This window comes from Ambystoma mexicanum, chromosome 1p (assembly GCF_040938575.1).
Source record: "Ambystoma mexicanum isolate Mex_15411 chromosome 1p, UKY_AmexF1_1, whole genome shotgun sequence".
NCBI lineage: Eukaryota > Metazoa > Chordata > Amphibia > Caudata > Ambystomatidae > Ambystoma > Ambystoma mexicanum.
Window position 1 is genome coordinate 305755127 of NC_090921.1, and position 1153433 is coordinate 306908559.

A 1153433-nucleotide genomic window follows, 5' to 3' on the forward strand; every position below is an offset into this window, starting at 1 on the left:
TCAAAAAAGGTTGGCTTGTATAGCTCGACCAAATCGGCTCCAAATTATTTAACAAAGCTGTGGTTTCCCTGGCTTTACTGCCTAGTACTGAAGCAAGTTGCCCCCCACTATCCCAAGGACTGGGGAAAGGTGTGAGTCGAGTCGCTTTCCTTTCATTGCTTCCTTGACAGTCCCATCCATACATTGGTATTACATGAACAGTATGCTGCTGAAATATTCCAAACAGAAGGGTTTGGAGAGCTTGGATGAAAGTGTGTATGCTCTGGCATGGAGGAGAGTCTAATAAAAAAAAAAGAACTTTCTCTATATATCAGGCATAAATGGTTACCTGTTTTGAGTCATGGAAAAATCACAATTAGTAAGTAAGGTGGATGCATGTGACTGCAAAGACTGGGACCCAAAGCAATGGGATTACTGGCAAACACAGCAGACAATAACACCATTTTGGAGTTTCCATTTTTAAATAGATTTCAAACAATTGCAAAAAATCAACTGTGAAGTTAGCTGTGTAAGAGGACTGTGCAGGAGCATTTTACTGCATCTTGCCTGGGAGTGTGGCACTAAATGTGACAGGCTTTCGGATGCACCGTGACCTGTGACCTAAACAAACTCCCATACTGTCATCGAATCATGGTGTCCGAACCAATACATATGAAGACCTTTCTTTGTGTTTGTTTCTTTGTTTGGTTTATTACTTGTATTGCGCGCCATACCCAAGGATATCAGGGGGCGAATTGCATAAGACAGCTTGCTTGGTTACAAAAAGTACATTAACATAGATAAATTTACATAATACAGCAGATCCATTTACATAGATATATTTACATGATACAGGGTAAGCAATCCAGGTAATATGTTGTTACCTAGTCAGGATGCATGAAAATAACTATGTGCAATTAGGTGACATTATTACAGATAAAACGTCAATTTATGTCCATTTTCATAATAAAGGTGTGCAAATCAGTGTGGGATGATGGATCAAGTCGGGGTACAGCTCAAATACTATATACAGTTATGGTGACCCATTGTTAAATAGAAACATGAGGAGTTATAGGCCAGATAGCTGGTCCGAGTTTTTTAGTCAGTTAATGAGGTTCTGTCGGAATTGTGGGTATGATTGATCTTTTCCCAGGGGAGGGGGTAAGGAGCTCCACAGTTGTGCTGCCTTAACCGGGAAACTGTGTCCCCCGACCCTTGAGAGTTTAAATCTTGGGACTAAGAACCAATTAGTGTTGGGGACTCTAGTAGGTCTTATAGAGGTTTTTTTTTTTAACAATTCTCTTGGTAAGGTAGCAGGGCGCTGCATTATTTAGACATTTGTAACTTTCAACTGGATTTCTTCCTGCGTGGCTAGCCAGTTGTATACTTTTCTTGTTGCAGTGATATGATCTCTCCTAGAGATCCCGAGTGCTGCTCTGAGAGCATTGTTCTGGGGGAGCTGGATTTTCTTGATCGTTTCCAAATTGGCCCTGAGGTAGAGAGAGTTACAATAATCCAGCTTCAACAGAACAAGAGCTCTTGCCAAGGTGATGCAACTGTTATTGGACAGGAAGGGTTTACCTGCTCTGATTAATTTACAGGTGTATGCTGTGGCGGACGCCATTGCATTAACCTGTTTATTGAAGGAGAAGGTCGAATCTAGGTAGGAACCCAGAGCTTTAACCTCACTAGCGACTGTGATGGGGTTGCTATCAATATTGAATGAAGAGTATTTAGGTGCCCGAGATAATGATCTCAGTCTTATCATCATTCAGGCATAGTCCGTGTGTAGCCATCCATGCCTGGAGGATAAGATAATCCCTGTTCACTAAGGCCAAATCCTTATCATGATCACCGGTAAGCGGTAGAAGAATCTGAGTATCATCTGCATAGTTAGTGTAGGTGATACCAAGAAAGTCCAGATCATCGAACAGGGGCTTCGTGAAGATGTTGTACAGGGTAGGAGAGATGCAAGAACCCTGAGGCACTCCGCAAGAGATGGGGATAGGGTCTGCGGCTGCAGTGGGGGAGAAGACTCTCATAGTCCTGTTGTTAAGAAAAGATTCAATCCAGACTATGACTTTTTTAGAGAAGTGAGCAGCCGAATCCAAATGCCTACAAAGGACCCCATGGTCCATCAGGTCGAAAGCAGCCGATAAGTCCAAAAACAGGAGGAGGGCTGACTTCACTTTGTCTCCGATTTCGTCGATTTGGGCTTTTAGGTCTATTAAGGCTGTTTCAGTCCCATGCTGAGGCCGAAAGCCTGACTGGCAAACCCCAAGTATGTGGTTGGTTTCCAGGTATTTCTGTATTTGTACGTAAGCCATTTTATCTATAATTTTCAGGAGGAAGGCACTGTTGTAATTGAACGGTAATTAGTGGGGATGGCAGGGTCTAGAGTCTGTTTTTTAAGTACTGGTAGCACTCAAGATTCTTTGAGGTTGCTTGGTATGGTGCCAGAGGAGAATGAGGCATTGATCAGTTTCGTGATAAAAGGGGCCAGATCTCTGGCAGCATCCTTTATCAATTTGGCAGGGCATTGATCTCCCTGGCAATTAGAGGGTTTGAGCGATAGAATTTTTTCTGTCTCTTTGATGGAGACTTTGGAGAATTAGAAGCGGGGGGGCAGGCTTTGTCTACGGGTGGTGTGGTGGGGTTAGTCGGGGGGGTGTTCATTGTATGTGAGGCTTTATTATTGCCAATTTTGGCTTGTAGGGTCGATACTTTATCGGCTAATGCTTGTTGTATGTTAGAGCAGCATAGTTTGTCTTTAACAAAGTTATCAGGAACTGGGATGGGGGCTTCGAATTCCTTCACGATAACAAAGAGTTCCTTTATACTTGAATTGGCTTGAGCAATCCAGGAGTTATAGGTTTCACGTTTGGCTGTAATTATTTCACTTTTATATAAGGCAGAAGTCGACTGGAGGTTAGCTTTATTTTCCTCGGAAGGAGAAGTCTCCATGCTACTTCACATTGTCTTCTTTTAGCTCGTAATATTTTCAAGTGTGGTGTGTACCAAGTGTTGAGGTGGGCTTTGGGTTTGCTTGGTCGCATTTTAAGGGGTGCAATTATGTCTAGTGAAGTGGACATGATTTTATTGTATTCATTCACCAGGGCCTCGGGACCCAAATTATCCGGAAGAGAGTTAAGAGTAGGTAGAATCAGTGGGAGTAGGTTAGCAGGGGTGATGTTCTTTTTGTTCCTGGTTGGTAGGGGTGGGGCAAGCTGGGAAATAATGGGTGTTTGTCGTTTAGTTGCTAATGAGAATGTCACAAGGGGGTGATCTGTCCAAATATGACTGATGATTGATGAGATAGATGCATTACAGTTATAGCCTGCCACCCAATCAAGGGTTCTCTCTTTGATGTGGGTAGGCTGGAGCACACTGTGAGTAAAGCCAAGGTCAGTTAGGATATTGGCAACATTTGAAGCGGGTAAGTCTGTAGAGTCATTGAAGCCCAGGTTAATATCCCCTAGTAACAGGACTTGGGAAGAATTTTGTTAGGTCGTTAGACAAGATGGTAGAGATATCCTCTTCAAATGTACCAATAGGACCAGGGGGTCTGCAAATTAAATGAATAGTGAGGCTCTGGGTTTTATTAATAGCTAATTTAGCTGTGAGGGTTTCACATGATTTAATATCTAGGGTGGGTGCTAACCTGATTGACAAGTTGGATTTGGCAATGAGGGCTATACCTCCTCCTTGTGCCTCATTTCTATCAACTCTTAAGATAGTTTAACCATTGGGAATAGCTATCATGAGGGCAAGGCCTGCGGCAGCATGTAGCCACGATTCAGTAATGGCCAGGAAGTCGTAGTTTTCAGATTGGATAAAGTCAGAGAACTCAGTGGCGTGGGCAACCAATGATCTGGCATTTATAAGGGCACCTGTAATGTTGTGGCTCGGGATAGGGACTGTGCAAGGTATGTCTGTGGGCATGGCCTTGGGTGTGGTACTGGTACGAGGCCTGTAAGGGGTTTGGTCAGTAGTTGTAGTTTTTTGGTTCACGTGGCAGTTAGATTTCTGGATTGCTAGGTGCGCGGATCGGTTAGTGGGTTCATAAAGTTTTGTTAATCTTGAGCGTAGTCTAGCGTTCCTAGTAGCTGTGTTGCATGGGTACTTTATAATTAGGTTCGAAGTGGGGGTATTGAGGTGTGTTATAGTGGAAGTGTTACCTACCAGCGGGTGATTAGGGTTAAGTTGGCCTAGGGAGTAGGAAGGGGAGAGCCAGCCGAGACCCAAAAAGCGAATAAGTATGAGTATGCGACTCAGGGCGCAAGTAGAAAGATTGGGGGTCAGCATACTGGAGCAGATGGTCTGAAGTTGGACAGAGCTATTATGGGAAAGCTACGGGGTTAGCTAATTGGGCTAAGGTAGCGATAATATAGCTGTAGAATGTTGTATGGCTTAAAGGTTAGGCACGGGCAATAACAGATAAAAGCTAAATAGCTCGACATTACCCACACTAATGATAGGACTTATGCAGTTGTGGTAAACGAGAATACAAAGAAAGAAAGGCAGGGAGATGAAAAATAAACAGAGGAAATGACAATAGAGTACGGGAAATAAAAGTAGTTGGTGAAGGGAGAAGAGATAACAGGGGCGAGGAAAGGAGAATTTGAGGAGCAAGGAAGGAAAAAGGGTTGGGTGCTGGGGTGCAGAAAAGAGGGTCGGGTGGTGGGAGAGCACAGACAAGGTTTGGGGTTGCACACAAGAGGGATGCACAAAGGCCAATGATTGGCTGAGGAAGTACAATACCTCTATCGGAAGATGATTGCACCCAGGGCGTGATCATAAAGGAGTTTTTTTTTGTTTAAGCCGCGGTTCTCTTGTGGTCTATGTTGGATATTGAAGCCATGCACCTGCAGTAGCTAGCCCTCCAGTCCATAGCTTCTAATATTCGTTCATTTTGAGTGCGTCATTTGGTGTTTTTCTATGCACAGCCAGGAAGCTCTGTAGGGCACTCTCGTCACTAAACTGGCATGGTTTTGCTGTGCAGCAGAGGTTTTTGACCTAGCACGGCTTGCTGTGAAACCCTGTTCCTGGAGTTTCATTTGCCTGCAGAGTCCTTCTGTCGACACATGTAGTTTCTTGCCCCTCTTCCCTTCCTGCCCTAGGCCGGGGGCCGGGGGAGGAAATGGGGGCTTTGGGAGTTACTGCTGCTTTCCTGCCTTGCTTCCTTAGTTCCCTGTTTTGGTTGCCTGCATGCAGCTGTGGGATTGCACAGGTTGGTTTCCCTTGTGCCGTGTTATACACCGCTCCTGCAGGCAGCTTTTGTAGCATTGCCATGCATTGTGTTCATTACCATTTGTTGCCAAAGCCTCTGTGTGTTCCTGTGGGATAGACAGGATCCAGGGGCGCAACTGCTATCCAAGCAGCTGCATCCGGGGCTTGAATATGTTGTCTTTAAGTCCCCTTATTTAATGCCACTCAGCTGCACAGTCAGCCATCGCTTGTCCTAGGAGTGGATTTAGCACATACAGTTTCTGTTACCGCAGTTGTGAATTCAGAGCGTCCCGTACTTTAGTGTGCTTACAATCCTTGTATTATATCTATAATAAACAACATGGCCAGGCACACCTCGCTCTTGGTCTGTGTGTGGTAGGGATTTCTGAGTGCATGTACTTGGCTGCTGCTGACTTGATGTCTGATCTTGAGCACATGTCCTTTGACTGGCCTGAAGGATTGGGTATGGTGGCGTGCCGGAGGGTGGGTGGAGTTTGGTTGCCAGGACTGTGTGGTTTAGTACGAATCCAATCTGCTCGTATCTCCTGAAAGGACGTGTTTGGGTCAGCAAAGGCGGCATTGTTGATGAGTCCCCCATCAGTGTTCACCCTTATTCCTGAGCACGACGTATGCAATTAACCAATAGATGAGAGGGTCTTCGAGCAAGTCTGAACGAATAGAAAAGCCGCTAGCGTGTGTGCTGCTGCGCAATTAGGAGCACGTGGTGTGCACTTCAAAAGAACAAATTATATACCCCTCCTTTTTCTGATGGGCACTTTGTTGTCTTGAAGATTACTCATCTTAGAAATGTGCGCACACACACCACGCATAGGACACTTATGTTAAGCCGCCTAAAGACACCTGTATTCGTAGCACGTCATTTTTCTTGCACCGATTAACACATCTGAGCGTGAATCGTTTGCCACTCACACACCTAACCTTGGATCTTTCCTGAACAGCGATGTTAAAATGGCAACATATAGACAATTCAGAGAGAGGGGGAAAAACAAGGACACGCACACTGTTAAGCACACTTCAGCTGAATTCACGCCTCTTAAAGTCCACAGTGACATGCCATTTTCCATAGTTCTATGAACATCCTGATCATAAATGATATGATAGGTTACTTATAAAGCGCTTAATGGCCAGAGTTTCTAAGCGCGGACCCGGGGCTCGAACCCGTGTTGTTCCGTGTCGCGTTGCCCCGGGCTTTCCTCCCGAGGCAAATCGTGTTATTCCACAGCCTTGACTGTTAAAGGACAGTGCTCCACTAAATGCCTGTTCATTGGAGTCGGCACTAACCATGCTCCCCACCCCCAGTATACAATGTCATTGATATACACGTGTGGCAAGAAAAATAAAGCATGGCACATGCTTCTTTAACACGACGGTCAGCGCTCACAGCTGTGGCAAAAACACAAAATAGTGGTCTTTTTTTAATACAGATTAAACTTCCTGAAAATTGTCGAGTTGCCTCAAATCTGGGTTGATCATCCAGCCAGCAATCATCAACATGAATCATGCAGGACCGTCATCGAGATTGGTTCGTTGTCTTAAAGGCTGGCCACTTTACCTCTCCTCTACTGCTGTGCAGTGCACACTTCTTTCTTCAGTGGTGCTCGATGTAGTCAAGCTAGGTTTGCCAGCGTGCAACCCAAGTAAGGAACTCGCCGTGCTTTCGTTATCTTTAGTCTCGAGTCAGCTATTAGGATCACATCTAACAGCATGCAACACAAATGACTTGCTTCAGTTCCTTTTAAGCTTGCGCTGGAACTCACTACGGGCAACACAAATAACGTGCTTCAGTTCCTTTTAAGCTTGCGCTGGAACTCACTACGGGCAACACAAATAACGTGCTTCAGTTCCTTTTAAGCTTGCGCTGCTTCAGTTCCTTTTAAGCTTGCGCTGGAACTCACTACGGGCAACACAAATAACGTGCTGGAACTCACTACGGGCAACACAAATAACGTGCTTCAGTTCCTTTTAAGCTTGCGCTGGAACTCACTTTGACATGCGGGCAACATAAATGACTTGCTTCAGTTCCTTTTCGACACGAGTGGGTACTTTCAACCACATTTCTTTTAGCATATCGCATAAATGACATGTTTCAGTTCCTTTCAGCTTGGGCTGGTGCTTGGCCCACATCTCTGGGCACATGCGGATGAGCCAACTGCGCTCACAGAGTTGAGCAATCACGGTATCCGGAATGCTGTTTGATAGTGCACTCCAGGGGGCAATGTGCTGTGAGCTGCGCCGGCCAGCCTAGCAAGTGTGCAGCTGAAGATGGCCTTTATGACCGAAACACGTTCAGCGACTGCTCTTACCTTGATTTGAGACTTGGTGACATTTGGGATTTGGATGTGCGTTAAAAAAAAAGGCGATGCACCCACTAATGACCACATGCATCAAGCACTCATGTCTTTTCAATAAACTCAATTTCAAGAAAGTTTAGAATATGTTCGTTTACAGTATTTCTTAAGGCCAGATTGCCCGATCAGAATTGAGACTGCAATTTCCCTTGTTTGACTCACTTCGACCAGCGGTCCACATGAATGGTTTGTTCTACTCATCGTAGTTTGGAACTGGCAACTTGAACAACATATCGGGACACAATAACCCTGGGTGATTTGTTCCGCTTATTTTAGGACTTCAAAGGATCACTTACCAGCGTTCAACATAAACGGAGTCTCTTCTGATTCAGTTCTTTTTATATTCATGCTGGCTGTCAGAATCACATCGACCATCAGGCAACATAACAGGGTTTCCCGGATTCAGTTCTCTTTATTTAGCGGTGCATTGAGGCATCTACCAGCATTCAATAAGAATAGCATTTCCTGTGTGGGATGAGAGGGGCGAGGCAGAGTGAGTGGGCACAGGAGTATGAGGGAGAGAGCTAGGGTGAAGGTAGAAAGAGGGGAGGATGTGGCTGGGTCAGGGTGCAGAAAGGGGGCGAGTGGGTGCAGGCAGATAGGGAATGAGGGCAGAAAGGGGGCAAGGAGTGGGTGATGGGTCAGAGTGGGGGGCGGTTTCATGGAGCAGAGAGGAGGTGGGTGATGGTACATAAAAGACTGCAAGGAGTTGGGGGGCCATAAAAGAGGGTCATTAATTGGGGGAAGCACAAGAGGATCGGGGTGCTGGGGGAGGAAGAAAAAGGGTTGGTTGCTGGGGGAGCACTACAGAGGTTTGGGGATAAGCACAAGAGGGTTGGGGTGCTTGGGGAGCACAAAAGATGGTCTGTGGTTTGAGGGTAAGTTCAGAAAAGGGGCAGGGTGGTGGGGAAGCAAAAAAGATTTAGGGTGCTTGGGGAGCACAAAAGAGGATTAGGGTGATGGGAAAGCACACAAGAGGGTTGGGGTTGCACACAATAAGGTCGGGGTGCTAGGAAGCACAAACGAGGGTGGTGGTTGGGAATAAGCACAAAAGAGGGTCGGGTTTGAAAAGAGGGATGACAGTACAGCGAGAGAGAGATGGGCTCAATAGGGTTAGTGAGGGGAAAGACAGAAAGAGACAGGCTCGGGTGTGTAAAGGAGAAAAAGAGTGAGCTAGATAGTAAAAAGGAGTGGGGGAGTGAGAGAGTGGGTCTTAGAGGGTGGTTAGGAGTAAGCACAAAGGGGCCAGGATGTGGGCGGGGGGGGGGACAAAATATGTTTGGCGATATGGGTACGCACAAAAGAGGGTTGGTGTGGTGGTGGAGGGGAAGCACAAACGAAGATCGGGTACTGGGAAGCAGAAAATAGGGACAGGGCGCACGCAAAGGTTGGCGGGGTTCGGGCCTGGCTCTTAGGGCCAAACTTAAGCCAAGCCTGGGAAATGGCCTTTCAAAATGGGGTATGGGGCTTGGGACATAGAAAAGAGGAGAGAAGTGGTGAAAAGGGCCTTAAAGCAGACGGGAGGCAGTGGTTGAAGTGAGCGGGAGCGCTGCTCCTCTCATTTTTTTGTATTACCTTTCACAGCTCCTATACTTGTATTTTAAAAAAGAAACTGTTCCGAAATTGTTTCGTTTTAAAATAAAAGTGTAGGAAGAAGTTGAAACTTGCACTTTCAGTGCACTGCACTGGGCGTTCCCTTAAACAGCAGGTGACAGTGTTTGGGGGTGTTTATTGTGTGTGGGAGGGGAATGGGGGCAGGCCAGCAGGGAACATAGTTCCACTACTTCTTTTCGTACACTTCGACCACTAACGGAAGTGCCTGGGGGACCCAGCAAAGGGCTGAAAAGAGGCACTGCGGGCTGAGGAAACGGCTCTGGGGGCTGAGGAAAGGGGTGTAAAAGGGTTCTGGAGGCACAGGAAAGGGGTGAAAAACAGCGCTGGGGCGATAAAAGGGGGTAAAAAAGGGATCTGGGTTACGGAAAGGGCTCTGGTGCCGAGGCAAGGGATGAAAAAGGGTTCTGGAGGCAGAGGGAAGGGCTCTGGGGATGAGATACGATGAATACGTGCTCTGGTGGCCGTGGGAATGCTGCTTACGGATGAGAAAAGGGGTGGAAAGGGAGGCTGGGGCATGGCATACATGCCAACATCATGGAGCACTTGGGAGGGAGATTTTGTCCTAAAGAGCCAGAGAACTGAATATTCCCATTTGATTGCATTGGCAGTAGATTTATTTCAGGAGGGAGAAAGTAAAGAAATAGAAATATTATTGATAGAAAAAAATGGGAGTCTCCTGCCTAAATTAGGAGGGTTGGCACGTATGGGCTGGAGGACAGAAAAGGGGTGAAAAAGGCTACTGGGAGCAGGACAAGGAGTGAAAAGGCGTTTGTGGCTGAGAAAAGGGGTGACAAGTGGTCCTGGGAGGGCAGAGAATGTCAAAGCACTCACCTGCTCTATTCACATTCGAGCACGCACATTCCTCCTCATGCTGGGAATGACATCAAAGTCCTTAACACTGAGATCAGGTGGCCACCTTAGGGTGAGGCAAAGCACCTCCCTGATTACATTGCATTACAGGCCCACAATATTGTGCAGCCCTACTAAATAGGTCTGTTATGGCCCCTTCTACTGAGCTTTTGTGTGGGGTTCCACGCGACTCCTGCTTGTTACCTACACTTTTTAATATTTTTGCAAAGCCATTATTTGATTTTCTGTATAATAAAGGACATTCTGTATACAAATTATGCCGATGGTACACAAATATTTCTCCAACTCTCAGAAGATTGTGTCAGATGCAGCAACTTTGATTTCATAAAAGTTGGATGGCACATCATTGTCTGGCTCTTAATGATGCTAAGACCAAACTCCTCTTGGTAGGTACCCAAAGGTTCTCTAAGCTACCAGATATGTACAAAAATGTCACTATTGCAGATTGTGTTATCCCTGTTCTTCCAAAGGTCAAAACACTCAGTTTATGTAGATTCCTATCTTTCTATGAAAGACCAGGTTAGTGCTGTGATCTCATCATCTGCTCATTACCCAACGTTGCTTTGCCGTATTCAGGCTTTCATATCGGATAACTGTGCCACGCTTGCTTGCTCAATAATTAGTGTAAAGATCGATTGTTGCGGTAGCCTTCTGGTGGGCACATCGCTAAACTTCAGATCCTGCAGAATAGTTCTATAAGGATTGTGGCTAAAGTTAACTGAAGAGCAAAGATCACTCTTGCTCGTAGAGCATTGCACTGGTTACTGATCAAAGGGCACTTGAATTTCAAAGTCCTTATCATCAGCCACAAATGCCTTTTTGGCAAAGGTCTGGCTTATCTCAAGAAAAGGATGCACTTGAAGCAATAAACACCCTAACTGAGAGCTTACCAAAGTAATTTGCTTACTGTTCTCTGCGTTAAGTTATAGAGGGCAGGTAAAGACCCTGACTGCATTCAGCTGTTACAAATTCCTGCAGGCAAGGCTATCATGAGAAGGTGAGGTCTTAATTACAACCAACTGCTGTAAGCTACTGAAGCTTGGACTGTGCTGTTCTTAATTGGGCACAGCTGCCTCAGGCGGCAATCAGCTCCACCGTGTTGGGATGTGGAGGGGTAGGGCTTAATAAGTTCACTATGAGGATTCCTGCTTTATGCCGTTTTTAAACCTTTCCATACTATCTTACTTTTGGCTACTGAATCCTACCTGCAGCTGCTGTCTTGTTTGCTGTGAAAGCTAATCCTTTTTCTGAAGGTATTTGGGCTGGCTTTCTGACAAAGCTGCCCCTCCCCCATGTCCTTTTCCAATCCAAGTTTCATACTTTACTTCCTAGACTTCTGTCCATAGTTTAGGTATGTGCACTTTAGTGTACCACAAATTCACTGAGTTTGCAGTGACGTCTTGTCTTCTCTGTGACTAATGCACTAAGCTTCTTGAACCATTGCTATTGGTATGGGTATCGTTTATTAATAAAGTGCTTGGACACAAAACAACAAGGCCTTGGAAATTCCGAACCATGTATTTACTGTGTTGGCAGCAACCAACTGCCTTTCCTATGACTAATGCTTTATGTTTCATGATATTTCTAGAATGCTAGGCTTCCAGTTTGTGGTGGCGGGTTTCCTTGACTACTTCCCAGATACCCGTTCCGATTCTTGATCCACAATTGCCTCTATGTCGGTAGTCATGCGTGCCTTCTAAGTAGTACTTGTATAGGTTCTGTCTGCAGCCTCTGTCTATAGTTTCTGTTCTTTGTGTTTCTCTGCCTAGCCTCAACTTAGTTATTTCTATCCGCTCTGCTTTTCTGTCTTGATTACAAAGAGTATTACTGTTGTTTCCCAGCTTTGTATCCATATACAGTGTGAGCCTTGGGTTGGTCTCCATTAAGATTAGGGAAATAGTTTAGTTTGGTGGATCTTGCCTGTCTCAGTATATGGTCTCCAGCTTTACATTTACACCAAGTACAACCAATTTATCAACACGTCCTACCCATGACGTCGCTGAATGGCTTAAGAGTAATCTGCTGGAACCAATCCCAAGGGCTTTCCTTAATCTGCATGGAGACCCCTCATCATATTCCAGTCCACCCTTGATTCTGATCAATCCATATTACCCTGGTTAGTATATTTGCCTACCTTTGTTTTCTCTGTGTCACTTTGCTTTCGTCAGCTCCTGCCTCTACAGTTTTTGTAACTTCATGTCTCCACAAAGATCAGCCTGGTATATACCGTTTCTGTTATATTCCAAGTGTTACCTCCTGAATCACCCCCAAACTAGTGTGTACTCTGACATATCTATTGCCCTGTGTGCTCCCGACACGAGAAAAAGCCAGATCCATTGAAGAGACTTCTACCAGAAAGAAAGAAAAATCAGTCACTTCTATCTCTCAGATGCATAACCTGAACTTGAAACCCAGATTCACACCCAGAAACAAAACTCAAGGCCTTGGTGAGACATGAAAGTTGAAAGCACGGTGAGAGGCAAACATGTCACCAATGTGGGAACACAGGCCACATGGGTGGGACACCAGATGAGCAGAAAAAAAAAGACGGCGCAGGTTGTGGAAAAAAGGACACATTCATACAGTTTGTTGACAATAGCAGCGGAATGCTGTTAATACCCACAGAGATGAAGAACGTGACAACAGCTCTTTCAAAAGAGATGAGGGCACAATCTTGAGCATCCAGAGTGTCAAAGGCAATAAAAGGCTCAAACCACATGGAGTAGTTAAGTCGACAGTAACTATCTCCGGGTTAGTCAACTCAGTTTCTGACCATACACTCATTCCACTCCAGAAGTACAAAAACAAAGGTCGAAGGAGACACAGTGCAAGAAAGGGAAGCACTCAGAAAGATGACAGCCTATGGGGATCAAGAGTGAAGCTCTTAGAATACAAGAAATGTGACATCGAGCACTAAGGTCACTCAGGCTGCATGCAAATCCATCTGCCGGAACATGGGTCCGCCATTCTGGGGTGCTATTATCAAAAGAAACCGGACATTGTCCTTGATGCAAGAAGCGAAATGAGGTTTTAGCTATAAAACCAACAAACTTGAAGACAGTTTAGACGATTCCCAAGGAATCGCCTCCATATCAGTGGGGTGAATAAAGAACTATGAACACAAAATAAAACTGTCAGGTGTACAGGTGAAAAAGTAAGGCTCGGACACAACGGTGGCCTGTTTTTGGGTACAGACCTTTATCAAAAAAAATAAAAGGGTTTGGGGAAAACACCTATATGTCCCTAAAGCTAAGAGGGGTTTCTCTGCCTCAAAGAAAACTAATGAAATTGTCAGGATGTCCAAAACCAAAATGTCTGTCAGGGTCGTGTCCCAAAGGCCTACTGCTGTCCCCAACACTAACAACTCAAGCTAATTATGCAAGGATATCTTCTCAAAGCAAAGTATTCCTGATAGTTCCAATGAATGGAAAAGTTCCCAATGTCTTGGGCAAAAATTGATTAAATAAACAGTGTTCATAAATGGAGACTTCCAAGGCCAGTGTTTTGTTCCTTTACCCTAGACTTCTACTTTCATTCCATTTCTGGGCTTTTGCGCCACGTATCCTTTTAGGTAAATACCACAGTTATTTTATCCTATCATCTTGATGCACTTTCCTACCAAGCATATGATTATGTCCTTTTCAATTCCAGGGTCCATGACCCCCTTGTTCTAAACCTCTGATATGGCTGTGAGTCCCACACTCACATAGATGGATACAGCTTGGTTTACTCTCCTATCAAGCCGTTGTCCTCTCATGGACTGTCTCTCTTTCTACAACAGGGTCCTGGACCTTCTTATTCCTTGTTCGTTTAGGCCTTTGCCTTTCACATGGGTGCCAGACTCGCACTTTGTGTCTGTTTGGTATACTCTCCTGCCAAACATACGATTTCGCTCTTCTGTTAATTCTCGGGGTCCCAGACCCTTTTCTCCCCCTCTGACTTTCAAAGGGTAGGGTTCAAGACCCCCTTATCCTTGGTTTCTCATTTGGGTGTGGGTCCCAGACTCGCAGTTCATGGTCTTATCCGTTTAGTTCACTCTTCTGCCAACCATACACTCTTTCTCTCTTGATTATTCTCAGGGTCCCGGGCTCTTTTGTCTCCCAGCAACTTTCAAAGATGTTTAGCTGTGGGTCTCCAACTCACAGTCCCTTTTCAGTGTCCCGGTCCCTCTTGTTCCAACTACTCGCATCCTGCCCTCGGCCCCCAGATCTCCAACGCATCTTGTGTAAACCACGTACCCATTAGCTTCTTGGTTGAAGGTACCAGCATTGACCGAGTAGCTGCATTGTTCCTTAAGGCTCCGGTGGCGTTCGGGTGAGCAGCAGTGTCTGCAGCGGCTCAGTGCAGACCTTTGATACTGCCCGGCGGTGTGCCCCTCCTCCTAGATGTTTCGCCAGAGTCTGGGGAGCCTGGATGTTCGTTTTGGCAGCAAAACAAGTGGTCCTTCCAGCATTGACTTGGTGCGCATTCTCCTTTTCCTCCGTTCATGGCTTCCTGTTTGGCTCTCGTCCGCTCATCCAGTGCACAGCTCCCACAGTTTCTCATTGGAGGATCGTTTCCTCCTTGCGTCCCAGCTGAGTTCCTTTTGAACTCCGACGCTGGTCCTTTGCTTTCGTTCAGGCCAATAACAAGCTGGGAGAAACTAGACCACTCACGTTGATCCTTCAAAGTGATCCTCGGACTATCGGTCCTCTTTTTCATCATTTAGGATATATTGACCCACTCAACAGTATTTCCCCACATCACCAAGCTGCATTTGCGCAGGAACAGCAAAATGGCTGCGCTGGCTTCTGCAAGCGCTATGGCCTAAAAACTGCATTTTTGCAGCAACAAAAAGATGGCTGTAACTTCTTGCCAAGCACACAGAGGCACGATGGAACAAAGGCATACACCAAGGGAGAATGCCAGTGTGTTCTTACCTGTAAAAAAGAAATGTAATGAAAAGGCAGTACTGCTTTGTTGAAAGCCCAAGATCTCCATTATAAAGGAAACTTTTCACCTTTAAAATAATGCTGCTGACGCCATTTCCATCTGTTCTTCCTTCAATCACTGTGATTAATAAGGCCCTGCCATGCCCAGTATCTCATGTGCCTCGGAAAAATCAGGCATGATTTCTTAATGACAGGCCCTGTCAAACCAACTCTGAGAGAAATCAACAAGGAACTTCACTTTTACTCGCACGGGAAAACACGTTCATTTCTTTTCAAATTTATCAAAGCTCAGTAGTTCAAAAGAGACTCCAGCTATCTGAGCCATGTCAGTTTCAGTGCATCTGTGCTTCAAATAAACTACTGCCTAGAAGAAAATAACTATGGCTGTGAGGCAATATTGGGAAGTCAGATGGCAAAATCGAATTTGAAAGGAAATTCAAGCAGTTTTCACCACATGTGTAAAAATGGGCTTTGCAAAACTAAAGGAGAAAAATGCCTGTTTAAAAGGTAAACTGCTGTAGGAAAGCCTGCCATTACCTAGCAATGTGAAGGGGTTTGTGGCTGGTGAAAATACATACATGTGCTATTTTATTCCATAGGTTTGTTTTAATTCAGGACCAAATATCAGAAAATAAAGGTTTTAAATCACCTTGGCTGGATTTGCAAGCTGTCAAAAACAGGTTATTCCGGTTGGCAGAGTTAAAGCGTCCCCCTAGGAAGGGAGCCACACCATAAACTTCCAGGACACGAAAGTGATAATTGCTAGCTTGAAAAACTTTGAATGGACCAAGACAAAGAAAGTTCACATGCTCGTCAGACATTCGTCTGTGCTCCAGGCTGGGACAATAGAAGTCCTGGGACACTAACCTGTGAAGTGGAGGGGGGCCATAAAACCTTCAATCAAACTGGGAACCCCCACCCCACACAAGGCTGAAGTGACAGTTGGTGGCAGCTGAAAAAGAAAACAAATGGTCCAGTGCAAGACAAAGGACTGCGATAAGACTATTTTATGAATAAACTTTAAAGATGTTTTATCTCTGCAGCAAGAATTTGTAAAAATATGAAAATGTTATAGTTTAAATATAATTTTATGGGCTTTCATTGAAGACATGGTAGAATTCACTGACACTTGGGGACATAAATGGCAAAGTATTGTGGATTACAATAAAAGCGTCCATGTTGCAAATGCACATTTTTGTTCATACATCCCTCATGATCATCCACACCCATTTATAAAGTTATGGAATTTTAGGCCAAATATTTCACACTGAAAATGACCAAAAAATTATAATTTGATGGCTGTGCTCTACATAAAATATGTAACCTGATTATGTAATTTATTAAGGTGCTACACTGTACAAATGTGTAAAAAGGTCTGTGGGAAGTCTTTTTACATCATAAAATGCAACCTCCTGACATGAGTCACATCCCAGGAGTGGCAACCAACATTGATTGTCCAATCCAGGTGTTTAGCGGCGGGTTTAGCTAAGCCGGCCCATCAATATAATATATGATGTCACTATGCATTATAAATAAGAGTCCCTGACAAGACTCCAGACACACACGCTTCCTGATGTTCCTGCGCTGCGTTCGTGTTCCATCCATCCATCCATCCATCCAGATCCCAACTACAAGGCCAAAGCATTGCTGACCCTACTCCAGGGCCCACTACAAAACCCTAGTAGTGTTGATCCTATTCTCAGCAAGGCCTCAATTCTGAAAATTCCACTAAATTCCCAAATAACCAAAGGGGAAAGCTGCAGTGTTTTTGGGAAGCATCCTGATACCACTAACTGCATGCTCGCTGCATCCTGCCATCCAGATGATCTTTAGTATCCAGTGACCAGAATTGCCAGTCCAGTGCCATCCGGTGACCAAAACAGCCCAGCTGTTGCCAGGCGCGCTGCTATGTAGTGACCAGAACCGTTGACGGTCCAAAAATCCCAAAACTAAAAAGTGGACTGAGTATAATCGCTGCCCCATAGAAACCCATAGCCTATCTTGTCTTGGTCCTTATCCCACTCTCCAAGTCATCCTATCTTTATACTGATAACTTGTTAAAACTGTCACAATCATGCCTGCAACCCTGCCCTTGATTTCTAGTGCTAGCGCTATCTCTTTAGTAATTTTGTCTTGTGTAATCTTAAACCATTAGTCCTATTTCGAGTGATCGGACTGGTTTCCGCCAGGGTTGGGTGCTGGGGTGACGGGGTTGTAGTCGCGAATCAACCCTGGCTCTTACTGTGTCCATCTTTGGTGGCCTAGCTTGAATACTCTAGTGTAAAGTAAAACTGTTCTTGTCACAACTGATTTCCTTTCCGATTTCACAGCTCCATTTTACTCAAAGCGCACCTTCTTACATCTTGTAGAACTCCTCCAATTTACCAGCTAGAGATCTAGTTTCACTTCTAGAGTACCCCTTGGATATACCTCTGCACTCCAAACCAGTGTATTTCACCTGTTTTTATTAAAAACCATTTGGGAAATTTCAGGCGGGAATTGAAAAATAGCAAAGTTTCCAACGTGTCATTTTGCTGCAATCGGTTTTAAACTTTCCACTCATTTTCGAAATGTATGCCTTTATTAATCCATTCTTTGTGATTGTTAGTGTCTTGGCATTGTTGCTTTAGTGAATTATTATATTTGCTTCAAAGTGTTTTTTACACACATTCATTATTTATTTGTCCATTTTGGAGTGTCATTTCATAACATTGCAAGGGGTTTTCTCTCTTATTTGGGGAGGGAAGGTCAGATTTGGATTCCGTTTCCTGTTTCTTATTCCTGATTACCTGATGTTTCTGACACTTAGAACTGATTATTTGTGGGTTGAGGGAACATTGCAGGGGGAAATTCTAACTTGGGTGCTTTCTTTCTTAAATTTAAAAGTGCTCCTATTCCGCTGTACTGTGTATATGTTACAATAGAAAGTTATACCCAGCGCATTGCTCACATTCTCCTTATAATTATCACCCCATTGGTGATTGCTGCCCCATATTAAAAAGTGTATGATTTCTTTTAAATTTTAAAATAAATAAATAAATAAATAAATATTGTATTTTACCAACCCGCCAGGTTCATGGTCCATTGTGACCCGGGGTATTTGAAAAGGGACTGTGTGATATGAGTGGTGTACCATCTCAATATTGAATCTATATAACATAAAAAGATCAGCATTTCAGTTGTGCGCTGCATACTAGGCCGAGACCAAGGTGTGCGCCGCCTGATTGAAATCATTAACAGTCACAGTTCTATCTCTGATGCAAAGTACTTAGTTGGTGTTTCAGTCCTGTCAAGTGTATTATTCGGACTTCTTTGGCACATATTAGCTCTGGCTAAAAGGGTGGTGGTGGAAGAGGAGTACTTACTGTTTGGGAAGGGGTTGATGGTGCTACAGCAGGGGCTATTATGAAACACAACTGTTTACTCACAGTTGACTTGTGATGCAGGTACCGATGAGGATGTACAAGTAGAAATTGGTATGTGTCCCCCAAGACGTCCAGTGGCCAGAAACTGGGCTCTGTGCACCTCGGGGTGGGAGGGAAAGCACCCTTGGGAAACCCTTGTGGGGAAAAAAAACAAATGCATTGTAATCCAGGTGAAGCTGATGAAGGTAGTGCTGTTGTAGCCTCGGAAGAGAGACTTCTGAGGCAATCTTAGAATATAAATCTTCTCAACAGATGACAATGCCAGAATGCGGCACAGAGAAGTCTCGAGGTTCCTCAGAAGGAGCAGTAATGCCGGATGAAAAGGAGTGAAGAACTTCCGGCATGCAATTGAGAATTTCGAATGGCAGGTAAGAAAATGCCGAAGGCAGGCTGAAAGAAAAGGCTACAAGAATTAAGGTGCAAGTACTAAGCGGGAAGGGGCACTGTAGCCAAGGAGGAGATATACAATAGCAAACAAAGCTGAACAGAAGAAAACTAGAAACGAAGATGGGGGTAGCAGTAAAGAGGGTTTAGGGAGTAAGTATCGTGAAGAGGTGCAATAAGGTAAGGCAGAAGAAAGAGAGAGAGAGTCCGAAAACAGGGGAAATTAAAGGCGCTAATGAAGTAGCAAAGTACGCGATTACTTCGCAAAAGCTTAGACACGGTCCATTGAGGAGGATAGATATAGAACGGCTAGTGAGCAGTCGCCATCTTGGGAAAAACTAGAGCGTTACCTGCTGATTACTGAAATGGCACCAAGGAGACGCCATCTTGAATTCCAGTGCCGATAGCGAGAATAGCGTTTCCTCCAATTCCTCCACAACGACCTTGAGGGAATCCGAACAGGGGCATACTGCGTCTCCTGAGAATAGTAATCTCCAATCCCATAGAGGGCTTCCTTCCCCATGTGATCCTCCCTCGGTACACCACCCCAGGATGATTATTGTACTGTGGACGCACCGCCCTGGCCCAATGGGAAAGGTCTCCCCACAGGGGAGAAGGGACGACATCCTCAGATTCTTCACACAGGGCACCACTCTAATAAAGCATATGGTGAGACCTGTACCTGCCAGAGCAAGAAGCAGCCTCAATGTGCTACTCGAAAAGGTTGCTTCCAGAAACAAGCATTCAAGGTAACTGAATGGTTGGGCTTGGTTATCCTTACAAAAAATTCCTCATCACAATAAAAGCTTCACTGTGTTGATTTTTCAAAACAAAGCAGTGGCGACAGTGTTCTGCTACAGAGTATCTCTGAGCTACTCCTGATGCTGGAAGTTATACACAAAACTAGACCTTCGCACCGCATAGCACCAGGTTGATTGATTGATATTTTATTTCTATCACGCTCATACACAAGTGTTTCAGAACGCGACAAGGCAAGGGAAAGGGAACAGGGGAGAACAAAAACAACGATCTTACTAGGCCCTGTGACATTGAGAACATGCAAGTGCAGGGTAGAGGGAGAAGGGGGGGAAGTGCATGGAAAGGGGGAAACAAAAGGAGAGTGGAGAGCGAGAAGGAAAAAACTAAAATAATAATAAAATAATAAATAAAAAGGCAACAAACAATGGGAGTGCAGCCAGCAAGTGGCAAGTGCTGGGTTTATGGCAGCAGGCCGTGTAGGTCTGAAAGTGGAGGAAGAAAAGGGGAGGGCTATATGGGTACAGATACAGACCCCAATGCAGGGGGTGGCCCGGAGGCAGTGCGTGAGGGTGGCAAGATGAGCAGGTACCTGGACCCAGAGGACAGAGGGTGGCCAGGTGCATGGTGCCGAGAGAGAGTAGAATCAACAGGGGAGAGGGGAGGAGAAGGCAGAAGCAAAGAGGAAGGTTTTGAGGTGCTTCCGGAACCGGAGATGGTTCTCCTCAGGTTTTAGAGTGGCAGGGAGGCTGTTCCAGAGGGAGGCCCCAGCTGAAGACAGAGATCTACCCCCAGCTCGTTTCTTTGAGAAACGACTGACCCTGAGGGAGTTAAAGGTAGAGGAGTGGAGTGTTCGAGATGGGAGGTATTTGCGGAGGGATAGCTGAAGGTACGTTGGACCCAGGCCCCAGAAAGCCTTGTGGACAATGCAGAGGGTTTCGAATTTAATCCTTGCATCCACTGGGAACCAATGGAGAGATTTCAGAGCTGGAGAGATACGATCCCAGGGCTTGAGGCCAAGGACAAGTCTCGCAGTCCTGTTCTGGATAATTTCTTTGAGAAACGACTGACCCTGAGGGAGTTAGAGGAAGAGGAGCGGAGTGCTCGAGATGGGAGGTATTTGCGGAGGGATAGCTGAAGGTATGAAACATCACAGATCCTCCAAGCATCTTACTGTGTTTGTTACACTGTGCAAATGAATGTCTTTTGGACTCTGCTCTGTGGCCTCCATTTTCCAGTGAACAATGCACTTGACGTTAGGCGATATATTCAATGCTTCCCATTTCCATGAAATATCTTGATCTATGGGAGACCAAAAGAGCATAATACCACTCTGAACATTATGCTCAACAGGATTAAGTCTGAAGGGATAAAACTGCCCTAGGAAAAGTGTGCCTTTTAAATTCACTGAGTACATGGGCTTCTACATATCTGCTCAAGGCATCAGACCAAAGACAAACTAATGCACCAGCACCACACAATGAGGAAGAATTCAAATAATTCTTAGGCCTAGAAGGGTTGTGTACCAAATAAGTATAAATGTTTTCAGAGAAAACAGAACCACGAAGGATACTTTTGAAGCAGCGTATTCAAATCTGGCCACGCACAGGATGAAGCTTTCTGAGCAATCAAGTAGGCCATCCTCCAAGCTCCCTCTCTACAACCTTTCAATCCACAACTCAAGATATTCACCATAGTAGATGCCAGTGCCGATGGCCTAAGGCCCACTCTTACTCAGAAGCAACAAGACTGTAAAAGTGGGCTGGCTTTTGCTTCCAAAACGTTGGCCGCGACAGAAGGAAATTACTCGGTCATAGAAAAAGAAAGACTGCCATGCACACGGGTAACAGAATATTTCTGCTCCTGTGAATGGGGATGAATGTTTTGGCTTCTCACCAACCATAAGCTGTTGACAAGGTTTCTGAGAACAGGAGGCACCAAGACATCCCTACTGAGATTAGTCAGGCTTGCTGCGAAGCAGCAGGAGTACACGTTTGAGGTACATCTCATGCCTGGCTGATGAAATTGACAAACCAACTGCATGTCCAGACTGCCTAACTAACTGCAATGGCAGACAGCTTTCGCAAGGACAAGTGCATCGTAGCTACTTTACACATTGTGCATAAGGACAATACCTCTGTTGCGAGTGAACAACTATGGAAAGAGTCTGAGGCAGGGTGCCTGGGGACCAATAGAGTGAAACAGTTGGTGGAAGATGTATGGGTAGATGAGAGAGATTTCCCACCAGCCATATGCCTGCACCAGTTGATAGCTCCACAATTTACAGTGTTAAATAACATGTTGATCAGAGGTGACAGGATCATACCCCCCCCAGCTCCCATAGGTAACCGAAAACTAAAATAGGGTCACAGAGGACACTCTCAGATCCCGTTTGTGAACCCTCTGTTTCAATACGAAGTTCCTCACCTGATTCTTCAGTGGATGCGTCTGGTGACCCTTTCTTCTTCTTTCTTTGGTTGGGTGTTGTTTTCCTTCCTTCTTTCTGGAAGAGGTAAAGGGTGAGCTCCACCGGGGGCCACTTTGCCTCGAGTGCAATCCACCAGGCAGGTGGGACTCCGGGGAGCCGACCCCAGCCTAGTGAAAAGCTGTGAGGCCGAAAAACCCTGGTAGTCCTGGCTGGTGTAGGTAAGTAGTTCTTGATATACACCGTAGGCTGGGTCCAATGAACCCAGAGAAGGCTGTTAGTGGTGTGAAAAGTAGAGAGTCCAAGGAGGGAGCGAAACACAAAAGGACAAAGGATAGATGGTACCAAAACTCCAGGTACCAGAATGCACTGCTACAGGCACGGTAGAATGGAATGAATAAGGTAAATGGAATGTGACCAACTGCAAGAGGAGGCACAAAAGAGAGAGCGCTTCAGAAAGGTACATGAAGATGGTTAAGGTAGGTAGCAGGAAAAGGAGCAGCGTTGAAGAGGAGGAGAGACAGCGCTGCGGGGGAAGGCAAAATCAACAGCGGAAGCCAAGCAAAAGGGAAAGCAGAGAGAGGAGTGTTGCGAGGAGCGCAAAACACTGGGCAAGGCAAGGAAAGGCCTAGTGTGCAGAGGAGAAGCGAAAACTACGAGCGTTCACCATGCGGGAACCAAGGGTTGCAACGCACAGTGCCGCTGATGAGAATCCAGTTAATACTAATAGCGGCCATGATGGAACAGTCTCTCTAGACTGCTGAAGCACGTTCGGGAAGTAACGTGATGGCACATCAATGGAGTCTCCATTGATTCGAAAGTCTCCACCCGCATCATGACAGTATGACCCCTTCTCAACGGGGGCCCCCCTGGCTTGCTCGGATGAAATCTGTGATATTGTTGTATCAGCCGGGGGGCTTTGATGTTACAAACGGGTTCCCAAGACCTCTCTGTTTGTGGATAGCCTTTCCGGTGTACTAGTTATTGGAGTCCACCCTTTCTGTAGCGGGAATCAATAAGCCGAGACACTTCGTATTCCTCTGTAGAATCGTCTTGTGCGCTTCCTAGACTTCTGATCTGTCGTGAGTAGGGATCCGGCAGGTAAGTTTTAAGGAGGGAGGTGTGAAACACAGGATGTACTTTCCAAAGCTGGGAAGGTCATTTCAATCGAAAGGCTACCGGATTGATCCTTTCCTCAATGGGGTACGGCCTGATCTATCGTGGGGAGAATTTTCCAGGATGGATCCATCTGGGCAAGTACTTAGTGGAGAGCCAAACTTGTGACCCTGCATCCCACTGAGGGTTTTGTCTCCTACCCTTATCCGCCCACCTCTTGTAGTACTGTCTGCTAGTATGCAGGTTCTGCTGTGCTTCCTTGTGGGTACACTTTAGAGTTTCCAGTAGTTGATCAACCGTTGGCACTCTTGAGGGAGAAAGACCAGTTGTAGGGCCGTGCTGGGGATGAAATCTGTAAGAGCAAAAAAACAGACTCATACCAATAGCCTAGTGTTTGGCGTTATTGTATGCAAACTTGGCTAGAAGGAGGAGCTCAGACCAGTCACTTTGTTCCTGATTGCAGAAGCACCTTATATATTGCTCTAAGGTGGCGTTGAGCCTTTCGGTCTGTCCGTTGCTTTCAGGGTGGTATCCCGATGAGAGGGCATGATGTATGTTCAATTGTTTACAAAGAGTGGACCAGAATCTGGATATAAATTGCGTTCCTTGGTCGGATACGATAGTAAGGGGGAGTCCATGCAATCTAGCTACATCTCTCAGAAACACATTAGCTGTGATTGGAACCGACGCCAGGCCCTTCAGGGGGGAAAAATTTGCCAATTTGCTGAATGAGTCAATAGTGACCATGATGGTTGTACATCCCTGTGAAGGGGGGAGATCAACTATGAAATCCATTGAAATATGTTGCCCAGGCCCTGATGGAGCTGGCTCCTGCAGAAGAAGACCCAGCGGTTTGGCAGTGGGACGTTTGCTCTGGGTGCAAGTAGGGCAAGAAGAGACATATTCTCTGATATCCTTATTCATTGTAAACCACCAGAAGGTACAGGATGCCAGTTCTAAGGCGGCTGCCTGGGCCTCATGTCCGGCCGTAGGAAGATCATGTGAATATGAGGTCGCCTTAGTTTGCAGTTCCTTAGTCGGTAGGTACAAGGCTTTATTTCTAAAGAGAAGACCCTTTCTAAGGGCTGGTTGGTGTTGGGTTTATTGTGGATTACGGCCTGTCTGACCTGTTGTAGGAACAAGTTGACCTCTCCGATAAATTTCTTTCCAGCTAGGATTCTTTCATGTCCCTTGTACTGTCCGGAATCTTCACCCAAGCTGCGAGATAGGGTATCAGCCAGGATGTTCTCTTGTCCTGGGAGATATGTGATAACGAAATCAAACTGTGAGAAGTAATAGGCCCACCTGGCGTTTCGTGAATTTCGGCACTCCATTTGTTGCAAGATGCAGAAGTTGCGATGGTCGGTGCGTACCTAAAAAGAAAAGGTTGCTCTTTGAAGAAGGTGTCGCCATTCTTCACATGCTGGTCTGATTGCGAGAAGTTCCTTTTCAAGAACCGAATAGTTCCTTTCACTGGGGGGTAAGGGTCCGGGAGTAGTAAGCGATGGCACGTTCCAAGTCATCCTCCCTTTTCTGTAACAAAGCCGCTCCTACGGCTTCCCCGAAGGCATCAGATTCTACCACTCAAAGCTTACTCCTTTCTTGAGCAGAGCTGTGATGGGCAGGAACATCTCGGGAAAAGTTGGGATAAACTTCCGACAGAAATTTGCTAGGCCCAGGAACCGCTGAATGTCATTCACGGACCTTGGAGCTGGCCAGTGATGGATAGCCTTGATCTAGCTGGGTTCCATTTGTACTCCATCTTGGAGAGGATAAACCCCAAGTAAGATACAGTAGTCCCTTCAAAGGTCCATTTTTCCAGCTTGACCAACAATTGATGCTGGCGTAAACGCAAGAGGACCTCTGAGAAATGTCTGACTGACAGACTGGGTGAGCAGATCAGTATACCGTCTAAGTAGACCACCACCGAGGAAAAGAAGAGATCTGCGAATACTTAGCCCAGTTCCAATGCTCCATGGACAGAGGCATTAACCAGGCTGAATGGCATAACCCGGTATTCGAAGTGGCCCAATGGTGTTCGGAAAGGCTGTTTTCCACTCATCCCTGGCTCTGATTCTCAGGAGGTGTAGGCTCCTCGTAGGTCCAGTTTTGTGAATATGCTGGCCCCTTGTACTGCTTCGAGGATGTCTTTTATGAGCGGCATGGGGTATCTATCTCAGACGGTGACACTGTTTAATCCGCGGTAATCGATACAGGGACGAAGTTTGGATGTCCCCTTCTTTGGGATGAAAAATATAGACGCACCCGCTGAAGATGTTGACTCGCGGATGAGACTGTTCTTGAGGTTGCTGTCCAGATATTCCTTGAGTACTCCTTTCTCGGGCAGGGACAAGGGAAACATCCTCCCAAAAGCGACAGTGGCTGCTGGCTGTGGTTCAATAATGCAATCTTCATTGCGGTGCGGCAGTAGTTTCCTGGGTAACATCCTCAAAAGCCTCCATAACCTCAGGGTACTGTGGGGTATGGAGTTAACCGCCGAATTCAGAAGAGAGACAAATTCCTGTCTGGTGTTTCCCATTTCCCCAAGTCCAGGCAGTGGCGAAGGCAATACTGGAACTGGAATTGGACAGTGTTTAAAGTCCAGTCAATACACAGATTATGCCTTCTTAGCCATGGCATGCCTAGGATGACCGGAAAGTGTGCGGCTCGAATCAGATCGAATGTGAGGACTTCCTGGTGTGACAGCATGGCTATCTGCAGACCCCTGGTTTCATGAATGATGGGGCCGGACTTCAGAGGCGTTCCATCCATCCCTTCCACCGATATGGGATTGGATTTGTCAAGATGCGTAATCTTATGCTCCTTAGCCCAGTTGTCGTCCTTGAAATTCCAGACTTCTGCGCAGTCAAGCATGGCTAAGACTTTGAGGGATTGGCCTCCCTCCAGTAGCAGTAGTATGTCAAATACCATGAGCCTGTTGTTGGTGGTGAGATCCTCAGGTCGTGTGGTGTTACAGGTATTAGTCTGACTCTCCACTTACTTTTCCTTGGTTAAGGTCGGGGTCTGTCATTTCCCTGACGTCTCGGGGGAACCTCAGGGCAATTTCGCAGAAGGTGCTTTTCGGAACTGCAGTACATACACAAGCCTAAGTCTTTCCACCTCTTTCATTAGGCTGAAGAGAGGGGACCTCGGGCGGCGCCAATCTGCATTGGCTCTTTTGTTTGAGGTTTCTCAGTAAAGAGTGGCGTGTTGGAGGGAATTGGATAACCTGGTCTGCTCCTTCTCTTCTCCATCTTAGGCTCAGATAGGCGGAACTCGATCTGTAATGACAGTGTTACCAACTCATGGAACGTTGTGGGTCATGCTACTCGGGCCAGCTCATCTTTCATTTCTTCTTGAAGCCCGCGTTGTAACTAAGTTTGTTGAGCCGTGTCTGGCCATCCTGCTTCCTCTGCCACCTTCTGGAAAGCTGAGACATAAGTTTGGACGTCCGTGGCTCCTTGTCTAATATCGAGCAGGCTCTCGTAGGAAGAAGACTGGAGCTCATGCCTCTCAAACTGGCCCCTAAATATCTGCAGAAACAAAGCGTAATCATTAAGTGCGGGATGCATGTTGGTAACTAGCAGGGTGGCCCAGGCCAGGATATTCCCCACCAGGTTGGAAATGAGAAAGCCAACCTCAGCTCGAAACGCTTAACTTTCTAGGATTCCCGTTGTATTTTACACAAGGCAACACAATGGGGGGGTGCGTGTGGTAAGTCGCCTCTCTGTTCGTCTCTGTAATTTTCCTGCTGTCGCAAGGCCAGGATAGAGCGTACCAAAACTCAAGGTACCAGAATGCACCACAGCAGGCAGCGCTGGCTACAGGCACGGTAGAATGGAATGAATAAGGTAAATGGAACGTGACCTGCAGGCAACTGCGAGAGTACGCGCAAAAGAGAGAGCGCCTCAGAAAGGTACACCAAGATAGTTAAGGTAGGTAGCAGGAACAGGAGCAGCGTTGAAGAGGAGGAGAGACAACGCTGCGGGGGAATGCAAAATCAGCAGCGTGAGCCAAGCGAAAGGGAAAGCAGAGAGAGGACGTCACGAGGAGCGTAAAACACTTGGCGAGGCAAGGAAAGGCCGAGTGGGTAGAGAAGCAAAAACTAAGAGCGTTAACCATGCGGGAAGCAAGGGTTACAACGCACGCTGCCGCTGATGAGAATATAGTAAATACTTATAGCGGCCATGATGGAACAGGCACTAGACCGCTAAAACACATTCGGGAAGTAACATGCTGGCCCATGAATGGAGTCTCCATTGACTCCAAAGTCTCAATGGCCGCATCATTGATTGATTGATTGATTGATATTATATTTCTATCGCGCTCGTACACAAGTGTTTCAGAGCGCGACAAGGCAAGGGAGGGGAACAGGGGAGAACAAAACAGCGATCTTACTAGGCCCAGTGACATTGAGAATGCGCAAGTGCATGGGAGAGGGGGTGGGGAAAAGTGCATGGAAGGAGGGAGAAGTGGAAAGTGCGAAGCAGAGGAGAAACAGATAAATAACAATAATAAATAATAAAGGCAGCAGGCAGGGTAGGTCTGATAAGTGCAGGAAGAAAAAGGGGGGGGCTGCATGGGTACAGATACAGACCCCGGAGACAGTGCGGGAGGTGGCAGGGTGAGCAGGTACCTGGGCCCGAAGGACAGAGGATGGCCAAGTGCACAGTGCCGCCAAGAGAGAACAGATAGGCAGGGGAGAGGGGGAGCGAAGGCAGAAGAAAAGAGGAAGGTGTTGAGGTGCTTCCGGAACCGGAGATGGTTCTCCTCAAGTTTTAAAGTGGCAGGGAGGCTTTTCCAGAGGGAGGCCCCAGCCGAAGCCAGAGATCTACCCCACCAGCTCGTTTCTTTGACAAACGACTGACCCTGAGGGAGTTGGAGGTAGAGGAGCGAAGAGCTCGAGAGGGGAGGAGCGAAGAGCTCAAGAGGGGAGGTATTTGTGGAGGGATAGCTGAAGGTATTTTGGACCCAGGCCCTAGAAACCCTTGTGGAAAATGCAGAGGGTTTTGAATTTAATCCTTGCATCCACTGGGAGCCAGTGGAGAGATTTCAAAGCTGGAGAGATATGATCCCAGGGCTTGAGGCCAAGGACAAGTCTTGCAGTCCTGTTCTGGATTAGTTGCAGAGGGCAGAAAGTAGAGGCAGGTAGATTTAGAAAGAGGCTGTTACAATAGTCCAAGCTAGAGAGAACCAGAGCTTGGGATACCATGAGCTTCTGGGGGAAGGAGAGGAAAGGTCGAGTACCTCTGAGGAGATGCAGTCGGAAATTTGACTTTTTAGAGACCTCGGATGTGGGTGGAGTCAAAGATGACCCTGAGGTTCTTAGCCTCGCAGGTGGGGGTAGGAGGAGGGCCAAGGGAGGCCGGCCAGAGAGTGAGGGGAAAGGATGGTGAAAGTGTGCCGATGACGAGGATCTCCGTCTTGCTGGCATTCAGACAAAGGTCATTGGCAGAACACCAATCTTGAATGGAAGTTAGGCAGTCAGATATGAGAGAGAGAGAGGAAGTGGCAGAGGGCAGCCTGAAAATGAGTTGAGTGTCATCAGCGTAGCACTGGAAATTTGAGCAGAAAGTGGCAATGCAGTGGGCGAGAGTTGCCAGGTATAGGTTGAAAAGCCAGGGCGAGAGGTTAGATCCCTGGGGAACACCACAGGTAGAGAGGAAGATAGATGAAAGGAAGGACCCAAGTTGGACCTGGGAGGGTCAACCTGTGAGGAAAGAGGTCAGCCAGGCCAGAGCCTGATCAGTGATACCCAGGTTTTCACAGAGATGGTTGAGCAGGATGGTATGGTTGACCGTGTCAAAGGCAGAAGAGGGATTGAGGAGGATGAGGACAAAGGGAATGTTAACGTCAGGGTTGGAGAGCAGATCTTCACGGATGTTCAGGAGAGTAGTTTCTGTGCTTCTGGCAGCTCTGAAGCCAGACTGGTGGTCATGGAGAAAGCCAACAGAATTGGAATGAAGGTTAAGCTGAGAGATGGCCAACGTTTCCATGAGTTTGCCAAGAAAGGGAGTAATGGAAATTGGGCGATAGTTAGCTGGACAAGAAGGATCAGCTGTGGGTTTCTTGAGAAGAGGATGCACAAAGGCGTGCTTCAGAGGGGACGGGAAGGATCCTGAGGCAAAGGAGTGGTTGCAAAAATCAGCAAGGGCCGGAGCGAGGGTGTCAATGTGGTCCTTGATGGTTTTAGAGGAACAGGGATGAACCTGTTTTGATGAGGCTTTCATAGATCGGACTTGTCTAGCGACCTCGTCAAGGGTGAAAAGAGGAAAAGACGAGAAGGATGGTGGGAGAGTGACTAAAGGAGGGTCAGCAAGCACGGATGGAGAGGGGAGAGGAGGGTTGTGGGTGGAGAGGGTGGACAGGATGTCTTGCGTTTTTTAAATGAAGTGAGAGGCAAGGGCTTTGCAAAGAGCCTGGGAGGCAACAGGAGGGGTAGAGACTGCAGCAGTGTTGGCCAGCTCCTTGCAGATTTTAAACAGTTTGGCCGAGTTGTTAGATGCCGCAGAGAAACGAGCTTGAATGTGGACTCTCTTCTTGGTGTGGACAGAGAGTCGGTATTGCCTTTGTAGCAGGCGACAGGCCAGTTTGTCAGAGGATGAACAGGAAGTCCTCCATTTCCTCTCAGCTGCCCTAAACCTACGTTTAAGTGTAGCTAGGTCAGAGTCATACCAGGAATTGCACTTGGCTTGGGACTTCAAACAGATCCTCATGGCAGGGCAAGAGCATCAAGCGTATCAGAAATTGAAGAGAAGAGCAGAGACAGGGCTGTGTCAGGATGTGAGACAGCCAAAAGGTGGAGGTGGGGAGAGAAAGTGTCAGAAAAAGCCTCAGCTGACACACGCTTCATGGGCCGGATTTCCGAGAAGGTAGGTGGCAGTGTTGGAGTAGGCTTGGCTTGGGGGGAAGAGAGGGAGAGATGAGAGGAGGGCGTGATCGCTCCAGGAGAGAGGAGTGGTCGGAGGGATGGAGAGGGGGGGTCAGAGGAGATCAAGACATCGAGTGTGTGCCCTAGAGTGAGTCAGGCCAGAGGGGAGGATGGACAGGGAGAGGGAGTCGCTGAGGTTACGGAAGAGTACAGAGGAGGAGCAAGGAGAGTCTAAATGTATGTTTAGGGCACCGAGGAGGAGTTGAGTGGTAGAGGCCAGGAGGGAGGAGGAGAGGTCTGCCCACTCAGAGAGAAATTAGGTGATTTGACCAGGAGGCCGGTAGATGGTAACCACAGTAAGAGAATGGGTAGGGGAGAGAGAAAGCCTACAGACAAAACATTCAAAAGAGGAGTAGGTCTGAGTGGGAAAGATAGAGGCAGGAATCCACTCAGGAAATATCAGAGCTACCCCACCACCGGACCGGGAGGATCTGGTTGCTGAGAGGATCTTGTAGCCATCAGGGAGGAGAGTGTCAAAGCTCGTGACAGAGCTGGCCGTGAACCATGTCTCAGTAAGACCAAGGACATCAAGGTCTAGTTCTTCAAGGAGGTGGCAGATGTCAGAGGAGTGTTTGACGGCAGAGCGAAAGTTGAGAGTAGCAATATGAAGAAGGTTGCCAGCCTTAAAGACCTTCCGGGGAGGGGTACAGATCAGAGGTACGCCCTGCGGAGGAGAAAGAGCCCTAGGAGGGGCAGAGGAGGAGAACCAGGCAAGGTAGCCAAGGGGGAAGAGGAGGAGACAGCAGGAGATGAGAGGAAATTGATGAGGCGAGGGAAGCACCCATCAAAGAGGAGGAGATTGGCCTGAGGGCCTTGGACCATGACAGTGCCATTTAGGTAGACATTAATGATGACTTTAGAGGAGTCGAAGGAAGATTTGAGAACTTCCCAGCGAGTGCCACCATTAATGGGAGAGGAGGAGATAGGGCAGAGCACAGAGACCATATGAGGAGTCCATAGATCTGGCGAAGGAACGACAAAGAGGATGTCGGTAAGGGTCTTTCTGGCGGAAGCTTTGGAGTAGGTGTCATTGGGGTGGAAGTGAGGAGAGGATGGAGATACTGGGGGGGGCTAAGGCAGGTAGGTGTGGGACAAAAGAGAGTGGTGAGGTCACTGGGCTGGCAAGTTATAGAGAAGAAACAGTATACAAGCAAAATACAGAACATTTTGCAATGGGCAGCAAGAATTGACTTTTTAGCGCAATTGACTTTTTCAATCTTGGAATCGGATGTTAGCAAAAGGTTTTAGGAAGCAACAAGAAGAAAGAACAGTGATAGTCAAAGGCAGTAGGAGTGAGTCATGACAGACACCTGGGAAGCACTTTCATCAAGAAAATAATAGAAAATTCTGCCTGTGGCCGCAAATGGATCACAAAGTTGAGTGGATTGTTGAAGGCTGCCTTGAATGCATCAACAGTGAGCAAAGAGTTTCAGCTTGGCTAGCCCCTATCCAGAATATAGAAACACCCCAAGCGCCCAAGTAAACAGTGGGGCTCGATTTTATTTCTCCATTTGGGATAGCCCTACTGGACTATTTATCTAAACTCAATTTTATATTTAATATCACCACCTTCATCACCGTGGTCCTCAAAGCAATCGTCCAAAGCGAAAGGCTACCAAAGCAAAATGTGACTGACAATGGGGTGCAGCTAGTATTCGTAAAAATTGGCAATTCCTATCATATGTGGCAGTGCTTGCAATTGAAACACAGATGTCTAGGTATTCAGTATGGCAGAGTACCTGCTTACTGTTAAGAAGTGCCAGTACTGTAGCCTCCACATAAAGGAAGTACATGCACTAAAGACTGGCAAGTACTGCCCATTTAAAGCACTGTCTGTGGGCAAACCTCTGTGAAAGTCTCCCTTTCTACCATCCGCAAGCCAGAGTCTAAGTGGAGAGAGTGAATAGATTCATAGAATTCAGCCTACAGTTCATATACACTTCTAAGAGACCCACTGGAAGCAGTGTTCCTGGAAGCAGTAATAGCACATAGACCTGCACCCAACTCTGCTATAGGATTCGCCCATTTCCAGTTGCTGAGGAGGAGCACCTTCTGCGCACCAATTCCCCTCTAGCTATCAAACATCGGGGAAGACAAGTCGATCTGCAACAAAGACATCCTGTGGAGGCTGAAGAACATACAAAAACTCAGGAAGACTTGCTTTGACGAAGGAATATCAGTAAGAAACCCCACCACCTTCAAAGCAGGCAAATGGGTCGACATAAATCACAAGAGAGTTGGAAGTTTGTTCATGTACACCCAACATCCACCAAGGAATAAGAAGGGTGGGAACGAACAATGTAGTCACAGACATTGAGAAGATATGGAATGTGAAAAGAGTAGAGCGATTACTAGGCGGTGAAAAGGAAGTGTCTTTCTAATCCACCCATCACCTGCCTATACAACGAAGTGGAGTCCCAATAGTCAGTCAAGACACCGCAACACGCATTCTCAAGAATTCCCTCCTGGGAATGCCAGGTCAGATGAAGCACAAGGGTAATAATGTGATGACCAGAGACTCAACTGAAATTTGACAACACAATTTCGGAATTGGCTGTTGCTGAGCTTCCAGCTTACAGGTATAACCTCCAGTGTGGTCCAGGCTGAGCCATCTTCCCGTTCCAGAACAAGGAAACTGGCAGTTAAGTACAGTGACTATGAATTGAACCACAACCAGAGACAAAGGGCCTCATTCCGACTATGGTGGTAGCCATGCTGCCTTTAGCAGCATGGCTACCCCCATACCGGGTACCTGATCCAGGCTCCTTGAATGGGGAAATACTGGGCCAATCCGACCTTGGAGGGCCTGGTATTTCCCCATTCAAGGAACCCAGACCATGTACATCTCCATTCGAGCCCCCATAGGGCTCAATGGCAATGGGGAGGATGCTAACATCGGGCCGGGTAATGACGGGCCCATTGTTAGCATCCTGGTATGCTCGCGCGACCCGCTAAGGACGCCTGGTCTTACCAGGCGTCCTTAGCGGGGACCCGCAAGCAGATCTCGTAATGAGGCGGTAGGGGGTTAATGGTGCCGGCAGCTCTACCGGCACCGTTAACCCCCTACCGCCTACGTTGTAATGAGGCCCAAAGTCTGCTTTTTAAAGAAAAGGATGTATTTGGCGGCCCTGAATGAGCCACTGGCAATCACTGCATCGCTCGCGGCATGACGTAGGGGCAAAGGCAAGGCAGAGCATGCACAAGTGGTTAGCTAGGAACGCACCATTTCTGGGTATGGAACGGACTAGATTCTTGAGCCAGAACTCCTCCACTGTGCTTTATCAAGGTTCATAATCATGCCATGTTTGTTTATATTAATTAATATATAGTTAAGTAAATCTGCTGCTGGGTCTCTCCTTCATTGACTCTCGACGCCACAGTTGTTATATTAGAACGTCAATAAGACTGTCCATGTTTATTTTAGCACAGTTTATATTCAGGTTTGACTTCATTTGAGAACAAGTTATTATACACTGGCTAAGGATGTTCTAACCACTGTGGGAGATTTGCCTTAAGCCAGTCTGAGGAAAACGAGGCACATCCATGTTAAGACCTCTGTATGAGAACTGTCCACTGGTCTTGGATAGAACCTTAGCAGCAGGAAAATAATTTTAATACCTCAGAGATGTGATATGATGTGGCATTTATAACGTGCCTAACCCGACCCTGCTGTACAGGATAGGAAGCTCCTTTGGGGTTTCCCTACGAGAAGAGGGTAAACGAGATTGGCAGATGAACCTTTGTGCACGGCAGTGAGCCTAACTCTGATTTCTTTTCCTGACCAGGTCATGGTTTGCTTCTCTCCAGTCCGAAAGGATATCTGGAGCCTGGGTCCATCCAGAGGGTCATAGTGAAAGAACCCCGTTCATTCTCGCTCTTGGGAGACTCTAAAGTGTTCTCTGTAGAAGCTACCAAGAAGCCTTCTTGGGAGGTTTACAGGAAGCCACAAGAGTTCTTATGTTCATGCTTTCTTTCTGTTCAGAATTCCTTTTGGTCCTCTGCCTACCATTACTCGTGCATTGCTACTTATGCATTCACATTCCCTCTACCTCAGTCCCATTTTATCTTCCCAGTTAATTCTGTGTGCCCCTATTCTGTGCCCCCCTCCACTTGTTGCTCTGTTTTGCTTTCTTCTTCCTTTGCAGGCTATTTGTCTGATTATCCCAGGTGGGCCCACAATACACCATTTTCTCAGAAAAGGTATTGCTGCCGTAAGACAACTATGTTGGTGAATGGCGCAATATAACTGCTTCATAGCTTAACATATTCCTGAAGCAAGGAAGAAGCTTTCATGGTCTTCTTGTAGATTGGCATTTATAAGAGAAAAGGAGTACCCAGCGTCTTCCTGACCTCAATGGAATAGCCATTGCAGACAAGGCCCAATACCAAGTTGCCTGATAGTTATTGTTACCAGACCTGATGCAATTGTTGAATTCAACCTCCCACGGACCTTTTCCAAAAGGTAATGATTCTATCCCGATATAGTCACGAATTATGTGGTTGCTATTGTGTCTTCACAGCCTGAATCCCCTTTTCCTCTACCTTGGGAGGAAGGCCTCGAGGTTTGGTGGGGGGCAAGAGAACGTTTGCTCTGATAGCCGAGTCAACTAAGTGGAAGGGATGGGATAGACCGCTTTTCTGTCCTTAGTTGCTTGTTTTACTGATTCACTCAGTTGAGGTCCAAGCATTTCTGGTTCAACTTCAAGAACCTCAAACAGTATTGTATCCTGGCAACCAATGTGGCAGATAAAACAGATGCAGACACTTTCCACGTATTGCATGTAATATCCAACAAGAAATTGACTTGCTTACGCATTGTCCTTACAGCATATTCTTCAGCTACTGCCCGAACTGCAAAAGTGCCAAGGACGAGGAATCTCGTCCTTGGGATTACCTCCCCAGTGCCAAGGACGAGACAGCTCGTCCTTGACACTTAAGGGGTTAATGGAGGAGGAAATGTTAGAAGGCTTTGCATGGTAAAATACCGAAATCACCAAAAAAGGCCTTGGCACTGGGGGGGGGGGGAGAAACCCATGGCAGTTAGACCTGCAAAAGAGATTGGGTGGAACAGGTAGCACAGTTGACTGTCCTGGATGCAAATATGTTGTTAAGCATAGCACTGTATCAACAAGGTCTCTAACGTATGGCCCATATGATCTGAGAAAGATGCATCTTCTGAGGCCACTGGCATCTTAGTGGAGGAAGATGTGAGCAGCAAATTCACCTTCAATATGCCACAAAGCCCTGATGGTTAAAATCCCGGTGAGGGCAGAGCCTGTTGAGATATATCAGGCTCTCGTTTTATCAGCTTGTTTGAATACCATGCCAGGCTATCCTTTACATTTTGTATGACTGGGATTCTCGTGACCAACAGGGTTTGAAGTTGGCAAAACTCAGATCTCTGGCTATTGAGGGTTCTCATCCACATCATTCTGGATTTGACTTTTCTGCGTTTGATTGCTCCCATCTTCGTCTGTGCATCCCGTCGGTCTAGAATTGCCTGAGTCGTTTTCTCTAACAGTTGTGGAACTACACCATTGGCAGGCTAGACACAAGTAAGGGCATCATAGGTGAGAAAGCAATCTGAGCAGCTGGTGGCTCCACTGACTAAGAGCAATACTGGCCTGATTGCATTTCCCCCTTCCCTCTCTCTGGCACCCTCCAGCCCCCGCCTCTCCCTTCCTTCCTTCCCTCTGCACTTTGCGTTGTCACACTTGCACCATCTGAATGACACAAGGCCTAGTAAGATTGTTTGTCTTGCCCCCTACCTGTCTTCCCTCCCTTTTCTTGTTGCGCCTAGAATTACTTATGTACAGGCGCGTTATAAATGACATATATAGCGGCCACCAGGACACACAGATTATCCTCCGAAAGGCCCAAATGCCCAAAGATGAGCTTCTCAGGGGGGCAGAGCAAAAAAGAAAGCAATTGTGTGGCGGGGTGCAACGTGTTCCTGCCTAGTTATTGTTAATGAAGAAGATCTTGAAGGAGTGAGAGGAGGGGTGCCACATGCTCCATAAGAAGTAGGTCAGAAAACCATGTCGCTTTGGTCAAGGGGGAGTAACCAAGAGAATCTCGCCATTCCTGAAGGTTTAGAGCTTCTGGTGAACTTTGGGAATTAGAGGCCGGGAAGGAAATGCATAAGTAAACAGGTTGCCCCAAGAAATTGACAGAGCATTCCCCAGCAATCGCTATAATTATAATTGTACTTTTATAGCACGCTTAATACCGGAGAACAGTTTCTAAGCGCGAGACGAGGATTTGAACCTGTGTTGCAATGCGCAGTCTTGCTTCCAAGACATATGCATTGCCCCTGAGCCATCTTGCGCTGGCACTTGCCGTTTGTCGCCAATGTGAAGGGATCCAACCGTGGAACTCGCCACTTGAAGACTATCTCGGGAATCATTTCTCTTTGTATTCCCCACTTGTGGTTGGTGTGGGACATTATGCTCGGAGTCTCAGCCCTGCTAGATAGGCTGCCTGTGGGGCAGTGCTGTTCTTCAGGGCCATTTCCCAAATATACCCTGCAAGGGCACGCGGCTTCAACTTGGTGGTGCCCCTTCATTGTTTATATAAAGCACAATAAATGCATTGTCCATGAGGATAAGGACCCTGGAATCCTTCACCACCGGTAGAAACGCCGGACGTACAAGATAAACTTCAATTACAGGAAGGTCATATGCTCTACCGATTCCTCTTCCTGTCACTTCCTTCCCATAGATTCCCCCAGCATGGCTCCCCATCGGGAGTGAGGAACCAGTCATAATGGTTAGTTATGTGGTATACGCTGAAAGGAGTTCCTATCAAGAGGTACCACTTGTCCGGCCCCTACAGAATGTCCACTTGGAGCCAGGGATTGGCTTGACCAGAGGGTCCCTTGTTAGTTCCTAATGGGCTGCAAATGAAGAATTTGGGCATTCAAAAGCGTGCCATAGGCAGGCCAGTACACAGGAAGCCAGGACAGCTTTGAACCCACCAAGCCCATGGTGGATTGTAGGACAAGATGAAGGCTACTGTGTTCAGCACATCCCCGTCTATTAGTAACACTCTGCCCACTGTGGAATCCTGGAAAAACCTACGACCTCTATTCTTTGAGTACCATTTTTGACACTGACTGAGAGACCCAGTTTGAAGATGAATGCTAGCTGAGCTGGTGATGCTGCCCTAACCAGCTAGTCATCCAAATAGAATTATAGGTGAATTCCCTTCAGCCAAAGGGAGGCTGCTACTGCAACCATCAGTTTGCTGAACATCCTGGGTGCTGAGCTAAGATCAAATGGAAGAGACTTGTACTGAAAATGGCCTTTCAGATTGTACGCAGATTGTATGATATCTCTTTGGACTCGACTGATGCAAGGAAATGAGAGAGCATTAATCTTTGCCTTAGTAGAGTTTTTGAAAGTAATTGAGAAAGAGATTTTGTTATTTCAGTGTTAAATTTGTTTGTTATTGGGTTGTTTTCTTTTGGAAAATTGTGTTAAAGCTTTGTTCTACTTTTATCAGTTTTATTGAGATGTTTTGTATTTTGTCTGGTTATTTGAATTTTTTTTTTTGTTTGTAATAATGTGCTATTTTGTAAAGGTTCTTTGAACTATATACAAATAAAAACAAAAAAAAAAATGGCCTTTGCTAATAAAGAACTGGAGCGAGCGGTGGCGAGTGTGCCGGATCAGTAGGTTCGGATATGCATCCTGAAGGTTCATGGCACCCAGCCAGCCACCTGTCAGCAAGGAGCTCCATAAGAGAAAAGGAGTTATCTTAACATTTTCTTGAGGTATAAAAGGGCTGAAGGAGAGGTCCAGAAGCGTTTTCTTTTTGGAAAGACAAAGAACCTCGACTATAATGAGTGGTCTCGGTGAGCGGGAGCGATGCTCCTCTACTTAAAAACAAAAAAACGGTTTTACTGTTCCTATACTGTTATTTTGAAAACAAACAGTTCAGGAATTGTTTACTTTTCCAATAAAAGTGGAGGAGGAAGTTCAGTGCACTGCATTGAACATTCCAGTAAACAGAAGGTTTGGTGGTTTGGATTGCATGTGGGATGGGGTCTGTGGGGACCAGGTACAGGGAACACAGTTCCACTACTTCTTTTCATACACTTCGACCACTGACTAGAATCCTGAACCCACCCCGCCCCTCTGACTCTGGGACTTGTTTGATTGCTTGCATAAGCACAAGTTTGTGGGGCTCCTGAAGGAGCTCCGAGCCTCACAGAGTGGGGCGGGAAAGAGGGGGGAGAATGAAGAACCCACCACCGAAAAAACATGGGCGTTGTTGGTCATCTCCTTCCAGCTGTCGAGATAATACATTTTGACCCTAACTAGGGTGCTGTGATCTCTCAAGTCCCTTAGAAAACTTAGGCTGCGAAAAGAGGGAAGGCTGAGAGAAGAAACCCCTCTGGGAGGGGCGTGCCGGCTTCCGGTGGCAGGCTCATGGAATACTCCCAGGCAGATTGGGCAGATCGTGAAACCTTTTAAAACCCCCTAAATTCTTATGGAAAACGTGCTATGTACGTTGACATGAGGTGCCTGGATACTCTGGATTTTATGTGGGTCACGCCAACGACTTCACTGTTTGGGCAGGCATCTTATCAGCTCTTCATCCATATCCAGACTGTAGAGTTCGACTCAAGTTGGTCAGGTTGAAAAAGTGGTAGTTCTCTAGAGTGCCTGCTACAAAGTGCCACCCTCATATGTAGTGGTATAAAAAAAGAGGTATGACCGTTCTGGGGTGCCAGTTGCAAGAACCTGTCAGAGTCCCCCATGCCTCTCACCCTGTGTCAGCAGACACAGTAGAAACATCTCCCGGGCACGAATCAGAGCCCAACAGCCAATGAATTACGGTGCACCACTCTTGTCAGCAGCGGTAACACAGGGTTGAAAAGGCTGGAGTCCTTGAAGGAAGTTAGAGCATGGGTCCTGCCACTAGCAAAGGCCCATGAATGGCCTTGGGCCCAGTATGCAGAACAGTATGGGCATTGGGATGTATTTAGGTACGAGGCAAATGTCCATTGGGAACCATGCTCCAATTACGAGCAGTCACAGTGGCCCAAAGTTCCCTTGGTGCAGACACTGGTAATTGCCTCCTCAGAGGCTTCTGAGCAAACCCTGGTGATCCAAGGCTAGCCCCGTCAAGCCCAGCATGGCCTACCCAACATAGTCAATGCATAGAAAGTAATCTCCTAGGTGGGGTGCAGAAGAAAGAAACGATCTACTTATCTTCTTAGAAGCCACAACGCTGCTACGGTGATCTGAGGGGGGGGGGGGGGGGACTTCTGCGAGTGCATCAGAGGGCGTACAGGGTTCACAGTGGTGAGGCGGGCCCAAGCACTCTAAACACAGATACAGAGGGTGAGGCTCCACTGCTGAGAAAGGCATTTGACACCTGCTATACATATAACCCCACTGTACCCAGCATGCTCGGACGAGAGCAGGCGCCAGCAGAGGACAAGAAAAAACAAGCGACAAATACCACAGGGAAGTGGAAAGGCGTCCGACCCGTCCAATGTGCAGAAAGACTATGGGGAAGGAGGGAAGGCAAGGGTGTGGTCGTAATCCACCCATGTATGGCCCACCTCTCTGTGCAAATTCTTAAAGGAGAAGCGCACATTGCTGTGCTAAGCCTCCAGTCCTGTCCCCGCCCAGCAGGAACTCCCAAAAACATGGAAGAAAGGGGATGGGATGTAGGATTATAACATATTTAGAAAATGTTTGCAGGAACCCGAGTGATGTTGGAGGCAGTGACCTCATGGTATTATACTCAGGATGGAATAAAACGAAGTGACAACACTGATGGGAAGAAAAAAAAATACACTTGAGCATGTAGCAATAAAATAACAAATAATTACTAAATAGACAAAGAGTTATTTCAGTTACCAAGCACAAATCAACTAGCAGGTAGCCTTAATACGCCACTGGTGCAGCCATAGTATGCCAGAGGTAGCAGTATGAGCCTGGGCAGTGCCTTCATAGGCCAATCTATCCACATATTTCCAGTGACATGCAATCTTATGGAACTCACAGCTTCACGTGCTACCATATGCAAGGCACAATCTAGCATGTCCCGGTGCTGTCATCATATGCCAACTGCAGACTCAAATAACGTACGTTTAACCAGGTTCAGCCATCATTTGTAAGATAGAACATCATAAGTTCAGGTGCTGCCAACATGAATGTGTGATCTGCTCACAGCTGCTCTTACCTGAAAGTGTCTTGGGTGACGCATCCATGATCTGCACGCAGGCTACTTTGTAGGAGCTCTATTGTATGCTGCAGCCGCAATTGCAGCTCCACCGGTTTGCTCTTCACACTTTGCCATAAGCATCCTGTTGAGTTCTCGCCAGTCCTTCCCAGTGTCCTTGCCGTAGCCCCTAGGTAAACATTAGGACGCTGCTAAGAGGCTAGAGGAGGGCTAAGTAGTAACTGCAGAACATAAAGACTGCTCTTAGAGAGCTGGGTTTGCTTGGTTTGCAAGGGCCTACCCAGGAGTGTTCAGGTGCTGCCAACATGCCTGATCAGCCCACAGCTACTCTAACCTGAAAGTGTCTTGGGTGCCCCATCCATTCTCCGCACACAGTCTACTTCCATATGTGGCTCTATTGTATGCTGTAGCTACGCCTCCACCTATCCTCTTCTCTTCCTGCTCACACTTTGCAATTCATTCCCCCTTACTCTTGGTGACCACTCAATTACATCCCTGCATAGGCTTTTGCTGGTGTCCAGGGAACTCAAATTGGACACTTCAAATTAGCTCCCAGAGAACTTGCAACTCCAGTCGTCGGGTCTAAATCTGACAATGCCCCTATCTAGGCCTTCTACCTGCACAAAGGTCTTCATAGCTCAAGCCCTTGGGGTTCTGAAGCTTGCATTGGCCTATTGATCTTGTTAAATAGAAAAAGTAGGAGAGAGAGTGAACATTAGAGTTGTCTGCAGAGACCAGCAGGAGAGGGGGAATAGGGTTGAACAGGTGGACCGAAGAGCAACGTAACACCTGCACTGGGCGTGTCTTAAAATGCAAAAAAATACCATCTGTTTTGATGTGTTATATTCATCCTAAAGTTAGCCATGCGCATCAGATGCCTTGTTATAGAGCGAGGAAAGGGTTTTTTGCTCCCGGTTATCTTGGTTGTAAAGATTAGAAATGATATCCATAACACTTTGGTTAGTACAAAGTGATTCGTTTATTTGCGGTCAGCCGACACGTGTTTCGACCCGTACGGTCTTTCTCAAGGCTGAACAGTGTTCAATGGTGACAAGTGTTAATGTGATTTGTGACAATTGTGTGACAGATTATATTATGTTCCATTGTGGTGTAGGGGTGATGTGCAGTAAGTGACAAAAAATAGCAAAAAGTAGCATCACGTCAAAAAACATTGACGTGTTAATTTATAAAAAGCATTGTTGCATGCAAACAAGGAGAAGGGGAGGAAAAGAAAGGGAGAAGGTTAGCAAGTGGGCAGAAGGGGAGGAATTGGTTTTTCTTTTCTTTAATGAGGTAAAATCCTCTTACCTAGTCTGTTTGTTGATTGCCCTCAGTGGGGTTTTGTTCAATATGGAACCGTCCTTACGGCAGTCCTGGCTCCTATTGGGCCCTGTGATGAGGAGGTACAATAACGGTGGATGAAAAAGCATTGTGGTACGATTTGCCTGATTGATTTCTAGTTGGTTCCCAGCTAGTGAGTGTACTTAGCGGCGTCGAAATCACATCACGTGCAAATTCCGGCTCGTGTGTGTTTCTTGGCCGTGTGGGTCGTCCCTAGCGATTTCTTTGGTCCATTATGGGGCCCCCTGTGTGGGTGCTGTGAGCTGGTCTGGATTGACATCAAGAGCTCTTTGGTAGACGCTCTTGTGTGTGGCCAGCCACTCGAAGGGTTGGTGTTGTTCCGGGTCGCTCGAGTGGGGAGCTGGTCTATGGGAATGTCCCTGCTGGTTAGAAGTCTGCTAACCATGAGGGCGGGCGGGGAGGCTTACCTTTGTATTCTGTCTGCGTTCCAGGGCAGCGGTCTGCTCCTTTACTCCACCGCTCTGGCGGCCGCCATTATAAGGCGCTTGTGAGCTAGCTGAATCGCGTTATGTGACGATTGCGCATGCTCAGTGGCATAGCGTACTGCGAATGTCACTGAGCATGCGCGTGTCCTGTCGTGTCTGCGCATGCTCAGTGGATCATTGCTGGCACTGTAGTGTTCGGAGTGGTGAGATCTGAGAAAAGGTTGTATGGGGCCATTGGCCCATGGCAATTGGTTGGTTGCCAGGGAGGGGGGAATTAGCGTTGAGAGGCGCATAAACCAGAAAGTGTTTCTTATGAGGAGAGCCGTGAGGATACTTAAGCTTGGTGGGAAATTCATGTTCCAGTTTGTGTGTGCAGGGGAGTTTGTTGGACCCCGGGCCACATAAGGATTCTATGTAATGTGGGGATAGATACAATTGGTATGTGTGTCAAGGACATGGGTTGGGCATAGAGTTGCCCTCAGATTAGAAAAATAGGGAGAGGAGAGGAAATGTTTACAGGAAGACATTTAGATCGTGGTCTTTGTTCAGGCCATTTTTAACACATCTAAAGTGACAAATTAGCCGTGCTTCTTCTTGTCTTAATTTCTGAATTCTGTCTCCTCCTCTTGGTCCCAGCCGTACCATCTTGAGTCCGATGAACCTGATGTCACTCTTATTGTCCATTTGATGATACTTTTGCCAGTGGTTTGCCAGTGGCAGTTTCGGATCTTGTGACTGTATGCTGTTGATGTGCTCTCTAATCCTAAAACGTGTCTCACGAATAGTGCTGCCTATATATATCTTGTTGCAAACACAGATTATTGCATATATCACATATTTGCTTTTGCAGTTGATGTGCTCTTTGATATTGAAGATTGGGCAGCCTGAGAATTTTGCACATTTGGTCTGGGTTGCATACTTGCACATGGCACAAGTCCCGCATTTCGTGAAACCCATTGGTGTGCGTTTACTGAGCCAATCTTGTGCTGTAATGTTTTTGTCTGACAGGAAAGAGGGGCTTAATAAAGTTCTTAGAGTTGGTGCTCTTCTGTAGGACATACTGGGATATGTTTCCAGTTGTGACCTAATATGTTCATCCATGCGGAGTAATCCCCAGTGCTTTGTCAAGATTTTTTGGAATGCGTAGCTGTCCTTGTTGTATCTGGTTACGAATCTGATCATAGGATTGTTATTTTGTCTTCCGGGTTTGGGCTGGAGTAGAGTTGGTCTTTCTAATTGACAGGCCTGTTTTCTTGCTTGTGTCAAGTTTTCTTGGGGATATCCCCGACTTTTGAATCTTCGATCTAGTAGGTTGCACTCATCTGTGAAGGATCTCTCTGTGCTACAGTTTCTTCTTGCCCTAATGTATTCCCCTTTGGGTATGTTGCGTATAACGCTCTTTCTATGGCAACTTTCGGCATGCAAGGTGGAGTTTACTTCCGTTGGCTTCCGGTAGGTTCTGGTAGTGATTTCGTTTTCTTCTATCTCAATTGTTAAGTCCAGAAAGTCAATTCGAGTCTTGCTGGTGTGGCTGATTAGTTCAATGCCAAAGTCATTGGTGTTGAGATAATCCATATATTCAGTGAGCTCTACATCTGTTCCTTTCCAAATTAGGATAATGTCATCTATGAATCTGGCCCAGTTGACAATGAGCCTGGTGTATCTGTCTTCCTTCATTGCATGCTTGATTTCGTAGGAGTGCATGAAGCAGTTGGCTAGAGCTGGAGCATAGCTGGCTCCCATTGCGATCCCCTTCGTTTGTTTAAAGTATTCGCCATCGAATATGAATACATTGTTTGTGAGCGAGAATTTAAGGAAGGCTTTAGTCATTTCCACCTGTTATAGAGCGAGACCCACTGCCATCTGATGCTACGTTATTCATCAACTGTTAGCCACTGTCCACCGACATCCAGACATTGTTAAGGCCTCGCATCCTGCCCTCTTGACACCATGAATGTAGGAACCACTCTCACCTACACACGGATGCACACAATCTCACTAATTGGTGCAATGTTATTGATCCATGTAATGTTACGCAAGGTATGCAACTTTTAACATCTAAATCACCTCTCAGTGTAACCCTGATATGCCTCTCCTTTAAGCAGACTTGCCAAAAGCCCACACCCAATCGCATTGTGAAGATATGCTCTCTGTCATCATTCAGGCAATGGTCTCCAGCGTGCTTAACACCAATACCCAGGAGAAATGTAGACATACTTGACAGAGCCAACACAGGTTCGCCTGCACACAGGCAACAATTCCTGGCCTGCCTTGCACTTCTAATGAAAAAGCAACCTTTTCTTTGCCCCCATAAATCCACACGAACCCCTACCCTTTTACTGCACAGTCCAAAGGGCCAAAAGCTATGCACATGGTATACAGAGCTCTATAAATAAAAAGTCACAGGGGGTAATTCATAGAATCCAGCGCACAAGTGGTGCACGCAGCTGGCGCACAGTGTGCGCGTGCGACAGTCTGCGCCAGTCGCGTGCGCTGAAATCCATTTCCGCGCACAGCGTATTCATGGATTTAAACATCCAAAACCAGCTGTGGCGCAGAGTGGCGCATCGACCCTGCAGCAGCGCCAGTTACGCCCACAACCCCGCCCTGTGCGCCATGCACAGCTCACAAATCCCATACATGGCGCACAGGCCCCCAACCATGAAAACGCCTGTAAAACTCTCCGTGCACCCCTCCGAATACATGTACACCCCGGCACAGGGAGTTTCACATGCGATTGGTCCTGTGCGAGCGGGGTACGTGTATTACTGGGGTTCGTGGGAAGTTTCACACGCGATTGGCCCTGTGCGAGCGGGGTACGTGTATAACTGGGGTTCGCGGGAAGTTTCACACGCGATTGGCTCTGTGCGAGATGGGTATGTGTATTACTGGGGTTCGCGGGAAGTTTCACACGCAATTGGCCTGTGCGAGCGGGGTACGTGGATTATTGGGGTGCGCAGGAAGTTTCACACGCGATTGGCCCTGTGCGTGCGGGGTATGTGGATTTGGGGGGTGCGCGGGAAGTTTCACAAGTGGCAGGCCATGTGCGTGCGGGCTACGTGGATAACTGGGGGGCGTGGGAAGTTTCACACGAGATTGGTCCTGTGCATGCGGGCTATGTGGATTACTGGGGTGTGCAGGAAGTTATACGCGATTGGCCCTGTGCGAATGGGGTACGTTGATTACTGGGGAGCACGGGAAGTTTCACACGCGATTGGGCCTGTGCGAGCGGGGTACGTGTATAACGCAGTACGGGGGAAGTTCCACACGTGCTTTCGCTGTCAGAGTGGGGTACGTGTATCCAGGGGGTCCGCAGGGAGTCCCACACGCCAATTGGCAGTGTGGGTTCTCACAGGTGTGCCCTCTAACCCTCCATGGACCCTGCAGGCAACCCACACCACAGGGGACTACCCAGCACCCCTGGTCATGTCCCGCAGGCAGTCCATCCACCATGGGCAAGCCAGGCCACATGTCACCTTGCACTAGTGATCACCAACTCATGTCCCCCTGCACCCGCACCCCCCACCAGTGAGGGGCACCAGCCAGCAGGACCCCACTCATTGCACCCCCACACCCCAGCAGTGAGGGGCACCTGCCAGCAGGCCCTCACTCATGTAACCCCACCCACCGACCCAGCAGTGACATGCCCATCTCATGACACAAACCAAAAGTCAACTATGTACATCAACACATGTCCGTCTCTCACACACACACACACACACACAGGTTGCCATTGAGTAAACCCACATGTCGACATGCATGAACCCAATGAGCGAATCCCACACATTGAAGTAAAAGATCAAAATGTATTAACATGAAAACTAATTGAAAGTAATAAAAGCATAAAATAATGGCAAACATGAAATGAAATGCATGTCCAAATAAAATGAAATAAATCCTCAAAAAACCCCAAGTAATCCAAAAGAAAAATGGGCAAAACTCTGTCCACCAAACCAAATCCAAATGAAACACAAAAAGTTAACCATTGATCCATGGTGAAATTAAATTAAAATGTCCAAATAAATCCAACGTCCAACTATGTACATGTCAGGAATGGCACTCTGTCTTTGCCATTCCTGACATGTACAGGGTACCCCAGGTAGGGTTTGGGTGGCTGTGCTGAAGTAAGGTAGCAGATAAGCAAACACAGCAGGAAGTTCTACAAGAAAGAAGAGTAGGAAACTGTAGCTGTGAGCCAAAAGGGGCAAAAGATACAAAGGTACAAACAAACTGGATTCCCTCTTGGGGTGTATGCTGAAACGGAAAAGAGTGTTCCACGAACCTTAGGAAACTCCAGCCTTCTGCACAGATTGCTATAACAGAGGCCTACGCTGTATGCTCATGGCTGGGAACAACAGCAGTGGGTGTCTAACACTGAAAACTGAACACTGAAAACGCGACAAGGGAAGGGGCAGAGGTTGCCGGAAACCAACAGGCAAGCTCTGTACAAAGGGATTACATAAGACACATGAGTTGACAAGAACAGAAATATCCAGCGAAAAGGAAGTCAATGAGCAATCTAGCAGAAGGAAATGAAGGAAAGGCAGTTAGACTGAAATAGATAACCTAAGGTGGAGTACAGAGGACTCAAGGAAGAGAACAAGGGAGCAGCAGTCAGGAAAACAGAAGTGCTGCAAAGTAGGAAGCAGGTCTGCAGTCAAGAGTGGCACTAGGTGCAGGCAAACTGTAGTGGACTGCGGAGGACTGTAGTAGGCTGCAAGGCAGGGAGTTAAGAAGAACAGGACAGAGAGAGATTAGTAGTAGGCGACAGACAGAGAGCCCAAAAGAATAGGGCCACGAGGTAGGGAGCCCAGAGGAGCAGGGCTGTAGGAAGCTAAGTGTAAAACAGGCTGTAAGGCAGAGGAGTGTAGCAAGCCGCAAGGCAGGGAGCCAAGAGGACAAGGGTTGTAGGCAGCATAGGGAGACAGGCTGCAAGGAAGGAGCCCAGAGGACACGGGCTGAAGGCAGCGGAGGGAGCAGGCTGCAAGGAAGGAGCCCAGAGGACAGGGGCTGTAGGCAGCGAAGAGGTGCAGGCTGCAAGGTAGGGAGCCCAGGGGACAAGGGCTGTAGGCAGCTGGAGTGAGGCAGGCTTCAGGGCAGGGAGCCCAGAGGACACTGGATCAAACAGGATAATGCAGCAACAGGAACAGAAAACAAAGTAAAGGGTCAAGGCAAACAGGAGCGGGGAGATCTCAAGATGCAAGACACTGTGCTCCTGCAGGCAGCTGCCTATATACAGCCCTGCCCTGTTCTGAGGCAGGCTAATTGACAGCACCTGGAGCAGCACACCTGAAGACAATCTGCCTCCTCCCTCTCTGGTCCTGAGCAGGTGGAAGCAGCACTGGCCGCTAGGGCTTCTGGGGATTGTGGTCCCAATAACGATGAATGAGAATAGCCAGGAATTGAGGACTGTAGCAAGGTGCATTGTGGTAAATGTAGTTAGTTGAATAAAATAAGAAAGAACCAAAATCGAGCAAATGGAAATTAAAGACCGAGGCGTGAATAGGAGTTGCTCAAAGAGTATTGGAAGGATAAATGAGTACCAAGTAGTCCATGATGGTTGCCAATGCGTGTGCCAGCGGCGCGGGCATGACAGTACAATCCAATTTTCAAGGGTCCATGAGCCCAACGAAACAAATGAAACCTATCTAATAACCTACCTAACACAGAAACTATATACAAAAGTGTGGGGCATAGTCCAAAAGCCCCCAAATAAAAAAAAAAGGAAACCTAACACTATAAACTATTTACAATGGTGACGGGCAAGTCCTGCGGCTCACTCAGTGATGTTTTCGGCCAGGGCATCATCAAACTCCATGTCTATTTGCTGGAGGCGGCACGAAGTCTCGCAGGGAGGCACTCATGGCCTGTTCCAACTCCCTGCGAGTCGCCTCGAGGCACTCTGCCCACCTCGACGCCGACGTATGGAGAACTCCGCCCTGACCATGGTGAGCCGTGCCTCTTCCGCCCGCCGCCGCTCCGCACCTATACGCTGGCCCAACCGCAGCCACATGGAAGACACACCCATTCCAGGGTCTTCCTGCCATATGGCAGATGCTTGACCCCCTGATGTCGATGGCCCCGAGCCATCATTGCTCCCACCTAGAGCCTGCTCCTGCTGCTGTCCATGTGCCCTGTCCGATGATGCCTGCACATCCTCCATCAGCTGGTCTCCAGTTGTGGTGTCCACCCCTGCTGGACTGCCGACTCCCGACTATGGCAGGGATGGGATCTCCACCAAGCTGGCTGTGTTGGTCAGGCCAGGTCCACAGGGGGCCGTGGTGGAATCTGGGCCAGAAGACTGCAGGGAGAACAACTGGCACAGTCTCCACAGAGGAGGAGAGGTCCGCCAGAGTGCGTGTCACATGTAGGAACCCACCGACCAGGGCCCCTCCCAATAGTGCCACGTCGCGACGCTGCTGTTCGTGATGGCATGCCCAGGAAGAACGCACATCATCACGAATGTCACGCGTGCGCAAAGCGACACCAATCAGGAAGGAGCCCATACGTTCATGGGACCCCTCGTCCGCAGGTAGTGGAGAGGCAGATGACATGGCACTCCCCTACCTGCGGACGGGCCTGGGACGGAGCATCCCTGCTGGTGCATGGTGGTGCAGTCACAGGGTGAAGGACAGCGACATGCACAGGCCCCTCCGCAGTGACCTGTGCTGCCTCCTGACCCTGGTCCTGGACTGCACCACTTGCACCAGTGGTACTACCCCCACCAGGCCCCATGTGCGGCTCAGTAGCGGGCTCCTCCTCCTCCTCTGTGGGGACCACCAACCTGTGGCGGCTCACCCGGCCCTTCCGCCACAGCTGTAGTGGCAGATGCGGCACCAGCCCCCTTGCTCCCGGATGCTGGCAAGTCCTGGGAGGGTGGCTGGGCCTTGCGTCGCCGCCCGGTGGAGGCATCCCCGCCGCTTGGCTCCACAGCACCGTCTCCGCCCTCTTCTTCACTTGACGCTGCGTAGAGGGAGACATAGAACACAAGCATCAGGGTACAGTACAATATTCCCCTAGACAGGAAGCAATAACACATGAGTGGCAGTGTCAAACGTCACTTCCATCCTGTCCCTCCACAACACATGGGTGAATGCACCCAACACACATGCAGAAACAGGCACGGCACCTGCAATCAACATCACCATCCATGTACAAGGGCCTCTATTAACCAAAATGTTGCCTTCAAACTCAGATGCATCATGGCTCACACATCACCGGAGGGTCATGCATCATGGCTTGTACACCACAGACACAGTGGATAGACACAGTGCATACAACGGTGACCGCACTGAATGAGTGAATGTACACATCACGGACATGTGTCATGCATCCATGGTGTTTCAAAGTCACACACACACACTTCTCAGACACACACACACATGTGCACCATACATGTACATGACAGCTGCACCCATCCCTCACACCCCCTCCATGTCCAAGAACAGAGACTGGCATGCTTTCATGTGTGCACTTGGCATACAGCTCCCCATGTTGCATTGTAACACATGCACCAACCATGTGGTTCACACATTACTGGTCTCACATGCATGACCATGATGTCCCTGCACACAACACACATCCATACATGGCCTATGTCACACATACAGGCAAGTATCAGACTACCAGTACACTGCAACATGCCCTGTCTCACACACCAATGCTTGGCCACTTACCGCTCAACTCCAGCCGGTCTTCCTCCGAAGGATCTGGGCGTGGAGCGCTGGGCATATGCGTTCCAGGACCCTCATCTGGATGTCACTCATGCTGACCTGGCCGCCCTCCGCGAGGCGCCGGGCCTTTTAGAGGGTCCTGGACGTGAAGTCCTCCGAGCGCTTCTTGACGTGCTTGATGTCGTGGGTTGCCACCCCCTCCATGTTGATGGCAACCACTACGTCGTCCCAGATCCTCTCCCGTCCTTCCTTGTTGGCGCGTGATGTTCCGAAGAGGGAATCAAAATGCCCCAGGACATGCTCCACCAGGACACCAACTTCCTTCACACTGAAGCTGGTGGCCCTCTGCCTCTCTGGCTGGGGGTCGCCAGTGGTCTCAGATGGTGTTTGCCCCGACATGGCGACCCCCAAGGCAGGCATTGGTGGGCAACTGGGTCCTGGGGCTGGGCTGTGGAGCGGTGGTATCCCAGTCGGGAGTCTTCTGTTCCAGCAGGGGTGGACACAGCAACTGGAACCCTGGCTGATGTGCAGGCAACAAATAGCCGGGCGCGTGGGCAGCAGGCAGGCAGCAGCAGATGGCAGGTGGGAGTGTGCTCGGGGCTCTGGGGGGCAGTAATTCAGCCTTCTGGGCAGGAGCGTGGTCTTCTGTGTGTTGTTGCGTGGCCAGCTTGATACGTAGTGATTTGGCACGTGAAAATCTTGCACATCTGCGTGTAATTCGAGGAAAGGCCCTTAGCGCGTAAGCGCGTCTGTGACGTTACACATGCGGGTGTTTCCCTCGTGACGTGGGCATAGTGGTCAGGACGCGTGAAAAAACTGCACGTCCGCGCGTGTATGCATGTAATCCGAGGAAAGGGCCTACGCGTCTGTGACGTGACGCGCAAGGGCGTTTCCCTCAACACGGGTGCATGTTCATCATACACGTGCAAAAACTGCACGTCCGAGTGTCAACTCGTGTAATTGGAGGCCTTAGCGCGTACACGCGTAAGTGATGTTGTACGTGTGGGCCGGTTTAAAAGGTACGTGTAGGACGCCATTTCCTTGTACGTGCTTTTTGTGGAGAGCGAGTGGGTGAATTCTGTACTTCTTGTCGGTTCAAACGCGATTACTTCACAGCGTTTCAAGTTCGTACTCCCTGTTACCTCTGACAGCGTTCAATTTTTTTGTTGGGCCCGTTTCCTCAAACAGCGTTCATTACTTCTTTTGTTCTGTCTCCTCAGGCAGCGTAAAATTCTTCTTTTGGCGGGGGTGTTCCCAATGCACACACGCACGTCTTTTTCACGTTCTTTTTCCAGGCAAACGGTGAGTCGCGCACGTATTTACCAACTGTGCTTGCCCCGTGTGTTGCGTACCCCTTCAGAGGTCATTGTAGGCTGCATGTATTACGCGTACGCTTAATTTTGTGTTTCTGGGTGCCACAGCGTAGTGCGGGTTCATTTTTCCACGCACGTGGTCTACGAGGGGTTGCGTGCACGTTATTTTTTGTTTTCGGGGTGCCTGTGCGTTGCGTGACCCGTCATCTTCCCCCAGGGGTCACAGACAGCCTTGCTAGAGCACTAGGGTACAAATTCCATCTAGTACCCTACCCCTTTCACCCCCAATTGCCCAGGACAATCGTTTACCGCTACTCCCATACACACAAGAACATCAGTGCCATGGTTGGGAGGTGACCAAGCGGTAAGGGAGGCAAAGGTGGCCGACCTCCAAAAGGTGGGCTTGGTAGGGGACGTGGTCAGGATTTGCAGGGTGTCCCTAGACCCCCATGTGTGGAGTAGCAATCAGGGACACCCATGCCCCCCCATGGTTGTAGGAAACGTAGCTGACACCATCCCAGCTCAGCCCTTGTTGGACCAGCCCGTTGTGGCACCTGAACCGGCACAGGATGACTCCCAGGCTGACTTCCAGGTCAGCAAGTCTAAGCCACGTGTGGCGGTGAAAGTTGGTGTCACCAGGCCACGTGGATCTGGGGCAGCTATGTCATCTGCTGCCCCAAGTAGGCAGGGTGGGGAGGCTGCAGGGGCAGCTGACGCTCTATCCACCCCAGCTCTGAGTCTCCCAGCCGGGACAGTGTCGGTCCCGGACCATCATACCGATGTTGCCCCTGCCAACATCACCCTGCAGCCAATGCCTGCACCAAGACTTATGGTCATTGTGCATTCGCACACTCCTAGTACCCAGTCCACTGGCGCGTCTGCCCCTACTGACCAGAGAGGCGTAAGCCACTCAGGATCCGCACCACCTTTGAAAAAGAGGAAGAAGGGTTCTCTGGTACTACAGGCTGAGACCCCAGACACGGCTACACACTCCAGCACGTCAAGGAAGCCTAGCTTTAATGACGCCGAACTTGATGCACTTGTGGCCTATGTGTCGGCACATAGCCGTGAAATGGTGGTGACTGCAGGGTGCAAGACCACACCTGGTCAACGTAAGGCACACTGGCAGACCATCGCGGACATCATTAGTGCCCTTGGATTTGTGAGGCGCACAGCTGATGATTGCTACAAGCGGTGGAATGACCTGAAACGCAGAGGAAAGAACAAGCTGGCATCAAATCATGCTTCTACTCTGGTGACTGGCGGTGGGTCTCCACAAGAGGACAACCAACTAACTGAACATGAGTCTGTTGCTGGAACCTTCGTCACAGAGGAACAGATCCAAGGCATGGGAGACCTACCAGATTACGACGCATTGTCCGGTGAGTGCCTATGCATGTGTGTGTAATCCATGTGTATGTTGTGTGGGTGATGGGTTCTGATTGAGTGCCAGGTGAGGGTGTGTGCTCCTGAGTGGTATGGGTCACTCATGTGCTTCCTCCAAAACATTCACTGACCTTGGATTTGGGTATGACAGTATCCCTTCTGCCCACAGTAGCCATTTAGCACCACATTACTGCAGTTGCCCTTGAACTGTCATCTTGCAACAACATTGTTCAGAATTTTTCAGTGCTCATTCAGGTTGATTGTTTCAATTCTTCCACTTTTGCAACACATTTTTCAGCCCTATTGTCACATATGTGACATGCTTCTGTCATTGATTACACCCCACATTGACCCACATTTGTTACCTTGTTATGTGAATGATTAGACCATTCAGGCTGATTGAGTATTGGTCTGCTCACATTGATTTTTGGTGCCTGTTTGTATGTGGTACATGATAGTTGTTTCCTCTCAAGTTTAAGTGACCAACCATTGATGTGTACATCTGCCTGCAATCGCTGTATTCTTGTACACTGGATATTTTGCAGTGAGTGGCACATGCGTATTTTGTCACACTATGTAGCATTTTTCATCTCATCATGTCCATCTCACATGGATGGCTGACAGTACTCATTCACTGACATATGGCTGTACTTGTGGAATGTACCATGGCTATGCTACATGCCATCTGTGTGATGGCATGTGTCATGTATGTGTATTGGACATGCCACTCACAGGCTAATGTGTGATGCCAGTGCTACCCAGCATGCAGCAAATGTCTTGCTTTTCCATCTTGGTGTCATCCGTGTGTGCTTTTTGCCTCCCCTTCCAACTCATTGACAGTGCATTCATACCAGGGTTATAGTCATGTGGGACATGTGTAATTCATGTACTGGATCTCTGCCTTGGCAGGCCTATGTGTGTGCTATGGTGCTCATGCCTGTTTCTATTTGTTGTCTTTCATGTTTTTGCAGGTGATGACGCACTTGATGCTGTAGAGGTGGAGGAGATGGTGCAGACCCAGGAGGAATCTCAGGCACGACCGGGCACCAGTGGGGGACGTGGTGTAGTGGTGGGTGAAACCCTTTTTTACTGCAGACCATACTGTCCAGGGGTGTCTCTGGGTGCACCTCCACAGACCTCTATTCAGGTGCTGAATCGGATGATGAGACTTATGTGCCGTCACAGGCGAGTGTTTCTGGCAGGGATTCTGTTCTGTCCAGCTCACCTGCACCAGGGGTAGAACCCTCTATGGGGATGTCAGTGTTGGTTACTCCGCCTTTGGCGGTTACAGATGCAGGGTCACACTCCACAACATCTGAACCTGTTCCTGGGCCAGCAGATCAGAGGGGGAATGCATTCCTCCAGCCTCAGGCAGTGCCAGCACAGCAAGGTGCAGATCGCCTTGCCCCAAACCGGTGTGGTGGCTGCCGCCACGTGGGCCGTATGCCACCAGGCAATACTGTATGGGAGAACTCCATGTACAGTATGGCAACCCAACAGGCAGCATCAGTTGAAATGATGGCGCAGGCAATGGAGAGGGTGGCCACTTCCATTATCCCCCTTGAAAGGCAGATGGAGCAACAACAGCAGGCAACAGACTCCATTTGCCAATCACACAGGGAAGAAATGTTGGCGTCCAACAGGGACCTACGGGCAGCACTGGAGACTCTGCGGGAAGCCATTTCTATAGAGTCACAGGGCCACAGGGAAGCCCTGAGGGTAGAACTCCATAACCTCAGGGAGACTCTTGTTGAACTTGAGGCTTCCACAAATTTGAGGACAGAACAGCAGCTGGAGCGGCTCACTCTTTCGCTCTCAGCTGAGCTGCAGGCAACTCGGCAGGAGATCCAGGCATCATGGGTGGCCATGCGTGCAGAAATGCAGGCAACCTGTCAGGTGCTGCATGGGGATCTCCGTACTATCATCCTCCAGAACGAGACCTTCCACACCCGCATGCTTGCTGCCATGGAGGACCATACCAGGGCTTTGCGTGGGCTGCCTCCCATAGCACCACCACCTCCTGATGCAGCAGCAGAGGGTGATGAGAGCGACAGCAGCACTTCTCCCACAGTAGCGTAGCCGTGCAGGCCATGAGCCCATGGAGGTGTTTTTTTTTGCAACATCCACACAGGTGGGTGTTGGTGTGCACCCTGTCCTCGGACCTCCTGGGTGGCCTCCCCCCCTGACCCCCACATGGGCATTTTTTTTTTTTTTAATTTTATTTTACAGTGTGTTGCCTTGTGTGGCTTGTAAGCGATTTCAATTCAACACTACAGCTAAGTCAATTCCTAGTCTGGGATGCTGATGGAAGCCCTTATTGATGTATTTTTATGTCCAGTTTGTTTACTCTGGATGACAACCCTTATATAACACCCCTGTCTCAGGATCCCCCTGACCCCGCTGAGCCAAGAAGTAGGTTTGTTTTGCAAATTTAAAAGGTTTATTTGAAAATTAAACTATATATATATATATATATATATATATCACACTTTTATAATAAATTAATGTTTGATAGAACACTTGTGAAGATGATAGTGATCAACAATGGATAATGTTACAGTGGTACACTCTTTTTGATGGCTTAGAAGTGATATAGAGAGGATAAAGTAGCTGAGAATGCTTTTATGGCTTCAATGACAACGATGAATGAAAATGCAGTACAGAAAATAAACTTGATATGACTTCAACAAAAGACAATGTAATCACTTTTCTTTGACAATTCACCCCCCCCCCCCCTCTATGCAAGGTAAAGAGATGGGAGGAAAGCACACAGTTCTCAGGAATGCAATCAAATATAATTCAGTTCCCCCCTAGCAAGCTTAGAGGAAGGAGTTTTAAACACAGGCAAAATCCTTTTAAATGTGGTAGCAATGAAGTGAAAAATATACTCAAATTGCTTTTAATTCCCTATAGGAGGTTCAGGGTGAGTGAGAGATACTTAAATTAATTTAGGATCACTTTAGCAATGCTCTATGAATGATTGTCAGGTTGCACACAAATTTCAGCAAGGAAAGAAAGGACAAATGTTTTTACACGTGGCTGAAATTAAGCAAAATGTCAAATCGCGGCAAATTCAGTCACGTGCGTCGAGCGCAATTACGGAGGCACTATAAGGAGTAGGAAGTCGGTTGTAGGTTCGGTGGAAAGCCTAGAATCTTAGCTTTAAAACTCGCTCCTAGCAAAAATGGTTCCGGAGATACGGCCGATTTAGTAAAGGTAGTTTTCGGATTTTAAATTTTAAAGCTCAGAATGACAGATGACAGTTTTCAGTTTTAAAGATGACAGAATGACACGATTCTAGGAGGCAGTTCTAATAGGCTAAAATAGTTTGGAATAGATTATTTTAAACTGAGAGATTGGTTTTGGCACAGTGCTAGCTGGGTACTCGCACTAGATTTTGGACAGGAATGCGACTTTGTCACCGATCGGGTCAGGATTGGCTGGACTTCTGCTAGCGGTTCTTCACAGCGATCTGGTCTCTGGTTCTGCTCTCAGCACTGCACAGTTCTGGTCTCTCTGGATCTCTGGAGATTGATGGATTTGAAGTCTGGAGTCTCCCAGCAAAGCGTCCCGCAAGAAAGTGGAAAGTGAATCTCTCTACCTGGGTTTCAATGTTCCTTTTATGTGTTTTGAAAATGGGTGTGTGCCTGGGCCTAGCTAAGCCTGCCCCTCTCACTTATCATTGGCCAAGCTTTCCTCTCTCCCTTGATTGGGGGAACTGGGTTGTGAGTCAGAGTGATGAGGTAGGTTTATGGTCAGAGGATCCTCCCCTTGTCAAATTGCACACAAATCTATTTCTGATCCAAATACATATTTATCTATGTACCATTTTTCTAATGTTATAGGTCCAGTTAACATATTTTCTGTAGCACCTAACCATCCGATCCCTGTCTTTGTACGATGTTGTGTCCACTTATGACAGAATTCTCCCCTTTTCATCCAGATAACAACCTCTAAACCTTTCCAGATTTTACACAAATGTGCACCAGGGATATGGGTTTCAGATGCTAAAGTGTCAGATTTTTACCATGCATACATTTGGAGTAACAACCTTTTTTCCCGCTACTATCCCCAAGAACACACCAGGGGCCTAACACCTCTTAAAATGTGCACAGAAAAATCACAAGAATGATGATGCTATTTATATAATTTTTACAAGTCCGCACTGTGAATTATCCATCTTTTTAAAATCATGCTCTGGCCCCAAAGGGCTGTGGTTTTCCAAAGCACATGGTGGAATTTCTGGTTTATCCACTTCCCCCAAGTCCAGCTTGCTCTCACAGGCACTGCCCCACCCAGTTTCTCCCAAGAGGAAGCCATTTACGACCCCCCTAATATAACATTTGCCTGAGCCAGGGACAGTGCTTTGTTTAGTTTCCTGTAGTCCCCAGGTACCACTCCCCTAATTCAATCAGAGACGTGTCATCTCCTTTTGGCATGGGCAGCAGGATGCAGCCAGGCCTGCGAACACAGCTGCTGAATTCCCTCTGCTGTCGGGGGTAGTTGTCAGGCAGAATTTACTCTCTTCCAGCCAGGCTTCAGCTAAATGTCACTTTAGTGCCCAGTTTTCTACATTCAAATTAAACTGACAATTTTTGCACATGCAGCTAGAATCTGATTCTAAGTTCAAAACTATGACATTTAACAGTTGCAACCTATGTTACACTCAAAAGTAGGTCACTCATTTATTTTAAACATTTCGATTTTAGTGGCTTTCTGTCCATTTAACTTAAGCTGCTGACATCCACAGCTCAGCCAGTTTTGTTATGAACATGGTTTTGGGCTCTTTGTCTTTCCAGATTTAGTATGCACGAAAGAATACATTCTGCCAAATGTCTGCTGGTGTTCATTGAGATTTTTGAATATCTTGTGATGTTTAAAATAGGCATTTTGAGCTTGCATTCAGGGAAACAAAGGTGATTTTAAAGCGCTTTTTTAGCCAACCGGCACTGCTGTTTTTCCTTTGGCACACATTCCACTCATGGCACCCCTGGCCCATCATGCTTGCACTGGTGGGTGGCAGGTCAGGGGACCACTTTGTTGCGCGCAGAACTGCGCAGTTTTCCCGGATTCTGGCGCAAATGTGGGCTTTTCCGCCCTCTTGGATTTCCTAAGCCCACAGCACCAAATGTTGCAGCATAATAGTCCAAACGTGGGTCAGGACACCCAACAGGCTCCCATGGGCATCCACTGTGTATTCCGGCTGGGCACATGCAGGCTTGTCCTGTGTTTGGGTTAGATGCTTGGGTTCCTGACACACACACCCCTCCTGCTTCCTGTTTCCATGGGCTCGCAAAGGGTGTGACCAAGTGACAGTGACTTACACAGTGACATTGGACTCCCATGAGCTGTGTGGGCAGTCTATAGTCCTAACTGTGTGGACATCCCTAGTAGGGTTTGTTTTTGTATTGAACACTGCATGGTGTACTGATATGTGCTTGTGCATCCATGTCTTCCTCCTTATTCACAGGTACCTTCTTCATGTCTTCACAAGGCCGTCTCCTTTGCAGATGCAGTTCATGTTGTATGCAGTACACTGACACATTTGCCTGACAGCAACACTCTGGAGTTGGAAGGGGTCGATGTGCTGGCTTAGTGAGGTTGTATGACTTACATTACTTTGAGTTTGTACTGTCATATTTTGGCAATGTTTCATGCTGTGTTGCTGTATTGTGTTGCTGTTAAGTATTTGGTCATGTGTGCTGTTTGTTATTGATTACTGGGAGCATATTGTCTGTGGCCTGTTTCCATTTGGGACAGTGCACTTTGTGACACTTGTGTCATGTGTTGTGCATTCCTTTGTTTGCTTTCACATTGCAGGACATGCCATGGTGTGTTGGGTGGCAGAGATGGGTAGGGGTTGGGTGACATGGCGCTATTTTCATGTTGTATTTTGCAAGGGGGTAGTCATTCATGCAGCATAAATGTGTGTCTTTTTGTGACACAGCATTGGTTGTCTTTGGGTAGGTAGGGATGCACACAATGTAACACTTCCAGGTGACCAATCTCAGGATGGTATGGTTGTGACAGTTGACTGTCCCTTATGTCATCATCATTGATTGTCAGCTGGTATGTGCCAGGGCTGTGTGCACTCTACAGGGGTGTGATTTTAGGTGAAGTAATTAGCCACCAGCTGCATATGGGCTGCCTCACCACGTGCCCTTTCCCCTACCATGCGCAGCGGCCGTGCTTGTGGTGTGGGATAAGGGGCACCACCATGTCCACCGGCAGGCCCCGGCATGTTGCAACGTTGTGCAGGACACATGCTGCCACTATGATCCTGCACACTACTGGGGGCGCGTATAGCAGCTGCCCACCAGAGCGGTCAATGGAGCGAAAGCGTGACTTGAGCACTCCGAATGTGCACTCCACTATGCCCCGGGTTCCAAAATGGGCTGTGTTGTATCTTACCTCGGGTGGTGTGGTGGGGTTCCGAATTGGTGTCATCATGTGGGTGCTCAGAGGGTAGGCACTGTCCCCTGGGGAGGGGATGATGGGTATCATTAGTGGGGTTGTGACATTACTCAGTATCTGACATGCATGCATGTGCAGGGGCATTTATACTCACCAAGCAGCCATGTATCGCCATGCCGCCCAGCTTCTAGGTCCCGGTTTAGGGTTGGAATTCTGTAAATGAAACTGTCATGGGTGGACCCTGGATAGTTGGCATATACTGAGGTGATGATTCCCTTGGCATCACATACTACCTGCACGTTGATGGAATGTCAGTGCTTGCGGTTTCTGTAGATGTGCTCAGTTGCCCTGGGAGGACGTAGAGCCACATGGGTGCAGTCAATGGCACCTAGCACTTTGTGTTGCCACCCCTTAAAAATCCTGGACGACAGCCTGCCTTTCTGCAGGTGTTCTGGGCAGGTAGATGTGCCGGCGGACTGATGGGCGTGCAGTCATGATGGCCAACACCTGGTGCAGGCAGCGTGACTGCGTGGCCTGTGACACCCCCCCACTATGGCACTTGTCCGCTGAAATGAATCAGTGGCCAAAAAGTGCAGTACATTGAGCACCTTTTCCAAGGGGCTCAGTGCTCGGGAGCACAGGGTGGGTGTGAGGTCACCCTCCCACTCACTCACCAGGTCGAGTATTATGTGAGGTGGAAACCTGTACCTCCCATACACCTGGTCATCAGGCATCCCAAAAAGGCTGGTTCTGGGTGTAAACATTCTGGCCCTGACTATCCTCCTCCTCCTCCTGCGGTATCCCACGACCACTGCTGCAAGGAACGGTATATTCATCTTAGCGTCTGAGCTTGTTTGTTGTTTGCGCGCACATTTATGCTGCGCGGGTCCACATACGCCTGCTTCCTGCTGGCGTACGTTTTTCCGGATTAGCGTGTCTTTTTTGGTGCACGTGTTCGCCCCGTTCGATTCCATGAATACGTGTTGTAGGCGCGCGTGTGGGCGTTCCGCGCATTTGCCTCCGGAACTTCCCCGTGACGCCCACATTTTCACGCGTTGTTCCCCATTCCACGTGTTACGCCTACTTTTGTTGTGTGCTCTGCGCTATGTGCGCTTTCGCTGTGCACGTAGCGCACGCTGTTTGAAGACGTGTGCGCCAGCTTGTGCTACGCAGAATTTTAGCGCACATCCATGGATTTACACGTTCACGGACTTCCATGAATCACTGTGCGCGGGTTTCACTGTGATTTTTCGCACTTGCGCTGCGATTTGCACGCTTGCGCAGAAATTTTCAGCGCACATTAATTCCATGAATCGGCCTGACAGTAGCATAACTGAATAGGTAGGAGAGGAAAAGCGTGCACAAGTGATTAACCAAGGCAAAAGCGCCCATGGTAGGAATTCAACCATCTGCATGGTGGGTGTGTGCTCACCTGGGATTTTTTGAAATGTTATATCTAATTGAATGATGGTAGATCAACCTCTGGAAAATGTGTGGGGCTAATCTGCACATGTTATGCTATGCTCACTGCATGACATACACACAGACCCATGTACTCTGGGTGGACACAGACTGCAGCCACAGTCCCCCCTATTATCAGGTTCCCTGAGAGATTACATGCACAATAGGGAATTTCCTCTTTACAATACCTTACATGCAATAAATAACTTATTACTCATTGCCTTCATTCATTCCTATACTTTCTTCTGTAAGTTTCCTTGAGTTTGCTTTGGGCCTTGACTTGTGCATTTCAGAGTGTTGGTGTGTTCCCTAGCCAAGATGGAGGGAAGGAGCAGAATTCGTCATTGGAGGATGGAAGGGCAAAGGGCAAAACTGAACATTCTAAAATGCCTTTCATTAAAGGTTTCATTGGAGCAGGTCAGGTTTTATTTTGTCCCAGAGTTTCAGGCCCTCGGTTTACCAGAGAAGCCATTTTCTACACCAGGAAATAGTTACAAAGAAAAGGAAGTTGTTGCAGAAAAGGAATAAAATACAGAATTGAACATACATGGAACCAAAGTTATTATTTCAGCAGTTAAAATATATAAAGTTACCGCTGGAGTCATCAGAGTTCATAATAAGGGACTGTTTTTAGCCAGTTGTTTAGTTAGGATTTAAAAAAGTGAACTGTTAGGTTGACTTGCCATGCGCGCAAATGTGGGTTTGCTGATAAGATCAGATTTCAAGCTGCGTAGTAACGCAAACTTTCATTACGTATGACGCTGTTCAGGGTTTGCCACATTGAGGGACCGGAAGAGGTCTGAAGCCGCGTTGCAGTCTAAAAAAGAAGATTGAATGGGAGGAGACCAGGCGGAGATTCGTTATGCCAGGGCAACACTAGAGGTGAGGAAACAGCTACATTATCCAGGGACCCATACAATGAGCAAACTGAAGCTGAAGCTGAGCGGTGCGTGTTTTTATTATTCGGCGGTGCAAGTGTATTTTAACGGTTGCATTCTATCTTTTGTGCTCAGAGAGCACAGTGACTTGGGGAAGGTGTTGGAACATCATTGACTGTAATCTCTTACTCATTTATGCACGGTGGGCACGGTGACATGAGAAACTTCTGAACATTAAAAGTGAACGTTACGCATTTTTTTCTGAAAGGTTAAAGTCAACAGAATCAAATTAGTTGAAGGACTTCTGAAGACATATGCATGATCTCAATGAAGATTATAATGCAGCAACTGTGAGCAGCTCCAGATGGGTTTACACATTTCAAAAGGTGAAAGAGTTTGTTAGGCACATACAGGGACGCCTTGTGGACATTGCAGAGCACTAATATCCATTAACTCACAAGTTAGATAGGGGTAGCTGTTTTAGTAAATAGAAATATTAGGTTTTCTGGTAGTTTCTCTAGTTATGAATATTCAGGAAAGACTTGGACATATTAGTAGCCTTAGGAATAAAAGGTTCTAGTAAGAGTCAATTACAACAGTGAAACAGAATCTGCAGCAGTCTTCAGCTGGGGACAGAGAATAATTCCTTCAGAGGAGGAGTTTTAGGTTCAAAAGAAGAGTGTAATCCTCTAGATTGTTGCAGAGGAGTTTTTAGGTATTTGTTCTCTTATGTTTGGGGCATAGCTAGGGAAGGGCAGAGAAAGGGTGAACTTGCATTTAATGCTATTTTCTCACCCACGCAGATACCAGACGAGGTTGAAGATCCAGTGTCTGAGTTTATTACTTTATCCACTTTCCCTTTCCCCCCTGTGGTGTACCGAACTCAACTGGTAAATTAGTTAGCTGAGAGCGTTACACCTTTGTTGGTCTGTGGGGTTCAGCAGCTCCTGCGATGTACCAAAGACGGGACATGACATCAAATTTAGTTAGGATATGACAGCAAGCAGTACACCATGTCATCTCAGAAAGGGGAGGGCCAAACCTTCACCCTGCCATAGCCAGCCTAATTAACTAACAAAGGCTCCTTGGATCTACCCTGTCGTTTTGTGTAGCACTGTAGATGGTATCAGCATTCGCATACTAATAAGAATTTAATTCAAACAGGACCCCATGGAACCTAGCTGCAGAGGCTAAGACTTGGCTCTAGATTTTACAACAAAACGCATAACTCATGTGTACGCACCACTATCAACCACAAGTCCACTCCCACACACATCATAACTGCATCCCATGCACAACACATCCCCACTACCAAACATGACAGCAGTACCACGACTCACAAAAACACACCCATCAAAGCCACACTAATTAATGCTAGGTCACTCCCAGCTCACGCCCTCAATATTGCTGACTTCATCTCTGAGGACCTGGACCTTCTGGCCATCACAGAGACTTTGCTCCATGCTGCATCTGGCCCAGCACTCTCCCTGGCTGTCCCAGACAATTATACCATCATCAGATGTGACAAAAATAACAATCAATCTAAAGGTGGAGGTATCGTCTTCATTTTTAAAAGCACCCTTGAACTTAGACCCACCCAATACGCACAAATCCCCTCTGCAGAATCACTCACAGTCAAACTAGCAATCTCGCCCAATCACACAGCCACTATACACATTATCTAAAGGCTGCCAGGACCCATCTCAACCTTCCTTGAGGATATATCTACAATTCTTGCTGCCAATACAAAGCCCAACTCACAAATTATATTACTTGGTGACTTTAACCTTGGCCTCCAGGATCCAAAGGACACTGTTGCCTGCGACTTAGCCAACTCCCTGACGGATTTGGGATTCATCAATCACATCCAGGAACCTACCCACATAAAAGGTAGAACTCTTTACTGGATAACCGACCTGAACTGTACTATCGACCTCCTGGCCGTAACGCCATGCCTATGGTCCGACCACCACAAAATCATCTTTACTATCAAAACATCGCCATGGCAGACACCAAAATCAACATAGCCCCCGCTATAAGATTTTGCCAAAGAGAAACTACTCCCCTTTATCACCCCTCTACTCAATAAGTCAGCATCACCCGACTCAGACCCTACAGTCCTTGTCGACATACATAATCACACCATCTTAAAAGCATTAAACACCATCGCGCCATTAAAACTGCGCAAACCCAAACCACGCCTCCACCTTATCTCATGCTTCACACCATGAGAGACCTCTGTAAAGAAAAAGAAATGCTGAGGCTCATTGGAAAAGCAGCCCATCGGTTTCCAATAAAACATCACTAATCTCTGCCTCAAACAACTACAAAGACGCTATACTCCTCGCCAAAAAAGATGTCTACAATAATCGCATACTGTCAGCTGAATCTAACACGAAAGAACTCTTCAAGATTCTCAAAGAACTCGAGTCACCCATAGCTCCATAAAACCATTGCGTCACAGACTCATCCTGGTGTTCCAACATTCAGCAAGCCCTCCTTGTCAAAGTAGCTTCCCTACAAACAAAAATTAAAAAAAGAAAATGCAGCGTCACACTTGACTCAGTATTTAACTCCACCCCCAACACTAACTCAACTTGCCCGCCAAAACCTTTCAGCTTCTCACCTCTCACTATTTGTGAAGTAGAGAACATTATCAAAAAACTCAAACCTACCAACTGTCAAAGCGACTCTTGTCCAGCACCTATCATTAAAGACTCTGCACATGAACTTACCCCATTCATCACCACCCTCATTAACGCCTCCTTCAAATCGACAATTGTACTGTATAACCTTAAGGTTGCTTGGGTAATACCATTAATTAAAAGACCCACCTTAGATCCTAGCAATCCGGCCAACTACAGACCCATAACTACGGTACCCTTGCACCTACAAATCCTGGATAGGGCAGCCTATCTTCAAATTCAGGCCTACCTTGAAGCAAACTATCTTCTCAGTCTCAGGCAATCGGGATTCCGCCCTAGACACAGCACCGAAACTGCCCTTATTGACCTTACAACACAAATTGAAGACTTAAAAGATAAAGGCAAATTAGCGCTACTCATACTTCTTGACCTATCGGCAGCTTTCGATCTGGTCAATCACCAAATTCTGTGCCAACACCTCAAAACAGCTGCCCACTTCTCGGAGGAAGCCACCTCTTGGATTACCTCCTTTCTTGCTAACAGAACTATGCAGGTCTTCTCACCATCCGTATCAGCCGAACGATCACCAGTCCTCTGTGGAGTACCTCAAGGCTCCTGCGTTTCTCCAACACTACAATATATTTACTAAGCCCCTTTTTGATATTCTCGACCATCTGGGTGTCTCATACTAATTACGCTGACGACACCCAGATACTTATCCCCATTACTGCCGACCATGCGATCGACTCTAAAGGACTCTATGATGTCTACTTGATCATCCAGGCCTGTATGGCTCATCATGGGCTGTGCCTAAATGATGAGAAAACTGAGCTACTCAACCTGGGATCCCACACTAGACTTAAACTGAATCCCACCTTCAAATCCTTCACCATTGACGGAAACATTATCAACGTCTCAAAGGATACCAAAACGCTCGGTATCTACCTTGATTCCACCCTGTCACTCACACGACAAACTAATGCCGTTGTCTCAGCTTCGGACTACACCTGTAAGATGATAACGGCATGCAGACCCTTCCTAACCCCTGCCAACGGCATTACCCTTGCCAGAACTCTGGTCATGGCGAAAATTGACTATTGTAATGCATTATACCTTGGCACTAGACAAAAGAACATTAATAAACTTCAAGTCACTCAGAATAACGCCATAAGGGCGGCACTGAACATACCCAGAAAATCAAGCCTGACACACGTCACAGTCTACACTGGCTCCCAATAGCCTGTAGAATTTCTCTGAAGACTCTTGCCCTACTCACAAATCCAGAACTAACCAAGCACCCATCTACCTTGCCAATCGCTTTACTGCCTACACACCAAACAGACAGCTAAGATCTGCAAATGACCACTCATTGGCTATACCGAGATTCAAGCTGCAGAAAGCAGGGGGCTCCAGCTTCCCGGTCCTCGCCGCTAAACTATGGAACACACTGCCAGCCACACAGAGCCGAACCTTCCTACTTGGTTTTTAAAAACAAGGTCAAACTCTGGCTCATCGAGCAGGACCACACCACCTCCAACATGTAACCTACCACATCACTGTCTTCTTCATCTTGTGTATATACTTCCACTAATTCTGACCTACTGCCTGCTGTATATATGCTTAATATTAATTGCTATCCTCACTTTTGCTTGTATACTTTTACTGCCAATGCTATGTAACTGTACTTACCTTCCCTTGTTACCCTCCCCCAAGTAATGCGCCCAGATGCCCCTGGGCTGGGTGCGCAATACAAATACAAAAAATACAAAAACAAAGGAGACAGGAAACCCCAACGCCCTTTCATATGCTCTGTGTCAACCTGAAGCCAGCTCCCGCCCTTAGTATCGGTTGACAGTGAAAATGACATGTCTGGGACTGCGTTTATTACAGTAGTCATCCCTGCAGAGGGGCCCATTCAGAAGGTACGAGTATGTGGATTGACGGTGCCAGAAAGTCTGGTCTTGCTACAGCTTCAAGCAAGATCTGTCACTTTAATCAGAAATCACAGAGTGCTGCATTGACCAGAGAGACCTTTTGATCCACAAAAGACTGAAAGATCGATGGGACTTAGTATTACATGTTTTCACCCCTTTACCGTTGTGACCTCTGCCCTAAGCCTGGAGGTAATAAACTGAAATCTCTCACAGGTAACGGAAAGAGATGTTTGCTGATTTACGAATTATGTTGGAAGGGTCACTGCTCACCTTGTGTTCTTTTGCTGGTTGAACCGCCTCCAGAATATTACTCAAAACATTTTCTGAATATTGAAAAATAGCCATTCACCAAGTATTAAAAACCTAAATTGGAACAAAGTTCTTGAGCTCAGTCTCTTATTGTTTTTTCTTCAATTGATGCTGGCGTTTAATACATTTCTTCTTTAAGATTATACTCTTTTCTGGTTCTTCATTTATATATTTCTAGTATTCCTGCCTACAGATGCGCATCACTAAAACTGCAACTTCCAAATGTATTTTCAAAATGGCCGACACCACACAGCAAACTTTAGTCCTTCTACTAGTGACTTCTGTGAAGTTCATAAAGACAAAAAGCTTGTTGCATGGTTTTCGGAATATACACCCTAGAGGTAAATTTTTATTTATCTATAAAATGTTATTCTCTTCCTTGCACTGAATGAATGAATGTGCGTGTCAGAAGAATTCCTGACTCCCTAACGGATTCTTGTATTTACAGAAAGGACGCTTGCCCACACGTGGCGTGCCTGGACAGATAGCGCAGCGGTCGGGAAGGATAAACCTTTCTGTTCTCGACCCATAATAACCTACTCCTTTGTCTGAGTAGCAGCACAAGACAAACTGTGCTTGAGCGCTCACACCGTGCTCAATTCTGAAGTGCTGAGGTGCGCTACATACGAAAACAGTATCCTTTCTGTTCCGAAATGCTAACTCCTTTTCAGAGTTCACTGCTCAATTCGAACGTTGAAAAGATTATCAACTGCAGAGTAGACGCACAGACAACTCTTGAACAGAAATTGACCAGAGTCTTTGAACTCGAATAGTAAACGAATCTTGCGCTGGAAACCTTTTAAACTGAACATATATAAATATATTACAATGCTGCAGTTTTTCCAAAATGTCTATACAGCTTCCTAAATCCAAAATGAATTGGCAAATTATAGCACTCTAAACGTTGTGCTCCCACCTGTGGTAAAGTCCTGCAGCTTCTTTTCTTGTTGTTCTGCTCCAAATGTATCTGAGTCTTGACTTGTACTTGGCCTTTGAACAGGAATCAAAACACACAGGTCCTATCTTCTCCACAGTAAACGATGAAAGGCAGTTTAGAACACGGAGTTCTGCCAACCTGCTCTCAACATTCCATTACAGAACTACTCCTGAGGGAATCCCCTTCTTGACTTGGGCTATATCCCAGTCCGCCCTCTTGTGAAGAATAGACAGCAGATGTCTGGATCAAATCATTAAAGAAACAAAGATTTTCTTTAGGGACACATTTTATCATGCAACATCGTCTGTAAATCCTTCCACCCAACATAGAACTTAACTCCAGCCTTCCCTTTCCCCTGACAACAACAGACAGAAAGATGGATGGGACTTAGTACTACATGTTTTCACCCTTTTACCTTTTCTGTTGCAAAGCACTCTACTTATGACCTCATGCATACAGGAGATGGTTGGTGGTGACCCAGGATTGGTTCATTAAGGTAGGCTTAGCCTACACCAATCCCTGTGGCTCATTTGGGTTTAAAAGAGGGTCGAGACCCTCTTTTGGGCAGATCATATGAAGACTTTACAAGGAGTAACAAGAAGAAATCTGCATTGTACCCTCGCTGAAGGTACAGTCTGCCTTACATCTTCTGCCAGTGAAGGAAGGCCTGGACCTCCAAGAGGGAAACAAGATCCCTCACCATAACATCTCCCAGGAAACAGGGGGAGATACCGAATCCAGAGGACCCTCCAGCAGCACCAGCAGCTAGGCTCTGCAGCAAGCTTCGTAGGTGAGAAGTGCCTGAGAGTCTCTGAACCGAACCAAGGACAAGATAGCTGCCTGCAACACTCTCCTAAGCTTTGGACCGTCCACCTTAAAAAGGACAACACAAGCCCAGTGAAGAAGCAATGAGGAGCACATCGACAAGCATCTAACGATGTCCGCCTTAAAGGACATTTTCAAACCAGTCGAGCCCATCGAGCTGCAACTGACTGCACCACTGACTGTTACACCGCAGACGCTAAAGCCATCCAAGACGCTTCAACCAGTGCTTCAGAGCCGCGGACCTGCACCAAGACAATTCCTGATCCCGAGCCACTGTGTAGGCCAGCCTGCAGCTGTCTGTCCAGCATTGCTTGCCAAACTGCCTACTGCCTCATACCTGCAGCTGTCTCCAGTCTTGATCTCTGTCGCAGAAGCTGCAAAGCGCCCTGAAACCGACTTGACCCTCTTGAGCACCAAGAACTCCACAGTGCATCTCTTTTCCTTCTTTGGAACCGTCTGTCCTATGCATTCCTTTACAGGATGGGTTGTATTTTGTAGTGTGCTAGAACGGTCTGTTGTACTAAAAATTAAGTCGAAGTGTGTATACAACCTTGACTGGACAGTCCCTGGGTAATTTATATTCTGTGTTGCAACTAACCACTGATCCACAACCATTGAGATAAGCCTGCTGTTCCTTCCATGTTACCAAATCTGGACAAGGAGGTTTATAATTTGCTTGTGTTACCAATTTGTTCGAATCCCTTTGGGTGTACTTGAGCTGTAGAGCGGATTGAAAATTTAGAAACAGATATTCATCCCTGGACCACTGGCACCCCGGAAGATTGATTCATCATAGGCATAGACTCAGACGAGATAAAACACATAGGGGGCAGATAACTGCATGGGTTAAATCCAAATATGCTATTTGCCTCTAAGTGAGAATAACCTCAGATACCAACAAACAGCATGAGCGTCTTTTGGTACTGCTTATTCTAGGGTCACACAACCATAATTCAGGATAACATCCCTCATCTTGGCCACCTGCATGAACCAGGTATCCCAGCAATTTCCCAATTATATCATGACCCTCAGACATCCAGAAACCAGAACAAGCAAGCATGCAATAACTGGAAACTCATCAACAAACGGGGAAACATGATGCCTCCCATATTAAGTTGCCATTCAATAACTATACAGCCTATCCAGCCAATGCCTACACCAAACCAGCAGATCCTCAGAAACAATCATGAAATCAGATCCTGACCATCAAACAGGAAACTGAACAATGCACAACTGTTCTGATAAAATAGGATACACCAATTTACGGTAACCACAAGGACACCTAGAGGAACCAGGACCAACTCAACCTTATATGGTAGCTAGGAACCAATCACCTCAGAAATGGACATGAAAGCTGGCGAATTTGACTAATTTGTCCCTTCTCTCTAGATGGAAGCAACCCCCGTTGAGGTTAGGGAGGTGAACCTGTCCAGCAAGACCCTCCCTATGGGTCTGGGCAAGTGGGACCTTGCCAGGAGTGACTCACCTCTCTGGCACAGGGACATCCATTCCAATAAGGAACTCCCAGTCCAATGTACATTATCTGCATATGTGGGAAATAGAAAGGCTGTTACTTCTTTTTTGAAACCCCCATAAAGTAACAGCTCTTCTATCACTTTGGTTTGAGGAAATGCTGGATCACTGCTGAACTCTAGAGTTAAAGAGCATCAACAAAACCCCTGTAATTTTTATTTCACTTTGGATTCACTGAATAGTCAAGTTTCCGCAAACTTTTGGCCTCAGGAATTGCTGGGCTTCGTCTGAGTGCCAGAGTCCAGGAAGAATGACAACCTTTTTGATCGTGATGACGTACTTAAACCCAGGAGGAACTGTGAATGGAGCAGGATCTCCTATGCAGGCAAACCTCTGTGGATGAAACGTCCTGTAGAGGCGGAGTCACGCTAGACCGCAGAGCTGTGGAGTGCGAGCCTAAAGATAGCCCAACGCTTGAAGGCTGGTGACCCGTCTGACCGAGAAGCTAGGGTCGGGCGGATAGGAGGAGAAGCAGCAGTTTCCTCTGGTGGTGCGGCCATGGGAAAGCAGTGGTGGGCCTGGAGCTCAGCAACCGACAGCAAGACCAGATCGCCGGGGAGAGCCCGAATCCCCTAGCTCCATACCCAAAGGACATTAGCTAACGCGAGAAGCAGTAGCAGGGAAGAAAACGCTCCCAAAGAGTGACTACCATACTGCTGAGCGTTACAGATACTGTGAAGCAAGGCTGGAGAGAACCAACAAGGTTGCAGAAACCTGAGAGAGCAAACACCCTGTCTGAATTAGAGCAAGAGAAGTACAAACGTTTTGTAGCTAGGATGGGTGATCCTACAATATTTGGGGACCCTGCGAAAACAATTTTTAGACTCATGGAAACGTACTGAGGATCCTTTCTTTTGAACAACGTCTGCAAGAAAGATATAAACTGCTGTACACCATTGAAGAACCTACAACATATCGATAATATCCAAGTGTTGGGCCAGGAAGAAGTCTAACTCAGAGGCCGTCTTCTGGTCTCCCTCTTTTTTTGGAAAGCAGTAGGGCCAGTTAGTTGTTTAGAATACAGGCAGAGACATTTTTACATTTGGACTTTGACGTGCACCCTTAGTTTTAGTTTCTTTTGGTAGGTAACTTCCCTCATAGAAATAGGCCAAGTTAGGAATTGTCTCTAATTTTAATAAAACCACTTTAAATCATGCCATTTAGTCATTTGACTCCTTTTGGTTCGCCACAATACCCAAACTCCAATTCAAATAACCCACCCAGTCTCCATGCTCTCCCTTCTACCTTACAGTCCATACATCAATCAAGAAAACAAAATATACAATTGAATAGGGCCAAGGATACTAAGCTCAAATAGAACTCCCAAATCTTGTCAACATCTGCATGTATAAAGAAGGAATCACTCTTTGATACTATATTAGTGAGATAAATCTCATTTTTTTTATATAAAGTTTTGCAAATCAAACTATAAATGGACAATTTAAGAAATGTGATATCAAACCAAAAATACAGACAGCAATATTTAGAACACACAATACCAAATATTATTTGGGACAACAGCCAAAATGTGTGTGTACAACAAACTCGACCTCTGTTGTGGTTTACCTCCAGCCTTCCCTTTCCCCTGACAACAACAGACAGAAAGATGGATGGGACTTAGTACTACATGTTTTCACCCCTTTACCTTTTCTGTTGCAAAGCACTCTACTTATGACCTCATGCATACAGGAGATGGTTGGTGACCCAGGATTGGTTCATTAAGATAGGCTTAGCCTACACCAATCCCCGAGGCTCATTTGGGTTTAAAAGAGGGTCGAGACCCTCTTTTGGGCAGATCATATGAAGACTTTGCAAGGAGTAACGAGAAGAAATCCGCATTGGACCCTCGCTGAAGGTACAGTCTGCCTTGCATCTTCCACCAGTGAAGGAAGGCCTGGACCTCCAAGAGGAAAACAAGATCCCTCACCATAACATCTCCCAGGAAACAGAGGGAGATACCGAATCCAGAGAACCCTCCAGCAGCACCAGCAGCTAGGCTGCAAGAAAGATATAAACTGGCTGCAAGACATTCCAAATAGAGGCTTGGCCATTCATAGCACCAAGTACAGTAGCACCTACCTGCTCTACCATCCAACCAAATTGAATTCCCATAGCTACCCATGCTCGTAGGATTAATCTATCTAGCATGCAATGGAGCATCACAACTAAAGCCAATATAGCAAAACATTTACCTCATGTCCAACTCAACTAGTATCTCACCATCATGCATACAGTGGGTGCTTCCCAATCTGCATTCACGAACACATCAGGTTTTTCCTCTTTACACATACAAACTGCCCTCGCTTGTAACATCTGGCAACAAAAAGCTGCCATTATGGCAGACGTCGTGCTAGTCAAAATCCAGTTAAATTACATTGTTTTTAGGCAGCACGCCTACAAGTATGTAAGTGGGGCAAAGGGGCCAAAATCAAGGAGAAAAAATAAAAAATCCTAGGGTCTTAAATGGAAAATTGAACAGTACACAAACAGAGGGCAGTTTCAGACTGATATGCCGTCATGATATGCGCTACTCAAATATCATACTTAGTCTCCACCATAGTACTCCATGGGGAGAAATACAATTTGTATGCATAGATTAATTCAATCAAATAATTTCAATGGTTGCACTAATAAAACACACAGACAACTAGAACTTAATTTTTTTTTATTATTTCAGCAAGTTACAGAGTGACAAATGCTTTAAATATTCCAACGTTTAAATACAATCTGTTTAATAATGTTATTATAAAATGTAAACGTTCTTATTTTTATAGAATTATTTCTGTATTTTCTTTTTCAATATCACAAGTTTAATACCTGAATTCCTGAAAAACTGTGAAAAAATGAACCGGTTTCTTACGATGCAACGCAGACTGTCTTACAGAGGTAGAATGCTTTTTTCTTCGACTATTTTTGATTCCTGAGTTAAAGATATGTTTACTGTATTAATATATATTTTCTCTTTCTTTTATTAAGTAACCGCAGAAAGAAGAAAGTCTTCACTTATGCCAAAGGGATGAGGAGGAAAGAGAAAGCTGCTTAAATTCCTCCACCCCAACAAAACAACCCCCCTTTTTTTAAAGTGACTTTCCTGCTACTAACAGCTCCCAACCCAAACATCAATTTTAAAAATAAAAAGAAATTCATGCGGTTTCCATGGATTATCTCATTGGCTGACCCCATAAAGGCAGCATCTTAGTCATAGGCAGGAAACATTCTCCTACCAATTTAAGAAATAAGGGGTTTGGTGGTGAGACGTGCGAAGGAAGGCAAAATATATCTTTTCTCAAAAACAAAATATATATTATATATATATATATACACACACACACACACTTTAAATTGTCCGAAGCAAAAGGAGGAAAAATACACCACAAGCCATCTTAAAATTGACCAAGGCTGTAGGAGCTAAAAGCAGCAAAAGTCTCAGTGAATGAGGCCGGTCTCACGAATTGACACCCAAGTTCCTAGATCCAGACCTCAAAACTCCCTTGGGAAGAAAACTTTGATAATAAAAATAAAAGAGCTGCTAGATTTAGCAGGGAAAATAATGAATTTCTGAAACCAGGAGCCGGAGGAGCCAGTACTGGTTGAGGGCACAGCAGCAAGTCTTACTCTCCCAGCATATATCCAGGGTAGACTGCAAACGTTATGTAACAGGTCCTACAGGTGGGCCTTTGGGAAACACTCAATTGCTCCACCTGCTTATCCAAGTCCCAGTTCTAAAGGGAATAATTTATTTTTGGAGGAATTGTGATAGAGGTGCAGCAACGCTCCCTTGTGCCCAAAGCATGTCAAATTCAATATTCCGTTTATTTCATATTCCTAATTTATAAAATAAGAAAACTCTTTTTCAGACCCAGACAATAAAACAGGAAGATCCATACAGTACAAGGCATTTTCTTCAGTCCACTCTTAAACATTAAAAAGGGGTATGGGGTGAGGGGATAGCAACTCCCCCTCTATACTCAAAGCTGTCCATAGCACAGTTTAGCGACTTCTTTTTTACTAACCATCTCCCTGACCACCACAGTAAATCAAGGCTTTCCATGAATGAAGAGGGGCGGTAAGGACAACTGAGAAGGCACCCACCCAGTATTTTAGGATACTTTTTTTTTTTTAAAGCACTCCATTTCCAAGACAATAGAAAAATAGTAAAGCTCGCTACACAAAACAGGCGACAAATAAGAGTGGGGGCAGTGTACCCATTTCAATTCCACAGCGATAGATCTATATCCCCCACCACCAGGGCTGTTTGCAGAATATGTAGCACCGGTGGGAAAGATGTTGAAGGCGGCATTTGTGGAGCCAAGGAAAACAAGCCCTTACTCAACCAGCCATAGATGCATGGGTTTCAGCCAGATTTGCCACAATATAGGCACAAAACAAGCAGCAGTGCTCAGAGCACATGGCCTGTTCAAATCAGATTCCCTGAACACAATTGTTATGCCACAAACAAAAAGATACTTCACTTACACAGCAGAAGGGACCCTGCATTCCCAGGTGAGAGCCAGGCAGAGGTCCAGTTGTCCCTGAGTTCCCGCTAGCATCTACAAAGAGGCTAGACTACAAACATACACACAAGATATATAGATACACACAGACACACATACTGTATATATTACTTTTTATGTCTACAAGTCTTCCCACGCAGGATGAGAAAACTGATATATCCAATGGAGAAGGCCTAAGTGGTGTCTTAATCAAATGGTGATATGGAATTTATTCGCCATCAAATTCAATGTCAGGCAGAGCTTGATTGTAGCCCACGAATATGAACAATCCCAGTGTTATGTGCACAGTGTAAAACGAAGCACCACCCAACCTTTGTACGCAGAAGGTACTCAAGGATTCCTTTCGGTTTGCTTAGAGCAATAGGAGAACGGCCACTGTACAAACACTTTGCATATGCCACTCAAGGAATGACGCTGGAGAGGAGGCGGCATGATAGCTTGATAGATCTGCAGATGACGTCACATGCAGGAGGTGGAGAAGCACACGAGCATGATTCACACTGAGGCATGTAGGCTGCACATTACCTCTAACTTCAGTATGTGTTGCAAGAGCATGCTGGTGAGGTTGTTCTGCAGCACAGGGACTGGTATAAGCAACGACGACCACTGGGCACCACGTCTTGCCTCCTGATCACAAACCCAATAAAAGGACCATGAATAGATTCTAGTGCCACCAGTAGCATGAACGTAGCTACCCTATATGCCCCTACTTCGCCACAGCTGTGTATAGGCTGATCCACTAATCTTGTGTCAGAACTGGCCTGAGCAGCCAGCTGGCCGCGACCCCGAAGCCTCCACCAGGCCACACAAAATTTCATCAATGGTGGGACCATCCAATCCCCATAGTCCCCCCCACCACCAATCCATTTACACTGATGTAAAGGGATTTCACCATTCCAGCTATCCCAAAGAAGGACGGTGATTCTCGAGTTCCAGTCAAAACCTGGGCAGTTTTTCATATGTAATTACTTTATCCTTCATAAACATACCGGTTACCCCATGGGCAAATTCAAGTTTCCCACTTTCGGCCTGAGAGGTTTCCTTATGCATGATTTCATGACTCAGTGCCAGGATTAAACTGGCACCACTGCAAGGCCATAAATCTCTCCCCATTGAGCCTCCAACTGGAGAGTGGCAGAACTAGGCTAGGAGCCAACAACTGACCAGCCCTGGCAAGATCCATGCCACCCCTGCCAAGCACTACTCTACCACACTCCCCACCAGGCTTCTCTGCAGCAACAGCCTCCTCGTCTAGTCATCCAGTCACCATCCAGCCACAGGACTGCAAAGGTTAACTCCTTACTCGCAGTGGTCTTCTCTGAAGCTATGCTGGGTATCCCCAGCCGGCCCTTACACTCTCACCTAATGGCCTGAGTGATGCGTCAGGTCAGCTTCCTGCACTGAAATATTAATAAGGATCAATACAGACCAATGCTTGAGTGGTCTTCCTAGCGCCGTGGCCTTGCTGCAGCCCTCACCCCACAAACACTGTGCACCGAGGCAGCAAACAGCCCAGAACTATTTGGTGCATAGAGGGTGGCATCCACGCCGCTTCATGACTCTGTGCAGACGCCTCACTGCCCTTCATGGCAATATATAGGCTACACCACCCTCCTCACAGTCCTCTTTGCAAAGAGCCCATACCCACGGTAATCGCGGTAGTCACCCACTGACCCACGTGGGCAGCGACTAAATGGTATGACATTCCTTTATATTTCTGAGCAATCACCCATCGTTTCCTTAGTTTTTTTCGGGCCGATGATGGTGGGGGCTTACCTTTTGCTTTTTTTAAATGCCCCCTACGGGGATTCAGATCTGTGTCCTGCAAAGTAAAACCCTGCTATGATAGCTCGCGAACTCTTCCGTTTATATTCACTGTCTGCTTTGGAAATAAAGCCCTTCTCCAGGACAACAAAAAAACTGCACCTGCAGTAATCAGCGTATGTCTTATATGTTTAAACATAATAAACGTCAGATTGCCGCAGGCGCAGCTGTGTGTGGGTAATTGGGATCGCTATGGTGTTATGTCCCTTAAGAGGTGCGAAAGGTGGGGGAGGAGAGGGGTGCATAAAGCTTCGTGCTGTGGGGGAAAATGACCGAAAACACCGACGATCTTAGGAAGCCTTTTCTCTCACTGCGTTTCTTTTCATATTATTGGTACAGGTGTAAAACAGTGTTGCGGGTGGACTCGAGGTAGGGGTCTACTCTTTGGGGAAGAGTGTGCAGGCAGGGAGTGCGCGGAGGAGGAACAGGGGCGCATAGTTGCACTTGTACCTCACACGCTTCCAGGGCCGTCTTAATGCCGCTACCTTCTTCCTCTCACCAACTCTCCCAAGTGTCTCCACACTCTGCCCTCGTGCTACCCCAACCATTCCCCCCCCCCTCTCGCCCCCAGGGCAGCGTCGTGTCCCCACGCGGACCAGGTCTCTTTACAAACACCTCCTGCACACCTCCCGGGCACTGTGCAGGACCCTGGAAGTCTTCGTACCGCGTAGTGCTCAGAATGGGAGCGCAAACAAGGGGTTAACAATGGTGCTAGTCTAAAGCCTATTTATTCAGTGCATCACACTGTTATTTTAATTAGAAAGGCAGCTTGCACACCAGATAAACCCCTGGTAATTAAAGCATAAACGTATTGGGATTTCGAGAATAATGTCATCTTCTCATGAGGGAATTAATTACAAAGGACCATAGCCACAGCTGTCATGCGTTGACATGGGGCGAGGCGTGGAGTCTCAGCGGAATGGGCCATGGAGTCCCTCTTCTTGCCCCACCCCATAGCTTCTAGGCAGGTGGGGAGTGGGACAGGGAGCGGTGGAAGATGCCAAGCACGGCGTCTGGTGCGACCGAATTAGCCCAATCCCTGTGTATGCAAATCTGTTAATTCTAGCATGGGTGAAGGCGGCAGGTGAGGGCCCTCTAACGCCTCTCCGCATGAGCTGCATCCCAGGTGGGTGTGTCAGAGAAATGCCAGCTGGCAAACAGTAGGAGAAGAGGGTATTGTATACTAACCAGAGCTGTGGCAATGCTGGAGCGGTGTGGCAGACGAGGCTGGGTCAGTAGAAGTGTGCTGGCGACGTTCCCAGTCAGGACTGCGCTCAGGCAACTAATCGGATAGGTGGGGGAAAGACAGCACAGGACTGCAGGAGTACATCCCAGTACATGTGTGCTGGGGATATTGTAAGCAGGGTACACATCGGTTACCAGTAAGGGTCTGGGGAAAGGGCTGGGTTACACCATGGACTGCACCAATATCCAAAACAGATCAAGGGATACTGAGGGAAAGCATCACTGCAGGGGCAAGTGGTCAATGGTGGGGCCTTAGAGAAGGTGTTAACACTCATCACCAGTTCAGAAGCGACGCATTTACCTAATACGGGTGGGTACAGTGGCAAGGAGGAGTCCTGTTGGATGGGCAGCTACTACACTTCAGTTTGGAGCATGTGTGCGACAAACAAAGCCTCCATTAGTATAATCGGTAGGGACAGCATTCTTGGCACAATGCCGCCACCAGACCATTTCGTAAAAGTGCCACTAAAGGGGGTGTTTGGATCAAGGGTAGCAAAAAGAGGGAGGTTAATGCAGAGTGATAGTCCACTGCAGAAACAGTGCACTCTTCGTATACATTGGATCACAGGTAAGAGTGCAACACAGCAGGCTTTCCCTACTGCCTCAGTGCGGTGGAGCTCACAAGGCCCAGGATCTCTGCAAACAGAGTGTGAACTTTCTGTAATTTGTACTATGTATAGTTTCTACTATTTAACATGGGGAGAGGGTTCTCAAAAAAACAAGGGAATGCCTACGGCTAGTAGGTACTGCCTGCCAACTGCATAAAATGCACCCACTTAGCGTCCAGCGCCAAGTTCTCCATCGCAGGGACTGCTCTATTCAATCCTATCCTCAGTATCTCACCTTCACTGCATACCCTTCACCCCGGAAAGCGCACCAAAGATCACGTGTCCAACCATATCCTCTGATAACATGAAGGACAGATTCTCCTGAGGGTAAGATACCATCACATCTAACTATTGAACACCTCCGGTGTCACACTACAAGGCATCAGAATAAAAGCAGCCTCCACTTAGAGGTATTATCGCAATCTTGGAATCTCCTTGGCCACCTCGCATGAAGGCTGCTCCCTTCACCCTGGAAGTCACAGGGAAGGGTTAGAAGTACCATGACGAAGGTCAAGAAACTCTGAGAAGAAATACATGTGTAAGCCATGGGTAATGCAGAAGGCCACAAGACCTGGTCTTGAAAATATAAGGCCATGAATAGGCCTTCCGCTGAAATTGTGGGATCCCGGAAATCTAAAACAAAACAACCCGCACTACACAGGGCATTTTCTATTGAGTGCTGAGTAAAATGGAATTTAAGAGCAGAAAATAGAGATGTAACTAAGAGGTAAAAACAAGTGGTTCAGAACGACACTGGGCATGTGCCAAGAGGGGGGTGCATTTTGGGGGATTTCAGGGGTGGGGAAGGATTTGGTTTACTTGTTTTCCCGGTTTGCTTCATTGATTTTACTCAGGACTTGCCGGAAAAACAGTCAGATATTGAGGGTATAGGTGACTTATACTGGGGTTGGTTAAATCATTGTAAATTATAATGTTAAATGATACAGATAGGTGCGAAAAGTGAGTTGGCATGAGTTGGTGAGGATGCAGAGAGCGCCGGTAGATCTGGGAGAGGCAGATCTAAAGCCAGGAAGTGGGAAAGGGACCAGAATGTTGAGTGCGGAGAAAAAAACGCCAAAGAGTCAGAGTTAACCTGGAAGCCAAAGTTGAGGGGAACGTTGAAGAAAAACAAGAGGAAGGGGCAGCAGTGGGTTAATAATGTTCTTAGCAGGAGTGGGAGAATATAAGAATTTGATGAATTAGCGCTGCGTTTAGAGCAATAATAATTGTGTATGGAGTAACTCCTCACTCCCCCACAGGGACCACTTATCAAGCACAGTTTGTGCTGCCCCAATAACCTCTATGAATAGAACTACCTCATTCTCAAACACTGGCTTAAAGCGAGATTACAAATGTAACTACACCTGATAAAAAGACCTTGGATACTTGCGGGACATGGGATCGTCACTGGAAGAAACACTAGACAAACCCAAAGTCACGTAGATCGTAGGGCATGTGAATGCAAGAATTGCCCCACAGGGCAGACTTATCCAGTCAGAATTCATGCAGAGCAAGCTACACGGATGAAGTTGCCTGAGGAGGACAGCCATACCAGTCTGCGAGGGGTCACCAAAACATTGCTCAAGAGCAATTTTCTGCAGCACTGGAGGAAATGGACTTTAATTCAGCTAGTCGAGTAGCTCTACTGGGGCTCTTCCCAAACGCAGGAATGTCTTTTAAAAAAATCTTTTTTGTTTCTAAAACTGAAGTTCGAGTGAAGTGGAATATGGATTAGCGCAGGCAGAACGACTGAAGTGGACTTCATTGTTTTAGACCTTAAACCCAAAAGCTTCGAGCCACAAAAGAGCAAGAATTGGGCAAAAACATTATCTAATGCGTACCCAAAGATCATCATGCACCAGACACCCAACACCATAAGGCATGTCCATAGCCATTTTCTCCTGAATCGGCTAAAGTCCTTCTACTGCAACTCCATGTCAGACTACATACCATTGGCATTTAAGACCTATGGCCAGGACCCTATAGGCAATAATCTGCTACTCAGATTTGCCTTCTGAGCCCAGCTGAATGTTCCATCCCTTGGACTTTGAGTTAACTTCAACAATTCAGGTTTTGGTTTTCTAACAGATCGAACATTAAATTCAACAGCACAAGTGAGTATCTTGCCAGGAATTACACCGGACACAGGTTTTGTGAAATAAATGGGCCCAAACAGGCTGGACCCCCATAGATTTACAGAACCCTACAACAGCGGCCCATTAAAAAACTCTTCCCTTTCATGAGCAGCTGACTAATTGATGGCCAGGTGATTCAAAGACGACACACTCTGAGAAAGAGGGCAACCTCTATTCAGTGGGACTATTCAGTATGATTAACAGCTCCAATTTCATTATTTTCCGAACAAGCGTCAAAAACTAAGTTATACTAGATGAGACTCACAAGTGAGTTAAGTGGCAACCACCCAAAGGTCATCTATTGATCTCCAGCAAGCAAGGTCCAGAGCAACGACTGTCGCCTGAAACCCAAGGCTCTACACGGATGCAGAGGCCTGTGCAGGATTGTCTTACCTTCAAAACACACAGCAACCTGAATCTAATGGGCTAATATACACATGCTTATTGTACAACCACGGTACATTAGCCAAAGAGAAATAAATATTGGTGCAGGCGAGGGCCCTTCTCCAGCATTACAAGACCTCCCCGAGGGCTTCCAGTAACTGCTTCACTCCAACAGTCTATAAACTACAAGAGATTCTGCAGTATCCTTTACAGTCTACAGTTCTGTGACATCGCAGACAACATCCAGAGAGCTGTATCGTAACGTTCTCACCTTCATTTCTGGCAGGTATTTGCATTGCAAGCATCGGACCACCACTTTCTCCCAGGGACTAAGGCACAAGCAACACTCTCTCCCCCAACCATCCCACAGGACAGAGGGTGCAACATAAGAGGGAGTCCAACATTTCAATAATAATAGGGGACCCTGAAGTGGGGCACGTTGCTTATGGGGAAGGTGGGGTGATTTCCACACAGACCATAGCTAAAACAGGCGCTCGTTAGGTGCAGTAAAACAGGGTCTCCCCGGCTGGGGCCACGACTGGAGGAGGAGGATCAGATTCGATAAACTGCTCCAACTAAAGGTGTTGGAGTAAAAGAAAAAAGGGACTTTGCAATGTCACAGGCTTCCAACCTCTCTAACATAATTCCACATAAATCTGCATATTTAACATGCCCAAGCAAAAAAAATAAATTCCGGTCCATAAAAGAATCCCACAACTACCCCATTCACAGCAGCAATCCTGCCCCATTGATCCCTGGAGTTTCCATCTCTAAAAAAGCAAAACAAAAGCTAAGTGTCCCTGAAAAAAGCACAGATCATATATCTATATATTGTTATACAGATCTACACATATAAATTTAATTATAATTATTTTTGAGCTCTGACTTTCTTTTTGAGAATAATATAAGCTATTTACATAACATCTTGGAAAATTCCATATACTTAAGGATATTTATACAAAGATTTGAAAAGAAAATCCTTTAAAAATGTCTGCGTCTAACTTTAGGCGTCATGTAATGGTAGAATCCTGTTGTCAAGGGTCTGTTCATCTGCGTGTGTGGACAGGTATCCATAACAGTGCAAGTGTGTTAAAGTGAGGTAAATGGTTTTGATGTCAATGCAAGACAAAAGCCAACATTAATAACAAATAAAAACATTTCTCTTATAAAAAAAAAGCTCACTGGCTCAGAGGTCCTACATAGGCAATCCCCTGTACAGCTTCAGTTATCCTATTTATCTCTAGAACTTTACAAAAAAACCTGAGACAGTTAAATTCAAGTGAATTTTTCTTTCTTTTTTGGCGTCAGCTGTGCGAAGAATATTCACCCCCCCCCCCCGAACTTCCCCTTTCTTGACAAAAAAAGGGAGCTGCCCCTTAGGGCGATGGGTTGCTGGGCGTGGCGGTCTGTGCTACCGGTGGTCCGGGGGGAGGCTGTGCTCCGCTGCCCCCACTGATGACACGATTGCTGCTCCCTTTACTGTAACTGGAAGGGGGCGCAGAAGAGGAAGAGCTAGAAGTCTGTGCAAACAAAACACCTGTGGATAGAAAAAATGTAGGTGAGCGTAAGGACAGGGTGCAGGCATATAGCACCCAAAAAGACCAGGGAGCCGGCATACAACAGGCAAAAGCAAAGACACATGAGCATACTAGAAGTACAAGTGTGCAACACTAAAACAGAAGTACATTGTGTGCATGCTATGGATCAAAGCACAGGAAGTGTGCATATCACAACCCCAGGACAGAGTGTGCACAACAAAAGGACTAGGTGTGAGCATACTACAGTAACATACATTCTGTGTACATAATATGATATGAACAAGGTGCACCTACAACAAGGGGAAGGTGTGTGCACTACAGATACAGAATACGCAAACTGCAGACATCAAGATATAGGGTACCAAAATAATCGAGGGACCATAGAAAAAGTTCTAATCTGGGGTGATAGAGGGAAGGAGTAAGTTGCCTACCGGTAACTCCAGTTCTCTAACATTGGTATCTTTTATAGATTCACATGCTTTGAATATTCCTGGTTGTCAGGCTGGGATCCTCTGTTACGCATTTCCTACTTCATAGTTCCAATGAAAAAGCATTTTGTAGCCTATCCACCTTGTTTACGGTCCTACTGATCCCAGCCAATGGGACATTGAGTGCTCATCTCCACCCCTCGAGGCCACGTTCCGATTCCAACCTGGAAAAGTGCATAATAGAGCTTTTACTGGGGTTGGAAGAGGTTGCATGTGAATATATTTAAGATACCAATGCTGGAGAACTGGAGTTACTCACAGGTAAGCAACGTCTTCCTTCTCCAGCATTAGATCTTTCATAGATTCACATGCTTTGAATAGATTGAAAAGCAGTGTCTCCACATTCACCTGTGTGTAGTGTATGCAGTAGGTAGTAAAGGCTCACCTTATTGAAACAGGAGCTGCAGCACTGCTAGCCCCACAACAGCTTCTGTTCTTGCTTGTGCATGCAAACAATAAGGCTTGGCAAATGTGTGTCAACAGCCGAGGAGAAAAACGTTGTGCTGTTGACGTATCCACTACCTTAATAGAGTAGGCGTGTGCTCTATTGTGAAGGTCGGTTTGCCTTCGCATGGCACAAAGGTATTGCTGATGTAATGCATCTCTAAAACCCCTGCTTCGAATTCCCTTTCCCTTTGTGGCAGGTCCAAAGGTGATGAACAGTTGTGTAGATTGGCAAAAATCTTTCATCCTGTCTATGTAATATTTTAATGCCCGTTTCATGTCCAGGCAGTGTAGGGTGATTTCTTTTGGTGAAGAAGCATTTTGCTGAGTTCACATGGAGGTATGTCCACAAAATGCTGGTTTGTGTTCAAGACAACCTTGCCTTTGAAGAAGCACAAATACAGTTCTTTGGACGCTAGAGGCTAGATTTCAGAGACAGCTTAGCAGAAGTAATGTCAGTAGGAATGAGACATTACATGGAACGTATTGTATATGGACTTTTGGTTCAATGCCATTTTCCCCCTTTCTGAAGTCGCACATTAAAAAGACCCCATGAGCAACATTGATATTCAACTGTATTTCTTCTCAAATGCCCTCCCCAGCCTGTTAGGGATGCATCTGTAATGAGCATCTCCTGGTGGTGTGGTTGTCACGGCGTTGCCCTCTGGACAAGGTTTTCTCTATGGTTCCACCACTTTAGGTACCTTTGGAGAGCTGGTGCAATCACAGTATGCTGACCTCCTAGCAGCGCTGAGTTTGTGACCACCAGTCCGGGTCGGAAAAGGCCAGGGCACTTCCTTATCGTCTTCTAGTTCTTGTCACCTTTCTCCTCCTTTTAAACTGCCGTCCTGGAATAGCTGCTCATGCGGTTCACCTTGCTCAATATATGCTCTTGTGGTCTGCCTTTTATCCATGTGGGGAAGGGAAAGGGCTGTCAGGTGTGTGTAGTTCTTGTCAATTACCTGACTCTGCCTGACCCTTGTGTTTGAACATGTCGGGTAAACGGCTCTGGTGTTAGTCCACTGTCTTTCACGATGTAAGAAGGTGTTCGTGTTGAAAGGGGGAGGGGGTGGTGGTTGAGCTTCTAAATATGCTACGGGGTAGGATGGGGAAAGGTGTTATTAGAAAGGGGGTACCACGTCACACCCGTGGGTGGCCCACTTCCACTCCCCAAAGACCCCCCCCCATCCAGGTGATCCTCCCCCACTGGTCCACCCCCTAGGAACTGGATCCAATAGCGATGGCCGTTTCCTGGTCAACTGGATGACAGGTCTCCAGGGACTAGCGGGTGAGACAACTTCAGGTTTCTCACATTGCCCTCTGCTGACTGAAAGTCACTTTGCCCACACTTCACCAGCTACTTGCAACTCCTGCTTCAGGAAATCAAATGTTGACCCCTGGGATGAGGATATATTGTTTAAGACGCTGAGGAAGACTGGGTTAAATCTTATGTCTTAGTCGACCGATGCGACTTCAGTCAAAGAGGCCAAGTGACCCTACAAAGTGTTCCACAGATTGTATTAAGAGGAAATTTGTGAATCCTGCAAAATTAAATACTTCTGGTGAATTTGCAAAATCGGCAAAAATCCTTTTAACCTTTGGTTTGCTGGTTGTGCACGATTGAGATATGAATGAGCCAGAGTGAAGGGTTGAACACATTTACTTGTGATGTTTTTTGTTTGTATGCTAAATTTACCATACAGGGTGTCATTTTGTGTGATTTTCTTTTTGATATTTAGAATAATGTGTTTACGATAATCAAGTGTTGTGGTGTCCGTAAAGCCTGATTGTAGAATATTCTGGAACATCTCTCAAATTGCATTTGTGGCCTTCATTCCTGATGTAAAGGCAATCCTTTTGTTTGTTTAAATAAAAACGTTCTTAACATGGTCAGGATGCAGTGGCCATGCAGAAAAGGTTTGAAGGGCTATCCACATCGCCTCCATCTTGAATATTTTTATATGCAGCTTCTGCGGCGTCCACAGGTTGTGGATCTGCAAATAAACACAAGGTGGCACCCCACCCCGCAGGAGTGTGACCGATAGAGAGGTCTGGGCCGTGGAAGCAGGCTCCCACTGAAAGACTGGATACCTGGGATCACCAGACAAGCTCCTTCTGCATATTCATTGAGACTGGTATGAAGGTCCACTGGGGCTGGACATCATGCTTCCAGAGACGGACCAGTGGAAGTTGATTCCGCTGAATGCAGGGTAAGGCATGGGATACCACCAGAACACATGAGGCCCAAGAGTCTCTGGAACATCAGCACCGTAAGAAGAGTTCTTAAATCAGTCGCACAACTGGGAGATTGGACTTTATCTTGTTCTGTAATGTGAAGGCCTTTCCAAGCCTGTTATCACACATATAACTGATGAAAGAGTAGTGCCGGGAGGGTTTGAGACTGTACTTCCTCCAGTTGATTGACGAGCCGAAAGAGAATGCCAGCTCTAAGACCCTGTTCAAAGCCCTTGATGCCTGTACTGGGGAAGGGGCCCTCAAAAGTCAGTTATCCAGGGAAGGGTATACGTGCAAATTGTGAAGGCATCATGAAGTGATACACAGGAACAGATTCACTTTTCTAAATAAAACGTTTTATTTCTCTTAAATGTCAGGATGGAGTAAGGCCTAACTTGCCCCATACTAAGGTGGAACTTCCATACCTAAAGAAACTAAGGATTAGTCATCATTAAGTTCAACTCAAAAGTCTGTTTATGTCCAAAACTTATACTTGCCCTCACAACTAAAAGATATACAATGGCCCTCATTACAAGTTTGCCAGTCCGGGAACAATGGTGCCGGTAAGCTTAGGTCTGGCACCCGCCAGCAGACTTTCACAGAAGCGCCAGCACAGTTATTAACAGTGCTGGTGCTTCCGTGGTCCCCATGCCCATGGAGGGGATGGGGATCAACATTTTACCAGCGCCTGACTTACCAGACCATCGGGGCTGCAATTCCCCAGTTATTCTGGCAAGTCAGGTGCCGGTAAATAATTATGGGTCCGGCAGCTACCCGACGGTTTTTCCGGCACGGTTTCCGTAGGACTTGTAATGAGGGTGAATGTGTAGGAATGGCAGCAACAAAAGAAATAGTTCCAAATAAAGTTCTGAGCTTCTTCCAACTCTTGGCTGGCTTTACAGCTTCCCCTTCCCCAAGTTCAAAACAGTTGCAAAAGGCCTCGGAGTTTCCTTCCCAGGGAGTTAAACACAGTCCACAAAGTCTCGGGGTTCCCTTCCCCAAGAAGTCAGCTCTTCCAGCTTCAAAACTCCAATTAGTTAAAATCCCTTGGTTTTCAATGACAATTTCCAGTTCAACTTTGTAACTATTTAGGCGTTTAAATAGTCATATAGATTGCTCTTCTTCAATCACTTCAGCACTTCCAATACAAAACAACTTCTCTATCTTGGCTTTCCTTGGTTGTTTCCAAGTAGGGGTCACGCGGTCTAGGTGCATTTGTCAGACCACTCAGTCCACCCATTACAGGTCACACAATCGATAACCCTTACCACTTTGCTATGCTTATATGTTCTCTTTAGGCTTTCTCACCAATACACAGGTTTTCTCTCGCTAAACCCGTGTCATTCGTCAACATTCAATTCTGTTTTCTACTTGGCAGTCTCTTGACTTTATCCCAATGTGTATTTCACACAATGTGGTGTTCATCCGTTTCCACCACCTTACTTTCACATTGTCCAGTAATGCCCATCTGTTCATAAATGCTCATTAGTTGCTTTCACTTTGTTCTTTAGTGCTCATCACTTTGCTTTTCACTCGTGTGGTATTTCCATATACTTTTCTGATCTTTCCTTTGGTTCGCTATTCAATAATATAGGTTGCATTACTTTGCAGCTTGTTCGTTATTCAAAATATCCTCAATTCAGGCTCAATTCAGGCTCCAAACCCAACTATTACAAGTTTCAGTTCGTTCAGCATTTTCATACACCCCCTTTCAGCCCCTTCAGAGTACTGGTATGAGCGTTACCTTGCTTACACTCATCGGTGTGCGGCCACTCCTCTGTTCATCTTCGTTCTCCCGTTTGGCTTTTTCTCGCTCCACTTGTGCTTTTTGGGAGCTCTGGTGAGCAGCGCTCGCCACCTTCGAACCTTGCTGCAGTGGACAGCGGCAGTCTGGAGCCCTCCGTGTCCTACATCTCTGGCTGTGGACACACAGCACATGGGACTGCAGGTGTCTCGACCTTCTTGTGGCCAGCTCAGGCCCCGGTGTCTCTTCTGCAACACACAGCGTCCTTCTCGCAGGCACCTCTCCAGCCTGCTGCACGTATGCCAGCCATGTCAGTCTCTCCAGGCGGGTTTATATTCTCTCCTTTACCGTTACGTCCCGTCCCCGTTCCACCATACTGTATGGGCGTCCCTTCCAAGGGACGGGAGACGGGTCCTTTTTCACCAGAAAAAAACCTTCTTCCCCTTTAAATTTAGAGGTGTGCCGGGGTGCGGCTGTAACGCTCACCTGGTATCCACAGGGACGTCACTCAGCCTGTTCTGGCCTCTTACAACCTCAAACCCTTCCCTGGAGTCTACTCGACTGGAGACTGGGCCTTGTTTTCTTGGAAAGTGTGCTCTCCGTCCTGCTTTCAGCGCAGGGGCGCGTTAGATTGATGCGGGCTCGCTGCTGCCTAGTTAATTCCCTGGCAAGAGTCCGACAGGTAAGTATAATGAGTCTTTTGAACCGTTCTCCAACTTCGTTCCTTTCCTTCCTTAGATGATGGCTAGCGTCTGGGGATGGCGACGTGCTGCTGAGATGAGTAGCGCTGAAGGTGAGAGCGTGATGCAACCCCTTTGTATTTGTATTGAAATTAGTTATTTTTCTGTGTCTTTTAGGTGCCGCGACGTTTTCAGCGTGGATGCCGGTTATGAAGAAGAAATGCGGTGAAGAAGCGCGGTATGCAGCGCCTCTAGATGTTTCCACGCTATCCTGGAGGGTCTTTTCCCTCTTGCAGCTGGATGAGAAGTTCCAGAGACAGAGTTCCCCCAGAGTGGCTGGGATTCAGGTAAGCGTTTGAAGCTTGTACAGTCTTTAAAAATAAGCAAAGATTTGCTGAATTCTTACTAATGCCTTTTTTCTGTTCTTTTCCCTTTTCCTTAGGAAGCGGCGTGCCGGGATGAGAATGACACCGTTGAAGATGCCTGCAGAACAGAAGAAGCGATGAATGATGGGCAGAAGCGCCACAAGGTAAGGCTGTTCCTAATGGTGTTCTTGTTCTTGCAGGAGCTGAGCGCAGAAGAAAGATGCAGGCCTACTGGAGACTGATCCGAACACGGTGAGTGTCACGCTGCAGGTGCAGAAAACACAAAGCATGTTTCTCAGCTTGGGCGTGGCTTAAATAGTCTCTGGGTATCCCAGGTGTCTCTGGGCTGAACCACACCCAAAAGACTAGACTGCATATGCAGTTCTGGGAACCGAAATATGTGGGGGCATCCATCTTGTCCCCATCAAAGCACTACAAGTCCAATCCCCAATGTTATCCTATGGGAGTGAGTGAGTCTGGTGCCACAAGCGCCAAGTCTGACTCCAAGTGGGTCTTTGGAGGGATGGAGAGACCCTTGAGGGCCATGTAGGTGATCGTTGCCTGGCTCCAGCCTGACATCTTGGATGGCTGGGGACATGAGGGGCAGGAATCATGACAGCGGCCCAGGATGCATGCGCTGCCCTGACTCTGCGCACCGGCACCACACCTCAGTCCCCTTTTCCGCATTGAAAAGAACGGGCCGAATTCACCAGCGCTCCAGAGTTTGGCTTCGGCCATGTAATTCCACGCACGGATACTCCTTCTCTTTGTCTTTTTTGTCTCATCCATCATTCAGGTACTCAGTCCACAGGCGTCACGCTCCTCCCCAGCGCATGTCGACTTCTACAGGGTTCAGCAGGTGTCCATCCGGCAACTGGCTCTTCCCAACTTCAGACTCCCCCCCCCCACACCCTCTGCCTACGTTGCATTGGCACAGACCACGGTTGGCAATCATGTTCGGCGTGTGACTCACTATCCTCGAAGGACTAGCCAGGTGGAGGGAGCCCTTCCAGAGGTCGCCTCCAGAGGATCTCAAGAACTTCGTGAAGCATCGAACCAGGCCCAAGGTAGGGCTGATATTCTCCATTGCACCCCGCAAGGGAGACTCCTTCCCAGGGACTCTTTCGCGCGGGAGGGACCAGTCTGGTCCTTCTACTGGCACGTGCACCAAGGCTGCTTCAGCTACCGGCTTTCTGGTTGAGGGATCCTCAGATCTTCCCGGTGCAGTGTTGAGGGACCGGAAGGCTCTACACCCGAGGGGCTCTGCTCTTTTACCGGCACTATGGCCGAGGGTCTATGCCCCAATACCGGCAATGCGTCCGAGGGAGCGCCTAAACGCAGCTCTACCGACCCCCGGTCGAGGGTGTTACACCTACCGGGCCTAGGCACGAGGAGCAGGGTAGGCCTTGTAATCCACACGCAAGTGTCTTGGACGAGGCCGAGCCCAGCGGGCTAAGCACCACATCGCAGGCACATGGCAGGCAGGTCGACAAAATTGCTGCCGTGCCAGAAAGAGGCACCCGTCCAATGTCATTCCAGGAATTTGGCGAATAACGAGTATCAAGGTGGGACTGGCCTCAACCAGGTACGTGGCCTACAGTCTACCCCTCATTTGCAAAGGGCAGCTTTCCTTTGCGTCCAAATGGACACAGTACGCAGCGGCTCCAGCAGCTCACCACTACCTCTTTGGCCAGTGAGAAAGTGCTCTTCGAGAGGTTCCTCGGCCTCATGAAGTCACCTCAGATGGGGGTTCTCATCAAAGACACCATCAGGGAAGTCCTCCCGGCAATGCTAGTGGCACCACAGATGCTTCTGCCGACGTCCCAGGCCCCGGCGCAGCCACCTCCTCCTGCCCCCCCAGCCAACTCCACAGGGGGCTCCATCGCAGTCTCCTCAGCCTCCGGCTGTGTACCCCAGCCTCCCGCGCCAACTACTCCTCCTCCTCCTCATCCTCCTCATCCTGCACAGGATCCTCCAGATCCGCAAGATACGGATGAGGAGGAGGATCCGGACACACCATCCTCAGCCAGGGCCTTCCACAAACGTCTGGCTGGTCTGGCGGAGTACCTGGGCCTCCCCCAACCCAAGGTCGAGCAAACGGCAGAAAGGGTTCTGGCTTAAGTCCTCACGCAACGCCTCTCTGCCAAATCGGGGATTCCTATGCAGACCGATGAAGTCTCCCTGGCCAAGAAGGGCTGGCTCAAACCCCACTCGGCCCAGCCAGCCAATCAATGCCTGGATGCTAAGTACAGGGAGGTGGAGGAGAATACACTCTTGATTTCGGCCCATCCTCAGCCACACTCTTCGGTGATCGCTGTGGCATCACTATACTCTCAGCTCCAGTCGTCCTAGGCCTCTTCCTCTGCCTCTGCGGCGCTGCTAGGCAAGGAGGATAAGATCTTAGAGGCATATGGCAAGAAACTCTATTCCAACGCCTCTTTACATCTACATCAAGCCAACGCTGATGCCATGCTGGCTGCCACCAATCAGTGACTATGGCGGGAAATTGCATACTTCCTCCCGGAACTCCCCACCCAGAGCCAATCACGCTTTAAGGCGGGGATAGCTAAGGCCAAACTAGTGGCGCATGACCTCATAGAATCTACAGTGGCTCATATCGATACCTCAGGCCGTGCCATCTGTATTTCCACGGACATGAGAAGAACAGCCTGGCTCCGGTCAACAAAATTCAACCCGGATGTCCAGGAGCGCATTCTTCCACTCCTCAACGGACAGGAAGCTGGCCAAAGCGCCAGGGGACCACTCTGGTGGTGATAGTGCGCGGTATAAATATCCTTTAACATTAACATTAACAAAAGGAAAAACCGCTCACAAACGGCAAAGTCTTTATCCATCCTTACAAATACCATGCCCAAATCGTACAGCCAATCTCAGCAGCGCTTGGAGAGGGGTCGTACATATGGAGGGTTCCGCGGTTTCCAGAAACGCAGCTCCAAGCAGCTAGACCGCTCGCCGTCTCAGAGCCGGCGCAAACAACAAAAAGGGGGGTGGGGGGGAGTAAGGGCTTTTTCCAGTCCCCCTCAGCGTCAGCCTCTGAGGGAAAGAAAGCATGACACGCCCCTTCGGGTCCACGTGTCTCAGGTGGGGGGCAGGCTTGCTCTCCATGCACAGTGCTGGCGCCAGAACTTCGCAGACCCTTGGATCCTATCCATAGTATCCACGGGGTACCGCCTTCCTATCTCAGCCTCTCCTCCTTCCTCTACTCCACTCCACTCCCACAGGTTGGGACAGCAACTCTTTTGGCGGAGATCCGGTCGCTCGTAGAGCGCAGGGTCTCACTATCTACCCATACCTCGATGACTGGCTCGTCAGGGCTACAGCTCCAGAGGCGGTTCACCACTCTTCACATGCCCTTATGACCACACTGCATGATCTGAGCTTCTCGCTCAATCTCAAGAAGTCACAGCTGCAGCCCACGCAGACTGACATTCCTGGGCCTCATCTGGCACACGTACTTTGAGAAGGTCTTCCTGTCGGAGGACAAAATCTCGTCCATCAAGAGGGCCACCGCCCACTTCCTCAGCAGAGAGGTGACCTCGGCATGGTGGTACCATCATCTCCTGGGTCTACTCAAAGCGGTCCCATTTGTCGTACCGCACACGAGACTAAGGATGAGGAGGATTCAGCTGCACTTTGCAGCCTCATGGAACCAGGAGCCGGTCCCTCAATCCGAGATGATCAATGTCCCTCCATCTCTCCACCCGGACCTAACATGGTGGTCAAGGGACTGCAACCTACGGACAGGCAAGCCCTTTCCGCAGGACACCATCACCACAGACTCCTCGCTCGAGGGCTGGGGAGCCACCCTGGACGGCCCACGGGACCTGGACGCGACAGGAGCAGGAATACCACATCAACTGGTTGGAGCTGAACGCCATCTGGCTAGCGCTCAGAGCATTCCTACCACTTCTCAAGGGCAAGATTGTCCTCATCCAGACTGACAACTCGAACAGCATGTACTACGTCAACAAGCAGGGAGGCACCAGATCCCCTCCTCTGCAGACTGGCGATCAAGCATGTGGGAGTGGGCTCTGGAAAACAACATTTACCTCACGGCAGTCCACCTCTGGGGGAATCAACCTGGAATCAGGCAGGCTGGGAGCGGACAATTACGAGTGGCAGCTAAACAACCTAGTTATTCAGGAGATCTTCAACAGGTGGGGTCACCCCCACGTGGATCTCTTTGCCATCTGGCACAACAAGAAGTGCCCCCAGTTCGCATCCTGGCAAGGTCAGGGCCCCGGCTCTCTGGGAGACACATTTCACATCCAGTGGACCGGCATGAAAGCCTATGCCTTTCCGCCCACTCCGCTGATCCACAGGGTAATTTGGGAAATCAAGGAGTCTCGCAGACGCCTTAGTAGTATTCTGATAGCTCCATAATGGCCGGCCAGGCCGTGGTGGTCAGAGCTACTCAGCCTCTCTGAGGTGCCCCCGATTCACCTTCCGACGGGCCCAGCACATCTTCTGGCACAGCAGGGGGCAGGGTCATCCACCCTGCCCTAGGGAAACTAGCCCTCACAGCGTGGTACCTTAGCCTCTCACAGGCCAATCTGGAAATCATACAGGGTGCCAAAAGCAAAGCCACCAGAGCCCAGTACAAAAGCAAATGGACCAGATTCTGCAACTGGGCAGACTCCAAGGGTGTCCAGTCAAAGTTTAGAATGCATTCTTTCGAAATGCAATAGTTTCGAAACAAAAGGATCGAAAAATAATTTGAATGCCTTTTTTTAAATGTTTTTTTGTGTGTTTCATATAGGAAAAATTACTGTTTTTTCCCCCAAAAAAAGAGGGGTTTTGAGGAGGGAGCCCCCCAAAAAATTCAAAAAAAATAAACCTCCATTCTAATTATTTTTTAGATCCTTTTGTTTTCGAAACTATGCATTTTGAAACAATGTAACAAACAAAATGACTCCAAGGGTATCGACCCCGTGGTTTGCACTTTGGACGATGTGCTGTCCTTTTAGGCACACCTCGCTCATTCAGGCTTTCAGGTGGACACCTGCCGCACATACCTTGCAGCCATTGGGGCTTACAGGAACTCGGAGGAGGGCATTTTCTCCTCCTCCAACCCTATCGTCAAGAAACATCTGACGGGTCTCGCTAGGCACTACCCACCCATCAACAGACCGCACCCTGTGTGGGACCTTAACATAGTCGTGGGCGCTCTAGCGCACAAACCATTCGAGGCAATGGCGTCTGTGGACATCAGGCTGGTCACCATCAAGACGGCCTTACTAGTCGGCTTTACCTTGGCTCGTAGAGTCAGCAAGATCTAGGCGCTGATCGCCTCGGAACGGTATACCACCTTTCACAAGGACAAGGTAGTCATGCAGACACACCCAGCATTTCTGCCCAAGGTTCCGTCTGCCTTCCACTTGAACGAGGAAATAGTCCTTCCTACGTTTTTTCCCGATTGCTGCACTGCCTGGATGTCAGGCGTGGCCTGAAATTCTACTTGGAGAGGACCAATGGCTTACGCAAATTGGACGCCCTGTTCGTCACCTTCGGAGGCGCAAGACCAGGCTATTAGGCCTCTAAGGCTTCCATATCCTGCTGGATGGTCTCTGCCATAAAAAGGAGTACGAGGGCCAGCACAAGCCGCTCCTGCCAACATGCATGCCCACGCAGTCAGGGCCAAGGCAACGGCCATCATATTCCAGCGCCATGTCCCTTGGCAAGTCATAAGCAGGGCGGCCACTTGGGCCTCTCCCTCGGCTTTCTGTAAGCATTACTGTTTGGATGCCGGTTTTAGATCTGATTCAGCCTTCGTACAGGCGGTTCTCAGGAACCTATTTGCTTAAGGAGGGTCTCCTCTCCACCCTGGGGCTACATTCAGTTGTTATCGCCCATAGAGTATGGAGGAAAGGGGATGGAACGTAAGAGTAATCATATAATCATAAGTTATACACCGTATTCACCAACGTACTCTTAGTCCATAGTCCCCTTTCCTCCATACGTCCCACCAAACTCCCCCCTAATAATACTGGTGTCATTAGGCAATATTAAATCTATTGTCGACGTGTCAATGGGGACTGAGGTGTGGCGCCGGAGGGCGGAGTCAGGGCAGTACATGGTCACTGGGCCACACCCCCGCGCACCTCTAAATTTAAAGGGGAAGAAGGTTTTTTCTGGTGAAAAAGGTTCAGTCTCTCGTCCCTTGGAACGGACACCCATACAGATGGAGGAAAGGGGACTATGGACTAAGATTACTTTAGTCACTACGGTGAGTAACTTATAATTTCTCTGCCGTTCGCCCATTTTATAAACATGTGGTCCCTTAACAGGTTGGAGGTGTACATCTTTTGCCTGACCCATAGTTGAATCTATTAGCAGGCCATGCCTGGCTATTGCAATGGTCCTCCTCCACAGTCCACTTCCTCGTTTCAGTACCAACATGGTGTGAATGAATGGAAGTGTGCATAACTCCCTGTTGCCTCCTGCCCGTCCTAGTCTTAAAGGAACATGATTGTGGGACAGTTTGTGTGTAGGAAAATGGCTGACAATAACCTAGGAAGGCAGGGGGAGGGTAGGGTTCATTCTGACAAGGGAAAGGGGATACCATGTCTCGCCCAAAGACATCCTCTCTCCAAACCAAAGATCCCCCCCCACCCAGGTAATCCTCCCTCGCATATCCACCCCCAGGGTCGGGATCCAAGAGCAATGGCTTTTCCCGGGCCACCCGAGGGGAAGACCCACAGGGAATAGATGGGAGGATGCTCTCAGGATACTCACATACCGTTCCCCTATGTGGGTTGGACCTGGATGTTTCACACGGAAACCGTGAGAGAAAGTCCACATTATCCTCTCAACCCTTTCGGTGTTCCACTGTGAAACAATAGGGCTGAAGGGCCACGAACCACTGCATAATTCTTGGTTTTCTTTGACTAATCCCCACTGCAGGAGAGTGGTCTGGGATCAGTCTAGATGTGTGACCCAACAGGTAGTATGTAAGATGGAGTTCTGCCCATTTCATTGCCAGTGCCTCAAGCTAAATAACGGAGTAGTTATTTTCCTTGGGAAATAGCTTCCTGCTGATATACGATATAGGGTGTTCTAATCCATCATGATTTTGAGAGACAACGGCCCCTAGACCCATTAAGGAAGCATCAGTGTGCAAAATGAATTCCTTGGAGAAATCTGCTACTTTTAAAGTGGGGCTCTGACACAGGGTCTGTTTTAGAGGGGTGTAACAAATCTCATCCTCCTCATGCCACTTGATCTTTTGGGGCTCTGCATTCTTCAGTTTGTCAGTGAGTCGTGAGGACCTGCTTGAAAGGTTAGGGATTAACTAGTGGGAGTAGGCAATTAACCCCAAAAAGGTTCTCAGATCTTTTTTGTATTTGCAGCGATTAATTGCGCTGTGATCACTTGCCCGACTTCTTACCCTCCGTTGGGACAGGGCAACGCATCTATTGTACTGCCGTGGTCTGCCTGTATCCAACCACCTCTGCCGGTAGTGAGGGGTTCCAACAACCTGGTGAGGCCCTGTGCAGAAACAGCACAATATGGTCACATCTTCCTGCCTGTGGCTGATCTCAGAGAGAGACGCGGAACGTTTCTCATCCACCGATCCTCAGTTTAGCTCGAGGGGTCACACAGACCACATACACCAACGCTGTGACCCGGCCCTGAATGCAAATGTTCATCAGCACGTAAATCTGCCCGGGATGTTTTTCATCCACCAACCGCACCCAGAGTGTGCCCTGTAAGGGATTCAGCAATCGCGCCTACTAACTTATGTTCTACGTCCCAGACCTGAATGTAAGTCTTCAACCGTACGTACCCAGAGGGCGGCCTGAAGGGGATACAGGGTCTGTTAAGTAGTCTGCTTCCCACATTACACGCTGCGCAGTGTGCTGGCCTGCTTCCCCAAGACTATCAGCTTCCGCTCCCCCACCCGCATCGTTCTACGTGACCGCCCTCCACCTCGGCCTGCTGCTCCAGCTGCTCTTCACCTCCCGGTCTGCTCAATCCAAGTCCGACAGCCTCTGCTCCCATCTACGTGGACCGCTCTCTGCCTCAGCCAGCTGCTTCTGCTACCCTCCAACGAATCGGCCTGTGTTCCGGTCTGCCTCTACTACCTTGGTCGGCCACTGCTTGGTACGCAGCCTTCCACCTCTGCCTGCTTCCTCAACTACCCTTCCACGCATCGGCCCTTGCTCTGCCCTGCCCCCACCACCTTGGTCGGCCACTACTCCTACCGTCTGCACCGTTCTACACGTGAAGCCCCCAGTGCCTTCAGCTGCATCTACCCTCCAGGTCTGCACTGCCCGTTACTGCCACCGCTCCATAGACTACTCCGTCGACTCTCTACGCCGCCCTCCACCTCTGTCTGCTGCCCTTCCACGAATCGGCCCTTGCTCTACTCTGCCTCCACCACCTTGATTGACTACTGTTCCTGCAGCCTGCACCAATCAACACGTGCAGCCGCTCCTCCCCTCCAAGTCTGCGCTGACTGCTACTGCCACTAATCTACACGTGCAGCCCTCACCTCAGCCTGAGGCTGCTAATATCCTCCAGTTATGCACAGACTTCTACTCCCTCCCTCCCTCTTCCCGAGAGCTCCTGCCTCCAAAGCAGTTCCACTTGGACTGCCGTCCATCTCTACCTGCTGGACTGCTGGGGCCGCCCAACTAGTGCCTCATCACTAACGGTGCCCAGGCTCTCCCTCCACTGGCCCACTCCAGAACATAGTCCCATCACCTTTGTCCTATCTCCCCTGGCTGCCACTGCCTGCAGAGCCTATCCCTCATCTCTGCCCCTGCAACCCACATCTCAGACTACAGCAGCTACTACCCTCCCGGTCTGCACTGACTGCTACTGCCACCAATTTACACGTGCAGCTACTGCCACAAATCTACACGTGCAGCCCCCACCCCAGCCACCAGCTGCTACTACCCTCCAGGTCTGCACTGCCTGATAGGTCTCAGGACGAGGGCGGCCATGCCACCAAAGCAGTTCCACTTGGGCTGCCTTCCACCTCCAACTACTGGTCTCCGGGACTGCTTGAACCGCCCAAGTAGCGCCTCATCACCTACAGTGCCCGGGTTCCCTCTCCATCGGCCCACTCCTTAGCGTATTCCCTCCACTGTCCTATCTCCCCTAAGTGCTACTGCTTTCAGAGCCTGTCCCCTACCTACCCCTCCAACCTGCACCCCATCTCCTCCCCCACCTACCATTCTCCTTCTCAAGCATACTCCCTTTAGCTGCTTCTCGACCCATTGACCAACCCCTCATCATTCTGCCTGTTATGCTTCCTTCCCTCTCTCAGTACAGCCCCACTCCCTTTCCCTCCCCCCTATCCCCTACCCTTTTTCTCCTCAAAATACTCTGCATTCTCCTAATGGCCATCTTCTCTCTCAATCTTCCCCCCCTCTTCCCACACCCATTCAATCCCTCTCCTCAACGCCTCAGTCCAACGCCGCAACCTCTTCTATCGTCATTTCTTTAACACCTCCAATGCCTTTGATGTCGCCCTCTGGAACACCAGGTCGATCTGTAACAAAACCACAGCTGTCCATGACCTTTTCCTATGCCTTAATTCCAATTTCTCTGCATCACTGAAACCTGGACCCCTCCCCCCCCCACAACACCTCTGTACCTGCCTCCCTCACCTTCTCCTCCTCCTCCTCCTCCTTTGAACATGTCCCTCGATCCTCTGGCTGCGGAGGTGGTCTAGGCCTTCTCTTTCAGCAACACTTCACCTCTTCTCCCTCTCCTACTTCTCTACCTACTTTCCCTTCCTTTGAATTCATGTTCAAAACCTTTAATCTCCGCATGCTATCTCATTCCTAATCACCTACCGCCCCCCTGGCCCAGTCGGCTCCTTTTATGAGGATATTGACCATCTCCTCAGCCTCATTTCCCCCAGCCCCACTTCATTATTTGTACTCAGCGACTTTAATCTCCATCTCTCTTCTAACCCTCCCTCCTCTCTTCTCCATCCTTGACTCCCACCTCCTCTCTCCCCTCCTACTCACCAATCTGGCTCTACTATTGATCCCATCTTTACCTCCTCTATTTATCACCTCCCCCATTTCCTCCCTTCCCACTTACCTATCTGATCACTCTTTACTTATATTTTCCCTCTCCCCTCCCTCCCCTTCTCCTCCTCCCCCTCCACCCTACACCTCCTTCTTCCGGTGTGACCTACGCAGCTTTAACCCCTCTACATTTCTCGCATCCCTCTCCTCTTCTCTCTGCCTCTGATGCCTCCTCCATCTTAACTTCTCCTCTCTCTTCTACTCTCGATCTTCTCTACCCCCTCTCCTCATTTCGCCCCTCTCGCCGACCTGCTCAACCTTGGCTTTCCTCTCATCTCTTCTCCATGCACTGCCTCCTTAGGCGCCTTGAACGTCAATGGCTCAAACACCCCACCCCCTCTAACCAATCTGCATACTTCTATCAAACCCTCTGACTCCTGCTTCAACTCCGCTAAAAGCACCTACTTCTCTGACATTCTCCAGTCTCAATCCTCCAACCTTCGCTGCATTTTTCAAACTTTAGCCTGACTTCTCTCTCCATCTACCCCTGATCCTTCCATCGCCTCTCCTCTCTCTGCTACTGATCTTGCCTCATGCTTTTCTAACAAAGTCCTCAATCTCCGTCAAACTATCCTCTCCTCCCCCTCCTACTCTCCTCCTTCTCCTCCTCCCCCTACCTCTTCTACGCCCTCTTTCTCTCCCGTCACTCATTCTGATGTTACCCTCCTTCTAACCAACAATCATCCTACTGCTTCTTCCGCTGACCCCATTCCTACCCCATCCCTAAAATCTACCCCCTCCTTAGACCCCATCTCACCTTCTTCAACATCTGCCTCTCAACTTCCACTTTTACTACTCCTTTTAAACACGCGACTATCATCCCTATTCTCAAAAAACCTTCTGCTAATCCCCATCCTGCTTCCAATTATCGCCCCATCTCTCTCCTACCCTTCCTCTCCAAACTTCTCGAACGCATTGCCTATTCTCAACTCTCTTCCTTCAACTCTAACCACTCCCTCCTTCCCTCTACCCAATCCGGCTTCCGCCCTCTGCACTCCACTGAAACTGCCCTCATCTCTGTTCTTAAATCTCTCCTCTCTGCACGCTACTCAAAACACTCCTTATTCTCCTTGACCTTTCTGCTGCTTTTGATACTGTTGACCCTCCTCTTCTCCTTAATTCTCTCCCCTCATTTGGGTATGGACACTGTTCTCAACTGGCTCTGCTCCAACCGCACCTTTTCTGTCTCCTGGGGTGGCTCCACTTTTTCCACATATCCTCTCAACCACAGAGTTCTCCAAGTTTCTGTCCTTGGCCCCTTTCTTTTCTCACTCTATTCTTCCTTCTTAGCTCCTATCATCTCCTCTTTTGGTATCTCGCACCATTTCTACGCCGATGATACCCAGCTTTTTCCACTCCTTCTCTCCCGACATTCACGATAAACTCTCTTCTTGCCTTTCTGCTATTAAATCCCGGATGTCCTCTGACTTCCTTACTCTTAATGCTGAAAAAACTGAACTCCTTTTCTTCCCTGCCCTCCCCCTTTCATTTGCTTTCCCCCCTCCCAGCTATCCTTCTCTCCCATGCCCGTAACCTTGGTCTTCCTATTGACCCCCACCTCTCTCTCTCACCACATTTCTCTTACTGCCAAGTCCTGTCGCTTTCAACTCTACAACATTCGTAAAATGTGACCCTTCTTACCTTTCACGCTACTAAACTCTTAATCCCCTCCCTCATCTTCTCAAGACTCTTCTACTGTTCCTCCCTTCTCTTTGGACTCCCTTCCTCTCATCTCTCCCCAATCAAATCTGTCTACCACTCTGCCATCCGCTCCCTCTGCCTTCTCACCTCTTTTTTTTTATAACACATTTATTACATTTTCCGCGGTGATACAGAAACATACAAAACGCAACCATATAACTTTGCATGCAAATGGCAGAGTAGTACAAACGGGTATGATCTGGATATAAGCGAACGTGGAAACACAGTTGCTGTGAGATATAGATGCGAACAAGTCAGCAAATTCCCTTTTACATACTGGTCTTTCTCAAGCAGCCACAAAAGGTGATGTTATCGTTTGTGGCCTTCGCAGAGTTGCGCGACAAAGCTCGTTGTCCATGCTGGATCGGAGTTTTAATGTCTGTTCCCATTTTCCCCAGATTTTGTCTGCTTTGATCAGACAGCCTCTAGCTTGGTAGACTCGGCGTTCCATTAGGATGATGGCGTCCACATCTGACATCCATTGGTCATATTTCGGGGTGATTTCTGAGCCCCACAGTTGCACTATGTTCCGTTTGGTAATTCCTGTGGCTGACGAGAGAAGTAGCTTTTCGAAGCGAGACAATCTACTGTATCTTCAACACCCAAAAGAAGGAGTTTAGGGTCTGTTGGGATCGGGCGGCACATGACTTTAGTGAGTCTCTCGCTACACTTACGCCAGAAGGGTTGTATATGTGTACATTGTCAGAGGATATGATAGAAGGTCCCTTCTTCCTCCTTCTCTCACCTCTTGATTCCATCTGCTCTTCTCTCTCCTCTCTGTTGGCTCTCTTTTCACCCCCCAGCTCAAATTCAAGTTCCTCGATCTTGTTTACAAATCCCTCTATGGTCTTGCCCCAGTACCTCCCCTCCCTTCTTACTTTCTATACCCCTTCTCGTTCTCTCTGCTCTGCTAATTTTTTCCTACTCTCTCCTCTTCCACACCACCCTGTGCTACCTCCTGCTTCCACTCTTTCCAACTCCTCGCTCCCTTCCAGTGGAACCGCCTCCCCCTTCACATCCCCCTTCACATCCGCACTTCTCCCTACTACCCTTCCTTTCGCTCTTCTCTAAAATCGTATCTTTTTTCACTCCCCTCCCTAACTCCCTTCGCTTCCTCTCCTTCTCCCACCCCCTTATTCCTCACCTTTTACTCCTGCTCTTCCTTACCCTCTCCATCCTCTGTCCCCTTATTCCCCAACCACCCCCCACATCTACTCTTTCCTCTCTTCTTCCTCAAACCTTCTTGCCTTCCCTCTTACTTCTGCTCTTACCTCCACTAATACCTACCCTCGCACACCTCTGTCCCTCTCTACTCCCTCCTCACTTCAGCAATATTGTAAATTGTTCCTTATACTGTGAGTTATGATTCAATTGCCATCTTATGCTTGCTGTATTTTTGCGTGTTCTTATGTAAACCACTTTGGATTAAAGGGCTATATAAATTCAATAAAATACCAATACAAATTTGGTGTGGGGGTATCAAGAACCCCCATGACCTTTTCCTGCTGGTGTTGAACAGTGCCATTACCCACAAAAAACCCTAGGTATTTGACTGCAGATTGAGCCAGTTGTATTTTGTCTGTCTTCCTTTGTACTTGCACGACTGTGTAAAGGTGGTACAAATTATCTTCCCAAGTTTTACTGTGTACCACAACATCGTCTATATAGGCTCTGCAAAGGTTCAAGTAAAGTTGGAGAATTTTGTCTATTAATTTCTGAAATGTTGCGGGGGCCCCATGTAGACTGAATGGTAATACTGTAAACTGAAACCGGCATCAGTAGCAAAGGCAGTTTTCTCTTTGTCAGGTCCATATAGTGGAACCTGCCAATAGCCTTTCGTAAGGTCTATAGTACAGAGATAGACAGCATTACCCAGCCGGTCAATAAGATGGTCAATACGTTGGATTGGGTAAGCATCAAAGACAGTTATGGCATTTACTTTTCTAAAGTCAATGCAAAACCTCCACTCCCTTCGGGGTTTGCCACCAACACAACAGGGGAGGACCAGGGGCCAGAAGAGATGGGTCAATAATATTAGCATCAAGCATCTGCTTTACTTCCTGAATAATGGTTTATTTTCGGGACTCAATGTGATGCTGGAAATGCATTGCGGGGGACAGGATCTCTGTATCCTTGGCCTTTACTGCTTTTTATCGTGTGTTGTGTCGCGTTTTCCGCGCAGGAGTTCATGTGGTACACCAGGAGGTGCAGCTCTCTCTGTTGGTTTTAGAGAACAGACCCATGGGATGCCCTTATGGCACCCATGGGTTGGGGGGGGGGGTACATCCCTGTGCCCCTAGTGTATGTTTTTGGGCACCTGTGTGTGGCCCACAGAGCAGGGTACGGGCTGGTGGCAGCTCCGTGCTGAATTGACTGATGCCCTGAGCGTCCTCCATTTTGGGATGCCTAGGCCCTGTCATTAGAATCGGTAGATTCTTGATGGAGATGGCCCCCGTGGCCTCTAGCCTTCCATCGCCTTTTACCTTGATCCTCCCGAAGTCCCGGGAAGCCCTGACTCTGTCCCTTCCCCCTGACTGGCTGTTGGGTGGAAGTTCCATATATGGTAGTGTGGGGAAGTGCCGACCAGAGTGGTTGGAGCATTCCCAACGACTATGTTGTGGGTACGCCCTGTGGGTGGGACCTGGGTGAATGGAGTGTGTGACGAATATGCACTTTTTGTTGTGGACGTCTAGTTTCTGGTGTTTGACACAATGATTGAGACAGCCCTGCCCGAAACTGGTTTGAATGCAGTGTGGAGTGTTGAATGGCTGGGTACTTGTCCCAATACACATAACTTGTTGTGAGTGCCTGGCGAGAAGGGAATAGCCTGAATGTACTATGCACCTGATTGGCTGCCTGCCTGCATGAATGCCCTTCTGACCGATTGGTTGCCCGAGTGTGAACCAGCAGAACTAGTTCAACTAGTATATCTGGGGGCCTCTCACTGCTAGAATTCGTGTTCAGAAGCTGAAGTCCAAACTACGAAGAGTAACTGGAGTGAAACTGAAGCTTGACCTTGAAGCCCTGCTGGAAGAGAAGAATTGCTGTTGCCCTTCTTCATCAATCCAAAAGCTGCTGGGTCTCCAATGACTGACCCAGAGAGGACCTGGTAAGGCGCCCTCTTCCCGAGCTACGAGGGACCATCGTGCACCAGCTTATCTTTGCCAAAGCTCTCTGATAGACAGATCAACGACAGGCTGCCGACCGGAGATGGGGACTGCCGTGGAATCCCAAAGAGAAGCGCCCGGACTGTTGTCTGCCACTGTCGACGACCGGAGCCGCTGTGCTCCCGTTGCCTAAGAACATTTGATTCACGGACGTGCTCGTCCGCATCGCTGCCTGCCTTATCCCGCCGGAGAGGGCCAGGCCGTCGACGCGCAGAGGAGCATCCGCCGGTGGGTTTCCCGCCACCCAAAGAGCACAGAGACGCCGACGCCTCGATGCCCTTGCTGAGCCACAGTTCTTCAAACTCTTTGCAGTCCAGAACTATCGACATCGAGGTGCACAGCGCGCCTCTTCCTTGCAGGACATTTAAGCTTCCCCGTCGACGAGCACCGCTAGGAAAGAAGCTGCCACTTCACGGCCGCAGTTCACCCTGTTCTCCGTCAGACGTTCGACGGCCCGTGACTCCTGCCTTAAAGGGAGGGCACCCAAGAAGGGCCGTCGATTCCCCGACGAGGAACGCTACAATGCCAGGTATTTTGGGGTTGCAGAACTATTGGAAAGTCTCTTGTGAACAATATATGGACTGGGCCTGTTATATATCTTTATTCTACAGGTTGCCCAGGTTGGGGGGGGATCTCCACACAGAATTGTGTCTATGTATCGGGGCCAGTATTCTGCCAATTGTTCTAACCAACTGCTTTCCTCTTATATCTATTGTTGGTTTCTGTTACAAACTGATTTGTGTGCCATTTAACCGTACAGTTGATGCACTTTAAAGAGATCTAATAGTAATAGTGGTACCACGTACAACTGTATAGTTGCCATTATAGATAACCAAGTACAAAGTGAGTTATTGTGATATTGTACATAACCTTGAATATTAATTATATAAAGACTGTGTTTTAACTAATACAGTGTGCGGACATTTCTTTGTGGGTGCTTGGGGGCTACACTGTACTTAGGAACCAGCCCGCATCACCTCCCGAGAAGCTAGGCCTTGATTGCTTGTCCATTGCTATCACAATAGAGAATCCTGGCTGGGGTTCTCTGTGCCTCTCCTCTACCATATAGAGAGCAGAAGTACAGACACCCCCCTCCAGTCTTTACACTCAGGCAGTCAGTGAAGTTTTAAATGTACCACTTTGCCTTCTGGAGTGCAGATACGAGGATAAATATCATTCACTCTGCCTGGCTCTTTTCTAAATACGTCAGTAAATTGTTTTATGAGATCATACATATCTTGCTTTTGGTTGTTATTGTAACGCTTACCTGTACTCCTCAGGAGCGTAATGCCTTCTCAGCCTGTGGACCTGGTGCGTGATACTTTTTGGATTCTGTTTAAATAACAATAACAGAACACTAACTTCTACTGACTAAGATACTACTGCATGAGATGTGTACTCTTAATCCCTCCCTCCGCACCTTTGTTTATTTTTTGTCACGCGCTCCATCCTGTTTTTCTATAGGGGCACGTTGAGATGAAGAAATGATGCCAACTTGGATAGCTGAAGTATTCTATAGTCTCTTGTCACAGAATGTCTTAACTTTTTTAAGAGTGAGATTTGGGGTAAGTAGCTGGTGAAATTACTGTAATCTTTAGGGCTTGGATTAATTCCTATGTTGGAGAGATCTCTCTTTCTAATAACTTGCTCTTTTTACTTTCTTTTGCAGGTTCTCTGAATTTAGGCAAAGGAATTATGGCTGCAGAGGACTGCGGAGTTACTCAAGATGAGAAAACGTTTTAAAACGTCAGTTCGCTTATACGGAGCAACTGCAGACTTCAGGGAGGCACCGGGAAACCTCTGAGGTGAAAACATGTGGAACTTTCAGGTACGTAAAATACTTACTAAACGTCTTCTTTCTTTAACTATTACATTTCTTTATGGTTATTTTAGATACCTCGTCTTGTCCGCTGGTTTTTCGGAAAGCTGAGGAAAAAGACCCTTGGAAGATGCTGTGGCTGCAGAAGAAACTTTTGACTGAAATTGCTGCGACTACAAACGAAAACTGTTAACTGAAGATGCTGCGGCGGTGAGTGAACCTTCTGACAAAAACTAGTTGCTTCGGAGATAACCTTAGACAGTTAAGTCTTTTCTATTAACTTATTTAACTCTGTAGGTTTGCTGTAAAACTAAGGTCTCTATTATCTCCTTTTGCAGGTTCTGTGAGAAGAAACGTTGGTAGCGTTACCCGCTGTCAGTGGAGCAGACGCAAAGCGCGCGTTCCAGCAGAGGCAGGGTTTAAATAGCTCCCTCTGCAATATGAAAATTACGTGCTGCAACTTATAAAAGGACCTTGCGGTGGCCATGTTAAGTGTACGCAAGTGTATGCTGAGAATGATGTAAATGCCATGTGTGCCAGGCTAACACCCACCTTTGACCTACTGTTGTATCTAAGGTTCTCTGCCTAGCCTGAAAGCCTGTATGAGGGCTATGCCCACTGACTGGGATCATGACAGTTATTAGGTTCAGGTGGAATTAGGGCAATGTTATCCGAATCCTACGGAAACAAACAGGACAAAATGGTGGCATTAGACTCTGAAGGATTTTCCTTCCACTCCTTTAAAAGATTAATGTGGTGGACTTGTGTTTTCAGGTGGCGATCAGGTTGGGAAACGTTATAATTACAAGGTCCCATTTGTTCTAACACCTCATATGGTCCATTCCTCTTGGATATTAGTTTGTTCTCAGAAGTGGGAAACAACGCTAATATCTTTTGGCCTTTGGAAAAAGACCTGCAAGAAACCTTTTTGTTGTAGGAGGGTTTCTGTGTTCTTGTACCTTGGCCGTATGGGTTTGTACCAAAGATCTAACTGCTGTCATATGTTCTTTAAGCCTAGTGGCAGTTTGGGAGAGTGGTATTGGTGGTGCTTCTCTTTCTTCCCAGGTTTCACTCAACATATCTAGACCATCCTGGGGTTCCGTCCATAGAGTAATTAGAACGGGAGAATACTGTGGAAGCCTGAGGTGTCTTCCTAACTATAAATAAAGCCCATGGAATCATCTGTTTCCAATTTTCATATTAATCCACTAACTTCAGCAGTATGGTGTTCAATGTCTTATTAAATCTTTCTACCGTGCCATCTGTCTGTGGGTGATATACCGAGATCCTCAAAGCGGTAATATACAATAGTATTACAATATTCCCCAAGTTTGCTCATAAAAGTAGAGCCTTTGTCAGTCTATTTCCTTTGGAAACCCCACTTGTGAAAAGAAAGGGAGGCGGCATTTCAATATTTTCTGGGTGGTTATTAGCTCTCCAGGGAAAGGCTTCTGGTTATCGCGTTGCATAGACCACGATTACCAAAATGTACTTATTCCCCAATTTTGATGTTTCCCACAATGTCCATACCAATTCTTGAGAATAGAATTTCAATGATTGGCAATGGATTTAAGGCAACTGGTGGTGGCATATGGTACTAGTCTTTTGGCAAATCTCATAGGCATGGACAAAGCTTTTAATGTCAGCATGTATTCCTGGCCAGTAGAAAACATTAGTGATTTGGGCCTGCGTCTTTGTCTGTCCCAAATGGCCTCCTGTCAGGTGTGAGCAAGCTATCTCTAGGACTACTTGCTTTTGACTCTTAGGGAAAACCAATTGGGTTTTTACTAAGCCTTCTAAAGTTGTGTTTCCCTGATACATGAGCCCATGTTTCCAAAGGAAAAAAAGGTCCCCCTTTCTCACAGCCCTCTTGTTTACATGTAACTTGTAAAAAAAGCTTCAGCCAACAATGGGTTGTTCCTTTGGGTAAAGGCTAGGTTGGGAAGGATTTCAGTTTCTTGTTTTCGGACCTTTCTGGGCTCAGGTTCTGGAGGATTGTTGTGTATTTATCATCCGCCCCCCTGAAACCCTGAGCGCCTCTATCTGTTATCTTCCTTGATCATAGGGATAATTGTCAATCTGTGTCCAAAATCTTTACATGCTCTCACAACTAAAGATATACAATGTATATGGGTGTCAGTAACAAAAGAATCAGTGTTCCAAATAAAGTTCTGCACTTTTTCCAGCTGTTGGGTTGCTTTCCAGCTTCCCCTTCCCCAAATTCAAAACAGTTCCAAAAGGCCTCTGGGGTTCCCTTCCCAGAGAGTTCAACAGAGTTCAAAGTCTCGGGGTTCCCTTCCCCAAGAAGTCAGGTCTTCCAGCTTCAAAACTCCATTCAGTTCAAATCTCTTGGTTTACAATAACAATTTCCAGTTCAACTTTACAACCATCTAGGCTTTTCAATAGTTCATACAGATTGTTCTTTATATTTTATTTATATTGTGCTCATACACAGGTGTTCAGAGCGCAACAAGACAAAGGAGGGGGAAACAGGGGAGAACAAAACAACGATCTTACTAGGCCCAATGACACTGAGAACACGCAAGTGCATGGGAGAGGGAGAGGGGGGGAAAGTCTAAGGAGGGGGGAGAAAAAGGAAAGTGCAGAGCAAGGAGACACAAATAATAAATTGATAAATAATAAGGCAACAAACAATGGTAGCACAGCCAGCAAGTGGCAAATGCTGGGTTTAAGGCGGCAGACTGAGTATGTCTGATAAGTGCTGGAAGAAAGAGAGGGGGAACTTGTATGGGTACAGATAGACCCCAGGGCAAGGGGTGGCCCGGAGGCAGTGCAGGAGGGTGGCAGGGCGAGCAGGTACCTGGGCCCGGAGGACAGAGGTTGTCCTGGTGCACGGTGCTGAAGGAGAACAGAAAATCAGAAGGGAAGAACGGAGGCCAAGGCAGAAGCAAAGAGGAAGGTCTTGAGGTAATTCCGGAGATGGTTCTCCTCGAGTTTTAGTGTTGCTGGGGGGCCCCAGCCGAGATCGACCCCCAGCTTGTTTCTTTGAAAAACGACTGACCCTGAGGGAGGTAGAAGAGAGGAGAGCTCGAGAGGGCGGTATTTGCAGAGGGATAGCTGAAGGTATGTTGGACCCCAGGCCCCAGAAAACCTTGTGGACAATGCAGAGGTTTTTTAATTCTAGCATCCACCGGGAGCCAATGGAGAGATTTCAGAGCTGTAGAGATACGATCCCAGGGCTTGAGGCCAAGTCCAAGTCTCGCAGTCCTGTTCTGGATAAGTTGCAAAGAGCGGAGAGTAGAGGCAAGTAGATGTAGAAAGAGGCTGTTGCAATAGTCCATGCTAGAGGGACCCAGAACTTGAGAGACAGTGAGCTTCTGGGGGAAGGAGAGGAAAGGAAGAGTACCTCCGACATAAGCGATGTGGGCAGAGAAGGAAAGTGTGGAATCAAAGATGACCTGAGGTTCTTAGCCTCACAGGTGGGGATGGGAGGAGGGCCAAGGGAGCCTGCCAGAGAGTGAGAGGAAAGGATGGTGATGTTGTGCCTATGAGGAGGATCTCTGTCTTGCTGGCATTCAGACAAAGATAGTTGGCGGGACACCAATCTTGGATGGCAGTTAGGCAATCAGAGATGAGAGAGGTAAAGGAGGTGGTTGAGGGCATCCTGAAAATGAGTTGAGTGTCGCCCGCATAACACTGGATGTTTGAGCAGAAAAAGGCAATGCAGCAGGCAACAGTTGCCAGGTATTGGTTGAAAAGCCAAGGTGAAAGGTTAGACCCTTGAGGAACACCAGAGGTGCAGAAGAAGATAGATGATAGGAAGCACCCAAGTTGGACCGGAGAGGGTCGATCGGAGAGGAAAGAGGGCAGCCAGGCCAGAGCCTGATCGGTGATACCCAGGTTATCACAGAGACGGTTGAGCAGGATGGTATGGTTGACCGTATCGAAGGCAGATGAGAGATGAAGTAGGATAAGTACAGGGGGAGTGCTAGAGTCAAAGTTGGAGAGCAGATCAACACAGATATTCAGGAGAGGAGTTTCCGTGCTTTGCCAGCTCTGAAGCCAGACTGATGGTCGTGGAGACAACAAACAGTGTCAGAATTAATGTTTAGTTGAGATGGCCAGCTCTTCCAGGAGTTTGCCTAGAAAGGGAGTAATAGATATTCGCCGATAGTGGGCCGGGCATGAAGGATCAGCTGTAGGTTTCTTGAGGAGATTATGCACAAAGAAGTGCTAAAGAGAAGAGGGCAAGTATCCTGAGGCAAAGGAGTGGTTGCAGGGATCGGCAAGGGACGGAGCGAGGGTATCAATGTGGTCCTTGATAGTTTTAGAGGAACAGGGATGGACCTGTTTTGACAAGGCCTTCATAGATCTAACTTGTCTAGCGACCTCATCAGGGGCGAAAAGAGGAAAGGAGGAGAACTAGGGTGGGGTGGAGGCAGAAGGAGGGTCAGCAAGTACAGACGGAGAGGAGAGGGAGAGGGAAGAGGGTGGACAGGATGTCCTGGGTTTTTTAGATAAAGTGAGAGGCAAGGGCATCGCAAAGAGCCTGGGAGGTAAGAGCAGGGGTAGAGACTGCAGCAGGGTTGGCCAGTGCCTTGTAGATTTGGAAGAGTTTGGCCAAGTTGTTAGATGCCGCAGAGACACGAGCTTGAATGTGGGCTCTCTTCCTGGTACGGACAGAGTCGGTATTGTCTTTGGAGTAGGCGGCAGGTCAGTTTGTCATAGAATGAACAGGAAGCCCTCCATTTTCTCTCAGCCGCGCTACACTTACGTTTAAGTGTAGCTAGGTCCATTTTCTTCAATCACTTCAGCACTTGTTATACAAAACAACTTCTGTATCTTGGCTTTCCTTGGCTCTTTCCAGGTAGGGATCACTCGGTCTAGGCACAGCTGTCGGACCACACAGTCCAAACATTACAGGTCATGCAATCGATAACCCTTGGCACTTTGCTATGCATATATGTTCTCTTTGGGCTTTCTTACCAACACAAGTGTTCGCACTCTAAACCTGTGTCATTCGTCAACATTCAATTCCGTTTTCTTCTTGGCAGTCTCTTGATTATCACAAAGTGTATTTCACACAACTAACTGTTCATCCTTTTACACCACCTTACTTTCACATTGTCCATTGATGCCCATCACTTGTTTTTCACTCTGTTTGGAAGTGCTTGTTACTTGCTTTCACTTTCTTTCATAGTGTTCATCACTTTGCTTTTCACTCGTGCTATATACTTTCTTAACTTTCCTTTAGTTCGGTTTTCAATAATACTGGTTGCATTCTTAAAAGTACTTTGCATCTTGCTCAGTATTAAAAATATCCTCAGTTCTGTCTCCAAACCAAACTATTACAAGTTTCAGTTTGTTATGCATTTTCATATGCTCCTTTCCAGCCCCTGGAGCACCCCGGCATGAGTATTCTGTTTCTTACACTCACTGGTCTACGGCCGCTCTACTGGGCGTCTCTCTTCTCCTGTTCAGCTTCTTCTCGCTCCACTTGTGCTTTTCGGGAGCTCCGGCGAGCTGCATTTGGCACTTTCGAACCTTGCTGTAGCAGCCTGTGGCCGTATGGAACCCTCAGTGTCCTACAGCTCAGGCTGTGGACACTTGGCACAGAACTGCAGACGCCTCAACCCTCTTGTGGCCCACTCAGGCCACGGCATCTCTCTAACACATGGCGTCCTTCTCGCCAGCCCCTCTTCATCCTGCTCCACGACTACCAACCGCATTTGTCTCTCCAGGCGGGTTTCTCCTCTCTCCTTTTCTCTGCCGGTCTCCAATATTATACACCGGTGGCCCCTTAACAGGTTGCATGTCTAAGTCCTTTGCCTGACCTATAGTTGAATCTATTGGCAAGACATGCCTGGCTATTGCAATGGTCCTCCTCCAAAGTCCTCTCCCTCGTCTAAGTACCACAGCGTTGTGAATGAATGGAAGTGTACATAACTCCCAGTAGCCGGCTCCTCCTCGTCCCAGTCTAAAGAACATGATTGTGGAACAGTTTGTGTGTAGGACAAAGGCTGACAACCTATGAAGGCAAGGGGAGGGTAGGGTTCATTCTGATAAGGGAAAGAGGGAGACTGTCTCGCCCAGAGACATCCTCTCCCCACTCCAAGGTCCTTACACCGAGGTGATCCGCCCTGGCATATCCACCCCCAGTGTCGGGATCCAAGAGCGATGGTTTTTTCCTGGTCACCCGAGAGGAAGATCCACGGGGAGTAGATGGGAGGATGCCCTCAGGTTCCTCACTGTCAGGACTGGCTGGGTTAGTAACAGGAAGAGTAACAAGATTAACATTGTGCCTTCAGAGCTGGCTGGGTTAGTTGTGCTGTCAGGACTGGCTGGGTTAGTAACAGGAAGAGTTTGTACATAGAATTAACATTGTGCTTGCCCAAGTCAAGATGGAGCGAAAGAAACCTAATCTGATTGGTTAAAGGAACAATGATATGTTTGGTTTTCCTGATTGGTGGAGAGGACAATGGGGTTGATTCTTGGGAGGTGAGCAAGATTCTAAACTGCCTTTCATCCAGAGAAATTCAGTGGCTGGTTGTACATTAGGTGAGCTCCTTAAGTAAGGCCTTTTCAGAGCTCAGAAAATCTACCAAAGAAGTAAGAATATCGTTTGCTGATCCAGCTTGAACAAGAAGTCAATAGGTGGGATCGTTCTTTTAAAGATTTTAAGATTGTCACAGTGAACTTTCATTTTCTTTTATAAGAAAACTTAAAGAGTTAACAAATTTCAAATTCATTTGAGAAAAGAGACATTTACAGTTAAAGTTATTATAAGGAAAACAAGCTTGAAGATAGTGCGTAGGAGTTTAAAGTTAATTAACTGCGTGTAATGTTCTTCAAGACTGTTTAATGTGTGCGCGAGCTCGCAAGTCGTTTACGTGTTTTTGAAAGCGCGCGAGTATTCAGAGCGATGAATGAATTGAGCGAGCGAATTTTAGCACGTGTACATTTTTAACGTGAAAGACGTTTCATGAGAAAGCGCGTGTTGGTTTGCGATAGAGCGCAAGTCCATTTTGATGAAGCGCGAGTTGTTTTAAACGCGTGAACTGTTTTACGTGAAATACGTTTCGTTTCTCCACGTGAGTTCAGTAGCGATAGAGCGCGAGTCCATTTTAACCAGCGCGTGTTATTTTTTATTGCGTTTACGTATTTTTTCACGCGCGCAGGTTTTGTAAAGAATCGCGTGTGTATTTTAAACGCGAGGACAATTCTTCACGTCTTCTGATTTCACGTGTTTATCGCACACACTATTTAATGAAAAAACTATACGTTCTTTGAGTAAATAAGGAAACAATTCACACGCAGAAGAAAAGCAGTATTCCAGGAAGTTAAAGAATATTATTTAATGTAATTTATGCAAATGGAATTCAATACTTCAGAGAAAGACTGCAATTTATGAAAGCATTGAAAACTACATAAGGTTAAAAGAACTTTGAAGCAAGAAGAATATCTAGTTCAGAAAAGGTGTTTGCAAAGGCCATCACTTTAGGATTCTAAAGAGACTTGAGTGGCTTGAACTATATGCACAACACAAGATATATTTACAAGATATTCCACACAGATTACTAGCCTCTAAGTCTTTTACTGAGGTTTAAGAGGTAAAGAGTTTAGAGTTTATTTAGAATAATTTTAGAAAATAAGTTTTTCTTATCATATAAGTAACCAGGTGTATTGGTTTACCACAGATACCAGAGCCTACCAGACGGTTGCAGGGCTGCAGTGTCTCCGTTGTTATTTTATCCAAATTCCCCTTTCCCTTTCTTGGGGTTTTCAGCTCAGCTTATATTTAAGGGTTGAGAGGTGAACTCCTGGTGAGGGTCTGTGGGGCCAGAATCAGCTCCTGTGGAATTCAGTCAAGCCGGACCCTGACACTCACAATATGGAAAACTCTAAGGAACTTGCAATAAGGAGGCCAAATAAGGATATGCATCTATGTGCCCTGCAGGAGGATCTATGTGCCCTGGAGGGAGGACAGAATCTGTGTGGGGATGACCATCTTAAATCTCTCAGGGGAAGGAAAAGATTGAGGTGTTATAGGTTCAGGATCAGCCTGGATTCAGCTTGTTCCTTTTTCTCACTACCACATGGCATTACATGCTGCCCATATGGAGGCATTTGCCAGACGGAGGTGCATGGCGCTATTAGCATATACCTTTACACCAATTACCTGCCTTTTCTTTTCCCGCGGTAACCGACAAAGATCCATAGAGGAGTGCTTCATCTGTGAGGACAGTGTCTACAACCTCCCAGATTACAACCCCCCTCCTCAAGTGGTGCAGGTGCTGCCACAGGAGTCCTAAAAATGCATCACCCCCACGATACTCTCATGAAATTCCCATATGGATGACAGAGTATCCCCCTGAACACGGCCAAGGTCACCAGCCATCCACTTCTTGTGCTGCGAGAAGGGCTGACTTGAATCACCACAGTGAGTGGCCGGTATCTCAGAAGCTGCAGGGTCCATCCTGCCTCTGCAGGTCACCGGTGAAGTCAGAGGAGTGAAGTTCATCTAGAAGACTACCAGTGTAGCTGGAGTACGCTGCGGTATGACTCGAGATGTTTGCACACGCATTTCCTTCACAATGTCTTTGAGAAGTTCTTTCATAGCCGAAGTGGCATGATCTGCATGAGCTTCACAGGACATGAGCGTTCACTCTCTTAGGCTGGAGACAGGGACGTCATTTGGGGGGGGTCACACCTGCAACCCCGACTTCTCCCTTATTAGGCATCACGGTAACTCAGTCTCTTGTCATTCCTGTCAATCCGTGACATTTTGGTGAGGCAGTGCATTATTTCTTCCTGCTGCCTTCTAGCGCAGGGTTTCTGGACCTACATTGTGCATCTCGGGGACCCCCTCATCCCATGCGGCTGGCCTTTAACCAACTCAATTACTAGAGATCTCACTTTGTTCCACACTTTGCCTGTTCCCTCTTTGGTGTTTTGCGCGCCGCACAATATCTGCAGGGGCACATTGTTTTGGCTGTGCAGTTTTGGCTGTAACCCGCTGGATGACATGGATTGGTCTTTTGTGCTCTGGCTAGTGTCTTGGTGACGGCACTTGGCCACGATTTGTTCTACCTGCACTTTCTGTATCATCTTACCTGATCCCTGCTGCTTTTACATCAAGTTGCCCCTGGTTGTGAAGGCTTATCAATTGGGAGAACTTTGTTTCTTCCCTTTTTTTCTGAACCATCTATTGACTGCATGCTCCTCCGGAGGCCCTGGACGCTGGTCCGTCTTCAAAGCACGAGACTGTATCTGACACTATTTGGTGTGGCTGCTTGCTACCCATTACTCAGTGTTGCTTTACCGTGCCTATTCCATCTATTTCAGCCTATTGCCCGTAACATCAGTTTGTTCTTGATTGGGAGGCAAGCTAGTTTGAAGATCTGCCTTCCCCTTGTGAGACTGCCTACTGACTCTTTGCCTCCTTGAGGAATCTGGGCAAGGTGCCAGTCTACTTTCCGACGTGTAATTCAAACTTTTCCACCCTTCCTATGGCCTGTCCATCGGCCCCATTCATCATCATTTGATATTTGTGCCATCAGCCCCTAACTTGACCCATTGGCTACTTTGAACGTTTTTCATTGTTTCTTCTTTTGCTCTCTATTTTTCATAATGTTGTTTATTGGTTCTTTCTCTTACATTCTGCAATGGTCGATTTTTCTGAATACTGCACAGCCAAATTGCCTTTTAGTTGGTACTCTTTCTTTTTTATTCCATTTTAGTGCTGCTTCGATTATTACATGTAATTTCTGACAGCCATAATAAGTCTATTTCTCTCTCGATGTCCAGTTCTATTCCTACTCGTTGGTCTTCTTGCAGACGTTCTCACTCTTTTGCTTCACGTAATATCTCTAATCTTGTCTATTCAGCTTCTGATTTCGGCATTAATATTGCACTCTGGAATGCTTGTTTTATTTCTAAAAAAGCTCATTCCGTTCTTGACATGTTTGTGCAACTCAATTTGCATTTTTTATGCCTCACTGAGACTTGGCTTTCATCTTTTAACTCTGCTATTCCTGCTTCCATGTCTACTTCTGATACTGTTTTTACCCGTACTCCTCATTCTTTGGGTCGTGGGGGAGGCACTGGTATTTTTTTATCAGCCTTCCTCCAAGAGTCATTCTAATTCTCTCTCGTTACCTAGCTTTACTTCTTTTGAGTATTCTCTTTCTACTTTTTCTAAATCGTGTGCGGTGACTTTACTTTTGATCCATCTTCCTCCTAGTCCTCTTTCTACTTTCTGTGACGACATTGATGCTCTGCTTAGTGTTGTCCTGCCTAGCCCGAATTCCTTTTTATTGTTAGGTGATTTTTTTTATTTTTTAAATTTGGGTTTATTGATTTTTGAAACAAAACATATACATTTTAAACATTTCACTTGCTACAACTTTGTTAGCATATGGTTACATCAAAAGAACAAAATTATAAAGTCTCATTATACCGTAGATCATCGTTGTATTCGTTTCCGTTCTCTGGTTCTAACAATCAGTATAACATAACCCACACCCACTCACCTCCCTCCCACTAAGTGGGCAGACTTGATTGCGGCATCTTTCTCTGTTGACTTGTTCATAGTGGGTAATGTTCAGTCTACTTATTGTGAGATTTCCTCGATTCTTGGGTCATAACTGTTTCTTATTAAGGGTTCTGAGATTTCCGGTTCTGATTAGGACCCTGTAGCGTCCTTGGATTGGGAGTCTGTCATCTCCGACGGGCGTTTGCTTCGAAATTCTGACCATAGGGTCTCACATTGCGACACTTTGTTGTGTAGGGATTCTGTGATCATCTCCATTGTGTAGATGTTGGTTGACAAATTGATCCATTCCTTCTTACTTGGGACCGTTTCAGATTTCCATTTTGTTACAAAGTGCACGGGGCTGCAAGTAGTAGCTGTGGAGCAAGACCACTTAGGATAGTCCATTCATCTTCATCTCTTTCCAGCCCAAACAAAATCAAACGTGGATCAGTGTCTCTTTGTATGCCATCTATGTCCTTGATCCACGCCAGTACTTCCTCCCAGAATAGCTTTATGTGTAGGCAGCTCCACCACATGTGCTAATAGTCGGCTGTCTCTCCACATTCTCGCCAACATTTTGGGCTCAGCGTCTGAAACATCTTTGACAATTTAAGTGGGTCCTATTGCCATCTGTGTAGGAGTTTAATTGCGTGTGATTTATATTGATTGGATAAGGTTGTTATGGATGCAGTTTTGCATATCATTTCCCATTGGTTGGGGTCTATCTCCTCTCCCAAGTCTCTTCCCCATCTACTTCTGAGATGTTCCATGGGCCCCCTCCCTGCTTCGATAAGTTCTTTGTACATTGTGGATATCAAACCCTTCAGTTCAGATTTAGAATCCAAGAGTTGTTCAAATGGGGCGAGTTCTCTCTGCAGCTTTTCCTTCCATGCAGATTTTGTGAGGACTCCTTTTATCTGAATGTATTGAAAGGTGGATAACGTGCCTATCCCTAGGGCTTCAGTTAGGTCTGGAAGAGAGATGAAGTGGTCTTTTTTCTGGAGTTGTCCTACCCTTTCAAGGCCCGCCTCGTACCAGGATTGGAATCTTCCTACTTCGGGTATGTGGTCGTTAATGCCCGGAGACCATAAGTGACTCAGTGGGGATGGCCAAGTAGTTGCTTTGCCTGGTTGCCAGATGTTCCAAATGGTACTCAGTATTGGGTGGCCCTTAATTTTCCGTTGTACTCTTTTGTGAGGGGTCCATAACCATTCTGATACTGTGGCCGGCGAGAAGTAATGATTGTCCATATGTACCCATTGGATGTGGTTGTGATCACGTAAGTGTGGGATAAGGATACGTAGTTGTGAGGCTTTATAGTATGCTCGCAAGTCGGGGAGACCTACTCCTCCTTTGTCTTTGGAAAGTGTCAGAGTGTAGTATGCGATCCTCGCCTTCTTCCCCTGCCAGAGGAACCTAAGCATAAGGTTTTTGGCCTCTTCAAAGAACGCATTTGGTATCTCAATGGGCAACATCTGAAAAGGGTACATAAATCGGGGGAGGCATACCATTTTAATGGCGTTAATCTGTCCTAACCACGAGATTGTGAGCTTGTCCCACCTTTTCAACTCTGGAGGAGGGGAGGGAAGTTAGCTTCGTATAGTTCCGTTAGGTTTCTAGTGATTTGGATACCTAATTATTTGAGTGCAGAGTGTTCAAGTCTGAGGCCTAGGGGCAAAAACTTGGTTTCATTTTCCTCTTTCGTTCCTTGCAAAGGGAACAGCATTCATTTAGTCTTGTTCATTTTGAACCCAGAGAGTTGGCCATATTCTTCTATTAGTTGGAGAGCGTGAGGGACCGATACAGAGGGGTTGATTATGTGTAAAAGTATGTCATCAGCATAGAGTGCTATCTTGTATTCTCTCGTTCCCAATCGCATGCCTTCTATTTTGGAGTCGGATCGTATATTTTGGGCCAGGTGTTCTAGAGAGAGCGCAAAAAGAATTGCAGAAAGGGGTCATGCCTGTCTAGTGCCACGTCCCATTTCGAACCATCTGGAATATTCCCCATTAACGGAGATAGACGCCTTTGGGGATGTGTATACTGCTCATATTCCTTTCCAAAATCTCGGCCCTATTCCTACCTTACGAAGTACTGCCCTCAGGAATTCCCACTCTACTCTGACAAAGGCTTTTTCTGAGTTTATTGACAATAGGGCAGGGTCACCTGATAGTTCTGGGGATGAGTGGATGAGGTGGAGAGTTTTGCGCGTGGTGTCGGCCCCTTGCCTACCCAGTATAAATCCGACCTGGTCAGTGTGTATGAGGTGAGAGATCAGTACTTCCAATCGGGCGGCTAGTACCCTGGTATAAATTTTGGCATCTAAATTGAGTAGAGAAATTGGGCGGTATGAACCACAATGTTTGGGATTCCTTCCCTCTTTTGGGATCACTGTTATGAGCGCCTTCGTAAAGGAGTCGGGGGCTGTCCCTGTTTCTAGTATTTCGTTAAAGAGCTCCGTCAAGAATGGTGCTAGCTGGGCGCTGAAGGTTTTATAAAACCCAGCGGTATAACCGTCCTCTCCGGGGGATTTGCCTACGGTCAATCTTGATTGCCTCTTGGACCTCAGGTTCGGATATCGGGGATTCTAAGAGCTCAGTTTCAGAGCACGAGACTTTGGGCATATCTATCAGGGAGAGATAGTGTTCTGTATCTGAATATCCGGGGGTCACTTCCGAGGTGTATAACGCCTCGTAGAAGTTGGCAAAACTCTCTGGGATGGTGTGGGGGGTGGGGGAGGACGTAGGGTTTTCTTCGATTATCTCTTTCACTTTCCGCTCTGCCCTTTGCTCTCTGAGTCTGGCTGCCAATAGTGCGTCAGCCTGGTCTCCCTTCTCGTAGAATTTCTGTTTGAGGAATCGAAGTTTACGCACGATTTGTTTGTGCTCCAATAGTCTTAGTTCTTCTCTTTTAAATTGCGCTATGTTGTTGATGTCACGGTCCATGCCCGGATGCTCCCTGTTCTCGCTTTCCAGTTGGCATATTTCTGTCCTAAGTCTCTGCTCAATGATCTTTCTCTCTCTCTTCTTGGTAGATCCTTCACGTATCAGGATGCCTTTCGAAGTGGCCTTACCCGTCTCCCATGTTGTTTGTTTGGAGACTTCACCATTCTTGTTTAGTTTAAAATATTCCTCAATTTCAGTTGCCATTTCAATTTTAAATACTGCGTCTTTCCATAGGCTTTCATTACAGCACCAATTCCCTCCTGGGACAGGCAGGTCTTCCCATCATATATCTGACAAGACCATATCATGGTCTGACCAAGTTATCTGAATTATTTCCGACAGTGTCGTGGTATTAAGGAGGTCCTTGGTGAGATACAGGTAATCGATCCGGGTGAATGTTTTGTGCGGATTGGAGTAGAATGTATAGCCTCTTTCATTAGGGTGTTTAATCCTCCATACATCTTGCAGGTCATATATCTCCATTATGTCGGAGAGCTCAGTGCGGTCACTTCTCGTTTGGTTTCTTATCTTCAGTTGCCCGGTTCCCAACCTTTGGTCGGGTCCGCCCATTGATTAAAGTCTCCTCCGAGAATAACTTGGCCAGATGCTTCTAACATTATTTTGGGTATTATCTTCTCTAGGAACTTGGCTTATCCTGCGTTGGGAGAGTATATTACTGCAACTGTTACTTTTACCTTTGCGATTGTCCCAGATATCAGGAGGGCACGCCCACTTACATCAGACCAGGTCTTTTCTATTTCCAAGTTGATTCCTTTCTTGATCAGGATTCCAACCTCTGCTTTCCTGAGTGGGCCGGAGCCCCAAAATTCTTTACCCACTCTTTTCCCTAGTATACCTCTCTCTTCTCCCTTGGCAAATTGTTTCTTGTAGAAGGAGAATGTCAATTTGAGATCTACGGAATTCTCTTGCCACTAGTAATCTCTTGGTCGGCGAGTTGAGTCCTTTCACGTTAAGTGTTCCTATCCTAAGGGACAGCCTACCCTTCTGCTCTTCAATTGGTGCCATTATCAGAATATTTTGGTTGTGGATTTGTGACCCATGTCAAGTAGATATGGTATACATAAGGACTCGCGTCTTCTTGAGTGATCTTTTGTGTTGCCAATAATGCTTCAACCTCTGCCCATTTCTTGTCTGCCCAGTCCCCCCCACACTCCCTCCTTCCCACATTGACGGCGTCCGTGCGAACCCAGGTGAAGACACAGGTTCTGCATCGAACCACCTTTGGGGACCGTTAAGTCACGTCCCCAAGGTCATAACATCTAGTCTTGGTTGAGCCCCCTTTCGCCTCCCCCCTCCATTTACATGGCCCGAGTTTCTTTTGAGCCTGTACATCTTTTGCAGTTCGGGACATGGACATATGTAATAGTATGTATGTCATCTTACCAGTGTTGCTGTTCATCAGTTCTCTCCCCCTGGAGGGGTATTACCTCTCCGAAATGTCCTCGATCCCTTGACTCGTTTCCTTCTGGGGCCCTGTATACGCCATCCTCTTTCTTCTCGACGTGGGTCTCCCCGGTCATGTTCCTCTGTGATTGGTCCAAGAAAGTCAGATGCACGCCTTGATCTCCCCTTCTGAGCTTAGCTTGATTTTATTTCCGTTATATTCGAAGGAGAGGGAGAAGGGTTATCCCCACTTATATCTTATGCTCTTTTCCTTCAGATGTTTAGTGAGGGGCCTGCACATGCGTCGGAATGCCAGGGTCATGGATGATAGATCCTGGTATATCGAGATTTGGGATCCTTGGAGGGTAATTGAATCGCTGCTTCTTGCTTTCTCAAGGATCCTTGTTTTGTCCTGAAAGCGGTGAAATTGAGCAAGAACAGATCTTGGTCCGCCTGGAGGCCCTCTGGCTCTGTGTATCCTCTCCGTCTTGGGTTCATCAACCACATCGTCAACGACTAGGAGTTTAATGATATCAGATCGCTCTCCGTCTCCCCTTCTCGTCCGGGATTCCGAAAATCCGTAGGTTGTTCCGTCTCTCCCGGTTCTCCAAGTCATCAAGCTTGAGTTTGAAATTCTCTTTAAGTTGCTCCAGTTCGGTCTCCGTTGGTCGAGTTGTGCTTCTAGGGTGTCTATGGACGCTTGATTGTTCTCGACCCCTTCCAGCCTCTCCTCCATGGTGTTTAAGCGTTGGGTGATCTTGTCAATTTTGGAGCCAATGCTGGCACCCATATTTTTTATCTCGCCCAGCAAGGCGGCAATGTCTCCTTTGGTAGCTGCTGATTCGCTCACCGAAGTATCTTGGTTCGCCATGTTAGGATCACGATTTTTAGCAGGAGTCGAGACGTAGGAGAACGAGGCTAGTTTTCCCCTTATGTCCATTGGTTCTCTCGAAATTCTGTGGTGTCACCAATGCCGTTTGTCAGGGGGATGGGGTTGAGTGTAAAGGAGGCACACGCCCCTGAATCGGGGGCCCAACCCTCTGTACTCCAATGGTGATGGTCTCGGTTAGTTGGTGCAAGGGCCTGACACTCCGGTCCCGCTGCGTGCCTTCTGAACGCTTCGTCGTATGTATGCACACTATTGAACTGTTCAACTGCTGATAAATGGGATGGACGTGTTGCCCACGTGTTGCTCACTAGTTCCTGCCGGCAGATCTCGTGAGTGGCAGCTTCCCCTATAATGGGCAACAGTCACGGGGTGTCTCCTTGTTGTGAGTCCCATTCAACACTCGAGGAGCCCCTTGGTGGCCGAATCCGCCTCTCTTTTTTCAATCTCTTTCACCCCAGAAGGCACTTCAGGTTCAGGTGTCACCAGAGTAGTTCCAGGAAGTAGGGGCATACATCTGAATTGCACACCTTGTTATAAAGGCTTAGACCCTCTCAGAGTCAACAATCACACCCCCTCTCGCACCCGCTTTCAATTAATTAATCTCCACGATTTCTTTCGGGTTTGAGGTTTAACCCTTACACGGAACACAAAAGCTTCACTTGGTTCTCCTTAGGAGAGAGGAGTGCACTTAAAGTACTTACAGTATTTTAGCCAAGGTGGCCACTCGTGCCTTTTTTGCTCAGCTTCAAGTCACGATCATGTTGTGGGACGTCTGGAGTTCGTAGTCTGTGTGTCCACTAGGGCGCGGCCGTCATGGTGATGGATCGATTACATGAGCCGCATGGTCCATTGCATCTACAGGGTTGGGCCGTCGCTTCCTCTGTCGTGGACACCAGGGCTGTCCGTGGCTTATCTCCCTTTGCCGTGTATGCTGGAGGGGCGTTTCGTAGGAGAATCGCCGTGATCCCGATGACCTAGTAAGTAGGATCTTGGTGCTATGGAGGGACGTGCGTGATCACAGTTAGAGGCACACTGGTGGATCTCCTTCAGTGTGCCTGGGGTGGGTGGCTCATTATCTGGCAGTTCCTTAAGGTGCAAGAGCGGTACGTATGCCTCCGCGGAGCTGCATCACTGTTCTAGCTCCGGAACACTCCTCTTTGTGGACCAGGCTCGCAGCGTGGATTCCACAACTTGAGGCCCCGTAAGGGTGCGTCAGCAGGTGAAAGTCCAGGGGCGTGTTTTACCCTAGAGGCCGAGGGGGGCAAACAGAGGTCCGTGGCCCAATTTCGCCAATTCACACGGCGGTCCGCTGCAAACTTCCCCTTCTGCTCCCGTGGCGTCGGAAGGACTGCAGCTCTCGTGGGGCTTCCCGGGTGACCGGCTGCACTCGGGAGACCTCCGCAATGGCCACAAGATTCAAAGCTCCACCGACATCAAGGAGCTCTTCCTGGGCCATCCGTAGCCAAAGTGCGCACTTCACACGGTGTCGCTGTCCGTCGCATCGGAGAATGCAATTTTCTCAGTGAAATCAGCTCCGATTTCTTCCGGATTTTTTCATGATCGGTGGGGGGACCCAAGCTCAAACCGCTTTTGGGACCTTATGAACGGAGCTCACATGGGAGAGATACTCATCCGTGCGCCCCCTGGTGGCCGACCTTGTTATGTGATTTTAATCTACATCTTTCTTCTATCCACGCTTGCTCTCCATTTCTTTCTATTATTGATTCTTATTGTCTCTCTCCCCTTCACACTCCTCCTTCTCACATTTCCAGATCCTCCTTGGATCTTATTTATACTTCTTCCATGTCTACTTCTGTTTCCATGTATCCTATATACTTTTCTGACCATCATCTGCTTTTCTTTTCTATTTTTCCTTATCCTTGCGATATTGGTCTGCCTCCTGATCCTATCCCTCTTTTGTACGTCACATTCTTTGTGCTGTCAATAACCCTCACTTTGCATAATCTTGTATTGCCACTCTTCCATCTCATTCTACTTTTTCGGAAATTCCAATGGATGATGCTGCTTCTGTTTTTTCTACTTCCCTTTCGACCTCTCTTGATACTTTATATCTTTTTTCTAAATGTGTTCCTTCTCAAAAACCTTAGCAGCCTCGGTTTACTCCCCATCTTCTCTTCATGCGATGGGCTCTCCGTCGCCTGGAGCATAGCTTGCATAGATCTCAATCTATCACTAATGGCGCTTCTTTGTCTGCTTATCATACATTGTAGGATGATACACTTCTTGCTTCTAAATGTCTTTATTACTCTGATCTTTTACATTCCCAATCCTCCCATCCCCGTCTTTTTGAGTCCCTCTCTCGACTATTGTCTCCCTCGCCTGATAATTCTCTTCTTTCTACAATTACTGCATCTGATTATGCTAATTTCTTTACTTCTAAAGTGAGTTCTCTTTGTTTTGCTATTCCTCTTATTTCTCTGCATTCCTCTTGTTCTGTTTCTTCTCCCTCTTCTGCTGTTCTTTGGTTTTCGCTCACTTCTAATTCTGGTACTTCTTTACTTATTTCTCTGGCTCATCCTACTGCTTCTCCTAAAGATCCTGTTCCTTCTACTCATTTATAAAATCTATACTTCTCTTAATTCTTATATCACTACTCTTCTTAATATCTCTCTTACTACTTCTACCTTTCCTCTTCTATTTAAACATGCTATTATTCTTCCTGTCTTAAAAAAACCTTTGCTGGACCCCGCTATTCTTTTCCAATTTTGGTCCGATTTCCGTTCTTCCCTATCTTTCTAAAATGATGGAAGTTTACTCTCAGGTTTCTTCTTTTGTCACTCTTAATTCTATTTTACCTTGTTTCCAGTATGGTTTTCGACCTCTTCATTCCACCGAAACTGCTCTTCTTTATGTCTGCGATTCTCTTCTCTCTGCCTGCTATGCTAAACACTCTATTCTCATACTCTTGGACATATCCGCTGCTTTTGACACAGTGGATCACGCATTACTTCATCAATCACTTGCTTCTTTTGGGTGTGCTGGTTCTGCACTCATATGGTTTCATCATATCTATCTAAATCGCACTTATTCTGTATCTTGGGCTGGTGCTTGCTCCGACACACTTCCTCTCTTGCACGTTGTTCCACAAGGGTCTGTTCTCTGCCTATTTTCTTTCTCTCTTTGTACCTCTTCCCTGGCTGATCTTATTTCCTCCTTTGGGTTGTCTCATCATTGTTATTACTATCTTTTTCCTCCTTTACTTCTGCTATACACATGAATTTTTCTGCCTGTCGCTCTACTATTAAAGTCTGGATGTTGGACCACTTTCTTGTCCTTAATCCATCCAAGACTGCAAACCTCTTTTTTCCTGGTAATTCTATTTCTTTGTGTCTCTTCCTTTCATTCTGTTTTCTCCTTCTCATCTGTCTTTTTCTTCAACTGACCGTAATCTTGGCCTTCATCTTGGCACCAATCTTTCCTTTGCTCATCAAATCTCGATCACATCCCGTTCTTTTTGTTTTCAATCTTTTTAATATTCAGCAAGCTAGGCATTTTCATACTTTCAGTGCCACTAAGCTTTTAATCACTTCTTTAATGTTTTCTCAACTATTCTACTGCTCTGTACTCCTCTTTGGTCTCTCGCATTGCTCCTCTTAAATCTGCTTTTAATTTCTCCATTCATCTTTTGTATTCTTTACCGAATTGTGATTCTATTTCTCCCTCTTTGGCCTCTCTTCGATGGCTCTCCTTTTCATTCTCAAAGTAAGTTCAATTTTCTCTGTATAGTATTTAAATCTCTTTATGGACTCACTCCGAGCTATCTTACTTCTCTGGTTTCTATTATTTTCCTACTTGTTCTCAAACTCACTTTCTTTTAACTGTACCTCGTCCTCCCTGGTCCTCCCTGTGCTTCCAGTTTATGCTCTTTTTCTTTATTGGCTCCTTTTTACTGAAATGCTCTTCCTCTCTCTCTGTGGTCTATTCATTCGTATCTTATTTTTCGTGCTGCCCTAAAAACTTTGCTGCCCTAAATACTTTGATATTGCAATCCTAATTGTATGTTAAATCCTATTGCACGCTGTATGTTTATTGTATTAACCTTTTCACTTGTATTGTACTGTCATTCATTTTGTACAGTGCCTTGGCTTAATGCACTCTATAAATAAAAAAATAAATACAAAAATACAGCCCTGCGGTCTCCCGTGATATCCCTAAAAAATAAAAAAAATGCCCCCAACAAATGGAAGCTCCTGGGCTATGTCCAGCGCCATGTGGCTTTGTTTCTGTAGGGGCTGGCTTTCATGTTCAGGCCTCTTTAAAAAAAAAAAAATGTAACACTTTTAGCATTGGTCTTAATTAAGAAAGAATAGGAATAACAAATAATTTGCCTTTCTAGAATTCTTTATAATAATTGCTAGACTCATTACAGATTTATTTCAGGCACACCTCAGGGAGTGAGTCACTGATTTAATCTGACAAAAACGACCAAAAAGCATTTAGAGTAGAATAAGTATCCATTTCAGACTCTGTATTTTGCTTGTCGTAAATTGCAGTTAAAGCAGGTTTTTTTACTTCTGTTGTCTCAGTTACGATCATCACAAGATATTCCATCTCAGTGTCCTCGATCACTTGATATAATTCTTGTGCTTAAAAGCTTGTGTATAGTGTAGAAATGTTTGATCATAGCCTCTTAAGACCCCTTGGCAGAGCCAGTAGTGGTTTGCACGTTCGGTACCTCACAGTAGGCCTGGTAGGATTGCTTAAACTTTCCCAAAGGGTAGCTGGACCAGGTCTGACTGGCATCGTCTCACACAATGCTTTGAAACCATTGTGATACCAGACATTGGAAAAGTTATTTCCAACGTGACAGTCTGGTGGTGAGCGGTCTAATAGGCAGCGTGTCACAAAGTGCACAAAATGGGCACTGGTGGGCAGGACCTAAGAAGGCCAAACAGAAGTGATGGTGGTCTGCCAGCAAAGGTCTCTTGGAGTGAGTGTGGCGCCAGGAACGGCATAGAGGTGGACTGGCCAAAATAACCACCTAAGCGGTAGATGTTTGGCAATGAAAGGAGGAATTTGAACTGAGTCAAAAAGATGCACATTGAAACAGTGCTCCTTATTAGACTCCACAGAGAAAGGGACTGGCGTTTGGGAGCACAGGATCGGGCAAGTTGAGGGGCTGGCGCACAGGTCTTGTTCATATCCCCTTACCACTTTTTTCAGTTCTGGGCAGAGTGCTCCAGGTATCCTTCTGATAGGGACGACATCCCAAAAGGTATGAAGGAATGAGTATAGCTCTTTACTCAGACAGTGAAGGTCACCGAGATTAATATGTTTAGAAACATTATTATATTTCACCATCTACCGACACCACAACTTCTTGCTGGCTCTGGGACAAGGATTTCAAGCAGGATTTGAACGTAAAGGGAGGCAGCATGGGTCAGGGAGCTGGGACATTGAGAATGCCACCTTACCTGTATAGACTATGCCGTTGATCTCAACGGACATGCTGATGCTGTTTGTGCCATTCATGGTCAGACTTACTGCAGAGTCCTGCCGGCTTTCACCTGGGGAAAAGAAAAACATCTCATAAGCTCCCAAATCACAATGGTAGGCACATTGGGTGGCTGGTGATTCCACTAAGAACTAGACATTTTCAAACACTCTCAGGATTTGGTTACATCCTTATTGTCGCACACTATTTTTTAGTAAGTAATTTCTTGATGCTGGAAGCTTCTGGAAATTTAGTGCCGGTGAGCAGGGCAATATGGATCACCTCTAGATACGGCAATGCATGTACCCCAAAAACTAGCTCACACAGCCAGGTGAGATTCTGCGCCTCATGGAAAGAAGTATGTGGTGTATCACTGTCAGAGATGCTTGTGCCTTCTGGGATCAAACCTCTAATTCTCATCCTATCTGTCTCTGGAAATCACAGTTGAAAGGGTATACAATTGAGCTACAGGCTAATGCAACAGCAGAAACAAAGAAAAAGTGCAATACTTCCACTTGCAGTAAGTGCACAAAACCACTTGAAGCACACTTAACATAGATTTGTGGACATCAATCCCTGGCTTCCCTTTTCATGGTTTCATATTTTGGAGAAGAAATACATCGATGAGCATATGTTAAGAGGTTTGAGTTATCTGCGGGGGTAATTGGGCCTACTGCATAGCTGTGTGTGAATGGCAGGCGATAAGTTGAAATATCTGCTTGCCAAAGTGCTTCATATATCAGCAGTCAGCAGAGGACTAAATAGGAATTTTTAGTTTTCATTTTCAGTTTTAGCACACACTGTCAACTGAAAGTACATAGTTTGGAACTATGGAAAAGGTTTAGACAATACGGAGTGTGATATGTGCTGCCCAGAAAACACGGCTAGGTTGGGTGCTGCTCATGAGCATGGCATATAATACAAACGCCGGCCTGCAGACAACGCTAAGGGCTGTACAAGAGAAAGTAGAGGTGTGCAAACATGAACACAGTATCTTAACTATTAACACCAATGCATATACACACAGTATTTTAATGCAAAGAGAACTGGATAAGTAACGCTAAAGACTCCTTGGTCACTAAAGCAGAGGGTGGATGGTAGATTTTGCTGGAGGCAGTTGGAGTAAGCGCTGCTTAAGTACAGGACTATGGTTACTTGACTGCTGATGCAGGGGTTGGCCATCAGCCTGCACTAGAGAGGGGCGGGGGGCAATGTTTTGGTTGGGTGCAAGCGCCAACTCTGGCTTTTTGCCTTTTATGTAGGAAGCACAAAAGCATCAAATTGTGCAGATAAGCCCTCCAGTATGTTGGATGATGATTCAGAGGCTTACCAGCATATTGGACTGTAGGTAGGGGTGCTGCACATGCCCCTACCGTCTCCTCTCCTGGTTGCTTACAGATCCCTTGCTGCCAATTGCCCACCTTAGCGCTCCCCGTTAGCTGCCCGCTCCCTCTTTCTCGGCTTCCCTCACTGTGTTCCTCCCCCTATGATTGTAGAGCTAGGTGCCCACTCAAATACAATAATAATAATAATAATAATAATGCCCAAGAATGGGATTCCTGGTTTACCAATGCTCACACAGCAGATCAGGTGAATAGGGTGCAGACAGAGGAAATGATTTTAATGCTGCTCACAGGCAACAGGTTGTGTGCTGCGGGAGGGGGTGACAGGATGGGAGATGCACTAGCTCAAAGGTGAGGCTGGCTCCTTCCTTGGTGACACAAAAGCTCAAGGGCAGCAGATGGGGGGGAGGAGGGGTCATGACAAGAGCATACATCTGTGCTCGTTGATCAGGAGAGGGTTACATGATGTACATAACCAGTACCTTGGCTGTTGATACGGATGCTCATAGGCAGCTGGGCAGACATGGCTAGCAGATTGTGCTGGAGGGCTCGATGCATCGCTCTCTGCTGCTCCTCACCGCTCAAGCCCATTTTCTTTTCGGGGGGTTCTCCGCATTCCATCTTCTCCCTCAGATTCTCCAGAGCCGCAGCTTGTGCCGCAGACACTTTCGAGTGTCCAGCCAAAGACACAGGAACCCGTGCAGGCGCAGCAATCGGGACCGAGGCTTCCTCTTCTGAAGGTCAGACAAGGTGTAAAGAGGGTTAACGACAGACTTTAGAAATATACTTTATAAACGCATGTACTCTCCCAAACCCTTCACCCCCCAACCCCCAACCACCCTAGGGCTCCAAGCCGCTCCCAATAACCCTTTCTCCCTCCATAAGCTTTAATGAACTCCCCCCACCCGCCGACCCCACGCTGTCGAGTGAGGATCTATGTGGTAATCTCGAATATAAAAGTCTTTTTAATTTTCGGTAAAATTAAATACACATTTTCACTCCATACGGTAATTGCCACTGGTTTCACATTCTTCCAACAACCCGGCTCCTATTTACTCCAACTACAACCATCAAACTCACCATCCCACCACTGACATACTACTAGCCCCGCCAGAACCTTTAGCCTATGGCCATGCACATCGCTTACCTTTCTTGACCTTCAGAGTCGTGCAGCCACCATTGGTGGCATTCGCAAGTCCAAGTCCTTGTAGTTTTGGTGGGGACAGAAGATTGGGGGCCCCGCTCGGTGAGTACGTGAAGAAGTTACCCCCAAAGCCGGACCGGCGTCCTTCTCTGCGGTTGCTGTCGATGGCAGCCTGCAGCTCATTGGGGTTACTGAGAGCCCTCTTGTCACATTCATAGGGGTATAGATACTTCATGTATCTGCAAGAGAAAGGCAGAGAGGCTGGTCAGAGCCAGACACAACAGAGTATTCCCACATGTGAAAGGGAGAGGAACCGTATGTACACAGAGCAGTCAGCAGTGTGAGGAAGGGGGTGGGCACAGACTACTCACCTAGCCTGGAGCATGTGGGAGAGGACCTGTACACAGAGTATTGAACACGTCTGCAGTAATAAGGGGAAAGGAAAATGGCCCATTCAAGAAGTCCTCATTGCAAATGGGAAAGCCTAAGCATGGAGTGCAAGGCTGCACAGCGAGAAGGGCCAGTGGACAGAGTATTCAGTACGAGATGAAGGGCTGGTATTAGATTCTTTTCAGTATCTTCAGTGTAAAGAGGAAGGCCAGTGCACCAGTACCTGGTGTGAATGTGCCTGCTTATGTACATAGTACTCAAGTATGCACTGTGGAGCAGAGGTGAGGAGGTCCTTGCATGTGTGAATTGTGGGGCCTATGCATCATGTATTTACTGATGCGTGGACAGTAAAGTTAGGAGAGGAGGTCGATACACAATGTACAGACTGAAGTGGAGGGATGTACATTAAATACATATTACCTGCAATGTGAAGGTGGAGGAAAGGGCCAAGATACCGATGAGCCCATTGTCTGCTCTAGCCGTTCCCCAAACATTACTTGAGTATTCACTGAGTCTGCAACGTGTAAGATCAAGCATGAAGTGTGCACTGAATCTGCAGTCTAAGGTGGGCATGGACAAGAACCCAGTACTTACTGAGTCCGCAGCGTGAAGGCCGCACTGGTGATGGAGGTAGGAAGGTTGAGTCCTTTGGTGATTTCCCGCCACAGCTTCTTGTTGATCACTTCCACAAGGCCCCCTTTTTCGGTGACAAGCACATACAGCATGTACAGGTCTAGCACCTGCTTGGCCATGATGGGGATCCGGTTGACAGGAGTCCCTGTGGAGTGAGAGAGCGAGGTTCAGCACAGAGGTGAGGATCAGTCACCACAATATAGTTCAAGGCTCTTAGAGAAGCAAACAGAAGTGGTAGAGGATACAAACAGGGTTACCCAGGGACAGAAGAAACTGGAACTAGGATTTTTATGCTTTTCTCAAGCAAAACATGTTTTCAGCGGGAGCCATGGAAACCTCAACATGGTACAAGACTGGAGGGAGCAGACAACTACTTTCTTCCAGCTACTGCATGAAAAATCAGATCCCATGACCAATCCAAGCTCTGCTCAGTTCCCAGATAAAGTGGGCAGTATTGAAGATCCTGGATTTCTCAATCTGCATACCATTCCCAGTACCTTTATACTGCCTCATCACCTTGCAGAAGCCAAGCTTGTAGTGTACCCAACTCCTGTCACAATTAATCACTCCGATTCCTGTAATCTGATCTCAAACACACGGCAAAATGCAGATACCGCACAGCATTATGTAAAGATCAATTAACAACATCCATTGACTCAATCACTGACTATACAAACACTGAACTCATTCATCAACGAAACCCAGCCAAGTAGGCCCAAATCCAGAATTGGCTGACTGATACGAAGCTCGATGGACTTGCGCCTCAACCTTCTGTTCAAAACCTCTCAGCTTTACTATTGACTGCAACCTCTCATTCAAAAGAGACATTGCAAAGAAGACCGAAGCAGCCTGGTAGCAACTTCTGCTCCTCCGATTAGTCAAGCCTTTCATCCCAGCCAAGGGTTTCAGATCAATTGTCTAAGCCATGGGCATCTCCCACCTGGATGGTGACAACACCTTGCTCGCTGCACCCCTAAATGCCACCTCTGAAAGCCATCTAGCACGCTGGAGCACACCTCATCACAACACTATCAAAATTCAACCACATCACCCCCCCAATCCTCAAGGAGCTGTACTGGCTACCTCTTGAAGCACGCATGATTTTCAAGATTGCCTGCATCACTTACAAAGCAGTCACATGCAAATCTAATTGGCAGAGAAACGTGCCATCTCTAGAGGACTGTGCGCCACCTGTAAGCCACAACACCTCAAGGCTGGAAATAAAGAACGGCAAGAGGGAAAAAGGAGGAAACAGAACTATTTGTGCTTTGCACCCTGTCTCTGGGAGAAGTTACAAATGTAGATCAAAATGACCATCTCCACCGTACACTTTAGGTAGGACCTGAAGACCTTACTCTTAAAAGAACACTATCGCTCCATTTAACCCCATTTCTAGCCCCCTGAAGTTCCCTCCTTCCCTGTTCCCTCTACCCATCATAGCTGCTCTGCTAACAACACCCTACTTCTAAATCCTTGGATATATCCCCAACATATAGTGCTCTGTTCCTTCTGAGCTAACAATAAATTCTCCCAGGGAAAAGATCTGCTGATCCTCAGCAGTAAGTCTGCGCTATATAGAATATCGCCTTTCTGGTATACGAACTAGATAGTGTTGGTTTTCAAAAGGACAGAAAAAAAGCTAAATGTCCTTGTAGGACTGGATAGTAGGACTTGCCAAGAGCATGGATGGGAACCAAATGTGTGCTGTCACTGGAATAAAGAAGCAATGAAAAAGCAAATAGGTTTTGGCTATCATATTCTGAGCGTAGCATCAAAGGCATCAAACATCATGTCATGTCTTAGGCACAGCAATTAACACATTATGACAACTGCTAATCATACTGGCCACAAAACAGGCACACACTTTAAACTAACAAAACGCCAAGTACACAAACGCTATTATCTTAAGCCCGAGACATCCGGGTCTGTTTCCATGAAACAGACAACAGAGGAAACCCATTGCAACTAAGACACACACAGAATGTGCACCTTTAGCAAATCAAATGCCAGAAGTGCATTAAAGGAGGAAACAGGACACCAAGTGGAGGGCCATCAATATGGGCGTGGGGGTGGCCGCCGCTCGTCTCAGTGGCAGGCCGCCACCTAGAGTTAGGGACAGACAGCACAGTCCCCATGGAGCTTTATATGCACACATGACTGTGCTACCTGCCTGCGCAGCGGCGCGTACCCCACTACTCAATTTTTGTTTGTTGCAGAGCTCGGTCAACTCTGGACGAACGTAGCACACAGCAATTAGAGCAGGGGGGAGACTGGCCACACTGCCCCCCATTAATGGGCTAATCGCATGAACATGCTGCCTTACAGGAGAGGAATCGGCATGTTCACATTGTGGAGATCTGCAATGTGAACACACTGCCTGACAGGAGAGGCGCTTCTACTGTCAGGCAGCAAGTGTACATCATTGGTGTGGAGGGAAGGGGCATCCAGTCCGCCCCAGTGGCGCAGGCACATGTGGATGGTGCATGCAGGTAAGTTCAGTGTTTTTTTAATACGCAATGTGTTTGCATGTATTTAATGGATTGTATGTATGTAGGTGTTTTTTTTATGAATGTGTGTATGCAAGGAGTTATATGTGTGAAATTGTGTGCGTTAGGCCCAGACAACTAAATTTAGGGGTGGGGGATGCTGGTGGCATGTCATTCCTTTGTGTTTTACCCTTTATTTGTTTTATCGCATATTTGTGTGGCGCATATAAACAATGTGTTACAGGCGCCACAATACAAAAAGGGGGGGGCGGGGGACAAGGGGAATAAAAACAACAACGGTCCTACTAGGCCCTGTGACATTCGGATCGTGTAAGTGCAGAAGCAAGAAGTGCAGGGGGGAGAGGGGAGTGGGCGGGGGTGGGGGGGTAGGGGGCAAGAGGACCCAGAGTTATGCAAGTACTATGCACAGCCCAGGAGGGCAAGTGCTATGAGAAGCCCAGGGGGGCAAATTCCAGGGGTTGACTGGGTCATTGACTAAGCAGGGAAGGGGGTGACCCGGGCTCAGAAGGGGTTGGGGCACCAACCCACCAGGCTGGTCAGGGAGGGGGTCTGGGAAGGGCAGTGCTAAGTTGTGCAGGTGCTGAGGAAGACTGGACGAGGGAGGTCTGACGCCCTCTAACACTCATAAGGGACCAGGCTGCCAGTCACAGCAAACAGGCAGAGGGGGATTAGCATGGGAGGGCGAGAGGGAAGGAAGAAGAGACGAGCAGGGCCTTGAGCCACTTCCAGAATAAAAGATCCGGCTGAAATCAGAGAGGCTGCCATTCTAGAGGGAGGCCCCTGCCGAAGATAGAGATCTACCCCCACTCTCTGCTTGGGGAAACAGCAGATCTGCAGAGAGTTGGAGATAGAGGAACGAAGTGCTCTAGCCGGGAGGTATTTAGGGAGCGAGAGTTGGATGTAGCAGGGTCCAAGGCCCCAGAGAACCTTGTGGATGATGCAGAGGGTCTTGAATTTGATCCTGGCAGCCACAGATAGCCAGTGGATAGATATGGCTGGAGAGATGCAGTGTCTGGTCTTGTGCCAATGATAAGTCTCGCAGTCCTACTCTGGATTAGTTGGAGGGGGCGAAGAGAGGAAAGAGGCAGATTGAGGAAGAGGCTGGTGCAGTAGTCCAGCCTGAAGAGGACCATAGCTCTGGCGACATTGAGCTTCTGGGGAAAGGTGATGATAGGGAGAATGCCACTGAGGATGTAGAGCTGAAAGTTGGCCTTCTTGCCAAGGGATGTGATGCAAGGGGAGAAGGAGAGAGGAGTCAAAGATGAGACAGAGGTTTTAGCCTCATAAGAGGGGGCGGGGAGAGGACCCAAGGCGGGTGGCCAGAGAGTGAGAGGGAAAGACGTAGCAGGCATCCCAATGAGAAGGATCTCAGTATTTATGGCATTAAGGCAGAGATCATTAGCTGTGCATGCACCATGCCTGAATAGCAGTCAGGCAAGAGAGGAGGAAGGGAAGCTTCAAGGAGAACACTGGAAGTGTGGAGAGGAGGTGATCAAGTGGGCCAAAGGGGCAAGGTAGTTGTTAAAAAGCAATGGTACGCCGCAGGTAGAGAGAGAGGTGGAAGAGATGAAAGGGCCCAGTTGCACCAGGGAAGGTCAGTTTGATAAGAAGGTCAGCCAAGCCAGTGGAAAGATCGAGGAGGATGAGAACGGAGGGGGTGATGGAATCAGGATTTGATGGCAGGTCTTCACATGTGTTCAGGAGAGCAGTTTCCATGCCTCTGGATTCTCTGAGGCCATACCGGTGGTCATGGAGACAGTCAACAGATTCTGTGTGGTGAATCAGTTGGGCGATGACCAACTTCTCCAGGTGTTTGCCCAGGAAAGGGCAAAGGTGATGGAGAGAATACTTAAGGGGTAGTGGAAAAGAGCCAGGGCAAAAGAGTGATTACAGAATTCAGCCAAGGCAGGGGCAAGAGAGGAGATGTTGTCCGTGATGGTTCTGGAAAAGGAGAAGAGCACCTGTTTGGAGGAGACTTTCATAGAGCAGACTACTTTAGAGACCTCATCCGGTGCAATGGGAGATAAAGAGCAGAGTATGGGGGAAGAAGAGAGGGGAGGGCAAGTGAGGCATGAAGGGAGGGGAGACGAGAAGAGTGAGGACAGCATGTCCTGGGTTTTGGTGGTGAAGTGGGAGGCCAGTGTGGTGCAGAGGGGCCTGGGAGGGAGGAAGAGAGGTGGAAACTGTACTAGTATTGGCAAGTTCGTTACAGATTTTGAAAGATTCTGCTGTGTTATTGGTGGCCACAGGGATGCATGCTTGGCCATGGGCCCTCTTCTTAAAGAGAATGGAGAGTCAGTATTGCCTTTGGAGATGGCGGCAGGCCAGTTTGTCAGAGGATGAGCATGAGGCCTGCCACTTCCACTGAGCAACTCTGCACTTGCGTTTCAGAGCAACCAGGTCAGAGTCATACCAGGAATTGCGCTTGGAGGCAGGCATCATGCGGATCCTCATGACAGGAGCAAGGATGTCCAGGGTGTTGGAGATGGAAAGATTAAAGGTTAGGAAGAGCTGAGTCAGTATGAGAGTCAATAGCAGTGGTGGGAGAAGGAATGAAAGTGGAGGCAAATGCAGTGACTGACACTCGCTTCATCAGTCGAATGACGCAGAAGAAGACTGGCAGTGGTGGCAGAGGCAAAGCTGGGGGCACCCCCCCCCCCCCCCGAGAGCTCCAGATGGGAGGAGAGGAGTACATTGTCGGTCTAGGAGAAACCTGTAGTGAGAGGGTTAGAGATAGGGATGTCAGCGGAAATGAGTGCATCAAAAGTGTGTATGGCTGAGTGTGTCAAACCGGAGCGAGGAATTGTGAGAGTGTGAGGGAAAGAGTCATAGAGGTCATGGAAGAGTACAGTGGCCGCAACAGGAAAGTCGAGATGAATGTTGAAATCTCTGAGGGGGGAGAAGGTTGGAGGAAGTAGACAGGAGAGATGAGGTTGGCCAATTCTGAGAGGAGAAGGGAAGGGAGATCGGTCCAGGGGGCCTATAGATGGTGGCAAGAGTAAGGGAGAGGGTAGGAGAGACATCAAGCCTACAGACGAGGCATTCAAAGGGGAGAGTAACATGCATCAATGGCAACACAAGTTGGTAAGTGAAGTGTTATTACTGGCTAGAATGGCCAACATCAAATGTAGGCCAATCTATCCATGTAATAACACTCATCTTTGCTTGACCCTTGATCCGTAGTTACTGTGCATCAAGGGTAAAGTAAAAAATTATAAGTGTCATTATGTGGCTAGATTGGCCTACATTCAATGTTGGCCAGTCTAGCAACATAATAGCACTTTTGTTTGTGTTACCATCACAGTTCCTGTGCAAAAAAAGGGTAAAGCAAACATGACTTTGTTTCATGATGCCTACCTCCAAGGAGCCAGGTCCGACCCAGCAACCCCAGAGGCAGGCATCATTCCCCCCAGGGAAGTGCCAGCGGGCCCAAGCTGGGGCCCTTTGGACACAGTCCTGGCGCCTTAGGCGCCAGGCTCATGTTGGACCCCTGTCCTGGCGCCTTAGGCGCCAGGCTCATAAAGCTAGACATGTGTTCAAGTGTTTTAATGTGCACTTACCTGATGCAGACCATGCTGCTACATCCAGGCCCTCTTGAGGCCTGAATGGAACTACTTTACCTGTGGCACTACTTTCCACCTGGGTGTGGTCGGGGAAGGATACATACCTGATCGGTGGAAGGATACATGCCTGGAGCTTCTTCCAAAGCTATTTAAACCACGCCCGATCAGCAACTCAAGCTTCGCGTTGTTCTGCTCCTCGCAGCTGGACGCTCACCGTGTCAGCTCCTGCATCTGGACTTCAGCCACGCCTGTCAGCATCCAGGGTCGCCTGCAAAGGGAGATAAGAGAGAATTGGAGAGAAAGAAGACCTTACCTGCTAAAGCTGCATCACGGAGACATCACACCGACGATCCTGAAAGGGAAGTCATCATTTTAAAAGCATTTCGCTTCGATCGCTGCAGCGCTGCATTTCACTCACCTTTCCTGGGCGCCTCCATCTTCAGCAGCGATCCTCCGGATCCGCACCCACTTCCCAGAGCCTAGAGAGTAAAGACAAGAAAACAAGGTGAGAGAAGGAAGGGAAATAGGAAAAGCTCAGTTTCCTTCTAAGACTTACCTGTTGGGTCATTCCCATTTCATTTCGGGTCCTGCCGCTTCCTGGCATTCCGGACCCCGGCCCCTATGGGGAAAAAAGACAAAGACATTGAATGAGCGAATGCAAAGACATTACCTGAACGCTCATCCAGAACTTACACTTCGGGTCGGCGCCATATCTCCGGCATTCCAAACCATGGCCCCTAAGGGGAAAAAGACATAAGCATTAGCGCTTGCTGCAATAAGACAATGAACAATATTATTAAGCTTGAACTTTTGAACTTGCAACAGAACTCTTACAGCGCCTCACCTGAACAGTCAAGCTTATTTTGAACTTCCATCAAACCTCAATCCAGTGAAGTAACTGGGTTTCAACGCGCCCCTGCATCAGAAGCAGGATGGAGTCTTCCTTCCTCCAGACCCTAAGGTGATACTTCACGGGGAATCATGGAGGGTTGGAAGGGAGTGGGAATCTTGAGCATTATTCCGTCAGTAGGTAATACTCCCTTTTCACGCACAGGGGAATATTCCTGCGAGCCAGAAAAGCCAGAGTAGAGGGGCCCTTCCTGTCCATCATCAGAGTCCTGCGCTTCACCATTGAAGAAGCATCAGCACTCGAAGCCAGACCTGCGCCTCTGTGGGAATCAGGTGAGCGTGACAGAACGCGAAGCCTACCCACAATTTCCCACCCGGGCGCTATGGAGACTTCCGAGACAGATCAGTTGGCCCAGCTTTTGGGGGAATTACGGGCAGAAGTGCACTCAGCCCGCCAGGAGACTAACGCTCTCAAAAGAGAACTGATCCTATCCAAGGAAAGAACTGATGACCTGGCCAAAAGGTTATTGCAGGCCCAGGCAGGGCACACTCCTTTACTTAATTCCGGAGGTACTTCCACATCAATGGGTTTGAATAAGCCGGTACAAATCAATCTACCTGGACACATGCCTTTGGCCCCGCCTGAACGTTTTGCGGGGGATCCCAAGAAATATGCCGTCTTTATGAACCAATGTCGTTTACACTTTCTATGCAGACCCGGGGCCTTCCCTAACGACCAGACCAAGGTAGCCTTTATACTATCTTACCTCAGTGGCAGTGCTGCCGATTGGTCTATTCCATTGGTAAATCAGGATGATCCCATTCTCCAGGATTTTCTGGGCTTCCAGGCCAGCATGGAAAGATTGTTTGCTCGACACTCTCAAGGACAGGCACTTGATAACGAACTGCTGTCCTTACGGCAAGGTAATCAGGATCTCTTGTCCTACGTTGCCACCTTTAATAGACTGGTTGTGGAAACTGGATGGCCAGAAAACAAAAGGATCACATTGTTTCATCGAGGCCTGCGCGGAGAGCTTAAGGATGTTCTAGCTCAGATAGTAGATCCACCCCAGGTCTGCGCAGACTACATAGACTTGGTGGTTCAACTTGATCACAGACTTCAAAATAGAAAAGCAGATCGGTTCAAGTACGAAACCCGAGTACCGATCAAAACCCACGCTAACTCCAAGAGTACCGACGTATCCGAACCTATGCAAATCGGCGGTGTTAAAGGACCATTAACGCAGAAGGAACGAGAGAGAAGGCGGCAAATGCAACTTTGTCTGTATTGCGGGACTTCTGGTCACTTTCTTCGAAATTGTCCGGTTAAACCACCTAAGAAGGTGGTTGGAGCCACTGATAACGATTTGACACCTGATTCGGGAAACGACCTAGCCCGACAAGCATAGGGGTCCGTTTGCCGAGCTTGAAAACAAACTCTTTGACCTCGCATTTTGTCATGCCAATGGTGCTCGTGGACCCAAAACAGCCTCAGCAGTTGCATGCTGTAAAAGCATACATCGACAGTGGAGCTATTGGAAACTACATAGACCGTGAATTGGCTTCCAGGATTAAGCTCCCTCTCTGCCCGAAAGTAACCCAAGATGTCATTACTACAGTAGATGGAACCGAAATAGCCTCAGGGCCTGTAACGCATTGCACTGTTGAGATGACACTGGTGGGTCAGGATGGACATCGGGAAGCAATCGTGTTTGATGTGATCAAGGCCCCACAATTTCAAGTAATTCTTGGAATTTCTTGGTTAGAAACACAATCGCAGAATCGACTGGCGAGCAAAGAAGATAAGTTTTCCTGATTGTGAACCAACTTGTTATCCAGGAAATCCAGTTAAGGGTCTAGCCTCAGCAACTTCCACCCTGTACAGCTACCGTCAGAATAACAAGAATTCCAAGACGTTTATCAGAAGGAACAGGCTAACGCGTTACCTCCCCATCGGTCTTATGATTGCCAAATCGATCTGGTACCCAATGCTCAACTACCATGTAGCAGGATTTATGCTCTACGGAACCCGAGAACCTGCATTTGCGTCAGTATTTAGATCAGTACCTAGCCAATGGTTTTATTCGCCCGTCCAACTCTCCTGTCTCCTCAGCTCTGTTCTTCGTGCCGAAAAAAGAGGGCGATCTTAGAACATGTACAGACTATCGCGCCCTAAATAAAATAACGATTAAGAATCGTTATCCTCTGCCCCTGATCCCTGAGCTTATCGACCAGGTGAAAGACGCTTGTGTGTACACCAAGTTAGATCTCCGTGGAGCTTATCACCTGGTGCGTATAAAAGAAGGCGACGAATGGAAGACTGCATTCCGCACCAAATTTGGGCTCTTCGAATATCAGGTGATGCCCTTCGGTTTGTGCAATGCACCTGCCGCCTTTCAGTACTTTATGAATGATGTTCTTCGGGAACTTATCGATGTCTGTGTCATTGTTTATATGGACTACATCCTGGTGTACTCTTCTTCAGAATCCGATCATAGAAAACATGTTAAGGCAGTTCTTGAGAAATTGCGCCAGCACAGACTATTTGCAAAGCTCCAAAAATGCGTTTTTAATACCACAGAAGTTGAGTTTCTCGGATTCATCCTGACACCTCAAGGAGTCCGAATGGACTTGCGAAAGGTGGACGCCATCCTCAAATGGCCATCTCCTAGCTCGGTGAAGGGAGTTCAGAGAATGCTCGGTTTTGCCAATTTCTATCGAAGATTCATTCCGGAATTTTCCCCAACAGTCCAACCCATCACAGCTCTCCTAAAGAAAAACAAACGCTTTGAATGAACTCTTGAGGCCGAACAAGCCTTTCAGGACCTGAAAACCAAATTCACCTCTGCACCTGTATTGAAGCACCCGCACCCAGATCTCCCTTACATTGTGGAAACCGACACATCCAGTTCGGCCATGGGAGCTGTCCTGTCGCAACGAGACCCAGAAAATAACCAACTACACCCTGTGGCCTTTTGGTCCAGGAAATTTTCTCCTCCTGAAATCAACTACGCAATTACCGACAAGGAATTACTGGCTATTAAATCTGCTTTCAAGGCTTGGCGTCACTACCTTCTCGGGGCAAGACACACCAACACCGTAATTACGGACCACAGAAATTTACAATATTTAAAGACGGCCAAAGCTCAATCTTCACGACAACTCCGATGGGCTCTATTCTTTGCGGAATTTGATTTCGTAATTACCTATCGCCTGGCTGCAAGAATGGTAAAGCGGACGCCTTATCCCGGATTGGCATGGAAGAACCCAATTCGAGTTTAGAACCTGTGCCAATCATACCTGAACAAAGAATCTTAGGCCTAACTTCATTGCAAACTATTGAGGACATCCAAACGCAAGTAAAACAACTTTTAGACTCTTCAGCCTTACTGGAATGGAGTCAAAAGGGTCCTCATTACACCGTTAAGGATGATTTACCCTACTTCCAGGAGCGTTTGTTTCTGCCAAGTAAAGAATTGCAAGAACTTGTTATTGCCCATCATCATGAATCATTAATGGAAGGACTCCCTGGTATCGCTAAAACGGAGGAAAAAATCAAACGCCACTTCTGGTGGCCTTCTTGGAGAAAAGACAAAGTCTTTTGTATTGTCTTGCGGAATTTGCGCCCAAAACAAGGGTCAAAAGAAAAGGCCAGCCGTCCTACTTCAACCCTTGGATATTCCACCGGCACCATGGCACACCTTGTCAATGGACTTTATAACTGACCTGCCTCCTTGTGCTGGTTACAACACTATCCTTGTAATTGTGGATCTATTCTCCAAAATGGCCCACTTTATCCCTTTAAATGGTTTGCCTTCAGCCTCCACCTTGGCCAAGGAATTTCTGGAGAATATAGTTCGCATACATGGTTTTCCTTCCATATTAGTCTCGGATCGTGGAAGTCAATTTATCTCCCATTTTTGGAAGAAGTGTTGCCAACTAGCACAAATAGATGTGCGGTTATCCACCAGCCACCACCCCCAGACCGACGGACAAACCGAGAGAACCAATCAGACTCTCGAGGAATATCTTCGGTGCATGTTACACCAATCCGAGTTAAATTGGAAAGACATCCTTTGGATTGCAGAATATGCATACAACAATTCAGTGCATTCTGGAACCAGACAAACTTCTTTTTATACTTTGTATGGTCACCATCCTCGGACCTCTGACCTAGATCCACCTCTGACCCTGGAAATGCCTGCAGTAAATCATCTGCATTCCACAATAACCCGAGCCTTCAAAGAAGCTGCAACTCATTTACAGCAAGCCAAGAAAAAGTAGAAAGAAAACGCTGATTTGCATCGAAGTAAAACTCCTCCTTACCAAGTAGGAGACCAGGTATGGCTAGCAACGAAACATTTACCCCTCAAGGGCCCGCAAACCTTCAATCCCAGATTCATAGGACCTTATCCCATCAAGGCTATAATCAATCCCGTGGCCTTTAAACTGGATTTACCGTCTAACATGTGTATTCATCCAGTTTTTCATGCATCACTTTTGAAGCCTGTACAACCAGGGACCCGACTGTCCAAGCCTCCAGACCCAGTTCAAATTGAAGGGGAATTAGAATTCGAAGTTAAAGACATTTTAGACTCCAAGGTGTTAAAGTCAAAACTCTTCTATCTTGTTGACTGGAAGGGATATGGACCTCAGGAGAGATCGTGGGAGCCTAGTAACCATGTTCACGCACCTCGATTAATACAAAGGTTCCACCGGAGATTTCTGAACAAGCCAAAACCCCCGGAGGGAACAACCTTGGGAGGGGCCTTGAGGGGGGGTACTGTCATGATGCCTACCTCAAAGGAGCCAGGTCTGACCCAGCAACCCCAGAGGCAGGCATCATTCCCCCCAGGGAAGTGCCAGCGGGCCCAAGCTGGGGCCCTTTGGACACAGTCCTGGCGCCGTAGGCGTCAGGCTCATAAAGCTAGACATGTGTTCAAGTGTTTTAATGTGCACTTACCTGATGCAGACCATGCTGCTACATCCAGGCCCTCTTGAGGCCTGAATGGAACTACTTTACCTGTGGGACTACTTTCCACCTGGGTGTGGTCGGGGAAGGATACATACCTGGAACTTCTTCCAAAGCTATTTAAACCACGCCCGATCAGCAACTCACGCTTCGCGTTGTTCTGCTCCTCGCAGCTGGCCGCTCACCGTGTCAGCTCCTGCATCTGGACTTCAGCCACGCCTGTCAGCATCCAGGGTCGCCTGCAAAGGGAGATAAGAGAGAATTGGTGAGAAAGAAGACCTTACCTGCTAAAGCTGCATCACGGAGACATCACACCGACGATCCTGAAAGGGAAGACATCATTTTAAAAGCATTTCGCTTCGATCGCTGCAGCGCTGCATTTCACTCACCTTTCCTGGGCGCCTCCATCTTCAGCAGCGATCCTCCGGATCTGCACCCACTTCCCAGAGCCTAGAGAGAAAAGACAAGAAAACAAGGTGAGAGAAGGAAGGGAAATAGGAAAAGCTCAGTTTCCTTCTAAGACTTACCTGTTGGGTCATTCCCATTTCATTTCGGGTCCTGCCGCTTCCTGGCATTCCGGACCCCGGCCCCTATGGGGGGAAAAAAGACAGACATTGAATGAGCGAATGCAAAGACATTACCTGAACGCTCATCCAGAACTTACACTTCGGGTCGGCGCCATATCTCCGGCATTCCGAACCCCGGCCCCTAAGGGGAAAAAGACATAAGCATTAGCGCTTGCTGCAATAAGACAATGAACAATATTATTAAGCTTGAACTTTTGAACTTGCAACAGAACTCTTACAGCGCCTCACCTGAATAGTCAAGCTTATTTTGAACTTCCATCAAACCTCAATCCAGTGAAGTAACTGGGTTTCAACGCGCCCCTGCATCAGAAGCAGGATGGAGAACTCATCCTTCCAGACCCTAAGGTGAGACTTCACGGGAAATCGTGGAAGGGTATCGTGGAGGGTTGGAAGGGAGTGGGAAGCTTGAGCATTATTCCGTCAGTAGGTAATACTCCCTTTTCACGCACAGGGGAATATTCCTGCGAGCCAGAAAAGCCAGAGTAGAGGGGCCCTTCCTGTCCATCATCAGAGTCCTGCGCTTCACCATTGAAGAAGCATCAGCCCTCGAAGCCAGACCTGCGCCTCCGTGGGAATCAGGTGAGCGTGACACTTTGGATAGTTGATGGAGAATCCCAGATGCGTCAGCAGCTGGACGGTTGTCTGTGTCCGATGGCCAAATCTCGCGAACGGGCCCAGAAGAGCCAGTGCTCAAGGTACGGGAATATGTGTATACCCCATTGATGCAGATGGGCCACCACCGGTGCCAGGCACTTCATGAATACTCTGGGGGCTGACTTCAAGCCGAAGGGTAGGCCATTGAACTGGTAGTGCTGTCCCTGCACCACAGAGCGTAAAAACGTTTGTTGTTTCTTGTGAATGGGGGACGTGGAAGTAGGCATCCTCCAGGTTTAGCAACATCAAGAAGTCTCCTTTTTCCAGTTAGCCAAGTACGTGTTGCAACGCGACCATCTTGAACCTTGGGGACATGAGGAATTTGTTCAGATGTCGCAGGTCTAGAATGGGCCTCCAGCCCCGATCTTCTTTCTGACTAAAAAGTATCTGGAATAGACTCCGGAGCGCCAGAGTCCCTGGGGAACTAGCTCTTTCGCCCCCTTTTACAGCATGCCCCCGCAGCTCCTCCAAAAGCTGAGGGATGTGCTGCTCCTGACGGGCTACCAGAGTTATGTCCTTGGTCGAGAGCGTCCAGCACCCACCTGTCTGTGGTGATCTTTTCCCACTCGCAGACAAACCTCCTCAGCTGGTCTCCCACGGGGTGCACGGGTGGGGGCCTGACGTCCTGGTCAGTTCAGGATTACAGCAGCGCTGTCCTCCACAGTAGGACTGGTAACAGCCTCTGTAGGCTTCCTGAGTCGTGGATCTGGAATGCCGACGGTATGATGAGGAGAAACATTTTGACGATCTGATCAACATTCCTCTGGAGGAGCGAAAAGAAGAGCGGTGCTGCTTGAGTGTGCCGGGGAACGGGCGGTCTCTTTATCCGCTTTGATGGCCTATATGGACTCGTCAACGACCTTCCCAAAAAGGTCATCTCCATCAAAAGGCATGTCCAGTACCTTCGGCTGGACCTCCTGGTGGATACTCGTGGCCTTCATCCAGCCTTGGCGACGAAATCAGACATCGTTCCCATCTACCAGAACTCTGTTCCAGCAATGTCCAGCGTCACTGATGGCGTGATCCAACTCTACCTCCCCCTCCTGGAAGAGAGCGATCGCCTCGATCCTCTGGTTGTAAGGGAGGAACACAAAAATCAGACCCAGCTTGTACCACAGCTCCTTGTCGTATCTGGCTAGCATCGACAGTGCGTTAGCCATCTTGATGTTGGACGCTGTGGTGTAAAGGTGTAAATCACATTCCTTCCCATGGCGTCCATCTTCTTCCCCTCGCTATCCGGAGGGACTAAAGATGACGTGTTAGCCGACCGTTTCCTTGCAGCCGCTGAAACTGGCAATAATGGAATGGAATGACCCCATCTCATTCGTTGGGGACGCCCTAGGCTGCGGGGACCTGCTGCCCGCTCCGACGGTAACGTTGTTGTCCGTTGTCATTGTGGCTGTATCCGTCCCCGTATCTGGGTCTGCTGAGGGAAAGGGTGCCCGACGAGGATGTGGAGGCTGAAGAAATGGGGCCTCGGATGATGCTTCGGGAGCCTAGGGGATCATTGGAACCAGGCCCTGTGGCATTCTCTTCTAGATCTCCGACACCAAGTGTGGAGGGGCGACAGGATGTCCAGAGACACATCCCTCGGCTGAGCTGGTGTGATTGGAACACTAGGCCCTGCATCGTCGTCCTCCTCTTCCACATCATCGTGGACCGTGTGCAAGGACTCCAGGTCTTAGTCATTCATTGACAAAACCTCCATGGTTTGGGCCACGGCCTGCGGCTGGTCTGGGGCCTTCTTGACCCCCCCCGCCCATTTTTCCACCCCGATGGTCCGAAACCGGGTTCTGTAACCGTGTCCCCTTCTCGGGCGTGGAGGTAGACTTTGCCAAAGTCACTGCTGCGGTTTCGCGCATCAGGGGCAGGGATACTTTCTGCGTGGTTGGGGTTACCTTCACAGGGTCAGCCCCCTTAGCCTTCATGAGAGCAGCCGCCACCAACTCCATCATAGAGAAATTCTTCTCCTGTGCCAACTGGGCCTTCTTGGGCAGTTCCGCCTTCTCCTTCTCTGGCTTCTCCCACAGTTAAACGGGGTTGGAAGATTTCCTTTTGGAGGAGGATCGTGATTGCCGGCTGGCAATGGAGGCGAAGGGTGATGTCGATCACGCCCCGTCCACCGTGGGACCCGCTTCCAAGCCGAACCCGGTGGATCCGGACCTGCGGTTCTTGGCCTTGTCCTGGGCCCCCACAGATGAGGCACCCTCATAAGACTTAAAAGACCTCTCCTCAGACCGGCCGGTCCTGGGTGAGGCAAGACCCTGCACGGGGCAGAGGCCTTGGCGTTCAGCCACGCCGCCAGTCTACTGTGCCTATCCTTTGTCGTCTTCATTTAATAAGTCTGCCAGCCACTTAAACACTCCCTCTTGCTTAGGGATTAACTCTCTCTATCTCTAATTTACTGACTTCCTAATCTTACCTCTGCCTTTGTTTGTTTCACTTGCATGGGGAGGTTTTCTCCCACAATGTGGTTGTGGGCGGTCCTCTTTTCATGCTCACCCGCGACGACCTGCTCTGTAGCTTGATTAACTCCTTCCTTATCTCAGGTCAGTGACTCTGTCGGGGTAATTGGTAAAAGGGTGAACGGTTAGTAAAAGGGCAGTTCTTTCAGCACTTTTCTTAATGTGGCACGGTACTTACCTCTCAGCCGTTCTTATTAGTTAACATCTCTTTGGTATCACGTTTCTCTCCCTCTGTTACGCGCTTGCTTTCTGCGGTTCGCCTCGCTGCCTTTCACACGTGTCAGGCGTTGGTGCGGCGCTGCAGAGGAAGACACATATACACAAGATCCTAATTAGTGTCTCGCACTCAAAACTGGCACTCGTTAGTTCTCTCTTCTCACACCCTAGTCTGGGTTTCATACATTTCCCCATGTGCTTACTTGTTCAGAGAATCTGTTCCCCTGCAGTCTGTATGCTTTCTTTTTAGCTTAGTACACTTCCTTCATCCAGTTCAGGAACTCATGGCCAGCTCTCCTTTACCACAGCTGCAATCCACAGCGTCCCTTCGGGTTTGTTAGTTAAGCGTTGTTACCTAGGTTACCAAAGTACATCGGCACGTTCCCAACGTTCCTCCCATTGGTCCTTTACTTACATAGTGTTTCTCAGTGGCATGGTTACTTGGTTGCCGCTACGTTCGGCATGCTTTTCATTGTAATCATTCAGAGTTCTTATGTAATGGGAGCTTTTACCTGAATGTTCTGAGGTGCAGCTAAGATTTGTTATATCCCTTGAGTTTGGTTTTTAAAAAAATAACGACCTCAGGCATATTACTAGATCCTCACGTTCTTTGTCCGTATGTCCATATACTCTTATAATCCAATTTCTATTCATATTACCACTCTAGTTTGTTAACACACTCTTTGCCACATGGTTGCATTGTATTCCAGTGGTCCCTCCATGTTGATTTAAATATGAAAAAAAGCGACCAGCAGAACAAAGGTACACTCATGTTTCACTTTGTTTGGTTTCTCTGAGCCAGATGACGCTTTCTAACTGGAGTTATGTTTCTCTCTCTTGTTATAACGTTAATTCAGACAGTATTGGCTCCATGATTGTAGCCCTTAGTTGAGCACATCCACTTTATTCTGACCTCTCATTTAGGCCTATTTCCTTGCTTTTAGTCAGGAAAATCATTTCTTTTTCCTTCTTTAGTAATTTCTTCTTGTCTACATTTGCATCATTACTTTTGGTATACCACAGACCAAGTAAGTTCTTCTACTTTATGCATTTGTTCTACAACATTTCCTACTAGTGGGGCTCTATGTGTCCTGTTCTAAATACAACTTTTATGTTCTGTGATACAGGTTTTTACTTTCCTTTCGGTTTTCCCAATATAGATCTTTTTGCAGGGACACCAAATTACAAATAACACTAGTCTTGAGTTGCAAATCGTTAGTGTTTCTTGTCTCCATTTGTTAGTAAGACCCAAGTATACTTCTGTGCTTTTTCTTGCTGACAGCAACTACAACTCCCATACGGAGAGTGTCCTTTAGGTGCTTGTAGTCCCCAGCTTTCTGTTAGTGTTGGTTGGTGCTTCATCTGTCTCGTTATGTCGTTACGCATAATTTGATCTTTTATGGTCTGACTCCTAAACGCGAACAGCGGTCTCTCAATCGGAGTCTTCCCCTTTTCCATGATTTTCCAATTTCGATGTACAATATTTTTAAACCGATTTGACAGATTGCTTTAAGTGTTAAACACTAAATTCTCTTTTCTTGTCAGGGGCTACTCCCTGTTTAAGCAAAGTCTCACGGCTATCAACGTCTGCTCTTTTCATGTCTTTTCTAGTTAGGTTATGCGGATAGCCTCTTTCATGCAGATTTTCTCTAAAGTTCCTTGCTTGTTGCTTGTAGTCTGCTCTATATGTACTATTCCTTTTTAATTGCAGGAATTGCCCGAATGGGAGTTTATCTCAGACATGTCTAGAATGGAAACTTATATATTGGAGAAGGGAATTTCGATCAGTTGTTTTCTTAAAGGGTCTCACACAGTTTCTCGCTCTCTGTATAGACTTTGATTGTTATATCTAGATAGTTGATGTCCTTTCTACTGTAATTATGCGTGAAATTCGTTGGTTGATCCAAGCGCAAAACAGTAAAGCTTACTCTTAATTACCTCTCCATAGAATAAAAACATTGTTTATGTATCTCCGCCACAACCGAAGATACGTGTATGGATTTGTGGCCTTAAGTAAGATGTTCTCTTCAAAGGCCTCCATGTAAAGCTTGCAATGCTACGATTGCCCCCATTGCTGTACCATGGGTCTGTTTGTAGTACTGTCCATGGAAGTGGAAGTAATTCTCCGTTAGTGCAACCTCTGCACACCACAGAATAAACTAGGCTGGAGTTTTTGAAGCAATCCTTTCTGCTAACCGTCGTTCCTCCAGTACATCTAGCGATGCTCTCATTTTGCCAACATTGGCATTCCATGTAGTAGAACACATTCTGCAATCTCCTAGAATCCATAACTTGGTCGCCCTCAAGGACTCGACCAAGAGCAGCCTCTGGTAAATAATCCAAATGCAGCACTTAGTCCACCCCCAAATCCATCCAGGTGAAAAACCTTTCCGCCCTCAATCGGAGTGCAATATAATGCCCCCCTCACTGTTCATCGAAGTGCAATATGCAGCCCACTCGCCAGTCCATACAACTGCAATACATTACCCCCATCAACCAGTTCAAGTGTGCAAAGACAATGCCAAAAAAATGCTGATTTGCTAGCAAGCCGGCAGGCTTAGCTGGCGTCCCCCACAGAAGGCCCCCATTAAAAGGCCCTTGATTGGCTGAGCGTGTCTGGACGTCGCTGGAGTGCCACTTACCCCTTTTCCTTTCTCCTCAGCTGATGTAGCTTCGATCGCGCACTGAGATGTAGCACGAGACCTGCCACCAACGGTCACTCGCAGCATCGCCAGATTCAAGATCACAAGGTAAGCGCAGCTGCCTTGTATTGAGCATTTCCCGCTCGCCTGTCATTTCACCTCCCATTGCCTGACTAGCCGCTCCTACGGCACCAACACAAAGCCTCCCCTTTTGGCTTGTAGATCCAGTCATGCTGGGGCCGGGTGCTGTACAATTGCCATGCTACTCAAATCATCTTCACCTGCCTCTGCCCGCACAGCATTGATATCGATCATTCAGTACTATTTGGCCTATACTGCCAGTCCCCTTCAGCGACCTGTCTGATTATCTCAGTTCACCCTCTCTTACCAGTACCACAGACCACAAACTTCCTGTCTTGCCCACGGGGGCAATCTTCGTGACATACCAATGCAACCCCTCCCCCCACTTCGTGTGGTGCTGCTGGACTCGCACCTACTTCTACACCACATTTTACATATTTGTGCCTACATATTTAAATGCGACTGACATCTCCCTCTGAAGGAATGGACTTTCCGGGCCTCCGGGGTTGTAATCTGCCAGTAGCACCGGGAAGTCAGGCACCTGTAAATATTTACTGGTCCGGCGGCAACCCGTAATGAAGCCCATTGTGTTTGAGTAAACAGGCCAAGTACGGTCACATGTAAAACAAGCATTTCAGCTGTTGTATGACATAAGTTAACAGTTATCGCTTACCGGCTGATAAAACTAAGATGTATTTCAAAATGTTATCATGATTCATCAATAATTATGGTTTCACATTATTACATTTTGCCTTGAAAATAAAATGTGCAAAACAGGTTTTGGCACTATGGATATTCAAAAAAGATAATCTATGAAAAGTATAAATATATATTCCCAGCACCTTTTAGATTTCTTAATACATAGTGATTCCAAATATATATTCACTTTGTGTGGTAACTGTGCAGGTGGATTTGATGGGGGGATAATGTTCAAACTCTACAATCCCTTCCTGCAGACCACCTACCAACCTCAAGAGTAGGGCACAAATGCCTACTATACAGCTGCAGTCCCATTAAGACAAATTATTTATTTAATGAAGCAAAAAAAAAAAAACAGAAATCTGCAGAATAAATAATACTTATTGGAAATGACGGCTGTGCCAAAACATATGCACGAACTAGCACTTCTTTGGGGATATAAGATTAATATGATAATTTCTGGCTTTCTTGCGGTGTAAAACTATCTTAATTGTTCTTTTCTAAGATTCAGGATTTGCATTAAATACAGGTTTCCATTAATTTGCAATACTTTTTTTATTTCATGATTAATCACATTTGACCTAAAAAAGCTTACAACAAGATCAGACAAACCTATGTATGAAAGAGGTCATAGAAGGAAAATTATGCATGTATATTACAGGAATCGAAATTAAGTTGGATAATGTGGGGTGCATTTAAAGCCCTAAACAGAAATCCCCTTCACCTGAAACACTGCATTTAAACACTGTCACCAAAAAGGACTGTACTTTGCTTTCCCTGTCACATTAGTGGCAAGCATTTGAATACTGCAACCCAGAAACGGCCCTGCTTTTATTTCACCTGAATGAAAAGAAGTTATGCACTGCATCCAAAAACGTCCTAGTTTTACTTCAACATTACAACTCGACACAGCTTTTGCTTTCCATTTCACTTGAACAACACCGTTGAAATGCTGCAAACGAAAAATGGCTTGGCTTTTTCTTTTGTTCATGTCAAATCCGAGAACCATGTGGAAGAGGGCCTACCGCTCATTGTCAATCAGCCAACAGCAAATGCAAACCCACTCCCAAAACAAGAAATTAAAGAATCCTGTGACATAAAAGAGGATTTCAAACATTAGATGCAGAAACGGTTTGCACACGCGTGAAAAAGAAAAATGACTTTTAGAAAGGGAAAGCAAGTTTGGCTTAAGCTTGACTAGGAGATGTGAGTTCCTTCCTGCACCCACTACCAAGAACAAACTGACAACTTCAAAGGGGGTAATAAAAATCTCTTGTCACCGTCTGTGGGGGATGAAGCGCCCCTCCCACAGAGGGGGACAGATCCTCCCAATTGACATTAAAGACTGATTTCATTTTTGGGCATTTTTTGCAGTAATTAGAATGAGAAATAATTTCATTTTCTGCTACGTCTTTATGTAATTTCCAGGCGGTTTTAAAGAGAGAAAGTGCATTTTTCTAGGAACTTGGAGACTGAAATGGCCAGTTAGAACGGATTTCTGGCTGCTCTTAAAATGGGACACATATGGCAATTGGTGGAAAGATGGAGAATGAAATTATGAACATATTTAGAAGTTGTGCCCAATAGCCTCTCTGAGAAAGGTTGCATTTAGAAGTGTACCCACTAGCCAATGTGTATATTTTGAAGCTGCATTCAGAAGTTGTGCCCAATAGCCTCTCTGAGAAAAGTTGCATTTAGAAGTTGTGCCCAATAGCCGCTCTGAGAAAAGTTGCATTTAGAAGTGTACCCACTAGCCAATGTGTATATTTAGAAGTTGCATTTAGAAGCTCTGCCCAATAGCCTATGTGTATATTTAGAAGTTGTGCACAATATCCTCTCTGAGAAAGTTGCATTTAGAAGTGTACCCAATAACCTATGTGTGGATTTAGAAAATAAACAAAGTATGTGGAGCGTATATAGTACAATCTGGAATGCAGAGAACGTTTCGAAAGAGCATATAACCCATCCTATCACACCACCACGCTTACTCTCTCCTATACATCACCACTCAACTAGAACGCAGAGATACTATGACACCATTCGGTATAACTGTAGACATACCAACATCGGCCGCTTACTCCACATCACTCTAAGTAAACACTGCTGGTTTCACACCCCCCAGCCAGGCGTTCTCCTCAGGCCTAACGCAGCCACATCCGTTCTGGATAAATACTGCCAGAACGAACACATTCTCCTGATCTCTCAACCACCACACCTATCGCTAAGAAGCAGCTATCACACGAATACCGCACGAGCTGCACACATATCCGGTGCTCACACGCACCTCTTTGACTCTCTCTACTCTCTCTACTGATCTGAACTTCGGTTCCCAAGGGCGTTCAACCTACCAGCGCCTTCAGACCATACCAATGGTATATAAGGCGCTATATAAGTGCAAAATAACATAACATAACATAACATGATTGATCATTTGCAGAGTTGTAACTGTTATACATTTTTGCGAAAAGGACAAAAATGTGCCACCGGCCCATGCTACATTGTACCGGGTTTGCGATTGGCTTACCCAATTCCCTATCACCAACTAAAACCACATATCTAGTTCATATGTCAGGGGCTAGTAGAATTATAAAGTTAGGAGATATAACTGGTTTTTGTCAAAATGTGGCAAGGAGGACAAAGAAGAGTAATAAAATGCAAACAGACAGATGGTGCTCTCTTTCCTTGAACCAATCATGCCAGGGGGCCAAGAGAGGAATGGTAAACTGTCCTATCCCAACAGTAAGGGTAATTACAGAGTACGGCCCCTAGATTGTAAAGTGAGTGATGTCATTTGTGCTATGTAAGGGGGACTGTACTAGGCCAGGACACACAAAAAAGTGGTGAAAGCAGAAGTAAGAGAGGAAGCTGAGTGTGTAAGATAGAAGAATGGAAGAGATGAGGATTAGAAAAGTACAGGAAGTGGGGTAGGAGGGAGTAGAGTGAAAGGAGAGGGTGAGGTAGAAAAGAAGTAAGAAAGGGAGTAGGAGGAGAGGGTAGAAGTAGTAGCAGAGGTGAGAGAAGAAGCAAAGTGTTTTAGGGAGGTGAATGGAAGAGATAAGATTTTAAAGAAGTGCAGAAGTTAGGGAAGGAGGTAGTAGAGCGGATGGAGAGGGGGAGGCGGTTCCAGTGGAAAGGAGCAAGCAGTTGGAAAGAGCAGAAGCGGGAAGGGGCGCAGGGCAGAGGAGGACAGAAGGAAGAGATCAGCAGAGCAGAGGAGCAGAGCACCCAATAATTCCCCCATTGAAGACCCCATGGAAACCCCCAAATTGACAGTGTATTCAGTCACCTTCCCACAGAAGAATTTGTGTTTAGCCTGTGTATGTTTGCATACTCCCTTTAGTAAACCTCTCAGTGTCTGGGTAAATCGTTAGCATATTTTAAGTAAATCAATTAATTCCCCCATTGAAATTCACGGTCCAAGTTGGTTGAAATTCGAAATGAACCACCTTGTACCTGGTGTCTTTCTTTAATTATTAGTCATTAAAGTACTGCCTCAAAAGAATTTGTCTCCTTGTAACTGAAAACCGAGCTTGTCTGTGTATTGTGTGCATCACCACACGGATTCCTATTTGCATCTGTATTAGTAAAAACCCAAACCGTAGTCCCATTGAGAGCGACCCCTTTTTGCCTACAATTATCTGTTATGTGTCTCGGACCTGGTCAATGAAAGTCGATTTTCCTATTCTCAGCTGAGCCCCTTCCTTGCGCTGCCTGTCATTGGAAATCCTGTGTAAAACGAATTTCCATTTGCCATTGTATCTTTTCCTTTGCATTTGCTTCCCTCCAAAACTGATTTTCGTACTTTATTTCTATTGTTGCCCTGGTGTGCTGAATAGTAGTCTTAAGCTTCCCTATCTCCTCAAGTGTAAGCAACACAAATTTCCTTTCCTTCTGTATCCTAGCCGTGTGAGTAACAATCAAAATCCAATTCTGCCGTTTTGCTCCAAAAACGGGGTTTCACTTTCTTTGCTGGCCTCCCATCTTGGGGTGGAGGGCTTTACTCCAAATCTGATTTTCTCGCTCTATCCCTACTCCTTGCAGCTGCCTTCCATTCAAAGGAATCAAGTTAGCTAATGTTTGGGGGGGAGCGCTAAACTGTTGGCGTTCTCTTTCTAAAATTGCTCTTTTTCTGTGTTGCCATTAAAGATTGTGAGAATTGTAACAGGACATCTTAACCTAACTGTTTGGTAGAGATTAGTGCAATTGTGTACGACAACATTAGTGGTTGTAAAATTGTTTTTATTTTCCTTTTTCATTAAATAATACATTAATAAATATATTATTGATACACACCGGCCTGATTCCTGGTCCATTGTGACACGGGGTGTTTGTGTGGAGGTTGGGTTTGAGACGGGATGGAGGCCTACTCAAACAGAAAAGAAACCGTGGTTTATTAAAAATAAAAAGCGCTTTATTGTACGCCACATTCATTGTCAGGGAAGGAGTACCTGGCTGGAGTGTGCCGTATAATAAAACCGTGACAAAGTGGGGGCCCGTGGCGTGATTGAGGTTAGAGTTTTTCACCCATGACAGTGCAACAAAGCAGACTAACCCATTGAAGGTAGTGTTACTTTTGGTGGCTAGAAAGCTTGGTTGCATTGTAAAGGCGCCATCCAAAAACGTACACCCTAGGTATCAGGGCTGTGTCTTAAAATAAAACATTTGAACCATAAACTAAGCAAAAGCATGGTGGAGTGTTTGTCCTTGCATAGATAACCAACAGTCAAACACTCTTCATAATGAGCACAGTGGAAGTTAACATGGCTAGACAGCACCTTCTGTCCAAATTATTCATTAGAGGGAAGTGGGCAGAACCAAAACATGAAATCTGGCTATCTAGTATGATGCAACAGGTGACCTCGATAAGTATGGATGTGTGGCAGGACAGGGGCCTGTTACATCAAGCCCGGACTAACCTCTATATGATGCAAAACGTTAAAGATTGACAAATTAAAATGGTCCAACTCACTGCATACATGTACTTCCACATGATAATCATGGAAGAAAGGTACCAGGAGAGTAACTTCTGGGCACAATCAATCTGAGTTATTGGAGCAAGTAAAAGGGAGTTAAGGCGAATAGAGGAGAAAATGCGAGATTGCCAAAACTCTTGAGTTAGAATTAGGAAACATCATTCAGCTGCTTAAGGAGGAGTTAGCAGTTCAGCAACAAACTAATTCAGAACAGGAGGCCCAATTGTCTTCACTGAAAGAGGAGTGCCAGGAAAGGGTTGACTCTCTGGAAGAGAGACAACTAAAATTGAACCAACAAGTGATCTACAATAGAAACTGCTTAGAGGATATGATTGCATATCAAAAGCAGATTAAGCAATTGAAAGAGGAGAATAATCAGTGGGCTATAAAGGAGGTCCAGTCCCAAGCAGATATTGACCAGCAACGGCAGAAGTTGGGCGCTATGAAACAGCAGAGAGATCACCTTGGTGAACAGAATAGTTGGCTGTGTCAGGAAAAAGATGTCCTGTACCAGGAAGTGTGACAGTTGAAGGCAGAGAGAGAAAGGAGAGTCAGATCTTCAGGAACTAGCTGACCTAAAAGCAGAGTATGAAAAATGAATGGGGCACATAAGACATATAGAAAGTGATCTAGAGCAGACAATACAAACCAGAAATGTGCAGAGTGAGAAGATGCATCTCCTGCAACAGAAATGGTCTGAGTATTCCCAGACAATACAAGAAGCACAGAAAGAAAATGAGGCCCTTAGTGATGGGAACAGGGGACCCCTTAGCCAAGTAGTAGCACAATGGAAGGTCATAGAAGTCAGCCAGGCCCTGATAGCAGAGCACAAGGCTCAGGCCTTTGCATAATATAAAGAAATAGGGGCTGAGAAAGAGACATTTGAGAGGTTAGAAAAAGAGTATGCTAGATTTAATAAGGACTTGAGGAACCCATACCAGTTAGAGAGTGGTGGGGCAACCCCTGATCACACTGTGATGCCCTCTGTAACAAGGGCCTCAAGCCAACTTACCACCTTATATGCGCAAGGCGCTGCTAACTTCATGTCCACAGGTTCACAAGAACCGGGAACCTGACTCAATTAGGCCCAACATGATTGAGCCGGAAGGCCAGCGCCCATCAGAGATTGATGGGCGTGCATCCATGTTTAGGTTCAAGAATATTGTGGCCAAAGTATCTAACCAGGAAGACCCCGACAAAGAGAAAATCAGCAAGTTCGACTGGCAGAAACATTAGCTACAAAGAAACCACCTGGTCAACTTTGCAGATAAAACGGACTCAGAGTTTAGGCCCGCAAAGAGCATCTTGAATACCTCCACCCAATCAGGGAGGTGGGAGGAGTTCTCCACCAACCACGGAAGAAGGGAGGAGTCAGATGAGCACTCCCCGGTGCGAAAGAGGGAGTCCCAGGGAAGTGACCCAGGGAGCCCACAATATAACAGGGGAGAAGAGACTAGGCCCTGTCATTCTGGAAGAGACTTTCAGTCTCCAAGAATCAGTGAGCGCCTAGAGAATAGGGAAAGGATTACAAATAGCAGCAGTTTTGATTCTGAGGGCGAATGGACTCTGGTGCAGCGGAAAAAGGAGGCTGCCAAACAAAGAAGAACTTTGGTAAAAGACCCCATTAGACAAATAAAAGCCATTAGAAACTTCATGACTTTGTACCATAAAAACGCCAAGGACTCAGTCTGGGAGCATCTGGAGCTGTATGACCAGATGATGACATCATTTGGCATAAAAAAATGATCAGAATTCCATGGAGTTTGCCAAATGTACATTCTCCCCAGAATACTCCAGCTTCTTTGCTGGGCTGGAGGATCAGAATCATTCAAGGTGGTCTACGTACAAGGTGGCCATCTTGAAGCACTTCTCTGTGCACCGAAGCCACAAGGAGGCTCGCAAGGTGGCCTACAACCTGCAGTGCGGAGAGGATCAGGCCGCAAGGAAATTTGTCCAAGAATTGAAGCAGGCATTTGCACAAACCATTAGGCGGGTGCGCACGAACAGTAGGGAGTTCATCAATACCTATTTCGATGCACTCCCCAAGTATATTATGACGCAACTGGTTAGGGACTTCCACGAAGAAAGGACCCTGGACTGGGTAATAGAGCAAGCTACCCGAATCTATGAGGTCCAACAGCCAGTAGAAAACAAGAATTCCCCCCCAAAATCTCAAACCCGCAAACACCCCCACTGCTGCCAAGGCGGCGGAGGTGAAGGTTACAGTTACCCCCATTTTGGACTTACAGATGGGGAGACCTAAAAATACACCTCCCACTAACCAACCAAACCAGAGGCAAATAAGACCTCCTGACCCGTCCCAAGCAGGGGGTAACCAGGCAGGGTACCCCACAAATGTGTCACCTGACTCTCCCACCTACATAAGCCTGAGGTACAAGGGGAACCGACCCATCTTGGGGTACTTATTGACTCCCCTGGCTCAGGGGGGTGGATCTAATCAGGTGATTACGCCTCCCCCCCCGGAAACTTCGCTCCAAACTTCCCACAGGGGGACAGTAATCTTCCACCCTCTTGTTCAAGTTTCTTCCCTAGGTAACCTCAAGGCCCCAACATTCAGAACAACCCTCCTTACTCTCCCCGATTTCAGGAGTCTAGACCACCAAATCAGAGAGTGGAAAGGCCCAGGATGGAGGGCTACCAGGGAAACTTTCCATATCAAAGTTACTCTGGAAGAAAGGGCAGTTACCCTTCCAGAGAGCAGCAACGATTTGACTCAAGACCCCTGTATCAGCCAGATAGTGCGTCACAACTGGAGCGCCAGGTCCAGAGTTTGACCCAAGACATGAGGCACGTGTTGAGGGCTCAGCAGAACCCTCAGATGAACATGGCTGCTCAGAACAGCTCAAACCAAGGGTCTGGCGCCCCGGAACAATGATGGGTAGAGAACCCAGACAACCAACAGGTTCTAGAGGAGGAGGCTCGGGGATGCAAAGCCATAGGGGAAGCTTCCTTCCTCACCCGTGAAAAGCCCCTAGAAACCTCTAAACCTGAACCAAAATCTCCTATCCCCGAAAGCTGCAACCTAGGGAACAGAGGGTAAGTAGGAGAATCCAAAGGACAAAGGAGGCCCATTTTGTGGAGGAAGTGCAACCCTCCAGTCTTAAGGGGAATAATCCTTGGAGAATCCTGGGAAGAAAGTCTTCTCTTTCAAGGATGGAGGGATTCCTCCCAAAGAAAAATGGATCCCAAACGACCATAACTTAGATTGGTGTCATGATTCCTGCCCCTCATGTCCCCAGCCCTCCAAGATGTCAGGCTGGAGCCAGGCCACGATCACCTACATGGCCCTCAAGGGCCTCTCAATCCCCCCAAAGACCCACTTGGAGTCAGACTTGGCGCTTGTGGCACCAGACTCACTCACTCCCATAGGATAACATTGGGGATTGGACTTGTAGTGCTTTGATGGGGACAAGCTGGATGCCCCCACATATTTCGGTTCCCAGAACTGCATATGCAGTCTAGTCTTTTGGATATGGTTCAGCCCAGAGACACCTGGGATATCCAGAGACTATTTAAGCCACGCCCAGGCTGAGAAACATGCTTTGTGTTTTCTGCACCTGCAGCGTGACACTCACTTTGTTCGTATCGGTCTCCAGTAGGCCTGCATCTTTCTTCTGCGCTCAGCTCCTTGAAGAACAAGGACACCGTTAGGAACAGCCTTACCTTGCAGCACTTCTGCCCATCATTCATCACTTCTTCTGTTCTGCAGGCATCTTCGGCAGTGTCATTCCCATCCTGGCACGCCGCTCCCTAAGGGAAAGGGAAAAGAACAGAAAAAAGGCATTAGTAAGTATGCAGCAAATCTTCACTTATTTTTAAAGACTGTTCGAGCTTCAAACGCTTACCTGAATTCCAGCCACTCTGGGGAACTCTGTCTCCGGAACTTCTCATCCATCTGTAAGAGGGAAAAGACACTCCAGGTTAGCGTAGAAACATCTAGAGGTGCCGCATACCGTGCTTACTCTCCGCATTATTTCTTCATAACCGGCATCCACGCTGAAAACGTCGCGGCACCTAAAAGACACAGAAAAAGAACTCAGTTCAATACAAATACGAAAGGGTCGCATCGCGCTCACCTTCAGCGCTACTCATCTCAGCAGCACGTCACCATACCCGGACGCTGGCCATCATCTAAGGAAGGAAAGTAACGAAGTTAGAGAACTGTTCAAAAGACTCATACTTACCTGTCGGACTCTTGCCAGTGAAGTAACTAGGCAGCAACGAGCCTGCATCAATCAAGGCGCCCCTGCGCTGAAAGCAGGACGGAGAGCACACTTTCCAAGAAAACAAGGTGAGCTGTGGATCAAAGGGAAGGGTTGGACCCCGGGGACGAAGGGGTTCAAGCACACAGAGACAATAGGGAGTTAAACTCTACCAATGCTGTGTTTTAGGCCCAGTCTCCAGTCGAGTAGACTCCAGGGAAGGGTTTGAGGTCGTAAGAGGTCAGAACAGGCTGAGTAACATCCCCGTGGATACCAGGTGAGCGTTACAACTGGGTAGGTATGTGGACTGACATAGAACCGCCTATCCTTGAACCCAAGAAATGTCATCTTAAAAACTCAGCAGTGAATGAGGGATCCTCCCCCCAAACCGATTCAAGTGACTGTCTCCAGGAAAAGGGGGAGAGCACAGAATCAGGGGACAAAGGGCATTCCAAAACTCCCCAAATCTCAGAAAGCCAAATTTTATTTACAGATTCCCGAACTCTGACACAGAAAATTGCCCAAGATCCCACTGTGTCGGAGTCCAAAATAAAGAAATGAACTGCCCAGCTGGCCCAAAATGCCCATTTCCTTTGCACCCTGGAGGAGAAAGAAGGTAAGTTTTATGCCCCTGTCCGGGTGCAAGGGCTATGTGCATTTCCGGCACACGTGGATACCGGATCCCAAGCCACACTCCCGTCTAAAAAGGCATTTGAGCAAATCAATTCACTAAGGAGGGGAGGGTCACCAAATTCCCCTCACACCTCTTCCTGGATAACTCCAGAACTTCGAAGGGAATGACATTCCTGTCGAGGGGACTGCTGATCTGGAGATCAAAATTGGGCAACAAGGTGAAACACCTGGTCATAGTCGTTACTCCAGTGGGAACCTCCTGTCTCCTAGGGAATGACCTCCTTCGGAGGTTGTCACCACTAATAGACTGTGTGAACAAGGTCCTCTGGACACAGACTAACAGGCCAATAAAATTAAAACAGAGCACCAACTATGTAAGCCTAAATGGTACATGCCACATGGTTGAGCAGCGGTCTGACAAAATTGAGTTCCATTCCTGACTGCCCTCCCACAGCTAACTTTACGCCCTCCCCCCACTGAAACCCAGCGGGCGGCGTCCCATATGTGAAGACCCCCCCCCCCTCCTCCACTTGAGGGTGAAGGTGCGTTGCCCGGGGGGGGCCAAACTTACAGAAACAGTTTCCCGGGACATTAAACTGATCCACCCCTCCCCCCCAAAGGATACAACTCGGCAGGAGACCCTGCCGCGCCACGACCTCTTTGGTCGGGGGGCGAGAACACAGGCCGGAGAGGCACAGGGTCCATGCAGGGCAGATCTGAAGCTCCCTGACTCAATATACAGTGGACAAACAAGCCAACCTCCTCCATCCTCCTGGTCTTGGCAGTACTTAAGACCCAGATCTACCGGCCTGGACCCCTCCTCCCCCCACACCTCTGAACCTGAACCGGCTGACACGGAACCTCCTGGGACTCTCCTCATGTAAGCGGCCTGATCAGGCAGGCCCCGCATCCTTCGCATCCAAAACTAGGCGGTGGGCAGCAGCCGCTGCGCCTGGTGCAGTAACTAACCCCCCACAAGCCCCTGCAGTGCCCGAGCACACGCAGCGGCTGAAGGTAAGGTGGCACCTGCCGCGTTGGGGAGGGGGAGGGACAAAATCAGACTTTTGGAACTCTACCCTGACAAGGGAACAACGGCAAGCGCTCTGACCCGGGGACGGGCCCGACAAGAACCTGCGGTGCAATCACGCCCCCCATCCCTACCGAGGGCTCTCACCCCATCCACAGTTAAGAAAAACATACAGCAGGACTGAGATCTGGCTGGGCATGGCCCCCAAGTAAAGCGTCCTGCCACGTGTGATAGTGGAGCGGTCTGTCGAGAGGCGACATACCCCGGCGATCATTTCGACCCACCTTCAGAGGCGAGACTGGAAAGCCGGCGACATAAGAGCGCACCAAAAAACAAGAACTCCTAAGGAGCGCACCCGGCCCCTAGGCAACCCCTGTCAACCCCACCCTGTGACCGACAACTCATAAAATGGTACTAAACGGCCCGGAAAGCAAACGAGGGACTGGGGCTCCTTCAGACCTGGGCCTCCGCTGGGCACCACCATGCCTAGGAACTCTAAACCGACAAAGCAAACAGACATCGCAGCCTTGCTAACCACAAAAATGGCAGAGAAATCCAAAAAAGGGGAGCGCAACGAAGGTGCAGTAGCAGGCCCCTCCCCAGAAACGGCAGTGGAACCAGCGGCGCAAACAGTCACAAAAGCCGACCTTCAGGACCTCCTCACAGCAATCACCAAAGAATATCAAAGGGGGACGGACGAAGTGAAAAGCAAAATCACATCCCTGGACAAAAGAGTGGGAGAAATCGAGGCTAGAACGGCAAAAATTGAAACCACCATCTGCGAGCAAAACTTCGACATCGGGGTGAGCACGGACAGGATCACAGCTCTTGAGGCTAGATGCGAGGCCCTTGAAGCCAAGCAGGAAGCCGTACACAGGACCTGGGCGAGACAAAACTCCTCTCCCCCAGACGTTCTGGCCCGCGTGCACTTCTTCCGAGTCAAGGAAGAGATAATGCGGGAAGCCAGAAGCTCAGCTCGGATTCAATTTTGAGACGCCACAATATCCCAGTACCAGGACCTAGCGACAACAACGTTGGCAAAGCGGAAAGCCCTAAAGCCACTGGCAGATTGGCTCCGAGAGAAGAAAGTGATATATCAGTGGAGCTTCCCCACGGCCCTGGCCTTCACCTGGGAGGGAAGATCACGGCAGATCTCCTCCCCTAGAGAAGCAGAAAACTTTATGAACCCTGAGGCTGGGGAAGACGATCCCGGCGGGACCGCGCCCAACCCTGGAGACGCCAGGCGAGAACCCTTGAACTCATGGTCCCTAGTCGATAGCCGCCGCAGAGCACGTGGGCAGGCCCCAAAGAACAACAAGACAAACAACCGGTAAAATGAGCCACTGGACAACTCAAAAGGCACCACAAGGACAACCCTAGTGAACCACAGAAACAGGAACTTTAACTCAACAGTACTCGAACCCCGCACTATGGGCTAAATCCATCGCTACACTGGAAAACAGAAGAGGCGCTATTGCTTCCTACCTAGCTGGCTGCGTTGGCCAGGCTGGAGGGTCCGCCGGTCGAAGGCTGGACCGTAAGACCAAGTTTTCGTTCAAAGTGGGAGAATGGAATCGTGGAGACGGGAAACTTCTTCGAAGGGATCGGGAACCTCGGAAAGCCGAGCCAAGCTACAAGACACAAACATCAACAGGGGGGCGGCCCCTAGTAATAACTATACACATCCCAGATGGCTACGCCAGATAGGGAAATCACAATGCTGACCTGGAACGTGCATGGCCTAAACGCCCCGGGTAAGAAGAAGTCGGTGGAACGAAAACTCTCCCAATTGCCAGCGGACACCGTCTGCCTGCAAGAAACACACCTACTAGCAGCGGACGAAAGCCGGATATCCTTCCTCCGTTACCCAAAACGCTACTTCGCCTCCTCCAGCCAAAAAAAGAGAGGGGGCCATTCTCCTCAGCCGATACCTTCCATTGACGCAGATCACAATCAAAAGGGATCCAGAGGGTCGCTATCTACTACTGAAAGGCCTCCTCGTCGACCTTCCCATCACCCTTGTGGCGATTTACTGCCCGAACAGCGCCCAAGACCACTTTCTCCGCAATCTACTACCAGTAGTGGCGGCATTCTCCAAGAGCTATCTTCTAAGTTACACCAGACCCAGACCCGGACAAAACACTCCCCCCAACCAGGGAGGACTACACCAAAGCGCTGGCCATGGCAGAGTTCTTGCGGGGAAACCGGAACCATAGACGCCTGGAGACTGTTAAACAAAAGGAAAGGGATTTCTCATTTTTCTCGCACGTCCATAGAGGTCACTCACGAATCGGCCTACTACTGACCTCCAGCAAGCTCTTCCCCTGCATAGAAAACATCCAAATTGGTCTGAGAGCCATCTCAGATCACGCTCCTATCGTTATGCGCCTGCGGACCCAGGGTATGCCAGAAGCGCCGAGATGGACCTGGAAACTACAAGAACAGACCCTGGCGGACGTCGCTTGTAGAACGGAAATAGCTGAGGCACTCACAAACTACTTCGCAGAAAACTCTACCGGCGACACCTCACACGCAATCATCTGGGACGCCATGAAACCAGTGATCCGCGGGATAGCGATCAACTGCACATTGAGGCTCAAGAGACTCAACCAACTACAGCAAGACAAACTGGAGGAAAAGGTGAAGGAACTGGAGGATGCCTTCAAAAGGCGCCAGACCAAGGCGACCAGCCGTAAACTCAAGAGAGCGAAATTTGTACTAGAAATGCACCTGGCAGATCGCTCAGCCAAGGCCCTGTCCTACACAAAGCAATTTTATTACCTAAACAGCAACAAAGCTAACCGCCTCCTGGTGCACAAGCTGAAAAAAGTTAATTCACGGAATAAATCTAATGCCTGGCAGACCTGAACGGCAACCTACGCTACACAAAGCCAGACATCCTCGATCTCATGGCACAACATTACATAGAAATTATGTCCGGCCGCCAACATCCAAACTGGCGCAGCTGAACGTCCTGGCACCCGCCCAAAGAGCGCCGCCACACCTCCAACTTAAAACTCTAGAACACCCAATCACAGCAGAGGAAGAAGGTGAAACGATCCGCACACTGAAGAATACGGCTCCGGGTCCAGACGACTTCACCGCCAAGTTTTACAAGAAATATGCCAACATCCTGTCCCCTCAATTAGCAACCCTATTCAACTCCTTCCTCGAGATGGGCTCCACAACTCCGTCAATGGAAGAATCAGTGACGATCCTCATCCCGAAGCCAGGGAAAGATCGGGCCCAATGCGCCTCATACAGACCCATCACTCTGCTAAACAACGATGCCAAGCTGTTTGTAAAGATCCTGGCGAATAGATTAGCACCGACCCTCCCAAGCTTGATTCATCCAGATCAAACTGGCTTCATCCCGGCCCCAGAACACATGACAACATCAGGCGTACAATCAACATTGAGTCGGCTAACCGAATGGGGTCGGAGCTGGTAATCATGTCACTCGACGCACATAAAGCCTTTGATATGCTGGACTGGGGCTACATCAAGGAAACGCTAAGTCACTATAAATTTGGCCCAAAATTCTCCAAATGGATCCTATCTAAATACAAACAACCCTCTACACACCTCAGAGTGAATGGGATCAGGTCCGAGAGAATTGTCATCACAAGGGGCACGAGGCAAGGCTGCCCCCTATCCTCTCTCATATTTGCGCTCTCTATGGAACCCTTCGCAGACAGAATACGTGCGAACCCAGCGGACCACGGCCTCTCAGTCGGAGAGTCCTACAAAGTAGCCCTCTACGCAAACGACATACTCCCGACAGCCACTCACCCAGAGGAATTCATGCAAGCAATCTGGCAGGAATTAGAAAAGTTCAAAGAAGCAGCAGGATTCCAGGTAAACTTCACGAAATCAGCAATTATGAGCATCAATGTGCAGAAGAAACGCAAGGCCTCCCTGGAGGCCAAATACCCAATCCCATGGGCAAAGCAGCACCTCACCTACCTAGGAGTCCAAGTGCCAATCAAACCGTAAAGAATCTACAAAACAAACTTCCGCCCGCTATTCGCAGAACTCCGAAAGGACCTAACCAGATGGCAAAAGCAGGAAATCTCGTGGTTCGGGAGGATCACTGCCGTGAAAATGAACTTAATCCCACGTCTACTATACCACTGCCTGGCCCTCCCAGTAGCGGTCCAAAAGAAAGCCATCCTAAAGCTGCAGGCAGACCTCCTTAAACACGTATGGGAAGGGAAAAAGCCATGGATACCAAGGCGCATAGTACTCCGGAGCACCGCGTTGGCCGGCCTTGGGGCCCCAGACGTCGACAGATACTGCCTCGCGGCCGAGCTCTCGCATGCTTTTGCATTGAAACTACAGGACCCTCAACCTCGCTGGCTAACTCTGGAGGACAAGTGGTGCAAGGTACCGATAGAATGCTTACCACACATGAGAAGCCCTAACTACCCCACCAACAAGGAACCACTGACGGCGACAAGAAATACAGTAACAAGCTGGAAGAAAGCATCCTGCCAAGGGTAACGTAGAACTACGACAGGCCTGCTCACCCCCATCTGGGACAACCCTGACTTCTCCCTAGGCACCACCCCGAACAGCTTCAACAAATGGAAAATGGGAGGACTGCGCGTTATTGCAGACTTCTTCGAGAAAGGCGATCCACTGAACTTCGAAGCCTGCAAACCTAAATTCCAGGTCCCAGAAACAGAAAGGTACAGATACGCACAGCTCGGGCATTGGCTATCAAGCGAAGGAGTCAAACAAGGCGGAAGTAGAGAACACAAGGCGGAAGTAAAGAACTATCAGCCTTAGAGAAAACGCTCACTGCCACCCCCCGAAAGGGAAAGTAGCCACCCTGTACAGACTGCTAGACAAAACGGACCCAAACAAGAAGGAGCCCTACATGATAAAATGGGAAAGAGACTTAGGCAGAGAAATCGACTGGGCGGAATGGAACCATATCTGGACCCATGTACACAAAAGCTCCAAATGCATAACCAACAAGGAAGGAGCCTTCAAGGTATGCTACAGATGGTATCGAACCCCGGAGATCCTCAACAAAGGCACACTATACCATCTAACGTGGTCCTGTCCTAAAGTGGCCCAATTCTGGAGGAACGTCCTTGACCAAATCAAACTAATCACTGGCCTCACAATCCCGTGGGACCCTGGAGTAGTCCTGTTGGGGGCGACAGGCGATGGACAATTCCCGCTAACCGGCCGCCTAGCGGATCTTTGTTCGCACCTTCTCACGGCAGCAAAAATATCAATCGCCAGGCTATGGAAACAGCCCGAAGGCCCATCAATCCCAATGTGGTGGGCCAAATGCTGGGAGATAGTGGCAGCTGAAAAAAATCACGGCCGTGCGCTTTGACAACAGAAGCAAGTTCCACCAAACCTGGGCCCCATTCCTAGACTACACGCAGCAATTCCCGGGAGTGGCAAGACAGCCCCCAACCTTGCGTTGGATGGAGAAACTCGATTAAGGACTTCTGACTGAGGCAAAACGGAGGCACACACTTAAGGCCAAGCTGAAGCCCAACACTGACAAACCCCCTCACCACCCCAACCGCAAGGCAAACCCAGGCCTAGGGCACGACCGTCACTGCCCTAAGATGTCGCAGTAAAAAAAAAAAAAAAAAAAAAAAAAAGACTCCCGATACAGCTCACTGGGAAAACTGATGTTCCCTGTGTCTCCCCTCTCCCGTCCTCCCACTGTTTTCTTTTCTCTTTTTTGGACTTCAGTTCTACTATTGTGCCAGTTTTGTGGACACCAAGCTTCAATGTCACCACAGATCCGTTGTCTTACCGGAAGCTGTATGTTTCCTCCTATTTCTTATGTTCTTTATTGCAAAAACAATAAAAAGAAATGTTGGAAAAAAAAAATTAGTTCCATTTTAGGATCAATCAAGTCCCCGAACATCACAGTAATTGCTGTAGGACAACAAACTGGTAATGGGAACCCTTCTCCATTCGTGAAAATTAACCTTCCTTCCAGTTCTAAGTGGCATTCCACACTGGAAGGAAATACCCTGAAATTTTATACTGATCCACAATTTGAAAACCCAATCCCATGAGAAAAAGTGATGAAATACCAGCTCAAAGCCTAGCCGATATTCAGAAAAAGGGTGAACAGCTGTTCCTGCCAATTAAGGTAAATGAGGGGAGGAGCCCGTTCTCGCCAGAGTATGCCTGAATAATGGAAAAAGCTTAATCAGCGAAGCGTTATTCAGGAAATTCCCAAAAGATCAGACCATTCCCACATTTACATTTATTGATAAGTGGGAAATGGGCCTGGAAACTCCCAATTCCAAACATCTCCTGCATAGCAGGTGCATGCTAAATATTTCCATTGGTGATAAAAGTATAGAGCATAATTGTTGGGTTGTGCAAGATGTCCCTTCCACCTTCTACTTAGGCAGTGACATTCTCAATTAGTTCGCAATTAATTTGGACCTCATTAATTACAAAGCTTGGTCCCGACTGGGGGGTAATGCCATGGGATTTGACAATCCTGATAAAGCATTTCGGTCAGCTCCTTTGCTACCATAGGCAATTGAAGTTCAAAAATGGAGACAAAGTCACCATCCAAGGACCGGCCCAATAATTCACCAACCCCCTAAAAATTAAGAGAGCAGTACTTGTGGCTGATTGAAGAGCCCAGTGAGGGTAGAGCCCAGGGATCCTCCAATGAATACAGGTAAGGAATTGGAACACAGATGGAGAAAAAAATGATAAGAAATATATATATATATATATATATATATATATATATATCTTGGTGTTAATATAAAAAATGCAAAGAACAAAAACGTGGATGTCGTATAAAAATTGCAAGTTGTTTTCGGTGTAAATTCTTTGTAAATCTCCTGGGGAAAAATTTCTATAAAAAGTAGTGAGACTTTAGAGAACTAACATCCTTAAATTACAGCCTGGAGTGGACCCCAGGGGCCTGGAAGGGAAGGAAGAAAGCGGGTGCCATGCCATACCCCCAACCCAGAGATGGAAGGGGATACTGGAGGGGCCACTCCCGGATGAAGGAAAATTATGCGGAAGGAAACCCCACTTTGCCTTACTCTTCCCCGACAAAAAGTCATGGAAGAGCAGGGGGGGGGTCTGTAGGGTGCATTTAGGGCCCTAAACAGAAATCCCCTTCACCTGAAACACCGCATTTAAACACTGCCACCAAAAACGGCCATGCTTTGCTTTCCCCGTCACACGAGTGGCAAGCATTTGAATACTGCAACCCAGAAACGGGCCTGGGTTGCTTTTATTTCACCTGAATGACAAATAGTTATGCACTACATCCAAGAACTGCCTGGTTTTACTTTTAATTCAAATGAGGGGCAAGGATTTCAACATTACAACCCGACACAGCTTTTGCTTTCCATTTCACTTGACCCAATCATATCATATAACAGCAGCCCTTGAAAAGCTGCAAACGAAACATGCGTTGGCTTTTTCTTTTGTTGATGTGAAATCCGAGAACCATGTGGAAGGTGGCCTACCCCTCATTGTCAATGGGCCAACAGAAAATGCAAACACACTCCCAAAAGAAGAAATGAAAGAATCCTGTGACATACAAGACAGGTTTTCAAACATTAGACGCAGAAACGGCTTGCATACGCATTAAAAAGGCCACAGTGAAAAGATAGCACTGCTCGCATTGAAATGTCAGGTACATTAGGTTTCCTATGATAATAACACACCAGTTCCACAAATACGCGCTATACCATAAGTATTCTAATGGAAACAGTTCAAACTTCAATAAGGAAAATATTATGTGAGCAGTTCAGAGAATACTCCTATATAGTCTGTACTGGGATTGCCACTGATTATTATATGAACAGTTAAAAAATTACTCTGATACAGTTGATACTGAAATTGACGGTGCAGCCGAAACTGAAATTGTCTTATACTCATGGGACAGCCAGTATTTGTGGAAGTGGTGTGTTATCATAATTTTCATAGGCAGGGGTAGCCTAGAGTTCCACTTTACTTAAAGCTGTCAGTGTCACACTTATTGCAATAGGAATTCTGATATACATCTAGCCTCGGCGAATTCCTAACCTAGGTACCGCAAACACTACCTATATACACATTATGTTTCCACCCACAAGACTTCAATCACCTTTGAAGAGGCTCATAGCTGTTGGGCTAAGGAAGGTAACTTCACAAGTAAAAGCTTACCAGTGAACCATCCCACAGTCAAATGTGATGTTACTGAGGGTGTCATAATTCCCTGCTCTGCCAGACTTGAAGGCAGGGGCTCAGGGATTTCAAAGAAAGCAAGTGTAGCTAAAGCTTCACTATGAAGTGTGAGCTCCTTCCTGCACCCACTACCAAGAACAATCTGGCAACCTCAAAGGGGGTCATAAAAGTCTCTGGTCACCGGCTGTGGGGGATGAAGCTCCCATCCCACAGAGGGGGGACAGATCCTCCCAATTAACATTAAAAGGACTGATTTCATTTAAAGTTTTTTTTTTGCAGTAATTAGAATGAGAAATAATTTCATTTTCTGCTATGTCTATGTAATTTCCAGGCGGTTTTAAAGAGAGAAAGTGCTTTTTTCTAGAAACTTGGAGACTGAAATGGCCAGTTAGAACGGATTTCTGGTTGCTCTTAAAATGGGACAAATATGACAATAGGTGGAAAGATGGAGAATGAATTTATGAACATGCTTATCCTTTGCAGAGTTGTAACCGTTATACATTTTGTGAAAAGGACAAAAATATGTCACCGGGCCATGCTACATTGTACCGAGTTGGCGATTGGCTTACCCAATTCCCCATGACCAAATAAAACCACATATCTAGTTCTTATGTCAGGGGCTAGTAGAATTATGAAGTTAGGGGACATAACTGGTTTTTGTCAAAAAGTGGCAAGGAGGACAAAGAATAGTAATAGTATGCAAACAGACAGATGGTGCTCTCTTCCCTTGAACCAATCATGCCAGGGGGCGGAGAGGGGGAATAGTAAATTGTCCTAACCGAGAGGTAGGGGTAAGTACAGAGTACCGAGATTGTGAGAATTGTAACAGGACATCTTAACTTAATTGTTTTGTAGCGATTAGTGCAGTACCACAACATTAGTGGCCGTAAAATTGTTTGATTTTCCTTTTTCATTAAATAATAAATATCTTATTGATACACCGGCCTGATTCCTGGTCCATTGTGACACCGGGTTTTGTGGTGGTTGGGTGAAAGACGGGTTGGAGGCCTACTCAAACATAAAAGAACCCATGGATTATTAAAAATAAAAAGCGCTTCAAGTACACTACATTCATTGTCGGGGAAGGAGTTCATGGCTGGAGTTTGCTGTGTAATAAAACTGTGACAAAAAGGCAGGCCCTAAAGACAGCACCTGTGGATCCAGCATTAACCAGTGACTAGGAGCTACCTCTGAGGAAGGAGGAGCTAGTACAAAGCATTGCGCAAATCTAACTTCCACATAAGATGCATGGCCACTTATGCTTTAAATGTTGCATAGATGTGTACTGGTTTTAGTCTGCAGATTATCCCAAATTCACAAAGTCCTAGTCACATAGGTATGTTTGTGTGGCATCAATTGGCCTGGAGAGTGAAAAGGTAGCTCCTGGTAGCTGTTGGTGCCAAGCTAACCAGGCTCTTCTTAACTTCAGGCAGGAGCTAAATAGCTCCCAGCTCCTCTCAATGTAGAACTCTGCATATTAAGCACAATACCCTGCAAGAAACTCTCCCATTCACTGACAGCAAGAAATCATTCCTGCAGCCAAGCCAGACACTGTGCTGTGAGTGGCTTATTCAAAATGTTGCGGGGTCTGTCTCCCTTCCATCTGCCAGGGCTATCGAGCTTCAGTCACAACTCTCAGCTTTCCTGGGTCAAGTGGGGCATATGCTTTCTAGTGGCTAACCATTCAGGGTTACCTAGCAGCAACAGTATTTGTCGTCCCAAGGGGAGATATCAACTGAGGCCTCTCGAGAATCATCTTCTGGACCGTTGACAGGCTACCAGAATTACAGAGTTTTCCTTCCCATGTCAACGGAATTGGCCAAAAGATGGAAGGATACTTATAAAACTCCAATCTCAACCTACAATTGGAGACACTACTCAGCTATTTGCTCTCCTACCCCTGTTCTTCTTTCTGGTCCGCGATCCAGGAGCCATGGGGGTAGATGCAAGGTCAACGAACTGGCCTCTGGCTCGTCGCAGTGCCTTCACTCCTTTCCCTCTCTTTTAGCAGCTCCAACTGCAGATCAGGAGGGAAAAGGCCATGCATTATTCTCATTAGGCCCTGAAGGTCGAGGAAGGACGTGATTTCCCCACTTTCAGCTATCATTTGTGAATTTCTTCCCTCTGTCTCAGCCCACATCCTCTGCGATGGCCCATCCTTTCTGAATCTCAAGCATCATCAGACGCCTGGTTCTTGAAAGATTAGGGCTTGAGAATGGGGGCTGTCCACAGACCTTGTAATGCCTGGCCAGGGGTCTAAAAGGTCGTCCACTCTGGCTGCCTGTGACTAACCCCCGGATGTCGTCACTTCTCCCCTAGGGAAGAGCCCCTTCCCATGTGGCCAGGGAGGTGAGGCCACTGCCCGATAGTCCCACTGGGTATGGATCTCATGGAGAGGGAAGCCCCCTACGGGATTAGTGACAACCTGGGGAGAACATGGTATCCACATAGCCCACCTTACCCTAATCTACCTTCCTCACCAACCCCCTCCAATACCATTCCTAATATTCCTATATGTTTTTTTCCATACCATCAACATAGGAAGTACGGGGATGAGGACGAGTAGGACTACCCAAGCAGAGTCCCCTTACAAAATACCAAGACAAAGACTCCTGAGAGAGTAGTCAATGCAGTACTTTGCGAAGAAGAGGCACCGAGGAGCACCCTGCAGAACCATAGTGAGAAGACCAGACAATCTGGGACACAACTATGAAATAAAAAAGGATGGTCTTGTACCAGAGTCAGTCCTCCCTGGAGGAAACGCGAGAATTGGTTCTGTTTGCACGAGAGAAGGAGAGAAGACGGACGCCTGGGAAGAAACCAGAAGGTCCGGAGCCGGTCCCCAGCGAGACGGGACGGCGGGGAAGGAGGACAGAGGCTCCAGGTGGTCTTGAAGCCCGGCTAACGAGACTGCTACCAGGTGGAAGATTGGTGCTGCGGAGCCACAGCAGACCAAACTAAGCTCACAGGAGCACCACGAGTCCTGCTGCTGACTGCAGGCCCTGGAAAGGAGCCAGAGCCCTTGCACACAACGAAACAAGATACGCGAGTGGGCAAAAAGGTGCTAGGGACCACAGGAGGTGGTGGCAAGCAGAAAGGGGCGAGAGTAGCCCTGACTACAGGGGCTGGGACCTGAATCGCTGTTGTGAAGAGACTTTCACGTCCACTGAAAAATACCGTAGTACTTGGCAGGAGAGTGAACCGAGTCTACCGGGAAGAGAGCTATCTGAGAAAGGCAAGTCTGGGACTCGCGCCCCTTAGAAGAAAAGATTGTTCGTCAATCTTCATAGTCACAGTACCTGGGGGAGAAGGGAACCAGGTTGACTGTGAATCCAAGAGAAAGTATGGGAAATGAAAGCATTACCCCTGACACAGTGTTATGGACATTGATCTTCATAGTCACAGTACCTTGCCAAGTGGTAAATTAGGTTGGTGGTGAAACCAAGCTAAGAAGAACCGGGTTAAGGGAGTCATTCTTGTGGATACTGTGAAAGGCCAAGAAAAGGGAGTCATTCTTGTGGCAGTATGAGAAGCTGGAAGAGACCTGGGGAAGGGAGACTTTACCCCCAGGAATTGTGAACCTCTTGAGAGAAGCCAAGAGAAGGGAGACATTATCTTGGCCGTGTGAAGAGCTTGTGGGAAACCAAGGGAAGGGAGACATTCCGCCTGATATTGGTGAATATTGTGAAAGAATGAGAAGGGAGTCATTCTCTTGGCAGTGTGAATTGCACACAGAGGCCAGGGAAGGGAAGGGAAGTCACTTATCCTGGTATTGGGAAAACCATTGAGAAACCCGAGGACAGTTAGGGGGAGGGTGTCATCCCCCTAACAAGATGAAGACACAAGACATAGGTTTTGACATGACGGTGAATTGTTTGTTTTTGACGGCCCTCCTGGCGGAATCCTTAGTTTGTTTGAGGCAGGGAAACACCTCTTAAAATAGTGACAAGTAAGGATTTTTCCTTTTATTTTTTAATCAAATAAAAGTCTATAGCCCAAATCATGCCACATTGTGTCTCCTACTGCTACACCCTTACACCACCCTCGACACCGGAGATACTTTTCAAACTGGTGTCTTTGGGCTCATCTGGACCCTTGAGACCCTAAGTCTAGTAAGGAGGGCTTCACTCTTGGGATGGATGTCTCTTCCTTAAGAGCATAGCTGACAAACACCTGGATAGTGCATAAATCTGGGGCTCACTTCACTGATTCTCCACGTTGGGTCTCCGTCTCCCATCTGGGACTTCCCGCTCATACGTGGCCCACTTTCGCTGTTCCCTTCAAGCCACTGGAGTCAATCTCGCTCTTCTTTCCTAAAAGTTTTTTTTCTTAGTGGCCATTGCTTCGGTCAGAGGAATTGGGGGCTCTCACATGTAGTTCTCCCTTCCATAGGTTTGTACCTGAGAGGCTGATTCTGCGGCCCTTCCACTACTACACTAACAGGGAGTTGAGGATGGCCCATCAAGCAGTGTGGCTGTGTAGTGTGCAGCTGTCAAGGAGGTTCCTATTGATGAGCGACATGGTCTTCCCCTGGCACATTTATCACTCACTACAGGTTATATGTGTGTCGGCCCCTAACCTCAGTCCTTTTGGATCAGCTGTACTGTCTTGCGTGGAGGAATCATTTTTCACTAATAAAGGGACACACTGCACTGCCTTCTGCGTGGGGTTTTCTTGGACAATATCAAGTGTACTATTTTTGAGCTCCCATTAAGTCAGGTCTAGAATGAGGAAGAGGGACAAAAAGGTAATGCCCAGTTTACCTACCGGTAATCCCATTACACTGAGCCCTCCTCTCTTCCTCCCCTAGTTCTGAAACCTGCCCTACCTACCCAGAGCAGATATTGAGAGGAATTCTGCTTGGATTAACAGGAGTTGTCGTTTTGCCCAGGGTTATACCCCCGCCTCTGTGGCGTGCGGGGACCAGCAGGCCCCTTGCAAAATGGGTTTTCTTTTCTCCCGTTACTCTGGGATTCCTGTCCCCTTAGCGCTGCAAGACTATTTAAGTCAGAACTGGGACAAGAAAGAAGAACTCAGTGTAACGGGAATACCGGTAATTCATCAGAACATTCTAGGTCTTGTCCGCACCCTGTGTTTTCCCTAAAGTCTCTCTCTTCTGATAGAGTCCCTCATTCCTCCCTTCAGTATAACTTTCTGCTACGTGCTTAATGCAGTCTGACTCCTCCTCTGCAGCCTATCTTCTCCTATGCAATTTCTCTTACTAGCAAAATATCCATCGTCTCTCTTAATAACTTTCTTCTGCAGTCTCTCGTACTCTGTCGTACTCCACAGTCATCTTTCCCCAAGACAGCCTCTGTGGCTTTGCTTACTCAAATGCATTCTATCCTTTTACATTGCAGCAATTCCAGTCTCCTCGGCAGTGACTGCTCTCGGCATACTTGGCTCAAAAAAGGGCAACCTAGGAAATAAGTTTAAAAAGAAAATACCCCTTACATTAACAGATATCCAATGCACTGAAATAGCACAGCTAATCTTGGGGAATACCACTGTGAAATAGGAAGTAGCGCCACTGTTGGTAGAATGTGTACCGTTTCAAATAATACATTGACAGTGCTGCAGTAAAGGAAAACAAAATCAAGAGCATTAGCCAGTAAGATAGCTCCACGATCTAAGCATCATTCACCCTAAAGATCTATGTTCAACCTTCCACCAAGCTTTCAACCCCAGCAAGGTCGTCCTTTTGAAGGCAACAGACCGAGTTTATAACAGTGCTTAGAAGATAGATGCACAGCCCAACATAAAAACAGTGTACCAGCCACTTTTGCTTCCTAAAAGCAGGCACATACTTACAACCATCAGAAATAGGGATTAAAATACTCCCAACATCATATAGGAAAGTAGGGACATGCATATGGGACCTGTTCCCGTTTCCACCCTCAGGGCTTCAGTAACGTGGTACCAGCAGATAAGTTCCACAGGAAGTTTGATTAACGTCTGGTCAGAAGAGGAACTTGAAGATAAAAACGCATCTTTTATTTTTAGTACGGATTACAAAAAGTAGATTGAGATTTCAATACGTTTTTACCTAGCTAAAAAAATACCCCCTTGTGAATGCCAATATTATTGTTTCGAACGCCAGCGGGGAGAGGCGGTGTTAGTAAAATACTCTCACTTCAGTCTGCGTGAACTGTTCTATAAAAGGTGATATAAATATCATTGGTTACTTAGTTCGCAACAGCATTTTTCTGAAATGCCAAGTTGCTAAAACTTTGCTTAGCAGTCGCCACAGGCATGCAATTTCCCCTCCTATGGCACCGTTCCCTTGCCCTTTCGGTTATCCCTGCCTCCAACCACAAACGTTGATATTTTTAGGTGGGATCCAGGGCAGGAAATGAGTCGAAACACGACGGAGCAGGGCTAGTAAAGCTCTGGCAAAATATATCTTGGCGTTCTGTCCCCAAACCCAGGGTCTTGCCCACGGCACAGACACCAGCGCTTAAACGAGCATGCTATTTTCACTAGACTCTGCAGAACTGCCTACTCTTCTGGAAGCGTCTGCTCGATGGAGCGCGGGATGCTTGTGCATGTGACAACTCGGCGAGAACTGTCCTCAAGCAGAATTATCACATGCACGAGCAACGTTTCAACAAACAGGCAATTTAAGTAGACATGGGCAACTGATACAGTAACAGGCAAATCCTCACATACTTGTAGCTGTTCAGACTGGTATAAATGTCCTGCAATTTAGAGACGTTTTGTTCATAGGTTGACTAGCGTGGCCAATGAAAACTGCAGAGACCAACTTCCATTATTCGTTCAAAGAGTTTATTACTGAATTACAATAATACATCTTTCAAACTTTAAATTCTGGAAATACTTAGCTCCCATAATGCTCTTTGCTTTTATACAAATCGCCAGGATTAGGATATGAAGAGCTACTGTACTGCTTGACCTATCCTGGGATGACGTTTTATATAACAGTTCCACAGACTGCCAGGGCTTCAGGTAAGAATTTGAAGTGAGGATATTTTACTAACAAAACCAAGTCCCCGATGGCGTTTGAAAAAATAAAATTGTTCAGTGTTAAGAGGATTGCCATTCACAAGGGGTATTTTTTTTAGCCAGGTATAGCCAGGTATAAACGTCTTCAAATTTTGTAATCCATACTACTGTGTACCTTGGCCTCTTCCAAAGTCATACTGGGAACCTTCTTCTCTCCTATTTCTGTCTCCACCTGCGGCGTTCCCCCAGGGCTCCATTCTTTTGCCTTGGCTCTTTAACATCTACCTTACTCTGCTGGCATGCCTCATTTCCATTTCTCCCCCAACTTCCAGTGCTATGCTGACGACACACCACTCCTCTTCAAACTTCCTACAGATGCCCTTGAACCCTCCTTCATCCCTGGCTGCCTCTCGGCCATACAGGCCTGGTTAACCTCTAATGATCTTTGCCTCAATGCCAGCAAAACAGAGATCCTCCCTATTGGGACCGCGACACTATACTTCTTCCCTTCGTTCTGGCCTTCTTCCATGGGTTCTCCACCTGCTTTCTCTTCGGAAACCAGAAACCTCAGAGTAATCTTCGACTCCTCTCTCTCCTTCTTCCATCATGTCGGGACAGTGCCAAGAAGACCCACTTTCAGCTTTCCTTCTGAAAGGAATTCTACCTTTCCTCACCTTCCCCCAGAGACTCAATGTTACCCGGGCTCTGGTTCCCTCTAGGCTACTGCAATAGCCTCCTCCTTAATCTACCTTTGTCCACTCTGCGATGCCTCCAGCTAATCCAGAATAGGGCAGCGAGACTCATCCTTGGCCTCAAGCCCAGGGACCACATCTCTCCTGCCCCACAAAGTCTTCACTGGCTCCCAATTGCAGCACGGATTCAATTCAAATCCCTCTACATAATCCAGAAGCCTAACTTGGGCCGGGGACCACTATCTGCAACTCTTTCTGACCAAATACTCCTCCTCTAGACCCCTGCATTTTTCTGGCACCAACTCCTTGCGTGTGAGGTGGTTTGCTAAACAGAGAGCAGGTGGTCGATTGCTTTCATCAGCAGGGTCCCTTCTTTGGAACAGCCTCCCCTCCCTCTTCAGCAGAACCTTCATAAAATCTGGAAAAGCCTCAGGACCTTCCTATTTACCTCTTCCTTCACTCACTCACTCACTCACTCACTCACTCCCTCACTCACTCACTCCCTCACTCCCTCACTCACTCCCTCCCCTCTCTCTCCTGCTAATCACCTAGTAGCTTGACTGGTGTGCAGGGCCCTTATGCATCCTCGGGGCCCTGACCTCCCATATCTTATCATCCCAGCTGCTGTCTATCCACTGCACTTGCTTGGGCCCACCCTCCACCACTGGAGGCTGCACTTACCTTTCTTCATAGTACTTCACCTGCTGCTCTTCATGAGCACCACTGCACCTATCCCATACCCCTCTCCCCTCTGCACTTGCACCTTCTGAACACCCAGAAGGCATAGTAGGTTTGTTTTCCCCTCCCCATTGTCTCTTCTTATTTGTTGTAACTAATTATTTAACATTGTTGTAATTACATTGTCCATCATTCCATGTCCCCTCCCTGTTGCTCTGTGGGCGCTTTGAAATAGTATTTCCTTCCTGTATAAGCGCCCAACAAGTGACAAATAAATAAATGATGCCCCTCAGCCAATCTCCTCCTCACATCCCTGCCCCTCCAAGGATGAGAGGGATCCCCCAGTAAATGTTTTGCATTTTCAGCACTAGGGGATCCAGTCTGAAGTCGCAACCTTTGACCTAGCATGAATGAACATCACCTGAAAGAGGCGGCACCCAAGTATTCAGTCATCATGGGGAAGGGGAGATAGAGCGGCCTTGCACATTTTCTGGACTTCAAAATCGTCTCAATTCATACCGGACACAAAATGATATGGTGTCATTTATAACGTGCCTGTACACAAGTGTTTCAAATGCTCCCTAGTGCTCGGACCTATAGGCCCCAGGAGACACCCCAATAGTGTGGATGACGTGTGCCTATGCATTACCCTACTGGAAGCACGCCTACAGAAACTAAGATCCCAAGTTCTCCCCTGTCAGGTTTGAGATGTTTTGGAAGTCCTCCACTTCAAGGTCATTTCATTCTGCACGTCCCTAAATAATTGTAGGCTTTTTCCCATTATACATGCAGGATTACAAGGTCATTATACATGCAGGATTACAAGGTAAATTTAAAAACCAGGGCAGGAGATAATGTAATCCCAGAAATTATACACAGACATCATAGGAAAGGACTCGGATGGGAGGCTTCCTTTTGTAATTAGTTTTGAGTCATGTTGGGCAAACCAACGGGGGGCTACGGGGGTTATGTGCAACATTTTACTTTGCAAATTAGCCTCACCGCTGCAGTCCTGATGGAATTGTACACGCGCCTCATCCCCCCAGCAATTCGCTGCACCCTTGCATAACAATCAAAAGGGGCATCTCCTTGCTTTGCCCTTTTCTTTTATCGAGCGACACAGATGCGTAGCGCAGTGTGCAAGAAGTGCCGCCACTGAAAACCATTCCCGCATACTCGGTATCCTTTCGCCTTGAAAACACTAAATGGCACCGTGGCAAGGGTCCAGCAAAGCCATGTAAGCAAGCGATTGGATAATTGCTGTTTTTAATCACAAAACTTATCGTCTTTAGAGCCGACTGCGAGATAATCAGGCTATTAATTTATTAGGACAATGCAATCCAGGGAGGGGCATAGGAGAGGATAATCCCATCTGTTTAAATCCGACTAAAGTGGTGGAGGGTGGGTGAGGGAGAGGACTGCCACCGCAGACAGGATAACGCAACACCCCTCACTGAGCTTAACCACCTTTTGAGTCTGACTTTGTGAGATACAGATCTTGGGATTTTACAAAAACAATGCTTTTTTCACCCTCCCATTATTTCTTTGCGCGAGGGTTAGCACACAGCATTGGAGTAAACACCAATGTTAGTTTGGGCAATTAGGTGGTGCGCCACATATAAGCCGAAACTATTTCATTAGAGCACAGATAGGGAGAAAAGGCATTTGAGGAGGGGCACTGAGCTGATAGGTGTCCAGTTCATTGCCCACCCACTGACAGCCCATGTGCAGGCTAATCCCCATGGCCATTCCCACCCAGTTTCTGCCCCTCCCTCACCCAAAACATCTCATGGAAATTCGTTCAGCTCGCTTTAATCACACTTTCTGCTTAAAGTGCCTGCTAGTGTTTTTTCAAAGTAGGGTTCTGAGAGTTCATGACTTAATTGGAGCTGAACACACGTTACTGGTTAACAAAACTGTAAAACCAGGTGAGCCATTCGATTTATCAGCACTATGGGTGCCCTTCACTGGAGTCCTGGTTAACACAAGCATTGGCAAAGTCAAGTTTAGGCTTGTGCACAAGTATTAGGCATTTATCAGGCACTGCCATTAGATGCCCAGCTACGCTCACAATTCTGCAGCAGCTATCATCAACGGGTAGCCAATACCAATACGGCACTGCCTGGCAGAGGCGTAGGCAGGGTAGGGCCTGAGGGGCAAGGCCCACCCAAAATATGTAAAGGCCCACTCAGCAGCGCTATGTGGGCATTTACAGATATTCGTGTCAGTGCAGTGGGCCAACTACATTAGCAGCAGGCCCCATTTGCTAGACAATCCTGACTACGCCTCTGCTGCCCGGCTATTGCCTTTCCCATCCAAACACAAAAGCCCAAACGGTTGGCATTGCCACTGCTTTTTTTGTCAATGCTGTGCACAAGAGAAGGGTATCAGCCTGCGCTGACCTTAGCAGGGACGTCCCACAGCCGCACCGCCCCGGACGCTGGCAGTGGCACCCTTACCACGTTCATAGGCCACTATGCAGGGATGGCATTCTACGCTGTTTAATCATACACACAGGTGATGGGGCAGGATAAGTGACCAAGATTTCAAATAAGGCACACGGGCCACGGCCAGGAGACCGCTACGGTGTTAACAGGTCTATTACATATTAAATTGCATTTAAAAAATGCACAGCTGCTACAGGGTGGTCTGTTGAGCTCCGGGGGCCATTGCTACTACAAATGTACGACGTTTTTTTTTTCTTCAGGAGAGGAGATTTGCAAGAGCTCAATTAACAGCGTCTAGTGATCTGCCTGTCGGCACCATTCCTGTAGAGCAGAGCAGTCGAGCCAAGAGAATGCGATCCACTGCCAGGGGCACTTGGATTTCTATTCAGGTGGTCAGCAAGCTACACCATCCAACCCGTGTAATGGCGCCTGCAGCAAGGGAATCTCACACAGCTCGTCGGGCAAGGTGGCCAGGGGGAAACGGGGTGCAGTTCTGCAGGGTGAAGCGTAGAGCTCCTGGTGGGAGAGGGGGGACGAGGGGGCCACGGTCAGGTAAATAGTGTGCTTCATCAGGGGCACTGCACGGTTCTTCGTAGCTTAGCACTTTCCATCTCTCGCTCTTAAGTCTGCGTGGCTCCTCATTGTGCCCAAATCATTCCAACGTGAAAAAAGAGCAGTCTTCAGATGCCACAAAGACTTGAGGCTGCAGCAAAGGCCAGGTCTCACTCAAAAGAGAATGGAAACGGATGACACGGTGACGGCTTGAGGCACTTGGTAATGCTTCATTCTTATCTAGGATATCATGGCACTCTGCCCTTCTCACATGGACAGACACGGCCATTCATGGATCGTGAACTCCTCGGGAAATACAGGTAGGATACGTCCGCCAGTGGCTCGGTGGGACCCTAATTTGAGCGGGGGAGGGAGTTGCAAGGGGGCGTGGTCTAAATGGCAGCCGACGACCCCCAACGGGCAGCCCTTGGCAGGGATCAATACCCTCTTAGGAATGTAAAGGCGAGGCCACAGCCTTTTGAAGCTCTTGCGCATGAGCAAACGCTTCAAAGGCTTTAGAAAACAGCCTTGTCTTCTAGCAGCCTCGCCCTTTCTTCAACAATTGTGGGGCCGGCCCCGTAAGCACGGCGGTGTGTGTGGGTGGGAGTCCTGCGCCACAGCCATCAAAGAAAAGGCATTTTTTCTAAAGCCTGAACTATAGCACGTGAGCAAGAGCTTCAGGCTTTAGAAAAAAAGCCTTGGTCTCTTCAACCCATGTAAAGCCCTGACTATGTCTCACAAAGCAGATTGCAAAAGTAGCTCGAATACTAATATCTTACTAAGGTGGTCATATTAACAAAATACATACATTATAGATAAATATTTCAAACAAGGTCCTTAAAAGTTTCTATGGGCAACTATCACAGCAGATTACAGTAGCCACCGCTACATACAATATACGTCTATATGCAGGCTGGCTACCTTATTCGAATCACAGTGCTGGAAATGGAAACAAAAAATTACTCTGGAGACCCTCGCACCGTATGGAGGAGTATATAAGCAGGTCTGAAGGGCCAGCCAACTAGAACCCTATCTCGTCAAGGATTAAAATCTTGGCTATTTACATAAAAGAAAAGAGCATTTTGGGAACATAAAAATGACAAAATTGTACATTTGAAACGCATCTATGATAGTGATTCAGTAAAAGATCCTTCTGATAAAGTAATGCAAATCGGGTTCTCTACCCTTTTCATTTGTCTCATTACACATCGTAAAAAAAAGTCTTTAAATTGCACAACGTACATTTGGGTAGTTTCGCAGCAAAGGGATCCTGAAAACTACCGCCCCATCACCCTGCTCTCTGGATCATCCAACCTCCTGGAGAAGGTCCTACTCGCCCGCCTCAGCGATTTCACATCCGAAATACATCTACTAGCAAAGGAACCATGTGGATTTCGAAATGAGCATGCAATGACCCATCAACTGCTGAGAGTGGTGGACACCATCAGCCACTGATTCAACATCAAGAAGTCCACGGTAATCGTCTTATTGGATCTCACCAAAGCATTCAACGAGTCTGGCACAAGTGACTGCTGCACAAGATGATCGGTCTGGGATTTCTGCACTACCTGGTGCACACGATTGCAAGCTACCTGGGTGACTGCCCCTTCCATGTTGCCATGCGGTCTGAGATTTCCTCATCACGACCCATCAGAGCAGGCATGCTGCAGTGTTCGAACCTCAGACCCTTCCTGTTCAAAAGCTTCACCGACATCCCGACAGATCTCCACAAGATCGACCTGGCACTATATGCAGAAGATGTTGCAGTCATCTCTTAGGTCGTTCAGCAAAAAGGAAGTGGCAAAGAACCTGCAAGCTTCATTGGACACCATCTCAACGTGGTACAGTGATTGCCGGCTAGAACTCAACACCAGCAAGATAATTGCCACACTGTTCACCAGAAAGAAGATCAATGAGCACCCACACATCAGCCTGAATAGGGAGACCATCAAGTAGGAAAGCAGCAGCTGCTAACTGTGTGTGACCCTACACAGCAAACTCAACTGGCGAAGCCATATCGAGAAGACTCTGCAGAAGGCATCAGGAAAGCTGGCAGCGCTGTACCCACTCCGGAAGACAAGTCCATGTCCCTCTGGACAAAGATCAACATCTACAAGGCGATCTTCAGGCCTACCCTGACGGATGATTCCCAAGCATGGATGAACTGCCAGGAGCGACACTGGATTAGTCTTCAGAAAGTCCAGAACAAGGCCCTGCGGATACAGGCTAGAGCTCCAGTCTTCAGAAGGACAGCTGAACTTCACAGAAAACTGAACATTGAGATGATGGATGAACATCTATCAAAGCTGAGCAAGAACTTCTGCCAAGGACTCGACCACAATGCAAACCCTCCTAACAGGAGACACAATGCCACCACTGCAAACCCTTTTGACTGCTACCCGTGGCCTATCATGGCGAAGACCTTGTGAAAAAAACCTTACTGTGACCAGTCCACAAAGAGCATGAAGACATTCAATGCACAACTATACACTCAACCAGAGAGGATGTAAAAAATGAGTTAAAAATGGAGAAACGTCAAAAGAACAGGAATTAGAAAAGATATGTTTTCAGAGCTTTCCGGAAAGTTAAGATGATCATTTATCTACCAGAGTAGCACGGGGAGGGAGTTTCACATGGGGGGTGCTAAAGTTGAGAAGCTTGAGCTCCTGCAAGACGAAAACGTGGAACTGTCAAAAGATTCTGAGAGGCTGACCTCAAATTCATTGTGGGGATGGAGGGGATCAGCTTGTTTTGAAGATATTCTGCACTGACACAGTGAACTGTGCAGAGACTATTAAATTTGACACAATTGCTAACAGCCAATCAGTGCAGCTCCCGAAGAAGATCCTGAGAATGGGCAAGACGTTTAGCCTACCGGCAGTATTTTGCAGAAGCTGCAGCCTCTGAATTAGAAAGGACGGTTGGCCGACGTAAAGGCCCTTACAGTAGTCTATTGATCCTAATATAGACGCTGATACCTTTTTGGCTCTAGAGTTAAAAAAGGCAATGTTTTTTTCAGGATTTTTAACTTTAGAAAATCGGAATTCCAAACCAATGAAATTTAAATCTCAGGGGAGCTGAGATTTACTCACGCTTTCTACTGATTTACTCGGTAAGGGGCACGGTCTGAGTGATTCAGGCCAGAGTTCCTTGGTCCAGGCAGACTGCGCTGTAGCAGAGCCTGTGACCACGATTTCCGCTTTTATACGTTAGGTTTTAACCAGTTTCTGGCCATCCATTCCCCTACCACGTCCAAACAGTTACAGAGCTTACAGGGGGAGACTGGTGTAGAGGATTCCGGACGGAGAAGCCACTGCGTATCATTCGCATAGGTTTAGAACCTTAGCCATGGTCCTGAATAAGATCTACAAGAGGCTGAAGATACAGATTGAAAAGAAGTGGAGGCAGCGAGGAACCCCTGGAGGACACCACAGGTGATGGCAGTCGAGGGAGATTTATAAGGAAATAGAGACCGCTTGTGCACGTTCTGACAGAAAAGAAGTCAAGCAAGCCAGGGTGAGGCCAGTGATTCCTGCCCTTTCCAGGTACCGAAGCAGAGTGGTATGGTCAATCAAATGCTGCAGAGAGGTCCAGGAGAATTAACCTCTTCGCCTTCCTGTAGAAGGGCTATATCATCCAGGATAGATATCAACACTTGATGGGGAAATCGATTACTCTGGAGTGTTAATAGATTTCAGGGTTTAACCCCACATTGGAGCAAAACCCAAGTTTAAGAGACTGCACTATTCGAGCAACAAAGGGAGAGAGATGAGAGAATTTTGAGAGCAGACCTACGGTATATAGACAGTGAAATTGAAGGGGACAAAATTGCCCAAAAAAAAGAAGACAGCAATATAAAAAAAGGACTACTGGCTACTAGAGCCCAGGGTTTCCAGGAAGTTGCAGAAACCAAAATGAAGATCTTATCTAATAAAAACACAAGATCTCTATGGAAGCTTCTGAACAACAAAGCCACCATGGTCCCCGCGGTCCCAGAAAAGGCCTGGATCAAATACTTCATGGACCTATTTAGTGGCTCGGATGGTGGTCTCGGAGAAAACGTGGGAAACTGTACCACTCCTTGGTCTATAGCATTTGTTAAGGAGGATATACATATTTGGATAGAGAAAGTAAACGTATCAAGAGCTGCAGGGCTTGATGGTCTGAATAACAACATTCTAAAGGAGAACCTAGAGGATTGGGTGGAATTCTGCTGGACTCTCTTTAATCTAATCCTAATTACCAGGTCAATGGCATTAATGGTCCCCATCTATAAGAAGGGAGATAGGGAGGACCTGAAGAGCTATAGGCCTACATCCTTGCTTGATACTTGCCTCCCTACTTCTAAAACATCTGAATAAATGGGCACGAGACTCAGGAAACATTGATGCCAGGCAAGTGGGTTTTGTCTCGGGGGTGGGGACAAGCCTAAATCTATTCTTATTAAATATACTAAAACGAGGGCGAATGAGACCAAGCAGAAAGTGTACTTGGTGTTCGCAGATCTGGAGCAGGCCTTCGATAGTATTAGTAGAACTAAACGCTGGCAGAAATTGTCAGATTGGGCCTGCCCTCCAGATCTGTTGTGGGCAATAAGGGAACTCTACTCTAGCACCTCAATACAAATAGGAATGTCAGTCAGGGGTTTGTTAACTAGCCCAATCCCCACCCTTCAGAAGTTTGAAACAAGGCTGCCCATTGGCGACGGGGATTTTAATCTATAATTATTGGACATGGTGCTCTGCCAAGAAGAGATAAGAGCTTTTTCTCGAAGCTGTACGATCACCCGATCCCATGGATGATGTACGCCGACGATTTGGTGGTCACTGACCTCGCCACCATTAGCTTGCAATGGAGACTGACCCAGCTTCAAAGCTTTTTCTAGTCCAACGAACTTCAAATGAATGTAAAGAAAACAACAATTCTGGTACTCTCCAGTGCCTGCGGGAAGATGAAACCCAAATGTTATTGGGCAATTGGTGCTGATCATACTTGGAAATCTCAATTAATTGCAATATTAAAGAGGAGTTGTGAATGGATGGGCTGAGACTAAGGTGTGGAAGACCTGCGGCGCAGACCATGGTTCTGCAGAGCAAATTTGGTAAATTTACGTTGGTCCAAATAATTACATTTTATAAACTAAAAGGTCACCCCAATTCTGATTATAATCCTCTTCCCTTTGATATACTTAAAAGAATTGAAGTAATGAAGGGCAAGGTGATGGTATGGCAGATGCATGGAGATTGAGATGCAGTGAATGGTTGGCTTCAACTGATGTATTGGACGAAGTGCTTCTAACCAACCCGGATAAGGTTAAAATCCGGATCCGGCTAATGGATTGGATTAATACCATTAAAAAAAAAAGAAGTACTTATTAACTAATGCAGGCCCCACCCCTTGAGCGAAGGTCAATAAACCAGGTCCCTAGATATCTAGTGAAATTCCCCAGCTACAAATATAGGAACATTTTCATGAGAATGCGATTAAATGTACTCCTAACTAGAGAGATTCTAGCTGCGATGAAACAAATTGAGGATGCTAATCCGCCCTGTAGGTTCTGTGGAAGAGTTGATAGGGCGGAGACAACAAAGCATCTTCTAATGGAATGTGAGGAATTGATGAGCATGAGAATAAAACATTTAAGGAAGATTTCAAGATACAAGACACTAACAACTGAAGAGTGGTGGCAAATGTCAAAAATTGGTGAAAACGCAAGGATTTTAGCAGCAATTAAATTTTTGGAATAGATTTGCTCTGTAATGTAAAGGATGATATTATATGGAGCTAGATTTTAAGATAATGGTTAGGGAATGATAAGATGATGTGAGAATTTTAATGTGTAAGGGGGAAGGGTGGGATATTATGAAATGCGATTGTGAAAGGTTTGTAATAAAATAAACATTTAATAAAAACTAAAAGAATATATCAACACTGCCTCTGTATCTCTGGCAGGACGGAAACCAGATTGAAAAGGGTGCAAAAGGGCCTGGGATTCCAGGAAACGGGACAGCTGGGGGGTAACAATGGCTTCCATAAGCTACAGAATAGCAGGCAGCAATGAAATGGGCCCATAGTTAGCTGCAAGTACCAGCGTCGCGTTGAGGTTTCTTTAATATTAGAGAAACAAGTGCGTGTTTGAGGACAACAGGGATAGAACCCATCGTACAAGATGCATGAACTGCAGGTGTAAAGTGTGGAATAACAGCTGTAGGCAGAGACTGAAAAAAAACAAACAAAGGGGGATTGGATCTGCAGTTGGACGTCTTGGTCTTTCTAAGAGATTCCAGAATAGTGATATCAGTAACCGACTCAAAAGAAGCCATCTTGCACCCATTATTTCTTAAAACAGAGTCGGAAAAGATAGCCTCTGGACCTCTAGCCCCGTGGCCAACAATGGCTTCCCAAATTTTGTGAATTTTATCATACAAAAATAAGCGGATAGCATCACATTGTTCCCGTTACGTCGTGGGGGCAGTTGTTAAGGCCACATTTGAGAGCCTCTTTGCCACTATAATAAGCTTGTGGGCCGCACAAGGAGCTGACAAGATGCAATTAAGGCAGCCAAATCGCTTCCTGGTACTGGGTCACTCAGTATTTGTATGCACTCTTGCAATTTTCATCCGATTTGCGCCACCATTTGCGTTCGCAGCGTTGACAGGCTTGCTTAAGAGCCCAAACTTCTGGGTGAAACCAGGGACCAGATGACCTGGTAAGTGTGTGGCCATATTTCAGAGGTGCAAAAGTATTTGCAGCTCTAGTAATGGCTGCAAGAAGGGCGTGGCAGGGATCTAGTTTGTCCCTAGACACCAACTGATTAATATTGGTCACCAGAAAGTCTGCTACAGAGGCAGAAGTCGCCTGAAAGAGGCGATGTTGGAGCATGGCCCAGAAATAGAGGTCACAAAATTGATTGTGAACTGAAGAATAAAATGATCAGACCGAAGGATAGGAATGGGGTGGAAAACCAGCATACGTTTTTTTGGAGAAAACTTGATCTAACACATTTCCCCCTTTACGTGTGGGCTGTTTATTGCATAACTAAATCCGTGTCAGCAAGAAGGCTGAATAAGCTTTTTGCATGCATATTGGTAGGGTTATTCAGTTTAACATTGAAATCGGCCATTATAATCAGGTCAGGGTAGGTCATCACCAGATCAGCAACTAATTGAGCGAACATCTGTGCAAAGGTAACCAAAGATGCCGTCAGAGGTCTGTAAACTAATAAAATATAGGTTGAGATTTGCAGAGTACTTTGTAGCCCGATTACATAAATTTCACATGGCAGGTTGTGACTAAATACACTGGAGTACAGTTTAAAGAAGCACAATATATTGGTGTCAATCCTCCAAGGATGGAATAATGAGGCTCAAGCCTCGGTATCCAATAATCACTGCTGATGGATGAAATCTGTCAGCAAGAAGAAGTGGAGGGATTGTGAGGTTTGGGTTGTTTCTGCTTGGAGTTCATGAGTAAAACAATTGGGGTTCGAATGGGCTTGTATTCTGAGGCCTACTCGTGTGTGTGTGTGTGAGAGCCACTCGAAAGCAGATATTGCAACTGCTAGGCTCAGACAAGACACTCTTTGGCTGGAGCAGAGATCCTTCTGCCCCATTTTCTACCCTAAGTGCAGCAGTATCACTCTGAACAGGACCATGTATGGCTTCTGTCAAAACATGAACCTAGGCACCAGAGTGTTCCACTAAACTGCATAACTATTATATAAAACTGCATTTGTATCTCATGCCTTTGTGTGGGTGGGACATTCTCGTTTGTGTTTCTATAGGGTGTCTTCTGGTTGGCTTTTGTATTTGAGGAAAGGTGTCTTGAACATAAGCACCGACATGGCAGGGTTAGAAATTACTGGGAGCTATTTAGTTCCCGCTTCTGCCCTAGGAGAGCCTGGTTTGCTTAAAAATGATAAATTACTCACCGTAGTGACTAACGTACTAGTCCCCTCTCCTCCATACTGCATGAGGACTGGGAGACAGAACCTTTCACCAGGAAAAAAACCTTCTTCCCCTTTAAATTTAGAGGTGCGGCCCTGGAAGCATGCGCTACCCTGACTCAGCCCACTGGTGCCACACCTCAGCCCCCATTGACGCGTCGACAATATTTAACATTGCCTAATGACGCCAGTATTATTAGGGGGGGGGGGTGGTGGGACATATGGAGGAAAGGGGACTAAGCACTAAGAGTACGTTCGGTGAGCAATTTAAAATTACTCTTACGTCCCATCCACTTTCCTCCATACTGCATGGGCGATTACAACTGAATGTAGCCCCAGAGTGGAGAGGAGACTTCTTAAGGAAACAGATTCCTTAGAACCGCCTGTCCAAAAGTTGCATCTGACTTCGAGTCGGCGTCGGGGTGGTCCAGGTCGCCGCCCTGCTGATGACCTGCCACAGAACCTGCCGTTGGAATGAAATGGCTGTGGCCTTGGCCCTGACCGCGTGGGCGTGCTGGAAGTGGCTTGTGCTTCCCCTCATAGGCCTCCTTGATGGCCGAAACCATCCAACATACAATAGATGCCTTGGATGCTTAATACCCGGGCATTAACCCCACAAAGGTTTGTGACAGGTAGTGTAGGGCTCTGAGGCCACCACAGTCTGAATCTCGCTGATTCTGCGAGCAGAGGTGAGCCCTACCAGCAGAGCTGTCTTAATGGTGACCAGCCTGATGTCCGCGGACGCCATTGGCTCGAACAGCTTGTGTGCCAAGGAGCCCAACACTACATTAAGGTCCCACACGTGGTGTGGTCTTTTGATGGACAGGTAGAGTCTGGCGAGGCCCGTCAAATGTCCCTTGACTATCGGGTTGGAGGAGAAGAGCTGAATTTATGTAGGCTCCTATGGCCACCAAATAAGTGTGGCATGTGTCCACCTGCATGCCTGAGTGAGCGAGGTGCGCAGAGAAGGAGGGCACCTCGTCCAACAAGCACATAAGCAGATCGATCTCCTTAGAGACCGCACCGTGACAGAACCTAGTCCATTTACTCTTGTACTGGCTCCTCGTAGCCTTGCTCCTGGCGCCCTGAAATATTTCCAGGTTAGCCTGTGATAAGTTCAAGTGCTTGAGAGTGACCTGCTCAGGAACCACGCCGCGAGGGCCATCTTCGCTGGGGTGGATGACACTGCCCCCCCCTGCTGTGCCGGAAGATGAGCTGGCCCAATCGGAAGGTGAATGGGTGGTCGGTCCCTAAGGCTGAGAAGTTTGGAGAACCACGGTCTCGCCGGCCACCATGGAGCTATCAGAATGACGCTGAGGTGACATTCTTTTACCTTGTGGATCACCCTGTGGATAAGGGGTGTGGGAGGGAAGGCATAAGCGGTCATCCCAGGAGGCAAACAGATCCACTTGAGGATGCCCCATCTGCTGAAGATCTCCAGCAGCACCTGGTTGTTCAATTGCCACTCGTAATTGCCCGCTCCCAGTCTGCTGCGCCTGTCCGCCTCCAAGTTGGACTCCCCCAGAAGGTGGCCGGCCATGAGGTAGATGTTCTCCTGGGCCCATTCACACATGCGGACCGCTAGGCTGCACAGTGGAGGGGACGTGGTACCCCCCTGCTTGTTGACATAGTACATGCTGGTGGAGTTGTCGGTCTGGATAAGGACCGTCTTGTCCCCAATGAGAGGAAGGAAAGCTTTGAGAGCCAGCCAGAGGGCTTTCAGCTCCAGCCAGTTGATATGAGATTCCTGCTCCTGCCGGGTCCAGACTTCATGGACGCTGTGGCTGCCAAGAGTGGCTCCCCAGCCCTCCAGGGAATAGTCTGCATTGATGGTGACCTGCGGGATCGGTATGCTGCAAAGGCTTGCCGTCCGCAGGTTGTAGTCCCTGGACCACCACGTGAGGTCTGAGTGGAGAAAAAGAGGAATGCTGACCAACTCCTCTTGGGAGCCCCTGTCCTGATTCTATGAGGCTGCAAAGTGCAGCCGTAATCTCCTTATCTTGAGTCTCATGTGGGGTATGGCCAGTAGGACGGCTGCCATGATACCTAGTAAATGTTGGTACCACCAGGCCAAGGTCACTGCCCTGGTCAGGAAGTTGAGTAGTGGCTCTCTTGATGGCCGTGATCTTGTCCTCCAAGAGAAAGACTCTCTGAGCTGGTGTCCCAGATGAGGCTCAGAAAGGTCAGGCTCTGCGTAGGCTGCAGCTGAGACTTGAGGTTGATGGTAAACCCCAGGTCATGGAGTGTGTTCATAAGTGCAGAGGAAGTGTGATGTACCGCCTCCAGAGATCTTGCCCTGACGAACTAGTCGTCCAGGTACGCGTAAACGTGATGGCCCTTGGCTCCGAGAAGGCCTGCCACCACATTCATGAGTCTAGTAAATACCCTGGGGGATGAGTTGAGGCCAAAGGGTAGCACCTTGTAGTGGAAATGGCTGCCCATAAACCTAAAGTGCAGGAAGGCACTATGCGCCTGGCAAATCGGGACGTTTAGATAAGCGTCCTTCAGATCCAGGGTGCACATCTAGTCTCCCCTGTCTAGTGTTTCCGCAATGAGTGCTGGTATAACCATCTTGAATTTTTGAAGAGGGAGGGAGAGGTTGAGGGTGGAGAGGTCCAACACAACTCTCGGGCAAGTCTGGCTCTTATTTTGTATGAAAATCCTGGAATAGAAGCCCAATCCTCTCTGAGGCTGGGACCTCTTCCACTGCCTGGCTCTAGACGAGCGACTGACTTTCTGCCAACAGAGTTGCTGTCCCAATCTGTGGGAGTAGAGAGGAGGAGGAGGAGGAGGGAGGGGAGGGGGGCACTGGTAGGCGGTACCCCGTGGATACTACAGAGAGGATCTAGGGGCCTGAAAATTTCTGCCGCCAAAAATGCATGTGAAGGGCAAGCCTGCCCCCACCAGAGATACGTGGACCCGAAGGGACGCGTCATGCTTTCTTTCCCTCCGAGGCTGCTGCGGAGACGGGGGCCTGGTAAAAGCCCCCCGCCCCTTTTGTTGTTTGCACCGGTGCTGACTAGGAGACCGGTCAGGTTGCCTCTACCTCCGTTCCTGGAAGTCCCGGAACTCGTTGAACGCCCGCCCCTTGTCGGAGCATTGCTGCGACTGGATGTACGCCTTGGGCGTAGCCTTCGTCAGGATAAATACTTCGCAGTTTGCAAACTGTTCTTTTTATCCAATTCCTCTTCAGTGGCGGAGTGAAAGAGGTCACTACCCTCGAATGGAAGATCCAATATGCGTTCCTGGACATCAGGGATAAATTTAGTAGCCTGAAGCCAGGCAGTCCTCATGTCCGTGGCAATGCAGATGGCCCGGCCAGCGGTATCATTGTGGGCCACGGTGGACTCCATGATGTCCTACGCCCACCAGCTTGGCTTCTCCTAGACCCTACTTGAAGCGTGCCTGGCTCTGCACCAGCTATTTCCTGCCAAAGCATCTGGTTAACAGCTGCCAGCATGGCATCAGTATTGGATTGACACAGGTGCAGCGAGGCATTTGAGTAGAGCTGCTTACCGTACGCCTCCAAGATCTTATCCTCCTTGCCTAGCAGCGTCGCGAACGAGGTGGCCGAGGACAACTGAGGGTGAGAGTAGAGTGACGCTGCAGCAATCACCGTAGAGTGTGGTTGAAGGTGCCCCGACAGCAAGAGTGGATCCCCCTCCATCTGCCTATACTTGGAGTTGAGGAACCGATTGACAGGCTGGGCCGAGTGTGGCTTGAGTCACTCCTTCTTGGCCAAGGCAACAACATCTTTCTGAATCGGAATACCCATTCTGTTAGCGGGTCGTAGGGTGAGGAGTTCTGCCAATACCCCCCTCCTGTCAGGGTCCGGCTTGACTGAGTTCCACAGGAGCTGATGCTGGCCCCACAGACCCTCACCAAGAGTTTACCTCCCAACCCTAAAATGAACGCTGAGCTGAAAACCCCAGGAAAGGGAAAGGGGAATTTGGATAAAATAACAACGGAGACACTGCAGCCCTGCAACCTTCTGGTAGGTTCTGGTATCTGTAGTAACAAACACACTTGGTTACTTATACATCGGTGTAAACCTTTTTCTCTAAATGATTTTCTTAAAACAACTCTAACTTCTTTACCTCTTATACCTCTGTTTAGAACTTAGAGGTTAATTGTCTGTAGAGAATATCTTGAAAACTTTTGGAATGTTTTGGTGTATATTGTCACTAGCCATTCCAGTCTCTTTAATATTCTGAAGAAGATGACTTGCAAACACCTTACAACCTTAGATATTCTTCTTTGACTTTAAGTTCACTTAACTGCATAAAATGTACATTTCCAAATACTCTTGAGAAATACAGTTTTTCTTGAAGTATTGAATTCTCACTGCATTCATGCGATTAACACGCGAAATCACAAAACGTGAAAAAATTGTCCACGCGCTAAAATTACACGCGCACTTTAACAAATACACGCGCACGCGAAACACATTTTTTTTTAACAATTCACATGTACGTGAAACACGCGCACTTTAACAAATTCATGTGTACAGGGAACAGGCGCACGCTCTGAAAAAACTATGCGCGCAATCGCCAACCGAAACACGCTAAAACTACTCACGCTCAGTTAACATGGACTCGCGCTCTATCGCAATCCAACACGCGCTCCTACGTAACGTCGTTCACGTGAAAAATATACACGCGTCAAGAACCACCCGCGCTCAGTTGATATGGACTCGCGCTCTATCGCAATCCAACACGTGCTCTCATATGCACGCGCTCCCAACGACGTTGCTGAAGTCATGAAGACTTGCGCGCACGTTAAACAGTCTTGAAACACTTTTCGCACAAATTACAACTTTAAAATTTGCGCGCACAGTCTTTTCAATTGTTTTCTCCTTATTGTAAATAAACTGTAAAAGTTCTTTCTCTCAGTAAGCTTTAAACGTCTAACCTCTAAGTTTCTGATAAAGATTTTCACAGTGAACTTCCATTGTTTAAGCTTTTAAAAGGAACAATCCCACCTGATGTCTTCTTAATCTCTCTGGCTCAGCAAACAATTTTCTTACTTCTGTAGTAAATCCTCTGAACTCTGAAAGGCCTTAATTAAGGAGCTTAACTAAAACACAACCGCCCACTGAATTACTTTGGATGAAAGGCAGTTTAGAATCTTGCTCACCTCCCAAGAATCCTACCATTATCCTTTCCACCAATCAGACAAACCAAACATAGCATTGTTCCTCAAACCAATCAGATTAAGTTTCTTTCTCTCCATCTTGACTTGGGTAACCACAATGTTAATTCTATGTACATACTCTTCCTATTTACTACTCAGCAAGCCATCCCTGACACCTCCCCAGGCTGCTCGACCTCTGGTTGAGGAAGGCCCAAATATTCCACCAAACCTGCAGGCCGTTCGTGGAAGGCCTTGGCTGACGACACTGTCGGGGTCCTCCTCCTTGTCTGTGTCCACCATAGTGTCCGGCTGGTCCAGGGTAGAGGAGTGCTGGGCAGCATGGGCTGCAGTGTGGAGACCAGAGCCAGAGGCTGCTGCGCAGGCGGGTGTGGGTCCGCCTGTACTGTGGGAGCCGGCAGGGGCAGCGGGGGCTGTGCTGGGGCCTGTGGTGCCAGAGCCACAAAAGAAATGGCCATGGGCGCCGGTGGAGTGACGGGAGGGAGCAAGTCCCTGACTGCATCCCACAGGATGGCCCCCATCTGAGGGGTTTGCATCAGTGCCAGGAACCTTTCAAAGAACCTATCTTCGGAGGCTGACGAGGTGGCAGGTGATATTGACGGAGTGGCTGGAAGCTGCTGGGGCCGGAGCGCACTCTGTCTCGGTTGCAGGGGGAACCTGCCCTGCGCTGCTGATGGATAAACTGTAGGCCAAATACTTGGTTGACCCAGTCCCACCTTGAAACTCGTTCTCATGCCTGCTCCGTTCCTAGAAGTGGCACCGGACGAGTGGCCATGTTGTATGGCACGGCAGCCATTTTGCCGAGCTGCGTGTCACGTGCCAAAGTCGTGGTGCTTGGCTCCCTGGGCCCGACCTCCTCCAAGACTCTTGGCGGTGGAGTATGAGACCTACCCTGCACCTCAGGCCGGGGCCTGGAAGACGTATTACCCTTGGAAGGGTTGCTGTTAGTGCGGCGCACAGGTGCCCCCTCAGACATTAGGCCGGTAATAGGGTGTTGCCCCTCGGGTGTACACCTGGTAAAAGACTATTGCAGTCCCTCAGCACTGCATCCGGAATGATCTACTGACCCCTGCGCCGTGAGGCCGGTAGCTGGACTAGCCTCGATACAAGTGCTGGTGCGAGAACCAGAGAGGTTCATCCAGCTCGGGCGCTTCCTTGGGAAGGAGTCTCCCTTACAGGGTGCGATGGAAAACAGCGGCCCTCCCTTGGGCCTCGATCTCTGTCTGACGAAGTCCTTCAAGACCCCTGGAGGCGACCATTCGAAGAGCTCCCTCTAACTAGCTAGCCTGTTCTTCAGTGCGCATGGAGTCAGCGCATTGCACCCAGTACAACCTTCCCAGCCGGGTCGGGGCCAAGGCAGCAGAGGCAAAGAGCATGGGAGTTGGACGTAGGGAAGAGCCCCTCGCAGGCTGGACACTTACTGAAGCCTGCTGAAGTCGACATGTGCCGGTGAGGAGCGTGGTGCCGGAGGATCAAGTACCTGATTGACAAAAAGATAGAATAAATATCCAGGGAAGAGCGCGTCATATTACATGGCTGAAGCTAAAACCAGGAGCGCTGGTGAAATCAACCCGTTCCCTCGACGCAGAAAAGGGGGTTGGGGTGTGGCGCCGGTGGGCAGAGTCAAGGTAGCGCATGCTCCCAGGGCCGCACCACGAGCACCTCTAAATCTAAGGGGGAAGAAGATTTTTTCTGGTGAAACAGGTTCTGTCTCCTGTCCCTAGGAAGAGACGCCTATATGCAGTATGGAAGAAAGGGGACGGGACGCAAGAGTACCAACAGTTACCAGGAGCTACCTTTGGCTCCCTAGAACAAGTGCCTTACAAAAATGAATATCTGACATTAACTTAGTGTTTGAGAATGTAAATAAAGTATTAGGACATATCTAGGAAAAATGTATAGTACTACAGTTAAAGTTCTGCATCTCATGTGGAAGTTAGATTTGCATTTCGTCATTTGCTCGCTTCTGGTTCCCCAACGGTTGCTACTGCCTACTGGGCGATGCCCGATTCCCAGGATCTGGTTTTAACTCCTGATCATCAGATCTTAATTTCGATCCCTTCATAGCAACAAACAGATGGCTAGCCAGTCTGCTGCCTTACAAGAGAATAACAAGCACTGGATAATCCATACATAGAACGTGTAGGAACAATACATAGACCACGGACAAACAGAGTAGGCCGGCCACTCAAACATTCATAAGGGAAAAATGTAAATACTGTAGTGGTGTTATATTGTTCGAGTAGGTGCCCCAGCACAACATAGGAGGTGGCGCTTGAGTGTCGATTTAAATGAGTGAATGTTTCTGTTGTATTTAATATCAAGAGAAAGAGTGGAAGGGCGAAGGAGCAAAAACATGGTGCACACGTTTGTTGAAAGACAAGCAGACTGATGAGTAGCAGGTGATAGAGAAGTTGGGAGATTGGCTATACCATACATGACTTAATATATACCAGACGTTTTGAGAGGTACCAATTGTGCATGAATAGTCAGATGGCATGCAGCATTCTAGAGACGTGTGAAAAGAGTTGCAGAAGTGAGAACGTTGTGGGAGGAATAGCGGGAAAGGCCCAGGAAGAGGGAGACTGGATCGGGAGTCATATGAATGATTTGATGGAGTGACTGGCGCAGACTGGGCAGAGCTTGCATATGTTCAGGAGACTGATTCAGATGGCAGTGGCTTTGATAAAGTGCTAGAGTTTTAGTTGGTGTTGAAGAGTATGCCCAAGACCCAATCCTTGTTGCAGGATGTGGGAGGGTTATGGAAAAAAGTAGCATGGGATGGGAGAAGGTAAGGGCCACTGGCGACTGGGAGGTAGAGAACTTTGGTTTTGTTAACCATAGGACTGTAAAGTGTCAGTTAGGGACGGCAAAAAAGCAGTTGGATATCCTCAGGGAGAGGTCAAGGGTGAAAGAGAAGGGGAAGAACATTTGGTTATCATCCAAGAGTTCGTAGGATAAATTGAAGGAGGAGCTAAGCATATCAAGGCATGTGGTGTAGCGCGTGTGTAGTAAGGAGAAACATCTCCTGTAAGTATCTATCCAGTGAGTCATTATTTGTTTCTCAATTAACATGAACACGTGCAGCTCTTTACTGAGGCTGAAAAACATGTGAATATATATGGTCAACGGCCAGTAAGTCCAAAGAGTTGCATTTTGGAATGATCGTAGTTGTTCACAGTAAATCTCAAAAGCAAAAGATTGGAGGGGCCACGTGCGCATACCCTGTGCCTTTGCAATCGCATTCTATGACCTTTCAGTGACCAGCTATATCATTCCAAGTGACATTGGGCGGTTCTTTATCCCATATACAATGCTATGAGGGGATTATTTTTCCTCATTATAAGAATATGCATATGCATATGTATTTGTGCCAATTCCAAAACACAAAAATACTTTGGCGAGGGCCACTGGTATCAAAACATTGAGAATAAGGACAGGAGAAGAACAACACCACAACAGATCATGTGACAAATGTATGGGAGGACAGGTCAAAGAGACCCCCTCCCTCCCCTGCAGTCCCCTCCTTGTGATGTCCATGACTCATCAGGGGCCACCCTGCCACCAGGGCCCAGGTGGTGGGTGGACCACTGGCCGACACATCGACTAAACGTACTTTATTAGTCTAGGCCCAGGAAACCATTTTGAAAACCAGAACGCCATTTTAAGACATGACTCCTTGTGCGCTGCGGCACGGCCCCCACCTTTAGAGAGTCCTTGTCTACCCTGTTGCCTCCGCTCCCTGGCAGATCCGCTGAAAGCCCATTTGCACGACTAGTCGGACATGAGCTAGTGTTAGAGCAAACACTGTATCTTTCACCTTCCGCAGTGCATCATTATCCTCAGCATGACCCGGGCAGCGGGGCTGGCTTGGAAAATAACTGTAAACCGTCCTCGATGAAACAAAAGCCTCAATCCCACACCAGGAAACTGCTCATACATATATACATATATTGCGTTACAATGATATCCCTTGTGCACGACCTCTGCGTCAAAAATCTACAAAGACTGTACGAACCGAAGAATGTGTCATTGTGCGACCACATGGTCACAATACTCAAACCCCCTCAGTATGCACACACACTCTGGGCTCCTGGTCTCCTACTATGTGCCTCTCTAGGGGTAATGTAAAGTGAATGATACCAAGCCCTTTATGCCATGACTACCCTGATGCTGCTAGAGTACAAAGGAACACAAGTGCAACAGTATTGTGAGCTTATGTAAATAAGATACATAGAATGCCATCAAGTGCAAATGTACAGGTTTAATGTGTATTACTGCTGTCAACCGTATGGGTCTGTTGCTCCTGCGTGCTCCACCAACCCATATGCTACCTCACGTATCATGTTTACAGTGTGATGCTAAAACTGCTAATATTGCAAATACTTACCCTATGGTGACTAATGGAACTGTAGATATAGTTAACGGATTCTGAAATGAATATGTACTGATGTAAATGCTATAGATGTGTGACCCCTTAGCCATTTTATATTATGCGAATCCCTTCGTTTTACAGTTTGCAGCTTGTTAGAAGAATATCATTGTGGGCATATCCAAGGCCACCTCTCCTCCCTCCCCATTGAAGCCTTCCAGAGAAAGCAAAGGCCCGAGCGACACTGCCTCACCTCCCCCAATTCAGCTGGAGCCGTTTCAGGCATTCATGATTCCCTCGCAGCTCACATGGCTACGAACAGCCACCTGAATTATTTAAAGCCAGCAGCAAAATCCGGCCATAACCAGAGGCCAGAGGTGCCCCCTCATAGGTCCCACGACTCATCAGTTCACCCCAGATTAATGACGCTTGTAAAAGAAGACACCTAATATTGCACCAACATTGTGTAAAAATCCATCCTGACTTCTAACGAGACCGAAAGCCCGGACAGCTTACCCCATGCCCTGAGACCTGACCCCGTGGCCCATGATACCTAGTCAACAGGATATCAGCAACCCTGTACTGATGTATCGCCAAAGTACCCCACCTAATGTGCATTCCTCCTGTGTTATATTAACCTGTAGAATAACCTATTGTAGGATTTACAGGACAACTGACATTGCAGCATTGAATGAATGGGGTGTGCCTGGCCCTTAGGGCAGAAAGCCAAGAAAGACGTCCATCAATGACCACTGACCACGCCTGACCGGACAGCGCCTCCCGGATGAGCCCAGCTGACCTGCCCACCCCACGTTGGCACCCGGCGGTGTCCACCAACCACAGAGAGAAGCATCACAGCTGCACATATAGTTAGTCGACGCCACCCAATCCCCATGCACATGTGCCCCCTATAGTGTGTAGGTGCCTATGACACTTTTTGTAAATAAAAACGCCTGTCTTTGCTATTGTCAGACAGAGCGCTCGGAGTTTGCAGAGTTCTTTGCATGCCCTATTTTGACTTAAATAAAGCTTTCCTTAAGCTCACCCGCACTTGGTCCTAGCCTTATTCCCATTCGTGGGAGAGTCCATTGTTGCCTCTCATTGCGGGGAGGGTCGTGCTATCTGGGGACGCTCGCCTTCAGTGGTGACCCCGACGTGATTACATCTCCTGGTACGTCCTTTCCGTCCCCTCTGGCACGGAAATCTCCGGTCGAAAGGGGAGACGCACGGTACGCCTGCTCCGGAAGGCTACCCGCCCACGGCGACTGGTACGCTCAGAAGTGCGCACGTATTAGAAAAAGGGTACAGAATCCCATTTCAAAAAATCCCCTTTGAGTACCGCTCGACGGAGCTGGGGCTGGACGTTGAGCGTGAGGCAGCGCCGCCTGGACGAACCCAGTTCAGAGACTCTCGGTTCAAGACGGGCACGTGAGTATTAAGTGCGAGTGATCATAAGGGATACAGGCAGTAGGGGAAGGAAACAGGATTTAAAAAAAAAAAACGAGGTCATTTAAAAGAGGGACACGGTGGGGATCACTAGAATCAATACTATACTTTCTTTCCTTTTTCTTTGCATATGGCCATTAGGATCAAAAGGTGACAAGAGATAAAGAGATGGGAACCTAGCTCTGTAAGGGGGGTAGAAGGCGGCGAATAGTACTGCGAATATATGAACAAGTGGAGAATAAGATAAAGGTGTCTGGTAGAAAAAGGAGACAGTGAATATATTAGTAAATGCTTTTCTTTCATTCTTTCTGGGTCTATAAATGAAAATAGGTGAAATACTTAGTAAGGACAAAAAGAGGTTCGCTGAAAAAGGGGGACCTCAGAACAAATAAAGAAAGGTTAGGTGAAACAAGGGAGGGGAGAAAGGGATTGGAGGTTAACTTCCCATAAGGTATCGACTATCATTGTATATGCATTATATGTGTTGAAACAAAGCCATGTCATGATGATTTTAGTGAATTGTAAAATGTGCATGATCATGGTGTGGTCATGGTAAGTGTGACCTACGGACATTGTAAGGTGGTAAGCCCAATGGACTAAGCGGTTTCTTTTAAATATTTGTGCTGGAAAAATTGGTAGTGTGCAGAAGGTGGTTTGCTCTTGTATGTGCCCCCTAAGTAATTTCTAGTATAAAGTACATAACCGCACACCCCCTTATTGCCAAGGTGTCAGGAAAGCATAGAATTTTAGAGATACATATCTATATATATATATATATAATTATACAAGCCAAACACATACAATGGGGACAGAGGACACCCCTGGCTCATATCTGTAAGAGTTTACCTGGATATGCTGAACGCATTAGAAAGTACCACGATCAGTGGGTCACAGAATTAAAGGGAGAAGGTCTGCCCCAAATATGGCCCGAAGGAGGATCTTTTGATAAAAATGTTCTAGACATGGTGGCTACATGCATTTTCATGAAATATAAGGGGAAACAGTTCCACAATAGGAGGGAGATATTAGATCTCTGGTGATTGTTTGAAGAGGTGCCTCCTATCAAAAAGAGAGCCGACTACCAATTTGCCATCTACCACAGACAAACCGTTACTGATACCCAAAAGCGATAAAGAACTGACCGAGGAAGAAAAACCAGGTGAAGTGACACGGTTGTACCCTATACTTAATAAACCGGTGCCCGCAGAAGGGTATAGTGACCCCACATATGTGCCCCCAACTCAAACTACAACAATACATGGCCCGACTGCACCCCCGCCATACGAGGGTCATAGACAGGGTGGACAGATATGCACACACAGTAGATATAGAGAAGTTAACAGAGGATTTAGATTCAAGGCTCTCATTAGCAAGAGATGAATTATCTAGAATTAAAAATATCTGCGAGCAAAGTGAGACGAACGCTGTCCGACTAGAGCAAACACCAAGGGCACAAAACAATGACAGGACAATTGAGGAGGGGTGGAAGAAGGGGGAAATATTGTCTAGAATACAAGAAGAGCCCACGCGAATAATAGAAATAGACGGGGCAAGTGAGCATGCAGATGATGAGCTTTTGGTTACAGGGGGAATAGAGGACTTGTGGTGTGATGTGGAGGACGATGAAGAAGAAGGTGGGAGATTAAGTGTGGCAATGGGAGGAGAGCGTGGGAGAATGGATAGTGCACACCTGGTTTTCCAGATTAATGGCAATAGAGCCATCATCCATTCCACACGCGTCAACTGTTGCAATCAGTCACATTAATCAGCAACAACTTGACGGTCAAGAGCTAAATAACGATACCACGTCGGAAAATAGAATTCTAAATGTTAAAAACATATTAACCAGGAATCTGGGTGATATACGTTCAACGCGTGTCCAAGGTTTCTGGCCAGTTAGATTTAATTTGACTTTTGCCATCAATTAATCAAACCTACTTAGTATTATTTTGATTTATGGCATTGAAATATTTAGGGAAATGGGGGCCTGCTTGGAATATCCTTCACCGATGCCGGTCCCAAGTAGACGGCAAATGACAACCTGAACTACCTATGCCAAGTCTTGGCTCAAAATCTTCACTAGTCTTTTCAAAATATGTTAATGTTTAAATTCGTTTTTGTTGTTGCTGAAATGCTCCTTTCTTCCCATTGGCCAGACACATGTTGTCGGGCCAAAAGGCCCAAGCTGCAATATAGCTGGCAATTTCCCGGTCGTTGTTCTCCTTTCCCAAGATGGATGACCTATTTACAACACCATTTCCTTCCGGCTCTGGTTTTCAGAGCCCAAAAGGGTAATGATTTATGGTGTATGCATCACAAGCCGCCATTTGATTCAGTTGGCTATTTACAGCATATCTGTTCAAACAGGCCGACCTTATAGAGAAGGGAGCGGTTGCCTCCTGCACTAGACTTGAGGCACTGAGCTCCTCTTTCAGCCATCTCTGGGGTGGGAAGTCCTCTTTCTATACTCCGACACTTCTGTTCTGTGGAGCTGCAAACCCTCTAGGTCTACATGGAAATGGTTATTCCAGGCCAGCTCCAGCCTTGTACAGACATTTCCTGGCGCTTCGTCTGGTTTTTACTTCTAGTTCATTTCATCTATATCTGATGCTCTATCTGACTCTACCAAGAACTATGTCAGACCTTTTTATTTGCTCAGCGCTTCTTTGTCACTGCCCCTCCCGCACATTATACATCTGTGCATTGCTACTGGCGCTTTACTAATAAAATAAATAAATGTCCAGTAACTTCGTCTGGCAATGTGAGAGTACCTGGTTTGGTGGCAATACCATTGCTTTTTGGGGGCACCTTTCGCTTTCTGGCCACCTTTCTGCCCTCTAAGCAACCGCCCCTGGTCTCATACAAAGACTGTTTACAGATAAGATGCAACTGTATGGTCATTGCCCCATAGCCTGCTGTGCCTGTTACAGAAACGGACCTGGACCAGTTATGGAGTGTTAAATACTGTCTGGCTTGGACTGTCGAATCTAATCCACTGGCAGCAAACACCCTTGTAATGGAGTCCACTTACTTGCTGTGGGGACTGTCAAAGAGATGACTCAAAGGGCCAGCTGCCAACCCGAGCAGTAGATGCTGGGCCGGGGGGCAGGAGGAGTAGGATTTCCTGATCACCCTTCCTTGGTCCAAGTCACTTGGCAAGGACAATCACAGTGGCACATTGCAGGCCGGTTCTAATAGCCTTGACTTACCCCAGACACATAGTAAAACCATGCAAGGCAGTGGCAGGGCACCCGATCCGCAGTCAGACTTGAACTCTCTCTAAGCAGACCCAAAGTAACAGAAAAGGAGAACAAACACTTATTTCAGCCTACGTCAATTTAATTCAGGTAACAATAGTAACGTTTGTCCACAAACCAAACTATCTCCTTTCCACTGCCATCGACGTCATTTTACAGCCCAGAAGAGAGGATTTGTGAGCTTTGGAGACCAGCACCAAGAACAATGTTTTTTTTAATTCACATTTCATCTATTTACTAACAAATCTCATTAACCTTTACCATACAATACTATTCTTTAACCCCTTACCCCCCAAAAAAATGTATACACCAACAATACAGCAATTAAAATAGAGCTAGTAAATGTCCAGAAAACTGCCTCATATCCTTTCAAAAAGGACAATTTTCTTATTTCGTCTGTAAATCAACCTTTCCATAGCCGCCAACGTCAACATTTCATCCTTCCACCTCCGGAGATACCTTTGACTTCCATCCTCTAAATATACGTTTTTTGGCCACTGAGGCACCTCTGAATAGCCATTGGAATTGCAGAGATCATTCAACAAATCAGCATCACCAAGAATTAATGTTTTGAAATCATAGTCCAAGGACTCTCTTAACACTTTGTTAAAAATACAGAGTCTATCCCCAAAATCCTCACTCTCACACACTCCCACAACAGGTGTTCCAAGTTACCCAATCTGTGAATACATCCTCAACAATCATTCATATCAGACAGACCTCTCTTATGTAATCTCTTAGGAGTACAATCAACCCCATTTAGGATATAAATCTGACATGATCTCTCGCTTAAACTTAAAGAAGATAGGCTAACATTCCTACATACAATCGCCCACCTATCTTGCGTCATCTCCCATGTTAGTCTTTTAGACCATTCATGCATTAACAAACTATTGTCCTTAGATTTAGACACAATCAATTTATAGTATCTCCTCACTAGCCGGCCACCTTCTGTTTTCCTACTCCAATTTAGTGTTACAAAATCAGTTACTTTTGTATATTCAATTTCTCCAATAGCCTTTTAAGCCTTTGATATTCATGTTGTGTACAGTTTGGAATTCCCCATGTGTCCTTTTACTTGAATCAGGGTCAGCCATCTTTCATTACATCGGAGGTCCCCGATCCACTGAACAACTCCCAAGAACCATTCTGACAAAAATAGAGTTTTCCCATTTTCTAATGTTTCAGGATTGAACCATATCGAGGAATCTAGTCTTTTGAACGCATTTTCCCCCAGGAGTTTCAATAAATCCTTCCAGGAGTTTCTCAAACATTGCGTCATAGCATCGACTGTACTTTTCCCCCTTGATGTGGTTGTCAGTATAGCTCTTGGTGTTAGAGGACCTAATACACATACCTCTGCCTGGGACCACTCGTTAGGTTCCTTTTCCATGAGTGGAAAAAAATATCTGGCCATAAATGGCAGAGTATATGCATAAACGTTTGGAACGCCTAAATCACCTCTCTCCAGAGGCAATTGCAATTTCCACTATTTCAGCCTTGCCGGTTTGTTGTCCCAAAGGAAATTCTGTAAAAGAGCGTCTAGATCTTTACAGAACTATTTCCCTACTTTCAACGGTAGCATGCTCAGAACATATGTTATCCTTGGAGTGGAGATCATTTTAAGTGCATTAACTTTCCCCCATAGAGATAGGTTCAGTAGCTTCCACCTCTCTATAGTTTGCTTAAGACCTGCACACAAAACCAACATATTCTCCCGTGCCATTAACGTCTAAATTATTGGTCATCCAGGCACCTAAATATTTAAGCTTCTCCGGGCACCATTTAAAGCCAAGTGAAGTAATCTCCAACTTATCATAACTCGCGGTCAACGGCAGAGCCTCTGATTTTGCCCAATTAATCTTATACACTGAGCATTTATGAAAATCTGATATCAGTTCCATAAGAGTCGGTAATGAGTATCCAAGATGCCTCAGCACCAGTAACAGGTCATCCGCATATAGCCATAATTTCTGACTGGCTTCGCCGTAGCTTACTCCTACTATTTCTTGCTCTTGTCGGATTGCAGCTGCCAATGGTTCCATTGCGAGTATAAATAATAGCGGGGACAGAAGACAGCCCTGCTTAGTACCACTTTTCAATTCAAAGCATTCCGATCTTATACCATTGGTTCCAACGTCGGCTGTTGGGCTGGAGTATCATTTTTTTTTTAACCAATTAATAAAGCATTCCCCAAGACCCACCCTTTCTAGCACCTCATACATATAACTCCAATTCACCCGGTCAACGGCTCTCTCAGAATCTAAAGAGAAGACTGCTGCATCATCACATTTGTCGGTTGTTTGTGCTATAATTTGCAAGAGTCTTCTCACATTATTAGCAGCATGTCTTCATTGAATACATCCTGATTGGTTTTCATGCACCAGCTTCGGTAGTAATGCCTCCAATCTCATTGCTAAAACTTTTGATAAGATTTTATTGTCTGTATTCAATAGGCTTATTGGGCGATAATTTGATGGAAGTGTCAGGTCCGTATCCTTCTTTTTGATTAATAAAATAGATGCATGACATGTTGGCAACATCCCAGCAGAAAGAGAAGAAACAAACATGTCATGTAAAAGTTTAAGTGCAGATTCTGGCATAATCTTCTAGAATTCTAATTGTAGTCCATTTGGGCCTGGTGACTTCCCAGAATTCAACAATGCAATAGATTTTTCGCAATTCATCAATCGTTAAATCTCCTTCCAAGTTGTTCCTCTCTCCGTTTGTTAAATTTGGCAATTGTAAATCTGATTTAAATCTCCTTAAGTCTCCAGAAATAGTCTTCACATTACAGTAGAACTGCTCATAATAGTCCTTAAATATCCCATGAATCTCTTTATGGTTGAAAGTAATGCACGGTCTGATCTAGCTATTGATTGAATTGCCCTCTCTGCTTCCTGGATCCTTAAGCGGTGGGCTGCCAACGGTCACATTTTTCACCCTTTTCAAAATAGGTACATTTAATACGAAATAAAGTTTGTTCTGCCCTTTCAGACATTATCCGGTTATATTCATTTCTCATTTTGCGCAGTTCCTTAACCTTATCAGCAGTGGAGTCACGTAACACTTCTTCCGTCAACATTTTAATCTTACTGTCCAGGATCAAATCCTCAATCTCGCGTCTCTTTTTCCGTCCACTCGAAAAACTGATCAGTAAGCCCCTCATGGTGCAGTTGAAATCTTCCCAGACTATTCTTGCATCCAACTCACCCGAGTGATTTTCTTCAGTGAAATAATTAGCCTCACTGACAATCTTCTCCACAATTTCAATCTCTTCCAATAGTATTGTGTTCATCTTCCATGTAACAGTTCTGTTTACGTTAAAACTCAGGCCTAGGTGCATATCCACTGGTGCATGGTCTGACAAGTGTACATTCCCAATCTCACCACTTCTGTAATTTTCTGCTACTTTCCCAGTCACCAGTATCATGTCCAATCTAGAGTATGTATTGTGGTTGTTTGAGAAGAAACTGCAGTCTCTGGTTGACAGATGTTGTAATCTCCATGTGTCTACCAAGTTGTGCTCAGCAATTAAGTCATGTAGAGATAGAGTATGGTTGTTCTTTGCTCGTGTCAAATTATTTTTACTTCTGTCAATTAATGGGTCAAGTACCTCATTAAAATCTCCTCTAAGTATTGTATTAGGTGTATTCATATCTAGTAGTGATTGGGCGATATATCTGTAGAAGGAACCATCGTTGGCGCATACATGTTACACAGTGTGACAATTTCCCCTTGAATATTCAATAATAATAGGCAACCATTCTACCTTCGTTGTCTGTGTATTCTTTCAGTATTTGAATTGGTGATTTTTTGCATATTAATATTGCATCTCCGTGTGACCTAGAATTATACGATGAGCCAAATGAAATCCCTATCCATCATTTCTTCAGTCCGTTTAACTCCTCATTTAACAAATGTGTTTCCTGGTCATTAAGGTGGTTAAATATGTCTTCCTTTTTAATTGATTATTAATTCCATGTACATTCCAAGAAACAAAACATAGGTCATCCCTAATCTTAGTCACCATTCTTTCCGTGGATATGCAGTCCAGCCTGGGCCTCACCAGCCCTGACAGAAGTACATAGGAAAATATTAAGGAAATAAACCCTCTTAAGGTAATGTTAAATAACGGATGCAAATGCTTCTTTCTGAACATAACATTCTAAAGAACTCCAAACCCCTTGACCTCCCTCCCCATTTTGAATACTACAATAATTGTTGCAATTGTGCATCACCTTCCTTTACCCACCACCCCCCCCACCAGCGGAACAAAAAAAGCATTCAAAATAATTGTTCAATCACCCCGCTGAATTGAACCCGTGGTCCAATAAAATTAATAAACAAACAGATCTTAATTTGAAGATGACATCTATCAATCTCATTTCAGGCAATATCTACTGAAATAACCATCCGGTGACAATCGTTATACATATTTAGTCCATCACATTTGACCATTCATCTAAAATCGCTCAGTCCAGGGTAAATGTGTATCAAACATTCTTTTAAATTCAGATCCTGTGTTGGAATTCGATTTAAACCACTCCTAAATACCTACATCCTAACACTGCAATGGTCCTGCTAGTTTATTTGTTGTTTGTTATTTGTTATTTGTTAACTGAATGCACCACAATCTACTAAATTATGCCATATATTCCATCATAATAGAATTGTGTAATATTTTCAGAAATATCATTTGGCACCACCACAGTGTAATGAAGACATAACACCGGGTACACCGCTGATGGTTCATGGTTCCCTGGAGCCAGCACCTGATAACATTTGAAAGTTCACGGCTACCAGATCGCAGACTCCACTGCAGATGATATAAAGTTATGAATTCATTGTCTCACGGTAAGCTTTCTCTCACTGAGGATACAATGTTTACCCTCTATAATAGCCTTCATCCTGCCAGACTTAAGTGGTTTGACTTCTCCTCAATGAGATGCCCTAGTTCGTCCCACTAGTCCCTGTTATATTGTACCACAAGTTCTGTAGCATTAGATATTTGCAGTTCGGATGCTGCTGAAGTGGACATATTTTTGCTTTGCTTGTCAGGGGGTACTCACTGGCTGATAAAGGTGGTTCTCCTCTTTTTCTTGCTCTAGTAGCAACTAAAGAGTCTACCTTTAAATACCCATTAAATGTAAATTGAATCACTAGGGGCTAGTTTGTATTTATTTTCTAGGCAGAGTTTACCTGGTTTGGTCTGTACTGGGTTAACTAGAGAAGGAGAAACCCCGTTTTGGATCATTTTAAGTAGTGGGACTGATTGAGAGACTGACTTCGTTTCCTTTAAAATGTCCTCTATAAAATCTGTATTGTCAACATATTCATGCATTTGTATGTTGAAGCTGGAGGCCGGGGTTATGGACTGGCTCTTCAGTTAGAGAGGAAGTAATAGGAGCTTCTAAAATATCCAGTGATGGAATTGTATATTCAATAGGATTGATGTTGCATCAGTAATCTGAAAAATTCTCCTCCTCCTCTGAATAATCATCTTCCTCCATTAGGTCCTCTTCCTGCTATATGGTGCTGTTCCATCTGCTCTAGTTGCGTCTTAGCACTTTCTGGGTCGGGGGACATCTATTGAGGTCTCCCTCTTTCTCTTCATAGGGAGTTTCTCATAAAAATCAATTTGACCTAAAAGTGAAGCAAACCGTTCTTTTGTCCAAGGTTTATCCCATGTACCGATGCATTGTGTCGATTTCCTAAGTGACCCCTCTTCCATTAGCTCTCCCTCAGACCACGAAGAAGAAATACCCTTCTTCTGCATAGCAACTGACAGTTTACCTTTCTCCTCCACACAAGACTTAAAATTGTCTTGTGTTTTGTTCTAGGACTAAAAAAGCCCTTGCAATGTGTTTTTCTGTGCTTGGCTTTGAGCAGTGTTCATATCCTTTAGGATTGGCTTGCGACACATGTCTCCGCGGTTCAAAGTGTGGTCGTTGTGGCACCAGTAGAGGCAGAGTCCACCCTACACTGTTGCCAGTCACGTCGAGGAGCGACTATCAGTTGGGAGCTAGTTGTTTTCAACATGGCACCCGCCCCATCCGGCGATCTACTTAGTTACTCCGTGAACACGCCTCTACGCGTCGCAACCCTCTTGTTCGGCTCTTCTTGAGGTAGACTCTTCCATTTACTCATTGATCCTCCCATCTCTGTACCCTCCTTGTTTGTCTACTTTGTTTTTCCTGGTTCTTTTGCATCCTGTAGAGCCCTCGGTTTCTTGTCAGAACTTCATTCCTGTTCTGTATTGTCTCGTATTGACTGGTCTTCTGCTACCGGAGCCATTGCCCTTCCTCCTGTAATCCTCACCAACTGGGAATCATTACCTTCCTTTTCGGCATCCCTGATCATGACTTACAACATTATTGGGGTTTTTATTGGGCTGGCATTTCCCCTGGAACTCTGGTTTCCTACTAGGTCTACTATGCTTTGCTTTGCCAGTGGCTATATAATGGATTGGCAAGGTGCGACGGGACAGAACCACCCTTACCTGTCCTGCGACCACCTGCACTCCAGAAAGAAGGCCGCCAAGACTACCAGAGAGCCAGGAACTAAGGTAACCCATCAGGTACAGAGTGATATTCGCAACATTAGGTCTCTGTCGAAACTGATTGATCACACATGTTTAGATCGCGTATCGTCTGTTTTTCTCTTGGGCCTGTGCGTTTGTCGTGAAAAGCCTTTTCAATGTCAAGGGTTGCCTCCTAAGCACGACTTTACGTCTGCGCTATGAAGCTGGGGCTGACTGCAAAAAAACTTTTTTTATTTCCTTCTTATTCTGCTCCTTGGCATTGCTCTAGAAGCCAATTCTCACCTCTTTGACGTTCTTCAGCAATAGCAATGTCACCCATTGTTTTTTCGGTATTACCCAAATTGTTCATTTACAATTGTTCGAATGAACAATTGACCGAATTTAAAGGGTCACAATTGACCTTTTCACAATTGATTATATACATATGGGATACATTACTCACCATAATCGTATTTCTGATGCTTGTATCTGCTTAGATTCACATGCTGTGCATAGGCCGACATCTAGTGGAAGCTGCGGAGTATTACAGTTTGTTTTTTCGAAACTCGAAAATGGGCGTCGACACAGGGCGTGCCAGTAATACTATCCCTAGTGTGACGTCCACTGTACCCAAGATCCCTCACGCGTCTAGGATCCTCAGATTGTATTTTTTCTGACATGAGGTAGCATGAGGAGGAGCGCGAGTTCAGATAATCCAAGCAGATAGACAGAAAGGTAAGACTACAAGTAATCATGCGCCTTCTCTCGGAGGGGAGGAAGGGTGGGTCGCATGTGAATCTAAGCAGATACAAGCATCAGAAATACGATTACGGTGAGTAATGTATCCCTTCTGAGGTTTGTGGAATCTGCTTAGATCACATGCTGTGCATAGATTAGCGAGCAGTACCAGAAGGAGGTGGGATGTGAGAAGGGTCATGAGCAAATAAGTGTCTTAGAACCACTTGTCCCACTTGTGTATCTGCCTTGGAATGGGTGTCAATGCAGTAATGCTGAGTAAAAGTGTGAATAGAGCTCCAAGTAGCTGCTTTGCAAATGGTGTCAAGGGGTACATTTGCAATGAAAGCCAGAGTGGCCCCAATGCCTCTAGTAGAGTGGGCCCTTGGCGTAAAAGGCAGATTCTTTTCGGAGAGTGAGTAACACAGCTGGATACAGTTAATAATCCACTTCAAGATGGCACCTTTAGAGACACGATCCCCCTCTCTGCCTGTAGCTACGGAGACAAACAGTTGATCTGTTTTCCTTAGCGGTCTGGTTTTATTTACATAGTAGAGGACCGCCCTACGCACATCTAGGGTGTGTAGTTTCACCTCAGCCGAGCTTTGCGGGTTCTGGAAGAAAGCCGGAAGCTCGATGACTGGTTTACATGGAATTTGGATATAAATTTAGGTGAGAACCTAGGGTGTGTGCGTAAAACCAGTTTGTCTTTATGGATAGTAAAGAAGGGATCCTGCACTGACAGAGCCTGAATTTCACTGACCCTTCTTATAGAAGTAATAGCTACTAAGAAGGCCATTTTATAAGTCAGGTGTTTGAGACTGCTTTTATGCATGGGTTCGAAAGGGGGGCCCATGAGCTTGGCTAGCACCACATTAAGGTCCCACCCTGGTGGTGGGTTTGAAATAGGAGGGTGAAGTCTCTTTACTCCTTCCATAAATGATTTAACTACTGGTACTTTCCACCACAAAACCTTGCTATGGGAAGTGGTGTAAGCCGAGAGGGCTGCCAGGTGTACTTTCAGTGAGTTAAAAACCAGTCCTGCATCTAGCAGGTGGAGCATGTATGTAACAATAGTGGAAGGAGTGCAATCAACCGGGTTGATTTGTCTACTCCGGCACCATATAACAAACCTCTTCCACTTGTCAAAGTAACAGTGCCTTGTGTTTGGTTTCCTAGATTCCTTTAGGATATCCATACACCTCTGTGGTAAATTGAGGTGTCCAAACCCTATGATCTCAGGAGCCATGCTGCCAGTTTCATTGAGATGGGTTGCTGGTGCACTGTTTGACCTTGGTGCTGGGACAGTAGGTTGTACCAGGCTGGAAGTTTGATGGGCTTGCACACCGCCATCCTGCGTAGGTGTGGGAACCACGGTTGTCTTGCGCACATGGGAGCAACTAGGACGAGCGTCATCGACTCCCTGTTCATCTTGTTCACCACTTTCCTGATGAGAGGAGTTGGTGGAAAAGCGTACGCAAACATCCCTGACCAGTTCATCCACAGGGCGTTCCCCTGGGAGTCTGGTTGGGGGAACCTGGATGCAAATCCTGGGCATTGTCTGTTTTCGCTTGTGGCGAATAAGTCTATAGTGGGGAAACCCCACAGAGAAGAGATCTTCTACGACCTCTCTGTGAAGAACCCATTTGTGTTCCTCTGGGAGGGAGACTCTGCTCAGAGCATCCTCTAGGGAATTGAGCTCCCCTGGAACATGTTGTGATGACAGGAAGATGTTCCGTCTGAGTGCCCATATCCAAATTTTCTGGGCAAGCTTGGACAGATTTGGCGAGCGAATCCCTCCTTGCTTGTTCAGGTAGAACATGGCTGTAGTGCTGTCCGTCTGGATTTGCACTGACAGGTTTAGTAGGTGGGGCTCGAACACCTGAAGCGCTCTGAATACTGCCAGAAGCTCTAGCAGGTTGATGTGGTTCTTGGCCACTGAGTGAGACCAGAGACCCTGAGCTGTGTGGTGGAGATGGTGAGCTCCCCACCCCGTCAGACATGCATCTGTAGTGACTACTGCCTGTACTTCGGGATCGTAAAAGGGTTTCCCCTGTGCAAGATTTTCTCTTGTCCACCAGTGAAGGCTTTGTACTAGTGTTGGTGAAACGACCACTAGATCGTCCCACTGACCACCTGCCTGAGACCACTGTTTCGCCAACCATTCCTGCATGGGACGCATGCGCAGGCGCGCGTGGGGGACCAGGTAAATGCATGACGCCATCATGCCCAGTAAACGCATTGCTTTGCGTACCGTTATTTGTTGACCGGACTGATAATGCGGAATTTGCAGTAGTATATTCCGAATTCTTTCTTCTGAAGGAAAGGTCAACCCCTCCTGGGTATCCAGGATTGCTCCTAGGAATTGTTTTGAGGTGCTTGGCACCAGACTTGACTTTTTCTCGTTGATTGAGAAGCCTAACTCGTGGAGGAGGTCGATAGACCTTTGAATGTTTGTCCTGCAAATTCCTGGGGTTTCCCCCGTTATGAGCCAGTCGTCCAGATAAGGGTACACTGGGATTGCCTCCCTGCGTAGGTGTGCAGCCGCCACCGCCAATACCTTGGTGAATACCCTTGGTGCTGAAGCTATCCCGAAGGGCAGTACCTTGAATTGGTAGTGGCGACTGTCCACCTTGAAGCACAAGTACTTTCTGTGCGCTGGGAACATGGAAATATGAAAATAAGCATCTTTCATAACCAAGGTAGCCATGTAGGGGGATTACCTCTTGTAGCGTGGTCATACGAAATTTTTGGGGCTTGACATACTTGTTGGCAGGCCGTAAGTCCAATACTGGGCGCATTGTCAAGACTTTCTTTGGCACAAGGAAGTAAGTTGAATAAATACCCTTGTTTACCTGGTGTCCCGGGACGAGTTCTATCGCGTCCTTTTGCAGAAGAATGGCGATCTCCTCGAGGAGAATCTTCTGATGTTCTAAGGAGTGTACTCTTTGTCGTGGAGGATGGTTCCGGGGACGCTGCAGTAGCTCTATACAATATCCCGTGGATACTGTTGACAGCACCCATCTGTTTGATGGGTGCTGTCAACAGTATCCCAAGCCTGGGTAAAGTTTGAAATGCGTCCCCCTACTGGGGTTGCGTGAGAAGGGACCCTGAACTGAGCGTCACTGCTTTGGTGGAGGCGTGCCGCCTCCCTTACTGGGGCTGCCTCTGCCTTTACCACAACCTCTCCTATTACCTATGCCGTAACCCTGGGTAGACTGTTGGTTGTTGTTCCACTGTGTACCCTGCCCCTGGGAATAGTTAGATCCTCTCTGGGAATTTTGGCCGCGTGGGCGACGAAATTACTATTCCCTCTCTGGTTAGGGGGTTTATTGGTTAACTGGCCAAGTGATTTGAGTGTCTCGTAATCGTCCTTGGCGTTTTTCAGTGCGTCTTCGACCGCCTTACCAAACAACAGATCGGCTTCCACCGGTTTGTCTAACAATGATGCCTGAGTTTCTGCCTTAAAACCAGACTGCCGTAACCACGCACGTCTCTTGATAACAGTACCTTCTGCTATCAATCTGCCTGCGTTGTCCGCAGCCTCGAAGGTTGCTTTCAAAATGCAACCAGACACGGCTCTAGCCTCTGCGGAAATCCGAGCTAACTGGCCCTTTAGAGGCTCAGGAGCAGAGACTTCTTCCCACTGATGGCAGTTGTAGCTGGCCAACAGGGTGGTGGAGTTAGCGATCCTTGCTTGATAGGCGGACGTTGAGGCTACCTTCCTGCCGAAACCGTATAGTTTTTTGCTCTCCTTGTCGGGAGGAGCTTCTGACGAAGACAAGGGTGTCCCAGCTCTCTTACGAGTGTTGGTGACAACTAGGGAGTCTGGCTTCAGATGTCCTCTTATATAGAGAGGGTCAGACTGTGCTGCCCTGAAAAGTTTTTCAACCCTGGGATTGACTGCTCTGGTGAGGTTTGGGTTCACCAGGGACGGATCTATTCTCCGCTGAATGGATTTCAGGATAGGGATGGTCTGGGCAACAGGCCTCCTTTCTCCCACTAACTCTTCTGCGAAGTCCCTTTCCTCCTGTACACCGTGGGTGTCAATGTGGAAATGTTCTGCTGCGCGAGCGAGAACCTCATTTAGGAAGGGTTGGTTATCGACCGGGGAGTCGGTAACCGGGGCTTTGTTCTCTACCGGGGAATCTACTCTGTATGTTTCCGGGTCATCCTCTTCTTCTTCCTGGTCCTCATCATCCCCATAGTAGCCCGTCCGGTTTGCTCTCCTATCATACCAAATTCCTGGTCTCCACAAAAGGAAGCCTCTCCTTGATACCGTTAGTATGGAATTGCGTAAGGTTGTACCTCGAAGGGTACAGACCTCAGCGAGGTTTCAACCCAGGCCTTCTTACTCGGGGGGATAGGAACAGTAGACCCTGAGGGTGTGGCCCCTTGTGGATCATACGAGAGGAAATGTTCTGGATTTTTATCATAAAAATCAGCCAAAGAAGACATTCTTGACATGACCCTATCTATGTTTTCACTGGACCATTTTTTGGAACTGGGAATAACTCTCTCAGCAAGTCTATGGGATTTATCTTGAGTAGCTTTGCTGGTTGTGGACCTATCAGCAGACCTGGCTTTGTCTGTCTATTTTGGGTGGGTGGGTGGAGTGTTTCACAGGTGTGGAAGAAAGTACAGGTAGTTTCTTCTGCTGTTTTCCCCCCTCCCCGTGCGTAGAAAAGTGTTTTCCCTGTCCCTTAGTGGCTCTGGAGTTTTTCGACGCCTGGCGTCGAGGATCGGGAGAGGTGTCCCTGTCCTTCGAGCATGGGGCCTCGCTAGCTTTAATTGCGGGCTCCGACTCCTGGAGCGCGGCCTGGGGGTGGAAGTCGTCTTCCGACGATCGAACTTCTGTTAGCCTATGGAGCGAGGCACTCTTGGCAAGAGTGGATGATTGCCTGGAGTCATGCAGCGATCTAGATCGAGAGCGCCCAGAGGACACCGAATCAGACCGTTCTGACTGTGCCTCTTTCCGAGAACTCGATGTTGTTGAGTCTCGGTTGGACTTAGTGTGTTTAGTGTGTGTAGTATGTGAAGCGCTTGTGTCGCCGGGGGTCTTCCCCATAGCTGCCCTGCCGGACGACCTTCCGAGGTCTGGGACCTGCGCTCGGCTGTCTTTCGACGCCGTAATGCCCTTGCCGTCCGAAATTACGGCGTTGCTGCCGTCGCTGAAGGCGCCCTCTGCTGCCATGACCGCCTGCCTGGCGTGGTGGGCCCAACACTTCGTCGAACGGTCCTTAAGTGTCTTAGGTTTAAACCTACTACACGCTCGGCAGTTCGCTTCGGGGTGGTCCCTCAGCAAGCAGAGATTGCACGTGGCGTGCCTATCGACCCAAGGGTATTTGTGATTGCACTTGGGGCAGAATTGAAAAGGGGTACCCTCCATACGCACCTTGAGGCAGCGGGCTGTTAAGTGTAGGAAATGTATAAGGTGTACCTATATACCAAGAGTGTGGAGTATGTACCACCCCCCACTCTCCACTCTCCCTACTTGCAGGGCCGAGGCCAGCGGCCTACCAGGCCTGGGCCGAGGCCAGCGGCCTACCAGGCCCGGGCCGAGGCCAGCGGCCTACCAGGCCCGGGCCGAGGCCAGCGGCCTTCCGAGGCCCAAGTCCGTCGTGCAGCAGCCGACGGTAGATTTCTTCTCCAGCCGGCGTCGAGTGTCGAAGTTCGACGTTGGGGTGGGGAAGGATGTCAATAGATTATTTTTAAATTTTAGCAAAAGTATGGCTAAGGCCAGGGGACTCCGCAAAATGCTTCCGACCAGTATGGCAGAAAAAAACAATCTGAGGATCCTAGACGCGTGAGGGATCTTGGGTACAGTGGACGTCACACTAGGGATAGTATTACTGGCACGCCCTGTGTCGACGCCCATTTTCGAGTTTCGAAAAACAAACTGTAATACTCCACAGCTTCCACTAGATGTCGGCCTATGCACAGCATGTGATCTAAGCAGATTCCACAAGTCTCAGAAATATATGTTTGGTAATATATATTTATTTATATGTATAGGGGTTTTGGGGGGTTTGGCGTTAGTCTCAGGTATGGACTGTGTGGTAACACCAGGTTCCCCGACCCTCTCCTCACCTGAACTGGTATGAGCCGTAGAGGATCCTTCCGTCTCGCCTGAGGAGAGTCCTTTCCTTCTTTGTCGCCAAGTTTCGCTGGTCTCCTTCTGGTAGATCCTTCCCTTCTGCTTGTAGTTGCAGGTATGGGCTCCACCGGAAGCCACTCTGCCAGAAATGTGGGTAAATCTGGCAGCGGGGACCCCAGGGAGCCCACCCCAGACCAGGGAAAAAGCTTGTCGAAAAAACCCTGGTAAGTTGTGACGGCGTATACCAGCTGAAGACTTCAATTCCCAGGATGCACTGTGATGCGAATGCGAGCATTAGCAGGAGTTCGGCGAAATGGAACAGCAACAGTACAGCAAAGTTTCCAGGCGGAGAATCCAACAGAGGAGTGGTCAGACGAAGGTAAGCATAGCACACGGCTAAATGAACAGGGAAGCACGGAACAGGTAGAAAGTACGAGACACAGGGAACAACGTACTGGGAAGAAGTCAGAAGGAGGGAAGGGCATGAAAGCCGGGAAAGGAGAAGGAAGGGATCCCGTCTGAAAACGGGAAGAAAGGAAAACACACGGAGCGTTAGGAAAAACTTTCCCGTAGCACTGGAAAGTTGCAACGCATGCGCGTTAGCTTCTTCCGGGTATTTATAGGCTGAAAGACTAGAATGCGCCTGATGTTTACAAAGGCGGTGTCCGTCTACCATTTCCACCTTCTCCATACCCGCCAGGGTCGGCTGCTCATGACAGTTAGGTGGGGGGTTGTGGGGGATTTCCCCCCACATATATGTTACAATTGACCTTCACAATTCGGTCAATTGTGAAAAGGTCAATTGTAATTGGAACAGTTGTAAAACAAACAATTCGTATACAACCGTTTTTTCTGACCAGTAAAGCATAGCCTGGCCAGCATTTGGTTCAACGCTCTTCAAGAGTTTCGATTTAAAGAGCTTGCAGGCTCGATAACGAGAATTGTTGCGATCTCTAGGAAGAATACTATTGCAGTCGCAGTGCATGACATTCCAAGGAAATTTGGTATTCAATATGGGCAGAATGTAAATGGCGTATTCTCCATGTGGTAAAAAAGTGAGCAAGCTTAACTTTATAAAATGTATGTGGGATTAGAGGCATTGTTAAAAAATTGGACCAAGTGTGATAACTATGTTGCCCTCCCCAACATTACTTACTGCATTGCCTTTCAGCGAGGTGTACATATTGCCATGATGTCGCTCTCGACTGCTAGCACTCTCGCTTATCATATAGAAGCAGATATAAGCTTTGACCTTGGTTGCCCTCGAGTGTTTGAACTTGAGAAAAATAAGACTCTGCATTTAGTGTCCAAACTTATGGCAGGAAAAAATACAATCTGGGGAAGGCAATGCGTGAAGGATCATGGGTATCCACCTGCACATGTAGAGTAGGGATAGTGTTGCAGGCATGACAGTGATTATACCATACGAAAACATGTATGTGCAGGGTCTACTAATTAATGCTAGTATCCCCACAAAAGAATGTACTCCTGCTGGATTTGCCAGTAAAAAATCCAATGCCACAATAACCCATGTAAGCCAGGTCACAGGAATAACACATGTCCAGACTGGTTGCCCCAATGTAGGCCAGTCTAGCCACGTAAGAACACTTCTAGTGGCTGCTTTACCCTTGTTGACCCGTAAAAAAAAAAAAAAAACCACGCCACAGTAAGAATATGTTTCTAGACTGGCCGCCAAATGGCACGCCACCCCCCCACCAAATCAGCATCTCACGGTCCTGGCACAAACACAAGCACACACATTCATTCAGAATTCACTCGCTCATTCATATCTATACCCACCAATAAACCATACACTCACTCATTCACACGTGCATCCACCCATAAATCATACAATGTCTCATTCACACAAACACCTTTACAGACAAAAAAAAACCCACACACATACATACTTGTTTTCTCACCTTCACCCCCCACCCAGACTCGGCTCATCCAAGGCCTTCTGACTCATGAATTACGAAACAGGAATCCGGCAGCAGGGAGAGCACCAATTACCATAACTCTCAAGTCTCTTCTCCACCAAAATACTCAGTCCCATTACTGTTGTGCAGGTATAACCGGTGTGCTTCCACCTGAACTGGCCTCTGTTCCATCACTGAACATTGGCCACTTTTACAGGACAGCCATCACAACTATGTATGCCTGGCCAGTTGTTGCAGTTTTTTTTCCAAAAAAATGTAACCGCTGCCACCAATGAACCAGGAGACCCACCAAAGAGGGCTCCCCCTCTGTAAGGTTCTCTTTTGCTATTTGGAGCCAACCACCCTGAGGCACACCAGAACAGAAGGAAACCAAAATGTGCAACCATGAGACTTTAGCATCAAGGAGTCAACGAGAGAAAACAAAACACAACAACTTTGAGGACCGAGAAAGGCCAGGAATTTTATTCAAGTGGAACTCCTGAACTGCAATGTGCAGAAATGAAGTTTCAGCAGTGCTGTGGATCCCTTCTGGCACTTCACAGAAACTAAGAGATTTGGTCTTGGGAATCAGGTGGGGAACAAAGCAACACATACTTTGAGGGTGCAGACGTTAAAATCAGGCTGCAGGTGAAATAATTTATAGAGCTCCATTATAGGAAATATTACTGCATTGAATAACTTTCCATATCCGACAGGCCAATAAATTGTGAGCAACATATCCTGGCACTTAATGTTGTGGCGCCCAAATTTATTTGCAAGGATTTCATTTAGGGACCAGAAAGCGAGATGTAGGATTGGAAACAGGGAGTGGACGGTGGGGATGTGGAAGAAGTTAGTTTCCAACTCATGTCGAAGTTGGATTTGCAGCACGCTGTGTACTAGTTTGCCATTGACGAGCTGTAGCATCTGCTTACTGGTGTCGCCCGATACTGAGAAGCTGCTTTTAGCGCCGGATCGTGACATTTCTTTATTTACTGTGCTGAGAAGTGACGTCGCGATACCAACCATCTCTGAGGACGTGTAGAGACTAGCATATTGTGGGAACTAACAATCAGGCAACCTCTGCCTCTGTGGAAGGACCGGTGTACAAATCACAAAAACCTAATGAGGATTGTGTTGTGGGAATTGAAGTTTAGGCTCCTACCACCTCGACAAGTGAATATAAAGCGTGCGAATAGTGTGGAGTGAGAGCGCAAGTCCAAAGCCCTGAAGAACTGACAGTGAACCCAACCAACTGTCCCTGGGAATTTAACATGACAGAACGAGACCTGTACATGTGACTATAGCAACAGTGGGCACAGGCCAGGCTAATTTAACTCCCTTAAACCACCACACAACAAGAACTTTAAACATAATATTTAACGACGATACCTGGTCTGACCATTAACTGGCTCTACACAGGAATATACAAGCAAAGACAGGTGTACTTGGAGGCATAACTTCTCTCCATAGAGGCACATTCATGGCAGACACAAATGTAAAGGTACATGTTGACACAAAGGTATGTATATATAGCCATGCAAGTCAAAACCCCTTTATAGCTCCGCACATGCAGAGGCACAGAAAGCACACATGCAAACAGATGTACACAAAAGAAACCCTCTCAGGCGCACACTGCCTTCTTTTCACACCACATGCTCCTACACAGAATAAAAGCCCCCTGCCCCCACACACGCAGACATTTAACCCACGCCCCTCTAATCTAGTGCATGTCAGAAAGGCACATTGCTAGCACACCATAGCAAGAACAGGGGTTCCCTCACCTCTCTTCTGCATGAAGCTGAACAGGTCATCTAGGAATTCTTTCCGCTTTTGATCGCTGTCCAGTTCATATAACTGCAATAAAAGAAAAAGAAATCCAGTAAGAAGACAGGAGCACAAGTGAAACTGTAAGAAGTAACGCCCATACAACTGTCTTGCACTCGCCACCAGCTACACCAGGAGAGTAATAAATGTGTACTGGGCATATGAATAGTACAACCTCCATTTCCGGTCTTAGCCCAGCCCCTTTTGATTAGTCCGCCCCTTTGATATCAAATATAAAGTTGATTATACATTTTATATGAAATTGATTGACCCCCCAACATTTTTTGATATTTTTATAGACATTTTAATAAGAAATTGTACATCATTTTAATATAAAATGTAATATACATTTATATAAATTTAAATATAATTTTTTTATCGATTTAATGACCCCCCAAAAATGGATATAATTTTTATATACATTTTACATCAATGTTATATTAATTGGATATAAATTCTATATATAGTATATATGATATCATGACCCTCCAGACGTTTGACAGCGTCTAAAAATAACCCTGTAGAGTCGAGTATGCTGCATCACCTAGTAACATCAAAAACATTTTATATAGAGTATAAATAAATGCCGGTATGGCACCCCCAGACCTTTGATGGCGGCATTAAATAAAACTATTTAAATCTGCTTATACGAAAAAAGCATTGTTCACAGTGTCTACACAAAATGCATGGCCTTGATTGAAAATACTGATGTAGAGACACTGAACTGATGTCACTCCCAACGCCAAAACTACACATGGGATCTGCTTATACATAGTCATCAGGGATGGCAGGGCTAATTTTAGATTCAGATAGAATGATACCGGGGTTATATGAAGGAAAAAGGAAACATCAGCCCAAGGGCCCAGCTAATTTTAGATTCTGCTTAAGTGATACATGGGGGCACAGGATATCTGGGGTTTGTCAACAAGTGTAGATGCATCATGCTTCTGTGACCAGGAAGCAGCATGGGATGGGGTGTGAGGATGCATGTCATTACCCCTTAGAAAGGTGCACTTCTGACTGGTGCAGAACCTTGGAGCCGTGTGGATTTACCTGGAGTTGACATTTCTGACAACTGGAGCCATCACTGAAAAACACCTTGTGTGGAGTCTCATGCTGGGCAGCTAATTGAAAGGAGTTGTTGGCAGGCCCTGTGCGGAAGCTTCGCTGGGCTATCTTGGAACTAATTGGATCTGTAGTGTCCCAAGGACCCTGGGAAAGAGGACTGCCCCCTGCCGAGCATTAATTGCAAGCCAGCCCTGTGTTTACTTATCAGATTAACAGCAGACTTCAGACTGGCAGAGAGTAGGGTGAGTGAGTGTTTAAAATAATTAAAATATTGAGTTATTACTCTGCGATAGGGCCATTGTTAGGGTTACTGCAGGGGTTTTGTATTTGTTTTTTTTTTAAATGTGCCATGTCAAGGTACTCTGTACAGATTTGTTGGACAGCATGAGGTCTGCTAGTCTGACATGTAGAAAAGAAAAAAAAGGCAGTTAGATTTGGGTTACTAGGCAAATGTTCTCAATATCAGGAATAACCAAGAGCTGGAAGCTTTTAACAAGCAATCTCCATATCTATCCGAGTTTTACACAACTTCTTATTTGACGTGCCTTAAGCACTGTGGGGTCAGAGGAGGTAAACATGTTTGCATTCCCATGCATTCTGAGCTTATAGTTTACCAGTCAGGATGTGCAAATTAACAACACTGCAATAGTCTTCCGGCTTAGTATGTTGCTATAAGGATTTACATTTTATGTGGGAGCGCGGGGTTATGCAGTTTCCGGATTTTGTACGTAAAAATTGATGTGATTAGAACATCCATTAGAACCTGGTGACCCTTTCCTTAAGCCGAGTAAAGCAGGGATTTGCATGAGGATAGTTTACCCCTGGAAGAATCTGTCGAGAGGATCTTAGTCTTTGAAGGTGTTTTAAAAAACTGCACTGGCTACTGGCACCGGCTTTTCGGTCATTGTAATTGTTCACGCAGAGCTTGACCTACAGACAATGTTGTTTTTAATGCCAATGCAAAGCCCGCTGGGTGGCAAAACATTGGCTAGTGTTGCACTGTTTTATTTGTGATGGAATAGAGCATGCTTAAGAACAAATGTGTGGGCTTCTTCTTTACAGGGGGTGTGGGCTTCTTCTTTACAGGGGTTGTTTTATGAACAGTTTTTCAGGAATGCACTCCCTGATGCCATGAGAAAGACTGATGCCATTGCGACCCTGTGCATGGAGGGAAATATTGTTTTAGATTGAGAATCTGAGTATTGGTTATTGAAGAATGCTTTACAATGATGTAGTTTGTCAATTAAACAATGCAATTTTTGTATCCTCTTCTTGATTGCGGCTGCCATCACCATATAAATTGTCCGTCCCTTCCAACGGGTTTCCCATCTGGAGAAAGTGATCATGAACCGGCACTCTTTTGCTAACCATGGGCGTCCCTATTGGCACTTAGAATTTTGCACAATTTTTGCTAATTTATCTTTAGATAATAGAAATACTGCACGTATTACATCTCCCAACTATTTTGATGCGCTTAATTAATGTGACAAACTGAACACGAAAGATATGGTGGCTATTCCGTACCAGGGAAAATAGGTCAAATTTAAGTTAATTCCAAAACGCCTGTGCATATTAACATGTTCAACATAGAAAGACTAAAGCAACCAGATCCGGTAGAACAATAGGGAAAGGGGATCCATGTGGTGTCGTGCAGATATGCTGCATTTAACCATCAAACATGCCAAATTTATAAATGAAGAGTTTTTAAAAGAGCGGGGTAAAAAGAAGTTATAACTGGAACAGAACGGGATTGTATCTGTAATGTCCGACGGTTTTAGCCATCTAATCAGCAAACAAAAATCAGGGCATCTAATAGAAGCACCGCTGGAAGATTTAAGACAAACTGTGATACCGCTTATTATTGGGATCCCTCCATCTAGCATCAGTTCATCAAGGGAAGGTGAAGATCGAGGCAGAAAAAGAGGGGCTTTTAGACAAGATGAATAGCGAGTATACTGAAAGAGGCACTCTAAAGGCACTCTAAAATATTCAAATGCAGTTGCAAGAAAACAAGGAAGAAGGAAAGTATGAAGTCAAATTTATACAGTGGGTTAAAATCCTGGCTTCACTGTGCACCGAAAGTGTGTGATCGTGTACAATTATCTAAGCCTACACACACGCACGCACGCACGCACGCACGCACACACACACACACACACAGACCCCCCCCAATGACTAATGTATTTAGAGTGTGCATAAATATAACATGGCACTTCACTCATTGATCACAGTCTAATTCTGATGCGATTTGACACCCCCGGGTTGCTATATATGAAAGATGCATGGTTTTGATTAAGGGGTTGTTATGACTGGTCTCCCTTTTGGTTGGTCTCCCTGTGTGGAAGGAGGGTGTTCCGACTCATTTACCCCTTTCACTGGTTTCCCTCCCTGCTTCATCTTTCCCCATGAATGCATGGTGTGTGTCTGCAGGTATGAGGTCATGAATGAAATGCCCGGCGAGTGTCTGCAATGTTCAGTGTGAATGGGGTTCCACCCAGGGCAGTTGGTAATGATGAAGCCTGGGAGGTGGGAGACAGCGGGCTCCCCTCTGACTTTACTTCTCATCTCCTAAATGTACCTGATGAACTACGCTACCTGAATAAAGTAACCTGAAGAATACCTGCGGCCTGCTAGTGTATCCTTTATGAGCAACCATGTCTGTGGACTGGGTGTAGCTGGGATTCTTTCACACAAACTGATTGAAATGTCGAAGGTTTTTATTGGCCAAGTGCTAGGGTGTTACACTGGACTTAAGATGAGGGCGCTTGCTTTGCAAAATGTTGTGTATTTTGGCGAATGGGGAATTGCATTTGAAAAATAAATTCTAAAGAGGGGATTGTCGATGTGTAAAGCCGGCTTCGTACAAGTTCCAATTACTGTACCAATTAATGTTTTAGCCACTGGCTAATGGGGGCTATTGGACTCATTTTGTATTTTCAAGTATGCGTTACACTTTACGTTATTTGTTTTGTGTGCGTAAAGTGGTACAATTTACATTACTTGTTCGGTGTGAGCAAAGCGGTAAAAAGCTTTTGTCCCCATTTTCTGCGTGCAAGGGTATTACCTCAGAGTGTTAGTACACATCTTTTACACGTGGAAGCTTCAAAGGGATTGCTAATGTACACAGCGATGTAAAATACAGTTTTAACTCCAGGCGTATATCGCACAATACTGACACGCACCGAGCTGCTGGGCTTTGTGAACTCCCAATCCTGGGAGGCCATGCACAGTGGGATTTTAGTATGTGAAAGAACACACATTTTGAGAGAGCAGTGTAGTCGAGATTCTTCCATACAAACTGATTGAAATGTTTTCTTTTACTGTGTTTACCATGGGTTAAGGGGAAACATAGCACAGTATTCGTTAACTTTAGAAAATAAAACTTATTTTAAAAATGCATTTGAATATCACAATGCGCTGACTGGTGCTGTGTAAAAGATGGCCTATTCTGATCCTATATTCTTTCTGTGGTTTTTAGAGACACTATGTATTCCAGCAGTGGGATGGCGCCACCGGTTGACGCTCTGGATAGGGATTGTGGAGCCTGGCAACCATCGGATACTGATACTATGGATATATGCTAGCCCTTGGATGCCAATCGTTGGATTGCATGGTTGTCAGACTCTGAGGGTGGAGCGAATGTGTAACTGGATGGGAATGTTTTTGTGCTTCACCAAGGGTAACTGGAATGGGTAACCCATCGTCTTATCGGAATGGTTTATTTAGTTTTGACCAGGGCCAGCTGAGTCTGGGGGACCTATGTCAGAGCTGCATGGTGTTTTCATTCACCAAGGGCCACGGGAATCTGGTGCTACTCCAAATACTTAAAAACGAGAATCTTATGTGCTAGAAGTATGTACATGAAGGTATATAGGCATGGCATGGATTGCTAAGTGTTTCTATGTCCCACGATCTGCAGCCTTCCAAATTCAATCCCTGCAGTGGTAAAAAACAATGTATTTTTAATATTTTTGCGCAACCTCCAGCTATATACATTGGAACACGACATTGATAATTTTTATCTTACTTTCAGCTTTTTACCATTCAAGGAGAACAAAAGAATGTGGAGTAGTGAAGTGCATCATGTTAAACCTGAATAATATACACTGTGAAAGTGAAATGTGCAACTTTGTAATACTTGCAGCAGAAAATGTTTCAATAATTTGTGCAGCAAGTGCACATTCAGTTTGGGTGGTTGAAATTTTGAAAAATATGAAAAACGCCCCTGAAAGTTCCACACATCATGGTCACAGGATTTCCCCCGCCTCTAAATCTACCAACATACAGCTTTCTTTGTTGTCTGCCACTTGTCAGGGTCATTGTCTTGAAATGTATCCACAACAACTGGTCTTCCTAAAATGTTTCCCAAATTTGTGAAGGTGGCTGTAGAGGTGCAGGTATGGAGTTTGGCAGGGACTAGTTGTTTCTGCTTACAAAAGAGGGGATGACGACGGCCGAGTTTCAGTGTTGAGCAAAGGTCAAGTGACCAGCTGGGTGCATTTATAATATAGTCAGAGGAATGGTCAGCCCTCTCACAGTTTCTCAAACAGTGTACGCACGCCACACCTCATAGCAATGTATTGTAAATGTGTTTTCTATGATGCATCAACTACATCTACATGCCTTCAACAGGGTGTCCATAGTCGGTTGCCCCCGGAATCTTGCAGAGGCACACTCGAGTTAAGTTGTAATGCTCTCATGACACAAACATAGCAAATACCTCTGCATTTGATAGAGGTGTCTCGGTGAAAAATGATCTCTCATAGCCAGTACAGCACAATGTGTCACCATGGAAAGGCAGACAATGCTAAGTCACATGACTAAGGAGCGCACAAGTGTCAAGCCGGGCAGGAGGAAAATGGTCCTGAGAGAACAGAAGCAGCAGGAAGTGACTCAAGGTGTTTCCATGTCATAATGTCCCCTCAAAAATGGGGCCATGCAAGAAAAAATAAAGAAAAAAACAAAAAAAAAAGAATTGCAGAAAAATTGCAGTTTTTTGCAGGGACATTAATACATGGAACATGCGGGGGACACCCCCGCTGCCCCTGTCCCTATATAATGTTGCCACTACCTTTTCCCAGCAACATTATATACAGCGACCATATATATAGGGATTTTATTACCCAATACCCTCAAGGTGTTGCATACGGAGCTGGGGCAGAAAAGCAGGCAGCCGCTCTGATCCCACGGCACACAATGGCCGCCACTTTTAGGCACCAGGTCCAGGCGGATATACCAGGTGTACTGAGGAGCTGCAGGCGAAGTGGGGTCCAGCCACAATGTCCAAACAATCCAGCAACAATAGCTGCAGGAAGTAAAGGGAGAGCCCAGGACACCACCAGCAGATAGCAGGGATGCAGCGAACAATGACCCTCTGCCCAAACAGTATGGCTGTACCAGGATCCTCAGCAATAGCCAATCTCAGCAGCAGATTTGGTTGAGTTCCAAGGCAGATCAGTGTAAAAGACGGGGTTTCCAACTCTTATACCCAATTACTAAGGGGCTAGCTAGTCCACCCCTACAACCCACTGGAATGCAGCATTCAGGTTTTCACAGACAGCTAACCGGCGGTAGTTTGGTTGCCCTGTCCTGAACATTGTGGCACACCCCCATACGTTTGTGCATTGGGATGTCTAGAAAACCTTACACCCAACCTGTGGATACCTTTGTGGCCTTGAAGTGCCTATATCAGCAAAACGGACATGTTGGTTGGGTCTCATGGTCCACAGACAAAGAAAGGCCACAAAAGAAAACAGTTGTGTGTAGCACTTAATACAGTATCCCAAAAGCTACCATTTAGGAGCAATGAATTACAGAGGAGTTAAACGTGGTGTAATAAAAAAGTGCAAAGCTGTAACCAGCCTATTCCCCCCACACTGTCTCACAGTGATAGAACAACACTGGGAACAAAATGGTTTTGTTAAAATGCATCCCATTCATTGGCAGCCATATAGGATACAGCAAGGCAGCAGAGTAATAGGAGTTTCAGTGATGAGTGACTTTGTGAGAAGTCCCAGACTGAGCATAAAAAGAAAGTTAATAAAAAGGTTACAAGGCCCACAGAGAATCCCAAAAGATGAATACTGCCGAAAGAAGAGGTTAGTGCTTGCAAGCTTGAAAATCATGAACTACTGCCTTTTAGTGGCTTGGCACTACCTTACTATTCCATGTTTGTAGCATGGTTGCAGTAGGCCCCAAAGACAGGCAGGGGCCGAACACAAATAGGGGCTGGGCGCATCAGAAAAGTTTCTATAGGAGATGACATTGATGACAGCAACTGCAACCTGGATGCTACATTTTTTTTCTGTGCCTGTGAGCAGAAGTGAGAAGAACTTGGCACAATATCTCCATAACCTATTTATGGTTATGGTTCTAACCTATCCCCCTGGTTCTTCAATGTCTACAGGGCTGCCCTGGCACGTGATTGCCACTTTCATCTCTAAACTCCAGTGCTATGCGGATGACACGTCAACTCTCCTTCGGGCTACCTTCAGCCACCTCGCTCCTATCTGACTGTCTGCAATTCAGTTATGGTGTGCTGCAACCAACCTCTGCCTCAAGACCAGTAATACTAAAATCATTTGCATTGGGACTCCTGCTCCCGCTTTCCCATTCTCACTCTGGCCGGCACCCCTTGGCCCTGCGCCCGCACCCACTTGCGAGGCAAAAAACCTTGGGGTCATCTTCGACTCCACTCACTCCTTCTCCACTCACATTTCGGACATCTCTAGAAAGTCAAACTACCAACTGCATCTCCTCAGAGGTACTCTTCCTTTTCACACCTTCCCCCGTTGGCTCACCGTCCCTAGAGCCCTGGTTATCTCTAGGCTGGACTACTGCAACAGCCTCTTTCTCAACCTCCCTGCCAATGCTTTGCACCCTCTGCAACTCATCCAGAACAGAACTTCAAGACTTATCCTTGGCCTCGAGCCCAGGGACTGCATCTATCTGGTGGCGCTGAAATCCTTCCCCACTGTCATGATGCCTACCTCTAAGGAGCCAGGCCGGGCCCAGCAACCCCAGAGGCAGATATCATTTTCCCCAGGGAAGTCTCAGCGGGCCCAAGTCGGGGCCCTTTGGACTCAGTTCTGGCACCTTAGGCGCAAGGCTCATAGCGGACCCCAGTCCTGGCGCCTTAGGCGCCAGGCTCATAGAAGAGGATATGTGTTTAAGTGCTTGGGTGCACACTTACCTGATGCAGACCTTGCTGCGTCATCCAGGCCCTCTTGAGGCCTGAATGGGACTACTTAACCTGTAGGACTACTTCACCACCCGGGTGTGGTCGGGGAAGGATACATACCTGATTGGTGGAAGGATACATACCAGGAACTTCTTCCAAGGCTATTTAAACCCCACCCGAACAGCCACACTTGCTTCGCGTTGTTCTGCACCTAGCAGCTGGACGCTCACCGTGTCAGCTCCTGCATCCTGACTTCAGCCATGCCTGCCAGCACCCTGGAATACCTGCAAGGGGAGAAAGGAAGAGTATAGGAGAAGAAAAGCCCTTACCTGCTAAATCTGCATCCCGGAGTCATTTCTCCAACGGCCCTGAAAAGGAAGACATCATTTTAAATGCATTTCGTTTCGATCGCTGCAGCGCTGCATTTTACTCACCTTTGCAAGGCGCTTCCATCTTCAGCAGCGATCTTCCGGATTCAGCTACGCCCCGGCGCCTAGAGGAAAAAAGACAAGAACAAAGGTGAGAGGGAGAAAAGGAATAAGGAAAGCTCAGTTTCCTTTTAAGTCTTACCTGTTGGATTATTCCCACTGCATTTCGGGTCCTGCCGCTTCCTGGCATCTCCGGACCCCGGCCCCTATGGGGAAAAAAGACAAAGACATTGAATGAGCGAATGCAAAGACATTACCTGAGCGCTCATCCAGAACTGTTTCACTTCGGGTCGGCGCCATATCTCCGGCACTCCGAACCCCGGCCCCTAAGGGGAAAAAGACATAAGCATTAGCGCTTGCTGCAATTAGACAACGAACATTATTATTAAGCTTGAACTTTTGAACAGAACTTTTACAGCGCCTTACCTGAACAGTCAAGCTTACCTGAACTCCCATCAATCCTCCATCCAGTGAAGTAACTGGGTTTCAACGCGCCCCTGCATCAGAAGCAGGATGGAGAGCTCATCCTTCCAAACCCTAAGGTGAGGCTTCACGGGGAATCGTGGAGGAGGTATCGTGGAGGGTTGGAAGGGAGTGGGAGGCTTGAGCATTGTTCCACAGTTGGTAATACTCCCTTTTCACGCACAGGAGGGTATCCAACAAGCCAGGGAAGCCAGAATAGAGGGGCCCTTCCTGTCCATCTTCAGAGTTCTGCGCCTTCGACGCCGCGCCTCCGTGGGAACCAGGTGAGCGTTACAGAACGCGAAGCCTCACCACAATTTCCCACCTGGGCGCTATGGAGACTTTCGAGACAGATCAGCTGGCCCATCTTTTAGGGGAATTACGGGCAGAAGTGCACTCAGCCCGCCAGGAGATTAATGCTCTCAGAAGGGAACTAATCCTATCCAAGGAAAGAACTGATGATCTGGCCAAAAGGTTATTGCAGGGCCAGGCAGAGCACACTCCTTTACCTGTTTCCGGAGATATTTCTACAACAATGGGTTCGAATAACCCGGTACAAATCAATCTACCTGGACACATGCCTTTGGCCCCGCCGGAACGTTTTGCGGGGGATCCCAAGAAATATGTCGTTTTTATGAACCAATGCAGTTTAACTTTTTATGCAGGCCCGGGGCCTTCCCCAACGACCAGACCAAAGTAGCCTTTGTACTATCTTACCTCAGTGGCTGTGCTGCCGATTGGTCTATTCCATTGGTAAATCAGGATGATCCCATTCTCCGGGATTTCCAGGGCTTCCAGGCCAGCATGGAAAGATTGTTCGCTCGACACTCGCAGGGACAGGCCCTTGACAATGAACTGCTATCCTTACGACAAGGTAATCAGGATCTTTTGTCCTATATCGCCACCTTTAATAGACTAGTTGTGGAAACCGGATGGCCTGAAAATAAAAGGATCACATTGTTTCATCGAGGCCTGCGCGGAGAGCTTAAAGATGTTATAGCTCAGATAGTAGATCCACCCCAGGCCTGCGCAGACTACATAGACTTAGTGGTTCAACTTGATCACAGACTTCAAAATAGAAAAGCAGATCGGCTCAAGTATGAAACCAGAGTACCTATCAAGACCCACGTTAACTCCAAGAGTACTGACGATTCCGAACCTATGCAAATTGGCAGTGTTAAAGGACCATTAACGCAGAAGGAATGAGAGAGAAGGCGACAAATGCAACTTTGTCTGTATTGCGGAACTTCCGGTCACTTTCTTCAAAGTTGTCCAGTTAAACCACCCAAGAAGGTGGTTGGAGCCACTGATAACGAGTTATTGACACCTGGTTCGGGAAACAACCTAGCCCGACAAGCGTAGGGGTCCGCTTGCCGAGCTTGAAAACAAACTCTTTGACCTCGCATTTTGTCATGCCAATGGTGCTTGTGAACCCAAAACAGCCTCAGCAGTTGCATGCTATAAAAGCATACATAGACAGTGGAGCTATTGGAAATTACATAGACCGTGAATTGGCTTCCAGGATTAAGCTTCCTCTCCGCCCGAAAGTAACCCAAGACGTAATTACTACAGTTGATGGAACCGAAATAGCCTCAGGGCCTGTAACGCATTCCACAGTTGAAATCACTCTGGTGGGTCAGGACGGACATCGGGAAGCAATCGTGTTTGATGTGATCAAGGCCCCACAATTTCAAGTACTTCTTGGAATCCCTTGGTTAGAAACACATAATCCGAGAAAAGACTGGCGAGCAAAGATGATACCTTTTCCTGATTGTGAACCAACCTGTTACCGAAGGAATCCAGCTATGGGTCTAGCCTCTGTAACTTCCACCCCTGTACAGCTACCATCTGAATACTAAGAATTCCAAGACATTTTTCAGAAAGAGCAGGCTAACACCTTACCTCCCCATCGATCTTACGATTGCCAAATCGACTTGGTACCCAATGCACAACTACCTTGTAGTAGGATTTATACTCTTACTGAACCTGAGAACCTGCATTTGCGCCAGTATTTGGATCAATACCTGGCCAATGGTTTCATTCGCCCATCAAAGTCACCAGTCTCTTCCGCTTTGTTCTTCGTACCTAAAAAGGAAGGAGACCTTAGGGCCTGTATTGACTACCGCGCCCTAAATCAGATAACGATTAAGAATCGTTACCCTTTGCCCCTGATACCTGAGCTTATCACCAAGTAAAAGATGCTTGTGTGTACACCAAGCTAGATCTCCGAGGAGCTTACCACCTGGTACGTATAAAAGAGGGCGACGAGTGGAAGACTGCATTCCGCACCAAATTTGGGCTCTTCGAATATCAAGTAATGCCCTTCGGTTTGTGCAACGCACCTGCCGCCTTTCAGTACTTCATGAATGATGTTCTTCGGGAACTTATCGATGTTTGTGTCATCGTTTATATTGACGACATCCTGGTGTATTCCTCCTCAGAATCTGATCACAGAAACCATGTTAGGGCAGTTCTTGAGAAATTGCGCCAGCACAAATTATTTGCCAAGCTCGAAAAATGCGTTTTTCATACCACAGAAGTGGAGTTTCTCGGATTCATCCTGACACCTCAAGGAATCCGAATGGACTCGCGGAAAGTGGACGCCATTCTCAAATGGCCATCTCCTAGCTCTGTGAAAGGAGTGCAAAGCATGCTTGGCTTTGCCAATTCCTATTGAAGGTTCATCCCGGAATTTTCTCGAACTGTTCAACCCATCACAGCTCTCCTAAAGAAAAACAAACGCTTTGAATGGACTCTTGAGGCTGAACAAGCCTTTCAGGACCTGAAAACCAAATTCACCTCTGCACCTGTATTGAAGCACCCGCGCCCAGATCTCCCTTACATCGTGGAAACCGATGCATCCAGTTCGGCCATGGGAGCTGTCCTGTCGCAAAGAGACCCAGAAACTAACCAACTACACCCTGTAGCCTTTTGGTCCAGAAAATTCTCTCCACCTGAACTCAATTACCGACAAAGAACTACTGGCTATTAAATCAGCTTTCAAGGCTTGGCGTCACTATCTTCTCGGTGCAAGACACACCATCACCGTAATTACGGACCACAGAAATTTGCAGTATTTAAAGACGGCCAAAGCTCAATCTTCGCGACAACTCCGATGGGCTTTATTCTTTGCGGAATTTGATTTTGTAATTACCTATCGCCCTGGCTGCAAGAATGGTAAGGCAGATGCCTTATCCCGGATAGGCATGGAAGAACCCAATTTGAGTTTAGAACCTGTGCCAATCATACCGGAACAAAGAATTCTGGGCTTGACTTCATTGCAAACCATTGAGGACATCCAAGCTCAAGTAAAACAGCTTTTTGACTCTTCTGCCTTACTGGAATGGAGTCAAAAGGGTCCTCACTACACCGTTAAGGATGATTTACCCTACTTCCAAGAGCGGTTATTTCTGCCAAGTAAAGAATTGCACGAACTTGTCATTACCCATCATCATGAATCATTAATGGAAGGACACCCCGGTATCGCGAAAACAGAAGAAAAGATCAAACGCCACTTCTGGTGGCCTTCTTGGAGAAAAGACAAAGTCATTTGTGTTGTCTTGCGGAATCTGTGCCCAAAATAAGAGTCAAAAGAAAAGGCCAGCCGGCCTACTTCAACCTTTGGACATTCCACCAGCACCTTGGCACACCTTGTCAATGGACTTTATAACTGACCTGCCTCCTTGTGGTGGTTACAACACGATTCTCGTAATGGTAGATCTATTCTCCAAAATGGCCCATTTTATCCCTTTAAAAGGATTGCCGTCAGCTTCCACCTTGGCCAAGGAATTTATGGAAAATATAGTGCGGTTACATGGTTTCCCTTCCATATTAGTCTCAGACCGTGGAAGTCAATTTATCTCCCACTTTTGGAAGAAATGTTGCCAACTAGCACAAATAGACGTGCGGTTATCCACCAGCCACCACCCCCAGACCGAGGGACAAACCGAGAGAACCAATCAGACTCTCGAGCAATATCTGCGGTGCATGTTACACCAATCCTAGTTGAATTGGAAGGACATCCTTTGGATTGCAGAATATGCATACAACAATTCAGTGCATTCTGGAACCGGACATACTCCTTTTTATACCCTGTATGGTCACCATCCTCGGACCTCTGACCTAGATCCACCTCTGACCCTGGAGATGCCTGCAGTAAATCACCTACATTCCACAATAACCCAAGCCTTCAAAGAAGCTACAACCCACTTACAGCAAGCCAAGAAAAAGTATAAAGAAAACGCTGATTTGCACCAAAGTAAAACTCCTCCTTACCAAGTAGGAGATCAGGTATGGCGAGCAACTAAACATCTACCCCTCAAGGGTCAGCGAACTTTTAATCCCAGATTCATTGGGCCTTACCCCATCAAAGCTATTATCAACCCAGTGGCCTTTAAACTCGATTTGCCATCCAACATGCGGATTCATCCCGTTTTTCACACATCTCTTCTAAAACCAGTACAACCTGGAACCAGACTGTCTGAGCCCCCAGGCCCTGTCCAAATTGATGGAGAATTAGAATTCGAAGTGAAAGACATTTTAGATTCCAAGATAGTTAAGTCGAAACTCTTCTAATTTGTTGATTGGAAAGTATATGGACCTCAGGAAAGATCTTGGGAACCCAGTAACTATGTGCACGCACCACGATTAATTCAAAGATTCCATCGAAGATTCCCGCACAAACCAAAACCCCCGGAGGAAAAGACCTTGGGAGGGGCCTTGAGGGGGGGGGGGTACTGTCATGATGCCTACCTCTAAGGAGCCAGGCCGGGCCCAGCAACCCCAGAGGCAGACATCATTTTCCCCAGGGAAGTCTCAGCAGGCCCAAGTCGGGGCCCTTTGGACTCAGTCCTGGCGCCTTAGGCGCCAGGCTCATAGCGGACCCCAGTCCTGGCGCCTTAGGCGCCAGGCTCATAGAAGAGGATATGTGTTTAAGTCCTTGGGTGCACACTTACCTGATGCAGACCTTGCTGCTTCATCCAGGCCCTCTTGAGGCCTGAATGGGACTACTTAACCTGTAGGACTACTTCACCACCCTGGTGTGGTCGGGGAAGGATACATACCTGATTGGTGGAAGAATACATACCAGGAACTTCTTCCAAGGCTATTTAAACCCCACCCGAACAGCCACACTTGCTTCGCGTTGTTCTGCACCTAGCAGCTGGACGCTCAACGTGTCAGCTCCTGCATCCTGACTTCAGCCATGCCTGCCAGCACCCTGGAACACCTGCAAGGGAGTAGGAGGGAATAGGAGAAGAAAAGCCCTTACCTGCTAAATCTGCATCCCGGAGTCATTTCTCCAACGGCCCTGAAAAGGAAGACATCATTTTAAAGGCATTTCGTTTCGATCGCTGCAGCGCTGCATTTTACTCACCTTTGCAAGGCGCTTCCATCTTCAGCAGCGATCTTCCGGATTCAGCTACGCCCCGGCGCCTAGAGGAAAAAAGACAAGAACAAAGGTGAGAGGGAGAAAAGGAATAAGGAAAGCTCAGTTTCCTTTTAAGTCTTACCTGTTGGATTATTCCCACTGCATTTCGGGTCCTGCCGCTTCCTGGCATCTCCGGACCCAGGCCCCTATGGGGAAAAAAGACAAAGACATTGAATGAGCGAATGCAAAGACATTACCTGAGCGCTCATCCAGAACTGTTTCACTTCGGGTCGGCGCCATATCTCCGGCACTCCGAACCCCGGCCCCTAAGGGGAAAAAGACATAAGCATTAGCGCTTGCTGCAATTAGACAACGAACATTATTATTAAGCTTGAACTTTTGAACAGAACTTTTACAGCGCCTTACCTGAACAGTCAAGCTTACCTGAACTCCCATCAATCCTCCATCCAGTGAAGTAACTGGGTTTCAACGCGCCCCTGCATCAGAAGCAGGATGGAGAGCTCATCCTTCCAAACCCTAACGTGAGGCTTCACGGGGAATCGTGGAGGAGGTATCGTGGAGGGTTGGGAGGGAGTGGGAGGCTTGAGCATTGTTCCACAGTTGGTAATACTCGCTTTTCACGCACAGGAGGGTATCCAATGAGCCAGGGAAGCCAGAATAGAGGGGCCCTTCCTGTCCATCTTCAGAGTTCTGCGCCTTCGACGCCGCGCCTCCGTGGGAACCAGGTGAGCGTTACACCCACTGGCTCCCCGTGGCTGCAAGGATCAAGTTCAAGACCCTCTGCATTGTCCACAAGGCTTTCTGTGGCCTGGGACCTAGCTATCTGCAACAATGCCTAGCTAAATACTGTCCATCCTGAGCTCTCTGCTGATCTACCTCCAACCTTCTGCGAGTGAGCCTGTTCTCCAAGCAGAGATTTGGAGGGGGATCTTTATCTTCAGCAAGGGCTGCTTTCTGGAATAGCCTCCCTGCTTCCCTTCCGTCTTGAGCCTGATCTCCTTAAGTTCCGGAAACTCCAAAAGACATTCCTCTTCTCCTCTTCCTGCTCTCTCCCTCTACCCTGTTAAACTCCTTCTCCAATCCATCACTCTCTCCCTCCTTTTCCACACAGCTTGCTGCCTGCCGTACCTCAGTCTCACATGTCCCTGGCACCCATGTCAGTCCTCTAGCACTTTGCCTCCAGACCTGCACTTGCCTCATTGCTTGCCTCAGACTGGTTAAGTGCTGAGAGAATGGCATCTCTCAGCACTTAACCAGTCTATGACTAACTGGGAGGACTTGGATTCCCCCCCCTCCCTTCACTTGTCCTCCCACCCTCCCCTCTCCTGTATCTGTGCACTTGCACGATCTCAACATACCATGTCTTGAAGATCGTCTATCTAACTTCCCTGTCTCCCCTCCTAGCATGGTGGCACCTCAATGCACTTGGAAAAACTGCAGAATCGTTGTCAGACCTATTTGCGGTTATCTACACTGTTAATTGTATCATTTGTACTTACTCTGCCTGTGCAGACTTGTACAGTTCAGAAATTCAAGGGCTCTGAATGACTTGTTTTTCCCCCCTTTGAGCGCTTTGAAACACGTGCCTTGTGTATAGGCGCTTTAAAATAAACATTACCATACCATAACATACACAAACAACAATATGTGCTTTGAGGCTAGTTAGCGGGATCTACAAATTAAGGGAGCCCTTTTCTAGATCCACCTGGCTTCGTCCCTCAGAAAGAGGTTCAACTACATACCACCTGGAACCCCCTTTAGCCCTAGTAAATTGAACAGCTACAGGATCAGAGCTAGTCCCACCAGAGACTGCAAGACCTGCTCAGGAATCTTCCTTCGACTAAACAAGGTAACCATGCATTAACTGGATCAAAGTTCAAGTCTTGCTTGAGTGTTGGAGAGACAGTTTGAGACTTTATTTGCTTGCTATTACCTAGAATCGAAAACCCCCAAGAGTACAGGCAGCCCAACTGTACACCTTGTAAAAATCCTGATCTACAGGTTATTTGTAAAATCGGCGGATCATTTCAAGTCTGATCATAAGAAATCTGCTCTGCAGATTTGGACGGTCTCTACGAGAGTTTGTTTCTCTGCAATTTTCCAGCCCAATGAATAGCAAGGCCTACTCAAAACATCCCCAAAAATGGACATATTCTAAAACTAGGAAATGAAAACCCTCCATATTTCTAAATTCACCTGGTCCTGAAGTAAGCTTATGGAAACCTCACCCTCCCGCTCACGCGTAAATCATTCGGTCACCATAGCAGTAACGTAAGCACGTGTGAAAAACTATATATGTATGATTATAAGAATACAAATATGTCGGTTTTGTTGCATATGAACTGTACAGCTACCCTCTTACCAACTACAGCCCAATGTATTTTTGTTTATGGAGCTGTAGGTCTATTTTTAAATGTTGTCGCTGCCAGGAATGTGTTAGGTTTGCTTTACTTGTAGTCTTCACAGTGGGTTTTAGTGATGGTGTAGGTTAGATTATGTCTTAAATATACATTTACACAATGTAATCAATTACACTTCTTTTCTTCAACTCATTATGGTATCCCAAGCTCCATGTATAAACTGAAATGTATGATTTATAACCGTCTTCAAAAATTTGCTTTGTTAGGCATTTCCAAGGGAATTATCCTCCATTAGTACCCGGGGGGCTGGGAGGGTGGTTTTGGCCTTCCAGCTAATGAAAAGGGTCCGAAACGGGGCTTTACCAAATGGTAAAGCCCCAGCTCCGAGCCTCTTCTGAGCTGGAGGCCACCATTTCCCTGCACTGGATCATCAGGTACGTGTTCCCCTGCGTCCCCATCCCCCCCACATACTTAGCCCCCCTCTGACTCCTGCCACTCTTACCTTGTGCTTCTGTCCCCTGCCGGCGCCGGGAACAGTATTGTTGCCGGCGCTTCCTCAACACAGGATTAGCTGTCATGGAAAGGGAGAAGGGACTATGTGTAGTTCCCTTCTGCCTGCTCTATTGTGGACATCTTATTTTGTCCTCCTTTTTAAATGTTGAGGAGCGGCAAACGTGTTGTTTCTCAACTAAATAAAACACACTATATTAGTACCCTGGTACAACATGCTGAGGTACAAATAGCAATATTACCCTCGTCGGGGGAGGGGGGGGGGGAAGGTTATTACCGGGCAGGTAATGCCCCTGGCTATCGTTAAAGCCTTTGCTTTGCTCAGGGTTCTAACTGATGTGGGGGAATTAACTTGCCCAGTAATGCCCCCCCATGCTTGGGTAATGTTGCTCAAGTATAGAGTTTGGCCTACACTACAATGGTGGGGGATGAAGGGTACTGGCTCAGGGGCTTTATGACCTGCTTTGCTCTACAAACACCTGAAGAGAGATTGGTGGCATTTAACCTGAATGCAGTTTAGCCTCAAACATTCTCCACTCCTGCCACCATCTGGCCCGGTCTTCCTTTATCTGCCACCCTGTAAGTGGCACCAAACGTATTGTCTCACCAATATTGATTTGAATTGTAAATGTACATATTTGTGATAATTGTATGATGTTTATAGATATGTACACAACATGATTGATGTTTTTACTGTAATAATACTGTTATTTTAACACTAATTGCAGGTATTTGACTATTTGATCAGAATTCCTAAAGTGGAATGAACTGAAAACTCTTATGTTACTGAATAAAAAGATCTGTATAGCCTTTATAAGAGTGTGCATCATTTTGTTGAGGAGGAGTTAGTCCAACTCCGCCCCCTCACCATTCTCAAGTTAACATACTTCGTAAGGGTGCCCTGTAATACGATAGAACAGATATATGCGTATGTAACACAACCCGTAGACTTGTTTTAGGGCTCCATTTTGTGACCTGGCCTCACCCTGACCACACCAGAACCCCCTTTGACTCCTAATCCTGCGTAGCAATATATTTTCCAGAACCAACACATAACCCCTGATACCAGTAAGGTATCAAACCTTCGGGTGGGCACCTCAGTGAGGGGCATGAAGTCATCAAAAGCATTGTGGAGGGTAACGGTTGGAATGCCAATAAACTAGCTCATTTGACCCAAGTAACCCCATTCATAAAAAGATGTTATGTGCACCATTATTCTCATATTATCAGTCCTGTTGTTTAGTTTAGTTAGATAGATGTGGGTCTCGTTATGCTCCGACCTTCACAGCAAAAATGAGCCCAGCCGACCTACATGCTACTGGAGTGAACCCAGAGCAGCAGACAATCCAATTTGGCCATCCCGTATGGAATTAATTGTATCATTCTGTTTCTCCAATTATTATCCAGATTTGTGGACCTATAGCCCTTCGTCACAAGTGACGTATTTTCTCCGTAAAATGGGCTGCCTGTGTATTGTTTGGTAGAGCGCTCTTGGGCAGCAGAGTTCTTTGCTTGAGTTACAATCTTATATAAAGTTTGTTATACTTGCAATTTATCTCAGAGCTTCATTCCCCAGATGGGGGGGGGGTTCTCATTATTTGGTCTGTTGGCTAGTACGTGTTGCATTGGGTGTATGCCTTCAATTTTCTATGTAGGATCTAGTATGCAAAGATTATATATACCCACATGTCTGGGGAGGGGTATCAAAACAAGACCAAAAATGTCAGCATCGCCCTTGGTTCAATTTCCTTGAACCCAAACGAAACAGTAACCATAGATTGCAATATATATTTGTTTTATGATTAAATAAAAAAAAATAATAATAAACCACACAAAATGAATAGTGTAAATAGAACTAGTGGCCAAAGGTTCTAGCCTGGACGTCAACAAGAACTTTTCTATGCAAGACGCTGGAATACAAGTTCTAATTGGAATGGTCCCAGACTCCCAACTAACTTTAGGGGGCAAGCCTGTAGAGCGCCCCCCTCAGCATAAATCCTAATATGTTATACATAGGTCATCCAACCTCTGTTACGACAAGTTATGTGCTGACATAGCCTCAGGCTATTCTGTCAGATCGTGTTATGCTGTTGTGCTGTGTTGTTATACTGTGTTACACTGTGCTACAGTATGCTGTGTGGCGCTGCGCTCAATTATGCTAGGGAAGGCTGTTAGGTTGGCGCTACGCTGTATGTGCGCTATGTTGTACTGTTACTTTAGTTTAGTTATTCCACGCTCTTTTGTAATACTATTTATACGTATGATAGTAGGTGGCTAAAATAAATTATCCACCAAACTGGCCTGGGGCCAATGGCAATGTGCGAGGTGGGAGACATCCATTATTGCCTCCTTCTGGTTGGAGTCAAAGGGTGGGGAACCAAACTTTTCTTCTGCTAGTCTTCCTAGGCTCCTGTGTGTAAAGCATTGCATTATGTCCCAACCGAACGCCCCTCTGGCCAGGCTCGTTGGCTCTGGGGAACCATACTCTCTATGCACGCTGGTTGTGCTCGGAGCTGCAGGGTCTGATTCGTGGAAGTGTTTTAAAATGGCACAATCCCATAGGAAAACGTTCTGTGAATCAGGCCCGCAGAGTGCAGCCAACAGGGTGTTCCTGATAAATAATCCTCCATTTAAATAAACGCCAAGAGGGCCAATTTTACCATATGTCCCACTCCGAAGTGATGATATGCTGGAAGGCAGCACTGCGTGAGCAATAAGCGGGGACAGCTGCTCAGCCTCCAGGCATGCACGCGGAAAGATTATCTAATTTAGACCTAGAATAAAGAACTCCTCGCGCCCATTCCCCTCCTTCCACCCCCCTCCTCCTCCTCCTCCCGTCCATTGAAAGAGTAGCTCCCTTCCCATAAAAGGAGGTCCGGCTTCAGGGCGACCACTGCCACATTACAACCTTCCCACGAGCACGAGTCGCGTGACCGGACAGCCACCATCTACCCACTAATGTGCAGTTCATAAACTCTGCAATAATGCATTTCGGCAATGCGACGTGCTTCTTTGAGAGACGGGAGAACGTACAACTCCACCTATTGTTTAAGGAATCTGCGCTCAAAGAAAGCGAAGCATCGTACGAGGCGGAAAGGGAGAGGCCCGTTCTGCGAGAACCAAAGAGGGTAGAGGTAGGCACAGCCTGCTTAGACATCGCGAAAAGGAACGGTCACCCCACCTGCCCTAAGTCAATCAAATGACGCCCTATAACCGGATCGGTTCATCTTCCAAGAAAAGCCTCCTTCCCTTATACATATCCCAAGAAGCACGAGCCCCTCCATGGCCCGGACTAGATGTATTAGGTGGCAGTGCAATTGTTTCCAACCAAGAAGGGGCGCACTAGGGCAAGAACCGGGCTATAAAACGAGGCAGGCCGAAAGCTCAGCCTCTCACTGGAACAACAAGCATCGGCAATGCCAATAATTTGGGCTTTTCTTTAGGCATGGGAAAGGCATTTGCCAAGCACTGCCATTGTGGTGGTATTATCTGGCCTTCTGTGGCAGAAGCTGCAAAATGATACCAGTACAACGTCATTTAATAGCAGTGCCTGGCAAATGACTAATACTTATACACAAGCCAAAAGTGTTGGCTTTGCCAATGCTTGTTTGTAACAGGACTTCAGTGAAGGGGACAGATAGTTTTTATAAAATCGAGAGACTGAAAGCACACCGGGTTAAGACATTTTTATTACACCAGTAGCACGTTTCCAGCTCCAATTAAGTCTCTAACTCTCAGAAGGCACTTCAAGCCCAAACTATGATGGTAATGCTTAATAATGCTAACTTAAAAAGACCCCAGAAGGATGTGTTTTGGGCAGGAAGTGGGTGGGAATGGCACCTGGCAATCCACAAGTGGTTAAACAACCATACAACACCTACAAGGTTTGGGTCCCTCAAGGTCCAGACTTCAATCCGAGCCCAATCCCATCAGCCAGTTCTCTATGGCCCTTAAGCTTGAAGATGACCTGAAAAGTACTGGGTCATATGCACAGACATGCCTTTTGGCTTTGCATGGGTCCCGTGGCAGCAAACCCAATACACGTATGCATGAGCAGGTGACGCATAATGTCACCACTTAATAAAGAGTCCCAGCACCGTTCTCGAGCGGGAACAGCCACTCTGTCATGTCTAAGTCAACCTCATTTGTAAAAACGCATGCGGCACCGTAGGAAGATAACATAGCTGGTGATCTGTGCCTGCCCACACTACAACTCCAACATGGCTGGGTCTTGATTTACGAGTGTTCACAAGATTATCGTGCTGATGCCAACGGCCTCTGCACTCTGGGCCTCTTATGTGTGGTATTTTCAAATGTTCCCATAGGAAAAGCGTTGGGCTTGCTGAAAATGTGTAACATGGGCCAAATTATTTCCAGGGCCTCTTTTGCTTCCCAGTCCACCCCTGACCCTGCGTTAAATATTCCAACGTTGGAGAGGGTTTGCATGAACTATCCAGCTCCCTGCTAAACATGGTACAGGATTCTGACTATGCTTCTGCACACTTTCAGGCTTTGGTGAATCCAGATGATGAGAGATTGAGCTTAAACGAAGCGAAGCAAAAACCGATGGCGTCACTTGATGTGCGGTACATCGCAAAATTAAGACTTGGTCGACGCCCGACAACGAAATTCGCATGCATCTAATGCAGGTTTGCGGATCAGTCAAACGGAGATGGGCATTCTACGTGACCTCCAGATTCCCCTGCAGGAAACACTTGAAATATCTAGAAATCATGACTTAGCTGACTCACGTGCCGCATCATTCGAAAAACTACCGGGTGAGCAAGAACATAGTTAATGGTGCACATGCCACCTATCACCACAGATCTCCCCCTACCAAAAATCACTCTGAGAAAGAATCTACAAGGCACCACAAACGGAAGAATAGCCAGGCTCATACTACTCTACTTACTTCAAGCCGCCGAGACTCCTCAGATCAAGCAACGAAATCCGCCTGGAACAAAAACCATACCTTAAGAAAAAACTTGGGGGCTCCTCCTTCTCCCACTTCGCTGCAAAAACCTGAAACAACATCCCAAAAGAAATAAGAAACACCGAAGATCACCTACAATTCAGAAAATTACTAAAAACCTGGCTCTTCAACACCACAGACTAAAACAAAAACAAAAAATGAAACAACCGAACGGGAAACACAAAGAAAAAAAAAGGATTACTAAATTTAGAATGACAGTGACGACACCCAGAACAGACCAGAGAAACTCTTAGTACAACTAGAGAGACAATGCTAAGTCGAATAGGACACAAGCAACACCCCTGAGGACAGGAATCACCATCCCTAGCCAACTCAATGGCAACAACCTCACCCGCACCATAATCATTACCAACTATCACACTTGCATAGAGTTGTGTGAATGTTGGTACTTGCCACACTTGAACTAAGTTGTGGACACTGGCACGGGCACTGACCGCATGGAGTCATGAATGAAAGCGGATGCCACCACAGGACAATTACAAGCAAAGGTATATGCCCAAGGAGATGGGAGCGATAGCCTGAATAAATAAATAAATAAATAAATAAAATAAGATGACGACTGCCAACCACCCGCCACATATGGATAGAGTAGCCTTGGCTAGGCAATACCGCGCACCGACTGGATGGGGAATGCTCTCTGGGCCAGACTGTAAGGGACTCACAAACGCCTGCCTGCCCCGCATACAGACAGGTGGCTGAAGGCGAACTTGGGTGGGGTTATGAATTTGAGTGGATGACATGTGTGAAAGGGACTGAATATCTGACAGCCCAGATCAGGTCAGAAGACGCAGAGATGCTCCCGTACCCCATCTGGAGAGAACACGGAAACTCAGCGCCTCACTTCCGGAGAGCAATGCCAATTAACCAACCCACTAACAATTTCACCCCTCTGCAAATACCTCTTAAATTCTAACCAAACACCCACAAACCTACAACACGAACAATCCGCACAAACTTCACTACACTGAAACTAAAAAACAAAATCACAGAGACTCGCACAACAGCACACAACAAATACCAACCGTAAAACACCCCAAGCTCAGCCAACGGACCCACCGGGCTGAGGCCGTCAACAGCACATCACTGCTCTCTTGCACTTTTCCAGCTTTTTGCCTACTAACTCACCCCGCACCCTTTTTTCCCTTTTTTAGAGCCACCGGAGCACCAGGGGACCACTCCGGTGGCGATAGTGCGCAGTACAAATATTAACATTAACATATGGTTTGAAGTCCCAGGTATAATCCAGACACCAGCAAATTAACTGAATTACTTCATGCACATGCATTATCCTTCGTAGCTTCACCAATTCATCGCCAGGGGCATTGCCTTGACGTCATACACCATAGAGGACCTGGGATTATATTCCTTGATGCAACACTGATTTCGTGGTCAGATCACTTTGTTTCAACATGTGTAGTGTAGGGGAGGACTGGTCCAGGAGACCCTCTCGCCTGCGTTTTCTCCCCAGGTGAGGGCAATGGCTCATTGGGCGTTCCCTCGTGCCACCCGGGCCCAGGTGGTGGAGGGCTCACCCGCTGGAGACATTGCCCACACTATTGATTGCCCACACGTATTGATTGCCCACACGTATTGATTGCCCATACAAATTTAGCTAGGCCCAGAAACCATTTTTTGTCTAGTAAAGATGGTGTGAGCTCAGCGCACTGTAGCGCGGCCCCCACCCTTGGAGAGTCTCATCCCTGTTGCCGCAGCACCCTGGCAGATCCGCTGCGAGCACGTTCTCACGAACAAGACGGACATGAGCTAGCGCAATACGCTAACATTGTAACAGTTCACCTCCCGCAGTGTACTAGCACTATCAGCATGACCCGGCCAGCAGGCCTGAACAATGAGAAGAACGGTAAAATGGTCATCTGATGGCAGACAGTCTTTATATATATGTATATATTAATGTCAAGACCTCTTGCAAAGTATGCTTTCTTCCACAAAATCTCCTATATTACAAACGCCTGTAGAATGTATTAAAATGAGAGAGCATGCTCCCATGATATAAGCAATGGCGAGCTCACACCATTACAGGTGGATGCTAATAATAAAGGAACGCTCCAGGGATCTGTTTGTTGCTTGTATCACTGGGCAGCCTACCTCCCATGGTTTTGCGCCATAACTAAGCTAATGCTGCTAGAGTACACGAGAAAGCGAATGCAACTATACTATGAACTCATGTAAAGGATGCGCGAGAATGCACTTATCATGTGTGTATGTCTAAGCCCCTTATGTGCCACCACCGTCACGTACAGTGGCGGGTCGTTTTCTATGTACTCCACCGACCCAACTACTACCTCATTTACTGCGAATGTATATGCATGTAACTAAGATACTGTAACTGCTAGAACATAATATACAAATGTGGTGCTCGGACTGGGTATAATCGAGACACATCCAGCAAAGTTAAATGCATGTTTTAAAGTGATTTTGAATAAGTATTATAGAAAGTGTTCAAATGTTTGTGATGTCTTTACCTACATTCGGCAACAAACGAGGGAGATACCTTTGTGAATGCGTACAAGGCCATTCCCCCTCCCATCCTGCGAAGGCTGCCAAGACATGAGAACAGAGGCCCGCTCTGCGCTATCCCACCTCCCCCGACTAGACTGGAGCCACTTCAAAGATTTGTAGCCCCACTGCAGCACCCAAGGCCGCGGCCAGCCACCTGCATTATTTACAGCACAGCAGTAAACCTTTGTCTAAACTCCCGCGCCCCCTCGTAAACCCCACAACCCACCGGACCGTCTCAGACTTATGGCCCTGTGCAATCAGGACACCCAACACTTTGACAACACACAGCGAAACATCCATAACAACTTCTAACAAGACAGAAAGACCTGTACCACCCGTCCCAGGCCCCGAAGCTTAGCCCCTCGACCTATGGCCCCGGTCAACAGGACACGGGTAACCAGGCCTCGATATATTACCTCCAGAACCCTCACAAGGTGCATTCCTCCTGTGTTGCATTAACCTATAAAATAACCTATCGGAAGATTTACTAAAGAGAATAACACTGTAAATGACTGAATGACTGCGGTGTGCATGGCCGAGGGCAAGTAAGTCAGAAAAGGCATTCATCTCTGCCACAGGCAGCATTGGCACACCAACACCGCCCGGATGAACTCAAGCCGACCTGCCAGGCCCAGCCCAACCCACGAGGGTGACCAGTGACGTCCTTCAGCCAAGACCAACCACGCCGCAGCAGCACCTATAGTTAGTTGTCGCCACCCAATCCCAATGAACTTGTGCCCCCTATAGTATGTAGGTTTTGATGACGTTTTTTGTAAATATATACGCCTGTCTTTGCTATTGTCAGACAGAGCGCTCTCGGAGTTTGCAGAGTCCTTTGCATGCCCAAATCTGATTGATAAACTCCCATTTACGCTCACCCGCACTCTGTCTTGGCCTTATTCCCATTTTGGGAGAGTCCTTCATTGTCTCTCATTGCGGGGAGGATCGTGCTGTTTGGGGACGCTTGCTTTCAGTGGTGACCCCGATAGCGTGATTTTTATTTCTTCCTAATTCCTTATAACCGTCCCCTTTTGGCACGAGAATCTCCGGTCGAAAAGGGATATGCAAGGTGAGCCGGCTCCGGGAGGATGCCCGCCAACGGCGACCGGTACACTAAGAAGTGCGCACTCAATAGAGAGGGGGTACGGGATCCCGGTTGAAAAATCCCCTTTGAGTACCGCTCGCCGGAGCCGGGGCTGACTGTTGAGCTGACGGCGACACTGCCTGGACGGACCCAGTTTCGGAGACTATCGGTTCAAGACGGGCACGTGAGTACTGAGTGCGAGCGATTCTAAAGGGAGCGGGGAAAGAAGTGTAAGACAGATAACGATAGGGGGGGGGTACGCAGATCTTCTAAGGATCATCTTAAATTTTCCTTGCTTTTTCTTTGCATATGGCCATCAGGATCAAGAGGTGAATAAGAGATAAAAGTGACGGGAACCTAGCTCCGAAAGGGGGTGGAAGGCGGCGCCGCATAGTGCTATCTTGACTAGTACTGGGAATATATGAAGAAGTGGAGTATAAAATAAAAGTGTTCAGCAAAAGGGGACACAGAGTACATTAGTGACCGCTATTACCTTTTTCCTTTCTTTTCTTTAAGGGTAGGGGGGAGAATAAAGAACTGTGATTAGCACAAACTTAGGGAGACAGTAAGAGAAAAAGAGTCCTACTAGAAGGGGGGAAAGCAGGTTAATATCTATATATATGCACATCTAGATATTCAAATAAGACGAACAGGGACAGCCGGCTAGGGAGGAAAGGGAGGGCAGCGTGAATGGTGAATTGAGTGGTGCCAAGAGGTGTGTGCACCTCGTCTGTGCTAGAAGACATTTTGATGTTGTGAATGTGTGAAGCGGTTATAAATGCATAATAGTTAAATGGTCATGGTAAGTGTGGTCGGATAAAACTTTTTGCCCTTTTCAGGTAACGTCAATATAGTGAAGTGAGTGGGTACCTCTTTGATTTCCAGGCTGACATTGTCAAAATAAGGGATGGGTTGCTCTTGTATGTGCCCCCCAAAGAGAACGGAATAGACATTGTGTACGGCCAGTTCTGTATTGCGCAGTCAGGGAGGAGGAGAGCCCAAAGGGACCCAACATTGAATGTGAAGTAAAATATAAAGAATAATACTGATACTACATTTACATTGTAGTTGCAAATACACGGAGACACACCAGTACTAGGAGAGCACAGAGATGGGGGCCGAAACAGCCTGATCACATATTTGTAAGAATCTCCCGGGATACGTGGAGCGGATTAAAAAATATCACGACCAATGGGTGACCGAGCTAAAGGGGGAGGGGTTACCTCAGATTTGGCCCGAGGGAGGGTCATTTGATAAAAGTGTTCTGGATACGGTGGCCACATGCATTTTTCTAAAATACAAAGGAAAGCAGCTGCAAAATAGGAGGGAAATATTAGATCTTTGGAGGTTATTTGAAGAGATACCACCGCCTAAAACACCAGCATTAAATCCTGATCTCCCGTCCACCACAGACAATCCACTACTAATACAAAGAGATGTCAAAGAAGGGTCAAGTGTAGCGCCACCAGTAGAGGTAATAAGTTTGTACCCGATATTAAAGAAGCCTGTGCCCGCAGAGGGGTACAGTGACCCCACTTACATACCTCCCCCGAAAGATACTACACCCCACCGGCCCACGGCACCTCCGCCATATGAAAGCACGAGGGAGCGAGCCCAGGCAGGCACACAAAGGGTAGATATAGAGAAGCTCACAGATGATTTAGAGTCAAGACTATCGATAGCAAAAGATGAGCTCTCAAGGATAAAAGACATATGCGAACGAACAGCACTAGATGCAACTAGATCAGGGCGTACGTCCAGAGCACCAGGTGAACATAGAAAGCCCGAAGAGGGGTGGAAAAAGGGCGAGATCCTGTTCAGAATTGAGGAAGAACCAACGCAAATAATAGAAGTAGGGTCCAGAGAGGGAGATGTTGTAAACGAAGAAAGGCTTGGGGGAATTAGAGAGGAATTGCTGTGTGATATAAGGGACGAGTTAGAAGAAAGCGACAGGTTGAGTATGGCGATGGGAGGGGGAAGCGAGGGGGAGGAAGGTACGTGTTCAATGAGAACACTGGACGATGAATGGACGGGGCGATTAAGGAACAGAGTGGGGAAAATGGCATCACTGGGAACATCAGCAGCCAAAACGGGCCCGGATGGGACGACGAAAGGAAAGCTACAGCTCCCGTTGATACACAGGGGAGGAGGGAGGCCCAATTATATCCCATGGGCGCAGATGGATAAAGCCAATTTATTAAAGCTATTGCCCCCGTTGTCAGGAGGGGCAAGTAAGTGGATATATGCCTTTGAGAAACATACTGCTGGGGTACCCCTAGCTATAGGAGATGTGAAAAGTCTGCTCGTGTCAGCAGTGGGCGATCAGGCTGAAAGAGTATGGGTAAAAGCCGGTTTCCCGGGAGTAACGTTAGACTGTGACCGCCATGATGGGGCATCCTTTAACACAGTGCGTGCCAGGGTGTGGGATGCCTTACGCGAAACATTCCCAGACACACCGGACTTACAGTCAGTGATGCAGTGTACAATGAATGACGGGGAGGAGGCTATGGATTACATTTTTCGGGTCCAAGAGATGTGGAGAGCAGAAACGGGCACGCCCTGGTATCAATCGACATCTTTATTTTATTTTATTATAAAGAGGGCTCCCAAAGGAAGTGCAGAAGGCGCTTGACAAGATAGCAGGTATTGAAGCAAAGGGATGGCCAGAAATTCAGAGCATAATTGTACACCATTGTAAACGAATTAAGGAGAGGGAGAAGGAGGTGGCGCAGAAAAGATTGGCAGACGAGGCGAAGTTAGTACAGTCAAAGCTAGTGAAGGTTGCAGCAGCAGTAGCCGCGCTCCCACACAGTAGAGAGGGAGATGATGAGGAGGAGGGGCTGCTAGCACTCCAAGGAAGGGTGGCAACTAATTGGGCGGGAACAGCACAGCGGCAGTGGACTGAGCAGGAGCAAGGTGGAAGTCCGCAGTGGCAAGAGTGGACCCCTCGAGGGGGACGAGGTGGGTACAGGGGTCGGAGAGGAGGCGGACAGGGGTACGGGGGAATGGGAGGAAACGGATGGCAGGGTCCCAGGGGCCCCCAGGGGAGTTGCTGGAACTGTGGACGATGGGGCATTACTCCAGGGAGTGCAGAAGTAGACAAAACAATGGGTTCCAGGAGGAGGAGAATTATGGTCATCCACACCCAGGTAGCCCATTTGGTCTCCCAATGGGACAGCAGCAACTAAGAAACCCCGGCCAGGGTACCACGGGCCAGCAACAGGGACCCCAGTATAGGACACAGAACCACCCACAAAACAATGACAGTATGCAATACACACCAGGTAACCCTTTCGCGACAACAGCAAACGGGGCCCCCGCACCAGCACCTTACAGTGGCATGTCAGTGGTTTCAGGGAGTGTTTTTAATGAGGGAGGGGCGATGAGATATCCCGCATAGGACAGCCCACAGAGAACACTTGCGTGTCCAGTTCTATCCACCACCTACAATGCAGCAGAGGAACCATTGGTAGGGGCGCAGATAGGAGACAAGCAGTTTATATTCATGGTTGATTCGGGAGCGGAGAAATCATGTGTCAGAGAGGGCCGATTCCCGTTATCTAACAGGAAGTTAGAGACGCAGGGGTTCTCCTGGGCTGTAATTGAAGTTCCTTACACAGAAGCTTTGGATATAACAGTGGGGGGTAAAACTGTAAAGGCACCCTTACTGTATTATGAGCATTCACCCATAAATTTATTAGGGAGGGATCTCCTAAGCAAACTTAACATGACCATATCATTTACCGAGAGAGGGATAGTGTGTTCTACACCCGGGATATGCCCCTTGCGTGCGATGTTGGTAGTGCAAGCCTACACAACCACACAGGAAATACGAGGGCGGCCACAAAACGAGGAAATGTTTATCAAAGGGCTAAAGACTCTGGCCCTCATAATTCCCGAGCTAGGAGGCATGGACTGGAGGATTCCGGCGGAGTTCCTCTTCCGCCCCATAGTGTGTCCCAACACAGCACCGGGATCAGTGGTATCATTAGACTTGCACGCTGTACAAGTGTCAGCAAAAAGGATCGCTGTGATTGGAGTGGACGAGGAAGGGTGTGAGTGGCGCACAGTGCTGTGCACAAACGCCAACATCGCCCTACGAGAGGTAACAGATGAGGATCTCTTTTCAGACACGGAAGGGGATGGTGAGATAGTAATGGAAATAGCGATGCCCTGTGATATTTTAATACAAGCAAGGGAGACCCCCGTCCAATTGATGACAGTGGTAGGAGCACCACCGTCGTTTTTTGATGACGACATGAGGCTCGTACCAAACAACTTATGGACAACAGGCCCCCATGATGTGGGACTGTTGCATGGAGTACAGCCTGTGGTAATAAAACTAAAGCAAGGAGCAATTTTACCGCGAGTTAAACAGTATCCTTTGTCTCGTGAAGCTGAAGAAGGGATAAAAGAGACAATAAATGCCCTACTAGCACAAGGGATAATAGTGCCTTCAAACTCCCCATGTAACACTTGCATTTATCCGATCAAAAAAGCAAAAGGGGGGTCGTGGAGGATGATACAAGACCTACGCCCCCTCAATGATGTAATTCAGAAGGAGTTCCCTCTAGTCCCGAACCCCGCATCAATACTATGCAGCATCCCGAAAGAGGCATCACATTTCACAGTAGTAGATTTGAAAAACGCATTTTTCTCCATACCCCTGGCTGAAGAGAGTAGATACCTTACCGCCTTCACACTGGGGGGTAAAAGATATGAACATTGCAGATTACCACAGGGATACTGCGAGAGCCCGAGCATCTTCAATCGCGTATTACATGAAGACCTAGGAAACCTATCAGTTGAGAGCACCATTATTCAGTACGTAGACGATTTACTAGTCTGCGCACAAAACGAAGAGAAATGCAGAACAGATTCCATAACATTATTGACTTTGCTGGCCAACAAGGGGTACAAAGTGGACATGGGAAAGCTACAGTACTGTCTGACAGAGGTCCTGTACCTGGGACAGCTGATTTCAAAAGATGGGAAAAGAATAATACCAGACAGAGTGGAAGCGATAAGATCAGTAAGAGAACCCACAACAGTAAAAGACATGCAGAAATTCTTGGGAATGTGCAATTACTGCCGAGCATGGATATTAGATTATGCGGCATACACCAGGCCCCTATTACAAGCATTAAAGGTGGCCCAACAGGAGAACAGGAAGATGGAATGGACGGAAGAGATGAGCTCCTCTTTCCAAACATTAAAAGATTTGATTTCAAGCGCCCCAGTACTCGCAAACCCTGATTATGGACGCAAATTTTACCTATTCTCACACTGCAAAGAAACTCTCATGACAGCAGTGCTGACTCAAAAAACGTCCTTAGGACACAAGCCACTGGCTTACTATAGTGGTACTTTAGATGCCGTGATGCAGGAGCATTTCGCGTGCGAGCAATCACTCACTGCAGCCGCGTTCGCGATTGAAAAAAGTGCCGCAATAGTAATGGGTTGCCCTGTGACATTGTTTGTGGAACATTCATTATTTGCAATACTGGAGAGATCAAAACGCACACTGACCACACAGCGGGCGACCGCCTACGAGATTATATTGTCCAGTGCCAACATCCATATAGTGAGATGCAAGACAGTGAACCCCGCCACATTCATTACAGAAGCGTGCACACTGGAAGACATGCAGAACCACGATTGCGCAACCTACACAGGAGAGAGAGGGGAGGACACAGTGGTGTGTGAGAACGCTCTAAGCGAGGGGGAAGTGTATTTTGTGGATGGGTCCGCATCAATTGACGTGGACACGGGAGAAAAACACGTTGGTATGGCAGTAGTGAGGTTAGAAGACGGTGAGTATGAAACACTGGTACAATATCGCCTCCCATCACATTACTCCGCACAGGCAGCAGAACTGATTGCGCTCATAGAAGCACTACATGCAGCAAAGGGTTGTGCAGTGACAATATACACAGACTCAGCTTACATGACAACTACAGTACATGGAGGCCTAGCAAGATGGGGGCGTAGGGGATTTAGGTGGGCAGACGGAACACCAGTACAGCATGCAGAATTGTTGAAAGAGTTAATTGAGGCCCTGCAAAACCCTACAGCAGTAGCAATAGTAAAGTGCCAAGCACATACATCCAACACAGATGTTGTGTCTTTAGGGAACGCGGCAGCGGACGCTGCCGCCAAGGAGGCTTCCTATTTTCAGAAAAATGACACAGGTGAATACATGCTTAAGCACAAGACGAACGAAGAGCCCCCAGAGGGGTATAATATGATGCCCATAGCACAAATAATAGAATTGCAGGAAGGAGCCAGTGCAGAGGAAAAATGAATGTGGACAAAGCGAGGGTGCAGCAAGTCAGGAACAGACCTGCTGTGGCGGCAAAATAACTCGGGGAAAGTGGTAATGCCAATACAGCTATTAGAGATTGCATTTCAACAGCTACACTTCCCTGCACATAACACCAAACAGCACATCGCAGCAGATATACAGGAAGAATGGTTCGTGCCCTGTCTCCAGGAGCATGTGTCTCGATTGGCAATGGAATGTACAACATGCCAAATATACAATTCAGGAATGACATTACGCACTCTCCGGGGAACAATTCCTAAACCCATTGGCCCATTCAAGGAACTGCATATAGATTATGCAGACATGGGGGAAAGGTGTAATGGCGCACGGTACATGATCGTGGTTGTGTGCCCATTTTCAAGGTGGGTGGAAGCAGGACATTGCGCACGACCTGATGCCAAGAGCGCCGCCAAGTTCCTAGTAAGGGAAGTGTTCCCGCGCTGGGGAATTTGTGACGTGATTCGCTCAGACAACGGCACTCATTTTGTGAATGAGCTTTTTAAGGAAGTCACTACATTATTGGGAATAAAACATAAATTATGTTCAATTTATCATCCTCAAACTAATGGCGTAGTGGAAAAGATGAACGGACTGTTGAAGGGCAGGTTATCAAAACTATGCTTCTCATTAAAGAAGAATTGGATTTACTGCCTACCCCTTGCGCTATTTGAATTACGAAATCAGCCAAGCAAAGACCACCATTTGTCCCCGCACGAGATCGTGACTGGGAGACGGATGAACACAGCACACTCGCCACTGCGCGAACACTCAGACGCTCACAGAAGCGCCGCGATATTGGGAGATGAGTTCACAGATTATTTAAGGAAATTGACAAGGGCAGCGCGCGTGATATCAAAGCAACTCTCCCCACCCTTCACTAGAGAAGAGGGAAATGTAACAGGCGCTGTCACGGAACCAGGGCAACAGCTACAGCTAATGCCAGGCGACTGGATTTATGTCAGAAGCTTTGTGCGTCGGTGGAATGCACCACGATTCCATGGCCCATACGAAGTAATATTTTGCACGCCCACGGCAGTGAAGGTCAAAGGGTTGAGGTACTGGGTGCACTTGACCGACGTACGGAAGGCATATAGCAACGTACAAGAGGAGGTAGATGAGGAGGCACAGACAACAGCAAACGATGCAACTGAGCAGAATGACTGAATATGAACTTATGTGAATGTGTTGGTACTAAACTTGAATAAATGCACAACTGATAAAGATTAACTTTTACCTGGTTGAGTGTATATATATATATATATATATATATATATATATAGTTAATGGAATGCCAAATTATAGCCTGTATACACCCTTGTCTGTGAATGCCCCTCCCCGCCTCCCCACCCCTTTCCATTCCCCGTCACATGTATATTGGCACTGATGGTGCTAGCAAAATGTTTACATGTATGCACTCAATGCACTTTTATATCTTAAAACAGGAGCTTCCATGGCATCTAATGGGCAGCCTGCAACGGATAGATTTACTAGAATTAGAAATTGGTTAACTGCGAAATGCACATATTCGTATGAATGTGGACTATCTGCGTGCATTATATTGTTTTTTACATTAATGTTTGGACTGGTTACATACTGGTTCATAGCGTTCATCTCTATCGAGATGAACGAGGGGGGAGGGAACAACACAACTACTGGGGCCAATACAACTGCAAGTGTCAATGCCAATACAAGGGAAGGTGATTTCTTGGTATGGGACGGAACTAAACTTGTGTGGGGCTACTATACTACGCCATCCAATGTTGTCATCTCACAAGATGGAGGCCCAAAGGGTAAAAGGCAAAATAACACACTGTCCCCACCTGAGATGTCTAATTACAATGCTCACAGCTTAAACGACCGAAACCCCTCTGCCATATCCTGGTTGTATAACACCCCCACCAGCCAACCTGCCCCCATGGCCATAGACAATCAAAGAATGAAAGCAACACATGAAATATTATATGATGACTGGGTGAAGGGGGGCGGGAAGGGGAAAGGGGGGTCTGTTTTACCCTTCGTTCAGGAGGCTGGGAAGCGCCAAAGGAACAAGAATAACAGACGAAAGAGGGAAGCAGGGAGGAGTAAGTATGATGAGTACTATGGGCTAGGTCTAGATAAGATGGAAGACCCACGACACCCCCACCAAACAAATAAGTGGTATGCAGACATGAGTGCCACAGCTAAACAAACAACAAACGAGAGCTGTTATGTTTGCTCCCTCATCCCTCACGCATCAGGTACACCCAAAGTACTGTTACCCAAAGAGTTGCCAATTATAGATGCCCAATGTCTCCTTCATCTCACGTTATGCAGAATTAAGAACACCTTCCAGGCACATGAAGTGACTTTTCAAATGCTGCAGAACGAGAAAACGTGCTACCCAAAACCGTCAGGGGTTGTATGTCTGAAAGAACCGTTTTTTGTAATTGAAGGGACACTTTTTTCTGATAACAAGTGGAAGAACGAAGAAGTAATGTGTAAAGCTGAAGCACTGAGGGGTGTGGCACCGGAGAAATTGCAATGGATAGAAGAAACGTGCACACCCGTATGGAAGGAACACATTTCAAAGTTAACTTGGGTTACGCCCATCGAAAAGCCTTTCAAGCTGCAGAGTGAAATAGACTATGAACTGTGTTTTAAAGGAGAAGGGAGAACCCCCATGGGAACAAACAAGAGCTGTAACAAGACCCTCACCATCCCAGATCTAAGAAAAGGGACTGCGGCCCTTATGGACACATACTGGGTATGCGGCAACCAGGCATACCTACACCTCCCCCCGTCATGGAGTGGCAGCTGCTCAATGGCCACTCTGCACTCAGCCCTAATGGTGATACCCGAAAGCCACATCGATGGGAGCAAAAGGACACAGGAACGCATGCAGCAAAGTGTGGCTCAACCAACTTCAGAGTCACAAATGTATGTCCTGTCTTCCGGAAGCAAGGGAGAGGTGCTGACCCGTAACAGACGAGCATCAAATTATATATCAAAGGCATCATCAGAATTATTGGCTCAGATCCCAGACAAATATCGATTATTCAGCTCAGCAGAAACATTCTTTGCCTCGCTCGTATCAAGTGTCCAAGCAAGGGCTAACGCAAAATGGCTCCAGATAACCCGTTGGGAACTAATTCAGCTGGCAAACGACACTGAAGAAGGTTTTAACATAATAAAGGTCGAACTAAGAGCCTTGCGACTGATGACCATGCAAAACAGGTATGTCCTAGACCTGTTGACGGCGATGGACGGCGGTGTTTGCCGAAAAATAGGAAGTGCCTGCTGCACTTTCGTACCTTCTGAAGACGCAGAGAACGGCTCCCTGTCCCATGTGATCGAAGCAGTCCACAACCTAGGAGAAAAAATGAAGATGGAAGGCGGAGCAGAAGATAGCACATGGTTCGATAACATCTTTTCCTGGGTCCCCTCATGGCTTCGAACAACTGTGAAATTTTTGATGCCAGCTGTGGTGTTCCTCCTTTTGATTTTCTGCCTGTGCCAGGTGGGTCTTCGAGTCTGTGCTAACGCAGTACCAAATGGTGCAATGATGATGGTGACAATGGGCAACTCACACGGTACAATAAAAACGATGCAAGAAGCACAAGTACAAACAGGGGTTGACAACACACCCAGGTACCAGCTGGTGCCCATGTACCACGACAAGGAGATTGTAGATAAGCTGTGGCACACCACCATCAAAGAACCCCGCATACTAGAATGGTACGAGGAAGTTTGGGTAGATTTGGAGGGAGATGGCGGGTGTATATATCTCACGTGTACTCCAGATGAATACGCCAGGAGAGGTGAGAGCTTAAGGGGGGTGTGCAGAGCATGGATGCCTATCAAAGGAACTCCTGCATGGGATGAGGCGGTTATGGACGAAGCAGAATGTAGGAGGATAGAGGAGCTAAAGAATTTGTTACTTAAGTAACGAAAGGGGGGAAATGTAGGGGAGGACTGGTCCAGGAGACCCTCTCGCCTGCGTTTTCTCCCCAGGTGAGGGCAATGGCTCATTGGGCGTTCCCTCGTGCCACCCGGGCCCAGGTGGTGGAGGGCTCACCCGCTGGAGACATTGCCCACACGTATTGATTGCCCACACGTATTGATTGCCCACACGTATTGATTGCCCATACAAATTTAGCTAGGCCCAGAAACCATTTTTTGTCTAGTAAAGATGGTGTGAGCTCAGCGCACTGTAGCGCGGCCCCCACCCTTGGAGAGTCTCATCCCTGTTGCCGCAGCACCCTGGCAGATCCGCTGCGAGCACGTTCTCACGAACAAGACGGACATGAGCTAGCGCAATACGCTAACATTGTAACAGTTCACCTCCCGCAGTGTACTAGCACTATCAGCATGACCCGGCCAGCAGGCCTGAACAATGAGAAGAACGGTAAAATGGTCATCTGATGGCAGACAGTCTTTATATATATGTATATATTAATGTCAAGACCTCTTGCAAAGTATGCTTTCTTCCACAAAATCTCCTATATTACAAACGCCTGTAGAATGTATTAAAATGAGAGAGCATGCTCCCATGATATAAGCAATGGCGAGCTCACACCATTACAGGTGGATGCTAATAATAAAGGAACGCTCCAGGGATCTGTTTGTTGCGTGTATCACTGGGCAGCCTACCTCCCATGGTTTTGCGCCATAACTAAGCTAATGCTGCAAGAGTACACGAGAAAGCGAATGCAACTATACTATGAACTCATGTAAAGGATGCGCGAGAATGCACTTATCATGTGTGTATGTCTAAGCCCCTTATGTGCCACCACTGTCACGTACAGTGGCGTGTCGTTTTCTATGTACTCCACCGACCCAACTACTACCTCATTTACTGCGAATGTATATGCATGTAACTAAGATACTGTAACTGCTAGAACATAATATACAAATGTGGTGCTCGGACTGGGTATAATCGAGACACATCCAGCAAAGTTAAATGCATGTTTTAAAGTGATTTTGAATAAGTATTATAGAAAGTGTTCAAATGTTTGTGATGTCTTTACCTACATTCGGCAACACACGAGGGAGATACCTTTGTGAATGCGTACAAGGCCATTCCCCCTCCCATCCTGCGAAGGCTGCCAAGACATGAGAACAGAGGCCCGCTCTGCGCTATCCCACCTCCCCCGACTAGACTGGAGCCACTTCAAAGATTTGTAGCCCCACTGCAGCACCCAAGGCCGCGGCCAGCCACCTGCATTATTTACAGCACAGCAGTAAACCTTTGTCTAAACTCCCGCGCCCCCTCGTAAACCCCACAACCCACCGGACCGTCTCAGACTTATGGCCCTGTGCAAACAGGACACCCAACACTTTGACAACACACAGCGAAACATCCATAACAACTTCTAACAAGACAGAAAGACCTGTACCACCCGTCCCAGGCCCCGAAGCTTAGCCCCTCGACCTATGGCCCCGGTCAACAGGACACGGGTAACCAGGCCTCGATATATTACCTCCAGACCCCTCACAAGGTGCATTCCTCCTGTGTTGCATTAACCTATAAAATAACCTATCGGAAGATTTACTAAAGAGAATAACACTGTAAATGACTGAATGACTGCGGTGTGCATGGCCGAGGGCAAGTAAGTCAGAAAAGGCATTCATCTCTGCCACAGGCAGCATTGGCACACCAACACCGCCCGGATGAACTCAAGCCGACCTGCCAGGCCCAGCCCAACCCACGATGGTGACCAGTGACGTCCTTCAGCCAAGACCAACCACGCCGCAGCAGCACCTATAGTTAGTCGTCGCCACCCAATCCCAATGAACTTGTGCCCCCTATAGTATGTAGGTTTTGATGACGTTTTTTGTAAATATATACGCCTGTCTTTGCTATTGTCAGACAGAGCGCTCTCGGAGTTTGCAGAGTCCTTTGCATGCCCAAATCTGATTGATAAACTCCCATTTACGCTCACCCGCACTCTGTCTTGGCCTTATTCCCATTTTGGGAGAGTCCTTCATTGTCTCTCATTGCGGGGAGGATCGTGCTGTTTGGGGACGCTTGCTTTCAGTAGTAAAAAGAGACCACCCTAGGAGGTCAGTAGATGTCTGCTTTATTCATTCTTCTTCTCAAAGTCCTAAGGACGTAGCCAAAATCACTGAGCATCTCATCTCCTCAGCATTGGTCCCCGTCTGTACTGACCTTGCATGTGAAGACTATGTCCTATCCAATATGAATACGCTGCTTGATTTATGCAACAATATTTCTCATATGTTAAGAAATAGTCCAAAAATGTGTACTCCCTTGGAACTCTAACGCAGGACTTACGAAGAAACGAGATGTGGTGTAAAAATAGGGACTATGCCTCTCCTTATAGTCAGAAGTGCTCTTAATACCTATGAAAAAGCTATGAAAAAGCTATTTTGTCTGCTAAATTGCTCTAAAATCAAATTAATATGGACATCAATAAACCAAAAGAGATTTGAAGTCATCAAAAAATCTTGCACTCCACAATGTGCATCCTCTAACTTGTTGCCAACACCAAAGCCGGTAAATTAATTCTTTCTGAACAAAATCTATGATTAGAGGGAATATCGACAATTTATAGAAGGCCTTTACACCTCCCTCATCAGAAGAGACTTCCATGGCAACTCCTAGAGGCAAGTCTGACTTCTCTCCATTCTCCTCAGAAGAAATACTCTCACTTCTAATAGAACTAATTGCCATTATGATTTTCTTCCAGCTAGTCTTGCCTGTCATCAAGCCATTGATTACATCATGTGAATTCATTACTACCTTTGTCAATTCTTCCATTTGTCAAGGGACTGTGCCAAAGGCTCCTAAAGCATTGGTTCTGATACCTTTGCTGAAAAAACATCTTTAGAGTATACTACAAAAGTACTGCCCTATTGCTAGTCTTTAATGGCAGGCTAAGATTCTTGAAAGAGTTGTCAATTTACAGTTGCAAACATTTGTGGAAAAGAACAAGCTTCTGGACCTTTTCCATTCTTGTTTTAGGGAATCGCATGAAACAGAAACGGCACTTGTAAACGTATGGGATGACATCTTGAAATGTGCAGAGGGGGGATCTTTCACTTTTCTGATTATGTTGGTCATATCAGAAGAGTTTGATGCGGATGACTTAAATATTACTGTCCAGGCTGATTGAAGTTGTTCACGTATCCCAGAAGTCCCTAAATCGTTTACTTCCTTCTTAACTGACCAAGCACAACAGGTGAAGATTGGACCTCATTATTCGGACCCAATCTCGGTCACTTGCAGAGGCCCCCAGGGCTCTTCTCAGTCTGTTAATTTTCAATATTCAGCAACTAATTTGCATTGTTTCTAAATACAATCTTAATGAACATTCTTATGCATAAGATATGCAGGTATATATGCATGTTAATAATTCATCTGAACCTCTTCAGTGGATAGTGGACTGCGCTTCAGAATACAGTAATTGGATGATTTCCAATAAGCTATAGCTGAACCCTTCCAAAACAGAGGTCATTCTGTTTGGTACAAAAAATAATTTGAACAACTCCTTGCAGCTTCCATCCTGCCCCATGCTTTTCATCCTCCCTACATCCTTCTTATAGAAAGTCAAAAAATTTTGCTGCATTTGGCAAACCAATGTGGACTGCGACCTCTATGTGGGGAGGGGGGGAGAGTCCAATTTCCGTCTTTAACTTTTTACGACCAATCCTCTCTTTCAAGTCGACAGTGGACCTACCAGCTGTGATCGGCTCACTGGTTAACTTTAAATAAGATTGTTAATGGCTTTGTTAACGAGGATATCAGTTAAACAACTACAATTACAAAAAGCATAAAGTTCAGCAGTGAGACCAAGTCCAAAAATCTGCATCTATATCACTATATTGCAGGTTTCTTTACTGGCTGACGGGTAAGGCAGATAATCAGTTTAAAGGTTTTCTGACTTGTGTTTCAGTGTCTTAATGGACTGGCCACTGCCTATCTAAAGGCAAACATTAATTCGTATTTCCTGGCTTGACCCATTCGATCTGCAAATCTCTGCCTGCTGGTGGTACCTACATCCCAATTTGTTCATGCAGGTGATAAGACATTGCGTGGTTTTGAGCACAGTCTCTGGAATTCACTCCCCATTGACCTTGATTAACTCTTCCCTCTTTTTAGGAAAGATCTTAAAAACGTACCCATTTTAATAATGTCATGCCAGACAGATCACATGGCCCACACACCATAATAGAACAGGTTTTCGTCGGCTAGTTTGCCACAGACATGCTTCTCATCTGATCAAATGATTGCACCTGATCCACTTCACAATCCAACTACATGGATCAGGATTAAAAGACCTGCTCGAAGAGGTGAAACCCTGTTTCTCAGGAGTAGGACGACTGAGGAGGAATCCAGTCAAACTCCAAGTCAACACCACGATCATGTCAGGTTGTCTGCGACACCAAACATCCAATTCAACACAAGATCTGCAATGAGAGAAACTGCATAAATTAGAAAAGGCAGGATTTCCATAAAGTATCCTGCCCTACACCATAGGTCTCCCAGATTGTCATTCCCTGTAAATCCAAACAACCAGAATAAATGCACATATATTTAGACATTCGCCTACCCAAAAAGGCAATTCGATAAGAATGCCACATTACCCCAAGTGATGACATCATTAATGACTTAAGCATCCCAAAGTCCTTCTCAAAACTTGACCTAAAGCCTGGGTATCATCAGATGAAGCTTGATCAATCAACTGCTCCACAGACGTTGGGCTCAGAAGATAAAAGACTGAATTTAGGCATCTCATCTCCTGCAGAAGTCTTTAAGAACATTATACATAATACCCTGATGGGTCTAGACTATGTTTTTAACACTAGTGACGACATCTCAGCATACTCGGCCACAGAATACACCACTTCAGACAACTGTGAGCTGTCTTTCCGCATCTCCATGAGAGTGGGTTACTTAAAGACCACTCACAAATTCTTTAGCTACATCTTTGACTGACTAGGCATGCGCACAAATCCCAAGAAAGCCAACAATAACAACTGCTGTGCCCAAAAAACTGTGTTTCGGACTACAGTTTCTTTGTCAAGGCAAGCTACTTTGGGCTTTTAAACTCCGAAATGGTTGTTTTCGGGAGTGCCTTTCTTACTACCAGGAATAAAGAGCCATTAAAAAGATCCATTGACACAGCTGTGTTCATTTGAAACAAAGGCCTGTGTTTAAAATATGAAAAAGTCAAAATGCATTTAAAAGTCAGGGTTTTCATGGTGACATTTTTGTAAACTGGTCTGGGAGGCCAACTTGGCAAGAGATTGACATATGCATGGTCAGTAATTACAACTTCGAATGCACAGATGTCTACGCAAACCCTCCCTCCAACCTGGCATCGCAATATGACACATAGAAGGTGTCTGTTCCATTAAAGAAGCCTATAAAAAGGGTCCTTTATTCATAACAGTAGATGTGCTCTTCACACCAAGACCCTAGAAACAGATGTAATTCAAGATAAATTAAACAGTAAAATGTATTGCACAAAACGAGGTCTTTAGAGGATGAATGGGAAATTTGGATGCAAGTTTAGAAAGGAATGTCAGATTTGAAAAATAAAAATAGATCAGTATGTGCCACAGATAGGATAGCTCAGCGGGTTGAGCGTGCACTGCTGCGATCTGAGTAGTTGTAGGTCGCAGGTTCGAATCCCTGCAAGGCTGCCTCAGCCTTTCATCCTTCAGGTTGATAAATCAGTATCAACGTTGGTAGGGTGATAATTGTATGTACATATGTTCCATGTATATCACTTTGGTGAAAGGGCTATATAATTAACACATTATTATCATTATCACCTGCATATAAAAAGCATACATTAAAATGTTTGAATGATGAATGAATTCACATGCTTCAATAAATCCGTTATGCATGCCATCTCAAAAATATAAAGGATGCCGCCAGATTCAGAATATTCTTGCAAACCTTAATTTGTAATTCTCTTTAATATCACATGACGAAATCAGGAATTAGACAGGAAATACGCATTCTAGTCCAATTTTAAATTCCAAATGAGGGGCTGCGATAAAGCCAACACATTTCCTTACGAGAAAGTGAATCCAGTGGACCAATTGAACAAACAGGAGGATTATAGTAGGTGTGAGTAAGTGAAGGGAACCTAACACAAGCTGTCTGACCCAAAAGTATTGCATCAAATGATACTGCACGGGTGGAGATTGCAGGGTATTTAAATTTAAAAATGACACATTTGAGTAGTGGAGTTTTGAAAAGCAGAAATGGAATAGCCGCTTTCATAATGTTGAACAGGATTGGGGTTTCGCCATATAGGGGGTGGAAAATCTACTTAAGAAGGGCTTTTGCAGATCGAGTGGTATTCAGAGCTCCTTCGCAAGACAGAACCAGATTGCCTGATGGATTCATGGAGCAGGTGGACAGACTGAACGAAAGAGCTTATGTGGCAGGTGTGAGAAACCAGAAGGTGTCACACCATTTAGTCCACAGGGATGTGCCACTCAGGTGGACAGGAAACGGCCATCGGTTTTGGATCCTGTTGCTGGGGGTGGACCAGTGCGGGAAGATCACCTGGGTGAGGGGTCTTCAGGGAGTGGGACACCGGATGGTGATATGCGGTATCCCCTTCCCTGGAACACCCTTACCCCATCCTACCAAGAAGGATATGTAGGAACCCTACCCCCCTCCACCTCCAAAACAAACACTTTCACATGGACAGCCTGCTATGGGAGAAAACAGACTAACACCCGAGCAGTGTACCTGACCTGTCCTAATGCATTGGTCAGACGAGGTCAGGCAATTACTCACACCCGACTTCCATTAAACTTCCCCACACGGATAAAAGGCGGAGCATGAGAGCACACCGAGAGCGTGGCAAAGCACACGCGGAAGCAGCAGTTTCGAGATGGCAGCTGAACGAGAGAAGAAAGATGGCACAGTAGGAGGTTACAACGAGGGAAATTCCCTTGACCTTTTCCACAAGAAATCATATCTTTCAAGAACCTTCCAGATTAGAAAGTGTAAGACCAGGAAACCAGGCTGAAGAATCCTGCCTTGTGTGTCAGAGATACCGGGGGCCCTCCTGCGTCAAGAAGCAGCAGCCACTGTGGTACTGTCCTTTGCTCCAAGAACAAAGTAGCGTCAGTGAAATCAACACAGTCGGTGAGTTGGGGAGACCGATACAAGACCGGTCTGTGTTGAAGCCAAGGCTGCAAGCAGCAACATTGTATGGCGAGCACTGGAATGAATATTGTTAAAACGCGTATGATAAAAGACGCAAGTAAAATTGAACTGCTGACAAGTGTTAGAACTTTGAAAGGAAAAGGTACGATAGTTGCGACAGAGTGGTTCGGCACCACCTTTGTGTTCAATCGAAGGTCTCTGTAAGGTATCCAGCTGAGAAAAGGCAGAAGTGAACGATAGAGTTGTAAAGAATTGTGAATCGAAGTGGTCGTGGACGAGTCAAGCAAGATTCTGTGCAGTCGAAAGTCTTCAATTTTGATACAGTAAAGGAAGTTTGGAAAATGAGATAAATTGGTCCGAGCCCGGCGGAGGGAGACTAATTTAAGGCTTAAGGCTTTGTGTTAAAGTGGGTCTGAGCCCGCCAGAGGGGAACCCAGGGTGAATAGTGAATCACTAGATAAGTTGTGCATATGAGAATCCTGAGGAGAAAGGAACTTTGAATGTTTGTTTGGTGCATCAGACCCTCTGAAGTAAGAGACTTTGAATGGCAAGGAGACTATGGCACAGAAGGTCCTGATACTGAGATTTTGAACTGCATCTTCGTGCTTGAAAAGCCAGAGCATGTGCCAAGCACATGTGTGCCGCCTTGTCCCGTGCTGAAAACGTGGGGAAGGGAAGGTAACGGCTCAACTATTCTTATTTCATTTCTTGAACACTTTTCTTTGGTTTAACATTGTTTCTCACACCATTTGTATTTAAGGATTGGCAATAGGTTCATTAGCATAGGCCCTTTTAGGTTAACAAGACACCACTAGGACTGCATTATTATTTTTTGATGGTCCTCGCTTGCTCCCATCTTTAGATTTAGGTAGGATTAAAAAGGCGTTTTTGAAACCCAATTCAATAAACACCCTTGTGTCTGTCTTACTGTTTGCTACCACGCCTTCCTTACACAGGGATGGGGTAAACTGGCTGATGCGTTTACCTCTCCTGGACCTTTGAAGGACAAACAAGTGAGTACAATAATTTTAACGCATTGCGACAAATATAAGGATTAATGAGATCGCCGATGAAAATTGTATTTTAGGGAAACTTGTTTAGAAGCTAAATCACTGAAGAGAGACAAGGCAAGTAAATGAAACTGTGGAAGTATATTTAAATTCGATTTCCAAGAATCTATAACTGCGCATGGCATATTTGTCTCCAACAGTCACAATTATGAATTAATTCTCTGGATTTTCACTGGAGCAAATTATATCTAGTTTTGCAAGTGTGATGTACATTGCATCTCACAGATTTGCAGGAATTAAAACAGTCCTTGCCCTTTGAAAACTATTGTTTATATAAACAAAAAATCTTGAATAGAACTATGTACTCTTTAAAGTTTAATAGGAAGGGAGGTTAGTTTCTTCCATTTAGTCCCAAGAAAATAATGCTAATTTAAATGACTAACGTCATTTTTCTAAGCAACACTTCACAGAAATAGAGGGATTCTGCCTTAAGTGGACCGCCAATGCCAATACAAAGTAATGTGTTGATTCCTCTTTCGGTTTTCATAATCTCACGATTGTGTGACAGTTTAATACATCAAGGCATCTTGCGCTCTAAAATGAAAGCTACCAGATTGGTTTTCCTGTTAAAGTATATGGAAAACACTGAGTCATTTCGAAAAGCCTCATTGGCTGCGCAGAAGTAAAAATGGTTTCCTCAGATCTCCAAATATGCAAGACAACTCGTCACTATTAATTAAAATTATTTAGAAATTACTGGGTGAAATATCTGCAACTGGGTACTGGTACAATTTGATAAGTGCACAACAGCATTATTGTCCCTGTATTATTGAACGGGGATTATGTGTTGTTCAAAACCGAGAACAAAGTATTTCGTTTGAGTATAGTGACGATACACAAGGTGTTGTCACTTCTCCAAGGGAGAGACCTTTCCCATGAGGCTAGAGAGGTACGGCCGCTATCCAATAGTGCCCCTCAGGGTGGTTTAATGTGTGGGAACCTCATGCAGAGGGCCCCCCACCTATGGGGACAAGGCAGATCACGTAGGGTACAGCCCGTTGAGCGACGTCACTCCCCAACATTTCCTAGCCCCCCTTCCATACCGAGCTATGCAATATAGATTAAGTCCAAGTATTTTGGTAGCACATGGGATATTGCCAGAATAGAACAGAGATGAGAAAGAACAGCAACCGTGAAGAGTCACCAACTCTTAAGTACTGCCACGAGGTGACTGACCAGAGGTATGCCAAAGAGACATCTGCAGGTGTGGACGCTGCGCTGGGCGGCCCGAGATAAAAAGGAAGGGGAACTGGGAGTAAATTAAGTCTGATAGCGGGGAAGCCATGAGCCTGCTGGAGCCCAGGAGTTTTGAACTCTGAATGAGGGCTGGAAGAAAGGCTGTGCAGGGGACACCGGCAGCAGGCTGCGAGTGTCCATTGTGGGTTTGAGAGAAGTAAACCCAACTGCGCGGCTGAAGGATTAAGTGGTGGTATGATCGCCACAACGTGGACGTCGAGTCCCAGAGCAGAGCCAAGACCGTAAAGAGAAGAGGACCACAAAGGTTCACTGGGACCACTGAAACGGACAAGCAGAGCAGAGGAAGTCACCAACAAGAAATCTCATCCCAGGAAGGACCGGTAAAGTGCTGCATCCCACGAGAAGGATGTAGGCACGCGAGACCGGGTAGCAATACAGGGGAGGCAGAGAGGTACACGTTGTAATGTTCCTCACCACAGTGGCAGCTGTAAGGATATTGGGAACAGAACTATGTAGAGTGCATCAGGGAGGATCTCCCTCATTCCAGTAGTAACAAAATAACTACTTGATACTGGAAGAGGGAACCAAGCATCCGAGGAGAGCTTCCTCATTGCAGTGGCAGCAATAAGCCCACTGACCACCAGATAAGGGTCTGGGACCTAAGCAACAGTGAAGAAGTCATACAAGGAGAACTTCCTTGTTGCAGTGGTTGCAATACGCCCACTGACCGTCAGAGAAGGGTCTGAGACACAAACAAAAAGGAACTGAGCATCCGAGGAGAATTTCCTCATTGCAGTGGCAACCACAAGCCCAATGACCACCATAAAAGGGTCTGGGACCACAATACAAGGGATCTGAGAACACAAGGGGAACATTCTCGGCGGAGTGGCAAAGATAAGTGCATTGCCCAACAGAGACTGGTTTGGGACTATGCTGGTACTGAGAGAAAGTGGAAAAGCATACACATTGAAAGAAAAGACAAATAACTACTCAAATACTAGGAAAAGGGAGTCATTCTCCTGGGGAACGACAAAACCCTATGGAACATATTCATAAGACTCCTGGCGAAGGGAGTCATTCCCACTGACAACCTGTTTTCAAGAGACATTCTTTTAAACTCACCAGAATACCAGGAAAAGGGAGTAATTCTCCTGGGGAAGGAACTTTCTGATGGATTATATTAGTCTTTAGTTGTATTGTAAGGGATAGAACCAGGTTGTGACACAGGACGGTGGACTTTGATTTTGACTGACATTCTGACATATCCTTTAGTATTAGTTTGAGGCAAGGAAACTCCTCTTAGATGATAGGGATAGTGAGGGTCTTCTTTTATAAATAAAAGTCTACAACCACCACCATGCCTCCTTTGTGTCACCTTCCTTCTTCAACACCCCTAAAGTATCCATAGATATTAGAAAATACCATTCTTTTGATAATAGCCATTTACATTTGATCATATGACTGTGCAGAAGTTTGTGAAAAACTGAATGAAAACATTAGCAAGACAATTGCATGCAGGTTTGCGTTTTATTTCTGTAACCAAGCTGCCTGTATTTAATTTCTTAATTTAGTATTTTAAATTAAAACAGAATATTTAGATGACTAGGAAGCAGCCTGTTTCTTGTCAAAGATTTTGGGGCGTGATTGTTGTGGTGGGGTGTTTTTACGGATATTTCTTTGTAAAACTATTCAATAGGAAAGTCAATATATTCTATAGGTAGAAGTCATTACAACAGCCCCCAAAGCCATACAACTTTGCAAACTGGCAGACAAGACCCTAAAAGACGAAGTCCTCCAAGTCACACTACAAGCAAAATACACCAGAAATTGGAGCAGCATATCTGACCACATCACTTAAGTCATGAATGTCTGAAATTATGACTGAACAGAGACATTTGTAGATCCGCCAAAGTCCTAGTCCTGCAAGCCACCCAAATTGTAATACCAGATGCCTTCACTGACAGTCATTCAGCTGGCCTGTGAAGCCCACCAGGGCATTGTGAAAATCATAGCACGACTTTGCGGACTCGCATGGTTCCTGGAAATCGACATGCGAGTGGGAGAAACAATATCCACTTGGATCACATGCCAGGCAGCTCGGAGGTGAGATACAGCCCCCTAATCCAATCTCAAGAATGAGGGGACCGACTGTGGATCAAAGTTAGTGCATACTGCTTCTCCTTATCAAATGACAGGTGTTTATTAATCCTCTTGGATGGCTAGTCAAGCTATCCTGAGGTGTAACCAGTTTACTGATCCACTGCAAAAGCGATCATCTGTGCTAGATCAGAATCAAAACTTGGACAATGAGGCATGGTTCAAGGATTTTTATTACTTTCTTCTCAAAGTCAAAATGAACACTTACCATAGCTGCCAAGCCCAGGTCCTAATCGATAACAAAAGAAAAAGAAATATGCTTCTTAAACTTAAATTCATAGGTTTGCTAAAACTTGCTTTTCATTTTTTTGTCGAAATACCCACACAAACACATTTTGTGCCCCTTCCTTCATAGGGATGGCATTTGCTTGTCAAACTGCTCCAAAGAAAATAAATGCTTTGTTTGTGCTGACAGCAGTACTTGGGGAAACTGAGCACCGTGCATGGGTGCCAATCTTTGATTTTTACTATGGGGTCAAAAATTCGCCCACCCAACCCTGAATATGATCAAGCAACCATCCTAACCAATCCCCTGGCCAAACGGTGCATTTAATAATTTTTTTTATATTGAATTGGATAAAACGCAATAAGATTTACAGTCAGATTTAAACATCTAACCGTTTGGCAACAGCCTCCCCAACCTGCTGAGCTACATTGATAGCTTTCTACTTAATGACGCGTGGATCTGCCTTCAAAGAATTGAACATTATATGTGGATTCCCGATTTGGCACAAAATCAGTGCGGTTCATCTACATGACTAAAGCCAATAGCGTTTCATCTCCAGCTACACTGACACAGCGCACAGTCTCATTTAGGATATAAATCCAGAAACTGAAAACTGTAAATGTCTACGGGGCATAGCGACGTTCCTGCCCCAAGAAAGGAAAAGTTGCTCACTGTAGTTACTACTGTACTTCTAGTCACAAGACCTCCATACTTGTGGGTATTCCGTCCATTGGGATGGGACCGAAGCTCTTTGTAGCACCAAACAAAAAAAAAGGTCTGTCCATTTTTTGTGTCGCTAGACCCAGCGCATGCTAGGCTGCAGACTGAGCATCACACCAAGCCCCGCCTCCGGGCCTTGCTCTTCTGTTCTTTTCAACCAGCCTACATCGCGATGTTACTAAAGAAGAGGACAATTTTAGGGGGATGGAGGGAGGATTTATGGAGGAAAGGGAATTAAGGATTAGGAGTACAGTAGTCAATACGGTTAGTAACTTTTCCTGAATCCTACGTGGAATCCCCTTTCCTCCATACTTATGGGAGATGCTATAGTACATCGTTCCCAAAGGGTGGAAGTTTCTATTTGTAACCCTAACTGAAGAGATTATCCAACATGGCCTGCCCAAACCGAGCATCTGCTCTTGAGCTCATGTCCAGCCAATACTGCTTGCAAAAGGCAGACAGTCATGCCCACGTTGCTGCTTTTGCAATAACGTCCCAATGGACGTGCCGCTGAAAGGGTACCAAGGCCGCTTTTGCCCTGAATAGATTAGAGTGAAGCCCCTTTGGGTATGGCTTCTTCTGTACGTAATAGCTTTCCAGATTCGCTGCCACACTTCATCTGGCAATGGTTGCTTTTGATGCAGAGGTGCCATTATTCGCTCTGCCAAAGGTTACGAAGAGCTGAGAAGATTTCTGGAAATCCCTGCTCCTATCCAGGTAAAACTTTAGAGCCCTCCGGACATCTAACGTGTGGAGGACCCTCTCTGATTCAGATAAAATCCCATAAGTCACATTTTATGCCCAATATGGAATTCTGAAATAATCTTAGGCAGAAAGTTAGCATGCGTGCATAGCACCATCTTGTCTTGATGGAATGTAGTAAATGGTTTGTCTGCCACCAAGGCCTGTATTTCACTGATTCTCCTTGTTGATGTTATAGCCACCAAAAAAGCTGTTGTCCAAGACACCAGCTTGATGTCCACAGACACCATTAGCTTAAATGGTTTGTGGCACAATACCGTGAGGTCAACACTCAAATCCCATTTGGGATGAGGAGACTTAACTGCGGGAAACAGACAACGCAGACCCTCAAAGTGCCACTTTATCACCGGGTCCCAGATAGAAAAGAATTCGAGCTGAGATAGGCATCCAGCACTGAGATTCTGCAAGTTTCTAGTTTATTGCCCGACTCAGCCAGATGGGTGGACATCCAATGATGGGTAAAGTAGATTCTTTATTTTTGAGAGACCAGTGAAAAAACCTAAGCCATTTTCATTTTATATTGTGTCCTTGTGGAATCCTTGTAGGATTGGCATGTTTTCATCAGGCAAGCCCAGATGCTCTCAAGTTCAGCGATTGTGGGGAGGGATGAAGAATCCTCCCATCCTCCATCGACAACAAGTCTGGATGAAGTGGAGTGTAAACAGTGTCTGAAAGGCAAGGTTTACAAGATCTGAGAACCAGAACCTGGCTGGCCACCAAGTAGTAGTTACAATTAATGAGCGAACAATCCATTGTCTCTTGAAATTTCCGAAAGGCTAGATGAATCAACGGTACTGACGGAAAAACAGAAGCCGCCATCATCTCGTAAGGGATGCCCAGAACGTCCCATATGGAACCCTATCTCTGTGGGCGGACCATGGACACAAATTACGGAAAATGACGGTTTGTGGCAAGAAGTCCACCTGGGGAAAGAGCTACCTGCGGAAAAGCTCCTTTGCTACAAAGGGATGGCGCGGCCACTCATGGATGTTCTCTGACAGGCGCCTCAATTGCTCTGCTTCAGTGTTTGACACACCCGGAAAGTCGACTGCCTGCACCCATATGTGGTGCTTGATAGCCCACTCTCAAACTCTACGATCACACTGAGTGCCTCCCTGTGTGTTGACTTAAAACATTGAGACAGCATTATCCATCCTTATCAAGACTGTCGTGCCCCAGATGTTGGGGCGAAATGGCCTCAAGGCTAGAAAGATGGCTTTCAACTCAAGGTAGTTGATGTGTTGTGAGCGCCCATAGGTCAGAAACCTGCATATTGTTTAACGTCGCCCCCCTCCCCAACCTAGGAGAGACAATCCATTGTAATGACCACCAACTGGGGTGTGGGAATGTAGAATGGCACCCCTTGAAAAAGATTTGTGAGGAATTTGAATGAGTTGCAGTTGGGGATCTTAGACCTGGGACCAGGACGTCTCAGCGCTAGCTGGGCTCTCTGCATCTAGCGGGACAGCCTGGACACAGGACACCATCAACCCTAGCAGTCTCTGGAACCAACAAGCTGTGGTGCGGTTAGCTGAAAAAGAGAACATGTTTTTGAATGTCTAAAATCTTCTTGGCTGTCTGGAAGACTTTGGCTTCTTGTGTGCTCCAGTGGAAGCCTGTGGATACCAGGCACTGGCACAGGACCAGGTTGTATTTCCTCCAACTGACCCACAACCCCAAATTCTAAAGCATGGCGAGAAGATGGGCTAAATGAGCCCTCAATTTCTCTGGGGAGTGACCTCTTACCAACCAGTCGTCCAGGTAAGGGTAAACATGTATACCTTGGAGACAGAGGAAAGAAGCCACTGCACCCATCGTTTGTGAACACCCTGGGTGCTGCACTGAGACCAAACAGGAGGATTGGAAACTGGAAATTGGTCTCCCCACTGAAAATCTAAAACACATGTGGTGCAGGGCCCATACGGCTATATGCAAATAAGCATCCTTTAGATCCAGCACACAAATCCAATCCTCCTGTTCAGTGATCATGTTGAATTTTTGTAGGAGGAGGAAAAGATTGAAGTCTGCCAGGTCCGAAATGTGGTGCAGGCCTGCCTGGTTGGACTTTGGCACCAGGAACAGGTGGGAATAGAACCCCTGTCCGGAACTGGCTGTATAGCCCTCAACTCGAGAAGCTTGACGATTTTGGCTGTGTGTGAGGTATACCCAACCTGGTTCAAAGGGAGGCGGGAGGGGGGGGGGGGGAGAGGGAGTCTGAGCCCCCCTGCTAGTCACCAAGAGCACCCATGCGTCTGAAGAAATGGTCACCCAGGGTCTGCAGTGAGGGGAAATTCTCCCATCCCCCACTGGAGTTCCCTGGAACCGAGCCAACACATTATTTTGCTGCCTTGTCAGCAGAAGCAGCTGAGGAGGCGCATGAAGCAGCTAAGTGGGAGAAAAACCTTCTGCTTCTTTTTCCTTTGCGTGCTGGGCGAACTGTCCTGCAATGTCGCCTTGTGCTCCTAAAACCCCCTGAATCCAGAGAAGGATCTGGAACGAGCGTCCACCCTGAAGGAAGGCACCTGCTTCAATGAGGCTAGTTTTGTCAAGACAAACAGCGACTTAGCCATTAACATACTGGCCTTTTTCTTGGCAAGTTCATCATCTGTCGAGATGTGAAATAGATCAAGCCTGTCCAACTGGATGTCTAAGACCTTGCCTTGCACCTCCTCAGTAAACTTTGCTGTGTGCAGCGACGCTTCCGGCATGCGTTTGTGCCAATCGCCAGACCTCTTGTTGACGTATCTAGGTGGTGTGCTGCTGCCTCAAGAAGGTCTTGAGCAACCATTTTAGCATCGGTCAAGCCACCCTTAATCTCATCTAGGCGATCCGCTGGGATACATTTCTCGAAATTGACTAAATCTTTCCATAGCCTCTGATTTGTGGCTGCAAGCAGCACTGTGGCATTAGCCAGCCTAAGCTGGAGTGCTAAGTTGACAAAGACTTTTTCCCCAAGAGCTTCTAGGGTGCGATCCTCCTTGCTTAACATCTGAGAGGCAGAATGTGACGCAGCTGCTGGCTTTGCAAACAAGGTGTCCGCTGCTCCCACCGACGAGGACGGTTGCGGGCAAGAAGACGGTGCAACGTCATCCAACTAAACCAACCTATAACAAAAATACGATTCTCTTTATTGGTGGGAGTCCGAAAAACCGGCAAAACCGAATGTGGTTTTGCCCACATTTTCTTTGCCTTTGCCGACACATCCTTCTGAAGGACAATGCCTGTCCTCTCTGACTTCTTCATGACTGTGCCCCTGCTAGAACTACTTGCTCTGCAGGAGTTGGGTCAGGAACCAGAATCTCCAGCAATCCAATTGCAACCATCAGCCTTTCATGAAAGGCTGTACCTGATCGCTGGGGTTAAGATTTGCTGGTACCTGTGGGTCTGGTGCTAGCGGCTGGACCAGATCTTGGCTCAAAAAGATTGCAGGCGGTTCCGGTACTGGCAGGCGTGGTGCAAGAGGCGCAGTTTCTACTGGGAGACGCAGATAAGACTAAGGCGGACTGTAGGTGGTAGAGAATGCAGCAGATCAGGCAGTGCAGGAGGAGCAGGCATTTCCGTAAAGATGCCCTTGAAGTACTCCCTTATTGGCTGGGAATGCATGAGCATTTGTTACCTCTGAAACAAAGCTTCCTCACACTGATAGAGACCTTTGCTGAGGGCTAGGCCTCGGAGGCAGAGTAGGTCTCGACGGAGGCATAGACAGGGTAGGGCTTGAGCAGGCAAGGCCCACCCAAAATCTGTAAACACCCACTCAGCAGCTCTGTGCAGGCATTTACAGATGGTAATGTCACTGCAGTGGGCCCAGCTACCTTAGTTTCAGGTCCCACTTGTTAGAGAATCCTGGCTACGCCTCTGGGTCTAGACCAAGACTGTAGAAATCGGCTGCCATGCTGGCCTAGACATCCACAAATTTGTAAAATAAAGAGGCAATGAAGTGCTGGGCAAAGATGAAGTAGGTGGTTACGAAATCTGCATGGGCACTGGCCTCTTCACCCTCCGGGGAAAAGGGATTGCCCTACAAATGCACTGTCTGAAAAGCCGCCGCAACAAAGCACTAGGAGTAGACATGCCAAAGATGTTGTTGAAGCCACAGGGGGTGGAACTTCTGAAGAGGACAGTTCCCTTTTAGACTGTGACAATACCTGAAGGCTCTTCATGGACTGAAACCAGTCAAGATTAGGTCTTCTACAAGGAACCTCAGCGCTGCTGGTAGCAGATTTTGCCCTCCGAGAGATCCTTCGAGATTGTCCCAGTATTTTTGGCTCTGTGTGGAGCCACAGCGATGCTGGAAATCGGCTTAACCCCTTTAAAAGGGAACCTTGGGAATACCCATGGTTGATTTAGCCCCGAATAGGGGAACTTCGGCCCTGCCTGTAATACTTTTAGTCCACGTAGAGGGAACCTTGGAGGAGACCCCGGTAACTTTAGCCCCAACAGGGGAAGCTCAGGGTGTTGGTACGAGGTTTAGCCCCTGACCGGCAAACCCGCGGAGCGAGTTCCAGTAACCAAGTTAGCCATGAGGGTGCCCTGAAGAGGAAGTCACTTACCGGCCGATGTTTCTTTGTTGTGTCGAGTTCCTGAAGGTGCATTGGCGCTACTTGGCGAAATCTGCTTCTTCCCAGCGCAGAAGACGTTGAGCGAGGGCCAAGGCCGAAAGAGCATCAAAGGCAAAGAACGCATTCCACCTGTGATCTGGGTCTAGGCACTCTAAACAGAGGGCGTGCGGATCCGCTGCCGAAAATCCTTTTGATCCTGGCATAAGCAGGCTAAAAGGCCTGCGAAGCTGGAGGAGAGGGGAACGAAAATCCTGACAGAAGACAGAAGAGGCAAGAAGAACCTGCTGGTGCAGAAGCACCCGACTCGCCTGTGCAGAATAAAGGACTGAAGGGCGAGGCCTGGAGGCGGGGCCTTGGGAGGCAGAGCCCACAGCCTAGCATGCGCTGGGGACCGCGACAAAAATGAGCTGTAAGTGATACTTGTTTTAGATCAAAGCATGCAGTCTCTTGCAGAGTACATACTATTAGGTGGTTACACTACGTGTGATGTCTTCTTATTAAAAAGATAAGACTCTTGCTTGAATGCACATAATTCATAACAAGATTCATGCCTTCATCAAACAGCGACTAAGAGAAGATGACTATCACATATATAACACAGTAGGAAGATTAAAGACATCTCAAATTAGTGCAGGTCAAGTCTGCACTGATTTAGTTTTAGACTACAAAACCAGGTTTATAAGTTCAATTACCGGTCAAGAATACCAAGTGAGGTGTGCTGAAAGCAAGGACTTGAAACAACGGTCTATAGGTGCACAATAAATAACAAATCAATCAATCTGAGCCCTTAAAGAACACAACTCAGGAGATGTATACTATACACTTTGTAAAGAAATAGCAGTGGGTTAGTCTAGTGCCCTCAAAGCAATTCCTCTAGACTGTTGGCATATTTCAAGAACTGAATATGGGATGGATGAAAAGGTGTCACTGACATGTAAAACTGTAGTCACTCTACTTGAACCCCCGCCACAGCTGCAAACCTCTAATGATAGACTGGAGGTAGAAAGGACCGGTTAACAAAAGATAATAATCATCGCTGTATAGGAAGAATTATTGGAAGTCTCCACGAGCAACACAGGTCGAAGGAGTGCAAGAGCAGTAGAAGTGAAAACGTTGCACATACAGAAGAGGTACAGAAACTGCAAGCTACACCTAAACCTTACTCTCCATCTACTCCCGCTGACCGCACCCACCTCTATTGCAATTTTAATGGTATTAGGTCAAATAACCTTTTCTTTTTTTTAAAACGACTATAAAAATAACAATTTAGAAAGACTGCTCTGCGACCGCACGGAGCGGTCTTTCTAAATCGAACTGTCATTCATGCCCCTGCCGCATACGAGTGCGCGCAGGGGCTGACAGCCACGCCAGGACCCTGAAGCGCCGACGAGGGGGACCGGGTAAGTGTATTTTTGTGTTGTATGTGTGTGTATGTTTGGATTGGATGTGTCATGGGTGGGGAGGTAAGCGGGGGGAATGGGGTTGAATCTCCCCTCTCCCGATTCCAAATTAATTGCGCCAGAGATGGAGGGTCCGGGGAAAGTCTTTTCACTTTTTGTAGGACGCCTAAAATCGGCTGAAATAAAACCCAAATCGGTCTTATAAGGCGACCTACAAAAAGCGAAATTATGACATTGAACCAGGTGGAACTCAGTATTCCCTGTGAGCAAGCCAATCCCTAAGTTTGATAGTGCACCCTTCAAAGTTGATCAGGAGCCAGCATAGCAATTGTAGGGCAGGGAAAGTGTGGGCAGATTGGTTTCTCAAACCAAGCATACCTGGCTGCATGATTTCAGACTAAGTGTTCACACCTCCGACATTCGTGTACAGCCGTGGGTGCATCCCTGGAGGGCCGTGAGAGCCCAGCATGAAATGCGTTAATAAATGGAATGGAAGCAATGGGCAGTGGTGGCTCACATGGTCGATCTGCATGAAACTGTCTCAGGCACCAATGAAAAAGGAGCCCGTAGTTGTAAATGGATAATTATTCCTTTAGCCACAGACTGTTTCAATAGCATCCACGGGGGTGCTTTGTGTTAAAGTGTAAGTAAATTGTGATATTTATTCAGCAACAATGGTCAAAATGACTAACTGCATAGTGAAGTAACTCATCAAACTGGCCCACATTGGCCAAAAAGGTGGCCCATTTTGACTGGCCCACACTAGCATTTTGCATTTTTGCGACATGCATTGCCCTATAGGCCAGTCTGAGCCTGGCTGCTCATCCATAATGGCGAGGGAGCACCCACCCAGTGACCCCCTCACCCATTATGGAAGAGCTAAAGGAGCCCACCCAGTGAAACAGTGAGCACTCCCTCAGCTGCTTTTTCCAGCTAAGGGAGTGCTCCTGGGCTGGCTGAACTGTCAAAGGGAAATAGAAATGTTTCCCTTTGACAGTTCAGTTCTCCAGCCGCACATGCTCACTGAGCCATGCCAGGCTGGGGCGTACTGCTTCACCAGAATTGCATAGCTCATTGTAAATGCTGGCTGGGGCACTGCATGTCTGTATATGCGAGAGGGAGCTAAAGCGCCTCCTCGCACATACGGACAGAGCAGCCTGGAGCAGGGCGTTTCAGCACCCACACGCAGGAAAATGCAGAAGGAACGTTTATGTTCACTTTTTTTAATTTGAACATGTGTATGGATGCGTGTATGCTTGTGTTATGAGTGAGTCTGGGGTGATGGATGCTCGTGTGAATGGTGTGTGTGTTTGTGAATGGCGTGTGAGAGTGTGAGTGTGTGTGTGTCCGTTGAGTTGATTTTGGCAAGTGGTGGATAGAGGGGGGGAAGGAGGGTTGTACAACAAAGGCATTTTAAAAATGCCTAAATGCCTTTGTTGCACAATCCCCCTACCCCACCTGGTAAAATCAGCTCACCTTCTGAGGTGCTGTGCAGCCCAGGGGACATGGATGGTATCTTTTTACTGGACAGCTATCATAAATGTCCAGTAAAAAAATGTAATGCCTGCCCCCTGTGTCCCGCGGCACCAATTGCAAACTCTTTGGCTATTTACCCATTTTTTTTTAAAATAAAGATTATGCTCTACAATGCAACATTTTAACCCATTATAAAAAAAATCACGGGGGTGGAGGGGTGGACGGACGGAACAAACCCCCCTGAACCTCCCTTGATTGGTTCGGCCTCCAACAGTGTGCTCGGTCACTATGGCATTTAAGGGGGGGAATAGGTATGACCCTCCACTTAAAGAATTCACCAGCCGTCACTGGACCTCGGACTGTGTTGGGAACGGGATGGGGGAGCCCAGGGACTGTGGTGGGAGCAGGATGGGGAGGAACCATGGGATAGTGGTGGGAGCAGGGTGGGGAGAGTCCAGGGTGTGTGATGGGGTGGGGAGAGCCCAGGGACTGGGTAGGAGTGGGATGAGGGAGCCCATCGACTACGATGGGATCAGGTGATGGCGCACAATACATAATGTCCATTTGGCATTTTGGGGTGGGCCCCGGCCTGCCCACATTTTGCTCAAGGGGGGGCCCAGGCCAGAAAAGTTTGAAGACCACTGCTCTAAAGGCTGGAACAGACATTACGTTAAACTTCTATCCACCCCAGGTTGCGGCTGTTGGACTTATGGTCCTGCAACTCCTAAGGGACTGACCACTCGGAATTTAACATCATAATAGCCATCACAAATCTGGACTCAAAGACTGATCAGAAAACCAGCCTCTCAAACGGGAAGAAAATGAAATGGACCCAATTCTGGTCAGCCTAAATGAAGTGTGCAATACACCTGTACACAACACTTAAAATCAATAACACTTTGGAGATTGGAACCCGGGGCAGCCTCCCAAACGTATTTTCCACATTACACAAAAGACACTAACATCACCCCACAATCAACAGAACCCAGAACAGTAACAAAACCTCATCCAGATGGATAACAACACAGCTTGAACTATCGATTCGGTATAAGCCTAAGATTCTAACAGACTCCTTGGGAGCAAAAACCACCTCCCCCAACCTTTCAATCTAATATCCTCCTTGAATTACACACCAGGTCTGTAACACACACACTAAAGGTTTATGCCTGCAACACCACTTAAACGACAGGACCCTTGGGGGGCAGATTAGGGCTCATTGCACACACAGTCTTTAACATCTTAAGCATCATCACGTAGTGTGCTCTGCGTAGGTCTCTTCCAGTGTTCCAGCGCTGGCATCCAACAGATCCTGAGTTTTTCCTTCTAGATAGAACACATACCCAGGTTCAATGCCAGACACCACATTGAGAGATTCCAGCACTCAGCATTCAGGACTCTGGTAACTGTGGCCCCCACTCATGAACGCAATACGTTTGGTAGCAGCCTTTCCCTTATTACACCCCTCCCCCTTTTGTTTTGGCAAAACGAGATGTCACCACACATTTCACAGATGTGCTATACAAAGACACTTTACATTATATTACGTTACCATTAATGTGGGTAATAAGAACACGTATTACCGCACTTCGAGGAGTGAGGCATCTGCCATGAACACTAGATAAAAACATAATATTATGAAACATTAAATAGACCGGGTTAAATAGAAAATTGTTATGGATTATTTGTTTCAAACAATGAGTGTGCACATTAAAGACGACAGCTGAACACTAGTAATGCTAAATTCCTAAATGCTCTTGGGGTTTCTTTAGGGCATTTTTGCAACTGTTGAACACAAGTTAAACTTTCACAGTTAATATTAATTTGATGCAAAACCTGGATTGTCTTAAAACTCCCCTGAAGTAGCTTGGATACATACGCTTACATAAACCAGTTTGGCGTGTTGGCCCTCAGTTGATTTGCCAATACCCCGTCCCCTATTTCTATATGTGGTCCCTGGTTTCTCCTAATGACGATTTCAAGAGATACCGCTGAGCTCTGCTGCACGTGTTTTAACTCAAGCAACTATCTTATCAACTAGTAGTGGAACGATTCAACTCCCTTGACCGCATTCGAGTCCCACAAACATGATGTTCAGCTTTCTCTTTGGAGTGCTGAGAGGGGGCAGTAATGACAGATCTTATTGAAATGATGCCCCTCCCTCACTCCCCCAAGGCCCCATACTCCGGCAGAGATGGAGCAAGGGGTTAATGAGACCTTTGAACAGCACGATTACAGCCCTGCGGCGTTCCTGGGACAGACCTGGGCGCGGTGCATGCCAGCGCCACCCATGGAAGGGGTGGAGTCGATCTATTTATTGTCTTGGCTTCGGCTAAGGTGTGCTGCAGGGGCAAGACACGTCATGCTGATCAGAACCACAACCTTTAGTAATCCCCCAAGGCAACCGGGGAAAATAAAATGGAAGCATGCAACCTCTGGGCAAATAACCGAGAAAAGCCACCGCAGAGCCAAGGGAACATGTCAAAGGTATTTTCTCCATGGACATGGGACCGACTCCTGTAGATGTGGCGTAATAATTATTAATTCGAACTAACAACGATCAATGTCCGGCCAAACTGGTATTTGCTTGTGAGAAAATGGTTCTGCGCTCAGCCAACTAATGCCACTAAAAAGGTCCGTCTGTAAGTGCAGCACAGTACTTGGCAGCAAAACCGCCCAGTGTGACATTCCTAGCGATAATGCACTATCCCGCCTCGAGGGAGGTTGCCGCTCTTTGCCGAGGGCCTCTGATACGGGAGTATCCGGCTACAGTCCGAAACAGCGGGATATAGAATGGCTGCAGACTGGCGCTGGAACCCACAGTGTTTACTGATCGGAAGGAAAAAATAAGTCGTACGACTCCTAAAAATAAGCCCAAAACAAGTTAGCTACGATCCAAGTATGCTGGAAAAAACAAACGTACTCACAAAACACTGTGGATATGTTAGAAAAGTGTCAACATAACGGTACCACACATCCATACAGGGAGCACAAACATACTTGTTTTATTATCATTGCCATTTTTCTGATAATCAGCATCTCCTCATTTATTATATGCATGGGATTTATGAAGCACATTGTTGGCTTTGCTAGCCAATCACCAAACTAGTCCATAACTCCTAGGTAAATGGTTCTCCTCTGGACCTTGGCTCTTCAAGGCCATCATCACGCTGGTCCATTGTTCCCTTGCTTAGCTGCCAGTTAGCCCCATGTCATGCGTAATAGCATGAGCTATTACAGGAGTTTCCTGTTGAATGCTGGAACTGATAGGTTTGTTGTTCCCATTATAAGTTTTGGCCTACAAGTACCAGCATGCAAAGTTAAAATCCACTGGCCCATGCTGTCGCACTGGACATGGGCCTACTGGGTAGCTATGCCTTTGTTGGAGGCACCTCTAATCCGTTACACCTCTGGTTCTTGGCTTCCTGGCCAGTCACTCTGCTCTAGTCAGTCAAACTTCTGGTCCTTGTCTCCCTGGTGGATCGCTCTACTCTAGTCCTTGGCTAATCTGGTCAATCACCACTATGGTCATTGGCTTCCTTGTAAGTTGCTCATCTTGTACATTATTTGTCTGGTGCTTTTCCTGCATGTTGTGTGGTTGGCTTTGTCAGTTGCTCGTTGATGGTACCATATCTACCTGTATTGTACTATAATCCCATGTAAGACCGAGCAGTGCGTGGTGGGTCAGAAGGAGTACACTGAATCTTTGACGACATTCAAAGGATGTTTATTATGAAAGAACTAGCTGGGCTACCCAGGGTCCTGATCGAGTGGTGTCTCATGTGCCCTGGAGGATGTTACTCTTGTCCTCTCATCGGCAAGTCGTGCTGCTGTTTGTTTTGTGTTTCAGAAGCTCTTGATATTGATTTTCGCTTTGCATCAGACGGAGCTTTTCCAAGTGATGTCGTTTTTTTGTGCAGGATGTTTCAGTCACTTAATGGCTTTAGCATATTTGAGAAAATGTCTAAACATGATTGATTGTGCTCTCTTCTCATGAATCTACTCAAGTAAACTGTAACCTTGCCATTTCCCATATTTGGAGAGGCGTGATAAAAAAAAGAATTTTTTAAAGAAATTCTCTTTAAAAATGCATTAATAAACACTTTTGAACGGTATGCAATAGTAATACATTTCAAAGGAATAACCAACACATAGAACATTTTGCTTCAGACACTTTTCCAAATGTTAACTCCTATACCTCCTGTAGTGAATCAGGGTAAGCATCAGTAAATGATGGGTGTCTACGGAGTACATTTTTTGCATCCAAACAGATTACAATCTTGCCCCAGACAAATGAGGCAACAGTGTGCATTTGTGTAGCTGGACAAACATACACACATACATACATTTAGTTTTATATATTAAGATAAGTGTAATGGCCAACTTTACCTCTCTCTATGAGGTGTTCCTCCACCTATTAAACTAAGGTGCCCGTCAGTCGTCTGTGAATGTCCGAAAGAAAGTGTCCTCAGTCCAAACTAATCCTATATCACCCTGCCACTGATATAACAACTAAAGATAGTAGAATTCCTTCCCCTGGAGCTTGCTTCTTGCAAGTTTCTTCTTCTCAACTCTTCTTAATATGATATATTTAAATAGTCTCTTATGACTTCTTTAATCAGTTCATAAAACTTCCTCAAGACTTTAGGATATTTTTGTCCCTTCTCAGAGGTTGGTTTCCTGAACCTTGAATAACTCCTTTGATGTTTATGGATGAAGATTCACTCTTTTGCTTCCTCTCTTTCTTTTGCTCAGAGGGTTGCTTTCCTTTTACCAACGGTAGTGTTACCCTGTCTCTGCAATCGTCTCTTTAATTTCTCTTTTTTTCTCCTCTATTGAGTCGTCTATCTTTTTATATTCCTGTCTCTTGACAGATATTCCATGTTGCCCTTCTCCTAAGGTGTTGCTCTCTCACTCTAATTCTTCTCACAATTTCAATTGCATTCGTATTTCTCTCATTACCATCATTCCATTTTCTCACTCTCTCGGAATAGCACTGGGACGAGTATGAACAGTACCATAACGATTCCTCTTAGGTCTCCCGTTCTCCCCGTTACCTGGGCTTGTCTGGGATAACGTCAACAGTGCCTTCGCGCATTTGGTGTTCATCGGTTTCCTAGCTTCCTTGTTTTCCTCTGGCATTCCAAGCTTCGTATTATCTCTCTGTTCGGACTAACAGCTCTGTAGGTAACCGGATGGTAGGTGTTCGGGCCGGCCGGTGGTGTAGGCCTAGTTCTGGGGAACTCCTGTCCACCACGGGACCTCTGTGGAAATGCCACCACCATTAACTCCTCTTCTCCATTCTTGAAGGACACACTGCGTTCCGTACTCTGCTATCTGCTTCCCAGCAGTTTCCAAACTTGCAGGCTTTTGTCGTCTGCAGAGTCACCGTTCCCCTCAAGGTGTTGTGTTGCTGAAGGGCTTCCTTGGCGACATATGGGTCTCCCTCCACTTCAGCTTCTCTATCCCTAGGGAGGGTGTTGCCGCCTGACAGTGGGGAGAGAGGTCACATTCCCACTATTCCTCACAGGAGCTACAATTGGAGTGCCTTTAACAAATCAGTGGGTAATCAGAAGGTAGGTCCCACGAAAATAATTAGAAATTTTGCATCCTACATTTTTGCCATGACAGTGTCACCCAATTTTACCACACTTAGCATAATGCGGCACAACAAGTCATGACATCTGTATAAAGAACGTTTTGCAATGATATAAGCAAATTAATGAGAACAATTGAGGCTTCCAAAGTGAAAAAGGTTGTCCTCCACGATTAGATTGTCTGTTGGGCAAGATATGGTAACAGTAATCACCTGAAAATCATTTTACATTCCCCTCATATCACTCACACACACACACACACACACACACACACACACACACACACACACACACACACACACACACACACACACACGTTACCTCCACAATGTGGAGCACACACCACCAAAGACACATCTACACTAAATATCCCAAAATAGCACCCTAACCCACCACAGATAAACCAACACAACTCCCCCCACACTTAAACAACACTCTGACAGTCGCCACAATCACACAAACGGTATCCGGTGATATTAACGAATAGAACATACCGAATAGAACATACCAAAAAAAAAAATAATTTGTATTAAAAATGTGTGGGGCGTGGGGTAAGGGATTACAACGGGTGTGGAAGGGGTGGCGAGGACCTCCCCCATAAAAAACAAAAGAAAATGTATTTTTTCAGTATTTTCTATTTGTTAAAAAAGTTTTTTTATTAAAGTTTTTGTTAACACATAGATCCACACGTACAACTCACGTTACACCAACATGGAGCACACATTAACCACTGTTCCAAACAACTCACAAAATATATAATAGATACACATCACAGATCATGCCCACATTAACAATGTAAAAAAACAAGCTTGCCCTACTCCAGTGTTAGTCACTTATCCCAACCCTTGCAGATCCCGAAATGCCAAGAAACCATGAAAATGGTACATTGTGTGCTATACAAGATTGAGTATCATAGCATGACAGGGCATTTTCCTGTGGGGCCATGCTCTACACAGCCCGCGTAACTTTGATGACTAGCAGCAATAGGGAGGAAATTAATGTTGGCTTCGCTGAGGTCAGTCCTCTATACTCCCAGAAGTGATGACATTATTTTCCCAGGATCACACAATTTGATTAAGCAGAGAAGCTGGTATTAAACTCACTAACGTTTAGGCACTTTAACATGTAACTTCAAAGCTCCACTTGGTACATACTTACATTTTGGATTTCAATGCCTACAAAAATATTGTGTTACAGAGTAGAACTCCCAATGAACCTATAGCCATGTGCTAGAAGGGGATTAAGTCTGTTTTTTGTTTGTAATTCTGCGATTTTGTTTTCCTACATTTCAAATGGAAAGAAAAATATACAAGTCCCAGAGTCCAAAAGGGAAAAAAAAAAAAAAACACTCTTCGGCACTGGGATACAGGATCCGTCATCGAAAAAGGTTAATTCTGATTTTTAAATATTTAGAACTTCGAATGAAGAGAGAGATATAGATACGCCCAACACGAAACGTGCAGTAAAAAAATTCTGAAGATGGACTCTAGAGTGGAGCTAAGGGAGCCTTTTCCATTGGCTGTGGGTAGTATGACCCAAAATGATGACAATAGAGCAGGAACGTGACTGAAGATTTCAGTTTATAAATTAAACTGCTCTATGCCACTGAGGATTCCCAGCCCAGAGATGGGGAATATTCACAACATGTGAATCTATGAAAGATACAATGCAGGAGAAGTGGCAAAAACATGCTGAAAGTCGCAATTAAATAAATCAGCAGCACTGACCCCCTTTCGTGCGGGGTTGGAGGGAGTGTAGTCAGAGTGATGGTGATGTGGGGGTTTCTCATGGGCTGAGTCCTAGCCCAGGCCGAGAAGTGCCCGATCTACTCATGGCACCCTGAAGATTTGCATATAATCCCGCAACATGTGAGCGTAAGAATGACCATGATTTGTTTTATTTGAAATATGGCTGAAATAGCGACAGAGGTATGCCACTACGCCTACTTCAACCCCATTCCCTACTAAGCACCCTATTCAACTCCCTCCCAAACAACAGCTCTTGCCAGTCTCCTCTGCCACACCGTTCAGTGGAAGCTTTGTGTTTAGGCACCAGGGTGCCACCACCCTGGTTTTTGTTCTTGGTGAAAAGATGCACGTTTCGATAAAATTTTAAGCAACAGGTGTCTGCCGGGCATGATGCTGTTGGGGGCACTGCACGACAAACATTTTCTTTATTTTCTGAATGGTGTGCAAAAAGCTCCACACAGATGTCGTACACCGAAGTCTGGCCATGCTGGGTGTCAACCTGTGCATAATCAGCATAGCCCTGACTGACAGGAGACTGCTTTGAGCAGCTGTGTGGAGATCCACCCCCGTCAGTGAGTGGGGGCAGAGGGAGCAAGTAAGCATAGTAGAAAAAAAACGTTGTGTCCACATATGTAACTATGTAAATAAGTGACTTCCCATGTTAATAACCTGTTCTATGTATATATGCAACTAAGAAATAACTACTTTTTAAAAGCGCCGAGATGCCCTCGGGTTAGGCGTGCCATACAAATGGCTAAAATAAATAAATATCTTAATCTATGTATGCATGCAAGTGATTGCGTGCGTGTGCCCGCTTGTGAATGCTCCACGTTATTGTGTGCACGTGTGAACCAGTCCGCTGTGTATTAATGTGCGTGCAGGGGTGAGTGAAGTGGGCATGTGCAAAGTGTGTGCGCCCAGGGTTGAGAAGGGGAGGTTGGGGAACTGGGAAAAATAAGGCGCAAACAGTGAAACTTGGAAGTCAGCATCTACATGTCTTCGTAAAGTGTGAATATTGCATTATAGGTAACGCCAACATTACATTGTGTCATTAGTTGCTGGAAATGCAAAACTGATGGTTTATGGTTGAAGGTTATGAATTTTGGGAGGATATGAACCTAACCCATTGGCAATTGCATGGACATACTTCCAGATCGTTGTTTTTCATCCGGCCATGTCATTACAGAACGGAAAGACTATTGCAAGTCAGTTTTGGTCCCACCCCGCATACTGGCATATAAACACAAACAGTATGGGCATGTTTTATTAAAGTGATATTAATGCCATTATGGGAAAGGCAAACATTAGTGTTATGTGGCAATAATGGCACAACAGCCAGCATGAATAAATCTGGAATCTATTACACTTGCTTATATATAACCCTACAACAGACTGTAAATCATATGACCTTGTAATTTATCAAAAATAAATATGCTGTAAAAGGCTGCAACTGTCCTTTTCAGCCACTCATTCCCAGACACATGTTTAGCCCTAACACAGTTGAGCAGGGTACACTTGTTTTGGTTTCCAAGGTCCAGATGGCTACTTCTAAATTCTGGTGCTACAATAACAGAAGTGATCTACAATTCCTCCACTACCAGGCACTACAGGAGTCTAGCTACTCTTTGGTCTGATGTTTATTTGGTCGTATACACTATGAAAACCAGTCCATTTTACATCCACGCGTTCCCCTTCCCCCCCAGGGGCAAAATCATAATGCACATAGCGTAGGTGGTCTCTAGAAGCCCCAAAGGCCCCAGGAATTCACTATACAGCCTACTGGGAGATGCAGGTTGAGTAGTTCCACAAACTCAAATTCTTCAAAACACTTGCTGAAGCATTCAAACAGGCAAAATACCTGGTTGGGGAGAATTTGCAAGTTTGTGGAAAAGACGGCAATGGTCTTTTGTGATCAGAAAGCACCAATAAATAGATTAATCATTTATAAAGTGGGTGGTATGTAGGAATGAGGACACTATCTAGATGGCCACCAACAAAGTTAATAAAAGTGTCATTAACAATAATTTATGAATGAATTATAAGTTCTAAGGCCTCGTTAAAATTGAATTTCTAAGACTAAAAAAAGTGACCGTAAAACAACTTACTCTGCAGTCAACAGTGTCTAATAAATGTCCATATCCATATTATGAAACTTCATTAAATCTCTTACTTGGATGTTCCAATGTGGCAATAAGACCTGAGCCTAAGGTAATGCCCCCTAGGCCCATAGTTATAGGCCCGAGCGTAGTGAGGGCCTTAACTGAGGCATTACCATTAGGCAGTAATGGCCCGCCGGCGAGGGGCTTATTGCCATTAGTATTCTAGGGTTTTTAGCCCCGGGATACGAATGCCGTTGTTACTTTTTTCCAATCGGCTTTTGTTTTGCCTGTTTCAAAATGCGTCGCTGCAGTATGCATTTATTCTAGAAAGACTACAGCTCACGCACTGCTTCATTACTATGGATCAACACGGCACCATTTTGGGACTAGTTGATCCGTAGTAATGAATGGAGATGGGAGTGAGGAAGCTTCACTCGACCCGGCGCGCGATGCACACAAATGCGTACACGGGATTACACTGTGGTATGGCTCAGAATCGAGCCAATCCAAACTAAGCATATCCCGTGGCATTGGCGCAGCGGGTACTAATGACGCAGCGGGTACTAATGAACTAAAACCTATCATAATGAAAGTTGAGCAACTGCTACTTACCTTGTAAAATAGGAATATATACTAGGACTGATCGGTTGATATTACTAACCTTGAGATAACAATATACAGTGACCTTCAGGAGGGCTCTAATTATGCTGAAATCATCTTCACTGTCGGAATCTGATAAGTTTGGTACAAGAATTAATATCACTGTTCACGTTTTAATCAAATGTCTGTATAAGGTAAGTTGTTTGCTAAACATTTATACAGTGGACTGCATCTGTTTTTCACACACATACAGATATATCAACTGCAGAATAGAATTGGGAGCACAAAGCGTTTCACAGGGAAAGGGAGCTATTTGTCGGTCCTCCATGTGCCATTCATGTTTAATGAGAGATGTAACTTTTAGCAAGGAATGTCATCTTGGTTCAAGATGGTGGCTTGGTAGTGGACTTTCTTCATTGCCGGTATGAAAGCACTTCCTGTAGGCAGTAACCTTTCCTAGCTCATCTATTACTTAGAAAACATTGTAGCTTAACTCTGCTGCAAGTTTAGCGATACTTGTTCTGGGCTGGCAGTTGAATGCTTCCAGCGTATAGAGTACTTGTTCAGGAAATTTCATTGTGTTCCAAGAGAATAAAGTGCCAGAAGGGTATCTATATTCGCTGAAGTGAATGCGTTCCAATATGACATTTTACTTTTCCCTGACAAAGTACCTGAGCAGCCAGATTAAACACAGGTGTGAATCAATAAATAGTTACTCACCGGAGCGACCAACGTATTCTTAGTTCACAGTCCCCTTTCCTCCATACTGTATGGGCATCCCTCGCGAGGGATGGGAGACGGAACCTTTCACCAGAAAAAATCTCTTCCCCCATTAAATGTACAGGCACGCGGCCCTGGGAGCATACGCTCGCCTGATTCCGTCCACCTGCGCCATTCCTCAGTCCCCATTGACGCGTCGACAATGATCAGCATTGCCTAATGACACCACTATTATTAAGGGGGAGAGGATGGTGGAACGTATGGAGGAAAGTGGACTATGGACTAAGATTACATTAGTCACTATGGTGAGTAACTATTAATTACCCTTACGTCCCGTCCCCTTTCCGCCATACTGTATGGGCAATTACAACTGAATGTATCCCCAGGGTGGAGAGGAGCCTCTCCTTAAGAAAACAGGTTTCTGAGAACCGCCTGCCCGAATGGCGCATCTGACCTAGAGGTGGTATCCAAATAGTAGTGTTTACAGAAAGCCGAAAGGGTGGCCCAGGTAGCCGCCCTGCTGATGACCTGCCACGGCACATGCCGTTGGAACGCGATAGCAGTGGCCTTAGCTCTGACCGCATAGGCATGTATGTTTGCTGGCCCCGTTTTGTGCTGCCCCTCATAGGCCTCCTTGATGGCCGCGGCCATCACCTTGCTATGGAGGCCAGATAACCAGGCCTTGACTCACCGAAAGTGACAAACAAGGCGTCCGACTTGCGGAAGTCCTTGGTTTTGTTCAGGTAGTATTTCAGTGCGTATCTGACATCCAGACGGTGCAAGAACCTCTGAGGCTCATCCTTGGGGTCGGCGAAGAAAGTGGGTAAGACTATTTCCTCCTTGAAATGGAAGGAGGAGATCACCTTGGGTAGGAAAGCAGGGTGCGTCCGCAGGACGACCATGCCCTTGTGAAAAGTTGTCGGGTTCTGATGCCACCAGAACATGGATCTCACCGACCCTGCAAGCTGAGGCCCATGAGCAGAGCTGTCTTCATGCCGACCAGCCTGATGTCTGCGGACTCCATAGGCTCAAAAGGTTTGAGCGCCAAAGCACCCAACACAACATTGAGGTCCCACAAGGGGTGTGGCTTCTTTATAGGCAGGTAAAGTCTGTGGAGGCCTGCCAGATGTCGCGTTACCACCGGGTTGGAGAAGGAGAAGAGGCCCTCCTCTGAATTTCTGTAAGCCCCTATGGCTGCCAGATAGGTGCGGCATGTATCCACCTGCACACCGGTGTTGGCAAGGTGTGATGAAAAGTAGAGCATATTGTCCAAGGTGCACTCAAGAGGGTCGATCTCCCTAGAGTCGGCCAAATGACAGAATCTAGACCATTTACTCTTATATTGGCTTATAGTAGCCTTGCTTCTAGCGTCCTGGATGATCTCTAGGTTAGCCTGAGATAGGCTCAAGTGTTTCAGCGTGATCTGCTCAGGAACCACGCGGCGAGGGCTACCTTGTGAAGAGCAGGGTGGAGGTAGGCCCAGCGGTAGGTGAATAGGTGGTCTGTCCGATAGGCTGAGAAGCTCAGAGAACCACGGTCTTGCCGGCCACCAGGGAGCTATCAGAATGATGCTGAGGTGCCGGGATTCCTTTACTTTGCAGATCACCCTGTGGACCCGGGGTGTGGGCGGGAAGGTATATGCCGTCCTGTCATTCCATTGTACCTGGATTGCGACGCCCAGTAAGCCGGAGCTCTGCCCCTGCCAGGAAGCAAACTGTTGGCATTTCCTGTTGTCCCAGGGGCATATAGATACACCTGGGGATGCCCCCACCTGAGGAAGATCTCCTTCAGTACCAGGTAATTCAATTGCCACTTGTAATTGGCTGCCCCCAGTCTGCTGAGCCCGTCCGCTTCTAGGTTGGATTCCCCCGGGAGGTGGACAGCCATGAGGTAGATGTTGTTATCCAGAGCCCATTCCCACATGCCAAATTCTAGGTTGCACAGCGGAGGGGATCTGGTGCCCCCTTGCTTGTTGACATAGTACATGCTGGTGGAGTTGTCTGTCTGGATTTTGTTTGTTTTTGTGGACCTTGTTTTCTGCCATCCCCGTTGTGGTTCGTGCTGCCTCCCTCCCTGCAGCCCATTGGTCCCTTGATGTGCATTTAGCTTGTGAAAAGTTATTAAAAAAGTGCACCAGAGCATTTAAATCTCCCACCAGGTGCTTGAAGCACCATTTGCCTGCCTCCTCTGACAGTGGTCCCATCAGGTGACTCAAATCTTGTGTGTATGTGCTCCATTTTGTTTGTTTTTGTGGCCCTTGTCTTCTGCCATCCCCGTTGTGGTTCATGTGGCCTCCCTCCCTGCAGCCCATTGGTCCATGCGCCCTCTTGATGTGCGTTTAGCGTGATGCCTCGTATCACCGGCTCCCTTCTTTGCTCTTCCGTTCCCTCTGCCCAACTCCCAGCACTCCCTCCACCCATGACTGGCCAGTTCGTTGGTCATAACGGACCTTCCCAGGGCAGCCCCCTGCCCAGCAGCCCCTGCGGCTAAGGACCCCAAGGCAAAGGGCGGCTCCTACAGAGGCTGCTCCAGAAAATATCTGCAGGTATCCGCAGGAGAAGCAAGAAGCCAGTAGCCAGTAGCCTGTCGTCAACCAGCCACAACCAAAAAAGTGAGCGTGGATAGGGTGGGGACTGAAGCAAATATTCACGCCAGAAAGCCCTACAACTTCCACCTATCTAACTAAAAGTATTCCTGTGTTACATCGTACAGTCACATTTTAAGGTCAAAGACTATTCGTACCCTAATAGCATCACAATATTGAGCCTTGCACCTAGACTGTGGCCTCAACATCTTTGAGTGTGCCCTCACAACATCAATGTGCTAACGTTGAATCTAGAAAGTATGCCTAAATAGCCCACCTGTGGTATAGTCAAATCTAGAAAGTGCGCCTAATAGCCTACCTGTGGTAAAGTTGAATTTAGAAAGTGTGCCCAATAGCCTACCTGTGGTATAGTTGAATTAAGATTCTGAGGTGGGAGTATTTTACTCCCTATTTTTAAGCGTTGAGAGTAAATGTGATTTCAAGAGTAACAATTACTTTTCACCTTTGCAAGAGAGTAACGTGTATGTGGCATCCAGCCGACGTGTGCAAAAACTGTATGGAAATCATTACCATGCTTTCCTAGCCAATAACATATTAAAGCAAACATGAATTGTATTGTGTGTTTTGAGGTTCTATAGCAGAATTGTCTTTTGATGTATAATTAAAGTCCTAATTTCCTGGAGCCATTACTACCTAATGGTATGCCAATGTTATGATACAACAGTGTAGAGAGGCAAGGACTCCATGCTAAATTCTATACCTAATCTCGTGGTCAAATTGTTATTTATATAGCGCTTTTGGCAAAGCACTGTACATAGAACACATTTATCACAATTATCACCAAACCGAAGTTGGTACTCCTTTATCGACCTCTAATGGATGAAAGGCTGAGTTGGCTTTGCCGGGATTCAAACCTGCAACCTACAGATTACACACAGATCGCAGCATCGAGCACTCAACTGGCTGAGCCATCAAATTGGTTAACATCCTTCTAAGGTAGGTAAACTGAGTACCGACTGAGGTATATATAATAATCACAGTGCCTAGATGTTGGATGAACCATGTATGAAGTGCTACATGAACTTAAATCCCAATCTGGACTATCACAGGGACAGGTTTTGCTGAGTTTCTATTTCAATTACAAGTGTAGGTTTCATTTCTTTGTTTTTGAACAGCGCTTGCACTTCCTGGAGAGTCGGGTTTTGGATGTTTTAATTGCAGTCTTTAAGATTTGAGAGACTATAACACCTGTGATTGATGTAATGACAATCACTCAGACCATGAGCAAAGACTCTGCTGCCACTGACCATTTATGGTAATGTACTCCATTGACTGCAAGGTTGAATGGATGTAAACTAGACTGTGCATACTCAATTTACACATAGTTTTTATAATTAGAGTGTAAATTAAATTATAAGTGTAAAAATAATCTGCCTCTGCATGATAATGCACACAGCACAGGAACTCTGAAAAATACAATTGTGCAATACTGGTTTGCTTTCACTGGAAAAAAAGCATCATTTGTTACAAAAGACATTCTCAAATGCAACTTTTCCAAGTTTTCCATCTTCTTAATTATGCAATCCTAAAATGCTAGGGAAATAAATATGCACCTCGCTTCTGTTTGCTCCATGAGCATCTACACACAACACAGCAGAAGCTGAACGGAAAGAAACCCTTCCTTTAATCACGGTGTGCGGTTTCTTTTATTTTAAACAAATGGTTCGGTCAAAATGTTTTATTGCCCCTACGGGTCGGCCATGTGTTTTTAAGTCTAAGTCGCTCGATTTTAGAAAAATTTCTTATGGACCTTACCCGAGTTTTCGTCCATTAAATGCACACGAAAACAGGCATCAGGGAGCTGCCATTTTGTGATAATCCTATTATTTCCCCCATCGCCCTGGCTAACCTGCTTTTGCGGCACTAAATCATATCCCCCGCCCCTGAGCCTGTCATCAGCAGACGCGTACCGCCCATTTCACAACGCCAACGCACATCTCGTGTCAACATTCGCTGTGCTTCAGCTAATGACGTGTCGCCATGGAAATGGCAGGACGCCTCTTTCCTCAATAAGTATAAACAGACCGTTTCACAACACAGCAGCAGATTTGATTCCATTCCTCTCTCTGTGTTACTTTGAGTATTCTGTGACTCGTTTCTGTGCTCTGGTCAGCTACCTTCGTTGCTTGTAGCCCGTTTGAACAGATACCAGTACCACTGCTATAAATTATTTTAGTTTGTTTAACATACAATGGCTACAATAATGCCCTACATGTACGAGCCCGAGTATACCGAGGAGGAACTACTGGAAAGGGAAACACGCGAAAACGATGAGTCTTCGGACGGCAGTTAGGAGGACGATTCAACAGCTGAAGAGCCTGGACCTAGTCGCATGGATGGCGTTTCCACCTGGTGCACATGCAATCGGTGCGAGCTAATGCCAACCGAGAACGAGAACTGCTGCTGCTGTGAAAACTCGGGATGGGTGGCCTACATTTCGGAAGGCGAGCCACGACCGCAATGCATCACTGAGCTGAGGACTTCAGGGCAGCCTGCCTCACACGGTCCGTGTTGAGGATAATGATGGTGCTTATGCACGAACTTTGCGCAACTGTTCGTCCTCGTAATCCGAGTAACGAGTAAGTATACTCTACTGGTCATGCCACTCCTATTTCATGGTCTTCTACTATATACAAAATTACATATACATATCATTGTAACTCATGAAAGTCGTTCAATAGTGTGCAGTGTCTAGATAGCATTTGTCCGAGCAGAATGCCATTAGTTACAAGAATTGTCATTGACAACAAACGTTTATTAAACTTATCTTGGTCATTTAAAAACAGTTTGTTTCATTCCTTTTCACAGGTGGTACCGGCTGGTGGCCTATCGTTCCTTTACATGGTGGCTCCACGGGAGGCTTGGACACATCGTTCGAAGAGTGATACCCGCCTGTGCCGTTCGTGCCATAAGAGAAACGTTCCCCAGTTCAGCGGTCAGTACAGGGGATTTTCTCTCGCTGTGCTGCAACCTGACCTGTACAATGCTTAAAGTCTTGTATTTTTGTGTCATCAAAATAAGATACAAAATAAAACACCACATATATTTTAACAACGGTTGTTTCGATTTTTTTAATGAATCAGTGTGTCTCCATTCAAGGATGGACGTCAGACATCTGTGCTCGGAATGGGTGAAAGTCGCTGTGAAGCAGGGTGGTCACTATCTAAGCTAACATAATATATTCTCAATAATGCATGCACTAAATAGTCGGTTATGTCTCTATAAAAGTCACACATATATGTATACTATCAATTAACATTGGATTATACAGGCCTTAGGTTAAGGGTCTTAACCACTATAATACACTGCTTGAAGTGTGGGTCTGTGCTCACAAGAATCTCCGGTATGTGGCATTTGTTATTGATAGGCAACAATATACTGCAGTAAGGGTCTAATGTTAGTTGGGGATCTGCTAGGTGGGCATCATGGCGTGGTCAGTGGTCTGGCACATGAAGAGAATACCTTGCAGGGACACAGGGTCATAATGGCAGTAAGTTTCCACTGGCGAGGGTGCGTGGGCAAGGACACGTTTGTGGAGATGAACGAGCTATGTGCTTAGTTCAGGCTGGTTCACATGCAGGACCGTGAACTCAGAGGAAGAGTGATGTGTTACATTTATTAGCTGTTGCAAATACCTCTGGAGTTTTCCAGTCAGAGTGGGAATGAGCGTGGGGGCCATGTGCTCTGCGCAGTGAGGCCTGGTCACCAAGATGGAGTGGAAAGGGGGTACAAAAATGGATGCCCCGTGTCCTACTCAGTGGTCCCATCTACGCAAATGTCATCCAAAGTTAACATCACATAAGGGCAAGGGGCGAACCCACTACTGGAGGCACTTGGTACGAGTTTCTACTGAAAAGTAAAGGATGAGAGGAGCCTGATGGCCCCTCGCTCCCACACACTTGCCTGCACGCCCCAGGCCCATCCATCCCACCCCCCTCTATCAAAGGCGGTTCGCACCCGGGCATGAGCGCTGGCATGGGGGGCTGTCACGGGCGCAAACGGCCAAGGTGCCAAACAGCATGTACACTTCAAAAGGTATCCCACGCCTGGGGGCCATCGCTCACATGGCCTCCTCAGACCCAGTGTCTCCAGGCAGGCCTCCCCTGAGGCAGGCCACCCCCCTGGAAACCACATAATACCACGACATACACACGTCATTCATTCACAAACACACCCCTGTTTCTAATACTTTATAAACCACTTGATATGTCTCATGAGAACATCTTTGTGCTTTGCAAGTCAACTCCTGAACCTTCTACCTGAGAAGCACTGAGATCTATGCTAATCTGCTCGTCGTCGTGCTATCTGTGACCGCTTCGAGCAAACTCATCAATATGCTACCTGTGGCCATCTACCCGTTCTCCTGCAACATACTGCTCGGCCTGCTGAATCCAACTGTTTGTTGGTCAAGGTAAGGCCATGTAGCCTAGTCATATTTCGGTCATTTTTACATTTCTATCTATTTGCGATTACAGTACCCAATAGAGTTATGGTCATTGGTCTCATTGCCATTGACTTGAGTTTCAATTGTTATGCTATCAATAGATCTATTTATTTTCATCTGTGTCAATTGTCATCGAATTGCATCCTTCGGGGGTCCAGTCTATAATGTAAGCATGTTTCCTTTTCGTGCAAGACAGAACATTCAAGGGACGAGTCACATGTTCAGAGTTTAGTCACATAATTTACAAAAATTTCTGTAATTTATGCAAATACTAAGCCGCACATGATGAACTGGTATAGTTCCGGCGACCAAAACAAACCTTGCATTGAACAGGGTATGGTTCATTTACTTTATGACATTTTTATTCATCAAGGTTTTATAATAATCTTGATATTTACTTTTCAGAATTTTCAACAATGCCTGCCTGTTCGATTAGCGGTTGCCCTTCGAAGACCCATGCTAAATCTGAAGGCACTACAATACATATATTCCCGAAAACTGTTGATCGAATAAGAGAATGGGTCAGACATTGTGGATATCCACTGGATGAGCTGGAAAGTAGAGTCCAACAAGTCTTCGAGGACAAGAGGGGTGATCGATACCGCATCTGCAGCCGGCACTTTCCCTCGAACATGTACACCACATCTCGGGTAACAAAGAAGAATAAACGGCGATCGACACGAAAATTGCTCGCAAACGCTATTCCCACTCTATTCGTCCACATTCCGCCACTGGTGAGTCAAGTGTCCGTTTTTACCTTTGGGCCTTGCGGTTGTGTGTAGGTAGCTGAATGAATTTATTGATATTTTAGGTGTTGTTTCCAATTTGTAATACTTTCGACATTGATATGAGTGTATAGCTTTTTGTATAATGACATTTATCAATATATTATTTTTGGATTTCATAACCCACAAACGGAATCTATATATGGGCACAAGGAACTGTGCTATATTGCGCATTACTCAAGTATTCCGTCTCCTTACATGGCAATTTTAAATATTGGCATTTCATTATCAAACAATAATTTACCTTTACAACTTCTTGACTATCCCTTGAATCTGAAGCAAGAACATTCTACTTCCGTGACGTGCTCGCAGTTATCAACCACTTCTAGCGCGTATCAGGTAATCATACTTGGCTATTCTGCTACAGACTTGTTTTATGCTGTCAAGTAATAGTTTTTATGTATCGTGGGATTATTTTACCAATTGTTTGGTTAGTGCTTTCCAATTGATATACAACTTAGTTGTCGTCCTTTGGTGTTTGTTTTCAGTTATAATTAGTGTTATCCATACTAATGCAAGTACTGTCTTTCAGGGAGATGCTGAAGCGTCCACCACATTGACAACAGCCCTAGATTTTCTTCAGCAGCACGAGGTATGGATACTTACAGCTCCATCGAGCGTGATCATATAACATGATTCCATTTGCTATACTTTCTTCCCTATTAACGCAAGTACTGTGTTTCAGGGAGACGATGGAGCTTCCACTACAATCACACGATTCCATTTATATGATGCAGATGTAAAGAAATTGGAGAAATAAGTCGAATAAATCTGATCATATTTAAATATTCCTTGATTCCTTTAGACAATGCAACAGTTGTGGTCATCTCTTTAGATGTAACTGTGCTGTCGACCCCAAGTGTGTGTTATGTTTACAATATTGAAAACCATACTAACACAAGTACTGTGTTTCAGGGAGTTGCTGATGCCTCCTCTTCAATACAATCATTCGTGGCAGTCCATGCAGAGCCAGAGGTATGGATACTGACAGCTCTATCGAACTAGGTCATCAGAGCTCGAATACTTGTCGTTTGATTGTTCCACACAATGTTTAAATCATGTTTGGCTATTGAGATGTACATGTGTGTTCGTCCTCACGTGTGTTTTATGCTAACAATATTTTAATACACAGTAATGAAAATACTATGTTTCACGGAGTCGATGGAGCCTCATTCCGTGCTGTCTATGCGGATACAGAAAATATAGTTGTTGCAGCGCAAGAGGAAGGGGAGACATGCGGATACGTATCAGAGCAACAGCGTGCAGATGTTGAAGGTCGAGTCAAAAAAGTTGCAAAGGAAAGAAACAAAAATAAGGTTAGTTACAAACATTTCATAACTTTAGAAATTTTTTTGTGCTGGGGACTATTTTATGTTTTTTTCCAGTCAATTGTACTATACTTTATCTTGTGTTTAAACTGAACATCCCTTTTCCAATCTGTCATCTAGTTACCCTTAGGGCTAAGAAATATACATACACAGACAGTGAAGCGAATGAGAGATGTTGCTTGCCAGACCATTTACACTATGGAGGCTATGGAGGAACTATTAATTCAGACGCGGCGTGTTGAGACTCGGGATGCTCATGTCCAATGTACAGAAAATGAAATGAATGTGTCCGGAGAATCCAGCAAAGTTTTATTGGATGATTGCTACAGTACGACCGCACCACCGCAACAACATGATACTGAATGTATTGAAGATAGCTCTGAAGTAGTCTCAGATCAATTCACACAATCTACACCCGCCAGAAAATTGCCACCAAAAAAGCTGTCAACATTGTTGTGTTCTCCCATCAATGTTGAAGTAGCAGATGTTGAAATGACAGAGAATGAACCAGCAGCAGTATTCACCGACGTATCAGAACTTGATAGCAGCAATATTTCTTTCAAATGTGGTGATATGTCCTCAACGTCACAGGCCGAAACAACTTTGACGCAGGATGACAGTCTAATGAAAGAGGGCAAATACATAGTATTCGACAGTTGTTTGATGGATATTATAAGCATGCTGAAATGTGGGCATTCCGTCAGAGGGAAAGTATGTTGGAAGCCATCGATTCATGTGACTCTTCAAAAACAAGGCAGTAACGCCACAATACATGCCGCCTGTACATTACATCATATGTTTTCATGGTCTGCACAACTGATGCTGGGGAAACTGCCAGCAGGCAATCTACTATGTGCAGCTGCATTACTTTTTTAGTGGCTCCAGTTTTAGAAAGTTAGAGTCTTTCTTTCAGTTTGTGGGACTTCATTTCATTTAAAAAACGCAATACTACAAATACCAACGTGATTATCTGTTTCCAGCCATTAGTGATGCTTGGAAAATTGAACAATTGTCTCTAGCAAGTACATTCGAAGGCAAACTATTCAGGCTAGCCGGCGATGGACAGTGCGACAGCCCTGGATTTTCTGCCAAGTACTGCACCTACCACTTTCAGGACATGGATAGTAAGAAAATTGTGAGTTTGGTGGTCGTGCAGGTAACACAATGTACATCCTCAGTGGCCATGGAGAAACTAAGATTTATAAAATCAGTGGAATATCTGCAATTGAGGGGAATGCACATCGACCTCATAGCCACGGACAGACACGTTTCAATTGCCAAGACAATGAGAGAGCAGTTCCCACATATTAAACATCAATTTGACGTATGGCATCTTGCTAAATCAATCAATAAGAAAATCTGGGCTGCAGGGAAAAATAAAGGTTTTGAAAGTATTTCAGAGTGGTCCCAGTCTATCAGCAACCATCTTTGGTGGAGCTCCAAAACTTGTGAAGGGTCAGTGGAAATACTACTTGAAAAATGGCGGTCACTGATGCACCACTGTACCAACGTGCACTGCTGGTCAGAAAACCTACATTTCCACCAATGTGAACATGGCCCTTTGTCCCCAGTGGAGGCACGGAAGAAGAAGTGGTTGAATCCATCTTCACCGACACACAAAGCCATTGAGAAGATTGTTTTCGATAAAACTCTATCAAGAGATTTGAGGGGACTGACAGAATTCTGTCACACAGGAGGTTTGGAGGTGTTCCACAATATGTGCCTAAAGTACAGGCCAAAGCACTTGCATTTCAGCATACAGGTGTCAGGTTTCCTTCCCCTATTCAGGCTATCTTTTTCCTCATCTAAGTTTCCTTCTCCTTATTTCACTTTAATTATCCTTTTCAGATTGGCCTTGTGTGGGTGGGAAGTTTTCTATTATAGTTGGTTAGGCCTTAACTTGCTGACTCAGAATCCTGTTTCTGACCCAAAGCAAAATGGAGTCTCACAGTGTCAGCTCTGATTGGTTGGAAGACAATGCAGAACAACAATGAACATTCTAAACTGTCACTCTGTGCCTTTCATCATCAAAACCCCATCTGAGAGGACGTGTTTTGTGGCTGCTCCTGCTTTAGACTTGGGCCTGGTGGATTTTATCCTTCAGGTGTTAGCAGTTGAGCGGCTACTTTCTTGGGGGTTCCGGGAGAAGACATCAGTTGACAGGAATTCGTTTTTGAAGACAGGAGACTCAGAAGATCTTTATGAATTCGCTCAGGAGATAAGTGACTTTATTTGTACAGTAACTCTGTTCTTCCCCAATGACATTTTCCTTGAAAACATTTGAGAAAAGTTATTTTTTGTACTAGTACTATTGAACTTTTAAAGTTCGCGTGTGTTTTCCAGCGCGGTAGCGAGAGAATCTGTTTGTCGCGTGCGACTTCAAGTGCGCGTGTGTTTCCCAGCGCGGAAGCTCGAAAATCTGTTGGTCGCGTTCGACTTCAAGTGCGCGTGTGTTTCCTAGCGCAGTAGCGTGAGAATCTGTCTGTCGCGTGCGACTTCAAGTGCGCGTGTGTTTCCCAGCGCGGAAGCTCGAAAATCTGTTGGTCGCGTGCGACTTCAAGTGCGCGTGTGTTTTTCCAGCGCAGGAGTTCCGTAGCGCGAGGATCTAAGAATCGCGTGCGTATTCAAGTGCGCGTGCGTTTTTCCAGCGCAGGAGTTCCGTAGCGCGAGGATCGGAGAATCGCGTGCGTATTCAAGGGCGCGTGTGTTTTTCCAGCGCGGGTGTTCTGTAGCGCGTGGATCTGAGAATCGCGTGCGTATTCAAGTGCGCGTGTGTTTTTCCAGCGCGGGTATTCAGTAGCGCGTGGATCTGAGAATCGCGTGCGTTTTTATGTGCGCGTGTTTTCTATGGCGCTTGTGCTTCTATGCGAGAAAACTTTTTGTCGCGTGTGAACTAAAGAGCGCGTGTGTTTTCTGGCGCGTTAATCTAAGTACCGCGTGAGATTATTGTCGCGCGTGTGGTTTCTAGCGCGTGTCCTTTTTTTCCGCGTGTATTTGTTCGTGGGTGAACTTTTTGCGCGCGTTCTTCAATCCAGGAGGATTTCAACGAGAAGCTCATCTGTATGGACATAATTCTCACGTGTATTCTTCAAGGATTGAAAATCTCAACAGAAGTGTAAATAGTTTGAACAGCTTTGAGAGAAAATAAGAAAGAATCTATATAAGACAATCTAACTGGAGATCAGTGCATTTTGGAAAAGAGACAACGAACTAAGCTTTCCAGAATGGCTTCAAGTAAGAAGTTGCTATAAACTTCATGAGTCTCAAGTAAGAGAGATTTTCAGCTTCTTACAAACTTCTCTAAGAAATTTCAAGAGAAGAACCAGGTATGAGTCTTTATTATTAGTTAAGGATTTAATGTTTTCCCATTCATAAGGTTAGTAAGTAAATTAAGGAATTGGATTTGCTTTTCTTATATCCTCTGCAGGTTCAGCTCTGATTAGCCTTGACGCAGTCTGCCTGGTGTTGTTTTGTTATCCACTTCCCCCTTTCCCTTTGGGGTGTGGTTAACAGAGCTGAATTAAAATCTAGTTCTGGGAATTACATTTCAGGGGGATTGTCGGGGGTTCAGCAGCTTCTGCGGACACAGGACCTCTCAGCCTGACAACAGGGCATGAGACATAGGACTCCACTAGCGGTTTTGGCCCATAACGAGAATCTCGGCCGTGAACAATCTAGGACTAAGGGTAATATAAGGATGCCTCGCTACACTAAGGCCTTTTCAAAAAGAAGTAAGCAATGGGTGATCAAACCAGTCTATGAGGAAATGGATTTCGACTTTGTCAAAAGCCTTATTGTTTCTGTATTAGAGAAGCACAGATATGGAATTTTGAACGTTTCTGTGCAGAGCACTGATCCATTGCTACCCAACATTGCCACTGTGCCATGTCGACCCAAAGGAGAGCTGGTTGTGAAGTACAAATCCCGGTTTAAATAATTGTAATACGATTGTCTTTTTGTAAATAAATGTTATTGTACAGTGTGCATACAAAGTACTCTAACCCTAACCCCTACCTTCACCATCCTGGGTGCCGAACAACCTGCGTGTCATCTTAGAATTCTCTCTCTATTCACCTCATATTGCTGACCTTGTCTATATGTGTATGTATATATTTTTGTTGATGTAACTAATTTTCGCAATCTCTTGTAAATGCTGCGCACTGTTAACCGAGGGGAGGCTTGTGTATTGCAAATAATAAAACAAACAATAAATCTCACTTTGAACTCAACTCCTCGGGTACTTTATACTTTCTCTGACCTTCCCCAAAAAATTAAAAGTCTCATTAGTTATGGTTCTTTGGGGCTTCAAAGCTCGCAGACGAGGAAAAAATTGGAGGCCTTAGAACGTGCCAAGCGAGCCGTTGCAGATGGGAGAGAAGCCAGTTCGAATGTGCACATTGAGGCGCAGTACATAGATGGATTTGAAACTTCAAGTTCTCACAGATGGCTTTACTACGGGATGGTCAGCGGCTTTGATTTTCAGCTCGCGCCCTGAAGAGGCCCACAACTTGAACTGGCAGTATAAGGTTCTATTGTTTTTTGACCTTGAGAGACAGGGACCATGCCGAAAGAACTTCATTTGAAGGGGGGGGGGGGCGGAATAACGTAAGAGACGATAAGGCAGAAAATTCTGAAACTAGACCGAGTTTCATGTTAGTTTAGTATACGAAAAATCGTTGTCAAGAGCACAGTGGGATTTACGGACTGCATTATGCAGAGACACAATGGAAATTGCAAATATAATGTAAGTAACTCTTTAGACACTTATATACCGGAATGAAGAATTAATGAATGGATGAATGAATACATGAAGGAAGAGCTTGGAAAACGTTTGTGGGATCGTCCTTGTAGCGGGCACATGGGCATGCAGGTCCACATTCCACACGCATGTAGACAAACAGTTTCTCATTGTGTGCTATCCTCGATTTATTTTGTTACTTCTAGCATTGATTTTAGAGGGCCGAACATACTCCATTGCACTATCGTTGAAAGCAAACAGGTTTAGCTCGGCCGTAATAAATAAAATGAATAATATTAGTAAAGATCAGCTGGCGAGACCAATTATAAATTTTATGTTTTCAAAACAGGTATATCCTTCCCTTTTTACTACTGCCACCTGTTTCAGACAACGGCAGATGGTTATTTTAACCGCCAACTGCATCTTAATGTAAACAACTGCGCAATTCTGATGATTTTATTGGACGATCGCCAAGGGCCCATATGCCCTTACGCACTACTAGCGGCTAGAAGCAACATATCAACCTTTACGCTGGCCAAGTGCCTACTTGATGGAACAGCCTTGCAGTTCACCGTGCGACAAAAGTGCTTCTTTTAATGAAAACCAACACCCTGTGTACCATAAAGGAACAGCGCGTGACTCACGATAAACTTTTACGGATTTGCGGATAGAGATAAAAGAAAACAAATGGCTTTTGGAGTTCATATGGCAATTGCTGAATATTCTATAAACATTTCATGTCAAATAAATGTACTTTACCAAATGTACCATGTTGCTGTTTGATTTTAAAGTACAGTTTCATATTCCGAATTGTGGCGCGCTGTGTTGTGAGTTGATCTTTGTTGGTTTCCGGGTTCTGTGTGAAGTTGCGTAGAAGACGTCTGGGCGCGTTTGCCTACGCAGCACAGAAACGTCATGGAGAGAGGCAGGGAATATGAATGTTTTGATAATGTCAGGCTCAGGGGCGGGGGATATGATTTAGTGCCGCAAAAGCAGGTCAGCCAGGGCGATGGGGGAAAGATAGGATTATCACAAAATGGCAGCTCCCTGATGCCTGTTTTCGCGTGCATTTAATGGACGAAAACTCGGGTAAGGTCCATAGTAAATTTTTCTAAAATCAAGCGACTTAGGCTTAAAAACACAAAGCCGACCCGTAGGGGCAATAAAAAATTTTGACCGAACCATTCCTTTAAAGGCTTCAGTGAAATATATTCTGTTTCAGAGGCTTTTCTCCATGGTTTGCAATTACATCCATGTAGATAAAAATCAAAACAAGCGTTCTGGTTTATGTCAAGTAACCTGACTTTTGCACTGCCCTCTGCTCTAAACCTGTGGGTAAATGTACGCAGAAAAATAATAAAGCTGTTGTATTTACAAGATTTTCATGCGTTAAAAGGCCTCGTACGACCCTTATCTGGAGGCCTGTGTGGTATAGTCGAATCCAGAAAGTGTGTCTAATAGCCTACCTGTGGTATAGTTGAATGTAGAAAATGTGCCTAATTATCAATGTGCCAAAGTTTTGAACTTAGAAAGTATGCCTAATAGCCTACCTGTGGTATAGTTGAATTTTGAAAGTGTGCCTAATAGCGTCACCGTGGTATAGCTGAATTTAGAAAATATGCCTAATAGCATCATTGTAGTAAAGTTGAATTTAGAAAGTCTGCCTAATATAATTCACTGTGCTAAAGTTAAAGTCTAGAAAGTGTGCTTAATAGCGTCAATGTGGTATAGTTGAATTAAGAAAGTGTGCCCAATAGCATCAATGTGGTATAGTTTATTTTTAAAAAGTGTGCCTAATAGCGTTACTGTGGTATAGCTGAAACACTATTAGTGGCACGGTTAGAGCAGACGGAACATATAGCGTGGATGAAACGGATGGAGTGGATGAAATAGATGATGAGAATGAAACGGGTGAAGAAAAAGATAGAGCGGACGGAACTAGTGGATGGAGTGGAAGAAAGGATATAGTCAACCGAGTTGATGTAAAGGACAGAGTGGATGGAGTAGATAGAATGGATATATCTCGATATATCTCTGTATCTCATATTTATGCTATGTACCTGTATCACCATGTTATCCTCATCACATGTCTCTCTCCGGTCATCCTGTCGCTTTATATATGTATGCCGCTATGTACGCCCCCTTTCCTGCTCTCGTGCTTGGTCACAGGCACTTTACAGATAACCACCATATCACACTACTACGCTTACTCTCTCCTATACACCATCATTCAACTATAACACAGCTATACTATGACACATTCGGTATATCTGTTCTCATACTAACATGACCCCACAACCCATAATCCTAATAAAACACAGCTAGCTGAGCACATACCGCTAGCGTAGGTGTCTCCTCAGGCCAAACGCAGCCAGAACTCAGTCTGGGTGACCACCCTCCAGACTGAACACATCCAACTGTTTTCCTCAGCACCACACCTACTGCTAAGAAGCAGCTATCATACATCAACCACACCAGCTGCACACATATCCGGTGCGCCCATGCACTATACGACACTCTCTCTCTCTACTGACTTGAGCTGCGGTTCCTGAGGGAGTTCGACCTACCAGCGCTTTAACATCATACCAATGATACATAAGGCACTATATAAATGCCAAGTAACATAATATAACATAAGAACTGTCTTTCCCCCGATAAGTGAGAAAGGCCTTGAGGGCCAACCATATGGCCTTCAATTCTAGCCAAATGATGTGAGACTCCTGCTGAGTCCAGACTCCATGGACGCTGTGGCTGTCCAGGGTGGCTCGACAGCCCTCTAGGGAAGAGTCCGTAGTAACTGCGACCTGAGGGGGCGGCTGTCGGAAGGACTTGCCCCGCAGCAGGTTGAAGTCCGCGGACCACCATTGGAGGTCCGAGAGGATAAAGGGAGGAATGCTGAATGGCTCCTCTTGGAAGCCCTTTTCCCCCCGATTCCATGAGACTGCGAAGTGCATCTGTAATCTCTGCATCCTGAGTTTTGTGTGGGGAACAGCCAAGAGGACCGCTGCCAGAAGACCCAGTAGGTGTTGGTACCACCAGGCCGAGGTAACGGGCATAATATGAAGTACCTTTTAATCAATTCCACAAGATCTTCAATATTGTTCCTACTTGCTGAACAGTTACCAGCAGCTTTACGATCTGCCAGTTCTTTCTTTGTATCTAGCCTGCAGTCTGTCAAGTTTACCTAGTTTATTTCTTCTGCAGTTGCATTTTTGTAATGATATTTATAATCGCTGTTTTCCACTCATTTAGAATACTTACAGGATCAAGCAGTTTTTCAGTAGATTTTAGTTTTAAAACTAAGCCTCCGTTTGTTGCCATTGACACAAACACCAAGGAAAGTCTATACCACTTGATCGCTTGTGTTTGCAGAACGGTTTATCCATCTGCTTTAGGTACAACCGTTTGAGTGTCATGCACACAAAAATGAAAGCTTGAAAAAAATAACTCTACATATAACATTGTCTATAAGTAAATGCTGTGAGGATCACTCTTAGGGCCTGAAAATATCTTTCAAATAAGACATTAGAAATTAAAATCAAGATATTGACCATTATGAAATGTGTTGGCCATCCAGATAGTGTCAATCACTACTAGTTTAGCTATAAATGAATAATTTCCATGGTGCCTATTACTGATGACACCAACACAGACCCAACTTTTCCTTCCCTAAATCTGCCACAGAGCATGTTTTTTTCCACATTTGCTCCTGTACTAACCATAGACACATGGGGGTTCATTGTGAGTTTGCCAGTCCAGAAATAAGGTGCTGTTAACGTGTACCTGCACCATTCCGGACCGGCAAACTCCAAGTCTGCCGGTAGGGGCTGTGAACTACTGGCACGCCTGACCTGCCAGTAGGTCAGATCCCTACTGGCAGACAATTGCCGAATACACCAGCATTGCCAGTGCCTCCATCGAGCCGATGTCACCGGATGTAGGATGCACGATGCCCGTAGCCTCAGTTGTAGTTTTTTCCTCAGAACGTGTGGCACCAATCTACTGCCAGTATCACCACAGAAAGCCTTGCGGAAACGTAAGCTGCAATCGCATAAGAAATTCTGTAGCGGGGTAGGGAGGGAGCAATATGGAATATGTCGTCGGACCATCCCATCGAAAGAACGTTACCAGTGAGGTGAAGCTGCGCCTCTCTAAGAACAGTGAGCAAGGGGTCCACGTCTGGATTGCCCTTTTAACTTGGGGTGAGACCCAAAGTTAATTTATGCAAAACAAGGGGGGGGGTGAGGGGGGGAGGGTCTGGGAATCTCTCTACCAGCATGAACACAGCCCAATGACCTGTTCTTGGGTGAGTAACCCCTTGGAGAAGCTCTACTAAGTCTTTAGCTCACTGTGCCTTGGGAAGGACAAACGCTGATATGCAGGGAAATGTCTTCTCTGTGAAAGGGACAGTGAGCTAAAGACTTGGGAGAGTCTCTCCCAGGAGTTATTCACCCAAGAACAGGTCATTGGGCTGTGTTCATGCTGGTAGAGAGATTCAAAGAACCCCCTTTGTTTTGCATAAATTAACTTTGGGTTTCACCCTAAGCGATCCAGACGTGGACCCCTTGCTCACTGTTCTTAGAGAGGCAACAGTTTCACCTCACTGATGAAGCCTAACAAGGCTGAAACATGTGTATGGGGTTAATGATGGTACTCTTGTTCAGAGGAGAATTGCCTAGCATTTCGGCGCTGGACTGCCCCTGGGCAGGACAAAGGCTGATATGCGGGGAAATTTATTCTCTGTGAAAGGGACAGTGAGCTAAAGACTTGGTAGAGTCTATCCCAGGGGTTATTCACCCAAGAACAGGTCATTGGGCTGTGTTCGTGCTGGTAGAGAGATTCCCAGACCCCTCTTTGTTTTATAGAAATTTAGAATGCCCAATCAAATTGCAGAATAAAGGACCACCTTGCCAAAGGCCAGATCCTGCCCCTGAATAGAATCTAGGGAGTAGTGTCTTACAAACGTATGGGCCGAAGCACAAGTGGCTGCTTCACAGATGTTACGAATAGGAACACTCCGCTGAAGGGCAGTAGAGGCAGCCATACCCCTAGTAGAATGGGCCCGTAAGCCTACCAGAGGGTCCTTAGCTGCCAAGCGGTAACATTCATAAATTGCCAGGATAATCCATCTAGACAAAGTCTGCTTAGTAACAGCTTGTCCCAAACGCCTTCCAGCGTAACCGATAAAGAGCTGAACGTCCACTCTGACCCGGGACATGCGTGAAATGTAGAAACTTAAAGCTCTCCTAGGATCTAACCTATGGAGCATCTCCTCGTCCTTACCAGGATGCGGAGGAGGATAAAATGCCAGAAGAATGACCTTCTGGCTTAAATGAAATTCCGATACAACTTTCAGAAGAAACGAAGGACGGACTCTAAGGACAACCCTGTTCTTATGAAACACAGTGAAGGGTGGCTTAACTGAAAGTGCTAGTAACTCACTCACTCTGCGAGCGGAAGTGACCAACTAAAAATACAGTTTTAAGGGTTAACAGTCTCAAAGGACAAGAATGTAAAGGCTCAAATGGCGCACCCATTAGGAACTTTAGAACAAGGTTCAAATCCCAACCAGGCACCTGGAAAGGTGACGGTGGGAACACATTAGTGAGCCCTTCAGAAAGTGAGAAATTAAAGGAATTTTGAAATAAGAACACTCCTCAGACGAGCGCTTAAATATGGACAACGCCGCCAGGTAACCTTTAATGGTATCCACTTGCAGGCCCTTGTGGGCTAACGAAGGCAAAAAGGACAGAACCACAGGAATGTCACATGAAAAAGGATCCACATTCTTAACTCGGCACCAGTCGCAGTACTCTCTCCAACGGCAACAGTACAGGGACTTGGTAGCCGGCCGTCAGGCCGAAAGCAACACCTCCATCACGTCTTCGGGGAGGTCCCAATCCTTATACCTCAACCTTTCAGAAGCCAAGCGTGAAGATTGAGGAATCTGACCTCTGGATGGAGAACCTGACCCCTCTCCCGTGAGAACAGATCGTCTCGGTAGAATAGACGACATGGAGGGCAGATGGACAAGTCGAGAAGGTCCGGGTACCACGCCCTCTGGGCCCATGCCGGAGCAATGAGGATCATCCTGGAACCGAACCTCCGCAACACTTGCGGGATGACGGGGACTGGAGTGGAGGAAACGCATACAGCAGTGGGAAGGACCACTCTACCACAAACGCGTCCCCTAAGGCTCCTCTTGGAGGAAATTCCCGCGAGCAGAACCTTTCGCACTTCCGGTTGACACTGGAGGAGAAGAGGTCCACTTGTGGGGTCCCCCAAAGGGCGAAGATCTCCAGGAGAATCTCCTGAGCCAGCTCCCACTCGGTAGAGATCACGCTCTGCCTGCTCAGAGCGTCCGTTTCGTTTTAGTCTCCACCCAGATGAACTGCCGAGATCGAAATTCCCTGCTGGATGGCCCAGAACCAGAGCTGCATCGCCTCCCTGCACAGAGGAAGTGACCCCTCCCCTCCCTTTTTTTTTTCGTTGAGGTAGTGCATGGGCACTGTGTTGTCTGTCAGAGTCTGGACATTCTTCCCTCGCACAGTCGGCAGAAAAGCCTTCAGGGCTAGCCTGACAGTTATCAGCTCCAACAGATTGATATGGAGTCTGGACTCCGACGGAGACCAACGGCCGCTGACTGTCATCTTGTTGGCATGAGCTCCCCATCCCGTGAGGGATGTGTCCATCATGGTCATCACCTCCCGCCAGGGTAGCCAACTGGAGCCCCCCTCATCAGATTGCCTTCGACGACCCACCACACAAGGTCCTGGGCGACCGAGGGCGGCACCGGAACGGGGTCCGACATCCTGCCGGAGGACTATGACCACTGCATCTTAAGAGCCCATTGCAGAGATCTCATCCGCAACCTGGCCTCTGGCACCAAAAGAATGCAGGACGCCATGAGGCCGAGCAACCTCAAGAAAACGCCGGGAGACTCTGGGCATGTTGAAACTTGTGCACCATCTGCTGAATGTGATGTGCCCTCACCTGGGGAGGAAAACACTGCCCCTTGGACGTGTCGAGCACTGCTCCGATGTACTGGAACCGCTGAGTTGGCGTCAAGTGGGACGTTTTTAAGTTGAGGGAGAAGCCCAGCTTGTGAAGGGAGTAGCAGGTGAGGGACAGATGATCCAGGAATTGCTCGGGAGAGCGCGCCCTGATCAACCAATCGTCCAGGTAGGGGTAGACTAGGGGTGTCACGGTATTAGTTTTATGACGGTACAATAACCTTCTTGCCAAATGACGGTATATCATGGTTATAGCGGTATAGCAGGTGGAGTTAACTAACAAATATTTTCTAAAAGGTCATAAATTGTCAGATTTATCATCACAAACAAAACCAGGCACCCAGGGCCAGAATTGGGCTTTTCAACATACTTTCGACTGAAATGCCACCCCTTGCTTCCACCAAACACAAACACACGTGTGGAGAGGAGAGGCAGAGGGGAGCCCTGCTGCGACTGGCAAAGCAAACTGAATAGCTTTTCTTAAGTGGTCATTTTGGCTTTTAGCCCCCCCCACTGGCTACTGGTGAAGATGAACATGTTGCTATCTTGATAACCTGCATGCCAAAGATCAATGGAGTCTGATGGTAGTATACGCTTGTGCGCATACACACACATGCACGCACACACACACGCACTCTCTCTTTACATTACAGCCTTCAGTTTACTTGCGGGCCAAAAGGTGTTCAATAATCACGGACATGTTACACTTTGGCATGGCAGCATAGAATACCCACAGAGATGAGTACATTTCGCACTGTGACTTATTATATGTAAATTCAATGATGGAACCAGGGAAATCCCCCATTGGCATATGTTTAGAAAACATTATCCATTATAAATATATAAACCCCAAATCGCCAACCCAAAGTAAACACTTTTCCTTCTTGGCACTGTATTTATTTTTCCTATTGCTAACATATTGATTTTATGTCAGGCACGTGTGGTTTATGGAATGGCATTAAAAACTGCTCCAACTGAAACTACTTGGCAGACGGCACATCCAACAGTGCAAGACCAAGACTGCGCAGCACTTGCTTACTGCAGCCTTTACAAATCAGATTGGAAAGCACACTTAACGGTATACCGGTATAAACAATGTGACGGTTACTATTGTTCAATTAAGTGGTTCACGGTATCTTTAACGGTATACCGGAATACCGTTACATCCCTAGGGTAGACGTGAATCCCCTTTTCCTGAGATACGCTGCCATCACCACCATGAGCTTGGTGAAGACCCTCGGGGCGGAGGCCAATCCGAACGGCAGGACCCGAAACTGAAGGTGCGAGTCGCCAACCGCGAACCTCCGGTACTTCTTGTGGTTGGGATGGCTCGGCACATGAAAGTAAGCATCCCTGAGGTCGAGAGACACCAACCAGTCCTTAAGTTGAAGGGCCTGGAGGACTTGAGAAAGAGTAACCATCTTGAACTTGTCCTTCCTGAGGAGCTTGTTCAAACCGCGCAAGTCCATGATGGGTTTGAATCCCCCGTCTTTCTTTGAAATCAAAAAGTAAGGGGAATACCATCCCTTGTTCCTCTCCGCTACAGGCACCAGTTCTATAGCGCCTTTCTCCAGCAGGGATTGAATTTCCTGCACAAGGAGCAGATCCGGACTCTTCAAAGAGAGGTTCCCTGGTGGATTGTCGTGAGGCCTCCGACGGAAAGGAAGACAGAAGCCGTGGGCTACGATCTCCATAACCCACACATCTGAAGTAATGGCACACCACTCTACAAGATGCTGCGCCAGCCTTCCCCCAACCGGCGAACCATGGGACATGGCCTCATGACTAAGCTGAAGCGGCTGCAGCAGTGCCTGAGGGCAAAGAGGCAACTGCCCGAGCAGCCTTGGCACCTCAAGTACCCTGTTTTCCACCTCTGGCACTCCTACGGTGGCCCCTTTGACTTGCAGCTCCTCTCGATCTACTAAAGGTAGAGTAATATCGAAAGGAACCTCCCCTCCATTGTTGTCCCCTAGGACAAAAAGGCAGAGGTTGGCGAACTGCAGCGCTCAACGACTTTGCTGCAACTTTTGAGGTCTGCAACCTCTCAAGGCTCATCAGCCTTGCTGCCAAAAAGATGTTCACCATCAAAGGGCATGTTGAGGAGCCGGGCTTGCACATCATGAGCAAACCCCGACTTCAGCAACCCCGCAAACCTGCGTATTACGGTGCTCGCCACCATGGACCGGCTGACACAATCCGCCATGTCCAGACCAGACTGAACGGACTCGCACATGGCATCCTTGCCATCCTACACAAAAGCAAGAAAACCATCCCGTTCCTCCTCTTCGGGAATATGATCAGCCGCTAACGAAATACAGTTCCACAGAGTGTGCATGAAACGTGACAAGGCACACACGGAGTTGGCTGCCTGTAAAGCCATAGCCCCTGAAGAAAACACTTTCTTCACCCAGCCATCAAAACGCTTGTCGTCCCTATCAGGAGGGATGGTAGGGTACGACGCCTGCTTTGCTGGGGCCGTAGCCGCCTGCACCACCAAACTATCCGGAGTGGGGTGCGTGGTCAAGTAGCAGGGGTCGCTACTGGCTGGACGGTATTTTCGCGGCAAAGACTTGCTCACTGCCGGGTGACTCTCCAGAGCAGTCCAAGCCGCTGCCACCCTTCTTTGCAAGGCCATATGGAATGGCAGTACCGGGTCAGTCGGTGGACCTTGGTCGAGTATATCCCTCAGGTCATCCTGCAGAAAATCCACTGGTGGCGCAGACCACCTCAAGTATTCCGTTACCCTCGACATAAGGCGCCGGTACGAGGACTCGGCATGGGTGCCAGGTTTAGGCCTACAGAACTCCACCTCCGGTGAGGTGTCCAGACCATTGGCGTCATGCAATGACTGACGCAGGTCTTCAATCTGGCTATAACCAGACAAAATCTCGTCAGGTACCTCCTCAGGAACCATACCTTCCTCAGACCCTTCATCCACCACAGAAATATAATCCAGAGGCTGGAATGAGGGCACAGAAAAAGGGACAAAGACATTATTAGCCTTGGCCAGAGCCTTTCTAGGGGGTTCAACCGTGCCACGGGGTAACTCCGACAAAACAGCCTCGAAAGGCGTCGAGGGAGTCGGTGGAATCGGCATTGAGCGTGGCGCCGACGGCTTCGACACAGTCCTCGAGGGCGGAGCCCCGAGCGTGTCCTTCGACAGCCTGGGCGCCGAAGGCTTCCTCGAAGGCAGAGCCTCAAGAGAGTCCCTCGACGACCTCGGCGCAGAAGGCGTCGATGTCTTCTTCGAAGATCTCACAGGCTCTGATGGTCTTGAGGGCGTCGAGGACCGGGACCTGGAGCGGGCATGTCTAGAGCGACCATCCTTGTCCAACCGGGACCTCGAAGGCGCCCATTGATCACGAAAACCACTCGAGCCCAAAGGCGTGCGATTGGTGTCTCTAGCATGGTCACGGCCGTCGTCTTTCGACGGCATGGACGGAACAGAGCCCTGCGACTGAAAAGTCGCCATCATCTCCTGCCGAAATGAATCCTATTCAGCAGGAGTGGAATGCTTGTTGGGACAAGCAACCCGCCGACGGACGAGGAAGGCGACCGGTGACCGCGCTTTCCTGAGTGCCTCGAAGGAATGGCGGGCCCTACTCCGGGAACGAGACCCCCCGGACCGATGGCGATGATGTGGAGAGTCACCCCTCGAATCGTCAGTCGAAAGCCCAGTGGATCTTGACTTCCAAGCCTTGGCCCCCTTACCAACAGAAAGCTTCTTCTTACACTCCCGCAAGGCCTTCGACGTAAGCGACTGGCAGTCTACACAATCATCTGTGTCGTGGTATCCACCGAGGCACCAGAAACAGGCGTTGTGCGAGTCTGTCAACGACATCTTGGACCCGCAGTCCTGACACTTCTTAAAACCTGGCCGCAGGTTAGAAGAAGACGAAGACATCATGGATCTTCACAAACGTACAGGTTCGAGGAACCGAAAGAACAGAACTCAGAAAGACTAAGGCACGCCCAGATCTCCGAAGCGAACACGTTCGCGGAAAAAATGCAACCGAGGCTACGGGCGTCGTGCGTCCTACTTATAACGTCCGGTGACAGAGGCCCTCGAGGACAGCGTACAGCGTATCGACGTCATCAACGCAAGCGCCGAAAGATTTTCCGAAGCAGCACAGCTGTCGTGATTACTGTCATAGATATGGAATACGTCGGAGGATCCAATCCCCCAACCGCAATATCCTGGTAATACGGGATATCGGGTAGCAGAGACGGTACAGTAGTCTCCCTGTATCCTGCTGTGATACCGGGGGACTTGTAATGAGGCCATAATCTCTAAAATAAAGGCCAAACAAGCACAAGCTGCAGACTGGCCAATAGATGAGTAAAACCGAAAGGGCCGAACCCTGAGAAGTTGAGCGGCTCTGCTGAGGCTGACGAACTGCAGCACTCAAAGACTGCTTTTAGGACATGAACAACACAGTAGCTCATGCTTTTAGCAAATACACTGCATGGTTTCAATCACAGTACATGGGTCGTGGTTGTACAGTCTATCTCACTATAAGGGACAGGAACAAAGTCGCTTCACGCTTCTAGGACATACACATCATTTTATCAATGACACTCTCTGGGACAAGCAAAGCATTCCCTCACACGTGTAGAACATACACTGCACACTCACAAACATTCTCCGAGACATGCAGAGAAGCCTCACTCTTCTAGGATATGCAATGCAGTCTCCCACTGTGAGACACTAATAGCGCAATATGCGCCATGCATGGCATAGCTAAACGTCATGCGGAGGACGGTCTCACACGCCCAAGACATTCACAGCATACTATCAGGTCACACTGTCCGGTACATGCAGCTCTCTGGCTCACATACCTCTATGGAACATGCATCGCACTTCTAGAGAACGCACTCCACAGCCTCTCCCGCTTATATAACATAGGCAGCATTGCCTAAATCACACACCAGGACATTCACAGCCTCTCCTGAATAGTTGCGCTAAAGAAGGGACATGCCATGTGCTTCTTCCACTAAACGTCCTCAAATGGAACTTTGTACCGTCTCCGATAAACTCTACATTTTCTTATTACAAAAATCGCACTACAGATAAGAATGCAGCATAGTAGATATAACTCTTCGACCTTTCCCATGATGGACACCCGTTATTAACCACGTGCAATAAATGACGAACAGGTGGAAAACATGGACTTTTAGCCCCACAGGTTTACATCAGAACGCGTAAAGGTCGGTGTAACTGTCAGGAACAGAGAGCTGCCGCTCTCCTCTACAGCCCAAGGTGCAGGACACAAAGCCGCTGTGTCATGCAGCCAACTGCTATAAAGGATACTCAGCCCCTACGGCGAATGGCATCCCGCAAACTGCCGTGTGTGGGCACACACCCAACTGAGGCAAAGGTCATGAAAGACTGCTCCTCAGCACGTGATAGTTTATTTCTTGCAAACGGCCGAGAAATCACGGATCTAGATACGATTGTGGGGGTGGGAGTATTTTACCCCATTCTTTTGTGAAAGTAGAATAAGTCATTTGAGCCAATTCACATATGCCAGAGCGCTACCCAGTAACCATCACTGGAAGTTTACCTCAATTTCAGAGCCACATGAGCAAGGTATTGTGGGTATGGAAATTAGCACAAATGCAAGCTATTTTTGCTCCAGTAAATGGCCTTTGTCTTAAAGGGCAGTGCTATTTTATACATGGCTTAATCAACCCAAGGCAGACAACCCAAGCCAGGCATTTCTCAAGACATCAGACAACTGTATATCTGGTTTCACGCTCCTCAGGGATCCATCAATGCAGCATAACCTGACAGTGTTGTGGTTGAAGCAAACACAAATAAAGTTATTGTGGGTTTAAAAATGATTTCGGAGAATAAGTCACTTGAGCTAAGTCACACGTGCCACATTTTAGAGCCACATTAATATGGAATGGTAGGTATGCAAATTAGCACACATGCAAGCCTTTTGTGCCACAAAATTGACTGTCTTAAAGGACAGTTTTATTTTTGCAAGTTGGGAGTAAACGGGAGAATTCTGGCAAGAAAATACAAAAAATATTCCCATATTAAACTGTGTAAGAAATAGTCCTTGTCCATTACTTTTTCAAATCTTTCCAACCTCCTTCAGATTGGAACACACAGTAGCACAGGGATCGATATTAAGATTGGATAAGCAGGAGCCAAAACAAGCTCCATGGTGTCCAGCATTAACCAGTGACCAGGAGTTACCACTGAGGAACAAGCAGCCAGTATATATCACTCCGCAAATCTAACATACGATGCAATGTCGCCCATGGCCCATGGGCCCCTGCTTGTTGGGCCAGATGCTGGCCCTCTGAGGGAACATCCAGGAAAGAAAAGACACAGACACAAGTGTAGTAGTAAAGGTTTATTTAAATGTGCATGTTTCTGGGAGAAACCACCCAGCCCACCATAGGGCTGGATGGAATGTTAAAAGTAAAGGACAGAACAATAAAAAATAACTCCCCTGCCCAAGAATGGGCTGGGCAGGGGAGAGAAGAAAAGAATCCAGTAGAATTTAAAAATAAGGACAGTTGAAAAAAAGGACAATCTACCACACATCGCCTCTATATAGCAAGGCCAATAACTTATCCACTAACAATTTCACACTTCTGCATACACCTCTCAAACTCTAACCAAACACAACCAGAACCTTAAAGCACAACGAACCGCACAAACTTCACTACACTGCAACAAAACAAACCACACATAGCCTTGCACAACAGCACACAGCGTCTACCGAACGTAAAGCACCTCAAGCTCAGCTAACGCTGTCAACCAAGCAGAAGCTGCCAACAGCACACCACTGCTCTCTTGCACTGACCCCGCTCGCTCCCACTAACTCCACCCACACCCTCCTTTTCATTTTCAAATCCGGCAGAGCACCAGGGGACCACTCAGGTGGTGAAAATGTTAAAGGATATTTGTACCGCGCACTAACAATTGAAGGAGAAAGAGAGACACTTACCTGGGGGGTGAGGAGGAGGGGGGGTTGCTGCCTCAAGCGGCTCCCTGGGGGCCTTGATCCTTTTATAAGCGCTGGGCGGCGCAACAGGGAGCTCCTGCAGAGACTCTGCAGGGGGTCCGAGATGCTATGCCAGGGGCAGCTCGCCACCCGTGGGCCGTGGTGCCCGTCAGCCCACCCGGGTTCCAGACCGTATGGGCCCCAGAGAAATGCAAGGCCTGGATAGCGTGGTAGTGGCTGCCCAGGCACATTAAGAACAGCCCGGCCAGCACCACGCGAGGGGGCGTACCAGACTAGGGCTGCCCAGCCGTGCCCCCAAAGGCCTGCCTCGCTGGGGCCGGTCTTCAGAAAAAAAATCCTCCTGGACTGCGTATGTCAGGAGCAGCCCAGAAAGGAATGCAGAGAAGCCTGCTCCACCCCAGAGGGTGCAGCAGTGAAGTTGTAAGCCCAGGGTGGGCCGTGGCAGCCCACCCGGGCAAAGAGGAGGCAGTGAGGAAGTCCTGGGTCGCTCCGTTGAGCACCCCAGGTGAAGTCGCGCCTCACCCTCTGCCTTACAACAATGCATTGCTAAGGGGGCATGCAAGGAGGAGGTCTTGGCGAACGTCAGAGTCCCCATAGCAACGGGGACAACGTCTGAGGTGAAAATAGGTGCACATGCCGTGCTGACACTTTGCGTGAGCCGGGTGCATAGGGGGGGGGGTCGCCCAGGACAATATGAAGGATGCAGGTTGTGCAGTGGCCCCACGTGGTGGAAGGGGCCACCCTGGAAGAAGAGGAGGGGGGGGGGGGTCAGGCCTCACCCATCGTCTGTGGGGCAGGGCTAGTTCATCAGTCAGTGTCATCAGGAGAAGCCCTGCACATTGGCCAGACCTAAAAGGTACTGAAAAGGGGTGGCTGTCTGCAGCAGTCACCCCATTGTGACAATAGGTTTTTGTGTTTCTGTAGTATGTCCTATATATGTATGTTATGTGTAGAGTTATGTCCTGTTAAGTAGGGTAATTGTTAAGTAGGGGAGTTGAAGTAATAACAATTACCCTACTTAACATTCCTTCTAGTTAAGTAAGAATGGATAAGACGAGACCACCCACAGAGGCCATCCTCTGGCATCACTCTCCATGTGGGTAGTATCTGAGATTAGGGAGGGGATTGGTTGTGGCATGCTCATCCTTAGGGTCTCTGAGATCCCTCCAAGGAAGGGTGAGGTGACGTAGTCTGTCACCGCTTATGTGGAGCCCACACCTAGGGTTTAAGTGTAGTAGATCAGGGGTAAGGTATGTTCAATAAAGAGGGGTCCCCGTGTGGATCCCTATAAAATGTCACCCTGGTGTCTGTTTCCATTAGTCATCAAAGAACTCCAGGTGTAGCCCATCCCCAGTTTACAGCAATTTTACTTGGCAGGTGAAGCGCCCCTCCCTACCCAGCAGGCTGGGGTGGTGTGGGTGTAGTTAACCATGGGAACTGTCCCTGCTCCAGGGAAGGGAAGAGCACATCCTTGCATGGACCAGGGCCGGAAAACCAGGGGCTACAGCAAGCATCACATTGTCCATTATTTATGACACCTTATGCTTTAAATGTCTTATAGATGTGTCCTAATGCTTATTTATAGATTGTTACAAATGCAGAGTTAAATCCACATAGGTGAGTTTGTTCGGCATCCGTTGGCCTGGGGAGCCAAAAGGAGCTCCTGGTAGATGTTGGTATGAAGCTTACAAGACTCTTCTATGGTACAAGCAGGATCTAAATAACTCGCAGCTCCCCTTAATCTCGAACCCTCTAGTAAAGCTTGTATATGTGCCATGCACTGCAGATCTGAACAAGCGGTGTAAGCGATTACATGGGGCAACACCTATCTATTACTATCTGTTTTATTTGTTTGCTGTTGGAGTATTTGCTTCATTTTAGGAAGTCAAACACTGAAGTATGCTGTGTTTATGGATGGATTCCTAAGATGTTAAGCAGTATGTCCAGTTAAACTACTAGGATACTCGTTTTTGGAACCAAGAATCCATGGTTGGACTATGAACACTGGCTTGGGAACAATGACTCAGTCTCCGTGTACATTCTGTATTTTTCTGGTCATTTTAGAGGAGCGAAACCTTTAACCACTTGTGTATGTGACAGTTATCCAATTCTAGGTCAAGACCAGAGGCGAGCATTATGCTTATGTTTCTTTATCAACTCTTAAACATAACTAACTCAGCAGCAAGATTTTAGCCAAGCAACTGTTCAAAGCATTTCCTTAAACTTGCTTGGATGCTGAAATCTCCCAAACACTGTCAGGAAACCCATGAGGTATGAATGGAACCTTAACTGGACTCCGTTTCCCAGGAGTCTTTGTCAGTTTGTAAATGAAGTCACTGAAACACATGACTTCCTCAAACAATCCTTGTCAAACCAGTCGCTCAAAAGCCTGGAGCCCTCTCCCTGCTTCCTCTTTCTTTGCTGCACACAGCAAGATAAGTACCTTACGTTTTGCTAGTGTACACAGTTAGTGAGGAAGTACTGTGTGCATTGCGCAAGCGTGTGACTTTGCAGATTATTTTCTCTCACCTGCACTCGGTGCAATCATTCAGAGTCTTTTGTTTTACAAGCGTTTTGTTCACACTTACCGTGCAGTGAAGCGGCGCAGGTGGCCCGCTCTGAGGTCAGTAGGGGATTTTTTTCCTTACAGCGGGTGTTCGATAAGCTGGAACCCCGGCTGTTCAGAGAATACCGGGCGAGCCTTCAGGAGAGACACTGACCCGTGCCGAAGGCTCCAGCCTGCCTCAGCACTGCATAAAGAGTAGCCTTTGAGTGGCCGTCGGCCCGCTCACGGCAGGGGGCACTCCGTGGACACCCGCCTGATGGCACGGGTCCTCTTTATCTGTGCTCCTAGTCCCTTCCCCATAGTGCGTGACATGCTTCCTCTATCTCAGCGAGAGAAAGAGAAGTGACGATCAGCACGAGTGACAGAGCAGGAGAGTTGACAGCATTATACCGAAACAGACCAGCCTGGAACGTTCAGTGCACATAAGAGGAATCTGGGGCAAGATATACTCAAACAATTAAAGTTAAGAATAAAATAAAACAATTTGAAAAAATAGAAACAGAATCACCAAAAACTCAGCATATATAATATTTCAATCAGAACCACAATGCGAAGGTCAGCAAGTTAAGGCCCACTATGCTCTCACCCCGCTGGGACGGCCCTCAGACAGACCAAGAGTGGTCTGCGGATGAGGAGGAGGAGGAAGAGGATAAGGAGGAACAGGCCTGCCCAGAGCAGGGGCTGGCCCTAGCAGCCAGCTTGAAGAGAGTGGTCCTCCGTTGCGACTACTATAAAAAGGGCTGTGCCAGATATGATGGTGCTCACCTAGCTGTGCCTGGATGACATGGAAGTGCACCTTCACAACGTCCGAACTACTTCAACAGATGACACCAAAAAAGGAAAGAAAGGTACTTCCCCAAGGGAGATGGATCCCGGCTCGCGAGAGAAGGACTCCGCTCTGACCCCATGAGCCAGCCAGAGCCAGCCACAGTAGCCCTATCGGAAGCCTTCACAAGGAGGTAGACTCTGACCAGATATTTATCCCGGAAAATCCAGGGGCTGGGCTCCATCCCCTTAGGTGGCGGAATACATCACGGCCAGGCCACGAAAGCCACTAGACAAGGATGTTGGGGCGAGACTCAAAGTGGAGTGCACGAGGCCGGAGACATTAAGGACCCAAAGAAAGGTGTAGATCGGGCATGGAGGTCATGCCAGGATAAGGTCCTGGATGTCCAGGGGCCATTGGCAAAGATTCTAGACCTCTCGGAAAAATCGCTCGAGACAGGTAGAGCCACAGACCTGCTGACATGGTCAGGCTGGGTTCAGAGAGCATTGTGCGTCCTGGGCAATGCAAATTGTGCGATCTCTGCTGAGAGACAGAAAGGGATCCTGATGAAGATAGACCCAAAATTGGGTGAACTCGCAACATCTTAATTGGGGCCAGTCGCCCAGGGACTGTCATTTGGTGACTCATTTGTAAAAGAGATGGTCAGTTTGTCAGTACCTTTAAGGCCATGGATAAAGCCCAGGCTTCCATGAAGAGAGTTTTCTCCACTAAGATTTTCGCCGGGGTAGGGGCCGCTCCTCTGGCCGTTTTGCATTGGATAGGAGGCTCCAGCAGGTCTGCAGGTCATCTGCCTACTGGCAAGAGAGATTCAACACTTTCCTCCCCTAGAGAGGCAGAGCCAGGGGTCACAGCTGGAGGAGACCAGCACAACAGCCAGCACCTCAGACCACAGGTGGGTCCCAGCTGCGTAGTGCCAGCATCTCAGGTGCGGATTGGGGGCAGGATAGCGCTCTTTGCGCAAGCGTAGGACACCTTACCAGGTGATGCTTGTGTTCGGGGCACTGCGAGGGGCTATTGGATAGATTTCAGAACCTTTGCAATCGCAGCGCACGCACCCGATAGTCATGTCAGCCGCAGGCAGGGAGGTGTTAGATGCAGAAGTGCACAAGCTAGAGCAGAAAGGTGCGATCTGCCTTTGCAGGGGAGGAAGGAGAAGTTTCACCCAATCAACCCTGACAGGCCTGAACAAGTTTGTCCTCTACCGTCACTTCAAGATGGAGGGCATTCATATGCTCAGAGATGTACTCCTCTCCAAAGACTGGCTGGTGCGCCTAGACCTCAAGGAAGCTTATCTGGCAGTGACCATCTGCAGCACATCAGATTTCTGAAGTTCAGCAGGAAGGGACTCGACTGGGAATGCACGAGCTTGCCCTTCGGGCGCTCATCAGTCCCCTGGGCCTTCACCAAGCCGATAAATCCGGTGGTCAAATCCTTCCAAAAGAGGGGAATGAGATTAGTTGTATACCTGGACGACATTATCGTTATGTCACAGAGTGAGGACCTACTTTGTGACAAGCCCAAGCCACCAAAGAACTGCACAGCCTGGGTTTCCATATCAACTGGGAGAAATCAAAGCAGATGCCGGAGGACTGCCAACTGCAGTTCCTCATGGCCAAGGTGCACACTATGCGTCGGGAGACATGAGTGCTCTTACGCAAAAACACTAGACCTGTGTGAGAACCAACCAGAGTTATAGGTCTGCTATCCTCTTCCATCCAGGCCATATTTCCGGGGCTGCGAGCTGCAGAGGCTCAAGGGACAGCACCCGAGAGGTAGTCTGTCTTATACTCCGCGTCTAGCCTGGTCTCCAAAGGCAAAAACGGTGCTACGCTGGTGGCTGACGCATATGGAAGCCTAGACGACATGATGATATACGGATCGGCCCCAGACTTAGTTATAGAATTGGACGCCAGCCAGAAGGGCTGCGGGGCAAGGTGCAGTCCAGTTGCCACCAGAGGGAAATAGTCACCTGAGGAGCTCGAGCTCCACGTCAACTGTCTGGAGCTCCTGACGGGTTCCTTTGCAGTTTGATCTTGCCAGTGTCAGCTGCTGTATACTGCTCAAAATGGAGACATCAGCAGTCAGCTATATCAATCATCTGGGTGGCACCAGATCGAGGCCGCATGCGGATCTGGCCAAGGGCTTTTGGCAATTCTTCAGCAATGGATTTCAGTGACAGCAGAATACTTGCTGGGTTTGATAAACAATGAGGCTGAACGCTCCGCTGCCACTATTTCTCAGCTGGAGCCCAGACCCAGCGGCAGCAGCCCCATTTCTGTAGGAGTGGGGCAGGAGGGTGTCTTACGCCTTCTCCGTCCCCTTCACGAGGACCCTGGCGAAGTCCTGTCAGGAGGAGGTGGGGTTAGTCCTCGTAGCCCCAGTTTGGAGCACTCTGTCTTGGTATCCAGTTCTTCTGGAACTTTCATCGGAATCCCCATTCCTACTACCCTAAATTCCAGATCTCCTATCGGGTCCAAGCAAGGAGCAGCATCCGCTACTCCACAGTGGGACGCTGCCACTAGCGGCTTGGAGGATTTCAGGTCGAGATGGCGAGTCCCAGGCATTTCATGCAAGGCTGTTAGCCTCATTGAGGACAGCTGGGCGTGGGCCACCTCCAAAAGATGCGCCAACTTATGAGGTGCCTCGACGCACTGGTGCTTGGAACGGGGTGTCCATCCATTTTCAGCTCCTGTAGCAGGAGTTCTGTACTTTCTGGCTATGCTAACAAAGTGGAACCTGACCTACCATACGGTGAACGCTTATCGCTCCACGATCTCGGCGGGGCACAATCCTGTGGATGGTTTGCAGTTGGGGAGCATCCGCTTGTGTGTAGGTTGCTGAAGGGCATCAGGCTGGCGGCCCTGCCTCCAGCCCGCTATGACAGGTTATGGGACGTTAATACCGTTCTGAACCTCTTCCTCTCTTGGCTTTGCAACGCAGAGTTGTCCCGCACGGTCCTATCTGGCAAGCTCACTGTTGTTGTGCCTTGTATACTGTAGCAGAGTATCAGCATTGAGAGCCCTAGACTTGGCAGTCTGCGTGTACTCCCTGGAAGGGGTCATGTTTCACGTGTCCAGGAGAACTAAGTGTAATTCTAGAGCTGTCACGTACCCAGCTTTCAAGGAGCAGCCAAAGCTGTGCGTGTTGAAGTGCTTGAAGGCATAAGAGGAGATGACGGCCCACCTCCAGTCAGATACAAGGGGTCAGTTGTTGATAGCCCTGCCCAAACCCCATAAGGCAGTGGCGGTGCCTACCCTTGCACGCTGGGTCCGCTGGATGCTTGCCCAGGCCGGAATAGACAACGCTCACTTTGAGGCGCACTCTGTCAAAGGTGCCATGGCCTCTAAGGCTTTTCAAGTGGAAGTCTGGTTGGAGGACATCAGGAGGATGGCCGACTGGGCAGGAGACTCGATCTTCAGGGAGTTTTATCTGAAACCGGTGAAGCAACCTGAATGGCTGGTGGTAGGTTTTAAGCAAGCATAATGCTTGCATCCGTTCTTCACATAGAATGAAGATTTTCCAGAATAGCTTTCAGAAAAGTCTTGATTCTATTTTCTGTGATGCACCTTGTTCATTAGTTTCTTTCTCTCGGCTGCTCCTACAGAATGAGGAGCCAATAGATAGTGGGCCACACATCCAACTTCAATATGAGATGCAAACTGTAAACCATCATGTTTTGAATGTCTACCAGAAGTTTCCTAATACACCTTTTATGTAAATTTCCAGACAGAGTGAATGTAGATCGGTATGATTGTAGGGCACCAGGAGCCAAAATGGCCCCCAACTCCCAGCAATATTGAACCCTGAATAATGCGCATCGTGATAGAATTATTACAGAAGAGATTAGCTGCTGGTTCAAATTTAAGATTTGATGGGCAGGAGCTAAAACCAGATCCTAAGTGTCTGGCATCACCCAGTAGGCAGCGGCTACCGCTGGGGAAGAAACCATGAGCACCAAACCAGTTACCTGTAATTTTAACTTCTACATGAGATGCCCAATAACGTTTCCCCCTTATGTATAATCCATTATATTTAAATGTGTCCTAGAGGTCTCCTAATTCTTCTCGATTTACATGCTCAAGAACCCAAAGTTAATATGGCATATGAACGTTTGTAAGGCATACTTGGCCTTAGGAGCCAAAGGTAGCTGCTGGTTACTGTTGATCTTAAGCTTACCAGGCACTTGTAGGGAGGATGCAGGAGCTACATAGCTCACAGCAATTTCGAATCTTGTGAACGTAACATAAGGAACATGGTTTATAACCATATACAAAATGTACAGCACATAGGAGCTGTAGTTTATTACTCATACTTACAATAAAGCTATTTAGCCATATTCTAGGTGGCCCTCGTTTTGGTAGATAAGGGACATTAGATGCAGGGATTACACAATGTGTATGTGCAGGGGAAGTGGTGAGGGGGCAAGTACGAATTAGAACACAGGTTCAGACAGATCAATCACCAGCTTATTCAGGAGACTAGGAGTCTGCAACATGTGGTTCCTTAGATGCTTTTGATTAAAGCAAGTTATGTTCATGGATTTTTATACTGCACAGAAGATGTAGGTTAATTGGTGTATTATGCCCCTTCCAGGGGTATCTAAACCTTAGTTGGCATCAGAAAACAGTAAGGATGAAGGGAGACCAGCGTTTGACAAACATAAAAGATTTGTACAAGTAAGAGAGGTGATGGAAGGTAGCGATGGAGAATGTGAGAGTTTGCATGCCTGTAGTGTCACTAAAGCGTGATCAGGAAAAGGGCTTATGTTCAGGCGTACAAGCTTATACCTTGCGAGGGAGGTTTCTAGTAGCTAAGGAGTTCTGAAAATAGCCATTGAGTGGCTGCAAGATGGGTCCGAGTTGCGCTCCAGCATATCCTTGAAGTATATCGGATTCTTTGTTTCATAGGTGCTCCCATAACCTGTTAACCCCCATACAGAATAAGCTGGGATTTCCCAGCCACTGTCAACCCAGAGTGGACTGTGTCCAAGCTGAATGCAGGGGACACAAAAGAGTTGTGGTCTAAAACGTCTGAAGAACCCCGAAGGAGACCATATCTTCCCCCAAAAAGGAGATGCTTGCTGGACCAGTACCTCTGGAAGCCGATAGGGCCAAGGATGAGCCAGTCATCTGTACCTGAATGACATGTGCATAAAACGGCATAAGTTCAACCAGCTTTTTCTTATGGTCTATCTCAGCCTTGAAGTAAAAAAGCGAAAGCCAGTAAGTAATGTACTGTTGACCAGTTTGTGCTCATACTTCCCTTAGCTATTTATATACGTGATTTCATTATTAGTGTTCTACATCTCGCACGGACACACCAATGCAGAACATGAGCTACATTCATACAGCCAGGGTAGGAACTGGGCTGGAGCAAGAAAGAGCGGTGCTGTGGCAAGACGTTTGTCTTGCCGGAACTCTCCTCCGCCCGAGGCCCATGGGCTAGCTCAGGAAACTCCCAAATCTGTTCCCAAGCCGAGCTCTCACACACAAGCAGCCCATGCTTAAGAAGACTCAGCACGTGAGACAGAATGCAGAAACAGCCAAAGCCATACATCCAGTTCGGAAGCTGTCCAAATTGGTATATTTCTTCTTTCTTCACACAACACAAGTGTGGACAGAAGATATGAGCACTGAAGTGGGAATGGTGTCTAAAAACAGAAAAAGAATGCCATGCACACAATTGGAACACTGACGAAGACACGGGATGGGTGGAATTGAAATCGTAATTAAAATTTTGATTCCGTTAAACATATATTGTGACTTTCGCCAATCCCTTCATCATCTCCCTCGCATTGAAACACGTGTCGGTTAATACCTTAATTTCATGAGAATCAGAATGTGTTGTTTGACTATGTTCATAGAACGGTATACAATTGAACCGTCTTTTTGAATGTTTTATGTGCCATGTAATTCACACTGAATTAATAATCCCATCAATGGCCAAACCTTTGCAGTTTTGTCCAAACAGAATTATCCAGAAAGAGTCTGGATAACATAACTTATTGTTAAAATGTACACAGTGGCTCAACCGTACATTTATTTTTCCCCATTTGGTATTTATGTCTTGCAATTTACAGACCTTTTTTCTTAGGATGATTACTGTGTTGGTGACCTGGGGCTACGTCCCTGTGCCCCCGCCACACCCACTTCCTTCCTAGCTCCTCAAGGAAAATAGGGTTCCCAAGGTAAAAGTTTTCAATTTCCAGCACTGCATACAATTAAATAACTCCTCAAACGAGAGCATCTCCAGTTAAAAAAAACTATGCAGCTCTGGTTAGATTGCTGCACGAGTAATATTGCTAGCAGTGCCAGCCCCAGGTCTACCAGAGCCCTGTGCCGGAGCCACCAGCTCTCACAATGTCGAGTGTCATCCATTGTGTGAGCTGGCGACGTCCTTTTGTCAGTCAATGACTTTCTATTAGTGAGTGACAGAGGTGCAGTGCCAGAGCCTATTCAAGAATCATGCTGTGCGTCCGTCACTCACTAATAGAAAGTCATTGACTAACACTTTCATGACAGTGTCATGTAAAGTGTTCCGCCAGCTCATGCAATGTAAAGTGTAATGACCTGGGGATCCCCTTTTATTTGCAAAGTGCCTGTCTGACTTCATCACTTGATCGCCCCTTCAGGCGGCTCCGATGCTAGCATTTAGCCATTTTAAGTGTTCCAAAAATGGCTAAACTAGGGTGCATTAAGGATAAGAAATGTGGTCAATGTTGCCTTATGTAGGTCAGGCTGGGAGCAAGGACTACAACCACAATCACAGCCACTTAACCATAACTCCAACGAAGAAGAGGCTTAGTGGCCTACAGGTAAACAAGACCTTTCTTGGTTCGCTAGAGTACGAGGAGTCACTGAAGTACTCCATTGCTGCCGGCATTCCATATGATCTGGCGATCCACTGCTTTGACTCAATCAAGGGACCACTTCTGAGCACACATTTCTCTAGTTTTGCAAACTTTTTTTTTTTGGTTTAGAAGTGTTGGTGTGCAGCGGCTTTTGACATCTATTCTATCCGTGTTACCTGTGAAGTAATTGACAACGACAGTTGCTAATCCTCTACTAGCTGCTTAGTTATAAGTGTGATGACTCCAATGGAGTCATCACTGATATCCCGGCGGTGACTTCCTCCCATGTGGCTAGGGGACGGCAGCCACTATCTGATCCTGAGCCTGGGGCCGGCTATATGAGGAAGGATCACATGAGAGGAAACAACCTCCGGGGTGATATCATGGCTTCATTGGATGAGACATGGTATCCTCCATTTGCCCTTGAAGATAATCCTCTCATATCCAATACCCTCGTGGCCTATTTCCATGACTTATCACATCATATCATAGGTCCTCCCCTTGGAAGAATAGAAAAGACTCTTCACCAAAGCATATAAATCAAACTCCAAACTTTGGTCTACAATGGAGAAGAAACAATAATGCCTTGATCAGTTCCATCTATTCATCATCCAGAACTGCTTTACCATCCAGGAATGTTAAAAGTGATTATTCAAACTCTTTTTATCAAACATCACCAGTGGACTCCCAAATACTGGGATGAGAAAGAGGAGAAGAGTAGTGCAGAGCAGAAGAAGCCTCCAACCCAGAGAGCACTCTAGCTTTTGGCTGAAACATCAGAACCCACTAGAATGATGACTTATGTTAAAGCAGTTAACTTAAATATTTTGTTTAAACAGCAAATTGGTTAGGCCATCTGGAATTCCACAGTCTAGGAGTGATTGCGTTTTTCACCCACAATGTCCTTTGGGACTTCGGGCTTTAAGTGCCAGAGGATAATGTTATTCTAAGTTCTCACTGGTTCAGTGTCTCTTTAACCACATACTTGTAATTCCAGTACTTCTCGTGACACTCATTTGCCCAATGTCTTAGTACCATGGACGTCAAGTACCCAGCGTGCAGCCCTTCTGGTTATTCTTAGTTTCTCACCGCGGGTGGTTTCCCTGGCCAATGTACTGGTTGTTGACCTTTGGGATCCATGAGCTTTCCCACCCTTCCCCAAGTCTTTGATCGCCTTTGGCATCCGTAACCTTCTCCCCTCGGATGCCTTGCTCCACTGGATCTCACTTCTTATCTGACAGATCTCTGCACCTTATTCTCTATATGGGAAAGGGATTCAGGGTCAAACATCCATGGTCTTCCTTCATTACAACATGGTTTCATGTCAATTTACTATTTACTCCCCTGGGAAAACAGATAGCAAGATTTCTTCCCTGCCGCCCAAACTTTGCCTCGTGTATCTGGATTGCACGCCCTTCTCTCTTGCCCCCAGCACAGTGCGTCTTCTAGTCAATGCGTGGCATCAAGTCTCAACGATTAAGACCAAAAGACTGGAGGATGGGTTTCCCTTGTCCCATCTCAAGGTTGTGCATCTCTGGGCCTCGAAGGTTGCAATCCCGGGTGGTTTTTCAGGATATCCCTCATTAATATTCATGAGGAAAAATGTGCATACATTTAGAATCATTGTATGCAGATTTATTTCATGAAAACTAATGAGGGGTTTCCTGAAAACATGCCATGAATCCGGGCATCGAGGCTCCAGCACAGAGCGGTGAGAAGGGTCCCTGTGACTCATCCAGGGTGTAGAGGCACACAGATGCAGGAATTGAGGCGGAAAGAGAAGGGCACTCTGCTGCTTTCAATGCAAATCATTACCCTCAACACAGGAGGTTTATCATTACCATGGCATGTGTACAAGAACAAAGAAGACAATCACACAGAGCTTCACTACTGCACTATCAGCAACGCATGCAGTCTATTACAGGCTTCCTTCTACAGGTTTGCATTGAAGGCTATGTGCAGACATGCTGCTGTGTGCAGAACATTACCCTAGTACACCATAGTATGTTCAATAGTACCATAGTATGCTTAAGCTTAACAGGGACAAGACTGAGTCCTAGTGGTGGGTGCTTCCTCCGAGTCTGGTACCTGGTCTTCTTCCTTCAGGCTGTCTTCACCGGGTGATTTCCCTATTCCAGTGACGGTGGTGAAAAATCTTGGTGCCCATTTCTCTGCATCTCTGTCTATAGCCCCTCAGGTCAGTGCAGAATGCCAAATGGGGCACTTTCTACTGAGGGTCCTTCGTAAGGTTCTGACTTTTCTTCCTGCTTTCCTTCGACCCCCAGTGCTTGCTTCTCTTATCTCCAGGTTAGATTACCGCAATGCTTTATATCTGGCTCAGCCCTCTGGCCTGATCCACCGTCTAAAACTGTTACAAAATCTGGCTGCTAGGACGGCCACATCAACATCACACCGTTCTCAAACTAGCCCAGTGCTGCGATCTTTGCACTGGATCCTGAACTATCAGGTTGGGGCGGACATCATATGGGAGAAGTACCAGCCTTATGTTCCTGGTTGGACTCTCCGTTCCAGTAATGACCCCTTGGTTGTGGCTCTTGTAGGGGAGGACTGGTCCAGGAGACCCCTCTCGCCTGCGTTTCTTCCCCAGGTGAGGGCTATGGCCCATTGGGCGTTCCCTCATGCCACCCGGGCCCAGGTGGTGGGGGGCTCACCCACTGGAGACATTGCCCACATGTATCGAATGCCCACATGTATTGATTACAACACAAATTTAGTTAGGCCCAAAAACCATTCTCTGCCCGGTAAAGATGGTGTGAGCTCAGCGCACTGTAGCGCGGCCCCCACCCTTGGAGAACATCCCTGTTGCCGCAGCACCCTGGCAGATCCGCTGCAAGCACATTCCCACGAACAAGACGGACATGAGCTAGCGCAATACGCTAACATTGTAACAGTTCACCTCCCGCAGTGTACCATCACTATCAGCATGACCCAGCCAGCAGGCCTGAACAGTGAAATGAACAGCAAAATGGTCCTCTGATGGCAGACAGTCTTTACATATATATGTATATATGAATGTCAAGTCCTCTTGCATTATTTCTTTCTTCCACAAAATATACACGCCTGTAGAATGTATTAAAATGAGAGAGTATGCTCCCATGATATAAGCTATAGCGAGCCAGCACCATTACAGGTGGATGCTAATGATAAAGGGACGCTCCAGGGATCTGTTCGTTGCGTGTATCACTGGGCAGCCTACCTCACATGGTTTCGCGCCATAACTAAAACTAATGCTGCTAGAGTACGCGAGAAAGCGGATGCAACTATACTATGAACTCATGTCGAGAATGCGCTAGAGTGCACTTATCATGTGTGAATGTCTGAACCCCTCATATGCTACCACCGTCACGTACAGTGGCGGGTCGTTTTCTATGTACTCCACTGATCTAACCACTACCTCATTTACGGCGAATGTATATGCATGTAACTGAAACACTGTAGCTGCTAGAGTATAATGTACAAATATGATGCTCGAACTGGGTATAATCGAAACGCACACAGCAAAGGTTAAATGCATGTTTTGAAGTGATTTTAAATTAGTATTATAGAAAGTATTCAAATGTTTGCGATGTCTTTACTTATATTCGGCAACACATGAAGGAGATACCTTTGTGAAAGCGTACAAGGTCTCGATGTATCCCCCTCCCTCCCTCAGAAGGCTGCCAAGACATGAGAACAGAGCCCCGCTCTGCGCTATCACGCCTCCCCCGACCCGACTGGAGTCGCTTCAAAGACTTGTAGCCCCACTGCAGCACCCAAGGCCGCGGCCAGCCACCTGCATTATTTACAGCACAGCAGTAAACCTTAGTTTAAACTCAAGCGCCCCCTCGTAAACCCCACAACCCACCGGACTGTCTCAGACTTATGGCCCTGTGCAATCAGGACACCCAACACTTTGACAACACACAGCGAAACATCCATAACCACTTCTAACAAGACAGAAAGACTTGTACCACCCGCCCCAGTCCCCGAAGCTTAGCCCCTCGACCTACGGTCCCGGTCAACAGATCACGAGTAACCAGGCCACGATATATTATCTCCAGACCCCTCACAAGGTGCATTCCTCCGGTGTTGCATTAACCTATTGAAAGATTTACTAAAGAAAATAGAACTGTGAATGACTGAATGACTGCGGGGTGCATGGCAGAGGGCAAGTAAGTCAGGAAAGGCATTCATCTCTGCCACAGGCCGCCTCAGCACACCAACACCGCCCGGATGAACTCAAGCCGACCTGCCAGGCCCAGCCCAACCCACGAGGGTGACCAGTGACGTCCTCCAGCCAAGACCAACCACACCGCAGCAGCACCTATAGTTAGTCGTCGCCACCCAATCCCAATGAACTTGTGCCCCCTATAGTATGTAGGTTTTGATGACGTTTTTTGTAAATATATACGCCTGTCTTTGCTATTGTCAGACAGAGCGCTCTCGGAGGTTGCAGAGTTCTTTGCATGCCCAATTCTGATTGATAAACTCCCATTTACGCTCACCCGCACTCTGTCTTGGCCTTATTCCCATTTTGGGAGAGTCCTTCATTGTCTCTCATTGCGGGGAGGATCGTGCTGTTTGGGGACGCTTGCTTTCAGTGGTGACCCCGATAGCGTGATTTTTATTTCTTCCTAAACTCCTTCTAACCGTCCCCGTTTGGCACGAGAATCTCCGGTCGAAAAGGGATACGCACGGTGAGCCGGCTCCGGGAGGCTGCCCGCCAACGGCGACCGGTACACTAAGAAGTGCGCACTCAATAGAGAGGGGGTACGGGATCCCGGTTGAAAAATCCCCTTTGAGTACCGCTCGCCGGAGCCGGGGCTGACTGTTGAGCTGACGGCGACACTGCCTGGACGGACCCAGTTTCGGAGAGTATCGGTTCAAGACGGGCACGTGAGTACTGAGTGCGAGCGATCTTAAGGGGAACGGGGAGTGAAGTGTAGGACAGGAAACGAAGAGGGGGTACGCAGATCTACTAAAGATCATCTTAAAATTTCCTTGCTTTTTCTTTGCATATGGCCATTAGGATTAAGAGGTGAATAAGAGATAAAAGTGACGGGAACCTAGCTCCGAAAGGGGGTGGAAGGCGGCGCCGCATAGTGCTATCTTAACTAGTACTGGGAATATATGAAGAAGTGGAGTATAAAATAAAAGTGTTCAGCAAAAGGGGACACTGAGAGTACATTAGTGACCGCTATTACTTTTTTCCTTTTCTTAAGGGTAGGGGGGAGAATAAAGAACTGTGATTAGCACAGACTTGGGGAGACAGTAAGAGAAACAAAGTCCTATTAGAAGGAGGGGAAAACAGGTTAATATCTATATATATATATATATATGCGCATCTAGATACTCAAATAAGGCGATTAGGGACAGCCGGCTAGGGAGGACAGCTTGAATGGTGAATGGTGCCAAGAGGTGTGTGCACCTCGTATGTGCTAGAGGAGATTTTGACGTTGTGAATGTGTGAACGATTAGAAGTGCATAATAGTTAAATGGTCATAATAAGTGTGGTCGGATAAAAGTTTTTTTTTTTCTCTCTCTTCAGAAAACGCCAATATAGTGGAGTGAGTGAGTACCTTTTTGATTTCCAGTCTGACATTGTCAAACCAAAGGATGGGTTGCTCTTGTATGTGCCCCTCAAAAAGAACAAAATAGATATTGTGTATGGCCAGTTTTGTATTGTGCAGACAGAGAGGGGGAGAGCCCAAAGGGACCCAACATTGAATGTGAAGTAAAATATAAAAAATAATATTGATACGACATTTACATTGTAGTTGCAAACACACGAGGCACATCAGCACTAGGAGAGCACAGAGATGGGGGCTGAAACACCCTTATCACATATTTGTAAGAATCTCCCGGGATACGTGGAGCGGATTAAAAAATATCATGACCAATGGGTGACCGAGCTAAAGGGGGAGGGGTTACCTCAGATTTGGCCCGAGGGAGGGTCGTTTGATAAAAGTGTCCTGGATACAGTGGCCACATGCATTTATCTAAAATACAAAGGAAAGCAGCTGCAAAATAGGAGGGAAATATTAGACCTTTGGAGGTTATTTGAAGAGATACCACCGCCTAAGACACCAGTACTAAATACTGATCTCCCGTCCACCACAGACAATCCACTGTTAATACAAAGAGATGTCAAAGAAGGCTCAAGTGTAGCGCCACCAGTAGAGGTAATAAGTCTGTACCCGATAATAAAGAAGCCTGTGCCCGCAGAGGGGTACAGTGATCCCACTTACATACCTCCCCCGAGAGATACTACACCCCTCCGGCCCACGGCACCTCCGCCATACGAGAGCACGAGGGAGCGAGCCCAGGCAGGCGCACAAAGGGTAGATATAGAGAAGCTCACAGATGATTTAGAATCAAGACTGACGATAGCAAAGGATGAGCTCTCGAGGATAAAAGACATATGCGAACGGACAGCACTAGATGCAACTAGATCAGGGCGTACGTCCAGAGCGCTAGGTGAACATAGAAAGCCTGAAGAGGGGTGGAAAAAGGGCGAGATTTTGTTCAGAATTGAGGAAGAGCCAACGCGAATAATAGAAGTAGGGCCCGGAGAGGGAGATGGTGCAAGCGAGGAAAGGCGGGGGGGAATTAGAGAGGAGTTGCTGTGTGATATAAGGGACGAGGTAGAAGAAAGCGACAGGTTGAGTATGGCAATAGGAGGGGGAAGCGAGGGGGAGGAAGGTACGTGTTCGCTGAGAACCCTGGATGATGAGTGGACGGGCCGACTAAGGAACAGAGTGGGAAAAATGGCATCACTGGGGACATCAACAGCTCAAACGGGTCCGGACGGAACGACAAAAGGAAGGCTACAGCTCCCATTGATACACAGGGGAGGAGGGAGGCCTAACTATATCCCATGGGCACAGATGGATAAAGCCAATTTATTAAAGCTATTGCCGCCGTTGTCAGGAGGGGCAAGTAAGTGGATATATGCCTTTGAGAAACATACTGCCGGGGTACCCCTAGCCATAGGAGATGTGAAAAGTCTACTCGTATCAGCGGTAGGTGACCAGGCTGAAAGGGTATGGGTTAAGGCCGGTTTCCCGGGAGTAACGTTAGACTGTGACCGCCATGACGGGGCATCATTTAACACGGTGCGTGCCAGGGTGTGGGATGCCTTACGCGAAACATTCCCAGACACACCGGACTTGCAGTCAGTGATGCAGTGTACAATGAATGACGGGGAAGAGGCTATGGATTATATTTTCCGGGTCCAAGAGATGTGGAGGGCAGAAACGGGCACGCCCTGGTATCAATCGACATCTTTATTTTATTTTATTATAAAGAGAGGGCTCCCAAAGGAAGTGCAGAAGGCGCTTGACAAGATAGCAGGTATTGAAGCAAAAGGATGGCCAGAAATTCAAAGCATAATAGTACACCATTGTAAAAGAATAAAGGAGAGGGAGAAGGAGGTGGCGCAGAAAAGATTGGCAGACGAGGCGAAGTTAGTACAGTCAAAGTTAGTGAAGGTTGCAGCAGCAGTAGCCGCGCTCCCACACAGTAGGGAGGGAGATGAGGAGGAGGAGGGGCTGATAGCACTCCAAGGAAGGGTGGCAACTAATTGGGCAGGACCAGCACAGCGGCAGTGGACTGAGCAAGAGCAAGGTGGAAGCCCGCAGTGGCAAGAGTGGACCCCTCGAGGGGGACGAGGTGGGTACAGGGGCCGGAGAGGAGGCGGACAGGGGTATGGAGGAATGGGAGGAAATGGATGGCAGGGTCCCAGGGGCCCCCAAGGGAGTTGCTGGAACTGTGGAAGATGGGGACATTACTCCAGGGAGTGCAGAAGTAGACAAAACAATGGGTTCCAGGAGGGGGAGGCTTATGGTCATCCACACCCGGGAAGCCCATACGGTCTCCCAATGGGACAACAGCAGCTAAGGAACCCTGGCCAGAGTACCACGGGACAGCAACAAGGACACCAGTATAGGACACAGAACCACCCCCAAAACAATGACAGCATGCAATACACGCCAGGTAACCCTTTCGCGACAACAGCAAACGGGGCCCCCGCGCCAGCGCCTTACAGCGGCATGTCGGTAGTTTCCGGAAATGTCTTTAATGAGGGAGGGGCGACGAGATACCCCGCATAGGACAGCCCACAGAGAACACTTGCGTGTCCAGTTCTATCCACCACCTACAATGCAGCAGAGGAACCATTGGTAGGGGCGCAGATAGGAGACAAGCAATTTATATTCATGGTTGATTCGGGAGCGGAGAAATCATGTATCAGAGAGGGCCGATTCCCGTTATCTAACAGGAAGTTAGAGACGCACGGGTTCTCTGGGGCTGTAGTTGAAGTTCCTTATACAGAAGCTTTGGATGTAACAGTGGGGGGTAAGACTGTGAAGGCACCCTTATTGTATTACGAACATTCCCCAATTAACTTGCTAGGGAGGGATCTCCTGAGTAAACTCAACATGACCATATCATTTACCGAGAGAGGGATAGTGTGTTCCACACCCGGGATATGCCCCTTGCGTGCAATGTTGGTAGTGCAAGCCTACACAACCACGCAGGAAATACGAGGACTGCCACAAAATGAGGAAATGTTTATCAAAGGGCTGAAGACTCTGGCCCTCATAATTCCCGAGCTGAGAAGCATGGACTGGAGGATCCCAGCGGAGTTCCTCTTCCGCCCCATAGTATGCCCCAACGCAGCACCAGGATCAGTGGTATCGTTAGATTTGCACGCTGTGCAAGTGTCAACAAAAAGAATAGCTGTGATCGGAGTGGACGGGGAAGGGTGTGAGTGGCGCACAGTGCTATGCACAAACGCCAACATCGCCCTGCGAGAGGTAACAGATGAGGATCTCTTCTCAGACTCAGAAGGGGATGGTGAAATAGTGATGGAAATAGCGATGCCCTGTGATATTTTAATACAAGCAAGGGAGACTCCCGTCCAATTGATGACAGTGGTAGGAGCACCACCGTCGTTTTTTGATGACGACATGAGGCTCGTACCAAACAACTTATGGACGACAGGCCCCCATGATGTGGGACTGTTGCATGGGGTACAGCCTGTGGTAATAAAGCTAAAGCAAGGAGCAATTTTACCACGAGTTAAACAGTATCCTCTGTCTCGTGAAGCTGAAGAAGGGATAAAAGAGACAATAAATGCCCTACTAGCACAAGGGATAATAGTGCCTTCAAACTCCCCATGTAACACTTGCATTTATCCGATCAAAAAAGCAAAAGGGGGGTCGTGGAGGATGATACAAGACCTACGCCCCCTCAATGATGTAATTCAGAAGGAGTTCCCTCTAGTCCCGAACCCCGCATCAATACTATGCAGCATCCCGAAAGAGGCATCACATTTCACAGTAGTGGATTTGAAAAACGCATTTTTCTCTATACCCCTGGCTGAAGAGAGTAGATACCTTACCGCCTTCACACTGGGGGGTAAAAGGTATGAGCATTGCAGATTACCACAGGGTTACTGCGAGAGCCCGAGCATCTTCAATCGCGTATTACATGAAGACCTAGGAAACCTATCAGTTGAGAGCACCATTATTCAGTACGTAGATGATTTACTAGTCTGCGCACGAAACGAAGAGACATGCAGAGCAGATTCCGTAACATTGTTGACCTTGCTGGCCAACAAGGGGTACAAAGTGGACAAGGGAAAGCTACAGTACTGTCTGACAGAGGTCCTGTACCTAGGGCAGCTGATTTCAAGAGATGGGAAAAGAATAATACCAGACAGGGTAGAAGCCATAAGATCAGTACAAGAACCCACAACAGTAAAAGACATGCAGAAATTTTTGGGAATGTGCAATTATTGCCGAGCATGGATATTAGATTATGCGGCATACACCAGGCCCTTATTACAAGCATTAAAGGTGGCCCAACAGGAGAACAGGAAGATGGAATGGACAGAAGAGATGAGTTCCTCCTTCCAAACACTAAAAGAGTTGATTTCAAGCGCCCCAGTACTCGCAAACCCTGATTATGGACGCGAGTTTTACCTATTCTCACACTGCAAGGAAACACTGATGACAGCAGTCCTGACACAAAAACCATCTTTAGGACACAAGCCATTGGCTTACTATAGTGGCACTTTAGATGCCGTGATGCAGGGCCATTTCGCGTGCGAGCAATCACTCGCTGCAGCCGCGTTCGCGATTGAGAAAAGTGCCACAATAGTAATGGGTTGCCCTGTGACATTGTTTGTGGAACATTCATTATTTGCAATACTCGAGAGATCAAAAAGCACACTGACCACACAGCGGGCGACCGCCTACGAGGTTATACTGTCCAGTGCCAACATCCATATAGTGAGATGTAAGACAGTGAACCCCGCCACATTCATTACAGAAGCGTGCACGCTTGAAGACATGCAGAACCACGATTGCGCAACCTACACAGGAGGAAGCGGGGAGGAGACAGTGGTGTGTGAGAACGCTCTAAGCGAAGGGGAAGTGTACTTTGTGGATGGGTCCGCATCAATTGACGCGGACACGGGAGAAAAACACGTTGGCATGGCAGTGGTGAGGTTAGAAGACGGTGAGTATGAAACACTGGTACAATATCGTCTCCCATCACATTACTCCGCGCAGGCAGCAGAACTGATTGCACTCATAGAAGCACTACATGCAGCAAAGGGTTGTGCAGTGACGATATACACAGACTCAGCTTACATGACAACGACAGTACATGGAGGACTAGCAAGATGGGGGCGGAGGGGCTTTAGGAGGGCAGATGGAACACCTGTACAGCATGCAGAATTGTTAAAAGAGTTAATTGAGGCCCTGCAAAACCCCACTGCAGTAGCAATAGTAAAGTGCCAAGCCCATACGTCCAACACAGATGTTGTGTCTTTAGGGAACGCGGCAGCGGACGCGGCCGCCAAGGAGGCTTCCTATTTTCAGAAAAATGACACAGGTGAGTACATGCTTAAGGACAAAACAAACGAAGAGCCCCCAGAGGGATATAATACCATGCCCATACCACAAATAATAGAATTACAGGACGGAGCCAGTGCAGAGGAAAAACTATTGTGGACAAAGCGAGGGTGCAGCAAGTCAGGAACAGACCTGCTGTGGAGGCAAAATAACACGGGGAAGGTGGTAATGCCAATTCAGCTACTAGAGATTGCATTTCAACAGCTACACTTCCCTGCACATAACACCAAACAACACATCGCAGCAGAAATACAGGAAGAATGGTTCGTGCCCTGTCTTCAGGAGCATGTGTCTCGATTGGCAATGGAATGTACAACATGCCAAATATACAATTCAGGGATGACATTACGCACTCTCCGGGGAACAATCCCTAAACCCATTGGCCCATTCAAGGAACTACACATAGATTACGCAGACATGGGGGAAAGGTGTAATAGTGCACGGTACATGATTGTGGTCGTGTGCCCTTTTTCAAGGTGGGTGGAAGCAGGACCCTGCGCGCGACCCGATGCCAAGAGCGCCGCCAAGTTCCTAGTAAGGGAAGTATTCCCGCGCTGGGGAATTTGTGACGTGATCCGCTCAGACAATGGCACTCATTTTGTGAATGAGCTTTTTTAGGAAGTGACCACATTGCTGGGAATAAAACATAAATTATGCTCAATTTATCATCCTCAAAGTAATGGCGTAGTGGAAAAGATGAACGGACTGTTGAAGGGCAGGTTATCAAAACTATGCTTCTCATTAAAAAAGAATTGGATCTACTGCCTACCGCTTGCGCTATTTGAGTTGCGAAACCAGCCAAGCAAAGACCACCATTTGTCCCCGCACGAGATCGTGACTGGAAGACGGATGAACACAGCACATTCACCACTGCGCGAACACTCAGACGCTCACAGAAGCGCCGCGATATTGGGAGATGAGTTCACAGACTATTTAAAGAAACTGACAAGGGCAGCGCGCGTGATAGCAAAGCAATTGTCCCCACCCTTCACTAGAGAAGAGGGAAATGTAACAGGCGCTGTCACGGAGCCAGAGCAACAACTACAGCTAATGCCAGGCGACTGGATATATGTCAGGAGTTTTGTGCGTCGGTGGAATGCACCACGATTCCATGGCCCATATGAAGTAATATTTTGCACGCCTACGGCGGTAAAGGTGAAAGGGTTGAGGTACTGGGTGCACTTGACCGATGTACGGAAGGCATATAGCAACGTACAAGAGGAGGTAGATGGGGAGGCACAGACAACAGCAAACGCTGCAACTGAGCAGAATGACTGAATATGAACTTGCGTGTATGTGCTGGTACTGAATTTGAAGAAATGCACAACTGATAAAGGTGCAAAAAAAAAAAAAAAGGGGGGGAAATTTTGTATTAACTTTGATCTTGTTGAATATGAATATATCATATACATATATTAAATGGAATGCCAAACTATGAGCGTGTATACACCCTTGTCTGTGAATACCCCTCCCCGTATCCCCACCCGCTTCCATTCCCCGTCACATGTATATTGGCACTGATGGTGCCAACAAAAATGTTTACATGTATGCACTCAATGCACTTTTATATCTTAAAACAGGAGCTTCCATGGCATCTAACGGGCAGCCTGCAACGGATAAATTTACTAGAATTAGAGAATGGTTAACTGTGAAATGTATATATTCGTATGAATGTGGATTATCTGCGTGCATTATATTGTTTTTTACATTATTATTTGGTTTGGTTACATACTGGTTCATAGCGTTCATCTCTATCGAGATGAACGAGGGGGGAGGGAGCAACACAACTATTGGGACCAATACAACTGCAAGTGTCAACGCAACTACAAGGGAAGGTGATTTTTTGATATGGGATGGAACTAAACTTGTGTGGGGCTACTATACTACGTCACCCAATGTTGTCATCTCACACAATGGGGGGCCAAAAAGTGAAAGACAAAACAACACACTGTCCCCACCTGAGATGTCTAATTACAATGCTCACAGTTTAAACGACCGAAATCCCTCTGCCATATCATGGTTGTATAATACCCCCACCAGCCAACCTGCCCCCACGACCATAGAGAATCAAAGAATGAGAGAAACACATGAAATATTATATGATGACTGGGTGAAGGGGGGCGGGAATGAGAAAGGGGGGTCTAGTTTGTCTCGTGCCCAGGGAATCGGGAAGAATATGAGGAATAAGAACAATAGACAGAAGAGGGAAGCAGGGAGGAGGAAGTATGATGAGTACTATGGGCTAGGCCTAGATAAGATGGAAGACCCACGACACCCCCACCAAACAAATAAGTGGTATGCAGATATGAGTGCCACAGCTAAACAAACAACAAACGAGACCTGTTATGTTTGCTCCCTCATCCCTCACGCATCAGGTACACCCAAAGTACTGTTACCCAAAGAGTTGCCGATTATAGATGCCCAATGTCTCCTTCATCTCACGTTGTGCAGAATTAAGAACACCTTCCAGGCACATGAAGTGACTTTTCAAATGCTGCAGAACGAGAAAACGTGCTACCCAAAACCGTCAGGGGTTGTATGTCTGAAAGAACCATTTTTTGCAATCGAAGGGACACTTTTTTCTGATAACAAGTGGAAGAATGAAGAAGTAATGTGTAAAGCTGAAGCACTGAGGGGTGTGGCACCGGAGAAATTGCAATGGATAAAAGAAACATGCACACCCGTATGGAGAGAACACATTTCAAAACTAACCTGGGTCACGGCCATCGAAAAGCCTTTCAAGTTGCAGAATGAAATAGACTATGAACTATGTTTCAAAGGAGAGGGGAGAACGTCCATGGGAACGAACAAGAAGTGCAACAAAACCCTCACTATCCCAGACCTAAGAAAAGGGACTGCGGCCCTTATGGACACGTATTGGGTATGTGGAAACCAGGCATACCTACACCTCCCCCCGTCGTGGAGTGGCAGCTGCTCAATGGCCACTCTGCACTCAGCTCTAATGGTGATACCAGAAAGCCACATCGATGGAAGCAAAAGGACACAGGAACGCACACAACAGAGTGTGGGCCAACCAACTGCAGAACCACGAATGTATGTCCTGTCTTCTGGAAGCAAGGAAGAGGTGCTGACCCGCAACAGACGAGCATCAAACTATATATCGAAGGCATCATCAGAACTATTGGCCCAGATCCCAGACAAATATCGATTATTCAGCTCAGCAGAAACATTCTTTGCCTCGCTCGTATCAAGTGTCCAAGCAAGGGCTAACGCAAAATGGCTCCAGATAACACGCTGGGAATTAATTCAGCTGGCAAACGACACTGAAGAAGGTTTTAACATAATAAAGGTCGAACTAAGAGCCTTGCGACTGATGACCATGCAAAACAGGTATGTCCTGGACCTGTTGACGGCGATGGACGGCGGTGTTTGCCGAAAAATAGGAAGTGCCTGCTGCACTTTCGTACCTTCTGAAGACGCAGAAAACGGCTCCCTGTCCCATGTGATCGAAGCAGTCCACAACCTAGGAGAAAAAATGAAGATGGAAGGCGGAGCAGAAGATAGTACATGGTTCGATAACCTCTTCTCCTGGGTCCCCTCATGGCTTGGAACAACGATGAAATTTTTGATGCCAGCTGTGGTGTTCCTCCTATTGATTTTCTGCCTATGCCAGGTGGGTCTTCGAGTCTGTGCTAACGCAGTACCAAATGGCGCAATGATGATGGTGACAATGGGCAACTCACACGGTACAATAAAAACGGTGCAAGAAGCACAAGTACAAACAGGGGTAGACAACACACCAAGGTACCAACTGGTGCCCATGTACCATGACAAGGATATTGTAGATAAGCTTTGGCACACCACCATCAAAGAGCCCCGCATACTAGAATGGTACGAGGAAGTGTGGGTAGATTTGGAAGGAGATGGTGGGTGCATATATCTTACGTGTACTCCAGATGAATACGCCAGGAGAGGTGAGAGTTTAAGGGGGGTGTGCAGAGCATGGATGCCTATTAAAGGAACTCCTGCATGGGATGAGGCGGTGATGGACGAAGCAGAGTGTAGGAGGATAGAGGAGTTAAAGAATTCGTTACTTAAGTAACGAAAGGGGGGAAATGTAGGGGAGGACTGGTCCAGGAGACCCCTCTCGCCTGCGTTTCTTCCCCAGGTGAGGGCTATGGCCCATTGGGCGTTCCCTCATGCCACCCGGGCCCAGGTGGTGGGGGGCTCACCCACTGGAGACATTGCCCACATGTATCGAATGCCCACATGTATTGATTACAACACAAATTTAGTTAGGCCCAAAAACCATTCTCTGCCCGGTAAAGATGGTGTGAGCTCAGCGCACTGTAGCGCGGCCCCCACCCTTGGAGAACATCCCTGTTGCCGCAGCACCCTGGCAGATCCGCTGCGAGCACGTTCCCACGAACAAGACGGACATGAGCTAGCGCAATACGCTAACATTGTAACAGTTCACCTCCCGCAGTGTACCATCACTATCAGCATGACCCAGCCAGCAGGCCTGAACAGTGAAATGAACAGCAAAATGGTCCTCTGATGGCAGACAGTCTTTACATATATATGTATATATGAATGTCAAGTCCTCTTGCATTATTTCTTTCTTCCACAAAATATACACGCCTGTAGAATGTATTAAAATGAGAGAGTATGCTCCCATGATATAAGCTATAGCGAGCCCGCACCATTACAGGTGGATGCTAATGATAAAGGGACGCTCCAGGGATCTGTTCGTTGCGTGTATCACTGGGCAGCCTACCTCACATGGTTTCGCGCCATAACTAAAACTAATGCTGCTAGAGTACGCGAGAAAGCGGATGCAACTATACTATGAACTCATGTCGAGAATGCGCTAGAGTGCACTTATCATGTGTGAATGTCTGAACCCCTCATATGCTACCACCGTCACGTACAGTGGCGGGTCGTTTTCTATGTACTCCACTGATCTAACCACTACCTCATTTACTGCGAATGTATATGCATGTAACTGAAACACTGTAGCTGCTAGAGTATAATGTACAAATATGATGCTCGAACTGGGTATAATCGAAACACACACAGCAAAGGTTAAATGCATGTTTTGAAGTGATTTTAAATTAGTATTATAGAAAGTATTCAAATGTTTGCGATGTCTTTACTTATATTCGGCAACACATGAAGGAGATACCTTTGTGAAAGCCTAAAAGGTCTCCATGTATCCCCCTCCCTCCCTCAGAAGGCTGCCAAGACATGAGAACAGAGCCCCGCTCTGCGCTATCACGCCTCCCCCGACCCGACTGGAGTCGCTTCAAAGACTTGTAGCCCCACTGCAGCACCCAAGGCCGCGGCCAGCCACCTGCATTATTTACAGCACAGCAGTAAACCTTAGTTTAAACTCAAGCGCCCCCTCGTAAACCCCACAACCCACCGGACTGTCTCAGACTTATGGCCCTGTGCAATCAGGACACCCAACACTTTGACAACACACAGCGAAACATCCATAACCACTTCTAACAAGACAGAAAGACTTGTACCACCCGCCCCAGTCCCCGAAGCTTAGCCCCTCGACCTACGGTCCCGGTCAACAGATCACGAGTAACCAGGCCACGATATATTATCTCCAGACCCCTCACAAGGTGCATTCCTCCTGTGTTGCATTAACCTATTGAAAGATTTACTAAAGAAAATAGAACTGTGAATGACTGAATGACTGCGGGGTGCATGGCAGAGGGCAAGTAAGTCAGGAAAGGCATTCATCTCTGCCACAGGCCGCCTCAGCACACCAACACCGCCCGGATGAACTCAAGCCGACCTGCCAGGCCCAGCCCAACCCACGAGGGTGACCAGTGACGTCCTCCAGCCAAGACCAACCACACCGCAGCAGCACCTATAGTTAGTCGTCGCCACCCAATCCCAATGAACTTGTGCCCCCTATAGTATGTAGGTTTTGATGACGTTTTTTGTAAATATATACGCCTGTCTTTGCTATTGTCAGACAGAGCGCTCTCGGAGGTTGCAGAGTTCTTTGCATGCCCAATTCTGATTGATAAACTCCCATTTACGCTCACCCGCACTCTGTCTTGGCCTTATTCCCATTTTGGGAGAGTCCTTCATTGTCTCTCATTGCGGGGAGGATCGTGCTGTTTGGGGACGCTTGCTTTCACTCTTCAGAGAGTTGGTGGATGGGTCTTTTCGGTGGATGCAAGCAAACTGTAGAATGGGCTTCCATTAAAATTGAGACAGGCTGAGAATCAGGTTAATTTCCGTCGGTTACATAAAACCAGGTTTTTTTTGTTCTGGTATAGCTAAAGCCTGTTGGTGCTCATTTTCACGCCAAGATGCTTTCATGTGAACGTGCGCGTTATACATTTTTATAACATAGCATAACAGGGATTGGTGTTCATTCCAGTCGGAGAATCTAAACAGAAGTGACAGCAACATAGAAGATAATGTCAGTAAAATCAGGGTGAATTTGATAGGAGGCAGCACAATTTGGGGAGGAGGCAGTTGGGCCTGGGTGAAGAGTTGCTACAAAGATTTGGACATGCTCATGGAACCGTTTAGTTTTATGGAGTTTGGTAGAGTAGAGTGCTTTGGGGTTATGTCAGCAATGGCACAAGAGGAACTTTGTAGCAAATAAAGAGCATAGGAAAAGGATTGAGAAGTTTCTACGTTCCATGCACAACTGCCTTTCAAGGAGGAATTCGGTCCAGATGGCCACTCAGCTTGTTCTCGCCATCCTTCACCATCAGCTGCCTCCAATTTGATGCTTATTTGGCTTTCAGCACTGCATATTTGGAGCAGGCACCACCGATCCACATGAAGTTGCGCTCGACAGAGCAGATGCACCTTGTAGATCCCTACAAGGTATCCACCAGGTTTGTCCCACATGTGCGCCTCCCGGTTTTGATAAATGTTACCTGCATTGAGGAGGGGACCTCAAGCTCAGTCTGCAGTAGCATTCAACAATTTTGGGAGCAGTGTTAGGCAGAGATGTGCACTCCCACATTCCAGGAAAGATCAATGAAGGTAGTGCCGTTTCTGAAGATCTAACAGGGACACTTTGGAACAGCTCCAGTGAGAGGTAGGCTCAAGAGTGATCAGGTATTTTGTTAGCGGGTTACTTAGATAGATGTTTGAAAGCAGTGTTCCAGATAAGAATGAAGTAGGAGTAATTTGCTGCCTATTCTGTAAAGCCTGCGCACACAGACAGATCTTGCCACCACCCAGACAGTAAGGAAATCATTAGAACTACAAGGAAAGTCCTGGGATGCTTTGAACAACTAATATATTCAATCACCTGGAGGCAGCACAGTTTTATTTTTTGTTAACACACTACCAGCTAAAAAAAACAAAGCTGCAACACTTTTCTTCACAACGTCACTTTGTAGAGGGCAAAGAGCATAACAAGAGGCTAACAAATTGCCATGGCTGCTGAACAAAGCACAAATGCTGTGTCTTAAGACCAATTGAAGAGCAATTATTAAAAACAGGCTAATAACATTGTTTGTTTGTTTAGTATTTATTATGCGCACCGGACCCTGGGGTATAAGGGCGCAGAAAGTAAGAATATGTACAGCTTAGAGCAAAGTTACAGGTATTACAAGTTACAAAATTACAAGTTACAGGTGCAAGTTTACAATACAAGTTTACAATCGTATGGTGCAAATGCTGTGTAGCAAACAGGCGTAAGCATTATCATAGGTTCAATTAGCAGTTACTGTCGTTAGCCAGTTAATTACAATCTGCCTGAATTTAGAAAAAGAGCGTTCTAGCCTTGCGGTAGTGGGTAATTCATTCCACAATTGAGCTGCTTTGACTGGGAAGCTAGCTCCGCCTATGGTGGTTAGTTTAAAGCGTGGTACTTGTAGGCGATTGGTGTAGGCAAGTCTGGTTTGTCTTGTGGGGTGTGATCTAGTGAATCTGTCCTTTAGGTATTGAGGGGCTTTGTTATGTAGAGATTTGTGTGTGAGAGATGCAGTTTTGAGTCCGATTTTCTCATGGGTGGAGAGCCATTTGTGATTCCTTCTTATTGCTGTAATGTGTTCTCTCCTGGGGATGTTCAATGCCGCTCGGAGGGCCTTATTTTGCTGTATCTGGATTTTGTTGATGATGGATTTAGTGGCTCCTATGTATAGTGCGTTACAATAATCTAGTTTAGAGATGATAAGGGCTCTGGCTAGTGTTAGACAACTGTGCTGAGAAAGGAATTGTTTCCCTGCTCTAATGAGCTTACAAGTGTAGGCTGTTGATGAAGCTAGGGAGTTTACCTGTTTGGAGAATGATAAGGTAGAGTCAAGGTAGATCCCTAATGTTTTAACTTCTTTGGCAACTTGTATGCAGTTCCCATCTATGGTAAAGGAAGAGTAATTTGTACTTAGTTTATTGATGAGGGGTGTGGTGCCTAGGATAAGAAGCTCAGTTTTATCATCATTCAGGCATAGGCCATGGGTTGCCATCCATGCCTGAACGATGCTGTATATTTTGTTCACCATAGCTAGATCTTTTTCGTAAACCCCTGTGAGTGGGAGGAGGATCTGGGTATCGTCAGCATAGTTAGTATACGTGATACCTAGATGGTCCAAATCATCAAACAGGGGCTTAGTGAATATGTTATATAGCGTTGGTGAAACGCATGATCCCTGTGGCACACCGCAGGTAATAAGGATGGGGTCTGCAGCTGCTGTAGGTGAGAAAACCCTCAGGGTGCGGTCACTAAGGAAGGATTGTATCCATGCTATAGCCTCAGTGGAGAAGTGTGCTGCTGAATCTAGGTGGTTACATAGGACTTTATGGTCCACTAAATCAAAAGCGGCCGATAGGTCTAGTAGCAGGAGGAGTGCTGGTTTTCCAGAGTCTCGTACATTGTCTATTTGGGCTTTCAGGTCAATCAATGCAGTTTCTGTGCCGTGAAGAGGGCGGAAGCCAGATTGTCGGGAGCCTAATAGTTGGTTTTGTTCCAGGAAGTTCTGGATTTGGATGTATGCCACCTTGTCCAGTATCTTCAAGAGGAACGGAACCGTAGTAATAGGTCTATAATTAGTGGGTATAGTGGGGTCTAGAGTAGCCTTTTTTAAGAGTGGGAGCACCCAGGACTCTTAAGTTACTGGGGATAATGCCTGTGGTAAAGGAGGCATTAATTAACTTAGTGATAAATGGTGCTAGATCTCGTGCAGCATCTTTGATGAGTTGTACTGGACATATGTCTCCTTTGCAGTTGGACGGTTTTAGACCAAGTATTACTTTCTCTACTTCTAGTATGGAGACTTTGAAGAAGTGGAATTGCGTAGTAGGTTTGGAGTTGGGGAGTGTCTTAATAGGCGGTAATATATTGGGTGCTAAGGTCTCGCGTTTTAGTTCAATTTTCTTTTGGAGGTTTCGGACTTTGTTAGAGAGGGCTTGCTGGATTTCAGAGCACCACTTTTTGTCTTTGAGACAGTTATCTTGAGGTGTTATTGGGTTTTCCAGTTCTCCGAGTATGGTGAACAGTTCTTTTGTACTTGATTTGGCTTGTGTGATTCTGTTATTGTAGGTCTCTTGTTTAGCTAGGATGATTTTTTTTTTTATAATGAGAAGAGATGTTGACTAGTTTCAGTTTATTTTCTGGACTGGGGTTAGTTTTCCACGTATTTTCCCATTTCCTTTTTTCTAATCTTAGATTTTTTAAGAGGGGGGTGAACCAGTTGTTCAGGTGGCTCTTTGGCTTGCTGTTTCTGAGCTTGAGTGGTGCGATGTCGTCAAGGGTTTTGTTCATGATGTTGTTAAATTCTTCCACTAGGCTGTTAGGGTTAAGGTTGTCAGGTAGAGCGTCCAGAGTGGGCATGATGCCGGGGAGTAGTTTGTCTAATGTCATGTTTTTTTTGTTTCTGGTAAGTGCAGGAGGTGCACACGGTTGTTGCAGTTTGGGGGTGGTAGTGTCCAAGGAGAATGAAATTAGATGGTGATCTGACCAGATTTGGGGTGAGATGGAGAGAGTGGCTATATTGCAGTTATGGTCAGCAATCCAATCAAGGGTTCTCCCTTTGATATGGGTGGGCTCAAGCACTCTTTGTGTGTAACCCAGTTCTGTTAGGGTGTTGGAGGCTGCTGTGGCTTGTAAGTCGTTGATATCATTAAAGCCAATATTGAGGTCACCTAGTAGTATTGATTGAGTAGTATCTTTGAGGTTTTCTGATAGGATGGTAGTTAAGTCTTCTATGAAGTTCTTGATAGGACCTGGAGGTCTGTATATCAAGTGAAGGTTAAGAGTTTGTGAGTTAGCTGTGGGTGTCTTGGTGGACATTATCTCACAAGATTCAATAGTTGGTGAGGGGGTGAGTCTCATCCCGAGTTTAGTTTTGACGATGATGGCTAGTCCACCACCTCGAGCTCCGCGCCTATCCGATCTGAGGATAGTATAATTGTTGGGCACAGCTAGGGATAGTGCTGGGCCTGATGCCTCATGCAGCCAAGTTTTTGTAATGGCTAGGAAGTCGTAGTCTTCTGTCAAGATGACTTCAGATATTTCTATGGCGTGGGCGACTAAGGATCTAGCGTTTATTAAGGCTCCTTTGATTTTCGGTGTGTGGTTAGGGTGTGTAGCAGTATTTATTGCAGCATTAGGAGTGGCATTTGTTTCTTTGTTTGTTTGGTAGTTATTATACTTAATGTAGTTATGGGTGAATGGTTTGCGAGTGGGTTCCTTTTTGGCTCGAATGGTATTAGTTTCGTATTTGATGAGTGGATCAAAGATTCTGGGTAGTCTTGCTCGTAGTCTTAGGTTTCTGTCAGCTATGTTACATTGTGTAGTGGATCGTTGTGTTGTGGTTGCTATGGAGGGCGACATGGTGAGACGTTCCCAAGGGGCGAGTGAGGAGGCCAGGTATACTAGATAGGATAGTATAAGGAGCATTGTATAATGTGTGAGTATCCTGTATCTAGAGTGATGGCTAAAGTTATAGTTTTGGGTAGAGTGCAGGCAGAGTAACTGCTAAGTCTGCTATGTTGTTGTCTAGTGTGTGAGGTCAGGCATATAGTGTTAAGTTGCAGTGATCCTAGGGCGCAGACAGATGGCAGTATGGTGTATGTATGGACATGGGCAACACAATTGCTATGGTCTATGAGTGACCAGAGGGCACAACACAATTACTGTGGTCTATGAGCGACCAGAGGGCACAACACAATTACTGTGGTCTATGAGCGACTAAAGGGCACAACACAATTACTGTGGTCTATGAGCGACCAGAGGGCACAACACAGTTACTGTGGTCTATGGGCGACCAAAGGGCACAACACAATTACTAAGGTCTATGAGCGACCAAAGGGCACAACACAATTACTGTGGTCTATGAGCGACCAAAGGGCACAACACAATTACTGTGGTCTATGAGCGACCAAAGGGCACAACACAATTACTGAGGTCTATGAGCGACCAGGGGGCACAACACAATTACTGTGGTCTATGGGCGACCAGAGGGCACAACACAATTACTGTGGTCTATGGGCGACCAGAGGGCACAACACAATTACTGTGGTCTATGGGCGACCAGAGGGCGCAACACATTACTGAGGTCTATGAGCGGTCAAAGGGCACAACACAGTTGCGGTGGCATTAGTGAGGCGCGGCGCGATATGTTGCATGAGAGCAGTAGCAATAGCATAGTGCACATAAGTAGCAAGTGGTTAGCAAGAGTGAATTCACCGAGTTTGTATGTTTATACTAGCAGTAAGCGGTAGACATTCACATGAGGAGCGTAGGGTAGACTAAGCGACTAGGGTGTTATGCTTTACTCACAGTGGGTTGAGTCCAGACAGTGCAAGTAGAGAGTACTGCTTCCTCCTCGGCATAGCGGAGGCTGACCCTCGGTTAGATTAGTCTCTTTTTCGGTGGGGACCGTCAGGAAACCTTCTTGCTCCCTCAAGGAAAGGTCTCGACTCTGTTCTGGATTCTCTAACACAGCAGAATGTTTGGTCGGGATGTAGATTTGGTATAGCGCTCACATGCGCTCAACAGGGAAAACAGGGCCTTGTACTGGCCTTTGACTGGCCGCCGGATATTCCGCCTGCCGGCGGAAGTTCGAGTTTAAAATAACTCGTTGCTAGGCGACCGGGGGAAGCCGAGCCTCGATTTCATGCCGCATCGCGCCCGACATTTTGTTTCATGAAGGAAAGGAAATGTCGGCGCGGTGCGGTGCGTGCCCAGATGGGTCACCGGTGCTTGTCTTCATGTGGGGGCAGTGTGGGCAGATGGAGGGGCCCTGGCAGGGCTGGTAGTTGCACCTCCGAGCCTGGGTGGGAGGGATGGCCCGTTGCGGTCGCGGTCGTTGTTGCGGTCGCTGCGATGCCTCCAGGAGTTGGAGCGCGTGGGTGGCTGCTGGTGGGGGCTCCTGCCCGCGCCACTTCTGGAACTCGTCACACTAACTCCTACGTCCAGGTCCCTCCATTACCTACTTTATAGTCCGAAGCCCAGAGCCGACACAAACGGCTCGAACTGTGGATCTATGGACCATGGTAGCCCACTGGTACAAAAAGGAGAAAAAGTGCAGATTTTTTACACACTTAAGGAATTGGGACCATACATGTGTCCTTACTCGAGAAACCACGAGTCTAGACTGGCTTCCCTTCTTAGACAAACCTTCCACAACCATTTTCGCAAAGGACTATTTCACCCTATTCCTCACGGATACAATCACCCCTCCACCTCCCACTCTCTGCAGGAGAATGGGGGAATGCTTCGGATTGGTGGAGGCCCCACATTACCTGGGCAAGGCTAGCAACAGTGTCTAAAATTATCAAAGCAGGCCATCAATAGCATTAAATTACCAGAGAAGGTCAGCAGCCGAGATTCACATTACCGGGGTGATTCATCTATTGTGTCTTAGATTACAAGGACAGTCTAACTCCAGTCACTTTGGTGTGTCAACAGGATCAGACATGCCTAAGTAGCCTTGATCAGCACCCTGCACAGGTGGACGGCGAGTATCGGGGGCGAAAAAGCGGACTGAGCAATGCAGCCAACGCCCCTTGACCTAAGGGGACGATCTTTAGGTTAATCTCTGCAGCGCCTAATCAGAGCCCTCCGTTGCCTTGGAGTGCTAAGGGGCATGTGTACACAATTGTAGAAAGGGCACCTAGATAAAGCGAGTGCGGCGGGAGTGAGGAGGGAGAAGAGCAAGGTGGCGGTAGGACTTCATCTCCCCAAAGCTCTAGAAGAGGTTCCATTTAACAGGATGTGCAGTTCAGATGACAGTGCACGGTCCATGCACACACACAATCGACACGGAAAGTAGGTTCTGCACACAAAGCGCAAACACCGTCAGTGTACAGCCACTAAAAGGAAGTTCACACAGCCACCATCCATGCACAGCAATTTCTGGAAAAGCCCTAGATTGCAGTGTTCCCCATACATGCAAAGCCAGGCTAGTCACAGATCAGAATGAACCATTCGTGCACACTGCGCTAGTCACAGATCCGTCACTAATCCATGCAAACCCACTCACTACAAGACCATCACAGCTCAGAAAAAGTGCACAGGTAACCTTATTCTCAAAGGGGGCTGGACAGTAGAGCAAAGGATACGCCGGCCAGCGCCCTTGCATACACTCCAGGTTGGATCACATTTCACACGGACAGGCTTTTGAAGGGCCTGCCACCAAAATATTTAAAAAGAAGATGCGCTGTAAAATGTGCAGAAATAACTCCTACTTTTCGCAAGTACGCAGAGGGTTAAACGAGTGTGTGCAGGTTGTGCACAGCCAAATGCCCTTTCAGAGTAGGGTGCATCTTTTCCTGGCTCAAATGATGAGATGCGCTAGCATTTTGAGAATTTGGCTCAGAGTGCAAGTCAGGCCTTTATTCTAGGCTCTGGAGTAGATTAGTATACATAACACAAGAGGGAATGGACCCCTACTCAAACAGGAACTGGGGAGAAAATGTTCCTGTTGGACACTTATCAAATTTCTCAAGATCAGAATTATTGTGATATAACAATTTCTCGGTATCAGTAGTATATTTTGAGTTAATTAACTTAAACTAATTTTATGAACAATTTGTATTCATGATTTGAAATTAATTGAAAAAGTTATAAGCATTTTCAAAATTAGATCATATTGATAATTTCCTTCATGAAACATTAAGAATTCAAACAAAAATGAAACACTACACCAATACATATTAAAATCAATGCAAACTGTCCAAAGACAAATACTGTGGACAAGCACAAAACAAATAATTAAATTAATGGAAACACTAAAAGTTGAGAAAGGGTCAAGATACTGCTAACACAAAACCATCCTACCAAAATGTGAAATTCCAGGGTTGATGCTAAAAGTGCGTTTTGGCATGCCAAGCTGTGTAGCCCAGGCACAAAAAGTACTTTTCGGCAAATCAAACTGTATCGCCTTCTTCAGGACCAAACTACTCTGGTAAATATAAAATACGGATTGCAGTTCGAAGACGCAAGGAACTGCAGGAAATGTTGGCTCAGCGTTACTGGAACACCCGGCTGTCTTGGGTGCAGAGATCTGGAGACTGGCCTTCGCCGGTGGGTGGGCTAGGCAGTTTCAACAAAGCAGCAGGGTACTGCAGCGGATTCAGTTCGGAGCTCTTAGAAACTGGTGACTCAGTGGCGGTATCGAGTTGGGGGTGCTAGAAAACTCAGAGATGGCAGAGCTTTGGTGTCGAATGAAACAGAGATACAAAGGCAGCTGAGCGAAAAGATTGGAGAGGACTCCAGTGATTCCCTGTAGCAGTTTAGATGGTGTTGAAGATGCCCAAACAGGCATCAGTGCATTTCAGAGATGCTGGGAGAGCCAGAGGTCACTTCCTTGGTCATGTGATTGCTGAGTGACCCAATCCAGGGGCTCCAGGACAAGGTGACCCCTTCTGCACTGCCCCTCGAAGGAGCTTAGCTTTCACCTACTGAGGATCCTTCACCTCAAGTGAACAGCAGCCTGGTTCCGTTCCAGTGCAACCAATATAGAAACCTTGGTCCAACAGCAGTCACCCCCACTTTGTCCTGTGGATGGTTAGGGGACAGAGCTCTTCTCGGTCTTGGATCCCTTTTGTGTTCACCTCCTGGTTCAGAGGACTTTGGATAGACTGCATCCCTATCAGAGAGCCAGATGAATTATTCTTGTCCTTGAGAAAGTCCAGAGATGAAGAATGAGAAGGTGGTCATCTCTTTTTAAATAGACTATGCCACAGAGGATTGGTATAGAGCAAATCTGCTGCAAGTGGTCCAATACAGGTTATTGTAACAAGTGCCCTTTGCCTTAAGACATATCAAGAGTACCTTGGCTGCAGGAAATGGATGAATGCCCTAACAGAAAGTAAGATGGACCCGTCCCCTTGCCTACTGCTTTCTTCTGCCTACTCCAAGTCTGCCCCCCTTACTAGGCCTGCTGACTTCACAAGAGTTCCTTTGGTCAGGACTGTGGTGCGAGAGGGTCTTTGTTATGTCGGTGCGGCCTCTAAAGCACTGGTTCCCCAAAGACGTCCTGGGGTAGTTACAATGCCCCAATCAAAAAGGTTACTCTTCCTGCAGGAGAGTACACGTGACAGCATGCTGGCCATTGTTCTGCACTTCTGTAGTGGAGACAGTTCGACAAGACACCAATATACAGCAGTCCTGCCATAGCTGCAGTCATGATCAGAGAGCAGATACTAGTGTCATATCAAATTGCGGTGGCTATACAATTGTGTGCCCTTAGTAGCTACCATGCCACACCCATGCATGGCTTATATTTACAGATTTACATGCTGCTAGACTGATGAAGGAATCACAAAAACGAGGGCTTTCACATCATAGCAAATAGCAATCCACCACAGCTACAGAGCATAGACAGGGGCCTTTATAGTTCCCTTTGCAGCTCTGTCTGATTGGCAGCTCGCTCATAGATGTTCTCCTAAGCAGGCTTTTTCTTCATGACGTGGTCAGGACTTGTACAAAACATTTCATACTAAAGAAGATTTGGGACAGAGAGGACAGCATTCATAACACAAGAAATGGTCAATCAGAGCCAGGCATCTTTATCCAAACTTTGCAGGCTTTTTCCTATATAGCACCTTGGCTGTACATATAGTCTTGTTAGAGTAAATATTTATAGGGAGCATGCCATGCATCACTGAAGGCATCTTGGCAGCCAGACAGATAGCAAAATGACGCAAGCAAATGACAAGCCAAGTATTATGCACTTGTTTAATGTAAGATGATCCAACTGTGCATAACTGCAGAGGTCCGAGTTCTAGAGAATAGAGGGCAGAACATAAAAGAAGCACACTTGTGGGCGTAATCAAAATTGGGCCAGAATAATTAAAAATACAAGGAGGAGAAACCAAGACTGAGAAGTGCGAGGAAGGCATGGTATCGAGCAGCAGACACAATGGATACAAGTTTCGAAAACCTTAATTTGCATTTGATTCGGATGGTAGAATTCCTAACAAATACATCCAATTCAGTCTGGTCAAAATAAATACTAAGAAACATAACCTTGGAGATTCCAAGATGGCCGCCTAGGGAGCAGGACACGACGCCTCGCGCTCCCGACCTGCGTTCTGTGCCGGACCCGTCCATGGTTACAGCTGCCCTCCCCGGCGCCTGGGCGTCTTGCTGGTGATTCCTGGCATATCCCGGGCCCCTGGATTATCGCGGCCCCCCTCGTGACTGTTGCCAGCCCCAGAGAGGACAGTGGAGTGCGCGCCTGTTGCTGGCGGCGCTTCGGCGGCTTGGAGCTGGTGACCTCGGTTGGAGAGTGGGCCGCGCTGGCTCCCGAGCGTGGTGGGGGTCTTGGGCCGCGGCGGCCGCAGCGCGCTGGGCGGCTGGTGTCTCCCCCCCGCGGGTCCTGCTGGGCGGTGTGGCGGGAGCATTGGCAGACGCCCGCCGGGGCGCTGGGGCCTCCCCCCTTGTTCCTTGGAGCTCCACCCGCCTGGCGGGTCTTGGCCGGCCGGTGTGAGGGGGGCACGGGGCAGGCCGGTGGCCCGGCCCTGGGGCCTTCGCTGAGGTCGGAGTGGTGGGGGCGGCTCCCTCCCTCCCTCCTTGGAGGTCGGTGTGGACAACGGGGTGGCCGCTTGGACCCGCGGGCGACAGGGCTGGAGGAATTTCGTTGTGCACATCTATGGAGGTGAGGAGGACTCCGGGTGGACAGCGGGGCTCCCAGTGCTAATTCAGGTGGAGAGGGTGGACTCCTGGGGGGGGCGGTGGTGTGGCACCCTCGAGAGCCGGTGCGGGGAGCAGCTCACTACATTAATGATACTATATCACCAACAGGGGGTACCTCAGACCTGAAGTTATCGCCAAATTCAAAAGGAGCTAGATCATTGGGGTGCTCCAAATGCAACGAGCCCCATGCGGGGATGACCCACATGTTCTGGGACTGCCAAGTCATACGAACATTCTGGTCACAGATAGCGGCGAAGGTCGCTAACTCGGACATTATCGTGGACGTAACGTCACCCGGTGCGTGCATTCTGGGTAGATACAAAAGGAACAAGAAGAAGAACAGGCCCCTGTGTAGGCTCAAAGATTTGATATATATCCTAGCAAAACGACGCATAGCCATGGGGTGGAGGTCTCCCAATATCCCCAGCATAGCATCATGGTGGGAAGATCTCTGCAGGTGGACAATTGCCGAAACAGGAGCGTGGGAAAACGCGCAGAAAGAAACAGAGACTCGACATCAGTGAGGACTTTCAACAATGGGTGGCGCTCACAGTGTCATTATTTCATCCACCAGCACCTGCTTCTACCTCAGGTTATAGCGGCAGCCCTTAAGGCAACCCGAACTTGAAGTATCGCTATGGAAAATTTGTGGTTTTGGAAAGTTGGGACGGGAGGGGGGAGGGAAGGGGGTTTATCTGAGGTTTCATTTGATACAACAGTGACGTTAACTGTTTATTTGTTCAAAAACCAATAAAAACATGTTAAAAAAAAAAAATAATAATAATTAATGACACTCATGGGTGGCCTCTACTGAAGGGACCCCCGCGTGGCATGCACTGGAGCGGGGCCCCCTACCTCTATCCTTGCCCGCTGCCGGGGTGTTTCTGCTAGGTTCGCCCCGCGGGGGCCCGACGGTTTCCTGTTTAGTGGCTGCGCATCTGCTTTGAGTTTGGACCGCCTCGGGGGCTCCTCCCTCCTGCTGTCCCCCGCCTGAGGTTCTGCGCCCTGGGAGCTGTTACTGTGTCCACGGCGTTGTCGGCGCCCTTCGGGGCCATGTCGCGAATTAAGAACAAAGATGGCCCGCCCCAATGAAAGACCCCCAGGAAGGTGCCAGAGGGCCCCATTACGAAATTTTGGTCCAGGGAGGCGGACGCGGTTGAAGATAATCAGTCATCCCAGGACTCCTCCGAGATTGCCCCTGCGTGTCCCCGCGAGGGGCAGGACAACCCAATTACCCAGGCGATGCTCACGTAGTTTATGGGGGAGCTAGTGAAGAAAATTACTGCGGGGGGCAGCAACAGATGAATAAGCTGCGCAAGGACTTAGCTGCAAATCTATGGGACCTTAAGAGAGATGTCAATAAAATCCAGCGTGTGGACATTAATGAGCGGGCCATACAGGAGCTGACGGAAGATGCTAGAAAAGCTGACATGCAAAACCTAGAGTTGATGGCAGAGGACCTAGAAAACAGGTCCTGAAGGGCAAATATCAGAGTGAAAGCATTACCGGAAGAAGTCCAGGATCAGCAGCTAGGCCCAGTCTTGAAAGCCATTTTTGTTGACTTGCTGGAGGCTAACTCCGACCCTGAAATGCAGTTCGATAGAGTCCACAGGGTGGGTCTGCACAGGGCCGAGCCAGGATCCAGACCGCGAGACGTTCTGGTTGCCTTCCATAGCTACGCAGTGAAGGAGAAGGTTATGGAAAGAGCGAGGAAGGCAACCTGTATTACCTACAATGCCCAAGAAATTTCGCTTTATCAGGACCTGGCGAGGAGCACCCTAATTAAGAGGCGGCGGATGGGCCCGGTCCTGTCCTTCTCAAGATCGCAGCATATCCGGTACAGATGGGCCCACCCCTTTGGTTTATCTTTTATGTGGCAAGGATCTCATCATAAGGTCACTACCTGCGACCAGGGCATGTCTTTGTTGGGCCTAGAGACCAGGCCTCCCCCCCAGTAGAGGGTACCGACAATCCATCCGCCACTCGGAAATCATGGGAATGGTCTACAGCCAAGCGCAGGAGAGGCCGCAAGAGACCTACGGATCTGGACCGCGCAAAGCCTATTGCTGATGGGCCCACGGCCGGCTGACGGGTCGGAGTGGTGATTCGTCAGGATCATGAGACTTTCAGGGGTAGAAATAGGTTAATGACTGAGCCCGGGGAGGGCATTACCGACAAATGTTCTTGAGTGGTTGAAGGGTTGTTTGAAATGGTTGCGGGGGTGGCAGGTCGGGAGTGCAGGGTGGCCGGGAGTCTTGGAATGGGGAAGGGTTTCCCTGCGTTGGGTGTTTTCAGGTTGGTTAATGGGACTGGCTCTCGTGATACATCGCGAGGGGGGCCCGACGGCCAGCCGTTCCCGCCTGGAGGGAGTTTGGGTGTGGGGGGTAAAGGAGGTGGGGGGGGGAAGAGGTTCTGGATCCAGGGTTCAAGTCGAGGTTCTGGGGCATGACGCCAATAATGAGGGTAATACTTGAGGTGCTGCTTGCAGGGTTTTTCAAGTGTCAATATACCCCATGTGAATCAGGCTAATGGCTAGCTCGCAGGTGGTAAATTTCCTTTCCCTAAACGTCAACGGTCTCAATTCCCCGGTAAAGAGGCAAAGAGTAGAGGTTGCTCAAGAGAGAGCCACCTCAGGTAGTAGCCTTGCAAGAGACCCACATACATACCAAGGATTCACATAGAATTAGATTTTGGGGGTACTCTCAAATGGTTCAGGCCACCCAACCTAGCAAGAAGGAGGGGTGTTGATTACACTGCGGGACGGGTCGGGTCTTTCCTTTACAGACAGGCAGAAAGATACTCAGGGACAGTATCTGGCCGCGTTAGTGGAGGGCATGGAAGGGATTTTCACGGTAGGGACTGTATGTGCCCCTAATCAGGCCCAGGATGCCTTTTTACAAAAATCCCTCTCGAGATTGGAGAATTTCGCTGTGGGTAACATAGCTCTTATGGGGGACTTCAACTTGGCGTGGGACCCCTCCATAGATAGGAGCTGCGCATCTTTGGGGAACCAGGGTGGCCCATCAGGGGATCTGGAAAAGAAACTGAGGAATTTGGCCTTGGTAGACACTTGGCGGGAACTTTATGGGCAGACGAAGGGTTATACCTTCTATTCGCATGCTCACAGGTCTCATTCCCGGATAGACTATGCGTGGATCTCGAAACCATGGCTAGGGAGGGTCACAGCATTGGAGATAGGTGCGATCACATTGGGAGACCACGCCCCTCTCACCCTGAATATGGCAGCCCCCAAGAGTCCCCCGTACATCTGGAAATGGAGGTACCCAGTCTCCCTGTTTAGGGACCTGGTATTGGTGGAGGAGATAGAGAAGGAACTGGGGGAATACTCTGACTATAACAAGTGGGAGGACACTACCCCCCAGATCTGGTGGGACGCCCTAAAGGCCACAATTAGGGGGAGTGTTACTGCCATTAAAGCTAGAAGGGAACGGGAACTGAGGCTAGAGGAATCACGTTTGGAAGAGAGGCTAAAAGACATCATAGCTCGCATGGGCATGGGGATGTCGGCAGCCACCAATAAAGAATATAGAGCTGTGCAGGGTCAACTAAACCTCATACAAGAGCAGCCGGGCATAGCCTCCTTCGCCAGAGACAAAGATATTACGTCAAAGGCAACAAAGCTGACCAACTGCTGGCCAGAAAGTTGCGTAAGGAAGCAGGCGATAAGACAATAATAAAATTAAAGGGAGACGATGGAGCTTTGCTTACGTCGAACTCCGACATTGAAGCTCAATTTACTAAATTCTACACAGCCCTTTATAGCTCAACTTGCCCCAATTACTCAGACCAGGACGCCTACCTGCGGGAGGTTCACATTCGGCAGTTGTCGCAGGTCGATAGGGACGCGTTGGAGATGGAGATTACGGTGGATGAAGTGAGGAGAGCTATTACTAACCTCCCGCCCGGCAAAGCCCCGGGCTCTGACGGGTTTGTCGTTGAATTTTACAAGACCCATAGGGAGTTTCTGATTCCAATTCTCACCAAACTATTTAACTGTATAGGGGCGACAAGCTTTCTTCCCGAGTTTCTGTGAACAAGGCCAAGGTAATTCGGATACATAAACCGGGCAAGGATCCGACGGACTGCGCGTCTTACCGCCCTATTGCTCTAATTAACGTGGACGCTAAGATTCATGCTAAGATTCTAGCTAACCGCCTTGAATCCATTCTCTCCAAGTTAGATCACTGATCAGTCCAGCTTTATAAAGGGCAGGCAGACCTCAGACAATGTTAGACTGTTGGCTCACCTGGCTGAAAAGACACGAAAAAAGGATATACCGGCTCTTCTTCTGGCGATCGATGCCGAAAAGGCATTCGATCGGGTTGAATGGAGCTTCCTGTTCGAGGTCTTAGGTTGGATTGGGTTTGGCCCGGGTTTTACTGCTAGGGTAAGAGCAAACTACCGAAGCCCAGTCATACGTCTTTCAATTAATGGCCAAGTCTCTGCCCCGATACCGGTGGGAAGAGGCACCAAGCAGGGTTGTCCGATGTCACTGCTCCTTTATGCTCTCCACCTGGGGCCGTTCTTAGAGGTGGTCAGAGGGGCTGATGACATTAAGGGTATACCATTTGGGGGAGAGATTCACAAAATTGCAGCCTTCGCCGACGACATGATCTTCTCGTTGACCCACCCGGACACTTCCCTGCGAGCAGCGGGAAGAGAAATTTCCAAGTTTGGGAGGGTAGCGGGTTTAGTCGGAGGCGCTTCATCCTTACGTTGTTTCCTTCAGCCATTCGGGATCTCAAAAGGGTTTACGACTATAGATGGGTGGACTCCTCTCTGAGATATTTGGGGAATCAGTTGACCAAAGATGTGGAGGACCTTTATATAGCAAACTACCCCCCGCTTCTGCAGAAGGTGAAATCCAAGTTGGTAGACTGGGGACCCCTGGAGATTTCTTGGTTGGACAGAGTCAATACCTTAAAAATGGCGATTCTTCCGATCCTCTTATACCTTTGTAGCTCTTCCGGTCCGGGTCCCTGCCTCCTTTTTTAGGGCCCTGCAGAAATTGACTAGTAGGTTCGAATTGAACCATAGACGCACAAGGCGAGCAGCTTCCACGTTGAAAGCACTGCCGGAAAGGGGTTGATTGGGGGAACCAGACTTCCGGGTTTACTATATAGCAGCAGAATTGAGGATTATTAGGGACTGGCAGCGGAACGATAGAGGTAAGGTGTGGCAGTCAATGGATAGAGCGGTAGTGGGGAAGGATCTGGAGGGGTTTCTGTGGCTCTCAAGGCAGGACAGGCCGACAAGAATGTACTGCAGTGCAATAACGACAACAGTGGGGGAGGCTTGGGATCAAGCTGTAGTGAAGGCTCGGATTACCTCCTTCCCGTCTCCATTCTCATCCCTGCATGGTAACCCACAATTTTCCCCTGCAGCCGCATACGACCAGAACTTCGATCCATGATTCACGGGCAGGTGCAGGATGCTGCGAGATATGCTTCAGGCGGGTGAGGTGAAACAGTTTGATCAGTGCAAGAGGGATTTTGGAGTTGGGGAAAAGCAGAGGTTCACGTATCTCCAGATCAGGCATTGGCTATCTCATCCATCCATCAATAAAGCAGGCGGGCTCTCGCTCCCTAACCCACTTCGAAAAATTCCTAGATACGGACTCGGGAGATATGGGTTTAATCTCCTCCATTTACAGATTAATAAAGCGCGAAGAACCCATATATTCTAAAAACTGTATGAGCAAGTGGGAACAAGATCTTGGGTCAGGCATAGATGAGCAGGATTGGCTTACGCTGTGGTCCCAAATCCCAAGACTTGCACAGTCGATTCAAATTTGCGAGATCTGGGTGAAACTTCTTCTGGGAAGGCACTGCACCCCCCTCAGCCTGAACAAAATTTTTGGACGAGGTTGTTGCTTCTTATTACTCTTGTTTCAATGAAAATTTGCCAATAAAAAACTTACTAACATAAGAAACATAACCTTGCCCTCCTTCATAGAATAGCAAAATGTGTTAAAGGAAATACAAAAATGAAAATGGTGTCTCAAAAGGACAAGTTAGAATGGCTTCAGCACAAACTCCCTTCCCCAGGTTCAAACCCACAGGGTCTAGAGAGATTCTAAAAAAAATTATTACAAAAGAAAAAAAACACAGGATGGGTGGATGGCACAGTTCTGGCAGTCTTGCACACTGTCTTACAGGTACAATTCAACAGTTCAATCCAATCTTAGGCTTTCAACTTCTGGTATTTCAATCACTTTTTTAGGCTTTGCCCACCTTGCCATCAATAATACGTTCATATAATGTCAATTTCTTACTGTTCTGCACAGACTTCCCTCTGCCATGCTCGAGCCCTTCTTATTTCACTTTATCAGACAATTTCTCATAGTTTTGCACCGGCTTCCCTCTGCCAGGCTTGAGCAAGTCTCTCCTTTGTGGGATTTTCCTTCCCCACGTTTCATCCCATGTATCTTTTCACTGTCGAAGACTTGCAAGACTGCAAGGAATTTACATAGACCTCTGCATGACCACTTTGACCTTACCTTCAACAATCCTTTAATTCACAATTTTCTCTTGCAACACTAATGTCTCTTGGTACTTTTAGTTCTCATTCTCTTTCACTTGCCTTCTCTGCCTTTTTCCAAAGTTCTTATATTTTATGTTTGCCCTCTTGGCACATTCCACAGTTCACAAATGTCACTTTCCTCTTATTCAACTTTCTTTCCTTATCGCAGGCTCCTTTGATCTCGGCTTTTAATAACTTTCAAAATTCATAACATTTCACAAAGACTTTCGAATATGCAACTTCATCTCGCAGGACCACTCTGCTACTTGGTATCCTTGTCCTTCAACAGTTGTTCTCTTCATCCGCGTTTATCGGCACACGCGCAACCTTAAAACTTTCAAATTACAGTCACTTTCCCGTTGACATCAACCAGACTTTTGTTTCCCTTGATAACTCACTGGCTATTTTAATTGGATTTGTTTCATCTCTTTCTTGCAGCTCAAGGTCGTTACCAACAACTCTTCTGCTCCTTCCCATCTCCACTGTTCACCCGGGAGAGTTGTGGGCCGCTTTCTGGCAACTTGAAGGTTTCTTTCCTCCGCTCGCTCGGCTTTGCTTTTTATCGGAGATTTCTTTCCTCAGCTGGGGCCTCCCTCGGGAACAGCCTCCCTAAAACTTGAGGAGAATCATGTCCGGTTCCGGAAGCACCTCAAAACCTTTCTGCTCTAACAAAACTGTGGGTTCGCAAGTAAGGGTCTGTGCGCTAGTGATCACTGATTGGATTAGAAATTCAATCTGAAAACTTAAATGTCAGCAGCATTACCACCAACGCCAACCAGTCCACCCTGGCTGGTATTGAAAACTAGTAAAGAGGAGGGTGAGGTGGAGATGCGCTAGACATTACATCAATAAGGCACACTAGTAATATTGTTGATGCTTTAATTGTGGCAGGAAACAGCCGACACGTGTTTCGACACACAGGTCGTTCTCAAGGCTGAATAATTAATGTATCATGATATGACAAGCACAACCAAATTCCGAAATGTCACACCCGAGTTGGATATGAACATTAACAGCATCATCACAAAGCAGAAAATAGTGATTGATATAAGACAAAATTAGCACATCACATTAAAAAATGCAAAAGTTGTTGGCATACCATGAACCAGGGTTGGAGAGTGGGCAGAGGCAGTTGCATATAATAAAACAAAACAAAGCAAGAAATATGCAAAGAGTCTCAACATTTAAAGCTATTAAGTCTGTAAATGCAATACAAGGTTGGTGATCACATTTAAGGTGTACATCACTCAGGGTGTAGGTCAACAAAAGAAAGAAGATCCCCTTAGGCAGTGCACAACAACACCGGAGCCACCAGTCATGCATAGCAAGCATCAATCACCTACCAATCAGTGAAATAAATATCTTGGAAAAATCCTGTAGTTTGCCAAAAGTTGTTGGTACAAGAGAGAAAGAGAAGTTTCAAACAAGAAGGGGCTAGGATCCAGTAAAAGGTCAAATTATGAATAGTTAACGAAGCTTACCATAAGCAAAACAATTGCGTTGATAAATCGTAGATGGGTGATCTCTGTACAAAATAACCAATATTATTAAATATAGTGGCACAAATTAGAAAGCGGATCAAATTATTTTGCAAAGATGAGAAATTTGGGTACAAAATTCAAATCCACATACCACATGGAGAATCAAGCGTTGTAAATATCATGCTGACAGGACACGTTGAAAATAGTCATGCCGTAATGGCCGTAGCAAGTATATATCCTACAAAGAATCAACGATATCACTTAACATTAAGAGCGGAGTAAACGCGAGCAATTGGACTACTGCTAAACCAGATAGGGATGATACTTACTTGTTTAATCGAGCGGTCAGAAATCACATAGAGATCCCAGAAAGCAGCCATCCATACGTGAGGAAGAGAAGAAATATAGGATAGCAGCCGACGTCACATCGGTGACGTCGGCGGCGTTGCACGCAACGGGCGTCGCATGTGTGACGTCAGAGGTAAACAAACAATTGCATTGTAAGTAGGAATGGAGCTAAAGCGACACAGATAACGGTACAATAATTAAAGGTGAGAACAATGAGCGGGAACTATTGCCCGAATTAGTAGGTCTCAAAAAGTGGGGTTTGCAAATTCTTTCTTCTTTTATTGTGTGGTTTTTATGCCCAATTTCTTGCTCCACCTAGTTCGATTAGCATATACCATACCATGATTATGATTCGATCCAGCTTCATCAAATCTGTGTTATGAGTCTTATTGTTATTTGGATTCCCACTATTCATATTATTGCTGCATATTTACTGGCACTTCCGCCTTTTTCTTTTCTCTATATCCCTGTCTGGACCTACCATCCTACGTGCTCTCCCTTTGTACGGTTCACTTTTATGTCACGTTTTGGGTTCATTTACCATTACTCTCTGGGTTTCCTCTCCTAATGCAAACCCCACTTTTTGAGACATACTAATTCGGGCAATAGTTCCCGCTCATTGTTCTCACCTTTAATTATTGTACCGTTATCATCTGTGTCGCTTTAGCTCCATTCCTACTTACAATGCAATTGTTTGTTTACCTCTGACTTCACACATGCGACGCCCGTTGCGTGCGACGCCGCCAACGTCACCGGTGTGACGTCGGCTGCTATCCTGTATTTCTTCTCTTCATCGCGTATGGATGGCTGCTTTCTGGGATCTCCTTGTGATTTCTGACCGCTCGATTAAACGAGTAAGTATCGTCCCTCTCTGGTTTAGCAGTAGTCCAATTGCTCGCGTTTATTCCGCTCTTAATGTTAAGTGATATTGTTGATTCTTTGTAGGATATATACTTGCTACGGCCATTACGGCATAACTATTTTCAACTTGTCCTGTCAGCGTGATATTTACACCGCTTGATTCTCCATGTGGTATGTGGATTTGAATTTTTTACCCAAATTTCTCATCTTTGCACAATTTGATCCGCTTTCTAATTTGTGCCACTGCATTTAATAATATTGGTTATTTTGTACAGAGATCACCCATCTACGATTTATCAACGCAATTGTTTTGCTTATGGTAAGCTTCGTTAACTATTCATAATTTGACCTTTTACTGGATCTAGCCCCTTCTTGTTTGAAACTTCTCTTTCTCTCTTAAGTACCAACAACTTTTGGCAAACTACCGGATTTTTCCAAGATATTTATTTCACCGATTGGTAGGTGATTGATGCTTGCTATGCATGACTGGTGGCTCCGGTGTTGTGTGCACTGCCTAAGGGGATCTTCTTTCTTTTGTTGACCTACACCCTGAGTGATGTACATCTTAAATGTGATCACCAACCTTGTATTACATTTACAGACTTAATAGCTTTAAATGTTGAGACTCATTGCATATTTCTTGTTTTGCTTTGTTTTATTATATGCAACTGCCTCCGCCCACTCTCCAACCCTGGTTCATGGTATGCCAACAACTTTTGCATTTTTTAATGTGATGTGCTAATTTTGTCTTATATCAATCACTATTTTCTGCTTTGTGATGATGCTGTTAATGTTCATATCCAACTCGGGTGTGACATTTCGGAATCTGGTTGCGCTCGTCATATCATGATACATTAATTATTCAGCCTTGAGAACGACCTGTGTGTCGAAACACGTGTCGGCTGTTTCCTGCCACAATTAAAGCATCAGGAATATTACTAGTGTGCCTTATTTGCAACCTCAAAACCTTTCTCTTTGCTTCTGCTTTTTCTCCTCCTCTCCCCTGCTGACTTCCTGGCTGAAACTGCACTGGTTACCTGACCACCCTCTGAACCCGGTCCCCTCACCTGCCAGTCGCACACCTGCACTGCCTTCCTGGCGACCCCCGCACGTGGGGCCTGTTTACTGTATCCCTGTAGTCCCACTACCAGCACTTGACACCTGATGCCTGCACGTACCCCTGCACTTGCCACCTGCTGGCCTTACTTTTAATTATTGTTATTTATTCTATTCCCCCTCGCCCCCATTTACCGCACTGTCCCTCCCCCTTCCCACGCACTTGTGCAATCTGAATGACACCTGGCCTAGCAGGATCGTTGTCTGTCTTCCCTCTGTTCCCCCTCTCTTTATCATCGCGCCTTGAAACACATGTGTACAGGCGCATAATAAATGCCATATCATAAATGCTCACGGCCTCCCAAAAGCATGGAAATCTTGCCTGGCTTTCTCTTGTTCCTCTCAGCCGTCGATCAACCCTTAGCCTTCCACAGCCTGGTTCGCTTCAGCCTCGGAAGAGCTGTCCCTTCTCGTACCCAGACTCACTCAAAGCGTGCCTGTGCGTGCCACCTTTTATCTCCACAGGGAGTGCTAATAAGTGGCAGGTGTAGATGGTTAGAGTTACGTGCCTGACTCTGCCTGGCCACACAAGGCATACATTAGTTTTCAAAAATTGATTAGCAGAGTTTGCGAATTAAAACGTGCTGGATTAGCAAACCAACCCATTTGATTAGCAATGTTGTACTAATATTTGTAATGTCACCAGAAGTCATTTGTACCTGAGATATAAAATGAGCATCAATACAGCATTTTTGTTTACTGCTGAGGTAAGATATTAGTGAGATGAGTCACGCCTTGCACATTATTTAAAATGCTGCTAGTCCTGCAAGTCGAATAACTTAGTTTACCTACTCGACCGAAAGGGAAAAGTTCCCGACCCACGGCATCGTATGACAATTTTAAGTGCGCGGTCTATAAAATGATGCATGTCACCACAAACCCACTTTATGTTTGACACACTGCTACTACCAGAGGCCAGCCATGCACAGTGAAACTTTACATTTACTGCAAACAAAGTAAACATCAAATAAATGTTTCAAACATCCCCTGAAAAGGATACTCGCCCTACATAAAATATACTAGACTATGCAAGTAGACTTTGCAGGTCGAGAGTCTGAAAAATTTAAAAGGTTAGCTGCCCGAATGGACACAAATGAATAAATAAATAGGATTAAAGGCGCTGAAAACAGTTTGGCCAACTCTCTCCCGCAGGTGCGAATATATAATGCAATCATAATCATAGAGCAAAGCGAGCTCTGGAGGCCAACTACAGTGTATAGTATTGCTGTAGATCTGTGAATGTACAGAATGGATGGAACTGCTGATCACTAATTTGCTTAAACATCTAGTTAGTTTTGTGTAATCATTTTGTAATAGGAAATAAAGTAAGAGACTAAGCCGAGTGGGTGGTGTAGCAGGCAAAGAACTGGGAACACTAGGTAGAATATGGAAGTTTGCACCCATCCCACTTTCATGCTAGCTGGTATAAAGCAACAGGGTGATAAGATAGAATGTCAAGGAGTATGGGATCAGCTCATGGGTTAAATGTTAAAGGTATTTGTACCGCGCACCGTCACCAACGGAATTGGTCCCCAGGCGCTCAGGTGGATCTGTAAATGATAAAGGTGGGATGGGTTAGTAAGGTGAAGGAGGGAGTAGGATAGTGAGAGGAGTGGTTCTGTTGGCAGCTTCAGCTTAGTATACACCGGATGCCGAGCTTTGGTGCGGGTATCAGAGTCAGTCCGCGTGTGCTGTTGTTTGTGCTGTTGTTCCGGCTTATGTGTTGTTGCAGTGTTGTGAAGTGCGTGCGGCTTGTTGTGCGAGAGATGGTTGGATGGTGGCATACGCTAGCATTCACGTTTTTCCTAGGCGCGGGCATGTTGTCCTTCAATCAATCCTATCCAGATGTGACGCAGGCCAACGTCTATCTAGGTGTGTCTGCCGGTCTGGATATGTTCGTCCAGTACGTACGAGTGGGAGAGTCACTTGAGGGCTTTCGTCAGGGTCTCGGTGTGTGGTCAGTCTCTGCAGCCTTCCTTTGTGGCTATTTCCATGATGTCTTATGCTCTGTTGAATGGTTGGCTCTTTGGTTTGAGTGTTTGTCCAATTTGAGAGTGGCCGAAGTTAGAGTTATTTCCATCATTGTTTTAATGTCTGGCCATTCTAGTGCGTCTCCGCTGTGGTTACGCTTTGAAGAGCCATGATTTGAGGAGTTTCCTGAATGCTAGGTGGTTTGTTGTATTACGTATATTCTTAGGTAGGTCATTCCAGATTTTGGGTGCCTGGTGAGGGAAAGACGATCCTCCAAGTTTTTTTCTGTTGTAGGGTTTTGGTTCGAGGCGTATGTCGGTGCTTGATCTTAGTGTTCTTGTCGGTTGATGGAGGCATGGTTTGTCTCTTAGGAATTCTGCGCCATGTTTGTGTATTGCTCTGTGCGTGATGCACATGGCCTTGAACATTATTCGTTGTTTCAGTGGTAGCCAGTGTAGTATTTTTAGCGCGGGTGTGATGTGTTCTCTTCTGGGTAGCTTTAGGAGGAGTCTGGCTGCTGCATTTTGTATGTGTTGCAGTTTTTTGAACACCAGCTGCACAAATATATGTAATCAGTAGGTTACTGAACTAGGTTTGCCATCAAAAGCTTTTGGCCGTGTGATCATGTACATTTTCAAGTGTTCACTCTTCAATGTGATGCATCCTCTCCAACAAATAGAAATATAGTTTACACTATGAGATTTAGATACACTAACCATAACTTTAGTGTAAAGCATGGAAACAATTTAGTGCTTTACAGTAGCAATATGCATTATGTAACAACGTCCATGTTTAGGAATGGAATTGCATGGCTCCCTTTAAAAATAATAAAGTTAATACGTACTGGTCTTTGCCCAACAGGATATAATAATTAGCTTAATACAAGTATCATCCTGATTACTTCTGGTTCTCAAATATTTGAAAAACAAAAGCAAATCTTGCCCATCACTCCCATACAGGCCTTTGGCACGTGAGAGTGGAGGGGTTAATTACGGCTGCAGTCCCTCCCTCTATTAGCCCCTTTGAACTTGCAGTGAATAGAGAAAAGAGGGTGAGGAGAGCCCAGAGGGTAAGAGAGGAATGCAGGGTGAGATGTGCTCTTCAAGAGCATAATTTAAATAGCTAGCTTTGCTACACAATTGCCAATTTAGCAAATCACAGAATTGCATATCAAATTGCTATGCAACACTGTTTATGTTATGCCTTGCCACATTACAGGAACAGGGTAAGTCCGGGGAGGTAATCCTTCCAACCTCTTTCCTCATCATCCTTGGTGAAGCACTTTTGTCAAGGTAAAGTGGGGAGGAATTATGGGAGTTGTAGTTTCCCATAAAATAAGTAGGGATAGGGGATTAGATGGGTTGTAGAAAAAGGGGGATACCATGTCTCACCATTCTGTGTTTCTACCCCACTCCCGAGGTGATCCTCCCTCGCTTGTCCACCCCTAGAGTTAGGATTCAAAAGCGATGGCCTTGCCCTTGGTACTGGAGTACGGGATCCCCAGGGACTAGGTTGTGAAACACATTCTGTTTTTTGCACTACCTAATATAGATAAAAGTCCAATGGATTCACGAGGGCAGACTGCAGCAGTGCCATGGAACAGAAAAATGAACTGGACACAAGGGGCACTGGCTACGGGAACAATCAGACCGAGAGCTCTGGCAAAAGCCACCTGTACAGAGGAGACCAGCCCCCTAAAACAGTGCACAAGTGGCACAGGTCCCACCATAGAAGCACAAGTCATCCAAGGCAAACTGCATCATCACACCCCCAAGCCCTGATAAGACTAGTCTCCGGGTACAAAGTCCAGGTGTCACCATACCGGCAGAGACGGCAACATAAGGGAGGGGCGAGGAGCAGTGGTCAAAGTGGGCAGGGGCGATTGTAAGCAGTGCTCCCCTACTTTAAAAAAAAAATCTAAAAAAGATTTTACTGTTCCTGTCCTTTAATTCGAACAAGAAACCATTCAAGAATGGTTATGTTTTAGAATAAAAGTGTAGAAAGAATGTGAAACTTGCACTACACTGCACTGCACTGAACATTGCCTTAAACAACAGGTGTGTTTGGGGGTTTGTATTGTGCGTGGGAGGGGGTGTGGCGATGGGGTTTGTGGGGAACATAGTTCCACTACGTCTTTTCGTAGACTTTGACCACTGGCAGGAGGGACAGGTTGCAGGACCACACTTTGTAGGAGCATTTTTGTTTTTGTGTTGCAGGCCTGTCCACTAGGGGCACCTGAAGCTGCTGTAATTTCTCCCTGTCGCTTCCCCTTCACTAGAGTGAATCAGAAAATGTTACAGCTGTCCACAGACTTATAAACGTGAGACCTCAAGCTTTTGCATGCGTGGTCTCCTTTTCTATTCCAATGAGCCAGGTCATCATCTTTATTGCTATATGCATTGTTGATCAAGTGTGTCCACTTTTGAAATCTTAATTGAAATTGTTTCTTCTTCCTTGCATTTCACATTCCACTTTGTAGCATAGTAAATATACACTTCTAGTGTTCTAATCCGCCAGTGTTACTGCACTGCCTTTGGGAGATCTATATTCCCAGATGTGCGAGTTTCTCCTCTAAAAGTGTACCATGCTTATTTTACCGTATATATTTCTATAACCTCATATACTGTCAGATTCAAATAAGTCAAACAAATGATATGCTACATTTGATGGGTTGGGATATTTTCTGCGGGATGATTCTCCGAAAGGTATGCTGCATCTTGTAACCAGGTTGAACAATCAAAATTGTGCCAACCATTTCTTCCTAATGCACAATAAACATGCGGGAGTAAGTCTTGTTACATTTGCTTGATAGAACAATTGATTTGTGCCCAACTTTTGTAGGCGCAGGTGTATCCTTTGTAAACAGGACAGGAGGGTTTACCAAGAGTGCAATTCTGTGTAGATCAGCTCATCTGAGTGTCAGTCCACTAGTATTGTAATTGAGAGTATATAAAACAGTGACCACCTTAAGAAGGGATATATAAAACGAAGCAGTGGGCCAGCCACTAGCATTGGCTTTTGGTATAGGCTTCGCAAAGAGGCTCTATGCGTAGTAAGACAGTGAGGACAGTGAGGATGGAGGGAAAGGGTGGGAGCATTCATGGCACTGCACACAGATGTATGGACAGGGAGAGAATGGGAGGTGACCTGCACAGTGCTAGGTGTGAAAAAAAAATATCACTACTAAAACTTTCTTGAAAGCGGTTTAGGAGATTTACAAAAACGTGTACGTCAACAACTGCATCCAGTAGAAACTAAACTAAAGGGGAATGACCAACAGGACACACCAGTCATGTAAAAAACAAACGGAGACAGCAGAGGCTGGTTACGAAAGAGGCTGAATAATACAAGCAATACCACCTCAACTAAGAGTAGCTCATGCAATTGACATTTAAGAAATGGTTTCTACTGAATCCAGTTGAAGCACATGGGTTTTAATAATAGAATTCACCTGATAAAATCAAATCCTTAAGAACTTTTCTTTATATCAATTCAAGAGATGTAAAGCAGTGTTTGAAATTGCTGGGAGCGATTAAGCACCTGCTTGAAGGTTAGCAGAGTCTAGATAGCTTGAAAGCAACAACAATTTCTAGGAGCTACGTTTGAGTGCTGAGGCCCAATTGGCGCCATACAAACAATCGCATGTAATATTAACTCATTAACTCTCTCTGTTTGGTAATGTGGGCAAAGTGTAATAAGGGACACATCTAAGGGGCATTTAAAGCGTATGGGAACACACACACTAGTATAGTAGTCACATAATAACAAAACAAATTCTGGTCCCTCCATCTGTAAACTCAAAGAAAGTTCTCCGTCGCCTGTTGGTGGCACCACCCTTGCAAAAAATGGTAAGATGGGGGAGCAGAGGGGTGGGGGGGACAAATTGTGGGCCTGGTTCCACCAAACCCTGTGAAAGTACTGGTCATCTGGCACACGTGTGCCCTCCCCCAACCTCTCTTGCCCCAGCAAACTATCGCAGCCGTCAGCTGTGAGAAGACAAAAAAAGAGAAAAATCAATGGGTGGGAATTTGTAGCATTTAACCTCGCGACCCCCCGGTTGTCGTCTATTTGTTCGCTGCCCTCCCCCCTGCAGCACAATAGTGAATAGGGAATAAAAAAAGCAGATCGTTTGGGACACGCCGAGTACATCATACATGTCAAGCACTGGGAGACACAAAGCGGAAGGGCACATCAGTTGTGTTACAGACATAGGCAAACACGGAAGGACACGCTTTATCAAATTATTCACATACACAAACTACCGAGGTAACATCAACAAAGAAGCAGCGAGCATGAAATGTCCGAGATGCCCAGAAACGAAGACGCGCAGAGAAACACAAGGTATATCCAATTAGTCATACACAGGGAAGCACGAGGAGACTGACACAGACAATGCACCAACTCATATCGAGGCTCCTAAGACATGTTTACTTGAGTCATAAATCCCGCAGACGCCCTCGGTGAGGTAGCTGCGCACTAGGCCTTTCCACCGGCCGCCTATATCGGCGAAGTAAAAATACGGCTCTAAAAACGATTGGATTCACGTGGATTTATGGGCGAGGTTTTGTCACAACTAAATGAAAGCGTCGTTCGCGGGGTACGATGCCCACACAACAGAGGGTTGGAAGCTGCACACAGTGCGGGATGCAGGGCATCAAACAGTGGCACGGTGAGTTGGGGAAAGCAAAGCGCAGAATAGACTTGATGGGCTCTGGGGCTCACCGCAACAAGCCCCAGCCACGCTGACCTCACAGGCAAACGTTTAGCGGAGCACTGCACGGTTACACGTCTGCCTGCAGGTGTCAGCATTTCGGATTAGAACAAAGAAAAGGCATCACTTTTTCTTTTTTTCTATTGCCAAATGCGGACACCTGAAGATATAACTGAGCAGCACTTCAACTAAACCTTGTGCTTGATGTCTCTTTATTCAAAAATTGGAGGAGGGCTGGGATGGCCAGCCTCTCCTTTTGTTTCCAAGTAAAGCCCTAACATGCAGCAGGAAGCCCATTAACCGTGCTTGGTTAAATGACTTCCACTGCAGGTTAGCTCTTTACTCAGAAACAAAAGGAGAGGCTGGCCAACCCGGCCCTCCTCCTGTTTCGGAATAAAGAGACCTCACCCAGCACACAGCCCATTGCATTCAAGGAGCCTTGTGGTCAAAGGGTTACCAGGGAGTGTCAGCGACCCCCGGAAGGCAATTTTTACCCACGACTCCTTGAATGCAATGGCTGGGGGGCTCTTGTTCGGGGCGTATCCCAAGCACTGGTACTTAGGCCATGCCTCCTAACAAGAGCACCCCCCTTTCATTTACCACTGGCAATGGTGCACGGTACACATACCTATTACATAACATAACCCTACTTAAAGCACTGGAGAAGACTATAGAACAGCAACGCATGGAGGCAGTGCTCTGTAAAGAATGAACAAATTCAGGAGTAATTGGCTTCAAAGGTCTGGTCTAACATGGCAACATGTTAGTTAATAAACTATTTATACTTTCTTTTCTCAAATTTGTTCTGTATGAATAAGTCGCGTCTTCCTGGGTTGTGGTTTAGCCAAGAAAAACCATGTGTCAGGTAGTTTAAATTGGAGACCCAGAATGAAGACTGAGCCCAAGAATAAGTTGCAGAGTGATTTCATATTTTCAAAAAGTGCCCTTCTTGATAGCACGTGTTTCGGCCTTTCTTAAAGCCTTTTTCAAATCAGGGTTTCTCAATCGAGTTATCAGTACAAACTTGTGGTCTTGCATGTCCCTAATACTTTTATAACGTATCTGCTCGTCAATTTCCGGGTTGGATCCCTGTTCACTCAGTCCTTTCGCGTCTAATCGTGCGATTTCTTTCCGCTGTAAAGAGTGGCATTCTCTCTGTACAGGGGGTGGAGGTATGAAAGGGGCAACGTAAACAGTACGGGGATAGTAGGAGAACCAGATAAAAAAAAACAAAATAAAACGGGACAGGCCATAGGCATAGAAGTAGGACTAAAATAAACAGTAATAAAACAGCAGTCCTACTTCTATGTCGCTGGCCTGTTGAGGGGTGGGGGTGGGTGCTCACAGGCCCACTCCTCTCATTGGAGGAGAGAGGCAGGGGAGGGGGGAGGAAATGGGGGCGTGAAAACCGGGACGCCTGGTCACCCTAGGGGACATTAAAGCAAGAGGGCCAGCCCGCGGTAATAGCATCAGGTTGTTTATACAGCACTTCATGTTATGTTATGCTATTTTGCACTTATATAGCGCCTTATATACCATTGGTATGGTCTGAAGGCGCTGGTAGGTTGAACCGAAGTTCAGATCAGTAGAGAGAGTCAAAAGGTGCATGTGTGCACCGGATATGTGTGCAGCTTGTGCGGTACACGTGTAATAGCCGCTTCTTATCGCTAGGTGTGGTGGTTGAGAGATCAGGAGAATGTGTTCGTTCTGGCAGGATTTATCCGGAACGGATGTGGCTGCGTTAGGCCTGAGGAAAACGCCTGGCTGGTGGTGTGGGACCAGCATTGTTTACATAGAATGATGTGGAGTAAGCGGCGGATGTTCGTATGAGAACAGTTACACCGAATGGTGTCATAGTATCTCTGTGTTCTAGTTGAGTGGTGATATAAAGGAGAGAGTAAGCGTGGGGTGTGGTATGATGGGTTATATCCTCTTTCAATATGCAAACTTCTAAATGAAACTTTCCCAGATACGGTACTGGGCGAACTTCTAAATTCTATTTTCCACAGATAGGCTACTGGGCGAACTTCTAAGTACAATTTTCCATACAGAGGCTATTGGGAACATTTCTAAATTCAATTTATCAGAGAGGCTATTGGGCACACTTCTAGGTGTAACTCTCGCAGAGGCTATTGGGTACACTTCTAAATGCAATTTTCACAGAGCGTCTACTGGGCACACTTCTAAATTCAATTTTCTAGAGAGGCTATTGGGCAAACTTCTAAATGCAACTTTCCAGAGTGTCTATTGGATACACTTCTTCATGCAGGATTACTCCTGAGTGCATGCACTTAATTGCTGCTAAGGAGGAACGGGAGGGGGAAACTGTAGCTAGAGGTGAGAGCCAGAGGGTCTGGCCTGACACTTGGGTACAAACGCGAGCCGAGTCATGGAAATGGCTACATGAAACAAGGGGGAGGAGGCCCTGTATTGGGATTCAAGGGGACATAAAGGGGACTGGACAAGCGATGGATTTTCCTTGATCTGGCAAAAAAATGTATCCCAAGATCTCGGATCCAGAAAATCCATTTACACCCTTCAAAGTTTTTAGTTTATTTTTGTTGCTGAAGCCGTGATTTGAACATGCTTCATCAGGAAGAAGGTGGAAGGACTCACCCACTAGAGCATCTGGTCAGGATACATGTGAATATTTTCATTAGGATTGTACGCTGCGGCAAATAATTAAGCAAGCTTTGCAGATTGAAATAGCGTGCATCCTTTATACTTTTCTTGCAACATTATAGGAAACACTCCTCCTATCTTGGGTTATTTTCCAGGTAGTAATAATTAATGAATCAGTTAATATTTAAATATTTATAGGGTCTGTGGTGTGTGGGCGGCTTAGAAAAATCTACTGCGTTCACCAACAACACCCATCCCAAATCCCCCTCCACGCCGTTAATGGGCATCCCACAGTTAAGAATTTCTATTCTGAGTACTAGAGCTGTAGAGTGGCATAGAAAGGGGGCTGGAGAACCTGCAGGGTCATGCACTAGTATTTTGTGGATGGTGGCAGGAGGAAGGGTTAGAGAAAGGTGGCTGGAGGCACTCAGGCAAATGCAGGTGGACTATGGATGGTGATGCAGGCAAGTGGGGGGGGGGGGGGAGAAAGGGCCTGCCAGCTCTGAGCGAGGTTGGGGGTGGGGGGTGTCTGATGATGCAGGGAAGGGGGCTGATGACACCTGGAATGGGGCAGTAAACGGGGAAGCAGCGCTGGTGGGGCATAAATGCTAAATTAATTATTAACAGTGTGGAAGCAACAAGCTTTAAAGTTGCCGGCACGCTGCTCAGCTTTGCCAACACCACAACAGGAAATGCTAAGACTCCCTATCCTGCCCCAGCAAATCAATGAGCCAAGGAGAGGGTGAGTCAGGAAGTCCGACAACAGCGCTCCTGTAGGCGCCCTTCTATCAGGGAAGCACGTTGGTTTAATTTAACGTTTTGGGTTTCTCACAGGTGCTGCAGGTGAGGCTCATGGCTGGCCTCTGCCTTGGGTAGGCACTGACCCAACTGGAGGATCAGGCTTGAGTCACAATTTTGATCCCAGCAGGTCCGAACCTCACTGGGCACGACCAACTCCAAATATAGCAAGCCTAGACATTGCTTAGCATATTTGAAAGTGTAGCAAGATGCCGTGCTCAGTACGTTAGGTGTAGGGTGAAAAGATGCATGCTACTGGGAAAGATCCAAATACAGGGGGGAAGAGGCACAGTGTTCCGAATGGCGTGCAACAGTCTATGCATCAGTGCAGAAACCTAACAGCTGGTCTATTAAGGTTAGTCAGTGGCTACTGCTGCTGTATCTTGGGGCAGAGGTGCCCTTTATCATGGGGAGGTGGGGTACTGCCGGAGCTGCTTGGGCTTAACTGCAGCAGCCAATTTGCCTTAGGAAGGAATCGATGACCCTTTGGGGTTGCTGGTGCTAGGGAAGGATGCTGGCAATGGCGTTGTGTGCAGGGTCCCGAGTCCAAATCAAAACATTCAACCTGAAAACGAATTTATGCTTGGAGTGCGTGGTCTTCTAAACAGACAATGCTGCAGGACTCAAAATGTTGGCTAGTAACAGTGGACTCTTGGCAATTAAGAAATGGTGTTCGGTGTGTAAGTGGCTAACTGAGCAGTCGGTGCCTTTTCGTGCCTGGCTAGTAGCTTGCAGCTTGTCATTTTTACCCCTGCAATGCTGTGCCTGCTTTCTAGAGAACGGTATAAGACTAGAGGTTTTTTTTTGGGAAACTACTGTCTGAACATGCGATTTTCAACTGAATATCAAGGTCAAGGTTCTCCACTAAGAGCAATTGGCCAAGGAAGCTAGGCAACTGCTACTGAATATCAGAAAGAGATGATCTGTTCCACAAATCTCAACACTCCATTCCGGAACTTCCTCTACTGGACTACTGCACAAAATCCCTACGCTGTCGCCCCCTTTAACAAAATCCTTACCTTTGCAACTCACAATCTCTATGAGCTCCTCTGCTCTTCACCCATCTACCCACACCGCCTTAATGCCAGATGCTCTTGTTAGAATATAATAATAATATGCATCTTTCTTAGCCCTAAGCTAGTCCCTTTTTGCGATCAAAATCCCGTTCTTTAAGTAATATTCAAAATGGGGTTGCATGTCAGTCATCGAGTAAAGACAAAATGGAAATGTGTTCATGGCTTCCTCTGTCAGTCACAAGAAAAGTCTGGGTCAGTGTAGAGGGTATGTTTTACCTGCCCGGCCTTCACTGATAAACCTGGGTAAATAACAAAGGACAGGTCCTCCTATTACGCGAAGTAAAAAAAAAGGCTGCTCCAACATGGTTCCGTTCTCTTAACTAAATTACACATTGAGTCATAGTGTCCTGCCCTTCCACTTTGTTGGATGTACGAAAGGGATCTTTTAAAAAGGTTGTGGAAACAGGGTGACCATTGTTGGAACGGAGGCCAAGTGGACTATGTGTTTAAGGCCTCAAACATAAGTCACCGTCCGTGAACTGGCAGAAAAAGCTTGTAATTAAAGCCATAAGCAAAGTGGAGACTCTCGATATAACAATAACATCTGTTGACTATGCAAGTTGTTCTGCCTTCTGGGGTTTAGGGGTGATATTGTGTAGTCTGAACATATTTGTGTTATCTTTTGCAAAGGAATAACAAATGACCTATGTTGATGCAGGCTTCATCTTTGTATAAAATGAGATGCGGTGTACTATTCAGACACTTCACTACTCCACTCCCTATAAAATACTGGTCGTGGATGAACCTGAAGTCTGCTCGATTGTATGATATGCGCGAAATAAATCTTAACTTGCAATTTTGAAACTGTCTCAGATAGTCTACTTTGTTTGAATTATAGCACTTAGAAGTCTCACTCTTAATGCATAACCAGTCCACATTCAAAATCCAACTATTGTTTTTCAAATCTATATATGGGCCACCGGCCCTACCCACACACTCGTCTGGAAGCTTCTTTGTCTTGCTGCTCGCTAACCCGTACCATCCCTTCTGGCATGCTTCTCAATCTCTCCATCCCTTGCTCTCCATGCACATCTTTTTACTTTTGCTCCTTTTCCTTACTTGCCCCGCCCCATCATGAGCACTCCCTACCCATTAAATCAAAAGAGCCATCAACGCCCATGTTTTCTGTTCAGGATAATAAATAGCATCTCCTCCTCCTTGAAGGCAACACCCCCCACTATCCTCCCAAGCCAAGCCCCAACAATCAAAGCAAGGCATACCAATACAAGGTCACACTGAAGCGATAATAACTTTGAACACATTCTACCCTTTATGCCTTTACATCCCACCAGGTCTCTTAAGGCCTTTGGGAATTTAATGCATTGCATGCCTTCTAATAAACATTTATGCTGTTGAATGACCTTATGACCTTTATGCCCCGTTTCCATGCCTTTAAGAACTCTATGCCTTGTCAAGGCTTCAATGTCACTGCAGGCACCCCATGCTTTAATGTACTACGCCCAAAGATGGCTTCCATGCCTCTGAAAGCAGTTATATGGTTTGGTATTCCTTCAATGCCTTGATGTCACTCTATGCCTTCTATCCACTCCATTGCATTTCATTTGTATGCACTGTTCTGCCTTTTATGTCTTTCAATGCACCTTTGTTAAAGGCTATTTATTACACAATGTCAGGCAGGGGCTTCAGTCCTCGGGAAACCCAGAAGCGGGCAAGTTGGCATTCTCAAATGGGTTTAAACGAGACAAGACCATAACAATGGGAGATGGGCACACCACAAAAGGAACGTAACAATTACAGTGATGTAGCATCATACTAAAGTCTCTGCAATAATTACAGAAAGTGCAAGGTACATTGGTGCAAGAATACACACATGGTTACAGACATAATGGTGTGTACACAGAGTGGCAAAGCCTCACCTCATGTTAAATGGAGCACCGTCCGGCTGCATATGAGTCAAACAGGAACGATTACACAGACTGGCAGAGGTTCACCTCATGTTAAAGGGCGCTACATCAGGCAGCATGTGAATCAAATAGGTTGGATTACACAGATTGGCAAAGCCTTACCTAAAGTTACAAGGGGCATTATCAGGCAGCATATTAGTCAAATAGCTACGATTACATAGACTGGCAAATTCACAACTGAAGGAGTGCGGATCAACGTCAATCAGGCTGCCACGCAGTGAGGACTGCACAAGTGAATGACCAGTAAGCAGTGAGCCTAGCGGAAAGATCTCACCCACATGGGATTTCATTGAAGTGAAGTGAATTGCCGGTCCGATTACGGGGACACTCTTTCTACCTATTGCCGATCCATAGAGGAAGCACCTTCTCTCTCGTTTTTTCATCAATTATTACATATGTACTACAAGGAAGCCCAGCCTTGAGAAAGACCAGTAATCGGTCGAAACACGTGTTGGCACCAGGGAACTTGTACCGTTTGAGGACATACAGGCTCTATGACAAATGGAATAAAACAAATTATTAGTAATCTCTACAGATGCATACCCTTATTGATGTGAATATGTAACCAACTGAACTGCTAGTTCTGATGATCGTTATTAGTTTAGAACCGATTTGTATACAACTACTAGGGATATGCACATGACATATGGTGCAGTAACCATCTCTAAACGTACACTATACAGGCCTACCAGAAACATCAGGTCAGGCGCAGCACTCCTAGCCATTCCAGTCGCAAAATCAACAAGAACATGGGGTTACTCTTTCTTAGTCCGAAGACACACCATCTGGAACTCAATCCCTTTAACCATCCGTCGCATAGAAGATCACCTCCCTTAAGGAATGCTCTCAAAACCTGACCCTTCCCTTCAACAGCCTGACAACTCAGCCCATCTCCTAGATGAATTATTACTAACCCCCTGACGGGCATGTTGGAACACCCGAGGAGTCAACAAGGGGGTGGGGAGGACATATCACCACCCCCTCTGAATGCATCCCAGTTCTGCTGCCCACGGGCTGTTGCACGCTTTATAAATGCTAATAAAGCCTTTATACGCTTTACAAAACCTTTCTAATGAGGTGTCAGTCTCTTCAATAGAACATGAAGCACGTAACCACAACGGACCATAACCGTATCCTGCATGGGCACGACCCACTTACCAGAATACTTCTCAATAAACCCTAATCGATTACACAAATCCAAAACAAGCATTCCCTCCTCCAATAGAATACACCGGAGACCCACGAAAAATACGAAACAGCCGTTCACATAATCTAACCCGCCCCAAGGCATAAATTACTTTTCAAAAATTGATTAGCAGAGTTTGCCAATTAAAATGTTTTTGATTAACCGACCCATTTGATTAGCAATTTTGTACTAATATTGTTAATGTCACCGGATGTTCTTTGTACCCAAGACATGAAATGAGCAACAATACAGCAGTTATGCTTACTGCTGAAATAAGAACTTCATCAGAGGAGTCAGGCCTTGCAAATTCTTTAAATTTAAGCTAGACCTGCAGGTCAGGTAACTTAGTTTACCTATTCAACCTAAGAGAAATTCACTTGACCCATAGCAACAGAGGACAACAATTTATAATGCGATTTCTGTAAAATGGTGTATGTCACTACAACCCCACTGTATGTTTAGTACACTGCTGCTACCCAGAGCTCAACCATGCACAGTGAAACTTTTATTTGACATTTACTGCACACAAAGTAGATGTTAAATAAAAGTTTCAAATATCACTTGTAAAGGCTAATCGCCCTTCATAAAATCTATTTGACTGAGTGGACGAAACGACTGTGAGCCATAGGTGAGCGTCTGTAAAATGTAACAGGTTAGCTGCATGAAAGAACACAAATAGATATGATAAAAAGGCTGTTCTCTCCTGCAGTTGGTTATATATAATACATTCATTAAGCAAAGCGAGCTCTAGAGGCCAACTACAGTGTTTGGTATTGCACTAGATCTACAGACTGGATGGAACTATTGATCACTACTTTGTATAAGCATTTAGCTCACTGTGTATATATTATGTAAGAGGAAAGAAAGAGACTATGCAGAACTAGGTGGAATATTGTAGTTTGTGGTCATCTCACTTTCAGGGTAACTGGTATAAAGCAAAAGGGTGATAATATAGAATGTCACAGTATGGGTTAGATTATGGGTTGAGCACTAGTTGCAAGATGTATGCAACCTGCAGGCTTCAGAACTAAGTGTTCCATCAAAAGCATTTGATCATGTGATAATGTATATTTTAAAAAGTTCACTAGTCAGTGCATCTACCCCAAAATGAAACACAGTTGAAACTATGAAATTCAGATACTCTATCCTAAACTTTACTGTAAAGCATGCATTGATGCAAGGTTTTACAGTCTCAATACTGTAATTATGTTTTATCTGGCAACTCACATTTTAGGAATGTAATTGCATGACTATCTTTTTAAATGATATAATGTTGACACATGCTTGTCTTTGCCAGACAGGATATAAAAAGCATCATCCAGATTACTTCTGGTTTGCAATTATTTGAAAAACAAATTCTTGCACTCCTACACATGCATTTGGCACTTAAGAGTAGAGGAGTGGATTACTGCTGCACTTTCCCTCCATTAGCACTTGAAGTGAACAGAGAAGAGGGTGAAGAGAGCACCAACGGCAAGAGAGGAATGCAGAGAGAGCTGTGCTGTCATTGAAGAGGGCAACTCAAATAGCTAACTTTGCTACACAAGTGTTCATTTGATTAGCAAAACAACAAAATTGCATAGCAAATTGCTATGCGACACTGCTTATTTTCTGCCTTGCCTTCCAACTCTCCCACTCCCCAGACAATTAGTCACGCCACCCATTCTCTCACCTGATAACTTTGGATTGTTGCTAGGGACTTAGCCACTCCCTACCTTTGAAACACAATTTACTTGATATATAAGCACCTTACAAATGCACAATAAAATAAATACCTACCTTTGTGCTGGCTACAAATGCACACAGGCATTTTGGAAATCCTTTCTTCCCCTTTTACATCTCCGACTATGATCTTCCGAAGGGCGTTCGTCCCACAGAGCTTTGAGGCCATACCGATGGCAGGAGGCGCTATACAAGTGCCATATAACAGAACATACTACGGTCTCCCGGAACCGGAGACATGCACCAATGCTCTTCCAGACAGCTCACAGCACTACACAGACATACCAACAGCAGTTGAATGCTTATAAATGTAAAGAAATATAACAAACACCTTGGTATGCACTGGCATAGAGTAGTAAAACTACTATGAAGCTGCTGCATCTCACACTGGGGTGATTGAGAAGCAGCATGTCGGTGTCCATGCACGTACTGTCACGACACACCGACACACACACACACCCAGCACTCCCCCTTTTCTCTAGGCATAATGTGTCAGTGCTTGCAGCGGCCCATTTCAAAATATTACAGGGACCTCCTTGCCTACATCTGAGAAAACTATTCTGAGGCCCCTGTGGATATATAGATTAAGAAAGAGAAAGTAAAAGAGAGAGGTGTTGAGTAACTGCAGATTATCACGGGAAAGGTGCATTGGCCTTTGCAGAGCACGAAGAAAGCCAACCAGCAGGGAGCTCCAATACTAAATATATTCTAAAAACCTATTAAGCTCTGTCAGCAAGGTGCTTATGTAGTTGAAACTGGTTGTAAAAATGCAACAAGGTGACAGGAACGCTGCTGGATACTGCAAGGCCCAAGTGAGATGACGACCTGATGGCACCAGCAAATGCAGCCTGTAACTTGCACATTGTAAAGCGCACCGTTAATTGACTGAACTGAAAAAGCATTTTGTTTTGTGATAGGACTGACAACACAGGGGCAGCAGTTGAAATGCCCTAACACGGCCCCTGGGTATGAAGCGGCCCTACAATGCACAGTTTTTCTAACATGTACATATGTCCTTTACACATGTTCCGACCAGCATGGAGTAAAACAACATCAATATTACACCACACCCACTTAATGGACTCACGTGTGTAAGTCATTTGATAACCACAACTTGTATGTATAGTCCTGTGATATCTGCATGTCGTGCAAATACTTGGTCAAACCGGGCTCTGCCACAGGATTCCATGGTAGGTCTTCCTTGCAACGTATAAACAAGCGTGGGTGTGGCATGACTAAGCTGTGGACTTGTGTGACAAATCGCCGTCAAGAATAGAACTCTTGACAGCTATCAAATGGCAGGTCATCTTTTAATTGGTCAGCAAACTTGTTTCATCTGCAAAACTTGTGGCCGAATATTTGCACCAGAAATGTCGGCCTAATGTCCCTAGCCGTGTGCTGCGCTCTCAGTTTACAGCAGTCATTGCGGTTTCTAGGGTTTGGCTCTTTCGCGTGGGTGGTCGCGTGTTTTCCGTTGCGGGAGCTAAGCTCTTGAACTTGCTGCCTCTGGGGATGTGGAATACAGAGAACCATTTGGTTTTTAGTTGAGCTTCAAAGACCTTCCTTTTCGAGTTAGGTCGGGTGTTGGCTCATTTACTGGTTCCCTAGAGCCCAAAGGTTTCCTCCGGTGAATGTGCACTCAATAAATCAATCATCAAAATAAAAATTACTTTCAGCAACTTTTTAGTCAACCGTCTGGGTAGTAATCAACTCTTCTCATAGGCTTTCTCTATCCATTTGGCTTAGTTTGTGACTATAGGATTTTCTTCAGAGGCCTTCTCCAACCTGTAGACTGGTCAGTTGTGCATGGTTGTTCAGCGAGACCATTTTTAGCAAGCACTAACTTAACAAGACTTGTTCGATCAAGTTCTGACAAGATCAAGCCACGGAGCAGAAAGTTCATCTTTTCATGCTCCTTGTCCACCCTTCAATCAAACCAAATCAAGCCAGAGATTGGTAAGGCCTGTTTTAGCTCCGCCTTCTCTTTCATCAGTCCTTATGGGTATGCCCTTGTCATGCTGAAATGGAATCCGATTTTGGTCAAGCTGCCATCATGGATTCCACCTTGTGATAAATGTCCCAGACAGATGCCAGCTTCTCAAGGCCATACTATGGGCATCTGCAGAAAGTAAACAACTAGTACCACAAAGCATAAAACACCTAACAAGGGCACAGCCAACTTTCGCTACAGTAGACAAAGGAGGGAAGTGGGCTGTAAACAGGGCTAGAAATTGGCAAATGTTATTGTCATAACTCATCCCCGTTGGTGTGGTTGAGTGAGCTAGGGCAGGGTCCAAAAATGGAGGGGGAGGGAAGGAGTCAAGGAGTGCCAAAGAGGGGAGCATAGCAAGGGGATTCTGTGTCCGCAGCAGAGGCAAACACACCGAGTATGGTGATCCAACCATCCATTTTTGGAAGATCATGGGTCTGAGAAATTTCACCCGACTTCTGGGCTTGCCTTCAAGAGGATAGCCACACACTCAATATCTCTGGACTGTATGATTGATCGCAGAGTTTACAAATACCAGGTGGCTTTACAGGTGGTTGACCAACCGCGCAGATGTTTCACCATCACTCTGTAGTGTCTGTTTCCCAACCTTTACCCTTTAGAGGATAGAATATACTTGGCATAATCAGGCTACAAAAAAGTTGGCAAGTTGATTGACCGAGTAGATGAGCTGTCATGCATTTCCCAATCTTCTGTAGTTTGGCTACATGCCCAGACCAGTGCGCGTTCGTTAAAACACATGCAAATGATTCCTCAAAGGTTCCTGCAGAGGAGGCCAAAAGGAAACGTGCTGCTGAGGGTTTCCGCCATGGCCCAATACCAAAGCCAGAAATGAATCACTCCCCCCAGGCTGTATATTATACCCAGCTGGGAACCATCACAGGCTCAGTTTATCAAGGATATCAAACCCAGCAATGAGACGCCAAGGAGTTCAACCATGACTGGCTCCCAAACTAAACAATGAATCACGGACATGCCAGATAGCACAACCATTAATACAATACCTAAGGAAGGCCTTCAACCATGGCAGAATGGTAGGACAAAGCCATCAGTGAATTAACGGAAGACTTCACCATGGCAGCATAGGAAATCAGACAGTTCTTAACTGCTTGATTTGATATTCGTCACGTCCTCTATAACTCGCCAAATAACTGTAGAGTTATAACATGACTGTAGAGTTATAACAATGTGGCAAATAACAGATTGCCGACTCTGCAGCCAAACTAAGGGTTATAGACTAGACTAAAGTGAGCAATAGCACCAACAGATACCCGTATTTGCAGGAAGAGGTTGCTTCTGGCTGCTCACTGAGCATTTATTGGCTGTGAGAAGAACATTTCCTTTCTGCAAGGCCAGCACCCCTCCCTGCGGTTCTCAGGTACACTGAGCACTGCAATGGGAGAAGAGTTCTATATGGCAGCCCCAAGACAACTAGTCTACCTCTTGACACGGAGGCCTCCAGAGAACGGATTCTATCCACAGAGATCATCACTCTTGTTTTCAGGCCTTGCTCAGGCAACGCCTATGAAAGAATATGCGCATTATGCACTGCATCTGATGGATGCTGGGAGAGCCAAGACCCTCACAGGACTAACGGTTTTGGTACAAAGTGCATACCGCTGCGTCCAGTACACTGCATCCAGAGCTCCGGATAAGATTTGGAGTAAAATGATTTTATAGGGAATAAAAACGTAAGCCCAATTCCCAATGAGAGTATTTTTATAAGCGAGCAAAAATAGGTTCCAACTGAAAAACGGAAATGTTTTTGTAATATGTATTGCTTTGCACCTAGCAATTCATGCACATTGAAAAGATATACTTCTACTTCTTCCAATCATGCAGTTAAAATTGGAGTCTCTTCCTGTGGTACAATGTGCATTACTGGTTCATACATATCCAAGGTACTGTGAGGGTGAAAGTAGGGGCGCAAGATTCTACAGGTCTTTTTCCAATTTTTTGTTGGGAGTATTTTTCCTCTCTGTTTTGATATTTTGGGAGTATTTGTCAATTTTTAGGGAGTAAAAGTGGCCGATATACCCTTAGTCACACCTACCCAGATATGCATCCTCAATACATTGTTTTTACAACTCGAACATGGGAAAATAATCAAAGTCAGGTATCGCAAAATCTACTAGCAAGGAGAAGTTATGAAGGCCCAGTACCATTTGCATGGTGGTCAACCTTGGTGGCGAATCTGGGGAGGTTGGAAAGTTTTATTTGACTTTCACAGCAAACAAACTTTGTTTGCAGCAAATGACAAATAAACGTGTAACTGTGTATGACTGTCCTAAGGGTAGCAGCATTGCACCAAATATGAAGTCTGCTCATGGTGACATGCACCATTTGATAGAATGCATTGGTAAATCTGTGGTCACCCGTCACCATGGAAGTCAGTGCATTTTCCTTGGGTAGAGTATGTAAACTAAGGAACTTGGTCGGCAGGTCTAGATGGATTTTTAAGAATTTGCGAGGTCGACAAAGGAGATTAGTTCTGCTAACATCAGAACTCCCTCCCTCCTATAGCTCCCAGGAATGGCTGTAAAATGCAGGAACAGGATTAACCCCAGCACTCAGATATTACCTACTGTCCCCGATACTTGGATGCTCCAGTCCTGAGTCACAGAAATCAAAATATCCCTCACCACCACTGCCTAGAACTACAGAAACAATCTCAGCACAGATGCATCGAAATAAAAATATCCAATGCACTTTGGGACTATCAAGTGCGTCCTAACATGAGAACAGAAACTGGACTAACCACAGCATTCACAGCCCTAACCTACAGAAACAGGTCTCCTGCATTCACAGTTGAGATCTAGAAATATAACTACCTGTGGTAATCATTGCCTCACATCAATTCAAAATATTATTTGCAGCTAAGGGTTGCCGAAACTGCAAACTTTTGAAACACAGACACAATGGCAGAATTGGGAAAAAATCTGTGTCTTGCCCCAACATTCAGACCAGTTTGCAAAAATCACGTTTGGATGTAAACATATCCCCTTTCTGTTTCCCTCCCCGCCAGAAGTGCATGAACATGACAGCTATGCCGCAACAAGACACACCCATAAATTCCTTCTCGTTTGTGTGTTACGCTCCAATGGCAGAGTAGACCTTATGCGTGGAATCCACCAGTTCCGCTCAACTGGCAGAAATTGTCCCCTCACATCTGCGACACACTAAGCAAATGAATGGCAAAAGGACCAACAAACGCTCAGAGAAAATACTGAGTAATAGAACCAAGAGTACATTCAGTTCAACTGTAGAACTAGAGCAATAGTATTTACTATAGGGAGTAAAAACAGCTTTGAGCCATAGAAATAGAATGTAGGAGCCCGGCAGTGGCCAGCAGGCATGAAAGCCTGCATCGCTTACAGCTGTGAGAAGCAAAAACGCCACTCTACCTGTCTGAGAAACTCATCATATCCTTAGGACAACCTGCCACTAAATCCACAACATACAAAAAACTGCAAAGGAGAAAAAGGGATGAAGATCAGTTTCTAAACCATCAATCAGCCCCACACATCTAGTACACCAGATAGTATCCGAACAGATTGGAAACACAAGTCAATTATAAACCTCCTTGTCAAATTTTGGTAACATGGATGGAACGGCAGGCTCATCTCCACAAGATCGTGGATCGTTGGTTAGTTGCAACACAGCGAAAATACAATTATTACCCAATGATAAAAGGGACCGTCCAGTCAAGGTTGTATAAAAATATCTACATTATTATTACAGTAGGCAGTTCTAGCATACTACAAAATACAACACACCCTGTAAAGGAACACAGAGGACAGACAGGTTCACGAAGGAAAGGGATGCACTCTGTATACCGACAGAAGGGTAGTCGGTAAAGCAATCAATCTGAACTGTTGATGGTGATTTGGTTTCAGCACCAAGGAAGCTAGGGGGTCATAAATGTCACTAGGGGCCTTCAGAGAAGGACCAAGCGGCAGAACCACAATGTACCTGGTGCTTGAGAAGATCTTGATGCTCAACCGTGATGAGTCAGTTCCAGGGCGCTTTGCAGCTCCTGCAACAGAGTTCAAGAAAGGAGACAGCTGAGGGTATCACGCAGCAGGCAGTTTGGCCAGAGAGGCTGGACGGATGGCTGCTGGCTGGCCTACACGGTGGCCCAGGGTAAAGAATTGTTGTCTCTGTGCTGGTTGGCATATCTGAACGCTGGTTGAGGTTTTATGGACGGCCTTAGTGACTGCAGCGGGACAACAGTCAGTGGTGCAGCCGGCAACTGTTCGGGTGCACGACTGCCTCGAAAATGTCTTTAAAAGAGGGACGCCAGTTGATACTTGTTGTGGCACTCCTAGCTTCTTTGCTGGACATGGGTCATTCTTTAAGGCAGACGGTTCAAAGCTGAGGAGAGTGTTTTGCAGTCAACGGCCTTGTCCTTTTGTCAGAGGCTCTGTCACTTTCCACCTAGGAAGCTTGCTGGCAGAACTTAGCAGGGCACGCTTTGTGCTGGCTGGGTACCGGTTCTGGAGCTGCTGTACAGGTCCTCGGAGTTCAGCATCTCCCTGTGTTCCCTGGGAGATTTTTAGGGGAGGGATCTTGTATCCCTCCTGGAAATCCTGGCCTTCTTTCACTGACAGAGCTGTAAAACAGACTGTACCTTCAGCAAGGGTCCAAATGAGTCCTTCTTAGTCCTTTTGAAGTTGTCGGATGACCTGCCAAAAAATAAAAGGCTCAACCCTCCTTTAAAGCTAAATGGGCCCCAGTGATTGGTGAAGGCTAAGCCTACCTTAATGAACCAATCCTGGGTCCCAACCAACAATCTTCTGTTATGCACTAGGTCATAACCAGAGTGCTTTGCAACAGGAAAGGTAAGGGGTGACAACATGTACTAAGTCCCACCCAACTTCCTGTCTGTTGTGGATCAAAGTGTCTCTGGTTAATTGAGCTCTCTGTGGCTCCTGATCAAAGCAGGTCTCTCCCTTGAAGTTTGTGGTGAAAACAGACTGTCTCCATCAAATCACATACTTCTTCCCTCCGAAAGGGGGACCCCCCTGCAGGGGTTGCCTACTGTAAAAAGCTGTCCCAGACATCACATTCACTGCCCTAGAGGGGTGGGAGCTAGCTTCAAGTTGACAAAATGCATATCAAAGAGGTGTTGGTTTCCTGTCCCCTTTTGTCAGTTCTGCGATGAGGTCTCGCGCAGACCTGTTTCAATTAACTTCATCAGTATGCACTGACACCAGCAGAACTTGGACAATAGGCTGGCGGATTCATGGCGCCTTTGATATTTAAGTAGGCTGTCATGAAACGAGGAAGGTGTTGCCTTCCCTTTTCCTGAGATACTTTGATACACCCGTGGCTGTCACACTCTAGCTGAACATGGCACAAAGACTGCGCCTGTAGGCTGTGTCCACCCAGCGTAAACGTGACTATGTGTTTGCTGTGCAGCAAGCATAGGAAAATATGTGCGGTTTAGCGCCACACATTTTCCGAATTTGATCTCCCATCATTCAATTCCTTATACAAATATTTTAAAAATCCAAGGCAAGTGTACACCCTGCTGTGCGTATTGTGGAATTCCTCGCAACTTGCCCTTTCCTGCGACGCACCATGTCTCTGGAACAAGTTCCCAAGCCAGAACAGACTATGCCATTATCCATCCTGCACTTAAGAATATGAAGACCATATTCTTCAAAAATAACCTTTATCCTCGATTGTTTCACACAACCCTACTTCTCTCCCTCCAGAGCTATCTCCCACCCCTGATCCTGCTACCCACCCCAGCTACCTCTGCTACCCCTCACCCCGCTTATAACCCCCCTGGAGGCATTTTCTATATACAGCACTCTGTTGCTTTCTACCTAGCAATCTGCTTTATAAGTCTCATACATATACACACACAGGCCTATCTGCAGCATCAAGGCCTCGAGATGAAGAAATATCACCATCAGCAGACCTCGCAGGCCAGAGGAATAGAAAGAGGGCTACACTCGGAAACCAGAACGCACAGCCCACACCCACATGAATATTTGCAGCACTCCTCGAAGCCATAGAAATACAGCCATCAGATAGATTTGCAATCTGAGCGTGAGGCCTGCGCCAAAGGAAAAAAAAAAGCGAACTACCCACAACACTCCCAGCTGATTCACAGAAACCCGTCCAGCATCTGTACTCAAAGACCAACACACGGTCCGAGGCCACAAGGAAAGTGCAGAAGAAATGGCAATCAAAGAACGAGCCGGGTCTGTTGCCCACCCAGCATGAGCTACGTGACAGGCCCTGGCCCTAAGCCACAATAACAGGACAATCTTCAAGATATGCATCACCATGGCATAGGCTAGGGTGAGGACACACCATACCCTGTGTGGTTTACACTGCCCCGTGGCAACTGTGATCTTCAAGGCATTGCCAAATGGTATGGTGTAGATTAGGATAAAGGCAGACGCTGCTGAAGGAGAAGTACCCGTTTCCCTTCATTATGCCTAGGTTTTGCGCTCTGTTACATGGTAGGAAGGCTTGCTCGTGGGTTTCAAAGACACCTGCTGCTTGCAACAGCGCCTCGATGCCCTTGGGCTGCAGTGCGCTTTACAAATACAAAAAATAAATAAAATGAATGAACCTGGATTGGTCACGGTCAAAAATACATCGTCGGCTAAGGAGCATAAAACAGCTGTGCAAAGGGGGCTGGATAAGCACTCCCTCTATTTAATTTTAAAAACCATGAGTCAGGTAGCAAACTCCTTATCCCAGGGGGGCCGAGTACTCTACTCCCCACCCCCTCCAGCGAAAGGACAATTTCGTTTGAAGTCCTATACAATGGGGCTTTATTTTTATTTTTGCTGCCGGCACCACTGGACCCCCACCGCAAAACCCAAATGTCTATGCCCTGATCGTCCCACATCCTTGTCCAATTGGAGAGAGGAGAGGTGTCCATTCTTGCTTCGTTACCATAATTCAACGGCAGGTTCCTTTCCACGTTTGCACATTTTTGGCACCGACCCTTTCCCGCCATGCACGGTAGTTCTGAAGCATGGCGGTGGCGCCAGCCCACATCAGCAAGGCCAATGTTTACATTCCTCCAAGCTCTCACCCGCGCCCAGCTGACTCGTGCACATTCAGAAGCTTTAAAACTGGAGCCCAGCCAGAATCTCTTCGTGCCAAACTGACTCACGAAGAAATCATTGGCATTGCTGCAGTGTGGCTCAGCGCCTCTTACCGCAAATTGCTCAACGGCTGAAGTGTTCAGCTTCATTCTAACAGACAGCAGACAATGACAAAACCCTAGAAAGAGCAGACACTCCACCCGAGGGAAAACTGGTTACACGGCTGCAATAGCAGGCCGCTGTGGTTTACGTGCCCCCTTCGCAACTTTGTGGTGAGCAGACTGCAAAGCATGATATAAACTGCCATCACCAGTTACCTCCTCCACCCTTTATTCCCACGTTTAAGGAGTTGCCCTGCTGTACCACCCCCACTCTCGTGTTTGCAGTGACTGTACCCCATTTGCCCCAGAAGACAATTTAAGCCAGCTGGTTGTACCCACCACAATGTTTTGCTTTGATCGGGGCCACTTCTACCCTTAGCGATCGACTGGGTCCCTTTTTGTGCCCAAACCCACATGTGTTGAGGAAGCTGGCAATGCTTCATTGAGAGCGGTTCTGCCAGGCACAGTAACACAATAGTGAAAAAGAGATCAGAGACTGTCACTTTCAAAAACATGAACAACTGAGATTCTGGCAGCAGTCAGGAGCACCATAACAGGGCCTTTATTACATGAAAAAAGGCTGCATTCACTCCCACCAGCTGATACCTACCGACCCTCACCTCATTCCTACATCATTCAGCTCGCCTCTGGGACCGCTGTTGCCTTCCCCCTGCTCCCCTGGTCCCATTCGCCGCCCCACACACCAATCCCTTCAACTAATCAACTTTCGGGGCACCATTGATCCAGGGATAAATATCGGTTTCTAAACCATCAATCAGCCCCACACCTCTAGTACACCAGAAGGGATCCAAACAGATTGTAAACACAAGTCAGTTATAAACCTCCTTGTCCAATTTTGGTAACGTGGCCAGAGCCGCAGGCTTATCTCTGCAAAGTCGTGGATCGTTGGTTCGTTGCAACACCGAAAATGCAATTACCCAATGATAAAAGGGACTGTCCAGTCAAGTTTGTATGAATATCGGCTATTATTATTCAACAGTTCTAGCACACAACAAAATACAACCCTGCAAGGAATTCGACCATCCGCACAGTGGGTGTGTGCTCGACTGGGTTTTTTTGAAATTTCATAAGAAATTGAATGATGGTAGATCAACCTTGGAAAATGTGGGTGGCTAATCCGCACACCAAAAACATAGTCCTGTGTACTCTGGCGCAGTCCTCTGGGCCACATTTAGTTGGAATGTGACACCCAGGAATACATCAAGGCATATCAAAAAAGGGCAAAATCTTCCTCCTGCCATGGCGAGTCTAATTAAATAAGAAAAGGCACCATGGATCTGCCCTATCCTTTGTTGGCAACCATTAAACAGTTTGCATACTAAACGGAGTATACTTCAAACAGGCCTCACATAGGGCCTAACTGCAGAGGCTAACAAAAGACAGGAAAACTCTGAACAACCTTTGATATGCACTGTGTCAACCTGAAGCCAGCTCCCGTCGCTCAGTATCAAGTGCAGTGAAGTGTCATGTCTAGTACATGTTTACAGTAGGCAAACACTGCGGAGGGACACCATTCAGCGGGTAGGTGTATGCAATTTGATGGAGACAGAAAAGTCTGTTCTCGCCACAACTTCAAGGAGACCTGCCTTTAATCAGAAAGCCAAAGAGCTTAATTAACCAGAAAGACCTTTTGATCCATTACAGACAGGAAGATGGGTGGGACTAAGTAGTACATGTTTTCACCCCTTTACCATTCCTGTTGCAAAGCACTCTGGTTATGACCTCATGCATAACAGAAGATTGCTGGTGGGGACCCAGGATTGGTTCATTAAGGTAGGCTTAGCCTACACCAATCACTTGGCTTTAAAAGGGGGTTGCAACCCTCTTGGCAGATCTCAAGGCTCTGCAAGGAGTAAAAAGAACTCCTTTGGACCCTGGCTGAAGGTACAGTCTGCCTTACAACCTCTCCCAGTGAGGGAAGGTGTTACGCTCACCTGGTATCCACGGGGACGCAACCCAGCTGCCGGAACCCTGGTGCCCTTCTCGGTCGCTCCCGGGTATTCTCAGCGGGGAGTTCTTTCTGGAAAACAGGTGGGCAATGTTCAAGATAGAGCCACTGGGGAAATAACCACTCAACACCCGGTATGCCCGCAGCGCCTCCCCGGGCCTTTCCTCACCTTGTTTTGGGCTTTGGCGAGCTCTCTGTCCTGCCTTCTTGGCAGGGGCGCTTTGTCCTCTGTGGGCGATTGCAATAGAGTTACTTCACTGATGCTGCCCCTTTGAGTCTCTCAGGTAGGTCTTATTACTGTTATTCTGTAAGCCTTTCTTTGAACTAATGAGGTCTTTTCTCTCCCAGTAAGTGCGCGAGAGTCCGCTGTGGGCCGTTGGCTGGATTTGGGCTCACCGGCAAGTGATGGTGTTTCAGGAGCGCCTCGATGCGGTAAGTGGGTGCTATACGTAGCGCTATGGTGCCGTGCTTCTGCTAACCTGTTGTCTTTTATTCCGGTTGGCCGCTGCGTTCACCGAAGCAAGAGGCTCCTAAGAGGTGCTGGTCGATGGGCGACTTGAGAGGTAAGTTGCCGGCTCTGATGTAAATGCCTAATGATTCTTTTCTCTCTTTTTGCAGGTTCGAAGATCCAAGAAGCTTGCTGTTCCTTGGGTGCTGATTGCAGTCTGCGGTGGAATCTCAGGTAAGCTGCTGAAAATAACGATGTCCCTTTGTTTTGCAGGTGCGGACTTTGAGGTTCGAAGATGCTGCAGAACACGATGAGCGCCACGTTGCTGGATGCAAAGTAACGCGAAGCGTGTACTGGAGTTCGGGTGTGGTTTATATAGCCTGCAGGCATCCCAGGTATCACTGGGCCTGCCACACCCAAAATGCTAGACCGCATGGTTCAGTTTAGGAACTGAGCCATGTGGAGGCCTCCATGTTGTTGCGCAATGCCCTTATGGGCCCCGATTACTGCTCTAGCATATGAGCCTGGCGCCAAAGGCGCCAGGACTGACTCCAAGAGAATCTGGGGGCAAATGCCAAGGCCCTTGAGAGCCTGATGGGGGTAGAAGTAGCCCACCTGGCACGGCTATCCAGGCTTAGGGCAGGGATCGTGACAGAAGGACAGGATTTCCAAGGAGGAAGCAAGATCCCTCCCCTAAACATTTCCCAGGGTACAGAGGAGCTGAATCCAGAATACCCTCTAAGCAGCTTCAGAACTGGTTCCCAGCCATCACATAGCTTGCCCTGCTAAGCTCTGCAACACGCTTCCTCGGTGGGAAGTGAAAGAGTATCTGAACCAAACCCAGGACAAGGCTGTTTCCTGCAACACTCTCCTCAGCTTTGGGCTGTCTGCCGAAAAGGACGACACGAGCCCAGTGAAGAACCTAGGAGGCGTGCATCGACAAGCATCAACCAGGGTCCACCTTAAGGAAATTTTCGAGTCAGTCGTGCCCCTCGAGCTACAACCGTCACGCCGCAGTCGCTAACGTCATCCTAGGCGCCTCAACCAGTGCTTCAGACCCGCCAACTAGCACCGAGACAACAATTCCTGACCCCGACCTGTCGTGTAGGCCAGCCTGCAGCCATCCATCCAGCCTCGCCAAACTGCCTGCCGCCAGATACATGCAGCTGTCTCCTGTCTTGAACTTTGTTTCAGGAGTTGCAAAGTGCCCTGAAACCAACTCGACTCTGTTGAGCACCAAGAACCTCTACAAACACAAGGTATATTGTGGTTTTGTCCCCTGTCCCTTTTCCAAAAGGTTCATAGCAATATTTTATGACCCATTGCGCCCTGTGTGCTGAAACCAAGTATCCTTGAACTATTGCGATTAATTACTTTACCAACTACCCTCAAATCAGCATCCAGAGTGCATCCCTTTACCTTCTTGAAACGGTCTGTCCTCTGCATTCCAATACAGGGTGGGTTTGTAACAAATCCACTTCTGGGGCACCTGTGGTCCAGGGATGAATATCGGTTTCTAGGCCATCAATCAGCTCCACCCAGAAGGGATCCGAACAGATTGGAAATACAAGCAAATTATAAACCTCCTTGTCCAATTTTGGTAATGTGGACAGAACCGCAGGCTTATCTCCGCAAAGTCATGGATCGTTGGTTTGTTGCAACACAGCGACAATACAATTATTACCCAATGATAAAAAGGGACTGTCCAGTCAAGGTTGTATAAAAATATCTACTTAATTATTATCACAACAGACAATTCTAGCACACTACAAAATACGACCCACCATGTAAAGGAATGCAAAAAGTACTTGCAACAAAAAATAGGAAACAGGCACATTGGACCTTTTGCTCCCGCTTTCAGGCACGCAGCTCCGAGGATATGTTTGGACCAGTAGTGTACGTAGTTCCAGAGAAAGGAATTACTATTATCACTGCCTGATGCACAGAGGTAAACTTGTATCTTTAATGTGCAAAAATAACTAGGTACTAAGAAATTATTACAAAACATTTAGTTTACTAGTTAAAACTTTTTTTATTTACTCGTTTATAAAATATTTCCATCAAGAATTGGACTTACTTTTTTAACTCTAAAAAAATAATTTTACTCCCAACTTGAAAAAATAAGGAGTAAATACTCCCACATCAAAATCTTATCTGGAGCGCTGTCTGAAGTCACCCTTACACTTTTCTTTCCGCAACTTCTATTACTGTGCCCTACTTCACATCACTATAGTCGCCATCTGCACCTAAGCACCTCCCATCACAATGTTCTCTGCCAACAGAATTCGATCATACTATGCAGCTCTCCTCCCAAATACAACTTACGCTTCTTCCACACAATGGCCTCCCAACACAAGACTCCTGCAAAACACTAAAAAGCCCACATATATGCGCAGCGACTAGGGTTGCCACCTTTGTTTGAAGCAAAAACTGTAATTGAAGCCCCGAACCACAATTTTAGAAGCCACACCCCCTTGGCTCACTCTATAGTTTTGAAATCTGTAGCACAAGGGGAGAGAAAAACTCATGCTTGTAGTTTAACATGCTGTATTCTTTTAACAGCAATCTGCATTATTCAAATAAAAATTATTGAGACTGAAAATGACATTTCACGCAATTAAATAAACATACATTTTTTGACCATGGTCGAATGAAAAGCTGACCCGATTCTGACAAAATTGTATCCAGTGACTGTCCAACTGCTCACATTTTAACAACAACACGTGAATTAACCAACCTGGCCGCATCTTGCCAGATAAAGAACTGATCATTTCAATTTTTGAAAATGTTATTAGTTTTAAAAATAGCTGTACGAACCTTCCTAGAAGCTTTATTTTAGGCTTTGAACGCTAGCAAATCCTTGGAATATCTCAGTGAGTGCATAACCTGCAGCACACATCTAGCTGCATGTCTCACATATATCGCCCATCAAGCGCACATTCCAAAATAAAGTCATGTGGCTAAAAGGTGAGGGTGGTTCTAGGACCATTTTATAAAGCGCAAACCAGTAACAGAAGGGTCTGTTGCAATTTTTAGAGGCCTGTTACACTGACTAGTGACCGATTTATTTTCCTGTTCCTCCAAGCCTTTTGCCGACACTGGCCTGTTATAAATATCCCCTTTTATCTTTGTTGTTGTACTTGTTGGGCATATCATACAGCAATATTAGAGACATCTCGCTCTTACTGACACAACAGTGAAGTTTAAGTTTTGCAATGAAATGCAGATCCTCAAGTAGCAGGCTTGAAATCTGATCCGGGCAGAGAGGCCGTGAATGCCGGTAAGATAGCTCAGCAGGTTGAGCACTTGTTGCTGCTATCTGTGTGTGATCTGCAAGTTGATGGCTTGAATCCCTGCAAGGCAAACTAAGCCTTTCATACTTCAGAGGTCGATAAAGCAGTACCGACATCAGCTGGATGATATTGTTTGTAAATATGTTCCATGTAAAGCGCTTTGTTAAAAGCACTATTTCAATGATCCATTTCCTAGAAAGCAAATAATAAACTGTGAAACAGTTCATAATAATGGAAACTCTCACCTGAAGTGGATTAGATTCATAGATCTGCAGAGAAGGGACTAAATTCCAAGAAAGCCTAAAGAATTGACAAGTGGTCCCATAACGTGGCTGACACCTCTGCCTGTTCATTCAACAGTGGTTTGCATTCTGGGACTTGTAGTTTGGCTTTTCTTAAATGTTTGTACCACAAACCAAATGAGCATTGGCTTAAAAGCAAACACGGACCACTTGTCGGCTTCTTTCCCACTGCCTCCTTACGCTATATGGTGGTTGTGAAGCAGAGATGGATATTAATAAACTGCGTTTGCTTTTTACATTATTGAAAACCAGCGTCCAGCGTATTGTCTGTAAATAAAATGTGCAGTTCTGAAATAAAAAAAAAACTGGTTTGCTTTCACGAAAGCAGGCAGCTTTGTAGTTTTCTTTAAATATAAACTGGACCTTTTTTTTCACTAATTAACCAAATAGCATGGGAGACATGTTGTCTGGGCTTGCCTTTAAAGTGCATACAGACTACTCAAAAATAACAGCCCCTAGTATAGCTTTGCATGAAGAGTTTGAGCTCTGTACACGAAAGGGTCAGTTAAGGCGAACTTGCCCCATGACCAGTGGTCAAAGTAATCAAAAAGAAGTAGTGGAACCATGTTCCCTGCTGGCTTGAATCCACTCCCCAGAAACCCTATCACCATGTCTCCTCCCACATGCACATACTGTTTAACCCCTTAAGTGCCAATGACGAGCATGCTCGTCCTTTTTGCATAGACTTACATAATAGCCTGGCACTTGAAGTTCTGGTTTAGTGTCAACTTCTTCCTACACTTTCATTTGAAAACGAAACCATTCCGGAACGTTTTCTTTTCAAAATAAAAGTATAGGAACAGTAACACTTACTTTAAAAAGTAGAGGAGCACCGCTTGAACCACTACCGCTCTGTGCACTTCGACCACTGCCCATGACACATTTTACATTAATGGATGCCTACTCTAACAACAGAGCTGTAACTCACAGCTGGATGCAACACTGCAGGAAGCACATTCGCTCTATCCAACCCAAGCTTCTTGCACTGGCTTCTGTGTCTTCAAACTCTGAATGCGTCTCAGGACAAAGACACAATCTAGATGTAATGTCTATTAACGAACAACCGGACAAAGCTCGCAAAATAACGTTGCAATCCCATCAGGACTCCCCATTCCCCTCCCGTTTCACGCGGTAAGGAGGGTGGGGCTGTGCAGACGGGGAAGCGTGTGTGCGCATAAGGGGGAGGGGATCGACTCCGCACAGCTTCAGTAGTGCCTGCATAGCACTGATCGTCCTGGCACTCACGTGACCTCGACATGAAGTTCTTCAGAGGAAACAGGAAGGGCCTGGAGGTAAAAGGGAAGTGGTTCAGCCGAGGAAATCCGCAGAGGGATAGTCCTATGCTCCAAGGCTGGGCCCTTTACTGTTAATGTCACACCAATGCCCTCTTAGCATTAAACTGCAGGGGTGAATTGCAGGTTTTAGATTCCTCTTAATAACCGAGAACTGACGTTCTTAAAGCTGGAGACAGAGCTCAGTTAATGAAACGGGAGTATCTGGACAGATCTTAGAGAAGCATGAGCTATGGCATGGAGATGAAGGACTCGTGTCCCTGCAGTAGCAGCAAGACATTGATAATGTGGCAAATGGTAGAGGCTCCCTTCAGGCACTGTGTGGCTTGGGGCACATTTTTTTGTATGATGCCCCATAACCATTTCCCCAAAGTCATGTTTTGGGGAGCGAGTATTCAATTCGCACCAATAGTGGAACTGACATTGACAAAAACAGGATATTTTTTTTTAACACAAAATGCTAATTTTGATGGTAATGGCCAACATGGTACTCCAGTGGTTGCGTTGTGGTTTGATAGTTCATGATGCATATGTAGTTGCATTGTATCATACTCTCTTGCAAGACTGAGGGCCTGATTTACAAAGCCTTTTTCAATGGAAATGCGGCAGTGTACAAAACCTTTGTAAATCAGGCCAGATTGTCTTTGAGGTATCAGTGGACAGTCAGAAAGGGGTCCCAGGGAACTGACTATATAATTTATCTCACGACATAGTGTGTCCCGACATAGCATCCCCTTGCCTCACAGCCCATTTGGACACACAACTCCAGCAGCAAAACATATGTTGCACTCGGATCACCGCCTGGATCACTCGGGCAGTGCTGCTCTACATCAGCCGAACACGGTGCACTGAGGCAATTCAAACGAACTAACACTCCAACGAACCGTACCTTTGCACATGATGAAACTGTCTGCCTATCGACAAACTGTGGACTGTAAACGGCATAGCTAATTGTTAATCTGCATATACACGATTTTGAACTACTATATTAAGCCCCTATTACTCATTGTCGTTGCACCACAAATTATTCTACCTTGAAATAATCGTTGTACTAGCCTCTCTCACTTGCTAGCGTCGCATCTGTACTAGCCCTACTATAACTGTGGCATTGTACCCCGATTTAGTATACTGTGCTTCACTGGTTACCTTTGTGCTAACTGAACTAGTGACTTTCACTTGCAAGTATTGCATCTTTCTTATGAACTAGCCCACCGGATCTCAACTGGTATGATAACATAGGGAACTAGCCACTATGATATAATTAATTTGCTACCTGTACTAAGCAGCCGAACTAGCTTCCCTTACCTCCTCACGTTGCATTTGAACTAGCCTAATGTGCTACAACTGTTGCATAGATATACAGAACCAGCTAACTGGGTTATAATTGTTGCATTGATATATAGAACTAGCTTACTGTGTTATTGCGGTTACCGGACACCGAGCTACTAGGACAAAGTCTCTCCTTCTCCTAGCCTCCCATCCCTTTCATATCTAATTAATACTGCATACTCCCAAGCTAAACTTCACTACCTGTAGTAGACAGGATGATCTCACAACCATTGCTGTTCCTAGGCCTGCTTAGTGCATTGAACCCGTTGACATTTACCTAACCCTACTTTAGGAAATAACATCTCCCACACAAACAATATGGACTCCTACCTGTGCAAGAATCCCTCCATCATAAACCTAGCAATGACAACTAACTTACCCTCACCTAATAACATTCACCCATCTATAGTCCTTAAACCGTGTCTTAATAGTACCGCATATGCTCCTCTTAGGCTCCTGCCACTATTCCCCAAACAGGATGACTCAGCCTCAACTGTGAAAATTATGCCTATTGCTAGAAATAACCAGGTTACTCAGTCCCCTTTCCTCCATACTTATGGGACATCTCTCCGTCCTGTGGGACGGGACCGGGGCACTTTGTAAAAAGCATCCCAAAAAATGTTTTTCAAAAATGTGTCCATCCTCTCTTTCTGCGCGGGGCCCGGCACGCAGCCGTAACCCCGCCCACCTTGGCTCCGCGCCGCACATCGCCCATCAGTCCTTTTCTATCACCAGGCCAGAGACCTATTAGCAATAATGGAGGAAACTTATTAGAGGGGATGGCGGGCGGGCGTATGGAGGAAAGGGGACTATGGACTAGGAGTAAGGTGGTCACTACGGTGAGTAACCTGGTTATACTCCTACGTCCCTTCCCCTTTCCTCCATACTTATGGGAGATTCCAAAGCACTCCTAACTGGAACTACGGGTGGATGGAAATACCCCTTATTGAAAAAAGTTCTTCAGCACAGCCTGACCAAACTGGGCATCAGCTCTCGAGCTCATGTCAAGACAATGCTTACAAAAAGCAGATGGGGAGGCCAAAGTAGCTGCCCTAGCGTTGGACTCCCAGGGGACATACTTCTGAAAAGCAACCGCAGCTGCCTTACCCCGCACAAGGTGTGCATGAATACCCTTAGGAGGTTTCAGCCCTTGGATGGTGAAAGACTCTGTAATGCAGGCGGCGATCCACCGAGAAATAGTCGCCTTAGACGCCTGCTTACCCGGAGGGTTACCGAAAGTCAAAAAAAGCTGAGAAGAACTCCTAAGCTCGGAAATCCTGTCAAGGTAGAACTTAAGAGCCCTTCTGACATCAAGACAGTGCAGAATCCTTTCCGGCTGAGGTAGGGTTTGGAAAAAAGACCGGCAGGGAGATCGACTGATTCAGATGGAATTTAGTTACCACCTTCGGTAGAAAGTCAAGGTTTGTCCATAGGACCACCTTGTCCTTGTGAAAAACCAAGAAGGGATGCTCCACTGACAAGGCCTGGAGCTCACTCCCTCGCCTTGTTGAGGTAACGGCGACCAGAAAGGACACTTTCCATGATAGGTACTTGAGGTCCACCGTGGCCATGGGTTCAAAAGGCTTATGGCACAGCGCCGTCAGGACTACATTTATGTCCCACGGCGGGTGCGGACTACGAACCGGAGGGTAGAGGCATGTCAAGCCTGCAAAATGCCTCTTGACGACTGAGTTACTCAGAGAGTAGGAACATTGGTCTGTAGAAAGATAAGCAGTGACCGCTGAAAGGTAGGTTCTGCAGGACAGAATGTGAACACCCGACTCTGCTAGGGAGGACATGAAGGACAGCACAGTGTCATTGTAGCCACCCTCGGGTCCAACTGCTTTTCCGAACACCAATGACAGAACCTGAGCCATTTACTCCTGTATTGGGATCTGGTCGAGTGTTTCCTGGCTGCCTGGATAATACGCATGTTATCCGTGGACAAGATAAGATGCTCTAAAGACTTGAACTCAGGCACCACGCCACCAAGCTGAGCGATTGAGGGGAGGGGTGCTATATCTGCTGCTCCCCCTGATGAAGATCGGGGGTCACTGGTAGCCTGATCAGCAGATACACCGACAGGTGTTGAAGTTCTGAGAACCAGAACCTGGCCGGCTACCAGGGGGCTATGAGTAGAGGGGAGCAGTTCACCGAGTTCTTCAGCTTCCAAATTGCTCGATGGACTAGAGGCAGTGGCGGGAAGGCATAAGCTCTCATGTTGTGCCATGGAATCGTGAGAGCATCCCTCAGAGAGGAGGCTCCCAGCCCCCCTCTGGAAGCATAGCGAGGAAGCTTCCTGCTCCCCGCCGTAGCGAAGAGATCCACCTCCGGTGTGCCCCAATGCGAGAAGATCCATGAGAGGACCTCTGCCTTCAACTCCCACTCGTAGCGGACCACTGTCTGCCGGCTGAGGGCATCCGCTGTGACATTCAGCTGGCCCGGAATGTGTACTGCAAGCAGCCAGACACCATGAAGCACGGCCCACTCCCAAATCTGGATGGACAGTTCCACGAGGGGGGGGGGGGGGGGGAGTTCGTTCCCCCTTGCTTGTTAATGTAATACATTGACACCACATTGTCCTTGCGTATGTGGACCACCTTGTTGGCAACGACCGGTCTGAACGCCTTGAGCGCAAGAAAAATCGCCAGAAGCTCCAAATGATTTATGTGCAGGAGCTTGTCCTGAGGCAACCAGAGGTCCGATACTTGTAGAAGATCCAACGTCGCACCCCACCCCAGGAGGGAGGAGTCCTTTGTGATCGTCACCATAGGAGCAGGGTCCTGAAAACCTGCACCCACCGACAGGTTGCTGAGAGATGACCACCATTCCAGGTCCACTCTCATGGAATCCGGAATCATCAGCTTGGAATCCGGGTCCACCGCCTGATGCCAGGAACTCCAAAGAGCCATCTGGGTCCATCTCATCTTGAGACGAGCAAGAGGAAGAGCCAGCACACGAGGCCATGAGGCCCAGAAGCCTCTGGAACCATCAGGCCGACATGCTCTCCGACTGCGCAAACATCTGACACGTGGCTAACAGATCCGCCATTCTGTCTGCGCTCCGGTACACTCTGCAGTCGATCGTGTTCCAGCAAAAACCCAGTAAAATCAAGTCCTGAGAGACCGTCATGGAAGATTTCTGCCAGTTCACCGACAGCCCAAGATGGAACAGGAGCTGAAGGAGAGACTGGAGATTGCCCGCTCAAGGGCTGCGTAAGAGCCAGTCATCCAAATGTGGATACACATGAATACCCTGAAGATGAAGATAGGCCGCAATCAACGACATCATCTTTGTGAAGACACGCGGCGCCGAGCTTAGGCCAAAAGGAAGCACTCAAAACTGGAAGTGCTCCTCTCCCAAAGAGAAGCGGAGATATCTCTCGTGTGGGTTCCAAATCAGGATATGCATGTACCCATCCTGAAGTTCCACCACGCTGAGCCAATCGCCCACCTGCAAGGAGGAGCGTATCTGGCTGGGTGTGATCATCTTGAATTTCTCTTGGGGTAGGAAAAGATTGAACTGGGAAAGGTCTAGGATGGTGCGCAGGCCAGCCTGGTTGGGTGGGTTTGGGCGCACCGTAAACAGCCGGGAGTAGAAGCCCTCCCCTCTCTCCCCAAGGGGAACGGGTTCCACAGCTCTGAGGTGCAGAAGTTTCTGAACCTCGGATTTGAGAGAGGGCGAGCCCGACAGCTGAAAAGTAGAGTTGAGGGATGGGGTAGCGGGTAGAGGTAAGCGGAAGCCCGCCCGAGCGACTGGCAAGACCCATATTTCTTCTGAGATGGTCTTCCACGCCTCCCAATTAGACGCAACGCGTCCTCCCACTGGGGTCTCGTGCGAGCGCGGAAAACCCTCATTTAGTAGGTTTATCGGGAGCAGTGCCACCTGAACCTGAGGAGGAGGCTGAGAAGCGGGAGAAAAACCATGTCCATTGTTGCCTACGGCGGTTGTTCCCCGCCGGGGTATCCACTCTGCGAGATTTTCAGTCGAGGAAGCCCCTAAAGCCAAAGGAAGGTCGCCTTTGTGACAAAGGTCTCTGGGTTTTGAAAGGAGCCTTAACCAGGACAGACAAGGACTTAGCTGTCTGAGTGCTATCCTTCGTCTTGGTGAGCTCTATATCTGTTGTAGAATGAAAGAGCTCCTTCCCATCGAACGGAAGGTCCAACACCTTGTCCTGCACTTCTTTTGAGAATTTAGTTGCATGCAGCCACGCCTGCCATGAGGTATCAACCCCCAGCATAAGGCCTCGAGCCGAGGTGTCTACGTGATGAGCCGCAGCCTCCATAAGATCCTGGGCCAAGACCCTGGTGTCGGATAGGCCTCCTTTAAAATCTTCCAGCTTCTCGACCGGGATAAACTCCTCAAACTCCGACAGACCTTTCCACATCCGCATGTTAGCTCCCGCTAATATCAATTCAGCGTTGGCCTGCCTGAGCTGCAAGGCCGAGTTGGCGAAGATTTCCCTCCTGAGGGAGTCGATGAGCTTGTCCTCCTTTCCCAGAACCTGATTAGCCGTCGTGGAAGAGGATGCTGCAGGCCTTGACTGCAAAGTGGCCGCAGCCACTACTGAGGAGGAGGGGGGTGGACAAGACAAGGCCACCTCTTACGAAGAATGCAGCCTGTATCTCGCGTCAATTTTCTTATTGACAAAAAGTCCAGAGTGTGGCTTTTCCCAAACTCTGCGGACCTCGGCCAGAACGTCCTTCTGCAAGAACAGGCCGGTACGCTCCAAAGGAGACCGGGTGAACGCCCCAGAAAGCACGCCTTCCCGCGGAGCGGGTGCCTCAGGCACTGGAACATCTAACAAGTTCATCATGTCCAGTACCCGGTCATGAAAAGCTCTGATAGAGCGGGGAAGGTCATCGCTGTCCTGATCGCCTTGCGCGTCATCCGACAGGTCAGGATCCTGCTGAGCCATGTCAGGCGCTGCCTTGTCCACAAGGGACAATGGAGGCAAAGGCGGAAGAGTCGGGGAAGGCACCGTAGGCAAGGGAGGCGCAGGTGGAACCACCGGAGCAACGGGTGGGGCCGGAGGCGCGGGCGGACATATTTCCCTAAAAAGCCCTTTGAAATACTCCCTCATGGGGGTCTGTACGCATGTGTCTGAAATTTACCAAAAAAAAACGTCCTCCGGGGACTGTTTCAGAACCTGAGGAGGCCTCTCATGAGGTGGACCAATCCAGGGACGTAACGGGGAAGGGTACCACACTTGCCCCTCCACCGACGTATCCACATAAATCAAAGGTGCTGACCCTGCAGGCAACAAAACATGGTGCGGAAGAGGCATCCGAGCGTTCCAGTCGTAAACTGGCCAATAAGGATGCGCACAAGGAACTCTATGTTCACCCAAGGGACCAAGCCCTACACCTGAGGCCGATGGCATAGTTATAGGGGTAGCACCCAAAATGGCCGCTGCGGTCGTGGTGGGAACGGGCGCCATTATGTCCTCATCTGAGGGGAACTGCGGCACGTGAGGAAGTGAGGCAGGGGTCCCCGTCGATGGATCAGGGGTCTTAACTTTAGTCTTACCATAAGGGACCTCGGCAGAGCCGGTACTGTGAGGCCTGGAATGTTCTTTTGACATACCAACCACCAAATTAGCCTTCGAAGGAAGGACCTCGGCACTGCCGGTAAAAGAGGAACTTTGCTTCTCTGCCCCCTCAACAGGTCTGGTGTCGCCGCAAGAGCGGGAACGGTGAGAAACAACTTTCACCGACAAGGCCTTGCCAGGCCTCTCAGAACAGTTGGTAGCTTTAGCCTCTGGATGAGGGACCTTGGACCCGGGTCAGGTAAAAGCCTCATCTGCGCGGGCCTCGAACATCCGTTCAGTGACAGCAAGCCAACCCAAGGCCTCGGGGTGCACCCCGGTCGTATTTCTGAGGGAAGCCGATAGAGAGGACACAGAGCTAGCTCTGGTACCCCACGACTCAGCAGAACTGGGTCCCCAAACAGCCCCCACAGGAGGGGCCTCGGAGCATGCTCCGGTATCCACAGGCCACTTACGGAGACCCTCGGAGAAAAGTCTGGTATAATAATTAGGCCCAACTGGCACCTCAGGGCGAACCCCGGTGACAGAGCGATCAACGCCCCTCCCGGTCCGAGAGGAACCTGGAAAGGTATCACCCGGCTGGGGTGCTATGAAAAGTAAAGAACTTACCGGGTGTTTTTTCTTCTCGTCGATGAACACCTGAAAATGTGAAGGAGGAGTTCGTCGGAACACCTCCTCCCACAGCTCCAACCGAGGTTGAAGTGCCCAAACCGAAAGGGAGTCGCAGTAAAAACCGGACCCAAGCACTCTAAGCAAAGAGGATGGGGATCCGCACTCGTAAAACGACAGTGGCATGATGAACAGTCTGGGAAGTCAAGTTTGAACGACAGACAGACTAGTACACGATCGCTAGCGTGAGCCAGAGAGGAAAAAGGGAAGAAAACCTTCCGAGGATGCAAGTGCGTCCTGTCCAGAACAAGCGGAGAAAAGGACTGATGGGCGATGCAGAGCCAAGGTGGGCGGGGTTACGCCCGCATGCCGGGCCCTGCGCAGAAAGAGGAAGGACACATTTTTGAAAAAAAATGTTTTGGATGCTTTTTATAAAGTGCTCCGGTCCCGTCCCACAGGGTGGAGAGATGTCCCATAAGTATGGAGGAAGGGGACGGGACGTAGGAGTAAACTGAATCACTCCATACATTTGATCGCCTTACCATCTGGCACACAACACCCAGTTGCCCTCTCAGAAACTCTACAAGATTACCATACCCCACACTACGGAGAAACTTCAGACTTGGTGCCAGATTTCCACAACAATATAGACTAAAATCCAACATTAATAACACAAATACCACTAAAAGAAAATCAACATTGCAGAATCTACCAAAATGGACAACTATAGTAAAACACAACTATCCCCACCTAGCAATAATAACAACACATTAAAGGTAGGACTTATCAGTGCAAGATCTCTTCAATCACACGCCTTGGACATCTTGTCCATCAACGACCTTGATATCATTGCTATCACTGAAACCTGACTGAATCCTTCTTCAGGTCCCTCACTAGCAGTAGCCTCATCAGACAACTACTACATTTTACGTTCTGACAGAGCCTCTGTCAAAGGAAGTGGTGTCGCGTTTATCTACAAAACAGTATTAGAACTAAGAATGACCAATAATCAGCATCTACCATCTACTGAATTGCTTTCAGTAAAACTATCTACATCCGCCACATGTACCATCACTACGCATTTGATCTACCGTCCTCCTGGCAATACCACTACCTTCGAAGATGACATCTCCCACCTACTATCGACTAACACAAAATGTATAATCTTAGGAGATTTTAACATGGGTCTTGACGACCCTAAAGATACCAAAGCTTCTACCTTTAAGGAAACCATCTCTGATTTGGGGTTTACTCATCGTATTGCCAGTCCAACACACAACAAAGGATGTACGCTCAACTGGCTAGCGGACCTTAAGTGTAGTATCAAGGTACTGGCCAATACACCATGTGCATGGACTGACCACCATCTTATCACTTTCACCATAGACAAGGCTATACCCCAATCTACACCTGCGCAAGCTCCAGCATTAATGACAAGAAGTAAACGTAATCTCATGGTAGAAAATTTGCTATCACTATTACGGCCTATAACGCATCCTACTAATACCCTCTCAGACCCATCGGATCTAGTGAATCTCTACAATGACAATATCCTTAATGCCATTAATATGATAGCCCCACTCAAACTACAGAAATCAAAGCCCCTTGCCCACATCAACAAATGGTATACACCACATTTAAAGAAAGAGAAACGCTCAGCGGAAACCACGTGGAAAAATTCCCCATCTAAACAAAGAACAAGTTACTTTCTTACCTGGTAACGTTCTTTCGATGGGATGGTCCGACGACGTATTCCATATCTATGACAGGTAATGTCCACAGCTGTGCTGCTTCGGAAAATCTTTGGCGTCTGCGTCCTGCGTCGATGACATCGATACGCCGTTCCCGAGGACCTCCCCCGACGGCCGACGTCACCCGATGTGATAAGTAGGACGCACGACGCCCATAGCCTCAGTTATAGTTCTTTCCCAGAACGTGTGCCACCAGTTTTCTGCCAGTCCGACACACAAGGCCTTGCGGAACGCAAGCTGCAATCGCAAAAGAAATTCTGCAGCTGGGAAGGCAGGGAGGGAGCTATATGGAATACGTTGTCGGACTATCCCATCGAAAGAACGTTACCAGGTAAGAAAGTAACTTGTTCTTCGAGGGGATTGGGTCCTCCGACGTATTCCAGATCTATGACAGACTCCCAAAGCAGTACCAAGCAACGAGGTGGGAAAGAATTTAGAATACAAATTTAGCATGCCCAATCAAATTGCGGAATAGAGAACTGCCTTGCCAAAGGCCAGATCTTGCACTCTGATGGAATCAAGGGAATAGTGACGTACAAAAGTATGTACTGAAGCCCAGGTGGCTGCATCACAGATGTGACGAATAGGAACACCCCTCTGCAGGGCAGTAGACGCAGCCACTCTGGTAGAATGGGCCCGCAAGCCAGCCGGAGGGTCCTTACCCGCCAAGCGGTAACACTTGGAGATAGCTAAAATAATCCAACGAGACAAAGTCTGTTTCGTCACAGCTTGTCCTAAACGCTTTCCAGCGTAACCAATGAAAAGTTGATCGTCCACTCTGACCCGGGACATGCGCGAAATATAAAAGCTCAACGCTCTCCGAGGATCAAGCCTATGGAGCCTCTCCTCTTCCTTACCAGGAGGTGGTGGAGGATAGAACGCCGGAAGAACAACCTTCTGGCTCAAATGAAATTCCGAAACCACCTTCGGAAGAAAAGAAGGGCGAACCCTAAGGACAACCCTGTCCTTATGAAACACAGTGAAGGGTGGCTTAACTGAAAGTGCCTGTAATTCACTCACTCTGCGAGCGGAAGTAACCGCAACCTAAAGCACAGTTTTCAGAGTCAACAGCCTCAAAGGGCAAGAATGTAAAGGCTCAAATGGAGCACCCATAAGAAACTTAAGAACAAGGTTCAAATCCCAACCTGGCACCAAAAAAGGTGACAGAGTGAACACATTAGTGAGCCCTTTCAAAAACTGCAAAATTAAAGGAACCTTAAAATAGGAACACTCTTCAGACAAGCGCTTAAATATGGACAGCGCCGCCAGGTAACCTTTAATGGTCCCCACTTGCAAGCCCCTCTGGGCCAAAGAAAGCAAAAAAGACAGAACCATGGGAATGTCACATTCAAAAGGATCCACATTCTGAACTCTGCACCAGTCGCAGAACTTTCTCCAACGGCAACGTTACAGAGACTTTGTTGCCGGCCGCCTGGCCGAGAGCAACACCTCCATCACGTCTTCAGGGGGGTCCCAATCCTTATACCTCAACCTTTCAGAAGTCAAGCGTGAAGATTGAGGGATCTGACCTCTGGATGGAGAACCTGACCCCCCTCCCGTGAGAGCAGATCGTCTCGGTAGGGAAGACGACGTGGAGGGCAGATGGACAAGTCTAGAAGGTCTGGGTACCACGTCCTTCGGGCCCACGCCGGAGCAAGGAGGATCATCCGGGAACCGAACCTCTGTAACCTCCGCAGCACCTGCGGGATGACGGGGACTGGTGGAAACGCGTACAGCAGTGGGAATGACCACTCCACCACGAACGCGTCTCCTAAGGCTCCTTTTGGAGGAAATTCCCGCGAGCAAAACCTTTTGCACTTCCGGTTGACACTGGAGGCGAAGAGATCCACTTGAGGGGTCCCCCAAAGGGCGAAGATCTCCAGGAGAATCTCCTGAGCCAGCTCCCACTCGTGTGAGATCATGCTCTGCCTGCTCAGAGCGTCCGCCGTCTCGTTGTCGTCTCCGGCCAGATGAACCGCTGAGATCGAAACTTCCTGCTGGATGGCCCAGAACTCGAGCTGCATCGCCTCCCTGCACAGCGGAAGTGACCCTGCCCCCCCCTTTTTGTTGAGGTAGTGCATGGCCACTGTGTTGTCCGTTAGAATCAGGACACTCTTTCCGCGCACAGTCGGCAGAAAAGCCTTCAGGGCTAGCCTGACGGCCCTCAGCTCCAACAGATTGATATGGAGTCTGGAGACCAACGACCGCTGACTTTCAACTCGTTGGCATGAGCTCCCCATCCCGTGAGGTATGCGTCCGTCACGATCGTCACCTCTGGCCAGGGCAGCCAAAATGGGGCCCCCTTCATCAGACTGCCCTCAACGGCCCACCACAGAAGGTCCCTGGCTATCGAGGGTGGCACCTGAACAGGGTCTGACAGCCTGCCGGAGGACTTAGACCACTGGAGCTTGAGGGCCCACTGCAAAGATCTCATCCGCAGACGAGCCTCTGGCACCAGAAGAATGCAGGATGCCATGAGGCCGAGCAGTCTCAAGAACTCGGACGCTGGGAGATTCTGGGCAAGCTGAAACTTGTGCACCATCTGCTGAATGTGAAGAGCCCTCACCTGAGGAGGAAAACACTGTCCAAGGGACGTGTCAAGCACTGCTCCGATGTACTGGAGCTGCTGCGTTGGTATCAAATGGGACTTCTTTAAATAGAGGGAGAAGCCCAGCCTGTGAAGGGAGTGGCAGGTGACGGACAGATGATCCAGGACTTGCTCGGGAGAGCTCCCCCTGATCAACCAATCGTCCAGGTAGGGATAGACGTGAATCCCCCCTTTCCTGAGATGCGCTGCCACCACAACCATGAGCTTGGTGAAAACCCTCGGGGCGGAGGTCAATCCGAACGGCAGGACCCGAAACTGAAAGTGCATGTCACCAACCGCAAACCTCAGGTACTTTTTGTGCTTGGGATGGATCGGCACATGCAAGTAAGCATCCTTGAGGTCGAGAGACCCCAACCAGTCCTGAAGTTGAAGGGCCTGGAGGACTTGAGAAAGTCTCACCATCTTGAACTTGTCCTTCCTGAGGAGTTTGTTCAAACCGCGCAAGTCCATGATGGGTCTCAATCCCCCATCTTTCTTCGAAAATCAAAAAATAAGGGGAATACCATCCCTTGTTCCTCTCCGCTACAGGCACCAGTTCTATGGCGCCTTTCTCCAGCAGGGCTTGGATTTCCTGCGCAAGGAGCGGATCCGGACACTTCAAAGAGGTTCCCTGGTGGATTTTCGTGAGGCCTCTGCCGAAAAGGAAGACAGTAGCCGTGGGTTATGATCTCCAGAACCCACCCATCCGAAGTAATGGCTTGCCACTCTACAAGATGCTGCGCCAGCCTTCCCCCAAACAGCGAACCATGGGACCTGGCCTCATGACTGAGTGGTAGAGGCTGCGGTGTTGCCTGAGGGCAAAGAGGCAACTGCCCGAGTGGCCTTGACACCTCGAGTAGCTTTGTTTCCACCTCTGGCACTATTACGATGGCCTCTTTGACTGCTAGCTCCTCTCGCTTTATTGAAGGACGAGTAATAGCGAAAGGAACCTCCCCTCCATTGCTGTCCCCTAGGACGAAAAGGCGGAGGTTGGCGAACTGCAGCGCCCAACGATTTCGCTGCAGCTTTGGAGGTCTGCAACCTCTCAAGGCTCTCGTCAGCCTTGCTGCCAAAAAGGTGTTCACCGTCAAAGGGCATGTTGAGGAGCCAGGACTGCACATCAGGAGCGAACCCAGACTTCCGCAACCACGCAAACCTGCGCATTACGGTGCTCGCCGCCATGGACCGGCTCACACAATCCGCCAAGTCCATACCCAACTGAACGGCCTCACACATAGCATCCTTGCCATCCTGAACCATAGCAAGGAAACCATCCCGTTCGTCCCCTTCGGGAATATGATCAGCCGCTAATGCAACACAGTTCCACAGAGTGTGTGAAACGAGACAAGAAGCGCCATACCCCCCGAAGAAAACACTTTCTTCGCCCAGCCATCAAAACGTTTGTAATCCCTATCCGGAGGGATGGTAGGATACGACGCCTGCTTTGCCGGGGCCGTAGCCGCCTGCACCACCAAACTCTCCGGGGTGGGGTGCCTAGACAAGTAGCAGGGGTCGCTACTGGCTGGACGGTATTTTCGCGACAAAAACTTGCCCACTGCCGGGAGACTCTCCGGAGCAGTCCAAGCCGCCGCCGCCACCCTTCTCTGCAGAGCCATATGAAAAGGCAAAACCGGGTCAGTGGGTGGACCGAGATCAAGGATGTCCGTGAGATCATCCTGAACAAACTCCCCTGGGGGAGCCGACCAACCCAAGTACTCGGTAACCCGAGACATAAGGCGCCGATATGAAGAATCGGCATGAGAGCCAGGCTCCGGCCTGCAAAATTCCACCTCCGGAGAGGTGTCCAGTCCACTGGCATCATGCAGCGACTGCCGCAGGTCATCAAATTGGCTAAGTCCCGAGATAAGGTCATCTGGAACCGTAACCGGAACCAGGCCCCCATCAAAGCCCTCATCACCCTCTGAAATGTACTCCAGGCGGGGAGAGGAAGACCTTTGTGGACCAAAGCAGTGGCGGACCTTAGCCGTAGCCTTTCTGGGGGCAAACCCCGTGCCACAGGGCCCCTCTGACACCACCGCCTCGAAAGGCGTCGAGGGCGCCGAACGAGTCGGCGTCGACAGAAAAGGCGTTGACGTCAGCTGCAGCGCCGCCAGCATCGGCGGCGTAGACACAGTCCTCGAAGCCGGAGCTCCGAGCGTGTCTCTCGACAACCTAGGTGCCGACGGCGTCGACGACCCCCTCGGAGGCAGAGCCTCGAGAGAAATCGTCGACGACCTCGGCGCCACAGGCGTCGGCATCTTCTTCGAAGACGGCACAGGATCACACGGTCTCGAGCACGTCGAGGATCGGGACCTGGCACGGGCATGGCGAGAACGGCTACCCTTGTCCGAGCGGGACCTCTCCCGCGAGCCGTGCCGACCACTCGAGCCTGAAGGTGTACGAGCGGTGTCTCTCGACTGGTGCCGACCGACCCCACTCGGAGGCGCGGACGGACCGGTGCCCTGCGATTCCAGAATCGCTAGCAGCTGCTTCCCGAAGGAAGCCCATTCCTCCGGTGTCGCTTGCATGGAGGGATAAGCGACCCGCCGACGGGCGGAGTCCTCAGAACAGGACGGGGAAGGCGACCTATGCCGGCGCTCTCCTGGAATGCCTCGAAGAGGCAGAGGAGTGGCGAGACCGACTCCTGGAATGAAACCCACCGGACTTCCGACGATGACGCGGAGAGTCGCCCCTCGAGTCATCCGTCGAAAGCCCTGTAGACCTCGACTCCGGGGCTATGACACCCTGCCTACCGACAGCTTCTTCTTGCGTTCCCGCAAGGCCTTTGCAGTGAGCGACTGGCAGTCGACACAGTCGTCCGTATCGTGGGCCTCCCCGAGGCACCAGAGGCAGGCGTCGTGCGAGTCCGTGACCGACATCTTAGACCCACAGTCCCCGCAGTTCTTGAAGCCCGGACGCGGGGTTGAAGACGAGAAAGACATTGCTACGAACAGGTCTTCACAACAAACCGAACAGGTTCAACGAACCGAGAATAGAAAACAGCAAACTCCGACGAGTCGAGGAGTACCGAGATTCACGAAGCGAATACGTTCGTGGAAAAAACGGAACTGAGGCTATGGGCGTCGTGCGTCCTACTTATCACATCGGGTGATGTCGGCCGTCGGAGGAGGTCCTCGGGGACGGCGCATCGACGTCATCGACGCAGGATGCAGACGCCAAAGATTTTCCGAAGCAGCAGAGCTGCGGAGATTACCCGTCATAGATATGGAATACGTCAGAGGACCCAATCCCCTCGAAATAAAGACATCTTCACTGCAGCCTCATTCAACTATAAAATAGCCATTGTCCAGGCAAAAAAAGATAACTAGAACGATCGAATAGCTAAAGCCAACTCCAGTACTAAGGAATTGTTCAATATACTAAAAGAACTGGAATCGTCTGCCCCTATACCTGACCCCTGTACAAAGGACACCCTGTGGCGTACCAACATACAGAATGTTTTAAAAGACAAAATTATTCTGCTACTCAACAAATATCCATTAAGAAAAATCTGATCGATAATGCCTTACCACAGGACCTGCCACTCACCTCTAACTCCAATCGGCCACAATTCAGCTTCAAACCACTATCTATCAAAGAAGTAGAGAAGATTATACTTAAACTTAAACCCTCTAATTGTAAGGGTGATGTCTGCCCGACTACGCTCATTAAGGAAGCAGCCACTGCACTCGCTCCCCTTTTCACTAAATTCATCAATGCATCATTTGACACCATCTCTGTTCCCACTAATCTGAAAGATGCATGGGTACTCCTATTACTGAACAAACCAACGTTGGACCCGAACAATCCGTCTAACTATAGACCTATTACAACGATCCCTTTCCTGCTGAAAATACTGGATCGCGCAGCATACCTCCAGATCCAGCACTACTTGGAAACTAATAACTTGCTGGGATTAAGACATTCAGGTTTCAAACCTAGGCATGGAACTGAAACTGCACCTATTGATTTATAGACACAAATCCAGGTATTAAAAGAAAGGAAAATCTGCCCTCCTCTTACTACTTGATCTATCTGCGGCATTTGACAGTGAACCATGAAATCCTTTGTAAACATTTGTCATCTGCCACACACTTCTCCGATCAAGCTAACTCTTGGATTAAATCCTTCCTTAGCAATAGATCCACGAGGGTCTTTGCATCGACTGCTCCAGCCTCTCCTACACCAGTCTCTTATGGAGTCCCACAAGGCTCCTGTGTATCCCCTACGCTCCATAATGTTTTCACCAAGCCCCTATTTGATATACTTGATTATCTGGGTGTCACATTTACCAACTATGCGGACGAAACCCAGATACTTATCCCTATCACTGGTGATTACGCTATAGATAGCATAAAGTTGAATGACATATATAGTACTATACAAATATGGATGGCCAAGCATAGTTTATGTCTAAACAATGATAACACCAAACTACTTCTACTAGGCTCCCCAGTCAAAATGAACAAATTAGGAACTCCATTCAAAGCCTTCAACATTGACAGCAACATTATCAAAGTAGCGAATGATGTGAAAACACTTGATTTCTATATTGATTCTACATGATCTCTTAGGAGACAAACTAATTTGTGCGCAACATCTTATACATGTAAGCTTATTACAGGCTGCCGTCCATATCTAACCTCAACTAACTGCATCTCAGTAGTAAGAGCTTCTAATGCGCTCTACCTAGGAAGTCCCAACACAACATCAATAAAATGCAAGTCATGCAAAATAATTCAGTCAGATCAGCATGCATCATACCTAGAAACATTATATTACAACAGCCAGACAAAACAAAATGGCTGAACGTTAAGCAAATAATAGAGCTTAAATCACTCTCACTAACACACAAGTACCTCCACAATCAGGCACTCTTATACCTCCGACACCTTTTCACGCCACACATTGTGACCCAGCAGATCTGCCCAGTCACATTGTGTCGCCATACCTCCCTTTAACCAACAATGAGCAGGTGGGGTCAGCTTCCCAGTTATGGCCACAAAAAAAAAATGTTTTAAAAAAAATGGAGCACACTTCCCGTCTCCTTAAGAGCAGAACCCTCCTTCATGGTCTTCCGTAACAAAGTCAAAGCCTGGTTACTGGACCAGGCTCATAACCCATCTACTCATTAACTTCAGATACACAACATCACTACCTCAACTGTATATATGACTGAAAATTGTATATTTTATGCTACTGTACATTGAGTGTTAACTGTAATACTGTATAAATTGTAACAACAGTGCTCAGTTGCCCCAGGGCTTGACCCGCTATACAAATAAATGAATACAAATACAATGGAATGCACACCAACTTTAGCTAAACACCAAACTAACTCAGCACAGATAAACCAATAGAACAATCCACAATCCTTAACCACCGCTCTGACAGACCTCAAAGTCAACAACACAAACAAGTTACGATAGCCATTTGGAGGGCAAATTAACCACTGCTCTAAAGTCACAATATGGCTTAAACTTACACACTACAGATAGCTAAAGAAAGTCTAATCTTTTCACACGTGCATACATCAACATTGCAACAGAGCATCCTTACCGTACTATGTGTTAGTCCTCTAACCTGAACTGCCTAATCTACGGGTTTTGACCGAGAGGGACTGGGTTTTCCGGACAGTCTCTGGGAGACAGGGTCTGCATGAGACAAGGGGATATCACTAGGATTTCTGAGCGATAGAAAAACGTTGTGTGTGACAGGAAATAATCACGTTTGATACCCTTGAATGGTTTCTGACCCTTGTCCTGCGGGACTCCGCAGCGTTAAAGAGCACCAAAGAGCATGCATCTCAGTGCGCTATCTTGCAAGTATAGTGTCTGTGAAGTGTTGTTTGACCTGACCAATCTACAGGTTTCGCCCAATATAGATTTACACAGGTTTATGCTTTTTTCTAATTGCTATATTATGATTTGTGTTATTTACAAATAAGCTAATTGTTCTCAAGTGTGTGTGTGTGTGTGTGTGTGTGTGTGACCCCGGGCAAATCAATGTATCCTTCTGTGCCTTATTCACAGGGACTGGAAAATAAACTACATGCACCAGAGGATACTCTAATAATTAACCAGGATGTGTATATGTATCTGTCCGTCTGTTTTTAATTATGTAGTTATGAACACATGTACAATATTTAGGTTTGTGCGCGCGCACACACGCGCACACACACTTTTTTACTTCAAGGTGAATACTAAAAGGGCAGTGTTAGGTGTGATTTTTTATTTTAAAATATAGGCAGGTCGGCCTTAGCCCACTACTTACTGTTCCGGAAGCTCAAAGAAACCATGAAAAAGGGAGGACACGCACAGTAACACAGCATACCTGGGCACAGCAAAGAGCTTCACTCATTCCCATTTTTGGTAACATGCTGAAAGGCCCATGCAACTTTAGAGACTGGCAGCAAGAGGGCAAGAAATTAATGTCAGTCTGCTATGCTATAACCTTTGGTGCAGCTATTTGATGGTGAAACTATATTTCTGTCTGTTAAATTAAGTCATACGAGAACTGAGGGATGGTCACCGCAACAATACCACAATTCTAGATATGCCACTAAAGGAGGAGAACCAGGAGATAACATTTTGTCCCTCAAATCATGAAATCTGCCTCACTTTGAAGCAGTCTATTTTTGTAAAAAGAATTGTGTGAATCTATTCACTTTTAAGGGCTCTATTTTCTGCAGTTAAGTAACAGGGATATCACACGTTTAATCAGCGATTTTCATTCCCTCTGCAAAGTGGGCACTTGACCAAAATACCTTATGAGCTCTTCTTGGTACAAATATTTGGCTTTCATTGAATACAGTAACACTACCTTAAAGCGTTTAGATGAACAATACACAAATCCCATACTAAAGCAACCTGACAACACTCAAATATTTCTAGAATCATGTCAAGCCAAAGTAATATCATTAGGTATTTATTTTCCACATCCTGAATGTAAAGCAACAAGCCCTAAAAGGCAAAATAAATATGTACAGCACTGTGCTTTCAACACCTTAAGGAATTGGGGGTGGCTGGGACTTTTACATAAAAATATAAATTGCATGGAAGGGGGACTGTTAATTTGCTCTGCTGTGCAAAGATGTACATGCAGGATCAATCGCCAGTACGCCTTAGTTTGTTCACTCTGCGGTGCAAATTGAGTAAATGCCACTTGCTGTTTATGCATGGCAAGCAGTGTTTGAAATAGATTTGTTTACAATCCGCATGCTTTTAGCTTCTGTAAAAAGCAGTCAGATTCCAAAAGAATCCTAAGCATTTGTGCGAGCATGAAACTATCATGCAGGCTTAAGTGCTTGTGCCTTTGTCTGACAGAGGATGAGAGTGCAGAAAAGGCAATTCCATTCTGTGCCCCACCTCTCCACATACATGAATGAAAATATGGCACAGCATAAAAAGCATATGTACAACTTTTATAAATACATTTTGCACATGCTTCTTATGGTACCCACACACATCCACTAAAGACTCTGTTCACTGTCACACCCACTTTTGCCCACGAGCCGAGCCCACTTACTCGGATATGGCGGTTTGTTAATTGAAATAAAAGCACACACACAGACATCACTGACTTGTAGTCTCTCCCGCCCACAGCTCTGTGTGATTGACCACTAGCAGGCGGTTTCTAGCCAATTCCAGCAGCCAGAACCCAGACACTATGCTGTTCCCCAGGGAACCCGGAGAAGAGCATGGAAACACAGAGACAGGTAGGTCTGACGGGAGGTGCGGGGTAAGATGTTTTCCTCATCAGAACCGCCTGTACTAAGGGTAATAAAAATTGATGGGTCAAACTAATCAAGGAGATGGTTAAGCCATACAAAGTGAGTTGGCAGGCCTCTCCAGCAGCAGGGCGAAAGCCAAAGATCTCTTAAAACCGAAAGGGTGCATATAAATGTGTCATTTGTAACCTGACTGGGAGGACTTGCATATTAGCGGTGACAGTCTTCCCTCAGACACTTCGGGCCTCATTACACGGACAGCGGTGTACCACTGTGCTATTAGCACCTTGGTCCATGCCGGTAAAATACCGGCACCGCCTTGGTGGAAAGGGGAATTACCGCCCTATTCCAAGGTTGGTGGAGCGGTAATTCCCCCTTCCCCTATTGCCCTTCCCCATTCCCATTTTTGCCCCATAGGGCATAATGGGAATGGGGAAGGTACTAATTACGGCACCGCAAATTGCAGTAGCGTAATTAGCTCCCTGGTCCCTTTGCGGGTTGGTTTTTAACGCCTGCAAGTAGCAGGCCTTAAATTCTCCAACCCGCAAAGGGACCTCGTAGTAAGGCGGTAAGGATTTACTGGTACCGGTAAACCCTTACCGCCGTCCGTGTAATGAGGCCCTCCGTCTGCTTAGACTTGGCGTATGCTTTTGATCGAAACCAGTCAGACAAGGAGAAAAGGGAATAAGTAACCCTGAAGTGGTAGATCAAGTACTTGCTTATGCCTGCACACAGATCCTCCAGCAGATTAGGGTTCTAGAGATCCAAGGAAAATGCACCCCACAGAAACCCAGATCAAAACGATAGGATTACAACTTCATTAAAACTAAGCTCAAATGAAACTAAAAATCGTACACAAACGAAGGGGGCATTTTGTGATGGTTCTACTAGAGCAGGAAGATGCCGACTCCTCCACACTCAAGCTCACACACAGAGACCTCCCATATACAGTTATGAGACGTCTGAAGACCTAACCTGCCTACAGTGAAACACAAGCAAACCTCCATGCCTACTTCGAGGGCTTCTACTAAAAGTAGGAGATACAAGAGCAAACAAATGCACAGATTCCTGCGAAAGGGAGGAGACCTGCAGACTCTTACGAGAGTAAAGAAACATTATGACTGGCAATCACGAGACAAACTGACTTATTAACGAGAGGCGACACATGGACTATAACAAGGATATGCATGCATGGCTAGTTCTGACCTCTCCTTAAATGAATCGTTAATCGTTGCAAAGTCAGAAATAAATGTTTGTAAAGCAGAGATGCGTGAAGCCCACCCTGTACTGTAAACCGCTCACCTCCTATAGATGTGCTGCGTACTGGGCAACAGACTATAGAAACCGCATCCGCATTAAACTGCTGCAAAAAGGAGTCTTGTGTAGTTCACTTATTCCAAACGCTTCTGGCAAGGGTGGGGGCTTGCATCACTCACCCTTCCTTTTATTGCAACGCTGAGATGGTCTTCCTTTTTCTCTCAACCCCCCGACCCCCGCATCTGTCTCAGAACCACATTTGGTTTAGCCGTCAGCAAACTGTGACTCTACGATGTGTTAGTATACAACGCCCATGACCTCTCGCTGTTGACTATGCTGGTCAACGGAGATGTAGTCAAACATTAGGAGAAACAAAGATTGCAGACTAGCTTTAATCTGTTAATGTTAAAGGATATTTGTACCGCGCACTATCACGACTGGAGTGGTCCCCTGGCGGATCTGAAACAAAGAGTGGGTAGGTTAGGATTATACGCGTTAGTGGGACAAAGTTTGGAGAAGAGCAGGGGAGCTAAGAAGTACTGTTGGCAGCTTCAGTTCTGTTAACATATTGGTGTGGTATTCAGTGCTAAGTCCATCGTTTGCCGTTGTGTGCTTGGGTCTGTGTGGTGTGTTTAATCCTGCAAGAGGCTATTAACGTCAGATGCAAAATGCACTCTTTCCGCCCCCTCGCCCCCAAAAGACCTTATTTTCAATAGATTAGCATAGGACCGTCGGCCGTCATCTCGAAAAATCACAAAGGCCGGTTTTTGCAGTGCTGAGGAGGCTGTTGCTGCGGCATACCCTGTTCCAGACTGTAGATCGTACCGAGCCATGCAAGTTGGAGTTTCTGCCTTTCGCCGGGTCCCTGGGCAAAGAGCATAGTCTACGGGTTTCTGGCTACGCCATGGGAAGCGAACACCTAGAGCTCTAGGAGGCAGTGCTACTCTGTTCTTCTCCAAAATGTTGGAGCCCCAATTCCCCACCCCATTCTCTGTCTGACTGACAGACTCACTGGAGTAGAATAATTACTTAATGAATGGGGGCAGCCCCGTTTCTTGGCCCGGGCCGAGCGGGCGACGGCCCGGGGCGCAGGGGGCGACGGCCCGGGGCGCAGGGGGCGACGGCCCGGGGCGCAGGGGGCGACGGCCCGGGGTGCAGGGGGCGACGGCCCGGGGCGCAGGGGGCGACGGCCCGGGGCGCAGGGCTAAAGAGCTCAGTAGGGGGGCGGGGGGGAGTAGTAAGGGGCCCACCCAGAAAGGTGTTTCCAACCTTGTCAGACAACAGATGAAGCAGCCTGCTGTGCCGGTGTTGATGTGCGCCTGGCTGCAGACTGTGATGCATTGGAATATGCAAACAAAGGAATGCATATTCCAAACGCAGCACGTGGGATGCTCTGGAGTCACACACCCTGTGCTTCTCATTCTTTGTGCTGACAGCCTTTCAAGTGGGGCAATTTATGATGGCTCACTAAACAAGCCATTGATTTTACACAGGTGCGCTCAACATTTCAGTGTTAAGAACTGAACATGAGGAATCTATTTATTCATCAGGCCTGCAAAAGTATCAGTTAGCTGACCAAACCTACGGATTCTTCAAAGAGAATTAAAATGCCACACAGGAACATTTTGAAACTATTTTCATGTCTCTTTATTTGACACAGGTTTTTTATTTTGTTATATTACTTTTTAGTTGCATGTGGCGCATCCCTGGGAAGGTTAACTGTCATTTTCTTGCTTAAGTATTCTGGTGGCTGCTTTGGGACATGGACTAAATGCATCCGATCAGCATCAAAGGTCTTTTAATTTTCTAAGCAAGCCATTGCCTAGCCCGCACACAAGATGACACTGCAATGGCACCTTGATTAGGAAACCAGGGGGTATTGTGTCACTGTGCAGACCATAGACCGTGGCAAATCAATGCTGTGATATGTTTGAAGCAAGGATTTGGGCGCTACACAAGTCGACATCCTGTTGGTTAATGGTGTCTATGTGGTGCTCCCTTATGTAACAGAACATATACCTGTTGTTGTCTGATGTGGCCACTGTCCATACAAGAGCACACTGGGATGTTTTGTGCATGTGGCTCTGACGAGCATGCCATACTGTGCCCACACTTAAGCACATAAAGCAATCAAAGAAGTTGCCTCAAATTATATCCACTAGGCCAAACACCCTTTCTACACTGCCACACAGCTCTGTTAGATAAAGCATGGGCCTGCTCTTTCTTTGCTGAAATAACCCCTGAGCCCTGCGTAATAGTGAGGAGGTAGTGCCTGAGGAACTGTGGACCCTTTACCATGCATTAAAAGCCGGTTTTGTTTAAAATGCTTGATCAGCTTATTACTGGTCAGGCTCAAGTTTGTAGGAGATACAATCCTTTCTGTGCATTATTTATTTGGTCTCTCTTGGGCAGTATCCTGTCCTGTCTGTAGATATAATTCCCTAAAGCTGTTTCTGTATTGGGGTTGGGGTTGGGCATGCCCACAGAGAGACCCAGCCCTTCCTCACCTAAAAATCTTCAGAAACAAGAAGCAAAAGGAGCCCTTGTACCCCCATTTGAGTGACCGATGTTGCAGCCATTTAATACTCGCATCCAGAAATCTAAGCTATCTAAATGAGCATGTAACGTTTATGATTACAACAATTTCAATGTTAGGGTGAGTATTGTGAACCGTGATGTGAGCACCAAGCCATGCATTGGTTATGTATTTAGAGATTCACACATACAATCCTTTTATCACATACTTGTTTATCAAATGTAGAGATCTCTGATCACCGTTATAGCCCTGAAATGCTCTGTGAATGCAAAGCATACAATAAGAGTGTACCAGACTGTCCTTCTTGGAAAACATTCTATCAGAAAATAATTCATATGGTTAGTCTAGTATTGCCATTGCGAAATACAAGTGAGGTCGTAATAACAGAACACCTGCAACACAGGGCCAGTGAGCCCTCAGACCTCAGTAGGCTGATCACACTGCAGTGTGCTAGTACGGACAGTTTGAAACTGCGTTCAGGCAAGGCATTCCCTAGGAGCAGGCGACAGAAAAACCATGTTCTTGGGCAGCAACAGATGTGTTTTCACATTAGAATTCGAAGTACTTGAATTACAATGTAATTAAACTATCTTCATCTATATAGCAATTATTTATCTATATTGAGGAGGGGTTTTGTCGCACGATAGAGGTGTAATTAGGGAGTGACGGGAGCCAGTCGGGGGAGAGGGGACGCATTCTGAGGTTTCGTCCTGGGCACTAAGTTTGCTAGAAACCGCCCTGAATGGGAGTCCGGGGGGTTGCAGGTTGGCAGCAATAGGCAGAACGCATGTCCACTTCAATATGATGTGTCAATATTCAAATGAAACATTGAACAAGATCAACGTTTTCACGCAGCTCTAAATTCACAGAGATATCAAGCACCCCCTGAATTCTCAGCATCCGTCAGGCAGGGTGAATCCACAAAGTTATACAGCCTAACAAAGGAACGCTCCCACAGACTATTTTGTTAGTGCTGGATTTATGATTTGTGAGGGCCTATGTGGCAAAAGAAGAGACGGTCCCCTAATTTCCAGACATCTCCCGAATAGACAGCCTGCGATACCAAGGGGAATCACGGTAAACAACTTATTACAAGAAGTGGAATCATAGAAACCGATACCAGTAAAATGGGCTTCAACCACCATGGAAGGAATTATTGCCATAATAAGTGTTTATTTGTGAGCATACAACTAAAACAAAGGTGCTACTAAACAGTGACATATTTCAGTTTTCAATCAGAAGGCAGCTTCGGTGTACAAGTGGTGTTGATAAAATTAATCCAAGAGACAAAACCTTCTCATGTGGTATATTGGAATTGTCCTGGATCACATTCAGGGAGGCGATGAATTATACTTCAAAGTTTTTCCCTAAGTGTTATTTGAAACAATGTTTTTAACACACATGAACACTTATTGGGATCCACCTTTTCAGTGTGGAGGCTGATCCTTATTCTGGTACCATTTAATTGGTGACCTCAAAGGCCAATTTTCACAGGAGATTCCTCATTGTATATGGGGACGTCTGTCCTTAGGCGTGGGGTGTATGGATGCATCCCCAGGAAATGGGTTGATTGTTCATCTCAAACATTTTCTCTAAATCAGATCATGTGACCAGGGTTTAGAAGCAAACACAGCAAGCTATGTGTCCTACAATAGAACATGACCTGTGCACATGTAGACATATAAATATACATAGTAAATTATGTTTGTATGCACAATACGTTTGCAGGTTTTTCAATTTAAAGCTATATGTGGACACTTGTATTTGACGTTAAGACTCCAGTAAGCATAACATACGTATATATTGTCATTTTTCTTTTACACAATATCTCGATCTCGAGTTTGGTTGACGCGATTTTCAAACATTCTGCTTCAAGGAAAGGTGTTCATGTGCCAACAATCACAGCAGACAATTCAGAGAAATTGTGTTTAGAAAATTAATTTTCCCTATGGAGGTCCCACTCTAACAAGGTGAAAACATGTTTCTTTGAAGTTCTTTTAACTTTGGTCCCAGTGCATTGATTGTTACCAATGTTGCCATCTATGATCGGATGGATAGGCCTGGGTCCGTTGCACCCCAAATCTAATGATCCATACACAGGTTCAAAAGGTTATAGCCAAAAGCACTTTTCCTATGTAAAATAAATGTGATGTAACCTTGACTTAGTGATATATTTGTATACATATCATATTTAAAGAATAATAGGCTAGAACTGAACCCAGTACAAATCAGCTGCAAGAAGTCAAACTATTTTCACCAGGACCCCATTCTTCGCCCAAAGCACCGGTTATCTCACAACAAGCAAATGAGATGGCCAATCAATGGAAGCACGCGGTTTAAAAGCTAGGTTTTATGTGCACTGTCTGAAGCCAAAAAGAAACAGCCACCATTGCCAAATCACACCACATTAATCCTAGCCCACAGTGGATGATCATGAAATAGCGACAGATGACCTTTCAAGAAATGAAAAAAGTACAATAATCATTCAACAAAGTGGTGCACTTGGAATGCTCCATTTGAAAAGAAACCGTTTTCACATGATTCGAAGTGGGACAAAACAATCGAGAACTTCAGATACACACATTCATTCATCCGGATCCCCAATAACAAATGTAGCATTGGACCAATCAATCTTGCAGTTCTTTAACCATCCATGCAATGAATAACCCAATGGTCTGCGCGGAGGGAATAACACTCCGTATGCAACCGAGTTTTAAAGCGATGATGTTGAACCGGGTAGGGAAGGGCCCAAAAATCATCTGCATGTGGAAACGATTGCTGATGAACCGCCCAGCAAACAAAAATGTGGTTGGGGGGGGGCGGTTCGAGACGCTGAGGCACTATTAAGATTTCAATCTATGTTGAGCAAAGGTTATACCTTCAACAAAAGTAACCCAAGAAGTATGTTCAAAATGCTGTAAACACAGAAGCTGGACTTCTCATTCTGGCTATGCAGAACAGAATGTTGACTGTTGACCGGTTTCATCATATGCCTCCAAGATTTCATGCTATCCCCCATTCTCGCTTACCTCACTATCCTACTCACACTGTCCTCAGGCTTGCACCCAACCTACTGCTGCTCATCATTTGCCCGAATCCCAACCGCATTTGAAATCTTCTCCACCCTTCGGCAAATTTTAAACTTGCCATGGCCCTAAAAATTGCTCTATCCCCAAACCTCTCCACACATGAAAGCTCCTGCACATGAATATACTGGGAGGTAGAACATGAGGTGTGCCTAGTTGTTTTTAGGAGATAGGATACGGCATGCACTGGAATGGATTCAGAGGGTAGGAATGGTGACACACTAAGATGGTTCTTGTGGTATGAAACGTAACGCACCTAGACAGATGTTTTTGGGGGTGGGAAATATATCATAGGCGAGTTCCTTACAATACCTGCAAAGACATGCCATAGGGCTTGGCCAAGACCTGTGGATGGCAACTGCATCTAATTAACACTGCTTTCCATCCATGCACTCTACAATACAGGTCTGACAAATGTGGTTTAGCTGGTCACATAACATTCCCACAGAAACACCAGACTTGCCTCAACACCTCTGCCATTAAAATACAGCGACAACCTACGACAAATTCGGTCTAGCTGGGTGCACATCAGGTCTCCTGCACTGGTGCTCAGTCATGACCACCCTCAGCACCCGCCCACATACCCGACCTCTTGTGCTGCTTACTGGAGCCTAGCCAGCCCTTCTAAATCCTGATCTCAGAAAAATGCACACACGCATTAAAGTCTACTCTTAGGATGTTTCCCATACCTGGACATTGACCCCTGAGGCCGCTCCCACCACAAAGCGCGTTGAGGTCATACAAAATGGGGAAAAGCGCTATATAAATGACTACAATAAAATAGAATATATAGGAGGGGAGCGATCTTCCACCAAACTCTCCTCACCTATGTCACATGATAAAAGTACAAACCCCTTTGATGATCACGCACCTGTTTAAACTGCTCCTCGTAGGTCCAGTCCCCGTGGTCCTGGGTTTGAGGTGTGAGCTGAGAGTGCCCAGGAAGAGGGAAACCAGAAGAGAGGCGCTCCAGCCCACCTGAAGGCCGTGGAGCATCACCCCGGAAAAGCTGCTGTGTGGGACGTTTAAGATTAAGCACAAGACCCTTGTCCGACTTCTCCGTATCCACCACAAGTCCTTCATCCATATCATCATCGTAATCCTCTTCCATGTCCTCCTCAAAGTCATCTTCATCCCATTTGCGCTTCCTAGTACAAAGAAAGGAAATTTTCCAAGAGTCTTAGTTGTAGGGCTGTGTTTTTTAACGATAGATCCAAGAGAATACATAATCTCCAACAGAATCAAAAGATAACAAGTTTCAATAGACCAAAGCTCTACTTCTAGGAGGACCGCAGTCATTGTTTGCACCACAAGAATTCAATTGACCTCTATTGAAGTGTATTCCTCTTTAATGCACAGTGAAGTTGATTTATTAACCATGGATAATGTAGTTCTCACAAATCAACTTTCTGCATATCCAAGGTAAAACCTTTGACTATGGCTCAGTGGAAGCGTTCTAAGATGCAAAGTTTGACCAATTAGTCAGGGTGCAGGTGCTCGCTTTACCCGACATGCAGTTAAATCAAAGTGGCCTAGGCAGCAATTACATTAGCGGAGCATGGGGGACTCCAGAAACCAAAAAAGGGAAAAATAAAAAAAAGTTCCTTAATCAGAGAAAGCATAGTTGAAGATTTTCTTCTCCAAAGCTTTCGAATGTTTGTTGACAATATGATTAATGCTGTTTTTTTCCATAAATGTCAGGATCTCACTTTCAGGCCATACAGCAGGGAGATGAATACATATGTATAATCATGCACATGACATTAGGGGGAAGCATCTTGGTCATTCTTACGGCTTCCAGAGGATCATATGACCACATGAATTGACAGAAAGTAGAAAAATAAGCCCTTTCCTTTCAGAAAAACCTGACCACCAGCTGAAGGTCCTGTGGTAAAATGAGGCTTCACTCTTCAAGGGATCTGTAACAACTTAATGTAACATATGGAAGTCGTCCTGGCCATTACCTCTATATCCCGCGTACTCATCACAGTAATACTTCTGAAGGCGATCCGCCTTCTAACAAAACCATTCCCCATAAATATATATTTTGTAAAGCCTTCTCTCCCATCCGTCTCAGCTGGGGTATAGAGCACTAACCTGACATGTCCCAAAATCTTCCTGCTTTGCTTTCTGTATTTTCAGACAGTGAACCTGGGGGAGCAGTCTGGGCTGTTGATACAGTTGATGGGCTTTTTGGGTCCAGGAATGCCTTGGGCCTGCAAAGGGTGAGGCACAGGGATTGAGCAATAGAAGTCAACAGTGCCGGTGGCCACTGGGGCTCAAGCTTTTGCCATGACGGCTGCATGAGGATATGTGGACTACTGATGCCCTTCCAAGGATCCTTGATGTGACAGAAAGTATGCGAGAGTAGGATTGTGGATGTCGTTTCATTCTGTCCCAGCTTGATCTGGATAACACGAGGGCGCTGCTTTACGTTCTCTTCAGTTCAGCATGCATGAGGAACAGACTGCCTAGAAACAGAGGCTGTACTTTCTGAATGAGCTGTCAGGACTGCCTGCCCTTGTATATGAACTTTCTCACCGTTTACAATGGTAACCCGGGGACACCAGCAGCTGAAATGAATCTGTGACGCAAACTTCCTCCCAGCCAGCTTTACAGATTACATTGAATTCAAGTGTGGGGTGAACTAGCCTGGTTTTGTCTTTCCTTTTCCTTCTTGCAGAGATCTGTTTTACCAGAAAGAGATTATGCCAGTATCAGGATATGAATGTTTACAAAGTAAACAGTTGAGATGATACAAGTATGAATGTTGCATTCAGGTCTTGTTTTGAGTAGAAACGATTTTACGATTATTTTGAATTGGATACACTTTTGTATTTAAGTCAATTTTTGGCTGCTATTAAGTGAAACCTGGGTAGTAGAATAGAGTATGGGTCTATGAGCACCACAGATCGGTACCCAAACGGGGCTGAATATTGAAATTGGGCATCTTACTTTTAAAAATTTAGTTGGCACAAAAAAACCAAAAAGATTATAAGATGTAGTGTTTCGGGCCAGCGTGTTATGTGAGGAACGTAGAACGACATTGCTACAATGACAGTCCCTCTGGAGATGGGGGAAGAAGGGGAAACTTTATGGTCTCCCTTCTTGTTGGTTATTGCATCATGCTCTTTCGGGGGTACTGGGCTTGTAAATCGGTTCAGTGCTTGTCCATATGCCCACATGTGTGGCTCTAGGTTCACCAATCCCCTGTGGTAGTGGCATTTGTGCTTTAACATAACTTTATTTCCTGCCATATCAGGGCTTCGATGTTGGTTGGGGTGAGCCCTTCTAGCACTTCATGTAGTCCCCCCCCCTCTAAACCATCTTTGTGCGATTTGAGGCACGCTGCAGGAGACATGCACCGGCCAGTGTAGGTGCTGTATTCCCACTTATTTCTTTGAACCGGTCGCCAGGTTTTGGCACCAGCTGCATTTTCTAAGGTACGGGCCAGTCCTCTGAGCTGACTTGCAAACATCTCCTCTTTGTTGCCCATGGTGGCCCTAGCAGGGTTGGTCCCCTGGCATCACAGAGTTGCAGCAAGGTAACTGGAGTGGGCTCGAGGGCTCTGTAGGTTCTGTCCCCCATCCTTCTCTGGTTTCAGATCACATAGGTGACGGGGATGTGCACCCCACCCTCTAGGCAGGGTTGTGTTCCTGGAGCAAGTCCCTGGTCTTCTTAAATTCATAGGCAATCTTCAAGTTGGCCTACACTATTCACAGAGCTTCTGGTACTACCTGTGAGTTAGGGAATTCTGCCCGTGCCATGGCAATATCAAACCTCTGTGTGTCATGAATGGACATGCCAATGGACGGAAAATAGCTCAGCAGGTTGAGTGTTCACTACTGCGATCTGTGTGATCTGCAGGTCGCAGGTTCGAATCCTGGCAAGGCCAACTCAGCCTTTCATCTTTTAGGGTTTGATATGGGAGTTCCAACTCTGGTTGGGTGATATTCTATGTGTGTATTTTCTACGTAAAAGGCTTATGCGTAAGCGCTATATAAATACACATCATTAGCATTATCATGGGCCATAGACCTGGTCTTTTCCAGGTATGCTTACCTGCACCAACACATTTCTAAGAAGGGCTAATGGGCATCCCACATATGGAGCGGTGGTCTCGGTGGTTCGGCCAGGTCTTACTTCACCTCGGATGTTAGATTAAGCTGATGCAGGTCGGCTGTTCGTAGTAGGCCTGTTACAGTTGTGGGCGCATGGTGTGGGCAGCCTTTTGTGCCCTCAGTAATGTATACCCTTTGCTGGGATCTAGAACTGTAATAGATGGGAAGGATGCTTAGAGTTAACCCGAGCCTTACCCCCCGCCCCACCCTCCATGGTGAGGGATAAAAGGTGCCGCTAAACCTTGTTGGGATCGTACTGTTCTTTGCAATGTTGTAGTAGGTCATGTTTGGAACATGGTTGAGAGTGATATCCCAGTCAGCCTCTGACACAATTCTCTTAATTGTGGAATGAGGCCGATCTCACACTGGCTGTGTGGTGACTGCCTCATCCTACCTGTGAATTTGCTCCATGTTGCATTCTGGTTTCTATTATTCTGCACTAAGCCTACTGCCTGTAACCTTGTGCTGCAGAATACTAGGCACACTAATTCCGCTGTTCGCTTGCTTGTGGCCAATTCCCAGCTGTCCATCTCAACTACAGGAAGAGCTTGTTAAAAGACAGGTCTGGCGTCTTTGCAGGCCTCATATGCTCTTGATAGAGAAGGATATGCTGGATTATCGGGTCCTGCATTGTTTTGGTGGATTATGAGTGCATGTTCTATATCAATGTGTGTCCTCCTTTTCCTCCAAACCTCAGATTCTTTGGGTTCTGTGGTAGCAAGCAGATCTGCTTGGGGAACATGTTAGAAGTTGTGTAGGTGGGTCTGAATCTTGGTACTTTTGGCAACTGGTTCTTCTCGCTTTAGGTATCTGCTTCTGCAGCCCTCCAGAGATGTAGCTTTAAGATCTGCAGGCTGGAGGGCAGGATTGCTTGTAGGTTATTTTTGAGGCACCAACATCTGGTTAGGAGGTAGTCAGCTTGCTCTCCGCAATGATCATTGTTCCCTTTACGGGGGTCAGGATCAGGGGAGCCTAGTCTTATTTAGGAGTGTGTCCTTGTGCTCATTCGACACCCCAGGACCCTGGGCAGCCTTTTCTAAAACCTTTCTGTCCCCCTTTTCAATGGTTGGACACCACCGCTTACACTACTGTAGGCCAGTAATTGGCAGGGGTAATCTCGGATAAGGGGCATTTTCTGAAGGATGCCGTCTTCCCTGGTCTTTGCCTGGGACTTTGATTCATTGTCAGTCCTTGTTTTTGGGTTCCTTGGTTTTACCTGAAGTAGCCCTGTTGAGCGGTCTGGATATTTGACGGATGTCCTCCATACTCCTCATTCTCTCCTGGGGGTGGAGGAATCGCCTGTGACAATCCACTGGATAGCCACTTCTCCCGCTGCACAGGGGGGAGGTCATTCCCTTTAGGCCCAAGTATGGGCCGGTTCAATCTTTGGATCTTTAATATGCTTCATAAGTAAGTACAGTTACAAGGATGAGGGGCATAGAGGTAATGCTCTGATTATTTACTGGTAATCTTCACTTGCTAGTCCTGCTCCATTTCTCGTCACAGCCCTTGCACCCTCGTCTCACCCCACAGTGGTAACATCGTCCCGTTTCCGTTGGTATAGAAAGGAGAATTATGGAACATATCAGGTATTTTACAATCTGCCTGTGAGGTGAAGCGGCTATATATATTCTCCTTTTTTGGGGAAAGGTTTCTCTCTGAAGGCGGATCGTCTTGATAAATTAGTACTTTGATGAAGAAGAGCAGGACTAGGAGTAATGAAAATTGCCAGTAATTAATCAGCGAATGCTCATTGGTGTGTATGAAATAAGAATACACTCATCCGTTCTTGCACAATTTGACTTCAGTGTTCCTTAGGACTTGAATGGCCGGACCTGGGTCAAAGCATAAATTGTTCAATCAATGCAGTATTTCAAGCTTTGTTGCCAGTACGAATAAACGAAACCTTCCTATGTAACTTGTAGATATCTCTATAGATCAGGCTAACACAAAGCTACACAGACACCTCCCATTTAGGCTCACCTGCTACTCTTGCTCGAGAAGCTAACAAACGTGCTTGATGAGCTCATATTGCAAAACTAGAATGGCTGCCGAGTTTACAGCTCGGAGAACATCAAGTCATTTTAAAGACATGGAGCTACAAAACAGCGAAACGTATTCAACTGCTAGAAACGAAACAAAATCATGAAATGTTCAAAACCAATACAAATGTCAATCAGTCTACAGTGCACACTGTAAAAGGCCCATGCGATGTAAACATATTGCTTTAAGAACGCTCAAGCACTGTGAGGTTTAACATGGAAAATGCTAGTTTCCATAAGGAGAGATGAGTGGTTCAACTGACGTTGTTCATGAAATACTAGTCATAGATAAAAACCATGATGTATTCGGTGAGGGACCATGTGCTTAGAATTAACAGTCCAATTGGATTATGGGTATTGTATTTCAATAGTCATTTTTAACATGTCAGATTGGGATGAAAATGTGAAAAAGAATTATCTGATGAAATATGAGAAATATAATTGCTTGTTAATCTGAAAGGATTTAGACTGGTTGCCATGCTTCGTTTTTCGACCCCAAATCATAAACGCGCCCTACCCCCAATCCAAGGTGGGGCATTTCAAGTACTTAAAATGTAAGCCGTAACTCAATATGACGTAATGCAGTTTTGTAATTCCTTTCTCGCATTTGTGCAAGTATGGGCAAACATTCGTTCTTTAAATCATGCAAGTCATTTTCCTTTGCCATAAGGACACTTCATGGAATACTCTGTGTACTATGTTAAGGAAGTGGCATACCACCACAATTTCTTCACCAGTATGTGGATGTGTGATCATCACTTACATAGTTACACTCTGTATTTTAAAGCATGACGGTCCTGAATCTGGATTGTACATACCTGGCTGCACGGTCATCTGCTAGTATTCAATTGATATGGCAATGACGTTGTCCCTTCACAGCTACAAGAGGAAGATTGGGAAAAAAGTTCTACAAATCTGTCAGTATGGAGTACGGGGCAATATTTATTAATGATTCTGAACTTATTTTGCCACAGGACCAAATATTGCCCCGTAAGACTGAGCGCCGTTAGTTGTTGAGGGACTTTAGTGTCTGTTGATGCAATGCTTTTCTTGTATACGTTCTGGCTTGTGATGAAGTAGTGGTTAGAATTTTTCAAGATAGTATTGGGACATTTTCTACAAGAGGATATTCCCAGCATCGTTTTGCCCACCGATTTTCCACAAGCTAAAACATACAGGAGAAGCATTACCCGGAAAGCAAAATACAGCAGCTTAGCAGAATCAATGATTCTTCACCGTCATGCTTGGCACACTTCTTTTAAACTGCAGTGCATACAACAATGCAACTATAACCCCAATGACTACACTTCCATTTACTGAAGACATTTATTTTTTATGTGCTAGGATACTTGATTTACAGAGTATGTATTGTATTCCATCAAGAGCCCTTGTTGCATATTGTACATATAGAAAACAACCAACATGATCAAACGGCAAATTATTGAACATAAAGCAGACTTTTGCAGAAGGAATTCCAAATTCGCTATTGCAACACTTTACACGGAGGGTACAGAGTATTATTATATACAAAACAGAATCAAAATATGACATCCAATATGTTTTAATAGTACACAATTTGTCTTATGTAAACTTGTAACAAATACATTGATTGATATAGCATTTCTTGCCGACACGTGTTTTGTGCCTTCGCCATGTGATTAATTAAACCCATGTTACTATATATCTGATAAAAAAAACCCATTAACGAAATTTCTAGTATAAAAAGATGCCAATCCAAGGAAAAGCATATAGGGGTATGAAGAGGCTAAGACAGAATATAGGCCCATAATTTGGAGGAGAGGAAAATAGATATTACTCATTTCAATTCCTAAATATTGCATTTCACATCAAATACAGCAACGTTAGGCAACTTGTGTTCAGGTGTATGGATACATCTAACAAATAACATTCAATTAATAAAATATCTAGAGATCTAATAGAAGTAATTTACTATGAAAAGAAAATCAAAATCCAAAAATGTGCCATAAAAGTTCTAGTAAACACCAGACTACTTGGTAGCAAAGATCCTATAACATGCTGAAAGAGTGCAGAAAAGGACAGCAGAGATAAATGGAAGGACGGAGTAGGAGCACGTCATCACCTTATTTCGGGAGCTCCAAATAGCAAGCTCTCTGGTGGGGTGGTTGTAGATTTACAAAGCTTATATTATTCCATACCTGTCTCACGCTGCGAGAACAGTTTAGGATGCGTGGCAGCCCTATTTTTGTTTTGGGCTTTTTTTCCACATACAGGTCAGAGTGCCCCTGCTACAAGTTAGTCCTTTAATTATTCTCGGATCCACGTCTAATGGGCGTTTACAAAAGGCAGAGTATGTAGGTTCTTCCTTTTCTAACTGGCCCTCTCCCAGTCCCTTTCAGGACACCTAATTGAAATCCCCACTGCTGCGGGGCACCAACTGCCCCCTCCACCCGCTTTCGCCTTCCCTTACCTGCTGTGCACTCCAGCCTCCGGCTGCCTACTTCCCAATGTCTAGATATTGAGTACCCGGAAGCCAGATCCACAGCACGGCATGCTTTGTGCAAGTTTGGAGTGGAAATTTAAAAGTTTAAAAGGATTTTTTTTGACAAGGTTGCAATGGTTCTAACTTTAAGGCATTTATGAACATCTGAACCTCAGAAGGAAGGTTCATCAAAAGCCACATTGAACACTATACCTCAGTTCCCAAGGAAATTAGATATGCTTATTCCTGAACTCATTTTAATGTGACAGCTTTAAAGACTTGTTAGAAGGTTTTTGACTAAGCAATTCACCTGTTTGAGTTTAGGAGTTCACACACTTAAAACACTCCATGGAAGATCAAGTTTAAGTTGGATTTCAGCATATTTTCCAAACTTTTGGTGCTCAGTTTTAAAAGTGTCAGGAGGTCATCACATTAAAGAATTAAAGTAGCTCCTCTAGGCAGAAGTAGAGGAGAATCAGGTAATATTTCTAAGGTGTAGTAAAATTCTATGTTGGGTAAGTTAGAAAGTAAATATTAAATGTTATACAAATTTTCAGTTATGCAGAGACCGGCGTGTCTCGGACTCAGCTGTTTAGTTTAGTTGAGAGCGCTACACCTTAGTGGGACTGTGGGGCTCAGTAGATCAGCAGCTCCTGCAGGCACCAGTAAAACTTAAAAATAAGGTCTGCGTTGCCACCAGCTTGCCAGAATCACACCGCCTGGGCAGTAAACCCACACAAGGCAAAGAGAAAAGGGACAGCGACAGCACGCACTAGTGGCCATAAAACGCGTTGCACAAAAAGGTAAAGTGGGCAACTGGTTTCCCCTTGCACTGGCACACATAGGGAATGTTCAGTATTGCCCAAAGAAATTAGCTGCAGTGTGAAATCACATGGAAAAAGCACTACAGTTGCCAAAAACGGCCCAAACACCTGATCGGCTACCAAATATGCCCAGGGGTTCTCAAGTAGGAGAATGTAAAAGTAGCAAAAAGGAACACTTTTCCTACTACTCACACAAATCATACACCAGACGAGAAAAATGCTTGGTCCGCCTAACACTCATTTTACACTACCCACACAGCCAGACCACATTCAAAATTACAATCACACTCCCAAGATGTGACACACATTCTACACAACCTACCACACCACAGACACATGCTGTAACTCATTCGCACAGCACACACAAAGCAGAAATCCCAATCTAGAAAGAGCCACATCACACTCCACATACTGTATTCCACAACATGATACGTAGCCTACACCAAATAGCACATACAAACCATCCAGTCATTCACGACCAAAGCCACATCACACCAAACAATGAACTTACTACCCTAGACTACACTACCCATGTACCCAGTGCTTTAAGTGGGCCCAGGCCTGCCGGGGCCTGTCCCCGGCAGTCACCCAGAAGTGGGGTTGAGCCGGAACCCTGCTGGGGCCCCCCGGTCCCACCACAACATTTGCGGGATGCATCATCTGGTCGCGGCCGCAACGGGAGATGCACCCACCATTAGGTCAGGCAAGCTGACAGAAGTGTCAGCCAGCCACAGCGTCGGTGTAGCTTGCTGGCACTTCTGTCAGTCACTGTAACTTCTTATGGTGACCTCTTGCGCAAGGGGTCATCAGAGGAAGTTACTGTGACTTTGTTTCCCCAGGTCGCCGAGGCGTCTTTAACCCTCGGCGAACCAGGGGACTCCGACATATTTCGAGGTTTATAAAAGATGGCTTGAGAAGTGCACAATTCAAGCCATCTTTTATAAAGCTTTGCTGATTGACAAAGACGCCTCGGGCCTTTTGTCCGTCGGGAAAGCTTTATAAAAGATGGATTGAATTGTGCACTTTTTATGCCATCTTTTATAAACCTCGAAATGTTTAAACAAAGATGGCTTGGAAAGTACACAAACCATAAAAAGGTATGCACACAAATATATAAATGCTATATATTTGTGTGCGTACCTTACTATGGTTTATGTACTTCTCAAGCCATCTTGAAGTACACAAACCATAGTAAGGCATGCAAACAAATATATAAATGTAAGCATTTATATATTTATGTGCATAGCTTGAAGAGAACATCTTTTATAAACATAGAAAAGTACGCATACATATATATAAAATATTTGCGCACCTTCCTATGGTTTGTGTATGTTTTTAAGGCCACGCCCATCCCACAAGCCACGCCCCCAAATGAGCCCCCCCTCGATTTCTTACCCCACTTAAAGCCCTACATGTACCACAGCATCATACACGAACCCTCCCCATCACCACATTTGACAAAGTTTGCATGCCGTACCCTCTGGGAACACTACAAACAACTCCGACTACAGGTATAGGAAACCCAACCTTTGGTATAAGCTTGTACTTCACAGTTTTGGTAGCTTGTTGAGCAGCCAGGCTTATCTCAAGAGGGGTCAAAGTAAGCTGTAGTGGAGTTACACAGAGATTTACAGTTAGACGTATTCAAATAAACTCTTACACTCAATGTTTCTTGAATAAACAATTATTAATGTATTTATCAGTCAGTTAGAATTAGCCTTCTTCAGAAGGGAGCAATATAATAGTAACACAAATACACACTATTAAGATCTCCAAATCAGTTTTGGGATGGCCCACAGACACTACCTACACCCTCAGGTGACTTCAATTGCTAGGGTGCTGGGGACATTACTATATCACTGTTGCATTTAGGATAATATAGTAATAAGTCAAAGGAAAAGATCTCAACAAACAAGAGACCACAAATATTCTTAAGCAGGCAAACACTTTCAGATCCCCCATTAAGAGTCATTCAGTGGAAGAGGCTAAGCCAAAGTCAATACGCAAAAGTCTATGTAAGCTGAAGTCGTTGCACAATGTTTTCACAAGTCTTTGAAGAAAAGAAGAATCAAATGTGGGGCCACAAGCTGATTAGACTTGTGAGTAGTAGAAGATGCAAGCAACTACAGTAAGAGGTAGGTTCTCTCAGACTTTTTTAACAGTACCTTTAAAATGAAGAAAATATGCAGTAGGTGACTCCTGTTCCTGTGCAGCTCTGCAGATCTCACTGTTCCTGGGCCTCACTCATGGGGAGAAGATGGAGGACGTCGGGGGGACACCTGCAATGCACTGGGACCGTCAAAACTGGCAACCGGCAAACTTCACTTCCAGTGGCTGTTCAGTGTTTCAGCTCCTCGCGCCTACCGCAAATAGCAACACTCCGGTTCCTGGCTGTCGAGATGGACTTTCCTTGCTTCTGGTGTCCCGCGCTCTGTTGAGGGGGCTCAGGCTCGGTCAATCCTGCTTCCTGGGAGTCCAGAGGATCTTCCTGGAGCTCTAGGCGAGCTTAAAAGCAATGCACACAATCTGTTCCTCTCCCTGGCTATACGGTTCACAGCAGAAACTCTGGAAATTCAACCAGCTCTGAGATGAATGTCCAGGTGGCTTACTTTGGAGTTGATTGGTCCAACCAACTCAAGGGAGAAGACGTCCTTGCAGGGGCTTGGCGATTCGGCACTGCAGCAGGGCTTCACTGGGCAAATTAATGGTCCAGGAGTTGCAGCATGCATCCTCTTCAAGCTCTTCTTCAGTTCCTTCGTCCAGTAGTCGACGCTGCCTTCCAAGCCAAAAGACTTGCCTTTTATCCAGTTCTCTCCCATTAATTTCAGCCTAGCAGTCAATCACCCAGCAGGGTGGCTGTCCTTACCTACCCCAGACACCATGGAGCCAAAACAAACAATGGGACCAAACCTGGTTTGGCACGCAGAGTAGATCTCAAGAAGGACCTTTCCACAAAGAAATGGCGAAAAAAGAAGACCGGGGCCATTTTGACAAAACTGGCACCCTTGGGTGCTTTACTGCAGCTGCGAATGCAGCCCGCGGTAAATGCACACCGTGGTAGTTAAAACGAAACCACTGCCACCAGCCATTCGGTGAGGAAAGGGTAACAAAAAATGTTCCATGAGAAGCTAGACAAAGGGGATACAGTAGTTAACCCCTCCAGCACCCTATTGTAAGATAGCGTGAGCTGGGTCTAGAAAATTACAAATGTAAGTAAAGTCAATTTCACTTGACTGCTCGTGGAAACAGTATTTTAACCAAGAGAAGGTATTCAAACCTTTGGAAAATCCGATTCCCTGTGCCACTGCACTGAAGGTGCTGTGGGACACAATGTAAAAAATAATGCCTATGGCGTTTGTCAGACTCCACAACAAAAAGAAACGCAGTGTACAAAGTCACATTAAAATACATGAGAGTGGGAAAAGGGGTCTCACTCTCAACAGGTTAAAAAAAATCCAGCAAAGTTGCTGGGGGTCTCTAGGGTGGAGGTAATGAACACATTTCTGATAATTCTCGCTAACACCACATCGCTATCAGGCACACACTTATGAACCCAATAAACTCCATGCCAGACCCCGGACCTGAAGCTGACTGAGAGGGCTGCCAGGCGTCCGAACTCCTGCCAGAAAAAAAAACACCCTTTACAAAACATTCACTGAAAATTGAAACGGAAGACAGATGGGGATTCCGTAACTTTCCAGAACTATCCCACATAGCCGCTCAATGATCTCAAAAATATGATCAGCACCACAATGTTGTGTAAGGCAGTCTGTACTGTACAAACCGCAAGTACCAGAACAAAGCAAACCCATCTCCCCGCCCCCCTCTTATACTTTCTTCCTTCTTCTTGCGAACACGCCTGGCATCTTCTTTGGAGCACCATTGCCCCACTGGCCCCTTCACTCCCTCTCGTCAAAGCCATCAAAACATGGATCTCCACAACCACCCAACATGCAAGGACACCATGCTCCTTAACGTGCATTTGGTACAATCCCCACTCTCCTCCTCACTTAGCTTTTTACCAGAAATCACTTCTTGCATGCACAATGTTTTAACTTGGCCAAGTGCGACTACACCATTTCCGCTCTCGACTTCCACCCTCCCTGACTACCCTCACACCCCTCGAGTCTGCAAGTCCATGTTTGCACTGCCCACCTCTCTCAACTACAATGTGTCTGCACTATTTGCTCTTCATTTCTGCCGCTCTTCGCTCCACCACCATCTCATGATCGACACCCAGACCCACAACTTAGGCTGAAATGGCATCTGTTGTCCTGTCTGCCAACCCCACCTATGCCTCTGCGGACTGCTTTACACCACAAAAAAAGGCAGAAATTTGATTTTGGTAGCAACGTTTTTATTGATTAGAAAATGCAGTCATAATTTAGCCATAAGTAACTTATTGGTTTCCGTAACATAAAACATGCAGCATGTTCCTGTTCGTCTGAAACCAGCCTTCGACAGGGCGTAAAAGACTAGAAAGATTACAGGACAACTAAGAACTAAGGGTTGTAATATGATATGGAATTTATAACGTGCCTATACACAAGTGTTTCAAGGCGTGACGATGCAAGGGAGGGGGAACAGAGGGAAAACAGAAAACGATCATACTAGGCCAGGTGTCATTCAAATCGTGCAAGTGCATGAGAAGGGGGAAAGCGGCCGGAGGGGTCGGGGGGGGGTGGGGTTACAGTGCGATACATGGGATAATAGAATAAATAACAGTAGGTAAAGTATGGCCAGGTGGTAAGTGCAGACATCAGGTGTCAAGTGCTGGTAGTGGGACTGTAGGGGTACAGAAACAGTCCCCAAGTGCGAGGGTTGCCAGGAAGGCAGTAGAGGTAAGCAACTGGGGGGGGCCTCGGGAGGGGCGGGAGGGGAGGACCTGGGCCCGAGATCAGAGGGTGGCCAGTTAATCAGTGCAGTTTTGGTATTAGCCGGGAAGTCAGCATGGGAGAGGAGGAGAGAAAGAAGCAAAGAGAAAGGTTTTGAGGTGCTTCTGGAACCGGAAAGGATTCTCCTCAAGTTTCAGGGAAGCAGGGAGGCTGCTCCAGATGGAGACCTCAGCCGAAGAAAGATCTACAACCAACTCGTTGCTTGGAGAAGCGACTGACCCTGAGGGAGTTGGAGGCGGATGAGCGAAGAGCTTGAGAAGGAAGATATTTAGGAAGAGAGAGTTGAAGGTCCCAGAAGGCATTATGGACAATGCAGAGGGTTTTCAACTTAATCCTCGCAGTCACTGGGAGCCAGTGCAGAGATTTCAGTCCTGGAGCGATAGGATACGATACCTGGGCTTGAGGCCAAGGACAAGTCTTGCAGTCCTGTTCTGGGTGAGTTGCAGAGAACGAAGGTTAGAAGCAGGCAGATTTAGAAAGAGGCTGTTGCAATAGTCAAGCCTAGAGAGAACCAGAGCTCTGGAGACAGTGAACCTCTGGAGGGAAGGAGAGGAAAGGAAGAATACCTCTGAGAAGGTGCAGCTGGTAGTGTGACTTCTAAGAGACGTCAGATGTGGTGAGAGAAGGAGAGTGTGGAATCGAAGATGACCCCAAGGTTTTTTGCCTCACAGGTGGGAGAGGAGGAGGGCCATGAGAGGCAGGTCAGAGAGTGACAGGAAAGGAGATAGCGGGTGTGCCGATGAGGTTAATCTCGGTCTTACGGGCATTAAGGCAGAGATTATTGGCAGCACACCACTCTTGAATGGCAGACAGACAGTCAGAGATGAGAGAGGGAGAGTAGGTGGCTGAGGGCAGCCTGAAAATGAGCTGAGTGTCATCAGCATAGCACTGGATGTTGGGGCAGATCGCTGCAATGCGGTGGGCAAGAATTGCTAGGTATAGGTTGAACAGCCAGGGAGAGAGGTTAGACCCCTGGGGAACACCACAGGTAGAGACAGAGGAGAGGAAGGACCCAATTGAATTTGGGAGGGTCGATCAGAGAGGAAGGAGGTCAGCCATGCAAGGCCCTGGCTGGTGATCCCCAGGTTATCGCTGAGACGGTTGAGAAGGATGGCATGGTTAACCATGTCAAAGGCAGAAGAGAGATCAAGGAAGAGGAGGACGCAGGGTGTTGGAATCAAGGTTGGCGAGCAGATCATTACGGATGTTCAGTAGAGCAGTTTCTGTGCTTCTGGCAGCTCTGAAGCCAGTCTGGTGATCATGGAGACAACCAACAGATTCAGTGTGCCGATTGAGCTGGGAGATGGCCAACTTTTCCAAGAGTTTGCCCAGAAAAGGGGTGATGGAGATTGGGCGATAGCCGGGCAGGATGGGTCGGCAGAGGGTTTCTTAAGAAGAGGGTGCACAAGAGTGTGCTTCGAGGGTGGGGGGGTAAGACTCCAGTGGCGGAGGAGTGGTTGCAGAAGTCTCCAGGGCAGGAGCCAGGGAGTCAATGTGGTCCTTGATGGTTTTGGAGGAACAGGGGTGAACCTGTTTTGATGAGACTTTCATAGATAGGACTTGTCTAGAAACCTTGTCTGGGGAGAAAAGGGGAAGAGCAGAGAAGGAAGGAGGAGAGGAGGCCGAAGAAGGGCCAGAGGAAGAGCTGGGAGTAGAGGGAGGAAGGGGAACAGAGGATAGAGAGGAAAGGATGTCCTGAGTTTTAGAGATGAAATGAGAAGCCAGTGCTGTGCAGAGGGCCTGGGAAGGGACAGGAGAGGTAGAGACTGCAGAAGAATTGGCCAGTTCCTTGAGATTTTAAAGAGTTCAGCCGAGTCGTTAGATGTCGCAGACACAGGCTTGGATGTGAGCTCTCTTCTTGGTGAGGACAGAGAGCCGGTATTGTCTTTGGAGCAGGCGGCAGGCCAGTTTTTCAGAGGACTTGCATGAAGCACGCCATTTCATCTCAGTCACCCTGCACTTGCGTTTGAGGGTGACGAGGTCAGAGTCGTACCAGGAGTTGCATTTGGCTTTGGGCTTCAGGCTGATCGTCATGACAGGGTCAAAAACATTGAGAGTATTAGATATAGCAGAGTGTAGTATGAAAAGGGCTGTTTTAGGGTGGGAGTCAGCCAAAGGGGGATGGGGGAGAAAGAGGGGGCGAAAGCCTCAACTGACACACGCTTCATGGGTCGGATGACCAAGAGGTGGGTGGCAGTGCTGGACTTGACTTGGCCTGAGGGGTAGAGAGGGTGCGCTGGCAGGAAAGGAAAAAGTGATCACTCCAGGAGAGAGGAGTGGTGAGAGGGATAGAAAGGGGAAGGTGGCCGATAGATAGTATCCACAGTAAGGGAGTGGCCATCATCATAACTAAGGTTTGGCTGCAGAAAAAAAATAAATAAAGCTAATTGTTTTTTAAAACGCAACAATTAGTAAAACGTATCAGAATGCTGCATCAACAGTTTCAGTGTGCAGGAAGGTGCCGATGTGTCCTGACCGATATGTGGGCCACTTTTCCCTTTGCATACTCCATGTCTGTACACTATATAGGGCGTGAGAAGTTTCATTTCCCCGATCTCCAGGTTGATGATAAACTTATGTCAGTGCTGGAGAAAGGTAGTGCATTGTTTGGCTGCAAGGTGGGAAAAAGGCGTCTAGACAGTTTGGAGGGAGGGCGTTTGCCCGCTGTCAGTAATTATTGCCTGCAGCTCGAGTTCTCCCATCTTATATGTGAGAAGAAGTTTCTACACTGGAAGTTTTGTTCTTTGTATTCTAGGACTTATTCATCTGTATTTTTACAAAAGAAAAAAAAATCAGAAAGGACTGGAGTCGAAATAGAGAGTATGGTGTTGCAGAAGCTCTGAAAATTAGCAGACGATATTGCCCATGTGATCCTTCATTAGCTATGCAGCTGTAAATAAAGAATATAGCCGTGACCTAAGAGCAAAGAGACAGCAGGAGACTAGGTAGAGTTGTTCACGTTCAGCATGTAGGTATCGTGGCAGGGTTTAACTTGCAGGTCGAAGATCTGTTTCTGCGCAGTTCTGAATATCTTTGAGAATTTGGAAGAGTTCCTCTAGTGCCTGACCAATTTAAATGCTTGTCCCTGCAACAGGGGTCTACAACCATTGTTTTTAAAAGGTTTCATACTACAACTCTCATCAGTCGTAGCTGGCATAGCCAATAGTGATGGATCATGGGAATCATACTCCAGAGCATTTGATTGGTGCAGGCCTCTGCCCTGAAGAATAAGTATAAACACACAGACAAGCTGAGAAACTGACAAGTGAACTTTACTACACAAAGTGTGTTAGTTAAATGTAATGGAACGACCTCCACATTTTAAGAAAAAGTATTAAACGACTGACACTCAAAAATCTACACTGCAGGTGTGGATAATTTCTGCTCCCTTTTCAACAGAACGTTTTGAACTAGCTGGGACTGAAGGCAGGGTGTGGGCATTGGGACACCCGAATGGTACGCAGGATGAGAGAACAAAGTTAAGTGAGGACTGAATCTCTCACAAGTGTGAAAGTACATAGCAGACCTGTGGTACTGCATCACAAATTCCAAGACGGTACTACTTAATGTATGCCTTACAAACAGCTAAGGAGCTAGCACCACCCCTGAACTGCTTGTACATCTCTCCCGTTCCACATTCCTCTGGTATCACTCCAGCCTATTTCAAGGTGGCCACCAGCAAACATATTCTGAAAAGAAACAAAATAAAAACAAAAAATATATATATATATATATATTTTTTTTTTATAAAGGACCACACTAATGACCAACAACCCAGCCAACCATCAACCGGTCTCCCCTTTCTCACTATTCCAAAGCTCTTAAACATGTAGGGCCTCATTACGAGGTATGTCGGTAGCCATGCCGCTATTGGCGGCATGGCTGCTGGCAAAACCGCATCCGTGTCCTCGGAATGAGGACTTACCGGACCATTCCGAGTTCGGATGGCCCGGTAATTCCTCACTCGAGGACACGAACACGGTTCATCCCCATTCCCATTTCAGCCCCCATAGAGCTGAATGGGAGAGGGAGTAAACAACGGGCCATTACGAGATGGCCCGTTGTTTGCTCCCTCTTCCCCTCGCGGGACCTGGTATGCACGCCTGGTTTTCCCCAGGCGTGCTTAACGTGTCCCGTGAGGGGACCTCGTAATGTGGCGGAACGGGTTGAACGGCGCTGCAGCCTTTTACGGCGCCGTTCAACCCGTTCTGCCAGGGTCGTAATGAGGCCCGTAGTCTTGAGACTCACACTGTCTACCTGGAGACAAACTGTCCCCACGATCCCTTCCAATCTAGAGTCTGCAACAGGCCCTCCATGGACACAGGGCTTACATTCCCTTAGAACGGCTCACCAATGACCTACATCATCTGTCCCGAGTCTCCTTGATCACCTCTAAATCAGTTGATCATCTCCCATGCTTTTAGACCTACTCACATATTGTCTTTCAGGGCTCCATCTTGCCAACTACCAGGCTGATTTCCCCTTCTCAATTTTCTGGAACAACCACTATCCCTGAAGAAGTATGTAATGTTTGTATTGTGCTTTTAAATGTTTCCAGCTTTTTTCCTCCCACCAATATCTAGTGTAATGTATTAACTGCATTATTTCGCAATTGGAAGGCTCAAGGCATCCATCGCCCCTTTGTACAATGCTTAACACAGCACTTCATTGTCGATAAAATGTAGGATACATTTTAGTTACCCAATAATACTCTTACTTGGGCTTGTGAATCTGCTTAGAATCACATGCTTTTCTTATTCGGCTATCTAGTGGTTGGTTCTGAGCATTACTGCTTTTTCCCCAAGGTAAAAGTAGGCGCTGACAGGGGCATTCCCATCATATTATCTCTCTCGTACATGCCCAGGCTCCCACAATACATTCCATGTTTCAGTGCACAATACAGAAACCAACGAAACAGCACAGATGAGAATCGAACACCCCTCAGAAGACATAAAACATCACAGGGTTACACCTCTCAAACCAACCTTTTCATCAGTCCAGATAACCCACATGATCAACTACGCGAACATAAGGCTTCTCTATGGACAGCGATTTCCCAAGTGCTGTTGACATTAACCATCTAGCAACACACCCAAACAGTACCATAGTACTATGAACTGCAGGCATCAATACAATAGCAAAACTACCTTGCATTTTCTTCCTCTATTCCCACCAACCAATCCCAGCGGCTCTCTTTCAGAAACCAACACATCTTCAGAGAAGTATTACTGCAATCCTTTCGAAGGCCGTAGACCAGGAGTCATTCTTTTGCTGACGTTCATCACTTTTACAAGCAGTCATTCCCCACCCCCTGTTTAACACTCAGGCAATTCCTTATCCGCAAGAGAACAACTTCTTCAACTGGGACTTATTAGGAGTTGGTTTGAGATTATTCATTGACGATTTCAGCAGTATAAACTGCACCCTCTTCAGGGCCCTTCCAACACAACCAAGACAACTGGGCCCCATTACGAGTTGGGTGTTATTGCTAAAACCCACATTACTGCACAGGTCAACTAGGGTTTTGGGTTGGAGGGAAAACTGCCAGCAAAATGCTAGCAGTAATTCTGCCACCCTACTGTTGGAAGCAATTCTGCCTAAATCCACATGGAGTCCTATAGACTGCATAAATGGGGACCAACACCGGCATACCGAGGCACCAGACCAAGTGGCGGGAAGGGTAAATCCATTTGGTGGTATTTTGGCAGATATTGAGCAAAATTAGCACCAAACTTCTAATGAGGCCCATTGTGTGTTCATGTACTTAAAGAGTCACATGCACCCAATCTCAAAGAATGTTTGCAATCTCTGCCGGCCATTTTGACCTGCCCTTCGGTTTCTCATCAGTGGCGTCAGTAGCAAACCACTTTGGTATGGGGTGCAATAAATGCAAATGCATACACATCCATGAACTGGCTGCATCTCCACACTGCATGAATGGCCAGATTCATACTTCCTCCTCATACTCGATCGTGCACAAATTGATTAATCCTCCTGGAACTCAGGTAGCATTACACGTTCCAGATTGCCATGGTACCAGTGAACATAGCCTGCTCCTCACGACTTCAAGTGTGAAAGCCCAATCTAACGTCCCTGCCGTGCACCCAGTGAACGCGGCATGTTAAAGATCGAAGATCTTCAGCTGCCACTTCTTGGCAGTGGAAAGATTTAAAATAGTTAACTGCTCATAAGGGCATCCATAATACCAGAAAAACGGACCTCTGAAGGTAGCACATCGTGTCAGAGAAGGTAGTGTAGGCCAGGGGATGCTGCTGTGTTCTGGGCTACAGTGTCCTGTACCGCAGTGTAATGAGTTGCCTTTGTTCTGTGGGGCAGTGTTCTGTAGAAGGTGGTGATGCAGCATTATGTACTGTACCTTTATGGAGTCTCCCACGTGCTTACAAACATGCAGAGGAGGCGGACCCAGGCAGGGCGGAGGGGTGACTGGGAGGAGGGTGCTGGGCTCGAGGAGGTGGAGCGGATTCTCGAGGCGGATGCAAGGAGTGAGTGTGCTTGGAGGAGGCGGTAAGAATGGGTAAGGGGAAAGGGAAGGTTGGAAAGAAAGGAGGGGTGGAGGAGGAGGCGAAGAGGGAGAGAACGCGGACTGTGATGTCTACACTTGTGGAGAGGGGGAAATAGGAAAGGGAAGAGCGCCATCGTAGCAGGTCTCCACGGAGGGATGATGGAGGGGGGCTGGACCGGGGCCACTCTGGAACGGTGACTCAGGAAAAGCGCGTTTTGAAAGGGCTGGAAGCCTCAGAGAGCGGTGGGTCTGGGGAGGAGAAGATGCAGGTTGACAGTGTGTGGAAGGTGGTGTTGAAGCCTGAGAGTCGAGAGAAGACATTCCTGGGGGTGAATCCGTTGGAAATTGCTAGATGGGTGAAGGCGGCTGTGGGGGATGTTACTCGGGTGCTAGTGGTGGCCGGTTGTTGGTGGAGGGGACGGATGCTGGTAGCAAGGCTAAGATTCTGGAGGTGGGTTGTCTGGGTAGACATGCAGTGCGAGTGTTTGATCAAAGTGGTGTGTCGTGTAAGGGGGTGTTGTATGGTGTGCCGGTGTCCATGAATATGTCTGAGGTGGAGGAGCAGCTGGCGGATGTGGGGGTAGTGGAGGCGTGGAGGCTGGGGAGGAGAGATGCACAAGGGGATGTGGTGTCAACGACTGTGGCAGTGAGGTTTGCGAGAACGGAGTGTCCGGAGGTGGTGGAGATGGGTTATCAGAGGTTCCATGTGAAAGTTTATGTAGCGATGCCGTTGAGGTGTTATAAGTGTCAGCAGTTTGGACATGTGGCGAGAGTATGCAGGAATGAGAGGCATTGTGGGAGGTGTGGAGGAGATCATGACATTAAGGAATGCAAGGTGGAGACCCTGGAGAAGTGTGTGAATTGTGGGAGGAGGGCACTATACTGCGTTTAGGGGGTGTGAGCCATAGGGTGGCGAGAGAAGTGGTGCAGGTGAGGGCGGCAGAAGGTTTGTTTTATGCGGAGGCAGTGGCAAAGGTGAAACCGGTACGAGTAGTGAATGAGGTGTGTGGGAGAGAGCCGGTTGTGGATGAGGCTGCGGGAAGGAAGAGAGTGGTGGGAGAGGTGAAAGGCGTAGAAATGATGGTTGTCCCGAAAACTGAGTTTATGTGCTTTATAGTGAGTTCAGGGGAATTTGTCAGTCAGTGTGTCGGATCTTACGAAAGGAGTGGTGGAAGCAGGGAGGAGGTTTTTTAATGTTGTGGATGTGTTGGAAAAGGATGTGTTCAGGATGGTTACTAAGGTGCGGAAGCAGAGTGTGGTGTCGGCCTGAGGATTTTGCAGTGGAACACGAGGAGTTTGTTGAGGAATGGGCAGGAGTTCAAAGCGGCGCTGTGTGGGGAATTGAATGTTGATGTGGTTTGTATTCAGGAGACGTGGTTAAGGGGTGATCTAAGGTTTGTGATTCCGGGTTTTGAGTTGTTTCGTAAGGATAGGTTGGAGGGGAGGGGGGTGTGGCTCTGGCAGTTCGGAAGGGGTTGGTTGTAGGAGAGATTGTGGTGGATGGAGCAGTGGAGGCTATCGGGGCGGGGATTCGGGTAGGGGGATCGGAAGTCTTGGTGTTAAATTATTATAATCCGTGTGAGGTGGTGGAGGTAGATGCGCTGTCTGTAGTGATAAGGGGGCATGTGGGACCTTGTGTTTTGTGTGGCGATTTTAACAGTGCCAACACGTTGTGGGGTAGTGATCGGACAGATGCGAATGGGTGTCGGGCTGAGAGGTCCTGTATCCGCGGAAGCTGCTGAACCCCCGACAATCCCCCTGAGATGTATTTCCCAGAACTAGTTTTCAATACAGCTCTGTAAACTACACCCCAAAGGGAAAGGGGGAATGGGACCAGGCAGACTGCGTCAAGGCTAATCAGTGCTGAACCTGCAGAGGATAAAGAATAACATATACACTTCCTTAATTCACTTACTTAACCTTATGAATGGGAAGTCATTAATCCTTAACTAATAATTGAGAATCCTACCTGGTTCTTCTCTTGAAATTTCTTAGAGAAGCGGATAAGAAGCTGAAAATCTCTCTTACTTGCGATACTTGAAATTCCCAGCAACTTCTTACATTAGACAAAACTGGAAGTCTTAGTTCTTTCTTTGTCTTTTTTCCAACATGCACTGGTAGTTCAATTAGATTGTCTTTAAAATGTTCTTTCTTGTCATTTCAAAACTTTTCAAACTATTTATAATTATCTTGAGTCTTTGAATCCTTGAAGAAAGAGGAAACACGTGCTAACTGCACACGCAGGTTATTTCCATTAAAATTATCGATGAACTTCACATAGAAATCTTCCTGGTTGAAGAACACGTGCAAACGGATGAAGACGCGCGATCAAAATAATCCACACGCGCAAAAAATCCACACGCGCAATAATTCACACGCGCAATAATGTTCTCCTGCGAGACACGCGAAATAAGAACACCCGCGCTATTGAGTTCAAACGCAATGAAGTGATTCTCACGCGCAAAATCACTCGCGATGGAAAAAACACACGCGCACTCACATGGCACGCGACAAACAGATTCTCGCGCTTTGTACCCCCGCGCTAAAAATCACACGCGCTTTGTATTTCACACGCGCTTTGTACACCCGCGCTAAAAATCACACACGCATTGTATTTCACACGCGCTTTGTATTTCACACGCGCTTTGTACACTCGCGCTAAAAATCACACGCGCTTTGTATTTCACATGCGCTTTGTATTTCACACGCGCTTTGTAGTTCTCACGCAGCGTATAGCTTTTCGCGCAAAGGATCACCCGCGCAATAAAACACACGCGCGTTTAAAATGGCACGAGACCAACCTCTACTCGCGCTCGGAATACACACGCTAGAAAGCACGCGCTCACTTGAATACGCACGCGACAGTCAAAATCTCGCGCTAAGGAACACCGCACTGGAAACACAAGCGCACTCCGATAGTTCAATAGTTTTAGTAGAAACACTACTTTTAACGAATTTTCAAGGAGACTGTTATTAAGATGAACAGATTTACAGTAGAAATAAAGTCACTTATCTCCTGAGCGAATTCACAAAGATTTCCTGCTTTTCCTATCTTCAAAACGAATTCCTGCCAGCTGAAGACTTCTCCTGAACCCCCAAGAAAGTAGCCGCTCAACTGCTGAGATCTGAAGGATAAAATCCACCAGGCCTAATACTAAAGCAGGAGCAGCCACTGAACACGTCCTCTCAGATGGGGTTTTGATGATGAAAGGCACAGAGTGACAGTTTAGAATGTTCATTGTTGTTCAGCATTGTCTTCTAGCCAATCAGAGCTGTCACTGTGAGGCTCCATCTTGCCTTGGGTCAGAACCAGGATTCTGAATCAACAAGTTAAGGCCTAACCAACTATAATGGAAAACTTCCCACCCACACAAAGCTAATCTGAAAAGGATAATAATAAAAAGGAAACTTGAATAAGAGAAGGAAACCTGACAATGGGGAACTATTGGAGGACATGGCGGATGAGTTGTGTCTGTTTTTGCTGAATGATGGTTCGGGTACGCGGTTGGATGTGAGGACTGGGAAGTTGTCGTGTTTGGATTTGACCTGGGTGTCTGCTGCGATTGCGGGAGAATGTGATTGGGAGGTGCGTGAGGATGGGGATATGGTGAGTGACCATTCTGGTATTTTGGTGACAGTGAGGGGTGAGGTAGGGATCAGGCCACGGATGTCTGGGAGCCGGTTGAACTTTAGGATGGCTGATTGGGAGTTGTATAAGAGAATGTGTCAGGAATTGATTGTTCCTCGGGATAGGGATGGGGGGTGGATGAATGGAATGAGCATTTGGTGCAGGGAATGAGAGCGGCGTCGGTGGCTGCAGTTCCGGAGGTTGAGAAGGGGAAGGGTGGGAAGGTTGAGGTTCCTTGGTGGTCGGTGGAATGTTCACGGGCTGTGGCAGCACGTAAGAAGGCGAGGGCCAGGGCGGTGAGAACGGGAATGTTGGAGGATTTGGTGGCATACAAGAAGGCGAAGGCGGTGGTGCAGAGGGTGATTAGGGAAAGAAAGCGCAGATATTGGAGGGGCTATTGTGGGTCTCTGGGGAGTAATTCTGGCGTGGGTGAGGTTTGGAAGCAGTTCAAGCAGATGTCTGGGTAAATGAGGCCATAGGGTAGTATGTCTGTTGTTGAAAGGGGTGGAGGTGGTCAGTGAAGATGGAGAGAAGGCGATTTTTGTTGGGGGAGCATTTTGCGGGAGTGCACAGTTCAGGGAACTTCCCAGAGGCGGTGAGACTAAGTATGGGAGTGGTTGAGGAGGAGATGCAGGAGTTGTTGGCGAATGTTGGGCCTTAGGAAGAGCAGTATGAGGTTCCGTTTTCTATGGTGGAGTTGGATGGGGCGATTCAGAAGGGGAAGTGGTCTAGTCCAGGGGTGGATGGGGTCATGTATGTATTTTTGGAGAAGTTGTCAGTGGAATGCAAGTTGGAGGTGTTATTATTGTTCAATGAGATCTGGAAGAGTGGAGTTTTACCGAGGTTGTGGAAGAGAGCGATTGTGGTGGCGATTTTGAAGAGTGGCAAGGTCCCGACGGAGTGTAAGTCGTATAGACCGATTGCGCTGACTGTTGTGTTGTGTAAAGTTATGGAATGGATGGTAGTTGAGCGTTTGGAGTTTTATTTGGAGTCGAATAAGTGTTTGAGTGATTTTCAGAGTGGGTTCAGGAGGAATCGGTCGGTGGCAGATCCGTTAGTGAGGTTGGTGACTGGAGTAAAGGAGGCGTTGTGTGAAGGGGAGATGGTGGGGGCATTCTTTTTGGATTTGGAGAAGGCGTATGATATGGTGTGGAAGAATGGGTTGCTGGTGAGACTGTTGGAGATGGGTGTGAAGGGGAGGATGTTTTGGTGGATTAAGGCGTTTTTGGCTGACTGGACCTTTCAGGTGAGAGTGAAGGGGGTGATGTCTGAGGTTTGGAAGATGGAGAATGGGACGCCGCAGGGGAGTGTGATTAGTGCGATGCTGTTTAATGTGATGGTGGATGGGTTGATTCGAGCTTTGGCGGGTTTCGGGTGTTAGGTGGATTTCTTCGCAGATGATGGTGTGGTATGGGTAAGAGGGCGGAGTTTGTTGTTGGTGCAGAGTCGGCTGCAAGCTGCGATAGTGTGTATGGAGGAGTGGTGTGGGAAATGGGGCTTTTCAGTGTCTGTGGATAAAAGTGCGAGTATGGTTTTCTCAAGGAGAAGAGTGCAGCAAGGGTTGCACTTAGTTTTGAAAGGTGAGAGGGTGAAAAGCGTGGAAGAGTTTCGGTACTTGGGGGTGATCTTGGATAGGAAGTTAAACTGGAATTTGCAGGTGAATGGTATGGTGGAGAAGTGTAAACGTAGGTTGAATATGCTGCGGGCGGTGATTGGGAAAGAGTGGGGTGCGCAGCAGAAGTGTCTACGAATGTTGTATAAGGGGTTGATTCTGAGTGTGATGGATTTTGGATGCCAGGTGTCAGTGAGTTTCACGGCGAGTCAGAAGTTGCGGTTGGATAGGGTGCAGGCGAGGGCATTGAGGGTGTGATGAGGTCCTCTCCAGTGAATGCGGTTCAGGTGCTTGTGGGGGAGAGGTCGTTGGGGTTGACGAGGGATGCGTTGAATATGAGATGGTGGGTGAAGTGCAGTGCGAAGAGTGTGGCTCATCCGGTGCACGAATGTTTGAAGTATAATTGGAGGTTTGCCTATTATAGGGACTGGTGGAGGAGGAAGGGGGCACTTTTGGGTTTCACATGTGGGAAAAGGGAGTGCAGTGGGGTGTGGGCGATTTGATGACTGATTTGGAGAGATGGCCGAGGTGGATGATGGGGTCTCCAAAGGTGTGTTTGGGGTTGGCGAATGTGGTGTCGAAGAAGAGAGGATTGCGGGCGAGATCAAAGCTTTGGGTCAGGCGTATGTGGCAGGAAAGGAAGGATGCAAGGTGTTCACGGATAGTTCGAAAGATCCTGTGTCTGGGAGAGTGGGTATGGCTTATTATCTGGAAAGCACAGGGGAGTAGAAAGTGGGACGATTGACAAATGATGTGTCGATCTATACGGCTGAGTTGGTGGCGATTGCATTGGCGGTTGATAGGGTGTGCGAGCTGGGGTATGAGAAGGTGGTGGTGTTCTCGGATTCATTGAGTGGGTTGCAGGCGATTGTGGCAGGGGATGGTGATAGGAAGGATGTTATTTTGGATATCAGGAGGAAGATTGATCGGTGTGTGCGTGGGGGAATGGATTTGGAGTTGGCGTGGGTCCCCAGTCGCAGTGGCATTTTGGGTAATGAGTTTGTGGATCTGGAGGCAGGTGAGGGTATGAAGAGGGGAGCGGTTGATGTGAGGTTGCCTTTGAGTGTGGACGAGGTGAGGGCTGTGATGGTGAGACGGGTCATGGATGAGTGGCAGGAGAGGTGGGTGAGTGGGGTGAAGGGCAGGTGGATGTTTGGTGTTCGTGGGAAAGTGTCGGTGAAGGTGGATGCGGGGTGTCTGAAATGGAGGAGGGGGGAGGAGGTGATGCTGAATCGGTTGAGGATAGGGCATGTGGGGCTGAATGACTGTTTCGAGTGGGGAAGCGTGAGTCGAAGGACTGTGCGGTGTGTGGGGTGCCTGAGACTGTGGGACATTTTTTGCTTAGGTGTGAGAGACATGTTGAAGAGAGAATTGATGAGGGTTCGGTTGACTGCGTTGGGTGTGGCAGAGCTGAGTGGGAGGGCTTTGCTGGGAGGTGACGGGGTGAGAGGCAGGAGGAGGAGCAGTGTGATGTTGGATTTTGTGAGGCAGACGGGGCGTTGGGAGGAGTTGAGTTTATGTGTGCAAAGTATTGATTGGTGGGTCTGGTGCACATCATCCTTTAGGATGGGGAAGCGCCTGCGTGGGTCTGCCCCACGCCTCCGATAATTGAGAAGAAGAAGAATGTACGCTTCTGCTATGTGCAGCTACGTCCTGGGCTGTGAATATAACAAGAAAGCAGTTTATTTCCTATAAAGAAGAATCCGTCTACTGTTTTGTTGAACATACCTATTCATACAAAGCACGTGTATACTACATTTGCACCGGGTTTGGGTCAAAGCCCACTTTAACGCCACTTAATACAAAATAAATGCTGCACTAGGGTCCACTTCGCTAAGCTGCAAGCCTACAGCCCAGTTTAGGAGCTCTGGAAGCCTGGAAAAGCATGGGCAGAGCAGAGCCAGTGGGGTCGGGAAAGGACAGAGCCAGTGGGGTCAGGCAAGGGCAGAGCCAGTGGGGTCAGGCAAGGGCAGAGCCAGTGGGGTCAGGCAAGGGCAGAGCCAGTGGGGTCAGGCAAGGGCAGAGCCAGTGGGGTCAGGCTTCGCTCTAATAGCCAAACAGGAATCTAGCTGTCAAAAGAACCATATCCGACCTTCATTCTCTCCACATTTAAAGCACAAAACCAATACCAGGCCTCGTCTCATCAACCCCAACCAAGAAAATGCATACCTGGTCCCCAAGGTTGAAAGAGGACAGTAAGATCAAAGGCTTTTCTCTGCATCACATACTTTAATTAAGAGGTGAAGTTGGAGTTTGAGCCCAGTCTGTACTTCAGATAGCTGACCCATTTTAGCTATTTCAAGCCATTCCTTGGTTTGGCTTAAAAGAGATAAAGTAGAGCTAAAGAAAGACAGGGGGCCTGAAAAGTGAAGAAACTACACAATAAGCCAACCCAACAAGTGAATGAATCCTTCTACTAAGCCAATAGATCACAGTCGTAGCTGTCTTTTCTCTATTCTGAATTGAAATCTGCAATTATGTTTATGTTTATTGAATTTATATAGCACTTCAAGACAAAGCGCTTTACAGAGTAACAACAAGATACAAAATTTAAAGAAGCTTACTTACAAACGTGAGACAAACCAGAAGTACAGTATATGAAAAATGTACTCAAGGGGAGGGGAAGAGGAGGGAGGGGGGAAGAGGAGGAAGGTTAAGGGGTATGAGAGTCAGGTTCGAGGTCAGTGGGTGGGAGAAGAGGGGAGGAGGGGGGCAGTACCCCAGGTGGTCTCCTACGCCTCTTGGTAGCAGTGTCCAGTGAGGTCAGTGGGAGGAGGAGGGGGGAAGGAGGTAGGCAAGTGGAGGGGGGCTAGAGGTTTGAGGGGGAGAGGGTGGGTGGGTGAGGAGAGTCAGGGAAGGAAGTGGAGAAGAAGGGATTTCAAGGAGGAGCGGAAGGATGAGTAGGTGGGGGGGAGCGGATGGAGAGAGGTAGGAAGTTCCAGTGGAGGGAGTCCAAGAGTTGGAAGGAGCGGAAGCGTGATGTGGCACAAGGGGCAAGGGGTACAGTGAGAAGATAGAGAACGGGAGGGATGGTAAAATGAGAGGAGAGAAGAGAGATAGGTGGGGGCGAGGTCATGGAGAGATTTGTAGACAAGACAGAGGAATTGAAATTTCAATTGTGAGAGGAAGGGAAGCCAGCCGAGTTGAGAGAGCGAGGTAGAAATAGAGTCACGAGGACCAAGAAGACAGTACGGATGGAGGAGTGGTAGATGGGTTTTAGGAGAGTCAGGTGAGAGACAGGGAGACCAAAAAGAAGAGGAGCACAGTAGAAAAGGCGGGAGAAAATAAGGGAGGAAATTAGGAGTTTAGATGCGTGGAAGGTGAGGGAGGAGCGGATATTACGGATGTTGAACAGGTGGTGCTGACAGGCGCGAGAGGTTAGGGAGATATGGTTTGAAAAGGAAAGAGGAGTCGAGGTGGAGGCCAAGATTGTGGGTGTTGGACGAGATGGGGATATTGGAAGGGGGAAAGTGGATGAAAGGGGTGGTGGGGAGAGAGTTAGGAGGGAAGAAAAGCACTTCAGTCTTGTCAGTATTGAGGGAAAGAAAGTGGGAAGACATCCAGTCCTTTATGGCCGTGAGGCAGGAAGAAAGAGTGTGGTGGAGGTCAGAAGTGAAGGAAGAGAAAGAGAGGAAGAGTTGGGTGTCATTGGCGTAGAAGTGGTGAGAGATGCCGAAGGAAGAGATGACGGAGGCGAGAATGGAGGTGTATAGAGAGAGAAAAGAAAGGGTCCAAGTATAGAACCCTGAGGGACTCCATAGCTCAACGGGAGGCTGTCAGAGGTACGCCCACCCCAGGAGACTGTGAAGGATCGGTTGGAGAGGTAAGAAGAGCCAGGAGAGGACAGTGCCTTTGAAGCCAAAGGAGGACAGAGCGCTGAGAAGTAAGGGGTGGTCTACAGTGTCAAAAGCTGCAGAGAAGTCAAGGAGGATTAGAAGTGAGGATGGTTTAGCGTAGCGAGCAGAGAGGATAGAATTGAGTACGTGAGGGCAGTCTCAGTGGAGTGTTTAGGGCAGAACTATCAGAATGCAAAGTTATGTCATATTAAAAAAAACTCCCACTTTTAGCTGTGCTATGGTTGTACAATTGAAGAGACTCAAACAAACCTTTAACCTGTACGCTGGGCCCAAAGTAAACAGCGCTGTCGTCACTGGGCCTAAGTCTACATATTAAAGGATCAAGGATTAAAGACCCAAGTGCCGCAGAGGATCGCGATGGGGAGCCATGCTAACAACAGTACTCAGCCGGATAGAAAGATGTGACAGGGGTATATTTGTATCTGCCTTCCCCAGACTCCTCCATATACATCAAAGTTTAAAACACTTTCTTTCCTGCTTGCTTGTAAACAACAACTTCCAAGAGCGCATGCAGTGTCTGGTGTCTTCTAACCCCTTTTGTTGCAATGATCTGCCCAGGATTTTAAGAGGGCAGGACGTTACCGAATATGCTTTTGTAGGGTATTTTAAAAATGGTAAAAACAATCACATATAAAAAAGAAACTAGAGCTAATGGGGTCGAACTTTCCATAAATGGATAGGGTGCCTTGATGTGCACAGGAGTTTTAGGTAGATCACGCAAGTGGCTCATGCCAAGAGGAACCCAATATCTGGTGTTGTAACCTCCCGCTCCCCCATTGCTTCTGCCCTACAAGCACATTTGTATCAGTCTTGGATACCTCCGTCAAACACGCTTTCCCAGCATGCAAACAATGTCCGGTTTCATCCATCTACGCTTAGGCTCCTGTAAGGCATGCGCTGTGTTAGGTGCGAGTTGTCCACCAGTCACTATCGCCTTATATAAGCCTTAATGCAATGCCTAGTCCTGTCTGCTCTCAGCATGCACTCGGTATCCGGTCTGGTCTCGACATTCCCTATAGCTCCTTCCCATCTTGCACAAAACGTCCAGTCTCTCTCCACCGCTATCTTCCAGAACGCAGCATACAGTGTTCGATCGTGTCCACCTCCCCAGATGGCGTTGCCAACATCCACCCTGTGTCAGGTCTCGTCTATCTCCGACCCTGCATATCACTATTTCTGAGCATATAGCAAGTCTCAGCTTCTCAGCGTACACCCAATGTCAGTTCTCATCCGCACATCTCAGTGAACCAAACAATGATGGTTGGAATTCTCCATGGGAACACAGGATCCACGTGACAGCAATAGCGTTTGCTCTGATCGTATCTCTATGTCTCACCAACATGCAAGAATGGACGATAAATAACCTTTGTCTCACCGCCTCCAAATCAGCAATCTTCTCATGACACCACCATGCCAGCCCACCTCCTGTTCATCTAGCATCGGACTATGCCCCTCTCTCTCTCAAATCGCGCATATTAAGAACAGAGATCACATTTAATGAAATCCTCTCCTTCCACATGCATATCAAGGACCTCACAAAAAAAGAAATCACAACAGCTTCACCTCTTCACATGTATGCACTACCATTAATGTATGCCACAAAAGTAAGGTTTTTATAGCCATGTTCACAGCCCGCTACAATAGTCTATACAAAGGTATACACAAAAGGTCCAATACACTTCCCAAGGCGCATCCAAAATAAGGCAGCAAGGATGACAGCAGCATTCCAATCACTCCATTGGGTCTCACTCAAGCAGCAGATCTCTTTCAGAACCTTGTGAATTAACCGAAGGGCCTTCTGGAAGAAGGGGCTTCTATATCCGCCTAGAAATGATACACTAACCATATCAGACTCCTTCGATCATATGGTGCCATGTACCTAGGTCCTTCAGGAATAAAGGATTTGAGCAGATCCCCACACTCATCTTTGGAGTGACCTCTCCAACCCTCCTTTGGTCCAAAGAAAACCACCTAATGGTCAGGAAACCCAAGGCTTATGTTTTCAATTAAGCATCTGTCCAATTGACAACCCCACCCCTCCTGTCCCAGATGAGCATTCCCCTTTATTCATGTTTAACCCTATGCTGCCTTGCTTGGTCCTCCTCACACGGAGGTCCTCTTTTTGCTGCTCGGCTAATTTAAGGCTCTTCATCCATACTATACAGCACATGCAACCTATTAAACATCCTGCAGTAATAATAAAAATGCCCCATTACAGCCTGTGTTCTCTCCTACCAGCGGGGCCTTCCAGTACCTCATCACCTAATTGCACTTCCCCCTCCTGTACACTCTATAACCCAGTACTTACACCTTAATCTCCACTTACAGGCTCAGATAAAATGTAGGACTAAACATCATTGCCTTTGTTTGCGCTTCCCTAAGCTCCAGCCTTCTTGGCACTTATCAGATTTGCCTGACAAAGGACTGTAAACTGTTTCCCACCCATATCCTCCAACCCTCTTTGCCCTTAGAACGCCTTATAAACAATCAGTCAACCTATAACCAGTTAGCCCCTTGTAGAGATGGAAAATGTGCACCAAAACGTTCCTCACCTTCAAATTCGGACAAACTCAAATTGTCCTCAGAGAAGGAATTGAACAAAAATAGCTCTAGGTTGCTAGGTTCCATATTTCCTAAAGTCTCTTGCTCAAAATCGGCAGTGGAAACTACAAGATTCCCCAACAGATAAAATAATAAAGTACCATTATTATCGTTTTCAGATTTGGGATTAAGAATCACTAACAGCATAAACAACGTCACCTTGAAAAGAACTGGAAGTGGTTCCCTATGGTCCTCATAGGTCAGTATCAGTTTGTAGTCATAATTTAGAAAACAATGTCGAAAGTCATTTTTTAGAAAAACAAATGTTGAATTTATTTTTCAATACGTTTTTTTTTTTAAATGGGGGGGTTCCCCCACCAAATCCTCTTTTTTTAAAAAAAATTTTGCCCATTTTTTTTATACGTACCAAAGCCAAAAAATACATATAAATAAAAAAATAATATATTCGACATTTTCTTTTCGACGTTTTTGTCATTCGACATTATTTTTTCTAAATTATGACTGACCACCGTCAGTATCTGATAGCATGCACTTGACCCCTTTCTGGATTCCTACATCAGTGACAGTGCAATTTACCACCACTTTGCCCAATTAAATTTTTTAGTTCACTATGCAAGGAGAGACATGCTTACAGTACTGATATTGCAATACATTACCTTCTGTGCTAGCAGGGAGCACTGGAGGGACTATCATGTGAACGGCATTGCTCTCCCATCTGCATAAAGCCAGTGAAAGCCAACACACACACAGTCAAGTATCATGAAATGAGAAAGAAGTCACCCATCACAAAAGCCCCCTGGACAGAGCAATTTGGTTTTAGGGTGCATGCCTTTACCCCCATTCTCAAACCATGTAAAACGAGTCAACCCCCAAATGCCTCTTATTCTACACTTGGTATTAACAATGTATGCTTTATGCATGGTGTGCCCTTGTGTATGTTGTGTTAAATCCATTCATTGATGGTAGGTCTTCTCCTGTGGGGCCCTCTTGGTGCAGTAAATCTCCTAACATAGTGAGATTGGCCATGGGGCCCCAACGGCTCACACATCTGAGGGAAAAGCCACATGTACAGGGAGCAATGAACCAGGGGAGGTCCTCAGGGCATGTACTAGGCGACAAAAAGTGACGGATGGACAGCACATAAAACCTAAAAGCTATGGAGCAGTGAAGAGTGTCATTTGCTTGCCCATCACAAAGGCCTGGGTTACGAGGATACAACATGCCTACTTCTGCAAAAACCTAATCGTGAACCCCATGACTTGAGGCGATGGAGGACAGAATGGGCTTCATAGTGTTCTTCCTTTCTCACTGGCACTTCAATAATTTCCATTTTATTGTACTTACCTCCTATTCTGTACAGACTCTGTATTCCTCCCATTCTGCCCATTTCCCCTAGTTGCCACAACCTACTCTAGACCCTTTCTCTGAACATGACTGGCGCCTGCTCCCAATCAGCTTCCTGTGTACCTCTGTCCAACTGGATACTTTCCTCACTTTCTCTCTTACTGCGTCCCTAGCTTACCCAGCCCTATAATCTGCTTCTATTGGCTTCTTCCCTTCCTTCACCTTTCCAACCCCACATCTTTTTATCCCAGTCTCTTTCCAAACCTATATATCTCAATCAATTGCTTTCTACCCTTTCGGTCTTGCTTGCTCCCCATCTCTTCTCTCTACTTCACCGACTCTCCTTCAGCCTCTATCCTTCTACCACCCATTTTCTTCTCCTTCCTCTGTTTTATCATTACTGGCATGTAACACTTTTCCTCTATTTATTTCCCTTTTGACACTATTATTTTAACTTGCGGCTTGTTTTCTGCCTCTCTCGCTCTTCCCGACCTTGATCACTCGGCCTAGAGGTCGATCTTTAGCCGGACTAGAAGTGCACAGCTAAAGGCATGAACTGAAGAGGCAGGCGGAATGGGATCTTGTATTCAAAGACAAAGTCATAATTGCCTTTTAGGATTTCTCAATGCAATAGTTTTATGCTACCAATCCTTGGATTCCTGGGGGTGGTCGAGGAAAGAGGCTACATTTCAAATGAATGCGGATAGGCAGTTGATGTTAACTCTGATTACAAGAATTATACAATTTCAGGTCTTGCACTTACATCTCTTCATCCTCCTCTTCAGACCCCATGTCCTGGAAACGATCCTCCTGGTGAGAGTCCCTCTCCTGCTCGTCATCCTCCGAACCAAAACTGTCCTCCGACATACCTGGGCTAGATTCCTGACTGAGCCCTGCGGCTGCTGCCCTCATGGCAGCTAGTGCTGCCACCTGTGCACGCTGGATCCGCACAGCTTCTGGCTCGCTCTCATCAGGGGGACCCCGGGTTCCAAAGGACAGGTTCATCCCAACATGACCTGGAAGGGCAGAGTTCTGATTGGCAGAGGGGGGACTAGTGCGTGCTGACACAACCTGTAGTTGTGCATGTTGTGGATGTTCCAGTTTTTGCCTCCCATCCGGTTCTTGATCCCGGGCCCCCTGTTCCTGATGTGATGGTTGCCTGGCCACCAAATCCGGCTGTGATGGTTGCCGGGCTACCAAATCCGGCTGTGATGGTTGCCGGGCATGCAGTTCCTGCTGCTGCCGGGCATGCAGTTCCTGCTGCTGAGATTGCCTGGTTTGCAGCTCCTGCCTAGCCTGCATTTCTTGCTGCAGCCTGGCATGATGCATTTCCTGCTGTTGGTGTTGCCTAGCATGCAAATCTTGAGCCTGAAGTTCCTGCTGTTGCCGGGCCTCCATTTCCTGCTGCTGCTGTTGGCGGGCATCCAGCTCCTGCTGCTGCCGGGCCTCCAGTTCCTGTTGCAGTCGTGCTCTTTGCTGCCTCTGCAGGTTCTCCATCACTGCTTGTAGTTTCATGGCTCGGGGGCGGCCAGGAGGATGGCACTGCCGCACGGCCTGGGCCTCCTCCTCCCTTATTCTTCCGGCTTTAGATCCCACCACAGGAGCCAGCGGAGGAAGGCCCAGGTGTCTCATGTGCACAAGTACCTCGACAGGACTGACTCCAAAAAGTGGAGCCAGCAAGGCACCGGTGAAATCAAAGCAAACCGAGGCAGCGGCTGTGATTCCACGTAGTTCTGGTGTAGGGATTTTCCAGCCGTAGCTGGCTTCTATCAAGCCACTATCCTGCACATGGCCAACAATGGTCCGGCCACACCAGGATTCGCCACAGTACGCCTACAGACTCAGTCCCTTCAAGAGTGGCAAACAGTGGCGCTGTTGAGATGTAGCCAATCGTGCCGAGCTGGGTACCGCTCATCCAGGTCTTCAAGCCTAGGGGTAGTGAGAAAACAGACATGAAAAAAACTTTACATCATCTTTTAAAATCACATCTTGTAGAATACACCAACCTCGAGCCCACACTACACAAGCATGCAGATGTAATGTTAACCCTGGGGAAGCAGACGGACAAACGAACAAGGTTGCTTAGTAAACAAGAGAACATTAGCATGGTTCGTAAGGACATGGTTCTTAAACCTATTCTACCAGGTTAGGCAAGTGGTTCTATCATTAGCAAAGGGATTTCTTTACAAAGCCCATAGCCAATTCCTCTTTAGGTCTTGTGCATGATCACATGTAGTTGCATGCCTAACACATAAAAACATTGCAGCTTTTAATATCGCCCATGAGAAAGGGGGTGGGGGAGGGGTTTGGTCCCCCAAAAACCAGCAGTTTACCCAGACAGTAGTCTAGACTGGAGTTTGTTCATATAACGGTACTACCCAAATTGACATTTTAAAAAAATTGACCTTTTGTCCTAATTATAGTGGTGCTAATTGACCTTCTGCACAATTGACCATTATATTATTTTAGTTATTTTATATCTGTATTGGGTTGGTTTTGGATTATAAATAATATAAGGAGATTGGCTGCAGTGTTGCGGGAGTTTTGGATTGGGTGGGAAATTGCGGGGGGGGGGGGGGAGTTGCCCCCCTGCATAGATGTCCTAATTGACCTTTTAAACTAGGTCAATTATCCCAAGGTCAATTGCGTAGAGGTCAATTAGTATACATCCCATATAACTATGGTGGCCCTAGAATATGTTGGAAATACTTTGCATAGTGAAATAAAAACATTTTCCTTCTTTAACACTGGGCGATCTTAACAGATTTGGACAGCGCAACATTCCTTCAAGGAATTACCAGCATGCACAACTAGTGTCATGCATCACCTAGACTATTCAATGACTGATCAGGTCTTTAACTGCGTGTAGACAAAAGACAAAAAAAAAACCACACAAATTAAATGGAAAACGTGTCTACAAGTGGTGTAGGGTATGTAGACTGTGCTTCGTAGACCACCTCTTATACAGATCACCCAGGCACACCCAGAGAGAAGACCACACTGGAACAGGCAGGGTGTGCAGTGGTCCCCAGAAGAACGGAAGCTGCTGGTGGCAGCAGGAGAGTAGGTGTTTGGAGGGGCACGGTTGGTTGGGGAGGGAGAATAGGGGTGGCCTTGGAAGAGGAGCATGGGGCATGGTTGCTTCAGACAGGATGGTTGAGGAGTGAGGCTATGGTGGGCAAAACACAGCGGGAATGTTGGGCTCGGGATGCAACCCCCTGTAGGTGCCAAATTCCAGCCTTTTGGAGTTCACTTCGGTAAAGCCAATAAAATACAGTCTTTTGGAGGAGCCTTCTTCATTGGGTGGGGTAGTAACACAGAAACTTTAAAATAGAGGATATGCTACAGAACCAGTCTGCTCATGGTATTCTATTTGTAATTTTGGGAAAGAGCACATATCAGCATTTGGTAACTTAAAGAAGACCAGGAGGACATGTATCATGATGAAAAGTAGGGTGAAGAATAGAATGCCCACGGGATATAGTATAGTCAGGGAGCATTGAATGCATCTATTTTCTCCACAAGAAGCCAGTGGGCACCTTAATTATCAAATAAAGATGCTATTGTTTCCCACACAACATAACAATTCATTAGAAGTTTCAAACTACTGGGCATATCAAACTTCGCCTTGCTCTCCTGCACACACATAGTCACTCTAAACGGCCTGACCGAGATACTCAGCATTTGTGCCACTTTCCACTGCTTTGCATCCTTCCTTGCCAGACGATTGCAACAATTTTTTCCTCTTTATCCGGCCAAGTCTCACGTGTCGTTGCGCAAGGATTACCTCTGCTGCAAGTGATTTCAAAAATAAAGGGGATTGCCCGATGAAATCAAGGGTGCTTCGGGCTAAATATTTATCAAACCACAAAAGTGGACCCTTGGATAGAGGATGACAACATATTAATGTATCTTTTTTTTATAAAATCGACACATTATTAATTTCATTTCTTTTCAATCTTTTTTTAATAAATTTCACCACTTTAGTGTAAAATATTTGAAACCATAAACCCATACTTGTTTATAGGAGGCATGGGCTCTACACAATATAACAAGCTGCTATTACCACAACTGCAAACGTGTCGACAAAACAACCTCATGAATATAGGAGGCGAGATAATATATTAGCCAAGTACAACTCTTGTAATGCGATAGAAAACGGCCTAAACCACTGATGCATCACATATGTTTCTGTATCCCTTCATAGCAAATCTGGCGATACCAATAGGATTCTACTTAACCTAGTGGTAACCGTGTAATAAAAACGGAAAGAGGTTTATCTTGCCGGCATCAGAGAGACACAAGATGAATATAGAAGCAAGTGAAGAGTGGTAAAAAGAAATAGTGGTAACCTCAGGAGGCTCGGGGACTATCTATAAAGAAATTCTATACAATTGTTATTCCCCAGGCACTGACCTAAAGCCTCAGACTATAGATACACATGGTCTTTGCAACAGATCGAGGTTGAACTAAGAAAAATAAAGGTGGCTCCACGGAGGACTCAACTTAGAAGACTCCAATAGATGCTTTATCTGTTGTTTCTGAAGTGTGTTCATTACATTTGAACCAAAAATGAATCGATGTTTGAAAAATGATCTAAAGAAGCTTTATGTGCTGCATCCTTGTAGGTTTGTCTTCATTGACTGGGGAAACCTCTACTATTGCAGACAGGATTAATCCACTACTTTCGTTTCCCTCACTGCCATTGTAAGGCAGAGGTGGGTACGATTTTGTGTGTCTAGTATGCAGACACTTGTTGTATCACAATAATAGTACTTTCATAAATAAATGAGGATGACATTAGGATAGATTTTACAATAGTTTTTATTCTTGTTTTTTAGGAAGTGTGATCCACCCTACAATATCTAACAGGACTCAATTTTTCTCCCGTTTATGTCCTGAAGATGGTCGACGTACATAGTGGACTGATTTAAGTCTAAGGATGCAACCGAAACATGTGTCGACCTACTGTGTGATTAAAGACAGCTAGTTATTTGAATTTAAGACTGAACTGAGAGGATCTATTTTTTGTTCATGTATAAAATTGCGGATTGAAACCTAAAAGATTAGGTTATTTTGTATTGGTGTGACTGATTGTATGAGAAAGTGAATGAATGGAATGTAGGGGTGAATATTTTGTGGATCTTAAGTAAATAAAATGTTTATGGTTTAAAATATTTTACGCTAAAGTTGTGAAATGTATTAAAACATATTGAAAAGATATTAAATGAATCGTTTGTTGATATTTATAAAAAAAGATAAAATTAATGTGTTGTCATCCTCTATCCAAGGGTCACTCGTGTTGTTTGATACTCTGCTGCAAGTTATCTACTCTCCAGAACATCAAACAAGCACTGCATATTATGTCATCACTATAACGGCAACAAACAAGTCTACCAACAGTTGATTTGAGTTATTGTATTTGGCCATTTCTCACTACTGCCCATCAACTGAGTATATGCATTTGGGAGGAGGAGGGGAGAAGTTTAGTAAGAAGATAGGGTCTGATCAGATAGGACTTCAGTGGATGCAGGTCTGTATACTGTACTGGACTGTCAAAAAAATAAGAGGAGGATGAAGTTACTTTTTTAGCGTTCCAATGGTTCCCGGTATGTGTGAGGAGGGGCCTAACGGTTCCCGGGGTTGTCTGGGTGAGCACTCAGAAATCAAAGAACATGTGGACCCAGCAGGCCTTGATACAACTAGCATGCCGGAGCCGGCCAGATTCAGGGACATTATGGTTATGTACAAGAGACAAATGCAAGACAATCCGTCTGTAGTTACTTCTACAGAGCATTATACAACCATGTTGCCTGTGCTGGGGAAGAACAGTCCGGCTGTCATTGCTGCGGCAGAGCACCATACAACCGTTCTGCGGAGAATGGAAAACCCATCTTTACAAAGTACGTTGATTGGAGGACTACGGATCCCATTATTCCACAGTATAAAACATGGCAAAATGCCAGAAGCCTGAGAAGCCATAAAACCTCTATCAGAATAGCAACCAGACTACACTCACCTTATTCTCGTAGGAAAACCTCTAGATTTGGGAGGACACGGGTGGCGGGAAGGACACGGCGGGCAGTTTGCATGGCAGGTGCCAGACAGTACGCATGAGCCGGGGAAGGAAAGGGGGAGGGATTCCCTCAGCGAAGACTGGAATCACCTGCGGATGGGAAGGGAGGAGTTGCAGAATGTTTAGAACCAACGTACACTGAATCCTTGGCATTCTCTTATTTTCCGTTTGTGCACAGACGGAGGACTGCGAAGAGTGGAGCGAGGACGCTGCCGCGTTCCACTGGGCATATTAGGACGGTGAAGAACCGGAACCGAGGAGGTCCTTACACACGTCCCATCTGCATCAGGGAACGCCGAGCGGACAACAAGAAGCTCAGTGTTTTACTTTGATGTATATTTATTGGTTACTTTCTGCGCGTAACTCTGCAACCCTGAATAAAGGTAATATTGTGTTACAACCTGCTTTCAGACTCCCGCCTACTAAACAGTACGTAACCAATTAAGTTGGCAGTTTTGATCATAAATATGTCCAGAAGATACTGTATAGTCCTTACGACACTGGCATATTACTTGAGTAGCCACAGTACAGCGAGTAGCCAGAACCTGATAGACAGGGCAGGGATCGTTTGCTGAGGTTGGGGCTTCCTCACTACAAGTCTGCCAGTAGGCTTTTTTGTCTTCCAGAAGAACTAATTGGTACCCTAGCTTATGATTAGAACAGACCATGCAGCCCACTGGGGAGTCATAACGTCTAATGCTTTAAGAGTTCGGCACCTACTTGGCATGAGTTAGATTGGTTTTTAGGGGTATTTTATTTGCATAGCTCAAGAGTCGTTACCACCAGTCGAAAGGGGGTGAAGCTGATTTTATGACGTTCAGTACATTTGATTAATCACTAGACAGCTGGGAACACTTTTGACAAGGCCCTGCATGAATAAATCACCCTTGAAGTCGTCGAGATTTCAGATAAATGAGATGTTGCTAAAGAATGCAGAAGGGGAAACTTTTGTGCAGCACTTCTATGCAACTGAAAAGTGCGCGGTTCAGCCAGGATCGAGGTCGATGTTTGGATGTGTGAAGAGAATACGATCAAACCTATTGCGAATTTCCATAGTGGAATTACTTACCAGTTCAAAGAAACCTATATTGTGCACATCCCCAATTGCTGCGTGTGCAAATTTACCCAACGTTTTCCACCCAAATACTGACGTTCCTAAAAGAAACCAGCTCTTTGAGATCGGCAGATTGCGGGAAAGGTCCTGCATTACTGTGGGAATGATTGCAACACTTTTTTCGCGGTTGGCAGACAACAGCAAACAAGAACGAGGAGTCAAGACTGGTGCATTTGATAAGCAGTTGCTTCAAAAACATTAACAAAGGCTAAATGAACCTTTACCTTGCTTTTTAAGATTTCTACCACATCTCGACCTCTTCCAGACTGTAGTGCGGACGAGGGTGGTACTTGTAATTAGAAGGGAGAAGGTCAAGGCTTAGGTGTGGATTTATCGGCATGCCAGGTGAAGGACGTCATATTCCTCATCCCCAAAATATGTTTGAGATATTAACGGCATATTTGATGCGATAGCTTGTATTGCACCTCTAAACGTGATGCGGTCTACACTTCAGAGGAGTAATTCAAGTAGTGCTGGGTAGGGATGTCATTGTTAAAGGCAGAAGATGGAAGGAGAAAGCAATACCAACACTTGGAAGCCAGATAGGGTTTGTTTTCCTTTGACGAAGTCAAGGAGGTCTCTAAATAGCATCAACGCTAAACTGAACAAAACGTCCTGAACGTCAAACATACTGCACGTCCTGAACGTCAAACATGCTGCCAAAACCAACAGCTTCTGTGAAGTTCTAAAATATTTGTTGTACCTTTATCCATTCAAACCATGTCAAAGATATGGTTGACCAAACTTCATATAATTAAGGTACTAATCAAAAATTCCAAGAGGTGCTGGAGATATTTTGAGAACCGATAGCGCTGATAACAGTGGCCCCCTCATCAGACAATGGAAGGAAGAGGGGAGCAGCCTTTGTTAGGAGGGATCTTTGCATTAAACATCGTTAACTCCGCGAGGTGGGGCAGGGGGTGGAAGATAGGACCTGCAGCCTTTTAGCACGGAAAAGATAATTGAGACAAAGTTCATGTCTATGCCAGATGAAATATCTGCAGCCCCTCACCGTATGCCAGCCAGGTCCAGGCTACACACAGCCCAAAATGCGGCTCCTGTCTAGTAGAAAAGACTCAAAGGGACACTTACTGTATTCTTTTTTAACCACTTCTGGCATTGAGGAGGTCTTACTGCAAAGTTTTACTGTAGGGAACAAAGCACGACGCCTATATAGCTATACCAAGATCTTGTAGAGGTTGTTGTGCCAATGTTTACATTTCCTAACATTTCTTGTGCTCTATAATAGAAAGTTAATTTCAATTTTCATAAGTAATTTTGTTTGGTAATTACTTTGTCTCTCTTATATAGTTCCCTTTTCCCAGCTGGCTTATTGGCACCCATGTTTGACCATTCTTCTCAAAAGGTTGGCCAAAGGAACCTCTACACGTTGGGCCTCATTACGACCCAGGGGGTAAGGGGTTAACGGCGCCGTAAAAGGTGGCGGCACTGTTAACCCCTTACCGCCTAATTACGAGGTCCCTTTGCGGGTCCCTACCTTAACGGCTGGTTTTACCAGCCGTTAAGGATTGGACCCGCAAAGGGACCTTGGAGGTAATTATGGTACCGCACTTTGCGGTACCTTAACTACTGCCTTCCCCCCATTTCCATTGAGCCCTATGGGGGCAAAAATGGGAATGGGGAAGGGCCAATGGTGAATGGGGAATTACCGCCCCGCCAACCTTGGAATGGGGTGGTAATTCCACCATTCACCATGGCGGAATCGGTAAAATACCGGCGGCAACCATGGCGCTACTAGCTACTAGCACCATGGTTACCGCCTGGGTCGTAATGAGACCGTTGTCAGTACATCTGTTCATGGAAAGATGACATGGGATGAGAACTAGCAATGTAATTGAAACCACATAGCCTGCTATTATGCATTCCTCTATGAATTGTCTGTGCTTCAAATACCAGCCCCCGAGAACCTTCGCCCTTTTTTCTAGTTGCTCACATGGCGCATAGAAAATGGAATGCCTGTGAGACATGGTGGGTGTAGGGGGTATAATGTGTTGTGTTGGAAGCAGCTGACCAAAGAAAATAGAAGCAAATAATAACCCCTGATATTCATGTGGCCAGTACCGTAGCAGGGTGTGAGGCACTGCGCTGGGCATTGAATTGGGAACCGCAAAGACAGGTAACAGAATTCGGTAGTTGTGGCCCTGCAAAACAAAAAAGGACCACCCAAAGTATCTGGGGGACTCAATAGCTCAGTGGTTACACAATCTCTCTTCAACAGATCAGCGCTCCTCTTTACCCCCAGAGCCCACTGACTATCATCTGCAAATGGAACGAATCCAGTTCTCAGGGTACGGGTGGAATCCTGAGAAGGGGGCTAGCCCCTGCAGGGGGAGAGAAAACCAGCGAACGAGGAAGAGCCACGCAAACTGAGGGAAGGAGCCCTGGGAAGGGTGGAATGAGCGACCGACTCACAATGAAGCACCTCAAAGATGGTCAAAGCACGAATGTTCTTCAATGGCTAGGCCACATCCAAACACTCTACTTTGTGAGTATGCATTTAAAATCGCCCAAATATACATGATTTATTAACAAAGCTCAAAATAACCCTTGCGGTGTGGGGAAGGAGAAAGAGGAGGAATGGGTATGCTTGGGCTCTTTAAAAAAAAACAAAAAAAAAACACAAGGGGTTTAACCGAAAAATGTTACAGCATCTTTTCAATTGGCTGAACACACAACGCGTTTGACACCCAGGATATTTCCACAGTTCGTTACTGCAACAAAACACTATTTACACAATACAGCAGGTCAACGTTTCCCTTTCTGGTAGCACACTTTTCCGGACTCCTACCTACTGGTGAGCACAGAGAAGACTGCTATCCAAATAAGTGTGCACCACAAAAACAGATTGAATCCGGATGCGAAGAAACGTTCGCTACGCAGCTGCATTCTATTTATACCCCCCTGCTTGAACTTTCCTCTCACGTACTATACCGCTTTATTCAAGCCCGTTTAACCTGCTCAAATGCATAGGACAATACGTTCAGCAACATATATCTCTCTCGCTATGTATATCTGTTTCTATGTACCGTGTTAGCAAAGTGCAATATAGAAGAGGTGATAGAATAAAAAATAAATTAAAAAAAGAGAGGACGAGACCTTAGTAGGCTAACAAAGTCATTTATGTGCAAGCTAATTCATCTTTAGAATACTTCATCAGGCACAGGAAGCATGAAGCTCCTGGAATAGCAGGACAGTTTAGTAATTCACATATGAAATCCCTTATCTGTTTGTTGCTGTGTTTCCGATTTGTGGTTCTTTCACAAAGGACAATACACATGAGCGGTTACCCCCACAGATTCCAGTCTGGCAGATATAAATGGGGCAGTGCAAACTATAGGCCAGCAGGCCACAGAAGGAAACACTGCTGGGCTGCTCTCTGGCGTGAAGGGACTGGGTAGTGTCAATCATGGCATGTGCAAACAGATTGCCTACCATGCACATCTATGTTTAAGCTTGGGTCAGGAAACACAGTCAGTCGCATATTGGACACATTTATTTAGAACATTATTCAGGCTGGTGGTCACTGCCTTTAAAAGCCTGGTCAGAACTAAATAGAGCAAGCCAGTTGTCGGGTTGAACCCTTAGCAAGATTGGTGGTGGCACAGCCATCAATGTTTTGGGATTGTGCCTCTAGAAGGCCAATACGGATGGGGAACAATCATGTTTTGAGACTCTGACTTGTGAAGGCTCATGTGAATAACTAATGCAATACAGACAGTGTTTTTCTCAACATCTGAGTGAAGACAGTCGGACATGAAACTGTGGCAATCTCACCTCTGGGAAGCTTTTGGGTTGGGCTTTAAAAGTGCTAGGAGATCTTGGGATGGAGAATAACCAGCAACAGCCAATTGCCTCATAGAAGGAGCTGGGGCTGGGATGCGTCATTCAGGTGTTATTAAAGAGCCATAGAAAATATTATAGGAAATAGCAGGTCAACCTGTTGTGACCTCTGGTTCTTTCTGGGTGCAAAGAGGGAATTTATTAATTAGGAGAGTGACTCATGAAGCCAAAATGTCTGCTCAAACCATCTTCCAGTGTATTTAAAGTATGCATGAATCTTTATTCACACATTTTGGCTTTTTGTGCATTTTCGGTTTTAAAGTTACATTCCAGCACTGCAATTTTAAAGTCCTCAAGGAAGGGATTTGGCTCCAAAAGTGCTGACCGATGGGCACCGCCTCACTCTGTCCTCTAACGCTTTGCCTGTAGAGCTTTATCTGCTTGTGTAGTTTCTGTCCAGTTTCCACAACACAGTAGCCCACCGCAAGACATGTCATAAACATGATCAGATACACACCATTTCTGGATGTGAAAATACCCATAATTTAGTAATCCTGCTCCATGTGGCCTATCTTGATTGTATCCGAACTGGAGGTATTTGGATAGGTTATTTCGATGTGGATGCAACTTGCTGCTTTATTTAGGATTGGCTGGCTGTCTGAGAGGAAGGAGCGGCATTTCAGTGAAATCCTGATGCAGTCAGTCCTCCTACTACAGAATAGGTTGTAGTTCCTGTTCAATCTTGCTGAGAGATTCCAACTCTGGATTGTATGCGACTACCAGTGGCACTATTTTGGGGCCCATTTGCGGGAGGTTGCTAAGGGGGAAACGTGCTACTCTGTGCATCCGGCTCCACAATTCTGCAGTTGTATCCACGTGTAGGATTGCCGATCTCAAAGCTTGCATGTTTGAGATCAGACTTCCCCTGACAGAGGGGCAGCTTCAGAAAGAAGCTCAGTGTCTTGCTGGACCTCTGGGATGTTGCCGGTTTACATTTGAACAAAATGTAGCACCCTTTGTCAATCAAAAGCTTGGCAGTTAAGCATGCACAGGCCTATGTTGCGCACTGGTTACATAGAAAGATACCATAAAGAGCAGCAGGTAAAAAGGAGACTAGAAGCCTAGTTTGATGGAGGAATCTTTGGCTAAAGGGGCTATGACTGCAAGAACAGTGCGAGAACGGCATCAAGGCATGCAGGAACAGGCAGCTGGGTATTTTAGTACCACTGGCAAAGACATTTTCAAATGGTGGACAGGGGCAGGCATACATGGGCACAGTTGAAGTCTGTGGAGAAGTACATTCAATGAGGCCCGGGGTGGTGCGCATTCTGGGAAAAGCCAATAGCAGCATGATGACAGAGCAGAGGTGCAGTATTCTCCCGAAAATAAACTCTAAGTTGGCTAGCAGGGACAGTAGTCAACGGGATATTGTTCATTGCAGAGTTTATACAAGAGATTCCGAGTCATTTAAAGGGATCATGGGTCTCAGAAGACATTAGGAAGGTCTTCAATAGGATTTTTGAAAAGGTCAGCAAATGATTGGGATGTAAACATGGGTCTTTCCAAAATGCTAGGCAGTGTTTCTACAACTACTAGATGCAGAGTCCAACTCGCTTCTCATAGGGGCAGAAGACAAGAAGCAGTAGTCATGGACAAGGGGAGCTGCAAGGCCAGAGCTCACAAGGAACGAAGAGAATGCCTTTATTTCATATATACCTCTGAGGACACTTGGGTTTTAGAGACAGTAGAGGGTTATCCTATACAGCTGAGGGACAGGCCAGTGTAATATACATTGCCAGGGAGGATGAGATTCTCAAGGGAGAAACAGAATCTGGTGAGCGAAGAGGCGCAACAGTTGGAGAGAAAGGGCACGATTGTAGAGGTGCCAATAGAGAGGGCAGGGATTGAGAGCAACAGAGTTCTGATAGAAAAGAAACACAAGGGATTAAGGACAGTCATCAATGCGAGTGAAAGCGAAAGCAAGAAATGGATTGAAGCCATTTGTGTGTTTAGACAAGGTTTTGCTTAGGGTGCCGACATGAAAGGGGTCCGCTGGGCCCACAACTATGGTGGTAGACTTGTTGAAGGGAGTGGGATTTGCTGTGAACTGGCAGTCAGTAGGTGCAGTTCTTGGAAGGCAAAGCTGTGGGGGCCACCAAGAGGGGCAAATCAGAAGGGAACAGAGCAAGACGAAAGGAATGGAAGAGCTATTGCCAAGGATGCTAGCAAGGTTGAGAGACTTAGTCCACAATTGAGGGAATCTGCCTGGGGTTGTCACATGACAGGGCAGTAAAGAGACTGAAAGGAGAACACTTGCTGTATTCGGACCAGATCTATCTGGGATGAGGTGAGGGAGAGCCGATGGTGATTGGGCCGTATTGATTTGGAATTGCGTGGAATTGGGGTGTCACATCTGGATCATACCAGGTGGTGGTCAGAGTCAGACTCAGTTTTGGCAGATGGGAGGCGCAGTGCAGCTAGGCAACAAGAAGACGGACATTTTCAGAGCAGAATAATTGAGTGGAACGCCCATCAGGGTCTTTCGCTGGGAAGTGTCTGGCAAGAAACACTGCTGTGTACGGTTTCGATACGATACGGATGGACAAAGTTTCAGCATGAAGGAATATGACCAAGCAAGACTGCAAAACATACAAGGTTTGGGCAGGGTTGTCAAGAGAGCTTTAGCAGGTTTGCTTGGACAGGAAGGTAAGGATACAGGCTGAATATTTGCCAGGGCTAAGGAACGTAGAGGTGGACTAGAATTTGATTTACCGGAAGGACACCAGGATGGTTTAAGGGGGCAGAAATGAAAGCCGGACAAAAAGTTGTCATGTTTTAGGTTAAAGACTTTTATTTAAATGCTAAAGGGGTTGTGGAAATGCCTCTCGGACCCTATTCTGAAGAGGAATTTCCCTACCTAAAAACAAAAACTAAGGTTCTGTCTGTGTTAAGATGCCATTAACTGAAAAGCCGTCCTTGTGTCCAAAACGTTGTATTCTGGCTCACTCTACAAACAAAACAAAAGTGTAAAAGGAAAGGTCTTCAACCTGCTATTGGCAAAAAGTGTTTATACCTAAAAATTAGAAATGCTCCAACTGAAATCTTCTCCAAGGTGAAAGACCTTGAAACCAGAAGAAGGGTTCCTTCACCTGGATTCTTGAAATGAGATGGCAATGTCTTTCAACAGTTCCTTTGTGTCTCTCCTTGATTCTTAATCTTCCTGTTAGGCAACAAGTTCTGCAAAAGTCTTTCTTTAACACAAGCATGCTCTTTACTTAAACAGTGTTCTTCTTGATCATTCCTTGCAGCTTTGCAACTCGCATGGCATACTCCCTTGCCAGGACGCATTATGCAATTTCCGGATCAGTAATCTTATACCATTCAAATAGTCCTTGGCGCTCTTGTCGGTATGCCCCACTTGCTTTGGGCAGACTCACTGGTTCTCTCCTGCGTTGCCAGTCCTGCTCACGCTTCTGCTGTGCGACTGCTGCTTGCGTCCCACTCTGGATGGTGATGACATCCTGCCAGCGTCCTTCAAGGCTCCACATTCTCACGACTGCTTCCTTTCAGGCACCCGTTTGGAGACTGCTGCTTCATCGAGCTGCCAAGGCACCCAGAAACTCTTTTGCGGTTCATATCATCTACATGGCACTTCCAGTTCTCACGCGACATGTCTCCTTTCTGCTTCTTCGGACACCTCTGTTCCACTGCGCCGGTATGTGTCTCCTGCACTCCAAAGCCTTCTTATAGAAGCTGACTTTTCCTCCTGCACCACCACACACAGTAGTGCGATTGCTCTCCTTAAAATGTCCTGTGCACAGTTATCTGTAGAACAACTAGTATGCACATGCAGGTTCAGACTCCTGTTATCTTGTATCAACGTCTTCATCCTCCTCGTCGCATTAAGGGATTATGGGAGTTGAAGTCCATAGATGTTATTGGACAGAGTGCTCAGGTAGTTTTCTCAGTTGTTTTAAATAAAAGGATATTTTCACTAAAAGGGTATATTAAAAGGAAAAGGGTTTTTCTATAGGCTATGTAGGTCTAGGTCAAAGATGGGGTTTTGACCCAAGGAATGTTGAGAATAGTTTTCTTTTTTCAGCTTACAAGGAAAAACCAACACCTGACAATATGCCATTGAGGCATTGGGCATTAGAGGGTGTTCCTCATGGAAAAAGGTCTTGGGCATTAGGAGGTTTTCCTCATGGGAAAGGGGGCGTGGGACTTCATCTTGTCCAATGAAGTCATGACATCTCCCCAGTAGTTGTCTCCACCAATGTGATACTCCCTCATATAGCCGCCCCCAGTGTCAGGGTCAGGTAGCGGCTGCCAACCCCTGGCCACATGGGAGGAGGCCACCGCTGGGGAATCCGTGATGACTCCACTGGATTATCATAATGGACAGGAGGTTATTTGCGAGCACAGAAAGGTGGGGGTCTTTCGAGGTGGATAATTTAGTCTTATTGCAACATTCAGTTCTTGGCCAATACGAGCATTAGATTTACACTGTTTCAAAATAACGATTTATGCTGTTGGTTATTGCGAGGTGGACCCATTTGCAAGCAGGTTGAACAGCCAGGTGTCAGTTTATTAAAGCTGGAGGCCAGATAGGCAGGCAAGGACTATGGATGCTTTCCAGCAAATGTTTATGGAGTGGCAGGAAGCAGGCTGAAAACTCCCTTCTCCCCATTTGTGATGATAGTGGAGTGAATTTGAGAAGCACAGGAACAAATATGGTGAGGGTGACACCAATCTGTAAGTTGCAGGTGTAGCTCCATTCAATAACTGAGATAATGATATACTGCCCTTTTCTTGGTACCGAGGTTTCTTGCGTGTTGACAGTGCCAGTAGGTGAAGAAGGCTGTCTGATGCTGGAAGGGCGGTTAGATTTGATAGCGTGGTGGGTTTTAAGAGACCATGATCAGAGCTAGGACTTTTGGAGCACGCTTGGCAGCGTATTAAGAAATCAGTGGCTCCAGGGACGAGACGCGGGTACAGCAGAGCATGCAATACGCGAGGTCATTGGTGAGCTGAACTTTGAGTGTATCCCATATTGTGGGAGGTGGTGGATTTGACCAATTATGTATGAATGCTATTCGAGAGAGGCTTAGCATATAACACGATTACTGTGCAGCAGTCCTCGATAAACACTGATCCGGGAAGGCTCTCTAGCAAGGCCATCTCCTGTCGGTGCCCGTCATGGCATGGAGGCATGGCTGCAGCACCCTGCATGCCTCTCCACCCATCCACCACTCAACCACATAGACGCCCTTATCCTAGGTAAGTCCACAATTTGGTTGCGTTCCCAGAGCCCACCTTACCCTACCACGAGAGACCCACACCCTCCACCATGCCTGTACCAATGCACTCACCCCTTCAGCATTTCCGTAGGTCTAGCTGCTCAGGGAACCTCATGGCGAAATCCAAACACCCAAAACACATCAGGAGCCCTGTACAACAAGCACCATGCATACTGTTGTCCTGCATCAGCCCCCACACACTTTCACCACCACCCCTGAAATACTGTGCTGTCTGAACCATGCCCCCCCTTCCCCTCCTGGAGAGCATCCTCACCCCATCGCTACCACCAGAAAGCCTGTGTGGCGAACCACCTCCTTTCCATGAGCCTGCTGCGGTAAGCGTTCACCCACCCTCAACAGGTCTGGAGACTGTAGAACATATCCGGATAGGCCAACCTGTGTGCTGGTATCCCTGCCCCTGTCTGGCCCATCACCATAGCAATCCCAAAATGCAGGAATCCAGGCTGCTAACATCTCCCCCCCCACCAAGCCACTCTCGAGCATTCACCACCCTGCATCGCCTTCTCTCAGGCTTGGCCCTAACGCCTTGCACCCCGGTAGTGAGATTGCCTCATTCCTACTGCCTACGACTATTAACCTGTACTTCAATCACAATGTGAACATCATTGAACCTGACCTACTGTTTGTAATTGTTGACCTGCATTTTAACAATTTTCTGCCTAAGATTGCACCCGATTTATTGCCTCCGAGAACTGAAATGCACATTAATCACTTTGTGTCTAAAGTTGCTCCTGCGCTATTGCCTTTGATCATAGATATGTATTCCAATCGTCCTCTGACAAAGATTACTTCCGACTGCCTGCCTATAACTGATACGATGCATGTTGACACCTACCACTTACCCTGTAAAAATTGGATAGCTCTTGCACCCTTTGAAAGTGTCCACAAAACCCCTGCCTTCCATGCTCACTGTGCCCTTCACCAGCACCTGTGTCACCCCAACTACTCCTAGCCCTTCACAATTGTCCGGGGCCTCAACTATCAGTCCTCCAACTCCCAGTGAGAGCTCCCCGAACCCAAGCACTCGCCCAGGCTCACAGCTCTCCAGTGCCCCACCATTCTGACCACACCGGGACCCTGGGGTCAAACAGTCTGCATATACTCTACCTGGCACCACCTCATCCCCTCAGAGCCAGCCTCTCATTCTGGGACTTGCCTCCCCACAAACATACCACACACCCTAGCACGGATCTCCTCCCATTGATAACAAGCCGATACTTTCCATACAACTCCGAGCTCATAAGCCTGTTCGTGTGCTGCCAGACTATTGAGACTGCGCTGCCGCACCTGTGACTTCAACTTCCATCCACCTATCAGCTACCTTCCTAACCTACATTGACTCTCCAGAACTACAGGTACAACCCACATTCCAAATACAGGGCGATTACCACTATGGCCACGCCTCCCTTGGTCTCCGACCCTGTCACATCCCCCCACAAAACAAACACGTCTGCCTGCACTGGCACCACCAGATTACAGCGCCTCTGCTCCAGCTTGCACACCCCCACACCAGCTCCTCACTCCGATACTAAATCCCCATCCAAAGCCACCCCCGCCTAATCAGCTCCTTCCCTTCCACCATCTCCATTTCAGAACAGCTTGCCTGTGCCCTCATCAACGCCCGCTCCTTCTGTGCTCACACACCCGACATACATGACCTCATACTTGACAAAGATTTGGACCTGCGCCCCATCACAGAAACCTGGCTGCACGAGCAGCTGGCCTCTCTCCATCTTTCACCCTACCCACTGGGTACTCCATTCTTAGAACGGACAGACGCCAACCCAGGTGGAGGAGTCACTATCATCTCTAAATCTTCGCTCCCCATCAGAGCCTTCCTACTCCACCAGGCTATGAACTCCTACAAGCTAAAATCGAATCCAATCCCCAGACCACCATCAAAATCCTACTCCTTTAACACCAACCCAACAACCTCAGCACCCCTGCCGCTGGCATCCCCCTCCTCATCTCCCCTTCATAAAACCGAACACCAAATTCTTGCTCCTCTGTGACTTCAACCTAGGATTTAACGACCCTGAGGACCAGAAGTCCAAAGCCCTTACCACATCCCTTTATGAGATGAACTTCACACATTTGCTGCTGCGACTGGGGCTTGGTCTCTTCAGAATCATACAGGGGCCAGACGACCCCCTACCAGTCCCCCCAGCATCCTTTGCAAGCACTTGCCCTTGGGCTCCCTCCCCCGGATTAGCCCAACTTGGTCCTCCCTGTCCACCACACTCATCCTCTAACCTTTTCCCCCGGCACTTGCCCGCCCCCCCCACCACCCGTGGGAGTTCCCCACTCCTGCACTTCTCCCCCCTACTCTCCCCACTTTCACTTAACACCTTGTCATGCACTTGCACGGTAGGATTGTCACAAAGCCAACATAACCGTTTTTGTTATTATACTTTTGTGACTCCCATGTCCCCCACCCCCATCTTGTCTTGTGGTGCCTGGAAACACCCATGTATTGGTGCCATACAAATGCCCAATCAATAAATAAAATCTGTCTCTGCCCCCACGCACTCTAAAGGCCAGATCCTTGACTGGATCTTACATCGCAACTTACCTGACAAGGTCACCTCCATCAACTAGGCTCCCTTGACTGATCTCTCCGTGATCTACTTTACCATGACTCTTGTGTCCACCCCCACGCAAAAAAGGGACGCCCACCAACCCATCACTGCTAAACACACCTGCAAATTGACTAAGGAACTCCTAGAACCCACCATTCTTGCCTCCCTGGACTCGCAACCAGACATTGCCGATCCCGAAACCATTCTTAACGCCTACAATTCCGCTCTCCTCAGCGCACTTGACTTGCACCCTCCCCCCTAAAAATCAAGGACACGCAAAAGAAATATTCATCACAATTGGTTCACAGGTTAACTAATCTCCCTCTGCAAACTCAAACGTTCCAAGGAACATCTCTGGAGAAAGAAATAAAATCCTCATCTAACAAAGGTGTTTAGGGCCCCTGCTAAACCCCACAAAACAGAAATCATCGCCACCAAAGCCGGCATATACAATGTCAGCATCAATTAATCTGCCCCCAACACCAGAGAACTGTTTCAAAATCCTCAAGGAATTGGAAGGCCCAGCCCTCCTCCTGCCCCCAATCAGCCAGCTTCCTGTAAGACAAAGCCTGGTGCTCTTCAGTACAATCAGCACTGACCAATACAACCCACAACCTCAGAGACAAAACTACACTCAAAAAAGATCTGCTCCCCACCACCAAAGCGGAACCCCTCTGTCCCCAAAGCCAACTCTACTCCCACTACGCCTCCATTCTACTTCTCCCCCGTGACACTGGCAGAGGTGCTTACCACCATACAATGACTCAAAGCATCCAATTGCTCAGGCGACATCTGCCCTGCTCATATCATCAAGATGTGTGCTTACCCCCTTGCTCTCACCATTGCCAAATTTATCAACACATCTTTCGAGGCCCACTCAGTACCCAAACCATTCAAAGAAGCGTGGTTCACACCTCTCCTGAAAATAAAAAAAAAATGAAAAAAATTAAAAATGAAAACCTTGACCCAACCCTCTCGACCAACTATCGTCCTATCACGACAGTTCCCTTCCACCTGAAAATTCTGGACCGCCCTGCCAACACCCACCTGCAAACCCACCCAGATGCCCATAATCTACAAGGCTCTTGCCAATCCGGCTTTAGGCTCAGACACAGCACTGAATCGGCCCGCTTCGACCTCATGATTAAATTTGTGACACAGGGGACTTTATCATCCTCCTCCTATTGGACCTTTCAGTGGCTTCTGACCTCTATCACAATATCTTTTGACCTCGTTTAGCACGATATGTTATGTCACCATCTCACGGCCACCTTCAACCTTTCCACCGAAGCGGCTATCTGGATCAAATACTTCTTGAGGGATAGCTCCTCCAGAGTCTTCGCTGGGGCTGAAGCAGCTGACCCCATTCCTGTCTCCTACTGAGTCCCACTAGGTTCCTGCCTCTCGCCTACACTGTACAATATGTACACCAAGACCCTCTTCGACCACTTGGACAGTCTAAACATCCCATACACAAATTTTGCCAATGACACGCAGGTCCTCCTTAAACTCACCGGCAATCATGAATTGGACTCTGCAAATATCAACCGGATCTACAGCATCATTCAGGCTTGGATGGCTAACCACCATCTTTGCCTAAACGATGACAAAAACGAGCTCCTCATTAAAGGGTCTCCACACCGCCTCAAACACCTTGACCCTGCACTTGCTTCCTTCTGTATTGACGGAAACAACACCCCCGTTTCGGCGCATGTCAAAACGTTGGGGGCCAGGGGGATCTATCTTGACTCAGAGCTAAACATGCACAAAAATGTCAAGGCTGTCGCCTCAACTGCAGCCTACTCCACCAAACTTATGAACCTCTACAGGAAATTCTTCACTCCCAACAACATGCCCCACGCTGGCCAGGGCCATTATAGGCTGCAAACTAGACTATTGCAATGCCTTCCTTCAGGCACCTCAACCCAAAATAAATAAATAAAACACACTACAGCTAATCCAAAAAGAACGCCCTCAGGGCAGCCTTGGGTTTCAAACACTCCGACCATATCTCGCTAGTAAGACTCGAAGCACACTGGTTACCAATCAAGGCGCACATCGAGTTCAAAATCCTCATCACCCATCGCTGTCTCCATAATACTGCCCCCCCCCTCGCCTATCGCATTACAAAGAAACCCAACCCTCGCCTCCTGTGATCCTCCTCTTCTACCTATTTGATCACCCTGAGGTAAAGCAGAGCCGGAGGTACCAGCTTCACTGTTGTCGCCCCCACTCTCTGGAATACTCTTCCCCCCCTGCACCCAAGATGAACCCTCCTACCTGATCTTCCGGAAAAAAGTAAAAAATTGCTCTATTGAACAAATATGCCCAACTACTATTACCATGCACTGCCTGCAATGTAAATTTGCCTCCTTGCTACCATTTCGGTCTACTTACTGCTACAATATCTTCATTTATAACTGACCTGCTTTGTGACTTAATGTAACCTCGTTGTCACTAACCTGTAACAAATACGCTCTTGACCGTGATCACACTATAAGCCCACTGTCACAACGCATTTACTGTAATGTAATCACCACTAGCGCTGTGATAACTCCGGGTCTGGGCACTTTCAACAAATATAATAAATAAACTGCTGCACGACAGCCAACTGTAGTCGTGTGATGGATATCCGCGGGCGAGGGGGGAATCTCGTAGAGTTTTAGAAATTAAAAAAGGTCGAATAAATTAATTCTGCCATTAAAGTCAGATCTGCTAAACCGTTAAACTTTAAGACATCCAACTGGTGTTGGTGGGTGTGCATCCAAATGCCAGCCATTGGGTGCATTTCTGAACTTATCAGCATCCATCTGTTACAACATGTCCTCGGCATAAGCATTTGGCATACAAGCATCTGGCTAGGCCACCCAGTACCCAACATAAAAGTATGACTAGGCGTAAATGGACACATGTAGCAAATGAGAAACAGTTTCTCATGTTTTCCTTTCAAACTTTTAAATGCTTAATTGACACGAAGGAAACACTTTCACAACATACAGCTATCTATTGACGCATATCACCTTATTCAGCTAGTATTTTAAAGGTGAAGGAAAGTGCGGTGTGTAATTACAAACGGGCTGCCAAAGTGAAGTTCATTTTTAGCTGCACTTGAGTGTCACTTACAAAAGTGCCGTTACCGATTTGTTCACTCAAACGTGTAAATCCAATTTTAGTTGGCTAATCGGCTACAAATGTAGTGTACGTCTACAGTTTAGAGGCAACATTCTTGACTCCTTCTGAAATTTGCTTTCCACAGGTCCTGAACCATGTATAGAACCAAAGAACTGACTTTTCGCATGGACTTTTTTTGCAATAAAAATGGGAATCTATTTGAAAGTAAACAAGCGGTGTTAAAGATTGTACCTCCCCTATGTCTGGTGGCAGTACCATTAAAAATAAAGAAAGACCTAACCAATATGATAGGCTGGCCTACATAAAGCTACAGTTATACTGGCCGAATTTCTTTTATGTCTTTTAATTAACAGCCCAATGCTCTGACAGTACCTGTGTGTATTAGTTGTCTGGGACAGAGTTTCACCCAAAACAAGCCCTTTGGGTGCAGTCCTAGAAGTACCCATTATTCTCTCTGGTAAAGCGTGTCACCTTCCAGGAGAGCAAGATCTGACCAGTGCTTCAAAAGGGCCAGCCTTACAACCTAAATAAAATGACACCAGGTTGGTAACTGCTGCTGTCCCTTTGATGCCGAGTGGACAGGATAAGGAGAGGAGTTGCAAAAGGCCAGGGGAGAAGTACAGTCCAGAGAAGGTTCCCATCTTGGAATCTCTTAGGTCATTCACGCCCCCCCTCCAACCCCCAACCCCCGAGACCCATCTCCTTGCACAAAAGGAAGTCTGAGACCGACATCCCCAGACACAGGAGCCAGGATAGGACCCATACAGAAGGCTTGAAAGGGACCAACTCATTGTGACACACTGACTATATAAGGGAGTGAGACCACCCCTCCAAAGGAATTATCTTTGCACTACAGCAGATTTTCACTGGAAATCTACTGGGCACAGTCGGACCGAAGTCCTCTGCTATAGAAGGGAAGACAGAGGCCTCCAAGGAGAAAGAAAGACCCATGCCTCAACCATCCAGTGGGACATTTGGAGAGGAATGCTGTTGGACAAGGCATGTCTGCAAACTGAACACTGATACTCAGTATCCAGCTCACTGAAGATGCCAGCCCCTGTAAGTACTCTCCGGAAACCATCTTCACAGGGAAGGGCAGAACATGGGGTCACATGCCGGTCCTAATGTTCTTTCGTGCCAAGTGCTGTTGCAGCTTGTTGTACACACCACGTGTTGGATGCAGTCAACCTGCTCACCAGCCTGACACCAACTCAACACCTCAGAAAGCTCCCAGACTCCTGGATTGATGCTGTTGAGACTCAGGAAGAAGCCTAAAAAGATACGTGAAGCAGTTCTGTTGCCCTAAGCTTCCCCAAAGTTCCATATTGACAACTAAATGCCCACACTCTCCCTTTTAAAGACTGCTTCATTGAACTTGAACTTTGCTGCTGAAATCATTGCCTGGCTATCAGATCCAAAGTGCCACATTGCATCACAAAGTCTGCATTTCTGGTTCTTGTCTCACAGGTATGGGCTATTCATGGTTTATTAGTTGTGTGCATCTTCAGTTAAAGCCTCTTATTTGATGCTTGGTAGGACATGCTTTTATTTAGGGAATCACAGTACTAGTGTTTGGAGCTCCTATGCAAGCTCACGCACCCTCTTCAAGAGAATAGCCTGCCACTACCTTAAAGAGGTGAAGGGGTGTATCATTAATGTAGTGCCCGTTTCACCTGTATTAATGAAATCACTGCTGCTTTAGGGGTAGCATGGAGCAGAGTTTAATCTTTTGTTACTACTCATCTCTGTACTCCTGCAAAGCAGTAATCTTTCTGTCACAAAGCTGATGTGACATGTGCATTTGTAGAGATATGAGCAACTTTGGGATGTGGCTGTGGTTCTGTTTGGGTGGTTGGAGAAGAAGTAGCTGGATGCAAACAGTAGCTGGACTAAAGTATGTTGCCTTCTGATTTCGTTTAGGAGTGCGTCCGGTGTTGGGGCCCTGGATGTGAACAGTATGTGCTCAGTCAATGGGTGTGCTCGCTTCAATACGCAGTGCTGGTCAAAAACATCTGAAACTATTATATTTCTCCTCCTGCGTTTTCTGACAGAAAGCAACCCCATTACCAAGTGCAAATGTCTAGGAGTTCCTAGTACAAATCACTTCCCAACCCCTGCCATACCTTCAAAAGTCAAGGAGTCAACCTAGATTGAAAATGACATCAATACAAGTCACTGCTACCTACTCAGAAGTACCCACCAACCGTTAAGTATTTTATTGTCCAGTCGTAGTGCAAACTACCATCACTACTTGATTGAACTGGACAATTTCACTCTATCAGGCTGCCGCAACATAAAATCTTTATTCAGAGTACTACACAGCAAGGCGAACAGCCTCAAAAAGCCATGTGCAAGCCCTTTCTGCAGACTCAAAATCAAAATGCGCTTCCCGTCATTGATGAACTCCTCTCCATGTCCCGCTACCTCACCCTCCAGATACCGAAAATAACAGAAGAGGATAAACAAACATTAGGAGCCCCCATTAGGGAAGAAGAAGTCAGTAAACCAATAAATGGACTCCCAAGTAACAAAGCCCCAGGCCCAGATGGATTTACGGCCCCATTTTATAAAAAATACGCAGATATACTGACCCCGATACTAACCAGACTCTTGAACTCATTTAAAGATAGCGGTAATGTGACCCCCACAATGAACGAAGCAAAAGTTCTGGTGTTCCACAAATCAGGTAAAGACCCTACTAGCCCGGCATCATATAGACCAATATCCCCGATTAATCTAGACGTAAAAATTTATACGAAAATTCTGGCAACTAGGCTATCCCCACTACTTCCAAACCTAATTAGTAAGGATCAATCGGGATTTATCCCTGGCAGGCAAACCCACGACAACACTAGGAGGCTCGCACATCTAGTAGAGAAAATAAGTATCTCCCACACCCCAGCGATACTATTATCGGTAGACACCGAGAAGGCGTTCGATCGGGTGGAGTGGTCCATGGTATTTAAAGTGCTGCAGCGCATGGGATTTGGGGAACAATATATTGAGCGCATTAAAGCAAACTACAACTCCCCATCCAGCAGAATAGTCATCAATGGCGAGGTTACGGACAAGATTATAATCTCAAGAGGAACGAAACAGGGATGCCCCCTTTCATCATTGCTGTACGCCCTATTCCTGGAACCTCTTCTTATAAAAATAAGAGAAACAATAAATATTAAGGGGATTGACATGGCTGGACAGGAACATAAAGTTATAGCATATGCGGATGACATGCTAATTACCTTAGAAAACCCCGAATCCACCCTTTCAGCCGCGGTGCGGGAACTAGAAACCTATGGGACCATATCCAGTCTAAAGATTAATAGGAAAAAATCAGAGATCCTAATATTGGCAGGGGACAGAGCTAATATAGAAAGGGAAGCAAAGAAACTAGACCTTACGATTGTAGAGGGGGGCATAAGGTATCTGGGAATAGTGAACCCTCAGAAAATAGAACAATTTTATGGGGCAAACTACCCGTCGCTACTCACAAACATCCGTAAGGAATTGAGCAGATGGAATCCTTTGCAGATATCATGGTGGGGTAGAATACAATCAGTAAAGATGACTATTCTCCCAAGGGAACTATACTACTTTCAGGCTCTCCCGGTGGGTGTCCCCAATTCGTTCTTCAAAATCCTAGCAAAATTAGTATTGTCTTATGTGTGGAAAGGGAAATCGCCCAGGATAGCGAGAATGGTCCTCACGGCTCCAACCAGGGAAGGGGGGATGGCGCTTCCCCATTTCAAAAAATACTTTCAGGCGGCACAGCTTAGAGTCTTGAGGGAATGGGTTGAGGAGAATCCACAGCCGATTTGGGCCAAACAGGATAGAGCAGTGGCAAGGACCCCACTGGTAGAACTTCTCTGGAAGCAAAAGCAGCATAGGCATAAGAATGTAGGGATCAGTGAAATAATGAGGACCACACTGAAAGCATGGGATATCCAAACACGAAAAGGAATAATGACCACTACGCTGGGACCCTTTACTCCCATATGCAGAAATCCACAGTTCCCCCCGGGGATGGAACAAGGGGCCTACGATAGCTGGGAGGAGGGGGGCATAACCAAAATAGGCGAGATGTTCATAGGAAAGGAAATTAGGTCACTGGAATCCTGCATTATAGACGAAAGAATCCCCAAAAGTGACAGATATAGATATGAACAGCTAAAACACTGGCTGAACTCCCCGGAAATCACTGAAGACGTATATCATATCCAACACGGGGGAGAAAAAGTGGGTATCTACACTATATAAATTCATAAACACACAAGGAGAAGACATTAAGTGGTCATATAGAATAAAATGGGGTAGAACGCTGGGGGTAGAACCAACGGATAAGCAGTGGGAGGACCTATGGAAGCAGATCCCCAGGATGACCCGCTTGGCACAAACAAGGGAAATGTGGGTTAAAATTATGACGCAATGGCACTATACCCCAGAAAGGCTCCATTCCATGTATCCAAACTCATCTAATCAATGCTGGAGGGGGTGTGATGAAGTAGGAACATGGAGACACATATGGTGTGACTGCAAAGGAGTTAAACCCTTTTGGGAAGAAGTGAAAAGTGAAATGGGCAAAACATTCCCGGATGTGGGGCGGCTGGGGGAGGGAGTCTGGCTCTGTGGAATCAGAGACGATACAGCAAAGCAATACAGCAAATCACAATGGAGAAGCTGTATGGGTCTACTTATAGCGGCATGGACCACTACAGCGCAGAATTGGAAGAATACAAATACTCCACTGACCTGCACCTGGCTACGGAAAGTGTGGGCCCACATAACTATGGAGAAAATTACACACAAGATCCAAGGAACTGGAGACACATTCGGAATGGAATGGGAAGGGATATTGCAATACCTGCAGTCAGACTTTATGGGTCAGTGGTGCCCTCATAATATTAAGGTTTCAGACATCTTCAACGCATAGGTGGAACAATGGACTTTAAGATTTCATCCGACCAGAGGGGAGGGAGGGGGGTGGGAGGAGGGAAAGGTTTAATGTTAAATGTAATTGTACCTGCTTTATTTCAGTAAAACCAATAAACACAGTTTAAAAAAAAAAAAATAAAAAAAAAACATATACACCAACACAAAACACAAACAGCGCTACATAAAACAGGAAGCCTTTTGGCGCTGCATTTTCCCTGTAAGTGCGCAGCTTCTATTAGCTCAGGTACGTTTTGCCGTGATTAAATAGCACGGCTCAAGTCGAGGGTACATGGGGTTGGACGCAGTCCCCCACTTTTTTCAGTGCACAGCTTGATATGCTAATTTCTGGTGACACCACATACAATTGGTATGTTACTGAGCCCCCACTTTTTTAGGGCTTGACCCCAGATAAAGGGGTGGGGATGCCAATATATGCAAGGGAAACGGTGTGCGCTCGGAAAATGAAGTTTTATTTTAACTGATCAAGCTTCATTTTTTGAGCCTTCACTGTTTTCCTTAAATACAAAGTAATACAGTGCATACTCAGAAAATGAAGTACCTTAACATTCATTGGCATCCTCAACCCTTCATTTAATCACGCCAAAACGTATCTCCTCCGCCCTGCTGGCGGTAGCCAACAAAACGCGCCTAAAGTGAAAATGCAGCATCCGCGCCAAAAGGCTCACTCCAAAAGAGGGCACACTGCTTAAAGGCACGAGGGTAGGTTGACTAGATCTTCACTGTTTTGTTGGGACCGTCCCAGTATTTTGCCCTTGGTTCCGGCAACCCGACAGTTTTTGGGGTTTTAAAACCCCATCCTGGGATTGGAGGGATGGGTGGTGTTACATGGCATCCCCTGTAGGGAGACATGGTATCTCCCAGTGTGTGGTCTGTGGTCACATGGTTACACATGTGACCAACTTAATAAAAGTCCCGTTACCGGCTCGGCAGTCCAGACCAAACTGACTTCGGTGCCGTTCTTTGTTCTGCGCCGTGATGGCATTACACCGTATGCTGTAGGCCCGGGGCGGTGCCCCTGCTGGGCAACGCCATCCCAGGGTGATCCCTGGGCCATGTGACCATGGCTATTGATGCGACCCCGGCCTGGGTGCCCCCAGAGCCGGTGCTGCTGTGTGCTGGGTGTCCCCGGCCACATGGGACTCTCCGGTGATCCGGAGCGGGTGGGGTGACCCCACCACCCATACATCTTCAGCGTGATCGCCGCCCTGACCAAGCCCGTCAGGTGCTCCCGACATGAGCATGGGGCTGCCCGGTGACCCGGAGTAGCCCCCACCAAAGGTGGTATGGTTCCGTTTTTTTGCTGGCAACCGATTAAGAAATCCCAAAATTGGGCCCAGCGCTGCTTTTCCTGCTTGTGTGAATGTTTTTCACGCCCCTATTTCCACCCCTTTCCCTCCCTGATCGCTCTCCTTCTATGAGGAGTGTGCCTATGAACACACCCCCGTAACTGGCCAGGGACATAGAAGTAGGACAACCGTTTTATCGGAATTCTGTTTGTGTTTACTTTAGTGCTCCTTCTATGTCTATTGCCTGTCCAAATTTTCTTTTCCTCCATCTGGTCAAACTAGACGAGGGCCAAGGGGAGGATGAAGGGAGAGTAGAGAAAAAGGACATAAGAGGATAGAAAGGTAAAAACAGTCAGGCCAACAACGTTGCCTTCCATTTACCAAAAGAAACAGTGCTGGAGATAGTGCTATCGCACCTTGAAACACTTGTGTATAGGCGCGTTATAAATGCCATATCATATCATGCATGAATAGTGGCCTGGGATGGAAAGTGGCATGCAGGGTCCGAGTTTGGTGGTGGAGAGGAGTAGCGACCATGTGTGATTACATCGTGCCTTCAATGGATTCTAAACGAGCTATATTTGATGAAAGGGGATGTAATCGCAGTGCACTGCCTCACTCACCAGCCACACTCCAAAATACAGGATTTCAGTCACCACTGCCCAAGGAGATCAACCGCCACACATTAAAATAAATGGCCTTTAAAAATAAGAGACCATATTCAAAGGAGCATTCACGTCCTGTCCAGACCAGGGATCAAAGTCCACCCAATCACCCAATGTGGGGTTATCAACAAGCCTTTCCGGCTACCCTTCCCCAAGGATCAAACTGGGTGCAAACACCTCCCCGGCCACACCATGTGTTTCTAAAGGGGAACGATTTTGGATACCGACTCCCACCCACCCCTAAAACTCAAATACACAGTATACCATCCACATGGACACCTTTCAGACACAGTACGACGTGCTGGATGCAACGTCATAAAGTAGACAGAAAATATGGAGCTACATGAAATTACTAAATAAAAAAAATACTGCTCAACATTTTTTTGCATAGGGTCAAAAATAAAAAAGACAAAAGTAGTCTCAAGGCTGCACGGGTTGTGGTAGATGTGGTAAGAAAGGATTTAGGCAATGTTCGCCATCGCGCGTGTGCAGAAAATAAAGGGGCGTACTCGGGCTTGCCAATGCGCGCCAGGAACCCGAACCGTCAAGACCTATGTCCTGCGTTTTGTTCCAGGTACGGTGGGGGCCGGGGGGGCCATGGTCTGACAACAGGGTGCTGGGGGTTAATCATCAATTGTCACACTGGCGAAGAGGGTGGGATTTTTTTTTAAAAAAAGAAAAATAATTACATTTTCAAACATTTTCTCTACTCTCTCGTAAAGAGACATTTTTCTGCTTCTCATTGGTGTCAGAGAGGAGGAGCACCTTTCATGGGACATTCTGTATCATCCTGAAGTGGCATCATCTTGCACCCCCAAAGGTGCATACGGCGGCTCTTGTGAGGGTGCCTGTGCGGTTTTGTACACCACAGTGGTCCATCAAGAGAGAGGATTTGCGGCCTTTGGGTTAGTGACAGGTGCCTGTACGATCCGTGGACATGACCACGGATGTATCCGTGAAGGGTATCCCTACATATTATCCCCACCAAATATATCGCCGTACATATGGTCGTTTGTCTAGCCATAGGTGATATTTTGGGGGGGGATAATTTGTGGGAGCGGGGATGACCCCACACATTTAAAAATAATTTGGGGTTGCGGAGGTGTTCCCCCCAGGGTCCATGGCTCAATATCGCCACAAAAATGTGTCTATATTTTGTATCGTGATAGTTTTGCGGGGATATTAACACATGGAACCCACTGAAGACGATGCTTAAGGTGCTAGTGAACCCCTGCAAGGCATAAAGATGCCCAAACAACAAGGCACACTGGCCCCTATGCCAGAGTTCGACACATCAGGTGCTCCTTCCAAATGGAGTTCAAGATGGCTGTTGTCGGTCAAAAAACTCGAAATGTATTTTAAGGCCACTGGGGAGACGGATGATGAAGAAAAGGGGGCGACACTCATCTACGCAGCCGGGTCTGAGGTACATTGCATCTTCAAAGCCCTCACACCCACCGACAACTCATATCAAGCTGTGAAGGACTCACTCACGGAGCACTTCATGCCACTTAAGTGACTGGACCAATTCTGTGGGAGGCTACGCCAACTAGTGAGCACGTGCCACTGGGAAAATGAAGGCATGGTCTGCAACCAGCTTCTGCGAGGATGTAGTTCAGGAAAGCTACATAGACAAGTACCCCGTGAACCGGGGCTCACACTGGCTCGCGTCCTTGAAATTGGAAGGTCCAACGAACTTGCAGACAGCTGTGCCACCAAGATGGACGCCGCAGTCAAATTGCTGAAAGGAGACGAAGTGTATGCAATTAGGTGGACATCGAACGCTGGCCCGTCACAACACCGTTGGCCCCAGGAGAAGGTAGAAACATCACAGCCATGCACACAATGTGGCTATGATCTCCACATGCAGGTGACTGTCCAGCAAAAGGGAGAGTGTGTGGATGCTGTGGGGCTGCAGGACACTTCGCAAGAATGTGCCGGGCCGCTGCTCCGATCACCGTTCCCAGAGGGCTGAGCGGAACGGCCAGCGAAATGCCACACAGGCAGAGGAACATGGCCATGGTAGAACAAGAGTTACAAGTCCTGGAGATTGCAGAAGAGGAAGAAGTCTTCTTATCTAGCATTGACTCTGAAGAAAAGAAGGCAACCCATGTGCACGGTGACAGTCTGTAATAGACCCAGGCGCATCTGTATGTGTACTTGCAACCCGCCATTACGAGGCACTTCCAGGACCTCCAGTGTTAGGAGAAGCTCATGCCAAAATATATTCATTTGGAGGGACCCAACCACTCCCCCTCCAAGGCGTATTTTTGGCTCAAGTGACCCATGCTGACAATGCCATCAGAGCGAGTTTCTTTGTGACGGACGTCAGCCCTCACTCGCTCTAGAGCTGCGCTGCATCAGAGGCACTAGGAATCGTACACTTTTCACACTCAAAGTATGCGGTAGAGATCAGAGACATACTTGAAGGCTTTGCCGACATTTTCCAAGGCGTTTGGAAACTCAAGGGTGAGCCCATCAAATTGCATATTGGCAAGACAGTGCGCTCAACTGCGCTAAAACATCGGCGCACACCCTTCCACCTGAAAGCGCAAGTAGAAAAAGAGCTACAGAACCTAGTGGACTCGGATATAATTGAGAAGATAGACAGCCCAACCTTGTGGGTGTCCCCCATTGTAGTCGCTGCCAAACCAAAACAGCCAGGGTCTGTTCACATCTGTGTGGACATGAGGTTACCTAACCTCTCCATAAAACGTGAAAGAAACCTCACGCCAACACTAGACGGGTGGGGAAACTACAAGGAGCCAAGGTGTTCTCCAAACTTGATCTGCAATCCGGATACCACTAGTTAGAATTAAACCCGAACTTGCGATATATAACGACATTCACAACTCATCATGGGTTATATCAATACAAGCGCCTGAGCTTTGGTGTCTCCTCGGCGGCTGAAGTGTTCCAGAATGTTATCAGAGTGCCTTTGCTGGCCTGGAAGGCGTAATAAACTTGAGTGATGACATATTGGTATACGCTGCAGCAGAGACCGAGCACATGACCAGGTTAGAAAAGACACTTGAAAGGATCCGAAAACTAGGCCTAACATTACACCATGAGAAATGCGAATTCCTAAAAGACGGCATCACATTTTTTGGGTTCATCTTCCATTCCAAGTGAATCTCTCCAGACCCGCAGAAGGTAAGGGACATTCAAGAGGCGAAACCCCAGAAACCATCTCAGAGGTTAGAAGCTTCCTTGGCATGGTGACTGTTATGACAGGTGGTTAGGCTTTTATGCTTAAAAGGATACACTGTCAAGTTGAAGGGGGATCTTCAGTTTCTTTATTCAGGTACATAAGTTCATCAGTTGTAATCAAGTCCATAAGGAGATCAGGAAGTACATAAAACACAGGAACCCACTGGCGCCCACCACCCAGGTTCACAGATCTCAACTGCCTGGGGTGGAACCCATTCATACCCAAACATTCCAAGATCACATCAAACATTCCACAATTGACATCACTCCATACATACTTCATTCAGGCAGGATGAATGCACAGGAAGAAAGGCCAATCACAACACCTCCTTCCCTTACTGTAACAAGCACACCATATCATACAACATGTATCTCAGCTCACAGTCATATACACCTCAACAGTGACCTACTGCGGGAGGTTTATTCTGAACCTCTCCGGCCCCTGACTAGGAAGGACACCGCATGGACATGGTCAGACACTGAACAGAAGGCTTTTATAAAAGAAGCACTCACAGGCAGAGAGACCATCTTCAATCCAGGGAAGGAGTCCGAATTAATTGCAGATGCCAGTGCAGTTGGGCTAGGGGCAGTACTCCTTCAGCCGGACATCCATGGACAAATGAGACCCATAGTCTATGCCAGCAAGGCACTTACAGCGACACAACAAATATACTCTCAGATTGAGAGGGAGGCGCTGGCTGTTCTGTGGGGCTGTCGGCACTTCCGTATCTATGTTCTAGGAAAACCAGTGTCTGTGATTACTGATCACAAGCCACCTATTCCAATCCCAGCGGGGTCATCCTCCCAACCACCACCCAGGATAGAGAGATGGATGCTAGTTCTCATGGAATATGGGGTGAAACTACAACACCGACCGGGAACCCACAACCCGGCAGACTACTTGTCGCGACATCCCAGGTGTGGCAGTGATCAGGAAGGGACGACTTTGGACAGTGAGGAACATGTCCGCCTAGTGGTGGTCTCAGCGAAACCAGTAGTCCTGACGCTGGAAGAAGTGCCAGGGTCCTCAAGCGAAGATGAATGCTTCTGGCTCATTCAGGATGCAATTGTTAGCAGTGAATGGAGGTCAACTCTAGCTGGCACAACTCACAAAGACACAGACATTCAACACAAACTACAACAGCTGTGGCGGGTTTGACACAAACTATCTAGAACGGCAGAAGGACTGATACAATAAGGCCGTCAGATCGTAACCCTGAAAATGCAAGTCACAAGAGTAATAGAACTAGCCCACTGCGGCCACCAGGGCACAGCGAAAACCAAGGCGAGGCTGCACCACAAGGTGTGGTTCCCAGGGCTTCAGGAAAAAGGTGGATCAGTATGTTAGCAAGTTCATCTGGTGCCAGGCAGCCACCCCTGTCAACAAGGAACCCAGTATTGAGTGCGTAGAGCAGGTGAGTGCGTACAGCGGGTGAGTGCGTACAATGAATGAGAGCATAGAGCGGATGAGAGCATGGTGCGGATGTTGGTTGTGGAGCGGATGTACGGTGTGGAGCGGATGTACGGTGTGGAGCAGATATAGGGTGTCGAGCAGATATAGGGTGTGGTGGTGTTGAGCGGATGTAGGGTATGGTGCGGGTGCGGAGTGGGTGAACAGCGCGGAGCGGGTGTAGAGTGCGGAGCAAACGGATGATGTATGTGGACGGAACGGGTGAAGTGGTTGAAAAGAACGGGTGAAGTGGTTGAAAAGAACAGGTGAAGTAATGGGTGAAGTAGGGGGAAGAAACAGGTGAAGTAGGTAGCAGGAACGGAGGATGGATCTGGAAGAACGGGTGATGTATAAGGACGAGGCGGGTAAAGTATAAGGAAGGAACGGGTAAAGTATGCAGACAAAATGGGTCAAATATATTAAATAGAACAGGGGAAGAATGTGGATGGAACAGGTGAAGTGGTTGGATCAAGTGAAAAATGTGGTTGGAACCGAAGAAGTATGGGGTTGGAACGAGTGAAGTATGTGAGTGGAATGAATGAACTGGGCGGAACGGATGAACCGAGTGGTAGGGGTGAACAGAGTGAAATATGTGGACGGAAAGGGTGATGTATGTAGATGGAAAAGGTGAAGTATGTGGACGGAACGGTTGAAGTATGTGGACGGAATGGATGAAGTATGTAGACCGAACGGATGAAGTATGTAGACCGAACAGGTGAAGTATGTGGATGGAACGGGTGAAGTATGTGGATGGAACGGGTGAAGTATGTGGATGGAACGGGTGAAGTATGTGGATGGAACGGGTGAAGTATGTGGATGGAACGGGTGAAGTAAGTGGATGGAACGGGTGAAGTGGTGTAGAATAGATGAAATGGGTGGAACTGGTGAAATGGTAGAACGGATGAAGTAGGTGGATGAACGGGTGATGTGTCTGGAACCGGTGAAGTGGGTGGAACCGGTGAAGATGACGTATGTGGAAGGATGATGCATGGAGAAAGGTAACGTGGGTAGAACGAATGAAAGGAGCAGTGCATAAAATGGTTGGAGTGCATAAAATGGCTTGGAGTGCATGGATTTTATTGGAGTGCATAGAACGGATTGGAGTGCATAGAACGGCGTGACTTGCATGGAACGGTTTTGGAGTGCATAGAATGTTTGAAAAAGCATTGAAAGGAACGGTTCTGAGTGCTTGAAACGGTCGTAATACATGGAATAGTTCGGAGTACATGGAACGGATGGAGTATATGAAACCATTGGAGTGGGGTCGATCTCAAGCACCTGAGGTAAACCACCATATCACATCTCCACGCTTACTCTCTTCTTAACACCACCACTCAACTAAAACACAGTGATACTATGACACCATTCGGTGTAGCTGTTCTCATACCATCATTTGCCTCATACTCCCCATCACCCTAACTAAACACTGCTGGTTACACACCCTCCAGCATAGGCGTTCTCCTCAGGCCAAACGCAGCCAGAATCGGTCTGGATAACAACCTGCCAGGACAAACACATACTCATGATCTCTCAACCACCACACCTACCGCAAAGAAGCAGCTATCACACGAATGCCACACCAACTGCACACATATCCGGTGCTCACACGCACCTTATGACTCTCTCTATTCGCTCTACTGACTTGAACTTCGGTTCCCGAGGGTGTTCAACCTACCAGCGCCTTGAGACCATACCAATGGTACATAAGGCGCTATATAGATGCAAAGTAATATAACATAACAATGGAGCGAAGAAACTACCCATGGGGCACAGTGCATGTGGATTTTGGGTAGACAGGGAGAGGAATGTACTTTGTTGATGATCGACCAATCGTCAAGATACCCAGAGGTAGAACTGGTTGAGTCAACATCATGCAAACAAATCCTTCAAGTAATGGAAAAGGTATTCGCGACCCATGGTTTCCCACGAGTGACTTGCTCGGATAATGGGCCACCGTTTCTGAGAAGGCATTTTTCAGAATTCATGACAGACTGTGGCATCACACATAGAAAAGTGACACCTGGATGGCCAAGAGCAAATGGAGAGGCTGAGCGTTTTATGCGCAGGCTAAACAAAATATTTTGCATTGCACAAGGATGAGAGCTAAAAAGGACCCTAAACCAGTTCCTCAGGGAATTTCGATCAACCCCTAACCATCCACAGGGGTGCCTCAAGCTGAAGCCCTATTCAACAGATGCCCGAGGGGGCTCATTCCTGAGGCAGATGGCCGACTACCGGGTGCCATCGATGACCAGAAGACGTCAGAGGACAGGCTAACGCACAACGAAGGTGAAAATGCCAGGCGCCAGCTCAAACCACCAAACATTCAAGTGGCCGATACGGTCCTGGTGAGAAACCACCATCCGGAGGGACAATTGTACCTCAACTATGAACCTACTCCCATGGCAATAAACCAAGTAAAAAAAGGGTCCATGGTGACCGCCGCCGACCAGCGAGGGTTGGTGACAAGGAACTCATGCTTCTTCAGAAAAGTTACAAAAGAAAACAGCTCCGAGCAGAAACGTCCCCGGCCTGAACGGTGAACAGGGAGCAGCCTCCTGAAAAAGACACTGGGGATCACGAAGTGGGGCGAGGTGACCTGGAAAGGGAGAGAAGCGATGCTGCGATAGAAGAACAATATCCCCACTGGGAAGGTCGGAGATGTCCGGTGAGGTTCAAAGGCTACAACATGGACCCGAGCTGAAATCAACCTGCAGTTCTCTGTACTTGCCCACGCTGGGCTCATGTAATATGTGTTTTCACATGTCTGTTTGTCATGTTGACAGTAAGATATGCATAACGGCTATGTTGCATTTCGTTATGAGAAAGGAGGGATGTGACGATGTCATGTGAGCACGACCGCAATGTTCGCCGTCGCGCATGCGCTGAAAATAAAGTGGGCATACCCGGGCTCGCCTGTGCGCACCGGGAACCCAGACCGTCAAGACCGGTCTCGCATCTCCTTCGATGTACGGGGGAGAGGGGCAAGGCCTAACAGGGGTCCTGGGGGCTAATCATCGAATATCACACACAACATTGAATATATTAGGGCTAGTTATGAACTCCAATTGTACACACCAGGGGAGGCTGGATTCAACTAATCCACGGGCGGAGGACTGCGTTCAACCAAGGAGTTAGGAATTAATTGGTGCGTAATGGGGGTGCTAAATACACACACACGGAACACAAGGGTGTTTTACTTCTGGTCATTGATCTGATAGAGGGCGCGCTGCTCAATAGATGTGAACCGAGTCCATTGTACTCAACTGTCACCTCCCCCCTCCTGCTCTGCAAATAAAGGGCACCAGCGCCTATTAAAGAATCACTCACTCTGCATTGGGCGCGGCCCTTAAACACATGTTACAAGAACAGCAGCGAGCTCAGTTATTTGGCTGAAAGAACAATTATCAGTTGAACAACAGAATTGAGCCCCCTGCTGTTCTGCATTTGTGGTGGGTTGGTGGTCCAGTTTCGAAAGACTCCAGGATGCTCACAGGCGAGTGATGGGGTCACCTGCTCTGTATTTACTTGCAGGTTGCTTTCCAGGAGCAGCTGGGTGGCAGTTCCATGACGGGCCCATTTCTCCCCCCCATAGCGCCTCAATCAAGGGGCACCACCAGAACAGCCTCTACTTAGCCAGCTACATGAAAAATAGCTGAAAAATCACTACTAAACCTAAAACCCAGGTTGCGAACCTCTGGATCAGGTATCGAAACAGCTATTTTGAAGGTATTGTTTATTGCATTAGAAAAATAATGTAAGTGAAATAAACACAGCATTTTTTTTACAGTGTGCCAAAGTACGTATTCTGATGGTTTCACCCTCAAACATTTGCATTATAGAAGTATTTCTAGGAAACACTACTATAATGCGGTCAGAATTTTGGGGAGGGCGGGGCACAGCCAGGGGGTGCCCCTAAACATCTCGCTCTGGCATGCTCAGGGACGACGGCACTGGTAGCAAACTATCTCAGAATTACACCTGCTACAATACAACATAATTCACAAAGGATAAACGAAAGCAACCCTTAGTTTACGAGTAAACCACAAAAAGGGCAGCAGAGTGTGGTGCTGGTGAAGAGGTTGCGGGGGAGCTAGGGGGAAATCAGCCGGCTTAGCCTAACGAAGACATTTTATTGAGCTAGAGGCATAAGCCTTCCCATCCGTTTCAAGCCCCCCCCCCCCCCCCAATCGACCCTGCCAGGTCTTAATCATCGTGCAGGAAGCACACACAAAAAGAGCAGAGTAAGTCTGGCGCAGACAATAGGAGGAGCCTTCAAGTACCGAATGGATTCGGTGACCTTTGTCGCAGAGCACAGAACGGCAAACCACCATGGCACTTAAGCATCAAACAAGTAAAATATTTATCATAGCTCCCAACTCACACGCTTGTGGCGGGTGTCACCCCCCTTGTAAACAGCCGCTCATTCGTTTCAACGGGCCTCTCACCCGCCAAAAATAAAATCGGGTGTTATATATATATATATATATACACACACCCCCACATATTCTTGAATATGTTCGCATCCACCACTTTTCTTATAACTGCGCCAACGAGGGTACAGTGTGCAATCGAAACCCCCAGTTATATAGCTCTCAAACCCTCACGCTTTTGGCGGGCGTCACACGCCTTGCAATAAAAAGACCGCTATATGCCTATTCACTTCAATGGGCTCTCACATGGGCAAAAATAAAAATAAAAAAAAAATAATCTGTGGTGTTCTTTGCCCCACTTGTTATTTATTCCCTTGTGTACTACTTGCTATTGCTCATCACCTAGGCTCTTTCTCTGGACCACATACAAATTCGCTAAAAAATAAAGGCTGTTAAAAAGGGAATAAACGCCACATGTTAATCCATTTGTATGGCACGGAGGAGGGGCAGAAAACCTTGCTTTACTGCCGCCTCCCTTCGTAGCCATAAAAATGGCACAGCATTTGTTCTGGTATGCATTTTCATGTTGGCGCCAATGCTGGAGCATTCGTTTGGAGCCTGTCGGCTTTATGAGCCAGCATAAAACAGGCGCACTCCATAGGGATCCACTGTAAACGCTGCCTGCCATACACAGGCATCCTTTATAATTAAAATAAATGCTGTCTGTCATGCGAGCAGGGTAGGCAGCGATTACTTATTTTCTCGGCGTTGTGCAAATGTGCAGGACAAAAAGGTCTTGTACACTTGTGTACTCCGCCTTTTGCCTTGCAAATTTGCACTGCTGTGCAAATGGCAAATATTTGAGGGCAGGAGGCTGCCCACTTGTATGTATATGTGGAACCCCCCCCCCCCGCCCGCCGCCTCCAAATTATGAGTTTATTTAAAATGAGCCTCTGCAGGGAGCAATAGGGGATTGGACAAGGGTGAGCGCAATGGGAAAGGGGTGGAGAGTCCAAGGTGTCCCTCAAGGAACGAGAAAGAGTAGTAAGTGGGTAGGGGGCATTGCATGGTGTTAGAAATCCTTTTTTGGAACTCCTCTTGGACAAACGTCAAGGCACCAGAGGAGTCACAAAAAGGATAATTATGCAATAATCACGTGCAACCAAATTCCACGGAGGAGACCAATACATGTGTTCGAAATATCCGGCTGTATGTTATTTTCGTACAGACGAAATTCGAACAAATCTACCATTGGTGTTTTTTTCTGCTTAATTATACGGATTACGACGTGCCCAGCAGTCTGGGAAGATTGGGATCCACTTGTACAGTCTGTGGCAATATTTTCTCTCCCCCAGGCAAGAGAACTTGGCTAGAAATATTGGTACAAACAGCATAGCTGGTTCCGGCCACTCCTTTAAAATCTCCTTCACTTCTAACGGGGAGGTAAGCCTGTGTAAGTGTGTGCTTGAATCGGGAAAGAGGGGCTCTTTTTGCTCTGTCTCAGATCCGGGTCAGAGAACCTCGTGTAATGTGCCACTTGGTGCAGGAGAGAAGACACTGCCTCTTTATGAAGATATTTCACCTTCTGATCCTCATCTATAACAGGAGATTGAATCTGGAGACGGTTGAGGAAGAGCAGGATGACATTCTGGAAGAAGATGAAGGTGCAGGACATAAACTGATGATTTTTAATTTTTTCTTGTTTAAAGGCCTTCCTAAATATTTGGACCAGACTTTTCTCAGAGCTACTAGATCTCTTAATGCCTCTGTCTCTCAGAAGAACTGAAGCTGGAGGAATCCACTCCCTCCTTCATGTTTTTTTGTTTCTCTGAATGTTTCCCCAATCAGCTGGATACCTTACCGACAGGCCGCTGTGACCACAAAGAATACACCTGGGAATCTGCCTTTATACAAAACACCTCTTGGGGCACCTGCATAAAACCCAGCGGTCTCAAAACAAAGAAGGCTACCACCACAGATCTTACAATGATGACCTGACTGCACCGCAGAGTCTGAACTAGACTTCTCTAGTCTCCTTGCCTCCATCGTGGGACCGCAAATACACTCTCCGTTTTTCCAGTTCTGCGTAGAACCTTCACTTCTTGAGGCATGCCAAAGCAACATGCTCAGTTCATCAGTGTTCAACCAGAGAGAACCCTTGCATGGCAAGAGCCCCAGAAATCTTCCCCCATCTGTCAGAATCTCCCAAAGACCTGCTATGAGAGACCCACCTGAGGAATGACTTTATTGTAGAAAGGGGCTCTGCCAGGTCACTGTCTGAGGCAGTATTTGTAAGGACAGCTTGATGGGACACCACAGGTATTGTACTCCCAGTGGAAGGGTGGAGCATGGGGGACAAGAAGTAGAAATTGAAGAAGGCTTCAAGTAAAAACTGCAACGAAAAAGAAACAGAGCAGAGAGTCACCCTAAAATGCAGAAATCCGGATTCCAGGAGAGTGAGGGCCAGAGTGCAGTGGTTCTCAAAGGTCTGAGAGAAACTTTCTACAGATGCTTGGGTGTACAGGGCCAACAGTAGAGGATACAGCATAAAGTCTGTGATGCATCTCAAGGAGTCTGATCTGATTAAGACCTCGACAAGAGGAAAAGAAGGGCAATGGAATGAGGAAATCAGGGCCCTATACCACATGAAGTACCCTAGGAATCGCGTGGTCAAGGCTTTTACTCGGTTATTTTTTTTTTCCAAAGTCTGGTTATCAACTTGAGATCGAACTTTCATATTCCAACCCATCATTGCAAGATGGAGTACCTACAGAAAATGTTCCTCTTCCTGGACAAAGAGAAAGTTTTCATGTCAGCCCTGGATCTCTAAGATATATATTACTAAATACCAATCCATTGGCACATAAGGCGTTTCTAAGGTTCTTCATACGATTGGTTTACCAGGGCATCTCCCAAGGCACAGCTAACAGAGCATGTAGAGGCAGGTGACTTGCAAACCCCTGAAATCACTAGGGTTTCTCCTGAACGTGGAGAAATCATGACTGGTGCCATCTCTGTATTTTCAGTTCATTAGGGTTTGGTCCGAGACTGCCAAGCCGGGGTGTGCTTCTCTTGGAACACCAACCAGAAACACTACAATCTTTGTTGAGGAAACTAACATCTGTGAATGTGGTGTTATCCCACGAAGTGCTTCAGGTCCAGGTACACATGATGGTGGCCAGTGTGTGTTGTACCCTGGGCAAAATGCACATGCACCCCCTAATATTCAACCTCCACAGGCAATGGAGCCTGGGCTCACATAAACTCGAGGTTCAGGCTCCCCTCATAAGTGTAAGTCCAGTTCAGTGATGGAGGGAAAACATATCGATTAAGAGGGGTTCCATTGCAAGAGCCATCCCCAACGATAATTATGAGTGGCCAACTGTCTGAATTCGGAACAACTTTGTGGGGGGTGGTAAATGGATCCCTCAAGAATCAAACAGGACCTCCAATTGGAGGGGGCTGGTGATCATTTTGTTTGTCCGCAAACATAAGAACAAAGTAGTGATGGTCATGACAGACAATATGTCAGAAATGGCATATGTGAAGAGATGGGCACATGAGTTTGGGATATGGGCAGAAAACAATCTGCTGTTCCCGCAAAGGTGTACATATCGGGAGGGTTGGGCAATGTGAAGACAGACCACTTAAACTGGCTCTTTCCCTCAACATTAACATGCAAAGCTCATTCGACCGATTTCTGACAAGTTGGGTTCTCTGGCAATAGACTGGTTTGCATCTCTTCTGGATGTCCAGCTTCCCAAGTTCTGTTCCAGGTTTCTGGCCAATCAGGGTAGGTGGGTTGGATACTATAGTGGTGCCCTGTACACTAGGCATGCCGGCCTCTCTCCAGGAAAATCATCAAAATCAGGGACTCTCATTCAAAAGTCCTTCTTCTGGCTCCCCTATACAAGTGGAGTTGGTTGTGCCACCATTGCTTCCTCATCCAACATCACCAACTATGTTCAGGGTTTTGCAGAAGGCACAGGGTTGTCATGTCCCAGGTGGGGGCATGGAGATTGAAAGGCAGAGCATTCAAAGGAAAGGGTTAACTCCCCAGCTATCCTTGCCTGTACAGAACTCCAAGAGGCCTGCTACCTTAAAGTTATACGAGTCACTCGAGAAACTTCGCTCTCCGAGTCACTCGAGAAACTTCGCTCTTCGCTGTGAGAACAATTATCAGATACAAGTTCAATGTTCCATCCCTGCGATTATACAATTCCTTCACTAAGGAGTTTATATGGGTCAGGCAGTGTGCATGGCGGCTGCAATCCATGCATTTAGGAATCTGGTATCCCCAGACCCAGAAGGGGGACATTCTCATTCCAAAGCTGCTCAAGAGTTTTTTTGATTGGCAAAAGGTTTGGTTTATAAAACGGTGCCTCCTAGGGATCCCCCACTTGTACTAACATCTTTACACGGGTGGGGGCGTGACCTGACGCTGAGCAGAACTGATGTAGGCCCCCACAGCCCCAATACAATGCCCTGTAATCATCCTGTAATATCCTGCTGTGGCCACCACCGTGGACCCCCAACACAGTGGAAGCCCTGTGGAGGTTGCCGGCTAGCCCTGTCGTTGGTCCTTCAAGAGCAGTGAGGCAGAAGATTTGATGAAGCAGAGAACCACATGTTCCGAACGCCATCGAACACACGGTGCCCGCCGTGGCTGAGGGGCACCAATTCTTTTTTTTTTTTTTAAAACTCCCCACTCCACAGTAGGGAGTTAATCACTGGAATAGGGCGTTGATGCAGATGCATCAGCGACTTATTCTAAAGGAAACAGCCCCAGTCCCACGCCGGAGTGGAGAGGTAATCACTGTGCAATAGGCTCCGATGACAAAGCATCAGCCCACTATTGTTATTAAATGTACCCTGCTCCCACCCTGGAAAAGCCTGGCACCAGCAAATGAGCGGGCACATTCAATTTCAATAAAGCGCCTGCCATGCCTTCTCCCGCCATGCCAGCTCGAGTGAGCCCCTGAAAGAGTCCCCCAACCTGGCATGACAGGTGGCTAAGGGCGCCACGGACGGTTGCCCGCAGGGCCTGTTCCAAGGCAATCCCTGGTTGGAAGAGAACACCGAGCCACTGTTGCCCCCCACCCATGCACGCCCCGCAGACAGGTTAGTGTATAGCTGACAAACCTAATCAGGCTCCTATGATGGTGAAGGGACAGCTGCAGAGACTGGACTACTTCATGGGTAGCAGAGGAAAACAAGCCAGGACATAACAGCAGCCACATGAGGACTCCACTGCAGCTGCACCCAAGGCAAGCACCACCCCATTGCAACAGCTCATGGACGCCATTCTAGACGCCCAATCTTCATTAGAGAATGAAATACAGTCTGTTGGGGTGGAGGTGTTGCTGTTTTGAGCAGACTTGAAGTAAAGGGGTGAGTTACTAAGGTGAAACAGTGTGTGGGCGAAGCAGAGGATACTATTGCTGCCCTACATGTCAGAATGAATGAGCTGGCATCAGCCGCTCGGTCTTTAGAAGAAAGGGCGGACGACGCTGAGGGTCGCTCCATGCAGTGTAATGTATGTATCCATGGAATTGCTGAAAAGGGGAGGGATATAGTACAGAACTATACCATGAAAAACTCATTGTGGACTTACTGTGTGTCAAAGGGCTATTAAAATGGTTCAATATAGATAGAGCACACAAGAGTTCCTGGCAGGCGACCACTGGTGGGTGCCAATCCCGAGCGATAAGACACACATTTTTCAACCTCTGTGACAGGGATGCTGTGCTTCAGGATGCTTGACAGTGAGCCGTGTAGGAGATCGGTGGCTCCAGAATAATCATTTTCCCAGATTTTACCCATGAGGTGCAGAGGCAGTGGAAGACATACAATGTTATAAGAAATCTGAACGACCTTACATTTTAATACATGATGTTTTATCCAGCCAGGCTTAGAGTGCTGGCACAAGACAAACCCTTCTTTTTTTAACAACCCTGAAGAGGTCTGAGACTGGCTGGAAACCATGGGCTACTCCGACATTGACAGCAGACGGGAGGGAAGCCATTTTGCGTGCGTCTGGGAGGGTGCTGGCCACGGAGGACCAGCTGTGGTGCCAAGGAAGGAATGGACCGGCAGAGTTCTCGTGAACCAGGACGACATCTTGGCTTTGCAGGAGGTCAACAGCGGCCCAAGCAGGGATGGTATGCAAGGCATGGATATGGTTGATACAGCTGACTGATACAAGGGGGCATTGTCTTATGCTTGTTCCGCTGTAGTCTCGGCATGCCAGAGTGAATGGAGAGTCCAAACTATGGGGGACCATTTGCTTTACTGTTCTTGGATTGGGTCTGCTGTATGTACTGGGGTGTGTGGGGATCTGGTAGCATGGAAGCCTCTGTGGAGGGGGCGCTGTGTGATGGTGTGAGAAGGACAGCGTTGGCTCGCTGGGTTCCTGGATCACCTCTTTCTTTCATTGGTTTTCCTTCTGTTAGGTCTGCAGCCCGCCCACTTCAGGCAAGTGTATTCTCTCTCTGACACTTGGTGGCTCGCCTGTTGGGTTGGCTCGCCTATTAAGTTGCCTTGGTTAGGGGGAGGGACCTATTTACAATGGGGCGTGTTGGTCCTGTTGCCTGCTTTGATTGGACTGGAGGATTGAGTCTATGGGTTGAGTGTCAGATGCAGGGTTGAGGGAGGTGGTTTGTTGATTGGTCCGATCACTGGAGATTTGTTGGTCGTACATTTGAAAAATGGAAATGGTTGGTTGCTTAGGGGAACGGCGAATGATTTTTTCAGGTGTGACTGCATAATAAAGCTGAATATACTTAGTTGGAGTGTATTTGGATACTTCGTTGGAGTGTATGCGGAATTGAAAATGGGGTCAGAAGGAGTAGGTTACACTCTTAACTGGTTAGACACAAAAGTAACAGCTATGCTACAAGAGATGCACCTCATAGGAGAAAAACTAGATAAGCTTTGAGCCAGGTGGAAGGGGAAGGTGGTTGGCACCACTTTCTCTACACATGCTCAAAATAAGGTCACTGGGTATTGTGGCTGGGGGATTTTATTGTGTCATGGATAGGGCGCTGGACGACCGCAGTGTTAGCATTCCAGCTCAGTGTTGGGCATCCGAAACTCTAGTAAGGGTCACAACAGCCCTGCTCCTATGCGATGTGCGATGTGTGAGATTGAAACATATGCTGCAGAGATGCTATTCTTATTACTCCGGGTCCCACGACCCATACTCAGATTGATTATGCTTTTGTAGGGAATGGTTAGGATCATGCTCCCTCGATGATACAAATTGTGGGCCGTTCGCGGGTCCCGCCGACCCCTATGTGGAGGCCAATAATAGCATGTTAGAGGATCTGGCATTCAGAATGTCTATGGAGACAGATCAGTTAGTTTTTGGCGCACAATTGGGAATCCACTGTTCACACACTCCGACGATAGGGGTGGAGGGGGTTTAAAGGTTTACCTCAGAGGTTTCTGTATTGCTGCAACAGTTGGGAGTGCGGAGGGCGCTGACCGACACAGAACGTCACCTTGAGCTGGTGGGGCAGGAGTGGGCAGAGGGCAGAGGCGAGAATGTGCAGGCCGCTAAAAGGGACTATAACAAGGAGCTGGAGAAGGTTAGGGAAAAATCATCCAGGTTTAAATTCCGCTGGCTATGTCACTCAACATTCTGAGGGTGACAAGTTATATAAACTTTTGACCTGGCTGGTGAGGGCATACAAGAGTATATGGGACATAGGAAGGGGGCTGATGACGGACGCAGATGACATTTCCGGGGTCTTTTGGGAGTACTATGGGGAATTGTATGCTGCTCGAGAGGAATATAGTCATGCCCATTCAGCTCCATTGTTGGAGGAGGCGAATTTGAATAGGGTGATGGATTAACAAAGTGAAACTCTCAGCGCCCTGATCACTTTGCAAGAGGTTGAATGGGCAATAGACAACATGGGACTGGGTTCTATGCTGGGAGTTTTGGTTGTTGTGCTTCCTAAGCTTGGAATCACAGCAGCCGCAGTGAATGTAGTTAATATAGACCACTGTCCATGATTAATGTGGATGTTAAGGTCCTGTGTAAAACATTGGCCGGGCGACTCAACGCAATGATAGGGAGTCTGCTGCACCCAGATCAAACTTGAGTTATTCCATGCAGGAATACCATGCATAATCCGAGGAGACGATTTCTGATTTTAGAAAAATACAGATATGAGGAATAAGGGATTGCAGTAGTTAGTCTGGATTCCTAGAAGGCCTTTGACTCAGTTGACTGGGTCTTTCAACGGATGATACTGGAGAGCATTGTGTAGGGGCCAAAGTGTATTCAATGGGTGCGCCTTTGGTATGTAGAGGCTACAACTAGAATGGTTGTCAATAAGGTGGTGTCTACCCCCTAGTGAGTGTGCAGAGGAACATGCAAAGACTGCCTACTGTCGCCAATGATGTTCACCCTGGTGATCGAGCCACTGGCAAGGGTGATGCGTAGAAGACACAAGGCTATTGGACTGCATATGGGCAGATGATCACATTGCATTTCACTGTATGCGGATGACATTATACTGTACATGCATGTTCCGGTAGGGTATCTGGCTCAGTTAAAGAGTTCGGTACATTGTATGGACTGGTCGTCAAAGGCTCCAAACCCACTATGTATACACTGCCAGAGGTGGCTGTAGGAAACTTGGCATATATGGGAATGAAAAGTCTGATTGGGGGCTAGAAATACATTGGTATTGATGTCAGCGCTAATTGGCATTTGGTATTTCAGTGGAATGTGGAACACAAGCTTTTAGTGTGTAGCAGATCGACCGATCTGGAATTTCCCCAGTCTGCACTAGGACGAGTAGCAATTGTAAAAAGTATAGTGTTGCCAAGACGGTTATACGTATTTCAGGTGATGCTGATGCTTATCCCCAATGGGTACTTCTGTCGGCTCCTTGCAATATTAGGAAAGTTGATCTGGAATGGTAGAAGTTTGAGAATTGCCCTACCGACGCTGCAATTATCTATTGGCTGGGGACGGGGTGTGGTACTGGGCCACGACTACACCTGGTGGATTCGTTTAGGCACCCACATGAGGATGCCATTACTAAGCTGATTGTGAACATGTGCAGGCTAACACAGCTTTTCGAAACTGTTGGGAGCCAGAGAACAGGAACTCAAGGAGATTCCCTCCCTGGTGGCCACGCTGATATGGGTGCGGTACAAGACTTCTGGGTCAGAAGTTACTGTCCTTACCTGAAATTAACCAGTCAAGCAGCAGACTGTGATACGGCCCAGGTGGTAAACAAGACTAATTGGTGTTTTGGGTGGGACGGGGTGGTTGTGTGGGACACATATGAGGAAGACCAGCACTTTCATATCATGAATTTTGGGTTCAACACGCTGGCATAGGGCTCAATTGTCTGGTGTACGCTAAATTGGGGGCTAATATCAGACACCCATGGGAAGGGTTCCCTACAAGACCTGCGGTACACACTATTAATAACACACTGCAGGGATTGACGGAAGGAGGTCGAGGCCCGACTGGGATTTATGCCGCCGAGGTTGGGGCTAGGAAAGATGGAGGGGGTCAAAGCACAAACTAAATGGGTGGGTGAGTGATCTGGGGGAGCCCATAACAGAGAGAGTGGGACAGGGTGTTGCTATACACAAAACAAGCGCTAGATTCCAATGGATACAGTATAAATGTATTATGAGAGCTTACATCACCCCGGTGACGGTTGAGAAAAACCAAAAAAAAAAAACCAAAAAAAAAAAAAAAAATTCGCACTGGGTGCTAGCCCAGAAGGTTGGGACCTTCTGGAACCCAGTGATAGAAAAGGTAGGCAATCTTACTGTAACTCCAACCCAGGCGACACCCAAAACATGCCTGCTGGGCCAATTTCGTCAGAGGAAAGGCATAAGGCATAAAGTGCTTAACAGGGCGATCTCTTTGGGGCTAAATTTGGTTAGGAGATGCATTGCCATGGCACAAAAGGCACCTGGTGGGCCAGTGCTAGTTGTCTTTGAAATTTTTAAAAATACATTTAAGCAGAGATGGGCATTCGGAAAGGCTAGGTGGGAACAGGCCTGAGAGGGACTCTACAGCGTATGGCATGTATTGAAGACTCCCTCGAATTTTAGACCACCATGAGCAAAATAGAATTGCCGATATGAAGGGGGGTACGGACTAGTCGCTAAAATATAGATGGTATGCGTTGAGATTGACATTAAGAGTTTAAGAGTGAGGACGGTATATGATTACCTAGTTTTGCACTTCACATGTGGAACAGTTGAACCTCTGAACAAAGAATCGGCGGTACTATGACCCCAATTCATCGTTTTGTGTCCATGATCACAAACACATTTAATATGCTGCGTTTTAATTTCTCTTGCTGTATGCAACCACTGCTATGTTATTTGAAAGATAAATAAAAAGATGTGCATTTATAAACGTCTTTTCAAGGGCTTCCATTTGGACCTAGTGAATCAATTGACATCAAGCTGCCGATTATGAAGTCGATATTTCTGGTGGCGGTTATTTTAGTTCATAGCCTGGGTGAGATCAATGCCATACAATGCAGACCTCGGTTTCTTCAAATACAGTCAAAGCCTTTGACTCTTCGATGCAACATGTCTTTTTTACCCAAACGGATTTCAAAATGTCAGCAGGCCGAGGACACCGTTTTACCAGCTCTTTGTCCCCCCAATCCTGCCTCCCTGGAGGGAGGACAATGGCACTCCTTAGATGTCAAAAATATCAGTGTTGGTTTATTTAGATAAACCAGCATCTATCAGACAGACAAGGTCTATGTGTGGACTTTGGGAGAGGCAGGAAGACAGGCAATCATTGCCACCATCAGCAGATGGATTAGACACATCATTTATTTGGCCTATTTCTTATCTGATGTTCCAATGTCAGGGACTATGCAGGGGAAGTCTAGCAGGGGTGTATCGGCCTCCTACACGGAGGCCCAAGGAGTGACCATCCAAGATATTTGTGGAGCAGCAACCTGGGCAGACCGGAACACCTTCATCAGGCATTAACCAATTGAACTGGGAGATCCTCTTTTGTGACAGGTCTATTCAGTTCTGGGATTCACGAGGAAGGTTGGACAAATTGGTGAGGAGTTGTGCAAGCAGCATACATGGTGGTCTGTGTCATTTTTCAATGGCCCATTCATCTAGTCTTTGGTATTTCTCAACAGAGACTAAGAATAGGAACATGGGGGTAATGCCCAGGGTCGGATTGCCCCTCGTGGCCAGTCCGAAATCGTCGCTGGGGAGTGGGGGCCGGGTTCTGGCCATGCCTGGGCCGGTTTGGAAAAAAAAGAATTAAAAAAAAAAAGTTTCTCTCTTTTTTTCCAAAAAGCCTTTCATCCATTTTAGGTCGATAAATGAGTATCAACACAGGTTGGGTGACCTTGTATGCATATTTGTTCTATAAAAAAAGAGCTCAAGTGCAAGTGCTTTACAGTAACATATCATTCTGCTTGGATTCACAGTAATTTAGTGTACTTAGGAACAATGCTATTTGATGACACTTCCTGTTTTGTCAAGGGCTGAAAGGTCGCATTTCATCGCTTCCCGGGATCTCACTTTGGGTTGGGGGTCAAATGACATAACTTCTGGTGATGTCATCAGAGGTCAAGGGTCGTGATGCGAGGGGTGGGCCACTTTTTTTGGGTGACCGGTCTTATTTCTTGTCCCGGTCCGACTATGGTAATGCCCCGATTACTTCTTTAAAGTCCCATTCTTCGTCACAGCAATGTCATGTAGGTTGGTTTGTCAAACGTAAATACTATGATGTGGAAGAGTAAGACTAAGTGAAATGAAGATTACTGGTAGGCAATCAGGCATGTATAGGATTGTGGGATGCAATCTCCAACAGAGACCAGTTGAAAAACACCAGATACGAAAGATCCAGTGTGGGAGCAAAAATAAAAGACTACTGCAACCATCACCACCCACTCCATCGCCTACAAATCGGATTATCAACTAGACTAGGTGCCTTGGACACCGGTAGGTATTTGGGTCCAGACTGCACAAGGATTACTCTGAAGAAAGTGCCTCAAACGAGTCTGAGTTCATAAGTATCATGGAAGGTCCTTGGGGTTCAGTCCTGACTCCAAACTGACTAGACCAATGTGTTTCCCGTTCCTCCATGCATTACGATTGCTCAGAGCACGTGTGTTGGCAAAGAACGAACTTTGTATGCCACCAAAGTCTTTAGGACAGGCCCTAAATGATCCATGGTCTGCTCAGAGAAATGGATACAGTCCCAGCACCTTTAGACAACATAGGATCCAGTCTAAAATAAGCCTAGACTGTCTGAAGAAAAGGGCACTGGTCCAACCCAGGAAATAGGAACTTTGATTCTATGCACTGAACGGTGGGAAGAAGGGGGTCCTTTTTCCAAGGCCCTGGCAAAGCCCCAAGCTTTCTGACAGAGCACACACTGACAACTGGAAGGAGTCAAAGCCATTTGCACCTACCCCTATGGGCCACAGAGGTCGTCCTAGGATCCTGTCATGACAATGAATGGACTACTCAGGAAGCGGGTGGTAGGCCAATAAATTAAAGCTCCATAATTCTGTCTTGGCCAGCCACTGACTGCTTAGAGGAAGTGGGTCCTGGTCCATTCTAGGTCACCCACTGCAGACCAGCCGACAGGCCATGAAGGCATATTTTCTGCCGGGTGGCCAGGCGCATTAGAGCAGTGGTGTTGATCAGTAAGACAAAAGATCCATGAATACAAGCACCGTTGTAGAGATACTTTTTTTTAAGTGGAGTTCTTCCCACCTGGACCGAGATGCAAAGTCTCTCTGCATAAAAAGCATTGAATCTTAGCCGGCCTTGGTCACACACTGCTTGGAAGAAGGGGGGCATGGTCTGTTCCACATCACAAGTCTTCCCATTACAGAGCCACAGGGAGGGCCTCTAAGATCCTACCCAGAGCACAAGACTCTCAATTAGCTCCAGAAACTAGGCCACTACATCTGGACCTCACACTGACCTCTCTGAGCAAGGAGTTTTGGCTATGGTCCAAGAATCTGCAAAAGCGCCAACATCCAGTCCTGACTGAGCAACACCATTACATGAAGGGTTCAGCCTGGTTGCCACCCTCTCAAACCATGAAACATTAATAGCAGGAAGTGGTTCCTTTGCATCTCACCAGCCAGCCCTCAAACAGTGGGTAGTGATCCAAAAAAATTAAAATCGCCAACAAAGCTGCCACTCTTGTCACAAACACAAGATATCGGATGGGCAGATTTCAGAATCTGCAGCTGTTCACATGCTCTGTGGTTACTTAATCATTCATGCTTATTGCACTTTTTTTCCATCAGGCTTGTGTTTTGCTTCGGGTTCTTTTAGTTGCATTATTGTTAGCTCTATTTTGAGTGTGTGGTAGCAGCATCTGGATAATCCAAATGTTTACATGTTCATCCAGATGATTTGGAGAATATTCTCTCAGACAGGGGGTTCCCTTCGCATCCTCAGGATGGAGCACATATCGAAATGCGTGGGTTGATCAACTGTCCCAATTGTATACACGTAGCTTTGGAGACTGCCACTGGGTGGTAGCGGTGCGCGGTATACATCATAGCATTTACTATGCGCCACCACATGAGCCATCAAAGAATAAGAACAGAAGTGGTGAAGGGTCACTGAAAAAGTTGTGCACGAGTGCCAGTGCCGAGATCATAAAGTATCAAAAGGTCTGAAAGACGCTGCCCTACATATCCAAAGGAAGAGACTTCAAGACGCAGCCCTGCATATCCAAAGGGAGATGCAGCCCTGCATATCCAAAAAGGGAGACACTTCAAGACGCTGCCCCGCATAACCAAAAGGAAGAGACTTCAAGACGCTGCCCTGCATAACCAAAAGGAAGAGACTTCAAGACGCTGCCCTGCATATCCAAAAGGAAGAGACTTCAAGACGCTGCCCTGCATATCCAAAGGGAGCGATTTCAAGACGCAGCCCTGCATATCCAAAGGTAGACACATCCCTGCATATCCAAAGGGAGACGCAGCCCTGCATATCCAAAGGGAGCGATTTCAAGACGCAGCCCTACATATCCAAAAGGGAGAGACCTCAGCATGTATATGCAGCATTATGATTTTTACTTGGTCTGCTCTATAAAATATTTCTTTTTAAAATACTATGTGACGTATAAAAGTACCCATGGTCCACAAACCTAGTTAGGCAGCAAGAATAGCATTTAAAATGGTGAAGAGGGGGCTTCAAGATCATGTTAGGGAGGATTGCACCTCCAGCCGTAACATACTTCCAAGTCTCCTCATTTGGAGCTGGTCACAATGTTGAACTCATTTTCACCCTCACAACACACGAGTGGAGCAATTGGGCCCGAAGAAGAGAGTCATGACATGCCCTCCTGAAAAGTAGCCTGTGTGCCCTTTGAAAGCTCACTCCATGAGACAGCCAATCCCGAATGATGAAATGGTCCAAAGGAGTATGAATGGTTCATTCTACAAGGAAGAGCACTGTGGCAGATGAAATGAGCATCACGCCCACCCATAGTGCATTGCGTGCGCAGAAGAACGGCATGCTCGAATTACTATCACTGACATAGCTGTCAGATCAGTGGTCCTTCTTATGCTACAAAAATGCACTTCCATTTCACGCAAAGCAGCCAGCATCCGACATCCAGGGCACCTCTTATTTTTCTTCGCCTAACTCTGCCCGGATCACTGTCAGTCCAGCCCCCTCCACCATCCCTCACAAGTGGAGGTTGCTGGGTTTCTACTGTAGATGGCCATTTCCAGCATTGCGAACACTCAACATCACAGCCTTTAATCATTCAGTGAGAGCATCTCTATCGCTCCAAAACCGCGTGGCTGTTCTAAATAAAATGTGTGTCTATTCATTGGCATAAACGGGAGCATGTTTTTCACTGGGAGGAGGTGCCACAAACCTACGAACACTGCTCCGCCATTATGTACACACCACGGGTGACCCTACACGCAGAAGAGTCGATTCCTGGCCACAAGAAATGTAAATAAACGCATGCACTGGAGGCTGCTTGACGACCGGACACTGCGCCCTTTTCTTTTTTTTCCTCCCGTAACGCTCACTTTTCAGCTCTATACACTATGCCTGACCTCACTTTGCACGAAGCTGGTGCACGTCAGCTTCAGGGTCACCAACCGAAGAACCAGCTCGGTGGCTCCTGTAGCGAAACATCAGGCGGAATGCTGTCTTGACTCGAATGTCAAGATTCTCTTTGCATCGGACGCAGCAGCGGGAGGGCGGCCTGCGGGCCTGGCTCAGTGGCGGCCAGGCCATCAGAAAGGCGGGCCTCGCCGTGGCTCTCACCCTGCGGTTTATTTATTACATTTGTATAGCGCACAGACAGCCCAGGGGCGGGTTCATAATAGTAACAGGTGAGTGGCGATTCGGGCCACCATTCAAAGACTGCAGAGCGACCCTGTACCCTTCCCCCACAGAAGGCGCGCTCCCTTCCGCGCAGACCACACAGCCTCCCACGCAAGCACAGACAAGCAGGCAGTGAAACCTGAATAAAAGGACACGGGGTGCCCCCACCCGTTCAAGCTTCATTGTTTTCATTGATGGATCCTCCAACTGTCAGACCCAACCAACTGGTTCTAGTTGCCAATGGCCACGGTAAAAGTTGTCTTGGGGCGCCGGGGGAGGAGGGGGGGGGGGGTGAGAGAAAGCATATGCATTTCTATTTGAAAAACAGATCAGAACTGCCTCGGTGGAGGCATTGCCAGGAAGGGTGCCTGTGCAACCGCACAAAGATGAGAAGAAGCGATGAGCCCGTTTGTTAGGCTGAAGGCTTGGGGGTAGGAGTAAAATGAAACCTACATTTGGGGATGGGTGGGGGGTCGGGCCGAAACCCTTCAAATGTTGGGAGAGGCGCTCACTGCAGAGAGGGTGGGAAAGGGGCAACCTTATTTGTGTGGGGGCATCTAACTTCAATGTTACAAGCAGTTAACTCCCTCCTTGCACTCAAGGACTGCTGCAAGAATGGGCGGTCTCCTCTCCCCTTCCAATCACTCCCCTGTCATACAAGTACTAACCCCAATCAGGATTTTAATTGCCAAAAAAGTTATGCATATGGGTGCAGGTGCTAACAATGAAATGCTTTAAATTAGTAATTGACAGGCCTTTGTGAACAGCAAAGCCCAGACGCCGTTTAACATCTGTGCCCTGTTCGGTCAGACCACTGTTCCGTAGGTCAGCCAGGCCGAGTCGACACAGCCAAACGTTTCTGGGTGGTGAGGGCTGAAGCCCCACCAGCTCAATGGTGTTGCGCCACTGCCTGGGGGAATAGGTTATCTCCAGGTTCCTGTGGAGGGTCCATGATGATCCCCTTCCCACACTGCACCCAGGGGTTACTGTACCCATAAACTCCCGCTGAAAATAATAAACATGTAAAAAAAAAAAACACTGAAGCGTTTATTATGTTGAGACAGTAGTTCATGTTGTGTTTTTAAGTACTGTTACCATGATGCCTTTCAGTTGCTTCCAACAACTTTGAGGTACTATATACATGTTGCAATGCCCTCTGGGCTGCCGAGGCCCAGCCTTCCGCACCACTGAGGAATTAGATGGCCATGAACACCTCCGTTGGAAGCACTGCTCCAGGGTAGAGTATTTTACTCACTATTTTTTTTAAGTTGGAAGTTAAATGATTTTTAGGGAGTAAAAAAGTAAGATCCATTCCCACTGGCAGTAATAAACGCATAAAAATATGTTTGAACAAGATGGACATGTTTTTGTAATGAATATTTGCAATAAGTTATTAATGCACGTTAAAAAAATGCGTTTGTACCTCTTCAGATCAGTAGTTTCTTCTGGTGGCACTACTGGTCCAAACACATCGATGGAGCTCTCCCTATGTGGGTGAAAGCAGATGATGGGCTCCTATGTGTCACTTTTCTACTTTTTATTGGGAGCATTTGTATGCCCCATTTTACTTTTTTGGAAGTGAATGTGGCCAAAATACCCCAAATCTGTAGGGCTGGTTGCAAGACAGGCTAACTGGGCACCCTCAAGCGAGGGTGTGTTTCAAAGGCCTGGGCCTGCTCGCCCAACAGCACTCCCATCCGGATAGTTTATTTTAGGGTTTCCAGTGCTATGTTGTGAAGGCAGGGCTCTTCGGGGGATCATCTGCTAAGCCAGCGGCCATTGATTGCTGGTTTATTTAGCCCGTGATGCAGAAATTGGATATCACAAAGGAGTTCCCAGGTGATGAGAATTAAGAAAAAGGTCTCTCTAGGCCTTTAGGCAGTCAATCTGTGCTTTAAGATCACACAATAAAACACACCAATCGCTAGAGGGAGCAGCCGAGGCCTTGGGTGGTAACACCCCAGTCTTATAGTAATAGTCTTCCCTGTCCCCTAACTGTACATGACTGTCAATGTATGCATCAAATCAAATTGTTATTGCCTTAATGTATATGCTGCAAACATCTGTTTCCCTCCATTCTCTGTTCCCACGTTGTCTTCAACAACACGTTGACGTGTAATGTACAGCATCTGGAAGCTCCACTTTCCATTGCTCTTTCTGAAATGTGTTTAGGTTTCCAGCACTATGTGGCCTAACGACAAATACACATGACACGCATATGTTACTCCAGAAAAACAAGAGAGAAGACTGTAACCGGATAGCACGGGAGTCAAGAAAAACTCCTTTTGGATTGCATTGATATTTTATTTCTATCGTGCTTGTGCACAAGTGTTTCAGAGCGCGACAAGGCAAGGGAGGTGAACAGCGGAGAACAAAACAATGATCTTACTAGACCCAGTGACATTGAGAACGCACAAGTGCATGGGAGAGAGGGAGGGGGAAAGTGCATGGAAGGGGGGGAGAAGTGGAAAGTGCGAAACAAAGGAGAAACCGATAAATAATAAAGACAACAAATAGTGGTAGTGCAGCCAGCAATTGGCAAGTGCTAGGTTTAAGGCAGCAGACAGGGTAGGTCTGATAAGTGCAGTAAGAAAAAGGGGGCTGTATGGGTACAAATACTGACCCCCAGTGGTGCAAGGGGTGGTCCAGAGGCAGTGCAGGAGGTTGGCAGGGTGAGCAGGTAGCTGGGCCCGGAGGACAGAGGGTGGCCAGGTACATGGTGCAGAGCAGATCAGCAGGGGAGAGGGGGAGCGAAGGCATAAGAAAAGAGGGTCTTGAGGTGCTTCCCGAACCGGAGATGGTTCTCCTCTAGTTTTAGAGTGGCAGGGAGACTGTTCCAGAGGGAGGCCCCAGCCGAAGACAAATCTACCCCGAGCTTGTTTCTTTGAAAAATGACTGACCCTGAGGGAGTTAGAGGTATTTTCGGAGGGATAGCTGAAGGTATTTAGGACCCAGGGCCCAGAAAGCCTCGTGGACAATACAGAAGGTTTTGAATTTAATCCTTGCATCCACTGGGAGCCAATGCAGAGATTTCAGAACTGGAGAGATATGATCCCAGGGCTTGAGGACAAGGACACATCTCGCAGTCCTGTTCTGGATTAGTTGCAGGGGGCGGAGAGTAGAGGCACGTAGATTTAGAAAGAGGCTGTTACAATTGTCCAAGCTAGTGAGAACCAGAACTTGGGATACCATGAGCTTCTGGGGGAAGGAGAGGCAAGGCAGAGTAGCTCGTAGGAGGTGCAATAGGACGTTTGACTTTTTAGAGACATCAGAGATGTAGGGGGAGAAGGAAAGTGTGGAGTCAAAGAAGACCCTGAGGTTCTTAGCCTTGCATTGTGCATGCTTGTCCAAAGACCCAGGCAGGCAAACTAAGCCAAACCCCACACGAAGTGGATAAACCCGGGTTGACGTTTTACTCCTAATCAGCCGCCAAGATTCCAAAGTGATATTGTGCCACGCCAGATTTCTCTCCATGAAATTGGAGCCCAGACCATTCTCCTGTTAACCTGACGACAAACATTCTTCCCTTTGGCTGTCACACAGACCCACCACTCACCCAGTCCTTTGCCAATGAACCAAGGCACCGGCAAATGTGGCTTCTAGGTAGGCTGACTCTTCTCGCCCCCTGCATGAATGTGTCGATCTTTCATACACATTGAATTGGTAGCACGCAGAGTTGTCCCTAGAAATCCCATCTATGGTCACTACTCTCTGGAACCCTACTTTGTACTCTCCTCGGGAACCAGTCTCAATCATCTACTTGGAACCCTCAGCTGTATGTTTCCGATGGTCTTCTTCCACTTGTTCCCAAATCCATAAACAGCTGCACACTACCTGACCAGCATGCCTCAGGTCAGCACAAGAAACTCACTTGAGCCGTTGACCAAATAGCACCCTTCATCACGCTCACTGTGGTAACATTCTCCACTATTTCTGCACGCAAACGGAGACCAACTACGCCATCCACATACAGAAATCTAATTATCTGCCTGAAGAGACTGCAAACACCAGGTGACAGAATGCCATCTGGGAGGATGTGAAAACCTTAGCTTTTTTGTTTTTATTAATATAAAATAATTACAAAACTGCCTGGTCATTCTGCATCTAAAAAGGTAGGTCTACTCCCCCCCCGCCCACACCCCTCCTTTCATAAAAATCTCCAAGCCAATATTATAATGCTCACATGTACCTTTGCTGAGATAGCCAAGAGGTGACCTTAGCACCAGCCTTGCAGTAGCACAAAGCATGCTCAGCGGTCACCTGTATGTTCTATTTGCAGGAACTTTGTGTTTTAACAGCAGAGGTGGCTATTTAAATCTTCAATTCCATTTCCAAATCTAATAATTGTATGCCTTAATCAGTCTAGTGGCACATACATCTGTAAATATAAGCAATACCTGGCTGCGGCATGGTGACTACTACGAACACACAATTACAAATACAGCCACAGCAAATTTGCTATCACACTAGTGTCAGCACTGTAAGCAGTACCCAATTATAACAAGACAGAGGTGGATTGGTGTCTGGTTTGACTGTTCGCACAGCTACCATGTGAGACAGTGGCCAGGAAGCAGGTTGCCTCTTTGATCCACTTGAGGGAAGGACAGTGCATTCCTCCCAGGGCACAGGAACCTCCCCAGGAGATCTCCTCGGAACAAGTGTTTCAAAGGCAGCACTGACAAAGTCACACCACACCAGGGTGCAGACCACTGGAAACCCCTTGAAGTGCAGGCATGGGAAGTTGCAAAGTTTAAAGAGCATCTCCAAAGTGAGCGGTGGGCTGAGAGAAGAGTGCCACCATCATGGTTTCTGTTAGGGCTCTGTATGATTTCCTATACATCCCACAGCTCCGCCCCCAATGTGCTGCAGGAAAAGCCCTTTGGGTATGATGTCAGAAAGCAAGTGGCACTTATAACAAAAGCCTGGACCCTGTACAGCAGGCTTGCTTTGGACCAATCCTTTGTGACATTTTGCCTTTATAACGAAAGGGCACCAATTCTTTCTTTGATTCATCTTTGGACTCTTACAAGGACAAACAGGATTCACTGCACCTCTGTTAGGAGTACAGCCCGTTCCAAAACACTCAGCCATAGAGGTGAATACAGAAGGCATCCAAGGCAGAGGAGAGCTCTGCCCCCCAACCATGCCCAAGGAACAGTGGCGGGTCCGATGGACCAAAGCCTCTCTGCTGGCTATGCACTGGAACCACGATCCTACTCACTGGAGGTGAAGGGCCCTCTTTAGGCGCCAGAAAACATCCTGGAGTGAAAGTGCAGAACTAAGGACTCGCCTTGACCCTGGATGTCTCCCAGCAGCCAAAACCAAGGAGCAGCTTGAAGCCCAGATTAATGCATTGAACCGCTTGTGAGATACACCAGTCCAGACATAGCCTTCCTGTCCCAAACTTCTTCGTGCCATGTGCTGGTCCTGCTTGACCGCACCACGTGTTTGGCCCAGTTGAGATCACCAACCTAATGCCAAACACTGTCTCAGGAAGCTCCTAGAGGCCTGGCTCTACACTGTTGAGCCACTCAAAAGACTAGAAACAAAAAGGTACTGTGAACAGGACCTGTTCCTCTGTCCCACTTTTTGGGACCATAGTGACTCAACACCCCTTCTCTACAAAGACATATCCAACTATTGATGATGTTGCCAGAACCTCCCTGCTTATCAACACAAAGTTCTACATTATATGGGTTTATTTTACAGGAGTGTAATATTTGTGTTTGGTGCTTGTTAATAAAGTTCCCATAAGTGTAGGTACAGCAGTCGTGGGATGCGGACGCGAAATCTCCTTGCCTCCGCTGCGGCCCGGATTATCCATATTCATTTATCCTTTGAGGCTGTCCAATCCCTTTTATTGTGTTATTGGGACTGTGGCAGAAGAGTTCCCGTTGGCAGAAGAGTTCCTGTTTCACATGTAGGGTGTCCTGACCCACGTTTAAGCTACCCTGCTACAACATTTGGTGCTGTGGGCTTAGGAAATTCAAGATGGCGGAAAACCCACATGTGCGCTGAAATCCAGGAAAGCTGCGCAGTTTGTGCGCCCACCAAAATGGTTGCCTCACTTGCCACCCACCAGTGCGAGAATGAAAGGCCGGGTTGCCATGAGGGAAATGGGTTGCCAAAGGAAAAACAGTAGCGCCGGTTAGCTTCAAAGCGCTTTAAAACCACCATTGGACTACCCGCACAGTAGTCTGAAACCATTGGGAATGGCAATGCTGATTGCCAAATGCAACCTAGAATTGTGGGGAATTCATTTCTTAAATCCCAAAAATGGGTGCAGTACCAGTACTCACCACTATCCAAAAGCCGGCGTTTTAAAACCACTCTGTGTGTTTTTCTGAAGGCAAGCAAAATGCCTATTTCAAACCTTGCAACATGTGCAAAATATTCACTGAACACCAGCAGACATTTGGCAGAATGGAGTTTTGTGTGCCTACAAAATCTGGGAAATGAAGAGCCCAAAAACAATGCTTACAACAAAAATGCTATGGAGTCAGCAGCTTAAGCCTAACTACAACTGGATTTAAAACCACCAAAATCGAAAATGTTAAATTAAATGAGTGACCTATGTTTGGTGTCACATGCCTTTGTAACTGTTGAAATGTCATAGTTTTGCACTTAGAATCAGCATTCTAGCTGCATGTGTAAAATTACAAGTTATTTTAAAAGCAACAAAAAGTTAGCTGAAGGTCTGGCTTAAGGAACTTGATTTTGCCTAGCAACGGATCCCATCAGCAGTGAAACTTGAGTCACCACTGTGTTCCCAGGCCAACCTTCCTTTTGCTGCCCAGGCTAAGGATATGCCATCTATCTGATAATTGAATTATCTGTGCTCTGCAAGAGAGTGAACAAAGCCCTCTTCACTCAGGCAAAGGTTTTTATTACCGCAGTCGTAAATTGTAGCTTCCTCTTGGCAGGAGCTGGGAGGAGCACTGCCTGTGAGAGCAAGCTGGCTTGGCAGAACTGGAAAGAACCAGAAATTCAACCTTGTGCTGAGGGTAAACCACACCCCTTTGGAGCCAGAACATAACTTTAAAAAGATGAATAACTCATAGAGCGGACATGTGAAAATTTTATAAATGATACCATAATTCTTGTGATTTTTCTGCCCACAGTTTAAGACGTGGTAGGAACCGGTGGTATGTTCAGGGGGGTTTTAGCGGAAAAGTGGATATTACTCTAAATGTGTGCATGTTAAAAATCTGAAACTTCATCAGTTAATGTCCCTACCCCCTGCACACATGTATGTAAAGTTGGGTCCATGTCGGAAATTGAAAAAGCAGTTAAAAAGTGAAATATGTGCCAGTTCTGAATGCAAGCTCCCAGGAAGAGCAGAGTTTGAACAGGGGATACCTCCTGTAATGCATGATGGGTGCATATGATTTTAAAACAATATGTACCTCTGCAAATATGTATTTGTTTCAAATCTAGATTTGTGTGTAAGTTGACAGGAGGAGTGGACTTTCTGCAGGCTGTAAAATGACATCAATCTGACTCACAGTTCAGTTTGCCAATCAAGCGGAGGAATGGAAGTTTGACCAATTAGAAGCTGAGAGAGAGGTAGGGTCAGTGATGCTAGAACACACCCACATTCTAAACACATAAAAGCAGACAGACAGGACAGATAGGGACTTTCCAAATCCATTTGCAGCGGGACGCTCTGCCGGAAAAATCCATACTTACCTCCATCAAACTCCAGAAAGCCAAACTAGAGACTTCAATCTATCCAGAGCAGAGAGACCCAAAGAACCGGTGCCTAGCAGAGACCAGACCCCTGTGAGCAGTTCCAGAGGCCAGGCGCTGTGAGCAGAACCCGGAAAGACCTGACCAGACTGAAGTCCGTGACCAAGTCGCTTTCCTGTTCAAAATCTCTTGTGAGTACTTAGCAAAACTCAGAACACATCTCTTAGTTTAAATTCATCTAATTCAATCTATTTAACCTAAGTAGAACTGCCTCCTAGCTGTCACCTGTCATTCTAGCTGCAAAAATTTGTCACTTGTCATTTTGAAAAAGTGTGCGTTTAAAATTTACAAAACCAAAAACGACCTTTACTAAATTACTCATATCTCCGCAACCGTTTGGGCTAGAGACTTGCAATAACTTTCATTTGGAAGCTGAGATCCCAGGCTTTTCTAGGACCCCAAAACGGTAGAGATAGTCCTTGCGGTTCCTTTGTAATAGCGCTCGGCGCATCCGCGAATTTTACCGCGATTTGCAATTTCTTCACATGTAAAAACTGCTGCTGTTTGCTTTCCATTGGCCAGAAATTCGTTTAGCCTGCTAACTATCCCTGCATCATTGCTAGTGTGAGCCTGGACTAATATTAACTAGATACCACTCACCCTGAACCTCTATAAGGGAATTAAAAGCAACTTTAGCATATTTCTCATTCATTGCCAGCACATATCCAAGCATTGCCTGTGTTTTCAAAACTCCTATCTGTTTTCTGTAAGCTTGCTGGGATTGAACTGATTACATTGATTGCATTTCTGAGAACTGTGTGCTTTCCTCCCATTCCCTTGCATTGCATAAAGAGGGGGGGAGTGAATAGCCAGAGAAAAGTGATTACATTGTTTGGTTGAAATCATATTGAGTATTTTCTGTACTGCATTCATTGAATATTGCATCCACCTGAGCTTACATAAAGCATCCTCTACCACATTATACTTCTGTACCTATTTACCAGTGTGCTTCCTTATCCATTTCATCTCAACTCCTTAGTAATTATAAAGAAGTGTGCTAGTGCCAGATTCTCTGTTGTTAATCTTTATCATATCAGATTAAGTGTGCTATTCAATTATTAATTTATTATAAAGCGTGATATAATATATATTTTAATTTATCAAATAAACCTTTTAAACTTGCAAAACAGAACTACTTCTTGGCTCAGTGGGGTCAGGGGGATTCCAAGAGAGGGGTGTTATATAAGGGTAGTCATCCAGAACGCATGAACTGGACCTAAAGATATATCAATAAGGGTTTTCATTCAGTATTCTAGACTAGGCGTTAACTTAGCTGTAGCGCTGAATTGAATCCTCTTACAAAGTGGGGGCTCGTATCCGGGATTCTGGGTTAGAATACCACTTGTGCAGCTTAATACAGTGTGCTAACTGACGGGATACATACATCCAGTCGGATCACCACGCTGCATTACGCTGTGAAGCATTCCTCAAAAGGGACACTCCAAGAAAAGTTCTGTTCTGCAAAACTAAAATACTAACTTCTGTAAGTCAGGACAGAGACCAATCTCTAGAATGACGACCTTGGTAGATATGAAAATAGCCAGAGAGCACTTCTTACATAAGTTATTTGTGAGAGGTGAGTGGACTCACCAGGACCAAACAGTCTGGTTGCAGGCCATCATGCAACAGGTCACGGAAACAGGGTCAGATATATATAGAGATCAGGGTCCATTACACGTGGCCCTGAGTGAACTATATATGGCTCCTAAGGCCAAAGATGAGCACGACAAGATTGTTAGGATAGCGGCATATTTATATTTATACATGGGAGCCATACAGAATAAATGTGCTGAAGGCCATGATCTGGCAAAAAGGCAACAGATGGCGTTAGAGAAGGCCCAATCTGATCTGGACTCTTCTGAGCAAAGGCTGCACAGAAGCCAGGAGTCAGAAAATGAGACCAGACAGTACATCACTAAAATAAAGGAGGATATGGATGTGCTGCAAAAGGAAAAGTCAGAACAGGATACCAGATTTCTGGCCTTGCAGAAGGAACACCAAGAAGGTTTGGACTCCCTACTGCAAAGCCAGAAAAAGCTGGAGCAACAGCTAGACTTCAATAGGGCATGTGCTGAGCAGGTAGTCACCCTGCAAGGCCACCTAGATAGAGTGAAGGAGGAGAGCAATAAACTGATTCTGAAAGACCTGGATACCCAGGCAGAGTTTGATCAGGAGCGCCAGAAAGCTGGTGCCTTCCAAAGGCAAAGGGACGACCTGGCGGCACAAATGCAGGCTCTTAGTCAGGAAAGAGACGCCTTAGGCCAGGAAGTCTGCCATTTAAAAAGAAAAATGGAAGAAAATCACCTGGCCCACCAGGGGCTGGGTGATCTCCAAAAAGAAAACCAGAACTTGGTAGAGCACACCAGAAGGGTGGAAGATGCTCTAGCAAGAAAGGAGCAGGCCAATAGGGACATTGCCCAGGAGGTAAACCTCCTGCAGCAAAGACTGGCCCAGTTCTCCAGGACCAACCAGGAAGCACAGAGGGAGAATGAGGCCCTCTGTCAACACAATGATAGGCTCCAGCAACAGGTAGCGATGCAGGAGAAACTGATAGAGTCGAGTAAGGCCTTAACAGAGGAACTGAAAGCACAAATGCAGGCTCTTGCATTGCAGCAGGGAGCAGGGGCGGATAGAGATGAGGTCCGCTGGGAAAGAGAGATTCCTGACCATAACCGCAGGAGCCCTAACACCAGGGGCCTTCATCTCCCCCAGTCCCTGGACTCTACCATCCCCATGTCCCCTGGCGCACATGAGCACAGGGCCACAGGGATGGCAGATTACTATCCAGCCAGAAGCATGGGGCTCATAGGCCAGTACCATCCAGGAATGGAGGGGTGGGCATCCGGGTATGGGCACCCAAGTACAATACAGTTCAGTGGGGAACCCCAGGAGAGTAGGCCCATTAAGGGCATCCTGAAAACCTCTGCCCAGTTAGGTCAGTGGAGGGGGTACCCATCAAATCCTGGCAGCAAGGAGGAATCTGAAGACTCCTCTGAACTGCGCAGGACACAGGAGACCAGGTCCCCACAGTCTGCCAGCCATTCCCAGGCTCGCAGAATCCGGGAAAACCTGGAAGAACAGACGGGAACCTCTGGGAGCAGTGCCTCTGAGTCCGAGGAAGAATGGACAAGGGTTACCCGAACCAAAAAGGCCAATAAGGCAAAAAGGGCCTCGCTTAAGGACCCCTTCAAGCAGATTAAGGCGATCAGGAGCGTCATCACGCCTTACCATAAGAACGCTAAGTATTCTGTTTGGGAGCACTTAGAGTTGTTTGAACAAATGATGGAGACTTTCCATTTGAAGGACAGCCAAAGCTGTATTCAATATGTAAAGTGGACATTCTCCCCGGAATACTCCAGTTTCTTTGCGGGGCTGGAGGACCAAAATCATTTAAGATGGTCCACATATAAGGCGGCCATCCTGAAACATTTTTCTGTTCACAGAAATCCTCAAGAGGCTCGCAAGGCGGCCTACAATTTGCAATGTGGGGAGGATCAGGCCCCACGAGAATTTGTGCAGGAGTTAAAGCGTGCGTTTGCGCAAACCACCAGAAGGGTGCGCACAGATAGTAGAGAGTTTGTCAATACATTTTTCCATGCCTTGCCCAAATATATAATGACCCAGCTCGTGAGAGATTTTCATGAGAAAAGATCTTTAGACTGGGTCATTGAACAGGCTACCCGGATCTATGAGGTGCAGAAGCCCATAGAAAATAAAAGCAATGCCCAGAAAAACCCCAAAGCCAACAGCACCCCTGCTGCTGTCAAGGTGGCAGAGGTAAAGGTCACCCCCGTTTTGGATCTGGAGATGGGGGGGCCTAAAAACCTACCTGCACCTAATAATGCTAGGCCCAGAAGGTCCTCGGGCCAGTCACAGACAGGGAGCCAGGGAGGCAGCCCCACAAATGGGGTCCCTCGCTCTCCTGACTATGTAAGTCCTCGCTACAAAGGTAACAGACCCATCCTGGGTTATGTGTGGACTCCTCCAGCCCAAGGGGGGGGATCCAGACAAGCACCTAACCCAGGGAACTTCCCTCCAAACTTCCCACAGGAGGGCAGAAATTTACCAAACCCTGGGCAGAACTTTTTCCCCAGATATCCACCCGACTTTCAGCCCCAAAACCATCCATCCTTCTTTCCCCAATTCCCTGAGCCCAGACCACTGAATCCGGGAGAGGGGAGGCCAAGGGTGGAGGGGTACCCAAATCTTCCCAACCCGGGGTATTACCAGAGGAGGGATAGCTACCCTTCCCGGGATCAGCCCAGGGGAGAAAACAGGGCCCCGTATCAGCCTGAGCGGGTTTCCCAGTTAGAGCGCCAGGTTCAAAACATGGCGCGGGATATGGGTGACATACTGAGGGCTCAGCAGAACCCTCAGATCAGCATGCCGGCGCAGAACGCACCCAACTCTGGACCTGGTGCTCCAGAACAATGACGGGGGCAGCACCCCGATAACTCACCGGTTCCCAGGGAGGAGGCACAAGGGGAAGGGGGGTGTAAAGCCTTGGAGGAAGCTTCCTTCCTCACTTGTAAACAGCCCCTAGAAACCCAGGAACCGGAAACAAAATCTCTTGCCCCTGAAAGTCTGCCTCCTAAGGAGCAGAGGGGGGGTAGGAGAAACAAAAGACCCAAACAGACTCAGTTTGGGGAGGAGGTACAGATCTTCCAATTTGAGGGAGAGGGATCCACAGAGGATCCTGGGAAAAGGATCTTCTCCTTCAGAGAGGGGGGAACTCCTCCCAAAGAAAAATGGGTCCCTAGGGATGCAAATCTAGACTGGGGAGATGTGGAGACTGAGCTACCGCCGCCCACCATCTCATCCCAGAACCAACAGCAAGAAAATCCCCTGGTTCAAACCCATCCTGGTGACTGCCTCCAAAAAGGGGGGGGCGGCCCAGAACCGGAACCAGGGGAACCCACAATGGCTCTGATCTCCAGTTGCCAACTTTTTCTTTCAGATTCCCAAGGCTCTCCACAGAATTCTGCCCAAAATTCTTCTCTCGCGATGTCCAAAACCAGAAAATTAGCCCACCAGTTGTCCAAAAATGTACATTATCTGTGCCCCCTTGAGGAGAAGGAGGGAAGATATTATGCCCCGGTACAAGTACAGGGGCAGGGTACAATCTCGGCACTGGTGGACACTGGATCTCAAGCTACCCTTCTGTCCAGAAGGGCCTTTGACGAACTGAATGCAGGAAGGGGAGAGAATTACCAAATTCCTCTCACCTCTCTTCCTGGACAACTGCAGAACTTTGACGGGAAGGAAATTCCCGTTGAGGGGACTGGAGACTTGGACATTAAGATCGGGCGACACAAGTTGAAACACCCGGTCATAGTTGTGACCCCGGAGGGCACCCCTTGTTTACTAGGGAATGACCTCCTGAGAAGGTTGTCACCCCTAATAGATTGTGTAAACAAGGTCCTCTGGACCCAGACTAGCCGACCAATAAAATTGAAACAGAGTGTCAACCATGTTAGTTTAAACGGCACATGCCACATGGTTGAACAAAAATCTGACCAAGTAGAATTTCACTTCCAGAACAACCAGATTCCAGACGTGACAGTAATAGCAGTAGGACAACAGACTGGTGATGGGGGGTCCTCTCTATTTCTGAAAATCAACCTTCCTTCCAGTCTAAAGTGGTATTCCACGCTGGAAGGAAACACTCTGAAATTCTATACTAATCCACAATCTGAAACTCTCACTCCTATAGTCCAGAAGGAGGTGAAATCAGCTCAGAGCCTGGCTGATATTCAGCAAATTGGAGAGCAGTTGTTCATCCCTGTTCAGTTAAATGATGGGAAGGACTCTGTTCTCGCTCGAGTGTGTGTGAACAACGGTAAGAGCTTCATCAGCGAAGCCATGTTCCGCCAACTCCCAAAAGATCCAGCCATTCCCACCTTCAAACTGATAGACAAATGGGAAATGGACCTGGAAGCACCTAATTCCAAACATCTCCTGCCAAGCAGGTGTATGCTCAAAATCTCCATTGGCAACAAGAGCATAGTCCACAATTGTTGGGTCGTGCGAGACGTCCCTGCCGCCTTTTACTTAGGCAGTGACATTCTCAATCGCTTCGCCATTAGTTTGGACCTAATAAACTTCAAAGCTTGGTCCCGATTAGCGGATAATCCTATGGGCTTTGATGATCCAGAAAAAGCATTTAGGTCAGCTCAATTGCTACCTTATGCAGTTGAAATTCAGGTTAAAGAGGAAGTCACCATCCCAGAAAGGACCCGACAATTCTCCCTGGAAGTGAAAGTTAAAAGGGGACAAGAGTTGAAAAACCCTGATGCCTACATACATCTAAATGCTTCTCTCCAACAGCAAGGGTTAGGGGTAAACCCAACTCCATTAGTCAACATAGAACATGACACCATTCCAATAGAGGTGGATAACAGCGACTTAAAGAGTATTACTCTAGCCGCAGGCACCATTATTGGAATGGCGGTTGATGACCGACATTTCTCCATTGATCTTGTAAATGAACTGTTAGGACCAATCCCCAAGGACTGTGTTGACAGTGACAGTGAGGACAATACAACACCAGACAGGATCTTTACCCGGCATGGGGGGAACTTCCTGGTGTACACTTCCTGCCCCTATGGTAAGGAAGATGTGACTTGTGACTTCAGGAGGGATGAGGTGATTTTCCAGGTCCATGAGGGCTGCCTTTCCCACCTGAAGCCTCCGGTCCAAATCAGCACTCTGACCAGGGACTTCTCCACCCAGCTGGAGGAGGCCGCTGAAATAGCCAAACCAGAAGTCTTTCCAGGCTTCAGGCAGATGGTGGAAGAGAGAGTCAACCTAGCTGATGCCTGTGTGACTCTGGAACAAAAGCAAAAGTTGAAACAAGTTTTCTTGGATTTCCAAGATCTCTTTGCGGTAGACTCATATGACTGTGGTCGCACTGACATCCACACAACAACAATCCCCACGGACCCTGGCATGACTCCTGTGTTTGTGAAGCAATATCGCTTGCCTCTCGCATCAATGGAGTCCCTTACCGAAATAATTAAGAACCTTGAGTCCCGGGGAATAATCCGTCCCGTCCACAGCACCTTCAATAATCCGGTGCTGGGAATATTGAAGCCAAACGGCCAGTGGAGACTCTGCGCCGACCTCAGGGAGCTCAACAAACGGGTCCATACTTCCCGATGGCCTCTGCCCTACATTGACCAAGGGCTGGCCCAGATCCAGGGGTCACAGGTATTCACTGCAATAGACCTGACCAATGGGTACTGGACCGTGCCTGTCAGTAGGGAGGACCAATACAAACTGGCTTTTACCTTTGGGGGCCAGCAGTACACATGGACCCGGACTCCCTTCGGATACCTCAACTCCGGCAATGAATTCAACATTTTTCTACACAAGGCCATGCCCGACTTGGGTGCAAGGGGTAACCTGGCTTATGTAGATGATGTCCTCATCAAAAGCTCAACTGTTGAGGAACACATAGCGGAGATCCGTTATGTTCTGACACAGTTGAGGGCCGCCGGAGCAAAACTTTCCTTTCAGAAAGCACAGTGGTGTAGAACCCGTGTTAATTTCTTGGGGCATGAGATTACTCCTCAGGGTCTCTGTCCCCAGGAAAAGAAAGTGGAAGCACTTCAGAAACTGAAAGACCCCACAACTCTGCGGGAACTAAGGAGCCTCCTTGGACTGACTAATTACAGCAGAAAGTTCATTGAGGGCTACGCAGAGATCACCAGACCCCTGATTCATCTCCTGAAGGGGGGGGTCAAGTGGGAATGGGGTCCAGAACAATCCGAGGCAGTAAGACAACTCAAAAGAAGCCTCTCACAAGCGCCTTGCCTAGCTTACCCGGTCAGAAACAAGGAGTTCTTCCTGGAGACAGGGTTCTCTAATACGTGCTTGACGGCAGTATTATATCAAAAGCATGACAAGGTCAATAAAGTAATCTCCTATGCGAGCAAAACTTTATCCTCTGTGGAGGAAAAATTCAACGATTGTGAGAAGGCACTCCTGGCAACGGTGTGGGCATTGAAGAATTACCGCCCGTTTATCCAGGGGGAACACATCATAGTGGAGACTCCACACCAGCCTCTGCAATATCTCCAAAGTGACAGAATCCGGGCCGGAAATGTGAGTAATTCCCGAATTACTTCCTGGATTCTGTCAATGCAAGGCTTTCCTGTGGAGGTCAGATATGGCCAAAACAAGAAGAGTCCACTCGCGCAAGGTCTGGCTGACTTGCATGATTGTGCCAGAGAAAACTGTCTCGAGGACGAAAGTCTAAAAATAAAGGACAACATGGAGGCATACCTTAATTCCCCCCACAAAGTCTTTGAAGAGGACAAGTGTGAGGGAATGCCCACTGTGTATGTGGATGGATGCTCTTACCATGTTGACAACAACGGGGAGAAAGAACTGGTGGCTGGCGTAGGGAATGCATGGGTGAATGAGTCCCCAGAACCCTCCGCTGGATACAAAATTGGTCCCCGAAGTAGTCAGGTGGCAGAATTGATGGCTGTGCATCAGGCCATCCTCACTGCTATCCAGCATCAACTCCACGAACTGGTCATGATCACAGATTCGGATTATGTACGGAACGGGTTCGTGGAGCACCTGGTTAATTGGAAAACCAGAGGCATGTTATGTGCTAACAACAAACCCTTGAAACATGGGAAGTTGATCCAAAACATTGATGATCTGGTCACCTCGAATGAGATGACCATCTATTGGAAGAAGATCAAGGGTCATTCCAAAGTAGAGGGACCAGACAAAACTGGAAATGACTTAGCTGATCAGCTGGCCAAAACCGGGGCCATCCAAGGGGATCTAATTGAGATTGAGTCCCTGTTGGGGGAAATCCAGGTCACTGCCATCACTAGGTCCCAGACAAATGCTCACAACGACCTCTCAATTGCACAATGGAGTAAGGAGACCCCTGATGCTGATTTGATTACTGCTCAGAAGGGGGATCCAATAATTGGTAAATTTTACCAGCACCTTGAGGACCCTGAGAACTTTCCCCTGACGGATACCGATTACATTGGGAAAGAGGACCTAAGAGTGTTGATGAAATGTCCAAAAATGTTCCGAATCCAAGACGGTTTGTTGGTAAGGAAATCCAAAGCTGGCCACGATCAGTGGGTGGTTCCTACCTCATTCCGAAGCCTGATGTTAAGTCACGCCCATGATGCGGCCACCGCCGGTCATAGGGGGTTTCACACAACATTGGAAATCTTAAGAGAGGTTGCATACTGGCCACACATGGGCCAGGACCTCAACCAATATTTGAAGGGTTGTCTTGTGTGTGCACAATTTCAGCCGACATCCCTCACACACCGGGCGCCTTTACAAAAGAGGGGAATGACACTGCCATGGTCAGATTTACAAATCGACTTCGTAGGCCCCGTGATTCGCTCGGCTAGGGGGAATAAGTACATGTTGACCGTCACATGCTTGTTTACCAAGTGGGTGGAATGTCTCTGTAGTGATAAGCTGCTAGGCGCTTGCAGTAACCTGCATTTGCACTAACCCACTGAGCTATCTTGTGTGTATTAGAGCCTATTCGAAGCGTGGAGGAAAATGCTGACATCAACCAGGACTCTCAAACTGGGTGAGCCTGCATGCTTGCAAGGGGTTAATTGCAAAGGCCTTTTTTGAAGACATAAAACATCGTGCTTTAGCAAGAGGCTCCATGCAGTTCGTGGGAGCCAGGCATTGCTTTGCCCGTCTTCGCTCTGCAAGTCAGGTGCACTGATAAGACAAGAATGCAAAGAAACAGTGCCCGAAGCCTGGGAGCCAAGACTGGCTGTTTCCAGTCTTGTAACTTTCCAAGCAAAAAACATGTTTACTGCCAGGAGGGAAGAGCCTAGAAGCTTCTCGAAGAGCTGACACGTCATGATGATTGACGTGCAGCTCCTAATAAGAGAACTATACTTGGACCAGGGAGGGGGGACTCATCCTGGACTGTTGGAAAGACGTGCGCATCAAGGACAGTGCCTGGACGACCAGCTGTGCGCTATCAGGGCCGAGGTTCCTAACATCACATCCCTGCTCTGGTGTAGGACTGTGGGGGCTTGGCCAGTCCTCCCCTCCTCTGCTGAGGAGTGCCGGGCACCAGATAGCGGCGAGGGTCCTGGATGTGATCAGATCGTATCTTCATCTACATTTCATTAGGAGCGTAAGACCAAATAATTGCATATTCATCTGTGATTGATAATTGGCATTATATAGCTTGCACTCTCTATTTCCACATTATTATAAATTGCTGCTTAGTTTTCATTAGTCATTGTAGATAATAAATGCAAGCATCATATTCTGTGTGATTGGCTTTTTTCCAGACTGAGTTCATCGTGCTTCTTAAACCTTATTTGTGTGGGAAGGTAATTAGGAGTGATTTACTTTGCACAAAGGGCTGGATCCCAGGGAGGTGCGGGTACTGTAAATCACTACATTTGGCGCTGTGAGTTTGGGTTTTCGAGCACGATGCCCTTCTGGAAAAGAAATACAAAAGATGAATGCAATGGGGAAGATAGTGCACTCTGTCACATTCCAGGATGGCCGGCATCAAATGCTTGGTCGGGTGTGGCAGATATTTTGCATCGGTACTCGGCACCGATGGCATGGGACATGCTTGAAAATGATGTTTCCCCGGCGGTAATTAGTAAGTGCTTGGAGAGTTTACCGCTTGAGAAATGCAGAAAGGAGCTCAAGGCAGCAGGAAATATAGGCTGGTTATTCCTGCAGGCGCTCAGAAAGGTGCATGAGAATGAATTGCTTAAAGATGCTAAAATTAGTAAATTAACAGACGAGATATCCCTGCTCCAAGAGCAACAAATTATTATGAGAGAGACCCTTGAATCGTCCGTTAAACGGGCTGATCAGATGGAGGACAGGTGTGCCTCTTTAGCTGTGCGTGTAGCCACGCACAAGCGCAGACAGCAGCGGGGCAATCCATCAAAGATAAGGATTCGCGCGCTAATTAGGAAAGATAACTGGGACCCAAATTTATGGTCGGGTGAAGTCAGTGATAGTGAAACTGAGCAAGCACATGACTGGAATGAGTCTGTTGAGATTAGACTTGCTGAATTAAATTGGTCTGATGGAGAAGAGCTGGAATGTGTTCCAGAGAAATGTGTTTATCCAGCACGGCCATTAATCACTAACAAATCAAAGGGCCAAGCTGGCGGCGCAAATATTCAAAATACAAGGATTGTCCGTGATTATACACAGACAGAGCTTTTAGAGATTGCTAAGTTATTTAGACAGAAGCTAGGTGAAGCACTTTTGACTTGGTTCCTTCGCATCTGGGACACGGGTGCCGATAGTATCTTCTTAACCCCAGAGGAACTGTTAAAGATGGGTTCACTCACTACTAATGTGATGTTGGGACAGATAGTGCGCGGTGCGCTCGGACAGCAAGGTTCTCATTCCTTGTTTAATTGGCTTCAGACTGCCCTAATGAATCTGTATGGGAGTCCAATGGATATGGAAGAGAGTTGGGGCTGTTGGCAGTCACTAACTGAAGCAACAAACCAGCTTAGAGAGATGGGTTTGCAGTGTGCACTGTACAGTGCAAATTTTGCAGGGCCTGACATGGAGTTGTTTACAGCTGGCATGCGCGCACGTTTGTTAAGAAATGCACCGAGTCACATGAAGGGCGCATTGCTTTCATTGCTGGGTCCAGCGCAGGGCAAAGCCATTGGTGAAGTGGCACTTCTGTTAGGGCAACTAGAAGGGCTGGATGTACGCAAAGCAGCACGTCTAGTGGCTGCAAACAATGATTCAGAAAAAAAGCGTGGTAAAAATGTAAAGTATAAAGAGAAAGCTGATACTGTTGAGATCACACGCAAACAAATGTGGGTGGACCTGCTAAAGGCAGGAATTCCAAGAGATGAGATAGATGGTAAACCCACATCTGAGCTGCTTGAGAAATGGAAAAAAATTAAAAGACAGGGACGGGAAAAAACTAAGCCCTCTGCACCCTCTGAAGAGGAGGTGTTAAAGCCCAAAGTGCGAGCAAAGGGTTACCCTGATTTGGCAAAGAACAAGTGGGAGGTCCCAGACCCCATTTTTGATTGAAGGGCTGGCTCTGTCTTTGAGGTACGGTTAATAAAGAGAACTAGCCCCAGAGACAGACGCCCTTTTGTGCCACTTACCTTGTACTTGGATGAGAAAGTAAAACATGTTTTGGCTCTATTAGACACAGGAGCTGAGGTAACCATTCTGAATGGCAATCCCAGTAAATTGTCTGGTCCCAAAGTTTTGGTCAATGGTTATGGGGGAGCAGAAACTGTTGCAAAAGCCTTTAATGTAAAAATGTCAATTGGTGAGGGATTGCCTTTCACAGCAAATGTTTTGATTGCAGATATACCAGAGTACATCCTTGGCATGGATGTGTTGTTGGGCAAAAGTGTGACTACAGATTTAGGCGAATTTGTTTTTGGCAATCGGAAAATCCATGTGAGAGTTGTTAACCCTGTTGTGGTTGGGCATGCCAAATGGTCCCCCTTGCATTTACCTCCTCCTGCTGACCCAGTGTGTGTGAAACAGTACCGGTTGCCAGGAGGACATAAAGAGATTGGTGAAACTATTGAGTCATTGGTGAAAGCTGGCATAATGAGGCCGGCAGTCAGTCCATTCAACTCGCCGATCTGGCCTGTCCGCCGCCCGGATGGGGCATGGCGTCTGACAATTGATTACCGCATTTTGAACAAGAAGGTGCCGCCCTTAGCTACGGCGGTGCCAGACATCATTACTCTGATTGAAAACCTTACGAGAGAAGTGGGTGAATGGCATGTGGTCCTTGACCTGGCCAATGCATTTTTCTCCATTGATATTGACACTGAATCACAAGACCAATTTGCTATCACTTGGGGAGACAGACAATTTACCTTTACTAAATTGCCCCAGGGGTATGTGCATAGTCCCACTCTGTGTCATGGATTGATTGCCAGAGACTTAAAGATGGTGCAATTGGATAATGTATTTATTGCTCATTACATTGATGACATCATGCTGACTAGTGTTGAGAAAGAACATGTAGAAAATGCTGCTGAAAAGTTGATCACACACATGCAAAATCGGGGGTGGGCCATAAATCCCAAAAAGGTACAGGGGCCTGCTCAAGAGGTGAAATTTCTAGGTGCAATCTGGTCTGGGTCAGTTAAGAAAATTCCCGACCCGGTAATTGATATGGTTCAGCAGATGGCTCCACCAGCAGATAAAAAAGAGGCACAAAGATTCATTGGGTTAATGGGGTTTTGGAGAAATCACATACCTCATTTAAGCCTGATACTGAAACCCATTTACAAAGTCACCAGAAAGAAACATGACTTTACATGGGGCCTAGAGCAACAGACTTCCTTCCAACAGGCTAAAGATGCATTGCAAAATTACATCACGCTGGGGCCCCTGACAAAAACTGATCCTTTTGAATTGGAAATTCTTGTCTACAATGACGTGGCTGTGTGGAGCTTGTGGCAAAAGCAAGGACATAAAAGAGTGCCACAGGGGTTCTGGTCAAGGAAACTCACAGATCCTATGACAAGATACACTCCTCTTGAGAAACAAGTTGCTGCAGTGTACTGGGCTCTAGTTGAAACTGAAAGAATCACAGGCGAGCAACCAGTGACAATTTGCACAGAAATTCCAATCATGGGCTGGGTGCGTGACACTGCTGCAAATGGGAAAAGTGGCAGAGCACAAGACGCCACTCATGTCAAATGGAAATGGTATTTACAGCAACGTGCGAAAGCTGGCCGCACAGGGGTTTCCAGACTGCAAGAACAAATGCTGGAGGCAGTAGATCTGGATGCGATGCCTGAACCAAACACCCATGTGGCGTTGCCAGAATCTCCCTTCAAAGTCGCACCAGCCTATGATACATTGACAGAAGAAGAACAAAAGTCTGCATGGTTCACGGACGGCACGGCAAAGTATGATAAAGGGCAAAGACACTGGCAAGCTGTCGCATTCCAGCCCCATCGAGAAACACTGCTAATGAGAGAAGGTGTGGGAGGATCAAGTCAGTATGCTGAACTGCAAGCAGTGGCCTCCGTGATTGAACAGGTGAAGGAAACAGAGACTGCATACATATACACAGACAGTTGGGCCACATATCAAGGCCTGACACATTGGGCACCGGCATGGAGAAGAGATGGTTGGCAAATCAAGAACACGCCGATCTGGGGAGGGCCAGACATCTGGGAAGAGATGTGGTGCAAAGGTGAGAGGTGCAAAATCTGCATTGGGCATGTCGATGCACACATGCCCCCTGACACCTCACTGGCTGCCCTGTTCAACAATGAAGTGGATCAAATGGCAAAGATTCGCCCAGTGACAACACCGCAAGAAGCTGAGGTGCTGCAAGGGATGGCGGATTGGGCACACCAAACCTCAGGGCATCTAGGGCAAACAGGAACTTATCAATGGGCAAAAAAGAGACAATTGCCCATTACCATGGATCAAGCCAGACAAGCTGCCTCCCAATGTTCCGTGTGCAGTGAAGTGAAGCACTACCCTCTGGAGAGGAAGCCACAAGGCCCTTTGAGAAGAGGTGAAAGAGCTGCTAGCGTATGGCAAGTTGACTACATTGGCCCTTTACCGCCCGAGAATGGAAAGCATTATGTGTTGACCATGGTAGACACATACTCTGGACTATTATTAGCTTATCCAGCCGCCCATGCAGATCAAAGGGCTACCTTGCAAGGCATGGAATACCTCATCAGACACTATGGCATCCCGGATGAAATCCAATCAGATCAAGGCAGCCATTTTGCTGGACACAATGTGCAAGACTGGGCACTAGAGCAAGGCATAAAGTGGACACTGCACATCAGCCGATACCCAGAATCCTCTGCTCTGGTGGAACGTAGCAATGGGCTGCTCAAGCAACAAATAAAGAAGCTGACTAAGACTCACACTCTCAAGGGGTGGTCCAAACATCTGGCACATGCACTGTTTGAACTGAACAATCGTCCACTGGGAAATCGCCAGACACCCTTTGTGAGACTGACAAGTGAGAAAGTGGAATCTACAAAGACTCTTGTTGTGTGGAAAACTGACAAAGAAGCTAAGCTGCCTGTACAAGCCACTGCAGGCAGCATTGGACTTGATCTATCTACCTGTGAAGATGGTGTTATACCGGCGGGGCAAACCAAATCCATCTCGCTGGGTATTGGCATCAAATTGCCGGCTGGCACTTATGGACGCATTGCTGCACGATCCAGCCTGGCAAAACAAGGCATTGACATATTAGGAGGTGTGATTGATCCTGATTATAGAGGGACTGTTTCGGTACTTTTACATAATGCTGGTGCATCTGCAGTACCATTAACCAAATATGACCGAATTGCACAATTGATTTGTGAACAAGCAGTTGTCCCCCTAGTAGTAGAAAGCAAGCAATCTCCAGACACTACATTGAGGGGGGAAGGAGGCTTCGGTAGCACAGGAAAAAAGGTGTGGGTGCACCATCCTAACAAAAAGCCTGAGGCTGGGGAAGTGTTAAGTCAAGGTGTTGGAAGTACTTATGTTGTACTTTTGCATAATTCTGATGTGCCTGTTTATATTCCCGCTACTAGGCTCACACCACGAACGTAGAGCAGTATGAAGGGGATGGGACTTGCCTTGCTGTGGGTGCTCCTGGCCTGCCAAACCAACGCTTTCTCTGTAAAGAGTGGGTTATTGCAAGACACTACATGGACTCTGAGAATCGCATGCACTACACCTGATGCTCCAGTCCTGCGTGATAACTACAACCGCACCGTAACCTGTGAGAAAAGTGTTACAAATGAGTATCCACATGGAACTGCAAGAGTTCTAGATTGGCACATTGTTGGACACCTTTTATCACTAACTCATATGACTGGCGCCTACGAGATTTTAGGTCCAAAAGTTTCAGTGAATGGATCAAATAATTTGTTTGATGTTTCATGTTTCTTTTGTCCCAAGAACTGCAACGAGTGTACTCGCCAAGATTTTCTGGACTATAACTTAGCCACATGTTCTTCATATAATTGTACGTTGAAACAGCCTATACCAGATGGTAGTATGGTGTTTGTATCAAAAACCAATATTGTACTTGGTAGGCATCCCACTTGGAGGATGGTGTTTTTCAAATCTCACAAAGAGGAGTTGGTAAAACTGCTAGATTTTCCAATAGTAAGACAACATTTAAATTGCAGACATGTGATGCACGCTTCCATTATTTCAGAGGTACACTTAGACATAGACTTGTCACGGGGCAATGTCTCCTTAGTACTACCAAGCTGCTATAAATGGAGTCAATTTCTATGGCCCATCACCAAATTGCGCGTAGCTAGGGGTTTAGATTCCTTGATTGCGGGTGCAGCGGGAGTGGGAACGGGGGCTTTAAATGCTTTTGACATAGAAACTGTGCGCAACAAGTTAGCCACTATGGGTTCTGATGCCAGCGGTGCTATAAAACTTCTGGCTCAGTGGGGCCCATTGATAAGTCCTACCCTGCGCAACACTGCTACAAGTATTGGCAACCATTGGAAGTGGCAGAATTTCAGCTATGAAGACATTTTCTCTGCCATAGGACAGGTCAACAAAACTGCTAAAGACACACGATGTATTTTATGGCAAACTTTGCTAAATCAGCAGGTGTTAGCTTTCCGCTCCGAATGGGGGCGACTATCTTCAACCCACTGGCACACAGAGCTACAGTTACCAGCAGACATATGGATTAAGCCGCTTGCTTTTGATTGCATGAATAACACCTGCCATGCGTTAATGCAAGTGAGTAGGACCGCTTATGCTCTAGAAATATGGTGCCCTTTTATAGTACTGCCTATGAAAATCAATGGTTCCTGGTGGGTTCCGCAAATACGAGGGGAATGGTTAGACAGCCAAAACTACACCATCCACAGTCACACCTGCATGCCCTGGGATCAGGGGTGGGTGTGTCCCCTAACTGGGAGGGTTCCGGACCCATGTATACATCCCGGAGCAGGGGAGTGCACCTGGATGCAATACCACATAAATGGGACTGACATCTTTCAGATAGATCAGCATACAGCTTGCGTAGTTACTAATCATTCCTTGCTTATTAACAATTATAGGTTATTAGGGAATCCTCAAGTATTTTGTGTAGATCAAGTTGTGACTATCCTAGACATTGTTACTCATACCCTATATTCTCTAACCCAGTGGTCTCACACTACTCTGCATGCTGAGCTCACGCATTTGCTTAACTGGACTCTATCCTATGGAGTGATTACTGCCCGGCTTCAAGCTATTAGACAATTTGCTCAAACTGCTTGGAAAGATTTCCAGACGCTAGCTACCTCAGTTATTTCTGCAGAGTACAAGCTAATAATAGACAGAAACCAATTAATCAAAACTGCTGACCATCTGCAATCTGTTACTACTCACCACTGGTGGGATATATTCACTGGATGGTCTCCCTCCTCCACTAAACTGCTTAATATAATACTGCACCCATTGCTGTGGTTGCTGATTTCCCTAATATTCATACTTATCGTCTTCATTGGACTCTTGCGCAGAATGTCTTTCCTTTATACTAGAATGTCTGCGCTAGAGGAACGCTTAATTGGCCTACAGCACACTGTGCATGCTTCCAGATCATGGAACTGAGTCAGCATTTTCAGGCCTCACTTCGAAAGGGGTGGAATGTAGTGATAAGCTGCTAGGCGCTTGCAGTAACCTGCATTTGCACTAACCCACTGAGCTATCTTGTGTGTATTAGAGCCTATTCGAAGCGTGGAGGAAAATGCTGACATCAACCAGGACTCTCAAACTGGGTGAGCCTGCATGCTTGCAAGGGGTTAATTGCAAAGGCCTTTTTTGAAGACATAAAACATCGTGCTTTAGCAAGAGGCTCCATGCAGTTCGTGGGAGCCAGGCATTGCTTTGCCCGTCTTCGCTCTGCAAGTCAGGTGCACTGATAAGACAAGAATGCAAAGAAACAGTGCCCGAAGCCTGGGAGCCAAGACTGGCTGTTTCCAGTCTTGTAACTTTCCAAGCAAAAAACATGTTTACTGCCAGGAGGGAAGAGCCTAGAAGCTTCTCGAAGAGCTGACACGTCATGATGATTGACGTGCAGCTCCTAATAAGAGAACTATACTTGGACCAGGGAGGGGGGACTCATCCTGGACTGTTGGAAAGACGTGCGCATCAAGGACAGTGCCTGGACGACCAGCTGTGCGCTATCAGGGCCGAGGTTCCTAACATCACATCCCTGCTCTGGTGTAGGACTGTGGGGGCTTGGCCAGTCCTCCCCTCCTCTGCTGAGGAGTGCCGGGCACCAGATAGCGGCGAGGGTCCTGGATGTGATCAGATCGTATCTTCATCTACATTTCATTAGGAGCGTAAGACCAAATAATTGCATATTCATCTGTGATTGATAATTGGCATTATATAGCTTGCACTCTCTATTTCCACATTATTATAAATTGCTGCTTAGTTTTCATTAGTCATTGTAGATAATAAATGCAAGCATCATATTCTGTGTGATTGGCTTTTTTCCAGACTGAGTTCATCGTGCTTCTTAAACCTTATTTGTGTGGGAAGGTAATTAGGAGTGATTTACTTTGCACAAAGGGCTGGATCCCAGGGAGGTGCGGGTACTGTAAATCACTACAGTCTCCCAGCCCCAAATTGCAAGGCAGAAACTGCAGCTGCCTTGATGATTAACCACATCTTTTCCCGTTTTGGTCTACCTCAAAGGATTGAGTCAGACAGAGGTAGCCACTTCACCAGTGAGGTAATGACAAAGATGTGGGAGATACTGGGGGTCAAGAGAAAGCTGCATATTGCTTACCGGCCAGCTTCTTCTGGGGCAGTAGAGAGATATAACCGGACAATTGTGAGCATATTAAAGAAGTTTGTGGCAGATTCTGGGCCAAGTTGGGATATCCGATTACCTCTGGTCCTAATGGCTATCAGATCTACCCCTTCATCTGCAACCAAAATGTCACCATTTGAGTTGATGACTGGGCGCAAGATGGTGCTTCCGCAGCATTTGCTCTACAGGACCCAAGAGCAGACACTGATAAATGCCTCCACTACTCATGAGTATGTAGAGAATTTAAGGAAACACCTTCAACATGCTTTTGCTTATGCTCAGCGGAATCTAGAAAGATCGACTGATAGCATGAAGACCCATTATGACCTGAAAACTTCCAGGAAGGAATATCAGGTGGGAGACCGGGTCTATCTATACAACTTCCAAAGGAACCAGGCCAAGCAGCGCAAATTTTTGCCTACATGGAAGGGACCCTTTGAGATCGTCGATAAGATCTCCCCTGTGGCCTACAAGATCCGCATCCCCAAAGGCGGTTCGGCAGAGGGGGAAGACAAGTGGGTCCACATAAACCAGTTGAAATGTTGCCATCCCAGGCACACTCTGCAACAACTGGAGGAATCCTCTGGAATCCTAGCGGGTACTGTCTCAGACTAATTCAGTTCCAACCATAAAACATACCACATCTAGTCTCTAAAATATTGTGATTTGCATGAAACTGTCTCTTAGTTATACTGTTTTTTTTTTCTCAAAATAAGAATGTAATGTTTCGTTATGATAAAATGCATATGCTGCCCCACTACCTCAACAGTGGTGGAAAAACGTCTATGAGTAGATATTGCCGCTTTTGCTTTATCATCCTAGGAGAGATGAAACCATGAAGGATGACCAAGAAGAACGATCCGGAGACCGGGAGCAGAGACGCAACGGGCCCGGGGTACCGCCCAATCTTCCCATCAGGACCGGCGAGGAGAACTGATCGATCTGACCGGATGGAGAAGAAGATGCTGAACTGTGCCATCTACAGAAGAGGAAGAAGATTATGCGGACAGACCGGTGCGTGGGTCAAAACCCTTGGGCACGCGACTCCCCATCGACCCAAACTCAAAGTGCAGTCACGTGGGGGGGCTTGTAGGGTGTCCTGACCCACGTTTAAGCTACCCTGCTACAACATTTGGTGCTGTGGGCTTAGGAAATTCAAGATGGCGGAAAACCCACATGTGCGCTGAAATCCAGGAAAGCTGCGCAGTTTGTGCGCCCACCAAAATGGTTGCCTCACTTGCCACCCACCAGTGCGAGAATGAAAGGCCGGGTTGCCATGAGGGAAATGGGTTGCCAAAGGAAAAACAGTAGCGCCGGTTAGCTTCAAAGCGCTTTAAAACCACCATTGGACTACCCGCACAGTAGTCTGAAACCATTGGGAATGGCAATGCTGATTGCCAAATGCAACCTAGAATTGTGGGGAATTCATTTCTTAAATCCCAAAAATGGGTGCAGTACCAGTACTCACCACTATCCAAAAGCCGGCGTTTTAAAACCACTCTGTGTGTTTTTCTGAAGGCAAGCAAAATGCCTATTTCAAACCTTGCAACATGTGCAAAATATTCACTGAACACCAGCAGACATTTGGCAGAATGGAGTTTTGTGTGCCTACAAAATCTGGGAAATGAAGAGCCCAAAAACAATGCTTACAACAAAAATGCTATGGAGTCAGCAGCTTAAGCCTAACTACAACTGGATTTAAAACCACCAAAATCGAAAATGTTAAATTAAATGAGTGACCTATGTTTGGTGTCACATGCCTTTGTAACTGTTGAAATGTCATAGTTTTGCACTTAGAATCAGCATTCTAGCTGCATGTGTAAAATTACAAGTTATTTTAAAAGCAACAAAAAGTTAGCTGAAGGTCTGGCTTAAGGAACTTGATTTTGCCTAGCAACGGATCCCATCAGCAGTGAAACTTGAGTCACCACTGTGTTCCCAGGCCAACCTTCCTTTTGCTGCCCAGGCTAAGGATATGCCATCTATCTGATATTTGAATTATCTGTGCTCTGCAAGAGAGTGAACAAAGCCCTCTTCACTCAGGCAAAGGTTTTTATTACCGCAGTCGTAAATTGTAGCTTCCTCTTGGCAGGAGCTGGGAGGAGCACTGCCTGTGAGAGCAAGCTGGCTTGGCAGAACTGGAAAGAACCAGAAATTCAACCTTGTGCTGAGGGTAAACCACACCCCTTTGGAGCCAGAACATAACTTTAAAAAGATGAATAACTCATAGAGCGGACATGTGAAAATTTTATAAATGATACCATAATTCTTGTGATTTTTCTGCCCACAGTTTAAGACGTGGTAGGAACCGGTGGTATGTTCAGGGGGGTTTTAGCGGAAAAGTGGATATTACTCTAAATGTGTGCATGTTAAAAATCTGAAACTTCATCAGTTAATGTCCCTACCCCCTGCACACATGTATGTAAAGTTGGGTCCATGTCGGAAATTGAAAAAGCAGTTAAAAAGTGAAATATGTGCCAGTTCTGAATGCAAGCTCCCAGGAAGAGCAGAGTTTGAACAGGGGATACCTCCTGTAATGCATGATGGGTGCATATGATTTTAAAACAATATGTACCTCTGCAAATATGTATTTGTTTCAAATCTAGATTTGTGTGTAAGTTGACAGGAGGAGTGGACTTTCTGCAGGCTGTAAAATGACATCAATCTGACTCACAGTTCAGTTTGCCAATCAAGCGGAGGAATGGAAGTTTGACCAATTAGAAGCTGAGAGAGAGGTAGGGTCAGTGATGCTAGAACACACCCACATTCTAAACACATAAAAGCAGACAGACAGGACAGATAGGGACTTTCCAAATCCATTTGCAGCGGGACGCTCTGCCGGAAAAATCCATACTTACCTCCATCAAACTCCAGAAAGCCAAACTAGAGACTTCAATCTATCCAGAGCAGAGAGACCCAAAGAACCGGTGCCTAGCAGAGACCAGACCCCTGTGAGCAGTTCCAGAGGCCAGGCGCTGTGAGCAGAACCCGGAAAGACCTGACCAGACTGAAGTCCGTGACCAAGTCGCTTTCCTGTTCAAAATCTCTTGTGAGTACTTAGCAAAACTCAGAACACATCTCTTAGTTTAAATTCATCTAATTCAATCTATTTAACCTAAGTAGAACTGCCTCCTAGCTGTCACCTGTCATTCTAGCTGCAAGAATTTGTCACTTGTCATTTTGAAAAAGTGTGCGTTTAAAATTTACAAAACCAAAAACGACCTTTACTAAATTACTCATATCTCCGCAACCGTTTGGGCTAGAGACTTGCAATAACTTTCATTTGGAAGCTGAGATCCCAGGCTTTTCTAGGACCCCAAAACGGTAGAGATAGTCCTTGCGGTTCCTTTGTAATAGCGCTCGGCGCATCCGCGAATTTTACCGCGATTTGCAATTTCTTCACATGTAAAAACTGCTGCTGTTTGCTTTCCATTGGCCAGAAATTCGTTTAGCCTGCTAACTATCCCTGCATCATTGCTAGTGTGAGCCTGGACTAATATTAACTAGATACCACTCACCCTGAACCTCTATAAGGGAATTAAAAGCAACTTTAGCATATTTCTCATTCATTGCCAGCACATATCCAAGCATTGCCTGTGTTTTCAAAACTCCTATCTGTTTTCTGTAAGCTTGCTGGGATTGAACTGATTACATTGATTGCATTTCTGAGAACTGTGTGCTTTCCTCCCATTCCCTTGCATTGCATAAAGAGGGGGGGAGTGAATAGCCAGAGAAAAGTGATTACATTGTTTGGTTGAAATCATATTGAGTATTTTCTGTACTGCATTCATTGAATATTGCATCCACCTGAGCTTACATAAAGCATCCTCTACCACATTATACTTCTGTACCTATTTACCAGTGTGCTTCCTTATCCATTTCATCTCAACTCCTTAGTAATTATAAAGAAGTGTGCTAGTGCCAGATTCTCTGTTGTTAATCTTTATCATATCAGATTAAGTGTGCTATTCAATTATTAATTTATTATAAAGCGTGATATAATATATATTTTAATTTATCAAATAAACCTTTTAAACTTGCAAAACAGAACTACTTCTTGGCTCAGTGGGGTCAGGGGGATTCCAAGAGAGGGGTGTTATATAAGGGTAGTCATCCAGAACGCATGAACTGGACCTAAAGATATATCAATAAGGGTTTTCATTCAGTATTCTAGACTAGGCGTTAACTTAGCTGTAGCGCTGAATTGAATCCTCTTACAAAGATACTGGACGCCCACTACGTAATGGTGCAGTGGAACCGGAGATCTGAAGCTACTACTGAGCGCTCGGAGGCTGGAAGCTGCAGTGAGCGAGATACCGCCATCTTGGTTGCCTAGGCCAGAGAGGAAGGCCTTGTGGGTTGGGCTTGGGCTTCTCCATCCCAAAGCGGCATTAAGCAGCCCAGATGCGTGGAACAGAAAAAGTTGTGGCTCATTGGCGCCGTGAGGACTGGAGAGTGGGCGAAGGTGCCACAGACCACTTTGACATTGCAAGATCCGGTGAGGAGGGGCTGCGACTCCGCCTGGAAATAAACATTGAATACAGCGGTCGTCTGGCGGTGTGGCGGGATAGGGGCTAATTGGTTGGGCTCTGCCCGTCACTCGCCCTAGCGCGGATGGTCCACAGGGTCTACTGAAACCGGAGGTGCCCTGTCAGAAAGGGGCTTCAATCCTATTGGGGGCCGATTTCGAAAACATCCCCCCACTCTCATCATCCCGGTTGTGTGGGGGAGCCACAATTACACGTACCTATGCTTGGGGGCCAATGGTGTGGGCATATATCCAATCTGTGGGCTGGGCGAGTAGCAGACCTGTATTGCAAACTTGCAGGGCCTCAGGTACTCCATGCAACTGGAGTGGGGGGGAGGGGGTGAAGCCAGTGGACCCCCTGCTGAATCCAGATGACAGCAACTTGAGGATCTTGCAACATTACCCCCTCCTGGGTGGGGGAACCTGCACTCCAAGAAGTCCAGTGGCGTAAAAGAGGTCTATAGCTTGGCCCCCTATCCCCCCGTTGCCATGGTGAAAGACAAGCTAAAAATAATTTTTACAAAAATTAAAGTGGGCTCCTAACAAAAAATGGACCAAATATAGTATTTCTATGCAGCTGCCTCACAAACACTTGGTTGCTACTGACCCTGGGACGAGCGATGAACTGCCTGGAGACTCCACCTCACTTAGGGGCATAGTGGGGGCTATTGCCGAGTCTAGAACATCGATGGAGGGGGAAGATGGATTGTCTTTCCTCAGAAGTATCCCTACTAAAACATGATCTTCACAAGCGGTCTTCCAGAGTGGGGGAGACAGAGACCGATATCGGACTCTGAGGATGTTCCAAATCCATGCAACATAAGGTGTCATCTATGTCACAACATCTCAAGATGCTGGCAAGCCGGGTGGAGGAAAATCAGGGCAGATCGCTGCGAATTAACCTTCGTATCCTAGGCCTCCCTGAAAAAGAAGGCGGCTCCTGTAGGGAATTGCTCCTTGAGCAAGGGCTAGCTCACCGGGTGGCACCTAAAAAGCTTTTGAACTTTTTTTTCAGTGGTCCAAGCACGTCGGATGCCGATCGATCAACCTGTACCATGTGCGCCTACACGCACAGTTATCGCCAAGCTGTTCAATCATAGGGATCAGGATGCTCTCCTGCAGATGGCACGAGCCACTAGTCCGATTAATTATAATGGTTCAAGGATCCATTTTTACCCGGACGACACTAGGGAGGTGCAGAAAGCTAGACAATCCTATGATACGATTAAAAAGAAGATGCAATCACAAGGCATCAAATACGCCCTATTCTTCCCAGCACAATTCAAAGTTCATTATAAAAGAGACCACACACACATGTTTCATACTCGCCAGGAAGCTTTGAACTGGTGCCCAAGACTCTGAGGGACATCCACGCAAAACACCAGAGAGACACAACCAGGACTTAGCTCAACGCTTGCCCAGGCCCCAGGTTTCAGATACTTTCGAAATAGTACCAGAGGCGAGAAAATCCACAGATACAGGTTGAAGAACCGTGGTACCTCTGGGCACTCCTCTACCCACCCTGGCCCTACGGCTGATAACTTTCATCTAAGTTTCTTTTTCTGCATTGCAGCCTCTTCGACTGTTTGGGCGCAAAGGAAGGGATGCTTTTCGTGACTTTAGCCGTTTTCACACAACCCCCATAGTTGGTCTCATGTTTTGATTACCTAGCGTTGGTTTTTTAATGCATTTCTTAATGGCCGGGCTACAGGTGCTTCAGTTTGGGGTGAAGTACAGAGGGGGACGGAAGGTTTGTTGGAGTTGGTTTCAATTTTGGTATTTTTGTTCCGACTTGGGCATCACAGTGGATGATGCTCGTTTGGCCATCCGAGCCTGTGTTGTGGATGGTGAACGTACTCACATGGGGACAGTAACACCTGACAGACATACATCCTTTCTGACCTGGAATGTGAATGGGTTGGGGTCCAGCATTAAACGTAGACTGGTGATACAATTTCTTATCCGGTACTCTCCGGATGTAGTTCTTCCCAAAGAAACACTTGACAGGGTCGGTGTGTGATTTCTTTAAGAGAATTATAAAAACTGCTGCACAGGTTTCTCTAAGTGGGCTCAGGGTGCATTGATGCTAATTCACAAACAGCTTCCCCTCCAACTCCTACAGATACAACAGAACCCACTGGGACGTTTTGTTATGGTAGGAGGTGATTTATGCAGCACTATCTCGGGTCTCGTGGACATTTATGCGCCTCCGCCACTGACTTTGGCTTTATTAGATGCATTCCAGCAGGAGATTGTTGCCAGTCAATCTGACATCTGGGTCCTAGGCGGTGACTTAAATGAAGTAACGTACCTGGTCTCTGACCGAAACCAACTTAGAAATAGGAGCCCCAATACACCGACACAAAGTTACAATACTTTTCAACGGCTCTCAGACCCACAGACGCATGGAGAACGCAACACACCCATGATCAGGGTTTCTCTTTTTTTTTATTATTTTTTAAGAGGTATATTGATCCATGTGCTGCATTAATTATTTTTTAATTCCCTGCAGTGATGTTCATAGGCTAGGATCTATAAAATCCCTAGCCAGAAGGATCTCCAATCACTCCCTGCTTCTCATGGAACTCAACAGTGGTAGAAACAGACCCATACCATCTTGACGCCTAACCAGTTACTATCTGGCCTTTCCTTATTTTGTAGACAGTATCACCTCAAAGACATCCGAGTATTTTACCCTCAACGAGGGGTGAATGGACAGCCCAGTGACACTCTGGGAGAGTTACTAAACAGTTCTTAGAAGTGAGATGATCTCATTGGTAGCAGTGCGAAAGCAATTGCATACACAAACAGTCATGGGAGCTGAAAAATGGATGCAACTGTGGCCGAGGAAGACGTCCTAATGGCAGGACCGCCATCTTCGCATGATGCGCTGCTTAGGGCCCAAGAGGTACCCATGAATGTCTCCATAGGTAATGCACGGCAGGCACATTGAGCATAACGCTGTCAGATTTACCAATCAGGTGATAAGACTGATAAAATGCTTTCCAGGCTTGAGAGAAGAGACAACGGTAGTAGGTATGTGAGGAAGATACTAGGTAAGGGGGATTCGATTACTCAGAATGTGGGCATTGCTGACACATTCGTAGCCTATTATTAAGCGCTTTACCGAACCCCAGGACCCAATAATGAGAGTACGAGCTATACAGGACATTACTCTTCCTCATTCGTCATCCAACAAATAACAGATTTGGAAGCCGATTTAGCTGAAGAAGAGAATGCCATTGCAATTTCCCCCCCTTCATTCATGGAAAACACCAGGGCCGAATGGTTTTCCAGTAGAAACATGGAAAAAAACATAACAATCATACGCTTACTAACCTGGGCAAATTATTTTATTGTTGCAGGGAAAGTGGGATTCGTCCTCCTGACCTCCGAAAGTCCAGCATTGTCATTCTTCCCAAGAAAGAAAGCCCCAGATCTCTGTTCCTCATATAGGCGTATCTCCCCTCATAAACAGGGAAGTCAAGATCCCGGCCAGAGTTCTTGCCAACCGACTTATATGGTGCAATATCCTCGCTGTCCACAGGGACCATGCCGATCAAAATCAACCTGCATGAATATACGTAGGCTACACCTTGCTATTAGTCAGGCTTCAAAATTACAGGGCCTACAGGCTCCTTCTATAGACTTGGAAAAAGCTTTTGATTATGTTGGTTAGGACTGATTACGAAAGGCATGGGTTCAGGGGAAATTTCCTTTGTTTGATTTGTGTGCTCCATAACCCATTGTGAGTGGGCGTTACGGTCAACAGGGTTGCATCGAGAGCTTTTCCACGAAGCCGTGGGACCAGGCAGGGGTGTCTCTTTCCCCTCTGCTGTTCATGCTAGCAACAGAGCCCTTAGCGATTAATCTCAGATCGAACTGGAGTTCCGGTGGCCATCGGCCAGAGAGTATAGAGTCTTGCTGTATGCGGACGACCTTCTGATATATAAGATCAAGTACATTCTTGTCAGTGTGTGACTCGTATATTTGGCGAATATGAGATTATTAGCGGTCTCAGGATCAATTGCCAAAAGTCCACTTTCTTCCTAATAAGTGGGGGGATGGAGCAATCCCTTATGGGTGTCCATATCGGGTTTCGACGGTTGGCTTCACATATCTAGGCATTCAAGTGGGACCTAATCATGCAGGGTTTATTTCCAGAAACCTTTATTCTATCACTGAACAGGTTCTTTGTGATGTAGCTCACTGGAAATCCCTCCCACTAAACTTACTAGGGAAGGCCGCTCTCTTTAAAATGTAAACTCTTCGCAGATACCTTTATAAACTTCAGAATGCCCAGTTAGCGAATCTGAAAGGGGAATTTGATGATTGACTCTGCGTTGAGAGATTTCATTTGTGGTGGGAAACAACCTTGCATTGCCTTGGCTACACTGCAGCCTTCAGTTTGGGAGGGAGGCATAGGATTACCATGTATGTGTGCACTGCTATTACTGGATGGGCAGCTGGGGAGACACACAGGGACATATTCAGGCTGAGCTGGCGTGGATGAACAGGCTTTCGCCAGCTCAAACCCTATATAGTGAACAGAAGCGGTTGGGGCCTACCAGATAATACTCTGCATGTTTTAGGAGTGTGGAAAGATGCTCATCAATATATAGGATGGGAGGGTCGGCAGACTAATCCAACCTCTATCGGGAAATGTCCATTTACCTGAAGTTAACAAGATAGGGAATCTCAGGATGTGGAGGCGAAGTAATGTCTTGTTGCTTGCCCATGTGGTAAGGGAGGGTAAGTTGGTGTAATGTACAGACCTTCAGTCTGATCATGGGTTACTGGATACTGAACGCTACCACTATATACAGGTCAGGCTTGTTCTGCACACACAAGTCCCAGAATGTCCAATATATTCCTACCTCTTGACCCCTGGAAGCCAATATCCTTCTTGAACACATTATGACTAAGGTCACATCTACCTTATACCAGGTTCCAACTGCCTTTGGGTTCAGGGAAATGGCAGGTCTGACGGCCAAATGAGAGGTGGTTTTGGGGCCTATAACTCTTGTGCAATCCGATTACAATGCGACTGCACGCAGGACCTCTAACAAACAAGGATGCCCCTTCCATGTGCAAATTCAAACGACAAGGTCTCGTGAAAGTGTTTGGTGTCTGCCCAAGTTGGAGCACTACAAATGTCCTGCAAAGCCACACCCTGGCCTGCCGTCCAGGATGCAGACATTCCTCGCGTAGAACGACCCTGAACAAGCTGCAGTGGGGTCCCACTGTGGCACCCCACTGCAGCTTGCTGGCATCGGTAGTAACCATGATCGGACAAGGTTGGCTGAGTGGAATCCCCTTCATGAGATTTAAGGAATGCAACTACCACAGGAGCTGACCCTTCAGTACCTCCTCGAACTCCTGCGATTCCACAATCCAGTGGCTGTGTAGGTGCGAGAGCAGGTCCCTCATGTGCAACTTTGCCAAGTGGACCGACAAGGAACACACAAGAGGGCACATGACCCTAGATCTGCACAAAGATACTCACACTAGCCTGCCGCCAAGTCACCAAAGTCTGGACCAGGTTATGAATCCTGACTGCCCTTTCCTCTGACAACAGCACCAAGCCATTGCACAGAACCGGGACCCAATAAACTTGAGGCCCTGAGATGATGTAGGTGAGACTTTGCTTTGTTCAAGATGAACGCCACCTCCTCCAAGGTTCTGCAGGTGATGGGCACTGGTTGCAGTGACACCTCCTGAAATGAGGCCCTGATAAACCAGTAGACCAGATAAGGGAAGGTCCATGGTATGCGGCCTGCATCCAGGGATTGATCGCCCTGGACCAGATGGAAGGGGCCCCTACAAGCCCAGCAGAGAGATGATCAATGGTAAGCAGCATAGCCACTCACCAGAGTCCCTGCCTTTAGGCAGGACATTTTTAAAACGAAGGCAGGCCAGGGAGAGGGGAGTATTATACTCCCAGGTTTAAGGCGAGGGGCACGGGAAAATAAGAAATAGTAGAAGGGTTCCTGTCTTGGGGCTTGTGCCTCATAAGTAAGCATTGGACGAGCAAGTGGGATGTGGAAATAATGTAATCGGAGCAACCTCAATTAACCACAACCCCTCCCTCTCCCCAGTCTCTGCATGTCAGCAACAGAAGAGTCGACATGTAATGTAGAAGCCCTGGCATGCAACGGGTGTTGCCCTGCCTCTGCGACCAGATTTCCAGAAGCACCAGCCTAACAGTTGATTGGCCGTAGCGGTCCAGTCCAATCTAACCAGTACACCCATCTGTCCTTCTCATCCCGGAAGGGTAGGGGGCAGGGGGGTGTTGCAGTTTAATATTTCCGAGAACGTAGAGAGGGGCGAAAATGCAATCCATATAATTTATAGCACCCACGAAAACAGACACCACAAGGCAAGGAGTACAGTCAAAGCAATAAAATGAAATATAATGTGGGTGGCCGGGTGTTATCATAGGGATTCAGAAAAAGGGGGAACTGATGACCAGCCCATCCCAGGCACCTGTCTGGGGAAGTGGTGTAGCGCGAGTCATTTGCATGTAAAGCTCGAGATGGAAAGAGACGCGCGTCTTTTTTTTTTTGCGAAACCAAAAGTGCCAATTTGAATAAGTAGTCAGTTGCAGACTCTGCCTCCCCTTGCCAACACAGCACATCTGCCAGCTCAGCCCCAGGGTATCACTTCCCTTCTTAGAGCTGACTGCACGGGGGAGGGGCGCCAAAGGCCAACTGGGGCACCGCACCCGGTCGTTCAGGACGCAAACTCGATTGTAAACTCAGAATGAGCCACGCTGTGTTGTCCCATAAACATTTCGCCCCTTTGCCGTCCGACGGGATGAAGGCACAAGCTCGTCGAAAGCCTGGCTCCTAACTTTCCCTCGGCCTTGTAAGCAATTCAGAAGAGAATATTGGCCTCGGACCTGCAACCATCGTAGGCCGAGTCATGCAGCGATTCTTGTGCCTGTCGTCGCCCTGGGCAACGCAGCAGCCTGCGGCTTTGGCCCAGGCTTCGCAGCTCCATCTTGAGATCCTATCAGCTGAATGTTCAGACCAGGGCCTAAGGTGGCACTTACGCGTCAAGGTCCCACTGTGGAGTTGGTGTTGAGGCTAGTCCATATTAAGATCCTTCATGGGAGGCTGTTACGCGGGCCGCGGCTGTTCTACGAGACAGGGCCCGCCGGGAGCTGCACTCCAAGTTGAAGATAAAGTAGAGTATGACATGGCTGCACTTTGAAAGGGAACGAGAGCCTATGTTTAAACGTGTAAGCAAAGCAACGCCACCTCCGCAAACCCCCCTGACGCATCAGATCTCGCACTGCTAGAGGGAGAAATCAATAACACAGCTTTCGAATATTGATTATGTTATTGCAAATCTGACATTTTCCATGGCTAGATCGTGTTCGTCCCCCCGGACCTCTCCCAATTAACATACAATGGGGGAGGGTACAAAACAACGTATGAAAACCCTGATCTCTCTTTGGGGGGATGTGGTATAAGCAGAGCTGCGTGTCTGCAGGCGTGGATCTCTACATCCCTGGGAGTGAGTGGTATAATCTCATCGAGAAGTGGGTGTTGGGGGGTCATGCAATGTAGATCTACATGTTTCCCCTGTGGTTATAATTTGGGGCATCTCCCATGCCCCCTGCTTCTCAATCAGAAACCGGTGGTATATTGGGGCATTTCATTCACAATTAAAAGGGAATAAGGACCCGTTCGAAGAGTGTTGTAGTGATCACAGGTCCGACACCGAGTTAGTAGCCAGGGGTCACAAATACAGCACATGGGGTGGTTGTGTAGGGGATACTCAGCGTCCTGCAGACTATCAAGGATGGAGGAAGGAATGCGGAGAAATCAGAACTACAGTACCGCCTCATTCCTTCCCACAGCGCCGATCCCCAAGGGTGGGATTTACAGCGCATCAAGCAAAACACTCGTGTCGCCATTCTGTTCAGCACAACCCCTTGAATTAAGTCGCACATCTTCACTCCTGCCTCGGTGATCCAGCCCTGGGATCCACCCACCGACCAGAAATCAACCGATCTTTACTAGAGAGATTGACACAAGGACCCATGCACTCCAGCCAGAGATCCACCCACAGAAGCCCCAATCCAGCAAGCTTTTTCATTGATCCAACTAAAGACCCAAAACAAGTATCACACGCACTCAAGGCACCCGCCCACAGTCGCAGAGATCCAGCCAGTGATCCAACCACCAACATTATTTACTCACACTTGCAAGAGATCTGCAAAGCATTCCTCGCTCGTTTTACTTCCTACTCCCCTTCCCCTCCCATCCTAACCAGGACAAAGAGCCGCACACGCCCAATACTGAGTTAAAGCACATTGCGCTCTGTAATGCCCCCAGTACGAGCGCAAGGGACATCGCTGCCCCAGTCTTTCCTTACCTAAATCCCCAGCTCCTTATGGCTACAACCATCCCGCTTTCAGTCCCCTTAACTCCTATGTGTCCCCTTAAACTAACCCCATTACACTCTACTCATGTGACCGCCCCCGACTTCCCTTACCCCTCCGTCACTGCTGCCGACGCTCCGCCAGATCTTTAATCTGCTTTTATTGTAATAGTGTTTGTTTTAATGGCACCCCGGGGGCGGGGCTCTGTGCCGGCTCATTATTGGGCAACAGACACCCAATCAGATGAGAATTCCAGACCAGTGAATCAGAGAAACTGCTACAGGCGCCGGGGAGCATCTACAAAGTGCACACAAGAACAGCGAATTAGGGCCATCTGCAAAGTACCAACCTAAATAAAAAGCACCTATAGGAGCCGCCTGCAAAGCACAGACATAAATAAGGGACTGTGTGCAATGTATCGAGGGGAGAGGGTGGCTGATAGAACGACCGACTGACTGACCGACCGCGGAAGCACAGTCTGCAGAGTACACACTGCGTAAAGATAATTCAAACCGAAAGACTGCACAATATCAAGCTATGGGCATCCATATATAGTAAATATAATAATATAGAGCCCACCTAATAAAACGGTAAAAATACTAACTCTGGGGGGAAATGAACATGGCCATGTACTTAGTAGTATTCCTAGAATGCACGTGCACGCATAACGTTTAACCCCGATGGAAGATGTCTATAAAGAGAATCGCGCATCTACGATCAACCATGGAGAAACAGCCAACAGACACGGATATAACAACGCGGAGACTCAAGAAGTAGAGGTGATTAGGGACTGTGTGCAAAGTACTAAACCCATACTAAACGTGCACATTGGAAACACTTGCAATGTCCGCACCCAGAGATGTCCACCGGGAGTCGGACTATCAACAAAGTACTGACTCAGGCATAAACACGTACACACATGGGCTAGACATACACCGAGCGAGCCGGCAAATTACACACGAATCAGTTAAGCTACTGTCCCAGGTACTTATAGGAAATCTTCATTGCTCCTAGTCATACTTTTGCTCGTCACAGTACTTGGGGGCGGGGGACTTATATTTGAGGAATTCATTTCATCTTTTTACTAACACAATACCTGCCCCGCACCTCCACAGAGAGTACAATACTTCCCCACCCCTACAGCATGTTTTAATACCGCCTAACATATCATGGAAGGTTTTTCACACTGCACCAGGGCAGGCGAGGAGAGTCCTAAATACTGTGATGAGGAAAAAAGTAGGACTAGGAGTAATGAAGATTACTAGTAAGTAACCTGGTCATTCCTTATACACGCCTCTTCCTCTTCTCAGTACTAACTTGTGAGGCATACCAAAGACAGCAGCGAAAAATTGATCCATGAACACAAAACATAGACCAACAAGAGTGCAGTTGAAATACCCCATCACCAACTTTATTCCCAAACACCATAATAAACCATCCATGAGTAGTTGTACCAGCACTCAACACCCCCTCCCAAAAGGAGGAAGACCCTTGCATGTGCAAATTGCGGCAATAGTGTCTGGTGAATGTATTCGGGTCAGCCCAGGTCGCCACCCTGCAGATGTCCCGAATCAGCACACCCTGTGCCTCTGCCTAAGATGCCTCCATGCCTCTGGTAGAGCGACCCTGACCGGAAGACGGCAAAGATACCTGTGCCCCAGAATAGGCAAAGGCAATCGCCTGCCAAATCCAACGGCTAATTGTAGGTACCGACACCTTCAGCCCAGGCTTCAAACCCCCATATGTCACAAACAGTCTGACTGTCGAAAGGATGCTGTTCGGTCCAGGTAGGCCAAGACAGAACTTTTAATGTCCACATTATGCCACAGCTCCTTCTCAGGAGAGGTGGGACAGGGAAAGGACGGAAGCACAATAACCTATTCCTGATGGAACATAGAAATGACTTTAGGCGGAAAACTCTGATCACATCTGAGAACCAGAGAGTCCGAGAGAACTCGCAGGAACAGAGACATGCACAACGTTTCAATTTCACCCAGCCTCCTTGCCGCAGTAATGGCCACCAAGAAAACCATCTTCCACGTGAGAAACTTGACATCAATGGACTCCATAGGTTCAAATGTAGAGTCCTGTAAAGCACGCCAAACCAAGGGAGGGTCCCAAGGATTACCACCAGCACACACAATGGGTTTCGACCACATGAAACTTCTCAACAGCCGGAAGACCAACGGCTCACACCCAGAAATAAGAACTTTGAGCTCCCTTAAAGCCGGATCACCACCCACTGGGCCCTAAGAGATGACACTGCTAAACCCATGGCCAGCCATCCTGCAGCAACTACAAAATCAAGGGCACAGAACAATCCTGAGCCTGCACAGACTTCCTAGCGTACCACTGTGCAAGGCTTTTCCAATGTGCCTCATATACCTTCAGAGTCAAGGCACACCTGGACTTCTAAATCACCATTGCCAACTGTGGAGTCCAGCCCTGTCTGTGCAGTCCCTGCCTCTCAACTTCCAAACCTAATTCAAAATCCGAAAAGCAGACAGATCCAGCCCCATCCTGAGCAGGCACAGGAATGAGGGCAGGAACCATTCTGTAACCACAGCCAAGTCGAGTTGAGGAGGGTACTATGAGCGGCTTGGCCACACTGGCAACACCAGAACCACCTCTGATCCCAAGTCCCGAATCTTCAGCAGCACCTTGGAAAGCAGCAGAATCGAAGGAAATGCATGAAGATGTCCCTGTGGCCAATCCAGCATCAAAGCATCCACTCCCCCACGCCCATAGAGACAGGAAGCTGGAGCAAAATAGGAGCAGTTGAGCGTTCATCAGGTATGCAAACAGATCCAGCACCGGCATCCCGAAGCTCCGAAAGACTAGGCAAAACAAAGACCTGTGCAAGAACCAATAGGACAAAGGGAAAATCCTGCTCAGGGTTAGGTCTGGACGTTGTACACTCCGATTATACGAACTGAGAGACACCTACGAACGAGAAGTAACATTGAAAACCCAACGACCATTCCACACAGAATTCATTCATTCCAGTACAAACGAAGTGAACTAATTTCATCAACTAATCTGACCTGACCACAACTTTACACCCTTTGATTCTCATCCTATATTCCTCCTGAAGAACCACCGCGATCGTGCGGTGGAGAAACACGTGTTGAGGAACTAGCATTTCTTCAAGCCTAGGAACGAGGTTTGCATACGACTAGAACCCAAGGGAACATTACAAATTGAAGTATTCACTGCATTGATCTCAACCTCACCAGGATTCTTCTATCTTTAAGGACTTTCTCAACCTATGAGACTTAGTGAATTGAACTAAGAATTCAAAACCAATAAAGATCCCAAATCAACAAGGATATAATCCAACTTACAAACAAAACCTAGTGTATTCAACTAAGGATTTTTCTAAAAGGATAAAAGAATAAATCTTAGTGAAAACAACTCAAGATTTCACAGGACTTTGTCAAAGGATATAGACTAAAAAAATAAATCTTAGTGAAAACAAATCAAGATTTCACAGGACTTTGCCAAAGGATATGGACTAAAATCTTAGTACGAACAATTTATAATCTCATACTGTTGTTACTCTTATAAGAATTTACTTTGCTTTAACAAACATTTACTTTATTTTGGCCGCAAATGTGCACATTTTTGGCTAGAATTGCAATCTAAATAAAACTATAAGGAATCTGAACACTTTTGTTTGAATATTTATTTAATTTCGAGAGGCGCAACAGGAGGGCTTTTTCTCTTCTAAGTTTGCCCAAGCCCAGGTCAGCCTCTGTGGCATCCATCTACTGCAGCATCTCCACCATTACCATTTTTTATCTTTGTAATAATTTCCACTTAGAGCGCCAACACTGTTTCAAAGGCTGAACCCTCCTTTCTCTACTCAGATTCAGCCCCATCCTGAGCAGGCACAGGAATGAGGGCAGGAACCATTCTGTAACCACAGCCAAGTCGAGTTGAGGAGGGTACTATGAGCGGCTTGGCCACACTGGCAACACCAGAACCACCTCTGATCCCAAGTCCCGAAACTTCAGCAGCACCTTGGAAAGCAGCAGAATCGAAGGAAATGCATGAAGATGTCCCTGTGGCCAATCAAGCATCAAAGCATCCACTACCCCACGCCCACGGAGACAGGAAGCTGGAGCAAAACAGGAGCAGTTGAGCGTTCATCAGCTACGCAAACAGATCCAGCACCAGCATCCCAAAGCTCCGACAGACTTGGCAAAACAAAGACCTGTGCAAGAACCAATAGGACAAAGGGAAAATCCTGCTCAGGGTTAGGTCTGGACGTTGTCCACTCCCATTATATGAACTGCCCACAATGAAAGCAGGCTGCTCCCTGCCCAGCATCCCAAGCGGAATGCTAGAGACTCCATTCAATGTGGTTTCGTACCACCCTGTCGTTTGATATATGGTAGTGCCGATGTATTGCCCGTCTGTACCAGAACAGTTAACCGCAGGATGGAAAGGGAAAGCGTTTTCAGTGCCAAGAATATCACAGCCAGCTCCTTCCAAATGGAGAACTGTGAAGCCTGTGAATCGGCATCCAATGTCCCTGAGCACTCTGGTCCCGAAACACTGCCCCCTACCCGAGGCCACTGTCATCGGTAGTAACAATGTTCGGTAAGTGGTAAGCCAACAGAAAACCCTGCAACAGATTGCCCAAATCTATCCACCACAAAGAAGAGAGAATGGCAAATATTATTATTATGGTATTTATCGAGCGCGGACCTAGCTTCGAGAAGCAACAGAGTGCTTTACAGAGGTATACAACAATACTGATATACAACGGAGTGCTTTACAGAAGTATGGAACAGTACATATGCATAATGGAGTGCTTTTCATAGGTAACAACACAACAGATATACAGCAGGGATAGGGTCACGGAGGAGGAGTACAGCTGTACAGGGTGGCGGGGACGAGAGGGGCAGACAGCGTCTAGAGCGTCAGGTGATGCAGGGGTGACGTGATGGCCTAGGTGTTGAGGAAGACAGACTCCTTGAGGTGGGCCTTGAGTTCTTTTCTGAATTGTAGGAGCTTGGGGGCGAGTCTGATGCTGACGGAGAGGCGGTTCCAACAGTCTTGGAGCGTAGGCAGAGAAGGCTTGTAGTCTGGTCCTTTCCTTTTTGAAGCAGTAGATTTCCAGTCTGCAGGTGTCCTGGCTTCTGGTGGTGGACTGTACGTGGGAGATGCTGAGTTTTACCACAAGGTAGCTGGGCACCTGACTTATAGATGATGCAGCAAGACTTGAAGGAGATTTCTGGGTACAGTGGTAGCCAATGAAAGTCAATGAGTGCCAGGGTGATGTGGTTGTATCTGTGTAGACCTTTGATGATGCATGCTGCCACGTGTAGGACACCTCTTAGGGGCCCAAAGAAGGACGCCAGGAGGCCTCGAGGAGGGAATTGCCCCCATCCAGGTGGAATGGGACCAGTGCTTTAACAGTGAATCTAACGATGTCCGGAGGGAGAAATGGCTTGACTTTCTGCAGGAGGGAGAGCCAAACCAAACGGTCTTGAGTTTTCTTAGCTATGTGTGTCTTGAAGGAGAGATGTTTGTTGAGGTGGAACCCGACGGACTTGGTGCAAGAGTTGAGCACAGGAGTGAAGCCCTCGGGGTTCATGGTTGATAGCCAGGTCTGTATGTCTGGGTGTTCAGTGTTGTGGGTGAGCTGTAGGAATTTGGTCTTGGAGGGGAAATCTGTTCCTCGTACATCTGGGAATCTGTCCTCCAAGAGCGGTGCAAGTGTGACACCAGCAGGCACATGTAAAGCCGTGCCCACGGAACCACAAAGACGCAGGCCGCCATGTGGCCTTATACTCTGAGCCTTTATCCAGCAGAAACCCTAAGATACACTGCACAGACTGCCCAGTCCATCAGCAGTAGAACTCGCCCCTGTGTGGTCCAGAAGCGGGCCACAATATAGTGCAGATCCTGAGAAAGTTCCAAACAAGATTTGTCCCAATTGATCAGGACCTCAGAGATTTCAACACTCCACAGACGACCGCTCCATGCTCCATCAACAGCTCCTTGGAACAAGTCTTGATCAGCCAGTTATCCAGGTACAGAAACACCTGTATCCCCTTGGCATGGAGGTGTGCCACCACTGGACCCAACATCATCGTAAACCTCCTAGGAGCAGTCTTCAGACTGAAGGGATGGGCCCGGAATTGGAAATTTTTGCCCAGGAAGAGAGATATTTCCGATGCAAACTCCGAATGGACATGTGAAATTACCCGTCCTGGTGATCCAGAAACACCAAAAAGTCCCGCTCCTCAATAAATGGAATGATACTCTGCATACTCTTCATCTTGAAATGCAGAGTCTGCACAAACTTGTTCAACCTCTTGAGGTCCATGACCAGTCAGAATTCGTCATTGGGTTTGGGCACCACAAATATATCAGAGTAGAAACCCATCGCCCTCTCTTTCCTGAGAGCTTCCTAGATCGCACCTTTCTCCAGCAAATACAGGACACACTGGGTCATGGCCAGAGTGCACTCCGCCCACCTGGGAAGAGGATTGCCAATGCTGCCGAGCACGGCAGAGGTAAGAAACACTCAATCCGGTATCCCCACCGAATAATCCTGTTCATCCACAAGTCAGAAGACACAGTTCTCCAAATTGGCCAAAACCAGAGGAACCTGGCCCCAACAAATTTGGTGTCTGGACTTCTGAGAAGGCGCCAGAAACAAAGGGTTGGCCTGACATCTGCAGCCCCTTAGAGCGACTTCCACCGGGGCTTCGGATAACCCCCTGGACACAGCATTACTCTGAAACATCTTACACCCTCCAGAAGCCCCAGCCCCGGGTTTGACTTCAGAGTGACGATGTAGCTGATTTACTGAATGAATGTTTTTTTCTGTAAGATATAGCATACCATAAAAACACAACAAATGACATCATAATATCCATAAAAACATTAAACAGATAAAATCATCAACAGTCAGTGTTTAGTCGGAGTGCCCTGTGAGAAACCCAAAGTTGTCTCACTTAGTAGTCCCCGGGGAGGTGTCGTCCAAGTGGCCAGGACACAGCCATTGTTATTGGATCCACTTCCTGTGGGGGAGGATCACCTGGGTGAGGGGTCTGCGGGGAGTGTAAGTGGGACACCAAGGGTTGAGACGCGGTATCCCCTTTCCTGTAACACCTTTTTGCCAGCCTACCCTGTAGGATATTTAGAAGCACTACCCCCCCTTTCCCACACAAACATTTTCTAGACAATGGACTAACACCAGAGCCGTTTTACCTAACATGTCCCAATGTACGGGGTCAGGCAGAGTCAGGCAATTGACAATAAGCACACACACCTGACATCCCTTTACCTTCCCCACAGGGATAAAAGGCAGAGCATGAAAGCAGACTTCGAGCAAGGCCGTACGCACGAGAAGACAGCTATACCAAACCGGCAGTTCAAAAGGGGAAGAAAGGTGGTGGCGCGGATCCGCCACTGATCCTTAAAGTATATGAAGATTGCGGGCTAAGTGGCATGCAGGCAGCACACCCCAGGACACATGAAGGTCCGGGGCACATTTTAAGTGCAGCGTGAGGCGGATGCGCTGCTGAATGGAGGAACCGCGGCCCCACGAAGAAAGCTGTCCACCCGAGATCGGGAGACGGCCAAGATGGCGGACCCCAGACAAAGGGTTGTGAATTGACCACGGTGTTGCTGCCGCACACGGGGGAGGGCTGATCCGTGAAGTAGCCCGCTGGGGCACTACGAGTGATGTGTGGCCCCGCCCGTGAGACTCATCGAGACCCGGCTGAAGGGGGCCTGTCGGATCAGGCGGGGGACACCGGGTCCCAATACGGAGGAGGAATGGGCAGTGCGGATCTTGCTTGCGCCACTCATTGGACAGGGCGGAGAGCGGAGGTGGGGCGCCCTTGCAGAAACATCGCCACTACACATGAGGCGGCGGGGGGGGCTTGCGCCGCGCACCCCGTGCTGTGCGGCTGAGGACCGCGGGGCCCGGCGGAGCGGCGGCCCTTGCTGGGCTGAACCGGGGGAGCCGCTGAAGTTGAGGAGCGCTGGCGCACGCGGGGATTGGACCGCCTAGGGGACGGTGCTAGGGGGGCGGTCCGAGGCGGCCGCAAAAGCAGGCCGGGACTCGGCTGGCCCCGGTGGGGGCCCTGATTGGCTGTGACCTGGCCGCCTGGAACAAAGTGGAAAGGCCAGGAGAGAGAGCCGCCCTGGACGTTGGGGGCTCCACGTGAATGTGGGAGTGCCCCGCGGGAGATGCCCAGCTCGGCCCCGTGACAGCGCCGCATGGGGACAAGGGGAGGCGCAGGCAGCTATGGACCAGTAGGAGAGCGTGTGCCTCTTACATAAGGTGGCATCTATGGGGGCAAGCAGCTGGAAGAGGTGGAGACACTAACTTAAATTGACAGGAGAAGGTGGTGAGGCACCAAACTGCCTGGCGAGGTCCCAGACCTGAGGGACCCCGCCAACAATAACACAAGGCAGACCCAACATCTTACCCTGTGACACATGCGGAGCCCTGGAGAGCGCATAGCAGGCAGCCTGTGCCGGGAAAGGGTCTGGAAGAGGGGTCAGTGATGAGACTGGGAGCCCAATAGCTGTGGAGCACAACCGGGGCCCAGAGTGGTAGGGTGGAGAGCAAGAGAACACCTCTGGTTGCCCAGCCCTGTGGGAGGCCGAGAGGTGGGGTGGGCCACCCGCTGCACATGGGCTGGCAATGGTGAATAGAAGAGCCGGCGAGGGGCTCGGATAGTGCACCCTGGCCTGCGGAAGGAGCGGGGCTGCACCTAAGCTGGGGCCACACATTGAAGCAGTGGCTCCCACATCACAGCCCGGACAGAGTGGGAAACGCACCGAGCTGTGCGAGCAGGACCTGCATCTGGTGGAACCCCTATTACGGTCTGCAGGAGGTAGGAAGAAAATGAGATTCGCCCCGGAGCAATTGCTGCACCCCAGAAAAAGTAAAGGGTGGCTTCTTTAGCCAAAGAGCTGGAGAAAGGCACCTGAGGCAAGACTGTGGGCCGGATGGCCTTGGGGTCAACAGAGTGCCGGAGTAGAAGAGCGCTGGATCAGTGTGGGCACCTGACTACTAGCAGCTGAAGGAAACACAGCAGGGGCCAGAGGGGCGACACTGCGTGAGTGTCGGTACGTGGGAGGACACAGCCCATTCCAGGAGTGCGGCGGGTAATAAGGATATACCCAAATACGCCTGGAGCGGCCCCTTCGCCCGTGGGGAGGCGTTGCGGGCTCACGCCCGGACGGCACGGCATAATGTCCAATAGAATTGTCATACCCAGGAACAAACAGCCCACGCTGGATGCCTATGCCAAGACACCTCCAGGGGCAGAAGGGGGTAGGAGCAAAGACAAACCTACCTCGGTGGTAGAGGAGACTACGGGCACAATCCAGGAGGTGCTAGCAGCGATTGCAGACCTGAAAGTTGCCTGGGAGACCAAACTGGGCCTGGCAATGAACAAACTAAAAGTGACACTGGACCTTAAGATCGTAGCGGTCCAGGAAGATGTCAACTTGTTGAGACAGGATGTGAGGACGTTCGCTGAGCGCACTGGAAACTTGGAAAAGGAGATGGCCCCAAACACGGTGGCATGCGCCGCCCACAGATCACAACTCCATTCCCTTGTGCAGCGTGTGGGCAACCTGGAGAACAGAGCGGAGGAGGCAGAAGGAAGCAGCAGATGCAGCAACATTCGTATCATTGGACTGCCGGAGGTAATGGAAGGGCCGAACCCAACAGAATATGTGGAATCCATGCTTCTGCAGGAAATAAATGGCGGTGCACTGACCGAGGGGTTGCAGTTGAAAGGGCGCACAGGGCTTTGACAAGGAAGCCGCCCCCGGGTGCCCCCTGCAGCCGCTGATTGCAAAGATTCTAAACTACCGGGATCGGGAGAAGATACTTGAATTCTTCTGGAAGGGAGGAACAATCGAAAGGGGGCCCGTGAAAATCACAGCCTACCCGGACTACACTTTACAGGTACAAAGCAGCAGGATGAACTTCGGGGCGGTGAAAAGAAGGCTGAGAGAGGCTGGTCATAGATATATTCTGCTTTATCTGGCCAAACTGAAAGTGTTCTACAAGAACAAAACCCTGTTTTTTGAGATGCTGGAGGATGCCATGGAATGGCTAGACTTGCAGAGCCGCCCCCAGGAATCGGGTATTCAGACAGGAGCCGTAGAAGATAAGTAGCACGCAGCTGGGTCATCTTTGGTGACATAGCACAAGACACTGGGACTAGAATATAGTGCTAAATAAAGCTTGCGGGGAATGTGTTGCAGGGAAAATACATGCTTGCAAGATCCGCTAGAAGTAAACAATCTGAATCATATAAATGGGAGCTCCTGGGGACAACCCTTGAACCCCACAGCATTACGCTTAGTTAGGTCACCGTTAGCTTGGTGACGCCCCGCGGGGTCCTAGCCCTCGGTCACGAGAAAGGACCAGACGCGGGTGGGCCTGAGATCCAGGGATGGAGCTGGGCATTTGTTGGGGTTGGGCAGGGAGGGGGGAGCGGGAGGGTTGTGTGCAGTGGGGTATAGTTGGGGAAAGGGGGTGGGGGGAAGTTGTTGATGTTGGGAGGGATAAGAGTCGGAATACGAGCCACCGAGGAAGACATCAGAGGAGGAGGTGAGGGGAAGAACATCAAGACAATGGCATCGGGTAATCTCAGAGTCGTGACCTGGAATGTGCGGGGCCTCAATAGTTATTTAAAACGTAATAAGGTGATGATGTACTTAAAGAGGATGCGGATTGATATAGCGCTGCTACAGGAGACCCACCTCACCAAGGAGAAGTTGGAGGTGGTCAAGAGGAAATGGAAGGGTAACGTCATAGGAGCCACATACTCGGCATATGCAAGAGGGGTGATTACATGGGTGGTACCGCATGTGCCGTTTCAGCTGCTTAGATCAACGACAGACCCGGAAGGTAGAATGGTGGTGGGACTCCTAGAGAACAGAGAGGTGAACATTATACATTTGTATGCCCCTAATCATGATACAGTGGCATATTTTAGGTCCTGTATAGCAAAATTAGCCCCCTGTTGGGTGGCTGTTACAAGAGGGATTAGAAACCCATGGAGAAGATGGAAGCTACATCAACCACGATATACTCAATGGAATCCTAGATGGCGGCTCCTAGATACTGTTTCTATCAACTAACAAGGCCGGTCTAGTCTTTTTCTTCCACCTAGTCCTTCCTCTCTTTCCACCATTATTCGTACTTGTACACCGCGAACTTTCAGGTAACTGCGTTGCTACTCTGCTCTTCAGCTCTCCCTTGTAGCTGCTCGCTTGTAAAGACTTGCCTTGCCAGTTTTTTCTCCTCCTGGAGCACTCCCTCGCTCCCTCCTTCCTTTGCCGCTCCGCGGCTTATCTATTTTCCGCTTGTGTTTTTCCTCCGGCTACGGTCTCCCATGGCCGGTAGCTTCGTTTACTAACAGCCGCCAGCGGCTTTTCTACGTCTTCCTTTCCACTCACTCTCGCCTTACTTACCCGTCCTCTTTACCCGATTCTTGCGGTCCTCTGCTCTTTCTCTCCTTTTTCTCCTTCGTCTCCCTTTCTCCTTTCTCCTGGTACTCACCTTGCCTCCGATTACAAATTCAGTACCATTCCCTCTGTTGACATCAGTCGGGAATTCTTCTTCATTTCACCTGCCACTACGACTGGAAGTTCCATCCAACACAAGACCTGCAGGATCTGGGTTTTCTTCCCCAAGAGGGTTTCCCAGGGGGCGGCCCCCTGGGAGCACAGAGCACAGATTATCTGGTCTCTGGACCTCTGGGGGGACGCCTCTTACCTCCTCTCATCTATAAAGAACCGAAGAGCCGTGAGTACCCCGTCTGATCACAGAGATTATAAGAGATAGCAACGCCTAAGATAGGAAGCATGGAACAACAAGTCCAGCAGCTGATGGATGCCGTGCAAGCCTTGAATACTGAAGTACAGGGATTACGAAACGAAAACACCCTGCTTCGCCAAATGGTACACTCCAGGACTGAATTACCGCCCGGACCACTTCCTATGGGGAAGTACGAAGGTAACCCTAGGAAGCTTAAAGAATTCATCGATTCATGTATTGTACAGTTTACGCTCAAACCAATGTTCTTCCCTACTGATCGGTCCAAGGTTAGTTTCATCATAACTAACCTCTCGGGCAGTGCTTTGGCCTGGGCTACTCCTTTAGTGACCACTAATAACCAACTCTTAGACAACTTGGCTGGGTTCCTTAATAGTCTACAGGCCATGTTTGGTCGCCGAGAGTTAGTGGTTACAGCCCAGGAAAACCTTCTTGATTTAAAGCAAGGAACCATGGAATTAATGACCTTTATAACCCAATTCAAACACTTGGCCACTGAGACTGCATGGTCCGATGATGCCCTTTTGACCATATTCAGAAGGAATGTCAATGAAGAATTAAAGGACGAATTATCTCGTGTTCCCCGCCCACATAATCTTGCAGAAATGATCACCCTTGTCCTCCAAATGGATTATCGCATCCAAGAACGAAATTGGGAAAGAAGGAAAGGAAAGGCAAAAGGGATACCAACTTCTTTTAAAAGTGAAACAGTTAAGACATCCCGAGTAGCCGAAGATGAACCTATGCAAGTAGGCACCACCCGAGGCCCTCTCACCATTGAGGAAAGGAACAGGAGACGTACTCAGGGATTGTGCATGTACTGCGGTTCCAACAAACATGTACTTAAGGACTGTAACCTGATACCTCCACGGCGATCGGGAAACGCCGCCACCCGTTCATAAAGGGAACTGTGAATGGGTCCATTTTGAAAAGTTCCCTCAACTGCGTCACAAACGCTCTTCAAATGGTAGTGGTACCATTAACCATTCAATTTCAAGACTCTGTGATCGAAAGGGTACCGGCTCTGGTGGACTGTGGAGCAGCGGGTCTTTTTATGGACATTGATTGGGCATACAAACATAAGATTCCTCATCTAACTAAGACCACCGCTATACCAGTCGAAGGAGTTGATGGAGAACCATTGTCCTCTGGCTTCATAAAAGAAAACACATCTGTCCTTACCATGAAAATAAATACACATAAAGAAGAGGTGATCTTTGACCTTATCAAAGCTGCTCATTATCCTATTATCCTAGGAATGCCTTGGTTGTCTAAACATAACCCCTACATAAACTGGAAGGCCGGAACTATGTTTTTAGGATCTGAATACTGCACTGCTACGTGCTTACCTAACTCTGACAATGGAGTACACATCTCCCAAACTCAATTGCCGCTGCAGAATTCCTCGTCTGTAGTATTGAATCTAAACCTGCTACCAGAGATCTATCATAAATACCATAAAGTGTTTTCAAATGAGGAATTCAAGGAGTTGCCTCCCCACAGAAGAGACGACTGCGCAATTGATCTATTGCCAGATGCACAGATCCCTTTTGGAAGAATGTATACCCTTTCTCACCCAGAGAAGGAAGCCTTACGAGAATATCTACAAACCAATGTACGTAACGGCTTGATTACCGAATCCAAGAGCCCAGCTGGAGCTTCATTATTCTTTATTCCTAAGAAGGATTGTAAAGAACTCCGACCCTGTATTGACTACAGGGGATTAAACAAAGTTACCTATAGAGACAGATACCCCCTGCCTCTTATTCAAGACATTCTAGAAGCAGTCAGAGGCGCCTCAATCTTTTCAAAATTAGACTTACGTGGTGCATATCATTTGATTCGGATAAAGAGCGGAGACGAGTGGAAAACCGCTTTCCGCACACCATTCGGTCACTATGAGTATCGGGTGATGCCATTTGGATTGGCTAACGCTCCTTCTGTATTTCAGAGGTTCGTTGATCATTTGTTCTCAGATCTACTCCTCCATTCATTAATCGTCTATTTGGACGACATATTGATATTCTCAAAAAATCTACAAGAACACATGATTCATGTTTCCGAAGTCCTCCACCGTCTCCAAGACAACCACTTGTTTGCAAAGTTGGAGAAATGCTCATTTCACCAGACGAATATCCCATATTTGGGCTTTATCCTTTCTGCAGAAGGGGCTTCCATGGATCCTCGAAAAGTAGCAGCCATACAGCAATGGAAGGCTCCCCAAGGGGTAAAGGAGGTCCAAAGGTTTTTGGGATTCTCAAACTTTTACCGAAGATTTATCCCTAACTTTTCAAAAACCATCAAACCTTTGACATCTCTTCTCCAAAAAGGTAAAAGGTATGCATGGACTACCGAAGCACAACAAGCCTTTGATAACCTCAAGACGGCCTTTTCCACTGCACCCATCCTTAGATTACCAGATCAAACAAGACCTTTCATTCTCGAAACTGACGCCTCGCATTCTGCCATTGGAGGTGTGTTAAAACAAGCATCCCTATCTGGCGTTGAACACCCCATAGCCTACATGTCCAAGACTTTACTTCCTTCGGAACAAAACTATACTGTCCTGGAAAAAGAACTACTCGCCATAAAGAAAGCATGCCAAGAATGGAGACATTTGCTGATAGGAACAAGACATCCCATCACCATCAGAACTGACCATAGCAACCTGAAAGTACTACAAAATTATGAATGTCAAAACAGTCGTCAAGCCCGCTGGGCCTATTTCTTTTCTTCTTTTGACTTCAGAATCACTCACATATCTGGAACTAGCAATCTATTGGCGGACGCCTTATCACGAAGTCTACAGACAGAAGAACCTTGCATTCAGCAGAAGATATTGCCTCAAGCTACATTCATCTTTTTGATATCCTCTTTTCTTCAGGACATTCGCAAACAGCTCTCTGAAGTCAATGATATAGACACAAAAGAATACCAACTCCAGGAAGAACAAGGCTTGTTCTACCACAATACACGGATATATGTGCCTACCGAAATTCTCAGGAAACAAGTATTGTACATGTGTCATGACCATAAGACTGCAGGACATAGGGGAATAGCCAACACCCTCGAATTGGTCAACCGCCACTTCTGGTGGCCATCTGTTGCCTTAGACGTCAGAGACTATGTCACTGCATGTTCCATTTGTCTTCAAGAAAAGGTACCAAGAAGACTTCCAATCGGAAAGTTGGTGCAACCTCCCCTTCCTAGTCAACCTTGGGAAAGGATTTCGACCGACTTTATAGTGGAGTTGCCTCCTTCCAATCGCAACACCACGATTATGGTGACTATTGATTCTTTTACTAAGATGGCACATTTCATACCCATGGTGAAGCTTCCTACGGCATCTCAAATGGCATCCTGTTTCCTGCATACAATTTTCCGCTTACATGGTTTACCTAAGAACATTGTCTCTGACAGAGGGCCACAATATGTTTCAACCTTTTGGAAGAATCTATGCCAAGCCTTAGGCATACACCGGAATCTTACCTCAGGATACCATCCGCAGGCCAATGGCCAAACCGAAAGATTAAATCAAACATTGGAACAATACCTCAGATGTTTTGTTTCCGCTACACAGGATAACTGGACTGAGATGTTACCATATGCCGAAATAGCGTACAACAATGCGCAACATTCCGCCATCAAGATGTCACCTTTCTACTGTAACTATGGTTTTCATCCTGAAATATTACCCATCACTGCCACTCGAATAACTAACTCCCCTTCAGTAGAGGAGTGGCTGGCACACGTTCAATCAGGACATAACATTGCCCGTGCCATCCTGAAAGACACTCAACAAAGAACCAAATTCCAAGCTGATAAAAGAAGATCTCAAGAACCCACATATAAACCTGGGAATTTAGTTTGGCTTTCATCCCGTTATCTCCCTAAAAGATTGATACCTTCCAAACTCTCTCCTAAATTCTTTGGTCCTTTTCGGGTGCTCAAGGAGATAGGAAAAGTATCCTATCAGATACAACTACCGCCTTCTTGGTCACGGATACACAATGTGTTCCATGTCTCTCAGTTAAAGTCACATGTATCTGACAGGTTCTGCAGACAAGGAGAGATATCACCTCCCCCTATTGACACATCAGAAGGTCCGGAATATGAGGTTTCCGCCATAGCTGACTCCAGGTATCACCGAGGAACCCTACAATACTTGGTAGATTGGAAAGGGTACAGCCCATCAGACAGAACTTGGGAACCAGCATCTGCAGTGCATGCACCTACATTGGTGAAGAGATACCATCGATGCCATCCCTGGAAACCCGGACCTTCCCCCCCACGGGGAGGGCATACTGTTACAAGAGGGATTAGAAACCCATGGAGAAGATGGAAGCTACATCAACCACGATATACTCAATGGAATCCTAGATGGCGGCTCCTAGATACTGTTTCTATCAACTAACAAGGCCGGTCTAGTCTTTTTCTTCCACCTAGTCCTTCCTCTCTTTCCACCATTATTCGTACTTGTACACCGCGAACTTTCAGGTAACTGCGTTGCTACTCTGCTCTTCAGCTCTCCCTTGTAGCTGCTCGCTTGTAAAGACTTGCCTTGCCAGTTTTTTCTCCTCCTGGAGCACTCCCTCGCTCCCTCCTTCCTTTGCCGCTCCGCGGCTTATCTATTTTCCGCTTGTGTTTTTCCTCCGGCTACGGTCTCCCATGGCCGGTAGCTTCGTTTACTAACAGCCGCCAGCGGCTTTTCTACGTCTTCCTTTCCACTCACTCTCGCCTTACTTACCCGTCCTCTTTACCCGATTCTTGCGGTCCTCTGCTCTTTCTCTCCTTTTTCTCCTTCGTCTCCCTTTCTCCTTTCTCCTGGTACTCACCTTGCCTCCGATTACAAATTCAGTACCATTCCCTCTGTTGACATCAGTCGGGAATTCTTCTTCATTTCACCTGCCACTACGACTGGAAGTTCCATCCAACACAAGACCTGCAGGATCTGGGTTTTCTTCCCCAAGAGGGTTTCCCAGGGGGCGGCCCCCTGGGAGCACAGAGCACAGATTATCTGGTCTCTGGACCTCTGGGGGGACGCCTCTTACCTCCTCTCATCTATAAAGAAGCGAAGAGCCGTGAGTACCCCGTCTGATCACAGAGATTATAAGAGTGGCGCAATAGCGTGGGGAGGGGATTTTAATTGCACCCTGAACCTCGGGATAGACAGGTCAGATAGTAAGTCGGAAAAACCTGCGCCGGCAGCAAAAGCGCTAAGGACACTGTTGATAGACCTCGGTCTGGAGGGTGTATGGAGACGGCTGCACCCAATGGACAGGCAATATTCGCATTACGCAGCGCCGCATGACCTGCATACTAGGCTGGACTATGTGTTTTCCACTGCTGAGATAGTGGGAGAAATGGTGGGCGCGGAATATAAAGCTAGGGTACTTTCCGACCACTCGCCTTTGGTTGTGGAGTGGCGACATCAACCTTCTAGAGCGCGAATCCTGACGTGGCGGCTCAGAGCTGAGGCCCTACTGGATGCAGGATTTCGAGAGGACTTGAGGGAGGCCATAGAGGAATATTTTGAGATCAATATGGGCAGTGTTCGATCCATGGGTACAGTATGGGAGGCATTTAAGGTGGTGGTGCGCGGGGTAGCTATATCAAAATCCAAAGGGCTCCAAGGGGGCATTGAACGGGAACTCCAAGAAACAGAAAGAGAGTTAGAAGGCCTGATGCAGGGGGGGGCACCCGGGAGGACAGCGGCAAGATAAGAGACTTACAGAAGTCTAGTAGTGAACTCTGGGACAGATTATGCAAGCTAAATTATAAGAAATATACGCAACATGCGGGTGGGGACAAGCCGGGCAGATTACTGGCCTGGTTATACAAAAATTAGACCCCATGCCCGGTGATCAGAGAGGTCACGGCCGTGGAGGGTCAAATCCGTAACACCCAGGAGGGAGTAAATGAGGAGTTCCTCATGTATTATAAACGACTGTATGAGGACGTGGGGGAAGATATGGGTCAGGAAATACTGGAAACAATAGAGGACATAGGGCTGCCCACTTTGGATGACTTAGAACATGCAGATCTAGAGGCCCCCATCACCCGGATGAACTGTAGGTGGTGATCCAACACCTGGCCATATGTAAAGCGCCCGGGTCAGATGGGTTACCCAGTGTGTTTTATAAAACATATAAGCAGGAGCTACTCCAGCTGCTGCTGGCTATGTTCAATGAAGCCTACGAGCGGGGGGAGCTGCCGGAGTCACTCCGAGAGGCAGTGATCATCCCGCTCCTGAAACCGGGCAAGCCGAACGTGGAGTATGGGTCTTATAGGCCCTTATCTATGCTTAATCAGGATAGTAAAATACTCACGACAGTGCTTGCCAATAGACTTAAGACAGTAATCGGCAAGTTGATACACCCAGACCAAACAGGCTATGTCCCCGGCAGAAATATCAGACAACCACAGGAGGCTACATCATATAATTGACCAAGCCGAGAAAGACCCGGGCGAGCTGGCTATCTTGTCGCTGGATGCGGTCAAAGCCTTTGATTCAGTAAGGTGGCCATGGTTGTTGGCGACCCTGAAAGGATATGGGATGGGACCAGGATATATTAGATGGGCCCAGATGTTATATAGTTCCCCGATTGCAAGAGTTAAGACAGGGACTACAATTTCAGATAAATGGCAACTCAGTAGGGGGACCAGACAAGGATGTCCCTGGTTGCCCATGTTATATATTCTAGCATTAGAGCCACTGGCAATCTGCCTGAGGCAACAATACGGAGAGGTGGGGATTCGTACGACGGGAGGCACACACCTGATATCACTGTACGCAGATGATATGCTCCTCTACTTGCGCTTCCCGGAGGAGAATCTGCAATATGTGCTGGAGGTGATGGATCGCTATGCCACCCTCTCGGGCATATCGGTGATCCCCGGGAAGTCTAGTGTGTTCCCCTTGGGAAGGTATAGGAGTATCCCACTGGAAGGGCTACCCATCCTGCAGATACCCTGGCAGACCGAGACATTCAGATACCTGGGCGTAAATATTTACCATAAGATATAGACAGAGCACAAACACAATACGGAGAAAGCAATTGAAGGTATTAAAATAGCATGGTGTTCTGGTCCAGATTACCCCTTTCTATGATGGGAAGAGCAGCATTGCTTAAAACGGTGGTTTTGCCTAGACTCTTGCATTTCTTTGTGAACGTCCCGTACTTGATTCCCAGACGCTTTTTTGTTAGACTTCATAGCCTGTCCAGGGGCTTCATTTGGCATAACTCCAGAAATAGGGTGGCCCTGTGGAAACTACAGAACACATGTGACAAGGGGGGCATAAACCTGCCGAATTTCGAATTTGTACTACTTGGCGGGACAGCTGTTGTATGTGGCCAGGTGGGTGTCTGCAGAGGACTCGGCAGAGGCTAGGCTTTTGCAGGGGGATGCAGCTCCAAACTTTCTGAGGGAGACGGTGTGGCTGCATAAATCAAAAATGGCAGAGATGGGGAGACTACTGGTGCTGGGCTGGGAAGTCTGGCGCAGAGCATGGAGAACTGTAGGCGACCCAGACCCGCTCTCTCAGCAGGTCCCGCTGGTGGTGCTCTGCGGGGAAGACTCCCACCTGTTCAAAGGGGTCTGCAGATAATGGGAACCGGTGGGCCTTGCCACCCTCAAAGAAATATGGCAGGAGGGGGAGGCATTGGAATTCCAGAGGTTGCAGGAGGGGACAGGGGTGCATAGAAGCCAATTCATTACTTAAACCAGGCTCATGAAACGGGTGAGGGAGAGGTGGCCTGAGACGGTACTGGCGGAAGAACCCAATACCACCCTAGAAATGATGTATGATGTCTCGGAGGGCAGGCACGAAATATCTCGGATATATGAGCTCCTGCGTGCGAAGGCAGAGAAGAAGCTGCTCCAACTGAGGCTCGTCTGGGAGGAGAACGTGGAAGAATCCATGACAGAGGGACAGTGGGATAGAGCCCAGAGGTATCATAAGAAGGTGTCCCGGAATGCAAGACTCCAGCAGATCCAGCTGTATGTCACCCACAGAGCTTATCTGACCCCCGGCAGAATAGCCAGGTTTGGAGGCTCGGCTGCACTGAAATCCCCCCGATGTGGGGTGGAGGAGGCAGGGCTGTTGGACATGTTCTGGGCTTGCCCAGAGGTGCAGAGATTCTGGGAAGAAATAAAGACGAGAATGGCCAGTCGGGGAGTGATGCTTGACGTGAGGTCTGCTTGGGCATGCATGCTGGGGGTTTTTCCCAGACCATGTAATTTAAAACATATTAGCAAGATGAAAGACCTGGCCTATATCCTGGCCAAGCGCAGAATTGCAATGTGCTGGAAGGCGGCCCATAGGCCTAGAGTGGAGATGTGGTGGGCAGACCTCCTGAAATGGTCAGAAGCAGAAACGACGGTATGGTACGAAGCAGGCACTAGGGGAGGAGAGGAGGAAGTAGGCCCCCTGATAGCCTGGAGACAACTGGTAACCTCTATGGCAAACCCCCACCAGGTCAATCATGAAACGCAGGACTCAAACGAATTGACAAGAATTGAGATACCTGAAAATGCTTATGCAGATGGCTCGGAAAAATCGGCTCGAGTTTGTGGGGAGGGAGGGGGGTGGACAGAGGATAACACTGAATAATGTGAGGCCTTATTATTGATTATGAACGTCCTAAATGGTTGTAATGTTTGGTGTGTTGTTTGTTTTAAAATAATAAAAATTGTTCAAAAGAAAGGTGGTGAGACCTGGAAGGACGACAAAGGGCAAATTGCCCTTGCACTTTTCAACTCATGTCCGCAAAACCTCTGAAAGAGAAATCATAAGGCCAGGGATTACAGCTGGCATGCGGAGCAGCAGATGTCAACGGTACAGAGGGGCCTCTCGCATTGATAATGCAGGCGGAGAAGCAATCTAGCTACCGTGGTACTATCCTTGACTCCAGAGATCAGAGAAGCGAACGGGTTCAGCACAGCCGGTGAATCAGAGGAAACTGATAGCAAATCGAACTGTGTTGAGCCCAAGGTTGCATGAAGTAACATTTATGAACGCAAGGAATTTGAGAGACAAAGAGCCTGTGTGTATGTTTTGAACTTTAAAGAAAGTTGAGATCCAGGTTCAGAGAGGTCTGGCACCATGTGGGCACTCATTCTAAAGACTCTGACCGGGACCTGTTTTGAAACCTCATGTCATGACCACTGTGAGGGGGCACAAGTTGTGCCAGAAGCAGGCTCCTACCAGAACCCTGAGGGCCTTAAAACCACTGCAAAAGGGCTCCTGGAGCCAGTCCTGGTGCCTTTGGCACCAGGCTCATATGTAGGAAGGAAGGGCTGTTCAAACTAGGTCCCATTTATGTACATGGGCCTTTAAATCCAACATGGAAGCACCCACACAGTCTAGTTCTAAGAACCAAGCCATGCAGTCTAATGTTTAGGGTGTAGCAGGCCTGGAACTACTTTCCCTGGTATTACTTTACCTGGGCTATATAAACCACACCCTGACTGCAGAACATGCTTTGTGTTATTCTGCAACCAGCAGCGTGACGCTCACCATGTCCAGCTCCTGGTCTTCAGCATCTTCCTGTAATCCTGCAAGAACAAGAACAAGATTATTCTGTTTTACCTTAGAAAACACCATCCAGCACTCAGCATCTCAACTTGGCTGCAATCTGTGGAAACCGAGAGAAGAAGAAACATCACTCACCTGTGAGTACTAGCTTAAGGACCTCCGGCGATCCGCTACCACAGCTGCTGTTCGAACATTGCGACCTGCAATATTTCCCTGGTATTACTTTACCTGGGCTATATAAACCACACCCTGACTGCAGAACATGCTTTGTATTATTCTGCAACCAGCAGCGTGACGCTCACCGTGTCCAGCTCCTGGTCTTCAGCATCTTCCTGTAATCCTGTAAGAACAAGAACAAGAACAAGGTTATTCTGTTTTACCTTAGAAAACACCATCCAGCCCTCAGCATCTCAACTGGGCTGCAATCTGTGGAAACCGAGAGAAGAAGAAACATCACTCACCTGTGAGTACTAGCTTAAGGACTTCCGGCGATCCGCTACCACAGCTGCTGTTCGAACATTGCAACCTGCAATAACGAGAAAGGGAAAAACAATATTAGAATGCGTGCTTCCAAAACATCGAATTCCATCAGTCTTACCTGAATTCCATTGCGCTATGCCACACTTCCATCCGGAGCACCACAGCAACATCTACAAAGGAAAAGAGACATATTCAGGTTCGCTTTCAATATTAAACAACCGCACAGCGCTGTACTACCCTAAAGGATTCCGGGGGCCTGTTTTTCATCACGCTCTCATCCACTCGCAGCACCACAGCGGCCTGTGAGGAGAAAAAGAAAACACAGGTTAGCTTCAAAAGCAAATAGAGGCACAGCGCTTCGTGCTTTCTCTTACCTAGAAACGTGCCTCTCCATCGGGCACACCAGCATCAAGACCTTCGCACCCGAAAAGAAGGAGATAAAGACATTAACAAATTCCCACCATACACAGAACAAAGACTTACAATTAACAAACCTACCTGCCTACCATCAGATTCGGGGTCCCAGCAGGCCTGGGCCCAAGGAAGGCGTACTGCATCAGTGAAGCAACTCGGGCAGCTCGCCAACAAACGTCAAGCGCCCCTGCACAAGAAACGTAGGACGGATGGCTCACCCTGCCAATAACTAAGGTGAGAAAAGAACCCAGTGGGAAGGGAATCGGTCAGAGGGAGGTGGGAGATTCACCAATTAGAGACAGTTATCACAAAACCTCCCTTCTGTAATTGCAGATTCATTATTCAGCACTGGGCAACTACGCATCCAGGGTTCCAGATCTCAGAGCCTTCCAGACGCCCCTGGGGATATCAGGTGAGCGTAACACCTCAAGAACCAGAAGGCCCTAAGAAAGGACGGCGTAATGCGGCAGAGGGGTCCTACAAAGGTTACGTCAAATCCCTAGTTGTAACGCTCACCTGGTATCCACGGGGACATCACTCAGTCTGTTCTGACCTCTTACGACCTCGAACCCTTCCCTGGGGGCTATTCGACTGGAGACTGGGCCTGAAACACAGGATTGGTAGAGTCCAACTCTCTATTGTCTCTGTGTGCTTGAACCTCTTTTTACCCCGGGGTCCAACCCTTCCCTTTGATCCAAATCTCACCTTGTTTTCTTGGATAGTGTGCTCTCCGTCCTGCTTTCAGCACAGGGGTGCGTTGATTGATGCAGGCTCGTTGCTGCCTAGTTACTTCACTGGCAAGAGACGGACAGGTAAGTATAATGAGTCTTTTGAACAGTTCTCTAACTTCCTTTCCTTCCTTAGATGATGGCCGGCGTCCGGGGATGGCGGCGTGTTGCTGAGATGAGTAGCGCTGAAGGTGAGTGAGAGCGCGATGCGCGATGCACCCCTTTTGTATTTGCATTGAACCGAGTTCTTTTTCTGTGTCTTTTCTGCGACATTTTCAGCATGGATGCCGGTTATGAAGAACAAATGCGGTGGGTAAGCGCGGTATGCGGTGCCTCTAGATGTTTCCACGCTAACCTGGAGTGTCTTTTCCCTCTTGCAGATGGATGAGAAGTTCCGGAGACAGAGTTCCCCCAGAGCGGCTGGGATTCAGGTAAGCGTTTGAAGCTCGTACAGTCTTTAAAAATAAGCAAAGATTTTCTGAATGCTTACTAATGCCTTTTTTCTGTTCTTTTCCCCTTCCCTTAGGAAGCAGCGTGCCAGGATGGGAATGACACCGCCGAAGATGCCCGCAGAACAGAAGAAGCGATGAATGATGGGCAGAAGCGCTGCAAGGTAAGGCTGTTCTTGTTCTTGCAGGAGCTGGGCGCAGAATAAAGATGCAGGCCTACTGGAGACCGATCCGAACACGGTGAGTGTCACGCTGCAGGTGCAGAAAACACACAGCATGTTTCTCAGCCTGGGCGTGGCTTAAATAGTTTCTGGTTATCCCAGGTGTCTCTGGGCTGCACCACACCCAAAAGACTAGACAGGACATGTAGTTCTGGGAACCGAAATATGTGGGGGCATCCATCTTGACCCCATCAATGCACTATAAGTCCAATCCCCAATGTTATCCTATAGTGAGTGAGTCTGGTGCCACAAGCGCCAAGTCTGACTCCAAGTGGGTCTTTGGAGGGATGGAGAGGTCCTTGAGGGCCATGTAGGTGATTGTGGCGCCTGGCTCCAGCCTGACATCTTGGAGGGCTGGGGACATGAGGGGCAGGAATCATGACAATTGTGTTTTATTTCTAGTAGGGATATTACTTCTTTAAAGAGGTTGTTAACAAAGTACGTTCCATTATCAGAGCGTATGACATCACAAATGCCCCAACGCAGGAACACTTCTCTCACCAAAAATGATGCAGCTCATTTCGCATCTGGGTGGGCACAGGGCCCTGCTTCCACCCAGCGTGAAAAGGGGCAGACCACCACTATCAAGTATCTCGCTCCATTGCACCTTTCTCCCATGTCTGCATAGTCAATGTGCAGCTCACGGAAAGGTCTGATGGGGCGGGGCAGTGTCCTGAGGGTCATCCCAGAATTTTATGTCAGACAAATTACACATTCAATTGTCATTTTTGGCAAGGTGCTCTTGGAGATTTGGGACAAACATGTCTTCCTGGATGTCAGCAGCTATATGTTGTTTTGTTGTGTGTGCTGGAAAATGTAGTTGTTGGAATGCACGCTGTAATAATTCCACAGGCACTACTACCTTTCCTGTTGTTTCTTGCAGCCAAAGGAGATCAGTGGGCGACTGTGTACAACCCCTTTTGGACCACATTTCTTGTTCCTCAATTGGGGCCCTTTTCTGTAGCTCAATTATTTGTATAATGGGCAGCGAATTGTATCCAACTTCCTTTTCTTCTTGCATGTTACCTTTTAGCAAATACTCTGTTGTTTGGGTTTTTTGGAACAACACTGCTTGCTTTGAAGCAGCGTCTGCTGCCGCGGTTCCCAGTGAGATTACGTCACTGTTATTAGTATGGGCCTGTCATTTTACCAGGGTCACTACTGATGGGGCTTCTATCAGTTCATTTAAAAGTTCATCATGTTGTACTGGGGACCCATCTGCCCTTCTAAAACCTCTTTCCTCCACCTGAACAACTCAGCATGTACCGTTGTTGTTACATATGCCGAATCTGAATAAATGATTACTGCACATCCTTTTGCTGCATGCAATGCTTCAATTAGTGCTTTGAGCTCTGCTGCTTGTGCTGAGTAATGCATTTTGTATGATGACCTCATACCCCCCTTCCTCCAACCTTACTACTGCTAATTCCACAGGCATTACTACCATTCCTGTTGTTTTTTGCCGCCAAAGGAGATCAGTGGGTGACTGTGTACAACCCCTTTTGGACCACATCTCTTGTTTTTTAATTGGGGCCCTTTTCTGTAGCTCAATTATTTGTCTAATGGGCAGCGAATTGTATCAAACTTCCTTTTCTTCTTGCATGTTGCCTTTTAGCAAATACTCTGTTGTTTGGGGTTTTTGGAACTACGCTGCTTGCTTTGCAGCCGCGTCTACTGTCGCGTTTCCCAGTGAGATTACGTCACTGTTATTAGTATGGGCTTGGCATTTTACCAGGGTAACTACTGATGGGACTTCTACCAGTTCGTTTAAAAGTTCATCATGTTGTACTGGGGACCCATCTGCCCTTCTAAAACCTCTTTCCTCCACCTGGACAACCCAGCATGTACCGAAGTTGTTACATATGCCGAATCTGAATAAATGGTTACTGCACATCCTTTTGCTGCATGCAATGCTTCAATTAGTGCTACGAGCTCTGCTGTGTGTGCTGAGTAATGCATTGGCAGGAGTATGTGTATGATGACCTCATACTCCCCTTCCTCCAACCTTACTACTGCTGCACCCACATTTGTTTCACCTGTTTCCGGGCAAATGGATTCTGACCCATCCACAAAGCACATATTTTTTTTAAAACAATTTTTATTGATTTTAACAAACAAAAACAAACAAAAAAAACAGACAGTGTACATCAATCATAGCTTTCAAGTATTATGTGCAGTATCATGATATGTACACCACTTTCCCGTTACCCTACTCCCTATCCTGAGCCTACTCCACCTCACCATCTTCCACCGCCCTATCTGGGGGTACCCTCTCCTCCTCACCCCCCGAGGAATCATCGTCTTCTAGGCTGGTCAGGGTAGACTCAGACAGTGTAGCTACTAAGTGCCTCCAGGCCATCAATGTCTCCGCTTCTTCATCCCCCCCTCTGTTGACTGCTTCACTCCACACCACCGTTTCCGCATCCACCCATTTCTGAAGGTCGTGCCACCAAACTTCTACCCTTGGTCTGTTGCTTGCTTTCCAGCCCATGGCAATTCTGCGCTTGGCAAATTTATAAGCCAAATCTTTGAGTTTACTCACATGTTCTAACTTATGCGGCCTAGAAAACCTCCCCACCATGCACGCCCACAGAGATTCCACCTCCACCTTAATCCCTTTCGTGGTCAAAAGGTGGGCCACCTCCCTCCAGAACCTTCTTATTTCCAGGCACGCCCAGAACATATGTATCATTCCTGCGTTCAGTTCCCTGCATTTAGGACATGTTTGTATTCCTACATTCTTGAACCGTGCAATCCTCTGAGGGGTCATATACGCCCTATGAGTAATGCATAACTGGATTTGTTGCAACCTCGCGTTCCTGGACACTTTTTTGTGATATCTCTGAACCCATACACACAACCCGTCACTCATAGATTCCCCAGCTTCCTCCTCCCAGTCCCATCTCAACTGGAGCACCTCCTTTCCCACCCTTGACATCAGCAGTTAATAAATTTGGGAGACCTCATGGCCTCCGTCTGATATATCATAAAATGTTTCTAATGCCGTGTCGGGCTGACCTTCCAGCACTATATCGGACCAAGTGTCTTTCATCTTCCACACCAACCTAATGTAAGTGATATACTGTCCCTGGTGTAGACCTATGTCTTCCACCAATACGTCAAACTCCACTGCCTTCCCGTCTTGCCATACATCCCCCAACATTGCTATGCCAATCGGTTCCCAATGCCTCCGGATTATCTTCCTCAATTGCTCGTCTACTCCATCCAGTGCCACTATCGGCATTTGTGGGGAACACAGGGTCGGGTTCTCCATGACCCGACAAGCCCTTCGTCAAATCTTCCATCCCAAATCTAACATTCTTGTCCTCCCATCTTGCTTAGGAAAAACGGGACAGATTCAGCCCTCAGCAATCTCGACTCTGGTGTTGCGTCTTCTGATAACCACCTAGCCACATATTGTAGTTGATTAGCCAAATAGTAGATCTCGAAGTTGTGCAATTTAATGCCCCCTTGATCATATGTGTTTTGCAGTTTCCACAGTACTATTCTGTTTCTAGTGTTGTGCCATATGAACCCGCTACATATACTTTGGAGTTTAACAAAAAAACGCTTAGGTATCATATATGGTATATACACAAAGAAGTGCAACAACCTAGGCAGCACTACAATCTTTAATGATGCTACTTTCCCCATCATGGTCAAAGGAAGCTTGGCCCAGAACCTCATACTGTTTTCAATGTTAGCCACCGCCTTCTCTGTGTTTTGTTTGTATTCTGCCTCGACCATGTGATATATATCAATCCCCAGATATCTAAAGGTCCTAGTCTCCCATTGTATTTGTAGTACCGGCAGTTCCTCGCGCTGTATCCACTTATACCTACCCAAGGGAAATATACATGATTTCTTGGGGTTTACTGTTATGCCTGACAGCACTGCTTATCGCCCCATTACTTCCAGAATATATTGTAGGTTCTCTTCAGGATATCTCAAATACAACAGCATATCATCAGCATACATAGATATCAGATGTTACCCTCCCTTCGTGCTGATCCCCACCTCTCCATATTGTTGCCTCAAATATATTGCCTGGGGTTCTAGTGCTAAAATAAACAACATTGGGGACCACGGGCATCCCTGTCTAGTGCTCCTACTAAGTTGCCATCGTACTGAGATGGTCGCTCCCATCCTGACTCGAGTCAGTAGTTTACTGTACAGCAACTGGACCCACTTCAAGTATGTGGGCCATACTCCGTACTCCTTCAAGGCCGCCATCAACCAAGGCCATTTGACCAAGTCGAAGGCCTTCACTGCATCTAATGAAATTACTGCAACCTCCTGGGGGTCCCTTTCCGTTTGTTCAATAACATGATGGAGCCTTCTAAGATTGTAGGATATGCTTCTGCACGGAACATACCCGGTTTGGTCAGGATGTATAAGTTTATTGATAACCGGTCTCAGCCTATTTGCTAGCACTGCCATAAATATCTTGCTGTCTTGATTAAGCATGGATAGCGGTCTTTATGACCCACAGTCCATGCATGGTTTATTAGGCTTAAGGAGCGGGATGATAATTGCTTCCCTCAGAGATTCCGGCAGCGTCCCCCTACCTAGCGCCTCATTTAACATTGCTAATAGTGGAGTGAGCAACACCGCCTTGTACATTTTGTAGAACTCGCTAGGGAGTCCATCCACCTCTGGGGCTTTACTAGTAGGTAAGAGCTTGATCACTGCTTCTAATTCCTCAAACAGAATTGGGACCTCTAAGTTCTCCCTCTCTGCTGCCTCCAGTTCAGGAAGGCCGATGTCCTTCAATGTTTCCATCACATTGGTCTCTTCTCCTTCATCAACATCCCTATACAGTCGCTGATAGAACTCCTTCCTGGGTATCTAGTATTTGCCCATCCATCCCCTGTACCGCTCTAATTGTTTGTCTGGATGTCTCACTCTTATACAACCAGGCTAACAACCTACCCGGCTTGTCTCCCACCGCATGCTGCCTTTCGACGTATTTTTATAGTTCAGGTTGCATAATCTCTCCCAGTACTCCCTGCAATCTTGTTGTAATTGTCGTATGGTTCCAGCCTCCTCTGGGGAATGCCCACCTTTTCGCATTAGTCTCTCTAGTTTCTTATCTGCTTCGAGTAACTCATAAATTATAACATCTTGTAGGCCTTTGGATTTAGATATTGCTGCCCCCCCACCACCACCTTAAATGCCTCCCATAATATGCCAGCAGATTCTACGCTCCCGATGTTGTGTTCAAAGTATTCCTCTATTTCCTTCTTCAGGTCATCCCTGAACACTGTGTCGTTCAAAGCTTCGGCCCTAAGTCTCCATGTCGGGATACGTGCTCTGGGCGGCGAGTACTGCCATGCCATAATCAATGGCGAGTGGTCTGAGAGGGCTTTGTATTCCAATTGTACTAATTCCCCTGTCAACTACGGAGCAGCAAATAAGTAGTCCAATCACGTTTGCAGGTTTTGTGGGGCGGAGTAGTGAGAATATTCTCTTTCCTGTGGGTGGTGCATCCTCCACATGTCCACTAGTCGAAAATCATCTAATATGGTTTTCAGGGCTTTAGCTACCAGGGTATGCCTCTCCATCTTCTCATCTGATCTGTCAACCCCGGAATCTAGTGTGCAATTTAATGTCCCCTCCCATATAACTGCCCCCCAATATTTGTGCTGATCTTGCTGTATAGAGTTCTGAAGTAGCCGGTAGCATCATGGTTCAGGGTATACGTGTTGATAATGCGCAGCTCTCTATTTTCTACTAGTCCTCCTATCAGCACCATCCTCCCATCTGGCTCTATGGTAGACTGTAACAGCTTAAAAGGGACATGCGGTGCTATCCACGTAATTACCCCTCTGGCATACACCTAATATATTGCTCCTATGGTGGTCCTTCTCCATTTCCTCCCCACCACCTCCTGTTTTTCTTTTGTCAGGTGAGTTTCCTGCAATAAAGCAATATCTATCCTCTGTCTCTTCAGATACATCATGACCTTATTCCTCCCTTGTCTTCTGTTCCATGTGCAGCGATTTATAGACGTAGGCTCGCTCCCCAACTTTTCTTAACACCCCTTGAAACTCCCCAACTCATTTAACACCCCCCACCCTACCCATCCCCAACTGATGCCCAGCTCCATCCCTGGATCTCAGGCTACCCCGCATTTAGTCCTTTCTTGGCCTCTGCCAGTACTTGGAACACAGCAGGGGGATACCACACTACTGGTATTCCAACTAAACTAACTACTGGGAGTAAGAACGCGCTTCCTCCGCATCTCCCGCACTAATGCCACCGTATACTACGCACGCCTGCATCTCGCACCCACTTATGCATGACATTTATCATGTGTTAAATTCAGGTCCAGGTGTCCACATAAAACGTGCATACAGTGGTCAGTATCTACATTCTTTTTTATGTGCCCAGTGAGCCTTGGGTATCAGTACTACCCTGTACCCATGTCAGTATTGGAGCCGCTAAATCAACATCGGCCTAGTCAATCAACAGTAGGAAGCTGGTTCACTTATCCTGTCCACTCTGGTCCTGGCCTCCTGCATCAGCTGGGTAACCCTGTGTGTCCAACCAGCTTGCCACTTCCTCGGGTGTCTCAAAGAAGAACGCCTTGCCCTTGTGTAAGACTTTCAGTTTTGCAGGATACAGAAGCATTTATTTAAAACCAGAATCTCTCAGCCGTCTTTTTACAGTCAAACAGTGTAGACGTTGTCTCTGTACCAGCATGGTGTAGTCCGGGTACACTGTGGGCCTCATCACGAGTTGGGCTGTAGCCCTTAAATACGGTGGTAACAGTACTACAGCCGCATTTAAGGGCTGGCCCTATCACGAGTTGGGAGGTAAATCGGCTGTTTTAGCTCCAGCTTTTTTCTGGAGGTGAAAATCCCTGTTTTCAGCTGTGTTAGAGCCGGCTGTATTAGCCCGCAGTATTAGCACTGAGAATTCCCCATTGGATCCAATGGTCCCAATCAGGAATGGGGAATTACCGTTAAGGCCCAACCTGTGATCCGGTGGTAATACCACCAGACCGGTCGGTGCTAGGGTTATTGCAGTCGGCGGTATTACAGCCGGGAATACAGCCCAACTCGTGATGAGGCCCTGTGACAGTTGCTGATGCTCTGTTTATTGTTCCACCCATGTGGAAATGTTCTAGGATCTTTTCTTTATAGTTCAGTATCTTGGAGATGATCGCTCAGGGAGGGGCTCCCGTTTGAGGCTTTCTAGTTAGGGCTCTGTGTGCCCTCTCGACTGTGAACCCTTGGGTGAGCACACCTGCTCCTATCTCTTGTATCAGCATATCCTCCACATAATTTGTCAGTTCCATGCCTTCCTCACCCTCCGGTAGCCCCACCACCCGTATGTTATTACGTTGTGCTCGCCCTCCTCTGTTCGGCTTTCTAGATTGCGCACCTGTTGCTGCAATATATGAACCACCTTGGTCGTGCTGACATCTGTGTTGGTTTTCACCTTACTCTCTAGGCCATTCGTGCGCTCTGCCACTGCTCTTACATCCTGTCATAAGAGGTTAACGTCCACACTGACTGCATCAATTTTGATTTTCAGTGCAGCTTTTAGTTCCGCCATGGCCGCATCGATCTTGTTCCCCCATGAGGATTTCTGCTCTGCTATGGCCTCCACGATCTGGTGATCATCACGTGGTGGGCTGGTTGTCCCTCGTGTGTCTCCCTTTGCATGTGCGGCCACGTCCGGTGATTGTGGCGGTTTGGTAAAGATGTCCATCGTCGGTTGCTTCACCTTAACCTTGCTGTTTTTGGATGCCATCTCCCTCGCTGTCCCGTTGTCCTTAATTGTCTACTTCACAATGCTATGTTGTTCTCATACGTCTCAAGCCCCCATCCTTTAATTGTCGTTGCTCTCGGGGAGGAGCACTGGATAGTTGACGTCGTGTAGGGCAGTATGAGCTTCCTTTCCCAGCTCTGTTATGAACTGTGCTGGCCTCCGAGTCCGCCCCGTGTTAGTGAGACTACCCTATTTGGTTTCTGCGTCTTGCCGCTGGCAGACTTAGTTTTGGAGTCCAGCTTGTGCCTTAATTTAATCAGAGGAGCTTGTGGTATCTACTCCCCATGGATACGGAGATAGTGTATTAAGGGTGGTGCCTGCCTGTTCTCAGCGGTGCTCCTTACATCCAGTCACCCCCAGGTCCATGCGCTCAGTAGCTTGTTGCCTCCACTTCAACCTTCTAGGCCATACTTGCTTATACCATCTGTGCCAGCTGTGGGCCCTTGTGTGTCTTATTCCAGCTTTGGGTGTAGTACGTCTATCCGGTTGCCTTCTCGTACCCTTAGTACATCTCACCCCTGTCGGTAGTAGCCTGTTCTGCTAGTCTCGTTGTGTACCAGTCATGTGCATGGCAGCATTTATATTGATCTCCACACAACCACTATGCCCCAGACATGCAGTGTACTCCCTCTGCAGACGCAGCATCTGTATCCCAACTACTGAATAACTGTGCTCTCAGCATACGTCTTCATCTCCTGCTGCCTTAGTCTTGGTGATGCATTGATGGAAATTGCCTTTGGGCTTTACCTAATAGTTTATCCACAAGTGCCTCTCCATTTGGGGCCGGATTGCAGAGGAAATTGCTTTTTATGGGGGAACAAGATTGATGCGTTCACTCCTACAGAAGCCCTGCTCCTCCTCTTTGGCCACTTTTGCTCTTGTGCACACTGTATGCCCCACTTGAGCCGGGCCTTAAAGAAACGTTCCTTTGGTTGCCTGTACTACTTCAGCTGGCCTCACTCCTCTTAATGGGCCAACCTGGGCTGGGTCCTTTCAATTACGTGTTCTGCATATTCTAGTTCATTCTATGGACTGCATTCCGTGTATCCAGGATGCCACTATAGCTTCCCACGGTGTGGTCCGCCGATGCAGATCCCAACTGCAGGGGTCCACTCTTTGTCCTTGCCTCAATGGCAACTCGCCGCCTAGATTCCGCCAATCTTCCGTGGTGTGTTCTTCCTCAGCCATGTAACAATATATGCAGTGGGGGCGCGCACCTTCTTCACTCCTCTCCTACGGTGTACTGCTCAGACCCTTGTCATCTCCATTCCTGGTGCTCGCCTCCCGCTTTCCACTGCGGTGTCTCTTGTGCCTGCACGAGTGGAGCTGTAACATTCTTCGGTGTCGCCTCACTTCGTTCCAGTCCCTGTCTCGCTGTAATCACCTTCACATGGGCTCTGGTGTCATTCAGCTCCTCTGAGTCTTCCTTCCGACGGGCAAGTGGAAGTGCAGCACTGCTCTCAGACCGCTATGCATATTGCCACAATGTAGTTTAGCAGACGCCACTGGCTCTCGCTTCCCATGGTAAAGTCCTTTGTTCCAAGCGAGACACCATTTGGTTGCAATTTATTTGGTACACCGCTGGATTTCTCCCGCTTCTGGTGCACCAACTGCTTCACAGTTTCATGTCTGAATCAGCACCTTCTGTTCCTCTAGTGTTCACGTAGCAGGCGATGTAACTACATGCTAAATGGGTCCATTTAAACGCATGTTCGTGCCAGGATCACGTAGGATCAGCGGGAGCTGCAGGAAAGCACCTCCTATTCCATGGCCCTTTAGCCACGCCCCCCCTCCACAAAGTACACTTCACCCTCTAGGGCATTCTCACTTGCTTTGGGAATGCTGCCTCCTTCCCCCTCGTATGTGGCACAATCATGATTTTGTATGTCTTCTATTGTGCATTGTTCAGTGATGAATGTGGCTGGATTTACAGTTTCACTGCGCACAATGTGAATGTTGGAACTAGAAAGTATTGTTTCATAGGCTGTTGCTCTTTGTGTCGTAAGTGTAGATTTAGATCGTTCTAGAATTGCAAACAAGGAGCTTTCCACATTGTGACCAAGCACCCCATTACTATGGTGGCGCTCTTCTCAATTGCAAAGGCAGTGGCTGCGAGAGTCTGTTCGCACGCGAAGTGCCCTTGCATCACGGAGTCAAGGGTGCCCCTGTAATAGGCCAACGGCTTGTGCCCCAAGGATGTCTTCTGTGTTAGGACTGCTGTCATGGGTGTCCAGTTGCAGTGTGAAAAGAGGAAGAATTCCTATTCATAATCTAGGGTCGCTAGAACTGGAGCTGTAGAGATAAGTTCCTTTAGTGTTACAAACGCTGTGTGCATTTCCGGTGTCCATGTAATAGCCGTGCTATCTCTTTGTGCTTCCTTCAGTACTTGTAGTAGGGGCCTAGTATATGCTGCATAATCGAGTATCCATGCTTGGCAATAATTACATATGGCGAGAAATGTTTGCATGTCCTTCACTGTGTGGGGTCTAGCTACTGTGCGTACCGCTGCTGCCCTGTCTATGTATTGAATCACTCTGCTTTTAACATCAATATTGCCAAGATCTTCATGCAATATTCCGTTGAAAATGCTTGGGCTTCCACAGTATCCCTGTGGTAATCTACAATGTTCATATCTTTTCCCTCCCAAGGTGAATGCACTTAGGTATTGTGAACTTGGATCGAGTGGTACCAAGAAAAAAGCATTTTTCAAGTCTACCATTGTGAAATGTGTGGCTTTCTTTGGGATGATGCACAAAATGGATGCAGGATTTGGGACAAGGGGAATCTCTTTCTGTATGACGTCATTAAGTGGGCGTAAATCCTGCACCATTCTCCAAGCCCCTCCCTTTGCTTTCTTAATAGGATAAAACACTGTATTGCAAGGGGAATTTGATGGCACAATGATACCTTGCTGTAACAATGCATGTATTGTTTCTTTTATTCCCTCCTATGCTTCTTTTGACAGGGGATATTGTTTTTGTTTGTTTCATTTGTTTGTTTATTTGTAATGCGCACCAGACCCAAGGGTATCAGGGCATAGGGGACAGTGGGATACAAGAATACGTTCATCTTAAGGTTACCTATGATGCATAGGTATACAGCAGATCCCAAGTGGGTGACAATTATTTGGGATCAGTAGGTCAAATATATACATAAAGATAGAACACATAATGTGTAATTACATAATTTACATAATTTACAATGTGAATATGTAAGTTAAATAAGAATGTGCAGTAGTTATAAGCAGTCAGGTCTGTAGGGAGATGCTGTGATACTTCCATAGAGGGATAGGCTTTAAGGTTAGTAGGTTAGTAGTCGTTGTCTCTAATCCATTTAGTGGCATGTCTGAATTTAGGAAATATTTGATCCGCCCTCAGGTGAGGAGGGAGTGAATTCCATAGCTGCTCTGCTTTAACCAGGAAACTACGCCCTCCTGCTTTAGTAAGTTTGAATCTAGTTACGATTAGGCAATCTAGGTTGGGAGATCTGATGGGTCGCTGGTTACTTTTCTATTGATTCTTTCCATAAGGTACTGTGGGGCTGCATTGTTAAGGCACTTGTTAATCAACCACAAAGTTTTCAGCTGGATTTTATCACTGACGGACAGCCATTTTTTTTGTCTCGCTGCTTCTGAGATATGATCTCTTTTGGCAATACCCTGTGGCGATCTCAAGGCATTTTTCTGGAGAATATGGATCTTATTGATCAAGTGCTTACTGGCACCCAGGTATAGGGAATTGTAGTAGTCCAGCTTGGACAAGATTAGTGCATGGGCCAGTGTGGTACAGCTAAGCATGGATAGAAAGGGTTTGCCTGCCCTAATAAGTTTGCAAGTATATGCAGAGGTCGAAGCCATAGCATTGACCTGTTTGGCAAAGGTAAGGGTCGAGTCAAGGTAAAATCCTACAGTTTTAACCTCTTTGGCTACCTTGATGAAGTTACTGTCTATGTTAATAGAGATATATTTAGGTCCAGGTTTGTTGAGGTTGAATGTGGTCCCCAGAATGAGAAGCTCGGTTTTGTCCTCATTCAAGCACAGACCATGGACTGCCATCCATGCTTGAATGTTGAGGTACATTTTTTTTTACTAAGGCCACATCCTTGTCATAGTCCCCGGTAAGTGGTATCAGGATCTGGGTGTCGTCTGCATAATTGGTGTAGGTGACACCCAGACAGTCCAGATTACCAAATAGGGGCTTGGTAAATATGTTATAGAGTGTGGGTGAAACGCAGGAGCCCTGCGGCACACTGCATGTGATAGGAATAGAGTCTCCAGCCACAAATGGTGAGAAGATTCTCATAGTCCTGTTGCTCAAGAAGGATTGGATCCAGACTATGGCATCTTGTGCAAAGTGGGCAGCTGAGTCGAGGTGGTTGCACAATATTTTATGGTCTCCCAGATTGAAGGCCGCAGATAGATCAAGGAGGAGTAGCAAGGCAGTCCACCCCTTGTCCTTTAGCTCGTCAATCTGGGTTTTGAGATCGATTAGCACTATTTCAGTTCTGTGTTGGGGTCTAAAACCAGATTGGCGGAGTCCCCGGAGTTGATTGGACTCCTAAGTAATCCTGAATCTGGAGATAGGCCACCCGGTCTAATATTTAGAGTAAAAATGGTACAGTCTTGATGGGCCTATAATTTGTAGGGCTGAATGGATCTAGCAATTGTTTTTTAAGGAGCGGAATGATCCGTTAGATTGCTGGGGATGGTAACCGATGCAAAAGAGGCACTTATTAGCTTGGTTATGAATGGTGAGAGGTCTCTTGTGGCATCTTTTATAATTTGGGCTGGGCACTTGTCTCCAAGACAGTTTGAGGGTTTTAATGAGAGGATGATTTTTTCAACCTCGAGAATCGAGACTCTTGAGAAACTGAAACCTTGTGCAAGTTTAATAGGGTCCAAAGGGGTGGTGGCAGGTCTGTCTGAGTCAGGTAGGTGTGCTTTTTTTCAGAATTCTTGTGTTGGAGACAGGTGATCTTGTTAGATAGGGCATCCTGAATAAAAAAAATAAAAAAAAATGGTTCTACATACTGTTTTTCTGGTTTGATTCATGTATATTGTTATTGCTTCTACTGTTCCATGTTTGATGTATTCTTGTTGTTAAACTGTAAAGCGCTTTGGATTAAAGCGCTATATAAACACAAATACAAATACAAATTAGAACACTACAGTTTGTCCTTCAGACAATTGTCTGTTGGTGGAATGGGGCCTTCCAGTTCTTTTAAGATTACAAAGAGTTCCTTTGTACTTGAATTAGCTTGACGATATTGTCTCACGCGGGGTAGCACCACACCGGGTTTAAGTTTAATCTTTACTGGTGTTACCTCGTGCAAGAGCCCTACATTGTCGGGGTTGGTGGTCCATAAATTTTTGGTTACCTGCTGCATATCCTCATCACAAAATGACAGTGGAGCACTGACAATGGCCATGAGGGGGTTTGTTACTCACCTGTTTTGGATCATTATATCGCATGGCATGCATATTTCCATTCTTCTCTCCCCATCATTGTCATAGTCAGTGACAGATCTTCGTCTGTCAGGTTGTGCAATGCTATGTTTGGGTCTATGCACAAAAGTGTTCGCCACTCACATCCGTGCGTGTCCAGACCTATTGCCCCAATGCGTCCAGCTAATGCTTGTACTCCTTGCAGATCTAATGAGAGAATGGTACCTGGCAGTATTTCAAGGGCAAGTAAAGGGTGGAAAACAAAGTCAGAGGGTACTCTCCATTCCTTTCATGTTATTTCGGACACCACTCTTGCTACGACCTGTATCCTATACACAAACATATCTGCATTAGTGTGCACTCCTCGGACAACTACTTCATTTGCTATTGTGTTAATCAACAGCATTGCCCGGACTGGGCATATTCCTGGGGTGGAGCATACTATACCCTTTCAGTAAAGGAAATTGTCATATTAAGCTTACTGAGAGATCTCTCCCTAGCAAATTTACCGGCGATTCTTCGTGGTACAATAGGGTGTGCTTGCACTGTTTTTCCCCCTAATCTTTACATCCAAATCTTTAGTGTAAGGAATGGTGACCACAGCCCCAGAAAATCCCTGCGTTTCCAAATTCTTGCCCGACAGCCGAAATCTGACTTTCATTAGGCACCATTTTTCCGCTCCTGAGTCCACCATGAAGATGAACTGTCTGTCTCCTATCTCCGACCCCACCAGTGGTTCCTTGTCTGGACATAGGGTAGTTTTTAGGACTGGACACGCAAGTCCTCTCTGTGGGCTGTCCTAACCTGGGTGTGTGTTTGTCCCCGGAAAAGAAAATAAGTTTTCCCCAACCATAGCTGTTCCTTGAAATGGTGCTGGTGCGGTGGTGGCAAAAGGATTATTGTGTCTGTCCCCCATTTGACTTTGGCGCGTTAATTGTTGTTGTGTGGGACCTTGTGCGAACCGGGTGTCAGTCTGTTCATCTTGTCCACAACCTCCTATATGGACTCCCTGGGCGGGGATGGCCAAATTGCTGTTCATTTTTAAACCTTTGTGGACTCTAGTAATATGCCATAGGACGGGGACAACATTCCCTAGCAAAATGGCCCCCTCCCACATGACCAGCATACTCCTTGTCTTCCTACTCTGGGCCCTTGTCCTCTCTGTCCCCGGTACCCACCTCTTCCTCGCCTTCCTTGCTACTGGGGCCCTCCATACTGCTCTTCTCCAGCCCATTGCTCCTGACCGTTTATTGCCCATGTGGCTGCCATCCTAGCCTCCAGCGCTGTTGGACCCTCCTCCTCGTTTCCCTGCCTTTCTGGGGATAGTGCAGCTGTTACTGCCACGACCTTCAACAGCTTATTTTGTACAAGTGCAATTTATTTCTCCCTTTCCTTGATCCTCCTACAATGATGTACTATAATGCTTTGTATTTCTTGCCAACCTTTGGCATCTATCCCAGCAATTCTATCAAGGGACTTCTATACCTCCTTCGGGAGGCCTCTCTTGATAATAAAGTAAAAAAGGGAGGTTGACTGGTCCCAAGCAAGCCCGTCTCCGCCCTTTACATATCCAGCACCTGAAGAATGAACTGCGCAGCATGTTCCTCGTCCCCCATTGGGCATTGCATCACTGAGTGTAAATCAGGGGTATCAGGGAAGGTTCTCCGTAGTGCATCCCAGGTATTACCCAAATGGACCTTCTACAATTGACCTTTTGCACAACTGACCTAATTATAGTGGTCCTTATTGACCTTCTAAATTAGGTAAATTCTCCCAAGGTCAATTGTGAAAAGATCAATTAGTATGCAGCCGCATCCCACACCTGGGCTCTCACGTTATTAAATGACACTCCATCATGCCGGTCACAGTCCATTTTTACTCCTCGGAACCCTGCCTTCACACATATCCCGTCAGCCTGATCACCCACTGCAGATACCAGCAAGCTCTTGACATCCCCTATTTCTAATGGGACCTCTGCTGTGTTTTTCTCAAAGGCATATATCCATTTTCCGACACCCCCAGACAGTGGAGGTAGCATTTTCAACAAATTTGTCTTATGCATCCGCGCCCAAGGCACGTAGTGAGGCCTTATGGATGCGGGGCATATGTAGATTTGTTCTCCCCCTGCCCTTACTTACCTTTGTTCCTTTTTTCTTTGCCAGCGCTATTTTCCCTTTCCCTTTCCTGTTCCTGAGCATTCCTTGCCACCCTTCTTCATCCCCTTCCACATGTGGGGTTTGCCGCTGCACTTGCTGATCCTTTCCTGTTGCTCCCTCCTCATACTCATCAACATTGCTCAACCATTCTTCTTCTTCTCCACTGTCAGGTGTTACACTACCGTGCCCTACACTTACCCAGTCACTTTCTTGCCCAATTCACACTATCCTAATCCAGGGCACTATTGATGCGGAAGAGGACGTCCCCGGACTTCCATTCTTCCTCTGCTATAATGGTTGGGTTTCTTAATGGTTGTTGCGACGGTGTCGGCCCTTACTCTGACTGTGGTAGTGTATTTTCACCAGTGTTCTTAGTCGGGAGAACTCTGCTTGTGTATTAGCCATTTGGTCTTCTAAATTTTGAGTGATGCATACTATGTGGGTCGGGGGTGTGCTTGTTGGACCGTATGAACCTTTGGGGTCATAAGGGAAGGGGGCTACTGCCGGCGTAATGGTTGCACTTGGTTATGGAAGAAATAACGGATCACAATATCTCTCAGCAGGTTTTGTCAGCAATGGGTACAGCTTTTTTTGTTCTTCTCCCTCCTTTCCCACTCCGCCTTCCCGAATTGTGGCCACTACAGGTTGTGACTCTTTTTCCTTATTATTTGCAGGAGGCGTTTCTTCGAACATCCAATACTTCCCTTCTATTTTGGAGCTGCTTCCCTTTATATTTCGTCATTTAATATGTCGCCACGCGGTCTAACACCATCTTATCGAAAGACTCTCCTTCTGGCCATATTTAAGACAACACTTCCCCCTTAATCTCTGCTAGCCACTGCCCATGGTACTTTTTTTATTTTCTCACTTTACAAGGGGGGGTGTTGGTAGATGTGCAGGAGTGGTGTATCTGCTCCCATGATTTCTTCCCACTGTTTGGGTGCGTGTGTGTGTGTCAGTCTCCACTGTGAATACTTCAATAATTTGATATTTCTAGTATCAACCTATCAAATTGTATTTCAAAACATTTTGCTTGTGCCTTATATTGCTTTGATCATTTCACAGATAGAACAAAAACATAGAACATGAACCAATTGACAAGTTGACCTGACAAACTGACGCACCTTTACTGACAACGAAGAACATGAAACATGTATTTATGATAACCTTTTATACCCTCTGCCCTTCTACAGAAATACAATATGTTCCCCTTCATTCACACTTCACCCTCGCCCCTTGGGACCAACCTCTAAAAAACGTCTATCACTACCATACTTATATTCCTGCACTGGTCAAGACAGTACTATGCAGCGCCGACTTCCACCCCCTTTCGGAACGAGGTTCCCTATATCTTATTTCATTACCTTATATAAAAACGTAATAGCCATATAAAAAAGAAAAAGGCTCCTTAATCAACAATTACCCAATCTCATTCACACCCAATCCAACCCATAATACGTTCCCCTACTATTTAAATCTGACCCTTCTCCCACCAATCGTCCCTCCTTTAATTGTTCTTACAATCGATACTCACATGTCCGTGGTGGTCCGAGAGCCTCCGTTCAAGGTCTATCCACAATTGGGGTACCTCCCGCAACCAAGCCGTCGCCCGCTCCGGCAAGCAGTTGGGTATTTGCAAAGCTGGGACACGCCGAACCTGCTCTGGAGCGTACGCATTTTAAATAATAGTCGGCCGTAGATGGCAGTGGTCTTGATGGGGGTGCCCCGGATCTCGCCACAGAGTATGGGCGTCTTTCTGGATCAATCACATCTAAGGGGTTACCAAATGAAGGTGGTCATTCCTCAAACGCAGATCCCAAACTCAGAATAAATGGACACTCCCCAGGAGGTAATGAGACTAGGTGATAGATTGCAAGTTGAACAAAGTTTATATCAGGTAAAAGATGCACACAGAGGACTCTGCTGCTCTTAGAGCGCTCTGCCAACAATACAGAAACAACATATTTTATGTACAACTTTCGTCATCAATGACGAACAATATAGGTGATGAATATTACATGTTCATTCATTCACTACAATATTACAGTATGGGCCATAATGGGATGGTGCAGCTTGATTGGCTTGTGCAGAGCTGTTGCTTCTCACAGCACGTGGGTCAGCTTGGCTCATCTGGGAGGGGTGAAGGTCAGAGGCGTCGGGCACAGATCATCTAACTAATCTCATTATTCTGACAACATAGAAAAAAGGCTAGAAACAACTAATCACATTAAACTCTGACATTTGGTGGAGGTGCTATAAAGTTCAGCTACCAACTATATATCCAGCTTACACTTTGCCCTCGAGGAACAGTAAACCATGGTGCCTTAATCCCCACACCCCCCACAAAAGGGTTTGATCTACCTGGTGCCTCATGATACAGATTGATGGGTGTTGTTTCTTCATTGAATATATGGTACAGGGGAGACTTAGGGCTGCGGTGGGTGTGTGCTCTGATCACTTCAGGGGGTTAGATGTGTATCAGCATCAAAGGGACACAGGGGTCTGGTTTTTGTGTGTGGTGGGTCTTTTAGTATTGCATGCTACATATGGCGCTGATGTAGTAAAGAATCTAGAATAAGAATGCTCGGGATGGAATGGAGAGGACAGTAGAGCTGGTGGTTGGAGTAGCAGAAGGACTCGCCTCATGCCACTCTGTTCATATCCCCTTTTATATTAATGTTTTATATATATATATATAGTAATAACTAAATAAAGTATTCATATAATCTAACCTTCCAACGTGTTGATACATACTTCACATGGCGACGAGGATCTTTGGTCTGCCCGTGTACCCCATGAGACCAAGGATCAAACGAAGCAGAGCAACATTGGAAGAATAGAAGCAATCAGCATAGTGCGACTGTGTGCCCAGCAAGGAAGACTACAGAACAAAAGGTACAGAAAATATAGTTAATGAAAAACAAACTTACAGGCATATCAGTTTGTAAGCTACGTGCCTGCATTTTATTAAAGTACTGTGCGAGCCAACTTAGAATAAAGGACCTTTAACGATGTCAGTTACGTCGGTTGCGTGCGGCCATTTTGTATACAGTAAGTGTCTCCAAGGCAACTGTGTTACGGAGAATCACGGCCCGTAAGAATACGCATGTTGATTGCACGCGCTGAAACCAAGCATTCGAACATTACATTACCTGAAAACCATTAAGCAGTGATCTTTCAGGAGTTCATATATTCACCGCCACGTTCTGAATTAGAATCACGTGATCGCGTATACGGAAGCGAGGAGCCGGTACAGAATGATAAGGAAGGCCTGATTTCCTCTTCCTCGTCGCAGTCTAAACATTTTTTCTTCTTAAAACTGGAACTGCATGGCGCTTTAATAAATGAATAAACTGTTTGCCAGACGGACTGACAAAAAGTATAACATACAGTGAATAACACGCAAAGTACATTACACAACAAACAAAGCAAACAGGAACTGATTAAGAGAATTGAGAATAAGAGCCAGAGCCATTGATCTGAGTGGAGCAGGGGACCATTCCCATATAAGAAACATGTCTATGCATAGTGTCCCACCACAAGCTATGTTTCTACCAGAAGTTGGTGAACCGAATCTACCTTGGAAAAGGTGGTTAAAGTCATTTGAGCATTATGCCACTGTAGTGTGCGGCACGAACTACAGTGTAGAAAGAAAGAAGTCATTAATCCTACATTGCTTAGGCCCAGCCGGCCAGGAGAATTATGAGGATTTACCAGATCTACTAGCAGCAGAAGAAGGGGATATGAACGAATATGAAAAATGCATTGCCAAATTGAACAAACACTATGAAAGAAGGTGAGTACTGTGCTAGAGAGATACATATTTGGTAAAAGGTCACAGGAAACAGGACAATGTGTTGAACAGTATATAACTGTTCTGAGGAAACTAACAAAAAAATGTAAATTGAGGCATCAATTGGAAGAAAGATTGAGGGATCAATTTATGATGGAATGTGGCAGTACCAAAATTAGAGAGAGATTGTGGGCTGAGGATGATCCACCCCTAGATGTAGTATTGAGGATCGCCAAAGAAGTAGAACACATGGAAAATTGTGTAAAGACACTGGAAGATAGAGTGAAAGACACCTCATTAAAAACGGAATCTTCTATCAATGCTCTTCAACCTACACAACCTGACAATGGAAGCAACCACGGTTCCACTATAAAAAACAAAGAAGAATTCAAAGCACAGGGTGCATCCAGATACAGTGGGGATGTGAGAAGTCGAGGATACGGATGTGGATACAGTGGATACAACCGAGGACGCTTTATAGCTACTCGTCAACCTCAAATCAGTCAAAGGGGTAGAGGTAGGAGCAGCGCCTGCTTCAGATGTGAAAGCCCAACACACTGGGCCAATAGTCCTGAATGTCCTGCCTTTATATAAAATGTAGGAACTGCAATGGGAAAGGCCATCTAGCTAAATGTTGCAGGATAGGAAAATGCAACATGAATTGGATTGGCAATGAAGGAAGTGATGAAAGAGAGGAATCTGTTTTTGCTATCAGTGATAATGACAATGAAATAGAATTAGAAAGTTCTAAGACTATTATTATGGTGAATGGAAATCCGATCAGAATGATGACAGATTCTGGCGCTAAATATACACTATTACCGGAGGCAATATGGAAATAGATTGTCCTAAGTGGCTAAATGAACCGGACATCAATCCCAGTGCCTATGGAGGAGTGAAATAGATATTATAGGATGGTTCAAGGCCACGTTGGGGTTCAAAGATAGGACGGCGACTGGAAAAGTGTATGGGCCTCATTACGACCCAGGCGGTAAGTTACCGCCTGGGCCGTGACTTTACCACCATGGCGTAAACTACGTTTACGTCATGGTGGTTGGCGGACTTACCGCCCCATTCCGAGGTCGGCGGGGCGGTAAGTCCCCAATCCCCATTTACCCTTCCCCATTCCCATTTTTGCCCCATAGGGCATAATGGGAGTGGGGAAGGCGTTAATTACGCCACCGTAAATTACGGTGGCGTAATTAACTCCATGGTCCCTTAGCGCCATGGATTTTAACACCTGCTAAAACCTCGTAATTGGCGGTAAGGGGTCGGCGCAGCTAACGCTGGCGTAAACCCCTTACCGCCAGGGTCGTAATGAGGCCCTATGTGTCAAAAAGAGGTGCATCACCTTTACTCAGTTGGACACATCAGACATGGCTCAAAGTACGGCTAGATGCCAGTACAGAAGAATCCATATATGTTGTAGAGTCCATAGAAAAGGATGCCGAAAGGATAAAGAATTAATTATTCAGAGATTGAATAGGATGTGTTAAAGGCATTACGCACTGCATACAACTCAAAGAAAGGTGCAAGCCAGTTGCCCAAAAAATGAGAAGTGTTCCCTTGGCCATGAGAAAAGAAGTAAATAAGGAACTAAAAAAGTTAGAAGAACAAGGGATCATTGAGAAAATTGATGCTGCAGAATGGGTCTCGCCACTGGTAACTGTGAGGAAATGCTCAGGAAAAGTCAGGGTGTGTATTGATCTGAGGGAGCTGAACAAGTGTATTATCCCAGCGAGACACCCATTGCCAAAGATCCAAGAACTATTATCAACCATGGGATCGGCTAAAGTGATTTGGACATTAGGTCTTACATCTGCATACCATCAAGATCAATTGCATAAGGATTCAAGACATCTGACTGGATTTATTACGCCAGAGGGATTGTATCAGTACAAGAGGATGCCGTTCGGACTCATCTCGACAGCCTCAGTATTTCAGAAAATTATGCACCATATATTTGATGGAGATGAAGGTGTAATTTTTTTTCCAAGACGATATACTTATGTTTTGACTAGGCAGATCTCCTGTTGCTCCAGCACACCCCACAGTATCAAATATCTCCCCTCCGTGTCAGCTTCAGTCCCCAATACCTGAAAAGGCACCCCAGGGTTAATCCAAGTATACACTCCCCTGGCGAATTTGGAATACGGGGCCCCCCTGTCCCTGACCTCCCCAGTGCTCTTGTAGCCTCGATTGGTCCTCCACTGTGAGGTGAGTCTCTTGGAGCATTGCAATGTCTACTTTCTTCCTGCGTAGGTAGGACCTAATCCTGTTCCGGCATAAGTAGGACCCCAGCCCCCTCACATTCCAAGTTAGAATTCGAAGTTGCATTGCCATGCATAGGAACCCCCCCCCCGGGGGGCTCAGTTTGGCTCTCGCCCTCTCACCTTTTCTCTTGCAACTCCGGTTCGTCGGCCACCATTCCTTGTTCCTCGTTCCGCATGAAGACCGTAGCATCAATTTTAAACTACTGCGGGAACCATCGCAGCTCAAACAGTTAACTTTGTGAACTAATAGTCCAACGGTCCAATAGGTCGGACTGTGTAACTGCAAACTGCCCCCAGCTGTTGCAATAAACGTGCAGCGCTCGGGGGCTCCCAAGCTTTCTGAGCCTCTCCAGGCTTTCCGGCGTGGGCGTTGTGCGGGACTAAGACCTGCACATGTTTCGTAGGGGTGGGCCATTAACAAGTCCGCTTGTGGTTTCGGGCGCTCCTGTCCGATACAGCTATCTTTATGTTGTTACCCCAAGTGCAAGCTAAAAGACTGCCTTGTGCTATAGTGTGGGTCTGACTCCAGTATTAGTGAGTCCGGTTACTTGATCATTTATTGCTCGTTTTCGGAGATTCCTCATCGTCGTCCGCCAGGTTGTTGTGCTCGAGCCACATGTTTGCGGCCGCTGGGGATTCCAAAAAGACTGCTTTTCCTTTATAAAGGACCTTGTGGCGAGATGGGTAGAGCAACATGTATTTAAGATTAAGTGTCCGCAGCCTCGCCTTTACTGGGATAAAGGAGTTCCTGGCTCGTTGCACCGCAGGGGTGTAATCGGGATACATGACTATCGTGGAGCCTTGCTTTCTAATCACTCCACCTTCCCGGGTATACCTCAATATTATTTCCCTGTCCCGGAAGTTGAGGATCTTGGCTATAATCGGTCGCGGGTGCGAGCCTGGTGGCGGGCGCTTTTGAATACTTATATATGCAGATAATCAGCAAGAACATGATAGAAGGCTAGAGAAAGTATTAAGGAAACTATACTGAGTATGCATGACTCTTAGTAAGGAAAAATTGAAGATTAGTAGGAAAGAAATCGAATATTTGGGTCATGTCATATCGAAAGAAGGTATTGCACCCAGACAAGAATTAATGTGGCCCATAGAGGAAATTGCCACTCCAAGTAACAGAGCAGCTAAGGACATTTTTGGGCATGGCCGAATATTATTCGAAGTATGTGAGGACATTTTCTGATCACACAGCAGTGTTGAGAGATCTTACTAAAATTAACAAAAAGTTTGATTGGAATGAAGAGTGTGAAAAAGAATGTAAGTATACCAAGAATGCTTTGGGAACAGCACCAGCCCTAAAAAACTATGTGCGAGGACGACGACGACGATTTGCCTCACGTTTACTAAAAGGAGCAGAGAACGCATACGTGACTATAGAAAAGGAAGCACTGGCTATTCTGTGGGCAGTTGATAAGTTCAGAAGTTTTGTGTGGGGAACAGGTTTTGAATTACATACAGACCACAAACCGCTTGTTGAGGTGTTCATGACTAAAGGATTGAATAAAGTATCAGGGAGAATAAGGCGATAGGTTTCCAGGATGCAAGAATTTGATATAGTGATGAAATACATTCCTGGGGTGAAGAACTACGCTGCAGATTGTCTTTCCATATTGACAAGTCTTCAAGAAGAGAGTGAAGGAGTGGAAGAACAACAATAGATGATTTGTGCTTTTCAAGATACAGCCATTTCCAAAGAGGAATGGTTAGAATAGATGAAAAAAGATGTAAAATGAAGTTTGTAATGGAAAATATTAATAGGAGAACAATTCCAATTAATAAAGCTCAAGAAACTGAAGTTGAAGGATTTTGGAGTGTCAGGGATGAACTAAGTTGCCAGAATGATTATATGCTGAGGGGAGACAAGTTGATTCCACCTGTGGGCATCAGAGAGAAGATAATAGAATGAGGACATAGAATGAGGACATGAAGGGCATCAAGGAATCTCCAAAACGAAGAACAGAATAAGAAACATATACTGGTGGCACAAATCGAAAGGAGCGTTAGGAATTGTATCCTTTCCAACAAGTCTGACAAAAATTGTGTGGGTGAAAAGTACCCGATGGTGATGACTGATATACCGGATAGACCATGGAAGAAAGTGGGTATAGGTATTGTAGGTCCGGTGTGGAGTGATGGGTATCAGACATTTTGTGTTGTGGTGATTGATATGCTTACTAGGTGCGCAGAAGTCAAGATGATGTCAAGTGTTACGACCAGGATTATCATTGATTTTCTGGAAGAAGTATGTGGTCGTGAGGGTTATCCGGAGATGATTTTGTCGGAAAATGGTTTTCAATTTAAATCCAGGGAAATGGAATAGTATTTAAGGGGGAAGACCTTTGCTCATACAACTAGTGCTCTTTGTCACCCCCAGACGAATGGCATTGTGGAAAGATATAACAGCATACTCAAGGAAGCGATTAGATGGGCGTGGCCGAATGGAAAGAATTGGAAGGAAGTGATTAGAATGACTGTTATAGCACATAGGTTTACTCCACATAGCACGACAGGAGTGTCACTGTTTGAGTTGAGTAGAGGCAGGAAAGCCATCACTAAGTTATTTCCAGGGTGGATGAGTGATGTGCTAGGTATGGAAGTGTCAGCAATTGATGTTGAAGCAAAGATCAGGAAGAGGCAAAGTAATAACAAAGCATGGCGTGATAATAGGAGATTCAGGGTCAATAATGGGCCCTATGTAGGATGTTATGTGAGGATTAAATTACCAGAGGCGTTGAGGATGAAAGGAAGCAAGTGGTCGAATCCCATTAAGTGATTGAAGTTTTCAAGCATACTGTGAGAACGTATGATGGTAGAGTGTGGAATAATGGTCGAGTAATGGTGATGTCAAGTGGTGGTAATGATAAAGATGTGGAAGAAGTTGATGTAGATAAGAATATGATAAGTCATAGTTTATCCTTATCAAATCCAACACATATACCAAGTGCAGTGCAGTCTTCGAGGTCAAGGTTTGGAAGACGTTATCGGAGACCAAGCCACTTGATTGACTTTAGCGAGTGAGGAAGATCTTTTGGAAGAAGAGGGATGTGTAGTATTGCATACTACATATGGTGCTGATGTAGTAAAGAATCTAGAATGAGAATGCTGGGGATGGAATGGAGAGGACAGTAGAGCTGGTGGTTGGAGTAGCAGAAGGACTCGCCTCATGCCGCTCTGTTCACATCCCCTTTTATATTAATGTTATATATATAAATAGTAATAACTAAATAAAGTATTCATATAATCTAACCTTCCAACGTGTTGCTACATACTTCAGGTCTGAAGGTGTGGATTGAGAGGGCACATGCGGGTTTGTGGAGATGGATGAGTACACAAGTCAAGATTCACCCCGTTCACACACAGGTCAATGAGCTCAGAGGAAGAGAAAGATACAGGCGAGTTGCAACAATACATGGCTGTATTTCCGTGAGAAAGAAGCTTGTGCGGTGCAGACAGGGAAGGATGTGGAGGGGGTGTCTGGGCTGGCTGTGACCTGCGCTGGGCAATGGGAGAGATGACGTTTAAGAAATCCTTGTGCGGCCTAGTAAAAAGATGGAGTCCTTGGGTGGCACAAAATAGAGTCTGTGTGTGTCATCCAATGGCCTCTGCCCTCCGTCGTCAGAGGACAGACAAGGGGAACGCCTCCCCGCTATGGGATGAGCAATAGATCCATTCCATGCAGAATGTATAGGGGGGGCAAAAATACCCTTTCTCCCTTACACTGTATGACTCCTGCCCCTCTTTGCCAGGGGGCTATGCACACTATTACTTTTCTTGATAAAGCTCTGTGATGTGTTGTTGAATGAAATTACATCACACATCAAGCTTTGGACTGAGTGCTGCCCCCCCCCAACTTTAGGGGTTTTCTGAAGAGGCAGCAATTGAGGCTGTATCACACTAGGAAGATGGGGAATGCTTCAGATGGATAAGGGGTATGTCATGCCTGCCGGACATACCTCTGGACCAGGAACAACTTATCCATACAAGATGAGTTACGCCCATAGAACCAGTAGACCTTTTACTCAAAATGGAGGTTGTTCGATACATTGCCCGGAAAACGACGTCTGCATTTTTCACTTAGTTAATTTTCACGTGACTTAGGTCCGTCACGTGTATCACGGCAGTGCGTACATAAGCAGCGTGGAAACTCCATTCGCTGCTTCTGATTAAATCAATCTTGGCGTTTTGTAGCTGTACTCCGGACCTGCGTTCTCGCATTCTTTTCAGCAAACTTCTTTGGCCTAATTTGAGCCTGCTTTCCTCCACGCGCAAAGTCCTGGCTGCGTGTATCCAGTTTGCGTGCCAAATCTCCACGCGGACACTGTCTGCAAGCGCGGCTGTCCTGAGCTGCGTGAATCCTGTTCGCGTGCCAAATCTCCACGCGGACGCTGTCTGCAAGCGTGGCTGTCCTGAGCTGCGTGAATCCTGTTCGCGTGCCAAATCTCCACGCGGACGCTGTCTGCAAGCGTGGCTGTCCTGAGCTGCGTGAATCCGGTTTGCGTGCCAAATCTCCACGTGGACGCTGTCTGCAAGCGCGGCTGTCCTGAGCTGCGTGAATCCAGTTTGCTTGCCAAATCTCCACGCGGACGCTTTCTGCAAGCGCGGCTGTTCTGAGCTGCGTGAATCCTGTTCGCGTGCCAAATCTCCACGTGGACGCTGTCTGCAAGCGCGGCTGTCTTGAGTTGCGTGAATCCAGTTCGCGTGCCAAATCTCCACGCGGACGCTGTCTTCAAGCGCGGCTGTCCTGAGCTGCGTGAATCCTGTTTGCGTGTCAAAATCTTCACGCGGAAACGCTGTCCACAGGCGCGGCTGGCCTGGCTGCGTGTATGCTGTCGCGTGCAATCCTGCACGTGTTTTTCTGAACTGCTTCGAACTTTTGGTACCTGTGACAGTCAACAGGTGAGATTCTTATTTTGTTCTTCGTGGGAAAGGAAGTATTTCATGAACTATTGGAAGGTGATTGTGCACAGTACATTGGACGCTATCCTGTGGTGCACCAACCCGGTATCTAGCGAGAGCCTCGTGCCGTTCGGGATAAGTCTCCCTTACTAATCTTCCCTTCCTTTGTCGTTTGTTCAACTTCTTGGGATTCTTCAAGAAACTGTCCTGTAATTCTTCAGTTTAGCCTTAAGGTCAGTGCCTGAATTAATACCAATTCTGTGTTTCTTAGTATTTGACTTGGGACAGTGTCTTATGATACTTATCTATTCTAGGCATACTTCCTATACAACTCCCACGCCCTTTCCAGTGATCCATCTCTCTGCCTGTTTTATTCAGTCAGAGAGTTGTATCATTTGGAAGGTCTAATTTGACCTGCCTACAATCAAGTCGTGTGAAGATAGGATCTGGAAAAGCCCTACCAAATTGTATAATTGTATCCTTTTTTGGTTACCGTATCCTTTTCAGTTGATACTTTGGTGATTTATGACAGGGTGGCTTTGGCCGTAAGGACATTTTCTCAACAGTCAAAAAGCAAAGTGATGTCTCAACCAGATGTAGAGGATATCTGTAACCTGACGATTAGAAGTGACCAGATTCAAGAGCAGTTACATACATACATGAGTTGAGAAAGATACAAAGGATGGGCTGTTATAAACTACCCTATAAATGGTTTGGGACCATCTCAAAATTTGATGGAGGTATTTTTGCTAGAGTAAGGGATGCTACCACTTGGCAAACTGAGCAACTTGTGCAATTAGTGGAAAGAAAATCATTGCTTAAGATGCTGACCAATGGGTTAAGAGATGACTTTGAGTTATTCAACAGGAAAGAATAGGTATCATTGTTACTACACATAGAACATGGTATTAAGGAATCAAGGGATATTGTACTCAATCGTAGAAACATTTAGAGCTATTTTGTGAAATATTAATTATTTAACTACTGTAAGCGAGCAGAAGTAAGGCTCAGACACAAAAGTGGCATGTTTTGGATAAAGACGTTTATTAATTAAGAAAAGGGTTGAAAAAGGCATCTCTATTCCTAAATCTAAGAGGGGTTTTCCTTCCTCAAAGGAAACTAGTGAAATTGTCAAAAAGTCAGCAACTAAAAAGTCTGTCACTGCCGTATCCCAAAACATGCCTCTGTCCCTAACGCTAATGATCTAAGATAACTGTGCAAGGATGGTCTATTCTCAAAGTAAAACAGTGTTCTTGGTGTTTTCTGTCAACAGAAAAGTTCCAAGTTTCGCGGGTAAAGTGATGCAATATAATGTTCCTAAATACACAATTTCAATGCTAGGGTTGTGCTCCTTTCCTCTAGACTTCTTGTTATTTTAAGTTACTGGATAATCCGACCCTGAAGAACTGCCTCTTGATTTCACAGTTCTTATATCCTACCAGCTTGGCATGCTCCACTGCCTAGTGTAGGATTCCTTATATCGGTTCCAGAGTCCTTGACACTCTTGTTCCCAGTCTCTCATAGGGGTGTGAGCCCCAGACTCACAATAGTGGCTTGGTACTGTATCCTGCCAATCCAATGGGTTCTGATGGATTATCTCTCTCTTTCTTCTCACAGGGTCCCAGACCCTGTTGGCTTTAAAATGTGGTTTCTCATATGGGTGCAGCTCCCAGACTGGCACTTGTGTGTTGTATCTATGTGGTTCACTCTCCTGAAAAGTATACAATACACTTGGGGCCCCAGACCCTCCACTTCTCGTTCTCTTGTTTGGGTGTGGGTCCCAGACTTATACAGCTTTGTTGTAACCCCTTGGTTCATTCTTCTGCCAAGTATACAACTCGTTCAGGGTCCCAGACCCTCTGCTTCCATGTTTATATTCCTCCTGTTGCTTCCCGGACCACCTGCACCTCCCAGAACACCCTGCATACCTGCTTCCTTCCTTCTTATGGGTTACCACGGTTCCTGGGCAGCTGTGTTCTTCCTTTGCAAGGTGCTGGCAGTGTTTGGGCTTCAAGTGTGGTCCTGTCAGAATGCACCAAAGTATCAACCGAAAAGGATACAATATTCAAAAGGATACAGGAGGCAGGGTCTTCCGGATCCCTGTTCACCCGACTTGATAGTCGTGAAGTCAACAAAGACCTTCCAAATGATACAACCCTCTGACTGATAAAACAGGCAGAGCGATGGATCACTGGAAAGGGCGTGGGTAAGGTATAGTAATCCAGCCTAGGACAAATTAAAGTATCATGAATAACTGCTCCAACCTGAGTATGATGAGTTAGATAATGACAGGAATGATCACACTGACCTGTATCTCTGGGTAGAACAATCCAGAAGTCTCTTGATGGATTTGAAATGAAGAACAAAACGACAGGGAAGGGAAAATTAGTAAGGGAGACTTATCCCGGACGGAACGAGGCTCACGCTAGATACGGGTTGAATTCACCACAGGATAGCGTCCAAAGTTCAGTTCAAAGTCACTTCCAATAATCCTTGAAAGGCTTCCTTCCCACTTAGGGATCAATCCTTCTGTTAATTCCACAGATGCAGGAGTTAGAAGAAAAATAGTGTTTGAAGACAACGTGAGCGTGTGGATTTACACGCGGGCAGGAATCGCGCAGCCTGGGCCAGCCGCGTGTGAAGACAACGTGCGCGTGTGGATTTACACGCGGGCAGGGTTCGCGCAGCCTTGGCCAGCCGCACTTGAAGAGGAAGAGCGCGTGTGGATTTTACACGCGGGCAGGATTCACGCAGCCTGGGCCGGCCGCACTTGAAGACGAAGAGCGCGTGTGGATGTTACACGCGGGCAGGATTTACGCAGCCTTGGCCAGCCGCGTATGAAGACAAAGAGCGCGTGTGGACTTTACACGCGGGCAGGATTCACGCAGCCTGGGCCGGCCGCACTGGAAGACGAAGAGCGCGTGTGGCTGTTACACGCGGGCAGGTTTTACGCAGCCTTGGCCAGCCGCGTATGAAGACAAAGAGCGCGTGTGGACTTTACACGCGGGCAGGATTCACGCAGCCTGGGCCGGCCGCACTTGAAGACGAAGAGCGCGTGTGGATGTTACACGCGGGCAGGTTTTACGCAGCCTTGGCCAGCCGCGTATGAAGACAAAGAGCGCGTGTGGATTTTACACGCGGGCAGGATTCACGCAGCCTGGGCCGGCCGCACTTGCAGACGAAGAGCGCGTGTGGAAAAAGCACGCGAAGGGATAGCTCCAGGAATCAGCGTGTGGCGGAACACACGCTATCGAAGACCCAAAAGTAGCTGTAGGAATATACCAGGATGTAGATCAGAGGTTCAGCTACACGACGCCAATAGAGACGATCAGAAGCAGCGAGTGAAGTTTCTACGCTGCTTAAATACGTGATACCGTAGTTCACGTGACGAAGCAAAGTCACGTGAAGTTAGCGACGTGAAAAGTGTAAACGTCGTTTTCCCGGTAACGTATCGAATAGCCTCCATTTGGAGTAGAACGGTCTAGCTGTTCTACGAGCGTAGCGTCCAGCATGCATGACAGGTCCAAAGAGGCTCGGCAGTGCTCTGATGCTTCGTGGCTGTGCCATCCGTCTTTTCATGCCCTTCGCCGGAGCCTGGGATGTCTGGAGGACTTGTTCGGCGGCAACCTGAGTAATCTCCTGCTGGCGGACCATGTTCGGGTTCTCCTTTTCCTCCCAGTGACGCATCCGTTGCGACTCGCGTCTGCTGCTTTCATGCACGGCTCCCGTTGTCCTTCCTCAGAGGGATCTCTCTCTCTCTTGTCTCAGTCCCAGCTGAGCTTCATCTCCCTCGAAACTCCTGTGTGGGATTGATGTACTGGTTTGGGGCAGTCCCTGGCATCAAGAAGTTACGCCTCTCGTTCTGCTTCTCATGAATGATCCTTGGACTCACAGCTATCTTCTTTGTCCCAGTACTAGGAAAGGGATCTTCACTTAGGTGATTTCTATTCTTCCTCATCCCAGTACTTTCTAGGGGAACGGTAGAGTAACAACAACTCATGAGCCTATTAGGGAACGGGGTGTTCGTAGGATTGTAGGAAGGGGATCAAGGGTCAAGTGATGGGTGAGGATCCTGTAATGTTAGGGGATGGTTGTCCTTAATCCCATAAGGGATTTCCTCTACCATGTGATCCTCCCCCTGTGTACCACCCCAAGGGGACTGTTGGACGGTGGCTGCGCTGCCCTGGCCACATGGGAAAGGTCTCCTCCCAGGAGAGAAGGGACGACATCCATAGATTTATCACACAACACATGATATTTAATTATGGAATTTGTTGCTTGTACGTCTTTGTCTTCTGTAAATATTCATGCAAGGAATGTTTCAGTCATGAATTTAAAATGTTGGGAGATTGAAGCTTTTGGAATGATGGGTGATGACTTGGAGACTATAAATGAATTATGATCCAAAACACAGTGTCTTATGTGGAAGGGGATAGGCTGGGTCAAATAAAATATATATATTGGATGGATGTCCTCACAAATCGAACAGTTGTTTGTTTTCAAGATCTGGCTAAGAGAAGAGTAGCACATTGTGAATCTGAAAGTTGCCTTAGTGTTTATTTGGTACCATTCCATTGGCCATGGCTGCTTTCAACCTTATAATCAACTCAATATAAAAGGTCCTGATGAACCTCTTAGGTTTATTGCTTTAATATCTTGGAACTCTAAAAGCTGTAATACTTTTCTACGGCACAGACAAATCTTATCTTACTTGAGAACATTTGATATGCTATTGGTGAGGAAGGATAGCTCAGGATCAACGCGATTGTCTTGGATGCAAGACAACACAGCGCAACACAGGTTTGAATCCCGATCCCACGCTTAGAAACTACTCGCTAGTATCAAGCGTGTTATAAAAGAACAATGATAATTATGCTCATAATACATTTGGAGCAGTGGATAATTTACAATGGGGAATCCAGGACTACAAGTCCCAGAATGCGAAGTTAAAACCAGGACTGGAGTAGCATCTCCCAAATGGAATGGCTAATGATGGCATGTATGGAAGTAATGTAATGTAAAGTCATATTATATAGTCCCATCTTGTCCTGTGGTTCAAACGTGGGGAAGGGAGACCCAGCCATACCAGCCTGACATATCATGTGGTGAACACTTCTTTCTTTTCTGGTGAACATTATCCCACACTATTTTTCTAATTTAGTGGTAAGGATTGGCAATAGGATTTTTAGTATAGGCCCTTTTTATTTGACAAGATGCCACTAGGACTGCCTTATTATTATTTGATGGTCGTAGCGTGCTCCCATCTTAGATTTAGGTTTATATTAAGCGTTTATCTTACCCATTATAAAGTTCAATAAACACCCTTGAACAGTGATCACATGTGTCTGTCTTTACTGTTGCCGCCATGAGTTCCTTACAGCTAGTCAGAATCTGCCCATAACAGATAATACAATGCGGGCTCATAACAATGAAATCCACAGCCCTGCAAAAGGTGCTTTAGTGTTTGTTCCCTCAAAGGACAAAAATAAATAAATGAGTCAGCTTTTCTTTAGATGGCCTACAAAAACGACATGACTGATGCACACTCCCTTTAGACCAAACCAACATCACGGCTCTCAAATATATACAATTGAAGCAGGCCCTGGAGACAAGAAAGCGCTGGGAAGGGTAATTAGCCCAGCTCATATATTTTTGAAGGCCGGGGGATGTAATAATTAAATGTGCCATGTTGGCTGGATTCCTGAGCTCCAGAGCCTCTCTTCTGGCTAAGAGAGACTGGAGCACTCTTGTTCTCGCCAACTTTGAAGCTATCAAAGACAGTAAAGTTGGACTATGGAAACAATGAACCACCTCCACTTCGGCCAGCCTCGCTTTTACATATCTGAGCCATGGATCTTCAAATAGGGGTCTTAAGACACCCAGTAGCTCATTAATTCCTTGGTCAAAAAGGCTTTAGTATTCCCCGAAAATCCTGAGCCAATGGCTAGCCAGTAAGGATGCAGCCAGATCACCCAGGAACCGGCAGCCAAGCTCTTGATGGGCTGGAAAGATTGGGGGATAGACCCGGATAGCCCCAATATACTCTAAAACAAATTATTCTCAGCCATCTGGATAGACTTCAACTTGCCAAAGCCCCAAAGCTCCATACCATATCTTGCCACAGAAATGGCTTTGCCATGGTAAACTTTCAGCACAAATTCTATTGGCTTTGCTTTAAACAAAGCCAAAGCTCTGGTTATCTCTCCTATTGCCTGCTTAAATCTTTGAGACTGCTTCTCAATGAGCGCCTCTTTCCCAAAATGTGCAGAAAATCTCACCCAGTTAGCCGAGAAAATTAATTCTGGGGATTGGCTCCCCTTGGCAGAAAATAGCTGAGAACCTTCGGGAATGCTTCCTCCCGCAACAAGCCATAGTGGCCCATTATTGGCGTTTTTTCTAAGCCCTAGAGTGTCCATAAAACAGAAATAATCATCAACCAAGCGTGTCATGCTCTGGGGGTGCTGGCTAATAAGACTGTGGGCCTCATTACGACTTTGGAGGAAGAACTTGTTTAGCTTGAGGGGGAATAGTATATTTGGTGTAGGAACTTAAAGGGCCTCATTACGACCCAGGCGGTAACCAGGGTACTATTTGCGCCATGGTTGCCTCCAAAACCTTATCGATTCCGCCATGGTGAATAGAGCAATTACCCCCCCCCCATTCCAAGGTTGGCGGGGGTGCTAATTCCCCTTTCACCATGGCCCTTCCCCATTCCCATTTGAGCCCCCATAGGGCTTAATGGGAATGGGGAAGGCGCTAATAACGGTACTGCTAATTGCGGTACCGTTATTAGCTCCAAAGTCCCTTTGCGGGTCCTGTTCTTAACGCCTGGTAAAACCAGGCGTTATGGCAGGACCCTCAAAGGGAACCCGGAATAGGGCAGTAAGGGATTACCAGCACCAGTGCCCTTACCGGTACCAGTATTCCCTTACCGCCCGGGTCGTAATGAGGCCCATAGTGTATCGATCTAAACCGGCAATTCAAGGATAAATCACGAGTTTGCATGTTGATTGTTTTCCAATGTATCCAACTCAGTGAGGTGCCCAGCGTATCTTGCCAAACTCTTTTATAGGGCCATATCCTCTGAGCTTTCCCTCCCCTAATCAACCTGCAGATGGTTGAGACTACGTTCTTGGTGGATAATGGGTTAATCGCATATGGTTGTGCAGGATGGGGTTTAGGGGCTTGCAGGAAGTTGGGCCATTTGGCTTTTAATATCTCCTTGATCCTATAATAGAGAAACAAAGTGACAGCATTGTGTTCCCCCTTTCGTTAGGATAACCATTTTGGCAATGGCAATACGGGCGGCCTGGGATATGGGTAGTAGGTTCCATGCATTTACTTTATGCTCTAATGCTACCAGCCCTTTCACATAATTGTCCTTATATAGGTCACTCACCCTAGTGGAAACCATGATGCCCAGATAGCGTATTCCTTGGGGGCACCACCAGAACTCGTCACCCACATCCGCCTGTTGTAACCCAGGAGTCAGGGGGAGTACCTTGGATTTGGACCAATTAATTGTTAGGCCCGAGAGTTCCCCAAATCTGACAATCTCTTGAGTCACAGGGGGAAGGTTTGCCTGGGGTGTTTAATGTAGAGCAGAATATCATCAGCGTATAATGACACGATGGAGATGTGTGAAGATATTCGGATCCCACGGTGTGCATGTAGTTCACGGATGTGGCAGGCTAGGGGTTCCATCGCGAGTGCAAAGAGGAATGAGGAGAAGGTGCCTCTCGGGCGGGGTAGATATACTCTGAGACCACCCCGTTTGTACACACCGCTGCCCTGGGGACCGCGTACAGCAGTTTGACCCAGCGGATATATGTGAGGTTGAAAACAGAGTGTCAGAGGACCTCGAAGAGGAAGGGCCACTCAACATTGTCGAAGGCCTTCTCTGCGTCGAAGACCGCGACCGCCATTGGTATCTCCGGGTCTATGTTGTGCATTAGGGTGAATAGGCGTCTCCGGTTGTTTTTGGTTGACCGGCCTGGAATTAAACCAGCTTGGTCTGGAAGGATTAGTGCAGGCATGTGCAGGAGTATACGGTATGCCAGTATCTTGGCGAGTATTTTGTTATCAGTGTTGATTAATGACAACTGCCTATACGACAGTTGTCCGGGGTTCTTTCCGGGTTTCAAAAGCACTGTCACTAGCACTGATCTAGTGGATTCCGGGAGGGTGCCTCCTGACAATGCGTTCTCGTACATACCCAGGAGATGGGGGATTAATAGGTCTACGTAGGTTTTGTAGAATTCTGCTGTTATTCCATCAAGCCCGGGAGCCCTACCATTGGGGAGGGACAATATTGCCTTACGGACGTCCTCTTCGGATATCGAGACAGTTAATGGACCCACTTGTTCTTGATCTAGCCAGCCTAAGGTGACCTCATCAAGATATTGTATCAATGCATCGTGCCCGGCACTAGGCCGCGACGCGTACAACAGACTGTAGTAATCACGGAATGTGTTGTTGATCCCTTCGAGGTCTTTAATGGAATGCTCATTTTGGTCCTCAATCTCCATTATGGATCTGGTTTGGTGTTCCCGCTTGATGGCCCAGGCCAGCATTTTGCCTGGGCGATTTCCCTCCCTGTATCTAGCTTCCACTATTGGGTCACCCAGGAACCTCTCCTCCTTGATTGCCGGCTGGAGAAGTTCTTCTCTATGTGTCCTAAATTCTCTGCGCAGCTCAGGGGTGTCCCGGGCACCCTGTTTGTTCTCAAGGTCCCGGGTGGATTCCTCCAATGACCGCATGGACCCTCGCAATGCCTTCAGCATCCCACCTTCCTTAAAGATACAGTACCCCCTTACATCGACTTTAAATTCTTCCCATACCACAGCAGGATCGGGTACCGATCCTGTAATGGCCTGGAAATAGATCTGTATGTCCTGACAGATCTCTGCGTGAAAAGCCACGTACGCAAGGGCCACGACTCTGAACCGCCATCTGAGCTGTCCCAGAGTTCTCATGAGGTCGATGATACGGACCAGCAGAGGTGGTGGCCATAATGTAATCTATCCTGGAAGAGCTTCTATGAACACCAGAAAAAAAAGGTGTACTCTTTTTTTTGCGGATGCGCCCCATACCATACGTCATGCATTTCATGGTAGCTGGCAATGGAATCCCACGTTTCGACTGCTTGGGGGAGAGTCTGTTGAGTAGCTGTGGACGTATCCAGTTCCAACGTGAGGGCCATGTTGAAGTCACCCACCCATATGATTTCCTAGTTGGGGAATTTATGGATATGCTTAGCGCACTGAAGAAAGAACTCTGGGAGTCTGTGTTAGGTGCATAAATGTTTATAAGGGGGAATTTTGTACCGTGGATCTCCTCTGCTAGTATGATGTATCGCCCCTCCTCATCCTTAATCTGCTTGTGTAGTTTATATTGCAGAGTCCCGTGAATATAAATAGACACTCTGCGGGAGTGCGTGTTATAAGAGGAGTTGTATCTGTGGACCCCCCTTCCTGCTAGTTTGGGGAGAGGAACCCCCGTGCCAGGTGGGTCTCTTGCAGGCATAGTACGTTTACTCTGTGGTTTCGACCATAGTTTGCTATTTATTTTAATTGTATTTAGTTTTTTTCAAAACTTTTTGCAAATCTTTATCATTCAATTACATCAAGTATTCGATCAGAAAAAGACAAAAAGACAACCAAAAGGACCAATAAGAGTAATGAAAATGGTACACCTAAAGACAGCCAGGGAGAAGATTGAAACTATTGTGGTTCTCAGCTGATGATCTGCCTTTTTTAGATTCAAACAGGCACATTGCTTCCAAAAACATAGAACATCAAAATATAAAACATCAAGGCTTCTACATAATAATAATAAAACATCAAAGGCATGTCAACTGTCTCTTGCTAGTAGTCTATCAAGATAGTTTACTGTGGCGCATGTCAACATTTTATTATGACCAACTAAAATTGACGACCACCAATCGTCCATGTTGTCATTGAGAGGTCCGAAATGGCCCAGAGCGACAGTTCGATCAGAATTTAATGCTAAACAGTTCGCCACTAAATGTTTTAGCGTTTCCACAAGATTACTGCAATATCGGCATAACTTATTTAATGTTGCTTTGTCTTGTTTCTGCCAAAGCATCTCTTTTGTCGGCAGTAGATTTAATCGTAGGCGTGAAAACTGGCCACGATGATATCTCGAGGCGAACTGTTGCAAATACTTTGGAAGTAGGTTTACCAGTCGAATATAATTGATTGATATGATAGCTGATTTTAGTTTCGAGCGACCGTCTAGTGTCATGCTCCAGTCACTCTGGGTCACCTTTTTCTTTACCGCACAAGGATTGTGTGGAGTAGTTCAACAGATGTTCCTATGTGGGTTAGATTAGTTAAAATATTTGACACCCACTCTTTTAAAAGTCCAGTATAAGGTGCACTCAGGCGTTCCTTCAAAATGTTATATGGGGCAGCTTGATCGTGTTTAGACATTTTCTGGAACAGGGCAGAAGATTTCCATAGTACCGTGGCATTGAGAGATTCCAGCCCCAGTTCATATCTGACTGCCAAAATAGAAATGTACGATGTAGACACCTTCTTCCAAAATTTTCCTTCAAGCTGATTCCATATCTTATAGTTGATATTTAATCCAGCTTCACTGCCAAAAGTAACCGTGGGTACGACCTTCTGACGATAAAATTGGATCACTGGCAGAAATGTGAATTTTCCATATTCCCGGTGCAATTTAGCACCTTGTAAGGCCAGGGTGTTTATTTTTGCTTTCAGGTCGTTGGTGCAATTCCATTCTCTTATTGATTTATTAAATATGATCCCCAGATATCGAATGGTATCGGTTCTTTGAATTTCCTTTTTGGCAACGATCCATTTCAAGTTCTTTTCTTGAGTCTCTTGTTTAGTTGCAAAGCCAACAATTTTAGATTTCTCAACGGTGATTTCCATGCTGTTTTCCTTCAAGCTAGATAATAGGCGTTGAAGGCGGATTTGTGTGCAATCTAGAAGTACTATGTCGGTCGCGTATGTAACCCAACTGAAAAGGTGATTGTTGACCTTTGGTGGAAAACTGATGCATTTACATAGTGCTTCAGGTAGATCGGCAATATAAAGCTTGAAGATTAGGGCGGCCAGTGGGCAGCCTTGCTTGACTTCTCGTTCTGTGTTAATCTTTTCTGAGAGTTCGCCATCAGCATTCAAGCAAATGTTCATGGAGGTGTTAGTGTGTAGTTGAATTAGCATCTGTAGCAGGTCTGAGGAGCATTTCCATTTTAATAGTTTGACCCACAGTAGTGAACTATCAACTCTGTCGAAGGCCTCACGGAGGTCCACAAAAGCCAAGAACAATGGTCTCTTACTTTTTAAGGATTCCAATTTTAGTATGTTTAATAAAGTAAAATTGAGTTCGACGCCCATGCCACTTGTAAAGTCTGTTTGACGGTTATCAATGGTATGTGCATCGCGAGCCCATTTGGATAACCTTTTTTGTAGTAGGGACGCAAAGATTTTCCCAATTACACCTAGAAGGGCAATCGGACGGTAGTTGCTCAGGTTTGTGCAATCACCCTTCTTATAGATTGGGACAACTACCGTCGATTGCCATGAGGTAGGGATTTTTCTTGTTCTTGCGATATTTAGGAATAGGGTTTCAATGAATACTGCCCACTCAGATTTGTGTTTCTTTAATATTAAGTTTGTCAGGCCATCAGGACCTGGGGCACCTGAGTTTTTCAATTTCATGATACATTCCTCAATTTCCAAGCTGTTATAATGGAGGATCCACGGTACAGAAGGATCTAGGTGTCGTGATGGATCGTGTGTAGAATTTGCTTTGAATACCATTGTGAAGTGGTTTATCCACTCTTTCTCATTGACCCCAGTCATCATCCTGGCAGATTGTGATGTTGGACCAGCATTTATTATTGACCAGATTTCACGCCTCTTACGGGTGCATATTAGACAAAGCATGAGCTCAGCTTGCTCCTGTTCTCGGCCAATTTTGAACATTAACAGCCAGTTTCGGTAATTTTGTTGCAGCTTCCTTTTAGCTTCCACAAAGTTAGCTGTTGAACATGATTTTCTCAGCAATTTAATGCTGCTTTGAAGCTTTTTCTTTTTATCATTTATTGTTTTACTGTATGGATATCTGAGCCTGCTTGTCGATTGTTTATAATGGGCCAAGATTGGCGTATACTCCACATTCTCATCGGTGCGTGTGGAAATCGCTCTTAAAGTCGTGGTCAATTTTGTGATCTCTGCTGATCTAATCCTTATGCGGTTAAGGCCTTCATTTATTTCAAGTGAGATGATGTAGTCTTGGGCTCTCTGAGGTATGTTTATTGTCCATCGCATGTTGACAGCATTATGGTCACTATGTTGCATGCTGGGATTTCCAGCCTGTTAATTTTAGTGATAAAGTCGTGTGAGACCCAAATGTAATCCAGGGTCTTAAACGAGCCTTTCCTATGCCAGGTTGGGCGCGCAGGTATGTCGCCATCTGTTTGACCATTTAACATGGTACAGTTCCTGCTGGCCAGCTCTTTGGACCAATTCCTGTCACGAGTTGATGTTAATTTGTGATCTAGTTCTTGAATACGACCACTTGAGTCAACCCAAGAATTGTTAAGGTCTCCACAGATCATGATTGAAAAGTTTAAATAAGTTATCATGAATTAATCAATTAACGAGGTCACTGAAAAAATAAAGGCATTTGAAGATATTTTTGCCGGGTTCCAGTATATGTTCACTAACAATAGGAATGTACCTGATTTCGGAGTCTCATTTGTTATGTGAATAGTAGTGCCTTAAACAAATGCATTTGGATGATGGGACTTTATAATAGACCAGTCTGGCACATCTTTGATCAGGGTTATAAGTCCAAAGAAAATTGTAGAAAATCCCTCACAGATTGGAGTATCTCTCATCCAAGTTTCCTGGAGGCAAATAATGGTGTGCTCTTTTTTCTCCAGGTCAGACACTTGAAATAAGTGGATGAATCCTCTTGTGTTCCGTGATATCAAGGATCCTTCCTGCTTATGGTCCTCATCAGAGAGCTAGTGACATTTCATTTGTTTTTTTTTGTTTCTTGACATGGAATGTCGGCCTCTGTTATCTGAGGGATGTTTCCTGCGTTCCTCCTCTCTGTTGGATCTCCCAAAGTGCTCTTGCAAGACTTGTCTGCGAGATTCATTTGCTCTATGAGGGTTAAATCGCTAGTTTGCTATTAGGCTATTTTATCTGGTTGTTGAGTCCCTGTATATTCCAAGACAGTATTGATAGTGCCCTATTGGATTTCCCTCCTATGATAGGTGTACCCATACTGTGTACTGTGTGTGAATATTCACGTCAATACTAGGGTTACTTATTCATAGACGGTATGTGGACATTAGCTGCATGATGTTATTCTCCACTATGTGCAATTGAAATGTATACCATGTGTGAGCCCCCAGATCTCCCCTGTAAGCCCTTGTAACTGTTGGCATTGGTATAGACGACCAATGTCGTACTCCCAGACCGTCACTCGCACTCCCACGCCAGAAACAAAAACCTACCAGCTCCCATTCCCTCCCCATTCCCCAAACTTCCCACTTTAACGTTTCGTAACAAGTCCAGAGTGGCTGCGGATAGTGGAGCGCTAAGGGCGGCTAGTATGCTACTGATGGCTATGGCCATTGAGTAGCGCCCCTTGTCCCCGTCCATCAACCCCAGAACTTATTTCAACATCTGGGTTGGGACCTTGTACCTGATTCGTTTCCATGTGACAATGTATTAGGGTTGATTGGGCGAGTGTCTCGGTGAGCCCCCAGGATCAGGGAGGTTCATTGCAAAGCGTTCTGCTGACTCCGGCGAAGTAAAGAAGGTGGTCGTACCTTTATACTCCACTATGAGCTTGGCCGGGAACAGCATTGCATCTTGTATTTCCTTTCTTCGCAAAATGTTCTTGACAGCTTGGAAAGTTTTAAGTTGCTCTTGAACCGTCGGGCTGAAGTCCGCAAATAGCCGAATCCCAACACAGCTCCTTCTTCTCTCTAGCGGCGCAGAGCAGAACATCCCTGTCTCTATAGCTGAATATCTTAACAATCATAAAGAAGCTCAACTCATCAAGGGCCCCTGGCCCAGATGGCCTAAGTAACATGCTTATAAAGAAACATCCATAGGATTGGGCAAAATTCTTCGTTCATCTATTTTCTGCAATTGAGAAAGGGAAACAAATACCCATGACCTGGACAACAGCAATTTTGATCCCAATATATAAAGCAAGATATAGGCAACTACCTACAAACTATAGACCAATCGCACTTTTGGATCCGATTGGGAAGATTTTTGCAATGCTTCTACTTAACAAACTTAATACATGGATCAAGGAAAATAAGCTAATTGATATCAGGCAGACTGGATTCACAAAGAGCACGGGTACTCATGTAAATCTAATGATCTTGAATCTATTGAAACAGGAGGCATTGGTTAACAAGCACATCACATATGCATCATTCATAGAACTGGATATGGCCTTTGATTTGGTAAATAGGAGTATATTGTGGGGAAGACTAATGAAGTGGAAGTGTTCATTGACAATAGTGGAACCCATAAAGCAACTATATAGCAATACCACTCTAAGAATCAGACTCTCACAACAAGGTCAATTGTCAGCACCTATTGAAGCGGAAAATGGTCTTATACAGGGATGTCCTCTTGCAGCAACGCTGTTTAAGCTGTATACTATGGATCTCCCTGATCCTCGTTGTTTTCAGAAGGCAAATCCACCCAAATTAAATAACCATCAGATTAAGCACTTGCTGTATGCAGATGACATCGTCATCTTAGACAAAACAGAATTAGGGCTTCAAAGAAGCCTCTGGGAGTTGGAAACTTGTATGGTGGAAAATGGCCTAGAGATAAACACTGCCAAAACAAGAATCATGCCACTCTTTACATGAATGAACAAAAATTGACAACGGTAACAGCAATCAAATACCTGGGAGTTCTAGTGAATCAATCAGAAGTTGAAACCCCATGGATAAACCAATTAAGAACAAAAACAGCTTCACTCGTGAGACAAGGGTTATTTATACATAGAAAATTCGGAAAAATACTCCTTACAACCGATCCTCATATTTTACCGACAAAAAGTGACCGCAATTTTGAGTTACGGGAGTGAGTCTATGATAAATCTCGACCAATCAATTTGGGATATCTTAGAAGACATGTTTTGGAGGAAAATCCTTGGGTTATCGAATTCAATTCCAATTAAAAGAATCAGACATGAGATCGCGATCCAATCATTAAGATCAATAGTCGTGTGGAAAAAGATCGACTTGTATAGAAAGATGATTAATGAGGACGAAATCCCAGCATTCAAACTATTCGAACAGAGAACTGATAACGTGGCTAATATGGCATTAGCAATATAGAAGAACGTCATGATTGACATGATGGCAGCAAATAGTATAACAACAGGGATGCTTGTGAACCGCCCTCAATGCGCTAAACAAAGACTACAGCGAAATGATTGGATTTGTACTCTAACAGACAAATCACGATATGAGATGAACCTGAACTGTGAATTGGACAACGTGCACTTAATGACTTACCTGCATATCTGAAGCAATTTCCGGATAGGCAGATTAGGGATCAATTCATTAGATTTTGACAATCAACTACCAACACGGGAACGTATGGCAAATAACAGGCACATTTTGAAAGAGGTAGCATTTTGTCGATTCTGTGAGAACAAACAGACGATTGAAACTATCCATCATATCATCATGATTTGCCCTGCGTTAGCTGAAAAAAGAAACTGGTTTCGAGAAATTATATCTACATCTGGAAACTTACTCAATAGAAAGGATAGATGGAATCTAATACTGTCAGGAAATAGCCTCACTAGTGTCATAATTCAATTTTGGAATTATATTATCATGTTGAATAGTACATACATTTCTGTAATGATGGACTTATAGCAGTATCTAAAGTTGTAAGGGAAATGAAATAAGATACTTTGGAGAGTATGGTCAATGAAAGAATGCTTGTTTTAAAATTTCTTTTTTTACATTTTGGAATTGTATGACTGTATGGATAAAGGAAAAGTTTTGAATAAAACTATAACATAAAAAAAAATGCTGAATATATTAGCTATGATCGGGCGCTCTGGGGCGCAGGGGGAGTCTTGGCCGCCAGTGATTGGTGTGCCTGTTCCACCATAAACATGGCAGTGAGGGGGGTTGCCTAGGATTTCCACCAATAGGGTTTCCACAAAATTTTCCATGTTGTCTATCGGGATTGACTCAGGGATACAAATATTGTTCCGCCTCGACTGCCCCTGTAAGTCTTCATTCTTAGCCATTATTTTTGTGACGGATTGTTGTAGCTCTGCCACTTCGTGTTGCAGAGTGGCCACCTTGTCTTCTCTGTCTCCTATCCATTGTTCAGCTTCTGACATGCGCCCGCTTAACTTGTCTATTAGAATGGCCGATATGTCCACCTTACACATCAGGGCGTCGATCTTGGCCCCTAAGTTATCGGTGCTGTTCTCCAGGGCTAATGCGGTCTGATTCAGAGCAGCAACGTCTATTTGGGATGGTGCTTTGGACTGTTCCTGAGTTGGTGCTGCCTATGATTGGTCTACTCGTGCAAATTGATACATTTTGTCTTGTTTTTTAGGATTGATCATGGTAGAACTGTCTTCCGGTTAGTTCCTATCCCAGGAGTCGCTGCTGATGTTATTAGTTGCGCTGTTCGGTAGCTGTACAGGGAGCCTCAGCTTGTAGGCCTCGATGCGCTATGATGTCTGCTTTGAGGGTGACAGTGTTGGATCAGGGCGTCGCGTCTTCATTGTCCTCATATTTATTATTGGGCGGGTAAGGCACCGACCATGCGCCACCCTTCTTCCTAGCGGTGGATGTCTGCTCCTGTATTTATATGGACGTAGGTTGGGTATCCCCGGGGCAGCAAGGTGCTAATTGTGTTAATTCACTGTCTTTGCGGGGGTCCGGCCATGGGCCGTAAGATGGGCTTAGCGGGTTGATATCCTTCAGGCTGATCTTTGTACCTGCAATCGTTTATTCCACTGGTATGGAGGGCGAGCCTTTCACTTTGACTGGTTATGGCTGCCTCCTCATGTGGGAGCGGCCGGGCGCTTTGTTTAGTGGTGCTCGTTGACAATGGTCAGGCACGTCGTTATTAAGATTCCCTACCCACACTCCCAGTGCTGCGTTGCTGTCTCCGCCTGCAACATTTCGGGGCCGCCGTCCTCACTGACCTAATAGTTGAAGAAGTTGTATCTCCCCTTGTGTGGGCCGGGGTTCTGCGCTCCCCCAGGCCGAGTTACTTCTTCTGGTGTTACGCATCTGCTGGGCCTCAAGGCGCACACCCCGTCCTGCAAAATTCCTTGAGCAATTTGATCCCCACGACGTACCTCAAATGGGACTTTGCTAAGATTCTGTAAGAGAACCTTTATGTCTCCTCGGAAGTCGGGACGATGACGCCTGCTAAAACGTCTATACTGAACTTCCATGTTAGGACAGATTTTGGGGCTAAACTGATGCCACACACTGGAGGGGTTATCAGAACCAGATTGGTAGGAATCATCCCTCTTTTCCCAGGGGGAATGATAGCTTCCCTACTGCTACAAATATCTAAACCTATCGAGTTTTTTGTGCAACAGAAGGGCTAGATGACTAGGTTTTTGAAATTGTAAGGTTACCCAATTTGTTTCAATTGAGTCACATCCCACTTCTGACACCATATGTAAGGAACTCAAGGTGGCAACAGTAAAGACAGACACAAGTGATCACAGTTAAAAGGTGTTTACTGAACTTTATAATGAGTGAGATAAACACCTAATCTAAACCTAAATTTAAGATTGAAGCAAGTTACAACCATCAAATACAATCCTAGTGGCTTCTTGTCAAATAAAAAGGGCCTATACAAAAATAACTAATTGCCAATCCTTCCCACTAAGTTTCCAAAATAGTGTGGGATAATGTTCACCAGAAAAGAAAGAAGTGTTCACCAAATGATAAGTCAGGACGGTAAGGCTGGGTCTCCCTTACCCAGGTTTGAAGCACGGGAAAAGGCAGGACTCTCGAGCACAGCACACTCCTTGGCCTTGCTAGCACAAGGTTCACAGTTCAGTTGAATGATATCAAAACTTTCAGAGGCTAAGTCTCATTCTTTCAAAACTCTCTCACCTCAGAGGGCCTGGGGTGTTTCACAATGACAAACAAACAAAAAGCTCTCTCAGTGATCTTGCACCTTGGGCAATTGCTCTTCGCCCCTAGGATCTCCCTTGGCCGGGCTCGGATCCTCCTCGCAGTTTGGGTTTCCCTCCGTCGGGTTCACTATGGCCTTTCTTTAACACATTTCATGTATTTCTAACACAGTTCAGGTATGGCTCAAATGACAAACAAAAAAAAAGTTGTTTCGGTAGCCTTGTACCTTGGCCGATTGCTCTTCGCCCCTAGGATCTCCCTCTGCCGGGCTCAAATCCTCCTTGCAACCCGAGCTTCCCTCCGTCGGGTTCATCACAGCCTTTCAAGTGTAGTTTACATTGCTCATTTTCATCAGAAAGCAAGGTTTTCCTTCTCTTAGCTTACTATCGGCATCCCTCTGTCGGGGTTCACAATTGCCACAATTTACAGTTCACAACCTTATTGGAAAGCGGGGTACCCTTACCCTAGTTTTCCTTTGGCAATGGGCCAGAGACTTTCGATTGTACTAGTGTCAGGATTCCTGCCCCTCATGTCCCCAGCCCTCCAAGATGTCAGGCTGGAGCCAGGCCACGATCACCTACATGGCCCTCAAGGGCCTCTCCATCCCTCCAAAGACCCACTTGGGAGTCAGACTTGGCGCTTGTGGCACCAGACTCACTCACTCCCATAGGATAACATTGGGGATTGGACTTGTAGTGCATTGATGGGGACAAGATGGATGCCCCCACATATTTCAGTTCCCAGAACTGCATGTGCAGTCTAGTCTTTTGGGTGTGGTTCAGCCCAGAGACACCTGGGATACCCAGAAAGTATTTAAGCCACGCCCAGGCAGAGAAACATGCTTTGTGTTTTCTGCACCTGCATCGTGACACTCACCGTGTTTGGATCGGTCTCCAGTAGGCCTGCATCTTTCTTCTGCGCTCAGCTCCTGCAAGAACAAGAACACTGTTAGGAACAGACTTACCTTGCAGCGCTTCTGCCCATCATTCATCGCTTCTTCTGTTCTGCGGGCATCTTCGGCTGTGTCATTCCCATCCCGGCATGCCGCTTCCTAAGGAAAAGGGAAAAGAACAAAAAAAAGGCATTAGTAAGCATTCAGCAAATCTTCGCTTATTTTTAAAGACTGTACGACCTTCAAACGCTTACCTGAATCTCAGCTGCTCTGGAGGAACTCTGTCTCCGGAACGTCTCATCCATCTGCAAGTGGGAAAAGACACTCCAGGTTAGCGTGGAAACATCTAGAGGCGCTGCATACCACGCTTACTCACTACATTTCTTCTTCATAACCGGCATCCACGCTGAAAACGTTGCGGCACCTAAAAGACACGGTAAAAGAACTCAGTTCAGTACAAATACGAAAGGATTGCATCGCGCATCGCTCTCACTCACCTTCAGCGCTACTCACCTCAGCAGCACGTCGCCATCCCCGGATTCCGGCCATCATCTAAGGAAGGAAAGGAACGAAGTTAGAGAACTGTTGAAAAGACTCATTATACTTACCTGTCGGACTCTTGCCAGTGAAGTAAATAGGCAGCAACAAGCCTGCATCAATCAACGCGCCCCTGCGCTGAAAGCAGGACGGAGAGCACACTTTTCAAGAAAACAAGGTGAGCTGTGGATCAAAGGGAAGTGTTGGACTCCGGGGAAGAAGGGGTTCAAGCACACAGAGACAATAGGGAGTTAAACTCTACCAATCCTGTGTTTCAGGCCCAGTCTCCAGTCGAGTAGATTCCAGGGAAGGGTTCGAGGTCGTAAGAGGTCAGAACAGGCTGAGTGACGTCCCCGTGGATACCAGGTGAGCGTTACAACAAACTATGTTCCATTTACCACCTGCAAGCGAAAGCGGTGGTCGAGAAGATCAATGGCCTCCTTAAAAGCAGATTGTTGTTATGCCACACCCTCAAAAAGAATTGGGTGTATTGCCTGCCCTTGACATTATTTCAATTACGAACACAACCAAACAAGGACCACCACTTGTCCCCGTACTTGTCCCTGTACTAAATAGTAACAGGAAGACGCATACAAACACCGCTACCTAATGAGAAAAGCATCAGATGCTCATCGGGCTGTCACAATTTTGGGGGAGGAATTCAAGGAATACCTGACACATCTTACACGGACAGTGAGGAGCACAGCTAAACAAGTAGCACCACTCTTCACTAGAGAAAGCGAGACTGACAAATGTACTGCAGCAACAGACAGCCCCATGACACAGTTAATGCCCGGGGAGTTGGTATACGTGCAGAGTTTTTTGAGTTGATGGAATTTTCCAAGATTTCACAGCCCTTACGAGGTGACATATTGCACACCTTCTGCAGTAAAGGTTAAGGGCCTGAAATATTGGATACATCTCTCTGACGTTAGAAAAGCCCACGGAAGTGTGACACCAAAAGGAGAACTGCCCAATGCACATGAGGTGGAAGTTCCCTAAAGAGAATAAATGGGTCAGGATAGAATATTTGCAAATTACAAGGAAGGGGATACCCATGTAAATAAAAAAATAAATAATTGATTAATATGTACATAAAGACGATTATATGTTATGGTCTTTTTCTCTCTCTCTCTTTTTTCGCTCTCTCTCTCTCTCTTTCTCTCTCTCTCTCTTTCTCTCTTCTTTCTTTCTCTGTCTCTCTCTCCATCTCTCTATGAAATAATATGTTTATCATAACTGAAAATGCACTTAACGCATTGTATTCCATCCTGTAGGTACAAACATGGCAGAAACGAGGCCCCTCAATTATAACGCGACAGAGATAGTTAGCAGTAGGGTCAATGTTAGTGCTACTAGAGCTTACTCGTACGACTGCAGTCTCGATTTCATGGCCATTGTTTTTTCCACGTTGTTATTATGTTTAGGGCTTTACTGGAGCGTGTCTTTTAATTTAGATGAGATAAAAGTAGGATGGGTGTGGGAAAATTGGTGCAAGAGGGAACACAGTTGATATGGGATGGTGTGAAGTTGATGTGGCTCTACAAATCTCACCTCACTGCACAAAAACCGTGCGATGAAAGCCCCTGAGTCTCAATACTTGGCAATGAATAGTGATGTATGTTTATGATGAGGACCAACCAACGTCTGATGTATTAATGCTGCCATACGCACACCCAGACAACCTTTGAACCTACCTCAAATGATGACTACATGCCCTTTAAGTCTCAAACACCCACCCCAAATACCCATCCTATCACACAGTATTGGCAACACAATTATGATCAGAATGAAAAGATGAATTTAGGCATCTTCCCTATCCGCTACCCAATAACAATGAAGCTACACAATGGTCTAGGGTGGAGTATCAGAACGAAAAGGGAAACGGAACAAAAAAGATATGATGCATACCATGGCCTAGTACTGGATGCAGTAGAAGACCCCCGTCATCCAGATCAGTCTAACAAATGGTACTCTGACATGAGCACCATGGGTAAACAAGCAACAAACGAAAGTTGTTATGTGTGTTCCCAGATACCTCACGCATCAGGAACACCCAAGGTTCTAATACCTCAGGAAACCCCCATAGCGGATGCCCAGTGTCTCATTCATCAAGCACTTTGTAGAATTTGAAGTACCTTGCAGGCACACACAGTAATGTTACAACTGCTCCAGAACGAGAAGACGTGTCACAGCAAGCGTCAAGGAGTACTTTGCATAACGGAAACATTTTTCGTCATAAAAGGGACAATGTTCACAGAAAACAAATGGCAAGAGGAAACAGTGATGTGTAAGGCAGAAGCACTATGAGGACTGTCAGAAGAAACATTTCAATGGGTCGAGAAACAAACATGGTCCCACCACATTGCCAAACTAACGTGGGTAACAGCTCTCGGAAAACCGATCAAGATCCAACGCGAAGTGCAATACGAACATTGCTTCCACGGAGAAGGGAAGATACCCAATGGTTCAAACAAACATTGCAACAAAACGCTCATCCTCCCTGACATGAAAAAAGGAACAGCTGCCTTGATGGACAATTACTGGGTATGTGACAAACAGGCATACTTGCACCTCCCACCATCATGGAGAGGTACTTGTACCCTGGCTACGCTGCATTCGGCCCTGATGGTGATTCCGGAGAGCCATGTCCAGGGGGAGAGGGTGCCCACCAGAATGCTCCTGGCACTCGAGTCAACAACAGAAGAACCCCCCACATATGATGTGCTGTCGGAGGATAAGCTGCAAGACAGAGTATCATGCAAAATAAGAGCATCAAACTACATCTCTAAAGACTCTTCCAATCTTCTGGCACAGATACCGGACCAGTCTAAGTTGTTTAACTCAGCAGGGACATTTTTTGCATTACTCATACCAAGCATCCAGGGATGAGCAAACGCCAAATGGCTGCAGATTGTGAGGTGGGAGCTGATTCACCTAGCAAACAACACTGAAGAAGTGTTCAGCCTCATCAAGGTAGAGCCCTGCGGTTGATGACAATGCAAAACAGTTACGTCTTGGACCTCCTCACAGCAATGGAAGGCGGTGTTTGCCGAAAAATCAGCAGTGCATGTTGCACATTCGTGCCTTCTGCAGATGTTGACAACGGGACATTATCACATGTAATAGCTGCAGTACATGATCTTGGAGAAAGGATGAAGAAGGAAGGTGGCGTGCATCCGAGTGATTGGTTCGACACAGTTTTTGATTGGGTACCATCTTGGTTCAGGACTTCAATGAAGCTACTGGTCTCTATCATAGTATTTTTGCTGCAGATTTTTTGTGTGTGCCAGGGAGGGGTTCAATGCTGTGCAGAATCTATGCCTAGTAGTGCAATGATGATGGTGACAGTGGGCAACCCAAAGGAGTACGTCATGATTTGAAAGACGCACAAGTACAAACCGGGGATAACCAAGAGCCCAAATACTGCATGACAGCAGTGTACAACACAGGGGATAGAGTGGATAACTTGTGGCACACAACCATCAAAGAACCCCATGAGCTAGAATGGTATAAGGAGGTGTGGGTGGATCTAGCTGGGTACGGTGGGTGTATATACATGACCTGCACTCCTGATGAAGCAGTGATGGAGGCAGAAGAACGTAGGCGCACTAATGGCCAGGGTTATTCGTTACTTTAGGAGTAACGAAAGGGGGGAATGTAAGGGAGGCAGGGTCTTTTTGCCCCCCCCGTACATTCTGCATGGAATTGATCTATTGCTCATACCCTTGCGGGGAGACGTCCCTCTTGTCTGTCCTCTGACGACAGAGGGCAGAGGCCATTGGATGACACATACAGACTCCATTTTGTGCCACCCAGGACTCCATATTTTTACTAGGCCGCACAAGGATTTCTAAAACGTCATCTCTTCCATTGCCCAGCACCACACACAGCCAGCCCAGACACCCCCTTCACCTCCTCCCCCGTCTGCGCTGCACAAGCTTCTTTCTCACAGAAGTACAGCCATGTACTGTTGCAACCCGCCTGTATCTTTCTCTTCCTCTGAGCTCATTGCCCTGTGTGTGACCGGGGTGAATCTTGACTTGTGTACTCATCCATCTCCACAAACCTGCATGTGCCCTCTCAACCCCCAACTTCATACCCATCACTCATGACACCCAGACCCCTCTGTCCCTTTGATGCTGATACACATCTAACCCCCTGAAGTGATCAGAGTATGCCCCCACTATCTATATATCTGCATTCTTGTATTGCGCCACTAACCCATAGGCCTCAGGGCACGGGTCATTAAGGCACCATGGTTTACTGTTCCTCGAGGGCAAAGTATAAGATGGATATATAGTTGTTAGCTGAACTTTATAGCACCTCCACTAAATGTCAGAGTTTAATGTGATAAGTTGTTTCTAGCCTTTTTTCTATGTTGTCAGAATAAAGAGATTAGTTAGATGATCTGTGCCTGACGCCTCTGGCCTTCACCCCTTCCAGATGAGCCCAGCTGACCCACGTGCTGCGAGAAGCAACAGCTCTGCACCAGCCAATCAAGCTGAACCTTCCCAGTATGGCCCATACTGTAACATTGTAGTGAACCAATGAACATGTTATATTCATCACCTATATGGTTTGTTACTGATGACGAAGGTAGGCCATAAAATACGTTGTTTCTGTATTGTTGGCAGAGCGCTCTCGGAGCAGGAGAGTCCTCTGCGTGCATCTTATACCTGATTTAAACTTTGTTCAACTTGCAATCTATCTCTTGATCTCTTTACCTACTGGGGTGTGTCCATTTATTCTGAGTTTGGCATCTCCGTTTGGGGAATGACCACCTTAAACAGTAAGACTTTAATGTGTGAATATGTGTGAAAACAAATGAGCTGCGAGCAAAATTATCAGGGGATGGTTAGATTACAGTCGTGAATATCCACAGCTTTGTCCCCTCGAGTATATCTTAGACCAGCTCTCCCCTCCCGTATGGTGGCCACCAAGATATTTGCTTTAGTCAGTATCTCAATCCTGCCTTTCTTTAATTTCCTGTTTCAGGATCAAGCATATTTGGAAAAAACAGTTATTCTCAACCACTAAAAGTAACTCAGGGGGAGCATCCAACATTCCAGAGGAGAGATGCTCACAAACCCTCGGACTAGTCAATGAATGAGTGCTTTGTGTGCACCCGATGCACCCCGTTTGATTGGTGATTGTGGATTTAGTCTGATTTCAACTTTCGTTTACTTTTCCCCCTAGCCTAATCCGCCGAAAGATTAATGGACAGATTCTCCCCACCTCTCTATCAGTTGAGCAAGACACTGTTCAGTTTCTAAGCAAGCTATCATATTACTTCATCCTCTTTTCACTACACAAATTGTAACCCACAGTCTTAATAGGGCTATTGTCTAGTAAGGAAAAGGTGTAACAAAGAAATGCAAGATGACGTACCTGTAGTAAAAATGCACCCACTGACCACCTCTTTGCTTAACCTCACCGACTGCAACTACTACTGCTAGTGCTGCCGGCCACTTAGCAGCTACTTCATGACACGCATTTGCACACAGTCTCTCTTTTTTACCACAGCTTCCTCGTCTGTTCCGATCCCTCCTGCAATAATTCAGGGCTGGCACAAAGTTGTGGACATCTAACAGTCTATTTCTCCCTTCACCTTCCTCGCTGTGCCACAAATGACTGCAGGCCACTTAGCGGTTTTATTCCATACAGCTGTGCAGAAATGGGCTGGGAAACCACCATCATTTCCAAGTCCCAGAATTGAGGTTCCAGAGTACAGAAACCGCAGAGGTTTTGTACAGTTTTACACAATGACCCTTATATAGAAAAACAGTATGATATGTTTAGCCTGTTACATCAACAATACCCAGCAGTGCATTCTGAGGGGCATGGCTTTACACAACCATGAAAGTTTGATGTAATACTGCTCAGCCCACCCACTTGACATGACCACCTCCTCTCTGGAAGCTCCATCACACAAAGGTATTCCGGTTCTCAGGCAGCTAAACCCACCTTCATAATCTAATCTGGGGTGTGTAGGTGGGCGCACCTTATGGGCATACATGGACTTGCCAACCAACTGGCATGTAGTGTGCCCGATTCTGTAGCTTGGCTGAGGTTCCCACGTCACTGTCCCGATGATGACTGCTGTTTTGCACTGTGCAAGGATCATGTACGTACATGGCCATAAAGTAAAGTGCCATCAGATCCCACATTCCCCCCTTTTGGGTATGTATCACATTGCTTTGTTTTCCTTCACATTTTGTCCCCATAATCACGTTTCTGTAATTCAGCTGTTATTCCAGCCTTGGTCCTCATCAGGAGACTGGCTGTATCCCGCCGAGAAACCGCCAGCGCAAATATCCAAATACTGTTACCGCTACTGTGCCCGGCGTTATTAGCACCGGATCACGAGTAGCGGTACAGCAGCAAGTTCCCATTCTCCAATAGATCCAATGGAGTTGGGGGGCGCTATTATCACCGGCTGTAATTGCGACGGTGGTAATAGCACCGAAAACAGGAGTTAAGGGGACATTTTTACCTCCACCAAAAAGCTGGAGGTAAAACTCTGATTTATTGACTGACTCATGATTGGGCCAACCCTTAAATGCAGCGGTAATAGTGTTACCGCTAGATTTAAGGGCTAAGGCCCAACTCGTGGTGAGGCCCTTTGTACCTACATTCATAACTCCTCCTGGGTCTCAGATACCCCTATTTCTAACCGTCCAGCTTTATTAGTGTATATTAGTGCCTTAAAGTGTTGCTTTATTCATATCATCATAATATTCAAAACACAAAACGAGGAATTATTATGCGCAGCTTATCTGTCTGCATTTGTACGATTTCTTACAATCTTCTAAATTATTTATATGATCAATGTTGGTAACAATCAAGGTAGCATACACTATGAAGGCATCATGAAGCAAGACACAGACACCGGATTCAAAGTTCAAACAGAAATAATGAATTAACTCAAATGTCAGGATGGTAGAAGGCCTAACTTGCCCTATGCTAAGGTGGAATTTCCCAACCTGAACGGAACTAAGGAAAGTCTGAGTCAAAGAGTTCAACTTACAAGTCTGTCTGTGCCCAAAACCTATCCTTGCTCTCACAGCTAAAGCTAAACAATGTGTAGGGATGTCAATAATGAAAGAAATGGTGATTAACACAAAGCTCAAAGCTTCTTCCAGCACTTCGGATCCTTATCAGCTTCCTTTCCCAAAGTTCAAAAAAGTTCCACAAAATTCTCAAGATTGCCGTTCTCAAGTTCAAAGCAACACAGTTCCACACAATCCACGTGGTTCCCTTCCTCAAGTTCAAGGCAACACAGTTCAAAAGAAAAGGTTCTTGAGGCTTCATCCTCAAGACAGCATCTGCAATTCATCAAGTCTCCGGGTTCCCTCCCCGAGACTTAAACGTAGCAAGTTGTACTTTTCTCCAATTTTCAAAGTTCAACACAACTCCAGGTCAACTTGACCCTCCTGGATTTTATCAACAGTTAACTTTCAGGTGTCCTTCTTGGAGTGTTTCACAATGTCTTTGGTTTTCACATTTATGGCTCGCTGGTCTAGGCACAGTTGTCAGACGACACATTCGACCCAACCAGAAACCCTAGGTTCTTCAGCCCACACAGGTTAATCTGCATTTGCCCTGTGTCCCAATTCAAATTCACTTAGCTACTTTTTGTCTGCCTGCTGGCTTTATGTGCAGTTTCACACTCAATTGGCTTCTCCTGATCAGCCTCTTGGCTTTGCCATAATGTGTTGTACGTCTTATGCCAATCTTTGGCCTTGCCACACTGTCTCCATTCATAAAGTTCACTTTGTGGTGGTCTTATTAATTTCCCACCTTTCTGTCGCACTCTTTCACACTTGCGCTCTTTTCCGTAGGTTGTTTTCAAATGAGCACTTTCCCTTTTGACTTTCATCAGCTAATAGCTTTGCCCACAAAGTTTCACTCAACTGGGTATTCAACGTGTCCGATTTAGTTTTGCTGGAAGTTTATATTCAGTTTGATATTCAATATGGTTAATTTAACTTTGCTTGAAGTTTCATTCAGTTCCGTATTCAATTTTGCTTCATACAGCACTTAGTTACTCACACGTAGCCACTAGGACCGCCCAGGCATCGAGTGCCATTCCCCTGCACTTACCGTTCCTTGGCGTTCCTCTATGGTGGCTCAGCTGCTTCTTCTCTGCTGTACAGGCTGGCGGGCTGGTATCTGTGAGCCCCGCTGGCACTCCGGGTATATTCCAGCACACACGGCAGCTCTGATCCTCTGCCCTGGATGTGGACAGCGTCCTTTCTTCTTTCTTCCTTTTCCCGCAGCTCCAGCTGCTTTCTCCCGATCATGAGGCTCCCACACCTGTGGCAGTCTAACGCATACTGGCCAACCCTACCGATTCAGGCGGTAGGCCACTGCTTTTTAAGCAGTCCTATCGCCTACAGATTCAGGTGTCAAACCCTACCAATTTATGGTTCCAGGCCTGGCTGCCTGAGGCCCACCCATCCTAGCAAGCAATGAGCAGCATCCTCCATGTGTACTGGAAGGTGGATGTGTTAATGGCCCATTAATTTGATTGATGTTGATATGCTGCCAGGCCATGACCTACAGTGAAACAGATCGATGGAAAGTCGTTTTTAGAAAAGTATTTAACATTGTATGCAGAGTTTCTGAAATAACACAGGCGGTATTTATGTAAATCTGTAATAATTGTACTGCTTTGCCCACTCTAAATGTAATCAGCATATGCGGTAGTCGGGCTGAAAAATCCACAACTAATAATGAGTTTGTAAGCAACACAAGCACAGCTCACGGCTAACACCGAAAACCTTACAGATCCATAATGCACTAAAAAAAGTAGTCCATTTGCACTAAAACAGACTCCCAAAACATTCCAACAGTTTCCATAATTTGAGGGCATTGATTGAGCAATTTAAAAGCGGAATACCCAGTGCCATTTTGTCATTAAATAGAATAACTAATGTCCCCCATAAAGTACATTTTAATGATGTAATGTTTTCGTATAGTGCTTTAGGCAGAATTCCTCTTGCGTCTAAGCACTGTAAACAATATGGGCCGATTAGCAAATTGTTTGTTGATGGCATTTTCCCATTGAAAAACTCTTTTATAAATCAGGCTTATGGTCCTCATTACAAGTGTGCCGGTCTGGTAACAAAGGTGCCGGTAAGCTTACCAGTACTGTTGTTACCGGACCGGCACACTACGAGTATATGGGCGGGTACCGTCCCGCCCACCAGGGACAGACTGGCACCGCAGAATTGCACGAAAGCACTGGCACTTCCGTGCTCCCCATTCCCATGGGACTCAAATGGAAAGGGAGAATTACACTTTTCCGGTGCCTGGTTCACGGACCGCCGAAGCCCACAATGAGCACACACAGTAACGAACCACAAATTACTCTTAGACAAGTGAAAAATATCAATACATTTATTGCCGGTCAGACCAAATAGACACAAGTAACTTTAGCAATAGAAACAAAGTTATTGCATAAATCCTTAAACTAAACAGTATATATACATTACATTTTCTAGTGCAATTTAGTTATAAACTACAACCACCACCTGTAAAGAAAGGGGTTAAGTTTAGTACACAAATGGCAATGGGTAATTCTTCAGCGTTCGTTCCCTAACTTTTGTGTCCAACCCTAAGAAGAGTGGAGCCTTGTGCTCAACAGAACAGTTGTGCGTAAAAAAACACGATCGCGCAGTTGAACCAAAAAGCGTATCTTTTTGTCGGGGCTAGCAAGTCAGGAAGGTGCTTAACCCCCTACCGCCAGGGTCGGAATGACCCCCTATGACATCAATATAGGCTCCACAGAAATTGAAGTAAGGCTGTAATATCCTGTCCATAAGTCGTTGGAAAGTGGCTGGGGTCCCATGCAGTCCAAAAGGGAGGACCTTCAATTGGAATAGTCCCATTGGTGTCGAGGACGCTGTCTTTCCCCTATCAGGTCCATGTACAAGGACCTGCCAATATCCCTTGGTTAAATCTAGGGTTGACAGGAATGTGGCATTTCCAAGTTTATCTATTAACTCATTGATGCATGGCATAGGATAGGCATCAAAGGCGGAGATGCCGTTGACCTGTAAAAGCATATGTATTTTGCGTTATAATCTTGGTCTAAGCAAGTACACATTGAACTGCGCCATTGTGGTTTCCGAAAACGCCATCTTGGCTGCTTTGCTCTCACTTCTGAGTTTTCATTCTGAATGCTGTGAGAACTCACAAAATCACTGCTTCGGAAACCCCTCTAACATGCCCCTGCACAGGAATGCTGAAACTGCTGAACACATTATTTGTTTTCTGTATTGGAGCCTTGAAGTACTGGCATGAACATAGCTAATCTGTAAATTAGGTGCCACCCTGTCTCCTTTGACTTCCTCTGCTTTTCCACAGCTAATTGTGAATATGCATCCATATGCATTAAAGTGAAGCACAATTCACAGCATATGTTGTTCCGAAGGATAGAGATACTGAGAAGAAGAACAGACTGACCTTTTAGTCTAGCAATAACACAGATAAGGGAGCGCAAGGAATGTTAGCTTGTGTTCGGAACACAATATACTCCTTCAACCCGTTCCGCTCTGCTTCCCAGACAGTAATTTGTCTGCAAGGAGACGTTGAGTGCTATAGCACATGTTGCTATGGTAAAATGCCCACGTCTGTATGTCTATAGGTCACGAGCCATCGTCACGTGATGAGCTATTCCAAATTCATCATGGTATTCCGAATGTGTATAAAATACATCCACTCCCGCCTGTCTTAGCTCTTTTTTTTCTATACCTGTATAGATGCATTACAAGACCTGAGACCACTCGAGTGCAAATAAACTTTTGTTTATATATTTGTTCCTTGTGACTGGTGTGTCTCAATTTCTTTGCAGTAGCCTCATATTTTTTGGACTAACAGACCGGCCTGAAGTCTACACAAAACCTCCAAGAATGATCAGGTTTAATCACCAACACAATAGGGTAGGACCATGGACTCAAAGAGGGCTCGATAATGTTTGTATTCAGCATTTTTTTTAACTTCATCAATAACTATCTGCTTTCGTGCTTCTGGGAGTCTATATGGTTTCAAAAGGGCCCATTTTTCCTTTGGAGTTCTGCTATAGTTATAAATACCATGTACTCTCCCTGGTTTCTTGCAGAAGACACCCTTTGGTTTTTCACATCAGGCATAAGCGACTAAGCACCTGTCCCCCCCTTTGTCTTGGTCAGAACTCTTGGACAACACTTCATATACTTGTTGATAGATAGAACAACCAGTTTTCATTAACACTTTACAGCATTTGAGAACCGTATCATCCTCCAGTTTTACCATTCAAAGGCAATGGTGCCTTTTAATGTCCCCATTCAAACCCAAAGGTGGAGTTTACGGTAAACTCATAACTATCAGTGACTATCTCATTTGGACCTTAGTCCATTAATCCTACTGGCAGTTACCCTCAATGTTGCTAAAGCTAGTGGTAGCGTGCCCGGTCACTTCAAGCCAGCCTCAATTGTCATAGATGGCCTCAAGAATAGACCAATCCTTGAAGAAGGTTTAAAGGTTTTCATTTGGGAAACGTTAAAGGGAGCTTGCTAAGAATTGTTCCTCTCTCTCTCTCTGGTCTAGTGCAGGAGTTTCCTTTCCTTGCCCAAGCATCCCTAAACCCCAGGATGGTCTCTAGAGACCGATAACCTCTACTGTCTAAAATTCTGTCTGCCTGGTGGTGATAGCCGAAGAGCAAACACCTTTTCTAAATGGCCCCATCTAGGAACAATTTAGTTGGGCCCTAACCTAGGTTTACCAATGCAATTCAGTCTAAGAATAGCTTTGAGTTCCAGACAAGCAGACTCCACTTGGACCTTCTCATTCACATGCTTATACTCCTTACCTTGATTTTCTAGCCTTCCTTTCTCTTTCATTTTCCTTGCTTTATTCTTCCTCCCACTCTACTTTCTCTCTACCCGTCCCTCCCTCCAATGTTGTCTCACTACACTCCCCTCCACTCTTCGATACTACTCTCTCCTCTCCACACAACTAATAGTCTTGCCTCTCCATACTACTACCGCCTCATTACACTTCTGGCCTTCTCCCCTCTCCACAATACTATTCTCTCCTCTCCACACTACTACTCTCCCCTTTCCACACTACTACCCTCCATCCACACCTTCTTCCACAGTCAACCCTCCTTTCACTCTGCCATTCACCTTGCATACTCTACTTTTTTCACTCACACTTCATGCACGCACTCACACCCAAGAACCATTTTCTTTCACTAATAGACAAGTAAGTGATCTCTGACCATTCAGAGCAAGCCTAATACTTAACAGCATTTTAATTTTGCGCTCCCTAAACTATGATAGTACAAACTTTAAAGCATACTTACCTTTGCATTCACAGATGTGTTGGGTCCTTTTTGATTGGATAGCTCAGTAGGCAACATGCTCGCCTGGGAAGCAAGACGATACGGAGCACCACAGGTTTGATCCCTGGGTCCGCGCTTAGAAACCTCTGGGTATTAAGCGAGTTATAAATAACCTATCATATCATATGACAACACAGCTGCTATTCCTTACCACTTGAACAAATATACAAAACCTGGGATTCAGATGGTAAGAATCTCCTGACTAATTGATACTGTTATTGTAGCGCAGAGAGTTGGTCATTACAGTCTAAGTTTTTCTTAAACAGTGAGAGCGTTTAAGACCATTGTGAGAAAAATTGAACATTGAACTGTGATTGTAACCTAACTCATACTATGGAATTATGTGGACAACAATGAAGGTCAGAACATGATTCTACTTATAGTATATATTGAACAAGTTTAAGAGTTACTTTTTTACTCCGATAACGACCAATGAGAGAATCTCATGATCAATTAAGTTGTACTCTCCTTTTACAAGTAAGAGTTTCAGTAACACTCAGAGGTATCCATTAGGTTTATAAACACTTCTCTATGGCATATGACCTTTAATATGTCTTAGCACTTTATTAGGCTAACTAAGGAGATGGGTGCATGTTTAAGAATACAGATGACGAGATCTCAATGACAAATGTTTCCCTAATGAACAATGTTCTCAAGTATGAATTATGAATCACGTAGTATTACAAATATTAGACTCATCCATTTTTTGTTTGACTTTTTGGTAGAAAGAATTGCGATTGTACGCCCCTGATGAAGAGTTTACTCAAAACGCATTGTGCCAGGTGAACAATAAATGCCTGAACTTATGAACTGGTCACTGAAATTATGTTCTACTAGGTGTAGGGGAGGAATGGCCACGAGGCCCTCCTCACCTACAGCTCCCTCCCCAGGTGAGGACCATGGCTCGGTGGGAGCACCCTCATGCCACCCGGGCCCAGGTGGAGGGGGGTTCACCCGCCGACGACATTGCCCACACGCACCCTGTCTTTGCATTTACCGAAACTTAAGTTAGGCCTAGACGCCATCGTGCACAGCAAACATGGTGTGAGTTCAGCACACTGTAACGAGACCCCCACCTTTGGAGGGCCTTTCATGCATCTCTGCCGCCTCAGCAGCCCTGGCAGATCCGCTGCGAGCGCGTTCCCATGAGAAAGTCGGAGATGAGCTAAACCCGAGATGCCAACACGGCAACATTATATTAGTAACAATGTGATATTGCACCCCGTATGACCCAGACCGCAAGGCCGGGGCAACGGGGAAAAAAGCTGAAGCATCACTATCTGAAGAAGGTAGAAAATAGTTCAAGTATTGGTGTTAATGAACTACCTCTGTTTAAAATGTGAACGAACCATAAAAATGTAACGTTATATGATATCCCTCCAGGTCTGGACTAATGCTGCTATAACCACGGAGAAAGATGTTGACCAAACGTGTAACCTCTATTTGTAAAAGTGTTTTTCAATAGTATGTAGAAACTTGAACTCATATATGTTTTGAATCACCCAAAGCGGCGAGCATCAATCTCTGTAGGCCATAACCTAGATATCCCTCGTATAACGTCTAATGTACATACAATACGCACACAATGTAGTGAACATAATGTTAGGTAATGAAAAGGTACTGGAACCGACTGTATTAAAGAAATGTGTAACGAAAATGAAATATATATATATATATATGTGTGTCTGAATAACGTTAAAATGAGGCAGAACAGTATAAAACTTCTGCATTCACTGATCAGCAACGCACGAGGAAAATACCTTTGTGAGTATATGCAAGGTCATTCCCTCTCCCACCCCACCAAGCCTGCCAGATAAAAAAGCTAAGACTTGTGCTGCGCTCCCTCACCTCCCCCAACCAAGCTGGCGTTACTTCAGAGAGTCAGAGGCCCCGGCGCCGCAACCAAGGCCACAGCCCGCCACCTGTGTTATTTACAGCACGGTAATAAACCCACGGATGAACCCACTGATCTACCAGCACCCTCTCATAAATCCCCACGAACCCCCCCAAGAATCCTGACCCCGTGTAAGGACGACCCCCATCATTGGGACAAGACACAGAGACCCATCTATATAATAACTTCTAACGCAGCAGACAGACATGTATCACTCGGCCCAGGTCCCAGAGCCCCGTCCCGTGACCTAAAATACCGGTCAATAAGACTCAGGTAAATCTCACCCCAACCAACAACCACCAGACCTCTCACGAGGTGCATTCCTCATGTGTTGTGTTTATTTTATAAGATAAGCTAGTGAAGCGATTTATTAATGAACGTAAATGTCATTTTCTGAATAACTGTAGTGTGCATGGCCTAGGGCAAATGAGACAGGAAAGGTATTCGTTATTGTCACAGGCTGCCCCAGCACATCAACACCGCATGGATGACCTCAAGCCGGCCTGCCAGGCCCAACCCAACCCACGAGGCTGACCAGTGACGTCGTCCCGCCAAGACCAACCCCGCGCCAGCAACACTTATAGTTAGTCGACACCACCCAATCCCAATTGACTTGTGCCCCCTATAGTGTTTAGGTGTTGATGACGTTTTTTGTATTAGAAATACGCCTGTCTTTGCTATTGTCAGGCAGAGCGCTCTCGTAGGTTGCAGAGTTCTTTGCATGCCTTATCCTTGGATAAACTCCCACTTACGCTCACCCGCACTCTGTCTTGGTCTTATTCCCACTACGGGAGAGTCCCTTATTGTCTCTCATTGCGGGGAGGATCGTGCTGAATTGGGGGCGCTTCCTTTCAGTGGTGACCCCGATAGCGTGATATCTCCAAACTATTTTTCCTAACTCCTTCTTAAACGACCCCCTTGTGGCACGAGAATCTCCGGTCGAGAAGGGATACGCACGGTGAGCCGTCTCCGGGAGGCCGCCCGCCAACGGCGACCGGCACAATAAGAAGTGCGCACTCAATGAGAAAGGGTACGGGATCCCGATTGGAAAAAAATCCCCTTTGAGTGCCGCTCGCCGGAGCCAGGGGCTGACCGTTGAGTTACCGGTGACGCCGCCTGGACGGACCCAGTTTCGGAGAGTATCGGTTCAAGACGGGCACGTGAGTACCGAGTGCGAGTGATCGTCAAGGGGAAAAGAAAGGGAATTGGGAATAACAGAACGGGGACAGGTAGAGGAGAAGAATATCGGGGGTCTACTACAGACGGGTCTTGAAATTTTCTTTATTCTTTCTTTTGCATATGGCCATTAGGAGTAAGAAATAAGTGACGTGGTAGAAGTGACGGAAACCTAGCTCCGAGAGGGGGTGGAAGGCGGCGCCGCATAGTGCTATCTAGACTAGTACTGGGAATATATGAAGAAGTGAGAAATAAGTTATTGGTGTCTAGCAAAAGGAGACACCGGGAATATTTTTTAGTGATTGTGCTCTCTCTCTCTATTTCTTGTTTTTCCATTTCCACGGGGTAGGGGGCGAAAATGAGAAGGGTATAAAGAAGTTAGAACATCTTAAAAAGCGGGGACTCAGTAGTGGCACGTACAGACGTGAACACAGTAACCTTAGCAGGAAAACAGGGACAGCTGGTTAGGGAGGAAAGGGAGGAGAAAGACAAAGAGTGTGAGTGGAAAGCATTGTGAAGGGTGCGCGCACCGTACGAGTGTGAGAGACGAACGGGTGGCCGCGAGGTGGTGTCAGAGAGTGTGGCCATAACCAGTACTTGATCAATTACAAGTGAGATCACATAAGAGTGCCTGGGAATGGGAAGGAGATGAGATATGGTGAGTGAGAAGAGATTTGTGCAGTGAATAACGGTGGGTGATAATTTTAAGAGGTCCGCTCTTGTCTGTGCCATAAAGGAATACATACGCATATTTACAGCTAATAAAAGGTAACGAAAGCGAACAAGGTAGCGCTAGCGATTTAAAGGATGGGGGCTGAAACTCCCTTGTCACACATTTGCAAGAGCTTGCCGGGATATGCTGAACGCATAAATAAATATCATGATCAATGGTTAACAGAATTGAAAGGGGAGGGGTTGCCCCAGATTTGGCCAGAAGGAGGGTCTTTTGACAAAAGCGTTCTTGATATGGTATGTACATGTATTCGCCTTAAGTATAAGGGAAAAAAATGGCAGAACAGGAAGGAGATATTAGATCTTTGGAGATTGTTTGAGGAAGTACCCCCACCCAAAGCTCCAGCTCCAAATATTGATTTACCCTCCACCACAGACAATCCACTAATGATCCCGCGAGAGGAAAAGGAACAGTTAAGTACAGAACAGCCTGCGGAAGTGGTTATGTTGTACCCAATATTACCTAAACCAGCCCCTGCAACAGGATATAGCGACCCGATTTATGTGCCTCCCCCTTCAACCAGCACGCCACAAAGACCAACTGCACCCCCACCATACGAAAACACTAGAGAGCACACCCAGGGAGGCACACAGAGAGTGGACATAGAGAAGTTAACGAGTGACTTAGAGTCGAGGCTTACAGTGGCACGAGATGAGCTCTCAAGAATAAAAGACATATGTGAACGCACAGCGTGCGCCCCCACACAGTCTGGACGCACGTCTAGAGCGTCGAGCGAAAGTAGACAAATTGAGGAAGGATGGAAAAAGGGGGAAATACTGTTCAGAATTGAGGAAGAACCGACCAGGATAATAGAAGTAGGGACAGCAGAAGGAAGCATTGGTGATGTCTCGAGAGAGAGAGGGATCAGAGAGGATTTGTTATGTGATGTCAGAGGAGGGGGGGATGAGAGTGATAGATTGAGCATGGCAGTAGGAGGAGAAGGCGAGGAGCTAGATGGGGCATGTTCACTGGGGACTATAGAGGATGAATGGATAGGACGACTAAGAAATAGGGTGGGGAAGATGGCGTCATTAGAGTCAGCAGTGACTAAGGAAAAGGAAGCTGCAACGGCAAAAGGGAAATTACAACTACCATTACTCCACAGGGGAGGTGGGAGGCCGAACTATATACCGTGGGCTCAGATGGACAAGGCTAACTTAATGAAATTACTACCACAGCTGTCAGGAGGGGCAAGCAAGTGGATATATGCATTTGAAAAACATACCGCGGGTATACCGCTGGCAGTAGGCGATGTGAAAAGCCTACTAGTGTCCTCAGTAGGGGATCAGGCAGACAGAGTGTGGGCTAAAGCGGGTTTTCCAGCTGTAACTTTGGAGTGTGATCGCCATGATGGGGCTTCTTTTAACACCGTGCGAGCAAGGGTGTGGGACGCACTGCGGGAAACTTTCCCAGATACCCCTGATCTGCAGTCAGTAATGCAATGTACCATGAATGATGGGGAGGACGCTATGGATTACATTCTCCGGGTGCAGGAGATGTGGAGAGCGGAAACGGGTACGCCCTGGCACCAATCCACGTCTCTATTTTACTTCATCATTAAAAGAGGGCTCCCAAAGGAAGTGCAAAAGGCACTAGATAAAATAGCAGGTGTTGAGGCAAAAGGCTGGCCGGAGATCCAAAGCATAATAGTACACCATTGTAAACGGATCAAAGAAAGAGAGAGGGAAGTAGCACAGAAAAGGTTGGCGGACGAGGCGAAGTTGGTGCAATCAAAATTGGTGAAGGTCGCAGCAGCGGTAGCGGGACTCCCACTCATACGGGAGGGAGAGGAAGGAGAGGAGGGGCAAATAGCAATACAAGGAAGAATAGCAGCGAATTGGGCAGGACAAGGGCAACGACAGTGGACAGAGCAGGAGCAGAACGGAGGTCCAACGTGGCAAGAGTGGGCCCCAAGAGGAGGAAGAGGTGGGTACAGGGGGCGAAGAGGAGGACAAGGGTATGGAGGAATGGGAGGAAATGGGTGGCAGGGTCCCAGAGGTCCACAGGGGAGCTGTTGGAATTGTGGGAGATGGGGGCATTACTCAAGGGAATGTAGGAGCAGACAAAACAACGGTTTCCAAGAGATAGAACAGTACGGACACCCCCATCCAGGAAGCCCCTACGGCCTCCCCATGGGACAATACCAGCAACCAGACAATGTAGTACAAAGGAGTAACGCACAACTACACGGACATCAATACCGAACACAAACCAGCCCACAGAATAATGACAATGTGCACTACACGCCTGGTAATACTTTCGCCACAGGAGCTAATGGGGCACCAGCCCCCGCACCTTACAGTGGAGTGTCAGTAGTTTCGGGGAATATTTTCGATCAAGGGGGGGCAATGAGACACCCCGCATAGGACAGCCCACAGAGAGCACTTGCGTGTCCAGTACTGTCTACGACCCACAATGCATCAGAGGAACCATTGATAGGAGCGCAGATAGGAGACAAGCAATTCATATTCATGGTGGATTCGGGAGCGGAGAAATCATGCATTAGAGAGGGCCGGTTCCCGTTATCTAATAGGACGTTAGAGACGCAGGGGTTCTCTGGGGCTGTAATTGAAGTTCCTTACACAGAGGTATTGGATGTGACAGTGGGGGGTAAAACAGTGAAAGCACCCTTACTGTACTATGAAAACTCTCCCATCAACTTACTGGGGAGAGATCTCTTGAGCAAACTAAACATGACCATATCATTCACAGGGAGCGGCATCGTATGTTCAACGCCAGGCATATGCCCCCTCCGTATATTAGCAGTAATACACGGCCACACAACAATAAAAGAGATCAGAGGGGTACCAAGAAATGAGGAGATGTTTGTTGAAGGCATGAGAACATTGGCTCTCATAGTACCAGAACTAAAAAGGGTGGAGTGGAGAATACCAGCAGAATTCCTTTTTCGTCCCATAGCAAGCCCTGACACTGCTCTTGGGGAAGTACTATCATTGGATTTGCATGCAATACATGTATCAGCAAACAGAATATGCGTGATTGGTATTGACATGGAAGGGTGTGAGTGGCGGACAGTATTGTGTACAAATGCAAATATCCCCCTGAGAGAGCTCTCGGACGAGGAGCTATTTTCTGACACTGAGGGAGATGGTGAAGTAGTGATGGAACTGGCAATGCCCTGCGACATCGTAGTTACAGCCAGACAAACTAAAGTTGAACTAATGGCGGTAGTAGGAGCACCGCATACATTTTTTGATGAAGACATGAGTTCAGTACCCGCTAACTTATGGACTAATGGCCCCCACGATGTAGGGTTGCTACATGAAGTTCAGCCTGTGGTGATAAAAGTAAAACAAGGAGCAATACTACCCCGGGTGAAACAATATCCACTGTCGCGAGAAGCAGAAGAAGGGATCAGAGAGACAATAGAAGCACTGCTAGCACAGGGTATAATAGTGCCCTCAAACTCCCCATGCAACACATGCATTTACCCAATCAAAAAAGCGAAGGGGGGTTCATGGAGGATGATACAAGATTTACGCCCATTGAACGATGTGGTAATGAAGGAGTTCCCTTTAGTCCCGAACCCGGCGACAATACTGTGCAACATTCCAAAAATAGCATCACACTTCACAGTAATTGACTTAAAAAATGCATTCTTTTCGATTCCCTTGGCAGAAGAGAGCAGGTACTTGACAGCATTTACATTGGGAGGAAGGAGGTTCGAACACTGCAGACTACCACAAGGATATTGCGAGAGCCCAAGCATATTTAACAGGGTACTACATGAAGATCTGGGGAATTTGTCTGTAGAAAGCACAGTGATTCAGTACGTTGATGATTTATTGGTTTGTGCACAGGCTGAGGAAGAATGCAGACAGGACTCGATAACACTCTTGACATTATTGGCAAATAAGGGGTACAAGGTGGACAAGGGGAAGTTACAATACTGTCTGACGGAGGTCCTATACTTGGGTCAGTTGATATCAAAGGATGGCAAGCGAATTATACCAGACAGGGCACAGGCGATTAGAACAATTGGGGAGCCCAAAACAGTAAAAGAGATGCAGAAATTTCTGGGTATGTGTAACTATTGCCGAGCATGGATATTGGACTATGCGGCGTACACAAGGCCCCTGCTACAGGCACTGAAAGAAGCACAACAAGAACACAAACACATAGAATGGACAGAGGTGACGAACACAGCATTTAACTCACTAAAAGAGCTGATATCAAGCGCTCCAGTACTAGCAAACCCAGATTATGGGCGCGAGTTCTTCTTATTTTCACACTGCAAAGGAACATTGATGACAGCAGTACTGACACAGAAAACATCCTTAGGGCACAAACCACTAGCTTACTACAGCGGCACCCTAGACGCAGTAATGCAAGGTCATTTCGCGTGCGAGCAATCCCTAGCTGCAGCCGCGTTCGCAATTGAAAAAAGTGCCACGATAGTAATGGGCTGCCCGGTGACACTGTTCGTGGAACACTCACTTTTTGCAATATTAGAGCGAACAAAGAGCACATTGACAACACAACGCGCCACAGCATATGAGATAATACTGTCCAGCGCTAACATCCATATAGTAAGATGTAAAACAGTGAACCCAGCCACATTCATCACAGAGGCATGCACCATAGAGGACATGCAAAACCACAACTGCGCCACGTACACAGGTGACGAAAGTAAGGATCAAGTGATTTTTGAAAATGCCCTGACCGAGGGTGAGGTGTATTTTGTGGACGGGTCAGCATCAATAGACATGGAGACAGGAGAAAAGCATGTGGGTATGGCAGTGGTACGATTAGAGGAAGATGAATATGAGATACTAGTACAACACCGCCTCCCATCACACTATTCAGCGCAAGCAGCAGAACTAATAGCGCTAATAGAAGCATTGCATGCCGCCAAGGGGTGCGCAGTGACCATATATACAGACTCAGCATACATGACAACAACAGTTCACGGCGGGTTGGCCCGGTGGGGGCGGAGAGGGTTCCGACGAGCAGACGGAACGCCAGTCCAGCATGCAGAATTATTGAAAGAACTGATTGAGGCCCTGCAAGACCCCACGGCAGTGGCCATCGTAAAATGTCAAGCTCATACCACCAATACAGATTTTGTATCTTTGGGGAACGCGGCAGCAGACGCCGCTGCCAAAGCAGCTTCATATCTACAAAAAGGTGAAATAGGAGAGTACATGTTGCACCACACAGCAAGCCAAGAAGTCCCCACAGGATACAACATGATGTCCACACAGGAGATAATAGAGCTGCAAGAGGGAGCTAGTGCAGAGGAAAAATTGCTGTGGACTAAGAGAGGATGCAGCAAATCACCGACTGATTTATTGTGGCGACAAGAGAGTTCAGGAAAAGTGGTAATGCCAATCACGCTGTTAGAAATAGCATTTCAACAACTACACTTTCCTGCACACAACACAAAGAAACACATAATGGCAGAGATACAAGAAGATTGGTTTACACCTTGCCTCCAGGAACACGTCACAAGGTTAGCTCTAGAATGCACGACATGTCAAATTTACAACTCAGGTATGACATTGCGTACACTAAGGGGTACGATACCAAAACCAAGTGGCCCATTCAGAGAGCTCCACATTGATTATGTAGACATGGGAGAAAGGTGTAACGGGGCTCGATACATGATTGTGGTTGTATGTCCATTTTCGAGGTGGGTGGAGGCAGGCCCTTGTGCCCGCCCTGACGCGAAGGGCGCCGCGAAGTTCCTAGTGCGGGAAGTGTTTCCGCGCTGGGGAATTTGCGACGTTATTCGCTCAGATAACGGGACGCATTTTGTTAATGAACTCTTTAAAGAAGTGACTACATTATTGGGAATAAAGCACAAATTATGTTCGATTTATCATCCTCAAAGTAATGGCGTCGTAGAAAAGATAAACGGCCTGTTAAAAAGCAGATTATCAAAACTTTGTTTTTCCCTTAAAAAGACTTGGATGTACTGCCTGCCTTTGGCCTTGTTTGAGCTACGAAACCAGCCAAGTAAGGATCACCATTTGTCCCCGCACGAGATCGTCACGGGAAGAAGAATGCACACAGCGCATTCGCCTCTCCGTGAGCGTTCTGATGCACACAGAAGCGCAGCCATATTGGGGGAGGAGTTCACAGAATACCTGCGAAAATTGACACGGGCAGCGCGCGTAATTTCAAAGCAACTAGCCCCCCCCTCGACAAGAGAGGAGGGGAACGCGACTGAACCAAACGGTTTGCCTGAAAAACCACTACAGCTAATGCCTGGGGACCTTATATATGTTAGAAGTTTTGTGCGGAGGTGGAACGCACCACGCTTCCATGGCCCCTATGAGGTAGTGTTTTGCACGCCTACAGCAGTAAAGGTTAAGGGCCTGCGATATTGGGTGCATTTGACAGATGTACGTAAAGCTTACAGCGCTGCGGAGAGTGAGGTGCAGGATGAGGCACAGGCAACAGCGGACGATGAAGTTGTGCGGAATGAATGATTTGAATTTTGTGTGCTTCATGAGATGAACAGTGAACACAATTAGCGCGCAACAAATGTCCTGGACTAAAACATGTACACATGTATATGTAAATTTTCTTTTTACAATTTTTGAAAGTTTTGCGTGGGGTTCTTTTTTTCCTTCCTGTACTATTTAAGATGTTTTTTATTATTGTTGTTTTTAAAAATGTCATGTTTTTTTTATTATTTATATATATATATAGTAAGTTACGAATAATATTGACTGAAAGCTACCTTGTCTGTCAACAAACCCCCTTCCTCACCCAACCCTATATTTTATCACCGAAACGTTACAATGTGGAAATGCTTACATGTTTGTATTTAATGAACTTTTGTGTCTCAAACAGGATTTATCATGGCATCGAATGGGCAGCCTGCAACTAATAGATATGTTAGATTTAGAGAAATGTTAGTGGCTAGATTAACATATTCATTTGAATGTGGTTTATCAATGTGTGCTATCGTGTTCTTCATCTCAATGTTTTGTCTGGTGTTACACTGGATTATAGCGTTCATCTCTACCGAGATGAACGAGGGGGGAGGGGGGAACAACACCACCCTTGCTCCTGGAACGAAAACAATTCCGACTGTAGGTATCAAAGAAGGTGATTTCTTGATCTGGGATGGATCACACTTTGTGTGGGGATACTATACTACACCACCCACTGCTGTCCTCTCACAATGGAGAACCAAAAATGTAGATAATGACACAATGTCCCAACCTGGAACATACAACAACCACACGATCCCTCCCGCCCCAATTTCAAACAACGATCTCTTGTTTATTAATGAGGATGGAAAAGTGATTATGATGACAGAACACACGTCCCTATATGAAGAATTAGAAAAGGGGGGTGGGAGGGAGGAAGGGGGGCCTGGTTCTTCACCTCCTATAACGAGAAGGTACAGAAGAAGGGAGAAAAGTAGGCGGAGAAGAGAGACTGGTGGAAAAGGGTATGATGAGTATTATGGGCTAGGGTTAGACAAAATGGAAGACCCACGACACCCTCACCAAGCAAATAAATGGTATGCAGATATGAGCACAACAGCTAAACAAACAACCAATGAGAGCTGCATCAGGCACACCTAAAGTATTGTTGCCACGAGAATTGCCCATTGTGGATGCCCAATGTCTCCTTCATCTCACGCTGTGTAGAATAAAGAACACTTTCCAAGCACACGATGTCTCTTTCAGAATGGTACAGAACAACAAAACGTGCTATTCGCAAGCGTCTGGAGTGATCTGCCTTAAAGAACCTTTCTTTGCAATACAAGGGACACTGTTTTCCGAAAGCAAATGGAAAGACGAAGAAGTGCTGTGCAAGGCAGAAGCACTGAAGGGTGTTCAACCGGAAAAGTTGCGGTGGATGGAAAGAACGTGCTTGCCAATATGGAAAGAACACATCCCTAAATTAACATGGGTAACAGCGATGGAAAAACCCTTTAAGCTACAAAGTGAAATACAAAACAAACTATGTTTCAAGGGAGAAGGAAAAATGGCAATAGGAACGAACAAGAACTGTAACAAAACTCTCACCATCCCAGATATGAAAAAAGGAACAGCAGCACTAATGGACACCTACTGGGTATGCGGGAACAAGGCGTACCTGCACCTTCCCCAATCATGGAGTGGTAGCTGCTCAATGGCCACTTTGCATTCAACACTAATGGTGATTCCTGAAAGCCATATTGACAGAAGTAACACGATGAACGAAGGCTTGAACCAGAATGCAGCGTCTCCAACTACACAAGCGCACCTTTATGTCCTGTCCTCCGGAGGGAAAGGAGAAGAGCTCTCAAGGAACAAGCGAGCCTCGAACTACATATCACAAGCCTCATCTGATTTATTGGCACAGATCCCAGACAAGTATCGCCTGTTCAGCTCCGTGGAAACATTCTTTGCTTCACTAGTATCAAGTGTCCAAGCAAGAGCAAATGCAAAATGGCTCCAGATCACACGGTGGGAACTGATCCAGTTGGCCAATGACACTGAAGAAGGGTTCAACATAATAAAGGTGGAACTACGAGCTCTGCGATTAATGACCATGCAAAACAGGTATGTCCTAGACCTGTTAACAGCAATCGATGGAGGTGTTTGCCGAAAAATAGGAAGTGCATGCTGCACGTTCGTACCTTCTGAAGACGCAGAAAATGGGTCCCTGTCCCACGTTATTGAAGCAGTACATAACCTGGGCGAGAAGATGAAAATGGAAGGTGGAGCTGAGGATAGCTCGTGGTTCGACAATATCTTCTCCTGGGTTCCCTCATGGCTTGGAGTGACAATGAAGTTCCTGATACCAATAGTGGTGATCATCCTTGTGATGTTCTGCCTGTGCCAGGTGGGCCTCCGATGTTGTGCTAATGCAGTCCCTAACGGTGCAATGATGATGGTGACAATGGGCAACTCCGGTGGTACAATTAAAGCAACACAAGAAGTACATGTGCAGACAGGAACAGACAACACCCCCAGGTACCAGTTAGTGCCTATGTGCCGTGACAAGTACATAGTAGATAAGCTATGGCACACCACGATTAAAGAACCACGAGACGTAGAACTGGAATGGTATGAGGAGGTCTGGGTAGATCTGGAAGAGACCGGCGACTGTATATATTTGACATGTACACCAGACGAGTATGCTAGGAGAGGTGAGAGCTTAAGGGGGGTGTGCAGAGCATGGATGCCTATAAAAGGAACCCCTGCATGGGATGGTGCAGTGTTAGAAGAACAAGAATGTAGAAGATTAGAAGAGCTAAAGAAATTCGTTACTTTAAGTAACGAAAGGGGGGAAATGTAGGGGAGGAATGGCCACGAGGCCCTCCTCACCTACAGCTCCCTCCCCAGGTGAGGACCATGGCTCGGTGGGAGCACCCTCATGCCACCCGGGCCCAGGTGGAGGGGGGTTCACCCGCCGACGACATTGCCCACACGCACCCTGTCTTTGCATTTACCGAAACTTAAGTTAGGCCTAGACGCCATCGTGCACAGCAAACATGGTGTGAGTTCAGCACACTGTAACGAGACCCCCACCTTTGGAGGGCCTTTCATGCATCTCTGCCGCCTCAGCAGCCCTGGCAGATCCGCTGCGAGCGCGTTCCCATGAGAAAGTCGGAGATGAGCTAAACCCGAGATGCCAACACGGCAACATTATATTAGTAACAATGTGATATTGCACCCCGTATGACCCAGACCGCAAGGCCGGGGCAACGGGGAAAAAAGCTGAAGCATCACTATCTGAAGAAGGTAGAAAATAGTTCAAGTATTGGTGTTAATGAACTACCTCTGTTTAAAATGTGAACGAACCATAAAAATGTAACGTTATATGATATCCCTCCAGGTCTGGACTAATGCTGCTATAACCACGGAGAAAGATGTTGACCAAACGTGTAACCTCTATTTGTAAAAGTGTTTTTCAATAGTATGTAGAAACTTGAACTCATATATGTTTTGAATCACCCAAAGCGGCGAGCATCAATCTCTGTAGGCCATAACCTAGATATCCCTCGTATAACGTCTAATGTACATACAATACGCACACAATGTAGTGAACATAATGTTAGGTAATGAAAAGGTACTGGAACCGACTGTATTAAAGAAATGTGTAACGAAAATGAAATATATATATATATATATGTGTGTCTGAATAACGTTAAAATGAGGCAGAACAGTATAAAACTTCTGCATTCACTGATCAGCAACGCACGAGGAAAATACCTTTGTGAGTATATGCAAGGTCATTCCCTCTCCCACCCCACCAAGCCTGCCAGATAAAAAAGCTAAGACTTGTGCTGCGCTCCCTCACCTCCCCCAACCAAGCTGGCGTTACTTCAGAGAGTCAGAGGCCCCGGCGCCGCAACCAAGGCCACAGCCCGCCACCTGTGTTATTTACAGCACGGTAATAAACCCACGGATGAACCCACTGATCTACCAGCACCCTCTCATAAATCCCCACGAACCCCCCCAAGAATCCTGACCCCGTGTAAGGACGACCCCCATCATTGGGACAAGACACAGAGACCCATCTATATAATAACTTCTAACGCAGCAGACAGACATGTATCACTCGGCCCAGGTCCCAGAGCCCCGTCCCGTGACCTAAAATACCGGTCAATAAGACTCAGGTAAATCTCACCCCAACCAACAACCACCAGACCTCTCACGAGGTGCATTCCTCATGTGTTGTGTTTATTTTATAAGATAAGCTAGTGAAGCGATTTATTAATGAACGTAAATGTCATTTTCTGAATAACTGTAGTGTGCATGGCCTAGGGCAAATGAGACAGGAAAGGTATTCGTTATTGTCACAGGCTGCCCCAGCACATCAACACCGCATGGATGACCTCAAGCCGGCCTGCCAGGCCCAACCCAACCCACGAGGCTGACCAGTGACGTCGTCCCGCCAAGACCAACCCCGCGCCAGCAACACTTATAGTTAGTCGACACCACCCAATCCCAATTGACTTGTGCCCCCTATAGTGTTTAGGTGTTGATGACGTTTTTTGTATTAGAAATACGCCTGTCTTTGCTATTGTCAGGCAGAGCGCTCTCGTAGGTTGCAGAGTTCTTTGCATGCCTTATCCTTGGATAAACTCCCACTTACGCTCACCCGCACTCTGTCTTGGTCTTATTCCCACTACGGGAGAGTCCCTTATTGTCTCTCATTGCGGGGAGGATCGTGCTGAATTGGGGGCGCTTCCTTTCATAGGCAATGTATATTTGAAGACGATTCACTAAAGTACACTTAATTTCTATTAGGTCTTGAAGTAGCTAAGTAGGTACCTGGGTCAAGGCATCTAACACTACCTCTTATAAAAGTTTGGCTTTGATCTAGCCATAGACAGTGTGCAGGGGAACCTACTAGGCAACTTTATTTCTCTTTCATTTTATTCACAACCTATATGCTAAGGTTGTTGGGTTCTACCCTGTACCTAGAAATACATTACCTGATTATCTTCAATTCTGAAATAGCAATTGATTGTGTTTAACACTAGTTAAAGATTTAAAGTCAACTAAGCAAGGAGTGCTCAATGTCAACAAGGTTTGATAAAAGGCAGAGCACATAGGTACATTCTGAGCGAGGCTGGGAGTAAGAAGGGACCGGACTTCAGAAGTTGCTATGAATGTGAGATTGGAGGGCAGTAAGCCAGAGGACTTTACGAGCTGTGGAGAAGTCTCAATAAAGCCAGGCAAAAGAAACACACTTGCAACAAGCAGCTGATAACTCGAGCTGGAAGTCGTCCTTCTGGGATACCTTCATGAGAAGCCTGCTTCCCTCCCGGTGAATGATTGAATTGGGGAGGTTCGATAAAGCTACGAGTAAAGGAACCTTAAACTCGGACACGCAAACAATATTAAAACACAGCCAGTGAGTTTACAAAAGAGAAGAACAAAGGCCTGGTTGCTTTTGCTTAAAAGTAACTGTATCAAGACAAGGTTGCATGTAATTTGGCAACCGCGAGTAAGGAAAGATCAATGTTTTAAGAGACAGTGTGATACAATGTATACAGAGTGGTCCTGCTGTTAGATATAGCACAGTCGAAAGTCTCTGTAGTAACATGCCTGACTATTCAAAGCTCTTAGGCAAAAGTGATTGTTGGAAATAGAAAATAACGTGGATTGAAGCTTGCGCCCGATCGAGGGGAGCTTGTGTGAGCTGGAGAAATGCATTTCAAGCCTGAGCCCGACTGAGGGAGGCATGTGTGAACTGTGGAAAAGGTATTGAAGGCCTGAGCGCGACTAAGGGAGGCTGATGTGAAAGATAAAGAGGTCTGAGCCATGAGGGAAACCATTAATATTATGAGTGGCTCGAGCCCGACAGAGAGAAACCTATATTCTTGCAACAACAAGTACTAGAAAGCATTGGCAGAAAGTGAAAGTAACGGTTGTTGAAGTGGTCATGCGTAGTCAGAGCTAAACCATTGACGTCTCAAAAGTCTTCGACCAAGAAAGCATGTGGAAGTGTATCCCTGAGACTTTTATAAAATATTGTGACTATTAAGTCTATTTGTGGAAAATATTTGCAACCTTTGTTTTTGGAAAGTCCAAACATTTGATTATGAAAGAAGCGTGAACATTCTGTTGACTCGCCCCAGTAAGCCAGAGTCTGCCACACTGGGAAAAACTGTGCTGCGTAAGTCCTTATGCCCTCGAATCCCATTGTCCCAAGGTGAAATCGTGGGGAAGGGATTCATCATTGCTACAGGTGGGGGGCTAAGGAGGCTATAGCCCCTGGTCATTTGGTTGTAGCCCCAGATAGAATCTCTGGAGCTACACCCAAAAGGCTACCTAGCCCCCAGTTCTGACAGTTCCGACATTAATGTTATGAAGTTGTCTCATTGTATGTAAATAGTTACTGCCAGGCTTGCTATACAGAGAATATAGAATGTTTCATATACATGATGGATTATAGTTCTGTGTGGAATGCCATGTTGTAATATAGTTCAGTGTGGAATGCCACAGACTGGCTAGATCTAGAGAATGTTTATGTTTAATGCTGGTTCTATTACAGTTTGTGTTGCCCAGCCTGGTGTAAGGTTGTGCTGGGGGTCTGTACTACATGTCTTGGATTAAACTTGGTTTAACCTCTTGATTGGTGCCTGACTATGTTTAATTGGCGAGGAGGATGGAATCCGAACCACACGTGCAAAGCACAATGGATTAGCGACCCATTTCAACTGCTGTAGCTATCTCTTTGCCGCTCCGCCACCCGGCGTTAGCATCGGCCCACGTGGGAACAAGGAAAAGCTTTCCAGTGCAAGTTTGTCTTATCATGCAAAGAGAAGCCGCTCCGCTTTATACCTCTGCGGCGGCTGCAGCGGCCAACGGTAAGCGGGTACAAGAGAGCAGTCAGCTGCACGAATAAGGCAGGCGGAGTGCTCGTTGTGCATATCGAAAAGTAGGTAAAAGCTCACCCGCTACATAGATGTGAGAAAGTAAAGCTGCGTCTTTCAAAGGTGACCGCACACACGTAGCTGTTTGACTGACTTCCTTCAAGATAGATGTGATATGCGCATGTCCAACGAGGGAGACGCACAGGCGCACGAGCAGCCTAGCATGCCTATGCATGTGCGCAACTGCTTGCCTGGCCTCTTTGAGACTGAAGTGAACCGCGCATGTGTGAGGAATGAGGTGCATGTTCATCGATAATGCGGATTGGACAAACAAGAAGTTTGTACACGCTCTGGCCATAAAATAAATGCATGGGGCACGTATCAACTTTGTTAACTAAGGAAGAAAGTGCAAAAGACGCCTTGTATGTAACCCATGGTGGTACAAGGAAACAATAGCAACGTACACAGTTAACATCTTACACCAGCAACAAAGAGAAAGACTACACAGTGAAGTGAGACAAGAGCACACAGTAGCTAATAGGACCAACAAGGTGAAAGAGTGAGTGATACCCACATTTCTAGCTAAATAAAAGGCAAGCAACAAATAAGAGTAGAACAGCTACTTTACTTGCATAGAAGGAAGCACGTGCAAACTAACAGTACTATGGCAATGACTGGTATACCGGGACCTCCATTATTTATGGCATTTCCAGGAAACCCAACAGTGAAGTGGTCTCAGTGGAAGACGGTTTTTTGGCATTATAACAGGGCAGCATGTGGCAATTCCTATTCCATAGACTGAAAAGTAGCTTTGTCCATGCACTTTCTAGGGTATGAAATACAGAGAATATATGAAACGCTGCCAGATATACCAGAAGCAGGAGACGGAGATGGCATGTCGGATTTGGACATAGCACTGAGGAAACTGGATATTCATTTTGATCCTAAAACAAGCACACTACTCAAAAGGTATAACTTTGGAATTAGAGTTTAGGAACCTGGTGAAAGTGTTGAAGAATTTGTGACAGCTTTGAGATATTTAGCTTGATCTTGTAAGTTCAAAGACTCATTCGATGAACATATCAGGGACCAATTTATGATCAATTGCAGCAGCAATAAGTTACGTGAAGAGTTGTGGTGGAGAGATGAAGCATCATTAGAGGAGGTGTTGTGCATGGCGAAAAGAGTGGAGCATTCCATGGCATGTGTCACCAAGATAGCAGCAAAAGATAACAATGAAGGAAAGCTAGAAGTTCTCAATGTAGATGATAATTCAAAGCAGAAGAGAAAGTGAAGGGATACACCGTGCAGTAAGGAGAAGGAGAAGATTGAATTAAAAAAGAATGTATGGAAAGGGGAAAGAAGAGATGAGAAGGAGCGTCTTTGCTTAAGGTGTGCCAGTAAAACACACTTTGCGGCTGCATTGGCATGTCCAGGAAGGAGGGCAATATGTGCCAAATGTAAAAGAAGAGGGCATTTTAACAACTGTTGTAAAAATTACCAAACAAACCAAAGAAGAGTTATGGTAATAAAAGATGAAGAATGAATTGGGTGTTCGGAAGAAGAGGAAAGTGCCAATGTAGAAAATGTCACTGTAAATGTGATACATGATAATGATGCGATTGAGTGTGAACATCCGTATGCTATTGTAAAACTTAATAAAAGGAATGTGAGAATGATGGCAGATTCGAGGTCTAAAATGTCTTTGATGTCTAGGAAGGTATTTGAGGAGCAAATGGATGGTGATGTCAGAACTCTACTCAAGTCAGATATAAATCCGTGGGGTTATAACCAAGACCGGATAGAATTGCTTGGATATTTCATGGCGGATTTTGAATTGAAGGGAAGATGTGCCAGAGGAAAGGTTTATATCACTATATGACTCTGTTTGATTGGCGAGACCAAAAGAGATTAACGGTAAGATTAGACCCCAATCAAGATGAACAGGTGTTGCAAATAAATAACTCAGTAGGTGTTGAAGACAAATATGAGGGAGTGTTCAGAAAAGGCATTGGCAAAGTGAGAGGGATGCAACATCAGATTGTGTTGAAGAAGGGAAGTGTGTCTGTGAGAGCGAAATTGAGACCTGTTTCATTTTCTTTGACAGACGAAGTTAAAAAGGAATTGGATAATTTGTTGAAGATGGGTATAATTGAAAGAGCTGGTAGTGTGGAATGGACCTCTACATTAGTGATAGTGAAAAAGCCATTAGGGGATTTGAGGCTTTGTGTGGATTTAAGGGAGGTGAATCGAGCGGTCATGGTGGACAGACATCCCTTGTCAAATTTGAGTGAAATGCTATCGATGGTGGGACAAAGAATTTTTTTTTCAAAATTTGACATGGCATCAGCATACCACCAGGTGGAGCTTGAAGACAGATGCAAAAACGGCTTTCATTACACATGAGGGTGTGTTTCAATACAGGAGGATGCCATTTGGTTTGGTATCTGCGTCTTCATTTTTTCCGAAGATTATGGATTAATTATTTAGTAAAATATGTGGTGTATTCTGTTTTCAGGATGACATCTTAGTTTCTGGTGAGAATGTGGAAAACCATGATGAGAGGTTAAGTGAAGTTTTGAAGATATTGGGTGAGAGCGGTATAACTCTTAGGAAAGAAAAGTGTGTATTTCGTGTCAGCAAAGTAAAATATCTGGGTCATGAGATTTCGGCCCAGGGAATAAAGCCTAAGAGCTCAATGGTGAGCACAATCAAAGAGGTTATGGAACCAAAGAGTAAAGGGGAGTTACGTTAATTTCTTGGTATGCTTGAATTTTATCAAAAGTTTACAAAGAATTATGCCGAGAGGGTTACTGAAATGAGGAAGTTATTGAGTAAGGCAGAAGAATTTGTGTGGAATAATGCATGTCAGAGGTAATTTGAAAAGATTAAAGGAGAGATAGATTTGGCAGCACCATTAAAGAAATTTGACACCAGGAGGAGAAGTACTCTCACAGTTGATGCTAGTGATGTGGGTTTAGGGGCAATACAGTCCTAAGTCAATTCTGAAGGAGGAGAAGAAATCATAGCACATGCTTCATGTAAAGACTGGAGGGGGGGTGTCTGTACTCCTGCTCTCTATATGGTAGAGGAGAGGCACAGAGGACCCCAGCCAAGATTATCTATTTGGTAAACGTGGGCGAGCAATCAAGGCCTAGCTTCTCAGAAGGTGATGTGGGCTGGTTCTTAAGTACAGTGTAGTCCCGAAGCACCCACAAAGGAATGTCTGCACACTGTATTAGTTAAAACACAATCTTTATATAATTAAGGTTCAAGGTTATATACCCAATCACAATAACTCACTTTGTGCTCAGTTAATCTACATAGGCGAATATATACAGTTCAAAGTGGTACCACAATTATTATCAGATTTCATTAAAGTGCATTAACTGTACTCTGGTCAAATGTCACACAAATCAATTAATAAAGGTAACCAACAATAGACATAGGAGGAAAGCAGTTGGTTAGAACAATTGGCAGAATAATGGCCCCGCTAACTAGACACAGTTCTGTGTGGAGATCCCCCACCTGGGCAACCTGTAAAATAAAGATATACTACAAGTCCAGTCCATATATTGTTCAATGAGTCTTATTCCGTTCTAAAATGTTTCTAGCACCCCAATGTACCTGGAACAGCAGAGTTTCACGAGGCGGTGTCGAGGGGTCCTTCGTGAGTGACTCCCTTTAAAGCAGGAGTCATGGATCGTCGATGGGCCCTGAAGAAAGTGAACTTGGCGTCAAGAATCCTCGATGGAAGGTCGGCGGCTTCGAGGCAGCAGCTTTGGACCTGGTGGTGCTCGTCGACAACGAGTCGAAGACGTCTTGCAAGGAAGAGGCGTGCGGGGCGCTTCAATGTCGATAGTTCAGGACTGCATAGAGTTTGTGAAGAACTTTGGCCCGGCAAGGGCGTTGACTCATCCGGTGTCGCTATGGTCTTTGGGTGGCGGGAAACCCACTGGCGGATGCTCCTCGGCGCATCAACGTCCTGGCCTTCTCCAGCGGGATACGGCGGTCGGCGGAGCGGACAAGCACGTCCAGGAATCAAAATGTCTTAATCAATGGAGCGTTGCGGCTCTGGGCATCAATGGCACAGCGTCAAGTGGTCCCCCTTCTGGGCAACACGTTTTCGACGGGCCTCCAGTGGTTATAGCAAACCTGCGAACCCTGGTCGACGACGGTGGACGGAATGTCCGGTGCTTCTCTTCTTTCTCCTCGGCGGTCCCCGTCTCCGGTCGGCAGCCTGTCGAGGGTCTCACTTCCAGGGAGCTTCGGCGAAGGTTAGCAGTGCTCGATGGTCCCTCGGAGCTCGGGAAGAGTGGGCCTAACCAGGCCCTCTCTTGGATCAGTCTTGACGTCACGGTAGCTTTCAGACTGCGGTGAAGGTAACAGAAGTCAACCTTCTTCTTCGGGCTCGGTTTAGAGATCAAGCATCAGTTTCGACTTCAGCTTCTGAAAGAATTCTAGGAGTGAGAGGCCCCCAGATATACTGTTGATCTCTCATTCATTCTGCTGGGTCACACTCAGGCAACCAATCACTCACAAAGGGTGTACCCACAACATACATTCACTGGGAAGACTCCAGCCAGTCCCAAAAATGGAGGATACTCAGAGCACCTGTCAAATTCAGCATGGGGCTGCCACCAGTCCATACCCTGCTCTATGGGTCACACACAGGTGTTCAAAAACACACTAGACGCACAGGGTTGTACCCCCACCCGTGCGTGCCATAAGGGTATCCCATGGGTCTGTACATCAAACCAAAAAGAGGAAGAGCTGCACTGCCAGGGGTCCCACATGGACTCCTGGTCAGAAAACAATACAGAAAAAAATGAAAAAGGACTACAGGACAAGGACAGGGAGGCCCTGTCCCTCCATTGCATTTCCATCATCACTGTCACCTTCCCCACCCCCAGTCTGAGGTTAGGGTGCCTAATCTCCCACGAGATAGACACCCTCATCCAGACGGTCAACATACCTTCTGGAAAGGCCGTCTGCATTATTGTGACTCTTCCCTGGTCTATGATCTATGGTGAAGTCTAGCCCTTGCATGCTAATGGACCACCTGAGCAGTTTCAGGTTCTCACCCTTCATCCGCATAAGCCACTTATGATCTGTTTGGACCTTGAAGGTAGACCCTGTAAGGTAGGGCCTAAAACGTTTAAGGCTCCAAACTATGCTAAAACATTCCTTTTCAACAGTGGCCCACCTAAGTTCTCTACCCTGGAGTTGTCTACTGATGAATATGATCGGATGTTCCCTTCCTTTGTTCTCTAACTGGGACAAGACTGCTCCAATTCCGGTGTCACAGGCATCCGTCTGGACGATAAAGGGTTTGCTGTAGTCAGGCGCACGCAACACAGATGCCCTACACAGACTTTCTTTCAAGCCATCAAAGGCCCTCTGCCAGTCTTCAGTCAAATTAACCTTCCTAGGTTGTTTGGTTGAGGTCAGAGCTGTCAGAGGTGCAGCTATGGTTCCATAGTCTGCCATGAAATTGCAATAATACCCAGTGAGGCCCAAAAAGGCTCTCACCTGGTTTTGACTTGTGGGAGTCTCCCAGTCATTTACATCCTGTACTTTACTGGGGAGAGGTTAGATTTGACCCCCTCCTATCTCATGACCAAGATACGTGACTTTCCCCTGAGCTATCTGGCACTTGGTGGCATTGATAGTGAGGTTAGCCCTTTTCCAAGGTCTGCAACACCTTATCCACATGTGTCAAATGCTCTTCCCAGGTGGAACTGTAAACGGCAATGTCGTCTAAGTAGGCCGCACAAAAGGCCTCCAGCCCACTGAGCGCATGATTGACCAATCTCTGGAAGGTGGCAGGGGCATTCGTCAACCCAAAAGGCATGACCCTAAACTGGTAGAGTCCCTTAGGTGTTGAGAAAGCTGTCATTTCCTTGGCATGGGCCGTCAGAGCTATTTGACAATAGCCTGAGGTAAGGTCAAAGGTGGTCACAAATTTGGCAGCACCTATGGTGTCCAGAAGCTCATCAGCCCTGGGCAGTGGGTGCGTGTCAGTTTTGGTGATGGCATTGACAACTCGGTAGTCCACACAGAACCTCCAATCCTTGGTAACTGCCTGGGAACTTGCCTTGGGGACAAGGACCACTGGACCGGACCAGGGACTGGTTCAGGGTTCAATAACACCTAGATACAACATCTTGGCGACCACAGCCTGGATGTGGTTCTTAACGGTATCTGACATATGGTAGCACCTGCTTTTGACAGGCACACTGTTAACAGTGTCAATTTGGTGCTTACACCACGGTGTAAGGCCTGGTGTCAGTGAGAACAGAGAGGCATACTGCCGAAGCAAAGCCCTGCAGGCCCTCTGCTGCTCTGTCGTCAGATCAGGAGAGAGATGCACTCCCTCCACGGAGCCATCCTGAGGGTTGCTATGCAGCAAATCACTCTCATCCTCTTCTTGCTCTAAAGCTAGCAAGAGACATGAGACCTCCGCTCGCCTATGGGAAGGCTTGAGCCTGTTGACGTGGAATACTTGAGGGGCTATCCCAGAGGCTCCCATGTCAACCAGATAATTGACTTTGCCCATCTTGGAGATTATCCGGAAGGGTCCAGTCCATTTGTCTGCCAAAGCTTGAGGCTTGGTCCATCACAAGGATCTCCTGTCCTGGAGTCGAATCCACTTGTGAGGCTTTAAGGTCATGCCAGTACTTATTAAATTCCTGGCTGGCCTTGAGATTCGCTAATGCCTGACCCATCATTTGTGTCATCCTCCATCTGAGGCCTAACATATAGTCCCCCACTTGCTTGGCAGGACCTGGAGTGGCGACTTCCAAACCTTTTCTGATCAAGGCAAGGGGTTCCCTCATGGGATGTCCAAAGAGTAACTCAAAGGGGCTGAAACGAACACCCTCTTGGGGTACCTCCCTGTAAGCGAACAGAAGGCATGGCAGGAGGAGATCCCCTTTTCCTTCTTAGGGGCTCTTCCAAAGCGTCTAGCATGCCCTTGAGAGCTTTATTAAATCTTCAACCAGACCATTAGTCTGGGGATGGTAAGAGGTGGAGAACTTATAGGGTCCCCCACACTCTTTCCACATGGTTTTCATGTAACTAGACATGAAGTTGGATCCTCTATCAGAGACAACCTCCTTAGGGAATCCAACCCGGGTAAAAATGCCCAGGAGAGCCCTGGCAACCACCTTGGCAGTAACAGTCCGAAGGGGTATAGCCTCAGGGTACCTGGTGACATGATCAACCAAGACCAGGATGAACCGGTGTCCACCTGAAGTGGGGGGGGGCAATGTCAGCACACCCACTACTAACCGATCTTATCAAAGGGTCTTTCATTTGTCCCGACAACAGGGACTAATTGGTACTCTTCGGAGACTGAAGTCCGACGATTTTTACGAACTATCAGATTAAAAACATTCTTCCAGGATTCTCCAGACCAAACACCAGTTCTGGATTCTGGACTTCGACACTTCCTCCTTTATACCACAAGACAATCAATTGCCAAAGGAAATTCTTACCTTTGAGAAATGTGTTCTTAAAGACCTACACCTTCTCAAAAATAACAACACCAAAATGTTTTTCAAACACAATCTATCCAGGGAAGAAGATCTAGCTCTCAAGGATTTGGCAGCCAATAAAAATATAATCATAAAACCGGCAGACAAGGGTGGGGGCATAGTTGTTATGACCAACACCCAATGCCTTCAAATGGTAAACAACTTACTAGAGGACAAGGATAGCTATAAGAAACTAAAGAAAGACCCAATGAAGGAAATTCAAACAGAAATCAATGAAGCAGTGAAATACGCTTCTGACCGCAACTGGATCACAGAAAATGAATGTGAATTTCTGACTATGAGCCAGGGTAGCACGCCAACTCTATAAGCATTACCCAAGATTCATGAAAATCCATCTAATCCACCTGGAAGACCAATAGTATCAGGATGCGGCTCGATACTGGAACCCCTATGCACATTTATCGATACTTTTCTCAAGCCCATCAGCATTCAAACAAACACATATCTTAGAGATACCAGGAACACAATTCTTTGAAAATCTAAGTTTTGATTCAGAAAAACAAATATTAGTCACCGTAGATATATCATCCCTTTATAAAAGCATTCCTCAGGCACAAGCTTTGGACTGCATGTTACAATATTTAACAGACCATGGGTCACAAGATCGAGTTCCCATCAATATTTTAATGGAACTATTGGAAATTGCACTGTGTAAGAATTACTTTGAATTCAATGGCACTTTATTCCTTCAAGTGAAAGGAACTGCTACGGGCGCAGCTTTTGTCCCAAGTTTGGCTATTTTATTCATGTCCAAATTTGAAGGCAACCATATTCTCTGTGAAACCAACCGTTTCTTTAAATCCATTACAAACTGGAAACGATATATCGATGACATCGTTTTTATCTGGGAAGGTCCAGAAGCTGAATTGTATTCCTTTAAGGACTGGCTAAACCAAGTGGACAGCAACATTCAATTTACTAAGGAACATTCAAGACATCACATTATCTTCCTCGATTTAATAATCAAACATGAGGCAGGTAAACTGAAATGTTGCCTTCATGGAAAAGAGAGCGCAAGAAATACACTACTACATTATAACAGTAATCACCCTCGCCACCTTAAGGACAATCTTCCTTATCTGCAATATTTGCGCATAAGAAGAAATTGCACCAACCTTTCAGACTTTCATGAAAAGGCAGATGAATTAGACATGAGACTGAAAGAAAGAGGGTATCCTAAAAAACAAATCAGCCGCTCACGTAAGCGGGCCCGATTCACAAACAGAGAGTCTTTATTAACAGCAAAAACACAGACATGGGACAACAGCAAGATGACATGTGTCCTTACCCATGTATCTGACACCTTCAGGATTAAAAAAATAATTCTCAATCATTCTCAAATTCTGGGACATTGTGGAGCTAAACCTACCGGGCGAGCCTCACCGCCGTCCGATAACATTCCAGTTATCAAAAACAGTCACCTAAGGCGGGCCTTTGGGATTTACGATCAATAAAAGGCCACCATCCATGCAGTGCATGTTCTGCATGTGCCCTCACAAGGAAAATTAAAGATTTTGGAATTGGTGAATGCACATGGACCCTGCCAACTTTATCAAACTGTAAGACCAAACAAGTGGTTTATTGTATCGAGTGCCCATGCGGACTTAGATACGTGGGACAAACCACTCAAGCTGTTCATATCCAAATAACTGACACCAGTCCCGCATCAGGTGTAAAACCACTATGGCACCTCTTGTCAACCATTACCTGACATCTAAACACTCACCCAATGACATCTTGTGGTGGGTGTTAGATGTAGTGAAAAACTCACCCAACATATCCAGGTGCTTGCTTGAGAAAGAAGCGCGCTGTATTTATCAATTGGAAGCCCACACCAAAGGGCTTAATGAGGAATTTATTCCACCCCTCTAAGCCCTTAAACCTCTGAGCAAGCCAGTCAGTGCAGTGGTATCAACACCTTAACCATATTACAAGGTAACTCTTTGACAACCAAGCTGCAATTGCTTCCAAGTGAGAATTTGAACTGCACCTTTTTGATCCAAATAAACCGTCTCTTCATTGCAAACAAAAATTCTTCTGTTTTGAAAAATATTGGCGGCATAACTACAACTCTCAAAATATGGTGCCTATCAGCAGCCAAATCATTCCAGCTGTTTATTGCATGCTAATCAATGTATACATAAGATTTTATATGCTGATCAGGCTAATAGCGGCACTCCCCACATTAACCTGAAACTATACAGCCCAATAACTACATGTAATAAACATGGGTGGCTACATAAATAGACACCCTGTTTTATCCGCAATGAAGATAATGATTCATCTTTCTTTTTAAAGGCTATGAACGGCACTTATCGCACCAGAATTCGTGCAGCCGAACAGCTACATGTAATAACATGGGGGGCTGCACACACACTGCTAAACAGATAGCTTATTCAAACCTACCCGCAATGAAGAAAAAGATTAATTTTTCATTGTAAACACATTCGGAATGAAGAAAAACATTTACTTTTCTCTTGAAAAATGGCGGGCACTATAAAAACAAAAGGAAAAGTGTTTTCATGTAAACTTGGAGAAGCCCGTGGTGGAGAAAAGGGCGAGGCTGTTTTGTGCTGTGCGGCTGAGAGACTATCTGATTCCCAATCTTACCTTTGGAAACAAGGAAAGCCGAAGCGCCGCTCCAACTCGCGTCAGTCTATTGGCAGGAGCCGATAGCAGTTGAAGCGAGCGGTGTGCTTCCCCATCGCTTCCGCATCACGTGACATGCGTCACCTGACGTCCGTGTGACACGCCCACAGGAAGTGCCTTCATTACCAGCACTCCATCACCCTTGTGGCGAGAAGCCCATGGTGGAGAAAAGGGCGAGGCTGTTTTGTGCTGTGCGGCTGACAGACTATCTGATTCCCAATCTTACCTTTGGAAACAAGGAAAGGCGAAGCGCCGCTCCAACTCGCGTCAGTCTATTGGCAGGAGCCGATAGCAGTTGAAGCGAGCGGTGTGCTTCCCCATCGCTTCCGCATCACGTGACACGCGTCACCTGACGTCCGTGTGACACGCCCACAGGAAGTGCCTTCATTACCAGCACTCCATCACCCTTGTGGCGAGAAGCCCGTGGTGGAGAAAAGGGCGAGGCTGTTTTGTGCTGTGCGGCTGAGAGACTATCTGATTCCCAATCTTACCTTTGGAAACAAGGAAAGGCGAAGCGCCGCTCCAACTCGCGTCAGTCTATTGGCAGGAGCCGATAGCAGTTGAAGCGAGCGGTGTGCTTCCCCATCGCTTCCGCATCACGTGACACGCGTCACCTGACGTCCGTGTGACACGCCCACAGGAAGTGCCTTCATTACCAGCACTCCATCACCCTTGTGGCGAGAAGCCCGTGGTGGAGAAAAGGGCGAGGCTGTTTTGTGCTGTGCGGCTGAGAGACTATCTGATTCCCAATCTTACCTTTGGAAACAAGGAAAGGCGAAGCGCCGCTCCAACTTGCGTCAGTCTATTGGCAGGAGCCGATAGCAGTTGAAGCGAGCGGTGTGCTTCCCCATCGCTTCCGCATCACGTGACACGCGTCACCTGACGTCCGTGTGACACGCCCACAGGAAGTGCCTTCATTACCAGCACTCCATCACCCTTGTGGCGAGAAGCCCGTGGTGGAGAAAAGGGCGAGGCTGTTTTGTGCTGTGCGGCTGAGAGACTATCTGATTCCCAATCTTACCTTTGGAAACAAGGAAAGGCGAAGCGCCGCTCCAACTTCCGTCAGTCTATTGGCAGGAGCCGATAGCAGTTGAAGCGAGCGGTGTGCTTCCCCATCGCTTCCGCATCACGTGACACGCGTCACCTGACGTCCGTGTGACACGCCCACAGGAAGTGCCTTCATTACCAGCACTCCATCACCCTTGTGGCGAGAAGCCCGTGGTGGAGAAAAGGGCGAGGCTGTTTTGTGCTGTGCGGCTGAGAGACTATCTGATTCCCAATCTTACCTTTGGAAACAAGGAAAGGCGAAGCGCCGCTCCAACTCGCGTCAGTCTATTGGCAGGAGCCGATAGCAGTTGAAGTGAGCGGTGTGCTTCCCCATCGCTTCCGCATCACGTGACACGCGTCACCTGACGTCCGTGTGACACGCCCACAGGAAGTGCCTTCATTACCAGCACTCCATCACCCTTGTGGCGAGAAGCCCGTGGTGGAGAAAAGGGCGAGGCTGTTTTGTGCTGTGCGGCTGAGAGACTATCTGATTCCCAATCTTACCTTTGGAAACAAGGAAAGGCGAAGCGCCGCTCCAACTCGCGTCAGTCTATTGGCAGGAGCCGATAGCAGTTGAAGCGAGCGGTGTGCTTCCCCATCGCTTCCGCATCACGCGTCACCTGACGTCCGTGTGACACGCCCACAGGAAGTGCCTTCATTACCAGCACTCCATCACCCTTGTGGCGAGAAGCCCGTGGTGGAGAAAAGGGCGAGGCTGTTTTGTGCTGTGCGGCTGAGAGACTATCTGATTCCCAATCTTACCTTTGGAAACAAGGAAAGGCGAAGCGCCGCTCCAACTTGCGTCAGTCTATTGGCAGGAGCCGATAGCAGTTGAAGCGAGCGGTGTGCTTCCCCATCGCTTCCGCATCACGTGACACGCGTCACCTGACGTCCGTGTGACACGCCCACAGGAAGTGCCTTCATTACCAGCACTCCATCACCCTTGTGGCGAGAAGCCCGTGGTGGAGAAAAGGGCGAGGCTGTTTTGTGCTGTGCGGCTGAGAGACTATCTGATTCCCAATCTTACCTTTGGAAACAAGGAAAGGCGAAGCGCCGCTCCAACTTCCGTCAGTCTATTGGCAGGAGCCGATAGCAGTTGAAGCGAGCGGTGTGCTTCCCCATCGCTTCCGCATCACGTGACACGCGTCACCTGACGTCCGTGTGACACGCCCACAGGAAGTGCCTTCATTACCAGCACTCCATCACCCTTGTGGCGAGAAGCCCGTGGTGGAGAAAAGGGCGAGGCTGTTTTGTGCTGTGCGGCTGAGAGACTATCTGATTCCCAATCTTACCTTTGGAAACAAGGAAAGGCGAAGCGCCGCTCCAACTCGCGTCAGTCTATTGGCAGGAGCCGATAGCAGTTGAAGTGAGCGGTGTGCTTCCCCATCGCTTCCGCATCACGTGACACGCGTCACCTGACGTCCGTGTGACACGCCCACAGGAAGTGCCTTCATTACCAGCACTCCATCACCCTTGTGGCGAGAAGCCCGTGGTGGAGAAAAGGGCGAGGCTGTTTTGTGCTGTGCGGCTGAGAGACTATCTGATTCCCAATCTTACCTTTGGAAACAAGGAAAGGCGAAGCGCCGCTCCAACTCGCGTCAGTCTATTGGCAGGAGCCGATAGCAGTTGAAGCGAGCGGTGTGCTTCCCCATCGCTTCCGCATCACGCGTCACCTGACGTCCGTGTGACACGCCCACAGGAAGTGCCTTCAATACCAGCACTCCATCACCCTTGTGGCGAGAAGCCCGTGGTGGAGAAAAGGGCGAGGCTGTTTTGTGCTGTGCGGCTGAGAGACTATCTGATTCCCAATCTTACCTTTGGAAACAAGGAAAGGCGAAGCGCCGCTCCAACTCGCGTCAGTCTATTGGCAGGAGCCGATAGCAGTTGAAGCGAGCGGTGTGCTTCCCCATCGCTTCCGCATCACGCGTCACCTGACGTCCGTGTGACACGCCCACAGGAAGTGCCTTCAATACCAGCACTCCATCACCCTTGTGGCGAGAAGCCTGTGGTGGAGAAAAGGGCGAGGCTGTTTTGTGCTGTGCGGCTGAGAGACTATCTGATTCCCAATCTTACCTTGGGAAACAAGGAAAGGCGAAGCGCCGCCCCAACTCGCGTCAGTCTATTGGCAGGAGCCGATAGCAGTTGAAGCGAGCGGTGTGCTTCCCCATCGCTTCCGCATCACGTGACACGCGTCACCTGACGTCCGTGTGACACGCCCACAGGAAATGCCTTCATTACCAGCACTCCATCACCCTTGTGGCGAGAAGCCCGTGGTGGAGAAAAGGGCGAGGCTGTTTTGTGCTGTTTGCGGCTGGATCGGCGATAGGAGTCGGAAGGCTATATGGAACCCACTAAACCTCGTACAAGGCTCCAGGGCAAACGAGAGGAATCGTTAGCGCCTACACAAAATATGAATAGCAAACGAGACCTCGATGGATCCATACCGATTAATCTAAAAACACCAAACACACATAACATAAACAAAGCGAAAACTGAGGATCAGGTTAGCTTGGTCAATGCTGACCTTGTAACACATCCCCTTGATCATGACAATTTAGACACAGAAACCAGATGTCCTGTCACAGCTTCCATGTCTCATCTTGATCACGTATGTCTTATACGCAAGGCTACCAAGTCTTTTACACTTCCAGCTATGCTAAAACATAATCTGAGACTCGAAGATTCCTACCAAACGCCTCTTCAGGAGCGCGCGAGGGCAGCCAAACAGCAATGGCAAGCAACACATCTGCCGACTGCTATGAGAAATGAAGAACCCACAACCCCACTCATGGCACGAATTGCTCGTCTATCACTGGACATTACAGAAATTGACACAATTATGGATTCACAAGGAAAAAAAAATGAGGTTTTTGGCGGTCTGTCTACGCCAAAACAAATCGGAAAAATTGAGTCATCTACCCCAATAGCCTTGTTAATAACCACCTCGCCTGTGAAGGTACCGTCGAAAAGCAATCCGGATGACACGAATTCCTCCATCTGTGTGAACCCTGGGAATATAAGTAATTCTACAGAATACCAACAAAGGCTACCTACGACGATGCTAGATCAACAAAATACTTTGGTAGCAGTGTTATCAACAGCTATGATACCGTTTCTAAAAATCGAAGAAGCAATGGTTGATTCCATCAAAGACCAAGCGACATTGTTGGCAATGCTCCTGACCAAGCAAACACAGTTTGAATCTCTAATAAGCTCTATTCAAGAAAGACTAAAATATGAGGCTGAATCGTCAAGAACATGGCAAAACAGACTAGCGGAAGTGGCGAGAGCTGATAGAGCTGATAAACTAAATTTAATGGACACTTTCTCAACAATCACCAAAAAAATGGTGGATGACAAAGTTAAAAAATCTGCACAAGTAACAACGACCTTACATTGTATAACTCAACAAACTCAGACAGAAAATCAATCTAATCCGAATATGAGGAAAATAGATCAAACAACCCAATGCGACCATCAACCATATCCAGTTCCACAAACCATGATTTCTGCGTGGCAAGACATCACCGAACCACCTGTGTGCACCCCATTTGATATTTTTGACCTTTCAAAAAGAGGATTAGTGGGGCAGGATACATCGCATAAACCAAAGCACAAAAAAATCACAAAAAATGGGTCACGTGCATTCCTGCGAAAGGTACTAAATGCTCAGAAAACGATTAACGAAAAGACAAAGATTAACAGAAAATCTCTCGTTAATAACCAGACTACTTCTCCGCAAACTATTCTCAACACTGGAAAAGTAGATAGAGCTACAAATCCTACATCACAAGGCAATCGGTCAATGCCAGAACCACTAGATATACTTATAGATGCTATCAATCAACAAACTACTCCGAACTACGGAAAAAGAGATAGAGCTCCAAATCTTCCGGTACAAGATAACCAGATAACAGTCGATCTACAAGGTATACCTAAAGAGGTAATCAATCAGGAAACGCGAATCAAAGCTGCAAATCCAACTACCCTGACATACACCTCTACAGAAGATGATGTAAGCGCCTATAATTCCATTTCCTTAAACTCTCAAGACGAATCCCAAATTGTAATAGATGAATATGAAGACTCATTTTTCGACTACACTCAAACCGAGATCATCGAAAATGCGCACCAAATTAACATCTCTTTGGCATATTCAGAGGAAATATGGCCAGCTGATGAATCAGAAAGACCCATTGAAACCAATGATAACACTGCAATTCATGTAACCCCTAAACTCCTTAGACCAATTTTCAAAAATCCAGTAAAAGCCTCGTGCGCATACCGACTAGCCATATATCCGAAGAACTCAAGCACTGAAGATCCAGTCATCTTAAACAGATCCAACACTCTACGACTGTTCAAGGCAATCCCACAATTGTCTCACATAAAAACGGAAGACATTGAGTTAATTATATTTCCAAATAAGAAATATATGGAAGAAGCCCATGTTGATTTTTCCAACTATGACACAATGCAATGTGTCATTGACAACAAACATCATCTATTGACTCTGGGATTTCAAACAGAAGAAATAATGGTATCTCGTTTGATGGCGGAAAAAAAATTAAGAACATTAGACATTTTTAGCAAAAATATAACCAAGAATCGAACCAGACAAAATAAAATCCAAGAATCTGGAAAAAAATTCCATGAATTAAGTCTAAGATCACACGACCAAAATAAAATATCACGAGAAATATTAAGAAACATCTCTAATATAGACGTGAACCAGAAAACAAAGAAAACATATCTATAACAACGAAAAGACTCATTGAAACCTCACACAACCTTATGCTCTTGGAACACAAGGGGACATAGACATCTTTTTGAAAATGAGACATCTATACTCGAACAAGTCGATATCATCTGCCTCCAAGAAAACTGGTTGAAAGAGGAAGTAGTGTGTCATGGCTATAGTTCATTCATGAATCCAGCTATATTTTCACAACAAGGGAGACCAGCATCAGGAATGCTCTTACTAATAAAAATTAACCCTACTTGGCGAATAATGGAAAGTAAAATAATCCACCCGTGGGCACAACTCCTATCCATCAGCATTCCGTCAATACAGAAATCCAACCCATCGTACCCTGCCAAATATACATGTTTATCAATCTTTAACATATATTGGAACCCTACAGCTATGTCCGATAATAAATTCATCGATTCTATATGTCATGAAATCGACCTATTAAACATTAGTAATAGTACAAACGAAATCATCTTGGCAGGAGATTTCAACTTCCATCTTTTTGACAAAGGAGGAAACAAATTGGCACTTAATGAAATGTCATCTAGAGCGAGAACATGGATTAAGGAAACAACGCTACGCAACATTTCCCTAAGCGTCCAACCCACGAACGATAAAGGCATCCCATTGCCGACCTGGTCACGGGAGAACTCCAACACAATAATTGATTATATCTTCGCAACAGAAGGTATTCGGAAAATCACAACTTCCACTGCGAGTTCCCCTAATCCAGATAGTGATCATCGTCAAATTTTTATCTCCTGGCCAGCTGAACCTTCAAGCGAACAATGTTTGAATCTTCCTGATCTTGAAATAAACAATGGGTTGAACCGGCTGCGAATCAAAGATCACCAAATACAAGATTTAACTACCCTATTTAAAGACACATCGCTGAAGGACCAAGTTAAATTAAATTATGGCTGGATCTTAGAGAAGTACCAACAATCCACAATCAGAAATCAACAAAGAGTCAAACAGCCGCATACTCATTATTTCAATCTACAAATCTTTTTAGAAAAAAAGAAACATTACAAACGACTGCGACAAATAAAGAAAAATAAAGGAGATCATCAAATTGATATAAAAAAGGAAAAACAAAAATTCTCCAAAATAATGAAATCATATAAAATGACAATGAAACAACATGATGCTGAAGAACTTTTGAAAGCGCTAAATGGAAAAAACACGCGGCAGTTGTGGTCTCTAATGAATAAAACATCGAAAAACCAAACTTTGATTCAAGAAGTGGAATCACATATATGGGTTAAACATTTCCAAAACCTATATAAGAAACCGATATTCGAACCAACATCAGTGCTGCAAGAAGATACTGACCCATGGACCCTAAAATGGGAAATAGATGATATTACCAACACTATGAGGAGTCTGAATTCATCTAGGGCCCCTGGACCAGATGGACTGGCCAACAGCAACCTCAAAGCAAATCCAGAACACTGGGCCAATTTCTTCTCACATCTCTTACATCTGATAGAAAATACGAAAGAGATTCCTCGTACATGGTCAGTAGCCGTGTTGATACCAATCTGTAAGGCAGGAGACAGAAAAAACCCAGCCAATTACAGACCAATAGCCTTATTGGATCCGTTGGGTAAACTTTTTGCACGCTACCTTGAAAAAAAATTAACTATATGGGCTATACACCATGGTAAACAAGCAAAAAGACAGACTGGTTTTGTGACAAAAATAAGTACGAACGTTAATCTTCTGTTGATGAATATGATAAAATACGAAGCGTTCACAAAAGTACACCAGGTATACGCAATCTTTATAGATTTAAAAATGGCCTTCGACTCAGTCAACCGACAACTTCTCTGGCCCAAATTGGCCGCCTGGGGCTGCCCATCGACCATTCTGAATCCAATCCAACAGCTATATTCGAATACGTCAATCAGAGTCCGACTTTCAAATGACGGAAAGGCAACAGCACCAATTCTCACATGGAATGGGCTTAAACAGGGCTGTCCCTTAGCTGCTTGCCTATACAATCTTTACACCCATGAGTTTGAACAAAAAATTAAACATACTATTGCGAACCCACCGAAGATAAATAGCGAATCTGTTCAAACCCTAATTTTCGCTGATGACATTATTATCATGGACAAAACGGTGAAAGGTTTACAAATAACACTGAACAAAACGCAAACTTTCATGAAGGAAAATGATTTACAAATTAACACAGACAAAACCAGAATGATGAAACTTACAACTGTTAACTCGAAGAAGCAAGGATCGCCAAAATTCTATCTGGAACAAAAAAACAACGTGGCAACCAAATCCATAAAATATTTAGGGGTAATAATTAACCCATCTAAGAACGAAAAAGAATGGCAAGAAAATATCGAAGAAAAAGCAATATCGTTGTCAAGACAAGGTTGTTTCTTTCACTGCAAATATGGTGCATATACGGTAAAACCTACAACTCTACTCTATAAACAGAAAGTCATTCCAATTCTGACTTATGCGAGCAAAGCTTTGATAAATCAACATCTATTGAAATGGCCAAGATATGAAGCTATATTCTGGAGAAAAACTCTTGCTCTACCAAAATCCTTCCCAATCTCTAGAATTCGATATGAACTTGCCCTTCAATCTATTCAATCCACTGTAATGTGGAAACAAATGGACCTATATAGAAAAATTATCTCGGAGGAAAAAATCCCTACACTGGAAATCCTGAAAGATAAAAAACATGCATTCCAAGTCACAGCTTTAACGAAGTGGACAACCGAAATCAAACACAAAATGCAACAAGAAGAAATTACCAAGGAAATGTTGAGAAACAGACCTCAATGTGCTAAACAAAAAATTCAGAAAAATGACTGGATAAGAACAATAGAAGATCAGAAAAAATTTAAAAGACACCTATATGCCGACATGGAAGTAAGAGCTATTAACGAGATGCCTTCGTATTTAATCCAATTCCCTAGTGAGAAAATTCGTGACTTGTTTCTGCGCTTTCGTTTGAACATCCTACCTACGCGTGAATACTTGTCATTAATAGACCGAACACATAGTATTTCGTCAATCTGTCGATACTGCAAAGATCCTATGGAGCAAGAAACATTATTCCATCTAATCATGGTGTGCCCAGAGCTAAAAAGTAAACGTGACTTATTTAGAGACTTCTTTAAAATCTCAAACCAACATATGACAACAGAAGAGCGATGGGCAACGCTGCTCCAAGGAAACAACCAGTGGTTGATCATTACAGTAATCAAGTTCTGGAACGAAATCAACAAAGAATCGTAAAACAAAAAGTAGAATGAAATGTAGTGGTAAGAATAAGGAAAAAGGGAAAAAAAAAAAAAAAAGAAAAGTTTGATAAGTCAAACAAAACATTAAAAAAAAAAAAAAAAAAGTAAACTTGGTTACATCGCAACGTAATTTCAGGAAGCAACATGAACATCCAATCAGTAATAAGAACACGCCCCAAACAGGTAGTGACAATCCAATAATAAGCAGGCCACGTCACTCCAGGAAGTAGGCACTCCAGTCGTTTCGTCGGAACTATTGTGCAAGCTGACTGACTGCTGCACCCAACTGACTGATGCATTGCCTGAGCTACCGTGATTACTGACGGCAAGTTAAGCATCGGCCTATGCACCAGTATATTTCAGCTTTTAGGTAGATTACTTAAAAATCGGATTGCGCGCCAACAACTGTCGGATCGCGTGCTAACAATAATGACAATTGGCGTCCTTGTCCCCCGCTCCTTTCTGCAAGGGGTTTTCTTAAAGCCATGAGGATGGCGCAATAATGGTTTCTTTGAACCACGTTTACAATTATGACAAATACTGCATGCATATCTGCTTGCATCGTTCTTGGACTACTGATCCTATTGTGTCTGCATCAGTCAGTCCGTGCCACGTGTTTTAGTCCATGTCTGGCCACTTTTAGCAGCACGGTCACGCCACCTTAATTCCTAATCATATTTTTCCCTATTACTTTTCAGGATTCTTTCCCTGATATACATTTGTCATCAAATCAATTCGGACTCCAATAAAATCAGCAAATAAAATCAGCAAACGCCACAAAAGCAATTCGAATCACGTTTCAACTGAACTGTTTCAGGCTGAACAAAAACACAGATACAATCCTGACGTTGGAATTAAATGGTAATACTACAATTTCTTTCAAAATGGTAATAATAACCTACAACAATTTTCAGTAGCATATATAACCCAAGTGCTCAATGTCATGGTTATTTTTTGTTATTTCTTTTTTGCATTTAGAATATCCAGATTAATAGTGAAGAATTGACTCTTTTCTAACAATACACTGGCAATGCCTGTTTAAAATGCTGGACCACGCATGCCAGTAACGACCAGTCGTTGTCTTGGGATAAACTTCTCCTGCTTTTTCTTTACCAACTAATGTGGTAAGACTCTCCTTTTGATCAGGAGTTCTGAACCAAGTAGTCAAACATTTATTCTTACACTAAATGTAGAATACTAACCTTTGCAGTTAAACACAGCCAGTACGCTACCTCTGAAAAAACGTTTTTCTTCTTTTTCTGTGTTTGCCTCCCTCACAGGGATTGTCACCCTTAAAAAAACTGCCCCGAGGAAGGTGTAATTTTGAAATTGAGGCCCCACAGGTGGTCTCGCCGAAACGTAACAGAGGTAACCAGCAAAGAAAAACTATTTGAGTTTTTCACGAACTTGAAATACAGCATTTTTGACCCTGAAGCCAACTACTAATTGTTGTCTTCCACGTAGGCAAACCTGTCCTAGTAATCTATCCAGAGATACTTTGAATACTCATAAAACAACTTAATCTGTACAAACAATATTATAAATTATTTATTTGTTGTTTTATTGTCTTGTGTTGTAACACCTCTCAGAAAGAACAGCTAATGTGACATACCATAATTGTGAGCATTGATAAAGAACGTATTTTCACATATTGTAACTGACATACTAAGTGAGAGGTGGGAAGGGACTCAAGGGTACCAGAACACACAAGAAAGGAAAAAAAAAGCATTGCCATGGGGGGGAGTAACGCCTCTAGCACATATTTGCCAGCACCTTCCACTATATAGCGACAGGATACAGAAGTATCACGATCAGTGGATCACTGAGATAAAAGGAGATGGGGTTATACCAATTTGGCCAGAAGGAGGGTCATTCGACAAAAGGGTGTTGGACCTAGTATCAACACATTTGCTAGCCCGATCCAAAGGGAAACAGTTACAGAACCGAAGAGAAGTGTTAGATTTATGGCGAATGTTCGAGGAAGTTACCCCCACGGCAGAGGTAGGTACAGACCGAATGATAGAAAAGCAGAAAATACCTGAAGAAGTAAGCGGGACACCAAAAGGGGAGTGCTCAACAACTACAACTGAGAACAAAGTAACAAAAATCTATCCCTTAATGACCAGGCCAGCAGTAGGGTTTAGTGAGCCCCTGTATATACCACCCACCCCCACTGCTCAGTGCGGGGCAACAGCCCCTGAACCCCCACCATATGACAAAGGAGGCCTGTATGGCCCCACGAGTGCACCTCCTGTGGACATAGCACGTTTAACAGGCGATTTAAATCACCAGCTAGCACACGCACAAATGGAAATAACACGGTTAAGAGCTCCACGTGTTCAGTCAGGTACTCCGAGGGTCGCCGCTCACGGCTGGACCTCGCTCAGGTCCGTCCCCCAACCAAGCCGTGGCCTGCCTTGGCGAGCAGCCTTTTCAATCGGGTATTTGTCAACCGGGAACCCTTGACCCTTTCTTCTTGGTGTGCACAGTCTGGTCAACCGCGGAGGCAATAGTTTTGCTGGGGGCGTCCTGGATCTCGATGCCGGGCGGTGCAGGCCTCGAGGCACCTCTCTAAATCACGTCGAGGTCACCAAAAATGTAGGTGCCTTTCCCCGGCTTACTACGTGTGAGAGGAAATAAAATAACCAACACAAACCCCTGTCGGGGAAGGAGGCACCGAGACCCGGCTGCAAGAGTTCAAAGGATGGTTTATTTCTCCAGCTAGGAAATAACCCAAAAAACCCTACCCCAACATTTACATCATTACTCGTATATATATCAATTAAAGTAACTCTAACAAAAAATACTAAATGGACCCAATTGGCCAGGCGGTGTGGTGCTGTAGGTGTGGGTGGCATCTCTTCCTCCTGATTGGCTGAGTGGCTGACAAGATGATGGACGTCAAATATCTTGTGCTCCACGCAGGTCAGGGTCCGGTCACTGTGGTCACAACCTAAGCTAATATGTTGCATTCGAAAAACACTAAATAACAAATGATCTAAAACATTTTATGCTACTTTTCATATTTCTACACAATTGACACATAGTTATTATTGTCAGTACAATTGGGTCATTCTTGGCTTTAATTGGAGGCCTTGACCTTTATTGTGCATGTAAAAAGAATCAAGCTGTGTTTCACATATCTCCTAAGCTTAGACCTATTAGTATAAGTAAAAACATATATTGTGGTAAGATGCTTAAGGTTAGTAGTGGGTGTGCTGGGTGGATTTCGCAGCACAGGCGAGGGTCTGGCACTTGAAAGAAATACCTTACAGGGAGCGCAGGGTCAGGATGGCAATAAATTGCTCTAAATGGGGGTGGGTGGCTTGCACGTTTATGGGGACGAACGAGCAGAAAGTGCTTAGCTCATCCTGGTTCACATGCTGGTTCTCATGCTAGCAGTGATCTCAGAGGAAGAAAACTGTATCATATTGGTTGTTGCAACTTTCTCCGGCTTCAGCGTGAGAATGGGAGCGCAGAGCTTTCCTTCGCAGGGGGAGTGCAAGGGTGGGGGACAGCCAGCTGCCTGCGCGCCTTGTGTGTGTGTGTCTCTGTCCTTGGCTGCTGCGGTGGAAGGGGAGCTGAGCATTGCTGTACTATCGCAGTGAGGCCTGTTTACCCAAGATGGAGTCGAAAGGGGGAACAAAAGATGGATGCCCCGTGTCCTGCTCAGTAGTCCCATCTATGTAGCGGTCAACCGTGGTTAACTTTACATAAGGGCAAGGGGCAAAACCACTACCAGAGGCACGTGTTCCAAGCTTTGTACTGAGGAGTGTACGGCGCGAGGGGCCTGAGGGCCCCTCACTCCCATACACCAAATATGTAATGTTTTTCCTCATATAGGTTGCTTTAACAAAACTTTCTTAAACAAGAACAACCTTTTTTGGATCTTACTGTCTGCATTAGTTTCGTTTGAACTTTCATTAGCCACCTATTATTGTTTTCAAACCACTTGTATTATATTTTTCAACAAAAGTCTTCTTTATTTTTTTTTACACTTTTTGTCATTATGAAATAAAAAAGGTTAAGATTTTCTCTTTTTCCTCTCCTTCTTTTCGGCTAACTGCTCACTTTAACTACAAAGGTATTAATACAATTGAGATATCTAACGATACTCAACATTAAAACTAATGGAATTAATTTCATCATTTGGGCAAAATAATAATTCTGCTAGCGGTCTTTTGGAAATCAAACGTATCATACTGCCTCCAATCTTGCCAGACAACTGACAAGTTGGGCAGGTCCTCCAGTGGGACTCCACTTCTACTCCCATCTGGGGCCAGTACAAAGGGGCAGAGAGCCACTGCTTAGTCCTCTTGGTACCAAGAGGACCAGCCAAGGGCACCTCATGCGCCAACTGCAGCAGGAAAGGCCGGTAAACCTGGGGTACCACCAACCTTTTGAGGGCACCAGATTCAGGCTTAGTGGGCTCACTAACAAGGACCTAACCCTCCCAACAGATCTGGAATGTCCTGGGCACTTCTCCTTGTGCCTGGGACAGGGCCTGTTTCCTCAAACCCTCGAGAGAGTGGCATTCTCTCGGTCCCTTACAGAAGTCCGCCCGGGAGGGTCCCCCTTCAGCCAACAGGCATTGAAGGTCGGGGTGATCCTCCAGGTTGAGCACCTCTCCCGCAGGAGGGTCTACTGCCTCTTCTCCCTCAGGAGTTGAGTTTGGGTTTTCCACTGGACCCAGACCATCTGGAGCATGGATCCCAATGGGTGCTGTAGGAACAGCAGGAAGAGACGGAGCCCCCTTCACAGAGGTGGCCTTCTTATGCTTCCGTCTTCTTGCCTTAGGCCCCGTCTGTGGCTCGAGTACCATACTCACAGCCAGACCCTGTGTCACCTGTGACCTAGTGACTGCAGCAGCTGTCATGGGTAGATCATCCGAGATCAACCTCATCTCTACTAGATCATTTCCTAACAGAATTTTAGCAGGGACATTGTCCTGAACCAGGACAGGAAGCTTTGCTGTCTTGTCTCCAATCATGAGTGTGACTAAGGCTAGAGGCGATAATTTGGGAGGCCCACCAGCTAACCTGGTGGTTCTCAGAGGAGCACCTACCTGTCCACCACTGTCATGCTTGCCCCAGATTCTCGCAAACCAGTAGAAGGCTGGCCATTCAAGAGGACACTTCTCAAAAACCTATGGGTGTTCTGTGGGATTGTCGCCAGTACTTCTGCGTACTGGTCCCAGGCCCCAAGGGATACTAGGGAAATCTCTACAGGAGCACCGATAGTGATCCCTGTAGAGGAGGGGGGACAGTGGCCTCCATCTCAGGCATGGGGTGAGAGTAGCTCAGGCTGACAGCCTGGACTCCAAGTGCCTTACCTTTACACTTGGGTCACCCTTCTTATGATCTAGAGCCCCACATTCCCAACAAGTGCCAGGAGTGCGGTGTACGGTACTGGAACCACTGAGAGCCTGCTTTGCAGCAGATGGACCACTACTACTATTCCCACCCACAGAGGACGTATCCCCACTAGGTTTTTGGGTTTTAGGAGAGGACGGTTTTGGTTTACCCGACGGTGATTGCTTTTGGGACTCCTCAGCTTTCTGAGAGGTCCCCTTTTCTTTGTCCTTGTCCTTCCCACTGGAGTCCTTAGGCGACACCCGGTGGGAGACCCACTTGTAAGCCAGCCTGGCCAGCTTAAAGGGATACAAAATGTTCTGGTCAGCAACATACTGACGCAGCTCCGGCGAACAGGCTTCAGAAAAATGCTCAAAAAACAAAAGGTGGGACAATTCAACAAATGTTTTCACCTTCTATCCATCAATCCACCCCATCATGTTCATATGTGCAGCACACACCCAGCCAACCCAAGACACATTCTCTCTTTTCTTAAAATTCCTTGGCAATCAAAGCAGACCTCATGCACTCATACTAACCCCTTTCTTCCACACTCAGTTTCAGAATACAGTCATACCCAGTCTGAGGCACTCTGCTTAACAAACACTTAGCCCAATCTCTCTTATCAACATCATGAATTGCACAATCCATTTCAAACGCTTCAATCCTTTGGAGGATATCAGAACCCTCCACATATACACCCACCAAATCTTTCATAAACTTGATGGCTGGGGACCTGACACTCAACTGGTTTAGCTGAAGTATCCACTCTATCTTTCTCTAGCTTGAAACGCTGACATTCAGTGTCCTTGTCTTTGAGTTCAAGATCCCTATTATTGAGTTCCACTTGCTGTGCCAACTCCTCTTTCTTAATTTACATCCTCCTATTTACAACTTGCAGTATTCAAAGGCCAATTTCATCCTTAATAACTCAAGTTCCACAGAATTGCTGGGGGTCGGAACAGAGGCAGAGGTGGCGTTCTTTTTCAGCAACAACCCCAGGGGCAGAGGCCTCATTGGTTGCATCCCCCCTTCAAGAGCTTCACAATCAATCTGGTAGTCAACCAGGGCAGCTATCAGCTCAGCCCTAGACTTATCCATAAAGTCTAATTCACTGGCTTCACAAGCACTCTGGAGAGCCTCTAAGCTCATCCGAGTAAATTTACCATTCGCAATAGATTCCATTGCTTGTAATGCATTTATCTAGCACACAACAAATCCTCAATTTCACAAAGTGCAGATATTTTGTAATTGACACGCTCATACATTGATTCTTAAAACCATAAGCATCCCAACGCTGCCACCAGTGTAAAGACTGGAGGGGGGTGTCTGTACTCCTACTCTCTATATGGTAGAGGAGAGGCACAGAGGACCCCAACCAAGATTCTCTATTTGGTAAACGTGGGCGAGCAATCATGGCCTAGCTTCTCAGGAGGTGATGCGGCCTGGTTATTTAGTACAGTGTAGTCCCCAAGCACCCACAAAGGAATGTCCGCACACTGAATTAGTTAAAACACAGTCTTTATATAATTAAGGTTCAAGGTTATATACACAATCACAATAACTCACTTTGTGCTCAGTTAAACTACAATGGCAAATATATACAGTTCTAAGTGGTACCACAATTATTATCAGATTTCATTAAAGTGCATCAACTGTACTCTGGTCAATTGTCACACAAATCAATTAATAAAGGTGACCAACAATAGACGTAGGAGGAAAGCAGTTGGTTAGAACAATTGGCAGAATACTGGCCCCATTACCTAGACACAGTTCTGTGTGGAGATCTCCCCACCTGGGCAACCTGTAGGATAAAGATATTCTACAAGCCCAGTCCATATATTGCTCAATGAGTCTTATTCCCTTCTAAAATGTTTATACCACCCCAATGTACCTGGAATAGCAGAGTTCCTTGAGGAGACGTCAAGGGATCCTTCTTGAGTTACTCCCTTTAAAGCAGGAGCCACGTATCATCGATGGGCCTCGAAGAAAGTGAACTCGGCGTCGGGAATCCTCAATGGATGAGTCCAAGACGTCCTGCAAGGAAGAGGCATGCAGGGCACCTCGATGTCAATAGTTCAGGACCGCAAAGAGTTTGTGAAGAACTTTGGCCCAGCAAGGGCGTCGAGTTGTCCGGTGTCTCTACATCTTTGGGTGGCGGGAAACCAACTGGCGGATGCTCCTCGGCACGTCAACGGCCTGGCCTTGTCCGGCAGGATAAGGCGGTCGGTGGTATTGACAAGCTCATCCGGGAATCAAAATGTCTTAATCAATGGAGCGTTGCGGCTCCGGCCGTCGATGGCACAGCTTCAAGCCTTCCTCGCTTCTGGTCAACACAGCTTTGACGGGCCTCCAGCGGTTATAGCATACCTGCAAACCCTGATCGACGACGGTGGACGGAATGTCCGGTGCTTCTCTTCGTTCTCCTCGGCGGTCCCCGTCTCCGGTCGGCAGCCTGTCGAGGGTCTGACTTCCAGGGAGCTTCGGCAAAGGTTAGCGGTGCACGATGGTCCCTCGGAGCTCGGGAAGAGGGCGTCTAACCAGGTCCTCTCTTGGATCAATCTCGAGGTCACGGCGACTTTCAGATTGCGGTGAAGGTAACAGCAGTCCACTTTCATCTTTGGGCTCAGCTTCGAGATTAAGCATCAGTTTCGACTTCAGCTTCTGAACGAATTCTAGCAGTGAGCGGCCCCTAGATATACTGATATTGTTGATCTGTCATTCATTCTGTTGGGTCACACTCAGGCAACCAATCACTCAGAAGGGCCTTCAGCAGTCAATCAGCCAATCAGGCATACAGTGCATTCAGGCCATTATCCTCCCTCTCAGACACTCACAACAAGGAATGTGTATTGGGACAAGTATCCAGCCATTCAACACTACACATTGCACTCATACCAGTTTCTGTCAGGGCTGTCTCAGTCATTGTATTTCATACTAGAAACCAGACATCCACAACAAGAAGTACATATTGGTCACACACGCCATTCACCCAGGTTCCACCCACAGGGCACCCACAACCTACAGTCACTGGGAAGACTCCAGTCAGTCAGGAGGAAGGGACAGAGTCAGGGATTCCCAGGTCTTAGGGAAAACAAGGTAACAGGAATTAGAAAGCAAGAGGCCACAGGGGCCATCATGTTTCCTATCAGGCAGATTACTGGTGGCCCGGATTTGATAAAGAGGTAGAGAAGATGGTGAAAGATTGTACGTGTTGTGCCGAAAGCTGCAAAGGGTTAGCGGCAAAAATCCAGCCCATGACGCTCAAGGATGTTCCGGGAAGACTATGGGAAGAGGTAGCATTGGACATTTTGGGTCCTGTAGAAATGGGCTAGGGACAAAGTAGGTTTATCTTGGTGCTGGTGGATGCATTCTCCAGACGGTGCGAGTACAAAATTGTTAGAGAAGGTAATGGAGGGAGAATAGTGTAATTTTTGCGTGAAGTGTTTGGAAGAGAAGGATTTCCGAAGTATATATTAACCGATGATGCTCTCCAGTTTACGGTAGGATGTTTTAAAGAGTATGTGAGGAGTTGCAGTATAATACATAAAAGAGCAGCATTGTACCATCCTGAAGGGAATGGATTGGTGGAAAGAATTAACCGATGTATAGTGGAGGGTATTCGATTGGCTAGTGCTTGCAGTGTGAGGAGATTGGCTGTTGAAGAAAGAATGGGTGCATTGAGAATGGAACAACATTCTGTCACTGGAGTGTCTTCATTTGAATTGAGGAGAGGGTGCAAGGGATATTCAATAGTGTGTCCTCCATGGATGGAGAGGGGAGGTGAGTCTGATTGTGAAATTGGTAAATTGAGGAGGACTCTTTATTAATTAATTTATTTGTATTTGTAAAGCACACGAGCAGCCCGCAGGCATCAAGGCGCTGTTGCAGAGATGTTTTATATGCACATATTTGGCTTAGTTACGCAGAGATAATTAGCTCTTTGTTACATTCAGCTTTAGAAACAATGTTGCATTAGTTGCAAGTGGAGAAATTGGTACAGAAGAATGCACTAGCTTGTGGTTATAGTGTGCATCAGTCAGTTGATCTAAAGAGGCCTTAGGTGAACAGCAGGGTTTTGATTAGTTTCCTGAATGCCAGGTGAGATACAGTGTTCCTAGTGTGTGGAGGGAGGGCATTCCAGTGTGTTGCTGCCTGAACTGGAAAGCTGGACCCTCCTGCTCACGCTCTCCTTGTTTTAGGAATGGATATTCTGTTAGCATAGGCTGATCTGGTGGGTCTCGTAGGTTCTTGCTTAACAACCCTTTGCACCAGGTATTGGGGTGCTTGGTTGTGGAAGCATTTGTGTGTTATGGCCAGGGCTTTGAAGGCTATCCTCTCCTTGATGGGGAGCCAATGGACTTGTTTTTTTGTGTCAGAGATGTGTTCCCTTTTGGAGATGCCCGTGGCTGCCCTAAAGGCGTTATTCTGGACTGTCTGTAGTTTGGAGAGGTTTTTATTGGAAGTTCCTAGGAAGAGGGCATTACAGTAGTCGAATCTTGATCCGATTATTGCTCTTGCAATGGTAAGACATTTAGGCTTCGAGAGATATGGTCTTACAGCATTGATGAGTTTGGAATGATATGCAGAAGTCGAGGCAATGGCATTGACCTGCCTGTTCATTGAGAGGTCTGAGTCCAGGTAGACTCCTAGGTTTTTTTACAGTTTGCAGTACTGGGATTGACGAGTGGTCAATTGTAAAGGAGCTGTACTGTTTATCCAACTTCTTAAGTGTGGCTGGTGAACCAATTATCAGAAGCTCGGTTTTATCCCCACTTAGGCATAACCCGTTTTCTGCCATCAACGTTTGAATTGTGGAGTAGGTTGACTCAAGGGTGACTCTCAAAGAAAAAAAAGAACAGTATGCTATGAGGGAAAACGTGAGAACTGGTAATAAGGTAGAGTGATTTGTGGAGATTATGTAAGAATTAGGAAGGCAGTGATTAAGAGAAAGGGAGATTCTTTATATTCGGATCCCGTACACGTGGTTGCAGTACTGAAGGGTGCTGTGAGAGTGAGTGGGGGGCAAGTTTGGAATGAAAATAGAACAGCTGTGGTGATAAAATCATGTGTGACATAAGAGAGGGAGATATGTTATGAAAATGTCTCATTGTATGTACATAGTTACTGCCAGGCTTGCTATACAGAGAATATAGAATGTTTCATATACATGATGTATTATAGTTCTGTGTGGAATGCCATGTTGTAGTATAGTTCTGTGTGGAATGCCATAGCCTGGCTAGATCTAGAGAATGTTTATATTTAATGCTGGTTCTATTACAGTTTGTGTTGCCCAGCCTGGTGTAAGGTTGTGCTGGGGGTCTGTACTACATGTCTTGGATTATCTTTCAATTAGCATAGCCCCAGATCTTTTCCAGACCTAGCAACACCCCGGCGTAACATACAGACTACCCCGCAGTCCTGCTGCAGGTAAGGAAACTGTCTCTGTGGGTATGGTGTAGAATGCATGAACTGCCAATTGGCTGTGCCGACCACTCTCCATGCTCACTAAAGTTTAGGTTAAATCACCTGCAGTGTTACATGTCACATAGAGTATTTGACTCACCAGTGCTGTGCTGGTTGCTCCACTGTATGGAAAAACCTCGCTGTCTCTCTCCTTGGCAAGCTGCTCGCTCGGTTTTCCACCACTAAGCATGTTGGGTGTTCAAGTCCTATGGTACAAGAAGGAGACTGGCTAGCATTGTGCAGTTCAGGCATAGGTCAAGAAAAGGGGGTATGCTTTTCATGCAAACATACAAAGGTAGAAGGGCCAGGGACTGGAGCCCTCCCAACTCTCACACCCTGCCTCTGGTGAAAACCCTGGTAGGTATCCCACCCCAGATTGAGAGGGTCTCATTCACCTCTTGGCAAAGTTAAGTCTTTGACCCTGTCCCACCGCACACATCTTGGATATTTTTCATGTAAGGAACCCATTTTGGCATTCAACTAACCCTGCTGCTTGTTGTTAGTATGGACGGTGGAGCATTTTCAGTATTTTACAGAGCTAATAGAATAGTATTCCTGTAAAATGGATGCCTACATTACTGTTGACAGTCACTGGTACCCCAAACCTAGGAATGAAATCTTTGATCAATCCTTTCAGAACTGCGTGTGTATCTGCCTAGCGGGCGGGGTATGCCTTCACCCTGTCAGAGAATACATATTTATTTATTTATTCATTTATTTATTTATTTATTTATTTATAGAGCGCTTTACACCAAGGCGCTGTACAATGGAACAACAGAAAACAGAGTAATAACAACAAATACAATGTGAGCAAAGTGGCAACTTGAATCATTCAACAACAAAACAGTGCAAAGAGCAATTGACTGAGAGGGGGGAGAAGTGGAGTGGGAACAGGAGAGTAAAGGGAGGGGCGGGGAAGGATTGAGTGAGTGTAGAAGGAAGGGAGAGAGAGTGTAAAATAGAAAGGGAAGGTGGTAAAGGAGGGGAGGGATTAGAATAGGGGAAAGACGGGGGGAGTAGAGAGGGCAGGGGGGCTTCAAGGTGGGGATTGGAGGAGGAAGGATTTAAGGGAAGTGCGAAATGAGATGAGGGTAGTGGAAGAGCGGATTGAGAGGGGGAGAGAGTTCCAATGCAGAGGTGCAAGATGTTGGAAAGAGCGGAACCGGGAGGAAGCGCAGGGGGAAGGAGGTACAGAGAGAAGGAAGTGGTCAGCCGAACGAAGGGAGCGAGAGGGGGAGTAGAAGGAGAGAAGGGAGGAGAGATAAGGAGGGGCAAGACCATGAAGGGATTTGAAAACAAGGCAGAGAAAGTGGAATTTTAGTTGTAGGTGGAAAGGTAGCCAACCTAGTCGAGAGAGCGAAGAGGAAATGGAGTCACGGGAGGTAAGGAGACAGAGGGTCCGAATGGCAGAGTGGTATATAGATTTAAGAGGGGCAAGCTGAGATGAGGGAAGACCGAAAATTATAGATGAGCAGTAGAAGAGGCGGGAAAAGATGAGTGAGGAGATTAGGAGTTTGGTAGCATGGAATGTGAGGGAGGGACTGTTTTTGCGAATATTGTAGAGGTGTATCTGCAGGAGCGGGAGGTGAGTGAAATGTGTTGAGAGAAGGTGAGAGAGGAGTCAAAAAGAACACCTAGGTTGCGAGCATGAGTGGAGATAGGGAGATTGGAAGGAGGAAAGTGGATGAACGGGGGAGGAGAGGGAGGGAGAAGAGAATTAGCGGGGAAGAAAAGGACTTCGGTTTTATCAGTGTTAAGTGAGAGAAAGCCGGAGGACATCCAGTTCTTGATGGCTGTGAGAGAAGAGGAGAGTTTAAGGTGGAGGTCAGGTGTGAAGGAGGAGAAAGAGAGAAAGAGTTGGGTGTCGTCCGCATAGAAATGATGGGAGATGCCAAAGGAGGAGATGACCGGGGCAATGAGGGAGGTATAGAGAGCTAAGAGGAAAGGGCCAAGTACAGAGCCTTAAGGAACACCGTAAATAAGAGGGAAGGAAGGAGATATACTATGGGAGTCATTCCGACCCTGATGGTAGGGGGTTAACGGGGCCGGTAGAGCTGCCGGCCCCGTTAACCCCCTACCGCCTCATTACGAGGTCCACTCGCGGGACCCGCCAAGGACTCCTGGTTATACCAGGCGTCCTTGGCGGGTCCCGCGAGTGGTCCAGGATGCTAACAACGGGCCCGTCTTTAAAGGGCCCATTGTAAGCATCATCCCCATTCCCATTGAGTCTATGGGGGCTCGAATGGGAATGGGGATCTACAGGGTTACCTGAATGGGGAAATACAGAGCCCTCCAAGGTCGGAATGGCCCAGTATTTTCCCATTCAGGGAACCCGGACCCGGTACCCGGAATGGGGGTAGCCATGCCGCAAATAGCGGCATGTCTATCTCCATTCTTGTAATGACCTCCAATAACTTGCATGTATTTCAGTGTTGCTACATTCCACAATTGCGTAACGTTACACTTAATGTATGAAAATGAAGTCCATGGAGCAAGGTGTGCCCTTTGCTTAATCTTGGTGGATGCTGACATATCAAACATCTCCAAATTAATTGTTCTGCAGTTTGTGAAAAACCTGGGGCATAACACGCCCGCTTTTGATATTGATATTTTATTTCTATTGTGCTCGTAAACAAGTGTTTCACAGCACGACAAGGCAAGAGGGGGGAACAGGGGAGAACAAAACAACGGTCTTATTAGGCCTAGTGACATTGAGAATGTGCAAGTGCATGGGAGAGGGGGAGGGGAAAAGTGCATGGGAGAAGTGGAAAGTGCAGAGCAAAGGAGAAGCAGATACTTGAGTGGCAAGTGCTGGGTTGAAGGCAGCAGAACAGGGTAGGTCTGATAAGTGCAGGAAGAAAAAGGTGGGGCCGACTGTATGGGTACAGATACAGACCTCAGTGCAAGGGGTGGCCCGGAGACGGTGCGGGAGGGTGGCAGGGTGAACAGGTACCTTGTCCCAAAGGACAGAGGATGGCCAGTTGCACGGTGCCAAGAGAGAACAGAGCAGCAGGGGAGAGGGGGAGTGAAGGCAGAAGCAAAGAGGAAGGTCTTGAGGTGCTCCCGGAACCGCAGATGGTTCTCCTCAAGTTTTAGAGTGACAGGGAGGCTGTTCTAGAGGGAGGCTCCAGCCGAAGACAGATCTACCCCCAGCTTGTTTCCTTGAAGAACGACTGACCCTGAGGGAGTTACAGGTAGAGTAGTGAAGAGCTCGAGAAGGGAGGTATTTGCGGAGGGACAGCTGAAGGTATTTCGGACCCAGGCACCAGAAAGCCTTGTGGACAATGCAGAGGGTTTTCAATTTCATCCTTGCATCCACTGGGTGCCAATGGAGAGTTTTCATAGCTGGAGAGATACGATCTCAGGGCTTGAGGCCAAGGGCAGTCTTGCAGTCCTGTTCTGGATTAGTTGCAGAGGGCGGAGAGTAGAGGCAGGTAGCGGAGAGTAAAGGCAGGTAGATTTAGAAAGAGGCTGTTACAATAGTCCAACCTAGAGAGAACCAGAGCTTGGGAGACCATGAGCTTCTGGGGGAAGGCCTGGAAAGGCAGAGTACCGCTGAGGAGGTGCAGTAGGAAGTTTGACTTTTTAGAGACATCAGAGATGTGGGCGGAGAAGGAAAGTCTTCATTTTATTTACTATTCCCACTTTCAACATGAGTGCTAAGCCATGTAGCATTCATGCAAAGTACACTTTTATTGCCCATGCATTTTTTCAGTATCAGGGGCCTATTCTTGCAATGCTGACATTTGGTCAGGTGTTTCATATGGGGGTTTTCTGACTGTATTTGCTGCTGTGCATTATTGTTTTTGCCAATGTCTCAAGGGAAAAGGAAATCACGCCCCTTGCTGTCTCAACAAAGAACACATTCCCTTTACTGATGTCATCCTGTGCGGCCCATTTTAAAACCGTTAACCGTTTTAGGAGTTTTATCGATTCCAGAGGGAATTTACTTAATCTACATTTTTTTTTTTTTAAACCTTTATTTTTGGTATTTAACACACCGAACAAATACACACCCACATTAGGGTGGATTATCAACTCTGCGCTGTTAACTTAGAACCCTCCACCCCCCCCACGCTCCTCCGCTCGCCCCCCTCCCCGCCGCCTCAAGGCAGATATGCTGATTAGCAACAGTTCTCCCCACTGGGTCCCCGCTCCGGGGATTATTGGTCTGACTTCGGCCTGTATCAGGGTGCGTTGCCTGACTCCGAAGTGTCTGTTGAGGAGGTTTCATCTTCACTTATCAGAAAAGTTATCAGCGGGCCCCAGATGTCGGGCGGGCGCGCGTGCTGAGGAAGGAGTTTAATGAAGTCTGCCTGAACATCCTGGTAGTAGAGTAGAACCTTCTTAATCTACATTTTTAATGGGGGTCCTGCTGAATTTAAATATACCCCTTCTTCAAAGAACTGCCAACATTGTGTGCTATTTGTGACATGGTTTTCAATGAGTCACATGACAATGCGATCGTTTTTCAACCTTTATTCTCAAAATATGTACAATAAGAGGCAATTGGGGTTCCTAGTTTAGAGGGGGTACCTGTACCTTTCCCTCAACCTTAAATGGCGCTGCCACTTCCCTAGCCCAGGCTCAGTAATACAAAATGGCCTGCTTCATGATTAGTTTACTATAGCCACGGTACCTCTACACTCTAATCTGCCCCTGACCTTCGGAAGCGTAAAGACTGTAGACTTACATATCTGAATACCCGGACTTTCTAGGTGACCTAAACAGGGCAATATGATTTCCCAGCTGTGCCTTTCATCTGTATGACCATCTTTCAACCTTTAACCACACTCTCCCCTTTGTGCATCTATTCCTACTCTTCAACTCCCTCCTAGCTCTATGTCTTTCTCTGCCTGTTGTGACAGGGGCAGGGTTATGACCCTGTCATGGGGGAGGGAGAGGAACACTTCTCAACCTTGGGCAAGAGGTCCACCACAACAAAAGCCTGAGACAGCCCTGCCTCAGATACAGGAAGTGGGAGTTGGGTGGGGGGTTTTCCGGTCCCTAAAAACATTCCTTGTGTCTTAGATGTTGTTAATGGTGCCACTCTTCATCGCATAATACCTCCAATTACTCTTTCTAGCCATGATTCTCTCATTTCTATTTCACGGCTCCATGTCCCTCAGTGCAACAATGAGCAGTCAAGAAAACCAAGACCAGCAAGCAATCAGAAACCCATTAAAAACAGCAATTCATATAGACTGTGAAGTGACAAGTGACACCATGTCGTCAATAACAACCACCAAGCAGCAAAGTCACCTTACCAACAGAAAATGTAATTTCCACCCACACAGCACAACACAAATCCGGCATGAAAACCCTCAGAGACATAAGTAAAGCATGATGGGAAAGTGGTGGGACCTGGAGGGTTTTCAAAGCTCAGAGATGTATGAAACCATGCTGGAAAAGGCAGAGGGGTCAAGAGGGCTTTTTTGAAGCCTCTCGCCAGGGTCCTGGGGGAAAGACAGGCCCTGATGGATGCAAGTTGTCAGGTGAGCATTGCAGCCAATGGGAAGTGGAGAAAGGCACTGAACCACCAGCCCCTCAGGGTAAACAGCCAGCAGGAAAGGCAGAGTGTGGGCTGTACAGGTAATGCAACGGTAGGAGTTAGAGGTGGACTAAAAGACCAGATACAGTACGGACGGTGGAGTGTTTGAGAGTTGGTGGCAAAGTTTAGCTAAGGTGAGTTATTTATGAGAGAGGGTGACACCATTTGTGTGCAGTGTATTGTTGTGCAGGAATTGGGGATGGGGGCTTCACAAGTTTGTGGGTGAGAGAGATAGGAGAGTGGGGTAGTAACTAGTGTGTGAGGGAGTGAGTGTTAGGGGTAGGTGAGGCTAGTAAAAAGGGGTGTAGCAGTGGGTTGCGAGGAAAAGGATGTAGATGGGGTTCATAATAGGGAGAGTAAGTGTAGCAGGGTAAGCAGGGCACTGTATCACTGAGATTGGGGAAGAAGAGAGCAGTAGTGGTGATGAGGGAGTTGAGTAATGGATGGACAAAGGAGTAACATACAAATGGTGGAAGTAAGTACTCCAAGTGTAGGAGAGAAATGAGGCGAGGGGAGAGTAGTAGTATGAGAGTAGTTGTCAGAGTGTGGAAAAGGTAGAGTAGTATTAGTGTAGAGCAGGGGGAATGGTAGTAGTGCAGAGAAGGTAGAGTAGAAGTAGAGGTAAGCGTGATGGGAAAGAAGATAGTAACATTGGAGGGCAGAGATAGGTTGTAGGAGAGAGAAAAATCAGGGAGATCGAGTAGAATGTAGTGGGGAGGAGAGTAAAGAGGGGAGGAGGGTAGTGAGGAGATGGCGGGCTGGAATATCTAATGGCAAAACAAAAACAAAGATGGAATACAGCCCATTATGATACTGCTGAACGCAAGAGGGCAAAACAATGAATATAACATTATGTATGCAATTTCATAGCACATTTAGAAAGAGACTATTTATTAATGATTTTCAGAACATGCATAAATACATACAGTGATACACACTCTTATGGCACCAAGTCAACAATAAATGAAACAAGACTACAGATGAATGCTCAAAATGGGTCCAAAAGACTATTAACAAGTCCTCAAATTAGATATAGTGCAAATGCCCCACCTTTCATTTGTCTGATATGTTTTGTTCTCTCTAAATTATGTGATCTTCCTCAGAGGCAAGAATAGCAATAGTATATGGTGATGTGTACATATGAAGACACCTGAGGTAAAAGAATCAGGAATACAAAATGGTCACCACCCAATTAATTATTGAAGTGAATTATTTGGTTGGTTAGGAAAGATTAATTATTTTCTTTTCTTTTACTGAACTCATCCCAAGGGGAATTGGGGATGTAGTGCCAGAAGGGAGCAGTTTATTACCTGTAACTCCATTTCTCCAGCGTTGGTATCTTTCATAGATTCACATGCTGTGAATATTCCCTGTCGTCAGGCTGGGAATCCCCAATTACTTATATTTTAATACCTTTCCTAAGGAAAAACACTTGACACCTTGAGTGTCCTACCCACATCGTTGTGGGTGCTTTTGGTCCCTACCAATAGGGCGTTGAGTGTATAGTTCCGCCCCAGCAGCTTCCCCTCAGATTTTAACCACTCTTGCTGGAGGTATAACATATACAGAGGGTGCTTGCCTGGAGCACACATGTGAATCTATGAAAGATACCAAAGCTGGAGAAATGGAGTTAAAAGTAAGAAACTGCTCCCTTCTCCAGCATTGGATCTTTCAGATACACATGCTGTGAATAGATTTTATAGCAGTATAAATGACAGGAGAAGAAAGACAAGCAAACAGAGATCAGAACCCCTGAATTTATGCCAGTACAAGTATACATACGTAATGATAATCCCGGAAACTTAAGTGCTTACCTTACTGGAACAGCCGTTGAAGGACTGACCGTCCCATTTGCAAGTCCTCCACGTGCTGCTCCTGCAGGCAGTAGTGGCTTGTGAAGGTGTGGGACAGTGCCCACGGTGCTGCTTGACAAATGTCTTTGATGGCACGCCAGACCACAGAGCTGCAGAGGCCGCTGCAGCTTTTGTGGAATGTGCCCTGGCTGTAGTCTGCAGTGGCCTGCTGGCCTTTATGTGGCAGAAGGAGATAGTAGAAGATATCGTCTTGCAATACCCTGCTTCGTGATAGCTTTCCCTTTGTTTGAGGGTCCAAAAGCGATAAAGAGCAGTCTTACTGCTCTGAAGGATTTGATCCAGTCCAGGTAATGTTTCAACACCCTTTTGACGGCCAGGGAGTGTAATGCTCTCTCTGCTAGGGTGGTGGCGTTTTGGAAGAAGGTTAAGCAATGTGATAGTTGCGTTTGGGGGGCTTCGAGGGCCCGGCTAGGACCAGGTTTAAGTTCATACTCGTGGTATTCTTTCCTTAGGAGGAAAGGTGAGGAAAAGTCCTGTTACAACATTTTTGAGTCGTCTGTCGTTGTAGAGGGGTGGTCTCCCTCTTTTTCTGGTGAACCTGGAAATTGCTGCCAGTTATACTTTTATGGAGGAGATAGCAAGACCTTCCTCTGTTAGCTTCAGCAGGTATGGAAGGACCTGTTGTGGTTGTATAGCCAGTAGTCGCAGGTTGGACTGTTGTGAACGCCATGTGCAAAACCTTTTCCACTTTAGGTTGTACGAGCTGTTAGTGGAAGGGGCCCTAGCTCCCACCATTATGCATTGGTCTTCCTGCGGGATGTCTAGGTGGCCGAATTCGGATTGATCAGGAGCCATGCTGTCAGCTTGAGGGAGAGTGGGTCGTGATGCAGGATTGTGCCGTTGTTCTGCGACAGGAGATCGGCCTGGGCTCCCAGGTGAATGGGTTGTCCGCCGATAGCTGGAGGAGGTCCGAAAGCCAAGTTTGCCTGGGCCAGTACGGTGCCACTAAGATCATTTTGCAAGGGTATCTCGGGATCATTTGGATTGTTCTTCTTATCAACAGAATGGGGGGAAACATGCATGCAAAAACGTTGGTCCAAGGGAATGAGAACGTGTCCCCCTGGGAGTTTTGAAGTGGGAGCCTGCTTGTGAATTGTTTGTTGGATATTGTGGCAAAGAGGTCCAGCGGAGGCTAACCCCATGCTGCAAAGATTCTGTTGATTTGGCTGCTGTGAAGCTTCCATTCGTGGGATTGCGTCGTGTCCATGCTGAGGCTGTCTGTGTGCTGGTTGTGCATCCCTGGCAGGTGAATGCGTGTAAAATGACGTTGATGTAAATGGCCCAGTGCCAGATGGTTTGCGCCTATTGAGACAGGGAGCTTGACCTAGTTCCTCCCTGTTTGCAGAGGTTAAACATTGTGGTAGTATTGTCTGAGTTTTGAATTAGCGTAAGGATACATTTTAGGGCCCAATGACCCGCTCACAGCTACAGGATATTGATGTGCACGGAGTCCATAGGCCTTTGATTTGGCTTTTGCCCAGGTGGGCTCACCATCCTACCAAGGAAGCATCGGTCATCAGCGTGAACTGGTGGGTAGACTCAAGCAGTGGCACCCCTCTTGAGATGTTGTTGCGTATCATCCACCATTGCAGTGAACATGAGAGTGCAGGAGTGATGATGATTTTGTCTCCCCACGAACCTTGGGTTTGGGACCGTCTGGCTGCCAGGAACTGTTGTGCCGGTCGCATGCACAGCCTGCAAAGTGGTATTAATGGTATGCAAGATGACATGGTTCCGAGCAGCGCCATGTATTTGCGCACTGGGAGCTGTTTGTTTGGGGTGAATGAGCGTGCCAGAGACATTAACCTGTGAATTCAGTCAGCCGAGGGTTTGACCAGGCTTAGTGCCATGGAGAAAAGAGCACCCAGGAACACCAAGCTTTTGGATGGCGTGACGCAGGATTTCGAGTAGTTTATTGTAATTCCTAACTGTCGGGAGGCCTCTTCCCGACCTTGAACCTGAGGTACTGCTGATGCCTGCAGTGTATTGGAATGCGAAAGTAGGCATCTTTTAAGTCTAATCCGCTAGATGTTTGTGAGGCTGAAATGCTTTTATGACATCTTGTAGCGTGACCATTTTTGTTTCTTGATGTGTTTGGGCTTCATCACGAGTTGGGCTGTACCCCGGCTGTAATACCGCTGACTGTAATAGCCATAGCATCCACCGGTCCGGCGGTATTACCACTGGATCACGGGTTGGGTGGTAACGGTAAATCCCCATCACCCATTGTGTCCATTGGATCCAAAGGGGCATTTTCGGCGCTAATACTGCGGGCTAATACAGTCTCGGTAATACTGCTGAAAACAGGGTGCTAAATGGAATTTTCACATCAAGAAAAAAGCTGGAGGTACAACAGCCCATTTAGCACCCAACTCGCGATAGGGCCAGCCCTTAAATGTGGTGGTAATACCATTACCGCTGCATTTAAGGGCTACTGCCCAACTCGTGATGAGGCCCATTGTTTAATTGCCTTAATTCCCGGATGGGCCATCACTTTCTGTCTGCCTTTTTTACCACAAAGTACCTTGAGTATACTCCTTTTCCCACCAAGTGTGGGGGAACCCTGTCTATATCTCTTTTGGCTACCATTTTACGCACCTCTTGTTGAAAGATCCGTTGATACGGATATGACACTGTCACGGGAGGTATAGGTTTTTGTTTGGGCTTGAACTCATACAGATGGCCGTGTTGGATGACATCTAGCACCCATCTGTCTTTGGTTATTGATCGCCACCTGTCGCCGTAAAGCACCACAATAACTTGCACTGGGCAGTCATTGTGGAGACTTGTTCTGCCTACCCCTCTGAGAGGTGGCAGAGCTGCGTTTACTTTGCGGTTGGCAGTAGTCCCTGGAGCGTTGAAATGACTGAGAGGGAGTAGTAGCCGGATCTAGCTTACCCTTTGGAGTCTTTAGTTGAAGACGATCTAGTTTGACCTGGGGCTCCCCGAAAGGGACGAAAAGACGTTCTTCCTTGTAAGGAACTAAGAGACAGCGCAGTATCAGAAACCGCCTTCATGACCTTAAGAGCCTCGTCGATTTATTTTCCGAAGACGATTTTGCCCTCGATTGGCATGTCCACAACCTTATGTTGCACCTCCTGCCTGAAGTCGGTGCAGCGTAACCAGCCTTGCCTTAGTAGGACAACCCCATTACCAATCTGTTTAAACCCCATCTCCGCAAGGTCCACAGCGATATATATGCTATGGTTAGAGGCTTCTTGGCCCTTTTGCTTACAATTGCCATGGCTTCCTTCAGTTGTTGTTCGGGTAAACGCTCCAGGATGTCCACATTTTGCGGTCATGGCGGGCTACTATGGCTAGGGTGTTGGACACTTTAACTGTTGTTGCCCTGATGGTGAGAAAATGTTTGCCGAAAGCACCTATTTTTCTTCCTTCATTTTCCTGGGGTGTTGCACATTTCTGCTGAGAACGTGCTTTGCAGGTAGCAGCTGCGGAAACTCCGGAGAGGACTGAGAAGTGAGGTACTTAGGAGTTGTGTCTGGAGCTTTAAACCTTTTGTCCAGCCTACCTTTCACTGCAGGCTCTGTGAAAGGGTGCTTCAGGGTTCGTAACCCCTCTTGCCATACATGGTCCAGAATGGGTATAGTGAACAAAAACGTCAGCGTTTCCCCATGTGATAGAAAACAGTCTTTCTTTTCATCCGCTGGTGTTCAACCAAATTCTTGGCAGGCTTTTGAATCCTTGGCGTGGAAAGCCCCAATGTCATCTGATGGAGAGGACTGCACCGGACTACTTCGCGTCTACGCTGGATTTGCATCATCTGCATCCCAGGTATCATCCTGGCGTGGGGAGTAAGATGTGCTGGAAGTGTCTGTATACTTTGGATCAGTGTCCTGATCTGTGTCCACCATCTCCCCTTCTTCTTGTTCGCCTAACAAAGGACTATCCCTACGTGGAGGAGGGGGTCTGGGTGGTGTAAGGAAGGCATGGTATCAAACAGTAAGACAGGCACAATTAATCACAGTTCAAGGGTGTTTATTGAACTTCAATTGGGTTTGAAAAACACCTATCTATTCCTAAATCTAAAGATGGGAGCAAGCTACGACCATCAAATAATAATGACCCAATCCTAGTCAAGTCTGTCAAAATAAAAGGGCCTATACTAATACACCTGAAGAGGGAAAATGGAGACCAAATCCATGCCCCCGCACCCCAAGCGCCCCAGCGCACCCATGGGTGACAAATATGCTGAAACACACCCACTTCACCAACAGTGCAACTTCTATGCTACATTAGAATCAATGCTGCAATATCAGAATCTACAAACACAAAAATCCCTGTTTAAAGGCTTGCAAATGCCTATATGAATTAACATGGTCTAAATGCACACTGTAAAGCTATGTTTCAGGAAAATTACAGCTAAGTTCATTTCACTCACTGAACACTGAACACTGGCTGCGGGAGCCTTATCAACATTCCTCGCAAAAGAAGTCCGACCTGCCAAGGCCGCAAGTTCAAGATAAAATTGCTTTCTGCAGACAGACATTTTTTTTATCCACAAATGCGAGTAAATCACGGCAACCCAGTGTGCTTTTTTTTTTTCTTTCTGGGAAAGAAAGCCATTTTCTCAAGGACACGCACAACATTGAAACATAACTTGTAACAAGCCAGAGCCCAGGTGCGAACTGCTTGTTCAGCTAAAAGTTATGGGAACAAAGTCACATTGCAACAAGATTAGAATTAGGTAATGGGGGCTGGCACAGCTAAATCAACCCACTGACGCAGGAGGTTAATATCCAATTATCAGGCTCTCTATAAGGGCTACATATGTAACCCACCACTCTGCAGCCAATAACAGGAGGAGATAGGTTTCTGGGAGCTGATCCAATTCTGTGAGGTCAGCCTGCAGTGTGATTATAAAACTTACTTGCAAGACAGCCCCGGGGGAGACGGCGCCTGAATTCGCGGTGTGCACGATGCTTTGTGTGTTTTTTTGCCTAGGAATAAATGCAGTTTGAAAACATGCTGCTGCCTGCTTGGCACTCTGTTGCATTTCTGGGGGCCATATGGGAGGTGTTGGGGCCTCCCATAGCTGGTGAGGGTATGGCTGCTGGCCCCCCACTGCCCTGGGGGTGGGGGGGGATCCAGCTTCTCCCCGACAAGTTGGTGCCCTCTGTGAGGCTCATTGCTCATTGTAACATGAGTGAATGAGCTCTGCCTGTGCAAGCTCTGCGATGGACTGAGCTCCCTGCCGCCGACTCAAGGAAGCTGTGAGACCCTCGCCTGCACCTGAAGACCACCGGAAAAACACGTAACCGGCTAAAGGCTTCGGGGGCCACTTGGAAATACCCCGCTTGAGGGCAGGTGAGAGCCCTGCAGGAGAAGGGGTCCGGTGAAGCGCATTGAGGGAGTGTCCAGCAGTGGTGCAACTGCCAGTGCAGCATAGGAAAATGTAAGTAAACCAGCAACATGGGCTCTGAGGGGGGGAAATGTTTAAAGTAGAAATGTTAGTGTTTTTTTTTTTTTTTTTAGGGAGGGATTGTAAATTGGGTGGTGGGTGATTGTACATTGTCACAAAATTCAGCGCATTGGTAGTGATCGGCACGTGAATTGTAGTTGGGACTGGGGTGGTGGCAGTGGTCCCTTCTTGTGTTTTTGAGCATATTGGGTGGGGTAGTGACTCCCTACACATAGAACAGGAGTGCCGCGCTGATTGGTCTAGAACAGGAGTGCCGCGCTGATTGGTCTAGAACAGGAGTGCCGCGCTGATTGGTCTGGATGGTGATTTCATGTACGGGGTCTGGATTTCCTATGAATTGACGTTATAGATCAATGAGTAGATGAGGTTCCCTGCTAATTGAGCGTTTTAGTTCAGTGAGTGGATGATGTTTTCCCGCAGGAGGTAGCTAGATTGTTCCCGAGTGCGGAAGATAGTTGGCTGGTTAAGGTCCCCTGGTGAGGAGCGTATCATGCACTAGGCGACGCAGTGTGTGCAGTCCAATTATAAGAGTTTATTGTGGTTTACCTTGTTCCAGTTGAGACAGGAAGACAGCTGTGGGGATTGTGGGGTTTTATTTTGGGATTTTTGTGGGGTTGGGAGAAATGGGTTATTGTTCTGTGTATGCACATTTGTCTTTTCATTTGCATTGTGTTTTTAGTTTGGTGACGTCACCTTCAGATTGATGTATAAGGACACAAAGTTTTGATGGTGAGGAGATAGTGGTGTGGTTTTGGATTTGGAGAATAGGTGACCAAGAGGCGGTGTGTGGAAGACACATGCGCAAGATTGTGGGGGTGTGCCGGAGAAGGCAATGGTTTGGTGAAGATGGATTGCACGTGGAGTGCACTGGCTAAGGTGCGGAGCAAAGAAGGCTCACAGAAGTTGAAAAAATGTTCAATTATTTTCTAACTTTTGCTCCCTGAACAGCGGACTATCGAAATTTTCGAATTGAATAGAGGTAAAATGTATCACACAATACAGAAATGACTCCCCTTCACTTGTTGTGTAGCACACAGCTTCCATGCTGAAATAAGTCAGTAAAACATAGTGTGCAAAGATTCAAAAGTACTGAAGGTAAATTAAAAAGACCATGGCTGCTCATAGGCGGCTTCTCCAGAAGCGTGCAGCAATCGCTAAGGACACACATACACAGCACTTACACGGGAATAGCTTTAAAAGCACATGGCTACAGTTGAACTGTGTGCACGAAGGAAAAGGAAAATGCGAGGGGTCAGCTGATGTTGAACAAACACGAGCAGAGGGAAGAGGGGACTCACCCTTCTGAACCTCCGGGAGTGTAATATTTGATGACACAGGGGCAGAGAAAGGCAGATGAGGACAAGTAGGCACAAAATAAATCATTCAAGCATGAGATGGGAGGGGCAGTTAAAAACAGCTTCAACACACACGCACAAGAATCACAATAGCAGTGTCAACAATCACCACAATATGCACCGCCCATGTGGGGAGGATACATGGGGCAGGATGGGATCATTTCAGCAGACACCACAAGCACCAATGCAGGTACTGTCACCACTACATGTACAGACACAACAAATGACAGCACCACTACCCCAGGACTGACTAGAATAACAACACAGGGGCACTGCACAGCAGCCAGCACCCATACAGAACACTGACACAATAGCAATGGTACCGGTTACATGACTGGGTGGGGTCTTCCTGATGGGGAACAAATCTTTCAAAGGACATAGATTGACATTATACCGCTAATAGGACAGCCCAAGACAAACTTGATTTGACTCACTCTGCCACACACACTCATGCTCCGCTTCACCGACAGAGCGGGCGAGACGCGCGCCGACACACACACTCACGCACACGCAATAATGCAGAGGTCAATTGCATAGGGGTGGTGATATGTATCAAAACATTTTCTTTTCTGGGTGACAGTGGGGCGACTAGGCCATGCATTAGGGAAGAGACATTTGTGACATCATGAGCAATGTGGATATGACCACCTTATTAACAGAGAAATCCATAACTTGTTAAACACCAGGCATACACATGTTGAAAGTAAGGAAGATTGTTTAAGAATAATGGGGGTGCACGGTACAGAGGGGGGTGCATAATGATAGCGCATCACAAGAGAGTACATTTAGCTACATCTTTGAGCACACATCTTTCAGTGAGGAGACTGGGCTCATGAATACACGATTAACACAGAACAATCAAATGAGACACACAAGATGGAAGAAAGTGCACTTGAGGGGGGAGGCCTACATTTCATTGACAGTTCACCACAGGAGGAGAAAAATAGGGGTAAAGGGTGGATGATCCATGTTCCCAACAGAATTAATTTGGCGACAAAATAACAGTGCAAGTGGTACTGCCACTAGCGCTTTTGAAACTAACACTGGCACAAATGCATTAGCCAACACACATAGGGAAAGAGGTCATTGCTGCACGAACTGGAGCATAATGGTTGTATTAAAATTTGAGAGCAGATATTGGGGGGAGAAATATATATTGTTTAAATGTAACAGTAATTAGAAATATATATTGTTTAAATGTAACAGTAATTACAGTAGTGGAGTAATAAAATACTAGATTAAACGAGTAATTAACAGAGTAGGTAGGCTTTAAAAAGTGGACATGGGGTGGGATAGAGAGAATGGGAGTAAATTGGTAGCGGATTTCATTAGTACCAGCTTAAAGTGCCTGCAGTTCACTGCGAGGCACGCCCTGAGAAGTGAGAGAGGAGCCATAGAAAAAAAAAAAAGATTTAAAAACCCTGCGATTATTTTAACTAAGTAACATGGTGCACTTAATTTAGAAACACAGCCACCCCATATGACAAATGTACCACCCTGATGTTTCCCTATTTAGCTTGTCAGTGCCTGATGCCCCACGGGACAAAGGCACGCACTATAAACAGCTTACAACAAAAGCACAGTAAATACAAGGATCCAAAGGCCCATTTGTACACTAGCACCCAAATTGCATATATATGATCCAAGTGTGTAATGAGTATCTTCACATAAATTAAGTGCCTACCCATTTTCTGGGTACATTCCGAATTGTGTAATAATTTACAGTCAGACCGCCATTGAACGCCACCAGGTGGTGACAGGATGGTGCATAGGTGTACCATTGGCTCCTCCCACTAGGACACTGAATAGTGTGAGAGTAGTGCAGAGAGGTTAGGTCAAGAAAATGAAGAATATGTAAATTCTCAGGTCTCAAGCGCTTCCATTTCATTTCTCGCCAGATACAAAGGACCCAGGGCAGGCCTGAAGACAACGGACAACCAACACCCAATGGCTATGGACTACAGTGGGACATTTTCCCCTCCTGACAGACTTTGTCAGAAGTGTAAGGCGTCAAGCCCTACAAAGCGGTGGCCACCCTGGCAACGAGGGAGCAACGATCAACAGGGCCAACGCAAGAGATTTTCATGAACTGCAAAATAGCACGAACTCTCCCGAGTTAGGGAAACATGGCCATCCCATGGTCCAACGCACACTAGCAACTAGAATAGGGACTGACACACGCATTTCCAAAGTTTAATTGAGTTTCATATTACATTTTTTGCACCTACAGCTGTAACACTGTTTTGTTTCTTCTCTTTTCCCCGCACATGCAGGTTGTTGCGTATGTATGCTGTTAGAAATGTGTAGGAAATTTCCTTAATGTTATCTTCCATTAGAAACTGTGAGGCCTACTGATTAAAACATTGTGTAGCATTCCCCACTCAATTGCCCACCCTATCAAGAACCTCAGACCCCTTAGAGCATGTTTCCCTGAAGTATATTTCCTTGCTTCCATTGAATAAACAGCCCAAGATTTTCCCTACCCATATTGAGAAATTTTGAAAACACGAAATGTCCAGGGGGAGGTTTGATTTTGCCCTTAGTGATTGTTTAGTTCGCGGAGCTTGAGGTTACTAACATGTACTAACGTATTAACGCTTTTCTTGCGATTTTCAGGCGGGCAACTTTATCATCTCATCAGCTGCAAGGACCCAGCAGCGTAAGTGGTTATGGGCAAGCAAATAAGGACTTTTACCTTCACGATGGGACTATTAATGATGAACGAAATTATGGGGGTGGTAATTTGAAAATTATTTGTAATAGTGAGCATTACCGCTGTATCCCCTGCTAACATTCCCTAACCTAAGCAGGAACAGTTACGGCGTCAGTGGGTAAGGAAAAGCTGCTGCTAAAGTGAAGAGAGTTAAGGGCAGACACAAGGGGAGTAAAACATACACATAACACACATATCAGAAGTGACCAACAACATGCACACATGTACAAAATTGGTAGGGACACCACTGGAGAGAGCTGTCCTGACTGTTCTTTAACATATGCCGGAAGAGAATTGATTACAACGGAAATTACTACAGCAGAGCACGACGCCCATGTATGACAAGGTGCGAAGAAGATTGCAAGGGAAGACAGCAACATTGAGATTGAAAAAAATAAATAAATAAATAAATAATAAAAGAAGAAAGAAAAACAAAAGGAGAGAAGAAAAAATAAAATAATAAGAGACAAAAATATGATAAGTGCCTAACGGAGTGAGAGAAAAGAGCAAAGATGGTCACTGAAGAAGGACGTATACTGTTAAGGTACCAACGTTATGTTACCAGCACAACAGTGACAAGAAGTGGACAATCATGCTGGATGCAAGAAGGTTGAGAGAAGTTGCGAGATGAGAGCAGGAACATCACTGCTTATGGACTACTATTGACCACATGCATCCAAAGGTCAAGAGAAACTACCACTGAATTGGGGAGGAGAGTGTTCATTGGTGCGCATCAGCATGCCCTTGTTGGTGATGACCAAGGAAGATGTGAAGAGTGACACATTAACAAAGATTGAAAACAACGGAAGAAGAGAAACAGACAGAGAAGTAAAAAGAGGGGGGAATTACTTCTCGAGCAAGAAAGAAGAATGAGTGGGTGAAGTACCAGCATACCAAAGAATGATCAGCAAAAAATGCATCTGAAAGGAGAAAGCAAAGAACTAGCTAGTGCTTGCATGGTAATGGATGACATCATGACTGCCTGGTTGCTTGAAGATGATAACGGAAGGACGAGTACCGAGCACAGCACCATTGTGCAAGATAGAGATACATTGCAAGAGAACAACAGAAGAAGACATCGGAATTCAAACAAGAGACATGGTGAAAGGAAGAGCCGGACTAAGATAGCGGTGCGCAACATGGTTCCAGCAGTAATAAAGGTGGCCACTCCCTGTGATCAGAGGAAGTACGAAGGGAAGTGAGTGTGGTGGAACACAGAAGGAGAACACTCCTATATGTACTGTTGATCAACAACAATGCAGAAAATTATGGACACTTCAAGGAATTGGCAAAGATATGCAGACCGGAAGGAGGTGAATGTTGCTTGGTGGTGTGGTCGACAAAGTCGACCAGAGGGGGGACTGAAGAGGGAAAATGGAGACCAAATCCATGCCCCCGCACCCCAAGCGCCCCAGCGCACCCATGGGTGACAAATATGCTGAAACACACCCACTTCACCAACAGTGCAACTTCTATGCTACATTAGAATCAATGCTGCAATATCAGAATCTACAAACACAAAAATCCCTGTTTAAAGGCTTGCAAATGCCTATATGAATTAACATGGTCTAAATGCACAGTGTAAAGCTATGTTTCAGGAAAATTACAGCTAAGTTCATTTCACTCACTGAACACTGAACACTGGCTGCGGGAGCCTTATCAACATTCCTCGCAAAAGAAGTCCGACCTGCCAAGGCCGCAAGTTCAAGATAAAATTGCTTTCTGCAGACAGACATTTTTTTATCCACAAATGCGAGTAAATCACGGCACCCCAGTGTGCTTTTTCTTTTTCTTTCTGGGAAAGAAAGACATTTTCTCAAGGACACACACAACATTGAAACATAACTTGTAACAAGCCAGAGCCCAGGTGCGAACTGCTTGTTCAGCTAAAAGTTATGGGAACAAAGTCACATTGCAACAAGATTAGAATTAGGTAATGGGGGCTGGCACAGCTAAATCAACCCACTGACGCAGGAGGTTAATATCCAATTATCAGGCTCTCTATAAGGGCTACATATGTAACCCACCACTCTGCAGCCAATAACAGGAGGAGATAGGTTTCTGGGAGCTGATCCAATTCTGTGAGGTCAGCCTGCAGTGTGATTATAAAACTTACTTGCAAGACAGCCCCGGGGGAGACGGCGCCTGAATTTGCGGTGTGCACGATGCTTTGTGTGTTTTTTTGCCTAGAAATAAATGCAGTTTGAAAACATGCTGCTGCCTGCTTGGCACTCTGTTGCATTTCTGGGGGCCATATGGGAGGTGTTGGGGCCTCCCATAGCTGGTGAGGGTATGGTTGCTGGCCCCCCACTGCCCTGGGGGTGGGGGGGGATCCAGCTTCTCCCCGACACACCTATTGTCAATCCTTACTTCTAAATACAAATAGTGTGGGAAACAATGCTGTGCAAATGATATATCAGGATATTCGAGCCGTTGGCTTCCCTTCCCCGCGTTTTCAGCACGAGACAAGGCGGCACACTTGAGCTTAGCATTAGCACACTCGTTGGCTTCTCTAACATGAGGATTCAGTTCAAGACTTCAACATCAGGGCCTTCTGTGCCAAAGACTCTTTGCCATTCAAATTCTCTTATTTCAGAGGGCCTGATGCAACACAGCAAAACATTAAAGTTCCTTTTCTCTCAGGATTTTCACTTAAATCGCTTCTCGGGTGATTTTCTGTTCAGCTCCTGTACCCCTCTGCCGGGCTCCGCCCCACTTTAACACAAAACCTTCAATTGGTCTCCCTCTACCGGGCTCAGACCAAATTCATGTACTTGGATTTTGCTTGACTCATCGCAGGACCACTTCGATTAACATTTATTGATTTTCTTTCAGTTGGTCTCCCCCTGCCGGGCTCAGACAAAAATGTATCTACTTTTTTCACTTCTCTGCTGGGTACCTTACAGAGACCTTTGATTGAGCATTCACGCTGTGCCGGACCACTCTGTCAAAGGTATTGTAGCTTGCTTTAAAGTTCAATCACTCATCAGCAGTTCAACTTCACTTGCGTCTCTTATCACACACGTTTTAACAATGTTCGTTCCAGCGCTCGCCATACAATATTGCTGCTTGCAAACTTGGCTTCAACAGAGATCAGTCTTGTATAGGTCTCCCTAACTCGCCGGCTGTGTTGATTTCACTGAAGTAGCTTTGTTCTTGGAGCCAAGGACGATACCACGGCAGCTGGTGATTTTCCCCGCCCTGATTATGGACGCAGGAGGGCCCCAGGTATCGCTGATACACAATGCAGGATTCTTCAGGCTAGTTTCCTGGTCTTATGCTTTATATTCTCCAGGTCTCTGGAAAGTAACGGTTCCTTGTCGAAAAGGTCAAGGGAATTTCCCTCCTTGCGATCCCCTTCTGTTTTGCGTTATTTCCTCTCTTGCTCAGCTGCCACCTCAAAATTGCTGTTTGCTTGTGTGCTTTGCCTCGCCCAGAGTGTGCTCTCGTGCTCTGCCTTTTATCCATGTGGGGAAGTGTAATGGAAGTCAGGTGTGTATATTGGTCAGCAATTGCCTGACCATTGTATTGGGACACATCAGGTATACTGCTCGGGTGAGTCTGTTTTCTCTCATAGCGGGCTCTGTGAGAAAGTGTTCATGTTGAAAAAGGGGGGGTGGAGTTCCTAAATATCCTACCTGATAGGATGGGCTAACAGTGTTACAAGGAAGAGGATACCATCTGGTCTCCCACTCCCACTCCCTGAAGATCCCTCACCCAGGTGATCCTCCCCTACTGGTCCACCACCAGGAACTGGATCCAAAAGCGATGGACGTGCCCTGGCCACCTGGATGACAGATCCCCGGGGATCAGTGGGTGAGACACCTTCTGGTTTCTCACAGTGGGGGTTGAGACCTGAGCATGGGTGTTTGAAGTGGTCCTGGCACGTGGGCCACTGATCCTTCCGTTGAGCAGATTGGGCATGTGGAATTGGTGACATTTGGTTGACATTCTGTTGAGACACCGCCTGAGGTTAAGGCAGTGGTAGCCTGGCGTTGATTTGTCCCAATAGGCCTTACAAAGTTGACAGTACTTGCAGGGATAGAAGAGAATGCAGGTTTATTAGTTGATACGATGGTGCCAGCCCGCCTGAATTTGAGGGTGTTTCAGGAGGAAACCAGAGGGGTGCACTAGCTTGTTGTCTTACTGGTGTTCTTTCCTCCCTTGGTTGGAAGAGATAACGGAAACCCTGTCCTGTGAATGGGACTTGATTACAGTACATTCTTCAGGAGTCTGAATCTGTGACACCTGGGCAATCATCCCTCGGAGGCTCAAAATCTGACAGGATTTCATGTTGTAGAATTTCGTGAGGCATGATTTTTGTATATTTTATGGGTGATACTGGTTTAGGGAGTTCCCTTGGTTCTGTATGGTCCTCGGTTGAGGTCCAAAGGTTTCCTTTAACGGAGGTTGGTAGGCCGTCTCTTTGCAGCTCTGTGATAGGCTGAATAGGATTGTCCGTGGTTGAAACTGCCAGGAAGATCTGTTGACAGGTAGCGGTCTACTGCTTTGGAGCTCCCCTGTGTTGCTTTCTCGCTTGTGGTGAGAGTTCATTTTTTCGTTATTGACAAGTGGACCGTCGAGGAGTGATGTCCCGATTTCATCATCGAGGAGCGTCCTATCAACAATTCGGAAGAGGACCTATGACTCTCTCTGGGCAAATGGGACTCTGACTACAAGCAGTTTTCTTTCTTCGTCCATGTAGAGGTTTTTGTGGACGACTTGTCCTTATGTTTATCTTTCACAGGCAAGGTTACCCTCGACGATGAGTGAGAAGCAGCCGCCGTCGCCGGTAGTGAAATGTGGACAATGAGAGGTGCAACCCCGTTTTGGGCGTCATCGCTGGTTGCGACCGCGTTGATTGGATCATCAACGGTTTCTCCATTGCCTGCTTATTTGTGGACAGCGGGCCCTTGCGGCTTAATGGTTTCTTTTGAGAGGGAGACCGTGATCGCTGGGCAGCATGGCTGTGGCTCGTTGACGATTTTGCCTCACCTTGGGTAGATAAGAGTTTTCTGCTTTTTTTCACAGGTCGCTCTTCTGACCTGGATTCATGGCTGGATGGCGACCGCTTTCCAGAGGGAGTGGTGGCTCTCCCACTCCTCGGAGAGACTGCCTCCGACGCAGGCTAAGACCCCTCATTCAGCCAACAGATTAGGCAACGCTTTCTGTCTGTGAAGGTTTTTTGAGAGAAACCCTGACTTATCTTGTAGTCCTACGACGAGTCTAGATGTCCGTCCCCTTCATAGAAATGTTTTAGGCCGCATGTACCACAGGCTGTAAACAAGGACTTTTTAGACGCTGTGGTTTCCATGTTCATTTCTGATGCCATTTAAGGGACGTCGCCCACTTCCGTATTTGTTGTTTTGTTAAAAAGTTTAATTACTTTTTTGAAGATGAAGAAGATTTCTCTCTGGAGAGAAGAACATGAGGATTCCTATCAGCTAAGCAGATGGTTGAAATCTGAGGGGAAGCTGCTGGGGCAAGGCTATACACTTGACGTCCTCCTGGTAGGGACCAAAAGCACCCACAACGATGTGGGTAGGACACTCAAGGTGTCGAAGCTTTTCCTTAGGAAAGGTATTAAAATATAAGTAACCGGATTCCCAGCCTGACGACAGGGAATATTCACAGCATGTGAAAATATGAAGGATCCAATGCTGGAGAAGAACAAGTTACTTCTTACCTTGTAACGTTCTTTCGACGGGATGTTCCTCCGACGTATTCCTCATCTTAGATATATCCTTCCAGCTCTGCTGGCCTCGGAAAATGTTTTCTCTAGAGGGCGCTGTGCGTCGACGTCCCTCGAGTCGATGTCCCTCGACAGCCGCCGTATCGACGCTCGACGTCATCCTGCCTATAAAGGCAGCGCGCAGCGTCCGTTGCTGAGTTCCGTTTTGTAGCCCACAGTATTACTGTCAGGACTAGACTAATCACCCTGAAGGAGCGTAAGCTGCAACAACAAGGGAAGTAGAACTGCGGGGATGGATGGGAGGGTCGATGAGGAATACGTCGGAGGAACATCCCATCGAAAGAACGTTACAAGGTAAGAAGTAACTTTTTCTTCGAAGGGATTGTGTCCTCCGACGTATTCCTCATCTTAGATAGGCTCCCATAGCAGTATTCTATATTCGGAGGAGGGAGTACTGACTTCACGCTGTCTTCTATTGATGAATAGAATGCAGTACAGCCCTTCCAAACCTAGTCTCTTGACTGGAGGAGGAATCCAGATTGTAAAAACGTGTAAAGGTATGGACAGACGACCATGTAGCGGCCGCACATATGTCTTTAACCGGCACGCCTCTTTTGAGGGCCGATGAAGCTGCAATACCTCTGGTCGAATGAGCCCTAAGGTTTTGAGGGGGCTCTTTCCCTGCCAGTTTATAACATTCCAGAATGGCTAGAATGATCCATCTGGAAATGGTCTGCTTAGTTATTGGTAACCCCAGCTTGTGACCTGCGTAACCTACAAACAGCTGGTCTGCCTGTCTTATCCTGGCTAGTCTACTAATGTAAAAACTTAAAACCCTCCTAGGGTCTAGTCTGTGTAACCTCTCTTCCTCTTTCCCCGGGTGAGGAGGAGGATAGAAAGATGGTAGGGTAATCATCTGAGTGATATGGAATTCAGAAACCACCTTTGGGAGGAAATTAGGCTTCACTTGCAGGACAACTTTGTCTTTGTGAAAGATTGTATGAGGAGGTTTACAAGAAAGAGCTTGTAATTCGCTCACCCTTCTAGCAGATGTAAGTGCTATTAATAAAACAGTTTTAAGGGTAAGGAATCTTAACGAACAAGAATGGAGAGGTTCGAAAGGTGTACCCATCAGGAAAATTAGTACTAAGTTTAAATCCCATAGGGGAACTTGGAATGGTCTTGGGGGATAAACATTGGTTAACCCCTTTAGAAACTGTATTACCAAGGGTAATTTGAAATAGGATGGTTCTTCCGCAGTACGCTTAAAGATAGATAGCGCTGCGAGATAGCCCTTAATGGTGCCAACTTGAAGGCCTGAATTTGCCAAATATAGTAGGAAGGACAAAACCATTGGTGTACCACATGAAAATGGGTCGATATTCTGTTCTCTACACCAGCTGCAAAATCTGTTCCAACGGCAGCGGTATAAAGACTTTGTTGCTGGCCTCCTTGCCGAAAGCAACACCTCCATAACATCATCAGGGAGGTCCCAATCCTTGTACCTCAGCCGTTCAGAAGCCAAGCGTGAAGGTTGAGGGTTTTGATGTCTGGATGGAGAACCTGACCTCCCTTCTGTGAGAGTAGGTTCTCTCTGAGAGGAAGTCGAATTGGAGGGCAGATGGACAAGTCTAGAAGGTCCGGGTACCACGTTCTCCTGGCCCAATCCGGGGCAATTAGGATCATGGTTCGCCGGAATCTTCTCAACCTCCTGATCATTTGAGGAATGACAGGGACCGGTGGGAACGCGTACAGAAGCGGAAACTCCCAGTCCACTATGAACGCGTCTCCCAGAGCTCCTCTCGGAGGAAATTCCCTTGAGCAGAACAGGTCGCATTTCCTGTTTAGGCTGGTGGCGAACAGATCTACCTGAGGGGTTCCCCAAAGGGCAAAGATCTCTTGAAGGACTTCCTGAGCTAGCTCCCACTCGTGGGAGACTGTGTTCTGCCTGCTCAGAGCGTCCGCTGTCAAGTTCTTCTCTCCGGCTAGGTGAACTGCCGATAGAGAGATTCCTTCTTGGATTGTCCAAAACCAGAGCTTCATCGCCTCTCTGCACAGGGGTAGTGATCCTACGCCTCCTCTTTTGTTCAGGTAATGCATGGCCACCGTGTTGTCCGTCATTATCAGGACGTTCTTCCCTTGTACAGCTGGCAGGAAAGCCTCCAACGCAAGTCTGATGGCTCTCAGCTCTAACAGGTTGATGTGCAGTCTGGACTCCGATGGAGACCAACGACCGCTGATGGTCAAGTCGTTGGCGTGGGCTCCCCACCCCGTGAGTGAGGCATCCGTGACTACTGTTATCTCCGGCCAGGGTTGCCAAAACTGTTCTCCTTTCAGAATGTTCTCCTGACAGGCCCACCACTGAAGATCTCGAGCAACCCTGCCGGGAACCTGAAGAAGATCTGTCATTCTCCCTGAGAATTGTGACCACTGAGTCCTCAGTGCCCACTGGAGGGATCTCATTCTCAGGCGAGCCTCTGGCACAAGGAAAATGCAGGATGCCATGAGGCCTAGCAACCTCAAAAAGTCGAAGGCTGGGAGACGTTGGGCATGCTGGAACTTGGTAACCATCTGTAGAATATCTTGAGCCCTCACCTCTGGTGGCGAGGCTTTTCCCAGGGAAGTATCCAGGATCGCTCCTATGAACTGGAGTCTCTGCGATGGTATCATTTGTGACTTCTTTAAATTGAGGGAGAAGCCCAGTCTGTGAAGGAAATGGCACACGTGATTTAGCTGGATCTGAGCTTGCTCCGGAGAAACAGCCCTGATCAGCCAATCGTCCAGGTAGGGGTAGACGTGAATCCCTTCCCTCCTTAGACTTGCAGCCACTACCGACATTAACTTGGTGAAGACCCTCGGGGCGGAGGTCAGGCCAAATGGCAGTACTCGAAATTGATAGTGAGAGTTGCCAATTGCAAACCTCAGGTATTTCCTGTGTTTGAGATGGATAGGCACATGGAAATAAGCGTCCTGAAGGTCCAGAGATACCAACCAGTCCTGAAACTGAAGGGCCTGGAGGATCTGAGAAAGAGTGACCATCTTGAATTTGTCTTTTCTGAGGAATTTGTTCAATTCTCGCAAGTCCAAGATGGGTCTCAGTCCTCCGTCTTTCTTCGGAATGAGAAAGTAAGGGGAGTACCAGCCCTTGTCCCTCTCCGCTACAGGTACCGGTTTCTATGGCACCTTTCTCTAGCAGGTCCAAAATTTCCTGCAAGAGGAGCGGATCTGGAGCTTTCTGAGAGCTGATCCCCGGTGGATGACTCTGAGGTATACGTAGGAAAGGCAGGCAGTAACCTTGGGCGACTGTTTCCAATGCCCAAGCATCTGACGTGATAGCCTGCCATACCGTCAGATGTTGAGTCAACCTGCCTCCTACAGGTGTCCTGTGAGGGGAGTCCTCAGAGTGGTTTTGGGGCGGCTGATGCAGATGCCGATGGTAGAGGCACCTGCTGTTGCTGCGGCTTTAGAATATCTACCCCGTCCACCTCGGGTAGTTCTTCTTTGACCCCTTTGAGCCGGTCGTCCTCTACCTCTTCCGAATGCGGAGTAGAAGCGAAAGGACTTGCCCCTCGCAGAGGTTCCTGTGGGACGAAAAGGAGTCTGACGGATTGCAGCTCCTAGGGATTTTGCTGCAGCTTTTGAAGTTTGCAGTTTCTCTAAACTGTCATCCGCCTTTTTCCCGAACAAAGAAGAGCCATCGAATGGCATGTTCAAGAGCCTGGCTTGCACATCTGGGGCAAAACCCGACTTTCTCAACCAAGCGAATCTCCTGGTTGATGTACTTGCCGCCATTGCTCTGCTGATACTGTCAGCCGAATCAATGCCCGTCTGGAGGGATTTGCACATAGCGTCTTTACCGTCCTGTAAAATATTCAGGAACGCATCCCTTTCTTCTCCCTCTGGGATGCAGTCAGCCGCTGTAGAAGCACACTCCCAAAGTGTATGGCTCAACCTAGCAAGGGTGCAAGTAGCATTAACAGACTTTAACGCCATGCTACATGCTGAAAAGACTTTCTTTGCCATAGCATCATATTTTTTATCGTCCCTGTCCTGTGGGACTGTAGGATAAGCCATCTTGACATCGGTAGAGGATGCTGCTTGTACCACCAGACTTTCTGGGAATGGATGTTTAGACAAAAACTCTGGGTCTGTGGAAGATACCCTGTACTTTGCAGACAGTTTTTTATTTACTGCTGGTATTACATCTGGGGTTTCCCAGTTTGTCATGATCTTTCTCTGAAGAGCTTTATGAAAGGGCACCACAGGATCCGATTGTGGGCCTTTGTCAAGAATATCCGTGAGGTCATCTTACTGGAAAGATTGTGAAGGTGCAGACCGATGAACTCTGTAATCCTGGCCATTAAGGCTCTGTAGGGGGTTTCAGCATGCTCCCCCGGGTCTGGCTTAGCAAAATCCACCTCAGGGGAAGTGTCTAACCCACTTGCCTCATGTAAAGAATCATGAAGATCCTTTAATCTGCGCTCTTCAGAGGAAAATTCCTCTCTAACTGGGGTTACAGGTCCCTGTAACTCAAATGTGTCTTGTTCAGACAAATCACCCTCTTCTAAAATTGAGGATATAGTTCTCAATTGGTCTGAACTCATAAAGGGAGTAAATCCCATTTCCAAGGCAGATGGTGCCGAACTTGTCATTATTGGCCTCGAAAACATTGATGTCGCCGACGCCGACGTCGAAGGCTTCGAGCGTGGCGTCGAAAACAGAGGTGGAGGCCTCGAGGACCTCGACAGAATTGGAATTCTACTCGACAATATCGACGCCATCGACGTCGAGGGCCTGGTGATAGTCACTGGATGTGTGGTCACCGTGACTTTTCTTGGCGTCGACGCTGGTGTCGAGGCCGGCGTCGAGTCGACAGACCCGTGTGTCGAAGGTCCCCTCGACAAAACGCGCCGAAGACATCGACCTCGACGGGACCGGCGTCGACGGAACCTTCGAGGAAGGTTTGGAGGTCATAGTCCTGCTCGAGGGTTCGAAACGCGCTCGAGAGGTTTCTTTCGCCGGGTACTGCGACTCGCGGCGTTTTTGACCTTCGGATCTTTCGACCAGAGCATCGCTCTCGGCAGTCTTCGAGGGGGTGGAGGCCGCTTTCTCGAAGACGCTCATCATATTCTTTCGGAATTCCGCCCATTCAGCCCGGGAACTATGTTTCGTGGGCAAGGGATTCTTTTTGGCGAAACAGAGGAAGACGAGAAGGGGATCTTCGACGCCTCCTCTTCGAGTGCTTCGATCTCGAGGAGTGATGAGACCCACTCCGAGACCTGGAGCGCGAATGGTGACGAGGAGACGAATGTCTCGACTTCGTCGACGAAGAAGAAGCTTTAAAATTCTTACCTTTCTCCAGCTTCCCCCTACGCTCCTTCAGGGCCTTAGCTGTCATGGACATACAGTCCTCGCATTCCGAACAATGGTGTTCAGCTACCAAGCACCACAGACAATTTCTGTGAGGATCGGTCAACGACATCTTTTTCCCACAATCTCGACATTTTTTGAAGCCGGATCGAGGAGTTGTCGGTTCCGACGAGGAAGCCATCGAGTATGGATCGAATAACTCGAGTTAAATAGGATTAATCTGACTAAGAACTGAGCAACGGTATTCCGAGGCACCGAGTAAGCGCGGAAAAACGGAACTGAGCAACGGACGCTGCGCGCGGCCTTTATAGGCAGGATGACGTCGAGCGTCGATACGGCGGCTGTCGAGGGACATCGACTCGAGAGACGTCGACGCGCAGCGCCCTCTAGAGAAAAAATTTTCCGAGGCCAGCAGAGCTGGAAGGATATATCTAAGATGAGGAATACGTCGGAGGACACAATCCCTTCGAAGCATGATTATTATGCATTTTTTTATTTTCCCAAATTGAAAGCGGTCTGCCCAGTAGAACGGGAAATGGTATAAAACAAATAAAGAGTATGTTTAGATACGTATTATAATATTGTTGTGGCCACACATATATGGACATAAAATTTAAACTCAAATTTTATCCGTACCTCAGTTTTGAGGTATGCTTGCAACTATTCATGGATTTTAGGCTACAACTGGAAAACATATAAACCGTTTGTGAGATCGTGAAGTTAGCAGTCAAATGCCATTATTAACTTACTACAATAGAAGGATAAACAGAGCAGCCTTTCTAGTAGGATCTCTGGGGGTGCGATGTAAACGATGTGTGCTACGCAGCAGTTTTAAATAGTCACAGGTGAATGTTCAACCAGTCATGCCGAGAAAGTGTATAGTAAGATGGAGCTGATGAAAACTAAACAATACACTTTATAGCACCATGTTTGAATGGATTTTAGTCTATATGCAGTGTGTGTAAACGACTAAATACACAAGGCAATAAATAAGCTATTTCACAGAGAAATATGATACTCATTCAGACCATTGATATTACATTCAGTCTTAAAAATGAGACATTGTTCCATTCTTAATAGTTTTTGTTCTACTTCTGGGCATCCTCCTATAGCTAAAAGCACCAACCAGATAAACTAAGTTTCTTTATGACCCTTATCCAAAACAGGTGAAACCAATGGAGCTGTTAAATAAATGTTTGTTCTTTATACAGCTACAATGCTCACATAGTCTCACCTTGATTTTACTTATGGTTATGCCAATGTATTGAAGCCCACAGGGACATGTGATCACATATACAACTTGATTCGTATTACAATTTGTCAATTGTTTTTGTTGCCACAATGTATTCAGATCCAAATCTAGATTTTTACTGGCCTTAGTTTTGGTACAATCCGTGCATTGTCCACAAGGATAGTGTCCATGCGGTCGTGGTGAATCCCATCGTTCTGTTATAGTCAGGTTATTTTCTTTTTACAAAGGAAGTACCCATATCAGTATATACCAGTGTTCTTGAGGGTAGAACTCCGTTTAAAAGCAAATATATGATGGGAAAAATGAGAAGGGCCTTTTTTCCAAAATATTCCAATGTTTTAGAATAATTCTCTTAATCTTATTGGAGTGATTGAAGTAAGTATTAACAAATGCTGTCTAATCATGATTGATGTTTTATGGGTTGTTCTAATAATGCTGCACGTTTGTTTTCATCTTGTTTTTTACATTTGCGGATTAACCTTTGGGGATACTGTTTTGGGACAACTGTCTATATAAATCATGATATGTTCTTCAAACATTTCTCTGTTTGTACTATTTATATGGAGCTTTAGAAATGAGTCGTATGGTAAGTTGTCTCTAAAACAACATGGATGAAAACAGTGAATTCCTGAAAATATGTTTAGTGTAAGGGGGAACTTTTAGGACATCATTTTCACCATATATAACGATGTCCAGAAAGGTGATACGATTGGTATCTATTTGACTGGTGATTTGAGGGAGGTATTCTTACAATTCAACCAATGAATAATATTGTGGGCATCAGTGATAAAACCTTTTCATATGGCCAAAACATCATCGATGTACCATTTCCAAAATTCAATCTTATGAAAAAAAGGGTTGTCAACTGAATACAAAAAGGTTTCTTCAAAAAATCTGACATATGTCACAACCATACACCATACTTATAGAACGAACAATTGGTTATCTAGGGCCAGGTAAAAAGTCCCATATGCAGTCAGACAGCCTGTGTATAGGGAAACCACCATTAGGAAAAGGAAGGGCTGAGTCTCAGGAGGATAGCTGAGGGGCAACACGTTCGCGTTGGAAGCAAGACGATATGGAGCAACACATTTTCGATCCCATGGTCCATGCTTAGAAACCTCTGGGTATTTTAAAAAAAAAATGTATTTAATGAATTTTGTTCATTACAAACTTTTTCATTTTTATCATAATTGACATAAAGGAGAAAAAAAGAGAAAAAGCAGGAGTCCAGGAAGGTAAGAAAATGCAATCGGTGGGCATGCAAGCAAAGCTATGGTATCACACTGCTCCAATTGAGATCCACAAGCCCTTAGAGTTTCGAGAGTTCAATCCAGAACTGCAGCACTGCAAAAATCACTGTTTTTTCTTTGCCCAACAATATAGAGTTCCATCGCTCCTCAGGGGTGAGCTCAGTGCTGACTCGCGATAGACGCTGCATGAATCTGTGTCTTATCTCATTTAAGGCCTTGCATTTCATCACCACATGATGTAATGTTTTTACCTGTGAGTTGTTATAGCAAAAACGGCAGGTTTTTGGTAAACCTCCCAATTTTTTCATTTCACCCAAGACTTCACATGTTGGAAGTAAGTTCAGCCTCAGTCATAGGAACGAATCACGTAATTTTGCAGCGGGGAAGAGTTGAAGATATGGCGGAAGTTGGTTCAGCTTCTGGGCTTCACACAGGCAATTGATGGCCAGCTGGTAGAGTGACTTCTGGTACTGGCTCTGTATACAATCTGCATTTTGGATTTTTTTTCTTTACTCCTAGTGTATTTTGATTTAGTGTATCCAATGAGGTTTCCAGCTAATGAATCCATCCTATACAGATGGTCTTCCATTTGTTCAACATGAAATTATTCGAGGTGGGTCGATGTGTCCTCAAAATTGTAATGGCAGGAATATCATGATCAACTATTGTTTTTCTAAATAAGTCCACTGATTTCCATAGAACTTGCGAATGTATGGATTGAAGACTTATTTCAAAACGTATCCTGGCTATTGGAAATAAGGTTGGTAGAGCATGCGCTTTTCGCCAGACTAGGCCTTGAAATCTATCCCAGATGTGATAGGATAGGTTTAAGATGGTTTCTGCTCCGTAAAAGGTTTGTAGTGGTCGCATGGAGAATTTATCATATTTTTGTGTAGAATTACTCTATGACGGGCTAACGATAACGTTATAGCTCGAAGCATCTTCTCCCAATTCCTTTCACAGATACTACAGTTGAGATGAATGCCTAGATACTTATATGTCTGGACTTGGGTGAGTCGGGTTGATTGTAGGTACACGGAAAGCTTTTTCTGTTTGCAGCCTTGCACATTGTAAAAAGTCATAACCTGTGATTTATCAGTGTTAATCATCAGGTTATTGGATTCCACCTAGGTTGCAAATCCATCCAGCCGTCTCTGTAGACCCATCTGGTTTTATCCAGCAGGACCAAATCATCCGCATAGATCAGCCATGGTACAGGGGTGCCATTCAAGATGGGCGAAAAGGCATGGATCTCTTTTTGCGATATTGCAATATCTGATATATAGAGGGTGAAGAGTGTTTCTGTGAGGGGACAGCCTTGTTTCAAGCCTCTCGCGGTGTCTATATTCCTTGTTACTAGCCTTTTCGCTGACAGATGCGCACTCACTGATGTGTTGGAATAAAGTGTTTTGATGGCTGACAATGTATCTGCGGTACAGTCGCATTGTTGTAGTTTGTCCCATAAGATATCTCGATCCATGGAATCAAAGGCCTGTTTTAGGTCTATGAAGATCACATACAGATTAGTATTTGGGGTCATTACAAGGTTGGAGGTAGCCATGCCACTATTTGCGGCATGGCTTCCCCCATACCGCATACCGGGTCCGGGTTCACTGAATGGGGAAATACCAGGCCATTCCAACCTTGGAGGATCCTGTATTTCCCCATTCAGGGAACACATCCCTATTCCCTTCGAGCCCTCATAGGGCTCAATGGGAATGGGGACCATGCTAACAACGGTCCCGGTAAAACCAGGTGCCCTTAGCGGGACCCGCTAAAGGACCTCGTAATGTGGCAGTAAGGGGTTGACTGCTCAGGCACCTTTACCGGCGCCGTTAACCCCTTACCGCCAACCTTGTAATGACCCCCTAGTGATGTTAGCCTCCTCTTCGGTTTCAAGCTCCATAACAGGGCAGGCCAGCAATATCTGGTCAGTGAATTTCACTCCAGGCAACGGTCTAAATGTGCGTTCAGGAAGGGCCTTTTCTGGTGTAGGGGCCGGGAGTTTCAAGTGTCTAAGAAAGGATCTAGATCCATTCAACCTTGATTTGATGGCCTTTTTAGATTTTTCATTTTCTTCATGTTTTTCATTGTAGAGGCAGCGGCCGTGAGGTGCTGTATGGGCTGTTGCTTTTGAAATATTGAGAATGTGTCCTTTGTTATAGAATTTGTTGGTTGCATCGCTCTACATGCATTACGGGTGATGTTAGTCACTTCCTTTTGTTCATATAAAGCAGTGAGCCCAGCCTGTCCAGATGTAGGATTATTCGAGTTCGCTGCAGCACGCAAGCCTGATGAATTCTTATTCTGACTTGGCAGTACAGTAATTTTTTGAGGTGTAGTGTCATTCAAATGATCAGACAATTTCATCTCAAGGGGTGAGGTTTAGGTAGAAGTTTGATAATTGAGTGGGCCAGAGGACTTTGAGCAGTTGAGGGCTGTTATCTCTGTTCTTGTATTGTTTTTGTTGGCAATTGTCTGTTTGGCATCAGTATCCGCCAATCTTTGCATATTCATCTTTGTTTTGGTATTTTGCCAACCATTTGTGGATAGCTCTCTGTTCATATCAGGTATAGCTGTAGTAGAAATCCTCTGAGGTCTCAAAACAGAATTATCTTGTCTCAAAATTCTCATAATTTCAAAAAGGGCTGTCATCAAATTGGATTTTTCTGTTTGTTCACATCTGGCTAGGTCAAAGAGCCTTGATTGCCAAATCGCGGACTGCCCCGCTTCTGAGTCCAAATCGTGATTGGACTTTAGATATAAATGCTTCCAAGTGGATTTGTTTAGTATGTATTAGTGCCAGGAGTATCGCTTGGTCTTTCAAGGCATCACTGTATGTCTCATATAGTTTCAGGAACGTTATAAGAGAGACTGTCCGTGTTGTCATGAGGGTGTTTTGTAATTCCATCATTGTCATTGGCAGGTGAAGAGGACTCATGGTCAGGCTCGATTGTCATGTTAGTCACGTCTTTACTTGTTCTTTGAATATTATTTGGCATCATCAATGGTGATAGTACGGTATTGTTTGTAGAAGGAGAAAGGATCTGTCTGGCGGTCTTTTGGTGTGACATTATGTGTCAAAGATATCCTCCCAATGCTAGGCACCTCTACAAAGCTGTTTGTATTGGCCGCAGTGGTTAGCCGCTGTGGTGTCTCTGAGAAGCTCAAATCAGAGTCTGCCATATCAAAGGATTGCTCTTGGTAATCAATGGTGCCATCCATGTCATAGGGCCTCATTACACGGAAGGCGGTGATCCAGGGTGCTATTAGCACCCTGGACCATGCCGTTAAATTACCGGCACCGCTTTGGCGGAAAGAGGATTTACCGCCCCATTCCAAGGTCGGTGGGGCGGTAAATCCCCCTTCCGCCATTGCCCTTCCCCATTCCCATTTCTGCCCCATAGGGCTCTATGGGAATGGGGAAGGCGCTAATTACGGCACCGCAATTTTGCGGTGCCGTAATTAGCTCCGAGGTCCCTTAGCGGGTTGGTTTTTAATGCCTGCAAAAAGCAGGCGTTAGAGCACCAACCCGCAAAGGGACCTCGTAGTACGGCGGTAAGGGTTAACGGTCACCGTTGCCATTAACGGTGACCGTTAACCCTTACCGCCGTCCGTGTAATGAGGCCCATAGTCTTTATTGAACTCTTGCAAACAGGGCTACTGACATTCTTTTTTCTCTATTTGTCATCAGTGCTTTGATCTCAATAATGTCAGATGAGAGGTCGCTCCGCTTGCTGTATTGATTTGTTCATTTCTTTATCATATGGTTGTCTGAATAATCGCTCATCCATATTCAATGTGGGTGATAAGCACACCGGTGGTAAGGGAGATAAAGTCATCAATAATTGTCCGAGTTCACCCTGGTTACTCATTGGAGGGGCTGCCACTTCAGCATGGGTTAAGGGCAAATTCACGCAGGGCATGATGTCTGAACGAGTAAGTGCAGTGCTTGCATGATTGTTCTCTCGGTAATGAAACATTATGCCTCAACGTCTGCAGGGGGCTGTCGGTAGGAGTAATTATCTACTCCAAAGTTATCCGAGCAATAAAGACTGATCAGTGATTCGGACTCCTGTTGTATATTCAAACTGGAGCCACAAGACTCCTCATTCAATGTGGTTGTATCATGATAGGAAGGGTGAGCGGTAGAGGCAGGGGGAATCGATGGAAGCACGCTTGTGCCCAGCTGTGAGTTATATGCCGTCTCTCCTTCACTACTGTCTTTGATAGTTTCTCAACCGTATTTACGATTCTTCTGCTTTTCTTCGGGCAGATTGCAGATTCAGGTGACAGTTGATCAGCTATGGCATCTTCGGAAAGAAGCTGCTTCCTTCACTGGTTGCGAGTCCTAGGGTCAGATGTAGACATGACGTCAACACCTCCTTCACAGCTCCCTCCAACCCCGTCTCAGTCCAGCGCCTCACTCTCACACTTTCCTAAGGTAAATGTTGGGTTCCTCCTCTCAGTACAGATGAGGCTGGGTTCAAACACCCCGACTTACTCCGCTTATTAGGGAGTTTTGGCAATGTAGAAAAACACCTCAGCACGGGTCAAAGGCTGCCACAGTCCACGGTGGTATCCGCTCCTTGCTTTCCGAGCAGTTGGTCACCTGGTGTTAGGGAGTATGCCTCAGCACGGGTCTCTGGACCAGCAGTCCCCACCTGGGTTAGAATTTGCTTGCTGTTTACTCATATGGTGGTAAAGTCAAATAACCACCTGAAATGCTATCAGACCGGTTAGTGTATCCAAGAATGTTAAGAGGAAGACTACTTATCGTATCGCAGAACGTAAATGTGTTGCATGCAAAATGTTTTGCTGTAGTCCCAGAATAGGTTATGTGTGTTAAAATTCGATATTCTGACTTCTGGGGGATGATACTCAGTAGCTTCACAAACTTTGTTTTCCTTCTACGCTGTCTTTTCACCAGTTTCAATGTCAGTGTCATGTATACAAAGAATCAACAGCAAAATTGCCTTACTCGGGCAGCGTTACGACGAGGCTACACTGCTCACTGACTGCACCGACTGCAGGCACACTCTGCTGCCTCACTTCGTGGCCCCCTCCGCGGCCCCAGTGAGGTTTTGTAGCAATGTTTGACCTCAGCTCTGCGGGCTCCTCCTTAGCAAAACGAACAAGCTGGTAGAAAGACTTGCAGGTAACAGGTAGTCTCTGACTGCAGACACATTCTGCTGCCTCACTCCACAGCCCGCTCTGCGGCCCCAGTGAGGTTTTGTAGCAATGTTCGAACTCAGCTCTGCAGGCTCCTCCTTTGCAAAATGAACAAGCTGTTAGAAAGACTTGCAGGTAACAGGCAGTCTCCAACTGCAGACACACTCTGCGGCCTCACTCCATGGCCCCAGTGAGGTTTTGTAGCAATGTTCTAGCTCAGCTCTCCGGCTGCTCCTTTGCAAAATGAACAAGCTGGTAGAAAGACTTGCAGGTAACAGGTAGTTTCCGACTGCAGACACACTCTGCTGCCTCACTCCGCTGTTATAAATAACCAATTACAAAGTGGTCAGACAATAGGGTGTACTGGTTGGTAGCACTAACCAGAAAAGGCGAGCCACCATTTGTTTCAAATGTAATAAAACTGTTGTAACTCAATGGCAAATCTGTAGTATTTTAAGGCCATCTGTGACAAGTCTTCTGATCTTATCACTTCACTCCCTCCTCCGGCCTCTACTCTCCATCTCCCTCCTTATGCTGTCCCCTATCACTACTCCTGTCCTCACTCTCATCAACTACCTATTGGGATATGATGCTTGCTTACCTACCAGTAATGTAGTGCCCTGATCACTATTCTGGTCCCAAGAGTATAATAAAAATAATAATAATAATAATTTGGCATTTATATAGCGCTACGAACCCTCAGGTATCTGAGCGCTGCTTATTATTACCCACAGTGTGTGGTGCTCATTTATTGACCTCGGAAGGATGAAAGGCTGAGTTTGGCCCGCCAGGATTCGAACCTGTGTTAGCAGGCTCTGCACGGATGTCAAAGCGAGTGCTCTACTCGCTGTGCCACTTGACCGGCTAATAGTATAGTGCACCATTCATTAAACTCCTTATCCAACACACACCAAGGGATATAGTGCCTGATCACCAAACTCCTCCCCATTTCTTTCTTGCCACCTCTTTTCTCCCTAAGTCTTACATCTCTCTCTCTCTCTCTCTCACACACACACACACACTCACTGATTTATAAAAGCTACAAATGGTACCACACTCTCACTCCTAACACTTTATCTTCACTGTCGCCAAACATGCCAAAAGTCTCCTCCGAGTCCTCTTCCACCTGCTGCCAACGCCTCTCTGGTCTCTTGGCCTTCCTCAAACCTCAATCTTTCTAGTGACATAACGAAAGACCTAGAATTACATCATTAAGCAGTGTTCAGTTGGAAAACATACAAAACTCTGTTTATCAAGCAATAAGAGCAGACTCATGCACTTATGATGTGTTATTGTTTGTAATTGCAAAGTAAAGAAAAATAATAAAGTGGAATAGATTTAATTTGTGAAGCAAAAGACACATACATTTAACGTGTTTTTTAGAATATATGCTGACTGTAATAGAATAGTGATAGGGCCAGTCTCTTGACCTATCCCCTCACCCTAGATAAGTAGCCCACCAGCGCAAGCTAGGTTTAGCCATCTCACAAGAGTTTAGTTAGTTCTGTTGGAGAGCAAGTTAGGCTAGTGTTACACGATTGATAACGGTAAAAAACAAAAGTAATTGTTAACTATAACCTGAAATCTTATCGTGTGATATGAATACTTCCTCAAACCTCAGCTCAAAAACCTGTCAGTGCAGAATGAATAGGAAGGTATTTCATAGTTCCACCCTTCACTCCCTGTGTACAAGGTGATCTCTGCTCCCAATGGCTCCTTAAGTCAACTGCTTCCCTGGTGCAATCTTTCGCTAAGCTAATTCCAAATCCTTACATCTCCTTCAATTGTGGGCTGGAATTTCCCCAGGAAGTCTTCATAAGGGCCCACGGCCCTACCCTCTTTCCGGTCCCCATTTTCTATCACACACCATACAGTTACTGTGGTTGTTTGTTCTCTGGTTCCCTCTTGATCAAGTACATTATTGTCCATAAAACTTTTGCAGAATGTTCCTGGTCTCTTCTAGTACTTTGGAACACTCTGCAGGTTCCGGCCCCACCATTGCTGATCACATGCTCCCCTGTAATATGCCTAAGCAGTCTGCACCAGGCGTTTGGTATCCAATTCAGCTCCTGAATGGGGAAACCCATCACATTTCCATTCGAGTAACCTGTCCATTCCTCCTATTCCAGGCTAGGTCTTGTCAATTTGGGCCTAGGTGCATTCTTGCAGTCCCAGTCCTTCGAAGGATGTTGCTGCCTCCTGGGAACTGTCTGAAAGATTAGAGTAGAAGAGATACCTAGCCAGGACAGAGACTGATAGGCATTGGGTCAGACACAAAGGCACCAATGTACATACACAGCTCCACACATATTGAGGATTCAATTCAAGTCCCCCACAGCCCTTCTTGGGTCCTTGGCCTTCCTTGACTGGGTAAGACCCTGTCTCATATCCCAGAGGCATAACGAGAATCAGTGTAAATATTGACTAGCTTACCTGTCGCTAAGTTGCATGCACAAGTAGGTGCAATCTTTTCAGCAATCTGGGTGGCATTTACCCCCTATAATTGTAGACTGTCTGTCACTCTAAGGCACAAGTCTGCAACCTTTGGTTCTCCAGATGTCTTTGACTACAACTCCCATCAGCCCTAATCATCATAGTCAATGGGATGGGATTCATAGTCCAAAACATCTGGTGAGCCACAGGTTGCAGGACCCTGCTCTATGGCCTGTACACAGTGCATAGGCTGCCTTTAGGTCCCCCATTTCATTTCTCACACAACTCCCGCCCATAAAGGACTCCTCTTCTGGGTTTTGAATTGTGGTTTTGTGTACATCTGCTCTGGGTTTGGTGAGGGCACTTGTAGTTTTAACACAATCATGCTCCACCCATCTGAGAGGAATTGCAAAAAAGATGCTGGATTTCATACTGGGCAACACACAATTGTGATATGTGTGGGATTTAACAAGGTTAGCTGATAGCTAGTCAAGTTAGACTTATTTGGTTGTTTATAATAGGGTGATTACAGCATGTGGGACAGCAATGATGGGATGTTCCCAGCACTATATTTTCTGAACTACGATAACCACTGTAGTGGTCGTAACAGCCAAATGAAGGGCCGTGGCCCAGCCAATACTGGGTCTTACGTTGCACTGTAGTATGCAATTGGGTGGTGCTTGTCAAAATGTTTTTGAACTAGCACTGATTTCTGCATATCCCCATATTTCATAACAATATAAAATGAATGATGAGTTTATTAAGGCCTGTTTTATTTCTACAAATGAATCCCCTGTCAGTCTCCTCTGTCTGTTGGAGGGGTGCAATGCATATTCAAAAAGGTAATTTTTTGCCACTTTTCTATGCTTGCATGGCCCATTACCTATTGCCCACAGTAACCTGTAGCGCACAATAATTTGGCTTAATGGTGACGGTTTAGGAAATTTCATTATGGCCTGTAGTCTCGATTTCATTATGTTCCACTCCCCTGTCAATACGTAATGACCCAAACAATGTACATTTTCTTTACATAATGTCACAGAAGGCCTCAAGAATACACCAACTTCCAGATCAGGTTCAAGGTTCTTATTTATATTTCCAACAAGCCTAGTGGCTATTTCTCTCTCTCTAACATAGGGATGGGCAATAACCCAGGCTTCACTTGACCCCAGATGGTTGCTAGTGATGGGAAACCCCTACGATCTAAAAGCTATCTAACTTTAGGTGCTGGCCAAAAGGCAAATGCCTTATCTGTCTAGCCTCCTTCGTGGAACAATTAAGGTTCCCATCAAACAACATTCCCAAGGTATGATTAAAGATTGTGCCTTTCCGACACACAGGTTTTCGCCTTCTCTGGTCCAGCACCATTTTCCTACTCTCTCCCTGGTTCTTCCTTCTCTGACCCTCTGATGTTTCTCTCCCTATAATCTCTTTCCATCATTTGACCAAGCTCCTGTTATTTCTCTCTCCTCTCCAAACTACACCTATTCCTCCCTCCACACTATGGCTACTCCCATCTCTTCTCTACTATTACTACTACTACTACTGCTTCCTCCACGCTCCTACTATTCCTATGTCAGCACTACTACTACTCTTCCCTCCATACTACTCCTCCCACCACACTACTCCTCCCACCACACTACTCACTCACCGGGCTTTCACTCACTCAGTCACCCTTTTAATCACTCCATACTTTCCTATTACCCCTCTCACTCACGCAAATTGCACACACATTCACAACATAGTACTGCTTTCTTTCATCAGCCAATACCTCACCTTTTCTAGAAATCGCCTATACCCTCCACCACATAATCTTTCCTCCTTAAGGTCCCTTGGACTGATACCTCCAACTCCTCTTCTGACCTAACCCGAACAACACACAACGTCCTGTCCTCTATTATATCATCCCCCTTCTGTTTCCATTGGTTCTCCCCTTCTTGTTTCTCGGGCCAATCTTGCCTTGCCTGCACGGGAGGTGTTCAGTAGAATACATAAAAGGGTATCTAAGCCCTGTCACTTTCGCTCATGCAGGTCCGCCACAGATTGGTAATCGTGATCCGATACAATCAAGAGATCCAGTTCATGCTAGTGTCCAAATTTGATGCTGGAAATGCATCGGAGGGACAGGGCCTCTGATTCCCTGTCCGTTATTGCTATTTATCATGTGTTCTGACTTGTTTTCCGGGCAGGAGTTCACGTGGGACTCCTGGCGGTGCGGCTCTTCCTGTATTTGGTTTGGTAAACAGACCCCTGGGATACCCTTAGGGCACCCATGGGTGGGAGTACGCCCCTGTACTCCTAGTGTATGTTTTTGGGCACCTGTGTGTGGCCCCAAGAGCAGGGTACATGCTGGTGGCAGCTCCATGCAAGAATTGACAGGTGCCCTGAGCATCCTCCATTTTGGGATGCCCAGGCACTGTAATTGGAATCAGTGGATTCCTGATAGGAAACAAGATGGCCCCTGTGGCCTCTTGATTTCTATCGCCTGTTACATTACTTTTCCCAAAGACCCGGGAAGCCCTGACTCTGTCCCTTGCCCCTGACTGGCTGTTTGGTGGAAGTTCCATATATGGTGTTGTGGGAAAGTTCAGGCCAGACTGGCTGGAGCCTTCCCAATGATTGTATGTTTTGGGTACGCCTGTGGGGTGAGACCTGAGTGAATGGAGTGTGTGACGAATACACATTTCCTATTGTGGGTGTCTAGTATCTGGTGTTTGACACAATGACTGAGACAGCCCTGCCCGAAACTGGTATGAATGCAGTGTGTAGAGTTGAATAGCATGGTACTTGTCCGAATCCACATTCCGTGTTGTGAGTGTCTGGATGGAGAAGAATGGCCTGAATGCACCGTACACCTGATTGGCTGACTGACTGCCTGAATGCCCTTCTAAGTGATTGGTTGCCTGAGTGTGACCCGGCAGAGTGAATGGGAGATCAACAGTATATCTGGGGGCCTCTCACTGCTAGAATTCGTTCAGAATCTGAAGTTGATACTTAATGCTTACTCTCGAAGCCGAGTGGGAAGAAAAAGGTGAACCGCTGTTCCATTCCTTGCAATCTGAAAGCTGCAGTGTCTTCAAGAACTGATCCAAGAGAGGACCTGGCTACGAGACCTCTTCCCGAGATACGAGTGACCATCGTCCACCAGCTGATCTTTGCCAAAGCTCCTTGTTAGGCAGACCTACGAAAGGCTGCCGACCGGAGAAGGGGTCCGCCAAGGAGGATCTGCTCCCTTTGCCTAAAAACCTTTGATCCAAGTACTCCCTTGTTCATCACCGTCGACCGCTTTCGTCCTTCCAGAGAAAGTCAAGGTCATCAAAAATCGGGGAGAATCCGCTGTTGGGTTTCCTGCCACCGGAGGACCTCAGAGATGCCGACAAAGCTACTGAAGCTAGCCCTGGTCACATCCCGCTCGCCGACGCCAGACGCTGACGACTCGACGTCCTTGCAGGGCCAAAGTTCTTCAAAAACTCTTTTTTTAGCAACAAACCTTCATCGTCAAGGTGCACCGCACGCTTCCCCTGCCCCTGTTGCAGGACGTTTTCGATCACTCATCTACGAGCACCACAAGGGCCGAAGCTGCAACCTCAATGACGTTTACCCGTTCTTCATCTCGGAAGGTCGACGATCCGTGGCTCATGCTTGAAAGGTAGTGCACTCAAGAAGGGCCCGTCGATTCCCCGACGAAGAACTCTACAACACAAGGTACATTTCGCCTGAAGAACTATAGAAGAAGATAAGACTTTAATAGACAATATATGGACTGGGCTTGTAGTGCATCTTCATATACAGGTTGCCCAGGTCGAGTGATCCTCATACAGAACTGGGTGTGGTTGGTAGGGACTCAGTATTCTGCCAATTGTCTAACTAACTTGTCTTCCTCTTAAATCTATGGTCGATATCGTTTTACTTTATTGATTCATTTGCTATGTGAACTGAGTACAGTTGATGCATTTGAATGGAATCAGAGTAATAGTGGTACCACCTAGTACTGTATATATTTACCATTTTAGAATTGTCAGAGCACAAAGTGTATTATCGTGATTGTGTATATAACCTTGAACCTTAATTATACAATAACTTTATTTTAACTAATACAGTGTGTGGACATTCCTTTGTGGGTGCTTGGGGCCTACACAGTGCTTAAGAACTAGCCAGCATTACCTCCTGAGAAGCTAGGCCTTGATTGCTCGACCATGATACCAATAATAGAGAATCTTGGCTTGGGTCCTCTGTGCTTCTCCCCTGCCATATAGGGAGCAGGAGTACAGACACCCCCCTCCGGTAGCTTTACACCAAAGCGAGCTTCTGAAAGTTCCTGTTAATAAGCTGCTCCCCATTTCCATTGTTGGTAAGGGGCAGCTGTTGCTGATAATCTGTTTCAACCGGCGGATCCACGGCTATGATGCAAGTGAGTTTGTGCTAATATTTAGAGGCTGTGAAGCATCTCTGGTGGGCTGCTCTCTCTTTGGTTCAACACAGAGCCTCCTGGTTCTTGTAGCTCTCTGGAAACACAGAGAAAGACTGGCCAGCCTTGAAGACAAAGGTATGGAGTAATCAAGAGTGGTACTATAATCAATTATAGGGGTAAATATGGAACTGACAGGGACTGGGGCCCTCCCAACTCATAACTTCCCCCTCAGGGGTAGGAATGGCCAGGGTTTCCAACCTGGTAGTCCTCCCACTCCAGGCTCAGAGGGACCCCAACCATTCTTGGCAGGGTTAGGCTACTGGCCTTATCACACACCTCCATCCTTTCCTGAAACTAACTGCCTGGGGAATACTGGGATGAGAAATTGATGTTGGCCGGTTTTGCCCCTGCCCAAAAGGAAAAGTAGGGCTGCAGGGCCAAGAACTACCACCAGGCACAGGGGCTGGTGCCCTTGTTCCAGGCTATTCACACTAAGGGGGCATTTTATGTAATAAGTTCAATTGGTGTTCAGTGAGGTAATATTTTAAACTATGGATGACTTGATTGTCAGGTATTCTAATTCCACCTTGGGTAAGAGTTTCCGGCTGGCATACATTATGGGCTTTTCTTCCCCTTCTGTATCTCAGATAGGACAATCGTAGAGGCATCTTGCCCATCATGCAATACACGTTACTAGCTAGATGGCATGGGCCTTATGTCGTCACTGAGGCAGTCTAATCCCTCACATATTAACTCCAATGAGCCAATAGGCGGGAACTATTTGACTGCATCATATAAATAAGTTGAAGGCTTGGAGGGAAAACAGTAATCCACAACTCTTAACTTTCCATTTCAATAACACTCTGGAGACTCTGCTACCAAATCCCAGTATACAGGATCACCTTACTACCATGTCTCCCCACAGCCGGTGATCAGCAGCTAGGCAAATTGATAGTGAAATATGAAGTAAGGAGGTTGGAAAGATATGGGAAAATTCAAGTCTTTATTTACATAGACCCTGCAGCAACAGAAGCCACAGCTCTCACTCCCAATACTGCTTCAACCGTCCTACTCCCCCAACATTCCAACAAAGAACCCCAGGCTGCCTAATCACAAGCCCACTAACACACATCCCCCACCTCCTATAAAACAATCAAGGAAAGGAACACCTGGCTTAATAGAGAGAAAAAAGAAAAGGATGGGGAAACAAAAATAAAGAATAAAAAATAACCTGCAATTAACATGAGTAAAACCTGTAAATGAACATAGTACACCAGTTTAGATAGCACAATACTCTTGAATAACACAAGCTCCGAGCTTTAGAATAGCACAAGCTACTGTACCCTTATCGCATGGTTAAGCAGTGCAATCACCTCCCTGGGCTCATAAAATTTGGATTGCCCTTTAGCCATCCATACACCACTCATGATTTCACCCAAAACCCCCCTCTACTTCCACATGAGCCTTGGTCCTCTTACCCAACCTGGCAAAGTCTTTTTTATATTTATCCTGCACCATTTTGTTTCTCTTCCTGAGAGTCTCTACCAACTCCTCATTGCTTTTCACCACCCCAGCCACATCATTCACCCAAGCCGGAATGAGACCTGTGTTGGCCTCTGTACCTCTCAAGAACTCTGAAAGGCGTTATACCAGTAGCTCCTTTGGGTGACACACACACATTCCAAATTAGTTTCTTGATTGTATCCACAACAACAACAACGTTCCTCACCGCTTGCTGTATGATTCCCACCAGCACTCTGTTCAAACATTCCACTAGTCCATTCGACTGCAGCCGATACAAAGACATAAACTTCCATTTTACTTCTCTCCGCCCCATGGTTAGCCATCTCCCCACTCCTAAATTGAGGCCCATTGTCACTTACCACCTCCGCAGGATAACCCTAACCCTCTCTCCGAAACACTTGTTCTAAAAACTTAATGATTTCAGTATTTGTAACATTCCTGACCCACTTCACTTCTGGCCACTTCGAGAAGTAATCAACCAATACAATCAAAAACGTTCTCTCCTTTCCCAGAACCTCATACAGCCCTAGAATATCAATAGCCACCTTAGACCATGTGCTCACAGGTAGTGGCACCGGCAAGACCTCCTGCTAGTGCCATTTCAACACCTTATCACAGTTCCGGCACTCTACACACTCCCTGATAATTCTTTAATCCATCATGTGCATTGTGGGCCACCAATATCTCTCTCTCAACTTCCTTTTAGTGATTGTAATACCTGAGTGCCCTTCATGAGCTTTGCTGACCAGTTTCTCTCTGAAACACACCGGCACAACTAAAGGTCCACTCCCCTCAAAAGGAGATCACCCTGCAGCGTGCACTGATCCTTAACCGCCCAAAAAACCCTGGATTCATCTGTAATATCACTTTAATATTTTTCTGAGAGTACAGTCCTCCTGTACACCACCTTTCCTCTCCTCTTTTTTGACAACAGCATATTCGTCCTCCAGAAAAGCCACCATTTCCTCTTCTTCAATTGACACCAGATTACCAGTGTCCTCTGCCTCCAAGGGCGTTCTTGACAAAAAAGAGTGACCCGGTTAAGTACTCCAGGTACATACTCTACTTTGAAACTATACTCCTTTACCCTCAAACACAAGCAAGCAATCCTGAGAGTAGCTCTCAACATGCCTTTAACTGTGAGCAGTTCCGCCAATGGCTTATGATCTGTTCTACCAACAAACTTCTGCCCCCAAACATACTCAATTCCCCACACACGCCAGTAATTCCCTCTCAATCACTGAGTATCTTCCCTCACATTCAGTGGTTGCTCTAGACACATGACATATCATTCTTTCGTCATTTCCCATTTCTTTGAGACAGCACAGCACCCAACCCTTTCACACTCGCATGTACTGTAATGATACATTCTTCATCCAACTTAAAACTCCCAAGGTTCTTGGCATCACAGATCTTCATATTGATCAACTCTAAAGCTTCCGGACATTCTGCATCTCATTCAACATCTACTCTATTCTTCAGTAGCCTTCTAATAGTCTCAGACAGAGCAGGAAAATCCTTCACGAATGTTTTATAAAACTCAGCAAGACCTAGAAAAGTCCTCACCTCATCCTTATTACTAGGAATAGGTGCTTCTGTAACAGCTCTCATGGCATCCACCTTGGGGCGATACCCCTTGCCATTGACCACGTGCCCCAGATATTCCACCTCTTTCACCCTATACCGACAGTTACTCCACTTAATTGTCAACCCCCATGTCTCTCAACTTTCCCAAAACCTCAGGCAATCTTTTATCATGTTCAATTTCCGGTCTACCATAAACCAGAATACCATACTGATGGACAAGCTTGACCTTCAACCAGTCGAAGACTACCATTCATCAAATGTTGAAAGACTCCTACAGCCGAGGCTAAACCAAACAGCATATGATGAAAACAGTACAATCCAAAAGGTGTGATGAAAGTGGTCAGTAACTCGCATTCCTCAGCAAGTGGTATCTGATGATAGACCGTTGGCAAGTCAAAACTTGAGAACATCGTAGCATCCGTGACACTGTTCAAAATGTCCGTTATGATTGGAAGGGGAAAATTGTCTACTACAATGCTCTTATTCACCTCCCGGAGATCCACACACATCCTGATATTTCCATTTTTATTTCGTGCCAATACTATGGGACTGACCCACTCTGCCGCTTCAACCCTCTTGATTATACCTTTTTCCAGCAGCCTCTCCAGCTCAGACTCCAACTCACCCATAATTGACAACAGTAAATGTCTTTGTTTGTGACTCACAGGCTTCGATCCTGGAGTTAGGACAATTGTGTGGACAAATTCCAACCCCTCCTCACCTACAGTATTTGCTGCGGGGTCTGTGGCATCTGCTCGCTTCACTTGTCTACTGTTTGCAGTGGCCTCACGCACTGCTTGTCCTCTGCTTCCACTGTCTCCCTTGTACACCTCACTGGAGCCACGTTGTCCAGACCAGCTCCTCATCCCCAAAATGAAGTAAGGAGGTTGGAAATATATGGGTAAGTTCAAGTCTTTATTTACATAGACCCCGAAGCAACAGGAGCCACTGCTCTCACTCCCAAAGCTGCTTCAATCGTCCTGCTCCCCCAACATTCCAACAACGAACCCCAGGCTGTCTAATCATGAACCCACTACCACAAACTACCCGGATGTATTCTCTGCAAATCCAGTAAGAGTAAAAATATGGTGCAAACACCCCCAAATACTGAGCATGTTGCTGAAGTCAATGAAACCAGGAAACACAGGCAAACATTTATACAATGGAACGCTGCTTGCTGTCAGAATGACCACACTGAGTAGCGGTGTGGCTCCTATGAATGCTTGTATTTACTCCGTCGTCTGAGCCATCATTGTGCAGCATGACATGATCGCTGCAATGCCTTCTGGGCAAAGGAGTTCACGCAATGATCCCAAAGACGATGTTTATTGGCAAGCTGCATGGCAGAGGTTACGACATTATGTCACACTTCAATAGGTCAAATCTTTCCATTGGCTTGCTCAATAGTTATACAGTTCAATAGATGGATTTCTGGGATCAACTGGCCTAGATGAACATCTGGATATGTGGCATGAATTCACAGGATAATCTTTCATAAAGTTATTATTATTAACAATTGTACCGATGATTAAAAAAAAACAGGCAATTTGAATTTGGCTTTCCATTTGTTTCTGAGTAATACAGTTGGAGATGTATATGCAAAATAATGTTAACGCCCGAGTAAGGTTAATTCAATGGCCCATTATATTTCTGAAGCATCTTCAAGTATCTTTTCTTTGGATTGCCAAACCATGATGCTAGCAGACCTTTCAGTTAATAATTAGGCTGAATATGCTAACAGGGGCTACTTTTGTTTGAGCTTCCATTAGGCTGACAACCTGGTCATGGTTTACTACCTTAACTTTTTGTAATTTTAATTGGTTATAATACCCAGAGGCTTCTAAGCACGGACCCGGGGAGCTATCTGTTGGGTCTTGTATTTATTACGTGCAGGTGAGTTTCACTCCATGTAGAATGTTCATCTGGAATGTTTACTGTTGTGTTGAGAGAACGTTCCTTTTTATTCAGTTCGGGCTGACTCTCTGCTTTTATCAGACCGGTGGATGTCTTTTCCTGCCTCTGATATTTACCATCTACCTTCATCACTGCTATATTTTTGAACTTGACATCTTATTTAAATAAAAAGCACATCTCAAATACAGACCGTGTGATCCTCAATCTGTCCCAAGATGTGCGACGTAACATTGGCGATGAGGATGGGATTAAGCAAGGGATTAAGCAAGGCGTCCGATCTCTACTCGGAAGAAATGGTAGTTGCAGTGTGCTATTGTACGCAGAGTGGTAAAGAGAAGAAACAAGGCAGTTGCAGCATCGCAAGCAAAGACAGGGATGAAAGCCTGCATGAGGTACACAGCGTTCGGGAAGAAGGGCTGGCGCCATGGGAAGACATCCACCGGGTCTGTTACCCACCCCTTCCCCCAGTTGAGGTGTCCGCTCTGGAGGGGATGGATGGAGTTTTTCACCGCCGGCATACTGTTTGCTCGGCGTGTGACTATGCCGATGGAAAAGCAGTCAGCACACGCACATAGCAGAAGTCACAGACACAGATGTTCTGGAGTTTCGCGCTGTACCATTCAATGAGAGAAGCACAGGCGTAGAGAGCGGATGTTGGACTGTGATTCAACATACATTGGTGAGGAAGTATGTTTTACCTGTTGTTCGTGTTGGGCGCTGCTCGTGTGCTATGGGAACTCCGCAGCTGCCAATCGCTGGCAGCGATATGGTGACGTCACTGAAAGGAGGTTTAAATCTTTCCTCTGCCAAGAGTGACGGTTGCCCCAACGACACTGATCTGTCTCATTTGAAAGTCAACAAAGCGCGGTCGTTTGTTTCTAAGGTTGGTTGGCCTTGCACAAGATCCAGCAGTAACCGGAAGGAGAGAATGTCTGAGAGCTCAACAGGCAGCGTGTCCAGTTCTACCATAAGGAATGAACTTAACGAAGTTCATGTTTTGGCTGCGGATTTGCCGGGTGAAGGGGCTTCCAGCAAGAGTTTCGTTCTAAGTACAATTGGCCCTGTGGAAACGACGCCGAGTTTGTCAAAGGAATGGAATGGAGAAAACAATGATACTGTAACTATAACTGTGTATTTACTGCTTCAAAGTGGTCCGAACAGGATTGTGGTTCTGTAAGAGTTGAAGTACCAGCATGGAGGCGGCTGGACAACGGCCCATCTATTTGGGATTGGTTTGATGACATTTTGGGGAATTTTCAAGAACTTCCTTCTCGTATTGATGATGATGTGTCGGGGAATGCACAAGAGTGTCCCGTCATGAATGAGGAGAGCAACTGTTTGGAGTTAGCTTGGCAAGATAGCCATTTTGGCTATTTTAAAGAGCCGTTAAGAAGAAATGTATTTTAAGGATGTGCCTCATAGAATGTTGCTGCTGTAATATTACTGCATGGTCACTCGGGTGATAGTATATTGGGCATCAGTGATTGGAATGTATATATATATATCAAAAATGTTTCTTTTGTTCTGCATTTTACAATTATTCTGTTGTAGCATTATCATTCATGCTCTGCCTGTTTCTTGCATGAATTCGTGTGGTGTGTCTATGTGACTTTGACTCTTCATCTGAAGCACTATTTGCATGGTGTTGTGCACATAATGAATTTTGTTATGACTTTTGCAGCAGTGCGTTTAGTATTGTCAACATGAAGCATTGGTATACTGTTTGGGTCCTGATGCTGGTTGGGCATTAAGAGTTGTGAGTTTGGTTTTGAATTAACCTTTGTCAGTTCAGCTACTTACAAAGATGTTTCTATTGTTTGCTGATTTATTTAGGAATAGCACTGAGCATAGAACAAATATGGTGTTGTTTGTTCCATGATTTCATGGTTAAGTTGTGTATCGGACTCCACAGGTATCCTGTTGTGGTTATATTTGGGGGTACTCACAGTTGAGGTACTAAAGTAGTACTTCAGCTCTGTTTATTTTTCACTGGACTTTATAGGAGTCCATTTTCAATTGTGGCTTAGTTGAGTCACGTTTGTGTTGGTGAACTGGGTTTCCCCTGGTTCGTATAATGCCTCAGCTAATATTATTTGTTGGGCAATGTATGTTTTTGGGTGACAACGTTTTTCAAAGGGGATTGTCACTTTATTAAAAGCGCACAACATCATTCTCACTGTTTTTATTTCCTAACAACCTCTTTCGTTCACAATTTAATTGTAGCGGACCCTGCAGGTATGAATAATGCATTCGTGTGGTGTTGATTCAAATTTCTATTGCTTATTCACGCTGAATTAGTCTCTATGGTCATGTTGTGAGAAAGGTCTGAGGGTTGTCGATATGTAATGTATGTGTGATTGAGCTTTTAAAACTACAAATGGGCACTACGATTTTATTGTGAAATTTAAAGAAATTGGAATGTTTCTTTTGGCTTGGTAGCATGGAGGTGGTGTTGTTATTATTGCACCACACGTGTGTAACATTTACACCCCAGTACACAAAGAATTGTAATTTTGTTCTGGGTGACATAAATGTTCAATGATCTATTTGTTCTTGACTAGTGAGTGTTACAATCTATATAAGTGTCTTGGGATGGTTCAACATCATTTCCTACAGGAATGAATTTTAGGACCATTCCGTTCCAGGTTGGTGGACTGTGAGTATGTTGCTGGTTTTGTTTTTGGACTAGATTGGGGGCTGGTTCCAGGTTTGTAAGTTTGCGTATTGGCCTGCCACAGGTTAGTTGGTTATGGTAAGGTTATTTTTGATGGGGTATGAAGTTGTTGTGGAAGGGTAATTTAAGTCATTGATTGGGTGAATTATACCTAATTAATTATATCCATTTACGATCTATTTACATGATTACAAATTACTTGTTAAATGTCAAAGGGGAAAGATGTGTTGGGTCTTGTATTTATTACGTGTAGGTGAGTTTCACTCCATGTAGAATGTTCATCTAGAATGTTTACTATTGTGTTGAGAGAACATTCATTTTTATTCAGTTGGGGCTGACTCTCTGCTTTTATCAGACAGGTGGATGTCTTTCCCTGCCTCTGATATTTACCATCTACCTTCATCACTGCTATATTTTTGAACTTGACATCTTATTTAAATAAAAAGCACATCTCAATTACGGACCGCGTGATTCTCAATCTGTCCCAAGATGTGCGATGTAACACTATCCTCCCGAGATGTCAAAGGTGACACTCTTTAAGTGTAATAATAATTTTGAATGTGGGAGTTTGGAAAACAGATCTCTGGCCATGTGAGTACTTTAGATTTCTATCTCACAGGACACACCACATTTCAGCCTCTGCTGGAATTGTTAAATGTATTTACTAGAAATACTTCCTTAAAATATAGCTCACAAGGGATGGTACTGCTCATTAACTCAGAGGTTGAATTCAGTTGACCCCTTGTATTATTGTATATCTAATAATGTGTTCATGGTAACATATAATACATATTTCCACTCCTGATGGCCCAGCCAGATCTCCTGGGACATTTAAACCACCACCATTTGAATAAATAAGCAGGGCTAAAATGGAGTTTTAACTTGTGGTCAAGTCGGCAAGCATTAGTTAACCCGTCTGAAGCTATATATGAATTTGTGTGCATTAAGAGCTTATTTACTTCTATTGTAATGACCCAGTGTAAACCAGTCTTATAAAAAAAAACAGTGACTTCCCACCTTTAAATTTAACTGATCGTGATTAAGAATATTTTTGTAATTTAAACTCTGCCAATAAAATAGAAATATGCTACAATGTGATGCTTAATTTTGAACACATGGCAACAGAGGGTTTTCTTTTAATAATGCAATTACAAGTCACATTCACAGTTACTAGTTTCAATATTGCATACTAGTTTTCTTCTGAGCTTTTCAGTATTTCTCGCATGATTCTTTGTGCAACACAATGTTCAAGTTTCAATTTCTGCCTTACGTTTCAGTAAAGTTCAGGATGTGTGACAAAATCTGTGCCATTTGTCGGGTGCTGTCTGTTACAAATGTATCTGCAAAGCATTATACTGTATAATGGAAAGTGTGAGAGATTCATAAATGGTCCCAGACAGTAAGGAATTAAGAGTGTGGCAGGTGAGTTCCATCATGGAAGGGTTTCTGCATTGGGATATGGAATGTTTCCATTTTAAGTTGGAGAAGTGGAAGGAAGGGAAAGGAGTGCTGTGGTGCTTGGGCTGCTGTAACTGACATACTTGGAATAAAGCATTACTTAATCTACTCACAGAGACTCAGCATGGACTTAATACTGGTGACAAGAAGGTTCTTGGACGAACCTCTAGCAGCCCCATTTCCTAGACTGCTGATAACCCATGGGTGTCGTCTACTCGCAGCGGCTCACGCATCATCTTTATCTGATCAGGCTTCCTGTTTTTATGTTACCTGAGGGCTCACTCAGCATTGCCAAGAAATGTATAATTGGTGATGGTTGCAGATTTGTCTAGTATTCTACTATTTAATGATACTATTACAGTTGAGCTAATAACTTGGTTTATTGTCGTGCTGCTTATTCTGTCCTTTTCCCAATGTCACCAGAACATGGTTTGGCTTCTTTCTCAGCACTCACAGTATTTGACTTTACACTGCATCAAAGCGCTGTCTCAAGCCTGCTCCACCACATCTACATGATTCACTAGGTTACTATGTAACTCCACTTCCCACTCTGGCTTCCATTTTTCATTTGATTTGTTGCTTTTTAATCTTACACATTCACATTTCTCAATACCCTTAAAGAATATATCAGACCACTTGCACTCCTTGTAAACCACATGCCAAGTCTATTAAGCTCTACACTGTCATGCGTAGCTCAGAACTACCCACTCGCTGATCTGGTCACTGACACTTAACCAGACCAACACCGTAGCTTGCATTTAAGTGCTGAACATTTTTCAAATGCTTTGAAGTGCATGAATGTGTTTCACCTCACTTTAAGATTTGAATCAATATAGCATGCCATATGTAATCTCGTCGCTAGACTTGGATGCCTTACCACGATACTGGCAGATTTAAGTAATGGCAGAGCTCCTCATACATCTCATTTACACTGTACTCACTGTAGCAATAGGTGGGTTGTGATCACAGTGGATCCAATACTTTTCCTTGTTGTCAAAGATGCAAGTAAAGACTTTTACATGTAGATTTCACATATTTTGTTACTAAAAGGCACCCGATACCAATCCTGCATCTGCACTGCATCAATCCTTAGCCATCACTTCAAGTGCCTATCTAACACTTCTCACATAATAGACCACATTACATCATAAACCGTCAACATTCCAGATCCCTTTGGCTCATCCCATCAATACAAGAAGCATTAACATTCACCCATACTGGACTCTGACCAGGATCTAGAAAGCAGTGTTAGGGTAAATTTAGATATACTTTGGGTCATGTCAGAAAGAAAATTGTTTGATGATTCATATGCTGTGGTCCTGTACTAAATTTCTTTCATTATGGTCAGATGTAATGGACAGACTGGATATGATTCTGTCTTTTTCTATATAAAGTTCCCTTTGACTACTGTGCCCGGGTTGTTCCCTGTGTTGTCTCAGTTTACAACTCCTATGACAAAATACCTCTGCCAGGCCCTAACATTAAAACCTTTTTGTGAGGTCTTGGAAATATAGATGCATGGGTAAATATTTGCTTTCATTCCATCTCTTTTTGGCATGGGTTAGGTGTCAAACTGGTCTGATGTTCAAGAAGTCAATTCAGAAGTGCAATCTGCTGTTGGATTCGTCTACAAATACAGTTGGGGAAGGTCACTCAGAGTGGGACCAATAGATATAGTGCCTATGCGTAAATTGTAGTGCAAACATTCACTCTTAGTCTGGGCAATCTTCTTGATGCATAAGGTTGATCTTGTCACTTGTATGAAGAGATTAACTCCTGTGTTTGACCAAGAGTATAAGTAAATTAAAGAATAGTAATCTCTCACAGATCAAAAGCACCTGAGAACAAAAAGAATTCTGGAGACCCAATGAGTAAGCAAAAAAAAATGTGTTTTTTTATTCACATAAATTAACCACAGGAAGGTATCAGATCTTGATTAGAATATCCTTGTGTAGGCTCATCTGTGAGCCTCTTGTCCTTAGTATTGTCCTCTTTATATCCTCTTCTTAATAGTTCCTCAATATTGGTGCAGTATAAGCTTGAAAAAAGGGGCCACCCATCTAACCAGCCTATGAATCATAAAGGCATGGATTGAACTTTACACTTGGACATATAGCTGTCAAGTACAACATCATAATATTGAAATCCTCCTCCTGAAGAGCCACATAGAGGTGGTGAAACACGTGTAGAGGACAAGAGGACACAAAAAGGGACAACAGAGGACAAGAGGACACTAAAAGGGACAACAAGAGGACATAAAAGAGGACTAGGAAACAAAGAGGATAACTGAGGAAATATTAGAGGACAGGACACAGAGGAAATATTAAGAAAAGTATATAAAAAGGACAATAGTAAGGACAAGAAGCTCACAGATGAGCCTACACAAGGATATTACAATCAAGATTGTATAACTTCCTGTGGTTAATTTGTGTGAATAAAAACAAAGAAATACTTTTGTTCTCAGGCACATTTGAACTGTGAGAGATTACTATTCTTTGATATAGTGCCTAGTCGATCATTTTCTGTAACCTGGCACTGATAACCTGACCTTAGGCTTTTGGCAAATGATAAGGGTGAAAGGAACCGATTTCAAGAAAATATATGGTAGGATCTCAAAATCTTTAAATTATTTTCTACTAAGCCATCTGCCTGGGGTCCATATATGCAGATGCATAATGTATCGATTTGTAACGTAATTTTGACTTCCCCATGACTTTATCCATAAAGGTAGATCCCCGATTAGTAAGTATTTCCTTTGAGAATCCTACCTGTTTTAATAAAAGGTACTAGTTTCTTGAGGATTTGCTGTGTTGTATTATTTTGCAGTAAATATGCCTCTGGGTAGCAGGCTGCATAATGAACAAACAATAGTATTTAGAGGCTGTCCGCCAGAGATGGTTCCAAAGGTCCTATGATGTCCATCAATATCTGGAAAAAAATTCCCTTAATAATGAGGGATTGAAGTGGGGCCCTGCAAGACCCCAGTCACAAGAGTAGGAACCAAGGTGTATCCAGAAACATGTGCCATATCTATCGCCATTCATACCTCCATAGCAACATCGGCAACGCCCACCACCACCAAGCTGCCTGTCTCCATACCAGCTGCTGCACTCATCACCACCTAGTCAGTCAACTACCTTGTCAGATGAATCCTCACCACAAATTCCAGCAGGTAGCCTACCTCGTGCGACCAGAGCCCAACCAGTCAGCCTGAATCGGACTACAGTGCAGCCTCTTTGTCACCGGTCGGTGGTGGGGCTGGAGTTGTGCTGCCTTTGTCACACCCCCCCTCAAGGCCATGCGTCTTCTGTGACAACTCCTCCTCAATCCTCTGTCGCTGGTGACACTGTACACACAAATGACAATGATGAGGCTTCAGACGGTCACAATACAGCAATAAGCCAGTGATGCCACATGCAACAGCTTACCTGTTCGCCAACCTGATGGCCTGGGCAGTGATCCATTATTTACCATCTGAGAGGATCAAAATAATGAAGCAGCCGCAGGAGACGATTGAACAGTTCACAGAACTCCAGCGCAGCATGCAAGGAGAATAAGGAGGGAAATGACAGCACATTGCTGCCACCTAATTGAGGCGACTGCAACAAATAGTGTGGTAGGTCACAGGGTTCGGGAGCTTGACGAAGCACTGTCAGATGGCCCCAAGAATATGCAGAGGGCACTTCCCCTTACAATACCGAACATGTGAGGCCTGGAATCAGTCAGCTCTGCCTCTGTTTCCCCCGTTGGCGGTCATAGCGTACCGCAACTCACACACCAAAAGTGACTTCTGACCAAAAAAAACACAGAAGAAAAAATTGCCAGACTCCTAGATGACATTGAGATGGAGACTGAGGGTGAAGGGAGGATATGGGAGTTTGGGATTAATAGTGGAGGGAGGTGCATGGGTGTTGGGGATTGAGGGTGGAGGGAGGGCTTGGATTTTGGGGATTGAGGCCGGAGGGAGAGCATGGCTCCTTCTTTGAATAATCAAAACAACATTTGAACAGATGTAAGGAGAGTTATTGTGTGACTATATACAATTGTGTGAGGTATGTGTAATCAAATGTCCTAAAGGAAATTCTCAATTGGTTCTTGGTGCACAAGATGACTGTCCCTACATTCATCACGATCACTGCTTGGTGGCAAGTAGGCCCCAGCATATGCGTCATCATCCTCTGGGGGAGCCATGTTGACATCCAGGGGCAGGCAGGCGAACATGTCTCCTAATGTACATGTTGTGTAGCATGACACATACCACAACAATTTCGCCCACCTTGTCTGTCTTGTACATTAGGGCTCCTCCTTTCTGATGGAGAAACCAGAACCATCGCTTCAGCAGGTGAAAGGTATATGTGCCTCATTGTACACCTCCTCCTGTGCTGTCCGTGGCTTCCTAATAGGTGTCATCAGCCTTGGGAGCTGAGGATAGCCAGAGACACCTGTAAAATAAATGGGGAGATATGTTGACAGCAGAAATATGAGCAAGTGTAAAATTTAGTAATAACATGATGCTCAACATGTCAGCTACTGTACATTCGGCACAATTTAAATTCACAAGTTGTTTCTCTCTTGCCCTTCATTATATAACGCCTTGTGAAATATGGGAGGAAAGGGTAAATGTCTCTACTGCAATCCCCCATTTCACACATCACAGTCACATCAGAGGTAAAAGTCATATAAACTGCAACTGGATAGTCAATGAACATGCTGTCTGTGTATATTCCGCAGTGGGCACTCATGCATGTGCTCTGATAAGCTTTGTGGTAATCCTGTGCACTTTGTCTTATGCTCCTGATCTTGGGAAATTATATTCATGGGTTGTAGCATTCATGCCATCATTGCCCGTCAGTGTTGCGCTGTCATTGAGCACAGGAAACCTATGGTATGTCCTGTGTGGGTATGGTTTCCCTATGCATTATTGAACTGGTAGTTCAATCTATGTATATTTCTTAATACATCTGGGATCATGCATTTCTGTCAAGCTCTGACATTGTCCTGCAGGGCCTTGTCTGGTGGGATGCTGTTCTTATGTGATGTGTCAGAGGGCAGAACATTCATGCACAGCGCTGTGGCAGGGCATGCATTACATTGGCATCAAATAAGAGTTTGCCCCCAACCATTGCACGTAGCATTTGCACTTGAGAAGCCTGTGTGTGTTGTATGATACATACTCAGAATCTGGGCCAGTTGCCCTCTGTGGGTCGCCATATATGATGGCGGTGTACTGTTTTTGCAGGACGAAGGCATCATAGGTGGACCTTCGAAGCAGGTGCACAAGTGTGTCACTGTGAGTTCTGCCTCACAGGTCCCCGCTACGTTAACGGAATGTTGTTTCCTGTTCTTGAACACCTTGGGCCTCATTACGAGTCGGCCGGAAAATCCGGCACAATTACCGGCATGGCGGGAAGTGCGTGTCCGTGCCCTCAAGAACCCGCTACCAGCAGGCGATCACGAGTGCGCGAGCACGCGCGTCCCCCCATGCCGGTAGTGGAAAAACCGCCATCCCGGTAACGTCCCACCAATCCCCCTATACCGGCATTGTGGCTTTCGTCCACTCCGTAACCGCCTTCAATGAACCCTTAAACACCGGCACGGTAACTCCGGCACGGAATAACCGTGTTCGCAAAACCGGACCCGGAAATTACATCATCGCGCTGGAAATGGGCCGGCGGCCATCTTTAAAAACACAATCCATTGCAATCCTCCACAACCAACACTCCTCCCGTGTCGTAGTGTGTCAGAGGAGCATCATCATGTCCAAGGCCAGCAGGAAATCCACACAGAGGAAGAGGAAGCAGCGTTTCTCGGACGCTGAGCTCACCATGCTCGCCAACACCCTGGAAGAGCATGCAGATGTTATACGCAGCACAGACCTAAAGCATGCGGCCCAAACTTGCAAAAAAGAGATCTGGCTTGAGGTAGCTCAGAGGGTGACAGCAGTGGGGTGCGCCCTAAGGAGTGTGTGCGACTGCTGGAAGCGGTGGGATGACCTCTGCCTCCGTGTCCGTAGGATCATGTCTGAGAACCGGAGAGCCGCAATGGCGACAGGCAGTGGCCCACACTCCCCAGTCCAATTGATGCCATGGGAGGAAACGGCAAGTGGCTTCATTGACCCCTAAACCATTGAGGGGATCGGAGATCAGGAGGTCGGCGCAGCAATCACCACAGAGGAAGGTGAGTGTACCATCACAACCACGTATCACGACACATGACGTGGCCCAACTGGGGAAGTTAGAGTGGGCAAGGTGATGCATCAACATATCCATAGAATAATCATTGTCACTCCCTGCACCACATGGACGCTGAGTGACGACCCCAATCCCAACAGAGGTTCCACATGACCCAACCATGCCCATGCACCCACCACACAGAGACCAAACTAATGCTACCCCACCAGCCATGCATTGATTCCCCACATACCCCCTCAGTACACCTAAAGCAACAAACCAGAAATAATATGATGGCTGAATGCATGAACATATCCCACCGCAATTCAACATAGCTGCCATTTGACAACATCACTGATGACCTGCATCTCTTCTATCCCCCAGGCACCGATGATGAAGGTGGACCACTGGACAGGGGTGCGAGCACGTCCAGTGCACGCAAGGGGACCAGGGACACCCCAACACAACCGGCCAAGGAAAAGACACCTGCCAAAGCCAGTGTGCCACGCAAGGCACCAACCCTGCAGGGGACACCTGCACCCACTGCGCAACAACAAAGAACCACAACAGTGGTAGCCCTGCCGCCAGCCAACAGGGACGTTGTGTCCACAGAGGTGGAAGAAGAATCAGACATGATGCCTGGCACACCCACCCCAAGCCACATTGCCAACCCCCAACCTCTAGCGGAGTCTGAGTGCCTCGATGATCCGTGTCTACATCATTCCGACCTCGGGGAATCAGACAATGCGCTGTTTGAGGACAGTGCCCCGGAGGATGGCTCCGCACAGGCCCCTTCCTCCACTCTGCCTTCCTCCACTCTGCCTTCCTCCACCCTGCCAGCAACCTGCAGACCTGCGGACGACACCTCATTTGATGCCCGCCTGACAAGGGTCGAGGCCCGGCAGGAGTACATGCTCCAGATCATGCGCCAGCAGGTGGAAGCAGGCAATGAGGCCATGAGTGCCATCGAAAGGGCAATAGCAGCCAATACTGCAGCGGTGGAGGCATCCACGCGTGCCTTCCGGGAGTGCATGGGGACACTCACGGAGGCCATCCTTGCAGGTAACGCTCCGATGCAGCGGCCACACCTTCACACAGACAGTCGATTGACAATAGACTCCTCCGCAACTACTAGCCCTACCACTTGGGCGCAATCCAGTCCGGTGCGTCACATAAGGAGGAGCGCACGACAGTCGGCCATGGCACCACCCGACACTAAAGTCCAAAAGAAGTGAATGCACGGACAATGACATTGTGGCAAAACACATTGTGGAAGGGAGCACTGTCCGTTGCACACATGAGGACACTTTGCATCTGTGGGGTGGGAGAGGGAGTTAACAAGGGTGTTTTGAGGGTTTGTGGGGTGGGAGAGGGAGTTTGTTGGGGGATTGTGGGAGGGGGGAGTGGGCACAGTTTTGCGCTTTCATATAATACACAAGTTTTCTGGAGAACAATCCATGGCTGGACATTGTTATTTTTGGTGTGCATCTATTTAATGTGTTACGGTGTTCAATGTCCAAATTACAACATTCCCTTTGTGCATGTTCACATTGTCCCAGTGTCTGACTGACAAAAGTCATTCATGGTCCCTGTATCTTAAAAGTATTCGTCAATTAGTGCTTGGCGTACAGCATGGCCGTCCCGTGCATCACGTACTGGCAGGGGGCCTCCTTCACCTCCGTCTCCATCCCCTTCATCCTCACCCGGGCCATGCATGTCAATGTCAGGTGGCAGTGGTACATTCCTTCGGACGCACATGTTGTGCAGCATGACACAGGCCATGGTGATCTTTGCTACCTTCTCAGGCCTATATAGGAGTGCCCCACCAGACCTGCTTAGGCAGCGGAACCGCGCCTTCAACAGGCCAAAGGCCTGCTCAATTACAACACGGGTACAAGTGTGCACACGATTGTACTCCTCTTCATGGCTGTTCTGCGGGTTCCGCACAGGGGTAAGTAGCCACGGCCTTAAGGGATATCCTCCATCACCTGCAAGCAGATACAAATAGGTGTGTGTCACTCTCAACTGACACTTTTAGGGAGCACGGTCTTGGCAGCAGCTATTAGGTGTGAGCATGCACATGTCCCTGTACGTGTACCAAATAGTCACCTATATGGAATGTATACTGTAAAGAGGTGTGGAACACTAGATGTGGTTGAATAGATGATGCAGGGTGTAAGCATGCATGCTGAGGCAGATGTGCTGTGGCAGTGCGACAATATTTAGCCTCCAAATCATGCAGTATACTCTTTGCTATGCATGGTCACACTGGCCGCATTGGCACAGTTGCCATCCTATTCAGTCATGCATTGCTTGCCATCCCCATGGTGGCCTGGTTGTGCCTCGTACTTGTTGTCATCCATTTGCATCATTTGTGATATGTGGCCCAGTGATGGGTCATTTTTAGTTTGGCTGTGTCAGGTGAGGAGTGTTTAGCTCTGCATTCATTCTACACTCACTGGCTATTGCCACCCAGGTGTACTATCCCCCCCCTTTCCCACCCAGGTGTACTATCCCCCCCTTCTGCATCCGCACACATGAGTACCCCACAGCATGCCCATGGGCCTGTTGTGCAACTCACCGAGCAGCCAGGCGCGGGGTCCAGCATGTCGCTCCATGTGACGGGGTAGCGTGGAGTTGCGCAGTACCATGGCATCATGTGTGGATCCAGGAAATCGGGCGCAGCAATGAGTGATGATCTTGCTGGAGTCACATACCATTTGCACATTGATGGAGTGGTATTGCTTGTGATTGCGGTACACCGCCTCTGTGGCATGGGGGACTACCAATTCCACATGGGTGCAGTCAATGGCACCGACACAATTGGGCATGCCTGCCAGTGCATGGAAGCCTACTTTGGTTTCGGCTATCTCCTGGGCAGTCCGTGGTAGGGATATGTGGGTGCTTGCGTGCTTCAGGAGGGCATCCAGCACTTGGTTCAGCATGCGTGAGAATAGTGGTTGTGAAATGCCATGCAGCTGGCCCACTGTGTGTTGGTAGGTGCCTGTGGTCAGGAAGTGTAGCACAGACACCACCTTCAGTAGTGGGGGGATGGCAGTGCGTATTTGTATGTGGCTGGCAATGTCGTTCTGTATCATGTCCACTATGGTGGTGATGGTGTCACGGTCCAACCGGTACAGGGTATGGATCTGCTCAGGGGTTAGGTTGAATGGGCTGGGTCTGGTGCGAGGGATTGGTAGCTGCCTACGAGGCGCTGGTGGCTGTGCTGGTGGTAATTGCTGGGCGTGTCTCACCCTCCTTCTCCTCCTGCGTCTCCTCTGTGCTGCCTGTTCTTGCTGCTGCTGTTGTTGTTGTTGCTGTTGTTGTTGCTGTAGTTGTAGCAGTATAGGCATGTCCTCCTGCGCCATGATTGCAAATGCTAGTGGTAGCATTTTGGTGTAGGAAGGGATGTGGTGTGTGGGTGTGCTCCTTTTGTACTGGCCCACTCTGCATTGCCTACACCTGGGAGGGGGGTTGTGGTGTGTGGGTGTGCTCCTTTTGTACTGGCCAACTCTGCATTGCCTACACCTGTGGGGGGGGTGTGGTGTGTGGGTGTGCTCAGTTCATACTGGCACAGCCTCCTTTGACTCCACCTGTGGGGATTGTGTGCACCTGTGGCAGCTGCCTTGTATCTTGGCTGCTGTTTGCGGGTGGTCCGCGATGCCTGTTTTTCCGGCATCATGCAGCCCATTATTTCCGTGTTCGCGATGCCGGTATTTGCATGTTTGCGTGGGTTGTGATTGCCCCCTATTACCGGCATGCCGGTATTTACTACCCGAAGAGGCGCGTGTACGCGCCTATGCCGCTATTAACGGCACCGTAGATAACGGTGCCGTTAATGCCGGGTTTGCAGGTCAGAATGCTACGGGACGTTAAATGATGCCGGTATTTGCATACCGGCATCATTTTTCCCTTACCGGCATGACTCGTAATGAGGCCCCTTGTCCGATACCTGGAGGGCCACCAATTTTACACACGTGCAGTCTAGGGATGCAATGATGTTAGGGAAGTGGGCCCTTTGTCGCATTTATCAGTGCTGGGGTAGTGGGTAGGTAGATGTACTGGGGTGCATGTTGCATGAGCGCATCCAGCACCTAGCCAAGCGGGATGGAAAACCTGGGATGTGACCTGCACATGCCCATAGTTTTCTGGAAGGCCCCTTTGGTGGGAATGTGAAGTACTGACACACGCTTCAGCAGTGGTGGTAATGCTGTTCCTATGTTGACCCTTTGTAGATCATCCTGTATCAGGGTAAATGCCTTTCCTACGGTCTCCCTTTTTAGTTAGTAGGGCAATTAGCTACCCATCTGTTATTGCCAATGTTGATGATGAGAACGGGAAAACGTCAGTCTTCTTGCCAGGCATCTCGCCGCCTTATGTTGGCTTGCTCTCTGTGGTGCTGGTTTGCATGCCTGTGCAACTCAATGTCAGCAGGAGGTTGCAGATCTCGGTTTGCTACTGCTAGTGTCAGCACATTGTTGGGAAGTGTGTTTGTGGAAGGTGTTGGTCTTACATTCCCTTTTCAGGGCCCATTGGGTGCACCTGTGGCTTAGTTTACATCACTTGTATGCATTTACCTCCAACTTTTTGGTGGAGGTAACTGCACTGTGTTTTTGGAGGAATTGCCACCCCTTTCTGCCAGCAGAATGACTGCTGGTGTAATGTTCTTCCCTTTTCAGTTTTCCCTTATTGGTTTGGTGTGCGCCAGAGTGTGGCAGGCTCTGTGTCTGGATGTGGCGGGTCTGGACGGAGGGATGTTGTTGTGTTGGAAGGTTTCTGTTGTGTGAAAGGGAGATGTTGTGGTTTGTGTCTGGGTATGAAGGGGAGATGCTGTGAAAGGTTGTTGTCAGGGTATGAAAGGGAGATGTTGTAATGTAGTCTTGTCATGTCACTGGCCTGAAGTGCTTGCTGTCAGAATGTTGATGCATGAATGTTGTGTGGATCTGTGAGTGAATGTTCTGAGAGTGTCAGTTGGGGGCCTGAACTGGGATAGATGGATGGCCGGTGGGTTTCCTCCTCTGTATGTAGGTCCCTTACCCCTCTTTGTCCCTGTACCTCATGTCTTATATATAACTGGAGTAACTGGATTGATGTATATGTATATACTGTACATCTGTAAAATAAAGCTACCTGGAACTACTACGGACTTCACAGCAGGTCTGTGTGCTGAGTGCCAGCTTTATTAACTACCAACAAGACTTTATAACACAGCTCACTGTTGGGAAGTGTGTTTGTGGAAGGTGTTGGTCTTACATTCCCTTTCAGGGTCCATTGGATGCACCTGTGGCTTAGTTTACATCACTTGTATGCATTTACCGCCACCTTTTTGGTGGAGGTAACTGCACTGTGTTTTTGGAGGAATTGCCACCCCTTTGTGCCAGCAGAATTACTGCTGGTGTAATTTTCTTCACTTTTCAGTTTTCCCTTCATCCGGCAAAGTGTTGGTGAAACTCTGTGGCCTCCACTTTCTACACTTATCTTCCAACTTATAATTAACCCCATTGAATGTCGTCTACTACATCTCATACATGATTTGGTTTTCATTCTTCATTGCCATTTTCTGCTGCTACATTTGAACAATAATGCACTGATGATTTTGTTTACATAATGCCTTAAAATATACATCATTAGAGTTTTTGTGTTCCTGTTGAGCTAAACGATTTATATTAAGTTATTCTATGGTAATTTGTTTTGTTGGGTTGGTTGGTAATCTGGTCATTGGAGGAGGTGTTTTTTTTTAAATTTGAAATGTCAGAATAATATGGACCACCTCTGCCCCTCTTAATCCATATTCATTAATCCCTATTGTCCACATAATTTCGACCTCCCAACCTTGTTAAATAGTTACACTGTATTGATAATGTCAAAATGTAACATACGTTTGTAGTTAGTACATTAACTTTAGTATCACATATATTGCAACATGTATACATATATACATTTTTTCTTTTTTTGTGTGTTTTTAATAATATAGTCTCACCTATGGTAAATGGAGAAAGGTGTAGCCTGTTGCTACTTGGACTTTATAATATACATATGTTGTTACGTTTAACACTAATGGGATTTACTTGTATTGAAAAAACTGAATGATGTGAATGTTTGCGTTGAGTTGTTGGTAGGAAAACCTGCTTTATAGAAATTAAATGTTGCAGGTTTAACACAGTGGTATTCTCTTAAAGTTGTGAAACAAAGAGAAAGGTGGACCACTACCGGTCTACTTGAAATTAATATATACTGGTCTGTGATAAATCCACTGTGAAGTGCACAGGGGATCTGCAATCAGACGCTGGCTCTGGCAATGCCGGGAAAAAAAGGGCAACAAGGGGTTAAGTGTATCTGTCAGCTGGAGGGAATAATTGACAGTGCTCATAGCCAATCATGGGGCAAGATTCAAGTATTGTCCTTTCTTTCTTTTTTTTTCCGGTTGCTAGGGAACGGAGCTGCTGGAGGAGAAGAACGACGGTTACAGCTGGGCGTATTAAGAACAGCTGATCAAGTTGTGACAGCCTGATCCTACGCCGTTGCGAGGATTCCAGCGGTTGTGGTGTAAATATGTTACTGTTGCCAGAAGGTTTTGACAAAGGAGTTCGTCGAGTTGAAGCAGATTAAAGCAGCGCCGTTGCGCTCCAGCATAACGGGTGAAGCCGCGACCGTTGTTGCACATCCGACAGTAGAGAGAGGGAGAGAAGCACTGTGACGCTTCAGCAAAGGAGAACGAAGCAACGGCCTCCCGAGGTCGGCGAAGACAGAGAGCGAGCTCCGGAAGATGAAGGCCGAAGGAAGGCAAAAGGGCCGGAGCCAAATTCCACTTCCGCCGGCAACCGCCACCGCAGATCCTCAGGTAACGTTGTGCAGACTGAAAGAGGATCAGCAGAGAAAGAGTGATGAGACGGGACGTGAACGACTGAGTGCCGAGTAAGCTGTGACAGGGTCCGAAGCGGCGAAACTGAAGGTATCGGAGAAACAAAGGCTTAAAGTTCTAAGTGACACTGGAGCTTCGGAGAAAGTGAGAGAGAACTGTAACAAGGGCAATCCTTTTCTAACCATATAGACTCATAGACATAGTCATTGTAAAAGGATTCACAAGAACAGAGCCGCACATTAACGCGCGACGCCATAAAGAGGAGTGTGTTTGCCCAATTACACTGGAGCTAAGGGAACCTAAAGAAATAAACGAAAGCTCTACACAAGGCCAGCAAGACAGAGAGGGAAAAAAGACAAAAGGAGTGCTATAAGAAGACAGAGAGGGGTTATCATAGACTGACCAGTGGAGAGTTAAATAAAGCACAGAAGCAAGAAGAAGACAAAGACAGTAAAGGGGAAAAGACAAGAGTGAATATACATTCTTCCTAACAGAACTTACCTGTTGAACATTTCCACGTGGATGCCTCCACATCTTCGAAGTCTGGAAGAGTTGAAAAGAAGTATCCTTTTTCTTGGTTTACTTAAAAGAAAATAATAGTTGGTTAATAAAAGAATTGGGCTCTCTTTCAGTCCAAACAAACTACCTAAAGGCTGAAGACTCTTTTTTTTATTGAACTAGACGTTTGAAATATCACATGGTCTATATGCATTTAATATCTGTAGTTTACTTAACTAACCATCACATTATGTACCACCTCCCGTTGGTTCTTCTGACCCCCCCCACCCACTATTCTCTTGCTCCCCTCACCTCATCGCAATCCTGCCAAACTGATTTCTCCCCCCACTGTCTTACCTTTGCCCTTTTCAATGTCCTCGCTAATCCCCAACTTCTGTCTCAGTGCTCACTCACCTGCCGTTTCTCTCCCCATCCCCACCCTCCACACTTCCTCTAAACCGCACCCTGGCTCATCCTCTCCATTCCAACTCCAACTTCATGTAAGTCAAACCGTCTTCCATCAGCAGCTGCGCCACCTTCCACTTAACACGCTGCCCACCTCTCACCCGCCATATGGGCCTCTAGAATGCTCAATCCCATGAAATAAAACATTTCCGCTCAGTGATCACTTCAACTTCCAACACTTCCTCTTTCCACTCAAATTGTACTCCCTCCCAACATATCTCTGTCCAACTTCTTGCTCCCACTAATCTCACTATCATCCTGATCTACCACCCACATTGTAACATAAAGCTCTTCTCACAACTACACCTGCTACTTGAATCACTCCTGAAAATGACTCTATGATCATGATAGATGACCCGAACCTCTATCATATGAGCAAAGCCCATCAACTACAGTTTGAACCCACTCTCTCTGAGCACTCGCTGGAGGACCTACATAACCACCCTACTCACGCGCAATGGGATTCCATCCCTTGAACCTAACATTCTAACCTTCACTCTCAACTCCTTTGAACTTTCTGTTGACCCCTCTCAATCCATCCACTTACGTTTCCACTTCACCATTTCCATTCATTTATACTTTCATTGATTGTTGCCTTCATCCACCACCAGAATTAAATCCAAGCTGACACCATTGGGCCCCTAACAGGACCAAGTCCAGTCCTACTTTTAAACCCTTCCTCACCCACGTGCCCACGGCATTGAATGCAACTTTGGCAGGTTCAACAACATACTGGAAACCTCCTTCAATCATCACCTGCCTGCTCGCACCTTCATTCCCTCCTGCCACCACGCTCGACCATGGATCGCCCCAGCTTTTCAACAATGGAGGACAAATTTGTGTACGTCTGCCCAGCTTTACTCTGGGTGCAGCTCAAAAGAGCATAAGCAATATGCACAAATAATTCCATCCTTTCAAACATTCATGATGCACAAGACACCGCAGTTACTGTTGGTCTGCTAATGACTCATGGCAAGTAAGAAATGGTGTGCAGTGTGTGCGCATAGCACTGGGGGGGTGAGTGACTTCTGCTGGCAAGACTGTGATGGAGTCAGGAGGCTGCCATGCAAGGACCACCAGACCCCAATATGAAGGGTCGCCGTTTTATACCCCCAACTCATGGAACTAAGGCCGGACAAACACGGAACTGACACACAGCTGCGAAGAGGCGGGTTGACAAGTGCACAACCAACTATATTGCCCCGGCCATTATCCTACAAAGGTGCTCCTGCTCACAGGATTAAGTTCCCAATTACAGGAAGGGAATTGAGTTTTTTAGACTTTTGGATGATTACGCCTTTTGTAAAAAATAATCCTTCCAATTTAAAATGCACTAAATACCTTGTGTATAAAAACATTATCAACATCAAAATCTAAACCTCTACCCCATATCGGTAATTCTAGTGTGAGGGTTAACTGGATAAACAATATATACTTTAGGGGAGAGGTAATAGAGGATAATGGACATCATTGCTCACAGCCCCCAAGGCAGGGGGCTGCAACATTTGGCTCTCCAGATGCTTTGGAATACAACTTCCATCAGCCCCAGCCAGCACAGACAATGGTGAGCAATTATGGGTGTTGTAGTCTAAAACATCTGGAGCTGCAGGTTGCAGACCTCTGCCCTAGGGGATGATAGCCTTAAGGCCTTGGTGGGCCGTAGCCACCTGGCTTGCCAACTCTCAGTTTCCTGGATCCATAAATAGAACCTTGTTTATTATTGGATAGAGCATGTATACTCTAGGGGAGAGATAATAGAAGGAAATAGACATCATCACTCGCAGCCCCTAGGGGATAATACCTTAAGACCCCAGTAAACCACAACCACTGAGCTTGCCAATTCTCTGTCTTCAGGCCCCATAAATAACATCTGCAGTTGATTTGGTGATATCACAATTTCAATTCTCTAAACGGAAGGAAATTGCAGCATTCGAAATTGCCTGAAAGGCCTTCCTTACATAGTAGGGGAATGATGATTCTAGACCTAGATGTGTCATAAGGTGAACAGGCGAGAAGAAAGGGACAAAAATTTTCCACATCCAGTTTGCACATTTTGGTGGTAGAGCTTGCTACACTTTTCCATTTATTTTACATTGCATGTCAGAGGTATTTTGTCGGCTCCGACAAGGGAAAAGAGGCATCTGATTTGAGGTTTTGCAAGACATTCCAGGTAGGGTTGAGTGCCCCCACGAACTACATAGATGTCAGCACACTCTGAGCAGGCTACACAAATGAATTCCCAATGTGGTTCTATGTGTTCTCCTAAGCAGCAGCCATCAGTGATATATGGATTTATCAAAAAAAGACGGAGACATAAAGTTCAATAAATAACAGACACAGGTTCAAATGTGAATCCAATGCATTGTGTACAATGTGTCCTTCAACCGTGAAATATCTGTAAGTAATTTACAAAATCGGAACACTGAAATACTCACTGAGGTCCTACTGCCATTACTAGAAAATACCAAAAGTTTCAATCCTGCCTGCGTCAACCATGTCTTCTCTCAAAAGAACTTGAAATATAGGACATCTGAGAATTAAAGGTGAACAAAACCAGCTAGAAAAGTACTATTGTGTGGTAAAATCTAACAGAATCACAACTATAAACAATAACACCATCTGGACACTGAACCACTGGTGCAAGTATGCCTGTTTGCCACACACCCAATAGTGAGCCATCAGGGCAGCAGTTCCTTTCCGCATGTCAAGGACGACAAGGGTTCTGTTGCAGCGAGTGTTCGGCCCTATGGGTACTTTTCCTTCCCCTTGAAAGCAAAGTTCAAATTTTTCTTTGTGCTGGATCTTTTGTGCTGGATCTTGATCGGTTTTTCAAGTTCAGTGACCCATGTCAGCTTTGTGATGTGTTCACTCCAGGTCCGGGCACATGAGTCATCCATCCATTTCAGCCTCTCGTCCGACAAGCCACGCAGTGCTTCAGCTTTGCACATGAAATTTGCATCTGGCTATTTATTTTCTGCAAACATTGTTCCTTTTATTGCAAAAGCTGGCTCCTTGAAACACGGCACACCTTTTGGTTTGTTCTTGCAGATGTTCTCATCTGGAGGAAGCAGTTGTAGTTGTACTGTGTGTGCCCGGAAGGTGCTCCTGATTCTACATAGTGCGAGATGAAGGAGACATTGGGCTTCTACTATTGGGGTCTCTTGAGGTGCCAATACTTTAGGCGTTCCTGACGCATGAGGTATTAGTGAACACACATAGCAGCTAGCATTCATGGCCTGTCTCCCTGTGGCACTCATGTCAGAGTACCACTTGTTGGACTGGTCCGGATGGTGGAGGCCTTCTACCTTATCCAACTCCAACCCATGATTTGCATCGTATTTGTGCTTTTGTGCTTGCCTCTTTCATTTAGTTATTAATTTATTTTTACAGTCAGCAAATGACCTTCTGCACCGTTTTTTAACAACACCAGAGGTTCTGTGCATATTTATTGTATTTAGGCGATAAATAGGAAAAATACCCATATCTGAGTTTACATTGGTGTCACTACTGAGTTTCCAGTATTGGGGGCTTGGGATAGCATTTGGTATGACAGTGGGAGACAGCGTATACACAATTTCAACATTTGAGGTAGGTTCTTCGGTTGTCTGTGAGACACTTTGTAGCACTGTAAACATTGCTGGAGTAGGCAAATCATTGTTTGTAGATAGATCACTCTCACTTTCATTAATTACCACTAACCCAGGTTGCGGTGCTACTTTTGTGTGATTTTTATGTAGAGTTGTAAGGGTTGGCGATGTGTTGTGATCCCATATCAGTTTTTCAGTTTTCCACCATCCCATATTTGTCTTCCCCTTCTTGTATTAGTTTTCCACCTCCACCCTCTTCTTTTATGTCTCCCACAAAAAAAGATATACTCCAATACATTCCTAAACTTGCAAAATAATTGAAAAAACAATTGCTGTCAAGTATAACCCACAGTCATACGAATATGCCCTAGTGGCACTTATTTCATTCCTACTGCTATCTGACTTAGTTCTAGTAGTAGAGAGTGGCATCCTTTCCACCATTTTTGCACCTACAGAATGGGACATAATGGGTTAAATAAAGTTTGAGTGTGAATGAGATATAAGCATGATAGAGAGACCGCGGAAAGCATGGAAACGAAGTATAATAAAAAATGACTTCACATTTCAATATACGGCTCAGTTTATACATGTATGTACATTTTGCTTAAATAATTGCATTACCCTGTGTTCTGCCTTTTCCCACTGTCTTTTTAAGGTACTGCTGCTTCCCGTTCATTTTCTTGTGCGGTTTCTGGTGTCACACTATCAAGAGCCTTCCTAACATCTGACAGGTGGACCCAATATTTCAGGCCCTTCACCTTTACTGCTAGAGGGGTGCAATACACCACTTTGAATGGGCCATAAAATCTAGGTGAGTTCTACCTCCTTACAAAGCTACGGACTTACATAAGTTCCCCAGGCATTAAAAGGTGCATTAGAGGTTTTGTTGAGCTATCAGCTGAGGCAGTGGAGGTATCTGTTTCGTTTTCCCTTGTGAATGATGGGGCTACTTGTTTTGCTATTGTTCTCGCTGCTCTTGTGAGTTGCGTGAGGTACTCTTTAAATTTTTCACCCAACACTGTTGCAGTTGCATGTGCATCGGGCATCTTTCTTGCCGGGGACAGTGGCGTTTGCATATACGTCGGCCAGTCATTATTTCATGAGGGGACAAGTGGTGGTCCTTACTGGGCTGTGTGCACAGCTGGAATAAGTCCAGTGGAAGACAATAGACCCAGTTCTTTTTGAGAGTGTAACAGAGTTTGGACAGTCCACTTTTAAGGAGCCCATTGATTTTCTCGACCACTCCATTCGCATGCGGGTGGTAAATTGAACACGTTTTATGTTTTATTCCCAATAAGGTTGTTTCTTCCTTGAAGAGGTCATTTACAAAATGTATGACATCGCATATACCCCACCGTGGGAACACTTCTCTCACTAAGAATTTTGCTTCACACTTTGTTTCTGGTTAGGCGCACGGCCCTGCCTCCACCCAGCGTGAAAAGGGACAGACCACCACTATCAAGTATCTTGCTCCATTGCACCTCTCTCCCATATCTGCATAATTGATGTGCAGTTCACGGAATGGTCCGTTAGGATGGCGCAATGTTTCTCGCAAAGTTCTGAGAGTCATTCCTGAATAAAATGTTTGGCATGTGACGAATTCAGTGGTCAATTTGGTAAGATATTCTTGGAGGTTCAGAATGAACCAATCCTACTGGATGTCTGCAGCTATTTGCTGCTTCGAGGTGTGGGCGGAAAAGTGTAATTGCTGGAATATTAATTGCAACAATTCTATAGGCATCACTACCTTCCCTGTTGTGTCCTGTCTCCATAGGAGATCTGTGGGTGACTACGTGCATCCCCGTTTTGTCCACAGTTCTTGTTCTACCAGTGGCGCTTTCTTTTGGAGCTCTATTATTTGTGCTATTGGCAGTGTATCATATCCGTCTCCTTTAGGCTCTTCCTCTCTACCTTTTAGCACATATATTGTGGTTGATTGGGTTTGAAAGTAAGCTGCTTGCCTTGCAGCGGCGTCTGCCGCTGAGTTCCCTAATTATATTTTGTCACTGTTGTTGGTATGAGCTTGGCATTTTACCAGGGCCACAACTAATGGCTCTGCAAGGGCTTGGCTTAATTCATTTAATAACACAGCATGTTGTACTGAGAACCCATCAGCTCTTCTGAACCCCCTTCTTCTCCACCGAGATAATACAGCATGTACCGTGGGGGTTATGTATGCTGAATCAGAGTATATGGTTACTACACACCATTTTGCTGCATGGAGGGCCTCAATTAGTGCTACCAATTCTGCTACTTGGGCCGAATGGTGCATTGGTAAGCATTTTCGTACCAGAATCTCATATGCTCCCTCCTCCAATCTCACTACTGCTGCGCCAACTTGCTTTTCACCAGTCTCTGAGCAAATGGATGCTGACCCGTTTACAAAGAACACTCCCCCCCACTCAATGCGTTTTCATTTGCTTTGGAAACATCATCCCATTCCCCCTCATAAGTGGCACAATCATGGTCCTGCATATCCTCCACTGCACATGGCTCTGTGAGGAATGTAGCTGGGATCACTGTTTTGCAACGGAATACAAGGACATTTGGGCTTCAGATGATTATCTCATAAGCTGATGCTCTCTGTGTTGTGAGAGTGGATTTGGATCATTCAAGTATGGCAAACAAGGAGTGATCCACAAACAATGTGACGGAGCATCCCATCACAATAGTGGAGCTCTTTTAAATTGCGAAGGCAGCGGCTGCAAGAGCATGTTCGCATACCAAGTGACCCTGCATTACTGAGTCGAGAGTGCCGCTGTAGTATGCTAGTGGCTTGTGGCCCAAGGATGTTTTCTGGGTCAGTACTATGGTCATCAGTGTTCTATTTGAATGTGAGAACAGGAAAAATTCCCGTTCGTAATCAGGTGTGGCTAGGACAGGAGCTGTACATATCAGTTCTTTTAATGTTGTGAAAGCAGTGTGTATTTCAGGTGTCCATTTAATTGTGGTCTTGACTTTATGAGCTTCTTTTAATCCTTGTAACAGGGGTCGTGTGCAGGAGACATAGTCCAATATCCATGCCCTGCAAAAGTTACATATACCAAGAAACTTCTGCCTGTCCTTTATAGTATGGGGCCTGGTTGCTGCTCGCACGGTTGCTGCTGTCATGTATTATTCTCTTACCCTCTTTTAAGATCAATTGACATAGGTACAATACTTCTGCCAGGCAATATTGAAGTGTGTTCTTATCTACCTTGTACCCCTTGTGGGCCAACGATATGAGCAGGGTAACAGAGTCCTTCCTGCATGTTCCTTCTCCCTTACTACATATTAGCAAGTCACCAACATATGCTTGGGCTTTCACAATACCCCTGGGGCAGTCGGCAGTGTTCATATCCCTCCCCCCCCTAGGGTGAAGGCTGTTAGGTATTGGGAGTCTGGCTCCAGGAGCACTGAGAAAAAGGCGTTTTTCAGGTCCACCACGGTAAAGTGCGTGGCCTGTTTTGGGATACTGCACAAAATAGATGCCGGGTTTGGAACGAACGGGAATTCTTTTATTTATTTATTTGTTTACGGTTTATAAAAAACCTTAACAAATTTGATACATATTTAAAAGAAAAGATAAGAGAAAACTAAGCACAAGATGAAGCAAAATAAAAAAAAACATTTTTACATATTTACAAAGCTACTTAATTAGTTACTGCAGTCTATAAACAGAAATAAACAACATTGCCCAATATAGGATATACGGCCACATTCTGTTATTTATATCTCATTAAACTAGTAGCAGAGACGATATTGCACTGATAATTTTATTATCCTTTGATGTTTAATGTCTGACTCAGATTCTGGATCTTCTATACAGGCTGCCTATTATCGGTGAATGAGATTACAACTTTCCAAAACTTTCACCACAGAGGATACCAATGCTGCTTCCTGTCCCAGTATTATTCTGTCTCAAAAATAGTCCGCAATCATCCCTTCTTCTTTAATCACAAATCTTCTGAAGAGAACCCATCGCAATTTCCAAGTTCCCTCACACTCCATTAGGAGGAGTTTTAGCGATTGGTTCGAGAGAGTATCACAGACTTTACAAAGCTTAATGGCTTTGCTCCCTTGATTCCATTTAATTAACACCTCCCCAGTTTGTATTACGTTTAGTCTTATCCTCAGAAAGTTGTTTCTCACTTGTTTATCTGGAAATTTCACCAGATAGCGTGGGAGACAGCCAAGTTTTTTGTCAACTGATAGAAAAGGGTTGACTGAGTTCAATTTCTTACTATAGCAATTGTCTCAATCCAATCGAGAATTTTCAGCTCACGCTTCACTATTAATAGATTTTACTCCAAGATTTGTAGATTTAGGTCAATTTTTGCTAAGGAATCCTTCACTCTATTTTCAAGAGTGCCCAGAAATTTTGACCTTGAGTGTTCATGATGAATTTTGATGTCCCCAAACAGCGTGGCGTTTTGTCCCATGACAATATTCCGATAAAGTGAGATCAGTTTCAAGTTTGCAATACAGTCAAGTGATTTTAGACCCATTTCAAAGCAGAGGCACCAGGATGGGGTACTTACTGGAAGGGCGAGAGTCTTCTTCCACAATCGTCCCTCCAGCATGCTCCAATTTATTTGCCAGAGCCTTGGTTTTGCCTCTAAACCATATCGAATCACTGAAACAACCTTTGCCATGTAGAATTTTATTAGTGGCGCGATGGAGAATTTACAAAATGTATGATTTTGTTTTATCATCTGGGGAATAAGTTGAGAGATTTTTTTGACTATTTCTGACTGGGGCTTTATGAAGAGCAGGGGAGGCATACATTTTGTAACCCAAATAGGTTAAAATACTTCCACTCTTGGGATGGTTTGACCTTCCAAGACCTAGTTTGAGAAACAAATATTTTTCTGGGGATGCCTGAATACTACTAGCCTCGATTTAAGGGGGTTTATAGATCGCTTATTTGACCTCGCGTATTCACCCAGCTTATCCAGTAGGTGCTGCAGACCTATCGCCATTTTATCTAGTAGTACAATATCGTCCGCATTGGCCAGCCAATGGATCTTTTCACCGTTTAGCTCTGGGCTGACCAGTCTATAAACCTAACCATATCTGCCAAAAACAGATTGAAGAAGAGGGGGGGCCTCCAGGCACCCCTGCCTTACTCCTCTCTACACCTTAACTAGCTCCGATAAATGACCCTGGCTATCAAGAAGCACCGTTAAGGATGTGTCCTTATGAAGTTCCACAAGCATTGATAACGTTTCCTGAGTCCCCCATCCCCTCAGTTTACTCCAGAGTAGCACCCTGTCGACCTGGTCAAATGCTTTGGAGAGATCAACCCAGGCACCGTATAATCCATGGTATACTCACTTGCCAAATTAAAACTAATCCATTCACGGCGATGGAAAGGCCTTGTCTAAAGCCGGTTTGAAGGCGAGATAGAACTTGTGCCTTTTCCACCCATGATGAAAGTTCATTTAGTAGGAGTTTCATGAATACCTTACTGTCTATTTCAAGGAGGGCGATCGGTCGATTATTTGCTGGATTTAATCAATCGCGCCCCTTGAAAAAAGGTATTACCAGCACAGTCTTCCAAGACGATGGAAATAATCTTCTCTTAGAGCTGATGTCAGATGCTGGACCACAGCTTAATATCATTCTTAAGGACCTGATAGGTCAGGCCGTTCGGGCCAGCAGCTCTCGATGATGATTTACGAATAATATCACCAATATCCTCCTCATTGAAAGATAAATGCCAGGGGGTGTTTAAATCTGATCTATAATGGGATCCCCTAGGGTTCTCAAAAACCTTAGACAGATAAGCCACCCATCTTGATTCAGGTACTAAGTTGCATAGTGTTCTGTTAACTTGGGGCTCCAGCTGTCCTATGACTGACCAGAAATGTCTAAAATTTCCTTGGTTTATAAGTTGCAGCATCAGTTCCCCATCTTTTTTGTAATCTTAATACTCTATGTGATCAATGCCTGTAATTTGTTTTCACTTTCCTGACTTCCACTTTGTAGCTTTCTAAATCGCTGTATAACAGTTTTAGGTCTCAGACATTTTCTATGCTCTCTTTTTTTCTGTTGGGACTGCTCATCAGAACTGTGTAGCTTGATAGGGGGTATGGTCTAACCCTGGGAAATACTGCCCTAAGTTTGACTTTTATTTTTATTGGGGTCCCTTCTTTCAGTAACCCTACATCATGGGGGTTTGTCACTCGTCTGTTTTGTATCATTATATCACATGGCATGGATATTTCCATTATTATTTCCCCGTCAGTGTCACTGTCAGTGAACAGCTCTTATCAGTTAATTCACTTAATGGTATGTTTGGGTCAATACACAGTACTATCCGCCACTCGCAGCCATGTGTTCCCAGGCCTATCATCACAATACGTTTTGTGGATACCTGTACCCCTTGAAGATCGAGAGACAGGACAGTGCCGGGCAATATCTCGGGGGTGGCTACTGGGCAAAAAACAAAATCAGAAAATAATCTCCAGTCTTTTCGTGTGATTTCTGGCACTACTCTTGCTAATACTTGTATGCCATAAATGAACATGTATGCGTTGGTTGGTATCCCTCGTATGGCTGTCTCGTTACCTATTGCCGGTATTAGTAGCATTGTTCGGATTGAGCACATACCAGGGGTAGAGCACACTATCCCCCTGTCAGTAAATGCAATGTCATATTAAGTTTACTGCGTATGTCTCGTCCCAGTAAATTTACAGGTGAATTTTCATGGTAAAGTAGGGGTGCTTGTACCATTTTCCCTCCTATTCGAACATCTAGATCTTCTGTGTAAGGAACCGTGACCACAGCCCCAGAGAATCCTTGCGTCTCGAAATATTTGCCAGATAGTGGAAAATCACATTCGCATAGACATGTTTTCTCTGCCCGAGTCTACCATAAAGATGAACTGTTTGTTCCCCATCTCTGCCCCCACCAGTAATTCCTCATCTGGGCGTAAGGTAGTCGATAGGACTGGACTCACAAGTGCTCTCTGTGGGCTGTCCTAATCTGGGTGGGTATTCGTTCTGGGGCAAGAAAAAACATTTTCGCTCAGTACACATGTTCCCTGGTAAGGTGCCGGTGCACCATTGACAGTGCTAATGAATGGGTTTGCATGTGTATGTGACACTTGGTTGACGGGTAAGGCAGGGCTGCAGGCAGTGCGGGGGGTGTCAGAGTGTGTTATACCTTGGTATAGGTCTACTGTCGGGCTGCCCATCTGGTTAGTAATTGCCTATGGGCAGGCCTTTCGGGCTACCTGGTTGTGGGTGGCCGTACTGTTCATTACTGTACCTCTGATTATTTTGATAATTGAACACAGGTCAGATGCAACATTCACTTGCAAAATGGCTCCACCCCCCGCACGACCAACATGGCCGGGTCCACCCCCCTTGGTCCTTGTCCTCCATATCCCCCTCCTCATCCCTGTTGCCCTCTGTATCCACCTCTCCCTCTTGCAAATCTTCCTTGCCATTGGGGTCCCATGTACCGTTCTTCTCCACCCCATTGTTCCTGGCTATTGTCTGCCCATGCAACTGCCATCCTAGCTTGTAGGGTTACTGACCTCTCCCCTTCTTCTCCATGCAGATCTGGGGGCGGCACTGCAGTTAATGCCGCGACCTTCACTAACTTACCCTGCACAGGCTTTGCTTCATCCACTAATCTCCTCTGGGCTATTTCTTTTTCTCTTTCTTTGATCCTTCTGCAATGGTGTACTATGATGCTTTGTATCTCCGGACACCATTTGGCTTCTCTCCCAGCTATTTTATCAAGGGCCTTCTGTACCTCCTTCGGGAGGCCCTCTTAATGATGAAATAAAATAGGGAGGTGGATTGGTCCCAGGCCATACCCGTCTCCACGTGCCACATCTCCTCGAAAAATCTCCCATCAAGGTATCCAACAACGTCAAGACACTTGGAGTTTACTTAGACTTGGATCTTACCATGGACAGACAAGTGAATGCCATTACCTCCTCGTCGGCCTATAACTCCAAAGTTCTTAACACAGCCAGACCTTTTCTATCATGACAGAACTTCCTTACCATTGCTAGGGCAATGATTGGATCAAGGCTTGACTATTGCAATACTCTCCTCGTAGGGACCTCTTGCAAAAACCTGGCCAAACTCCGACTGGTTCAAAACAACGCACTCAGCGCGGCCACTGGAACTTCAAAGAAAGATCACATATCCGAAATCAGAAGGCAGGCTCATTGGCTCCCTCTCAAGGAGAGAATCGTCTTCAAAACCCTCATATATAAATGCCTCCATGATCTTGCACCCCCATACCTTGTCCAAAGAATTGTTAAACACACCACCACGAGACCTCTTAGGAAGGGGTATTTCAACATGATTCTCATGCCCAAATCAAAAAGAATCCACGCTGGGGGATCTAGTTTTCCCACTATGGCTGCATCCCTCTGGAATGCCCTTCCCACTCACCTAAGAATCATTGAGTCCCACCAAGCATTCCGCAAAGCAATCAAAACCAAGCTTTTTGTTTTAATACTTTCAAATGCTCAATGTTGTAATATTGACTGCACATTTGTATGTATACTAATGTACTTGTAACCACGAGACCTCACGGTCGCCTGTGAACCACTTAATCTAAAACTTTACAAATTCTCATGTAACAGCGCCTCGATGCCTCTGGGCTGTAAGTGCGCTATACAAATGCAAACAAATAAATAAATAAACAGTGCATTATCCTCCTCGTCCCCCATAGTGCATTGCATTACAGAGTGTAAATCTGGGGTGTCAGGGAAGGTTCTCCGAAGTGCATCCCATACTTGTGCTCTCATGTTATTAAAGGATTCCCTGTCATGCATGTCATTCCCCATGGTCACTCCTGGGAACCCTGCCTTCACCCATACTGAGTCTGCTTGGTCTCGTACTCCAGATATTACGAGGCTTTTAATATCTCTGATGGCTAATGTGACCCCTGCTGTATTCTTTTCAAATGCATATATCAATTTCCCTGCCCCCACCCACTGAAAGCGGTGGAAGGGCCTTGACGAGAGTATTCTTGTTCATCAGTGCCCAAGGCACATAATGGGGTTGTCCTGCTCCTTTATGGATGAGGGGCACCTGTAGTTTTGATCTCACCTTTCCCTTACTTACCTTTGCTCCTTTCTTTTTTGCCAATGCTATTCTCCCTATCCTGCTTCAGAGCCTTCCCTCTCATCCTTCTTCTGCTTCTGTTATTTGCGCAGTTGCCCACTGGATCTGCTGCATCCCTCCTACTGCCCTTTCATTGGACTCGTCGAGGTCACTCCAGCATTCCTCTTCTCTTCCTGAGGCTACTGTATCGTATCCTACACTTTCTATCTCACCTTCTCGTTATACCCGGACCGTTTTAAGTAGGGTGCTGTCTATTTGGAAAAGGAAATCGCCGGATTTCCATTCATCTTCTGGCAATAGGGAAAAGATTTTACTGGGCGTTGTGTTGGCGGTTGCCTTCCCCCGGGTAATGGCAGTGTTGTTTCGCACAATGTTCGTAACCGGGCCAATTCTGCCTGGGTGGATGCTAATACAATTTCCAAATCTCGGGTGGTGGGCCCTGTGGTGGCAGGAGTCGTTTTTGATGGAACGTATGGAGGGTGGAACGTATGGAGGGGGTGGTGCAGTAACTGGCGCAGCAGGCGCGCTCCCCCCTGGCACTTACACTGGGTCAGCGTACCCCTCTGCGGGTCTTGTGAGCAATGGGTATATTTTCTTTGGTTCCTCACTCTCTTTCTCCTTTCCTCCCACTTTCTCATTCAGCATTACCTGGGGCTCTGCCTCCTTTTCCTTGTTATTTGTAGTGGTGTTTCCTCAAACATCCTCCACAAATCTAGCCCTTCTCGTCTGTTTTGGAGCTGTTTCCCCTTGTATTTAGCCATTACATAAGTTTCTACCTGGTCCAATATCCCCTTATCAAAGGGCCCCTCTTCTGGCCAGGCATGTGGTGACCCTTCTCCTTTTATTTCAGTTACCCATTGCCCATAGTATTTCTTTATTCGGTCAGTGTACAGGAGAATTACAAATATGTGAGAGTGGCGTATCCATCCCAATATTCGTCAAAGGACCTTTCTCTCCCTCAGTTTTATTGTTATTTATTCTATTATCCCATGTTCTGCACTGGCCCCTCCTCCCTTCCCCCCGCACTTGCCCCCTTCCCCCTTCCCTTCAACTTGCGCAATCTGAATGACACCTGGCCTAGTAGGATCGTTGTCTGTCTTCCATCTGTTCCACCTCCCTTGCCTCGTCGCGCCTTGAAACACTTGTGTATAGGCACGTTATAAATACCTTATCATATCAAATCATATCATATCACACTGTCTCCCCCTTTACCTTTTCAGATTTTAACCTTTGGTGTATCAATCACAATTGTCAATGTTTTACTTCAAAACATTACTTTATACATTGTCATGACAGACACATAGAAACATTAACCACTGAACATTTTAACAGAACAAACCAACAAATATACTGACATCACCAAACAAAGAATATAAAACCTTAAAATATTCCTGTATGCCCTTAAGCCCTTCTCATTAAACCCTGCTCCCCCCTTCTTCCACACTCAGCACTCACATCACCTCTGCCCCTTCTCTGCTTCCACAAAATTATAGGACACTAAAAATAATAATCAATACTATTTCCAGAGCCTACTAAATATACGAGGCTCCTACATTTTTCCTTTTCCTCACTTATTTCCATCACTGGTCGATACAGTGCTTCGCGGCACTGCCTTCCACTGCCTTTCTGAGCTAGATTCCTATATCTCCTCTTATTTTATCACCTTCCTAATGGCCATGAAAAAAGAAAAAGCTATTTGTTTTCCAAAATCACTCTATTCATTCACCCCCAACTCTTGCGTGTTCCCTTTAATTAATCTGCTCCACACCTTCCCACTTCCCCTCCTTTGTTTTCCCTTCCAATCAATACTCACGTGCCCGTGGACTTCCAAGAGCCTCTGTTTGCGGTCTATACACAAGTGGGGGCCTCCCTGTTGTGGCCCCACCCGGCTCCGGCGAGCAGTTGGGTATTCACAAAGCCGGGACCCACAAAACCTTCTCCACTGCATACATGTTTTTTTTTGTTGGGACTGGTCAGCCGTAGGTGGCGGGCGGCCTTTCTGGGAAAGCCCTGGATCTCGCCGCAAGTATGGGGGTGTCAAGGGATATCATGTTGGGGTCACCAAATGAAGGCACCCACTCCCCAACACGCAATATCCAGTGGACCAAATAATGGACACACCCCGCTAGGGAATGAGACCAGGAGATTGATTGCAAGTAAAACAAATGTATAAAGGTAAGTTGTGCATGCAGAGAACTCTGCTACTCGAAGAGCGCTCTGCCAAACATTACACAGGCAGCACATTATAAGTCAAAACCGCGTCACTAGTGACGCCACACTATAGGAACACAACTCTGCAGTACAATTGGTGAGGCACAATGATACAGTATTTATCCATATGGGGTGACCACATTGGATTGGCTGCTGCTGGGGCGTCGATCCCACGACACGTGGGTCAGCTGGACTCATCTCTGTGAAGTGAAGGTCGGGTCAGCGGAGTGCTGCATTCCTAACCATCTAAACTATGACAACAGGATCTGAGGGCATGAGACAAATAGCATGCATAACCGTTTGGCGTGAATGGGGGTGCTTTTAGAGTTTACTGACAGATTATATGGACATTCTACCCTCTGCACCCAAACATTCATAAAGCACATTGCGCCAGACCCAGGTGCCCACCTTGGGAGTTTTGATCTACCTGATGCATCATGATACGGATGGACATTATTTCTATAGAGGATATATTGGTGCAGGGGATTAATGCTATGGCAGGTTTCCTCGTCTGGTCACTGAAAGGGGTCAGATGTGTATCTGTATCAAAAGAGCAGAGGGGCAAGGACCCAGTGGACTGTGGCCTGGCGGGGTGGGGGCTGATGGAGCACAGGCAGGTTAGTGGAGATGGATGTGTTCTTGGGCTGAGGCCTGTTCCTGTCTCACACAGTGCTGTGAGCTCATCTTCCCCAGGGCGATACCGAATGTTGGAACGAATGGCTGCAGTTCCGTGAGAACAGGATTTGTGCAGACCTGGCAGGAGGCAGAGGTGTCCTGGGCCGTCTGTGCGAGGCGCTAGGCAGGGGAGACAGGTTTTTAGAGATAATTTTCGGGCCTAGTAAAAGATGCCATCTAGTATGTCACAAAATGGAGTCTCTGAGCTTCAATAAGGCTTGGTTACTTGTTTGTCTTTTGCTAGTGGTTAGGGAGTGATTAGTACAGATTACGCACAGGAGAGAAGGGGGCATCCCCCCCCCTTTAGCATATGTGGGATTCATACCGTGCGGGAATGGTAAGGCGGGCAGAAAGACCACCTCTCCCCCAACACAGTACAGGAAGCCAGACCTTTGCAGCAACAGCACTCTCAGATTATATATTAACAGACTATTGCACTATTCTTTCACACTGCACTCACCCCTCATTATGAGGCCATGCAAGTATGACACTGAGGGATGGCTCACACAACTTATTTCTCTTCCCCTGTGCATCAACCTCATTTGCTTTGCATAGTGCCCACTCAGCTCTCCATTACTTGTAACAGCTGCTAGACAATCATGGATTTCTCCCTGTGGGGTCTGTCAGGGAACAGGTTTCGTTAGCACCTAACAGCCAATCAAGCTCACACATTTCGAGGGAAAGTATGGGCGCATCTCAAGCGCAACACATAATTACTTGGATCATTTTAGTGCTTTCTGCAAGCATTAGAAACTGACTGCAGGAGCATTAAGCATTTCCACATTTCTAATCAGCGCTATGCTTTGATAGTTCTACACTGACTCTACAGGCGTGCAAACTATCACAAACTCCATCCCTTCTCCTCACCTCCTTTCTTACTTGTAAACATCTTTAATTTAGGTTTAACCTTCCTACCCCTTTACCATTCTCCTCTGCCCTTTCATACATATTTTCTCACAGACTAAGAAGGCCTGGATGCCGCTAGCTGTGGGACACAATACAGAACTCACCGGACAAGACACGGCACTCCTGGACCACTGACATTGCGACTGATGCACTATAAAAATACTTAATATAAAATCACACTACAACATAATGTTATGTTATGTCGATTTATACCACGCACCTCTACCGCCCAGGGGCAGTCTCCAGGCGCTCTATAAGGTCACAAAATAATCACCTAAGTGCAATAGGAATTTAGTCCACAGTGTTCCAGTAAAACATTCAGCAGTGGCACATTCTTATCAGTGAGTGGCTTAGTATCATAATTAACACAATAATAGCAATGGCTTACTACTGTCAGTAGAATCAATGACTGTTTCATCAGGGGATCAGTGCCATCAACGGCTCAGCATTCACAGTAGTTTTGTATTAGTTATCAGCTACCACCAGTGGTTCTGTGTTATCTAAGGCACATTATTATCAGTGGCTTCAAATTGGCTCGCTAGTATCAGTTTCTCGGTATTGTCAGTGGCTCTGTATTACTGGGAGCAGACTACACCCAGTTTACACTGAAACATTACTAAAATGAAATAGAAACTATAATTGCCAGCATTTTAAACTTACGACCAAAGGTGAAAATGCCATAGTTATCCTGCGTAGCAGTGGCATACCATTCAGATAGCAACTCTGGCTCTAATGAATGCAAACGAAGATAACTTGGAGAATAACCTTGTAGAAATTGCGAAGAGAGAGGAGGCACGTAATCCCAGATTTGGTAAATTGGGACACAATACATTTTCATCATAAAGTTGGCATATTACAAATGCAAGCCAGCAAGAGACCAACAGAAAAAATAAAAAAAAGTTGGTTGCAAAGCCCTGATACGCTGGACTTAATATTGTTGTTACTCTACATAAACAGCTGCTCACCACGGAGTGCTCTCTACTGAAAGAACTGGCATACTACATTTAGTGGATTTAATAAAAAAGTTATTTTCTTGAAACAGCCACAAGTGTTTCAAGAAAAGCTTCTTTATTGCTAGTGTAGGACGTTATTCATTTTCAGAATGTGTTCCTTGTTAAGTCATTTTCCCACAATTGTCCCACAAATGTTGTAATGGTTTGTTTATTGCTGGTGAAGAAGATCCCAAGTTCAAAGCTAAATGGCAGCCAGAATCACTGCAGAAACAAGCTGAGAATCTATGGAGTATCCAAAAAGGGGATTACTGTACAAATTAATAAGAATTGAAACTTAAAAGCTAACGGATCTCCCCGCATGAATAAACAACAAATTACAACATTTGTAAACATTTGTAGACCAGGGTTTCCAGGAGCAATCCAAGAAAAAATACAAAAGTAATCCAAAGGAGGAGCACACTATGCAAGAAAAAATCCAGCTTTATTAACCCGTTGACTGGGAGAACAAATAGCTCTGTGCACCTGAACTGTAATACATTAACAACTCTGCCCAAAAGGGTATGAGTGGCAATATGGAGAAGGTTGCCAACTTTGAAAGTCTTCCGGGGAGGGATACAAATCAGAGGTACGCCCTGCCGAGGTGTAGAAGGAGCCTGGGGGGAGGGGGGCAGAAGAGGAAGGAGGAGAGGGCAAGGTACACAAGGAGGAGGCAGCAGAGGGGGAGGCAAGGAAGCTGAAGAAGGGAGAGAAGGGACAGCAGGACAAGTAAGGAAATTGATGAGGCACGGGAAGTGTCTATCAAAGGGGAGAAGGTTAGCCTGAGGGTCTTGGACCAAGACGGTACTATTCAAGTAAATATTAATGATGACCTTAGAGGAGTGGAAGGGGGCTAAGAGGGCCTCCCAGCGGGTGCCACCATTAATGGGAGAAGAAGAGAAGGAGAGAGCACTGAGACCATTTGAAGAGTTTGGCGAGAGAATAAAAAAGAGGATGTTGGTGAGGGTCTGTCTGGAGGAAGCACTGGTATAGGTGTCAGAGATAGGAAGGCCTGGGTTGGAGACCAAGATATCCTTTTTGAACTTCTTCCTACAAGACTTAGTGAGTAGGGCAGGATAGTCGATAGAGAAGCAGTTTGAAAAGATCAAAAGAATCAGAGCTCCATAGTGTAGGTGGGGTTAGAGGAAGAGTGGTGGAGGGGAAAGGTGGGGGGAGACACTAGGGGAGGACACAAGGAGGGATGCAAGCAGATGAGACAGAAAAGGACAAGACAATTGTGGGCGATTGACTAAGTAGACAAGAGCTCAGATGGAAGAGCAGGCAGAAAACAAGGCAGTCCGATAAGCAAATCAAGTTACCCGGGCATCAGGAACAGAGCAGTCATTAAAAAGTGAACCTAGAGGAGGGTGAAGCACAACAGAACACAGAACAATGTACAAAAGAACAAAGCAGTCGACAAATTTAAACCTAGAAGGAGGAAGAATGCAGCAGAACACAAAGCATTACAATGCAAAACAGGGCCGTCAGTGAGGAAAAAACACAAAACAATATACAAAGAGCAGAGCAGTTGACAAATGATAATCTAGAGGAGGGAAGAATACAACAGAACACTGAGCAATTTATTATTATTTTTTTAAAAATGTTTGGTTTACATTCAAACCTCTCATCTTACTTCTCTTCTGTTTATTACTCGAGTTACATAGAATAAGCTGTTGGGACTCTAGCCCTAAGCAATACAATGCAAAACAGGGCAGTCAATGAGGAAGAGCAAAGGGGGCACGTAAATGCTGGAGGCTGGAGAAGGGGGGGGGGGCGCGTGGCACACGCGATAGGGAGTTGTGAGGACCACGTCGTCAAGGATGCGCAATGCGACGAACCAAGGATGGAAAGTGCGAGGAACGCATGGTCAGGCAGTTGCGAGGGACCGCAAAGTAAGGGAGACGCCACTGCATGCTAACCCATGGTGGAAGTGTGAGGAACCAGGCAAGCAGGAGGGAGTTAAGAGAGGGTGCAAAGGCACACACGATCGTAGATTGGGAGGGACCACGCAAGTCAGGGGGCTTGCAGCGCATGCAGAGGCAACGCAACGGAAGATTGCGAGGGGCCACGCAGGTACGGGAGGCAAAGCATGAGCAATGCGAGGATAGAGTTGGGGAGGGCGTACGCATTGCAAGCAGGGATAGAGGGGCACAGATGGGTATGAGATAAGGGAATGCGAGAGGCAACGCAGGGAAAGGAAGGGCTAAGCCTCTGGTCCTTGTCCGAGGGGGCTGTCACAGCAGGAGGTGACTTGGTTGACCGATTTAATGGGCCTGCCCAGCAATGGGAGCGTGGTGGGATGGAGGGAGGGAGGAGTGAGCACACACATGCTGCAGCGCAAGATTAAAACGTTTACAAATGCACAATTTACTGTGCTACAGAGAACCTGGCCTCACCCCAGCACCAGAGCAGTTGACGTTGGTGTTGCCTTATGATGGTGGGGATGGCGTGTGGGGACAGAGGGAGTAAACACATGTTGGTGCATGCTTACCTGCTGCCTGAGCAGGAGTTCAGGCTCCTGGTCCTGCTGGTCAGAACAGGTCCAAACAGGAGTTGCCCTTTTCTTCGTCTGCCTTTTGCTTTGAGCCATTGGTTGGCATCTGCTAAGGTACAGGTTGGTAAATCCCTCAATCCGTATTGAACCCCGTCGTTGGAGACACCGTGAGCTACAGCATCCCACCAAATACATCCAATGGCTTTATGAGGGAACAGCAATAAGGTCAAGGGCATTGCTACAGCATCTGCAACACTATATCCCAATCCTCAGATATAACTAACCCTTAAACTCATTACACTTCTAAGTTACGCAGAAACTCTGGCATGCCACTGGTTGGCATCCGCTAATGTACAGGTTGGTAAATCCCTCAATGCGGATTGTACCCCGTTGTTGGAGACAGCGTGAGTTACAGCACCACACTGAATCCATCCAATGGATATATGAGGGAACAGCAACAAGGTCAGGGGCCTTGCAACAGCCTCTGCATTTCCTTCCCTGCGCTGCGTCCTATTCCCTAACGTGTGGCACACTAGGTGTCATGTAGGTGTAATATACCTTTGTCGTGACGTCGCCCCTCATGTTACTTTTGGCATTACTGTGTTCATTCTTGATATTGTACGTGTGCCCCCTTGTGAGTGCTGGATTTGCATATTCACACTTTTGCCCCTTCATGACTAGGCAACTCTTGTACCATCTACACATGACATACAGAAAAATCCACATGTAGGCAAGACTGCAAAGAACCCACATGTATAGCCACAGCAAAGATATACCATGCATTGAGGAAAAACAAAAATCACACCGCATGATACTCGCAACCAACCAAAATCACCACAACACCTTCACTCCTGCCAACCACATACTATAGATCAACCACACTGTTGAAATTGATCGCACCAAGCAATGATTGTAGTTAAGAACTTGTTTATTCAAGTTTAGCTCAAGCGACAACAGGCACCACCTCTGGAGGCAGGACCCAACTGAACACCTTAAGAACTTCATAGATAAACACTCCAAATCATAACACTCTAAGAATACTCCTGGCTCACATGGAACATTGTATACATTACATGAACAGAACATTGTGAATGTCAATTCCATACTCAGAACTATATAGCCTTGTTAGTGCTTGTTCACTCTGTGTTTACCTAATAACAATTAGTGTATGTAAACACAACACACCTTCCCCCTTTCAATAACCTGGTTTACTCTAGTACATAATCTCTCAACCAAAGAGGTTTACCTCTTCTTCTTTCTGTGCTAGTACTAGTATTTGTATCCTGTTGACCACTCTTATTAACTTCTCCAGATTCCTGCACCAACTCATTGTCATTTCCATTATCATCCCCATCATTATTTTCTCCATCCTCTGCTGCTTGACCATTGTTATTACATTTCACCAATTTGGACATGGACCAGCACTCCCCACCTTCCATTATGACCACATTCCCTCTTACTACCGCTATTTTCGTAGGCCCAATAAATTTGCTCTCAATACATTTAGGGGACGCCCTGGGATTTTTTACATACACCATCTCACCTTCTCTCCATACCAAACTCTTGGATTTCTTTTCTGTATCAAATCTTTCCTTGTATGCATTTTGGGCTTCTTTGATAAGCGTAACAATTTTATTTCTATCAATATTTACACTCTTGGCCAAGTCAAGCCACCCTGGACAGAGTTTTGTAGCCGGCTGCCTGCCCTTGGGAGACATAAATGGTGAAACCTTAGTAACACTGTGGACACAAGTTGGACTAAAGTAAGTTAGTAACAAGTTAGTAACAAGTTGGACTAAAGGTTTGTGATCGGTTTTTATTGTGAAAGTCTGACCCCATAAATAAGATTTGAAATGTGCTACGGCCCACGAGACCGCTAATGCCTCCCTCTCAATCACAGAGTAGTTTCCTTCCGCTCCCTTCAATGGCCTTGAGGCAAACGCAATTATATGTTCAGTCTTACCAGAGTCCACTTGAGACAATGCTGCGCCTAGCCCCATATAGCTTGCATCAACTGATAACACAGTTTTCCTTCCCGACACAAAACCTCCCAAGGAGGGTGCTTGTACTATGCACTCTTTTATTTTCCTGAAGGCTTCCTGGCATTCACCCGACGACTCAAACTTAACATTCTTTCTCAACAACTCTCTTAACGGAGTGGATATGGTGGCAAAACCATTGACAAATTTGTGATAGTACTCCGCCAGCCCCATGAATGAACGTAACTGATCTTTATCACGTGGCTGGGGAGCACTGCTGATGCTATCGATGAGACTTTTTTGGAGCAATACCATCGCCAGAAATTCTATGACCTAAATAATCTACTTCTCTAACAGCAATCTTGCATTTTTTTCTTTGCACAGTTAAACCAGATTCTTTGAGTCTCACTAAGACAGCCCTCAAAACCTCATTATGCTCCTCTTCATTTTCAGCAAACACTAGTATGTCATCCTGAAACACTGTTACTTTTCTTAGCCCTCTAAGCACCTCCTCCATCACACTTTGAAAAACAGAGGCAGCAGAGGCTAAACCGAAAGGCATGCGATTGTATTTGAACACTCCCTCAGGAGTGATGAACGCTGTGAGATGCCGTCATTCTTTGGACAACGGAACCTGATGATATGCCGCTGACAAGTCAATGATGGAGAAAACTTTCGGTTCTCCCAAGGTGGAAAGAGTCTCTGATATGTTAGGAAGAGGATGTCTCTCTACAACTATGTTCCGATTTAGGCTACGTAAATCCACACATAGTCTCAGATTTCCATTTGCCTTGGCTACTAGTAAAACCGGCGATAACCATTCTGTTGCTGTTATAGGCTCAATTACTCCTTTTTCCACCAAGTCATTCAATTCGACGCGAAGCTTACTTCTCATCTTCAATGGCACTTGTCTAACCTTGTGTATCACCGGTTGCGCATTATTCTTTAATTTGATATGGTGTTCAAAGCTTTTAAGTTTCCCCAATTTCTCGGAAAACACTTCCGGGAACTCTTTAGTCCAGAAGTCATCTTCCACTTCAGCAATGGATATTGGCTGGGGGGCATTCGCCTGTATTCTTACCCCCAAGTTCTTTTGTTCTTCCCATCCTAATAAAGAGGCTCCCTTGTTTGCTACCAGAATGTTGGCTTGACATTCTTTTCCTTTGTAACTGACAGATGCAGCAAATCCCCCCAAAATTTCTATTGTAGATTCTCCATATCCACAGGCTCTAACATCCGTGGGTTTAATTGTCGCTTCGCCCTTCTTCAATATTTTCATCAAAGTGTCCCTTGATATTATGGTCCAAGGAGAACAAGTGTCCACTTTCATGACTAAACTGCACCCGTCAATCAGAAAAGTGTCTGCCGGTCCTTTAGCCTCACCTGAGATAGCTGAAATTTCAAATACAAACTTGGCACTTGGTTCTTGGTTGGCTGACACTTCTTGAATGTTGTAATTTCTCCTGACCGATTCCTCAATGCTGGCTCTATTCTCTACTCTGGGCTCAATGAAATTTACGGATGTAGCTTTGCATACATTTGCAAAGTGTCCTCTATTCTTGCACTTAAAGCACTCGGCAAATTTGGCAGGGCACGACGGAAAATTTGCACCATGCCTGGGGTTACCACATCTGGTACATGCATTTCTCACGGTCCAATTTCCTTTCTTTACGCTGAGAATGTTTGATCTTTTCTTCTGGTCTATTGCACATACTGACATGGTGGTCGTATTTTGTTTGTCACCCTTTAGTTCCTTGACATATAATGATGTCTGTTCAATGCTCCTGGCTAATTCAAGCGCCTCATCCAGTTTCATGTCCTTGGCCAGTAGCTTCTCTTGGATTCTTGCGTTATTAGTACACCTGAGTAACTGATCCCTGATTAGGGAATCAGTCAGATTCTCAAATTCACATGACTAGCTTAATGACCTTAAACAGGCTACATATGATTCCACCGACTCTGACTGTTCCTGTGCTCGCTGGAAAAATGTATGTCTTTCAAAACTGACATTTTTCCTGGGCTCAAAATGATCCTGTAGTTTTTTGAGAGCTAATGCATATTCATCAGCATCACCCGACTCTGGCATATGATCTCCAGTCAGTCCATCAAAGATCCTGCGTCCTTCTGTGCCCAAATTGTGAACCAACAGGGCCTTTTTTCGAGCTGAAGAAAATCTGTCACCGCCCATTGCCACTAGATAGTTCTCAAATGTATCCTTCCACTTGTCCCACCTGAGAAGTGGGCGGCCAGGTTCATTGAGAAACGAAATAGGTGGAGGAATTGATGTTTCCATGGTGATGTAGGGGCTGTGAAGCGGTAAGACTGTGAAGCGGTAAATCTTTGACTAATTGGCGCAATTAACCCACTATATGATTTTGTTCACTGCATGAGCTTTTCCTTTGATGTACAAGTTCCTTTGTTCATTGTATGAACACTTCTTTTTTTCCTTTCACATACATTCTAGAACAATTGTTGTGTTCTTCCTCTCTTTTTTTTTCCTTGATAATTTAGCCGGCGGTGGTTCGACGTCACAATGGAGACCGGGCCTCTTGAATGAGAAGCCTTCGTTGCTAGGCAACTGGTGTCACAATGAAGACCGGGGCTCGAGTAGAAACTCCCCCCACAGCGTGCTTTGTAGTGCGTGTCTGCACGCGCCAGGACCAGCTGAGGGCCACGTGCGCTGGCACGCAGGCGGCGGGGGCGGGGCTATCGCGCAACAGCTGCGAGCGTTTAGTTAGCAGCTCGCGAGCCCGCTCTGCTGCCTGTCTTCGCGCAGCTCCCTCGCGGCTCCCTCGCGGCTTTCCCCCCGATCCTGTCACTTGCCTGAATGGGCCTCCTCCCTCCGTCAGCTGTGCGCGGCTCCCTCGCGGCTCTCCTTTTCAAACGAAAGCGGCTCAGCTGATTTGTCCAGGATAAGGGCAGACCTCGTTTCCTCCCTCTTCTTCTCTCCGCCCTCGATCCGCCTCGCCTGCTGTCGCTGGTACGGCGGGGTGCGGCGGAGAAGACACGGTGTCAGCAAATCAGCTGTATCCGGCGTTAGGGTCCCGGCACGAATCCTCGTCGCCAATGTTGAAATTGATCGCACCAAGCAATGATTGTAGTTAAGAACTTGTTTATTCAAGTTTAGCTCAAGCGACAGCAGGCACCACCTCTGGAGGCAGGACCCAACTGAACACCTTAAGAACTTCATAGATAAACACTCCAAATCATAACACTCTAAGAATACTCATGGCTCACATGGAACATTGTATAAATTACATGAACAGAACATTGTGAATGTCAATTCCATACTCAGAACTATATAGCCTTGTTAGTGCTTGTTCACTCCGTGTTTACCTAATAACAATTAGTGTATGTAAACACAACACACACACAACAAGAAAAAACACATCCCCATCCTCACAGAAGAACTTCAACAAGAACATTTTAAGTTAGGTAAAACACAGACGATAACTCTCAAGACGATTGTGAAATGCAAGAAAGCAGTCACATTGAAAGGCATACGGGCATGGGTTAATGGCGTCCTGGTCTCATGTATCAAAACACACAAAAAGTACACCAGAAATGCACATACAGTAAACAAGACCAATGGTATTAATTTTAGTAACCCTGACAAATTCAATGTGTGGAACACAGAATTTGCACCCTCTCGCTCAGAAACCTGGGGATTCACTCCTGCTCATTTAACTAATCTTGCGATTCATGCCAACTGGTATCCGTGCACAGCTCCCCAAGCATGGAAGAATATGATACCATGTAGAAAAAGACATTGCTCATAACAAAAAATGAAGGAATATCCTAAATTACTAGTAAGACATTATAAAAGTGATGCGATAAGCATAGTGTAATTAGGGACACCATTTCACCAAAATGCCAGGGGTAGTGGCAGTGACATCACATAACCCAATACCTCAGGTGACATCACAGGAAGTGTTGCCATTTGACCACGCCCCCAAGTGACATCACAGTAAATGATGGCACACGACTGTTCATCCCGTGACAAAACAGGAAGTGGTATCACGTAGCCTTGGTTCCTCAGTACACGAAGAACAATAGGGTTACAATATCACTGTAATATGATATACATTTCATACAAGAATGGATCACCACATGTAGCGTTAATTCCAGTGTATATAGGCCCCATACAGGCCCATATTACCAAATTACTGTGAATGAAGCATTTGCACCTTCATTGGCTTGCCTGCAGTTACGGTCATCTCAAGGTTCGGACAAGGTAATACAAGCTGCTCATCTTGGTGTTGGTGTTCTCTGGCCGTCCTGCTCCCAGTCCTGTGCCACAGGATGCAGAAACCTGGTCAGGGTGCAGGGTGCACAATTACACTTAAACTAATGCAACGAGCACCTAACAATTACACTTAAACTAATGCAATGTGCACCTAACAAAAAAAAAGCCAAAGCAGCATTTAGCAAAAGCGACAGCAAATCTTGACGATCTGTAATTCACTTGGTTTTGGTAGAGAACTTTGAAAAAATAATGCAGTCAATAAAAATGCCAGGGGAAGGGTGGGACACTCACACCGCTATGCCAATGCTGCCTAATCGCAACCCTGGAGCACCACCAACACCGGGACCCACAAAAGGATCCGGGACTATGTTCCTTTAATGATGGACCGGGGTCAGCTGGGTGGATAAACCTATAAATGGGCACAGACTCAGGAAGTAAGCCTGTGAACTTGCAACCACCTTTCTCTGTTAATTCACATTTACAATTCTCTATAAAAACATCTCGACAATAAGAACCAATTTCTGCGACACTTATTTTCCTAGCTGTTTTCCTTATGAATATATACTGTAGTATATTCAGGTGACTAAATGTGAGTGTCACATAGTCCCCTGGAAGTTGCCCATATAAAGCTCCAATACAGCGTGAAAAATGTGCCATAGATTTGTACATCAGTGGTGGAACTCTTGCCAGTACCACAACCAACGGTCTTGCCTTAAGTAACAGGAACAATTCACCCCCAGATGGGCCCTTGGGGCTTCTCCTTTTTGGCCCTTTTTGTATCTTTACTCTTATCATTCTCTGCTTCTTAATTGATCCAATCTTCCTTTTGGGATTTCTATTGGGGTATCCTTTCGGAACGCAATCCTTAATATACAACCCCTTTTGTCCCATTTGTTCTTTCTTTTATTGCGTATACCATTATTCTATCTAATGATAGCACACATGTGAAGCTGTTGCAGGGTAGGCATTAGGATCAGGAAAAGGTGCTATTCAGGTTTACACCTTAGACACCCCCTTTCCCGAGCTTACAACCCCAGGCATTCATGCAGTGGCACTCCTCAATGGATCTGTGGAGGCGGCCAGTGCCTGGCTGTCTCAGTGTGAAGGAGACCAGGCCTCCTTGGGTGAGCAGGGTTGGAGTGCTGCTGCCCAGACACAGAGATAGGCTGGCAGGCCACAGCAGCACAGCATCAGAGTGGGAGAGAAAAGGAGCCAGGAGATCCAACCACCGCCGGAGCCCTGCATCCCGTTGCCTCCTCCTCCATCTCTGTTCCTGGTAGAGCCAGCCTCTGCTTCCAGCATTGATCCTCACTCTCTATGGTATGATATGATATGATATGGCATTTGTAACGTGCCTATACACAAGTGTTTCAAGGCGCGACGAGGCAGGGGTGGGGACAAGGGGAAGATACACAACGATCCTACTAGGCCAGGTGTCATTTACATTGTGCAAGTGCAGGGGTAACGGGAAGGGAAAAAGTGCAAGGGGAAGGGGACGGGGGAAGTGCAGTACAAGGTAAGTAGAATAAAATCAATAAAATAGTGTCAGCTGGTGGTAAGTGCAAGGTAAGTGCAGACAAGTGCTGGGAGGGGGGGCTGTAGGGATACAGAGACAGTCCCGCAGTGCAGGGGTTGCCAGGGAGGCAGTGCAAGTGGAGAGTGGCTGGGCCCAGTACCGAGGTCGGTGAGAGTGGCCCAGTTGCAGATTCAGTGCAGTTTCAGTGAAGAATTTAGCAGGGGAGAGGGAGAGAGAAAGCAGAAGCAAAGAGGAAGGTTTTGAGGTGCTTCCGGAACCGGAGATGGTTCTCCTCAAGTTTCAGGGAGGCAGGAAGGCTGTTCCAGAGGGAGGCCCCTGCCGCGGAGAGAGATCTACCCCCAGCTTGTTGCTTCGAGAAGCGGCTGACCCTGAGGGAGTTGGAGACGGATGAGCGAAGGGCTCGGGAAGGAAGATATTTAGGAAGAGAGAGTTGAAGGTATTCAGGCCCCAGCAGGCTGGGGTTCAGGGAGTGGGGTCCTCTGGCAGATCTCCTCATGTATCCTGCCGGGCTGCAAGTGCTTGCCTCCTTCTGCAGCGGAGGGAGACCCATACAAGGGTCGGAGAGCCTGCCCATGGCACGCCTTCATAGGCTGTCTCCGGGAGCTCAGTGCTCTGCCACTTTCAAGCCCTGCTGATTGCAGCAATGTGGGTGTAGGGTAGAGGGCTGGGAATAGGAGCCGGCAACAATTTATAAACACACCAAGCGCCAGTGAGAGCTCTGCGGCTGCTCGGGGCAAGCAAGGGCTTGTAATGGCAAGATGAGAGTGAGTACGAGTCTCATCTACGGCCGCAGTTGGGGGTACTGCCACAGATGTCAGACGAGCTCATGGTTGCATAGCTACCATGAGCCCGAGAACAGTCCAGACAGAGAGGCGCCCACCTGCCACAGGCATCATGAAGCTTGCGCTTTTTTTTAATAGTTTGTGGTTTTCAACAAGGGTCCATGTTGAAACCAACAATCTATTTTTAAAAACGCAAACTCCAGTCCAGGGGTCGCAGCGGAAACGACAGGGGTCGCAGCGGAGACCCCTAGCGTCCCCCAAATGACATCGCTGAGTGTAATTCAACATTCATGGAATGGGTAAATGGGATTCACACTTGTTACACCAAAATAAGGATTAAAATGAAAAACACTGCTAAACCATAACATTTGTTGAAATATTAAATTCAGAATAATACATCAAATAAACATTTGGTGAACGTCCCATGAAAAAAAGCCTAAGATATACATTGCAGAACATTTTACAGCCATGGCTCTAAATAAGGGACAAGCACAGAATATGAACATGCTGGAAAAAAATAGGTAAAGGAAAACCCATGTAAAAAAGAGCGGGTGAAAGCGCCTTCAGAGGTAAAAGAAAAAAAGTACAATAACTAGTAATACTTAAAGATATAACTATACAGGGAGGCCAATAATATTGACAACTTGGAAAAATATCTGGTCACCTCTCCCTTAAAACCGCAAATAACCATAGGTCATACAATAAATATTATACCACAGAAGTGACCAGTTAATCTATCAGCGTGGACTACATTCTGGAAGACTGTACCTATGCACAACAACATTGACTGTAACCAAAACGATTATGTGTATAAGTAGATTAGGCGTCACAGGTAAACTGCTGCAAGTAAACGCCTTTTAAAAAGGTACATGATTTTAAAATCACAAACCCATATTATTTTTATATACTGGTTGCACCATATGTACATACCTAGGCTAGGCCTGTGATCAGGTGACCGGAATAAAGACTTTTTTTGCCCTGTGAATGTAGGTTGCTTGTGACACTGCACAGTATCAGTGACAGATTGGTAGTGGGAGGATAGATACAGTTAGCCAAATTACGAGGAGATGAGAACGGTAAATCCTTCCTAGGATAGAGGAAGGAATATAGGAGAGGGATGGAAAAAGAGAAAAGAGGTACCGAAAAGGAAATATAAATCCTAGAAGAGTGAATAATCACACGCCAGAGATTGACTTCTAGTGCTTGAACTCCAATTGATGTTGGCAGTGTGAGGAGCAGCTTCCCTGCAGTCATTTTCCTGTGAGCTGAGCCTTGTGCTCAGAGAAGATACTGTGGTGCTGATGCCGACACTGGGTTCATAATCCCTGCTGACCCAAGCGTCAGCGTAGTGGCAGTGTGAGTGGCAGTTCCCCTGCAGTGGCCTGTGGCCAAGCTTTGCCCCGCTAAAGTACTCCTCTTCACTTGTGTGTGGAGAAAAGCAGAAGAAGGATTTCAGAGTGCACAATTCTCCCGTGACTGCCTGCTGGTCTCTCAGCGCATCCATGAACGCCGAACGCCAGACGAGCAGATGGGGAAAACAGCTGAATGGTGCTGCAGTGTGAAACTGACACAAAGGAATTGATACTTCATTGAGAACCGCTCTAGTGTTTGACATGCATCCGTGAAAGGATTGTAGCGGTGGAGTGTGTGTTCCAGGTGACTCTCCAAATAATTAACTCCTTAGTACCTGATAGAACCTCCCTTCCCACACATTGTGCTGTGAAAATGTCTTGATTAAAAGCAATCTACAGTGGTGGAAAGATTTGGAGTAAAGGAAGAAGGAAATAAGGAAGGTGAGCTCAGAAGAAGCCCGGCGGAGGTGGGCGAAGGGAATGAGAAGAATGAAGAACAAGTCAGGCAACCTAACAACATGGCTAATACAGGCCCGGCTCCAGGAATTTTCATCTTGGTGGGGCAGGGTTGTGACAAAGGGGGCCCACATTCCATTGGGTGTGGGTCTAGGAGTGCCCTAACCAAAGTGTTGGCGTGGAACCAGATTTCCCAGATCCGTGATCCAGCAATTTGTTTTTCACAGATCTGCAGAAATACATTTGCACCGCTCTATAATAAACAGTACATAGCAAAAGAGAAGCAAGGCAAATATTGTTGCAACATCAATCTACCTATTTTCCGTTCCCATCTGCTCTTCCCTTTCTGTTATATCTGATCCTCCTTCACCTTTCCCCATCCAGACACCTTCCTTCAGCTTCCCTAATCACCGTTCCCATTTACCTACCCTTCCACCTATTCACACCAGCACCCAGCATGCCTTTCCTGCCCTGGCTTGGGAGAGTTGAGGGTGATGCCGCCTCCTCTTCCTCCTCTGAGAGAGCTGAGCAGTGAGGCCCCCAGTCTTTGTACCAACTCAGATGGTGTCTGCCCAACAAAACCTTCCCAAGCACTTTGTCTACTCCCAGCAGATTTAGTATCCTACAAAATTTAATTTTTTTCAAACTTCTTTTTATTTCAAGAACAGAACATACCATGCCCAATCATTACAGGTAGTCTTGTTGATCTTAACAATATTTAGAGTACAAAAACATCCTCCAATAATATACACATGTATACAACCCCCCCTTCACCCACCCAGTCCACAACCCCCCTCCTTTCCAACTGAACCCCTACACTAGTCCCATTCTGAATGTCTCTGATCAATGTTTCATGTACAAAATTGCATTTTAAACACACAATGTTATTTTTTGTTGCATTTTTACAGCGCATTTAAATTGAGTTGAGAGTGCAAGGAAGTGCTAGGGCTATTAGGGCTGCATTAGGAGGCAGACAGTGTTGGTTGAGGGGTTTCCGGCCTCCTGGTATCATTCCTGGTGGGGCATGGCATGAAGGAGAGGGCCTTTCCTCCCTGCCATGCCTCTGTACATCATTGTCTGGTACATACTGTTTACATACTGGTTATAATATGCAATTGTCCATGATGACTCTTTGCTTGATGTGTTTACTTTGATTTGGTATTGAATGGCACCATTTTGTTCTATACATGTGGGCTGGATATTTTCAAAGTTAGATGTGTGTGTCCTAATGCCTGTGCTGCCCATCTATTAAACCATGAGTGAGGCTTTTTGTAATATCTTATAATGCAAACTGAATCACTTCTAGGGGCACCTAATTTTAACAGGCAAGGCATAGTGAAATTTAAAAAAATGCTCCGGATCACACCCTTTGGTTAAGTGGTAAAGCCATAATTTCAGAGTAGGCTGAAATTTGGATAGTACACATCTTCTGAGCTCAAGTTAGTACAAATATGTGTTGAAGTTTAACTTTGAATACCTAAAATAATACCCAATTTTATACAGATTACTTTAAAAACATGATAAACCAACCTGACAATGTATTCATCACTGTAGAAACATGTTGATTCAAAGATTAAGGGGGAGGAGGGCATTTTGTTTTGAATCCTAAAATGCATAGAGAGGAATTCTCCCGTTGCACTTTTTGCAAAAGGGGCCATTCATTGATTTTAATTATTTCCACCAAGTACTGGAAAGGTAAAGAGTAAAACACAGGTGAAAATCGCCTTTGCTCTTTACTTTACTACTACGTGTCTGGAAAAGTGGAAATCACTTCCACAATTAACGATTGTGGGAGCCATCCACAATGGATTCCTTTTCACTCTGTACGCTTTTGCCAGGTGTAAAAGTCAGGCAGATCCCATAGGAATACATTGGGATTTTTTTATGCCGACGTAAAATGCTGGTGGAATATTGGGATTTGGCAGGGGGACCTTGTTAAGTCTGATCTGATCTCCAACTTCACCTGTCAAATCATACAAAATCCTGCTGCTCACAAAAAGTGAAAAAGTGGAGCTACATGCATTTAGCACCACTTCTTCCTCTCCGCTTGACCTGGAAAATAATCCTCTTTCACTGTAGCTTTATTTTCCCTATCCTGAATGGAAGTCCACAAGCTCCAGCAGAATTTAAAAGATATTTCATACAGACACAAAGTGAAATGAAATGCATGACAGGGTTATTGTTTCACACAGCTTGTTCTGTATCCCCTTAATTACTAATCACCCAACTATCACACAAACTGTTTCTTAAAACCTTATATCATTTTTTTTTAAATGTGCCTAAGCAATGGTCACTGCTTTTTTACCTTTATTCATCTCTAATTTATTTTACATACAATAAAAAACAAAGCTGAGAGAGGCCTAAGGAGAAACCTGAGAGAAACTAGTGGAGGCCAAGAATCAATTTACTCGAAAAGAAAGGTTTTCAGGACACATTTGAACCTGGGAAGACTGGCACATAGCCTCAAATCAGGCAGAAGAGTATTCCACAAGTGAGGAATTGTAGCTGGGTAGCACCCATTTTGCACCTATACCAGTTTGGCCTTTGAGATGAAAAGCCGCCCTGTGTTATTGGATCTTAGATTACACCTGGTAGAGAGACACTTCAACTGTGCTGCCATATAAGAAGGGCTTATTCCATACATGCAAGCGTGTGCAATGCAAAGGATACGAAATTTGATTATCTTTGTAATGGGGAGCCAATGTAATGCTCTGCGTGCTGCTGACATATGATCTGTTTTACGTATACCCATAACGACCCTCATTGCATTGTTCTGGAAAACTTGCAGACGATTGAGTTCTCCTTTGCCTACCCCAAATCGACTCCTGGCACAGAGGTCCGGACGGCTCCCAATGATCTCCTTGGATAGGGTGGCACAGCTGGAGGCTGATTTGTGCCAAAAGTGTAATGTAGTATGTTGAGTTAGACACTAGGCCACTGGTATGGGACCTCATTGAGAGCTCTTGGTCAATAGTGACTCACAAGGTTTTTACTTTTTTCAAAGTGGGGAGCAGACAGTCTGCAATTTGAAAGACTGAATAGGACTGATCAAACTGGCACCACTTGGGGCCGGTGCCCAGGATAATCATCTCTGTTTTTGAGTTATTCAGGGCTAGGCCATTATACAGCATCCAGAGCTGGATTTGGTTGTATGTGGCATTAATGACCCCAATGTCTTTGGAGTGGTCACCTAATAAAGGGAAAAGACACAGTATCATCAGCATAGTTGCCATAGCACTTCCTGTTGTAAATAAATCTGCCTCCGAGACACGTTAAAAAGATACAATCTCAATCGTAGGGCCTGTTCAGCCCCGCCGTTTGCATTTGAGGGGAGAGGGTGTAACAGTGGGGGGGGCATTGACATGCGTGCCTTGTCCAAATGTTAAATCCACCTCTGATTGCACTCTTTAGAAAATATTGAAATACTGCTTTTTAGTTATAAAAGATGTACACCGTTTATACTTTGCCCACAACATTATAGAAAATGCTCTTATTTTTCGTTATTTTACAGGTGGTCATGTTTCAGTTCTGGCTCTGCCTAAACACCCACCACCAAGGATTTAAATCGTACTTTCCAAACAAATCCCACAACACACATGACATATTCCGTTTGCATGCAAACTCTGTAAAGTTACTCAAACAAAATCAGTACCTATCAGTTGGAATCCTGATACGTTCTGGCAGAATAGTCTAGGCTTCCATACAAAGATACTTTCTAATGAAGTCGGAGCCCCACTGGTAGGGCCTTGTTGGACCAACTCAGTGAGGTGCAACTTGATTCCCTAGGCGTAGCAAGCAAGACACCCACATCTGGGCATATACACATTCACTTAGGGAGACAAACGGAAGCCAACATGCATTGGCATAGCCAAAAGCTTGGGCTTTTGATTAGGTATGGATAGGCACTGCCTAATCAAAAGCCCAAGCCAAAGTACCTTATGCCAGGCACTGCCATAAGGGTACCACCTGGCCATAAAATGGCAACAGCTGGAAAATGGTGCCAGTAACTGGGTATATGACGGCATTGCCTGGCAAATGTCTGCTAATACCTATACGCAAGCAAAAACTGATGGAATGTGATTGCTTGTTTAAGACAGGACCTCAGTGCAAGTCAGAGAGGCATTGACAAATATATTAGTTATAAAATCAACTGGCTGAAGACACGCATCAAGAGAAGTTTATTACATCAGGAGCTCATTTATAGAGGCAATTAGGTAATTAAACACTCAAAGGAATGCTTAGATATAACACTGGCAGGCCCTATACATCAACACGTTTGGTGTTACGTTGTGATAGAGTTTGATTAAAGAGTTCTAGAAAGCTTAGATTTTGGTGGTGAGGCGTTAACATATCCAAGGCTAGTCATTAGGTGGGTAAATGACCAGAAACACCCATAGGATGTGTGTTTCTCCTCACATTTTAACGCTATCTGTGTTCCACTGCATGCTTTTTGGTTGTATCTAATAGGCAGAAAGTCTCTGAATCAATTAGAACCACCGTCATTGCTCTGTTCAGGCTTCCATACCATTGTTTGCATATCAGCCTTGGCCCTGTCTTTAATATCAGAAGTCCGTCCCAAACTGTTAGACCACAGGGCCTAAAAATCCATGTGGTTACTTGTGTTCCAGTGCAGATGGAACACGGCTTAGCAATTGAGATTGAACTGCACCTTTTGGTGGCAGCACCAAAAGTCATTTGCTAATGGCTTGTCCCCGTCTCTAATGGCATAGACATACTACAGAATTATGGCATGGAATGTTGCACAGAGCAAAGGTAGTGGTAATGTTTAATTCAAAGCCTTGCATCTGTCACTTTTTGTTTTACTACACTCTCGCCTCCAGAATTAAATTTGTGTTACTACCAACCTAATCTTTTTATTTGTACTCAAGGAGTTAATGCAGCAGAATATATACTTTGAATGTAATTTGTAAGGGCCACCAGTCTGTGATCAAGCAACTTTACCTGTCATTTATATTGTTTGATATAATTAACAATTTTTATTAAGCATGATGTGAAAAGCCTCTATGGGCCCACAAAAAATAAACATACTTTAAATTACAGCAACCAAAATTGTGATTTTAGGTTTGACAAAATAGTTATAGGCAGCCTGCTTGAATACATGCGCTACCTCACTTAGAGGTGTGAATGGCCCTCCATCTCCCTGGTAATTTTCACTTTCATGGCTGTGGGGCATACATCATTGTCTAGGGCAAGAAAACAAATAATTGCCGGCTTCCTGCAGTTCATCCTCTCAGAATGATTTCTCTGAGGTTGCTGATGAATGTTTAGAGGGACATCCAACCCCTACTCCCTTGGATACTAGTGGTGTAAAACCCCACTGACATGGCCTCCTTTCTAGGGGGGGGCAGGGTCTGGCTCCGGGGGGGCTGGCCCCCCTGTAGCCCCTGCTGGAGCCGGGCCTGGGTTAATATCTTGTGAAGACAAGAAAAGGGGGCATAAAATAAATCTGAAAAAGAAGAGGTTGTGATACATACGGAGCAGTGCGACCATTCGGCCTTTATGGACGATGAGGATTCTGAAATATATATACATAAATCCGGTGCAGACATTGATAATGTGGCAACAACAACTAAGCCCACTAAAGTTATGGCTGAGCCGACGCAGAACCAAGGGACCTATATAGCACAGCTCCCACTGACATTCCTTTACCATTTCCAAATTATTCGATGATGGCTCTTCTCCGCTAAACCGATGTTCATTACTAACACTCTTTGATCATCTACCATCTTTATTCACACTCCAGAGCAGAGACTTTGATTATGTGGAACAGCTAGAAGGATTTAGTACGATAATGACATAAGTTCACTGTATGGACTCGGAAATGGGGGAAGCCTTGTTTGATGACTCTACATGTTTCCAAACTCCTGCCAGAAGAGGTGATAAAGGTCGCCCTTATGGGTGCTTGCTGACACTTTGCTCCACATCATTGGCGGCAAAACAAATAGTGACACCTAATATTAACCCACATCTGTTGTTTGTTGAAGTGGAACTGTGTGAGGGGTACTGAATCCTAGTGATAAACCTCTATGATCCCCCGGGAAGTAGCTGTTCTGATGATAGCCAACTGTGCCTATATGAACTACAAGTACCTAACAATGATGTGCCCTCAGAAGTAGAGTTGTTTATTGCTGGAGACTTTAACTCACCTTACATTGAATACCTAGTATCTGAAAAAGGTGTTAGCAACATCTAGAAGGCTGAAAGGGATCAGATCTGCACATGCATGGTTAGAATTGTTCTTTGATTTGGGCATGCATATGCCTAAAGGCTCAGTAAAAGGTGACATCCTGCCTGCTAAGACAAGAAGACAGGGCAAAGTACTCTCCACCATTTACCACTTATTTGGGAGAAGTAACTTATATGACAGAGTTGAAAGCCTGAGGGTATGTTTTACAGATTTCAGTGACCATGCCATCCAAAGCATTCAAGTATCCCTACCATCAGCTGCAAGTTACCATCTGGATGGGGTAGGGGAAATTGAGGTAAAAAATGCATGCAGCCGAATGGGTTTGTCAGACAGAAATCTGGAGGTGATAAAACAATATATGGAAATCCCAAACGATGTGTATAAGAAACTTGCTGACTATGATGCTATAATTGATTGGATAAGATCAATCAGTACGTATTATCTAACAAGAAGTAGTGGCTTGTGTACAAAATGGGTAGCAAGCATTTACGTCCCTATGACAAAATCATAATGCAAGAAAAATGTACAGTTAGGCAAGGTATTTAGAGGATAAAACATGATAATAGTGATCCCCGGTCCGCGCAAGTGGTGGTTCAGAAATTCAAAAACAAATACTGAAGCTGGCTAACGTGGTACCACAGATCCAACTGTAACAACGCTTGGCGATCACTATACGATGAAATAAGGAACAATGAAAGAAAGGGGACGTGGTGCATATTTAACAACCGAGACAAGCAACAGCAGGTTGCCCTGTCAAATCCCGTAACTGCTCAAATCCGGAAGGAAATACTTGGGGGATAATTTTGGTGGCAAGGAGAGCGTGGCCTTGTCTTATCAATGCCCTTTGGGCCTTTGCTTTGTTAAAGATTCATTGGTTGACATTATTAGGAATATTAATAAATCAAGAGGTCTGGGCCCTGATGGGATGGCGAATTTGGTAATGATGGACTCCTGAGATCTGGGCTGATATCTTATATGTATTATTTAGTCAGATTGATAGAACAGGCAGGACTCCAGGGTCACAATCCCATGTGAGTCCTGTGTTTAAGCGGGGCAATACTGACGATACGAGTTGCTATAGGTTACTGTCTCTATTAGACGTTCTAGTAAAGTGTTTGCTACATGCTCTTTGGTGAGATCGAGAAATGGATGAGGACCAATGGAATTCTTAACTATTGCCAGACCAACTTTCAGAAGGGCCTTTCCCCTATTTATAACATCCTCATTATAAACTCACTAATTCAACAGGCAAAAAGGAAACCTACTTCTCCGCTTTATATTCGGTATGTAGATTTTGCTTCTGCTTTGGAGGGCTAAGCTCCAGGGTTTGAATATGCCTTGTTACTTTCTCCTCACTTGCTAACTGTTGCATGAAGACAACACTGCTTGTGTTAAACTGAGCGGCGCTGGCATGATGGCCAGTCCTATTACGATCGGAAGAAGTGTAAAGCAGGGGTGAGTGCTTGCCCCTGCTTTATTTCATCTTTATTTTTCCGATGTGGGCAAGTGTTTAAAGAGGACTGACAATTTCCCTCGTAAACTAGGCAAGGCTAGATTCTCGTTTCTAGCGTAAACTGAAGATTTAGCATTTGTTTACACCACTTTTGTTGGTATGTGCAGACGCACAAGAGTTATAGTGGAATATGCAGTGCAGAATAATTTGGTAATACATTATAATACATCAATGTTTATGAGATTTGGACAGGCCATGAAGGAAAATAACATCATTGTTACTCCTGGGGGCAATTTTTATAAAGTTTCTAATTACTGTTACCTGGGACACGAGTTTGAACATCAGCCCAAACAAACACTTATTCTTAAAAAAAGCTATTTGAGGGCGGCAGCAATTATGGCATCCATAAAAAAGAATGTGTAAATAGCAATGCTGGCTACAGTTTGATTGATATCGTCACTCTATACCGTCAAAAGCTATTAACCAGTATTGCTTACGCCCTTGAAAGTTCATACACAGATTGGCACCTGGGCTGATAAACTGGCCGGGTATATATTGTGAGAAACCTAGAGGTGTCTCACTTGCTAGTCCCTGGGGATCTGTCATCCAGGTGGCCAGGACACGGACAGCGCTATTGGATCTAGTTCCTGGGAGTGGATCAGTGCGGGAGGATCACCTGGATGGGGGGTCCTTTGGGAGTGGAAGTGGGATGCTGACGGATGAGACATGGTATCCCCCTTCTTACAACACCTTTTCCCAATCCTACCATGTAGGATACTCAGAAACTCTACTCCTTCGGCCCCCTTTTTCGACATGAACACTTTCGCACACTACAAAAGACAATGGAATAACACCAAAGCCGTTTACCTGACATGTCCCAACACAAGGGTCAGGCAAAGTCAGGCAATTGACCCGAATCACACACACCTGACGGCCCTTTCCCTTCCCCACAGGGATAAAAGGTGGAGGACAAAAGCAAACTACGAGCAAGGCACACCGCACGACGAGAGAGCTATCCAAGCTCGGCAGTTCAAGAGGAAGAGAAAGGTGGTGAGAACCGAAGAGGCGACAAGGAGAGAAGCGACCTTGCCCTTTCCGACCCAAACCCACGAAACCTCAGTGGAAGGAAACATAAGACCGTGAACATTAGCCAGCGTGTGTTGCAGCAGATGCCAACGGTACACAAAGCTCTCCTACACTGATAAGCAGGACAGGGAGAGGCGCTTGCTAAAGTGGTACCGTCCTTGACTCCAGAAGCAAGAAAATCCAAACGGTTCATCACAGCCAGTGAGTCGAGGGGAGAAACCGATAAGAAAACCGAACTGTGTTGAACGAAAGTGGCAAATAATAAAATAATGACAGTTCAGAGAACTGTTAACGTTTTACGGGAAGACCAGCTGCAGAGGGGTCTGGCACCACGTGGGTGCTTACTCGAGAGACTCTGGTTGATTCCCCTTTTGGTGAAACTATCGATATCAGAAGGCCTTAGGGGAGCCGGCAGAAAATGGTAAAAGTGGTCATATAGGGGTCTAGCAAAACCCCCTGTACAGTCGAAAGTCTTTGACCGGCAAACAATTGGAAGACTAAGGGAAGCATATCATGCATATTGAGAAAGCAGAATGAAGTAGAAGAAACTGTGAGGCTGGCAAATGTGAACCTGACGGAGGGATGTCTGCCGAACGGGGCAAAGCATGATGCCCCAATGAACATTGTGTTGACAAAGAGTGAACATGACAGAGGGATGTCCACAGTGGAGTGTTTAAAAAGACAGTAAGACTTGTGAATACAACAGGTGAACTTGTACAAGAAAGGTTTATAGTGAACCCGACAGAGGGAAGCCTGACATCGAGAAGGGTCTGAACCCGGAAGAGGGGGATCGAGGGATGAGAAACCATCACCCAACAGCACATGAATGTTGCAGATGTAAAATTGTGCCCACAATCCATAGTGAACCCGACGGAGGGAGGCTGAAATTTGTGAGGGGTCTGAGCCCGGAAGAAGGGGACCCAGGGACGAAGAGTCATCACCCAAGTGCAATCAGAAAGGAACTCTTGTTTATGATTTTCAACATTCCAGACCCTTGGAAGCAAGAGAGCAAAACGGCAAAGGTCCTGATATCGTTAGTAACGTTTTTGTGGCTCTGAGCTCATAAGAAGGGAATTCGGGGGTGAAAAGTAATCACCCAATAGACATAGTAGAAGGAACTTTTTGTTTGTTAATTTGAACACATCAGGTCCTCTGAGGCAAGAGACTTTTTGTAGAAAAGAGACTTAACCACCGAAGGTCCTGATACTTGAGAGCGGAACTGTAGTCCTGTGCTGGGAAAGCTTGAGCGTGTGCTATGCTCCAGAGTCCTGCCTTGTCCCATGCTCAAAAAAGGGAGATCCACGGCTAACACATCCTGACATCATTTGTGAACACGTCCTTCTTTCTTTCTTGTGAACACTATCCCACACTCTTTTTGATAGTTGCAAGGATTGGCAATAGGTTTTTCTTAGTCTAGACCCTTTTATTTGTCAAGACGACACTAGGACTGCCTTATTATTATTTGATGGTTGTAGCTTGCTCCCATCTTAGATTTAGGTTTAGATTAGGCATTTTTCCAACCTACCTATAAAGTTTAATAAACACCCTTGAACTGTGATCACTTGTGTCTGTCTTTACTGTTGCCACCATGAGTTCCTTACAATATGGAGACACATATTGGGTCTTTCGGGTGCTACCCGGATAGAGGGCATAAGATTGGAGCTAGGCCCTCTATCAGCACTAGCGTGAACAATAACAGGGGAAAATCCTTTATAAATATAATGTGTGTAGAAGAAAATAATGTGTTATCAATTCTGACGGATGAAATTCTGAGGGGATTCAGTTGCTCATTAACTGAGCTTAGAAGTATTAACAAAATATTATTTATAAAGCTTGCTAGGCCTACAGACTGGAGTATGGGCCTGGGTGTTCTTTTGGGTCAGTTTAAAAAGAAAGTCCGGGAGTGGGACTGGGCCCAAAATCATGAATACGTAGGATAGTTACCTTCCCTAAGCTCCTTCACCAGACTCTATTTTCCTTACCGTAAGGCGCAAAAATATATCCACCAGTTCCTTTGTCTCTCTACAAGAAGGTTCATTTTGTGCATGCAAGTAAATAAATGACCTATTATGATGGTAAAGGAGGCCTGGCAGCACTTACCAGAGGTAGATCATTGTCGTTTTTGGGTGGAGCATACCTGCATTAAAACTCTTCGACATGCAATCACGCTGTGTAAAGCTATGACAAAGTATTACATCAGATATTATATACATCTTGCTGATGGCCTGGTTGATATACAGACTGAGCTATTTTGACTTAACAGATTGTCTGGATGTAATATATCTAGAGCTATTACTCTTGTAAAAGGTATGGCAGGCATTTGTTTCATAACTATCTAAGGTGGCTGTGAACTGATGTCTGCCCTCACCTTCTTAAATGATCCTGTTTCACTAACAAAAGGATAAGGATATATTAAATGATTTAAATATGTGTGTTTTATATTAACAATGATTAGTGTTACGCGGCTCACATACAATAAGGACGCGTCAGCGGAGGAATATAACAACGTCTTCTTTATTGGAATTCTAACTACGTACTGACTTCTCTTTCCTTAACTCCTCCCTTTCCTTTCTCCTTCCTGCCACGCTCAATGTCTCTCCCTTAAAGGGCAGAGACCGGTAACACCACCCCCGGACAAATGTTCAAATGTCCGGCTTAAGATTCTTCAACCAGACAAGTAGGTCTCTTGATCATGTGCTGGGGTCGTGTGCTTCTCTCGCCTAGTCCTGCCGGTCCTGGCGCCTTGAGTGTCTCTGGCACCCGGTGGCGGACTTTCTCTGAGTGAGTCCGCAGATCATACCTTGGCTCACTTGGCTTGGGATCTAGTTCAGGAGGGGGTAAATCGCCATCCTCTCTTCTGATGACGTGCTTGAACTGCTAACTGTTTCTCGTGACTTCGCGGTCTGCGTTTTTGGCACTCACCATGGTTCCTTTGATGGTGACAACGTTCAATGGTTTCTGCGTGTACCTCAGTTTTCCTTGTCATGGCTTGTTGAATGAGGACCTCGTCTCCCACTTGGAAATCTTTGGGCACAGCTCTTCTTCTCATGTCTGAGTCCGCCTTTACCCGTTCTTTCCTTTCAGTGTCCCTTCTTATAATTTCTGCATCCCCTTCTTCTTGGGCAATGGGATGCCTCACAAGGGGGGTGTGTACCTTGTAACATATCATTAGTTCTGCCGGCGTCTTATTGGTGGCTTCATGTGGCATGTTACAATAGTCTCATAGTAGTCTGCATAGTACTTGATGTGGGTTGGTGCCTTGTATACGGGTTCTTTGGACTGCCTTCTTGATGGAAGCCATGAACCGTTCGGCCATTCCATTGGCTTGTGGACATCTGGGGGTAATCCCTTGGTGGGTGAATCCCAGGTGTTTTTCAAAGGCTGCAAATTCGTGGCTGTTGAATTGGGGCCCATTATCTGATTTGTTGGGCCTCGGAATGCCCCCCTCACTGAGTACTTCGTCGAGCGTGGCAGCCATTTGGGAAAATGCCATTTTTGCCATTTTCTTGACAATGGAGAATCTTGAGTATTCATCAATAAACAACAGAAGGTATTCGCCCGACTCCACTGGCCGATAGAGGTCGACCGCTACTCTGTCCCATGGCCGGTCTGGGATGTGCGTCAGCTGTAGTGGCATGGGGGCTTCTGCACTTGCTGTGCACTGGCATGCCAAGCAATTCTTGACCCAGCTGTCTACCAGTGAGTCCATGAAGGGGAACCAGATGTGGCACTGCAACTGCTTTTTCATATTGTCTGCTCCTCGCTCAATGCCCTTAATGCGCCATTTTAATGGCTTCTGTTCTGAGCATTGCAGGGATGATTAGCCGACACCCTCTCAGTAGAATGGCATTGTCTTTGACTGCAAGTTGTGTGTGTATTCTTGCCAGTCTGTCTAGCTCTTCTTTGCACACCCCCAAGTGGTTTAGAACTGCACGACGGTAATCCTTCCACTTGTAATTGCACGCGAAACTGATGGCAAGGGGTCGGCTGCAGATGCGGCAGCGACTGGCGCGAGTGATATTGCTGTAGGAAGTGCATTGGCAGCCACATAGTTGATGCATTCTTTGTCACGCTCTCGGGTGACCCGCGTGCCTGCTGGATGGCGAGATAGTCAGCCAGATTTTGATACCCACCTGGCCTGTGATTGATGTCATATTCGTACTCCTGCAATCTGATGCCCATCCCTCTATCCTGGGCGGCATCTTCGTGCGTGGATTTCTAAAAAGGGACAGTAGTGCCTGGTGGTCTGTGAGGAGTGTGAATCTCTTTCCAATTATGAAGTTGTGGACATGTTCACAGGCCCAGACTGCCACCAGGCTCTCCTTTTTGACTTGCGAGTACGCAGATTCCGGTGCCGACAGGGATCTGCTTACGTAGGAGACAATGTGTCTGGGGTATGTATCTGGCCCGCTCGTCTGTGCCAGGATGACCCTCAGTCCTACAGGGCTTGCGTCAACTATAATTTCCATGTGCCAGTTGGGGTTGAAGTATGCCAAGCGTCGTGCCTCTGCTAGAGCCTTCTTGATGGATTCGTACGCCTCCTGGCACTCTGTGGACCAGATGAATGCCGACTCTTTTGGCAGTAGTCTTCATATCAGTTCAGTAAGGGACGCATAATGGGGAATGTAGCGTGCACAGTAGCCAGCCATCCCCAGGAATGTTCGGACATCTGCTACTTGCGTTGGTTCCCGTAAGTCAGTGATGGTGCTGACTTTGTTGGGGGCCAGTGTCATGCCATTGGCAGAGAAAATGTGCCCAAAGGATTTCAGTTTCTTGTTGCTGAAACGGCACTTCTCAATGTTGAGTGTCAACCCAGCTTTCTGTATTGCTGTGCATGTTGCTAGCAGGGCAGTGTCGTGGTCCTCTTGTAATGTACCAAATACAAGTATATCGTCACTGTAGTTCAGCGCGTCCTGATGGGTCTGATCAACTGTCTTGGAAAATCTCAGCCGCAGAGGAAATGCCGAAGATTGAGCCGTCTGTACTGAAATAGGCCTTTGTGGGTGGCAAATGTGGTGATGCCCCTGGATTCAGGGTGCTGTTCCAGCTGGTGGTACCCTTGGATTAGGTCGAGTTTGGAGGACATCACAGACTTGTTGAGCTGGACAATCACATCTTCTATGCACGGCCCAGAGTGATGTTATGTTTGTATGGCAGTGTTCGCCATCCTCATGCCTACACACAACCGTAGTCGTCTACCTTCCTTGGGCATGATAACCAGAGGGGACACCCATGGGGAGGGGCCCGTCGCTGGCTCAATGATACCATTGCTAAGTAGTTGATTGAGTTCTTTTGCGACAGCTCCTTGCAAATGGGGTGTTGGGGAACGGGTCGGACGGACTCGGCTATGTGTAATTTAATAAGAGCTCCTTTGTGTTTCTCCAGTCCAGTGCATAAGTGTGGGAATTTCGCCAGGATCGTCTCCTTTGTGATGAGGTTTGGCCATGTGGAGGCTGTGTTGATGGTGTACACTCGCTCTCTTCTGTCACTTGACAGTGCGGCCGATTGGATCACCTCACCATCACGAAAGTGAATATTGATGAGCCCTAGGCAGGACGCTGTACGGTAGCTGAGGAGGCTCCGGATGACATGGATGGTGGGGGCCACCGTCAAAACCCTTGTATATGAGTTGTCGCTTGAAGTTTCCAATGGAGTGAAGGGGTAATGTGGCCCCCAATTGGAAGATCCTCGAGTTTGTGTTCTCACGTGTCGGCTTCTCAGGAATCTGCAGAAATTCCTGCTCCCCCATGATGTTGACTGTGGCACCAGAGTCGACTAGAAAACAAAACTGTCTTTTCCCAATATTAACTGCTATTCTGGGCGCCTCTCTTGCTTTGGGGTCATCCTGGTATGCTTGGTCATATTCATCCCTTCCGTCAGAGGGTGCGAACTGCTGGGGTTCATTGTAGTCTTGATATGTTTGTGGGGGTCCGTCATATTCGTCCTCGAATAGGAGGGGGTGCTCACAGTGTTTGTAGTTTTGGGCATAGTCAGATGGATGGTATTCTCCCACAGCTCTGAAGTATCGCCATTGTCCTGGATGGTAGAATCTGCTTTGGTAGGCTGGGCCTTGCGGGGTTCCACCATACATCCTGTTCTGTGGTTGCGGATTCATTCTCGGGGAAGCAAATGGTCTCCCTTCTCTGCAGACAGATTGGAAATGGCCTTCTCTCCCACAGTTGGCGCATCTTTGCAAAAGTGCAGGGCAAGTCCCTGAGTGTGGGAAAGCCATTCCACAGCGGTAGCATTGTCTTTGTGGTCTGGGCCCTGTCTGGTTGGCCCATCCGAAGGCTACGGCCCCTCTGTCTCCTGGACGCTGGGTGCTGGTTAGACAGCGGCGACGAGTTAAGTTTTGTCCTGTTTTGCGTTGGGGGCGCATGTCATGGAGGCTGCTTGTGCGTCTACTATCTCAAAGACTCTTGCCAATTCACCCACCTTGTCGATTGAGAGAGGCTTCTTCAGCAATTGTTTTCTGAGGGCTGGTTATAAGCATCCCTATATCACACGTAGCCGTGTTGATTCATCCACAGAGAATGCATGGAACTGACAATGTGCACTCTTCACCCGAAGGTGGGTGATAAATTTGTCCACAGTCTCTTCCACTCTCTGCGTACACTGGTTCAACATGTACATGTAAGTCGATTAGCGAGGCAAAGTCTGGTTGATCTTCTGGGGGAATGGTCTTAACAATGGTCTTTATTTCACTGCCAACCAGCTTGATAAACATGTTGTGTAGGTTAGGTGATTTCCCTCCCCCGCCGCTTTCATGAAATGGTTAAAGTCCTCCATCCATTCGATCCACCTCGGGCCTTTGTCTGCTTGAGGAGTCATGGCGAATGGGAGTGGCATGTGCAGCAAGGCTGCTTTGGATGTAGGTGTAGGGGGCGGTGTACCTGGGTTGTGGTTGACGCAGCGGGATCTTTTTGAAACTAAGCAGCTGTCTGTGGCCCTCCTCTCGGTGTGGAACTGGGGCCTGGGCAAATTGCTCTGGGTGCGGCTGTCGTTTATTGTGCATGTGTCTTGTGTGCTGCTCTTAATACATTAGCATTTACTGATTGTGCTTTTACCGCTCTCTTCATGTTTTTTTCTCACTGCAGTAGTGTAAGGACTCTTCGTGGGTTAATATATATGGAAAGCTTGAAAGTTCTTTTCTCCCCCTGTTTTTCTTCAATTGTAAATAATTGGGGTTTCCAGGTTATCAGTGCGTAGCTGTATGCAGGCTTAGCATTTCTCACTAGTGGGGTGGCCGTCGTGCGAAGGACCGGCCGTTAATGCAGCCGTATCGCTGTTCATTGAAAACTGATGCAGCTATCAGGTTACCAATCTGTATGTGCTGTGTACCAGTATGTGCGCCACGTGGAGCTGGAGGAACCGCTGGCAGATTGCCGTGCGGTAAACACGGCGAATGGCCATGTCCCTCTCCCTCTTATGAGGAGCGCTGCAGGGAGGGCGCGTTGACAAACCGCTCCTCTTCTGCACGGGATCAATGTCTCTCCCCTAAAGGGGCAGAGACCAGTAGCAATTCGTTTTTTTTGTATGTTATATATTGTATGTAACATGCATTTATTTTGTCCACTTTACCTTTTGATATGTCAATAGTTCATAATGAACTGAAACACAATTAAAACAAACATTTTTTAAATTGATTTGGAGCAAGGCGTGATGAAAGGATGAAGTTCGACGGATATAGGGATGCAGGCTGGTAGAGCAGGCAAAGCGACAAACAATAGAAGAAGCGAGTAATAAGGACATTGTAGTGAAGACAGAGACCAGCACGGACAGCGAAAGACAACACAGACTTTGCCGTGACCTCGGTTGAGCCTTCGCCACAGGTGGGATGTTAACATTTCCGAGGGCAGAGAACAGGTCAGCGTGGCCAAGATCCAATCGGCGGACGGACGGATGGTAGCAGTCCTTAGATTAAATGCAGCCAGGCTATTTCAATTTGCTACTAGACAAATTAGTTGTGTAGCTAGATAAGCAGCTGCCAGTTAACATTTCCTGTAGCTAGATTATTTCTATTTACTGCTAGATAAATTATTTGTGTAGCCACATTAGTCACATTATTATTTAGGTTTGTGACCCCCCCAAACGTAAAGACCAGGCTCTCCTACTGTTTGACTGGTGCACTCCAGTCCACATAGGTCACCACAGTCCACTTCACATCCAGAGTATGCCACCTCTCCTCGAAAGCGGCTGCGTTTGGAGAAAAAAGAGAGCAGCACAATACCTTGTGCCTGGTGAAACATTCAGAAGAGAGACAGGGATTGACAACATGTGAATCATACTGCACACTCAAGAACCGAGCCATGCACAACAACACCCCAATCACCCCCAGCAGACCTCTATTGACCTGACAATCAGGAATGTCAGGTCAATAGAGTCGACTGCAACACCCTCAACAACAACGGAATATACGAAGGAGGAAGTCATGCGTGTATCATGGGTTTGGTGAGCAAATAACTCTTCAGCAGCCATGTTATTAGCTGTTCAAAACCTGAGCTCTAGATCCACGACTCACAAAAGGCCCTACTAGCTGCCCACTGAGACTCCATAAGCCCAACTCCTAACCTGAAAAATGACAGGATCATGGGAATGGAGCAATCGGCAGCTTGCACAGATTTGTTGGCACGCCCCAGTGCAACATTCTTCCAATTGTTATCATAGACCTGCAGTGTGGAAGGCTCCTGGATTTTAGAACCACCAACACCAGCTGGGGAGTCAGTCTCTGGGATGAGATGCTCATTGGATGATCAAGACTCAAGCCCAACATGCTATACTTAGGGATCGAACCCGGAGAAACTCCCTAAGAGGACCCAGGGAAGCCTTCAGAAACCAAACTGGAGCCACCGCTCCACCGCCTCGTATGCTCTGCTCACCGCCGATGAGCAGAGCATACGAGGACCACCTCAGCCCCATGGGTGCCACTGCAATAACCTCCATCCCAGAGCCTTTGATCTTGACCAGTACACTTGAAAGAAGAGGCTGAGGTGGAAAATCATAGAGAAGCACTTTCAGTCAGGGTACTGCAATGGCATCCACTCCCCAAGCTCCCTGACGTGGGAACCCGGAGCAGAAGCAAGGAAGCTAAGCATCTTGAGAGGCAAAAATGATCCATCACTGGCAATCCAAGCCTACTGTAGTTCTGGCGAAACACCCTCTGGCGGAACACCCAGCAAAAGAAATGAAAACTCAAACTGCCAGCCTTGAAGTTGTCCGCTCCCCTGATATGAACTGCCCTCAGAGACAGTAGGTTGCCATCTGCCCAAAAGCCCTACTGAAAAACAAGATCCTCCAGCTGCTGTAACCGAGTCCTCCACCCCTCCCCGGCAGTTCAGATATGCCATGTCAGACATGCTGTTGTTCATGACCAGAACAGACTACTCCTTTATGCTGTGTGAGAAGAACTGCAGAGCCCTGAAAATCGCTGTGAGCTCCCTTCAGTTGGAGAAATGAGCGACCTGCAAGTGAGTCCATCATTCTTGTCACCTCACCTCCCTCAATGTTGCTTCCCAGTCAAGGCCACTGGCATCTGTAGTAATAATGCTCAGCAAGGACTGTTGCAGCTGAAACCACCCTCAGGAGATTTTTCCTGACCAACCACCAACGAAGCTGGACCCTCAGCTCTGATTTGATCGAAATCCTGTCCTTGTATTCCTAAAAGTCTGCCCTCCAACACCTATGGAGAGGAGACACCGACAGGCGCATGAGGAGCTTTCCCCATATAAGCACAAACACACTGGACATCATATGTCACTGCACACGCAGAACCTCCCTGGTCATCAACAAGTCCCATGACAACAGAACCCTCAGGAGACGCTGGAGATTTTCTGCCTGATCCAATGGCAGCAACACCTGCCCATATGCAGTCCAAAACAGGGCCCTGGGCGCAGTTCACCCTCACAGCAAGCCTTTTACCCCACAATGGACTTCAATGGGCTCTCATCCACCAAAAACAAAACCATCAGATTTTACCCAACCTGACGATTCAACAGGTTGAGAGGTATGATACGATACGAGTGGCTGGTATTCAAACGCAATACCTGCCAATTGTTGCAATACCTAGCATATAATGCGAGAGCCTGACATTTGATGACCATACTTGGTTTACGGTATAAATACCCAGCCAATGTGGAAGTACCCTGCATATAAGACACATATATGGCCATTTGATGGCACTGTCTGTCAATGTCGTGTGTTAGATGTGAGAACCTGGCATGTGATCGCAATAGCTTGTGTATGATATATACCAGGGACTGTGGTTGAAAACAATTTGAGTTTGTTCATTTAGTGCAGGTTTCTGGACATTTTATGAGAAGGCATTGGTTTTCATGGCAATGGGCCTCATTACGAGGTATGCCGGTAAGGCAAAAACAATGCTGGTATGGTAATACCGGTATCGTTTACTGTCTTGTTGCATTCTGACCCGCAAACCCGGTATTAGCGGCACCCTAAACAACGGTGCCGCTAATAGCGGCACAGGGGCGTACACGCGCCCCTTCAGGGAGCAAATACTGGCATGCCGGTAATAGGTGGGAAGCACAACCTACGCAGACATGCAAATACCGGCATCGCGAAGCCGGTAATCACGGGCTGCACGATGCCGGCCATACAGGCATCGCGGACCACCCGCAAACAGCAATCAGGATGCCAGGCAGCTGCCACAGGTGCACACAATCCCCACATGTGGAGTCAATGGAGGCCTTGTCAGTATAAACTGAGCACACCCACACACCACACCCCCCCACAGGTGGAGGCAATGTAGACCGGCCCAGTACAAAAGGAGCACACCTACACACCACACCCCTTCCTACACCAAAATGCTAACACTAGCAGTTGCAATCATGGCACTGGAGGACATGCCTATACTGCTACAAGTACAGCAACAACAACAACTACAGCAGCAACAACAGGGAGCACAGAGGAGACGCAGGAGGAGAAGGAGGGTGAGACAGGCCAAGCAATTACCACCAGCGCCTCGTAGGCAGCCACCAATCCCTCGCACCAGACCCAGCCCATTCAACCTAACCCCTGGGCATATCCACACCCTGTACCGTGACACCATCACCACCATAGTGGACATGATACAGAACGACATTGCCAGCCACATAGGAATACGCACTGCCATCCCCCCACTACTAAAGGTGGTTGGTGTCTGTGTCAGACTAGAAAAACGGATACCTCTACTTTGTGACCGCAAACGTATTTTGGTGGCCGTGGGCCAACCGTCTCATGCACGATATGACAGAATATAGGTTTTTGAGTTTGCCAATGAATGGCCATTTGTTTTCTAACCATTGCTCATTGCTTTCTGTTCCTACTGCTTCGCAGTATATTTTCAGCTTACACTGCTCGACTGTAAAACATTGTTGTCTGCACGTAAGAAGGACAAGGCCGCAGGGCCGTGAGGATAACAAGAGTTTGTTGAAACACAAACGTAGGCAGTGCCAGGAAGAATGCCCAGCTCCCTCCTGAATGCAGCCTTGAAACAGAGCTGCGGGGCATTTAATCGTTTCGAGCTGCCAGCCAGTCTCGTTATATGGTAGAATATGTTAGAATAATACAGCTAAAAGCTTGAATTATGCTTTTCTTACGGCCCCTCTTTGCTGAGCCCGCTAGAGCGTGTCGGCTCCCAGGACACGAATAGCACCTAATAGATAGCAAGGTTTGGAATGCAACTCTTCCCCCGTATGTAGCTCGCTTCCAAGAACAGAAGCGCAGTGTTCTATTCAACAACTGAAAGATGCCTCCGCACTCGCAAATTGTTACTAGAATAGATGTTTGAAGGTGTTATAGTTGTCGAAGATGTCCATCATCACACCAAGTTCAAAGAAACCCAATAAAAGGGAGGTGTTAAACATGTCATAGCTGATTGTTTGATATTGTCATGATGCCTGCCCCCGGAAGACCAGACCAGGCCCAGCAGCCCCGGAAGCAGGCATCATGCCACTTGGAGCATGACCAAAAGCCCCAGTTAGGCGCTGTTTGGGTACAGTCCTGGCGCCTATGGCGCCAGGCTCATAAAGATAAAGTCAGTCCTGGCGCCATGGGCGCCAGGCTCATTATTGATAACTTACCTGAAGCAGACCATGCTGCATGAAGACTCAAGCCAAATGAGGCTTAGGAGGGACTATTTTACTGAAGGGACTATTTTGTTACTTGGGTGGGGCTTTGGAAGAATACTTACCTGGATCTTCTTCCAAGGCTACTTAAACCACGCCCGGACAGCCACACGTGCTTCGCGTTATTCTGCTTGCTGCAGCGTAACGCTCACCGTGTTTTCAGCAGCTCCAGTCTTCAGCCACGCCCGCTTCAGCCTGGGACTCCTGAAACAAAAAGACAAAAAGGATAAAGGTTAGAACAGGAGTTTTAACTTTAATCCTTACCTGAATCCTGATCCATTTCGCCACGGAACTGAAAGACAGAAGTCTTTGAAGCATCGCTTCGCATTCCTACGACGTTGCGCTGAACTCACCTGCTTGGCGGTACTTCAGCATTCCATCACGCTCTCTCCATATCGCGGCCGCCCTCTGACACCTAAGGAGACAAAGACAGCAAGGTGAGCAAGGGGACTCTCTAAGGCCATACAAGCTACCCCCAAGGACTTACCTGATTTACCACGGGAGGTACTCACCTCATTTCGGGTCGGCGCAGTCAACTCTGCTTCATCGCCGTACCCCGGCCCCCAAGGGGAGAAAGCAAGGACAATACCAGTTACCCCCCACAAAACTTACCTGATTTACCACGGGGGTCTCACCTCATCTCGGGTCGGCACAGTCAACTCTGCTTCATCGCCGTACCCCGGCCCCTAAGGGGAAAAACACAAAAGACTTACCTGAATCTTACCGAGTGCCATTTGGAAATCTTCGAGTGGATTCATCGGCAACTTGCAAGGAATCGGACAGAGTGAAGAGCAGACATTTGAACTCTTATGAACAATTGGACTTTAGAGTCAATACTGGAACTCACCAATTGCTCTACGCCAGTGAAGTAACTGGTCATCAACGCGCCCCTGCGGTCGACGCAGGATGGAGAGCTCATCCTTCCAAACCATCAGGTGAGACTAAGGAGGGGACATCAAGAGTGATCAGTGGGAAGACAACGGGAGTGGGGAAGGTGGGTTGACACTCAATTCCACGGGTGGTTAATTCCTCTTCTCCTTTGCAGAAGAATATTCTTGTGAGCCAGACAAACTAGGCTGAGCGGGCCAGTCCAGTCAGTCACCTCGGCGCTACACGTCACGCTGGTGGAAATAACAGCGGCCCAGTTCCGGTCGACGCCCCCGTGGGATCCAGGTGAGCGTAACAGAACGCGAAGCCTACCCACAAATACCCACCTGGGCGTCATGGAGACCTCGGAAACTGATCAGTTGGCCCAATTATTAGGGGAATTAAGGGCCGAAGTGCATTCCGCCCGCCAAGAAACCAATGCCCTCAGGAGGGAACTGATAGTGTCAAAAGAACGAACTGATGAGTTGGCCAGACAACTATTACAGAGCCAGGCTGGACAAACACCTCTACCAGGACTTGGGGCAAGTCCAGCTCCTGTACCATCGAGTAACCCGGTGCAGATAAATTTACCTGGAGCCGTTCCTTTGGCTCCGCTTGAACGCTTTGCCGGAGACCCAAAAGGGTTTGCAACATTCATGAATCAATGCCGCTTGCACTTTTTATGTAGACCTGGAGCTTTCCCAAACGATCAGGCAAGGTAGCCTTTGTACTGTCATATCTCAGCGGCAGTGCGGCGGATTGGTCCATTCCACTAGTTAACCAGGATGACCCGATTCTTCGAGATTTCCAGGGTTTTCGAACAAGCATGGAAAGACTATTCGCCCGACACTCCCGAGGACAGGCTTTGGACAACAAACTTTTATCCCTACGTCAAGGTAACCAGGATCTTTTATCTTACATTGCAACTTTCAATAGATTGGTAGTGGAAACCGAATGGCCTGAAGCCAAGCGAATCACATTATTCCATCGAGGACTTCGAGGAGAACTCAAAGATGTTTTGGCCCAAATCGTGAACCCGCCTCAAGACTGTGCTGAATATATAGATCTAGTGGTCCAGCTCGATCACAGACTTCAAACCAGGAAGGCTGACCGAACCCAGTTTGAGAACAGGGTGTTGGTTAAAACCCACGTAAGCTCCAAGGGAGTAGATGTCTCAGAACCAATGCAAATCGGAGGGGTTAAAGGACCCCTAACCCAAAAGGAGAGAGATAGAAGACGGCAACTTCAATTATGTTTATATTGCGGAACCGCTGGTCATTTTCTTCGGAACTGCCCTGTAAAACCACCCAAGAAAGTTATAGGAGCAGCAGACGAAAACCATGTGAAATCTGACTCGGGAAACGACCATGCCCGGCAAGCGTAGAGGTCCGCTTGCCGAGCTTAAAGAAGGACACTCTGACTTCGCATTTCACCATACCCATGGTCCTTGTAGATCCAGAGCAGCCATCACGCATGCACGCGGTAAAGGCGTACGTAGACAGTGGAGCTATAGGAAATTACTTGTACTGGGAATTGGCTACCAGGATGAATATCTCTCACCTGCAAGACCACGGCCGATGTTGTCACCACTGTAGATGGAACGGAAATCGCCTCTGGACCCGTAACTCATTCCACTGCAGAGATGACATTGCTGAGTCAAGATGGGCATCGAGAGGCTATGATGTTTGACTTAATCAAGGCCCCACAGTTTCAGCTGATACTGGGGATACCTTGGTTGGAAAAACATAATCCCTGTATTGATTGGCGAGAGAAGAGAGTAACCTTCTCAGAATGTGCTCACACCTGCTACCCAAGGAAAACTCAAAACTCAGTCCTGGCCCCAGTAATTCCAGTAGCCATGCAATTAGCTGTTGAATACCAAGACTTTCAGGATGTCTTCCAAAAGGAACAGGCAAACACCTTACCACCTCACAGATCGTATGATTGTCAAATAGATCTTGTACCTGGAGCACAACCACCTTGCAGCAGAATCTATGCCCTTACGGAACCCGAAAATCTTCATTTGTGCCAGTACCTAGACCAGTACCTTGCTAATGGCTTCTTTCGCCCGTCCAAATCCCCTGCATCTTCAGCTTTGTTCTTCGTACCGAAAAAGGAAGACGACCTTAGAACATGGATAGACTACCGCGCACTGAATCAGATAACCATCAAGAATCGATACCCACTGCCTTTGATCCCAGAACTACTAGGCCAGGTGAAGGACGCTTGTATATACACGAAACTAGACCTTCGAGGGGCATATCATCTGGTACGTGTCAAAGAGGGTGAAGAATGGAAGACTGCTTTTCGCACCAAGTACGGACTATTTGAGTACCAGGTGATGCCCTTCGGACTATGCAATGCACCAGCAGCCTTCCAGTTCTTCATGAACGATGTCCTCCGAGAGCTTATCGACGTTTGTGTGGTCGTTTACATCGACGACATTTTAGTATACTCTTTATCAGAATCTGTGCATGTAAAACACGTCCAAGCAGTCCTAGAGAAGTTATGTCAGCATAAATTATATGCTAAACTGGAAAAATGCATCTTCCACACTACGGAAGTGGAATTGCTTGGATTTAATCTAACCCCGAGAGGAATCCGGATGGATACACGAAAAGTGGATGCCATTCTTAATTGGCCTTCGCCAAGTTCAATCAAAGGAGTTCAAAGCATGCTTGGCTTTGCCAATTTCTACCGCAGGTTTATCCCGGACTTCTCGCACATTGTACATCCCATCACAACACTATTGCGAAAAAACAAACGCTTTGTGTGGACAGAGGAAGCCGAGAACGCCTTCCAAGAGTTAAAAGCTAAATTCACATCTGCTCCCATATTAAGACACCCGCGCCCCGAGCTTCCCTACATAGTGGAAACAGATGCATCCAGTTCAGCCATGGGAGCAGTCCTTTCCCAAAAGGATCCCGAAACTAACCAGCTTCACCCAGTGGCGTTTTGGTCAAGAATATTTTCAGCCCCCGAATTAAACTATGCCATAACCGACAAGGAGCTGCTGGCCATCAAGTCCGCCTTCAAGGCTTGGCGGCACTATCTACTGGGTGCCAGACATACCATCACGGTTATCACCGATCACCGCAACTTACAATACCTAAAGACAGCCAAAGCCCAATCTTCGCGCCAACTCCGTTGGGCACTGTTCTTCGCCGAGTTTGATTTTGTAATAACCTATCGACCAGGTTGTAAGAATGGTAAAGCAGACGCCTTGTCCCGGATTGGAATGGGAGAAGCAGAAATAACTTTAGAACCCGTACCCATAATTCCGGAACAGAGAATCCTTGGCCTGACTTCCATACAGACACTGGAGAACATTCAAAACAAGATCCACCAACTCTTTGATTCCGTTGCCCTACAGGACTGGGCAAAGAAAGGTCCAGAGTACTCTGTCATCGATGATTTACCTTATTACCAAGGCCGGCTATTTTTGCCGCAAAAGGAACTACAGGAACTTGTCATTTCCCATTACCATGACACCTTAATAGAAGGGCATCCGGGTATTGCAAAAATCGAAGCTAAAATTAGGAAGCAATTTTGGTGGCCTACCTGGCGAAAGGATGTCAAGTCATTTGTCATGTCTTGTGGCATTTGCGCACAAAATAAAGGGCAAAAGAAAAAACCTGCTGGATTATTGCAACCATTAGACATACCATCTACCCCTTGGCATACCTTGTCATTAGACTTCATCACAGATTTACCCCGTACCTAGGTTACAATACCATTCTAGTTATTGTAGATCTTTTTTCTAAAATGGCCCACTTCATTCCTTTAAAAGGGATACCTTCAGCTTCAATCCTGGCCAAGGAATTCCTTGAAAATGTTGTCCGCCTGCATGGCTTTCCGTCAGTGTTAATTTCAGATCGGGGCAGTCAATTAATTTCACATTTTTGGAGGAAATGCTGCCAACTGGCACAAATTGATGTTAGGCTTTCGACCAGTCACCACCCTCAGACCGACGGTCAAACGGAGAGGACCAACCAGACTCTTGAACAGTACCTCCGTTGTATGCTACATCAGTCTGAGGGGAATTGGAAAGACATTCTGTGGATCGCAGAGTATGCGTACAATAATTCCGTACACTCAGGAACTGGACAAAGTCCTTTTTTTACCAATTATGGGCACCATCTTCGAACCTCGGATTTGGACTCACCCCAGCATTTAGAGATGCCCGCAGTGGACCATCTCCACGCTGTTATTACACAAGCCTTTAAAGAAGCAACCATCCATTTGCAAAAGGCTAGGGAAAAATACAAAAAGGATGCGGATCAGCACAGAAGTGAAGCTCCTCAATACCAAATAGGGGACCAAGTATGGTTAGCCACTAAGCACTTACCACTCAAGGGGACTCAGACCTTTAACCCCAGGTATTTGGGACCTTTTTCTGTCAAGGCAATTATTAACCCAGTGGCTGTCAAGTTGGACCTACCTGCTCATATGCAAATCCATCCCGTTTTCCATGTGTCTCTTTTGAAGCCAGTGCAACCAGGAACAAGGCTAACCACTCTACCTGAACCTATCCTCATAGACGGGGAGCCCGAGTTCGAAGTCAAGAATATTTTGGACTCAAAAAGAGTGAGATCAAAACTCTTTTACCTAATTGACTGGAAAGGTTATGGTCCACAGGAAAGGTCTTGGGAACCTAGTGACCACATGCATGCCCCTCGTTTAGTGAAGAGGTTCCATCGGGAATTTCCAGACAAACCACGGCCAAGGGGGAGAACGACTTTAGGAGGGGCCTTGAGGGGGAGTGCGGTCATGATGCCTGCCTCCGGAAGACCAGACCAGGCCCAGCAGCCCCGGAAGCAGGCATCATGCCACTTGGAGCATGCCCAAAAGCCGCAGTTAGGGGCTGTTTGGGTACAGTCCTGGCGCCTATGGCGCCAGGCTCATAAAGATAAAGTCAGTCCTGGCGCCATGGGCGCCAGGCTCATTATTGATAACTTACCTGAAGCAGACCATGCTGCATACTCACCTGAGGCAGACCATGCTGCATGAAGACTCAAGCCAAATGAGGCTTAGGAGGGACTATTTTACTGAAGGGACTATTTTGTTACTTGGGTGGGGCTGTGGAAGAATACTTACCTGGATCAACTTCCAAGGCTATTTAAACCACGCCCAGACAGCCACACGTGCTTCGCGTTATTCTGCTTGCTGCAGTGTAACGCTCACCGTGTTTTCAGCAGCTCCAGTCTTCAGCCACGCCCGCTTCAGTCCTGGGACTCCTGAAACAAGAAGACAAAAAGGATAAAGGTTAGAACAGGAGTTTTAACTTTAATCCTTACCTGAATCCTGATCCATTTCGCCACGGAACTGAAAGACAGAAATCTTTGAAGCATCGCTTCGCATTCCTACGGCGCCGCGCTGAACTCACCTGCTTGGCAGTACTTCAGCATTCCATCACGCTCTCTCCATCTCGCGGCCGCCCTCCGACACCTAAGGAGACAAAGACAGCAAGGTGAGCAAGGGGACTCTCTAAGGCCATACAAGCTACCCCCAAGGACTTACCTGATTTACCACGGGAGTTACTCACCTCATTTCGGGTCGGCGCAGTCAACTCTGCTTCATCGCCGTACCCTGGCCCCTAAGTGGAGAAAGCAAGGACAATACCAGTTACCCCCCACAAAACTTACCTGATTTACCACGGGAGTCTCACCTCATCTCGGGTCGGCACAGTCAAATCTGCTTCATTGCCGTACCCCGGCCCCTAAGGGGAAAAACACAATAGACTTACCTGAATCTTACCGAGTGCCATTTGGAAATCTTCGAGTGGATTAATCGGCAACTTGCAAGGAATCAGACAGAGTGAAGAGCAGAAATTTGAATTCTTATGAACAATTGGACTTTAGAGTCAATACTGAAACTCACCAATTCCTCTACGCCAGTGAAGTAACTGGTCATCAATGCGCCCCTGCGGTCGACGCAGGATGGAGAGCTCATCCTTCCAAACCATCAGGTGAGACTAAGGAGGGGACATCAAGAGTGATCAGTGGGAAGACAACGGGAGTGAGGAAGGTGGGTTGACACTCAATTCCACGGGTGGTTAATTACTCTTCTCCTTTGCAGAAGAATATTCTTGTGAGCCAGACAAACTAGGCTGAGCGGGCCAGTCCAGTCAGTCATCTCGGCGCTACACATCACGCTGGTGGAAATAACAGCGGCCCAGTTCCGGTCGACGCCCCTGTGGGAACCAGGTGAGCGTAACAGATATGCATTTTGTATATATGTAACTGATGTACGTAATTCACTCTCTTGCGTCCCTCGAGGTCTAGAGATACATGTCGCGGGGCGTGAGACTGAGTTGGCCAACTGAGACGTTTGCTTTGCAATAAACCCTTCGGGGCGCCCTGTAAAAGTGATGAGAGACTCCTTTGCAGATCTGCACACATCTGATCCCTGATCGACATTCCTGGCTAGAGAACAAGGAGGCGAGGGTCCCGAAACGAGGCGGAAGCCAAGAAACGCAGACACGACGTCATTCAGTTCGTCAGCATACAGACGACTTGATCTATCAGGTGAGTCATTCCCCGATTCGAAGTAATCCTGATATTGGTTGAGAGTTGACTTTGCAAAATCAAACGCCCTAGGTAAGGTTGATTAACCAGGGGGAAGGTTGAAACATGCCTGGGGTATTGTCCACCTTAGCAGGGTTTTTTCCGCTGTGGTAGACAATCTTTGGAAGATGGCCAAATTGTACCACCTGGGGGAACGCCGACGTATGAGATGCATGTGAAGTATGGAGTGGGTGCGATAATATTCTGTGAGACTTGGCATAGGCAAACCAGAAAGCAACTAGACCATCAGTGGCTGATTAATGGTAGTTTTAAGATAGCGAGGATAGACAACCTGGAAAGGGTGTTGATAAGAAAGAAAGCGCGTCCTGCAGCATTTGAGACTATTAAAGACTGCAGAAAGGAAGCAATGCTCCGATTTAAAAGCAGAACGAAGTATGCACGCAGGCATAAATCGAAAGGTGAAGTAGCGGAAGAGAAAGAAGAGGAGGAGTGGAGTGAGAGTCTAAGAAGGGCAGGTAGGCGAGACCAGTTGAATATGGAAACGATATATCCACGACGGGAATTACACATAGCAGACGAATTGCTAGAATATATATTGACCCATACAAAACAAGGCCCAAGATTAGAAGTGAGGCCAGACACGTCAGTAGTTACTGCCCAGACCCCGCCCGTGGCCCAAGCTCCCCCTCTGGTAGCTCAAGCCCTCCCACAGCCACAGACCGCGCGCGTAACACTTCCTATTAAGGGGGGCATTTCCTATGAGAGGGGTCCCACCTACCTTTGTGCCCAAAGTAGAGGTTCCCGCAGTGGGCAATGTAGCGGTGCAGGTAACACCAGCCCATTACACCGCCCAATATGTGCATGTCCCCTTTTCCAGACAGGAGGTGAATAACATAAAGCAGACGATCCCTGATATAAGGAAGAATCCTGCAGGGTTTTACAAGGAAGAAGAGTCCTGCCTGCAATCATCCGTGCTTAACATGGGTGACATAGACCTAATATTCCCAGTGATTCTGCCAGCAGACATATGGAAACAAATAAGGAAGGTAGATGACGCAACGGCCTTTGGCGCCACATGGGCGGACTTGATAATAGAAGATAGGAATAAAGCGGTTGAAGGAACACCAGGAGCCAACCTGGTAGCATTACCAGCACATATAGTGCAGAAATTAAAATAAATTGTCCCAGAGAAAAGAATTCAATGGGACGAATTGACTGCATGTGTACAAGGTAAGGATGAGTTAGCTACAGATTATTTTAATAGATTTGAAGAAGTATTCACAGACTTCAGTGGGCAGGATGTGGGCTCGGAAGCGGAAAAGAGGTTATTTGTTGACAAATATGTGAGGGGGATAAAACCTCCAATCCAGGATCTAATAATGACATCAGAGAGTGCATGGCAAGCAAAAACGTTGGGCGAAGTATTACACATTGCCCAATATTATGAGCACAGAGTGACTGCGGGAAAAGAGAAATAAGTGAGGGATAGAGTAAATCTGAAAACACGGGTACTACTTTAGCAAGTAGTAGGAGATAATAGAGGGAGAGGGAACGCACAAGGAAGGAGTAATTTAAATATGCATGGGGGAACAGTGGGACCAAATCAGTGTCATATTGTAAGGAGGAAGGACATTGGCGAGCGCAATGTCCGCATCGACAGAATAGAAATGGGTCTAGTCAGAGGAGACAGCATAGAAGACACCCAGGAGTGAATGGACCAAATAGGAATAGTATGCAGCAGCATCACAATAACGGAGGTAATCAAAACCAAGGCCAAAACCAAAATGCCCCAAACCAGAGTCAGGGACAGCAAAATCAACAATATGGAAACCAGAGTGGGAGAAATAGAGGAAAGAGTGGGAACGTTTTCGATACACAGCCAAACACGTATTACAGTGACAGTAATGATTACACATCGGACGATGTGTTATTTCCCCAATAGGACAGCCCAGGACAGGGGTCGGAACCAGTGTCTATTCCCGTGAATCAGAGAGGACCCTACGTAGAAATGAGAGTCGGGAATGAGGAGCACCGCTTTCTTGTAGATACAGGAGCGCAGAAGTGTTCAATAGACCACCACTTGGTTCCGGATATACCACTGTCAGGGCAAAAGAATGTTTCCGTAGTGTTCACATGTACACCAGTCATAAATCCAGTGTCCAAACCAGTCCCAGTTACAATAGCACCATTTACTGAACATTGTCCTTTCCTTTTAACAGAAAATTGTGGGGAGAACTTGTTGGGATTAAATTTGTTGAAAAAATTAGGTTCTGTTATACATTGCACGGCAGACGGAGTGTTCCTAACGATTTGGCCACACGATGCCCCTGTGTCAGAATTCATATCCGAAACTTTACCAGGGGAAATAAGTAAAGTACCAACCTGTACATGGGCAATGCATGACAATGATGTAGGATGCTTAAAGATAGAGCCAGTAAAGATCAGTTTGAAAGAAGGTGTTACCCTACCGCGAATACCCCAATACAGAATTTCGGCTGAAGGTGAGAAAGGATTGAAGAGTATTGTTACAGATTTGGTGGAATTAGGGGTAATCGAGGAAATTACAGGCAGTACATGTAACAGCCCGATTCTTCCAGTTTATAAAAAAGGAGGCAATGAGGTACCATACCGTTTTATAATTGATTTGCGCGCATTGAACAAGGTAGTAGATCCACAATTTCCTCTAGTGCCAGATGTCACTACATTATTGACAATGATACCTGTTTCAGCAGAATATTTTAGTGTAGTGGATTTGAAAAACGCGTTCTTCAGTATTCCAGTGGACAAGGACAGCAGATATTTGTTCGCATTCACATTAGGAGGATGATCATTTACATTTACACGGATTCAGCAAGGTTACACGGAAAGTCCAAGTATTTACAGTAGAGCATTAAAAGAGCAGTAGAATTACCCGTGGGTTGTGTACTCTTGCAATACATAGACGATCTACTACTAGCTGCAGACACAGAGGAGATTTGTAAAGAAAGCACTGTATTACTACAGTCACACCTAGCGGCACATGGCCATAAAGCTAGTTTGAAGAAATTTCAATATAATCGAAAGGAGGTGGCCTACTTGGGCTACCTACTTTCGAAAGGAGGGAGAAGACTAACGCGAGAACGCATAGAAAGTATTTCTTGTATGCCTATTCCAAAGACACAAAAAGGAGTCAGAGCCATAACAGGCATGGCTTCATTTGCCGACAATGGATTGGTAATTTTGCGTTAATTGTGAAGCCGTTGGTGAATGTGACTAGAAAGGATGCGGTTATGCCTTTGCAGTGGGATGAGGAATGTCAGAAAGCATTTGATGGATTGAAAACTGCATTATGCTCAGTTTTGGGTACGCTGAATTATGAGAACATTTTTAGACAATTTGTGCGTGAAAGTGAAGGATGTGCATTGGCGGTTTTGACACAGGAACAAGGTGGAAGAAATAGGCCATGCGGCTATTTTTCTTCTGCGCTGGACCCTGTAGCGCGCACTACCACAATGTTTACGATATGTCACGACGGCTGCTGCGTCAGTGAAACAAACGGAAGGGATGGTATTGGGGCACACTTTAATTTTGATGGTGCCACATGCCATAGACGTTCTGTTAAAAAGGACACAGACCCAACACCTCACCTCTGCTAGATTGACAAGATATGAGATTATCTTGTTCGCGCCCCATATCCAAATTATGAGGTGTAGCGCTTTGAATCCTGCAGAATTAATGCCACCAACCATAAAAGAAATTGGGAAGGATGAATCACCCCCCCACAATTGCTTAATGGTCATGAGGAAGAAACCAAGGGGAGAGTTGATTTAAGTGATACCCCACAGAAAGAGCCAGATGGAGAGTTATTTTGTGACGGCTCATGTTTTAAATTACCAGATGGCACGACAACTGCTGCATATGCTATCACTACCCTAGAGAGCGTTGTAGAAAGCAAAAGAATCCCCTCCAATTCGGCACAAGCCGCAGAGATAATAGCATTAACCAGAGCCTGCGAGATTTCTGAAAAGTTTAATGTGAATATATATACTGATAGCCAGTACGCTTTTGGAGTGGTTCATAACTTTGGTCGACTCTGGGCTGAGAGAGGGTTTTTGACATCACATGGCGCCAGAATTCAACATGGCCCTTTGATTGTACGATTGCTGTCTGCAATCACGCTTCCAAAGCGCCTAGCAATAGTGAAATGAGAGGCACACAAAAAGGTAACATGCAAAGTAGGAGAGGGAAACGCGTTTGCAGACAGAATTGCGAAACAAACTGCCACCGATTTGGATACCAAAATGATGATGGTTCAGACAGAGGAAGTACCCTGTATGATAGAAAATGGAGTTGGCACTGTCAAAGAAATGCAGGCCGAAGCTACGGCCGATGAAATACAGGGGTGGGCAGAGGGATCTGCTGAGTTGGATCTGGAGGGTTGTTGGGTGGACAAGGGAACTAGAAACTGGATGTTGCCAAATTCGTATGTGACTGCAATGATCACAATGGCCCACAGCCCTACTCACATCTGTGCGAAAAAGATAATACAGCACCTTTCTACAGTATGGCAGAATGTAAACATAAAAAAGAATGCAGAGAGGTTGGTGCAGAACTGTATCACGTGTTTGCAACACAATGTACGAAAGGGAACAGTGACTCCAACAGGCAGTTTTGGCCCGCCCTCTATGCCATTTGAGGTGATCCATTTTGATTTCATAGAGATGGAGAGATGCCAAAACTTAAAATACATCTTGGTGGGGGTCTGTGCATTTAGCAAGTGGGTGGAGGCATATCCCTTGAAGGACTGCACAGCAATGAGCACAGCAAAAGTAATGCTTAAGGAGTACTTTTCCAGATTTGGCTTGCCCCATGTCCTATGGTCCGATAATGGACCACATTTTGTGGGCGCAGTGGTATTACAGATATGTGCTGGTCTTCAGATTGATAAGCGATTCCATAGTTCAACGCATCCGAGTTCTGCCGGTCTTGTGGAGAGGCACAACGGGATTCTTAAATCAAAGATTAGCAAGATTTGTGCAGGAATCAAGTTGAGTTGGGTGGATGCATTACCAATAGCACTATTATGCATGCGTACGTCTGTACAGGCTAAAACTGGGCTCTCCCCGTACGAGATCGTAATGGGGAGACCGGCAAATATATGGTGCGCACCACAGCCAAAATGACTTAGTGAGGTAGAAAATCCTGTGCTTAGTACTTATTGTGGCCTTTTAATGCAGAAATTGCGTTTGATTCATCAGCAGGTGCAGGAGGCATTACCAGTGAGATACACCGGTCCGGGGCACGCGCTGGAGCCAGGCGACTGGGTGCTGCTAAAACATTTTGAAAGAAAGTCATCATAAGCACCCAGGTGGCGCGGGCTTTATCAAGTACTCTTGGCGACGCAGATGGCAATAAGGGTGGATGGAAGGAAGTCGTGGATCCATGCCACCCATGCCAAGAAGATTGCAACTTCACTGAAAGACTTGCCTGACACTGATGACCGGAAAGAGACAGCGGTCCCAGTAACGGAAGAAACTGTTGCCAGTAAACAGCCACCAAATCTGCCAAAACGAGAAGTGAAACTCAAAACAAAGCCTGAGACGATTGCCAAAGAGGGGGAAGGGCAAAGAGTGCCGCAACGTTGCCCAGCAGAATCGACATCACTGCTGACCGACAAGAAATCTGCCTCGCAAATACCAGCAGAAACAAATCATGTACCCCTTTGGCGCCCACCAGCACTTGCCAACACGCTAAAGAACGGATCTGCATCATTTGCGCGGCGCACACCAGCACCTGCAGTAGCGCCACAGGCTGACTTTGAGCCTGAATCTGGAAGTGCACCAGCACTATTCACGGATCACACGATACCAGGAGTAAGGCGATACAACTTGCGGCCTCGAAAGACAAAGTGATCCACAGTTCTTTTTTGATGTTTATGTCAACCTCTGGTTCAGCTCATGGACGGAGAAGGAACTAGAGGTGTACAGGAGAGAAGCGTGAGAATTGTGCAAGTCGGACAATTCAAGACTAGCGGCTCTTCGGTGCGATCATAAAAGTACATGTGTCAGGAACCAGAGCGGACAAGCTGGGCGCACATGGTACTAAGGCAATGAGATAACTGAGTAAAAGTACATGTGTCAGGAACCAGAGCGGACAAGCTGGGCGCACATGGTACTAAGGCAATAAGATAACTGATCAAAGGTCCTATGACCAGTATGAGAAAGGACAAGTGATCTTGCCTAAAACGAATAAACAAATCCAAGCTAATAAGGACAGGCAGAACTGAACTGTGACAATTTCGTTGAACTTATTGACACCAGAGCAAGCGCGACGAAGAGATATGTCCACGACGAACTGTAATAAGGAAGAAGAAGGACGACGAGAAACATGCCGGGACCGGTTCCAGCCTCCTCCTGCACCACCACTGCTGAGAATGAGTCAATTATAAAGACTGTAAACTTAAGAAAAACGCATGGTAAAATGAATTGTATGCTTGCACTGACAATAATAATGTGCTTTATGGGCGAAATGTTTTTACCAATAATTAAAATATCCACTACTGAAAGCCTGGTTCAGGTGATTACCTATACCCTGCCCCCAATGGAAGAAAGACACAGGGAAGGTTTTGGGAATAATACATTGCTATTGATCATGAACATGACACATGCAATTCTGAAGAAAACAAATTGCTGGGTATGTGCCCATTTACCACAGCATGCTGGGAAAGGAATAGGGTGGTATGTACAGCCACTACCATTAAGTTCTGCATGTAGTGCATCTTTAGGTGCAATGTTTTATGGGAAATGGAATGAGAGTAGTACGGGTCAATTAGACAGAACCAACATGAATGAGTTTGAGGAGATAATAATGAAGCCTGTGGGTTGTTCCATTTTCCATAAAGCACAAGTAATAGCCCCAGAGCCAACGAGGAAAAGTACACGAAAGATAACACAACAAAATAGACGAGATAGATTGTCCCCACCAGAAAAGACATCTGTAATGACGTTTCGTGTAAGAACAGCAGGGGACAAAGACTCAATCCCCCCCCATCTTACACAGTGAATTATAGCCCAAGAACTGTCCCTTTTTGTCTAAGAAAGAAAGGCTCTTTTTCAGTCAGAACATACACTGGATGCATGAATACAGTGGTATTAAAATGGGAAATAGAACCAGTATATGTAGGTGATCCAGTTTATTTTATATGTGGAGAGAAAGAATATCCTTGGTTGCCCAGAAACTGGGGAGGTACATGTTACCTAGGTCTACTGTTCCCAGGAGTATTCCTCTTAGAAACAGCAGACATGGCCAGGCTATCCATAACTAGAGTCAAAAGGACTGACAAGGGTGTTTTAATAGCAACTGATGTATCAAAATCATTCATTCCATTCTTAGGGCAGATAGTGAACTCCTATAATATAAGGCAGCTGTCCAGAATCCTAAAAAATACCACAAACACAACAACAGATATACTATTTAACATGACGTTGGAAGAAAGAGGAATCAGGTTAATGACGCTGCAAAATAGAATGGCTCTCGATGTGATCCTGGTTGATTGTGGGGGAATTTGCAAAATAGTGGGATCTGCGTGTTGCGTTTATGTCGATGACTATTCCCCTAGGATCTTTGAGGCAATAAAGAAAATGCATGTCCTAAGCTCTGAACTCCCTACTGGAGAAGGAAGCTGGGGAATAGGATCTTGGTTTTGGGGAATACTACGTTCTTGGGGATGGAAGTTGATCTCAATAATAGTAGTGGTGTTTGGAATATTCCTAACGTGCTGTTGTTGCGTACATTGTCTACCAATAGTTTGCGCTGAGGTAACTGAGGGATGTACGGAAGGATGTATGCATATGATGACAAAGAAAAAACAACCTCATGGTCGAACTGAGCAAGACCCAAATGAGATGAGAGCAGTAAAAGAGTTGATGGCAATAGATATTGATGAAGACGATGATGTTTACGATAGCATGCAAAATTCAGACATAAGTACTTCAGACTCATCATCACTAGAGGAGTTTTCAATAAATAGATGAGACGTTTGGCATATGGCCAAAGGAGGGTTTGTCAGTCTAGAAAAACAGATACCTCTACTTTTGTGACTGCAAACGTATTTTGGTGGCCGTGGGCCAACCATCTCATGCACGATATGCCAGAATATAGGTTTTCGAGTTTGCCAATGAACAGCCATTTTGATGTAACAAGAATGGTCATTTTGTTTTCTAACCATTGCTCATTGCTTTCTGTTCCTATTGCTTCGCAGTATTTTTTCCGCTTACACTGCTCGACTGTAAAACATTGTTGTCTGCACGTAAGATGGACAAGGCCGCAGGGCCGTGAGGATAACAAGAGTTTGTTGAAACACAAACGTAGGCAGCGCCAGGAAGAATGCCCGGCTCCCTCCCGAATGTAGCCTTGAAGCAGAGCTGCGGGGCATTTAATCATTTCGCAGCTGCCAGCCAGTCTCGTTATATGGTAGAATATGTTAGAATAATACAGTTAAAGGCTTGAATTATGCTTTTCTTACGGCTCCCTTTTGCTGAGCCCGCTAGAGCGTGTCGGCTCCCAGGACACGAATAGCACCTAATAGATAGCAAGGTTTGGAATGGAACTCTTCACCCCCGTATGTAGCTCGCTTCCAAGAACAGAAGCGCAGTGTTCTATTCAACAACTGAAAGATTCACTCACAAATTGCAAATTGTTACTAGAATAGATGTTTGAAGGTCTCATAGTTGTCGGAGATGTCCATCATCACACCAAATTCAAAGAAACCCAATAAAAGGGGGGTGTTAAACATGTCATAGCTGATTGTTTGATATGCATTTTGTATATATGTAACTGATGTACGTAATTAATTCTCTTGCGTCCCTCGAGGTCTAGAGATACACGTTGCGGGGCATGAGACCGAGTTGGCCAACTGAGACTTTTGCTTTGCAATAAACCCTAGCTTTGGGAATGCAACCTCGTGTCTGGCGTATCTATCGTGTGTTGTGACTCACCTTGTTTCCATAGACGTTAGGGACCCCTAGGGGCCCCTTTCATCTTTGCCACACTTCCTGGCCACAGGCACCTACCAACACACAGTGGGCCAGCTGCATGGCATTTCACAACCACTATTTTCACGCATGCTGAACCAAGTGCTGGATGCCCTCCTGAAGCACGCAAGCACCCACATATCCCTACCACGGACTGCCCAGGAGATGCCGAAACCAAAGTAGGCTTCCATGCACTGGCAGGCATGCCCAATTGTGTGGGTGCCATCGACTGCACCCATGTGAAATTGGTAGTCCCCCATGCCATAGAGGCAGTGTACCGCAATCGCAAGCAATACCACTCCATCAATGTGCAAATGGTATGTGACTCCAGGAAGATCATCACCCATTGCTGCGCCCGATTTCCTGGATCAACACATGATGCCATGTTACTGGGTAATTCCATGCTACCCCATCACATGGAGTGACATGCCGGACCACGTGCCTGGCTGCTTGGTGAGTTGCACAACCGTCCCATGGCAGTGCTTTGGGGTACTGATGTGTGGGGATGCATAAGGGGGGGGATACTGCATCTGGATGGGAAAGTGGGGGGGGAATACTGCACCTGGGTGGGAATAGCCGGTGATTGGAGAATGCATGCAGAGCCAAACACTCCTGACCTGAACCAGTCAAACGGTGCGTGACACTTCACTGGGCCAGATATCACAAATAATGCATATTGGGGGCGCATGAGCATGGCTGCCTGAGCCAGCGTCTCCTAATTCAGGCTGAATCATTTTAAATCAAAACAATCCAAACAGCAATTTTTACCACTTTTCTTCCTACGTTCCTGTCCCTTAACTACTGGGGCTCCTTCGACGGCATTTCCAACAGAAATCGGATCCGCCTTGTGTGTTTTTTCAGGTGGAGTCGTGGGACTTGGCCTTCTCCTGCTCTGCTGTGACCGACCCTGGAGGATCCTTCCCGCCTTCCCGCCCTGCGGACATCCTGAGCAGCGGTCCACTCCTCCTGCCGTGGCGCGCCTGGTGCCGGCTCCAATCCCCTGAGCCTCCACGCTGGGCCCTTTTTGTTGGCCCCCTCGCCTCACGTTGCATTGGAATCCTTCATCCTGGTGCTGGCCCGTGTGAGTTTGCGGCCGATCGCGGAGCCTGTATCGGGACCTCGAGACCTCCTCTTGGCCCCTGGAGCCTTCTCTTCGCAGGCCGGAGCCTGGGTGAGTTGGCATCGGTCGGAGGCTGTGTACGGGCGATCACTCCTGAGATCCCCTCTCTCCTCGCTGCCCCCGGAGCCCCTCCTGCTTCACACGGGGTCCGGGTGAAACGGCAGCCGCCTCTCCGCTCCATACTGCCCCCGGAGCCCCTCCTGCTGCACATGGGGCCTGGGTGAAACGGCAGCCGCCTCTCCACTCCTCGCTGCCCCTGGAGCCCCTCCTGCTGCACACGGGGTCCGGATGAAGCGGCAGCCACCTCTTCGCCCCTCGCTGCCACCGGAGCCACTCCTGCTGCACACGGGGTCCGGGTGAAGCGGCGGCGGCCTCTCCACTCCTCGCTGCCCCCGGAGCCCCTCCTGCTGCACACGGGGTCCAGGTGAAGCGGCAGCCACCTCTCCACTCCTCGCTGCCCCCGGAGCCCCTCCTTCGTCACACGGGGTCCGGGTGAAGTGGACAACCGCCTCTTCGCCCCTCGCTGCCCCCGGAACCCCTCCTGCTGCACACGGGGTCCAGGTGAAGCGGCAGCCACCTCTCCACTCCTCGCTGTCCCTGGAGCCCCTCCTGCGTCACACGGGGTCCTGGTGAAGTGGACAACCGCCTCTTCGCCCCTCGCTGCCAACGGAGCCCCTCCTGCTGCACACAGGGTCCAGGTGAGGCGGCAGCCACCTCTCCACTCCTCGCTGCCCCCGGAGCCCCTCCTGCTGCACACGGGGTCCGGGTGAAGCGGCAGCCACCTCTCCACTCCTCACTGCCCCCGTAGCCCCTCCTGCAGCACTCCGGGTCCGGGTGAAGCGGCAGCCACCTCTCCGCTCCTTGCTGCCCCTAGAGCCCCTCCTGCATAACACGGGGTCCGGGTGAAGCGGCAGCCACTTCTCAGCTCTTCACTGCCCCCGGAGCCCCCTCCTGCATTACACAGGGTCCGGGTGAAGCGGCAGCCACCTCTCCGCTCCTCGTTGCCCCCGGAACCCCTCCTGCATAACACAGGATTCGGGCGAAGCAGCAGCCGCCTCTCCACTCCACACTCTCCTGGAGCCCCCCTGCCATCACATGGGGTCTGGGTGACACGACTACTGCCTTTCTACCTGCTCCCTCGGACACTTCTCATCGCTGGCCCCGAGACCACTTTTGGCGCCATTCTGTACCTGGACTACTCCAAATTCTATTCCATGTGCTTGCTCCCTTTGCCTCTACTGTCCTTACCTACCAACCTTAATCATTGGACTCGTGTCCACCTTTGGCGCCATCCTGCATCCCCTCCTGTCGCTTTATACTCCCTCTTCTCTACTGACCCTTCATTGTCCACTGCCTCTCCCTTCTATAACTGCCTTACTGGTCCCTACCCGCCGCATTCCTAACTCCTACAATTACGGCCCTTCTCTACTTGTCCCTCCCCTTGTCCTTTGGTATGCGATCTTCTATAACTCCCTTCCACCTCACTCTCCCCCCTCTCTCCACCCTTCCTCCTTCCCCTTTCCCTTCTTCTCTCCTCTCTCCTCCTAGTCCTAATGCCTAGACATCTTCACTTTCATCACCCTTGCTCCTCCAGATACCCCCAGTCCTTCTCTCATCACCCCAACCTTCTTTACCCCCCCCCACTGCCAACCACTCTGCCCTCATGAACACTGCTCTCTGGATCGCCAGATCCATCTGGAATAAAACTGCAGCTACCCTTGATTTGTTCTTTCGCCTCAACCTTCATTTCCTGTGTCTTACTGAAACCTGGATTCCCCCTCAAAACACATCTGTCCCCGAATCCTTGACAAACTCCTCCTCCTCCTTCATTCACACATAGCGCCCCTCTGGCCGTGGCGGAGGCGTCAGTCTCCTTTACCATCCAAAATACATTTCCTCCTCTTCCTCTCCATCTCTCCCCTCTTTCCCTTCCTTTGAATTCCTCTACAAGTCTTTCTCCACTCCCCACCCCATTTCCTTCCTGATCATCTATCGCCCACCCGGCCCTCTCTCTACCTTCTAAGAAGACCTAGATCACCTCCTCTCACTTATCTCTCCCTCCCAGTCTCCTCTAACTGTACTTGGTGACTTTAATATCCATATTCCTTCTCCCCCTCAATCTTCTCCACTCCTCTCCTCTCCATCCTCGACTCCTACCTCCTCTCCCCCTTCCCTCACCCCCTACTCATTCCACTGGGTCAACTCTTTACCTTATTTTCAATTCCTCCTATCCCGCCTCCCCTGTCTCTTCTCTTCCTGTTTATCACTCAAATCATGCTTTACTCTCATTCTCACTATCTTCTCTCTCGCACTCCACTACTGCTAATCCCTCCCCTCCAATCTACTCGTGTCGTGACCTTCGGAATTTTGATGCCACCCTCTTTTCTGATACTTGTTCAGCTTCTCTTCCATCTCCCCATGACTTTGCTTTACTCTCTGCGGATGATGCTCTCTCTTCCCTTTCCTCTTCTATCTCCACTGCCCTAGATCAACTTTACCCTCTCCCCTCTATTCTCATCCCCAAGATCTACCCTCTTCTTATCCCTTACCTTACCACCTTCTTCAACTCCTGCCTCTCCTCGTCAACCTTTCCCTCTACGTTCAAACACGCAACGATTATTCCCATTCTAAAGAAACCCTCTGCCGATCCACTTCTCACTGCTAATTACAGACCTATCTCTCTTCTACCTTTTCTTTCTAAGCTTCTTGAGCGCATTCCCTACTCTCAACTCTCATCCTTTGTTACTTCTTCCTCTCTCCTTCCTCCCTTCCAATCTGGCTTCCGTCCCAAACATTCCACTGAAACTGCTCTCACCTCTATCCTTAACTCACTCCTCTCTCCTCGTCATGCTAAGCAATCCTCTATCCTTATTCTACTTGATCTCTCTGCAGCTTTTGACACTGTCGACCAACCACTCCTACTCCATACTCTTTCCTCCTTTGGATTTAAAGGCCGTTTTAGAATGGCTATCCTCCTACCTCTCCTCCCGTTCCTTTGCTGTTTCGTGGGGAGGCCATTCCTCTCCTTCTTTTCCACTTATCTACGGTGTTCCTCAAGGCTCTGTACTTGGTCCTTTCCTTTTCTCTCTTTACACCTCTCTCATTGCCCATGTCATCTCCTTGTTTGGCATTTCCCATCACTTCTATGCTGACGATACTCAACTCTTTCTTTCTTTCTCCTCCTTCACACTTGACCTCCACCTTAAACTCGCCTCCTGCCTCACTGCTATCAAGAACTGGATGTCCTCCCGCTTTCTCTCTCTTAACACTGATAAAACGGAAGTCCTTTTCTTCCCCTCTAATTCTCTTCCCCTCCTTCATTCATTCATTCACTTTCCTCCCTCTAATCTCCCGATTTCCCCCCAAGCTCGTAATCTAGGTGTTCTTTTTGATTCCTCTCTCACCTTCTCTCAACACATTTCACTCACCTCCCGCACCAGCAGATACCACCTCTACAATAGACGCAAAATCTGTTCCTCCCTCACATTCCAGGCCATCAAACTCCTAATTTCCTCTCTCATCTTCTCCCACCTTTTCTACTGCTCTTCTCTAATCTTTGGACTTCCCCCTTCTCAACTTGCCCCTCTTAAATTCATATACCACTCAGCTGTTCGTACCCTCTATCTCCTTTCCGCCCGTGACTCCATCTCTTCCTCACTCTCATACCTTTGCTGGGTACCTTTCCACTCACAGCTTAAATTCCACTTTCTCTGCCTTGTCTTAAAATCCCTCTACGGTCTTGCTCCTCCTTATCTCTCCTTCTACTCTCCATCCCGCCCCCTTCGCTCTGCTGACCATTTCCTCCTCACTGTTTCTCCTTCCCCATGCGCTTCCTCCCGTTTCCGCTCTTTCCAACTCCTTGCACCTATGCACTGGAACTTCCTCCCTCTTACAATCCGCTCTACTACGACCTTCGCCTCATTTCGCACTTCCCTTAAATCCTTCCTCCTCCATTCTCCCCCTTGAAAACTTCCCCTATTACCCGATTCCTCTCTCCCCTCTCCCTTCCTCTTCAACTTTACCTCGCCCTGTCCAACTCCCTCTCCTCCCCCACCTCTTCTCTCTCCCCTTTCTACCCCCCCTCAGTTAATTGCTCTTTGCACTGTTTTGTTGAATGTTTCAAGATGTAAATTTTGCTCCCATTGTTAAGTGTTATTGGTTTTTTGTAATCTGTTGTTCCATTGTACAGCGCCTTGGTGTAAAGCGCTCTATAAATAAATCAAATCAAAATCAAATCAAATCAATGAGAACAAGTAAGAGGCACAACCAGGCCACCATGGTGATGGCAAGCAATGCATGAATGAACAGGATGGCAAGTGTGGCAATGTGGGCAGTGTGACCATGCATAGTAAATAATGAACAGCATGTATTGGAGTCAAAACATTGTTGCACTACTACAGCATATCTGCCTCAGCATGCATGATTACACCCTGCATCATCTATTGAACGCCACCCAGATTACCACACCTCATGACAGTATAGATTGCACCTAGATAAAAAAAAATTCATGCTTACAGGGACATGTACATGGCCACACCAAATAGCTGCTGCCATGACTGTGCTCCCTGAATGTGGCAGGAGTGACACACACCTATTTGAATCTGCTTGCAGGTGATGGAGGATATCCCTTGAGGCCGTGGCTACTCATCCCTGTGCGTAACCCGCAGAACAGTCATGAGGAGGAGTACAATTGTGTGCATACCAGTACCCGTGTTGTGATTGAGCAGACCTGTGGCCTGTTGAAGGGGCGGTTCAGCTGCCTCAGCAGGTCTGGTGGGGCACTCCTATATAGGCCTGAGAAGGTGGCAAAGATCACCATGGCCTGTGTCATGCTGCACAACATGTGCATCCGGAGAAATGTACCACTGCCACCTGACATTGACATGCATGGGCCGGGTGAGGATGATGAGGATGGAGACGGAGGTGAAGTAGCCCCCCTGCCAGTACGGGATGGCCATGCTGTACGGCAAGCACTAATTCACGAATACTTCTGAAACACAGGGACTATGAAAGACTTGTGTCAGTCAGACACTGGGCGAATGTGGACATGCACACAGGGAATGTTGGGAGTTGGGCACTGAACACCGTACCACATTAAATGGATGCACACAAAAATAACAATGTCCAGCCATGGATTTTTCTTATTACAACGTGTGTATTATTTACAACAGCAAAAATGTGCCCACTCCCCCCTCCCAGACTCCCCCAACAAACTCCCTGACCCCCCCAACAAACTCCCTGACCCCTCCAACAAACTCCCAGTCCCCCCCAACAAACTCCCTGACCCCGCCAACAAACACCAACAACCCCAATAGACTCCACAAGATGCAGCCTTTCACCCCCAACCTTGTGTCCCACTACCATTGTCCCCCCACACTACTTCCGGGACTTCTTCCTGTCCAGAGGCGGCATTTCAGTGTGCCTTGCACTCCTACATGTGTGGCGCACTGGGCTGGTGGGGACAGATGAAGCTGGTGTGGAGGTAGTAGGTGATTCGCTGGCAGGTTCCACACCTCCTGCAAGCTGTGGTCGCTGCATATGAAGCAGCATTGAGGTCAGCACCTGTGTCACCACCCCCAGGCAGTCCCTCATTAGCCGAGCCGATGCATTGACAGCGGCTGTGTTTGCTTCTATGGCCGCTGTGGTCCCTGCAATTGCTGTGGCAATACCCCGCCTGGTTTCCTCCCCATCCGCTATGTACTGGCGGAGTAGGTCTAACATGGCCTCCTGTTGGGCCTCCACCATCGACAATCGTGTCTCCAGGGTTCTGGCTGGAGTGTTGGTTTGTGCAGTCACATGGATGGCATTTTCGGGACTGGACTCCTCAGAAGTGGGTAGGTCACAGTCACAGAGGCAGGGATCAACTTCACTGCAGGTGGGTGACTGCAGGTGTTGGGGCGATGGGGTGGGCACGGGGTTCGGGGTGGCCGGGCATGTCACCTTGGTGTCTCCCTCAGGCTCCACACTGGCCTCAAGTTCTTCCCCAGTGGAGGCGGTTGCTTCCAGGGACTCCCCTTGGACAGGTGTGGGTGTGGCCTGCTTGTCTCCAGCGGAGGTGGTGGTGGTGGTGGTTGCCCTCTTCTTACGGTGTGAGGTGGATGCCCTTGTAGTTGTCTCCTGGGTTGCTTCTTCCTCATCAGTGCCTGGGGGGAGTAGAAGAGATGCAGGGCATCAGTGATGGTGTGACATGGCAGTGGCGGTGCTGTTCATTATTCATTTGATCATGCTTTCATGTCTTACAGGTGTGTCACGCAGGGTATTCAGAGGGGGCATGTAAGCATTCACTGCATGGCAGGTGGCATGCCGTTGAGTTTGGGTTTGTGTGAAGTATCACATGGGCAAGCTCCAGATGTGTTGGCTGTGTGTTGGTTAAGGGAATGGGCACTCAGCATGCATTTCAGTGTGGCAGCGTTTGGCCCGCCATCTGTATTTGGGTGTTGGGACATGCATTGCCTTGCCTAGACTCTCTACCACTTCACTTGTGCTACTTCATGGTCTCCCCTACAGGGATCTGCAGGGTCACTCACCTCCTTCCGCGGTTGATGCCGCACCCGTCTCCATCTCGCATAATCCCTTGATGGACTCAGGACTGATGAATCTGCTGGCCGTCTCCTCCCAGGCCATCAATTTGGCAGGGGGTGGGCATCCCCGCCTGTGGCCATGGCCTCCCTCCGATTGGTGGCCATGATATTGCGTATCCTCAACCGGAGGTCATCCCACCGCTTCCTGCATCCCCTCACACTACGCGCGGTGGGACCTACAGCTGATACCTTGCGGGCTACCTCCTGCCAGATTTGCCTCTTTTGTTGCTGCACCTCCCACTTCTTGACGTGGGATTGCATTGTGTCTGCATGTGCAGCTAGAGTGTCCGCTATATGGTGAGCTCTGCGTCTCAGTAACGCTGTTTACGCAGCCGGGGGCTGGTCTTCCTGGTAGCCTTTGAAATCCTCTATGGATTTCCACTGTGCTCTCCGAGTATCGACTGGTGGTTATGGAGGATGGCAATGGATTGTGTTTTTAAAGATGGCCTCCGGCCAATTTCCCGTTCCTGCGCGATGACGTAATTTCCGGGTCCGTTTTTTTTACGAACACGGTATTACCATGCCAGTATTACCATGCCAGCATTTAGGGGTTGGTATGAGGCGGTACCGCTAAGGGCGGGTCCCGCGATGCCGTTATAGGGGAATTGGAGGCCCTTTAACAGCATGGCGGTATTGCCACTACCGGCATGGGGGGACGCGCGTGTTCGCGCACTCGTAATCACCCGCTATTAGCGGGTTCATACGAGCACGGACCCGCTCATTCCGGCATGCCGGTAATGAACCCGGTTTTACCGGGCAACTCGTAATGAGGCCCAATGTATAGCATCTGATTATGGTACACAGCATTTGATTTCAATACTATATGATGCGAGTGGCATTTCAGGAGTGTCTGGGTATTTAATGTGGACATCTGAGCAAAGATAAAAGTACCTGTTGCTTCATGGAAATACCTGGTCCAATATTTGGATACCCGAGTATGTGATTGGAATGCTGGTGCCATGATGAGTAAATATGGCATTTGAGGGTAACACCAGATATGTGATCAAAGTACATGGCATTTGATGGAACTGCATGCAACGTGATTCTGGAACATGATCTTTTGGTGGCAGTGCCTGGCATGTGTTGGAAGTACCTGCCATCACATGGTAATTCCTGGCATATGAGTACCTGGCATTGAGAGAGAAAACCTAGCATTAGTACTTCGCATTTGATGGCAATAGTAGACCCGTGATTTGTATCTGGCCATCCGTTTGTAATATCTGACAACCACAAACATAATGTCACAGTTTAAGAAATAATATTTTTACTTTACCAGTGATTGTTTATATAAAGCGCACGTACTGGTTTATCGCAATGTAAGAATACTGTACTATTTTACAGGATTTGTTCCCTCCATATCAAAGAATATATGTTTTGGTATTGACTGTAAATATTAAATTCACGGTACATCCAACTTTAATACACCTTGAAAATGCATAACAATGTATAGTCGTACCATAAAATTATACTTGCTTTTCAATTAAAATGTGCTGCGGCGATCATTTTATGGCTAGGCTCATCTCTTTAAGGCCATACCAAAAATACATCCGGGCCTGTTGATCAAACGTTTTCGGAGCTAGACCGTCACTGTTCAGGACAGAATCGGAGCGAACATACTCCACCAGAATCAGTCCCCAGGCAGTAAAGAGGACGATGGCATAAGCATGTATTGTAAGGAATAAAGTATGCAAAAAGAAAATTACAATCCATATTATAATTCTGTCACCTTACAAAGGAACTCGGACTTAAGCACGATTCCTATATTTTTCTTTCGTGCGGTGGAACCGGCACGGTGTGCGCATATTGTGGAACCTGAGACAAAACAGACGCAGTGACACAATACACGGATTAATAAACAGGGATAGTATATCTTCAGAGGGGCGGGGCTGGGCTGCCGTCTCGGCCTGCAGGGCTCTGCCAGTGTCAGTTGCTGCAGCTGCAGGGGGGTACTGCTCCCCAACCACCTCTCCCAGGGGGCTGAAGGTCATTAGGGATCCATTAGGGCAGATTAACACCTGCATCCAAGGGACATTTCTCACATTGAGGCGGCCGTTGGAGAGACCCCTGAGGCGCATCGCAGCTACTAGTAAACAATCGAGGTAATTGTATCCCACCCACCCTCTGGGCGGAGGGCGGCATGCATGTGACAATAAGATCTGGGTGGGCGAAGGTGTGAGGGCAGGCCTGTAAGGCGGTGCCTGTCGGGCCTGAAGGTACTTTAAGGATGATTCTGCAAATACCGGAAGAGTACATACAAGTGGGCTATCTGGGGCGTGTAGCAAATGTTAATGGTTTTGTGTTAATCTTCAAATGAGACTCCAGTTGTGGTGGCTTTATCCAATGAGCTACTCTCACTGGCAATGGGTGAAACTGCTCCAGTGAGTGACACTTATATACAAAGACCTGGAGAGGGCTCCAAGGTGGAAAAGAGCACATCCACAATATTGAGGTTATGACAAGGAATGAGAGCTACATCCAATCACTGAATAAGTGAAAGTTTACTCTAAAGAGCCCCCAGTACCCGTTTAGTCAGATTAACCTGTGCATTCCCCCAGACCACTGCAATCAAACATCCTCAGGGGGAGTGCAAGAGTGTCTGCCACTCCATTTTGGACCTCATCAAGCACTTGCCTGTACAGCAGTGAATGGAGCAGTGAACGGAGCAGAGAGCAGAACAGTCCTCTTTCTATCTCTAGTGCACGCTTTACTCCCGCCTACACCGCCAGCCTACATAAACTTTAATTGGAGTGGAGCGTGGCAGAGAGTGCAAGTGTGTCTGCCACTCTATTTTGGACCTGATCAAGCACTTGCCTGCACAGCAGTGAATGGGGCAATGAACGGGGAAGAGAGCGGAGTAGTCCCCTTTCTATCTGTAATGTACGCATCACTCCCGCCTACACCGGCAGTCTACATAAACTTGAATTGGAGCAGAGCATGGCAGAGAGTGCAAGAGTGTCTGGTGTGTCCGGTGAATGGAGCGCATAGCCGTGTCTCTGGAGCTGCAGTCGTTTGCAGCACTGCCAGTGGAAGGAGGCGTTATGGAGGAGGGCCGGATCCTAAGAAGTCCCAAGGTCCGGAAAGATGAGGAAGTCTCAACCCAGCAATGAAGCGCTGGTAGTCCGACCTCGCCCGGCAGCACAGTGTAAGTGTCTTCAGCTGGCACATCAGTACTATTGGGTAAGCAAACAAACAACACTGCACATCTCAGAATCTCGTTGCTTCCGTCACCTAAGATTTTATGAAAGCTCCCTCTTACCATGCTCCCTCAACTACATTCTCCACCCACAACATTGCCATTGACTTCTGGTGTAACTTCACTGATGCCTCAAACTATCGAGGCTGGAACACTCGTTCTTGAATGGGAAACAGACTTGGACTTGGAGCGGGTTCTATCCGATCAGCCGAGCCGTTGTATCGGAGACTCTCTCTCCTATCCCCTCCTTTTTTGTGTTCTGATCGGGTAATTCTTATAAATACAACTTGCTAGCACGTTGTCGGAGGGAGACCTGAAGGGGAAGACATTATACCTGGCCCTCCCAAGCCCGGGAAAAGGCTTTACAGTGTGGTCCCCAGACCTTGACATACACAGTCCGCTTGCAGTGGGGAACCCACCTGAAGGGGCCGTGTTAATCCAGGTGGAAGATGAGAGGGGGTCTGCTACAGTGGAACCCAACCTTCCCACCAGCCTGGACTCCTTTACCGCGGCACCACCGCTGACAACAGAGCACACAGTCCTGATAATGACTCAGGAACCTGTACAGATTAGGGAACAGATGCATGGCATGCCACGGAAATACCTAGTCCCCAACAGGACTAATTTCTCAGCCCCTTCAAACCCAGAGGTCGTTGATCATGTTTTCACTATCAGACCAGAAGAGAGAGAGGGAGGCGGCGCCCCTGACAAAAGACAGCGGCTTGACAAGGAAGGCAAATAATGACTTATCGACCAGGTGGAGAAACATCAGTTCAAACCAGCCAACGTAATGCGTCCTCAAACCGTTTGCCTGACCAAACACATCAGGAATTGAAGCAGGCAAAACAAACATCTACCCATGTTCCCCCCAGACTAGTAAACTCTCCCGCAGGGGATGCAACAAAAACGGTAAATCCTCCAAGGTTTCACCATAGAACAATCTTGACGGGGGACAGACCGACCTGTACATTGTCATCCTTCTTCTTGCCAAAAATAGTAATGCCTGTAAGTGACATAACTCTGGGAGAACATTCAGATACAGAATTGGTTACGGAAGACCACAGTAAAATTGCCAATGAGGACGCCTGGAGCGCTATCCCTAAAGAGCCTGAGTAAGAAAAAGTAAGGCTAGCACCTTGTGATCATTCAAACCTTGATAAGTTGTCACATCTCAAAGAGGTCTGCATACAACTGGATAAATGAGTGGATAAACATTCTACAACTATTTTATCCCTTGGTTCCACTAAAGAAAAAACATCAGAGGGAGCTAATAAAAACAGGGGGCATAAACAAAATCACTCAGGGCATATGCCCCACTGCGCAATCAATGAGGAACCTGATCGCAGACACATCTCAAAAACAAATTATCACTAAACGGGCTCCAGAATGGGAGAACCAACAACAAACCAGGGGAAGGAGCCCCAGGATTACACCAGAGAGAACGGTAAACTTGAAGGGAAAGCGGGCAGATACAGCTCCATCCCCGTGCTGGGTAAAAGTGGTCAGGAATGCCCCTTCTAGCCAAGTTCAGGAGCAAATAACTTACAATAAACATCACCCGCAGGCCTGCAAAAAACAGGACCCCCTTGTCATCCTCAAGCCTGGATTTCTCTAAAGTAAACACAGAGGAATATGGGCCAAACAAACAACCCCTTTGATGAAAAAAACAAACCTGACCGGCTCACAATGATGTCAACTTTAACAATAGCTTTGGCATCCTTCATAAAGCTTTACGAAACCATAAATGAAACATTAAAGAATCATACTACACTAATGGCAATGATGCCCACCAAATACATTTTCCTGGAAGGATACGTTACGGCCAAAGACTAGAGAAATCAAACCAATGACCAGCTACCCCCACAGATTGACAATGATAAACACTCTAAAAGGCAAAACAGTTAATAAGGAATACACAATCTACTCAGACGAACAATAGTTCTCAATAAGTTGACTTAATATGTGAGGAGGAGGACACTGCCAGCAAGAACGACTTGAATTTAGTGGGGAGAGGGGCTCTTCTCTATTCAAACTAAATTAAACAAAGATCCTGTGTAATACCTGAACTCGAAGCCAATGAAATTGAAAATATGGCCCCTTGCCTGGAGGATACTGTAAATCCAGCTTTTGCTATTATTTCCCAGAACAACACTGCCAGGAGAGACCAGACGGTAAATCCAACAAACACTGCTAATGATTTAGCAAGGCCTAAAGCCAAATTTGTACTGTTGCAAAACAGTTACAAAGGGCCCCACAAACTCTGGCCCCAAGGAAGCACATTTTAGGAGACTTACTCCCCTCTCCTGCTTTACCACCACCACTGGCTCTCACAGAAGGGTCAGAACTAGAGGACCCCTCGCAAATTGAGAAAGACACCAGCGCAACATTCCAAATCCTGATAGATCTATGGACATACTCAATGGAAGATCAGGACATCGCGTTGACGACAGAGAGAAGGTCCCTGACTCCTTCTGCCACAAAGGGAAGGGACATCCATATCCCTCACCAGCACCTAAACGACAGCCAGTCTCTGTCTTTCTACACCCTATCGGAGAGAAGAAAGAAAGCAGTGAACATTTTTAGACTAAGACCCTTCAGCAATTGCCCAAAGTTATTAATGGCAAAAGCTTTACGAATGCGGGCAAAGCTTGGGTAGAATTTTGAAAGACTCTCCCTTGCGCTGATTCCGCCATTGTAGTGAGCGAACGAACCATCAAGACAGTACAGGAGCAAAGCGGGGGAAGATCTAACCCTGCCCTGTCCTACAGATCCAGAGTAACTACCAGGAAAACACAAAGCCGAAGTGCTTGCTCCTTGAAGCTGGAGAGGATCCTGGAAAAGGAAGATGACCTGATCCTTAACAGAAGGACTGTGATGGAATTGCTGCACTGCATTCCAAATCTAAGAAAACTATCGTCAAAAGACCTGCAGATCATCGAATTCGGAGATGAACACAGGACCGACTCGATCTTCTTAGACATCACCTCACTGTGGTAAAGTGTATGCTGATTGAAGCAGCGGAAAGTCTGCTGATGTTGGGTTTTGACCGTATGCAAGTAAAGGACCCAGAGCCAGCCACTTCACCATCAATGCTCCAAGCTCAACCTAGGACAGAGCCAGGTCCAACAGGCTCTGAAAATAGTCACTTCTCTCATGATAAAGGAACCTCAAGATCCACTCCCAAATACCTTGATCTGCTAAACACGGTCCGAGTCCCGGTGGGACCAGGATACGAACTTCGTGTCACCTTCAAAACGGACCAGTGCAACCGACAAGTCAGAAACGTCATGCCCACCACCCAGGTATTAATCGAAAAAGGGAAATTGATGGACTGGTCCTGGCTGCCAAGAGCATTAGGAACACATGAACAACCATAGCCATTCAAGATGCCCCAAGATCACCCTCCAAATGAACCACAGAATCCGGGGGTCAGGGAGAGGATAACGTTTAAAATTGGCATCGTGGAACACAAGAGGTTTCTTGCATCTTACCGAAACTAGCGACATCAATCTGGGCGACTTTGACCTAATGTGCCTGCAAAAAAGCTGGCTATGTGACAAACCAACTCTTGATGGAAATGAGATATCCTCGAGTGCAGCAATGAAAGGTAAAAAAGGACGCACAACTTCAAGCTTACTATCTACGGTAAAAACAGGCAGCACACTCAACCTGATTCAAACTATCTCATTGAGCGCCTTTTTTCATCAGCTTTTAATAGGCTGTCAGGCTTTGGGAGAGTCACATGGCATAAAGGAGCCCACAGAACTGGTGCTAATCAACCTATATTGGAACACACAGGGATTTCCAATGTGACATTTATCGATATGACTTATGAACTGATCGATGATGCATAGATTAATCAGAAAAACCCCTACGTAATCATCTGTGGAGATTTAAACACGTCCTGCATAAGAGATGGGAATCAGTTCAAGGGCCCAGCCCAAGTATCTGCACGAAGAACTGTAACTACCATGTGGGCATCACTCATGGCAGCAAAGGACATGCATATGTTAAACAACAACATGAAGGGGGATATACCACGACAGGCAACATGGGAGAGTGGAGACCGTTCCTCAACAATAGATTACATCTTTGTATCAAAAAATGTCCTCCCCTCTGTTACTAAAAAACACAAAACAGACTAAGGAACAAAAAAACTTCACCAGAGCTATTTATTATGTTGTACGATTAATGCAACCCTAACTTTTTCCCTGCAGGGAGTACACAATGCTACCCCTGCTTGATGTTTCTAACCCTCAAAAAAACACTAATATGCCGACTGCCGGCAAGACATGCATGGGGACTATTCATACCCTATGTTACAAAATGAGAAAACATATTCACAATAAACTACCACAATACATTTCATACATCTAAATTTCATTAGTCCAAACAATTAAAACCAAGACAGTTACGGGAAAAACCATTTCCCGACTGCACCCTTGGATGAAACAGACAGGTCACGTGGGACTCGGCGTCACACTCTTCGACAATTTAATTGCCCTCCGTGAGGTGTGTCTGGTTGATCCAGGAGTAATTTATTAAAACATTTTATCAAAATATATATGTGTCGCACAAATTCTCAGCACAAAAATGCACTTTATATTCGACTCATTTCTTTACAAGTGCATGAACCCTTCTCTTGTGCGAGAATATATAACACCTTTATAATAGGAAACTTGAGTTCTCTGAGATTAATTCAAACAATTTTATGTTTAAAAGTGCATAAGTCCACTTGTGTCACTCTAAATTGGGTGACATCTGTATATCTGGTCGACCGGTTTCAATGATGTCTTGCGTGTATCATATTCTTCAGGAACCATTATTGCTTCTTTCGACCCAATCAGCAAACACCGAAGAGGCGAGATTGCGACATATCCTATGGAAAATGGGAGAATGTCAAAAATGACTTCTCTCGTATGTGGGAAAAAGGATACGGCATTTCTTAATGACTATTATTGGTGGAATAAAGTAATTTTACTTTCCAAAATGCTCAACTAGTCAATTTGTGACATTAAAAAGAGACTCTCTTCACCCTGCCCCATCACCAATGAGTGCGCAATGTTGTTTCTGAACAGATAAGCTCATACCTGTCCAATTATTTTTGTGTGCAAAGAAACAGCACATTCGGTTTCTGTAGTGTTGCCACTTTCAGATAGTGGAGTTGGAAAGCCTGAAATGGTGCTTTATCTGCAACATAAGAACAGTCATGTTGCATTGACTGTGTCGATACTCCCCCATTATCACATCACCATGTCCCCAGAGGATATATATTCTTCTTGTCCCCACAGTTATAGAACTAACGTTTGTTTACCTTTCTGCTCATAGGTGTCCCTTCGATGAGGAGAGCTTGTTATGGTCTCACAACTTTGTTCATTACGCTTTCGAAGGGGGCCCTGCAAAAAGGCGGGAGGATTGTGAACCATTAATCAAAAAACAAAACGAAAAAACGATCTGATCTGCCCCCCTCATTGCGAATATTTATCTATGCTAGATAGCAAAGACCCAGTAATTGGTGCAGTCACCAAAAAAATGGCCCGCTTATTTTCTGCTCCTAGTGATTGAGCCCCCATAGAGCCCCATCATAGGTACTTATTGAGCCCAACTACTCATGTCAGGTGCAATAGTGCAATGTAGCAATAGCCCCAAGAGCCCATGTAAATTTCATCAGTATGGGAGCATGCGTACAATCTACGTAGCCAGTCCCGCAGGTTCTTACTTGATGGATTCTCATTTCCTTGGCACGCTTTTTTCGTCGCGTTATGTCATTATTTCGTGATCGTCGCGGATAGCGTTCCTCGCGGTGAACGCTAATAGACTGATCCGCGTCTGTCATCAGCGCGAGCACGGGAGGATGGTCTTACTAGCAGCCAAAGGGGGACCGCGACGTAGTCACGTGTTCCGTCGGCCATTTTAGGTCAGGAAACCAGAAACGTGTACCGCGGCCATATTAGAATGGTAAAAAACACATATGGGAAAACCAATTCTCGCTGCACTCAAAAGCCCTTATGTGTTCCCTACACACAATATTCAAAATGTGTGAGAGCCCATTTTTGACATGATTAAACTTCATGGGGGAAAAAAGAGGGGGGGAGGAATGCATAAATTGATAAAGATAATAAAAAAATATTTTTTGGAGAGGGGACAAATGGGGCGGAGAGCGAAAGGAAGAGGTGGAAATCGCTCATTTTGTAGGACAAAAACGAGGGGAAAAGGGGGGGAAACGGGGTGGATGAAGCTGTGATGTTACGTCTACTTCATCAGGGCCAGTGTATCCCACTGAATTTCTTCATTGAGCCCATGTCTGACTGTATCCAGATGAAAAATCCACTGTTGTTCTTTCTTTAAGAGTATATCATGAAAATTGCCCCCTCTACGAGGTGGCCATATTTTCTCCAGAATTGTCCATTTGAAATCATTCTCTGTGTGGTGTTTTTCATTGAAATGAACCACAAGTGGTGCAGTGATTTTTTTGGTCCTTAGACAGGACTTATGTTCAATGAGACGTGTTTTGATTGGGCGAGTTGTCATCCCAATATATTTTAAATTGCACGGACAAGTAATTAGGTAGATGACACCTCGGCTATTGCAATTGGTTAGATGCCTCTGCATCCATGGTGTCTTCCACCCTATATCTACGGATACACTTCTTGTTGTTTGATTACACATACTGCACATCCCGCATGGGGTGTGTCCCACCGCGGTCATCTACCTAATTACTTGTCCGTGCAATTTAAAATATATTGGGATGACAACTCGCCCAATCAAAACACGTCTCATTGAACATAAGTCCTGTCTAAGGACCAAAAAAATCACTGCACCACTTGTGGTTCATTTCAATGAAAAACACCACACAGAGAATGATTTCAAATGGACAATTCTGGAGAAAATATGGCCACCTCGTAGAGGGGGCAATTTTCATGATATACTCTTAAAGAAAGAACAACAGTGGATTTTTCGTCTGGATACAGTCAGACATGGGCTCAATGAAGAAATTCAGTGGGATACACTGGCCCTGATGAAGTAGACGTAACATCACAGCTTCATCCACCCCGTTTCCCCCCCTTTTCCCCTCGTTTTTGTCCTACAAAATGAGCGATTTCCACCTCTTCCTTTCGCTCTCCGCCCCATTTGTCCCCTCTCCAAAAAATATTTTTTTATTATCTTTATCAATTTATGCATCCCCCCCCCCCTCTTTTTTCCCCCATGAAGTTTAATCATGTCAAAAATGGGCTCTCACACATTTCGAATATTGTGTGTAGGGAACACATAAGGGCTTTTGAGTGCAGCGAGAATTGGTTTTCCCATATGTGTTTTTTACCATTCTAATATGGCCGCGGTATACGTTTCTGGTTTCCTGACCTAAAATGGCCGACGGAACACGTGACTACGTCGCGGTCCCCCTTTGGCTGCTAGTAAGACCATCCTCCCGTGCTCGCGCTGATGACAGACGCGGATCAGTCTATTAGCGTTCACCGCGAGGAACGCTATCCGCGACGATCACGAAATAATGAAATAACGTGACGAAAAAAGCGTGCCAAGGAAATGAGAATCCATCAAGTAAGAACCTGCGGGACTGGCTACGTAGATTGTACGCATGCTCCCATACTGATGAAATTTACATGGGCTCTTGGGGCTATTGCTACATTGCACTATTGCACCTGACATGAGTAGTTGGGCTCAATAAGTACCTATGATGGGGCTCTATGGGGGCTCAATCACTAGGAGCAGAAAATAAGCGGGCCATTTTTTTGGTGACTGCACCAATTACTGGGTCTTTGCTATCTAGCATAGATAAATATTCGCAATGAGGGGGGCAGATCAGATCGTTTTTTCGTTTTGTTTTTTGATTAATGGTTCACAATCCTCCCGCCTTTTTGCAGGGCCCCCTTCGAAAGCGTAATGAACAAAGTTGTGAGACCATAACAAGCTCTCCTCATCGAAGGGACACCTATGAGCAGTAAGGTAAACAAACGTTAGTTCTATAACTGTGGGGACAAGAAGAATATATATCCTCTGGGGACATGGTGATGTGATAATGGGGGAGTATAGACACAGTCAATGCAACATGACTGTTCTTATGTTGCAGATAAAGCACCATTTCAGGCTTTCCAACTCCACTATCTGAAAGTGGCAACACTACAGAAACCGAATGTGCTGTTTCTTTGCACACAAAAATAATTGGACAGGTATGAGCTTATCTGTTCAGAATCAACATTGCGCACTCATTGGTGATGGGGCAGGGTGAAGAGAGTCTCTTTTTAATGTCACAAATTGACTAGTTGAGCATTTTGGAAAGTAAAATTACTTTATTCCACCAATAAGAGTCATTAAGAAATGCCGTATCCTTTTTCCCACATACGAGAGAAGTCATTTTTGACATTCTCCCATTTTCCATAGGATATGTCGCAATCTCGCCTCTTCGGGGTTTGCTGATTGGGTCGAAAGAAGCAATAATGGGTCCTGAAGAATATGATACACGCAAGACATCATTGAAACCGGTCGACCAGATATACAGATGTCACCCGATTTAGAGTGACACAAGTGGACCTATGCACTTTTAAACATCAAATTGTTTGAATTAATCTCAGAGAACTCAAGTTTCCTATTATAAAGGTGTTATATATTCTCGCACAATAGAAGGGTTCATGCACTTGTAAAGAAATGAGTCGAATATAAAGTGCATTTTTGTGCTGAGAATTTGTGCGACACATATATATTTTGATAAAATGTTTTAATAAATTACTCCTGGATCAACCAGACACACCTCACGGAGGGCAATTAAATTGTCGAAGAGTGTGACGCCGAGTCCCACGTGACCTGTCTGTTTCATCCAAGGGTGCAGCCGGGAAATGGTTTTTCCCGTAACTGTCTTGGTTTTAATTGTTTGGACTAATGAAATTTAGATGTATGAAATGTATTGTGGTAGTTTATTGTGAATATGTTTTCTCATTTTGTAACATAGGGTATGAATAGTCCCCATGCATGTCTTGCCGGCAGTCGGCATATTAGTGTTTTTTTGAGGGTTAGAAACATCAAGCAGGGGTAGCATTGTGTACTCCCTGCAGGGAAAAAGTTAGGGTTGCATTAATCGTACAACATAATAAATAGCTCTGGTGAAGTTTTTTTGTTCCTTAGTCTGTTTTGTGTTTTTTAGTATCCCTCTGGTAACAGAAAGGACACATACCCGCCTCTTGAGGTAATGTGGAATTGAGGAAAATCCCTGTGTGTTAACCCCTCCCCTCTGTTACAACATTCAAGATTGTAAAGACGATAAATAGCGATCATCACCTTCTATGTATGGAATGGGCGACTAGCACACTGGGCGTCAGACAGATCGTGCCATCGGACGTACTGATTTGTAATGGAGGTAACAGATCAAAACCGGCAAAGCATAACATTGGGAAACATACATCTGACTTTGTACAGGAGGGATTTAAAGTGGACTACATCCCCCTTTTGGAGTAACACAGTAAAAAAACTTGAAAGAGGTTTTGGCAGCCCTCTAACTGCCTACACGCATTTAACGCAGAGATTGTGGCAAACTATCACGTCCCTCCGGGTTCCCGGTATCCCCAAAGAACCTCCCCAAACCTCCAGTCCCCATACCTCCACTCCTCCCCGTCCTCTTGCCCGGAGCCGGGACCCACGAGTGCTCTCCTCGACTTCCCGTGTGCCAGGGCGGGTGTGTCAGCAGACCGCCCGCTCACGAAGACGCCCGCTCCATTGGCGTATTCCATGGCGGTTGCGAGATTGGCCTTGCTTCCCGCTTCCGCGTCACGTGACCAATGCCTCCCGCTCACGTGTTACTAAAGCACGATCACGCGGTGCGGGTCACGTGACCAGAAGATATTCGTAGCGCCAGTATTTAAACACCCGCATCATAGCACTCGGTGCTTCACAGCTGTTTTTCTTGGACACTGTTTGGTGCTTCGTTCGTTCATGTTTGGATCGTGTGGAAACTGATCTCGGATTGCATTACAGACTGTTATTGGATTTCCCTGACTTCTGGCTCTTGGATATTTGGAACTCTTGTTACGGATCACAGACTGCTTTTGGATTTCTACTTGCTACATGCCACGTTTTTGGATTTCCTTGCCTGGAGTCTAACTGCAGGTGGGCCCGGCACACGCATCTCCACCTATCCTCCTAAGCTCACTGTCCTGTGCCGGGAACGACACACTGGTGGGTCCCGGAACCCCGTCCATAGGTTTAGACGAATCTCCGCTGTCACCCATTGGTAAGACCATTCCACTTCTTTGTTGTTTGGTTTGTGGATGTTGTTTTGGCTCGATACTTAACCGGTGGTTTTATTGCAGTGGTCCAGGGGTTCCCAGAAGTCTGCGGCTCCGGAAGAACATCTCCCACCTGTGGCCTCAAAGATTGTACAGAGAGTGATTTCGACTCTCCCTGTGCGGCACTTGTGGACAGAGGTCTCTTCTGCCTACACGACAGTCAAGACACAACAGACTAAAGCCATCATGTGATGTAGGTAATGGAGGGCGCCGCGGAAGACCCCTTGGCTGCTATGGTCCAAGCCATAACCGTGTTACGTGCAGACATGGCCGCAGCAAACACTGCCATTCACCAACGGTTAGACTATATCCAAAGTACGAGACACCCTTTGCCACCTGATGCTGAATTCGGGGATGCCTCATCTGCCCCACAGGCCGCCCCGCCTCCTGTTCCACCTCCACAGAATCCCATGCCCATGGTACTTCCTTCTCCTTTTCCGTTGGCTGCTCCTAAGAGGGATCATGGGGACCCCAGCAAATTTAGGACCTTCATAAATCAATGTAAACTGCACTTTTTGTGCAGACCCCAGGCCTTTCCAGACTCAACCGCAAAAGCTGCCTTTACCCTATCACATTTAATGGGCATAGCCGCCACCTGGGCTAACCCCCTCCTGGAAAACGACAACCCAGCCCTTTATGACTTCGATCTATTGATCACAGAAATGTCTCGAGTTTTCGACAGTCGCCACAAGGTGCAGTCCCGGGATCTGGAACTTCTGGATTTGGGACAAGGGAGGGGCCCTTGATTGAGTATATCACCAGGTTCAATCAGCTTGCAGCAGAGACTTCTTGGCCCGAAAGTAAAAAGGCTGTCGTGTTTTATAGGGGTCTGAACAACGTCATGAAGGATGCACTTGCTGTTATCCCCTCTTTCACAATGGCGTACCAGGACCTAGTGGACATGACCCTACAGGTAGACGCTAGATGTTCTGAATGCAGGGCTGAGGCCAGTTTTGCTCATACTCCATCGTCACCCACCACCTCTGCAGCTCTCAACACCAGTCATGACCCCATGCAGATCGGGGGCATACGTAGTCCAATTACAACCATAGAGAGGGAGCGCAGGAGGGTGGACAATGCATGCTATTATTGTGGTCTGACTGGCCATTATGTTAAGGAATGTCCCCGTCGACCAAAACTCAAAACCCTGGGTTTTTGGAATGCTCGACCCTAGAACTGGGGACTGAGTCGAGCGCTTCCTGTTACACCCAAATCCGGTACCTGCTTTTGGCCTCACTAGATCCATACAAGTGCAAGCCGTTCTTCAGCCTACACCCAATGTCTCACACCCAGTCACGATCATCATTGACTCCGGTGCCACGGGCAATTACATCGACATTGCACTTGCCCATACCCTCAATCTACCTCTTCTGACTAAAACCAGGCCAGAACCTGTTCAGGCGGTTGATGGTACGTCACTGATATCAGGGCCCATTAAACAACAAACAGCTCCAATGCTCCTAACTATTCATGCTACACAAAAAAACCCTGAGCTTCGACCTCATTTCGATGCCCAAGTTTGGCTTAACATTGGGGATCCCCTGGCTCCAGGAGCATAACGCATTGATAGACTGGAAAACGGGCTTGGTTCACTTTGAGTCAGATCTTTGCCAACACTTTTGTCTTCCTGCAACCACGAATGACAACACACCCGCTCAGGCTCCGGGGGCTATAGCTCATTTAACTATTGAGGACACCATGATCCCGCCAATAAAACACCATACAGTGGGAATGATTTCTACACTTATTCCCGCCCAATACCAGGACTATGCAGGGGTGTTTGACCGCGGTTCCTCCGAAGTGCTTCCCCCATACCGTCCCTACGACTGCCCGATACACTTGATTCCAGGCAGTACCGTTCCTACGGGCCGGATATACTCTCTTTCCCCACTGAAGACCTGGCCCTAAAAGAATACATTCAGAAGTCCCTCCGCTTAGGCCATATACGCCCATCCACTTCTCCAGCGGCCAGTCCCATTTTCTTCATCCGCAAAAAAGAAGGCGATCTGCGCCCATGCGTGGATTATCGTCGACTCAATGCCATCACAGACAAAAAACGTTATCCCATTCCTCTGATCACGCCCTTACTCGACCGCCTCACCCACGCTTCTGTTTTCACGAAATTAGATCTTCGCGGTGCCTACAATCTGGTCCGTGTACACCCTGGGGACGAATGGAAGACCGCATTTTGCACTCGCTATGGGCTATATGAATACACGGTCATGCCGTTTGGCCTGTGCAATGCCCCAGCCACATTCCAGAGGTTCATGAATGATGTCTTTTCCGATATCCTAGCCGTGTTTGTTGTGGTCTACCTAGATGACATTCTGATCTTTTCCCAAACTCTGAAAAAACACGTACAACATGTACGAGAGGTACTCTTGCGTCTGCAAAAACACTCATTGTTCGCTAAACCGGAGAAATGGCAATTTCATATAGACACAGTGGAATTTCTCGGTTTCCATATCACGCCTGGGTGCTTGGCCATGAATTCTTCCAAGGTGCGGGCGGTGTTGGATTGGCCGGCTCCTAAAACCCTGAAAGCGCTTCAGTCGTTTCTTGGCTTTGCCAATTTCTATCAATGCTTTATCTCTGGCTTCTCGTCGCTAGTGGCTCCCCTCACTTCTTTGACAAGTCCTTGCGTTCCCTTCCTTTGGACCGAGACACATCAACGGGCCTTCGAGTCTCTAACGATGGCGTTCACCAACGCCCCTGTTCTACAACACCCAGACCCAGAATTACCATTTATTGTGGAAGCCGATGCCTCCTCCTTTGCCTTGGGCGCGGTGTTATCACAAGTCTGTCCCGCCACCGGTCGGCTTCACCCCGTGGCTTTTCACTCCCGCAAATTCACTGATGCCGAATCCCATTATACAGTGACCGAAAAGGAATTACTGGCAGTCATGGATGCCTTCCGTGTCTGGCGACACCACCTCTTGGGTGCTAAACATCAGGTCACGGTATATTCGGATCATCAAAACTTGCAGGATTTAGCATCCTTGAAGTGCATCAACAGCAGATAGGTCAGATGGCATTTATTCTTCACAGCTTTTGATTTTGTTATCAAGCACCGCTCGGGTTCTGCCCACGGTAAAGCCGATGCCTTGTCTCGTTCCCCTGGGGGGGTTGCATTACCGACATATCCTGACACCATCCTAGACTGCGGCAAAGTGGTTTGTTTATGTACCCCCTCACCACCTTTACTCGAAGCGGTTCGGAACTGGGTTTCTCTACACCCGGATCAGTTGTCCGAATGGGATCCAACGTTTCATGACGGATTGACAATTGTCGCTGATCGCCTATTCCTACCCACTACAGAAACCCGTAACATGGCCATAGAATGGTCCCACGATGCCCCTATTCATGGACACCCTGCCAAGGTTCGTACACTAGCATTGTTGAAACGCTGGTGCTGGTGGCCCTCCATGAAGAGGACATGGAATGCTATGTTAACACCTGTGAAGTTTGCGCACAATGTAAACAGCGTAGGGGTCGTCCTGTAGGTCTTCTGCTTCCTTTGCCTGTTCCTCCCAGACCCTGGCACACTAACTATGGATTTCATCACCGATTTGCCCCGGGTTCAAGGGTTTGACACCTTGTGAGTGGTCATTGATTCCTTCTCCAAGATGGCTCGATTTATTCCCTGCAAGGGCATCCCCTCCACTCCTGCGCTGGCTAAATTGTTCTTTGAGAGTTTTTTGTCTCTTCGGACTGCCCTCGGTTCTCATATCGGATAGGGGTTCTCAATTTACATCACGCTTTTGGCGTGCGTTGACCAAACTACTTGGTATCGACGTTCGCTTCTCCTCAGCGTATCACCCCGAGACGGATGGTCAAACCGAGAGGCTCAATCAAACCTTAGAGAAGTACTTACGTTGCCTGACCCTGCAGCAGCATACATCCTGGCTGAGAGTGGTGCATCTCGCAGAATTGGCATTTAACAATGCAGAACATTCATCCACCGGGTTTTCCCCTTTCTATGTATTGTATGGTCAACATCCCCGTGTTCTGCCCTTCCTTGATATGCCTTCTTCCGTCAACCCTGCTGCCACTGCTTGTGTTAGGGACCTGTCCTCCATCCACGCTCTGGCCTCGACACACCTCCTCGAGGCTCAGGCGTCCATGAAGGCTCAGGCAGACAGAAAACGGGTGATGGTCCCGTTGTATTCAGTGGGGTCCCGCGTCTGGTTGTCTACTCGCCATTTACGACTAGTGGGTTGTCGCAAAATCATGCCTCGCTTTGTGGGGCCTTATGTGGTCACCCAGGTCATTAACCCTGTGGCCTACCGTCTTGCACTCCCAAGGTCCTGGCGGGTACACCCGGTTTTTCATGTCTCCCTCCTTAAGTCCTGCGCCAGTCCTACACAGCTTTGTGCGCCTGTGGCACCAGTGTCTCTGTCCTCCCCCCGATGTCTTCGAGGTCTCTGTAATCTTGGGTTCCCGTATCTGTAGAGGCCGCCTTCAGTATCTGGTGGATTGGTCTGGATTTGGGCCAGATGAGAGGTCCAGGGTGCCTGCTGTTGACGTCTGTGCTCCCCGCCTGGTGGCACGTTTCCACAGGGACAATCCTTCGTACCCACAAGGTTGTTGGCCTTTGGGTGGGGGCTCTGTCACGTCCCTCGGTGCTCCCGGTATCCCCCACGTCCCTCCCCAAACCTCCAGTCCCCATACCTCTACTCCTCCCCGTCCTCTTGCCCAGATCCGGGACCCACGAGTGCTCTCCTCGACTTCCCGTGTGCCAGGGCGGGTGTGTCATCAGACTGCCTGCTCACAAAGACGCCCGCTCCATTGGCGTATTCCGTGGCGGTTGCAAGATTGGCCTTGCTTCCCGCTTCCACGTCACGTGACCAACGCCTCCCGCTCACGTGTTACTAAAGCACGATCACATGGTGTGGGTGCGGGTCAGATGACTGGAAGATATTCGTAGCGCCAGAATTTAAAGACCCGCATCATAGCACTCGGTACTTCACAGCTGTTTTTCTTGGACACTGTTTGGCACTTCGTTCGTTCATGTTTGGATCATGTGGAAACTGACCTCGGATTGCATTACGGATTGTTATTGGATTTCCCTGACTTCTGGCTTTTGGATATTTGGAACACTTGTTACGGATCACAGACTGCTTTTGGATTTCTACTTGCTAGATACCACGCTTTTGGATTTCCTTGCCTGGATTCTAACTGCAGGCGGTCCCGGCACACGCATCTCCACCTATCCTCCTGAGCTCACTGTCCTGAGCCTGGAACGAGACACTAATGGGTCCTGGAACCCCTTCCATAGGTTCAGACGAATCTCCGCTGTCACCCATTGGTAAGACTGTTCCACTTCGCTGTTTGGTTTGTGGATGTTGTTTTGGCTTGATACTTAACCGGTTGTTTTATTGCAGTGGTCCAGGGGTTCCCAGAAGTCTGCGGCTCCGGAAGAACATCTCCCACCTGTGGCCTCAAAGGTTGTACAGAGAGTGATCTGGACTCTCCCTGTGTGGCACTTGTGGACAGAGGTCTCTTCTGCCTACACAACAGTCAAGACACAATACAAACAAATCGAAAAACCCGAATGATGAGGCAGCTACCCTGAAGGAGAGAAGGCAAAACAAAAATTGGTTGGGCTTGCATTGACTAATCATGTATCAGAAGGATGCTGAGGAAATGCTCAAAGCGATCTGTGGTCGGAAGACCAGTGATTTGTGGGCATTGGTAAAATCAACAGGTGGCATTTCCAGAAAATCTCAGGTGAACACTATAAGTGAATAACGATGCATACAGCACTTTCAGATATTATACGCGGGAGAAGGGAACCCAGATCCACAACAAAAAGACATCAGGGTGAAGGGACGCTGGATCTTCCCTTACGAAGTCCAGGATATAGTGGACAGCTCATGAGCCCCAGGGCCTGAAGGTCTAACAAACATCATGTTACAAGAACACAGAGGAATGGGCCAGATTCATCTACAAACTATTTTCTAAGATCACGGAAACTCAACAAATTCTAAGCATGTGGAGGAAAGCGATTGTAGCCCAATCTTTAAAAAAAAAGGGGACCGAGAAAATCCCAAGAACTATTGACCAATTGCCCTCCTGGACGTGATTGGAAAGATCTTCGGTTCATTAATTCTGGAACAGTTTAAAAACTGGTATTGATCAACAGGCCGTAACAAACCTTCCATCTCCGATAGCCTCAGTGGACTGGAATAGCCTAGCCCTTTACAGGAAATGTCTAGTTTCCCCACGTCCACTGATCTTGGAATTAATCCATATGGAACTTACATCTCAGAACAGCCTGCGGTTGAACATCTGGGCAAAGCAAAACATCGACAAATTGAATGATATAGGGGGCTCCCTTGAAGTGCTACTTTCAAACCCGACAAGAATAAAGAAAAAACTGAAAAAGAATGACTGGATTCAGTCCCTGGAAGCAGCGGCTGGTTATGAATCTGTAGCACATTTGGCAACGGAGACGTGGAAACAAAACACTCCACACCAAATTACCTAAGGCAGTTTCCTAACAGAATGTACCAGGATCAATTTTTGAGAGCACGATTAAACCTCCTGCCAACAAATGAGATCTTAGCAATACGAGGTAAAACTCAGCAGAGTAACTGTTGCTTCTGCAAAGACGAAGCTACCGGGGAAACACTCAAGCATTTACTCTTAATATGTCCTGCTCTAAGAGACAGCAACAAAAGCAATTAGGCCACTTGATGTCTGATTTCATGGTCACGTGATTGCTGTCGTCAAATTCTTATAAGAACACAGGGAACTTTTTGGAAGAATCACTCTTAGACCTCCGGGACTTGGGCTCTGATCACCATTTAGGTGGTGTTGCAATGGTGCGTGCAGGAAGACCGGAGACACTGAGTTCCTCCACTCCGATTGTAACAATAATCAAAGAAGCTGCACGCATCTGTTTACTGTGCCACAATAGCTTTGGGCTATCAATAAATCATTTTTTCAATTTAGCAACAAGTTCAAGTCTTTTAAATCTTATTGTCGTGCAGCTTCTTTGATTGTCGTCAAATTCTTGTCTAAACTGTAGTAGGCACCAGCTGACCAGAAACACAAAATAAAAGGACTGGGGAAGGACATATTTAGTTTTATATTTTGCTATAAAATTGTAATCAATTAAATGCAAATAAAAAAATAAATAACATCCTCAGCCACCTATAAATGCTTTCATAGGGTGAAAAGAAGTCCACCTTGGTGTCCGCCAGTACATACTCAATGCCCTCTTTACCATGCTGCTCCTTCTATGCTCCAGTACGTTTCCTTACTATGTACAAAATCTCAGAATCAATGTAAATTGAACTGTGCGCCATCAGAATAATGACATTGACCAGGCATGCTGTAAGTGACTTCAATCCAGCACTCCAACTAAGTCAATGCTTAGTATGTGATGCCCAATGGAAGCCCTTATTTATATATTTTTATGTCAAAGTTCTTTAAATCTCGATGATGAACCCTTATATAACGCCCCTCTATTTGAATCTCCCCGACCTCACTGAGCCAAGAAGTAGGTTTGTTTTGCAAATTAAAAGGTTTGAGGACTTGCACAATATATATATATCACACTTTTATGAATAAAATAATATCTGAATAGCACACCTATGAATATGAACGGTGATCATCAATGGGTAATATTACGATATCAACAATCTCTTTAATCAATTAGGAGTAGGAATAGAAAGGATAAGGTAGCAGAGAATACTTTTGTATGATTCAAAGAAATGCAATGATGGAAAAGAATGCAACACAGAAATAAACTTGATATGATTTCAATCAAAAGATAATATGATCACTTTTTCCTCTGTGACTACTCACTCCCCCCTATGCAATATGAAGAGATGGAAATGAGGCACACAGGTTTCAGGAATACAATCAATAATGCAGTTCAACCCCAGTTCCCCCAGCAAGCTTAGAGAAAACAGGTATGATTTTAAAACAGGCCAATCACTTTCAAATGTGGTTGGCAATGAATGGGAAAAATGCTAAAAATTATTTTAATTCACTAAAGGCGATTCAGGACTTTGGATTGGTACAAGTCAACACTAGCAATGATTCATGAATGATTATCAGATTGAAAACGAATTTCAGCAGTTGAAAACAAGAAACAGCTATTTTGACATGTGGTGAAATGGAGCTAAGGAACAAGTTACTTACCTGTAACTGTTGTTCTCCAGCATGGGACTGGCATGGATTCACATGCTCATGAATATTCCCCGTCGTCAGGCTGGGAATCCTCGGTAAAGAAAAAACCAGTATCAGTTTCGTTTCTGATCTGTCTTTCGTAGTAATAACCAATCACTGGTCTCTGCGTCATACTGACCACAGCCAATGACTGCCCTCTACCTAAGCACCGCCTCTGGCAGCCATCTTCAGATTTTTACTGCACGTTCATGTGTTGGGATCCTCGTGCTATTGCTCTCGAGCGTTAGTGCTATTTTTTCACGTTTTTTCTCAAAAACTTCGTTTTTTCGGTCAAAAGAGCCTCAAGCTCCACCGACTCTCCATCCGATCAACGGGGACCCGTTTCGGATTCGTCTGCGCCCCTCAAGGGTGAAGATTTTGTCGAGCTACGCTTTTGGAGGACTCCAGAAGTTTCTCAGGCCCGGCCATGGCCCAGGAGAAGGGAAGCACGACGCCCGGAAAGCTGTTCAGTGTCTGCCCTGGATGCCAGCTGCAGAACGTCTTCAAGGAGGACGAACACTCTTTTTGTCTTTACTGCCTACATGAGGACAAGACGCACGTGGAGAAGAACTGTGCGTTTTGCGGCAACATGTCGGAGCGGACCATGAAGGACCGCCATCAACGTCTCGCCAACTGGCTAGAAGGGAAGAGCCCGTCCGGCGAGAAGAAGAGGAAGAAATCCGAGCGGTCTTCTAAGACCTTTGAGGACGCCCCGGCGTTACAATATACACAACTAGTTAATACTACACAAATCACATGACAGATTAACTAAGGTACATTTCTGTTCGACCCTCATCTTCCTAAGAGCTTGGGTTCAGAAATGACCACTTTTTGCGCTTTTGGTGGGTTTCTCAATATTATTTCCGCACCAATTTTTAGATATGCATGCACAACCCGTCTGAGCACAATTCTGTAGTTTTTCAGGTTCCTGGCATAAACATAGTAGCTACAATATGAATAATTCTGGTGTTTGGTCTCAGAACATTGCACGGAGTCCAGCTTAGTCTTAAACTGTGAGTGAATTTTTTATTTTTACTATCTCAAAGTTTCACATTTTTGTCCGTTTGTTACAATTTGTTATAAGCATTTTTCTAAAACATATATTAACCCCATGTTAAATCCACATTTCAGTCTGGTCCGCCCCCAGAGCTGTGCTGACTCAGAGGTCACATGTCTCTCCTTCCTGGCAGCAGTTTGTGGTCAGTAACACCCGAATTAGCATTTTCTATTCAGCCCAAGGATTCCTTTGTCTGCACTGAGAGCAACAGGCCTGGGTACCACTCCCAGTTCCTTTGACACCAGCCTGTCAATCTCTTAGCCAAGGGAAGGGGGAAGTCCCCTTTGTCCAGGGAGAAGGTGTGGAATTCCTTTGAACACAGTGTGGGAAACCTTTAACTCTTAACCCAATGTCTAAGAATTGTCTTTTCTTATAGTATTACCCACATTTTTAACCCATACATTAAACAATGTCTTGCTTCAAGCCTTTTCAGTATATAGTTTTAAATTGTATCTACCTCTTAGCAAGTCTTTCTTTGGCATAGTTTGGGTTCCATGTTCAACTTTACACAAAATGGTTTTAAAACGCCGGCTTCTGGTAGAGAGTAACGGTATTACACCAATTTTTGACAGATTTCTTCCATCAAGCAATCCTCAAAAGTGGTCTTTGTTCAGATAACACATACTTCTGTGGACCTTATATTTATGTAGATTCTTGCAGTAGAATGATGTTGACCAACCAACAAGGAGGTTGGATCTTTTTGGGTGGTTTGTGAGCCATCATTTTTGCACATTTGACACCAAATAAAAACGGATTTTTAAAGCAGCTCTGTGTTTCATATGGCAATCAGCATTGCTTTTTCAAGTAATCTCAGGCTACTTTGTGGGTAGCCCAATGGTGGGTTTTGGCAGTGGTCTCCTGTGTTACCACTGACATAGGCACAGTATATGGTGGCCTATTTCTCAGGTTTTCATTGCGCACTTTCTGGTGATTTCTGGAAAGCAGCATTCTTTCCGGCGGCCATTATGATGTTTCTGCAGCCAGCAATGCACAGCGATGTTGCAGGGCTTGGATTAGTGGGTTAAGACATCCCACAAGCCCCCATCTTGCGATGGCCGTTGATCTTCCATCAATGGAAATTTCAAAGACTGGGATGTCAGCCTCATCTCTCCAGATTCCACAAATGTCAAAGTTCAGCATCTTTTCCTCCATCAGGGGTGGATCCATCGGTTCTCCTCGCCAGTCCTGATCGGAGTATTGAGCGATACTCCGGGCCCCTCGGATCTTTGCTCCCGGTCCACAGGTTATCCTCTTTGTTTAGTTTCCATGGTTCATCTCTCTCTCTCTCTCTCCTAGGATGACAAAGCAAAAAACATATTTGTAGACATTTCCCCACCACTATTAATGTAGTGGGGCGGACAGATACATTTTATAAATCAGGAGACATTTGCATTATTGTATTTTATAGTCTATATGTGGAATATTTTAGGGTTGGAATTTTATGAATCTGGAGTGGCCCCCTCTGGGGCTCCAGAAGACTCCTCCAGTTGCTGCAGAGTGTGCCTAGGATGGCAACACTTCAGCTGATTAATATGGACCCACTTGTCTTCCCCTTCTGCCAAACTGCCTTTGGGGATGAGGTTCTTGTAGGCGACCGGTGAGATCTTGTCTACAATTTCAAAAGGTCCCTTCCAGGTAGGCAGACATTTCCGCTGTTTGGCCTGGTTCCTTTGGAAATTGTATAGATAAACCCGGTCTCCTACATTGTATTCTTTCCTGTTAGTCTTTAAGTCATAGTGTGTCTTCATGCTGTCGGCTGATCTTTCTAGATTTCGCTGAGCATAGGCAAAAGCATGTTGCAGGTGTTTTCTTAAATGTTCAACATACTCATGTGTTGTGGAGGCATTGATCAATGTCTGCTCTTGGGTCTTATAGAGCTGATGCTGGGGAAGCACCATCCTGCATCCAGTCATCAGCTCAAACAGTGACATTTTAGTTGCAGATGAAGGGGTAGATCTGATGGCCATTAGGACAAGAGGTATTCGAATATCCCAACTTGGCCCAGAATCTGCCACACATTTCTTTAATATGCTCACAATGGTTTTGTTGTAACGTTCTACTGCACCAGTAGAGGTGGCCGGTAAGCAATATGTAGCTTTCTTTTAACCCCAAGTATCTCCCACATCTTTGTCATTACTTCGCTGGTGAAATGGCTACCCCTATCTGACTCTATCCTTTGGGGTAGTCCAAAACGCGAAAACATGTGGTTGATCATCAGGGCAGCTGCTGTTTCTGCCTTGCAGTTTGGGGCCGGGAGACATTCCACCCATTTAGTAAATAAGCATGTCACAGTCAACATGTACTTATTCTCCCTAGAGGAGCGAATCACGGGCCTGATGAAATCTACTTGCAAATCTGACCATGGCAGTGTAATCCCCCTCTTTTGGAGAAGCGCACGGTGTGTGAGGGATGTTGGCTAAAATTGTACACACACAAGACACCCCTTCAAGTATTGGTCGAGGACCTGCCCCATGTGTGGCCAGTATGCACCCTCTCTTAAGATTTCAAGTGTTGTATGAAACCCCCTATGACCGCCTGTGGCCGCATCATGGGCGTGACTTAACATCAGGCTTCGGAATGAGGTAGGAACCACCCACTGATCATGGCCAGCTTGGGATTTCCTCACTAACAAACCATCTTGGATTCGTAACATTTTTGGACATTTCATCAACACTCTGAGGTCCTCTTTCCCAATGTAATCGGTATCCGTCAGGGGAAAGTTCTCAAGGTCCTCAATGTGTTGATAAAACCTACCAATTATCGGATCCCCGTTTTGAGCCGTAATCAAATCAGCATCAGGGGTCTCCTTACTCCATTGTGCAGTTGAAAGATCATTGTGAGCATTTGCCTGGGACCTAGTGATAGCAGTGACCTGGATTTCCCCCAACAGGGACTCAATCTCAATTAAATCCCCTTGGATGGCCCCAGTTTCGGCCAGCTGATCAGCTGAGTCATTTTCAGGTTTGTGTGGTCCCTCTACTTTGGAATGACCCTTTATATTTCCAGTAGATGGTCATCCCATTCGAGGTGACCAGATCATCAATATTTTGAATTAACTTCCCATGTTTCAAGGGTTTGTTATTAGCACATAACATGCCTCTGGTTTTCCAGTTAACCAGGTGCTCCACGAACCCGTTCCGTACATAATCTGAATCTGTGATTATGACCAGTTTGTGGAGTTGATGTTGGACAGCAGTGAGGATGGCTTGATGCACAGCCATTAACTCTGCCACTTGACTACTTCGGGGACCAATCTTGTACCCAGCGGAGGGTTCTGGGGACTCATTCACCCATGCATTCCCTACGCCGGCAACAAGTTCTTTTTCCCCGTTGTTGTCAACATGGTAAGAGCATCCATACACATAGACAGTGGGCATTCCCTCGCACTTGTCTTCTTCAAAGACATTGTGTGGGGAATTGAGGTATGCCTCCATGTTGTCCTTGATTTTTAGACTTTTCTCTGGCACAATCATGCAAGTCAGCCAGACCTTGCGTGAGGGGACTCTTCTTGTTTTGGCCATATCTGAACTCCACAGGAAAGCCTTGTATTGACAGAATCCAGGAAGTAATTCGGGAATTACTTACATTTCCGGCCCGGATTCTGTCACTTTGGAGATATTGCAGAGGCTGGTGTGGAGTTTCCACTATGATGTGTTCCCCCTGGATTAATGGGCGGTAATTCTTCAATGCCCACACCGTTGCCAGGAGTGCCTTCTCACAATCGTTGAATTTCTCCTCAACAGAGGATAAAGTTTTACTCGCATAGGAGATTTCTTTATTGACCTTGTCATGCTTTTGGTATAATACTGCAGTCAAGCATGTATTAGAAATCCCTGTCTCCAAGAAGAACCCCTTGTTTCTGACAGGGTAAGCTAGGCAAGACGCTTGTGAGAGGCTTCTTCTGAGTTGTCTTACTGCCTCGGCTTGTTCTGGACCCCATTCCCACTTGACCCCCCCTTCAAAAGATGAATCAGGGGTCTGGTGATCTCTGCGTAGCCCTCAAAGAACTTTCTGATGTAATTAGTCAGTCCAAGGAGGCTCCTTAGTTCCCGCAGAGTTGTGGGGTCCTTCAGTTTCTGGAGTGCTTCCACTTTCTTTTCCTGGGGACGGAGACCCTGAGGAGTAATCTCATGCCCCAAGAAATTAACACAGGTTATACACCACTGTGCTTTCTGAAGGGAAAGTTTTGCTCCGACAGCCCTCAACTGTATCAGAACATAACGGATCTCTGCCATGTGTTCCTCAACAGTTCAGCTCTTGATGAGGACATCATCTACATAAGCCAGGTTACCCCTCTCACCCAGGTCGGGCATGGCCTTATGTAGGAAAATGTTGAATTCACTTCCGGAATTGAGGTATCCGAAGGGAGTCCGGGTCCATGTGTACTGCTGGCCCCCAAAGGTAAAAGCCAGCTTGTATTGGTCCTCCCTACTGACAGGTACAGTCCAGTATCCATTGGTCAGGTCTATTGCAGTGAATACCTGTGACCCCTGTATCTGAGCCAGCCCTTGGTCAATGTAGGGAAGAGGCCATCGGGAAGTATGGACCCGTTTGTTAAGCTCCTTAAGGTCGGCGCAGAGTCTCCACTGGCCGTTTGGCTTCAATATCCCCAGCACCGGATTATTGAAGCTGCTGTGGACTAGACGGATTATCCCACGGGACTCAAAGTTCTTAATTATTTCAGTAAGGGACTCCATTGATGCGAGAGGCAAGCAATATTGCTTCACAAACACTGGAGTCATACCAGGGTCCGTGGGAATTGTTGTTGTGTGGATGTCGGTGCGACCACAGTCATATGAGTCCACCGCAAAGAGATCCTGAAAATCCAAGAAAACTTGTTTCAACCTTTGCTTCTGCTCCAGAGTCTCACAGGCATCAGCTAGGTTGACTCTCTCTTCAACCTTCTGCCTGATGCCTTGAAAGACTTTTGGTTTCGCTATCTCAGCAGCATCCTTCAGCTGGGTGGAGAATCCCTGGTCAAAGTGCTGATTTGGACTGGTGGCTTCAGGTGGGAAAGGCAGCCCTCATGGACCTGGAAAATCACTGCATCCCTTCTGACGTCACATCTTCCTTACCATAAGGGCAGGAAGTGTACACCAGGAAGTTCCCCCCATGCCGGGTAAAGATCCTGTCTGGTGTTGTGTTGTAATCACTGTCACTGTCAAAACAGTCCTTGGGGATTGGCCCTAACAGTTCATTGCTTAAATCTATGGAAAAATGTCGGTCATCAACTGCCATTCCAATAATGGTGCCTGCGGCTAAAGTGATACTCTTTAAGTCGCTGTTATCCACCTCCATTGGAATGGAGTTCTATATTAACTAGTGGTGTTGGGTTTACTGTTTGCCGTTGGAGAGAAGCATTTAGATGAATATAAGCATCAGGGTTTTTCAACTTCTGTCCCCTTTTAACTTTCACTTCCATGGAGAATTGTCGGGTCCTTTTTGGGATGGTGATTTCCTCTCCAATCTGAATTTCAACTGCATAAGGCAGTAGTTGAGCTGACCTAAATGATTTCTCTGGATCATCAAAGCCCATGGGATTATCCGCTAATCGGGACCAAGCTTTGAAGTTTATTAGGTCCAAACTAATGGCAAAGCGATTGAGAATGTCACTGCCTAAGTAAAAGGCGGCAGTGACGTCTCGCACGACCCAACAATTATGTACTATGCTCTTGTTGCCTATGGAGATTTTGAGCATACACCTGCTTGGCAGGAGATGTTTGAAATTGAGTGCTTCCAGATCCATTTCCCATTTGTCTATCAGTTTGAATGTGGGAATGGCTGGATCTTTTGGGAGTTGGCGGAATATGGCTTCGCTGATGAAGCTCTTACCATTGTTCACATACACTTGGGCGAGAACAGAGTCCTTCCCTTCATTTAACTGAACAGGGATGAACAACTGCTCTCCAATTTGCTGAATATCAGCCAGGCTCTGAGCTGATTTCACATCTTTCTGGACTATAGGAGTGGGAATGTCGGATTGTGAATTGGTAAAGAATTTCAGAGTGTTTCCTTCGAGTGTGGAATACCACCTTAAACTGGAAGGAAGGTTGATTTTCAGAAATAGCAAGGACCCCCCCAACACCAGTCTGTTGTCCTACTGCTATTACTGTCACGTCTGGAATTTGGTTGCTCTGGAAGTGAAATTCTACTTGGTCAGATTTTTGTTCAAGCATGTGGCATGTGCCGTTTAAACTAACATGGTTGACACTCTTTCAATTTTATTGGTCGGCTAGTCTGGGTCCAGAGGACCTTGTTTACCCAATCTATTAGGGGTGACAACCTTCCCAGGAGGTCATTCCCTAGTAAACAAGGGGTGCCCTCTGGAGTCAAAGTTCTGAAGTTGTCCAGGAAGAGAGGTGAGAGGAATTTGGTAATAAACACCCCTTCCTGAATTTAGTTCACTAAAGGCCTTTTTGGACAGAAGGGTAGCTTGGGATCCAGTGTCCACCAGTGGCAAAATTGTACCCTTCCCCTGTATTTGTACCGGGGCATAGTATCGTCCCTCCTTCTCCGCAAGAGGGCACAGATAATGCACATTTTTGGACAACAGGTGGGCTAATTTATTTGTTTTGTTTTGGACATGGAGAGAAAAGAAATGTGGGCAGAATTCTGTGGGGAGTCTTGGGAATCTGAAAGAAAAAGTTGGCAACTGGAGATAGAAGTTTTGAGTTCCCCTGGTTCCGGTTCTGGGCCGCTCCCCTATTCCCCCTTTTTGGAGGCAGTCCCCAGGATGGGTTTGAACCAGGGGATTTTGATGCTGTTGGTTCTGGTATTGGATGATGGGCGGCGCTAGCTCAGTCCCCACTTCTACCCAGTCTGGATTTGAATCCCTTGGGACCCATTTTTCTTTGGGAGGAGTTCCCCCATCTCTGAAGGAGAATATCTTTTCCCCAGGATCCTCTGAGGATCCCTCTCCTTCAAATTGGAAGGTCTGTACCTCCTCCTCAAAATGGGCCTGTTTGGGTCCTTTGTTTCTCCTACCCCCCTCTGCTCCTTGGGTGGCAGACTTTCTGGGGCAGGAGATTTTGTTTCCAGTGGCTGTTTACAAGTGGGGAAGGAAGCTTCCTCCAAGGCTTTACACCCCCCTTCCTCTTGTGCCTCCTCCCTGGGAACCGGTGAGTTGTCGGGGTGCTGCCCCCGTCTTTGTTCTGAAGCATCAGGTCCAGAGTTGGAGGCATTCTGTGCCGGCATGCCCATCTGAGGGTTCTGCTGAGACCTCAACACGCGACCCAGGTCCTGGGCCATGTTTTGGACCTGTCGCTCAAGCTGGGAAACCTGCTCAGGCTGATACGGGTTCCGTTTTCTCCCCTGGGCTGATCCCAGGAAGGGAGCTATCCCTTCTCTGGTAAAACCCTGGGTTGGGAAGATTTGGGTACCCCTCCACCCTTGGCCTCCCCTCTCCCGGATTAGGTTGTCTGGGCTCAGGAAAGTGGGGAAAGAAGGATGGATGATTTTGTGGTTGGAAGTTCTGTGGGTACCTGGGGAAAAAGTTCTGCCCAGGATTTTGGGAATTTCTGCCCTTCTGGGGGAAGTTAGGAGGGAAGTTCCCTGGGTTAGGTGCCTGGTTGGATCCCCCCTTGGGCTGGAGGAGTCCACACATAACCCAGGATGTGTCGATTTCCCTTGTAGCAGGGACTTACGTAGTCAGGGGAGTGAGGGATCCCATTTGTTGGACTACCTCCTTGGCTCCCTGTCTGTGACTGGCCCAAGGGCATTCTGGGCTTGGAATTATTCTGTGCAGGCAAGTTTTAGGCCCCCCCATCTCCAAATCTAAAATGGGTGCAACCTTTACCTCTGCCACCTTAGCAGCGGCAGGGGTGCTGGTCGGTTTGGGGTTTTCTGAGCATTATTTTTATTTTCTATGGGCTTCTGCACCTCAGATTCGGGCGGCCTGTTCAATGACCCAGTCTAGTGACCTTTTCTCATGAAAATCTCTCACTAGCTGGGTCATGATGTATTTTGGCAGCGCATGGAAAAACGTATTAACAAATTCTTTACTGTCCGTGTGCACCCTTTTGGTAGTCTGCGCAAAGGCACGCTTCAACTCCTGTACAAATTCTTGTGGGGCCTGATCCTCCCCACATTGTAAATTGTAGGCTGCCTTGCAAGCCTCTTGGGGATTTCTATGAACAGAAAAGTGCTTTAAGATGGCTGCCCTAAAGGTGGACCATCTTGGATGATTTTGGTCCTCCAGCCCCGCAAAGAAACTGGAGTATTCTAGGGAAGAATCTCCATTTTACGTACTGAATGCAGCTACTGCTGTCTGTCAAATGGAAAGTGTACATCATTTGCTCAAAGAGCTCTAAGTGTTCCCACACAGAATACTTGGCGTTCTTGTGATAAGGCGTGATGACACTCCTTATTGCCTTAATCTATTTTAAGGGGTCCTTAAGCAAGGCCCTTTTTGCCTTTTTGGTTCGGGTAACCCTGGTCCATTCATCCTCTGACTCAGAGGCACTGCTCCCAGAGGTGCCCGTCTGATATTCCAGGTTTTCCCGGATTCTACAAGCCTGGGAATGGCTGGCAGAATGTGGGGACCTAGTCTCCTGTGTCCTGGGACGCTCAGAGGAGTTTTCTGATTCCTCCTTGCTCCCAGGATTTGATGGTTACCACCCCCCTCCACTGACCTAACTGGGCAGAGGTTTTCAGGATGCCCTTAGTGGGCCTACTCTCCTGGGGTTCCCCACTAAATTGCACTGTACTTGGGTGCCCATACCCGGATGCCCGCCCATCTATTCCTGGGAAGTACTGGCCTATGAGCCCCATACTTCTGACTGGATTGTAATGTGCCATCCCCGTGGCCCTGGGCTCATGTGCGCCAGGGGACTTAGGGGTGGCAGAGTCCAGGGACTGGGAGAGATGAAGTCCTCTGGTACTAGAGCTCCTGAGGTTATGCTCAGGTGTTTCCCTTTCCCAGCGAACCTCATCTCTATCAGCCCCTGCTCCTTGTTTCCATGCAAGAGCCTGAGCTTTCTGTTCCTCAATCAAGGCCTTACTAGACTCTCAGTCTCTCTTGCATGGCTACCTGTCGCTGGAGCCTATCATTGTGCTGACAGAGAGCCTCATTTTCTCTCTGTGCTTCCTGGTTTGTCTTGGAGTACTGGGGCAGTCTTTGCTGCAGGAGGGTTACCTCCTGAGTCCCGTCCCTACTGGCCTGTTCCTTCCTTGCCAGAGTATCTTCCACCATCCTGTTGTGCTCCAACAAGTTTTGATGCTCTTTTTGGTGGTCACCCAGTCCCTGGAGGGCCAGGTGATTTATTTCCAGCTTCCCTATTAAGTTACAGACTTCCTGGCCTAAGGTATCCCTTTCCTGAGCAAGAGCCTGCCTCTGTGCCGCCAGGTCGTCCCTCTGCCTTTGAAGGGCACCAGCTTTCTGGCGCTCTTCCTCAAATTCTGCCTGGGTGTCCAGGTCTTTCAGAAATAATTTGTTGCTCTCTGCCTTTTCTCTATCTAGGTGGCTTTGCAGGGTGACTACCTGCTCTGCGCATACCCTATTGAAATCCAGTTGTTGCTCTAGCTTTTTCTGGCTCTGCAGTAGGGAGTCCAAACCTTCTTGATACTCCTTCTGCAAGGCCAGAATTCTGGTATCCTGGTCTGCCTTTTCCTGTTGCAGGATAGGCATGTCCTCTTTTATTTTAATTAGATACAGCCTACTTTAGTTTTCTGACTCCTGGCTCCTCTGCAGCCTCTTCTCAGAAGAGTCCAGAGCAGATTGGGCCTTCTCCAATGCCAACAGTTGCCTACTTGCTAGATCTTGGCCTTCAGCACATTTGTCCTGTATGGCTCCCATATATAAATATAAATATGCCTCTATCCTGGCAATGATGTTGTGCTCATCCTTGGCCTTAGGAGCCATATATAGTTCACTCAGGGCCACATGTAAGGGACCCTGATCCCTCCAGATATCTAACCCAGTTGCAGTGACCTGTTGTGTGATCGCCTGCAACCACACATTCTGGTCCTGCTCAGTCCACTAACCTCTCACAAATAGCTTATGTAAAAGGTGCTCTCTAGCTATCTTGATGTCTACCAATGTCACCAATGTCGCCATTCTGGAAATTGATTTCCTTCCTGATTTACAGAAGTTTATTATTTTATTTTGCAAAACAGACCGTTTCCTGAGAGCGTTCCTTTTTGAGGGGTGCTTTTACAGCATAACTGCGCTGTAGCCCAACAGTATTTATGTATCCTATTAGTTAGCACACTGTACTAAGCTGCACAAGTGGTAGATCTAATCCAGAAGTCCCGCGACAAGCCCCCAATCTGCAAGTGACTTCAATCCATCACTAGTATGGGATGCCCAATGGAAGCCCTTATTTATTTTTATGTGAAAGTTCTTTAACTCTGGATGATGAACCCTTATATAACACCCCTCTCTTTGAATCTCCCCGACCTCACTGAGCCAAGAAGTAGGTTTGTTTTGCAAATTAAAAGGTTTATTTGAGGAATTGCACAATATATATATTACACTTTTATGAATGAAATAATATCTGAATAGCACACTTATGAATATGAACGGTGATCATCAATGGATGATATTACAATATCAACAATCTCTTTAATCAGTTAGGAGTAGGAATAGAAAGGATAAGGTAGCAGAGAATACTTTTGTATGATTCAAGGAAATGCAATGATGGAAAAGAATGCAACACATAAATAAACTTGATGATTTCAATCAAAAGATAATATGATCACTTTTTCCCCTGTGACTACTCACTCCCCCCCTATGCTATATGAAGAGATGGAAGTGAGGCACACAGATTTCAGGAATACAATCAATAATGCAGTTCAATCCCAGTTCCCCCAGCAAGCTTAGAGAAAACAGGTATGATTTTAAAACAGGTCAATCACTTTTAAATGTGGTTGGCAATGAATGGGAAAATGCTAAAAATGATTTTAATTCACTTAAGGAGATTCAGGACTTTGGATTGGTTCAAGTCAACACTAGCAATGATTCATGAATGATTATCAGATTGAAAACGAATTTCAGCAGTTGAAAACAAGAAACAGCTATTTTGACATGTGGTGAAATGGAGCTAAATTGCAATTCGCTGCAATTTTTCCGCGTGCGTGAAACGCGATTACGGAACAACTATATGGAATGTCGTTTTGGGTTTGTTAGAAAGCTTAGGATCGTAGCTTCAAAATGACAGTTAGATTCTGGTTCTAGGACGTGCGGTTCAAAAGTTATAGGTTTTTGTGAAGGTAGATTTTTCAGAAATAAAGTCAAGATTTCAAAAATGGCAGATACACTTTAAAGATTAACCAACAAGGATAGGTTTATACTATGGAGCTATGAAGAAGCAAGACACTCAACGGGCAGCCACCAGAACAGCGGTGCCTCCGTTCTGATCGCTGTCCGTCAAAACACTTGTCCCTCTTCAGAAGATATCAGCGCAAAGATGATTATTGCTACAATTATCAAGAATTATGTGGAGGAGAGAATTAAGGATAGACAACAGAGGTTCTGTAATGCAGTTCTGGACAGATTGAAATGGATGGATAGTATTACTTTAAAATAAGAGATTGGTTATGTACAGTCCTAGACTAGATACTCACTCCGATGCTTTGAAATGGAGTGGGCCCCGTCAAAGATCTGGTCAAGGGTTTAGATGGGATTCTCTCTCGCCACCGGACAGGTCTCAGGCACTCTGGTCTCAGCACTGGACTGCGGTCTGCGTGGCCTCTTGGACTGGATCTGACGGGTTCTGGATACAGCTCTGCTTTCTGGGTCTGGATCTTGGTTCTAGCACAGGGTTCGTGGCTAGAATAGCAAAACAGCACAGCCCAGCTGTTGAAAGTGAGAGCCCCTTGGAAGCCTTAGGGGTTAGAATCAGGTAGCTACATTCTGCAGGCTTGCTGAAAAAGGTTCAGCTTGTGGGTTTAGAGTTTGGTTCTAGAGCTTGGTTCTGGAGTCTGGTTTCTGGATCTATGTCTGGAGTCCGGAGTCTTCCTGCAGGGCGCTTCACCAAGAAATCAGTTGAGAAATGGAAAGTGTGTCCTATCTGTCCTCAGCAGTCTCTATTTATGTATTTCCAAAGTGGGTGGGGAGGCTGATTTTACAATGCCCAACCCTCTAAGGCTCTGATAGGTTAGAGGATTCCCTGTCCCCTGATTGGAGAAAGAATCAGCGTGTCATCTTTATGGCTTGGGGAAAAACACTCCCCTTGGTCTCTGTACAGCATTTTTCATAAAACACATATTTACAATATACACAACTAATACTACATAAATCACATGACAAATTAACTAAGGTACATTTCTGTTCAACCCTCATCTTCCTAAGAGCTTCGGTTCAGAAATGACAATTTTTTTTTGCACTTTTGGTGGGTTTCTCAATATTATTTCCACACCAATTTTTAGATATGCATGCACACCCCGTCTGAGCACAATTCTGTAGGTTTAGCTAGTTCCTTTTCTTTATGGCTAAAGCCTCTGGGTAGCTTACTGTGTGGCAGGATCCTTCCAGGTGCGAGAGCAGGCGAGGGGGAAGTGATCCACGTTAGGAAAAGCAAACACAGCGCGGCTGTGGGAGCTGCTGCTTTCAGGCTGCCTACGGGTCATGTGTGGGACAAATTGTATGCAAACTAATGATTGGGTTCAGCCGGGCTGTGGAGACCACATTAACAATTTATGTCGCAAAATACTAATTACTGGACTGCATCTTGGTTTGGTTAATGGTTTAAAAAGTGTGTGAAGATTTCATGTATGCAACGCAACATGATTCACTGGGACACCTTGATTGCTTTCCTGTGGCACCTATATGACTCAGTGGCATCAGCACGGGTAGCTAAAGGGAAGGTGGCTGCCATTAGGTTTGTGGCAGGTCTGCACAGGGTGCCAAGCACCACCCACGACTTTACGGTTAAGAAAGCACTGGCTAGGTGGCAGAGGTTGGGAGTCAAGAAGGGGGATGGAAGCGGCCCCTCGGCCCCCAAAAACTGGATTATGTGGTACAGACGCTAGTAGGGTTATGTACACACACATAGGAGGTGGCACTGTTCATGGTCATTTTTGTCACAGCCTTCTTTGGGACGTTTAGGCTGGGGGAAATAGTGGGGATGGCTGAGATTGATGAGACGGGGGATTTGCGATGTCCGACCTCAATTTTCTAGGATGAGATGGTATCAGGTAATAATGTCCCCATGCGCAATGTGCTTGGAAAAGCCGTTGGCGACATTATACATGGTGACATTATGTATGGGGATGGGTTGTGGGGATGTCGCCTGATCCCCTTGTAAAAAAAAAAGAAAAAAAAAATCAGTGGTTGCGAGGGTGTCCCCACATGTTCAATGTAATAATGTCTCAGCATAAAACTGCAAGGGTAGGGGGGCAGCAGGGCCCAGTATGGGGGGCATGCCATGGGAGCACTGGTGTCTGTTTCTGGATGAAATGTAATACCTTTTTCATTGTGTTAACATATCATTCACTTCCATTACCTGTAGAGGATGCCACCGATGCATGAGGTCTGGGTGATCGGTCACTCCTTCATAAGGCAGATGGAAAAAAGTGTCAAGGACTGCCATGGGGTGTGTAAGGATGGCATGGTGGCAAGTGTAGCGGTACAGTCAGACATCCCCACTCCAAGCTCCGCCACTATGCTGCCTATATGTTGGGAACCAGAGATGACGTCATGTGCAGTTCCAGTCAGTGTACCAATACCACAGATAACCTTCGAGACAAGTTATCCTTTGAGGAAACCCTACCTAACTGCACGAATACACAGTATTCTTTTGGATGAAGTACCGGAAGAAATGTGCATTTGAACAAAGAAAGGAGTCTTATGACATCATATGAAATAGGAGTTCACATATCTAGAAGCTGGATGGAAAGAAGGAACGTAACGGTATTCGCTAAGAATTGAAGAATAGATGGTACAGATGAGCAACATTTCGGGCTCGATATGAAGATTATCATGCTACAGAAACGCTGGAAAAATATGTAAATCTGTGTACACAAGTACAGTGCTAAAACACAAGTAGGGAAAATTATTCATAAGGCTTGCTAAGTAGTGAATTAGATTGCAGCGATGCGCCAATGTATATACATAGGAAAGTACATAACCTGATTGTTCCACAACACACTTTAGCAGGCATTAAATCTCCTGAAAAAGAAAAAGACTTTCAAATGAGTGGCGCAGTTGGAAATCACTGAAAGCAAGGCAAGTTTCAGAGAAGATGGGGCTGTCCCAGAACCATGGAAATAAGACCACAGTGTAACTGATGCCGGTCAAGAAGGCTACAACTAATGTGAGAAAGGACCACACTTCTGTTTGAAGCAGCATGAAAAAACACTAAAGTTCTCTACAGTTCATCATTTAATAGGATTAAATGCTGCAAAAGGCTTGAAAAGAGTGGTCTTCAAGACACATGAGGGAGATCGAGCCCTACACTTTGAGGAAGAAATTGATCGTTGTGTATTTGGTGACGCCAATGATGACCAGTTATTGTGGGTGGGTTTTGATGCCCACTTGACTTAGGTACCCAATCATAACCAGTGGCTATATAGAACTTATTCATAGATGTTCACTGAAAGCCAACCACTGATACTCATATGTTTTGAAGTTTGACACATAATATGACGTCAGCAGTGACTAATATTTGTTATAAATACTGTTTTTTATGAAATGTTTCGAGATCGAGCTGCGCGGTGTCGGATAATGCCCGTTGTACTCCCTGTGTTAGACAATTGATATTAAAATAGAAGCGCACCTTGCTAAACTTCCTGAGTCATTTTGATTATTGATGTTTGAGTAATTTCTGCATCCCCATCCGCCTCTGAGTATTGCTACCTCTTCTTAACGAGCTCCTGGGTGTAAGAGTTCACTTGGTAGCAGAGGATTGTTTAAGGCCCATCGATCTAGTAAGCTTTGGGGTCACGGTAATATCTGACGTCCTCTTCCATTTAGCCGAAAGAACGTGAAGCTGTCATGACCCTTGCCCCTGGCCCTCACTGGCAAGTCAGCCTTCCAGTTTGAGCAAGGTCAAAGGCCTCAAAACCTCATCCAAGACTCTCTTGGAATCAGTCCTGGCGCCTTTGCCGCCAGGCTCATAACCATCATGAAGACCAACATTAGAATGGGACTATTTACTTGGGACTATTTAACTTGGGGCGTTCAGCCAACATGGAGGGACACACATAGCTCAGTTACAAGGAACTGGGCTATGCAGTCTAGTCTTTTGGGTGTGGCAGGCCTGGGACTATTTTACCTGGAATACTTTACCTGAGACTATTTAAACTGCACCCAAACAGCAGAACATGCTTTACGTTATTCTGCTGTGGGCAGTGTAACGCTCACGGTGTCCAGTTCTTTGATGCCAGCTTACCTGAAACCAAGGACTTGCAGAGAGAGAAAGAACACTACGAAACTTACCTGGAACAGGATCCTGTCTTCAATCCATTGCCGACTTCAGTTCCACTCACCTGAAGGTACAAACTCCATCATCCGGCACCACATGCATCCTGGAATACCATAACCTGGAAAGAGGAGAAAGAAAGACAGCATTAGTAAGCGTTTACTCACGTTTCCTCCTGAATGAGGAAAGCCACACAAATCTTACCTGGGGAGTCATCTCCTGGTCAGTATCATTGCTGGAACATTACGGCGCTCGGCGAGGAACATCGCAAACTGCAAGGAGAGAAAAGACACAGGTTAGGAATATAAAAGGCGAAACAGCGCAGCACATTGCGCATTACTCACCGGACAGCATCGCGCAAACCGTGCTTTCGCCTACCGGCCCATGCTCATCTTCAAACTGCATGACAACACCAAAATACCTTTCCATATCTAAAAGAAAAGAAGCAAGACATTATTATTCGAACTAAGAGGAACATAAGAACTGCATATAAAGACTGTAAAGCAGCAAACCTATAGAGTCGCAGCAGGCCTGGATTGCCACAGAGGGGGGCTTGCACCAGTTAAGTAACTTGGTCGCTGCTCGCCCCCACATCTATGCGCCCCCGCAACGAGGAGCAGGACGGAGAATCCACCTTTTAAAATATTAAGGTGAGGAGAGGGCCCCAGGGGGAGGAAGGAGTTGAGGCCAAGGGAGGTGGGAAAACAAAGACAATCTGGTATTGAATCCAGCTCTCCTATATTGCAGACCCATCTTTGACCAGATGCCTTACCAAAGGACTGGGAGAGGATTCGAGAGTGCAAATCATCCAACCAGGGCTGGGTGGCGTCCTCGTGGATACCAGGTGAGCGTAACAGTAGCTTCCTGTAGATAACCGTTTAGATTAAAGAAGAAAACCTTGCAAGGATAGGTAGGACCGGTCCCTCGTTTTCTTGCGAAAACCCCTCCTGTTTCTACCGGAAGCTGAACGGACAGAAAGCTGAAGTGGCTGATTGAGGAGGAGATGATACCGAGATTCGGAAGTCGAAAAACAAATGGTGAGTAGATGGGGAAACGTGGCAAACTGCATACATGGGGAAAACTAACAACGGTAAAGGATAACAGAGGGTTGGTTGAATATTGTGAATAGTGATAAGAGGTATTGAATAGAGATATATGGACGAAGAGCGTTCCAGAAGCTTGCATTCAGGAATGCCAGAAGAAGATATCTTAAAATCTAAGTAGATATATATATAGGAGACAAACAGACAGGTCTGTTAAAGAAGATATCTTACACCCCCTATCAGGCGTAAAAATTAGGGGCAATAAGAGAAAGCTGCGAGGAGCGTTGGCTAGAGGATACATGTGGGCCGGCCAAGTGTGTTTATATGTTGTGTATGTTATGTGTATGTAAGTCAAAAAGAAAAGTGAAGTGTCGAGGAGCGACAAGAGAATATTTGTGTGTTTAAAAAGAGAAAGAGAATTGTTTATTTGTGTTGTTTAATATATTGATTAAGTAAAAAGGTTGAAGTGAAATGAGATATAGATGTTTTGAGCTTGCGACGATTGGTGCATGCTCACATCATAGTAATTGATTGATTAAAGTATTGTTTGTGTGAAGCACTGAGTATTGACAGGCGAGTGAACCTTGTTACAATGGAGGATATTACTCTGTTCGTACACATGTGCAAACAGTTACCCAAACACACACCCAAACTCAAACAGTATAGCGCAGAATGGGTTAAGGGTACAGCAAATAAAGTGTTTATGCCATGGCCACAAGGGGGATAGCTATCAAAAGTGGTTTTACAACACATGACCACATATTTGCACGCAGCGTCCACAGGGAAAAAGCAGGAGAAAAGGCTAGCTAGCTTAGAGCTTTGGAAGATGTACCAGGAAGAAGAGGAAGACCCGCCTACTGAAGAATGGGTATTAAGTCAGCGTAAAGATGAAGGTTCGGAGAAAGCTCCTGAGAAACATGTGGTCACTACAGTCCCACGGGACAACGAATGAAGTGAACTACCAGGCATGACCCTGGATATAGAAAGAGAAATTAAGAAATGGAAAGGAAAGATAAAACTGATGAGATAGCGTTCAGACAAAACGAGTGGATGGGAGGCCAGCTATTGCTCAAACTCAACAGAGCAAGCCTGGGGGCGGTACAGCAAAAGGAAGATCAGGATGAACAAGATAAAAAAGACAGGGACAGAGAGAAACGATTGAAAGAGGATGAGCTCAAACGAAAGGACAGAAAAATACGATAACATCTGTATCAAGAAGAACAGCTGAGGAAGGAAGAATGGGCAGAAGAGCAAATTAAATATGATGAGAGGCAGCAAGCAATCAAAGAAAGGGATACAACAGACAAGAAGAGAGAAGAGGAAGAGGAAGAGGAAGAGAAGTTAAAAGTAAAGAGTATACAAAGGTGAAAAAATTATGAAATACACAGGTCAAATGATAGAAGAGAGATGAAGAGACAGGAGGAAGAACAAATTATAGAAGAAGCAAAGAATCGAAGAGCATTTGATGAGAAAATGTAACGAAAAAGGAGGCAGAGAGAACGTGACATTGATCGCAATGAGAAAGAGTTAAGGAACCCGAATCCAGTAGTAGCATGTGAGGACATAGAGGAGTTCTTCCTGTCGCAAGCGCCGATGGCAGGACCTTCTAGAGTAAATCCAGAGGAGGATTTTGAAGAAGCAACTATTGGAGATATAATTGCAAAAGCATAACCTGAAATAAAGACGAAAAATGAATTGAAGAGTAAAGGGAAAGGGGATCAATTTGAGATTTTCCGACTGTGAGGAAAGGAGGGAAGTCCGTTTAGTTCCGAGCACCAAGCTCTGTCTTTGGACAGGCTGCCTCTGAATAGGGACGAGAAAGAGGGCATTCACATAAGTTGGGCACAGGAGATGCCAGACGAGGAAAGAGAAGCCTTCCGTGAGGAAGAAGGGACCGGTGCATGTGGGTTCGTAGAATGTTTATTGACAGATAAGGAGGTTAGATGGTCAGACCTAGACCTACCAAAACCAAGGTCGCCAGACCGAGTGACGCAGACAGGTCAACCTAAAGGATGATCCCAGAGTGTGCGGGCCGAATCGCTGCCATATGTGAACAGATTAAGGTAATTGCCAGGAAGAAGGCGATCAGGAATCATCGTCCCTACTATGGATAGGCAAACAATGGAAGCAGTTTGCGATTTCGGGGTTTCACAGTTTCCTTTATTAGAGAAAGGAGATGTATATTCCATGGCCCCAGATGGACAAGGACAACTTAAGATGCAAGTTGCTCAATTTAATGTCGGGTGACGGAACATGGATTTATGAACTAGAGAAAATGACAGGAGGTAACACGTTAGCTATAGGAGATATTAAAGGTCTCCTTGCAGCCATTCTTGGGGAAAGAGCTGATGACATTTGGTCTAGAGCAGGATACGCAGGAGTTACCGCGCAGAACACGGCACACAATGGCACGCCGTTTAAGCGCTTTCCAAAACTATGCTCTACAATTATTAGAGTGCAATATCCTGATACGTCAGATATGGGAGCTATAATGGCACGAAAGATGCAGGAAGGGGAAGATCTGCTTGCTTATATTTAAACTTTCAAGAGCAGTGTTCTTTGGAAATGCGAGAGCCGTAGAGGAAATCTATACCAGTGTTTTATCATATTTTATGTCAAGGATTGCCAGAGATATTACAGAGACAGCTCAAGAAATGAGTGGGCATGGAATCAAAACCATGGCCAGAAATCCAGCTGACCATTGCGCATCATTGCCGATTGTTGCAAAAGAAAAACAAGAAGGAGGATACTAGAAAGGTAGAGGAAGCTAAACTAGGGCAGAAAAAACTGTCTAAATATGCCATTGAAGGGGCGATGTTAACTAGTGGAGATGGGACAGGATCACAACAGACTACAGGTATTCTGCAGATGAATAACCAACGTCAGCCAGACCAGGGAGCAAATGGATTTATGCAAAGAGGAAGAGGAGGTTTCCGGGGACGAGGAAGCTTTCAGAATAATCAAGTATATTTACAGAATAGTCAAGGTAGTAATCAAGGTATGCACGATGGGCAAATTAGGAGATTCCCTCCTGTATGTTGGACATGCGGGGTGACAGGGCACATAGCGCAAACATGTGGGAGCCAATGGTATGTACAGAATGGGCAATTCTCAAGGGGGGGCAGTTTATCCTCCAGCATATAGCCCACAAAGAAGGGATGGGTCTGGCGAAGATCAGACAGTATATCAGACACACTCAACGCGAACACAGCAGGTTTAGGAATCACAGCAAGCACCATTGAGTCTGCCACAAGGACAATCACAGCATGCACCTAGGCAGATACAACAGGGCACAAACACAAGACAATTGTTGACTCCTAGAATAGGGGGTGTCACTGTCGAGAGTGGTAATATTTTTACAGGTACATGGATAAGCATGTACCCACAACAGGATAGCTCAGTGGGGGACTTGAAGTGTTCAGTACAGTCAGTGACACCTAATCCCAATTAGGAACCAAGGGTTGACGTCACCATAGGAGGCAGATCCTTTTTTTTTTAGTTGCTACTGGAGCAACACGCTTATTGATACGAGAGGGAACATTTTTGTTATCAGGTAATGCCACGAATGCTCAAGGTTTCACAGGAGCTACAAGTAAATTTCCTTTTACTGAAAAATTGCCCATCTCAATAGGAGAATGTGACATGTCTGTTCCATTATTGTACTCGAAACACAACGCCAGTTAATTTACTGGGTCGGGATTTAATGACGAAGTTGAACATCACAATTTCTTTTACTGATGAGGGCCCTATTAACCAAATTGTAGAGGCAGAGTTTCCTCTAGTTCCTAATCCAGCGACGATTCTATGTAATATCCCGGTTGAAGCACAATATTTCACAGTGATTGACTAGAAAAATTCATTTTTCTCAATCCCGTTGCATAAAGACTCACAAGACCTTACATCGTTCACGTTCCATCAGACTAAACTGAAAAGTACGAGGTTGCCTCAAGGGTATTGGGAGTCTCCATCGATTTTTAAGAGTCCTGCAGATGGACTTAAGCAATGCAGATTTGCCGAGTGTTGTGTTGTAGTACGTAGATGACATTTTAATTTGCAGCACGACTGAGGAAGAGTGTAGATGAGACTCAATTCAATTGATGATTATTCTTGCAAAAAAAGGATATAAAGTGGACAAAGAGAAATTTCAGTATTGTCAAAAGAAAGTGTTGTATATAGGCCAGTTAATCTTGCTTGAAGGAAAGAAAATCACACCAGAATGGACTGAGGCGATTTTGGAAACAGCAAAACCACACACGATAAAGCAAATCCAGCAGTATTTAGGACTGTGCAATTATGTTAGAGAATGGGTATTTTATTACAGTTCAAAGCCATTGCTGCAAGCCTTGAAAAAAGCACAGCAAAGTTAGATTGAATGGACTGAGGAAATGGAGGAAGGCTTTGATGAATTGAAAAAAGCGATTAGTACAGCTCCAGTCGTAGGAATTCCCAATTATGCGCAGGAATTCATTTTGTTTTCGAACATGAATGGAACATTTATGACAGCAGTGCTCATGCAGAGAACCACGTTAGGGTATAACCATGTGACCGTATTACACTGGGATCCTGGACCCAGTTATGAGGGGTCCCTTTTCGTGTGAATAGTCATTGGCAGCCGCCGCTTTCGCTATTGAGAAGTCTTCTAGTATACTGATGGGGTGTTCAATGATGTTATCTGTTGAGCATGCTCTATTTGTTGTTTTAGAGAAACCTAACTGTACCTTGACGTCTCAAAGAGCTTTTGCTTATGAAGTGGTAATATCAAATCCGACGATCAAAATAGTCAGGTGCAAAACGGTGAACCCTGCCATGTTTGTTGCCGAACCATTAGCAGATGATGAGCAAGCACATGAATGCTCGAATTACAAGGAGTTTTACGATATATCCGAGAGTGAAAGAGAATGCTCTCGCTGCAGGAGAAATTGTTTTTATTGATGGTTCTTCGAGAATTGATCAAACTGATGGACATCAATTTAAATGTGCTACTGTACTAAAGCAGAAGGCTAACGGGGAGTTTGAAGTAAAGATGAGTGCAAGACTACCATCTCATTTCTCATCACAGGCTGCAGAATTGGTGGTGCTTATTGTCGCGCTTGAGAAACATGCAGACCAGGAAGTGACGATGTATAGTGACTCGTCCTACGTTACGTTGCCTGTGCACGCAGGATTGGCACACTGGAAAAGGTGGGGCTACCTTCTTCAGTTTCGCTGAGCACTAAAGACCTATCTGTTTGGTTAGATAACCCTCTTTATTCTGGGGGTTTGGCAGGGATTCAGCTATACTCTCTATCTATTGTCATTTCCGCCGCTATACGGGTTACTCTGTCCTGTGCGCGTTACAAATACAAAAATACAAATACAAAAATACCTCCGAGCGGACGGCATTCCAGTGCAACACGCCGCCTTATTGGAAAGGCTTAATAAGGCACTACAGCTCCCAGTAACCATTTCAATAGTTAAGTGCGCATCACACACTAAGAGGACAGACTTTATCTCTTGTGGAAATCAAGCCACAGACGAAGAGGCAAAAAGAGTTGCATATTCATTAGATATAATGACCTTTGATACGGCTGATGTGAAAGAGAAGATTGTGGTGATGAGGATTGTGAATGAAAGTTTTAATAATTTGTCAAAGACACAGAATATGGAAATACAGGGTGGTGTTTCACAAGAAGAGAAAGACATGTGGATTCGGGGGGGGAGGTTTATCCCCCACTGAAGCATTATGGCGACAGGACGGCACTGGTAAACGGACAATGCCTGTAGCCTTATTAAGGGTAGCATTGGAACAGCTATACTACCCCGTGCATGTCACTAGAGAAAGCCTTGCAACAACCATTACGGAGGATTGGTTCGTGCCGAACCTACTAGAACACATTGCATTTTGTGTAGTCAATTGCATTGAATGTCAAAAGTTTACTGCTGGGCACACACTGCCAACAGTCAGATGAGTCATCCCTTGACCAAATGGTCCTTTCAGCACCTAGACATAGATTATGTGGATATGCTGCAAATCTGTAATGGTTATAGGTGTAACGCTTACCTGGACTCCTCGGGAGCGTAATGTCTCTCTCAGCCAGTGGATCTGATACTTAGGCACTTTTGGACAGGATTCTTCTCATGTGTAAACGACAATTAATACAATAGAACTTCTGTAATACCTCTTTTCTGGGGAAAATACTGCGTAGTAGTGTGCCTTTGGTAATCCCTTCCTTCTCACCTGTGTGTAGGTTTTGTGGAGCTCTCCATCCTGTAGTCTACAGCTGCGCGTTGGTTTGAGAGCTTTTAACTTGGAAGGCTGCGGTATTCAAAGGACTCTTGTCTTTAATAATGTCTTTGCGTTTCCAAATTGTCTTGGGTACGTAATTGAGACAAAAATTGTAGTTTGTTAATTTCAGAGTTGTCCCTACGTTGAAGAGATCGCTCTTTCTAATATTTTTCCTTATTTTAACAGGTTCTTGGATTACGGGAAAAGTTTGTGGCTGTGGAATGACTACGACTAATCTCCGTATGAAGAAACTTTTACACACTATGTGCAAGACTGTAGCCTTCAGGGAACAGCGTGGAAAAAACTAAGCGGTGAACACTTGAAGAACTTATTTAAACTTTTGCTTTCATATTTCTATTGAGTTCGTTCATTAATGAATTACCTTATGTTTTGCAGGTTTTCGGAAAGCTGTAGAAGAATTACCTTCAGAGTTTGCTGAGGAAAACCTGTATATGAAGGTGCTGCGACCACGAATGAAGACTGCTGCGAAGAAGATGCTGCGGCTAGAAATACCTTCGGAAAACTGAGGAGACTGCTGAGGAAAACGTCTGTTTGAAGGTACTGCGACCACAAACGAAGACTGCTGCGAAGAAGATGCTGCGGCTGTGAGGGAACTTCTGACAGAAGATGCTGAGGCTAGGAAACAGCTGATTGAAGAAATGCTTCGGAAAATACTTCGGTTCAGGTAAGTCTTTGAAATAACAATGGAATTCTGTTTTTCTGAGCAAACTAATATCTTCGTCTTTTTCCTTTGACAGGTTCTGTGAGGAGAGACGCCGGTAGCGTTACCTGCTGTCAGCAGACAGACGCGAAGCGAGCGCTCCAGCAGAGGCGGGGCTTAAGTAGCTGCCTCAGCAAAAAGCATAGAAAGTGCTGTAAGTTATCCGTGGACCTGGCGGCGGCCATGTTTAATGTATGAAATCCAATTTAAGCACTATGATAGTCTATGGATTCAATACTATGAATGATACAAATACCATTTGTGCCAGGCTTCGAGCCACTGTAAACCTGCTGACTGATGTGTTGTCCTTTGCTTCTCCAGTATGCCTAAATGGAAACTCTGCTCATTTACTGGGATCATGACAATAGGTATACGATAGTGGTAATGTGCCCTTTCTCGAGGTGGATCGAGGCTGGTCCCTGCACACATCATGATGCCACTTACTCTGCAAGATTTTTAGTTCGAGAAGTCTTTCGTAGATGGGGAGTATGTGAGGTACTGAGATCAGATAATGGCCCCCATTTTATTAACGAAGTATTTGAGCAAATCAGATTGCTGCTTGGTATAAAAAAAGTTTTCTTCAGTTTATCATTCACAAGGAAATTGGATATGTGAGAGGCTCAATGGCCTATTAAAAGAAAGAATAACCAAGCTCAAATTGACCCTGAAGAAAGGGTGGCTGTATTGCCTACCCCTTGCATTATAAGACCACCACCTCACACCCCACAAACTAGTCACTTGGAGGCGAATGAGAACGCCTCTAACTCCTTCATCGAGGATTAGGTGTGATGCCCAGACAATTGCAGAATTAGGAACTGAGCTGCAAGAATATTTAACATGCATGATGAACCCAAGTATCCCTCTCATTTCAGACCAAGTCTATCGGGCGAGGTGTCGGACTCAGAAGACAGATGATGACCATTCAGCAAGTCGAGTGCAAGACCTTTCTGGACAAAAGGTCTTTCCAGGAGACCAGGTACTGATTTGCAATTTCACTAGAAAGTGGCATGAGCCTAGATTTGTCGGCCCTTTTATTGTGGAAAACACTACACCGTCAGCTATAAAGGTTTTAGGAAGAAGAGCGTGAATTAATCAAGGTGATGTGAAAATCTACACTGGAGAGACTCCCGCACCCTGATCCCATTCAGAAGCAAGTCAAGAAGAAGCAGTTCATCACGTGCAGACAAGATCGATGACGAGGAAGGAGGACGCAGAGACTATCCAATGATAGACAAAGAGAACTTTGGGCTGTGGCTTTCCTGGAAAGCATTGTTTGTATTTGCTACAACAGAGGGTGGAAATATCATTGTTCTTGAGCCACAGAGAAGTGTTGATATTTGACTTTGGACTGCAAAAGAAAGAACAGAGCAATGCCAGATTTGGATTTCTTATTTGACGATTGGAAATGAGAGCAGTTCCCGGATTCGTTTCAAACAGAGTTTGTTTTTGGACAATTCTATGGCCCTCTCTGATGTGGACATACACAGGCTACTCCTTGCAGTCTTTATCTTCATACTCAGAGTTTACCCCACTCTTGTTGGCCACTGTGGTGATATTCGTACTTTCCTCCAAGATCCTAAGAATGGTGCAGCGATTAACCGACTTTTGGCAGAAATGCTAGACTAAATCAGACGGTTGCCTGAACGTTTCTTTGAGCATACAGATGGTTCTGCGTGATAAGGATTTTCACAAACTATTTGGATTAATTCTTTACTTTTTTATTCGCAAGTATCCTCATCTTGTTGGACGACACACAAGCACTTGTGTATTTCTAAGGGAAACCAGAAATCGACCCGCAATAAATTGGCTGATACTTGAACTTTGCAAGCAGGCTCATTCACCGCTTGGTGCATCTTTGTGAGCAAATGGATTATCTTGTCCAATGACGACGCTCATAAATTATGTGGTCTTTTATTTCCCAATTGAAGAAAGCTCATATCTTGTTGGTGGGCAAACCGATGTTCGTAAATTTCTGAGGGATCCATGGAATCAGCCTTTCCCTCAATCAATTGCTACGTGATATAATGGAACAGATTCATTGTTTGTACAATGTTTCTTCATGTACTAGTGAATGTTGTTACCACAGGAAGATATCCATAACTTATTGGTCTTAATCTTCTATTATCTACTCGAAGCACATCCCTACCTCGTTTGGCGAAAGGACACGATTGTCTTTAGTAGAAACCCCATTGTCCAGCAATCAGCCAGTTGCTTGTGGCACTTGTGGAAAAGAAGACACATCAGCTATCGGAGTGGTTATGAGATTGTCTGAATTAAGCATTTTTCTTTCCTTAAAGTTTCATACAGGCAAATCATGTGGTCCATAAACCACTTAGCTATTCCAGAAAGAGAGATCAGCATGTTCACGTTGTTGGGGCATCTTTTATTGGTGCATGATTTATGCCTGCTTAATGTTTTTTGTTGTCATTGTAATCCTGGTAATACATGCTGCATATGTAATGTATCTGAAAAAAGGGAGAGTTCCTTTTATTCTCCCTACTCTTATGTGATTATTCCTACTCCAGTAGCTTATGTGAAAGCACCTAGCTCTGTGGCAAATATCACTAGGCATCCTTATTCAGGAAAGGGCATCTGGGAAATTATTGCTGAGCATCAGATACAGATTCTTATGGAGAGACAAGCAAGGTTTTCTGTAACCACCCCAACACCAGTAATACATGTAAAGACACCAGTTGTACTGACTAATGTTCCTATGATCCCTCCACTAAGAAAAGGGTTATGCTGATATACTGTATGACATAATGATCAAACCACATGTGGCAAGGAGGAGACCTAAGAGATATGCACCAGAAGATTATTATGGACTGAATAATTATCTGGAGAGTACAGCACACTTAAGAAGAACAAGCTACTTTCTTACCTGGTAACGTTCTTTCGTTGGGATGGTCCGACGACGTTTCCATATCTATGACATGTAAGCAGCACAGCTGTGGTGATTACATGTCATAGATATGGAATACGTCGGAGGACCCAATCCCCTCGAAATAATGTTTGGTATCAGCATAGGAAAGAGGTGGGTAAGAGTATGTCTGAGGACTGCTATGTGTGTGCACTCCTGCCTTATAGCATGGGAACATCTAAAGTCTTCATAGCTATTGAAATAGATGTCGTAAGAGCACACTAACTATTTCACATGGCATTCTGTCGAGCAAGAGGACAGTTTATGGGTCAAACAGCTTACCTAAAATGGGCAACTGAATGGACAGATACAGATGACTATGTGCAAGACACAAAGACACGAGCAAGAATCCACACTAAGAATCACGTGATCAGGTATGAACAACCTGGAGTGAAAGGAGCTGGAATCAGATTGGTAGTAAACAGAAGACTGGAGAGCCCAGGAAAAACTAAAGAAGATATCTGAAGATGGAAGGAAAGAGGTCAAATGCAGATCTGGGGTTCACTCCAGATGGTTGGGAAGAATGTGTGGTAATCTGTAGAGCTTGGGTAGTAATGGGTAACTACAAGCCAACTGTTGACAATGTAGAAAGGCTGTGCAAACCAGTATGATCAAAACCTGCTAAACTACTGTATACAGTGTATGGGTCAAAGACAAAGGAGGACCTTTGCAGATAGTGCCTTTGGAAAGTGCAAAGCTGTGTTTCAGAAATAAAAGGTACAAGAGAAATGAGAGAACATCAAAATTGTGGTTGAATCTTTGATGCACAAGGAATGAGTGTTCGGACAGCAGTAATAATGGATCACTACTGGGCTTGTGGATCCAGAGCTTATATGAATCTGCCCAAGGATTGGAGAGGACTGTGTTCCATAGTGAATGTCCATGTTCCAGCTTTGGTGATTCCGAAAAGTGATCTGAACATTGGTAAAATCCCGAAAGCAGATGCACATCTAAGGAAGAAGTCTGCAGAACACTTGAGCCGATTGAAGAGGGAGAACTATTGCTCAGCAAAATCAATAGAAGCTTTTGATTCTATCCCATATGAACACAGACTGTTCAGTAAGACCTCATCGATATTCATGATAACCTTCATGCCCAGGATCCAGACAGATGCAAGACTGATGACTCTACAGAATAGATATGATTACAGCTATGGACGGTGTTATTTGTGCCAAAATTGGAGAATCATGTTGCACATTTATACCTTCTCATGACGACGAGAATAGCAGCTTGAATGAGGCTATATCCATGTTGACAGACCTACATGTTTAGATGATTAATTAAGTGGAAGACATTGCTGATAACAGTTGGTTAGGAGCAGTTTTCTCATGGGTTCCACAATGGATGGCAGATATGTTCAAGTTTCTTGGAGCCCTGTTGGTGAAGGTACAAAGATTCTGTATCCAAGACACCGGAAGAAGTACGTGGGAAGATGGGTCTACTGTAGTCCTACTGGCCACTGCACACTTATGAACTGGAGCGTTGATGAGCATGTGAAATCGGTAGTTGTGAAGATTTGGGTCCCAAAGAAACAGTTTTTCAGACAAGGATGTCTTAATGTAAAGATTGATAATGTAGTGGTCAATGAATCGCCCAGAGGGGGAAGTGTAGAGGTACAGTCAGACATCCTCACTCTAACCTCAGCCCCTATGCTGCCTATATGTTGGGAGCCAGAGATGACGACATGTGCAGTTCCAGTCAGTGTACCAATACCACAGAGAACCTTTGAGACAAGATATTTGAGGAAACCCTACCTAACTGCACGGAGACACAGTATTCCTTTGGATGAAGTACCGGAAGAAATGTGCTTTTGAACAAAGAAAGGAGCCTGATGACGTCATATGATATAGGAGTTGACGTATCTAGAGGCTGGATGGAGAGAAGGAACGTAACAGTATTCTCTATTCTGTCCCAGGAGGATAGCTCAGCGGCAACGTGCTCGCCTTGGAAACAAGACGACACAAAGCAACACAGGTTTGATCCTCGGGTCCGCGCTTAGAAACCTTTGGGTATTAAGTGCATTATAAATATGCAACTAAGTCATATTCCTGTAACAGCGCCTCAATGCCACTGGGCTGTGTGAGTGCTTTAAAAATGCAAAATAAAAATACGAATTGAAGAATAGGTGGTACAGATGAGCAACACTTCGGGCTCAAGATGAAGATGCTCATGCTACAGAAACGCTGGAAAAATATGTAAATCAGTTTACACGTGTACAGTGCTGAAACGCAAGTAGGGAAAAGTATTCATAAGGCTTTCTACGTAGTGAATTTGATTGCGGCGATGCGCTAATGTATAGACATAGGAATGTATATAACCTGGATGTTCCACAATGCACTTTAGCAGGCCTTAAACCTCCTGAACAAGAAAAAGACTTTCAAATGATTGGCGCAGTTGGAAATTACTGATGGCAAGGCAAATTTCAGAGAAGATGGGGCTGGCCCAAAACCAAGAAAAATTAGATCACATCCTGTCAAAAAGGCTACAATGCAGGTGAGAAAGTAACACGCTTCTGTTTGAAGCAGCATTAAAAAACACTAAATGTTTCTACAGTTCATCATTTAATAGGATTAAATGCTGCAAAAGGCTTGAAAAGAGTGGTCTTCAAGTCACATGAGGGAGATCAAATTGCCTGGGTCAGGCTGTACCAAAACTAAAAGGCACAGTGAAGCTATACTCCCTTTATTTCCCAAATGAAGTCAACAGTTACAAGGCCAAGTTCAAAAGCCTAATTGACAGACTGAAGGAGTGTTGATGGATAGTGGGTTAATTGGAGGGGAGGCAAGAGCACGCTGAGCTTCCATGCACCTGCGATGGCAGCCTACATGCTGCTAGCGTGTGGAAGATTCTAGAGGGTTACAAGAGTGCCATACTAAGCATAATGGGCCGTGCAATGAAGAGCCCTATACTTTGAAGAACCAATTGATCGTCGTGTATTTAGTGACGACAATGATGACCAGTTATTGGGGGTGGGTTTTGATGCCCACCTGACGTAGGTACCCAATCATAACCAGTGGCTATATAGAACTTATATGTAGATGTTCACTGAAAGCCAACCACAGGTACTCATATGTTTTGAAGTTTGCCATGTAGTATGATGTCAGCAGTGACACATTGTTGTTGTAAAATAAATGTTTTTTATGAAATGTTTTGAGATCAAGCTGTGCAGTGTTGGATGATGCCTGTTGAACTTCTTGAGTCGTTTTGATATTTGATGTTAGAGTAATTTCTGCATCCCCATCCACCTCTAAGCATTGCTTCCTCGTCTTAAAGGGCTCTTGGGTGAAAGAGTTCACAATAGTAAGACAGCCACAAGTGAGCACAGTTCAAGGATGTTTATTTAACTTTTACAAGGGTGTGATAAACGCCTATCTAAACCTAAATCTACCAAAGGGATCAAGCTATGACCATCAAATAATAATGCTGTCCAAGTGGAGGCTTGTCAAATTAAAAGGGCCTATACTACAAAAACCGAATTTCCAAACCTTACCACTAATTTACAAATAATGTGGGGTAATGTTCGTGAAAAAGAAAGTGTTCACAAAGTAATATGTTAGGATGCTCGGGCCGTCAGCCTCTCTTCCCCACGTTTTCAGCACGGGGCAAGGCGGGTCACTCGTGAAAAGCACACACTCTGGCTTCTGCAGCACAAGGATACAGTTCCATTTTCCTAGCTCAGGACGTTCTGTGTCCAAGTCTCTTCTCGCAAGCCTCTTGACGCAGCAGGCCTGCTGTACAAGAAACAGGCAAACGTTCTCTTCAGTATTCAACTTTGGTATTCACCCTGCATCCCCCTCAGCCAGACTCAGATCCTTTTCATAAGCACAATAAGTTTAACGTTGGATCCCCCCTCTTCGGGGCGCAGATCTCTTTCAAACAAGGTTCCATTAGTTCCTTTTCGGGTGACTCTTGGTCCACCCCGGATCCCCCTCTGCCGGGCTCGGGCCACCTTGGATTTACTTTGAACTATCAGAGACTTTCGAATGTGCACCGGGTTTAGCTTGACCCCTGTCATGATCACTTCAGTCTCAATATTTCTCCCACACTCAGCATCAACTCGATACCCAAAAGACACCTTCGAATGAGCACTCACCTGGTGTCGGACCACTCTGTGTATGGTATCTTTTCTTGGTTTCCCAAAGTTCAGTTACAAAGTTCAACTATTTCTTCTGACTTCCAATTGTATTTCCACCGCTCATTCCAAACGCTTCACACACTGTTCTCTTTATAGAATGTTGCCGATTGCAACCTTGGTTCAAAACACATGCTGGCTTGGTATCAGTCTCTACGACTCACCGGCTGTGCTGTCTTTTCAGACGACGCTCTGTTGTAGGAGCCACAGACAGTACCACAGTGGCAATCGGTGGATTGTCCATGATAAAGTGTTCATGTCGGGAAAGTAGGGTGGGGGGTTGAGTTCCTAGGTATCCAAACTGGAAGTATGGGGAAAAGGTGTTACAGGGAAGGGGATACTGCGTCTCAATGTTCAGCGTCCCACTTCTACACCCCGAAGACCCCTCATCCAGGTGATCCTCCCGCACTGGTCCACCGCCAGGAACTGCATCCAAAAGCGATGGCCATGTCCTGGCCACATGGATGACAGATCCCCAGGGACTAGCGGGTGAGACACCTTGCACTTTTGCTCAAGCACAAGGAGGTCGCAATACGCTGGATTGGAAGAGGGGGAATGTGGATCGAGACATTGTGACTAAACACAGAGTTACACACGTGCTTGGTTACGAGCCGTACTTGGTGATCCAGCACCACTGTAGACTCCAAGTGGGGATGTGCCAATATATGCCCGGCTCAAAAACACACCCAAATGAAGAAGAATGTCTCAGTGAATGTGGAAGGTAGGAATGGTATCACAAGTATGACATTGACACAAGAGTTATAAGTTTCAAAATCTTTATTCAATTCTTGGGGTTTGAAATAACTTCTACTCTGCCCTACAGCTATGATGGGAGTAGTCTCTACCATCAAATAATAAAGAAAACACAGATCTAGTCAGTCTTTGTCAAATCAAAATGACCTATACTAACAAAACCTAATGCCTGCCCTATCTCTTATACCAAAAGTGTGAAAAGGGAAATGTGTATGCAAAAGAAAGTCAGTGTTACACAATTAAGGATCAAGGAATCTGAGTCAGCTCTCCTTCCCACGTTGGACAGCACAGAGTAATGCGGCCCCTGTAAACAGGATGACACACTCTGGTTCAGGTTATCAAAAAAAAGGCAATTCCAAACTTGGGTCAATGCCTGCTTGGCCTTCCACGTGTGACAATCATGTTAGGATGGTGCATATGCGTTATGCAAGCAAAACAGGAAATTGCAGCAACCTATACCAGATGAATTGCATGTGGAAAGTGAGGATTGCCCTACTAACCCTGAGCCCCCTCTCCACCTCCGTGGTAACAGGAAGAGAGAACAGAGGCCCCAGGGAAACCCTCTGGGAAGGAAAACCTTAATGGAGCCTAGTCTTCATCAAAGGTGGGATTCGAGATGAGTAGAGATGTCTGGTAGTCTCTCGTTCGCCTGATGCTGCTTTACCCCGTGGCTACGCTAAAGACTGTAGAGAGAGGAGATGGGTTAATAACTTTCTGGATAATGAGTAGAAGGGAACAGGTAAGTAAGGAAGAATTAGCCTGAAGCAAGTGTAACAACTCTGTCCGGGGTGGCAGACATTCTTCTGTGTGTCTGGGATTAGTAAGGGGGTATCCAGGGCTTGTGTCATGGCCACTTGCCCAGGATCGCAGGAGCGGCACCATCAAGTGGAGGGAGCATGGGGCATCAAGGTTCACGTGCGTCCCTTTGGGACATTTATACATGGAGGGCCTGGTTGGAGGCAGGCTCATGGAAGAACTTAAAGAAGACATTTTCATTTTGGGCCGAAGTGCTTGGAATGGAACAAGAACTCTTATTATGGGCAGGAATACTCTCAAGAACTCTCATTTGTGTGTAACTAGTCCGGGTGTGGTCTCCATCTGCATCTGCACATGTAACTTGTAGGAGTGGCAGGGTGTGGCATGCAGGACTGTGCTAGGTGGCGTGGCCTTAAGAGCTCAGCTATAAAAGCCAGCCCAACCCCAAGGCATACGCTTCGTGTTATTCTGCACCTCTGTGCAGCGTAACGCTCACCGTCACCTCGGGTTCATCTTACCTGGAGAGATCCTGCCATCTTCAACCATACTTAACATATGGAGGATCCTGCTCTCACCTAGACGCTTCTTCCTGACACCGCGGCTCACCTGCAATCATCTCGGAGCACAGACATCATCTTCCTGGCACCGCGGCTCACCTGCAAACATCTCGGAAGCGCAAACATCTTCCTCCTGGCAAAAAAACATGCACCAAGCTCAATTACCCCTCTTTTAGTCCAGCTTGTAACTGGATCAGGGACAAGAAGAGGAAAAGATTCTCTATTTCATCTATCTAGAATTCACATAAAGCACATTATTTCCAAAGAGTTAGAAAAGTAAAAACACATTTTTAATCAAAACATTTTTAACACACAGATAGATGGTGGGTGCTTTCCACAAGGCACCTCACACACTTAAAAAAACATTTTTGTTAATTAGAAAAACACAGATACTAAAAAATCCAGCAAACACACATTGGGCCTCATTACGACCCAGGCTTTAAGGGGTTAACAGCGCCGTAAAAGGTTGCAACGCCGTTACCCCCTTAACTCCTTACTACGAGGTCCCGTTGCGGCTCCTGACCTTAATGGCTGGTCTGCACCAGCCGTTAAAGTAGGGACCCGCAAAAGGACTTTGAAGGTAATTACGGTACCGCAATTTGCGGTACCATAATTACCGCCTTCCCCATTCCCATTGAGCCCTACTGGGCAAAAATGGGAATGGGGAAGGGCCAACGGTAATTGGGGAATTACCCCCTGGCCAACCTTGGAATGGGGTGGTAATTCCCCATTTCACCATGGCGGATTCGGTAAGTTACCGGCTTTAACCATGGCTCTAATAGCGCCATTGGTCAACGCCAGGGTTGTAATGAGGCCAATTTTCTACTAGTGGTGTCTGAAGTTAGTAAAGTGACATTTGTAACAAATCACCTCTACAGACCATTTTGAAAGTGTTGGTTGTATTACGAATTTGGGGGAAACTATAAATGCACAGCATAAAGTGAGTGCTAATGCTGTAGAAAAAACACATTAATTTCAGTGTCAACGGGATGTCTATATATGTTTCGGCACACAAGATTCATCAACACCTTCCCAGGTGTTCTGCTGTTTTAGTTGTGAGCCTCTTCAGGACGGTGTATTGCTTTTCAGGTTGACATAAAGTTCCAAAAAACAAATCCTCAATCTTTTCACACTTTTTTCCGATACTGTAAGGGATGGAAATGTAAAATTGGTGTTAGTAACTGGTCTAGAAAATTGAAATGTTAAAAGCTCTTTTGGAAAGCTCATGTGTTGGGGCTCTTTTGTTACCCCTTTCCCACCTTTTCACTGACCTTTTTATTCTCTTGTGGTTGGACTAAAGCATGGTTTCTATATCAAAAGAAATGGAAATTGACTTCCTTTTCATAAGTTGCGTTATGCAGCAATCTTTCGTTCAGTTTTGGCAGTTAACAACGTCATGTCGTTATTGTTGTTTTCTCTCAGCAGTCGGTTTTTTATTTTCTGCTTTCCGAGACCTGTTGATAAGCATAATCATGTTTGTAATTTAAGAAAAGAGTTTCCTGGTTTGTGGTGTGACACAAATTATGTAACGTGTGTACTGTCCTTGTATCTATTAATCAGCTTGTCTTTAAAGTTGATGTTGCAAACAATTAGGCTTCCAAACCAAACTGTGCACAGCCTTTCAATTCAGGGTGGCTTTTGTCCTTTTATTGTTCGTGTACGTCTCGCCCACCAACTGCAAAACAACAAGAGGTGGGAGGAACGTTAGGAAGATTACTTCCTTTTTCTTCATGGCGTTTTAGCGTTAGTTTTCAGGAGCATATATCTATTTGTATGCCACCATATACCCGCTCTAAGGGTCAGAAATATTCAATGTTAAAGTTGGTTCACCTTTTGGATCGTGGAATCGGACGTCACTCGAGTCGCAGCAGCTCCTCACTGTCAGTACGTGCAAGCCGATTTCTCTTACGCGATGTAAGGAGATGTTATTCTTCCAGTCCAAGCTAGCGTGTCACGTGACTACATGTAAACGCTTCTAGTCCTCATTTTGTTTTTCCTTATGTTTAGTGTGCATCTAATCCATGCGGCCATTTTAGGAGAGTTTGAGTGCATTGGAGATAGCGCTCCTAAGTGAAAAAGGAGTAGTTATCGTATCAGCAAACCAAGTGACTGCTTCGCATTTATTGATTCTTGGAGAAACTTGTTATAGAATTTATTAGTTTTGCATCTTTACACGATTTGAATATATATTGCGACGAAATTTCCCTTACAGTAATTAGTTGCTATATGTGCTGGTGTCCCGCTTTGACACATGTAGTTATAAAATGTGTCCATGATCGAGCTTCTATGTGGTCATGGTCACTCATATGTTATAAATAAGGGGTACCATGAATACAGTGCTGCTGATCCAGATGTCCAAATGGTGCTATAAGTTATTAAAAAAGCATCACAATAGATTAATTATTTATATGAAAGAAAGTTTACATGTCTTTCGGCCTGCCTCTTACAAGAAAATGCCCCATTCGACCGCTGAATTAAGACCACCATTTTTCACTGTGTCCAAATCGAAAATCCATTTCTGTTCACATTTTTCGAAGTGCCAGATCTCTATCTCCTCTTTTTGAAATTTGGACCGTTTGGATAATGAACCAGAAGATTTCACATGGTTTGTGTTTCAAATGGTGATAATGGGCGACCAGAGGTTTATTACGCGTTGGTTTCTGATATTTTTATGTGTCTTTTAGGCTTCCCAATGTAGAGGAGTTGGCAAGAACACTGGATCGCATGAACTACCCATTGTGACGCAGTTTGTAAATGATTTCAATTGCCAATTTCTTCCTTTTAAATTGACATTTTTCATGTCTTTTGTTAATGAACAAACAGAACAATTGCCATATCTGAAGTGTCCTGTCACCGGTGGTAGATCCCAAAGTGTTCTTTGTGTATCCATTGTTTTTGTTGCATGGGGATACGTATGGACTAAATTGTCCCTCAAGTTTTTCTGTCTTTTGAAGGCGAATCTCGGGGGTGCTGGATTAAAGTCTTCCGTTCTTATAATGTGCCAATTTTTTAACACCAGTTTGCGTAGGTTATGGCTTATCGGGCTAAAGGTCGTAACGCATGTCATCTTTTCTACAGTTGTTTTGTTAAGTGGATTCAGGCATGTTTCTCAGTTTCTATTTCTTGCCCTTTTGTATGCCATGTTGATTTGTTTTTTTGGATAACCTCTATGTTCTAGACGGTTTTGAGTTGTTTTTCATGTATCTTATAGTCGTCCAGATGGGTGCAATTTCGACGTACTCTTAAAAATTGGCCAATAAGGAGATTAGCCTTCAGACTCGCTGGATGATAACTTTCATTTTCCAATAGTGTGTTTTTGTCCGTTTTTTTTTCCTGATAAAATTTGTAATCAAAGACCCATCCCTTTGGGTTCCGATTTGCAGGTCTAGGAAAGGAATAATTTCTGTGTCATGCGACATCGTAAACTTGATATTTGTGTTATATAGATTTAACCACTCTTGAAATTCAAGCAAGAGTGCTACTGTGCCTCTCCACACCAGGAAACATTCATCAATATACCTATGCCACGCGATGATATTCATTTTGAAAGGGTTGTTGTTGTGATATATATAGAGTTGGTTCCCACAAAGTCCATATACAGGTTTGCAATGTCCGGGGCAAATGTTGCCCCCACAGTGGTCCCATGTTTTTGATTGTAGAAAGCCTCTTCAAACAAAGTAATTTTCCATGAGTGCCAATCTTGCACACTCGAGAATGAAGGCAGTTGGAACAGTTTTAGTGTTCATATAGCATTGGTTAAGATATTGTTCCAGCACTTGTAGACATTCATGCTGTGGAATCCTGGTATACAGCGCCACAACATGTAACGTCGCTACGATATCTCCTTGTTCAATTTTGATGTTATCTATGATTTTTATCATACTAGTTGTGTCCTTGATGTATGATTTCATTTGTGAAACGAATGGTCTCGGGAAACAATCCACATAAATGGACAGCGGTTCTAGGATGGAGTCTATAACCGAAACTATGGGTCTTCCTGGTGGTGTTGTGCTATTTTTATGCACTTTCGGAAGCAAATAGAAAGCTGGAATAGTTGGATTAATTTTGGTCAGAAAAAGCTTCTCGTCGTGGTCGATCCACCCCTCTTCTTGGGCGTGCAATATTAGACTGGATATTTCTTCTTTCTGGCGCGATGTTGGATCCCCTTGTAATAGTCTATAGAATTTCTGGTTCGAGAGATGTAGCTGTATTTCCTTGTTATATGCATTTTTGTTCCATAGAACAATGCCCCCACCCTTGTCGGCAGGCTTTATTGCAAACAAGTCGTTTTTTTGCAAGTCTTTGAGTGCCTGTCTTTCCGTAGGGCAAAGGTTATCTTTGGAAAAATTATTTGTTGATAACAGTTTTCTCGTTTCTTCAATCATTTTGTTTTCAAAAGCAGCGATCGCTGGACTGATCATATTATTGGTAGGCAAGAATGTTGAAGGTAATTTTAATCCTGTTGTACTCTTTTCTTTTTCTTTTCCAAGAATTTTTGCAGTTCGATTTCTGTTTGGAAATTTTTAGCTTTTTTGACAGGGACAAAACTTAGACCACGACTAAGAACTTTGATTTCTCCCTCTGTGAGAACATGTGTGGAGAGGTTAAAAATTGGGATCACCAATTCTGCACGGGCCCGTTCCAATTCCGTGTTTGCATTCTTGGTGTGGTTTGGGGTCGGTTGCGGCCTCCTTGCACCCTCCCTTGAAAAAAACTGTTGTCTCTGTTTTTTTTCTCCTCGTGATGTATTGATGTTTGTGCTGTTCTCAGAGTCACTACTTGTGGTGCTATTAGTAGAGTTGGAGAAGGTCACATATTGTTTACGTTGGTATCCATTTCTTCCTCTTTGAGGGCCTGATTTGTTAAGGTTTTCATAGTATGTTTCAATGAGGTAAGGATATGTCTTTGTTTCCTTGTACATGTTGATGTCTTTTTTCAATTTCCAATTTTTTTTGTCGATAGTTATTTTTTTGAACTTGTTCATTTCTTCCTCAAACTTCTCGAATTTTTGTTTAATCTCGGCAATAACTAGATCCGATTTGATTCTTTCTTCTAGGATGTTAATTTCGGCTTGTTGTTCTTTAGCTTCTTCTGGTGCAATGTCTATAATTAGGATGAGCCAATCCCTTGACCATTTGTTCCCTAGGCCGCTGAATTTTCCTTTAAACTTTGCATTATCAATGAAGACACAGGGATATATTTGACCTGGAGGCCTTCTGGAATTATTCCAGCTTTTAGATATGCCAACATTAATTGCCCATGGGATTCCGTCCTGATTAGCTTTTTTTTTTTCTGAGTTAGTGTCTCAAAATCATTCCCTGTGGTATTGTTAGTAGGATTTACTGCTTCAGGAATCAATGTTGATGGTTGATTTATTATTTTTTGGTAATACTCATCCATGAATGATACGAGGTCACAGTTTCCATGTTGAATGGCTGTGGGATTTCCACCGTAGTTAACTTGTAGATAGAAAAACAGTCTGACAGAAGTCAGCGCTCTATGTTGAACCCAACAACAACCGGGTTGTCCTAATGTAGGTATTAGAAAGGGTGAGTCCCAATTTTTTGTTTTAGGGGGATTGAGCAGGAAAGGGAATAATTGTAAAATGTCAAAATAACGTACACCAAGCTCAATTACCCCTCTTTTAGTCCACCTTGTAAATGGATCAGGGACAAGAAGAGGTTGGGTTGATAGATTCTCTATTTCATCTTTCTAGAATTCACATAGAGCAAACATTTTTTCCAAAGAGTGAGCAAAGTCTCTCCCACCAACTGCAAAACAACAAGAATAGATGTATTCTCCTGAAAACTAACGCCAAAACGCCATAAAGAAAAAGGAAGTAATCTACCTAACGTGCCTCCCACCTCTTGTTGTTTTGCAGTAGGTGGGCGAGACGTACACAAACAATAAAAGGACAAAAGCCATACTGAATTGAAAGGCTGTGGACAGTTTGGTTTCTGAAGCCTAATTTCTTGCGGCGTCAACTTTACAGACAAGCTGGTGAATAGATACAAGGTCAGTACACACGTTACATAATTCGTGTCACACCACAAATCAGGAAACTCTTTTCTTAAATTACAAACATGATTATGCTTACCAACAGGTCTCGCAAAGCGGCAACCAAAAAACCGACTGCTGAGAGAAAACAATAACGACATGACGGCCGTATAAAACCTTGTTGTTAACTGCCAAAACTGAATGAAAGATTGCTGCATATGCAACTTATGAAAAGGAAGTGAATTTCCATTTCTTTCGATATAGAAATCATGCTTTAGTCCAACCACAAGAGAATAAAAAGGTCAGTGAAAAGGTGGGAAAGGGGTAACAAAAGAGCCCCAACACATGAGCTTTCCAAAAGAGCTTTTAATATTGCAATTTTCTAGACCAGTTACTAACACCAATTTTACATTTCCATCCCTTACAGTATCGGAAAAAAGTGTAAAAGATTGGGGATTCATTTTTTGGAACTTTATGTCAACCTGAAAAGCAATAAACCATCCTGAAGAGGGCCACAACTAAAACAGCAGAACTCCTGGGAAGGTGTTGATGAATCTTGTGTGCCGAAACATATGTAGACATCCTGTTGACACTGAAATTAATGTGTTTTTTTCTACAGCATTAGCACTCACTTTATGCTGTGCATTTATATTTTCCCCCAAATTCGTAATACAACCTTACCACCTGAATATCACTGCTATCAGGATGTCTTCCAAAAAGAACAAGCTGGCAATCGTAGGGTCTATGCGGGGGCAAAATGTTAAATAGACCTTGTACCCGGAGCACAAATTCCCTGCATCCGGATTTACGCCTTAACGGAACAAGAAAACCAACATCTTAAAACTTACCTGGATCAGTATCTGGCAAATGGTTTTATCCGCCCAACCAAATCTCCTGTGTCCTCGCCACTCTTTTTCGTGCCCAAGAAGGTGGGTGACTTGAGGACCTGTATTGATTACAGAGCAATCAACAAGATTACCGTGAAAAAACGATACCCTTTGTCACTTATACCCAAGCTCCTGGGTCAAGTGAAACACGCTCAGATTTACACCAAGTTGGATTTGCGAGGGGCCTACCACCTGTGAGAGTAAAAAAAAAAGTAGACGAATGGAAGACGGCCTTACGGACAAAGTATGGCCTCTTCGAATACCAAGCCATGCCTTTTCGGTTATTTAACGCCCCTGCAGCGTTTGAATTCTTTATGAATGATGTACTCCGTGAGTTGTTGGACATTTGCGCACTTGTCTACATAGATGACATTCTCATCTACTCCAATTCCAAGGAAGAACATGTCGGTCATGTCCAAGCAGTTTTGGAAAAACTTCGACAACACCAATTATATGCCAAGCTGGAAAAAAAATTCTTCCACGTGACCGAAGTCGAATTTCTTGGTTTCATGCTCACACCGCAGGGAGTGCATATGGACACATAGAAAGTTGACGCAACCCTCCAGTGGCCCTCACCAATCTCCACAAAAGGAGTACAAAGTGTGCCTGTCTTCGCTAATTTCTACCGTCGATTCATTCCTGAGTTCTCGCAAATTGTTCACCGAATCACTTCTTTGCGGAGGAAGAACAAGAAATTCCATTGCTCCACAGAAACTGAATAAGCCTTTCAGAAACTGAAACTAGCATTTACCACAGCACTGGTTCTTCGACATCCCTGTCCAGACCTACCATACGTAGTAGAAACAGACGCTTCAAACATAGCCATGGCAGTGGCGTTATCCCAAAGAGACCCGGAAATTGGACAGTTACATCACGTCGCATTCTGGTCCTGCAAATTCTCGGCTCCCGAACTGAACTACGCAATCACGGATAAGGAACTACTGGCAATTAAGGCTGCATTTAAGGCGTGGAGACATTGGGCCTCATTACGAGATTCGCGGTAAAAACCAAACCTTACCGGCATGGAGACAATACCGCGTCCGGGTAGCACTGATGCCGCTAACAGCGGCCAATTACGAGAATGCGTGCATGTACGTAGCAGAATGCAGGTATCTGTACTGGCATGCCGTAAATGACCCTAAAATCCCTGTTAGCGGCATCATGCAAAGCGCTGACACCTCCTCTGCCTTCGTCTGCCCCTAAATAACGGGCACCCTGAACCGGAAGTAACGTCATTGCACCATCTTGAAAAACACAATCCACTGCAATCCTCGAGGCACAGGACCTGGATCCACACACCACCAGCTACATCTTCAGCTAGATCTTCAGCTCTATGCCTAAGGCCATTAAAAAAGGTGCACCCCGCCAGCGAAAGGTGCGCTTCTCGGACGACGAATTAAATATGCTGGCAGACACTCTGGCCGAGAATGGAGATGTGGTCTTTGCCTCAGACCTCAGGCGACCTGCCCAGCTAAAAAAACAAAAAATATGGGAGGAAGTGGCCAAAAGGTCAGTGCGGTCGGCACCACCCCCACACCGTCAAGGATGTCAAAAAAAGGTGGGATGACCTGCGCCTCCGTGTGCACAATATTTTATCAGCAAATCGGAGCCAGGTTCTGGCTACAGGCGGTGGGTCCAACTCCCCCATAAAGCTCTACCGATGGGAGGAAATATGTGCCAGCACGATTGGCATGGTGGCGATAGAGGGAGTGGGAGACATGGAACGCAGAGTCCCATCATCGGCAGATGGCGGTGAGTGTCCACACAAACCACTGGAATGCAAAGCATGATGGGCCACAAATGTGACAGTGACATAAGCCAATGCATGGGCCATCACACACACGTGGACACATCCCTGCCTAGATGCTGTCCCCAGCACCGTCACATCAACATGCATACAGCATGCCAATGCCATACTGAGACACACCACACAAACAGCAAACCGGCATGTGTCACACTGCACTCAGTCCACAACAAAAAGGCATGTCACACATCATACACCACCTTACACATGTGTGAGCCATACGTATGCCTGAATAACCCCCCATATAGCAAGCAACCTGTATGTCACAACTCCAAGACAGCAAATCATCACATGCACTGATACCAATATATGCATGATGCATGTACAATCATCACTGATGCCGTCCCTCTCTCGGACCTCCACAGGCTCAGATTCCGAGAGCGATGCAGAGGACACAGCAGCATAGGCCACAACACCAACCAAAAAGGCCAGTGGCAGGGATGACAGCAACAGGCCATCCACATCTAAGGGCCAAGGCAAGCAACAACAGCCACCCAAGGCAAAGCCAACACTGGATCCCAAGGCACAGGGGCGGCAAAGTACTGCCGCAAAACACACAGTGGCTAAAGTGGTGGAATCCACCGATCACGAGGCAGTGGCAGATGGGACCCTGCAAACAGCTCCATAGGGGAGGCAGCTGCCCCAGCGCCCCAGAGTGGTGATGAAGGACAGTCCCAGGCAGAGGTATGTGTCCCGGAAGACAACAGCCTGTCCATGGATGTGGCAGGCCCACCAGCCCTGGGCAAAAACCCCAGCACACCCCACAGAGCACCCCCAACAGCACCACACTTAATCACTCAGGAGGAGAGACAATACCAGAGGCCTGGAGCCCCAGCAAGGACACACCTGCATTGGGCCCCTCAGCAAAGGTCCCATCCACCTCAACGGGCATCCGGGATGGAGAGAGGCGCATGGTACACATGGAGGGGCGTCAGCAGGAGCTCACAGGGCTCGTGAAACAGTAAGTTTCTGATGGTGCCCTGACGAGGTAGGAGGCTCGTGATTACACTGCGGCAATGACAGGGGCCAAGGAGGAAAGCACTAGGTGCATTTGTGGGGAGCTGTCAGCAGTGAGGCAGGTCCTGGCCAGGATTGCCTTGGAGGCTCAGCGTCCTGCCATCGACAGTGGAGCATGCGGTCACGGCATCATAGGCCAGCTCCACCCAGACAAGCCCCCTGCGTCGGTCTGCACGCACCATGCAGCGTTTTGACATGCAGCCCCCAGAAGCCGACAGGTGACACGTAGCAGGGGCAGCCTGCATGTGCAGACTCATTTAGTCTCATGTTGCATACAATGACTATTGCACACTATGTGTGGGAGAGTTGTGGGGGGAGGGCGAGGGGGTGTGTGGGGGAGCTGTGGGGGAGGGGAGGGGGTGTGAGGTTGACCGTAATAGCACTTTGTTTATATTAACCAAGTTATTCACCATAGTGACCACCTTACTCCTAAGTCCATAGTCCCCTTTCCTCCACACTTATGGGACATTCCTCCATCCTATGGGACGGGACCGGAGCACTTTGTAAAAGCATAAAAATTTCGCAAAACTTTTAGTCCTTCCTCTCTTTTACGCGGGGTACTGCACATGGCCGTAACCCTGCCCATCTTAGCTCCACCCCTCGCATCGCCCATCAGTCCTTTTCTATCGCCAGGTCAGAGACCTTTAAGCAATAATAGAGGAACGTTATTAGAAGGGACGGCAGGCGGGCATATGGAGGAAAGGGGAGTATGGACTAGGAGTAAGGTGGTCACTACAGTGAGTAACCTGGTTATTCTCCTACGTCTCGTCCCCTTTCCTCCATACTTATGGGAGATTCACAAGCTCTCCTCACAGGAGCTACGGCTGGATGGAAAATCCATTATTGAAAAAGGTTCTTCAGCACAGCCCGGCCAAACTGAGCATCAGATCTGGAGCTCAGGTCTAGACAATTTTTACAAAAAGCCGATGGGGAAGCCCATGTAGCTGCCTTTGCGATGGTCTCCCAGGGAACATATTTCTGAAAAGCAACTGCAGCTGCCTTGCCCCTCACCAGGTGCACATGAATTCTTTTAGGAGGCTGCAGACCTTGTACAGTGTAAGCCTCTGCAATACAGGCCGCGATCCATCTGGAAATAGTCATCTTAGAGGCCTGCCTACCTTGTGGGTTACCAAAGGTTACCAATAGTTGAGAACAGCTGATTCAGATGGAAATCAGAGACCACCTTTGGCAGGAAAAAAGGATTTGTCCGTAGGACCACCTTACTCTTGTGGAAAACCAAGAAGGGATGCTCCGCTGACAAGAGCTTGGAGTTCACTCACACACCTTACTGAAGTAACAGCAACCAAAAAGGACACCTTCCACGAAAGGTGCTTAAGGTCTAACGTGGCCATAGGTTCGAACGGTTTATGGCACAACACCGTATGGACCACATTCAGATCCCACGTCGGGTGCGGCTTCCGAACCGGGGAGAAAGACGCATCAAACTGGCAAAGTGCCTCCTAATCACTGGATTTGACAGTGAATAAGAGCACTAGTCCGTGAACAGGTAAGCACCTACCGCCGAAAGATAAGTTCTGCATGGCAGATCATGAATGCCTTATTCTGCTAGGAGAGACACAAAGGACAGCACCGTGTCAATCATAGCCACCCTGGGGTCCAGCTGTTTGGCTAAGCACCAGTGACAGAACCAAAGCCACTTGCTCTTATACTGAGACCTCGTCTAGAGCTTCCTAGCTGCCTGAATTATTCACATGTTATCAGCAGACAGGTCGAGATGCTCTAAAGACCTGAACTCAGGCACCATGCCGCCAAGCTGAATGATTGTGGGGAGGGGTTCCACAGCTGTTGATCCCTCTGGTGAATCAGATCGGGACTCACCGGTAGCCTGATCGGTGCACACACCGACAGATGCTGAAGTTCTGAGAACCAGAACCTGGCCGGCCACCACATGGTTATGAGCAGAAGAGAACAGTTCACTGTGTTCCTCAGCTTGCAAATCGTCCGATGAATCAGAGGCGGGAAAGCATAGGCCCTCATGTTGTGCCAAGGAATCTCAAGAGCATCCCACAGAGAGGAGGCTCCCAGGCCATTTCTGGAGGCATACAGAGGAAGTTTCTTGTTTACCTATGTTGCAAAGAGGTCCACCTCTGGAGTACCCCAACACAGGAATATCCATGAGAGGATCTCCGCTTTCAATTCCCACTCATAGCTGACCATTGTCCGCCGACTGAGGGCATCCGCCTTGACCGTCAGCTGGCCCGAGATGTGTACTGCTATCAGCCAGACACCATGACGAACCTCCCACTCCCAAATCTGGATGGTCAGATCTAAAAGAGGAGGAGACTTGGAGCCCCCCTGCTTGTTGATGTAATACATTGACACGACACTGTGCGGATACGGACCACTTTGTTGGCAATGACCGGCCTGAACGCCTTGTGCGCCAGGAAAATCACCAGGCGCTCCAGATGATTTATGTGAAGGAGCTTGTCCTGGGGTGACCAAAGATCCGAGACCTGAAGAAGATCTAACGTCGCACCCCACCCTAGGAGGGAGGAGTCCGTTGTGACCGTCACCATCGGGGCGGGGTCTTGAAACCCTGCACCCACTGACAGGTTGCTGAGAGAAGACCACCACACCAGATCCACTCTCATGGAAGCCGGAATCAAAATCATCTTTGAGTCCGGATCCACCGCCTGATGCCAAGAGCTCCGAAGAGCCATTTGAGTCCGCCTCATCTTGAGTCGAGCAAGAGGAAGAGCCAATGCACACGAGGCCATGAGGCCCAGAAGCCTCTGGAACCACTAGGCCGACATGCTCTCCGACTGCGCAAACATCTGATACGTGGCCAACAGATCTGCCATTCTGTCCCCGGTCAGGTAAACTCTGCAGTCTATCGTGTTCCAGCAAAAACCCAGGAAGATCAAGTCCTGAGAGACCGTCATGGAAGATTTCCGCCAGTTCACCGACAGCCCAAGGTGGAACAGGTGCTGGAGGACAGACTGAAGATTGCATGCGGCTTTCAGCGGGCATGGGCTGCGCAACAGCCAATCGTCCAAATAAGGATACACATGGTTACCCTGCAGACGAAGATAAGGTGCAATCACCGACATCATCTTCGTAAAGACACATGGTGCCGAGCTGAGGCCAAAGGGAAGCACTCGGAACTGGAAATGCTCCTCTCCCACAGAGAAACGTAGGTATCTCCGATGTGGATTCCAGATCAGAATATGCATGTACGCATCCTGAATGTCCACCATGCTGAGCCAATCGCCCATCTGTAAAGAGGACTTTATCTGACCAGGTGTGATCATCTTGTATTTCTCTTGGTGTAGGAAAAGATTTAACTGGGAAAGGTCTAGAATGGTGCACAGGCCAGCCTGGTTGGATTTGGGCACTGTAAACAGTCGAGAGTAGAAGCCCTCCCCTCGTTCCGCTAGGGGAACAGGTCCCACCGCTCTGAGTTCCAGTAACTTCTGGATCTCGGCCCTGAGGTAGGGCGACCCTGACTGCTGGAAAGGAGGATTGATGGGTGGGTTAATGGGAAGGGGTTAGCGGAAGCCCGCCCGAACGACTGACAAGACCCACCGGTCCTCGGTAATAGTCTCCCACGCCTCCCAATGAGACGCAATGCGACCTCCCACCGGGGTCTGGTGCGAGTGCAGAGAACACTCATTTGGCTGGTTTTTCGGTGGCAGCACCACCTGAACCTGAGGAGGAGGCTGAGGAGCGGGAGAAATATTGACTCTGTGGCTGCCTCCGGCGGGAATTTCCTGAAGGTGTATCGACTCTACGGGATTTTCAGTCCAGAAAACCCCTAAAGCCAGAGGAGGGCCAAGGCTGTGACAACGGTCTCTGTGTCCTAAAAGGTGGTTTCACCAGGACAGACAAGGACTTGGCGGTCTGGGTGCTATCTTTCGTTTTGGTCAGCTCCACATCTGTTGTGGAATGAAAAATCTCCTTGCCGTGAAACGCAGATCCAAAACCTTATCCTGCACCTCCTTAGAGATTTTGGTGCTGTGCAGCCAAGCCTGACGAGAAGTATCCACTCCAAGCATAAGGCCTCGGGCCGTAGTGTCGGCGCCTCCAGCAAATCCTGAGCCAGGACCCTGGCATCCGACAAACCCGCCTTGAAGTCCTCAAGCATTTCAGCGGGTATGAATTCCTCAAACTCCCACAGACCTTTCCACATTTTCATATTCGCCCTGATAACACCAGATCTACATTAGCCTGTGGCAATTGGAGGGCCGAGTTCACAAAAATCTTCCTCCCAAGGGAGTCCACAAGTTTATCGTCTTTGCCCAGGACCTGTGTAGCCGTCGTAGAGGAGGATGCTGCAGGTCTGGACTGCAAAGTGGCCGCAGCCACGACGGTGGAGGAGGGGGGTGGACATGATGCTAAGGCCACCTCTTTCGAAGAATGAAGCCTGTAGCGCGTGTCAATTTTCTTATTGACAAACAGTCCAGAGTGTGGTTTTTCCCATACTCTACGGACCTCGGCAAAAACATCCTTCTGCAAGAATTAGCCGGTACGCTTCGAAGGAGACAAGGTGAACACCCCCGAAAGCACGCCCTGCTGCGGAGCAGGTGCCTCAGGTACTGGAACATCCAACAGACACATGTCCAGTGCCCGGTGGTGAAAGGCTCTGATAGAGCGTGGCTGGTCTTCACTGTCCTGATCGCCCTGTACATCATCCGATAGATCTGGATCAGGTTCAGTCACATCCGGCACCACAATCGCCTTGTCCACTGGGGACCATGGTCGCGGGGGTGGAAGAGTTGGGGGAGGCCCAGCCGGTAAAGGCGGCGCCAGCCGTGGCACCGGCAGCGTAGCTGGGACTGTTGGTGCAGGCGGGCATATCTCCATAAACAGACCTTAAAGTACTCCTTCATGGGGTAGGAACGCATAGGTTTCTGAAACTTGCTGAAAAAGTTAGGCGTGACAGGAGGAGGCCTCTCATGAGGAGGGTAATACCAAGGGCGCACGGGAGAGGGTTGCCAAGACGGCCCTTCCCCACTGTTGTCTACATAAATCAAAAGGCGCTGATGCTGCTGGCAGAGACATTGTGCGGTAGAGGCATCCGAGCGTTCCAGTCATAAACTGGACGAAACGGATGTGCACAAAGAAACTGATGTTCACCTGAAAGAGCACCCCCTACACCCAAGGCGAATGGTGTAGTTGTAAGGGTAGTTTCCAAAATGGCCGCCGTGGTCTTGGCGATAACGGCCGCCATTTTGTCGGCACCTAAGGAGAACTGCGACACATGTGGAAGTGAGGCAGGGGTCCCCAGAAGTGGGTCAGGGGTCTTCATTTTAGCCCTAACACAAGGAACCTCGACCGAGCTGGTACTGTGTGGCCCAGGATGTTTTTGTGACATGCTAATAGCCAAACTAGCCTTCGTAGGAAGGACCTCGGCACTGCTGGTAAAGGAGGAATTACAGTTCGAAACCTCACTCCTTGCCCCTCAACAGTTCTGGGGTCACCGCAAGAGCGTGAACAATGAGGAACACCTTTCACCGACAAGGCCTTAATAGACCTCTCAGAACTGTTGGTCCCCTTAGCCTCTAAACGAGGGACCTCGGACCCGAGCCCGGTAGAAGCCTCTTCACGCCGGGCCTGAACTTCTTTTTGGTACCAAAAAGCCCAGCCAACACCTCAAAGGCGCACCCCGGTACAAATGAGGGAAGCTCCAATCAAGGAGGCCTCAGAGCGAGCTCCTGTACCCCACGACTCAGTAGAACTAGGTCTACAAACAGCCCCCACAGGAGGGGCCTCGGATTGTTATCCGGTGTCAATAGGCCCCTTACGGAGACCCTCAGAGAAAACTCTGGTACACATTTTAGGCCTAGACAGCACCTCAGGGCGAGCCCCGGTAACAGAGCTTTTCACGCTCCTCCCAGACCAGGAAGACCCCGGAAAGGAGTCCCCGGGCCGGGGTGCCCTAAAAAGTAAAGAACTTACTGGGCGTTTCTTCTTCTCGTCGATGAAGGATTGGAAATGCATACGAGGAGTGTGCTGAAACACCTCTTCCCACCGCTCTAACCGCCGTTGAAGCGCCCGGACTGAAAGGGAATCCCAATAAAAACAGGAGTCGCACCGGTGGTCAGGACCCAAACACTCTAAACAAAGAGGATGGGGATCCGCCCTAGCGAAGCGTCGATGACAGGAAGAACAATTCGGGAAGTCTATCTGAAAAGGCATAGACAGACTATCATGCGATCGCAAGCGAGAGCCAGAGAGGAGGAAATTGGAAGAAAAAACCTTCCGCAGATGCAAGTGCGTCCAGTCTCGAACAAGCAGAGAAAAAGGACTGATGGGGGATGCGCGGGGGGAAGCTAAGATGGGCGGGGTTACAGCCACGAGCAATACCCCGCGTAAAAGAGTGGAAGGATTAACATTTATGCTAAATTTTGATGCTTTTACAAAGTGCTCCGGTCCCGTCCCACAGGACGGAGGAATGTCCCATAAGTATGGAGGAAAGGAGACGGGACGTAGGAGTATACCTGTTCAATACACCCGTTGTGTACAACCAAAATCACATGACTGGACATTGCTTATTGTGTATGTGTGCTTTATTGGTTTACAGTGCACAGTGTCCATGTACCCCCACACCCAGTGCCCAGAGTCCCACATCCATGGCACCCTCTGCATCCATGTGTCTTAGAAATATTGGCCTATCACAGACTGGCGCACAGCACATCTCTCCTGTGCATCGCCACCTGGCTGATGTGCAACCCCTTCTTCATCATCTTCATCCTCACCTGGTGGTTGCTTTTCAATGTCAGGGGGCAGAGGCACGTTCCATCGGATGCACATATCGTGCAGCATGACACATGCCATGATGATCTTGGCCACCTTCTCATGCCAATGTCAATTCCTTATATTTTTAAAGTGACAATTGCCGACTTTCAAAATAGATACAAAGAACAGCATTATTAAAGGGAAGATTAAACCCCTGACAACATTTTAAAAGTAGATCCAGGCAGTAACTACGGTGCAGCATGCAATATGCAATAAGATTAAGGGTAAGCCTAATATTCTAACATATTTTTATGCAGGTGGGATCTAACCCCATGAAACTCAATCACTATAGACGTTATTATAACCAAGTAAACAGCAGAAACACGGTAAGATGATGGTTTCCTTATGGCTAATTACCGACTTGTATTTACTAGTCCACAACAAATCACTGCTAACCAAACCTTAAATCATTACGCTTAGACCCACTTTATGCCAACCAACGCCTGTAGCATACTCATAATTCTTACGGCAGGAGCTAGATTATGGCTAACACAAGTCAACAATTCTGTGAATGTCTAGAATGTTATCAATACAAGACATTTTTCTTACTGTGCAACTAAACTTATTTTTCACAAAAGTTTTACGGCAGTAACTAGACTATGGCTAACACTAGCATAATTCTGTGAACGTCTAAAATGATTTGATGCAAGAAGTTTTTTTTGTGTTTTTTTCTTATTGCAAAACTAAACTTTTTTTTCCACTACCCACCCCCTTTTCTCTCTCTTTCTATTTATATACAATCCCTCCTGAACCTTCCCGACTCCCCCTCCTCAATCTCTGTGTCAAATATACTTTTTGCACGAATGTCATGAATATTGTTTTTGGGATTTTTTTCTTTTGGAATTTATCCTTTTTTCTCATAAAGTAGTCCCTAGGCCACCACACCCAAAATACTAGACCGCATAGCTTGGCTCTAGGAATCAAGCTATGTGGATGCCTCCATGTTGGCTGAAAGCCCTTAAAAGTAGTTCCACAAGCAGATGTCTAGCTTTGTTTATGAGCCTGGGACTGGCCCCAAGAGGCCCCGAGAAGCGGATGCCAGGCCTTATAAGCGATCCGAGTCCTGATTCCACCTGGCTAATGGGCTTGCCAGAGGGGATCAGGGCTGAGGGTCGTGACAGCACTCCCCCCTAAGGCCCCTCCCATTAAGTGTCTCCTGCCTGGTCCAGGTTTAGGTCGGGAAGTTCTGGTGAAACCTCTTGAATAGACGTGGTAAATGGATGTTCTCACTGGGTTCCCAGGACCAATCTTGAGGCCCAAATCCCTTCCAGTCGACGAGATAATATAACTTGGCTCTAGAGTATTTTGAGTCCAGGATGCCTTTGACTTCGAATTCTGGTTCTCTGTCAATTAGTAAGGGTTGAGGTGGTGTCTTGACTCGTGTACCTGGTTGCATTGGTTTTAAGAGGGATACATGGAATACCGGATGGATTTGTAGATTAGGTGGTAAATCCAATTTGGCGGCTGCCGGGTTGATAATTGCCTTGATGGTATAGGGTCCCAATATCGAGGATGGAAGGCCCGGGTCCCTTTGATGGGTACATATTTGGCGGCTAACCAAACCTGGTCTCCCACTTGATAGTCTGGGGCCTTTTTCCGATGCTGGTTGGCGAAGTGCTTTTGTTTTTCTTTGGCATGAATGAGATGTTCCTTTGCCTTTCTGAACGCCTGAGTGATGGTTGTGTGAAGAGTCTTTACTGCAGGCATTTCCAAGTTGGCAGGAAGGTCGAGTTCTGAGGTACGTTTATGTCTGCCATACAGGGTGTAAAAAGGTGTTTGTCCCGTGCTAGAATGTACGGAGTTGTTATATGCGTACTCAGCTACCCAAAGTCCGTCCTTCCAATCTCTCAATTCATGGTGCAGCATGCACCGTAAATACTGCTCGAGGGTCTGGATGGTCCTCTCGGTTTGGCCGTCCGTTTAGGGGTGGTGACTGGTAGATAGCCGGACGTCAATCTGTGCCATTGCGCAACATTTTCTCCAAAAAATGGATACGAACTGGCTGCCTCGATCGGAGACCAGAACTGATGGAAAACCATGTAGCTTGACAATGTTTTCCAGAAATACTTCTGCCAGGGTTGATGCGTCCGGGAGGCCCTTGAGAGGAATAAAAAGTGCCATTTTAGAGAACAAATGCATGACTACAAGAATGGTGTTAAAACCTTGACTCAGTGGCAAATTAGTGATAAAGTCAAGGGAAAGAGTGTGCCATGGAGCGGGAGGGATGTCCAGTGGTTGTAGGAGGGCCGATGGTTTCTGTTTCTGGGATTTATTTTGTGCACAGACGCCACAGGACTGAACATACTGGACAATGTCCTTATGCCAGGTAGGCCACCAAAAGTTCTTTTTCACCTTGGCTAAGGCTTTAGCGATTCCAGGGTGTCCTTCGATCAGAGTCATGGTAGCCTGAAATGATATGCTGTTGTAACTCGTCCTTGGGTACATATAGCCGGTCCCTAAAAAAAGGTAACTGATCCTTGATGCAATATTGTTCTCCTTGAGTTTGCCATGCGAGGAAAGCATCCGGGCTCATTGACTGTCGAATTTCGTTTTCTAATTTGGCTGGTGATAGGGTTGTTGTGATACTCAAAAGTTTGTCTTCTAGTATGATGGGTACCGGGTCTGGCGTCGTATACACTGTTTCATCGATGCCCATCCGAGATAAGGCGTCAGCTTTCCCATTCTTGACCCCAGGTCGGAAGGTGATCTCAGTCATATTCGGCGAAGAAGAGGGCCCACCGTAACTGGCGTGAAGACTGGGCTTTGGCTGTTTTAAGATATTGTAGGTTCCAGTGGTCTGTGATCGCCACGCCTTGAAAAAGGACTTGATGGCTAGGAGTTCTTTGTCCGTGATAGCGTAATTAATTTCCGGAGGTGAGAATTTTTTTGACCAGAAGGCCTCAGGGTGCTGCTGGCCAGTTTCTGGGTCCCTCTGTGAAAGGACCGCTCCCATTGCCATACTGGAATTATCAGTTTCTACTATATAAGGGAGGTCTGGACGAGGGTGCCGCAGGATTGGAGCGGAGGTGAACCTTCGTTTCAGTTCCTGAAAGGATCTTTCTGCTTCATTGGTCGAAGCTAACTTTTTATTGCATTTTCGTAGCAGTACTGTGATCGGGTGTACAACCTGAGAGAAGTCTGGGATAAATCAGCGTTAAAAGTTTGCAAAACCTAGCATGCTCTGTATCCCCTTCAGAGTTGTTGGCGATGGCCATTTTAGAATAGCGTCAACCTTATGTATGTCCATTCTGATGCCTTTGGGCGAAAGGATGAAACCAAGAAATTCTACTTCGGTGACGTGAAAAAACATTTCTCCAGTTTTGCATATAAACAATGTTGGCGGAGCTTGGTGAGGACAGAACAAACGTGACTGATGTGATCTTGTTTTGAGGCGGAGTAGACCAAGATGTCATCTATGTACGCTAAGGCGCAAACGTCAATCAGTTCTCTCAATACATCATTCATGAAATATTGAAACGCTGCGGGAGCATTGCATAAACCAAAAGGCATGACTTGATATTTAAACAAGCCATATTTGGTACGGAAAGCGGATTTCCACTCATCTCCGCTTCTGACTCGGACAAGGTGGTATGCTCCCAGGTCGTCTAATTTGGTATAGATCTGGGCATCTTTGACTTGGTCTAGCATTTCCGGGATAAGAGGCAAGGGGTAGCGGTTCTTCACGGTTATCTGGTTTATTGCGCGGTACTCAATACAGGTCCTCAAGTCCCCTTCCTTTTTCGGTACGAAGAACAAAGGACTGGGTGCTGGGGACTTAGATGGGCGGATAAATCTGTTTGCAAGGTACTGGTCCATATAGGATTTCAGATGAAGATTTTCTGGTTCGGTGAGAGCGTAGATCCTGCCGCATGGGATTTGTGCCCCAGGAACAAAGTCAATTTGACAATCATAAGGCCTATGTGGCGGCAATGTGTTAGCCTGGTCTTTTTGGAATACGTCCTGAAAGTCACAATATTCATCTGGCAGAGTATTAGTTAACCCTAGGGTAGAAGCTATAGTATTGGAATTCTTGGAGATACAGGAGTCGGGTTCCGGTTCAGGAGAGTAGCTGTCACGCCACTTTTTGGGAGACCGGGGTCCGTTGCACCCGCTCCCATCTCCTGGCGGATCTACCCGTGCTTTCGCGCTTGGGCGTTCGCCGGGGGGAGAGGTGCTGGGGCCGGTGCTAGAGGGCTGTGGCGCATGCGCGGGAAACCACTGTCTCTGTTCCGCGCATGCGCCATAGATTGGGCCTCCGCTCTAGGAAGGGCTTGCCTTCCAAGCCTCATTCTGGGTCCGCCGGCGCTCGGAAATGAAACGGCTTGCGTTTCAGGCCTCGCGAGTGCCGGCGGCCCATAAGAGGAGCCGCGAGCAGTTGCAATTCGCGTCTCAACGCGGTTGCTTCGGCCGTGTTGCTCGCTCCAGTCACTTGTGGTTCCTGCTTCCCTGTGCCTGGCCTTGCACCAACCTGCTCTTTGTTCTCCCTGCCTTGTGGGTTCCCTGCCTGCCTGGTCCCAGTCTCCTACTACCTGCATGGGCCCTCCTTGCTCCTGTCTGTTTTTGAGCCTCCCTGGGTCCGGTTTTCAGTTTTCCCTGCTTTTCCCTGGGGACTCCCACTTTCTTTCCTGGGCTTCTCCCTGGGTCTTTCTGGGCCAGCTTCTCCTCTTGCTTCCTGGGGCCCTCGTTAGCTGTTTTGGGACATACCTTAGGGATCCCTACTCTTGGTGGTCTCCCCTCCCGATCTGGTTCCCTCTTCCTGTTTGGTCCTGCCTGGTGCCTCATCCTTTGGACCTACTGTACCTCGAGCAGATTCGTCATCCCTGACCAGCTACGTGAATCTGCTGGAACTTGTCTTCCCGTGGACTGGGGGCCTTTCCTTGTATTCATCTGAGAAGTATTCCGGACTATCTCGCTCCTTCACTGGATCACGTACCTCTGGAAAAGACTCTTTTGGACTTCACCAGTATCCAGTAACCTTCCATCAGACTGTGGCCTCTCCTGCCTGTGCTTGCACAGTCTCTTCGTCACGTTAATCAAGAGAGTGTCTTCCGTGACGCTGGGAGTTGGTCCATTCACCACCCTGTGTCATTAGGGTGGTGGAGAGGCTGGTTCCCCGAGTCACATGCTCGTCAATTCACTGGATGCAGCCTGGCGGTCCAACTAGAACCACAGTCAAGAAAACAGGTACTCCGTTCTCACGCACTTCTCTGCTTGACATTAGCAAGCCGGGGAGCAGTTGCCGGAGAAGGTTAATTTCCATGCCCGCCAGTCTATCAAAGGGTTGTGAGCAACCAACCATGGCATCCCTAGTATCAACCGGAACTGAGGTGCCTTAATAAGATTGAACGAAATACACTCCCGATGTCCATCCTGGCACAGCAAGGTTACTGGAGCTGTGCACTGGGTTACTGTTCCAGAGGCGATTTCTGTCCCATCCACGGCAGTCCACTTGTCCCTGGTAGACTTTGAACAGAAAGGGAGCCCCATCTCTGCTGCCAACTCTTGATCTATATAGTTCCCAACTGCTCTGCTGTCGATGTACGCTTCTACGGCATGCATCTCTGACGATTGTTGGTGGTTTATTAAGATCACGGGTACCGCAAAGTGTGAGGTCAGTGGCTCTCTCATCACTCGACAAACTGACCTCTACAGTTGCCAAGCTTGGTAGTTTTTCCGATTCCTTAACTTCATCCTTTTCTGTGGCCCTGACCGTCCTCCTTGGGGGTTTTACTGGGCAGTCTTTCAGAAAATGTCCTGGTTTTCCACAATACAAACAAAGTTGCTGTTGTCTTCTTTTATCCTGTTCTTGTTTTGTTAATGGAGGTCGTATCCCTCCGATCTGCATGGGTTCTACAGCGTTATCTGGCACCCATGGTGTGTTGTCTCTTGGCCGAACAGAAACTACTCGAGAGTCTGCTTTGGACCGGTCTGCTTTTCGGTACTGCAACCGATGGTCTAGCTGCACGACCAGATTTATGAATTCGGTACAGTCTCTGGGGGGGGTGGATCAACTACTTGGGCCAACACGTCCTTTAATTCGCCTCGTAAGCCTTGATGGAATAACGTGGTTCTTTTGTTTTCTGGCCACCTGGCTTCAGCAACCGTCTATTGAAAGTCGCAATGTATGTTACCAAGTATTGGTTCCCCTGTCGGAGGGATAAGAGTTTGTTATCCACTGCTTATTCCTGGTATGGCGAGCAAACAGTATTTCCATTTCTCTCTGGAACCCCCCATAGTCCTGTAACAATGGATCATTATGGGCCACCAACGGCACCGACCAATCCGCTGCACTTCCACTCAAGTATGATAGGATGAAAGCTACCCGAGCCTGGTCATTTCAAAATGCCCCAGGGCGACAAAGGAAATGAAGGCGACACTGATTTATGAATGCTGCATACTTCCGTGGGTCGCCCGAAAACCTTTCTGGTGGTGCCAGGGGAACTGTTCCAGGCAGCGTGATCTGTACTGGTGAGGAGGTATAAAATGGTGAGATAGGATTTTGCATCAGTGGATTTCCTCCAGACAGAGGAGTCTGACCTGCCTGCGATTGCAAGAACTGTCTGCCGATTTCGTCGACGCACTCCTTGGTCACTATTAGGTCTCTTCGGAGTGCATTAGTCTCTTGTCGGGCTGAATGAACCTCAGCACGAAGGTCCCCCAACAATTGGGCCAATTGGTCGATTTCCGATGTTTCCATGGCACCCAGGTGGATTATTTATGTGAGGCTTTGCGTTCTGTTGCGCTCACCTGGTATCCACGGGGACGCCTCCCAGCCAGTTGGTCGTCGGTGCCCTATCTATGACTCCCTGGTGTGGTTCTCAGGGTCGATGGGATTCCGCCTGGAAATGAAGACTATATTAGGAGTACGTACTGGACGACCAAGGTACGTTTTTCCCCACCTCCCTTGTGTTTTCAGACCCTCCGGGTTCTCTTCTCACCTGGCTGTTGGAATTGGTGAACTCTCCGTCCTGCTCTCTGGGCAGGGGCACGCTGTCTTTTGTGGGCGCGGGCCGTCCAGTTACTTCACTGACTGCAGCCCTTGTAGTGTCTTTCAGGTGCGATTAATGGCATTGTTATTCTTTTTTCTGTAATTAATTTTTATTGACATTTTACTAGAAAGAAAAAGATCAAACACAGCAGTGAAAACAGTCAATTTCAAATAACCAAGAACAAATAAAAGGTAAGAAGAGAAAACTCCCTCCCTCCCCCCAACAGCCCCCCCCCTCAGAATCTCTGGAGCATTAATGACCTCGTCATATCTTCCTTGTGAAAGAGGAGTAACGGCCAAGAGAGATAGATCCTTAAACTCTTGTCCGAGGTCGGGTAGCGTTCTTATTAGTCTCTAGTCCGCTCCTGGGTCAGTGTCCTCTTGAGGGAGTACGATGCCCAGTAGTTCCATGCTTTTAGGGCACCAAACTCTACATGCTCCCTCTTTCAAAAAGTTCAACAAAGGAGCCCAGCCAGACAGGAATTTCCTATGCTGACCCTGCAAGGAGAGTGAGAGCCATTCCATGGCCACAATCGACCACAGTCTTGCCACCCACTCATGTTCACGGGGGGGAGGTTCCTTCAACCTCCACCTATGTGCCAGCGTCATTGCTGCAGCCATCATCATGGTGACATACACTATACGGCCCGACTTCGTGGGGATATCTAGCAAGGTCCGATTTAGGCCCAACATGGAGAGACCTCTGTTACCACTCAACGTGAGTCCCAGTACCCGCTCTATGGCCCGGTGAATAACACCCCAAAAAGTGACCAACTGTGGGCATTCCCACCAAATGTGGGCCCAAGAGCCCTGCTCCCCACAATTCCCCCAACAGAGCGGAGATGAACGCTCAAGCATTCTATTAAGTCTGACCCGGGTCTGGATGGATCTAGTTAGTTTTGGTACCTGTTTCCACAGTTCCTGCCATTCTCCCTCATCTATTACAGCGCCAGTGGCCGCCTCCCATTTCTCCATGTATGCTGTACGTGGAATGCCCTCTCCCGTTTTAATAACCTTGTAGATGGATGCTATGAGGCCCCTGGCTCCCTCGTGTGTATCTAGGTATTTCTCAAATGCGTTGTTATTCTTGCATGCCTTTTCTCTGTTCAAAAATGTCTCTTTATCTCCCTTAGGTGAGCAGAGTATCCGCTTGGAGAACTCGGTAGGCTGGTTCGCACCGGTAGATGATGGCGTACAATAGCGCCATGATGCGGTAAGGAGGGACTTTGCGCAGCGATGTCTTGTCCTCACTGACTTGTGCTTTTCTCGTTTTCTTAGGTCGCGGTATGCTCCCAGCGCAGATGGAGTTCCGGAGCTATGCCGGTCAAAAATCAGCCAGCCAGGTAAGTCTCTAAGCGCTTTGTGGTTGTAATGTCTCCTTTAATAATGTCTTTCTCCCTTTTTTCAGGTCCTTCGATCCGGACGGCAAACTCTTCAAACAGAGCTGCCCAGGAGCTGCGAGCAGTGAAGGATGGAGATTGCAGGTAAGATTCTGCTGCTAATGATGTTCTTTGTTTTCTGCAGGTCCGGAATTCGTCAGGCTCGTGAGAAAGCTGGACACGGTGAGCGTCACTTTGCTAGTGGCAAAGTAACGTGAAGCATGTTGTCTTGTTCGGATGTGGTTTAAATAGCCACTGCAAAGAAGTCCAGGTAAAGTAGTCCCTAGGCCACCACACCCAAAATACTAGACCGCATAGCTTGGTTCTAGGAATCAAGCTATGTGGATGCCTCCATGTTGGCTGAAAGCCCTAAAAAGTAGTTCCACAAGCAGATGTCTATCTTTGTTTATGAGCCTGGTGCCAAAAGCGCCAGGACTGGCCCCAAGAGGGCCTGAGAAGTGGATGCCAGGCCTTATAAGCGTTCCGAGTCCTGATTCCACCTGGCCAATGGGCTTGCCAGTGGGGATCAGGACTGAGGGTCGTGACAGCGACACCCTGTTCCAAACAGGAACATTCACAAGTAAATCTGGTCACAAGGCCCACAAGTTGATATCCACTCTAAAAGTTCCTCAATATTAAAATAATATCAAAAGATGTTACAAAAAGAAGTACCTCAAAGCTTTATCTTTAAACTGAGTTTCAACAATACTTCAACAGCTCAGGGTTCCCTTCACCAAGTCTCATATGCACCAATGGTAGGTTTTCCTGTTGACACAATAGCAGGTTTCCATGTTAGCATATAGGGGTTCTCTGGTCTTTTGGCGTAGTTGTTAGACCGCATGGTCCACCCATTACAGGTCACGCAACCAGGAATGTTGAATTCTCCTGCAGCAGTTGATTATTCAACATATAGGAGTTCTCTGCTCTTGACGCAGTTGTTGGATCACATGATCCACCTATTACAGGTCACGCAAGCAGGAATGTTGAATTCTCCTGCAGCAGTTGATTATTCAACATATAGGAGTTCTCTGCTCTTGACGCAGTTGTTGGATCACATGATCCACCCATTACAGGTCACGCAACCAGGAATCTTGAGTTCACTTTGTGTGGTTCAATTTTCAATAAACAGTTCAGTATTCAAGGTTAGCAGTCTTGCTGTTTATTTCAGTTCAATATTCAATATTAACAGTTTGCTGTTTCATTTAGTTTGGTATTCAATATTATCTATTTGCTTATTTTCATTCAGTTTCGGTATTGAATATTAACAGTTTGCTTATTTTCATACAGTTCTATAGTCAATATTAGCAGATTGCTCATGTTCATTCCGTTCGGTATTCAATGTTAGCAGTTTGCTCTAACTTCATCTCTCGTGTGGCGCCCCTTTGGTAAAAGGTTTTCGTTCTTCATACAGTCTGTCGAGAACGTATCTTTTGATATGTGACCACTCTGTTACTTAGTACTATTTAACTTCCCATTTCATCATTATTAATTCTTTGGCATTGTTCGGGGATTGACTGTAAACATGTATTTCCTCATGCGCAAGTATTCTGCTACATTGTATTCACTCGCACCTTTCACATACCGGGTTTCCCATTATCTGAAACTCACTGGTTTTGTTCTTGGCTTTTAACTGGATTCTATTGAAACATCTTTTTCCTCTGAGGTCAAGGCCTCGCCAGCAGCCCCTTAAATACTGCTGGGCACCCTTCTCAGTCCAGGAGAACGAACATTTCTTCCTAGGCGGGCCAAGAAACACGTGTCTACAGGCGCATTATAAATGACACATATCATAATCACTTCATAAGGGATAGACACGCCTCCAAACTCCCTTCGCTGGACTTATCCGGCTCCCTAGAAATACGGCTCCTTCGCCGCGCTTCCTCTTGCTGCCTCAGCGTCTCAGAGTCTCGTTCTCCACTGGCTGGTCCAGGGCAGCTCTCCTTCCTTCCTGTTACTGCTCTTTTTATACTCTTCTGAGACTGATAGTATAACTTTCAATTGCCTGACTTTGCCTGAACCTATTAGTGGGACATGGCTGTTCAGTACACTGGTGTGCCTCTAAAGTCATCTTCTTCGCCCCTGTACCAAAGTGGTGGGAGTGTAGAGTACTCACAGTTGATTCTTCCTCATCTCAGTACTGTTGGGTACCCCAAGAGAGGACGAAAGGGCAACTGATATACAGTAACCCAAAAAGGTTGGAGGAGGGTTAAACTGGTTGTCACTAGGATAAGGGAGATACTGTTTTGTGTCGAAAAATACCCCATTCCCAATACTTCTCCTCTTTCTAGTACGTCTAGGTTGATAATATCTGCTGTTCTTCTCAGGGACAAGGGATCATGGGGCACAATATCCTGCACAGATTAAATTCAAATCCCTCTGCATCATCCACAAGGCTGCCTGGGCCCAGAAACCTCACTATCTTCAACTTTATCTCACTAAATACTCCCCCTCCAAACCTCTATGTTCCTCTGGCACCAACTCTTTGTATGTAAAGTGCTTTGCTAAACAGGGCAGAAGGGTGATCGCGTTCCTCAGCTGGCTCCCTACTATGGAACAGCCTCCCCCTCCCTCTGCGCCTTGAGCAGGACTTCCTTACATTCCGGAGCCTCCTCAAGGCATTCCTCTCCACCTACTCCTTCCCATCTTCTCTCCTCTGCTAATCTCACAGCTGCTATGAATTTTGTCCTGGGCCCTTATGCATCCTTGGGGCCCCCTGGCCTTCCACACCCAATCACCCCAGCTTCTGTCTACTCTCAGCACTTGCCTTGGCACTCCCTCGGCCTTGGAGGCTTGCACTTACACCCAACATGCTCGAGGCCGTGTAGCACTTACCTCAACATGCACCATCTGTTGCTCACTCACGAGCACGGACACTCCACCACCTACCCTCTGCCCTCTTCCTTGCTGCACTTGCACATTCCGAATACTCACAAGGCATAGTAGGTTTGTGCTTTTGCTTTCCCCATCTCTGTTGTGTATTCAATATGTAGCACTCCCTTCTTCCATCCTTTGCCCTCCAAGGACCCCCGCATCCAGGTGATTCTCCCTCGCTCGTCCACCCCCAAGGTTGGGATCCAAAAGGGATGGCCCCTCCCTGGCCACCTGCATAGAGGATCCAAGGGTAGCAGATTTGAGGACGCCCACAGGTTTCTCACAGCGAGTAGAATATCGTCCAGCCCCAAATTGTAAGGCAGAGACAGCTGAAGCACTAATGATCAACCACATCTTCTTTCATTTCAGCCTCCTGCAAAGGATTGAGTCGGACCGAGGAAGTCATTTTACCAGTGAGGTGATGGCAAAGATGTGGGAGATTCTAGGGGTCAAAAGAAAACTCTACTGCCCAGCATTGAGCAGAGGGGTAGAGAAATACAAGACAATTGTGAGCATTTTCAAGAAGTTTGTGGACCCAGTTAAGACATTTGATTAAATCTACACCATCTTCTGCAACTAAAATGTCTCAATGTGAGCTTATGACCAGATGGAAAATGGTGTTACCTCAGCATCTTCTCTACAGAACACAGGAGCAGACACTGATCAATGTGTCCACCACTCATTGAAAATTTAAGGAAGCACCTCCAGAACGCTTTTGCTTATGCCCAGCACAATTTAGACAGGTTGGCTGAAGGGATGAAAACATATTATGATCTAAAGAACACAAAGAAGGAGTATGAGTTTTGCCTGTACAATTTTCAAAGGAATCAAACCAAGGAGCGGAAATTCCTTCTGTCTTGGCGTGGTAATTGTAATTCTAATTCTATTTAGAATAGTTCTTTTATAACGCGCTTAATACCAACAAGTGGTTTCTAAGAGCGGGATCGGGATTCAAACCTGTGTTGCGCTCCATTGTCTTGCTTCCAAGACAAAAGTTTTGCCTCTGAGCTATTGTAGATAAAATATCACCTGTTGCCTACAAGATCTGCATTCCAAAAGGACAACACACGGAAGAAAATAGGTAGAAAAGCTGTCATCTGTAAGGAACTCATGGTGGCAACAGTAAAAACAGACATAAGTGATCACATTTCAAGGGTGTTTATTAAACTGAAATGCAGGGTGGAAAAACGCCTAAGCTAAACTTAAATCCAAGATGGGAGCAAGCGACGACCATCAAATGAAAAATAAGGCAATCCTTGTGGCGTCATGTCAAATTAAAAAGGGCTATACTAAAAAGAACTATTGCCAATGCCCTACATTAATACTAAGGCATTAAATACTAATTTTAAGTATCAAATGTTATAAAAAATGAGCCATTTAGTTATACTTACCTTATATTACCTTTCACTTTGTAGATGAAACACGCAATTAAAGATATTGTTTACCTGATGGAGGGCTTCCATTTGCCAAAACACTTTGTAAATAGATAGGAGGCAACTCGCAGAGACACAGTATCTTTCCTAAGTCAAGAACTCCTCCTCAGCTTGATATCTGTACCAAAGATTGTGTTTATTTGTTCATGTTTTATAACATGTTTTTGTACAACTATATGTAAAGTAGTTACACAACTGGCCTCAAAGGGTCGCCCCAAATTGATGGCCAGCTGAAATGTGTCTTATTTGTGTGAACAAAGCAATTGTCTCATTTGTGTGGTCACTGAAAAACTTTCAGTTATCAACAAATGTTGTGTAAGAAATCTTTATTATCTTTTTGACTTATGATTATCTATTTGTTGAATCGTCAATCTTTGTATTAATTGTATGTGACAGTGAACTGTGATACTTTATTCCTAAAACTGTGTAACTTATCTGAATTATTTTGCAAATAGTTTGCCCCAGTGTGCCTCGGTTTTGTCTTCCGATGGTTTTAGTGGACCTTCCCTATAATACGGTAGTCTTTCTACTATTGGGTAATCCTGATTGAGCACCCACGTGGTGCCGTCCTTCTCTGTTTCTGGTTTTCTCCCTCTTTAGCTTTTCAAAGTTCAATGTAGCCATTGGCTACTTTTCGTTTAACACAGTTCGGTTTCTTGTCGATACTCCCCTCGACACACACCAGCTGTGATGAACTGCTTGCTTTCTTTCTTCTTGGAGTCAAGGTTGATACCGCAGAGACAAGCGTCTGTCCCCGCTTGGCAATCAGCAGAGGATGGTCTTGTGTACCGTTGACATCTGGTGCAAGACATGCTGGCTATTGTTTGCAGATTTATCATTCCCTCTGCAGAGGTTTCATGTGTATTGGTTGGAAAGGGTAAGGTCGAGGGTAAGGTCGATTCTTTCCTTATCACCCTCTTGATCTGCTCCATCTATCTTCCACCCTTCCACCCTTGTACTGCCGTGCTGAGTTAGCGCTTGCATCGTGCTGTCTGCCTTTGTTGTAGGGTGCTGTCGTGCTCCACCTTTTATTCCTGTGGATAAGGAAAAGGGCCATCAGGTGTGTGTGATTCTGGTCAATAGCCTGACCCTTTATTGGACATGTCAGGTAAGCTCCTATTGTGTTAGTCCATTGTCTTTCGTGTTGGAAAAAAGGTGGAGCAGTGTTTTGGAACATCCTACGTGGTAGGATTGGGAAAAGATATTGGAAGAAGGGGCATAGGATATCGCGTCTCACCCATCGGTGTCCCACATATCCTAGAGAAGCTTTACGACTGATTGAGGAGCCCAAGGAAAGTCAAACTGGGGAACTATCTGAGGAATAAGGGGTGTGGAGGAAAACCACGGATGGAGACCAAAAGTTATATAACAGGTAATTTAATTAATTGCTATGAAAAAGAAAATTATGGATGTTAAAAACAGTCATTGAAACTGCTGTCCATACATGTTTTACCTTTCTCTGAAATGTTGTTCTATGTGTTTCTCGATTCTCGTATCTTAAATGTTATATCCTATCTTCAGGGGAAATATGTTGTGCAAAAAGTACTGAACCTCTCGTCTTCCTATTTCTAGATAACTAACTAGATTTACAGCATGGGCACATGAGGGACCCGGGAAGGGGAAGGAAGGGGGCCCCATTCCACACACCCCAACCAAAAAGACAGAAGTGGTGGCCGGATCGCCCACTAACCAAGGAAAGAAAATGAGTCGGATGGGCTCCAACAAAGGAAAAGGACTTCCAAGGAAAAACCCACTTCCCCTATTTTCCGACTAATCAGGGAAAAGAGTGGGGGGGGATGTGTGCGGTTTAATGATAGCCCCAGCCCACGAAAGGAAAGGGCAAGTTAGGCCTCCAATGTGAAATGCATGCAACTGAAGGAAGGGCACATTGGCAGAGTGAAAAGCTAACATTAAAATTGCAATCCTGGTGCCTGGTAAATCCAAAGATCTGTACTTCTGCAGAGGACATAAGAAGGACTTGAAAATCAAAAGCACAGCGTTGGCTGAGAGATAAATGCAGCAATTTCATTGAAACTGTCAAACATCAAAATACTGTGCACCCTAATTGAGCCTCGCAGGCGAAATTCAAATCCATGTGTATATCTTTCCTATCAGGTGACTAAAAACATGTTTCAGCACAAAAAACAGACAGCAGATAAATACAAATATATTTGTGAGTGACCCAAAATGAACAGCAACCCTTGACTTAAAGTTTGCCACAGTTTACTTGTCATCACCTCCCAAAACATCAAAAGGTCCATTAATATCCAGAGCTACTTTGCTCCAAACAATATAAGGATCTGGCACAGGGTGCACTATTTGCACCCTAACCACCTGGCTTGTGTCATTCCACCACGCACGGAATCCAAACTCTCACCGCCCGTTTAACATCTCCATCTATAGCTGGCCAACAGTAAGACTCCCTCAGTCTCCTTTTAGTCAAAGTCAGTCCAATATGTCCCTCATGGGCCAAAGTTACCAGAGTCCCCCGGACACCGGCGGGAGGAATCAATCTGTCACCCCAAGGTCCATTGACAAGTTCATTAGCTGCCAGAGTGTACCTTTTGCTCACTACAGCATCACTGATCGCTGACCAACCCTCCTTAAGACCCTTCCTTAACCATGACAACTCCAGGTCCTTCTCAGCCTCTTCAAACCATACCTTCCTGTCGATAGCTGGAATCACGCATGCCACCTGCACCTGACTCTCACCAATCACACTTACAGAGCTATTGTCACTGCCAGCTTGCACCGGCAGACAAACTACACAACAAAGTTCTACTTCTGGAAATACACCATCAGGAGAGCTATCCTCAGCGAGACCAAACTCAGACCCCTAGTACTTAAAACATGCACCAAGAGCTTATGGCCCATCCTGACCACATAAGGCAAACCCCACAATAATATCCTGAAATGTTTTGATGCCCAAACCACGGCCAACGCCTCCCTCTCAAACATGGAGTACCTGGATTCCGGACCATGCAGCACCATGGAAGCAAAAGATATGGGGTTTGCACTCACCATCGCCCCATTTTGCTAACAGAGCACCCAATAACAACCTCACTAGCATCCACAGTTAACACCGTTCTGGCCTTCATGTCAAAAGTCACCAGCGAAGGTGCCTCATCCACACATTTCCTCACAATGTCAAATTCTGTCAGACACTCGCTAGCCCAGTCAAATACCACATGCTTCTTCAGCAAACCCCTCATTTCAAAGGTTTTCTCTGCATAGTTGGGAATTACATGATTTGTGTACTTGATTAGGTGATAGGTCAAAGACAAGTCAAAAGTAGAAAACCATGCCACTTTCCTCATCATAGTCAACAGTTCATTGATGCTGGTGAGAGGATGTCTCTCTACCCAGATTTTGGCATTAAGATCACAGAGATTTACACACATCCTTCCATGCCAAAACCACCAGCGACAGTCGTTCTGATGCTGCGATAGCCACTATCACACCATCTTCTGTCAACCTGGCCAACTCCGCCTAGGGTCCCTCATGAGCCAATACAGATACATTGCTAACTTTCTGTGCAATGGGCTTCGCCCCACTCTTCAAGGCTATTTTGTGCACAAAGCCCCTCAGCTTCCCCAACTTGTCGCAGAACACATCAGGATACAATTCCTTGAGATTGTCACCTGACAGGTTTTCCTGCGTCCACACACAGAATGGGAACACTCCTTCCAGGGAAAATCGAATATCCAATGCAGCCTGTTCATCCCACCACAGAACACTAGCTTCCTTGTGCGCAACATATAGCTTGCCCCTTGAGCACCTGCCTGTGAATTGGAGATCGGCCCATTCGTATCCCAAAACCTTGAGGCGGGTTGGCCATAGGCACTTGGGTTTATGTAGGGAGGTGAAAGTGCCTCCACGTATTTCTTCAAAGTGTCCTCATATAGTTCTGGAGCCACTGTTATATAAGGCGACCCAGAATCGACCATAATTTGAATATCGGCACTGTTTACATTTACCATGCTCCATGACCCCTTCTTTTCCCTTTGCACATTGAGTATCACCTTCTCTTCTCCGACGGGATCCTTGCACTTGAGATTATCCAAGTGGACACCTCCCGTCTCCATGCGGAAACCTTTTTTCATTTTAGAATTGCCTCGCACAATGCCACCTCACACCTCAGCATCTGCATTCCGCCAGCGCAGATGGACACTCTCTGGCCCTGTGGTGGGACTGCCCCAACTGCAACTGTTGCAGTTTCCTTCATTTCTTCCACCCATGCTGGCATTCATGCCTACTTGCCCCTCCACTCCAGAACTTATTTGGCCTCCCGCCCTTACTCTTCTTGGCAGGATATGTGAAAACAAAAGGAAGATATTGAGGATGAGTACCCCAAAAGGAAATACACCAAACGCGGGTTACAAAGAAAGATACAAAGATCTTTATAATGAACAGTTTCAAAGGACAAAACAACAGATAGCTATCGGCCCTCAGTACAACACAGCGAACTCCAGCTTGGTTCGGTGTGCTCAGTAAGTGGGGCTGTACATTAGAATAGTCGTGCCTTTTATGCAGTCCAAAACATGATGTTAAACCCACCTACAAGTTAATACAAGTTAATACATCACGGATCTAGGGTTCGTGCCGACTTCAAATATCTATACATTTAGGGTTTACCTTTAATACATTCACTAACAAATCACAATGGCAACAGTATGTCTTAGGATTTCTCGTACAGCCTTCTCAAACAGTTTTATACAATGTAGTCAATCAAACAAGTGTTCTTATTTCGGTATTTGAATACATTGTGTTTAACATATGTTCGCGGATTAGCTTCGTTGGCGCAGGTAATCCTCTATACACATGTCAATGAAGGACAAGGTCTCAGTTCATGACCCTAACATGTGGCCTGCAGGCAAGTTACATATTAGCTTGTACACAGTGGTCAAAACGGCCATATTACATTCGGAATGACACTGTCCACCATCTTAGAACACAGGGTGACTTTAGAGTGAGAATCTAAAATGGCGGATAGACCTAAAATGACGGTTTACACTGATCTAAGGTCAATACCTTGCAAAGCGGATTTCCTCGCAAGTGGCTTATAAGCAGCTTGGCGTAGGCCAATATACATATATTCATACAGTATTGGAGGCACAATGTGATTTTCCGTTCGACAAACCCTCCTTTTGGCCTATGCCAAGCACTAAAAACTACTTCTGGTCATTTTACGAACAACTCCACGTCTCAATGTCCATACACCCTGAATCACTATCGGAAATACATATTGCCATTAGATCGGTTATCAGAATTTCATTCAGAACATATACATTGGGATTCTCATCTGTGGCGTATACCTTGTGTCCTATTGTACTTATCGCCTGTGCGCAACATCGCCCTAACATCGAACATATACTAGGTAGACACTGTACACAGCAGCAAAGGAACAACAGAATTCCCAAAATGATCAGTAAGACCGAAAGCACCTTCCAACCCCAAGATCGCAAGAAGTCCCAGAACCAAGCACTAAAATCCCAGTTTCCCTTGGGAACATGCACTTCTGAACTAAGGACGTGCAGATTCTGTATTGGCTTGAAGATAGTTGGGAAGGAATCTGGCACGAAAACACAGCAAGCAGACCCCACTAATTTACACACTCCACCACGTTCAGCCAGAATGATATCCGGTTCTGAAGTGCTACCAATCTTATTGCTTTCTGTTCTAATGTCATATTATAGAGTTTGTCCGTGGTCCGGTTGATGGTTCTCTCCAGTACTTTCGCTAGTCTTCTGATGTCTTCCGAGTTTGCTATTTGTCCCCAAAACAGCACAACGGATTTCGCTATGTCTCCCAGAACCTGTGCTGGAGTGTCACCATTCTCGTCCCGCCGCAGACAAGCCTTTGAAACTTCTACCGTACTAGCTATGAATACCCGGGTAACAGGATCCCTAAATAACAAGTTCCCTGCCAATCCCTAGGTAACCATGGAAATGCTACATTACTGCAAACAAAGTAGATAGGTTCGCCTACATACAAAGGTCTGTCTTCCCCAGTCAAATTCGCAACGTTGGCATAACCTCTAAAATTTCCCATTGACTGAGTGCCATTCCTCTGTATGCAGAAAGAAACTGAATCGGGGCTATGGTCAACAGTGTAAGAAGGAGGCATGGCATCCTTATTGCCTATAGCAGCCATTTTGAAAGAGGTCAAAGATTGAAAGGGACGAGACAGTCTGTCAGAAGACCTAATAGAAGCAACGTTGAGCTTGCACCTATTCGCGAAAAGCGAGCATCCCAGGGGCGTAAGAACACATTTCTGAAAACTATTCATATTAGTACCATCAAAGTTCCCCGAAATGCTATTGTTCCACCGGCCAAAGAACAGTGCTCTAAGAGAAGCATAACAAGCAGTTGTCAAAGGTAAAGGATGAATATACCAACCTAGCCCCTTATCCCCGTGTTGCTGTAAATGCGAACAGACCCAAGAGTTGGACTTATTGAAAATGGCATGTGTAGCATTCATGATAAGTAACAATGTATTATTGTAGTATCTCTGTCTATGCTGAGAGTCTCTAGGAGATAAAGTGTGCAGATGCACAAAAGGGGTAGAACCAGTGGGTACATTTTCAGTCGGTAACAAGGTTTCGAATGGATGCACTTCTTCCAGGTACCAAAAGCCTACATAAATTAATATTATAAAACCAATTGACATTATAAAAAGACAGCAGTACGTTTTCGGGGCCCAAACAGTTTGTCCATTCTCACAGCTGGTCACACGATCATTTATCAGTCCTGTATGAGCGGTAGCGGTTGCAGGCATTGCAGTCTTCAAACAAAAAACCCCAGTGTTTTTGGCTTGAGACCTCCCGGCCGAGCGACTTCTTAGTCCTTCCACAACCCTAGCCAACAGAACCCCCTTTTTTGAACAATTACTTGGGCAAAAAGCAAGCCCTTAATGATTTTTCCTCCTCCTTCGATGCACAGCCAAACCGTGCTGTAAGTCTATTTCCTTGGATGCAAATTGTACCTAGTTGTCCCTGGTACTGATTGATCCAAGAACGTGTCGTCACTTCCCATTGGAAGCGACTTATCAAGAGCAAGTGAAGATAGAAGATCCGGAACAACAGTTTCCGGAAACAAAATCTTTGGAGAGTGTGGAGACAAAATGGCTATTTCCCCAGTCCTCACAGACTCAGAGTGAATCTCTGATGCACTCTCAATGCTGTTTACTGCTTCAGGATCGTTGGTTGCAATACTGGTGAGGGGTTCTGTTTCTTCTGTATCGTATGGCACCGGGTGTGGAATCCTCTTGGCATGCGTCACGTGGATACAGTTTTTCCTTTTTGCGACCCGCACCGCCGTCTGTGTGACCAGCAGGACCTAGAAAGTACCCGCCACCTAGGTGCAAGGCAAGTGGATCGCTCAAATGTCTTCGTCAACACCCAGTCACCGGGCCGAATGCTATGACCTGGGCCCTCGTATCGTACAGGTAAAGCCTCTCGCACCTGGTGATAAATCAAATACAGGTTTTTAGTCAACTAGCTACAGAAATCTGAAAGAAGTACATTTTCAACATTTCTCAAAGACCGACATTTCGGAAGGTTCCAGATATTAGCAGGTCTCTCCATTACCACCTCAAATGGAGAGAGCCCAGTCTTAGTTTGAGGGGTTGTACGCATAGCTAGCAACATGATCGGTAAGGCGTCTGGCCATTTTAGTTAAGTGCCTGCACACCTCCTAGTGAGCTTGTTCTTGATGCCGTTGTGTCTTTCTACTAATCCGGCACTCTGGGCCTGTCTGACCAAATGGAACCATATGTCGATCTGTAGTGCCGCACATATCTGCAGAATTACAGCAGCGACAAAGTGTGGACCATTGTCCGACCAGATGACTCTTGGTAGCCCGAACCTAGGGAAGTACTCCTTTAACATAGTTTTTGCAGTAGTCATGGCTGTAGCGTCTTTAACAGGAAAAGCCTCATCCCATTTGCTGAAAGCACAGATGACAACTAACAAATATTTCAAGTTATTGCACCGTTCCATTTCGATAAAATCAAAGTGTATCACCTCAAAGGGGACAGAAGGTGGACCAAAACTTCCCCTAGGAGTTGATGTACCCTTTCCCACATTGTTCTGTAAACAGATCATGCAGTCCTGAACATATTGCTCAGCTATTTTAGAAATTTTGTCATTTGCCCAAACTTTCTCCAACATTTTTGTACGCTTCCGGGCACATATATGTGTAGGGCCATGACGACCATCATCATTATGTATGCGTCAGGAAGTAATCATTTCCTTTCAGCTATGTCCACTCAACACCCATCATCGAGTTTCCCCAAGCCTTCAGCCCATCTCTTGGACTCTTCTAGTGTGGCATCGGCTTGGATATCCCTTACAGAGTCAACACCCTCATCCATTTCATTGGCATTCGCGGTCTCCCTTGAAGTGTATATATTTGCAGAGAGATTGGTGGCAGTCTGTTTAGCTATCTGATCAGCGAAAGCATTCCCTTTTCCTATATCATCTACAATCTTTTGATGTGCTGCACATTTTACGACAGCTAACTGATTGGGAAGTGCAAGCGCTGAGAGCAGTTGTACTATTAGGGAGCCATGCTGGATCTTTGTACCGTGTGAAGTTAAGAACCCACTTTCTGACCAAAGTATACCAAAGTTGTGAACCACCCCAAAGGCATACTGACTGTCAGTGTATATATTCACAGTAAGCCCTTCGTAAAGTTCACAAGCTCGGATCAATGCTATAATCTCTGCGGCCTGCGCAGAGTTATGCGTGATTCTCTTGGTTTCCATGAACGTGCTTAATGTGGTGATTGCATAAGCAGCTGTGGATGTACCATCCGGAAGTTTGAAGCTGGAGCCATCGCAAAACAGCTCCACTTGTGGATTATTCAAATGAGTATCTTTTAGATCAATTCTATCCTTTGTCTCTTGTTCGGTAGTGTACAGGCAATCATCTGACTCTTCGTCAGTGCAAGCAGTACCTTGCGGGAAAGGTAAGAGTTCAGCCGGATTAAGAACACACCACCTCTTAATTTGTATGTGAGGAGCAAACAAGATCAATTCATATCTCGTCAACCGTGCGGAAGTGAGGTGTTGCGTTTTGAGTTCTTTTCAATAGAACATCTACAGAGTGAGGATTAGGGGATGGCCTAGGACCATTCCCTCACTCTGCTTTACAGATGCAGCAGCAGCGACAGCTCGCAAACATCTTGGCAAAGCGCATGCTATAGTTTGGTGTGCCCAAAACCGGTGCCGAGCACAATGCAGTCTTGAGCAGATCAAATGCTTGCTGGTGCTCCATGTTCCACGGCAATGGTGAAGAAATGCCCTTCTTCGTCAAAGCCAACATCGGCTTAATCAGTAGTGAGAACCTGGGAATCCACTGCCAACAGTAAGAAGCCATAGCAGCCAAGGCTCTAACTTCCTTCTGTGTATTTGGGACAGACATGCCAGAAATGAGTTTTATCCATTCAGGTGTCAATCTTCTTCCTTCCTTCCTTTGACAGGCGATAGCCTAGATAGGCGACCTCCTGACAACAATATTGAAACTGTTTAAGCAAAGCTTTGTGACCAGGTTTGGCCAGATGTACAAGTAAAACACAGTACCCTCCTTACAAGCGCTCTCAGAGTTGGCAGCCAAAAGTAAGTCATCAACATATTGAAGCAGTGTACAAGTGGAGGGCAATTCAATCAAGCGGTTCTTTCAAAGCCCTACTATAGATGCTAGGACTTTCCGTGTAACCTTGAGGTGCACGGGTAAAGGTAAACAAGCGTCCCCCTAAGGTGAACGCAAACAATCTACTGTCCTTGTGTATAGGAATACTAAAGAAAGCATTCTTCAGATCCACAACACTAAAGTAAGTATATGAAGCCGGGATCATAGTTAATATTGTCGTCACATCAGGCACAATTGGAAATTGCGGAGCGACAACCTTATTGATGGCACGTAGATCAATTATGAAACAAAATGGAATTGCATTATCGCCTTTTTTGTACACGGGCAAAATTGGGTTATTGCACAAAGTACCTGCAGTTTCCTCAATCATCGCTCGATGCACAAAATCGGAAACGATGCATTTCAAAGCTTGCTCACCCTCAACTGAAATCTTATATTGTGGAATACGTGGCAGCTTTACTCAATGTTTCAGAACTAATTTAACAGGCTCGATCTGCAAAACGCCAACATCATTGTCGTCAATTGCCCATAAACTCTCTGGTACATCACTGAATTCTGGCGGCAAAGGTCTGGTTAAGAATTGTGAGACAGAAAGTTGCTGTGGTGAAATTGTCAAATGCACTCCTTCAGACGAACAATAAATTACCGCATTTAATTCCTACGACAGATTCAACCCCAGCAAATTCTCTCCACAATTCGAAGTCAAAAGAAATGGACAGTGGTCCGTAAAGGGACCCAAAGGAATAGGTATCGGCGAAGAAACTGGACAAACATCTGGTGTGCCAGAAGACCCTACAGAAACATTGGTCTGCCCTGACAGTGGAATGTTCGGAACCTGAGAATGATCATTGGAACACTTCTGTGGCCCTGTATCTATCAAGAATAGATGCTTCCTATTTCCCACCATCATTTCAATGTAGGGACCTTTCTGATTAACGGGAATAGGCGTCGGTTCCAAACCCTGCTTCGGGCAATCCTAGCGAAACAGAATATAATCAAAAGGAAGTTCTCCAGAGAAGTAAGCGGCAGAAGGATGATCGAATCTGTTTCTAGTATCCATACTCGAAGCCCGATTATCCTGTGAAAAAGGTTGCTGTGGATCCTGTGCAAACTGACTTCTACCAGGGCCCCCCAACACCTGGGCGACCTCTGGATCGTCTACCCATATTTCCAAATGTGTTATTTGACCTTTGCCGAAGGACCGGGCATTGTGCATGCCAATGACCCTCTTGCCTACAATAGGCACACTGGTTAATGTTTACAGGACCCAAGGGCACATTTCCTTGTGGAACGTACTGACCTCTAATCTGCGAACTATCCCCTCTAGGGCCTCTAACAATTTGCTGTAATAATACTTTTGTCTTCAAATCATCTTTCCTCTTTTCGACTCTTTCTTTTTCATTATTGACACGATTCTCATAGTACTGAGCCATGTGCAGTACTTCTGATTGAGACTTTGCTTGCCAAGCACTCTCAGAAGACATCATTTGCGATTGGATGTCAGGCAACAATCCACGCACAAATTTGTCTACGAATAATCTTTTCCCAGACTCTGTGCCTAAGTGTTGTCCACTGAAATCCAAGAATACCTATTCAAACCGATTAAAGAACTCGGTAGTACCCTCAGACCTCCCTTGGACACAGCCCGTAAACTTGTCCCAAATAATTCTCTTTGCGGGAATTATGGTTTTCAATTTCGCAATGATTCTATCAGGTAAAGTTAGTATCACCTGAGGCGGTCTCTCGCCAGCTGCCCTTTCTCCATCGAGTCTAATTATGTTAGCCCATGTATCGCCCAACCCTGGTAAGTCGTCTATAGTCCTAACCTGGTTCCACAAATCTACGGGCAGTAGATCAGGAAACAGCAGATCAACATCACCTAGGGTGAATACTGAGGGTTGCAAGAAGTCTTTTTCTTTATAGAATCCTGTCGGATTTTTCCTAATGTCGGGAATAGATTATCCAATGGTGTTCACTTCCTGTCTTGAGAACGGGACGTGAACGAACTGCGACACAATGTGCAGGAATATCCACAGCAGCTGCACCCGTTACAGCATTAGCCGCAATCTCAACTTTCGGGAAAAATGTCGGAGGAACCTCTCTCACAGGCAACCGAGAAAAAGGAAACTCCAAACGCTTACTAAGCAACAGAGCCAAATCGAGCGCTAAAGCAGTCGAAGAAGTGTCAAGTGAAAAAGCTCTCTAAATAACTCTGTGGGACAACTAATCTTCCTCTTTACACATTCATCCTGCAGGTATTCTATCATTACCTGTATCACTTTCCTCTGCATTTCTGGTGCATACTGACTATGTGTGTCATATACTTCAACTGGAGTTATCGACATGTCTGAGATCCATCTAATCGCATCTTTTGTACAAATTCGTGTATCCTCGGATATCGATTTACGACAAGCGAGGAACCGTTTCTGTTCATACATACTATCCTCATCTTCGTCCTCATTCTGTAACCTTTCCAACTCCTTTCTATACTCAAATATCCTCTCAACATGCTCTTGCACTTTCTCCACAGTGTCTCTAGAAAGCGCTAAGGTGTTCAGATCCCTCAACCCCTGTGGGAGTTCTGCATTGTTTAGTCTGTCCCACATTATACATAAGTGAATCCCTAATCCCTCAATAAAAACATTTTTCTCAGGAAAATTGTCCATATTAGAAAGTGTGGCAAAAACATTAGCTCAATCATCTCTCTCCATACAATGTTTAGCCCATGCAATCAAGTCACGTTTCTTCTCTGGAGGTACAGTATTGCGAGTGACAACCCTTGATCCCGCTCCCTGATCGACTACATTAAGCAGCTTCACTTCCAACACTATAGCTAAGTCAATGTCTAGTCTGGGATGCTGAGGAAAACCCTTATTGATGTACTTTTATGTCCAGTTCAGTACTCTGGATGACAACCCTTATATAACACCCCTCTCTTAGAATCCCCCTGACCCCACTGAGCCAAGAAGTAGGTTTGTTTTGCAAATTAAAAGGTTTATTTGAAAAATTAAACAATATATATGTGTCACACTTTTATAACAAATTAATATCTGATAGTACACTTAGGCATATGATGTGGATCCACAATGGGTAACGTTACAGTGGTACACTTGATTACTTAGGAGTAGTATAGAGGATGAGGTAGCTGAAAATGCTTGATGGTGGACCGCAAGGTGGAATAAATGCAGTACAGAAAATAAACTGATATGGTTTCACAAGAGATAATATGTTCACTTTTCCCTATATGCAATGCAAGGAGATGGAAGTAACACATGCAGTCTTCAGGAATACAATCAAATACAATACGGAATTCAGTTCCCCCCCAGCAAGCTTAGCCAACAGGTATGCTTTTTAAAACACAGGCCCAAAATGCTTTTAAATGTGATGGCAATGGATGGGAAAATGTGCTAACTGATTTTAATTCCCTCTAGAGATTCAGGGTGAGTGAGAGATGCTTGTTGGTATTAGTTCAGGCTCACTTTAGCAATGCTCTATGAGTTATTACCAGGTTGCAAACAGATTTTAATAAAGGAAAGAATGGAGCTGCTATTTTGACAAGTGGAGAAATGGAGCCAAAATCGCAAATCGCGGTAAATTTCGCGAGTGCGTAAAAAAAAGTATATTTCGTTCCTAGCCCAAATGTTTCAAGAGATACGGACGATTTAATAAAGGGAGTTTTTCGGATTTAAAGTACAACTCAAAATGACAGGTGACAGTTTGCAGCTTTAGAATGACAGATGACAGCTCGCGGCTTTAGAATGACAGATGACAGGATTACTAGGATGCAGTTCTACTTAGATTAAAATAGCTTGAATTAGATTATTTTAACTAAGAGACTGGTTCTGCACAGTTCTACTAGGTACTCACAATATAAATTTGAACTAGGCCTCGTCACAGATCTGGTCAACACGTCCGGCGGCGGTTGTGTCTGCTCGGCGGGTCAATCAGGCACCGGTTCTGCTCACAGCGATCCGGATCTCTGGTTCTGCTCACAGCGGTCTGGGTCAGCTCTGCTCTGCTGGTCTAGCCTCTCTGGATACAGCGGCCTCTGGTTCTGGATACTGCTCTGCTTTCCGGTCCGGATCAAGTGGATTCTGGATGTAACACTGCTTTCTGGGTACTGGCAAAAGTTCTTGGCAAAAGAATTCAGACAGCTCGCCCGGCTGTGGAATAGTTTGCAAATGATTTTAAGGATGCTGAGGCCTGCTGAGAAGAGTTCTCAGTTTGTGGGTTTAGGCCCTTGCTTTAAATTCTGAAGTACATTTCTGGGTCTCTGAAGATTGATGGATGTGAAGTCTGGTGTCTCCCGTCAGAGCGTCCCGCAGAAAATGGAATTGAATGTCTCTACCTGTCCCAGCAGTCTCTTTTTATGTGTTTTGGAAGTGGGTGTGTGCGTGGCATAACTGAGCCTGCCCCTCTCTACTTGTCATTGGCCCAATTCTCCCCTCTCCCATGATTGGGGGAAGGAAATGGATTGTCATCATGATGAGGTCTGTTTATGGGTCAGAGGATCCTCACCTGGTCAATTTACCCACAAATCTAGATTTGATTCAAATATATATTTCCCAGATACCAATTTGTTGAAATTACATGTACACATTATATATTCCTTATGGTCCATGCTTGTCCGCCTCTGATCTTCCTGGGGGCTTGCATTCAAAAATGACAACATTTTGCGCTTTTTGACTGGTTTACCAATATCGGACATTTACCAAATATTACACACATGTGCGCAAGGAGTATGGACATTAATTGATGAAGTGTCAGATTTTTAACATGCAGACATTTGGAGTAAGACCCTATTTTCCGCTAGAAACCCCCCAGCATACGCCACAGGGTCCTAACACCTCTTAAAACGTGCACAGAAAAATCACAAGAAAAATGATATTACTTATATAATTCTGACAAGTCCGTACTATGAATTATCCATCTTTTTTTAAAATTATGGTCTGGCCCAGATGGGTGTGGTTTAGGTTCCAAAGCACATGGGGGAAGCTTCTGTCTGCCCCCGCCTCCAGCTCGGGTGGCTCAAAGAGGCACTTCTCCTCCCACTTCTCTCAAGAGGAAGTCACTTTACGGCCCTCCCAATATAACATTTGCCTGAGTCCAGGACAAGGCTTTGTGCAACCTCCTGCCGGTGCCCCTCCCCTAATCTAATCAGAGAGGTGTCAACTCCTTTTGGTGGGGAAGCAGGATGCAGCTAGGCCTGGGAAGAGTAGCTGAGCAGGTTTCTCCTGTCGGGGGTAGTTGTCAGGCAGAATTCAGCTAAATGTCACTTTAGTTCCCAGTTTAAATCAAACTTGCAATTTTTACCTATACATTAAATAATTACTTCCTTCAAGTCATTTCAGAATATAGTTTTACATTGTATCCACCTCTTAGCAAGTCTTTCCTTGGTCTGGTTTGGGTTCCTCTGTTCAGTTTTACACAAAAGTCTGGTGGTTTTAAAACACCAGCTTTCTGATAGTGGTGTGTACTGGTATTGCAACCATTTTTGGGATTAAGAAAATGAATTCCCCACAGTTCTGAGTTGCACTCCCTGGGGAGTTCTGACCATCATGATGTTTTCCATGCCAGTACTGCACAGTTTTATGGTAGGGCTTGGATGCATGGGTAAAAACATCCCACAACTACAAGCAGTGCAAGACCACTTGGAAGAGGAAGAGCAGGCATGTTCAGCAGAGGTACTATTACTGGTGCAATAGGAAGAGGTGGAGGAGCAGCAACAAAAAGGAGGAACAATGATTGGAGGAAGAGGAACAACAGGAGGAGCAGGAACAGCAGGCAGAGCAGGAATAACAGCAGGAAGAGGCAAAGCAGCAGGAAGAGGAACATACGTAGGTGGCGCAGTGGCACCAGGCCTTCGTTCACTTAATTTATCGATAAATTTGTCGGAAACATGAAAGTCTTAAGAAGGACAGATTTTCTGAATGCCAAGTGAGAAAGCCCTATCCATATTCCTAGCGAACTCAGACTGTTTATCTTGGTCATATAACAATGCTTTTTCGGCGTTCATCTTATGACTGCGCTCATGTTTTTCCCTACTCTTAAGCTGCTGGAAAGCTTTTTTCCAGTTCTGTAATACATCAAATGCTGCAAGCCTAGCCTTTTTCTTTAATAAAATTGATTCTAAATACTCAATACGAGGGATTTCAAAACTACCATTGATTGGCCACTGAAGTTCGGAAGCATGTCTGGTTTGTCTGTGCCAAATATCATTAAACACTATACTACCAATGCCATACTTACAGTATAGTACAAGATGGCGACCCCTTCTGTGGTGTCGGATGGCTAAATTCCAAAGAATGCCTATCGCTGTGGATCAATCCTAAGAAGGTCTGATCAGATTTCAAAATTCTTTTCTAATAGATTTTACCTCGTGTTTGGTGATTTCGGCATATCTGCCCGCCTCGATAAGTGGACCCTCGTCAAGATGCCGACTCAGACCGTGAGCTCATCGTCCAGGGATCGGGCCGTGCAGTGCTGTTGAGGTGTCGCGTCTCTTTCAGAAAGGGGCCCCTTTTTGTCACACTGTCCGATCCCGGTCCGATAGCATGCGTCAACCTTCAACGAGCTGGCATCAATCTTGAGGGTCCCTATTCGGGCGCCATCTGTGAAAACAAAAAGATATCGCGGCTGAGTACCCCAAAAGGAAATACACCAAACACGGGTTACAAAGAAAGATACAAAGATCTTTATTCTATACTGAACAGTTTCAAAGGACAAAACAACAGATAGCTATCGGCCTCCTTTATGCCCAAGGTGCCGTCGGAGTTCCATCTTAACGAGCCCTTGGTGTTGCCTGTTTTCTTCCCTTCTCCTTCGTCGCCGGCCGAGAGGACTTTGCACTCGCTGGATGTGGCTAGAGCTCTGAAGTTCTACGTGAGAACCGGCAGGCCCTCCTCCCAGATGTCATTGATTAGGGGCACCGCGATGACCGTCTTCCTCTTGGCCTCCCGGCGCTGATGGAGGAAACCTTCCTTTTTCTGCTCCTCCGGGCAGAGCTGGAACAATTCGGACACCCTGGCGATCATGGCGTGGAATGAGCCAAACTCGTCGGGCGGCGAGGCCCGTGCGACGGGATACCCGTTCTGTCGTCGTCGCCCTCAGAACCCGTCGTCGAGCCCAACGCACCGTCATCTCCCGACTCGTGGGAGGATGAGGAGGGAACTGTAGGCCTTATGGGGGCGAGCGGAGGAGAGGGTTGGGTCCTCCGTCGTTTGTTCTGAGGACTTCCCGACGGGCCAGGTTGCGGGTCCTCCGGCCTGGGCCGTGGGAATCTCGTCCTTATCTCAGAGCATAAGGGCTGGATGGCAGACAAAATGGCCGCCGAGCCATCCCGAGGCCTAGGATCCGGCTGCGCCGGAAGGGAAGGCCGCTCTTCCTCACCATCGTCGTCTTCCTCGGTTATCTCCCGAGGATCTTCCTGACGGGATCGAACCTTCTCGAATTGGACTTCGAGGTTCCTCACGGCCTCGGTCAGTTCCTCCTCCGAGGCTGACTCCGAGCTTGAGGAAGGCACCGTGCCCCCCCTCGCTTCTTCCATCATGACAGCCACGACGATGGGCTGAAAAGAGGATTCCCTCCTTGGCGGCAGGGAATCTCTAGTCCCGGAGGCAGTCTCCGCTGGCAGTGTCTCTGCCAGCTTGGCCAGAGTCGCAGCGATAGCCTCGATAGAGGCCTTCGCCTGCTGGGTAGGGGCCTTCACCACCTTAGGTGCGTCCCGGGCCTTCTCCTTCGGGGGAGGGGCGACGCCTCGCTCCCCCTCTTCCGAGATCGGACGGGGCTTCTCCCGAAGCTTACCCGGGGTCTCAGACTTTCTCTTCCCCGAACCGGAGCGTTGGCTCGTGGTTGACGGTGCCGGGGAAGGTGCGCCCTGCCTGGCGACCGAATAGCCCGACCTTTCGGCGCTCCCGGAGCCAGCGGACTCGTGGTGCTTGGCCTGGTGTTGGGCCCCCGTCGCCGGGGCGCCCGCACAAGACTTAGAAGCCCGCTCGGACCCTTTCTTCTTCTTCTCACCCGTCGAGCCCTTCTCCAGCCAACTTGCGAGACGGGATCGATGGTTCCTCATGGTCCCCTCCGACAAGTTCTTGCAGAACTGGCAGTCCTTCTCTACATGAGTTTTGTCCCCATGAAGACAGTAAAGGCATCGCGAATGTTAGTCTTCCTTAAACACATTCTGCAGCCCGCATCCAGGGCAGCTGCGAAACAGCTTGGGTCCGGGCGACGAACTCGCATCCTGGGCCATCTCGAAGTAGGCCGCAAATCTTCTGGAATCCTCCAAGAAGTTGATTCGACGAAATCTTCACCCTTGAGCGGCGTAGGAAAATCCTGCAACGGGAAGCCGTTAACGGGAGTAGAAACGGTGGAGCTTGAGGCTCGATTAACCGAAAAAATGTGAAAATTCACCTGAAAAAGCGCAAAAGACGCAGTAAAAGCTCGAGAGCTAAGCACGAGGACTCCCAACACTTGAACGTGCGGTAAAAATCTGAAGATGGCTGCCAGAGGCGGGGCTTAGGTAGAGGGCAGTCATTGGCTGTGGTCAGTATGACGCAGAGATCAGTGATTGGTTACTACTACGAAAGACAGATCAGAAACTGATACTGATTTTTTCTTTACCCAGGATTCCCAGCCTGACGACGATGTTAAACCCACCTACAAGTTAATACAAGTTAATACATCACGGATCTAGGGTTCGTGCCGAGTTCATACATCTATACATTTAGGGTTTACCTTTAATACATTCACTAACAAATCACAATGGCAACAGTATGTCTTAGGATTTCTCTTAGAGCCTTCTCAAACAGTTTTATACAATGTAGTCAAACAAGTGTTCTTATTTCGGTATTTGAATACATTGTGTGTCAACAAAGGACAAGGTCTCAGTTCATGACCCTAACATGTGGCCTGCAGGCAAGTTACATCTTAGCTTAGAATGACACTGTCCACCATCTTAGAACACAGGGTGACTTTAGAGGGAGAATCTAAAATGGCGGATAGACCTAAAATGACATTTACACTGAGCTAAGGTCAAGACCTTGCAACGCGGATTTCCTTGCAAGTGGCTTTTAAGCAGCTTGGCATAGGCCAATATACATATATTCATACAGGGGCACAACCTCACCCCAGAGTAACCTTCAATTGCAGAGGAAACAGGGGCCCATGGGCACACCTGCCCCTTGTTGCATCCTCCTGCCCCAACTGACAGGGAACTGGACTGTAGAAAACACTGTGCGCTGTCGCTGACCCAGGCCTGAGTCAGCACAAAGACAGAGCACCCAACAGCACGCTGCATTCTCCACTGTGGGGTGCTCCAGAAACTCGTCACCAAAATTTGGTGACGGTGTAGGGGTGAAGGAAATACTAGAGGCAGGTAAGTTTCAAGCATGGCAGCCCACAGTTTACTCAAGACAAAGTAATGGCTCGCACAAACCCAATTCCAATATAAACATTCTACATTCTACACCCATACACGGCGCAAGCATCTTTCAGAGATCACCACAGTATTGCTTATGAAGAAGGAATGTGATGTGATAAAAAGGAGATCTTTCAAGAAAAGAACATATACACTGCCATTCGACTTGATGTAGGAAGAGAGAGTCTTTTTTTATTTCACCAAGCAGAAGGTTGTGAAAACGTTGCCACTTAGTTTAAGAGTGAGACACCTTTGTGGAACTGAGATAGTCACTTTGCCAAGTGAAGGACATATTGTATGAAACAAACCGTGTTCTACCTGGAGTGGAACTTGGCTATTGAAAAGAACTTTCTTGGAATTTATTTTTGGTTTGAAACATCCTGAATTGATCCAGGGGAAGTGGATCCAACCCTGATCACAAGCAGTTCCGTTTACATTTCTTTTGTTTGGATTCATATGTTATTTTATGAAGCTTAAACAGCCAAATAATTCCTGTATGATTTTGTTGTATGTATTTGTGTGAGGGACAGATACATTTGGACATTAGGTCATTTTCCTTTAACATTAGTTTGATAGATAGGGAACTCCTTGTTAGGTTAGAGAAAGATAGACATTTGTCTCACCATTTATTCTCTAATAAAATGGCCACTTGTAAGAAAAGGAACAAGTTACTTACCTGTAACTGTTGTTCTCCAGCATGGGCCTGGCATGGATTCACATGCTCATGAATATTCCCCGCCGTCAGGCCCGGAATCCTAGGTATAGAAAAAAATAATTATCAGTTTCGTTTCTGATCTGTCTTTCTTAGTAGTAACCAATCACTGGTCTCTGGGTCATACTGCCCCCAGCCAATGACAGCCCTCTCCCTAAGCCCCGCCTCCGGCAGCCATCCTCAGATTTGGTAGCACGTAAAGTGGCAGTATGACCCAGTGAAGAGCCGCAGAGGGGTAGGGGGGAGGGTTTGCATGGGAATCCATGCCAGACCCATGCTGGAGAACAACAGTTACAGGTAAGTAACTTGTTCCTTCTCCAGCATGGGGTCTGGCATGGATTCACATGCTCATGAATAAGAGAATACACAGCAGTACACACATGCACAACCACGGGAGGTGGCAACAGGCTCAACATTAAGCAATACAACAACTCAACATTAAGCAACTCTTACCTCCTCACCAGGCTCACCTTAGGCGAACAGGTTACGCAGCACTGCTTGGCCGACCCTGGACTCCTCCCTGGAGTCCCGATCGACGCAGTAGAATCTTGTGAAGGTGTGCGTCGACCTCCACGTCGCAGCCCTGCAGATGTCCAGCAGGGGCACACCAGACAGGAACGCCGTGGTAGCAGCCGGAGAGCCATCTGGAAATGGAAGCCTTCGCAGTCCCAAAGTTCACAAACAGTTGTGACGTCTTCCGAAAACTCTTCGTGCGGTCCACGTAGAACTTCAGCGCTCTAGCTACATCCAGCGAGTGCCAAGTCCTCTCAGCCGGCGACAAAGGCGACGGGAAGAAAACTGGTAGCACCAAGGGCTCGTTGAGGTGGAACTCCGACGGCACCTTGGGCATAAAGGATGGGTGTGTCGTCAGCACCACCCTTGTGTCATGAAAAGTCAAGTATGGAGGCTTGCAAGATAGGGCCTGGATCTCTCCCACTCGTCGTGCAGAGGCGATGGCCACGAAGAAAGCCGTCTTCCACGACAGGAACTTCAAAGGCGCCGAATGCATAGGCTCAAAGGGGGCCCCCCATGAGCTTGGTCAGCACCACATTAAGCTCCCACGCCGGGGCAGGAGCCTTCACCGGCGGGAATGATCGGAATAGTCCCTTCATGAATTCTTTCACCAGGCGATGAGACCACAAGGACGCCCGTCCCGTCGTCCTGGTATATCGGGAGATTGCAGCCAGATGTATTTTGATGGAGACGTGAGCCAGTCCAGCTTTGGCCGGTGACAGTAGGTACGGCAGTACTTGAGGGGCCGTAATCCGCAGAGGGTTAATCTTCTGTGCACGGCACCCTCCAAACTCTAGTGCTGCAGGAGCCAGGCCTGCAAGTGCAGCGACTCCGGGTTGTGGTGAAGAATGGCGCCTCCTTCTCTGGAGAGAAGGTCTGCGTCCATCGGCAGCTTGACTGGTGGGGACGTTGACAAGTCCAGAAGGTCCGGGAACCAGATCTGCCTCGGCCACGCCGGTGCAACGAGGATCATCCTGCACCGGGACCTCTTGAGCTGGTTGATGAGCCGGAGCTGCAACGGCAGCAGAGGGAACGCATAAAGAAATAGGCCGTCCCAGGGGAACGAAAAAGCATCGCCCATGCTCCTCAGCTGGGGGAACCTGCTGGCGAACCTCTGGCACTTGGAATTCGTCGCCGTCGCGAAGAGATCGATTTGGGGTTCGCCCCATCGTCGGAAGAGTCGATCCACTTGATCCTGGCGTAGTTCCCACTCGTGGCACGAGCGCAGCTCCCTGCCGAGTGAGTCAGCGATTGTTTTTTATTCCTGCCAGATGAAGAGGCACCAGAAACATCCCTTGGGCGACATTCCTATGCCTCAGATCCTGGGCTTCCTTGGATAGGGCCGGGGACCTGATTCCGCCCTGCTTCCGGATGTAGAAGATCGTGGTGGTGTTGTCGGTGAAGATCCTCACCACCTTGCCCCTGAGGGACGGACGAAAGGACCTGAGGGCCCAGAACACCGCGCAGAGCTCCAAGATGTTGATGTGGAGAGACTTCTCCTCCGGGAGCCAAAGGCCTCTCCTGTGAAGATCTCTGGAGTGTGCTCCCCAACCTTCCAGGGAGGCGTCCGTCGTCACCGTCACCTGGTGAGCTGGGGTCTGAAAGTCTGTGCCTGCCGAAAGATGGGAGCAGGTACTCCACCACCGGATCGCCTGACGGAATGTCTCGTTGAGAGGGATCCTATCCTCGAAGCTGCCCGTCGACTGGATCCAGCGGGTGTCGAGGAACTCCTGTAAGGGTCTCATCCGAAGCCTGCAAAGGCGCACCAGATAAATGCAGGAGGACATCATCCCGAGGAGGGACTTGATGGATCTTACCCTGGCCATGTCCGTGGCCAGCAGACGCTGCACCTTGCCTAGAATGGTCCTGGTCCTTTCCTCCGACGGCGAGGCCAGCTGAGCCACTGTGTCGAGCTTGGCTCCCAGAAACAGGGCGACTTGCGACGGAACCAGGTGGGATTTTGGAAAGTTGGAGAATCCCAGGTCTGTGAGCAGATGGACGGTCTTCGCAGTGTGCTCCACGGCGAGCGCCCTTGTCCTTGCCCGGATGAGCCAGTCGTCCAGGTAGGGGTAGACGTGGATCCCCTGTAGGCGCAGCCGCGCCGCCACCGGTGCAAGGCACTTGGTGAACACCCTAGGTGCCGACTTCAATCCGAACGGGAGGGCCTTGAACTGGTAGTGCCGCCCTTGGACCACGAACCTGAGGAACTTTCAGTGTCTTTTTAGAATGGGGATGTGGAAGTACGCATCCTCCAACGACGACAGGAAATCGCCCTCCTCCAGCTGTCCCAGAACATGCTGGAGGGTGACCATACGGAACTTCTGTGCCTTGATGTACTTGTTCAGTCGTCGTAGGTCCAGGATGGGGCGCTATCCTCCTGTCTTCTTTTTTATGAGGAAGTACCTTGAGTAAACTCCGGAGCCCCGAAGCCTCTTTGGGACGAGCTCGATGGCACCCTTCTTGAGCATCGCCCTTACTTCCAACAGTAGTTGAGGGACGTGATTTTCCTTCCTGGCCACGGGTGGAACGTGGGGGCACTTCTTCTGAAACTTGAGGGCGTGCCTTTGGGCCAGGGCGTCCAGCACCCAACGGTCGGTGGAGATGGACTCCCACACGCTGACGAACCTCGCGAGCTGGCCTCCCACCGGGGTGCTTAGGCGGGGGCCCGACCCCACGGTCGGTTCATTCTTGTTTGGAGGCCGCCTTGCCTCCTTGACCTCCTTGTCGACGACGATGGGCACCACCTGACTTGCCGCATCCCCTGTAGGCTTCCTGGGACGAAGATCTTGCCGCTTGGCGGTAAGTGGAGGAGCCACTGCCGGATCCCTTGGAGGCACCTTGTCTGCCTCCGGAGCTCCGAAAGGGCGGCCGTCGTCGTTGGAACACTTCCAGTGCCCGGCCAGTCTCTGTGTCTGTCTTGATGGCCTGAAAGGACTCATCAACCGCCTTCCCAAACAGGTTGTTCCTGTCGAAGGGCATGTCCAAAACCTTGGTTTGTACGTCCTGGCGGAAATCCGTGGCCTTGAGCCATCCTCGTCGTCTCAAGCAAACACTGTTGCCCAACTGACGGAAACCAGTGTCGGCGATGTCCGTTGCCACCGTGATGGTGTGGTCCGAAGCAATCTCCCCCTCCTGTAGGTTTTCAAGGGCCTCAGCCATTTTGGCGTCTGGAAGGAAGTCTAATAGAGTGACGTTTTTGAACCACAACTCCCTGTCGTAGCGGGCTACGATAGCCAGGGCATTGGCCGCCTTGATAGTCGTCGCTGCGGATGAGATGATCCGTCGTCTCATCGTGTCCAACTGCCTGCCCTTGCTGTCCGGCGGGGAAGTTGATGTCGAGGCCGATGCCCCCCCAGTTTTCTTCTTTGCCGCCGCCGAGACGACCGAATCCGGGGTAGGTTGTGCCCGAAGGCACATGGGGGCAGCGTCAGGGACCCGGTACGTCTTCTCGTACCGGTCCCTCTTTACCGGTGCCGCGGCAGGGTTCTTGAGGAGGGCGAGCCCCTCATCCCAGATGTCATCAAGAAGCGGTACGGCGAGGACCGTCTTCCTTTTAGCCTCGCGCCGTTGGTAAAGGAACCCTTATTTCTTCTTTTCTTCTGGGCAGAGCTGGAAAAGCTCGGATGCCCTGGAAATCATGGCATGAAAGGATCCAATTTCGTCGGGCGGGGACGTCCGAGCAGGGGGCGACGGGGGACACGTCCCGTCGTTGCCACCGTCTTCTGTACCTGTCGTAGCCATGTCCGTGCTTGTATCATCCCTGTGGGTAGTAGACCGGGGAGAAGGCAGAGCAGGCCGCAGAGGTGGGAGAGGTGGCGTAGGATGCGTCCTCCTCCTCTTATGCGGTGGACTCTCCGAAGGTCCTGGCTCCCGTTCCCCCGTCGGGTCTGGCTCAGGTACCTCCGTCGGGGGAACGGGCAACCTTGTCCTTATCTGCGAGCATAAGGACTGAATCGCTGACAAAATGGCCGCCTAAGTGTCCTGCGGCGCCGGAAACGACGGGCGCGAGGGCTCTTGGAGAGCCTTGTCGGCGACACCGTCGCTCTCGTCGTCGCCCTCGTCAGGATCCCCCCCGATGGCTGGGCCTCTTCCACGACTTCGATGAGCTCTTCTTCAGAGGTTGTATCCATATCCACGATGGGCACCAGCGCCTCCCCCACCTTTTCCAACGAGGACTTTGTGGGGGTCTTCTCAATGGGCCTGAAAGACGACTCCCTCCGCGGTGGCAGGGAGACTCTGGCTCCTGAGGGCGCCTCCACTGGTGTAGCTTCCACAGGCTGAGCCAGGGCTGCGGCGACATCCTCAATCGAGGTCTTGGCAGGGTGAATTAAGGCCATCGTCACCTTCTGGACGCCTGGGGCCTTCACCTTGGGGGGAGGGTCCGAGCCTCGCTCCCCCTCTGCCGGAATCTTCGAGATCGACCGGGGCCTCTCCAGAAGCTTCGCCGGGTTCTCAGACTTCCTCTTACCCGAGCCAGAGCGTTGGCTCGTGGTTGATGGCGCCGGGGAGGATGCGCCCTGCCCGGCAGCCAAGGAGCCCGACCGTTTGGCGCTCCCGGTGCCCGCGGTGCTTAGCCTTTTGTTGGGCCATCGTCGCCGGGGCACCCTCACAGGACTTAGAAGACCGCTCGGACTTCTTTTTCTTCTTCTCGCCTGACGGGCTCTTCCCTTCCAGCCAGTTGGCGAGACGGAGGTGGCGATCGTTCATGGTCGGCTCCAACATGTTCCCACAAAACGCACAGTCCTTCTCCTTGTGCGTCTTGTCCTCATGGAGACAGTACAGGCATAACAAATGCTCGTCCTCCTTGAAAACATTCTGAAGCTGGCATCCAGGGCAGGTCCTGAACAGCTTCCCGGGCGTCGAGCTTCCTTTCTCCTGGGCCATGTCCGGGTTAGGCCCCGGAACTTCTGGAATCCTCCAAAAGCGTAACTCGACGAAATCTTCACCCTTGAGGGGCGTAGAAAACTCTGAAATGGATCCCCGTTGATTGGATGTAGAAACGGTGGAGCTTGAGGCTCCATTTAACCGAAAAATGAGAAAAATCTCCTGAAAAAGCGCGAAAACGCAGCAAAAGCTCGAGAGCTACAGCACGAGGACTCCCAACACTTGAACGTGCAGTAAAAATCTGAGGATGTCTGCCGGAGGCGGGGCTTAGGGAGAGGGCAGTCATTGGCTGGGGGCAGTATGACCCAGAGACCAGTGATTGGTTACTACTAAGAAAGACAGATCAGAAACGAAACTGATACTGATTTTTTTCTATACCGAGGATTCCTGGCATGACGACGGGGAATATTCATGAGCAGGTGAATCCATGCCAGACCCCATGCTGGAGAACGTGACCTATGTGTCCGTCTCCTATGTCGGATTCCTCACGGTACACACCGCAGTGGTCCTTCCATGCAGAGAGGTCCTTGGTACCAGTGTGATTGACATAGAGGCAGGTCTTGCTCCAGCATCAGGTAGCCCCTCATGTGCCCTGGTGTAACGCTCACCTGGTTCCCTCGGAGGCGCGGGTCTTGACTGGGCGGTGAAACCGTCTTCAATGTCAGGCGTAGGATTCGTTTGGCTCCCGGATTTGGCCCCTTTCTCACCGAAAGTTTGACCTGAAGGGTGAGGTGTCTGCAAGTGGAAAATCAAGGTATTAGTGGCTGGAAGGTTGGGAGAAGTTCCAAGCCCCTCTCTCCCCGTGGTACTCGGTCGATTGTTGAGCTCACCTTAAATAGGTGAATGCTGGGCTCTCCATCCTGCGTCTCATGCAGGGGCGCTGGGTCCAGTTACTTCACTGGATATGAGTTCAGCCTCTTAATTGCAGAGGGTAAGTTGAGAGCGATGCCGCCGTGTGCTGCACGAGCGTGACTTGTAAGTATTAAAGTTCCCTTTAGATTGCTCTCTTCAAATGTCTTATCTCCTTAATGTCTATGTCTTTTCCCTTTCAGATGCTGTCGGTGCCGAAGAAGATGCTCCCCCCAGGTTCGTGGCAGAGAGCGTAACAAGAAGATGGTGCATACGAAGGCACGTAAGTAGAAAGGCTGCTCTAGGGCTGTAGAATGCACCTTAATGTCTCTTTTGTCTTTACAGGTGCCGGAATGCAGCGCGAGCAGAGTTGGAGCGAGCGTAACACAGGTAAGCAGTTTTGTAACTAAGCGTTACTAACCAATGTTCTTTGTCTTTGCAGGCCCGATGCCGGACGAGATATGCAGAAAAAACACCTTGAATGCTGCCGATGGATCGGGTAAGTTGAACCGCTAACTTTGCCTTTGCCTAACCTGTGCCTTTTGTTTTGCAGGAGCTGCTGAAGACTGAGGATTGGTTCCCAGCAGGTAATTTTCGTATTCACAGGATCCGGAACTGAAGATTCGCTGGAGCTGACACGGTGAGCGTCCTGCTGCAGATGCAGAATAACGCGAAGCACATTGCACCAATCGGGTGTGGTTTAAATAGTCCATAGGAGTGCTTAGGTGTCTTCTTCCACAGCCTCGCCCAGGCAAAAGAGTTCCTGCTTCCAGAAGGGGTCCAGCATCAATGACCCAGGGAGTGGTGCCTGCCCCACCCAGAAGGAAAAGTAGTCCCTGCCAGAAGAGAGTGAAACATCATCTTGTTGGCAAGTAAGCAGCATGGTCTGCTGCAGGTAGGTCCACCCAAGCACTTTCACACTTATGGGCCCGGCGCTTCCTGTGCCGGGACGGGTCCATGCTATGAGCCTGGCACCACCGGTGCCAGGACAAGGTCCAAAAGGTCCCTATTGGGACTTGCTGGTGCCGATAGTATATGTTATGAGCCTGCTTCCAAGGATGTTGGATAGGTCCTGACTCCTTGGAAGCAGTGGTCATGACACCTGGGAACGGTGAGGGTGCAGAGCTTGACTCTACCTTGGACACTCAGTCTTCACCTCTGATGGAGGGCCTTGGAAAGTCAACTCTCCCAACTGAGGTTCAGTGAATTCTTCCTGAGGTTTTTGTTCATGAGTGATTCCAAGAAGGATTGGGAAACTACTTTTTTTAAAGGCGATTTTGGCCAAAGCAAGCCTGCGTTTAGGGATCCAATCCCTGCTCTTGGTTCTCATGGTCTTTGCCTTCAAGACATCATACCCAAAATGCTAAAGGAAGTCGAGGAGACGGGAAGGAAAGATAGATCCAGAAAGAAAGAAGATGGTGTAATCCTCCAGCTGTGCTGAGCTCTCCTTCTACACTTACTCTGTACCTTTCCTTGTCAATAGCACTAAAGGCAATTTTGGTATTCAGCACCCTTGTATGATGCTAGCCAACATACCCTAATTCTGGTGTGCCTTAAATATAAATTTACATCTACCACCAGGATAGCAACTCTCATAGTTATGTGGCTTGGTAACAGAGGTGCACATCTTAAATGCAGCCTCTGTGCTGCAGGGACTGTGCTATCAAGAGGGCAAGTTTAACCCCTGTACCTGCTTTGTGCCATTGGAGAGCAGGAGCTGCAGATCAGGCTTTCCGATCCATCAGGGCACAGATGCACACTATGTTTTTGGCATGGAGCTCATGAAAGGAGAATCTGATTGGCAGATTAACCTTTCTGAGATGGATTTACCCATATAATTTTATAATTTTGATAAAAAAAGAAAAAAGTGCTTTTGCCACCTTGTTAGATAACAATAAGTCACAGTTAGACACCTAAGGATTTGGAAATCATCCCATATTTTTAAAAGTGATATAACGCCTATACTTAGAATTTCATAAGTAAAACGAAAGTCAGGCATTAGGTAGGGCTCTATTTTCGATTCTGAGCACAAAACAGAACAAAGTAGTCATTTGGTTTGTACAATGTCCATTCTGGTCATGCAAATTGGAGAGAGTGACTCCAACAGATATTCAAGGAAAATAAAAATACATTCAACATGTTTAAAAACGCTTCTGCATCTAGAAGTCATACTTGAAACTAGGAGCAGTCTACGGAAGTCTTTGACCTCCCTTATCCTGCACGTGGACATTTTTGTACTTCTTCTAGAGTTAGGAAAGTTTAAAGAGGCCATACCTGAAGCACTGCCCGCAGTAACAATGCTTTCTTGAAGGCACCACCTGTCTGCCCATGAGCTGGTGTGAGTGGCTCGGCCAATATCGACAGCCATTAGAAACCCTTGTCTGGAGGACTGTGTCTGCACCCGCAAGGAGAGGGAGACTCATGGACCTCAGAGTAGCAGAAGTAGGAAGATGGCAAATACCATTTTCATCACTAATTAAAAAGGTGTCAAGATTTAACTTCCTAAAACTGATAGGACTCTGGTTCAATAGGTCTTCAGGCGCAGAGAAGGTGTTGCCACATAAGGCCTCATCATATACCAGTGTCACGGGACCTATGCTATGGATATTCCAGACCTTGTAGTGTAACCGACTGACCCTGGGAACGAGAGCAGAAGTGGTGAGCTTTCCCAGCGGGAAACAGGCAAACGGGGTATCAATAAATGTGATAGATAGATCAAATTTATTTGAGGAAAAAAGGTATATGTGAGCCCGACGTGCGAAGTGCAGAAGATGGCCCCTAGACCCTGGCAAAAAACTCCTCAGGAACTCGAACACTCTCCCTTTTTAGAACACTCCAGAAAGGTGCTCAAAACCAGGGGAGTAGACCTTTGGGTTTCCTGCAGCAGTGGAGGAGGGAGCTGGGGGTTTTGGGTGGAGTGGGGAACTGGTGGGCAAAATTCCAGGACGTCCCATTTTAAGTATCAGGACTTTATCGCAGATTGCCTTTCCTGAGAGGGGGGTAGCCGGGTTCCGAAGCACCCGCATACTCGGCGCCCCTGCTCAAGACCCAGTTCTTCCGGAAACACAGTCAAACTCATTCCAGATGCTCATGGACTCATATAGCCACTGTATACAAAATAAACATTGTAATAATTGCAGAATTTGCACTTAGCAGGATAGTCTCGAACCGTGAACATTTCTGGGAGCATTCACAGGTATTAATGCATTGTGTCATAGAGACAATCCAAAAGAACCTGCAAACGAGAATGGAGGAAGAATCCTTGTACTACCACCCTAGAAAAATACAAAACATCTGTTTTAGAGTATAAGATCTTTATGATCGAGTCCAAAAATCACTCCTATAATGCTTGTACAGACAATACCAAATCTATTTCAAAAGTACGACTCAAAATTCTTCGATTTCGAAAATCATTTGTTTCCCCCTTTTCCCAGGGATTCTGCCTGGAGCCAAAAAATTCAGGACGAATTTGCACACAAAATAGCTGGACATCGTCAAGCCATTTCTAAAAAACTGGCCAACCTTGTTGGAAAAGATTGTATCAGTACAAAATGCCAAAATAACATCTACTCTGCTAATCTGCCAAATTTGAATTTCGAATTTGTACTGAACAAGAAGTTAATGATATTAACACTAACATGAAATCAACATCATGCCACGGAGACGCCTGCCCTCCAGATATTTTAAAAAATTCCACGAATACTCTTCTCCCAATGATTATGAAATAGATTAACTCCTCATTACAGTCTGGAGTAGTTCCGGGTGCTTTAAAGGTGGCTTGGGTTACGCCACTGTTGCAGGAGGCCTCCCTCGGCCCCTCCATCCCCAAAAACTACAGACCTATTACCAACGTCCCCTATCTCCTAAAAATTCTAGATAGAGTTGTATATGTACAGCTTCAGAAATTCACTGAGGACCATACTATTCTCAATTTAAACCAGCTGGTTTTTCGGGCCCAGCATGGCACTCTCTTTTGGATTGAGAACAAACAGTCTGCGCTGCTATTACTATCCAATCTCTCTGCAGCTTTCAATATTATTGACCATGATCTGCTCTACAATAGACTATTATCCTTAGCAAACTGTTCTGAAACTGCAGCAAAATGGATTTTGTCTTTCTTAGGCCCAAGAACCACTAAAGTGGCAGTCGAAAGATATCAAGCTATACCAATTTCAAGCACATATAGTGTTCCGCAGGGTTCTTGTCTTTCCCCCCTGCTTTTCAATATATACATCATACCCTTTCTTAACCTCCTTGACGATCTGTGTGTTCAATTTGTTAATTATGCCGATGACACACAGATCCTCTTTGAATTTTCAGGCAACTACCATAAGGATGCAGACACTGTTAACTCCATTTACTCCAAAATTCAAGAATGGATGGCAACCAACTCCCTGGTCCTTAATGACTCCAAAACTGAGTTACTCATCCTGGCCTCCAATCCCTGATTAAGGAACCTCCCTGAAGAATACCAATCTTTTGAGGTGGCAGGCAACTCCATCCCAGTGAGCAAATCAGTGAAAACCTTGGGAGTAATATTGGGTGCTAATCTTTCAATGAAAAAACAGGTGTCTCAAATTCATACATCCTGTGGATATGTAACTTAACTCCTACCTCAAATCCGGCCTTATCTTAGTGTCACTAACCGCTCCCTATGGGCGCCCTAATTGATAAACTTGCGACTGAACTACTGTAACAGCCTGTTCATGGGAATGTCTCGGCGGAATCTGAAGCAGTTACAAATTGTGCAAAAAATGGGCCGTCAGAGCAGTGTTTGGCTTGACCAGATGTGATCATGTCACTGATTCCAGGAGGAAACTCCACTGGCTTCCAGTGAAACAAAGAATCAAAAATAAAGTCATTTTCCTTGTCTATAAATGCCAAAATGGCATTGCTCCTCCTTATCTCACCAACAGATTAACATGGAAACCTGTAGATAGAACCCTACGCTCATCTGATTCTCTGATGCTCAATCAACCGAGATCTCAACTGAAAAATGTTGGTGATTGCAGCTTTGAGGTTGACGCTCCACGTGAATGGAATGTGTAACCCACCAACATTAAAACATCTCAATCATTATCTGCTTTTAAGAAACAGTTTAAGACATTTCTCTTTAATCTACCGGAATAGATTCCTCTCTGGCCCATAGCTGTTCCTTTTTCTTTCATGCAGTGCTCCGAGGGCTACGGGCATGTAGCGCCCTACAAAAACTGAAATAAATAAATAAATTCATCTTGAAAATCTGGTCACCATACATAAGTAGGAGCAGAGCCGGCCTGAGGCATGTCCAGTCTGCGACGGGTGATTGCAACGCTATCAAGAGCTGTCAGAGGGGGCCCTGCAGGAATCAGTGCGTGGCTCAACTATACCAAGAAAGTTGTGCGGCTTCCATGTACTAAGCTCATGTGAGGCCTGGTGTCGTCTCCCAACCGCCTGTGGCTCTCTAGAGACAAACACCCACTCCCAGCGGCCATCAGACGCTATACATTTTCTTTAAGCAGAGCATTTAATGTGGGGGCGATTTACAAGTGATAGTCCATTTAATAGGCCATTATTTTGGAGGAGATGTTTGTAACATTTCCGTGTTAAGAAATGCAAATAGGCATTTTCATTCTGAAAGCATCAGTTAGCTGCCTAAATCCACCTCTCCTCTAGGTCAATTAGAATATATCACACAGAACAGTTTTAAATTATCTAGATTATTTTAATATGTTCATATTTAACGCACCAAAAGGTGTTTATTTTTGGTTGAATGTTATATTTTCATCACGTTGTATATGAACCCTGCATTTGTCAAACACTGAAACACACACAGGTAACCTTTTCTGGTATTTGTACCTCCCAGTCAAGATATGGGAATAATGCCACAATTGTACACTTATATTCTTAACATATTTCTGTCAGGATTTATATATTTGAGTGGGTACCTTAATATGGCATGTGCACTTTTCAAGTAATCTTTATAAAGCCGAATATGCAGTTGAGGAGGGGAAATGAGTCCTGAATATTTCCTTAATATTTCACCAGGATGTGGCAAGAGAGGTTGCAATCCTAGAAACTGGTGCAGTTATTTTTCCCTGGGCACACGTAAACGATACGTGTAGGTGGACAGTAACTTTTTTCAGAGGGCCATCACAACCCCCTTGGGTGTTTTTGAGGTCGGCAAGCTTGCTCGAGCATTTGGCTACCAGGATTTCACCCAGGTTGTCATGTTTCCATTGTTACACATAACATTATCATCAACGCACATGCCCATATTTGGATTTTGTTTCCCAGGGAATAATTCACTACATATGGCTGGGTTCAAAAGGTGAGCACCATTTATACTTTGCCAGCGTATTTATTGGAAAATGTCCACTCTCAGGTTATTTTTCTGTTGATTACTTTTTTTGAAAGTCCAAGGCTCTTTTGTTTAGTGCCCTTCCTTCCTAAGGGAAAGGTCCATTTCACTAAATGTGTATCTTTCAAATGAAGATATGTTCATTTACTATGTGTATATTCTTGGGTGCCAGCTTTTGATTTTCGCTATGGGGCAAGCGTTCCCACACTGAGTGAAGGGAGGGAGCCATACTCAACCCCATGTCAAAACACCACATTTCACAGCGCATGTTGCCGCAGGAATAGGAAAGACAACATATGATTTACCGGACGGTCTAAACATATAACATCTCAGCAACAGTCTGCTAACCCGTTAAGTTGCCTTTACAACTTTCTGTTATAGGATCCCCTGCTATTCTACACCGACAAACAGTTTTGGCCCGCTCACCCCATCCAATCAAGGTCAGGGGGTACCATTAATGAGACTACCATCTCATTTTGTAGTGATACATTTAACTTCCCATGATACCTTTGTGTCCTAGAGACTCATTCTGTGATATCACTGATGTCACAATTTATTTGATTTAGGGGGGCCCACACATCTTTTACCGCCCAGGGCCCTACAAATCCTAGGGCCGGCCCTGACCAGGAGAGCCAACTTTTGAATTTCTGAGGGAGGTGCGGTCCCAGAGCACCCACAAACTCGGTGTCCCTGTACGAGACTATACAATGATTTATTGTGCTACCTATACTATGCTCCCGTGCTATGCATCTTGCTACATCGATGGTGGCACATTCATCCAAGCAAAGGTCTTAGTTCCGAAATGACTTTTCATGGAGTGGGGATGAGCAGAGTGCACCCCACGTCCAGGCCGGAAAAGCACAGGTCTGAAAAGAAGACGAACACAAGTAGGTGATTAAAAATAAAAACACCCATTACTGTATCTGTTCCTCAAAATGATATTGGGCCTCATTACGACCCTGGCGCTAAGGGGTCTGCGCCAGCGTTAGCTGCGCGGACCCCTTACCGCCAACTACGAGTTCCTGGAGCGCCATGGTCATTTTTCCGCCCGCTTTTTGCGGGCGGAAAAATCCATGGCGCTCTGGGACCTTGGTGTTAATTACGCCACCGTATTTTACGGTGGCGTAATTAACTCCTTCCCCACTCCCATTGAGCCCTATGGGGCCGAAATGGGAATGGGGAAGGGTAAATGGGTCAATGGGGACTTACCGCCCCGCCGACCTCGGAATGGGGCGGTAAGTCCGCCATCCGCCATGGCGTAAAGGGACTTTGCGCCATGGCCGGAAAGTCCGTCGATGGCGGAAAAAATCCGCCAGGGTCGTAATGAGGGCCATTGTGTTTTTATGTAGCGCATATTCATTATTGATTCCGGTCATTTCTAAGCACTCAACAGGTATTATTGCCAAATATAATGGTACTTATTGATCGTCCGTGGTGAAGGAGGTAGAATCTACGTTTGCTGGTCACAGACACAGCTCTTCTACACCTGCAATTGATCATCGACCAAAGTAAGCGTGAACAACAGTACAAGGCAAAATGCCTTTTAATAAGGAGACTGAAAGGCAATATAAGGTACTGAGGTTGTCGTCTAACCGCATAGACTTGATCTCTTTGAAAGTTGAACTAACAAGTTCGGGTAAACTGCAATCTGCCGTTATACAAGAAATTCCCACCTCCATGTACGCTGAAGCAAATGTGACTAATGAGGCAATTGCGCCACCCAGTGACACCATGAAGAAGAACAGTAGTATCACAGAAAATATACTATAAATACAGTACTAATAGACATCGGGTTAAAGAGAATAGACACTAGTGGTAGGATTTTGTTGAATGAATAACCCAAGAAATGCATTTTGGTGCGTTTTGGATAAATACTGCCAAAATAAATCTAAGATTAGTTAAATCTGGGGAAGGACGTAAGCCCGGCTAGGACAAACATTGATTGTAGCACTACAGGCCCACACAGCAACTGGCACCTATAATAATAAACCCTCCAATTATATTATATGCAACGATTGTAAGCATGCAAGTGTACTGTAAATTGTTAATTTATTGCCATATAAAGATCCAGAGACATAGTTTGTCGGTAATTTAGCTGTATATACACCCGAATTACTGCTAACATCAGTTACTGTTAATGTCACTTGGTCCCAGTGAGTTTACCGCAGGACTAAAACTGGTGGAAGGGCGGTGTAATTCACAATTTTTGGATACCATAGGGCTCAAATGGGATTTTTGGCAGAATTTACAGCATGATAAATCCACCAATATTTGTAGGTAGTGAAGTATTTACCTCTAGAAACAAGCTGGAGGAGAATAAGAATCCTTTCCTTCAAAAATCGGTAGATAGACCATGCAATAATTCTACTGGCGCCAAAAAATAATTTGTGCAGGAAAAATTGTGATAATTCCGTTACCAGCAATTCGTCAGAGGGCGCTGTGGACAAGGTCGAGGCATTGATGTCCCTCGGAGTTCACCAAGCGCAGCAAAATAACCCTTTATTGTACCAACCTGGAGTCCCAGATTGGCCAGATGTAAAAGGAAAAATCACCATAGGAGTGCCACATTGAAAAGGGTCCACATTCCTATCCTTGCACCAGTTACTGAACTTGTTCCAACAACACCGGTACAAAGATTTAGTTGCTGGTCTTCTGGCCGAAAGCAAAATCTCCATTACGTTTTCCGGAAGGTCCCAATTCTTATATCTCAGCCTCTCAGAAACCATGCGTGAAGGTTGAGTGTTTTGACCTCTGGATGGAGAACGTGACCTTCCTCTTGCGAGAGAAGATCCTCTCTTCGTGGAAGACGTTTTGGAGGGCAGATGGACATGTCCAGAAGGTCCGTGTACCAGGTTCTCCTGGCACAATCTGGAGCAATTAGGATCACTGATTTCCCGAACATTCTCAAACTCCTGATTACATGAGGAATCACAGGGACTGGAGGAAACGCGTACAGGAGCGGAAAATCCCAGTCCACTACGAACAGGTCCCCTAGAGCTCCTCTCGGGGGAAATTCCCTTGAGTAATACTGTTTGCACTTCTGTTTCACCTCGATCGTGAACAGATCCACTTGAGGGATTCCCTAAAGGGGAAAGATCTCTTGACGGATTTTCTGGTCTAGCTCCCACTCGTGAGAGACTGTGCTCTGCCTGCTCAGAGTGTCTGCCGCTGTGTTCTGCTCTCCGGCTAGGTGAACTGCCGACAGAGAGATTCCTTCTTGTATTGCCCAGAACTAGAGCTACATGCCTCTCTGCACAGTGGTAGTGACCCTACGCCTCATCTTTTTTTGAGGTAGTACATGGCCACCGCGTTGTCCATCATTATCAGGACATTCTTTCCCTGTACAGAGGGCAGGAAGGCCTTCAGTGCTAGCCTGATTGCCTTCAGCTCCAAAAGGTTGATGTGCAGTTTGGACTCTGATGGAGACCAACACCCGCTTATTGTCAGACTGTTGGTGTGGGCTCCCCAACCTGCGAGTGAGGCATCCGTCACTATCGTTATCTCCGGCCATGGTTGCCAAAAAGATTATCCGCTGAGGATATTGTCGTAGCAAGCCCACCATAGAAGTTCCTGAGCAACTGTGCTTGGAACTTGCAGAAGATCCTACATATTCCTCGAGAATTGGGACCACTGTGTCCTGAGGGCCCATTAAAGGGATCTCATTCTCAGTCGGACCTCTGGCACCAGAAAAATGCAGGATGCCATAAAACCGAGCAACCTCAGAAAATCGTAGGCCGGCAGATGCTGGGCATTTTGGAATTTTGTTACCATCTGCAGAATGTGAAGAGCTCTCACCTCGGGAGGCGACGCTTTCCCCAAGGAAGTATCCAGGACTGCTCCTAAAAATTGGAGTCTTTGGGATGGTATCATATGGGACTTCTTGAAATTAAGGGAAAAGGCCTGTCTGTGAAGGGACTGGCAGGGAATTGTGAGATGTTCCTAGGCTTGCTCGTGGTAACGAGCCCTGATCAACCAATGGTCCAGGTATGAGTAGAAGTGAATCCCCCCCTCTCCTGGGACTCGCTGCCACCACCGCCATCAACTTGGTGAAAACCCTCGGGGCGGAGGTTAGCCCAAATGGCAGAACTCGAAACTGATAGTGAGAACCACCAACCGCGAACCTCAGGTACTTTCTGTGCTCGAGATGGATTGGCACATGAAAATAAGCATTCTGAAGGTCCAATGATACCAACCAGTCTTGGAGTTGGAGAGCCTGAAGGATCTGAGAAAGCGCACCATCTTGAACTTGTCCTTCCTTAAGAACTTGTTCAAGTTTCTTAAGTCCGAGATGGGTCTCAATCCTCCGTCCCTCTTTGGAATGAGAAAATAAGGAGAGTACCAGCCCTTGTTCCTCTCCGCTACAGGTACATGTTCTATTGCACCTTTCTCTAGCAGGGTTAAAATCTCCTGCAGAAGGAACGGATCTGGAATATTGGCACAGCTGGCTCCAGGTGGATGATCCGCAGGCCTTTTCAGAAAAGGAAGGCAGTGACCTTGGTCCACTGTTTCCAGTGCCCAAGCATCTGAGATAATGCCCCACCATTCCATCAGATGCTGTGAGATTCTGCCTCCCACCAGGGTTTTGTGGGATAAGGCCTCCGAGCGGTCTAGGGGCGGCTGCAGCAGTGGCTGAGGGCAAAGATGCCACTGCTGAGGCTGATTTTGCACCTTTTCGTCGTCCACCTCGAGGAATCTTTATTTGTCCTTTCTGCATGGCCTGTCCTCTTCCTCTACCAGATGAGGGGTATTATCGAAAAGAACAACCTTTCCAGGAAGATGACCCTGAGTAGAAGTGCTGAGATTGCCGAATGGAGGCGCTAAGAGACATAGCCGCCGCCCTGGAGGTCTGCAGCTTCTCCAAACTTTCGTCCGCCTTGCTGCTGAACAACCTCGAGCAGTCAAAAGGCATTTTAAGAAGTTTGGCCTGCATGTCTGGTGCAAAACCTAACTTTCTTAGCCACGCAAATCTGCGTAGAACTGTGCTCGCAGCCATGGATCTGCTGACACTGTCAGCTGTATCCAAACCTGACCGGATGCACTCTCCTATCGCCTCCTTGCCATCCTTCACAATATTCAGAAAGCCTTCCCATTCCTCGCCTTCTGCAATATGTTCAGCTGCCTCTTTAATGCAGTCCCACATTGTATGCGTAAACCTGGCCAAGGTACAAGTGACGTTTGTGGACTTTAAGGCCATACTGCCCAAGGTAAACACCTTCAGGGCCCAAGCGTCCACTTTATTATCCTCACTATCAGGGGGGATAGAGGGATACGCCAACTGCCTAGATGCAGTCGCAGCTTGGATCACCAAACTTTCAGGTGTGGGGTGTTTCTTGAGATAATCAGGATCTGAAGACGATGGTCTGTATTTTCTGGTGAGATTTCCATCTATGGCAGAACTAGATTCATGTGTTTCCCAGTTTGCCTCTACCTTTCTCTGCAGAGCCCTGTGGAAAGGCAGAACTTGATCTTTTGCTGTGCTTGATCCAGAATATCGGTCATATCATTTTGTTTAAAAATAGGTGAAGACCTACTCCATCCCATAAAACTCTTTACTCTATTCATGAGGTTTCTCTACCCAGAATCAGCGTGATCGGTAGGGTCCGGTTTAGAGAACTCTAACTCAGGAGATGTGTGAATACAGTGGAGGGAGTCGCAAAGATCTCTCAGTTTTGATACAGGATCAATTAATTCCTCAGGTACATCCCTAGAGCCATACCTGACTCCTAAAGGGGAAATAACTTCTTCTGAGGCACTCTCCTCCTCAAAAATGGAGGACATGGACTTAAAAAAAAAGTCAGATCTCGGGATGGGTCTATATACCTTTTCTTTCTCTGCTAAAGTCGTCAAAGAACTCAACGGATTCCTCTAATGTGTCGACGGTTTACCCGATGACGCAGTAGTCATCGAGGTCTTCGGCATCGAAGTATTCGACGACGATGGCATCGACGAAATCATCGAGGCCTTCGACGTCTTCTATTTCTTCCATGGAATCGGTGATCTATTTGTTTCCCGGACTGTATCTTCTACGCCTTTGTGTTATCTTCTATGCCTTTGTGTTCGGGTTGATGATGTCGAGACTCTGACTTACTACTTGCCGAAGTAGTTTTCGACTTGCCTGCATCGTCCATCGAAGCGACCAGGGACTTGCACTTGCGAGGCTCCTTTGAGGGGGTCGAGGCCACGTTATTAAAGATTTAAATCTTTGGGTGTTCGAAATTCATCCCATTTTCTGGGAGAATCTGATTTGGGCGGACAACGAACCAGCTCCGTGGAGGAGTCTGAAGAAGGAGACCTATGGCGTCTCTTTTTTGATCTCTTAGAGGAGTTCGAAGAATGTTCTGAACGACTCCTCGATCTGGACCTCTTCCCGTGATTAAGTCAAGCGGAATTCATTCCTCCAATCTTTTCACCTTCTTCGAAGAGCCCTTCGAAGCATCCCGACCCACCGCAAGTTTACCCTTACGTTCGCGAAAGACTTTCTCCCTCATCGACTGGCAGGAGCCGCAGTGGCTGGTCCGGTGGTCGAGACCTAGGCACCAAAGACAAACTTGGTGGGGATCTGTGATGGACATCTTTGCCCCACAGTCCTTACAATTCTTAAACCCCGATTTAGGGGTCGAATGAGTGGATAAAGACGACATTTTCTCTTGTGACGAAAAGACAAAGTGCACCGTGCTCTCGAAGCAAAGCTCGGAAAAACGGACCTGAAGCCAACGGGCGCGGCATAAGATATTTATGCCGAATGACGTCGACATCCTACTGCGCCCTCTGAGGGACATCGACGAGTGGGGCTTAGGAGACCAGGTCCCCTGGTTACACGACCTGTGATGGATGGACGTGTGGTCTGACAACTGCACCTAGACCAGAGGACCCTGAATGGTGAAAGCTAAGAACGCAGAGAAACAAGCCCAACAAGAGTTCAGGGATACTGGTTGCAGGACCTGTGATGGGTGGACTGTGTGGTCTGACAACTGCGCCTAGTCCAGAGGACCCTGAATGACGAACAAGCTCAACACAACCACTGCAACACTTTTAAAAAGACTTAAGCGAGAGAAGTCTTGGGGGGAAAGGAATCCCGAGACTTGAGAAACTGTAATTGTTGTCTTGGGAACAGAGTCCTGAGACCCTTTTTGTTTTCGACTGTGCAACTTAAAACTTGGAGAAGGGAACCCCAAGAATTGATCATGAACTATATTGCCTTGAACTGGAGAAGATAACCTTTTGATGCCTTTCTTTCATGGAACTTTCTTATGCTTGGGGAAGAAGAGATGAAAGAAAGCTGTGATCTGGAAGAAGCTCACAACTTTGAGTTGAACACGGTTTCTTTTGAGTTTGATATCCCTACACATTTGTTTATTAGTTGTGAGGGCATGGATAGGTTTTGGACAAGGACAGACTTTTAAGTTGAGCTCTTTGACACAGACTTTCCTTAGTTTTGTTCAGGTAGGGAACACCCACCTTAGCATTGGCATTCAGCCATCCTCACATTTCAGTTAAATAAATACCTTTTGTTTAACCCTGAAGTCTGTTGTCTGGGTTGTACTTTATGATGCCTTCACATAACTCAGGTCCACAACACCAGGGGAATTACTCCCTTCCCCTGGTTTTTCTATTAGGCTTCTTAGCAATACAATTCATACACTGGTAGGGCCCTCGGTCCAGGCTTCTCCACCGTGGCCCACTTGGTTCACTATCCTGCCAAGTACTGTCAGTAGGTTTGTATGTGTTACTGTAACAAGGATCTCTCCCTCTCAGGATTACAGCTTGGTTGTTGGGGTCCTTGACCCTTCCTTTGTGGTCAGTGGGTATGACCTGGCCACTGTGATGAGGGGGAGGAGGAGAGGGAGGAGGATTATAATTGTTAATTTATAGAATTGTTTATTTATAACATGTTGTTAAGGGGCCCTTCCACTTCCCCTCCGGATCTCCCATGCCCCACTTACCTTGTTCAGGGTTTTTGCACATCCCCGGGCCAGCAGAGACAGCAAGAATAAGCTGGGCTTACCCAGAATCTGGTTTCTGCTCTGCTGCCTGGACAGCGTTCCTCCTCATAGCCTGTGTCTGCTCATCTCTTTGCCGACCCTCTGTGCAAGTCCGCTCCTGCAAACCCTCCGGTGTAGATGTGCAGCTAACTGCCAGCGTCCAGCGTCCCGTGACCTCCTCTCCTTCTGGTCACAAACGCAAGTTTAAAACTCCTGCATTTGATGCACCGCGCACCTGAAGTCACTCGCGGCTGTCTGTTCCCCTGCCAGTAGTCCATTATTGGTTGTATACACTGTTGCCAGCCGGGTCTAGTCTGACTGTGTAAGTCCTTCTTCTGTTTCCTATGTTCTTCTTCCAGGACTCCGCCGGGCCAACTCGCACCAGTACTTGAGTGGTTAGCACTTCTGCTACTCTTCCTCGTCACAGTACCTTCTACTTGGCAATAATGCCTAGAGGTAGAAGAAGTAGAGCAGTGAGAGGGGAAAGCAGAGGATAGGGAATGTAGAGATGTGTGCTGGAGGGTTGGTTTTCCACATTCTCCCGAGATGGTCTCCCTTGTCCTCAGATGGGAAGTCTTTTCCCATGAGATCCTCCCACTGAGTACCACCCCCCAGTGGGACTTTCGCGTAACGGCCTCACCACCCTCGCCTCATGGGAAATGGCATTTGATGACATCTCGGGATTCGTCATAGTTGCTATAAACTTTTTGCACATTTTTTTCATTGACATTCACAAATGTTGTCATGGGACCTTTATGTGTATTGCGACACACTCCTCTTCAGGATGGAGCAATTTCAGAGTTTCTTTGAGAAAAGGTATAGGTGCACTAAAAAAAATGGCCCCTACCTTAGATTTTACCGCACACCCTACATATTCCTCTGTCCACCTGTCCCAACCTTACGGTGGTTGGTGCCACTTCCCTCCCAGCCCTCGCACTGGCCTATGGCAAAAAGTACAAACAATAGAGCAAAAAAAAAAAATGGACTCTTGTAGACTCAATTTACTTTACATGTCTACTTAAAGTAGTTAGACTCTAAGAATCTCCAACATTTTCTTTAGCATGACATTATATGTATAAATTGCTGAACCTTTTTAAACTATATGAAGACCGTCCTTGGTGATTAGGAGGCTGAAAGCTGAAATTCAGAATAATGGAATTGTTTGTATGAACTGTATCTTTTAAGTTCTAAAGTGTATTTTGTGAAAAGTGAAATGTGTGACTGTAATACATTATTAAATAAAACATATATTTTTTAATGCAATTACTGGAGCTTTTGTATAGCAGAGAAGAACAAAAAGTGACAAAGAATTTTCCGTCCCAACTACTTTTCTCTACCATACAAAATATAATGTTTCTTTATAAAGCGCCTATACACAGGCAAGTGTTTCAAAATGCTCAAGGAGAGTGGGGACATGGGGAAGAAACAACAGTCGTTCAGAGCCACTGAAATTCTGAAGCAATAATCGTCTGCACAGGCAGAGTAAGTGCATATAATACATTTACAGTTGAGAAACACCAAATAGGCATGAACGGCGATTCTGCTGTTTTTGCCAAGTGCATTAGGGGTGGAGACAAGGGAGAACAGATAGACGATCTTCAGGCACAGTACATTCGAAACGTGCAAGTGCACAGGAGGTCACAAGGAGAGGGGGGGGTCCAAGTGCACCCAGCCAGTGTAGAATGGGGTAGGCGCTGAGAGAGCCACTCTCTAGGGTAATTCCCAAGCGCAGTAAGGGTGGGTGGGGTGTTGTGCCCTGAGGCAAGTGTGAGAGAGGACTGGTGGGAGTGCCCGAGACCCGTGGGACTCTGAAGTACAACAGGCGGCCAGTCAGCAGAAGCTGTAGAGAAGAGCAGGGAGAGTGGGAAAGAGCTGAGAGCTAGGTTCGCAGGGAAGAGGAAGAGAGAAGGAAGAAAAGAAGAGGAAGGTCTTGAGGAGTTTCCAGAACTTGAGAAGATCAGGCTCAAGACGGAGGGCGGAAGGGATGCTGTTCCAATGGGAGGTACCAGCTGAGGATAAAGATCTCCCTCCAAATCTGTTTGGAGAACCGGCTCACTTGCAGAAGGTTGGAGGTATATGAGCAGAGGGCTTGTGAGGGACAGTATTTAGGGAGGCAACATTGCAGGTAGGTAGGTCCCATGCCCCAGAAAACATTGTGGACAATGCAGAGGATCTTGAACTTGATCCTTGCAGACACGGGAAGCCAGTGAAGGGATTTCAGCACCAGAGAGATGCAGTCCCTGGGCTTGAAGCTAAGGATAAGTCTTGCAGTTCTGTTCTGGATGAGTTGCAGAGAGCGCAGGGCAGAAGCAAAGAGGTTGAGGAAGAGGCTGTTGCAGTAGTCCATCCTGGAATAAGCCAGAGCTCTGGAGACAATGAGCTGCTGGGGGAAGGTGAGAAAAGGTAGAGTACCCCTGCGGAGGTGTAAGTGATAGATTTTTTTAGAGATGTCCGAAATGTGGGAGGAGAAGGAGAGATTGGAGTCGAAGATGACCCAAGGATTTTAGCCTCGCAAGTGGGCGCAGGCGCAGGGCCAAGGGAGGCTGGCCAGAGTGAAAGTGGGAAAGCGGGAGCAGGGGGCCCAATGCGAACAATCTCAGTCTTACTGGCGTTGAGGCAGAGGTTGTTTGCAGCACACCATGACTGAATAGCGGACAGTCAGATATGAGCGTGGAGGATGAGACGGCTGAGGGTAGCCTGAAGGATAGTTGCGTGTCATCTGCATAGCACTGGAAGTTAGAGGTGAAAGTGTCAATTACACATGCAAAGGCAGCAATATAGATGTTGAAGAACCAGTGAGATAGGTTAGATCTCTGTGGAACGCCACAGGTTGAGAGAGCGATAGTCAAGAGGAAGGCTCTGAGTTCCACCTGGGATGGGCGGGCGGAGAGAAAGGAGGTTAACCATGCCAGAGCCTGACCTGTGATTCCCATGGTATCACAGAGACGCGCGATCAGGATGTTGTGGTTAACCGTGTCAAAGGCGGAGGAGAGGTCAAGGAGAATGAGGAGAGAGGGAGTGTTGGGAGAGCAGGCCTTCACGGGTGTTCAGGAGATCAGTCGATGCTCTAAATCCAGACTGATGGTCGTAGAAGAAACCAATAGATTCAGTTTGGAGGGGCAGCTGAGAAATAGCCAACTTCTCCAGGAGTTTGCCCAGGAAAGGAGTGATAGAGCTAGGGTGGTATTTTGCCGGAATGGAAGGGTCGGCAGAGGGTTTCTTAGGCAGAGGGTGCACAAGGGAGTGATTAAGAGCAGTTGGGAAAATACCAGTGGAAAAGGAGAGATTGCAAAGATCAGCCAAGGCTGGGGCGAGGGAGTCAATATTGTCCATAATGGTTTTGGAGGGACAGGGGTCCATCTATTTGGATGAAGCCTTCATAAACTGGACCTGTCTGGAGACCTCATCGGGTGTGATGGGTGAGAGAGGAGGAACCTGAGCTCCTGTGGTGCGGGGGGCCACTACCACTTGTCCTGGGAGGGGGCACCACTTAGAGAAAAGAAATGCAATTTCTTTTTCCACAAAAAAAACAAATACAATCTCTTTTCGAAAATTCACTCTGCATTCATAAAGAAATCATTTCTGTAACAGAAATAATTTCTTTATGAAGGCAGAGTGACTACAAAAATAAACGTTCTGTTTGAAGTCCGTGGGCTCTCCCCCACCCCATGACATGGAAGACCCTGGGCTGGAGGTATCCATGTCATGGGGTGGGGGAACCCTATGACTTCAAAAAGAAATAGTTTATTTTTGAAGTCACTCTGCCTTTATAAAGACATTATTTCCGTTATGGTTCGGTCCTTAACGGGAATAATTTCTTTATGAAGTCAGAATGACTTCAAAAAGAAACAATTTCTTTTTGAAGTAATAGGGCTCCCCTCAACCCCATGATGTGTGTGTGAGTGTATGCTGAAAGGGTGCACACTTAAATGTATAGGTAGCTGCCTGGGTGTGTGTGTATGGTGAAAGGCTGCACACTTAAATGTATGGATGGCTGCCTGGGTGTGCCTGTATGGTGAAATAGTGCATACTTAAATGTATGGATGGCTGGGTGTGCGTGTGTATTTGGTAAATGGTGTGTATGCTTGTGTTCAGGGGTGCAACAAAATCTACATTTCGGGGGGGGCTAACCCTTCAAATGTTGGGAGAGGCGCTAACTTCATGGATTGTGGGGCAGGTGCAAACTTATTTGTGTGGGTACATCTAACTTCTTTACGAATTTTAATGTGACTATTCTAGGGCAGCTTCAATGTTAGACGCAGTTAACTCTCACCTTTAATTCTGAAAGCAGCCACTTATGGATTTCTGTGAGAATGAGCAACCTCCTGTTCCCTCTTTACCCTTCCAATCACTCCCCTGGCATGAAAGTACTAAACCTACATCACGATTTCAATTGCCTAAAAAATGTGGCATTTGAATGCAGGCACAACAGTGAAATGTTTTACGTTAGTAATTGCTGGGCCCCTGTTAACAGCGAAATCCAGGTTCTGTTTAACATCTGTGTCCTGTTCAGTACAGCATCTGCTCTGAAGGTCAGCCAGGTTGAGTCAACATAGCCCAAAATGTCAGAGGGGGGTGCTGAAGCACAGTCAACTCAATGGTGTTGCGCCACTACTTGTGTTTAATGCTGATTATTTATTGGTAATCTTCATTACTCCTAGCCACATTCTTCGTCGTCCCTGTACTTGTGGATGAGACAGTATTTGTGTATGAGGCACTGTGACTCAAACAAGTACTGGGATGAGGTAGAGGTACATACATGGAGGTAATGCCTGACTTAGCTACCTGTAATGTTCAGGTAGTCCCACTCTTCCTCATCCCAGTACTTATCTATGAGGCAAGGAGCATCATACATAAGCTCTGGGACAAGGAAGAGGGATATGGAGGTAATTATGGGCATAGGAGCTGATTTTGGAGGTTGAGGTGGGTGGGAGGGAAAGGGGATCTGTGGGGGTACGGGATTGTACGATAAATCATAATGGTTGTACATGTCCAGGCTAATCAGGCATGATATGTCATATGTGGCTAGAGAGGAATTTTGGTGTAGCCAGTCTAGTCATTCCTCAGTTTGGTATGACTTTGTATTAACTGGGCATTTCTGATAAAGCAGTCCTGCTAAGTGTAATTACATGGCTAGATTGACATTTGGGTGCTGCCATTCTAGCTGTTTCTTACTGTGGCATTGTATGTTTTTCTGGGCATCTGTGATAAAATTATGTGTTATGATAGAAGTCATTCATAACGCGCCTGTACACACATGCATGCAAGTTCGAGAACGAGAAGTGCAAGGGGCTAGGGAGGGGGAAAATGCAAGGGAGAGGGGAGGGGAAAACAGGGCAGCAATGCTCTGAGTAAGTGCAGCCAGGGCAGCGCAGCTCTGGGTAGTGAAAGGAGAACCAGGGACTGTAGGGTTACAGTTACAGCCCCTAAGTGCGCGGTAGGCCCGGAGGCAGTGCAAGGGTGATTGATCAAGAGCCTGGTCTCAGTGAGACTCTGAGGGTAGCCAAGCAACCAGTCGATACAGCAAACAGGTAGGTCAGGTAAGTCAGCAGGGGAGGGAGAGAGAGAGAAAGCAGAGGAGAAGAAGAACGTTTTGAGCTGCTTCCGGAACTTCTGGTGTTGCAGCTCAAGTTTGAGAGGGGCAGAGGGAGTAACCTGCAGAGAGAGATCTACCCTCAAGAGAGTTGGAGGTAGCTGAGCAAAGTGCTCAAGAAGGAAGATATTTTGGAAGAGAGCGTTGGATGTAGTGCGGGCCCCGGCCCCAGAAACCCTTGTGGACTATGCAAAGGGTCATGAACTTGATCCTTGCAGCCACCGGGAGCTAGTGCAGAGATTTTGGGGCTGGAGAGATACAATCCTTGGGCTTGAGTCCAAGGATAAGTCTTGCAGTCCTGTTCTGGATCAGTTGCAGAGGGCAGAGAGTAGAGGAAGGTTATGTTATCTTATGTTAGACGCATTTCTAGAGCGCACAAACACCAAAAGGCACCCTGGCGCTAGGATGAGTACCGAGCTACCATATAACAAATTAAAGCACAGATGTTTTGAGCATACGCCGAAAGGTAAAGTGATCAGCTGTCATCCGCAATGGCAGGGGAGTAGCATTCCAGGCCCTGGCGGCAGCCACAGAAAAGGCCCGGCCGCCATTACGAGTCAGTCTTAACCGGGGGACATTGACCAGGAAAGCGGAGTGGGAGCTGAGACATCGTGTTGGTATGTAATGGGGGAACGTATCTTGAATGTTACCTGGATTTGAGCAATATCCTCTTATCCACCGGAAGCCAGTGGAGCTGCCTCAGCAGAGGGGTAATGTGGGCTCCAATAGGAGGCCGAAGAGTATCTCTGACAGCGTCGTTCTGCAGTAGCTGTAACCGATGAATCCCATAGCGGGGCTGGGCAAGATACAGTGAGTTGCAGTAATTTAAACCACTCAAAACGAGTGCTGCTACCACCGGAGCACAGCATTTTTCTGGCACAAAAGGAAGAACCTTCCGGAGTATGTGCAACTTAAAATGACCACTCTAACATACTGCCACAACCTGGGCATCCATCGCAAGAGAGGAGGAAATAATAACCCCCAAATTCTTTATGGATGCCACATGGACCACAAGAGGGCCAAGGGAGGCCGGCCAGCACTCATTGGTCCAATAAAGGAGAGGTGAGTTGGTACCGACCACCAATACCTCTGTCTTGCTACCATGTAATTTAAGCCAGCTAGATTATATCCATTCCCCGACCTCCTGAAGACACAACCTAAATCGACTGGCCGTATTGGCATGACGAAGGTCAAGACAGACCAGAATTTGGGTGTCGTCGGCATAGGAATAGTAGCGGAAGCCATGGGAGTGAAGGAGAGCCTGAAGATGTCTAATATACAAGTTGAAAAGAATCAGGGAAAGGGCAGACCCCTGTGGTACACCGCACGATAAAGAGACTGGGCTAGATCGAAAAGGAGGGAGAGACACAGATTGTGAGCGGTCGGCCAGAAAGGAGACAAACCAGTCCAGGACTCTGCCAGACAGCCCGGCAGTAGAAAGGCGGGAGATCAGGTTGGGATGGTCAACGGTGTCGAGCGCAGCTAAGAGATCTAAGAGAACTACTGCGCCGACACCCCCCTGATCCACCAGGCCGGAACCCAGACTGAAATGGATGAAAATAGGATGTGGATTCCAGGAAAGTGGAAAGAAGAGGGGAAACCAAGGATTCCCATTTCTTATGAAATTTTTGGAGTAGAGAAATAGGCTGATAGTTTGCTAACACCTCTGGATCAACAAGGTTTTTTTTTAATAAAGGGATCACAAGGGCGTGTTTAAGTGTAAAAGCGCCAGCAGAATGGGATCAGAGGGAGACGTTGATTTCAACTCAAGGATGGCAGCAAGAATATCCGATTCTAGAAAAGTGGGGAATGAAGACCATGTCCTAGCTTTGTATGAAGACTCAGTCGATGCATTAGCGACTGGAGGACAAGCCACATTGTTAATATCGCCACGAACAGCGGCAATCTTAGACACAAAGAAGGATGGCAGAGAGTCCTATAAAGCCTGAGAAGTGGTAACCTACATGCTAGTCATTGCAGTGGAAGAAAGAGATTGAACAAGATGAAAAGGGCTCTAGGTTGGTTGATGGCTCCTTCAACCTTGAGGGCAAAAAACGCCTTCTACCAATGATTTATGATAGGTAGTAAGTTGTTGGCGGAATACAGCTTTAGTTTCCGGCAGGTAGCCAGCACACCACATTCTCTCCGCCTGTCTGCACAGAAGCCTTTCAGCACGAAGCTGATCAGTGTACCAAGGCTCTGATGGACGTGCTTTCTGCTTGCACATCCTAAGGGGAGCCAGTTGGTCAGCGGTGATGGAAAAGGCAGATTCCAAAGCAGATAAGTAGCAAGACATGGGCTGACCACAGTGAGTGGCCAAAGCAGTCGATATGTACGAGCCTAAAACTCAATGGCAGGCTTAGGCTGCGCGACAATCGGAGCAGGCAGAGGGATGAAGAAAGGAACCAAGTAATGGTCAGACCAAATAATAGGGGAAGGAGGAGACAGAGTAATAGATTGCTCCAGAGCGAAGACCAGATCAAGAGCATTACCCTGGGAGTTTGGTCACCCACTGGTGGAGACCAAGATCAAGCATCAGATTAATACATTTCTCCCCATGACCACTAAGGGGCGGGTTGTTAGGAAGATTGAAATCTCCCATGATCACCAGATTGGGGTGTTGAATCTTTAATTCAAGGGCTAGTGCTGGGAAGTCCGAGTAGAAAAAAGTGTCAGTTCCAGGGGGCCGATATATTAATAATACAGGCAGGGTAAATGTAGAAGATAACGAGAGGCGCGAAAGACGACATTCCATTTTCAGGGTATGGTTAGGAATAGTAAAATTTACTTTAAGTTTGATATAATGGATAATGGCCAGTCCACCTCCAGGATGGATAGCCTTACGATCAGCATGTATCAAATCATAATCAGGTGGGAGTGACTGGACAATGGCAGGGCCCGATGACTTATTAAGCCAAGTCTCAGTCAGGAATAGGAGATCCAGACCCAACGTAGTTATAAGATCATGACACTCCATGGAGTGAGCTACGAGGGAGCGGGTATTTAAAAGTCCGCATTGGAGCTCCTTACCTATGCCACCAGCACTATAAGGACTGTAAAAAAAGCCATTTGGCCACTTAGTAGTGCATGGGGCCAAAGCAATGAGAGAGCTGCGAGAAAGTCCGATTTTTCCATCAGCATCTTCAAAAGGCAGGTTTATTTTGCGCCGGCCGAGCACGGTAGATTGAGGAAGAGGCTGTTGCAGTAGTCCAGCCTAGAGAGAACCAGGGCCCTGGAGACAGTGAGCTTCTTCGGGAAAGTGAGAAAGGGAAGAGTCCCTTTGAGGAGCAGCAGCTGGTAGTGGGACTTCTTGGTGACATGCAAGATGTGAGGAGAGAAAGAGAGAGTGGAGTCGAAGATGACACAAAGGTTTTTTGCTTCGCGGGAAGGCGAAGGAAGAGGGCCAAATGTGGGCGGCCAGTGAGGGAGGGAAAGCAGGGACAGGGGTCTAAATGAAAAGGATCTCGGTCTTACTGGCATTAAGGCTGAGCTCGTTGGAGGGGCACCAATCCTGAATCACGGATAGACAGTCAGGAATGAGTGAGAGAGGAGAGGAGGCAGAGGGGAGACTGAGGAAAACGGAGTGTCATCCGCATAACACTGAAAGTTAGAGAAGAAGGTAGAGATCAGGTGGGCCAAAGGGGCTAAGTAGAGGCTGAAAATCCAGGGTGAGAGGATAGAGCCCTGGGGAACGCCCTGGAGAACGCCACAGGTAGAGTGCGAGGTAGCGTAGACAAAGGAACCAAGTTGGACCTTGGAGAGGCTGTCCAAGAGGAAGGAGGTCAGCCACACCAGGGACTGACACGTGATGCCCAGGTTCTCACTGAGTCGATTGATCAGGGTGGCGTGGTTGACCGTGTCGAAAGCAGAGGAAAGATCAAGGAGGATGACGACAGAAGGAATGCTGGAATCAAGGTTAGAGAGCAGATCTTCACGGGTGTTAAGGAGAGCAGTTTCCATGCCTCTGGCAGCTCTGAAGCTAGACTGATGGTCATGGAGACAACCAACAGATTCAGTATGGGGAGTAAGCTGGGAGATGGCCATCTTTTCCAAGAGTTTGCCCAGGAAAGGGGTGATGGAGATTGGGAGATAGTTTTCCGGGCAGGAAGGATCAGCAGACGGCTTCTTGAGGAGTGGGTGCACAAGGGAGTGCTTAATGGGAGAGGGGAACGTTCTAGTCCCAGTGGCGAAAGAGTGATTACAGAAAGCAGCCAAAGCTGGATTGAGGGTGTCAATATGGTCCTTCATGGTTCTGGAGGAGCAAGGGAGCACCTGTTTGGACAACACTTTCATAGATCGGACTTGTCTAGAAACCTTGTCAGGTGTTGTCAGAGCGAAAGAGAAAGGAGGAGGAGAGTTAGAGATTTATTTTTTTATATAAATAAAATGCAAATAAACAAGTTCCTTGCAGATTTTGAAGAGTTTGGCCGTGTTAGAGGTCACAGATATGCAGACTTGAATGTGTGCTCTCTTCTTGATGAGTGTTATTCCTTCGACTGGAATTTTGGTGCAACCAGTCTAGGTAGGTCTAAATGTGGCCTGGCATGTTTACTGTAATGTTATTACGTGTCTACACTGGTCTTCATTGTGCAGCCAGTTGGACAGGTTTTCATTGTGGCATGACATTTTTAATAGCAAAGCATTAATGTTCCTGTCCTCTGTTGGTCACTTACATGTATTGGAATGGTGTTACCCTACAAAACAATTGCAAACACTCTGGCTTTTTAGCCAATTTTTCTCAGAAAGAGTGCTGTATATTGCATTAAAACATATTTATATCTTTCTCCTAGTGCAGTGTGCGGCATACCCCTTCAGCAGCACATTTGTGCATATTGCAGCGTGATAATCTATGGCCGGCCCAGTGTGTTGCACGACCTGTGATTTGTTGCCGAGTTGGGGTGGGGGCCCTCAGCATGGCTCGCAGGGGGGGGGCCCACATTATGTGTTATGCACTGAGGGGCATGGGAGGCTCTGGTGTTGGTGTGTACTGTGGAGAGGAATAAAGGGAAGAAAGGATGTCTTGGGGTTTTTGTGATGAAATGTGCAGCCAGGGCTAAGCAAAGGTCCTGGGTGGGTGTGATAGAAGAAGAGGCTGCTTTAGGAGTAGCCCATTCCTTGCAGACTTTGAAGAGTTCAGCTGTGTTGCTTGCTGCCGCAGAGATGCAGGCTTGACTAAAGGCTCTTTTTTTGGAGCGGATGCAGAGTCGGTATTGCCTCTGAAGGAGGTGGCAGGCCAGTTTGTTCAGATGGTTCGCCTGACGAATTCCATTTCCGCTCAGCTGCCCTACAATTGCGTTTAAGGGCAGCCAGGTCGGAGACATACCAAGGGTTGCACTTTTTGGAAGACTTCAGTCGGACGCTCATGACAGGGGCAAAAGTGTCGAGAGTGTTGGGGATAAAAAGATTGAGGTTAGCTAGGGCTGTGTCACGGTGGGAGTCAGCCGCAGGAGTGGCAGGAGGAGATTGGGTGGAGGCAAAGGCAGCTGCTGTCACTTTTTCATGGATCTGGTGAATTTGAAGCCGAGTGGCCGTGTAGGGAGTGCCTCTGCAAGAGGAGAGGAGAGCTTCAGGTGTGTTGAGAGAAGAGGGAGGTCGGTCCAAGAGAGTTAGAGAGAGGGATGTCAGTGGAAATGAGAGTATCCAAAGTGTGGCCAGCGGTGTGCGTGGAGCCAGAGGGTAGGATGGTGAGGGAGAGAGAGTCGCAAAGGTTGCAGAAAGGACCTAAGGAGTCAGGAGAGTCCAGATGGATGTACAGATCACCCATCAGGAAGAGTTGAGAGGGGGCGAGAGGAGGAGGCGAGTAGGGAGGAGGCTAGGTCAGCCCATTCCGAGAAGAGAGTGGCCTGTCCAGGTGGTCGATAGAAGGTGGCCATAAGGAGAGAAGATTTAGGGGAGAGTGAGAGTCTGCAAACTAGGCATTCGAAGGAGGAGTAGGCCTGAGTAGGGGTGATGGACACAGGTATACATTCTGGGAGGATAAGCGGCACTCCCCCAACTGTCTTCTTAGGCCTGGGCGCAGAGAGGATTTTGTAGCCTTCAGGGAGGAGTGTGTCAAAGCTTGTGACTGAGTTATCCTTGAACCATGTCTCTGTGATGGCGAGCACATCAAGATCCATGCATTCAAGGAGGTTGCTGATGTCAGACGAGTGCTTGAGGGCAGATTGAGTGTTGTGGAGCAGTTTGCCATCTTTGAAGGTCTTCCTCAGGGGGGAGGGGGAGACACAGGGGACAGTGGTCCCCGAGGGTGTCAAGTAGGCCAGAGGGATAGTGGAGGATGGCGAAGGAGCCAAGGCCAACAAGGGAGCCGGGACAGTACGGCAAGGCAGGGGCACCTGTGCAGAGGAGGAGGAAGGCAAAGAAGGCAAGAAAGCCTGGCCGGACGGAGTGATGAGGTTAGAGAGGCAAGGGAGGAACCTGTCAAAGAGAAGAAGGTTGGGTTGAGGACCCTGAACCATGATGGTTCCATTGAGATAGACATTAATGACGACTCTGGAAATGGCAACGAGGTCAAGGTGAACCTCCCAGCGAGTGCCTCCATTAATGGGAGAAGAGGTAATAGGAGAGAGAAAGCCGACCATGTAGCGAGGCCATAGGTCAGGTGCGTTAACGAAGAAGAGGATATCAGTGATAGTCTCTCTGGCGGAAGCCATAACATAAGTGTCTGCAATAGGAAGGCCAGTGTTGGAGCCCAGTATGTCCTTTTTAATTTTCATCTGGCCAGTTTTAGTGATAGGAGAAGTATAGGAGATAGTGAAGCAATTGGAGAGGCTAGGAGAGATAGATAGCATCATGGTTGGCTGCACTGGAGGGGGGAGACACGTACAAGTCTGAAGCACTGATGCACTCAGAGGAATGGGGGTCGGTGGGGGGCACAAGGGAGGGGGGAGACAGAGTTGCGCACCAGCTAATGAAGACACCAAGCAGCCACTAAGCAAAGCTAGATTTGATTTCAGCAGGACAGGATGAGAACAGAATGCAGCAACTGGACACTGTTAAAGTATGATTTCAGACGGACAAGGTGAAAACAGAATGCAGCAACTGGGTACAGCTAAATTCAATTTTTGGCAGGACAAGATGAAAACACAGTGCAGCAACTGGGCACAGCTAAAATACGATTTTTTGCAGGACTAGGTGAAACAGAAAGCAGCACTGGGCACAGCTAGATTAGTGGGTGTCCAGATGAGATCGAATGAAAGGTGGGACAGTCCCAGGTGTGAAGGAAGAGGATCGATGCAGTTAGTTGAGGGAACTGACCTTCAGAGATATGTTAGATGCTCCATTGATTACAAGGCGTCTGGAATGTGTGGAGTTCTCCTTTGCCTCCATGTGAACTTGGGGGCACGTGTAGTGCAGGTCCCACAGGCCCGATCAGGCAATGGACGGGGGAACAGACAGGGCCTTAGATGAGGGGGCCGGGTAAAGCCTGCCGGTACCCTGTAGGTCACTTTCAGCTTCCCTGTGGCCAATAGGAATGCAGGGAGGCAGGATAGAAAGCATTGGGCAGCCTTTACAGCCCGGTAAAGGCGGCAGCCATCTTGAAATTGCCGCGAGGACGGCAAGGAAAGTCCCAGGATAGCAGGCTTTCCATCACACAAGGCCCCACAGAGTTGATGGGCACAATAAGGCGTGCAGGGAGGCACAGTAAAAAAAAGGACCATAAATTACAAACAAAGTGTAACGTTCGTGAGAGTTGTTTCAGCCATACTCAATGCTTTTACACTTCCCATTCACATTACACCACAATACACCAGAACTTCCTCTACTTTTCTGCCCCTCCAAAGTCAGTGGACACAGATTATGTCTGCTGCGTATACAGTGAAAAAAGGGGGTTTTAACTTCACTTTACTGCTTCTTTTCTTCCTGTAATCTTGGCTTTTAAAAGAGCTATTTTCCTTTATTCCTTTATGTACTGTATGTACTAACAAATGTTTTACTACATACTCTTCTTGTTTGTTTTGATTTCTTTCACAAAAACGGTTTCAAAGCATTCTGAATATTAAAAAGAAAAATCTAATTTCCAGTTTTTGTTTAGATGTACTCCATCCTTTCAAAAAATATTCACTGCGTCATGTTGTATATTCTCATTATGAAAATATGCCATTCCTACACCTTGTAAGAATGCACATACAGCTTTATTGACATTCAGCCTTGAAGAAATGAAGCACTTCCTACCCTGTGCCATCTGCAACCCCTACTCCTCCTACACAAAGAGAAGGTCTGATTGGCTCTTCCTCTGCAGGCATCAGAGAGGTCTGCGGCCTCCGCAGTCCTCTTTCCATGCAAGTCACGATGAAAGGGCCCAAAAGGGCATGTGCTACACTTATGCCAATAGTCACGGATGTCCACGGACGCTCACACAAATCAGCCTTCTACCCTTTTTACATCTTTACCACTTCCTGATTGGTTACTTTCAAAAAGGTGATGTGTGAACCTGTGTGTTTAGTGGAGGCATTGCTGACAGGAGATCCTGCTCATTTTTGGTGTGAATCTTCACTCTCTACTACTTTGAAGGAGGAGCTAACACACAGTAAAAGCTTGACACCGACACGGAGCACAGCACAGTAAAAGCTTGACAATGGTGTGGCGCAGCATGATGTTCGAAGCTATGTGTTTGGTGTTTTTGGAGCTTTTTGGATATTGGACCTTGGAGCTCGTTTTGTGTCTCTTTGCAATAGCACTATTAGACTTTATGTTCCCTATTACGGTGAGCGCCTAACTGTCATCCTGTACGGCTCTCTGTTTTATGAATAGTGCATAGTGTAGTTACTGCTGATGAGGACTCTGCTGTAGGGTATTAAGTCCACCCATTGCTGCATATATCAGCTCTACAGTTGAGGACTGGGCAAGCAATGATATGCTAAGATGTTGGTTGCAGTAGTGAATCACCCCTTTCTCTCTCGCCAGGGGACGGTTCTTCAATGCTGTTTTTAGGAGAGTCCATGAAGCCCCCGGCGCTTATACTCTCACAGGGGACTAAAAGGTATTAGCCTGCTTGTTAGAAAAACATTTGACCTTTTACTTTTGACCGGATTTTTTTAAAATCGTGTTTTGGGTCAAAAATTGGTCAAATTTAATATATATATATATGTATATATATATATATATTTGGGGTTGGTAAGGGAGTAGGGGGGGGGGGGATTGCAGGTGGTTTCCCCACGTATTTCCGACCAAAAAACAACCAAAATAAATTTGTCCAAATGTGAAAAGGTCAAATATCTTCGACCAAGTAGACCTAAACCGACTAAAACAGTAAGAAAAAAGATAATGGGCCTCATTACGACCCCGGCGGTAGCCGTGCTGGTAAAAATGGCACGGCTGCCGCCGGAGTCATGTTTTTTTCCAGGCACCTGGCTTTGGGGAATTACCGGGGCATCACAGCCCTGGCGGTCCCGGAAGCCAGGCGCCGGAAAAAGTAACTCTGCATTCCCATTCGAGTCCCAGTGGACTAAATGGGAATGGGGAGGACGGAAGCACCTGCACTGTGTGCAACAGTGCCGGTGCTTCCATCAAAGTCTGCGGGTGGGTGCCAATGTGACCGGACCGGCATACCCATAATGAGGTCCAATGTCTTTCTTTCTTCCGATTTCGGGGATACAGAAGAACTCCTGAGAAGAGACTCCCTCTGAATTGGGTAGGGTTTTGACTCATGCAAGTATGTCTGAGAGCCCACCCTTGGACTATGGGGCTATTGTGGAATGCCTTACTGGCTCTCCTCCTAAGTCCTGTGGACACCACCCCTGATCTATGAATGGGCTCCAACTTACCAAACCCCAAACGGAACTATTCTCTTGATTCAGACTCATTCTTATCCTCCTCAGAATCATAGCCTATTTCTCTGCCTCACAACGGCTCTTTGCGCCTTTGAGAAAGATTGAGGGTGGTCCAAATGAAGGCAAAGAGGGGCGTTTAACCGAAATTAACGAAGTGCTTTGCATATTGGTTTCCCTCTAAGGGGGCTTGCAAAGAGAAACTAAATCAAACACAGTGTTGTTGGAGTCATTACTGTTTAAATTTGATCATATTAACCTGCATGTGGTAACAAAAGAAATGTTATTCTCATGTAAGAACGCATCCACAGAAATACATCTAGCAAAGAGCACTGATAGTAATGACAATTTGATAGAACAACGACATCGAGCCAGAGTGGAGGTTACAAATTCAGTGTTGAGTGCTGCACATGGTGAAGTGATATTGGCACCTGTGTTGATTAGAGGGCCCGTGTTTTCTGCTGTTCCTCATTTGACGGAACCTCTGATCCCCCAGGTCGGTATTTCCCGGCTAGTCCCTCAAAACGGGCATGTGGAACCTCCAGCGCCTTCCCTATTACATCATGAAGATTTTACACCAGATGCGGAAGTTATTTGTGTAGATTATTAAATAACTGTGGAGGTTGCTGACCCCGTCGAACATACAGGGGCTTTTTCTATGTCTAAACCTCGACCTAGTAGCAAAAAGCGTGGTGTGCAGACTAAAAATACCACCTATAAACAGCTAAACGAGCAGGCTTCCCGCCAATTTCTGTTTTCTCTTTTTGTACAGCCTGCAGTGAAGGCTGTGGAGGTACAACAAAATGCCTTGGAAGTGGCGACACTGAACTATACAGAGTGCCCTCTGGAATTGGAAGCTCCCAAGACATTCTTGCCCCCACTTGAGACTAGATTTGATGGGGCTGCTAGCTGAATTACCTTCTCAGGGCCCTGGATTGAACTTAGTGCCTACCTATAAGGACTGAATAAGGAGCACAGAGCAGATCTTACAATCATCAGCCCTCATGAGTCGTCTTTTGGATAATAAAATTAGGTCTTCAAACATCAATTTTGGTGCCCCGCTTGTTACAAACTCCCAGATGGGTGGCAGATATGAGCAGTTTCCAATTGGACGCGTGGTCATAGTGACCGTGGTCCTTTAATTACGTGTGTACCTTCTAAAAGTTTTGCTTCTCTTCCCCTTTTCACGATTCTCATTGAAAGTGTTATCCCTGACACTCAAGCAGTTGTGCTGAATCACAGGAATATATTAACTCTATTGTAAGAGATTCCTGCTTTAGCATATATTGCCTCTAAGGACTTGGAAAGGGTTGATTTCTTATACCATGGTAGAACAGACCGTGCAGTAATGTATGCGAAGTCTAAGATTGTGTATGACATCATCCTTAAAGAAGTTGATAACCTTAGAATGTTCGGTTTGATCTGCTGCCCTATAGTTATAATAGATCTTTGGGGGATTGCAATACAAATGATAAGAGGGAGCCAACGGCAGTGAATTCAGTTAATATTCTGGGTGGTGGTGCAGTATTGGATGAACATATCTCTTGGAAAGAAAGATTTTGACTTCTGAGGACAAAGATTGGTCCTGGCTTTTGGGAGCATCAAATTGAGATCGCCCCCAAGTCTCCTTTTCCTGCCTCTCTTTGTGGACCTAGAGTTTTCTCACTTATCTCCTTGAGTACACAAGGTCATAGTCACCTTTTTCATAATTCTGGCGTTGTGAAGAGTTTATGAAACACACAATTGTAACACTCCAAGAAACCTGGCTTGGGTCCCCTCACCCCCATGGATAGGTATGCTGTTTCTATTCCAAGAAGCTCAGTAAGGGGACTTGGGTCGCCCTTATGAAGGTTTATTGATCTTGGGGAAACCATGTTCTGAGGCCAAGGCCATGCTGTGTTTTGATGTGCGCATTGGCATAATAGCAATACATCTTGAGACCTAGATGAAGGGATGCCCAGACACATTGGTTATCAACTTGTATTGGCATCCTGGTGTTAGATCTCTGGATGAAGAAATCTATCTCATAATACCATTAGTTAATTAGTGGTCTAATAGATTTCTTGGGAGGCATGTCTTATTGGCGGGAGATCTGAATTCCGACTGTATCCATTGTAAATTCTGTCGGACATGGGGGATGTAACTAGTCAGCAACCTTCAAAACTTGTGAATGGGAGAAGACGGCTTAAGAGGCTTAAAGGTTTGGGTTTGCTCACTTTAAATATCAGGAGATATTCCCCCCCGAGGCCTACCTGGTCGAATGGGGTTGTCCATTCCATCATTGATTATGTCTTTGCTGATGATTGGTTATTTGGTAAATGGTCGGGCTTATAATAACAAGCACAGACTTTAGTGATCATTCGCTGCTATCAGTACATTCGATACACTTGTATTAGGAAGGCCAGGGAGTGATATCGTGGAGGGCCCGACAGAAATTTCTGTAAACTCTGGAGGTAACGGGATCTCCTGGTCTTTTGTTTTGCCTTCCAGAGTTAATGCTAACCTTAATTGGTGCTTTGCGCTGACATCACGTAAGTGGAAAGCCCAAACCTTTACAATTGATAACTTCGACTGTTTTCGGCAGTAAAAATAATTGAGAACATTTTACCATAGAAAAATTGCAAAGGACTGAGAATTACTAGGCACTCCCATGCTTAGAATATTGCCCTGGTTGCTATGAGTTGAGAGATGAGACGGCTTATCAAGCAGACTTTGAATAAAACATTCAATTTTAGAGAAAAATTACGAGACTAAGAACATTCGGCACTCGTCAGGATGGCGCATAGGCTATGTTAACAGCACTGAGTAACAAACTCACAGGCCTTTTAGAAATGTATTCACGATATAGATTATCAGCAGATATGTACTTGTGTGAATGCCTTTAACGAGGAAAACTGGCTAAGTCACTTTCAGTCTCTTTATGCCGTTCCCGTAGGGCCAATTCCTAATCTGCCTGTCATCTCTTATATTGGTGACATGATATATAATATTGTCATCAATTATGAGGTTGCCCTTGAGAGGATTAATGGGATTAGTTCTTCCCGAGTTCCAGGACCCAACAAACTCTCTGTTTTCCTTTTTAAATCTGATCCGACTACCTGGGCATGCATTCTTACATACGTATTTTCGAACATAATACGGTTGGGGTATTTTCCGCCCTCCTGGTCCCAGGTACATGTTGTACCAATTCATAAAAAGGGTGCAAGTTTGGATCCCACCAACTAAAGGCCAAAAGCCATTCTGAATGCTGATAGCAAGGTTTTTGCTGGGATCTTGCTTCAACATTTAGAATTATGATCTACTAGCTCGGAAAGAATTGAGAAGTGGCACCTCTTTAAATGGAATGGTGATTAAGTGCCTACAACATCTGGCCTGGGGTAAGGGATGCAAACCCATTTATTTTGCCTCTGCTGTCCGGTCATCTGTCTTTGAAGCAGACAATTGTAATTTGCTTTGGTCTAAATTGTATTAATGGGGTATTGCCCATGGTTTGTTGAGGTTAATCATTGGCCTGTACGATCACTCTTCTATACAGGTTCGACTAGACCATCAAGGCCTATTATCTTGCCAAATTTCTACCTTAAGGGGAGTCAGGCAGGACTGGGTTTTGGCCCCATGTTTATTTAACCTATATATGGATGACAATGAGGAGTACCTGCAACCTAAAGCATTAGTTACACTGAAACTTCACATACCTGAAACCATATGGCTGGCCTATACGGATGATTTTTTTTTATCTTTGATTCAACCCCTATATGTCTGCAACATCTGCTTGAGGGTTTTTCTGATTTTGTCAAGGATCACTCCTTGTCAATGAATTCTTCAAAGACTAAGGTAATGAACAAGATCTTTTTAAAAAAACTATCTTTCCGTGGTGGATACAATCAGAGACAGTGGACACTTTTGATTACCTCATTTATTTGGGCTTTCTTATCAAAGCTAAAAATAATAAAACCCGGATTCGGTCCTGGTTAAGATCATGCGCATTAACACTATCTAATCAGCTGCGTGGAGTGGATTCCCTTTATGGTAGATTCTCTCTGCTACCCCGTATTCGTTTTTACGAAGGGAAAATAATGCCAAAGATCCGTTACAGAATTAAAGTATATGATTTGACAATAGTTGATCAGCTATGTGTCTTGGAAACCCTTATTTGTAGGAAGGTTTTGGGTGGCTCTGGTGCATCACCACTCTTAGTAATTCGATACAAGCTTGGTTTAATCTCACTAAAAGCTAGAGCTCAGTGAGGTACCTCACATTGTATAGGAAAATCTAGGTGTCCAGTGAAGGTTCCCTAGTCTCTGACCTTAGGGATATGAGTAAGGAAAGGGGCTTGGTAGTATTGCAGGAGTTGGAGAATTTGTGTTCCGCCTTATTAGTTAATGTGGGAGTACTGTTCATGAATTGATGAGCAATCTCTCTAAAGTAAAATGCAAAAAAGATTTTGATTGGCCTGTACGGTGGATGGTTTTCATCGGTACGCTTCGTTGGGCCACTTGGGGAGGCGGGACCATAAGAGGCGGGGCATTTTCTGTCAATCTACCCAGATAGGTATAATGACAGAAAAGCCCTTGCAGGACAAGGCCGCGGTGTTGAGGGACGCAGGTACGCAGGAGACGCTGCCTGATGACACGTAGCACGCAAGCAAATTTCCACGCTTCTGTCCCTTTAAGAACCGAGAATCAGACCCTCTGCGGCAAAGCCCTCGCAGGACAAAGCTGCAGTGTTGAGCAACAGAGGTATGCAGGAGATGTTGCCCGATTACACGTACCACGCAATGCAACTTCGACGCTTCCGAGTCTTTAAAAACCAAGGATGAGACCCTCTGCAGCAAAGCCCTCGCAGAACAATGCTGCGGGGTAGAGCAACGCAGGAGATGCTGCCTGACAACAAGTAGCACGCAATGCAACTTCCACCCTTCCAAGCCTTTAAGAACCAAGGATCCGACTCTGTGGCAAAGCCCTCGCAGGACAAGGCCACGGCGTTGATCGACACAGGTGTCTGGCAATGAAATTGTCGGGATGGGTCACGGAATCGAAGAGTGAGTATGCAGCGCAGCCGTCGATCAGCAGTCAATGCAAGGTAGGAAAGGTGCGGGCAGGGGACGCAGCCATTACAGCACCCTAATTAACTGCCAAACCTCTCACGTACTTTCCTCTCCAATGTGTTTTCTTACCTAGCACTGTGTCCCACGCATCCAGTAGGCTTCCCTTTTCTCCAGGGTAACCGTACTCTGTGTCTTCACGCCCACTACTATTTACTTGCACTGCTCTCATCTCCTGCGTTTTCCTTCTAGGTGCTCATGATTTGCGTTTCCCAATAGGCCTTTCTCTTCTCTAGGTTCCCACACTCTGGGCCCCAGCTCTCCCCTTAGGGAGCGCTGAGCCGGCACCAACTGTCAGTACCCATTGCCTGTGCTTTTTCTGTTCGCTGTGCCCTGTTGTATAAGCGGCTTCCATACCTTAACCTATTGTTCTTCCCACTGTTGATACTCATTGCCTGTGCTTTTCTGTTGTTCTCTGTACTCTGTTCTAGAATAGTTACCCTGCTGTAACCTACTATTCTTTGCCTGTTCCGTGCACTTGTGTACTCCTGTGTTTTCCCTGTGTGCTCTCTTCTCCCTTCCCCCCCCTCCCATTGTACCCATCACTTGCACCTCAGTTGCTCAACCTTGCAAAGTGCCTCTTCTACGCCCTCCCCGACCCACTATGGTGCTCTCTATTGCCCCCATCTTCTCTAATTGCTTCTCTATATCCTATCCTTCTCCTCTCATTATGTCTGGTAGAAAGAAACTTAAGAAGGACACACTGGTGTCCAACCCAGGCCTACCCATCGTTGACACCTATTTCAGTGCTTCTGCCAGAGAGATTCCTACCAACATACTCTGTCGTTCCTTCGTCCGACCTATGGACCTTTCATATCATGGCTCTGCTATCTCCTTACTCTTCCTCACCTATTAATGGTGGCAAGCAATGGGAAGCCCTCTTAGCCTCCTTCCATTCCTCCAGAGTCATCATTAATGTCTATCTCAATGGTACCATCTTGGTACAAGGGCCTCAGCCCAACCTTTTACTTTTTGATAGGCGCCTCTCGCACCTCATCAACTTCCTTCCTTCTGCCACCCAGCCTACCTCTGCATTGGTCCTCAGTCACCTTCTTCCCCCACCCTGGCTCCCTTGCCACCCCCTCCCTCTGCTACTCTGGTTCCATTGCTATCCACCTACATGGCTCCCTTGCCACCCCCTCCCTTTGCTACTGTGGCTTCCTTGCCACTCCCTCCTCTACCTTGGCTGCCTTGCCACTCCCTCCCTCCTCTACTCTACTCTACTCTACTCTGGCTCCCTTGCCAGCCTTAGCTCTCCTGGCTTTCTTTCCCCCCTCCTCCTCCTCTGCCCCTCCGACTTCCTTGCCTGATGCCTCTCTCCTGGCTACCTCGCCTCCCTTGGCTGCCACCTCTCTAGCCCCTCTGACATCCACATCTTCCCTGGCTCCTCTGCCTCCTCCTCCCTTTACCTCCCAGGCTCCTGTTAGGGAGAATTCTTCAAAATGGTTATTTCCCTTACCTACTGAGTCCCTCAGCAGCTTTGCTGGATTTCTAAGGTTTATTTTTTTCATCTGGTAAGAGTGTGAGCCTTTTTCCCACTCTTACATGTGTTTTGCTGTCTGTGTTTTTACCATTTGTGTGATCTTGTGCTCTGGAGTCTCACCTACTCCATGGGCATCATTTTTGTGTGTGTTACACAGCACCTTCAGTGCAGTGACACAGGGTTGTCTTTCAGTCTTCCCACTGACTCCATTTTTCTGGGACTGACTACTGTCTCCCAGAAACATGTAAAGTTGCCATTAACTTTATGTAGTCTCTTTAAATCACAGACCCAGTACACCCCATCTTACTTGGAGTATTGGAAAGGGTTAATACTTATCCCTTTTTGTCTGTTTCTCTTGGAGCACTGTTTCGCTCCCTTTTCATCAAGACTTGGCTGGTGGCAGTGGTAACTACCCTATTTTTGTCACAATGCCTGCCCCCAGACATCCGGAACAGGTCCATCTGTCCAGGGAACAGGCACCCAAGAAGACACAGGAATTCCCAAAACCCCGCCTAGGGGCTATATGGGTTCAGCCTCTGGCGCTGTAGGCGCCAGGCTCATATTGCCAACTTTAAACTATGCAGGTCATCCTGCAAATAACTCATGTACAGGCCATCATGGGGCCATGAAGGGACTACTTTCCTTTAGGAACTATTTTGCTGCTTGGGTGTGGTACTGGAACTTCTTACCTGGGAACTACTTTTTTGATGCTATTTAAACTACACCCGAAGAGCAGCACACGCTTCGCGTTATTCTGCATCTTAGCAGCGGAACGCTCACCGTGTCTGCAGTCCAGCATCCACTCTACAGCCACACCCATCTTGTGTCCGAAGCCGATCCTAGAGAAAAGGAAAGAAGAATAACAAGCAGATTTTCCATTTGGTCATCATCTTTTCCTGGAGCAGCCACACCTGTGGATAAAGGAAAAAAACATTAAAATAAACTGCATCCCATTGCCAGCTGCAGCGCCGCGCCATACTCACCTGTCTTCAGAGCATCTCCACGACCAGGCGCAGCACCCGTTGAATCGCCGCCCGAAATATCAGCATCTGAAAAGACAAGAACAAACAAAAGGTGAGCGGGGTTCCGCCAAAGACATGCTTTTACTTACCGCAAGATACTTACTCTGAATTTTACCGCTCGAGGCAGCGCTGATCACCATCCTATGTTAGATATTTTCGGCAAGGCGCCGCAACTGCAAAGAAGATAGAGAACGATTGGTTAATGACATTTGGAACAATATTACTTGCTAGACAGTGCTTGGTACAAACTGACGCTTACCTATGTGCTACCTTCATCCATCGAGGCAAACTCACTCCTTGGATCACGCTGCAAGGGAAAAGGTATGAAAGGAGCAAGAGTGAATCAACAGACATTTGAACTCTAAAAGAACTATACATTCGGTTTACACACTACTTACCTTGGAGTCATTGTTGTCTGGAACTCTACCAAATACCTTCGGATCAGTGAAGTAACTGAACTTCTACGCGCCCCTGCACTCCATGCAGGATGGAGAGTTCATCCTTCCAAACAATAAGGTGAGATTTTATGAAGGGGAATACTGGAAGTTTTCAGGGAAAATAGTATTAGTGTAACCTCTCTACCACGGGCGGCTAATCCCCTTAACTGCTTTTAGGAAAATATTCTTGCGGGCCAGGCAGACGAAACTGAGTGGGCAAGCTTTGTTCGACGCCCCTGTGGAATCCAGGAGAGCGTAACAATTTTTCATACCACGTTTATCTTAAATAACCCTGGTATTGTTTTAGGGTATTTTATTAGCCTCAAACATAAACCTGCTTGATTAAATATATTTTATTTCGGTTCTGGCTGGGTTTATTCGCCATTTCTTTTTGCAAAGTTCTTTCTCGTGTTTTTCTCTGCGCGCCAAACCAGGTTTGGTCCCTTTGTTCGCCGCCTTTTTGCGGGCTTCTGCACAGAAGCCCTCCTTAAGGCGCCTGCAAGTCTGGGTAGGCAGGATGTGAGGGAGGAGTCCTAGGACCCCTGCCATGGTTTCCCTTGGTAACCCAAGTCACACTCCTGTTTGATTGGCTGGGTGACTGTCCTTGCCAGGACAGCCATCCTGCTGTGTGATTGACAGCCAGGCTGTGTGAATGGGGGAAAACTGCATAAAAAGCAAGTCTCTGGGACTGGAAAGGCAGAGTCACCACTGGAACGAAAGAACCAACGAGGAGCTGACAGAAGAGGACACCTACAACAGTGAAGCCCTGCTGCAGGTTTGAATCTTCAGAATCCGACGACAAGAGAGGATCCTCCATGAATCTTCTTCCCTTGAGCTTGTGGGACCAACCAGATTGCCCAAACTTCAAGCCAGGACCCCTCCTCTGGTCGAATTCGCTGTACAGAGCTACAGTGGGCCGGATAGCCAGGAAGGTCGGACCCTGCTTTGGTTTTAAGGAGCGCGCCTTTTATTTGTTGCTTTGCTCTGCTGCTGGTTTCTTCCCTGGGTAGTGCAGGACCCTCCAGTCTTCCTACTTCGGGTCAGTCCGACAGTCGCTTCAGGAACCGTGAGCTTGCAGGAGCTACCAGGAATGACCGCCTCAGCTACAGCTCCCTCTCTGTTTTAAGATACTGTACAAACCTGGTTGTTCATTTCGTTCGGCCGCGGGGAAAGTGCGTGAAATCTTTCTCCAATCCGAGGGCTTGTCCTTCTCTTCTCTTTGAACTAACTTTTCTGCTGACCAACCTTGTCCGGAACTCGTAACACAAACTTTACCGCGAACTACCCTGAACCGTGTGATCTTGAGCAAAAGACTTTTGACCTAGTGACCTTGGCCCTAAGCCTTTTTTCCTGATTCTATCACTGTAGTTCCTCTTGCTCAATTGCCCTGAGTACTTACCTGTTGGTGTGGTTCAATTTCTATTAACTTTGTCTTTCCCTCCCTTTTAAATTTCTAGAGTGCCATTTTGCTCCCACTTCATTTTGTGAGCTCAACTTGTCTGGAACTTATTGGGAGTGGTGTGGTGTATTAAGAGTGTGATATTTAAACTGCTTTATGATAGTGAAATGTTATTCAACTGAAGAGTAAATAAATGTATATTCTTTTACTTGAAGTCAGTGTTTGTTTGAATCATAGTCATTGCTGTCCTTTGTGTAACTATTTGATACTGCTCACTTACTCTTGAGCTAAGTCTGGCTGCTCAGCCATCACTACCACTTTAACTGTGTAGTACAGGCTTGTATCAAAGGTGAATTTGTACTGTCACTTGCAGTCTTAATTTTGTGTGGTGTTCCCAAAGGGTACTGCATATAATTCTGCCTAAAAGCTCCTCTGTCACTTCCAGTGGGGAACCCTGTTCCCTGTACCTCTCCCCAAAAGTCTTTCAAAAGTGGCAACCTGCTCCACACTGCTATGCTTAACTGCTGCTCTGCTGTCAATCACTCCGGTGACATCTGCCACCTCCTTTAACCCCTTGATCTAGATGTTCTCGCCCTTACAGAGACATGGTTTAAGGCCTGAGTGGATTCTGTCTCCATCATTCCCGCTTACGCCTACTCCTCCTTTGAATGCCTGGTCTACAGACTCTCTGTTTCTCCTGGCTGTTCTCTGACCCTGATCACCATCTACCGGCCACCTGGCCAGGACACCCTCTTCCTCTCTGAATGGGCTGACCTCACTCCTTCTCTCCTCTCCGCTACGTCCCAGCTTCTCCCCTTGGGTGATCTCAACATCCACCTGGACGCTCCCGACTCCTCAGGGCTTTTCCGAAACCCTTGCGACTGTCTCTGTCCATTCTACCCTCTAGTCCAATCCACTCTGCCAGAAACACCTTGGATGCTCTAGTCACCTCTGACATCCCTCTTTCTAACCCTCTCATTACTCCTCTCTCCTGGACTGATCACTTCCTTCTCTCTTCTCACTAGAAGCTTCCTGTTCCCCTGGCAATGGCCCACCCAGCACTTCCACCATCCTTCACGGTCATCCTATCCATGAAGAAAGTGTCAGTGGCAGCCTTTGCCGCCACATACTCCCATATACCTACTCCTGCGGCTGACTCCCATCCTCACAAAGCCCTTTCCAACTTTCACCTTTCCATCTCTAACACTCGTGACCTCCTTGCCCTTGTCATGAAGATCCGCCTGAAGCCTGACAAAAAGTGCAATTCTTGGTACTACTCTGACCTGGCTGCCCTGAAACGCAAGTGCAGAGCAGCTGAACGGAAACGGGGAGCTTCAGGTTCACCCTCTAACAAACAGTCTACATTTAAGCCTGTATCTCTGCGCCATCTAACAACACGGCCAAACTGTTTAATATCTGCAAGGAGCAGGCCCATCCTGCTGCAGTATCTTCCTCTACCACACCCACCCAGGCCCTCTGCTCCGTCCTGATCTCTCATTTCACCCAAAAAACTCAGGACATCATGTCCTCACTCTCTGCTCCCCTCCTTCCCTCTACCTCTCTCAGGTTCTCTTTCGCCGCCCCCTCAACCCTCTTCTCTCCTCCGCCTCTCCTGTCACACCTGATAAGGCTCCCAGACAATTCCGGTCCAATGAAAGTCTTATCCAAACAGGTGTCCCCCTGCTCCTCCAGAACATTAAGGACAACATTGTCTCTCCAGCCTTGGCCGATCTCTGCAACCACTCCTTCGCCACTGGAGTTTTCCCCTCTCCTCTCAAGCACTCCCTTGTGCACCCCCTGCTCAAAAAGCCTCCTGCCGACCCCTCCACCCCAGAAAACTATCGCCCAATTTCTATTACTCCTTCCCTCAACAAACTCCTAAAGAAATTGGCCATCTCCCAACTAATCCTCCACACTGAATCTGATTGTTGTCTCCATGACCATCAGTCTGGCTTCAGAGCAGCCAGAGGCATGGAAACTGCTCTTGTGAACACCTGTGAAGACTTGTTCTCTATCCTTCACTCTAACTCTGCCCCTGTCCTCATCCTCCTTGACCTTTCTTTTGCCCTTGACACAGTGAACCACAACATCCTGATCACCCATCTCCGAGATACCCTGGGCATCACAGATCAGGTTCTGGCGCAGTTATCCTCTTTCCTCTTGGACTGACCTTCCCAGGTTGAACTTGGGTCCTTCCTCTCCTCCATCACACTCTCTTCATGTGGTGTTCCCCAGAGATCTATCCTCTCGCACTGGTTCTTCAATGTCTATCTGGGTACCTTGGCCTGACTGAGCTCTTCCTTTCCCCCCAACTTTCAGCGTTATGCGGATGACACACAGCTCTTTTTCAGGCTACCCTTGGTCTCCTCCTCCTCGCTCATCCCTGACTGTATTTCCGCTATTCAGGCATGGTGTGCCTCTAATAATCTCTGCCTTAATGCCAGTAAGACAGAGATCCTTCTCACTGGGAACCCTGTTGCCGCTTTTGCTCTATCACTCTAGCCGGCCTCCCTTGGCACTGTGCCCTCACCCTCTTGGGAGGCAGAAAATCTCAGGGTCATCTTCGACTCCACCTTCTCCATCTCTACACACATCATGCTCGTCTCTAAAAAGTCCTGTTTCCAACTGCACCTCCTCAGAGGTATTCTACCTTTTCTCACCTTCCCCCAGAAGCTCACCGTCTCCAGAGCCCTGGTTCTCTCAAGGCTTGACTATTATAACAGTCTCGTTCTCAATCTACCTAACTATACCCTCTTCAAGTCATCCAAACCAGGACCGCAAGACTTATCCTTGGCCTCAAGCCCAGGGAACGCACCTCTCTGGATCAAGTTCAAGACCCTCTGCATTGTCCACAAGGCCTTCTCGGGTTGGGCCCGCTCTATCTCTAACGCTCTCTTCCTAAGTACCTTCCTTCCGGAGCCCTCCTTTCTTCTACCTCCAAATCTCTATGGGTGAGTCGCTTTTCCAAGCAGACACGAGGTGGTAGATCCCTTTCCTCTGCCGGTGCCTCCCTCTGGAATGGCCTCCGTGCCACTCAACACCATGAGCCGGACCTAAGTAAGTTCCGGAAGCTCCTCAAGACAGTCCTTTCCTCCTCTTGCTTCTCTCTGCCTCTCCCCCGCTAACCTTTCCCCACCTTCCTTTTCTCTCTGTCTTCACTCTGATATCCCTCCCTTCCTCATAGGAATATTTGGCAAGTGCATTTTCCTTCTTTTAACACATTAAAAAAAGTTACTGCTGCTAATTCATCAATGCATTCTGTCTCTTTTTCTAAAGTGCTCTTAAAAAGAGGCATAGTCGAATACTACAGTTTTACTTATGTACAACTAAGGGTATAGTCTTTTCCAGGCACTACTATCGGATGCCAAGTAGATGCCAAGTAGTACCAAAATTATACACCTCATCATACAAAGTGGCAGTTAATATTACTATACGAATGATCGTCAAGTGCATTTTCCTTGTTGCAGCAAATGTAAACATGTTAGTACTGCTAATGCATCCATGTATGTGGGTATGAAATCATGAAAATTAAATCATGTATGGGGGCAAATGCACAGTTGGCAGCGAAAGAAGAGTTCAGTAAATTGGAGTATGCATTTCAAATTACAGCCCGGAAAAAAAACACTTACTGAATAAATCATTAATGATAAAGGCACATATGAAATTTTGCAACCCTCACGTGCTGCCGGAAATAAAGAACTAGCAAAGATAGAAAAGGGGATGAAAGATATTCAGAACTGTTCGGTGCTTGACAGTAAGAGCAAAGTATGGTCTCTGCTGCACGACATATTAATTAACTCAAGGTTTTCAGAAACTGGGCGAGAATAAGGCAGATAAAAAAAGAAAAGCCATATAGTCACCCCAAAAGTGCCTCAACCCCCAAAGTGAGGCAAAGTGTGTTCAGCGGTGTGCGGTGAAGTACACTCCTGTGGAGCTCCTCTGAAGCTAAATTGTCCTCCTGTGCCTATAAGGGCTTTTTTCCCCAGAGGAACCTGCTGCCTCCTAAAGCTTCCACTTCAGCGAAAGTGAAGCGAAAGTGAGGCAAAGTGTGTTTGGCGGTGTGCGGTGCAGTACTCTCCTGCAGAGCTCCTCTCAAGCTACATTGTCCTCCTATGCTCCTGTGCCTATAAGGCATTTTCCCAGGGGAACCTGCTGCCTCTAAAAGCTTCCACTCCAGCAAAAGCGAAGCAAAAGTGAGGCAAAGTTTGTTTGGCGGTGTTCAGCAGGGCTCAGCGGAGTGGCTATCCCAGAACCCCCATTTGAACAGGCACGATTGCCTGCACCTCCGAAGACCTTGGTTCCAAGATTGCTGGTAAGCAGGGGGGACCAACAGCGCAAACCCGCACTATTGTTCCCCAGTTGACCCTAACCTATATCCTCTCCCTATACTTGCACCGCCCTGCAAACCCTCTTGTGCTAAGTCTGATATTTCACCCAATGATCCACTGTACAAAACAAGGCCGCGACAAAGAGCATGGCAGTGGCGACCCGGACGGTAACATTCCGCCTTCTCTCCATTCCTCCACCAGCCGGTGTATAGACAAAGTCAATCCTTGAGCGAGTCGGACTCGTGTGGGTCCGCAGCAACAGAGCTCCGGGAGTCAGTGGAGCAGAGGCTCCATTGACCTCCTCAGCTGCCCTCGAACCCGCACGCGCAGGTTGGCTCTGAAGTCCTGCATGGTCGAAATGACTGGAACAAACTGCAACGGGCGCAGCACTTCGTTGACACCTGATGACAACTGATTACCTCACCAGCCCACTGGGGGGGCTTCAACCACCACTCCCGGAACTAGAGACAAATGCAGAAGATTTTAATGAGTTGAATGACTCGGTCTTCCCACTCGTGAACAATGGTTCACCTCTTGTTTACCTAGGCAACCCAAGCAGAAGCAATAGCAGCAACCAAGTTGAAATGGATGTGCCCGATGGCCCCCCAATCAGATCAACGCAATATACAATCTGAGCTTGCATCCCTCCCACGTCAACCTTGCCACCAATTGTCCCACTTCCATGAGCAACATCCCTGATATGTCTGGCACTTCTGCTCCAATGTGCAAACAACTGGCCATGAACAAGGTGCTGAACGCGGCTACAACTGAAAGTAACGACCTTTTACCCTACCAATAAATGAATGGAAAAAGCCTCCTGAAAACTCCCACGACAGATCTAAAATCGCGAGCAGCAAAAGCAAAGCAATACTGGAAACAAAACTTTGACTCAAGACTGAGCATGCACAATAATGGGTGTATAAACAGCCAACCAGACCAACAAAGACAGCGAACTGCGCAACTGTCTCTGGACATATCAGAAATAGAATCCATTATGTCCAACCACGAAAAATGGTCCCACATTTTTGGCAATATAATACCACTCAACACAAGGAATTTAAAAGCAGAATTGACCTCCACTCTGATAATGTTGGAGCCTAGGACTTACAATCGCCCAAAAAACTAAGCTAAATCCCAAGCAACCATGACAGAGGACCTTTACCCATCAGAAAGGAACCTGGCAAATCCCCTGTGCAAAGAAGCAGTGCCCTCGCCAGACAGTTGCACCTCGTGGATCACAGGGTTAAAAGATGTAATATGTGTACGTGAGAGCCTGATATTCATGAACCTCATCCCGCCATCCCAACAACAATCCTTGATCTACAAAGCTCATTGATGGCAGCTTCAACAATTTCCCTAGCCCCCTTTCTAAAACTACGAGTCATGTGGGGAAGCCATGAAAGACCAATCCACCCTTCTCGCACTTATCCACACGAAGCAGATCCACATTGAAGCATTTATAACCAAAATCCTAACTCGTCTAGATATAGAGGCTGAAACATCTATGAGATGGCAGACTCGCCTCTGACATCGCCAGATCAGACCACCTGGACCAAGCGCTGTTAACAACAGACCTGATGAAGCTACTGAAAAAGAATCAGCAGCAACAGAAATAACTTACTGGACAAGCCTTCAACAGGCTTCGTTCTTCACTCAAAATCCTAGCCAACAAGGGGAGAAAAAAGGGCTGAATGAAAATTCATATGAAACCACTGCCCCACTTCCAATGCAAGTCCCTAATCGAACAGACCCAAAGCCAATGAACGCCATTAGTTTGAATTAAATCAACTGAACTCCCACACTAAGTATAGATTTGACAAAACCAACACTGTTACCGATGAAAACTCAAATGAAACAAACGCCTTTTTCAATCTTCGAACCCACAAAGACAAAACAAAAGGAGAAAGCTCTTTTATCCATGAAGAGCCCAATGCGAAGGAGAAAAATCAACCAGCACGACCCAAAAACATTGCCAATGGCTCCAGTTTTTTTTTCTTCGAAATCTACAGATTCCACCAAGCAGGCCTAAACAATCTAACATTCCTGTAAGCAAACAAGTTGAGAAACCACAAGGGAACCCTCCCACGAAACCCCTTGCAGAAGCAGACGACGGTCTGACAAATTATGAGAGGGACCAACGTGACATTCTGCTAAACCTCTCATATATTCTGTTGGAATTGACTCTGAGGAAGAATATAGAGACAAAGCAAATGGACAGAGCGGATGGACAAAGTGGTTAGAACCCACCACTATCAAAGCCAAAACAAAGATTCCACTGTTATGGTCATCTCCGATTTGACAGGTGAAGACATATCCGACACAGAGCAGGACAATACATTTCCAACACCAGACCAGCATGAACACCTTTTAGAATATGATCCCCGGTTTCCCTCACAGGACTGTCACTTTTACACAGTAGTAAAAAAAAAAAGAGACATGGCCAACCGGAGGCACTTAAAAACATTAAGGAAGCCTATTATCCCAACGGATCTAACTCGCCCGCCTCCACCCTCTAACGCTTGGCGCACCACTGAGATAAAAGTGATCATCATTGAAAGCATGTTAAAGGAGAATGAAGATCTGATTTTAAATGGAACAAACGTCTTGAGACTACTCCATGCTATCTGAGATTTGAAACACATCAGCTCCAAAGTCATTAGACTAATTGAATTCCTATCTGAAGAAAGAACGGACTGGGCAGCCATACAATTAACCGCAAATAGAATCCACAAAACTATCTTAGACAAGCAATATGCTTTCCAACAGAGGGGATTCAACTTAACTGAAATGTGGAAGGAAAGTTCAACAGCACATCAAACCTACAACAAAAACTCTGAAACCTCCAGCTCAGAGTTACAACGAGGAACAAACAAATGGTGTGACGAAAGGGAGTTCCTCCACTTTCCCAGGACAGAGGATACATCCCTAGACCTGCTCAAACTACAAATAAAACCAGGAACCATCGCATTTACAAAACAAAGGAATGTGGAGATAAAGACAACACAATTAAAAATCACCCCAAAATAGACCTGATATCACAGCTCTCACGAGGAGGCCCAAGGAAGTCATAACTCACGGGGGCCGCAAACATGGCACCATGGACCATGTGCTCTTGGAATACCCGAGGTGCTGGCAATCTTTTCAATGAAGAGAACATACAGTTGAAGAAATATGATATCTTATGATTTCAGGAATCCTGGATCTCCAAAGAATCCATTAGTGAGGGCTTTACCACCTATATGAATCCAGAGATAAAGGTCGCCCTTCCGCTGTTCTTCTTACCCTGATTAGGCTTGGGGCAAACATACATGTCATAGAAGCAAACAACCTGAATCACTTTCTACAAGTCTTCGTACTAGAACAATCAAATGATTATGACAACAAGGATCACCAGATTAACAACAATATAGGACCTCAAAATATAGCCCCGCTGAACCTATATTGAAACCCTGCCGCGGTAAATGGCAACATCTTTATTGACATTGTTTGTACCACTATTGAAAACATCCACGATCGCCACCAAGCAGCCGAGTTTATAGTTTGTGGAGACATGAATTTGCACCTCTTCACAAACATGGTAACCTTAATCCCAACGACAATACTCCCTAGAAAAGCTATGGTATGGATGAAGGAAATAACCCAAAGAGACTTGATACTAATGAACGGCCACACGAAAGGTGATATTCCAGCATCGACTACTTGGACCAAGGGAAATTCAAAGGCACACCTGGACTATATCTTCACATCCAGCACTCTAAGCTCCACCATTGCCTTCTTAAATATTGTACCTACAGACAAGAGTGATCATCACATACTATCGATGACATAGAGAGTCAAAATACTGAGAGCGCCAGCACTTCTTCCCCCGGAATTAGAACTCACACAGGGCAACACATGACTGCGACTTAGTGATACCAAATCAAATCATTTAAATCCAACATTTATTAACAACAAGATGAAAGACACTGACAAAATAGAATACAACTGGATCCTGCAGCCCTTTAGACATCCTGTCACTACAAAGATCTGCGGGAAACCTTTTCTATAGGCGTGGGGATGCAGAGTAGTTGCTAGCAGAAAAAAAGACCTAAGAAGAAAAGTTAATATGGTGAAACACCTACCATCTGACCAACAAAAGGCCCTGATCAAACCCTACAAACAATCCTACAAAAACTGGAGTCGCAACAACCGGACCATACAAACCCAGAACGATGCAGAGCATATGCTCAGAACATTAACCGGCCGGAACACAAGAGACCTGTGGAAAATCTTAAATGGCCAAGTGTCACACTTTAGTGGTGGGAATAAGAGAATACGAAGCCACAGGTTTTTTTTTTACCAGTAACTTTTATTGGTTGAATATCGAAAAAATGATTGTTGCTGCCCTCTCTGCTTCAGCACCTGAGTATTTTTCTCATTTGTGGAAGAGCGGATGTGGTACAAAGGTTATTTTTCCTTGTCTTCTAATGTACCAGTCAAATTAAATATTCTGAATAAACGAGACCTTTAGTCTTTCAGGAAACCCTCTTGTGAATTATCAGAGTAGTTTACTCAACCTTGATTCGTAGTAAAGGGTTTCCCAACTCTGGTGGTTTTGTGAATTTCCCTAGTGGCGTCTTGTATTCTTTCTTATTCTTGTTTTAGGGGGTTTTCCCACTTTGGATATCTTTGTTGTCCCAGCCTCGAAACAACAAAGGAGTCCCCCCACCTCGTCTTGCTTGGCTTCAAGTCATTCTCCCTTTACAACTCTTTTTGTTTTGTTTATTGCTGTCGTACGTAGATACGTCTTAAACTTCTTCCTCACTCCCAGGGACAGCGATCGTGATACAGCCCCTCTTGGTAATTACTCACTGTTCCTGGAGCCGGATGCCGCGTCTGTTAGCATGAGTTCGATCGGATCAGCTGCTTCAGCCGGAGTGGCCCTGCTAGGGCACACCTCCTCCAGCTGTCATCCTCAACGCCGCTGCTTTGACTTCCTCCGCCTCCACACAGCTGTTTGAGCGGCTGTTGTCTGAAAACAGCCCGCCTCTTCAGGAATCGTTCAGCCAACGACCAGGGAGGCCACATCTCATCAACTTCATGTCTGGGCCATAACATCACCGACAAACGGCTTCTTGTTTAACCTCTAAAGAACAGGCGCTTCAGCACAACGTATTTTTCCCATTTCTTAACTAAATAAACTCAGCACAACGTTACTGGTAATAACAGCTTTCGGTTTACTCTGCTCTTTGTGCACAGCAGGCATCCCTCAATAAGCCCACTCGTAACGGACACCCACGTCTTTGTCGGCAACAGCTGTTCCCTGTCAACACAGCCCATTAAAGAAAAGCACCCAGCCAGATAGTAAAAACATGTTCTATTGCAGCAATTACTTGTCCATCAACCTTCTAAGCACCTCCCACTTGATGGCATCCCTTCACCTCCTCCATGCCGTGCAGCCTGATATTGCTGGAGACCTCCTTGTGAATTAACTGCTTAGCATTAACCCCTTCACACCAAGTCACCAAACCAGATCTCTTAATTGCAAACGTTACAGAATCAGGTTGGGTCGATCATTTCACACAGCTGTATGGCACTAAACCGTATGAACACCTCATTGAATGCAATCATCTCACTCCCTATGTTAAATGGAACCTTGAATTTGACTACGATCAAATACTAACACACAAAACGGCTCAACACTTCTAGAGCCACTGGACCGGACAGTTTGTGTAACCAAATGCTAAGATCAAACCCTGAGGCCTGGGCTGACTTCTGCTTTCATCTATTTGTGCTAGTCATCGCCCTTAAGCAAATTCCAACAACTTTGACAATGGCTATACTAATACCCATCTATAAAAAAGGAGTCAGGACCATACCTAGCAATTACCGTCCAATAGCAATTTTGGATCCCCTCGGAAAAGTGTTTGCATCCTTTCTTCTACAGCGTTTGACCGAGTGGGCAAAAAACACAAATAGAAGAGATTCCAGAAAAACAGGATTTATACCAGGAATAGGAACCAACATCAATCTCCTGATATTAAATCTACTTAAGCTGGATGCCATTAAGAACAAAACCCAAACTATGGCGGTCTTTATAGACTTCAAATTAGCATTCGATAGCGTTTACCAGAATAAACTCTGGCAAAAGCTAACAACGTGGAAATGCCCGCCGGAAATATTGGAGCCCATTAAAGCCTTATATTCAAACACATCAGTCAGAGTCAGACTAGCCTGCAATGGCACGCTATCGAATGCTATCCCTTCATGGAATGGTCTAAAACAAGGCTGCCCCTTGGCAGCGACTCTTTATAATCTCTACTCTTCAGATATCAATCCAACACAATACCTCCCAACAGCAAATCCCCCAATATTAAACAGGACGACGGTTCCATATCTAATGTACACGGGCGACCTCGTCCAATTAGATAGAACCCAGGTTGGGTTACACAAACACCTTCGGGCACTTGAGTTACGTAGCAGAAAACTGTCTTAAAAATCAACATATCAAAATCATACTACATGTCATTAACGCAGCTACCAACGAAAAATAAAAAATACAGCACAATATTCCTACACTCCAAAAAAACTAGAAGTTAAACGTGTCAAATACCTGGGAGTGTGGCTGAACCAAAGCAAAGGTGAAAAGGAATGGGCCGACCATATCTGAACAAAAGCAGAAGCACTAGCCCGGCAAGGACTGAACCTCCATAGGAAGTACAGCAAATTTTCGATAAAGCCGTCATCCCATTCTATAGATCTAAAGTAGTGGCAATTCTCACCTACAGAGAAGAATCGATACTGAGCCTTCACTGGAGCATATCTGACTTTTTGTTTTGGAAGCTATATTCTGCATTCACTTCGAATTGGCAGTACAATCATTAAGATCAATAGTAACTTGCAAAACCATGGATCTATACAGGAAACTGCTACTGGATGAAACGATTCCGCCTATAGTGATCCTATGAGACAGAACTATTCCCTCTCACAATTCCCTACTGAAATTATGGAAATAAGGCTGCAGTTAAATTCTGGATGGTTTGGACTGCTCAAAGGACACACTAATTCAGCAACCATTGGAAGTCAAAGAAAGTTCAAAGATCAGATTGGATTGAAACAATGGAGAAAAAATCCTAATACAAACTTGCATTACGTGGGGTAATTGAAATTAGAGCAATACATCAATGCCCACGTATCTTGCCCATTTTCCTTGTGGGCAAACAAGGGATCTCTTCCTAAGAATGAGGCTAAACATACTACCGACCAACAAAGTATTAGCACTTAGGAAACGAAATGGGCTGACTTCCTCCAACTGCAGCTTTTGCCAAAATAAAGACGAAATCGAATCATTGCGACACATTATCATGGACTGCAAAGCTCTGAATCAGGCAAGACAACCATATGCGGCCATGATCCCAACAGCACTGGCAGAACTGACACCCCAAGAACGATGGTCAACATTGATGACTGCACAAATAATATCTTGACATTCAGATTGGTGCAATTTTGGTCCCACGTCTGGGAAAGACTGCCAGCCCTCTCTGAACCCACTTTAGATTTAAAGAAGACCCTTCCCCGTGTAAAATAGGAAATTCTGAAAATTTCCATAAACTGAACATGGACACACCTCCAACTTAATCTGGACTCTACAAATGCACAATTTCATAATTGTATTATTCTGCTTTTTTACCAGCTTTTATTTCACCCTTCCCTGTCTGACTGGCAAATTGTAAGATTTGCATTCATCAAATGAAAAAAGTTTTGTAACAAACTATATTCATTAAAAACAAATAATAATTTAGTCACCCTCCACTAAAACAATTGATAGAAAATATAAAAACAGAGCAAGTAACTCCACAAATACTACAGTATGCACTAACAAAAGTAATTCACCTCCTTCAAAAAATAAAAGTAAACAAATATGCAGCAAAGAAGCCACAAGTCAAGATCAATATCACAGTACGATAGTAAAAAAGAATCAATTTCACAAAAAAAATTCCGGCGCAGAGTACTCAGTAATCTCACAAAAAAATCTAATATGTATCGCTCTGCACTTAAAAACGACCAGGGAAATATTATCCTTGATGCTTTGATTGACAGCGCATTCAAACCAAAAGGAATCAAAAACTACAAACACAACTTCTAAACATGCGCAATGTCAATATAGATACCTTTTCCAACTTCAGTGTAAGTAAATCATTTCAGATCAATAGTACAGAACCATATTTCAATGAGGAAGCATATGAACAATAACAAACAAGCCCAAATGACAGACAATAATGTCCGAGTCTATGAAATACTAGCAGACACCAATATGGCTTAAGGTTTCTTCATAAAGAAATCTTCCCTAACAGATTTCCAAACAGTTTTTTCTATTCAGGAAGTTGTGCAGTGTACAAATGGACATGCAGCTCGATATGCAATGTGTGCCAGCAGTTTTTCAAATACTTACAACAGTTTCTCAATCACTATGTTAAATAAAAAGAAAAAAGTAGAATAAAAACCTTACAAACCATGGACTCCTGCCCAGCGCACATCCACACTGGACTACGAGGACATTCATTAGCCGGCCTTCCAGGAACTGCTTATAAAAGCACCTTCCATCATATAAAAATGCTAGTTCACACCATTCTACAATGAAAAACCTTGTGCATAGATTTTACAATGCAAAATGTCCTGCTATTGTTACGCTCACCTGCTCTCTGAGGGGACGTTGGGGCACGGTTGGAGCCCTCCCTGGATTCAGCACACAGGGATCGGTTCTCACCCCTAGCTGCTGCCAAGTATACTGTTCTGGATGCTGGTACTACCCCTGCGGGAACACGAGAGGCAATGAGAAGGGTGTGGAGGTATCGTGACTCCCCTCTGACCTTTCGTGCCAAAATGAGGTAAGTAAGTGTTTACCCATATAGGCTCACCTGATATATAGTTAGGGCGAGCTCTCTGTCCTGCTTCTCATCAGCAGGGGCGCTTCAAGATGACCCAGTTGCTTCCCTGGTCCTTAGATGTGGTGGCCCAGGCCGGCTGTGACCGAACCACTTTAAAGGTAGGAGTCTTTGTGATGATTATTGTTCATATAAGTATTAATGTCTTGTCACATGATTGAAGTCCGTACTCTTAATAATGTCTCTTTCTCCCTTATAGGTGATGGCAGCCCAGCGGAGCTGTTGCGCCGGTGGAGGACTTCGAAGTGTTCCCAAGAAGATGACTAGTTGGAATCCAAAGGTAAGCGCTAGATGCAATGGCGCACAACCTTAGCAAGTGTCTCAATTAGGTTTCTAACCTTATTTGTTATTTCCTCCTGCAGGTAAAGTCTGGCGGCACTTGGAGAACAGTTGCGGTGCGTGGACCTGGCGGCGGGTGAAGGATGCCGGCGACCGAGACTAAGCTGGCCGTATAGAACTTCTGAGTTGGTGCCCGAGCTGAAGGTCAGGTAAGGCATTCAGTCGGTGGTTGTATTCCACGAGCCAGGTAAGTGTGCTCTGGTCGATTGCGGATGGAGTCACTGTGAGCAGGTAAGCGACGCTTCACCGATGACTCAGCTGGTTCTGGTGGAGAAAACGGGTAGGTTGCGCCTCCACAATGGTTTGGCTGGCTATGCTGGTAAGATGCTTCTCCGCAATGGTTTCGCTGGACGACAGGTAAGATGCTTCTCTGAGATGGTTTGCTGGAAGACAGGTAAGAGGCTTCTCTGAGATGGTTGCACTGGAAAACAGGTAAGATGCTTCTCAGACGGCGGTGAGCGTTTCGTTGCTTAGGCAGAATAACGCAAAGCCTAGGCCTGCAGGCGGGACAGGCTTAAATTTCCTGGTCCAGGCCACGCCCCCTTGCTCTGCTAGATGGTTCCACCCTGCCACTCCCAAATGATACTGCACGTGCAGCTTCATTGATTCCTATGGCCACCCCCGGCCTAGATACACGCGGTTGGCTGATTAGAGATGGAATGACACGTGCCCAAGGGAAAAAGTGTGGAGAGCACACTTTCTTATAAGCCTGGCGCCAAAGGCACCAGGACTGGGTCCAACTGGACCCTTTAGGGGATGTGAACTGGGGTTCCTGTCCAGTGGCCATGCCAGCTATAGAACTACAAGAACTACAAAAACTAAACACATACTAAGTAAATATTTTGGAACTAAAGTAGAGTTAGAAAAGACAGTCAATTTACTAAACAAAGCAACTACTTTCCAACACTAACCTCCTTACAAACACATAAAAAAAAGAAATGGAATAGTTTCAAACCACATCTGCAAAATATGTGTCTGTTGTTCGGGAACTTTTTAGAAAAAAAAGTACAAAAGTAGTAGATATGGCCTCTAAAATAGAAGATTTTGAGGAATCACAGTGGTACCAATTAGCTTTATATCTAACAGCAGAACATAAATACAAAATAACTGATACCCTTGGTCAGCTCCCTGACACACTGGCCATACACCATCAGTGTGGCAGTAGTTGCAGCCACCTGTGCCTGGTTGCTTTATCACATCATTACTTGAGGATTCTGACAGTGTGAGGCTTTGTTATTTGACAGACTGTAAAAGGTCTGTAACAAAGAAAGGAAAAATAGAGGTCTGAGGAAACATCTTTTCGGTAATGTACATGTTAGTATCTTCTCCAATGCTCCGGAATAGAACATCTGCCAATTGATTGGCTGATCCAGGAATGTAAGTGAACAGCATATCAAAGGAGGAAAAGAAATAGGCCCATCAAGCCCGACGACCGTTTTGACATTCAAGGTGTTGTAGCACCTTCAGATTTTGATGGTCTGTTCTGACAGTGATAGGGTATTTTGATCCCTGTAATAAGTGTCTCCATTCTTGACATGCCTTTTTTATAGCCAAAAGTTCCTTTTCTAAGACAGTGTAGATGTTTTCTGAAGAGGACAATGGGCCTCGTTATGACCCTGCCGGTTGTGGGATGTATTTACCCATGCATCCTAGCCCTACCTCAAAACTGTGCAGTACTGACATGGAAAACATCATGATGGCCAGAGCTTCCCAGAAAATGCACAGGGAAATGCATGAAGAATAGGCTGCCACTCATTTTTGCCGATGTTATGGGCACAGAAGGACACTGCCTAAAACCACCATTGGACTACCCGCACAGTAGTCTGAAACCATTGGGAATGGCAATGCTGATTGCCAAATGCAACCTAGAATTGTGGGGAATTCATTTCTTAAATCCCAAAAATGGGTGCAGTACCAGTACTCACCACTATCCAAAAGCCGGCGTTTTAAAACCACTCTGTTTCCCTGAAGGCAAGTCAAAATGCCTATTTTCAAACATTGCAATATGTGCAAAATATTTACTGAACACCAGCAGACATTTGGTAGAATGGAGTTTTGTGTGCCTACAAAATCTGGGAAATGAAGAGCCCAGAACAATGCTTATAACAAAACTAGCTGAGCTATGGAGTCAGCAGTTTAAGTTGCACTGGATTTAAAGACACTAAAATCTAAATGTTTAAATTGACTGAGTGACCTACTTTTGAGTGTCACATAGGTTGCAATTGTTTAAATGTCATAGTTTTGCACTTAGAATCAGCATTCTAGCTGCATGTGTAAAATTGCAAGTTAATTTAAAAAGCAACAAATAACATGACAGTAGCTGAAAGTCTGGCTTAAGGAACTTAATTCTGCCTGGCCACTACCCCCATCAGGAGTGAAATTTGAGTCACAACTGTGTTCCCAGGCCAACCTTCCTTTTGCTGCCCAAGCTAAGGATATGCCATCTATCTGATAATTGAATTACCGGTGCTCTGCAGGAGAGTGAACAAAGCCCTCTTCACTCAGGCAAAGGTTTTTATTACCGCAGTCGTAAAATGTAGCTTCCTCTTGGCAGGAGCTGGGAGGGGCACTGCCTGTGAGAGCAAGCTGGCTTGGCAGAACTGGAAAGAACCAGAAATTCAACCTTGTGCTGAGGGTAAACCACACCCCTTTGGAGCCAGAACATAACTTTAAAAAGATGAATAACTCATAGAGCGGACATGTGAAAATTTTATAAATGACACCATAATTCTTGTGATTTTTCTGCCCACATTTTAAGAGGTTTTTCGACCCGGTGGCGTGTTCAGGGGGGTGTCAGCGGAAAAGTGGATATAACTCTAAATGTATGCATGTTAAAAATCTGAAACTTCATCAGTTAATGTCCCTACTCCCTGCACACATGTATGTAAAGTTGGGTCCATGTCAGAAATTGCAAAATCAGTTAAAAAGTGAAATATGTGCCATTTCTGAATGCAAGCTCCCAGGAAGAGCAGAGTTTGAACAGGGTATACCTCCTGTAATGCATGATGGGTGCATATGATTTTAAAACAATATGTACCTCTGCAAATATGTATTTGTTTCAAATCTAGATTTGTGTGTAAGTTGACAGGAGGAGTGGACTTTCTGCAGGCTGTAAAATGACATCACTCTGACTCACAGTTCATTCCCCAATCAAATGATAAATGGAAGTTTGACCAATTAGAAGCTGAGAGAGAGGTAGGGTCAGTGATGCTAGAACACACCCACATTCTAAACACATAAAAGCAGACAGACAGGACAGATAGAGAGCTTCCAAATCCATCTGCAGCGGGACGCTCTGCCGGAAAAATCCATACTTACCTCCATACAACATCCAGAGATCCAGACTTCAAATTCATCAATCTATCCAGAACTAAGAGACCAGACCAGAGAGAAAGCAGTGCTGTACTAAGAGACCAGACCAGAGAGAAAGCAGTGCTGTACTAAGAGACCAGACCAGAGAGACCCAGACCAGCAGAGAGAGTGACCAGAGCCCAGTCTAAAACCCTGACCAGATCCGTGATGAGGCCCATTTAATTCAAGAATATAGTGTGAGTACCCAGCAGAACTGTGTAGAACCAATCTCTTAGTTTAAATTCATCTAATTCAATCTATTTAACCTAAGTAGAACTGCCTCCTAGCTGTCACCTGTCATTTCTAGTTGCAAGCTGCACTTGTCATTTTGAGCTTTTGAAATTTGCAAACCCAAAAACGACCTTTATTAAATCGCTCATATCTCCGCGACCGTTTGGGCTAGAGACTTGCAGTAACTTTCCTCTGATAGCTTAGAATCGTAGCTTTGAATCGCACCAAGAACCGCATTCCTACCCCTTATAGTTTTACCGCAATCGCGGAACACGCATCCGCGAATTTTACCGCGATTTGCAATTTCTTCACATGTAAAAACTGCTGCTGTTTGCTTTCCATTTGCCAGAAATTCGTTTAACCTGCTAACTATCCCTGCCTCATTGCTAGTGTGAGCCTGGACTAATATTAACTAGATACCACTCACCCTAAACCTCTGAAAGGGAATTAACAGCATTTCCAGCATATTTCTCATCCATTGCCAACACATATAAAAGCATTTGGGCCTGTGTTTTCAAAACTCCTATCTGTGTTTTAAACTTCTGTTGTCTAAGCTTGGGGGGGATTGAACTGATTACATTGATTGCATTTCTGAGAACTGCGTGCTTTCCTCCCATTCCCTTGCATTGCATAAAGAGGGGGGGAGTGGATTGCCAGAGAAAAGTGATTACATTGTTTTGTAGAAATCATATTGAGTATTTTCTATACTGCATTTCATTCATTCAACATTCCATCCAGTTGAACTCTATAAAGCATTCTCTACCACATTATACTTCTGTACCTATTTACCAGTGTGCTATCTTATCCATTTCATGTCAACTCATTAGTGATTATAAAGAAGTGTGCTAGTGCCAGATTCTCCGTTGTTGATCTTTATCATATCAGATTAAGTGTGCTATTCAATTATTAACTTATTATAAAGTGTGATATATATTTTAAATTATCAAATAAACCTTTTAAACTTGCAAAACAGAACTACTTCTTGGCTCAGTGGGGTCAAGGGGATTCCAAGAGAGGGGTGTTATATAGGGGTAGTCATCCAGAACGCATGAACTGGACCTAAAGATATATCAATAAGGGTTTTCATTCAGTATTATAGACTAGGCGTTGACTTAGCTGTAGTGTTGAATTGAATCCTCTTACAAATTGGGGGCTCGAGCCGAGACGTTGGGTTAGATTTACCACTTGTGCAGCTTAATACAGTGTGCTAACTGACGGGATACATACGTCCGGTCGGATCACCACGCTGCATTACGCTGTGAAGCATTCCTCAAAAGGGACACTCCAAGAAAAGTTCTGTTCCGCAAAACTAAAATACTAACTTCTGTAAGTCAGGAAAGAGACCAATCTCTAGAATGACGACCTTGGTAGATATGAAAATAGCCAGAGAGCACTTCTTACACAAACTATTTGTGAGAGGTGAATGGACTCACCAGGACCAAACAGTCTGGTTGCAGGCCATCACGCAACAGGTCACTGAAACAGGGTCAGATATATATAGAGATCAGGGTCCATTACACGTGGCCCTGAGTGAACTATATATGGCTCCTAAGGCCAAAGATGAGCACGACAAGATTGTTAGGATAGCGGCATATTTATATTTATATATGGGAGCCATACAGAATAAATGTGCTGAAGGCCATGATCTGGCAAAAAGGCAACAGATGGCGTTAGAGAAGGCCCAATCTGATCTGGACTCTTCTGAGCAAAGACTGGCCCAGTTCTCCAGGACCAATCAGGAAACCCAGAGAGAGAATGAAGCTCTCTGCCAGCACAATGATAGGCTCCAACAGCAGGTAGCGATGCAGGAGAGACTGATAGAGTCGAGTAAGGCCTTAACTGAGGAACTGAAGGCACAAATGCAGGCTCTTGCATTGCAACAGGGAGCAGGGGCGGATAGAGATGAGGTCCGCTGGGAAAGAGAGACTCCTGACCATAACCGCAGGAGCCCTAACACCAGGGGCCTTCATCTTCCCCAGTCCCTGGACTCTACCACCCCCATGTCCCCTGGCGCACATGAGCACAGGGCCACAGGGATGGCAGATTACTATCCAGCTAAGAGTATGGGGCTCATAGGCCAGTACCACTCAGGAATGGAGGGGTGGGCATCCGGGTATGGGCACCCAAGTACAGTACAGTTCAATGGGGAACCCCAGGAGAGTAGGCCCATTAAGGGCATCCTGAAAACCTCCGCCCAGTTAGGTCAGTGGAGGGGGTACCCATCAAATCCTGGCAGCAAGGAGGAATCTGAAGACTCCTCTGAACTGTGCAGGACACAGGAGACCAGGTCCCCACATTCTGCCAGCCATTCCCAGGCTCGCAGAATCCGGGAAAACCTGGAAGAACAGACGGGAACCTCTGGGAGCAGTGCCTCTGAGTCCGAGGAAGAATGGACAAGGGTTACCCGAACCAAAAAGGCCAATAAGGCAAAAAGGGCCTTGCTTAAGGACCCCTTAAAGCAGATTAAGGCGATCAGGAGCGTCATCACGCCTTACCATAAGAACGCTAAGTATTCTGTTTGGGAGCACTTAGAGTTGTTTGAACAAATGATGGAGACTTTCCATTTGAAGGACAGCCAAAGCTGTATTCAATATGTAAAGTGGACCTTCTCCCAGGAATACTCCAGTTTCTTTGCGGGGCTGGAGGACCAAAATCATTTAAGATGGTCCACCTATAAGGCGGCCATCCTGAAACATTTTTCTGTTCACAGAAATCCTCAAGAGGCTCGCAAGGCGGCCTACAATTTGCAATGTGGGGAGGATCAGGCCCCACGAGAATTTGTGCAGGAGTTAAAGCGTGCTTTTGCGCAAACCACCAGAAGGGTGCGCACAGATAGTAGAGAGTTTGTCAATACATTTTTCCATGCCTTGCCCAAATATATAATGACCCAGCTCGTGAGAGATTTTCATGAGAAAAGATCTTTAGACTGGGTCATTGAACAGGCTACCCGGATCTATGAGGTGCAGAAGCCCATAGAAAATAAAAGCAATGCCCAGAAAAACCCCAAAGCCAACAGCACCCCTGCTGCTGTCAAGGTGGCAGAGGTAAAGGTCACCCCCGTTTTGGATCTGGAGATGGGGGGGCCTAAAAACCTACCTGCACCTAATAATGCTAGGCCCAGAAGGTCCTCGGGCCAGTCACAGACAGGGAGCCAGGGAGGCAGCCCCACAAATGGGGTCCCTCGCTCTCCTGATTATGTAAGTCCACGTTACAAGGGAAATCGACCCATCCTGGGTTATGTGTGGACTCCTCCAGCCCAAGGGGGGGGGATCCAGCCAAGCACCTAACCCAGGGAACTTCCCTCCAAACTTCCCACAGGAGGGCAGAAATTTACCAAACCCTGGGCAGAACTTTTTCCCCAGATATCCTCCCGACTTTCAGCCCCAAAACCATCCATCCTTCTTTCCCCAATTCCCTGAGCCCAGACCACTGAATCCGGGAGAGGGGAGGCCAAGGGTGGAGGGGTACCCAAATCTTCCCAACCCGGGGTATTACCAGAGGAGGGACAGCTACCCTTCCCGGGATCAGCCCAGGGGAGAAAACAGGGCCCCGTATCAGCCTGAGTGGGTTTCCCAGTTAGAGCGCCAGGTTCAAAACATGGCGCGGGATATGGGTCATATACTGAGGGCTCAGCAGAACCCTCAGATGGGCGTGCCGGCGCAGAACGCACCCAACTCTGGACCTGGTGCTCCAGAACAATGACGGGGGCAGCACCCCGATAACTCACCGGTTCCCAGGGAGGAGGCACAAGGGGAAGGGGGGTGTAAAGCCTTGGAGGAAGCTTCCTTCCTCACTTGTAAACAGCCCATGGAAACCCAGGAACCGGAAACAAAATCTCTTGCCCCTGAAAGTCTGCCTCCTAAGGAGCAGAGGGGGGGTAGGAGAAACAAAAGACCCAAACAGACTCAGTTTGAGGAGGAGGTACAGATCTTCCAATTTGAGGGAGAGGGATCCTCAGAGGATCCTGAGAAAAGGATCTTCTCCTTCAGAGAGGGGGGAACTCCTCCCAAAGAAAAATGGGTCCCTAGGAATGCAAATCCAGACTGGGGAGATGTGGAGACTGAGCTACCGCCGCCCACCATCTCATCCCAGAACCAACAGCAAGAAAATCCCCTGGTTCAAACCCATCCTGGGGACTGCCTCCAAAAAGGGGGGGGCAGCCCAGAACCGGAACCAGGGGAACCCACAATGGCTCTGATCTCCAGTTGCCAACTTTTTCTTTCAGATTCCCAAGGCTCTCCACAGAATTCTGCCCAAATCTCTTCGCTATCGATGTCCAAAACCAGAAAATTAGCCCACCAGTTGTCCAAAAATGTACATTATCTGTGCCCCCTTGAGGAGAAGGAGGGAAGATATTATGCCCCGGTACAAGTACAGGGACAGGGTACAATCTCGGCACTGGTGGACACTGGATCTCAAGCTACCCTTCTGTCCAGAAGGGCCTTTGATGAACTGAATGCAGGAAGGGGAGAGAATTATCAAATTCCTCTCACCTCTCTTCCTGGACAACTGCAGAACTTTGACGGGAAGGAAATTCCCGTCGAGGGGACGGCAGATTTGGACATTAAAATTGGGCGACATAAGTTGAAACACCCGGTCATAGTTGTGACCCCAGAGGGCACCCCTTGTTTACTAGGGAATGACCTCCTGAGGAGGTTGTCACCCCTAATAGATTGCGTAAACAAGGTCCTCTGGACCCAGACTAGCCGACCAATAAAATTAAAACAGAGTGTCAACCATGTTAGTTTAAACGGCACCTGCCACATGGTTGAACAAAAATCTGACCAAGTACAATTTCACTTCCAGAACAACCAAATTCCAGACGTGACAGTAATAGCAGTAGGACAACAGACTGGTGATGGGGGGTCCTCTCTATTTCTGAAAATCAACCTTCCTTCCAGTCTAAAGTGGTATTCCACGCTGGAAGGAAACACTCTGAAATTCTATACTAATCCACAATCAGAAACTCCCACTCCTATAGTCCAGAAAGATGTGAAATCAGCTCAGAGCCTGGCTGAGATTCAGCAAATTGGAGAGCAGTTGTTCATCCCTGTTCAGTTAAATGATGGGAAGGACTCTGTTCTCGCTCGAGTGTGTGTGAACAACGGTAAGAGCTTCATCAGCGAAGCCATGTTCCGCCAACTCCCAAAAGATCCAGCCATTCCCACCTTCAAACTGATAGACAAATGGGAAATGGACCTGGAAGCACCTAATTCCAAACATCTCCTGCCAAGCAGGTGTATGCTCAAAATCTCCATTGGCAACAAGAGCATAGTCCACAATTGTTGGGTCGTGCGAGACGTCCCTGCCGCCTTTTACTTAGGCAGTGACATTCTCAATCGCTTTGCCATTAGTTTGGACCTAATAAACTTCAAAGCTTGGTCCCGATTAGCGGATAATCCCATGGGCTTTGATGATCCAGAAAAAGCATTTAGGTCAGCTCAATTGCTACCTTATGCAGTTGAAATTCAGGTAAAAGAGGAAGTCACCATCCCAGAAAGGACCCGACAATTCTCCCTGGAAGTGAAAGTTAAAAGAGGACAACATTTGAAAAACCCTGATGCTTACATACATCTAAATGCTTCTCTCCAACAGCAAGGGTTGGGGGTAAACCCAACACCATTAGTCAACATAGAACATGACACCATTCCAATAGAGGTGGATAACAGCGACTTAAAGAGTATTACTCTAGCCGCAGGCACCATTATTGGAATGGCGGTTGATGACCGACATTTCTCCATGGATCTTGGAAATGAACTTTTAGGGCCAATCCCCAAGGACTGCTTTGACAGTGACAGTGATGACAACACAACACCAGACAGGATTTTTACCCGGCATGGGGGGAACTTCCTGGTGTACACTTCCTGCCCCTATGGTAAGGAAGATGTGACTTGTGACTTCAGGAGGGATGAGGTGATTTTCCAGGTCCATGAGGGCTGCCTTTCCCACCTGAAGCCTCCGGTCCAAATCAGCACTCTGACCAGGGACTTCTCCACCCAGCTGGAGGAGGCCGCGGAAATAGCCAAACCAGAAGTCTTTCCAGGCTTCAGGCAGATGGTGGAAGAGAGGGTCAACCTAGCTGATGCCTGTGTGACTCTGGAACAAAAGCAAAAGTTGAAACAAGCTTTCTTGGATTTCCAAGATCTCTTTGCGGTAGACTCATATGACTGTGGTCGCACTGACATCCACACAACAACAATCCCCACGGACCCTGGCATGACTCCTGTGTTTGTGAAGCAATATCGCTTGCCTCTCGCATCAATGGAGTCCCTTACTGAAATAATTAAGAACCTTGAGTCCCGGGGAATAATCCGTCCAGTCCACAGCACCTTCAATAATCCGGTGCTGGGGATATTGAAGCCAAACGGCCAGTGGAGACTCTGTGCTGACCTCAGGGAGCTCAACAAACGGGTCCATACTTCCCGATGGCCTCTTCCCTACATTGACCAAGGGCTGGCCCAGATCCAGGGGTCACAGGTATTCACTGCAATAGACCTGACCAATGGATACTGGACTGTGCCTGTCAGTAGGGAGGACCAATACAAGCTGGCTTTTACCTTTGGGGGCCAGCAGTACACATGGACCCGGACTCCCTTCGGATACCTCAACTCCGGCAATGAATTCAACATTTTCCTACATAAGGCCATGCCCGACCTGGGTGCGAGGGGTAACCTGGCTTATGTAGATGATGTCCTCATCAAAAGTTCATCTGTGGAGGAACACATAGCGGAGATCCGTTATGTTCTGACACAGTTGAGGGCCGCCGGAGCAAAACTTTCCTTTCAGAAAGCACAGTGGTGTAGAACCCGTGTTAATTTCTTGGGGCATGAGATTACTCCTCAGGGTCTTTGTCCCCAGGAAAAGAAAGTGGAAGCACTTCAGAAACTGAAAGACCCCACAACCCTGCGGGAACTAAGGAGCCTCCTTGGTCTGACTAATTACAGCAGAAAGTTCATTGAGGGCTACGCAGAGATCACCAGACCCCTGATTCATCTCCTGAAGGGGGGGGTCAAGTGGGAATGGGGTCCAGAACAAGCCGAGGCCGTAAAACAACTCAAAAGAAGCCTCTCACAAGCGCCTTGCCTAGCTTACCCGGTCAGAAACAAGGAGTTCTTCCTGGAGACAGGGTTCTCTAATACGTGCTTGACGGCAGTATTATATCAAAAGCATGACAAGGTCAATAAAGTAATCTCCTATGCGAGCAAAACTTTATCCTCTGTGGAGGAAAAATTCAACGATTGTGAGAAGGCACTCCTGGCGACGGTGTGGGCATTGAAGAATTACCGCCCGTTTATCCAGGGGGAGCACATCATAGTGGAGACTCCACACCAGCCTCTGCAATATCTCCAAAGTGACAGAATCCGGGCCGGAAATGTGAGTAATTCCCGAATTACTTCCTGGATTCTGTCAATGCAAGGCTTTCCTGTGGAGGTCAGATATGGCCAAAACAAGAAGAGTCCCCTCGCGCAAGGTCTGGCTGACTTGCATGATTGTGCCAGAGAAAACTGTCTCGAGGACGAAAGTCTAAAAATAAAGGACAACATGGAGGCATACCTTAATTCCCCACACAAAGTCTTTGAAGAAGACAAGTGTGAGGGAATGCCCACTGTCTAGGTGGATGGATGCTCTTACCATGTTGACAACAACGGGGAGAAAGAACTAGTGGCCGGCGTAGGGAATGCATGGGTGAATGAGTCCCCAGAACCCTCCGCCGGATACAAAATTGGTCCCCGAAGTAGTCAGGTGGCAGAATTGATGGCTGTGCATCAAGCCATCCTCACTGCTGTCCAGCATCAACTCCACGAACTGGTCATAATCACAGATTCGGATTATGTACGGAACGGGTTCGTGGAGCACCTGGTTAATTGGAAAACCAGAGGCATGTTATGTGCTAACAACAAACCCTTGAAACATGGGAAGTTGATCCAAAACACTGATGATCTGGTCACCTCGAATGAGATGACCATCTATTGGAAAAAGATCAAGGGTCATTCCAAAGTAGAGGGACCAGACAAAACTGGAAATGACTTAGCTGATCAGCTGGCCAAAACCGGGGCCATCCAAGGGGATCTAATTGAGATTGAGTCCCTATTGGGGGAAATCCAGGTCACTGCTATCACTAGGTCCCAGACAAATGCTCACAACGACCTTTCAATTGCACAATGGAGTAAGGAGACCCCTGATGCTGATTTGATTACCGCTCAGAAGGGGGATCCAATAATTGGTAAATTTCACCAGCACCTTGAGGACCCTGAGAACTTTCCCCTGACGGATACCGATTACATTGGGAAAGAGGACCTAAGAGTGTTGATGAAATGTCCAAAAATGTTCCGGATCCAAGACGGTTTGTTGGTAAGGAAATCCAAAGCTGGCCACGACCAGTGGGTGGTTCCTACCTCATTCCGAAGCCTGATGTTAAGTCACGCCCATGATGCGGCCACCGCCGGTCATAGGGGGTTTCACACAACATTGGAAATCTTAAGAGAGGTTGCATACTGGCCACACATGGGCCAGGACCTCAACCAATATTTGAAGGGTTGTCTTGTGTGTGCACAATTTCAGCCGACATCCCTCACACACCGGGCGCCTTTACAAAAGAGGGGAATGACACTGCCATGGTCAGATTTACAAATCGACTTTGTAGGCCCTGTGATTCGCTCGGCTAGGGGGAATAAGTACATGTTGACTGTGACATGCTTGTTTACCAAGTGGGTGGAATGTCTCCCAGCCCCAAATTGCAAGGCAGAAACTGCAGCTGCCTTGATGATTAACCACATCTTTTCCCGTTTTGGTCTACCTCAAAGGATTGAGTCAGACAGAGGTAGCCACTTCACCAGTGAGGTAATGACAAAGATGTGGGAGATACTGGGGGTCAAGAGAAAGCTGCATATTGCTTACCGGCCAGCTTCTTCTGGGGCAGTAGAGAGATATAACCGGACAATTGTGAGCATATTAAAGAAGTTTGTGGCAGATTCTGGGCCAAGTTGGGATATCCGATTACCTCTGGTCCTAATGGCTATCAGATCTACCCCTTCATCTGCAACCAAAATGTCACCATTTGAGTTGATGACTGGGCGCAAGATGGTGCTTCCTCAGCATTTGCTCTACAGGACCCAAGAGCAGACACTGATAAATGCCTCCACTACTCATGAGTATGTAGAGAATTTAAGGAAACACCTCCAACATGCTTTTGCTTATGCTCAGCGGAATCTAGAAAGATCGGCTGATAGCATGAAGACCCATTATGACCTGAAAACTTCCAGGAAGGAATATCAGGTGGGAGACCGGGTCTATCTATACAACTTCCAAAGGAACCAGGCCAAGCAGCGCAAATTTTTGCCTACATGGAAAGGACCCTTTGAGATCGTCGATAAGATCTCCCCTGTGGCCTACAAGATCCGCATCCCCAAAGGCGGTTCGGCAGAGGGGGAAGACAAGTGGGTCCACATAAACCAGCTGAAATGTTGCCATCCCAGGCACGCTCTGCAACAACTGGAGGAATCCTCTGGAATCCTAGCTGGTACTGTCTCAGACTAATTCAGTTCCAATCATAAAACATACCACATCTAGTCTCTAAAATATTGTGATTTGCATGAAACTGTCTCTTAGTTATACTGTTTTTTTTTTTTTCAAAATAAGAATGTAATGTTTCGTGATGATGAAATGCATATGCTGCCCCACTATCTCAACGGTGGTGGAAAAACGTCTATGAATAGGTATTGCCGCTCTTCCTTTGTCGTCCTAGGAGAAAGAAAACCTTGAGACGGGCCAAGGAGGACGATCCGGAGACCGGGAGCTGAGACGCAACGGGCTCGGGGTACCGCCCAATATTCCCATCAGGACCGGCGAGGAGAACCGATCGATCCGACCGGATGGAGGAAAAGATGCTGAACTGTGCCATCTATTGGAAGAAGATGAGGAAACATCCCAGATCTTGCGAGTCCCATCAGTGAAACCGAATGGCCATCGCAAGAGGGGGGCTTGTGGGATGTATTTACCCATGCATCCTAGCCCTACCTCAAAACTGTGCAGTACTGACATGGAAAACATCATGATGGCCAGAGCTTCCCAGAAAATGCACAGGGAAATGCATGAAGAATAGGCTGCCACTCATTTTTGCTGATGTTATGGGCACAGAAGGACACTGCCTAAAACCACCATTGGACTACCCGCACAGTAGTCTGAAACCATTGGGAATGGCAATGCTGATTGCCAAATGCAACCTAGAATTGTGGGGAATTAATTTCTTAAATCCCAAAAATGGGTGCAGTACCAGTACTCACCACTATCCAAAAGCCGGCGTTTTAAAACCACTCTGTTTCCCTGAAGGCAAGTCAAAATGCCTATTTTCAAACATTGCAATATGTGCAAAATATTTACTGAACACCAGCAGACATTTGGTAGAATGGAGTTTTGTGTGCCTACAAAATCTGGGAAATGAAGAGCCCAGAACAATGCTTATAACAAAACTAGCTGAGCTATGGAGTCAGCAGTTTAAGTTGCACTGGATTTAAAGACACTAAAATCTAAATGTTTAAATTGACTGAGTGACCTACTTTTGAGTGTCACATAGGTTGCAATTGTTTAAATGTCATAGTTTTGCACTTAGAATCAGCATTCTAGCTGCATGTGTAAAATTGCAAGTTAATTTAAAAAGCAACAAATAACATGACAGTAGCTGAAAGTCTGGCTTAAGGAACTTAATTCTGCCTGGCCACTACCCCCATCAGGAGTGAAATTTGAGTCACAACTGTGTTCCCAGGCCAACCTTCCTTTTGCTGCCCAAGCTAAGGATATGCCATCTATCTGATAATTGAATTACCGGTGCTCTGCAGGAGAGTGAACAAAGCCCTCTTCACTCAGGCAAAGGTTTTTATTACCGCAGTCGTAAAATGTAGCTTCCTCTTGGCAGGAGCTGGGAGGGGCACTGCCTGTGAGAGCAAGCTGGCTTGGCAGAACTGGAAAGAACCAGAAATTCAACCTTGTGCTGAGGGTAAACCACACCCCTTTGGAGCCAGAAGAACTAGTTACTCTTACCTTGTAACGTTCTTTCGATGGGATGTTCCTCCGACGTATTCCTTATCTTAGATATAAATCCTTCAGCTTTGCTGGCCTCGGAAAATTTTTTCGCCAGAGGGCGCTGCGCGTCGATGATCGCCGAGTCGATGACCCTCGACGGCCTCCGTGCCGACGTCGACGTCATCCTGCCTATAAAGGCCGCGCGCAGCGTCCGTTGCTCAGTTCCGTTTTGTAGTCCCCAGTAATGTTTTTGGATTAGACTAATCACCTTGAAGGAGCATAGGCTGCAAACCCACAGGAAGTCATACTGCGGGGATGGATGGGAGGGTCGATAAGGAATACGTCGGAGGAACATCCCATCGAAAGAACGTTACAAGGTAAGAGTAACTAGTTCTTCGAAGGGATTGTGTCCTCCGACGTATTCCTTATCTTAGATAGACTCCCATAGCAGTGGTATTGTGACTGGAGGCGGGAGTAATAAAAGTTATGTTACCCTTCCAGAATGGACAGAGTGTAACACAGCCTTGCCGAATCTAGTTTCTTGACTAGAGGAGGAATCCAGGCTATAGAATTTGGTAAATGTATGTGCGGACGACCATGTGGCAGCCGCACATATATCTCGAATTGGCACCCCTCTTTGAAGGGCTGAGGATGTTGCGATACCCCTGGTAGAATGAGCCCTTAGATTTTGAGGAGGCTCCTTTCCTGCCAATTTGTAGCATTCCAGAATGGCTAAAATAATCCATCTGGAGATGGTTTGTTTTGTTATTGGAAGGCCCAACTTATGTCCTGCATAACCTACAAAGAGTTGGTCTGCTTGTCTGATCTTAGCCAATCTGCTGATATAGAAGCTCAAGGCTCGCTTAGGGTCCAGCCTGTGCAGTCTCTCTTCCTCCTTCCCCGGATGAGGAGGAGGGTAGAAAGAAGGTAATATAATCTTCTGAGTGATGTGAAACTCCGAGACTACCTTCGGGAGGAAGTTAGGCTTCACCTGAAGAACAACTTTGTCCTTGTAAAAGATTGTATGTGGAGGTTTACACGATAAGGCTTGCAACTCGCTAACCCTTCTAGCAGATGTCAATGCTATTAGCAAAACAGTTTTGAGGGTGAGAAGCTTCAATGAACAAGAGTGTAGTGGTTCAAAAGGGGCACCCTTTAGGAAGTTTAAAATTAGGTTTAAATCCCATAAGGGAACTTGAAAAGGTTTCGGGGGATAAACATTAGTTAATCCTTTTAGGTATTGTATTACCAATGGAATTTTGAAGTATGAAGGCTCCTCTGCAGTGCGCTTAAAGATTGATAGCGCTGCGAGATAGCCCTTAATTGTGCCAACCTGTAGGCCTGAATTAGCCAGGTAAAGTAAGAATGACAACACCATAGGTGTACCACAAGAAAAGGGTTCAATATTCTTTTCTCTGCACCAGCTGCAAAATTTGTTCCAACGGCAGCGGTATAGAGTTTTAGTTGCCGGCCTTCTGGCCGAAAGCAACACCTCCATAACATCATCCGGAAGGTCCCAATCCTTGTACCTCAACCTTTCAGACACCAAGCGTGAAGGTTGAGGGTCTTGATGGCTGGATGGAGAACCTGACCTTCCTTCTGCGAGAGAAGATCCTCTCTGTATGGCAGTCGAATTGGAGGGCAGATGGACATGTCTAGAAGGTCCGGGTACCACGTTCTCCTGGCCCAATCCGGGGCAATTAGGATCATGGTCTTCCGAAACCTTCTCAACCTCCTGATCATTTGAGGAATGACAGGGACCGGAGGGAACGCGTACAGAAGTGGGAACTCCCAGTCCACTACGAACGCATCTCCTAGAGCTCCTCTCGGGGGAAATTCCCTTGAGCAAAATCTGTCGCACTTCCTGTTGATACTGGTGGCGAACAGATCCACTTGAGGGGTTCCCCAAAGGGCGAAGATCTCTTGAAGGACTTCCTGAGCTATCTCCCACTCGTGAGAGACTGTGCTCTGCCTGCTCAGAGCGTCCGCTGTCAAGTTCTTCTCTCCGGCTAGGTGAATTGCCGATAGAGAGATTCCTTCCTGAATTGCCCAAAACCAGAGCTGCATCGCCTCTCTGCACAGTGGTAGTGAGCCTACGCCTCCTCTTTTGTTGAGGTAGTGCATGGCCACTGTATTGTCCGTCATTATTAGGACGTTTCTTCCCCGTACAGACGGCAGAAAAGCCTTCAGCGCTAGTCTGATGGCTCTCAGCTCCAACAGGTTGATATGTAGTCTGGACTCCGATGGAGACCAACGACCGCTGATGGTCAAGTCGTTGGCGTGAGCTCCCCACCCCGTGAGTGAGGCATCCGTGACTACTGTTATCTCCGGCCATGGTTGCCAAAACATTTCTCCTTTCAGGATGTTCTCCCGACAGGCCCACCACTGAAGGTCTCGGGCTACTTTGACCGGGATCCGAAGGAGATCTGTCATCCTTCCTGAGAACTGTGACCACTGAGTTCTCAGTGCCCACTGGAGGGATCTCATTCTCAGGCGAGCCTCCGGCACGAGGAATATGCAGGATGCCATGAGGCCTAGCAACCTCAGAAAGTCGTAGGCTGGGAGATATTGGGCATTCTGAAATCTGATGACCATCTGCAGAATATCTCGAGCCCTCACCTCTGGTGGCAAGGCTTTTCCCAGGGAAGTGTCCAGGACTGCTCCAATGAATTGGAGTCTCTGTGATGGTATCATCTGTGACTTCTTTAAATTGAGGGAGAAGCCCAGCTTGTGAAGGAAGTGGCAAACATAATCTAGTTGTCTCTGAGCCTGTTCCGAAGATACAGCTCTGATCAACCAATCGTCTAGGTAAGGGTAGACATGAATCCCTTCCCTCCTTAGACTTGCAGCCACAACCGACATTAGCTTGGTAAAGACCCTCGGGGCGGAGGTTAGCCCAAATGGCAGAACTCGAAATTGATAATGAGAGCTGCCAATTGCGAACCTCAGGTATCTCCTGTGCCTGGGGTGGATCGGCACATGGAAATAAGCGTCCTGGAGGTCTAGAGATACCAACCAGTCCTGAAGCTGGAGGGCCTGAAGGATCTGAGAGAGAGTCACCATCTTGAACTTGTCCTTTCGGAGGAATTTGTTCAATTCCCGTAAGTCTAAGATGGGTCTCAGTCCTCCGTCCTTCTTCGGTATTATGAAGTAGGGGGAGTACCAACCCTTGTTCCTTTCCGCTACAGGTACCAGTTCTATGGCACCTTTCTCTAGCAGGTCTAAAACCTCCTGCAAGAGGAGCGGATCTGGAAGCTTCAAAGGGTTGTTCCCCGGTGGATGACTCTGAGGGATATGTAGGAAGGGCAGGCAGTAACCTTGGGCTACTGTCTCCAGAGCCCAAGCATCTGACGTAATAGCCTGCCATTCCGTCAGATGGTGAGTTAACCTGCCCCCTACTGGTGTTCTGTGAGGGGAGACCTCAGAGTGGTTTTGAAGCGGCTGATGCAGTTGCCGAAGGTAAAGTGGCTCCTGCTCCTGCGGGTGCGGCTTTCTTTCCCCTACCCCGTCCACCACGGGTAAATCTTCCTTGGCCTCTTTGAGCCGGTCGTCCCCTGCCCCTTCCATATGAGGAATAGTAACGAAAGGACCGTCCTCTCCACGATGATCCCGAAGGACGAAAGGTATTCTGACGGATAGCAGCTCCCAATGACTTGGCTGCTGCCTTGGACGTTTGCAGTTTCTCCAAACTGTCATCCGCCTTCTTTCCAAAGAGGGTAGAACCGTCAAAGGGCATATTCAAAAGCCTGGTCTGCACGTCAGAGGCAAAACCAGACTTCCTCAACCACGCATGCCTGCGGATTGTGGTACTTGCCGCCATGGCCCTGCTGATACTGTCAGCAGAATCTAGGCCAGTTTGTAGGGTCTCGCACATCGCATCTTTACCATCCCTGATGATGTTTAAAAATGCGTCCCTTTCCTCTCCTTCTTGGAGGCAGTCAGCCGCTGATGAAGCGCACTCCCAAAGGGTGTGGCTGAACCTAGCGAGCGTACAGGTCGCGTTAATAGACTTTAACGCCATGCTACAGGCAGAAAAAACCTTCTTAGCCATGGCATCATATTTTTTGTCATCCCTATCCTGCGGAGCAGTGGGGTATGCAGATGTGCTGCCTGATGAGGTTGCAGCCTGTACAACCAAGCTCTCAGGAGTAGGGTGTTTTGACAAATATTCAGGGTCAGAACTAGCCACCCTGTATTTTGTTGACAGTTTTTTATTTACTGCCGGGATAATTTCTGGCGTTTCCCAGTTTGTCAAAATCCTTCTCTGTAGAGCAGAGTGAAATGGAACCACAGGATCCTCCTGTGGGCCCTTGTCCAGTATGTCAGTGAGATCATCCTGCTGAAAGGCAGGAGAAGGTGCAGACCAACCCATAAATTCTATGATTCTAGACATCAGAGCTCTATATGGAGTCTCCGCATGTTCTCCTGGGTCTGGTTTGATAAATTCTGCTTCAGGAGAAGTGTCCAAGCCACTAGCTTCCTGAAGTGCATCCTGAAGATTTTTTAATCTTCCTTCCTCAGAGGCGAAAGTCTCTGGCTCTGGTGATGTGGTCCTCTGTAAATCAATATCTTGGTCTGAATCCTCCCTTTCCTCAAAAATCGAGGTTAAAGGGGGATACATTGGTTTTTGGAATGGTATAAACCCCATTTCCAATGCAGAAGGAGCCATCATCACAGGCCTTGAAAACGTCGATGTCGTCGACACCGACGTGAAAGTACTCGAAGGCGCCGTGAAAAGCGTCGAGAAATGTGTACTAGGCCTCGAAGAACTCGAAAGGATCGGAGTCTTGCTCGAGAACGACGTCGACGTTCTCGGCGTCGAGTCGGAGGTCTTTTGTCTAACCGTTGGCTGTGGAGTAGCCGTGGTTCTTTCCTTCACCGGCGTCGATATCGGCGTCGACGTCGGCGTCGACTCGATCGACTGATGCGCCGATGAATCCTTCGACAACGGCGTCGATGGCGCCGACCTCTGTTTCGAAGGAGTTTTCGACGATGGCGTCGATGATGCTTTATCTCCCGATGGCTCGAGGCGCTTTCGGGTTGACTTTTCCGCCGGGTACTGCGACTCGCGGCGTTTAGATTTTTTGGGTTTTTTACCCGGGGTATCACCCTCAGCTGTCTTCGAGGGGGACGAGGCCGCTTTCTCGAAGACGCTTAGCATCTTTTTCCTGAATTCCTCCCACTCAGCTTGCGAGCTGCGTTTTGTGGGGCAATGAACTCTCTCAGGAGAACTCGACGAAGATGACGAAGGGGATCTCCTACGTCTCTTCTTCGAGTGTCTCGATGTCGACGAGTGGTGGGAGCCACTTCGTGATCTAGATCGAGAGTGTTTTTTATGGTGAGGAGACGAACGTCTCGACTCTACCGAAGAAGCTTTCGAGGAAGTTAAAGTTGACCTACCTCTCTCGAGCTTCCCCCTACGCTCCTTCAAGGCTTTCGCCGTCATGGAAAGGCATTCCTCACACTCCGAACTCTGGTGCGTGATTCCCAGACACCACAAACAGACCCTGTGAGGGTCCGTCAACGACATTTTCTTCCCGCAGTCTCGGCACTTTTTGAAACCGGACCGAGGGGTCGTCGGGTCGGAGGAGGATGCCATCGATATCGAGGTAAATAGTAGTTATTATATACGTTATCTTGACGAGAACTGAGCAACGGTGTTCCGAGGCACAACGAAGCGCGGAAAAACGGAACTGAGCAACGGACGCTGCGCGCGGCCTTTATAGGCAGGATGACGTCGACGTCGGCACGGAGGCCGTCGAGGGTCATCGACTCGGCGATCATCGACGCGCAGCGCCCTCTGGCGAAAAAATTTTCCGAGGCCAGCAAAGCTGAAGGATTTATATCTAAGATAAGGAATACGTCGGAGGACACAATCCCTTCGAACATAACTTTAAAAAGATGAATAACTCATAGAGCGGACATGTGAAAATTTTATAAATGACACCATAATTCTTGTGATTTTTCTGCCCACATTTTAAGAGGTTTTTCGACCCGGTGGCGTGTTCAGGGGGGTGTCAGCGGAAAAGTGGATATAACTCTAAATGTATGCATGTTAAAAATCTGAAACTTCATCAGTTAATGTCCCTACTCCCTGCACACATGTATGTAAAGTTGGGTCCATGTCAGAAATTGCAAAATCAGTTAAAAAGTGAAATATGTGCCATTTCTGAATGCAAGCTCCCAGGAAGAGCAGAGTTTGAACAGGGTATACCTCCTGTAATGCATGATGGGTGCATATGATTTTAAAACAATATGTACCTCTGCAAATATGTATTTGTTTCAAATCTAGATTTGTGTGTAAGTTGACAGGAGGAGTGGACTTTCTGCAGGCTGTAAAATGACATCACTCTGACTCACAGTTCATTCCCCAATCAAATGATAAATGGAAGTTTGACCAATTAGAAGCTGAGAGAGAGGTAGGGTCAGTGATGCTAGAACACACCCACATTCTAAACACATAAAAGCAGACAGACAGGACAGATAGAGAGCTTCCAAATCCATCTGCAGCGGGACGCTCTGCCGGAAAAATCCATACTTACCTCCATACAACATCCAGAGATCCAGACTTCAAATTCATCAATCTATCCAGAACTAAGAGACCAGACCAGAGAGAAAGCAGTGCTGTACTAAGAGACCAGACCAGAGAGAAAGCAGTGCTGTACTAAGAGACCAGACCAGAGAGACCCAGACCAGCAGAGAGAGTGACCAGAGCCCAGTCTAAAACCCTGACCAGATCCGTGATGAGGCCCATTTAATTCAAGAATATAGTGTGAGTACCCAGCAGAACTGTGTAGAACCAATCTCTTAGTTTAAATTCATCTAATTCAATCTATTTAACCTAAGTAGAACTGCCTCCTAGCTGTCACCTGTCATTTCTAGTTGCAAGCTGCACTTGTCATTTTGAGCTTTTGAAATTTGCAAACCCAAAAACGACCTTTATTAAATCGCTCATATCTCCGCGACTGTTTGGGCTAGAGACTTGCAGTAACTTTCCTCTGATAGCTTAGAATCGTAGCTTTGAATCGCACCAAGAACCGCATTGTAGTTTTACCGCAATCGCGGAACACGCATCCGCGAATTTTACCGCGATTTGCAATTTCTTCACATGTAAAAACTGCTGCTGTTTGCTTTCCATTTGCCAGAAATTCGTTTAACCTGCTAACTATCCCTGCCTCATTGCTAGTGTGAGCCTGGACTAATATTAACTAGATACCACTCACCCTGAACCTCTGAAAGGGAATTAACAGCATTTCCAGCATATTTCTCATCCATTGCTAACACATATAAAAGCATTTAGGCCTGTGTTTTCAAAACTCCTATCTGTGTTTTAAACTTCTGTTGTCTAAGCTTGGGGGGGATTGAACTGATTACATTGATTGCATTTCTGAGAACTGCGTGCTTTCCTCCCATTCCCTTGCATTGCATAAAGAGGGGGGGAGTGGATTGCCAGAGAAAAGTGATTACATTGTTTTGTAGAAATCATATTGAGTATTTTCTATACTGCATTTCATTCATTCAACATTCCATCCAGTTGAACTCTATAAAGCATTCTCTACCACATTATACTTCTGTACCTATTTACCAGTGTGCTATCTTATCCATTTCATGTCAACTCATTAGTGATTATAAAGAAGTGTGCTAGTGCCAGATTCTCCGTTGTTGATCTTTATCATATCAGATTAAGTGTGCTATTCAATTATTAACTTATTATAAAGTGTGATATATATTTTAAATTATCAAATAAACCTTTTAAACTTGCAAAACAGAACTACTTCTTGGCTCAGTGGGGTCAAGGGGATTCCAAGAGAGGGGTGTTATATAGGGGTAGTCATCCAGAACGCATGAACTGGACCTAAAGATATATCAATAAGGGTTTTCATTCAGTATTATAGACTAGGCGTTGACTTAGCTGTAGTGTTGAATTGAATCCTCTTACACGGTCCGGAAACAAGGGTGCCGGTAAGCTTTCTGGCACCGTTGTTTTCAGGCCGGTATATTACAGGTCTGCCTGTTGGAGCTGCCGCGCCCGACAGGTCGCACGCTGCCGGGCACAGCGCCCATGGTAGGCAGACCAGTCATGGAAGCACCGGCACTGTTAGCAACAGTGCCGGTGCTACCGTGTCCCCACTCCCATAGAGTCCTATAGGATTGATTGACAGCGTATTCAAACTAAAAGGAATCAGCCCACTGACTAAATTAATAATAAAACTACAAACACAATTTCTAAACATGCGCAATGTGAATATAGATACCTTTTCCAACTTCAGTGCAGGTAAATGGGTTCAGACCAATATTACAGAACCATATTTCAATGAGGAAGCATATGAACAAGAATAAACAAGCCCACATGCCTTAGATAATAATGGACGAGCCTATGAAATACTAGCAGCCACCAATATGGTTTAAGAAAACTTCATAAAGAAATCTTCCCCAAAAGATTTGCAAACAACAGTTTCTTCTATTCAAGAAGTTGTGCAGTGTACAAATGGACATGCAGCTCAATATGCAATGTGTGCCAGCAGTCTTTCAAATACGTACAACAGTTCCTCAATCACTCTGTTAAACAAAAAGAAAAAAGTAGTCCTATAGGACTCTGTGGAAATTGGGACTTACATTCTACCGGCGCCTGACTTTTCGGGCCGCCGGGATTGTAATCTCCCAGTGGCACTGGGAAGTCAGGTGCCAATAAATATCTACACTGGCACGGTTACTGCTAGACCCGTAATGAGGCCCAATGTCTTAGACATGTATGCTATAGTATGTTCAAACCCAGTAATCGATACTTGTTTGAGAACTGCACCTATGGCGGAATTTGAGGCATCCGTTTCCAGAATAAAGGGTTTCTTTCTATTGGGTAATTGAAGAATATATAGGTGCTGTTGAGAAAGCTCTTTTGAGGTTTTCTTTGAGGTTGTCAAAACTGTCTTGAGCCTTGTTGGTCCACAAGAATCTCCGATTCTTTTTTAACATGTTAGTGAGGGGGTTGATCTTATAGGACAAGTTAAACTATACTTAACTAAACTAAACTAGTAATGAATTTCCTGTAGAAATGAGCAAAACCTATAAATCGTTGAATTCCCTTGACATTTTGTGGATTCGTCCAGTTCACAATGGCTTTGACTTTGGTAGGGTCCATAGCCGTACCTTCTGCAGATAGGATGTATCCCAGATATGGTATCGATGGCTGATGAAAAGAGCACTTCTCGATTTTGGCAAATAAATGGTGTTTTCTTAGGCATTGTAATACCTCTGCAACATGATGTCGGTGTTCCTCAAGATACATAGAATAGATGAGAATATCATCTAAGTATACCACCAACCAAAGAATGTAATAAGAGATCTGAAAAGATGTGATCTACAAATCTTTGGAAAACAGAAGGAGCATTCGCTAAGCCAAACAGCATTATGCGATACTCGTAGTGGCCGAATGGTGTGCGAAAGGCCGTCTTCCACTCATCGCCTTTACGGATCCTGACCAAGTGATACACGCCTCCTCAGATCCAGTTTTGAGAAGATAGAAGGCCCCTTTACAGCTTTCAGAATATCCAGAATGAGGGCAAAGGGTATTGATCTTTGACGTTTATCTCATTTATACCTCTGTAGTCAATACACAGTCGTAGTTCCTTACAATCCTTTTTAGGAATGAAGAAAAGGGAAGCTCCTTCTGGGGATTTAGACTCAGCAATGAGATTGTGTTGTAGATTGGTTTGTAAGAAAGTACGAAGGGATTCCTTCTCAGGTTCGGACAAAGTTTACATACGGCCAAAGGGTATTTGGGAATCAGGGAGTAATTCAATTGCGCAGGCGTCCTCTCTGAGGAGGCAGTTCCTTATTTATCATTCAGACAGTAGATGTAGATTAGAGATAGTTGCATTGGTGTACTTCTGAATCTTTGTTTGGGTAAGTATGCCAACGTCACTTTGTTGTAGACATGATTGTAAGTAGTGTTCATATCCTAAAAAAATGCTGACTGCAGTCCAATTGATGTAAGATATATGGGGTATTGTGCTGCTTTTATCAGGTCAAAACTTAACTGTTCTGAATGCGATGCAATGGACATAATCACCAGAGGACTGTTCAAGGATCGGCTCTGAAGTTAAGAGAGTGCCATTTACACTTTCTACATGCACGCAAGTGTCCTTCTTAATTCGGGGAATACTGTGTTGTTTGTGCCATTCGTAGTCCATAAAGAGTCCCGCTGCACCGCAATGAATAATAGTAGGTAAAGCCAACAGTGTTGTGTCAGAAAAGGACAAAGATGCATGTATGACAACCATGTTATTTGACTTCCCTCTACCTAAGCCCCTCCTCTGGAAGCCATCTTCAGATATGATAGCAAGTAAAGTTGGAGTATGACCAAGAAGAGCCGCAGATGGCAGGAGGGAGGATTCTTATGTGAATCCATGTCAGACCCATGCTGGAGAACAACAGTTACAGGTAAGCAACTTATTCCTTCTCCAGCATGGGGTCCAACATGGATTCAAATGCTCATGAACAAAGAATACATACAAGTACATCAATACACAACCATGGTAGGTGGCAAGGCTCAACAGAAGCAATTACTCTTACCTCCGGAACAGGCTCACCTTGAAGCGAACAGGTTGCGTAGCACTGCTTCGCCGACCCTGGACTCCTCTCTGGAATCCCTGTTGACGCAGTAGAATTCTGTGAAGGTGTGCGTAGACCTTCACGTAACAGCCCTGCAGATGACCAGCAGGGGCACACCAGACAAGAACGCCGTAATCGCAGCCATCGCTCTGGTGGAATGGGCTCTGGGACGGCCGGGCAGCGATCGGTTTTCCAACTGGTGACAGTGCGCGATACAGCCAGAGAGCCACCTGTAAATGGAAGCCTTGGACAAAGCTTTCCCATGGTTCACAGGACCAAAGTTCACGAATAGTCAAGACATCTTGCGGAAACTCTTTATGCGTGCCACGTAGAACTTCAGAGCATGCACCACATCCAGCAAGTGCAAAGTCCTTTCAGTCTGCGACGAAGGTATCAGCAAGAACCCAGACAACACCAAAGGCTTGTTGAGGTGGAATTCCGACGGAACCTTAAGCAAGAAAGAGGGGTGCACCCGCAGCACCACCCTCATGTTGTGAAAAGTCCAATAAGGCCGCTTGCAGGACAGGGCCTGGATCTCACCTGGCAGAGGTGATGGCCACGAGAAAACCCGTTTTCCACAAAAGGAAGGAGAGGCTTCATGTATAGGCTCTAAGGGGGCCCCCATGAGCCTCATCAGTACCACGTTCAGTTCCCACGCTGGGGCAGGCACCTTCACCAGTGGGAACAATCGAAATAGTCATTTGAGGAACTCCTTTACTAGGTGGTGTGACCAAAGAGAAGGCCGTCGTATCGACCTGGTGTAGCAGGAGATAGCCGCCAGATGCACTTTGATTGAGGCGTGTGGCGTGTGGCGTGTGTCAGTAAGTAAGTACTGAAGGACATGCGGGGTCGTGACCCTGAGAGGGTTGATCATCTGTGTCCGGCACCACTTTGCGAAATGTTTCCACTTGTGCCCATAACACTTAAGAGTCGACAACGCTCTGGCCCTGGCAAGGACTTCACTGCAGTCCACCGGTAGCTCATACGCACCAAAGTCCAAGGCTGCAGGAGCCAGGCCAGGCCTGCAGGTTCTGTGATCCTGGGTTGTGATTTTGGATTGCGCCTCCTTCTCTGGTGAGCAGATCCGCGACCACTGGAAGTATGACCGGAGGCGACGCTGACAGTCTGAGAAGATCCTGGGTACCAAATCTGTATCGGCCATACCGGGACGACGAGGATTATCCTGCATCAGCACTGTTTGAGTTGATTGATGACTCGCAGCAGGAGAGGCAACGGAGGGAATGCGTACAGGAACAGGCCTTCCCACAGGAAGGAAAACGCATCCCCCATGCTCCCATGTTGTTTCTCCCCTGTTCCCCTCCCTGCCTAGTCGCGCTCTGAAACACCTGTGTATGAGCGTGATACAAATAAAATATATCATATCCTCGGCTGGTGGAGCCTGCTGGCGAATCTCTGGCATTTGGAGTTCATCGCTGTCGCAAACAGTTCGATCTGGGGTCTGCCCCATCTGAAGAAGAGGCTGACCTCCTGATCCTGTTGAAGTTCCCACTCGCGGCAAGAGCATAGCTCCCTGTGGAGGGAGTCGTTAATAGTGTTCTCGACTCCCGCCAGGTGAAAAGGAAGGATGGCCATCCCCTGGACGATGGCCCAGTTCCACAAGTGCTGCGCCTCTTTGGACAGCGCTGGGGATCTGGTGACCCCCTGCTTCCCGATGTAGAACATTGTGGTGGTATTGTCCATGTATTCACCACCTTGCCCTTGCGGGACGGAAGGACGACTTCAGGGACCAGAAAACTGCAAACAGCTCCATGACATTGATGTGGAGGTCTCTCTCCTACGGTAGCCACAGGCCGCAGTCGTGGAGACGTCCGGTGTGGGAACCCCAGCCTTCCAGAGAAGTGTCCGTGGTGACTGTCTCCTGGTATGGGGGGGGGTCTCTGGAAATTCTGTGCTTCCGGCGATGTTGGAGCGCACACCCCACCAATTTATTGCTCAACGGAACTCCTCGTCAGGAACAATCTTGTCTGCGAAGCTTCCGTACACTTGGAACCACCAAGCGTCCAGAATTCCTGCAGTCGGATTAGGTAAATGCACAACGCCGACATGCCGAGCAGCGACTTGATGGTCCGCACCGTGGCAGTCTTCAGTGCCAACAGCCGTTGCACCTTTCCTAGTGTGGCCGCTATCCTTTCTTCTTAGGAGGCCGCCAGGCAGGAGACCCTCTTGAGCCTGGCCCCCAGGAGCAGCGCATTCTGCAATGGCATCAAGCAGGACTTTGGATAGTTCACGGAGAACCCCATATCCTGTCAGCAGCCGGACGGTCCTTTCTGTGTGTTCAACCAGCCACAGCGACGGAGGCAGACACCGTTCCCCATCTGTCGGAACACCGTGTCCACGATCTCCAGGGCCATGTTGATGCCATGGTCCGAGGCCACCTCACCCTCTTCGAGGATCTCCAGTGCCTCAACCCATTTGCCGTCGGGGAGAAATTCCAGCAACGGGGCCATCCTATATCACAGCTCCCTGTCGTATATGGCCAGGATTGCAAGCGCATTCGCTGCCTTGACCATCGTTGCTGCCGATGAGAAAACCTTCCTAACCACGGCGTCCAACTTCTTTCCTGTGCTTTTGGGGGGATAAAGGCTGAAGATGAGGGGTTTGAAGACTTCTTCCTTGCAGTCGCTGAGACACCTGAGTCCGGGAAGGGCACTTGGGTGCTGACTCCGACACCCAGTACTCCTTTTCCAGCCTGTATCTTTTTTCGCCTGGGCTGAGGCAGGATTCTTCATCAGCGCCAGGCCCTCATCCCAAAGGTCGTCCAGGAGAGGCAGCGCCAGAATGGTCTTCCTCTTAGCCGCACTGTGTTTGTAAAGGAAACCTGCCTTCTTGGTCTCTTCTGGTATCAGCTGGAAGAGATCAGACGCGAGGGCGACCATGGCATTAAACGACCACACTTCGTCCGAAGGGTAAGCTCTCGGTGGTGGGGAAAAGCGCCGCCGTCGTCGTCCATGTCCGTAGTCACTGTGTCGTCCCCATATCGCTTGGGGAAGAGGGCTGGCAGGGTGCCTGGAGTCACCATAGGCAACGCGGGGGATGCAGTCGGCCTCCTCTTCTGGATCTCCGAACCCAGCGTGTAGACAGTGGAAAGGATGTCCAGCGATACGTCCCTGGGATGTGTCTGGGGGGTCCGGCTTGCTGGGACCAGCGCCCATGTCGTCGTCATCATCGGCATTCTCGCTGTCGTCGTCCCCCTCTGCGTTTCCGCCGTCGTCCTCCTCAGCGTTTCCACCATCGTCATCGTTCCCCATGTCCTCCGGGACCGTGTGAACAGACACCAGGTCCTCTTCGCCTGAAGAAGAAATATCTGTGCCCTGGAGCACGGTATAGGCCTCCAAACCCTCCACCCATTTTTTGCATCTTGAGGGGTCGGTCTCGAGCTCAGAGATGGCATCGTCTTCTCTGGTGTTTCTCCACTGGCTTGGCCAAAGCCTCCAGCCTCAGGCAGCGGGCCACTCTGGGTGCCGTCGGGGTCCCCTGGACTGGGTGAGCCCCTTTCACCTTCGAGAAGGCGGCCGCCACCAGCTCGTTCGCCGATGATGACTTTGACCGGACCACCTGGGCCTTCAGGGGCAGGTCAGACACCTTACCCTGCGCCTTGGTCTTCTCACGAAGCTTACCTGGGTTAACTGATTTCATCTTCGAGGAGGAGCTGGATCGAAGACTGGAGATGAAGGCAGACGGTAGAGACCCCGGCGGACTCATGGTGCTAGGCATTGTCTTGGTCCCCCACGGATGGATCTCCCTCAAAGAACTTAGAAGCCCGCTCCTCTGACCGGTTGGTCCTGGGTGGAACATGCCCCTGCTTGCTATACAAGGTAGAGACATTGGTGTTGAGCCACACCGCCAACCTACTGTGACGATCCTTGACGGTGTGCTTGGAGAAACCAAGGCAGATTTCACAATCTGCTTCCTTGTCTGGATGGAGACAGAAGAAGCACTGGGAGCGTTTGTCCTCCACAAACACGTTCCTCAATAAGCTCCTGGAGCAGAGCTTGAAGAGGGAATCTCCGTCCTTCTTCTCCTCCGACATGGACTGGCGTGCAGTGTAGGCCCGATGGCCTTCTGGAATCTTCGATGAAACTCTCGACAATTCTGCCCTTGAGGGGCGTTGAAAGATGCCGACAACAGATCCCTGCTTGCAGGGCAAAGGAGCGAAAGAGCACACAGGCTCTATTTGACAAAAATAGGAACTTTTTATCAAAAAGCGTGAAAACGTAGGAAAGCTCTCGGAGAAAAACACAAAGAGTCCCAACACTTGAACGTGTGATAAATATCTGGAGATGGCTGCCAGAGGAGGGGCTTAGGGAGAGGGCAGTCATTGCCTGTGGGCAGTATGACCCAGAGCTCAGTGATTGGATTATAGGAGAAAGACAGTTCGTAAGTCAAAGTGAAACTGTTCTTTCTTTTACCAAGGATTCCCAGCCTGATAATCTTTTTATGACAATTTTGTCTGTGGTGTGGAATTTCAACTGGAAATGCATAGATCCCATCCCGAGGTTTTGGGTACTGAAAGGGATCAAGAGTAAGACTCAGACACAGTAACAGGTTAAGTGTTGGTTACAAAACTTTATTGGCAAAATAATAAGAAGGGTTGGGGCAATCCTACCTGTGCCAAGGTCTAAGAGGGGTTTCCCTGTCTGAACAAAACAAATTAATGTCTGTGTCAGGATGTTAAACAAATAAAGTGCCCTTCGTCCTTTGTCCAAACCCTAAACTGACCCTTGAACACTAAACTAAATATAAGGTGTTAGGGAGAATTCTCCTTGTAGGGCTAATTTCCCTCACCTAGTGAGTGCCCCAGCAGCTTTGCTGGATTTGGGGAGTTTATTTTTTCCACCTGGTAAGAGTGTACATCCTTTTTCCACTCTTGCATGTGTTTTTGCCTATGTGTTTTTAGTCATTGTGTGATCTTGGGCACTGGAGCACACCACTCCAGGTGCCCCTGTTCTTGTACGAGTTACGCAGCACCTTTAGTGTAGTAACCCAGGGTTGTCTTTAAGACTTCCCTCTGACTCCATTTCGCTGGGGCTGACTATTGTCCCCCAGAGAAAGGTAAAGTTGCCTTTTACTTTACATAGTCATTTTTACCACAGACCCAGTACACCCCATCTTACATGGAGTACTGGAAAGGGCTAATCTGTACCCCTTTTCTGTCTGTACCTCCCTGAGCATTGTTTCGCTCTCTTAACATTTAGACTTGGCTGGTGGCAGTGGTATCTACCCTAACTTTTCTACAACGATTATATTAGATAAATGTGGTACTATTCTTGGCTATTATATTAGCCTCGAACATAAACCCGCTTGACCAAATCGTCTTTCTTTTGGCTCCGGTTGGGTTCATTCGCCATTTCTTTTTGTTAAAGTACTTCTTGTGTTTTACTTTGCGTGGCAAACTAGGTTCGCCTTCTTTGTTCACTGTCTTTTGGCGGGCTTCTGCAGAGAAGCCTTCCTCTTGGCACCTGGTTGTCTAGGTAGACTTAATGTGGGGAAGGGGTGTAGTCACCCCCTGCACAGGGTATCCTAGGAAAACCAAGTCGCACTTTGCCATGATTGGCTGAGGTGGTTGTGATTGACAGCCAGGCTGCGTGAATGGGGGTTTTGCGCATAAAAGGCAGGTCTCTTGGGCTAGAAGTCAGAGTCGCCTCTGGAACTACAAGGAACCGAAGAGAAGCACAGAGAACAACGGCTGCTGCAACTACCCCGTCCCGGTGAAGCCCTGCTGCAGTCCTCAGCTATCTTCCCTTTAACGACTAAGAGGAGATCCAGTCCGAAGTCTTCTTCCCTTGAGCCTGGTGGGGATTACCAGCTAATTTTCTTCAGCCAGAGATCTCCGCCGTGGTCGAAATCGCTGCACACTGCTGTAGTGGTCCGGATAGCCACCTGCTGAGCCCCTCCTGTTTTTAAGGAGCACACCTTTTTAGTTGTTGCTGCTGCCGGCTTCATCCCTGTGTGGTGCAGACTCCATTCAGACGTCCTCCTTCACAACGAAGTTCCAGGAATCGTGGGTCTGCGGGAAATCAACAGGAACAACTGCCAGGGCACCAGCTGCATCGTTGGAATAAAGTACTGTGCTCTACTCGAGGAAACTGGATGAATCAATTTTCTTCATTCTCAAGGCTTGTCCTTGTCTTCCCTCCTCCTTATAACTTTTGCTTCCGAACATTGACAATATCCAAGTACTTTTGGGCTCCGCTGAATCGTGAACTGTCTAATGGTATAATCTTCGGCACAGGTCTCCGGTGTCACTTAAACCTGGCTCCGACCCTTTCACTTTTGAACTCCTGTTTCTGAGTGTTTCTCGATACTGTCTGCTTAACCTAAATATTGCCTGTGATTTTTGCCTCCAACTCCCTCTGGGTATCTCAGTTGCTAAGTGTGCTTTTGCCCCGGTGGCACTTCATGTCACGGATACGCGTTTATTGAGTAGACTGAACTGTCAAAAAGGATCGCAACCGTATTCGCGGTATTGTGTTTTGTTCATAACACCAGTTCATTCAAACACAGGGTACTTAGCTTGAGACATACTGTACAAAATGAATTGGTTGGTTGTAGTGTATGTAACGTGTGGTTTTGTTTAAAGTTTAATAGAGGTGTTGTGTTTATAACTGATGGTTTAAAGAGGTGTTGTGTTTATAACTGATGGTTTAAAAATAAATGTACTTATATTTTTTTACCTGAAACCTTGAGTCAGTGTTTGCTTGAGTCACAGTAATTGTGGTCCCTTTGTGTAATCTCTGCTACTGCTCATATACTCTTGAGATAAGCCTGGCTGCTCTGCTACTGCTACCACTATAACTTAGTAGTACAGGCTTGTACCAAAGGTACACTTGTATTGCCACCTGTGGTCTTAATTGTGTGTAGTGGTCCCCAAGGACACTGCACAGGATTCTGCCTAACATAAGGTGGAAATGGGGATTCTGTGAGCTATAGACTTATAGCTTATAGACGTATAGCTTTCTTTCAAAGTTCCAATCATAAAAGTCTAAGCAGCAGAAAAGAAAAGGAATAAAGTTACGCCAGGAGAAAGGGGTATTCTCTTCCCCTATGTTTCTTCTGGTTTCACACGGTCTGTCCGTTACTTCTGGAAAAGTCAATGTTCCAACGTTTCACAGGAGGATCACTCTCTCTCTGACTGCTCCTTTTCTCCAATGTTTTATCTCACAGTTTCAAGGGTCACGACTCCGCCCTTGAGTTTCTCCTTTATATGTTTTCCAGTCTCTCACAATTTAAAGGAAAACGATTATTTCCCTTTGTTCCTTTAGTTTTCACTTCTTCAATGGGTTGCTTGCAACTCAAAAGAAAGGGGAGGCCTGTTTCTCCCCTGGTTTTCTTTCAGTATCACAGTTCTTGGGGATATTTAAGTTCACTCTCTTTCTGGATCAGGTTCCTCTTTAAAAGGGTTACAGTTTCCCCTTTTGTCAACCTTTCCACAATTTCAGATAGGGGTTTTTACCCCTGACTGTTCTCAATTATCTTCTTATCCCTGGTTTACTCGCTTGCCAGGGATTCCCAGTGTTTGTCATTTCTCTTGTTTCCTTTATCTTTCAAAGGGGTATGGTTCTTCCACTTTCTCAGAGGGGCTTTAACCCCTGAGCTTTTTCAATTCTTCTTCAATCCATGGTATAATCTCCTACCAGGGTTTTGCATCTTATCCTTAAAAAGGGCTATGCTTTTTCCCTTTGATCACTGTTTGATTTATTACTGTTCCACACTTTGTAGGGTAGGGGATTTGACCCCTTGTCTATTCTCACTTTTCACTTCTATTCTCACCCCTGGTTTACTCTCCTGCCAGGGAGTTACAACCCTCTTACTTGCATGTTAGTCCAAGACTGTTTGCCTGGTCCACTATCCTGCCAGGGCTTTTTCGCTCTGTTCATTTTCTCTTGTATCCATGAAACCATACTTCTCCAGTATTGGGTCACGACCCCTTATTTATTTATTTGGATTTGTAACTATGTTCGTGTCAATTCCACTGCCTTCACTTGGGCTTTCAACAATGTTCATATCTGCATCAATTATTTCACTTTCTTCATTTGGGCTCTCTCGCATTGTGTGTGGAATGCGATATTTGCCCAGAAGTGCCTCAGTAACCACTGCACACTCCCATGGCTTATGAGTGTTTAGTGGTGACTTTGGTGTTCGTAGCGACTCCCCGTCCTTTTTGCTTTTGGCCTCGCTGACTGGCAGTGCATCCAGCAAGCCGATTCGTTCCCGCTTTGTGGGTAACTTCTCCCGGCTTGTCTTTGTTGCACTCCATATTCATCAGCCTCTGTACTGCGTTCTGCAGTCCGCTCACCTACGGTGTCCCAAACAGTGTCAGAACAATTCGGATGCTGCTCCAGTCGCTCTCTCTGGCGTTCTGTTCAGCTGTTTCCATTTTTAAATGCCCCGGTCTTACTTAGCATTTTCCGATGTCTAGAACATGGCATTGATTTACTGTATCTGGTCATTACTCCATCCTTCTTCCTTGTCTCAGTACTAGAAAAGGAGGGAGAGGTACATAATGTTGTTGGGTAGAAAAACCTGGGAATTCAGTATCTATATTACTATAATCCATATAGGAGTGTGTCACAGGCCCCTGGGTGTTACTAAGAGTTACAACTGAAGGTTTGATTAGATCTAGTATTCTCTACTTCCCTGGAGGTTGACCTTCCCTACGTGGCCCTCCAGCAGAAAGCCACCCCCAGGGGCTGAGTCAGGTAGCTTCTGCCTTTCCCTGGCCATGTAAGAGAAGCTTCCCTTCAGAGAATTAGTGACGATGTTGCTAGATTCATCATATACCCCAGCCCTTTAAAAGGTACTTTATCCCAGGGTTGTAGAGCAGGATTATTTCGTGTTATGATTCTGTTGGGATGCATGTGCAGTGTGCAAAACGATTCAGACTAAGGAAAATCTGTTAGCGCATGGGAAATTGGAGGTTGCGCAGCAGCAGGAATGCAGGGATTGCAGTTGGGAACTGGCCATATGATAGGTTTGCATATGAAAATATGGAGCAGGCAACAAATGTATCTGTAAGGTAGCTATAGAGGCTAAGGAAAGCCCAGGTATAGGGCACGAATGGCATTGTGTAGTGTTAGTGAAATTATATTTATAGTAGAGGTGATAATGAGCCTCATTACGACCCTGGCGCTAATGGTTTAACGGCGCCGTAAAGAGCGTCGGCGCCGTTAAACCATTAGCGCCTGATTACAAGGTCCCTTAGCGGGTTGGAGGCTTTAACGCCTGCTTTTTGCATGGACATGGAGGAGGAGCAGGGGGAGGAAAAGGCCCCATCAACTACATCACAGCAGGTAGAGAGTTTGTGGGGACCCAGATTGAGATTGCGCTGTGGACACATGGCAGTAGTAAAAGGGAAACAAGGAGGGAAGAAGGCGATGGGGAGGCGAGTAGGGGCACAGTTCCCACTATTACCCAAAGGTCCCAGGAGGGCACAATATGTGCGCTGGCCGCATATGGACAGGAATCATTTTGCATTAAAGTGCTATAGAAATCTAATAAAATACAAATACAAATAAATTACAAATAATTTGATAAAGACATTAGTGTCCCTTACCACAGGCGTGGGTAACTGGATATAAGCCTTTGAAGAACAGACTGCTGGCATTAAACTAGCTGTAGTAGAAATGAAAAGTGTTTTTACCGCAGTATTAGTTCAGGGTACAAGCAGATTACATTTGGGTCAAGATGGGGTATTCTGGAGTACAGAAAGGGGGCGACAGTCATGACGGGGCCCGTTTTCATGACTATTGGGCCCGAGTATGGGCTGGACTGCAGCCAGAGATCCATTCAATAATAGCACAAACTATGTGGGATGATAAGGACACAGCACAGTATATAGTGCAAACACAGAGTATGTGGAGCGCAGAAAAAGGCGAGCCATGGGACCAGTCCATAGAGTTCTTTTATTATATGGTGAAGCAAGTCCTCCCTAAAGAGGTACAGAAAGCTCTAGATAAGGTGGCAGATATTGAAGAAAGGGGGGGCGTAGATACAGTCATTCATTGTACACCACTGTAAAAGGGTGAGGGAGAAGGAATAGTAAGTGGCAGAAACAGCTTAAAAAGCAGAAGCAAAACTTGTACAAAAAACATCAGTGAAGTTGACGGTGGAGGGAGCGGTAGTAACTGTGCCAACAGGAGGATAGACTGAGCAGAGGGTGATTCCGGGAAAGTTACGAGCAACCAATACTTGGGGAGGAGGGTATGACTGCAATGTTGGGTATCAGGCACAATACTAAGGCGTGCCCTCAGGCGCCGTATCGCAGGGGAAAGGGGGAGTTAAGGGACTCAGGGGGGCTGTGATATTTCAGCTATGTGCTACTATAAAAACAAAGGAGGTCTCAGCCCACAAGTAGTTTGTTTGGACTAAAAGAGAGCCCAATTCTTTTATTGATCAACTCTCATTTCTCTTTCTTTAGGTAAACCATAAAAAAGGATACGTCTTCTTCACAGCCTCCAGGACCAAGTTCGTGACAGCACGGGAAAAAAACCCAAACAGGTAAGTTCTTATTGTGTAGAATGTTCATATAGTTGTCACCTTCCCTTTTATTGTCTTTATTTCAGGCTTTGTACTCTCTTTAGTTCTTCTTTTATCAGACTTTCATCTGTCCTTTCTGCTCTCAGCCGCCTTTAAGTTTGGTTTTCGTCTCTTCACGCCTTCAATTAACTTGTTAAGGGAGTTCGTTTTCACATCTATACTATTACACTTCGAATCCAAATGTCATAATACTCTTTCGTTACCACTGTTGGTTTATGGGCGGCTCTGTTGTTAAACAGCCTTCTTTAACAGCTGGCTCGGTGTGTTTGACAGCTTTTATTGTGTTCCTTTTCTTTATAACTTCCCCCTCACTCTCTTTGGTGCATTCACATTTGAGCGGCTGTTCCTCCTCTCATACGCGGCTCCGCCTCTTCGGTTCAACACGAACTTCAGTTCGTTACAATCAGTCACTCACACTCCCCTTTCGGTCATAGTTCGTTTAGGCGGCTCTCTCCCCGTCCAGTATTGTATCTCATCAACTGTTTGTCGCTTTCATTCAAGCCACATATATGTTACAACTTTCGGGAGACGTGTGACTCGTCTTCTTCATAACGCTGGAGGCAGTTGGTGCTTTGGCTCCGCCCCTCTGTCGTCTCTCCGCGATTAACCTCCAAAGATGGCACTTCTTCCCCAGTTCGGGTAAGCGACTTCGTTCCCCGCTGTCAGGAAGCTCCTATCCTCCGTGCCGAAGCATCACGGCGCCTCCTCTTTATCTGCTGCCATACGAGCGACAACGGTCGATGTCTTCCTCACTATGTTGGAGCGTAACGGCGCTGCTCCGCCTATCTCAACTCGACAACTGCAGTCGTCACTTCTTTAAGGAAAATAAAATAAAAACCCGAACAGCTGAAGCCTGCGCAACGTCATAGGCTTAATCCAGCAAATCCCTTATACTCTTCATCAGCTGTTTCTCAGTACGCCAAGCTGTAACCGCTGGAATCAACCTCCTCCTCGTCAGCCCTTGTCTCCTAGGATACCAAAACACAGATCTGATTAGAGGAAAGTCCATATAGGTGTTACTTCCTGTATCTATATCCAGGCTCTAATAGGGCTTCCCCACTGTACAGAAACATGTGTAGAGGCATGGACAAACCAGCACATTGTCACAGGGGCAGAGGAGGATTTGGAGGGGTGGGCCCAAGGTTTGGGAGTTCAGGACAGTGTTTGACATGTGGGAGGATGGGCCGTTTCTCAAGGGAATGTAGGAGAAGAGCTATTTGATGAACCCTACAGAGTCATCACTAAAGCCCAGCCAAAAATCTCCTCCCATGTGGTCCGGGGAAGGCAGCCGCTACCTGATCCTAACTCTGAGGGTGGATCATATGGGAGGAGATGGCTGTCGGGGGGGGGGGAGGTGATGGATCCGACAGAGGAGAGACGCAGTAGTCTTCCCTTAAATGTGAAGAAAAAATCCTCATCCCATGAATTTCTAATGGAATGTTGTCATTCATCAGAACACTCCAATTGTAAGAGCTTGAAACCCACTTTCGTTGAACATCTTAATCAGAACATTACTTATAATTCACATATGCAGAGTGCCATTAAAACCTTTTTGACATCTGATGTTGATGATTGTTGTTATGTTAGTAAAACTGTTCAGCAGAAGCATTTAAAAACCTGTTGTAAAACTTTGAACTCCAATTCCCAGAAAGCTTTTGATACTGGGCAAAGAAAAGAGCAAAGAGTTAATGAAGATCAATAGGGCTGCCAAGAAGAACGTGCAGTCTAGTTGTTGCTCTCTCATCAACCAAGGGGGACATTTAAATCTCAAAATCACCTGCAGGTAAAAGAAGCTGAAGGTGAAGAAGTCGTGTGGCGCTGCAGAGTGTGCAAAGTGGGAAGCGGAATCGTGGGGGAAAGCAGAAGCGTGTGAGGAAGCCCAGCTGAAAGTAAGAGGTGATCCTGAGTTGCAGAGAATAGCTCTGACGTGCCAGAGTGTCAGGAGACCCGACAGAGCCTGGTGAGCATCCGGGAACTGTCACGCAGACAATGGCAGCCGCAGTAGAGCCGTCAACCATGTTGTCAAACCGAAGAACAGCAACCTTATGGGCAAAGAGGTGTAAATCCGACTAAGGAGCTGAAAGAGGGTCTGGCCGTTTAGTGAAGCCCTTCACACAGCAATACCGCAAAGCAGAAACATGAGACAATTACGTGTGTTTATAACGAATGAAAAAATAACTATAGTGTTTTCCATATTTTCATAGTTTTATTTAAATGCACCAAACACCCTCCCCAACATATTTTAGGACTAATGTAATTGTATATACTAACTCCAGTCCTAGAATATTTGGGGAAAGTATTGGATAGTGCATTTGAATAAAATATTTGAATAAAATAATGAAAATATAGAAAACACTGTCATTATTTTTTCATTTGTTATAAAGACTGCATACCAACCCAGAGACACCAGAAGAAACCAGTGAGTTGGCCTAATGAGAGGAACAATTGAAATTAAGGGCCATAATTACGGAAAAACACCAAAAGACAAAACGTGGCGCAGTTCTCCTGACATGAGATGTCAGTTGGGGGAAACCTGGAATCAGCCCTGCCTGACGGGAGATGCTAAATGGGAGTATTTAGAACCAGCATTGCCATATGCCAAAAAGACATTGTAAAGAGAAGCAAATAGGCATGAGATATCAGTTGGGGGGAAACTTGAAACAAGTATTGTCAAAAGCCAAAAGACATTGGAAAGAGAAGCAAAGAAGAAAAAAGGTTGTGCATTGCTCCTGACATGAGATGTCAGTTGGTGGAAAACCTAGAACAAACATTGTGTAGGGTGGGGATACTCCTGGTTCATGTTGTAAGAGTTCAGACTTTGTAGTGCTGTGCGGTTTGATTATGTTTTGCCTTTGTTACTTGTTTTTTGCCTACGCCCTTAAGCCTCCAGGTTACTGGCACATTACAAATCAATTAAAGTAAAGTTAAGCAAATTGTCAAGAGCCAAGAGACCTCATATAAGGGATACGCGTTTGGGGAAATTAGTACAAGTAGTAGTGGAAGTCAACAAAAGTGTGCTAGTGAGAGAAAGCACTGTTGTGTGATACTTAAGAAGAAAGTGAATGTGACGAAAAGCCAGATACGGGTATCCGGTAATGAAACCATTTTGGAAACATATGCCTTGCAGGAGAGTAGACATGGGATCTAAGTGAACCAAAAGGGGGATATTCCTGGTAGGAGAGTAAACCAGGATATGAAGAGTTTACTATTGAAGTTGGTATATTCCTAGCAGGATGGTAAACCAGGATATCAAGCGTTTCCAGTTAATGAATTTCCTGGCAGGAGAATGTACCGGGCAACTCACTTTGAAATGATATGTTGAAAAGAGACTTGGTCATATTAACGTCTTGTTTCCTTTGAACATTTAGTCAACCAGGAACTTTGAAAGGACTTGCCTTTTGCCATACTTGAACCTCTGTTGTGGAAAAGACATTTGTTTTGCTATCCTGAAAAGTACTAAAGACTTTCCTTTGTATTATTCAAAACAACACTGTGGAAAAGATACTTTGGTTTTGCAATCGTGAGAGACTAGCAGAAATTTCTTTCTTTTATAAAGCAGTCTCATGGAAAGAACGTGTTTTGTCATCTCGAGGAGAGTGTTAGGTATAAAAGAGATATTTGTAAGATCTTTAAGAGACTGATTTTCACACAGAACAGTGTGCATAATTTAGTTGAAACAATCCAGGGGAAAGGATACAAGAAGTGTTTTGCTAAAGTTATATGTTTGAGTTATTGTACTTTTCTAGTGAGTTGAACTCTGAAATATTTACCTTGCACGTTTTGTTTGAATGTATTAATGTGCGGGTCAGATTGAGTTTAGACACTAGGTCATCCTTCTTTAGTTTGTATTTCATAGGAAGGGATACTAGCTAGGATAGGGAAAGTTAGGCATTTACCCAACCCCTTTTTAGGTTAATAAAATGAGCTTGAAAAAAGTATCTCTTTGTGTCCGCCTGACATTGCTGACCCCTCACGTATGCCCCCATATGCTCAAGGATGGCCTTTCCCCTATCCACAACCATTTACCATGGTGCTTCTGAGTGTTCCCATGGGGTGGCACCCCCGGCCATACCTAATGCCCCACCCCAATATCAGCCGATACCGTACCAGCGCCCCACAACACACCAGTCTATGCACTACATCAGCCACTGCCGCAGGTCCCTCAGGTGCAAGATAAAAATGCAGTACCCCACATGACGTTTTATGTTTACAGGAATGAATACCTACCCAGACTAGGACAGCCCACAGAGAGCTTTAGCATGCCCAACCCTGTCAGTCACTGCTAACCCAGAAGACGGACCAATGGTGAGCGTGGACATAGGAAACAAACCGTTCATTTTTATGGTAGATACCGGAGCAACAAAGTCATGTTTCAGGGAGGGCATTTTTCCTTATTGGGAGAAGTAATGGACACGCAAGGGTCCTATGGAGCAATAAGATTGGTTGCATTCACAGAAGAATTGCCCATAAAGGTAGGTAACAGACGTGTCAGCCCCATTGTTGTTTTCGACTATGTCCCCTGTGAATTTGTTAGGGAGAGATGTGCTCAGTAAACTAACCATGACTATGAGCCTCATTACAAGTTCAGTGGTAACCCCCAGGGGTTACCGCCAGACTGAAAAACTGTTTCCGATGCCAGATATCCCAGTGCCACCAGGACATTACAAGTCCCAGCGGCACGGGAAATCAGGTGGCAGAAAATGTTAGTCCCCATTCCCATGGACCCCTATAGGACTCCATGGGAGTGGGGACACAGAAGCACCAGCACTGTTGCTAATGGTACCAGAGCTTCCGTGACAACTCTGCTTTCCAGGGTCAGGCGCGCAGATCCTGGTAAGCAGAGTTGTAGTCTTCTGGTCTAGAAAGGGGGCCAGTACGTTGCTACCACACCCTTATTTCCAGACCGGCAGACTAGCAATGAGGCACAATAACATTCAAAGAGGAAGGTGTGGTGTGTTCAATCCCGGAATCTGTTGTGTGACAGCCGTGGTCAATGTGCACGCATTACGAAGTGAGGGAGCGACCCGAGGAGTACCCATACACCCAGATATGTTGAAATACAGGGTTCCAGTTTTTCCTAACGCAGTGCTAGGTGTGACCAGTAGGTCATGGAGAGTGGAATCTGAATTTTAATTTCAACCAGCTATGCCTCAGGACCACAAAGCAGGAACCATAATAAAATTAGATCTAGAAGGGGTGGTGGACATAGGAAACATAATTGTGTTGATAGGGACTGATACAGAGGGGGGAGACTGGCGCACAGTCCTATGCATTGATCCAGCCCAACCATTGAGAGGGTGTTAGACAGCCAACCGTTTGAGGACGCTGATAATGATGGGGAACTAATATTGGAGGTATGTGTCCCATGTGAAATTATGATTCAATATTGTAATGTCTCATCCTGGTGACTGATAGTATGCCATCATTTGCCCAGGACAACTTGGCCCGAGTACCAGATAGTTTATGGACAAGCAATCCCCATTATGTAGGGCTGCTAAAGCGCGTGGTGGGATTTCACATTACCCTCAAGACAGGAGCAATAATACAGAGAGTAAAGCAGTACCCGTTGACCAAGGAGGTAGACATGGGAATATCTGACACTGTCACTGCATTATTGCAACAGGGCATTATAGTGCCCTCAGAATCCCCTGTAGCACGGCTATATACCCTATTACAAAATCAAAGGGGTCCAGTTGGAGGATGATTTAGGATTTATGCCCCTTAAACAGTATGGCTCAAGATGAACTCCCGGTTGTACTGAACCCAGCAACTATCCTTTGCAACATATCAACCACAGCAACTAATTTCACTGTCATTGATTTGAAGAACATTTTTCTACATCCCATTGTACCTCAGTTCTCAATATCTCACAGCATTCTCCTATGACAGAATGATATTCCGGCACACTCGACTGGCACAGGAGTACTGTGAGTCTCCCAGTATCATTAACGGAGTATTCCATGCTGATTTAGGGAACATACTCATGCTCAGTAAAGGGGTCGAAATCAGGATTGGTTGACCAGAAGCAAAAGCAGCTCCTGGTTATAGGACATCACCCTTAATGCAGGAGCTACGTCTGCGGAAACAGGAGTTAGTACATAGTACAGGAGATGCAACTAACTTTATGTCCATTATGTATTATCCAATAACTCTTGGGTGTGTATTATTCTCTTTTATACACATTCCCAAACCTACACACAGTTAATAGCACACAGCTATGTTTCTTTTATACTACTTGCCTGCTGAGTCACAAGTAGCTCCTGGTAGCACTTGATTTCAAGCTAACAAGGCTCCCATTGGCCATACTCAGGAGCTAACTAGCTCCCAGTTCATGGCGATTTCGAACCTTGCAGTATCAAAATCCAATATGTTGATGATGTATTGGTATGCAGTTCAAGCGAACAGCAGTGCAGAGCAACCTCCATCACACTGCTGAAATTGCTTTGATTATACCATATATACTAGGCCATTTTTACAAGGACTGAAGGAGGCTACAAAAGGTGAAGAGCCACATCACATGGGCAGAAGAGATGGTCAGATGTTTCCAAGAGCCTAAAGATGTTATCAGTAATGCACCTGTCTTAGCTACCCGCAACTACACTCTGGGATTTTATTTATTTTCCCTTTCGAATGGACAAATGATGACAGCAGTTTTGACAGGCGGTCACAACCCTTTGGCTTATTATAGTAGGATGCTAGACTCAGTGCTGCAATGCCAGTTCCTGTATGAACAAGCTTTGGGGTCGGCCGCCTTTGCCATTGAAAAATCTGCCACAATCATTATGGGGTGTTCCATAATGTGACTACAGAGAGCTTCGGCATACAAAGTAATTTTACCGAGCCCATCCATTTGTATTGTTAGGTGAATAACTGTTAAAGCAGCTGCTTTTCCCACTGAACCAATTAAGGAGGGAGACTAAGTGCATGATTGTGTCACCTATGAGGGTCCAGATGATGACATACCTAAGGAGAAGGAATGTGCCCTTAATGATGGAGAAGTACACTTTGTTGATGGTTCAGCAACCATAAAACAGGAGACGGGCAGAAGACACATGGGCACAGAAATGGTCCACTTAGTAGTTGAAGAATACGAGGTATAGGTTCAGAAAAGAAATGTCACCACCACCGTACATTCAGGATTAGCCCGATGGACGAGGAGAGGGTTTTGCAGAGCTGACAGGTCCCCAGTGCCATGTGCACATTACTGGACAGATTGTTTTATGCCCTCTCTCGGCCCACACTTGTCACAGTGGTGTAGTTCACTGCCCACACTAACAACAAAGGCTCACTTTCCATCAGTAAGAAGCCCTCAGATCAGGAAGCCAAAGAAGTAGCACATCTCTCAGTGACAGGCATTGCAGCATATCCAGAAGTAGCAGGTGTGCAAGTGCAATTGGAGGTTCCATATACCGTTGTACCAGTTATTCAAATGATTGAACTGCAGGTCAGGCACCCCAGGAAGAGAAAGAGTTGTGGCAAAAAAGGGGATGTATGAAGTCGCCCACTGATCTTATTTGGAGACAGACCATCACAAGTATAGTAGTGATTCCCAGAGAGTTGGTAATGGTTGCTTTTGAGTGGCTGCATCACCTGGCGCATGTGTCTAAGCAGCATATCGCCACAGGCATTCAGGAGGACTGGTTTGTCCCCAGCCTGCAGAAGTTGCTGAATGTTTTTGTAGCTAACTGCACTACATGTCATTTGTATAATACAGGGCAAGCATTGAGAACACTGTGTGGCACATTGCCCTGCCCGAGTGGACATGTTTCAGAATACATATATATTTTGCAGATATGGGAGATAAATTATGGGTGAAAGATGCAACAGTTACCGATATCTCAATGTTACTGTGTGCCCATTCTCCCGGTGGGCTGAGGCAGGGCCATGTGCACATACAGAGGCTAAATCAATGGCCACATTTTCTTTCCAGAAATGTTTCCCCGCTGGAGAGTGCACAAAGTACTTAAATCTGATAAATGCATTCACTTCTTCAACAAGCTATTCAAAGAGCTAAAGCTGCATTGTTAGGCATTCGTCATAAGATGTGCTAAATATACCATCCTCAAACGAACAGGATTGTTGAACGGATGAACACACTTCTAAAAAGGGAACTGTCGAAATTGTGTGTCTCCCTCAAAAAGAACTGGGCCCACTGCTTGCCACTGGCTAAGTTCAGTTTGAGAACGCAACCATGCAAAGACCATCACCTCTCGCCTCACTAAATTGTGATGGGCAGGAGGATGCACACACCACTTTCACCTATACATGTTGCATATGATGCTCAACGGTCTTTGAGTATTTTGGGGGAGTAGTTTATGGGCTATTTGCATCAGTTAACCAGATGCATAAAAGTTATCTCTCGACAGATGGCACCAAAAAGAGATGGTTCAGATGTCAGCGTGGCGCCCTATGTAAGCCTACCACCATGGCAGCTACTGCCAGGAGATACCATCTATATATGGAACTTTGTTCGTCATTGGAGCCAACCAAGATTTAACTGGCCCTACACCATTGTGTACGTGACACCATTTGCAGTTAATGCCATTAAGTTGTGGTCATGGATTCACCTTTCTGATGTCCAGAAGCACCTCACACAGCCCCCTCGTTGCCGGGCTCACAGCAACTTCCAGAGTAAAAACATGAGTGTTTAAGTGCGACCTACAGAAATTGATGTTCTAGAGAACATTTTCTGACGCATACTGTGTGCCTCTTTTTAAGTGTTGTGTTAATTCAGCTGTATTGTACATTAGCTCTAGTGATAAGGAACATGACGAATATTGTGGTCACTGCATGGTTGTTTCTTTCCTCGCTTCCTTTGCAGGTTTTACACCACAGCCCTTTTTGTAATATTGTACATAGGTTTAGGTTTTGTTGTAGGTTATTGTGTATATCTTTTGGGTCAATTTATATGGTGGGGACATATAAATGCGGGGTATAGAGGGTGTGGACAAAGCAATACTTTTCAAGATGATGTTGCAAATATAAAATTTTAAAAGAACTCAAGTAATAGACAACAATAATTGGTTTAGGAAACAACATCTTAGAGGGGGGCTGAAAAAGATAGGGAATATAACCAATATAAATGGGTGGTGTTTCATACAGTGGCCGATGTGCACCATCCGGAATTCAGTAATCTATGGTACAGTCATAAGCGCTCAGTGGGGAAGGAGCTGTTATGTCTACTCCCTCATCCCTCATGCGTTAGGGGAGCCCAAGCTGGTAATACCCCACGAGATGTCACCTCTGGTAACCCAGCGTTTGGTCCATTTGGAACTGTGACTGGTATGAAGCATGTTCCAGGAACCCGAAGCACAAGTTGTACTGCTGGGCAGAGAGGATAAAGATGGAAGGAGTACTGCTTGTTCCAACAAATGGGAGGCAGCTGTAGTAAGCTGTGCAGCAGGGGTTTCGCGATATTCTATGAAGAAGTGATATTGAGCGTGAACAAGAATTGTGTTGCATCAACTCTGGCGCACTAAGAGGTGCGCTCCCCCTGTCTGGAGGCGTGCCCGTCTCCTCACTACTAGTGCAACAAGGTTGAGAAATCTCATGAACTTTTCCCACATTGTAAAGATGAAAAATTAAAATAATGTTATTTTCGTCCATAAATCCATTTGACACTGTGCCTTTCTACAGCGTAGCCTGGTGCCTCTGATATCTGCAACAACTCTATGGGCCTCGAGTGGGGCAACGTTTTCTTTCTTTGTGTCTGTCTGCCGTTCTCGCTGCAATTTTTAAGATGGCCGCTCCCACTGCCGTCTTGCAAGGCTAGCAGGAGGGACTCCCATCTTGCCTCCTGCAATGGCACTGGGCACCCAGACAACTAAAGTGGCCAACTGGGGAAAGCAAAGCTTTAGCTGGCTCCCTCCTCGAAGGCCTGCACTCGGCCTGTTTCCACTGGCCTCCATCTACTCCTGAGCTCCGGGCACTAAGAGGTGCGCTTGCCCGTCTGACTGCACACCTGGACGTGTGCCTGCCTCCTCACTACTACTGCAACAAGGTAGGTGACCACTGACAAATCTCATGATCTTTTCCCACATTGTAAATATGAAGAACAAAAATAATTTTATTTTGGTCCATAAATCCCTTTGACAATGCGCCATTCTAAAGCGCTGCCTGGCCCCTCTTTGATATCTGCAACCACTCTATGGGTCTCGAGTGGGGCGATGTTTTCTTTCTTTGTGTCTTTCTACTATCCTCAAGGCAATTTTTAAGATGGCCGCCGCCATTGCCTTCTTGCACGGCGAGCAGGAGTGCCTCCCATGTTGCCTCCTGCAATCCCATTGTGCACTCGGAAAACTACCAGGCCCCCTCCTCGAAGGCCAACACCCAGACCTGTTTCCACTGGCCTCCATCTACTCCCAAGTTCCGGAGCACTAAGAGTGGCGCTCCACCCGCCTGGCTGCACACCGGGAGGTGTCCATGCCTCCTCAGTACTACTGCAACGAGGTAGACAACCACTGAGAAATCTCATGATCTTTTCCCACATTTTAAAGATGAAAAACAAAAATAATTTTATTTTGGTCCATAAATCCTTTTGACACTGAACCTTTCTACAGCGCTGCCTGGCGCCTCTTTGCTGTCTGCAACAAATCTCAGGGCCTCGAGAGTGCCAAGTTTTCTTTCTGTGTGCCTTTCTGCCGTTCTTGTGGTAATTTCAAGATTACAGCCATCATAGCCGTCTTGCAAGGCTAGCAGGAGTGCCTCCCATCTTGCCTACTGCAATACCATTGGGCACCCGGAAAACTAAAGTGGGCACTGGGGACCAGCAGGCTTTAGCCAGCCCCCACCTCAAAGGCACACTTTCTAAGGCCCTGTCTGCTCCCTGCCTGGTCGGGTCTGTGAGGTCATCATGCACCCCTCACTAATGCATTGGGGCGGGCGCTCCTACACTCCTCGGAGCAGCTGCAATTATCGTGACACTTCACTTCACCATGGTTTAGTCGCTACTACCTTTAAATGCCTCTTACCCCTCTGACTGTCCCACCCTCACTACGTCTCACCTGGACACCCACTCTTTTTGCCTCCAACTGTGCCAAGGGGCTGTACTGTGTTCACCCTATTTGCTTAATTTCGAATCTAGCTGCGCCCATTGGCTATACTGTGTTCACCCTGTTTGCTTAATTTCAAATCGAGATGCGACCTAGTGGCTGTACTGTATTCAACATGTTTGCTAAATTTCAAATCTAGCTGTGCCCAGTGGCTGCACTGTGTTCACCCCGTTTGCTTAATTTCGGATATATCTGCGCCCAGTGGCTGTACTGTGTTCAACCTGTTTGCTTAATTTCGAATCTAGCTTTGCCCAGTGGCTGCATTGTGCTTCACTCTGTCCTACTGTTTCTATCTTGTTCCACCTTTACTGCTTGCAGCCCCCCACACTCCCCCCAGTGTTCCCACTCCCCTTCTCTCTTCTCTCACTCCCTTCCCACCCACCCCTCTTCCCCCCTCCTCCACATCACCTTTGGCACTCTCCGTTTCTCTTATCTTCTCACACTGTTTCTCCATTGACTATCCCACCATTCTCACTAAGTCTGGTAGGAAGAAGTTCAAAAAGGATATCTTGGTCTCCCCACCAGTGACACCTACACCAGCACTTCTTCCAGACAGACCCTCACCAACATCTTCTTTCTCGTTCCTTTGCAAGACCTATGTACTCCTCATATGGTCTCTGTGCTCACTCCTTTCTCTTCTCCCATTAATGGCGGCCTCCTGGCCCCATTCCACTCCTCTAAGGTCCTCATTAATGTTTACCTGAATGGCACTGTCTTGGTCCAAGGCCGTCAGGCTAACCTCCTCCTCTTTGATAGACGCTTCCCGCGCCTCATCAACTTCCTTCATTCTGCTGTGCCTTCTCTCTCTTCTCTGGCTTCCTTGCCCCCCACCTCTGCCTCTTCCTTGGGTACCTTGCCCTCTCCTCTTTACTCTTCTGCCCCCCCTCGCATTCCTTCTACACCTACGCAGGGCGTACTTATAATTTGTACCCCTCCCCGGAAGGCTTTCAAGGTTGGCAACCTTCTCCATATTGCCACTTTCAAATCTCGCTCAGCTGTCAAACACTCCTCTGACATCTGCTCCCTCACTGAAAAACATGGTTCACGGCTAGCTCTGTCACGAGCTTTGACACTCTCCTCCCTGATGTCCACAAGATTCTCTCCGTGCCCAGATACAACCGTCCGAGTGGGGGTATAGCCTTGATCTTCCCGGAGTGGATTCCTGCATCTGTCATCACCTGTGCATGGTCATCGACTTTGCGACGGAAGCGGCAGAGCTCTCGGGTAGCGGCAACAGAAGGAGTAGTCTGGAGTTATCGGAAGGGAAGAACAAGACACCTACATCATGGGAGTGCCTAAGTTCTACTGTTGGATCTCCGAGCGGCACCCATGCTTGAGCGAAGTTGTCAAGGACCATCAAAATTCACCCTGAAGGACCACCAGATGTCAGGTCCAAAATGCATTGGCAATTAGCTTAAATTCTGCTCCCTAACTCTAAGATGAACTTTTAACATTAAAATGACTAAAAGAAGCATTTGCAAGTCTATTCATTAAGCCAGATCAATGGAAATCTATGGACTATTTTACAACAGTGAATAAACTGAATTTAATTTTGCAGTAGTCTTTACTACACCATTGGCGACCCAAGGTCTAATGGATGTTTGTTCATTGGACATATTTGTTTAATTTGTGTAGCCTTGATCTTCCCAGAGTGGATTCCTGCCTCTGTCATTCCTATGCAGGCCTACACCTCATTCGAATGCCTTGTCTGCAGGATTTATCCCTCTCCTCGCCACTCTCTCACCATTGCTACTATATATCGGCTACTTGGTCAGACTACGTCTTTCCTCTATGAGTGTGCTGACGTCTCTTCCTCCCTCCTGGCCTTGACCACTCAACTCCTCCTCCCTTGGAGACCTCAACATCCACCTGGATGCTTCCTGTCCCTCCTCTGGACTCTTTCGCGACCTCTGCAATCCTCTCTCTTTCTATTCTTCCCTCTGGCCCAACCCACTCTGCATGTTCTCATCTCCTCAGTCCTCCCCCTCTAACCCTCTCACCACTCATCTCTCCTGGAGCGATCACTTTCTCCTTTCCTTCCATCTCTCCCTCTCTAACCCTCAGGCCAAGCCAACTCCAGCACTGTCACCTACCTTCTTGGTCATCCGACCCATGAAACGTGTGTCAGTTGCGACTTTCGCTGCCACTTTCTCTCCCTCTCCTCCACCTCTACTTAATAAAGCACTTTACAAGCTCAATTCTTATATCTCTGATACTCTCAATGTTCTTGCCCCTGTCATTAGGATCCTCTTGAAGCCCAAAGCCAAGTGCAACTCCTGGTACAACTCGACCTTGTCACCCTTAAACGCAAGTGTAGGGTGGCCGAGAGGAAAGGGCTGGCATCTTGTGCATCCCCCGACAAACTGGCCTGCCACCTACTCCAAAGGCAATACCGGCTCTCTATCTGCACTGAGAAGAAAGCCCACATCCAAGCCCACATCTCTGAGGCATCGAAGAACTCGGCTGAACTCTTTAAAATCTGCAAAGAGCTGGCCAATCCTGCTGCAGTCTCTACTTCTACTGTCCCCTCCCAGGCCCTCTGCACATCCCTGGCTTCTCATTTCATCTCTAAAACCAGGACATGCTGTTCACCCTCTCCTCCTCTACTCGGTTCTCTCTCTGCTACCTCTGGCCTCCCTGCGGCCTTTGACCATCCCTCTTTCTCTTCCTTTCCTCCATTCTCCCCTGACAAGATTTCTAGACAAGTCCGATCTATGAAAGTCTTGTCAAAACAGGTTCTTCCCTGTTCCCAAAACCATCAAGGACCATATTGACACCCATGCTCATACCCTGGCCGACTTCTGCAATCACTCCTTTACCACTAGAGCCATCCCCTCCCCCTGAAGCACTCTCTTGTGCACCCTTTTCTCAAGAAACCCTCAGCCGATCCCTCCTGCCAGGCTAACTATCACCCGATCTCCAACACACCTTTCCTGGGAAAGCTCTTGGAAAAGCCAGCCATAGCAGCTTAACCCCCCACACTGAATCTGTTGGTTGTCTCCATGACCATCAGTCTGGCTTCAGAACAGCCAGAAGCACGGAAACTGCCCTCCTGAACATCCGTGAAGACCTGCTCTCTAACCTTGATTCTAATCTCCCCTCTGTCATCATCTTACTCAATCTCTCTTCTGCCTTTGTCACGGTCAACCATGCAATCCTGCTCAACCGCCTCTGTGATAACCTGGGTATCACCATTCAGGCCCTGGCCTGGCTGACCTCTTTCATCTCCAACTGACCCTCTCAGGTCCAATTTGTGTCCTTCCTTTCCTCTAGCTCACTCCCTACCTGTGGTGTTGCCAGGGGTCTAACCTCTCTCCATGGCTATTCAACCAATACCTGGCACCTCCGCCCCCACCGCATTGCCACTCTCTTCTCCAACTTTAAGTGCTATGCGGATGACACTCCGCTCGTTTCAGGCTCCCCTGTGCCACCACTTCTCCCTCTCTCATCTCTGACTGACTGCAATTCAGGAGTGGAGTGCTGCCAACGACCTCTGCCTTAATGCGAGTAAGACCGAGATCCTCCTCATCGGCACACCTGCGCCTTCTTTTCCTGTCACTCTCTGGCCAGCCTCCCTTGGCACTCTTCCTGCTCCCATGTGAGAGGCTAAGAAACTTTGGTTCATCTTCGACTCCAAACTTTCCTTTTCTCCTTCCATCTATGACGTCTCTAAAAAGTCAAACTACCAGCTGCACCTTCGCAGAGGTATTCTTCCTTTCCTCACCTTCCCCCAGAAGCTCACTGTCTCTAGAGCTCTGGTTCTCTCTATGCTGAACTACTCCAACAGCCTCTTTCTAAATCTGCCTGCTTCTACTCTCCGCCCTTTGCAATTCAACCAGAACCGGACTACGAATACTTGTCCTTGACCTCAAGCCCAGGGAACGCATCGCTCTAGCCCTGAAATCTCTTCATTGGATCCCACTGGTTGCAAGGATTAGGTTCAAGACCCTCTGCATTGTCCACATGGCCCTCTGGGGCCTAGGTCCACAATACCTTCACCTCTTCCTTTGAAAATACCTTCCTACTCGAGCTCTTCGCTTCTCCACCTCACCTCCAACTCCCTCAGGCTCAGTCGCTTCCCCAAGCAACAAGTTGGTGGTAGATCTTTCTCCGGCTGGGGCCTCCCTCTGGAACAGCCTCCTTGTCTCTCTGAAACTTGAGAACAATCTTCGGTTTCCGGAAGCACCTCAAGACCTTCCTCTTTGCTTCTGCCTCCTCTCTTCCTCTCCCCTGCTGATCTCTGTCTGTTACTGCACTTGGCATCTGGCTACCATCTGAATTCAGGCCCATGTCCCTGCCCACCCAGCTGCACACCCGCACTGCCTTCTGGCAACCCTTGCACTTGGGTCTGTTTCTGCAATCCTACAGTCCCCTTACCTGCACTGATTAGGCACCCGTTGTCTGCGCTTAACCTTTGCACTTGCCATCTGCTGGCCACACTACTTGTTGTTTTGATCCTTTGTTCCAAACCTTCCACTCCTCTCCTACCCCTTGCACTTTCCCCCTTCCCTCTCCCCTACACCAGCGCGATCTCAATGTCACTGGACCTAGTAAGATAGTTGTCTTGTCCTTCCTTGTTCCCCTCCCTTGCCTTGTCGTGCCCTGAAACACTTGTGTATGGGCGCGCTATAAATAAAATATCATATCCTATGGGGTACATATGTGCCAAAGCTAACGTGGATCAAAGCTAACGTACATCGAAGCAAAATAGACTCCAGTGAAGATACAATTAGCAGAATATGCTTTTTGCTGCAGAGGAAATAGTACTGTACCTGTGGGAACTAACAACAAATGCAATAAAACATTATTCATCCCTGATCTTAGCATAGGAACAGCCGCTCTTATGGACATATTTTGGGTTTGTGGCCAGCAAGCCTACATGCATCTCTTACCATCATGGAGAGGCACTTGCTCACTAACTACTCTGGATTCAGCTGTCTTACCGGTTCTTGCAGCACACCTATCTCTAGTAAATATGCCAGGACCACAGCCATCCCAACTCCCACAAGTTAGGCGCATGACACACTCAATTCGGAGAAGCCTTCAGAAACTATCTAATTACCTGTCCAAAGACTCCTCTAAACCTTTGAAGGCCATTCCAGACAAATATTGCTTCTATACCAAGACAGAGAAATGTTTTGCTTCCCTCTTGGTGCAAGGCATCCTGGATACAGACAACATCAAATAGCTGCAGATAGTGCAGTGGGAAATGATCCAGTTGGCGATCGACACAGAGCAGGGTCTGAATTTGATAAAAAATGAGTTGTGAGCGATACGACTGATAACCTAGCAGAATAGATATGTCTAGGATTTATTAACGCCCATGGAAGGTGGGGTCCGCAAGAAGATCAATTGTAATGTTATACATACTTCCCCCCAAATGATGCTGACAATGGGGGCTTGTTCCATATAATAGGGGCCATACACAAGTTGAAGGCATAAATGGAGATGGAAGCAGGAGTACAAGCTGATTGGTTTGATATCATGTTTTCCTGGGCCCCAACCTGGCTAGGAATAGCGGTGAATAGCAGATTGGTTCCCATCATAGTGTTCCTGCTACTAACTTTTTACACATGCTAGATGGTCCATCGGTGTTGCACCAAGACTCTCCCGAACAGTGCCATGAGGATGGTGTCGATAAGGGCAGGGGGAGCGCCTCCGATCACAAAACACCAGTATACTCAAACAAATATTTGCCGAGTGGTGACAAACAAACCATGCATGATGGGAATAGAACATCCTTTAGATCCGCCAGGGACATTAACTTCGCCCCACCAGAGCCGGAGAATTATGTGGAACAATGGGTGGACTTAGCTGGGGATGGAGGTTGTTATTACCTGTATGCCAGAAACAATATGCCCAAGAAGGCGGGGGATTTGACATCAAGTGTGCAGAGCTTGGGTCCCGAAAGAAGAGGAAGGGGTTAGTTAATGAAGTATTAACTCAAGGAGGGAATGTTGTGATGCACATGCAGCGCCCCTCAGGGCCAAAAGATTCAGACTAAGGAAAATCTATTAGTGCATGAGAAATTGAACATGAGTGGCAATAGGCATGCAGGGATTTCAGTAGGGAGTTGGCATATAATAGGTCTGCATAGGAAAATATGGAGTAGGCAAGAAATGTATCTTTTAAGGTAGTTATAGGCCAGGTATAGAGCACAGGTGGCATTGTGCAGCAGTAGTGAAATAAGAGGTGATAATGTTTGACAATGGTGGTGCAGACATGGGGCAGGGGTGAGGGGAATACTGAAGCACTGCCATATTGGAAGTGAGGCCTAGTATTTTGTCTTCCCTATTGTAGTGCAGTAGTGTGGCATAATGAAGATTTTGAATTATTTTCCAATCCCAGGCGCCCTGGCTAGGTGGGAATTCTCTGTCTTCCCACAAGGCTATGGGGGAATACCTAGTTTGGGAGTTCTTTATTTCTTCTATAATTGTTTTGAAATTCAGGAAGTCAGCATCTATTATGGTTTCTTCTGGCAGACCAGGGATGACTGCAGAGTTTATTTTGGTAGTCTGGTACTAGATCTGTATAGGATTGCAGGAGTTCTGTGATATTTCTCATGGTCAACGTGAACACAGTAACTTTCCCTGGTTGTTTTGCTCTTAATTCATCTGTTTGTATTATTTCCAACCTCACGGCTGTTTGTTTACTGCCGAAGGCAACCATTGGCAACACAGGCCTTTGTTACGCTCACCTGGTCCCTGCAGAGGCCTTGAGGCACGGTTGCAACCCTCTCGGGGGTGAGGTCGCTCGGGTCCGACTTCGCCCTCTGCGCTTTTGTGGTGACTGGTGGTAATAGGTGATGCTGCTCGGGACTGCTCCTGCATGGAGAATGGGGGGCGTGAGTGGGCCAGCTTGTGTGCCAGATCCCCTTCCAGGCCCCTTCTCCCAAACCGTGGTACCCGTGGGATGCGCTGTCCCTGGAAAGCACACCTGTTGATTAGTTTTGGCGAGCAATCCGACCTGCTGCTTCTGGCAGGGGTGCTTTTATGATCTGGACAGAGTTTCTTCACTGGTCCCTTGCACGTGGTAGTCCAGTCCTGCTGCGACTAAGCCACTATACTTCAGGTAAGTGTTCCTGTTTGCCTTTGTCTTTCCTCATCTGTTTTTGTTGTATAGTAAAGTTTGCGGTCTTGTATTGCTGTCCATTCCACTTCTGATGTTTGATCTTTTGCCATCTTCCCTTGCAGATGATGTTGCCAGCCATGCAGAAGGTGCGGAACTCGAGGCGGCAGCCGGCGGGAATGAGGAACGAAGCTGCAGCGTATATAGCGGAGCTTTTGAAGCCACGCCCACCAGGTTTAACCTGCCTGCCACACCTGATGAGTCAGCACATGAAGACCAGGCCTTGGGAGCAACACCCGATGAGTCAGCACATGAGGATGTTCTCTGGAATAAAGGCTTTCAGCTCCTGCAAAGTTCTTGTAAAATTGTAAAATAAAAGCACTCCTGCACTGAAATAAAGTGTTCCTGCTTACATCTCTATATGAGCCTGGCGCCAGGTGCCAGGACTGAGTCCAGCCAGGCCATCTGTGTTTATGGGTCCCAAAGGGACATAAGTGAGTCAAGTGACCCATTGCCCCATCACTAGATGGTGTGGTTTTTGTGTTCTGGGGCCTGTGGCCATGACAGCATTCCACCTTAAGGTCCCTCTAATGGGTGGTTTCCCCCCTGGCCCTGGTTTAGTGGGGTTATTGCGGTGGAAATGCCCGATTAATCGTGGAACGTGGACGTGCTCACTGGGTTCTCAGGTCTGATCTTGGCTCCATAACCTTTCCAGTCTATAAGGTAGTATAACTTTGACCGGACCATCTCACCGTCTAGGATCCTTTTAACTTCGTATTCTGTTTCTCCTTCAACTATTTCGGGATCCGGTAGAGTATCGCTCCGTGTACCTGGTCTCAATGGTTTTAGGAGGGAGACATGAAACACCAGGTGAATCCGCATGTGGGCCGGTAATTCCAATTTCATGGCCACAGGGTTGATCACAGCCTTGATAATGTAGGGTCCCAGATATCTGGGACGGAACGCCCGTGGTCCTTTCAGGGGGATGTTTTTGGATGCTAACCAAACCTGGTCTCCAACTTGGTAGCTGGGAGCTTCCCTTCAGTGTCGATCCGCAAACTGCTTCTGTTTCTCTTTGGCTCTGGCAAGATGCTCTGCTGCTTCCTTAAAAACCTGAGTGATGATTTTGTGTAAGGTCGTTACAGCGGGCATTTCTAATGATTCGAGTGGGTCGAAAATGGATGTTGGTGAATGTCGACTGTATACTATGTAGAATGGGCTTTGTCCCGTACTGGTGTGAATGGAGTTGTTATATGAGTATTCTGCTAACCAAAGTATGTCCCTCCAGGTATCTTCAGTTTGTTTCAGCATACACCTTATGTACTGCTTGAGGGTCTGGTTAATCTGTTCGGTCTGGCCGTCGGTTTGAGGGTGATGATTTGTAGATAACCGGAGGTCGATTTTGGCAATTTTACAACACCTTTTCCAGAATGCAGAGACAAACTGAGTCCCTCGGTCTGATATCAATATTCATGGGAACCCATGTAGCCGGACGATCTGTTCCAAAAACACGATAGCCAGAGTAAAAGCAGTTGGGAGACCTTTCAGGGGAATAAAGTGGGTCATTTTGGAAAACAGATCTACAACGACTAAGATGGTATTGTATCCGTTACAAGAGGGACGTTCTGTAATAAAATCCCTTGATAGCATATGCCAAGGTGCTGGGGGTACTTCTAAAGGATGTAGCAGCCTTGTGAGACTTTGTTTTTGGGACTTGTGTTGTGCACAGGTGCCACAGGTCGCAATGAACTGGACAATGTCCTTTCTCCAATTTGGCCACCAGTAATTTTTGTTTATTTTAGCTTAGGTTTTGGCTATTCCTGGATGCCCTTCTACTAATGAATAGTGATAGTTTGCGATGATTTGGTTCTGTAATTTCTTATCAGGGAAGTGCAATCGTCCTTGGTAGTATGGTAGGTTGTCCACGATCGTATACCAGTCTCCCTTCCCTAGCCATTCCTGTTGCTCTGGTGGACTCATCAAGTGTTGCAGGTCAGATTTTAAGTTTTCTAAAGTAGTGGTTGCGTCAATCATGCCTTGGATTTGTCTTTCAGGAATGATGGCCACCGGGTCTGGTGTAGTGAATGCCTCTTTTCACTCACCCATAAGAGACAGGGCGTCTGCTTTTCCATTGTGTACTCTGGGTCTATAGGTGATGACAAAGTCAATTCCGCAAAGAAGAGAGCCCAGCAGAGTTAGAGTGATGATTGCGCTTTAGTGGTCTTCAGATATTGTAGATTGCGATGATCCGTGACAACGGTGACTGTATGTCTAGCTCCAAGATGATAATGTCTCCAGACTTTGAAAGCTGCCTTAATTGCTAGCAGTTCTTTATCAGTGATTGCATAATTCAATTCAGTGGCTGAAAACTTGCGACATCAGAATGCCACGGGATGTAACTGACATGTTTCGGGATCTCGTTGTGACAGGACTGCTCCCATTGCTATGTTGGAAGCATCAGTTTCGACCACGTATGGTAGGTCTGGTCGAGGATGCCGTAGAATTGATTCTGTGGTAAATGCTTGGTCTAGCTCCTAGAAGGATTTCTCTGTCTCTGCGGACCAATTAAATTGTTTATTTTTCTTTAGTAAAGAGGTGATTGGATGGACGATCTGGGAGAACCTGGGAATGAACCAGCGATAAAAGTTGACGGACCGAAGTACATTCTGTACTCCCTTTATGGATGTCGGTGAGGGCCAGTTAAGGATAGCGTCTACCTAGCGCGTGTCAATGCGTACGTCCCATGGTGTGAGAATAAAGCCGAGGAATTCTACCTCTGTTACATGAAAGAAGCATTTCTCCAATTTGGCATATATACGGTTTTGCCACAGTTTCTCCAAAACTGCCCTGACATGGTTGACATGGTCCTCATTGGGTGTCGAATAGATAAGAATGTCATCAATATAGACAAGAGCACAGACGTCTAACAGTTTGTGGAGCATGTCATTCATGAAAAATTGGAACACTGCTGGGGCTTTACATAGTCCAAAAGGGCATAACCTCATATTCATAAAGGCCATATTTCATGCAAAAGGCCGTCTTCCACTGGTCTCCTTTTTTGACTCTTACTAGATGGTAGGCCCCTCGTAAGTCTAGTTTTGTATTTATCTGAGCATTTTTGACTTGATCCAAGAGCTCTGAGATAAGCGGTAACAGGTACCATTTTTTTTACCGTGATCTGGTTAAGTGCTCTGTAGTCAATGTCAGTTCTCAGTTCTTGCTCCTTTTTAGGCACAAAAAAGAGGGGCAAGGATGCAGGGGACTTGGACGGACGAATGAAGTGATTTGCCAGATACTGATCGTGGTAGCTTTTTAGATGTTGGTTTTTCTGTTCTGTTAGGGTGTAAATCCGGCTGCAGGGAACTTGAGCTCCAGGTACCAGATCAATTTGGAGGTCATACAGTCTTTGCGGAGGTAGGGTGTTTGCTTGCCCTTTTTGAAAGACATCTTGGTAATCCAGGTATTCAGGTGGTAGTGAACTGGTGAGGCCCAGTATGGTTTCTTTCTTCGACGAACCTGGGTTGGTAAGACCTTTTAATGAGAATCCCTTGCTATAACAGGTGTCGGCACAGTCTTGGGGAATGGTCAGAACTCGTTTACGCCAGTCAATCCTGGGATTGTGGGTTTCCAGCCAGGGCATTCCCAATATCATCTGGAACTGAGGAGCGCCGATGAGATCGAAGGTGATGTCCTGTTGGTGACCATCCAGACACAGAAGCGTGACCTTCTCGGTGTAATGCGTCACTGGGCCGGATGATAGTTGAGATCCATCAACTGCTGTGACATTTTCCGAAACCTGCTTCTGTCGGAGAGGAAGGCCTATCCGGGTAGCCAGATCTTGGTCCATGTAATTTCCCACAGCCCTACTGTCAATGTATGCCTCCAAGGCATGTATTTTCAACGGTTGCATGTGGTTTACCAAGAGCACTGGGATGACTAGATCTGAGGTCTGTATAGGTTCCTTTTCACCGCTCGACAAGTGGACCCCTACGCTTGCCGGGTGTTGGCGTTTACAGAGTCCTGTTCTTCTTCTTCACCTTTGTCAGTTGCTCCAACTGCTTTCCTGGGTGGTTTCACCTGGCATTCTCAGGGATAGTGACCTGCCTTACCACAGTACAAACATAGCTGCTGCTGTCTTTTTCTCCCTTTCTGCCTTGGTGAGTGGGCTCCGCAAGCCTCAGATTTGCATTGGCTGGGACTGATCGTGTGATTTGGTTTGAGTCTCACGGGGTCGCACGTAGACCGACCGCCCCTCGGCCTTGGTCCGGTCCATTTTCCGATCCTGAAATCTGTGATCGAGCTTTACTGTCAGGTCGATGTATTCAGCACATCTTTCCGGGGGATTTACTACTTGGGCTAATACGTCCTTAAGTTCCCCTCGCAAGCCTCGGTAAAAGAGCATAGTTTTTTTCTCCTCTGGCCAGTTAGTTAGTGCTATCAGACAACTGAAAGAAGTGATATATGTTAGTAAGTCTTGATTACCCTGCCGTAGTGATAACAGTATTGTCCATAGCCCGCCCATGAGTATGCTGTGCAAATAGTTTCTCCATTTCACGCTGGAAACCTCTGAAGTCTCAAAGCAAAGGATCATCCTGGTTTACCAAGGGTATTGATCAGTTCGCTGCACTACATCCCAAATATGAGAGTACAAAACCCACTCTTGATTGATCGTTGGGGAATGCCCCAGGTTTGCACAAGAAATGTAGGTGACATTGATTCATAAAGATGACGTACTTACTCGGATCGCCTGTGAAGCGTACTGGTGGGGCCGGGGGATCCCCCACTGGAAGAACCACCTGTACTGGCGTGGGCTGTGGAGGTACGGCAGGAGGGGCATACCCCAGCAGTGGGACCTGGCCTGCCTGTGCCTGGAGCATTTGCCTTGCCAGTTCATCTGTCCGCTCCCGGTTCACAATTAGATCCATCCTTAGGGCATTGGTTTCCTGTCTTGAGGCATGAACTTCAGCCCGTAACTCTCCCAGTAATCGGGCCAACTGGTCCATTTCAGAAGTTTCCATAATGCCCAGGCTGAGATTCGAAGAGGCTTTGCGTTCTGTTATGCTCACCTGGTCTCTGCAGAGGCGTTGAGGCACTGTTGCAGCACCCCCAGGGGTGAGGTAGCTCGGGTCCGACTTCGCCCTCTGCGCTTATGTGGTGACTGGTGGTAATAGGTGATGCTGCTCGGGACTGCTCCTGCGTGGAGAATAGGGAGCGCGAGTATGCCAGCTTGTGTACTTGATCCCCTTCCAGACCCCTTCTCCCAAACCGTGGTACCCGTGGGATGCGCTGTCCCTGGAAAACTCACCTGTTGATTAGTTTTGGCGAGCACTCTGTCCTGCTGCTTCTGGCAGGGGCGCTTGTATGATCTGGACCGAGTTCCTTCACTGGTCCCTTGCACGTGGTAGTCCAGTCCTGCTGCGACTAAGCCACTATACTTCAGGTAAGTGTTCCTGTTTGCCTTTGTCTTTCCTCGTCTGTTTTTGTTGTATTGTAAAGTTTGTTGTCTTGTATTGCTGTCCGCTCCACATTTGATGATTACTCCTTTGCTTTCTTCCCTTGCAGGTGATGTTGCTGGTCCGGCAGAAGCTGCAGAGCTTGAGACGGCAGCCGGAGGGAATGAGGAACGAAGATGCAGTGATACAGTAGCTGGTAAGTTTTTAACTAGGGGACGCGCGGGGTTCAAATGCGGCGCAGCCTTAGGACAGTTGTTCTAACCATGTCTTTCTTCTTCTTCACAGGGTCCGAGTTGGTGGATGCAGCGTCACGATCAAGATTACTGGATGTCAGGAGATGAGTCTACAGATGAAGCAATGAAGCACCGGTTTCCTGGAGGAGAGTATGCAGGAGAACACCTGGTTTCAAAAGGTAAGTCAACTGGTCCAAGCGGCAGTGAGCGTCAGGTTGCACGCGAGTGCATAGTAACGCGAAGCACCGGTCTTAAGGATGGAACAGCTTATATAGCTGAGCTTCTGAAGCCACGCCGAACAGGTTCAGCCTGCCTGCCACACCCAATGAGTCAACACATGAACACCTGGCCTAGGGAGCCACACCCGATGAGTCAGCACATGAGGATGTTCTCTGGAATAAAGGCTTTTAACTCCTGGAAAGTTCTTGTAAAATAAAAGCACTCCTGCACTGAAATAAAGTGTTCCTGCTCACATCTCTATATGAGCCTGGCACCAAAGGCACCAGGACTGAGTCCAGCCAGGGCCCTTGTGTTTATGGGTCCCAAACGGATATAAGTGAGTCAAGTGATCCATTGTCCCCATCACTAGATGGTGTGGTTTGTGTGTTCTGTGGCCTGTGGTCATGCCAGCCTTCCGTTTACTACAGCAGTTTTGTGGGTCTTAAAGCAAACAGCATTACAATAAATACATATAGCTTCTACTGGCTCTCCCTTAATATTATTTCATTTTTCCCCCATTCTTCCCCCCGTCATCCACCCGCTTCCATCAGTTCTTCCTTTTTATTTGAGGGGCAATGTCATGCTATATGCCCCTTTTGGCCACAGGAGAAACCTACAGTTGTTGCAGGTTTTATGCTTCCCCTTTCCCCTTTTCTGAACTCTAGTCTCTCTTTGGGAGGGGAATACTTTTCTCCTCGGTCCTGTTTTCTTTAGACCTACCTGGTTCCCGTCTTCAAACCTCCTTGGACATTGGTACCTTCCCTTTCTCCTAGATGATAAAAGGTAGGAGGTAAGAACTTTGTGTACTTTCTTTTGGTTTTCAGCCCAATGTTATATTCTTTGTTTATTTGCCTCTGCAAAATTCTGGGCAGTCTCTATGACTATGGTCATATTGGGTTTGTTTACCTGAATAACAGCCTTCTGTAGGAAGGGTGCCTAACTATTAATACATTGTTCCAGGCCCATGGTCTCAAGAATTTCTGAGAGGGTCTTTTTTCCCAATCAGACGGCTAACGTGTTCTGAACCCTTGTTCCTAACTCTACTGGTGTCTCCCCTGAAGTTAGGCGTATCTCCCTGAATTTCTGTTTGTAAACATTCTCAGTCCGACCCACCTTTTGCAGTAATCCTTTTTTATTTCATCAAATGAGATTATCCCATGGGGATTTAGGACCTGGTAGGATGTTTGCAATTCCCCTTTTACTAGGAGCCCCAGATAACAGGTCTTCATGTCATCAACTCAATTAAATAGTTGAGCTACTCTTTCAAAGTTAAATAAAAAGTTTCCCAAATCCTCTTCCTCCTTATAAGCTTGTAAAACCCAGTGAGGAGAGGACTGGTCATTGCTGGGCTGTGATGAGTTGTTTTAATCCAGCCTGCCACCTATTTTTGGCCTGAATTTGATGGGCACCTAAACGATCCAACAAAGCCTCAATGTTCACAATGTGGTTTTCCCTGGTTCTTAACTCCACAGAAAGGTCTTTTATTCTGTCAGATGTGGGGGAGAAAAAAAAAAAGAATATCCTTTTCAAATTTTTTTTGAAGTTCCTCCTCTGTCTCTTGATGTAACTATTTGGGGAACTTCTTTCATCTGGGGATGACCAAATAGAGAAGGCTTACCAATGCTTCAATACTCCTCTTTAAGCTAGGTTTTATATCCAAGGTACCGACAAGGAACTGACAAGAGGGAGATGTTGTATCAGACAAGTTCCATCCAAATCGCCCTTTGAAAAGAAGATGCTGTTTATAGATAGGTATATTCAGTTGTCTCAGGATGTATTGTTTGATAGTCTGATATAGAGGGGAGGGGGCAGGATTTTAGAACTTTAAGGAATAACAAACAATATCCCAGCTGTATGATTTCTTTCCAACTATCAGTTAAGCCACACCCTATATATTTGTAGGGGCTACAGAAGATCTAGTAGTTTGATTGCTAGGTTTCACAATTTTGGGGGTCCCCCAGTTTGTGGCAGCTGACCCGGATCCCACTCTGACACCATATATAAGGAATCAAGAGTAAGACTCAGACACAGTAACAGGTTAAATGTTGGTTGCAAACTTTTATTGTCAAAATAATAAGCGGGGTTAAGGAAATCCTACGTGTCCCTAGGTCTAAGAGGGGTTTCCCTACCTCAACAAGACTAATGAACGTCCGTGTTATGATGTTAAACAAATAAAGCGTTTTCTGTCCTGGGTCCAAAACCCTAAACTAACCCTTACACACTAAACTACATATAAGGTGAAAATGGGGACTTCCGTAAGCTACGGGCCTAAAGCTTTCTTTCAAAGTTCTAAACATAAAGGTCTATGCAGCAGAAAAGAAAAGGAATAAAAGGTCCTGTCAAGACGTGAAGGGAAGGGTATTGACACCCACTCCCGAACCACAGAAGCCATATGAACTCGACCCTGCCACCGTGGTTGGCATGGGTTCCTGATGGTAGGACTTACAAGTGACCACATAGCAGCCAGTGAGGGGAGGAGGGATTAGAGAGAGGTTGTGAATACAAAGCGGGGAATTAAAGAACCGGAGAGAGTACTAGGGTAACGAGATTGGATAAGTAGGAGGGAGTTTAGGGAAAAAGACACACCTTGATACACTTGATAAACTGTATCAATGGTACCAGAAACCTGACCCTACCTATTCCCTAGAAACCTGCCTAATACCTCCTAACATTTCCTAGCATAATAGCTAAATGCAATTCCCAGCGGAACATATATCTCAGACACTCTAGCAGATATTGAGCATGAAAAGCACATGGAGGTGGAATGAGCGACAACATGAACACAGAGAACAAATGGAACAAACAACTGGGGGGCATTCCCCAACAAGATGCACAGAACTCATGGCCTAACAGGCAAGATTAATCATGAAGGACAAGTGACACAAAACATGAAGCGAGCAGTATTTATTGTACTCAAACACTCCTCCCACCATCCTGATAGCGTGTTACAGTCCCACGCTCATAATGAAACTTGTGTTTCCCTCCACACAGTGTGCACAGCAGTTCGTAGCCCCTGAGCATCCAAAGCGCTGTTCGCTACATTCACAACACACAGTAATCAGAGCGTCTTTCAAAAGGCAACGGAACCCGTGTTTCCCTCCACACAGTGTTCACAGAAGTCTGTAGCCTGTGAACGCCCAAAGCACAGTTTGTTACATTCACAACACACTTAAATCAGAGCACCGGTCATAAGGCAGTGGCTGTACTGGTTGTACGTATGTCAATTACGAAAAGAAGGTAGTGAGAACATAAATGCGGCAAGATCACTTAACTGAGGTCTGGGAGCCCTGTGAGGCCACACGGACAATGATGAGTACATCGGTAAACACTTGGAGCTGATTGCCGTCACAGCTGCATTGCCCGGCTTGCTCCTCCCTGCTTTCCTGCTTCCTATGCTGCACATGCTGCATCCGCACGTGCCGTAATCTCCATCAATCATCAGCACCTGGCAAGGGCGGATGGCAGTCTTCATGGCGGCAGCAGCTGTGTGGTGTATACACCATCACACCCTTCCCAGGAAACCTGGGAACTGTAGTCCTCACCCGGCCTGGCCACCACCACACATTCAAGTTGCTCCAACCTGCCCCAAGCCCTTTTTCTTGACAGTTACAAAAGGAAAAAGGGGTTTTCCCTTCCCCTATGTTTCTTCTGGTTTCTCGCGGTCTGCCCGGTACTTCAGGAAAAATTCAATAATGCTACTACATTTCACAGGGCGATAACTCTCTCCCTGACTGCTCCTTTACTCCAATTTTTTATTTCACAGTTTCAAGGGGCTGGGGGGGGGGGGGTTACAACAGCATTGTGATGGGGTCAGGAGCTTGATACTGTCCAAGGAGAAGAGTGACCGCTCTCAAACAGGGTTAAGTGGCCTACCAGGGTGTATGCAAGAGCCCATCCCACCACAGAGGTGGGGTGAGGGAGTTGAGGGATGGGGGTTATTTTCTTTATAAGCTCATTCTAAACCAAAGGGAAAGCAAAAGGTTGGCTAATGGAGGGGATTAGATAAGAGGCCATGACATTCAAGTATTCACTTTAATCATTTACATAATGAGCCCATTCCTAAGTATGCTCTATGGCGCTGCAGACATGGATACATTGATAGGGGCCATGTGATTTAGGTGGGCTTGAGTCAACCCTACATAGTACTCTGAAGTAGGTGGAGTTACACAGAAGTTAATCTAGACCTAGTGAAGCATAACTACTTCTATTGGGGCAGAGGTGACAGAACTAGATTGGGAGAGATGGCAACAGCAGCTTTTATGATGGCGCTTCCAGGGTAACACTAGCTCTGTTCCGTAGTTCTACATTTTCAAGCTTTCATATTTCAATTTTAATTATATATATGACATTATTTTGTCAGAACTTGAATTAGAATTTTCACCATATTTTAAATGTTTTCATAGTCTTGAACAGGGCAGTAGGTTGATCATGCTATTTCTGTCAAGTTAGCTCTTGAAGGTGCACTGGTGTTTTGAACACACAGAGCCAAGTCAGGTTTTGGTACACGGCTGGACATAGTGCATTTCAAAACTTTTGTTTACCCTCGTACATCTTCTGGCTAGTAGAAGTGTATCCATAAATTCAGGAGCAGATGGAACAGAGGAATCTAATAGATTGATTGATATGGTGTATCTGTGTTTTGAAAATAGTGCCTTTTGGTGACCATTTATTGATAGAGATTAGCTATTCCTTTTGATTGGTAACACCATTGCATAAATACTAGCTCGCCTATCACAACAGCATTCATTTGAGTATATCCTTCGTTTTACTGTACCACATTTTAGATGGCTATACACACATCTGATTAGCTACAAGCTTTAGATTCTTAGAAGTGAAAAGGAAAAGAGTAGGGTGGTAGAATTATATTCAAACACATTAATGATAACAGTTGGCATTGCTTATTGTCCGACAATACTATTTGTAATAAACATATATTATCTCTATATAAATGCTCAACAGACAGATGGATGGGGATATTCTTTATGTGTTCCTATTTAACGATTAGAAGGAGGCACAATACAGCAAGTGTAAGGATATGTTGTTTTAGTGAAAAAACTGCAGGGAAGTTTGAGGGCATTTAATGTTGATTATTAACACAAGGGTAATAAGAATGAGTTCTGAGATGTTCTTGAATGAAGTGCATGACAATTTATATGACTGCTAGTAAAGCTGTCAAGTTTCAAAGGGTTGAGGGTTCTTTCTGTAAAGCACAGTAATCTCACTCTTTGTGTGGCCTTGCGAATGCTGACTGCACAAACGAGGTTACGCTCTAGAAAGTGGGATCTGATGAAAATCATATTGTCGTAACTACGGTTCACACTCAAAGAGTTATGGTCCACAGCGATAAGGGTGAAAATGCGCTACTTAAGAAAACTCTAGCCAAATGCCCAAAAGTGCTTCTAGATGCTCCTTAGGGGAGCATTAATAATGGCAAGTTTAGTAGGGTTTCAACCATGTTCAACAAACTCCTTGATGGATGCCTTCTTCAGTTTTTTTCCCCGGCTGCATTATTTTCTTTTATAACCGATTGAATATTAATGTTCTTATTTATAACCTGACTTTTCAGCTTTGGGTAGAACCATAAGTTGCATCATGAACAATTATGCCGATTTTCTTTACTAATGCTTTGTCATAAGGTTGATCGTCTACACATGAAATTATCTGCTAAGGAAGCATTTTGTTATATACAGTGAGGACCAATGGACAGCATTTCTCATATCAGTAGATTTAAAGAGTTAGCTTCTGAAACCAGATGGTGTTAAGACCACAATATACTTTATTCCATAGTACATTAAACTAGAAGAGAAATGATGGGTTGACACGTGAGTGTCCTTTCAGCTTTCTTTTATTCAAAGTATTATTCCTGCAAATAAACAACAAGAGAGTACAAATACAAACATAAAGAAAGGAATTCAGGAACATTATGAGCACCTCAAGTGCTCCCTATGAAGCAGCCACGTTGTATCTCTGTGTAACAGGACTCTTAGTCATTAAGAGCCAATGAAGGGATGTTTGTGTTACGCTCACCTGGCTCCCACAGAGGCGTCGATCGGAATTGGACTGCTGCGGTCTCCACCAATGTGACGTGTAGGGCCGAGATGACGGACTGGACTGGACTGGCCCACCTAGCTTCGTTTGCTTGGCCCGTAGGAATATTCTTCTGCAAATGAAGAAAGGGAATTAACCCCCCGTGGAGTTGAGCGTAAATCCCCCCACCCCGCTGTTCTCCCCACAGATCACCCTCCCCTCTTATAGTCTCACCTGATGGTTTGAAAAGATGAGCTCTCCATCCTGCAATGAGCGCAGGGGCGCGTTGATAACCAGTTGCTTCACTGGCTCGAAGGAATTGGTGAGTTCCAGAACAATATTGACTCCGAGATTCCCGGCAAAACGCTGTAAGTATAAAGTTCGTAAGAGTTCAAATGCCTGACTTTCACTCTTGTCCGATTCCTTGCAGGTTGCAGCTTGACCCTAATGAAGAGTTCCTCGTGCAACCGGTAGTATTCTGGTAAGGATTTGTATTTTCCAACACAGTTCGATAAAATAATGTCAATATGTAACCTGTTGCTTTCTCCCTTATTCAGGCGCTGAGAGAAAGTATGAAGTCTCGGGGAATAATACCTCCGGCGGTAAAATCAGGTTAAGTCTATTGTGGTGAGGAGGGTTCCCCTTATTAGTCCCTTTGTTTCACCTTGCTGTCCTTTTGTTTCCCCTTAGGGGCCGGGGTTCGGCGAAGATGCAGTGGAAGCTGCGCCGACCAGTGAAGAGGAATAGTACCCCCCGGTGGTAAAATCAGGTAAGTCTATGGGGGGGTAACTAATATTCCTCTGTGTATTCCCTTGGCTCACCTTGCTGTTCTTGTCTTCTCCTTAGGTGCCGGAGTGCGGCGGGAACATGCAGGAGGATGCGGTGGAATGTGAAGATGCTGCGAAGGTCGGTGAGTTCAGCGCGGCGCTGCAGCAGGCGAGGCGACGCCCATAAATACCTTCTTTCTTCCAGCTTGAAGGCACGATGGATCGGGAATTCAGGTAAGGATCGAAGGTATTGTTCTTGTTCTAACCTTTTCTCCTTCTTTCTCCATTTTTCTAGGAGCTCCAAACTCGAGTCGGGCGTGGCAGAAGGCTGGATGCAGACTTGCAGGCACGGTGAGCGTTACGCTGCTGGATTCAGGATAACGCGAAGCGTGTGCTGCTTTTCGGGCGTGGTTTAAATAGCCTCCAAAGTAGTCCCAGGTAAGTATTCCTCCCCAGCCACGCCCGAGCAAAAAATAGTCCCTAAGTAAAGTAGTCCCTTCCAAGCCTCTTTTGGCTTGGAGCTCTTGCAGCATGGTCTGCATCAGGTAAGTTTTAATCTATGAGCCTGGCGCCTGTGGCGCCAGGACTGACTCTCCATATGAGCCTAGCAAGGGTTGTTGGGCTTGCTTGGGATAACTTGATGCCTGCTTCCGGGGTAGCTGGATTTGGTCTGGGTCCCTGGGGGTAGGCATCATGACAGCTTGATCCACATTTCCCTATCAGAACAGAAGAAAATTATAGTATTGTTTTTATTTGTATTGAGTAGACAAAGTTATCCCATTAAGGACTGCCCAATACTTCCAGTAAGACTGTATTCAAATGATAACATTTCTCTCCCGTAAGGAAGGAAAGATCAAGTGGTGATATTGGTCTCATTTAATTAGCCCACAGGACAAAGTGTTGCAAGTCTACTGAAATAGCATCTTTTGCACTAAGGTGTCGCTGTTCATTTGTGCACTGGTTCAAGAAGTATCTGCCTTGTTACATTCAAGAGTTTTCCGGAAGGGTTACAGACTAACCTAGGCTGAGCACTTGAGGGTTGCCTTGGTCCTTAATGCACAGGTGGATATTGCCCACGCTGTTTATTGAACTATGCCTGCCTCTGGACCTGTGAATACTCAAACAAGGTCATTAAGAGGCAGACTGGGTAATTAGAAAGAATGGACTACTTAGGATACAGTATACCTACAGACCTTGCTGCCCACACACGTATGTGTCTCTCCCGGAACCCCTTATTGTCCACCATAAAGTATTGCTGATGTGCACCCCCACCCTGAACATGCACACTCTTTCTATTGAGTCTAGCCCTGTATGGAGGAGATTCCGATGCCTTACTCATCTTAATAGTGAAAAAGTCAGTTTCAGAGAAAAATATATTCCTGACCATCCAAGTGATAGCTCCATAATTGCATTACACAGTGGACCCAAAGCCCCTTGTGCTCAAGACTATCTCACACAGTAGCCAAACGCCATTTTTCCACAACCAGGCACGGTTAGCAACTATTTTTCCATAAAGAACTATGTTCAATGTTAACCACTTGTCGGGAAGTAAACATCCTTTTTTAGGAAACCGATCAACCCTTATAAATCACTAGCCTGGCCTGAGGTGAGATGTTTTTAGTCCATTTTTGCCATTCGCTCTCCAGCGCCTACTATATACAGCACCCTAGACAATGCATCAAAACAGAATTTCAATTCTTCACGTTAGTATACTAGAGATTCTGCCCATGTGCTCATCATACATTCAGGGAACCTTTTCCTAAATGTTTGCATATGTTTTAGCTTGTACTCAAGATTAATAGTTTATTCTAATATAATAGCAACCTTCATATTCATAATAGGGTCACACAAATGTGTAATGTAGCCTGTGTGTTATGCTGCTGTATTAGAGCTGGCCTGTTTGTGCCGGCTATCTTTAACATACTAGTAGTACACCCAACCAACCAAACGTCTTACACAAACCTCTAGTGTTCAGTGCCTACACCATCTGCAACTGTGTCTACCTCTGTGTCCTTCCCTACCTTTCACTTTGAGTGAAACACTTCTAGGACCCCTCTTAATGGCATCTGTTCCTATGTAGGCATGAATCACACACAACTTAAGATCGGTTACACATTTCTAGCTACCTCTCCTCTAGTCAGGTGCCTGTAGTATGTATCTCTCGTGCTCTTTCGTGCTCTCTCTTTTCCTTTAATACTCCCTTTCTCAAACCTACCCTATACTTTCAAACACACGTGCCCGCACACACCTCTCCCTACTAAAAGAGACTTGCATGTTACTTCTCATTCTCTGCAAGTGATTGGGGACCGATATTAACTGGAAGGGGTCACTAAAACCCACAACCATATGAAGCAATATGTTCACACCGGAAGTAGATTATAGTCGCGAGAACATGACATTGGACCTCATTAGGAGATTTGCGGTAAAAACAGTCATTACCGGCATGGCGCTACTAGCGCGTACGTGTTCCCTCAACGCCACAAATAGCGGCTGATTATGAGAGCGCGTGCACACACGTACCTCCATGCCAGTAACAGCTGTACCACCATGCCGTTAAAGACCCTCTAACCCCCTGATAGCGGCATCACGAAACCCGCTGATTCTGCCTCCGCCCATAAGCAACCCTTAAATAATGGACCCGGCAATACCATCATGTTAATACCGGGTCCATAATACCGGACCTGTAAGTAACGTCATCGCGCCAGTACGGGAAATGTGCCGGCGGACATCTGAAAAAAAAAACAATCCATCGCATGAATCACCTGAAAATGTCCAAAGCTACCAGGAAATCCACCCCCCGCCTGAGCAAAAAGAAGTTTTCTGATGATGAGCTAAACATGTTAGCTGACACGTTGGTTGGCCACGCTGATGAAGTGTTTGCAACAGACCCAAGGCGCCTAGCCCAACTGCGCAAAAAATAAATCTGGGAGGAGGTGGCAGGGAAGGTCACTGCGGTTGGCACCATCACCTGCACTGTGAAGGGCGTGAAGAAAAGGTGGGACGACCTACGTCTCCATGTCCGAATCATGTCGGCCAACCGCAGGGAGGGCCTGGCAACAGGCAGTGGGGACCACTCTCCCACAAAACTGACAAGGTGGAAGGAAACTTGTTGCAGCACCATTAGCATGGAGTCGATCGAGGGATTTGGAGACGTGCAGTTGGGAGTGCCGTCATCGGTAGATTGAGGTGAGTGTCCCCACAAACCACAGATAACCAAAGCATGATGTAGCACAACTAATGTGATAGTGAAGTAAGGCAATGCATGGCCCATCATACACACATTAACATATCCAGGTCCAGATGGTGGCCCAATCACTGGCACATTGATATGCATGCTGCATGCCAATCCAATAACCAATAGACACCCAACACACAGAAAAACATCACATGTCACACACCATGCAAACCGCAATACAACGGTAGGCCACACAGCACACACCAGTGCTAAAATGTGAGTACCCGACGTATGCCAATATGGCCCCCCCCTATTGCAAGCACCCTGTCTGCCACACCTACAAGTATGCAATGCATCAAATGGGAACACCACCAATGTATGCATCGTGCACGTACCACCATCACTGATGCCCTGCCTCTCCTGGTCCCCCACAGGCACAGATGCGGACAGTGACGGCGAGGAGGCTGCCGCACAGGCCACGACACCCGCGTAGGGATCCAGGCCCAGCCAAGAAGGCACAAGACCATCAACCTCTAGGGCAATATCAACGCCCAGACTGCCACACAGAAGCGCCACCAATACAGGGCAGGCCACAGGATAGGCAAACACCACCTGAGACACCACCTGAAGACACAGCTATGGGCTTGTCCACTGTGGTGGAAGCAGCGGCGGATGGCACACAGTCTGCTGCCACCAGCTCAATCGGGGAGGTAGCTGTCCTAGCCCCCCATAGCGATGCAGAGGGCCACGTTGAAGACCAATCAGACATGGGCGGCAACCTCCATGGGGATGGCGCACATACACCAAGACCCCAGCACACCACACAGGGCACCCCAGTCAGCACCCATCAACACAAGTCCCGAATACTGGGGTGTCCACATCTTCAGTCCCCCTCAGAGGACACTCCTCCATTGGACCGCCCCGCAAGTGGCTCATCCACCTCCACAGCCACCTGTGACATGGAGGCCCGCATGACCAGGATGGAGGACCACCAGGATCAGATGATTGAGCTGGTCAGGCAGTACGTTGCAGAGGGAGAATTGACCCACCGGGAAATCCGTGAGACAAATGCTGCACACATTGTGGCCATGAACAAAAACATAATGGTGATACATGAGAGTCTGGCAGCAGTGACGCAGGTCCTGGTCAGGATTGCCGATCACTTGCAGCAGCAGCGTCCTGCACTGTCAGATGCACAAGCAGTCACGTCCACTTCATCCAGGACACTGGCAAGCTCGGCTCAAACCAGCCTGTCCGGTTGACCAGGCAGAGCGCACGCCACGGATATGCAGCCCCCAAAACATAAGAGAGGCTGCCACTAGCAGGGCCACCCTGAATGTGTTGACTGCATTTTGATGAAAAACATTCATAGCACATCATGTGTGGGATGTAAATGGGGTAGGCGGTATGGGGTGTGTTTGGGGGAAGGGGTATGGGGTGTTGGGGGGAGGGGGTATGGGGTGTTGGGTGTGTTTGGGGAAAGGGGTATGGGGTGTTGGGGGGAGGGTGTGTGTGTGTGAGGTGGCGGGTTCAACCACAATGATGATTAATTTTCAATAAACATAAACCCGTTGTGTGAAAAATCATATCACGATTGGACATTGTGTGTTTATTCAATTCAAGACAGTGCCCAATTCCCCACACACCCTGTGTCCATATGCACATGATCCCAGTGCCCAGTGTAGTTCTAACATAGACCCATCAGCATCCCAGTGTTTCAGAAGAAATCATCAATTACTGATTGGCGCACAGCACAGCCATCTTGTGCATCGCGAACTGGCAGGGGTGCTGCTTCTCCTCCATGATCATCATCTTCATCCTCACCCAGTGCATGCAGGTCAATGTCAGGTGGCAGTGGTACGTTTCTCCGGATGCACATGTTGTGCAGCATGGCACAGACCATGGTGATCTTTCCCACCTTCTCAGGCCCGTGAAGGAGTGTGCCACCAGACCTGATGAGGCAGCGTAACCGTGCCTTCAACAGGCCAAAGGTCTGCTCGATCACAATACAGGTACGGGTAGGAGCCCGATTGTAGTCCTCTTCGTGCCTGTTCTGCAGGTTACGAACAGGGGTGAGGAGCCATGGCTTCAAGGGATAGCCAGCATCACCTGCATGGGATCACAATGAATGAGGTATGTGTGAGTCAATTTCTGACATGACACCGGTACTTATCACTCTCATGCCTGCCGCTATTTGGTGTTGACATGCACATGTCCCTGGATGTCCGCACACATGTTCATTTGTCACAATGTGTCCTGCACTATGGTCTGCAGGTGTGGATTGCGTTATCCAGATGAGGCAGGGTGTTCACTTGCATGCTGTTGCAGATTTACTGTGGATGCCTACCACTGTATTTGACCTCATATAGGTGATGTATAGTACTCTGTATGTATTCCTACTAGCAGCATTGGCACAAGTTTCATCATGATTCGTCATTCATCGGTTGGTATTTCCATGGTGGCATGCAGCACGACAGTGGTGGACGACCAGTGATAATCAGTGTATTCCCTTGGTGGGATTTATTTGTGCGCACTCATGGGTGCATGTCCTGTGTTGTGCTTTGCTGCAGTCATGTTTCTTACGCATACTCACTGCATGTTGCTGGATAGTGTTATAGAGGATGATGATTATGCAGTCAACGCGTTGAGGGTTGTGGCCTGCTTGAAAGTCTGGCATATTGGCACTGGTGTGCAGCACTGATCTTTTGTATGACATTGATGTGTCATGTTCAGGTTGGGATGTTTTGGGCCACAGTGTTTTGCTGTATGGCCATTGTCCTGTCACCACCCCAATCTCACCCAGGTGCAGTATGCATGGCCCCCGCCATTCTCACCCAGGTAGACTATGCATCCCCACCAATCTCACCCAGGTGTCATGGGCCTGTCAGGCGACTTACCGAGCTGCCAGGCACGTCGTCCAGCATGTCGCTCCATGTAGCGGGGTAGCGAGGAGTTCCGCAGCACCATTGCATCATGAGTAGATCCAGGAAATTGGGCATAACAATGTGTGATTATCTTGCTGGAGTCACGCCTACAAGTATGCAAGGGACCACCAATTCAACATGGGTGCAGTTGCGGGCACCAATGCAATTGGGCATGCCTGCCAGTGCATGGAAGCCAACTTTAGTGTCAAAAAGCTCCTGGGCAGTCCGTGGTAGGGATATGTAGTTGTTTGCGTGCTTCAGGAGGGCATCAAGCACTTGGTTCAGCATGCATAAAAAGAAAGGTTGTGATATGCCATGCAGCTGCCCCACTGTGTGCTCGTAGGTGCCTGTGGCCAGGAAGTGGAGCACAGACACTACCTTCAGTAGAGGGGGGGATGGCAGTGCGGATTTCAATCAGGCTGACAATGTCTTCGCGTATCATGTAATGGTGATGATGGTGTCCCGGTCCAGGCGATACAGGGTGTGGATCTGCACAGGGGTTAGGTTGTATGGACTAGCTCTGATGTGAGGGATTGGTGGCTGCCTATGTGGTACCACTGGCTGCACTGGTGGAACTTGCTGGGCCTGTCTCACCCTTCTTCTCCTGCGTCTCCTCTGTGGTGCCTGTTGTTGTTGCTGGTATAGCAATGCAGGCATGTCCTCCAGCCCCAAGATTTCAACTGCAGGTGGGATACTTTTGGTGTGGGAAGGGGTGTGGTGTGTGGGTGTGCTCCTTTTGTGCTGGGGCAGACTCCATTGCCTCCACCTGTGCTGATTGTATCCCCCTGTGGCAGTTGGGAGCACAGCAGATTGCCATTTACGGGTGATCCGCGATGCCTGTAATACCGGCATCGTGGAGACCCTATTTACCGACTTCGGGATGCCGGTAGGTGCATGTCCTCGTGACTTGTGATATCCTCCTGTTAGCTGCGTCCCGGTATTGCCGTCACGAAGGGTGCGTGTACGCACACATGCCGGTACGGAGGGGCAGGGTTCAAGCGGTGGCGGTAATGCCGGGTGGTCCACTCGTAATGGCCTGGACCGATAGTCGATTACCATTCCGCCTTCATTTTTGGCTTACCGCAAATCTTGTAATGAGGCCCATTTTCTTATTAACACCCATCTGAAAAGGAACAGAAATAGAGACTTCAGAAGTAAATTTGATCAATGACAAAACTACTAGATGCATCTCCATTTGCGTTGAGCATTGAAAACAGCCAGTGTTGGGGATGATGGAGCCACGAGAGCTTTCAAACCCAGGCCAATTACCAACCAATATGAGGTAAAAAAATAAATGTCATCAAAGGAGATATTATTCAGGTTTAAAAATAGCAGCAGAACTTGTATCCAGCTGCCGGTGAGTCACTATTGTACATCTGTTCAGGCAGAGTCACCCAAAAATCATACTCATGCCATCCCTAGGACAAGGAGGAGTGGCAGTGGCTCCCACATTGTGACATTTGGTAAGTGGCTCTGCATTACAGTGAGAAGTCTAATGTGAAAGCCTATTACATCTAATCAGCAATCATTTCATGTAAAAGTGAAATGATTTTTCACTGAGTGGATTGACGGATTGTGTGACTCGCATATGGTTTGATGTGGTTTGACGCATCATTCAAGATTGAGCATAATCTGCTTGTCAGAGGCTGTAAATTGTGCAACATGCTGCGGGTTGACGACCTTTGAACGAATTAATGTTATTAATGATGGCAAGGGAAATAAGGGACCAGATTTCGAGTTTAAATATGATCAGTGCATGTTGCATTTTGAGCGCATGTATTTAACACTTGACCCTATAAGAAAAGTCCAACAAAGCTGAAAATGGAAGAGTTTTTGATGGTCATTTATTTGCTCTTTGGTGAATAAATTCAAAAGGGGCACAGAGTACAAAGCAAGATTTTGGGTCTTCAATAGAGGTTTGCAACAGTGGCCCAGAATGTGAGGTCAGCGATGTGCACCCTAAGGAAAAGATGTTGCACTGAACAGGAAAATCTGTTTTTATGGGCCTAAAACGCAACTAATTTGCCTTGGTCTATTTCATGCAGTAGTTAAAGTTGTGGGCTACCTTACTCCGGTATCTCTGAAGACGGAGCAAAATCTGCTCGTCATCATTGTGTATGAAAATAATATGCCTATTGTGGAAAATAAGAAGGATAAATGCATAAGAGGGAGGGCTTACGCTTACAAAAATAAGTGTTGATAGCACTGACCCCAAGGTACAGTACTATTAAATCCAATTTGGTTGATGAAGATGCCACCAACTAAGTTTTGTACTCTGCAAAGAATAGTATCTAGGCTTACGCTGCAGGCACAATAATGAGCCGACTGGGGCGGATGACATGGCAGAAGTCACCCGTGGATGTAATAGGAGGGAGGTATCCATCATCAACTATGCTCCTTATATTATCCACCTTGCATAGCTTCGATTCCTCTTCAAAGACTTAAAGAAGAAGTTCTTTCAGCACTTGTATTGGCCAAATGGATTTGTCAATTATTTTTGAGCATATATTAATACATTTTTTTTTTCAATGTATCTTCCCTTCGATTTTCTGTCATTTAGACATGCAAACTGCACAGGTCTTAACCGTTGATCAATCATCCTAAATTCAAGTGATCTGGAGGCAATAAATCATGCCACACGCCCCTATGGCTGACATCAGCAGACGCTCACTTTAAGTTTACGCCTCTTGTCACCACACCAGTGCACCTCTCATTCAAATGTATTCCATGCAAATTGCAAGACGCCTCTTTCCTCCATAAATATCAACAAACCCTTTCTGATCAAACTATGGAGATTCTTCTGCCTTCCTGCCCGTCTATTTCATTCCGAGCCGCCACAACTCCTTTTGCTCTGTTCAGCTACCAACTATGACGCACACAATACAAAAAAGGTAATTACGCTACAAGCACTTTGCCTTTCAATAATTATTACATAAGTGACACATTGCTTTGCTAAAGCAGATATAAATAGTATTCTTAGAACAGTAGGTTGTTTCATGTGCAAAGGATAACTTTCCATAATTCACTTTTCTTATAAATGACCTTTTAAAAAGAACCATCAATGCTTTCATTTTTTAAGAAACCAAAACATTTATATTTTTCTTCGACAGTTTATTTTCTTCCCCTTCCATCCTCAAACATTATTGCTGGAATTCAACCATTCCTGTATGAGCTGGAGTGTATAAATGAGGAAATGTGTGCGAGAAAGCCAGAAGGGAGCAGTTTCTTACCAGTAACTCAATTTCCCCAGCGTTGGTATCTTTCATGGATTCACATGCTTTGAATATTCCCCGTCGTCAGGCTGGGAACCTCGGTCTTTTTAAAAATAGCATTTTCCCTTGGAACACTTCGACACTTTAGTGTCCTATCGACGTCCTTTTGTGGCGCTTATGTACCACCCAACAGGACGTGGGGTATAAATAGACCCGCCCCCGCAGCTTCTCCTCAGATTTTAACCTCCAAAGTAGAGGCACCAACTAGGTTTGCATGCAGGGGAGGCCGGCGGGCGCATGTGAATCCATGAAAGATACCAACTCTGGAGAAATGGACTTACAGGTAAGAAACTACTCCCTTCTCCAGCATTGGATCTTTCATGGATTCACATGTTTTGAATAGATTACATAGCAGTAGTCATCATGAATGGTGGCGTGTAATGCAAACCAATACATCAGGAACGCAACACATAAGACCAGCAAAGACGACAGCAGTGGTAACATTGAAACAGATAACCCAAGGCTGTGGGGCTTACCTTACTGAAACAGGCGTTGCAGGCCTGCACGTCCCATCTGCACATCTGCACCATGCTGCTGCTACAGTCAATAATGCAGAGTAAAAGTATGCGGCACCGATCAGGAGGCCGCCTGGCAGATGTCCACCAGAGGAATCCCTGAACATAATCCCGCTGACGACGCGGTGGCTCTCGTCGAGTGCGCCTTCGGGTGCCTCTCCAAAGGCTTTCCCACCTTAGAGTGACAGAAGGAAATAGCCGATGAGACCCAGCGAGATAGTCCTTGTTTGGAGATTGATCTTCCCTTAACTGAGGGTCCATAAGCTGCAAACAGTCGTCTTGCACGTCTGAACTCCTGAGTATGACTCAGATAAAATTTCAATGCTCTTTCTGCATCCAGCGTATGCAGCGCCTTTTCTGCAGATGAGGAAGCAGAAGCGAAGAATGATGGCAGCACAATAGAAGAGAGTTTATGAAAAGTAGTTGGCACCTTTGGAATAAAGTGCGGGTTAGTAGCCAACATCACCTTGTCTTTGAAGAAACGTAAGTACGGAGGAGCAATTACTAGGGCTTGCAACTCCGATATTCTTCTTGACTAAGTAATGGCCACTAAAAACGCCACTTTCCATGACAAGAACAGCAGGGAGACATTCGTGGACGGAGCTCTAGTCGCCTCCAAAATGCAGCGACAGTCACTAGGAATGTTCAACAGGCTGAGAGAGACCGGGCGTGGTGCCAAACTGCACCTTTGTCTTGAAACAGAAGGTCCGGCATCACTTGTAACCGCACTGGTTCTGCTATGGATAGATGGAGTAGGTCTGAAAACCACGGCTGCCTGGCCCAGTACGGGGCAACTAGGATCCCATGGCATGGGTATTTCTGAATCCACTGAAGGGTCCGCGAAAAGAATGCGTACACTAACAAGCCCGTCCACGGGAACGAGAACGCATCCCCCAGCGAACCTGGCTGAGGCCATCTGCTGACAAACTCCTTGCACTTTGTTCTCTCGAGTGTCGAAAAGATCCACTGAAGGACGACCCCACTTCTGGAAAATGCTCGACACCTGTTCCTTCAGCTGCCACTCGTGGAGTTGGTTATTTCTCTGCTGAGAGTCCACCTGCACGTTTAGCACCCCCGGCAGATGAAACGCCACAATATTGATGTTTTGTTGCAGGGCCCAATGCCATAGTTCCTGAGCCTCTCTCGAGAGAGTACACTGGAATGGGTACTCTTTCCCCCCCCCCCCGCTTCCTGAGGTAAAACATTGTGGTTGTATTGTCTGTCAACACTCTCACAACAGAACCGCGTATGCGCAGCAAAAACGATTTTAGAACCCAATGAACGGCTCTCAGCTCCAGCACATTTATGTGAAGACTCGATTCGACTGGAGACCACAGACCTTGAACCTGGAAGGTCCCCAGATGCGCTCCCCACCCTGTCTGAGAGGCAATCGTCACAATTGTAGCTGGAAATTCCAGCTCCAGCGATGGCACTCCTCGAGTCGGATTGTCCGAGAACTGCCACCATCGAAGAGCTTCCTGTAAATCGCTGTTGACCACCACCTGGCGGACCATGACCTGTGACTTTGAGCCCACCGGTCCGCCAGAAACTCTTGCACTGGCCTCATGAAGAGACGACAGTCCTTCACCAACGGAATACATGACACCATGGCTCCCAACAGCGACATGTACTTTCTGACTGACACTCTCGTTCCGACTCTCCACTCTGCCGCTTTCAGCTTGAGTTTTTGAACTCTCTCGAAGGAAGGCTTCACCAGGCCTGACTATGGAATTCTGCGCCCAAAAATACCAAGCTCCTGGAGCGAGATAGATATGACTTTTCAAAGTTGACGGCGAAGCCTAGTCGTTGTAACAGCCGCATGGTAATGTTGAGACTTGCCTGCGTCGCCGCCGGAGACGAGCGCCTATCAGCCAGTCGTCCAGATAAGGGTAGACGTGATGACCTTCTCGTCAGAGCCACGCCGCCACCGGTGCTAAACATTTCGGAAATGTCCTGGGGGATGATTTTAGACCGAACGGGAGCACTCGGAATTGGTAATGATTTCGACCCACCACAAATCGCAGGAATTTTCGGTGTCAGACGCATAGGTATGTGGAAATATGCATCCGGCAAATCCAACGACGCCAGAAATTCCCCCAGCTGTACCGAATGAATGACTTCCTGAAGTGTGAGCATCTTCAACTTCAGGCGTTGCAGTCTTGTTCAGTGCCCAAAGGTCCAGAATGGGTCACCACTTGCCGTTGGATTCCTTGACCACGAAGTAACCTCTCTCGGCCACTGGAAACAATTCTATAGCCCCTTTCTGTAGCATAAGTACAACCCCCTGCTGTAGAATGTGAAGATGAGGTTGCACAGAATGCATGGGAGGAATGGGAACCAGTGGGTCCTTGAATTCCAGAGAGTGGCATAACCGCACTGTGTCCAATACCCAACGGTCTGATATCATTTTGTCCCATTCGTCGACGTGTAGGGCTACTCTGCCCACCAACACATTTCCTCGAAGACCGTCATTGCTGTGATGTTGTTTGTTTACCCTTGGCGGAAGAGGACTGTCCTCCTCTCCAGTCTAGAAGCCTGAAAATCATGGCTTCTTCGTGTAGACTGTACCGCCCGTCTAAATCCATGTGAGGAGTATCCAGACTGATGGTAATTTCGGTCTCTGGAGGCAGCAAACCGGGTGTTTCCTGAAGCTCCACGGAAGGGGCGAAAGGGATGAAACGACCGCCCGCTTTGCAAAGCCCCCAGTGACCTTGCCTTATCGGAATCCTCTTTCATGCCCTTGAGGGCTTCATCTATTTGTTCCCCAAACAACTGTTCTCCTTCACAGGGCATGTCCAGTACCTTGTAATGAACCTCCGTACACTTTAGCCGGGCATGCCTCCTTAGTACCACCCCATTATTTATCTGCTTGAAACTAGATTCCACAAAATCTACAGCGATGTTAATGCTGTGATTAGACGCCTCCTCACCATCACGCACTAGCAACATGGCCGCCTTTCGGTGTTCTTCGGGTAGATGTTCTAACAGAGGGGCTAACTGATGCCACATTTCGCGGTCGTAGCGTGCCATAATTGCCAACGGGTTGGCGGCTTTAACTGTCGTCGCCCCCACTGTGAAAACCTTTTTTCCGAAAGCATCTCGTCTTCTAGCGTCGCTGTCAGGAGGTGTAGTGCATTTGTGCTGTGTTCTGGCTTTCCTGATAGCCACCGCTGACACCACTGATTCAGGGGTGGGTTGTGCAACCAAACACTTTGGCGTACAGTCCGGGGCCTTACATTTTTTCTCTAACCTGCCTTTAACTGCAGGCTCTGAACATGGGTGGCGCATGGTGCGTAGGCCTTATTGGCAGACATGGTCCAGGATAGGAACTGAGAAAACCACCTTCCTTCTCTTTCCCATGTGGTCAAATAGGAAGCATTCTTTTCGTTCTTCCTCTGGGGTCAGACCAAACTCGACACAGGCTTTGGCCATCATGGCATGAAATGCCCCAATGTCATCCGGGGGCGAGGGTTGCGCCGGACACCTAGGAGCCTCTATTTCCACATCAGGCTCCCATGTCGGGTCTCTTGATGGTGACGACGAGATATCAGAAATGGAGTTATTGGGACCCTGTTGGAATCAGAGTCCTGCAGCTCACCCTCCTCCGGGTGGGAACGAGGAGATTCTGTGCTCATCGGCCGGGAAGCCGGCAACTCAGCCGTGGACGCTGAACACGGACGGGCACTTGCCCCGTCGCCGATAGGTGTTAATGGGGGCGTACCCACAGGGGGCAATCTTGAATCCAGTTGACTTAATAGGGACTGCAGTGTAGATAAGACCTGGAGAGACAGCACCGACTGCGGGTTCAGCAGAGGAGACGCAGGTGGAAAATTCTGTACTCCCGCCGTCGCCGAAGGGTCAACGCTCTGTAAGATGAGGCTTGGTGGGTTCACCACAGGCTCTCACTCCTCCTCCATCGACGACACTGAAAGGGCAGACTCCTGCTGTAATAAGGTGTCCGGCAGAAGGGCGTCATAAGCCGAAGTCTGCCAAGCTCCACTCACTGGTCGCACGTTGAAGGCACAAACCTCGGGCCCTCGTCGATCGCAGTCACTGGAGACGACAACACCACTGTGGAGACAGACACTGTAGCCGGCCGTGAAGCCGTCGACGACAGGACTCCTGCCAACAGCGCTGGCAGCCGTGGCGCAGATTGTTCAGGCAATCCCGCCTTTTTTGACTCTCTGGATTGGTGCTTCGAAGATTCTCTACTCGAGGAAGACCTATGATGGTCCCCTGAAGAAGAGCGTTTTGAAGAAGAAGATTTCTCTGGCCTTTGGGACTGGTCAGACTGGCCAGGTTTAGACTATGAAGGAGCCCCTTTCGTCAGGTGTTTCCCCGAAGAGGGGCGGCCACTCTTTTCTGTAGGCCGTGACTTCTTTGCCGCCAGTTCAGCCGACACCGACCGGCGAGGAACTGCAGGAGCAGGTCTCTCAGATGCTAAACTGCGCACTGATCCTACCTCCGATGGTAGGCCCCATCGTTCAGCCACGATAGCAAACGCTGATTGCGGTCCTTCAATGTTTTCTGCGAGAAACCCTTGCAGATGTTGCAGGTATCGGCAGAGTGATGAGGGTAGAGGCAATAGAGGCAGTCCATGTGCCCGTCCCCTTCATATAACTTTTTCATTCTGCAAGTAGCACAGGGCCAAAACAATGATTTTCCCGACATTGAGAAAAAAATGATCACAACACACCAATATGTAGAAAGCACGAGGTGATCCCGACACTTTTGAGACGGTTGAAATCTGAGGAGAAGCCGCCGGGGGTGGGTCTATTTATACTCTACGTCCTATTGGGTGGTACGTAAGCGCCCCAAAAGGACATCGATAGGACACTAAAGTGTCAAAGTTTTACAAGGGAAAACGCTATTTTTAAAAAGACCGAGGTTCCCAGCCTGACAACGGGGAATATTCAAAGCATGTGAATCCATGAAAGATCCAATGCTGGAGAAAATAAATTATGAATTGAGTGAAAGTGTTGACGATCGGTCGCTGGATCCTGATGCTCGCTGCATGGTGGACTTTCACACTTGGTATATGCGCCATTGATGTGAAGTAATGGCCACTTTGGTGGAAAACACCTGCTGACGAGAAAACGGTCAGCCTGACCTACATAGCCTAAGAAGAAGAACCTCCACCTCTGTGCGTGACTCAGAAGCGAGACCTCAGCGCTGCCTGCCTTAGACGATCAGTGCTGAGAATGTTAATGGTGCTGAGGCACGAACATATTGCAACAGTTCACTCTGTGTTCCTCGTAATGATTAAGTATTGTGTATAGCCATTTTATCTGCGCCTACCTTTCACTCTAACCTTTTATGTGGGTTTCTAAACCCAATGTGATATCATGGGTTGACTCATGATATATATTCCATCTTGTACTTTAAGGGGCCGATTCATGGAACAAATGTGCGCGGAAAATCTTCGCGCAAGCAGGCGCAAGCAGGCGCAAGCGGAAATAAACAGGCGCACGCCCACGATTCATGGAAGTCCCTGCGCGTGTACACCTCGGGATGTGCGCCAAACCCGTGCATGGCGAACAAGTCACTGCAACATCCCGAAAGGCGTGCGCGACGCGCACAGTGAAAGCGCACAACCTCGGCGCATACACCAGAAAGTGGGCGGGACACAGGGCATAACGCGCGGAATGGGGAAAAACGCGCGAAAATAATGGCGTAACTGGGGATGTACTGCAGGGAAGCAGACGGAACGCCCACACGCACTCGAACCACACATATTCATGGAATCGAATAGGGCAAAGCCACGCACAGCCAAAGACACGCACAAGCTGAAACACGTCCGCCACACGAAGGCAGGCGGTAGAGTCCCAGCGCATCACAAAAGTGGCAACATACAGCAATTGGGCCTGTGCAAGCGGGGTATGTGTATTTCGGGGGCGCGCGGGAAGTTACACACGCGATTGAGCTGGGTACGTGTATTTCGGGGGCGCGCGGGAAGTTACACACACGATTGAGCGGGGTATGTGTATTTCGGGGGTGCGCGGGAAGTTACACACGCGATTGAGCGGGGTACGTGCATTTCGCGGGCGTGCGGGAAGTTACACACGCGATTGAGCGGGGTACGTGTATTTCGGGGGTTTGCGGGAAGTCATACACGCAATCTCATCAGGGTACGTGTATTTCGGGGTGTGGGGGAAGTATCCCACGCAACATCAGCAGGGTACGAGTATTCCAGGGGTGCGCGGGAAGTTCCACACGCGATCTCATCAGGGTACGTGTATTACAGGGGTGCACCAGGAGCAGCACACGTGAATTGCACTTGTGGGTCCTCCCAGGTGTTCCCTCTACACCCTCCACGGCCCCTGCAGGTGGCTCACACCACAGGGGCCTACCCAGCACATGTCCTGCAGGCACCCCATCCACCATGGCCATGCCCACCAGCCAACCCACATGTCAACTTGCACTACTGCCCACCAACGCATGTCCCCCTGCACCCCCAGCCACCAGGGGCACCCACCACCACCCCCACCCCCCAGCAGTGCAGGGGTAGCCTCCACCAGGCCCCCACCCTTGTCTCCCAGCACCCCAAGCCACCAGGGGCAGCCTCCACCAGGCCCCCCACCCATGTCTCCCACCACCCCCACCCCCCAGCAGTGCAGGGGCAGCCTCCACCAGGCCCCCACCCATGTCTCCCACTACCCCCAACCCCCAGTCACCAGGGGCAGCCTCCACCAGGCCCCCACCCATGTCTCCCACCACCCCCAGCAGTGTTGGGGCAGCCTCCACCAGGACCCCACCCATGTCTCCCACCACCCCCACCCCCCAGCAGTGCATGGGCAGCCTCCACCAGGCACCCACCCATGTCTCCCAGCACCCCCCCCCCAGCCACCAGGGGCAGCCTCCACCAGGTCCCCACCCATGTCTCCCACCACCCCCACCCCCCAGCAGTGCAGGGGCAGCCTCCACCAGGCCCCCACCCATGTCTCCCAGCACCCACACCCCCCAGCCACCAGGGGCAGCCTCCACCAGGCCCCCACCCATGTCTCCCACCACCCCCACCCCCCCAGTCACCAGGGGCAGCCTCCACCAGGCCCCCACCCATGTCTCTCAGCACCCCCACCCCCCAGCCACCAGGAGCAGCCTCCACCAGGCCCCCACCCATGTCTCCCACCACCCCCACCCCCCAGCAGTGCAGGGGCAGCCTCCACCAGGCCCCCACCCATGTCTCCCAGCACCCACACCCCCCAGCCACCAGGGGCAGCCTCCACCAGGCCCCCACCCATGTCTCCCACCACCCCCACCCCCCCAGTCACCAGGGGCAGCCTCCACCAGGCCCCCACCCATGTCTCCCAGCACCCCCACCCCCCAGCCACCAGGGGCAGCCTCCACCAGGCCCCCACCCATGTCTCCCACCACCCCCACCCCCCAGCAGTGCAGGGGCAGCCTCCAAAAAGCCCCCACCCATGTCTCCCACCACCCCCAGCCCCCAGTCACCAGGGGCAGCCTCCACCAGGCCCCCACCCATGTCTCCCAGCACCACCACCCCCCAGCCACCAGGGGCACCCTCCGCCAGGCCCCCACCCATGTCTCCCACCACCCCCGCCCCCAGCCCCAGCAGTGTAGGGGCAGCCTCCACCAGGCCCCCACCCATGTCTCCCACCACCGCCACCCCCCAGCCACCAGGGGCAGCCTCCACCAAGCCCCACCCATGTCCCACCATCCCCACCCCCCAGCACTGTGGGCACCTGCCAGCAGGCCCCCACCCATGTCCAACTCATGTTCCCCACCACCCCCACCCCCCAGCACTGTGGGGCACCTGCCACCAGGCCCCCACCCATGTCTTTCACCACCCCAACCCCCCAGCAGTGCAGGGGCACCCACCACCAGGCCCACACCCATGTCTCCCACCACCCCCACCCCCCAGTCACCAGGGGCAGCCTCCACCAGGCCCCCAACATGTCTCCCAGCACCCCCACCCCCCAGCCACCAGGGGCAGCCTCCACCAGGCCCCCACCCATGTCTCCCACCACCCCACCCCGCAGCAGTGCAGGGGCAGCCTCCACCAGGCCCCCACCCATGTCTCCCACCACCCCCCAGCCACCAGGGGCAGCCTCCACCAGGCCCCCACCCATGTCTCCCACCACCCCCACCCCCCAGCACTGTGGGGCACCTGCCAGCAGGCCCCCACCCATGTCCAACTCATGTTCCCCACCACCCCCACCCCCGAGCACTGTGGGGCACTTGCCAGCAGGCCCCCACCCATGTCGTACACCACCCCACCCCCAGCAGTGCAGGAGCAGCTCCACCAGACCCCCACCCATGTCTCCCAGCACCCCCAACCCCCAGCACTCAGGGGCACCTGCCAGCAGGCCCCCACCCATGTCCAACTCATGTTCCCGACCACCCCCACCCCTCAGCAGTGCAGGGGCAGCCTCCACCAGGCCCCCACCCATGTCTCCCACCACCCCCAACCCCCAGCCACCAGGGGCAGCCTCCACCAGGCCCCCACCCATGTCTCCCACCACCCCCCCCCAGCACTGTGGGGCATCCACGACCAGGCCCCCACCCATGTCTCCCAGCACCCCCACCCCCCAGCAGTGCAGGGGCACCCACCACCAGGCCCCCACCCATGTCTCCCACCACCCCCACCCCCCCAGTGACCAGGGGCAGCCTCCACCAGGCCCCCACCCATGTCTCCCACCACCCCCACCCCCCAGCAGTGCAGGGGCAGCCTCCACCAGGCCCCCCCACCCATGTCTCCCAGCACCCCCCAGCACTGCGGGGCACCTGCCAGCAGGCCCCCACCCATGTCTCCCAGCACCCCCACCCCCCAGCAGTGCAGGGGCAGCCTCCACCAGGCCCCCCCACCCATGTCTCCCAGCACCCCCACCCCCCAGCACTGCGGGGCACCTGCCAGCAGGCCCCCACCCATGTCTCCCAGCACCCCCACCCCCCAGCAGTGCAGGGGTACCCACCACCAGGCCCCCACCCATGTCTCCCACCACCCCCACCCCCCAGCCCCCAGGGGCAGCCTCCACCAGGCCCCCACCCATGTCTCCCACCACCCCCACAACACTGTGGGGCACCTGCCAGCAGGCCCCCACCCATGTGCAACTCATGTTCCCCAGCCAACATGTCATCACAATCTAGATCCCTGGTCCCTATGGTCAGCCTCCAAATGCAAAACACCCACCCGAGTATTGCATCCACCCACTCATAACTTGCAATTACATCACAGAACACCAATTGCAAGTTCCGAAGCAAACACATTTCCCTCATATACACCCAATGGGTGTCAGTGAATCTCAAAACACATATCATGAAATGCATGAAACCAATGAGATACCACACATTGAAGTTCACCAAAAAAAATATGTATTAAAGGAAACATAAATAGAATAAAAAATGAAGAAACAGAAATGTGAATGTACAAAAATTAAAAGAAGCATGTCCGTGAAAAAAAGCAAAACCAAAAATAAAATTCCAAAGTAATGTTGTCCAAAGTCAATGTCCACAAAACAAAATCCAATGGGAAATAAAAAAGAAAGCCATTGCTCCATGGTTAAAAAGTGAAAAAAAAATACAATCCAACTATGAACTATGTACATGCGAACAAGCCAGGGTCCATTATCCCAACAAAATAAAGGAAACCTATCTAACTACACTAACTAAGAAAATAAACTATATACAAAAATGTGGCCAATGTCCGAAACGTCCAAATAAAATCAAAACAAAAATGAAACCTAACACTACCTACATAACTATGTACAAGGGCAGCGGGCTAGTTTCACGGCTCACTTGTGGATGTCCCGGGCCAAGGCATCATCGAACTCCTCCTCAATGTCCCGGAGGCGGTCCTCCTCCATGGCCCGAGGGTCCGCAGGGCCGTCGACGTCTCCACCTCCAAACCCCTGCGGATTGCCTCGAGGCACTCGGCCTGCCTCAGGGCCCTCCGCATTGAGTTCTCCGCCCTGACCATTGTGAGCCGTGCTTCTTCCGCCCGCTGCCGCTCCACATCTATGGCGTGGCCCAACCGCTGCCACACGGAAGACACTCTCTGTCTTGGGTCCTCCTGCCCTCCGGCCGATGCCTGCCCCTCCGATGTTGAAGGCCCCGAGCCTTCATGGCTCCCACCACGTTGCTGCTGCTGCTGCTGCTGTGCCTCTGCCCCTGCACTGCCTCCTGCTGCCTGCACATCCTCCGCCGGCTGGGGTGCAGTCGTAGATGTGGCCACCCCTGCTGGACGTCCGACTCCCGACTGTGGCAGGGATGCCTCCTCCACCAGCCTGGCCGCACCGTCGGAGGCAGCTCCACAGGGCACCCAGGTGATTGATGGGTGGGAAGATGGCACAGAGGACGCCTGGCGCGTAGGGGGTCCAGTTGAGGAGGGGGTCGTAGCAAGCCCCATCAGACGGAGGAATCCGGCCTGGGTAAACTGTCCCAGCAGGCTGACATGGTCAACGAGCCATTCGAGATGACGTGCAGTCTCTTCATGAAAAGACTGCAGGTCACCTCGCATGGCCCGTTCACGAAACGCCACACCAGCCAGGACAGGCTCAACCCGGACCTGGATAGCCACGTCCGCAGGCAGAGGAAGGCCAATTGACATGAGCTCATCCCCTGCCTGAAAACGGGTCTGGACGTAGGCATCCCTGCTGGTGCAAGATGATGCAGGGACAGGATCAGGGACAGGATTGCACACAGGCACCTCCGTGGCGGCCTGTGCTGCCTCCTGTCCCTGGTCCTGCACTGCACCACTAGCACCAGTGGTATCCCCACCTCCAGACCCCGTCTCTGGTGCTTGCAGGGCCTCCTCCTCCACCAAACCCCCCACCAACCTGGATGACTCCGTGCCATCTTCCCCTGTTGGGCCCTGTGGGGTCCCAGCTGCCCCTTCTGCTGCCGAGGAGACCAACTCCAATCTCTGCCTCTTGGACCTCCCCCCGGCAGCTGCGGCCTTGGGACGCGGCACCGGACTCCTCACTCCCCGACGAGATCACAACATGGGAGGGGAGCCGGGCCTTGCGTCTCCGGCTGGAGGTGGGATCCCCGCCGCTGTGCTCCACAGCACCTTCTCCGCCCTCTTCATCAGTTGACGCTGCAGACAGGGAGAAACAAAACACAGGCATCAGGGCACTGTACAATGGACACATACACACATGACAGTTGTACATGAGTGGCATTGGCAAACCTCAGACATGTCATCACAATCCCCAACACACGTCATTACAACTCGCACACATGAGCCATACCACAGCCATATCGCAACTGCCACCACCATCCATACACATACAACAGCATGAGCAGCCAAAGGTGAGCCAGACATCACATGCAACACAGGAAGTGCACCACAAATGTACACACACCACCACACTTGCATGCATGTGTACACCTCTGCCAAGTGTCGCAGTGTTCAGACGGGCATCTATGTCACATCTGCCGATCAGGCTTCCACATACCGCTGTCACATGCATCCATGTTGCATCACTGTTGCACCCTTGTCAAATACACACACATGCACATGTACACAGTGCCGATACATGCAGCCAAAAACAACATACATGCGTGACATCACGGACATGTCTACTTACATACACATTCATCCAAACATGTGTGCCCACACAACTGCATTTGGCATGCAAGCCTACAAACACAAGCACCATCCATGTCTCACATTCCAGCCCTCATGTGTCAGCCCCACGGCCCTGTACACCCCCACCCATACTCGACCCCATACAAACAGATGTGCAACCTGCACACTACTGAATAATCACCACACGCACTGCTCACAATCAGGATGCATGTACACTCACCGCTCGACTCCAGACGGGTCTGCTTCTCAAGGACCTGGACGTGGAGCGCTGGGGATATGCGTTCCAGGACCCTCATCTGTTCTTCCGACAAGTGGCCCCGGCGCCCCTTGGCATCCGCTGCCTTCAAGAGGCGCCGGGCCTTGTTCAGGGTCCTGGACCTGAAGTCCTCCCAGCGCTTCTTGACATGTTGTGCTGTGGAGCGATAGAATCCCAGTCGGGAGTCTTCGGTTCCAGCAGGGGTGGTCACAGCAACAGCACCCCTGGCTAATGTGCAGGCAGCAAATGGCAGGGCACGTGGGCAGCAGGCATTCAGGCAGCAGCAGATGGCAGGTGGGAGCGTGCTCGAGGCTCTGGGGGGGCAGTAGTTCGGCCTTCTGGGCAGGAGCGTGGTCTTCCGTGTGCTTACGCGTGGCCAGCTTGATACGGAGTGATTTGGCACGTGAAAAATCTGCACGTCAGCGTGTAATTCGAGGAAAGGCCCTTAGCGCGTAAGCGCGTCTGCACGCATACGCATTTTCATTGGACAGAAGGCCCCTCAAGCGCAAGCGCCCCTGTGACGTGACTCGTACAAACGTGCATGGGCATTTCAGCGCGCGTGAAAAACTGCACGTCCACGTGTAATACGAGGAAAGGGCCCATGCGCGTAAGCGCGCGTGGAAAACTGCACGTCCGCGTGTAATATGAGGAAAGGGCCCATGCGCGTAAGCGCGCGTGGAAAACTACACGTCCGTGTGTAATATGAGGAAAGGCCCTTAGCGCGTATGCACGGCAGCACGCATATGCAATTTCATTGGACCTAAGGCCCTTAGCGCGTGAGCGCGTCTGTGACGTGACGCGCGCAGGTGTTTCCCTCATTGCACGTGATGACAGAACACAAGTGGATTTCCACCAATCGCGTGTGAAAGTTCCCGGCACCCCGGAACACACGTACCCAGGCTAATCGCGTGTGGAACTTCCCGCGCACCCCGAAACACACATAGGCCAATTGCGTGTACGCTCACTCCCCTCCGATCACACGCGATGACACTCGGACCGTATCCGAATACGGGAAACCCGCGCACGGCAAAAGACATGAACAGGCGTCAACGCGTCCGCCCACACGAAGGCAGGCGGAGCCGTCCCCGCGCACAGCATAAAAGTGCGCGCAAACAACAAATGCGTATATACAGCTACGATGAATGCCCCATTTGTCGCTGCACTGATCGTGGGACACCGCAGGAGGAGGAGAATAGCCAGGGTACGCATTTTCGCACCACGGACAAGCCTTTTTGGGATGCCTGACGACCAGGTCTAAGGTAGGTATAGGTTTCCACCCCATATCATCCTAGACCTGGTCAGGGAGTGGGAAGATGACCTCACATCCCCCACCCTTTGCTCCCAAGCATTGAGTCCCTTGGAGAAGCTGCTCAATGTCCTGCATTTTTTGGCCACTGGGTCATTTCAGCGGACCACTGCCATAGTGGGGGGGTCTCACAGGCCACGCAGTCACGCCGCCTACACCAGGTACTGGCAATCATGACAGCGCGCCCCTCAGTCCGCAGGCACATATACATGCCCAGAACACCCGCAGAAAGGCAGGCCGTTGTCCTGGATTTTTTCAGGGTGGCACACTTCCCCAAAGTGCTCGGTGCCATAGATTGCACCCATGTGGCCCTGTGTCCACCTAGGGCCATTGAGCACATCTACCGAAACCACAAGCACTGGCATTCCATCAATGTACAGGTGGTATGTGATGCAAAGGGAATCATCACCTCTGTCTATGTAAACTACCCTGGCTCCACCCATGACAGTTTCATATACAGAATGTCCGCCCTGAGCCGGGCCCTGGAAGCTGGGCAGCATGGCGACACATGGCTCCTAGGTCGGTACAAATGCCCTTGCACATGCATGCAAGTCACACACAGACAAATATCCAAACCCTAATAATCTCAACTATTATCACCTCCCCAGGGGACAGTGCCTACCCTCTGAGCAACCACATGATGACGCCAATCCGGAACCCCACCACACCACCCCAGGTAAGATACAACGCCGCCCATATTGCAACCAGGGGCATAGTGGAGCGCACATTCGGAGTGCTCAAGTCACGTTTCCGCTCCCTTGACCGCTCTGGTGGGCAACTACTCTATGCACCACCAGTAGTGTGCAGGATCATTGTGGCAGCATGTGTCCTGCACAATGTTACAACACGGCAGGGCGTCCCGGTGGACATGGTGGTGCCCCCACATCCCCAACCACAGGCGCTGCCCATGGGAGGGGACAGAGCACGTGGCGAGGAAGCCTGGACGCAGCTTGTGGCCACATTTTTCACCTAAACTCCCACCCCTGCGGAGTGCACACAGGCCTGGCACATACCAGGTGACAATCGGTGATGACAAAGAGACAGTCAACTGTCACAACCCTACCACCCTGAGATAGTTGCCATGGAAGTGTCACATCGCCTGCATCCCTAGCTACTTAAACACAAGCTATCCTGTGTGACCAAAAGGCACACATATGACTTATGACATGATATGGGCCATACACAAGTATTCCAAGGCGCAATGAGGCAGGGAGGGGGGAACAAGGGAACACAGAAAACGGTACTACTAGGCCAGGTGTCATTGAGATCGTGCAAGTGCAGGGGTAGGGGGAATGGGAAAAGTGCAAGGGGAAGGGTGGGGGGCGGGGGGAGTCCAGTACAGGGGAAGTAGCCCAAAAAAATAATACATAGGTCGCCTGGTGGCAACTACAAAGGTAAGTGCAGACAAGTGCTGGGAAGGGAGGGCTGTAGGGATAGAGAGACAGTACTGCAGTGCAGGGGTTGCCAGGGAGGCAGTGCAAGTGGAGAGTGGCTGGGCCAGGGACCGAGGTCGGTGAGAGTGGCCCAGTTGCAGCTCCTGTGCAGTTCCAGTGAAGAATTCTGCAAGGGAGAGGCAGAGAGAAAGCAGAAGCAAAGAGGAAGGTCTTGAGGTGCTTCCAGAACTGGAGATGGTTCCCCTCAAGTTCAAGTCAGGCCGGAAGTCTGTTCCAGGGGGAGGGCCCTGCTGCGGAGAGAAATCTACCCCCAGCTAGTTGCTCTGAGAAGCGGATGGCCCGGACATGCAAGGTGTGCATCACACACACCTGCAAAACAGGCCATGGCCATCACTGTCATGTCACCAAACCCTCCCAAACATCAACATGACATGGCAAGCAATACCCATACACCAACGCAGTAACGATAAGGTACACATTGCCATGTCCTAAATGTACAGTGGCATCGGACACTGCTGCCTGACCCGGAATCAGATGAAATGACAGACCAACAAAATCTCCCACCCAAAATAAGTCATTTCCAAATGCATTACAACAGTCGTAGACGTAACATCACAATGAATGCCTGTCTACATGCACATTATGCATTGCAAAATCAACACTGCAGCTAATGTGTGCAGTGTCCTACTCCTGCATCGCACTGCTCAGCGCACAGCACAGTTAACAGCCATTGTGTGTGATGCACACCCTGAGCATCACATCTAAGTGACAGACCACGTCAAACATCAAATTAGGCATGTACTGGATCCATGATCGGTCACAGAACATGTGCTGCCGGGACACAGTGGGCACCAGAAGGCAAACAGTGTGCACGTGGATATGCAAGGGTGGGAGTACATGTAGTGCATCAGAGTGCAAGTGTGTGGTTCTGCAAGGACATGCACTCCACATATGCATGTGCACTCAAGTGACCATCAGTGTTCCCTACACATCACATGTGAACATCCACCATGTGTACACCCCAGCATGTCAAACCACAACTATCCCCTCGCACCTGAAAGGAAAACACAACACATGAACAGGCATTGATCAGCAGAACACAACATGTACATAGGATACCACCATTACTATGTCAGAGTTCCCATCACACTGCAGGGCAAGGCAACTATCAACAACAACCCCCCCCCCCTCCCTCACAAATGACCATGACCCACTGAACAACTGCACCTGGGTCATGGAGCCTCCAAACCTCAATTCCACCTGGCCACAGGATCACCTTTACCCTTCGTCACCATCTCCCACCTTGTGTGTAAAAAGATGCCTGAACCCTCAGAATCCACACTCATTTCCAAAATCACAAAATCCAAGGCATAAAAACGAACCCGAGCACACTCCAGTAGATGACTTGACGTAGCAGTACCTCACAAAGGCCAAGTACTACCACAATGATGCAACAACCAAGGTAGCACAGCAAAACAATGTCACGACAGGATGTGAGACATGTGTGGTACATGACATAGGATGATGCACCATGAATGGATGTGTACTGTCACAGGTCCCTGTACAGGCGCGGGAGTGCCACGAAACAACCACCCCCACCATGTCCCGGGTGCCTGCAAGGTCATACTCACACAGGCCCCTGAGACCCTGGTGGGGAATGAGGTTCAGGTATATGCAGTCGGGACAGATGTTGACCCACTGGATGACTAGAATGAGTGGCAGGAGAGGGGAGGAGGAATGACACATGAAACTAGGGAATGCACGAAAATGTACAACCTGCATGAACACATACACAATCCAAACAAACTTGGACATCATTGTCATGGCCTTCTGTAGTCCAGGCTCAGGAGTGGTACGAACCAACCACCCCCCTCTAGGGTTTTGGCGCCTGCAAGTTCGGGGCTTACACAGGCATCCACAACCCCAGTGGGGAAAGAGGGTCAGGGAATGTTGCTTGGATAGGCATGGGAAGCAGGAACACCCGGTAGAGGGTACAGGTTTCAAAATTGCATAGGATCACGGGTGATTAGGGAGAAAAAAACATACCAAATTGAACCACACATACATCCATGCATCAGTACACTCCCCAGCAAGCCTATGCAGAGCAGTTCGTAAGAAAAACAACAAGACACTTAGCTGTGGTTTTGGGTTTTGAGTGCTGGCCTCCTGCCTGCGCACTCTCAGGTCCGGTTACAGGAGCACTGCAATGCTGCAATGAGAGCCACAGTCAACAAGCTGTACGTGCCAATTACACAAAAACACAACACCAAACATGCCCCATAGCAACAAACTACTCTACAAACAGACAATCTGTGGTCGATGCTTCGTACCCATATATAACATCACCCCTGTGACGGGTCATACACAGTCAATGCAGTAAGTCAGCCGCTGGTGGGTGCGTGGCAAATGGAACACCAATGTGTCACAATTCACACAACATGCAATGTTCCCTGGGTAAGCAGACAGACCCATATAGCAAGCCATGACTACAGAGCAAGTTGCGTACCACCATGACCGAAACAAAGTTGGCAGTGCATTTATCATGAAGTACGTGGAAAAGACATGCACTGCACCCGAGTATGTCCCTTGCTGTATGTCCCTGTGAGCTGCCCCTTTCCATGTCTCGGAAGGCTACATGGTTGATACAAGTGCCTCAATGGACCTTGGTGTACCGGAGGGTATGTGCCACTGCCCCTGCACGTGTCCCAGACAACCCTACTACCAACAGCCATCAGTCCACAAACACATCTGAGCTGCATTGTGTGCTTCAACACAAATATTCGTCTAAGCTCACCCTCAATGCTGTGACTAAGCCTGCACGTGCAACTCGCCTGGTGCAAGCTTTGCTGTGTCGTGGCCCCCCTGTGATGCTCGCCTTGCCTGGAGTTCCTTGGAACATGTCAGCAGTTCTAGGATGTGGGTCTGCAATCACTGTGCCTCTGCTTGAGCACACATGTGCATGTGGGCACCAACAAACGGGTCCAGAATTCCGTCGTCCAATGGGCCATGTCTGCTGGCAAAGGTGCTCTGGAGGCTCATCCCCCTGCAGAAAGGGCATGAAACACATGATTAATGCTTCAAAGTCATCTGAGTGTCATCAGGCATCTCATTACTTGACCATGTCAGAGAGTCACATCACAAATCACACCATCAGTCCGTCTTTCACCTCCAAAGTGTGGAACACTATCTACAGCATGAATTGCAACAAGCACATGTACAGGAAAGATATGAAACATACTACACAATGCATAGCAATCAATGTCCACATTAATCATGACACACCCCATCTAGCAAAAGCTGAACAGTGGACAATGACACCTAAATCATCCCCACTAGGGGTTTCAACACAAGTCACACAGCACCAGACATGCCACAGATATGACAGTCCAAAGCCCTTGTGTAAAATGCTGTAAAACCGAACCATCCTTGCAAGCCCATGGATAAGGGAGGCAGGAGTGGCATATGTGAGTCAAGGACCCCAAGCAGCAAACACATACACAAGACAACCATGAAGGGCCCAGCTGGAACAGACAGTGGATGCCTTCAAAAGCCACAAAGCACTGCACCGTCACATGAAAGCACAATAGACTAGCAATTTTAAACTAACTCAACTATTAACTAATTACACTAACTATGGAAAACCTACATTACCTATTTAAACTAACTATCAAACAGAAACTTAACTAACTAAACTAAAAGAAAAATCAAAAATGGCCACATACGACCCGGGGGGGAGGGGAGGAGCGCAGTAGGGGGCGGGGGGGTACAGGGTGCTGCTCAACATCCACATGCGATGATGCTGAGCCAAAAATAAAAATCCTCCATGGGCTCAACGCCTGCCCAGCACGACCTATGTGGGACATAGATGGTCGTCCGAGTCTGGCTCATCCTGGAAAGGAGGACATGGCACAGTAGCCTGGCCACGCCTAGCCGCAGCTTGCCCCTCGTCGGCAGCAAGTCTGCCGGACGGGTGAGCCTGGTTCTGTGTGGCGATGTGACGTAGGTCTGCATGCAGAACCGCACGTGATACACATGCTTCCTCTTGCAAGGTAGCACGTGTAACACGAAGTTCCTCTTGCAAGGCCTGGCTGGACAACCGCTGCACCTCCCGGCAAGCCTGTAGCTCAGCCAAGATTGTACGCTCAAGCTGTGCAAACCTCTCCTCTGCCTGCTGCCTCTGGGACATCATAAGGACACCCAGAGTGGATCTGAGGGAAGCATACTCCTCCCTCAGGGCATCCATGTGCGCCTCTGCTTGAGCAGCAATTGCTTGATGCAGAGACGACATTTCAGCCTGGCGTGCCCTGTCTGAGGCCGCCATGCCCAGCCTGAGCGAGCGGGCCGTGGACCGTGCCGTCTGCTGCTGGAGAAGCACCTGCCTAGCACGGGGGAGCACAGATCGGGCCACACGCTCCATGCTCTCAGCGATGTCCTCCATTGCTGCCCCCTGCCGTTCGGAATTGGCAGTCATGTCTTGCTCCCACTCAGAATACAGCGGTTGCGCGCGGCGACCGCGTTGCCGGGCTTGACCCCTGCGGGACCCAAGGACCATGGTCCTCGCTGTGTTGGCACCGCCTGCGGCTGCACGACTACATGCCCCCGTCGACGTGATGTCCCAGGCACATCAGTGACTGGTGTGGAGGGTGACCCTGCGTCCCGATCCACCACGGGCGGAGGAACCAAGACTGTCTGATCCCTCAGTGCAGGTGTCGCAGACAGAGGAGTGTCCACATCAGAATCACTCATCCCTGACACATGGACTTGATGCTCATCCAACTCAACATGGATGTCAGAGTTGTCATCAAGGCTGGACTCATAGGCAGCCAGAGACAAGATGGACTGCAGCACTTGGGGGATTTTGTGGCCTACCACCCCATGACCCCCACTAGTGCCGGGTTGATGTGGTGTTACCAACCCTGTGTCTGGCATGACAACACCATCCTCCGCCTCCATTGCGTCATCACCTGAGAAATAGAGAGAAAATGGTCAATACACATGTCAGAAGCACACGACACACACACACACACACACACCAACAGCAAAGGCATCCGGCAGACATGTGACACAACATATGACCTGGCATGCATGCTGGGTCTACTTTGAATAGCTTCTGTGATCAGACCTGTTGAAAGGTGGCAGTTTCCATGGAAGTGGGTCTATGCAGTGCAGAAAATGTGTACGCCACTCACTACCTACATGTACAAGCACTACATGGTGTGTGCCAGGAAATGTGAAGGCAGTGCAATGTCAAATTCAGACATCACGTGCATTGTGCATTCAATCTGTACCATGTCTAGAAGCCAAGCACCCCTCCACCCCAGTACCAAAGCAGGGATGCCTAGCATGGTATCAAAAGGCTGACCATACACCTGTGTATTGACAGGCAGTGTTGACTGGCATCAACAGCTTAATGTGATTCAAATTACAACACTGCAAATGATGCTGGGACAGTGGGCAGGACACATGATGGAAACTCCGGAGGCCGCCCACGTGTGAAGAAGACACAAGAGTTGGACAGAGTCATTGGCCATTGAACAGGCTGAGGCCTGTGAGCCACACAGATTGTCAGGGCCTAAACATGTGTGCAACGCAGGACTGAGCCACAGTTGACATGGGGAGGCCGATGAGATGGCAGGCAATGTATGTAACCAAGGACTCATATTACAGTGATCATCCAGTCAAGGACACATAGGGGCATGCGTGCAATGCACATGGAGCATGAATGGGCATTCATGTCCCTGCGGGACATCTGACCCATGCACAGTACAAGTGAGATACCCTGCATCGAGTACTAAGGCTGTACCACACGGCATATGTCTGGCAGTTTCTACGCAGGACACATGAACAAGAAACTACACATTGGCAAGATTGGAGCAGACCAGTGCAAAGGTGGAACTGGAGTGCAGAGTGGCGGAGGAGGGGCAAGGGAGCATACCCACATGGAGTCCCACATGCAGGCAGAGGAGACATGCATGACGGTAGCATTGCATTACTTACCCATCAGAACCATGTACACGTCACATGTAGCAGCAATCATGCACAACACATCCCACAAGTGAAACACACACGTCCTCAACAAACACGCATCAACACTCACTGGACTGGGCATCAAAGTCCAGCATCTCTCCCACTCCTTCGACCAATTCAGGTGGTATGAACTCCGCAACGAGAGCCTCATGCGGAGTGAGTTCTTCCTCCTCTGGTGCAGGCACTCCGCCAGTCACCAGAGTCAAGTTGTAATTTGAGGCACGCTTGGCCTTAGTGCTGGGCTTGATGTCATTCCAACGCTTTTTGCACTCCTGCGCCGTGCGCACCTCATGGCCGAATGAACTGACATGTTCCGCAACATGCTTCCAGTGGGTGTCACGTTGGGCAGCCGTAGTCTGACTATTGGCACCCACTAGCATGTCACGGCTGTGGCCCGCACGTAGTCCACGAGGAAGTCCAGTTCCTGCTTACAGAAAGGCTTCTTCCTCGACGTGCAGGAGGTCGTGGCTGTGTGTGGGGTCCCAGCCTGTGCTGCAGGTGCAACCTTCCTCCTCTTGGACTGGGGCGCAGACCCTGGCTGGCTAATGCCGCCCTGACCAGTATGGCCAGTGGGTTCGGTGGATTGAGCCAAGGGAGTGGAGGGATGGAGGGATGACCAAAGGCCTGACATGTGTCAGTGGCAGCTGGGTGCCCACTAATGGACCCTGCGCAGCAACATCAGCTGTGGCAGGGTCATTGACCGCAACGGTCCTGGTTGGCAGGCTCACAACCGGGGTGCTGTTGGGTGCATCTGCATCTGCCCCTGCACTTGCCAACACCCGGCTGTTCGGGGCAGCAGATGACATGACTGCCCCAGGGACACGTGTCTTGGTCTGAGCAGCCCGGCCTGCCCCTATGGTTTCCCCCCCTGGCCTGTTGGAGATCTACCAAGGGCTCTTCAATTGCCAACGCAGCCTGCGCTGGCAGACCCTGAGCCTGGGTGGCGGTGTCCACAGCTGCAACTGCAGCTACCACTACCCTTGGGCCCGTGGGAATCGATGGAACGGACTGCCGGGTCATATGGGTGCCAGTGCCAGATGCAGGAGCTGCATCCCCCGGAACCACAGGGGGTGGTGGCATGGCTGCACCAACACATGGCACAACATTGTGCTCAAGTGGTGCACCCCTGCCTCTTCCCCCTCTGTGGCTGCCCTGGTCACCCTGAAGTCCCCCTACTCCCTGGTCACCACGGCCACGTCCCCGACCACGCCCGCCACGAGGAGTACGCCCAGCTGAGGCGCCCCTCACCTTTGGTGGCCTCCCAACCATGGCACAGATGTAGTAGTGCTGGCACAGATGGAGTGGTGCCAATGGGAGGTGTACACCACAATTGACCTGGGCAATTGAGGTGAAGGGGGGGGGAAGCAAGGTGTTAACAGCCCCCCTGCACCTGCAAGGCTGTATGTGACCCCGGTGATGTGGTGACGGGTCACGCAACGCTCAGGCACCCCAAAACTGCAGTAAAACCGTGCACGCAACCCTGCAGCCTACGTGCGTGGATTCAACCTCCCGCAGTACGCGGTGGCACCCAGTAACACGAATAACGCGTTCGCGTGGGACACGCAGGCTACTATGACATCGAAAATGGGTGCGATACACAGGGGCACCCGCAGTGGGAAAAAGAGCGTGTGCGACTCACCGTCTGACTAGCGCGATGCAGAAAAACACGCGTTGGCAATACCCCCGCCAAAAGAAGAGATACGTCCTTGATAGCTGTGAAGTTGTGATGGCGCGCGAAACAGGAAGCAGCAACACACGTCGGTCTCCACGAAAGGCACGTACAGCGAACTGCTGGGCCTGCTCACCTTTAACCCGTGCTGAGGGAAACGCACGCGCGCGTCACGTCACTTACGCACATGGGCCCTTTCCTCGTATTACATGCGGACGTGCAGTTTTTCACGCGCGCATGAGCCCTTTCCTTGTATTACACGCGGACGTGCAGTTTTCCACGCACGCTTACGCGCATAGTCCCTTTCCTCGTATTACACGCGGACGTGCAGTTTTCCACGCGCGCTTACGCGCATGGGCCCTTTCCTCGTATTACACGCGGACGTGCAGTTTTTCACACGCGCTGAAATGCCCATGCACGTCTATACGCGTCACGTCACAGGGGCGCTTGCGCTTGAGGGGCCTTCTGTCCAATGAAAATGCGTATGCATGCAGACGCGCTTACATGCTAAGGGCCTTTCCTCGAATTACACGCTGACGTGCAGATTTTTCACGTGCCAAATCACTCCGTATCAAGCTGGCCATGCGTAAGCACACGGAAGACCACGCTCCTGCCCAGAAGGCCCAACTACTGCCCCCCAGAGCCCCGAGCACGCTCCCACCTGCTGCTGCCTAACTGCCTGCTGCCCACGTGCCCTGCCATTTGCTGCCTGCACATCAGCCAGGGGTGCTGTTGCTGTGACCACCCCTGCTGGAACCGAAGACTCCCGACTGGGATTCCATCGCTCCACAGCCCAGCCCCAGGACCCAATTGCCCACCCACTCCTGTGCCTCTGGGGTTGTCATGTCGGGGCAAACACCATCTGGGACCACTGACAACCCCCGGCCAGAGAGGCAGAGGGGCACCAGCTTCAGTGCCACCGAAGTTGGTGACCTGGTGGAGCAAGTCCTGGGGCAGAATGATGCCCTCTTCGGAAGTTCCCGCGCCGACAAGGAAGGACGGACTCGGATCTGGACTGACATCGTGACTGCCATCAACGCGGAGGGGGTGGCAGTCCGCGAATTACAACATGTCAAGAAGCGCTGGGAGGACTTCAGGTCCAGGACCCTGAACAAGGTCCGGCGCCTCTTGAAGGCAGCGGATGCCAAGGGGCGCCGGGGCCACTTGTCGGAAGAACAGATGAGGGTCCTGGAACGCATATCCCCAGCGCTCCACGTCCAGGTCCTTCAGAAGCAGACCAGTCTGGAGTCGAGCGGTGAGTGTACATACATCCTGATTGTGAGCAGTGCGTGTGGTGATTATTCAGTAGTGTGCAGGTTGCACATCTGTTTGTATAGGTTCGAGTATGGGTGGGGGTGTACAAGGCCGTGGGGCTGACACATGCGAGGGCTGGAATGTGTGAGACATGGATGGTGCTTGTGTGTGTAGGCTTGCATGCCAAATGCAGTTGTGTGGGCACACATGTTTGGATGAATGTGTACGTAAGTAGACATGTCCGTGATGTCACGCATGTATGTTGTTGTTTTTGGCTGCATGTATCAGCACTGTGTACATGTGCATGTGTGTGTATTTGACAAGGGTGCAACAGTGATGCAACATGGATGCATGTGACAGCGGTATGTGGAAGCCTGATTGGCAGATGTGACATGGATGCCCGTCTGAACACTGCGACACTTGGCAGAGGTGTACACAAGCATGCAAGTGTGGTGGTGTGTGTACATGTGTGGTACACTTCCTGTGTTGCATGTGATATCTGGCTCACCTTTGGCTGCTCATGCTGTTGTATGTGTATGGATGGTGGTGGCAGTTGCGATATGGCTGTGGTATGGCTCATGAGTGCGAGTTGTAATGACATGTGTGTTGGGGATTGTGATGACATGTCTGAGGTTTGCCAATGCCACTCATGTACAACTGTCATGTGTGTATGTGTCCATTGTACAGTGCCCTGATGCCTGTGTTTTGTTTCTCCCTGCCTGCAGAGTCAACTGATGAAGAGGGCGGAGAAGGTGCTGTGGAGCACAGCGGCGGGGATCCCACCTCCAGCCGGAGACGCAAGGCCCGGCTCCCCTCCCATGTTGTGATCTCGCCGGGGAGTGAGGAGTCCGGTGCCGCGTCCCAGGCCGCAGCTGCCGGGGGGAGGTCCAAGAGGCGGAGGTTGGAGTTGGACTCTTCGGCAGCAGAAGGGGCAGCTGGGACCCCACAGGGCCCAACAGGGGAAGATGGCACGGAGTCATCCAGGTTGGTGGGGGGTTTGGTGGAGGAGGAGGCCGTGCAAGCACCAGAGACGGGGTCTGGAGGTGGGGATCCCACTGGTGCCAGTGGTGCAGTGCAGGACCAGGGACAGGAGTCAGCACAGGCCGCCGCGGAGGTGCCTGTGTTCAATCCTGTCCCTGCATCATCTTGCACCAGCAGGGATGCCTACGTCCAGACCCGTTTTCAGGCAGGGGATGAGCTCACGTCAACTGGCCTTCCTCTGCCTGCGGACGTGGCTATCCAGGTCCGGGTTGAGCCTGTCCTAGCTGGTGTGGAGTTGCGTCAACGGGCCATGCGAGGTGACCTGCAGTCTTTTCATGAACATCCACAAGTGAGCCGTGAAACTAGCCCGCTGGCCTTGTACATAGTTATCTAGGTAGTGTTAGGTTTCATTTTTGTTTTGATTTTATTTGGACCTTTCGGACATTGGCCACATTTTTGTATATAGTTTATTTTCTTAGTTAGTGTAGTTAGATAGGTTTCCTTTATTTTGTTGGGATAATGGACCCTGGCTTGTTCCCATGTACATAGTTCACAGTTGGATTGTATTTTTTTTCACTTTTTAACCATGGAGCAATGGCTTTCTTTTTTATTTCCCATTGGATTTTGTTTTGTGGACATTGACTTTGGACAACATTACTTTGGAATTTTATTTTTGGTTTTGCTTTTTTTCACGGACATGCTTCTTTTAATTTTTGTACATTCACATTTCTGTTTCTTCATTTTTTATTCTATTTATGTTTCCTTTAATACATATTTTTTTTGGTGAACTTCAATGTGTGGTATCTCATTGGTTTCATGCATTTCATGATATGTGTTTTGAGATTCACTGACACCCATTGGGTGTATGTGAGGGAAACGTGTTTGTTTCGGAACTTGCAATTGGTGTTCTGTGATGTAATTGCAAATTATGAGTGGGTGGATGCAATACTCGGGTGGGTGTTATGCATTTGGAGGCTGACCATAGGGACCAGGGATCTAGATTGCGATGACATGTTGGCTGGGGAACATGAGTTGCACATGGGTGTGGGCCTGCTGGCAGGTGCCCCACAGTGCTGGGGGGTGGGGGTGGTGGGGAACATGAGTTGGACATGGGTGGGGGTCTGCTGGCAGGTGCCCCACAGTGCTGGGAGGTGGGGGTGCTGGGAGACATGGGTGGGGGCCTGGTGGAGGCTGCCCCTGCACTGCTGGGGGGTGGGGGTGGTGGGAGACATGGGTGGGGGCCTGGTGGTGGGTGCCCCTGCACTGCTGGGGGGTGGGGGTGGTGGGGAACATGAGTTGGACATGGGTGGGGGCCTGCTGACCGGTGCCCCACAGTGCTGGGGGGGTGGGGGTGGTGGGATACATGGGTGGGGGCCTGGTGGAGGCTGCCCCTGGTGGCTGCGGGGGTGGGGGTGGTGTGAGACATGGGTGGGGGCCTGGTGGTGGGTGCCCCGCAGTGCTGGGGGGTGGGGGTGGTGGGAGACATGGGTGGGGGCCTGGTGGAGGCTGCCCCTGGTGGCTGGGGGGTGGGAGACATGGGTGGGGGCCTGGTGGAGGGTGCCCCACAGTGCTGGGGGGTGGTGAGAACATGAGTTGGACATGGGTGGGGGCCTGCTGGCAGGTGCCCCACAGTGCTGGGGGGTGGGGGGGAACATGAGTTGGACATGGGTGGGGGCCTGGTGGAGGGTGCCCCTGGTGGCTGGGGGGTGGAGTGCTGGGGAACATGAGTTGGACATGGGTGAGGGCCTGCTGGCAGGTGCCCACAGTGCTGGGGGGTGGGGAACATGAGTTGGACATGGGTGGGGGCCTGGTGGAGGGTGCCCCTGGTGGCTGGGGGGGTGGGGGTGCTGGGGAACATGGGTGGGGGCCTGGTGGAGGCTGCCCCTGCACTGCTGGGGGGTGGGGGTGCTGGGAGACATGGTAGGGGGCCTGGCGGAGGCTGCCCCTGGTGACTGGGGGGTCTGGAGGTGGGTGCCCCACAGTGCTGGGGGGGTGGGGGTGGTGAGAGACATGGGTGGGGGCCTGGTGGAGGCTGCCCCTGGTGGCAGGGGGGCGGGGGTGCTGGGAGACATGGTAGGGGGCCTGGCGGAGGCTGCCCCTGGTGACTGGGGGGTGGTGGGAGACATAGGTGGGGGCCTGGTGGTGGGTGCCCCTGCACTGCTGGGGGGTGGGGGTGGTGGGGAACATGAGTTGGACATGGGTGGGGGCCTGCTGGCAGGTGCCCCACAGTGCTGGGGGGTGGGGAACATGAGTTGGACATGGGTGGGGGCCTGCTGGCAGGTGCCCCACAGTGCTGGGGGGTGGGGGTGCTGGGAGACATGGGTGGGGGCCTGGTGGTGGGTGCCCCTGCACTGCTGGGGAGTGGGGGTGGTGGGAGACATGGGTGGGGGCCTGGTGGAGGGTGCCCCACAGTGCTGGGCGGTGGGGGTTGTGGGGAACATGAGTTGGACATGGGTGGGGGCCTGCTGGCAGGTGCCCCACAGTGCTGGGGGGTGGGGGTGGTGGGAGACATGAGTTGGACATGGGTGGGGGCCTACTGGCAGGTGCCCCACAGTGCTGGGGGGTGGGGGTGGTGGGAGACATGAGGGGGGGCCTGGTGGAGGCTGCCCCTGCAATGCTGGGGTTGAGGGTGGTGGGAGACATGGGTGGGGGCCTGGTGGTGGGTGCCCCACAGTGCTGGGGGGTGGGGGTGCTGGGAGACATGGGTGTGGGCCTGGTGGAGGCTGCCCCTGGTGGCTGGGGGTGGTGGGAGACATGGGTGGGGGCCTGGTGGAGGCTGCCCCTGCACTGCTGGGAGTTGGGGGTGGTGGGAGACATGGGTGGGGGCCTGGTGGAGGGTGCCCCACAGTGCGTGGGGGTGCTGGGAGACATGGGTGGGGGCCTGGTGGAGGCGGCCCCTGGTGACTGGGGGGGTGGGGGTGGTGGGAGACATGGGTGGGGGCCTGGTGGAGGCTGCCCCGGTGGCTGGGGGGTGTGGGTGTTGGGAGACATGGGTGGGGGCCTGGTGGAGGCGGCCCCTGGTGGCTGGAGGGTTTGGGTGCTGGGAGACATGGGTGGGGGCCTGGTAGAGGCTGCCCCTGGTGACTGGGGGGTGGTGGGAGACATGGGTGGGGGCCTGGTGGTGGGTGCCCCTGGTGGGTGGGGGTGCTGGGAGACATGGGTGATGGCCTGGTGGTGGGTGCCCCTGCACTGCTGGGGGTGGGGGTGGTGGGGAACATGAGGTGGACATGGGTGGGGGCCTGCTGGCAGGTGCCCCACAGTGCTGGGGGGTGGGGGTGGTGGGAGACATGGGTGGGGGCCTGGTGGTGGGTGCCCCTGGTGGCTGGGGGTGGTGGGAGACATGGGTGGGGGCCTGGTGGTGGGTGCCCCTGGTGGCTGGGGGTGGTGGGAGACATGGGTGCGGGCCTGGTGGAGGGTGCCCCTGGTGACTGGGGGTGCAGGGGGACATGCGTTGGTGGGCAGTAGTGCAAGTTGACATGTGGGTTGGCTGGGGGTCATGGCCATGGTGGATGGTGTGCCTGCAGGACATGTGCAGGGTAGGCCCCTGTGGTGTGAGCCACCTGCAGGGGCCATGGAGGTTGTAGAGGGAACACCTGGGAGGACCCACACGTGCAATTCACGTGTGGTGCTCCCAGCGCACCCCTGTAATACACATACCCTGATGGAATTGCGTGTGGAACTTCCCGCGCACCCCTGAAATACACGTGCCCTGCTGATGTCGTGTGTGAAACTTCCCCCGCACCTCAAAATACACGTACCATGATGAATTCGCGTGTGGAATTTCCCGCGCACCCCTGAAATACACGTACCCTGCTGAAATCGCGTGTGGCACTTCCCGCGCTCCCCTGAGATACGCGTACCCCCAATCACATGTGGAAATTCCGCGCACCCCTGAAATACACGTACCCTGCTGAAATCGCGTGTGGCACTTCCTGCGCACCCCTGAGCTACGCGTACCCTGCTCGCACGGGCCCAATCGAGTGTGGAAATTCCCGCGCACCCCTGAAATACACGTACCCTGCTGAAATCGTGTGTGGCACTTCCCGCGCACCCCTGAGATACGCGTACCCTGCGGAAATCGTGTGTGGCACTTCCCGCGCACCCCTGAGATACGCGTACCCTGCGGAAATCGCGTGAGGTACATCCCGCGCACCCCAGTGATACACGTAGCCCGCTTGCCGTGCTGGTACAGGGTTAGCGCAGCCCTTTGCGCTGGATTGGGTATATTGATGGCTTTTCCCTGCGCGAGAGGCGTTCTTGGGGGCGTAACTGGCACTGCTGCAGGGTCGCTGCGCCACTGTGCGCCACGGCTGGTTTTGGTGGCTGGAATCCATGAATACACTGTGCGCGGAAATGGATTTTAGCACACGCGGCTGGTGCAGGGATTCGAACGCGCACACTGTGCGCCAGCCGCGTGCGCCACTTGTGCGCTGAATTCTATGAATTACCCCCATAGAGTCAACAACATTAATGTTCTCAATTACAATGTACGAGCAAATGATCATCCTACCTAGATATTTGTTTCAAAGCACATAGATTTTATATCCCATTTAAAAAAAGTTGGACTGTTAACTCCTTTACTCACAAGTAATGTTTTTGAATTCCAATGAATGCCTTATTTTTTCTAAGATATGCACACAAAAAAATGCAATTATTCGATTGATTCAACAAAACTATTTCTCTATCTTTTACAAGATGGTACAGGCTTGTGGCCCATAGAGTGTTTACGTGGTAGATTCACGGAAGACTGGGAGGCCTTTGTCGTTGGAGCCATCCGTGAAGAATTTCCCAATACCTCCAGAAAATACAATGGATTATAGACACTGACACCACAGTAAAAGGAAGACTGTATAGGGGTGGGACTATGACACCACGGGTCAACACTTTTGTGGGGTTGAGACAGGGCTGCGTGGTTGCGCCCACACTCTACAACTTGTACTCTGGGGACATGGTAGGGTGTGGCAGGGAGGCCTCACCAATCCAGTGAGGCTAGGTTTGGCAACGCTGGATTGAATTGCTTCCGGGCAAAACATAGTCTAGTTCAACCTCACCAGTGGGGTTGCAGCGCAAGCTTGCACTTTTCCAGCTATACGCTGTGGAAAATAATCTAAAACTAAACGGCCTTAAATCAAGAGTGTGGGCCTCATCACGAGCTGGGCGGTATAGCCCCAGGGCTAATAGCGTTACCGCCAAACCCCTATAAGCGCCGGATCACAGGTTTGCCGGAATGGTAATTCCCCATTCCCCATTGGACTCATTGGGGAATTCCCCATTGGACCCAATGGGGAATTTTCGGCGTGATTACCGTTGGCGGTATTACTGCACAGTAATTGCACCAAAAATTAGCAAACAGCAAATTCCCAGCGCATTTACCCCCAGCTCAGAGCTGAAGTTAATGCTGCAAACCCGTGATTTGGCTGACCCTTAAATGTGGCGGTCATACACCGAAACACACCTGTGTAGACCACTTTACCCTTGGTGTGTCATTTGTCCACACTGTTTTAGTATCCCGTGTTTTGAAGTTGCACTAACTGTTGTAACCCCTGTTCTCTATAACAGTAGGTGTTCTATAATTCAATGTTAATATGTGCCAGAAATTTGAGTCAAGTATTTCGAATATGTATTTTGTACAACATCGTGCATTTGGTTCATGTTCAGCCAGTAAAGATATGTTCTGTGTATTTTGTGTGCCATTAGACCAATAGGTCTTTTCCTTTTGAATATAAACATCTATTGAAAAAAAGTGTGTCTACGATAGTATGTCAATGATTCCCTTGGGATGCTCAATTTGGCAAGACTGACCCTTTTCATTTATTTACTTATCGTAAAGCCCTCCTGTACAGAACAGGGTCTCAACCAGGAGACTTTATATACTTTATAGCGTTACTGCCTCATTTAAGGATTACTGCCAAACTCGTGATGATGCTGTGTGTGTTTTCAACTAAGAGAAGCCCTAAAACCATGATATGGAGGGTGGGAGATGAGCCACTTGAGCAGGTCTTATCTCTTACATACATATCTGGGCTACGAAGTTCAAAATTCTATCTCAATGCAAAGAGGCATTCCATACATAAATTCGAAATACGGACCACACCTAGCAGAACTGAAATGGGTGCACACACAACTACGTGCTTTTTACTTGACCCCACTCATTCAATTTTACCAGATGAAGGTTAAGACAATAATTTTGTATGGGCTCGATATAAATCTTAATGATTTAGGGGACAGACTAAACAAGGTCCAGTGTCTACTCTGGAAAAATACCTTGAGGTTGGCAATTGCTATTCCAAACTCTAATTCGACATGAGTTTGGGCTGGTCTCATTGGCAACTAGGGCCCTATGGAAGAAAATGTTGGTACATGCAAAACTGTTAAACCCACCATTACACTTGCTTTATGAGAATATGGGGGGAAGCGCAAGCACGTGCCTCAAGAGCGTCTATCACAGATTTGAAACAACAAATGTACACACTATTGATAGAAATAAGATCTTCTGGTGAGGATCTTACCGTAAATTCAGCTAAGGTTAAAAAAAATTGATTCAATATGACTGCGGGAAAACAATGGATGAGTTGGCCCAATACTCCCTTCTATAGGGAATATGTAAAATTTGTTTATTAACGGGACCAACTCTAAATACATACTTATTTTCCCATGTGCAAGAAGGAGATCACTATACTTGCGCTTCTGCTTAAATAAACTACCAACAATGGAAAGACTGGCCAACTGGAAAGGGGGAGCAGGAAGCCTGTGCTGCAGATTTTGTGGTGTGGTGGGAATTAAAGCAACCTACAAACACTGGGTGACTAGGTGTAAAGCCCTGGAGGAAGAACGGGTGAAACATCTAAGTTTGACACTAGGCAACGAAGCCTAGTGGAGCAGTTTAATTAATGGACAAACAAAGGGATTGATCTTGGCCTTGTGTGATTTCATTTATAGTTTACTGAACAGGCTGAACAAGCTTACATCGAAAGAGGAGGAATCAAAGGGGAGGTGAATTATATTTGGCGCTTGTTGATTCCATCAATCATGTGAGATATAACTTGGTTAACTTCTGTCCATGTGGCTCTCCTTACTTCCTCCTCCATCTCTTTTTCCTTCGTTTCTCTATATTCATTTTTGCTTATCCCTCCTGTTTATTCTTTTTTCTTTGCTTGGCTCGTTATTTTTATCTTGGATTTGAAATGACTTTCTTTTAAAAGTAATTTCTTTTTGTATATTATGAACATTTCTCATGTATTTTACTTGAGACTCAAAACACAATAAAAAAAATAAAAAAAACAGACAGTACATTTCCACACCAATATAACCTGTAGTTTGTATTGACATTATCATTTTCTATTAAAGATGCATTTTTTAATAAAATAAATTTCAATAAAATAATTTCGAGGCATAAAATAAGCGGTATCCCATCGTAATTTGCGATACAATACCACTGTTTTGCTGTATATTTAATGAATCATGTCGCACAAACTGCGATATGATTCATTAAATATACAGCAAAACAAAAGATTGTGCCTAAACTCTGCCTGAGTGAGGCAGTGGACAGCGTGCACTGCAGGCGAGGCAGAAGCACCCAGGGCTGGGCTCATAACATTGTATCAATGTTATGAGCCCAGCCCGGATGCCAACGTCATCGCATGAGAGGAGGATCTCAGTCCCCCTCTCACACTGGCTCTGGCGTTTGCTGAGGTAAGGAGTGCTTAGGGGAGGTTTGGGTGGGGGAGCCGGCCCGTTTTGCATTAATGTTTTGTGCTTTCATTGGACGGGAGAAATATTGTCAGCCACTTGCTAACACCAGCACCTTCAGTAATAATGCAGCCTGCTCGTAGAAGGCTTTAAATATTCTTTCATGAAATGAAAGAATATTTAAAGCCTTCTGCGTGCAGGCTGCATTATTACTGAGGGTCAGTGGTCGAAGTGGGCGGGAGCAGTGCTCCACTACTTGTTTTAATTGAGTTTTACCATTCCTACTCTTTCATTTTAAAAAGAAACCGTTCCGGAACGTGTTTGTTTTAAAATAAAAGTGTAGGAAGAGTTGAAAATTGCACTGCACTGGACGTTCCCTTACACAGCAGGCACATGATTTTTTGGCTTTTTATTGTGCATGGGATGGGGGCAGCGATGGGGTCTGTGGGGAGCGCTGCAGGCCAGAAGGGAACATAGTTCCACTACTTCTTTTCGTACACTTCGACCACTGCTGAGGGTGCCGATTTCACCAAGTGGCTGACAACATTATTTTACCCGCCTGAACAGACGGGAAAACTATTATTATTGTCAGCCACTTGCTAACACCAGCACCCTCAGTAATAACGCAGCCTGCTCGAAGAAGGCTTTAAATATTCTTTCAAAGAATATTTAAAGCCTTCTACGAGGAGGCTGCGTTATTACTGAGGGTGCTGATTTTACCAAGTGGCTGACAACATTATATATTTGCCAGCCACTCTCTAACACCTAGCAACAGGACCCAGCAACAGGCCCAGCTGAAGATGTGTGCCCCTCCCCGCCCCCCACTGCTGAGGGTGCAAAGTGGTGCATGGTCAGACTGGGGCATACAATAATTGACTCGGGCACCAACTAAAAAGTGCTCCACAGTTGCAAATGGTAATTAATTCCTTTTGTGACGCTGTCTGAATAACCCAAGGGGGAGGTTTCTGATCCAGTGCGATGTAAATTGTACATTTTAGAGACTATGTATTCAGCAACACTGGTCAAAGCTATTAGCCACAATATAGTCCAGTAACTCATCAAACTGGCCCACATTGGCAAAAAAAGGTGGCCCACTTTGACCCAAAAAATGGGCCCACACAGCATTTTGCGTTTTTGGTTAAGCCATGGGCCCTATAGGCCAGTCTGAGCCTGCAATGATGCATGGAGGTTAGCTGCCGAATTTATCACGAGGCAGGCAGCCACAGCAAGAAGGAAGCTTTACACTGGCCTTAACATTAATGTGAGCACTGCAAAGAGCATATTAAAACCCCCAGAACGAAAATTGAGACTTTTATTGCAGTGCTTTGCGGACTGGAAAGATGGGGGCATTTGCTGGACCCCCTCTCCTCACAGAGGCTCGAGTCCTCTTTAGTTTGTAAAGGCTAAAGGCCCCAACGCTGTTCCAGATTGCTGGGCTGGGTGTACTGTTAGCAAGTGGCTGCGCTAGCATTTATTTCTCCCACCCGTTCGGGTGGGAGAAATATTATTTTCACTCCATAGCGGGTGCTGAGGGGCCGTGTTGATTCTCGTGTCCCCCCCCCAGAGTGAGTGTGCATTGTTGTGGGTAATGAGTTGCTTTTTGCCTATTTTGTAGGAATTGGTCTGCAGTGTAGAGGAAGATTAGGCAGAGAGGCCCAACCCATTGTGACTTGATAACAATGAGCTTGAGAGGTAAGCAAAGCCTAGCCCAACTTTTTATTCTATAAATATCTTTAATTGTAGACTATTCAAAGGCCTTATTGGTGCAAGTGGACGCGCTGTATTCAAGGTGTTGCAAATACTCCCCCAAAGGTGGTTGCTTCGAGTGATTTGTGTTCTTTGCAGATAAACAACCATTTTGTAGTTCTTGAAACAAAACAAATATGTGTACTACTAATTATAACTTGGAAGGTATGTGGCAAGTTGCTTAAATTGCTGGCAAATTCTGGCTTCACTGCTTAACCAAACTGTGTGATCCTGGGCAAATCATTTGACCCAACCCAGCCACACCAGTGTGCTGGCAAGAACAGAAATGTGCATTATTTATCCTTCGGCAGTGTTGGTGGCCTGATGGGCATTACATTGCACAATTTGCTGCTAATTTGCCACTCGATACTTCCCACAATGCCCTGTAGTCACAAAATGTTGTGCCTGTGTGCCATAGGTTTAGAGAAGAGATTTCCGACCTCCTGGGCACCCTGATGATTTTTCTATTGGCTTTTAGGTCTTTGATGGCACTCACTCTTTAGATTATTTATTTTGATCTTTTAAATCATCTCACTTTTTGCTGACTTGCAATAAGCCAGACCATAAATGGATGAGTAAATGTAACTTGCTGGGCCCATTTGTCTCGCAGATGCATGAGACTTTACGGCACTAGTAACTGGTAGGTGCTGCACCATGGCCTCACTGACCTCGGCAGACCAAGAGGCTGGCAACTGGACATTTGGTTCTGCAGAATAAGATAACTAAAGTCCCCAATGTGTCAGAAACTCCTTGTAGCTGCTGTCTTCATCTTGGGGAGTTACTTGTGACTGTTATATGCCAGAACACTAGCTAAATGAAACTTGATAATAAAATAAAAATGACACACTCACTATTGCATCTGTATTGATGTCTTGTTGACAATTTGATGGACACTGCACTACGCACCACTGACTGCTGCATGACCCAGCTGCACAGAGCCTTGAACTGAAAACAAAGTCAGATCTTTTTTAAAATCAGATCTATTTATGTGGTCCATTCATGCAGTGAACCGTTACATTTTACAGACACTCATTGTACTTGAGAGGTACATAGAAATGCTGTATTCTTGCTAATTGTCTTGGGGTAAAACTAAAGTTGGGCGAAATTTCAAATAGGAGTACAAAATTGCTAATCAAATATGTTTATTTCGCTAATCAAAAATATTTTAATTAGAAAAATCTGCTAATCAATTTTTGAAAACTAATTTGACTAATAACATAGAAATTTCATTTTAAATGTTTAGTTTTACTATTAACACACATAAAGCTGTTCAAGTTGTTTTCATAGGTTTTCGCAACATCATACAAAAAGGCATAAACCCAAAAGTCAAAATACCAAATACTCAGTAGCAATATTCTAAGGTGGATTGCATTTCTTATTCTTATCTTTTCTAAAAATGTTATTTCTTTGTTTCACATACTCTAAATTTCATGGTATTACATTTATGAATACATACGTCTTTTGTTAAATGTTAACAATCCTGACACTTTTGAAGTCGTAGGAAATAAAAAGTAATGATGTAATATGATGACATGTGAATGAAAGAGTTTGTCCGAGTCACCACATACACCAACAATACAATAAAAATTATCAAAAATGTTTGGGCAGACTAGGCTCAATTGCGCCTTACGTTTGTAGAAATGTATATGCTGGGTCTTATTGAAAGGATGTTGGTATGCTGTGTGCTCCAGGATTTGATAGGCTATGCTGAGCGCCTACATGATAAAATTAAAAAAATGAAACCCACAATGATAACTAGGCTCATTTCCAACTAATACTAGAGCAAAGGTTATGCATATCACAATTGTTTAATGTTAACAGTGTTATAACAGAATAAATTCTTGCCCGAGCCACCATGATGTGTTTCGCCACTTCCGAGTCCTTCTCAAGGCTTCAAAATGGCAAGTGCGTCTTATTACATTTGTCATTAACACACAGTTCAATTAATAGTTTAGGCAACAAAATCTGGCAATTTCCTGAAATTAAGAATGTGTCTCATGTTAATTAAAGTTGATTCCATGGTAGTCTCTCCAAGAGCATATTATGTGAGTGTAGTTCATGAGGTTATATTGCATAGATGCAAAGTTTGATTTGGATAAACTTCCACTCAGAATGGAAACACGCGGAATGCTGAGCCTTAACTAGAGACCTTTCCCTGCACTATCTGGAATTTTATCCGAATTAAAAAATCCAGTGGGCGCAACTGCAGGCCCAATGTCGTCATACTCCCCTTTGAAGACCCCGGCCCTCCAATCAACACATCTGTGTCTTTTAACAAGGCGCTGGACCTCTTCCGCTCGCTTCTTCCTTATCCACTCTCTATCTTATGAAAGTCAGTTATCACCTTGTCCCTGCACCCACAATGATTCTTGGTGTGCCCACGCTCTTTTGTAATGAAAATTGACGCCATCAATCCCTCACCTACCTCAATGTTTACACATACCCTAATATGGCTATGTTAAGATACTATATCACGCCTTTAAAAAATAAACATCCAACAAATATTAAGGTCAGTCTTTCCACGTGACAAACTCACATATACACCCTCTTTTCAAAGTATTTATAAACAACTTTAAATCCTTAGCATGGTTTGAAATTGAGATTTAATGAACAGGAGCTAAAACCAACTCCTGGGTGTCAGGCATCACCCTGTAGGAATGAGCTACTGCATGCGCACCAGAAGCGACCAGAGCTGCTTCTTTAATTCTTTGTCCATTTTGTGTAAACAATTTTGCTTAAATGTGTATTAGATGTGTTTTAATTCTTCTTATTAACATTCTCAAATACTCAAAGTTAATGTCAGATTTACATGTTTGGAAGGCACCTGTTGGCCCAACGAGCCAAAAAGTAGCTACTGGTAGCTGTTGGTTTCAAACTAACCAGGCTCTAACTATGCTAGAAGCAGGAGCTACATAGCTCCCAGTTTCCCTCAATTTTAATCCTTGCTTAGCAAGAAACCATCTCTGCTGAGGCGGACGACGACTTGTAGATTTCTCAAAGTATGCCATTTTATTAAAGAAATTATATAAAGAAAATACTGTGCTTGCCCTACTCTACAGAGGAATTCCCTAATTAGTCTAAAGGCTAAGGAAACATTCTCTAGCATGGGCAATCTGGCCCTCACACTAAACAATAAAATACACAATGGAAATGCTATATCAACATAATATAATAAAAAATATTAACACAATGTCTGAATGGCCTTCTCCTGTCCTGCGTAAGATCCCTTCCCCTAGGATTCAAAGTTAACTCCAAATGTTCAGCAAAAGAAAAGAAAGTTTTTGAACCACCTCTTAAAAGTTCAAAGTCAAAACAAAATCCACTGATAACAATTCATTGTTCCTGGATGAAAAGACCCCCTTACATTTTCAATAAACTAAATATCTTTTATATAGGCATGTTATAAATGCCATATCATATATCTTATATCAACAATGGTAAATCTGGTTCTGGTGGTAAATTCTTCTTGTAGATAAATAGCCAGTTTAAAAGATAGCGTAATATCCCCAAAAGTCAATAATACACAGTTCTTCATCAGTTACAAATAATAAAGTTACTCACCGCAGTGACCACCTTATTCCTAGTCCACAGTCCCCTTTCCTCCATACTTATGGAGAACAAGAAACAAACCAGACTGACTACCCCTTTCTCTAAGGCCTGTCGAAGACACAGGTGCAGGTGCAATGGAACTGCTTTGTAATTCTACAGTAAAACAAACCTATAGGGAGCCAATTATTTGACTACGACTGGTGGGTACAAATGTATAAATCACTTTAATAGTTGCTTAAAACCACATCATAAAAACATTAATAGGCTTTTTCATACAACAATCATACCTTTCATTCCAATTCATATATTCTGTGAACTGAGGGTTCAACAAATTACAACTTTTTGAGCATATTGGCTATTTACAGTATGCATGACATCAGAAAACACATTCGATTTTCCTCTAGGTCGACATATGTTTCGGCCCTTCTATAAGCACCATCGTAGTCTGCGATGGTCAAAATGGTAGGTAATGGGCCATCTTCAGGACAGTCGTGCTTATATTGAAGTTTAGTTTCATTCCCATTTTCACATACGAAAAGCCAGATCTAAAAACACAAATTACATATATGTTACATTGTATACCAGTCTAAACCCACTTTGTTTTTTTCTCTTTTTATCAAGGTGATGGCCAAATTCATGAACCAAAAACAGAGCACCCACCTATGGTCGACGTGTATTATTGCGGACCATGGAGCTGTGGATACTGGATATCTTCAATATTCCCCAGTATCTGGAACCCTGTTTACAGGGAACACAGAAAAGATAATCAATACACTAAGTCTTCTCATTTAGCAAGGACAAGACTGTGTCAACTGTAGCCCCCCCTTGGGTCCAACTGCCGGTTTAAACACCAATGACAGAACCTGAGCCATTTGCTTATGTACTGGGACCTAGTCGAGGGTTTCCTGACTGCCTGGATAATACGCATGTTATCCGCAGACAAGTTAAGATGTTCTAAAGACTTGAACTCGGGCAACATGCCGCCAAGCTGAGCGATTGTGGGGAGGGGTGCCACATCTGCTGCACCCCCTGATGAAGAAGATCGGAGGTCACTGGTAACCTGATCGGCGGATACACCGACAGGTGTTGAAGTTCTGAGAACCAAAACCTGGCCGGCCACCACAGGGCTATGAGTAGAAGGGAACAGTTCACCAAGTTCTTCTGCTTCCAAATTGCGCTGTGAACTAGAGGCAGAGGCGGGAAGGCGTAAACTCTCATGTTGTGCCATTGAATCTCGAGAGCATCCCCCAGAGAGGAGGCTCCCAGCCCCCTCTGGAGGCACACTGAGGAAGCTTCTTGTTTACCGCCGTAGCGAAGAGCTCCACCTCCGGTGTGCCCCAACACAAGAAGATCCATGAGAGGACCTCCGCCTTCACATCCCACTCGTAGCTGACCACTGTCCACGGGCTGAGGGCATCCGATGTGACATTCAGCTGGCCCGGAATGTGCACTGCAAGCAGCCAAAAACCATGAAGTACAGCCCACTCCCAAATCTGGATGGACAGGTCCACTAGAGGGGGAGACTTGGTTCCCCCTTGCTTGTAGATGTAATACATCGACACCGCATTGTCCGTGCGTATGCGGACCACCTTGTTGGCTATGATCGGTCTGAACGCCCATCAAAGTCTTCCAGCTTCTCGCCCGGAATGAACTTCTCAAACTCCGACAGACCTTTCCACATCCGCAAATTAGCCCCCACTAACACCAGTTCGGCATTGGCCTGCCTGAGCTGCAAGGCTGAGTTTGCGAAAACCTTTCTCCCAAGGGAGTCAAGGCGCTTATCCTCCTTTCCCAGAACCTGGGTAGCCGTCGTGGAAGAGGATGCTACAGGCCTGGACTGCAAAGTGGCCGCGGCCACCACTGTGGAGGAGTGGGACGGACAAGACGACAGGGCCACCTCTTCCGAAGAATGAAGCCTGTACCGTGCGTCAATTTTCTTATTGACGAAAAGTCCAGTGTGGCTTTTGGCAGACCCTTCCGGACCTTGGCCAGAACGTCCTTCTGCAAGAACAGGCCGGTACGCTCCAAAGGAGACAGGGTGAACGCCCCAGAAAGCACACCCTCCTGCAGAGCGGGTTCCTCGGGCACCGGAACATCCAAGAAGCACATCATGTCCAGTACCCGGTCATGAAAAGCTCTGATAGAGCGGGGCAGGGCTTCATTGTCCTGATCACCTTGCGTGTCATCCGACATGTCAGGATCCTATCCTGCCTGGTCCACGGGGGACAACGGGGGCAAAAGCGGAAGAGTCGGGGAAGGCACCGTAGGCAAGGGAGGCGCCGGCGGAACCACCGGAGGTATGGGTGGAGCCGGAGATGCGGGAGGACATATCTCCCTAAAGAGCCCTTTGAAATATTCCCTCATGGGGTCGGTACTCATGAGCATTTGAAATTTGCCGGAAAAGGCGTCCTCCAGGGACTGTTTTGGAACCAGAGGAGGCCTCTCATGAGGGGAACATTTCCAGGGACGTAACGGGGAAGGGTGCCACACTGGCCCCTCCACCGACGTATCCACATAAATCAAGGGTGCCGACCCAGTAGGCAACGAAACATTGTGCAGAAGGGGCATCCGGGCATTCCAATCATAAACTGGCTTATAAGGATGCGCACAAGGAACCCTATGTTCACCCACGGAACCAAGCCCTACACCTGAGGCCGATTGGGTAGTTGTAGGGGTAGCACCCAAAATGGCCGCCGCGGTCATGGCGGGAACGAGCACCATTTTGTCATCACCTGAGGGGAACTGCGGCATGTGAGGAAGTGAGGCAGGGGTCCCCGTCGATGGATCACGGGTCTTAACTTTAGACTTAACATAAGGAACCTCGGCTAAGCCGGTCCTATGTGGCCTGGAATGTTTCTGCGACATACCAATCGCCAAATTAGCCTTCCCAGGAAGGACCTCGGCCCTGCCGGTAAAAGAAGAACTTTCCTTCTTTGCTCCATCAACAGATCTGGCGTCGCCACAAGAGCGGGAACGGTGAGAAACAACCTTCACCAATAAGGCCTTGCCAGGCCTCTCAGAAATGTTGGTAACTTTAGCCTCTGTGCGAGGGACCTTGGACCCAAGTCCGGTAACAGCCTTACTGGCGCAGGCCTCGAAAATCCGTTCGGTAATAGCAAGCCCTGCCGAGGCCTCGGGGCGAACCCCAGTCTTATTTTTGAGGGAAGCCGACATAGGGGCCTCAGTACAAGCTCTGGTAAAACACGACCCAGTAGAACTGGGCCTACAAGCAGCCCCCACAGGAGGGGCCTCGGAATGTATCCACAGGTCTCTTACAGAGACCCTCAGAGAAAACTCTGGTATCATTATTAGGCCCAACGGGCACCTCGGGGCGAACCCCGTTGACAGAGGGATCAATGCCCCTCCCGGCCCGGGAGGAACCCAGAATGGTGTCTCCCGGCCGGGGTGCTCTGAAAAGTAAAGAACTTACCGGGCGTCTCTTCTTTTCGTCGATGAATGCTTGGAAATGCAAAGGAGTTTGTCTGAACACCTCCTCCCACCGCTCCAACCGACGCTGAAGAGCCCGGACTGAAAGGGAGTCACAGTAAAAACAAGAGTCCCAACGGAGATCCGGACCCAAAAACTCTAAACAAAGAGGATGGGGATCCGCCCTCACGAAGCGTCAGTGACAAGATGAACAATCTGGAAAGTCTAGTTTGAACGACATAGACAGACTAGTACACGATCGCTAGTGAGAGCCAGAGAGAAAAAAGGAAGAAAAATTTCTGCGGATGCAAGTGCGTGCAGTCCCGAACGAGTGGAGAAAAGGATTGATGGGCGATGCGCGGGGCGGAGCCAAAGTGGGCCGGGTTACGGCCGCGTGCCCGGCCCCGCGCAAGACGGAGAGGAAGAACACATTTTTAAAAACATTTTTGGGTGCTTTTTAGAAAGTGCTCCGGTCCCGTCCCACAGGGCGGAGAGATGTCAAGACCAAAGCCATTTGCTCCTGTATTGAGATCTCGTCAAGGGCTTCCTGGCCGCCTGAATAATACCCATCTTATCAGCGGACAAGTTGAGGTGTTCTAAAGATATGAACTCAGGCACCATGCTGCCAAGCTGAACGATTGTGGGGAGGGGTGCCACAGCTGCCAATCTCTCTGGTGAAGCAGGTCGGGAACCAGAGGAAGCCTGATCTGTGCACACACTGACAGATGCTGAAGCTCTGAAAACCAAAACCTGGCCGGCTACCACGGTGCTATGAGCAGAAGAGAACAGTTCACTGTGCTCCTCAGCTTGCACAGTGTCCGTTGAATCAGAGGCAGGAAAGCATAGGCTCTCATGTTGAGCCAGGGAATTTCGAGGGCATCCCCCAGAGAGGAGGCTCCCAGTACGTTCTTGGAGGCATACAAGGGAAGCTTCCTGTTTGACACCGTTGCGAAGAGGTCCACTTCTGGAATGCCCCAACACCGGAAGATTTGCAAGAGGCCCCCCAAGTTCAGTTCCCACTCGTAGCTGACCATTGTACGTCGGCTGAGGGCATCCGCAGTAACATTCAGCTGACCCGAGATGTGCACTGCCACCAGCCAGATGCCATGCTAAACCGCCCATTCCCATATCTGAATGGCCAGATCCACAAGAGGAGGGGACTTGGTACCCCCTTGTTTGTTGATATAAAACATGGACACCACATTGTCCGTGCGGATCCAAACTACTTTGTTGACAATGACAGGCTGGAACGTTTTGAGCGCCAGTAAGATCGCCAGGAGCTCCAAGTGATTTAAATGAAGGAGCTTGTCCTGCGGTGACAAGAGATCGGAAACCTGAAGAAGGTCCAACGTCGCACTGCATACCAGCAGGGAAGAGTCCGTTGTGATTGTCACTAGCGGGCCAGGATCCTGAAAAGCCGCGCCCACCAAGAGATTGCTGAGAGACGACCAACCCACAAGGTCCGCTCTCATAAAAAATGGAACAGGAATCATCTTGGAGTCTCGGTCCACTCCGAAGAGCCATCTGTGTTCGCCTCATCTTGAGATGAGCAAGAGGAAGAGCCAGCAAACACGAAGCCATGAGGCCCAGAAGCCTCTGGAACCACCAGGCTGACATTCTCTCTAACTGCGCAAACACCTGACACGTGGCCAACAGATCCGCCATTCTGTCCCCGGTCAGATACACTCTGCAGTCGATCGTGTTCCACCGAAAACCCAGGAAAATCAGATCTGAGCAACAGTCATGGAGGATTTCTGCCTGTTCACCGACAGCCCAAGATGGAACAGGAGCTGGGGGAGAGACTGAAGATTGCTCAAGGCGGATTGAGAACAAGGACTGCGCAGCAGCCAATCATCCAAATACGGATACATGAAGCCAAAGATGAGCTGCGATAACCGACATCTTCGTAAAGACACGCAGTGCCGAGCTGAGGCCAAACGGGAGCACTCGGAACTGGAAATGCTCTACCCCCATGGAAAAACGTAGGTATTTCCGATTCGGACTCCAAATCAGAATATGCATATAGGCATCCTGAAAGTCCACCACGCTGAGCCAATCGCCCTTCACGCCCTGTCAGATAAAGAGGACTTTATCTGACAGGGCGTGTTCATCTTGAATTTCTCTTGGGGTACAGAGAGATTGAACTGGGAAAGATCTAGGATGGTGCGTAGGCCAGCCTGGTTGGGTTTGGGCACCGTAAACAGCCGGGAGTAGAAGCCCTCCCCTCGCTTCCCTAGGGGAACGGGTTCCACCACTGTGAGATCCAGAAACTTCTGTATCTCGGCTCTGATGGAGGGCAACCCCAACTGCTGGAAGGGAGGATTGAGGGGTGGGGAAGGGGCAAGCGGAAGCCCACCCGTGCGACTGACAAGCCCACCAATCCTCAGTGATGGCCTGCCACGCCTCCCAGTGAGACGCAATGCGCCCTCCCATTGGGGTCTCGTGCGAGTGCAGAGAAACTTAATTTAGTTGGTTTATCGGTGGTGCCGCCACCTGAAGAGGAACGGGAGAAAAACCTGCCCCGTTGTTGCCATCGGCGGGAATTTTCTGATTGAGTATCGACCCTACGGGACTTCCGATCCAGAAATCCCCTAATACCAGAGGAAGACAGAGGCTGAAAGGCGGTTTCACCAAGAGAGACAAGGACTTGGAGGTCTGGGTACTGTCCTTAATCTTAGTCAGTTCAACATCTGTCGTTGAGTGAAAAAGCTCCTTGCCATCAAAAGGCAGGTCCAGGACTTTATCCTGCACCTCTTTAGAGAACTTGGTAGAGTGCCGCCAAGCCTGACGAGAGGTGTCCACGCCAAGCATAAGGCCCCGGGTCGAGGTGTCAACGTGATGCGCTGCGGCCTCCAGCATATCCTGCTCCAGGATACTGGCATCTGACAATCCCGCTTTAAAATCATCTGGTTTATTAGCAGGAATGAATTCCTCAAACTCTGACAGACCTTTCCACATTTTCATATTCGCCCCCGCTCATACCAGTTCTGCGTTGGCTTGACTTACCTGCAAGGCTGAATTAGCGAAAATCTTCCTCTCCAAAGAATCAAGAAGCTTGTCCTCTTTGGCTAGAACCTGCGTTGCTGCTGTAGAAGACGATGAAGCAGGTCTAGATTGTAATGTAGCAGCAGCCACCACCGTGGAGGAAAGGGGCGGACACGACGCTAAGGCCACTTCTTCCGAAGAATGGAGCCTATAACGAGCATCAATCTTTTTATTTACAAACAGTCCAGACTTTACGGGCCTCGGCTAAAACGTCCTTTTGCAAGAACAAGCCGGTGCGCTCCAAATGAGACAAAGTGAACGCCCCTGAAAGCACCCCTTCCTGCGGAACGGGTGCCTCGGGTATTGGAACATCCAGAAGACACATCATGTCCAGCACCCGGTCGTGAAAGGCTCTAACAGAGCGGGGCTGATCCTCACTGTCCTGATCCGGATGTGTCGGACGACGCACATGGGGATCAGGCTGCGCAACATCTGGCACTGCTGGAGATTTGTCCTCTGGAGACAATGGGGGCGAGGGAGGGAGGGCCGGTGGAGGCCTGGCCGGTAGAGGCGGCGCTGGCGGAATCACCAGTGCCACAACCGGGACCAACGGCGCAGGAGGGCATATCTCCCTAAACAAGCCTCGAAAATACTCCTTCATGGGGTTGGAGCGCATTAGCTTTTGAAATTTGCCGAAAAAAAGCATCTTCCGCCGACGATTTAAGGGCGACTGGAGGAGGCCTCTCATGAGCAGAGTAACTCCATGGGCATAAGGGAGAGGGTTGCCAAGAGGGCCCTTCTCCACTGTTATCAACATAGATCTAGGGTGCAGATGCCGCAGGAAGGGAGACGTTGTGCGGTAGGGGCATCCGAGCGTTCCAGTCAAAAATTGGATGAAAGGGATGCGCACAAGGAAAACAATGTTCACCTGAAATGCCACTCCCCAAACCTGGCGTCGATGGCGTAGATGTAAGGGAGGTATCCAAAATCGTAGTCTTGGCGGGAGTAGCCGCCATTTTGTCAGCACCTGAGGAGAACAGCGACACGTGTGAAAGTGAGACAAGGGTCTCCACAGATGGGTCAGGAGTCTTCATCTTAGCCTTGACACAAGGGACCTCGGACGAGCCGGTACTGTGCGGCCTAGAATGTTTTTGAGACCAGAGTCTGGTAAAAGCCCCTTCACGAAGGGCCTCGAACTTTAGTCCGGTACAGAAAGCCTCCACAGAGGCCTCAGGGCAAACCCTGTTGTCTTTACGGGAAGCTCCAGTCAAGGAGACCTCAAAGCAAGCTGCGGTACCCGTCGCCTCAGTAGAACTGGGCCCACAAACAGCCCCCACAGGAGGGGCCTCGGATTGTAATCCGGTGTCAATAGGCCCCTTATGGAGGCCCTCGGAGAAAACTCAAGTACACCTTTTAGGCCTAGAAGGCACCTCAGGGCTAGCCCCGGTAACAGAGCTTTTGATGCTCCTCCCGGACCGGGAAGAAAAGTAAAGAATTCACCGGGAGTTTCTTCTTTTCTTCGATGAAAGTTTGAAAGTGCGTAGGGGGGAGTGCGCTGAAACACCTCCTCCCACTGCTCTAAACAATGTTGAAGTGCCTGGACCGAAAGGGAATCTCTGTAAAAACATGAGTCCCACCGGTGGTCCGGACCCAAACACTCTAAACAAAGAGGATGGGGATCCGCCCTAGCGAAGCGTCGCTCACAGGAAGAACAAATAGGAAAGTCTAACTGAAACGGCATAGACGGACTGCCACACGACCGCAAAGCCGGAACAGGAGTGGAAGACACTGGAAGGAAACAAATCTTCCAAAGATGCAAGTGCGTCCAGTCCTGATCGAGCGGAGAAAAGGACTGATGGGCGATGCGCTGGGCGGAGCTAAGGAGGGCAGGGTTATGGTTGCGTGCGGTACCCTGCGTAAAAAGAGAGGAAGGGCACATTTGTGAACAATTTGATGCTTTTTACAAAGTGCTCCGGTCCCGTCCCACAGGACGGAGGAATGTCCCATAAGTATGGAGGAAAGGGGATGGGAAGTAGGAGTATGTACATTTGATATATTTGTCAGGATGCTTTCTGTGGGCTTGCTACTTCTCTTATCAACAACCACACTTCTACTGTTGGTACTATGAGAACAGTCACTTTTGTCCCAAAGTACGTTACTGCTTCCAACCACTTCAATGTGACATCTGCTGACAACTTAATATACCACCACACGTCAAGTACTACTATCACGACTCAGTACTGTTGAATTATTACGTAGACTTTGACAAGACACTTCTACCTCCTCAGGTAGGCAAGGCACTCTTCCTTTTAATGATTTCTTTAAAAGGGGCATCCTCTTTGCCTTTTCTGACCAACTAACGCGAGAACAACTTGCTTCTGCCCATAAGACCCTCTCCATTCTAGCTTTAGCAGTCTTTAATATCACAGGTTGTATTTTACTGCAGAATATCCTTCACAAGCATGTGTGTCCCCTTGCCCAGCTTTACTGCCACCTTTCTGCCAGTCAACAGCCCAAGTAATTACCCAGAAGCTTATGATCCACTCTCTCAGCTCCAGGTAACAAGGTTATACTTGTTCCTCAGGACACATGACTGTTAACAACTTCACATTGTAGTTGGATGACTCTTTAACCCTCGTTTTACAAGCACGGCTACCGTCAGGGTTATAATTACATTACGAGTTTGCTGGTCCCGATACAACGGTACCGGTAAGCTTACTGGTACTGTTGTATCTGGAACGGCAAACTCCGAGTTGTGCTCGCGGGTGCCTTTCATGAATGAAAGGCACCTGCTGATAACAGTGCCTGTGCATCCGGCTTCCCCATTCGCATTGAGCCCTATAGTGCTCAAATGGGAATGGGGAAGAATTTTCTCCAGTGCCCAGGAATGGGCAAATACTGGGTCCGGCAAGACCGTAATGGCCCGGTAATTGCCCATTTGCGGGGCGCCGGAAAAAAGATGCTCCCCATTCCCATACGGTCCCATAGGGCTAAATGGGAATGGGGAGGTTTGATGCACCGACACCATTTAGAACGGTGCCAGTGCATCCGACATGCTGCGCTCGCAGGTGCCTTTCCACTCGCCAGGTCCAGGAACTACAGTACCGGCAACCTTACCGTACCGTCGTTCCCGGACCAGCAAACTTATAATGAGGCCCAATGTTAAGTCTTCGGTAATGGTTTAAGGAGCGTATCCATTTGTTAATTAGGGGCACACGACTACTCTGGTATACGTCAACAGTCTTTAGTTACTTTAACAATGGTTTTCAAGCACTTTAACTTCTCACACGAGTATTGATCTTCAACATTATAAGCGAGTGCTACAACTCCATTGTTAAAACAAATTAGCTTTCACTCGCATAGAACAATACGCAAGTTGCTTAGCAGCTGGCTACAGTTACCGGTAAGACTCGGGCAGTGTATTTGACGCTATGCTTCACTCACTGGCTTCAGAGACACTGCTTTTGCGGGTTGATTTGGGAGTTCCTTTTCCACCTGAGACTCTCGGCTTGCCTGCTGCTTCTGGCCTTAGTCTCCTGCACTTCCACTGCTCTGCAATCACTGCAATTGGGCTCACTTGTGGAAAACCCAGCCTCCTGCACGTCTTCCACAGTATAGCCGCTGCACTTCAGGTTTTGGGAGAACAGGACTCTCTCAGAACTTGCAGGTGAAATCTGCTGTCTCCACGTTCCGGTGTCCCTTCTTTGCTACCACTTGCTCATTATTTGCTAGCCTTGTGCTGCTACTCTACTACTGCTACTACAGTCAGCCTTCCAGTTCTCATTCCAGCTACTTCTACTCCTCCTATGCTACTGGGGCCTTTTATGCCTCACAGTTTCCTTGCTAGGCTTCAGGTGTCGGACATGTGAGAAACATAGGAGTATTCTCCCATTAAGACCCAGAGAGTCCTCTATTCAGGTGGCCTGGGGATACCCATCGCTTTTGGATCCCTACCGTGGGGGTGGACAAGTGAGGGAGGATCACCTGAGTAGGGGAGTCCGGGGTTGCCTTCGTGGGAATACCCCAGGTAAGACGCGGTATTCCGACAGGCGATAGAAGAGGAGGAGGAAGTCCTGGATGTCTTCATGGGATATATTGATTCCTGTTGCCCTAATCCAGGTCTCATTTTCCCTAATTCCAATCCCATCATCCATGCCTAAATTGGGGAAGGAAGAAAAACCACCTAAAACAAATACAGAAGTCTGATATCAATATCCATTCATCCTCTACCAATGTAGATCACAGGGAATACCACTCATGTTTGTATAATCAAACATCAGGAATATGGAAGGGACAACCATCACCTTGAGGGAAAACCAGGCTAAAGAATTTCCCTATGTCCATTGCTGATTCCCTGATAGAGTAGCGGAAATAGATCTAACCTCCAAAACTCTTCCATCACCCCCTCCTCATTTTCAACCAATACTGGTACGGGGAAGAGGCAACCGCGAGCAGTGAACACTACTCATAGAAACAACATGGGGAAACTAAGGGAAACCAACTATTGAAATTACTCAAATTGTTCCACTAATAGAGTCGGCAGGGTCAGGTATTTAATAATGACCACTCCACAAAAAGTGTAAGAGAATCAGTATAAGAAAAAGAAAGAAGGAAGCTTTGCTAGCGCCGCAGAAGAAAAGTAAAGTGAAAGAAAGGCATTTGAACAGTGCAAAAAAGGAAAAGTGTCATAAAGACTTTAAGAATGCAAAGTGTGCACGGTAAAGAGAGCACAGTGTGTCAAGTGTGCAGGAAGCATAAGAAAGAAACAGAGATTAAGGGTGCACGTTAAGGGTATGTAAGGTGCTGAATAGGCACCATAAGAAAGCAAAGGACGGTGTAAAAGTGCACAGTGAAAGAAATGAACAGCAATGGGAAGCTGTAAGTGTGCACGATGAAGAAGCAAAAGAGAAAAGAAGGGGTGCAGGCAGTACCTGAAGATGAAAGGTTTAAAAGGAAGAGCACAGAATACAGAGAGGGGTTACAGATCAGAGTGGTCACGTCTAGGAGGAGAAAAGAACCAGGCGGTTTCAAAAGTATCTGATTATACCCCACAAGTGAAGTGAGTGTGAAAGAACTGTATCAAAAAGGAAGGGTACATCCTGACAAGCTAAACTTGTGTTTGAAACCAAAAAGGGGCCAAAGCTTGAGGAAGCGAACCCTGAGAGGCCTAACAAATTATTTCACGATATTGAAGGAAAAGAAAAGTACATCCTGAAATAACTGAATTTGTCTTGGAAATTGAAAGGGGCTTGGCCTTAGTAAAGGGAACTCTGAGAAGCTTCAAAAAGGAACTGCTTATATTTTTTTGTGGTGTTCGGAACTTGGACAAGTTGAAAGGGGCCTGAGCTTGGGGAAGGGAACCCGGAGAGGTCTAACTAAGTTGGAGACTTATTATGATGTAGTGTTGAAAGGATTGAATCTTGGTGAATGTAACCCTGAGAAGTTTCAAAAGGAACAGTTATATTTATTTTGTGGCGTTTGGAACCTGGACGAGTTGAAGCTTGGGGAAGGGAATCCAAAGGAACTAAAGACACTGAAAGTATTTGAGAATATTGCAAGGGCTCTATGGTGGAGGTCTTACGAACAGTTCTTTTTGATTGAACTCATTATTGTGAAATTGAACAAACTACATCTGGTGAGAAGACCACTTGAAACAAAGTTTGGTTTCCTATTTTATTTTTGGATCAGTTTTTTTCTTTTTTTAACGACTTCCTATTGGGAAAGCACAGGTTTAGACACAGACAGACGAACAAGTTACTTACGAACTGGTAACGTTCTTTCGACTGGATGTTCCTCCAACGTATTGCACATATTTGACATGTAATGTCCACAGCTGTGCTACTTTGGAAATTTTTCGGCAGAGGGCGTCCTGCATCGATGGCGTCGGGTCGATGTCCCTCGAAGGCCTCCGTCGAGGGCGACATCACCAGATGTTATAAATTGGACAGACAGCGCCCGTAGCCTCAGTTTATGTTTTTTCCTCCATAACATGCGACTTGCTCATACACAATGCCTGCTTGACTGCACATAGCCTTGAGCGAGCGCAAGCTGCAATAGCATAGGAAATTCTCCAGTGGGGCAGGTTTGGAGGGACCAACGTTACCAGTTGGTAAGTAACTTGTTCTTCGAAGGGATTGTGTCCTCCAACGTATTCCACATCTTTGACAGACTGCCAAAGCAGTACCAGAAAATGGAAGAGGGTGAAGAATTTATAATACCAGATCAGATGGCAGAATAAAGGACCACTTTACCAAAGGCCATATCTTGACCATAGAGCGTATCCAGGGAGTCATGTTTCACAAAGGTGTGGCTAGAAGCCCATGTAGCTGCGTCACAAATATTACTAATAGGAACTCCCCGCTGCAGGGCAGTGGAAGTAGCCATTCCCCTAGTGGAGTGAGCTCGCAAACCAACATGGGGTTCCTTGCCCGCCAATTGGTAACATTCAGTAATGGTGTGGATAATCCATCTGCACAAGGTCTGTTTGGTAACAGCCTTGCCCAATAGGTGTCCAGTGTACCCCACACAGAGTTGGTCGTCCGCTCTGACCCTGGACATCCTAGAAATATAAAAGCTCAGAGCTCTCTTACGGTCCAATTTATGGAGTTGCTCCTCTTCCTTACCAGGATGAGGAGGAGGATAGAAAGCAGGAAGTACAACTTTATGCTTTAAATGAAATTCAGACACTACCTTAGGTAGAAAGGATGGGTGTACCCTCAGTACAACCCTATCCTTGTGGAACACAGTAAAGGGTGGCTTAGATGAAAGTGCCTGCAATTCACTCACTCTGCAAGCGGATGTAACCGCAACCAAGAAAACCGTCCTGAAAGACAACAGTCTCAAAGGACAAGAGTGCAAAGGTTCAAATGGAGCACCAATCAGAAATTTCAAGACCAAATTCAAATCCCAAACTGGCACCTGAAACTTTAAGAAATTGAGAAATCAAAGGAATATTAAAATAAGAACATTCTTCAGACGAGTGCTTGAAGATAGACAGCGCCGCCAGATAATCTTTAATGGTACCTACTTGAAGACCCCTGTGGGCTAAAGAAAGCAAGAAAGACAGAACCATGGGAATGGAACACTGAAAAGGATCGACATTGTGTCCTCTGCACCAGTCGCAAAACTTACAGCAGCGGTACAGGGATTTGGTTGCCGGCTGGCTGGCCGAAAGCAGCATCTCCATCACGTCATCCAGGAGGTCCCAAGCCTTATATCTCAACCTTTCAGAAACCAAGCGTGAAGGTTGAGAGTCTTGACCGCTGGATGGAGATCCCGGCCCCCCCTCACGGGAGAGAAGATCCTCTCGGTAGGGAAGACGGCGTGGAGGACAGATGGACATCTCTAGAAGGTTTGGGTACCACACTCTCCAGGCCCAATCCGGAGCAATGAGGATCATGTGGGATCCGAACCTCTGCAACCCCCCCTTAGTACATGAGGAATGACAGGGACCAGAGGAAACGCGTACAGAAGTGGGAATGACCAATCCAAGACAAATGCGTCACCTAAAGCTCCTCTCGGAGGAAAATCCCTTGAGCAGAATCTCTCGCATTTCCGGTTGGCACTGGTCACGAACAGATGCACTTGTTGGGTTCCCCAAAGGGCAAAGATCTCCAGAAGGACTTCCTGAGCCAACTCCCACTTGTGAGGGATCGTGCTGTGCCTGCTCAGAGCATCCGCCGCCACATTCTCCTCTCCGGCCAGATGAACTACCGAGAGTGAAATTCCTTGCTGGATTGCCCAGAACCAGAGTTGCATTGCCTCTCTGCACAACGGGAGTGACCCTACCCCCTTACTGTTGAGGTAATGCATGGCCACTGTGTTATGCGTCATGATCAGGACACTCTTCCCCCGCAGAGACGGCAGCAAAGCTTTCAGGGCCACCCTGATGGCTCTCAGCTCCAACAGGTTGATGTGGGGTTTGGACTCCGACAGAGACCGACGACCGCTTGCGGTCAGATCGTCGGCATGAGCTCCCCATCCTGTGAGGGAAGCGTCCGTCACCACCATCACTTCCGGCCAAGGTTGCCAAAATGGCTACCCCTTCATCAGATTCCCTTCGCTGGCCCACCGCAGAAGATCCTACGAGACCGAGAGTGGAACCTGAATGGGACCCGACATCGTGCCTGAGAATTGGGACCACTGCATCTTGAGGACTCATTGCAAGGATCTCATCCGCAGTCTGGCCTCTGGCACCAGAAAAATGCAGGATGCCATGAGGCCGAGCAATCTTAAGGCTCTGGACATGTTGAAATTTGTCCACCATCTGTACAATGTGATGAGCCCTCATCTTGGGAGGCGAACACTTCCCCAAGGAAATGTCGAACACAGCCCGATGTACTGGAGCTGTTGAGAAGGTGTTAGATGCGACTTCTTGAAATTGAGGTTGAAGCCCAGCTTGTGGGGGGAGCGCCAGGTGAGGCTGAGATGATCCAAAGCTTGCTTGGGAGAACGTGCTTGTATCAGCCAGTCGTCCAGGTAGGGGTAGACTTGAATCCCCCCGCCTGAGATACGCTGGCACCATTAGCTTGGTGAGACCCTCAGGACGGAGGTCAATCCGAATGACAAGACCCGAAACTGAAAGTGCGAGCTGCCAACCGCAAATCTCAGGTACTTTCTGTGCTTTGGATGAATCGGCACATGAAAGTAAGCATCCTGTAGCTCCAGAGACACCAACCAATCTTGAAGTCAAAGGGCCTGAAGGACCTGAGAAAGAGTAACCATCTTGAACTTGTCCTTCCGGAGGAACTTGTTCAACCAACGCAAGTCCAAGATGGGTCTCAGTCCCATGTCTTTCTTTGGAATAAAAAAAATATGGGGAATACCATCCCTTGTTCCTCTCCGCTACAGGCACCAGTTCTATAGCGCCTTTCTCCAGCAGGGTTAAGATTTCCTGCAATAGGAGCGGATCCGGAAGCTTCAAAGAGAGACTCCCCGATGGACTGTCGTGAGGCTGCTTTAGGAAGGGCAGGCAGTAGCCGTGGGCTATTGTCTTCAGAACCCATACATCCGAAGCTCGCCATACTTTGAGATGCTGCGACAGTCTGCACCCAACCGGCGAACAATGGAACATGGCCTCATAGTTGTTTTGGAGCGGCTGTGTCAGTGCCTGAAAGCAAAGAAGCTGCTGCTTGAGCGGCTTTGGCACCTCTATTTCCCCGACCACCATGGGTACTTCTTCGTTGACCCCTTTCATTGCTGGCTCCTCTCGTCCTACCAAAAGGAGTTGTAACGAAAGGAACCACCCCTCCACTGTTGTCCCCTAGGATGAAAAGGCGGAGGTTGACACACTGCTGCACTCAAAGATTTAGCAGCAGCTTTGGAGGTCTGCAACCTCTCAAGGTTCTCGTCAGCCTTCCTGCCAAACAAATGAGAGCCATCAAAGGGCATGTTCAGAAGACGGACCTGTACATCTGGAGCAAACCTGCAGATAATGGTGCTCACAACCATGGACCGGCTAACACTGTCGGCCGTATCCAACCCAGACTGAAGGGATTCGCACATGGCATACTTGCCATCCTGCACGAGAGCAAGGAACCCATCCCTTTCTTCCCCCTCAGGAATATGCTCAGCCAGGAGAGAGATGCAATCCACAGAGTGTGAAAATCTTGTGAAGGCACAAGTGGAGATGGCCGACTTCAGCGCCATACTCCCTGCAGAAAACACCTTGCGTGCCCAACCATTGAAGCGCTTGTCGTCCCTATCAGGAGGGATGGGAGGGTACGCTGCCTGCCTCGAGGTGGCCATAGCCGCCCGAACCACCAATCTCTCCGCAGTGGGGTGAGTGGATGGGTAGCTGGGGTCGCTACTGAAAAGGCGGTATTTATTAGTTAACAACTTGTTAACCGCCGGAAGGGACTCCGGGGTCTGCCAAGCAGCCGCCACCCTTTTTTGCAAAGTCAAATGAAAAGGTAACACTGGGTCAGTGGACGGACCTTGATCCAAAATATCAGTCAAGTCATCCTGAACAAATTCATCTGGAGGACTAGACCAACCAAGATACTCAGTAACCCTAACCATCAGTCTCCGATAAGGACTCTGCATGAGCCACAGGCCTGCCAAACTCCACCTCCCGAGATGTGTCCAGGCCACTGGCATCATGGAGTGATTGGTGCAACTCTTCCAACAGACTGTCCCCAGAAAAGAAAGGAGCCACATTAGGCTCAAGAGGGTAAAATTCCAAATCAGATCTCTACTCATCCTCATAGATATCATCCAGAGGCAGGAAGAACTCCTTAACAGGCTTCACAGACTTGTATTTAGCCTTCCTTGAAGGATACACAGTAATAGGGACCTCCATCGGCAAATTCCGGCCAAAAGGCCCGAAGGCGTCGAGGGTGCCGATGGCTTTGGCGTCGACAACGGTGCCGATGAAACTGAGGGCTGATGTGAAGGCAAAGCTTCGACGTCCGTATCCAACAGACACAATACTGACGGACACGGCGACGACGGAGTCAAGGTCGATCTCGAGCCCTTACCAGATTTCTGCTGTTTCGCTGGGGACGAAGACCGAGACCCGGATCTTGCATGTCTCTGGCGATCAACCTGAACCTTGTCCGAACTGGACCTCCATGGTCCCCGATGAGTATCGCGCAGAGAACCCGAGCCCGAAGGAACGCGAGCATCAGACCGAGACCGCTCCCTGCCAGCTTCTTCCCAAGGCGCGGACAAAACTGTGGCCTGGGATTGAAAAATCACCAGCATTTGCTCCCTGAAGGCCTCCAATTCTTCTGGAGTCAAGAATTTAGTGGGACAAGCCACTTTTCTCGCTGCGCCATCATCCGACGAGGACAGGGAAGGCGACCAGTGACGCCACTTCCGGGAGTACCGAGATGAGGAGGACGAGTGGCAGGACCCACTCTGGGATCGGGATCCCTGTGACTCCTTCCAACGAGGAGCATCGTCGGTGGACATCCCTTTTGCAGATTTACGGGACTTACTGGGTTTAGTACCCCAACCTACCTGTAACTTCCCCTTATGCTTCCGCAAGGCCTTAGCAGTCAGCGACTGGCATTTCGAACAGTTGTCTGTGTCATGACTCTTGGCCAGACACCACAAACAAATGCGGTGCGGGTCCGTAATCTTACATCTTAGACTTACAGTCCTGGCAAGTCTTAAAGCCAGACTCCGGAGTCAGAGGGGTAGATGAAGAAGACATTCACGAAGAATTCATGAGGCGTGCTGAGTTCTCGAAGCAAACACGTTTGCAGAAAAAAACAGAACTGAGGCTACGTGTCACAGTCAGTGACCCGGGAACACACAGACACATGCAAACATGGACTATCCACCCCCATACTGTTGTGGGGTTAATGCATAAAAGGCGTGCCCTGGGCGCCACCCCTATTGACCCCCATCGATTGTGGGGAAAGACCACTTGGAACTGTCCTTGCACCTTTAGCGTCAGGTGCACCAGGCTTATGGAAAGTGTAAAGAACTGTAATGATGCCCGTTCCCGGGGAGCCGGTTCAAGCCCTGCGTCCCCGAAAGCGGACATCCAGTCCCCAAGGAAAGACCCAGCAACCCCATATAGGGGCCCTTTGGACAGTGTCCTGGCGCCTATGGTGCCAGGCTCATAAAAGACATCAGTCCTGGCACCATAGGCGCCAGGCTCATTATGGGAGTGCTTGGGTGCACTTACCTGATGCAGACCATGCTGCAGGATCCGGGCCTCCTTGAGGCCTGAAAGGAACTACTTTACCTGTGGGACTAATTTACCATCCGGGCGTGGTCGGGGAAGGATACATACCTGGAACTTCTTCCAAGGCTATTTAAACCACACCCGAACAGCCACACGTGCTTTGCATTGTTCTGCATCTAGCAGCTGGACGCTCACCGTGTCTGCTCCTGCATCCTGACTTCTGCCACGCCTGCCAGCATCCTGGATCACCTGCAAAGGAAGAGAAGAAGAGAACAGAAGAATGAAAAGTTCTTACCTGCTAATTCCGCATCCCGGAGACATCTCGCCGACAATCCTGAAAAGGAAGACTTTTATTTAAAAGCTCATTGCGTCGATCGCTGCAGCGCCGCATTCCACTCACCTTTACAGGGCGCCTCCATGTTCAGCAGCGATCATCCGGATTCGCAGTCACGCCCCAGCGCCTAGGGAGAAAAAGGCAAGAACAAAAGGTGAGAGAGAGAAGGGGAAAGCTAAATCTCCATCTTAAGACTTACCCGTTTATTCATTCCCTCTTCATTTCGGGTCCGCGCCGCATCCTGGCATTTCCGGCCGCCGGCCCCTAAGGGGAAAAAAGGACATCAGCGTTAATGAGCGAATGAAAAGACATTACCAAAAAATGCTCATTAAAGACTTACCTGATTTCTACAAGGATTTCACCTCTCATCTCGGGTCGGTGCCTGTTCCCCGGCATTCCGTACCCCGGCCCCTGTGGGGAAAAAGACACTAGCATTAGTACATTAATGCATGGACAGAAGGGGAACCTCTTATCAAAAAACTTACCTGGAAGCCAAGCAAGTTTGGTTCTCACCAATCCGAAAATCCAGTGAAGTAACTGGATACCAACGCGCCCCTGCATCAGAAGCAGGATGGAGAGCTCGTCCTTCCAGACCCTAAGGTGAGACGCTACGGGGAAGCACAGAAGGGTTTCGAGGAGGGTGAGAGGGGAAAGTGGGAGGCCGATTGCATTACCCCGCAGACAGTTAATCCCCTATTTTCCTTTAAGAAGGATACTTCTGCGAGCCAGACAAACCAGATTTGGGGGCCCGGTCCAGTCCGTCTTCCAAACCCTGCGCATCACCTTAGAAGAGGTCACAGCAGCGCGAACCAGGCCAGCGCCTCCGTGGGAGTCAGGTGAGCGTTACAGAACGCAAAGCCTTCCTACAAATTCCCACCCAGGCGCTATGGAAAGTTCTGAGACTGATCAGTTGTCCCAATTACTGGGGGAATTACAGGCCGAAGTACATGCCGCTCGTCAAGAGACTAATGCCCTCAGGAGGGAATTAATAATATCAAAGGAAAGAACTGAAGACCTGGCCAGACAGCTTTTGCAAGGTCAAGCTGGGCAAACTCCTCTACCCGGTTCCGGAGGGAACCCCGCTCCTGTGGTTTCCAGTAACCCTGTGCAGATTAATCTACCCGGAAACATGCCGCTGGCCCCACCCGAACGCTTTGCTGGGGACCCCAAACGATTCGCCGTATTCATGAATCAGTGTCGTTTACACTTCCTATGCAGACCTGGGGCCTTCCCTAATGATCAGACCAAGGTAGCCTTTGTATTGTCATATCTCAGCGGCTGCGCTGCCGATTGGTCAGTTCCACTGGTTACTCAAGATGACCCGATTCTCCGTGATTTTCAAGGGTTTCAAGCAAGCATTGAAAGGTTATTTGCTCTACACTCTCAGGGGCAGGCTCTGGATGACGAACTTCTATCCCTGCGACAGGGCAATCAGGACCTCCTATCCTATATTGCAACCTTTAATAGACTAATTGTGGAAACGGGATGGCCAGAGGATAAAAGAGTCACGTTGTTTTATCGAGGCCTATGCGGAGAACTTAAAGATGTCTTGGCCCAAGTTGTAAATCCGCCCCAAGAATGCACAGAGTATATAGACTTAGTGGTCCAATTGGATCATAGACTTCAAAACAGAAAAGCAGATCGGTCCAGGTTTGAGACCCGGGTGTTGGTCAAGACCCATGCTAATCCCAAGGGAGTCGATGTCTCTGAGCCTATGCAAATTGGAGGGGTAAAAGGACCCTTAACTCAAAAGGAACGTGAAAGGAGGCAGCAGTTAAAATTATGTCTTTATTGTGGGAATTCTGGACACTTTCTACGAGATTGCCCAGCAAAACCGCCCCGAAAGGCGGTAGGAGCCGCTGATAAAAACCATGAAGACTATGTTTCGGGAAACGACTCAGCCCGACAAGCGTAGGGGTCCGCTTGCCGAGCTTGAAAACTAACTCTCAGACCTCGCATTTCATTGTGCCAATGGTTCTCGTAGATCCAGAAAAGCCTAAGCGGTTGCATGCAATAAAGGCATACAGCGATAGTGGGGCTATTGGAAACTATGTGGATCGTGAATTGGTCTCTAGGATTAACCTCCCTCTCCGTCCTAAAACCAGCAAAGATGTCATCACCACAGTCGATGGAACTGAAATTGCCTCTGGACCGGTAACACATTCCACTACTGAGGTGACTCTTATTGGTCCCGACGGCCATCGGGAGGGTGTTGTGTTTGATGTAATCAAGGCTCCACAGTTTCAGGTTATTCTTGGAATCCCTTGGTTAGAGACACAATCCTCGAATTGATTGGTGAGCTAAGAGAATAACCTTCCCGGTTTGTACACAAACCTGCTACTCATAAAACCTAAAGATTAATCTAGCATCTGTAACCTCTGCCTCCATGCAACTACCTCCGGAATACCAAGACTTTCAGGACGTCTTCCAAAAGGAACAGGCCAACACGTTACCTCCTCACAGATCGTACGATTGCCAAATCGATCTGGTGCCCGGTGCACAACCCCCTTGCAGCAGGATTTATGCCCTTACCGAACCTGAGAACCTGCATTTGAGACAATATTTTGAATCAATACCTAGCTAATGGTTTTAGTCGCCTGTCAAAGTCCCCGGCATCCTCGGCTTTGTTCTTCGTGCCCAAAAAAGAAGGCGACCTTAGAACTTGTATCGATTACCGTGCATTGAACCAGATAACGGTTAAAAACCGTTATCCTCTGCCTCTGATCCCTGAACTCCTTGACCAGGTGAAGGACGCTTGCATATACACCAAGTTAGATCTCCGGGGGGCTTATCATCTGGTACGAGTTAAAGAAGGCGACGAATGGAAAACTGCCTTCCGTACTAAATACGGATTATTCGAGTACCAGGTGATGCCTTTCGGATTGTGTAACGCGCCGGCTGCCTTCCAATACTTCATGAATGATGTCCTTCGGGAACTCATCGATGTTTGTGTTGTCGTATAGATCGATGACATTCTGGTGTACTCCTCTTCGGAATCTGATCACAGAAAACACGTCAGGGCAGTACTTGAAAAACTGTGCCAACACAAACTATTTGCTAAATTGGAGAAATGTGTTTTCCATACCACAGAAGTCGAGTTTCTAGGTTTCATCCTGACACCCAAAGGAGTCCGAATGGACTCAAGAAAAGTGGATGCCATCCTCAAATGGCCATCACCTAGCTCTGTAAAAGGGGTTCAAAGTATGCTCGGCTTTGCCAATTTCTATCGCAGGTTTATCCCGGAATTTTCACGCGTGGTACAACCCATTACTGCACTCTTGAAGAAAAATAAACGTTTTGAATGGTCTGAAGAAGCCGAGCAGGCCTTTCAGGATTTAAAAGCTAAGTTTACCTCCGCGCCTATATTGAAACACCCGCGTCCAGATCTCCCTTATGTCGTCGAGACTGACGCATCCAGCCTAGCCATGGGAGCTGTCCTGTCCCAAAGAGATCCCGAAACCAACCAACTGCATCCCGTAGCATTTTGGTCCAGAAAATTCTCGGGACCCTAGGTTAATTATGCAATCACTGACAAAGAACTGTTAGCCATTAAGTTCGCTTTTAAAGCCTGGCGGCATTATCTGCTTGGCGCTCGACATACCATCACAGTGATCACTGATCACCGGAATTTACAGTATTTGAAAACCGCCAAGGCTCAGTCATCACGGCAGCTCCGATGGGCTTTGTTTTTCGCTGAATTTGATTTCGTGATTACCTATCGACCTGGCTGCAAGAATAGCAAAGCAGACGCCTTATCCCGAATTGGAATGGGAGAATCTGATACAAACTCAGAACCAGTACCAATAATTCCCGAACAGAGGATTCTAGGCATGACTTTGTTACAGACGCTAGAAGACATTCAAGCCAGAGTGAAACAACTCCTGGACCCTACAACCTTACAGGATTGGATAAAAAAGGGATCAGACTTTACCATAGATAAAGGTTTACCTTGTTTCCGAGGATGCTTATTCCTGCCCCATAAAGAATTACACAAACTAGTTATTTCCGGTTATCATGATACATTAATAGAGGGACACCCCGGTATTGCCAAGACAGAGGAAAAGGTGAAACGACAATTTTGGTGGCCCTCTTGGCGAAAAGATGTTAAATCTTTTGTGATGTCCTTTGGTGTTTGTGCCCAGAATAAAAGTCAAAAGAAAAGACCAGCCGGTCTCCTTCAACCTCTAGACATACCGCCAGCACCCTGGCACACCCTATCCATGGATTTTATTACGGACCTGCATCCTTGTTCGGGGTACAATACTATTCTGGTAATTGTGGATTTGTTTTCCAAAATGGCCCACTTTATTCCTTTGAAAGGTTTACCTTCAGCGTCTGTCCTAGCCAAAGAATTCCTCGAAAATATTGTTCGGCTACATGGATTCCCATCTATACTAATCTCTGACCGGGGAAGCCAATTCATTTCCCACTTCTGGCGCAAATGTTGTCAAATGGCGCAGATCGACGTAAGATTATCGACCAGTCACCACCCGCAGACCGATGGTCAGACCGAGAGGACAAATCAGACCCTTGAGCAGTACTTACGGTGTATGTTACAGCAATCTGAAAGCAACTGGAAAGACATTCTTTGGATAGCCGAATACGCATATAATAATTCGGTACACTCTGGAACTGGCCACAGTCCTTTTTATACTTTGTTTGGGCATCACCCTCGAACATCAAACCTTGACTCACCTCAGAACCTCGGAATGCCTGCAGTAGAACATCTGCATTCTACAATTACCCAAGCCTTCACAGAGGCAACCACGCATTTACAACAAGCCAAGAGAAAATACAAGGAGAATGCTGATCTACATCGGAGTGAAGCACCTCAGTATCAGATTGGGGATCAAGTGTGGTTAGCTACCAGACATTTACCACTCAAAGGGCCTCGAACTTTTAACCCAAAATATCTGGGACCTTATTCTATTACGGCAATAATTAACCCAGTGGCTGTTAAACTTAATTTACCAGCTAGTATGCCAATTCACCCTGTTTTTCATGTGTCACTTCTGAAACCAGTGGTACCCGGAACCCGACTACTCAAACCTCCAGAACCTATTCTAATAGATGGGGAGCCCGAATTCGAAGTGAAGAACATTTTAGACTCAAAAATGTTTAGGTCAAAACTGTTCTACCTAATTAATTGGAAGGGGTACGGACCTCAGGAGAGGTCGTGGGAACCCAGCGACCATGTGCATGCACCTCGATTAGTCAGGAAATTCCACAGACTCTTCCCAGACAAACCAAAACCCCCGGAGGGAACAACCTTGGGAGGGGCCTTGGGGGGGGGCGGAGTGCTGTCATGATGCCCGCTCCCGGGGAGCCGGTTCAAGCCCTGCGTCCCCGAAAGAGGACATCCAGTCCCCAAGGAAAGACCCAGCAACCCCATATAGGGGCCCTTTGGACAGTGTCCTGGCGCCTATGGTGCCAGGCTCATTATGGGAGTGCTTGGGTGCACTTACCTGATGCAGATCATGCTGCAGGATCCCGGCCTCCTTGAGGCCTGAAAGGAACTACTTTACCTGTGGGACTAATTTACCATCCGGGCGTGGTCGGGGAAGGATACATACCTGGAACTTCTTCCAAGGCTATTTAAACCCCACCCGAACAGCCACAAGTGCTTCGCGTTGTTCTGCATCTAGCAGCTGGACGCTCACCATGTCTGCTCTTGCATCCTGACTTCTGCCACGCCTTCCAGCATCCTGGATCACCTGCAAAGGAAGAGAAGAAGAGAACAGAAGAAGGAAAAGTTCTTACCTGCTAAATCCGCATCTCGCTGACAATCCTGAAAAAGAAGACTTATTTAAAAGCTCATCGCGTCAATTGCTGCAGCGCCGCATTCCACTCACCTTTACAGGGCGCCTCCATGTTCAGCAGCGATCATCCGGATTCGCAGTCACGCCCCAGCGCCTAGGGAGAAAAAGGCAAGAACAAAAGGTGAGAGAGAGAAGGGGAAAGCTAAATCTCCATGTTAAGACTTACCTGTTGATTCATTCCCTCTTCATTTCGGGTCCGCGCCGCATCCTGGCATTTCCGGACCCCGGGGGGGGGAAAAAGGACATCAGCGTTAATGAGCGAATGAAAAGACATTACCAAAAAACGCTCATTAAAGTCTTACCTGATTTCTACAAGGATTTCACCTCTCGTCTCGGGTCGGTGCCTGTTCCCCGGCATTCCGTACCCCGGCCCCTATGGGGAAAAAGACACTAGCATTAGTACATTAATGCATGGACACAAGGGGAACCTCTTATCAAAAAACTTACCTGGAAGCCAAGCAAGTCTGGTTCTCACCAATCCGAAAATCCAGTGAAGTAACTGGATACCAACGCACCCCTGCATCAGAAGCAGGATGGAGAGCTCGTCCTTCCAGACCCTAAGGTGAGACGCTACGGGGAATCACAGAAGGGTTTCGAGGAGGGTGAGAGGGGAAAGTGGGAGGCCAATTGCATTACCCCGCAGACAGTTAATCCCCTATTTTCGCCTACAGAAGGATACTTCTGCGAGCCAGATAAGCCAGATTTGGGGGCCCCGGTCCAGTCCGTCTTCCGAACCCTGCGCATCACCTTAGAAGAGGTCACAGCAGCGCAAACCAGGCCAGCGCTTCCGTGGGAGTCAGGTGAGCGATACAAGAACATTAACTTCCTGGTAATTCAACATGGTGGAACTTTGAGTCATTGGGCGTCATTACGACTTTGGCGGTAGCCATGCCGCTATTGGCGGCATGGCTGCCGCCGAAATCGGGTCTGGGTCCGGAACTTCCCCATTCCCGTCTGAGCCCCCATAGGGCTCAATGGGAATGGGAGAGGGAGCAAACAACGGGCCGATTACGAGCAGCCAGTTGTTAGCTCCCTCTTCCCTGCGCGGGACCCGGTAAGGACGCCTGGTTTGGCCAGGCGTTACTAACTGGGTCTCGCGAGGGGAGCTTGTAATGAGGCGGTATGGGTTTAACGGGTCCGCCTCCTTTAGCGGAGCCCGTTAACCCGTTCCGCCTCACTCGTAATGAGGCCCATTGTCTGTGTCTGCACATGCAGACCAGTGTATGGGTGTGGCTGATCTATTGGGTGTGGCTGTGGCTACATAAGCCACACCCCTGCCTTCCCACGTGCTTCGCATTGTTCTGCTTACAGCAGCGGAACATTCACCGTCAGGATCAGAAACCTGCAACTATCTCTGCAGTGATCTGCAACCTGCAACAATCTCCGCCGTGATCCGCAACCTCAAAGGAGATGAGAAGCGGATGCATTAGGATTTGCTACCGCTTAACCACAGCCAAGAACCCACTTACCTGACCTGTCAGCAACTCCCAACGTTGGCCCACGGCGCCACAGAGCCGCCGACAACCTGTAAAAAAGAAAACAAAGTAAGCACAAGAAGGCAGCGCTCTGAGACATCGGACTCTAACTGCTACATCTCCCCATCGAGCGAGCGCATACTTATGGCAATCCAGCGCACTGAATCCTCCTGCGCTTGTCATCCGCGCCGGGCCTACGCACATCAGCCACCGCCATAAACCCAACTCTGAAACCTGCAAAACAAAGGGAAGACGATTGCTAGAACCAGGGAAACACAACAAACCAAGAAATGAACCACACTCAACCAAGACTGATAACCAGGCAAGGAAAGACTTTAAAAAGTGCAAAGCAAGCAATCAAACAAAAGGACAGACCGAGTCACTGCTGCAGCTGGTCTGGGCTTGAACTCTTAAGAACCAGTGGAGCAACTTGGTTCTTCATATAGAAATTGCGCCCCTAATGAGACCAAGCAGGACGGATGGCTTGCTCACAAAAAAAACATAAGGTGAGGAGCATTCTTGGGAGTGAAAAGAAACCCAATAGACCTGTGGAACTGGAACATGGGGAAGTGGGAGAAGAGGAGAATAGCCAGTCCTCATATAACGCCATCTCCTCATTATAGGTGCCGTCCCTGAGCAGATCAAGCAACGTCACCGCTGATCCAACCCCTGAGCAGACACCCACACCCAACAGCACCAGACACACCTACAGAGACAAGGTGAGCGTAACAACAGGCGCCGTGCGTCCTATTTATAACATCAGTGATGTCGCCCTCGACGGAGGCCTTCGAGGGGCATTGACCCGACACCATTGACCCAGGACGCCCTCTGCCGAAAATGTTTCGAAGTAGCACAGATGTGGACATTACATGTTAAAGATATGGATACATTGGAGGACACAATCCATTAAAATTTTATTTTGGACTAGCAGACATCGACAGCCGTTTGAAACATCAGTTAAAGGAACCATCCCTTTAGAGTTTGGGCAAGTTAGGCATCAACCGAGGAACCATAGTAAATAAAGGTTCTGAAACTAACATCTTTGAGTCTGTGTCTCTCTTGATACCATGCATGTCTCACAGCCAATAGCCTTAATTGTCTGACCGTTGCAATGGCTACCAGGCTTAATTGCCTGACTACTACATCTGCATGCCGCTTCCGCCCTCTTTCTCGCCTTAGTACCTCTATGATTCTGGCGTCTGTAGTTTCTTCCACTAAAGTTAGGTTTTTCAATTAATACTTTATTTATTGGAGTGGATATAATTTTCTTAAGGCTTTTAACAGAGGGGCTATGAGAATTTGCTCTCATGGAGGAAGAAGGATTAGTGAAGATAACATTTCCATAGCCTTTACAATGTACCCTGTGAAGGCATCATGAAGTAAAGAGACAGAAGACAGATTTACCTTTCTAAAACAGAGCTTTTTATTTCTCAAATGTCAGGATGGAGTATGTTCCCTAACTAAAGAAACTAAGGATAGTATGTTTTGTTAAGTTCAACTTAAAATTCTGTCTGTGTCCTAATCTATGCTTGCCCTCACAACTAAATCTATACAATGTGTAGGGATGTCAGCAACCAAAGAAACAGTGTTTAAACTAAAGTTCCGAGCTTCTTCCAGCTCCTGGTATGTTTTCAGCTTCTTCTTGCTTAGACTCAGAACAGTTCCACAAAAAGGTCTTGGAGCGATATTCCCCAAGTTCAACAAAGTTTCAAACAACCATCGGGGTTCCCTTCCCCAAGTTCAACAAAGTTCCAAACAACCTCGGGGGTTCCCTTCCACACAGTTCACAGTAAATCCAACTTTTTTTTAGATTTCAGTACAAATGGTATTCTTTTAGGCTTCCTCACAATTCACTTGGCTCTGCTTTCTCTTTTAGTCACTTCCAGGCTGATGAAACAAAACAAAACAATTGCAATCTTCTTGTTTTCCTTGGCATACTCCAAGTAGGGGTTACTCGGTCTAGGCGCAGTTGTCGGACCACACGGTCCACCCATCACAGGTCATGCAACACATAACCCTTGGCACTTTATAATGCTCAATGATTGTCATTGGACTACTATGCAACCATAGGTTTCCCTTCTGCACTTGTGACATTAGTCCTTTGCACTCTTGTTTCTTCTTGGCAGTTTCTTGACTCTGCCGTGCCTTTCGCAGACTTCACTCTGCTGTATTTACTCCTTGTTGCCACCTTGCTTTCACACTAACCAATAGTGCTTCTTATTTGCCTTTCACGTGCTTCACCAATTCTCATTACTGCTTTTCACTTTCACATTGTTCAAAAATTCTTGTCCCTCAATTTCACTGTTCATAAATACCCATCACTTTCTCTCCATTTGTGCGGTATTTTCGTTTCCCTTGTGCAAAACTTTACTTGTGCCTTTAGTTTGCTATTCAATATTGGTTAAGTACTTGGTCATTCTTTGAACACTTAATGTCCCTCGGGTTTCCAGAACCCTTCATTATATGCTCTTCCCCTGTCACTCACAAGTATGTGGCAGACCCTGCGGGCGATTGTGCGATCCTCGTCTGCTTTCGCTCGCTCCCCTCTCTCACATCGGGAGCACCAGCGAGCTGCGCTCGCCACTTCCTGATGTACATGCTGCCACCTGCAGTAAAGTGGCAGCTTCTGTGTCCCCCAGCTCCAGATGGGGACATACGGCTCGGAGCTCTGCAGGTCTCTGGACTCTCTTCAAACTCAGCGTTCTTTCTGCTCTCCTGCAGCCACTGACGTCCTTTTCACCGGCTTCTCCATTCCAGCCTGCTCCACAGCATCCTGGCTTCCCAGGCGGTTCTCCCTTCTCATGTGGGTCACTCCCTTTTAAATGCACCTGTAGCCTCTTGACGGGTTACAGGTGCAAGTCCTTTGCCTGACTAAAATTAACTATATTACTGCGACATACCTGACTTTTCAGAATGGTATTCTACAGTCCTCTTCCTCGTCCCAGTACCAAAGTGGTGTGTATAGGTGGAAGTGTGCATTCCTCCTCGTTGCCTCTTTCTCGTCCCAGTCTTAAAGGGACCTGAATGGGATATATGTGGAATGTGTCAGTAGGGAAGAGTAGTAATAATCTATGAAACTTGGGGAAGGGTAGGATGCATTTTGCCCAATTCTTGATCTACCCAGAAGAGGTGAATGTGGGTCTGATCTGCACATAAGAGAAGACGTTCTCCTTCTTGTTATTTTCCCTGTTCCTTTATAGGGATGCTTTACCTGAGATTTGTTTGGTAAAGAAGAAAAAGGAGGGGGTTTGACAATAGCCTATAAAGGCTTCATGGACTGAGGTTTCATTGTGGAATGGAAATGGGGGATACCTCGTTTCACCTAAAGACACCCTCTTTCCATTCCCCAAGTCTCCTCCACTCAAGTGATCCTCCCTCGCATACCCACCCCACGGTCGGGACCCAAAATTGATGGCCTTTCCCTGGCTACCTGAGTAGAGGATTCTGGGGAGAAGGAAGTGAGAATGCCTTCAGGTTTCTCACAAGCCTTGGGATTGAGAAGGGTGTTTAGTCTGGGGTACTAAAAGGATCCTTCTTCTCATTATAGTTTGTTCTGATGTTATATCCTTGGGTTTCACAACCTTAGGTCTCATATGAGGTTGCAAGACATTAAAATGGCGGTAAGCCATAACCTATTTAGGTACAGTGGCAAGAATCTTGTCAGGGGAAAAATACTGTGTCTCATCCCACAGAATCTCCTCACCACCCTGGGCCCTGTCTCCTCCCAGGTTATCCTCCCGCAGTACACCAGGCCCAGGGTTGCGATCAGGAATTGTCTGCCATACGCTGGGCACCTGGGAGGAGACTTTAGGCATAGTTTCAGTGAGGGATCCACAGGATTCTTCACAGTAACTATGGATATTATCATCATACAGCTACTTATCTTCATTAAATAATCTCAACATATTTTAAGAATGGAAAAGAGTATAAAAGGTGGAGCGCAGAACCATACAAACATACAGATGAAAGGCAAGAGAGAGGAGAATCCACTGCTGGAGGACCATGGAGCCAGGACGGCAGCAACGATCCCGGGAGACCTGCATGAGGGACTGGGCAGGATCAGGAACCCTCGTATGGGAAACCGGGCAGCATGTTCTGCGGTATAGCATAGGTGGAGCAGAGCACAGAAGCCGATGAGTGCATGTTGACGTGCCCGGCAAATTGGTGGTGCACTTCCCCATTTGGGAGAGCTGCCAAGAGGAGCTGCAAAGAGCCGGTGAGTGTCAGAAGACACTGGGGCTACGGGAGCGCTCCGAAGGGACTGAAAATAAGTAACAGGCCATGCAAGAAAGTAAACGTTGCATTTATTGAATGACAAACTGCAAGAAAGGAGCTATTTAAATGAGCACAAGTAAATGCTGCATCTATTGAATACCGAACTGAAAGAAAAGTGTTATTTGTCTAAACTATGATGTGCTGAATGGTGAATGAACAGTTTAAGTCAAATAGACATATCAAGTGGCACGCTACCAGTAAAATGAAATATGAACAGAATTAAAGACGTGATGAAACGGAAGAGTTGGTTTGAGCATTACAAGTGCAAAGAAGAATAATACAGAATACCAGTTATAACTGCAAACGTGAGAAGGAGTCATAAATATAAAAGAGGATTACAAGGAACACAAGGGTGCAAAGTGAAAACCTTAAAGCAAAAGAGCCTAAAAGGGGCCCAGCAGCTTTGGGGAGATTTATGGTTGTGTGACCTGTGATGGGTGAACCGTGTGGTCTGACAACCGTGCCAAGACCAGAAAGTCTCCAAATGTAAAAGTTACCAACATCAAGAATCAAGCCAAAGACAAAGTATAGGGTTACTGGTTGCGTGACCTGTGATGGGTCGACCGTGTGGTCTGATAACTGCGCCTAGACCAGGAAACCCTGCACGGTGAACAAGCTGTAAAGAAGTGTGAAAGAATTGGTGAAGCAAACCTGAGGGTGGGTCAACTGGACCCAGTTTTTCTTGTGAACTTTGACCAGATGAAACAATGTAAATGCTCAGGTGAACTTTGAACAGATTAAACCATGTGAATGCTCATTTAAAGATCTGGGGAAGGGAACCCTGAGAGACAAACAACCGGAGAATGTTATCTTGGGGAAGGGAGTCCCAGGACCTTTGTTTTGCGTGAATTGTGATACATTTGAATTTGGGGAAGGGAAGCCCGGAACCTTCGTTTGGTGTGAATTGCGAAGCACTAGAATTTGAAGAAGGTAATTTGAGAACTTGGCCAAACTTTATTAAAGTGGAACCTATCGTGGAACTGCATTGAACTTGAGATAGTGAACTCAAGAAGAAATGAAGCTGCAAGTACCTTAACCTTTAATTTTGAACACTTATATTTTACTGAGAAGTTTCCTCCACCACTTTGGTTATAGCTGTGAGGATAAGCATAGGTTTTGACACAGACTCCAATTTGGATGTGTATATACAGAGTTTCTTTAGGTAGGGAAAATCCCACCTTAATATAGGGAAAGTTAGGCATTACACCATCCTGATCATTAATAAAGTTTTGTTTGAAACTGTACATCTGTTTGTGTCATCTCTCTTCAAACCATGCATTTCTCACAAATTCACTAAAGAAGATTGGTCCAGACTCACTCGGAAGTACCTTCCCAATGCTGTTCCAACTGTTTTCATGACAGACATTAGGCCTCATCATGAGTTTGGCGGTAACCCTTAAATCCAGCGGTAGCGCTATTACCGCCGGATTTAAGGGTCCGCCAAATCAGGGCATCGGCGGATTTCTCCCCAGCTCTGAGTTGGGGGGAAATCCGCCGAATTTTCACGCTATTACCGCCGGCGGGAAATCCACCGGCGGTAAGAGCGTGAAAATTCCCCATTGAGCCCAATGGGGAATGGGGCATTCCCGTATGAGCTCAGTGGGGAATGGGCAATACCCGTTCCGCCAAACCCGTGATCCTGCGCTATTAGCGCCGGGGGGGGTTTGGCGGTAGGGCTATTAACGCCAGCGCTAATAGTGCCAGCGTTACCGGCCAACTCGTGATGAGGCCCATTGTCAAGTGAGTAGTATCCACAATTGATGATTCTGTTTATATATATATTGTGACAAATAGCCGGTATTAGACCCATCTCCTAAATGGGGAGACTCGCCCTTTGAGGCTATGGAGGTGCGCCCGCTCTGCAAGACCCTCCATGGGGATCCAGGGCAAGTGGGACCTCAACTGGAGAGACTTCCCATTTGGGGTACAGGACTCCAATTCCTGTGAGGAACTCCCTAAAACATCAACTACAGCCGCATCCATGGGACCACCTATTAAAATGAATAATGCAACATCTTTTCATTTGGCTGAACGCAATGCAAACGGAAGCCCACGTGGAAAAGAAAAGGAAGATGTCTCTAACAGGAGACATATTTCGAGGAGAAGAGGAGGAGAGCCTTATGCACAGGTGAAGTCCTCTGACATCATGATGCTTTGTGGAGGTGGAGCGACAGAGTCGTGGAGCCTGTGACGTTCAACGTGGCAGAGAACACCAGTATGAAACACCAGAGGCCCAGCGTCTGCAGATGCGAGGAAAGCATTGTGAGGAGGAAAGAAGGAACAAGGTATCTGATGGGGGTGTGAGTACGAGAGAAGCGTAGTTGGCAGGAGGCCGGAACGACACCCAGAGGACCATTGCAGGAAGTGTTGATAGCTTTCAATCATCAGTGCTAGTGTACGGTAGGGACCCTACAGGGAACCGCAAAGAGCGAGAAAGCATATATGAGCACGAGCCGAGCCCCGCCACCTTCCCCTGCATAAACAGAGGTACTGGGGGACAAGCGAGTCAGTCCAGGCACCATTATTGATCGGAAGAAACTTGTTCCAGTGCTAAGGACGAGAAAGTAAAGATCAGACTGTGTAATTGGATTAGTTAAAAGCAGAGAAAACAAGTAATGAATAACCAGGTTGGGAAAGAGCAATATTGTAAGAATATAGAAACTCGTCCCAGTCCTGAGGACGAGATAGTAAAAGCGAAAGCAGTTAAGAGAAGTGAAAAGAATATACAAAATGGGTTTAACCCACCCAGGTGGGGAACATGTAGAGACTGGACACAAATCCCCTGGGAGGAAGGGAAGATGCCCTATACATTTAGAGAGGAAGACTGGAGAAGATCTGACATAGAACTACATAATGAGAGACGGAAAATACAACTGTCAAATGAACGGGATAAACAAGGAGAGAGTCTATGACAGAGAATTCATTACAAGGAGAGCCTAAAAGGGGTTAAAATAAGCCCAACTCGGGAAAGCCTGAATTTAAAGACTGGGAGGAGTCTACAAGGGATGACAAGAGTAACCATCACCAGAACATTCTAAATATAGGACCACAGAAAGCATGAAAGCCAAGAGTGTCTTTAAAGAAATACGAGAATTGATCTAAGAGACTATCCAAGGACATTATGTTAAGAAATATCTGTAACACAGTGAAAAGTGACTATGAGATGAGAAGAAAAAACAGGCAAACATAAGACTATTTCCTGGCCTAATTAATTTAGTTGGATATAGTGATAGGGTCAGACAGAGTTAGTTTGGAATAAGCACACATTTAATTTGGAATTCCAGACAATTGACAAGCACATTTAGTTCCTTTAAATAGGTAGGATATTCCCTCCTGCAATAGGGAAATGTAGGTCTTTTGCTTAAAATGTCATTAATGATATTGAATAATGTCCTCCATGTGTGCGACTCCTTCTTCCGACCCGCCATAATATATACTGAGAACCCGGTGTGTTTCAACACATTTTAATATTTTATATTCTGTTTTGATATTGGTGTTTAAAGTCACTTTTGAAATTTGCCAAGTGGGTACATAAAGTTGAAACCAAGTAAGGATAGAAAATGTTCTCTGTATTGGTAACTTTGGTGGAAAACGAGTACAACAAGAAGTTTCAGTGAATCTTTAATTAGGTGATTTTAAGGAACTGTTAAAGGATGAGGGAAGCAGTGTTGCATGAACCAAATTATGTGATTTATTTAAGGAAGGCACTCAGGATAGCTGCTAGAAACTTGCTTCAGTCTCTTTAAATTCACTCTTCTCAGGGCTTCTGTAGTAAGGATGGGCTTTACTGGCCCTTCCTCTAGTCCCCGTAGGCCCAACGGTACTCCTTTGCTGCTTCTCTCTCGAAGCTGCGGCTGTCATGCAAGAGGGAGAGAAGTTCCACATTAGTCTTTTGTCGGTTTCAGTTTTTAAGAGGGGTTGATTAGGTGCCAGCCAATCAGAGCTGTTTTTGCTTGGTTCCCGATAAAGACCTTCCCAGGCCCCGCCCCCTTTTTCTGGATCCGCGGGTTGCCTCATTGCCTTGCTGCCGATCACCTTCCGGGGCGATTGTACGGCCCCTGTGCAATGTGAAACGAGGGAACGGAGGATTTGGGAGGCCCCTTCCAGAAGTGAGTATGTTGTGTAGGGTAGGGAGGACAACTAACCATTAGATGCAGAACTCGGCAGCAGGATGTGCAAATTTTTTTTCTCTGAATGGCTGCCCCCCCCCCCCACATGCTGCACTCCATCCACGCACTCCAGCCCCAAGTTGCCTTCCCCGCTATAGAAACAGTTCGCCGGTGGTCCCTTCCACGGCATCCCTTTCCTACGTCGGACAGACTTCACTGCCGTGGGCCGGATCCCTGCTGGTAATGCCAACTGCACTACTTTCGAGGGGTGTACCCCTGTGCGCTATACCAGCCGTATGCTCGCTACTTGGCTCGCTGGGTCCCACAGCATTGCAGAGCTCTGGGTACCGTCACGGGCACGTTGCACATTTTTTGCAAAATATTACACTGTAGTAATGTTAGTGTGAAACATATGCCTGCATATCAGGGGCTATGACTCACATTAGAGAAATAGAATATACCATGGGTACTCCCCACCTTTTTGATATCAGGGACATGTTTGGTGAGAAAAAGGAACAATATAATCTAAGACAAAAAAGTATACAGACTACCCCTCCCTTTTCCACGTATATTAATAACCTTGAACTATGCTATGTGCTATGGTTAAAGAAATCTACTGTACTTCTACCAGAAATCTGTTAAGACAGTTTTATATTTCATAACTTTTCATAAAAACAGTTCACATTACAAAATCAACATGAGTACTGTCCCGTTGCCAAAATACTTGGACGCAAAAACATTTCCTTTTAAAAAAAAAACCTCATCACACTGTGGGGTTAGCATACAATTGTGACATTTTTATGGGATGGGGCCTGGATATATACAGTGGGCGAAGATGCTCTATAGTGAACGGCTGGCCAGAGTTAAAACGGGAGCAGTGATATCGGAAAGATGGTAGCTTAGCATAGGTACAAGACTGGGATGTCCGTGGTCTCCAATGCTTTATATATTGGCCCTGGAACCCCTAGCAATATACTTGAGACAACAATATGACATCATAGGCATTGCTGTGGGTGGGAAACGACATCTGATCTCCCTATATGCGGATGACATGCTGCTGTACTTGCGGCACCCGGAATAAAATCTCCAATACATTCTAGAAGTGATGGAGAGATATGCGGGGTTGTCCTGTATAGCAGTGAACCCTCAGAAATCTAGCATGTTCCCATTGGGCGCATATGGGGGGATTCTAATGGAACAGTTACCAGTGTTACAGATACCATGGGCGGTTAGTGCATTTCATTATTTAGGGATAGACGTATACCACACAGTGGCAGAAGAGCATAGGCACAACACGGAGGTAGCCATTAAAAACATTGAAAATAGCATGAGATTTTGGGTGAAGCTGCCCTTAGCAATGATGGGACGTGGGGCAATGCTAAAGATGGTGGTCCTACCTAAGCTCCTGCACTACTTTGGGAATATACCACACCCGATACCCAAGAAGTTCTTCATTAAACTGAATAGCGTGTGCAGGGATTTCCTGTGGCATGGCACGCGAAACAGAGTGGTACTATGGAAGCTACAGAATTTCTATGAGAAAGGAGGGATAAACCTGCCTAATTATGAGGTCCATTACGTAGTGAGCCAACTGCAATATGTTGCCAAATGACTCTCAGATAACATGAGCTCCGAACCCAGGTTGTTTGGACAAGATTGTGCCCCATTTTACTTGAAAGAGATGATGTGGTTGCCCAAAACAGAAATGGAAGGGCGTCCCAAGATGATGATACTTGGATGGAAGATGTGGCGCAGGGCATGCCAAATGAGCCCAAGCCCATGTTCCCCGCAGGTACCACTGGTTGCATTCACAAGGGGAGAAAAGCAGCTTAGGATGATAATCAGAAACCACTGGGAACCGGTCGGGTTAGCAACAAATGGGTGATATCTGGCGTGAGGGGTCTATCATAGATTTTGAGGTGCTGGGTGAGGAAACCAGGTTACACACGGGCCAGTATATTACATACCACAGAATGGTGCAGAGATTTAAGAGAACATGGCCCGAAGCGGTACTGGAGGAACAACCGGATGCTACCATAGATATAATATATGATATAACGGAGGGGGGACATGAGATATCTAGAATATACGAGATGATGTCTAAAGTTGGGAAGGAGGTAACACAATTGAGACAAGTCTGGGAAGAGGAAGTAGGAGCCCCGATGGAGGAATGCAAGGTGTCGAGGAATGCAAGGTTAAAACAGATACAACTGTACATCACGCATAGGGCGTATATGACAACCTAGAGGATATCTAGTTTTGAAAATGCAGGACGGCAAGCATGCCCAAAATGTGATGAGGAGAAGGTGGGTATGGTACATATGTTTTGGTCATGCCCGGTTATTGAGCGCTTCTGGAGTGAAGTTGCACAAAAACTAGCAGAGAAGGAGGTCAAGATTGTGGTGGATACAGTATGGGCCTGTTTGTTGGGGGGGTTCCCCAGATCACAGAAACTTAAGCATGTGGGTAAATCAAAAGATCTAGCATATGTGCTTGCAAAGAGGAGAATTGCTATGGGGTGGAAGACATGCCACAAACCACGAGTAGAGGTGTGGTGGAAAGATCTGCAGAAATGGGCGGATACAGGAACCATGTTATGGCAAGAAGCGAACAGTGCAGGGGGGGGAGGAGGAGACAGAGACCCTGATGGCCTGGAAAATATTAATAGCGGAGTTGTTTGGGTCAATACAAGACCCGACAGAACCCATGGAAGGGGAGACCCTACCACAAGATGCAAGATCAGAATGTGGGAAGTAATAGGCTCGGAATGGGGGGTGGTATAAGGGAAGCAGTAATCAGAATTAAGTAGCGTACAATTGGACTGTTGATATATGCACTGCATGTTTGGTTTGTATTGTTTGCTTGAAGAAACTAATAAAAACAATGGTGACATTATTGCTTTATTCTTATACCACAACAAAAAACATCAAGATTCTGGTAAATTCACAACCTAGACAACAAACCACACGAAACAACTTCCATGCACTTAAGAGGCTTGCTCAGATCCCTCCATCTGTATGGTAAGATTCACTCTGGATCTTATGCAGTAATGTATTTTGTACAGACAGCTGGCACGTTGTGAGAATGACCCAATCAAATGAAACAGATGACTCTAGGGGTCGAAATACAATGTTACGCCCTAATGTGAGCTATGTCTGCTATAGACATTCTCATCTGATCGCCAACTGAACCTTCATCAGGACATAGGAAATCTTGTAATAGGTGAGGCCTGTTGATTTTCAAGACACTTTTTCCATGTAGAGAACTGTAAATGACACAATGTATACCAAATAACACATTAAAAACTGATTTCTGGAGTACTGGTTTAATTCCTAGTACGGAGAAACAAACATAGCTCAACACTAACCTCTTTATTCTATCTGAGTGTTTAGGGCAATTTTCTTTACACATTTTATTTCGGTGGATTAAATCCCAGTCAACTTCAAAAATTCTTCTTTAAGAACAGAAGCTTATATTACTACTTTATTTTAATGATCTATGAGTCAATCAAATATAAGTTCTAGGTAATCTCGACCTTCTTATTTCTTCTCCCAACGAATCTGGATGTGTGTGGGGCGTTGGAGTAGTTGTCCTACTTCTCTTAGTCTTTTCTCCTTGCCCAAAACTGGACACTGTCAAAAGACATAATTGTGCCAAATATTTATATTTTAATTTAATTTTTTGTTTTATTTTATACCCACACCAAAGCCTCATAAAGTGTTAATATTCATATGCACCTGTCCAGCAAAAGTTGCTCTTTCTTTTTGTCAGTTGTAATAAAAAGTGAGACAGAATGGTAATACGAGTATATCCCACATCACTTATTGGCATGGCTACTAGAGGTTCCTCCTCGTTTCATTTCAATCACTTAAGTGTCCGACATATGTTTGATACTAGAACCTTTATCAATATATGCCGACTTCTTTTTGAGACCATTTGTATCGGACCATGAGGTCCTTTGCTGAAGACACCACAGCTATGATAGCTATGAAACACATTTTAACTGATATGACCATTCACACAGACGACCTGCTAGTACCATTAGATGTAGAGCATTCCTCTGATGGCTAGTGTAGAGGTTATGCGCATATATTTGAATAAACAAGTGAATGTGGCAGACTCAGTCCCAAAGGATTTTATATTAGAATGCATTCGAATTGCACTCACAGAAAATTATTTTCTTTTCAAAGGGATATTCTACAATCAAAAACATGGGACAAGCATGGGAGCTATTTTTGCTCCAGATATAGCAAATCTCTATATGGACCATATGGAACAGCCGTCGATATGCAGTGCAAAACAACCCTTTTACCAACAACATTGGGTGTTGGCACGGTTATATCGATGATGTGTTCATGGTATGGAAAGACTCTGTAACATCTTTGACAGCATTTATCACATGGTTGAGCGATCAAGACCAGTTCATTACATTTACTATGTGCATGACATTACATCTTTGGCGTTTCTGGACTGAGAAATTCTGAAATCTACACTAGATGGCTGGCTCACAACCTTATTTACAAAACTCACCAATAAAAACACATTACTATCATATGGGAGTTTTCATCCATTAAGCCTGAAGGAGGCTCTGCCTTATGGATGGTTCTTAAGAATACTCCAGAATTGCACTAATATATCAGATTTTGATGGACACAGTGAAAGATCTTACAGAAAGATTGAAATAACGCGGATACCCAACCTCATTTAGTCCCATTAGCCACGCTCTTAAAAGAACGATACTTCATAATTGGAACACCGTAAGAACAGACGATTTCTATCCAGAAAGGTCTAGATTTGGTTTCAATCAACCACGGAATTAAAGAAAAATGTTGGTACATACATATGAACAACCGAAAGCACAGAAATCCACCAAATCTACGCTATGGGCATTACTGCCAGTAGTGGGGCACTTTAGGTGCGGCCAGTTTTAAGCCTGCAAATTGACAAAAGACATAAAAGAAATTGACCTATATGGTTTCAAAGTGGACATTCCAATCGTTTGCCAACTGTGCGACCAAATGGGCAATATATGGGATAAAATGTCCATGTGGTCTAATCTCTGTTGGAAAAACAAAACCGGAGATTAGACAGCGGATATGCGAACGCTGCTCCTGTTTGAAGAATAAGTACCTAAAAAAACCAATGGTTGCTCACTTTCAGGAAATAAATATTAGCACACTGATATATTTTGGTTTATCACCCAGCTCATAAAAGAACCTCCATGAGAAGGCGATCGTGACCTGGCCTTAAGAAAAACTAAACAAAAATGGATCCATAGACTAGGTTAACAAGGGCTTGAATACTACGATTGAGTGGAGTCTGTTTATCATCAATTGATTGTAGCCGTTGAGTGCGAAAAAATATGGTTGTTCAAATACTGTCTCCCAATCTGTAAATATCAGTCTGTAAATATCATTGTGAAGTTTACCGTGGTAATGGTACAACTCACTCTGTACACTGTGGGACACATTTTCCCAAGTGAATAGATATGTGAGTCAAGGAGATGCAAGCCTATAAGTTGGAATCAGGATATACATATGCTCAGGGTAGAGCAAATCACCATTGACAAGATATGGGGCCTCATTACACGGTAGGCGGTAAAAAACGGAATTTACCGGCATGGCGCTATTAGCGTGTCCGCCCTTGCAGGCGACCGTTAATAGCGCCCCATTCCGAGTACGTGGACACGCGCATAGTGCCATGCTGGTAAATGACCATACCGCTATGCTGCAAAAGTCCCCCAAGAGCACCTTACCGGCTTCGACCAAAGTGCTGATAGCACCTCCGCCCTCACGCTACATGGAAATAGCGGTTACCGCTAATAGCGCTTGCCGCCATTAGCGGTCACCGTAAAAAAGCGACACCGGAAATAGCGTCATCGCACAGGAACTAGAAAGAGCTCGGCAGCCATCTTTAAAAACACAATCCATTGCCATCCTCTGCACCCAGGACCTGCAGCAACAACACAGCTAGAAAAACTTCTACCCACGACATCAAAGAATGCCCAAGGCCCTAAAGAAAGCTGATGTGCGCCAGCGCAAACAACGCTTCTCCGACGAGGAGTTGACAATGCTAGCAGACACACTAGCTGAAAACGCAGATGTAGTGTTTGCAAGCGACATGCGGCGTCCCGCACTGCTGAGAAAAAAGGAGATCTGGGCAGAGGTGGCGTGGAAAGTCAGTGCGGTGGGCACCACCCCCCGCACCGTAAAGGACGTGCGCAAGCGGTGGGACGATCTGCGCCTCCGTGTACGCAGTATACTATCGGCCAACAGGAGTCTGGCCATGGGCACAGGAGGCGGAGGAGGATCCCCGATGAAGATGCAGGAGTGGGAGGATACATGTGCCAGCATCATTGGCATTGAATGCATCGAGGGAGTGGGCCAATTGGAGCGCGGTGTGGCAACAACGTCAGATGGAGGTGAGTGTCCACGCAAAACACTGCAATGCAAAGCATGAGGTCCTCCCCCAAATGTGACATGGGAATTATCTAATGGATGGGGGCATCACACACACATGCATAGAACCCTGCACACATGCCGTGCACATCCCCACACAACCACATGCATGCAGCACCTCACACACGTGTCATCCTGACTCATGTCTGGATGACCCACCCATCTGGCCAACAACTGCATGTCCAAACTAGATGTCCAAATCCATAGAACTGCAGCAACAACAACATATGCATGATGCACGTTGACCCATCACTGATGCTATCCCTGTCTTGCCCCCCCACAGGCTCACAATCTGACAGTGAGGAGCTGGACTCTGCAACGGAGGCCCCACCACCCAAAAAGCAGGCCAAGGGCAAGGATGCAAGCACCAGGCCCAGTACATCGAGGGGCACTGGGAAATCTGGAGTGGCCCAGCGGTCCAAAGCCACACACGCACCGACAACACCAAGGGTTGATATCCCATCCGAAACTGTGGTAGCACCCACACCACCGACCCCCACCACTCAGGAGCCAGTGGCAGAAGGCACGCTGTCCGCAGCCAATAGCTCCGTCGGGGAAGCAGCTACCACGGCACCCATGAGTGATGTGGAGGACCCATGTCCGACACCGGAAGTGCAGCGTACACCCAGTCCCCAGCTGTCTTCACACCACAGCCCATGTAACACAACAAATGGCAGCATCCAGGAGGTGTATGCCGGAGAATCACTGGCAGGGTTATTGAGTCCCGTGGCGAGCTCACCTGATGGCGGCCACATGCAGCAAGCTGCGCCGAGGAGAAACAGGGGCAGGGCCACAGACGAGGGCATAAGCCTAATACGACAGCGCCAGGAGGAGCTCAATGCCCTGGTTGGCCGGCAAGTGAACGAGGCTGCCTTGTCCAGGGAGGAGATTCAGGAATTTTCAAGGGACATGAAAGCCGCCATGGAAAGCAACACGACACGCTTATGTAATGAGATGGCTGCTGTGAGGCAGGTCCTAACCCGCATTGCTGAGGCGATGGAGAGCATGCGTCACACACATGGACCTGATCAACCAGGCACCTCATCGTCTGCCAGCTCTGACCAAACAAGCACCCTGCGCAGGTCCAGCCGGTCCTTGCGGCGGCCAGACTCACAACCCCCCCAATGGTGGTAGTGGAGGAGGGAAGTAGGGCCAGCCTGTCACTGTTGACACTTGCAGACTAATGCAGCACTGATGTGCACACCATGTTTGTGGGAGTTGTGGGGGGTAGGGGGTGAGGGTGTTTGGGGGAGTTATGGGGGGAGGGGGATGAGGGTGTTTGGGGTGGAGGGTACATGCACTTTTGATTCACATAATGCTCAATACACACGTTATGGCATGGATAATCACTTGACTGGACATTGATTATTGTGTATGTGTGCTTTATTGGTGAAGGGTGCACAGTATCAATGCCCTCCCAATACCCAGTGCCCTGAGCTCCACATCAATTGCACCCTCCTAATCCATGTGTATCAGAAACAATGGTCTATCAGGTGCTGGCGCACAGCACGTCCCTCCTGGGCATCGCCACCTGCATGACTTGCAGCCCCCTCTCCTCCATCCTCATCCCTGTCATCATCCTCAGCAGGTAGCTGCAGTTCAATGTCAGGGGGCATTGGCACATTCCGTCTGATACACATATTGTGCAGCATGATACATGCCATGGTGATCTTGGCCACCTTCTCATGCCCGTACAGGAGTGCCCCGCCCGACCTGCTGAGGCACCGGAAGCGTGCCTTCAAAAGGCCAAATGTCTGCTCAATTACCACGCGGGTACGGGTATGTGCACGATTGTAGTCCTCTTCGTGCCTGTTCTGTGGGTTCCGTACAGGGGTAAGGACCCACCTCTTCAGGGGATACCCGGCATCACCTGCATGGGTGCAACAATGGGTATGTGTAAGTGTTTACATCAAGTGGGACCTGTACATATCACACAAACAATCATAGCATTGTGAATGACATCCACTGATCCAAGCACGCATGGCAATCAGGGTAACTGCAATGTGGGAAGGTGAGGTAGTCCTTGCAAGTGGACATGCACCATGCATGCATACGGCAGAGATTGCCATGCCCTGGCTGAGTTTAAGTCATTCCTGTTTCCCGGCCCTGGCAACGTTTGCACCACACTGCTAGTATACTGACATTCCTCATTTGAAGTCACCATGCTGTTTAATGGCAATTCAGTAGTGTTGTACGGGTGTGGCTCACTTGAATGCCACCCCCCCACTCACACCCAGTTGGAGTATGCATCTCCCCCGCCCCCACTCACACCCAGTTGGAGTATGCATTAACCCCCCCACTCACACCCAGTTGGAGTATGCACCCCCCCCCCCGCTCACAATCCACATCACACTGCCATGTGGTTGGCCTGCTACTCACCAAGTAGCCAAGAACGTTGTCCAGAATGTCGCTCCATGTATCGTGGTATTGTCGAGTTCCGCAGGACCATTGAATCATGGGTTGATCCAGGATATCGGGCACAACAATGTGTGATCTTGTTGGAGTCACATACCATTTGGACGTTGATGGAGTGGTATTGCTTTCTGTTACGGTAGACTACCTCATTGGCATGTGGGACCACCAGTTCAACATGGGTACAGTCGATGGCCCCGATGCAACTTGGGATGCCTGCCAGTGATTGGAAGCCAACTTTAGTGTTGGAGATCTCCTGGGCAGTCCGTGGCATGGCTATGTGTTGACTTGTGTGCTTCAGGAGGGCATCGAGCACCTGGTTCAGCGTGCGTGAGAATACTGGTTGTGATATGCCATGCATCTGACCTACCGTATGCTGGTAGGTGCCTGTGGCCAAGAAGTGGAGCACAGTTACCACCTTCAGTGGAGGGGGGGATGGCAGTACGGATGTCTATGAGACTCACAATGTCGTCGTATATCATGTCTACAATGGTGGTGATGGTATCCCGGTCTAGACGGTAAAGGGTGTGTATCTGCTCAGGGGTTAGGTTGAATGGACTGGCTCTGATCCTGGGAATTGGTGGCTGCCTCTGCGGTATCACTAGGTGCACTGGTGGTGCTTGCTGCGCCTGTCTTGCCCTCCTCCTCCTCCTCCTCCTCCTCCTCCTCCTCCTCCTCCTCCTCCTCCTTCTCCTCCTCCTTCTCCTCCTCCTCCTCCTCCTCCTCCTGCGTCTCCTCTGTGCTGCCTGTTGTTGTAGCTGCTGCACTGCAATCATGTCCTCCAGCCCATGTAATGCTGCTAGTACTGCATCCATCTTGGTGTGGAAATGGGTGTGGAAAGGGGTGTGGTGTGCTCTTTTGTGCTGCCAGTCTCCATTGCCTCTACCTGTGCTGATTTTGTCAACCTGTGGCAGGTGGGAACACTGCTCAGGTCTTTTAACGGGTGGTTCGTGATGCCGGTATTAGCGCCTTGCCGGTAAGGGGTTTTTGGGTCTTCGCCATGCCGGTATTGCCATGTCCGCATGGTTTGTGATGGAGTGCTATTAGCGCTATGGCGCTATTTCTGGGCTGAGGGGTCGCGCCCACGGACTTGCCGCTAATAGTCCCACCGTACTTAGCGGTGCCGCTAATAGCGGTTTGTTCGGGTCGTAATTGGGGAGGGGATTTAACGATACCGGTAATTGCTTACCGGTACCGGTAAATCCCTACCCCCTACCGTGTAATGAGGCCAATGGTCTTTAAACGTAGGATTACTAGGGTATAGCAATCCTATCCCTTTTCGAGTACATTACATTGGAATTAACCCCCCTTTTCAACACAATGAGCTTATCCTGCGGGGGGGAAAATGGGGTTTTCAGGCAAGTAGTAAGTCAAGAGACATTGTGAGCAATACAATATGGAATCTGTACCTTGAGGATGGATGTTAAATAATCTGTTCCTCAAGTGTGGGTAACATAACTTGTTAGATAGGAGCAATGTTTTTCACATTGTTTGAACATATTTGCATTCATTTTAATTTGTATATCAACAATTTTGTTTTTTTAAAATATATAATACAGTGGAATATATAACTCAGGAAAATACATGTTGTCATTTCACCTACTGCCTCTGATCCCTGGAAGCGCTATGTTTTTCTGTGTTAATGAAATCATATACAAAAATTAAGAGAGGATCATCGGCTGTTGCGATGAGAGACCGCTTTGAGTTCAACTTAGTATTTAGAAGCAAGGGCTTGAGCATCAAGCCTTTTTTAGTGGCCCCTCCAACAATTACAAGGAAATTCAAAAAGCTCTAGAGCGGTCTTAATAAAATACAACATATATCACGTTGCACCAGGGATCAAGAATTTTTTCAAAACATCGAAATGTGTCCATTAAATTAGATCATTCTGGATTTTGATACCGCTGTAAAATTAGATTTTCAAAAGGTGTGAGACAAAAAAGTATCTCAAGACCGGCATCGGACATTTGAATGAACAGATACATGGCAGCCGTTTTTGACATCGTTTTTGATTGTCCTCCAAAACGAAGTGTGCCCACCAGCGAACACATAAAAGGAGGCAACTTGTTCTGACGCTGTTTTTATGCTTTGCTGCATTTCTACAAGCCATCACTGGACCTACTGCACAAACGTAAGTAGATGTTTGAACAAATACAATGGGTACAATCACGTGTGATGCATTATGGGTAGTCTCATATGGTTAACGCACAGTTCGGACCACACACAGTAACACACTGACCGGTGTCCGATATGTTTAAATGTCCTGTAAAGGACATTAGGGAAGCACTTAAACGTGCGGCTTTCCGGTAATTGTTTTCTCCATTTGTTGCTATTAAACCACTGCCAGATATCTGGCAACCAGACATCACTTGAAGAGCCCAATGAACACATAATGGTGGCTGTAAATATTACATCAGCCACATACACTTGAGTGATTGAAATGAAACTAGGAGGAACCTCTAGTACTCATGCCAATATGTCATGGGGGATATACACTCATACAAGTCTGTCTGAATTTTTTTAACAACTGACAAAAAGAAAGAGCATCTTTTGCCAGATAGATGCATATGAATATTAACACTTTATGAGGCTTTAATGTGGGAATGAAATAAAACAATAAATGAAATTAAAATATAAATATTTGGCTCAATTATGTCTTTTGACAGTGTCCAGTTTTGGGCAAGGAGATAAGAAGACTAAGAAGTAAGACAACTACTCCAACACCCCACACACATCCAGATTAGTTTGGAGAAGAAATAAGAAGGTAAAGATTACCTATAACTTATATGTGATTGACTTATAGCTCATTATAATGAAGTAGTAATGTAAGCTTCTTTTCTTTAAGGAGAATTTTTGAAGTTGCCAGGAATTTAAACCACCAAAAGAAAGTATATTAAGAAAATTGCCCTAAAGATGCAGAAAGATTTAAGAGGTTAGTGCTCAGCTATGTTTGTTTCTCCTTACTAGGAAATACACCAGTACTCCAGAAATCCGTTTTTAATGGGTTATTTGGTATTTATGCCATTTACAGTTCACTGCATGGAAAAAGTGTCTTTTCTGCATGGAAAAAGTGTCTTGAAAATCAGCAACAAACCACACCTATTACAAGATATCCTATGTCCTATGTCCTGATTAAGGCCCTGTTGGCGATCAGATAAGAATGTCTAGGACAGACATATCTCACTTTAGGGGCTGAAACACAATGGGGGTCATTCCGAGCATGGAGGTAAGGTCCAAACCATGCCGGTAATGATTTACCGGTATTGTTTTCCGCTCCATGCCATTCCAACCCCACAGACCGTAAATTACGGCACCGTAAATTACAATGCCGTAATTTACGCTCCTGGGTCACGCGTGCGCCCCACCATGGCGAAATTAACGGCATAAACCGGAGCTGATTCCAAGTAAGGAGCACAAGTAAATGACGGCCTCCTCAAGGCATGGAGTACATACAGGCATCTCAGAGAAGGAATAAAGAACCCTGAGCAGTGGGACCCAGAGCCACAGGTGCACACATGCAACACAGACAGAGGCCAGGAGTCTGCCACAGCAGAAAAGGAACACACCCACACACCACCCCCCTCCCACACCAAGACAACACCAATCGAACAAGCGAGGCCACAACCACACAAACCGCTACAACAACACCACGCCCCCCCACTGAGGAGACACAGGGAATAGAAGGAGGGAGAGACAGGCCCTGCATGCAGTACCAGTGCAGCCTCCGTTACCACCCCATGCACACGCAGCATGTCCGGCCGCTCTAGGAGAAGTCCTACCAGATAGACACCCCTGACCACCTAGACTGTGACACCGTCACCACCATATTGCGCCCACCTCCTGTCTGCAAGGCCTGGCTGCGGTTGCTGGACAGGAGGCCCCTCACCCGCAGGTCGTCCCACCGCTTGCGGCAGTCCGGGAGGTGTGGGGGGTGTTGCCAACAGCGCTCACCCTCTGTGCCAGTTCCGCCCAGATGGCCTTCTTGCGGAGGGTCGATTCCCTCCGCATGTCGCCACTGAAGACTACATCAGCATGCTCTGCCAGGTGGTCTACCATGGCCTGGAGTTCATCGTGGCAGAATCTCTGCTTGCGGATGCGATCCGCCGCCCTTTTTGGTGCTTTCAGCATGTCCTGCGGTGCTTGGTCCGGTTCCCAACTTTGTTTCCCTCACAGGGGTGCTGGCAGCTGCGGATGGCAATGGATTGTGTTTTTAAAGATGGCCGCCGCTCTCCTTCCCGTTCCTGTGCGATGTCGTAATTTCCGGTTCTTTTTTTTTCAGTTACCGTAATTTACGGTCACCGTTATACTTGCTTACAGGGCGGTGTTGTACTTTACGTGTCGCTGCATGCCGGTAGGGGTTTTTCGGGGGTTTTGCGGCAGGTCGCGCGGTCCTTTTCCGGCATGGTGGAAAGCGCGTGTCCGAGAGCTCGGAATGGGTCGTAATTTTCGACCTGCAACCAGCACGGTGTCGGACTTTACGCCATGCCGAAAAATTCCGATACTTACCGGCATGACTCGGAATGAGGCCCAATGTGTCAACCTACATTCTGACCAACCAGTCATACGAGTCAGTTATCCTTTCCGTTTCATTGGATCATTCCTGCAAGATGCCAGCTCTCTGTACAAAATACATTTCTGCCTAAGACCCAGAGTGAATCTTACCATACAGATGCAGTAATCTAAGCAATTGTCTTAAATACATGAAAGAGGTTGGTTGTCTAGGTTGGGAATTTACCCGAACCTTCTTGTTTTGTGTTGTGTTGTAGGATAAAAATAAATCACTATTATCACAAGTGTACACTAACCTCACAGTGTTTTTTTAAATAAGTTTTCAGCACCAATGTTGTTTTTGTAATCTGAACTGTTTTGAAATATTAAACTGTTTAACAGATTTCTGGTAGAAGTGCTGTGAATCTTCTCAGCCATAGCACATAGCATAATTCAAGGTTATAAAAAAAGGTGGAAAAGGGGTAGTCTGTATCCTTTTTTTGTCTTCAAACACGTTAGATAAATACAGATGTATGGTTTGGGTATTAAATCCTGAATGGTTTAAGAGCATTTAGTATCTCATTGAAGAACAGCAAGCATTTTAATAACATGCAACACTTTATTGTGAAAGATTGCACTATAAATGGCACACTGTAGAGGTGGACCATACTGGACTGTGTACTAGAAATGCACCTTATAGCGGAATATTGCACTATTAATGGCACACCGTATAGGTTTTGCCTGTTTTGACTCTGTACCAAAAATGCACTTTTTTTTAGGCGAAATATGAATGGCACACTATGTAACGGGTGCCACACCTGACTGTGTTATCAATGCAGAGCACATAACAGAACGCTCAGAGAGTATGTCACAGAGAAAATACAGAATAAATCAGAAACCATGAATGTGCCAAAAGTAGTATCAGCATTATATATACTATATTAAGGATATATACTCTCAAATGCTAGTGAGATAAAAGCGTCATGCGCTTTACATAAGTACTGTAAAGAGAACGATGCAATATAATAACAAAAATGCACTTTATTTGAAGACATTAAAGATACATTATTTAGGAATGCAAAGGGAACATTAGCACTATATATCTGTACTGTGAAAGGAAGATGCAATATGGCAAAATGTACTTTAAGTTAAGAACACATACTGAAATGCCCATTGAGGCAGGCATCGTGTATATTTCAGTATGGTAGACAATATAGCACTGTGCAGTCACATATGTATAAATGGGAGTTTGGCTCTAATTGCGTACGAAAAACTTAAAATGGTATACAAGACATTTAGATACAAAGCGCGCATGGGTTGGAACCCAGAATATGCAACATATCAACAATACTATATATGTGTACTTGATAGAATGGTCCACTCTAAGATGGCAACCAGGTTTCACAAGTTTGTTTGGTAGTAGACACTAAGAATGGACTAATGTTTGTATGTGTATTTATTGTGACAACGCACAAGGCTCTGGTAATGCCTGAGCAAGGCCTTGTGGGTGAAATGCGTAAATGAATTCTGCCAAAATCCCTTTTATTTATGATAATGAAGGAATGAAGGAGCATTGAAATGGTGACAGACGGTGTGAGGACCCCAGCAATTTGAGGACGTGGACAACTCTTGGTCCGACGAGTGCTGTGCGAAGTAGGGGTATCTCTACACAAGCATGGAAATGTATATTATATATATATGAAGACAACACGAAAAAACACCTCTTGCAGAGCTCACCTTGCTTGCTGTGGGTGCTGTGGGTGAGGAGAGAGGATTTCTCCTGAATTTATGAACACAGGAAATCCCAAATATATTTTAAAAGAATCAGTAATGAAGTCAGGTTGTATTTTCCATGACCTTCTAGGAGTCACTGTCTAGAACTGCCTTTTCCAGTGTAATGACTTCCAAGTATCCAGAGAATTGAGAGAGTCCAAACCTATTTCAGGTGAGGGAGCCTGTGTTGTTATGTTTACCCACAAGATATGTCAGGCTTGCTCCCTTGTAACCTATAGATATACCTGATTTCCCGCCAGTTTTCTTGAAAAGTATTGAACTACACCCTCATGCTAGAAAAGCCAGAGACTGTGCTAAGTTTGAGTGGGCTGCATTGTCCTGTGCTGAAAACGTGGGGAAGGGAACATCCTGACATACTGACATATCATTTCTTGAATACATTTTTCTTTTGCATAACATGGTTTCCCACACTATTTGCATTTAGCGTTAAGTATTGGCAATAGGTTTATTAGTATAGGCCCTTTATTTTGACAAGACACCTATTAGGACTGCGTTATTATTTGATGGTCGTAGCTTGCTCCCACCTTTAGAGTTAGGATTAGATAGGCGTTTTTGAAGCCCAATTGAAGGTCAATAAACACCCTTGAACTGTGTCCGTCTTACTGGTAACACCATGCCTTCCTTACATGAGACCCAATGTGAAAAAATGCATTTGCAGATGTCCCCTAGGCGCTTTAGAGTGAGCAAAGATGCATTCAAAGCACTATGGTGGGCCCGGGGTATGGGAGTACGCCGATAGGGACACTTCCCAGTTTAACAGGACCCTTCTCCAGTATAAGGCGCAAGCAGCATTGCTATTTTGCGTAGATATTAGTAACCATAGGTAGAAGGGAAGGCCTGTGTGGTAAATGCGGAATTGCATGCATTAGGCCCAAAACCCTCTGACAAGAGAAATCCCCAGCCATGGTGAGCTCCCATGAGGACAGCCCACATCCCCAAACGCCACAATGCCTATTCATTGTTCTAACAGTGTTGCAAAGATGTTCGAGAGGAATGTGCCCTACAAGGGGTCGATCACAGACCATCGCCTGGTGTGCATTTTATCTCACCCTGGCCAAAGCATGACCCGACCCATCTCCAGGCGACCACGAGTTATAGCTCATATAACTGAGTAAAACTTAAGACCTCTGGATTCCATGGCACCAGGTGCCCTTTGACCACCAACCCCAAAGTAACAAGTCCTGAGATGTTCAAAGAGGACGGACAGGGCACATCCGTTGAAGCAGCAATCGTGTGATTTGTATTGTGCGGTGCTGGGAGGGATACATTATAGTTAAAAACGAGGGTGGAACCTTGGAACCAGATGGCACGGAGGGGAGTGAGTGAAATGCCTGTGTGAAGGTTAGAGTGCCCCAGAACCTCCTTTGTGCCCCTCATAAGGCCTGTCAAGTGCACAGTATTAGTGGTAAAATAGTTGTATGCTAGGAGTATAATTAATTTGTTTTTTAATCTTCGACGTGAGAAGATGATCACTGCAGCACCCACGTGATGGAAGACGGACGGACGGACTGGGCTGGAGCCAATGGCCTGACATCCCTTATGGGGCAGGCGGATTCTGTTTAGGCGCACACCAACTAGCTGCACAGGATTTTATCCTATGTAATTGCATCATATATGACGATGTCTTCTTTATAAGATTCTGCTTGTATTACTTTTCGGCAGAACGTTTTTAGCAGCTGAGTTCTTTGCTGTTGCTCTCATCTGCGTGAGATTAAAAACTTGATATCCTTACAAGATCGACTAGGGCTTTTCTTCCCTAGCAGGTTGTATTCTCTCTGGTGTTAGCGTTCAGGGACTTGCCTTCAATTGGTGACTCCAACGTGATCCCAGCACCCCCGTACCTGCACACATGTTCTGAGTGGTTTAGCAGGAGCCGTTTTAAGAGAAGTCCTCTCTGTTCTTTGAAGCGGGGCGCAGCTCCGAGGAGAGTGCAGGCCGGTGTTCAAACCCCGTGACAGAGACATGCGAGTAAACTCTTGTAAGAGATAACAACTAGGTGACAGATGCATGGGGGAATGTTAAAGGTGCGAGTACGTGGATAGCGAGGTCGTTGATGTGACGTGGATAAGGTCAGGGTTATTTGTTGTTCAAATTTGTACTATGAAGAGAGTGTTTCGGTAAGACATTGGCCCTCATTACAGGTTTGCCGGTCTGGAAAACAACGGTGCCGGTAAGCTTAGACCGGCAAAGTACGTGTCTGTGGGTGGGTGCTGTACTGCCTGCCAGGGTCAGACCTGGCAGGCAGAACGGCAACCGCCTGCAGACTTTCACAGAAGCACCAGCACCATTATTAACGGTGCCAGTGTTTTCATGATCCTATTTCCCATAGGGTCCTATGGGACCCGAATGGGGATTAACATTTACTACCGCCTGACTTCCCGGAACGCTGCGGTCGTAATCCCCCAGTGATTCCGGCAAGTCAGGCGGCGGTAAATCAGTACAGGTCTGGCGGCTCCATGCCGGTTATACCGGCACGGTTTCCGCCAGACCCGTAATGAAGGCCATTATAAGGTTAGGCATTATAAGGTAAGGCAAAAGTAAGGCAGGGAGCTTCTTATCAGAAGGGAAGGGAAGGTGGTACCACAAAATAGTATATTATTTAAAAGAGGAATATAGAAATAAAACTAGTGGTCTCATAATAGGCCTGGAATAAGTAGTGGTTGTTATGTTAGCTTGTTATTTTTATTGCATTATATTTGTGTTTTATTGAATAAAGAGTAGGCCCTAGACGGGGCGGTAAGTGTTTGCATTGCTGTGTGGTGTGCTATTGGATGGTTTTGTGGAGTGGTATATATGTGCAAGGAAGGGGGTATTGATTTTCGTTTTGTTTTTGTTGTCTTAAGCAAGCAGAAGCATGCGCAGAGCACTAGCATGACTTTGCAGGGTCAGTAAGAGATAGATGCCACAAGGATGGGGGGTGGAACACCAATATAACATATATATATATATATATATATATATATATAAGGCCCTGCCATTGTATCCTGACAGGGTGAAGAAATATAATCAATGGATCGCAAAGACAGGAGGAGGGGGGGATACCCTGCCCATGGCCAGGGCACACATAACAAGAGCATCTTGGAAACATGTCCACATTTGTAGTAGCAAAATATAAGGGGAAGCAGCTACAGAAGAGAAATTCTAGATCTCCGGTGTATGCTTGAAGATCAAGGGAACGGAGTAGAGGTGCAGAGACAAAGATGGGAAGTGCAGGAAGGGAGAAGGAGAGGGCGGGTGCCAGTGGAGTGCAGGGGATTATATCCCTTGACAGCATATCACGCAGAAGGGTACACCAATCCAAACTATGTACCCGTTGTGATAGGGACCCTTTCTACTGTGGTAGGGTCCCCTTCAGCACCAGTAACACCACAGGCTACTGGTTCCCCACCTCTGCATACTCACCCGCCTCAAGTACCGGCATCAGTGGGTTACACGTCAAGGAAGTTTGAGGATAGGCTGACAGGATTGCTAACAGAACTGAGAAGCATACAGAAATCGTCAAGAGCAGTAAGGGATATAGGGGCATCTACAGAAGGGTCAGAGGAATGGAAATCAGGGTAAGTGCTGCTTAGGATGGATACTAAAGGAATAAGAAGTGTAGGTGTTGAGAAAGAAAGAAGCCCGGTTAGGTGGATAATCCTGGGAGAGGAGAATACGGTGTTGGGAGAGAATGTTGAGGAAGAGGATGATGATACGTTTGCTGAGGGTCACAGCAAAGGAAAAGAAAGGGGTGAAGAGGTTGCTCAGAATACCCCCCCTCCCAAGTAGGTCTGTGGGCGGAGGGCATGTTGGGGAACAGGGCTGGCCGGATGGCATTGGTAAAGAGGAGTCGTGAAGGGTGTGGGAAGTAGGGCAAAGATACAGATGCTCCTCATTCATAAGGGGGCAGGGAGGACACAGTATGGGCCCTGGCCCCAAATCGATAAGAATACTTTGATAAAAGATAAGAATCATTTAATTAAGGCCCTCCCGCAGCTCACAGCAGGGGCGAGCAAGTGGATTTATAAATTCAAAAAGCAAACAGCAGGGGGCCCCTGGCAATATGGAATCTTAAGAGCTGGCTGGTTGCTATAATTGGGGACTAGGGAGGGACTGTGTGGGTTAATGCCGGATACCTAGGAGTAACCCTGGGGGAACGATGCACATGATGGAGCACTGTTTAATGGAGTTAGAGCACAGATATGGGACGCACTATGGAGGGCCTTCCCAGTTACCCATGATTTAAAGTCCTTGATGCAGTATACTATGGGTGATGATGAAGACCAAGCTAGATTTATTCTCAAAATGCAAGAGATGTGGACAGCTGAAACGGAAGGGCCGTGGGATCAGTCAATACCATTTTTCTATTCTATTGTAAAGAGGGGCTTGCCGAAGGAAGCGCAGAAGGCATTGGATAAGATCGTTGTTATTGAGGCGAAGGGGTGGCCGGAAATACAGAGTAGAATAGTGCATCGTTGTAAAAGGATCAAGGAGCGGGAAAGGGAAACAGTCCAAAGGTGCCAGGGAGAAGAAGTGAAATTGGTGGAGAAAAAATTGGCAAAGGTTGCTGTCCAGGTGCCTGTATCGACGTCAGTACAGGTGGAAGGAACATAGAGTACCCACAATGTGGTAGTGCCACTATTGCGGCGCTCTGGGCTGAAGGAGGGCAAGGATAGTGGGGTGCGTGGCAACAGTATCCTGCCCCACCGTGGCAACAAGATGGGCCACAGTGAGGAAGAGGAGGATTTCAAGGAGCAAGAGGAGGCTTTGGACCTGGAGAGAGAGTTTGGATCATCCCAATATTGGAATTGTTTGAGGTGGGGGCATTTCGCAAGGGAATGCAGGAGCAGGTCTGCAGCGGGGTATAATTATGGGCTTCAGCAACAGGGCCAAGGACCCAAGAGCCCCAAGAATTAGAGTATTCGCAACAGGGTCAAGGATATCAGAGCCAAGGGTATTCCCAGGGGCAACACCAACCATATACCCCAACAGCCTCAATTATCTGACACCCTTGTTCACCAGGGTGGTACTGCCCTGGTGAACAAGTAGCTTTTGCAGGAGCAGCAGTGATAGGAAAATACCCCTTTTCGTTTCCTGGAACAAACACATACCCTAATTAGGATAGCCCAGAGAGCACTCGCGTGTCCGGTCTTGAAGAGGAATCTTCGGTGGGGGCAGAGATACGAAACAAGCTGTTCATATTCATGGTGTACTCTGATGCAACTAAATCATGTATCATGGAAGGAAATGTTCCACTATCGGGAAAATATCTTGATGCGCAGGGATTCTCTGGGGCTATTTCCAAGGTTCCACATACTGAGGATCTGGACGTGAAGGTGGGAGGGAGGGTATTACAGGCCCCCTTACTATATTCCTAAAGTTCCCCTTTCAATTTACTGGGCAGGGACCTGCTCAGCAAGTTAAACATGACTATATTCTTTGCAGATCATGGTATAGTCTGCTCCACGTCTAAGATGTGTGCTCTAAGGGCGATGTTGATAAGACACACAATGACAAGGGAGGTGGTGGTACGCGGGATTCCCGTAGACCCGGACATGTTTATTTATGGTATTACTGTGCTTGTGGAGGCGGTGCCACAGATTGCTAAACAATGTCGACTGGCTTTATCTTTCATACAGCAGTGTCACCTTAAGTGGTGGTGGGAACAATATTGTCACTGGATTTACAAGGGTTGTTGGTTTCAGACAAGAGGGTTGTCCTGTTGGGAATGGACAGGGACAGGTGTGACTGGCACTCAGTGCTCTGTGTAGATCCAACGGTACAGCTAAAGGAAATGACGGATGATGTATTGCTTGAAAATAATGACAAAGATGGGGAAATAATCCTAGAGATGTATATCACCTGTGACATAATGATGCAGTACGGAAGAGTGCAGTGTCCCCTTATCGCAGTATTAACTCCGCCTCTATTTTCTGAAGAGGACTTACAACACGTGCCTTCACAGTTGTGGACTATTATCCACATGATGTAGGGTTACTGAAAGACGGGACTCCTGTGTGCATAACACTGAAGCCAGGTGCTGTGTTGCCCAGGGTAAAACAATAATAAAGTTACTCACCGCAGTGACTACCTTACTCCTAGTCCACAGCCCCCTTTCCTCCATACTTATGGGACATTCCATCCTGTGGGACGGGACCAGAGCACTTTTGTAAAAAAGCATCTCATTTTTCAAAAATGTGTACTTCTCTTTTTACATGGGGTACCGCACGTGGCTGTAACACTGCCGTCCTTAGCTCCACCCAGCGCATCGCCCATCAGACATTTTCTATCGCCAGGTCTGAGACCTTTAAGCAATAACAGAGGAAACTTATTAGAGGGGACGGCGGGTGGGCGAATGGAGGAAAGGGGACTATGGACTAGGAGTAAGGTAGTCACTACGGTGAGTAACTTTATTATACTCTTATGTCCCGTCCCCTTTCCTCCATACTTATGGGAGATTCCCAAGCACTCCTCACAGGAATTACGGGTGGATGGAAACTCCTTACTGAAACAGGTTCCTAAGCACAGCTTGACCGAACTGAGCATCAGCCCTGGAGCTCAGGTCCAGACAGGCAATGAAATTGACTGATTAAAATGAAAATCAGAGATCACCTTTGGAAGAAAAGAAGGATTTGTCCGCATGACAACCTTATCTTTATGAAAAGTAAGGAAAGGATGCTCTACCGACAAGGCCTGAAGCTCACTTACACGCCTTGCCAAAGTCACAGCAATCAAAAAGGACACTTTCCACGAAAGGTACTTAAAATCGACAGTAGCCATGGGCTCAAAAGGCTTATGACACAAGGCCGTAAGGACCACATTCAGATCCCACCTTGGATGCAGTCTGCGAACACGAGGGTAAAAGATGTAATAGGCCCGCGAAGATTATTTTAATGACAGGATTTGTCAACGAAAACAAGCACTTGTCTGTAGTAATAAGTCCTGCAAGACAGGACATGAATGCCCGACTTTGCCAGATGTGAGACAAAAAACAGGACCATGTTGATAGTAGCCTCCCTGAGGGTTCAGCTGCCTAGCTAAACACCAGTGGCAGAATCGTAACTCCTATACTGAGATCTTGTGGAAGGTTTCCTGGCCGCCTGAATAATGCGCATGCTATCTGCTGACAAACTGAAAAGCTCTAAAGATCTTAACTCAGGCACAAGGCCTCCAAGCTGAACGATTGTGGGGAGGGGTGCCACAACTGCTAATTGTGCTGGTGAAGCAGATCGGGAACCAGTGAAAGCTTGAGCAGCCGGCACACTGATAGATGCTGAAGCTCCGAAAACCAAAACTTGGCCGGCCACCGAGGGGCTATGAACAGGAGGGAGCAATTCACTGTGTTCCTTAGCTTGCAAAGTGCCCGATGGATCAGAGGAAGGGGCGGAAAAGCGTAGGCCCTCATGTTGTGCCATGGAATTTCAAGAGCATCTCCCAGAGAAGAGGCTCCGAGCGCGTTCCTAGAGGCATACAGAGGAAGCTTCCTGTTTGTCGATGTTGCAAAGAGGTCCACTTCTGGAGGGACCCAACTGCGAAAAATATCCAAGAGGGTCTATGTGTTCAGTTCCCACTCGTAGCTGACTTCGGATCGTCGGCTGAGGGCATCTGCAGTGACATTCAGCTGGCCTGGGATGTGTACTGCTACCAGCCAGATACCATGCTGAATGGCCCATTCCCAAATATGAATGGCAAGATCCACAAGAGGAGGAAACCTGGTACCCCCGTTTGTTGATATAGAACATGGACACTGCATTGTCCGTGCGGACACAGACCACCTTGATGACAATGCCTGGTTTGAATGCTTTCAGCGCCAAGAATATCGCCAGGGGCTCCAGAAAATGTATATGAAGCGGTTTGTCCTGTGGCGACCAAAGATCTAAAACCTGAAGATGACCCAACATCGCACCCCAACCCAGAAGGGAGAAATCTGTCATGACAGTCAATAGTGGGCAAGGATCCTGGAAAGGAGCACCCACCGACAGATTGTCGAGAGACGACCACCACAAGAGGTCCGTCCTCATGAAAGGTGGAACCAGTATCATTTTGGAATCTGGATCAACTGCTTGAAGCCATGAGCTCTCCGAAAGAGCCATCTGCGTCCACCTCATCTTGAGACGAGCAAGAGGAAGAGCCAGCACGCACAAATCCATAAGGCCCAGAAGCCTCTGGAACCACCAGGCCGACATGCTCCCCGACTGGATAAACACCTGACACGTGGCCAACAGATCTGCCATTCTGCCCCCAGTCAGGTACACTCTGCAATTGATCATGTTCCAACGAAAACCCAGGAAGATCAAAACCTAAGAGACTGTCATGGAGGATTTCCGCCAGTTCACCGACAGACCAAGGTGGAACAGGAGCTGGAGGATAGACTGAAGGTTTCTCAAGGCTTTCAGTGGACAAGGACTGCGCAGCAGCCAGTCGTCCAAATACGGATACATATGGATATCCTGTAGCCGAAAAAAAGCTGCGATGACCGACATCATCTTTGTAAAGACACGCGGTGCTGTGCTGAGACCAAACGGGAGAACACAAAACTGGAAATGCTCCTCCTCCATGGAAAACCGCAGGTATTTCCAATGCGGACAAAGGAGGATATGCATATGCGCATCCTGAAGATCCGCCAAGCTGAGGCAATCGCCCTTCTGTAAAGAGGACTTTATCTGACCAGGCGTGATCATCTTGAATTTCTCTTGGGGAAGAGAAAGGTTGAACTGGGAAAGGTCTTGGATGGTGCGCAGGTCGGCCTGGTTGGGTTTGGGCACTGTAAACAGACGGAAGTAGAAGCCCTCCCCTCACTCCCCAAGTTGAACAGGTTCCACCGACTTGAGATCCCGAAGCTTCTGGACTTCGGCTCTGAGGGAGGGCGTCCCCGACTGCTGAAGGGAGGATTGATGGGTCGGGTAGGGGGGGAAGGGGCCAGCGGACGCCCCCTGAGCAATGGACAAGACCCACCGATCCTCTGTGATGGTCTGCCACGTCTCCCAGTGAGACGCAATGTGCCCTCCTACCGGGGTCTCGTGCGAGTGCCAAAAAACATCATTTAGCAGACTTCTCGGCAGGGGGACCACTTGATCCTGAAGAGGAGGCAGAGGACCAAGAGAAAATTGGCCTTGCTGCTGTTTCCGAGGAGAGTTCCCAGATGGAGGATCGATCCTGCGTGTCCTCGGATCCAAAAAGCCTTGAAAACCCAGAGGAGGATCGAGGCGGAGATGACGTTCTTTGAGCTTTGAACAGGGGCTTCACCAACACGGACAAGGACTTGGCTGTTTGAGTGCTGTTTTTAGTCTTAGCCAGCTCGACATCCGTTGATGAATGGAACAGATCATTGCCGTCAAAAGGCAGGTCCAGAACCTTATCCTGGACCTCCTTAG

At 46.9% G+C, this 1153433-nt stretch overlaps 1 protein-coding gene across 5 annotated transcripts; it reads right to left on the minus strand.

Annotated features, from left to right (window-relative positions):
- Positions 1-81291: 81291 nt before the first annotated feature.
- ARID3A (AT-rich interaction domain 3A) lies at positions 81292-731964 on the minus strand. Of its 5 annotated transcripts, none has more exons than XM_069647554.1 (11): positions 731783-731934; positions 677029-677134; positions 588276-588512; positions 455682-456847; positions 421921-422197; positions 217823-217895; positions 128942-129125; positions 127961-128196; positions 127296-127547; positions 125451-125543; positions 81293-81571 (listed from the first exon to the last, which is right to left on the minus strand). In XM_069647554.1, exons 4-11 carry the CDS (start codon positions 456548-456550, stop codon positions 81411-81413), a joined length of 2145 nt encoding a protein of 714 aa, XP_069503655.1. In that variant the 5' UTR covers positions 456551-456847; positions 588276-588512; positions 677029-677134; positions 731783-731934; the 3' UTR covers positions 81293-81410. The 5 variants fall into 5 exon arrangements, with proteins under 5 accessions (XP_069503665.1, XP_069503655.1, XP_069503646.1 ...); XM_069647545.1 differs by lacking the exon at positions 731783-731934 and adding an exon at positions 729543-729703; XM_069647537.1 differs by lacking the exon at positions 588276-588512 and having other exon boundaries at positions 731783-731964.
- Positions 731965-1153433: the final 421469 nt, after the last annotated feature.

Excerpts from the sequence above, each read along its gene's own strand:
- ARID3A (XM_069647564.1), bottom strand. The coding sequence starts at position 456,550 with ATGAGACACCTGGGCCTTCCTCCGCTGGCTCCTGTGGTGGGATCTAAA. Across the intron at positions 217,896-421,920 it reads ACGAGGAGCAGTTTAAACAG|TTATATGAACTGGACAGCGA; the intron begins GTGCGTGATCAT and ends CTTTTATTGCAG. Across the intron at positions 125,544-127,295 it reads CATCCGTATCAACAGCCAAG|GTGAAAGCCGGCAGGACTCT; the intron begins GTACTGGTTATG and ends TCTTTTCCCCAG.